The 1153433-nt window shown below is 41.1% G+C and overlaps 21 protein-coding genes, 1 long non-coding RNA gene and 2 other non-coding genes across 56 annotated transcripts; 9 read left to right on the forward strand and 15 right to left on the reverse strand.

Moving 5' to 3' along the window:
* Positions 1-1223: 1223 nt before the first annotated feature.
* SUPV3L1 (Suv3 like RNA helicase) lies at positions 1224-18069 on the reverse strand. Of its 2 annotated transcripts, XM_056495397.1 has the most exons (15): positions 17774-18069; positions 13778-13855; positions 13418-13525; positions 11579-11693; positions 10849-11017; positions 9336-9447; positions 8977-9054; positions 7882-7973; positions 7322-7502; positions 6811-6904; positions 5936-6155; positions 5467-5547; positions 3828-4004; positions 2144-2292; positions 1224-1776 (listed from the first exon to the last, which is right to left on the reverse strand). In XM_056495397.1, the coding sequence occupies exons 1-15, from the start codon at positions 18027-18029 to the stop codon at positions 1281-1283; spliced, it is 2406 nt and encodes an 801-aa protein (XP_056351372.1). In that variant the 5' UTR covers positions 18030-18069; the 3' UTR covers positions 1224-1280. The 2 variants fall into 2 exon arrangements, with proteins under 2 accessions (XP_056351372.1, XP_056351373.1); XM_056495398.1 differs by lacking the exons at positions 13778-13855; positions 17774-18069 and having other exon boundaries at positions 13467-13488.
* A 1502-nt stretch (positions 18070-19571) lies between these two features.
* Positions 19572-30338, reverse strand: VPS26A (VPS26 retromer complex component A). Its single transcript, XM_056495399.1, has 9 exons — positions 30223-30338; positions 27076-27225; positions 25395-25467; positions 23168-23324; positions 22537-22701; positions 22033-22139; positions 21470-21538; positions 20780-20922; positions 19572-19889 (listed from the first exon to the last, which is right to left on the reverse strand). Exons 1-9 carry the CDS (start codon positions 30223-30225, stop codon positions 19776-19778), a joined length of 981 nt encoding a protein of 326 aa, XP_056351374.1. The 5' UTR covers positions 30226-30338; the 3' UTR covers positions 19572-19775.
* Positions 30339-30714: 376 nt separating this feature from the next.
* SRGN (serglycin) lies at positions 30715-33191 on the reverse strand. The gene is made up of 3 exons (XM_056495400.1): positions 33035-33191; positions 31171-31318; positions 30715-31035 (listed from the first exon to the last, which is right to left on the reverse strand). The coding sequence occupies exons 1-3, from the start codon at positions 33123-33125 to the stop codon at positions 30822-30824; spliced, it is 453 nt and encodes a 150-aa protein (XP_056351375.1). The 5' UTR covers positions 33126-33191; the 3' UTR covers positions 30715-30821.
* A 9736-nt stretch (positions 33192-42927) lies between these two features.
* KIFBP (kinesin family binding protein) lies at positions 42928-54493 on the reverse strand. Of its 2 annotated transcripts, none has more exons than XM_056495402.1 (7): positions 54107-54493; positions 51427-51525; positions 48322-48401; positions 48026-48209; positions 46903-46987; positions 45008-45120; positions 42928-44341 (listed from the first exon to the last, which is right to left on the reverse strand). In XM_056495402.1, exons 1-7 carry the CDS (start codon positions 54446-54448, stop codon positions 43463-43465), a joined length of 1782 nt encoding a protein of 593 aa, XP_056351377.1. In that variant the 5' UTR covers positions 54449-54493; the 3' UTR covers positions 42928-43462. The 2 variants fall into 2 exon arrangements, with proteins under 2 accessions (XP_056351377.1, XP_056351380.1); XM_056495405.1 differs by having other exon boundaries at positions 45008-45117; positions 54107-54487.
* A 377-nt stretch (positions 54494-54870) lies between these two features.
* LOC130255080 (nucleolar RNA helicase 2-like) lies at positions 54871-65256 on the reverse strand. The gene is made up of 15 exons (XM_056495401.1): positions 64874-65256; positions 64395-64667; positions 63780-63855; positions 62657-62835; positions 61769-61886; positions 60956-61141; positions 60189-60334; positions 59794-59943; positions 58798-58959; positions 58115-58234; positions 57580-57653; positions 56676-56835; positions 56012-56146; positions 55609-55653; positions 54871-55120 (listed from the first exon to the last, which is right to left on the reverse strand). Exons 1-15 carry the CDS (start codon positions 65240-65242, stop codon positions 54950-54952), a joined length of 2364 nt encoding a protein of 787 aa, XP_056351376.1. The 5' UTR covers positions 65243-65256; the 3' UTR covers positions 54871-54949.
* A 1392-nt stretch (positions 65257-66648) lies between these two features.
* Positions 66649-78228, reverse strand: LOC130254747 (nucleolar RNA helicase 2-like). The gene is made up of 15 exons (XM_056494670.1): positions 77998-78228; positions 77266-77535; positions 76512-76587; positions 75630-75808; positions 74206-74323; positions 73329-73514; positions 72658-72803; positions 71134-71283; positions 70475-70636; positions 69662-69781; positions 68837-68910; positions 68482-68641; positions 68054-68188; positions 67706-67750; positions 66649-67223 (listed from the first exon to the last, which is right to left on the reverse strand). Exons 1-15 carry the CDS (start codon positions 78118-78120, stop codon positions 67017-67019), a joined length of 2151 nt encoding a protein of 716 aa, XP_056350645.1. The 5' UTR covers positions 78121-78228; the 3' UTR covers positions 66649-67016.
* An 838-nt stretch (positions 78229-79066) lies between these two features.
* On the reverse strand, positions 79067-84282 carry STOX1 (storkhead box 1). The gene is made up of 3 exons (XM_056494374.1): positions 84134-84282; positions 80438-82700; positions 79067-79416 (listed from the first exon to the last, which is right to left on the reverse strand). Exons 1-3 carry the CDS (start codon positions 84264-84266, stop codon positions 79377-79379), a joined length of 2436 nt encoding a protein of 811 aa, XP_056350349.1. The 5' UTR covers positions 84267-84282; the 3' UTR covers positions 79067-79376.
* Positions 84283-103363: 19081 nt separating this feature from the next.
* CCAR1 (cell division cycle and apoptosis regulator 1) lies at positions 103364-128282 on the reverse strand. 9 transcript variants are annotated; one of them, XM_056494381.1, is made up of 26 exons: positions 128205-128270; positions 127271-127389; positions 121467-121639; positions 120894-120938; positions 120197-120223; positions 119038-119231; positions 118401-118515; positions 118132-118321; positions 116888-117020; positions 116426-116587; positions 115773-115998; positions 114769-114882; positions 113789-113955; positions 112850-113060; positions 111960-112043; positions 111097-111282; positions 109659-109850; positions 109100-109333; positions 108644-108755; positions 108343-108384; positions 106880-106962; positions 106308-106454; positions 105801-105921; positions 105148-105333; positions 104688-104893; positions 103364-104095 (listed from the first exon to the last, which is right to left on the reverse strand). In XM_056494381.1, exons 1-26 carry the CDS (start codon positions 128258-128260, stop codon positions 104036-104038), a joined length of 3585 nt encoding a protein of 1194 aa, XP_056350356.1. In that variant the 5' UTR covers positions 128261-128270; the 3' UTR covers positions 103364-104035. The 9 variants fall into 9 exon arrangements, with proteins under 9 accessions (XP_056350356.1, XP_056350354.1, XP_056350351.1 ...); XM_056494379.1 differs by having other exon boundaries at positions 120197-120229; XM_056494376.1 differs by having other exon boundaries at positions 121389-121639.
* LOC130255245 (small nucleolar RNA SNORD98) lies at positions 114107-114170 on the reverse strand. Its single transcript, XR_008840884.1, has one exon. It is a non-coding gene; the product is annotated as a small nucleolar RNA SNORD98 (small nucleolar RNA).
* Positions 128283-137931: 9649 nt separating the features above from the next.
* On the reverse strand, positions 137932-202536 carry TET1 (tet methylcytosine dioxygenase 1). 3 transcript variants are annotated; one of them, XM_056494857.1, is made up of 12 exons: positions 202270-202536; positions 191835-193874; positions 185860-185910; positions 169972-172483; positions 169086-169176; positions 168379-168472; positions 156561-156769; positions 155559-155709; positions 153653-153742; positions 153093-153230; positions 145528-145867; positions 137932-143910 (listed from the first exon to the last, which is right to left on the reverse strand). In XM_056494857.1, exons 2-12 carry the CDS (start codon positions 193749-193751, stop codon positions 142769-142771), a joined length of 6735 nt encoding a protein of 2244 aa, XP_056350832.1. In that variant the 5' UTR covers positions 193752-193874; positions 202270-202536; the 3' UTR covers positions 137932-142768. The 3 variants fall into 3 exon arrangements, with proteins under 3 accessions (XP_056350832.1, XP_056350834.1, XP_056350833.1); XM_056494859.1 differs by lacking the exons at positions 191835-193874; positions 202270-202536 and adding an exon at positions 186007-186140; XM_056494858.1 differs by lacking the exons at positions 185860-185910; positions 202270-202536 and having other exon boundaries at positions 191835-193949.
* A 7450-nt stretch (positions 202537-209986) lies between these two features.
* Positions 209987-226268, forward strand: SLC25A16 (solute carrier family 25 member 16). The gene is made up of 9 exons (XM_056494982.1): positions 209987-210191; positions 210978-211070; positions 213090-213223; positions 214867-214930; positions 220780-220901; positions 221384-221450; positions 222168-222330; positions 223187-223255; positions 224735-226268. The coding sequence occupies exons 1-9, from the start codon at positions 210098-210100 to the stop codon at positions 224889-224891; spliced, it is 963 nt and encodes a 320-aa protein (XP_056350957.1). The 5' UTR covers positions 209987-210097; the 3' UTR covers positions 224892-226268.
* A 1318-nt stretch (positions 226269-227586) lies between these two features.
* DNA2 (DNA replication helicase/nuclease 2) lies at positions 227587-246457 on the forward strand. Its single transcript, XM_056494781.1, has 21 exons — positions 227587-227721; positions 228467-228637; positions 228970-229153; positions 230088-230233; positions 231714-231839; positions 232657-232876; positions 233972-234089; positions 234426-234591; positions 235542-235736; positions 235922-236152; positions 236694-236810; positions 236914-237023; positions 238065-238174; positions 239020-239244; positions 240320-240513; positions 240618-240707; positions 240800-240992; positions 243530-243619; positions 244220-244402; positions 244522-244668; positions 245256-246457. Exons 1-21 carry the CDS (start codon positions 227711-227713, stop codon positions 245310-245312), a joined length of 3084 nt encoding a protein of 1027 aa, XP_056350756.1. The 5' UTR covers positions 227587-227710; the 3' UTR covers positions 245313-246457.
* A 1513-nt stretch (positions 246458-247970) lies between these two features.
* On the forward strand, positions 247971-270532 carry RUFY2 (RUN and FYVE domain containing 2). 6 transcript variants are annotated; one of them, XM_056495470.1, is made up of 19 exons: positions 248025-248076; positions 248414-248545; positions 250264-250437; positions 250888-251005; positions 252151-252252; positions 253292-253415; positions 254937-254998; positions 255326-255391; positions 256889-256958; positions 258162-258263; positions 259400-259516; positions 259975-260142; positions 261304-261401; positions 265173-265292; positions 267056-267185; positions 267736-267830; positions 268340-268388; positions 269289-269366; positions 270210-270532. In XM_056495470.1, exons 3-19 carry the CDS (start codon positions 250308-250310, stop codon positions 270351-270353), a joined length of 1773 nt encoding a protein of 590 aa, XP_056351445.1. In that variant the 5' UTR covers positions 248025-248076; positions 248414-248545; positions 250264-250307; the 3' UTR covers positions 270354-270532. The 6 variants fall into 6 exon arrangements, with proteins under 6 accessions (XP_056351443.1, XP_056351444.1, XP_056351447.1 ...); XM_056495468.1 differs by lacking the exon at positions 248414-248545 and having other exon boundaries at positions 247971-248076; XM_056495469.1 differs by lacking the exon at positions 248414-248545 and having other exon boundaries at positions 247971-248076; positions 256892-256958.
* Positions 270533-273553: 3021 nt separating this feature from the next.
* Positions 273554-279669, reverse strand: HNRNPH3 (heterogeneous nuclear ribonucleoprotein H3). 7 transcript variants are annotated; one of them, XM_056495474.1, is made up of 10 exons: positions 279372-279669; positions 278261-278397; positions 277590-277728; positions 276856-277043; positions 276365-276451; positions 275922-276037; positions 274608-274743; positions 274320-274400; positions 274149-274235; positions 273554-273857 (listed from the first exon to the last, which is right to left on the reverse strand). In XM_056495474.1, exons 2-10 carry the CDS (start codon positions 278376-278378, stop codon positions 273781-273783), a joined length of 1029 nt encoding a protein of 342 aa, XP_056351449.1. In that variant the 5' UTR covers positions 278379-278397; positions 279372-279669; the 3' UTR covers positions 273554-273780. The 7 variants fall into 7 exon arrangements, with proteins under 7 accessions (XP_056351449.1, XP_056351452.1, XP_056351450.1 ...); XM_056495477.1 differs by having other exon boundaries at positions 279472-279658; XM_056495475.1 differs by having other exon boundaries at positions 279390-279610.
* Positions 279670-280086: 417 nt separating this feature from the next.
* Positions 280087-292239, forward strand: PBLD (phenazine biosynthesis like protein domain containing). Its single transcript, XM_056495482.1, has 9 exons — positions 280087-280368; positions 282324-282423; positions 283608-283706; positions 284220-284329; positions 284475-284504; positions 285015-285103; positions 286198-286370; positions 286911-286973; positions 291645-292239. The coding sequence occupies exons 1-9, from the start codon at positions 280285-280287 to the stop codon at positions 291755-291757; spliced, it is 861 nt and encodes a 286-aa protein (XP_056351457.1). The 5' UTR covers positions 280087-280284; the 3' UTR covers positions 291758-292239.
* A 14520-nt stretch (positions 292240-306759) lies between these two features.
* Positions 306760-309220, forward strand: ATOH7 (atonal bHLH transcription factor 7). Its single transcript, XM_056494964.1, has one exon. The coding sequence runs from the start codon at positions 307962-307964 to the stop codon at positions 308415-308417; it is 456 nt and encodes a 151-aa protein (XP_056350939.1). The 5' UTR covers positions 306760-307961; the 3' UTR covers positions 308418-309220.
* An 8848-nt stretch (positions 309221-318068) lies between these two features.
* MYPN (myopalladin) lies at positions 318069-381959 on the reverse strand. Of its 3 annotated transcripts, none has more exons than XM_056495296.1 (20): positions 379647-381959; positions 356694-357629; positions 350170-350345; positions 348635-348686; positions 346454-346601; positions 344838-344909; positions 344490-344631; positions 343893-343916; positions 341785-341901; positions 341035-341401; positions 338454-339029; positions 336119-336266; positions 326557-326778; positions 326181-326330; positions 325267-325346; positions 324631-324757; positions 322918-323125; positions 322232-322397; positions 320414-320547; positions 318069-318487 (listed from the first exon to the last, which is right to left on the reverse strand). In XM_056495296.1, exons 2-20 carry the CDS (start codon positions 357626-357628, stop codon positions 318318-318320), a joined length of 4014 nt encoding a protein of 1337 aa, XP_056351271.1. In that variant the 5' UTR covers position 357629; positions 379647-381959; the 3' UTR covers positions 318069-318317. The 3 variants fall into 3 exon arrangements, with proteins under 3 accessions (XP_056351271.1, XP_056351269.1, XP_056351272.1); XM_056495294.1 differs by lacking the exon at positions 379647-381959 and adding an exon at positions 365504-365849; XM_056495297.1 differs by lacking the exon at positions 379647-381959 and adding an exon at positions 365504-365836 and having other exon boundaries at positions 341035-341398.
* Positions 327480-350266, forward strand: LOC130255040 (uncharacterized). Of its 2 annotated transcripts, none has more exons than XR_008840849.1 (3): positions 327480-327568; positions 347291-347452; positions 350181-350266. It is a non-coding gene; the product is annotated as an uncharacterized LOC130255040 (long non-coding RNA). The 2 variants fall into 2 exon arrangements; XR_008840850.1 differs by having other exon boundaries at positions 347297-347452.
* Positions 381960-383643: 1684 nt separating the features above from the next.
* HERC4 (HECT and RLD domain containing E3 ubiquitin protein ligase 4) lies at positions 383644-412045 on the forward strand. 4 transcript variants are annotated; one of them, XM_056494707.1, is made up of 26 exons: positions 383644-383776; positions 384542-384639; positions 385862-386151; positions 388786-388945; positions 390007-390083; positions 392114-392335; positions 393868-393959; positions 395132-395262; positions 395749-395909; positions 396233-396309; positions 398310-398434; positions 398943-399002; positions 399439-399550; positions 399873-400062; positions 401056-401228; positions 402148-402264; positions 403300-403323; positions 403846-403944; positions 405101-405268; positions 405371-405514; positions 406379-406545; positions 407280-407346; positions 407534-407616; positions 409967-410150; positions 410641-410743; positions 411580-412045. In XM_056494707.1, the coding sequence occupies exons 3-26, from the start codon at positions 385926-385928 to the stop codon at positions 411786-411788; spliced, it is 3171 nt and encodes a 1056-aa protein (XP_056350682.1). In that variant the 5' UTR covers positions 383644-383776; positions 384542-384639; positions 385862-385925; the 3' UTR covers positions 411789-412045. The 4 variants fall into 4 exon arrangements, with proteins under 4 accessions (XP_056350682.1, XP_056350683.1, XP_056350685.1 ...); XM_056494708.1 differs by having other exon boundaries at positions 383648-383776; positions 384542-384689; XM_056494710.1 differs by lacking the exon at positions 403300-403323 and having other exon boundaries at positions 383648-383776; positions 384542-384689.
* Positions 412046-418620: 6575 nt separating this feature from the next.
* On the reverse strand, positions 418621-434109 carry SIRT1 (sirtuin 1). The gene is made up of 9 exons (XM_056494516.1): positions 433660-434109; positions 431232-431348; positions 430129-430370; positions 428741-428893; positions 427544-427691; positions 425091-425170; positions 422648-422834; positions 421382-421939; positions 418621-420601 (listed from the first exon to the last, which is right to left on the reverse strand). Exons 1-9 carry the CDS (start codon positions 434096-434098, stop codon positions 420309-420311), a joined length of 2217 nt encoding a protein of 738 aa, XP_056350491.1. The 5' UTR covers positions 434099-434109; the 3' UTR covers positions 418621-420308.
* A 250-nt stretch (positions 434110-434359) lies between these two features.
* On the forward strand, positions 434360-447912 carry DNAJC12 (DnaJ heat shock protein family (Hsp40) member C12). Its single transcript, XM_056494519.1, has 7 exons — positions 434360-434886; positions 437894-438001; positions 440822-440900; positions 442532-442671; positions 443762-443963; positions 445634-445768; positions 447259-447912. The coding sequence occupies exons 1-6, from the start codon at positions 434854-434856 to the stop codon at positions 445726-445728; spliced, it is 657 nt and encodes a 218-aa protein (XP_056350494.1). The 5' UTR covers positions 434360-434853; the 3' UTR covers positions 445729-445768; positions 447259-447912.
* A 2423-nt stretch (positions 447913-450335) lies between these two features.
* On the reverse strand, positions 450336-450417 carry TRNAS-UGA (transfer RNA serine (anticodon UGA)). Its single transcript has one exon. It is a non-coding gene; the product is annotated as a tRNA-Ser (tRNA).
* Positions 450418-457166: 6749 nt separating this feature from the next.
* CTNNA3 (catenin alpha 3) lies at positions 457167-839289 on the forward strand. 3 transcript variants are annotated; one of them, XM_056494515.1, is made up of 18 exons: positions 457167-457343; positions 464643-464749; positions 469760-469952; positions 476716-476882; positions 486339-486458; positions 528550-528813; positions 532709-532912; positions 678702-678782; positions 683784-683936; positions 706128-706220; positions 724055-724211; positions 746084-746284; positions 763295-763446; positions 785320-785412; positions 792604-792785; positions 817497-817602; positions 823207-823341; positions 833762-839289. In XM_056494515.1, the coding sequence occupies exons 2-18, from the start codon at positions 464648-464650 to the stop codon at positions 834047-834049; spliced, it is 2691 nt and encodes an 896-aa protein (XP_056350490.1). In that variant the 5' UTR covers positions 457167-457343; positions 464643-464647; the 3' UTR covers positions 834050-839289. The 3 variants fall into 3 exon arrangements, with proteins under 3 accessions (XP_056350490.1, XP_056350487.1, XP_056350488.1); XM_056494512.1 differs by lacking the exon at positions 457167-457343 and adding an exon at positions 461171-461255; XM_056494513.1 differs by lacking the exon at positions 457167-457343 and adding an exon at positions 461436-461559.
* LRRTM3 (leucine rich repeat transmembrane neuronal 3) lies at positions 555930-631224 on the reverse strand. Of its 2 annotated transcripts, XM_056494518.1 has the most exons (3): positions 630307-631224; positions 628435-629966; positions 555930-557731 (listed from the first exon to the last, which is right to left on the reverse strand). In XM_056494518.1, the coding sequence occupies exons 1-3, from the start codon at positions 630308-630310 to the stop codon at positions 557537-557539; spliced, it is 1731 nt and encodes a 576-aa protein (XP_056350493.1). In that variant the 5' UTR covers positions 630311-631224; the 3' UTR covers positions 555930-557536. The 2 variants fall into 2 exon arrangements, with proteins under 2 accessions (XP_056350493.1, XP_056350492.1); XM_056494517.1 differs by lacking the exon at positions 630307-631224 and having other exon boundaries at positions 556227-557731; positions 628435-630015.
* Positions 839290-1153433: the final 314144 nt, after the last annotated feature.

A 1153433-nucleotide genomic window follows, 5' to 3' on the forward strand; every position in this document is an offset into this window, starting at 1 on the left:
GTGATAGCAGCAAATGTGACACGTTTGTAAGGGTTAATACAAGCTTGCACTCTGCAAGGGGTGCTGCTGTTCAGCGGGACTCTGGGAAAGCAAAGCTGAACTACTCATCTGCAAAGCAGAAAATCCACAACACTCACATGGCCATTGCCACACACAGAGCTGCTTGGTTTTTCTTGGGGGAGGAAAAAGAGATGTGGCTTCTCAGGGGAAGGACCTAAAACTTTCTCTTCCCACCAGTACTGTACTGAAACCAGCAGGAGATCATGTGGATTAGAAACATTCACGCACTGCTTGCTTTTTAGTAAACAATGAGGGAAGACTACATGAACTACACTGAAAACAGCTGCAAAAACATTTTTCAAACTGCTGCAGGTTTCTTTCTGAACAGCAGCACAAAGGATTGATACCAAGAGAAAAGGATTCAGAACAAGCTTCCAGCCTGCAGAGAAACACAGATCAGAAAGCCAGGTATTTGATAGTGAAACTCAACCTGGATTTTAGAGGTTTGCCTGTTAACATTAACACAAGCAGGACCTGTGCACTTGTACACAGCCAGTGTAGCATCATTCTCCTCAGGCAGCCCAGCAACATGTAAGGTGCTGAAACCCATTTCTGTAAATACACAGCAGTTTCAGCATCTGATTCTTTCCACTCTCCAGTATCCATACTGGGAGCTCAAAACTGCTAACCTAAAAACCAAATCACACAGCATCATAATCACCCTTCAGATTAGAGAACTGAAATTCACTCCGAAATTCTTGTGGCCAGAATTCCATCACTCCTGACATATTACCACAAATGCTTTTCATCTCCTTCCACATTTTCACAGGACACAATGATTAGAGGCACATGATTCCTATCACTATTCTAAGCCAATTTTGTTCCAGGCTGTTCATTACTTGTTTGTGATCTGTTAAACTCTGCTCTTTGAGAAGGGGTGGAATGAGTAGCTAATTCATTACTAGTGAAATATCTGACATTTATTGATGATGAGAGGATATCTTGCAAGAAGACACCAAGTTCAAATTTTCACAGAGCAGCAGATCATACACTTAATGCTGAACACCATGATTGAAAGAGTGCACAGCTGAGTGGCAAAAACAAAAACTTATGGCCTCTGAGCTTTTAGGAGTTCATTTCTCTGAGTGCTTCACATTACTGGTCATAGGAGAAGGAAAAACATCAAGGAGCAGCAGCAGTGTAAACATGACATGTCAAAGAGGTTATTAAAATAGTATTTTATTTTATGAATAAAAACTAAACAGAATTAGGACATGGTTCTATTTTCTCTTTTTCCTTGTTTCCTTTGAAGTATGCTGATCATCTCTTTTTGAACCAAAGCCATATCTACCATTCCTGTGCTGATCCTGCCACTCACTCTCCAGCTGCCTCAGCATTTCCTGTGTCAGAAGTCCCTCCTGCAGCAATCTGTTGGCAAGAGATCCACGTCCATAGCTTTTCACATCCTCCTGCCTGCTGCCAAGCCGAGAGGGTCTCGAGTTCTTGGCTCTTCTCAGTCCTGCAGCCTCCACTGCAATGGACAGGGCCTCTGTGGAGGCTGCACCGTGACGGTCTGAAACTGCCCTGGCATCCTTCTGAGTCCTTGAGAGAGGAAAGTCTTCTGAGATAGCCTCAGCTGTGCCAGGAGCAGCTGCAGACTGGGATGCTCGGATCAGCTTGGTGATGTTGCAGACACCAATCTGGATAATGTCATCCAGTTTTTTCTGAATGTCCCTTACAAGGACAGCGTCAGGGAACATATCCACAAAGCGGTAACTGAAGGGAGGCAAAAGAACACACAATCAAACCTTCTCACTGGGACAAAGATGGGATATACACTAAGTAGAAAGAAGATTTATCACATGCTGCATGGGAAGGTCACCGTATTTTAATTTGTATTTCAGCTGCTCCAGTCCAGGATCACCTTGTTTCTACCTTTCTCTTTCTGTCAGTCACAAACTGCTCCCTGCAGAACTCAATGCCTCAAGATTGCATTGTCAAGATCCTCTACAAGGCCAAAGGAGCCCATCCTGCACCATGTACATATGGGCTCAAAAACACTGCATTTCTAGGACTGTAAGTCATAAATAATTGGGGAAAAAAAATTAAACAACCCACCACTTTTCAAGCACAAAGACAATACCTTAACCACAGATAGAGGTCAAAAACATCGTGCACAGCTTCAAGGTGCACAAGTTCCTTGATGTTTTTTGGAGCAGCTAAGGGCCACTTGGTGTGCCGGCAGAGCCAGTCGAAGGTCAGCGGCTCATTTCTACTGAACTGCCGTGCAAACTGAAAAACAAGCAGATTCAGTCAAGTCCTGTTAGTCAGGAAACAAGAAATCCCCAAAGAGTTAACTTCCCCCGAGTCTGTATACATAGAATACTCCATAAAATACCTGCTTTGTTTTACACAACCCAAATGCCACACATTCTTTTACTTAATTACTCAACACAGGAGTCACCTCTCCTTTCCAGGGCCTCATTAATACAATTTGTCCATGGGCCATGCACAGAGTTCAGCAACAAAAGCACAGAGCTATCCAGAAAAGCTTAACACTGAAGGCATTTGATTTCATCTAGCAAAGCAGATGGACTTTGTGTCTTTTTAAATCCTCCTTCTCCTATGTGGCTAATTATCTTGTTTCAGGGTTGCCAGGGTTCAGAATATTAAAAAACCTGGTTTAGGAAACACACTACCCACAAACCAAACAGATTAACCTGCACTAGAAATCTGCTCTTCTGAAACTCAGATATCTCAGCTCTTCAACTAACAGAAAAACAAGTCAAATAAGATTTAAATGTAAAATTTTCAAGAATGCTGATGACTTGGAATAACTGTTTCCTATCTGGCTGATACTGAAGTGGGTTTTCTTGGCCAAGGAATAGGGCTTAAATTCACACAAGCATTCACAACAGCTTACCTCCCTCTAACACCACATTATGGCCCTCTGCACCTTCACTACTTGGAATCCAAAAGCTCAGCATTTTCCTAACAAGGCACTTTTTTCCAGTCTTTAATCAATCACTCATTTTTTAAGGATTATTACCCAGTTTTGAGAAGCAGAGTTCTAATATTTCTGACATGAGGGCACCACATCAGTTTCATTTTTATATTAATTCATTTTAAAAGTTTAATGCAGTCTTTAAAAAGGTAACAATGGCAATACTGTCTAACAAAGTAACAGTCCCAAGTGACATTATTATTAAATCTGAAAAATCAGCTGACTATAAATTCCTCAAAATAATCACTCTGAGGGCACAGCAAAAAACAATTCATCCAGGCCTGAAAAGTAAAGTGACATAATTCTGAGAGCAACTTCCAGCTCTGTGTTTTCTGAGGTTTAAATTCTATGTAACTGTATTACAGCATCAGCAATCACCCTTAATCCCACATTCTCTCCTTTTGTTGACAAGCTAACAGCTCAAAGAAGAAGTAACTTGGTTTTTAATGACTGCTTTTAGGAACACTAGTGCAAAGCTTTAGGGAACACAAATCTCATCTCTCCCAGTTCAGAGCTGGCATACAAGGACAAGCAGTAGGATCTTCAGAGGCAAACAGCAGAAGCTGCCCAAACTTCAACCTACATCATGATGATCAGTTTTCAGAAGTTAAAACCTCTGGTCCATAAAAATAGTGGACAATTCAACACATATCCAGCTATTTTATGTATATTTTATGTATATGCAAGCACTTCAAGAAAAATCTCAAATTATCTGATAGCAAAGCCCACAACAAATACAGCAGCTAGACACAGTCCCAGTGCACCAAAACCTTCTTGGTCCAATATAAACACCACATTTTTTGAGGGGAAAAAAATAGCTGACCTTCAACAAAGTGGTACACACAAAAGGCTCTTTTCTGTTCAAGGGTGCAGTGCAGAAGACGTATCGTGATCGCAGATTTAGCGGAATGTGCTGAATCATATCTGCCAGAAATTTAAAGTCATCAATATTGCAGACAAAGTACATCCCATCGACTTGTGAGAGGCTCACAAAAATATCCTGTGAAAATAAAACCAAATGTCAGAATGTTATTGCAGGAGAGGGTTGTTAAGCTTTGCCTTACCAAACAAAAAAATTATTTAGCCTTTGAAAGACTACTTCTACTGAAAGAACAATTGAAAACCATCAAATCTGACCACAGTAATAAAAAAGCAGGCAGGGGAGTCCCTCCTACTCTCTCAGCAGAATTTGCATTAAATTCTCCCACACAGGATTAGAGGAGAAGACATAACACACAACACTTTATTTAAATGCTTTCAGTCAGTCTCCTAATTAACAAAGTTCTGGAAGGGTACATTTTAGGTACAAAGAACAGCATCACAGGAACCTGTTACCACTGTGTTTAGAAATTTCTCCAAGTTCATCACTTAGCATGACCCAAAAAGCTAACTTTACAGCATGCAATTCAATAATTGGGGTATTTTTAGTTCAATGTCAGGATCAGATCTATTTTAGGAAGAAGGAAGTATTCCAATAGAGGAGTTCAAAGTAAACATGGAGAAATGGAAAATGCACCCTGCAGGGGGTATTTTATGGGCCTCCAAAATTATTTCTCTAACATAAATCTTTTAAAGATTTTTTTAAAAAACATCTTTAAAGAAATGCTGAGCTTTTTAATTAAATATGTGACTGAATATTTAAGAGACAAAACCAACACAAGGTTTTTATCTTAATACTACTGTGCTAGCCCAAAAATTGCTAATTTAAAAATTTTAAAGATGTGTTGTTACCCTACCAGACTAAGTCTTCCAGGAGGTCTCCAGGTATAATCTTTTATTTCAAGGTTAGAAATAACACATTTTGCTACATAACAGCAGATCAGCAGGAACAATAATGCACATTTAAAACCATGAAAGCTGCCAAGGATTTCTCAGTTTACTAAAAGCTGTGATAACATTTTTTCAATACAGTATTGGAATCTTAATTTGTACTTTATAATGTTTAGGTACATCCAAGAACTAGTACCTAAGGAGGAGATTGAATTGATTCCACAAAATCAGTTTTCTAAAAGCTACAAACACACTGTTTCACCACAAAATTCACAGAAACAGGGAAAAAAAAATCAGGTAGCTTTCAGATATGTGGAAATCTGACATGACCAACTTCCCAGGAATTTTCAAATAATTTATTTCAATTTAGATCTCTAATATCTTCAGCCTCAGACTGAAATGTCTACATTTAAATTTCAAAAAGCTGGAATGAAAAAGCTGCTGCACAGTTTTAAACACTGTGTAAAAATGACTGACATGTTTCAACCGCTTTCAAGTTTATTGTAGCACAGAAAAGTTAAACATCCTAAACCTCTCTGCAGTCACTTGTGTGGCAGAGAGAAGAATCCAAGTGATTAAAAAACACACACAGGCTGTCTTGTCAGGTCTCCCAAAGGCAGGTTTGCACAAAGCAGTGACTATTAGTGGTACTAAATTTTGAAAGCAGAAGGTAATATTTTGATCATTCTTACGATTAAGTTGGATAGAGTGGCATCAGGAAGATGATAAGCAAACATTTCTATCTGCTCAGGAGTAGGGTGTAGGCCAGCTGCCTAAATGGAAAATAAAGAAAAAACCTTCCATTAATTCTCAGCATTGCTTCAAAGTTAATGCACCAGAAACAACATATTAAAAGACAAAATGTAAGAAACCAAAGCACCCTGCAGACTCCAGTTTGTTTAGCATACTTAGCTAAATCAACTTAAGTTAAAAAAGAACTTAAAGAACTTTTAATTCTTAAAAGTGCAAATTCAATATAAAAGCAACACTGCAAGTCTCCAAATGGATAAAATATAAAATATATTCAAAGCCACTCTGGCAAAACACAACCCATTTTCATTACTAAATTGCAACCAGACAGAAGGAAAATATAATTTGGGCTCAGAACATCATAAGCCAGCCCCAGAGCACAGCTGTACAAAGTGGCACTGAGGCTCTCACCTTGACAGGGGGCACAGCATCACTGAGAATCCCCCTCAGCTGCACCAGGTCTTCGCGGTGCATGGTTGTGACCTCGCCCTGTTTGAAGGAGGAGCCGAAGCGCCCGGCCCTGCCCGCGATCTGCAGGGCCTGCGAGGTGGTGATGGAGTCTATCTCCTTCTCTCCCTTCTCATTCACAGTTGGCTTTACTATGGAGTTAAAAATTATCCTTCTTATACACCTGGAATTTTCAAACAAAAACTAATTATTGTTTGCAGATTACTTCCAATATGAAGAATTAAAGCTTTTGCTTTTTTATAAGCTTTTTCTCCTCTATAAATTAGGGTATCACAGGTAGAGCTTATGAACACAGCATATTCTAAAAGGCAGGAGAAGGCTACTGGCTAGCTGAAGGAGAATGATCATCCCTGCACACATTAATCATGTCCTAATCACCTCCCAATCCATCCAGCACCACCTGCCTCAGCAGTTTGCAGCAATGTGAGTGTATATCATTCACCAATTAAATACATCTGAAACTGGGCTGAACTTGCTCTGCATTTCACAAATGCAAGAGAGTGGTAACTCTGACCATTTGACTCCAGTTGATCCAGCACATTTGACTCCAGTTGATCCAGTGGGCTCTGTCATCTACAGCCAACTATCACCTTAATTAGGCCAAGGGAGCAATTTAGTTCTTAAAAGCAATTTTAAAATTAGTTCTGCCTAGCCAAATTGATCACTACTTCAAAATTGAAAGGTATATACTGCGTTGTCTAGACACAGCAGGTACTTAGATGAGTTAATCAGACTAGGGAGATAAAAAGTAATGAAATTAATGTAGCAGTCACACCCAAAGGAAAATAAAAGTAGCATAACCTGCTGCAAGTACTTACAAATTGAGTCCCATTCCAATTGCATCTGTAGCAACTAAAATTTTGCACGGATCATCAGGATCATTGAATTTCTTTGCCTGCTCAAGCTTTGTTCCTAAAACAGAATGACAGAACACTTCACATAGCAAACTTCATACAAAATAAAGACAACCCATCACTAAGTCAAACATCATTATAACAGGCTAAGAAAAAAAAGAAATAAATTGGTATTTGGCCACAGATGGGGGGAGGGGGCAGGAGGGATTTAAATCATTCCCAGAGCTGTGGATAGACCTCATTTAATTATATCTATCTGAAGATCCAAATTAAGTACATAATAAAGGTCTAATCCCAAGATTAAAACACCAGTCAATGAAAGCTGATTACTTTCTCTAGCTATATAGGGTAGCAAATCTAGGAAACGTGCAGTGCTTTATTTTAAAATCAAGCAAGCAGTACAAGGGGGTTTTCTCCTAAGAAGAGCAGCAAGAAACAGAACTCCCCCTTAACAATAAAAGCACAAGTGCTTTACCTGGAGGCAGACTGCCATATATGACAGCACATTCTAATCCTCTGGCTTCAATCTGCCGGCTCACAGAGTAAATGTCATTCTTACTGAAACAGACAATGCAGTCCCCAGGCCGGAGGTTATCCAAGGACTCCAAGGCATAATCCAGCACAGTCAGAGGAGTCAGTCTCTCGTAGTTTCGGACCTAGAATTGAAGGTGTCAAAGATGGTGTCTTTTTAAACTCAAATTCCATTGTATTGAGACATCCTGTAAAGTCAGCAAACTTGAGAGCACCGTGCCCTCCTGGAAGATCGGAACTATAAAAAATGTCCATACACAGCTGTAGCAGCTGCAGCATCCCCTGAAGGCACTCATCAAACCAGTATCTTCTTTCAGAAAAACAGTACCACTATTTAAAAAGAGAAAGGACTTTGCAACATCTTTGCTTTACAGAAACTGAGACACATTTTAACAAGGCTTCCTGCAGAGAAGTGATACCCCCAGAAAGGACCCTACATTTTTCATCCTGTTTTACAGCAAAGAGAACCTGATATTCTGTTCACAGCTTCTCAGAATTACTTACTTCAACTTCCTCCCCTGTAGTGTACATGAGCTCTGTCACCAAGTCAATAGCAGCAGGTTCTCCACAAACGTGGATTTCTTCGGCACAGAGGCCTGAAGAAGGTCCAGTGAAACAAAAAGCAAAATGTTACTTGTTTAGATACAACAGTAACTTTAGCTGGCTCTTAAGGTATCAAAAAAACTGTCTTTTGGTTGCTAAACACAATCCTTCAACAACCCAAACCTCCACCTAAAGCCTCTCTCACAAGACACTATTTCCCTAGAGCTGCTCTTGGATCTCTTACCAACAGGTGATATTGACAATTCATTGGTGCAATAATCAGAGCAGCCAAAATGAGATAGCCTCAGCCACTGAACAAATGGAGGAAAGCTTTGAGTATGTTTTATTTACCACTCATGTTTTACTAACTCCCAAACCCCAGCAGGACTGAGTTTTGTTTTCTGCATAAATTCACCTCCAATTCAGTCAGAACAGAACAGGGAAAAACAGGAAGTAAAGAAGTGTGACAAATCTGCTGAACTTAGAATCAAAAGCAACAAAAGGAAGGGTCAAGAGGGAATCAGATTCCAAATTTCTGTTCCAAATATGAGGGAAAATTTTTCAAAAATTCCTCTAGAAAAAAATCTAGAACTATCAAAACCAGCATTCTTCTAAGAACATAACAGATTGATGCAGCTCTGTAAATGAGCCATTTGAAATTAACACTATAAAATATTTAAAGTTACCATGATTTGGCAGAATCTACTGAAAACTGGTGTTGTTTTAATTGAATGGAAAAGCATACTTCTTGGAAATAGTCAATGTAAAAGAACAGCAAAATGGAGTAAAGACTCCCTATTGGCCAAGAAAAGAAAAATAAGAGGCATCTGAACAAAATTTTAAAAACCCATTTGTTAAGTAAAACACAGGCAGCTTCCTGTCATGCAGACAAATCCTCTGAGGCACAGTATCTCTTTTAACTACCTGTGAGAAGACATGAGGAAGAAATACTTCTATTTTGCATCACATATTATAACCACTAATGACTATACTGACTGCTAAGCTTGAATTTCATGTGCCATTAAGCTAATTCATTGCCAACACAAACAAGCTTACCTAGAAGGGCTCTTGTCCAAGCCCAGCCTCTGGCAGGATCTCTGATCATCTGAATTTCATCTATCACAGCAACTTCATCTTAAAACAAAAGAAAAATATGATTCACCAAGGAAGAGCATCTAGAACAGCAGTACAAGACACAAAGGAACTGAAGGAACTTTTAGGTTTCCTAAAAAAGGTTGCTCAAACAAAGCTAATCCTCTATCACCAAAAAGCTACTCTGAGATGATCCAAGTTCCTTGAACTGCTCAATCATAATTCAAATAAGAGTGAAAAAGAAGAGCTCAGCTACTTTTGAGTCCAAGCAATAACACACACAAGGGTACACAGACAGGACAGAAACAAGTATGTGTACTTACAAGGTGTATTAGTGCTGCACATTTCAATGGTACAAGCAACATGAGGGGCCTGTCTGGCATCTTCATTGGCAAACACACGCTCTTCTCCTGTCACCAGGTCACATGGCACGTTCTGAAGGCATGCAGAAATCTCAGGTTAAGTTTCTTCTACATTAAAGAATCAATCCCCCTTTCCAAAGAGGACAAAAGCAGTTTCTTACACTAGTTTCTAGGACAGTGTAATATAAGCTATCCAGGAAATAACTACTCAGCCTTGAGAGACTTGTGCCTTGTATTTAAGTCCTATCAGAGTGGAGGTTTAATGAAGGTGGGGGGGGGGGCTATCTGTAACTAGATGCCTTCCCCTACTCCTGCAGAGCATTTCAGAGCTGTCACATCTGCTACAAAAGAACTGTTAGAAGAGTACAAGGGACTCACAGAGCAAGGCCCAGCAGTGAAGGAGCCTTGTAAGCTCCAGCCTGCCCCATCTCCTCTGGCAATTGCCCTGCTGCCTTGTACTCACACAGCAAGAGCTCATGAGGATTAGCTGTGAGACAGCTGAGGCCTCCACCCTGCCAGCCCTACACTCCTTGCTGCTGATGGCTGCTCCATCCATACCTACAGCCACCTGCAGAGCCCTGCTGGAAGCCTGGTAACACCCCAAGGGCCTAAACATGACCCAGGAGCCAGCAACTGGAAAGTTCTGACACACACACTAGACACATAGAAGTTCCACTTTTCTCCAGCAAGGAGCATCACTGCATGGTACCCAGTCACTCTGTGACTACACATGGTACATTACAGCAATCTCCTAGGACAAGCCAATCTTTCTGATGTGTTGCTCAGACAGACTGGTAATAAGACTTACAAATTCTACATTAAAAAAAGAGAAATCACATCACTACTTTACACACACACTGTGCTAACATGTGGTATGTGATTGTAGTGCTCCAGAACTGGTCTGGTTTTCTGCAGCTGGAAGCTCACTGGGGAGGAGCCTCCAAAAATATGCCAGAAGCAATATAAAACACTAATGAGAATTTACTCTAGGGACCTGATATACAACTGCTCTTCAATTCAACACATCTGCATCTGCAGAATTTTTCAAGGATAGTGAAGTGAAATACATTTATACATCGAAGCAGAAGGTTGAGGAGATTAAGCAAGGATAGTTTTTTGTGTAGAAATAATAAAGGACATGGACAAAAGAAGGCATGGTGCCCATGCTGAAAAACCTAATAGTAGAACCAGGCTCATCCAGGGAGCAACAAATTTCAGAAGACAAGAGGCAGATTACAGGGATGACTGCATTGCATGTGCTCTGGGGACAGTACTGTTCCACTTGAGGAAATGATGTTCCATTCTGCTCCTAAAGCAGAAATGCACAACTGATTTCACATGAGCTGACACCACTGCAAAGCAAAGGCACCTCCTCAAGCACAGGGCTACAGAGACCACTACAGGACTTTACAGACATGCATTCATGAGACTGTTCAGGTACTAAGGATGTTGGTAAGTAATAAGACATACTGACAGCATCATTACTCTTTTGGAAGATCTCATGAGCCAGAAGTTTTAGTGGACCACAGTATATTCCAGATTTGGCTGACAAAAATCTCTGGATAGCATGGTAAGTTTTTCCACTGTTTGTAGGACCAGCATGGAATATTATCTTTCTCTGAATAGCCCTGGCATCTGGATACCTAAAGCAAAGACAAAAAAAAAAGCAGATCTGTTGAACATTTATCTGGATACTGATTCAGGAGAAACTGCAGATTAGCTTAAGCATTTATTTATTAATAATTTTAATGAGTGCTGAAAGCAGAAACATCAAGTTCTTAAGAGACAGTATAAAGAAGTTACTGTATCTTCCACATAGATCTTCTAAGTCATAAAATGCTTTCAAAGATTCAGAGTGAAATTCACACATTGCATACAAAATAATTCTCATTTTTCCCACAATTCTCTCTCCTTGATCTTATCAATATTTTAATGTTCTGATGTGCTACCTCCCAAATATATTGTTAGAAAACATCCTCCTGAAAAAGCCCCACCAACTCAGTGACTTTCACAGCTGATATAATTTTATTTTCTTATTAATTCAATGTGATGTATGTTGTAAAAAACACAAGAGTTCCTGACACAAATCATTGTAAAAACAGAGAAAAGAACTGAAAATGTAGCATAATTACATGGAAATGCACAGATTATGAAATTCTCTGACACTAAGGAAGGAAAGCATGCAGGCACTTCAGCACACTGACCAGTTGGGTGGCAGCCTCAGGTCGCTGATCTTGCGCAGATCATCCATGCAGTCCAGCATTGGAAAGATCTGCTTTGCATGCCTCAGGAAAAATGGAAATAGATCATCCACGTGGCCTAGAAGAACAAAACCTTTTCAGAAAGTCTGTGTGCTTGTCTGAGTGTCTACCATCAGAATAAACTTTGAAAAAAAAATTTCTACTACTTCCACCCCGCGCTTAAGTAATCCTTTCAACTTCTGGCTCTCTGCAAAGTTCAATAATTATCTCAGTGGCAAAAAGGGAAACTAACACAAGTACATGACTCATTTAGCAATGGAATACAAACACAATAATATGAAAAAATGCATCTCATTTCAATATATTCACTCTGCTCAGCCTACAGAACCTCTAAGTAAAAATGAGAAACTGTGAAAAAGCCGGAAGAGAAATAGCTTCTCTGTCTTAAGATTTTAGCCCATTTTTCCTAAATTCGTGAGAAGAGAAGAGAAGAGAAGAGAAGAGAAGAGAAGAGAAGAGAAGAGAAGAGAAGAGAAGAGAAGAGAAGAGAAGAGAAGAGAAGAGAAGAGAAGAGAAGAGAAGAGAAGAGAAGAGAAGAGAAGAGAAGAGAAGAGAAGAGAAGAGAAGAGAAGAGAAGAGAAGAGAAGAGAAGAGAAGAGAAGAGAAGAGAAGAGAAGAGAAGAGAAGAGAAGAGGAGCTTTTAAAATGCTTTTATGAATAAAGACAGAAAAACAGATCTGCAGCTTCTCTAAGCTAACGAGACTTAGGATGCTGGTTCCAAATTTTAAGTTTCCAATCCCTAGGAGAGAAAATAAAAATACTAAAATCAACTAAGATGAGAAATCCAGGTTCACTCTTCTGAATGTTTGCAAAGTAGACACGTGGGCCTTAAAGGTCCCATTTCAGGTCACTCTCCTCCTGTCCAGCTCTCACAGAATTTCAAAGAACAATCTTGATATAAAAAACTGTTATTATCAAACATACACACACAAAAAGAAAAAGCAGTGTTTTGGGGTATGTTGGAGTGTTTTTGTTTTGTTGGGGGGGGGGATGTTCTATTTTGGGGAAGGTTAAATTAAGAATTATTATTCAACGTATAAAAATTATTGTGGAATTTTTTTAAAAGCTGTAATAAATTTAATTATCATCTTTGGACAAGGAAAACTCAAAAAGTTTCAATATTTCTGTATATAAGTTATAAGGCATAATGCTCATATATAGGCAAATAAGGAGTGGAAATGAGAAAATCCTGTGGAACATTCTATGCACAAGAAATACAATGAGACAATCTCCTAAGATGGCCAACATTTAAAATTGACACGTTTACATTTTAAGACAAAAATCCCATCGTTAAAACACACACTGTGCAGCTTGAACCCTGGAGAAAGCTGATTCTGCTGCTCCCAGCTGGCATCACCTCTCAGTTAAGTGCTGTTAATCACAACACAGGATGCACTAAGCAGGCAAACACCTCTGTGAGTGCCACAGGCAATCAGAGCACTGTCACAAAGCTGCCCCTAAAGCCACCAGCTGGGAGAAAGCTCTCCAAGTGCCCCCTAGTGACTGCTGGATCTTAAAGAGAGGAATAAACAGCCAGCAGTGTTTTCATTTCAGCCCTCAACAGATGCTGTACAACAGGCTGCTTCTCTTGCTAACACCACCACATCTTTCATTTCCACTTCAGGAGATTTAAGAAGTGAACATTCCCTTCGATGGGCACAAATGTCTCTGATAAGGACACAGAGATTTTTAATCCCTCTGTTCACATGTACATAGGTAAGTATACAGGGCAAAAACAAGTAAAAATGTACATTTTACTTTACAAGCACTCCAGATACTTGCCTGCACCACAGCATATATCATTGAGAATAATATGCAAATCAGCACTCACAGAACTGGACTCCATGATATACTTCCTAAAGCTTATAAATGCTTGGTGAAAGAGGCGAGCTGCAATAAACAAAAAAAGGAACAAAATGAATGTGGTCAGGATCAGAAAAGTCTATTTGTAAATACCCAATAAAACAATGAAGCAATTAATTAAAAACTTATACCTTAATATAAGCTATTAAAAGTAAATATAAATGTTATTTGAACTGATGTAAAGAAGCAGTGTTGTGATAAAAAGATCACATCTAACACCATATTTGAATTAAAAGAGATTTCATATTAAAATATTATAAACTTAAAACATCTTCTTACCATCTAGTCCATTTTCTGCTCCTAGTCTTTGAATTTCTTTTCTTTTGTAGAACTTGTTTAAATTTTTTAGGACTTCACCTGTAAGAAAATAATAACTTTTTTCCAGCTTTCTCAAAATTAAATCACATTCTCCTGGCCCAAAGATCCTGGAAAGGATGAAAAGAACTTGACAGGAAACCATAAAGATGGGAACATGCAAGTAACAAGTCATGGAAAAAATTAATGTTTTGGGGTGGGTTTTTGTTTGCTTTTTATCAGCACCTATCAGAAGGTTTTAATATGAAAAGCAAATCTGCTTGAGCTACTTGGTGACAGCTTTTAATCAACATCCCGAGGCATGTTCTTCCCTCCACCCTGCTTCAGAAAGACAGTCTTCAGAAAGGTCAGGTAAACCAGACACAGTATTCTTTCTTTTCTCAGGTTAAAGAAAAGGAAGAAAAAACAGAGTTTATTCATGTGTATCACAAATTACTCAGCTTTCTTTGAATAAACTCTCTTATAAACTTATTAAGAAACTCTTTCCCTCCCCTAAAAGGCAAGTTCAGTGTTGCAACAAAATTGTATTTACTCAAGTAAACACTGATTTTAGTTCATTAAATGTTAGTTAAATGGCAGTGCAAAAAGATGTGTCCCCTTTCCATCTACAGCAGATCAGAAATTCAGAAAAAATTTAGCAAATTTCATGAACACCTATTCATGAGCTTACACTATTAAAACTCAAGTCTGTGAGTTTTACAGCATTATAAAATGCTAGGAGTGATAAATGCAGCACACCAGTGACACAACACTGTCAAGTCCTGCTCTCTGCAGCTCACTGACACTGACACAACACGGAAAGCCTCCCATGAGATAAACCTTAAATTCCTGGAAGACTGCCTCTCTAAAAAGCTGTAACAGCAACAGTCCACAATATAAATCACCAGCTGATAAGAATATGGCAAATCTAAATGCACATCCCATACCCTGTGCACAGCTACAAGAGTCTCTTCATGGATTAACTCATGTTCTGGAATGCCCCCAAAGGCAAGAAGCAAGGGCACTGGCAGGATTACATTTCCTAGGAAGGCATCCACACTCACTTTAAGGGCTCCAAAATCAAAGACACACTGGAAAACTGTACAGTATAAGCAAGCACAGGGCTGAATGCTCTCCAGAGAGTCCCTAGGAAGCTCCAGCAATTAACACATCAGCCACACAGCTAAATTCACAGCCCATTGACCTTACTGCAAGATTAAAAGGTCAATGCCAAAACTGTTTCTATCCAAGGCAACATGACACTGGGACCACGCTGCCCTGCCACAAGCAAGGTCACAATCCTTTCTAAGCACAAATACTTGTCCTCACAATAAGGCAAATCTAAACAAAACAAAGCTGGCATGGCAGCCCACAAGGATAAGGGAGCTTATTTTAGAATTCCTCCCCAACTATTGGACTCCCATTGCCCAGCCCAAGCAACCTTGATCTAAACCCCCTGTTCAGGTATTTTTTATTCCTGCCACATGAATTGCTGCCAATACCTGGTCCTTCCTGACTTGCATTTCCCACAAGTAAAGCACAGCCCCATGGTCTGACAATTGAAGCCACAGAGCTGACATTCTGTGAGTTGATACAGAAGATACACACCCCAAAATTGAAAGCATTCATCAGCAATCACAGGTGTACACTTCCTATCAAGTCATGGAAAACAGAAACAGTGAATTAATTTCAGGTCTGTTACGAAGTTTTTACAAAACTGGCTTTACAGAAGTAAGCTTCTAAAAAGACCTTTATTCTTCCTAGCAGTGTTTGATTAGTGTGAAAACTATAATCACTCTCACTTGAGAAAGGAACCAGGTAACAAGATGATTCACACTGGAATTACACTCACTAAAAATTTTTCTTCCCCAGCTGTAACCAGAAAGCTCATAAATACACATCTTTCTTTATTGAATCTACTTTAGTACTTGGCAGCAGAATCTGACAAACTTTCACTTTTTTTACTTAAAATATAAAAAAAATAGATGTATAATACTATGTGTGGTCAGAATCTAAAGAGGGAAGCACAGAAAGACTATTTCGTTTTTAAAAAATCGCTACAGGTTAATGAATGTCTTGTCCAGTCTTCTCTAACATCACTGGGTTTCAAAACACCAATACTTTTAAAATACACTGTTGTTTTTTCAAAATACTCTTGCCACAAACAGAGCACTAGAGGCCAACAAGCCAGATGAGCACCACACAGATCTCCTGGCTGCTATTCTTTGCCAGTCTCACATGGAAGAACATCAGGCTGCCTGAAGTAGTTAATTTTTACCTGTGTGGCACACATAATTTTAGCCAATCTGTTCTCTCTCAACAACTTAGCAAACACCAAACAGTATCTATACTTATCTTCCCAGAGCATTTTAGTTGTAGTTTTCAAGATATCCAGCATAACTGCTCCTCTAATAAATGAGACAAAAGATAATGTTCAAGTAAGAAACCATCATCCATCTTTATTGGCATCTATGGAATGCATTATTCACAGAACACAGATTTTTGCACTACAGCTGTTCAGGATTCTTCAATCTGACTAGGTTTTTTTTAGCTTTCAGATATTCTTTTCTCCACAGTTCTGAACAATTAAAATCATTTGCCTATGCTCCTATACTCTGAAGTTAAGATAAATAATATGTCATCAGAACACTTAACTAGGAGGAGATATGAAAAATATTTCCCTCTGCACCCTTAATGCTTTTGGCTTGACAAACATCAAAAGAATTGAGAACTTATCTCTTATTTACCAAATCTTTAAAGATCATGGAGTTGTAAGATGACAGAACTGCCTGGGTTGGAAGGGACCTTAAAGACCATGTCACTCCAGTCCCCTGCCACGGGCAGGGACACCTTCCACTACCTCAGGCTGCTCCAAACCCCATCCAGCCTGGCCCTGGACACTTCCAGGGATGGGGCAGCCACAGCTTCTCTGGGCAACCCCTGCCATTGCCTCACCAACCTCACAGGAAGGACTTTTTCCTAATACCCAATCTAAACAACCCCCTGTCCATTTGTCTTATCACTTCACCCACTTGGGTTCTAGGCACTTTTACACACAGACAATCTCTTCGATCTGTAACAGCAACATTTGAGGAAATTATGCCTTTTAATTTCAGATACGTTCTGGAATGCACGAGATTGCAGTTTGGCTGCGGGACCCGCCTCAAGCCGAGCACCTTTACCCTGACCGCGCCAAAACAGAGAATAAAGGAGGAAGCACAGGGCACGCCTACCGGCCCTAGTCAATCACACAATATTCTGAGCTGGAAGGCACCCACACGGATCATACCCTGCACAGCCCAGCCCCACGAATCCCACCACATGCAGGTGCCATCTCACCCTACAACTTTTATTCCACTTCACCTTCGGGGGCACAATTAGCTACACTGGTCAGACACCCTGCAGGAAGGGTCTTTGTGACCCCAGGAAAAAGCCAGAGAGCAGCAGGGGCCAATTCCCTCAGCCCTCAGGAAGGTCACAGAACACGGCATCAATTAAGCTGGAAAAGTCCTCCACGATCATCGAGTCCAGCCTCTGACCGAACACCACCCTGTGCACAGAGCAGAGCACTGAGTCCCACATGCCGTCAATCGAGACGGTGACTCCACCACCCCGCTGGGCAGCCCTTTCCAATGTTTAACCATTTCTGCTGTGAAGAAATGCCTCCCAATGCCCAAGCTAAACCTCCCCGGGCACAGCTTGAGGCCGCTTCCTCTCATCCCGACCCCCATGCGGCTGCAGCCTCCTGTCAGGGAGCTGGAGAGAACGAGGTGTTCCTTGAGGCCCTAGCCGAGCCCCATCAGCTTCCCCAGCCGCTCCCCATCCGATTTTCGCTCCAGCTCTGCAGTCCTGCTCTGGATTAACTCGAGCTCCTCAACGTCCTTCCCGAACCGAGCGGACACAGCGCTCGAGGCGCGGCCTCACGGTCGGTGCCCGAGGATCGCCCGCCCCACGTCCCCTCACGGTCCCGCCCGCACTCACTCTTGTCGAGGGGCCGTGTGAGCTCGGCGCCCACATCTTCTTCGGCCGCGCCGCCCAGGCCGGGCTTCAGCGGCACGGGCACGAAGAGCGAGGTGTCGGGGGCGCGAGAGGAGGCGCCGCCGTCCCCGGACGATGCGGAGGAGGAGGCGGCGGGGCGGACGCGGCGGGGAGCGGCGGCAGCGGCGCCGCCATGGCGGAGCGCGAGCCCCGCGCGCGCCGGGAGCCGCCGCAGCAGCGGCCACGCGCAGCGACTCATCCGCGGACAAGGGCGGCGGCGCCCGGCCTAACGCGTCATCACCCCGCGCCCGCCCCGCCCCTCCGCGCGTGCGCGGCGCCGTCCCCCGCCCCGCCCCTACCCGAGCCCTCAGGGAGCGCAGCGCCCCTCACACACAGACAAGGCCGGTTTAGTGAGAATACAGCTTGTTTAATAATTCAAATAGCAGCTTAGGATGTTTTCCCCCCGCTCGTTATACATGTTTGCACAATCTGAGGCTGGTTAAGTACAATCAAGTTTTTGAAAATCATTGTTCCCAGGTTTACGACATGCAAGTGACCATGAAAATATTTGGCTTTTTTTTTTTTTTTTTTTTCAAACTTTATTCTTTTAAGTTTCTGAACAGGCACTTACATGAGGGAGTTGGATTTGCTCTCAGCCGAAGATATCCGCCTTAGGAGTATCCTAGCATAAAGTACACAGAGTCTTTGCTTTATCAAAGTGCCGCAGTAATAAAACAGTTCTTACAGAAATGTAATTCGATTATTTACTTACTCATAAAGTAAGGTTACCAATGACACTTGCACCTGAGTTGAGAGGCCTTGGTTGGAAGGCCAGGTGAACTCCAAGTGCAAGCTGCCCTCCTCACAGCAGGCTGCCATTTGTGCCTGACAACAGGCCCCACACTCTGTGGTGAACAGATGAACACTAACTCCTCTAAGCTACTTCTTCAAACACTAAATGCCTACGAGATGATGAGAAAGACAAACAATCTGCTGTGCCAGACAAGCTCCTGAGTTTTAAGGCTTGCCTGGCCTCAAATACCTTGGCAGAAGACCACAAAAAGCTTGTTTGCCCTCTGACAGGCCCCAAAGGATATCCTTTGAGGACATTTTGCTTCACCCATCAGGACAGTTACAGAGACTGACTGTGAAGACAGTGGAATCATGAAGCCAGGAGGAAACACAGTTTCACATATTTGCAAAATAACCAATGTTACCAGCGTTTATAACTATGTTCAAACACTTTACCCACTCACCCCCTGAAGGTGAACACATGACACCCCTACAGTCGCTAATTATTGGGCAAGGAGCCCCTAAAAGTTAGGTGCAGCTCATGTGAAAGGCTTAGAGAAGTTTGACAGAGAACTGAGGGAGAGAGGGTAAAGATGCTTCCCAATATTCTTAGTAACTTGTTACAAAGCCTCTTAGAACCGCTGGTGAGGTGTCTGAAGGCTCCAGTAATAGTGCATGTACGTGCAGCTCCAGTTAAACCCTGTCTAATGTAGTCATTAGGAGATTTTAGGACAAATGCACCATAAACCTTGATTTTTAGTGTGATTTAGTCTTAATGCAATTTCAAAACAAAACAAAGCAAATAAGCAACATTGGAAAGAAACATGCAATGAACAACATGAGAGACGCAAAATGCTTTAGTCTACACTGTAGAGGTGAGCAGCAAAAAATCAAATACACCAGCCTACCATGCATGGAGATAACTAGATTTAAGCTTTTGCATACCCAAGTGCATATAACATTATCAAATAAAAGTAAATGTGCAGTATAAAATAGTAGCTTAAGAAAGTTCCAGTGTTTGAGAAAGCACTTTATTTTAAATGTATATACATACTTGAATGTTTAACTGAAGAACGCTTTAGTAGTATGGTAAACGCAGCACTGCAAGATGAAGGAAGACAGTTGTAATGGGAATTCTGGCCTTCTTTCCCCACAGGCTGCTTGCCATCTTTAACCTGCTGAAGCACTGCAAAGTTTTTCACCTTAGACCAGTTCACATTTCGGGTTGCTCAGCAGATGCTTGTGACTCTGGAGATTCAAATCGCTGGTGGAAGTTTGTCCGTTGTTTCCTCAGCTTCTCAGGAGCTTTTCTCCATAAAATTATTTCCTGTTTGAGGAAGAAAACACTCTTGAAACCAACAGTCACCATCAAGGCAACAGCATCAAGTATCTTAAGTTCCTGATAAACTAACACTTTCAGGAAAATAAAGATAATCAAACACAAGAGCCAACAAAAAAAAAAAAAAAAAAAAAAAAAAAAACAAAAACGTATCCACACTACTTATCAGTGCAGTTCATATAAAAGTAACAGAAAGACACCACCATTGAGTTTACATATTTAGATACTGCTTGAATACTTGAAATCTTGAGCAGTCATCCCTTCCTTAACTATCCAATCCTCAATTTTAATAGCATTAAAGAGTTCAAGAAATTTTTCTTTCTCCTTTTCTCAAAATCCAAAGCCTACCATAGCCACTGTATGGTCCAGCTATCTCTTGTTTTCCATGTTTAATTATACTGTGTCTACTTTGTAGCAGAAGGATTCTGATCTAATCCACACAGCTTCTTCCAGTGACCCTTTTGGCTACACATTTCCTCAGCATCACTTCACCTTCTCTCACATTTTCAGTCAAACACCTTAGTCCTTATTAAGACTGTGAAGTTTTGAACCCAGGCTAATGAAGGCAGAGATTTCTCTGCAGGAGCTCAAGGAAGCAAATGCACCAGAAGCTCATTTTACCCACCCAGTGTTTTGGCTGGGTACTCCCAAAGCAAGTTCTATGGCACTATGCACCCTGTCCTGGCTGGAATAGCACCCAGCATCCCCCTTGGCTCCTTTTCTGCAAGGTAACATCATTTACAGAGCTGTCAACACACTTGCCAGCAGAAATGCTTGCACCACACATGAAGCACAGGTGGCTTCTCAGCTGCTGAAGGTTCAAAGCAGCATGTAAAACAGCCCAGAGAATTCTGCAACAGGACTGCTAGAGATCATACCTGCTGTTTGAAGTATCGTCTGTCTTCTTCATCCACAAGCACCAGATTTAAGAAGTACCTCACTGAAAATTTTTTGTTCACATCCCTCATTGTTGGAGTTGGGTCGTAGCCTGCTAAGAACAGTCTTATAGGAATTGATTCACCTGCAAAAAACAGAAAGCTTGAATTAGTTCCTCACTACTGAAATAATTAATACAGTTTCAGAAGACATGCAAAATAAAAGCAGTTTCCCAAGAACTGTCTGTGCCTGTTCCTTGCTTTAAAAAAAAAAAAAAAAAAAAAAATGTGCACAAGACAAAAAAAACCCACCAAAAGAAACAGAAATAGAACACTGAGAACAGAAGTATGAAATGTGAGAACCCTTTCTCAGTGCAAGCATGGGAGCCAGGAAAGCCAGAAGGATCAGTATTTTGAGCTCTCTAGAGCTGGTCTGCACCATGGAGTCAGGTTTGATGAAAGAATCAGTCATAGAATTTCCAATGGTAAGTAAGGGTAAAAGTTACTAGGATCCCAAGGAAATGCCCTAAGTCCATTAAAATATCTTCTCCAAATAGAAAATGCATCAGCAAACTAAGGAAAAGTGTGGTTTCTCCAGTTAAAAAATTTGTAAGTCCTCTCTTCTGCCCCAGATCTTTTAAATGGGATTTTAACACTAAATGCTCACCCATTAAAACAATCACAGTTAGTTACCTTTAACTGGTGCACCATCCATTATTTCATACTTTGCAATGGTTTCAGTCTCTGTTGTGGTACTGGGTCCTGGGGAAACAAGTTTTCACTGTGAGAATGTTTCTGCTTCAAAGCCACTTGATATTTCTGTCATATCAATTTTTTAGGATGACAGAAAATTACATTTCTAGAACATGACTGGTTCATGCTAATGTTTACCAAACCCCCTCAATCAGTTAATCCCTGTAAAGGCAAAGGGGTCTTCAGGATGCATTTTACACCTCTTCCCTTGTTCATTATCTATTAAGGCTGATTAGGCTACTGTGTATTTATGCCCAAGTTCCATTTACAACAGTTCACATTTGTGAAGAGTCACAACCCCAGAACAACTAAACAGACTGACAGTGTTGACTACAAAGTATTATTGCCAAAGCACAAAATGCAAAAAACAAAGACTGGCAGTCAAACACCAGTGAGAAAGAAGCTGGTGGAGCACTGGTTTAGCCAGAGCTGCAATTACTGACTTCACCCTCCAGGTCTGCACAACACAAGTTGCCATTTCATTTGGACTTTGTTCCTCTTACCAATTCCAGTAATTTCCTTTTTGATCAGCTGCAACTCCATGTGCTGAATTTTTATTCTCACTAAGAGGAAATATATTTTTCCAACAATCACATCCTTTAAGTGATACCTTTAAAAGAACAAAATGATGGGTTTTGTTAGAGAATAAACACAAGTTTTATACCTTTTTGAAGGTAGTTATCTGCCTGGAAACTACCTGGAGCTTGCTTACTGAACTAAGCACTTCAGCCAGACCAGAGCAACTACAACATCCCCGTCATTCCATCAGTACCAGTAAAGAAAGTGCTATTAGTCATACTTAAAAGAGGCAAATGCAAAAATTAAGTCTTAAATATTTGCTAGAAACCTTCCTGTTAATTCTGAAGACAGAACAGCCAACTATATCTCAAAAAGGCCTTTGCGTAATTAGTACTTTACATTTTAAGTCTCCAGAAGGTGAAGTTGTTCACCATATATTGTTTTTATGCCAAGTTATTTACCTGAATGCATTTTGCTCTGACACTTACTTTGACTTATTGTATTCAAACTCTATATGGAGACAGTCTTCAATGCCTACTTCCATCTTGATGGAGTTGTTCACATCTGGGTATGTAGCAAGCTGGTGAACAATCAGATCATATTCCTTCACCAAGTCTGACAGCCGTCTCACGATTGTCACTTTTAGAAAATACCTAAGAACAAAGCCACTAAATTAGCCAGAATTATTCAGCTTTACTAAGCATGAGCCCTTGTGTTCTGAAGTACAAATATTCTTGGAAAGACCAGTGTACAATCTCATAAGACTAAGTACCAAAGAGTAAGACACCAAAAGACAAGACAAAACACTCACATGTGGGAGTGTTTTCTTTAGTTGTGGGTATGTTTGGTTTTTTTAAAAGGAGAGAAATGGGCTGTCTTCACTACATTGAACTGAAGGAATTTTATTTATACAAACAGCAGTGAGAAATTCCAAATTAAGTAGAAAAGACCATATTGTGTTACAGTCTCCCCAACTCCAAGCAAGGCACAGCAGCTACTGGCTTTCACACGTTCTATGCAATAACTAAAAGGAGGAAGAGGGGGCAGCATAATTGCTAAATTATTAATTCTCTGCAGGGGAGGAGAGGAGAAAAAAAAAAAGGTTTAACAGTTACAAACCTCAGTCTGACGTTGGCACCAATATAGGATTCATATGGCTTTTCAACCTGCATGAATTCAAAGTCATAGTTTCTGCTTTGGGTCAGCTCTCCAGGTAAGGCCAGTTCTTTCACTAAGTTTACAAATTCATGGGTATTGCTTTTGTCATTGAAGAGTTCTAAGGTTAGAAAGTTAAAGGAAAATATGTTTCAGTGTTTATTTTTAGCAAACAAAATTGTCTCTAATTTGGCAGGAGCAGGTGGGAGAGTATAAAAAAAGCAATTAACTTAAAATGCACATATTTGACCAAATGTTTTATTCAGGTTTTTGAATTACCTTTAGTTCTAGCAACCTACAGTTAGCATCCCTAAAGAACTAACTGGAATGAAGAGAACACATTGAGAGCTCCACTAGCATGGCATTGTTTTTTAATGACAGTTTAGCTAGCTTTAATAAGTACTTCTTGCTTTGCATGCTCTGTAATTAGCATTGCCTGGTTTTGGCTTCCAGCATTTATTGCTGTAGGGACAGAACATAAGCAATGTCAGGACTGCCTCATTTAGGACAGGCCAGTGATCCTAATCTGGTCTGCAGATTAACAACATCCAGCAAATAATTTATTATTACTACTAGTCTACAGTGAAATGGCTTATTATGACCCCTGGTCTAAGTCAGTCATTTGGAAACAAAGGCAGTTTCACAGCCACAGCATCTCCTGACCCCAGAACAGTGTCATTTATTCATTCCTGGATCTGTGTCATGCAATTCTCACCACAAATTACCCTAAAAATCAAAACCCAAACACTTCAGTATCTAAAAATAAGCTTCTCTACCATTCAAAACTGAACATCAGCATTTGTAGTTAGTGTTACACAGCCTGAAGTTTTTCAGAAAAGAATAAATGAACGTGAAAGACGAACTCCAAGATTTATCACTGTCAATATGGTAGAAACTGACACTAATTACTAACTCCTGTTTTCTAACAGAACCACAAATTATCTAAAAATGTGCTTAGTTTGCTAGGACAAGCATTTATCTAATACATAGTTTATCTAATGCTGCATATCAAATACTTTTAGTGCCAGTCAGTCAGAAAAGCTGAAGAGTTGGTTTAAAATACATCTTTCATATAGAGTTAGTCTGCAACTCCATATTAGTTTATGCAGAGAGATCACACTACTGCAATGGTTTCTGCATTTCTATAGTAAAACTTGGAAGGATGCAAGAAAACATAGACAAGTATACAAAAAGCAGTAGTTTAAACCACTTCTGCATAATTCTGTGGACTTCTGAATGTAGCATAACAGAAAATCCCAGAAATGCATAAATTTCAATAAACAGTACATCAAATTAAATTCATCTAGAGAATAAAATGTATAAGCCAAGAGTAGATGAAAAACAATTTGTACAGCTATAGAAGAGACTAAATAAAACTGATGTACCTGAACTCTTTTTTTCCTCTGTCTATATGCCTCACCCCCATCACAGTGCTGCTTTATTCTCAAAGTTTAATTTTACAGCCTTACTGAGCAAAACTTCAAAGCATAAACCAGCAAGTGCCTATCTCAGTCACATCTGCTACACCACACTTCAGACACAGACTACTGACTGATGAGAAATAGGGAATTTGTGAAATTCCATTTAAAGTCAGTTGTAGGAGGCTGAAACTTGAGTAATTACTTCCAAGGGGGACAATAATGCAAGGAGCTCTCTGAGAGGGAAGGAATTTTACCATCAGCCTAAGGGTGCAGAGAGATTACCTGGACTGCTAAGAAGCTAGATATAATAAAGATTCCTCATAGTTCTAAGAAGGCTTTGGTAGTTATAAGAAATTTACATTTCTAATAGGTCTCATAAAACCAATTGCCATAGAATTTTTAAAAGTGTTTTGCTAAAGACTGCCTCTTAATTTCTTTTCCATGCCTCTTCTCTTTCAGAGAAGATAGCAAGTTTAGTTTTCCTAAATCTCTAGTGGTTATTAATGGAACTTTTAGCTTGTCTGAGACAGACTGAATACTCACCAACCTCATTCTCCCTCACATGTACATATCTTTCTCCCAATGACTTTCTGAGTAGCACCAATTAATAAATCACATGCTTTAAAATATGGAAAACACAACTTTCCTCTGGCCCTTATCATCCACTGAGCAGAACAGGTTGCATTGTTTAATGTGAACTGCTCATAATCACAAGTGCCAAGTTCCATAAATCACAAGCACCTAAAAGCCCCTTTATAGTTTAAACTCACCAATTTGTCCTACAAATTCAATTCTAATTCCTTGGTGCTCTAGTCTCTTCCCATGTTTAAGGGAGACGTTCACCTACCAAGGTAAAAAAAAAAACAAACAAGAAACAAACCAAACACAAGTTAAATTTTTTTCCATCGTTTTCACTCTAACATGATCTCAGTAAAAAGGAAAACATATTTGTACATGCCTATGAAAAGCAAAATCTCTTCTTGACAGCCTTACCTGAGCTTGAAGGCAGCCAAATCAAACAGCTCATCATGACATTAAGCATTTCCAAGGCACCACAAAAACATTCAAGAAAAATCTAATCACCCACGAGACTGAATTTTACAACTAAAATTGCAACTTTCAAGTCCCAAAATTAAGTACCCAAGCCAGAGCTCAAGCAGAGCCAGTTGTGATGCTTCAAAGCATCTTCAGACAGTCACATCTGGAAGTTCAAAATGAATTGCCATGAGACTGATTCCTTTCAAGCCAAGTCAATGAAGAATAACAGATAAGGAAACCTACTATGAAGAGTTTCATTTGTGACTCTGATTCTCAAAAACAGACAAGAAAGGATTCCACAAGGTTACTTGGTATAGAAACATGTAAATATTAAGCATATAGAATGTTTTCTTATAAGGCAGTGATGACCAGAGAAATTCCTGTTCTTCAAAGTCCAGCACACTGTCAATTATCTGAGTAGGAAGCAAACCACTGGAACAATCTATCTTTGTGGTGAAAAAAAGGATGGGATAGAGGGAAGCTGTCCAAAAAATTTCTGGTCTCCCAGACCCCCTCATGCCACTGTACTTGTGATAGCCAAAACTCACCATGCACCTCTCAGGTGTCACAGATACAAGCCAGCCAGAGATCATAAGCTTCTCCCTCAGCTTCCTGGGTTTAAGCCTTATCCTTGCCCTTCACACCCCTGGAAGGATCTTTCTAGAGAAGCAGGATCTTTGTAAGGAAAGGCATAGCCAGAGCAGGAAGATGCCCAGTGATATAGGGCAGTCAAGATCAAAGCAGGCATTCAGAAGTCAAATCTCAGAAACCAACACCACCCAACTCAAGTCTTTTGAAGGAAAAGTGAATCATAACAGAAATACTCAGAGTGAGAAGGGCTTCAGTAAAACAGAGTTCCTAGGTGCAATAGTGAATGTAGAGAAATCCCTCTGGCAATCTCAACTTCATTGTCTTTTTTCCCAGTAAGAAAAACTCTTGTTGACTCAGCAGTCAGCTGCACTTCATATGTTGCTCTTCCCTCTGTTGCAATCCAGAAACCACTTCAGGGCATGGAACACAAAGCTTATCTTCAGGGTATGCAAATTTTTGACTGGCCAGCCAAAAATTACTGTTACCTGTATTGGACTGTGGATTTTGGAATTCAAAGGGAAGGGGAAGGAATCAGTTCTCTCATCAGAATCAATGGTGGGATTGCACATCATTGCACAAAAAGCTCATTCATAAATATGAGATGACCAGAAATAAATAAACAGTTACTATTCAAAAATGTTGAGTTCTATCAGCTGCCTGAATGACTGTGGATAAAAAAATTATCCATAGCAAACCAGTTTCCTCTTTGAATAACACAAGCTGAAAATCAGTTCTTACATCAGTTTTCCATTTACCTTCAATATGCAACTGCATACCAGAATCAGAACAGTAATTAATAGTCACTTTTAAATAAAAATTTACCTTTCCTGAAACAGATTCTCCATCGTAGAAGAGAAAATGTTTTTCTACTTTACCATCTTCTGTTTTGATTTCTGCTGGTTTTCGTGTTTCAGCATCATTAAGTACAACATCAATCTCACAAACAGGAACGAAAAGGTTTCCTAGAAAACTCTGGAATAACAAGAATTGGATAAATTACTACACAGTGGACACTCCAGTTTAAATGGTGGTGTTTACTTGCAGCTGTACACTAAACACTGGGGAAAAAGCATTTGTGCTTCCACGAAGATACAAAGCCATTATGTATCAGAGACCCAAGAAACAGTGATGACAAAGGACAGCTGCTCATCTAGCAAATGACTGAAATCAGGTCAGTAACAAGCAGTAACAGCTCTTACCAAATATCATGTTTGTAAAAAGCACACAGCACAATTATCATTACTACTAATTAAAAAAAAACAAACCTAAACACTAGAGAAAAGTAGAATGGAAAGAAACAATAACGGGGATATGATGCAAAGCCCAAAGCATCCCTCTGGCTGGGGAAGGGGAATAGGGAATTTATTTGCTGCCTACACACCACAGCTGTCTCAGCAGACAGCACCAGCAGCTTTGAGAGGCTGCAGCTCTTCACACAGCCCACCTCAGCTGCACAAGGCTGCCACCAAAGTGGGTGTCACAAGTTTACCTGTAACCTTCAGGCACAGTGTTTGTCCTCACCTCTCCTCAGCATTCCCTACTCTCGAACTTTTGACCGGCACTAAACACAAGAACCTGAGAGATCATCCTTTGATCTCACACAAACACTTCTTGCAAGAAGCTGCAAAACATCTTAGTGGCTCCATGGGAAACTCAACAAGATTAGTACAAAAGCCAACATTTTCCTCCAAAGGTTTAGGCACTAATCTGCTTTGATGTACACTTCACTAATTCAGCGTGATTTTTGTGGTTTTTTGAGAAATTAAACCATGTTCTCCATGAGAAGATCTGCTTCAAGCAGATGAATTTCATACACATGAAACAGTCTGTCCTGGTTTTGGCTGGAGTTAACTTCTTCTAGACGTAAGTTCTTCTACACTTAATTTCTTCTCAGTAGCTGATACAGCGCTGTTTTTTGGATTCAGTCTGAGAATAACACTGATAACACACTGATGTTTTAGTTGTTGCTAAGTTGGGTTCATTCTAAGTCAAGGACCTTTTTTTGTGCCTTGTGCTGTGCCAGTAAGGAGGCACACCAAAGAGCTGGGAGGGAGCATGGCCAGGACAGGTGACCCAAAAGGATATTCCACACCTTAGAATGTCCTGCCCAGTGTATAAACTGGGGGAGTTAACCAGAAGGGGCTGACATCAGTCAGCAGCTCGTGAGCAACTATATTGTGCATCCCTTATTTAAGTTTCTTGCTTATTATTATTGCTATTATTATTTACCATTACACTTTGATTCAATTACTTAACTTATCTCAACCTGCAAGTTTTACTTTTGCTTCTCCTCCCCATCCCACCAGGGTGGGGAGATAAGCAATCAACCATGGGATTAAACAACATAATCATTGCCACTTCACCAATTTTACATTAAAAAAAAAAAAAAAAAAAAAAGAGTAAGAACTCTTTCCAAGACATTCTGGGGTCCTGGAGTTTGAAATGCAGCATAAAAAACAAAGATCCCAGGGGAATATTTGGTCTGAATGCTACTGCTTAGCAGTAATAACACAAAGAAAGGGCACAGAGCAAGCTGGAGCTATAGAACAGTGATTCACACAAGAATAAACTGACTTTGTGTGTGTTCAGCAACTGGCCCCACTATAATCCACAAAGATATATATGAGTCTAACTGAAACTGTGTTTTATCAACCAACATTCTGAGGGGAAAGCAGCAGCACATGACCAACAAGGCCATCAGATAGAAATGTCTTCCAAGTCTCTGCCAAGCAGAGAGTCCATTTGTATGGACTGCTGAAAAAATATTTTTGCACATTAGAAGCATTACTGATTCTTGGCTTCTGGGAAAGGGCAAGAGAAAAAGATTAAAGTTTCAACAAAAATTCCAAAATTGTAGACTATTTTAAACACAAGATACTTTTGAACATGGCCACATTTTTTTCCTTGAAACTGTACTTGTTTTCCAGATTATTCTTATACTCCCCTCTAACTAAACAAGGAAACACATTACCTTTAAGCAAACTATACAGGCTGCTCTCACAGTACCTCCTGAATTACAAGCTGACTGTTTAAATGTACCAAACATTGGTAAAACACATCACTCCTCAGGAGACTGCATGTAAATATTTCAACTGCACTCCTTCCAGATCAGCTGTGATCTCCAGAGAGAACAAGAACACATGAAATAAAGAAGCCAACAGCTGGCATCTCCTCCAGCTGCTATCGAAGACATTGCTGTGGGGAAACTATGCAAAACAAGAAGTATTTTAGATAGCTATCACAGGGCTTATTATGTTACAGTTTAAGAGAATGCAGACAGAGAACTGGGGTTTCCAGAACCTGGCCAAATGCCAGGCTGCACTCCTGGTTTTGTGCAAAAGACAGACGCTGGAGATTCTTCTATATCAGGCCCAAAATCAAGCTGCGATCAGCCCTGAAGTGCGATAGAAGGGAATGCAGAATGTACAGACAGTACAGAAACCCCAGCTTCACACGGAGCCCTCAGCAACTCCTGCACAAGCAACAGAGTTAGGGAACCCGAACACCCCAGAAGCACGAAGCCATCGATCCAGAATGACTCTTTTGTTTTTTAACCTCCTCGTCAGAGCACAGCGAGCACTTGGCCCAGGCTGCCCGGGCACAAGCAGCTGCCGTTTCCTGGAGGGATCGCAGCCCTCACGGCACCGCCGCAAAAGCAGCGCTAACCCCGGGTCCGGCCGTGCGGGGCACACGGAACCCGAGCTCCACCACCAAACCCCGCCCTGCCGAGGTCATGCGGGCACTTGTAATCCGCAAATAAAATTAATAACCCCCTCAATCCTTGCGTTTGGAAGGAAGGAGGGGGAGAGGAGGCACCGCCCTGCCCAGGCCGCCGCCGCCGCCTCAGGCGATGGCGGATCGGCGCTGCCCTCCCCCCCGCCCCGCACTCGCCATGGTACGCGCCCCTCCGCGCCCGCTGCACGGCCCTCACGGCCGCCACCACCGCGGCCCCCCCCGCCCCGCACTCACCATGGTACGCGCCCCCTCCGCGGCCCGACACCGGCCCCGCGCGCACCAGCACCAGCCGCCCCCGGCCGCGCGCCCCTGGTCATGTGACCTTACGGGGCCCCAGGCCACGCCCACCCCGAGCCGAGACCACACCCCGGCTCACGTGACCGCCCCCTCCTTGCCCGCCGCGGGAGGGCGCCGCCTGGCGGCCGGGAGGCGGCAGCGCTGTGGGGTCCCCTCAGGAAATGAGCGCGGTAATAAACCGGGGCTTTTGGCAGGATTTCGGCTCTTTTTCGGTGTACGCGATTGGCTGAGTGCTGGAAAAGTGCAGGCTGCTCCCAGCGAGCAATTTATTGGAATTTATCCCCTCAGAGCACCATGACTTTACCACAGAACTGCCTGCGCACCCATCACTGTCGTTCCCCCCATTGGGACGGCTGCTGCACGCACCCACATAAAGAGGCAGTTCAGACCGAACAACAACGCTTTTAGTAAGTGAAAACAGCAAAGATCTTAAGGCAAAGTTTTTATTGATGCTGGTTTAGAACCACTTCATGGCTGTCGGGTCAGGCTCTGGGGAAGAGGCGAGGGAGCGGCACATGAGGACGGCGTCTCCAGCCCTAGAGGAGCAGATCCTCCTCCGACAGCTTTTCCTTCAGCTCGGAGCCTCGCAGGCTCTCCAGGAAGACAGGCAGCTTCACCTCGGAGAAGCTGTCATTGTCACCAAGCCCCGACCCAGAGGCTGGCTCTGCTCCCACCACGGTGTTGGACCCAGAGCCGGAATCCTCATCCGAGAGAGGGAATATGTCGCCCAGCTCCTGGTACCTCTTCATCCTGAAATGCAGAGCGGCAATTTTCTCTCTTAGACCAACACAACAAAGCCTCACGTTTTACCGTGGGCGAGCCACGCAGTGACAGGACAGGAATAATACGTTTTGGGGTGCTAGCATTAGTGACAAATGAACTTACAAGGACAGGTCTGCCATGGGAGGAAGAATCCTGTTGGCCCCGCCTGTGGGCATGTAAAACCAGGGCCCCTTCTCCTCGATGCAGTTCGCGGACCAGGCGTCGGGCCGGCACCTCACCCTCTTGTACCTCGCCCTCTGCATGGGAGCACCTGATGGAACCAGCCACACATTGCCCATGAGGACCAGGACATTGTCCACCAGGTCCTGTGAACCTCATGAGCACCTAATAAGGCTTAAAGGAGCTGATCGAAGTGATTCGTGTGGCCCTGATTGCTCAACCTCCGGAAAAGCAGAGTTACCCTGAAGACTTTTTTTTAAAATGGCTGCTGACATCCTAAGTGATGGTAATCAGAGACATCAGGCACGTCTCGCACACAGCAGCAGGAAGTCCATGAAAAATCCCAGGGAATCCCCTCACACACAGCACCAGGAAGTCCATGGAAAACCACTGCAGTCACAGCAAGGCTCATCCCCAGCTCACAGTATGGCACTTTGAAGGTGGAGGTATGTGAAAATAATGTGAAAACCTCTGGGGGTGAAGCACCCAGCAGACACCTGGTTTCTGTGCTGTTCTTCCTTTGTTGGCTTCAGCTCTGCCCCTTCAAGTTCAATGGTCTGGGTGTTGGTGGGGAGGTGAGAAACTCAAGGTGTGCCACAGGAGCACGTTTGGGGTTTATCTAGGCTCTGAGAGCACTTGCCAGAGGACAGGACAGTTCAGGTGTCTCCTAGACACAGCAAGATTTTGTAGACCCAGGTTTTCTAATGCTCCCTAGGTGCCTGATTGGGGCTGTCACTGACAATGTGGGTCTTCAAAAAATACCAAAACGACAAAATAAGGATCAGAGCAGTGACATTTCATCCTTCCTCTTTGTCTCGTGTAATTAATTTGTTCAGAAACCTCCTGGTGCATTCTCAACCTGTTGGCATTTTATCTATTTTTTTCCCTCACTTTCTTGGGAATATCTTTCTGTAATTACACTTCTCTATTGCCCTATATATTTCCATAATGTACTGGATGACTTTCAGCTACCTCCTACACTCTTCTGTAAAAGAGAAAAGATCTCACGGGTGTAATTTCCTGCTGCTTCTACAGTATATTCCTTTTTCATACTTATTTTCTTCTCCTTGCCTACTATTAAGAAGGCTTTTAATAATAACAGTGGCAACAAAATAAACAGCTGCAGCTGAAAATTTTGCAAATACGTAACATAGAACGAGCAGGCCATCATCCCTCAAAGATCAGCCTCAGGGTGGTAATGCATAATGAGAGCCTATCACTATCACAGCATTGGTTTGTGGACAAATTACACTCTGCAGGCTCAAAGAGCAGTTTTTCTCTCACAAGAAACAAATCCACAGGGCACGGCATCATGAATCAATATTTCCCTTTTGTCATTTTAGCGGCGTATGGTGCAATATTTTACAGAATAAACCGTTTCGTTTCTTCATACTCACAACTAGTTTCCTTTCCTGCTCCCCCCAGAAAGCAGCCCATAGGTGTTATGACATGGGAACTGTTACATACAATGCCTGTAACCCCATAACTGAGTAACAGCAGTAACCAGACCACTATGAAAGGGACATTTAGAAAAATACAAATTGAGATATGAAGACTGAAAACATACATAGACACAACAACATATTTTGTGAAGTCTTTTCTCAAAAATTTAAATGTTCCAACTACAGAAAGCACATTTTCTTGCCATTCCCTCTCCAGAAAAGGAAACATTAGCAAAACAGACTTTCTGAGAAGATCTCAGTACCCCTAAAAGAAGGCCAGTTTGTAAAATTCGGAGGCTGCTTACTTTGCCTCCACTGTCTAGCCCAGAAAGAGGATTACTGAGAGAACAACTGCCCTGTTTTACCTTGTGCTGTGTATCCCACAAAGAGGATTAAACAAATAGCCAGGAAAATCCTCCCGTTGCATCTGATAAGGAGCTGCATGTTGGCTGGCATCCCTCTGCTCGCAGCCACCCTTCAGCACAGCTTCACTCCTCAGAAATAAGACGGGGCGAGGAGATCGACTTTTAGAAAAAGTTTCCAAAACCTCAAAGCCAGCCCATAACCTGCGTCATCACTTCCTGATTGACGGGAGTGAGACATGAACAGAAAAGCCCAGCACTGTGGCCTTCCTGCCTTCATCAATCCAAATTAAAAGTTCCTCTGCCTTTATCTCCTGTTTTGCCCGAGGAGGAAAGCAAACCCAGGACCCAGCAGCTGGACTGAAGGTGGTGCTGCAGGCAGCTTGTGGTCAAGGCATGCATCCCACCCAGCCTCTGCCCGATGCTGAGAGGCCTCCAGGGTGAAAAAGCAGTGCTTAATGTTCCCTGATTTTCAGTCAACTGCAATTTTTGCACTGGCACTGGTGCTGCTTTTCCCTGCCTCAAGCCCACACCAGCCCACCAGATGGGTTAGAAGCCAACTACTCACAGTTACTATGTTTCACCAACTGGGGAATCATCTTTTTCCACAGAAGTAAATTATCTCTGGAATCTCATGCCAGGCTTGGGTGGTTTTTTGTTGCTGTGTTTTGTTTTGGTTTTTTTCTTCTTCTGAAAGCAGAATCATAGAAATTCACAGTAGAAATGAAAAAAAAAAAAAATGTATTAAATTAGGTAATATATTCTGGTAGAAACATATCAACTCCTTTCTGGAAGGGCAGAGTCAATTTGCTTGGCCAGATCATCATTGTGTGGTGCAAATGCCCCAGGGAATGTGGCAAAGGGTTTGGATCACATGTGGGTCCACAAGGCACACATCTGAAAAGCCATGAAAGCTCTTATATAGACAGATAAATAGAAGCTGCCTTTCAGCTGGCTCATACCTTTGGCTGTGATTAAACCAGGGTGAGATCACTTAAGAAGAAATTACAAACAAAGAGGTTATCAAAGCAGTGGAGGAGGTTTTTCTCAGTTGTATGGAGTGCTGCTGGATTAACTGGGGCACTGACATGTGCAGCACCTTGGTCTGGTCCTGGGGCTGATAGAGTGCAAGTTGTCTGTGGTAAATCTATTTTTATGTGGTGGAAAGTCCACAGAGGCCCCCAGTGAGGATCTGGGCTGAGAGGTGACTTTCCCCAGGGCATGGTGTTTCACCAAAACCCCACGAAGCAGCAGAAGAGACTCCAGCAGCTCCCTCCCCTCTCCAGGCTGGGATTTACCACTGAGGGATCAAGTTGCCGTTCAGCTTTGTGAGCCTCTGCACACGGGTTTTTTTTCTCTGTCAGGGGAAAAATAGGAGACTCAAACCAAGCAGGTGTGAAGTGGTTACTCTTACCACCCTCGTTTCCACTTTGTATTTTTAGCACCAACTCTTTTTTCTTTTCTTTTGTTTGAAGCAGTGCTCAGCATCAATAGGAAGCTGTGCAAACATGTGAGGGAGATGATCAGCTTCCACTTGCTGAAGGCTGTGGAAACCTGCAATAGCACCTCTCACTTTCCACTGATCACAGGTACACACTGACCCTTTCCACACCCCTCCACTGTGCATAAACAACCCCCGTGGTAGAAAGCAAAACTCCACTGGCTATTTCTGCCCTTCCCACCAGCCCAGGGCATTTTCCACCATGGCACTGGAAATGGGATGCAGGCAGAGCAATGCCCACCAGGTCATGGGAACTGGGGATTCTGCAGGAACCAGGGGAGCTGCAAATTCCCTATATCTGGCAGAGGATCTAACAGAGCTGAGTTATCTGTCTTGTACCATCAGCTGATGAGAGAACTTGTAGCACTGGCAGTTTTGCCACAAAGTTTTGTTTTTTTTTTTCTGTGCAGTACACCCCAGGAAATGAGATTTCTTTACAATTGGTAGCTGTGAGAAGTCCAAAGCAAATGTTTCACCCCTATCTTACATACATCTGTGTAACAGGGCCCTGAAGTCTGCAGGGAGGGTCAGCCTGCACCCATCTCCTGCCCTGCTGCATTCTGCCAGTGCCCACACCCCACTGTGCTTGGCAAGTAAAGACTTTCCCACCTTCCTACAAATACGGAAGTGATTGGAGACCTGGATCTGAAAGAGTCTGGGATGTGCAGGTGTTAAAAGCAAAGCATGCCCTTTGTGGAGTTTCATGGGATGCCCAAGGAACACTGTCTGAAGATCACTCAAGACATACAGTGAAAATAATCAGCTCTGATTTTAAAAAATCTCACCTTGGGCTAGTGGCCACAAACTGCTGAAAGTTACAAACTTTCTGTTTTTTAAACAGAGAACAGCACATGAGCTAAACTGTAAACTGTATTGGAACACTCACCTTGAAACGTGCCATGGCATGACTATCAGAGTTTAGGAGAACCAGGATTTTAAGTTAAATATTTTAAATCTGCAAAGTAGAGCACTGTCACCATACCAAGGTCAGCTACCTCAAATTTGCCTTCCATAAACTGTGAGGAAAATTCACAGGATAATGTTCTTCCTGCATAGATCCTGTGTATGTAAACTGAAAGATTAAATATTCCAACAGAACAAGCCTACAAAAAAAGGCAAATAAATGAGGAGCAGCTAGTTGAGAGCTCAGTTTGCTCCTGGAGCCTTGCTTGCAACTCCTGCACTGAAGTGCTGCCATTATTTTTAAATCAGATGCAAAGCAGATTTCTTAACCTGCAAAACTCTTGCTTTGCATTTTTTAAAAGCATTAATCTGGGGAGTGGGGAGCAGGTGGAGGGAGAAGGCTGCCTGGACACTGTGCACCCAGACCCCTGGCATCCAGAACTTTCCATTACGTGCCTGAAAAATCTGGGAGTAGTCTTTAGCTACAATAAACACTTCAAAATCTAAAGTGTTGTATCCCCCAGCTGGCCTCAGGAGTAATCACTAATTTAGTGATATCACTAAATGTGGACCACACTGCAGGAGTGCCTGACATGAGGACATGCACCCTGAGGAGGGCAGAATATAGGGCTAAAAAAAAACCCAGCAGAAACCCAGAGGGGCATCACAGGGGTGTTTCAGCCAGTTCTTTGGACATCAACCCTTCTCTGCTCCAGCCCAGGTAAATGCTGATGGAGCAGATTGGTCCAGAGGAGTGGTCTGGCACAGCAGTGTCAGGCCACTCCCTCTGCTGCTTTTCCTCAGCAGGCAGCACAGGTTTACTTTGCAGCCTGTATTCCTGACAGGCAGCCAGATGGACAGAGGGACTCCCAGGGGTGCAGGGGCACCCAAAGTCTTGGTGCCTATCAGTGAGGCTCACAGGCAAGGCACTATCTGTCCAGGCAGGGTCCTGATAAAGTAGTTTCCCATTGACAACTGCTCAGCAATCAGATAAACCCTAACTGCTGTGGGGTTGCTCTGCTCTCAGGGGCAGGTTTTCCCCTGCCTTTGCTGATAGGAGCTCAGCCCTGGCTTCCATGGGAATCCAAGCTGACCCTTGCAGCTCTCAGATACTCATCTCCATGGAGCAGCAAAGCCAGCAGCCAGCTGGAGGGATCCTGAAGCACTGGGCTCTGCCTGTGGTGCTCAGCTCTTTATTTGCTCTGTTGAGTAAGTAAAGTACATATTTTGTACAGGTCACTGCTCTGGGGAGCAGCTGGTACAGAAAAGGCTACATCTGGTACAAGGAGAGCTGGAAACGAGAGTGAAGAGAGAATGATGGCAACAGAAAAAAAAATAGGGGACAGACAGAGCTCAGAGGAGAATGTCTGAATGGCAGCTGGGTTCAACACAAGGAGCACTTGTTTTGCCCATCTTGCCTTTTGGGAAGGCAGAACAGTTTTCTTCCCTGACACTGCTGAAGTGGGATGAGATTCATGAGACCTGGACATCCAGTGAGCTCTGAGCACATTGGTCCATCTCAAGGAGTACCCATGAGCTGCCCTGTTAAATGCCCAGAATCACCTTTGGTGCCCTTCAGAATTGAGCTCCCCTCCAGGCAGGCAGTCCAGCTAAATTTAAGCATGCCTTTTGCCACCAGCTCATGTTCAGCCAACCAACGTGTGGGGACTGAAAGCAAAAATCTCTCCTGCTTCAAAATAGCAAAGAGCTGGCAACCCAGAGAGAAAGGTTTGGGTCCAGCTGGGGGGATTTCTAAATCCAGCCCTGAGTAAAAATTAATTCTTAACCCTGGTCACATCTGAGCTCAGCACCTGACCCGCGTTCACCCCTGCACCCAGAGCATCACGGCCCAGGCAGCACAAGGGATGCCTTGGCCTCTTGTGCCACGACCTCCCTCCTCTGAGGGCAGTATCAGGGCCTGCTCCATGCAGATAAGATTTGGATCTTGTAAGGAAGCACCCACTTTTATCACAGAAATCAGGCACTCACTGCCATCTAGATCTCACAGAACAGCCCCTCCTTTCTTCCCATGGTGAAAGTCAGTAAGTGCAGGGGGAGATGTTTGCTGATGGGGAAAGGTCGTTGGCAGCTTCCTGTCTGTCAGCAGCTATGCCTGATCTTGACACAGCTGTGGCTCCAGCAATCTCCCCTCTCTCCCAGAAACCTTAACCAAGCAACAGGCCTGTCCTTCAGGTGGAGAAAGCAGCTTTCCTTGCTGCTGGGAGTGCTGATGCTTTCTGCTTCCACCTGCCAAAGCACAGTGCAGCAGGAGGTTTTGGCTGGCAATTTCAGGACTAGGCTTTAAAAGCAACAGCTTGTTAAGACATGACACAGCAGCCAGTCTCTGGTTACTGATTAGGGAGGCAATTTCAGCAGCTGACTGTCCTTTTAAAACTCCATCCAGAGCAGCACCTCTGCAGTGCAAGCAGGACCTGCACAGTGGAGCAAGGGGTCATGCAGGATTTGTTGGGGAAATGCCCCTAAACCCAGAAGGAATCAACAGGGGAGAGAAGGGGGTGAGACAAAGATGTTTTCAAAGCAGAGCCTGGTGCCCTGTTCATCCACTGCTCCTCGGGGAATGTGTTTTCACTGTGAGCCAGTTGGTATTGCTGCATATATTACTGGTTCAAGCTCAGCTACCCAGGAGTTAGATACAGCTTATTTCATTCACATGGTTCCTCCAGCACAGGACAACCTCACATGAGTGAGCTACTCAGCAGCTTTTACATGCTTTTTGTCAGCCCTGGGCTCCTGCCCATAGATCCACCCCAAGCAGCTCACCTTGCCTCTATTGCCTGCACAAGTGCAAAACTTATTTCTGTGTACAAGCACCACTGGGGACACAGACAAACTTCACCTCGTGTCTGGGGAGAAAGGACATCAATAAATTTGGAGAAATGAAGAGGAAGGGGAAGCAATGATTCTCCTGTTGAGGTCTCCCCATGAACCAGGCCTGCTTCTCCCATCCTGTGTGTAAAGTAGAGCAGAGCTGGTGTTTGGGCTCCAGTTAACCAGTCTGGGGTTGTAGTTTTGTGATCTTCCCTGAATTGCTGGGGAAAGAGGTGAATTAAAAGAGAACAGAATTTTCTTTTTTTTTTCCTATCAACCAAAGGAACTGGGCATTTCTTAGCTAGTTCTAAGCACATTTGATTTAGTAGAAGCATCCTTTTTTTTTCAGAATATGAAAGAAGAGAAAAATGAGGAAAAGCAGGAAAATCAGACTTGCCACAGGAGCCTCTCCCCAGCAGGACTGGCACTCCCCAGTTCTCCAAGCTCTTTTTGAAGACCTGCTCCATGCTGTCTGCATGGATGCTGCTGCAGCATGAAGCAACAGGCTCCAAACTCCTCAGGTTCAGAAACTCCAGTGCTGACAAAGCTGCTCTGCCCCCTTTCAAGATGAGCACATCCCTTTTGAAAAACATAACTTGCGTTAACTAAGAAAAAAAGATTTTCTGTCTTTTCTTACTTCCAGGACTCAGGGGTCAGTCAGCAGGGAAAGCTGAAGCCTGGGGCAAGACTCACCTCATCCAACATTTCCAGCAAAGGGAGCAGCAGGGAAGCCAGGACAGACTGCCCAGGGAGGTGAGTCTCAAGACCTTTGCACTTGCAATACCTTGTGCCTTTGCAGAGAGAAGCAAAATATGTCTTTCCATGAGCCTATGTAATTTGGCAGCTCAGTACCATAAGAAAACATTAAGGCAAAGCACATGGAGGCATTAAAAAGTGTCTGACACCTATTGCCAGAAGTTCCAGATGTGGGCAGGCAGGATGGACAGCAGTGTCTGATACTTACCAGGTGTCATGCACAAGCCATTGGCAAGTATTTGATTTCAAAATAACTTTTCTAGCAGGAGATTATGTTGGGGTTTTTGTCCCCTCCTTGTCTGCAGACCTCGTGCTGGCAATCAGATGCAGTATCTCAATTTCTGTCTCCTTGTCTTCACTAGAAATCACTTCTAGGGCATCACTACCTCTATTATTTAATAAATCCTGGCATTCTGGTGGGAGGAGGCTCTGGGCCCCCCTGACTGCATTCTCTCATGGGCTGCTGTGAAACTTCTCTGGTGTTAGCTGAACCCACAGGCAATCCAGAGAGTGGTTTGAGACCCTGCCTGGGAACTTCTTGCTCTTGCTTCATTCCAAGACACTTAAGTATGCAGAAAATAATTTTGTTCATTCCCTTTTTTGTTTACCCCATGCAGTTCACCCATTGATTTCAGAGTAAGTCTCTGACACAAGCACTTTGTACTCCTTTTACAGAATTCAGACTAACACCAGCTCACTCATCACATGCCTATCCCAGTCTTTCACTGATCACTCATCCATTTCCTCTTTGCTTCTGCAGAAAAGTGCATTAAAAATTCAGAGAAATCCTTGTATCCCAGTCCAATGCCAACTAGTAAATCTCTTTCACAGCAACAATGAGCATGTAAAAAAGACTTTGCTCTATTTTGTGCACACCAGATGCCAAAAATTCAAGCATTAGCTATTTAAAACATTGCTATAAACACCCAAATTATTAAAACCTTTCATGTTAAGGCACCACTTTTCCAGTCACTTCTCCCTAAACAAACAGCATCACTGACATTTTCTGTTCTGAATGGAAGCAACACATTTTCCAAAGGTGCTGTTTCATATCCCAACAGTCTGCCTGCCTCTTCAGCTGCAAAGGCACAGCCAAACAATGGTTTTGGAAAAAAAGGCAGCCAGGCAGATGGTCCTCATCAGGAAACTGCTGGTTATGCACCTACCTGTGACAAGGAAAAGTTAGAAACCACCAAACTGCAAAATGAGAAAGCACTAGGAAGCACTTTGGGCAGGGCTCATGGGAAGTACGTAAAAGCACTTTTCAAACCAAAAATTAATCATTTGTAGCAAGCTCTAAAATAGCCACAGATGTTGCAATACAAGAGGAAAGAAAGTTGACAAACGCTTCTCGCCACAACTTTACGCACTTGGCTTTATTGTAACAGTCTTTACTTCTCTAATTTCAGGACTACAGAAGGGTTTGCTGCCAGACCAGCCAGGTCCTCCTTTGCAGGACTGCATCTGGGCATCTTATAATGAAAAGTTCCACAGAAAACATCCAAGTAACACCAACTATCTCAGTCTTTTTATAGAAACACACAAGTAAAGGTCATCTTTGCCCTCTCAGTGCTGAGTGAGAGGCTAATCAGGCTCCCACAGCATTCCTGGACCTGGAAGCACAGCAGTAACACACCGAGCACGAGCACTGCACCGTTGCACTGACACATCTCCATGTGCACACAGAGAAGGAAACCATCCACACTGAGCCTGTGCTGGGGCAGAACCAGAACTCCCCACCCAGGAGCTCTCAGCAGCACAGATGAAAGAAACAGCCCCAGGAGCTTTTGCCACACCCCTTGCAACACAGGGGACCTGCTTTCCTGCTGCTAAGGGGAAGTGAGGGCTCACTTCTGCCCATGCCCCAGTGCTTCACATGTCTTAAGAGCAGCAGAATTCACAGCATCACCTCCTGCTGCTTCCTCCACTCCAGGCCCCTTGAGAAAAAAAAGCAAAAAGCCTGCTCACACACGCTTGTAGGGAGACAGTTTCTTTTTCTCACAAAGTATTGAAGCACAGCCATCCCCATCACTCCATTTCATAACACCTACTATATCTCCAGCCAGCATAAGAATTAAGTGATTCCATTAAACCAAAACTGGTTTTAACCAAACCAGACCACTTCTCATGAATGTTGCACGCTGTTTGAAGAAGTACACTGAGTTTATAGCTCTGATCTCACACTTGACAGGAATTCTGCACAAACTTAGACTTTTTGTAAATCCTGCTGCTTTATGCTGGCTAAGGAGAAAGAACTAGTGGAACAACAAAAAGGAGGTTTCAGTTGTGAGATTTTTTTTGCTGTACAGAAAGAAATAGAAATGCAGGTGAAACAGAGTTCACAGGAACCTAATCTTCAATTAATCTTTGAAATAAATGCCTGACCTCACACATACTTTACAGTTAAAACTCAACATTCCTGAAGGGAGCTTTGCTGCCTAATCCAACAAGCTCCCCACCTCCTTTTTTTTTTTAACTAAATACACAATCTTACATAAGTTCATTCTCTCAAATCATTGAACAAACAGGAATTATTCAAAGGGTTTCCTTAGGCACAGCATAGTACTTTGTGCTAAGCATCTGGCATGATGCGGTCTCCAGTAATAAAATATAATTAGCTGGCAGAAGCCTTGAACATTTAGTCTAGGAGATGAACTGGCATAATTGGTTTCTCTAACTCCATATGCATTTATATGAAGTATATTTTTAAAAAAGCTAGAAAACCAAAGTGTTCTGGGTATCTTCAGAGGAGAGAGCTCTCCAAGCCACAGTGCCAATCACAAATGATTGACTGGAAAAGCTCTCAACCTTTTTACATCAGGCTTTCTCAAGCATGGACCTACTCTACTCTGTCTGCTGAGCTCTCACTGTGGTTTCCATGGATTCAGGGCATTTTTCTGCAAACCTGATGATGGTTAAAATGATTAAAAGGGCTACATCTGATGGTTAAAAAGGATAGATCACCCGAACTTCATTCAGCTTTGCAGTTACCTGAAGGTAACTTTTCACACTTAGTTCAGACCGGTATTGGAAGGGGGGGAAAATTATGCTAGGATAACTATCCTCCAAATTACAAGAAAATAATGATGAGGCAGGCAATCCATGCTCTACAGAATTTGCTCAAAAGGCAAAAGTATAGAAGGAAAAAAACACCAAACAACTACTCCAAACACGTATTGCTGCCTTCTACTTGAATATGAAACTAAAAGCTAGTAGAAAAAATTTTAACCTTTTAGTTTGGTGAAAGTGCACACTAGCTTCAACTGAAATCAGACAAAAACAATGTGCAGTACAGCCTGCTGAGAAATGCTTTACTGAGAAACTAGGGCTGTCTTACTTTCAGGCCACAGGAAAACTTGAATCAAAGATCTGACTGCAGAGAGGAAACTCCTAGAGGCTGACTAGACAATTATTTAGTAAAACAGAACACACACAGGCACGTGCACTCACTCTCTCCCTGATGCTACAGGCATACAAGGAGCTGGTCTGGTTTTGAGTTTTGCTGCTGCTCATTTCCAGCACACGTTTGTTGGCCTATTTGCTTGTGGTTAGCAGTCTAGCTCACAGAATCCTCTGCAGAAGAGATTTTTGACACACATTTCAGAGGTACATGCTTCCCCTCACATCCTTTAAGCAAACATCATGTTTCCTCCCCCTCAGTTTCCAGAAGAATCTAGTTGTTTTGACTATTTTCCTTCAATGCCCTCTAGCATTGTGAACACCTTCCCACCCTGTCACTGCTGCAAAAAGTCACACTGTCCCTTCACTTGCCCCACGGCCATCATCTCATCATCTCATCATGTGTTTTTTACCAGACACTCTCATGGAATCACTTTCACAACTATCTATTTTGGCCAAAGTTAAAACATGTATCTTAGTAAGAGACAGGAAACAGAATTCCAAGGACTCTGAAGAAACATTTAGCCAAGCTAATCCATTTATTGAGCCTCTATCAACTAGGTTTTGGTTAACAAGTGAAAAGAACAACAAGCAACATACAAAATAAATAGTGAAAACAAATTCCCTTCACATTGATAAAGTTTTCTGGGGACAAACATTAGAAGAGATAAAATGCATTCTAGTTGGAAGAACGTGCCTCAGGTTTATTAGAAAAAATTTCTCAGAGAAGAAGATTCTCTTAAACTATTTTCATACAGCACGACACTGAAAAACTGAATCATACACCAAAGAAAAAGCTGTGAGGGTGAAAAGGTTTGTATTTACATATAGGACACACAGTACAAAGCATTAGCTGGACTTCTACTTTACATTTAGAGTTTATACCATTAGTGTGGGTGAGCTACAGACCAGGAGAGCTCTCAGTTTTTCACAAGGTTACACTAGTGCAGGCTCTAGGTGGATGTCCCTGCAGACACCTTACTTCTATCAATCAGTACAGAATTTGTGCCACAGCACTGTTCTAATAGTGCCTTCTGAAGTATTTACACAAGTGAGGACAGCTTTGCTCTTAGCCTCTCCATGCTTGCTGGAAGAAGATTCACCATTTCCTTACTGAGTTCTAGTTCCGTTTCAATAGCAGGGACAGCATCTGGATACTTCTCACAATAATCTACCAGAAATGTGTAATATTCCAATGATGTCTGCATATTTTCCAGTTGCTTTTTGCTATCTGAAGTAATAAGCTTACCATATAGTCGTGCAATATGAAATTTAGCCACCATTGCAGGGCGAAGAACATCTTCCTCGAGTTTTTCAGGAAACACCTTATCAGGGTTCCTCAAAGAATCCAAGAAGAGTTCATAATATTTGATTGCGAACTGAGCCAGAGAATTAATTTTTTTCACTGTGTGCGAGTCTAGCTTCTCTAACCTGTTCCCAATAGCTACCTTTAAATCCATCATCTCATAATAGGTGTCAGCCAGCTCACACTGCAGCTGCCTACGGATCAGCAGGTAGTACTGGGGGTTCAGGTCTGTATAGATGGGCTCCAGCATGTCTATCCTACGCTTGTGCATTTTGCAGCGCCTCTCATAGTCTTCTTCAAAGAAAGCAAGCACCTTAAACAAAGCACTGTGATCCTGAACAATTTCAATATGGTCAGTAACATAACCATCAACCTGAAAGAACTCTTTTGCTTCCTGGACATAGTTCTGACCAACCAGGAAGATTTCTCTGGCTTCTTGAAAATCTAAAGGATATACACTGCTCACTTTCTCCTCCATGGCTAAGACAGAGTCACATATATCACTTGTCCCAAAAAGGACAGCTTTTTTCCTGCCCTTCTCTTTTTCATCCTCTTCTTTTTTTCTTTGGGCTTTAAGTTCCAATTGCCTGTCTGGATCCAGCTCTCCTATGTTATCCTGAAATGCGAAAGCATGCTAATTAAAAACAAATCTGGCTTATAAAGAGAGACTTCATTTGAAGTATAAACTAGTGAGGAACAAGACAAAAGAGAAATCATATACAAGGCCTTATATTGACAAAAGAATCAAGGTGGTTCAGTCTCCCTACCCTGTGTGACAAAATAGCCCAAGCAATAAATGTTAAGCCCAAAGGCTCTGCTTCACAAAGCATTTCAGCAAATGCTGGTTTAAACATCGGAAGAAATACTTAAATGAATTAAGTGAACTGAATCAAATCTGAATTAATCAAATGCTTGAATGAATGAGAACATCAGCACAGAAAACTGTTGCATATTAAGACAATGTTCTTACTAGCAGTTAAATAAGAAGGAATCTGTCAAATCAAGCTGCAAGAAAATGCAACAGAGAGGAGGAAAATTTGTGCTGTAAAAGTAATGCACTGATCACTCTACAGAGTTGATCCTCTATCTGTACTTATTCTTAAGTGCTGCATTTAAGTCAAAGCATTCCATGAAACACTTGCTACACTGCAAGCACTTGTTTTGTTCAGTGGGCAATTTCTAATTCCTTGTTACCAACTGCAAATTGATTGCTCTTGCAATCACCAAAGCAGACTTAGTTTGGTGTTAGACAATGACAGGCACAAAACAGATTTTCTCTTACCTCAAGCAATTTTCGAGCACTTTGCAGAAGATTCAGGCAATACTTAATCCAACACCTTGCAATTTCAGCTTTCCTCTCTGGAAGGTCCTGTTGGTCTGGCTCTGTTTCATCTGCTGAATGGACATAAACACATGAAAACTAAGAGAAGTCCAGCATTCCAGCAAGACCCTCAAATGTTAAATGCAAAGAATATCCTTGTATTTAATTTTCCTCATGGCTAGACAGAAACATGTTCTCCATGTTAGTTTATGCAATAGTTCTGTAAACTGTCATTTCTGGTAGAAACTTGTATAGATTAACATGCATTTGCCATGAATGAATTCTGAAAATAAATAGATCATAATGAATCTTTACAAAAACCTTTTATCTTCAAGGTCTTTTACTGGAAAAGTTTTCCAGGTCTCTTTGCAGTAAGAGAAAGAAATCAGGATACTTCATTTTCTGAGATTGAGCTGTCTGCCCAGGAATTGTTTCTGAGGATGATATAGGCATGTGTATTGCAATGGGCCCCAGACTTGCTACCAATAAAGAGAACAAAATTGGGGAAATTGGTACAAAGTACAAGCTACCTGGTACAAACATAAAATTTATTAGCTCCACAACTTCTGTATTTTTCTCCCCAAAGTCTCCCTACCAATCACAAATAGCAGCATTGCTGATGTCTCAGGATGACATTTTCATAAACCAAACAGATTTCAATGAAAACTCATTTCCCAGTCTCTATGCACAAGGCAGTGAGTTAGCTGAGCAATGAGAGAACATTCCTACAGGACAGCAGCACTTCTGTTCACCAAATAAAAAGCCAACTTCAGACTCAGACCCACTGCACTCATTATCTTTCATTACAGCAAATCACTTTCTTATCAAGGAATTAAGAATTGTTGCTAATCTAAAAAAAGACACATTTATTAATTATGTCTGTGTTAAGTTTATATTCCAATTGACATGATTAAATGAATGTGCTTGAGAATGGTCAATGCTGCCTGTGTACTGTTTTTTCTGTAAGTTAGAACCTTCTGCAAGTCCACAGCCCAGCTCTCTGCACATGAAAATGCAGGGAAGGGAGGAGATAAGCAATTATTCACCAAAACAAACAGGATTATGACTACTCCTATGTGAAAAAAGTTAACTTAGTTGACTCATACTTGCTCCCTCTCCACAAATTAAAGTTCTACCAACTGTAAGCTTCCACTTGCCCAGGACAGACATAAAAGTTTGTGCTGTAGATAAGCAAAGACTAAGCCTAAAACAGAGCACTGACACTATCATGGAACCAACCACAGGTCCTTAAAATTAGGGTCAGCTCTCTAAAAGTTCCTTCTATTGGTATTCACACTGGACTGCCAAGCTGTTCCTTTGCATCAATGCCCAAACAACAAGGAGGGCAGCTAGAACTCCAAAAACAGCCACTGATGAGGCTGCAGCATCCAGCAACAAAAGACAATACAAGTACCTTCTGGATTTGGGGTTTTAAAAGCTGCAGTTTTGCTCCCTCTTTTAAAGCTATTCCCAGGAAGCATCTGGTTTGGCTCACTGAATGGCTCTGATCACTAAGGCAAACTGCATTTTAGCACATATACAAAACCAAAAAGATGAAAAGAGACATTGCCACTGTTGAAGTGGATATTGTGTTAAATTTCACTTTTATTCTGGTATGCTTTTTCAAACACCAGAAACAAGCACTTGACTTTTTCTCACACAGTCTACATGTAGCCAATCTTGAGCTGTAGCAGCAGTTGCTTTTCAGAAACAAATTTCAAATTTATTGAAAAATATTTGAGAAAATTAACGCTGGTTTAAGTTTTGTACATGTTGTTAAACTTCAGTTTTAAACATTAACACATAATGCTGCTTCATTCACAATCATTTAATTCAAAACTTTTTTATAAACTTACCATCTTCAGCAGATGGCACCTGCCCAGCTTGGCTAAAGATGACACTGGCTGCTGCTAAACAGTGTCGAGCCTCCATAAAGCACTCCTGAGAGAAACAGAAACAGAGCAGCACTTAGCACTGGTGTGAGCACTAGTGTCACTTGGCCAAAGCCCTCACCTCAGAGAGTGAGCACACATGGCCACAAGGGGAATGACAGAACTGACAGGCTCTGGAAGACAGCACCATTTTTCCACACTATTACTGAATACAATATTTTCTAACTGTTTTTTCTGTACAGCCACAACACCAAGCCTTGCCTTTAATACTGGCTGTGCACACTTTATGTTCTGACTGTTCTGCTGCCCTGAGGTGAAGGAAGTGATGCCTCATGGCACACACTATCATGGAGTGTTGGTGGGAACCAGCCAAACAAGTCAACACCCTGAGTCAGTGCAGTGTTAAATAATTAGTGCTATCAATGCATCAAAAAGATATGGAAATTAGGAGTTACTATTGAAATTAGCATTAACTGGCTTAGGTAGGGCAGCAATCTTTTTAATCATCAGAAAAGAGCATCTAAATAGCCTGGAATGTAGAAATTCCTAAATAAAGCTGAAGCACTTCCTGACAGTAGATTGTTTAGAGTCAGCACATGGCAAACAGCTACCAACTCACATATTCACTTTAATGTTCACATAGGTTCAAACAACTCTTGAGCACATACTAAGGTACAAAGGATAATTATCTATAGTAAACAATAAGCCATACCTTGGCCCTTAGATGCTTTTTGTTTTCAAACTTTAGTGTAAGAGAGCAATATAAAAAAGAGTTTTAAATTCAATTATTATAACCCCAAAGTTTACTTAGGGACACAACATCACATCATTGCAATATTTCATTAACCATAGAGCTTTTCTCATGTTTACACCTCTGCTTATCTTCCCCACTACCATCACCACACCACAGGAAAGCCACCATGTCCTCTTCAGAAAGAAACCTGACAGATGCTTCATGTCAGAAGACAACTTGTGGTTTTACAGGTGCACATTTTCAATTCATCCTGGAGCCTTGTCTCAAAGAGCTGGTTTAGTTGGCAGCTACATTAATGGCACTAATACAGCAGGAAAGCAGTGGGAATGTTACCTTGGAGAGATAGTACTGTGACAGAGTGGCAGCATTGCGTGCCCACTCCACTGGGTAGTAGCCACAGTACTCCAGCTGGCGTTTCAGAGTGGTATGGCAATACTGAGCAGCCTTCTCAATCATGTCCAGGTGCTGGTACACTTGTGCCAGGTAATACAGAGTATGTGTGTAGGCTTTTTCAAACCTAGAAAAAAGCCAACAGACTCTTTAGATTTCTCATTTTTTTCCTCCCTAAACACACCCTCATAGTTTTTTCAAAAAGTAATAATAATGTAAGTATGCTGCTTAAAACCCACCGTTTGGATCTTTCTTGGTCTGTGAGTTTTTCTTCCTCTGCCATGAAATGTTCACTGGGATCCAGGGGAGGATTTCCATCCTGCAAGGGTACATGACACATTCAGCAAACTACATTTCTTACTCTGTGGCACAGTGCTCCCTCTCCTGGCTGCACATCATTTCCCATTTGCCCATCCCAAATTCAACGAGGCTTCGTGTAAACCACTTCTCTGCAGCAATTCCACAACACTCAGGAGGTTCAGAGGATGAAAGTCACAAATCCACATGGAATGACAAGGTTCACAGCTTGCAGGAGATTTCTGCTTATGTACTTTAAAGCAATGCAAGCTGCCTGCACCAGAGATACTCAGCCTGGATTCTACAGGACTCTACTGGGCACCTTTATTTCGTACAATAACACACTGGGTTTTGAGGCATCATTTTAATACCAAGCACACCTTCAAGTGTGAAATATTTGTTTGGCCAGCTGCACTGATCAGCAGCAAGAAAACATCCTGCAAGAAGTACTGTAGAGAACATGAAGTGCAGAGTGCTCAGCAGAGCTGCTGTGAAGGGACTCCCAGTATCCATGAGCTGGCAAGATCATTTACTGAGACAGACAAATCAGACAGCACACAATGTCTTTGGAGGATGAAGCTGCTAAACCTTCCTATCAGGCATAACCTACATGCAAGTTATTAAATGTGGTAGCTCCCATCACTAGAAGCACTTTTTGGTTCTTTAAACCACAAGTTCTGTCAGAATCCTTACAGGGACAGCTGTACAGCTTTTGGCATTGCTGTATCCAAATCTGCCTTAAGACAACTGTCAATAATGTTACCAGACAGTTCACAGGGAACCCCAACAGATTAACATTGCTTATGGCACAGCTTTATTATCCCATTTCATTTTGCAATTGTGAGTAACTTCAGGTGCCACTTCTAAAACACTTCAAATGAAACCACTTTTCAAAGAGAGCTTTTCTCCTATTACACAGTGCATCCTGGAGGGTATGCAGTTTGTCTAGCCCCTTCCTAACTCCACTTCTTTCTTAGCCCAAAAGAAAGTAAAGCAACAAATAAAAATCAGTTTCAATAAATATAATAATACAGACTTAGGCAGGAACAGGAACAAGGACAGAGAATACACTCACTTTACAGGGAAGAACACATACTATGTTTGTACTGCTTCTCATTAAAAATCCCTAAATGGACTTATTTACTTGCTTTTAATAGAAGTGTTTTACTCATCTTAAAAAAATTAACAAATGCACCTGAAACACATAATGACAAATAAACTAAAGCATGTTTAAGCTAAGAGAGGCATGTAGATTTTTGTATATGATCTTTTAATCTGTAGGTTTTTGTTTACACCTCATCAGTTTTTAAGAGGTGAATTTATAACTCTTCCTCTTGTTTTCTTTAGATACAAACGTTCCAACAAGATTTGGAGTATATTCTGGCAAGACTAGAGCTACTCCTGCAAAGAAAAGAACTGAAATGACACAGTAAGCAAAACTCTTGCCTCCCTCCTGTATCTATTGATCTATCTCTGGTATCAAACCTTATGCCTTTGCTTATCCTCAAAAAGAGCTGTTCAACTCTCCTTTCTAAGTGGATTTCATTAGCCCAAGCTCCTTGCCTTGGTTTTGCTTTAGGGGGAAAACCACCCTAACCAACTTGTAAGTTAATTAGACCCAGTCAGTAAACAACTAAATCCACCAGCACAGGAAAACGTCTCCATCACTAGCAGTTTATCAAAAACTCCCTGACAGGAAGGCTTCCTGACAGCCTAAAAAGGAGGAATGTTAAGAAAATTATATTCATATATTTATAATTTGTGAAAGACAAAAGTTGACATCATTGTATAAATCTGTAGTTTCTTCTAAAAGAAAGACTTAAAGCATAGTTATGTTTGACTACATAATGCCTTGAACTGTAAGTGGCAAATAATGTTGGGGGGAAAAGTGTGGCAAGCAATCATCACATACATATAACCCTAGTCAGGCAGCAAAGCCCCAGAAGAAATATTCAGTAACCACTACTAACAAAAATTTAAAGTTTCAGAAAAGTCTGCAGGGCAAATGTGAAGTACCTGGCAGCACTTTAATCCACTATACCATAGCACCACTTTAATTTCATCATCACTGGAGCAAGTGCCAGAAGCTTTTGGAAGTCATGTGAGCTGGGGCTGGGTAGAAATATCAAAGTTGATATTTATCAGGAATTAAGTAGAGAGATGCAGTATCTCTGGTTAGCTGAGCTGATCCAGAGGCCAGGAAATAAGGTGACCAGCTTTTCAGCACAAGTGGGTTTTCTTCTAGATCCATCACCTCTCCTATCACTGCAGGCCAGCATGGCTGCCAAGGTGGAAAAAGGGCAGTAACCAACCAATAAAGACTTGCCCATTATAAAAATCTCCACAAGTATGTACTCTAAATCAATTTCATGGCAAAACCTGAACTGAACCTGTAATTTCATGAAATTAAAATCTGTCCAACCTATTCAGCTGTCCTAAGACACAGCTACTGCTTCTTCAAGGCCACAAATGTTTTTAACTAACTGTCCCTGAGGCAAGTCAGTGTAGGAACAGCTTTGCAAAGAGCTTAAAAATAGCACAAGGGAGTCTTTGTAGGATACACAGCAGAATCCACAGCTCAAAAGGTTGTTTAATATGCATGAGAGGGTTAGCTGTCTGTGAGACTGTCCTCTTGGATATGGAACTAAACTACTTGCCCCTGCAAAACACTGCATAGTCAGAGCAAAGCATGTAAATATGAGTTTTGTTTCCTTTTCCCACTGAAAGCAATGGATATTTTTATTGCATTTCCAAGATAAGATTTAATAACAGTCCTCATTAAAGCCCAAATTCTACCAGGCATCAACTTTGGATTATTAAAGGGCTTTCAAAAGGGAGCAAAATTATTTTCTGTTTTGAAATCAACAAGTAATGCTCTAATTTGCCTTGCCCTATCCTGCAGTACAACTCATATCACTTGCCAAAAGTGCCACAGCAGCCAGTATAAAGCACAGGAACTCAAAAGTCCATTGCATGTTTATTTCAAAGATTACTTAACTTGCAAAGTGGCAAGTAATGTAAGACCTGCCATGATATTAACACAGTACCTCTTTCATGTATTGATTATACAAGGCTTCTGCAGATTCCAAGTAAGTTTGTGCAGTTTCAATTCTATCCCTTTGAGACCACAGGATCCCCAGGTTGTTCTAAAGGTAAAAGAAAAAAAATAAAAAAGAAAAAAAATAGTCACATTCCATTTACATCACATATTTTTTTTCCAAACAACTGATCAGTCTTCATTCTTACATATGTGTGTGTTCTAATACAATGGATTTCAAAAGGCAGAAATCATCCCCACACATTTCACTGTGAGTTGCTCAAAAGGGAGGGGGGTTTTCACACAGCAAATTTCACATAAAAAATGCACCTCACAGTCCTCCTCTGTTTACTCTGCTAGATAAGGACTAGTGTGTTCAAATAATCAGCTTTTCCCACAGAGTATGTTCTGCATCCAATTCATACAGCTTTTACATCACCTACAAATATCATAAAGAGAGACAAGAAATCAGAAATTTGTTAACATGACTCCATAGAGAAAAATCAACAGGAAAAAAATAGGCTAGGAATGAATGCTTGTATATTTTTGACAATGCAAAGAGATGAAAAGCATCTCTGAGATCCAAAAGTTATAGACTACTGCCTTCAAATTTAAGTTAAATCAATGTACATATCAACTTACTGCATCTGTGAACCCAACTTTGACAAAAAGTGCCTCTAATTTTATTAGTAAGATGAAGGTGTTAATAAAAATCTGTCTGATGTGCTAATTTAAATCCTAAGCAGTGTTATTACAAAACTCAAGAGGGCTAAAAAACCCTCCCAAAACCTTCAAAATAATTAGAATGTATAGCTTCATGTCAGCCCTGTATCTCTTTCAACTCTATTCTACTATTTTTACAAGAAAGCACATCACATGTTGTTTATGAACTGAAACACTTTGCCGAAGGCCAGGCACTGGAACTGACCAGATTCCATTAGACAGAAACTGGGGAGCACACTCTTATGCAAAAAGCTCAGAAATCAGAAGTGAGGCTAAAGAAAGAGGCCCAGCAGGAAAAAGGAGTGCTTCTTCCTACAAAATAGCAGTCAGTGCCATGGCAACACACCCCAGACATCCCAGAAGGTGGAAAAGTACTGCCACTGATGACAGTCATTGCTTTTAAATCAGAAATGGTTTAAATTAAGGACTCAAGCTTCACACCTTAGGACAGTGCCAGGTAACAGCAGACCCTTCAATGTTGGACCACAGCACCTCACATGCATTACAAACTTCATCCTGCTGCTTCCTGAAGGCCCCAAAACAGTGAAGTTCACACAGACTTTGGGCTAATGGACAGAAGAGCTGCTTTCCAGCACATCAATTCAGAATCTCTGAGCCACACCAGGAACATGTGGGAAGATGTTATCTTATTTCAGCTGGAGCAATCTCCTCACCTTACAAAGGGTAACAGAGTTGTAGCAGTGTATCCAAACCCTCACGCTGAAGGACAAGGAGCAGATGTAACCTCACTGTTCCAGACAACTCCACTAATTCAACTTGCACCTTTCCACGTCAGCCCATGATTCCCTGACAGTTTGATGAGGAAGTGAATGGAGTCTTCTCTAATTAGGGCAACCATTTTTGACAGAGATATCTAAATAACTGCTCTATTTAATGTAATGTCTAGAGTCAGATACCTAACTATACACCAGCTACCATGACAGAGTGATCAAAGCCCTTCTGTGAATCTGCACGTAGCAAGAACTAATCTTGGTAACAGTATTCCCTTCTTCAGAATAAAGGGAAAATATCATTACTTCAAGCACCAACAAAATTGTATTTACCTATCTGGGACAAAATGCAATACCTTAAAATATAACAGGCAATGCTAAAAAACTAACAATTTATCATTTCAGGATAATGCATCAATAAAAACATCTCCCAACGTCACTTTGACAACCAATGAGCTAGGGGATCACAAATAAATTCTGGACATAGTGAGATCTTTTTCTAATTTATTCTTGCACAGCTCTTACAAGTTTTGTCTCAGTCTGTCCAGAAGAGTGATGCCTGGAAAGACTGAGCTGGAACAGAGCAAAAGGGATAAAATAGGTATTTATTGAAAGGATACACTCTGGGCAGTGCAAGAGCCTGGCCAAGGCTACATCCGAATCAAATCCAAGCTGGATCCCAGTCACGAATTTTTACACTGTTATAACTTTTGGTTCATCTACATAGTGGGGACAATTATCCAACCACAGCCCCAGGCTGTGAAGACTCAGCCCCCTTTCCCTCGCTGTTGTTTCTGCTTTTGGGTACAGGTTGTCCTTGATCCTCTAGCTAGAAAGGAATTGTTTTGTCTAACTACCGTGTGAAGAGACCTTACTAACACTTAATATGTGAAGTTTCAGAGTTGTACACTAAGCAGTAGAGATTTTGAAAAATATAAAAACTAAAACCCAAGGCACCTAAAAAACCAAGAGTACGTTGTTCTGTCAACACCCAGCTTCAACGAGAACACCCAGAGACATCAGCAGGAGGCTCAAAACAGAAGAGTCCCCTCCAACAGCCACCAGCTGTGAGTGATTCCCCCGGGAGGAACCGAAGGCCAGGGCTGCTGTGTTCGTTACGGTTAAACGAGCAGCACCGTCAGGCCTGGGGAGCGCCCCTCGCAGAGACCGCCCGGCACAGCCCGCACACCAAGGCCCCGCTCCGCCCCACGGGCACCCCTGCGGCTCCCAGCCCACCTGCGCCTGGATGTAGAGGGACACGCAGTCCGGGGAAAGGCGGTGCGGCTCCAGCAGCTGCGTGCAGCGCTGCAGGTGCTCCTCGCCGGCCGACAGCTCCTCGGTGTCCGTGTGGTTGACGCCCAGCTCGTACTCCAGCACGGCCCGCCGCACGGCCAGCACTGCCTCGCCGCCCTCCTCGGCGGCGCTCAGCAGCTGCTTCACCTCCTGCAGCAGCGCCCGGGCGCTGTACTTGGAGCGGTACGGCTCCGTCTCGGGGTCCTTGAGGGACTCCACGGCCGAGAGGGTGCGGGCGGCTCGGAACTTTTCGCACACCGCGGGCCACCCTCCGCCCGCCGCCATCTTCCCGCGCGCCCGGCCCGCCCCGCGCCGCCTGACGAGAGCGCGCCCGGCCCCGCCCACAGCCCCGGCCCCGCCCACAGCCCCGCCCCTCAGGCGGCGCCGTGAGGGGGCCGGAGGAGCGCCCCAAAGGACACCGCCGCACAACTGCGCTCAGGGGCTTGACGTCCAGTTTTACCCAAAAACATTTATTCTACAACCCGATTTTTAACGCTGCTGGAGAGGCGAGGCGTGTCGCTGTCCCTGTCTGGATGAATTTTGTTCGCTCGCAGTGCTGAGTTTCCAGGCTCACAGATGCCTTTAGGGCAGCAGCTACTTAGCTGGGCAGAAAAAAACATCTCCCAAAACACCCAGTCATTTCAGCAAACATGATTTTTCCCCATCCTCAAAGACAGGCTGCTTTATCAAGGAATAAAGACAAAGAGGAGTGTCTAACAGGCTTTTACTGTCTTATAAAATTCAGCTCAGTCCCATAATCTGGAGTGAGGTTAACCAAGTGTTCTGTTAAAGTCCCCGATTTCCATTCTTGAACCAGCTGTTTCTCTTGAAGTCTCCTTGCCTGCTTTTTCCGAACTTGGAGAAGCCTCGTCCTGCCATCTCCTGGGGAAATTCCTCCAGCTCGGGCAGCTCACTGGCCACCGACAGCTGCCAGCGCCTCGTGTCCGTCCACTGCTCCTGAAACAAAACCCATGGAACCAGACTTCACGTGAGGGATAATCACCATCACACAAAGGCACCTGTAGCATCACAAGCAACACTGAACGCAAAGGTGTTCCCAGACAAACCCCACCCCTGCCAAAACAGGCCATTAGATCCCCCTTGGGAGACACTCGCAGTCCTGTGGCAAAGGATGAACAAGCACAAGGCACAAGAGGGAACGAAGTCGACAGAAAATTGGTGAACTCTCAAATACACTGGAGAGGTCAAAAACCATAGAATTTTGTTTAATGAAATCTGATAATATCGTGGGAATGGAAATGAGAAGAGGCATGGCAGGGTATTTTCTAACGACTATGCTGTGTCATTTCTAATCACTCTGCTGCCTAGGCCAAAATTCTTACTAAACCACAAACCTCCCAACCCACCCCATATCCAATCTTTAAGTCAGTTGCCAATTTTCAAATCATCAGGTTTTAAAGCCAGCTCTGGCTACACAAACATACCTGTATATTACTCAGCTCATCAATAGGGATATCAAAGCACACGCCCTAACAAAACAAAAAACAAACAAAAATGCACAGATTTACAAGGAAAGAATAAATAACAAATATTTATTATTACCAATAACCAATCCCACTACATATATATTTCTGATGCTTTCTCTGCAGTATCATTTAGGAGTAATATCTCTAATAAGTCTTTTAAAGCACTCAACTAATATCAATGCCTTCCATTTTTACCAATAGCATAAACAGCCTATTCATGATAGGTTGCCATTTCCTCAGAAATGAGACTGAGTAGGGATAATTACTTCAGACCTCCAGCCTCAATCCCTGCACAAACTGGCTACATGTGAACACACACAAAGCCCCAAATCCCTTCACTCCCAAGGCTGGGCCATCTTACCATCTTCCCCTTGAGGAAACGCATTCCAGACACTTTGTTATCGATTTCCTCCCCAAGCTGCTCCTTCAGCCCCCGCCAGGCATAGCCCATGGTGCGCATCTCTATTGAACACTTCAACACCATGGTCACAAAGCCCTGCAGGAAACAGAGGAAAATGTTTAACAAGGCTAAACTTGGTCAAACCTACTGCTAGAAAACATTTTAAAAAAAAAACAAATTGATACAAGAACCACAGTTCAATCACATGGTTATGTCCAAAATTTTTTCTTCAGTCAAGATCTCTTTGAGATCAGGCAATCACATGCTATACATGCAATATGACAAATGTAGAAGATTCCTGGTAGGGGGGAACTACAATAGCACAAACCAATCTATCTGCTTGTAAAATGTCATTAGTTAAACTCTCTTAGAGACATCAAAGTCTGGTGTCACTTCAGTCTCTGGAGAAATTCTTTCAATTTTCATCACAAGAAAATTTCCTGATTTCAAATTTCTGCTGGGAAGAGTCAATTTCAGCTAAGGAACAAGCAACACAGCAGGAGCCTGGGAGTAAAAGCTATTCAGAAACCCAGCTGAAAAAACCTGGGAAGGAGATGCCACACAGGGCCTGGACACAAGCAATTCCTGCATCCATCCTGGCTACCAGGGGTACATCATTACTTACAGATGTTGAGTTGAGCAGGGAGCGCTGCTGGATGTGAGCTGCCCCAGAAATGTGTGCCAGGGCTGCAGCCAGGGCAGCCACTGCCCCCTTCTCATCTATCAGCTCCTCAGCTAATTTCCTGAAGTAGTCTACTGCAGAAGGAGGAACGGCCTCCAGCAACCTACACAGTTACAGGATGGGTTTAAAGAGATAAGAAAAGGCCATTGTGAAGTGCAGCCATGTTTAAGACATTGGTTATTTCTGAAAAAGGCAGGGGGGAAAAACTATAGGAAACTAAGAACAAGCTATTTCTGTAATGCTATTTCTGGTACAACAGCTCCCCCATCATTTTTCAGTGCACAGTGAACCCAACACCATGCCCATCATCTGCTTTACATTGGTCAAATCCTTGCCAATTATAATAATCTGCTTCAAGGCAATTTCCACCACAGGGGCAGCAAATGTAAACAGAGCTGCATGGAATAAAAGCCCACAGCCCTCAGAAATAACACAAAGAAACACAAGCCAGGGCTAAAACACCCTCACTGCTGCAGAGCAACTCCTCATCATACCAAGTATTACTTTTTGCACACTGCTTCCAACCACGTCATCTGAGCAGACAAAATCAGTTTCCCCTCATGACAGTAATTCCCTCTTTTGTCACTTATTTCTGATTTTATAAACAAAGGTTAATTTTTTGCAAAAACTTAGAGAACATTCTGTTCCAGGAAATGGTCTGTGTTCAGCACACAGAGATTTAATGATACCATCTTACATTGTCTATACACAAAGCAGCTGACTTCTACAACACAGGCAAAGCCATGCTCACATACAGGCCTGATCCCTTAAAACTCTGCATTAAGCTCTAAGCAACTAGAGCAACAACATCTCTAAACCTTTCTAAAGAACAGGCAAATAAACTTACTTTTTGGCATCACTACTTGAAGCTTTAATTACATCTGTAGCAGAGGGAACGCCTACACGCTTAAAGGTAATACCCTGAAATCAAGAAAACAAATTAAAAGTATTTTCAGCAGTCTACAATTCAATCTTGTCTAAATCACATTACTGAGATCTCTACTTACTGTTTGCGAGATCAACATACTCTTTACTAACTCATTTCCAAAGCTAAAATAAAGCTTTTAAGTTCCCAGCTTTGTTAATCTGGAGCTACTTTACTCCAATGTACATGCAGACTGTGATGCAAGGCATGGTCTGCCTGGTGCATTCCTGTCCCAGCCTGCCTGCTGACATCCACAGAGAAAACTCAGGCCATGCAAGAACAGGCTGATCCAGAAGCATTTACAAACACCAAATATCAGCACTTCAGGCCTGCTAGCCTATGGGACTGAACAGTCCCCTCCTGGACTCAGCAAGCCATGACTACAAAGTCTAAGAGTGGCAGGGTCCTCTCAGGAGCTGATTCATTTCCTGAAGCAGAGGTCTGAGGTACAACTCACCGCTTTGTGCTCGACTTGTTTCAGAAGATCTTCTTCTCTTCTCTGAAACAAACAGATGCAGATGCCGGTGCGGCCAGCTCGACCCGTGCGCCCCGAACGATGGATGTAGGAGTCAACATCCTTCACAAATTCACATCAACACGAGAAAACCTTGTTATTTAAACTGCTGACATTTCACACTCAACACAAATTCAAATTCAGAAGCCTAAGGAGTGACACATTATGTGTTTATACCCAAACTTATACCTACACATAAACTACTCGAGTTTGCATGTGCTCCCCACCCAACTGCTCACCCAACCCACTGCTCAGCTTTAACCAACACTGCTGACAGACATTTTAATTCTTTTAAATAAAAATCTCCTCTGGAGTTTTGAAATATTAAAAAGGCAGCAGAAATATTTTAGAATGCTTATGAAACTCAGCAACATTCAGAAAGAATTCAGAGAAATTCCACAATGTTAAAACCTATCTTAAGAGTTTCCAGAGTAAACAAAACCCAAGAATTCAATCAAAGCTCAAACTGTAAAACTGTAACTATGAAATTTTAGGCCTGGCATTTACAAAAAATTCACTTAATTTGTGAACATGAACAGAACATACTTCTGACAAAACAGAGAAATTACCCACCATTCTGGCTCAAAGGAAAAAAAAAAGTTCATTAGTTTTCTCTAATTACTTACTTTTGGTGGTGAGCACTGTATAACAAGGTCAACCTCAGGAATATCCAAGCCACGGGCAGCTACATTTGTTGCAATCAGTACTTCAAAAACACCATTTCTGAAGCCTTTTAATGTAATTTCTCTCTGTTTCTGTGGAATGTCACCATGCAAGGACTGGGCATCCTGTCAGTGCAAAAAGCCATCAACATGACATTTAATGGGAGTCTAGGCTGCAGCATCTAAAGATTAATTGCAAACCCCCAAACACTGTGCAGAGCAACAGAAAATAATTACATAGCTTATAACAAAGGAATATAAAGCATTCTACTTTGTTTGATCCTCCTCTGGGATTTGTTGTGAAAAGAGCATGGCCAAGAGGCAGAAATTATTGCTGCAAGTTTTTAATGTGGATGGTATGTGAGATTTCTCTAATATTAGGCAAACCATGTATTCCCACCACTGCTAGCTCTCCATAAATCAGCATTTAGTATCAAACAGGACTTTCTCTGAAAAACATGCAGCATTTTTCCTCAGATTCAGAAAAAGGCCAGTAATTCCAGCAAGCACAGAAGACCTGCTCAATAGATCACCTGCATTCCAAACAAACTCTTGGGAAACCTCCCAAGGGCAGCAAGACATTTCTTTCTACCATATTAGTTGGATTTTCCTCAATGACTGTCCAAAACCAAAATGCCATTAAGAGATGGGAATCCAAAAATCACACTAATACAAGATGGGATGTGTCCACTACACTAGCCTCTGTTTCTTACAATTATTATCTCCTGGTTATTCAGCATAGGCTGTGTATTTCCTGCTGATCCAAGTCTTCAACTATTTTAAAGCCATGGGAAAAAATTCAAAATGTCTGTCAAGAGGATATTTTACCTTCAAAGTTCAATTTTTAATAACAGTTTTCACAAGTCTTAAAATCACTCCACACAGTTGCAACCTCCTATTTATTTCAGGGCATTCAACCCCTGGCTGTCCCAACCACTGCTCTGTGCTCAGCCTCAGTACCTGTTTGAGTGAAGCATTCATAGCCAACTCATTTGCTTCCCTTTTGGTCTCACAAAACACAATGGTCCGCCCACGGCTGCCACTGTAGACCTGAATGATGTCCCCAAGAACTCCTGCCCTCTGAGATGAGCGACACTGGATGGCCAAGTGCTGTTTGGGAGAGAAAAAAGAAACCCATGTTAAAGCCAAGCTATGCATAGGATAGACAAAATAAACAAAAAAAGCAGTTTAATTTTTTTTTTTTAAGCTTGCAAATGACAGCTCCCCACATGCAAAATCTGTGTGTCAGCTTGAAAAGTCATTCCATACACCCATTTATAAAGTCAATGCATAACCCATTTTATCAAGGCCACTTGCTCTCAGGACCTGCACTGCTCTGCAGCAGAATAACTCACTTCCACAGTTGTGGCTGTCCTTTGAGTCTTCTTTCCAATCAGGTCAATCTGTTCATACTCATCTCTCATGTATTTTTTTGCCACATCATAAACCCATCGTGGACAAGTTGCAGAAAATAGCAGTGTCTGCGGGTTGTTCTCGGAGCCTGGAAGGAAAGGCCATCAACTTCAGACATCTCAACAGACCATGGCACTTGAGAACTGATAAAAAGCAAGAGCTGCTCTCACACTGACAGCTTTCTATGAGCATTAAGTCTGTACAAGATGTGAGGAAACACTGCCAGCAATCAGCTTTTTATGGCTTTCAAAGCCATAGTGATAAGTCTTGCTCTTATTTCCAGTAATTCAAGCCTTTTCAAAAATTCTGGCATTAGTGAAATGTGGCAAGAAGTTTCACACATTAAAATAACCTTGTTCTGCACCATACCTGGTACCTGACAGCTTTGCTAAACACACACTACATCAGAAAAGAGCAAACACTCCCTAGTTGTCAGCTTTATGTGGTGACAAGTGTACAGACCATAACCCTAACTCTCTGCTCAAGTCACCTCTCTCAGGATAAGGAACTCTAGGTCTTAGGGAGTTGGGTTTGCTGCTTTTTTCCCTTCAGCCTTCTGTCACCTTTCTTTGAACCTTTTCCAATTCTACCTTGCCCTTTTCTAGCATCACACAAAGAATTTAAGTTAGAGGTGCATCAGAAGTTCTTAAAGTAGCATAACTGCATTCTCTGCATTGTCCCCTATTCCTCTACTGATGTCTGAGTTCACCTTTCTTGTAGGAGGATCCCAAGATTTCTTCCACTTGCTCAGCAAAGCCCATGTCTAACATATGATCCACTTCATCCAACACAACATGCTTCACGTTGGAAAGTTCCAGCTTGCTGTTCTGAATGTGGTCTTTGATCCGGCCAGGGGTTCCCACCAGAATATCGATGCCACTTTTAAGGAGATCAACTGGAAGACAGAAAAACAAGGACAGTGTCAGACTGCTAAGAGACAGCATGATAAAAAGTTAGCATGAAACAGCAACACTTTTCATTTTAGAAGCAAAAAACTAAGGTCCCTTTAACCTCAGAATAAAGCACAACACCCAAAGGTAACAGACACAGAAGCTAATTGCAGTCCTGGCTGCTCTGTCAGGAGTACCAGCCAAACCTCACTTAAGTTACAGGGAAATACATCAATTTCCAAGCAACAATCAGCTGACATTAGAAAGCTTCAGAGCTTTACTACATGGAAACACTTCAGTTTTCCAACTAAACTTTGCCACAGCTATCTCTGGAAACACACAGACACATACACAGATCTCCCCTTTCTGTCACCTAGTCCTGGTCTATGTCCACACAAAAACACAATAAAGAAGAAATTAACACGTCACAGAACTACAACCATTCTTTTCCATAAAGATTTACTGGAACTAAAATAATTCAACCCAGGCTGTGTGCTTCCTTTGAAAACCATGCTGTCTGAGTTCCTGACTGAACTCAAAGCCTGAGGGGGCAAAAACCCCATTTTTATTTATGGAGTGCATTTGGAGAAAGTCAGCTCCAATCCATCAGTAATTCCTTAGCAGTTACTTACGCTGCTCTTTATATGAAGCTCCTCCATAAAAACAAGCAATTGACAGTTTCTTTGTAAAATTCTTGAAGTCTTTGGCTACCTGAATGGCCAATTCCCTGGTTGGAACAAGAACCAGCACCTGAAGGGAGAGAAAAACAGACAAAAATGCAGCTGTGCTTGGGAGAACGTGTAGGAGAGAAGAGCTTACTTCATGTCAAAGAGCTTGCACTCCCATCTTTACTGTACACTTGTTGCAGAGGTGCCCACAGCTTCCCACCATCCCAGCAATACTAACATTCCCTGCCTCCTGGAGCCAGCAGGAACCTCAGAGCCAGCAAGAGGCAACAAAGGAAAATGCTACAAGATAACCCAGACTAGAACAACAGTAATTTTCTTTCTTATGTTAAAGCCAGATAAAAGACACTTCAGCAACATTATCCCAGGGCAAGGAAGGTGCAGCTCAGCATTAAAGGGTAGGAAGCAGTCACTAAATCTGTAGTAAGATTTTAAAAGATACACAGCGTGATGCACTCCAGCCACACATCCTTCCTTTTCTCCACCAACCTGCCTTCCTCCAGAATCTACCCTTCCCCCAATATTTTATTAAGGAATGAACCAATCAAACAAAGAGCTGAATTCATCTCTTAAAATCTTTCATATAGTAAGATTTTAAAATTTACATTGCCTTCACAGTTAATAAAACAAAAGGATAAAGCAGGCAACAAATCTGCAGACTCTATGTAGCTCTGCAGTCTAATGATAAACATCCTGATCTAAGCAGTATTCAGCATTACAAAAACCTGTAAAGGACAGAAGTCCCCAACAAAAAAACCCCAAAGCAACAGTAAAATCACTCTCAAAACCTGCCATGCTTTAAGGTTTTGGAGTAAACTCTTAAGTGTAAGTTACTTTTGGTGCACGGCCTCTTCTCCCATCCTGTGAGACACTCTGAAGTTTTTCAATCAGTGGAAGAGCAAAGGAAAGTGTTTTCCCAGTTCCTGTTCGAGCTTGAGCAATTACATCTTTGCCATCATATATGGGCTGGAAAGTCCTCACTTGCACAGGGAACAAGTATTTTACACCTCGAGCTGTAAGATAATTGAAAGAGGTTTCACTTAAAGGTGAACTAACAATTAGAAGCCCTCATCTATAAATATGCAGGGCACACCACCTCAAATCCTGTACACAACAGAAATTGCAACTTAGAAGAAAACCATGTATCTTTGTGGTTTATTCCTACCCATAGGGTGAGTGCTGAGTATCCACCATGAAATACAGTCTTCTTTGTGATATACAGTTTAAGACAACTGGAGAGGAAGGAAAAAATGTGGTTTTTCTGATACAGCTCAAGATTTTGTGGTAGCTGGGTTTTGAAAGCAAGAAGGTGATGGAGTTTGTTTCAAAACATTCTAAAACTTCAAAGAGATTTTGTACAGTGGAAGTGAAACAAGCAACTCATCCAAAAGTAACTTCAGAGCAAGGAAAACACAAAGCAACAAGGAGAAATTTTTCTGACAAACAAGAATTGCAAATCTACCCAACACAGGGGACAAGTACCCTACAGCAATTATTTCCTCAACAAAACAAATCACAAAGAGATATGAAAATGCCCCAGACTATGAGAATAACCCCAGACAATCTGTTCACTCAAGACAAACAGTCTTCATATACAAAACTCCATTAGGCTTGTCTAAGAAGCAATATTGTAGACAGCAGACACAGAACAGAAGATATACAAAAGTAAGGAATGATATATAAAGAATGATGCTGAGAAATGTATCTCTAGAATGTGTATCTAGGAATAATCACTCCATGAAGAACAATCTCATTTCAAGTAATCTGAAACTGAACAAACCAGAAAATTTTTTTCTACTAACAACAGCAGATTCTCTGAATTTAGAGTGACTGGTCATGTCCTTCCTACCATACACATTTAACACAATTTAGTACTATTTACCCTTGGCTTATGCAGGTAACAGAGCCCAAATCTGACCAAACATTTACAGAAACGTCTTTTACCACATGAACTAACCTGTGAGAAGTTTGATAGTGTTTTCTGAGAGAGGAAAATTAGAGAAGGCGCCTTCTTTTGCTTCTTCTGTTAGCTCCTAATAGGATTAAAAAAAAAAAAAAAAAAAAAAGACTAAGTAGTCCTCCAAGATAAGCATAGAACACACCGTACACAGTCACACAATAAAAGCTGTGCATTTGCTTTACAGCCACAATTTAACCAGACACTTCCTTCCTGTTCAATCAAAAAGAAAACCCTCTTGATGTAGGCACTACATGCTTGGCAAGTCAGGAAATGGAAACTATGTGACACGAAGAGCAACACACGTGAAAACTGCTCTCCTAACCAGCCACCTTCCCTGCAGGACACGCTGCACCAAGAGCTTGGAATTTACCGGGAGGGGGAAAGCACGTGGAGAGCAGTTCCCACGTGTCGATGCCGGGCGGGATCAGAGACATTCCCGACACCCGGGACCACGCGATCCAAGGCAGACAGCGGCAAAACGCGCCTAGGACAGATGCCTCATGCTCCCACAGTCTCGCAGCTCAAGTCTCCACGCCCCACACAGCACACTAAACCCAATAATTACTAGCAGAACGTTAATTAACCACGACTTTGCTGGCAGAGCATCCCCACCTCGGCGTCACTGTCCTGCTCTTCGCTCTGGGCAGCCGGGACTGTCACGCTGCCGCTCGCAGCGGAGGATGATTTCACCGCGTGTTGGGACGCCTCGCTCTCTCCCGCCAAACCATTGCTCTTCTCCTTGGCTTTCTTCGTCTTCTTGGGCACGGGGGGCTCCAAGTCGCCATCCTCCAGCCCGTCCTCCTCGGGCTGCGTCTGCTCGGCCTCGGCCTTACCGCGCCGCTTCGCCTTCACCTGCCGCTTCACCTTCTTCTCCGGCGTCTCCTCCTGCAGCGGGAAAGCCGCGGTCACATATGGGGAAAGCCGCGGCCACACCGGGAGGGGAAAGCCGCGGGCACAACAGGGAGGGGAAAGCCGCGGCCACACCGGGAGGGAAAACCGCGGGCACACGGAGGAACGCGTCGCTCCCCAGGCTGAAGCCCCCCAAGCCTGTACAAAATGGCCGCACCCGCGGCCGCACGTGGCGCTCCCACCTTGACCTTCCTGCGGCGGCCGCGGCGCAGCGACTCGGCGGCGGCGGGCGCCTGGGGCTCGGCGGGGCTGTGCTCGGGCTCGGCGGCGGGCATGGCTGCCGGCTGCTCCCCGTGCAGGTGCTCGGCTACCGCGCTGCTGCCAGTGCCGGGGCCGGTCTCGGCGCGGCGGCCCCAGGATGCGCGCCACGCCCCGGCGCGCAGGAAGTGAGGCGGGCGGGCCGGCCCGCGGGGCAGCGCCGCCGCCAGCAGCAGCGGGCCCGCCCCGGCTCCGTACAGCCCGCACAGCCGCCGCCCGCCGCTGCTCGCCGGCACCGCCGCCCGAGCCGCGGGGAGCCCGAGCCGCGCCGCCCGACCCCACACGGCCCCCATGCGGCCGCCGAGTCGCCGCGCCGCCCCTTCCGCCGCGCCGCCCGCGGCCCCTTCCGCCGGCCCCGACACCATCAGCCGCTCTCTGCCGCAAAACCGGGCTCGCTCCCGATTTACCCAAATGGGAGTATTGGCCTACTACCGATACTCAATTGTGACGGACAAAAGACTCTCTAATAATTTAAAGTTAGAAAGTGTGTGTTTATTCAGCGCTGGGCAGCAGCGTGAGGTAATCCTCTAATACCACCGCAAAATCACAGGTGATCACAGAGTCTGTTTATTGACAAAGGAGTCAAACAAATTCATATTCATAGTAACAGCCCCTCCCATCCCCCGCTTCCTATGGTAATTAGCTTGAATAGCTGTTAAGCATTGATTGACTTCTTAAATTAAGTCTGGGGTCGTTCTCATGGGGAGGGGTCTAAGAGGAGGAAGTAAGGCAAGTCTTCCTCACCGTAAACTCTTGACCTTTTCTATCACTGACAATACAAATCATTTCTGGGGATAGTAAATTTTTCAGAGAATGGGTTTCAGGTTGCATTGTCTATGTTCCTTTGGGTCTGCTCACTAGTTTTGTCTTTTCCCATTGTAAGCAAAGCTGAGCAAACATAAAATGACAGACGATCAACTATTTAAGTTTCAGATAACTACTCCCTTCTAACTTCTAACTTGTAATTATTTTCAGCAAGGTAACTAAAATCCTAATTTTCTAAGATTAGTCGGGCTTCTGGCTCCATGCACGGAAATTCAGGGCTAGGAATTTCCCTAGACTAGGAATTTTCAGGGCTAGGAACGTGCCCAGCACAGCCCCTCTATCAGGATTTTCCATGCAAGTTAAGTAATCCCAGCTAACTTCTCCACGTGCTCAGGAGAAGGGTGTTGACCCCCAAGGTAAGCATCTTTCTTAGTTGTAATACTAAAACATCATTCACCCATAGGATACATGGACCTTGAGTATTTTGCCAACCCATTAGTGTACACAGACATACATCAACATACTGATTTACTTCATCCTTAAAGCTTGTCAGCTCCAGGATGTCCTTGAGTAAGGGCTGCTGCTATCCATTGCACTGACCAGGCTTGAAAATACACCAAGATCTTACACTGAAGAGCATCCTCAAGGATAATCAAGGGGTTATGAGTCCTCACAGTTCTCCCTCCTCGGGGGGCTCCCCCTCTTGCTTTGGAAGCTGCCTTTCCTACCCCCATTTTATAAGGAGTCACAATTTGGGACAGAAACTAAAAACTAGTAAGATTTAGGGAAAGAAGAGCTTCATTACAAATCCACAAAATAAAAACAAATCAGATTTATTTTTCTTTCAAGAGCTCCTGCTGCCACACTCCCCAATCAGGCACCTTCCCACATCTCCACCTGCAAAATACTGCTTCAAATACATGACAACAAAATATGAAGTTGTAAAATAATATTTAATTTTATCAGAAAATGTACAGGTTTGAGCAGCAATTCAGATCTATGTATTATACAGTGAACCAGGCTACAGTTTTGAACGCAACAGACATATTATGGGAAGATTCAAAGAGCAATATGAGAAACAAAAGAAACAATTCTTTTTTTCTTGCAGATTTTTGGGGTTTTTTTTTTCTTTGCACTCTTTTAAAATGAACAGAACCTTGTTTATGAGCAAAGTAGTACTGACAAAAAAAAGTATCTTAATGAAGTATTTTCCCCAATGGTACAAACACACAGAAACAGCCTAGTGTAATGTAATATAAAATACTTCAGTCCCGTTTTTTTCTCACTTCTGGATTGCTGAAGTTAATGTTCAAATGCTCTGCTGAAACTTCGCTTCTGGCCTCTGCTCCTGAATCTGTTTCTCCCAGAGCCACCACGCCGACCGTTCCTGGAGCTGGAGAAGCTCCGCCCATTCCCTCCACCACTCCCTCCTCCTCGGACGGATTCCACCAGCTCTGGCAATTCAGTTGCCACACACAAACGCCAATGCTTTGAATCCTCCCACCTTGCCTATCGGAATAAGTCAGACACAGCAAGTTAAATCCCAGCAATACAAACACAGTGTATGCAATAATTATTACATTTGCTCAACTGAGAAGGTAAAAATATGGGATTCAAGCTTCTAAATGAAGGGATCAATAATTTTGGTGTGGTAATGCTAATGACCACCAGCAAAAATCTGAATTCCCTTTACTGGGAAGAGAATTCTGGGTGAAAATATGAGGTGGGGAATGGAGAAAAGGGGAATAAAGCTTGCTGCCTACAAAGATGAATCCAGCACCACTTTTCTCAGCGCAAAAGTTTCAGGTTACAGACTTTTGGTCACAGTGGAATGCCTTAGAAAAGAAACACTGTGAGCTTGTTCTGTTGTTCAGTTCCTTCCAAGCCATCCCTTTTGCCACTAGGAAAGGCAAGATAAAGGTTTTGAGTCTAACCCTTTCCAGCCTGCTTCATCTTCAGCCTGCTGTACCCAGAATTTGCAATGAACGTACCTCTATTTCTTTTTGGTCTGCCACAGGAACATCAAAGCACACACCCTAAAAAAAAAGGAGTAATTTTAATGCACACAAAGTAAGCATTTTAAATGACTGCAACTAAAAACAACAGAGGCAACAAATGTCCATCTGAGAGGCAGGCACTATCAGAACTGACTGTCCTAAGAAATGCTTTTCTGCTTTGTCATTAAGGCAGAGTTAACATGCCTCATACCTCCTGTTCTGCTATCCCCATAGCCATGCATTATCCTACCTCCTGAGCATGCCAGCAGAGCCCTAAGCACTAAAAAAAGACTGAGGCCCATCATCAACAGTGCCTGGAACAGAGAAAAACCAAAACCTTACCATTTTACCCTTGAGGAAGCACATTCTGTTCACCTTCCGTTCAATATCATCACCCAGCTCTTCTCGCAGTCTTCGCACGGCATGGCTCATGCTGCTTATTTCTTCAGAGCAGTGAAGTATCATTGTAACAAATCCCTAAAATAAACGGGGCAGTTCCACTCAGGCAGAGGAACATCAGCACATACATCAGACAGGAGAAACCTGCCAATTTACAGCTATTAATTAAATCTTCAAGTGGGTATTGTTACATCAAGTATCTTTACAGCTACTATTTTGTTGCTTTTAACAAAATCAGTAGTTCCTAGTAGCTTAAGTATAGGTCTCAAACAAAATGGTCAGGAGACAAGTGATTCTCTATTGAGACAACACAGAGGTGTGTTGTCTCCTTCCAGTTTCAAGGCAAGCATTAAGCCATGCCCCTCCCTTACCGCATCAGAGTTCAGCAGTGAGCGCTGTTCAATGGAAGTAGCACCCGAAATATGGGCCAAAGCTGCAGCCAGAGCATTAACTGGTCCCTTCTCTTTTATCAGCAACTGAGCAGATTCTCTGAAATACTCAATAGCAGTCTGAGGAACAGAATCCAGGCACCTAAATAGTTAAAGCAAAAAAAAATTAACAATTTATACACCAGTAAGCTCTGGAATAGAAAAAAAAACTCCAGGAGTCCAAGATTTCAACAGTACTCAGAAAGTTCAAAGAGGCAATAAAGAATAATTCAAACAGCCCTTCTGATCTGGGAAGGCATCAAGGAAGATGCAACAGGCCTTGAGTTCCCAAACACACCTCATGGCATCTTTGCTGGAAGCCTTTATTATGTCTGCTGCAGTAGGAACACCAACACGCTTGAATGTAATGCCCTGAAATTCAAAAGGCAAAAGACAAATAAAAATTGCAGACCATAGATAATTCAGTTCTAGAGAAGTAGTACTGAACTCCAACACAACAAGCATTTAAGTCTGTAATTTTTCTTCTTATTTTCACCTTTTAATTTCCAATTTTTTCCTAGTGAAAATTGTAAAGTTAAGCTTATAAGAAAATGAGTAACACTTAGAAGGCTTTTATGTATCAGATCAGTTTAAATGATTCAGTGACCTTAGACTGGAAACAGAAAACATTTTAGTATATTTCTGGGGAAAACAGTCCTACAAATTCTAAATTACTACTTTTAGTCTGATAGATTTGGATTTAAGTAGAAATTACAGAGCTTTAGTCTACATGTAACACTGCTTTCTGTGCCAGGAATAAACCATCTCATCACAACCATATACTTAATTGTCGAGGAAACTACCATATGGAACACTGCACAAAGTGCAAAAATGCAAGTAACAGCTCTCAGGAAAGCTGCACATGTGCACATCACTGATCAGATGACAGCCAGGGTGAACATTACACTGAAATACTGAGAGTTTTTTCTCATTTCCACAAGGACAACCTCACTGGCATTTGCCGGAAAAGTGTGGGCATTAGAATGTGCAGTGCTCTCCCTGCTCCACAGTAACTGACACTGCACCCACCTTCCTCACAGTACCCAAACCTCCTCAAGGTGCTTTATAAACTGCATTCTGTAATTGAACAGAGTCTTGCAATGAGAAGAAAACTGTACTTTACCGCTTTTTGTTCCACGTGTCTTAACTGATACTCCTCCTTCCGCTGATAGAAACAGATACAGATCCCAGTACGCCCAGCTCGACCTGTGCGCCCAGAACGGTGGATATAGGACTCCACATCCTTCAGAAACAGAGTTTAAAAGCCTCATGAGTTACCTAGCTCACTGGAATTTCATCAATTCCTTGCATCCACAGAACTTGCAGAAACCATTACAGTTAAACCTGAACAATGCACAGTAACTGCATCATAGTATTGAATTAGAAAACATTGTTTCACTAACACCGACCAAATATGCTCTTCCATAACCATCTAAAAATCATGGCTTGAAAACCAGAGCCACAGCCATGAACCAACTTTTCTCTATGCATCACCTCACATTTGGACCTCTACAGTAATCTCATTTCCCCTCCTGAACATCCACTGGAGCGTGGTTACAGCAGAATTAACAGCACATTCACTTTGTTTCTTTTAAACCCAATTAATTTCAGCCATAACCAATGCTCAAAGGGCTGTGGTCCATACCTCACATTCACCCTATTCAAGAGAATCATTCTTCCCTCTGCTCCCAGCCTTGCAAACACCATACTCAGCTTCCAGGAGAAGCCTCATAAGAAGACTTTTGCTATTGAGGAAATAATCCTTAAACACACTAGGGATTGACACAGTCCCAAAAAATCCTCTAAGAAACTACTTCTACATATCTGGACCTATGCTGATGAACTCTGTGTGGTCAATACCATCAGCTGACAGCATACACTACTTGAAAGCAAGACTACAGATTATTACAAGACATCCAACATAAAAGTCTCCTACCTTTGGTGGTGAGCTTTGTACAACCAGGTCAACTTCTGGGATATCTAAACCACGAGCAGCTACGTTGGTTGCAACCAGAACTTTAAATGTACCATTTCTAAAACCCTTCAGTGTGATCTCTCTTTGCTTCTGAGGAATGTCACCATGCAATGACTGGCAATCCTGGAAAACAGTATTATTTTAGAACCATATCAAAATCCAAGACAGTGCTTCATTTTATGGTCAGTTTTGGGTACAACATTTTGGTATTTGATTTGCACTGTGTGGCAAGATACAGAAGAACTGAATTACCAAAGTTTATATTTTAGCTGTCTTATAATATGTACTCAGTAATTCTATATTCATTTATCTCAGAATTCAATTAACAATGGCAGGAAAACAGAATTGCAATGTGTGTATCAGCTCTACCTCTAATTACTGTGACACATTGAAAACTCTGCCCTAATTTGCCATCCACACCATCTACGCATTTATGCTTGGCTGCTGAAAAACTGTAATCTGTAATTTTTGTTTTATGTCCACAAGAAAGAGTAACATCCTATCTGACCACACACAAAAGACTGCCCTATGCACTTTGAAACTCTCTCTTTAAAACTTACTTAACATAGGGTTGATACATCTCTGACAGGTTTTGTTACTTAATACACATGATAAAATACCTGTTTCATTGAAGCATTCAGAGCCAGCTCATTTGCCTCCTTTTTGGTCTCACAGAAGACAATGGTCCTCCCGTGGCTGCCACTGTAGACCTGAATGACATCTCCAATAACTGCAGCTCTCTGAGACCAGTGACACTCTATTGCCAAATGCTATGGAAAAATATTCCAGTGATTAGCTTATATCAAGTTAAGAGTCTTTTAAAATACATTTGGAACTGTTAAATACAGAAATACTGAAGAGTTATGCAGTTGTTCTCTGCTGGGAAATTGTTTTAACTCACGATCCTGGAACGTACAAAATCCATAAGGCTCTTATGCCCACCATAATTGTTCTAATGTTCAGAAAAATAATTACAGTAAGAGAAAACCAAGCCTCTAGCATGTATGCCTTATATTCCTTGCTATGGTTATTACCACACAGAAAACAAATACTACAGGAAGTTTGAAAAAAAACCTATCTCGTATACAGAATACCAGAAGTCTACTGCAATGTCCATGGAGCAGCAGGCTGATGTTAATGCATTTTGCTTACAACCTGGATAAATTCAGGTACTGATTTTCCCTGAAAATCCATAAAACTGACAAGTGCCAGTTGTTTTACAAGTGTCTTGGCTTGCAAAACAGGTAACCAAAAGTATGTATTCTATAACCATCTGTTGAAACCAGATGGGGCATTGATCTTTATCTCCAGAGGGAGAAATCTTCTGTTAATGGGGCATCTGCTAAAACCAGGTGGGGCAGTGTTCTTTATCTTTTCCACAACCCATCCTTCCTCCAGGGAGGTATCTTCTGTTTATGGCCCATTGAGTCCCACTGCAGGACTGATAAAATTACATCATCCCATTGGGAGATGCTCCAGCCAGGGGAGGAGCCAAGTATTACCTACATAGATAAAATCTGAGATTTGGAACATCAGAGCAGCCTTTTTCTACTGGATTCCAGAGGAAAACCAAACCTTTCCACATCATCACTGGACCTTTGGAGGAAAACTGCACCCTTCTAAAGGACCACTGCCTCAACAGAACCACATCTGCCACTGCAGGAGGATGCAGCCACCATTTAATGGGACTGCTGCCAACACCTTTATTCTGACTCTGTCAGTGTTTTGAGTTTGGGGTTTTTTTTTATTATTATTGTACTTTTTTTATTTTATTTTTTCCTGCTAAAAAGGTAAAAAAAACCCTGTTATTCCTATTCCCACAACTCTGCCTGAGAGCTCCTTAGTTTCAAAATTACAGTGATTTGGAGGGAGAAGGTTTACATGGTCCATTTCGAGAGAGGCTTCTGCCTTTCTTAAGAAACACCTGTCTTTCAAACCAAGACAACAAGAAAATCCTCTCTCTACCTGTGATGTGAGAAGACAGATCCTAAACCCAAAACCAGCTTGAATAGCTGTAATGTGCCTTATGTTTAGAAAAAAATTCTCAAAGCAATTCCAACATCACTGTGATAATGCATCTTAGGAAGAGATGACCTCTTATAGCATAAAAGAAAAGGGAAAATGTTTCACATGAGACTACTCACTTCCACTGTTGTAGCAGCCTTCTGAGTTCTTTTTCCAATCAGGTCAATCTGTTCATATCTAGACTTCATGTATTTCTTAGCCACATCATACACCCAGTGTGGGCAAGTTGCAGAAAACAGCAGTGTCTGGGGATTGTCTTCAGAATCTTAAAAAAAAAAACAAAACAGAAAACAGAATGCTTCACAGACAATGCTTCACAAACTTCATACATTTCACCTAACAGATGTACACAAGTTGATTATTCAAGTGATTAAAAATGAGGTTAAATATCAGTACTTAACATAAAGAAGCCAATCGAGCTTTTTTAATTTATGCATTACCAACACCTGGAGTAAAAAATATTCTAGAAAGTCTAAATAATTTCAAGATTATGAAGAAATTGCTATAGCCAAAAAATCCAGTCTGTTTTCAAGCAGTGAAAAAGGAAAAAAAGCTAACTCCTTTTAATTTGAAGAAATCCAAGCACAGTTTAAAGACAGGTACCAAAGACAGTTACAATACAGACCCCTAGATACTGAACTTCAAGCTTTGCAAAGGTTCTGTGAATGATTCCCACATATTCAGAATATATAATATTCAGTCATTTCCAAAGTCACCTTACACCTAAATTTTAATAGCAAACTAAATTATTACTAAGATTTCCTACTATTTTTTTCAATATTGAGATTACCCTTCTTGTATGCAACTCGTAAAATGTCTTCCACTTGCTCAGCAAATCCCATGTCCAGCATCTGGTCAACTTCATCAAGCACCACGTGTTTCACCTTGGTGAGATCCAGCTTGCCATTCTGCAGGTGGTCTTTGATTCGACCAGGTGTGCCAACCAAAATGTCAATGCCACTTCTCATGAGATCAACTGGTAAACAGGAAAGAGTCAGCAGTGAAGAAAAAAAAAAAAAAAAAAAACCCAAAAAAAGCTTACCTCCCTCCCCTCTCCCTGTGATTTAAAGCAGCAAAGATAAGCTTTTTAATACTCTTTAGAAATAGTCAGTTCTTCCCAAACTATCTACTTTAAGTGGAAACTTAAAAAAAAATATTTATTTAACTATCCAAATTTCTGAAATCAACCCCTTCTTGAGGTTCTGCAGTGGAAAAAAAAATCATGCCTAATGTCTCAAGATGTATCCCAATAAAAGTTCATTCTCATTCCTTGTTTACAACCACCAACTAAGTAAATTATGCTGTCACAATTTCTTCTTCACTTTACAAGTCCTCTATATATCCCTTATCCCATGAAAAAATACATACCTAGTCACAGCTGTTAAACTAATAGTTTTAAAGAAAATGGGTTTTCAAGAACCTAAAGCCAGATACTGTGTGCATACTCTGTTTCACTTTAAGGTACATGAGTAGATAAGTAACACCCAAGAATATAACTGAGAGCCACAGCTGATTATCTCCAAAAGAAGATACACCTTGAACTGCTAGTTTTCCCATGAATAGTCTCCAGCTCTTGAACTTTAAGTGTGTGTTTGGAAAGACCAACTGCAGTTCTTAAATATGGCAGTCAATCAATATTTCAATTATGAGTCCTAAGAGTCACTTACTTTGTCCATTATAGGGAGTTCCTCCATAGAAACAACCTACAGTCAGCTTCCTTGTGATGTCCTTGAAGTCTTTGGCAACCTGATTTGCCAGCTCTCTTGTTGGACAAAGCACTAGAACCTGCACAGAAAAAAAGACAAAACAGATGTTTCCTCAGCATAGCTTCTGCCAAGAAACCACTAGACCTCTGATAATTAATTTAGATCTGACCCTTTGTAAAATTAAATAATAAAAAAAAATGTTTTAACTAATTATGTAAGCAAAGGCTGGAGAAACACACTGCTCATCATTAATTTTCTTCAACATATACTCATTTAGGACAGGCTAACTTCTTTTTAAACAGGCTAGGAGAGATTTAAATCTTATTTAACTCCTGAACAGATCAGCTGGAAGTCTTCTTCTACATGTGCATATGCTGTCTGAACACAAGACCAAAGGATGTGGGTAACAAAAGTTGGTTTTTTTTTTGCACCTGCTCAGTACTGTGAGAAGGTGTAAGAAAGAGCTATCAGCTGTCTCTTGGCTTCCTGTTGGCTCAAGGAAACATGTTTAGCCTGCAGAGCTGCTGTGCTAATCCATATCCCTGCAGAGGCAACCAAGGAACCATCCTCTCCTCCAATATGCAGCCCTTCTTGCAGGCTGGTTAATTAATTGGAATCCTGGAATCCTTTATAAGGTTATGGCTCCTTTGAAGAAAGCTCTTCTCCAAATAATTGTGCCAAATCTAGAGACAGCATTCCCAGTCAGCCAAGCAGTGTGATGGGCAGATGCATACAAAACTGCTAGTACTAGCTTTGGAAGGCACTTCAGGTAATCTGTGAGTGGGCTGACAAGATAAAACAGACTGACAAAAATTATTAATGAGGACACACTCAGCTTTGGCTTATCTAAGTTTTTCTGGAGGCATAAGAATTCAGCAAAAAATCACACGTAGAGAATGAACACACTTTAGCAGAATGAACAAAGCTTGGATTTGGATTCTCTGGAGCAGAAGCTTCAGCATTTGGTGGTGTTCCTAATGAAAACTAAATCTATTTTTAGAACCTCCCACTGTTTACGTGTTTTAGAAAGAAACACGTTTGAGTAGACAGCTTCTGTCAAGCTGTCAAGTTATAATTAGCAACTAAACTGTTTGCAATTTAGGAGAAAAAAGAAGCATCCAGTAGCCAGCAGTCCTGACCTGGTAACCTGACTGAGACAAATTAAATAGGAACACGTTGACCACCTGTAGTTTTGGTCTCCCTGTGGCAGAAAAAGGAACTTCACAGGATGCAGGCAAAGCCCAGTGAACACAGCTCTCAAATCACCTTTAATGTGGGCTGGCTTATCCCTGCACAGACCTGAAGAGCTTCTCCAGCAGCTGAAAAACCTGAACCACTCAGATGTAAGACAAAAGAAAATCACCATTCTAGCCAGGCAGAGTTACCTTTGGTGGACGGCCTCTCCTTCTTTCCTGTGAATCTCCCTGAAGCTTTTCAATTAAGGGAATAGCAAAAGAGAATGTTTTCCCTGTTCCAGTTCGTGCTTGAGCAATGACATCTTTGCCAGAGTACACTGGGTTGAAGGTCTTCACTTGCACAGGGAACAGGTACGTCACTCCTCGAGCTGTGACAATGTCAAGACATTACCTTAATATGGTCATTTTACAAGTGTTCTTTCACAGCTCTTCAGTGGAAATTATTACAAGGAGAACTCCCATTAACTCTAAAGGAAGTCAGGACTGTATCATCCCCTTCACTGATTTATTTGATCAGATGAGTGATTTGCAAAGAGTGCCCTGGGACTGTCCATTTTATTCTCCCACTTCACATCACCAGACCCAGCGCTAGGACAGAGGAACTTTTTAGACTTTATGAAAGACTTTCAGTATTGTGCCTTTATTTATGCATTACTCCTCAGCTATCTGTGAAAATCTCTTCCTTTCAAATAATACATATCTCAAAACCCCTTCTGTTCTTTTTTAATTCTTACTAATTCATGTACAAAGAAACATCAAAGATACTAAATATAATTGGTTTTCCTTTATTCCCACCAAAATAACCTTTAACTGAAAATTTCTCACACATCATTCTTTTTTCCCTTGTCATTTAGAATTTTACTGCAAAGGCTGAACTGGACAACACTGCAAACAGCAAAGTTTGTGTTCAAAGGTTTATTTAGAGCAGGCAGTCAGTGTCTTCTGCACAGCATCCATGTTTGTATGGGCACAAGCAGAGCACATCTCAAAGTTACTGATCCAGGGTGTTGAGCATCAAAACACGACAGAGATCACTGACATTCAATGGTCACACCCTGCCAAGAAACTTACCTTGAAGAAGCTGGACAGTTTCTTTGGAAATAGAAAAATTGGAGAAAGCACCCTCTTTCTGTTCTCCAGTCAACTCCTGTTAGGTAAAAAATAATTCAGGTTAAGATTCCACGTGGATATCACATGACTGTCGGTAAATTCAAGGTAATTCAAGTAAATTCAGCATAGGCACTGGTGTCATACTCTTCAGTAACAGTGTCACAGCTGCACCTAAACAGCCTCCTTTGTTTTACCATCATATTTCAAATTTGAACAAAGTTAGCAAAAGTCATCTGTAAGTTAAGGCTGTTTCATATCTAACAGCACAGTAAATGCAAAACCCTCAAACCAAAGCTGAAAACTCTTAGTTAGAATCATAGAATATTATTATTATTTGGAAGGGACTTAGAAGGATCAACAAGTCCAACTCCTGGCTCTGTACAGGACAACCCCAAAAATCACCAACACCTCATGATGCTGAATCATATTAAAGCTCCATCTCAGTGCAACTTGTCTGTCCAGCAACAGCCACCACAACACCAGAGTGCTGAACTGAGGAAGCTGTGGAGCACTGATCCAGCACTCCAGGACTTTCACAATTCAAAATTCTTGCAAATTTTTGGCAGACTGAACAATTCAAGACCTTTAAGTCTCGGAAATTTACAGCACTTTCGACTGATTAGGAAAGGGAATGCAACCCTTTCTAAACGTGGCCGTGTTAGAATGCAGGAATGAAGAACACATCACCGTAACTAAAAGCACTCATTAGCTTTACCTGATCCTGCTCGCTCTCACTCTCGCTCTCACTTGACGTTTCACTAGAACTACTGTGTCGGCTTCTGCGGGAGGAGGATTTGCTGCTAAAGGACAATCTCGACTTCTCCAGGCTTTCCTCTTTCGTGTGACCGTTCTGTTTACTGACACTCTTTGATTTCTTGGATTTCGGGGCATAACGCTCCTCATCCGATTCCTCGCTTTCATCTGTCTGAGTCTTGCCCCTCTGAAACTTGTCCCGGCGTTTAGATTTCTTCTCCTTTTTCTCCTTCTGGCAAGGCACAGAGCAAATGAAAATACACGCTCGTGGATCCAAGCGACACGGAACAGAGAAGAGGGCGCAGAACAGTTAAAGCTTGAGGTGCACGTTCTAGTTACTGACGGGGGCGGTGGCTGACACAAGGCAACAGATCCCTGCCGGCCGCCGCCGCTCAGGAGACACGTTACCGAGCACGAGACAGCCGGGCCTTCCTTTCCGGGGCTCTCCCCCGCTCCGGGCGCCGGGCGCAGCGCGTCCCGGGCGGCTGCGGCAGGCCCGGCCCGACACGCGGCGCGGCCCGCGGCCCGGCCCGCCCGCGCACGTGGCCGCCAGGCCCGGGGCCGCCCCGCGGCCTCGCCGCGCTCACCTCGCCCGGCCCGCGCCACCGGCGCTGCGGGTGGCCGCGATCCCAGGCCGGACTCGCCGCCAGCGTGCGGCCGCGGCCAGGCCGCACCCGGAGCCCTTCCCCGGTACCTTGTGCCGCCGGCGGCCGCTCTCCGGGACCGCCTCGGTGTCCATCGAGCAGTCGGAGCCCGACTCGGCCCCGCTGCTGCTGCTGCTGCTGCTTCTGCTGCTGCACCGGGTGGCCTCGGGCATCTCCGCTCGCCGCCGCCGCTCCGCCACGCCGCGCTCCGCACCAGCCGCGCGCCCGCCGCGCGTCACGCTCCGAGCGGCCGAGGCGCCCGGCGGCCAATGGACGGAGGATGCGGCAGCGCGGGGCGGGGCCGCGCCGGCCAACAGCCAATCGCCTGCGGTCGCAGCCATGGGACTACAACTCCCGGCGTGCCCCGGGGCACAGCGTGAGGACTGCAAGTTCCGGCGTGCCCCGCGCGCTGTGAGGGGGGCGGCCGCCATGATGGGTCCGCCATGAGGGCCCGGCCTGCGCTGCGCCTTCCCGCGACCAAATCTCCAGATTACAGACTTTACCCTCCGTAACTACCGCAGAGAAGTGTAAATGATGAAAAGTCTAAAGTAGGAAAGGACAGTGTGACCAAATGACTAAGATATAAAAACCACAATCCTGAGGTGATACGCAGCATGAGCCCAGCACAATCTGCTTATAGCTACAGGGATAAATCAAGAGGAAGAAGTCAAAATCAGCCTTAGGAAGTAAAATCCGTGAAGTAATCCTGACAGCTGCCAGGATGTTGATTCCTTATGGAATGGGAAAGTCAGGATCAGCAGGATCAGAGCAGGGCCTCTCCCACAGCATTGTCACTGGCCTTAGCTCTTGTCTTCTGCCACCAGCACATTTCCATTTTCAGAGACTAAACCCTGCTTGGCAGATAGAAACACACCAAGTAGACTGAGGATAGCTCAGAGTGCTGCAGGACACTGTCAGAGAGCCTTGGGATTGAAGGAACTTTTGTAGCATCCAGGTGCGTGTCTAGTTCATTTGCTTTGTTTTCTGGCAGGGAAGGTGAAGCACGTGCTGATTTCTGTGGCACAAGTAGGAAACACTTTCCAGAGTTAGACTGTACAACAGCCCTGTCCAACTGCAGTTCCTGCTAGAGCAACACAAACCCTTTCCAGAGGCCATTTGTAAAGAATGCCAGTTGTCACTTTTATTTTCACAAGAACACACAAAAAATAATTAAAGATGACAGCAAACAAAATGCACGTGACCTCTCCAAACACTAGTGTCAAAAGTTTTAACTAACAGCTTTGATTTAGAGGCTGCCTCACTGATTTGATCAGCTGCATTTACAGTATGGTTACCTTGTTACAAGGGGAAGGTCTACCAATCTCATTAAAAAATAATCAAATAATCATGACCAGAGCTAGATGAAGTAGGGGATTTTGTTGAAATTGTCCTTTGACTTATCCTCCTTTTTGCACTGTTATTTATACTTTTAGAATTTGGTGGGAAGCTTCATCTTCTTTTCAGTCCACCTAAAATAATATAATTATTATTAGAAGTCAGACTTCACATTCCAAAAATGAACTGAGCAGGCTTAGCTTTTAGTGCCACAGGTAGCATCAGTACAAACAGTCAAAATGACCCTCTGAAATACATTTTGCTAAAGATTTCAGGTCTTTATGTCTAAGTAATACACAGGAAATGTGCTTGGAGGAGTTCACAGCCAAGGGCTGCTTAAGGGAAAGGTTAACAATCAGCAGGATTCCCTTAGAAACTGCAGTTTGTAGTTTGTTCCTTCATATGATGGCTTCTCAAGGTGACAGTACAAACCTAAGGAGGACTCCAATAATTTAATTACAGTCAAATACCACTCATTTAAGATATTCAGAATATGAATTGCTGTAAAAAAATGGATGTGATTTTTTAAGTTTAGGTTTTAGAGGTCTCCATATGCAACTGTGTAAAATATTGTTTCATACCAGTTTATTTTTCATGAAGGGAAATGCAAAATGCACACTGTGAAAGCTCAGGTGATGTACACATTCTGTCTGTTGTGGGCAAGTCAAATGGTATTTTCTGCTTTCAATTTCTACTATTTATGTACATCTGATTCTATCTCTATCTCTATTCACGTACAACTGGAGCATCTATGGCAATATCTAATGTCACATGAGGAGATCTGTGTGAGCTGAACCTGCCTGCTGACAGGAGCTTATCAAACACCATGTTTGATGAACTCAGTGTTAAATGCCATGTTTCTTAACATTTCTGTCCTTGGTCATCTCTGCCTGCAGGGCATGAAAATAGCTCATGCTGTTTTCCTGCCTGGTGAAAACAATTCAAAATACAAACAGCAGCAATTCAGGGAGAATGTTCACTTAAAAAGTCTTAGCAGAACTATACAGTCTGAGTATTTCTGGATCATAACACTGAAGTTTAAAAAAAATAATTTTGTTGTTGGGGAGAGGATTTGTGATTAACTGCAACATTCTGCCTAAATCTGATGGTCAATTTTGAAGGTAAAGCATCTACCTTAGTGTCACATTTTCTTACCTTGGAGAGTCAATTCCACTGTCTCCTGTAATGCTGTGGTTTTCTGTCCCTTCTGAGTGTTTCTGTTCTGGGATCACAGCATAGGTATTCTTTAAAAGCCACTCTTTTTTCCCTGGAGGGTCTCTCACTTCTGTGACCCGTGAGCCCAGAGCACAGCGTGCTGTTCCTTCGCCCGCCTCACGGGCAGAGCTCTGCAGAGCGCCTGCATCAGCGTCAGCCTCGGCAGCACGGCAGGAATCTGCCACAGCTGAGCCCTTCCCACTTCCAGTGAGGCCGCTTTCTCCATCCTCCCTGTGATCTTTCAGAAGAGCCTGGCTGCACAACCAGCTTTCTTCTGTGCAGCCTGGGTTTGGATGCTCCTTTGAGCCATCAAGGTTGGCACTTCCCTTGTATCTGTGCTCTCCAGAGTCATGTTTATTTACAGTTTTATCAGGGCAGGTACTGACTTCACAGGCTTTTATGGACACAGCTGTGCTCCAGTCTGGTGTGTCTGAAAAGGCACAGACAGGGGACAGCTGTTCAGAATTCTCATCCAGATGTGACAAGTTACAGGTGTCACCATCATGTCGCCCTTGGTACAGAAGATGGAAGTTATCAGTAAACCCTTCACTTCCCAGCTCCATTGATCCAGGATGGCTGGCACAGGCATAGTTAAATATAAGTTCACTCTTTTTATCTGTCTTTGGTCTGTATTTCACACCATTTTTTGGAGCCAGATTAACACTGGCTGTGAAATTTGAAAGATGAACATTTTGAAATTCACTGGCTGTTTGATCTAACAGCTCACATACAGTGTCACTTTTGCATCTGCAGTGCTCATCTTTCAGGCAGAATGGAAATTTCACATCATCTTTGCACATACCTTTATCTTCAATGTAGGAGCAAGGGAACTTCTTTTTTACTGTTCTTTTGTAGACATTTTCTTCAGAAATATTACTGTCCAGGAAGTATTTACTTCTGTTATCTATTTGCAGATCACTGTCTTGTGGATAACTACCATTTTCACTCAAACTGCCTTTCTTTAATTGAAGGCCAGACCTATTAGGGTGGAGTAGGTTTTGCTTAGCTTTGTCAGCCTCACTTTCTGCACCCAGCCTTTCAGTTTCACAGCCAAAGAGCTCTGAGGAGACCAAGGACCGTGGCCTTTGGAAAGCCCTTCCTGGCTTTGGAGCTGGGCACTTGAGCTGCCTGTTAACCAGCCCTTGGTGCCCTCTTGCATGAAAGCTGCGAGGTCTCCATGGCAGACCCTGGAAAGGATTCTTAATCTGCTTCTTATAGATCCCATGGGATTCCACCGCTGCATCAGGTGCCTCTTGGTTTTTCATGGGCAGTGAAAAGTTCTCTTCAGGTTTTACACTTGTTAGCTTCTGTATGTGAGATTTCCTGCTGCTCCTGCTCATCTGTTCTTTCTTTGATTTGGTTTTCCTGGTGTGTTTTGCTGTTTTACCTGGTGCCTTTTCAAAACAATCCTTTGAAAGATGGTTTTGCCTGACTGTTGGCACTTTGGCTGAGGTACCATTACTGATGTGTTTTTTCTGCTTGCTGGTACATTTTTTCTGTTCCTCAAGCTTCTGCATTAATATTGTGTGTTTAATCAGATTATCAACTGTAAGAGTGGGGTTAATACGCTTGATGATTTCATGTTCAATATCACGTGGAATATTGTCTAAGTCATCTTCATCCCTGACTGGCCACTCCTGGGGAGGAAACTGGGCTGAAAAAGTGGAGTACTCCTTCTTGTGGTTTTCTTTTTTAGAACCACTTCTCCAGAAAAGGCCAAGGCCAAACATTTTGCTTTTCAGTTTTTCTTTCACAGATGTCAGGGATTTGATGGTGTCCCAGGAATGGTTCTCAGCAGATGTGGAGATGCCTTGAGTTCGAATTGAAGGCTTCAATTCACTGCAGCCTCTCTTCCCCCCTCCATTAGATTCATGCCTCATTACCTGCCCATATCTTTGTTCACAGAGCATATTTTGCTCTGTTTTGAAACAATGGCAGGATCTGTAACAGGATACTGTAGGAATGTTTTCTTTCACTAGGTCTGCACAAGGCTTAATGTTTACCAGGTAAGTGATGGAAGGTGATGAACAGCAACAACTGTCCTCCAACAGGATCCTTCTTCTGTCTTCTATGGCAGCATTTGTGATAAAGTATGTGTTGGGAGTCACAATGAAATATCCTTCTCCTGTATGATAGATTTTTCTTTCCTTAATTAGAGTGCCAAGGATATTATATAATATGCTGTGGGAGGGCACTGCAATGCCTACAACAAAGAGACAGATACTTCAAATCAGAAATAAGTTTTCAAATAAAATGGGTGCTAGCCAAGAGATCTCTTTCATACAACAGCCCTGAAATCAACTGAAAATGAAATACACAGAACATTTAGGTAAAGACCAGCTGTGCCTCTGGTTTTCAGTGTGAGGGAGCAAAGATGTTGCCTTTGTGTCTGTCAGGATATGACATTCATGATACTTTCTGCCAGAAAGTATTTCATTCAAAGCATTTCCCTCCCGGCATGTTATTTAATCTTTGAAGTTTCTGGTGCAGTTTGATCAGATGTCTATTTATTACCTCACTGAGACTGGTCTCAGCCACTGTTTTCCAGGTGTCACAGCTTACCTCCTGCCCACAAAATTAAAAACTTCCAGCAAGGTGGAAGCACAGCAAGAAATAGCTTCAAGACCCTACAAGCTTTGAGAATGTTTCTTCTGGCTGACCTACAAATTCTACCTTGTGGCTATCTCAGTGCCCTTATTGACTGCAACATGTTCCTGGCATGGTTCTGTGCCATTTTGTGGGGTTGCATTAATTTTATCCCCACTGTTAAAATGCCTACCAGATCAGCCTATAACATTCACAGAGCTGTAGGGTGAAGAGGACTCCAGAGCAGCAGCTCAGTATCAAAAAAAGCAGCCTCCTGAGAGGGGTAGAATGAGTCTCTACAAAGTCTCAAACACAATAGCACTTTGATACAGCAGATCTAAGGGAAATACAGAAAACATTTAAGGGAAGTGGGCTGCCACCTCATCAGAATCACAGAATATTCTGAGTTGGAAGGGACCACAAGGATGATCAAGTCCAACTCTGAAGTGAATGGCCCATATGGGAATCAAACACACAACCTTGACATTATTTGCACCATGCTCCAACCATTTGGGCTGGAAGTGAAGAACTGAAGATCACTTAATGTAAGTAATTTGCTTTCAGGAAGGCAAGGGCTAGAATATGACCAACAAACCTGGATTTGAGGCTGGTTATATTTTTGCATAGCAAACACCAGATGTAGACTCCTACCCAGTCCCTTTTCAGTCAAAGTCAGCTGTGTTCCCGTCTCTTAGAGGAGGGCTTAGAGTCTGAACTATTTTATGCTGTTCCATATCTAGCAGCTAAATACCCCTTCTGTGCTTTCCCATCCTCTAGAAGGGCACACTCTCATTATGTTCCTACAGTCAATTCCCTCTTATTCTCAAAGATTTATTGAAATCTGTGGAGAGGCTTGCATTTAAGTCAATGTAGTGACACAGATTGATGAGAAGCATGCACATTCACATGTTCTACCAGTTGTCTGTTAACTTGTACTCCTTCACCTTTCCCAGCTTTGCTTGTAAACATTCCCTGAACCTTGTCCAGTATCAGAAGCTCAAACCTGATGCCACAGCCACTTTTTAAAGGAGGGACAAACCAACAAGTTACCTGGATAGTTTTTCACTAACTGCTCCTTTAAAGTTTGCTGAGTGACCATCACATGATCTGCATTCATGTCTGATATGGTCTGGCATATTCCTTCTGCCAAAGGAACAGAGCACAACTGCGAGAGAGGATTCATGAGAGCAGGGGTCACATCACCTAAAAGAAAAGAAAATTATTTGCATGGAATAGTGTTTCATTTTTTCTACTAGCTGTGAAAGATTTCCACCAAAAATTTCCCTTATCCTCAGCTAATTTTCTTTGCCAAATTACTCAGCAAGTATTTCTGAGAGGAGGGAAGTGGTGCTAGAGCCTTTGTAATAAAGGAAACAGAAGGTGCCTTAAGCACATAAGTTTGTTTGGTATAAAATTCCAGCCAAAGCCATCCTTTAGATCAATAAACAGGGAGCTGAGAGATAGAATTATTTCTGATGACTGCTGATGTTTTTAGAAGACTGCTTACATGTTAAACCATGCAGAACCTGTACTTCTCCAAGTAGCTAATGGGAAAAAGGTCAACATCCAACGATCTAAGTCTTCAGCAAGTCAGAACACAAGGGAAAAAATACAAGTAATAGGTTTTGTCCCTTGTCTAGCACCTAAAAGTGAATAGAAATGGCAAAATGCCACTTTTAGACTCTGTTCTAGAACAAGATTATAAAGGATACTGGGTAGAGAGCAAAAACTCTTATTACAACTGCATGCATTTTTTTAGGCTACCTCACTATCTGTCCTGGTAAGAGACAAAAATATTCTTATTCTGCATGACAAAAGCAGAAGTTTGGAGAGGCCAAGAGTGAGGTCCCATCTTCCCCAATAACTCTGCAACCCCAGCCCAGAGGACTGAAAAGGGTCTTAGTCCTTCACCTCAACTCCCCCATCCATAAAGCACAGATAAACTCTGACCTCTCCCCTTCCCAAGGTGGCAGAGGCAGTAAGGACAAGCCCAGCAAGTACTTCTGATACTGTACCTGTGAATGATGTACCTGACTTAAATTTTCTCCCTGACATTGTTGATGACAAGGCACGAAGCAGGAACTCACCTGAGGTCTGTGGACACAATGAGTTGTCTCACACACGTTCTCAGACAAAACAAAAACAAACAAAAAACCCTTTTCTCTTGTTTTTTAGTTCAAGGAATGGTCTGTTCCCATGACCAGGTGATGCTGTGTGCTCCCCTGTTCTGTGCTGCACAGAGAGCCCCTGGCTGTGCCCAGCTGCCAGGGCAGGCAGAAGGCAGCAGAGACTCCTGGTTCCTCCACAAGGCATAACCCAGTGTTAAACACTAACAGGAATTTTCAGTAAAAAGGGACGTTTTAGATTAAGCTACGTTCACCTTTAACTAAACCACAGTTGTCTATTGGATGGCACTGTAACCCAATATTTATCCTCTAGGCAGAGAGCTACAACACAAACACTTCTCTGAGTAAATGTAATACACAACATGGCTTTGAAGAGCTTGAGTTGCTCTTGACCTTTGTTTTACAACTGCTGCTATATTCAACTAAAAGAACTCTGAAAAGAAAACCCTGGCATACAGTTTCCTCAGTGGTGTTGCTAGGAAACTCCTTGCAGGTGCAGAAACCATTGGAAGCTTTCTTTTTCTGTGGGAAAGGCCATCAGCATTCAGTAATGACTCTTGTGAATAGTTTGCTGTCTGAAATCTCTGCTGTGGGCACACCCACAGCTGATTTCACCATTTGCTCCTGCAGAACATCAGGCTGCTAAGGAGTAAAATATCAAGTGTAATTAAAATTTGTTCATTATCTTTATAGTTATTATCCTGCTGTTGTCTGTATCTGTTCTGCAGCATCAAATCCAGTGTCACCAGGGAAGGCTGTTTCTGAATAATATTTAAAGCATTAAGCAAAAGCTAGTTTGATACTGAAGGAATTTTTAAAAATCTAAAATCATGTTTGAACACAAATCTACAATGTTACAGAATCAATAGTGCACACATGCTAACAACATAAAAATTAAATATCATTCTCTCCTGACTTTGAAATAAAATCTGAAATTATGAAAGCAAGATTTAGATCATTGGCAACATTGATAAGCAATGTGGGTAAAGGCCCAGGCAGCACTCAGTGTGTTTATCAAGTTCTTAGTAAACTTTGTAGACTTACTTTGCATAGCTAAATAGCTGTTGTTGCACTTCAGATAGTCTCCCAAGTTTGTTGGAAATACTTAAAAGCTGCATCCCCTGCACGTGGGGAAGACTTAGCAGTTTGTGCAAGCTGTGCCTCATTGGCCTGATGCAAAATCATCACACCACCATGCTCATTAAAGCTCCTTAGTATCTGTCCTCTTACAGCTCAAAAAACACCTGCAGGATGCCCTGCCACTTCCCTACTGGACATAAACCTGATGATAATCACCTTCCTGCTGCCTTCATAGTCCTAGGAGGGCCTTGCTTACACCTTTGTGCACCTGCCAGCAGTCAAGGAGCTCAGCTTCCCCCTTGCTGGTTTAAATAGAGCCTCCTTCCCTTCCACACTCTGCAGGTTTTGCAGAACCACATCAGCTAAAGCCAATCTGGGCAGCTGGCCAGGGCTCAGGCATTCTCACCCTTCAGTTTGCTTTACAGATCTGCTGGAACTCTGCTCGTTACCTGGACACCTAAAACCCAAGAATATCCTTTTTGGAGCACTTATTGATGGCAGTGTGGGAAGTCATCTGTAATATGAGCATTGGGTAACAAAACTCAGTGCACAGAAAAGCCTCTGGGTATTCTTGACTAGCACAAAGTGATTTTTGTTCCATCTCTGTAATGTGAGTATTATAATTTTTCACTGAGTTGTTCAACAGTTGCAGATTTTCTGCATCTTCAGGCTCTTCAGAAAAATTACATACAAGACAAGTTTATCTGGGTGAAACCCAGGCTAATTCTGGGGAAGTGAACAGAGAAGCATTTATTACAACACTCCATTTACTTCTTAAAAGTTTAGGTAAACTGTTTACAGAACAATAAAGGGCTAGGAGTAAATCCATTCCAGGAAAAAATGGATTTTTTTTTTCTGTTGGGCAGAGAAGACACAGTATGTGGAAATAGAAGACTGATGTTTCTGGTTTGTAGTTGGGAGAATCTATCATGGAGGGGATTATACAAAAGATGCCACAGATCCTGTGCCTCTCTGCACAAGAGCTTTGGCTTGTTTGATGTAATTCACTTTTTGTAGAATTGTACCAGGAAGATCATAAGCAAGAGCAGTACTGCTACCAAGTGCAAGGCTTTTCTATAGACTAGAGGGCATCATGACCACATTTTATAGCAAAAATCACATTTATAAATGCCAATAAGAACATACTAGAAAGTTTGGAACACTAGCAAAACCCTTTTTTAACATTAATGATTTTACTATATATGTTCTCATTAAAGAATTAAAATTCTATGTAAATTATAAAGGCAGTTAAGATGAACATTTTCTATTTTAAGTATATAACAGAAAAATTCTATTTTGGCACAAGTACTCTGTATTGGGGCTGTACTAGGTCCTGTTTTCAGAAACATCCTTTTACTGAAACAAAGAGTAAATAGTTCAATTAAATGAAACTGTCAAATTTTATAATGTGCCTAATCTATTACTGAAACAAGCCAAAGCTCTCAGGAACAGCAAACAATATCTGTTGTTTGATTATTTTGTACAGCTCTCAGAGAAACAACTAAGTGTCAGTTTAAGGTCACCAACACTTCTTCAGCTGGCATCAAAGAAGCTACAAACACATGAAAATGTCAGGTTTGTGTAACTACTGATTCCTGCCAGGACAGACATTCCCAAATCAGGACATTTAGGGAAAGAGTGCCCTCCATTTGGTTGGTCACAAGTTCTGGTTTTTACAGTCCTCAACTTTCTATGATTATCTAAGCTTCACCAAGTTCTTAATAAATTTTTATTCCTTAAAATTTTCAAAGGACAATGCCATGCAATTTGATAAGTAAACAAAACCAACAGAAAATCAACCACTTTTTTCTGCCTTCCCAACAGCACATAAAAGCCTATTCCCAAATGCAAGTGTTATGAACTTTTGGAAATACAACATCTAAGAGGTTCCTACCTAAGAGCCATCATGAAATCCTTACTCTAATCTTAGTGCTAATGGCAGCCCACTGCCATAATTTCTTTCACCAGCAATTAAAAACCCCACTGGCAGATATGGTGAAAACAAAGCAAGATTCAGGAAGAATAGGAAAAGCTCTCTCCCAGACTCTGCCCAAGTCCCTGGATAGGAACAAGGAACAAGTCACACAGCAGACACCAACACATTCAGTGTGGCACAGTTTTCCTTAAACTGAGCACAGTGGGTAAGGTTTTGCCTTTGAAATGTGTATCTCTGACCTTCAAAGAGTTGAACCCCTTCAGCTCTTAGCAAGGCCACTGACCTATCCACTTGGATGCTCCAAGAGCATCTCAGGAGCAGGTTTCAAGCTCCAGAGGTACTGCTTGAACGTGTTGGCAAGAACACAGCTCCAAATGCACTGTTCAAGAGAACACAGCCCAAGTGTCCAGGGATCTTCATTCCACATACAGCTGGCACAGCAGCCAACAAGATAAACTGCATAAGTACAGCCACCTTTGGGGCATTTGCTGCAGAACTGGCAGAAAAATTCAACTATGAGCACTGCAGATAATTATTTCTCATATAGTGTGACATACTGATGGCTTTTAAGTCAATTCAAGTATGCATTGAACATACAGATCACAGCTAATAGCAAGGAAGGTCTTCTTTAACCATTTCAGCATTTAGTGTCAGGCTTAGTGGTAAAAGACAGATTAATTCAAAATATTCATTGCAAGGAGATAAAAAATAAAATTCAACAGGCCCAAGCAAGTTGCAAAACAACCACTATGGAGCCAAACAACTGAACAGGGATAAACGAGCCACTGGCAATGTCTCTGACTCCTTTAACTGTCCGGAGGTGCTGCCATCCACTGCTACAGGAATTTGAGACAAGCACAGCTTTTCCACTTGGAAAAAGTCATCCAAAAAATCCCCTTCACAACCTTGGCATTTCCCCACTAAAACTGCTCTGCCTTTTCCTTACTTCCAGCTGTGCCCTCTCTTCTGCAATAAATCTCAGAAATTCAAATAGCTCTTTAATGTCCAAACCTTTGTTCTAAGCAGCAAGCTGTAAATGGGGGTTGGCTAGGTACTTACCTGTAGAGTGAAAAACTGACTAAAAAAGCAGTGGGATGGAGCAGTGCATTCCTGTGCCTGCACAGCTAAAGGTCAGCTCCAACTGCTGCAGAATTCCTGCTGCCTCTTTTGCCATTTTTAGGACAAATCCCATTGCAGAGAGGTTTTCCATTCAGCCTAGAACAAAACTTTAATGTATAGGGGCAGCTTCACAGCTGCCTGGGATGTTGATGGATGTGCACCGCCACTTTTCTCCTTCCACTCTCCCTAAATGGATATCCAACTTTAAGGATGTCCCCATTGCTAGAAAATAACTTTCTGCACCCTTTCATTAGGCTGGGATTTATAGTCCACAGGGAAAAGCAAAACAAAACAAACCAGTTTAGAAATGAAAAGCAGCATCTTTACCACCACAAGAGGTCTCAGAGGAGTTGTTTGGACACTGCACATTAAATTGCACTAATCTGAACTCGAGGACTTTAGTCTGCAGTTCCCAAACCTGTCTCCATGGCTTTAGTGCTATAAAACACCCTTCCCATATTTCAGTTCATCCAAATTTCAGCCAAAAGGATGTCACAGAAGATCAACAGTGCAACCAAGCAATGCCACTGTGTTGCAGAAGACTCAGTAAATGTTTTTTCAAAAGCCAGTTTAGCAGAACCTTTATGGTGAAGATACTGGGTTGTTGAATCCCAGAGATCAAGGTGAAGCCTCCAAAGGAAATTACAGAGAGTGCATGTGTCTGTGGGATGTTGAAAATGTAGAACAATTTCAGGGGGAAAACTAAATTAACATGGTTTATGAAGCACCTAAGAAATGGGGCAAATTCAGCAGAGGGACACAAGTGGGCAGTTCTGAAACACCTGCCCTGGGAGGCACAGCCAAGGGAATGGCTCTTATAGAACCTGGAGAAGAAATAGCTTTGGAGGGACCTGGAGCAGCCTCCTGAGAAGATGGAGCCAGGCTCTGCACAGCAGAGTGTTGTGGGACAATGAAACACAACAGACACCCACTGCAACAGCAGAGGCTCAGATGTGCTCTACAGAAAACCTTTGCACCTCTAAGGACAGCACAGCTGTGGAGCAGCGTGCCCAGAGAGCTTGTGCAGTTCCCAGTAAAACCCAGAGCAAGCTGGTGTGACCCCAGAGCTGATCCTGCTTGGAGCAGGAGGTAGGATTGGAATGAAAAAGTGCAGCAGGCATCTGGTTCAGCTGGAGCTGTACCTGTACCTCCCACAGCCAGCCTCACCCCCTTGCTGGCTGAATCCCAATGCAAGGGCACCTCTGACCTCCACCAGCTGTGAAGTTTGCTGGGGTAACACCAAGTTAAAGAAACAAGGTTGCACTTTCCTCACACTGATAATGAGGCCGTGCCAAACAACATCTGTGTGAGAGAACTCTTGGTTTTCTCTTCAATTCTCAAATAAATAGCTCCTGTATTCCTTACTGAACTCCAGAAATACAGGGCTGGTGCTCTCCAGAGCAATGGAGTGGATGTGTGCTAAAGCAGGGTGGCAGTACAGAAAAAGCTAAAAGTAGCCTGGAAATGAAGTCTCTGATTCTATCAAAGACCACAGCAGAAGCACTACAAATTAATGCAATTTATTTCACTAACTTCATGATATTAACACAAACTGATGTCTTTTCTGACTGAGACAGAAAAAATCAGGCCTGTTCAAATGACCCTCATTCTAAAAGAGCATTCAGGCCATTAAAATTTGTCTTTCATGATTCAAGGTGCAAGAATTCAGAAGACTGAGGATGTAGCACAGCTCAGACTTTTTTTTTAATTTTTTCTTGCCCAAAAGACAGAAGCAATAACTTTTGCTGCTGAAAGCCTTTATCACTGAGATATACACAATACATACCAAATTCTTTTCAACTAATCTGCTTAGAGATTATTTTAAAAAAATCAGAGTAAATTAAGTTGAATGGAGCTTGTTATAAAAAAAAAAATATACATTTCTGTTCATTGGTACTTGCTAAACAGTATGATTAGAAACCACTGCTCGGGTAGTATGAAAAAAAACTACATGCACAATTGCTTTTACAGATTACACCTTTAAAGTAATTCAATCTGAGCAGATCTGGTAAATGCATCAGGATTCTGAAGAACATCACAGGCCCTTATGCCTTGCTGCTGGGAGTTCAATCAGTAATTTTAGTATAGCATTTAGGGTTAGTGCAATACATATTTTACTGAGAAAGGGCTTTTATAACACAGGATTAACACCTCAGTAAGGATTTTATATGAAAATGCATTAAATGTGCAGGGGTATTATGTGAAGCCAGTGGTCAGGGCTAAATGCCAGCTAAAAGTAGGTAATAAACATTATGAAATAATATAAGTTTTACAGAATCATTGCACAGATAGAATTAGATCAGAAGCAAATAATAGCAAGGTAGATGAAAAGCTCCTTCAAAGAGCACAAATGTTTTCTTCCCTTTTTCCTCCTTAAAATATATCAGCAGAGTCAGCACTGGAACAACTATGATAACAGTTAAAACTCAATTACAACAGAATATACAAGTTAGTAAGTTCTGAATCAAGTACCTTACTGAAAATAACTTTAAAAGTATTGTTTGACAATAAAACAGTTAGAAATTCAAACTGTTCTTTATGTTTGGCAGCTTATCCACAGCAGTGCAAAATAAAGCACCATTTTAGGTCATCCACACTTTTCAGGCCTCCTAAAAATAAAAAGACACAGAACCCTAAATAATCCCAACCAGTTCAATGCAAAGCATGACCACATGCTGTGACTTACATTTCACAGAAGCCAGCACCATTGAACTACAAAATTATTCTCCTTTGACTTGCAAACCTACATCCCTGTTTGTGAGGCAAGATGAAAGACACTGGAAGAAAGGGACTCCAAAAGAAAGGAGTCCCATGAGGCACATCCCCAGCCTCTTGCTGAGCTGCCATCCTCATTAAGGTTGTGTGTTCCTGTGTGTAACCGCAAACAATATCCACTCCAGAGTCACGACATTTTGTAGGCCAAAAGAAATCAGCTGCTCACAAGGCCATAGTTTCAACTGTGCCTTCAATAATCATGCAGCAGAACTGTGCTGATACTGTCATTGCTGTAACCAAATACAAATTACTCAAATGAAAACAAACCTGTCCTAAAAGCTTGCCAGGTAGCTTGGGGAAAGAAATTCGTCTCATTTTAAGCAATGCTGAGAATTGCTGATAAGCAGGAACTGCTCCAATACCCAGCTGTACCAGTGCCACAGTGGCATTTCAAACCTGTTCCCAAAAGCTGGTACCAACATGCAGAGAAGCTGAGCATGAGCACCTCCACAGCCAGGCAGCCAGTGCTGAGCTCACTGAATAACTTACACCTGGGAGTCATCACCAGGGAAATAATACAGCTCCGCCAGCTCTTTAAAAGTTATTCCAGCCCACAAGTACAATAAAAGTTTTGCTCCTTTCTCCTTAAGCTGTTGCTGAACATTTTCAGGAAATTCAATTCCATCCCTCTCCTGTCACAGGGATTCTGTTTTAGTATCAAAGCAATTTCAGGGACTATCTGCCCATTTTTTAGCTGTTTCTCTTCTCCTTCTGTTCTGTGGGAGAGTCGCACAAGGAAAAGTGAGGAGCTAGACCTATCAGATTACTTTACAAATGCACAAACAAGAGCACAAAACAATTCCTTGTCTGATCGCATTGCAGTTCATTCAATCCCTCCAGCAAAAACGTATAAAACTTGACACTTCACAGAAAAGTGTACTGTCCTTTCAATGTCACTCTTCAATAGGATATTTCCTAAGAGATATAAATTTCCAGCCTGCAGCATAGCCCTCATTGGAAAAGGTGAGCAGCACATTACCTGTCCACAGAAAAGTCACAGCCTGCATGCTCATCCCAGCTTCAGCCTAACTGGAAAGGACATTGCTTTCTTAGCTTTCCTTGTATAATTTGTAACTCTGCGACAAAGATAATGAACCGACAGCAAATTCAGCCTCTACAGGCTAAGCAAAAGTGTTTCATTTTGATATTTTCTCTTTTACTCTATAGGAATCACAAAGAAGGGCACAGGGAAAGTGCTGCTGTCATGAGAGAAAGCAGCCTGGGGACGACAGAAACGAGCTGGTGATGACCAAGGACAACAAGCAAGCAGCTACTGAGATGCATTCTTCTGGACTGTCACTCTCTCCAAAGGCTCAGGAGGTCAGTGCGCTCAAATCGAGTATGTGCAGTTGTATCTAATCTCAGCTGAGAGTCCCCATCTCCTCTCCCAGCAGCAGCCCCGCACGCATCCCCCCGGGCAGTACAGGAAAGGTGGGAGGGAGCAGTTTGCCCCTCGTTTGGTGAACAATTGACTGAACAGCTCAGATAAGCATGGGAGATGGTTCACAGAGAAATGTCGGCATTTCCACAGAGTTTGCTTAGTTATCAGATCAAAAGTTTTGAAAATTTTTAAAATTCACCCTCTGAGGGAAATGTTAATTGCCGTGATTTTCCCCTTTTCTTCCCCTCCATCTCCCAAGCAGAATATAAAAGCTCCTACCCAGTCCTGTGTGTACCATGCACCCCATGAGATCCCCATCTGAAGGGACCAGAGAGACATTTTGGATTTTATCTGGGGAGAAACACAGCAGGGCGGTTTGTGTTAGTTAAAAGATTCTGGGACTGGATTTTCCCTTTATTTGACTAAATTTCTGGTGACCAGTATCAGTCAAGATGTAGCCTGTCTGTAAAGTCAGGATGTCCAGCAACCCAGTGTGTTTCTCTAGAACAAACCTCATTTGAACCCCTTGGATAAAGAACAACAACCTGTGGGACCTCAGTGTCTTCTGTTGCTAAACAACAGCCAGGAAGGCTCCTTGAGATGAGCAGTGAGGAGGAGTTCTGAGTGCCGAGGGCTTTAAATCCAGCATGCAACAGGGTCTGGATAATTCTTCACTGAAACGTGATTTCAGCAAAATCAACACTGCAGTGCCGAATGTCCCTTGCTTCTCATCTATTGCCCAGCAAACATAGATGTGGATTTAAAAGGAAAAACCTCAAAAGCATTGGCTCATTATTCCCATGAGTCTGAAAACTAATTTCCAACTTTTCATGTACCACAACCAAGGATAAAGGCTAAGTGATTCCCATCTCTGACACCTGGTACACCCAGGTGTTCGTGAAATTTCACCAAATGCTGCTGAAATTTGCAGATACTGCTATTACTACATGTTCAGGAAATGTTTCCTAAGAACCACATTGCTTGGTTCCCAACATCCCAGCCTTTAGTCAGGAAACATGAAAAACCCAAGTAGCTTGAATTTCTTGTTATTACAGTTACATGAGAACAGATAGATTAAAAATGCAGTCAAATCTCTCTATGTAAAATACAGACAGCAAATCTGATAGCAAGAGCTTATTTTTTAAATATTGTCATTTCTTAAAAAAACACCTCAAAACCCAAGAAAACGTTGCCCTTTGCATTTTAGTTTTGTACTTGCTACTTGCTTTTCTAAAGCTAAATATATATAAAAAATAGGAGAAAAGTAATCTAGAGCAGAAAGTTACCATTATGATGACTTTTAGAAGAGAAGGCATAGAAGATATACTTTAAAATCAGAAGAATACCTAAATAAAGACACTCAAATTTTTTTCAGTTAAACTTCCAGAAATTTAAGTAAAATACTGAAAATGTCACCTCAATATTAATTGTCTGAAAAAGTGAAATTCACAAAGACAAGTGAGAGAATTCAAAATTGTAAGAAATTCTTTTGGTTGTTACTTCAGCAAGAAGCAGGACAATAGAGGAAAAAATATAATTAATTTACCAAAGTAACTTACATTTGTATTCAACTAGCCATCCTAGGCATCAGAAAAGAGCTGACTGGGAAGCAAGGAGGTAAAAAACAATGGAGTCAAATTCTCTAAATCATCCCCAGGAGACCAGCAGTTACACTGAATTTTTCATTAGTGATCTAAAACTTAACTATAGTAAGACATAACCATTCCTAACATACCTATAGCTGTTACTGCTTTTTAGGTAGAGACTAATAAACCACTCATGTTCCTTATAACCCCTCTCCTGAAGTGAGTTAAGAGGTCAGTGGGTTAATTTGTGATTAGGGAAGATGAACTCCAGCTGAAGTTACCAGATGTTACCAGCTCTGCAAAGTTATCAAGAGCACCCAAGAAATGACTGAAGAAGAGAGATGTCTTCTAGTCAGAAAATGGGGTTGAAACAGGGAGTGGCTATTCTGTACAAATTATTGAGAAAAAAAGAATTAAGTGATTTAAGTTAAGAAATAATAAAGAGGTTGAGCTGGCCAAGGATAACACAGGCTAGACATCAGATATTGTCCTGACAAATGTTTTGTAACATATAATTGAGAATTCCTCAGGTCTTCCAAAATCTGGCAATTTCTTCTGCTTCGAGAAAAAGTGCAGTTTTAAATTCTTTCTTGAAGAGTTGCTAAAAGCTTCAACAAAAAGCTTTTATGATCTAATTATATCCAGGCCTGCTTGAAATGAGGTAAAATGCACTTCTAGATATAATTGAATTAAGACATATGCATGAATATGAATTAAGAATATGAGTAAGGATACCATTCATCCCTAGACAGAGAGGATTGCAGAGCTACAGCCAGGGAAAAGTAAAAACAACATCTCAATTTGACAGCTATGAAAATCCCTACTAACCTTTGGAAACCCAACTGAAAAAGATTTGTTTGCACCTCATCAAGTACCTAGCAGTTACTAGGAGCTGAATGTCTCCACTGCAGCATCTTCTGGCCTTTGTTAGCAGCATTCCTGGTTGGATTGTTAATGCCTCCTGCCCTTCAGTCTTGGGAAAGTTAAAGCACAGAGCGCTTCACATCAAAACGTTAAAGCTGATATCTGAGCTGCCACAAAGCAAGGACTGCACTGCTCAGGTATCGCTTACCTGCATTGGGCTCGATAATTGGAACTTGGTACTCCTATAGTACCTTCCACAGAGAGCAATCCTCATTAACCCTGCCCAAACCACACAGAAAATTTCAAGAACTGCAGAGGTTCTGTGGTATTGTCTCCCTTTGCTAAAGGTCAGACAAAAGCAGCCTTGGACGAACCGACACAAGCCCCACAAGAGACTCCAGGATTAATGACCCCTGCATGCCTAAGTCTGCTCCCCCTGCAGCAACTGCAAACAGCAAAGGGATTTCCTGATCAAAACCAATGCCCCGAGTGAAAGCTGAGGAGTTGGAGGGCAGCAGTCAGTACCCGGAGCAGAAATTTAATCCGACCCACAATTGTGATGCTGGTGGGTGTATTCTGCAATCACATTTCAGGGAACTTTTCGTGGCAAACTTGCATTAAGAGCACTCGATAATCCCCAGCTGTACTTTCTGTGTAGACCAAGCCCTTATTGCAGCCTGGTCTCCTTAGATTGCAGAGGTTACTAGAACAGTCTATTGCAAATGTACTAATTGCAGGTAGCAAATGAAAATCATGGATAAGTATTCACCAGTGTGATGTAGTTAGAATAATTAGATATTGAGGGTAGCAACTTGAATGTATCTGAGCCTGATTCCTTCTTAGATATTTCATCATGATATTTAGACATGATATATTTAGATATTTCATGTCTACTTTTATAAATTTTTTGAAAAGGTTTAAAAGATCACTTTGTAGGGTTTTTTTTGTTGTTGTTTTTTTGTTGTTGTTTTTGTTGTTTTTTGTCCCCCCACCCCGTTGTGTGTGTGAACATTTCAGAGAATCTAAGACTAAAAGCAGCTGCTGACTTCAGACGATCACATGGGCATTGGGTACACAGTGCCTGCCCTGTCACCCCACCCACAGTGCCTGAGCCCTCCACCTTTACCTTCTCCAGCAGCAGCAGCACGTTCTGCAGCTCTTTCTCAGAGGAGTCTTTGTGCTGACTCAATCCATAGCATCCAGCCCCAGCGCTTTTTCCAGTGCATGATGCTTGGCTTAAAACGTCCACGAAGAAGGAAACTAATTCACTCTTCCCCTAGTTATGAATGCACCTTCCAGTTCATTTCACTCCCAGGCTCCAGACACATTATATCCAGCCAATTCTTCCAGGAAACATTACTTGCAACAAAACACCGGAACCAACCGGCACACCTGCTTCCTACCACATTTTTCCTAAACACCGAGAGCCCAGTCTACCTTGCAGAGGACTCACCAGGTCACCAGTCACTCGGCTGCAAACCAGGATATCAGCAAACCTGACTTGCCCCAGTGTCCGACTGATGGGGAAGCTGTGCCTTTGGAGAAAGCTGTGCTGGTGATGCTCGGCTTGCTCGCCACTTTTCTGCCAGCCTGGCTACAGAATTTTTGCCTGCCAGGATGGCCAATCTCAAAATGCCAGAGGCAGGAGTTAACCTGCCCTGAGAGAGTGGTTTGGTACTTCAGCTGAAGAGGCCCTGACAGCAGCTCAGGCTACTCTGCTTGACTCAGCCGGCAGCTCCACAAAACACAGGATGTCACCATCGGGATCGCACACGCAGGCAGCAACGCAGATAGGAAACAGCCAAGATGGAAGCAAATCAATTCAGTGACACCGGAGGGCTCCAGCACCGGCTCTGTGCCTCTGCCACTCTGGCCGAGCCTTGCCCCAGCTCTCCGCCCCTGTCCCTGCTGCTCGTAGCTCCAGGGCGGGGCACTCTCCCTCCCGAAAATCCCACTCCGGGTTTGAGGAACCTGCCTCTGTTTTGCACTAAGATTTCACTGGGACAAAAGACTCCCTCCCCCTTCTCCCCCAGGATCAGGCTCTTGCCCTGTCTCAGGTTACACTTCCACGAAGGGAGGGCTGGCAGAGCAAAGGAGGCACCAGCACAGGCCCCGCTCCAGCCCTGCCCTGCACGCTGCTCACAGTCACTTGCACAGGTTGTTCTTATTCTGCAGAGCTCTGCATCCTCTCATCCACCCTGCAAAACCCTGGACAGACAAGGTAAGGCCATAGCTTGCTTTAGAACCTGGTGCTCACAGAAGGATCTGGTGTCTAATTCAGTGCACTATTTAGGGAATTCTTGTAGGTTCTTAAATTCCATGCTGCATTAGAATAATTTTTTCAACTGTCTTCATTGAAAATAAGACCTAAAGTGGATTAACCTTCCTTTTCTTTAAAGGGTGAAGTAGATCACATTAATTCACTGCTCAGAACATCATCTGCACAGCCACCTCTTATGAATCCTCCACATACTGAGCCACTGTTACCCAAAAGTCACACTATAGAAATTCTGATTTTGTCCATGGACCACCAATATTGTATACCATGATCCTCACAAGTCCCCTTTTGTACTCTCTATAACTACATACCCAAATCACAAGACTGGAAATGCTGACTTCACATTCCTTACAAGTATATTACTGGATCCCATGGATGGTCTGAGAATTATAGATGTGCTGCCATCCTTACATGTCCCAGTACTAACAGTCACTTATTTCTCCTCTCCTTGTTATAATGAAAATATCACACCCACCCCCCAAGAAAAAAAAAGTAGTTCTTAGCTTGATTTCAGGAAGAACACTAAGACAGAAAAATCAAATTCAATATTGGTAAGCAGCTAATCTGTATTTTCATCTCTTCAGTCAAATTATAGTATGGCTTTCTTGTATCAGAGGGGTTACTTGACAAAGGCAACATTATTTAGGAATACCTGAAGTTACTTTTGGAAACCCTTCCCCAAGATTTTACAACTCGTACCATGAATGTTCTAATAGTTACATTTAATGTTGTGTATTTAATGAAGTATGTAACTCACCTGAATAGTGCTTTGATAAAACTAGACATGAGGGGACTGAAAAGCTGAAAAAAGCTAGAAGTTTTTTATGGGAGATGCAGAACACCTCTTGTGAAACAGACAGGAATCTTTCCAGCTGCTTAAGAGAACTTCCAGAATTCTATTGTTTCTTACTGAGTGTGCGAGCTGCAAGTGTAACAGTGCATCTTCCCAGCGTGTACCTGATACTTAGAGGGAAAACTGCCTGCTCTCCTTTAACTTGTCCTCTGCACACATGCAGTGGACTGTTTTACAGCAAAGCAAGGTTGGTCTGTGAGACAAGTGTGGTTTTGAGACCAGCATTGCAAGGTACTTCTGCCTCCAGCTGCTCATTTCTACAAAACATGTGGTAGCAATTTCTGCTTCTTTAGATGCTGATCTGCTGTCTACAGTCCAGCCCTGCTAAAAATGGGCCAAAAATAAAGGCTGCAATCCTCAGCTGTCTCTGCCCCTTGCATGATAAAACAGGAATGTAACTGGATGATATTGTGTCAGGAAAATCAAAAAGATTTAAGCAATACAGGGAGAAACTCCTGACTAACACTCAAATCCTGCATACCATGAAAAAAGTTGCAATGAAGTAATAAAGCAAATTAGTACTTGAAGAATATCTGCTGAAAAGCAGAGTGGGGAGATTGCAGACTGGGATTCCTTGTGGTTTTTCCTCCTCACCACTCTTCCCCTCTACCCAGCTGTTTGTAGTAAAATGTGAATAGCAACTCAGTAAACAGCATCTTTCACTTGTGTCCCTCAGTAGGCTGAGGGAAAAGTAACCTGGGAATCAATTTCCTATCAGAACACCTGGCATTGGGAATCTGTCACCTTGGCTGGAATCCAGCTCAGGAAATTTCTACAGACAAATATCCAACTGCAGCATGCAACAAACAGATCTACTCAGCAGCATTATTCTGCTGTCCTTTAAGAGAAGAATAGAGAGAGCTGAACAAATATTTGACTATATATAACTTGCAACATTATTAAATCACACCTGCAAAGGTACTGGTTCTTACACCTGCTGTGGGGCACCTGATCCAAATCCTCAAACCAGTCAGAATTCACTTGTTAGAGACAATTTAAAACCAGGATAAGAAAGTAGGATACAAGAAATCAAAAGCAGTATCACATTTTCAAGACCAGTTCAGGTATTAGATACCTAGAAATTCAAAAGCAACATTCCAAAACACAATTACACTGCTACCAAACACACAACGTCTGCTGAGATTTGGTGTGTTCCAAAGCTCTAGTTTACACTCTGGATTGTGACACTGTGGATTATATGGAATAAAGAAGGGAAATTGGTTTCACTTGAAAGCAATGCATTTTGTTATTCAAGCTTTTTACTATAACAACTTTTGTGCAATACATCAATGAAACCCAATATGCAGAAACATAAAAGCTTGTTGGGAAACCATTGGCAGTTTCAATAGCTGGCTAAAAGGATCCATTATTTATGGCAGCTTTATTGTCCATGGCAATATGCAAGTCCCAGAATTTCTGCTTGACCCACTTCTGCTTTCTGGAAGATATCAGTGTATCCAGAAGTGTAATGACTATGCTACCTACATATTTTGCAATCTATTGCTGGCTGTAAGACTCAGTCACTCAAAATGAATGATTTTATCTTTTATATTTTAAAATAGAAACTGCACTGAACAAATGTATTCAAGGTAAGAACCTGACCTGGGTACACAAACAGTACAGAAAAGCAAGAGAAAAAACACATTTTATGCACATTCCTGACAAAATTATCAGTGAAAGTTAACTGTTACATAAGTGCAAACATATTCACACAGCACATTACTCAGCAGAAAGATGGACTGGAAGCCATTCCTCTCTCTCAAATCAGTTAAACATTGAAAAAGAAGTTATGTTAAAGGACTAGGCTTTATAATGCTAGATACTGACAGAACTCAACTGTAAAAGCTGGATCTGTGGAAACCCCCAGACACCAGAGAGAGAATTCCAACTTCTCCATTGTACACTCAGAGCATTCCAGACTGAGGCAGAGGACATGGGACAAACCAAAAACTGGGAAGTGACTCTGCAGTCCAGGAGTCCTTCTGCAGAAGAGCCTGGGCATCAAGCACTGGGTAACTCAAAAAAACCCTGGGTGTCTTCATGGTGGCACAAGATGCAGCAGTGCTGGCAGCAGCCCCATTTCCTGCATGCAATCCTCAGCATTACAGAGAGCTGGCAAAACCTCACCAGTGCCAGTTTCTACATAGCAATGAAAATACACTCCTGTGTCTTTCCACTGCCCTAGCAAAAGCAAAGGGGCCTCAGGAGAGCCTGTGCTACTCTAGATCAGTGTGCATGCACATAGCACTTGGATCTTTCTTCCCAGCCTCATTCATAGACATCCACAGGGCTGAATATAATTTTGTAAGGGTTAAACTCATTAACTTGCCCTCATTAGACAAAATAGCAAAGAGGAGGGACATAAATCTGTGAACAGAGATCAGATTCCATTTATGTCACTGCTGTAGCAGGGCCTTCTCTACAGAACAAAGCAGTTCAAGATTTACTACTTTCTGCAGAGCATCTGAGATGATTTAAGAAGTCCAAATTAGTGGGATGCCAAGGCTCACTTTCAGCAGCCTTTTGCCAGGAACTGGGACATAACAAACAACTCAGAAGTGCAAAGACCATAAGGTGGGAAATGCAGACATAATACAGAAACTTTGTTCATAAATCAAAACAGATAAAAGATTGCTTCTCCTAACCTCCATTACTGATACTCTATTCAAATTTCCTTAGAATTAGTTACATTTCTGGGAATAATACTAAGAAGCTTTAGCTGATAGACAGCATCAGTGTGGGTCATATACAGAACCTTGTGCTGTTTGGCCCAGCAAGTCACTCAGTCTGTAAGAGGTGCCTGTTCTTCCTCAGATTATTTGTGCTGCAGGAGACTGGTCAAGCTCTGTGAAGGTTGTAAAACTTCTCCTTGTTTTTTTTTTCCTTTATTCTTTATCCATTTAATTTCCTTTCCAACATAAATGCAGACTGTACATAGCATCTGAAACACTATTATATCAAATCAATATAGAGAGAGGTTACAGTCATTCTAACAAATATTTTTTTCTTAAATATTGTAAAAATCTGTATCACCTAGCAATTGTCTCACAGGGCCCCTCACTAAAGAACAAGATGAGGAGGCCTGCTTGTTTTAAGAACTGCTTTCAGCTCAGCAGTTTAAGGTAAAAATACCCAAGCAAAATATTTCAGACGTTTCAGTGTGCCTAAAATGTCATTATCTTAAGTTCTAGACTTGTTTTCTTGTATGTTCACACATACTGCTGAAATTCAGGAACAAAGTATTTCAGATGCAATTCTTTCAAGTCCATTTACATAAATGGTGCTCAACGTCGAAAATTAAACATGCTGTCAACAATCTGTACAAAGGTAAAGGTGAAAAATATAATTTGATTACAAAAGAATTTAACACCATCTGTACACCACAGATAATGCTTTTCATAAGATAAATTTATCACCATCCTCATTCAATCATTCTGAGATGTTATCTCCCAATTTCTAAAACTTGGATTTTCTGTATACTTATATACAGTTAGTGTTTTTATAGTATTTCCTACTTGACTGTGAACAGTTCAGGTATTATACAATGACTCAAATGAGATTAATGAGGGGGAAGCTTATGCATGTTACTTTAATGAAAGATATTTCACTTGTCTAGCTCCAAAAGAGCCAAGGAAGGTAAGTGATAAAAGCACCAGCTTAGACTCTTTTGAACATAAATTCAGGCATTTTAATGTGTATCTCATTAAAGCTACATGAGTTTCCATGTAGGTTATTCATACATTTTATGGCACTTGGACTTTCCTAACAGGTATTTAGTTACCTAGGACATCTAGGCTAAGAAAGAAAACAACTGCTTAAAATTAACCATTTCTGTAAGAAAACACTTCTGTCCCAACTTGTAAACCCCTTAATCTTCCTGGAAGTTGCACCAAAATACAACTGTTGATATTTCACATTCTTTGAGTAAGTTGCCTTTGACAAGAAAGTCACATTAACCCATAAGTTTTGATCTCTAGTGATTTGTGAACACAAAGAAAGGCCATCTTACCCATTCTCAACAAACCAAGTTGTGTCCTGCTCCTTTGTAATTACAATATGCAGTATACATACTTGTGGATCCATTTTTTTGTTGGACCGAAGCCTTAGCAGTAATTACACACTTTGCACACTGGCAGCTTTTTCTCTATGTAAGGCATTATTATTCTGACATCTACTCCCCTGCCATGCAACCATACATATTGATATACTGCATTTGTTATTAAAAAGGAGTATATGTATTAATCAAAGATAAGAACAATTTAATGAACACAAATGACACACATTTAAAACAGGCCCATGTATTTTCATATAAATCTCACAACCCTACCAGTTTTTTGGTAGGTTTCTATTGCTTTCTTAACTCATCCAAACTACTGTATATTACAAGGCTTTAATACAAGCAGCTTTGGGGAAGAAAGTTATATTTGAAAGGGAAAAAAAGTTGTGACAAGTGAAAACAAAACAAAAAAAAAAATCCAAGAAGCTTTTTTTTAAAAAAAACTTTACTTGTAAAATTAAGCAGCATGCTATTTTGTGATTTATATTTGAATTTAAAAAGACTAATTAGACCAAAATAAAGACAAAAACCTAAAAATGGCAAGTCTATAAATAATGAAAATTTTGATTTCACTAGACTTCAATGAAAAACATTTGGTAATTAAATACTTGCTACTGTTCATTACGTTGATGAACTTTATTAGGGTTAAAACTATAACAAAGTTCATCCTAAAACTTTTCGCAATGCAAAATTATTTTCACTCAAGGAGTGTCTCAAATTGAATGCTAAGAATTACAAGCAATCTTCTGGAGCACTCACATTCATAAAACTTTATACATCTTTTGGAACTAAGATATTTATACTACTAAAATCAAACATGCATCACTTCCCATACATTCTGGTATCATGATTTATATTACATTATGTAACACCATTCTTCTAAACAGCAGCAGTTTATCATACGTTTGCTCCATTTTCTTTGGATTTCTGGTCTTTATCCTCATTCTTCACGATGTCCTTTAAAAGAAAAAAGGGAGGATGAGAGGAATTGTAGCAGCTGTAGTTCTCATGTAAACTTTAAAGCAGCATGAGCCACAGATACTGTTTGTATCTCTAAAATACTATCTGAACTGGTATCCTACTCAGTAGTTATAACCAATTCCAGTATCTTCCTGAAAAAATGAGGGGTAGAAATGCTCTGGAGCTTATGTGTTTTGCTGAAAACTCCTTTTACTGAGATATCCTCACATACTGAAATAGTTGAACTCTGTTTTGAAGAAGTTCTCTTGACCAGTCAAACAGAGTAGTAGATTTGGACTGCTGGGGATGGACAGGAAAACATTCCGATAGTTTGAGATCTACATTAGTATTTATACTTTTTTAAAGACATTCAAGTCAGGAACATATGTTGCAGGCTAAGAAAAAACCACACTTTATTTGCTACCTTTAAATAATCAATCCAACATTAAGCATCTTCTCTATATATGTTCAGACACTGCTGCCCTGAATTAATTTCTAAATTGTTTTTATATTGCACTGTTTGTTCCGATAATTAGTCTACAGATGTTTGCCTACAATAATAAAAAAAAAGGAATTAAACAATTCTAACCTGTTTGAGAACACTCTGTATTTCATCCATAACAGTAGCTAAATTTTTGATTGTCTTATTCAGCTGACCCTCAAATTGCAACTTTTTATCATCTGAAGTCTTCAAATTTTCTTGCAGTTGGCCAAGGTCCTTTTTTACTTCTTTTAGCTCCGCAGTTAGACTTTTGTTAGAATTCTCCAGTTGTAGTATAGTTTTTTCATCCTCATCTTAGGAAGGGAAGGAATGAAAACATCAAGTCACTTCTGATGCCAATATTCTATTTGTGTGCAACATAATAATACTAATTTTTAAACAACATTAAAAACTGCATTGAGTTACCATTTGATAATATTTAATTCTCACTGCATTTAAAGTCTTGAATAAAATTTAGGTCACAAATATTACCCAAATTGATTTATCTACTTAAAAAGTCTCAGTGTCTTGCACCCCTGTAAGCACTGCCTTCAAAGTAACAGCCCACCTGTTTTTTCTTCTAGTAGCTGCAGTTTTTGCTCTATCTCTGCCCGCACCCTCTCGCTCTTCTCCAGCTTCTGCAGAAGGCTGCCCACATCCACCATGGCCCCGTTGTACACGATGAGCCCCACGTTCTCCTCCACAGCCCTGGACTCCTGCTTCACAGCGGGTGATGGCAGCAGCAGCCGGTTTCCTGCATGGGAGGCAGCACCAGGAAAAAACACAGGGTCATTCTCCAGTGACCAGCCTCAGAGAACAAACACACATTCAGCTTTGCTGGTCCACCCCTCACACTTCCCTCCTTCCCCCTGCCAAAAAGCAGCATTCTCTTTCAAGACATCATTCTATGCCTCTTTCCAGTCTTCAAAACTCAGGCTCTATTCAACAGCTGAGCCTCCTAACCTCAAAACTAGTGAGAAATTATGTTCATCAATATTGAACATTAACCTCTGTCCTCCTTCCTGTTCCAGATATCAAGATTTATTCTAGAATTGCAATATGTTGGAAGCACAAAAAACCCTGTTACTTTGGAACTGCTAAAGATTTACTCTTACAAACTAGCTCAATTAATTTCTACAAAAAATCAAGTACTTCAGAACTCTCATTATCACACAGAAATAACTCTGGAAGTTTGTGGCAAAAAAAGGAAAAAATTACCACCTAACATATCTTCCTGTAGCTCTTCAGACTCTTCTTGGTTTTCTTCATCTTTAGAAGTATCTGTTAGTCTTCTGTAAAAGCAAGATTCTCGAAGCACTACTTTATTAAGCAGCTTCTTGACCTACAACACATGGGAAGAAATAATGGTTAAGACATCCTGTTACCTAAACAAGAATGGTTTAGCTTGGCAAATTTAAAAGAAATTGCATAGCTTTTTGAACTTTAACATATTGGGTCTTAAAATGCAAACAAACCAGGAAAAAAATAAATACAATTTAGAGATAAAAGCTACATATACAGTATGGGCATATTATAAGCTGCCAACTTCACCTTTTCACTCCAAGACAATTCACAAAAGATTAAACTCTTATTTCATTGTAAACATGAAGTGGCTGCATAAAAATAAGAGATCAGGTATGTAAGCAAAGCCTTTAGAAGCTAAATTACATGTCTCCCACTTCAAACATTCCTGTAATGTTTTGGAAGTTTTTTGGTAGTATACAAAACCTGAGCACGTGACAGGTGTAGTCCAAGAGTATATAGGATCTCCTCCATGTCCTTCTCCAGAAGGTATCCACAATGACTTTGATCAAAATAAACAAAAGCCATCAGGAGATCCCTGTTAACAGTCACCATCTGGGTCTTGTCTTTCTCCTACAGAAAATTGATTATGGGATCATTAGGGAGTTAAAATATAATTCAGAAAAGACACCAACTTCTCTCACTTAACGAAAGTTTTTTCTCTGTTCATTTTATTGTAACTTTCAGTCAAGCAATTAATATTACTATCATCTACCAACTTTTATCACATTATTTAATACTATAGACCATAATGGATAGTAATAGCTGGTAGACACGACTTCTTTTGTTCATGCTAGTATGTAAAAAATGGTCACAGAATTAGCCTGTGACCAGAATTAACCAATTATAAAATAGGAAACATCCCTTCTGTCCTCAATCATTTACTTAACAGCTGTTTTTTCAAAGGCAAAAACAGGTCTTAATATAAAAATACAGCTAAGCTGTATTAGGACACCTCTAACAAGGTCTATGCAGTTGTTAAGAAAGGTGTTAATTACTTTATCTTTAGACGCTCTCTCTTTACAATGCTTATTTCCCTCTCTTCTGTCCTCTCGCTTGTTCATTTCCTCTTCATCCCGGTCTGCAAAACAGAAAGAAAATTCAACATACCCACAGCAAATGATTATATAACTATTACCAGAACACATGTGGCCACTAGAAAAGTCCACACAAACTCCCAAACATCTGCAATATACTTCCCTGAAAAATAATAAAAAATGCATTGAAGTAAGCCCTGTTAAATTCTGATTTTTTTTCTAGTCTTATTTTAATATAAGCCATTTACAATTTTTTCCTGTATTTGTTTCACACACAGGACAGAAGAACTGAAACAAATGCTAACTAGGCCAAAATGAGTTTTGCAACATCTCCACCTATTTAAGTGGTGTGCAGGAAATTACCACAATTCTCCCTAATGAGGCTTGGCAGCATCTGCACTCAGCTATGGTTATTCCTACTCAAATTCAGTATTATTTACTCTCAAATATTTCATATAATAATACCCATATAAACTATGTCATTAAAACCATGTGTTTATACTCATATGTTGAGTGAGAGATTAAGCTTCTGTTGCCTGCTTCCTATGACTTAGATTCTTCAAGAAGTTACAGATCACATCACTTCTCAGATGTGAATTACAAATGGCAGGGTTTTTGTCTAAAGGTAGGCAGTACAGTAAAACTAGACTGAAAGAGAGAAAGGGATGAGCAAACTGCTGGGATGGATTCTGGCATGCAGCTCTGTACCTTATGTGAAAGTCTTGGGTCAGAGAATCATGTGCCAAGTTCAGCTTTAAGCTCACCTTTCTTGTGAGGAAAACTTTGGAAAAAACTATGTATTACAACACTTGGCTAATTTTACCAACTCTTTTCTGAGAACCAACTGCTTTCCCCTGCACCTCCATGGGTTGTTGGGTTTTTTAGCAACTCTTGACTGGGAATGGCACAAGGACAGATTATGGGAAGCAGCAGCTCTTGTACAGAACAGACAAGCCCAGGCCACCATTACAGACAAATTATAAGCAAATGGGAGTTGTTCTGCAAACCACAGATTAACATCAGCTTTGTAAGGCTGGTGCAGTACTCTGCCAAAAATACAATGGAAAATGCTGGGACTGCAGTATCCACACAGTCCAAACCCACATCTCTAGCAAAACCTCTCCACAGAAAGGCAACTACCCCAAAGCACAAACCAAAGAGCACTCAGGATGCTTCACACTTTTCTGAATCTCTGAGCAGGGAGAAGCTGCTGCCATTGCCTGCAAAGTCCTCCAGACCCTTTCCCTATTTCTTCAGGCTAGCACAACTCCACCCAAACAAAAACCAACTTCTTGTAACGTGGGCTAAAGAGCACCCACACTACATTCTGTCCTAGCTAAAACCAGGATGACCTTCCAGAACTGAGGAGTAGGAAGTCAGGCACGTAAAAGTGGCTTGGTTTTTCAGAGGTGCTGAATACTCACATCTCCTACTGACTTCAATGGGAGTTGCGAGTGGTCTGCATTCTGAAAAAAATAAAACCACTTCTATATGCATGCCTTACTTAGAGCACCACAGCTAGTTTTTATTTACTGTGTTCACACATGCCTAGCATAAAGGTACTTACATTTTACGTAGACCTGGTCAGAATTGCTAAAATAAAATTAGTTTAATAATGCGATTTTAAATTGTCTAGTTTCAGGGCATTCTCCAGCTTGAAAGAACATAATTAGTGATGATAAAAAAAAAATTGTGAAAGGCCACAAAATTAATTGTTCAAGATACCTTCATCTTCATCTTCAGCATCTTCTGCCTCCATTGGATCATATTCTTCTTGATTATTGTCCTCTTCTGTTTCTTCTTCATCTTTAGCATCATCTTTCTTTTTATCTTCCTTCTGTAACAAAAGATCCTAGATATTTATCTAGCCAGACTCAAAACCCAGCCAAGTAAAAACTTTACTCCCAGTCAGTCAAAATTTGCATGCATTTATGGTTAGTCACCTAAGAACCCAGATACAAATCTCTGATACAGCTGAATGTTAAAACACTCCCAAATATACCTGTAAAATTTTTAAATTACTGAACATAATTGAAGCATATTTAAATAGATCAAAAAAGTCAAATCAATCAACTGACATTACAAGAGCTGAATTTTTGAAAGAATTAATGTAAAATTGAAAGAGAAACACTTCAGTATTGATCCAGACAGGCTAGAACTGCATATGAGATAACTGCACACCTTCTTTTCATCTCTCTCTTCTTTTTTATCTTTATCGTCTCCAGATTTTCTTCTCTTAGGTTTTGGATCATCTGTTTCATCATCTTTCTCTTCTTTTTTTTCTTTTCTCTCATCTTTTTTGCTTTTTTTGTCCTTTTTGTCCTCTCTCTCTGGGAGAGAAATCAGTGCTTTGTAAATTCTGACACCAAAATCTCTCTGAAGCATTTCATTGAAGAGTTCTGCAAACAATGATACCTGCACATAAAGAAGAAAGAAAAGAGAAGTGACAAGAAGTTCTAAAGCATGTATTAAAAATGTATATAATTATGAGGTGCCATCTTAACAACTTTCATCATATCAGAATTTTCTGGTGTGTCAGATTTCTTACCATCTGATTTGAATATGGAATCCTTCAACACCTTTACAAATCCCATTCCATATCTGAAACACATATCTGTGTTTTCCTCTGGATACCATTACTATTGTACCACATACCAAAGACTTGGCAAATTACAAACTTTTCACACGAAAATGAGAAAGAAACAAGGAGAGCTAACTGTAAGTAGCACTGCTGGGTTACCTCAAAGGAATGCTCTTTATTATCTTCCAATCTGTAGTCCAACAGCACGCTCAGGGACATGATGCTGCAGTCAAACTTGCCGCTCTTGGCTGCCCAGTTGGGGTGCACGATGATGGCCGGCTCATCCGGCAGGATGTAGCGGCGCTCCCGCCGCTGACGCTCCAGCTCCTCCTGCCGCTTCCTTTCCTCTTCCTGAACGGGGACAAAAAGCCAACATGGACCACATTCCAGGTTTCAGCTTCTACTTTAGTTTTTAGGACTCGCTGCTCCGAGGAAAGCAAAGCCTAAGCTGCTGAAAGCAGCACACAGCTGTACAGAACATTGAGCTGTTTACTCCTTACAGAGGGAGAGAAAGCCTCATCTCTTCAAAGATACCCAACACAGCTTCAACAATTCAACCATTAACTCTTGATTATGGGAACTAAAATCTCTCTAGATATACCCGATGCAAATGAAACAAAGTGTTACAAAAGGTAAAAATGCCACCATCTTATTGATTGCCAAGAGACAAATATTGAAGTCTCCTGACTACAAAAAAAGTCACGGCAGAGCTTGTGCTTTATAAAAAGCCAGCACAATCTCAGCTCCCCTCCAGTTCTAAAGAAAGCTGTGGCAAGAAACCCAAGCTAGTTGAACACCATCCAAGCTGTGGCAGAAGGCAGCAGCAGCAGACAGAATTTGCAAGCACGTGGCCTGTCCTCCTGCAACAGGGTTTACAGACATACATAAAAATATAAAACTTCCAATCACCCCATACAGGTTAGAGGTAACACACAAATAGACAGGTTTAAAAGCAACTAAAGCACAAGCCATTCTCCAGACATTTCTGCCCCTTTTCTGTGGCTGAGCTTTGGCATTACTGCACAGATTTTGTTTATCTTCATGAAAAAGCAAACCACACTAAGCACTGTAACTATAAACTGCAAAACTGAAGAACTCCAATACACAGCAAGTATCCAAAAGCAAAAACTAAAACTTCGTAATATGGGAAAACAAACGCAAGCAAACCATCTGCCACATGAAGAGGCTGGACTGTGAGACACAGAGGCCAACAGAACTAAGTAACTGCTTTTCATGTAGGTTTAAGGAGGTAAGGTCTTGTTAGGTGTGTTCACTCATCTTGAGCATGGTTTTTCCCAGGAGGCTTGGATTTATTCTTCCTTATGTTTAAGATCAAACATTAATTTAGGCACCCTTAGTGCAGTTGCACATTTGAGCTGATTTGTCTGATATAAAGTAATTCAAACTGGCCAAGATTTCTCCCCAGTTCAGCAGCTCAAGGTACAGCAAGAGTTCCCAGTGCAGTTACCTGAGAACAACAAAATCCCAGCACAAGTAGGCACATGCCTCTACTTTTTATGCTTACACATATTTATACAAATGTTTCATATATTCAATGTATCATTAGGACTTAAACCAAGCATGTCCAAATCCTAACCTCTTTATCATCTTCAGATTTCCTATCCTCCTCCTCTTCCTCTTCTTTCTCAGACTTCTCTAGCTCCTTTTGCTCTTCTTTTTGTTCCTCTACTTTCAGCTGCTTTGTCAGTCGAGCTATCAGCTGAGATTTCAGTCCCTTAGAGCTAAGGGTTCGACTTTCTAATTCTTTGCGAAGGTCATTTACCTGGTAAATAAAAGCTTTGTGAGTGGTATCAAGCAGTGACATCACAAAACATTTGATTAGTAAAGAAATTGAGGTAAAAATCAGCAGCACTGAAAAGCCAACAGTTTGTTTTTTTTTTTAATATGTGCTGAAAAACACTAATAGCTACTGATACAAAAAAACATATTACATTTAAAGTAATGTTTTCTACAAAAAACTTCTTTCTGAGGAACTTTTCACAGAGGCAAGGAAAGGATTAGTAATAGTTTATTATTATAGTAATAGTTTATTATTACTATTGCTTTTGAAGAAGCTTTTTATTATATCTCCTGATATAGTTCAAAAAAGGCAGTAATTGCACAAAAATGTATCACTTCAGTATTTTAGACCCCACATTTATCCATGTAAATGGCAATCTGACCGATTACAGCAAAATACAGCAGAACAGTTTTCCAGTTAGTGTATCATACATGATATCCTTTAATTGTATAAAGTTCAGAATAGATTCAATTAGCTGTATTCTCTTACTACAACCAGAAGTCATCCCTGCACACTGTGATACCACTTCTAGTAACATAAATTCAGCAAAACACTACTGAAGCTTTTTGGCTCACTTAAGGGAACATACAGCTGCATTTTAGGTCATGTCTTAAAAGTGAAAAGTACACTGGAATCAAATTTTAAGAAGTGTTTGTTACCTTCATTGTTTTTGGATCCAGTTTAGACCAGTGTGTAGGCGTAGAGATCTCTTTAGCTTCCCCATCATCCTTTTCCTCTTCATCCTGACAAACAAAATTTAGAAATTATCATTCAGAAAGCTTGAAAGCATTTCAGTTATTTTTAAAATTCTGTTGCTGATCTGTGCAAGGTCACAACTGTTTCAGATAGTCTTCTCCTAAAGTTATTATTTAGACAAGTTCACACACACATTCTACCACTTTATAAATGATCACAGTGCCACTCAGCCAATACAAGCCAGATCTGTGGAACACAAAAGGGTGATAAGCAACACCACAAAGGATATTGGGGTTACACAGACACTGCTGGTCTCCAGTAACCACACAGTGGGTTATCTTCCCCCACATTTTAAATCCCCCAAATTACTCTTTGTTCAGTCAGACCTTCCCTTATTCCAAGATGTTGATCAGCCACGTGGCCTGAAATTCAGATGTTTCAGACTAGTGTTTGTTCAATTTCAAATATCACAATTAGAACTGGCCACAAGAGAGAATTTAGAAATTTCAGAAAATGGCAAAATGTTTGAAGACAGCTATTCATAAACTGAATCTCACTCAACAACTGGTCCCAGATTCCAGCAACTACGTCTACGATAAAAAATTTTCTGCGCATCATAAGCACAATTTAATTCCATTTGTGATATCAGCATACACACTTTAAGTTAGTGAACTAGCTGAAATAAAAACCAAAAGCAACATTCACTACACTGCTGAAAGCTGGTTTACCAGTCATTGTTACCAGTTATGTTCCTCCTGTGTATGTATGTTGTGTAGTATGTGGTGTGCATTTTGTGCCTGTGTTCCTGTGCCTGTGAGAAGCAGAAATAGAAAAAGGGATTAGCGTTCAGTGCCTGTTCTCCATCAGCCTCCTTGCGTTCACCCTGAAGCTTCTCGACCAGCTGCTGCTTGTATCCTCGGGAGAGGGTTTCCCACTCTGAGCGGGTGGGAAGGCAATGCCAAACATCCGGGAAAAATAAAACCACTGTCTCCACATGAGCTGGAACTGTACGCCCCTTGTGGGTCTCCTCAGGGCGATGGTAGCGAATCTCTGCAAAACGGTACCTGTTGCAAGGGAAGAAGCATGTTGGAAAAAAAATTCTACAATACATTTTAAAGAGCCTAGATCACTTGTAGCACATCAAGTAAAGAAATTTTGCTGCAAGACCTTGAGGTTTGTCTAAAGAAAAAAATTATGGAAGCCATATTTTCTCTTTTGGCATGCTTGTAAAAAAGTATCGCAACTGAAAAGGAGGAAAACCAACAAAATGCTTTTCATACAACTTGTTGTTTAGCCCACGTAGCTTTTATGTGCAAATAGAAGTTGCTGAAGAACTTCAAATTTAGAGTACAATAGGCTTTCCTGGTATTAGTATAACTAAAGTGAGTGTTAACACATCAAGAGAAAATATGGCTGTATAACAAACGGCTATTTATTTATAACAAAAGAACAATGAAATGAAGTTCTCTTGACGATCCTCTCCAGCTATGCACAAAATGAAAAATATTTTCAACACACATTCATTAAAAAAATTACAGTATAACATGTCAAAATAAACCCAGAACTTTTAATTAGTTCTTAATGGAGTATTCAGCACAGTTGGCACCAATCAAGCTTATTACCAAGCAGAACATCCTTTGAGTAGTTTACCTGAACTACCAAGAGTACTTGACAATGAAAAAAGGGGTTTCCAGCTTTTTTTTTCTTTTTTTTTTTTCTTTTTTTAAGTCCTGGTAACAGACAATAAGTATTTATTTCTACAGTGTAGTTGGCTCTGCAGTGCAGTACTTACCATTGCGTGCACACACTTAAGTCAATCCCTGTAAGAGCCTTGCAACAACGAATTGCCGTCTTTATCAGCACCGAGGGGTCCTTTTCTGGATCAGGTCCATCCAGTGATGGGGACCAGTGTCCTCCAATAGCCATAGCTTCATCTTTGCCTTTCATACCCACTAAAAACTAGACAAAAAGAGGCTTCTGAATGTTCCCCTGCTAAGCGTAAAAAGTAATTTTCCCAAAGTGCAAAGAATATTTCATAGCACACACACTGAAATCCGTGAGTAAACCGTCAAATTATTTTGAAATCTGAAAATGAAAATCAGTCAAGAAAGAGTTCAGTTGTTTTTTTCCACAGATTATTTCAGCAATGGAATAGGTTTAAAACATCATCACTCATTCTTGCTTTCAAGATTTTCCATCAAGTTTGTTTATTGGCATAGGCTTGTTCCTTTGCAATTAAAAGCTTTCTAACCCAAAAGACAGAATGTAAATGGTGCCTCAACTCTGATACACATTTATAGCTGCACCTGCTTAAAAGTGATGAAGAAAAGCTACAGAAGGTGAGACCACAAGAGCATCATACCTATAAATTAAAGTATTCCCGTGTGCCACAAGTTAGAATTAACTGGAAAAAATGTCTGTTGTCCTGAAACACCACAGCACTTACAGCTTGTTCAGTTTAATGGTTAAGTTTCACTTAAAAAACCAGCTGTTAAACTGTTGCTTCATGTGTATTCTCTTCACATCTGAGCACTTACAAAACGAAGTGCTTGTAAAAAGCAGCTAACAAAGTTAATTGTTTAAGTTGAACAAAACAGCAAATGTGAAGCTCCTATAAAGTGGAAGAAGAATTGACATATAAACTAGGTGTCTTCAGAGGAAAAATTAAGTCATCATTCAGCTGTCTACAAGCTCCTCTCTTACTATCAGAAATGGTAAAGCTCTATAACCAACCTTTATTGCCAAAAGTGTCTGGCATTGAAGCATATTTACCTTTACAAGTCTAGCAGGATGTTGAAATCCATCACGAAGTTCCTGGGGATCCTCAGCCAGAGCACATGACTTGTGGTAGAGATCTTCCATGCTAGGACTGGCCATCAACATCACCTGTGGTGCAAGTCAGAGCAATCTGGTGAAGGTCTCACTATGACTGATCAACAATGACCACAACTTGCAAATACACACACCAACACTTTACAAGGTGGCTCTCTACCCTCAACAGGAGTATGATAAAACAGGATGCTCCTTCTCAGCCATTGACTGTGTTTTGAACTTCAACCTTCTAAAAGGCAGCTCTTGCTCTGCACAAACAGACTGAAAAACCAGGATGTCTGATACTTGAGGAAAGGCTTTACAGTTCTTGTACACAGAAGTCAAATAAGTTAAGTCCATCTTTATCTGAATGTCAAAATATGCTGCATCAAGTGCTATAATCGTGTATAAAAGACCCTTTTATCAAAACATTTTCTTAAAACCTGTTCTATTTGAAGTCTGTCATTAAAATAGGTCTGAGATTATTAGGGCAATCTGTGTTAGTAGTATTGCATGTTAAAGATAGGTCTCAATCTACCTCAAATGAAACAATAAATATTAATAAGGAAAAAGGAAAGAAAATACCACTAAATAGAATAACACAAACTGCACAAAAACTATCCTTGAAGGAATAAAAAGGACTCCATTAACTACTCAAAATGAATTGCCTAAGAAATCATTCAGAGACCTTGCAGGAGCTGGCTCTTCCCTATAATCACATCACTGCAACTGGGTGCAGAGAATGGAAGACCCCTCTGCTAACAGCTCTAGTAACAGAAAAACAAACTGAATTTCAGTCATGATTCTTTAACCTCTACATACTAACTTTTTACTGAAAAGTTTAAAATGCTGTATTTTGCTCAAATGGCTGCAGAATATTTTCAGTTCACTTACACTCACTTTTGCACTCTCTTGATAAAAAAAATTTCTAATGAATAGTGGTATCAGTGGAAAAGCACACAAACCTTAGCACTGTAGAGATGATCAGCATCAGGTGGATCAAGGACAGCAGCGTTCTTATCTATAGGATCTACTTCTCTATGCATTACATAGAAATTACAGTAGTTTCCCAGCTGAAATGGTCTAGACATAGGAAAAGCATCCACCCATGTAAACTGAGCATCAAAGAAATCGCTCGGGATATACAAGTTCTGGTAACGCCTCCTCAGCTCCATCATATCACAGCTACGGCTGAAAGACACAGCATTAATTGAAAGATACAGCAATAAAGAACTATTAATGAAGTACATAATTAGAGGTATATTAATTGGCAATACAACCATTGTGTATTTGATGTTGTATATATAAAATCTCAAGATAGCTACATTTGAATGTCATGGATGAGGTTTAAAAACAAGTAACTATTAAAGACTCTTCCAACTCAGGTTTCTGCATGTTAGGGAATATTCATTAAACAACACTATAAAGCTATTTTCTAATAGCATTCTAAAGCAACACAGAACCTCCAGTAAGTTTATCACAGAAGGTTCTTAGCCATTACATATTTGAGTCTTGTTTAAAGTCAGGATGACACAAGCGCGTGGGCTGGCAGGGCTGACGGTAAGCTGTGCCCATGTGAGGTGAATGCAGGTGAACATGTGGCGCTGTGAACACGTACCAGTCCAGTGAGAACTTGGAGAACTGGACGGTGTAGCGAGGCACCACACGGCGGGGTCTGCGCGGGGACCTCTCCCTCTCCCGCCTGGGCGAGCGCTCGCGGGAGCGCTTCCTCTGCGGGGACCTTTCCCGGGACCTCCGTCGCTCTCGCTCTCTTTCACGACTTCAAGAACACAGAGAAAACACAAATCGTTATGCAGGCTGCTAACACAAAATGATTTCTAGCACAACAGAAGCCAGACCTGTCAGAGACAACTCAAAAAAGGGAAGAAGCTTCAGCACGGCTCTTGACAAGAGAAACTGATTACACAACTCCTTACTTTCAGGTGGATAAGAACCCTTCCCTAATTCCTAAGGGTAACACCACTTGTGAATCTTGCTGACTCACTCTGGAGCGAGCAGCTCAGCTCTGGGTGAGGACAGGCCTCTATGGAATGCTTGGATCACAGTCTGGTCTCCGTACCTCCTATCATCTTTTCGGTTTGGCATAGGGTCTCCGCCTCGGTCATTCCTCCCAGAAAATCTGGATGGTGGGTCTAGTCTTCGAGCTGGCTGTGGCTGTGAAACCAGACGGACCGGGGGCTGCAACAAACCACCTGAAACAAAATGTACAGCATCAATAGAGAATAAGGGCAACTGTCTACACTTGGCATCCACTGCTGCTTACAGCTCTTTCACCTGTGTACATTCTCCAACCTAACTCTACAGTCAAATTTATCCACCCACCCAAAAAAACTCAAGAGACCTAAACTTTTCTCCACTGAGGCAAACTGACACTCTGATTAAGTGATATTGATTTAAAAGCATCTTCTTGAGATGGAAGCTAATATAACCTAAGCACAGAGAAGCCATCTTAATAAACAGCTAAGCCTTTTTGAAAACTTAATTGTAAGACAAATATTCTAGCTACTCATCGAGCTGAAGGAAAACTGAAATCCTCATTTTAAGGCTATTCATACAAAAAAATGATTGTCATCCTGAAAAATTATTCCTAATTCAATGTATTATACTGCTACATCAATCCCTCAGAACATACTTTCTTTGTCTCGAGACATTTAATCAACTGTATTTAAGTGGAGCAAGTGTTACTAAACACCAATGCACAACAAGGACTAATTAGATTGTAGTAAGCATTATGCAAAACAATTCTGCTTCAGTTCTTCCACACTTGTTTTTACTGTGGTAAGACCAGTCCTAATATTATTGCTTCTATCACTGATTCCTCAGCCACTCAAAGTTGAAAGAGACTTCACGACCTTTGTTTTAGATTTGCCATGTTTGGCAGTGTTTCTTCTCTCAGATGCCAACCTGGCTAATTGAAATTAATAAACAAAGAAACAACAGCTTTAACAATACACCTGCAAAACTTGGTTTTGTGGAACACTGCAGAAGATGCTGAAGAACTGCACTGCTATTAATACTTTCAACTCCCCAACTTGTCAGTGGAAGAACAAAAACCACATTGAATTTGCTTTCTGATTATAAAATCTTAACATGAAGAGGAGCCCACAGAGATTTCACTAACCAGGTGATTTCTGAGCTACTGCAGGCAATATACCTTGAACAAAGCTGCAGGAAGATATATTCAATCTGAGTCCCCTCTATATTTTTTCAGCTATTACTTCAGCCTTTTGACTAACAAGAAAACAACCACCACCCAGTAAGCATCAGAGCGACCCCCCAAAAAGGCGTGCACCGAAGGAGCACCTTTCTGCTGTGGCTGCTGCAGCAGTGGCTGAGGCTGTGTCTGGAGCAGAGGTGTGATGGAAGCTGCTGAGATCTGTGCCTGCAGCAGGGACTGTGGCTGTGGCTGTGCCTGGACCCCGAAGGTCTGCTGGGCGATGGGCTGCAGGACGGCCGGCGGTGTCTTCAGCAGTGGCTGCGCCTGGCTCTGGTTCTGACAGCAAACACAGCGAGTCAGGAGCGAGCTCCAGCCACAGAAGCCACTGCCAGGGACACTGGGCAGCCCCACCTACCTGGTTTGGCAGCGTCTGGATCCTTTGGGCGTTCCATTTGAATGGCATGTTCGGGTTGTAAGTAGCTTCTACCAAAACTCTGTCACCCACCTGAGGTGTCTTTCCTTTAACAGCACTGAAAACGTTACAGAAATATATGTGAGAGTCTTTTTTAGCTAGGTTTTTTGAATGTTACATGTAAAGATTGGAGAAAGCAGGAAAGTTCATTAAACAAAGCTTACAGGAAGAGCATCTACCCCCAAATTCAGCATTAGTACTACTTGCTTCAGTTCAAGGTATGCACAGGAACTTAGCAATTCCCTGTCTTTGGCCCTAAGGCAAAAGTTCCTCAAACAACACCAAGTTAAGACATGCAGACAGCAGGTTTTATGCTTTTAGTCATTTACGAATTCTGCACTTCCTATTATAAGGAACTAATAATCTCTGTGTTTCCCAACTTTGGGCTTTGTATTTAAAAAAAAAATAATCAAGAATTCACATGGAGTACCTCAGAGTTAGCATCTATTAACCCTTCTGACTTTCACTGTTGAATGAAAACAACACACTACTGCAGGCCCTATCAGCAAAGTCACAGAATTAGCGTGCAATCCTCTAAACCACAGAGTACATCTGCAGGCTGTGAGTGTTCCCAGCTTACCTAAGCTGAAAAAAGACATCTTCATCCACAAAGCCAAAGGTATCATGTAGCTTAGTCACCACGCCAGTGAAGACTCGCTGCTTCTGGGGCTGGGTTTGCTGCTGGCTGGAGCGGGGCGCCGGGTAGGAGACGGTGATCTGCGCTGCCGGCTGCGGCGTGGACAGGCTCAGGCTGGTGGGGAGCGCCACGGCGGGCTGCAAGCGAACCAAAGGCAACTCTCAGCCCTGCAAGCAGCTGCCAGGCTGCCAGGGAACAGCTCCTTGAGCCATGGAGACAGCACTTTAAAAAGGCTATAGCACCTAGAATAGACATTTTCAGATGGTGGAAGTTTTTTGTGTTTTTCGTCGGCTCGTTGGGTTTTTTGAAGATGACATGTTTCTTACTTTGAATGAAGACTGGCTTTGTTTAGCCTTCTTTTTATAAGAGTCAGCTTCCCCCAAAAATGCACCTTATCCAGAAAAAAAAAGCATAAAGACTGTATTATTGTCTACAGTGGGCCTGAAGTGGAGATAAATTCCCAACTGTGCTAGGAATAAACACTCAACAGGTCATTCTGCATTTATATGCCACCTGTAGGGCTAGAAGTCAGTAAAGGTTGAGGCCAACACAAACCCTTCCCTAGCTCAACAGTTCACGTACTTGCCTTCTTACAGAAGAACACAGTAAGATAATGAAACAAAGTCAAACATTTTTACCTTTGTAAAGCCTGTTTAAAAGTTCAAGTGAAAATGGAAGTAGAGCAATTTGCAGTGTGCTAATGGCTGCACGTTTTAAACCTGTCAAGCTCAGCAAGATTCCTTTTAAACCTCTTTAGAGACATGCTGTTAATATAGGAAGTTAAATTCCTTCACAAAGAAGAGAAAGATTTTCCCCATTTCTTATTTACTGCAAAACAACTGGATACTTGAAGTTCAAACAAAAAAAAATTAAAATATAATCAACACACATGTTCCCTTGAAGATTAAGGAAAAGTGGCTGCCATTAATTTCTGAAAACAAGGCTATGCATATTTTAACATCTGGATAAAACAAACCTGTAGCAATAAAATGTCCATTCATATTAGTTCATTTTACAGATAAAAATACCAAGATGTCACAAATTTGCACTCTTGCATAATCTGTGTTTGGGGATGAAGACCAAACAATAAAACCAAACTAACCTGAGTTAAAAGGGTCTGCTGAGGTTGCTGCAACTTAAAATAAATAAAGTTATAAATTAATTTTATATGCTTAAGGAAATTGTACAATTCTACCTCTTCCTTACAAGTAAGAGTTTTTGATTAATCTGAATCAGTTAATAGTCTTTCAGGGCTTGGTCATTTCAGCAGTTTGCACATCCTGTGCTTGTGGGGTTAATTTTAAGACTGCATAACCCAGGTTTATTCAAAAAGGAGAAATGTTACTTTTGAACTGAAAGTTAATAGCAATACCAAAAAAATTTTGGCAGCTGAAACATCTTAGGCATGTAATTCCCTTGTACTGTTCTTCTTTTTTAAAATCCTGTTAAGTTTGAAGATCATCATAAAAATCCAAAAGGGAAAGTTTTACCAAAAGGGAAAGTGTCTTTCCAGCAGTTAAAATACACGGCCCTGTTTGGAACAAAGTTCAGCAGAGAATCACTGACACATGGAATAGTATTCTTAAATGTATTCTTAAAATTTGTTTTTGCATGAAGGTAGGCAGGTTTCCATTCTGCCTATGTCTTTATGAACTTCAAGCTCTCTTTTGCTACCCAAAGTATTACTTAAGCTTCTTCAACAACTTCCCATATGAGGGTGATTTTGGACACAGATCCGACAAGACACACAGTCGACATTTTTTTTAAGTTGTGATGTACACAGTAAGAATCAGACAAACCTGTTGCTGTACACTATAGAGAGTCTGCTGAGGTTGTGAATATTGCTGAAACAGATAAAAGCAAAATATCATAAACAGGAGAATTATTATGGCAATAATACCAAATATAAGTTAACTGCTTAGCAAGTTCTAGATAAAAACAATTAACATTTAACATTCTTAATTTAAAAAATAACTAATAATATCAACATACATTATTTTCGTAACAAATATTCTGAGCCTTTAGAGTGGGCCCTGATGTTCTCTTTCTAGCTAAGGTCAGCAATTTTTGTTAAGCCTGACACTTAGACAGTATTTAGGGCACATTATGAAATCATGCAAAATACCTTAAAGGATATATATAGTGATGGGAGATACTCGAGATCCCCAGATTAGATGCAGCAAAACTCCTTCTCCCCAAAGCCAAAATCCCCACCACCTTAGCAGACCAACTCCACTAGAGCTAGCTATAACCCCACCCCCCACCATAAGACAGGTTGACACTGCAATGTTCACCATTTTCCATTCTCCTTTCCTCCTGGGTCCTTTAGCTCTAGGCAGTTGGGGCAGCGCCGGCCGCGGGGTGTGCTTTACCTGCTGCAGGGCCGCGGCGGCGGCTGCCGCCTGCTGCTGGAGCGCGGCGCTCTGCGTCAGCTGGTAGTTGGTGGGGGTCTGGCTGGTCAGCCCCGCCGCCGCCAGCGCCGTCTGCTGCGTGTAGATGGTGGGGGAGGCTCCCAGCAGCGAGGGCTGCTGCACGCCCAGGGCAGCTGCAGAGGGAACACGGCCGGTCAGCCCCGCGGCCTGGCGCGGCTCGCGCAGGGCGCACCCTGCTCTACACCCAGCCAGGCTCCAAAATCCACATCCCACTGCCTTCTCTTCTCCACTCATCCACCAACAGTAATCCACAGCAGAGGAACACAGATCCTTATGCTTCCTTTTCCTGCACCCACCCCCCCCATGTGCTTTCTCAAAGGTACTCCAGGTACTGGATGAGCCAAATGAAGGTTGCTGCTCTGCCCTGTAAATTAATACACTGCATTCTATCTGAGGGCAAGAGAAAGCTTACTCTCAGCAGAAACAGATCAGCCAGCCATCTTCAGGACTGAGCAACACTCAAGATTAACACTGTTCTCTCTCCCAAACCCATCAAAGACACAATGGAATGAGGAACAGATTTACAGTATTCCTGCAGAGTTTATGCTCCACACTATTCTCACTGATGCAAAATGAGGGTTTCATTCCTGATCTAGGCATGCAGTAAAACACTGCTTGTAGCTGGTGATTGTTACCATAATGCTGTACCCCACTCAACAGGTCCTGAATAATGTCATCTTTCCTAGCACACTGCCCTTTGCAGCAGAGCAGAGTCTCTGCTGATGGCACTGATCATCTTACAATTTTGGAATGAAACAGTAAAGAAATAGGTAAACAGCATTGAAAATAATTGCTATCACTATGATCTGTATCAAATATTATCACATAAGCATTCCAGGAAGTAATAGTATTTTAAAAGTGAAATCAAGCATTCAATTAACTTTTCCCCCCTGGAAAATTCCAAAATTTGCATTTCTTTAGAAGCCAGTAAACAAAATTTGAGGCTTCTCTCATGACAGACCCTCCATTGTCTTGATCCTCTTGTCTCCTGCTTGATCACCAGCTTCAATTTGAATGTGCAGTTTGGACCATCCAGAAGGACACCCTCAACTGGATCCTCACCTGTGTCTCACATAACACGCCTTAAACAGACCTTCAAACATAATTCAAAAGCTCTGCTGCTGCATCCTGGGACAACTTTCACTTTTCTTGGCAGCAATACTTGGCTGGCTCAGTCAAGGCAAATAACCAATGCATTCATCTTTCTCCTCTTACTTCCACATGCCAAGCAGAAATTCCCATTAGTGCAGAAATTCACTCCACACTGCTACCTTTGAACATGTCTGACTATGCCAGCTATTCTCATTCAGTCCGAAGTTCTATCCTAATATTGTTCCAACACAGGGGGATGAAGTTGGGAAGCATTACCAAAAGCAAATTTCACAAGTTTTCTCCTACTTTTTGTATCAATGGTACTCACAAGAATGCTTACTCCCACACCAGATCTTGGGATTATTCAGCTCTTCAGTTTCACTATGGCAATTTCCATTTCAGCATAACCCAGAACTATCTCAAGTAATTCCCAGCCCATCCTAAGAGCCTTATCTAATTTGGTTAACTAATGAAAAACAAGAATTTTTTTTTTTTGCCACTTCTACTGTCACTTTTTGAGTATTTAATATTAACTGGGTATCTATCATCTACAGCACTGCAGACCAACTTACTAAGAAAGGGAAAAGACAAAAAGACAGCCAAGATCCTCTCAAAGGATAACACCTGTAGTAACAAGTTTTTCAAAGCTGTATCTTGTTCCTACTGATTTGCCCCGAAGTATTTCCAGGACTTTCATCTACCTTTCATCTGTGTACTCATCTTGGTCAAACAGGCTTCAATTAATTAGGCAACTGAGTTTGCATTACTAGTTAAAAAGGAAAAAAAAGAGAACAAAAAGGAAAAATCACACAGAAAAACAAGAGACAGAGAATGAATCAGACTGAGTCTGGAACTGACATCTGACTGCCATATTATTATTATTGGCAACAAGCATCTGCAGTGGCAAACAATAGCTTCTTAGGCTTTGTAATGATCTCAGTAAGTACAGTGATGGAGATGCCTTCCTTCAAATGCAGTGCAAACAACTCCCACTGGCACCAAACACTGCGTGGCACTGCCAGCTGAAAGGACCCAGACAGACACTGGGCTCCTAGGCTGCAGCTCTGGGTTAGGTAATAAACATTTCTGTTTCAACAAACACAAAGACAGTATTTAGCAGTCCCTCTTCCTACTCCTAAACCCTAAAGATCTCTAAAAGTTAGGGAAAATCTTCAAAATGCATATGTCTCCTTGGTAAGTGCATAGGTTTATTAGAATTACAGTAAAGGAGTGCCCTGTGCAGGACAGGGACACTTCTCACAGTTGTCAGAAATTGTGAGATTAGATCCTTGGGCTGCCAAGTTCCTTTAAGCTTCACACACTTGCAACACAAACACCACACAACTTACTCTAAAAATACTCCTTTGAACAGGCACACACTGGAGACCAGGCTCAGCATATTTGTCATGGGACATCTGTTTACAGCAAGCCAGCAAACCCTGCACCAGCTACTATTCCTCAGTGCCTTGAGATTCCCCACATGCTCACCCTGCTCCTGCACATTGCTTTAGTCACCTCACAGGGGCCACCAGCAATAACAAGACACTGAGCTCCAGGCACTTCAGCTCCCATCAGCTGCACTGTTCTTCACTCCAATGCAATTAAGTCTTGATACAGCACAGACAACACCACCAATAAGGCAGAACACAGCAGAGCCAGCACCACAGTTCAATAAAACCAGGCTTTTCATCAAAACCCTGAACACAGCACAGGGCAAGCACTGTGACAAACCAAAGAGGTGCCAAAAATGAAGAGCTAGAGAGGAGGAGGGAATTCTCCTTCGCAGGCGTTTCAGCAGTTTGCACATCATTATGCAAGTTTTAAGTGATTTTCTGTAGTAGGCATGATTTAATTTATGCTTTAACAATGCTTAACCAGCACGGCGGGGGCTTTTTGCTGGTTTTAGTCTTGTGATGCATGGGATGAGGAGCAGACAAAAATTCACTGTTACGTAGGAGTTTCTCTTCACACACTTCTCTTCGATCTTTGCTGGCCTCTCTTCTAACACCACAGGCACACAGAGTAATCAGTAAGTCCTCCCAAAGGGATCACAAAACCCTCCATCACACAGCATGTCAGTCTACAGCTAGTGTGTCACACCTTAATAACTAAGAGCTTTAACTCAATTTAGTTACTTCTTCAGCAGGGATGGCCAAGACAGCGTCCACATCAGAAATACACAAAAAATCCCCAAACCAAAACAAGGAAAAACACAAAATCCCAAGCCTGATATTCCCTTTTTTGCAATTATCAAATTGGGTTTCTATCACCATCACTCACTGCTTCTGACAGCTTGAAAAAAACTATATATCACGTTGTTTGTGTTACAAAAATCAAGACTTCTTTCCCTCATACCCAAGCACTTCAAATCTTTGGAGAAGGAACCTGACACTTGGATAAAAACAGCTGTCATGCATAAATATATGTAACAGCTTTGGCCAACCCTTGAAAGTATTTCTTTAAAATGAATTTACAAGCACTGAGATTCACAAGGGCAAGCCAATATGCACTATTTCTTGGGTGCCACACAGGTGAGGAAAACAGCATCTCTGGAAGCTCACAACTTCACATTGAAAGGGGCAAGTTCAACCAGAAACACTGTTCTTCAGCTCCCAGCAGTGCCAGAGCACACTGCTTACCTTCCAAAAGGAGCTTCCTGTACTCTGGATTACAAATCAAAAAAAGCCAATTAAAAAAGCAGAGGAACAAGTATGTATTAAAACAGCAGCTGAGCAGAAGAATCCCAAGGACTGGATTCAACAGAGCACACAGGGAAGAAAGAGGATGCAGACATGGTGAACTGTGTATTGCAGCAGGAATAGGAAAGGACACCAGGAACACAAAGGAATGTGGAGCTAGGACAGGAAGAAAGCAAAAGTGCAACCAAATGTTACATCTTTAATGGCTCTCATATGTGAATCAGGTGCTGCTGGGTCAGACAAACAGATATAAATCCCTGCAGATTATTATATCCCTCAGTCCTCACTGAGCGGCAACTGATGTTGACCATCCTATCCCAGTTACATTTACACTTCATTTCATCACAGGAGGCTCAGAAGCAGGCTGGCCCAGGCAGGGTCACCAGCATAAGAAAATGGGTAAGAACTGATGTATGCTGCATCCACTCCTCCTGGTCCTACTTCAGACAGCCCTACGATGACTGCCAGCTCCTCCCCTTGGCAGGTTCAGTGCAGCTCTCCCTCTGAAACAGGACATGGAGCTGGTCCTCCACCTTCCACCACTATTTCTGATGCATTAGCTGTCACATCAGCCAACTCATCAAGAGCAGCCCAGCCCAGGTGCTCCCATTCTTTGACTGCTCAAACATGTCCCTAACTCTGACATGAGAAACAAAAGCAAAGTTTGTCTTTCCCACATTCCCAACCCTTTCCAGCTGTTAGGGATTTTCTTACAGAAGGAGATAGTGTCATTTGGATAAGGAAAGTGTGAGCTATTCAGAGAAACAGTGAAAAACTGTCTGTGGGCAGCTGCTTAGGAACAGCAACAGTTTAGGTAGGGAATGGAGCAGAATGGGCACAGAGGAAAAGGAAAAGGCACCCTGGGACAAAGTGCTGAGAAGCACATGGTGGGTGGTCACTTCCTGAGGATAAACAGTGTGATTGGATCAGTGCCCATGGGAAAAACTGGAGAGAGAGGATTCACTTTGGGAAAGAAAACTGAGTCAGGAGGGGGGAAAGATTCCCACCTCAGACATGCACTTCCAAAGAATGTCACTAATTCCCAACCTTTGCTAGGCTACCAGAAGCATTTAACTTAATTTCAAATCAGAGCAACTGCAGAAACCACAAATTCTGAACCCTCCACATGCCAAAGCTTTGCTGAAGTCTATTCACACTGCACAGTGTAACTACAACATTTAGTTAACAAATCATCTCTACTCAAGAAATGCAAAAGGCACTCCAGAACTGGAAATGGAAGCACCAAAATTTATCATGCATCAAGCTTCATATTCTTGCTTCAACCCTTTTGTACTGTAAATCAAGATGAAAATGGAGCCAGCTAGGTTTTTATACAGTGGCTTGCAATTAGTAACACCTCTTAGCTAAATCAAAGGAAACTCTCTACCATTATTAGGGCAATACCTCTGATTATAGGCACCTTTAAATTATAATTTAGCATTAAAAAATATACACTCCTCTTCTCACCCAAGTAACATATTACAGAGGATTTCCCACTATGTGGATTATGTCTAATCTATTAAAAAAGAAATTAATAAAATAATTTGTAAACATTGATTCAGGCTGCCCAGAGCACTTAAAAAAATCTGTAATGTCTTACTAGAGCTGATATTATTTAATCTAGAACCATGTAATTTAATAAGAGGTAATTTGATTTATGCATCTTTGGATGTGAATAACTTGATACGTTGTTTATTGACTGAAACAATCAATACAAACTCACCTTGGATTTTACTCATACCCCTTAAGAAAACCAAATAACAAACAAAACCATCAGACAGTGTTAGGCAAGGACTTTTAAAGTCTCTGTTGTGGGAAAAAACTCCCGATTTAAACCACTTAAACAGACTTTAGGTAAGCTAGTTAACATCGTGCCACTCTGAAGTGCATAGCCAAGTATGGAATCTCCAAATCTACCACATGTCAGGGTTCAAACATCGAGTGTAAACTGACCTGGCTGAGACACCGCAGTGGCTGTAAACTGAGTAGCCCAAGGGGGATTTTTCTGTCCTCCAAACTGAGCCATGGTAGAAGGTAGAATCTGCTGGATTTCTATCTTCTGTAACTGCAATCTTTGAAAGAAATACCGTCAGGCTATTTTAATTCTACCCCAAAAAAAAAAAAAAAAAAAAAGAAAAGAAAAAGAAAAAAGAAAATAAAAAGAAGAACCCAACCAACCAAAAAAGAAAAAAAAACCAACAAAACCTCAAAACAACAAAAAGAAAAAAACAGAGTAATGAAATATTAGTTTTACAACCCTAAAGCCAGGTGGGCAACATGAGTCGCGCATGGGAAACACAGAAAGTTGTAAGGCAAGTTATTTTATTTCCCTAAGGCACAATCTCCATCTCCCACTTCTCAACAATGGGACTCAAAGCGCAGAAACGCACTCCCATTTGCAGCTCTATGAAGGGAAAGGTGGCTGCGGAGCGGAGAATTGCTATTTACTGTTGGTTTGCCGTGGCTGTACCGCGGGGCAGCGCTGGCGGCAGGACGGCGCTGCCGGACCCCGGCCGCTCCCGGCTGCGCGCACAAGGGCACGGCAGCCGCGGGACCCGGCAACACGCGGCCGCGGCCGGGCCTCCCTGCGGCCTCGCTGCGGCCCGGGGCCCGTGCGAGCTCCTTTTCCGCGGGCAACCTCCGCTCCCGCCGGGCCCCGCAAAGCGCCGCACGGAGAAAGGCAAAGCGAGGCGGCGGCGGCGTCGGGCCGGGCAGGCGGGAAGCGGGGCCTTCCCGCCCCTTCCCTCCTCCTCCTCCTCCTTCCTCCTCGGTCTGCTCCTCCCGCTGTCCCCGGTCCGCAGCGCGCGCCCCCGGTGCGGCCCGGCCCCGCTCGGGGCAGCCGCCGGAGCCCGCGCGCCCCCGGCCCCTCGCGCCGCGCCCGCCGTACCTGCGCGGGACCGCGCCGCCGCCATCGCCGCCCGCCCCGGCCGCCGCACCGCGCATGCGCCGATGCTCCGCCTACGTCACGGCTGCGACCGCGCGAGGCGGCGCGCGCCCGGCCCTGCCGCGTGCGGGGCCCGCGCGGCTCGGGGGAGGGGCCGCGCCGCCATCTTGGGCGAGGCGCGCGCGGGCGGGGCCGCGGCGCCGCCATCTTGCGGCGGGACCGCCCTGAGGGAGCCGCGGGACTGGGGAGAGCCGCTCTCTCCGTGTGTCCCCTCCGTGTGTCCCCTCCCCTCCCGGGAGCGGCTCGTCGGGGCTCAGCAACCCCCGCGCCGCCTCACGCTGCCGTGTCGCTGTAGGACCGGCAGCCCTCAGCCCACACCACAAACTGCTCTGGTTCTGTGAGGGGAAAGAGGTCACCTGAGGTGAAGGCCGAGCAGACGCACCACAGACGCGTTAAAGCTCTAAAGATGCTTTGAAACAGAAATTGCAGCCAGGATTAGTGCAATGAGTAGCTCAGGACTTCTGGGCGAGAGAAATAATTTCTTTTTTAATCTGAGTTGGAAAGGACTTAAAAGGATCGTCGAGTCCAGCTCTCTAAGTGAGTGGCCAATTCGTGCAGGCATTGATCGAACCCATGACCTTGGCGTTGTTACAAAAAGCTTTCCATCTCACAAAGAGTTTTTTACACGCGTTTGTTTTGAAGTGAAATAGACACATGAATTCCTGCCTACATTTGAGAGTAAGCTAAATGAAAAGATAACTTTGAAGTGTTACATTGTCATTAAAAACAGAAGTTGGTGATGGAGTAAAATCCTGAGAAGCAGCGACATCAAACTCCCTGGCAGTGAGGTGGGTTGTGTTGTAGGTGTCTAGATAAAGCATCATTTATCTGGCAGATAAATTTCTGCCAGAATTTAATAGTTAATAATGCTTGCTGTTTATATTTCAGATTAAACGAGGGTTTAGATGTTTCACACTCAGAAGCATACTTCTTACTTTCTAATTCTACACATTTTAGACCTTGTCTCTTCGTGGCATAACTCCATCCAGCCCAGTCAGTTGACTAAAGCAGAATCTGTGCCCTTTAACTTGGAGGTAAGATTAAATGTTAAAAATGTTGCAGACTTTCTCTCACGTTTCTATGTGAAAAGGACAATGACAAAATTGTATTAAAGTAGAAAGTAATTGCCAGTGAATATCGGAGTATTGTGAAGTAGCTCTATTCTGCACTCTTCTGGCCCAGGGGCTTTTTATCAGACAAAAGAAAAGCCTCAGAGGCTCACAGGAACCACAATCCCCATGTCCTGTACCTCAAGTAGAACACTTTGTGTACCTTCTCCTTCCCACATACACACTGCTACCATTACCCTGCAGATTTTGCCACTTTTAGTGCACTTAAAAAAACAAAAAAAACCAAAACCAAAACAAAAACAAGCAAACAAACAAACAAACCATTAGAAGGCAAAACCCATAAAGCAACTGTTGCTTCCAGCTTTCTGGGTGGCTACAGGAGTTAAGAATCTGCTGGTTATATTGTGGGGAGAAATGGTAATTTTTAGAGTTTATAATCAAAGAACAGCAGCAACAGAACTACTGTGTTATTTTTTTGCACCAGGTAGAATGAAACTAGTTTCAGGTATCTTAGATGTCTGCTATGAAAGAAAAACGTAGAAAGAGATGGGAATATAGAAAAATATGGAAGAAAAGGCTTATTTATGGTTGGAAAAAAACCCCAAACATCCCAAACATTTAATTGTATTTATATTATGCATTTTGGGGGCAGAACTGGAAGAGAAATTATCTTCTAATGAACATGATTTTGATTTTCTGTACCATTGATAAGAAACAAAAATCAGTGTTTCACATCTAACACGAAGCTTCTGGACAAAAAGTGAATAAAAATGCTGTATCTGTCCAGCTAAATGCCAGTTACAGGGAGATGGTTTTTTCACTCAATTTTAATGATGAAAATCCATTGTATTATTTTTTTTTCCATATTCTTGTTGGAAATACATTTCCATGCATCCTGTTCAATTTCTGAATTAATTAGCAGATCTAAACCTGTCACTTTTGGAACCTGCTTTTTGTAGCTCTTGATGGGGTTGTTTATTTATTCTCTTCAAAAGGCCAGAAGAGATCATTCTGAGAGAATCAAACACATTTTTATCTTTCTGGATATCAAGGAATGGTAGCAGCAGTCCAGTTAATGGCTTTTTTGATGCTTAAATTGTAATAAAGTGCAGCCTGTAAGCATCTAAGCAAATTACCATGGATTTTTTTGGTGCACAAAGATTTCTCTTTTTGACTAGCCATATGTACTTCACACTTTGCCAAGTCAGTATTGAAATTTAATAATAAATATAATGAACTGAACTTTATTACATACTGCTCTACAAAGTACTTGAAAAAAGTGTTTCTGAACTGGCCAGACTCCTCAAGTATACAGGAATGACATCATAGAATTAAACCAACCTACTCAGCTTTAGCTAACTGCAAGTAACATTTGTTTGGTTTTGTTTGTTTGTTTTAAGGAGTCCCAGTGTAAGGACAGGGTAAGAAAAGCTTTTGTAATCTGCTATATTACAATAAAATTAAATGCATTGAAAACAGACTTCTGACAAAGTTTTGAATGAGTAAAAATGTTGTAGCATAAATAAAGTAATTCTTAATTATTTTGTAGGTAATAGATACCAGAAGCACAGGGAAAAATTTTCATTTTGAGAAAAGGGAGAAATTTTTGTCAGTTAGAGCAACTTAGGAAGTCACCATCACTGGAAATTCTCCAGACACAGCTGGGCAGGGTGCTAGAAAATCTCACCTAGGCTTTCTTTTCCACAAATGGTGGGACCAGGTGATTATTTGAGGTCCCCTCCAAACTGGGGTGCTCTGTGATCATCACATTAAAAAAAGAGATGTAATTCATGTCTCTGGTATCTGTCAGACTTGCTGGTAAGCACTCCACACACAACACTCTTGGGGTTTCTTTGTTTTTTTAAATTTTTGTAAGTACTTATCCTAGGCAGAGCTGTGGCCTAAGGAGTATTGTTCTGCAGTGACACACCTGAACCATTACAGCCTCTTGCCCTCCTAGAACAAGATAAATCAACAAATCCCACCCTTAAAATCTGTAGGAGCCATAATCCAGGTGAGTCCTCACAAGGCTTCCTGCTGTTGTGGAAATGAGTTGGGGTCTAGCACTGGCTTAGTGCTCCATCTCCCTGAAGGGAAGGGAGTCATCCTCAAGCAAAAACAGAGTCTGTGTGTAAAAGAAAGTAGTCACAAGAAACTGAACTGCTGACTTTTTACATCACAGGAAACAAAGGTTTTGCTGTTCTGAGCTGAAGCAAAGGCTGTCATTCCTCTAGGAGCAATTCAGGATCCTTTAGGATCAAACAGCCTGGAAGGATTACCCAGTTATGTTACAAATGGAGATGTACACATGGTACAGCAGCATTGTAAGTAACTTTTGGCCTGGTGTAAAAAGACACAGACATTTTCAAGAATTCAAGCACTAAGGATTTTGTGTTGGTGGTATATGTCACAAAAGAGTATCCAGAAGTAAACAGACATGGAATTGGAGGCCCATCTTGGGAATTGTGTTCCAGCCAATGGTCACTGAAATAGCCAGGTTAACTTTCCACATTTTAAATACTTTTTCAGTTTTTCCAAGATTTAAAGCACAGATGGGGATTGCTGGTATTTCACTTTAGACTATCTAGGCCACGTCCTGAACCACAACACTAACTGAAGCATTACCTTGCTTGTGTTTAATAACATTTGAGTATGTTGCTTGTTCTGATACACAGAGTGCACAGTATTTTGATGAATGACCTTTTGAATGTAAACTAATACTGTGTTAAATATTAACTATCAACAGCAGTAACCAACATTAGCATCGTTGTACAGCAAATCCTGGCATTCTGTGATATGTATCAATGTAGGAGTACTACAGAAAACTTTTAACTGTAGCACCAGCAAAAAAGCTTATCTTGCAGCTTAATTCATTGTTAACCAACACCACTGTAGTGGGCTATGAAAAAGGCACTAAAGCCATCTCCAGGTGGTAAATTCATTTTTGGCAAGAGGGCTGCCAGGGCAGGTAAACCTGGTTTGGTTTTGTTCCTGTGAGGTGGAGGTGAAGCTAAGTTTTAATGCCTGTGTAACATACTCCATAATCTGTGAAGAAATGCAGCTCTGACTGGGATCCTGCTGCCCAGTGGGACTGCCAGGGGAGGCAAGGGGCAGCTGCTGGCAGTCCCTGAAAAGGACCTGGGAAAGGTTTCTCATTGCCAGCTCTTCCTCAGGAATGATGTTCTTGGGTCTGGTGCAGGCTTTGAAGTGCCTTCCAAAATCCATGTGCATTCTTAAGGCACCTGTGCTGGGGTTCCTGATCCAATATTGAACCCTGCAATGTCCAGCAGGACTCTGCTGAACAAAGACTCAGCAGTGAGTTCAGAGAGGGCCTGGGGCAGCTGGGGAGATGTTGCTGTTAAACCCCAGCAGTGATTATCCTCTCAAAAAGCAGCTTACACAGGAGGCTCAAGGCCTCCTTGTTGCATGATCACGTCCATCCCCCAGGAATTAGATGGACCATATCACACATACAGTTTCTTCCCAGAGCATTAGTGAAGCCAGAGGAGACCAGCATTTCTCTGCTCTCTAGAGATTGCAGTTACCTGGAACACTATTTTTACTTATGATTTTGCTGCTGCACGTAGTGGAGGAAAAGCAGCAAGTATGAGCAGAGTTGTGTTCCTCCTTCAGATCTAAACAACAGAAAAGATTCTGTCTACTATTGTTGTGCACTACAACAATAAAGGTCAGCAAAGCAGGCTGGTGCTGAGATCTGTTTAGAGAAAAAACCCCAACCATATCCTCTGATTTGCAGGGAATAAAACCTGAAATAGTGACTGGTAATTAAATACCACAGTAAATGACTCCCATAAGCTCGCTCTGCCACACAGGTAGCACAGAGAGACAGATGTGTTCACACACTGTTTCTGGCTGCTTCTCTTGACATGGGCACAGGTCAGTCCAGCCTGAAGCAGAGGCAGACTGAGAACAGGGACTAGATTTAGCCTGTCCTTTTCCAGTGAAGAAACCTGCTGACTTTTTGGGTGAGGCCCCTGTAGGTTCTATTGATAATTAAGAAATACACTTTTACACATAACAGTGATTATTAGTGCTAAGAGCAGGAAAGAAAAATTAGACGACTAAGTGCAAAATAGAAGTATAAAATTTATTTAAAACCACCCACAAAGTTCTGTGTAATCAGGAATGATACAATTTGTAATAGTCTTTTTAAAAACTCATGACAAGATTTAAAATATATTTTCAATTACAGTATTCATTTAGCCTTATTCAGTTAGGACAATAAAAAAAAAGAAAGTTTACGTTCTAAACAGATGAGACACACAAGAAAAATAGAACAGAACAGACAATTTCCACAACAACAATTTTTACATGTATGCTTCAATACTAGTATCAACATTTCAATGCATCTTGCTACATAAACATGAAATCATGTACAACAACTGCTTGCACCAAAAAACATAGCTTAATTAGATCTTTCAAGTAACATGCAGTCACAACTCACAAGTCTTCAAGTACTGCTGGTAAGGGTTCCCTTGTCTGCAAAGAATATTTTAAGGTTCAGTTTCTCAGCTAGCATAACTGCCCAGCTCCACCAGCCTCAGGGAGCTATGCTCAGTTATACCAGGAAAGAATCAGGCCCCAAATGTTTTTCTGAGAAAAGAAGTAATTTTCACACTTTCTCCTGTAAATACTGTGACATAATGAAGTGCTTTTTCTTTCTGATTTTTTTTCTCCCTGTAAATCATCTTTTGCTTAAAAATGTTAGTTTTATGTTCCAGATTTCAATACAGTACATTGGTAACTGGGAATAAAACCTCAAATTTGAAGTTGCAAAATAAATATATAATGCATCCCAAGGAAAGAAAGAAAGAAAGAAAGAAAGAAAGAAAGAAAGATTGAAAATAAGAAAGAGAGAGGAGAAAAAACCCATGCCTTTTTTTTTTTTTTTTTGCTTTGGCATATTGTTAATCTTTTATCTTCCCAAAGCAGGAAGGAATTCATTAGCCATAGCATTTCAGTACAGCATATCCTTACATATTTATGTTCTTTCTTAATGACAGCAAATTCTGATCAGTACTTGTGACCTGGAGTGATATTGTCACATTATGAAGAGCTGTCTCTCCCAAACTGAACAAATAATCATAGAATAATTCACTGGTAAAGACTTAAATGTATCAATGTTTGCATTGGTTAGAACTGGCTTTCTTTTAGCAGTACTGGGATACCCCATTTGTTCTTCTTGACTACAATTATTTTTTCATTTAGAGGACAAGAGCTTCATGAAGTTCAGGTGCTGCCTTTTGAGTTGCATGGATTAGGCATTCACAGAGCTGGTATAAAATCTGTTCTCATTAGGCTCTGCAGTATCACTGTAGTGTGAAAATTTAAGAAGGGAAGTGCATTTCCTTTTCCTGAAGCTTTTTTTGAAGGAGACATTTGCACTGCATAACAGCAATGTACGGGGCTGTTGTTCACATGAAACTTCCATGGGCAGCAAGGTGAGCTCTGCAGGACTCAGGCATGCAGAGCAGTGCCAGGGTTTTCCCTGGCAAGTAGCACCACAGTCAGGGAAGGCAGAAGGTGTTGGCTTTAACTTTGTGTCCCCAGACTCACCAGACTGTGACAACAGCACACAACACTGCACACTCTGCTGGGTGTGAATCAGGACAGAAGGGAGTTCAGTAGATTGTCACAACCCCAGTTTATATCATCAAGTAAAAGGGATCCAAGTTATGATAAAGGGTAGCAAGTATTTTAAGGAAAACTACCATAAAAATAGCATTTTTGATAATTTGGTGAGATTTTTGGGCAGGCAATTACCCAGAGGTATAAATCTTTTACCACATTGTCTTTGTAGACAGGGCTGGGCAAAGGACAGACAATAGAAGCAAATATTTAAAACCTGATAAAATCCAAGCAGGTTTCTTTCCAACCTCTATTTCTAAATGAAGAACAATCTGGATGTTACTGGCCAGTATGTGCACAGTAAGGATACCATGGAACTGATTTGAGATGATTGTACAAATCAGTAATTTGCTAAGTGTTTTTATTTATACTACTGACCTTTTACACTCTGATCAGTGTGATGGGATACTCCAAAGGATGGAAGCTCAAGTGATATCCATTGGAGGTGCCTTTACCCTTCCAAACCAATGCAAAGGACAGTAGTATAAATGAGAATCAGGGCCTCCATTCTTACTTTAAGACAACTCCAAACCCTAGACCCTTTTCCCATTAAAATATAATAAAAATACAGATATACATGTAAAATATTGATCAGGTCACAAAACTTTCCACGACAGCATAAAAACGTTCTGTGGCAACAACTGCACTACTGAACATCAAAACTAGAGTTCCCTTGCTCCACTGCAACAGCACTTCTTTGGAACACAGCTCACCTACTGGAACTGGTAACTCTGTAGTTTCAGTGCCAAAGCTGTCCTTCCTACATATAGTTTTGAGGTGTGCACCTGGGCTCTGTGACTTTGTGAGCAATGTCTGTAAGGTGTGCCAAGTGTTGAGAAAAGCACCGTTATCAGTCACACCAAAGCAAGTCACCATCACCTTATTTAGCACCCCAGCCTTGCATTCACTGCAAGTGTGCTGTTGGAAGATTCTGGCATTTGAGTAGAACTGTGTGTGGAAAAATACCAATATAATGGCCCAGCAGAAGAAGAAATGAAAATACACTGTCTGGAAAAATTAAGGATACAGCATCAAGAAGCACCTTGTATCTTTTAAAACTGAAGCTCAGCAGTACATGGTTAAACACCATGAGCAATTGTTGGGATGGTGAACTAGGGAACTGTACTGGAAAAAGAATCCTCAAGTCTTTATTCTCAGAAAGACAAAGAAACAGCGATGCTGACACCTCAATACCCTTTAATAAAAGGCAGTAACCACCTTAATTATTTTCTTCTCAAGCTCCTTCAATTCCATTTTTTGCCACAGATGAAGAACATATTTTTCCCAAGCAGTCTTGTTTTAGTTCAGGCATTTAATAATACTTATATAATACTTGAATATCTCACAAAGACTGGTCCAAGATTAAAAGATGTAAAGAAACACTCCTGCTCTTGCAATCATGCAGGGGCTGCAGCAGCTGTCTAATGTCAGGAATTGAATAGAGCTGTTAAATGTGACTCAAAAGACAAGAGGACACAGATGTTACCAACGTGAAAAAATCTTGTACTCGGAGAAGGAGAGACTTTTCCTTCTCAGGGGTGATGGTTTTCTAGTCTTGCAAAGTCCCTTTTGTCTGGCTACTTGCAGATACAAGAACAGATTGTAACAACTACATAAAAAAACCTGAAAATTAATTGGAAACCTGATTATTTGATTAAAAAAGCAAGAAAACGGTGATTGTGACAGATTATGAATTGTACCTTTCTATTAGACTTAAAAAAAAAATCACCTGTAATATTCTAGGCTCTGTATGAGAAAATGTGAAGTAAAAGCCCTAGAAGAACACAAGATCAAGGAATCAGACTGGTTTGGGCTGGAAGGGACCTTAAAGCTCAGCTCTCCAACCCTCTCTCCCCCTTCCACTACACCAGGTTACTTCAAGCCCCGTCCAGCCTGGCCTGGGACACTTCCAGGGATGGGGCACATCCACAAGCTCTCTGGGCAGCCTTCTGCAGGTGACTGAAAGAAATGTATTTTAGGGGGAGAACAGCTTCATGTGACATTCCTGAGATGAAGATGGCTGATTGCCATGCAGAGCAGGACAGCGTGCAGGGGGACTCACGGGCAGGCTGGCAGCCATGCTGCTAATGCCGAGTGCTGAAGCACATCTGCAAAGGGAAAAACTTCTGGAGTAGTTAGAAGCACTGAATGCATCCAGCAGCAGGTGACAAAGTGAGCCAGCACTAACTGATGATCCAGAAGGAGCATGGAGTGAAAAAGCTGGCTGGAGTATCCAGTGTCACTGGATCATCACCAGCCATATTAAGTGTTTTTCAGGGAGACAGCACAGCATCACGTAGGAGTAAGTCTTCATAATTTAGTCAAGTATGTGACAGTATTAAAAAGTTTTGCCTATTCTGTTCTAAAAGAACCCAGAAAGTTTTGACAGGGAAGTAATAAACACAGATTATATTCAACCACTCCTTAGAGGAAGTGATCTGTATGTATCCTGCTGCCTGAGCAGGTTCTACTATTGGAAATCCTTGGTATTTCAGGAAACCTGGAATGTAAAACTCATTGTAATTATAATTTTAGCAACGTCCTAAAGCACCATGTAGACAACTTGTGAAGACTGACTAAACATCAGGTAATCCCCAAAGAGACTGAAACCACTTCCTGAACTGTTGAGAGTAAGTAGCCACATCCTCTAGACTTCTGACACCAGTCACTCTGTTTTAGATTCAAGGAGAATGTCTGTCACAAACTAAATAAAATAAGCTACTGCATTTAAAGTCAGATGGACAAAAGAAGTGTTCATATAAAGAAGTACCATGCCAACTACATGTACACAGAAGGTTGACTCAAAAACCAACTGTACATTCACAACTTTGCCTGTGATGTACTTGTGCTGTGCAGAGAATCATTAAGGTTGGAAAGGACCTCAAAGACCATAAACTCCAACCAGCATCCTATGAGCTTTCTACATTCTCCATCTCGATGGTGGCCAAGGGCAGCAGGCTGGCAATGACAGCAGTGCTTGCCACCTTGTTTGTCTACATGTATCAAGAGCAGGGGCCACCTCTCCCTCCTTTGGTGTTTTTGTAAACCAGTGTATGCAGGTAGAGACCAAAAGAGAGATTTCTGCCTGGGGAGGAGCTGTGGAAAGAGGTGAATTTGTACAAATATCCACAATGAAATATCTCACTGGTTGGAACAGTGCTGTGACACAGACACTGCAGAGCAGTACCCTGGTGTCACAATAATCAGTGGAAAGATATTCCCTCCACACTTCCTCCTGCAAGTTAGAGCAAGACCTGATAAAGCAGGAATTCCCAAATGTGACTGGACTGTTTCTCATCTGTAATTGCTATTGAAAAGCAGATAATTACAGGTCACAGCTTGGCAGACAGCTTTCACACAAGAAAATAAATCACAATTTTATGGTGTAAAGATACAAAGATCCCAATCTGAATTTCAGTGACCACAATAAGCCTGAAAGAGTTTGTCCCACACTGCCTGAGTGTAACTGGTGTTAACATACACAAAGCATGAAGTGGCCATGCAATTGAGTTTTTCATATATCTGAGAGCACAGCTATTTCCTTCTGACAGCCTAGAAATGACAGGATTTCTATGGAAAAGAAACAACCACATATATCAATGGATTACAAAGCTGATGACTGCTTGATAAATGGAGTCAATTTCTACATTAGAGAAGTTGCACGGGAAGTGAAAGAACAAGATTGACCTCTGAGTTGGCACAGATATTGGTCAACTGTTGTCCACATCCATCCAAATAAATATGGAAATTGCAAGAAAACTTGATGAATGAGCATTTTGGAGTCAGCAAGGCTGCAGCAGTGTGAACAGGACCCAAATTTAATCAACCATATTTAGTTAATACTGCAATGAAATTAAAAAGGACTTTAAAAACCCCATACAGTTGTATGCTAGAAAGAATGTTAAGTACTAGACAAGTTGTCATTTACCCATGCTTAACATAGAATTTTGCTCAAGATACTACAGTTATTTCCTGTTCTACATCTAAAGGAGCACTGTCATAGGTAACACAAGGACCTGCACCAGCAGTTAAGATTCTTAGAAAGTCCTTAAAAAAATCTGAATACAACTGTTACAGGTTGGAAGCTGCAAGTATTTGTAAGTACTTACAAAGTTTCTTGGATCTTGTGACTTAAGTATTTACAGAAATATTTCTTTCCATTTCCTGCAGTACACTAGCATGTGAAGAATCAGTAAATTCACTGTCTAACTGATCACAACTGCAGTGACTCCCACAGGGAGTCAAACAGAACTGGTCCTGCCGCAAGCCCTGCTCCTCCCCTCCACAGCAGAGGTGGATTCGTGGTACTGGACCCAGTGAACAATGGGATGAGACATTTCTTCTGGGAAGTCAGAGGTGTCCTGTGTTGGATCATGACAGCTTTTCCTGGCATGCTGTAAAAACTGCTCCAAAGGCAAGCACACCTCACTGCCAGCCCACACCTGAGTCCATGTGCTGGTTTTTCACCCAGAACACTGTGCCAGCTGATGGAAAAACCAAATAAAACATGCAGGTCTGACCTAGCCAGCTACTTTTATTTTTGATCCAGCTCCTGACCTGCCTATCCAAGAAGGACTTGGGTTAAAACCTAAGAGCAAATTACAAGTGGTTGTGTGGACTGCAAAGGAAAGAACAGACCCACAAAGCTGAAGATCCTAAGAGATAAACACTGTTATAAAATGAGAACCTTACTGAAAACAATGCAATTTGTGTACAAGACTGATAAATATCCCGAAGTGTTACAAGAAATAGCAGAGAGTTGTAAAACCAGTAAATAGATGCATTTTCTATACTGCAGTACAGCAATAGAAAGGATCAGCCTCTCAAATCACAACCCACTACATGTCCAGCAGGAAGTGGAAGTGGCCAACCTGCCTGGTAGGGACGTGTTGAAAAAGCAGTTTAGGTGAAAGACAGCCAAGGAAAGAGCACCGTGGGTGATATGTTATTGTATAGATGATGTATTTCTCTCATGTGAGTAATATTAATGAAGTAGTAACTGTGAGTTTAGCACCTATCAGTTAATAGTATTAATTATATTAAGATAAACATTTCTTCATTAGAATTGCCATTTCAAAAAAAGGTAGACCTGGGCTACCCAGTTGAAGGGATCCTTTTAGATCCACCTTTCAGTGCCTCACTTCTTAGAGGGAAGCTGCTGGTTTTTCAATGGAACATTTTAATCTGAAGTTTCCAGTAAGTTAAATTTCTAGGAGAAGATTCAAGTAAAAATAATCCACTTTAATGGTATGAACAATTTAAAAGGTAAAGAGATGGCTCTGTAGGTTACCAATTTTGTGTAGAAAATTTATCACGAGAGTGCTGAACTACAGCATCACAGAAACTGAAGCTGTCAGGGCTATCAGCGAAACAAATAAATGAATCTCTGCATGGTGAGACAAATACATGACTGGAACAGCTATGGAATGTACAGCACTACTGACTGTATGGACAGCTGCAATTCCTACTACTAATCTTCGGCTCACCAAAAATATACAAGTTTTAACATGGAAATCTAAGGCACACAAAATACCATAATGATTTGATGTATACTGTATATTACATAGTCAATAAGCATAAAACTGCTGGTACAAAACAATGGCATCATATTGGTTCTGTTTTATCGTTATTTACAATCCCTTCATATCCTCTATTTGAACTAATATTAAGCTTTGAATTAAAATTTGCAGCATACCCGGTTTTTACAGGTTTTACTTAAAATAAGTAAGATAGAAAGAACTGGTTCAATTCCTCCATCCTCTGCCATGAATAGCTTTGTTGATTTGAGCAGGAATGTGCAGAGCTGAAGCCAGGATCATTAGATAGTGATTGCTACCTCAGAGCTGGCTCCTGCAAACACTGCACATGGCTACAGGAGAACAGTCCCACGGACCTACAGCCGCACCCAAGGATTTGTAGCACCAAGGTCCTGACTGGCACTAACGCCACTGATGTACTTTTCGTACCGAAACTGGAATAAAAGGAAAAAGCACCTTTCCTTTTTTCTCAAGGAAAAAGCACCTTGTCTTGAAATAAAGCAGATCCAGAGAGTTCATATTCCTCTATACAGCACCACTAGAGGATAATATTATCAAGTATTTAATGAGCACGTTTTCACACTGCACAAGTGACTTGACTGCAGCTCCAGGGTCCCCAGGCAGGGGACAGGAGGAGGGGACAGCTCTGTGTGTGGGCCTGATCCTGCAGCACTGGGACCAGCCAGCCCTGGCGCCAGCACTGCTCCTGCTCCAGCTGCGCTCATGGAAGAAGGTGCAGGAGAGGTCAGTCCTTAGCTAACGCTGACATTTGGTCATTGGTTTAAATAAATAAGTTTAAACCAGAAATACATAGGAGAGGAGAATCAGAAAGAAGAGTGGGATGCTACAGTATTTAAAAGCAATGGAGTGTCTGTTTTTCCTCTGGTTTAGCAAATACTTGTTTTGTGATGTCACTTTCTCAAGAGAAATGAATTTCAAGGAAGGATACAACCCTTTCCATGGGAAATGTATAAATTGCTTCAAAATTTTACAAAGCATTTTTGTAAAAAAACTGAACTCAAAGTTGGTGAATATTACAGATAGGATATTCTTAACAAAAACTTTGCTGATAACATTAGAAATTTGATATTTTTCCAACACTTCCTTTGTATTTTTTCCCAAATTATATTTTTTTATCAGAATAGAATAAGGCAACTCTAGGGGGTATTTTTTATCCCAAAACAATCCCACCCCTGAGGCATTAGGAACATTTGGTTGCCCTGTTAACGTAGAATGCTGCAAACAAATGAGACTGATGCACTTATTGCTCAAAGAAACCATAACAAATGCTGCCTTTAAAAAAACCAGATAATTTTCATAACTCCCAATAGCAACACACCTATTGACCAGACATCTCCTCTTTCATGTTTGTACACTCTCCTGAAAAAGAATAAAAAGGTTCTATAATTCATAACTGTTTGTTTAAATGCAACATAAAATCTTCAATGAAAAGGGCAAGTTAAAAACAACCACACAGGCTGTCAGCATACATCCTGCAGCTGTAACACCATGGAACTCTGCACAGCAAGAACAAATCATTTCTTCTGTAGAGTATGCACAAATCTTAGACAATATGATCCTTATACTATACTATTTCAAGTTAATTTTAAAAATAGAAAGTGCTTTTAAAATATATATTTACAGCTTAGAAACAACTTCCAGCCATCATTGCCAATAACTTCATTCTACTGACGAATCTAAAGAACAAAATTAATTGGTTGTCTAAAAGATTTGTCTGTAATTTCGACTATATAGCAATGGCTGGAAGTTGTTAAAGCAATGGCACCATGAAGTAATAATTCAGCTTATTTATTTTTAACTGTTTGATGTGGTTAAGCACCAAGAGCTGTGTAGAGCTGTAACTGTATAACTTGATTTAACACCATAAAATGTGAACCTGTTAAAATACCTATAAATGATTTTTGTAGTAAACAGACGATTTAAAGCACCAAAATATAAATTCCTAAAGGTAATAAACTGAATGATTCAATCAAGGTTAATAACCTAAACAACATATTTTTTCAGAATGTATTAAAACTATACAACTTTTTTTTTTTTTTGCTTAAAATGTGCTTGAGCACCACCAAATGTTAAAGTCACAGTTTAAGAAGAAATCCCCCCCCCTTTTTTTGTTTTTACCTCAGCCTTAAAATGGTTGAGATGAGCAAATAGTAAACGACACGAGACTTGTTCTTTAACAGCACCTTAGAGAAACACCAGTGACTGCACCAGGAGGGCACAGACACCTCGCCTACGCCCAATGGTTGTAGGGCCCCGCCACTCGTGTCAGGGCGTACGAAGACACTGTGATCACGTTATCCTTGGTCACTGTTAACGCTCTGCGCGATGGAATTTGGTTGAACTCGTTGTCTTCATAAAAAATATCTCTGTTTTCACTTGGCTGCTTTGCTTTCCTGTTGCTCGAGTTCACTTCAGGATTCTCTGTTCCTAATCGTTCCGCTTCTTTTTCTTTTTCTCTCGCCCTCTCGGCCATCTTGGCTTCCCACATGGCTAAACCATGTTTTGGCTCATTTAAATTTTTGTGCTGGTAAAAAACTAAAGAAATTCTTGTGGGATGATTGCGGTTGGGTTTTTTGATTGGTGTGGTAGCGTGGAGTTCACGCCTTGCACATTCGATTAAGATAGAACCATGAGAAGGTGCCACAGCAACCCCACCGATGTCATCATCCAAAAAATTGTGCTCGCTGTCTGACCACAATTCCTCAGCCTTTTCTTCAGAATCAGCCGCCTGTCCCAGTGCACTGCTTTGCTTTTCCTCAGCACAGTCAGAGTCACAGACCTGTCCTCGCTGGGAGCTGCCCTTTTCCACCGGGCACCCACGGGAAGAGTCGCCTTCGGTTCCGACGGCATCCTTTGCCGAGGAGCTCGGCGGTACCGATGGGTCACAAGGGCTGATCATCTCCGAGGAAGGAGAGCTGTCCAGCTGAAGCTGACAATTCTGCTTGTCTGGCTGCTGTTCAAGTTTAGTGGGCAGGGGCTCTCTCTGGGCTGGGGGGCCTGCAGCAGTGACCTCAGGAAGAATTGGTGGCACGCCATTCACCTTCTCGTTCAGCAGAATTCCAGTATAATCTTTGACTGACACATCAAAGCTCTTGCAATTAACATAAGGTGTCACGTGAGGTTGCTTGGTACTGCACTCGAAATACCCGTAGGGAACTGAAAAATCTTGTTGAATATTAGTCACTGCAGTTAGGCCAGACTTATGTGCGAGAGATGGATAAGGATGTAAACTATCCACCTTAAAGGGGGAGGAAGCCGTGTACTGTTTTAGTAAAGAGCAATTTTTAGTAGTGTTTGAAGTATGTTTCATGGCATAGACGTGGTTGGAAGTCTCCATTTTTACTCCAGGTTTTAAAGCATCTGGTTTGTTCCCTAGAAGAAACGCACACCAATGTGTAAGTACTGATCAATCAATAAAATAACTCTCCTCTATTTTCATACTTGCTTTCTAACATGAAAAATGAACACTGACTACAGACTTTTCAAAATTATTATTTTTAGCTTTCTAAGAATATCTTTAGGAATGTACATGTGCATATATAGCTATACATATCTATCTATATATACAGACACACATAAAGAACAATGTTGCTCAATTAATGCCTTAACCTTTTCCAGTCAGGCTGCAGGTATATAAAATGTATGGGTATTTCACAGAGGGATGAAGAAAATTAACAGATAAAATGAAATAACCACTGAATTCCAATTCACACAGCTCAGTCCTACAGAAATGCTTCCCAGCAGCTGACTGCTGGCTTTCAGTTTTTACATAACTGATGAAATTCAGTCTGAAATTCAGCCTGTGAATCAGCCAAAATCCTAACCTGCCTAACCCCATATTATGATCAAAGGAGAAATGTTTATGAATCTTGTCCATCACAGCAAAACCAGTTACTGAATTACAATGATTCATGCATTCCAATACTGACTCAGAAATTGCCTTTTAGGAAAAAAAGTATCTGGCAGCATGCTCCAGGTAAATCCATCCTTAAAAAACGGATTTTGAGTCATGTGATTTGTCTGTCTTGTACCTTTCCCTGTAATTGCCTCATTATTTCACATCTGCAGACATCCTTGTTCAGTTTCTGTCAGTTCCTCAGCCATGGCTGCCTGCTGCTGGGCTGGACTGGGGAGCAGGCTCCTCACATGACTGATCCTCACCACGGGTACGTTCAGCCCAGACTCCATGCCAGTAATGGGAAAGAATTCCACTGACTGATGGGCTTTGCAGCCTGCTCTGCAATGGCTTTACACGTGTTCTGCTGGCAGACTGGCACCCCACAGAGGGCTCTTGCTTACTCTCATAGAAGACTGTCAGTGTTTCTTCTTTACTCCATAAACACACAGAATGGTTAATTGTTTTACACAGTGCAGAAGCATTATTCTTTCTTCTACTCGGTCTCCTACTAATTTATAAATTAGTGATGAATTAAAAACATTCCTCCAATAAGAATGCAAGAAAGTCAAGTGAGATAATGACAGGTACAACAGCTGGTATGCAAAGACCTAAAGCTATACAGGGACATGAGGAGGCCACATCAACTCTTTAAAAACCTGTTCTATGAAATAGAACACAAAGTGTTTAATGACTTTAACAGCCCCCATGCCAGAGCAAGTAGCCACAGAAAGTAGGGAACAAAGTTCTTGTACATTAAAGGGACAGAAATTCAAGTTCCTTATTTAAGTAAATGTTTCAACAACGTTCTTTGGATGGTCAAACTGCCATTACTTACTAGAATAATGGAACTTGGAAATACTTCATAGGTGTTCACAGACCACCAACAAACTATTTTTGGGTGATCACCTGGGTTTTTTTCTGCCCCATAAGACAACACTGGTTTATTCATTATCCAACAGTGACTTGTTCATTAACCCCTAAAATGCAAAATATACAAGTGGTTTATTTTAAAGGAGCTTTTCTCTCCCATGAGATGTGTAAGAGAACACACCATCAGAACAGTCTGGCAGAATTTCCTAAGCATCACTCACCTAAACAACGCAAAGTGTTGCCAAGATTTTCTGGGGCTTCAGTTTTCAGTTTTACTGGTGTTGAATATTTTTTATCTATTAATGACTGCTTTTCACTCGGGGTCCTCCTTGTGTCTGGTTTCTTTTTCTTGGTAGCTCTGAGAGGCTCGGCCAACATTCGCACTTCTCTGGGGAACGCTGTGAGCACCTGTATGGCTCCGGCTTTTATCTTGGCTTCCAGGCCCTCTTCAGTGCCAAACTCATCTGTCTGTGAGATTTTGTAAAGAGGCAGCACATGGAGCTGTTCATCACTTGGAATCACCCCCACTCTCCGGTTGTCTTCCTTCGTTAAGGTACAGACCTGGCAGGAGCAAAACCAGTTACATAAAGGCTGGGCAGCCATCCTAGGCTTCACTGCTTACCCCTGCTCCGTGGCCTCAATGCTATGGGCCTTTCAAATGCAAACAGAGAACTGTTTCATCTATGATGACATAAAAGCTATCAGTACTTTAAGATCAAAGCACGTGTCTTGGATGGGAAAGTGAAATTTTGTCTCAGCTCACGGTATTCACAAATATATGCCAACCTCTGTAAAGTCTTAAGCATTCAGATTATTTTTTTAATACATAAATAAATCTTTGATGTTGAGGTTCATTTCTCAGGATTACAAAATATGAAAAATTATTTTTGCATTAAACGAGAAGCATCTATGATCTGGAATTTATTCTAGGATTTGGAACTGGTTTTGGTTTTGGCTGGTAAATGGGTAAAAACCCAAACCAGCACAAACAGTCACTCATACTGTGTTTATGTTTTGTAAATCTCAGCTCTAACTCCCTCCCTCTCTCAACCCTTTCTTAAATGAACACCTTGCTGTAATTAACTCCCAGCATGCAGGAAATGCTCTCTCAGGCCACTGCCCTACTTTTTGTTATTGTGTGTTGTGAGATCCTGGAGCCCAGAGGAGAGTGCTGGTTATACCCAGTGCGATGAGAGCACATCAGAAATGTGAGTAAATACTCCAACCTATTGCAATCCTTTTCTTATTGTCATTATAATGCTGAACACTTGCAGCACTCCTTGAGTTCCAGCTGTTACGGACACTAATCCTTCCCCTTGAAAGCAGTGCTGACACTGCTTTCACTGCAGTCCCTGGTTCATTCCCAAGGGACATTCCCAAGTGCCTGACCACTGGTACAAACCTTCACCTTTCTGCAGCTTAGTCACTTCCATTCCCAAGGGACTGCTACATGGCTACAATGCCATCCATCAATCTCATGGCTTAGGGAAGCTGCTGTTTCGCTACACACATGAAGGAACAGGAGCACCATCCAAGGAGGAGATGATACTCCCTAAATGGAAGTGTATCATTCCATCATTTTGTAGGCTGAATCTGATGCCTATCATAAACAGACAATCCAGTTTCCCAGAATCTTGTCACCATGCTTAACATTCCAGGGGAGAAGAATGTTATTATTTAGGGGATTAAAAAAAAACCCAAACATTTTCAATTTTATAGCACAGCTTTTGCATAAAGGCATCACACAATTATTTCTAGAAAAATAAAATTACAGAACCACAAGCTAAAAAATCCTGAACCAAAACTGTGGTGGCTTGAGCTTGATCAATAGCTCTATGCAAAGCTTGGCAGTTGCAGAGCAGCAAAAGGAGGAAATCTGAGGGGCAGAGACAAGGCAGAGCTTTTCAGGAGGCATTGGAAGGGATGGAGAGGGGGCTCTAGGGCAGTTAGCAGCTGCTTTGTAGCGCTCACTGAGGTGCCAGCTCCAGGTACTCACCTCCTCCGGGCAGCTTCTGCACTAGGAGGCAGATTTAGAAAAAACAACAATTTGTTCTGTGAGCAGCATTGGCACCTTGCTTCCTGTGCTTCTCCATCCCGGGCTCCCACACAGCCAGCCCAGCCCAGCCCAGCCCAGCAGGGATCCCTGCTCCCACCCCTGCTGGGCACCAGCAGCCCTGGGGCCAGCTCCCCTCAGCCAACGGGGACATTTCACAACTCACAACAAGAGGTTAAACAATCTCCACAGACAATTCAGTCTCTGCCAAGTTTGGTGACACCTGGTTGAAACCGGCCAGCAGATGCCAAATTATTGGGCAAGGGCAAGAGAGCATGATTATATATGAGTGATGTTCTCATAAAGCCCAGTGCACTCTCCCCTTCTAAGTTCTAAACAAAAGCAGGAATAAAGCCAGCATGGAGGGGCCTGGCTCCCACTTGTATTCATCACAAACTGGGCTCTGGTCTTTTAGAATACCATGTCCAGCCTGTGTCTGGCTCATGCACGAGTCTGAAAGAAGGCCTGAAGATTCAACCCACAATATTTATTATTTTGAAAATTGAGACCCTCATCCCATTTACAATTATAAACTTCTATGCAAAAGCCAACACCCTCTGGAACAAGAAAGATGAATGGTTTTGAGGAACTAAACAAGTTGAGGGCTGTAGTATATTGACAGAACTATGGTGAAAGTACTGCTAACTCCAGCACACCCTGTATATTAAATACTGGGTTCAAATCCATATTAGGAAATTAATATATATCCAAAATCACATCCCTAGTAAAGCTACAGCCTGAATACCACAACACCAATTTTAATACATGTATACTTTCATGGTCAGTGCCCCCTTAATATATTTTAACATAAAAGCAATGGCAAACAGATCATTGAAAATAATGATATGGGAAAACCAGCCATACATTAAGGCTGTACAGATACACAAAAAAAACTTACAGCTAAAGGTGGCAATTCCCCAAATGAGAAATATCTGCTTAAAAATTATTCCAATATTCAAACCTGTGCAAAATATTCCATTAGGAACTTAAAAGCAATTGCAGAGAAGTGAAAAGCATTATTTTCCATTGGTACTGACACTGCTGCAAACTGACCAAAATTTAATACAAACATGAGAAAACCATCAAGTCTGTTAAAGGCCATTTACAGAATGAAGCCGCATATCCTGCTACTCTGCTTTTTCCAGAACAGGCAGCTAAATCATCCAGGATGCTCAAAGGCCAAAGAAATGTTGGCCAAATGGTTTGTTTAGGTTTCCAATGTGCTTGGTGATCAAACCCATTGCCCATTCTGGGTTAAGTGATGTCATGGTAAAAGTGGCATGTTTATGAAACTTGATTATTATTCCCTTCTTTTAAATTTAAAATGCACCAGGAACTCAATGGAACTCCCTCCAGACATGCACCGGTAGCCACATAACTTCCACTGTGTTATTCTGGGTCTCTTTGATCTGCCTGTGTCCTCTCGAACCTCACATGGAGAAATGACGGCGCCTTTTCCACTGTGCTGGAATAACAAATGTTTTACATTCAAGTTTCAGCAGAGCACTCAAACAGCCTTTCCAAACCTGAGATGGAATGAGGTTTCCTACACAGCCCTCCTGTGCAGCTGGAGACTGTGGGTGCCCTCAGGTGCTGCTGCAGCCGTGCCCACCACTACACATGAAACATCTCTGCTTTTTCCTTTGCAGCCAAGACAAACCACGGCACTCTGCTGGCCTGATCTACCCTGAACAAGTGTGTGTAGGTCAAAGCCAGAGAAGGGAACCCCAAATACATTTTCCTTTTGCCCACTTCATGCCCCAGGCTATGCCATCAGACAGGTGACACAGGTATGGCACAGGAACTGCTCTCTGGGAGCTCACAGGTTAGCAGAGTGAACCTCATGTGTTACACAATATAAAACCTTCTTTTACAGGCCCAGGGGTTCACCTTTCCTCCTGTCTGCTATAATTGAAGCACTTGGTACTGCTGCAGCTCCCAGGGCGAGCAGAACCAGGCACAGACATCTGTCAGTCACTGCAAAGGGCAGGAGCCAATGGTGTGATGGGCTGTGCCTGCAGAAATACTGAAGGGATGGCAAAAGCAGAGGGTTTGGGGATTTTATCTGAATGAGGAAGAGTTTGCTGATGGACTGGTGATTGTCACTGCTTAGTTCTACTGCCTGTAAAAAATCACATATTTTAGCTGCCCTCAAAGCACAGATTTATCTTTCTCCCCTTATTCCCAGGGCCTGCTGCAGACTGTGTGGCACCAGGGATTATACACAACTGCACCTGGTCTCTCTTCCTTCCTCAGCCCCAGCAACAAGGGCCCTGTGCTCCCCTGGATGAGCAACACCCACATACAAGCTGCAGAACCAGCGACACTTTTTGTCCCAGCCACTTTTAAACCCCAAAAAGAATAGTGCCAGTGCCTTCAATGGATTCCCACAGGTATGAAGGACATGATCCTTCACAGCTAATCCAATAAAAAAACAGAAGTACTTACATTTCACAGACTCCATCAATAACTATAAAGCTTTTATCTGTGTTGCTCATTTAGCTTCATATCCATAAGGAACATGCACCCTAACACTGCAGCTGTAACGTACATCAGTGGCCCTTAGGAGAATATTAAGAGATGACAAAAGAGTCTAAGTGAAAATGAATGGTATATTTATTGCCTTAAAGGTTCTTTAAAAACTCAATTTGTAGGCAGAAATTATTTTTGCTTCTTTCAGACAAACACGTTAGTTTACATTTCTGTAGAATTGTCATTCCACTACAGAGCAAGCAGGAAGTGTTTGTTTTAGCTTTCTATCAGAAGCAGTGTATATTCAGAGTTTGACTCTGCTACCCAGGACAATGCTCAGCAACTCAGATCTCCAGTGATGATTACCATGCAATGGTAATCTCCAGTTTGTGTAAGCTAAGATGTACTGCTCTCTCTTGTATATCCAGAGGGCATTTCCAAGACACTCCCACTGCTAACACAACTTTACAGGATGATTTATTTTCAGAGTCAAATAGTGCATCTGATCAAACACACATACTGAGAAAAATGCAAGAATGTTTTAAAATAGATTCTTCTAAGTGTAAAGTAACTTATTCCTTATTATAAACGTCATTTAAGTCCTTTGCTGAACTTATATCTGTGCCTGGTTTAAATAATTTGAATAGACTCTGGTTTTCCTTTACTTTGGGTAAAGGAAATTCTGCCTTATGCAGAATTCCTGTCATGCTTGCAGTAAAAGTGATTTACCACTGATAAAGGGAAAAAACTAAAACATGTCACACTAACACGGCCAGCAGCATTTGCAATTATCAGTTTACAAGGTACTTGAACCTTTCTAGAAGAATTTTAGATTCTGTAAATGATTTTGTGTTCATGTGAGGAGAAAGGGAAGAAATCTTAACAACACTAAACAAGGGCCAAAATGACAAGTAAACCGTGTACAGAAAATTTAAAATGTAAGGCGTGACAAGCAGTTAAAAAAACAAGTGAAAAGCAGTAAAGTCATGGATGCTGGAGGGTTTTAGTGCAAATTGTTCTCATTCTGTTCATTACCACATTATGAGAAAGCAATCTCTGTGAGAGCTGTCACTTCAGAATTGTACTTGCACTCAGTCCATTTCACAGACAAAATACATCAACAGTTATGTAAATATCTCTATCATTACAACCAATGATTTATAATAAATCATCATGCATTTTAGCTAAGTAGGCAGCCACACTGCACCTTCTGGAATTAGACAGGAATGCAGGAGGTGCTGGCATCACATGTACTAATTTCTTTTTGTGCCTTTACCACTAGATTTCCTATGGTATTACCAGACTTGGTTATAAGCCAAAATTAACAATCCTAATTTTGATTGTCATGAAAATCTGGACTGAAGCAATTGCAGCATGTCCTATCACCCTGTTTGCAGAAACCAACATTTTTTGCTTTAGGCTTCCAATTCATGTGGCTGTAACTGTGCACAGAGACCACAAGGTAACTCCCAACTCCACCTTCAAAATGTCCCAATTCAAGTAGATAAACTCGAGTGTTGATACTTACAGCTGTTCTCTATTTACAAACAGCCCCTTGCTGCTTACTGTATAGTAAAATAAAGAGAAATGCTATCTAAATAAAGGGAACACAGGGATACAGTATTTATTTGTAAGTGAGCTACCCATGAAAACCAGATTGTAAGGCAGAGTTTTCAGCAGTTATAATCATTTGGTCATGTTCTGCAAAACTGACAAAATTTGGCACAACTTGGAAGAAAGTGAAAGTGGATGAGTTCAGGAGGATACAATGACCTTCCACGAGTTGTCATGTTCTATGCCTCTGAGACTTGGAGCAAACACACCACATAGAATCCATAAAGCATCAACACCAGCAAGGATAATGTGAAACTGAAAGGACATCAGGTGATGACAGATAAATGCAGTTGCAGACCTATTCCCCAATATCTTTCTCAAAAAAGGTTTAATCATCCCTCCAGGTGCTTCTGGCCATAACTTATGACTTTTTTGGGATCCAGTATGGCAAAATGAGTTGCAGACTCAGCTGCCATTTCATCTTTAATTCAAGAGGTAATGGAGCACTTCAACTATTCTTTGCAGAACATCTAAACTAAATTTCATCAAAAAGCATATAGTGCAGTTTGTCTGACAAGGAGGTCTCATTTCCAAATTTAGAATCTTTAAGGGCACCAAATTCCTAGGCTTCAGGAGCAATTTTGTGATGAATACCTCCAACACTAAGTAAAAATAATAGTCTATTGAGGACTGGCATTCCTGGTGGATTCCCAGGGCTGCTTCCATATTTTAAAGGAACAGAGATCTGCTCACCTTACAAGCACAAAATTAACATTAAACAACTGTACAGTTATTTCACTGCTGTCACATACACTCAATGTTAACTATAGGTGTAAATGAAACACTTTATTGAATCACAGCAATGCAATAATTCAATTTTCATTTCCAAAAAAACATTCTAGAGATTTTAGATTTTTTCCTGATATACATACTTTGATAGAAAAGTTACTCCTGTTCCCTGCACTGCTGTACAAGAAGTCACCCTTGCTACTCAGAGCACTGTGATGCTCCAACTGCTCAAAGACCACTGCCAGTTTTATCTTTTCTGCTTTGAGCTTGTCTTTCTTCAACACTGTGGTCTTAATTTCTAGAATATCACTTAATTGAGTAATTCCCAACCAATTTTCTCACTGGCAATCCATCAAGGTATTTCATAGAGCAGCCACACCAATCTGTGTGTTCTCCTTTCATAGAGATTTGAAGAGTGCAACAGTCACCTGTTCCACCATGATCCATACTATCTACTTCCTGACCTGTAACTACACTAGCACCAAGCCTGGTAAGTGCCCAGTGCAAGGAAGAGTGAATCTGATGAGCCTGGGGGAGCTAAGTTAGTAATGAATTAGTTTGCTTTAGCTCTTCCTCTACAGAGGTCTGTACAGCTCCTTGGTTAGACAATTATTCACCTTTAACATCAGCCCTCTCCCAGAAATAAGTTATCAGGCCTCTGCAAAGGACCAGGTGTCTTTACAGATTGGAGGCATTTTGTAGGAAGGCTCACTCCCATCCCCATTTTGATCTGTTTCCCAGTAATACCAACTCATGTTCTCTGCAGACATAACAAACATATGCAAATAACACGGGCAATGATAAATGGCAACATGCAGTTAATTTTAAAACAACTTTGAAACTTGATGCAAACGAACCCCTTTGGAGTTCGCAGCAATCCCAGCAACGGGCACAAGTGAGGAGGGGCTGTGTACCTACCACAGTGCTGCCATTGTGCATGTTGTGTGTGTCCTTGTGGGCGTGGGCACAGAAATCGATGCATGCCGTGACACCAGAGAAGGGCCGCCCGTCCTTGGAGCCCAGCCGGCAGTCGGGGCCCATGTGCTCGTTCTCCACCTGCAAGGAAAGCAAACTCCAGCCACGTGCCACTGAAAGCCTGGGTCTGCAACCCCAGGAGCCACCAGCAGCTTTGTGATAGACCAAGGCAGCCAGGCAGACTCAGTGATCTGTGTTCTCCTATGAAACGTGTAACATTTCAGGCTGCATGCCAACGAGATAATCAGGTCAGCCACAATCACAATGTCTTGGATAGTAAAACCATTTCATTTACAGTATTATCTCTAAACATTTTTCACACATAAAAACATGGTGCTACTTAGGCATCAGTTCAAGTAAAGAGATGCAGTGTATGGAAACCTGCCAAATGCACTGGGATTCTCTGCCCTGAGAGGGCTGCAGCCCCACCCAGGAACACGCTCTGGGGCTGCTTTTTGGATTGAAACTGCAGCACTGCTCAGAGCTGGATGTTACACACCCACCTGGTTCTGGAAAGCTTCTGGAGCAAGCTTCTTATAAACCGGAGCCACATCAGTAGCTAACGTCTGCAAATTGTTTTCAAGAAGTTCCTCCTGCAGGAAGAGGCAACATTAGGTGCTGCAGCTTGCTTTCGAAGAATCTCAGGCACTTGAGAGATAGCCAGGAGATCAGCTTCTACCTCATGTTTTATTAAACTGACTTCTGTTCTGCTGCCCTTTGTCCCCAACCATAAATGTCTGCTGTTGAACAGGAATCAGCCAAGTAACAACAGAGGATACCTGCTAGGTATTCCAGGTCAAAGGAACTCATCACACAGGAACTCATTTCTGCATCACTTTCCATACACAGTCAAGGAGTGAGGTATGTTGCACACAAAACCACAGAAGTAACATCCAGAGGAGAAAAATCATGCCCCAAGCTGTGTGGGGATGGAAGTCCAAGTCTCCTGTTAGTGTTTTGCTTATGGGGCCGTAGCCTATGCTGAGACACCACGTGAAACCCCAACAGCATTTAACTTCAGCTCTTAGGTCTTCTCCCAGGTACTTTCCTCATATTGTAGCAGAATTTCTAACAGGAACATTTGTTAACTATTTTGTTCTTTGGAGGGGCAAAAATCAGGACTTTGTGGGAGTAACTACTAGATTCAGAAATAATATTTCCTTCCTTAGGCTAAGCCACATAAACACAGAATTAGCTAGGTGGGCTTCTATTGTAGTGTCATACTTAAGCTCTTATTTGTAGAAACAATTCCTAAATTCTTATCCTAAGTTTTTGCTTTTCCAGGAAAACCAACTGGGAAAGGCAGTGACAGACTCCCTAATTTTTTTTCCTCCAAGGACCAGGCTTTGAGAGACAACAGCAGCTTCAGTTTCTCACAGTGTATACTGGCAAAAAATAACACTTTGCTTCATTTTGTTATAAAAAAACACACACTGTAAACACCAACATACATAAAGACCAGGAGACTTCACTTTTTTCAGTGGGATTTACATTACAAGACCATATTGTATTTTTAAGCCGTTCCTAACTCAGTTTTATCAGCTGTAAATGGCTACCACCAGGTTTTCTGAACCACACTGAAGGTAATGTATCCTTTGTTACCCACCCTACCAGGAGGATATCTGTCCTAGGAACCATTCTTTCCTCAGTGTATTACACTGCATCAGAAACATACAGAGAAAATGCATGCACAGAATGCTCCATGCACAGCACCTAAACACACCGGGAGTGACAAAGGACAGAGAAGGAATGGGATCCCTAAAATGAAAGAAGCCAAATAAATACAGTAAGTTTATATAATAAACTCCTTTTTTTTTTAAAGGTTTGTTACTTCACATAATCCATCAATGTTTTCTGTGCTGTCTCCCCTTTATGACATCACTAACACCCATAAGCAGCAGTTATGGTATCATTTCACTGCATTGTATTTAATGTATTCATTCCTTCAAAACTATTTCAAAAACACACTGTCCACACAAAAAACCCAGTTTATTCTTAGTGACAGAGGAGAGCCCAGGCTGCCAGCTGGTCCTACAGCAGTGGGGAAGCAGTGCAGCCCCAAGGTACAACATTTTCTGTGCCAAGGCAAAAGGCCTGAAACCCTGGGCTACAGGCTTGGCCCTTTACTTACAAAGAATTAGACTTTCAGAGAGGCTTATACGGTGAGCTAAACACGCATGCAGAAAAGCATCAAGAATAATTTTATGGTGTATAAACATATATAAACATTATTCCACTGAATGAAATCTCAGTGTCATTTATTCTAAATACTACAGTTACAAAAACTTTGTTGGGTGTGAGTCAGTGGTAAGTTATGCACACATGTGGGAGAGAGAAGGGGTGGAGAACATCTAGATCTAAAAATCATCAGAAAAGGCATTTTGAGAAAAAAAGATAAGTAAATCTTACTTGTTTAGGGTCATCAGTGAGAAGCCTAAATTTCCTGGGGTTTTTGCTCCTGGCAAACTTACAGCCATTGAAATACATACTCCATGAACAGCCAAATGAGAAGGATGCTCCACAAGTTTCTGGGTCAAGTCCTTGACATGCACATGTACGACTACAAAAGGAAATAAAGACACATCAGGTCAGCTGGCAACACAGCTCTTGGGTCTGGAGTTTTTTTAGGTCAGTGCTATTTTGCTATTTCTTTTATAATACAGAGCATAACAAAGGTATTTGTGAAATTCATGGCTTGAGCAGGTATTTTCTATTATGAAAATACTCATGTATAGAGGGCTGACTTTTCTCCACGAAGATAGTCTCAACTTCCCCAACACCCAGTTCTGGGACAGAAATATAAACACTCAGGTACAGTTGTATAAATACTCCATGCATTCCTTCTGACTTCTGCAGTTGGATAACATCTTCAACCAAGAAAACAGCCCTGCTACTTAAGGTTACCCCAAATCCAACAGTTCTTGTGTTACGTGCAGCAAAACCATTAACTCCAAATTGATTTGACTTTCTGAGTTGACCCTTTAAGAAGACAAGCATGGGATTTAGGTCTCTCAGAGTCTGTTACAGGCAGCATTGCAGTTGCAACATATTCTCTAATCAATTTAACTAAATTCCTCAGAGGCACAGAGAGGAAGATCCTAGCTCTGAGTGTTCAACCTCAGGTCTACTTTCCAAAGTCACAAGTGCCCTTCTTGGCAGCTCTGCCAGCACTGCTGTGTGCCCAGGGCACGCTGGTGGTGTTTGGGCAGTGTGCACAGAGCCAGCAGCAGCTCAGCACCCCTTGCCTCAGGCAGGCACGCCTGACTAGGCAAGGCCAGGCAGGAGGTGTGGCACTGAAGTGCCAGGCGGTGGTTAACTCCAGAGCCACCACCCCTTGCCTTGGGCAGGCATACCCGACTAGGCAAGGCCAGGCAGGAGGTGTGGCACTGAAGTGCACTAGACAGGACTCACTCTTCGTTGAGGGCGCAGCGCCGGCCCGTGGGACAGCCGTACTTGCGCAGGCTCTGGGTCAGCTCCTTGTACAGCGTGTCGGCCAGCAGCAGCGGGATCCCCTCCCAGGCCAGGATCAGGATCACGATCACGGCTGTCTGGCAGTGGTGCCCCGCGCGCTGCCGCACCAAGCACAGCAGCTTCTCCTCGTCGCTGCTTCTTCGGATCACCTGCAAGAACCATCGGGTCAGTCTGCTAAGCACAGGCACCATCTGATGAGCTGCTCTCCTCCGGAACAAGGAGGGCCTGCAAAGGCAAGAAATGCTGCCCAGAGTGTCCAATGTAAGCAGGACTCGGTGTCATTGAAAGCAGGGTCAGCACACACAATTATCTCTGGTGTCAAACATGATTTTGTGTTGTTTTTTTCCAGCAGTAGAAATAGCAGTACATTTTACAGGAGGAGTAATGTTTTAGGTTGTCCTAGGTTACAATGTAAAGATGTGCCCAAAAATATGTATTCTATCACCATCTGCTGAAACCAAGTGGGGCAGTGATTCTTATCTTTTCCAGACCCATCCTTTCTCCAGGAAAATATCTCCTGTTAATGGCCATTGAGTCCCACTGTATGACTAATAAAATTACATCATCCCATTGGGAGATGTTCCAGCCAGGGGGAGGAGCCAAGCCTTTCCTACCTAGATAGAAACTGATATTTGGAACACCAAAGCAGCCTTTACCCACTGGTTTCCAGAGGGCAAGAACTACCAGTCCTTTCTGCAGGATCACTACTTCAACAAGAATATTTCATCTGGACTGCTACCACCACCCTGACTAGCAGGGTGTCAGGTTGTATTCTGACTCTGTCAGTGGCTTTCTTTTCTACTATTGCATGTATTTTATTTTTTTTCTTTTTCCTATTAAATTGTATTTTTGACTTGGAGTCTCTCACTGATTTTGTTTTCAAACCAGTACATAGGTGTTGTACACAAACAATAAAGAAGATGCATTACAAGAAAAATAAGCTCTAGAAGGACAACAGATCCCCTGAGAACCTAACATTACCTTGAAAATACGACAGAAAACATACTGTGAAACACTCCAAAAGGCAGGTATGTGAAAACACACCCAAAGCACACACAGGCCATGTGCTAGGGCAGCTACCAGCACTACAGATTAGTATCTAAGATGGTTCCTATCTTGCAAAGAAAAATTAGAAGAAAAGGATGAAACAGACTGTGCCCTTAGTGAGGGAAGGAATGGGATTTTTCAGAACACATCCCTAGAGTACCTATATTAAAGTTCTTAAAGCGCTGTAACTTTTACTAACCTGTATGATACAGAGAGCAACCTTATTCCTCACACACAGACTAACCAGTATGGAACAGTACAGTACACCACTAAAAAATGGGAGAAAATTATAGTCCTACTGCTGCATATTTAGGTTTTTGCCACAACCTGAAACAGAGTTGCATTTAAGACCACAAAAAATGCATTAAAGCTAGGTAATACTAGAACATAGTCTTTGAAACAGGTTTATTTATTCATCCAATGTGTTTTAGCCAGCACAGTCTGCACAAAGCCTCCAGCAAAGGTATAAACTTTGCAGTGTGAAGCTTCAAACACCACAGGCCTGGCCCTCTCTGAGGCAGCAGAGGCTCCATCCTCCTCAGCCCTGGCATACACAGAATAGGGACCCATGTGGCTCTTGCTGTGTGTGGCAACAGTTCACTTGCTTTTTTAGTATCTCCAAATATCTGAGCTTTCAGGCTGATTCCCTACTGGACTGATGTCAAATTTGCTTTGCTGCCAGATGTGCAGCTGTCATTCATATGTGACCCCCTAGCCTGATCACCTCTGAATATCTAAGTCATTTGGACTCATTAAATCAGGGACCAGAGCGCACTTGCAATTCATCTGCAAATGAAAAGGTCTGCAACAGATGAACAGTTGGAGAGAGAGCATCTGTGCAGGCTGAGCAGGAAGAAGCTTAAAGTTTATTTGTGTCAGGAGATAAAGTACAGCCTTTCTAAAGTTAATCATATACTCTTACAATCAGCTTTAAGCTTAATAAGAATACAAGTAAATGCCTCTGACAGACCATTCCTAAAAGGAATCTTGGTTGTGACTCCCCAACAGCTCAGTATGTTTTATAAAGAGAAAAAAATAATCCAACTCATTTACATTTAGGTGAAGTTTACAGAAATCTGTTATGGCTAGTAGACAACACAGGTTACTCATGTCAATGTGAGTTTTACATTCTAGAGGTAGCACAGTTTCTTCAAGCCAGAACAACTTAACTTTGTTACTCAGAGTGAAATGATACTTTTAATTTTTCTAATTTTTAAAAAATTTATCTCTAGGTTGTAACTTCAATAGCACAGTCTGGTACTGTACAACATCAGGTTGCCCTTTTGAAGTTCTCTTATAGCTCTAAACTAGAAACAGAGCCCAAGAAAAATGACAAGTGAACACAAAGAAAATTTATAGTTTCCTTTAAACCAAGACCACACTTTCCTGGAGTTCAATGCAGCTGGAATTTGCTTCATTATGTATATAGCAGAGAATCCAATACTCTTATTGGAGCCCAAAACATTTTAGAGTCCATGATGTTGCGCAGGGATTTATGAGTTGTGTGAATTTCATTTCTGTGGGTCAGGTTACACCATGTGCTCACCCAACTCCCCAGCCAGAGCGCTCCCATCCTCTGTTCCAGAGATCAGGCACTTCTCCCACCTGTCAGAGGCTCAGAAGAGCCCACTCTGCAGAGAGCAGACCCACTCCAGGGACAGAGCAGCCAGAGCTGGAGCTGCTTTCCCGTAGGAACTGAGGATTCCCTTCAGGCACTACCCCATTCCCACAGAATTAATAAACTCTGAGAATCTCTCTTGTGTAACAACAATAAACCCACAGAAATACCACACTCAATGTACAGAAAAGCAGTTTTGAGCAGGTCAACCAAATTCTGGAGTGCTTCCTCAGACTGGGAACAATGCAGAAATCAGCTGGCAAAACCTTGTGTCCAAAGATTTTTGGTATTACTCATGATTTCTGTGATGCAGTTAACAACAGCGATAAAGTAAACAATTTAAGACTTCAGTTTGTTTAATTTTGGTCCCTAATGCATTTAAAAGGCATGAGAAAGTAATCATTTGTTAAGTGGGAGGAACTTTAAAGCTAGGTTTTTAGAATGGGAAAATAAAAATCTCCTGCAATTGCTTTTCCACACAAGTTAACCATGACTGACTGACTCACACTGAAAAAATAGCATAATCAACAAAACAGACTTGTAACAAGTTTGTGAAGCATTATGTAACATTTAAATGCAACAAGCAATTAGCACCAGCCTCAAGTTGCCCCAAGGAAGGTTTAGATTGGATTCAGGAACAATTTCTTCACAGAATGGACTGTCAAGCCTTGGCACAGGCTGCCCAGGGCAGAGGGGGAGTCCCCAGCCCAGAGGAGTTGAAAAGACATACAGATGTGGTGTTTAGGGATATGGTTTAGCAGTGGACTTGGCAGTGCTGGGTTAATGATGGCACTCAATGATCCTGGAGGGCTTTTCCAGCCTAAATTCTGTGATGCCATGGTCAGCTTGGAAGTATGCAGGGCCAGATCACCCCTGAGCTCATTTTAGCAAGCACTTGATGTCATCAGTGCCAAGTATCCATCAAGACTCCCACATTAACAATGAATGATCTGTTTCAGCTGCAACACAGAACTTCAGCAAAGAACAAAACCTAACAAACTTCTCCACAAAGCTCAGCTGATACCCACTGGTCCTGCTCTGCACTCATGAAGTGACAGCTGCCCACTGCCTCACCTATGCAAACAGGTGGGGACAAAAGGAAACACTGACATGGGACACAGCCCCTTCCACAGAGCTTCCCTGGAGCACTCACATACTGCACACAGTACCATTAGTATCATCCTTGTAGCTTGCTAATTTGGGCAGGATGCTCAGTATTTTGACCATTTTTAACCCCAGTTTTCTCCAACCCTGTGGTACTGTAGTTGTGCACTACCACATTCTGCATTCCTACAGCTCTCCAGGTGTCCTTGTTGATGTGTACATCCAAAGAAAGGCAGCAATTCCAGTAATTCATTTTATCAGCTAGCCCAGACAGTCTCAAAGAGCAGAACCTGAGAATATGAGCAATTCTTCAAGGTGAGCCACAGCCAACTCTGACACAAACACCATCAACAGCTCTTATGACAACACACCACAGCTACACCTGCTTCTACAGCCACAAAGGTCTAGGCTTACCCAATTTTCTTACCAGAAAGCATGAGCCAGAAACGACATCATGTTTATGGAAGAGATGCCTTATGAAGCAGAGTTTGCTCCAGCAAATTCTCTTGTTTATAAGAGAAGTTAAGATTTTTCACACCTTTGCATGAAAGGATAGTGAAGAGACAGAAAGGCATTTTAAAAATTGAAGAGTCCAAGAACAATGTCAGAGCAGCACCGTCCTGTCCAGCCTTATCCTGACCCTGAGCATGACCAAGAGCAGCTGCCTATGGAGGAGCAGCAAAAAAGGCACTGGGATGTGCAGATGGCTCTCAGGGAAGCCAGGCACCTTCTAGTCACCCACCAGCAGCTGAAGGGATGTGCTCTCTCCCAGCTTTTCAAGGATTTGCCTTTTCTGCATTTCTCCACTCACTTTTAAATCTGTGCAGCAATCTACCACCCACTACATGACCAAGAAAGTTTAATTACAGATTAAATGAAAGAAAAAGCCACTGCCTTTCCTTCCTGCAGAGCTCACTCCCTGCCAGTGCCCTCCAGCTTCGATCCAGGATGAGACTGGGTAAGGCACTGCTGTTCAGCTCTCCATGCCCCTGCAGATTTGAGAGAGCCCTGCTTTCTCCTCCCCTTTCCTCCCTGCCAGGCTGGCCTGTCTGCACCTGCCTTTGCCAGTTCTGCTGTGCTTTCTGGAGATGGGGGACCAGACCTGGCCAGCCCAAGGGGCAGCACACTCTCACAGAGGCAGAACTGTGCTCCATGATTTCTTTGTTACACCCAGTAACTCTCACCAGTTGCTTTTGCTGTTTCCATCACAGCTGAACAAGCTGGTGTCTGACCCTTATCTTGAGCACAAACAGCTCAGTGTCCATCACTGTGTATAAGAAACCACAATTCTACTTTTTGTGGGACCTTATCAAGTAAAATTTAGCTATTATTTTAATGGCCATTTGTTCAGACTGCAAGTCTTTCCTCCTCTTCATGATGCCTGTCCCTCCTCTTCATTATCCTAAACCACTTGTTATCATCACCACTTTGGCTTCTGTCTCCCACTTTTTTTCCAAACAATTTCTCAATGGTTTGCAATGAACAGTATCAGTAAACTTACACTATCAATAAAATCTGCTTCAGCTGTCCAAATGCTTGAGTTCTACTTCCTTGGCAGGAGCTCTTGAACAAGGAATAAGTACACTGTGAATAAAAATGTCCCAAGACATAAGCCAGCCTATCTAAATTAGCACGTACACGACTTATGAAAGTAGCTAAGAGTCAGCCTGCAGAAGCTCAATGTACCAGATGCTGAATTACCACATGGATGAGAAATTACTTTCCAATTACCATCACCAGAAGAGCTGTGTTAACTTTAACATGATAGAAACCAGACACTGCTAGCAAAGAACACAAAATTTTAACTGCGTTAAATACACTCCTGTAAATTACTGGATAAACCTCCCCCTAAACAACAAAACCAGCAGAAAGGTCCTTTTTAGGTTTTTTCACCTCTATGTGGCTCCACTGCAGTATTCCCTCCAGCCCATTCTGAATTTCTCCAGTAAAATAAACTATGTCTCCTTTGCAGGGTACCAGTAATTGATTTGAAAGTGAGAACATACTTAACTGTTCCCTGTAATTTCCTGAAATAGGAAACTCATTTACAACACTGTGGCTCCAACTTTTCTATCTGCAGATTTTGCCTCTGTACAGAGTCTGTGTATGGAGATTCATCAACACAGAACAAGACTCTGCTAAGTTACAATTCCTGAATAATCCACCAGTGCAAAGTGCTGTCCAAACCTGCTGCTGTGACAGACAGAAGGACAAATGGACCAGCTTGTCACAGAAGTGAGTCAGCCCTCCTTTTTCCTAATTGCCCCTTACACACACTAAATCACATTAAAACTCTTTTCTTACTGGAAAATCTTACATCCTTTTATTCTCAGCATGTCTAAGAGATATTAAAATGGAAATAAGTTCCACTTTGCTGAATTCTCTTCTTGGTGCTAGCAGACTACATCAAAGGAGTTAGCTCTGAACAGCTGCTGTCACTCCAATCCTGTCAAGTTCCTTAGCCATTTCTGCAGGAGTATCACTGATGTGCACTATCTGCAGTTATCTGCAAACACTGCTGCAGTTGCTCCTGGCACCAGTGCTGCAGTGGTTACAGATGAGCAGATGGCAGCACACACAGGCTAAGGGATTCTTCTGCAATCACGCCACCACCACTGTAGACATGAGGACAAGATCAGCTCCATGTGCCCTTCCCCTATTCACTCCCTCAAGCTTCCCCTTCTGCCAGACTGCAGCCATGGAAAGCTGCACTTGGTTTGGGAGGGATGCTTGTTCAGAGGTCACAGTGCTTTAAATAAAGTAGTGATAATACCAAAATTCTTGCTTGTTAATAACACTTAACCTTGTTTAACTTAACACAGCTTTTCTCCTTCATTTTTACTTTATTATTTTTACTAGAAAAACAGCTTTACTTTGGATGATGTTACAAACATTTCTGTCCTCAATAAACTCCTATAATTCTGTATTTAGCCAACAGTGATAACAGTGCCTGTACAGCTACACATACTATCATGATGTGGTACAACACTATGGCAAGAAAGTGATGGTCTAACAAAACTCTATGGAACAAAGTGAACAAAACCCTCTCTATCTGCTAAAAATAATTTCCTTGAAGACTTCTATGGAGAACATCAGTTAAAGACAGTTCAATAAATGAAACAAAAGCACAAAGTACAGTAGGCTGCTTAAAACAAAATGGAACTGCACATCCTACTTACATATGTGTCTAGGAGACAGTAAGCTCAGAAGAATTTACTTTAAAGTCTTTTTTCAAAGCTATTTTAAAAATTCCCCACTCATGTTCCAAATTACATGACAGCTTCACCATCCCATTTTCCTTTAATGGATTACACATCTCTTCTAATACTAACAGTAACTGAGAGAAAGAGAGCCAATGCAGGAGTAACTTCTCCATTTTCTCACTTTCTCAATTCCCACTTTCAATGACTTTCTCAACTCAAACCAAACTAGCAGATTGAAAAAAAAAAAAATCTCTGCATCTATAGAAAGTTTATTGTTATTAAGGCTCACTCAGCACTTTACAAATTGTAGTTTCTGGCATTTAGTTACAAATTCCTACCGGTTCAATGATCTAGAAAATCTTGATTATAACAGTGAGCTAGGCATTGCTCTAAAAACATTATTTTTAGTGGATAATATCAAGTTTGTGTTTGTACAGGACTGTAATGACTGTTTATTCCACCCCTATTTTTTTATTATTAATACAGCCTATTAATAAACAGCCAACATAAAGAAAACAAAGATCTGTCAAGCTATAAAGAAAAAGAAGGCAAACAGTACACAAGTAAAAGAGTCTAAGAAACAATTTCCAAAAGGCATAAAAGCACCACAAAACCGTATTTTCAAAGAAATTAGGGCTACCACCAGGATAACAGAATCTAAAAGGACAACAGATCATCCAACTGTTAATAAAATCTCAAAAACCAAAATCAACCAAACAAACAAAAAAAAAAAAAAAAAAAAAAAAAAAAATTCAAAGAAGATAAGACTGAGATGTTCATAAACAAGAAGTCTGGAAAGATTCCCATGTCAGAAAAGCTTCATAAGGGACACTGAAGAATTTTTTTTTCTCAAGTTAAAGCCCTGACAGAAGTGGTTAGAGGACAATTATAAAAAAGCCAACAAAACAAACAAACACACACAAAACCAAACCCCTGCTCCCTGCCCCAAAAAAGCAGGACTTTGCCAAGTTCAGATGATACCACAAAAGAAACTGAAAGATGAAACAACTGCAGTATTAAATGTGATGTGCATTGTCTTGATTTTTAATATATTATTACCAGAGGGCCTGAAGATTCCCAAGAGGAGCCAGCTCTGCAAAAAGCCCCTGGAAGAAATCAGCTGATGCCAAGGGCTCAGCCTGGTGTCTGTGTGGGCAAGGCAGGGATCACCCAGGAAAGCTGATGCACAGGGAGAGCTCAAACTTCTCAAACCATGGTTCAGTGTTTCTGTGGGTCTGGTTTTAGATAGAGATGGACTCTGAGTTGGGCATTACCATGCAGGAATGAGAATCTGGCATGATGATTGAAAGCACTATGCAAAAGCCAAGTCACTGCTCTGCAACAGTGAAAAAGTAAGACCAACTGCAAGGAACAACTGCAAGGGAATGGAGCACAGGGCTGCAATCATTACTGCCAGCATTCCAACTTCCAGCATAAGGGAACAGGAAGGAAAGAGAGAAGATGACATTTATGAAAGGCAACTGAACACAAAAACACTGCCTCCAGCCCAGGGAAGCACAAAGCTGTGAATTACTGCAAACCAAGTGAGTCTTCTGGGAGGCAACTGCCCTGCTCTTCCACCTTTGTGCTATTGATCAGCCCCAGAGACACAACATTGGCAAAAAGAACCGTGGCTTGACCTGGAGGTTTTGTCATTTCTTCTATCTTTTTCTTTTCCCCCCCAGATCTGGAGCCTTAAAAATTGCATTGCAACTCCATATGAAGGAAAAGACAGCAATGATACCTTAGGTGATCCAAGTCAACATGCCCTAAGCCAGGAGAAGGAACCCACAGGAAATGCATTTAATCCAAAACCAGCAAGACCCAAATGTCAGCCCTCTCTGAGGTCAGCACTGATGTGCCTTTGGCTTCAGTGCTGCAGGATTATGCCTACAGTGAGCTACTCATGAGCCACTCACAAATTCATCAGCCCTTTCACACAAATTGAGGTAATTGTAATTTAGCACCACCCAGAGCAGGAGAAAACCAAACCACAAAACATCTGTTAGCAGCTAAAGCTCTGATCAAACAGTGGGATCAGTGAGTCCCATCACCACTGGCTGGTTCTAGGGATGCACAGTAACATGAAACCCTTCATTACACTAACAGATTCCTGAGAATGACAGGCCAGGCATTTCATACTTCAAAGCTTTCTTTTCTTTAGCATACTACAAAACAGTATGGTGACTTGGACAAAGCAAAAGAAATCCAAACAGAAAAGAAGGAAGAGTACATTTATCCCAGCAAGTGTCCCAGAATGGTAAGTTATTTTCTGACAGCACACCTGTCACCTACACAGATATCAACACATTGGGCATCTGTGGCAAAACTCTTTTAATTGTGTTTTGACAAATGAATGAGACAACACAATTTGACGGGGAGAAGAAAATACCCCAGAGATCAAGCAATGTTGTTGCTGCCTCATGCAGTGAAAACAATCACAAGCTCACCTCCCCAGTTCATGTGGGTGTCAGCCTAATACCTACACATAGAACAAGTACAAGGTTTCCAACCCTGGGCAGTATTTACTGAAAATGTTTAACTAATAGCTGCATTCTTGTTCATATCCAGAAGGGCAAAGTATCACCCTAAAATATAACACATTAAAAAAATTAAAAAGAGATGCTTATTATTAAAAGAGTGACAAAGAAGTAATTCTGTAAGTTTATGGCAAGCCGAAATCTAAGAAAGGAGTCTGTCCCAGATGATGTTTAACACACCATGTGTATCTTGGGAGTAACTTAAGAGAAAATAACTTAGGAGACAATCAGTATTATGGAATGCAGTAACTAAAAGAAAAAAGCGTGAACACAGGTATTTCAGAAAGCCTCCTTTAATTTATAAAGTTTCTAATAAATCAAAAAGAGAAAATAACCTAGTGGAAATATGGAAAATTAATTGGGAAAAAACAGCTCAGTGTGATCAACGGAGAAGTTCCATTCTTCTACCCTGTTTGCCTCAGCAGAGCTCCATCCCTGTGCTGTCAGCAGTGAGTCCCTGGGGAGCCCTAAGGGGAAGAGCTGTCCATCTGCAAAGCAGAAATGAGTCTGGTCCAAAGGACACTGGAAATGAGTGAAAGTCCCTGTGCAGCTCCAGAGCTCGGCTGAAAGTATCAAAGACACAGCAAACCTTTTCCAGATGCTTTCAAACTAATCTCATCATCCAGTTTCTTTGCTTATAGCCAAAACCCAAATATGCCCCATAAAAGGATTCAAAGTAGCACTGCCCATGAAAAATTAATGCAACACATTAAGAACATCAACCCAAAGCATGATCTTACACAGGATGGAACAGTTCTACAGGAGATGTCAGGGATTCCCTTCCCTCTCTTGCACTGAACAGTCACACAGCAACAGCAGACTTGGATTCTTCCTCTTTAGGTATGAACTCACACAAAGACACTGCTCCCTAGAACTTCAGTTAAATGAACGTTAAAGCTGTGTCTCACAAACATTTTACATACAGAAAGGTGAAAATCTAACTGGAGAGCAGGTCCCCATACTTAGCCCAGCCCTCTCCATGGGCATCCCACTGCACACTCCTGTGGGACACCTTCAGCCACACCAGACCATAAGTCCTGCCATTTCTGCCTTACACAAACACAGCATGCTGATCCTGGCAACAGAAAAATCAAGCTTAACAGTTAGTTTTAAATGCCTTCTTCTCTTTAGCTGCTTGCAACTGTTTCTTTGTAAATGGTAAAATTTTTAGTTCCTGTCCTCTGTTAAAACTCTGTTTTACTTAGGTGAAACACTGAGCAAAATTCCATTTCCATTCTTTTTGGGTCAGTTATTTATGAAATTAGTTTTAAATTATTTTTTCTTGGACACTGGATTTGTTATTAAATATTATCTGAAGCACAAGCACATATGTGATTCCCTTCTGAAAAACAGTTTATGTATTGAATATAAAAACCACATTTTGACTGTTCCAAGCACAAGCAGTAAATGTTTAACATGCAAATTCACTCACATACAATATGCAGTAATCTTATTTTTGGCAGGTAGTTACAAACATTACCCTACCAACTGTACAGTTACCTTCACAGTTTTTTCAATCAAGTCTGAAATTCCTAAATACAGCAATACATTTTTTTCTTTTAACAACTAAGTTCTTTTATTATTTTCCAAAACTCAGTTTACAAGATTTCCAGTCTACTTTTTACCTCCCTCAGTGGTTTCAGCAAAGATTAAGGACAATCAATTCTTTCCAAGCTCTCTCCTGGAGCTTGTGTCTGTTACCTCATTTCCTGGCTCCTATGAAGCGAGACAAGATTTTGGTGAAAAGTATCATCATAACATTTACATTTTCAAATACTGACTTCAGTTCCTCAAAAATAGTAATGAACTCCTTGGCATATGAGACCAAAATTCCTCCATAACTCTCTTTTCTTCAAGTGGTCATGCAATTGAGAAGGGTTTTTAAAATGTTCCTGGATAGTTTTCCAACTCCCCTAAGCAACCATCTCTTCTTTTCTCTCTTTCACAATTCCCAATGACATGTTTCACAGAACACTCCAAACTTTCAGACACTGTCAAGGTATTTCTACCCTCGTTCATCTCTGCTAGCTCAGTTAAGCCCCTCCCTTTCACACTCATTCAAACCACACCTTAAATTTAAACAAAAAAGGTAACAAAATTGTTTTCCTCAGCTTCATCATTCAGGCAGACTTTCCAATCAATTAAAATCAGATCTTCATTAAAGATCAGATAATATTTGAAGTCAAGGACTGCACATCATTTGAAGCCACACAAAACAAATTTATTGATTTAATATAAAAACTTACCCACTTGGCAATTGGACACCCCTGAGAGCTTTTTCCTTCCTTTCCTGTATAAACCACTACCTCTATTCTTACAGCACTTCCTTTTGCTCCATACCTGCATTAAAAAAATTCATGAGTAAAACAAATTACTATAGACCATTTTGAAAGAAGAAACATTTTCAATAAAAAAAGAATTTATTTATACTGAGCACAGAAGAAAAATAAACCAAAAAAATCCCATTTAATTTAAAATCCTATTTGCAAGAGTGGTTTTTGACATCTCTCTTCTGATAAACTGTCACTAACAAAATGTTATCTGGGTAAGGAAATGTTATCTGCATATAAATCCTAGTGCAATCAGTCACTAACATCACCTTTTTCTTTCCAGTTTGCCACAGCTTCTCCACAGGTAGGACATGAAAAAAACCTGATTCTGCCAGCTGCTGATCTCTGTCATTCCTATTGACTTCAAGGGCACCTCAGAACACACTGCACTTCAACTCCAGCCTGAGGTTGTAAGGGCTCAGAAAAGACAAACGAGTCTGGACCTGAAGTGCTCATGATGTTCACCTCATGCTTATTTGCACAGGAAAACACTTTACAAATGAGTACTGACAAAAGTTCAGCAAAACAAAGCTAAACACAGCACTCCATCTCTCAGAGCTCTACTACTTCCCTGTTTAGACAGTCAAAAATACAATGAGCATTAAAAGCTGGATTTTCCTCACCTGTTCTCCATAATTTCTCTCACAGCAGCAACACTTGGTCCTGTCCCGAGATGTGTGTAATAGGGGCCTTCATCTTTTTCTATGATTTGCTCTGTAAGCAAAGAAGTAAAGAAAACTATGTTGGCACATCCAAAATTTATATACCCCATCAAAAGTGAACTTGGAAACAGTTTACAGAAATGCCTTCCAAATTAAATTAGAACAAAGTTTGACCCTGAAATATCATAACTATAATAAAGAATATGACAGGTTTTTTTCTTCAGAGACTTTGAAATTATTTCATGCTTATTTCCTCCAATGATTCTGCTAGCATTTTTTTACTGTTATAAAGTAAGACCTTAATTATAGCGATATTTTGCATTTTTTTAAACTTTTATTAGAGGAGTTGGCATGTATGGACTAAGTAAAACTCCCAATATCCTTGTTGGTAGGAACATTATTAATTCATTTTAGACAAAAGGGAATCGAGGGCAATAAAATAAATTCACTGATAGTTAATTTCTGTTCTACAGAACAGAAAACATAATGCAGGCCTCTTAACAAGCACTCTGTTGGCTCAGAACATGAAAGCCAAGGTGAAACCATCTGCCTGCAGATGATTTGTTGAGAGGCTCTGACCTCCCTTTCCTCCAGGTTTGAACTAAAGAAGGATTTAATCCTGCCAGCTGTGGTATAAAAAAATTCTCAATTCTGCTGTGCTCTGCAGGCCCAAAGAACACCAAGCAAAAGTTATACAAAGAGGGGAAAGAATTTCCTCCTGTCTTCTAATGGTGAAACACTGATTCTTGTGCAATAGCTATCACATAACACTTCCTCCCTTTAAAGGAAGCAACATGAACACACCTCCATTTGAAATGTACAGGCAAAAGTTAGCAAAAGCACTTACCAACACAGTCACAAGTTGGCAATTCAGATTGTCCTTTTTTGGTAGGTGTGTCTATTAAATTTTTTGTAGGGGTATCAAGAAACTTCATAGGTGATTCAAGGAAACTGCTGAGCGTGTTTTTTGCTGGGGAACACCCTGAGTCGCCTGTGCTCTGGGCGTGGTCAGTACCCAAACTGGTTGATGTCAGACCGGTCACCTCACCCACACACTCCAGATTCCTGAGAGCTCCAGCAGAACCTGGCACCTGGGCCCCAGCACAGGGACCAGGCAGCACCTGGGACTTTAGATCTACCTGTTGTTTGGCCTGCTGCACACAGGCTTTGTTTTCACTACACGTTTCATTAGCTCTCAGGTTAGACTGCTGAACAGCTGGTGCCAAAGGATGTGCCTGACTGACATTTGCTGTTTGCTGTACCTGAGAATTACATTTTTCTGTAAACATCTGTAGGTTTTCAGTTGGTCTTTTCAACAAGGATGCTGTTTTCAGCTGTGAACCAGCCAGAGGGTTAGGGGAGGACAGGTTGCTGTGCTGGCTACGTGCAATAATTTCATTTTTCAGTGGATCAGTGCCTAGTGGGTCACTGGAGCCTGCAGTTTTCATTTGCTCATTCACCACTTCACAGCCAAACAACCTGTCTTTTTTTTTCTCCTGCGGTGCCTCAGGTAAACACCTGTGGAATTTTATCTGTGCTTGTGGGAGAAATAATCTAGTTTTTTCTTGTGATGCTAAAGTATTTTGATTGAGCGCTCTCTGTACTTTGGCTCTTGGAGATTTCTTTTCAGAGGGAGCTGCCCTGGAGTCCTGTGGCATGGTTTGACCAAGCTTGTGCAGTTTTGATGATATCCAAATGTCCTGCAATTCACTATGCTGGTATGACAACAGCTCTAGCTGGTTTTGATTATTTTGTTGATAGCGTGCTTCTTGAGGCTTCTTTTTGTGTTTTGGTTTCCATGGCACACCATTTCCTTTCTTACTTGTTGCCTGCTTTTGCTTTAACAGTAAGGAATTATAATTATGCCTAAATAACACAGATTCTTTTTTATGCAACACATCTTGGTTATATTTTGGCGGCCTCTCGTGTGATATTAGATTAAGGAGTGATGCATTTATCTCATTTTTGTGCTCTGCATTTGTCTGGTTTGATTCAATCAGTGCTGCTAGTTGAGTTAGCTGTGCAGCTACATCCTCTTCATCCTGGCTGTGAATTCCTCCTTCTTTAATCAAAGCATTACCTTCCAATTTCAAATCATTACATGTTGGCTTTTGCTCTAACTGGCCAGGAGCTTCCAAGTTGTTCCTTATTTGCTGGACATCACATGAAGCACTGCAATACCCTGTGAGGGTGGCTGGCTCATGAGCACAACTTTTGTTGGGATCACATCCTGAACACAATGCTGCATTTGATGTTAAGTCAGATAAAGTTTTGGTATCTCTTGAGGAGAACTGTAATTTCTGCATCTCCCCAGCTGGATTGGCAGGTTTATCACACAATTCAGACACTGAACTTTGGCCATTGTATAACACTGCCTTATTAGGGAGCTGCTTCTGGGAGGGAGCGCAGTGAGCCAAGAGCTGTTGCTCATTCTGTAAGTAAGTGTCTTTGATTTCTTGTAATGCAGAGGATGTAAAGGAGGATGAGACATCCCTTTTAAAACCATGGAGCGAGTTGGAAGTTGATTCTCCTGTACATTCAGTACTTTCAGTTTTAGCTGGTGAAGTTGTTTCTAAAGGAGCTTCAGACAACTGTGTCAAAGCTTCAATAGCTACAACCTGCTCCAGAGTTAAATTTCTGGTTTTAATCAGGGACAAGAAAGTGGGCTGGAGTGCAGAATTCTCAGGCTGTGTCTCCACATGTGGTACTCTAAAGCCATCCTTCCCTGCCTGCAGCTCCTCCTCAGGCAGCAGAGGACAACACAAGCTTTCTTGCACATCCAAGCTGGAACCTGTCTGCAAAACTGACTTATCAGAATGCTCGGAGATGCTGCAGGTACAGTTTTCCTCTTTCATTAAAACATTCCCTTGGTTTTCTGGGTGAACACAGCCAGTGCCACTCGTCTGAGTGCTTATGTTATTCAGATTGATACCCTTTGGCCATTGCACGTGGGAGTTGCTTTCATCTGCAGATACATCTTCCAGTGAAGGAACTGCTTCTGGGGGTGAATAATGCAGGGTTGTGATGCCATTTTTGATGGCGTGCACCAAGGATTTTTTTGGCTCAGTGAGGTGACTGGGAGAGGCTGCTCTCTCACTGTGCTCAGCGTGTTTCAAGTGTCCGGTGCCCGTCACAGCTCCGTGGATGTCGCCGTTGACGTGGACACCGAAGGATGGCTTCTCGTTGTGTGCCCACTTCTCTGCTTCTAAGCCAGTCATTCTCTCCTTCTCCTTACACTGCACATTTTCAATGGGTACTGCTTGGTTTGTCTTCACCCTGTATTTTTCACCATGACCACATATACTGCATTCCATGAGTTCTGGTCTGCAGCCATTTACTGCTTTGTTTTCTAAATTTGCCTATAAAACAATAATAAAAAACCCTTGTTGTAACAGCTGTTCAAAGCACATTAAAAATAAGAAGCTTCATATTTACAGCAATTAATCCTTATTTTGAAAGATAAAGGAATATCCTAATTAGGCACTGACATTGGAAAATAAGCAAAACAGGAAGTTATAAAATAATCTGAAGGCTAAAGACCCTATCCATATTTATAGCTATTTTTCCTCATTGTTGAGGGACAGAGGAAGAAATTGGGTAAATGTGGTGGTGGGAGACTAATGAAATGAATAGTCAGATAAAGGATGTTAACATTTATAATTAGATGTAAGGATTCAATTTTGAATTAATTTGCATAAGCAGACATAAAAAAGGTAAAAAACTTATGTTAAAAGCAAGACTAAAATCCAAATGATTGCATCACAAAGTTCAGCAGTAATTTGGCATAATTACAGTCATTTGGCTAGACTAATAAACTGGCTTAACCAATACACCACTTGGTTGGACACTCTAGCTAATCCTGAAAACCAGCCATTCTTGCTTCAAGTCCTTCAACAATTACAAACCCTAAGCAGAAATTAAGAGAAAGCCAATTTGCATCAGGCCACTTGGAAGTTACTCTTTAAACAGTTGTTTAGCTTCTGTATTTAGATGGAAATTTCCATGTTTCTCAACAGTCTCTCATGTAAACTACTCAAAACTGTATTTTAGTAAATGTATTCTAGCTACATGTTAGTGTTTTGTTAAATACGTTCTTCATCTTCACTGATATTATACAGTTCATATGGTTGAAGGAATGTCAAAATCTAGACAGAGTCAATATATAGGGAAGAATATATATGGGCATTAAGATAGTATTATGGATATGAAATAAGGAGTTATGCAAAGCAAAAATAAAATTAAGGCAGAAACTTAAGCAGAAGCTGTAATTAAGGCAGGAATCAAAATTTTCTTATGCTATTCAAATTTGATTTATATTAAATTTCCTTCTAAAAATAATTTCAAATCACAGTACATAGTGCTGTTCCTTTATCTGATTGCAACATTTAAGAGTTCCCCAATCCCCTGTAACCTTAAGCTGTACTTAAAAGAAAACCAGGACTGCTTTTCCAATCAGGTATCAGCACCACAAGGGACTAATTAACCCTATGTAGGCCCAGTACCTCACAGCAGTGCCCAGAAAATCCCACCCAGTATGAACCATTCAGTTAACTCAGAGATGGTTCTGTGCTCATAGCAACAAAGGGCACGGACTTCTGACAAAACTCAGGAAAATAAATGCAAAATAGATTAATGATTAATTATAACCAGTGAGATGAAATTGCCACAAACCCCCAGGGAAAACAAGGCAGCTCCATCTGGAGCTCAGCAGTCACCTTGCCACTCATAAAACACAAACCCAGCAATCCATTGCATGTCCTAGATGTTCTGAGAGGCACCATAACTTCTCACAGAAATGTAATATAGAAACGTGTCCAGCACCTGTGCAGCTAAGTCAAGCCTCCAGATATTATACACAAACAGATTCCTTATTTAATGTATTTTCACTACACAGATCCTGACTAATGGTCAGTGAGCTGGAGCTCCTCTGGATCCTGATGATTTTCAGGAAATGATTCCCAGACCCAGGGGGTCACTGAGAACTTTCTAAAGGATCCACGAAATCTGAGAAGGCTCCACAATTCTATTGCTAGCAGAGGTAAATGCACAAGTGCATCACACAGGTATCTGTAACTGTACCAGAAAATATTTTAAGAGTCCACCACAAAGAGTAAAATCCCACAAGTCTGTACATGCACAAAAGCTGAATTTCAATTACTGTAACTTCAGAAAGAAGTAGAATTGTTGTTCTTTCTTAGGCAAAAAGTACATCTAATATATCTACCAATTCGAAAGATTCCTGACCATGAAAAACTTTCATTAAAAATTACTGAATCAGACAATTAGGAGGCTGAGGACATACCATCAAATAGATGAAAACTAATTCCTCATCAATTGCACATTTTCAACACAACAGCACATTATGTATTCCATTCATCATTACAGGGATTGTTCACTACATTAAGAAAACTATTAACTTAAGTCTGGTAATTTGGGAGCAGTTAGAGGCATAGGGAAGGAAGAGGCTTCACCCACAATTAGCAGAGCTAAGATCAGACACAGAATTCACAGACAGCACTCAGTACAAAAGTGTCATCACAGTCCTCCCAACCAGACCGATCCTCAATAAAATACTTTATCTGATCAAAAAGAACTGCTACGGTCAAAAACACTCACGATATTCCCTAATCTGCTGGTACTGCTGGCACAGGTACAGTGCCATGTCCCTACAGAACTCCAGCGACCCCAGCAGCAAAGGTGGAATTGCTTTTAAAAAATTCCTCATAATTCATATTTTCCACTAACATTACTAGAAGCTGCCCACATGCAACGAGGAAGAAAAAACCCCAGATGAATCATATCACTGGCATGAGTTAGTTCATAATTCTATTTTTCCACATGAAGAAAAAATACTGTCATAAAATCAGATGTTATTGTTTTAATCAAACTCTGCTTTTCGAGCACTGTGTTGCTTTATCTCCTGTTACTGAACCGCAGTGCATTCTAACAGATACCTTTTCTTTTCCCTCACAAACAGAAAAGGCCACTGCATAGTCTGTTAGCATGTGAAGTTAATATTTCCCACCACAAAGAGAAATGCAGACACACTACCAGGCACAGAGCTCATTTGATTCTTCCCTTCAATCTAGGAACAATCTATCTCCAAGTCCTGAATCTGTATGTAAAAAACCCAGAGCAAACTACAGACAAGGATATCACAACCCCAAGCAATACTGTTAGCATCTACAGGAGTTAAGCACTTAAGTCTGATCTGATGAGTACCCAAGGCTTTTACACAAATGCAATGAAAAGCTGAAGAATAAAGGAGATCAATACCAGTCATTTCCTCTCTCTCTCATTAAGGAGAGCTCTACTCTGCCAGGAGACACGAGCCACTAACAAATCATGCTCAAGCTTAGGCTCTGCAGCAGTTTGTGCTATTAGGACAGGAACCACAGAGCCTGCTGTGGCCATTGCTGTGTTACTTAAACTTCAACCAAATACTATCTCATATATATACACACAAGAATTCATTCAGTGAGCTAATGCTTCCAGCACACACAAACAGCCAGTTACAGGAAATCATTTGACATTCTGAAGAGTCAGGCTTACTATTAACTTCTCCTTTAATACATAAGGTAATGCAGAATTCACCAACTCCCAATCAAAATGTAATGCTTAAGCTACCCCAAAGATATTTCCACATCCACATGAGCAGCGAGCAGACCAGCGATTTGTGTGTCTCATTTCAAACCTCTACAGGTAGTAACAATACACACTGTACTTAAGGACACCACCAGGATCAATTACTCTCATAAACAAGAAATAACAGATGTTGCCCTGTCCAACTACTGATAAAATGGCTCTACAAGCAAGTCTTGATGAGTAACAACTAATGCCAAATTCCCTAACCAGTCCTCCCTGTTAGATTCTACTCGTGTCCCACACAAATACGGTGCCCGACAAATCAAACAATAACCCCCTGCTTGTGCCAAAACTGGCATGACCCGAAACACTGCTCTTCCAGGGTCACAACATTCCTCAGCACTAAAGGATGAGTGGGTGAGAAGCACCTGCAAGCTGCAGTGCCATGAGTAAACCTGGATCCTGCTGCAGAGTTTGCAGCCACACAGCCAGCCCCACATGTCCCTCCAAGCTGGGATAGATCCTTAGAGATCCAAAGCCATGATATAAGTGTTGTTTCAGAAAAAATCTTTGGGAAAGACCCCAAATGTTCTTCATCTAACATTCAAACAAAGTGTTTGGTTCATGGTATGATTGTCAGGTATCACTGCCTCACCAAGAGACAAAAAAGCACCAACCAGCTGACCAGCAGCAATTTACGCTTCTGCCATTTATTCTTGCTCTCTGCTCCCCAGGACATGCAGAAATCCAGCAGAATCGAGGCCCTGCACTGGACAGGACCAACATAGAGGGGTAAGGAGGTAAGACATGGATAGGATGGGCATCAGGGAGACAGAGCACAGGGGTGGACAAACAGCTGCTTATGGTGAGTGCTATGTAAGAAACCATGCACTGGTTAGAACAGACACATAAAAGGTGGGATGCTGTGGAAGCTATAGGTCACCTCCTGAACATAGCTAAGTTTTCTTCTTGGATTTTTTTTTTCACTAAAGGCAGATACAGTAATACAACTAAGAATAAACCTCTATTTCAGACCACATGACATGTCTGACTACTGCAATAATGCACACATGCTAAAGGCTGCTGCCCAAGGCAGCAGCCTGAGCAGGGTGTCCAAGCAGGCTCCCAAAAGAGAGAACAGCAGCAGGGGCCAGGCTGCAAGCTGGGGCATATTCCCCATCAATCTCACCACAGGCATAAAGCAGGTACCAGCACAGTGCATAACTTTGGACATGGAGTTTCTCAGGATACCACACTCCTACACTGGCTGAGCTGAGGCACACGTTCTATAGGTCTTAATGCACAGAAACAGACTGGGGACCTCTGTCAATATAACACAGCCTGAATGTACAAGGTGCTTTGCGCAGCACTCACAGATGGCACCAAGGGACAGGACAGGACTTGGCAAAATTACGTTGACAAGTTTTACCACAGAAACTGATCCATACAGAAACACAAGAGGTACAAGACGTTTTGCAAATCTGGAAGAAGGAACCTGACCTGAGGCACAACATGCAGGCTTTCCTGGAGGTAACCTCCTCACTTCCAACCTCCCTTGGTATTAAATCACCCAGTCACCAACTTGAGCATCACAGCAGGTAGCATTTCACACTGAATCTTACTGCAGCTGAAAAGTCTGCTCTACCTCCTGGTTGCCTTTTTTTTCCATATTTGTAGCCACAACAGCAAAGAACATTCTCCAAGTTCCAGCTTAGCTCTCACTTTCCTCTCCATTTAATCTGCATTTATATCCTCTTTGCCTTGTTCTTGAAACATTAGCCAACCTTCCCAGCAGAGAAGCTCTTTATCATCTCTTTCCAGGAAGAAATAGTGCATTATGGCCTCAAAGTCTTTACACCTTTGTTCTTTTCCTTTTCTCTCCTACACCACTACCAGAGCAGAGCACTCCTACCCACCTTGTGCAACACCTTCAGTGAGACAGCTTATAAACCACAAAGGATACACTTACTAACAAAACTAAAAATTCAGACTGCAAAGGTCTCAAATGATGGCTCTCAAAGAAATGTATTTACTGGATTTCTACTTGTAAATAGGCTCTCAGCCGCAAACTCAAATTATTGTTTCCATCAACTCCTATCTCTATCTTGTAAAAGATACAAACAGCAGCAAGAAAAAACAGAGGGTAAAGGACACCTCATTCTCCTATATCCAAGAAGTGGATTTGTTAAGAAAGAATAAACCCCAAACATTACAGTACTTTTTCTGCCACAGAAGCAAATACAACAAACATCTTGCCTGGTCATTTTTGTTTTCCTCCGGTTTTGTGTTTAGTTTGGTTTTTACTGATCTTTTGAATTACTCAATCATTTGCCTTCAACATTGAAACCAAGCACTCAAACAGATCCTGGCAGCTCCGGAAAACATAGCACTCAATTAAGCCAGAAAAGAAAAATGATACAATCAGCAGCAATATGTATCCCCTAAGAACTTTCCCCTGATGTGCTTTAGCTCAAAAGCAGAGATGAAAGAAATTCAGTCTCTGAATTCCCCCACCCTAGCAAACGTCTCTTGTGGTCTGCTCGTTTATGAAACCTTCAGCACGGGGTTAAGGAAGTGCTGCCTGACCCTTCCCTGCAAATGCAGAATCATCACAGTGCTCATAACAGGGGCTTCAGGGAGCAAATCACAGCCTTGTGCAACCTTCCTAGCAACAACCTGAAAGAGCAGTAAATTAATGCTTATAAAAATAGCAAATAATTCAAAGAGAAGACACGATGCTTTGCAAATTAAGCTGGCAAGCCAGCCACTTCATTACAGCTAAAGAGAGGTTCTGTATTTAGCAAGAGGCATGGGACTGCATTTCCAAAAGGCAGGTTCCTACCTTGGAAAGCAGTGCCTTCCAGGAGGACATTAACATGGTCAATTATCAACTGCACAGTAACTATAGAAACTCCTGGTACAACTTTATGGCTGAAAGGGTGAGTTAGATTCCTGGGTGCATAAATAACAATGTCATTAGGAAAAGACTGGTTACTTTCAATCCTGCACTTGGCACTTTTGCACCTGCTAGCAGAATAAAGCATCCTGTTCTGGCATCCCCAATTCAAGCCAGACATTGATATGCTGGAGAGGGCTCCGAGGACCACAAGAATGACAAAGGATTGAAACATCTTGAAGTGAAAGCCTCAAGTTCACTCTCTACTCACTCTCTCCAATTTACCAAAGAGAAACAAAATTGAAAAGCCACAAACTCCTGCTCAGTCTATGTGGAAAAGAATGCTGATAACAGAGGGCTCCTTGTTCTAGTAGACAAAAGTATAATAAGACTCAATGACTTTAAGTTAAGGCTGGAGAAGTCTGGCCTTGAGCTATGGTGCACATTTTTGCAATGAGACAGAGAGAACAAAGAATTTTTTAAAGCATCTTGTTAGGTGTTTGGATGCACTTTTTATCCACAGGAATGTTCAAATTCAAGTTCTTTCAGCTATTAAAAAAAAAAAAAATACGTTTAGGCCAAATAAAAGGATACAGTCTTACAGCCTCCCAGCACAAGACTAAGCATTCATAATGATCTTTCCTGTGTTTACCACATGTGAATTATCTGAGACAAGCTAATTTCTCTTCAGGTTCAATGCAGTGAAGATCCAAACTGCTAGGCTAACAACATAACTTTCCATAGTTCCTGTAATCTAACCAGGAAGATACTCAGCTCCTTCATGTAGAACCATGGTTCCATGCCCTACCACCTGTTGTATAATCAATTATATTACTCACAAAATTTACTACATGTTGGTAGCAGCTCTCAGACCTGGACTGCTAAGAACACACACAACACCATTCCAGCCTGGTTTTAAAGCTGATGAGAGGCTACAAGACAAAAGAAAGTAACTAATACTCTTTAGAAAGCTTAGTGATGGGTATTTCAGAGGAGCTCCTAATTCAGGCTAAAACAGAAAAAAAAAAGTCATGCTGATCTCTTAAGGCACCAGGCTACAAGGCAGCACTATTCAGGATTTTACATCTGTGTTTTGCTTACTCTCATGAGGAAAAAAAGCCTTAAAAATTGCAAATTATGTTTCCTTTTCTGTCTGAGAGCTTGCATACCTATGGTGTAAGGAAAGCTGAAGGCAGAATTTGCACAGTAACTCCCACTTGCTCTCTACAGGAGCAGCAGCTCTCATTCCCATCCTGGAATAACAGCAATGCTGTTATGGAGCAGCACTGCAACAGTGGTGTTTGTACTGCACAATTCACACAGTGATCAGCTGTCACAAAAATGAATGCTTTGAATTTATATACATAGAACAGTTTTTCCTCTTAGTCACAAATCCAGTAAACCCCTTATTTTAGAGAAATTAAATGTAGAGCCCCATTTTACTACAGGGCACTGATTAAACTAAAATGCAATACAGAGAGCACCAACAAAACACTGAGAAAGTAATTCAGTCAAGACACAAACCACTCAATTGTAAGTCAGTTTCAAAAAAATCCTAATATTCTAAAAGGCTTAGTATTAAAGCTGTCAGGACAACAAGGACAGCCTTGTTGTATATAGACTATATACTAATTTTACATAAATAGAAGGAAAGGGATTATAGTTAGTTGCTTATATGTAAGTAGTTTTCCTTTTTCTTTACATTGTTTAAGTTTCATGCAGACAACATTTAAAAAGAAAGCATGAATTCTTCTTACCTCTCCAATGAAATCCTGTAATTAGGAATTTATTTTAGTACTAATCAGATCTCTTGATCTCTACAAAAGCAAAGCTCCTACTAATGTCAATGGGAAAGTTTGCTGTCAGTCTAGGCTAAATTAACTTTCCCATAATCACTAACAGTAAACAAAAAAATCTTTTATACAAAGATGACAGATATATATACATGGCAGAAAAAAAAAGAATCACAACTGTGAAAAATCTGCTGCCACTCAGGTAAGTTTTGGGCTTCCCAATGGTCTTCTCCCACATTAATTGCTAAAAAGCCAATAAACTTGCTTAGCAATATGGTATTAGATCCTAAATGGGTAGCACCCATTTCCAGAGCATTTTTTATACATTACTGTTAATAAATGTAGCAGCACAGTGAGAGCAGATTACTGGAGTTGTCAGAGCCATCCCAGTTATTTCAATTCCTGCATTACATACAGCAAGTGCAAGTATTAAATAAAGTAGTGAATGCAAACAAGATGAACAAAGCAACATACCTGCAAGAGAAACTGTGTTTATTTTGTAATACCTCATTATGGACATCTAAACAACATATCAATCAATATACCTACACAACTGACCATCTGCACATGTACATTTTCCTCCCTTTCCACAAGTTATGCTGCTTTTAATGGTTATTTTATGACATTTTTGATCAAAACCACGTTTTCTAGCTTTTTCAAAGTTCCACTTTTAAATACAATAAAGTGGAAGGGCTATATCATGAGAGCCAAGATCTACAAACAAACAGTGATTCAAAACATGCAAATCCCTTCAAAATCACTGTGATCATGAGGTGCAGCCTGGCCTTACTCAACACTTCCTAGCCTCCATGGGCCTCTGCCCCCACCAATCCCTGAGAAACCCTCACAACTGCTCTGCTACAGCAACAAAGGAGTTAAAATAGAAAACCCTGTTCCTCCCTGTCTCCTCTCCAGGATAGTGTGCCTCTCTTCCCTCAACATTCTGGGGAGTTGTGGGGTAAAGAGCAGCATAGAAGAAGGGAGCCCTAAGAGGAACAGAGGGGAAGGGCAGCACAGCATCTCTGCACACCCCATGCCATGAAAGTCCACAAAGGACTGGCTTCAACTCCACCAGAAACTGGAAAAATTAAGGATTAGAAAGTAACTAGAGCAAGATTAATAATTTACAGATCACTTACAAAGGCTTTCTTTGTTAGAGCTCTATTCAAAAACATCTACATGAGCAGTTCTGGCAGAACTGTACAAACAACATGCAAGTGCTTCACATGTTCATGACTACATTCATGTGGAAGTGCTAGGAAAGCTGCATGGGCAAATGCCCTGTGCTAAATCACAACCATAATCATTCCTGCTCACATCAACCAAAAGCAAAAAATTTAAAGATTTAATCCCATTTAGACAGACGCACATTCAGCTTGAAAAAGGTGAAAATGAGAACATTTCTTTCAAAAAATGTTGAAAAAAAATTCAGGTAACAGCTAAGTTAATTATCTTACTTTTAAAAATACAAGTTAACTGGTTTGTGTAGGATATTGATATCAAAAGTAAGGTCTATCTATCAAAAAATGGAACAAAAAGACAGGGAGCAAAAAACAGGCAGAAACTGTCAACCAGTAACTCAAAGCAATTTGAATTGGTATTTACTGAAGGAATATGCTCCAAGGTGATGATACCTATTTAAAAAAAAAAACACAATATGGTAAGTCCTTTCTGGACAACATCCTTTCCAACTTGTACTGTATTATTCTTCCCTCTTTCCCTGTAAAATTCCACAGCAGTGCAATTTTATCCATTGACCTGCTCATGTATCAGTTTAAGGGGAAAAAAAAGTAATAAAACTTAATTTCATCCAGCTAAATATTTTGGCAGATATTCTGCACTAAAAATATACACCATAACTTAGAATAAATGTTCCAAATCAGTTCAATCCTTGCTCACTCTAAGCACTATCATGAACTTTAGCACTTGCTTCCCTAAATCTTGTTAACACATGTATGACCTTGATCAAAAAAATGTATTTTTAGTTTCTCTGAGCTGCAAAACTAAAACTGCATCATAAAAAGGGCAACAGCAGGTCTGCCAAGCCAGATTTATATTTTAAAGTTGTTTTTTTTTTTTTTTTTACAAGACTGCTTTGTATACATGGAGAAGAAACACTAAGAGGGTGCTCAATCAGCTATTTGCAGCCTTGATGGAAATGAAACTCTCATGTTCCTAATGTGATGTTTATAAACAACCCCAAAGTCCCAGATACTGAGTCATCTCAGGCTCTTGGCTTGCCTTCAGCTGAGGGGATTTTACAGAGTGTGAGCAGGCACCGTCACCGTTGCAGTGTTTATGCAGAAACACACAAACACAACAGAGAACACAGGCTGTGCAGGCAGCCACAAAACTCACCCAGCACTGCATATGTCATCCTGGATTCCTACCACAGCCCCTTCCCTATTTTTCCCCTTCCTTTTTTATTTCTTCCTTTTGTTTTGGGTTTCTTTGATCTCCATTAGGGTAACAAACACTCACAGCCATTCAAAAGGCAGCCCTGGCTCCCCAGACTGCAGGGACTGTGCTTCACCAGCTGGATCCTGATCTGTGGGGAGGGCTCCTGCTAAGGGTAGATGGCCCTGACAACACCATTCTTCTAAGCTCTGTGGTAATGAACTTGGAAGTGACTCCAAGCGCTTCCCGTCCTTAGGAAGAGGTGCACTGCACTGCCCAAGCTGAGCCAGAACACCAGTAAGTGGCTAAAAAGGATGATGTTAAATGAAGCAGGGTGTATAAAGTGACTTTTGAAATGCAGGCAAATTAATTTTTAAGTATGAATCCCTTCTATATAGATTTTCCATTACCAGGAATAAAATCAAAGCAGTGTCTGCTTAACTGGGAAAAGAACACAATATAAACCCTAAGGAAAACGAAGTATATTCCTTCCCTTGTACCCATTACTGTGAGCTTACAAAGACTCTTTCTTTAATGAGCACTTGCTTGCTAGAAGTAATGAATTTTTCAGATGTTCTTTCAAAATAAACATGGAGAACCTAATACAGTATTTATGGCACAGATGAATTTCCTAAATGAGTTGCCCAATAACCAGAAAGGAGCATTAAGACATGAGCATACAAAAAGTACAGTATAATAGTGTGTATCATTTTTAGTCTTTTTTATATCTGTCCAAGCCATTTGCAACTGGAAAGAACTGCTTATTTTCCCCTGTGAATGGCTTGGTCCTCAGCAGTACAGTTAGAAGACAAGTCCTCTAAGTAAATAAATGTGCATCTATCAGAACTTAGGAGAGTTAGGAAAAAATCCAAAACTACAGGTATTATTGGAAGAAAGTACCACAAATCCTCCTTTAGGAAACTTAAGAATACTGCTTGAAGAAAATACAAAGAAAAAAGGACATAACCTGTTGAAATTTTGAAAATGTCACTGGTCAGATGCCCTCAGCCACTATGAATCATAAAATCAAATACTGATACTAATTAGACAGATAAGGCAACACCACTTTACACAGCTGTCCCACCAACAGCAGAAACCAGGTTAGAGTCATACAATGATGACACATTTCCAAAAAACGCCCTAGTAAAGAAGTCTGCAAATTATGCAGCTTTTTTAAACTTTAGTGCAGCTGACAGAGCTGCAGTGTAACTTATGATGCCCAGCCTGCTTCTACCATCCAAAACCAAAGGCCAACCCCAACCAGCATTCCATGAGATGCCCACAGAAGTACTGCACCTTCTCTGGTGGATGCAATTGGACAAACTCACTTCAGCACCACAAAACAACTAAAAATACTAGAAAACACAAGTAACAGTGCCTAAAACCAAAGAGGAAATACACAGAAGCAGTTCAGCAAAGGAAAAGTCAATCTAGAGATCAACCCAGGTCTAGTGATTGACATGGATACACACACACAGAGAACCAGACAAGCCTTTCCATTCAAGAGCCAAGGGTGGAAAAAAACTCTTCAGAAGGCTTTTTGGAAAGGTGAGGAATGACAGACTCATATTACATAGCAACCTGCTGGACCATCGAATCACAAACAGTGGCAAAATCAACACGAGAGGATAATCTCAAGACCAGCCACGAGCCACGACTGCAGACAGACACCCAGCACAAGGTAAGTCTGTGACCAAAAAACCACATTTTCCACACTTTGCCTCAGACCAATTAAACATTATAAACTGACTTCTTCACAAACACTCCTTATTTTGCATGCTACTGTCAACAGCACAAAAGACAGAATGAGCAAATACTTCTACTTCAAATTTTAGTTACAACCATGTAGTATACTACAAAAAGCAGCAGTATTAATATGGGTAATTACAATCATACCCAGAACAACAAAAATACAAGTATTTTAATGGCTTATTTTAATGCAAACAAAGCACGCAGGTAGATGCTTTGCACAACTACTCAACATTAAAAGACAGACACCCGAGGTTATTTGCTCCTTATTTAATCTTAACTTTGGTTTGCCTTACCAAAGTTTCTGTAATGTGTAACAGTGACAACAACTGTTAAGAAATTAGGATATTTTCAAATAAAATGACCCTACAGACCACTCAGCATTTATCAAATCCAGTATGTCCAACAACTTCTGCAATTTTAGTGAAACAATACTAAATTATCTTATTACATTTAGTTGGTATAAGAGAACAGCTCAGCAAAGTAAGTTGAACAACATACTTTTTGTTTGCATTTCACTAGCTTCATCTTACCCATACCATGCATCTACTTGCCCCATCCATTTCTCAACATGTTAGTTTGCAACAACAGAATTAATGACTTATTTCTATTCACAACATTCTAAAGATTAACCGAGAGAAGCAATATCAATATACTACTTGTTACTTAAAAAAACAAAACAAAAACCCCAAAACATTAGCCATGAGTGTAGCAAGTCTGAATTTGGGTACAAAAACTAAGACATTTGGATTTGAACGACCAATCTTTTGTTACCATGAAAGATAGCCATCTTAAAAGTGTGGGAGGAACATGTTACCCCTGAAACTGAAGGTTGTTGTAAAGTTTACAGGATTCTCAGTTTCAGCTGAGGTATTCTAAAGGTTAAAGAAAGAGAGGAAATCAAAACTTCAGTACAGTAAGTATAAAAATTTGGTTAACTTGGCTCGCAGTTTAACATTGGCTTCTCACATGAAATTTTAGATGCTATAGGTTTTAACCTGTATGCTAAAAACATTGAACTGTTACCTTTGGAAGTACAAAACTAGGAACAGAAGAAATTAAAGGGGACGTTCAGTGCAAGGGAAAGCAAACTTTTGGTCTGCAGACTTGTGCAAGGAGGTTCAAATATGTCTACAACATGCTGGAGAGAAAAAGGAAAGAAAATACATGTTCTGTGCTTTTAAAATTAGCTAATCTGCTTAATAGCTGGAAAGCGCCGCTACCCAGCGTTTAACCCTTTGCCTTCCTGGGCTGTATGACAAGAAAATGCTGCTCAAAATGGGAGGGGATAAATATCAAAGCAATCATCGGTTACCTTTAAAACTCTTTGCTTCCTCCTCTGAGGCCTTTTGTTTTCTGTTAGAACCTAAAAAAACATCAAATCGCAGAATATAAGTTGTGGTCACAAAGGCAGGCAGACCCCTCCGATTTTTATTATGGAACAGCGGTATTTCTGCAGTACCCCGAGTGCTTTACACGCGGCCCCCGCGCGGGCCGGCGGCGGCTCCCGGCGGCCCGTCCGCCGCCCCCGCGGCGCCCCTCACATCGCGGGCGCCCCGCGTTCCCCCTCACGGCGGCGGCGCCCCTGCCCCGCCATCTTTGCTTCCTGCCGCAGCGGCGGCCGCGCGGGCGCGCGCCGCGTGCGGCCCCGCGGGAGCGCGCAGCGCAGCGCCGCGCCCCGCAGCGCCCCCCCGCGGCCGCCCGCCCGAACAAAGGCGCTGCTCCCGCGCGGCCGCCCGCAGGAGGCGGCACGGACCCGCCGCGGCCCGGCGCTGCGGGACACCCGCCCCGGGCAGCGGCGCCGGGAGCGCCGGGCTCGGCTCCGGCCGCGATGGGAGCGGGGTCAGGCGAGGACACGGCCCCGCGCACTCGCACGCGTGCGCACAGCGCCGTGCACCGGGCGGCACGGCCCCGACCCGCTCTCCCCGTGAGCGGCGCCGGGAATGCACGGCCGGCCGCGCCGGGGCTCCGCAGCCGGATCGCCCTGGAAAGGGTGGAAACTCCCGCAGCCACAGGGCCTGCCTGCCTTCACCTGCTCTCCCAAAACGAGAGAAAGAGACGCTGCAGCAGCCCCCTCCAAAATCCCAGCCTGGGGCCAGCAGCCCAGCGGCCACCGGACCCAAGAGCCAGCGGCCTCTGCCGAAGATACTCCTCTGTCTTCATCGATTCCTACAGCTCCCAGCAGAACAAATCCACTGCCAGCGGGCTGCCATGGGAATGGCCACCGTATGAACATCAAGTGCAGTTGTTTTCCCACAACTCCACCTGCCCAAAGCGTCCATCCGGATGGGAGGAGGACGGAGGGGCCGCGGCTCTAGCAGGTGTCCCAGCGAGCCCCCCTGGATCACACAGACATTGGCTAACCGGGGACAACAAACAAACTGCAGCGTCTCTAGCGCTGCGGCCACCGGAGCATCACCGAAACAAACCTAAACCAGAACGCTGGCCGCGGATTTATGCACTAAAGATGAAAACCCGTAAGATAAGAACAGCTTTTCATCAGCTACAAACTGCAATCTGTTTTCTTATCTAGCGCTACACTGTAATGTCATTACTGTCCACTTGTTGGTGCAAATCAGTGAAATAGCAGAGATGCTCAGACGTGGACACAACAACTCATCCCCCAGTGTGGCAATTAAATCAGAGAGAACCGTTCCCCATTTTTTGTTGTCCGATGCTACCTTTATCTAAGCTCTTCATTTGTTGCACCAGAATGATGTATTAAATAGGATTTTAGCATAAGGTAAGATTAAAATACTGATTTATATTTTCCCCCCAAATACTCCAAGTCTGCAAGGGTCTTTTTGTACATTAAAATCTGAGAGTGGAAATCACATACACTTAGTGATCCGATTCTTCTTCGTAGTTTTGGCTATTTAGGATGCTTTACAATACAGGGGGGAAAAAAAGGAATAGTATTTTGTTTGGCTGGTGCACTGGACAGTAGTTTCAGGTTTCCCTGTAACCTCATGTTAGGGGGTCTTCAGACACAAGGGAAGAAAGAAACCTCCTCAATTTCCTCATAAAATGTTTAAAAACCAACACAGAAAATAAGGAGCAGTGAAGAGGCAACTTGTTAAATACAGCCTCTGAAAATAACTGCAGCACAAACTAATCAGTCTCACTGTAATTTAGGCTGCATTATAGTCCACACCCAGGAACACAGAAAAATGGCCAAGTACTGTGAGTTGTAATTTACACTCCCACAGAGTAAGAGTGTCTGTGTAAAAGAAGAGTGAAATGCACAGCTCCAACTCCCTGCCCTGCATCCATGGGGTAGGGAAGGCTGTATGCAGCTTTGCTCATCACACACATTACCAAACTCCTCTAGCTGTGTGATATCCCCTTACAAAACTCTCAAGTATCATAATCAGGAGTGTTTTTATGTGCACTCATTCCAAAATTCAACTGGCTGAAATATTTCTGGAGTCTATTGTAAAATAAATACCACAAAGTCTAAATTTCTTGATTATAGCTGGGCTTGGCTGGAAAACAAGAATTCCTTTTTTTTTTTTTTTTTTTTTAAGATTTCAACACTTGGTTTTGTTCCAAAGCAGAGAAAAACTCCCAAAAATTCAAGAGGAGACAGATGGGATGTGAGAGACCAAAGTTCAAGCCCCTGGTCTGCATCAGGCAAAAAGCCCTTACCACCAACATGTTCTAATAATTCTTGTCCCCTTTTTAAGTTTTAAACAGAAATTTCATTTCTCAAGCCTTGAGAAACTTCCCCCAAAAACAGTTGCAATAAGACAGATAGTAGCTGTGAAAGGTTCCTGTTCATTCAGCATTTTCCATTCAAGGAATGCCTTACTGGAAAGCTCCCAACCAACTTGAATTGCAGCATCCTTTTTTAATATGTCTGGGTTTTTCAGCAGTGTGTTAAAAACCCACAGACAAGCAGGCCCTTATTGTTATTTAATATTTCATGTTACTCAGATTACAGCTATTAAATAAGATGTCTCGAGACACCTTTGTCAACCCAAGTGAATTAACACTTAGTGACCTCATTTTTTTGGTCAGTTTGTTGACTACAAGTCTTTAAAGACAAGACAAAAATGTGGCAGCCTCATAATCCTGGGTGGGTAAGCTTCTCAAACCCTTCACTGTGAAATATTCCTGCATTATTCATTCTGAGAGGGACAGCAACCCAAGATAAAGCCTTTTTCCTCTTCTTTATTTACTGGGCTGCTCCTTCAAAAAATTCAATAAGCAAAAAAAATTTTCCCTTATATATTTCAGGATTCTTCTTAACCAGCTCCAAACCAAACAGGCACAGTGTGAATTCCTCACGAAGAGGGGCATTATATGCAAAGATGTTGCTACACAGAGGGGCTGGGAACTAGAGCCCACAATGCCTTATGCAGACTTTCATGATGTCACATCCCTGCAAAAGCCATTACATTCAGGAAGGTACAATATCACTGAAGGTTTATATGGCTGTTATTTTTAAATGGTATTTTTCAAGTCCAACGTAGTTTTCAAATCTTTATCTGGATTATGTGTGAATTAGTGGAAATAACAGTAACCTAACTAATGCCACCTCCAAACATGCAACTGATATTCTCCAAGGGCTGAGAGCTTGTGCACACGTGGGCATGGGTGCTGGAATATGCACTTCAGTTAACATTCATGGCTCCCACCAGCCAAGCCTTACTCACCTTAACTGTAAATCCACAGAAGTTCTTAAAGAAAACCACCACTTTTTCTTTCATAAGCAGCAGGTATGGAGTGCCAGCCCCCACAGTGCCTATACAGCCATTTAATGCACACAGCTCTCACTGACTTCACTGGGACTTCTGCATTTTTTACTTAGAATGGGGAGAGATAATCCCTTTAAGGCAAAACACCAACACTTAAACTGTGTTCCTGCTCTATCCCCCTACACCCTTCCTCCCAGTGAATCACCTCCAAAAAATGGTTGCATTCCACCAACATGAGAGAAAGAAACATGACTCTTCTGAACAAGGAACTGAAGCCAACCTCATTTTTTAAAATTATTTATGTTCACTTTCCATACCATGGACAGAGACCTACAGTTTTGGGTTTTCCTCAGCTGCTTCCTATTTGAAACACATTACTGTCACAGAACTCCCAGTACTACCAGTGTGGGAAAACAATGGAATTCCCTGCAATCTTATCTAAAGGACAGCTGCTAAACTCAGTGATAGCATTCTCCAACCCCTTCCCCTGTATCTTAATACCTTGAAAGAGCTGATGTAACATTCTAGAAATACTTTCTCATTTCCTCAGAGCACAGTTTCTGAAGACTGAAAATGAAGCAAGGCCCCTTTCTAGGAACATCTGAAAAGGCACCAGGTTTCATTCAAATGCAATTTTATAAGAAAATACCTGACATGTTCTTAAATGTCAGGAATATTTCATTTCCTCCATGCAGCATCTCTGAAATTTCATACAAGATTTAACAAGAAATGAAGGAGGCCTCTGGTGTAGCTCTGAATGCATCATACAGAATATGACCAGTCTAACTAAATAAAAGCACACCATAATAAAAGCTGCCAAAGAAAAGCATAAAAACAAGGAATCTCATAAAGAAAGTAAAAGGAGTGCCCAGAGAGGACAAAGGTGAAGGGGCAAAGCTAATCTGCAAGGAGAAGGTCAGGCTGAGCAACAAGTAAAGAACTATGTTTAGCCTGGAAAACAAAGGCTGACAGAAAAGCTGGAGTGCTTCCTTTCACTGACCCAGCCAAAACCCTTTTTAAAACATGGTTTTTAGATCACTTCCTACCTCAACACTCCATGAATCCTCTCCCATGAACTTTTCTTCAATCCCACTGACTAAATATGCAAAAGTACAATGTCTTTTGCTGTAAAAAGTCAGGATAAGTCCCCATATCACCTTTATTGCTTTAATATCTATCTTAAGTCACATTACAGCTGTCCCTCTCCTCATTTATTTTTTAAGAGCATTAAGGAGCAGTTGGGACAGAAAGAGGTTTTTGAATGAATTCTGAGCCAAACTGTTTAAGCCTACTTCCCTAAACATCACACCTTAAAATATACTTCCCCCACAAAGGCAAATATATCATATCCCCTCACTGCTACAGAACTCTTCTTCCTGCTTGCCTACCTTAAAAACAGAACAGACTTTTCTGCCAACCCTGGTAAGCACAGAGCAGGGAGAACAGGAGCTCTCCTGAGATCTCAGCAGCTGTCAGGAATTTCTGTCTGCTGTAAGAACATGATTTCAATGCAATTACTCTTGAGAAAGGTTTTGCAGGTGCATTCTCCCCAGTGTGAACTGCTCCACTCAGAGTACACACTGGTGCAGAGATTTGAACCTCAGTTTCCCACATCCCAAGGCAAATGTCCTGGTGATTTAACTACCAAGACAGCCTCTCCCCCTCTGTGGTTCAGGTACTATTGGATCATATGAAGAGAACAACATTCCCAGCAGAACCTGGCAGAGTCCTGCAGCTCAGAGGTCAGGGAACTCAGTTGGGATGTGGGAAGTCTATGTTCAGCTCCCTACTTACCTGATTTAAAGCCTGATCTTGAAACTGAAATCCCTCAGAAGGTCAGTGCTGTTATCACATGGGCATACAGACTGTCTTTTCCCCTCCTCTTTGTTCCAAAAGTTATGACCTGGGTTATAAAAGGCTGATGGGTCAGAAAAATAAGTAAGAAACAGAGACAAAGAAAATGTGTATGGGGAATGTGGTGAAAGACAAAGGGAGAGAGGAAAGAGAAGAGAAAAGAGAGAAGCAGAAGAATAGACAATTAGAAAGGCAGACAGATGCGAAAGGGGAAAATGCAGCTACAACTTGGTCCTGAAGTTTATAAGCTGATTTCTACCAAATCTGTCATCACAAGCAAACTACTTGAACTGAACCAAAGAGCAGACAACCTGCCTTCCTTTGCTTTTAGCCTTCAGAATTTTAAAATACCAACACTCTCCTAGCAATTCAGAGTCTCCTAAGACTAACCTCATTATCCCTCCTCCCCACATTTTGTGCTTAAATCTTACTCATTTCTTCATGCACTCCAATTAATGCATTGTTTTGGCCAACACACCAGTATCTGGGACAGAGAGTTAAAGCCATATTTACCTATGATTTTACAGATTTACACCACAAAAACAAGACTAACTCCAGCTCACTCTAACCCACACTTCTGCAGATGACAAGAGGAAGTTACTGTACAACCTGTTAGCACCAACAGTAACCCTGAACTCTCTCAAGCTGTAACGTGGCCAGCATTTCCCTTTGCAGAATTTTACGATGCACCTCAAGCCTCAAAAGAGTGACTTAATTTGCAACTTCTTGGTCTTACCTCAAAGGGTAGCTTGATTGGTGGTGGTGGCTTTTTCAGTTCTTCACATTTTCTCTTTTTACATATCCGGTGACTGGTTTTGCGCTTCCTGCAACAGCTGCATTCCTCACAATTTGTTTTCCGCAGACAGGGCTCACAGACTCCACAACGCCTTCGTTTCTTTTTCTCCAGCATAGGCAGCAGAGATGAATATGGAACAGGGTAATCACCAGCTGGATGTTTAAGAGAGGACGGCCCCGAGGCCTGAACTGCTTCAGTGCTGTTGCTCACGCTGTCCTGAACCAAATTCAAGCTTACTCCGACACTTCCCAGCTGTGATGAATAATCATTATGCTGCAGTCTTGAGTCAGCTGGCAAATCTGCATTTATGGCTTTTGCTGAGGCAAGAGCAGAGATTCCCATGCTTGAAGGCAACTCTGAAACAAAACCTGCAGAGAATTGTCCAGAGCTTTCAGCAGAGATTTTATCAACTGTGCTTTTTTCTAAATCTGAAGATAAAGTGGGGATATATCCTGAATTAAAAATTAATGTCTCTGCATTGATACATTTAACAAGCTGTTCAATGTCCTCTACTTCAATATTGTTTAAAGAGGTATTGGAGATTGGTTCACATACTGTAAATATGTTTTTTGTGTCAAATTCTGAATTCTCTTTTGCAAAGCTCAAATCTGAATTTGAATCAAGTTCTCTGTGAATGGGTACAAAATCCATAACCAGTTTCATGGGGTATTCTGCAAGTGAGCTTGCACCTTCAAAATGTAAAAGCAAATTTGATTCAGAGGCAGCTACAGAACTGGAATTTGAACCAATGTCTTTATTCTCAGATTCCAAACCCCAGCCTGCCTTCAAGCAGGAATCTGCAAATGACCTTGCATCTTCTAATAAATGTTCTTGTGAGTTAAACTCAGAGGTAACTAGAGATGCAGAATCCAAGTTTTGCTGTTCCCTAGGTAGCACCATGTCCAACCCTGCTCCAATGTGGAATTTAGCAAGTGTGACCGACTCTATCAGAACTGCTGAGCTGAGGCCTGAGGTATCAACAGAGCTGGAGTCAGGTTCTGTACTGTTAGGCAGCACATTGAAGGGGGTCTCTGCATGCACTTTCGAGTTTGATTCAGAGGCAATTACAGGGTCAGAAGGAAAAGACGGAAGCACCAGCGCAGCACCTTCAACAAATGCTCCAGCCAAACTACCCGTACCAAGATCACTGGGTATCTGCTCACAGGGCAGGTCTTCACGCTTAGATTTCACCTCTGAAGCTTCTGTACCATCATCAGTTCCCTGATTGTTTGGAATGGAGCCATCTGTTCCAGGTATTTCTACCTCATCCTGACTGGCACATGGGATAAGAGGCTCTTCATCTGCACTACACAGACAGCCTTGTACAGGCAGAGCTGCTAACTCCCTTTGAGCTAAATCTTGTTTCAAAGCTATTTCATCATTTTTATCTTCTACTCCTGCCAGGGCTTCTTGTTCATGTACTTCCTTTGTTTCTAGCGTTTTTTGTGCTGCAGCTTTCTTGGGTTTTGCAATTATTGGAGTTTGGGACAATCTTTGGGAGAAGGATCGGTTACGGAGAGACATTGTAAAGCCATTGATGCTGAAAGAATCCTGGTTGTGAAAGAGGATATTGTCAGCTTTCTCCAAACTCACCCAGGATGCTCCAGACAAGGTTCTGGTTACACTGCTCCTGAGAAGTCTACCTGAAGAGCTCATGATTGCTTTCTTTTCTGGCTGTTTCTTCTTAACATCTTTTTCTTGCACTAGCTTTTTACCTTTTCCAGAACTAACAGCTTTTGTGGAAGTCTTTGTGGGTTTCTTTCTCACTTGGCTAGATTTCTTTTTGCTCTGGTTAGTTTTCCTTTTGCCTAACTCTTCTTTTTTGGCTGATCTGGAAGGCCTTGCATGGTGAGCCATGTCTGCGGAGCAGGAGGAATGTTAAGAAGAGAGATGAAAAAAAATCATGAGCTCTTGAGAGACCTCTTCAGTAGAAAACTGCATACTCCCATTGCTGCTTTCTGTGCTCATACAATGTCAACTCTGAAATAGAAAGATATAAAACAGCATTAATATGTTTCTAATTAATAAAAGGTGCACATATATTCAGCTGACCATTTTTAATATTTAAAAACACAGAGGTAGAATCAGAAATAGCAGTACTTGGTGTTATGTTCAGCTAGCACAAAAGCTTTGAAAATATTAGTATATAACGACATAAAAAGCTTGCCTAAAGGCCTGTAACACAAACAAAGAAGCAAACTGAACTCAAATGACTAGGCAACATCACGTTTATTATTTTGTCAGTACTAAAGAGTTGGAGTTTGCTCAATATTATTAACAGGTCATCAACCAATAAACCCCCCTTGAGTAAGCAGAAGTTCGTATTTCTCAGTGTAAAGACATTTGGGAACAAAAGAACAAAGCTGAGTTTATTTTTTGTACATACTCAATATATCATCACCAGGGCATCTGTCATTCTTTCACCATCCACTGGTAGTCCACCATGGTACAATTCCAGATAAAATGGGAGCAGTAACTAGCTCCCCAAAGAGCTCAGTCTGTGGCATGACAGGGGAACTGGTCCAGAGAAGAACTGCTCTTTTCCAGTGTTATCTTCCAGAATACCTTCACAGCACACTGTACTACATTCCAACCCTTGATTCCACACTGCCTGCCTATATCAGATGTTTTATGCCAGGCAGATGTCTCTGCTTCATCACTACAACTTAATAAATTTACCATCAAAAAAAACCTACATGTGTCCCAAGCTTTTGTCCCCAGACACAACTGCAATGCACAGATCCACCAACTCCCCAAACACAACTGAATCAATAAGATACACAAATTTCTCATGCTGCAAACCAATTTCCCTCAAGGTGGGTTGGGTTTTTTTAAAGTAAGAACATAGTGCTTTTTGAGTACCTGTAGAAGGCTTTCAAAGCTTTCTTTAGCTGTTTGAATAGATCACATGGGTAGACAAGGGCAGCCTTAAAATGGGAACAGAGACAGAGGCTCTGTAGTCTCCAGCAGGAAGGTATCTTCCCTCCACCATCACTCCTTTGAATTCCTTAAGCCACTGGAGGTGACTTGAATTCAAATCACCCCCAGGCCTTCTGCACTTCTCATTGATGGGAAGAGGCCAAGAAAAGGAAGTATGGGAATGATGTCTAAAATCCTTACCTCAAATGGAAGCAAAAGAAAGGGAATCTTGGCTTCTAAAGGAAATAGAAAAGAGTGCTACAGGTTCCTGACATCACTACTCCCTCCTATGACCTCAATCCCTACCCTGAAGCCAACAGGGTGATCTCACTGAGGCTGCACTTCCCCACAGCCTGGTCTGAGTTCTGCAGAGGTGGTGAGAGTTTTGCTAATGCAGCCCAAACAGCAGTGCCCCAAGAGAAGCTCACATGGCCTCTGTGTGGGGCCACCAGCTTGCTGCTCCCCAAAGCAGCAGGCTGGCAGCCAGCCTGTTTTGTCACAGCTCTGGGCAGGCTGCCCAGGGGCCACAGCACCCACCAAGGCTAATAGTAGCTCCCCAAACTCTTTTGGAGTAGCTTATTTAAAGGTTTTTGAAGCCTGGCTCTTATTTATTCAGCTGTAGCAAGCCAACTGATCCTCTGTACTATAACATACAAACCATCTTATCTAAACATGATGTGATTATCTTGTATCACATCTCCACACTGCATATCAGATGAACATGATTACTGAGACAGCAGGTTTTTTCACACACACAAAAACCATTTAGAACCAGCAGTGCTGCACAAGACAAGGCTAAACACACTTCTCAGGTGAGCTCAGAAAACAGTGCCCACCAAACACACAATAAACAAGCTGAATAAATAGCATCCCTCCTCCACAGCAACACATCCAACCTGGAGAGGCAATGTAACCACCTGCAGTTGTTTATAGTCGTGGGTGAAGCTTCAAAGGCCACAGAAGAGACCTGAACAGCTCCCACAGAAGCTCTCTATAAAAGTTGAGTCAGACAGTGAAGTAATAAAACAAATACAACACTGAAAAGAAGGTAATCTGAGTACTCTCCTCCCCCTACCCTTCTCTGGAGGCACATGGGGGAAGGGGGACATGGCCATTAGGAGTCACTCCATGAATCAAAGAGGGCATCACATCAGCAGCTCCATGAAATAGTTGTTGGCAGCCTGCAAAAAGCCCCCCCATTTTCTTGGGGCTGTGACAGAGACTGGGATCCTTATTCCAAGGGACGGCCTGGAGGGCTGCAAAACCAGCTGGAAGCAAGCAGCAGGCACATCTGCAGGAAAAGAAATGCAAGCTACTTTCAGAGCCTAGAGCCAGGAGAGCACGGAAGAAAGAAGCCAGCAACAAAGGCCAGGCAACATGGCAATTTGTGAATCAGGAGGGGGACTGAATTTATCAGCTCTAAAACAGAAACAGAATGACCAGAGAATACCGGAGGTCTGGAGTGGAAACAGTGACTGGATTTTTGAGAATACTGAACGTGAATGATGCTTTGTTCATATTGTTTGCCTACACAAATAGTTATAACTGTTACTGTGGAAGTTCAGGAAGCACAACCACCAAAATTATCAGAAGCTTAATTTATAACCATTTGTTAACTTTTGAAATCATTACTACAATTACATGATAATATGTCTTTACTTGCATTTGGACAGCGATAGACACAGGGATGGCTTCAAGGTGAAGGAGGGCAAGTTCATAACAAATACTAGGAAGGAATTATTCCTTGTGAGGGTGGGCAGGCCCTGGCACAAGCTGCCCAGAGAAGCTGTGGCTGCCCCTGGATCCCCAGAAGTGTCCAAGGCCAGACTGGATGGGACTTAGAGCAACCTGGTTTAGTGGAAAGCATCCCTGCAGGGGGTTGGAATGAGTTGATCTTTAAGGTCCCTTCCCACTCAAACCATCCTGCATTCTGTGATTGCACGATTTGAAAATTGCAAAATAATTGCTTCAGGACTGAAGAGGCAAGATCATCCTGGGCTTCTTTGGTTGGTTTTGCTCTTTTTTAAAAAAATCTTTTAATACAGAAAAACACACCTATCTGGCAAGAATGTAGAAAGCTATCAATGCCAAAGCATTCTCTTCAGGGCCAAAATTAGAGAGGCTATGACCAGAGTGGTTCAAGACTTCCCTTTTTCTTGCTACAAAAAGGATGCTGATATTCATAAGAAACTGCCTGTCTTTAAATGCTGCATTATAAAAGATGGCAAAGGTTTTGTCTGATTCAGAGATGACAATACAGGATGGTCATGAGAACTGAACCACTTTTGCCCATTATGTTTCAATTTAGTCACTGGAGTGACTTTAGGTTTTTCAGAAGAGATCTGAATAGACCTCCAAAAGAAATTTTTTTGGAGGTAGGGGGTTAATGCTCCACTTTAGTTATATTTCTATGGGACTTTGAGTACCTGACATGCAAGGTGATCTTACTCTCTTGGACCAAAGGATTGTCAGCAAGAGATCTCTGCTTCCTTAAAAAAACCCTAGTCTTGAACACTAGTCTGCCAAAACTACCTCACAACTGCTAACTAAAAACAGTTTGACATTTTAAATAACCTGTCCTTTAAGTTACATTGCTATTTCTTTCTTTCTTCTTGCACAGTTAGGACCAGAATATTAGGTAGCTGCAAGGTTGGTATTCAAGTTTTGTTTCCTGTAATACTAGGAAATATTTTACCTTCCCTTTTCCATTTAAAGCACTGGCAAGGACTGTTGATATCTGCAGCAGTTACAAATCATCTCATGCCCCTACTTAAGGACAACAAATGGCTTTATCACATTGGTGATACAAGCAATTAACTGTATTTCCAAAACATCTATGTGGACTCAAGAGGATTATAGAACAAACCTCATGGGGCAACACAATAGCTTGTCACTTTTCTACCATCCTGGAGAGAAACAATCTTCCTTCAATGCTTTCCTCTGCAAGCCAAACCAGGTGAGACCTGCCATGCCTGCCCTTGCAGGGGAGCACAGGCGTCCCTAGGATGGAAAAGGTGACAATAGGTGACAGGAGGTTTTGCAGGGAACTGCCCTAGATAATATCAGTGCATCCTGAAGCTGTCTGTCACTTCACCCAACTTATCTCTCCTAATTCATGTGCAAAGCTGAAAGCTGATTTTAAGGCTGGTTGCTTAAGTTTTGCTCATTCATGGTAATAAATCTGGAACAATTCCACTGACTGCTATAATCCTCAACAAATACTGCTAAAAAGCTAAATCTTTTAGTCCTGTCTTGGTCAATATTCCAAACAATTATAATGAGAATTCTATCTACAAAGTAATTAAGAAATTTAACCCCATGCTGTCAGAATGCCTCCAGAAAAAAAAACAAAACCCAACCCCACCCCAGCCAAACAAAAAACCCCAAACAAACCCACCCACTATGTTTCACTTTACACAAATGGATAAAAAAACATTAAAGCCAATTTTCATTCTAGAGACAGTGTCAATCAAGATCCTCTTACATAACTTGATTCTTCTTGGAAGATGGCAGGGGGAAAACAAAGATATTAGAAGATGTATCATCATAAAAAGGTGGCAGTTTTTTTATGGTGTTGTGAAACATGGCAAGTGACCCCTGAACAAACAGAGCAGTATAGAGGAAAAAAATGACACAGCTTCACTAGTCACCTGGTTTCACTAGTCAGATGTACTTAAATACATTTTTTTTCAGTATGTAGGTATTCTTTTAAAAGTCCCTTGAGATTTGCCCTTGAGAGAAACAGATCTAGAAGCTTTCATAAAAGCCACTCAATAACATGAATGTCCCAAGCAATAAGAGCCACAATGTGAGTAAACTGTCACACAAGCTCAGATGCAAAATTTAGAATTGAAAAACACCTCATCTTGTGGCAACAAATGCTCTCGAGGAAGATGCAAGTGACACCAACGAAGACATGTTAAAAAAATCTGACCCTCAGGTGCAAAACGTGTCATATAATCTGCATCTTCTTCCCAGCTGCACCAAAGCCAACCTGCTTCCCAATTTGGCCTAGCTCCCTGCATTTACTCATTGCTCAGTAGAACACTTTGTATATGAAAAGAAGGGAAATGGGTTAGGAAGGGAGAATCAGCTTTAATTTTCCTTTTCCCCCTTCTTTAATCCTTGAATACGCATTTGGCTTTGGGTAAGAAATAGAAACGGAACGTCTCCTTTGCCATCTCAGTACCACGAGTTATTCCATATACAGAGGCCTCCCCACTTCATTTCCCTCCATAGAGGTTGTCTGCTTTATGTTACAGGACCATGCCACTCATAAGCAACTGGAGAGATTTCATCCACATAGAATAAACTTGGGCTTAAGGCAACACTTTCCATTAGTGTACAAACATGGGACAGGCACAGGATGTCAAGTCAGTTTCTCACAAAGGCACATAAAGCACAATCCTTTGCTCACTCAGCAGCAACACAGGATGATGCTGACCAGACCAAGCACCAAGGCCTTGATCCTAAATTTTTGTCCTTGCTTGCCCTGGAAGGCCACCCCTGCGTTTGGAGGATAAGGCTGGGCTGTCACCCCGCTGTGTGAGGAGCTGGAGGCTGCTGTGAAATAGGCACACTCCATGAATTCACCAGGATGTGTCCATGGTTAGCATTTTGCAGTGTCATGACTTCATGCACCTTGGAGCCTACACAGTGAGTCACACTGATAAAAAGATACCACAAAAAAAACCTCCTCCCAGTTTAGAGAAAGCTCTATTAGAATGATTAGGGGAAAAAAACAAAAAAAACCCTCAGAACCATGGCAAGGAACCACACATGCCCAAACCACAAATCAGATTAAGCCTCAGACAAACAACTCGAACCAAAAATCCATTGTGAAGACTCACACCACATGTGCAAGTATCCTCCCTTCAGCCAGGCAGGAGCACAGCTTACTTTAACCTATGTGCAGTGCTGCCAAGCACTGACCTTCACAGGAGGAATGCTAAAAAAGTAAAAATATACCAAGTAATTTCTAAAGGCTCATCAAAGAAAAACCCCATTCACCAGAACACTCCAGATACATTTGAAGACAAAAAAAAGCAAGCAAACCAAACAGAACACCCCAGCTCATCATATGCCTCTCTAATTCTGCATTTATGCTGTTTAAAGCACTGCATTTCTTTTTGATAATATGACTCTGTTCTTCAGGAGGTTTGCCTTTTCTTAAAAACAAGGACAAAAAGCCCACAAAAAACCCTCACCACCATTAACTGAATCACCTTATCTCAAACTCAGCTAAAAGAAGGGGGAGGTGGAGAGAAGAACCTTCAGGCAAAGATTAAGCCTGGAAAATTTCAGCCTGAAAGGTGTTTTGAAATTTTAAGTATCTGAAAACAGAAAGCAGGATGGAAGTGCTTAGGCCAGCTTCAACAACCACGGGTATCATGCCAGTCATAATAAAACACGATTAGTGAAGATTTTTAATTATTACACAGTGAAGAATCAGATCTTACAGAAACTATGAATATCAAAGTTCCTTGGTACATGTCACCTTGAGTTCTTCCCCAGTGACCTGCTTTGCACAACCCAGTCTGCCCTTGTGTCCTCCAAGCACAACAAATTCCTCTTATCTTGAGGGACTGACCCTCATCCCATGAACAACCACCACTACCCCTTGTGCTGGCAAAGCAACTACCTCAGAAAAGCATAAACCAGCTTTCTCCTCCTTTACAGTTAGGGTCGACCAGACTACCTGCCCAGACCAAGACTAAATGCTAAATTTTCCCAATTCAATGTTTTCCTAATTCATGGTGACTGACATAATGAAAACAGGGTAATTACACCACAGAACAGCTTTCTGCCTTTCCACAAGAGCACCTCAAAAATTGCTGAGAACAGCTGGGGAGAATTATAATTATTTGGAACATTATTTGGAACATTAACATTATTATTATTATTATTATTATTATTATTATTATTATTATTATTATTACTATTACTATTATTATTATTTTCTCTGGTGTTTCCATTGCCTTGAAAAATTAAACACTTCTTCCTTAGAAATCCACACAGTCACGTTTAAATACCTAATGCTGCGATCTTTGCCCATTTTGCCATTATTACACTACAATTTCTAGAGTAAGAGCTCTTTAGCCAGAAGCACGCTAGTGCAGCCACCCTGGCCAGCTTGTTTACAGCAGTCGGCTCCCACCGCCTCACTCCACTGACATTGGTGCGCTCACGCCCTGCTCCACAAGCCCCTCTCCTCCTTAAAGGAGTAGCAATCTCACCACGCTGGGCAGCTGCTACGTAGGCCGAGACACAAGTGATGCGGACGACGTCGCTCTTTAAATATCTTTGGGGTGCAGCAGGATAGGCTGGCTGAGTGCAGGACAGGCTGGGCACACAATTGGCGCGTCTCCTTTGACTACTGCCCAGTCCCTCCGCAAAGCCAGCCCATTGCCCTGCTCGCTCCTCGGGCGCCTGCAGCCATCCATACCTTTGTAAGGTTAGCTACTCCTGCCTCCCAGCAGGCCGCCTCGTCCTTTCTCCTTATCCATTCGGCGAACCACATCCTTCTCCCCTGCTTCTTTCACGAGCACGGCAGGGAGCGCCAAGCTTCCAGCTGCCATAATACCTGTTCTCGCCCAGCTCCAAGAGCAGCTGGACAAGCACTCAGGAGCGCCCCGGAGGCTACAGCCCTGCAGGGCTCTGGTTCCTTCAGGGCAGGCAGGCGGACCCCAAGAGAGACAGGGGCAGGCAGGGCCCTCCTGGGGTGAGGCAGCGGCTCCTCGTGGCCCTCCCCCCCAACCCCGGGAGCCCTCCCCGGGGCTGTAGACAATGGGGCCGACCTCAGCGGCAGCGCTGGGGACTCCCAGCGCCCATCCGGACGCGTTCGGCTTCACCCGGGGCCAAGGCGGGGAGCCACCCGCGGAGATGCTGCCCCAGCCGCGCACACCAGCGGCACCTCCACAGGGTGATGCTGTACAGCCCTCGCTCGCCGGTTTCAAGGGGCGGCGGGAGTGGGCTGCGGGGTTTTTCCGGCTGGCCGGGGGCCCCTACGGCCGGCCAGGGTCCCTTTTAATTGTTCCCTGTCCTCCACGCAGGCTGCAGGCAGCTTCTCCTGACTGGCGGGTTTTTCCAGGCAGGCTCTGGCTGCTGCAGCTCAAACACACTCCAGCACAGCCAGGGAGACCGGACTTCTTCGCTTTTTCGGCCAACAAACTCCGTTTTGCATTTGAATAACCCCCAGCCTGCCTTCCTCCCCGCCTCGGAACGGCCCGAGCCGCGGGGCTCCGAGCCTGGCCGCGGCGGTGCCTCTGACTCCCCCGCCCCACTCTACCGGAGCTCAACTTTGCAACTAGCCGAGGGGACAAGCGAGAGGGGAAGGAGTGGAAAAACAGAAGCATTAAAAAAAAAGAACAGAAAAAAGGAGGGGTTCCGAGAGCAGAGGTCCCCGCCGTTCCCCCCTCCGCCCGCGGCAGCCGCGGGACCCGTCCCGCACACGTACCAGGGCAGCGGCGCGGCTAGCCCGCAGCTCTCAGGAAGGGGCGATGCTGGCATGGCTCGGAGCGGGGCTCGGTGCGGGTCACGGCCCGGGCTCCCGCGGGCGGGCGGCCGCCATGGCGCTACGAGCCCAGGCGCGGAGAGCAGCCCCGGGCCGCGAAACGTGCTCGATGCTCCGGCGGCGTCGCCCCTGGCCGGACCCTCCGGGAGGGAGCGGGGAGGGGGCGGCTCGGCGGGGCGCTCGCCGCACCGAGCCCTCCCGGCAGGCGGCAAAACGCGCCCTGGATCCCCGCGGCCGGAGCGGGATTCGCCGCCCCCCGCACCCCACCGCCGCCCCCTCGCTCCGGGGTGACCCGGCACGGCCCCGGGGACAGGGACACTGCCGGCGGTGTCCCCACGGCTGCCCACGAGAGCCGCCGCCGGCGTGCCAGGCTGCTAACGCCGGGGGTTATTTAACAACAACAACAAAATTAAATTACGGTAATATGAGAAAAGGCAAATTAATCCCGTTACTTGCGGAGGCTGTGGTTTGACGCCGCATACCCCTCGGTCAGCCACGGTGGTGGCACTCTGTAAAATCATCCCTTTTCAGCTTGGAAGAGGGAAAGCCTGGTCAGCTGTGACAGGCGAGGTCTCTCCGGGGGACAAACTCCCTTCCCCTTACAGGTGCCGTCAGGGAAGAGCCTCGAACACCAGCGTCCAGCAGGGCCCGGCCATCCCACGCGTGGAGCAAACACTCCCGAGAGCATGGGGAAGATGCTGGCTGAGAAGGAAGATCTGCTGAGCTGCCCTCTCTCTCCCATAATGAGACTTACTCTTTCCCCATCCCCCACCTCATTCATTAAGAGCCACAGATGATATTGGCTGCTCCTTCCCAGAGGGGAACGGGTGAGTAAAATGTTATGATAAGAGGAAGAGTCTGTCCACCGGCTTCTTCCACCCCTCATTATCACCACAGCCTTTTGTTAAAAGCAGGTCACCAAATCTAACATCTCTTCAGACTGAAAAACAGATGTTGGAAATGGGATCTGTGAAACAATATACCCGAGCAGTACTTTTTTAGAAAGGCTTCATTATTATTAGGTCTGTAGCTGTTGCAATATAAAGCACTTCAAGTGTGAACCAGCCTAGTCACATGTGAGCCTGCAGAGAGGCTTTTCTGCTGCACACAAGTGAGCAGTGCTGTCCACATCCATCCATTCCTAGGGGAGCTTTAAATGCCAACGTTTTGCTGGTTTAACTGACATGTGATAAAGGAGAAGCAGTGGCACAGATCTGCACAACTCCTTGTTGCTGCTGCTCTTCAGTGATAGTGGGTGTGGGTAGGCAGCCCTTCACCAATTTCACCTCCATCCTCTTCCCACCTGTCCTACATACCCTTACAGTGAAAGAGGAATTCAGTCTGGGACTCTTAGCCAAGCTCACAGACACTGCAGTTGAAACAAGGTGGAACCTACACCACAAACACCTGAATTTTGAACAGTCCCTCTCAGTGGCAGGGAATTTTAGCAATGCACATGTTCTCTTTGCTGGGTGCAACCAGTCCATCTCCTTCTCAGGGCTGGATATCAAGACTTACATCATTCCAAAGTAATTGTCCTGCTAAAATATAAGGTAGCACAAGCTATTTTTGTAAGATAAAATACCAGGTGATTTGATAGGTCAAAGAACTATTACTCTCAAACTGCTGCACACAGCAGAAGTTGAAGGAACTGGAATTTGATAAAACCCCACATAATCAGAATATGCTTCTTGGGGAGATGGCAATAAGTTAGAAGTTGTGGGCTTGAATAAAATGCAAAGCAATAAATTAGTAACTTGGGGGAAAGCAACAAACAATGAGGACTGAAGTTTATCTAGAATAAGCAGGTTAATAGGAGCACCCAAGCATCAACATGCACAATCACAGCTCCGTTAAAAACATGCTAAAGGCTAGGAAACAAACAAGAGCTAACAATTGTTCATTTTCACACCTACAGACTTGTGTGCTCATGGTCTGAGGTCTTCCATCCTGGGAAGCAAATAGCACCAGATCACAATCTTTTCTGGCAACAGTAGGATACTGAGCCTCCCAAGAAAAACTGACTATAAATGTTTGAAAAAAGATCCCACAGTAGTGACTGCTGGTGCAATAAAATGGTGGATGAAATCCTTTCACTAAAATGCAAAGTGAGGCACATGGAGTGAAACATGGAAATCACAGCCTCTAACTTCACTCCTACCATTCAAAACAGGGATCCTGGTACTGTGACAAGTGCTGCAGTGAAGCTGTTCTGTGTACTTGAGTGGAGTGTCAATCATTACAAAAGAAGGGGAGAAGTGAACAGGAAACACCCCTACACCATCATTATTTAGCCCAGATCTCTTGTTCACTTTGATCTCAAATATAAAGTGCAGTTCTGGTTTGCTTAAAAGATGTAAAGGGAAACTTAAAAGACATGTAAGAACATAACAAGTGTACCTAAAAGCACATAGAGCAGCTAAATGTACCAGTATTTCCACCCTAGAAAGGCATCATTCTGGATGAACTCCCAACCAATACACTAAAAAACAAAACAGCTTGAAGAGTAATATCAGAGAGAGATACTCATTCACTCAGTGTGTGCTTAGAGAAACAATGACCTTTTCTCTAAAGTAAAGGCTATCAAAGCAACATACTAAACATGTAATCAGAACATACAGAGCAACTTCATACAATGTGTTTTCAAACCACAGAACTCATTACTACAGCACGGCTGAAGAGGCAAAAAACTTCAGTGAAGTTTGTTTGGTTTTTCCTTAAAGCAAAAACAATGGAAGAAAGTTTAACCAAAACCACACAACACAGAAGTACTATTTTAACTATACATTACTTAAAGTTGAAAGAGTGCACAGAGTGCCCTGTATGCTACCCAAACCTCCTTCCCTATCTATATACTACAGGCTATTATTTTTTGGGTAAGATTTCAAGCTGGTGGACCTTGGTCTGACACAGTACTCCTATATCCCTATGCTATTCTCTAGAATAAAATGCAAGTTAAAACCCACCTACAGAATGAATAAAACTGAACAACATTGTACAAAGCAATGAAGTGCACAAACCTGTAAGTAGCTCTACATTGCAGGCAGCCCTGGCAAAAATGGAGTCTGTGGTAAACATGAGGGAGCTGTGAGGAGGCAGCTGCTCCCTGAGAGACAGGGAGCCCCACACAACAGCCAGCAGGACAAGGACCTCACCAGCCAGAGCCCAGCCCCACTGTACACACATAGGGTAAACAGAGCAGGCTCAGGAGCACCATCTGCATTCAGGCACAAGGCCAGGTAATAAAACAGCTTCCAGAAGATGAGGTAGGTCTGAAGTTCGACTAGGAACTCAATCTGCAGGATGTAAGCAGGTCTGGAGACCCACAGAGTAAGGAAAAATACACACAGCTCAAGTGAATGCTAAGCAGAGTCCTAAAAAGGACTAAAAAGGACCAAGCCCAAACTAAGGCTGTAAATAAACAAGGCCAATTTCTTAGCCAGGGTTGAGCTTAAACAGAGCTCCCGGGGCCATGGCAAAAGATGTGGGTGGAGACTCCAGATGCAATTGGTCAGGTTATAAGATCTATTAAGTGTCCTCGGGGCCTTGACCCTAGAAACAGAACTATTCAGGTATGCTGTCCCTAAATTAGTCCTGCAGAGTCATCTGGATCACACTTCTGCAACAGGCATGGACAGCATCAGTCCAAACTAAGAAAGGTTAGATTGATGCTGAACTTTAGCCCTTCACAATCCAAAAGCTCTGAGAATTACACTGCAAAGACCACTAAGCTGCTTTTTAAGGGATAGATTTGATCTAACCAGGCCTATCTTAGCTAGCCCCGCTTCCCTTTTAGTGGAAAGATGACACTGAAATATTAGGGCTCTTTACTTGTGTGATTACAGAACATGGATTACAGCTTTCACTTTCTATCAAAGCCTGCCTCACATTTACTAGCTCAGATTCCAGCACGGCAAAGTGACCAGCCTGCTCACAGCCCAGATGTGACCTAGGGACCTGTGTGCCACACTGGTGTGTGGAGCTGTGCCTGTGAATCCAGCTGAACACAGACCAAACACTGTTAATGCCTTTGGATTTGTAATACTGATGATCAGATAAAGCACCCACAGCATTGTTAGTTGGCACTATCTGAAAGAGTAAAGTCTTGAACAACACGACTTTAATGCAGAAACTCTTGAATTCTAATTGTGGTTTTGACAATCACTTCCTCATGTAGTCTTTCTTGGCCTGGTTCTGTAGATAGTATCTACCTGCCTGATTGGCACTGAGAACAGGTTAACATTTGTAGGCATGCTGAACACAGTTACTTTAAGCGTAAACACCATTTTATGTGAAATAAGGCCAGAAGGGACTATGATTTCATCTTCTGATACCCATTATACAGGCCCACTGCATTTATTCTAAATATTTCCTGACAGAGGTTCCTGACCTGCAGTGGACAGCAGTTTGCTACCAGTTTCTATTTTCATTGGAAATCTTGGCCCTTACTTCACTGCATGATTGTAATAAAAAGCATGACAGCAGAATGATTGTATAGTACCTTGCTGGTAAACACAACATCTGGTGAGACATGGTTAATTGAGCATGTACAGACCCAAGAGTTTTGGATGCTTCAAGTCTACTGCACTCTTGCACTAAGCCATGTGATACAAGGGTCACATAGGGCACCTGAAAGAAAGGAAGGGACCTGCTTAGCCAGGGAATTTTGGCACCCACTGTATTTGCAGACTCAGTAACTGATCAGTCAGACAGATCTGTTCATTAAAGACCTCACTGACAGGGTCTGTCAGGGTCCTGAGAGTGTCACCAAGGCTTAATGGCCCTGACCAGCCTCACCTGAGGCCTCCATCCACACACCTGATCTGTGAGCCCAGGAACTTCATTTAAGCTCAGGCCTAGCCAGGTAATTGCTTCCTGTGTAAGCCTTGGTGTAGGTGTGTTTGATTTGGGTTTTGGTTTCTAGATAACCTTCAGGCTTGTCTCTAGCTTTGTTTTGGGTCTTCTCTTCTGTTCCTTTTTTGCCTCTCTGGATGCACCCTGGAGCTGCTTTGTGCCTTCCCTGTGACTGAGGCTGGAGCCTGTTCCCAGCAGCCAGCTCTGCCCGTGCTGCTGCAGGACTGTGCCCTGTAGGAGAAGGTACTTCCTGTGCTGTGGTTGTATTTGGTTCGTTGCTCACCTCACCTCAGGGAGAAGGTGCTTGCTGACAGGGGTAAAGAGAGCTCAAGACAGCAAACTGCCAAGGAACTGAGGCTTGCTACAGTAGTTGTAATCTGCAAGCTGTGATTTTTGTGGTAGAAGAAGAATGAGTCTCATGTGGGGCAAGTTATGTACTTCCGATGTCTGTAGATAAGGTTTGGGGCAAGTGAATAGGCAACTAGATTGATATTACATCAGATCACTAACTAGTAAGACCAGAAGCAAGTCTAAAGAGTTAGAAAGCTTACAGCCCAGAGGCATGACACCTGATGGTAATTTGTACAGCTGTCCCAAAATAGGGCTTGGTGTATACCAGCATTTTAAGAATACTGAAAAGAATCTTTTTAGCAACCACTGCTTTGAGGAGAGTTTACCTAACAAGAGCCTTAACTGTCTATTTTAATTGATATATATTTAAAACATGTCTAGAAAACCAAGCATTTTTAACCTGAAAAAATTCAGGAGCAAATTGTAATTGATAAAACTACCTTCTTGCTTAATTTTTTTCTTCAAATTTGTAGCTCTGTTCCTCAGTATTATAAGTTTAATGTCCTCCCCGCTGATTATTGGTTTACTGGGGGAGGGTGCTATAGTATCATACATGAGTGTAATCTGAATTACATTAAAATTGCTCATGACTTTTAAGTATGGGTCGTAAAAGAGACGTCATCAGAGAAATTCTGCAAAAGGTGTAAACATTTCAAGGTAAAAAGATGAAGTGACAACTGGAGAATGTTAAGATTTAACGGTGCAAATGAACTACTACAGGGGCTAATGAAGAAAACAGACTTTGAGAGCACTTTATGCCACTAGGTATTTTTAAAAACCCAATAAAGCTGGACACATAAAGCTCATTGCTGAATTCCTTTGTGTGTTAGTTTATCTATACAAGATGTTCTGTTTAGTTTTGCTATGCAAGTTTTTTGCTTCCCTAAACTGTACACACACATGGGGCACCCTTCTCTAAGTTATGAGGGTGGACAAAGTATCTTCTTGAAATACCCTGCCCTTAGCTAAGAGCAATAACAGCCCCTCTATGTGATTATTGATTTTTCTAGTCTGTAGTGAAACTCTAGAAACTTGATGACTTTCAGCTGTTAGAGCAGTTGCAAAGCTTTTCTGTGTGAAATCAGTAAATTACGTTCCTACAGCTGGAGCTGCTAACACAGTATGGTTGCTGTGGTGGGAGGAGGCTTTTCCTGAGCAGAAACAGAAAAGAAATTGGGTGGAGAAAATGGCATCAACAGTGACTTAAAAACCTGCTTCAATACCTCACAAAATAGTTGCCTTTCCATTAGGGACTTAGAGTGACTTCAACAAAAAAATATGAATTTTGCAGGTATATTACAAAAGGTAAAAAGCCTTGAAGGTTTTCTGCTATATTTTTTGTAGAGGAAATCTATTTTTTAGTTATTAGAGAGAATGAGTATTGTAACAGCTGTTTATCAAATATGTGATGGAATGATCAAATAGAGTAAAATGAAGATTTCTTGATTCTGACACATGCTTAATTTTAAGTAATATAATCTATTAAAGGGAAAATTGAGCAGTTTATCTTAAAGGCATTTTGACACAAGCAGGAAGCAAAAATATTCTGGCTTTTTTTTTTGGCAAGTGATTCCTTTTACTTGTGCAAGAAATGAGATTTGTTTGACTGGTTTCTTTGTGTTAGAAGACTAACTTTAAAAAGTCATATTGGTATGTGGAATACTTGAAACCCAGGCTGAGATATACGGGGCAAAAAGTATATAAGGAATAGGTGAGTGCAGAAAAATCATAAAAAAGCTGACAGCATGAGCTTTCTCACCAGCTATGACCAGGCATCAGGTGTGTGCTCTCTTTGTTCCATGCACCAGCTTTTAGAGGGTGCACTTGTAGTTTTTTTCTTCAAGAGCTGAAGACAAGAGGTCAGATGTCTCCTGGAAAGTCTTATACACCATATTCAACAGAGACATTGCAGAAAATCTAAAAATGTCAAAAATGTTGACAGCTGCAGAATGATACTGTTTGACCTTTCCGATTCTAAAACCGCTGATATTTCTCTTTTTTTCCAGTGTTTCCCCCTCTGATGCATTATGAAACTTGCATATAAGTAATCGTACTAAATATTTTTTTCTGGGTATGAAACCGTAACTGTAGATAAAAGAAATATGGCTGTTCTAGCACGAAGTAGCTATTTAAACGGCTAAAAAGGAATAGGTGTATTTTACAGTACAGTCTAATTAGGGCTGTTTAGGTTTTGGTTGGGCGCGCCCATAGCTCTGAACACACGGTTTGTCGGCGAGGTGCGCGGATGACTGTTTTTAAGGAGCAGCAATCGCTCCCGGGGGCACTAACAGAGGTTCCACGCCGTAGGGTGCCCCGCAGCACTCAGCGGGTGCGAAGCAGACCCCGCAGCAGCTCTGGCGGAATCGGCCCTGCCTTTCCAGCGGAGGGGCGGCCCGGGCCGGGCAGTGACGCGATCCGCAGGCGCCGCAGCGTGCCCGGCCGCGGCTCGGCGGGGCCGCCCCCAGCTCCGCCCCTGCGGCGCGGCGGGGGCACCGCGCTGCCCCGAGCGCTGCCCGGAGCGCCGCCGCTCGCCGCCTGAGGGAGCCGGCCCTGCCCTGCCTGCCCCATGGCTTCCCCGGCGGCGGCGGGGCCCGGCGCCGCGCTGCCCCCGGCCGCGGCGCGCCGAGACTTCTACTGGCTGCGCTCCTTCATCGCCGGAGGTGGGTGCCCCGGGCGGGCGGACTTCGGTGGCACTGTCCCCGGTGAAACTGCCGCCGCTCTCGTCACCTGGGCAAGCAGGGAGCTCGTTTTTCATTTTTTCCCCTAATGGGCTAACGCGGGTGGCGCGGTGCACGCCTGTGACTGGCACGTGTGTCAGAACCAGCGAAGAGCCCCAGTCAGCCGCCAATTGATTGTTCCCAGAGCCCTAACCCTCTGTTATCTGAGGCTGCTATTGAGAAGATGAAGGTGGTGTGAAGGGGCGAGACACAACGCCGCATTAGTAACCTCTTAGAAGAAAAGCCTATTTGTTTTTCCTGTAAGGTGTCTCAGCTCTCTGATCTGCTGGGGGTAGGAGAAGGTTATGTTTGTTTAAAGTTCGTACATCATGCCGCACTCGCTGTTGGATCTCGCTCTCTGAAATGGCACAGGGTACACGGCAGGCGCCTAGCCCACCTCCTTGGGAAGATCAGCAAGGGCTGCTTCCCACAAAAGGAAAGGAGGAAACAGGATAGAAAACTCTTGAGTAACTTCAGGGAAGTTCCTTCTGCAATGACCTTAGCAGCTGAGATAGATAGCGGCCTGGGTTTTTGTAAACAGGAAAAGTAGCTTAAAATATTTCGTGAAGGGTTCAAGGGCTTTGTAACATCTAATAGAAACTGTTTACTTGTCATTGGGGCTTTTTCCAGCTCCTGATTGAGTTAACGACATTAGAATAATCCCTTATTTAACTGCTAACCTAAAGAGCTTTTTTCATCCTGTCACTTTTCTGTTTCTCTCTTGGAAAGGTGTTGCAGGATGTTGTGCCAAAACAACTACTGCACCACTGGATCGAGTAAAGATTTTGCTGCAAGCTCATAACCACCATTACAAACATCTAGGTAAGATGGCTGCAACGTGTCTAAGTTTTGGTTTTAAATGCAGTATGTTTGTGGTTTGGGTATATTAATTTGCTCAGTGATGAGGCTGATAAAAAAAGGGCTTATCAGAAAGGCTGTATCTGTCTGGTCAGGCTGTGTGCCATGTCTTGTTACTGTCTGAGAAGAAAAACAAGGCCCTGTGTAAGTTGTGGTGTCAGTCAATGTGTTAGAGATTGAGATGTCAGAATAATCCTCAATAAGGCATATAAGAGCTAGGCTTGATCTTCTTACAGTAGCCAGCAGGAGATGGGTAATCATAACTTCAAAGCTTGGATCATTTCAGTGAGAACTGAACTGTCAGTTCCCAGGGGCCGTGGCGATCCCTGCTTTTCAGAGACATGGCTGGAGAGAGCAGAGGCTTTTGCCTGGTGTGAGGTGCAGGTGGTCTGTATTTGGTCTGTGTTGCATCATGGTGAGAGCCAACTCGCGTGCCCAGAGCTGTTCTCTGAAGGCTCTAACAGTGCCCTCTTGTGCAGAGTTCTTGAGCCATTTATGTCAGATGGTACTGAAACATAACTTTTGCTCCAAAATGTTGCAATTGTCAGGGGGAAAAAAAAAGAGCTGGCTAATTTTGCACGTAACTAAACTTGCTATTAACTTAGACACTAAAGATAATATTTTATAAAAGTTAGAAAAGTAAATCATCACTAAATCGTAAAATTCGGTAGATACATATGTTCACCGTGGCAAAAAGGGAAATACAAGCAATATGTTTTAGTAACACAGACACAAATATACACTCAAGTCTAGGAATTGAAGGGTAAAATAATTGGTTTGATGAGATTTTAAATCTTCATTTTCAATTTGCTTTGTACTGTCCCATAACTGGCAAGTAAAATCTTATGTTCTTCCCTATTTTAGGAGTCAGATATGATGCTGATTATTTGAACTGTGTCTGACTTGAATATGTATCTGTGTCACATGTAGGCAAAAAAGGAGAATTATGTGGCTAAGGTACCTGGGAGTGCAGAGACACCATGAGTCAGTTTATCCAAGTCCTCACCATGTGTTTTTACCCTTGCATTGTGGAGCTTGTGCCATGTTGATCTTGGGTGTGTTCTAAGAAATAGAAATAATAACAACTCATCATTACAGGGTAGAGTGAAATTCTAATCTTGGCCTAAGTAAGTTCAGAGGCATATAATAAGCATGATATCTTAAAAGTAAATTTACTACTAAATATGTAATCATATATTAATATACAATGATATAGTGACAAGGTGCACTAATCTGTTCATATTCTTAGAATCCCAGAAGCTAATAGGTGCTTGTTTTGTTTAAACTTCAAATGAAAGTTTGTCAGCCACCTTTTTCTTCCTACCTGAAAGCAAGATGTCTTTTTCATTTTCTGCTTTTATGTAGTAGTTGCATATGAATTAAAACTGACTATCACGGTTAATTCTTTTATAGAATCAAGTTAAAAAGTGAAATTTATAGCAACTGTGTGTAGCTAATGTTTATAGTAAAGCTGTAGGTTTTGCCCAAACTTTGTGTGATCTTGCATTATTCCTCACCAGTTAAAAGCAAGTAGGATTGCTTCTTGTTGCAGCAGCTCTGAGATAGCGTGAGAGGTTTAAGTTGTGAGTAATGAGAGTCTTCAACATGTTTACCTGATTTCCTCAGTGATGGCATTTAATCTGTAATTTAGCATGAAGCAATACCAGATTGTTCTGGCATGGTTTTAGATTTTCAAGTTTATTTACTTATTTAGAACGGACTGCATTGTAAGTTAGCCAGTTTTCTCGCTTGTTTTGCTGGCTGCTGTGGGTGGAGTCTGGGAGATGAGAAAACTGATAAAACCTAACCTTAAGGCTCTCCCCTTCTGGCAGTGTTTGGGCAGTGAAAGTGGATTTGCCACAGTTACATGAGCAACGTGATGCAGCCTTAGCTTTATACGCTCACTTTCTTTAGAGTAGCATTTCCTTGATTTTGTTTTTTCCTTCCCCACTGCGTTAACTGCTGTTTTTTGTGTTGCTGCAGGAGTATTTTCTACGTTGTGTGCTGTCCCCAAAAAGGAAGGTTACCTTGGGCTGTATAAAGGAAATGGGGCCATGATGATTAGAATCTTTCCATATGGAGCTATTCAGTTTATGGCATTTGACCAATATAAAAAGGTAGCTGAATTTGTTTTGTTTTTTTTTTTTTTTTCCCTATATGCAATGAATACAGTTGAGTGAAACTAACACTGAAGCTTCTATGTCTTATTAGCTGCACATTTCTAAGGTTGCTTAATTTTATCAGAATTTACTCATTAAAAATACCAGGATGACAGGGAAGCTTTTGCAATTTTCCTTAAGAAAAAAGAAATTCACAGTGACTTCTAAATGTTTGTATTGTTGAGAATAATACCCTTTCTTTTAAGAAAACAAAATGTAGCTTAAAGTCTACTGTTATTTGTTTTGCTATGAGGTAGCCCTGTGTGAATAATGGAGGAAAAAATGTAGAACGAAACAACTTTATTGTATTTATGTTGGGATTCTTAGTACTTCATGGCTAAATTACTTAAACTTGACAGTCTGTTTGGATATCACAGTTATATTTGACCTGACAAATTATTATGTCAGGCTGTAGATAAAAATGACCTTCAAGATAAAAATGCTCATTTCAGGGTTCTGCAAGATTTGTGGATTCTTTTCTGTTTTTCTGCATTTACCCTTTCATAATAAATCTTTGCAATATCTCATGGAGGTCAGTTGTTAGCATGAATGTGTTTTTAAACATCGCTGTTTGTGGTAAAAAGTACCATTTTGCTATTAGAGAGGAGAAATCTCATGTTTGAAAGGACAGATTTAGTACCCAGCCAAGTAAATGGTACAGTATTTACTGAGGAGAATGAGATTGAGATTCCCTTCCCTAAGAGTCAATTTCAGAAGACTGATACAAAGAAGTTACTGTAATGGTTTTTGTACGTTCATTTTTTTTTGTGCTGTAATCACAAAACGCTATTGATCTCTGCATGTTTTATGTTGTATGGAACAAAAGACTGCATGCCATGCTATATAATTGAAGTTATTTATGAATCTGCAATTTCAAGAACCCAGTTAGCATCATAGCACTTGCTTTTACCTATGAATTGATCAGAAATCTTCACAATATTTTGCATGAAAATATGAAAGGAAAAAAAAAACCTCTTAAAGGAGGAAGATACAAAATGATCTTTATAGCAGAAAGTGAAAGTCTCAGTTGTTTGATAAAAACCTGGAAACTAATTTCTAACTTCCTTCCAGGCCATAATTAACTTAGCAAGTTCTTGCTCTGAAATGTTGTCCTTTTTCTCTTCCTTTTTATTTCTCTTTTTTTCTTCTTTTTTTCTTTTTTTTTCTTTTAATCCAGTTAAAAACTTTATGGGAGTGTTTCACATGATGTGCATGTAAGAAAAATTGACTCTTCTTACTTTTCAACTTAACTTTGTTCAGTGTTTTTTGCTCTCTACATACTCAGTTTGCCTTGTTTAACACACATTAATGATAACTAAATAAACAATCTAGTTTCTGAAGTGAACAGTACAAATACTTCCAACTCATTGTTTTGCTTTGTTAGTAAAAATTTAGTACTTCCATGCTTTTAATAAGAAATCGGAAACAGCAGCAGTGTTAAAAAATTCTAACAGTAATTAAAAGTTCTGGATTGAATTTGTAGCATTGTGAATTTCTTGGAAACTGCTGCAGAGTTTGCACTAATGTGCTAATAAACTTTCTGCTGTGTTACCCTGTCGTTTCTGATACCTGACTACTGTAAATGTTCCATATTTATGTAGGTAATAAAGAAACAGCTTGGGATTTCCGGGCATGTGCATCGATTAATGGCTGGATCCATGGCAGGTATAGTTTTGAACTTGGATTTCAGACATTTGTTTTGCTGAGAAGTTAATATTCATTCAGAGGGTGATTTGATGTGGTGTTGGGTCAAACTCCTGCAAATTTGTATTAAGCAAATATACTAGTAAATGGTTAATTTAATGTGGTTGCCTAATTGAAATCTGTTTGTCTAAGAGTATTCTTTAAAAAATATTTGTGCCAGCAGTGAATTCTGTGCTATGTTGTGAAGCACAGTATTTTTTATACTCTTTTGTTATGGCATTTAAAAACTGTAAAATCCAGTGTATCAATATGAAGTATGAAGCTGCAGGTTCTGATAGAATTAGCTCATCAGCCCCTCTGCCACTGCTGCTAGGTTGAATATAAGGCCACAGAAAACAACTTCTTACATGAGTTGTTTCTTTGGATTTGCCAGAAAGGTCTGTACTCTTCCACATCCAGTGCAGGATTGTCATGATGCTCTTTAGATTATATGTGAATGTTAAAGTCTTTCATTTATTGGTTAGTGCAATAGCAGCAGAAAAACCCAGTCAACTCCCAATGTATCATGTGATTATATATTTTTTTCATCTTACTAGTCATTGGGTCAAAAGTAGCTAAGAAAAAAACAGGGGAAGGTAAGTAATAGTGGACTGAGTTTTAATTGAAGTGATTCTTCATGTGCTTTTAGTTTGTAAAACAGTCTAGTGACAGTCCTTAAATAGTTTTGGATATTCATATTTAGCTTCTAATGGGAAAAAAATACTGGGATTTTTTAATACTACCTTCAATTAAACTAGAAAGATCTCATTAAAATATCCTGGCTTTGTTTGGTGTCAGAGGAAGAAGAGAATGAAATTAAACAATGAGAAGAGTCCTAAAAGTTAACAAAACCTGTTTGCTAAGATATGTTCCAGATCTTGGCTGGTTTTCTATCTGAAAAGTCAAAAAAACCCCAGATCTATAGATTTTTATTTTCCTTCCTTTTTTTCTTTTCCCCTGGCTTTAACTATTCTAAGGAACATTTTGTAGTTCACTTTCCCCCCAAAAGATTATTATTATTTTTAGCTTTTCCAGGAGCTTTGTCAGAGCCTGGGAACCTGACTTGGGAGGTGCTGTGAAAACACTGAATAATCAGCTTAACCAGTCAGTGTTGGATGGGGTGGAATTCTTCCTGTAAATAAATAGCATCTGGCATTGTTGTAAGCACCTTACTGGTTAAATCTGGTTTGTGTGGTTAGAATAGCAGAAATAAATTAATATACAGAGCTATCTGGCAGCTGCCATCTGCTTTGTGGGGTGTGTTTAAGTACAATATACTCAATAGTTTCATTTTTAGAGCCCCAAAAGTGAGGAACTGAGCTTGACTTGGGGGTGAAATGAACCCAATCAAGTATATATATATATGTAGTGTGACATGGCTCACTAGTTGTTTACTAGGTGGCATTACCTGCTTCTTGGGATATTCTTTAGATAATAGAGGCAGAGGGTTTAGCTTAAGTATATCAAGGAGATACAGGGGAGGAAGGAGGCACTAAAAAGAGCACAGAGTTTGAAATCTGGCACAGAAGTTTTCTAGGTTTGCAAACAAAAAAGAAAAGACTTGAAAGCAATTGGTAATATTTCTTGCTTTCCTTCCTATGCTGGCTCCAGTAAAGGGTATTTTTCTGTTTCTTCCGCATCTCACTAAAGGAGATGATGTGCTGCACAAACCCCAGTGTTGGTGCAGAGGGGTCTTCACAGTTTCATGGGATGCAGTACTAACAAGTTGAGAATAGGTACTAATAGATAACCTGTGTTTCTTAGAACTTTTTGCCCCTCTACACCATCTAGCCAGGCAGCTGTCTGCTTTCACTTCTCTGTACCCACTGTACTTACATCTTGTTTATGTCAGTGTTTCCAATGTGACTAGTGATCAGCAGACCTGAATCAGCTTCTAAGTGGTGGGAAACATGTAAGTGATAAACAGGACCAAAAGCATATCCACAGGGGAAAACAAGGCAGTGAGAATGGAGGTAGTGGAGGGAGAGAAAAGAAAAGCCTATTGTAATGCATATATTTAAGGAGACCAAGTTAAAGTTACTGTGGAAACTCTAACTCTGAATTTCCTGAGTCTTGTGTGATTCAAATTTCAGCTGTAACACTTCATTAACAGATAAGCAGTGTATAGCTTCTTCTAAGGAAAGACAGAACTGGGCAGAAGAAAAATCATAGAGGTTGGTGGGGTTTAGGAAAGAAAATTATCAAATAACAAAAATGAACAAGCAACATTAAATAAAACAGTGCACGATGATTTTACAAATTAATTTTTTCCAAGTTTTCTAATAGAAAAATCCAAATTAAACCACAGAAATGTCTATTTCCTCACTTGATTAACTTCAAAATAAAAAAGCCAAAAAAGACTAGATGTTATCTAGGATAAACTCAAGTCCCATTAAACCAATACAGGAAGTATGTTTCTGTTTTTAGCTTTTTACTTCTACTAAAAGTGATTGAAAACAGTACTGACCTAGTACTATCTAGAAGGATATTGGCTGTCTCAATTTTAAATAGTATGTAATTAACAGTTATCTACTTCAGTCAGCGTATTAAAAAAATCTGGTCTAGTTCTTTGGATGCACTGTGGAGGGGAACAGAATTACATACTGGATATAAAGAAATATCAGGACTGATATATTAGGCATTCTTTAATCTGTATGATAAATATTTTTTTGTCATCAGCAATTTCTCTGTAGGTAGTTTCTGAAGGTTTGCTTTGTTCAGAAGAAGCTGCTTTGGTAAATGAATCTTTTTGTTAGCTAAGGAGCAGATCTTCTGCGGTTCAAGGCTGTCTCTTGTGCTTATCACTTTTTCAGCTTTTTTCCTTGGAATCTCCTGGCATGCTTAATTTGATCTCTGGAGCTACTGATAAAGTACAAAGAACATGATACAGAGATCATAAAAACTGACATACCAACTGTGTTTGCAATGTAAATGTGTGTCACTTATATTTTTATCTTGTTCCAGATATTTTTTTTATTTTGTTTTTTTTTTTTTTATTTATTTCCAAAGAAACAAAATTGCTAAGAACAAAGGGATAGTAGGGAAATTGGGAGACAGATGAATCCCTGTAGAGCTAATCTCATTGTTAACTCCCAAAGCCTGGGAAGCAAATAAAGGACAGTCTAATGTGCTACACTGTCACTACTTTAGTCTGTGTAACCCAGTGTCTTGTCCCCAAGAGTGGTCAGAAGGTGCTTGAGGACAATATGGGAAGTGAAGAATGGTCTTTCCCTGGCTTCAGTACCAGCATTGGCAGTGAAAAAGTTTGGTGGTTTTGAGGAAGTGGCTCTTTGAAGGGAGCTACATGCCCCTATTATGATTGTTTCAGGTCAGACAGTGGGAATTGCTGTATCTCTGAACTGTTGATACACTTTTGAATCTGTCCGGTTTAACCTACCCCAGGAGAGATTTTTGGCTTAGCTATCATTAATGGGGATAGATTTTGCTTTTTGAAGCCTAGGACTGAGCCTTAAGATGCTGTGGTCTGACTTCTTATAACATAGTATGTTATGAGTATGTATGAATATAGTATGAAGTGAGATGAGTAATTTTGTGGACTTCACCACAATGACTGTGTCTCACAGCTGGCTGCCATTCCTCTTGGAAAGGATAGTGTCTTTCCTGAGCCCTAAAAGAAATCTTGATCCCTTGTGTGTACATTTTCCTTATATGAACAGTAAAGCAGTAACATGCTTCTCCTAGTTGCTACATGACAGCATATATTGTGGCTGATGTCCCAAATCCCCTTTTTACTTCTTTCATTTTTCTTTCAGAAATTCATGGCTAGAGGATTTTAAGAAAAAAACCCAAGTTTCTATTTAAATCCTTGCTAAATGCAGTTTCTTTCCATTTTATCTGGTTTTTTTTTTTTTTTTTTTTTAAATTTTGCTATTTTCAGACTGTGTTCACTAAATAGTGCATTCACCAAGCTGTTGGTTGGTCTGTTGCTAGCCTTTGTTCAGAGGAAGTTCCTGGACAGATATCAGTGCATGATTGGAAAGAGAAGAGGGGGTAAAGTCTGTTTCCTGAAGTGGAATGACTTTATTGTGCACTCTTAAGCTCTCTGAAAGTGCTTCCTGCCCCCTTGATTTTTATTTTTTAAGTGCTTGAATTAATCTATTTTATGATATTTCTGGACATCTCAGGCAATCTACTAGGAAAAGGCTCTAGACTGAGGGATTGCATTTCATGTAAGTCAGTGGAAACAATCTTGAAGTTGCTTTAGTGTTTTGCAACTTCCAACTTTTGAATTCTGTGGGTGAGACAACTTCAGAAATAAACTGCAGATGTCTGTTTTTTGTTCAGAGGACATGTCCAAAATCTCTGAAAGAGGTGTTTTTGTCTTCTAAAATGAATTACTGGTGAGATAATCCAGAATCCCACAACCTTGGCTCTCAATTGTCAGTTGACCAGTGTCAGATTTTTGGATAGCTCACTTGGTGGGTTTTTTTTTCCCTCACCATCTAATCCTGATACTTTTCAGATCATTCAACTTATCAGAGCAGTGGTGTTTTTTTGTCTTTTTTTTTTTTTTTAAACTCCAGGCGTAAAAGTTATGAAGAGCTTGTTTGCAGGAGTTGTGTTGTGTTTGGATTTTGTTGTTGGTTTGTATTTGCTTTCTTCTTCCCTCTGTTATGGATTTCTCTTGGCCTTGAAGAAAGGAAGGGAGATAATGCAGCTACAAAAAAACATGTCATTAAGAAACTATTAAAACTTAAGAGGAAGTGACAATTTCCTGCCAGCATAAAAAGTGTGCTTATCTTCTACAGGACCAGTTTTTAAGTTACATTTAGCTAACTCAGAGCAGTTGCTAGAAAACAGTGTTAATTACAAAGGTTTTTACTTTCATTTTGCTTTTCTCCAGATTTACTTTGAGTTTTGTTTTTTTTATTGTTGTTGTTTTGTTTTTTTGGTGACTGTGGTATACCATCAGAAAATTGACCTCTGTTGTTAGTCAACAGTTTTAACTATTCCCTCCAAAGAATTTGTCAACCATTGAGTGTTTTACCTCAATACCTGGTAGTTGGAAAAAATTTTGTACTCAGCAACTATTAGAATTGTTCTTTTTTGTACTGGAGTGGTTTCCCAAATTGCAAGTTGGTTAGCATTTAAGCTGTTTTGAAGCAGCTCCTAACTGGATGAGTTCCAAGTTTTATTTTTTTTTGCTTTTATTTTACATCTTAAGTCCAGAACGCTTTTCTGCTCAGTTTTAAAATAGAAGTGTTGATGTAACATGAACTATTAAAATTCAGTAATGCAACACAGTTAGGTACTTGTCATGAGTATGAGCCTGGCTCTATCTTAGATGTAATTATATATTTAGTGTGTCATTAGAATATGTTTAGTGTTTGCAGATACAGTAGATAGATGCATCTCTACCCAGTAATCACACCAAATTCTGGCAGAACCTTTTTGGAATAAAACATGTACACTTGGTGGTTTGAGGTTTTTTTTCAGTATGGTAGGATTAGGTTTCATGGTTGCAATCCAGTAAAGCTGATGTACTTGACTAGCCTGATTCTTAGGAGCTATGAATTTCAGTAAGATTGCTCAGGTGAATATAGTCAGGTCTATAAATCTTGGAAAATCTTGGCCTAGGTGTGCTGCTTCAGTGAACACCAAGTACGAACATAAATCCTTTGTGTGTTGCTGGAGTTAGTGTTCCTGTTTACTGGTTGTAAGTGACTTTAAGTGTTTCTTTAACAAAATAGTTTGTATATGCTGTTGTATTCACTGCCAGAAAAGGAAATTTTACTTTTCAAAATAATCCTAGAATCAGATAAGGTGTAGGTGAGTTTTGTTTGCTTGTTTTGTTTTTGTTTTTAATAAAGGTATTACAGCAGTGATTTGTACTTACCCTCTTGATATGGTTAGAGTTCGCCTGGCGTTCCAAGTAAAAGGGGAACACAAGTACATGGGAATTATCCATGCATTCAAGATGATTTACACAAAGGTATTTTTTCTTTTAATCTTCAGTTCTGTCAAAGCAAAGTATGCTCTTTAAAATAATGTTGCACTGCATTGAACATAATGGCTTGGTGCAAAATAACGCTTCATTGCGTGCACTTTGAATTTTTTAATGTACAAAGTTATTTGGATGCTGCTTTTGACTTAGGCTGGTGAGCTGTAAATGGGAGGTCAGAAACAGCAGAGAAGCTGCTTTTCATGAAAAGTAGTAGCATTACCAAACAGATTTGGGGAGGAGGGCTATGTATAATGCATAGATGTTCCCAGTTATGATGTTGGGTGTAGATTTTCCCTTCATTTTCACTTATTTATCTCCTATGAGCCAGGCAGTTGTCCCTCCAATTCTTCAGGCACGGGAAGCAGAACATGACATGAGCTCCTTGGTGGTAGATGGTGCTAGTCAGATTGCTGTCGTGGGAGTCTGTATGTATTTCTTACCACAAATGCTGCTGTGTTTTTCTTTCAAAGGAAGGTGGTTTTAGTGGATTCTACAGAGGGCTGATGCCAACTGTGGTGGGAATGGCACCATATGCAGGTAAGTTAAAGCCAGAACGTGGCAGTCCTTCAGCAGTTCTGTGCACTACTAAATTTGTTTAAATGTATTTGCACAGCTAGTTAATTAGCTTCTGTCCAAATCATCTTCAGTGATGCTCCTTAAAAAGTGTCTTCAATAGTCAAAGCCTAGCTTTTGTGCAATTTGGAGCTGGGAGTGAGAAAAGTAAACTAGTGGTTGTGTTGTGCTTCCCAGTTTTCCCCCAAGGAAACATGGAGGCTGTTTCTCTCCAACAGGCAGATCCTTGGGAGGGGTGCTGGGTAAATGGGGCCTCAGAGGCTCCGTGTTGGCTCCATCTCCTGGTGGCTTTTCTGTGAGTACTCCTGCATGTAAAGCAGTGGTGATGTGGCACGGAGGAGCAGAACAGCCTGGCTGAATTACTCTTTTTTAAAAGCTGAGAGATGTCCCTCAGTTAGAAATATCTTAAGAGCAAGGAAGGATTCTTGACAGCAACCCATTAACTTAAAACTCACAGCCTAGCTTACTGCATGTATTCTTGTAGCATTATATATAAACACAAATTCATTTGGACAGAAGTTACTGTAGTTCAAAATACTGTTTATCTTTCTGCTTAAGAAGAAACTTCCAAAAGAACTGGAAAATAGTTTCATTTTGTAAATGCAGCTTTCTGTTTATGATGAAACATCAACAAATAGTTTGCTTTTTTATGAAAGTACATAAAATTAAATTTCCTTTTAGGTTTTTCATTTTTTACCTTTGGTACCTTAAAGAGCATTGGACTTGCTCAAGCTCCTAACTTGCTTGGACGGCCTTCATTAGATAACCCCGAAGTGTTAGTTTTGAAAACACATGTAAATCTGCTGTGTGGTGGCATAGCTGGAGCAATAGCTCAGACGATATCGTAAGTTTGGGCATGGGGCTGGTTTCATCTCTGCAGCTGTTTATGCTAAAGAAACTTTTATGTGACACCATTTTATCGAAGTCGAATTATTAGTAAGGTTTTGAAATTAAACAAATACTGAAATTCAGGTATTTTCTGTTGTTTCACTTATTAAATATCTATTTAATCTTTAGGGTCTTTTAAGAATTATCCAGCGAGACAATTAAACAAATTCAGGCAAATCTCCTAATATCCATTGGAATCTCTTTTAGTGACAATCTTGTTTCTTAGCTTGCTAGGAAAGCTAAAAAATTTTGACCCTGAAGGTAATTTTCATAATTTTATCATTCCAATTTACTTTCAAATCTATGTAACCTGTGAAGCCATAGGATTAAAAAAAAAAAAAAAATAAAATCTTAGATATTGTATTTGGCATTTTTATTACTTTGCTTGCCTTTTCCTTTCTCACCCTGTCCTTGTTCTATTTTATTTTGTCCATAAGTTAATTTAATGGACTTAGATGGCATGGATTTTTCACTAAATCACTGCCTATTAATCCTTTCACTGTTAATTTTATTTTCAATGCAGGTGTCTTCCCCCTACAGTATTTTACATACTGTTTTATACTCTCATCTGATCTCCATGTGTCTTCCTTACTAGTGCCAAATGGAATATATTAGAAGCTCTGCTTTGCTGGTTTTGGTTGTGTAAAGGGAGTCTCCCTTTTTGGAGAGCTTCCAGCTGTGTTGAGAATCTCAGCTAAATTCCTGACTCACTGAAAAGGGAGCTTGGAGGTTGCACGTGGACTTCTTTGTTTGTTCAAACAATATTCAAACACACATCTGCTTGAGCTGCTGTTTCAATATCTGCTCTGCAGGTATCCCCTGGATGTAACTCGTAGACGAATGCAGTTAGGAGCAGTTCTCCCAGACTCTGAAAAGTGCCTGTAAGTATTTCCTATGCATCTCTATTGAGTTCTTGGGTGTCTGAGTTCAGTTCTTAATTTTCAACTTTAAAAATAAGAAAACTGCCTCCACCTCCTGAACTAATACACTGTTGATTTCTTCATCCTTTTAATAAAGAAGTTTCCTCACAGACACAAGCTGTCATTATCAATCTGGGATTGAAAAGATACCTGAAATAACAATGGCATTCTTGTTGGCAATCCTGTATTTGTATTAGTAAAATGGGTTTTTTGTATTTTAATGCAACTTGTATTACCTTTAATATCAGCAAGATCTCTATAGAGAGAGGGAATGCTTCTGCTGAAGTGAAATGGTTTCAGAGTACTTTAATGGTGCAGAATCTGTTCCATAGGATGATTTTGCATAATGTACTTTTACATGAGCTTTTTGCACTTACAGTAATCTACAGCCCACACATTGTTGAAGTTCCTTCAGTGGAAGTGGAAGCACCATAATAACTTAAAAAACATAATAGTATTAAATCAGCTCTCATCTTTGAGAAACTTTTTGTATATCAAATTCAATTCTGGGACAGTTTTCTCTTGATTAGTTTCAATCTTGTGGAATTGTGTATGTCTGTATCCAGTGCAATTCACTGTGAAAGTCGGATCCTACCAAGAGCAGCCTGAGTGACCTTTCACAAACAACCTGAATGTTGCTTAACTGTGGAGGTTCTGTTCTGTTTTCTTTACCAGTCTTTTTTTTTTTTTTTTTTTTCCTGCTTGTCTATATTCCACTCCTAATAATTTTAAAATAAAACTGTGTTTGTTGTTCTCAGGGTTTTACTTTTTGCATTTGTGAGGACTACTTTTACAATCCAAATTTAACAATTTTATTGTGGCTATAGAGAGCTGTGCCTTGAAGGACAGACACAGGTATATCTCTAGAGGATGAGAGGATAAAACAAGCAGGGAGTCTCAGAGCTTTGGAACATATGGAAGATGCTCTCCAAGAGCACTGTCTTCAATAGCCTGGAAATACCAACCATTTCATATTTGTTTGCTTAGTTTCAATACAAGCATGAGAGGAAAGTTCTCTTTGCATATACAGTGCAATTTCTGCTTTTAATAAGGTCAAGTATTACATACTCAGGTGATTATTTGTAAAAGGCATTGATGCTTCTCAGCTCCTTCCTGCCAGTTAGGCAGGAGAATGTGTGGAGCCATTCTGGTGTAACATACCAGTCTAACATGTTTTGTAGGGCAGGTGTTTTCAGACTGGCACTTGTTTAGCTGGGACTGCACTGTCCTCTTTCCAATTCCCAGCCCTTGAGCCCACATTATTTGTGGAAGTTCAGCTTGTCTTTTTAGTCCATGTCAGTGGCTTTGCTGTGTGAAATGCCATGGATTTTTCTCCATGGGTCTCTTAAAACCCAAGTAAAAAGTGTCTTGTGTTTAAAGAAAATTATTTTGATAGTGAATATGTGTATCTGCTACTGATTTGAGTTTTTATTTTTCCAGTACAATGGTGCAGACACTGAAATACGTGTATCAACAACATGGAGTACGGAGAGGACTGTACCGTGGCTTATCCTTGAATTACATTCGTTGTATCCCTTCCCAGGCTGTGGCTTTTACCACATATGAACTTATGAAACAATTCCTGCACCTCAACTGATTGTTTCTTTTAAAAGACTTTTCTGTAAAGCTACACTATCAATGCTCAAATGATATTGATGAATAAATTACTTGAAGTTTTTTTAAAAAAGGCTTTCTGTTACTGTGGACCTGCTGTTGGCTAACATCTTTATTTGCCAAAATGTGGTCACTTTCCTGGAGTCAAAACCGGGTGACACATCAAAATAAACATTAGCTAGCTCTAAACACTTTTTTTGCACTTGATCTTCTAGACTTCATTAGATGAATTTTAAGAATGACACAGTTTTGGAGATGACACCCATGTTTTATACGGGTTCCAAGCTGTCAGTTATTTAGCTTTATCACCATTCCAGGAATTACCTGCTGCTGCTTTTTAAGCTAGTAATTAGGCATCTGTTATTATTTAAAAATTAAATGGAATGAACTGATTTGAACATAATGCAATGATTCTGGCATTCAGATCCTTGCCAGGTCTGCAGAAGCTGAGCTTGGCAGACCACACTTTTAAGCAGCCTTTCATTCTTGTTCTGTACAAGTTCTCTGTATGCAAGAACAATGCATCTGTCTTCAGACTGCTACACAGGAACGTCTCTTCAGCCATTACAGAACCAGCAAGATGTATTTAACAGTATTAGAAATCTGGCAATTTGGAAACAGGTTTTCTATTCTAAGCAATGCTGTACTACACAGGTAAAAGCAGGGGGGAATTTTACAGGGATGAGTGCTAGAAAAGATGTCCTTATGGCAGGTAGTAGGAGCCTAGTGTTAGAAAGCTTTTCTGTGGAGCTGAATGTTCTTGATTTGGTTTATTCAAGGCTGAGTATGTCATGTACTTCCCAGTACTAGCTGGTGTAAAGAGGATTTTTCCCTACCTTAAACCATGGTGACAAAGAAGGATGCATGCTGCTGCATTTACTTGTTTTTGGACCACATCCAACCTAATGCAGAAAAGAAAATTAAGATTGTATTGGCCTCTGTAGGTGTGTGTATGTACTGTTCCTGAAGTTATGGGATGCAATAGACTATTGCATGTTTGCCTCCTCCTGTAATTCCTTTGCTGGAAGGAATTATTTTATACATGATTTGCATTGGTACTCTTGGTTTTACTCATTTGATTCAGGAAACTGTAAAGCATTTACTTCATGTAAGTTATTTATTTATTGTAAATATTTTAGTGTCTTCTAAGAATTGGCAGTGGTTATGTTAAGTGGTGGATGGTAAGACTGATTTGACAAATTTAACAGACTGGATTTTCAGTTATATGTTCAATACCAACATCAGTGGCTCAATTCTTCTCCCCAGTTTCTTAAAAATACCTATTTCTTTGAAATCTACAGTGTAGCTATGGACAGAATGAAATGTATCTGGGTATATTTTATTAACATTTTTGAACTAATGCCTGTATGATTTATGTGTTGCAGTCAGTAGGAATACATGTTTCTGGAATGATCTGAAATATTTGAGGAGCATCATGACAAGTTAAAGAGTTGTTACACAGAATAAAGTTGAACCTGGCATGTTCATGCCCAAGAGGAAGAGAACATAAAAAGTGTTTGCTAAATACTTGAGTCTGGTTATTGCATGTGAAAAACATACCTACTTGATGGAACTCTTCTGTATTTTCACAATTAGTTTTTCATAATAAAATTTTAACAGTGTATGAAAGTGTTTTAGTATTAACTCCTGAATTGACACAGTTATACTTGGAGAATGCTGATATATCTTAAAGTTGCAAACATTTTTCACAGCCTCTGATGTCAGAACACTTGTATCCAGCTCTCTCCCTAGAGATTCCCCACACTGGTTGCATTTTAGGTAACTTCAAAAAGACATTTAAACTGTATTTTATACTTCACAAACATATTCTGTCGAGCTATTTCTTTTTTTGGCGTATGGGAGATGTATAGGCAACGTGAAGGAGACTACAGCATACAGTAGTGTGTTTATGTAACCTCTCAATATTGCACCACATTATGACTGCATTGAATAATATCAACAAGCAACTATTAAATAATAATAAGCTTATCTTAGAGAATAATGTTGCTATGGGAAGCAACATTAATGTAGTTTAATGCATATATTCCAGGACTATGCCAAATAAAACTGAAAGGGCTAACTTAAGAATGTTCTCACCTTTTAAAATTCTTATCAGCTTGACCTTGATCCTTCTGTTGGGATGTCTAGCCGTGGGCCAAAACTGTCCTGTTTGCAGCAGAGTGAAACTTGTGCATCTGAAACTTCAGTATCGCGTCAGAAAGCCAGCGACCACACATCTTTATGAGGGGAAAGGTTGGACTCTCGGGCTCAGATTGGCCTATAAGCGAATTGGGAGCAGAAGGCACGTCTGATATTAACCTGTACCAAAGCACCGGTAGCAGAGCTAGCGCTGGACGAAGTGGAAATTCGGAGCGGGCACGGTGGCTGCGCCTCACGGCCCCCTCACGTCCCCTCATAGCCCCCTTACGGCCCCTCAGGGCCTCATGACATCCCCTCACGTCTCCTATCGTCCCCTCACATCCCCTCACGGCGCAGGCCCCGCCCCTCCCCGAGCCGGCGGCGCGAGGAGCCGCGAGCCCCTTCGCGCCTTCAGCTCGCGAGCGCGGGAGCCGCCCCCCCCCGCCGCTCCCATTGGCCGCGCTGGGCGCACTGGGCGGGGCTGGCGGAGCGCGAGCGTGAGCCATCGCCTCCCATTGGCCGCGCTGGGCGCACCGGGCGGGGCTGGCGGAGCGCGCGCTGGGGCGCGAGGCGCGGGGCTCTGTGAGGCGCTGAGGGGTTCGGGCCCAGCCTAGCTGAGCCCAGCATAGCCCGGCCGAACTCAGCCCCGCACGGGATCTGCTCATGGCCGAGAGGTAACGGCGCCTAGCGCGGGGAACCATAGCTCCCTTGCGGAGACAGCCGGGAGCGCAGGGCGGGAGGTTTGAATTTCTAAACCGCTCCCGGCACCAGGAGCTGGAAGGCGCGATGGGGTTCTGAGGGCTGACCCGGCGGCACCGGCCTGCCTTGGGCATGGGCTTGGGGCTGCCGAGAATCACCGGTGAGGGGAACCCGCCGCTGCCGAGGGACACCCCACAGACACCCTGAGGGGGCCGGTGTGGGCTCTGCCCCCCCGCCCTGCTGCTCCCCCGGGCATCGCTCCGTGACAGGAGAGCAAGCAGCTTTGGCCGCTCTAATCTCATGTTTTGGCTATTGGGAACTGGACCTTGAGTGTCAGTTTTCTAATCAACTTCAGGCAGTGGGTAAAAACTCCCTGCTCCGTGTTGGAGGGGTTTGTGTGGCTGTGGGAGTTCGTGCGTGCCGGGAGATTCGAGCTTTCTCACAAGCACAGTTGTAATTGTAATGGTTTACAAGTGCTTATGGATATGTGGACGCAAAAATGAAGCTCCAACTGTCATAAATAGCAAATTCTTTAGTATTTATAGAGATTTCCTACACTCTACCTGCGCAGAACTAAAAAAAAACCCGAAACAAAATATTTATAAAAATTAAAGGGGAGTGAAATTTGGTTTACGTTTGAAGCTTTCCCTCTTTTTGTATGTAGGTTGGCTGTTTTCAAATCGTGCAGTGTGCTGTCTTTGTAATTAGCTGTGACTTCAGTTTTCAGAAGCAAGTGGCTGATACGATCCTCAGGAATGGCCTGAACAACAGATACCGTGTGCTGGAAGTCAGTGTAATACAGAGAAATGGAAGCGACCCTGAGAAACACTTGACAATTACAGCGTCTCCCTCACTGGAGGATACAGAGCTGTGCATTCTCAGGAATGGCTGGTAATCCATACAGACTCACAGATGTTTGAAAAGAGAGTGAAATGCTGGATTATTAACTCAGTTTTCTCTTTGAGTTGAGTTTTATGGCCTTAAAAGTGATACTGGATCCTGAAACAATCTTTGCTTAATATTATCAATATGCTAGTATAATGGATATCATCTTAGGAGACCTGATGTCAGGTAACATGTGTTGAGTGGGTATTGCTACCTTGCAGTTTTAATTTGTCTTTAGGTCAGCTTCTTAAAAAATCCCACCCATCCCGTTAATGTGTTATTTCTTATACATTGTGTCTGTCGTTTGCAAATGCTTGTGTGGGTGTATTCCCTCGCAGGGAGTCTGTCCCGGTTGTTCCAGGGGACATTGTTCACTTGGAAGGGGAGTGCAGCTCTGGCACCTGGGTCATCAATGCCCAGTGTGGATTCCTGGTGCTGTACCCAGACCTGCTGCTCTCGGGCACGACGATCTCAAACAGCATTCGCTGTATGAGGAGGGCAGTGCTGAGTGAACGCTTCAGGGTAAGTGTGAAATCCAGGCTGTTCCTGCTACTGTAACAGAGTTACTGCTCCACTGAGACTGGGGGCTTAGCTCAGTGTTAAATCTGAGGCTGTATAGCAAAATGTTACTATTAGCAATTCACGATGTTTACAACACAGAATAATTTGGGGTGGAAACTGTCTCTGATTAAGCTTCGCTTGGTTGTTTGTTTTTTTTTTGAGAATTGCACCTGAAATAATGCAGTACTCTTAATATTACTACTGGGCTAAATAGCTGGTCTTTTTACTTATAATTCTGATAATTTTTTGGATAATCTCTTGCCACATTTTGCATGCATATGAGTCCTTTGTGAGGGATGTGGCTCTTGCCATCCATATGAAAACATAACCACACTTGGCCAAGTTAAGAGCTTCTGAAAAATTTAGTGAGTTCAGTTAGTAATTGGTGTGGGCTAACTCTGGAATCTGAATCCAGCTGCTAGATCTTGGAAAGAGGAGAAATTTCTTGTGGTAGTAGCCTTGCTGATGTTTGAGAAATATGCTGACAAATAGAGAAAAAACAGCTGCCTGTTTCAGCTGATGAAAACTTCCAGACATGACAGAAATATAAGTCCAAATGAACAAGAAAATTTCAGTAAACATTGATTGTAAAGGTATGTATTTGCATTAGGAAATGCCCACAGGCAAAACTTTTTCAAAATCCATTTTAATCTGTGCCTTTTTTTCTCACCTGTCAATCACAATAGGTCGTTGTGTATCCTGACATTGTCAGGGCTGGGATAAATGTGAGAGACAAAGCAATAGAAGAGATAATCATTAGTGAGGTGAAAGCTGTCATGATCTTGCAGTTCAATAAGTGTGGGCCATGATGTGCAGTAAATAAAATTTGGAAATTTCACAGAAAAGTTGGCATGAAACAGGCATAAATCTTCAGGTGTGATTCCATCTGTTGCAGGGCTCTGACTTGGGTTCGTGCCAAATGCTCGTCGGTACAATTCTTCATGACATTTTCCAACAATCTGTGACCAATAACTTGACTCAAGAAAAGGTACAAGAGCTAGCAAATAAAATTGTGTACGGACAAAAGTATCTCAAAGAAATGTAAGTAGCATTACAGCTGCCTTTTATGTTTGGAAGACAGGGCAGGAACACTTGGAACTAACAGATGAAGTTATACTTTAAAAAATGTAGCACCTGTAGATTATCATTCTGCCAAAAGACTTGGCTTAATGAAAATTGGTGATCTTTCTGTAAGATACTTCCCCATTTGGTAACTTTATTTTATGTGCCTTGCCTGCTGGGCTACTTCTATAGATCTGAACTAGCCTTTTGGAGTAACTGTATGTGTCAGGGGTTTTTTTACTTTCAGGCCAAGCAGGTTGTTGTTTGTGTCTGTAACATTGGATTTCCAGGCATCTCCCAAAAGCTGATTTGAATGGGACAAACGGTTAATTATGATCCTCAGCAATGAACCTAGAGCCTTGTGACTGACCAAGAACTGGATGTCTGATAATTTCATATCTTCATCAGGTTACTTAAAGGCTCAGTTGTTAGAAGACCAACTTATTTTCTCAACAAAGTTGATAGAAATGCTAGCCAAACAAATAATCTTAATATTTCCATTGGAAAATGGAAGGATGAATGGCTGTCAGTTTTAACATTTTACTGCAGGCTTGATTACAACACAAGTCTACTCATGTAAATTAAAAATCATTATATCCAGACTGTTTTAAATAGTATGTTGGGCAATATCAGTATCTGTTAGCCCCAGATGAGTCAGGACTTAAAGTTGTAGTGGCAAGATTATTATTCTTAGTTCTGTTATGAAGATAATATTTTGAATTGTGTCTGTTAAGATTACTTGGAGGCCTTTATGTTCCTCTGGGCTTCCAGGAAACTGTTAATTTGCAATTCCTTTTTTGCATATGTAGGCTACTGTTTGTTGGGATTGAAAAATAAGTTGCATAAGTCTGCTGCCTGTTGTCATTTGCACTCCTATGAATCTTTGTATGCAAAATCCACTTGTATTTCTCTGTTGCTGTAGAATAATGACATTATTTCTGTGATTGCCAGCGCTGAATTATCTAATGCCACACGATTAGATTGTGTGTCGTGTTCTGTCAAAATGCATGTAAAGAGCAGATGAGGATATCCAGAATAAAAGCAAATGGTCTTTTAATTTTTTTTCCCCAATATTGCCTGAATTGTATGAATAGCCATTTTTAAATGTATGAATCTAGTACTCCTTTCCTGCAGTCAAACTGTTGTTTCATCACATCTGCCATACTGATGCTCTCACTGTGCTGTACCTGTTGTTTGAAAGGTTGTTTCAAAATATCCATTCAGAAACGGCTATTTTGCTACAGTGTATCTCTTGTAATAGGTGTTCAGTTAATAGTTTAATGAATTGAGTTGAACCTCTATGAACCTCTATTATCTACAATTTTTAGATATTTATAAAACCTTGACAGTTACTTCCAATGATCTTGTTGCTACTCGAGGCAAATCTCTTTAGTACCAGCAGCAGACTTAATACTTTGTTTCCTTCATGTACCTGTCTTTTTTTTTTTTTTCTTTTTAGGTACCACTTAAATCTGAAACAAGCACAGATAATGCAAGAAGTAGAAGAATATCTGCCATCATTTTTTAAATGGGCAGAAGACTTCATGCACAATCCAGCAAACCAAAACAAAATGCAACTAAAACTGTAAGAAGCCAGAATGAAAAGTTTCAACCATTCTATGTTGTATAGCTTGTTTAGTTCACTTGAAATTTTTAGAACTTCAGATGCACATCTGTCAGGTGATTTGGAGCTAATTCATGTCCTCACTGACCACAGGGCTGAGCTTGTGCTGCATGTTTAGCTGCTGCTGGGAGTTCTGGGCAAGACATGAAACCAGAGGGTGAACTGACTCACAAATCTTAAAATCCTAGTGAGCAGCATGGTACAAACCAGAGCTTTTATTGAGTAGAAGAGCTGCTGACTAAACTAGGAGTTACTGTAGTTATGAACAAGACTGCAAATCAGAATGTGAAGCTATTAATCAAATGGAATTCTTGACTAATAAAAATTTTTTTCAGTAAAATGGTGATTTTACTCAACTGCTGCTGAGCTCTTTTTTTCTGTGACTTCTTGCTGTTAATTGTAATAACCATAACTTTAACCATGTTAAAGTTTCAGTGAAATGGCAGGTCTGAGCAAAATCTTATTCTACTGTCAAGTGTATTATAGAGTGTGGTTATTGAGGGAAGACCAACAACTATTAAAAACAATTTAAAGTCTCATCTTAACCTTGAAATTTAGGTGAATAGTAAAACTCAATGAAGTTAGTTTCTGATACGTTGCTTCCTCTGGTAATGGGAGGATTAGTTTGAGTGAGACTTGATGCATTTTATTTCTAAAGGTAGTGCCTAAAGGGCACTTATAATGCAGAAATATTATATACTTAGTTGCAACACATTTTAATGTTTAAATATTAATAATTAAGGGAAATTGTTAACTTCTGGCTTAATTTTCTTCCTAGGTCAAATGGTGGAAAAACAGAAGATGTATCTTCCAAGGTAGAGGTTGTAGACATCTTGGACATTGAAGAGAATATCTGGTCTCCCAGGTTTGGGTTGAAGGGAAAGATTGATGTCACAGCCAGGGTGAAAATCCATTGCCAGTCTGGAGTACAGTCTCGGATAATGCCTTTAGAGCTCAAGTCTGGCAAGGAGTCAAACTCCATAGAGCACAGAAGTCAGGTACAAACACCAAATGTCTAATTTCACTGTCAGTGGCTGTGTATACTTTTCTGTTAGGTGACCTATTTTGTCTTATGAATAAGAAACACTTTGAATGTGGTATAATCTAAATTCATGGATGGCTCATTCTGACGTGCCCAAAGCTGCTGGTATAAAATGAAAGTGAACTGAGTAGTAAGAAGTATATATACATTTACCACTTACAAACATACTTCTGGGTTTTATCCTGAAATATCTGTTCTTTAGTTTCTTCTTACTATATTCAAATATTGGGTTGAAGCAAGCTGTTTCAGGAACTAGTGTTATACATATTTCCATATAGCTGACCTGATTTAGAGAGGTAGTAGCCTTATTCTAAGGTTTGAAAAATGCCTTTTAATTTAAATCTTTGGTCAAGTTCTTGCTACATACAGCTCCTAGAAGACTTGTGACAATAATGGCTGTTGAGCCATATAAATTGTAGAAGAACTAAATACAGTATATAATGTATTTTGGTTTTACTACTTTGCTGGTTTTAACTGGGGCTAGCAATAGTTTTCTTCACAGCAGATAAATGTGGGCTATGTTTTGGATTTGTGCAGAACAGAGGTTGATAGCACAGGCATGTTGCTGTTAGTGCCGAGCAGGGCTCACAGAGCCAAGGCCTTTCCTGCTCCCTGCAGGGAAAGAGACTGGGGGTGATGGGAAGTGAGGGGACACAGCCAGGACAAGGGACCACAGGGATCAAAGGGGTTTTCCAGACCATGCAGCTGATCATCATACTCAGTATCTAAGGTGGGGGAAAGAAGGAGGAAGGATGGAGGCACTCCACGGCTTGGAGTGATGGAGTTTTGCCTTCCCAAGGCACCTTTCAATGTGATGGGACTCTGCTTTCCTGGGGGTGGTCGAACACCTGCCCAACCATGGGGAGCCATGAATTAATTCCTTGTTTTGCTTTGCTTGCACGTGTGGTTTTTCTTTTCCCTCTTAAATTATTTTTATCTCAACTCTCAGCAAGGGTGGGGAAGTGAGTGAGCAGCAGTGTGGTGCTTGGTTGCTGCTTGGGGTTAAACCATGACAACTATATTGGGATAACTTTCTGTATAATGTTTGCAGGTTATTCTGTACACACTGTTGAATTTAGAGCGGAGAGCAGATCCTGAAGCTGGATTTCTTCTTTATCTAAAAACTGGTACAATGTATCCTGTGTCTGGAGCTCGCATGGACCGCAGAGGTAAAGCTGTTCCCCTTCTCTGGAAACCAGGATTCTCTTCAATATTACTAAAATCTCTCCTTTTAACTGCAAACTTTACTCTTGTGAAAATAGCTCTACTTGGGATGCTTCACTTGTTATAATGTTACTAAGCTTATGTTAAAAGTTCAGTTGTTTTAGTAATACTGCACAAGGACTTTGCTATTTGTTCTGATTATTTGTATCTGATTATTATGATTGCTATTATTATTTGAGAATAATCAGTTCTTAGCTGACTAAAAAGTTGATAGCTAATTACTTTTGAGGTAGAAATTGTTACAAGCAAAACATCAGCTTAGTTTATTCTTTTCTTGACAGAATTAATGAAGTTAAGAAATCACTTGGCCTTCTACTTAACACACAGTACCTATAAATCTGATGTGGGAAGGCAGAATTCACAGCTTGCTGCTTTGCCTCCTGTGATTGATGACAGCCAAGCATGTAAATATTGCTCCCAAATGCACAACTGCTTTCTATACAGCAGGTAAAAAAAAAAAAGTCCGACTAATGTTTTTAAATGAGATTGAATAATTGTATCTTTTGAGATAAGAAGTTCATTTTCGTGGTTTTGTTCGTATATATATATATGTGTGAGTGTGTATATATATATGTGTGTGTGTGTGTGTGTGTGTGTGTGTGTATTTAAACAAGTTTTGTATATATTGAGGACTTTTCCACCCCAAAAGAATCTTCCACAGATTTCTCTGCAACTTTGATATATCAGCACCTGACTCACAGAGACTTAATATGTTTGCTCAGTTACACTTTCTGCAAGGCAAAATCTGAGATAAGTCTCAACAAAATACTTGATGACAATAACAGATGTGTTTAAAAAGCTGTATTCTTGTAGCTCTCTGAAAGAGGCAATCTTTGGGCCTGAGTTCTGACTGGAGAACTGCTTTTTTGAGTTCACCCTGTAGAAGATTGTTTCTGTGTAGGGTATGACACAAATACATTGATACTCAGTTGTTGCAGCAGCAGGACTATAGTTGGGTAGCTGTTTGCTTCTGAATAAGCTTTTGTCTGCTTGTGTTTTGTATACATGATTTGGTATAATGTCTATTGATATTTAGTTTTGAAGTTTGCTTGTGTATTAACTATTCCCATTGCTTAGCTAAATATCAAAATAAAATTTGTATGTTACAATAAAAGGACTAAAAAGTCATCTCTGTAAATGTATACATAAATTTGAAATGCCTTTATTTGGTCTGTGATTAACTTATTCAAAATTATTCAAAATCATGGAGATGATGTTAAGTTACTCATGTAAGATTGTGCATCTGAACAAAGGATACAGATTCGACTTTATTCAAGTAATGATAAATTAACCTCTCTGGTATGATACAGTAGATGTTTGGATTTTTATGTACATATGGATTTGCAGATGCAAAAGTGTCCATGGTGAGCCTTTCCTGTGGTTGGTTCTATTCCCAGAGCTGTGGAGCAGAAGATGGCCAGTGTGGCCTTTCCTCCTGCTATGGTGCCTGTCATTGATAGAGAGACCCAGCACCTGAAACCCTCCCACTTAGAGTATTTCAACCTCTGGTATCTGATGTTAACCTTGGAGCTGCAAAGTGGAGAGCATAAAAAGGGATATAAAAATATATGGACTATACCTTCTTTGGAAAGGTAAGGTATCATTTCTAAACTCATGCCAATGATGCTTCCTTCCTTGCTTCCTTCCTTTTGTTGGTTTTGTATTTTGGTTTTGATGGTTGGTTGTGGGTGGTATGATTTAACTCGTGGGAGTTTTTTCTTAATAGTTCTCTCACAGAGAGAATCTTAATAATATTTCTTTTTTTTAATATCTTCAGAGAGAAGGCTGGAGATTGTGTTGGAAACATGATCAGAGTTGATGAAGTCCATGAAATTTCTGAAGGACAGTATCTACATTTTTTCCAGCGTAGGAATGGTGCCATACCTGGAACAAATCTGTTGGTTGGTGATCGAGTGGTTGTGAGTGGAGAGGAAAAGGGTTTACTTGGTTTGGCTACTGGCTATGTTAGAGAAGTCAGTGCAACAAAGGTCTCCTGTTTGTTGGGCAGGTAATAGGAAGAAAAGAGAAGTATTTGTTTGCAGACACTCTGGACTGGCTTGAGGGAGGGTGTTGCTAGGTGTCCAAAAGCTGTGACATGTCCTGACTCTTCCTACTGGCTTTGGAGCATCCAAATTCAGAATATTCAGAATTTCAGAAATTCTCTTGTCTTGATTGAGACTGTCAGTACTTGGTCAGTAAATATGCCTGTCTATTTAACCAGTTGTTTGAATAAAAGCACATTTAAACTCTGTTTACTTACATCTTTAGCATGAATCTATATGAATATATATGGATATATATATGGATACAGTGATTACTGTGTTAATAGTAACTTTCATTGTTCAGTCTATATTGTTCTTAAATTGGGCTTATGTTTTATTATCCCTCATTGGGATCATGCTTTCTTTAGATCAGTTAATACTCTATTTCAATTAGCTATTTCTTCACTTTGGGATCTCTGGAAGACACCATTTAACATGTAGTAATAAGTCTTTAATCAACATATAGCTGGTAAACAAAATTATTTTATTCATGTTGTCATCCTTCAGGGATTTGTCAAACCTCCCCAAGAACACCATATTTAGGTTGGATCATGATGAAGGAGATGTTGGCACAGGAGTCCCTTTTGAAAATCTTTCTAAACTGATGAGAGATTCCCCAGTCAGGTATGAAAAATCAAATTCATTTCACGCTTTCAATATTTTCAGGCAAACTTTCTCAACTGGGAACTCTTACTGTAACTAATTTTTTTCTTATTTTTATCCACAGTGAAAGGCTCCGCAACTTGATCATTGACTTCCAGAAACCACATTTTATTCAGCACTTGAGCTCTGTCCTTCCTCCTGAAGCAAAGGAAACTGTTGCAAATATTTTAAAGGGTACGGAATGACTTTCCCCAAATACTCTGCTTAGTAGTATCTCTGTAGCCAGAGTATTTATCATGCTAAATATAAGGAGTTTTTCCTACTCTGGGGTCCAGTGATAGTTTTCAGCTTAAAAATTAAAACCAAGTTCTTGCCTTGCATGTCTTCCAGCTAGCTGAAGAATAGTTCAATCACAGGAAGACCTGATCAGATACTTGTTCACAACTTTATTTTACTTTTGCTAGCAGCTGCAGCATGCAGTTGCAGGCAGAATGGTATGTTATTACCTCTGTAACCTCTACAGAAGGAATGAACAGAGACAGCTCTTGGGCTGGAGGAAGCTGACCTTGAGGGACAGGAAGAAGATGGGCTTTGGTGGAAACATTCACTTGTACAATCACTCTTGCTGACTTTTTGGCAGCTCTGTGATGTCGTTCTTTGTGGCACTTATTTAAAAACAAAATTTGTTTAGGTATGAAGCAGTATCTTGTGTTTGGTGGAAATATTTCCTTGTTCTCTGACAGAGCTGCCTGTGAAAACATAAATTTAACTGAGTTGTCATAGAGAAAATTGAATTTTATATAAAAACTTACCTTGAAGTCTTACTTTGCTTGAGCTTTGCTTAGTCCAGATAGCTGAAACGTGTTTGCATCAGACTGGGGCAAGCCAACTCTGCTGTAATGTGTGTTCTAAACAAAATGCTGTAGGTGCAGCTCATCACCCCTTGCTGTGAGCTGTGTTGTAGTCAAAACACAAATGCTCAGACACAATATATGGAGGTGGTCAATTAAGATAATAGAAAAAAAAGTCACAAAAGGTCTAAAAATAAAAATGTCTTCAGTGACTTATTTCCAGGGCTGTAGTGCAGACCCTTTACTACTTATCTTGTGTATTATGTTCAATGTCATATCTTCATTAGAACCTACAGACTTTGCTCAGTTCTTGTCTCTATTAAGGGCTTTAGCAAAGGAGGAAATTATAATTTTGCTTTAACTTTAGTCATTATTACAATTATGATGAAGTGTAGTAATTTAATTTTATTTTTTCTTCTGAAAGGTCTAAATAAGCCTCAGAAACAGGCAATGAAACAAGTGCTACTTTCCAAAGACTACACACTTATTGTGGGTATGCCTGGAACAGGAAAAACGACTACAATATGTGCTCTAGTAAGATCATGTACCTTGTTGTTTAATTTTTGGGTGATATTTAGAGGATAGAATTAAACCAGCTGTGTAGTGTCTTGACTTAATCTAACAGTATCTGTATAATGTCAGGGAAAAAAAGCACACTTCTTCTTGTTTAACCTATATTTGATAGACCTCAAATTGGATTTTGTGGAGTAGGATTGTCTACTGCTTGTGTAGGATTATATGTGGGAGGGAGGAGATTGAAGTGTGATATTTAATCATTTCTGTGATGCTTTAGTGCTAGAATTCTCTGGCTCCAAATATCAGCAAGTCTTCAAATCCTGAGTTATAGCTCAAAAGAGGGACTCCTTGAGAAGCCAATAACTTGTCCACTGTAAATTGTATGAACCTGTGAGGCTGAATCCATGTGCACCATCTCCTCTAGTTGCTGGTTCTCTTTTCCCCAGGAAAGGACTGGAGGAGCATGCTGGATTCAGGTTGTGGGCTGAGTGAGTTTTTCATGGAAGAGCAGTATTACCCTGCTTCCAGTTCTCATCAGCTCGTGGGGAAAGAGGAGGCAGGAGAGCAGACAGCTGCTGCTATTTTCAGATCAGCTCATTCTCCTGGATGTGTAGTGGCTAAATTGCCATGGAGAGCAGTGCTGTGGGAGTGGGCTGCATGGCTTGTTCTTACAGTGGGGACCTTAGGAGTGCAGTTCCTTGTGGAGGCACATCCAGGTTCTTGGCTCTCACTGTTTGCAGCAGCCTCATGAGCCTGCTGGCCCCTTGCCCACATTGTCAGTGGCCAACATCTGGCCAGGGAGCCTGATACAGATGAACTTGCAGATGAACTAACTCCTTTTCTTTCCCTTTGCCACTCACTAGGTGAGAATTCTTTCTGCTTGTGGCTTCAGTGTCCTCCTGACCAGTTTTACACACACGGCTGTAGACAATGTCCTGCTGAAGTTGGCCAAATTCAAAGTTGGTTTCTTGCGCTTGGGCCGAGCTCAGAAGGTTCATCCAGATATTCAGAAATATACAGAAGAAGAAATCTGCAGGTCCAGATCAATTAAGTCTGTGGCAGATTTGGAAGAGATCTATAATAGTCAGGTGAGAAAAAATTTTTTTGCTAGCTCTACAAATTATTAAAGGTAATTACATTAGTATTTTGTGTGAATGGTGCAGAGATGGAACCCATCCCAAGGGTGTGTAGTGCTGTAAGAAATCCGAGCTGAAAGAGATACTCAACCTCTGCATAGTTTCAATTTCTTTATAGCCAGTAATGACCTACGTTAAGTCTGCAGGCTGAGCAGCTTTGTTTATGTCCACACAAAGTAACTCATCATTGTAAGGAATAAGCCCCAAAGACTCCAGTGCTTTTTTCTGATATCTCGTGGATGGGCTGCTGCAGCCTCCTTTAGCATTATTTACATGCTGTGCAATTTGTCCCTCTCTGTCCCACTTGTGCTCCTTGTGCCATTAGTACAATCAGCAGAGGGGAAGAGGAAGTGGAATGCTGTGGAGCTGACCTGGCCAAACCCTTATTTTTGATAGAAATATTAGTGCTGTCTGTGTGAATGTTAATGCAAACCATAATGTGACCTGGATCATATGAGTCAGTGGCAGCTTTAAATTAAATTTGCTGAAAGAATAAAGATTGACGGTGGTTGGAGTAAATGCCAACTTCACAAAAGCTGCCATTTACTTTTTATTGATAAGTATTGCAGAGGAATGACTGAAGTCATAAGGGGAATGACTTAGCATTTCTAATTTTAGTCATTTTGGGTTGCAGTGGAAGCACAGCGGTGGGAAGAACTGTGCTGCTGTTGTTTTATCTTCTCTTCAGTATTGAAAAAAAAAACCCAAACCACCTGATTTTTCACAGTTGTCATTTCAGCACACTCCGTGAATTGTCCATGAATAGAACCTGGTATCACTCTGAACACATGACAGGAACAAGCTGTTTGCTACAGTCTGCTCTAAAGCTGGTTTTGTTTGTCACATGCAAGAATATGTCAGGCCAACCTAAGTTATGCTGATCTGATTTTGAGGATTAATAATCTGATTTCTGTGATTCTACAGTTTAGTTCAGTTTAATGGGAAATATTTTTTCTTTTAGTGTGGAGAGCATAGTGTTAAAAGATGTAAAATGTACCTTATCCTTGAAGTGTGTCTCAATTTTCAGCCAGTGGTAGCAACGTCTTGCATGGGAGTAAATCACCCCATCTTTGTTCGGAAGCAATTTGACTTCTGCATTGTTGATGAAGCTTCCCAAATAAGCCAGCTCATCTGCCTGGGCCCACTGTTCTGCTCCAAAAGGTTTGTGCTGGTGGGGGATCACCAGCAGCTGCCTCCACTTGTGCTGAATGCAGAAGCAAGGTAAGATAAAATGCTGCTGGGCAATTACTAGTCACAAATTCTGGGAAGGCTCTTGCCATGCTCTGATTGACACGTTTTGATTTTTATTTTTTGTGTTGTAACAGAGATCTTGGCATGAGTGAAAGCTTATTTAAAAGGCTGGAACAAAACCAAAATGCTGTTGTCCAATTAACTGTGCAATACAGAATGAATAGGTACTTTCAACATTTATTTATTAAGTTGTGTTCTTAATGTGGGGCTGAAATGGCGAGATTTTTATGTCTTTTCTTGTTTTTTAAACCTTTAGTAAGATTATGTCATTGAGTAACATGCTGGTGTATGAAGGCAAACTGGAATGTGGCTCAGAGAAGGTGTCAAATGCCACTGTTAACTTGCCCAACCTAAAGAAATTGAAACTGGACCTTGGGGATGCCTCAAAGACATGGCTGAAAGAAGTCCTTGATCCTGACACACCTGTGTGTTTTCTGAACACAGAAAAGGTAAAGTTCATTATGCTCTTTCAAACGTATTTTGAGGCAAGTTCTCAATACAGCCAACATGTAAAACTTGATTCAGCTTAGGGAGGTTAAAACAGGGAGCTTCAGAGAGTGTTTTTTAGGGTCATGTGAGGTGTGCAGCACACAAAAACATTGTTGGGGTGGAACAACTGCTGCTGGAAACATTGCATCTGAGAACAGCTGAAAGCTTGAATTTAAAGACTATTTCAGAAATAAATTTTGTGTTTGTGTGTGGATGTATTGGGTGTCCTTACAACCAGGGAGTGAATGGCCTTATTTCCATTGGCTGAGGGTCACTGGTGTCAAAGCTGTGTACCAGTGCAGCAATAACTGCAGTTCTCTACGGAATTCTGCAGACATTCTAAACCTTGAAGTATAAGGGATGGATACATTTATTCAGATGTGTCATTTCATGGAGACTCAAAATTTTGCTGGGGAAGTAAAATTCTAGTGTGAATAAAAAATCTGCAAAGAAACTTTTCTGCAGGAAAATGAGGAAGAGTTTAAATGCATGAGAAAAAAAAGTTAATGAATTAGTAACTGTTTGTGGTCTCTAGTACTTGTCACTGTAATTGGTGATTAGATTAGGATTTGAATCTTTCTTCCTCCTTAACAGGTTTTGTGTTGATTCCAATTAATACTGTGTTTTGTCAATAATTATATCAACTGATGATCTTTTATCCTGACCCTGGTTAGAAGTCACCAGTGTTTCTATGCTCTCTATGACCTTGTACAGGATTCATATTTTTTTTAAAACAGTTCTGATAGAATCTCTTCAATGACCTAAAAAGAAGCAGTGTTTACTTTGATGACTTACAGAAATTTCTACAAATGTCTAAACTAAACAGAGACATTTTCCAGGAATGCCTCGACAGCTGCAGTCCCTTTCCCAGGAAAGCAGACAGTTGGTCCCAGGCAAGAGGCCTGTTAATAGGAATCTGGCTGAAACACTGTTTATCTAGAAATCATAGCAAAATTGCTAATGACAGAAGTAGAGTTTCTGTTCCATTTTATTTTTTTTCCCCAGAAAGCCCATCTCAAGTGTAAGACAGCTGCCCTCTTGATAGAGCCAGGAGGAAAGTTTTTATTTCCAAAATATTCTAGATTTGTTGAGACATGAGGCTGTAATGTAATTTCTCCTTTTGGACTTCCTGTCATAACTCCATGTGTTGTGTAGCCATGGAGGGGAAATGGAAAAACCTCACTCAACAAGACAACAAACAAAACCATTTATTTCCTTAAACTTCATAGTAGGTTTTTTTCCCCCCCTGTATTGTTTATAGTCTAAACAAGAAATTATTATGAAGAAGTAGACTTGGGAGGGAGAGATACAACCAGAGAGAAGGAAGAGGAAAAACCACCATGACACTATTAGGAAGCTTACATTTATTATGCTGGCTTTTTTAAAAAAAGAAGAAAAAGCTTCTATTGTTTCCTGCTTAACAATGCAACATGTTTGTGACAGCAATTGGAAATCTATTTGTTTCTTTTCTGTCAACCCCTGTGTCAGTCTGTACTTCTCTGACAGCTTGGGGCTGGCTGTTTGCAAAATGACATCCTTGATTTAGGGCAAATCTCCTGAGAACTTCTAGGCCCAAGTTGTTTTTGTTGGTGGTTCTGCTGGTGTCCCATGGGAACAGGAGAAATATAAATGTGTGTGTTACCCTAAGCATGACACAGCTTTTAGAACTTCTGTCCTAAAATGATTTTTGTGTAGTTTTTAGCTGCACTAATGCCAGTGGGGTCAGAAATTAACTGTGCAGTAAAACAATGCTCTTCTGCTTGAAGAGAACTTGACACATGGAGGTTGGAGGTTCCAAACACACATTCATTACTATTGGTGCTGCTTCAACTTTAGAGAAGGCAAGAGTCAAGCAAAGAGAAAAATAGTACAAAACTTTCAGTTTACACCCTGAGCTTGTTAGCCTCATTCATACATGATATAAAAAATGGGAGGTAATAGTTAAGAAATGGTAAATTCAGTGAATACTTTATTTAAAGGTTGGGAGTTCAATTTAATGCTACCATTTTGGATAGTTCTTGCTTTAGCTTGAAATATAGGCTTTCAGACATTTAAAAAACTATCCTTTATGCCATGGAATGAAGAAAATTCACTGTAAATAATGTTGTATGGAAAGTGCTAAAGCAAAAGTAAAATTACATTTTATGTAAAATATAATTTGCTCTCATACCTTATCAGCAGAAAAATGTCCATTTTGAAGTTGTTTGATTTATGATGTATAATGCTGAACTGTTAAGTCAGAGGATTAAGCTTTGACAGTTTCTTAAGGTGACAAGCTAGTGCTAGAAACTCATTTTGGGAATTGTTCTAATTTGTTTTGCAAATGCAGTATTCTGAAGTCACAGTAGAGGCTCTTCTGTTTAATAAGATTTAGCATTTATTTAACTTTATTTCTTTAATTAATACCATCAGTATAAATCCACATATGATTCAGTTAGTTAGGGACAGAATATTACAGACAGCAAAAGGAAATTATTTTCTGTTTGTATTTTTAAAGGTCCCAGCACCAGAACATGCAGAAAAAGGTGGCATAAGCAATGTGACAGAAGCTAAAATAGTGCTTTTCCTCACATCCTTATTTATTAAGGTATCTTTTACTTTACTTCATGGTTTGGAGGGAGAGCTTTATAACTAATAATTTTACATTGCTTTGGTAGCAGTGGCTGCATGTGTTGGGGATAATCTTAAGGCTAAATTGGTGTTTGGCTTCATGTCAGTGTAGTGGGGAACCTGAGGTCTGCATTCCCTTCCCTGTCCCTTGCCTGCTTGGATCTGAGGTGCAAAAACAAAAAGCTGGATGCCAAATGCTTTTAAGAGATGAGGGGTTTCTTGGGAGGGAGGGGAGAGGATTTGCCTTTGTTCCTTATTTCATCCAGTCATCTTCAGGAGTGGTACAGACCAGGAGCTCTGAGTGTTCACCTTGCAGTTTAGAGAAGAAAGAAAAATGAGGATTTCAAGGATGTGTCTTTATGCTGAGTTAAGACAAAGCTCAAGAGCTTGCAGTAACTCATGTTTCTTTCTACTTCAGTTAATACTAGTTACCCCTGGAGTTCCATTAGTGTAGATACAATATCTTGCAGCATTATTTTTTTAAAAAAAATTAATTAGAAGCATCTTTTCTGATTGTACTGAGTTTCCCAAGCCAACTGCAGTGACAATTTTTTTCTCCTGTTTCTTCTTCATTCAGGCTGGCTGTAAGCCCTCAGACATTGGCATTATATCACCCTACAGACATCAGTTAAAAACAATCACTGATTTGATGGCAAAGTGGAAGGAGAACAGAGTGGAAGTCAACACAGTTGACAAATACCAAGGAAGAGACAAAAGTATCATAATTGTGTCTTTTGTTAGGAACAGCATGGATGAAAATGTAAGTTGGTCATGTTGACTTTGTTCCTGTCAATTTTAGCAGTTTAGATGCACTTTGAAAAGGAGTGGTTTGTGTCCATGAAGTAGGAAAAATAAAAGCAAGTGGCATTTATTTCCCAGCTTGGCACCCTGCTGAAGGACTGGCGCCGCCTGAATGTTGCTATCACCAGAGCCAAGCACAAGCTGGTCATGGTGGGCTGTGTTCCATCCCTGAGCTGCTATCCTCCCTTGGAGAAGCTCCTCTGCCATTTGCAGGCCCAGGCAATGATATCCTTTTTCTGCACTCTGGTTTGGGAAAGGGGAAAGGTAAGATTGACTTGCTGAGATTTGAGGTAAGAATGGGAAGATCTTGGATGATTTAGGTTGTACTTTTAGCAGTGATTGGCAACACAGCACAAAATGTGCTGATGAAGTTTGCCAGAAGTGTACTTGAGATCAAGCTAGTGGATGGGTTTAGAACCTTCTCTGTCTCCAAAAGCAGAAAAAATGAATCCTGACTTGCAAGTCAACTTTGACATAATTTTTTTATTTCAAGGCCTGAATTTTTAATTTTTAATGCTTTTGCATTTCCTCCTGTGATCATTTCTAGTTTCTTGGCATCTTAACATCAATGTGATTGCTTTCTTCCACTTAACACATCTGCTTCATGAATAATCTTGGTGGAAGGGAAAATAGTGTGACTTGCAGATGACTTGGTAATTTTTTCTTTCCCTCTGGCATTGAATAAGCTTTAGCTATTGCTGTTTCCATCTCCTATTTAATCAGGAAAGCTGCTTTCTTTGCAAACACCAATGCATATTCAAACAGGTTTTGTGAAAGGAAAATGTGGTCAAAATGCTTCCTTAACTTGCTACATCTTGAATCTTCCAGTTGGGGCTCACGAAAGTATCCACAAGTGTAGCATCTTGTGAGTGTGAAGATGGAAAGTTTTACAGCCTTTTGTGTCTTTTCTTCTGCTGTTGTTTACAACTTAATAACTTATAATTGGGGTGTCAGTGCTGATGTGCACTGTTTGGTCTGCAGGCAGCCAAAACAGGAAGCATTCAATTATTTGTAAGTTTCCTTTCAGTAGAATGACAGACATTTCTTGAAAAAGCTGATGGTTACAGTACTAAAGCAGCCAGCTTACTTGTGACAAACCAGAAATATGAAGCATTCTGCTCCTTGCACTACTGGATATTGTTATATTCTCTTTCACTTAAATGAACCTGCAGAAGTGAGTGGGGAAACACTTGAAGAGGAAGGGAGTGTAAACCAATGTTGTATTGAGTCACAGTTTTCTGGGCTCAGTTTGGTTTTAAAAACTTGAAAAAGTAGTTTACATACAATAATTCCATTTGTTAGAATTCCTAATTAAGGTGCTGTGTTGTGCTGCTTGGAAAAAAAAAATAGGAAAAACTTCTTCTTCAAAGCCTCACATTGTCCTTTGAAGTCTACTCCTGCTTTTAAAAATGCTGAATTCTTTTATGTTTATATCCATAATGTAATTAATCTCTCATGTGAAGATCCCTTGATGACATTTCTAATCTCTAGATTTTGCATACATCAGGGAGAAATGTGAAGCTACTTCACTTAATTCCTTGTTATTAACTAATGTGTTCAGCAGATCAATCTGAAGTGAAATGCTTCATAGTAGAACTCTTGTTTTTTCAGTTTATCTGATCTGTAGTCTTCAAAACAAAAATTTCCAGGATACAAAGCCAGACATGCAGCTTGCTGACTAAGAAGTCTACATGCTCAGGTTCTTTTTTTTAAAAGATGATGGCATATAAACAATAGAAAACACCTTTTACTTGAGAGATCTGTGTTACTTTCTTTATGCTACCTCATATTCTAGACTGAAGAGACTGAGAAGTTTCTTTCCAAGGTTGCTGGTGGAAACATCAATTTTTTTGATTCTTCAGAATCATTTGTTTTCTCTCAGATCAATCTCAAGTAGCTGTGTGCATACAGTTGCAGGCAAACTTGTTAAACGTGGGTATTTTCACTCTTTTTAACTGCTCCCTAATTTTTGTAATGTTTGAAATAATAAAAGTTTGCTGTTGGTTTCGTTAAAGTTGTTTATACTTTGTTAGTACTTTGCTTTATACAAGGCAAATATTTAGAACAGTACAATAATAATTTGAAAAGTTGACAGGATATCCTCATTTTTCAGGTGAAAATACATGATTCATCAACTGTGCCTGTGCTCTGAGTCTTTCAAAAGATGAAAAAAATAGGGTAAAATATGTTCTTTATTATAGTAGTGACATCAGAAAACTTTTTTAGAAGATATTTTCTTTCTGTGTTTAGAATCTATGTGTAAAAAGGTCCTAAGATATCACTAATCTGTTTTCTTATACCAAGTAATGCTTATGCAGGAAATGATTTGCATGCTATTAAAATCTTAATCAGTAAATTAAGAGTTTTGCCATCCCATCATGAAATTGCATGAGAAACAAACACAAGAACATTTCCTTTTCCACTTACAAATGCATCCTTCCTTCTTGTCAGGTGGTAAAAATTTGACTGAGCAGCAGTCTAGAGAGGAAACCATGTTTTGCTCTGGTAGTCTCAAACAAAACTGGCGTGCAATTCTCTAAACCATTGTGTGTTTCAATGAGTACACATGGCAAGTGAGTATCTTGTAGCAGTAAAGGATCACTTTAAAACAGGTTCCTCATGCAGAGGCAGCTGTTGATGCTGCTGGAAAACAGGCACGTGCATGCCTACTGTGTTTTGTATTGCTGGATTCCCAGCAATGGAAAAAAAAAAAAAAAAAAAAGGAAGTTGTTTTATGCCAGATTAGCAGGATCAGAGTGTGACTATTTTAGAATTGTTTAATGTTTATATGTATAGGTTCCTTTCTCCTTGTAAGAGGGGAGAATGGTGGATGTAAGAAGTGTCTCTGTCACCATGGGCTGTGTCCTGTCCATCCCTGTGTTCTCCTTGTCCTTTGGTCCTTCCTTGCAGGCCCAGGCAGTGACACCCTTTGTACTATTTTGTGCAGTCTCTTGAAGCTGGGCAAGGTAAAGAAAACCTTTTTATTTTACAGGTTGCTGGTTAACCTTGCCCAAAAAGGTGAGAGGGAAGAATAATTATTAAGCAAAACATATTGTAGTAATTAGGGTGCAGTGAGCATCAACTGAGATCCCATCTGGACGTGACAGAAATGCTTGATGCTAAACAGCTCAGTGTGTTTTGATTCTTTTTGAGCCGGATTCATATTCTAGGGCTTTTAAAAATTAAATCTCCACAAAAAATCAGTTGTTTGTTTGTTTTTTTTTTTTGAATACAGGTTTGGATTCCCAGCATATTACCTTGGAAAGTACTAAACTCACAGATTTTTCTAGGATAATATTAATTAATCTGATACACGTTGTGCAATGCTACAGAATCATTATTCGGAATAAACGCTAGGGATTGAAGCTTTATGTCACGAGAGAAGGGTGGACAAATCTCAACTTTGTGCTGCCTGATTGCGCCTAGCTCCTGTCCGAAGCTTCCCGTGCTGGGGGCTGTCGCGATAGGGGCGGGGGCGCTATCGCGACAGGGCGGCAGGGCCGGGGGCGGGTCCTCCCGCCGGCGGGGGCGCCGCTCGGAGCGGGGCAGGAGGAGCCTGGGCCCGCAGGGAGCGGCTGCGGCTGCGGCGGCCGCTCCGCTCCGCTCGGTTCTGCTGCTCCTCTCCAGCCATGGGTGAGCGGGGCCGCCTGGGCGGGGGCCGGGGAGCGCGGGGGACGCGGGGCCGGGGCTCGGGCCGGGGAGGGAGCGGCACCAGCGGGGCTCGGCGGCTCCTCCAGCCCGGCAGCGATGTCGCCTCCCGGGCCGAGCCTCGGCGCTCGGAGCCGGTGATGCTGGAGAGCCGCAAACAGCGCTTTACGGAGGGCTGCTGATGCGGGGAGGAGAGCCCTGCAGAGCCTGTACAGCAGCAGCTCGGATTCAGGATTTCACACACCATCTTAGATTCTAAATTCTAAAAAAATCACTTATCCTTTTTTTTAATTAATTAATTTATTTTTTTTTAAACACACAGGGTAGACCATACTTTAAAGCAGACCTAAAATGCATTTCGCCCCAGAAGGAACAGACAAGAGGGCTGATGATTAAAAGGACAGCAGACATAGAAGTCTGTCTGAGGAGGATCAGCTCCAGGAGTCAAAATGAGGTCACCTGACAAAGGAATTTTCATGATGCCTTTGGGGGAATAGACAGGATATGTAGCAAGGGAGAGCTACCCACCTGAAGGCTGCATTGAGCAAGGCGTTTCCTCCAGTGACACTTGTATTTAATCCTGTCAGCAGCAATAATAAAATAAAATCAGCAGGATATCTGCTTTGCCAGCAAAGGCTGCTGTTTTTGCAAGCCCCACCTGTCCCAGGCAGGGATGCTGTGCTCCTGGTGGGGCTGCTCAATTCCCAGAGCAGGGAGGAAAGAAGAGACAAAGCAGTGAGCTGTGGCTGCTAACTGGGTACAGTTTGGCCAGAGCTCTGTCTCTCATTATCTGATTGTTTTCTAACATCTTCTGGGGTTTTCTGTTGGAGTTCTGGGTATAAAAGCAGTTTTTAAGGCAGTTGCAGGTGCATAATCTCAGTCATTGTTTTCCCTAGAAAGCAGAGGTAGGTTATGTTTCGTGGCACTAGGCTAGCTGGGTATTTGGCAGGCAACTAGGGAAACAGAATATTAGAGAGTAGTTTTCAGGGTTTCTAGTATCCAATCCCTAAAGTCTGCAGGAAATTAGATAAGTCATTTCATTTCTGTTGAGGAACTGAGAAAATACCCATCTGTTATGATGATTTGGGCTCTTTGTGCTTTCTGATGTGCAAACAGATAGTCTTATACCAATACTCAGATCTGAAAAGGAGCAGGCTCACAACTTTTTTTTATTCAGATGCAAATCTCTCTGGATATTTTGACATCTGTGTCTCAATGCCTTTTAAAAAAAAAAAAAAAAAGTTTTTTTTTTTACTTCACTTACTGGATTTAATTAAACAGTAAATCATCAACTCTTTTGTTTCTTTCCAGGTTACTTTGATGATAGTGAGTAAATAGAGGCTTGTTTTGTCTCTGAGAAAATAGAGTCTGGCCTGAATGTTTGAATTGCTTCATTATAAATGAAAATAAGCTTAAGAATTTCCTGAGCACTCTGTTCTCAGTAGCAGGATTTCTGAAAAGAGGAAACTTGTCCATTCTGTCAGACTAAGATGATTGTAAAAAAACTATGGATTTTTTACTGACTAGGTTTAATCTTCAAATGTATTTTTGCAGGGTACACTTCATAATGTTTACCAAAAACTTCAAGTTAAAGCAAAACCTTTAATTTTTAAGATTTTCTCTGTAGAAAATACTTGGTGGCTAGATGAGAAACTGAATTTTCAATATGTGGTATTTTCCAGAAAATGCTCATGGTTTAGTGGCAGAGACTCTAGAGCCTGTGTGTGTGTCACTGTGCAATAGTGGAAAGTGTTTGTATATAAAAGGTGTGATGTCTGCTTCTGTAGGTATACTGCAATACACCAAATAAACCCACCAATTAATAGGAAGGCTGCTTTGATGCCATGGGAGGGGCACTGGCAGCCATGCAGCAGTTTGGAGTGCAGCAGAGGTGCTGTGTTCAATTGCAGTGACCTGGCTGCTTCTGAGGCAGTGTGGTCTGTAAGAACTGACATTTCCCAGCCTCAGGTTTCCATTCACCTGTTAGAGCACTATGAATGTGTATTGGATGTTTTTCTATGGCATGGTGGTTTCCAGCACCTAAGGGATTTGTTCTGTTGAGTTTTTTAGGGTAAGTTTTTCTTTGAACAAAGTGGACATGAAGCACTTTATTTCCTTGTGTCACTCCTAAAACTTGAATGAACCATAACATTTTTTTCTCTGTTGCCTTAGCTGTAAAGGATCCTACTGCTGTAGAAAGAGCAAATTTACTGAACATGGCTAAACTGAGCATCAAAGGACTCATTGAATCAGCCTTGAGCTTTGGGCGCACTCTGGATTCTGACTACCCACCTTTGCAGCAGTTCTTTGTTGTCATGGAGCACTGCCTGAAGCATGGCCTGAAAGGTCTGGAAATCTGTGCATATTTCTCATCCCAAACATGCCATTTTTCTTCCTTTCTTTCATAATGTTGCATAAGGAATTGAAAAAAAGTATGTAAATGGTCACCTTTTATAATGAATAATGTAATTATTAATTCTTCACCATATATATTTCCACATTTACCAATCTGTCCTTTTGTTCAGCATTTGTTGTAAGTGGTCCAGGGTTTACCAACTGCATGTGGGTATGTGATGCATATTTTTAGCTAGACATCCTTTTTATATTAGTATTTTCTAGCATATCAATTTTATATTCACAGCAAAGTAATTTGGAAGTTGGCTTTGGATACTGGTGAGCTGACCAGTGTCTCAGTGAAGAGTTATCTGAAACTCTGGGCTCAGCAGTCCAGATATTATGAAGGAAGCTACTGCAGTAATTTAAATTAATTCAGTTACTTGGTGTTTCTTTTCATAGTAAGAAAATCCTTTCTAAGTTACAACAAAACCATCTGGGGTCCTCTGGAACTTGTGGAGAAATTATATCCAGAAGCTGAGGAAATAGCAGCAAGTGTCAGAGATTTGCCTGGCCTTAAGTAAGTAGTATTGGTAAAATGCAGCAGGAAAATAAAGGACCTGACTGAGAATCTGCAGGTGTCTCATGATTTCATTTGGCATTAATCAAGCCTTTGAAGAGCTAGCACATGGTGTTGAGGGAGAGCAGAGGTGAATGGGAGGTGGAAAACAACAATGCAGAAAGCTGGTTGTGTATCAGCCACTCTGCAGTCTGGAACTGCAGCAAGCACTAATGAGTGTGGTCACCAAAGGTTGTATCAAACCAAAAGGTGACACACCAAAGAGAAAAGAATTAGGCAGCTTTTGAGAGTCTTGCCTGCACAGTCCTACTCAAATGTGAATTTATTCTCTTCCCATTCCACTGCACTCTGCTTTTGTATTTAGCTTTATAGTTGTCTGTACATGAAATTCCAAAAGGGCTTGGTTACACTGATAGATGTATGGCAGCATAAGGGTTCTCATTTATAACTTTAGATCTTATCTAAAGCATACAGGCATGTAAATTATTATTTACCCTTGTGGCGGGCCAGAGGAAGTAATGACCCTTGCCAAGTGTGATACTCCCTTCGTATCCTGACACAACTTGTGAGGGGTTTTTCTTTTTCCTTTATGTGCTTACCACTTGTAAATATGCAAGCACTAGAAGAGGAAGTTCTAAAAGTCCAGGTGTAATTTGCTGGATAATAGTATTTGCCAGTTACATATGCCTTCATCTTTTTTTTTTTTTTTTGCATTGGCTTCCTAAGATAGCACTGAATTTGTGCACAGTTAAAGGTAGGATTGAGTGTTGGGTAGAGCCAGAGGATTGGGAAGGGAAGCTGCCGTGGTGGCTTGTGATGGGCATTTGGCTTATTTTCTTGCAATTCCCCTCAACTCTTAATAAAAAGGAATCTCAACTGTTTGCAAGCATTTTACTTCAGCAGAAAACAGGACTCCTGTTTTTCCAGGGTCTATTCCCCAGCTCAGCTGAATAGTTGAAAATCTTTCTGTTATCCCAAAACCTGCAGTCAAACCCTAAACATTCTGGCTTTCCAGATGGCAATGCTCAACTAATAATTAAAACCACCCCTTCAGAACCAGCAGTTGCTCCACCAGTGGGCTGATAAGGTGTTAAAGACCATGATTTAATTGAGGTGGGACTGTTGTCTCTGTGCCCTTTGTGCAGGACCCCTCTGGGCCGTGCCCGTGCCTGGTTGCGGTTGGCGCTGATGCAGAAGAAAATGGCCGATTACCTTCGCTGCTTAATTATTCAGAGGGACCTCCTCAGGTAAAATGTTCATTGCATTTTGTTTGCAGGTTGTTTCTAGAGGTTTAGTCTCCTAAAAAAACAATCCTGCCTTTCCCCACTGTGCAGAATAAGCCCCTCATCCCTACCCGTGTGTGGGGTTTGCACTGAGCTGCCATTGAAAGGGGGGCTCTTGCTTGGACTTCGTTTTTTTTTGGCATTGCTCTCTTCTAGTATAACTTCTCCTGCCTGATGGAGTAGTTAAAGCACAAGTGGAGAAAGATACTTCTTATTTCAGTTTTATAAGCTATACATGTTTTTAAGACTGACTTTATGCCTTGATAACACTGGTATATCAGGATGTTGTTGGTGTTCAGTAGCTATGAACTGTCTTTTTCCACTGAAAAGACAGTTTTTTACATAGAATCAAAAATTTTGTTTTAAAAGTGCAAGGAGAAGAAATTACAATCTCTGACAATCTCTGACAATCTCTAGTGAAGTAATTATATTTTAAAAACCTTTTTAGCATTTCAGCCCTTTATGTTTCTGTTCTATCCGTTTAATCTCTTCCTTGGGTCCTTGAATTTCAAGCATGTATTCACTACATTCCAGGCATTTTTTCACAAAAGGTAATTCTTTTGCCATTCTGCTTTTGCACTGCTTGCAGTACTTCTTAACAACTTAATAGTTTCTGACTCAATGTGGCCAAACATCCATTTGTTGCAGTATCCTCTTCAAAACTGGCTAATAGCAGGTGTAGGGAAGAGCCTTCTCTGTTTTTTGTTTTTGTTTTGTTTTCTTTTAAAGTCAAAGTAAATCTTGTCACCCTCCCCACAGTGTCCCAGCCATCTGGAACCTAAGGCAGTATTCTTGTTTTTAATAGCCTCTGAGATAAACCATGCACTTTGAATTTTTAAATATTTAAGAGCTGAAAGCATGGGCAGGCCCAGTTCATCTTTAAGGATGCTCTAGTAAGGATACAATGAGAGAAAATTAAGATGTGTGTGCCACTTATGATTAATTTATTGGATGTATGTGTAATGAATATATCAGTAAGATGCAATTTTCTCCTTGAACACAGTGAGTTTTATGAGTATCATGCACTGATGATGGAGGAAGAAGGAGCAGTTATTGTTGGGCTGTTAGTTGGGCTAAATGTGATTGATGCCAACCTGTGTGTGAAGGGAGAAGACCTGGATTCACAAGTAAGTCCATCCAGGTAAAGGAATGTACATGCAATCCCTGAGAGGTTTCTGTACTTTTGTTTGTGAATTTTGTTCCTTTGGAGTGGTGACTTGTTAGAAATCCTACTAGGGACTGTTCAGGGTGTGATGATCCAGCTCCTGGATCTGTTGCCTTAACCTTAATTATCAGCAGGGTCATACCTTGAAATGGAGATAATGGTCAGAGTTCAAGGGTGAAGTTTTGTGCTTTGTCCTCAGCTGGGAGCAGCTGCAGCAAGGCAGAGTTCTTTCCATCTGACTTGTGTGACCCATGCTTTTCCTCTGTGGGACAAGATCAGTTTATTTATTGTTGTTCTGGAACATCACAGGAATGATGCAGGGACCTGAAACAAACACTTTCTCATAGGAGGGTGACTGCTTTCATTCTGCAAAGCAAGACTTGGAATTCTTCCTGCTTTGAATGGGCTTTGACTTTTAACCCTGATATTTTCCAGGAAAATATTAACAGATTCTGTTCAAAGGCAGATGCACAGGTATTTGTAAATAAATGAAGACTGTGTTCAGCCCTGATTGTTTTTATTCAGCTTCTTTATGGAAAAAAATTGTAGTAGCTTTAGTGGTTATTACTCTATTCATATATTTGATGAAAAAACAGTTCCTCTGGAAAAGAGAAGTTACAGCTAACTGGGTGTGTGGGCTTTTGAATCATGTGGTTAAATTAACTTGTCCTCAGTTATTTGTGCTACTTTCTGTTAGTGTTAGTTTCAGGCACTGATTTTGTGTAGAAGAAGATATCCTATTGACAGGCCTGTGATCCCAGAAAACTTACCAACTTGCTCTTAGTGTTGAGAATTAAGTATGTGTATTACAGACCACAAAATCTGGCTACACCTCTGTTCTCACTGGGTGGCCTTGCTGCATGAGAGAGAAAACTCAATTTGGGAAGGAACTGGTGGCTGTGCAGACCAGCTTCTGATTGCAGTGTGTCCAAATTTGTTTGTGAAATGTCCAGAATAATTCTGTTTGTGAAAAGTAGTATAAAGAAGGCATCTTCTCAGAGAAGCCAGAAGCAGCAGGTTTTATTGAGCAGAAAGGCAAACTTCTGAACCTTGATGGAAGTCACAGCCAGGGGCATACTTTTGGTATGTTAAAAAAATGCTGCTCAGTGTTTATGAAATGTGTTTATGTAGCCATTGTGAATTGAAGTCAAGTAACTTTCATAGATAGAACATTTTACCTTATTTATTAGAGATGGTGTTTTGCTTGAATAGGAAAAACATGTTTTTAAAAAGTTGTTGGAGAAGAAAAGACATGGACAAAACAAACAGGATCCTGACAGGAGAGTATTGCATAAACCAAGTAAATATTAAACTGAGTAAAACCTTGTTTAAAGTGTTGTAGTTCAGGTTTTTCAGCTTCTGGTTGAAAATGGATGAATTTTAAAAATGCTGTAACTGAGGTTTTATCAATTTAAATACAAGGCTTTAAATATCAACAGCACTTATTTGTATGATATGAAACTGTACCTTTGCTTTCCCCTAGGTGGGGGTGATCGATTTCTCTGTGTATTTGAAGAGTGATGATGACATTGGGGGTAAAGAAAGGTATGTCCTCACAAAATACCTCCTATTTTGCATGTTAACAAACAATTTCTTGGCTGGGGCCTGTTCTTTTAGAAAAAACTCAGGTTTCCTAAAGATGAAATTTTCTGTTCCTGAGAAAAATGCCCCAGTTATTCTGTTTTATTTGTTAGCTGGAAAAATACTGGATAGAACAACACATGTTTGTTACCTTCACGAGTGTGAGATGAAATTGTTTCCTTTCTTTTAAAAAACACAATTAAGAGGGACATTTGCATATGGTAAATATGTATACTTTCAGTCCCTGGTTTAGTACATACTTTTGTTAATTTTATTTTGTGCTTGCTTTAGAGATGTACAGATTGCTGCAATATTGGACCAAAAGAATTATGTTGAGGAGCTAAACAGGCAACTGAAGTAAGTATTACTTTGAAGTGTGGGTGTCAGGCCAGGCTTACAGGTAAATGCCTTTTGTACTACAGCTTTGTGAGAAAACTCCAGAGAAAGAGCTGCAAATTCTCCATGTTTAGGCTGAAGATTTAGTGAAGTAGGAAGAGACATTCTCCTGGAGAGCTCAGTGTCACTTTTCATGCTTTTGGACAGTCAAAATCTTTATTCTTCAAAGAAACACAAAACCAACAGGCCAGATGTGTGAAGGTCCTTATGGTTCATAACTTCACAGGAATGAAAAGCTTGGTCTGGATTCTGTGTTCTATTTAACAGTTCGTCAAAAGTGGTTTTGAGTGTTCTGGTGAATCCATATGTTTTTATTTCTTTGCCTTTCAGAATATTTTAGTTTGTAGCTTTAATGCCTAGGACTGAAACTGAATAAACTCACTGCTTGCTAGATTGAGGTTCCTGTAGAAGCAATTCTCAGGAAAGCAGCATTTTCCCCTTAATTTGCTGGATGGAACAAACCTAGTCTACCACTGTGTTTGTTACTGTGAAAATAGAAGAACAGTGATTTAAATTCTCTGAGGAGTATTTTACAAAATTAAACAGTCTGAGGAACTGAAATGGTAAAAAAACCACAACAAACTAAAAACAAACAACAAAAAGAGGAGAAAGGAGCTATCACAACTGAGAGCAGTGGTGTTTGTGCAATGTCATTATCCAGGTGAGCCTCTGTGTGTTCTTGTACACTGGTTTATGCATAGAATTTCCTGCCAGATCAGGGATTCAGCGACTCTTCTATTTCAGTTCAGCTGTTTGTGTTTAGACATCCTAAATTGCATTAATCTCTCTGCCCTGCTGTTCCTAATGAACTGGCAACTTCCTAGGACACCACAGAGAAATATGTGAAAAAGTAGATGGTGTTACAGAATAGGTTTTGTGCTTCCCTGTGTGTGAAGTGCAGCCTGGAAAAAAGGTTCTTCCTGCAGAAATAGGCAATCAGGTTATGGAAAAGGCCTGGATGTAGTTTGATACTATAAAAAGCAACAGAGTAATAAAAGGCAGTAAAACTATGTTGAGACTCCTAAATGAAGTCAAGAAGCATTGAGAAAGAGAGGACCTAAGGACAAATCTCAAAAAAATGCAGAGAAGCAAATGATTTTACAAAAGAAATGTGTTTTGGAGGAAGAGAATCTGGAGAATGGTTTTGTTCTGTAGGGGGACCTCATTTACCTTTTGGATGCAAATATAGTTGTGAGGATAAAGGAAAGGGAGAGTGCATAAGAAGTTATAGCTAACCAAGGAGTTTAAGTGACAGAGGTGACATTGGGGACTGGAAAGAAGTATATAAACATCCAACAAAGGAGAGTAATTTTCTTATATTTAGGAAAACCTCCAATAATGGGAACAGGCCTCACAGCTCTTAACCATTAATCACTGCACCTTGCATTAAAGCTTTTGAGCTTCGTTGAATGAGTTTTGATGTAATCTTGAATATCATTGTTTCTTTTTCCCTTTCAGTAGCACAGTTAGCAGTCTACATGCAAGAGTTGACTCACTGGAGAAATCAAACACTAAACTGATTGAGGAGGTACGTTTTAGTTTTAGTAATGTGTAGCATATTATTTTCCCTGAAGGACTGTTTTTCTGAATATGCTTACATTATTTTAAGCTATGGAAGTTCTGTGTAATATATTCAGATACCTTAATTTTGGCCTGAAGAATAGGGGCAGCAGCTGCAGGGATTTGAAGTCAGCTTGCCAGGTAGCCTCTAGCATCAGTGCATTAATTCCCTAGAACACTGCAATTTCCAACTTTGGACAAAATGAGAAGAGAATCGTTTCTTAGTGCCAGCTGTCAGTCTGATTTGTGCAGATGACTGGTCTAGAATGGATGGCACCAGTTGCTACAAAGAGACAGAAAGTAGTTCACCAAACTGTTTCTGTTCCATTTCTCAGCTTTAGCCAAAGGATTGTTTTTGCTTGTTTCCTGGATGCCTGTATACAGCTTTTAGGCTTGTCTGGTTCTGGGTTTGTGTTCAGAGTCTATATTTCTGGTTATCTTTGGTGCTTGACTAGTTTCCAATATTTTTAGCTTTATGAGAGAGAGCACCTTTTTTAGTTAATGAAGTGAAAAATTGAAAACTCTAAATTCAGCTGCTGAAGGGACAGCTAGCTCACTCTGGGAATAATGTATCCAGACAGAGTGAAAACATCTTTTCTGAGTGTTAATTCTGGGTATTCTGGTTCCTTTATAAACCTTCAGCCCAGCTGTCCACCTGGATTGATCCTTTGGCTTATAATTCTGACATTAAGCTATATACTGTAGGCCCCAATTATAAAGTGTCATCTTTTGTAAATATTTTTGTTTTCCATATGGGGGAGGCTTTCTTATGTAAGCTGCTCCATATGATATATTGAAATGCCAAAAAAGAAAATGAAATCTGGATGAACTTGAAGCCAAGTAGAAAGAAAAGGTTGAGGATGAGGAAAGAGAATTGAGGGTCTTTAAGTCATAATGTATGTTTAATTCATAATGGAGCAATGAAAAGAAAGCACCTTCTTAACCAGACCTGAAACAGTGAAGTGTCCTGAGCATGCTGCTGCTGTGTAATGAAAGTGACTCATTATTAAAACCAGGAGCTTCATGCTTTCTTTAAAAACAACTAATCCTGTGTTTGGCAGACAGGGAGAACAAAGCAGAGAATGTCTTGGTCTTGCATTAATCAGAACGTTTTTTCCTTCATTTCTACTCACAAAAATGGTCACAGTGCTTTTCTTCTGTTGTTTTTCAGTTAGCAATAGCAAAAAACAATATAATTAAACTTCAGGAAGAAAACCATCAATTGAGGAGTGAAAATACTCTGATTTTAATGAAAACACAACATCATCTAGAGGTATGTTAGTTTTCTCACTTGTAATATTGTAAAATAATGGTTCAAAAGTTTGTAAGTAAGCTTAGCTAGTCCAAATGTGAAAATAAATTTTATAAGGGACTTATTAAAGGGTTTATTAGATCTGTGGAGCTTTCTAATGGCATAAGTAAATTAAAATTCTGGGGCACTGGATTGTTTTACAGCCATGTGCATGTGCAGTGTATTGAAGCCTGTCCTGGTTTGAAGGACAGGTGTCTGCCAGTAAAGGCAGAAGCTTCTCTTTGAAATGGAGAATGTAAATCCCCTCCCTCCAAATTATTATAAATTTGAAATTAAGGGGCTCTCAGGCAAAGATATGGGAATTAGGAATAATAGGTCTTTACTAGGAAAGTTAAAATAGAAATACAGTATTACAAAGAACAATCCCAAAACCCTGCCAGAGTCAGAATCCAACCTGACACCCATCAGTCACTCAGGGTGTTGGCAGCAGTCCCATTCAATGGTGGCTGCATCCTCCTGCAGGGGCAGATGTGGTTCAGCTGGAGCAGTGCTCCTGGAGAAGGTGCAGTTTTCCTCTGAAGGTCCAGGGATGATGTGGAAAGGTCTGGTTTTCCTCTGGAATCCAGTGGAAAGGGAATCCAGTGGAAAGATGGATAACTTGCTGTCCAAAATCTCAGTTTTTATCTGGGTAGGAAAGGCTTGGCTCCTCCCCTGGCTGGAGCATCTCCAGTGGGATGATGGAATTTTATCAGTCATGCAGTGGGACTGAATGGGCCAGCAGCAGATGATATCTTCCTGGAGGGAGGATGGGCTGTGGGAAAGATAAAGATGATTGCCCCAGCTGGTTTAAAGATGGCCCATGAGCAGATAATATGTGCCAGGAGATAAGGGTCACTGCCCCACCTGGCTTCAGCAGATGGTGATAGAATACACATTTCTGGCCACATCAACCCAACACAAAATTACACCAAAGGAGGACAGCACTGCAGTACAGATGTTCCTTTTGCTGGTTTTACTCAGTTCTCATTATCTAATGAGCAGAGTCAGCTCTTCCCGTGTTTATCCTGTGCTTGGAGGACGTTTTTGTAGGTTTTTCTCCATATTCCCTGAGTGTTAAATTCCTGCCATTAAACTGCAGAAGCTCTGTGTGTTTGCAGGCAACTAAGGTGGATGTGGAGGCAGAGCTGCAGACATACAAGCACTCGAGGCAGGGCTTGGACGAGATGTACAACGAGGCTCGCAGGCAGCTCCGGGAGGAGGCACAGCTGCGCCAGGTGAGCTCCCTGCCATGCTCAACACTCACTGTAGGATTCTTTGTTTTACACAGCATCAATGTTTCTATAGTAATATTGCTGGATAACCCTAAGAAAACAATCAGTTTATTCTTTGATAAATTTTCAGGTAAGGTTTTAGCAATACTCTCGATTCTAAATCTTTCCTGTGAAAATACAAATATTTCCGTTCTATTTTTGTAATTAATACTTTGGCAACTCTGTACAACATTGGCAGGATAGTGTCTTATAATGTGAGTTGTCTTCTCCCAAAGTTAAAATTCCCCATTGGTCAGTTAGTATATGAGTGCAACATTTATGGATAATTTGCAAAGGTGAAGAGAGGCAGAATTTCTTAAGTGGTAAAACAGGTAGTGCTGCAGCTCTATTAGAGTTTCAAACCAGGAAAAAAAAATCCAGAACTATTTAAATTTGTGTTGCATTGTGCTTGTGCTTTATAGGATATGGAGAATGAGCTGGTGGTTCAAGTCAGCATGAAACATGAGATAGAGCTTGCCATGAAGCTGCTGGAGAAGGATATCCATGAGAAGCAGGACACCCTCATCGGCCTGCGGCAGCAGCTTGATGAAGTAAAAGCAATTAACGTGGAAATGTACCAAAAGCTACAGGTAAAGGGACAATTAAACTCCTGAAAGGATCACAGAGACACAAATGCATTCTTACCATTCTGGTCAGCTGAATGCTGCTGTTCCCTAGAGTTTTGGTTTCTTTGTATTCTTAGGTCAGCTTGACATTTTGGAACATTACCTATGTAAACATGCTTTCTTACAAAGAAGTTCTTAAGGCAGTCACTTACTGGGTTTAGAGAAGAAAAGAGCATGAGGATAAGATCATGGTCTAATAATATCCCATGTGAAATAGAGAGAGTAATAATGTACTGTAACAAGGACATTTTTTTGGCCTGCATTGTATAAAAAAACCAGAAGATTGTAGGCACATTGTGAGGAGTTGAAGAGAAGCCCTGACTTTCCTAAGTAGGGAAAGTAAGACAAGAATATGTTAAATGGAAAAAGCTTATTACAGTTTTGGGTTTAATTTTAAATCTGGTAACAAATTAGGAAAATTTCTTAACTATGAAATGCCTTTTTTTGGAAAATATGGATCTCAGGGACCCCAAATGCAATCAACAGATGACCAAATACCAGCAAATTATTTATGCAAAACACGAATTTGATTTAGGGAATAAATTGTGAAAACCAGCACAACAAACCAGTCAAATCTATAGCAGAATGAGAAGGAAAAAAATCAGGATGCTGCAGAGAGATAACTGAAGTGATGGACAAAGGATTCTACTTTCCCATCTGCAAATGTGAGGAAACTGGACCAGAGGATGAGAAATACAAGTAGAGCTGGAGGGGAAAATAAGAGAATGTTCTCCAGTGTTAGGATATGGGGGGGTTGATTTATAGGAGAACCTTGGTGATTTTCTGGACTGAGCTCTTTGCTCTTCACTGGTAGGGTTCTAATGGGCTGCTTGGTCAGTGAATTTGACTTCTAAAAGTGATTAACTAAGGAAGGAAACCAAAGGGGAATATTTATACTTACTAAATATTAAACAGCATCTATACTTGCAGTGTATGAAACTGCAAATTTTCTAGGCATGAGATTTTTAGATACTGTCCTTAAGGGTTTTTAGAAGGCAATCCTTTAAGAGAATCAAAACTTGAAGCCATTTTTACAATTTGCCCTTTCAGCTACTGAAGAAAAAAGCCCTACCAGGTAATGGTGCCATGATACCAATTTCAGTTTGAACCTCTTTTGTAACACAGGTTTCTGAAGATGCTATGAAAGAAAAGAATGAAATAATTAGTCGATTAGAGGATAAGACCAATCAAATTAATGCAACTATGAAACAACTAGAACAAAGGTACAGCCCCATCTTTGTTTCTCTTCATTCACAACTCCACCCCCTTACATCTTACTGCATTCCTACAGTTGCCATTGAAATGTAATTTTCAACTAGAACATTTAAACCAAACCTTCCTGAAGCTTCTAATTAGTGCTTTGCTGTTGGACTGTTGTTTTCTGTTTGACAAACACACTCAATTTAAATACAAACTTAACCTTTCCGTTTTCTTCCTCTGCCCTCTTTCTTCTGGTCCTAGGTTTTTATGCTGATATCAAAAGTTGCTCTTTCAGTTGTTTCAAAGCTCTGATTCCTTATTGCCTACTTTTTTTTTCCCTACCTGAATGAAATGCAATAGAAACTGAAGCATTAATCTTGCTTATACTTAAGCATATGCTTAATATAAACATTAATGCCTTCAAGGATCACTGGTTGTTTGCTGGAGCTGTTACAATTGTTGTCCATTGTTTTGGAAGTGCCATTATTTTCAATGACTTAAATGATTTTTCACACTGAAAGGTTGAAAAGTGAAAGACTAAAATTCCAGAATATAAATTTACATGATGGTTAGACTGCATGTACTGCATAATATTAAGATGTGATTCACATGTTTTAATCTAGTGGCCTGATATTGACCTTTCTAATTGTAAAATATAACATATCCATAAGCCCTGTCATGTTGGTGTTTGACATGTCTTTTTTTTCATTTAAATCTGATTATGAAAAACATGCTTATGTATTAAAAAAATTAGTGACATGAATATTCTTTTATTGACATCCTTTTTTCCTCTTTTTTCTTTTTCTTTTTATCCTTTTATCCCAATTTTTGTTTTTTACCATTTTGCTGCCTTCATCTGTCTTTGATTTTTGTCCACTGCATTCATGAAGTGATAAAGATCTGTTAACTCAAACTAGGACTATTGCAATGTCATTCGTCAAATGTGCCAGCAATGAGGCTCAGCACCAGTATAAACTTGTCAAGGACATATCATTCTGAAAGCTCCTCCAGATCTCTTGTGTTGAAATCATTGCTGATAAAACAGGACCTCAGAGTTGTCCAGTTAAAATTTGAAAGTGGTATTAGAAATCCTGCACTGTACCTGATCGTAGCTGGGTTCTGGTTTTGTTTTCTGAAAGAACGTCATCTCCGATCTCACTTTACCGCTCCTAAAAAAAAAAAAAAAAAAAAGGAAAAAAAGTAAATTACTGCACTATTATTAAGCAGATGTAAGCTAGTTTTCTAATGCTATTGAATCACTTTATTTTAAGAGGTTAGGTGTCTTTACTTTGACTGTACAATTTTATGACACTTGTTTCTAATTAGCAATTTTTCCAGCTCTTTGGTACTAAGAGATTTAAAAAGGAGCCCCACTGGCTAATACTTCCTTCTCCCCTGCTTACTCCTTTCACTTTTAGGCTGTATTTGTCCCAAAAGCACACTCTCTCTGTTGGGCTCTGTGGTTGTAACTAGCACTGTTTCCTTGAGCACCGTGGCAGGATTGGAGGGAGGGGGCTGAGCTCTCTCAGCAGGATGGATGCAGGAAAAGAGGGTGGTGCCAACATCCCTGCTCTGAGTAAAGGAGTGCAGCAAAGGAGTGGCAGCCTTTGGACAGCTAAAGCACAGCTCCACCTCCCTGATGGAGGAGGACACTCTTGTGGAACAGAGATGTGTTTGGAGCCTGGTTGGTGAGGGATTCCAGAGCCAGAGTGCTGCAGCAAATTCTGTAGCTGTGCCTCCTGCCTTGCACAGCTCCCCTGGGAAGGAGAGCAGTGAGCAGGATTTACAACTGGGGCCCAGATCCTGGACCTGCCTAACCTGTTTGTCAACTGAGGATCTTGCCTGGCTGTGTCTGCACTGAGATCAACACCTGTGGTTGTGCCCAAACCCTTTTCCCTCTCTCCACCCATCATTAGGCAGCCTTTACAGCTCCTATTTCTGCTGTGAGCAGCTGCTTGCCTGCACTGCAGAAAGAAAAGTTTAGGCTGCTGACTGCCCTTAATCAACTCCCTGATGTTTGCTCTGAATTTGTAGTGGAAGTTGTCTGGGAAAATGGTCTTGGAGTTTTGCAGCAGAAGGGGATGTGTTTGGAAAAGTGGGGACAGGATGCAGTAATACAGAAAGGGTTTCTAGTGCATGGTTATGTATTGGCTTATTCCTTGGTTTGAAGGCAGAAAGAGCCTTTAACACGAGCTGGCCACTGAGAAATAACTTGTCTTCCATCTTCAAAGAAAACCCAAACCAGGAATACTGAATAGAACAGCAGGGTGACCATGGCAGAAATGGGAGCCTTATCCACCTCACTGTCATCTATGCAAACAAGTATCTGCCCCAGCATCACCTGAATGCCAGATCCAGCTGCAATTTGCAGCCAGCCCAGCCTCTGCCTGGGTTTCAGCAGTGCAGCCAGCCCTGCTGCTGGGCTGGGATGATGCTGCAGCCTCTGGGGAGCAAGCTCCCTTTCTGCCTTGCTCATGGAAACAGTTCTGCAGTTGATTTTGTGGTTTAGGGAAGGGTTTAATGTGCTTTTGGTGTTGATGTCATGTGTAGCTTCAGTCAGCTTCTGCATGGGGAGGGACCTACTTTTTCCCAATATTCTCCCTCCCATGGCTTGGCCCTGTGTGCATCTAGCATTGCAAATGTGGCTGGGAGCATTCTTCAGGCCTTGGGGTAGCTGAGTGAGATAGTGCACCTAGTTTAATTCCAGCCTTGCTCACTTGTTTGCTGGCAGCTTTTGGGAAGTCCCTCTGGTGCAACTCCATCAGCAGAAGCACAAATGCAGTCATACTGCTGACACATCTTCTTTTTAGCTGACACTGGGGGCTGGGAGCAGCTCTGTGCTCAGTGAGCTGCTGGGAAGTGACAAATTCACCATCTCACTGATGTCTCCTACCACTGAGAGGCCCTTGAGACAGTTTTGCAGAACACAGTGCACCAGGTGGGGACATTGACTGGGGTTTTACAGGCTCTTGTATTCCCCATGACATAGCACAAGTGCCCTTCTAGCACGTTTACTTTTGTTACAAAGCATCCACCAGAGAGGAACCACAGTGAGCTAATTCACTCCAAGGGGAGAGTCAACTGAACAAACCTGGAACTCAGAAAGAAAAGTATATCAAATAACAATCCCTCATTTCTTGATTAATCATTTTGATTTGTCTATAGTATGGAGCTATTTTAACCAGTGTAAGAATGCATTATTTTTAATACAGACTATTTAAATTAATTATGATGTAGTTGAGGTAGTTCTGTAAATGTAGTGGGACCTGTCAGGGTGTATTTGTTGTATTAGGCTAGTCAAGTTTTTTGCTGTCTGATTGCAGTGCTCTGTATGCAACCTTATGCCTCAGTTGTTTTGAGCTGCTTTTGCACAACACATGCTCTGCCCTGTCTTGATGGGTGATTAGTGCAAGCCAAGTACTTTTACAGAAATTACTTGGGGCAAGAAGAAGCTTCAGAAATAGCACATGAGCATTTGCTAAAGGAACAAGAAAAGCATCAAGTTAAATGCTTTGATTCTAAAATATGTATCATACTTTGGCACCTGTTATTCATGAACATAAAATAAAACAATTATTACTTACAGTGATTATTCTCTTACTGTATGCAAAACCCAGGAGCTAAGTTCTCTAGGCATTGTATGGATTTCTCGTTTGAGTTTGTGAGTTTCCCCCAAACTTTGTTTTTATTTAGAAATGTTTCTATTTCCCCATTTTTCTTTTATTTGTCTTCTTCACCCTCTACACCCTAGTTCTAGCTTCAGTTTTACCCAAAGTTGATTTGAATTACACCAGATTGCAGCAAGCAGAGAAGGCTCAAATGGAGGCTGAGGCTGAGGATGAGAAACTTAAACAGGAATATGTGAATAAATCTGAAAGCCTGCAGAATGAATTCTCCCAGAAGGAGAAACAGCTGTGAGTATTTCTTTCCTGTTTGGAAAAATGCATGGCAGTAAACATTCTACATTGCAACATGTCCTCTGTCCCAATACAGGCTGCTTGTTGTTGAATGGTTTTGAACAGAATGTAAATACTGAAGATATTTGTGTCAGGTACTGGCAAGGCAGAAGAAAATATGTCATTCCAAGGAAGCCAAGCTGCCTTTGGGTGCCTCTGAAATGACAAACAGCTTGAAAGGAAGGGGAAGAACAGCATTATTTCTTGGCTGAAAGTGCCAACTTAATTCAGGAAGAAATTATCCTGAGTGGGGTAAAATATGTAGTGGAGCAGTGGTAAAACACACTTTTAACAAAGCCCACAAGTATGGAATAGTGTAGACTTAACCAGAAGTGGCACAACAGTAGTTTGATCAATCCAGCTTAAGGATGAGGTAGAAGTGGTTCAACTGCACAGGAAATAAAAAGTCAAAATCCAGTGGAGTCATCAAAATTAAAAGCTAATGTACAAGCCAACCTTCTAGTCTTTCTCCTGTTACATCCTTCAGTGCTAATTTAAATCACTGTGTAATGTTAGAAGCTCCCTGTAAGAACAGGTGTTTTCCGTCTTTGGGAAGATAAAACATCAGCTATTTAAGTGAATATTTGGCACAAAGACTGGGGCTTAAAAATCAGTGATTTCAAATCCAGTTATGAGCCCTCCCCTGCCTCTCTCAAAACTCTGAATGTCAATCCACTTGTTCAACTGTCATGACAAATGTTCACTTTGCTACCACAGTCACCTCTGCAGATTTGGGCAAAAGAACAGTTCAGACCCCAGCCTTAGAATTCTGCAATACTGAAACCTCCAGGTCATGTTCACTTCTTTTCCAGCCAGATGCTGAGGTAGTGTCCCAAAATGTAAGTCTTTCCTTTAAAAGTGGGTTTGGTTTTAAAACAGGAAAATTCATGTGGATGTAGGTTTCCCGTCAAAAGACCTTGCATGAATACTCTCAGATTTTTTTTCTCTTCTCCTGTGTTGGCACAGTTTAGATTTAGGAAGTTGAACAGTGTGCTTCCACCCTTTGGTTTTTCCATAACATCCTAAACACCAACTCTTCCTTGAAACCAGTTGTAAAATTCCAGCTAGAATGGGACTTCTATTAGAGTAGCCCTAATTCCTTTAACTGAATTCAGTTAAGCCAATGGAATCTACATCCCTCTTTATCCTGAACCTCAGCTGTGGAGAGAACTCAATAAAAATAGTAATTTAAATTCCTTCCTCCTTTATTTTCAGTTCTGTTCAAAATGCCATAAACCTTAGTCTAAAATAGAAGAGTCACATCTAAGGGTGTAAAATTAAATAACTTTTATGGTGTCAGAGACACCTGCAATGACTGTCTGCATCACCTATGACACTGTGGCTGGTTGGTTTGGTTTATTTTAGAAACAAGCTGGATAAAGTTAAGGGGCTTTGCCTTGTGCATGTTTTAAAAATATTTTAGAGTTTTGTGGTTAGTCTCTTACTCATTTGTTTCAAAGGTCAGCTCTTCAAAATTATGCCATAGTCCTGGTCCTTTAAATAAACTTTCTTTGAATAGCATTTTCTAAGTGACAGTGCTTTGTTTATGACACTGATACCTAAGATATCATCATATTGACACATTATTTTCTGGTTTAGAAAACGTGTAAATTAATAGTTTATTATGGTAATAATCTGTTTCACCCAGAAACAAACTCAGTTTTGTTTTTAAAAATGAGACACTGTGCACAGTGATTTTTGTTGTGTTTTCCCTGTTCCAGGCTTCAGCTGGAAACAGATCTGAAGATAGAAAAAGAGTGGCGGCAAACCCTAGAGGATGATCTTCAAAAGGAAAAGGAAACTGTGTCTCATCTGAGAACAGAGACCCAGGAAATAGTTAACCTTAAGAAAGTAAATTCTGCAGCAAATTTTGACTAGTAATTTTGAAATTGATTGCAAAGTTAGTTATGGGTTTAGACTTTAGGTATTTTAAAGAATTTCTGCAAATAGATAAGAAAGATGAAACAGAATTGAAGGGAAAAATGGGCTTTTTAGCCCCCATTTAGTCCTCAGATCAGAACTCTGTCCTGTGGATAAGGAAAAATGAAATCCTTGTTTTCCCTTCTCAGCTGTGTTGAAGGCTCTGTCTTCTCACTTTGCCCATGGCTCTCTGGTGCTCTCGGGCTCTCCAGTCAATCAGAATTTCTTTTCTCCCTGGAGTGGGCTACAGAAGCAGAAATGTTCCTTTCTTTGTCTCTTGGGGTCCAGGAGAATTTAATCCTGAGCAGTTACTGTTCAGGTTGGATTTGGAGGGAGTGTGAGGGGTCACTCATGCACTTGGTTTTCTCAGCAAGATCAGCTTCAGTAGGAGCAGCTTTCTAGGCAGTAGGGAAGCACAGTTTGAGAATAATCTGGTTTCTTATTGTTTTGTTTGTTTTGTTTTGTTTTGTTTTGTTTTAAGGAGTTCCTTAAAGTTCAGGAGAAGAACAAGCAACTGAAAAGCATTTGTGAGGACCAAGAAGCTGCTCTCCAAGAACTGGCATCCAAGCTGAGCGAGTAATTTCATTATTCACTATGATCTGTACATATTATTTCTGTCATATACACTTGAATTAAGAAAAATAGTGGGACGATGGTAATGCATATTAGACAGTATATGACAATATTATTATTATTTTGGTAACTAACCAGTTACCAGAAGTCAGTGTGTCTTAGGTCAAGCCTAAGTCTGCCCAGTCTGCAGAGGTTGGAAGGGGTCACCTGGCCAGCAGCACCCTCTTTATTGTGCTGAAGCTTCATTTAGTGATCTGTCTTCTCACAGTAGTTTTGCTGTGATTTATGTGGCCTTTGATGCCCTGTAGAATATCTTTGTGTGTGTCTCCTGTGACTCAGTTCTCAGTGGGTTGGCACTGGAGGCTGCTTCCTCTAAAATGACATAATGTAGTCTTGTACTCTTGCTCACAGGACTTGGCTTAAAAATTTTTAAGTACCTAAGCCAGCTTTTTGAGTTGTTAGAGCATAACTGACCATGCAGAAGTTTGAAGTAGCATTATCTTATTCTTTAGATCAAAGCTGAAAATAGAAGATATAAAGGAAGCAAACAAGGCGCTGCAGGTCAGTAGCATTTTCAGAAATTTATTTTAAACTGTTCTTTTTGAAATCTTTCATAAACATGAGAAGACTTCTCTCCAACAGCAGCTACTCCAGAGAGACTCACTGTATGATTTCCTCCAGTGGGAGAGAGCCACAGACTCCCTGTAACCCCCTGGAAAAAATCAATTTGCTTTTGGTTTTCCTTGTTTGATGCACAGCTGTGCATTTTGGCCCTTTTCTTGCAAGGTACACACCCTTCTATAATTTACAGAGGGTACCTGGGACAGGATGTGAAGCCAGCTGAGCTTCAACTGCATAGTACTTCTCAGTGATCAATGAATACTTGATCATCCTAGGAAATAAGTAAACTTGTAGCACAAAAACTGATAAAATAAGATGTGTAATGTCAGCAGGTTTGGGACTTTCTTAAGGACAGCAGGGAGCACTTGAGAGCAGAGATTTTGTCTGCACATGTCTGATCATACTGGCACAGTAGTGCAGTCCAGGTGAAAGTGTCTCAAATGGCTGAGCAGACTTCTGGGTTTATTAAGTGGTTTGAACAGAAGGAAATGGGCAGTTCCTGACACTGTCCTGGTTTTTTAGGCTTCCCTGCATCTTGAGGACTGTGATGAGCAGGGACATCAGCTTCACTGTGAGGCTCAGATCCTTTCTGCTCTTACAGCTGAGCCACTGCCCAGCTTTACCCCCTGGAGCATGTTCTCTCTGCACCTATGCTCTGTGTTGTCCCCTGAGGTTTTGCAGTGTTTTGGAGCAGTCCTGTGCTGCTTTGGAGTCTTTGTGACATTACACTGGTCCCAGGACATTCAGGCAGTGAATGTTCTGCTCTTGATTTGGCTTGTCCCTGGAGCCCAAAGTTTAACTTCATCACATACATATAATTATGATAATTTTTTTCTTCAGGGCCAGGTTTGGTTGAAGGACAAAGAGGCCACTCATTGCAAGCTCTGTGAAAAGGAATTTTCACTTTCCAAAAGGAAGGTAAAACGTTAACAAGATTTCTCTCAACTTGTTTACAAGTGTTATGTAATTATTATTATAAGTGTGATGTAATTATCAATTATCTTTAAGGTGTGGCATGAGATGTCAATGATCAGGTGAAGGCAGAGTTATTTTTGAAATATTTTTCCAGTTCTATGATACATACAATGCAGCTGGGCCCTAATTTCAAAAGAAACAGTGCTGTGGTGAAGTTTCACAAAGCAACCTAGTTAAAAATTATCTAACTTCTTTGTGGAATTGTTATCTCAAACTCTTATCAGCTCTGGCTAGAATTTGACATGTGTAGAAGTCTTTTTATGGCATTTCTTATATACTAGAGTAAGAAAATACGAGTTTATTGTCATTTTAAAACAACATGTGACATTAATTTCTGTGCTTTATTAATGTGTGCAGGAAGTTTTCTTTACCTTTTTATGTTAATCTCAGTTAGCTACCTGGCAGAAGCACCCGCTGTTTCAGCTATCATTGCTCATGCTGCATTTTTCTATAGCAGAATGCATTTTTAATCCAGGGTTCGAATGAAATCTTCAAAGACTATATATATATATATATATACACATATATACACACACACATAAATGTCTGGAGAGATCATGTATCTGCCTGTGGTGCAATCCTAGACAAACATCATTTGTGTAGGGTTGCATCATGGTTTGGGGTGTAGATAAATTATCTTTTGCAAACTGACTCCATGCTCAGAACCAAGAAGTGAAAGGAATTCTGTTTTGGATTGCTCTGTGTGTATTGTTTGCAATTGGTATGCAATTACCAGGTACATTTCCTTTGTAAATTTAATTTTTTCATCTTCTGCCCATGGTTTAGCATCACTGTAGGAACTGTGGGGAGATCTTCTGCAATGCCTGTTCTGACAATGAGCTGCCCCTGCCCTCTTCACCAAAGCCTGTCCGGGTCTGTGACTCCTGCCATGCAATACTTATACAGAGGTGCTCTTCCAATGTGCCATAAGATATTCATTAATTCTGGTGTTTAGCTCATCCTGTACAAACCACAAGACCAACTACAGAATGTACAGCAGTTAATTCCAGGTAAGCAGTGTAGAGTTGCAGTTTCAAGGTTCTGTGGACAAGTTACTTCTCTGCTTCCTCTTGAAACAAGAGAAGACGATGGGACCCAAATCGAAAAAGCCCAAGGCAGCAGGGCAGTTTATACAGGAGACTCAGTGTTAATGTATTGGATGACTATGTTAGTTGTTAAGATGATCTGGAGAAAGACCTTAAATACTCTTACAGGCTGATGTGCCACAAGTCCTACCTAACTCTGCCAGAGTGTGTATGGGATAAGCTGTTGTGGAATAAAACCATGCAGTAGCTGGTTTTAAATGGTTCTGGAAAGAACTATGGCAATTAATGCAGTGGTGTGAGATGTTATTGCCAAATACCGAGTATTCCTTTACTCCCTCTTCAGGGGCAGGGTTTGATACATCCCAGAATATTGCACTGGCAGCTGTTCTGTGCAGTGCCAGGTGTAAGGAGAGCTTTGGTCAGCCAGGGAACAAACAGTGCCTCGGGGCACTTGCTGAAGGAAGGTGTGTTTTGCTGAATGATTTTTTCACATGAACTATTAGTTTGATAAATCCATGTTTCCATTGGAAGAGCTGTTCACCGCAGACCTCTTGTCTGACATTGTCTGTAACCTTGAACAAGTCTCTGCATCATTTTCATGCAAGTCATGCTCTCAAGCTTGTACGTGCAGTCACTGCATAGCTCTAGAAAGGCTGGGATTGGATACTGGGGATCACATCCTTTCTGTGTTAACAGGGAGGCTTTTCCCTATTTTGTCACCATCTTGCTCCAACTTCTAGAGTCGGTTCCAAAACTTCATTTTTTTACAGAGCACTTTTGATTCCTTCTCAGTCTAACCACTCTTGTCACTGATGGTAACTTTTGCTGGAAGGTAAAATCCTTTTTCTTTTCATAGGCAAATAGAAATAATATCCTTTGGTAAATTGCCCTCACCTCCAGCTCACTGCACTGCTTGCACCTTGTTTAGCTTGGCTTTGTCTCTGAGGATAAAGATTTTGTCAATATCCTAAAAACTAACATAGGTCTTCTTTTTAACACCTCAACGTAGTTGCTTATGTAGCTTTTGTAAAGGAAAATGTTCTAAAAATGACCTGATGCACCTTTTTGTAAAATACCACACAAATACTTGTAAATCTGTAAATAACTTTTGGAAAAAAAATAAATTTAAGTTATCTGAGAGTAACGTCACTTAATTTAAATTTGTAACTCGGAGTTTTTTATTTTATTATGACTTGAGTTGCTTAGAAAGCCTTTGCCTGTGCTGGGGAGTGGGGGTACCCTGTACAGACACAATCAGGTGCTGCTCATGTGCTTCCTGAGTGTTTCCAGGTGGGCTTTCTGTGGGGCAGGCATGGAGGCAGCAGGGTTTGATGCAGGATGGAGATGGTAGGATAAAACTAACCTGCACTGCTTTAATAATTTGTCAAAAAGGATGCAAGTAAATAGAAATAATTTAAATCAAGAATATAGTGCATTTCCATAATGTGCAATAAATTTACTTAACTGCCATATTTTCCTCCCCTCTGTGCTGTCCTATTTGCATAGGAAAAGTGTGTAACTACTGACTGCAGGTAAGACTTCTGCCTTGAACAAAATGAATGCTGGGAGTTCCACGTGGTTGCATTTCCCTTGGCATCAAACTCCATCCCTGGCCTGCTTTTAAGGTTTGTGGACACCGCTGTGGCTGCTGCTATCTTTGTCTGTAAACCCCTGCTCTCAGAGCACAGCAAGAGCTGGGGGGTACCCAGGAGCAGCGTTCAGAGCAGCATTTTGTCCCTCTCGGCAGCTGAAGCGGTTTCTGCCTTGCTGCTGGTAGTGCCGGCAGGGCTCGGGGCTGAGCCCCGCCCAGCAGGGCCGCACCAGCTCCGCCCGCCCGGGAGCGCGGCCAGGGCAGCGCTCAGCGGCAGCAGCCGGGGCTGCAGAGCTACAGTGACACTATTCTCCTAGTTCTGCACTGCAACAGTGGGCCAGGTGGGTAACAACTCCTTTTCCCTGCCCTTGCTAGCCAACGCTGCTCCAGTGCCTGGAAAGGTTCCTGTGCCAGTTACCCTCTTCAGCTCTTCCAGTCCCTTTGACACCCAAACACATCCTCTAGTGAAATAAATTCCATTCTCTCTCCCACAAGAAGACATTTATTACAGATATAACACAGTACTAGCAAAACAGGTGACAGACTTGCAATACCCAAGATCACATTTGACATTTTAAGGGAGGCATTGAGGACAAAGCAGTTAATTTGGGAGATCACACTGGCTCAGAAGAATAAATACCTTTTTCCATTACACATCAGGTATGTTAAGTGTCTTCAAACAATAAGTTTCTTACATATCTTACATGTCACAAATGCACAGAAAGTTTTATCAACGTGTTGGGGTTGTGTGTTACTGAAAAAGTATTGGGCCTATAGATATTTTAGAGATCTTGGCTTCCAGTAAGCTCCTACGTAGAATGGCTTGGCAAACTTTGAACAAATACAGACAAATCAGCTCTGTGCAGTGAAAAAAAAAAAAAAAGCTGAACCATGTTTAAATACAGTAAATTCAAGAAAGAAGTAACTAGCTTCCAAGTCTTCCACTCTTTCTAAAAGCATGTTTGTGAGAAAAATCCTAAATAAAAAGCATCAAATGAAGAGTATTTGACCTAGGCTGTGTTAGCTCGAAGCTGTGCTAGTGTTTCAGTTCAATCTGCAGGTTACACGTGTGAAATGCAGGCTCTAGAGCACTACAGCAAAGCGTGGAAATAAACGTGGCTGCTGGGTGTGGTGCTGCTCCTCTGCAGGGGTGTGCATTTGCTGGGGGTGCTGGCAGCAGCAGCAAGAAGCCAGGACAATGACTGAGCCTCCACAACTTTATGCTGTGCTGCAGTTACTACATACAACTCATCAAAAGGGTTTAGGAAAGCCATTACCAAATAAACTAACCTACTCATCTACCCATCTCCCCTTAAACAAGTGAATGTTTAAATTTTTTCACTAGACCAAGATTACATAGAACTGAATCAGTGTTCATAGGAGTTACAGTACAACCACCTTTATGGAACCATAGTACAACATTTTAAACCGACTGTAGTCTTGAATATGTAATACATCCTTAAGAATAACTAGTATAAAAAGTATCAACATCAGTGGTTTGAATATAAAAATTTATTTAAAGTCAGAGTATGCAACAAATAAAACCTACAGAAAACAGATTTTCCCATCACAATCTGTTGCTTACCAAATAATATTGTGAAAACACATTCCTTCAGTCATTATAAAGTTCTTAAAATACAAAAGAAATTAAATTTTGTAAGAAAGTCTAGTAGACCAGAGACTGTTTCTTCCAGGTGTTTTGCAGAAACAAGGCTATCCTTCAATACATCCCACGCCATCCTCCTCCACCCATACTGCCTTGCCCATAGTATCCTCCACTATTTCCACTGCCACGACCTGCAAACAATTGACACAAGGTCATGCATACATATCTTAAAAGAAGAAAAAATGGGATGGGTAATACACAACAACTGGTTGAAGATGACTTACACTAACAATAGTCCAGCACTACTGCTCTTAACCAGCGTTTGCTGCAGTAGCTCAAAGTGTAAAGCCCCCAGAGATTCTGTTCTAAAGAACCAGTGCCCCTCTCTTTCCCTTGTCCAGCCCCAGGCCCAGCACCCTTGCCCCTCTGTCAGCACAGACATTCCCACTTCCCCTGAGCGTTTAAAGGGAACCTGTACTTACTGTATCCGCCCAGGCCGTCAGGAGTTCCGTATCCGCCGCTGTAATTGCTACCCATCCCCATCCTGCCAACAGAGCCGTAACCTTGATCTGCAAAGCCACAAGAGCCACGTTACAAGCTTGCAACTCGCCAGACTTGGCAAAGCACCAGCTAAAAGTGCAACTGATGCGTACCCATTCCATCTCTGCCATAGCCTCCCATTCCAGAGCCACCTCCAGCAGTGGAATTCAGGAAGAGTTCAATATACCGATGCTCTGTAAGAAGTGAACAAAGCTCAGTTTGTACTTTGTTTCCCGGACCAGAAGCAGAGATACAAAGGAAAACCATCCACCCCCCTTACAGGTAGCAGACAGAAGGCCACAAGGAGCAGGTCTGCAATGGGGTAAATTGGGAAAACCTTAGGATGGATCTGCTGCTCTAGAGCCTGGCCAACTGGCAGTGTCAGGGAACACGACACTTACGCATGTGATTCTTATCCTTGGACATGGCAGCTACCGCATCCTCATGTGTTACAAATTCCACATCTGCCTCTCCTGTAGCTCTGCCATCTGCTCCAATATCAATGTGAACTCTTATAGGGTTCAATGGTGAGAAAAACTAGGGAAAAAGCAAAAAACAAATCACGTTAATGCAGAATTCAAGCCAGGTACTTTTTTTCCATTCCCATGGTTAGTGGTGCAGTGCTTTAATTCAATGGCATCCTACCACAGAAATTTAACTCATTTCTCAAGTAGTACCTAGTGGCTGTGGGAGCATCAGGTCAACCTACGTTTACAACCCATTGTTAGTGCACAGCTTGGAGAGCTGCAGCTATGGAGCCTGAGAAGCTTTCTCTGAAAGCAAAGATGCAAACAACTCCTGCCCACACACACTGCTTTGAGCAACACAGTCAAATGTGATGGCATCCTGGACAAGAAAATAATCGGTTTTCATTTGGCTCTGCTTCTTGAGATTTCTCAAAGCAAGGACACGTCCATGGAATTCAAGAATCACACTTGCTGTCAATCACACTTGCTCTTCCTCCCTGCTCCAGATCAAAGCCTGACTTTTGGCCCCATATATTGTTACAGAGTCTTTATGCTAAATGAAACAAACTAGCACAAAAAACTACACCTCCATTTAACTAAACCAACCCACCCACAAAAACAAACAAGCACAAGCTGAAGAATGGAACTCTGCATATGTAATACATAGGTGCAATTGGCAGGACTGCCTCTCTCCAAGATGTGCTGTTTAAACCAGGCCTCATATCCTAAGAAAGCTTCTTCCCCGACAGCAACACGGGCACTGACACAAGAATGCACTCCCAAAATCCTATGAATGCACTTCTATCTGCCACCCTGATCTCTTACGAGAGGGGAAGTCCTCTCCAAGCCACCACAGCTCTCTAGAGCCACCCTTTCCCTCCTGAAATCAATCTCAGGTCAACAAATGTGCAACTAAGCTATTTAAGTTCCAAAACTTGTCGTTTTCACGAAATCAGATAAGCTTGAACAAATCCTGGAAGCCTTAAAATGAGGATACTGATTGCAGCAACTGTTGTCTCTGCAACACAGCTCTCATGGAAAGGAAAGAGCAGAGAGTGCGAGGATTAATGATAAATATAGCTTTGCTGACTTCTCTGGTAATCCCACCTCAGACAGCAGCTTTAGAAAAGCTCGTTAACTTTGTGCAGATGTGGCAGGGAGCTGTTTGAGAAGGCTCCCCGAGTTTGGGCCGGGACAGACAGGGACATGCAGGCTGCTGGCAGAAGCCCTTTCCCCCGTGGTACTTACGTTAGCAATATCGTTTTCCGTGGCTCGGAAAGGCAGCCCTCTCATGTGAACAAAATGACCGCCACCATGGAACCCCGACCCTGCATCTCCAGCTCCATAGCCATGTCCTCCCATGCCTATTGGAAAACCCAAACCAAAAAAACCCACACACCTCTAAGATCATGAAAAGCCAAAAGTCATCACTACTCTTTTTCTGAAAGCGCTCAATTATACCACTGAATGCACGGTGTTTACATTTCCCATGTATCAACCCAAAGCTTAACCAGAAGCCCTCCTAAGCAATCTGTTTACCTTTCCTTATGATTGCCCAATCCCCTCCCCTTTTTAAACAGCCTTCTTTACCAAATAGCAGACTGAAGCTATTCTCTCTGCCCTGGAAACACTGTGTCTTGCAACTCAAGGAACAGGAAAACCTTTTTAGACAAACTATTAATTTCTTTTACCTCTCCCATCCCTCATTCTGTCGTCATAGCCGTCGTTCCCGTAGCCATAGTTATTATAGCCACCATAATCATCAAAGCCACCATATCCTGTGCAATGGAGAGAAGGAAAGGAGCAATTACATTACTGCTCAGAATTCACAGAGCAATGCACACACAACATCAATTTTGCAGTCTTTGGGCAGCCAGTGCTTTGCAAACAGCCTCTGCAGGCTGTCAAACCTGGGCTCCTGAACATGGTGCAAAAGTACATTACTTTTTATACAACACAGACTGAAACATGCAAATGGGAAGATCTGATTCTAATGAAAATAGTTCCATTATTAATGTTCATCTTAAACGCTAAGCCACATATTTTGATACATTACAAGTTCTTTTCAGATAAACACATCCAACCTAACAGGCATTACAGCTACTGCCACTTCTTATTTCTTGACAAGTATGTCAGAAACATGAGACTGCCAAGAGAACCTGTGTTCATTAGATGAACATACCACCGTCATATCCACCACCTCCTCGACGCATTCTGTCATACATACTTCCACGCCCAGCTCCATAATAACCCCCTCTTCCTCCTAATGGTCTATCATATGGTCCAGGTCGCTGCTGTCCCATCATTCTTCTTGGCATGTCAGAGAATCCTCTGATTTCGCTCTTACTACTTTTGAAGATTTCAATGTATCTGATAAAAGAGCATTTTCAAGGTACTAGTAAGAACACAGGCAGAAGCAGTCTGAATTTTACACAAGGCCATACTACATTTTCTAGAGCTAAACGTACAAGCCAATAGCAGTGACTAGAAAAACCATACAACTTAAGTTTCTCCTCAAAACTGTAAGAATCTTAAGTGTATTTAAAAAAACCCCACTTTACACTGGCAAAAATTACAATGGGAAAATTCTAGCTGTACAAATTAAGCTTAAAACATTTCTTTCCAGTATGAGAAACATACTGTTGAAAAACAGTGTCTGGCTATAGCAGCATTTATCACAAATTACCCTACACGAGCATGATTGAAACAATTTTCTGAGTTTAGCAAACTACCCAGTGCAATACTGTCTCCCCCACCCCCCAAATCTACCGTATTTCCCAAGTTAACTTAGGATCAGTTATAAAAATTCTTAAAAACAGCCAATTCCCCAATGGTCCCCAACCCCCCAAAAGCATTACTGACCCACAACCCCCAAAAAATAAAGATTTAACACCATCCCAAACTCTCCATCCCCACCTGTGCCCTATTCTTTCCTTGTGTTTCCCCAGAGCATTTTCTGCTATCTCCTTTGAAGCAAACTGCACGAAGGCCTCCCCTGTGCTTCTCCCCTGGTAGTCCAGCGTCAATGTTATCCCATTTGGCACGATTTCCAACCCTTTAACCCAAGGACAAATAACCCCGTCAAGGGGAACAGTGTTAAAGGCTGAAACATTCCCATCTGTAGCAAATACTTAAAGCATATCTAAACAACAACAACGAAAAAGAAAATCACCTTGTTTTCCCCCATCACCCAACAATACAAGCCCATGATCGTTCATTAAACATTTATGGATTTAGCTGTACTTCTTTTCCCTTTAGACTATACAAAAATGCAACCACCTAAATTACATGAAGAAAATATAGCTACCAATCAAGGAATTTAACTGATCCAAATGCTAACATTCAGGTTACCCCAATATGCACGGTATTGTTTCCCACCTCGACAAAATCAGATACATTTTGTGCTCTAATGCATCTATGGTTATCTGTGCTTCATTTAAAGGGCATAAAGCTCAAACTTAAGACAAACTAATTTACCACAATCCCTCCCCATCCACCCCATTAACAGCTATTAAACATGTACAAAACATTAAAAATACACAAAGCATCTAAAGAAACCCGCTACAATTCGACTATGCTGGAGGTACCTTGGAAGAACTGAACAATCTCTTCTTTGCTGCAACCAAATGGCAGGCCTCGGAGTCGTACCACTGTTCCGTCATTGGTTGTATCATTGGGCCCATTGTGTTTTCCAGTCCAGTCCATCTTTTATTTTATTTAAATCCTATAAAAACCCCAACAAAGCAGAAATAAAAAAACCCCTGAGTTTCCGCCCATGACAAAGTCCTTCCCTTCAAAAGAAATCTGTTAGGTTTTGTTTATTTAGATAACTTAGCGTGATGGATCGTGAGCTTTATTTCTGTTATGGATTTGGATCTGTGCATTTAAAGACATCCCTGAGGGGATCTAAACCCTCCACTAAGGGGATGCAATGTAACCCCGCCATTGGGCTGGAGCACCGCGTGGACGGCGGGCAGCACGTGGGCAGGCACGGCACATAAAGCTGGGCTTTTACCGCGAGTACATTTCACATCCGCTCCGTACAGCGTTTTGCTTTCGCCCTCGTTTCTTTCCGCGGAGCGTGACACTTGAGGAAGGGGCCGGAACCACAAGGCCTTCCTTTGTCTGCCCTCAGCCGGGGGCGGCGGGGGGTGCGCGTGTGACGGGGGCGTGTGAAGGGGGGCACGGCCACCGTCCCACAAAGGGAGCCGCCATCGCCGCCTCGTCAGGCGCGGATCCATCGCGATCCCGCCGCCCTCCCGAGACCGCGGCCCTGACCCCTCGCCCGCCCCGCTGCCCGCCGCCATTTACCGCGCCTCCCCGGGACGCCCGCCGCTCGCCTGCCCCGCTCCCGCCGCGCCCCCCGCCCGCCCCGCCGCCCACCTTAGGCTCACGGAGGTGCCGCGCCGCCCCGCCCGGCCCGTGCCTCCTCACCGCCGCAGGACCCCCCCGCCCGCCGCTCTCCTGGGGCCGCAGCCGCCGCCGCCCTCGGCTCCGCCGCTCAAAATGGCGGCCGCGATCGGGAACGAGGCTCCGCACCGCCTCCCCCCTCCCCCGCCCTCGGGCGCGCGCCGAGCCCGGCCCGGCGGCGGGCGGGCCCCGAGCCCCCGCCGGCCGCACCGCTCGGCCGCCGCGCCCCCCGGGCGGGCCCCGCCGCCGCTCGCCCGCTCGCTCGGCCCGATCGCCTTCCCCGCTCACCGCGAGCCTCTCGCGCACCCCTGGCCGTGTCCCGGCAGCCACTAGCGCCGGGCAGGACGCGTTCCCTCCCTCACAGCCGAGCCGTCCGGCGGGCCCACACCTGCACAACGCTCACGGGCAGCGGAGCGTCCGGTCCGCGCGACTATCGCGATACACGCGCCGCGCGCCGCCTCACACCCGCCTGGGCGGCTCCCGCGCACGCGCGACTCGCGGGGGGGGGCCGGTGGAGGGAGCGGCGGCGCATGCGGGGTAGCGGAGGGGGCGTTCCCGCCTTTCCTCCCCCCGCCTCCTCCGCTGAGGGGCCCCCGCGGCGCGTGCGCGCTCCTCCCTCCGTCACGCGGCTGCTGCCGCTCGTTTTGGCGCCAAGCGGGAGCGCGCGCGGGGCCCGCGGGGCGGGGGCGCCGCGCGCGCGTGCCCGGGCATCGCCTCACGCCGCCATTGCCCTCACAGCGGCGGCCCGGTCGTGCAGCGGAGCTTGTGTCCCGCTCAGCGCGTCCCTGCCCCTCGGCGCAGCTTCGGGAGGGAGTGAGGATGAGGAAGGTTGCCCGGTGTGGGCGCACGCAGTGGCTGCCCGCGTCTCTCTTCTCAGCGAAGCTGCCGAGCCGGGCAGGATCCCGCCTCCCTCAGAGCGGGGCTGTGGAGAAAGGGCCTGTGAGGCGCTCAGGGGGGAGGCTAAAATGTGTGGTTTAATTTAAAAAAAAAAAGAAAACAAAACAAAACAAAAAAAAAAAATCAGTGCGGAGCGCCAGGGCGTAGGAAGGAGCCTCTGTCCGTGTCGGCGCTAGGAAGTGACGGGATGGCTCCGCCTGCCGTCAGGAAAACATTAACTTGGAGTTGTGCTGTGGATTTGGGTGAAACAGGTTAGAGAGTGCCTTGCAGAGCACAGGCTGCCGCTGAACAGGTGCGCACGGCAATGCAGATCCCAATTTTTACGGTCGATGCATTTACAAACCGGCCATTCGCTGGAAATCCTGCGGCAGTTTGTCTGCTTGAAAATGTAAGTTAAAAAAAACCCAACAACCCAGCTGTTCTTTGAGGTACTGCGGTGACATTTGCCATTCTGTACTTGGCCTGAGCACTCTGCACTGAATCAGACTTTTTTCCAGCCTTATTTGCTGCGGCAAATACAGAGAAATTAGCACAGGGATGCTCTTTTTTTCATCAAAACGATATCATACAAGACAAGCTTTGAATTTTTTGTGGGCTATTAAAAATGTTTTATTAAGGAGTAGACTGGATTTGTTTTAAGTCGAGAGAAATGGCTTAATTTCTTCAAGAATTATTCAGAATAAAGTTTCTGAAGGATTAGGAGTGAAACCTTAAAAGTAATGCTGTAGAACAGAATCAGTACTCAGTAGAAGGATTAAACTGTGGGGTTTGGTTTTGGGTTTTGGTGTGGGTTTTCTCCCTTTTTATCTTACATTTTTCCTTTCTCTGGAAAGAAAAAGAGCAGGTACAGATCTGGATATGAATCTTTTACTATTAGTATGTTGGGTTCAGCTTTAGCCAAGTTTAAACAGCCAGTTTTTATTGCTTCAGTGTTGCATGGTAATGTTGGTGCAGTTGTCCTCTTCATCAGGGTGTTGTGAGCAGTTGGCACTAATTGGTACTGCTTTCTAATAAAAGTAATTATTAAGATGCATTAGAAATTTACAGGCCTTGTATTGTTTGTATAATAAATCCCAATGAAAATCGTAAATATGAAGATATTTACATATGAAAATATGTAGAGTAGCCAATGGCAACAGCTTGCAATGACCATATGGATCCTTTCTAGATGTTCCTAAGTCTGATTCTCATATAACTTTGCCTACTTACCAACTCAGCTAAAGGTATGACTGGGAACATCTTTCTTCAGAGTTATTTTTGGCTCCATAAAATCTAAATACTCTCCAAATTATCTCTGCTTTAAAATTATGAGGTTCTAATTGCGTTTTTAATATTAATTTTACTTTATTTTGTTAAGATATTGTGAGGCCACCTTACTTGTGTGCTGACTTTGGAATGCAGACGTTTTAAAAGTTTTTTCTATAGTTCCTGGAAGTAAAGGCTTTAGTGTGACAGCTAAAGCTGAGATCCTAATTCAGTATTTTATTCTAAGATTGAAGAAAGTGTGATGCAGCCATGCAAAACAACTGTTCTCTGCTCCCTCCAGAGACTCAGAAGATGCTTTACAGAAAAAATCAGGAGAAATGCAAGAATGGCAATACCAGTCCTTTTTGTGTTTCAGAGGGGCCACAGGATGGCAGTATTTCAATAAAGTTCCATGTTATTAAAAAAAAAAAAAAAAAAAAAAAAAAAAGTTATTTTAAATAACATTTTGTTCTGGTTTAGGACCTTTACTGTAACTAACAGAACTCTTTCTGGGAAGGAGAATGTAAAATGTTAGAATGTTGTTTAACTGTACAGAATTCAATCTGCTCTAGTGTACTAATCAGTTATTGGTTTGTGGCTCTAGAATGGGATTATTGGCTGGAAAGGATTAGTTATTAAAGGAAGTAATTCGAGTTAAAAGTGCACATTTTTATCTCTCAGAGGCTGAACCTGACCAGGTCCCTTATGTACTTTGTTTCTCTTGAGTTTTGATATTTTCAAGATCAGATTCTCAAACCTGGCCAGTCAGCATAACCAAGAGCAGTGGGACTTGGGCCAAGGAGGATGTTATACAATCCCTGGGGCTTGGGTATCCTGGGATCAGTGTCCACTGCCTTAAACCACAGCCACTCAGTGAGCTCCAGCAGTTTGCTTTATTTCTGCCCCAGTTTGTCTCTTCTCAGCTCCTATAGAGGGAGCATATAGTCCCAGTTAAAGTTTTTTTACTATCAGAGAGTATTTTGATTTAAAACTGACTCTGTTTTATTGTAGTAGAAAATAAAATGACTGTATTTGACAGAAAGTTTGATTCTGCATTTTTTGGCCTGCTCTTGATTGCATTTGTTGTTTCATCCCTAGGACTTGGATGAAGATTTGTACCAAAAAATTGCAACAGAAATGAACCTTTCAGAAACAGCTTTCATCAGAAAACTGAAACCTGGAGATGACTTTTCCAAAAGTTAGTGGTTCTGTTTACAAGAAAACATCAGACAAGTGCAGAATTTGTTCAGGCTCACTCTGTGGATTAATTTTCAGCTGAATCAGTTCACTGAATGTGCTCACTTGGCAGTTGGGAGGTGGCATGAGCCAAGGGGCTGGGACTTCACTAGTCTGGATTTAGATTCCAGGTTAAGGTGTTTATCATCTTTGTTGTTTGATGGATTGTTCAGGGAGTAGGATTTTGTACTGTCCCTGTAATTAAAAATAGTAAGGATAGTAATAACTATAATTGATTTCTCCTGTTGTTAATAAATTGGAATTTATTTTGGGGTTAGAACTAATTGCTTGGAGCAAGAAGTGATAATACTTCTCATTTTTCATGTTTGCACTTCTCCAATGTGTTTAACACACTTACTTTCAAGTCATCCATATCTGACAGCATACAAAATGCCAGCTTCTTTATCATTATCTTACTTTTGATACTAGTGGGCTGGGGCCATTAGGTTCCACCACAAGGTGTTATTTGGGTTCTTTTTGTTTTCATTAGAGGGGCCTGACTTTAATGTGCTAATTCTCCATAGTAGCAATGACAAGACTTGTTTGGATTTAAAACAAAAGTTGCTTTTCCACTTTTAGTTGTGTTTGTATGGTAATTATTCACTTGAAATGTGTGTGCAAAAGTTACAGGAAACCAAGTATCATACATGAAGGTTCCAGTTTTTTTAAAGAGCAAATAGAAGTGTGATCTCTAGTGAAATGAAGGGTCAGCAGACATTAGAGACTTCTACCAGACTGGACTAGTGGTTTAAGAAAATAATTCACAACTGAGCTAACCCCAGTACAGGTTCTGTTATACCAACAAAACCATCTGTGACCTCTAAATAGTAACCTGGCCTGCAGAGTATACAGATTACAACTATGCCTTTGCAGAATTTCATAATGCACAAGGGCATGGAGGTTTTATCTTCTAAATAAGACCTGTTTAGGACAAAGAAAAATCTGTGCAGCATTGAAAGGTGGTTGACCTGATTCAAAAGGGATAGCATTCTGGAAAAAGTGTGAAATGGGTACCTAAAAGTGTGTTTAGGACCATAACTGTTTGCAACATGCATTTTGGTTAATTGAAACATCTGTATATGTTGAGATAAAATGAAGAAATAGGCTTCTTCCACTTAGTAGCACTAAATAAACTATTTTTTCAAGGTTCCTGCTTTGGGCTGAGATGGTTCACCCCAGTCAGTGAAATTCGTCTCTGTGGTCATGCTACTCTTGCATCAGCTGCTGTGTTATTTCACATACAAAGTAGGTTTACAACCTATGTATTACTATCACTTTTTAGAACATTTACTTCTAATTAACACCTCTGTTTTTAAGACAAAGGCAGTTAAACATTCAGAACATCTATGGAACACAAGTGGAGATATCTTGGGCATTGCCTTTTTCTCCTGCTCTGTAGTTACAAGGCTGTAGTCTGATTCCAATGCCCTCCTGTTTAAGAAAAGTGCTAAATATGCAAATGTCATCTGAGAGAGGTACAGTAGGATTTGATGAATAGGAAATATTGCTCTTTCTGTTAAAATGACATTCCCATTCATATTAGGCATGTGCAGGAGTGATTCCCTGACAATTGCTGTGTTTATTAGCCTCAGCAGATTTGTTGAGTTAGTTGGGAATTTTGCCCAGAATACAGTGTTACTCTAGATATATTTGAGCTGCATAGCTAACTTTTTCTGAATATACTGAGCTACTCCCAGGGCTAGAATAATTTAGATTAAAATTCTTATGTTTGATAACGTTGCAATATTATCTCTCTAGAAAATACAAATTCAGTTCTCTCGTTTATGACACTGAGTGGGGAATTAAAGGCCAGACAAGTGAAAGATCATATTGTCCTGGACTTGCCACTTTGCCCAGCTTACCCCCAGGTTAGTCAAAATTTTATTCATGATAGGCCTTCAAGGAAAGTATGTATTTGTATGTGTATGTCAGTATATGTGTCTGTCTGTAGTTGCATAGGTACATATATATATATATTTCATTTTTTATAGTGTGTTTTTTTTTTTTTTTCAGGAACTTAAGGAAGTAGAAAAATTAATAAAGGTAAAAATAATAATCTATCAGTTGTCTTAGAAAAACATTTATAATTGCTTTGCTTATTTTTATATATTAAAATGGTGACTGCTGGATGAACTCCTGCATTTGAAAGACCAAACTTCAAAGCTCTCGTGATGAGTCAGTGGCTCAGGGAATGTAATTTTCCAAAATGCTTTATCTGAGCATGTGTCTCCCATAACCATTGAGTGAAGCATTAATATTTATTTCAATGGCATTTTCAGCCTTTTGTGTGCATTAGAGGGCAGTCTGTGTCCTTGCCCTCCTCTAGGTCCTGGATTTCTTCCCAAATTGACATATGTGGGGCTTATATGAGTAACTCACCCATATCCATTCATGCACTCAGTGCATTGCTTTTCCTACTTGAGAGTTGCATGGAAGACCTTGCATAAGCCCTCTTCTAGCAGGGAGTGTGCTCTACAGAAATGCTCAGGGAATGATATTTTATATTCAAGTGATGGCAGGTTTTTTTTCTGTCTCCTTTGCTTTTCCCACCAGGCAGCTGTTGGTGACCTGAGTGTTGAAGATGTGCGTTACTCTCCCGACATAAAGAGCCTCTTAGTCCGCCTCAGTGATACTTATGAAAGGTGTCTTACTCTCTTTTTTTTTTTCATCAAGGATGCAGAAATTGAGTTGGCCTGTTTGATCTCTGTTCCTTACATACTAGGCTCTTTTATCTAGTTTTAAATCAGGTGGAGATTAAAAAGCTCTGATTTAAATTTCTGTGTAAAATGGTTATTTTGTTGAGCTTATTGAAGCTGCAAAGCTGAATAAGATCGTTCTGAAATCTGTCTTCAAGAGGAGGAGGTGTAGGAAACAGTTTTGATGATGGTGCATTTTCCCCATCCGAGTCTAAAGATGATCCAGTAACCTGGCAGAAAGTGGGAGTTCTGCATCAGTTCAGGGCATTTGACAGAATGCCAGGGATTCTTATTTCCATTGGACTGTAATCTGCTTACACATGGTTAACAGCACCATAAGTAGCTTTAGAGAGGAAATTCCCATTCAAATTATTCAAAGCATTCATTTGTTAATCTCATCTGGATTTCGTTGTTAATTCATATGATTTAGGTATATACTGCTGAAACATAACTTCTTTAATCAGGCTATTATTACTAAATTACTGTTATTACAAACTTGGTGTTTGGCCTAACTAATGGGTAAAGTCTGGGGTAAGTGAGGAAAAAAGAAATATTCTCAGCTGAGTACTTATTATTTCAGTCTTTCAGACAGTTTTGTGGGGAGGAATCAGCCAGTTGTAGACTGCTTTAGATGCCACAAAAACCTGAATGATGTTAGTTATTTGCCTGCTCTGAAAGGAGGTGGAGCACTTGATACATTTTGTAGTGGGGCAATAATTCTTTCAACAATTAAAATGTTGAAGCAAAGTGTGATTTTCTTCTTTTTGTGGCTAATAATTCAGGATGCTCTGTTTTCAGAAATAAATAGGAAATGCGTGGCTTGAGGTTTTTTTCTGTTCATGCAGAGTCTATTAGGTTCAAGGTGATTTTCTGTCAAATACCATTGGGAAGACAATGCTAGGAATCTTGTCTCCTCTAATATTTTAGGGCTGGTTTTGAATTGTAGAGAAGATGATTCTAGAGCTTTATTTTTCTTTTCAATACTTTTTTAATGTAAAATGAACAATATGGGCTATTAAAATTTCATAATTATATTCAAGGTCTGTGCTGGAAGAATTGAAAGTGAGTGCACAACACTTTTTGTCAGCTGAAAAGACAGGAAAAGTGAAAGGAGTCATACTCACTGTTAAGGGAAATTCCAGTGGAAAAGGCCATGATTTTTACTCCAGATATTTTGCACCTTGGTATGGAGTTCTGGAAGACCCTGTATGTGGTATGTGTTTGTATGATAAGCAACTTCTAGTTGTGTTTCAGTTCAATTAAAAGATTCTTATTCAAATTTATTAATCTGTTTTTGTAATTTGGAGTCTCTTATAAATTACTGGTTTATATGGATAGCAGGAGTACTCATTAAACTGAAAACTTTTATAACTGAGGCCAGCTCATTGAGAAGAAAATCAAATCAGCTTCTTGCTGTCCTTAGGCCAGATATTTTTGTGTCTTTTTTAGATCTTTTCCCTCAAGTGTTACAATTAGAGAAAACTGAGAGACTAGTTCAGTACTGGATGAGTATTGCAGTGGAGATTGATATCCTCTTTGTTGTGTTCTTTTTTATTACTTCTTGTGGAAGTAATACTGTTGTACCATAAATTGAAACTATAAAGCCTTAAGTTCTGTCTACTGTGCAAACTCTGTTTTTTTACCCTAAATACATGTGGCACTTGATTTATGATATTTACATTTTGGCTATGCTTACTCTGTAAAGCAGTGATTGTAATTTGATTCTGTACTTCGTTTTCCATTTTCTTTTAAGGATCTGCTCATGCTGTTTTAGGCAGCTACTGGTCAGAGCAGCTGGGGAAGAAAGAAATGCTTGGTAAGATAAACTGTTTTATTGCAAAGCTGTCCATTTATGTGAATCTACTCACAGAAAAGAAAAAGGTTGTATTACTACTGCAATCCAAACTGCAATCCCTATCCATTTCCTCAAGGTGAATAGAATATTATGTAATATTTTGTATGTGAGGTAATCTTTGAGAAATTGCTTTCTTTCCTATCTACCACTATGGCACGTTGTTCCCCAGGGAGTTTGAAGTGTTGGTTTCTGGATCATAACTCTCTGCAATCAGTTTTTGATCTCTGTTTTTGGATTTTAGTTTTCATGACCTTTCATCATAACTGAGGCTTGGGGAACCTCAGGGGATGTTGTTTATGTGTTTTGATTCAACCAATGAGATATGCTTATTAGATCACGTCTTTATTATTAAGCAAGAAACTTGAGAACCTGGTGGAAAAAAACCAAGAGAAACTGTTAACATATGACAATGAGGAGGTGACTCCTTGCTTCTCCTGTTTCTATGTCTTTGCCAGAGAACAGAAGAACAGGAGAAGCAATACAAAATACCCTCATCCCCTGCCTGGTTCCCCAGGAGAGTACAGGGGCAATTCTTCTCACAAGCCTTTGGTCACATTTAGTTTGGAACAGAGGGTTGGATATTTGATCTAATAAAGTTCTTTGTCCATGAAAGTAAACACTTTTTCAAACAAACAGCTACCCTGAATATAAGCCTTCCTGTATTTGGTCAAGTGAATCTCAAAATGGATTTTCTTGAGGATGGTAAGTCTTTAAAGGATCCACTGTGAGCAGGACCTTCTCCATCATGGATTGAAGGAAAGATTTAACGTTCTGTCCCAAATATCTTGTATTTGCATTTATACCATACAATATCTGTGATAGCTTTAAAAATGTTGAGGGTATGAAAATCTAAACCTATTTTCTGAAGATGTAAAACTGTCTTTGGTAATGTGTCCTTAAATTTTCTCAGAAGATTTTGACATTTTTGATGTTAATGTGGAATTTAAACTCTCCACACCATCTATAGACATTGCTACTTTAAGTACTCAAACAGACTGGAATTCTGTCTCTATTTACAATTGACACTTTCCACCTGTTTTGCATTTTCATGTGTTTTGTATGTACTGTCCCTATTCTGCTTTTAGAGAAACTAGCTCAAGCAGCCAGGGCAACTGATACAGTAATCACCTTCTCTAATATATTTAGCATAAAAAACTCCTTTCTGTCCACAAGATAGGTTTATGTTGTTTTTGGTTTTGTTTTTTTTAAATTCCTATTCCATGCATATGTGTCCTCAAACTTCTGTAGTAGAAATCACATAAAACTTATTTTAAATAGGACAAGTTACTTTGATGTATGTTTAAGAGAAAATAACTTTTCATTATATATCTGAGAGGTATCAGGTAGTACTGAGCAAATTCTACTACTAATGAGATTATTTGGAGAAGATAGCTGGCATTCAAGGACATTCCATATCACCAAATACTAATAATTAAGAGCATCTTTGGACTTCTCAGAAACCGCTGTGGTGGCTTCTTAATATCCGATACTTTTTATTGCAAGAATAAAGGCAGAATTTCTCCATAAAGTAAAGGTTCTGTCAGTTCCCAAAGAGATTACATATAATGCAAAAATGAGGAACATTAAATCTACTGTCAGATCTCTCTGGCTATTGAGGCCTGTAGGAAGAGGTCAGCTGCAGCTCTGCTGAAGCATCAGACTTAATTTCCTGTGTTTGGGTTCTCTTCCTACTTTTTTTAGACTAAATTGTCAAACAACTACCCCACCAACTACTAAGAGAATTTTCCAGTGCTTTTATAAGGTGAAATACTTAATGATCTTTTCTTGAAGCTGGGTACATGTCCTTGAATTTAAGCTTCTGGTTCAATCTGGGTTTTATATCAGTCCTTGCCTTTCTTTCATTGGAGGAGTCTCTGCAATGTATAGAAATTATAATCTCTCAAATGTACAGACTTCCACAGTTGCTGTTGAATACAGTGTATAACAACTGTCTGTGTATCCAGCTCTTCACACTGTTCCATATTTCTAAATTTCTATTTATAAATGTGCATAAGGATTTCCATACAACCAGACAAATTTGAGAGGACTTCCCAAATTATTGTGATGAGAAAGGGCTTACCCATGATAGTTTTTATCTCAGGTTTAGAGAGGAGAATCTTTATATACCAGTTTACTTGGGACAGCTGTATTAATTTGTGGGGAAATTTGTTTCTTTTTTCTGCCTTTAACTTCTCAGATTCCTTCCAGTACAGAACAGATTTATAGCATTTAAGGATTGTTTTTTGGGTGGCAGACACAAAACAAAAATTACCACCAACATTACCAACAACAACCAAACACACAAAAAGACAGAAGTTGTTTTGTTAAGGTACAATAAATCTACTTATATTTAAGTTTTTGCTAATTGAATTCTCATGAAGTCAGGAGTTTTCATTGCCGCTTTCATCTTTTCCAAGTAACCTCAACACAAAGACTGACAACATCAGATTTATGCACAAGTGTAATATTTTTTCAAAGGAGAGGTGTTTCCCTCTATCAGTCACCAGATTTGTCCACCTTCTTTCATAGGATAAAAAAAATCTTGGAGATCTTCTCTTAGGTTAAGGAGCAAGTGTTTCTTTCAGCATTCCTCTATAGGGTTTAGAAATTCAAACAAAATACTAGTGATTTCTTAAAATATTATTGCAAGAGTGTCACTTCTTCCTGAGTTGATGTCATTCTGTTGACATTATGAAGAAAGGCTATTAGTCCTTAAATTCATTAAGCAGGGGTCATTGAGCTCCATCATGGTGAGAAGCTCTGTAATGACAGGATAATGTTCATGGAAGGCCACCAAGGTGATGTGTGAGTGCAGGGGGTGTCATGCTGTGATATCAGCACATTCAACCTCACAGGCCTTGTGGCTGCTCCTAAACCTTCCTGTGTGTCAGGTTAACCACAGAGGGGCCCAGGGCACTGGGAGTTCAGCTGTCAGGTATTTGTACACTTGTACATACTTGTTTTCATAGAAAATCTGTATAAAATCTACATGTAGTGTGAGGTGTTCCTGGTAAATACAGGGTTGGAATAGGTGTGCAACAACTTTGTGATGTCAAAGGTGAGTGCACTTCAGAGCTGCCTGGATGCCTCCCAAGGCAGTGCTGTTAAATGAAATCCTCTAGGTATTTAAATGTTCTGTCTACTCTTGGACATAGCATGAAATACCAGTGCTTTTGTGTGAGAGAAGGAACAGCTCAAGTATTATTTTCATATAATCTTGGCTAAAAGTTTCTTTTGTGGGTTATTTTTTGTTTTTCTTCTACTTTGGAAATTTCTTTAAAAGTAAAATAAAATGGACCAATATCAAAATAATCTTGGTAATCCTGATATGAAGGAGCTAGAGTTTGAACGTTTAAAGAAGAAAAAACCAAACCCAACCAACCTTTGAAGTGATGAAGTAATTAATCTATTTTATTTAAATCTGCTCTAATGTGGAAGAGCTTAGGTGTGTCTCCATACCTGGCAATAACAATTGATCAATTTTAGCTGGCCTGAAATATTCAGTTGAAGCATTACTCCATTCATAGATGATGCTTTGACAAGTTAAAAACAACCCATGGTTCTATAAATGGAAAAGAACAGAAAGTATCAATGTCTGTCTGTTTCCACTCTTTCAGAGTGTTTGCTGTGTCTGAGAATCTAATCTCCTGATCAAAGAAGAACTTTCTCAGCAGCAGTGGCTGAGAAGTAGTTTTAAAGCTTGCAGCATATATGCCATCAGAGAGCCTGTGCTCTGTTGGGATCTGAGTGCAGCCTCTACCCAATTCATAAATTGTGGTTTGATAGGGAAAACGTGCCCTTTAGCTTTGGACAGCTTCTGGGCAGCTGGAAGTTCATTGAGTAGAGACTGAGCATTATTGCCTCTTCATCCATTTAAAGCATTTCACAAAACACTGCTCAAAACTCAAACCTGTTCTGAATGCCATCAGAACCATTTGTGGTCAAGTCATGCAACTGAGACTGCTGAAACAGGTTAGAGACTCCTCATGCTAAGTGGACATCATCCCACCTGTGTATGGCTCAACAGTTCAGGCAAAAGCTTAGTTCTCTAAGCAATTACAAGCAGAAGGCTGCTTCTACTTCAGGTTTATCCAGCTGTATTAGATTATATCTTCAGGATTCTATAAATCAGTATCTGTTGCTGCCTGTGTAAGAATTTGGTGTCAGTTTGTGACTGTGTTTCTTTGTAGACTTTTCCCACTGCTTTTGTGAGCTTATTCACCCTTTAGCCAGGCACATTCTTTGATTGCAGTATGAGCTTTGGGTGTGCCAGGAAAATTGTTACTCATTCTCATTCAGATAATGCTTGGTGTTCTTCCTTCTTCCCTCCAAAAACTGTATCCTGTGAAGGGAGAATTCAAGACTTCTTAGACACACAGAAGAAACTTAATTTGCTACAACAAGGCAAACTCTTCACTGCTTGTATTAAGTAGCAGTTTTGTCAGGCTCAGTAGGCAAATCCTAATTGGAAATACACCCTCAGCTGCCCTTCATCCATAAAGGCAATTCATCCAGGGTGTCCTGGTGCTGCTTGCTTTCTGGAGCCAGGAGCCTGCTTTCCCTGAGTTTTCGTGGATTTGTAAATGGTTTGTGATGCACAGTAGTTTTTAACTCTGGGTTCTTTCTGTTCAGCTTTTCAATGTTCCCCCCGTGGAGGAGAGTTGAAGATTTCCGTGCGCAGTGACGGAAGAGTTGACATTGCGGGGCAAAGTGCTGTTGTGTTAAAAGGAAACCTGACTTTCTGAAAAGTCTGAAAGAACTGGCACTAGTATTCTTCTTGCTAATCACTAATCTTTATGTTCCTCTCCTTATACTGATTTTATCTCAGCTCTAGGCAGTGAATTACTACTGTTCTCAAAAGTCTTTGATTACTAATTGTCCATTTTTAAAAATTGCTTGTAAATACTCACTTCTGATCTTCAGGATCCTTGGTGTTCTTCACTTCTATCTTGCCACTTCTGATGTGCACTGACCTATGAAATGTTTGAGTACAGCTATCTTGTTTTTCTGCTTTTAAATTATTCTTCTCTTTATTTCCAAATTCCATAATAAAAGCCCTTACTGCATCCTGGATTAAACTGTAAGCATCTGTTTGATAATCAAGCTTTTCCTATATAGATAATTTTTCATGAAGTCTGAATTAATTTTTTAAAAAAAAGTTACTTTCTCATCTATATATTGAAATGACATGTTCATTAACTTACTTGAATTAAAATATGCAAACATATACATGGTTTAAAAATGTGTCTTGTGGTTCTCTTTTATGAACAGTATTTTTCAAAGTCGAATGGTATTGCCTTTGATTATAGCACTGCTCCTTAGTCAATACTTTTAATTAAAGGTTTAGAAGAAAGATTTAACAGATTGACTTTGTGATACACATAAAGCTGATTAAGATCTGAAAGGAAACTTCATTGTTTACAGCAATGTAAATTATTTTTCAAAACCTGAAGATTTTCTCCAAAACTGAAAGTTTCTTCTATAATCTACATGAAGTATAATGCTTCAGATTTTGTCACCATGGTGTGGTCTTTCACTGGATTTATTAGGAATATGAAACTTTCAGGTACTCTAGCTAAAACTGTTTTCCCTTTCAAGTCACCTCTGTCCTAAGCTTTGCTTTAGTTCTTTGCAATATTTCAGGGTGATGTGTTTTGAATTCAAAAGATCCAAAATTCAAAAGATTCTAATGCTATGGGAACAGTTGGATATCATCCCATTATGAATCATGAGGAGCTTAGTTGTGCTTTTTTCCCTTTTTTTAGTTGTGCTTTTTTCCCTTTTTTCCAGTACTTGTTACTTACATCTTACTTAAGTCCAAGTAGCTGGACTAGTAAGAGTATGAGAATCTTAGTTTAAATTGAAAGTTCTATCTCCTGCAGCTACAAAGAACATAGCAAAAATGTGATTTCAATGCACTACTCAGCTCAGGGGCTAGGAGGCAAGCAGAAGATGTCTGGAAATGCACATTCTTCTCCTGTATTCAGTCTTGCTGAAGTTGGTGGAGCTGCAGTATGATTTATAATCATGGATCAGGTGCAAATCACAGCTGTGGAGGCAGTTTTAGCCCTGGCCTCCTCTCCCCAGCTTGAATTGTTCCCTGTCTGGCAGGGCACTTGGACCTTCTGGGGCAGCAGTGCTGCACACTTGAGGTGCTGCATTTAATTCTTCCTGTTGGCTTAGGCAAAGACTGAATCTGGCCTCTGGTCAGAGATGCTTGTGGAAGAAACACGTTCCTTAGGAGTATAAATGAGCTAAAGAATCAGTTATTGTTCACCCATCCACATTTAACAAATAGACAGTACAATTATTTCTTTTACTCAAGAGGACTAATAATGAGCAAGGTCCATACATTTTGAAGAGACTTGTTATCTACATTTCCTGACCAAACTAATATCTTTGCTGCTTTAAGCATTTTTTTTTAATAGTTTGCTACTACTTTGTCTCTATTTTATTTCAGGATAGAAAAATCACCAGAGCTCAGGTGGGAGGCTGTGCAGTAATGTGTTTGTAATCAACATATTAGTTAATCAGCCATGATTTATTAATGATGAATTAATTATACCTGATTGTGCAGTTCTGCTGCCTAAATGGAGCTTTAAAGGAGTTATTTTATTAATCATCATTGTCTAATTGCAGACACTTAGAGAAAGATTGCTAATTAAACATGCAACCATATGCAAAACAAGTAAGGCTGCTGAGAGTGGCAAGAAAAAGAGCACCTATTTTCTGAGGAGCAACTTTATTCTCATGAAATATTGTGTAGCTGACCTGGTGATCCTGATTGTTCACTAAGACTTATTAATGTATTGCACAGTTTCAGTTAACAGTAAAGGAAATTAGTTGTAGTGACAAATTCTGCCTTCCAATACAAAAATTAAGTTGTGCACACTTAAAGTAAGATTATTTAGAATTTGTATGGCCTTGTTTCACATCTTTTTGCAAAGGATTTGTTTAGTGTTTCTGGTGCAGAGGATTTGCAGAACTGTTTTGTGCTGCTCTCTTAATTAAGTCTGGTGGCATAGAGATGTGTTGAACCAAGAGCAAATTATGTGAAGGGAAACAGAGTTCCAAAAATTCCTGTGCACTTGAGTGTTATTTATTGTGAGGGTGTCCAACACAAGCTTCAGGCCACTGTAAGGCTGGAGTAAATCCATGGCTAGATCCAGCAGCCCAGACATGAACATTCAAATGCCCATTTGCTTATTTTGCTTCTTTCTGCAGAGGCACAGCTCATGTAGGGGCCAGGAGGAAAGCACATAGCCACAAGGAAGGAGGCAAAAGAAGAAACGTTAGTGAGCAACAGAAGCCATACAAGTTTATTGCTGTGGAAATGAATATAGAGCTAAAAGGGATGTAAAGAAAATGGGAAGCCATTTTTAAATTAATTCAAAGCCATTTAACAGGTTTGCTTAAAGGAGTCATGAAAATACTTTGCATTTCTTTTTCATTATTTAGATGAGAGTAGACAGAAAATATACATTAAAAGTTGTTACTAGATTTGAAAAGTTCTGCAAGAAGAGGAAATTAAAGACTTCATGAATGTGCACACAGCAAGAGGTCATAGAAAGGAGCCATGTGTTCCATGAGGTATGGGAAGGGAAATTAGCAACAGATGAGGCAGTAATTTCTGGGAAAGGAAAGATTTCTTTGTCTCAGTATTCATCAGAGTGACAGGGAAACACGGCGGGAACAGAGGGAACCTTCCCAGAAGTAAAAAAAAACAAAAAAAACCAAACCCTAAATTAAAATAAAGGGTGATGCTTGGTCAGGTAAAAATTAAATTAGTTCAATTAAAAACTGAAAAATCTGCCAATTAAGCACATTTTATTCTCACATCTATTTTTTTCCCCCAAGGAGTAATTCTGACTTGAAATTAATTAAGAGACTTAAACAAAAACACAGAGCAAGGGATTTTTCTCAATTGCTGAGTCACTGTCCTTTTATTTCCTGAAGTTTATTGCAAACCATAAATAATAATTTCCAAAGCATAGGGAAGTGAAAGATCAAAACCTAGGATATGACCTAGGATAGTCAATAGTGTGCATGGGTTGGAAGTTGGTTTTAGACTAAGACATTTAGATTTAATGTCTAAAGCAGAGTACTAAACCATGAACATTTCTAATTATTGGTTTCTTCAGTGAGAGGTGCACTTTGACTTGGGCATTGCCTCACTGAATGGCAAAGAAGGATATTCCTTGGGTTTTGATTCTGTGATTCATACAAGCCCAAGTTTTATTGACATTGCAGTTGTTCTGTTCTTTTTTGGTGATACCCCCAAACCAGGCAACTACTTTCCTGTATGTCATTTTTGTGCTGATAAGTGTTATAGGTAGATAAAATACATTAGACAAACCCAAGGAAAATTATGCAGAACATTTGTAGAATTGTGAAGAGGCAGAGGTTTTGAGGAGCTGGAGGCTGTGAGAAGCAGGAGGTGTCTGTGTGGAGACTGTGGAATGTGAGCATTCAAACCCATGCAAAGACAGTTTGGATGATGTGGGAGGCAGCTTGGGAGATGCTAGGCCAGAGAAGAGATAATGTAGATTATAGCAGAGCTGGAGCAGTGTGTGAGGTGCAGCAAAGCCAGGAACCTGAGTTTGAACTCAAATATATTCTTTACTGACCTTTTGCTGTGGAGCCAAACCAAAGGGGACTGACCTCTGCCCATCCCACCAAGCTCAATTCAGGTGAGAAATTCCAGCTGGAATTCTTGAATTATTTTTTTTTCTGTTTTAGAAAGCTTCCTTTCTCCATAACTGTAAAAAATAAATTGTAATCTTAACAACTAGGATAATTTCAGTCACCCTTATTCGAGAAGAAATGGCTTATTCTTGAACAATATAATTCTGTTTTAAGAAAAGACTTGTGGGCTTTATTTTGTTTACACATAGCACCTTTCTGAAGATGTGTCTGGTTGACTTTCATATTTAACATCACAGCCTCTTAACTGTATTTTTAAGGATCATGGGCATTGACACTTTGAAAAACCTTTCAGCAGTTAGTTAATAGCAAAAATGAACAAAGCTCCCTGTTAATAACAAACTGCAGGCACTTTTCAATAAAGTTACAATTTCAGCAGAAAAAAAATGTAGATTAAAAGGAAACACCTGCTCCTGTAAATTACTATGCTGCAGGTACCAACCCAGGAGACTCTGCAGATGGTTCTGTATTTGCAAACCTGACCTCACCACCCCTTCATCAATCTCTCACCAATTGATTCTCTCCCGAGCAGAACACACCATATCCCAAGGTACTAGAAGACACCTTTGAATAAAATTAGTTCCAGACAGAATACCGGTTAATTGGGATTTCTGTTTCATGCTGGAACTCTTAACAAAGGATTTGATTGTCTTATCAAGCATTTGCACCAACTGAAGAATAGTACAGCCAGTTCCAGGAAGAGCTCCAAAGGGAATTTTTTTGTAATTTAGGAGGTGAAGTCTTTGCTACATTCCCAGCTGATTGGCAGTGTGGATTAAGTTGTGCTATGCCCTAGGAATTTTGAGATGGACAAAAAGAAAGTGAGATTTTGGTCCTTAGAACATTACAATATGAATTCATTGCTTCTGTTAGCCTTTCCTGCCAACCAAAGAAAAGTAAGAGATGTCATAAGTTCTGTGTGTTTCCTCTCAATTGTTTTTAGGCATCTTGTTATTTTGGTGGCACTGATTATGCCAGTCTTTTCTTAACTAGGAGAAGTTTTCTTACATGCGAGTCTTCCAAGTAAGCCTGTGCAAAGGCCTTGTGCAATGTATTGAGACCTTTTTGCTCTGGGGGAGAAAACACCCTTGCTGAAAAAACCAGAGACAAGCTCGTGTCCCCTGTCCAGTCTTACATACACGTTCCTGTTTTGTCACCCATATTCCTCAGAAATATTCCTGGTGTTTGATTTAAAAGTATCCCTGATTCTTCAAACCAATAGCACTTTTATTGGAGGCACATTTTTTCAGTGAGTCTGAATTACACAAGTATAATTATTACTGTGTTCAGGCATTTTTTTTTAAATTGTAAGGAAAGAAAAGTAATACATTATCTTTTTGCTTTTCAATTATATGTGCATAAGGCCAGCTGCAACAGAAATAGAGCTGCCTTCCTGCATTTTTTGCAGGAATTAGTCCATGGGTAGTTGCTGATATAAACCATGATGTATGCAATTAAATAAGAATGATTGTGTAATTTATTTTGTATGGAAAGAAGGAAACTTGTGTAACAGCAGTGACTGAAAATATTTCTGTAAAAATTATTAGAACTCTTAATTTGAAATTTACACTGTGATAACAATTAAGTTCCACTGAGGTAATAATTGACTTTCCCATCCTCGAGTTTGTAGAATTCAGAAGAAATGCCACTAAAATCTTAGAGAATGCTGACTTTCAAGATTCTTGAAATCCTGAAATAAGGAATTAAAAGAAACAATTAGCTTCCTGGGAGAAAACAACAAAGACTAAGCTTTTTGATATCAAATGTTCAATCCTTTTGTTGTGTATCTGGAGTGCAGTGAGATTTTTGCTCTCCCAGCCATGGCTTATCACTTTATTCTATTGTACAGGATGGGAAATTGTCCTTTGTGCATTCTGAGGCATTATCTCGTAGCAGGCACGACATTAAGTGTTTCTTTCTTCCCAACTGCCTTTGCTGGTAGCTTTTAGAATACACCTGTCACATCCAATCCGTTAGAGCTCTCAAATGTGACACTTGGGAGGGCTGGAAATCCAAAACATCAAATGGTACCATGTGCCTAACTAGAACATCTTAATCTTTTAGAATTGCCTTTCTTTTGGTGGGGAAACCTCTGTGGCGTCCTGCTGTCCATCCAGACAAAAGAGCAGATGTGGAATATGAGTGTGTGCTTGGGCACTCAGCTGTCTGGGCAGGGTGCAGGCCAAGAGAGCTGCAAGAGTTCCTCCTCAATTTGGAAAGCAGTGATTGCAACATCAGCCCTTAGTATCAACTTTTGCTTCAACTGACTGAGGATTACCTAATTTGCATAACAGTTAAATTCTAAAGTAAAAATCTAATGGAAAAGTACAGTAAAAATTAAGTGATCTCTATATAGATATATATATTGAATATTTTATATATGTGTGTATCTGTATCTATTTATATATATATCAATTTGTTTTAAGGCTTCCTTTTCCTTTTCTTTTACTCATATACTTGATCCTTGCCATTTTTGAGAAAGTTTCAGATTTCAGCAGATAAAGATAACCTTATTGTAAAGTTTTTTTTAAAAAAGCAAGTAAAACTGGGCTTATGGAAAATACTGAACACATGCCCTCCCAGATGAGGTGAATGCTCTGCTTTCATTACAAGTCACTTTCTAGTTCACAGCATTATGCACTGGGGTCCTGGACAGCCAAACCTTATGGCTATTTTTACCTTTGGATACTGGATTACTCCCATTAGCTGTAGAAGGATGACAGAAACACATGAAGTTAAGCATGAATGGGAAATTTGTATGCAGAGCATCAAATTAGAATTCTCATTTTCTTTCATAATGGATTTTTGTGAGACTTTTCATCACTTAACATTCTAAAACATTGTCATAGAGTATTTATGTGACAATTCTAACATATTTCTCAAAGAGAAGAAACTGAGTATGCAGCAGTGTATTTTAATATATAGTATTCTCTTATGGACATACAATATTTAAAATGCCATGAGAATAGATTTTTGATTTACACAACTGAATACATGAAATCTGAATTATATATATCAAAAGCATTTGATCCACTATGTAAATAATTTAACTGATTAAATATATATCATTCTGCATTTAAATAATTTAACTGATTATATACATTCTATATGTATTTTATATATATATATATATATATATATTTAAATAGAAGTGCCTGGAAGAAGGCACTTAGCTGAGAAAATTGAATTGGAAAAATTTTACTAGATCTGTTATTAACTGATAGGATTTTTCTCTCTCAGTTTTATGAAGCAATACTTGACAGCAATCCTTGAAAATGTTGCTGAAGATGCTGTCACTTCTTATTTGTATCTATTTCCTTGGTGCTTATATTTACTTTCTGTATTTCTTCAGTGCAAAAAGGAAAGTTAAGGAAGCTTCCAAATAAATATTGGGGCTGCATGTTTCTTACCCCAGAAATGCTCTGTGAAGTGCTCTGAAAGCTGATAGGCAGTACATTTATGTAACAGTTTTGCAGATATATGAAGTGAAGGATAATCGACAAAAGTCTCATTTGTGTAACAGCTCTGACCCATTAGGGGCTTTTAAATCATGCATCACTGACTTCAGGGTTGCTCTTGTCAAGCTACTTACAGATAGATCCTAGTTAAATCAGGCATTTTGTATTTTTGCCCTCATTCGCTTTTGTTTACCAGCAGGAGACAAAATATTTAATTAGTTTTGGGGCATTTATAATCTCCTCTGGGCCAGCTCCAGCCACAAAGCTGGACGCCACTCCTGAGTTAATTCCAGCCAGGCTGGCCCCTCCACTACAACATATGGGTAACCTCTGAGCCTTTAGCCAAAGTTGCAACTGAACTATTAGAGGGGTGGGACCTCCCTGCTGGGAAAATACTGCACCACAAAGCAGAAAGGGGCCAGCGTCACCAGTGGAGGTCAAGGCAGCACTCAGACCAAACAGCATCTGGCAAACTGTGCCAAGTAGAAATCAATGAGAAGCAGGGCACTGGGTAGTAATTTTATGCCTGTTTACACAAGAAAATAACTCCTTCTGAAGTGAAAAATGATTTTCTAAAAAGCTTATAGCATCCTTTGGCATCACTCTCTCTACTGTTCCTTCTTGTGGTTTTATTAGTCAATAAACTAGGGCACAATCTATACGTGATTTTGTTTTGAGCAAGCAACATTAGTTGTAGCATTCAGACTTTTGAATCTTCTTCCTAATTGGCTAGGAGCCAGCTGTGTAACTGTAATTCATTTCCAAGTGGCATTCCATTCTCTTCTCCATGTTACAACAATCAGTCAGAGGGCACCAGAAGAAATAAAACAAAGACAGTTCCTAATACTAGGGACTGTGTGTTCCTGCCACTGTAAACTGTTGCAGCTCAGTCCACTTGCAGCCTTCCCATGTTTTATTATTGTCACTTTCCATTCCTGCCTGTATCTCTATTTATATCTCATTTTGTGGCCCTTGTTTTTCCCCAGTTTCTTTTATCACTTTTCTCTTTTCCCCAAAATTCCAGATGCTGGTGTCTAATATGGAGACTGCCATTCAATTCAGTGAGATTACTTAGGGCTCAGTATTAAATATACTCAGGTTCATGGCATTAGATACTATATCTTATCCCACACAGAGCTTTTTCCTTGTGCACTTTTCTGCTTCTCAGAAAGGGAACCATTCTCTCCTGGCTTTTTTTTTTTTTTGTCTCCTTGCCAAGAAGTATTTCTGTTTTCAGCAATTTCAACACTCATTTTCATCCTTAAACTACCTTGTATTGTTCTGCACATTCATTATTTCTGTACTTGGAGTGAAGCAGGTTGCAAAGTCTTTAGCATATAGGAAGTACACAAGTCATAGTGTCCTGTGAGTGGATTGCAGCACTCATTTCCATGTCTCCTTGGGTTTTGTGCAACAGGTGCAGGGAAGATGCCAGCTTCAGTCTGAGGCCTTTACTCCTCTTGACAGAGAATAAACAATTTCACTGTATGAAAGAATTGAGAAAATCAGTGCTCTTGGTGGAAGGAATAAAAAGCTGAATGTTCAGAGGGGCTATCATTGGTCCTGTCCCATGGACAGTTGGCATGTGAGGGAAAAAAAACCTCACTAGAAGTGAGATGGACTAGCTGTTCATGTCTGGGGAGAGAAACAGTGCTTTTACTCAGTGCATTTTTTTCACAGTTACAAATTATGCAGAAAAGTTTTAATAAAATAGGATGTAATTCAGTAATTAAATGCTGCATTTTTTTCCAACTGTTGAAGTTCACCAAACTCCCTCTTTGACCAAAATCTGCATGTGCAAGCAGTTTTTTTGTTTGCTTGATTGTAAATAAGATTTTTTTCTGATGAGGTATTTGGGAAACTCACTGGGAGTACATTCTTACACTGTTCTCCTTTGGTACCATGACACACCTTTTATATCTCCCTTTCTCTGCTCCTTTGTCCCCTCAAGAGTAAACAGAAAGGTCCACTCCTGTAACAGCTCTCTCCTCCATAGGCTGTGATTAAGTCACTTTATTGCCAATACTAAAGTCTGTAGATACTGTATGAACAGGTTTAGTTCTCCTGTGTATCAGGAATACAATCCCCAGATATCAAGAGAAAAAGGTTTATCAGAAAATAAAAAGGGGTCGTGTTTTCCCACCTTGATATTTGATGATCTTCAACAGCTGGGGAGAGTCTTCTAGAGAAGTAATTTTGTTCCATGATGAATATCCATACTGTCTCTCAACATAGTTACCCATTCAGTTTCTATTTTTAGGATTTTTTGTAGGCTTTCTGCTCAATTCCAAAGGAAAAAAAATTAAAGGCTAACTTGTGAATGGTCTTGGTAATTTTTTTTTAACATAGAGCGAATGAAATTGAGGGTTTTTTTAGCAGTGATTGTAATAATATTAATGTGTTTTTTGTGCTTCTGATGTCACAGCAAATATGCAATTTAAGAGTAATATATTATAGGGGAAGAAAGGTTTTTTTTTTTCGCAAGATTGGTGTGGAGAACTGATTCAATCTGTGACTGCTGCATTGCTGCCCATGCTGGTGTTTGGGAGGAAGCAGCTCCTAGGGACAAGAAAGCCCAAACACTACCTGATCCAGCAAAAGGCTGACCTGTCAGCAGGTAAAATGCAATAACAAATCATACCCTCTGCTTGAGGCTGCCTGACCATGTCTGTTGATAGCTGATAGCTATTTCCTCTTAAAATATTTTGGTTCAATCATTCTTTGCAGCAAGCTTGGGATTTTTGGTTTTGTTTCATTTGTAGCAAAGGTGTTGCTTCTGTGTCAAGAATCTTATTAAATTTAGCTACACTTAGTTCTAAAAACAAGTGCACATATCCTAGTTCACACAGGCAGATTCTTAGTTGGGCTTTGGCTGGTGCCATTTCTTCAGAATCCACTTGGAACAAACCTCTGGTTTGAGGCTAAAAAGGACCAACCAAGTGTATTTGGAGAGCAGTGTGCACAGGGAGTAAACACAGGAATTCCCTCTCCTGTAACCTCAAAGATCCCCTTGTATTTTGCAGAGGTGACTGTCATTCACAGGTGTGAGGAATGGGCAGGGTGATAATTGCATGAGAGACACCAGAAAAGGTTAGAAAAAGAGAGAAGGACTAAGGTAAGATCCTCAGCACTAAGAGCTAAACAACGCTCTGGAGAATTGCTCTCTCCAGAATCTGGTGCTGAACAAGGAGTTCTGAGTTTATAATTCCTTCTGCTGTGAGGAAATGTGGTCAAATCAGCTGATGAAGTATGGGCTGGCCATCTACTTCAGCTTTCTAATCCTGAGGTATCTGATCTATGAAAAGTTAATAGTTTATCACTTGTGCTGTTAATTACGCTGTTTAGAGGTTTTATAGGAAGATATCTATCAGAGATCATAAAAGTAGTAATTCCTGTCTGGAATCAGGAGGATAAAGTAGATTCCTTCCCTCATCTGTCTCATGGTGCAGAGAATGCATAGTGATTTTAGTAAGTCTCAAGCTATATAGAAATGGAAGATCTCTGGAAAACTGTTGTCTCATTGAAACTGAGTATGCAGGAAAATAAAAGATGCTTAAAGAAATGGAATTACATCTTAAATAAATGGGTTCTGCTCTTGCCTTTGTCAGAATACCTGTGTAATGCTTAACAAATATGTTTAACTTTTTTAAAATTTGTATTGCCTGGTGGTACTGGAGATAGTGCTGATCAAGTTAATTCACAACTGAAAGATGAGCAGAGAGTCAATATTTCACCCAGGCTGCTTGGTTCAGCTGTGGAGCAAAGCTCTCACAGCTGTAGTAGTGCAGCAGCCAAGCTTCCCTGCCCAGTTCTGCTGGAGCACTGGACGTTGTGCCAGTGTGTGCCCTGGTGTTGTGTCTGTAGGGTCCCTTGTGGAAAGCATCAGGACAGCTTTTGCAGATTGCTGAGCACGTGCAGGTGCAGCTGACCTTGATAGATAGCTGTATTTTTAAGCATGAGATGTATATACTTGGAAAATTCACTAGCTTTGTAATACTTCAGAGCTTTTTTGCTCCTCTAGTGGTGCACTGGGTTGCAATATCATTCTAGGTGGGAACTTCTTTCATGATCTGTCGGGTACATAATGTAACTAAAATCAATGTATAGTGTAGGTGAGAAACACTTAAATGTTCAAGATATGTTCCTCTAGTAACATGGTAAAAGGACTCCTTTCTTCTTTCTGGTTTTTTAAGAGTTTGCTGACCTCCTGCAGTAAAAACATGCTTTCAAACACTGAAAGGGTGTTCTGTGCAGGTTCACTGGGGAAAGCTCTGCTTCTTGAGCCTCTCCTGAGGGAGGTGAGAAAGATAGAGAACAGAAGGGAAATGGGTGAATTGAGAAGTGCTAACTGGAGGGCAGTATGGCAGGGAGAGCCTTAAGTGTGGTTGGGACAGTTACTTGAGCTGCTGGAAAGAAGAGCTCAGCCCAGAGAGACTGAAGAGAAGAGTGAAGTGTTCTAAGCACTTTCCTGTAAAGGGTGTCCAGTTCCAGGGAAAGCCCCAGGTGAAATGACTGCAAACTCCTCCTTATTCCATTTCCAGTATTAGTTACTAAGTGTCCCTGCAGGATACAACATTCTCTAGTGAATTGTTGGGTTTGGATAATCCTATAGCTGTGACAGGGAAAACAAAATAACCAAGGCAGGAAAAGAAGTGATTCTGCACACCATGGATTTCTAGCCTGTCTTGTGAGCTGAGTCAAATGTTACAAGAAATTGGGCCCTTAAGGATGGTTGTATTTTGGTAGTTACCCACCTGCTCTTAATTAGGCAGCATACAGCATGCCTGTCTCTCTGCTTTTCTCACTGTAAGCGACAGTGGTGGGGAGTCATGAGGCTTTTAGAAAGGATCTACCTGGGAGGAAATAGTTCTGGCTAGAAGGGAGAGGTAAGATTCTTGTTTTGATGCGTTGCTTGTGTATGTTTTTATAAATAAAGGTAGAGAAATAGAGAGAAATTAGACTTTAACCAAAAATACTGCTTTCATTTTCATTTTAAATTTAGTATCTGGCCCCAGTCAATCCAAATAAAAGAAATTAGACTGTGTTTTCTATAGTAGTACAGGTGGAATACAGCCCTCTTAGTGGGTGCTGCACTAATTGCATCTGAGTTTTTCACTTGAATACCTAGCAGACAACTTTGAATAGTTTATGTACATAGTCAAAAATCCTGAAACTAGCTAATTTCTTTAATGGATATCTCCTTTGTTTTCCTAATATTGATGGTGCCTTGAAGTTGCTAAAATAATCTTCAGTTTATGACTGAAATAGCAGTCTTATCTGTCTCTTATTTTTCTCTGAGAGAAACATAATATTTTGGTTAATGATACTGTTTTAGAATTTAAATATGACTCAGGAATAATGCTGCAAGGATCAAGAATTGAAATTTGAGCAGCTGTGTAGACACAGAACTTCTTTCTTGTGATTCTGGTGCTTTTCTGGTTTGAGATTATTTTATTAGGAAAAATAAAGAGTGAAAGGGAATTTTTTGAGAAATGGTTGATGTACAAAACCCATGAAACTAATATAAATTAGGATTTAAGAAGAGATTTTAGCCACACAGCAGTTTATCACATCAGGATATAGTGATAGCTTTTAAAAAATATATAATACAAATATTGATATTAATTTAAAAATATTTCAAATAGTAATACGTTTGAGAAATTGCTAAAAGTGAAGGGAGAAGGGAATAAGTGAGACAAGCTGAAATATAGAGGAAATCAAACTGAGTGAAGGAAACCTGTGAAAATTCTAACTGATACCCTTTCTCTTATTCACTGAGCAATAAAGCAGGTTATTTTTTAGTTTGAGGTAACATCATCATGAGGATGTGCAAATGAACTAGATTGGTGTGGATAAGACCTTGATAAGTTTTGTATTTCACTTTCATAAAGCAGGAACTTTACAAAATTTTAAGTGGTGAAAAGCAGATATTTTGATCAAGCCAGCATTTTTTAGCTTTGCCTATAAAATCCTGTTTTTAGTTTGTTATTAGTCTAAATGGATCTGGGCTGTGATTTGATAGTAAATCATTTAAGCTGAAGTTAGAGTGTGTTCAGTAGGAGAGATAAATCACAGCTTCTCTCTTGAGATTACAGCAGTATGTTAGTCAAAGCATGGTAATGGTGGTGAATCAATTAGGAAGGGAAAATTAACAGCACTGCTGTGTGCTGTGTTACTGTGCAATAGTGAAGTAAAATACAAAGTTTCTGAAGCACTCTGATTTTCAATGTATTTGAAGTCTTTATTCTAATTTATACTGGCAGGACATACTAAGTCAAAAAAACTGCTGCCAAGTGAAAAATATTTGGAAGGGGAGCTTTTCATATTTATGGCATGACATTAGCAGCACTCTTAAGATGAAGAGTGATTAATTACCTGAATTGAGTAACAGCTATTTCATGGGAACACACAGTATTTATTAACTTACAGAATACCTTAATTCTCTGGTATTCTTTGACATGAGAAATCATTTGACATTCCTTGTAAGAGAAAACAAACTCATTTGGGATAGAAGGCTGCAGAAGCACTAAAATGTGCTTTAGCAATAGCATGAAGATCAGATGTGGATCTTCTTTTCTACTGCACATGCAGTACTTCCCATGGAGCATCTTCAGAAACAGAAATCTCACAAGTTCTAATTGCTGATCCTTTTGGGCAAGACATATGTTTCTGTGGGTTTTTGGGGGGAGCTGTTCTCACACAGATGATCAGAAGTAGTCTCTCAGAAAGTGGCGCTTTAGCTCTTTATGTTGGGGAGAATAGGTCAGCGCACACAGATAGCCCAGTCGAACATTTCTAATGAAACGTGATGAAGTTGCACTTCTTTAAAAATTGAAGAAGTGGCATACATTTTGATAATGGAATAATGGAGACTCCCTACCCCAACTATCATCTCTGTTCATGATCATTAGGATGCAGAATATTAAGAGCAGAGCAACTGGGCGTAACAGCCGACGTCCAACATCTGTCATGCTGGAGTCCATTAGTGTTCAATTGCATCCTATTGTTTTTGGATTATTCAACCTCATTTCATTGTCATTGCTTTTGCTAGGGATTAATCAGCTGTTTACAGCTATAGCAAGTTTTGGAGTCATAATGAAAACAATTGAGCTATAGTTCTAAATAAATATACAGTATTCAGTCTCTAATGAAAAATGTTGCTAATTTATGAATGCTGGTAACAATTTAATTAAGTTTGAAATCAATACGGATAATAAATCATTGTGCGGCAGGGGTTTTTATTTCCTTTTGTGTACCTCATAAAAAGATCATATGATATTTCCTGCTAAGTTTATGTAGTTATGTTTTTAGTAATACAAGTACAGTAAAAGAAAGATGTTTTAATTGTGGAGCATGGGTGTGTATATATTGTGGCTCCTCTGTCATTACAGTTGGTAGCAGAATTGATCCCTTGCTGCCAGGAGGCAGATTTGTCTTTAACATCCTCTTTTATTCTTGTCACTTATTTAGAGATATTACTAAGGAGACACCTTTAACTCATGTCAAATACATATATGCACTTTAATAGGGCAGTTTTCAGGTGATTTGTATACTTGCATATTTTTGTGTATAACTATCGTAATCCATCTAAATATTTTTGCAATTATTAGATAAATCTATAGCTACATTTTAACTGCTTAAATATATTTAAATTATTTTAATGACTGTGAGTTTGCTGACAAGCAAATATATAATACCCTTTTTTGTCAAGATACTACTCTGGTTGCAATGTTTTGTACTTTATACAGCATTAAAGTTGTGAATGCTGGAGGGTCTCTAATAATTTGAGTTTATTTATTTTGGTACCATATGTGCTAAACAGTGGTATTCTTGGCCATGTATCTTTTAGCTCTTTCTCTTGTTTCATTAATGCAGTTATTTCTTCCATCCTCAATACTTAGCCCGAATTTTCATGTGTTTTAATGTACAAATGCTACAATGCACAGAGATTTTTTTTTTTTTTTCCCTGAGTTGCAACAGATTATCCATTGAAAGGGTCTTTTGCTTAACTGCCCAGAGTCTTGTGGGGCCAGCCAGACACTACTCCAGATGGCAAGTTGTTAGGGCTGGACAGAATGGCTTTGGAAGACTTCTCACCAGATGAAGGCTTTAATGTTGGGATTTTACTGTTTGGCTTTTTTTCCCCCTGTAGTTCCCAGGGTGGGAAGGTGCTGGGATGGCAGCAGCGTGCCGCCCGCCCACCTGCTGCCACCTGTTCAGCTTGTGCAGTTTCTATAAAGCCTCGTCTTGTCCGCTCGACACAATCGCTGCTGGCCGGCCGCAGCCAAGGAAAAAAAGATCTCTCTTAGGAAGTGATGGCTTCAGATCCAACCCTTCACCATCACAAAATACTCTCCTGAACTGAACCACAACTTCTCTCATTTGCAGCAGCCACTTGGAGTTGTCGTGCTTTTAATCCAGTAAGATCCTTGTTGGATTAAATGGACCGTTTTCTTCAGTAACATACATTTTGAGAATGGAGATTTCATTGTTTTCTCTCTTTGAGATTAAAGAAATTACAAGAATGAAAGCATAAGAAATACAAAATGCTTCATTCTTTCCTTCAGCCATAAGAAACAATTTTCAGTCATTTCCAGAAGAATCAGAGGAACTTTTATTTTACTATTTTTATTTTTTTAGAAGCCAAGAAAAATACTCCATAATTGATATCAGGAAAGAGATTCCAGAGGTACGAAGGCTTCTCCATGAGTGCTTTCCTCACCACTTTTTAGATAGGGAATTTTTGCCGGGTGATCTTTGTGTGTGAGACAGTGAAGCTGCATCGATTATGAAGACCTGTAAACCCAGTCACCTGGATTCAGGTGTGGAGGCAGAGACACAGTGCAGAAGTGGAGCGGGCTGTGTGGTGAAGTGCAGCTCGGAGAGGATGGAGAACGCTGCCAAGAGGAGACTGGCTGCCAACGCCCGCGAGAGGAGGCGCATGCAGGGGCTGAACACGGCCTTCGACCGCCTGAGAAAGGTGGTGCCGCAGTGGGGGCAGGACAAGAAACTGTCCAAGTACGAGACCCTGCAGATGGCTCTGAGCTACATCATGGCTCTGACCAGGATCCTGGCCGAAGCTGAAAGGTACAGTAGTGAGCGAGAGTGGATTAGCCTGCACTGTGAGCACTTCCATGCCGACAGCTACCAGCACTACCCGGCGCAGAAACCCGCGGTGGACAGCGATCCTTACGCACAGAGGGTGTTCAGCTACCACCCCGAGCACTTCCAGATTGCTAACTAGAACTTGTTGCCAGCTGGGAATATGCAGCAGGCCAGATGTGTAATTTAATAGTTTGCAAGAGTTAATCTGCTTGGCTAAGGTAATATTGGCATGGTAATAGCTCGTTCTTGTTCGCGTCTTATAGGAATTTGACAAAATAAATTTGCTCTGAGAACATAAAATCAAAAGGTATTTAGGGTGATTGAATTTATTTAATGCTGGTGGAAATTATACTTTTAATTTGAAATATTTCTGTTTCCTAGTTTATCTTGTGTATATGATGCTTAAATAAGCTTTTGATGGTTTTTTTACTGTGATGAATCATGACAGTATTTCTGCAGATCATGGGACAAGTTGACCTGTGGTGTAACTGAATGGAGTAGCACCTGAAATGAACTTCATTCCATGCTTTTCTTTTTATGTCAGCTTTAAAGTTGTTCTTTGGTTTCTTTTCACATAAGTGGTTCACATGGAAAAAAAAAATTATAATGTATTGGAGTTCTAATCCTCAGAGAACTAACTTTCTTAAACTTTGTAAGTTTGACATATGGGTTTCAAAGTTGTGTAGGTTTGCTTTAATCCAATTTATGGTGTCTCTTGTATGCTCGAAAAAGAGCTGGTTTCAAGTCATGGAAGAAATATTTTATTTTCAGTGGTTGTAAAAGCACGTGTGATTATATACCATAAATGAGAATGCTTGCGTGGAAATAATCAAAGCTTCTAGATTTTTGTAGGCTTTAAATGATGGGATTTTATTTTTTAATCTTATGTTACCTGGAAACAATAACAGATTTTGTAAATCATAAATAAAGTGTTTTCTATGCTATGTCATCACCAAATATCTGGAATTCCTACCCTAGGAATTATTAGTGGATTTTCTGCTCCAAATGTTACACTACTTCTATCACAATCCTGGCAGTTTAATGTGCTGAAGAACCAACCAGCAAGTTATGTTTTCTTCCCAGCTACAACAAGGAGTGTATTTTATGTACAAATTTGGGAAAAAAATAATTTGTAAATTCATTTCAGCTCTGGTGATGTGCTGAATGGCATTTTGTTTACTTGCTACTTTCACTTGTGGGGAATAGAGGGGTCTGGGGAGAAAAGGGGTTTGGGAAAAGGAAGATGAAAAAGCTAGGAGAGGATGGCTGGGGAAGCAGCTGTGTTTGTAGCAGGGTGCAGAGGCTCAGCTGTCATTGCCTGCTGTGGTGGCAGCAGACTGTGGAGCTGCAGGGTGCTTCTGCTGGTGCTGCTGAGGGGAGAGTGCAGAGAAAAGCCCTCGGTGGTGTTAGCCCAGAGAGGGAAGGAGAAAGGGAGCTGCTGTCCCACAGCAGCTGGTGGTGGATTTCCAGCAGGGAAGGCTTGCAGGTTCCCTGCTGGCTGCTGCCATGCCTTGTGTTTTAGGATTCTTTCAAATGACAAATGAATAGCTTTGATAGGAGTTACTTTGGACAATTAAGCAGCTTTCAGAGAAGAACAAAGGCATTGATAGGAACTAAGCTGTGTTGGGGGGAGAGGGACTCCCTGTGTGTCTATCCCTGGCTGAGATTGTGTCCTTGCTCTGAGGCTCCCACATTTGCTGGCCTGGGAGCTGGATGGTGCCTGCCATGGAGGCTGGGATCCAGGCTGCCTTAAACACACTGAATATTCTGAGCAACTCTCTCCTTTAAACATTGGCATTCAGGAATGTGCTTTTAAATGTATGTTTAGCCTCTTTAAAGGTAATGAGTACCATTAATTATTGAAATGTGAGCCCCTTGCTTCGTGATCTAATGATATTAGATCTTTATCAGCAGGCAGAAAATGGATTCAACCTCAGATATGAAGTCATGTTACTCAGACAGTAGAATTAATTGTTGTCTGTCATATAGGCTATTTAATACTGTGTGAATATTACTTGCCATTAAGTGGCAAGTTTATGTTTGTAATAACATTGAATGCAATTCTTAATTAAATTATATGCTATCTTATCCTAATGTATTAGCTGTAAACTTCAAGCAGACATTCTCTCACCTGCACTGCTAACACAGCAGTGGGTTTTCCATACTGTAACAGGAATAGGATGCAAACAAATCGTGTGATTATTTGGCATGGAAGGCTTGGGTTAGTGAAAGATTGCCTAAAGCTGAGATGTGAAGGGGAATACAGTATCAAAGGATAAATGCCAAAATAGAGTGCAAGAACATGACTGATACTTCTGTGCTACTGGAACATGATTTGTTTTTGTGGAACATGACATTGCAGTAATTCAGGTGAAAATACTTAACAGCCATTTCTCTTCCAGTTTTGTTTCTTCCATGCAGCATTTTACTTTATTTTCTACTGGGTATGATGATATAGTTTAAAAAATAATGAATTCATAGGCAGGGATTGATTAAATAGTAGTAAACTATCATAAAGAGGAACAAAGCAATACAAACCATAAAATATCTGTTACCAAAAGTTATTAAGAATTGAAATTGGAACCCTGCAAAGTGCTTCAATGCAGTATGTTGGTAGTGAGCACTTATAAATCAGGTCATAGTATCAATCTCTGCTGCTGAACAATATGGTTAAGGTTATAATTTCCTGTAATCCCCATTGTCTTAGATTCTGTTATGCTAATGGGATTGAATGTTTATTGATAGCTTTATTTATAATTAGTAATATTGCTGCTGGGAAAATTGTGATTTTAACTAAAGCTGTACTGGTTTTGTTTCTTGGGAGGATGCAGTGTTGAAGCTGGGAGTTTCAGTTTACTGAGGTAGTGAAGGCAGAGTGAATTCTGTGTAGTGCACAGACATCTGTCTGTCTATTGATTATCTGTCCAAGCCTTTTAGGGAGTCAGTTGAGGTGATGGGGAAGTTTGATCATTAAAAGTTCTTGCTGAGTGCAGTTTGAAAAGCAGATAATATCCATGCTGTTGGGACTTCTCAAATGCAACAACTATTCAGTAAATCATTGATTTCTTTTCATAGCTTTCCTTTACAAATACTTCAGTGACATTTGTGAAATGTGAACTTGGCAGTTTGGCTTGGGTTTGATTATTGCTCCCAAATATTTGTTCCCCACTGGCTGTTTGATGCTGGTCAGGTAGTGGCTCTGAGCCGCCCTCTGTACTGGACTTTGCTGGTGTAGGCATTTCCTATCCCCTCCCCTTAAATCATTATAGTTTCTATTAGGCCTCCAAATAAGCAAAAGCTTAAATGCTCAGAGCTTGGTGTGCTCTTAGAGGCTGAGTTTTGTCTCCTCATAAATCCCACCAAACAGCATTGCAAACCTGAAATACTTTTATTTGTAGTATCAGTACTACATCTGATCCATCTGTCCAGTTCTCACTGTAATTCTAGAACCAGGTTATTGTGAGAGCATTGGGGATGACAAATGCTTGCTTCATTAAATAGGACTTGCATACTATACAGATATGTGTTTCTCTGTTGAAACTCTGTGTGAAATTCTAATGAGCTCTTTGTGGGGGATTGACCTCTGTTTTTCTGAAAGGACTGTCTGCAGGGTTTTCTCTTTGAAGCTACAGGTACTCTGCTTCTGTGATTCTTTTAATGGTATCACCCTGTTTTGACATGCCCAGAGTTAGTTTTGAGCTTGGAATTAGAGTGGCATTTTTAACTGCAGTGACTTTGCAGTGGCTGAAAGCAGAATTAGGGTAGCACATTCCCAAAATGTATGCTAGCAATAAAAAGTCAGTGCTTTCTTCCTCATCATCAGCATGTCTTTCAACTTCCATTCATTCCAAATTTGTTGCTTTTTGCCTTCCATCTCACCATTTCTAAGGTATTTAGTGCACAGCCCATCTTGTACTACACATACACAAAGGGCAAGTCTCAGTTCTTGCCTGGAATCCTGAAATGGTGCTACACTACCCATTCTTCAGTGTAAAAATGTGACTGACCTCAGCTCTACATTTGCATTTTACATTTGTAAAGTCAGTGACATTGCAGCTTCCTCCTGTGGGGAAGCCTGAGTATCATTAGGTATTTTAATATTTAGCTCACTCCCTCTACCTTGTTAAGTAAAATTTCCCCTATGAAATCTTTGTGGGAGTCCTGCCTGTCATGGGATTCACTAGGGACGAATTTTAAAAAAGTACTATTTCCAGGCCAAAGGAATTGATTTGCCAAAGGAAGCTTTTGCCTTAACATACTTACATATCTCTTACTCTTGGGATTCCAGCTATTTGAGCTAATCAATATAGATGCAGTTCTTTGTAGTCTAGGAGTGAAATTTATCCAGATTTTAAAAATAATTCACAGAAGAGCTGCTTTTTGCTCTAAATATGTTCAATTCTTCTATTTCTACAAGATATCCAGGGGAAAAAGCCAAGTGCACTGAGGATGAACACATATTTATTCATGGAAGAAGCAGTCCAGTGTTTCCTCTACACAGATATGTTAGAACAAATCTTGATTTCACCTGGTACTTGTGGACTTCCTGAAAAAACCTCTATATTTTAAACTTGAATTACATTTCAAGCAAACCTGGCTTCAGAACCTCTAACCAGCCCCATGTATAATATTTAAATGTCTCTTCTACTAAAGAATATATTTTTATATTGTCTACTGATTCTTTTTCTAATTTGTCATTCAGTTTTCATTTGTACAGAAATTAGCATGCAAAATACATATTACAAAATTTGCTTGAAATATCTGCATATGTAACTCCAAGGAATAAGAAGTTCACTTTTGACTGGCTTCTTGCAGCCTGGAGTGCATAGTAATATTTTTTTCCTAACATTTCAGATTGTCTTCAATGTTTTTCCATTTCTTTACAAAACTATTTCCTGTTACCAACAGTCTGTGTGATCATAAAGGATGGTCAGTCACTGGTATAAATGGAGAACTCCACTTAAATTCATACACATATGTCCCAAGATTTCTTTTGATTATGCAATAAATAGTTCCTTATAGTGGGCTTGATTTATAAAGGCATTAATTGAAGCAACCTGCTGCTTGGAGGAAATGATAAAATGTGAAGGAGCTACTTTAGCTCATGGAGCTATAAGAGCATTTCCTTTGACCTGACAGGCACAGAAGTACATGTAAATCAGGTGGGAATGGAGAAACATGGTTACAGGGGAGAGCAAGAGTGACAGGACTCATCATTTTTTTGGTCCTGTTCTCCTCTGTGCTTGAGCTATGAGATTCAGCTTCCCTCCAGTGTTTGATTTGCACCTGCAGCCTATTTAAAACCCATTCCAAAACGTACTGATGGGGCTTACACAAAGAAGATGCTCAGTTTTTCATGTTGAAGGCACGTGTAGGAAAAAGTGAACTTCAGTGTGGTTTGTGTGTTTGATTTGCCCTCATCCAGGTTTTTCTGTTCAAGTGCTGGATGCACAGGCAGGGCTTGAGAAGATCAGTGCTCTGTGCTATTCCAGGGCAGGGTGGAGGCCAGGTGACCCTTGGAACAGGCAGACACTCAGTGAATTTTTGAGACATGAAGGAGATGAGCCATGGCAGAGTGTAGGTAGGAGTCTATTTTAAAACCAATGGGAGCTGATACCAAGAACTGTTTAAAAAAGCAACAACTTTATTTCACAGCTACCTGCTAGAAGCACAGCTAGTATATAACTTGACAATATTTATGCTTTTCTTCTAAATAATGTAAAGTCTGATTTAATTAATCAGCTGTCACAACAAAGTTCTGAGAAAACTTCTGGTATTGCTCATTTTCACAATTATTTGAACATGTGAAGGACACAGTCTTGTATGCAACTCTGAAGCATTTATTTAAGTTCAGGTGAGATGAAGGGAAATACATTACTGAACAGACAGGTGATTGGTTTTTTCCTTTCATGTGCACTTAAAATATACTATAAAACTGACATGACCATTTTTCTTCCCAGTGAGAATGACTTTGGAAAAAATATAAAAGATCAACTTTAATCAAGAAGAAATATTAACTAGAATTTTAAGGCTCAAAGTGAACATTTTTGTATTCGAAATAATAAGGCAATTATCAATGAGTCACTTCTCCAGTATTAACAGTATAAATATTTCATTAGGTTTTGTAAAAATATTTTTCAGAAACCAGTGCTTTTGAACCTGGTAGCATTAAGAACAGAGTCCTTAAATGAATCTGTATTCCAGATTTATTGGTTGAAGTACCTACAATTGCTGTAAACAATTGGGACCTGCAGTTGTTTACATATTGAGATAAAAACTGCAGAGTTGTGTTTTCCTTTTTGCAGTGTGTGCTCTCCTCTGCTCATGTTAGCAGATGCAAGGCATTCAGAAGGAAGGAGCTCAGTCCACTGGTTTTAAGGCAAGAGGTCCAAGGATATCAGTGCAGACCCATATGTAAAGCTGCTGAAGGCTGGGTTTGCATCAATCTGGACCAAAAGTTTAAAGCAGAAATAATACTTTGTGAAATCTAGAATTGCAACACAGAAGACGTAATTTCTGCTCTAGTTTGCATTATACTGTGCCTCTGGTTGTATACCAAACCAGGACTAGGAGGAAATGGGAAACTAGATAAACCTACAAGATGGTGAATCAGTAAACACTTGAGAGGTTACAAACCTGAGTGTTTCTGTATCACACATACAGCATTATGCTCCACATTGTGGTGCTTTCATGGACTTTTGGAAGTTAATCACTAACAGTGACTTTTATTGAAGTCTGACATGTTTTGTTGCTGCAGTAGCCTGCCCTGAATAAGAGAATGAAAAGCTGTGTTAGTGTGAAGTGGAGCTGGTTAGCCAGTAAAGACCAGCAATGAGCAGCCAGGTTGTTCAGGGAGGAGCAGAGTGGCTCCAGCACATCCTAACACAGGACTGTCCTGCTCTCCTTCTCTTCCACAGGCCCTTTTACCTTGTCTTTTCCACCACTTAACCACACAAATGTACTTTTGGTGTCATTTTCTTGCAAGTTCTTCCTTGTGATGAGCACATCAGTAGCACTTGTTAAACAGCATTGACATCCATTCACACAAGCTGCCTTTACAGGCTCACTTCATGGGCTCAGTACAGGCAGAGGAGAAATGTCCTGTAGCAGTTATGGAACAGAATGTAACAACTACAGACCATTTGGGATCAGAGTAGGAGTTTGTTTTGATCAGAAAAGAATTGAAATTGCTGACTTCTGCATTTTGTAGGAAAATGTGAAGGGTTTTGAAGGTTTCCTAGCAATCTTTTTGCTAGGAGATACTGTTCAGGAGAGAATATTATAATTCAGCTAAAACTTTTTTGTGATCTACGTTCTGTAGCCTGACTCTCACTGAGATTTCTGGGACCCTTTGAATGACTAAGGATTAATCTTTCTTACACAGATCTTTGGGAAAAGTCTTTCACCTTCTTGTCCTCCCAGTTCCAAAGAACTGAATGTAGGTCTTAAAAAACATTGTACCACTTAATTGTCAGCATGTCAGCTCAGGTTATAATGATGTGGGTTTGGAGATCCTCTACTTATATTGCAGAGAAAAGGTTTAGAGATGTGGTTTGCATGTTTGCAGTGTGCACTTCTAATTTGCGTTGAGTTTTTGGGTGCAATGTCTGAAGTGGTAAAGTGTGAAAGCCACTACTGCTGTCAGTAAGACTGATTAGTATGATTCCAGCTCTGGTAACCAGACACTTGCCAGTTCTTCTACATGTGTGAAGAACTCTTGTAGCTGAGCTTGCCTAATAGGTTAGATTCCAGCAAAGAGGAAGACTTTCTGCTTGCTTGAATTCTTAGTTTCTACTCAGCTGACAGGTAACTTAATTCAGGTAGAATATTTAGACAGACAGTGGAAAATAAAATAATTTAGGAAGCACAGAGTGCTTTAGATCTGAAGAAAGTTCGGGGGTCATCTGGTCCAAGCCCTCACTCTCAGTCAGGCAAAGGGGCAGGCAGTCTCCTGTGCTTAGGGATAAAGCCTGATGGCCACTGTACAACCTGAAATACTTGAGATCAAAACCTGCCCTCTGGTTTGTGAAATAATGGGAAGACCAGGGCTGTAGATATGAGTTTGGTCTTTTGTGTCTTAATTTCCTACCTTTCCATTTCCCAACAGCACTGAAATAAGCAAGCAAAATCCAGTAACTTCCTGGATTTTTTCCAAGAGTAGTAACTAATATGGGAAACTTGAAATTTTGGGTATAGTTTTGGAATCCCTAAACCATCCTAAAAACCAGGTGAAGGTAACAGGAGCAGTAGATACCCTATCCTAGAAAATCAGACCCACAGTATGTCTTAAGTTGTGCACCTCATTGCTGAAGTCACTTAACTCAATGCATCACTTTTAATAGCCATGAGTTTTATTTGTTTGCCAGGGAAGAGGTACAACGTGGGCAATATCTGCTTTCCCATGGAAATACCTGCACCTTGTTTTAACCCTTAGGATAAGACTGTGTTTTAGCTTTCTGCTCTGTCCAGTCTGGGTTGAGTTGACTGAGATTTCTAACAAAAGTATGAGAGTTAGAATGATGGTTGTTTTATGATGTTCACTCAGGTGGGAAGTAAAACAACACAAGAAATTAAATTCCTCTAAATCCTGAGGGAATCAAGAGTTAGAAACAATAGAAACTGTATTTGTGGGAAGCTCAGTGAAAGGCATTCTGTTTCTCAGTCTGGCTATATCCAATATTCTTTTGCTCTTAACATAACTCTTTATTGTTTTCTTTGTATATGGATTTTTTAAAGTTAAAACTTTAAATTTGAAGAAACCCCAAACATAGTCTAAAATGAAAGAAGTGCTTGAAACCAATGTCCAGAGGAGAAGATTAATAATTTAAAGTAATAATTTAAAGATGCAGGAAAACATCTTAAACATTCACAGATCCTAACAGCTGGGGCTATTAATGTAACTGTATAGATGCCAAATATGCTTAAATCAATCATTAAGTGTTGTCATTTTACACCTTCTGTTGAGCTTCCATTAATTTGCCTTATTTATTACTACTGTTGGGGGTTTTTAGCTTTTTGTATATAATTGTTGCTTAACAGAATTTTTTGTCCTCCTGTTAGACACCACATTTGTGATCATTTCTTAAATGGTGGTGAAAGTTTGCCAGGTCACAATTCCTTTCCATTTAGCTAGAAAATGAGCTAGATAGTAGATGCACATTAAAAATCAGGGAAGAGACTGATATTTAAAAGCCATGAAGTGGAAAGTTTGGTATAATCTGTGTTAAAGTCAGAGGATCACTAACATGGTAAAGAAAAAGGTATGAAGCACATCTGGAAAATAGTTTCAGCTATGGGCTCAAGAGAACATGCTTCAGACAAGAGGAATTTCCATTTCCTATGTGCCTTATGCACATGCCCTGTACCTTATTTTATGAACCCTTACACCAAGAGTACACAGTTCATGGAGTACACACACACACAGATATAAATATTATGGGTATACAGCTGTACCTACACGAAATGCTCTATTTATCTAGTCTGGAGTTCAAAAATTCTAGAATAGGCTGGCATAATAATCATATATAAAAATGAGTTACATCTTTTCCATTCAACTTGTGCTTTGTGATTATTTGGCATGTTTTTAAGATTACATTCAAAGTCTTGCTGTTTACCCTCTTTCAGGATTGGTGTTACTGTAATGTCAGTGTTTTCACTGGCAGTATTCCAGCTAATCATCCTCAATCCTTACCATGGCAGCTACAGTGCAGTAGCTCTAATTCAAGAAGTAAAAGTGGTATTGGCTTTTAGGTGCTGAAAACTATGTTTTACTATGTAATTCTTAGCAAACTACACAGTACTGAATTTATTGCACAACACTCCATACCACAATTATCCTGCATTAAAACCATATGCAAAAGTTTTGTATGATATATTACTTGCAGTATTTGCAGCAGCAGAGCACTTCATTACAAACAAGTTGCTTGTAAACCTTGAGCATCATGAGTTGTACCTCCTCTTTTTTTTTATTATTATTATTATTTAGTTTTTCACAGTTCTAAGTATCTCCGCAGGTGCAACTGGAACGAGTGTTTGTTTTTCAAAGTTCTTCACTCTCCACCAACTTTTGGGTGGGGGATGCAAACAGCACGGGGCTGTCAGGAGCTGGAAAGGCAGGGAAGATGTCGAGTCCTTGGCTGCTGAGGTTCGTGTAGCGGCTGCCAGCGGGGCGGAGCTTGAGCGCTTGTGGAATCTGACGGTGCCACTGAGCTGCAGCGACAGAAACACAACGGGCTGTATGAACCTCCTGTTCGGGTCACAAAGAAACTCTGGGAATCAACACACACACCTGGAAAGTGTTCCCAGCATCCTTGAAGAGAGCACAGCATTGTTCTTTCTGGGCTTGGGTCTGCTATTTCAAATATTATCATTGGCATTGTTTGTATGTTCAGGGATTCTACTGAAATCTACAGATAGCATTTCAACCCTGTTCAATTCAATGGCAATGTTTGCATGGATTTCCCAAAGTCCAAAATATAATGATTGAATCTTTGGAGCCTTCTCCAAAGCCCTTGCAATCAAAACAAAAAACATGCATAGCTTGAACAGAGATGAATCAGAGCCCTGGCCATTCTGTTCTGTACTGCTTCATCCTCTGGATGGCTTTTCTTGAGGGAAGTGATTACAATTTTTATTGCCATGTAGTAGTTGTAACTACTAACACGTTTTCTAGATTTTTTTTTTTAAGTACTGAAAGAAATGCAATCCAAAGACACATATTTGGTAATTTAAAAGTAGCATTCTACATATGAACAAATACTGCTAAAATTTTGTAAAATTATTATGTTTTGTAATACCTAGTAGTTTTTAATCCCTAAAACACTTCAGACAAGGGAAAATTATATTGTCTTTGCCAGTGTTTATCCGTATGGGTCTGCACCCAAATTAGATAGACATATCTGTCAGCAGTTAAAATGAAAGGGTATGAGAATGAAAATCGAGTTCAGGCTCCAATGCTCTGAGGTAACTTAGTGTGGGAGACAGCAGTGTTAAGCATTGATAGGAAATGTCTTCCCATGCTGAATTTTGACCCTATCTGGAAATATTTTTTTCTTGCAGTGCCCAATTTGTTTCTGCTTGAACTCCTCATTATTATTTTTCTTTGCACACAGAATAGTAAATATCAGACCACCCCTCCAATCTCTCGACCCCACCTATTCAAAGTAGCACAAAGAAAAACGACTTCTGACACTCACTCTGGGGTGTGAGTTGCATATTTTAGAGAATGTGGTTGGAATTAGGAAGCATTTCTCGATTTCTGTATTTTTCCTGTTTGTGCCTTGAATCCTTCATTTGAAAATGTATGTCTCCCAACATTTAGATGGGATTTTTAAATTTTGTTCCACCTTTCCTTAATCAGCCTCCCCTAGCCCTCTCTTGAGCCTTCTGTTATTATTACCTGTATCTCACCACAAGGTGGCAGGAGGCTGACAGAAATATACTGGTGACTTACTTCTGATAGGTGGGGTTTGAAAAGCAATAGAAATACGAGTTTGAAAACGTGGGATCTTTGGTTTTTTCTTTTAAGTGTCTGGTTCTAATCCAACCAGTTTGTGGAATATAAATATATATATATATAATCTAGTTTGTGGAATATGCTTTCTGTTTTATTATGCTGCTTAAGTGATTGAGATACTCTCCTTTTTCTGTTCCATCTTGTAGAGATAACAGTTAAATGATGTGCTGTAGTTCTTGAAGTGGGCTGGAGCCTTCTGAGCCCCAGAAAAATGTATTGGAGGTAAAGCAGCCCCCATCACTTAGGCTTGGTTTGCATCCCCCATGCTCTGTGGAAGGAGGGGTCTGCTTCCCTGAGTGCAGCTTGTTGTTCTCTCAGGTCAGGCCTGTAGCACAGACACGTCAGAGGCAGTGGAGTTAAGGTTCAACTTGAAAATATATGTTATGTTTCTGGGAGGTGGGAAATGGGAGTGGAAAATATTGTGCAAAACTCCAGCTTTGGCTTTTTGTCCTTCTCCTCCTTTACACCGAGGCAGCAGAGCTGGTTTGGCCATTCAGCTGTATCATATCTCTTCTGGGGCCTTATTAAGCTGTGGCCATGCTGTGGCACTGATTTCTAGCCCATGCCAAACCCAGACTAAGAACTAGTCAGGGTTGTTTCCTCTCCCAGCCAGTGCCTACCGTATATGTCGAGTCGAGCAGTGCAGGAGACAATGCCAGCTTCGTTCTTGGCAGACAAGGTGTACCAACCAGCATCTGCTTTCTTGGCAGGCTGGATCAGCAGGCAGACATACCCTGTTGTGTCCTGATGCATGCTGCAAAACAGGGGTTTGGGAATCAGTATTTCTCAAGAGCACATCAGCTTTCAAGTTCTAAAATATGTATATTAAATATGAAACAGACGTTGTCATCTCTGTTCACAAAGTCTGTAGTCAGTAGATTTGCTTTCATATGGCCTCAAACAATGACCAGGAAATCTCAGATCTGTTTTGGCTCATCTCAGTTGTGCACAGCCACAGTGTGACAGTGAGAGCTGAATTGTTACTCTGTAAGTGTTAATATTAGCATTATTTATTGAATACTAATTAACTAAACCTGTGCAAAGCTGCTGCACAATCCTGTATTTTTCCATAGTTCAGAAGCTGGAACAAGAACATGACAAAATACCAAGAGCTCTTGTACAAAGTTGTGATATTTTTCATGACAGCAGCCAGAGCCAGTCAGAAACATTCATGGGGTACCCTTTTCCATGAGAAAATGACTAAGAGGGAAAATCAGAAAGATTTCTTTAGCCAGCACTCTGAAAGAAACCTGCTTCATTGTTCCCTACACTTCCCTTGCTCTCTAGTGATCTAAGACTTTGTGGTTGCCATTCCCAAGGAAAACTTTTCAGAAGGATATAAATGAAACTCCTCTGCTCTCTAGTCTGAGGCTTTTTATCAACCCAAGTGTTTCTCTCATTATAAAGCAAGATATGCGAGACGACCACTTGAAGTTCCAGGATGTTCTGAAATTTGAGATTTTGTTTCTGTATGAACTGGAATGAAACTACAAACTTGCAGGACAAGAGGACATTTTGTGCTTCCAACAGCTCTAAAAAAAAGGGAGCATTCACCCTTTGCTCCCTGCCCTACAGGATTTAAAAAGCACTTATCATTAATTACAGCCAGGCACATTATTTCATCAGCTTTTCTTTTGCAAAAATTAAAAACTAGTGATGCATTTGACTGCAAGAGCTGAACCTGAATATTGTTGTATTTTGTAAGCATGGATCAAACTCTTTGCCTTTGTAACCAACTTTAAGTTTCTCTATCTGACATGATAAACTCTCTATTTTCCCATGCTCTGGGCACTGAAACTTTCTGAGTTTGAATTCATACTTAGTTAGAACTAAACTTGGGGAAAATAACTTAGAGAGAATAAGGTGCTGAAATGCATTAAAATGCCATATGATACTATGTTTGATAGGAAATTCATGCATTAAAATACCATGTCAGAGTATGTTTGATAGGAAATTCATGCATTAAAATACCATGTCAGAGTATGTTTGATAAGGAGATTCATACACTAAAATACCATGTCAGAGTATGTTTGATAAGGAGATTCATGCATTAAAATACCATGTCAGAGTATGTTTGACAGGAGATTCATGCATTAAAATACCATGTCAGAGTATGTTTGATTAGGAGATTCATGCATTAAAATACCATGTCAGAGTATGTTTGATTAGGAGATTCATGCACTCTGTCAGGCCTGTGGCTCTGTCCCCACTCCCTGAGGCTGAGGAGCATTTTGCCTTTGTTCTGAACCAAGGAAACAGCCACTGTTCACCCCACAGGGAAGCAAGATTTGTACAGCTTTATGTGGGTGAAAAATTATAAAGCTTGTTGTTATAAAGAAGTTATAAAGCACAACCACCTGTAGTTATCACAGAGCTTTTCATGGAAGCAGCTGGTCCAGCCACAAAAAATTTCAGGCACAAGTGTTATGGTACAGTACCTCATCCTCTCTCTGTTTGATGGGATGGTCTCATTGTCTTTCTTCCAGTAAAATACAGGAGGTGGCATTCCCACAACTCTGCACTCTAATCTGACAGGGTAGCCTTCTGGAACACCACAGTTCTGAAGCTTCTCCAGAAACATGGGGGCTCTTTTTACTTCCTTTGCTGGAAAAAGAATTATTCAACAACAGGTATTTTTTTCTATGTTTCTCTTTGAATAGTGTGGGAGAACATGATAAAAATTGTTCTTGTGATACCAAAATAGGTTGTGAACTTTTAGTAGGATGTGGGAAGGGAAGCAAAATGCTATGACATAGCCTCTGTAAAGGAACATAAAGTAAATAATAGGCAGAACTGAAGTTCATAAAAGAATGAATGTATGTCTAATGGGTCTATACATACAGTCATTGCAGGAATTTAATGCCAGATCTATATATTTCAATATATCACATCTTTTAAAGCTTTATTAAAGAGCAGTATTAAGATTAAATTATTCTATTTAAAAACATTTTTAAACCAAAAAAATTTGGGCTGAAATGACATATCTGTATCTACAGCTGTAGATTCTCCTTTTCTCAGTGAATTAACTATTTATACTTGTCTATTGGGAAAATATGTAAAATAATTTTGAAGAAATGCATACAGATAACTTTGTCATTGAGATTAGTTTTTCAGTGCTTCTTACCTACAACAGTGAGCTCCAGACTAAATGAATTTTGTCCTGTTCTGTTGGTGGCAAGGCAGGTGTAAGTCCCAGCATCACTTTGGGAGAGAGGGTCGATGAGCAGGGAGTGCACTCCAGTCTCTCTGACCAGCATCTTGTGTCTGGCATCTGGGAGCACAGGTTTGCCATTCAGGAGCCATGTCAGGTCTGGAGTTGGTAACCCACTCACCTAAGGGACAGGGAAACAGCTTGAGACAATGTCCAGCTGGCAGAGAGGTTAGGAAATTCAGAGCTAGGCCTTTCTACAAGTGCCAGCTGAATCAGGTCAAAATCTAGACCAGAACGATTTTTTTTTTTTTTTTAATTACCTTTCTGTTTTTGTTTCTGTGCTGACTACTTCCAAAATGGAGAAAATCAGAAAGGAAATAAGCAAAAAGATTTAAAAATACCTGAAATATCTACATTTTTCTTAGTAAGGAAGAAACTTAGTTTGAAATATGAAATTAGAATGAGATTGACAAAAGACACTTAATAATCTGCTAATTTCCCTTTTTTTGTGCTGAATATAAATCAAATTCCTTAATATAAAATGCTAAGCAAAGATGAAAAAAAGTTCTATACTCATTACTTTGTTTGTAAAATTTGATGAAGAATTATATAATACTTCATAGCTGTTGAACTTGCATGCTTTAGAACACTACAAATTAAGTATTTTTTGAAAGATTAGACTGTGTTGTAGTATTAAAAACCTTTTCAATAGGGAGCAGTACTTACTCATATCTAAAATACTGGTTTCCAAACCACATTTTACAAAGCAGACAAGAGGGAAGTGGAGCTTGCCTGGGTGAGGACTGCTCTCTCCCAGGCCTGTGCAATGCCAGAAATGCTTTAAGGCTTCTCAAGCTCTGCCAGGGCAGCAGAGCTAGGAATAACCAAATTCTTTGGCATGCTCCTCGTAAACTTTCCATCATAAATTAAGTAGTAATGAGTCTTGCTCATCCTCAGGGCATTAACTTGTGCCTCAGAGCTCCTGCCCTCTTCAGGGCAGAGGTCAGTGTCAGCACTGACCAGTGTCAGCCGCCTTTGCTGCACTGCAGGGACAGAGGGGCTACCAGGATATGTTGGAGCAGATGCTTCTCCTAAAGGTGTTCAGTAACAGGATGTTCACTCTGTGTGCTCTATCCTCTGACTACTCTTCCATGCCAGGATTTCAATCAGTAAATGGGGATGTTTCTGCCTCTCTGCATGCTGGGGAAGCATAAAATGAACTGGGCTCAGTTCCCTCTTTTCAGGGAGTATTAATCTTCAGTAATTCAGTCCAATAGAATGGGAACATTTGTTTGAACACAAAGCAATGTGCTGCATCCTTTCTTTCTCTCAATTTTGTGCTATTCTGGATTATGTTCAAGAATCTGATAACAGAGCAGAATTTCTGGAGTTCATACTGGTAAAGAACACAGTGAACATATCTAATAATTTGAACAACCTTGTAAGTGAGCCTTCTGTTTCTGGGTTGTGTTTTCTGTATTCTTCATCCCACAGAAGAAGAACATTTGTTCAAAAGAAATCCCTGGAATCAGCTTAGAGACAATGGCATTAAGGAATAGTTGTAGAAATGAAGCATTAAAACTTGAATGGAAAATGTTGATGCATGCAAGGAAGAGCATGAAAACACACAGCACTACATGTACAGAGGTAGGGAAGGTGAGAGTGAGCAGAGGAAGCAGTTCATACCTTACAGTCCAACCTGCAGAGTCTCCCTTCGTGTGCCACCATGTCACCTGGAGCCTGGAGGAAGTATGGCCTGAAAAAACGTTCTTGAACTGCCTCCTTGTCTCCTTCTGGCACCCGGGGTCGTGTTCTGCAACACAAAAATCACATGTCTGTCTTTGGAAGTCAAGTTTTTTTCCCCTAATGCTTAAAAAAAAATAAGGAAGAAAATAAGGAAAATAAGGAAATAAGGAAAAGGATGGAGAGATAGCTTGAGTTACATAAGTGGACAGAAAGAAATGGACTGATTGCAATTTAATGCTTGCATATTTTGCATTTAGAAAGATTATCAAATTAACTATATCATGGAGCATCCTTAGATTCCCAAGATGGCCTTTGCTTCTTTTTCCTTTTTTGGGCTGAATTTCATTTTGTTAATCCATCCCTTGCCTTTAGCTCCACTTCAACAAGTAAATGAAGTCGTACTTCAACTTCCCTATATTTGAGGATGACCTTCAAAAACATAGAAGTGACCTGTTGGGAGGGAACTGCTGCTGTTATTTCCATTTTATGATTGAGAACTGAAGTTCAATGCAGTGGTTATTTTGGATGCCTTCAGTAAAAAGCATAAAGAAGGTCTGCAGGACTTTTTTCTTTCACCTGTGAGGCTGAGTTGTTGATATTCGTCCCCGAAAAGGGACACTCTGAACCATCAGGTGTCCTGAACAACTGATCCTCCCCTGCAATTCACAATGGAAACAGAATTAACAGTTGGTTAATGGCTTATTTCATTTTAAAGTATAAATATTGAACACTTACAGTGCATTAAGATTTATTTTTATAAAGCAGCTGAACTATAGTGAGAATACCAGTTCCCCAAAGCAAGTGCTGTTAGCCTGCAGTTGAGGCAGGGGTTTCTCAAACTCTTCCAGGCTGTGGCAATGCATCTAGCAGTGGTGCCTGTCCCTTATATTATTCATGCCACAGGTACTGTCTGCTAGTACCTTTGTGCTGGCCTGCTTTAAAATGCAGCCCTACAGAAACTGAAAAGAAAAATAATCTGTAAAAAAACCATTTCAACTGGAAATAGTTGCCTGATGAATGTACTTCTAAATAAACAGCTAAGCTAGCACATGGGGTCAGGAATGGATTAAGGGAGCAAGACTGTTTGCAGATTCACATCTTTGCATCCATGATAAAGAATATAATTGTGTTTGGTAATAGTTCCAAATTTGATTTGTTTGTTCCTGCCCTGTTCTTTCTGCCTGAAACATCATGTCTGTCTTGTCAGCACATCTCAAAAGGAACCTATCAGCAACTGAGAGTGGGATGGAGATAGGGCAGGAGTTAGGAACATGAAAAAATGGCCTTAGTGCTTTTGACTGTCTGTGTAACAGGGGAGTAGTTTCACCACTCATCTTTACGTGGTTTCCTCTCCTATGCTCTGAAGAACCTGGTTTGTGATACAATCACCACTTGATGTCAAGAGTATGTGGCCTAATTTGTGTTCCTATGAATGTATATTAGAAAAAGATGAAACAAACATTTTTGTAAAAGAAAATGAAACACCTTACTTGTGGGTTTGCAGCCATAATTGTATAGTTGCCATCATCATCATTAGTAGCAGCTTCAATATGTAAAGAACATGTTCCATCTTCTTCTCTGTTCATTTTGAAATGTGTGTTTTTCTTTGAAATCTGCTTGCCATCCTTGAACCAGTAGACCTGTAGTGATCAGACACACCCCTATGACTTAGCAGAGACTAGAAAAATAACATGAGTGATAGCCAATAAAATTTTAGAATGAAATAAACTTAGCAGATCAGTTATAAAGTGAGAGAGAATGATTCCAGGTTGAACTCAGGAAGCTGTATGTCATAGCTGGGCCTGTACAGAAACTGCTGGGGAGTTGGGTTTTGTTCCTTCACCAGTTGCAGTGAGAATGACTTACCTTGGGAACAGGTATTCCAACTATTTTGCAGGTGAATGTGATAGGGGATCCTTCCATTACCCGAAAATGCTTGAGTCTCTTATCAAAGATGGGAGCTATGTATTTGCCTGTGGGGATTTCCTCGTGTTGCACTTCATCATCTGATTCATCCACCGGGGTCCGCTCCAGGCGAAATTCGATTTCATTCATCAGCCTCTGCTCAAAGCTGGAAATCCTGTATTCCTGCAGGGTGAGAGAGGCACAGGCCTCAGCAAAACCAGTCATGTCTGGCTATTTGTAGCCATTGGCACCTCTAGACTAATGTACAAGTGAAAATAAAAAAGCCTAAGTAAACCTAGGATGTCCTGAAACTGTCTGAATTTGGTTTGCAGTGCAGTGACACTGAGTTTTTTCACAGGCAGCCAAAGAAATCAGACACATAACTCCTCTAAGTCCCTGTCAAAAATAATTATACTCTTGCACACTGTTGATCAAAAGAAATCATTAAAACATACCAAATTTTTGAGGGTTTTGCGTTCAAATATTTGTTGCCTGCTAATTATAGAAATTAATGTTGTATATTTTAGTTTGTAATTAAATAAGGAAAACTATACCAACTAAAAGAGAAAATTAGGAAGAAAGGGAATTATTTTCAGAGTAATTGACTTCAGGTTAAACTTGGACAGATTTCTAGCTGGTGTAACTGAGAATGCAAAATATGTTAAATTGAAATTCTTAGAAGATTAAATTATGCAATAAACCCAGCATATTCCTACATAAATTAACATTTCCAGATAGTTCAATGTGATTATGAACTTTCTCCTGATCCCCTGAATTCAATTAGAAACCTCTTATCACTTAGCTGTTTTGCATGAGGAAATCTCCTGTCTAGACCAGGAGGCATTTGACCAAATGTCTCTTGCTGTGACTTGTGAAGTCTCAGAGCAAGAGCCAGCTTCAGTTTGTGCCTCCAAAACAGTGTTTGTCCTGGGCATGGTGGAGCACTGCAGCCACCCCTGGATGGACTTCTCAGGTAGCACACTCTGCCCCCTGCACTCTTGCACACCTGCAAGAGCTCCTTGCTTTTGAGTCATTACAAACTGCCTTTTTTGGGGGGAAATCTTGTGTTGCCCATAGAAAAAAAATCACTTTGCTCAGACCTGGATTTGTGCAGGTTTTAAGCCCAGAGTTTGCATTCCTGCTTCTTTTGAAAACAGAATTTTAGAAGCCAACAAGTAGTAAATAAGGGTGTAATCAGTCCTTAGATATATTCAATTTGCTGAAAAAACAAGGTTCAGAAAATGCTTCTTGTCTGAAATCTTATAGTAAGTTAATTAAAGAACCAGCAGATATGCCAGAACACTGGCATATAATATGTGTGAGAATACACTTCTGTATGCAGAGTATAATCTTGGGGGTTTTTGTTTGTTTGGTAGGTTTTCTTTTAGGATTAGCAAGAACAGAAAGGAGTTGTTAATGTGGCTTTCTGAAAAACTGTTTTTAATAGAAGCCATGAACCTATTTCTGAATGTAATACATCTCTGATCATTTAGCCATTCCATCTTACTGCTGGTCATGCCCTTGACCAACAGTTTCCAGATAAAAGGGAGTAAAGATGGAGCAACAGCAAAAAATTTTAGCTGGCAAACTTTTCTGCTTTCTTCAGGAGACCAAGGAGACAGAAGTGGCCAAAAGTTTAGATTTTACAGAAGAGTTTTGAGGAGACAGGGGTTTGTAAGGCTTGGGGGAGAGAGGAGGAAAATGTGGCAGCTACAATTAGAAAAAGTTGGACATTGCTATGGTGGAATGAACACCTGGTCTCTGATTTAGGAGCTGTAGATGTTGTAAGTTTTCACCTAAAATGTCTATGTTGGGGAGGTTGTTTGAAGGTTAGCTATGGTAGGAGTAGGTAGGAAAGGAATTTGGTGAAGGAAGTTGCTGCTCCTTGCACTGGTCTCTTGTTCTGTGATGCTGCAGGGCTGTTCATTCCCCTCCAGGTCCCTTCCTTACCTTTAGCACCTTCCCCCACTCTGCCCTCTGCCACTGTCCTGGGAGCCCAGCTGTGCCAAGCAGAGCTCTGAGCTGGTGCCCTGTGCCAGGGTGAGCCGTGCCAGAGGCTGGGAGCCAGGCACAGCTGGTACAGCCCCTCCTCGGGGGGCTGGGCAGCACCAAACAGCCCGATTGAGTTTCATCTCCTCCAGCTTTGCTCTCTCAGGCAGCAGCTCTCAGCACATTGCTTTATGGATCAAATTGTTATCTCATTAAAGGCAGTGTAGAACTGGAGTTGCTCTGATTTCTCCCCTACCAAATGGATCATTTACCTGTGTAGGTGGCAAGAACTGGTTCCTGTGTTCCAAGGGAAAGTTAAGCAATCAGTGTTTTACCCTTGATACTGGGAACAGCCTGTGCCTTCTAGGAAGGCAGGATCCTGTAAGAACCAGGGAGTGGCTGCTGCAGCAGAGGGAATTAATGGGGCTGGAAAGGCACTGCCGTGACACTTTCATGGCATCACATTAATGTGAAGGTGTTGACTGCAGAACAAAATGCTGCAGAATGGGGTTAAATTTTGAAATATTACAGGCTGATGGCACAGTCCAGTATTGTTTATAGATAGCTGCGTTTAGTCAGCAGTTTTTCATGTGGATTTTTTTTCTAGAATCATTGCTGTCCAAAAGAAGTCATGGTATAAGAAATTAATAGCATAGGGTTGCTGTAGCCATGATGGCCTACAGATGAAATCAAATAATGCTGATAGAGACAATTAACATTTTTTTTTTCCTCTACCCCAAAAGTGCAGATCTGTCTTAAGTGACCAACCAACTATAAAAGTTAGAGCAATTATTTTCAAGTTGTAAATAACTCAATTAACCTTGTGTCTGCTTTAGATCCTAAAAAGTTTTCTGTGAATGCAATGTATAAATTTTTTCCTGGCTGATGTGCTGAGGATATTAACTTCTTAGAAACTATTTCATTAAGAAATATGGACACTTGTTCCTTTTCAAATGTCTGCGTGCAGAAAAAAATACAATTGAGGAAGGAATGCACTTAATGGGACCCTTTGGAGTTCATAATGGACAGGTTTTCTCCCCTGTTCTTTGCATGTGACCCTGGATGCATGTGCATACACAGAAAGAGGTACAAAAGTAGCATTTGGTGAAAACAAAAGCATTTTGCTGCACCATCAGCACCAGGTTGCCATTGCTGGCAGCTGCTTCCCTGCCCATGGAAGCCCCAAGTGTCCTTGTACAAATGCAAATCTCTGGCAGGGAAGCATGCAGGCTGACTGCAGGAGTTTGCTCTTTCAAAGGAGTTACATTCAAAAATACATTTTAAATTAGCAAACATTGAAGTCAGGGTTCCCACAGCCCCTGCTTCCTGTGTGTTGCCCTCATACTTCAGTCTTTGCTTTTCTAAACCTGTTCTGTGTGCATATATATGCTTGTGTAAATTTACAACCAAACCAACAAGACCAAGTTAACTTTGCTGTGAAAACTCCAGCATTCAGAGGCTGAAGGTGCTACACCAAACTTCTTATAAAGAGCAGAAATCTCTGAAAAAAGTGAGAATACACTTCTGTATGCAGAGTATAATCTTGGAGGTTGTTGCTTGTTTGGTAGGTTCCTTTTAGGATTAGCAAGAGCAGAAAGGAGTTGTTAATATGGCTTTCTGAAGAACTGTTTTTGTAACAGAAGCCATAATCCTATTCCTGAATGTGATTACAAAAGCAGTGTGGGGCAAAGTGTTGTTGTTGTGGTTCAGACAAGTGTTTCGTAAGTGTCACACAAAGAACAAGCCCATGTAGCCACGGGGTACAGGGTTAAAACTAGGCTGCAGTTCAGCATACTGAGGAGACTGAGGGAAAGAGTACAAGGCTTGAAACCTGGTTTGGAATCGAAAATGTAGCATTGCAGCTCCTTTTTTGGCAGCTTTCCCAGGACATGAAACTTTTACAGGCAGTAATTCACACACTTGTTCAATACTGTAGCCAGATATTTAAAATTATTGTATCTACCAGCTATGAATTCAAGCTCCTGTTCAGTGGTGTAATGCTCTGTACAAAGTATAATGTATATAATATTTCTATAATTGTATATATTTATCTGTATAGGCTGAGTTGATTGCAGCTTTGAAAACCTGACTATTTCTCCTACATCTAATGCACATTGTTTAGTGTGCAAAATGGTGCTTGTATTAATATTGTCACAGTGTAGTTTGAAGGGTAAAAGACTTAAAACTGGCCAAAGCAAAGCCAGGAAATGTGCTGAATATGTATCTGAAGTGGTTTTTGTTCTAGTGGAACTCTGTGGCAGATAGAGAAGTGAAATGCACCCTTCCTTCTGCTTGCCTTTGCTCTGCCTTGGCAATATTGTTGTAGGCTGCTGGTGGGTGGTTGTACTTTGTCCTGCCCAACAAACTAAATCTTCTCTCACTGCCAGTCTTGCCAAAGGTACAGGTTCACATCATTTTGTCTCTGTGATGGATGTTTTGCCCCATCACCATCATTTTTAACAATCTGAGAGCACAGCACCCTTCAGGGCATGGCTGTGACCTGCATTTTACCTGAAATGGAGGCCTGAAGAAGCTGAAGGTAACACAAAAAATCTGTGACAGAGCAGAGAGCTGGATCATGGTCTCCTAGATCTTGTCAAGGAATTTAACTCCTGGGCCTTTCTGCTGACTGTGAACATTTTTGGCAGAAAAGGGGAATTGCATAGAGTGTAGTAATTCCTGTTAGATTCTAAACACCTTTGTGTATGAATAGGAGTTCTAAAATCCTGCATCTGTTGTAGTTCCAATTTATCTTCAGCAGGATTCAGGTCTTAGGGAATATACATACTAACAGTTAGTAGAACCTTGTAGAATCAAAATAATCTGATGTTGGCAGAGTAACTCATGGAAATTACCACAAACAGAAAGTAGGGGAGTATCTGGAATGTTGATTCTCATATACTATATAAAAACAATTCTGTTGCCAATGCTAGACAAATTTCCCAATTTAATCCCAGTTTTGTAACTTTTACTAGATTGCCTTTTTGGCAGAATTATTCTAAATCCATATAACAGTTTATCTAAGAAAGTGGCATGTATTGCATATCAGCATCTGTTTCCAGCACTCCTTAACTTCACAGCCTAGTCTGGGCTACTCTGACTGAAATCTCCTAATTAGTTTGGGTTCTCTCTCCTTTATTGATTAGATCTAGGTCTAAGACAGCCACAAGTTCATTGCCACAATTACAAGTAGTTTATACATTTTAATATCAATTTGTCTTGGTCAGATTCTTCAATAATTTTTCATTTCTAGTACAGAGCAGACAAGCTTCTGTGGGGAGTCTTTGGTCAAATTCCCATCCTTAGTCTAAAGTTCCCTTAATTTGCTGACCTTTGAGAGATGATGTGGAGCTTGATTTGGAGCCAGATTTCTGGGGTGATTGAACGAAGTGTAATTTTTGTGCCCTGGGAACAGAGTTCTGGGCCTTTCTGGGACTGGGGGCTCACTGTGGAACTGCAAGGGGATGGTTCTGTAGGATCAGTGCTGAGCTGTTACTGGTGTCAGGGCCATATGATGAGTTGGGATCTGCACATGGCTTTGGCTTTTAGTGATCTGAAAGCTTTTGGACAAACCATGCATCTCTTCTGCTCTGAAATTTCTTATCAAGTATTCTCTAGCAAAGGTAAAGAATATTCATGTGAGGGCTGAGCATGATTTTCTAAACAGCTGGAGGTTTTGTCTTTGTACTAAAAATAAGGCTGCTGTCTGAGTCTTGCATAAGACACAACCAATCAGCATTGCCACATTATATTCTTCATAGTAAATGACAGATATGTTAGCTTGGTTTGTAGTTCTTATAACCAAAATGTATAGACCAGGCCCCAATATTTAACTCTACTTTCCTTTATTGTTGCATGGGTGATTAATTTGGTTTTATTACCATACAGGATTTTGAGTTTTAATTACCTCATTTTTGTAATTTATATTGTTTCTATAACAAAATGTTGAGGAGATAATATCATTAATTTCTAATTTTTGCCTGTAAAGTTGAATTTCCTTTGTTAACAGAGGAAATATTTATGGATTTATTTATATTGGTGAAGCCTGTGAATGTTTTCAAGTACCAAGGGAAAATAATTAGTTTCCATTATACACTTATATTTTTGCTTTTGCCAAAGTCTCCTTCTTTTCTTTTCTCCCCACACATATTTTTGTTTCTAATGCATTCTAAGTGAACATTACTGAGATATTTTACTTGTAGGGCAGATGAAAGACCCAGTGGGCTAGACTGGCAGATTTTGGGAAGTGGAGGTAACACTGGCTGTGCTCTCCTTCCAGAAAGTGGTGCAGTTACCTGACACTCACTGGGGTTATGAGACTTGGATGCTTGGTCTCACAGCACTTCAATCTCAGTCTCCAAGAGACAGCTCCAAGCTTTGTGCCAGTAAAACATTCTGGGGGGGGAGAGGAGTGGATGGGGATCTTCTTTGTCCTTCTTGTCCTCTCACTTGGCAGAAATACTGAAACATCCACTACAGCAAGGACAAGAATGCAGGTGTTCTTTGTCCTCATTTCTGGGCAGAAGAGTGATTCTCTTTTTATTTCTCTGTTCCTTCTCTCCATCACAACTGGGAAGAAAAAATTCTAACTGCTGCCCCAGAGGACCCTGATCATTGAGCTGAGGTGCTCTTTGAAATGTCCTGCTAATTGAGGGCCCTTTCTTGGTGCCTGAAAGTCTTAAGTTTTATCCTTGGAGGTGGACAAGGTGATTTTCTATCACCTAACTAACTTTTTACCTTTTCTAGCTCAGGTCACCTGTTAGAGAAGCTGTTCTGAAAGCTGGAATCTCTAGATTTTTCTCCTGCTGTTAAAGAATGCTTAATTATTTCAGAAACTTGGGACAACACCAACACAACATGTACCCACTGGCAAGGAGTGAAGTCTGTCCTTATGGGAGTTCAGAGTTATGGATTTGATTGTCTTCAAGCCAAGGAAGACACTGAGTCAAGTTTACCTGTCTTGGGGTTTGTCCTGACATCTTCCTGTGATTGCATAGAGCCCTTGATGTGCCTTTTGTTTGAAAGAACTGAGCAAATCTGACTGAAGATGTTTGGGTGTAACTGAATCATATTTTTTTTCAGCACTCCTCATTGTGAAATTTCACCTGGCACTAGAGCTTGCCACCATCTGCAGGAATGATGGGTATTATGGCTTTTTCTGGTAAAAATGACAGCTTGTTATTGCATGTACTTGATCAAAGTTGCAGTTACAGTCTTGGCAAAGTCATATTTATATTTCTGTCAGCACCTCCTGGTCATCAGAGCTGTGGAAACCCAGAGACTAATCTGTTCTGTCTCATGCAGCATCAGCAAAATTTCTAACTATGTTCTGATCCTGGGTTTCTTTATTGTTGGTGATGAATGATGTACTGGATGAAACAGAAGGAGTACATCTGGATTATCAGATATCATGCTGACAGCATAATGCTGACACTTAGGAAAATCTCCTCTTGTGAGCTAAGCATTTTTCATAAGGAAGTCAGTTTTAGATAATAAATCCAGAATGCAAATCCCTCCTGTTCATTACTGCCCTTTATGTAGTAATACAGGACAATATCAGGACTTTAAGGCACAGGCTTGTCATCTGCAGCATTTGTTCTGGATGATCCCTGCATGCTCTGCAGGTATTATAAATAGGAATGAGCTCTGATACTGAAATGTGGTGTCCCAGTACAATGCTCTAAATAAAAATATGCTAGAGGACACATTTTTATGAGAAGGAATTTTTAAAATAGCCCATAGACAATACAAAGAAACCAACAACTGAGATTCTTACTGGATGCTGTACTCCATTATGCAGTGATCTCTCACACAGAGGAGACTTGCATTTGTATTTATGAGAGAGTAAGCCCTTCCCTGCCACTACAGTAATTGATTTAATACAGATATTCTATGTGTGGAATGAAAATGTCTCTTTTTTAATTCTGTGTTAACTGTGAGAAGAAAGAACAGGACAAAACATATGGGTGTGAATCCAGCACTCCAGCATATTATTCTCATGATGTTGATTGATCTATATAATGTAAAGCAATAGGAATTTTGGAAAATACTCTTCATCCTGTCATCTGTTGAAATAATCACTGCCTTCATTGAGGAGAAGACTCAGGCTTGAATTTGCTGGAGCAGGCTTTTCTCAGATGAGAAGAGTAAAACCAGAAGGGATTAAAGTTGGGAATTGAGAGGAAAATGAGGAAACTTGTCTTGATTTAGTGCATTGCCATTGGCATTCTAACTATTGTAACAATTAGAGAAGTGCCAGCTTTGAACTTTTTCAGTGTTTGAGGAATTGGAGAATCAAATTTGGGTTTGGTCTCATGCAGAACAGCAAGTAAGTGTATAAATAACTTTTGCTGTCAGCAGATAACTTTGACACTGGTAGTGATCATTGTTTCTAAAGGGGTTATCATGCAGTTCACTCCAAAGACTGACTGGTATTTCACAGTAGCTCTCCAAATAATTTGTCTTACTAGCATAGCGAGTACAAATTGTGACACTTGTGATTCATCTGCAAAACGTTCTTCTTGCCAGTTGTTTTACTCAAAGTGCTTTGGCAGTGTGGTCTGCCAGAAGGAAAGGTCAGCAGCAAAGTTAAAAACCCCCAGGGATTACACTGCAGTTGTCCACAGAGGGGACTTTGCTCCAGAGCCTCGGTGGTGTTTTGCTTCTCTCTGCATGTTCTCTGTCAGAAGGGCTGGTGGATGTTGGGAAAACCTCTTTGGTTGACCACAGATGAGGGCAAACCTTGATTTACTGTTAAACCTGGGCTGGTGGGACAACTATGGAGGGCTCCATGGCCAAGGTGAGAGAAGAATAAACACCTGCAGGCAGAGCAGCTACCTAACAGTCCTTAGCATGTCCTGCTGTGCTTGAATCTGGTTTACAGCCATTTCAACCTCTAAATACTGTCTTATTTTTTATATCTTTAATTTCATACACAGTGCACAGATCCAGTGCATTTATCTATCCCAGTTAAGAGTGAATTGATATTTTATTCCTTGAACTTTGAAAGGGTTTTTTTTTATTTTGCTGAATTCTTATAATAAGGGTCTCCAAGAAGTCCCTGTCAATTCATATAAGTTTGGAAATTTGGAAAAATGGGTTTAATGCTAAAAAATTGAAAGCCCTTTTAGTTCAACCAGAAGAAAAACAAAAACCTTATCCTCAACTGTTTTGTTAATTTACTCTTTGTTTTAAAAGATAGAGTGTATGAATGTGTGTGTGCAATGAATTGAGCAGCTTGTAAAGCAAAAAAGTAAAAGCCAATGTCCAGAAGCTTCCATGAAAATAAAATTTCACATTTTAACCAGCCTTTGAGATGACCAGAAATGAAAAATTCTACTTAGTCACAAAGTAAATTTTCTACAGCTGCATCCTCCATGCTTTGTTTAAAGCTCCAGTTTGCTATTCCAAACCAAAAGCTCCCCCTACAAAGTAGTGTAGCAGCTCCCCCACACAAGCACCTTTTTTCCACATCATCATCAAATATGTCTTGTTCATGAGTGAAATTTATTTTACTAATACTCGATTTTCTTACCTGCTGGCCACTTGGTTGATTAGCATCCTCTCTGAAATGCAGTTTTCTTTCCAGGTCCTTTACAAGTGCAGCTTTGTTTTCCCGGATAGAATCTTCTGTTGCTAATGGTAGAGGCTTCAGGTTTTTCTTTGTTAATCCCTGGGTTGGGCTATTAAAAGAAAATTCTGATACTAACATGCAGCAACCAGTGTACATATATTGTCACCTGTATGATATGATATGTTATGGTGGAACCTATTATTGATTTACATAGAAGCCAAAGCACAATGCAGGATGTGATTTGGTTTTGGTACTATCTCAATGGGGCATCCCATTCTCATGCAGTAGAAATTAAAAACACACATCTTAAATAAATAAGGGTTGTAATGCTACAATAAGCATCTAAGTTCTGTTTATATTTATCCTGCAATAATGATGTCACAGGAAATGTTAAAGAAATTGGTGTAGGTGTTACCTTAGGTGTACAATGTGTACATTTGACTGGTAACAGGCAATCATTTAAAAGTTAATACAATTTCTCATTGATCTTTATCTCTCCTCTTAATTGATCATTTACTCTTTCCATGAACTTTACTACTTTAATTTCTCTCACCTAACATAGAGAGCTATTTTTGGTTTTATTTTATGGAAAATAGTTCAATTCTTAAATGAGACTCAGGAGACTGTGAGAGTGCATTACTGGAGTGTGCAGTATTCTGGTGATTTACTAGAGCAGATGTTGGGATCTTGATAACAGGCTCTAGGTAAAGGCATAACTGGTGATTGCTTTGCAAGGTATCACCCTTGTGTTGTTCTGCAGACACTGAGCTCTCACTCCTTTGACAGAATTACTGTCATTGATAATACCAAAAAGAACATAGGTATTTACAGATATCACAGACACTGTTCAGGCTCCTCCCTGACCTTTTGTGCCCTGCTAAGATTCTCCCATGCTGAGGTCAAGATTTGAATTTCAGCAAAAGGAGCACTAGCTGTGTGGGAGTTCAGCTCTGGGCTGGGACCCAGGAAAGCTGAAATGAAGGAAACATATTTAACTAATTGTCTGCCTGGCAGGCATATTGTGATTACTTGTGTGGCCATGCCTGTTCAGCAGTGAGAAAAGGAAAGCACGCTGTGGAAGTGAAGTGTCATTAATGCAAAGAGAACAGCCCTTGAGCACTTGTGCCCCAGCTCTGAAGGGGTGGAAGGGGACTGCTGACAGCTGCAGCTGATTTTTGCTTGCCCTTGCAGCATTGTGGAAGCAGACCAAAGGCTTGAGCTGGCTCAAGTGGAAACCTTCACTGTGACCTTACAGCTTTTATGCTGTGTGCTGATCAGGATGGGAAGACTTCCAGGCACATGCCATGGGATGATGGCAATTATGGGGCTGTGCTGGGCCACTGGGAGGGCTGTGAGGAGCAGTGCAGTACTGGTTTGAAGGCAGCATTTTTGGCACACACAGTGGTGAATGCTATAGGCACAGGGACACATCTTTCTGTTGTAATAACAGATTGGTTGGTGTAGTATCAGCAGGATAGTCAGGAGATTGTGACTTGCTGGTGGCTATCAGTACCTTGAACTGTACCATTGATAAAAGGGGGAAATATTCCTTACTATGTGTGGGATTAGGAGTTTTGTGGGGAAATAGTTGTACCAGTGTACAGGTGCTAGCCATGCTAATGCAGAGTTCACACAGCCCACAAAGGGAAATTTACTTCAACTCCACCAGTAAAGAAGAGATTCTTAAGGCCACCACCTTGCCAGGACATCATCATCCTTATTTGCTTCTACCATGGTAGCTATTTTGTCAAAGAAATCGTGCTGGCTGTTAATTAAACTATTTATATGCAAACCATTAACTCTCCTGAGATTTTCTGGGGGACTTCAAATGTAGAAAGTACTGCAACCTGAAAAATACCTTTATGTAAGGTTCACCTGGACTAAAAAAACCTTGCAGTATAATGTACCTTTAGAACTTTACTCATTGCTTACAATAGGAATGAATGTTTTTATACCTGGTGTAAGCAAAGAGTCTTGGAGTGACTTATTCTGCAAGCTCATGAAATATCTTTTCTCACCCTAGTACAGTCTTATGAATCTCTGAGCCCCCACATTCTTCTATATCTGTTTGTATGCTCACATTTCTCTATCTTGAATTCTGTCTTATTACAGAAGGAATTATCTGTTATTTTCTTTACTGGATGTAAAGGTTGCAGAATAGATGAATAACTCACTTTTCTATTTTACAAAAGACTTGCATTCCAGAGACTCCCCCCCTGAACCCCTGAACAGAAATACATCCTGGCTCCCTTGGAGTGTTTGTCCATGCTCTGTGTGTGTGGTTTCTGGTACTTACGTGGCAGGTGTGCTTCTGGGCAATCCCATGGCATTGGTGGATGGTGTGGTGGGGAGAGAAGGAAGAACAGCACTGAGGAAAGCTACTGGGTTCTGGATCCGTCCCGTTGGGGAGAGGGGAGCAGGAGTCACAGTCTGTGGCTGGAACTGTTTGACACTGCCCATGGAAAGTGTTAATGGAGGCACCACGGCTTCTTTAGGGCTCGCTAGAGACTGCTCACTTCTGCTTGTAAACCCTCCTGAGGCTCTGGACGGGGCAGCTGGAGGGTTTGCCATGAGGGTTTCCATGTTGGCTGTTCTCTGGGCTGCCTGGGGAGCGCTGCTGAGGGTGGCTGAGGAGCTGGCACAGGGGCTGCCCTGGGGGAGAGTCGCTGGTGCCAGGAACTGCTTGGGGCGCCCATAGCCAAAGGCACCGGCTGAGCTCTGCTTGTACAGGCTCGAGGTGCACTGCTGGTACAGGCAAGTGGCAGAATTCACCAAAGTGCTGTTGAATGGCAGCTCTCTGAGAGATGCCTGATGCACCTGCTGTTGTTCAAGCAAGACCTGGTTGTGGAGCTGTTTTAACTGGCTCTGATCACTGCACAGAAAGTAAAGATGAACAGAATTGGTTATGAGCCCTGAATGAGCCACTTGGCTGCATTTCTGTATGTGAATTCAGAGAGAAAAATTCTATGTCCTGTGATACAGTAAGAGACAGGAAAATGCTACATGACATATTCTCTAGCATTGTGAGAAGAGAATTACATTAGTTTGCCACTACAATTACCTTTTCCTTCGTCTCCCCTTCTTTGCCAGAGGCACCAAAGCTTTTTGTCTGCACATTATTTGACTGAAGATAATTCTTACATTTTAGCATGTGAAATATAAATACAAATCTTACTCGAAGATATTTCAGGTATAGCATGGATAAAGTTGCCTTAGTACCTCTTTGTTTGTGTAGCTACGAATGAACTTAGGTGTATCATCATTTCAATGAGTGTTTGTCAGCCAGGTTGCATTATTTACCTCCTGCTGAAGTGGGTTGTGAAACCAGCACTTTGACTGATAAAGCTTTGTAATAATCCATCATTGGAGATATTACCAACCTAGTTTAGGTGGTGTTGACATTGAGTGACAGGCAGGAGTGCATAATTGCAAGAGGACTTGCATTCCCTGCAGTTGTTATTTTTCTAGATGCTATCTGCTAGGTAGATTTTCAGAGCTTTTTTTACTTTGCAAATAAGGAAAATAATTTTGTCTTATCAAGTAGTTTATTTAGTTATTATGTATATGGAAATACAACACATGAAAGACAGGAGAGCTTTTTCCCTTCCAAAACCAGACAAGACATAGAGGATATGGAAAACTATTGTGTAATAAACTATGGAGTACTAAATAACTACTGATAAAAAGCAGAAAATTTAGATTTAGAGAACAACCACAACTGCTCCTGCCAATCAAAAGCATAGTCAACATAATTTGCTTTTAGTTAAAAGACTTACTAAACAAAAATCAAATTAAAGACCGACATTTCAAACTTTCATAAAGTAAAATGTTAGAGAATTAGTAGTTGTGTGGGCCTGATTTTGTGGTCTTCATATACACATCTGCAAAATAAAGCAGTTCTTTGTAAAACAGCTTTTTTGGGAAGCTGAGAGAAATTCTGCTTTATGCAAGTATTGGTACTTAAATACTGCTTCTGCCTCCCTCCTAAACTCCCTATAGCTCAGAAAGTATGTAGGGCTGTGAGTGTGGGCTTCACAAATTAAAAAACCCTGTGCTTCAAGTTCTTCCTCTGCTACAAGGAATGTAAGTTCTGTCTTCTCCTTGTAATGTTTATGCTATGAAATTACATCCTTGCTTAAGAGTAGCAGTGAGTTACTTTATAAAGTCCTTCCTGAACCCTTAGGTAAAACTTCTGCCTGTTTAAGAAATGAAATTTAGATGTTTGTGTGCTTTTTGTTGAACTATGTGTGGGAGGTTGAAAAAATTATGAAAATACTTATTCTTAATAAACTGCAGTGTTAATTTCATAAATTGTCCTCTAAGAAAAATGCATTACTTCTTGAGATTTCCCTTTGAGCTCCCAGTGCACCAATCATGCAGGTGCTTTTTAGTTCAAGTGGTTTCACATTATCAGGCATTTCCAAGTATTTTATCTGTTTTAGGAGAAGATGACATTTGTGGGACACACAGTCATGAGGCATGGCCTTTGGGATGACAGTTCTTGCTTGTTGCTGTACGGTGTGTAAGACTGAAAATGTCTGCTTTGGGCAATATTTCCTACCCAGAACTGAGTGAGATACATTTGAAGAACTTGCTTTTATTTTGCCTGGGTAAGATCAGTGTTCTTCACCTTTTGATTCCAGCAGAAAACATTGTGGAATTACTAACATTTCAAAGGGAACACATTTTCCTTTTTAAATTGGAGATCACTTTTCCTGAGAGGGATATACAGAAAAAATAATCTAGCACTGGAGATTTTGTTTTCTAAGATTATGGTTAGTTAGACCAAGTTTTTGCTCTAGTGCAATGGTGTCATGGTCAATAAAAACTAAATAATATCAGTGATGCCCCTGAGAATTAGACTTCTGTTTACTTACAGCTTTGGTTTAGCCAGTACTGGGGGAGGTTCCTTGGATGGTGATGTTGGCTCTGGGATTTTCATTGGCTGTCCATTTATCTTCTCTGGGAAATGGTTGGGTCTGATTTGGTTTGTGGCTCCAGATCCATCCTCTGATGATTCACTTCCCTTTTCATCTTCAGGCAGCTTGAAGTGGACACGGAGCCCTGCCTTGGAGCTGGACCTGGGTTCATTGTGGTTCACAAGAACTCCTTCCAGTTTGGGTTTGGCTGTTTGATTTGCCCCATGGCTGGAGGGAGTTTGGGGGCGAGGTTGGTGCTCGGTGGCCACGAAGTCGATGGAGCTCATTGTGTGAAGGGCAGCAGCACTGCTGCTGTCTTCAGCTGCTGAAAGAGGAATATGGGATATGTCCATGCCAGGAATCACAGTGGAATGAAATCACAAAAGTTACACCCCAAAAACTCACTCTGATCTCAGCTGTTGCACTGAGTTGTTTGGCCTTGGGAAAGGAATGTAGTAAAGGGAAAAGAGATGCTGTTCCAGTTTGGAGAATCAATCAGTGGTCTTCAGCCATGGCCCCAGTGAGTTATTCCACTAACTACATCTTTGAAATGCAATTTTTTTTTTCCCCCAGAGAATTCTCACACTTTTTAGTTATGAAGAGCATTGCCAGAACTTGAGCTGCATTGGAGTCAACAGCATGCAGCCTAAATCACAGCCTGCTCTGCTTGTCTTTACTAGGGAGCAAAGGACTCAAACTGAGTCTTACCTTTGACAGTCAGACGAGCTATGCTGGACACTGTGCCATATTTATTGCTTGCAGTACAGGTGAAACTGCCAGAGTCTTCTGAAAATACTTCAGCAATAACGAGGGTACAGATCTCCTCTGCAAAGCATCAGAGCAGGATTAGTGCTTAAAGTGAACATGCAGTGAACAAACACACAAAGCCCTGACTACCTTTGGGGAGACTTCCTTAAGGTCTTCCACCTTGCTCAGTTTGTTTCTAGTTCCATTAGTATTATCAATTTTGGCAGCCTTTGTGTGCAGCAGCTGTTATCAGCATTGTCTGCAGCAGCTGGTACCCTCTGTGCTCCAGCATGCCCAATGAAAGCAAAGAACAGGTGTCAGCAGTGTGTGGAAAACATTAGAAAATGTTTTCCTAACACATGAAGTGCAGACTTTAAAAAATTAAAATTTAATTTGGAAAAATATATAGTGTGCTCCACTCTCTCAGCTTACTAAAATAAAAGTATTTTTATCTCTGCAGATTGACAGATTAATTGTAATTGACTGGGAACAATTCAAGTGGAGTCACTCTGTAAGGGGGAGAAATACAAAACACATACATATGGACTGTTGTTTTCAAAAATACCAGTGCAGATTTGCAGATGGGGGGATTGTGTTAACTGTGCTTACAGAAAATTGTCTTTTGACTTCTTTGCAAAGATGACTAATGGGCACTAAAAATATACTAGCCAAATTGTACTAGGAAAAATTAGAAAAGTCAGTCTGGGTTTCTGCCATTCCTGTCTGACCAGTATCTGACATGTCTGGCAGTGCCAGCTAATAAATACCTATTGTGATGGGATTGGAAATCTTTTGGTTTGGCTGTGTAGCTGGGAGCAGGAGGGACAGTAACATCTAAAGTGAATTGTAATGTGGGCTGATAAAATTTCTTCACCTACTCAGTGACTATTTTTCTACAATTTTGCAATAGACTTTCCTAAAACCCTACAGGATAAATAGTCTCTGAGTACTTTTGCAGAAGGCCATAACACACTTAAACTTGATTGTTTGATGTCATCACCAAGGAAAACCTAATAGCAACAGAGAGATTGTTTGCTATCAACTATAGGAGAATAATAGTTTATTATAGCAGTATGATAACAGAACTAGTTTAGGGCATTATAGTATCTAGTTTATCCTGCTGAGGTCTGCCAACCACTGCATGCATGGAAATCCAGATTCCTTCTGAATGTGCAGCAGGTGATGAGGCTGTGACAACTGCACCCAACTGATTATCCCCTAAAAACTTCTTCACATTACTCAGCAGTGATGCCACAGGACAGTAACAGAACAGTGCTGGTGGCTTCTGCTAGAAGCTCCATTTTTTCATCCCTAAATCTCAGACAGAGGCAGTTTCTTTCAAGACTCTTTCTGGGATAAAAACATTTCAGATAGGGCAAGGAGAATACAGAGGTTTGTATTCCATAAGAATTAATTCTTTGGTAATTTTCCCTCTATAGAAGGGCAGCTTCATATTTTCATTGGCAAAAAGCATAATGAGGAGAGTGAATTTCTGGTGGAGAAATAATCAAAGTTGTGAGGCTGTTCTACCCCAACCTTGTGAAGTAGTCCACATTCTGCCCTGAGCCTTGATAGCAGCAGATCCAGCCACATTTTTAGGATTTGCTGATATCAGGGGTGGAACACCTGATGTGGTACTCTCACGTTACGCTGGTAGGGAGCTCAGGGCATGGCTGACATGGCTAAACATCTGATGCAATGTTCCCTAACTGGTAAACTGGATAAAAATAGCTCAGTCTACCTCACCTCATATACTTCAGGACCTCAGAAGTACAGGGGACCCTCATACATTAATTTTATTAATCTTTAGCTCATTTAGATCCTCATTTAGAGTTAAAAGTGGGTCAAAGCAAAATGGAAGCATTTTCTTCAAAAGCAACTGGATTAATTCTAATTACATGTTTGTGAACCAGTCTACAGTGAAATATATATCCCTAGCAGCTATAGAACATGGGGAAAAGAACAAATTATGTTAATTAAATAATGAAGTTGTGATAATTAATATTTTGTGAGGTTAAATTACCACATTTATGTAATGAAAAAATTATGAGCCTTTTGATGATCCTCACCTGGTTCAGCCATAGATCGTGGTTCTAAAGGGGAGAAGAGCAGAATTATTAGATTGAATATAGTTATTTTTGCCAACATTTATTTTTCCTTAGGCACTAAATATAAAGTTTGACCTTCTAAATGTGATGGAATACTCTTTTTGATCCAGTTTTCTGTTTAAGGGTGGTGAAGACAGCCAGGCCTTTTACTCAGTGGTGTGTCAAAGCCACTGAACAATGTGAACACTGTTGGGAACTTGGGAAGAGAAAATAAATTTTCCAAGTAATTGCTTTGGGTTAGTTTTGTTTTTTTTTTTTTCAGTATTGTCACAATTTTATTTTGTCTTGAAGCAATTTCTGAAACTCTGATCCACATGAAATCAAGATATGATGAACCATTGTCTCACTTGGGTTTAGTTTAGCATGGTATTTAAGGAATTTCTGTTGGATTTTCACAATTTTAGCATTTCAGCGACTTAAAGAAAATTGCAGCTGTTCTGACTGCATTTGAAAATTAAAATTACAGTTGTAATGAGAAATTCACAGTGTTGCTATGTTAGCAATTTTCTTGCTTGCCTGTATTTTATTAGACACAATATTTTCACACAAGAAACATACTTTTCTGTAATATCCTAAAATCTGGAGAGTCTTCTATCAGTGTTCCTTCTCTATACCATTCAACCTTTGGGGAAGGAGCTCCTTTCACCCGACATTCAAAAACAACAAGCTGCCCCTCAGAAGCTGAAATATCCTGTAACATCTAATAGAGAAAATGAATAGACAGTCAGTAAATGTCTTAATGGTCTGGAGGTAAAACTGATTTCAGTAAGATTTAATAAAGCCACTTGAATGGCTTAGGAAAAGCTTTTTTAAATTTTTTTTTTATTATTTTTGAGAGCTAATTTTGAATTATCTCTTTACAGTTATCTGGCCTCTAGTTTTCAAATATGTCACAGAAGAAATTACCTTTGTAAATACAGGAGCAGCAATTATAGGTCTTCCATCTAGTCCTTGCAAATAGTTAGTGGGGCTTTGAGCCTGTAGATTGCAAAACATCACAATATGATATTTAGGTGTACAGACATTATTTTTTCATATACAAGAGAAATGTGCTTCTGGAATAATGTAAAAGAGACTTTGGTGGATGAAGTCCAAAGCAAAACACCTAATGCAATGAACAGAAATTCTGTTGTGGACAACTGCTGGTGATCTTCCTGGATGGGATAACAGCAAAAATGCTGTTGTTATTTCATTGCCTTACTCAGTTAATCATGGCAGGAAAAGCTTTAGCACAGTGTACTGTAACGTCTTTTCTTCACACTTCAACAAGGCAATATATGTTTTCTGCTTGGTCATAGTCTTATTTTAAAAATTTTTACTTACAAGATAGTTATTAATGTTAATAAGGAAATATTAAGTCACATGTTATAATTCTTCTCCTTTGCCAAAACTAAACCTTTTACAGAGATGGGATATCAACCTGTTGATCCTACTTAGTGAAAACAGAATGGAATCGTTTTCCTCATGGAAAACTTTGTTATATAGGTTGAGGATTTAATATAGTTTTTTATTTTAGTGCAATAGGAGTTGCCCCAGAACAGCAGAATTAATGATTCAGTATCTCAGGAAATAGCCAAATTACATAGATGGTGCCTTATAAGCCAACAAAATTTTAAAGTAGTGATTTTAGAGGTAACTATTATCTTCAAGCATCTTCTCTCCAAATAGCAAAGTGTTGCAGAAGCTTAGTTCTGTTCTCATTGTAATCAGAAGTAAATGTGCATTAATTCTCCTGTTCAGTATCTGTTTATTGGCTACCCCCTGATTCTGGGCTGTAAACTTTGAAAAGGGACTGTAAAGCTGGGTGAGCTTTTCAGATTTGAGTAAGAATGGCTCCTCTTTCCTATCAGGACAGAATTCACAGCTGGGAATATGCTGTCAGTTTGCAACAAAAGAGGCTCCAAATGCATGGTAATGCTAATTCAAAACCCTTTGATGGGGAAAGTAAAATGTTATGTGCAAACTTATCTGCATAGAAAGTAAACATAGCAGTGAAAGGATTCAGCTTAAAATATGTTTCATTGAGAGGAAAAGATTTCAAGTGACAACATGGTAGGCTGGCAAGTGGATGAGCCAGTTTGGGATGAGGAGAGGCCAGCAGGGTGATCCTTGCACATCCAGGTGCTTTTCCAGCCTCAGAGCTGTGGAATGCACCTGGATCCTGTGCAGCCCCATAACTTCTGGGATGCACCTGGATCCTGTGCAGCCCCATAACTGCTGGGATGTACTTGGATCCTGGGCATTCTCTGAGCTGCTGGGATGCACCTGGATGCCAGTGCTGGCTGAACCACTTGCTCCTCCTGCAGCTGGGGAGGAAGGTGCCCTGCCCTTGGCCAAGTGCTCCAGGTTATTTTGGGGGCAGGTCTCTCCTCTATGGACTGTAAGGCTTCCAGGCTCAAAGGTGAAGTTCAACAGCAAAGCAAATGCTAGAAAATTTGGGTTTCTCAGTCACAAAGTGCAGGAGAAACACTTCATTAAGAGCTTGCTTTTAGTCCTTGGAATTCACCATGGTGTCCCCCTACCTGGTTAGCTGGTGTTGACACAGTCTGGACAGGTACAGACACAGGCTGGACCACAGCTGGTGGGACCTTGGAGGTTTCTTGATGTTTGGTTGCAGTTCTGACAGCAGGAGATGCTGCATTCACAGAGGTGTTGGCTGGCCTGGGTTTGCTGTGAAATATTAACCAAGAACAAGTTCTCTGACTCAAAGCTAGAGCTCTGTGTGTGTCCCTAAGGTACATCTGTCTCAGTTACATGCCAAGCCTCACTCCTGGGACTGAATTCCGCTTGATCTGAGCTGATCTGTACTCCAGGTAAAACTGCATTTTGTAGGTCAGCCTGCATATCTGGCCACTCTAAGATCTCATACTTGGTTCAGCCACACCAAATGCAATAAATGGCCTGGATTAACCCAGCTGTGGCTGTTACCAGCTCAGAGCAGCATGAGAAAGGAATGCTGCCTTCACAGAGGACACTGCTAGTTTCTATTTTGTGAAGAGCTGGGCCTCTAAGGTAATGAAATCCCCACAGTTTGCTTGGATACAATTCAATAATACAGATTCAATAATTAAAAGCTGAAAAATAAAAAAGAGACATGTTTTCTGACCAACATATCATCAATTTTGCTAGTGTACAGATTGACACCTCTTCATTATATATGGAAATACAATTTAATTTTATTGCTAGGTGAAATAATGCAGAGAGTGAAGAGCTGGTCTTTTTATTCAGTTTGAGGTCCCCCCAGGAAAGCTAGCCTTCAAAACAGAGGAAGCTTTACTCAGAGTGAGGGTACAACTGTTGTGATCACTGATTTCTCTTTTGAGCTTCTTTTAGCTCCTGTTCTCATTAACTCCCTTTAGTTACAGGTGTTCAGATTCATGTGATGACAGCTGGAAGCTGAGCAAAAATGAAGACACTCTTATTGTACCCAAACCTGGTCTTTCATAGTCTGACAATTTGAGGACATCCTGCTATGATGTCAGAGCAGCACTGAGAAAAAAATTACCTCACAACTTGATGAGGTAAGTGATTTAGAGATGCCATCAAGTGATCAGGATCATGGTCAACCCTGCATGGACACCTCATGAGATAAATGTGAAAAAAAAAAAAAAAAAAGGTTGTGACTTTTGTACAAGTCTGAGCTAGAATGGAAAACTTCACTTCATCCCAATTAGCAGTACATCCCAAGTTTGAGAGTTTCTTAACTTTAAGTTTTACAAAACCCCTAACATTTATCCAAGTCCATAAACCAATTGTAACTGGAGTACTTTATAACTTTGAAGTTTAAATTGCATACAACAGGATTTGCTGTCAGCCTGAGGTCTTCAGTCAAATACACTGCAAATGTCTTCTCTTTGCATTTTAAACACTGGCATTTCTAATGAGTATAATTCTCCTTAGTGGTGGAAGAGACCAGCAGGGTGCATTAGTCCATCTGATTAAGGCCTCTTTTATCAAGCACTGGTTGCTTTTGGTGTTGAATCTGTGCATACAGAGGAGTTAAAAAAAAAAGATTGATTGTTTTAGTTTTCTACCAGTCTGACTCCCTTTCTAATTAATAGAAGGACTTTGATTCTGAAAGATTTTTAACAGCATTGGATCAAAAATTCAATTTCAAAATCATCAGGGGATGGATTTCATTTAGGAAAAATAAATAAATATTTCCCAGATTTTAGATTACATCTGACATATTTTCTTTTTATAATTAAGTAGTCTTCTATACCATCATTTCTTTTCACTCTAGTGCATGTCCATTTTTTTTCTTTATCTTAAATCTAAATAATCAATCTCTACCTGTATTTTGCTAAAAACCTTGTGTATTTTCATGTGAGAAATTGTACTACATTCTTTGTCCAAGTCAGACACTTAAATCAGCATTTAAGATGGATCTAGTCAAATGGTTTTGTTTTAGTAAATTAATTTTAGAATTTCAATCTTTATGGTAACATCTTTCTTCTTATATCAATATTTAATATTAAAATTTCAATACTTAATCTAAAGTTGAGGACACAAAAACAAACAAATATTTGTTCCATACTATCTGTAAGGCAAACAAACAAGGACACAAACCAAATTCAACCCAACCAATCCAAATTAATCCTAAACAGAATGATAATGTGTTGGAAGCTGCAGACTGAAATGTCTGCACTTGTGGGTTTTTTAACTGGAAGAAAGATGGAAGATGTAATTGATTTGAAACTTACTGATCCATTTCGTCTTTGATGATTTCACCTTCAGAGTCAGAAGAAGAGATGCCTATGAAAAAAAAATTAAAAATCATTTAGCAGAACGGTTTGTGAGTTTCTCTATGAATGATACAAACCTTTATTCAGATTTCCTGTAGAGCACTCTGTGGATATGTATTATAAAGCTGTGCCCAGACAAAAGTCCCATTGCAAGGGAAGTGAACCAGTGTTCCATGCTGTGCAAGGTGCAGAATAAGAGATAATAATTGAGATAAGGCAGATTTGGGAGGAGGTATAATAATTGAAGTAAGGAGAACATCCCAGAGTGAATAAATACCTGGGTGTTCCTGGGGTTCTCTTTCAAATGCCACTATGATTTAGTCCATATTTGTTGTGAATCAGGTAAGAGCTTTCTTCTCTCAGACACCTGATACTATCAGATGAAAAGGAAAATGAGACAGACCTGGAATCACAGCTGTTATTCTCCAGCTAGTGCCTTGTACCATGGTGTGAAGATCCTAGATCTCTACTAACTGCTGTCAGTTACTGAGACATTTTACACTTCTGATTCTGCCTTCACTGTGCTTGGAATCTGCATTTTCTCTGCAGTTCCTGCCAGTGAGCATCTCCATCAGCCATGGCTCCCACCCAGCATCCTCTCAGTTGGGTGAAAGCAGACCCTGGCCCTGTCTTGAGAACTTGTAAATCCCTGCCAAGCACAGACATCTCCCAGCAATGTCAGGGGCAGTGCAGATACTAAAAAAGGATTTGTCCTTTCACTGTCAAATTAGAGATGTGGAGGAAAAATAACAGCAGAATGAAATTCACCTTTAGGGCAGTGCTTTAATTTATGAATGCTCCCACTGCTCTCAGTGGTGCTGCTCATGGTATGCTTCTCTGAGAGAAAAAGAAAAAAAATCCTATGTATTTATTTTATGTTTATAGTCCTTCTAGCACAATGATGGATTCAATCTCAAATCTTACCCAAGAAAGTGTAAAAAATAAATACAATAAAATAGACCACTGCCTACTAGGTATAGTAAAAAGCATAAGGAGAAAGAAAAAATCTGAAAATATATATTCTGTTTTATTTACAGGATCTACTGGGCAAGTAGATGGCATATTTATTTTGGTTACAAGGTCCCAAGAAAGAGTTAAGAGAAAGCTGTCCTACATTCAATTTGTAATAATGACTCTAGGGAAAAGGGATTAATAAGAATTAGACACAAAGTTTAGTTTCTTATACTTCTGTAGGGTTCCACAGACAAAAAATACAAGGTGGTTTCAGAATCTGAATATTTTTAGACTTGGATCTTGCAGTGAGATATATAAAATCTCTGGGAAGTAACACAATAAAATGTGAGGGCTGGTCCCTTGTCTGAAGAGTGTTTTACAGAAAATAATAATGATATTAGTAATGATGGAAAGTGTTGACTCATGCTATGATTTTTTTATGACAAAACTATCACAGCTGGCAAACAAGACACATAATGGTACCTTAATCCTGTGTGAGCAGTTTCAATCATCAGTTTGTGCCACACTGGTAGCATTACCTTCTATGTAGATCTCTGCAGAGGTGGAGTCAGTTCCATAGATGTTGGAAGCAAAGCACGAGTAACGCCCCGTGTCCTCCTCAAAAGCTTCCACAATAATCAGTGAGTGGCGGTCTCCTGTCTGGATAATCTGAATGTCTGGTGAGTTCTCAAGCTCCTTCCCCTCACAGTACCACCTGCAAGGCAGAAAGAAATGGTTTTTCCATGCAAACAAGTTGTTTACTAGGATGGTAATGTTTGAAGTCTTCCTGGTGGTAAAATTCTGACAGAGTACTGCAGGAAGTATTGAATTTACAGTCATGGGAATAAAGTAGTGATGATTTTCATAATATTCAGTAAAGAGTAAAAGAGCTCTGAATTTGGAACACTGTCAATCCAGCTCTGAGTTTCTCTTGAGGTACAATCAGATCTGTAAGTCTAGTGGCTTAAAATGCAGCAAAAAACACCAACCCTAAGTTAACAAATATTGCTCAAACTTGTGTTTCTCAAGTTCATGTTAATTCAGAAGGTGACTGAAATTTGTCTTTGTTTTGTCATATATGTACCACAATCTGCTTTTTATAAAAGATGGCAGGAGTGTATCACAAGGTAAGAGAGCTGATCTATTGCAGTATACAGAGGTACTTCCATGTAGAAACAGCTGCACCTGGAGTGCTTTTCTGCACAATATTGTGTTCCTCTTTAAACACTGCCACATAGCCAAGAATCTGTTGGGCCCTCTAGAGCTTTCACACTCTCATCTCAGGCATTCCTAAGTCCTTCAGTGTTCAGAGGGGTTGTTTCAGTGGAAAATGCAGGAATCCACACCAAAGGAAAAGCAGCACCTTCACAGAGAGCTCTGTACTGTCAGTAACCACCAGGTCACTCTGAGCTGCTAGGAGGGGATAGCAGGACTGATGGGTGCTGGTTACAAGGCAGAACAGAAGCACAAAAGCTGGTGGGCCTGCAGAAACAGATTCAAATTAAATTTAGGCTTTATAAAGAAGATGTAGTGCTATGTATCAAGATCCAGAGTTAAATGTTTGAGATAATACACAGAAATACCTGTAATTATAGATAACTAGCTAAATTTGAAAAGGCAAAATTAAGTGCATTCATCTTCACTGTAACTTTTCTCATAAAGATAGATAGATAGATAGATAGATAGATAGATAGATAGATAGATAGATAGATAGATATAAAATGCCCCAAAAGTATTTGCATTTTCTTACTGTGACTTTCTTAATCACGTGCAAGTAGCTAATGAATCTTCTGCATGGGAGAGTGGGGGCTGTCATACTGGCAATATTTTTTATTCATTTGACTTTTAAAAAATTAGTAATCATTTCATGCATCTTTTATGGTAACTTGGTAAAAGAACCTGTTAATATTTGTCTGGTACTACAGAAAATAAGATTGTTGTGGAAAGGATAAGGATAGATTTTTAAGTAAGAAATTGTAATAATTAGTATCCTGTCTTACACTGTAAGGTATTTCAATACATATCTCATACACATCTCGTATAGTTTAGAAAAGCATGAATAAATAAATTTGTTTGACTAATAGCTCTAAAAATGTGAAATCACTGGTCTTAAAATCATTATTTATAACCTACATCTCTCTTTAAGGATTGCATGATCATGGTACCATTACAATTATTTTCCAGTTGATTAGACTGTATGGTTCCTTGCTAACACTTATTTTGAAAATATTGATCTTTATTTATGTTATCTTTATTTTGAAGCTCACTGGTTCATGTTTCCATTCAAAATACATTTCCTTTAAAAATAATTATCTGTCTACTTTCTTCTGCTCAACTTTTAGTGGTCATATTCTCTCATAGTCCTGTCAGATCCTCTGAAACAAAACCTCTTCAAACAGAAGGAGCAGCTACATCCATTTTAAACTTTGCCCATTATGGCTTGCCCAAATCTGGAATTTTCCCCACTTAATACTTTGATACAAAGAGATTTTTTTTTAATTGGTTCCCCAGAAGTATCACATTTTCTTTTCTGTTCGGTGCTGTCCTTACACACGTGACTTTTAGTTGGCATCCAGAACCAAATCTCCAGTGCTTGGGATAGATGAACAACTCTACCAGGAGCAAGAAGAGGAAATGTTTAGCAGTTCCAAGGGAAAAGTAGGGTAATGTGCATTACAGGATCAACTGAAAATGTCCTTTGACAACTATTAGTGCCTTTTTGAGTTCCAGACTTGGGAATTATACAGGATTCCTGTGATACTGAAGGGAGAATTTTTAAAAATTCTGTCTACAATATGGTTTATTCTGCTGTTGTTCTCAAGAACAGCAGTTGGTGATCACTGCAAATGGTCACATTATCAGGAGAGAAGGTTCATGCAGTTGTGTGACTACAGGCACAAATTTGGTATATGAATGTACAAGTTGCCTTTTAGGTGTGTAATTCATGTAGGCAACTGTGTACTTTGGGACATGAGTCATGGCACTTACTCATGTCTTTTTATATACCTACCCCATGCCTCTCCCTTATATTGTAGCCTTGTTTCAGCATGCTAGCCTTAGCAGATATGAATAAGCATTAAAGAGAATTCCCATGCTCTAGAATTTGATTTCCTTTTCAGCAGCATCTTTTCAGAACATTAAAATAACTTGCATAGTACTGTAATACTATATTTTTGTGTCCACTTAGATGTGTTTCCTTACTGAAGTGGCACATGGAGCAAAACACATTACACAAAATGCTGTGATATAATTGCCATTAAGGTAGAACTCACTGTGTTACTGATCAGCTTTTCCAATTAACCCCTTGTGTTTGTGCAGGGTTAGGTCTGTATCACATGCTTTTGTGAGGCACAATCTAGTTTTCCTATAAGCAAATTTAAAAACACCATGTGAGCTAATTTTTACATTTCTTTCATTAGTATACAAGTATTATATTCCTTTAGATGACTCAAATCATGAAGCAGGATTGAGTTAATTGTTTTATTTGCAGTTATTTTTTCCTTTGGCTAGTCCCAAATTTGCAGCATCAGTGACTTAAAACTCCTGTTTCAAACCTGTGTTTAGTTCTCTATGCAGTGTGTTCTGGAGTCATTCTTTTCAGCATAACATTCAAGTATTTTGAGATTAAGTTGGGAAAAAGAGCATGCTGTGTGAATATTGTCTCTTTGTAATGCCTGTAGATCAAAACTAATGGTCTCCTGTTAAGATTCATGGAAAAGTTTGCTATGGCCACATCTACTCCTTCCTTGTTAACATTTGATTTTATACTTACCCTGGAAACCTTGTACGTGGCAGCAATGAAATGTCAGTTCCAGGGGGAGTTCTGACATTGGGATATGTGGCATGACTGAAGTAGCAAGACTGTCACTGACATTTCATTCCTGCCATGGATTGCAGTGATAGCTTCCTCATGCAAGGGAGGTTCACATTAAGCACAGGCAGTGTCATCCCCTGTGCCAAATTCAGCCTAGATCTTAATCCATTGACTTGACTGGAGTTGAATGTAAGAGAAATTTGGCTCTAGACTCTGGGCACTAAAACAGAGAAATGCTTTCATTTGGCAGCCAGGAAGAAAAATCTTAATTTATCTTTCCAGGTTTCAGAATTTCTAGAAATCTGTGATTAGTTGCAGGTCTGATCTCCTCAAACAAAGCAACATAAAATGCAACTTTTAAGCTTTCTATGCCTATGTTAAAGAATGTTTTCATGGAAACCTTATGACATGCAGCCTGTTTTTAGAACATTAAATCCTCATGACACTTCCAGGATAGCTGTGTATGCCAAACCATGCAATGTGATTCATCAGTAAAATTAACCTAGGAGTGATGTGCCAAACAGTTTGGAAAAATGTAGACACCTCTGAACTTGAGGGAAAAAGGAGTCCTCTCCTCACAGAGGGGAGTGAATGTCACACCTACCATTACTCATGGAGAAGCAGAGCTGTAGAAGGGAGCATGAGATGGAAATACACAACACATTTCTCTGAAAGGTTTGTTTCTAATCCACAGTTCAGTCAGAGTACAGCAATCAGCAGCAATTGTAGTAGTGCTCTTTAACTGAGAGCTAAGGTTTGAGCTAGCTGAGGCACACATTCTGTGCTATCAGTCCTTGTCTCTTCTGGGACACTGCATTCAGCTGCTGGCACTGAAAAATGGGTAACTTCTCTCACTAATCTCTAGACAGGCTGGCCAAACAAGCTTCCCCTCAATTGTGGGCTTGTTGCATTAAGGCTGAATTGCCTTAAAAACAATCAGGCAGGTCTTTCTGTATTCAGCCAAGAGGACTTAGCTTTCCATATACTGGTGTTTCAGTTTCAGTTCCCCATTTCATCTCTTGCTCCACCACCCAGTTTTCTTTTCCTCATTACATACCACACCTGTAATGCTTTATCATTGCCATGCTTTGGTAATTCCATAAATAATCAAAATGGTATTTTGACTCTGATCCATCACAAATGTCATTTACACCATCTTTTACATCAATTTGGTTTAGTACTCCCTTGCTTTCAGACATGGTATCTGCCCTTCATATTTTCCAGTCCTTTCTACCCCTGTGATCAGCTTCTTTCTAAATATTCTGTCTCTAATTTCTCTCTTATAATCCCCATTACATCAGTTGAACCATCAGACTGCTCCAAGTGTTGACTGATTAACTACATTACAGAGCCTGCTGAATCCTGTTGGTGTTTCACAATGCTCTGGGTTCCCACAGTGCCACTTCCACTTTGTAATTTTATCTAATACATGCACTGTAAGTCACTTGGGATTCCTTTCTGTGGTTAGAAGTCCATTTTAAGACAATGGTCATTAAGCTTTCATCAGTTGCTATCTTCCCACTCAGTCCTTTCCTGGGACTGCTGATTTTTTTTATTTCTTTTACCTATCTATTAGAATCATTCTGCCCTTGCCCAGCTCCACAGACACTAACCATAAACATTAGAAAACTCTTACCCTCCAAGCAAGAAATTTGGTCTGAGCACAGTTCTGCTCACAGTTCCACAACTGTGGCCAACTAGGAGCCCTCTTCACTCTTTTGGAACTTTGCACAGCAGATCAAAGATAAGCACTATTTTTGGGGAAAAAATGCTGCATTTTTTTGGTCCCCACGATTAGTGGTACACAAACCCCAAAGTACATTCTGTTTTCTGATTTCCTTGTGCTGTAGCAGTGACTAACAAGATCACTGGATGCATGTGAATATTTATCACTCAGTCAAGTGACGATTTTTACACCCTCTCTTAGTGTTACTTCTGCACATTGGTGGAGTTGAAGGAATCTTGGATGAACATGACAAAAGTTTTGTTAATAAATAATTGTGGTCAGGAAACTGTTCAAGGAGCTAACATTCCCAGCTTTTTCCTTAATTAATATAGCACAAACACAAGGGAGAGAGAGTTCAGAGTTCCCCCCCTTGTGACTTACCTTGTATTTTTTAGTTTAAATTGTGAACCTGAAAGCTGAGCCTGATCTTTTTCTTGAGCTTTAGCTGCTGGGGACTAACTTTCCCTAGGGGACTTTTTTCTTCCTCTCCCTAATTTCCTATGTCTGATGGGTGCTTATTCTACAGAAGTGTAGTAGCTCCTGTATTGAATGGCAATCAATTAAGTAGCTTATTTAATTAATCAAAATTAGCAAAATCAAATGTCAAAATAGAAATTTCCATTTAAAAGTTTCAGTTTTGTTTGGGGCAAAAATGGACCCAAGTTACAAAGATATCCAAAGTCATCCATTTCTGTGGAATCAGGTGGTACCTGAATTGGGTGTACAGGCATTCTGCTCATCCCTGGATATCTGTAGGATGTTCCTGGGTTCTCCAATCTGCCCTTGCAAGGCTTCTGTGACTTTACACTGTCAGCTTCTAATTCTGGTGACTGCTAAACACCTAAACTTGGATGACATGAACACCTTGTCACTTTTATGTATGTCAACAGCACAAACATGACTGCAGTACAAGAACAGTGTTGTGGCCATCTGGAGAAACACCTGCATTGAACATTGTGTGTTGGAGTACAGCCTGTGAACAAGCAATTCAGTGTTCACCTGTTCTGAACACAAGGAAAGCCAGAGTGAGTTTGTGTTCAGGTCCAGATACATAAGAGAAGATTATTTCACTTGTTGTCCTTGCATTTTGAGCTATGGATGATAAAAGGGGAAAAAATAATTTCTCACTTCCAGGGATCCTCCTGCCATTTTTATTATCCAAAGGATTTATCAAGGCAAATGCCTGGAGAAATAAGCAAGAGAAATGTTCAGAGTCTTGCTTTACAAGAGTGTTGTTGTTCAGAGTGTTGCTAATATCTAGGGGATGATATTTCGTGTTGTTTTCTGTTAAAAAAAACCCTGAATTTCTGGCACTGTTTTCTCTTTTAGTCATGCCCCTCTGTGACCTTAAGGTCTGACCACAATACAACATTTGTGATTGCATAAGCTTCACCAAGGGAATGCCTCAAAACTGTTAAGTAAAGCAGTGAGTTCAGAAGCATAGTATACCAAACAAGGTATGTCCCACCTGCACACACCTACCATTACAGAAATACAAAATGACAAGTGCAGAATGTGTTTACCTGACTTCAGGTGCTGGGATTCCTACCACAATGCAGTCCAATTGCACTTTGGATCCTTCAGGAACTTCCCTGCTCTTCAGTTTCTGAGTAAAGCGTGGTGGTTGTCCAATGGGCTCATCAGAATATACAGATGCAGATTCTGACTCTGTTTTCAGCTCTGCACTTGTTAATTGACTGACAGATTCCAGGTTTGCTGCCTGTTGATCTGTTTGTTCAAAAGTTTTCTCTGCTTTGTTTTCCAAGTCTTGAGGTGCTGGAATGGAAAGCCTTTCTCTGTTTTCTGAGGTGAGAGACAGGCTAGAGCTACCTTTTTGAGCAGACTTGTTCTTGGAATCAATTTTGCTCTTGTAGTTTTTGCATGTTCGGGGTCGTATTCTTTCAGAGTTGTGAGCTTTGAAAAGAGACGAGAGCTCCTCGATGAAATCTGCTGCCTTGTTTAGGAATTCCTTTTTGGATTCTGATTCAGAAGGGAGGTGGTGTTTCTTTAGATCTTGAGAGCTCCCTTTGGACCCCTTTGTGTTTCTGACATGTTCCTGACAAAAGTTGGAGTGCAGACCGTTGTCTGATGTTTTCAGAGCTGTAGACTGGGCCATTTGTTTGTGTTTTCCCGTGTTGTTCAGCTGATCTGGGGGGTGCTGTGAATGTGCCTGAAGCTCATCCTGTTTAGTTTCCAGTGGATTCTGATCAATAGCTTGTCTGGCCAGGTTTACGCTTTCATCAAGCTCCTCTTGGCTCAAAAAGGCAGAGAGATCTGGGAGGTCATCTTGAGCAGCTACCTCATCTGAATCACCAGAAGCATTGCCATAGTGGAAATTATGAGAAACTGGCTCTGATCTGCTTCTTTCACTCTTCCCTTGACGTTTAGTTTCTGCTAAATAACTCTCTCTCAGAAGCTGAGATATTGAAGTTGAGGTTTCTAAACTGTCGTCTTGCATGCTGCCAACAAAAAGGACAAATAGGACCATGCCTTATCAGTGGCAGTTTTTTGATTGAGCACAATGACAGGCTCTGAAAAGCAGAACACAACATTTTCAAACTGCACCTGTGTGCTGAATACTTGGAAGTCCTTGTAATACCTGAAGCATAAGGATGGCCTTGTGTTAAAGGCCTGCTTCTGCACATCCTGCCAGACACTTGCCTTTACCCAGTAAAATTCATCTTCTCCACTTGCTACTGTCAGTAGCCCCACATAAAGTAACTGCAAGTGTGGTCTTTTCTACTCCAAGGCAAAACTTCAACTACAGAGCTAATAACTGGGTTTCAATGTCAAATCTCCATCATTGCTGATGTGTGTTTCTTAGCTGAGAAACAATCTCATCAGAGAGATTAAGTGTTGGATATTTCAGGGACTGAAAATTGTTCAGAGTAACAGTACTTTAAAGTGAAGTAAATTTAGCTTGAAAAGCACTGAAGTAGTAAGTAAATGAAGCCTCAAAATCATAAGAGGGATGTGAAGAGGAAGGAGAAAGAACTAAAATATTCTATAATGACAATTTTTCATGCATTATAGGAAGCTATAATGGTGCTCAATGTTCCATAGCTTCTTAAATTCAGCATCATTTCTAATATGCTATTTAAAGTAAGTAGAGAACTATGTCATTATTAATTTAAAGTAAGTAGAGAACTGTGTCATTATTTGATGCAAACATAATTTGTACTACAGGGCTTTCAGAACCACGTTCTTAGGTCATCCTGATTCTGAAAAAATGTACCACATGAGATGAGAGCATCAGGAAGCCCCTGCTTAACCTGCATGCCTGCTAAGCAAAACTAAAGCATCCCTTTTGGTACTTAAGTAAGTAAAATTGTGTGGTGTTCTCCCTTTCATTAACACCAGAGCCATGATGCGTGCAGAGGGATTCACACACCCTGGTCTAATGAATATGAAGACAAATAGCTGCTCTTTACCTATTCAGAGAGCTGATTCCTCACAGATCCTGAAACAAGTGCATGGCTGTTTACTGGATCTGTCCCCAGACTATGCAGTGCTCATTATCCCCCTCCTACTTCATTTATGGTGTGCAAATCTTGCTGCACAAATGGTTTCAGGGTTCCTACCCCAAGCTGTCTGGTTTGTCACACTGCAGAAGGTTCTGTTCCTGTGGTGGCATCAAGAGAAGAGAACATCCATGCCCTAGCATTGGCCATCTCCATTCACAGCCTTGTGCAACAGCTAAAGTCACCAAGGAAAGAAAAGTTAAAAAGATAACTCTGCTGTGGAAGGCTTTGTGCTTTTCTAGTGGGACAATTGTCCCTGGAAAAGGGCTGGTTAAGAACAAATGAAGTGGTAATGTCTCATACTGATCCATAGAATGTGAGTGCCAGCCCTTATTCCCTATTTACAAAAAGGAAGGTTTCAATTTAAACTGTTTATATTCTTCTTCAGTGAATGAACTTACAACTATCATAATCTGATGTGAATTTTGAGACCTTAATCCCTCTGCTTGAGGTATATTTTTTATATTGAAATCCTTTTCCTTATGTAAATATTGGACATTGTAGATTTTTTGATTTTGCTTTATTTTCATAATACAAAACAAAGGAAATCACTAAGACTACAGAGGCACTCAATCAAAATATTGCTAAGTTTGTACCTGTATAAAGAATGAGAAATAAAATGCCATATAAATTATAGGCTTTTGAGCAGCCCATCCAGCCTGCAGCTGAGCCAGGGTATGTGATACTAACTGAACACTTGGCATTAAATTATCTGGCACAGTGTTGCAGTGAGGCTGTGGCACACAGAGAACATTGATTTGGGAAGCCCACACGAGATAATATTGTGAGCTGTTTCATGACTGGACAGAGTTTATAATTTAACCTCTTAAGAGTACAAAGAGGTCTCCAGGAGGCTTTAAGTTCCTGCTCAGTGGAATCTGCTTTTGCTTGTGCAGCTGTGCCACCTTGGTGAAGCTGAGCGTGTTTCAGGGCCTCTCTTAGCTTGTTTATGTGCTGATCGCAGACTATGTGCTGTAAAGGTCACAGCTAAAGCTACAGTTTCAGCTCCCAAGAGTTTAAATACATTCTAACATGGGGAGTTTCCAGCCTGGGAGACAGACCTGTCCCTTGAATGAACTCAGCCCTAGCACCTAGAACCTCTCAGGCTCTGGCTGATTTAGGACATCCAGCTCTTTGTAGCTTTACAGGACACATGTATTTTGTAGTGTATTTTTTGTATTTTACATAGCTGGAGAAGTATGTATTTTACAAGGTGGCAAAATTTAGCTGGCTGCATTTCTTGGCCACTCTTTCTGCAGCATTTCAGAATGGCACATCTTCATCTCAGTGTCTGTAAAGGTCATCAGAGCTGAAAAAAGATGATGCAGATCTTTAGAGAGCACTAGACTCTCCAAGTAGGGAAGGAATATTGTGTGATCAAAACCTGAAGTCAAATGAACTTGAAGAGCTCTTATAATGGGTTTGTCTAAAGAGCATATGAAAATTATCTGACTGAGGTAATTCCATTTTCCTCTGTTGCACAGACTAAGCACTATGTTTTAACAGAGGTTGTTAATCACAGTGTAGCTTTTCTTCAGGAAACCATAGTAAAGCAACTGTGTGTTCAGTGTGGTTGAGACCTCAGTCTGGGTGTATTTGAGACTTTGTTCTTGCATGTCTTTTGAGGAATTGAAAGCATTGGAACATGAAAGAAATAATTTCTCCTTATTTACTTAAGGAGTATTACTGCAACATAAGGAGCTACTCTCCAAGATGTGTTTAGATGTGTTTAGGCAAAATAATTTTATAATTCAAGCTTGAAAAACCTTAATGAGGAAGACACTGTTTGGTAGCAAAGGGAGAAAAACAAGCAGTTCTCCAGCAAAGGACCTGGAACAACTTCCTTCCTTCTGCCCATTGGAGCAGAAGAAGTAGAAGGGAGCAGAGTTCTCCTTCTAGAGCTGGGAAGCAAGATATTAATGAGAATGAATCTGATGCCAAATTCTTAATACTTAGAGGGCCATCACTTTTCTTTAGAGCTCACCCAGGGCCAGAATTTTATATCTAACTCTTCTCTATTTTCAGCTTGTGTAGAAGATGACTTTTTATTCTATTTTTAGTAATGAAGTAGTTGGGTTATAGTCAAATGTAGCACTTTGAGGCAGTGCTTGTCTACTGAAGTTTTAAAGTATTTTGAATTATTTGATATTTTTAATTGAATGGAAAATGTTAAGTTTCAGCAAGTGTTACTGTGAGGCTACCAGGCAATCCCATTGCAGTTACTAATTCTGCCTTGAGAGATGTCCAGTTTGTTGTGGTTTCTCTTTTCAAAGAGCTGTGCTCATTGTGTTGTAATTGCAGATGTCTCTGCTGAGCAGATAAATGCAGATAATGAGTTGAGCAGGCAGTAAGAAGGACAAATGAGTACAAACACAGTAGGCAATATTTTGTAGTGGCAATGAAAGCCAATAATTTTGCCAACTGGAGAAGTGTCATAATGCACCTGTATCAAGGGCAGGAATTGCATTGCTGGTTACAAGTAATGTCTCTAAACTGGTGTTATTTAGGGGGAAGTGGGCTGACTGGCACCAGCAGCCTGTGGTTCTCTCCTCTTGACTGGCTCATTACCTACAGCACCAAAGCACAGGGTGAGGGCAGCATCTTTGGCTTTCCTGGGACACCAGCTGCAGTGACCTTGGCCACCTGCTGTCTTGAGAGGCACCAGAAGATGCCACAAACAAAACTGACTCCATGAATTTCTTCACTCTGCTAACTCAGTTTCCATTAGGCAATTAATTGAACAAGCCTCGAGTTTCCAAGAGCTTCCTATGGTTATGTTCTCTTATTAGCCCAGAGATCTTTAGGATTAAATATTCACAAAGGTAGAATTAATTTCCTCAGTTTGTTTTGGCACTGGCTTGGCCTGAAAATCCTTACATGGAAGGGAAGAAATATTTGCCACAGGGGTCTTGCACAGTGTGACACCAAATACTTCCATTTCTTCTTGTTTGAATTTTCTTAGACTTATCCCTGAGTCACCACTGAAAGAATCTGAGCTTTTCCTACAGGAACAACACTAGTGAAATCTCAGCAAGCTTAAGGAAATCCCAGATACATCCATCTCCATTTTATTTGGTGAGAACAGCTTCTAATGCTTGATGCCCTAAAGATAATTTTTCAAAGTCTCCTTCTCTGTGTCAGAATAAACAGGTTATATGCAATCAGCAGAATTAATGCAAAAAGCATTGGGTCATCTTCTTTGGCTTTCAAAAGTTAAAAGGAGAAATTTCAGTGGGTACATGTTGTTCCTGTCTTAGCTTTTCCATCTCCCATTGCTTCTGTTGGGAGTGCTCTCTTGTGAAACCCCAGCATCAGAGCAGCAAGCAAACTGCAGAGAGGCACCTTTGTGGCCTTTACACAGCAACACCCTGCAAGCCCAGAACACCTCAGTGTGGAAACTGGAAAATTGAGCAAATATTAGAGGCTATGTCGACTTCATGATTGATTTAATGCACATAAATTGCATTTACCCATAGAGGGTTTGACATTTATGGGGGTGTTTTGACTGCAAACAGGGTAGGAGCTGACACAAGTGATGTGTCTTGCAGACACTGGATGATCACAGCCACATTCTCATGTTCTTGCAGGAGTTCTCACTTAGCAGTTGCCATTGTCACAGTTTCTGCTGCTGCCTTGTTGACAAGCTGTGGCTGTGCGAGACAGGCCTTGAGACCCCAGACACATTAAAAGTTAGGCTGGAGTAGAGTTCTGTGTGTTTGAGGGTGTGTGTACGAGATATTTTTAAAATAGTGTTTAGAAAACTGTGTACAAGAGGGTGGTTTACTTTTCTGGTTTGGACACTTTGGTGGCTTTGATTTCCATTCCCTGTAATGAGTTAGACAACTAAACTCCTAGTTCCAAGTAATGTAGTTAAATATGGAAAATGGAGAATCTCCAGGCTCAGGAGTGGAACAACTTCTCATGGAAACAAAATCCCTCAAAAATGGGATGGGATAAATCCTCTCTCCAGGCTGTTCTGCAGCAGACACTGCAAGAGCCCTGTGTGCACTTGGAGCTGTGCCCTGGCCCATGACCTCACTGTTACAGTATTAGACACCCTAAGCAGGAGGAAATACTCAACTCTGCTTCAAAGGAAAAAGCACATTAAGAGCTCTCTAACTATTCAACATTTCCTTTATACTCTCCTATAATGAAAAGACCTTTTATTTTTCACTCTGATCACAAGAAGTCTTCCTTATTTCATAATTTTGTCCCTTAGTAGTTCTCAAAATGAGAGCTGAGACACTTTATCCCATGTCTCAAGTCCTCTTTTCCTCCTCAGTGAATCTCCTTGAACTGCAAGGCAAACAATATCTTCAAGAAAAAACATCTCATTGAAACAAATACATTTTCAGCTGATTTTTAAATTAGAAGTTCAGAAGGGAAGACAGGTGATGGCTGTCTTGGAGGATGCTTCTCCTTCCTCCTCTCCCAATTACCTAGATTATCAGGACAAATTCTCATTGTACTTCAAGTGCTCACAATGTAGGACAAGTTTTTAATGGTTCGAGTAATGTTTATAGTCCTCTTTCATTCAAGCATTGCCCATATGAGAAAAAGTTCATAGGAAAGGCCAAAGCAATTGCAGCAGAGATCCACAATATGGAAGTCCTCAATGAAAATATAATTAAAATTATTTATTTCATTTATTACTAACATTTATTTATTCATTTTTCCTGGTTCAAACACAGATGCACCATTCTGCACACCTTTTTTCATGGCAAAAAAAAATCCATTTTCATGGATTATGAGCCAGATTATTTGAACTCAGTCATTCCTGCTGGCAGTATGGGTGGGCAGTGCAGAAATCCACAAATGCACATGGTTAAGGTCTACTGTAGTGTTTCAGCTTGGGACTGAAACTACAGCTTTTTGTACATTTTAGTTATCAAAAGACTTGTTTTCTACACTAGTATCTAAGACTTTTACTCTTTAAGGCACTTAAAACATATTCTTGCTTACTTACTTGCTTATATAAAACTTAAGCTTACACCTTTATTTCCTGTATGAGTGGCTTAATACACTCAATGCCTCCAAAGGTTTTAATTCAATCCCTGCATTCTGATCTCTCTCTGAAAAATTCAGAGAGGCCTTTGATTTACACAAAGTGGTAAATTAGATACAAAAGAAGTCTGGATTGCATTTTTCTCCTCAGATTTTCCAGTTGTGCCTTTCTTTTTTCATGGTCTCACTACATTTCTTTTTGTCTGCTGTTCTGTCTTTTTTATTTTTTTCAGCAGTCTTCCCTAAGAACATTGTAACATAAAAGCCTTCTTATTTAACTGTATTTTCAGACTGCAATGTTTAAATGAGATTTATATTCTACAGGAATAATTTGCCCATTCCTGTACAATATTCCTTTTTATGAAAACAAGCACTAACCCAGTTTTTTAAACATAAAAGTAAAAACTGATCTTTTTTTCTTTCCCCCCACCCCATGGTTTAAATTACAATTGAGGTTGCATTGCCCAATTACCTTTATGGTATTATGTACATTTTTAACAAATTATCTTGATGTTGTATTTATGTGCAAATATGCCTAGTCTACTAATTATTATCAGCTGTTGATAAAAAAAGATTCCTTCAGTAGCACAGCAAGACCTGCTGTAAAATCTCTAAAGAATGCACAGGAATAAAAACCAGCACAGAGCACACAGTTCCCCTTTGTGCTTGGTACTCTGCCATGTATCTAACTCCTGAATTGACTATAAGTACTTTTTGACATTTAAATATTATTCTGCTCAGCTACAGGAACTACCACACTTGCTATTGCTGTTTAATTCTATTAGCTGTTTCTGAAAGTAAAAAAAAGACAAACAAAGAAACACAGACAAGAACAAGGAAATATCCTGACCTTAGGAACCTTCAGGAAGTGTAGGAGAGGGAGAAGAGCAGAGTTGAAGTTTATGAAATTTTTCCATTAACACTTGCTGATTTTGTTTTCACTCTTAAACCCTAGAGCATCTTCACAAATATAAATCTCATGACCAAAACAAGATACTGCTGATAAAGTAATCAGTGTCTTTAGCATGATTTGTATAATGTTCTATTAACATATGCTCAGGAGCTACGCTGTTCTCTTGTCAATTGTTGATGTATTATTTGGTAAAACTTAACATGGGCTTCTGATTACTGCTTAATGTTGCAATATATTGGGCCAAACATTTGCTACTGACAGTCAAATACTTTTCTGAGAGAGAGAAAGAGAGCAAAGGAGATAGTGAGAGCTCAAGGGTGAGAGCTATGCCCTTCTAGCAGAACTGTTTCTGCAGCTGTTGTGTACATTAATCCAGAGAGCAGATCTCCCTGCACTAAATATAGCCACGGGGGTCATTTTACATGACAGAATAAATAATTAAATAAATAGAAAGCATTTAACTATGGGGGTCACATTAAATTAGGTTTGATTTTGCTTAAGAAGGAATTCCAAATTACGGCATCTCAGTTTAAGGCTGAATAGAAGAATGTGAATATTTCACTCCTCTGTTATTTCGTGAAGGGAGGATGAGCAGGAAGAGGAAAGAGTCCCAGCAAGGAACTTTTCAGGTCATTAGAATCTTGTTGACTCTTTAGAGGAGTCAGAGTGGCTCCGAGGGATTTTGAGAAGCCCACCAATGGCATCCAGGTCCTTGCTAACGCCGCAGAACGCTGTTTGTGCAATGCACATACCTCAGCATAACCTAAGGCACTTTAAAAAGTATTTGTTCCTGTATATGCCTTACCAGCTAAAATTAGCATTCAAATATCCATGCTTATCAAACCCTTCTGCTACACTCTGCAAAATCAAAACTAATCTGAAATGGAGGGATTACCTTTTGTAATTCCTGCAGATGCTGCTGCCCAAGCTGGCAGTGAGTAGCGCTGACAGTTATCCAGAAGTGCGAGGTTAAAATTAAGGAAGCGAGAAGATTCTTTGAGTCCTCAGGACCAGCAGCAGCTAGGAGTCCATGGAGTGAAGGAAGTTAACCTTGGTTATTGTGAGGATGGCTGTGAGGAGCTGGACAACCTGTCACCACCGGAGCAATAGCATTTGTCAGTTTGCAGGTCCCGAGTTATTTTGAGCAGCGTAAACCATGTGCCCGCGGAGCATTCCCGCCTCATTGGACAGGGAATGCAGCGCTCCCACTGCACCTATGGGCACCCAGAGCCTCTGCTCACACATGAACAGCCCCTATGGATGCATGTGGGGCTTTGCTGATTCATCCAGAGCCTCTGCAGTGGCGTTGTGTCGCTCTCGGCAGCTGCTTTGCACTTCAGCCTCTTCAAATTACGAGTTATCTCTCTTTGGTTAAGTCTCCATCAGAACTTGTCACAGGGAAACAAACCCCTCAGCTGGGAACAACAGAAGAGTTTTGCAGCTCCAAAGGCAAACTCAGCAAATGTGTGATTTAAATAGTAAAATATTCCTGACTTCTTTGGAGTGTTCAGTTTAATAAACACCGTGAAATAGTGCAGAAATCCTTCAGGATGACCTGTAACTACAGATGCTCACAAAGCTAGAACTTCTAAATTTGTTATTGAACTGTTGGAGGAGAAGCAATTAAAAGAGGCAATCGAAACTAAGCTGTAAATAAAACTGAGAAAAAAACACAGGTGGAATAACTTCAACACACTTGAACCAGTACACAGAGAAACCCTGTTACTATATAGAGTTTCATTGCTTAAAACCTTGACTGGCTAAACCTACTACATCACTTGGTAAACTCAGAGATGAGATTTTCATTTCTATTCTTCCTACACACCAGCAACAAAAAGTGGTCTGTAATTTTAAACAGTTCATCATTTCATTGATATTTTATTAAAAATTCTGTTCTGTTCTGATTTTAGGAGATTACTAAAGTATTATGCATTTATGATGGGGAATTGATATATAAGCCTTTTCATAGCTAATGATGTAAGAGCTGGCTTCTTGACCTTCTCCCAGCTCTCTCAAAACATGATCAAGTGAGCACCTGTGCTAGAAAAGGAGTTCATCTGTGGAATGGAGTTCTTCAGAAAGTTATTTTATGAGTCACAACAATATGAAAAGTCAGAGGGAAAAGCAGTTCTTTCATGTAAAGTTTCCTGATGCATTGCAGATACTTTTTTATTATTTCCTTCTTTTTGTAAAATGTTGTGGTTTTACCCCAGCTGGTAACAAAGCCCCACACAGCTGCTCACTCCCAACCCCTGGCAGGATGGGAGAGAGAATCAGAAGAGTGAAAGTGGGGAAACTTATAGACTCAGATAAAGCAGTTTAATAAATGAAATAGAAGTTGTGCACACAAGCAAATAGAAGCAAGGATTTCACATAGAATACAGAGTAAGCTGGGTTGGAAGGGATCCATAAAGATCATCAAGTCCAACTCTTGGTGCTGCACAGGGCTGTTCCCAAGAGTCATGTGCCTGAGAGCATTGTCCAAACTTGGGGCTCTTCCCTGGGGGTCCTGTTCCAGTGCCCAGCCACCATCTGGGTCAAGAACCTTTTTCTAAAATCCAACCTAAACCTCCCTTGGCACAGCTTCAGGCCATTTACCCAGGTTCTATCACAGGTCACCACAGAGGAAAGATGGTTGCTCTGTCCCAGGTTCAGAATCCAGCACTTTCCCCTGTTGAACTTCATGTGGTTGGTGATTTCCCAGTTCTCTGCCCAGTCCCTCTGCAAGCCTCCCTGCCTTCAGCAGAGTCAGCAGCTGCTCCCAGCTTTGTATCATCTGTAAACTTGCTCAGTATCCTTCCAGTCCTCTGTTTGAGTCATCGATGGAGATGTTGAGGATGGAGTCTGTGGAACCCCACAAGTCACCAGTCTGATGTCACCCCATTCAGTGTCACCCTTTGCACCTGACCCATGAGCTGGTTGTTCACCCATCCCATAACCTTTGTGGGATGGACATTTTGTCCAGAAGGATCCTGGGAGAGACAGTATCAACATTTCAGATTCAGATTTGCTGAAATCCAGAAAGATTCTATCATCAGGCTTCCCTTGATCACCTTGGTGGGCTGCCTTGTCACAAAAGGAACTCAGGTTTGATAAGCAGGACTCCTCTCCCATGAAGCTGTGCTGGCTGTGACCAGAGACTTCATTCTTTCAGGTGTTTTTTAGTGCCTCCCAGAATAAGCTTCTCCATCACACTGCCAGGCACTGAAGTGACACTGACAGGTTTAGTTTCCAGGGTCCTCTTTCTTGCCCTTCTTGAAAACTGGGACAACATTTGCTAGCTTGCAGTTAGCTGGGATTCCCTGCACAGCTCAAAAATCATAGAGAGGCTTTGCAATGACATCATCAGTTCTTTGTGGATTCTTGGATGAATCCCATCAGGCCCCATGGATTTGTAGGGATCCAGCTGGAGCAGCAGATCCTGCAGTCTCAGGGTCAGCTGGGAATTGATCATTTTCTCAGTCCAGCTCAAGAACCTTGGTCCATTATCCATGCTGATGACAAAGAATGCCTTCAACAGCTCTGCCTTGTCCATGTCCCTGTTTGTGAGGTGACCATCCTCATCCTGTAACAGGCTGGTGTTATTTCTACACTGCCTCTTGCCATTATTATATTTGAAAAAAATCCTTTTTATTGTCCCCTACAGTTCTGTCAGCTTCAACTCCAGTTAAGCTTTAGCCTCATGAATTTTATCCCTACAGTGACAAGCAACATATCTGTATTCTTCCTGTGTCTCCTGGCCTTGCTTCCACTGGGCATACACCTTCCTTCTGCCTCACCAGCCTGACTTCCAACATTTGGAAGCTATAAAGATATATGCCTTGCTTACTAATTCTCTGAACAGCCTGAAGTCTGCTCTCCTCATGCCTGGGGTTGAAGTTCTGCTGGCACTTTTCCTGCTGTCAACAGAGATTTTAAACTCAATCACTTCATGGTCACAGTGGCCAAGACAGCCCCAATGCCCACTTTGCTCAGGAGATCCCCTCTGTTGACAAGCAGCAGATCAATGAGGGCATCTTTCTGAGTCAGCTTCCTTAGAACCTGTTCCATAGAGTTGTCATCCTGGATTTTTAGGAATTTTCTGGCCCGGGTTGTACCAGTTAATTTCTGGCAAGTAGAAATCCCCCATAAGGACACAGGCAGTTGACTTGGGAGCATCCCTTAGCTGCTCAAAGAAAAATTTGTCAGTGTCATTGTCCTGCACAGGAGGTCAATAATAGACTCCCAGGATGACATCTGTGTTACCTGTTTGTCCCTGGCTTTTATCCAGGGGCTCTCAACTGTGCCTTGCCCTTGTGAGCTCCATGCATTCTAACCCCTCTGTGCCTTCTGCCCTGCCTCTCCCACCTGAAGAGCCTGTAGCCATCCCACAGGGAATTCCAGGCATAAGACTCATCCCATCAGGCTTCACTCATACAGTGATGTCAAACTCTGGGACTGGGCCAAAGCCTGGAGCTGCTCTCCTTTGTTCTGTGTTTTGTACTGTGTGCATTAGTGTAGAAACATTTTAGGTGCTTTGTAGCCAACACCCCATGAGGGAGACTGAGGGATCTGTAAGTGCTCCTTTCCTCAAGTTTTGGCACAACATCCCCTCCCTCAGCACTGGTGAACCTGCTTCTGTCCCCTTCCCTCTTCCAAGCTGGTTTAAATCTCTGTCAATGAGCCCACTAGCTCCTGTGCTAGAGCTCCTTTTCCACTCTGAGATTGGTGCACCCACTCAGGTGTCAGAGTAGACCAGCTGTGAGTAGATCTTCCCATGGTAAACAATCCTCACATTTTTCCACTGAGGCCAACCTGGGAGCCTGATGGATCTGCCTGTTCCTATTTCATTCCCCACTTCCCATGGTTGGGCAGGTTCATCCATCCCCAGGAGGAGAGTAGGGGCCCATCCCATGTAATGACTCTATATGTCCCTGGAATGTCCTTCTCCTCCCAGGTCTGTGCTGGGCCTGGCCCCACATGCTCTGGGACACCCCCTGGGCTCAGCTGTCCTGGCTGTGTCTCCTCTCAGCCCCTCACACCCCCTGGGCTCAGCTGTCCTGGCTGTGTCCCCTCCCAGCCCCTTGCTAGTGGGGTGGACTGAGAGACAGAAAAGCCTTGGCTCTGTGCAAGCTCTGCCCAGCCATGACCAGAACATCCCTGTGCTACCAGCACTGCTTCCAGCACAAACCCAAAGCACAGCTACTGTGGAAAAAAACCAACTCTGCCCCAGCAAAAACCAGCACAAAAACCATTGTCAGAGTACCTTATGAGCATGAGTTGTGGTGAAGATAAGGAAAGGTTGTGTAGTAAATTCAGCCCTTCTTTTGGGCACAGGTGAGGCATTTTTGTTGGGTGATGTCTGATGTAACTTTATACCTGGAATAGAGATCTTAGATATTCTTTATAGTGTGTGTAACAGTAGATGTGAGCCATACAGTGCTTGCAGGAATTGCCTGTTGATACTGTACCCTGTGCTGCTCTGGTTTGGACAGTGTCTGTAGATGTTTGGGCTACAAAGTCTGCAGCCTGAAAATGAAGTTCTGATGTGTCTGGTAATAATTGTAAACCTATGGGGAGTTCTGCTGAGATTCAATTATTACCATGGAGTCTTGCTGTTCGTGTGCTGTTTGTACTATTTGTGCATGATAAGCAAAATTATTCAAGCTGATAAAAAGATATGAAAAATTTCTACTTTAAGACAGAGTTTAAGATGCTAGAATTGCAAAATCATTGAATAATCTGAGCCACAAATAAGCTAAGAGTTATGTAGAAAGTACAGCATTGAGAAACCACAAAAAGTTAGGAGCCTTTACTGTGGCAGACAGACCAAGAGTACAAGGCCAAAAATTTCAGGAACCACAAAAGGTTGGAGCATACACAGTGAATGGGCCAGGTTTTGCAGAGCTGGCATTTTGATAGAGCAACCCCAGAGAATTTCAGGCTCACTAGTTTGTAAGTAACAGTCTAAAGCCCATAAAAATAATGTGGCTTCTCTATCTGCATTTATAGAAAAAATTGAAATCAAGCTTTTGCCTGCTGAGCACTAAGAAAAGCACTTCAAAGTATGATGACCTCCAGCTTTATGTCCTTTTGTCTTTGTTGGCTGGCAGAAGAATGAGGCGTGGTGTCCTAGAATAAATCACATGAGCACTATTTCTCTCCAGATCTTGGCTGTCGAAGCCCAAACTACCTTCACAAGCTCAAACAAGACTCACAAGGAGTGAGTTTAAAAAGCAACTTTATACATGGCTGGTTGGCTGTTACTCCTCAGTAGGATTATCTGACTGTATTTATCAACCTACAGATTGATCATAAATGGAAAATACTTGATTTTCTAGATATTAGACTGAAATTAATACCATTAAATGAGAATGAGACATGCCATTTCTTTGGAAGCTTCCTTAAGGCCCTTTGCAGTCAAGTTCCAGTGGTTTTGCAGAGACCTCTCCAGAGCCCTGTTGAGCAAATGTTTACTGCCCACTCCTGGTTTGCATCCCTCCAATCACTGATCCTGCTCTTCCCAAGGCTGATCTGATTTCTTTCTGAGGGGTAGTGTGTAATAGTGTGTTAGCCAAGTTTGTTCTGCTGGGCTGAAGGAGTACCTGCACAAGAGAGGCTCAGGCTGTGACCATTCTGCTGGGCAAGTATGAATGCTGACTCATTAAATACCCACTTTGCCTTTTGTTAGACTGGGCTGTTCCAAGGGCAGTGAATTGCTCCCTACCTGTGCAGCTTTGGGCAAGAGCACTGACGTCTTTTCTCAAAGCATCAGGGACTGTTGCTGCTTTAATAACTACAGTTAAAGGATGGCTAATTTGAACAGCAGTAGCAAGCCCTATTTGTCTTTTATAGACTTCAATAAATTATCTTAAGGCCATTATTCCTTTGGTAAGAAAAGTGTTAATGGCAAATTTCTGGATGTTCCTGGAAAAGCTATTTCAAGTGATTTACAAACCTTGTGTAAGATGAGTTGGGTATTTTCTATTCATATCACTATGCAGCACATCTCTTAGCATGAGTCTGCCAGGTATTGTGTAATCCTAATTTGGATTCTAATTTTAGAAGTGAAGACATATTAGAAGGATGATAGAAATGGTACCTCTTTGCTATAGAAAGTACAAATAATAATGCTAAAGCACTCCTTGAGTGCCTGTTTCTTTTGCACCCAGCCCAAACCAGACTTTATCATTGCACAGGGCAGCTTCAATCCTCACTGCATCTGAGGATTGCCCAAGTGTTACCAGAGAATTTTTCAATCTCAGTCTTTATTTAGATGAAAGCCTGTTTCCAGTGAAATCAGAATTTTTTCTCTCACGATCATTAATGGCAGAAGAGTCAGACTTTTCCAGGAAATTTTAACTACACTAATGAAAGCAATCACAGAGCCACAATCTCTTGTACCCCAATGTTCCATCTACATCCATTTTTTTTTCAGTGATTTAAAATATACCAGCAGTTTGCTTTGTTGCAGTAGACAAGGTACAGCTGAAAAATGTTAGAAAGATAGATAATCCCCAGAACATGAAATAATTGATGTTATGGGTGGCAATTGTAATAGCTGATTTGTAAAATCTCTTTCCTTGTAAAAAGTTTCTACTCAGTTGTAAAAGTGTCAGGTTCTTTAAGGCAGGTTCCCTGTCTTAAAAGATATGGAGAACACCATGTCCTTATTTTAAATTATGACTTTTTTCTTGTCTGTTATTAGCCATTGTACCATATTATCTTATAAATATCAGCCTTTCAAAGCTGCCTGTGATACTAAAGAGTTAGCAAAAAGTGTTCAAAGACATTTTGCGGTTCCTGCACAGTCAATATTTCATTAGCTTCTCCTACATTCTTTCTTTTCCAAGGGAATTTACTTTTTATTTTTAATGTTGGGAGATCTAACCAACATTTTACAAGCTGCTAGCATTCAGATTTTAAAGTGGATAGTTTCCCCTTCTGGTTCAAGTAAAACATTCATGGGCTCTCCCTGGAAAGGCTCCTGTGGTTGAGTAGGATCTCACCCATGTCTGGGTGCAGAGTTTGGCTCACACCAGCACCTCAGACCTCAGTTATTCATAGAGCACACAGAGACTGGCAGTGACCCAGAAAGGGTTACATCAGATTGGTTTTAAAAATAATTTAGAAATTGAGATGAAACTAATGAAGACTCCTATCTATGTGATTAATGTCTTGGAGACTATGTCTGGTAATTGACAGAAACACCAGATCAGAAAACAGTGATTAAAACTAATAACCCAGAAGCTGGGTTTGATTACTGGGTGTGTGCTCTTCCATTTATGATTTTCTTTGGGCAAGTGAAGCAGGAGGAAGCTTGACACTGATGCCAAGCAACCAGCTAGATGGAAGACTGTGAGGTTTACAGTCAGGGTTACTGCTCCCAGCATCACCAGAGACTATGGGATCTGTTTTAGCACTATAGGATTTCAGTATCCTGATTGCAAGGCATGAATAGACCAAACAGCCCATAGAAGGGATCTGATAATGCCAGTTCTAGTGTCTTCAACTAATTTGGGACACTTTGTGAGATGTGAGATTTTGCCTTCCTACTATGATCCCTCTCCTTCCCTGTCTTCTTTTACTTCATCACTATTTCTTGTCTTTCCTGTCTTTCCTTCTCTTGTTTTTGATAGGACTCTGGTGTAGCAGTCAAGGCTAATTCTGCTGTGTTGTTTCAGGTCTCCAACAGAGCCAGCCCTGGCTGGCACTGCCTCAGCCTGATGTGGTACAGGTGTGCAACATCTGGCTAGAGCTGACACACCACTGCACTTGTTTTCCTGGAATTCAGTGTAAGGGAGGGCACTAACACAGGCCCACCAATTTCAATTTGTTTTCCCCTTCTTTAGAACATACATCTCCAAAACATAGAATAAGGATATTCATGGCCATAATTAGTACCAGCTGAACATGTTGTCAGAGTGGCTGGTACAAAGTGTGGCAATATCTGCTTAACTAAATCTGAAGGAAATCTACAGTGAGAGCCATATTATATACTTCATACTTTGATTATTTAGACTTCTTCTTGTGTTACTTGTAGAAAAGTTAGATTTTTTTTCTCCTGGTATCTATCTCTGTGGTTGATATTAAGCTGATACTGAGTAGATATGACATTTACAGTGTCTGCTTTTGTTAACCTCTTACTATTGTCCAGAGGCAGGAACACAGATGCTTTTGACTTGGGGTTGAGATTAACACAACATGTTGTGAATTGTATTTTTAAAAGTTGTGAATTGTATTTTTAAAAGTGGATTAAGAGTCAGTCGAGGGATGCATATTTTGCAACCACAATCTCTATTTCTAATTACACATTTGTCAAACAGAGATTTACAGTTCACTCCTTATTCTTATCACTTAAATGGCTTCATACATGTAGAACAGAGAGCAGAATTTAACCCAGGCTCCTTGCAAAGAAATTCACAAACCCTGAAAGAACAGGGAGATTTCACTGAAAGTCTATTTGCAAGTGGTTTTAACATAAAAGAACAAAACAAAATGTGGCTATTATTTGTGGAAATCTGATTAATGTGAGTTGCATGGCAATAAGGAAAATAAGCTCAAAGAATTTTCTGTCTGAACTAAGAGCTTATGTACCCTGTATATAAAATATAGATATCTTCAGTATCTATTTTCTGCTTAGAGGTAGTATCTATTCCAGTGTTGTTTGGTCTGTGTTAGAGGCCCTGAGGCCCAGAGCAAATTAACCCCAGAAGGCTGGGCAGGTGGCAGGAGGCTGAGGCAGCTCAGATCAGGACCCTTAGGATTTTAGAGAAGCCAAGCCCAGAATGAAAGGCTGGTGTTTTGAGCATCAGAGGCTTTTGAACCTATTCTAGACAAGCAAAACTGTCCAAAATACCAGCTCAATCAGATGTTTAATAGGACAAAACATTCAATAACTCAGTTGTCAGAATTGTACTTCCCAAGATACACCCTTAACTGGAATGTCCTAAATTCTTGGTAGGTGAAAATAAGGGAAGCTCTCTCCGGACACAGGGGGGCAGCAGGAAAGCGTGGCAGCGTGTGCCAGCAAACACAGACGGGAATGGTGCTCGGGAATCGCGCTGAGTGCTCCGGGCACAGCGACTGCCGGGCTCCGGCTGCTCCGACATGGGGAAGAGCCTTGGCAGGAGTGCTGGGGCTGTGGGAATGTTCCTCCTTGGAACCTTTCGATGTGAAAACACAGCTAGGACATCATCCCCAATCACTCCCATTGGATGGCTGGAGTTGCTGTTTCCCAGCACTTTGGTGTCACCTCTCTGTGCACACTTGAGATCAGTTTACCGGCCCCTCTGTCCCTAATGCTGCCTCATCTGTCTGGAACGCCTTCCCTCAGGCCACTGAGTCACCTTCCCACTTTAAATGTTGCATTGGAACACTAAACTGACTTGCGTTATGACAGAATTTGTAAAAATGTGTGTGACGATGCACTGCGTACTGATGAAGCTTTAGAATGCATGGGGTTTTTAGGGATACAGCTCTTTAATATTATTATATATTATATATATAATTATCTATTAATATTTAGTTTAATAGATTTCATTTTAAATAAAAGGTCTTTTGTGTCAAAACACAAGCAAACTTTCAGAAGCGACAGAGATGAGGATTAAAAGAAATTGTCAGTACCAGCTTGTGAAACACCATCTATATCAGAATGATTCTATTTAGCTGAGAAACAAATGGCATTCAGGTAATGTAAGCTCACTTACATGATCATGACCCAGAAAATTCCCTCAGAGCAACAAGAGTGTGAGGTACTGGCCATTCTGACAGGCCAAGCAGGTGGTTAGCTGTGCCAAAGGTGACATTTTCACAAACATGTAAGACACAGAAAGAGTGAGGATAAGAAAAAGAAAGGAGGACATGCCTTTTCTTTTAGGACCTTAAATAAGACCTGTAATTTATTTCAAATAAATCACCTTGTAATCAGAAATATCGAAGAATTCTTTCCCAGGTCAGTGGTACTCAGTCCTCAGTCTCCAGAACCATCTAATTTCATAGCAGTCAGAACATTATTTACTCAACAGAAGGAGTCAAAAGGTCTATCACAGGATTTAAAATACATTGTGATCTGATAAGCCATGCATATTACAAGCCAAGTTTAGACCAACTGGTTCATCAGTGATATATATTAATGCCTTGTGCTATGCCACCAGTTAAAGAAAGGAATTCTCTTTCTGGCTAGGGTGCCTTTGGAAATCCTTTTTTAAATGTCTCACTTTTTTTTTTTTTTTTCCTCAAAAAAGGAAGAATATTGGAAGACTTCAAATTGTGATGCTTAGCAGGGAAATGCAGATATGGTAAGTGTTTTTCATTTAATCTGATTAGCAAATGCCTTTTAAAGCACAACAAAACCTTTCTGACATGCTTAATTGGTGACGTGGGGCTATGGAAATTCAACATTTGAATTACATTTTAGACATAGTGCTCTTAATGTAAAATCAGGACAGCATGGTAAATCAAGAAAACATCTCTTTTATGAAGAAATATTTACTGGTTTGGGAGGTCAAAGACAGGATATAAAGACCAAGACTATATTTTTACTAAATAGCTAAAAATATAAGTTTTAGATTTTATTACATTTTTGTTGAAAATCTAAGGACTTGCCTGTGTAGATCCACTTGTATATTCCCATTTACCTTCATGCTGGCCAAGAGTTTGATGTTAAAATAACTAGAGGCAGTCACCTACATCTTTACTCATTTATTGAAAATGACAGTACATATTTTGAAGACATACACTTAGTTCAGAAAGTCTCAATCACAGTGTTTATAACTGGATCTTTTGCAGAGATGTGAAGATCTCTCTGGTCAAGATCCTAAGATGCAGGATTTGAGGAGGCCAAAGGTTTACATCAGAAAAGATTTGATGAGGAATATATTACTAGTCTCTGGTTTTATTCTCTTTATGTTGATCAATATATGTCCAAAGGAATTATAGCAGAGTCAAGCATGCTATGTGAACCTTTAACTTCTGAAAAATTAATTTAAAACTCTTATAAGTTTCTGGAAATATACCTATAAGCATAAATTTATTTGGTAATCCTTGAGCTTTTGAATGTCTCTTCAAAATATGTTCACTTAAATTGCATTTTAAAAACCATTTAATTCCACATGTCAAATGGTATTTCTTGTAACTTGCTGTGGGCTTTTTAGAAAACATCAGAAATCATTATGTTTTGTTGTTACTTGGGCAAATATTAGCTGGAAAAAAACTGGTGTGGGAAGTTTCAAAAATGAAGATTTTAAAACTTGTGTTGCCATTAACTATCCTAAACTAAAACTTTGCCAAAAGATAACCATGTTCATAAGTTTGACTTGAAAATGTCCAGACACTTTAATCCCAAATACTGGATTCTTGAGGGGTCATTGCTGATACAATGCCCTGGAAATTACAACTGTTTGTAGTGGCTATAAATGGAACATTTCCAGGTTCTTGCCTATTATAATTCTGCAGGACTGTTGTAGTTATGAACAGACTATTTTAATGCTTATGGTTAATATAAACACAGAAGACAGCACAAACAGGTGATATATAATAATGGTGATGAGCTATTTAGAATCTCAAACTTGAACAAGAGGTCAGGGAAAATGATAAAGACCACATCATTTGCCTCTCAGAAAAGGGATTTTTCATCCTAATGCTGCTTGCTACAAAGCAGCCACTTGTTCATGAGACAAATAAGCATTCCTTTCCTTCATTTTATTAAAAAAAAGAAAAGAAGTTATGATCAAAGGAATTGAATTTGTGATATTGATACTGTCTGTTAAAAAGCCAGTTTGCTACAGAAGCACCTAATAGTGTTTTATTGAATTTTTTGTAACTGCAGAAGTTATATTACACTTGGGCACAATATTTTTTGACAGATCTACTGGCTAAAATGTTATGTGTAACTGTTTTCTGAGGAAATTGGTGTTCCAAGCTGCCTGTCCTGTAATCTGTCTGGTTTTGGATGTCTCCCCTGGGTCATGGGGTGAGCAGAAGCTGCTGTGTCAGTTGGACACTCTGGAAATGCTCTGTCTTTTCCTGAGACACTCAGGAACAGTCTCACTTCAATCTCCAGGGTCCCAAGCCCCAGGACTACTCTGAAATTCATGTCTCTGTATGTTTAGGAGTAATTTTGCTGCTCTAGAACTTTGACCAGGAGCTGAAAACAGCTCTGTATTATTGCTCTATAAAAGTGAATATCTATGTGTAAGGTGGGGATATGCAGTGCCCCTGAAATGATCATTTCTGACTGGGAGCAGTATTTAGTGGTGTGCTGGTGACTTGCTGACATTAATGACAAGGAGGCCTTCATCAGGCAGACATGGGTAATGAATCACTGCTACCTCCTTCCCTATCCAAGAAAAAAGCATAGCTAAATGCAATGGAGGTTTGGCACAAGTGGCTGCTCTACTGTTTCTGCTTCCAAAGGATATACAGTTGCTTTGGCTTCCCCTTTCAAGCTTGAAGTTTTAAATGGAAGCAGCTTGTTCTGTGCTGGTAGACCAAATAAACAAAGAAACATTATCCCAAAAACATGGACCCAAAGTCTTCTGCAGTGAAATAGGAGCATCCAAATCACCCACACTGAAAAAATCAAAAACAAAATTGGAACACTTTGCACCACTCTAGTGTCAGTAAACAGAAACAAAAGATTACAATTTTGTGGCAATTTTTCTTTCCTAAATAAAATAAATATTGACTTAAGAGACCTCTGGGAACATGAGGAGTCACTGGGTTTCTCTACATAGGAATTGTGTGTGGGAAGCAGCAGTGATTCCATTTTTCACACAGTTATGAGGATTTGATTGCTCAGCTCACCTTCTGTCTCCAAAGTTTTTTTAAATTATTTTTTATTGTAATGCCAAGGTTGAGACTTACATTATAGAAAATTAAGAGTTACAGTCCTTCAAGGACTCCAGGCTCTGACTGCTCACATACAATTCTGTGAAACTCCTTAACAACATCTGCAAGAGAAATTTAATTTTCCATCTGTCCAAGATTCTTTGACCACTGTGATATTTAATCCCCTTTATGATGTCCTGTACTGTAGTCATAGATTCAGTCCCACTTTGACACATTTAGTCTGTGCTTCACCAAATATCTGTTGGTTGCTGACAGCACAAAAGAGATTTTACAGATTCTTTCTGGGTTTTGGTAATACACAGGAAATCATTAATATTGTCCTAAATTTAATTACAAAAGCTACAGAGTACTGACCAATCATCTTTACTGAACAAAAATATCTGTGTTGCAAAACAGTGCCATATTTCTGAGTGATAACTAATAGCAGAAACAGCTGTATGTAGTTTGAATATACCAGTTTATGCCCCAGTGTTATTTTCTTCCCAGCTATTCTTTGCAAAGTGCCACCACAGGAATAGAGAAAACAGCATGTACTGACAATTGTTTAGGCACGTGGCACAGGCTGTCACACCCAGCTGCTGGGGGGATCCTCTGCTTCCTGGAGACTGTGCTCTGCCTCCTTCCCCCTTTCATGGCTTGATATTCTAATGTTTCCTCACAGTTTCTTTTCTGTCCTCATCTGCAAGCCTTACTCTGGTCTAGGATCTTTTCCTCCACTATTTCTGTTCCCCTACACAAACACATCCACCCTATTTTCCTGCTGCTTGGAAGTTGGATTTTTTTTTTTTTTTTGCTCTCAAATCATACTCCTAAAGCAAAGGACTTTATCATGCAGTAAATCAGGTAGAGATCAGGAGTATCAGGAAAAAATCAGTTTCGCTCAATAGAAAGAGAATTTATCATGTTGTTTTCAATTTTCATATCAGCCCATTTTTTTCTTCCATTTCCAGTTATATTCCAGTAAAAACAAACTTATTTCTGTGAATTAAATGCCAGCTCCCACCACACCCCTCAGAAAAGAGACCATGTAATTTTCAGAGTTTTCCCTTTGCTGAATCCAAATCCCCCCGAGGGAATAGGTCTCTCCTCTCCACCTCTGTTTACACGAGCACCTTTCTTTCTTCCCAATCAGGTCAGCCTGTGCTTGGGATAAGAAATTACACTAAACAGTCCAACATGGAAATGTCAGAGAAGCCAGGAGTGCTCACCATGAGGTGCTGTGGCCAGGCTGTGTGTGAGCCTCAGTCGTGGTCCTCTCCCGTGCCTCTTTGTTCTCCTCAGTGCAGGCTGCTACCTTTCTGCCTGCTCTTTACCAAATAGTAAGAAGGCTAATTTTAGGGTGCTTCATCATGCTGCCGTGCAAAGACACAGTGTCATGTCAGAATCAGCAGCATGTGGCACCACTTGCAGCTATTTTATAAGCTGAGGTTCAGCGTGTTACCAAATTGGTCTCTGCAGGGCGCAGCCCGCCCAGTTATTGATGTTGTGTTCCTGTAGGATTGCACCTTAAAAATCAAAGGTCAGTTTTGGCCTGACCAAAACCCAGTTTAATGACATGGGAACTGGTGTCTCAGCATCCAGCTCCTAACCAAAAACCAAAAAAATTATACAGGAATTTCCTGGTGCTTGGTTAGCACTTGGCCTGCTGATCTATTTATAACAGAAAAATGCATGTAATAGTGTGAAACATCAATTCAGTAGGAAGAAAATATGCCCCATGTGGGAAAGGGCTGCACTCCCAACCCTCTGTGTAGGATGCTCAAAAATGTTCAGCATCTTCAGCCCCAACCTGCAGGTGGCTCAGCTCTTGTGTGGCTTCTGCCATACTGCCAGGGCACAGGGGAGTCACTCAGAGCCAGCTGGAGTGGGCCTGGGGGCACTGGATTTCCCCAAGGGTTTGTGAATACAAGAGCTTCATCCCTAACACAAAGGGCAGCTCATTTCCTTCCTTACAGACTTCATGTCCAGAGCTCATCATCACCCTCCACTCCTTTTTCATTCCCTTTGCATTCATCGTCCTATGATGAATTGCTTCCCTTTGGCTATTTCACCTACAGTCGGTGGCCTGAGGGGATGAGGGGAGTGGGGGGTTGCAGGTTCTTGGTTTGGCTTATCTTAATTTGAAGGTGTCTCCTCAGTTTTCCCTTAACCAGCTCCCTTTATCAGATGCCTCAAGTTAACCACAGAACTTGCAGTCTTGTCAGTTCAGTATTTGTATTGTGATTTATGTTCACAAACAGGTCACAAAAACTGTTCAGGTTGTTTCAGCACATTGCCATCAGTTAATAAATACTTGGTCTTACTGGTGAGCAGATTTGCATTTGAGCTGGACAGAACTGTTTGTGAGCAGGGTGGGCAGAGAGAGAGCTACAACACACTCAGCTATAAAGTGGCAGAGCATATAAAACATACTCTGTGTATGTGTGAGTTCTCTACATGGACACTGTGAAGAATTTAAGGATGAAATGTAAAACTGAAATGGCATAAAAGGGCCTGACCATCCCTTGTTTGTAAGGCTATTTGCATTCTAAAGCTTTTTCTTTGTCTTAATCAAGAATATTCTACACAAAGGCTTCACACAAAGGTCAGTAATTTCTCACAGCAAAATGCTGACGTCTCTAATTTCATGTTATCAGCTGTTCTGGACACCCATTTCTATTTTCTGTAGTCTGTGACACATCAAAGTATAAAGCAAAGGGGTTTGAAATGTGGATTTAAAGTTTATAAAGGATGTCCTGGCTGTTGCCAGGAGAAAATGGAAGCAGAGAGCAGAATCTGTCTCTGTTACTAACTATACAGAAAGTTTTATGCCATAACACTGTAGCCTTCAAAAATATCTAGATTAACTGAAAGATGTTTTTCAGTCATTAAGCATAAATGACATATCAGTTAACCCTAGATATGATTATTTCCCCATTTTTGTATTATCTCAGTGGGGGATTAACTGGGGTACAATTGTGCTGACAGCTATCACCAGGCAGTAGGCAAGCATTGCTATTTTAATAATGGCAAGGGAACTGAAAATAGTTTCCTGCTTGTTGTGACCATCAATAAGAAGACTGTGCAATGGTAGTAGGAAACCCTCAGTGCTAAGGCACTTACAAGGAAATAAATTCCTTTCCTGAAATTAAGCAGATTTCTATTTCTTGTTTTCACTGGATTTTGCATCTGTGACACACAGCAGATATTCTCTTCTCCCCACTGCCTATGTGTTCCCAGCCCCAAGAAGGGGATGCCATAAGGTACTAAGGCATGGTGGGTAGGATATGGCTTCTCTGGAACAAAAAAGCAAATTTGCTAAGATAAATGGTAAGTGGAATAAAAGTAGACACACTTGAATTATTCCATTTACAGTGATCTGTTTTAAGGATTACAATAATTCTTTAAAATAAAATAGCAATGTCTATTACAGAAGGAGGTTGAGATTTGTGCAACACTGTACATTGTTTCATGCTTTATGTATTTTTTATTTCATGTGTTAATCCAATTATACCAAGTGACATTTCCTTGAATAAAATTGTAGTGGGTATACATGTTCTCTTCAAGTACTTGGGCATATCCCCACATGCTGGTCAGAGGACACATTGCACAATGAATGCCAATATTTAAAATCCATTTCACAGTGTAGTTACTACTCTGTGGGGCTCACAAATAAAAGGAAAAGGAAGTTTAGAAGAAAACAAATGAAATGTTTTCCTCCATTTTCTGTGTGTCACAGCTCCTGCTAACCTTCCAGTCTTAGATGCAGAAGGGCAAAAGGCAAAGCACTCACATTTCTCCTTTAAATAGTAAAACTGGGTGTTTGCTACCCTGAAAAGTGCTGCATCATTTAGCTTGTGTCAGCTGTGCAGCAATCTCATTTTCTCTAGGTATGAATTCCGTATTGCTAGTTTGGATCTTTACTGATAAATCTAGAACCACAAATCCCAAGAATTCCCTTAGAATCTTACCTATTTGAATATACAAAGGGGTGTTTAATGGCTGGACCAAGACATCCCATTTATTGTGATTTTGTTAAATGATTTCCATACAACAAAAGGGTAAAAGGACACCAAACACAGAACTTTCCTCACCCACCCTTTGCAAAATCACTTGCTATGAAGTATGCCTGGACCTGGCCTTTTTTCACTTCCTGACCTACATGAAGGTGGATCCTTCTGTAAAGAGGCTGCTAAATAAGGAAATCTCATTTGGATTACCAACCCGGTCCAATTACATGAATTGCAAAGGTTTTCCTCCCATAATATTAAGGGGAAAGAAAAAAAAACAAAACCAAACCAAACAACAAACGTTAAGAAATATGTCTGGCATGTGAACTTCCTTATCAGTGGTTCCATTAGAGATACGTGTTCAGTGAAAGAAAAAAAAAAAAAGAAAAAGAAAAAAAAAAAAAAGAATAAAAGTTTTAACATGCCCATCTTGGGTCTGGCCACTGAGAAAAGGTTGTAAGCAGTGTGGAGAATTGGGAAAAGTGCATTTCTTTGTGCGGGAGGGGCAGAGCGAAGGCTCGGAGGGAGGGCCGGTGCTGGGAGCGCTGCCTCCCGCGGCAGCAGCGCCCCCGATCCGCCGCGACGTGATCCCACAGCTGAATGACGCCTAATTGGAGTGTGAAGAACAGCTTGTTCTGCATCTCCCTGGCGGATCCAGTTCCTTCCCACTCGCTGGTCTCATTCTTTTCGTGCCCTCAGAGGCTTCTGCGGATCTCCCTAGATTCGGATAAGGAACAGCAGCACGCGCCCGAGTGTCTGAGGAACTCTGCAAGACCTCAGGGAGCTGTCTGCCCCAGAACCCACTCGAGTTTTTAATTCTCAGTTTAAAACCTGTAATGTAACACAAGGACGGCTCTGTATTTTCGCACTCACACACGTTCTCAGAGCGCGTCCAGCTCCAGCCAGCAGCGGAGGAAGAGCCGAGCTCCGCGCCCGGCCCAGCGCTTCCCCGAGCACAGCGGGAGAACGGGAGGTCACTGCTCGGGGCTCCGCTCAGCCTCATTTCTGCCGTCAGCCCTCGGCCCGCCTGCTCCCAGCGCAACGGCGGGAACCGAGCGCGCGGCGCCTCCGAGCGCAACGTCCCTGCCGGAGCCGCGCCGAGCCCCGCCGAGCCCCGGGCGGCGGCTCCGGCCGCGTCCCCGCCCCTGCCCACGCGGCCGGGCCGGCGGGGGGCGGGCGGTGCAGCGGGCGCCGCGGTCCCGCCCGCCCAGCCGGCGCCTGCGCGGCAGCGGCGGCCGGGCCCTGTCACCGCGCCCGGGGCCGCTCACGCTGCTCACGCCCCGGCCGTGGCCGGCGAGCGCCTGCGGTGGGCGGGCTGCGCAGGGCGGCGGAGCGCATCGCTGCCGCCGGTGAGTGCGGCCGGGCCTCGGCGGGGCCGGGCGGGGCGGCCGGGGGAGCGGCCGGGGCCGCGCTCGGGCCCCGCGGCGGGACGCGGGAGCGGGGCGGGTCGGGCGGCGGTGCCGCGGGGCAGGTGCGGCCCGGGGCGGTTGGGAGCAGGCCGGGCGGCGCTGCCCAGCGGCCGCGGGGCACGGAGCGCTCCGGCCGCCGCCCCTCTCCGCCGCCGGGCCGAGGGCAGCCGAGCCCCGCCGAGGGAGCGCACGGGGCCGCGGCGAGCGGCGGGGCGGGCGGGCTGCCCTCACGGGCACGGCCTGAGCGCGCGGCGGCGGCCGCAGCTGCGCCGAGCGGCCGGGGCTTCCCTGCGCCGCCTCCCGCCCCGGGCACCGGGCGAGCGCTGCTGCTGCCCCCGGGCTGGCTCCGGGTTCCTCCCGGTTGCCTCTGCTAGCTCCGGGTTCCTCCGGGCTGGCCCCGGGCCGCTTCCCACGTCACGCGCGGGAGTATCCAGCAGCTGGCGGCGCGAGTTGGCTGTCCGGAGCACGCACAGGGGTGAAAGAGTGCCGTGATTTGAGATCAAAGTACAGAACTTTGGCTACTGACTCGTCAGTGATACAAAACAAAACAACGCAACCCCGCCTTCCGTGGAAATACATATATAGTTCAATGGACAGGAGAACTTGCCTTACTTTTTTTTCCCTGCTGGAGATGGAGCTAAATCTTGACTGTAGAAATATCGCAGAACTGTAATCGTACACCTTTTCTAATTTCTTGTGTTGCAGGCTGAAGCGAGTCACTGCTCCAGATGTGTGACATGTGCTGTTGTGTCGCTTTGTCTTAGCTGGAGACGTCTTCGTTTCGATGTCCCCTTCTGAATGTGGTAGGATATAGCTAGGGAAATATTTGATCATGCCTCACCTCCTGAGATAGGTAAACAATGCAATATATTTTAAGCTGTTTGGGTGTTTTTGTTTGGTGTTGCTTTTGGGTTTTTTCATACAGTCACAATAACATTTTATTTACTGTGTTTTGACTTTTGCAGAGAGAAACAGTTTATCCTGTTTTACTGGCAAGAATATGCAAAGCTTACATGTTGAATGTTGGCTTGCTTCTTTGAACAGTTTGAGATTTAGGTAGCTCATACACATTATGACCCTGCAGAATATCTTCTAAATAACGGGCACAGATGAAAATTTATAGTAATTTCACATTAGACTACATTGACTTTTAAATAGAGGGAAACTTACTGTCATTGAAATGTGGTTTAAGTAGTAGTGAAAACATTGTCACCAGTTCTTTGTTGTATTCACTGTTGCAAGTGAAAGAGAAGGGCAGCTTTGAATCCTTTCCAAAAAAGGTACCGAGTCTGTCAGCACAAACACTGATAATTGTAATTTAGGGATTAGGGGTGTGGGCTTGCTTGGGGGAGTTGGTGTGTATGGCCTCTTGTGACTGCAGAGAAGTTGTAGCTGGTGTTGATTGTAGTGCAAGACTGGGGACTTGAGTTTCAGCTGTTTATTTTCTTTTCAGCTGTAAGTTCAGTTGGCTGCCTGGTTGTTTAGATGCAATGACTGACACAGTGTATTGTACTTTGTATTGCATAACTGGATTGATCAGAGCTGACCAATTTTTTCCAAGCTGTGAGTCAAGGGTTGTTTTTGGTGATGATCTTGAGGCCGTACGCAGTGCTGGAATCATGCAACTCCTCAAGTAAAGAAAGTAGCCTCTACTGCCTCCTTGGGAGATACTTGAAGTCATTTCCCCTGGCTGGAATCTGTTGCAACTGCAAGTTTGTATACATTTGGATTGGGGATTAAAGGAGTTTTACCAAAAATGATATTTTATTTTAAGTTTTTGAAACAAAGTTATGTGAAACCAGTGACCTGCACATTTTAAAAGTTGTGTCTGAAATGGGAAAGCATTTTACTGCAGAGTTAATGCAAACCCTGTCCAAGAAAGCAAATCACACTCTTAAAAATTGTTCAGACTTTTAATATATTGGTATAGAGAAAGTGAGCTCATGGATTACATGCTGTATAGAAAATAATGTAAATGTTTGGGACAATACTGAAAAATGTACATTTTTCCCTTTTTCTTAACAGCTACGCAGAAGGAATATTCTAGAAAAGTGAAGTTGGAAGATCTCTGATAAAAGGAAGTGTAAACATGTTGTGCTGGGGCAATGCATCTTTTGGACAGCTTGGATTGGGTGGAATTGATGAAGAGGTTGTTTTAGAACCCAGAAAAAGTGACTTTTTCCTAAATAAAAGGGTCAGAGATGTAGGATGTGGACTGAGACATACTGTTTTTGTCCTGGATGATGGGACTGTTTATACATGTGGATGCAATGATCTAGGACAACTAGGCCATGAAAAAGCCAGAAAAAGACCTGGTAAGTATGGAGGTGATGAATTGTGGAGATTGTGTGGCTTTCATTTTATTGTGCTTCATCAAAGCCAAGGTTACCAGTGTCTGTGCACCTGGCAAATTCATGCCCAGCAGTTCTTCCAAGAATGGACATGTTTTTAACTGGAAAAGTGTTGCTTTGCTGGGATGGGTTATTGTAGCATTTGGAAACAAGCAGCTATGAAACACGGCAGTCCCCCCATATTTTTGTGTGCTGTGCAGCTGGACACTGCCACTGTTTTTTATTTCAAGCCATGGGAGACTCAGTGCCTGTTTTTAATCTGAAGGGGAGCTGACCTGCTGCAATATGTGGACGAGTATTGTACTTCATGTCTGGGTTTGGCTGTTGGAGTATGGTGGAAATGAGTATTTGGCATATCACAGCAGAGAAACATGCAGTGTGTTTTTAGTTGTCTAATCCATGATGTAGAGCAGGTCTGATTAAAGCAATGTTCCCTTTTTTTCAAGAACTAAAAATAAAACTTTTGATAAAAGACTTATCAGCATATGCAGTGCTTCAGGGAGAAGATTTGGAAAAGCCTAAAGGATGCTGTGTAACCATTCTTGGAGCTTTTTTCCTTCCCACCTGTGTTCTGTGTGTGTTTCTGCTCCTTCCCAGTGCAGTTCTGGAGCAGAAGTGGGTAAACATCTTGCAGGGACTGCAGAGGAGTGTGCACATGGGCTCCCTTCAGAGCTTGCATGTGAGTCATAGCTGGTGCTGAGAGCCAGGGAACAGAGCTGCTCACTGCTTACAGTAACAAGCTGCAAGGGCTTCCTGGCACTCCATTCTAATCACTCCTAGAGCACTTCTACAACTTGCTTGGCTCAATATTTCCCACACATTTTTCAAATGGAGATGAGGTGTCACGAAGTATTTTTGTAGTTCTCCTTTACACAGTTTCAGTTTTGATGCCAGTTAAAGATTTTTTTTTTTTTTTTGAGATGTAACTTTTTTAAACTAATGTGGACTTCTGTTGGGAAACAGTATGTGGATATTAAAACAGATAAGCTTTAATCCTCTGCAAACATCTGCTTCATGAACATGAGGAGAAACTCAGTGTGTCAAACTTACTCTGCTTGTTGCCTGCTTTGAAAATTATGGTGAATTGTCCTTTAAATCTAAAGGTCACAACGAAAATATCTGACTTTTAATTTGCATGGCCTTTCATATGTAATGGACCTGCTATAATTTTGGTTTTTTAATGTGCTCAGACACATGAGGATTGTAATGTCCTCCCTAATTTTCCTTTCACCCAGAGGTTACTGATAATAGTGCTGAGTGTTGTATGAAGTCAGAGCTGGGATGACTTCAGCTGCACAGTCCAGAGAGGATTGGTATCTTTACAGATGGGTGGATGCTCTCTTTTGAATGTGTTTCTGCTAACTGGAGATAATTTTGTTGCTGACTGTGTGTCTTTGCTACCTCCTTGTCCCACTGCCTTTCCTCTTTCCTCCTCCTAGAGCTCTACTTGTCATAGGGACTGCACGACTGTTCCTTGATCCATTTTAGGCAGAGTCAGGCTGGCTGGTTCAGACCTGGGGGAGATGGCCTGAGCTAATCTGGAGAGTGCTTCCATGACCTCTCCCACTAGCAGGGCTGTGGGAGGCTCTGATGGGTGAATTGGGGTGGTAACCTCTTTAGTCAGAGCAGCTGGATGTAATAAAAAGAGCTTGTATCTGCTGCCTGTGGTAGTTTATTTTGGAAGCTGAGTGCCTGTCATGCTGCAGATAATGTGAGCTACTGGTTTGAAGTTGACTTAGGCTGTGTTCAGAGTGCCCTTAACATTGATGATACACAGGCTTTTTCAGTGCTGTGCCATTCTTAGGCTGGAATAGAATTTGTGTTTGAAAACTGGGAGTAAAATGTCCAAGCACTCCCTTATTTAAAGGAACTGTTAAAAATTCCAGCCTTAATGACAGACCCTGATGATATTTCTTCACTTATTGTTGAAATGGAAGTTTTAGACTTCTGGTCACAAATCATAAGCCCAAAACCAAGCATTTTCCAAATGCATTGGTGCAGGCTGCTGGAAAAAAAGTCACAGACAGTGTGTGCTTTTCAGAGGCATGCACTGCATGTCTAGAAAAATTGCTCTTTAGGATCTGTTTCTACAGTATTTTGCATTATAAAGAAGACATTGTGTAGCTCATTGCAAAATCAGTAGCTTTAGTCTGTAATTTGCCCTGCCTTGTTTTGCAGGCTCTCTCCTAATAGTGAATAGGTGAATTTAATTTGCTGTGGTGGAATGTTTTCCTCTTACATAATGTCTACACGTGTAGTCACTTGACAATAATCTATTTGACCTTACTGTTAATAGAGTTTCTGGACTCATTTTCAGATGGCCAGGTTAGAAGGAACCATTATGATCAGGCTGCAGGTTCTGTGCACTTCTGTGTATTGCTCCAGATTTGGTTACTTTGAGGTGTCAAATTTAACTTATTTCTCCTAGAATCACATGTTTATAATTGTAAATAAAGAGTGTTTAGCAGAACTTAGGGACTTAGTTTAGTATCACACCACTTGATGTCTTAGGACTGTGTAAACTGTTTGGAACAATCCTGGCTTGTTAATACCTGATTTTGTTTTTAGCCAACTAATTTTATTTATTTCTTTTCTTAGAACATGTTGGTGCACTGGATGCCCAAAATATTGTAGCTGTGTCATGTGGAGAAGCCCACACTCTTGCATTAAATGACAAAGGTCAGGTATATGCTTGGGGTCTGGCTACTGATGGACAGCTTGGCTTGCCAGGAACAGAGGAATGCGTCAGAGTGCCCAGGTTAAAAATAGTACATAATAAGTTGTCTTTTCTTAAATAACGTGCTTAAATCACATTGGTTGGCTATTCTGCTGTTACAGGTAAAGCTGTGTAAATACAGAAAATGTATATCAGCTGTGATACTTGACTGCTGTGTTTAGGCATTTTCCTTTCTCAAAAAGTCATCTTATGTGAGAAGTGTATTTCAGGGGTGCTTGGTTTGCTTTGTTGCTTTTTGGGGTGTTTTTGTTTGTTGGTTTTTTTAATAGTCCTCCACTAACAATGAGACTTACATTGAAAAAGGAAGATGGGTATTTTAAGAGGATGAATGCCATTTAAGAGAAGTTAAAGAGAAGTAGAGTGTTAAAGTTTCATTTTGAACAAAGGACATTTGCTGTCCAATCTTTGTACTTCAGTTTTTCCCCCCAAGGCTTTTCAGCTGTCATTGAATCATATACTTTCTAGTTAAAAAAATTCATGTTGGCCAGAGTCACAGGCTTGTTTTCAGAGTGCCATAAGCATTCCAGCTACCTGAAGTCCACACACAAAAGTAACAATTCCTTGGAACCTTAATAATTGATGAGTGTAATATTAAAAATGTTCTATCTGCATCAAATTTAAAACTCACAGGCCCTTTATAAACTTTTTTCTCATCCAGAGTTGAAAGCATTATTAGTTTTAGTGCACATGTGGGTGTATTTGCAACTTCTTTATAATATTGTGCAATATGTATTAGCTATGTAAACTGAGGTTTTGGAAACCAAAAAGTAAGAATGAGTTTGTTGTGTTCTGTATTCATTCCTCCATTCAGCTGTGTGAAATTGCCTTCCCAGCACATGTACCTCCCTAATTCTTCATTATGGACTTTTACAGACTTTATCTGTTTGAAAATAAGACAGAACCTGACCTTTAAAAGTTTAGAGAAGAAGCAGTTTTGACTTCAGAGTTTGCTAAATAGTGTCTAATTTAAGTTGCAATGTTTAATATACTTCAGTGAAAAGGATTCACATTTTGTATGTTACCCTTTATTTCATACCATGATCTGGTAGCTTAATTCTTTCTCTGTTTTCTTACCCCAATAGAAATATTAAAAGCTTGTCAGAGATCCAGATTGTTCAAGTTGCTTGTGGTTATTATCACTCGCTAGCACTCTCAAAAGGTAAGCCAAATTCTCCTGAAGTTTTGTGTAATTTCCTACCAGGGAATTCAGAAGTTTTCAACATTTATTTTATCTTTTTTTTTTTTTTTAAAGGAAGTGTGTTTATTAAACATGCTACCATTTAGCACAGATGGGATTTCAGGGGTGTATGGGCTGTGCAATTTAATGATGGAAGCTTGAATTTGAAAAACAAATGTACAAACAGATACTGAGTTTTTATTTCTTCGGGCGGGGGGGGGGGTGGGTGTATGTTATTTCTTTTAATTTTAGCATCTGACTTTGGTGTAACTCCCTGTTTATTTTGTTTCTTTTTCTTGGTCCCAAATATTTCTCATTCTTCTGGCACACTGCTCTGTCCCTGGTCTGTTTTAACCTGTAACCTCAAGTTACTGAGGCTTGCAGGAGTGACTTCCTTGTGTGCTTTATTATGGCAAAGCCTCTGCTTTTTGGTGCTTCCGTAGTTAAAATGCCATGTACATACAAGTCACCTTTTGAAAGTTTAAATACCTGTCTTCAGATTTCTGCTGGGGCTGTAAGCTCATACTTAGTTGGCCTCCTTCTACTGGTTGTTGGAGCTCTCCATAAACAAAAATGAATTTAAATTTGCTTGTTGCTTGTCTTATCATGACAGATAGGAGAATAGTGGCCAAAACTTCCACTCAGAACAAGTGGCTGCTGACAAGGGTTAATGGAGACTTACCAACTCAAACCAAAATTCCAGAAAGATTGTAGTTTGTCAGTCTTTCTTAACAATCTGTGTTTAAAATATGAAGCAAATAGCTGTGGGGAGGCAGGTGTTCATTGTATGCTGAGCTATTTTTTTTCTTTGAATACAGTATATTATACTGATTATATGTGCCTGGATTCTCTATGAGGCGCCTCATGGCCTCATGTTGAGCATTTCCTGTGCCATTATGTATTCCCAGGTGTAATTATCATTATAAACCAAAGAAGTGCCTTTGTTTTCAGGGCAGACAGGCAGAGCTTAAGATCTGCAGTAGAAAGCAGGGAGTAGCAGAGGTGTGTTGTTAAGTGTTCTGTTGGTCAAAGGTGCAGGAATGTCACAGGAATTTGTGATTTAAAATTCACTGTTTTAAATAGTTACAGGCTCCAAGTACAGCATCACTATTTTATTGCCAGTTCATAGATTTGCAGCTCTGTTTCTGTTCTTGACATGCACTGTAGGATTTTCTGGGTTTAGTTTTTAATGTAAATAAATAAAATCTGAGACTCCAGGGATTTGGTTTCATTATCATCTTGATAAAACTTACTGGAAAGTAGAGATGGGAGAGACACAGGAAGCATTTTGAAGGTAACATTGCTCTTGAAAACCTATCACGTCAGCAAAAGTAAATTATCTTGTGTTTGGGTGTTAATCTTTAGGATAGTAAATACCTTGGCAAAACATTGGTTGTTTAAGAGAATATTTTATTTTAGGCAGTCTTAACATAAAAAGGTCTTTGATTGTCATTCTGCAGATGTTTTTTCTCTTTATAAGGTGTCAAATGACATTATAAACCTTGTGCTTCATTGATCATATAATGAAGACAGTATTTAAAAATACTTTAAATACTGTTAAATTGTGTGTGAAAATTTGTGTCTTACTTTAGAAAATCTTAAATGAGGCTTTTGATTTGAAATCAGAAAATTTTCCACGTCCAGGGTGCAGCTTTAGCAGATCTCTGCATAAACATCTGTGCAGTAGAGGAACTTCCCAATGAGCAGTGTCTTGCTTTGTAATAACCAGGCTCAGTTGATCTGGCCCTGTTGGAAGAGGAATGCTAAGAGCAGTTTTGAGGGGTTTGAATGCAATTTAAATTCTTGTAGTCTGATTAAGTGCTTGAGTTGAATGCCTGCAAATTGCACAAGAATGCTTAGCTTCAGAAGTCAGTAATTTGTATGCATTTTCAAACTCAAAAATATTTGAAGAGTGACAGTCTAACTTTTAGCTTTTCTTACAGTGGATAAACTTTGTATTATTAAACCATATTGATCATTTTTCTTGGTTGTTTATTTTTTCCTTCAAACAGGAAGTGAAGTGTTTTCCTGGGGACAAAACAAATACGGCCAGCTGGGCTTAGGTTATGAGTATAAAAAACAAACCTCACCTCAAGTGATTAAATCTCTGCTGGGAATCCCTTTTGCACAGATTGCAGCAGGAGGAGCTCATAGTTTTGTACTCACTCTTTCTGGAGCCATCTTCGGATGGGGACGCAACAAATTTGGGCAACTGGGTCTAAATGATGATAATGGTGAGTAAGAATGGTGAGAAGAGGGGAGTTTCATGCTGGAAGCTTTGGGTTGGGAATCCAAAGAAGAATTGCATGAAGAAGACACAGAGGTGTTTTCCTGAGCTCATTTTAATGAGAAGGCTGACAGTGTTATGTTGGAATTCTTGCCTGCTTCACTTGTGTTCTTTCCCTGTTCTACATCTTCCTGTGGCTTAGTGGGATTGAATTAAAATACTGTGCAGTAGTTACAGTTTGAACTAAGTTTTATGTGGATGAAATTGCTTGGCAAAAGCAGTAATCTCTCAAAACTAATTGGTTGTCCATAGTAGTCACATTTAAGCCATCTTCATTTTTTACTGCCATTTACTTTTACATTCCTTTCTCAGGCCGCTTTTGATAATCATTCACAATTTTGGGCTAACCATTTCCAAAATTTCCTCTGCTAGGTGGATGACACTCAATAATTTTTAGCCAATGGTTAGATTAGACAAAAAATTGTTTCTTTGTTGGTTGTATTGTGTTACTTGCACAGTATCTGCTCACAGGGCTCCAGTATGACAGTGTTGGCTGTCAGGGTCCTGTTATACACAGTTTAGTGAGGAATAATCTATATATAGTTTAATGAGTTCAGATTTTCTTCCTGGTTCATGGTTGTCAATACCATTTAAAATAGAAAAAATGGGTTGTAAGTGAAATGCCCATCTGAATGCCTAGCAAACTGTCACATTCATGTAATAAGAAAATTACAATTATTTTTCAGAAATCATGGGAGACTTTAGTTGCTACTACATATTCTTTGGAATGTGTGTAACCTCAGGTTTTTATATAGCATCACTTCTCAATAAAATCCCTTTTAAATGTCTTTATAGGGTTTCTTGCAGACATGTTAGCATGCCTGGCAGGTTTTAAGACATTAGTACAAACATTTTAAAAAATTACTTTTGTGCAAAGTTGTCTTGTCCTGTCAATGGAGGGATGTTAAGTTTACTTTCCTGTTTGTCCAGTGCTGCATTCTGTTATGCAGTTAGTAACATTAAATATACTTTCCAAAACTGATACTGATGCCAAGATGATTCTTTGCCTTTTCTTTTGTATCCCTTTTATGTATCCTCTGGAGGTAAAAACCCCTTAACCGTGTCTGGCTCTTCATTGTTAGGACCAAGGAAAAGGCATCAGTGCCAACTCACAGGAACATTTTAAAAACATGAAACACATAAACAATCCAAGACAATGATCACTTATTTTCTTTCCTCATGGCCAGTGCCAGGTCCAATGTAATGTTTCGTATTTAGTGGTCTGTGTATTGACATATGATCTGTGCTAGTGAAATGAGAGCATGGGTTACAAACCTTTTCAGTGTAGTAGTCCCTGGTTTTTTCTGTAGTAACACTTCCATCTCCAAGATACATAAATTTAGTAAGAGTGATTGCATTATGCTAAAAAATTTTAAAGTGCTTACTTGACTAGAACCAAATTAGAATAAATGAGCAAAACTGTTTAGGTTTTGATTTTTATTGTCAAAGTAAGTGACCTTTCTTTATTGAACCTTTCAGACAGGTATGTTCCTACACTGCTGAAGTCCCTGAGAAGTCAGAAGGTTGTTCATATATGTTGTGGAGAAGATCATACTGCTGCCCTTACAAAGGTACAGAACTTTGTAACCTGTACCTCCAATTTCTTTAAAGTTTCCAGGAGAAGATGCTACCTGAACAGGAAATAATAAACTAAATTCTGAATAAAATTTCTTCTAAATTTATGGGATTAAATTAAGGAAGGATTGGAAGAATGGTTAAATATTTGAAAAGAATTTCCAAACACAAGAAATCCTGTGTTCTAAATGCATATTTTCCTTTTCCATTCATAGAAGTTAACTCCAAACTTGCTTTAAAGCCCATGGGTTGAGATTCTGAATGTTTGTAGAGATTGTCACCCATGTACATGGGTCCACTGTCCCCTGTAGAGGCAGGGGCTGATTCACTTTTTGGAGGTACTACTATGTATATATGTATGTATATATACATAATATATGCATGTATATATTCTCCAAGTCCTTTGGAATTCAGAAAAACCTGGCACTGTTTGCTATCCCAACTCAGTGACTGAGGCTGCTGGGTTTTCTCAGTGGGTGCTGCAGTTTTGATGGTGGTTTCCAGCTGAGGGCCTGGCTGATGCAGAGTAGAGTTAAAAGAAACAGATTCACAATTTCAAAGCATCAGAAAATGGCAAGTTTCAGAGTTGTTGTGAAGTAAGGTGTATAATTTCTGAAAATGTTTCTGGTTTAAACATTGAAGGTTTGGGTTAATTTCTTGATTAATCGGAAAGACTTTAAAAAGTACTTGCCTTACAACAATGTTGAAATTTCTGGTTTCTTATGCTTTCAAATAATGCTTTCAAATGTTTCAGTCAGGCTGTGTGTCATCTGCTGAGCAGGGCAGCTTCCTGTTTGCTAATCACTTCAAAATTTGTATTCAGAGTTTCAAAGCCAAAGTATACTTTTTAACAGTGGGAGTTTTTATATGGGTGAGGTTCATCAAGAAAACTGGAAAAGGGGAAAAATGAGGATTAGGATCTATAAATTACATAAGTTAATGATAGATGAGTGAATTTAACCCAAGTAAGGTAATATTTCATAGCTGTGCCATGTTTTCATAACTTCAATTAACTTGTGTGTCTCAGGAGCCTGTTGTGCCCTCTATATTTTCTGTCCTTTCCCTAGAATGCCAAGCTCAATCAGAAAAGTTATTAAATCTCTATTTCTGTGAAGCTTCATATTCTGAGATATACAGTCATCTTAATGTAAAAAATTTATTTGTTTAGGAAGGTGGGGTTTTTACATTTGGAGCTGGAGGCTATGGTCAGTTGGGTCATAACTCTACCAGCCATGAGATAAATCCAAGGAAAGTTTTTGAGCTTATGGGAAGTGTTGTCACACAGATCACCTGTGGCAGGTAAGGTCTATTCTGTGAATGTTACAAATAACTTGTTTTATGTAAAACTTTATATCTATTGAAGTGGGGATTTTCTTAGCCTTTGTGGTCAGGGGAGGTATTTGTTGCTGTCACTTCATTTCCTCTTGAAGAAGTGTGTTTGGGAAAGTACAAAATAGTTTGCCCAAATTCCCAACTGGTTCCTCACAGGCCTGTGATAGGAGAGGGGGCATCTAGAGCAGGATGGGAAGGGAAAGGAGATGCAGGCAGTCTCCAGGCATTCATTTCTAGTATGCTCTAGAGGTCACACAGGGGCTAAACACTGGCAGCTCCATTCCATAAAAAAAGAGGGTTGCCTTTGGAGTGTAAATGGAATATTGGCATTGCAGGGGAGCAGTGGAGTGAGTGTTGGGTATGACAGGACCTTTGACACACTGCTCAGCACAATTTCTGCACAAAGCATGTTCCAGTGCTTAGGTTTGTGTTACTGAATTCTCTTTGCCCTAGGCAGCACACCACTGCATTTGTCCCTTCTTCTGGAAGAATTTACTCTTTTGGGCTCGGAGGCAACGGGCAGTTAGGGACAGGGACCACCAGTAACAGGAAAAGTCCCTTCACAGTGAAAGGAAGCTGGATTCCCTATAGCCCCCAGAGCCCAATGAGCACAGGTAAGCACCAGCTGCTGGATTTGCTTCTTGGTTGCCCGTTCCTTTATAGTGAATTACTTAAAATTCTCAAGATTTTAACTAAATATGGGCTGTAATAATTTTTTCCAGACAGTTTGATTCCACTGTGCTCTGTGTTCCTGCTGTACCAATGACATGCCTGTGCTGGTGGGGTGGCACTAGACCTGGAACTTACTTCAGGGAAACATGGTCTTAACTATTGTATCAGTGAGGTTCTGCCACAAGGGAACCTTTTTGTAACCAAGTGTTAAAATAATTTTCAATTTCACATTTTCACAGTGGCCTGTTTTTTATTCCTTTTGCAGACACTGAGGAGTGCTACTGTGTAAAGAGAATTTTCTCTGGTGGGGACCAAAGTTTTGCACACTACTTTTATCCACAGGTAACAAATTGAGTGTCATTTGGTTCCAAAGCTTGTGAAAGTTGGATTTTCATTTTTTTGATGCATTTTAAAGGATTTTGATGTTGAAGGTGCATGTGACTATATTGTAAAACTTGTTGGAGCAGTGTGGAAGCAAAAAGCACTAGGTCATGGTAGCAGCTGGAGGACTTGGATCCAGGTAGTGTGTGTTAGCTGCCAGGAAGCTCTTGAGACTTTTTGGCATCAACTTTTTTCTTAATGGATGAATGCACTTCTTTTCATGTTGTAAGGGAAGAATTGATTGAATATTTGAGCTCTTTGCTCCTTGCCTCCTTATAGCTCCTGACAGCAGCAGCTTTGGTGTCTTCTGCTCTGTAGCCATTTTAAAGTGGTAAGGAAACAAATGGAGCTTTTTGCTAAAAATTGCTGGTGGTGACATAGTTTGTTATGTCACAGTTTTATCATAGTCTTAAAGCTTAAGTTTTAAAATAACAAGAATTGATGTGTTTAAATTCTAGTATGTAAAAGAGTCTAGTATGGCTTTATAGTAAAAATGGCAATGTGGAAGTGTGAAGGAAAGAAAATGCTATTGGAGGGTGAGTTGGGAGATAAAATAAAAACAAGAAGATTCATGGGTCTGCTTCCAGTACAGCTCAGCAGATGTTAGACCATGGGGATTAATGAAGCATCAAGAGTTGAGTATGTAGGGTGAAAATTAATTTGGACACAAGGGAAAATGGATTTTAGTGGGGAAGCAAGTTTATGAAGAAAAACTAAGTACAGGTTAGACTTGCAGCAGTGCTTTGTGCTCAGGGCTTGTTCTGGTTGTACAGAATCAACATTTTCTCTAGGACTGACTTGGGTTGTTTTTCTAAATTCTGACAGAGTTTTAACCATTTCTGTATTTGAGAGAAACTTGCTTATCAGGTGTAAACTGGAAAATTGCTTGTAATAGGGTCTCAAAACTTGTCTATTAAAACTTCCTTAAAAACTTTATGTGCAATTTTCATAATTACTGGGGGAGTTTCTGACGGACTAATTGAGGTGAACTGGAGACTGTATGAATGCAGTTATTGTGGCCTGTTCTGTACAAAAAGTGTTAGCAACAGATGAACTTTGATGCTGCAGAAGTATCCCTTTTAGTACTCTTGAGTTTGGTAATTTATGCTGATTCCTTCCAAAGTTCTGTGTGTGCTGTGCCCCTGGGGGCTGTGTGTCCCTGCCAGTTAAGGGGCCCCAGCCAAAATCAGTTTTCTCAAGTCAGTTTTTGGGCAGCTCAGCTCCCTGAGTTGTTTTCTTTGGCTGGCCAGAAGGGAAATGGCAAAAGTGCTCCTTGTCCTGATGCTGTAGGGTGGGATCAGAAGTGGTTGTTTTTGGCAGTCATTGTCACACTGAGTCAGCTCAGTGTTGTCAGGTGGCACCCTCAGGAGGAATGTTTTCTCTTCTTTTTGGTGCTACTTGCCATCTCTTTTGAACCAGCGCTCCTACTGAAAACAGGGATCTTGCTTCTCCTCCTCTTTATTATTTCAGCTCTTAGTGGAATTCATTTTATATGAGCAGCACTTCCCAGTGCAGCTCCTCTGATGATGCAGGGCATGTTCACAGAAGCATGATTCATTCTCAGAGGAGCCTGATGGAAGTGGGGTGGAAGAACATCTGTCTGATAATTGAATGGCTCCTTTGCTGTGTGCTCACAGCTTGGCAGGGAGCTAAGTGGCTCCTGCTGGCTGGAGAGGAGATGCTTGCTGCTCACATCTGAAGCTGGGTTAGTGTTCATCACAGAGTCCAGTGATGTTTAAGGAGCTGGCCTTTAGGCAAGGTGGGGGAATTAACACCTAATCGAGATGGTTTTAGTGTATGCCCTGCTTTCACAGGGAATGCAGAACTGTTAAACACAGCATTTTACAGCTGTGGTCTGGGTAGGCAAATTGTCAGCTCAGACAGCTCAACCAGAGGGCTGATTTTTCTGGAAATCAATTTTGTGTGCCTGATTCTTTATGCTTTCTTTAATATTTCTTTAGAACATGGTGCCACCAGATGATTTTCGGTATCCTGACCTTTTGAAGCAGATCTGGACTGTGAATGAAACGTTTATTCAGAGATTGCTGAGTTTCCCATCTGGAAGACTTCCTGTAGAGATAGCTATGTAAGTGATGTAAGGGTAAGAAGTAGCCTTTGGTGATTCTGCTTCTGAATTAAACATACATAGCAGAGCTATTTTTAATTACTGAATTTATGAGGTGCTGAGCTCTTGCTGTGCTTTCATTGTCATGCTTGTTGGGTGATTTAGGTCCTTGAGACTGTGTCATCTTTGCTTCGGTTTAGATGACTGTGCAAGATGAAATTAAGTATCTAATTGCACATTGAAAAATAGCAATACATGTAAAGGAATATGAGAACAACTCCAAGATTATTGCCTCTGTTTTAATAGAAGAGTATGCAAAGCAATTAAATTGTGAGACTGGCTGTGATTTGAGCTGTCTTTAGTGCTGAGTCTTGAATGGAGGTTTTATCTAGTATTGTTTAGTCATATTTGAGTCAGTCCCATCCTTTTCACAATGTAATTTATTAGGGATTAAATACAGGTTTTTTAATTGCTAATGCTATTTTTTAAAAGCAAAGCCAAATATAACATTTCATGTGACCAATTTCAGTGAAATTGATGGAGCATTCTCCTCAGCTGGGTGCCTGAATGGGAGCTTTTTGGCATTGAGGTAAGTTTTTAACAAGACTTCCTGTGCACAGCATTAGTGGTGGCAGCTGGGACACCTTCCAAGGTTTCCTTGTCTCACTGGTGCTCTGATAGCCTCTCTTGAAACTCCTGCTGCTTTCCTGCCCTGTGTTTATCAGCTGCCCCAGTGAGAATGGCTCCAGCCTGTCTTGGCTGCTGCCATGTCAGCCAGCAAAGCTCATCATATTTGTCAGCCACAGGCTGGTTGTAATTCAAGAGTTGTTTTACATCCTAGTCTTTTTGCATGATTTCCTTGCAGTTAAAGATTTTTTCCAGTTGTTTCGAAGGCCATATAAAAAATGAAAGTCTGATATATTTTAAATCCTTAGTCAGTAGGTCTAAAATTCAATGGGTAAAAATCTTGAGTTGCTGAGAACACAGGATTCAGTCTTTCTGATTTTTTTTTTTCCTTCCTGCAGCAATGATGATCATTACAAAACCAGCACTAGATTCTCAGGGGTTGATATGAATGCTGCTAGACTACTGTTCCACAAACTCATACAGCCTGAGCATGCTCACATATCCCAACAGGTTTGTTCTGTGTATTTTCCTTGTGTTTGGGATTATCTTTCTGGGTTACAACTCTCCAGAAATACCGTTATGTTTGGTCCAACCCTGTAAATAGATTTATTTACTCAATAATATATTGACTGCAAATGTGTGTTTTGTTGTGACAATTAGGTGACACATCAGCATATTATATTTTAGTATTTCCTGTCATTTTCTAAATGTGTAACAGTTTTCACTGAAGCTCATAATTATTATTGTTTTTAAGATTAGTTTTCATATACATGGGCCTTTGTTTAAAATCTCAATTGTATTAAAGTAAACAGAATTTTCTGATGTGCTGTAGGTGGCAGCTAGTTTGGAAAAGAACCTTATTCCCAAATTGACCAGCTCCTTACCAGATGTTGAAGCTTTGAGGCTCTATCTCACTCTGCCAGAGTGCCCACTGATGAGTGATGAGAACAATTTCACAACGTTAGCTATTCCTTTTGGAGCAGCTATTCTGAACCTAGAAAAAGCTCCTCTGAAAGTTCTTGGTAAGAAACTGAATTTTTACTGTTAAAACTAAAGATCTGCAGATGAAAATGTACAGGAATTTCATCAGTGAAGACCTGGCCTCAGCAGCACCTGCTGTGTATTTACAGTTCTGTACAATTCCCCAGTGAGAAAGTTAAGGCTTAACATTGCTTGGTGTAAGAAAACACTTATTCTGTTGCTTCAGGGTGAGTTAACAGGCCATCCCTGTGAATTCATCTGCTATTGTAGTTTTTGGACTGATGCCACTTGGGAGGAATTAAACCATGTAGCTCAGTGTAATTGATATGTGTCTTTGCTCTTTAAAGTGAAAATTATGTGGTCAGACAGCTAACAAGCTCTGAGCAATTTACAGAAGTGTTGCAGAGCAGATGTTAAATTGTCTTGGTTGTGACTACAGCACCTGTTCTGAGCTTCTGAAGCAGTTGATCTTTTCTCACTGGTGCCAAGATGTGGTCTTCAAATATGCAGCTGAGAATAACTCTGGTTTTTTAACTTCTACTTCTTTCTTCTTGTGACTCCTATCAGCTGAAATTCAGCTTAAATAATTGTTTTCAGAATATTTTGCCTTTAATTGGTTTCTTTTTGAGAGGGTACTTTCCTTTTCTTCAGTTACTCTTTGCCTTGTAATCTCTTATGTTGTTTCTGTAGTTTTTGGTGAGAGTAAAGAAAAACAAGCTGATTGTTTTTTTGAACTCTAGATGCTCTTCCATCATTTTCTATTGCTCTCACTGCTTTTTGCTTAAGATTGCAGGTTTTGAGCCATCTATTTTTATAAATGTTGCTTTGTGATGCTGTTACTTAGTCTGGATGACCAGACTTGAAGGGGCCTAGATTTGATGTGTAACAATAGAGCATTTGTTGTGTTACAACTTTTTTTCAGGGTCTGTAGTAACTGATGCTTATGCTTTCTGGCCAAACACATTTCTTGGTTAAAAGGATAACAGTGTGGCAGTGACAGGTACTAAATTTACTTGTTCACCATGTGTTGACAGAAAATTGGTGGTCTGTACTTGAACCTCCCTTGTTCCTCAAGATTGTGGAACTCTACAAGGATGTTGTAGTGCACCTTTTGAAGCTGTGCAAGATGGGCCTTCCACCTTCTGACAGAAGAATACTCACCAATTTCCTGCACACTGCCTTCAGAGTTCTGGAAATACTGCACAGAGTATGTGGTGTTTCTAAACAGTTCCTTGGCTGCTTGGCTTTGTCAGCATCTCAGTGCTGGGTGGTTGGTAGAAGCTGTGTTACTGATCAGTTTGGAAGATCAGAAATATCTACAGAAATATCTGTGGTTGTTCCATCTGCACCTGTGAATCCTTGGGATTCTGGTTTCCAGTCTGACATGATGATGATGGAATTTTGGAGAACACAGAGTCACTCAGTCATTTGCATGTGAGGGTATGGATTAGAGTGAGAGGGTGACAGCTCTGGGATACTTTGCAGATTGAGTATCTGGTGGTTTGGAGGGGCATGTAGGAGGGATTTGTAAAAAGCAGACTTAGATTATCTGGTTATAAAGGCAGGATCTTTATAAGTGTCTTGCTGCTTTGCTAGTTAGCAGTGCTTAGCAGTCCTTGGGAAAAGAAGTGTCTTAGGAAGATGTGGATGCTTCTGGATTAATACTGTTCTATGGAGACAAGCCTCTGTATACCAAGTTACTTTTCCCACATCTCTCTTTTTTTAAGCTTAATGTTTTTAAATGGAAGCTGTTCTTCTGCTGACAGGTAATAGTGTTCATACTATAACAAGACCAGAGTTATTGAATCTAGCTCTTAAACCTGTGTGAATACAGGAGCAAGTATTTATTCTATTGTGAACATGAATATGTGTATTATCACTGTTCCTGGGAGGTCATATGATGTTTCAAAGTGCACTTCATTGTATTCTCCTGCACTCTGTGATGGGATTTTGAATAGCCCATCTATCCATGTCTTTAACATTGTTTTTTGCTTTCTTGTAGGCACTGTTGTTTTTCTAGAATTTTTTTGGTAGCTGGGTATCTGTGGCTGACGTATCAAATGCTTGAAAAACATGGAAAATATCCCTTTGAAAGCTAATAAAAAAAATAAATTGCACTTCCTTAGGTGAATGAAAGAGGACAAGTGATACAGTATGACAGATTTTACATTCATGAGATACAAGATTTAATAGATATCAGAAATGACTATGCCAACTGGTTCCAGCAGCAGGTACTGGGAATGGTAAGTTCTGTTGATTTTTATTTGGGTTTTTGTGGGTGTTTTCCTCCCATGTTTTGTGTTTGTTTTATCCCTTTAAAGGAATCCATAGATTCTTTAAGTCTGGGCACTTCTTTTTCATAAAAACTTCTTCACAGATGACCAGTGTTGAACAGACTTGAGTCAGATACTGGCTGAAGAGGAATTATTAAGAGGGTGTGTTTCTTCTAGGGTGTCATTCCTTGGACTGGCACTGCTCAATATTTGAATCTGTCAGTGAAAAAGTTATGTAAAATGCTGTCCCTGGAGACTTGCCATGTCCAAAAAGTTAGGAATAATAATCCACAGCAGGAGAGCATCCAGAATAATCAGGATTGCTCTATTAGACAGGTCCAGTCCATGAGGAAGCTGCAGCTGTCTTGGGTAATGAGTCAGGAAGTGCAGCAGGGAGCTACAGGGACAGATAACTGATGGAATTTGCTACTTGGAGTTCAGCAGCTACAACTGAGATAATTAATGCTGCATCTGTAAACAGAAGAGTGCTAAGTGGGAGTAAATTAATGACTGTGCAGAGAATTAGTGAGTTGGATAGGTTTTTGCCACAGTTCCTTGACTTGAGCTTTGAAATAATATTGTAAATTATTAAATTATAATAAGTTTTCTCTAGCCAGCCATATTTTATTCTTTTGCAACAGTACCAGCAGATAATTTATAATTAACAGTCATTAATTGATGTGTGGAAATAAACTTTTTAAGTGTGTAATTTTTTGCATTCAGGCAAACATGGTACTTTAACAGCCCTGTTTTTAAAGACTGATAAACCCTGTAACAGTCCTGTTTTTAAAGACTGATAAACAGGGTGTTGGAAGACAAGCTTGTGTTTAATAAATTAATTAGAATGTTTATGGTTAATGTTTATTTCTCAGTAAACCTTCTCTTGGGGGGGAAGCAGTAAATAAATATTTTTAAAATTCTACATCAGAGATGAGTAATTAATGCAGACACTAATGCTGCTTTTTCATCTTAATTGTTGCTACCTTTGTGCAAATGCTGTCATAGGATGTCAACCATGGATTAACTGAGGTAAGATTGGTTGCAGTCTGATTTCTTTTGAAGAGTGTAAGGAAATCAGAAATGTGAATGTTAAGGATTGTCTGCTGTGTTCTGTTGGGAGTAAAGCTTCAAATTAGCCATGGCTGTAATCTGAAAGAAAATCTTTTTGGTGCAAAAATATGTAATTGTCACTATTGCAAATTGGGAAGAGCATTTGGTATAAAGGGTTACTTTTATACCCACTAGCTGCAGAAACAATTGTGAAATTCAAATGTGCTAAGTGAGAGTGTCGTTTGTGCCTGGCTTGATTTGGTTTGGCTTGATTGAGTTCTGCTGGGTTTTCTTTTTATTTGTTTTTGGCTGAAGTACTAAACTGTTAAAAATTTACTTAATGTTCCTAAGATGCTTTGGTTCTGCATTGGTGATAAGTCAAGGTTGAGTTCTCTTTCCAGTAAAATAGAGATAATAAATGAGTGCTGCTGCAAAGGCTTTTTTAAGCACAATTGTGGCTTTTGAACAAGCTGAGCTATGACATGGTTCTTTTCATTCCAGTTAACAGATATTCCTGTTATAATTTGCACATACCCATTTGTATTTGATGCCCAGGCAAAGACAACTCTCTTGCAAACAGATGCAATCATACAGATGCAGGTAGGAGACTCAGTTTTTTGTGTTACAAATTCATTATTTTTTCCCTGAGTTGAGGACCTTGGGGGTTCCTGTTACTTATTTTTTTGTTTGGCTGGTCGGTTTATTATTTATTTTGGGGTTTTGTTTTTCTTTTGATTTTTGTTTGTTTGGTTTGGGTTTTTGTTTTTGGTTAGGTTTTTTTTAAACTCTGTGTAATCTCTCCCCTAAAAAAATCAAGGCTCTAGTTTTAATCTCAGGGTATGTACATGATAGAGGGTGGTGGAATCCCGTTGAAATTGAACTGTTTTGTAGTTGCCATACATTTCCAAGGAGCTTCTTTTCTTTTCAGTTGTGAGATGGCTTTTTTGTTATCAACCCATAGTACAGGTACAAAACCCCTAAATGTGCAGCAATTAAGAAAACCCAAATAAACAAAACCCCAAGCACCACCCAGAATAAACAGCCCCACCTCCCATATGAGCAGGCTTGGAATAATACCTGGATCATTGATCTGAGTCTGAAAATAATCAGATGATGGAAGTCCTGCTCAAGTAATGGGCTTGTGTAGGAAAATACTTCCTTGCTCTTGTAATTAATAATAAATGCTATTTCATGTATTTAAAATGTATATGCACAGTCAATACCAGCATTTGATGGATTCAGGGAATTGTTCACATTAAATGGTTCCAGTAACAATATTAATTATTATTAAAACACACAAACTCTCAAGAGTTCTCTACTGTATCCAGAACATTTGCAACAGCATTTTCTTTTTCAGACAATTTTAACACAGAAATTATAATGCAAGTTAAATTGCTTTTCATGCTGTGAATTAGTTTTTAAGATATGTTTGTTTCCATGCCAAATTTATATTAAACAGCTTACTCTTCATTAGATGAAATGCAGGATCTTTTTGCTTCCTTTCGTTATCCAAGGTATTTTGATTGGAATGTCAAAACCTGGTTCTTACACTTATCTGAGCATTAGCATTGGTGGGAGCAATGGGTAAAGGAAAAATACTTCCTGAAATCAAACATTTCCTGAGATAAAAGGAATACAGAGAAATCTTGGGCACAAGAGTTATTCCCATCTGCACTTTTGCAGACAAGACTGCTGGATAACTAACACTGGGAGGAATTTTCCTACCTTCTGACACTCTCCCTTTGTTTTTCTGCAGATGGCTGTTGATCAGGCCCACAGGCAGAATTTGTCTTCTCTCTTCCTGCCAGTATTTGAATCTGTCAATCCCTGCCTGATCCTGATGGTCCGGAGGGACAACATAGTAGGGGATGCTGTGGAGGTGCTCAGGAAAACCAAGAATGTTGACTACAAGAAGCCTCTCAAGGTATTGCAGCACACACTGCTCTCAGTGATTAAAGATGTTTTTGGACAAACCTTGCTTTAAAATCTCTTTGCAGCCCAGTGCTCATTGAGTTGTGTGTTTCAGGTGATCTTTGTAGGGGAGGAAGCTGTTGATGCTGGAGGAGTTCGTAAAGAATTTTTTCTGCTCATCATGAGGGAGTTGCTAGATCCCAAGTATGGAATGTTCAGGTATTATGAGGAGTCCAGGCTCATCTGGTTCTCTGATAAGGTAGGCTCTGATCCATATTCAGTCATTTTAACTTTCACTGTTTATATTAGTATTATATGAAAGTTGTAGTTTGTGATTGTTTTATTTCAAGAGTAGGAGCTGAAGCAAATATTCTCAGAAGTTTATTTTTGTCATTTTTAGGTCAAAACTTGCCCCATTCCTTACTGCTCCCCTTGTGCTTTCCCCATTCCTTGTTTACTCTGTACTGGTTGTCCCCAAGCCAGCCAGGTTTTCTAGGAAGAAGTAGCCAGAACAAACTGATTCCAAGGGCAGGATCAGGAAATCAAGGGGGCAGAGACAAATTTTTGAAGTGGGATGTTGAATGAGTCTTCCTGTGTGCAGTTGCATTTGTGGGTGATAGGTGATCATGGAGTTTTCAGGACTTTTCAGTCCTCCTTCAGACAGCACTGGCTGGGGTGGCTGGATCCCAAAAACCTGAATATTTGTATTTCCACAGGTGTGTTTAAAGCCTTGGTAATTAATTCTGAGAGTGTCAATAGTGAGCTCTTCCTTCTTCCTCCCCCAAATATTTTTTTAAATTTTACATCATTTATCACTGAATAGTGGAATAGAAACTCACTGACAAAACCAGAATCTTAATGCAGTATGAGTCCCCTGTAACACAGAATATGTTGCAGTTCAGCCCTTTAAATTTTAGGTAGAAAGAATTCTGTTCCCTTGGATTTCAGTCTCAGCTGGTTAAACTTTATCCTGTTTTCCTTGGTACTTACAGATACATGCACATTTAAAGAAAATATGAATTAAATTCACTCAAATTTACTGTATTGTACACTTCTTCCTGGACTCTGCAAGGTTAAAGTAACTTCTTTATTTTAAACCATCTTGTCTGTTTTCTGTTCTTAGACCTTTGAAGACAGTGACTTGTTTCATTTGATTGGTGTTGTCTGTGGGCTAGCAATATATAATTTTACTATTGTAGACCTTCATTTTCCTCTGGCTTTGTACAAAAAGCTATTGAATAAGAAACCATCCCTGGATGACTTAAAAGAATTGATGCCAGATGTTGGCAGGTAAGCAAGAAAGAAAAATGGGTGTTGTTGGAAATTAGTTTTGAAATCAACAATTTTCTCTAAGAACATAACATTTCCACAGTAACTGGGTAAACAGCTCAGAGTAAATTGCAATGCTTGTGTCATTTGATACATTTGGCACTTAGTGTTGTTAAAACACTGCAAGAATTTTAAGGGGAAAAAAACCCTTGAAATTCAAACCCCTTGAGTTTTAGCCATCAATTTTATAAGCCTGAGTCTGAACATAGTTTTAGTTCTGAATTAAATCCTTCAAGAAAATGTTTTTGCTTATTTCAGGAACAAATACTTTCTAAATATTTACTAGGCTAGCAGGTAGGAGGCTCAAAAGAGCAGAAAAGGATGCTTGATTAAAAGGATGCTTAGTGTTGTGGATGCCAAAGTTTTCATTGATTCAAGGAGGAATCAAAGATGTTAATGAAAGAGCCAGTCAGTGGTTTTTAAATACCAACTGCCTCTGCTTTGTGAATCCCTTAGCTGAAATCTTAAGATAGGACTTAAGATAGTTCTTTCTTCACCCCCTGGGATATTCATAAGGAAATGATTGTTTGGAATTTCCTAGCACTACACAAGGTGCAAGTCAATAAGACAACAAATGAAATAAAAGTAGAAGGATACTTCTTAAATTTGAATTATCAAAGCATAAAGAATACTTCAGGAAAGTCAATTCATCTTTTCTTTCCCCTGGTGCAAGTATTTTGTAACTTATTTTGCAGGGGAATGCAACAGCTACTGGACTATCCAGAGGATGACATAGAAGAAGCATTTTGTCTTAATTTTACTGTAAGTTTTATGTAGTGTTTGAAGTATGTCTTGCCAAGCTCACACCATGTATTTTAATTGCCTCTGATGGAGTGTTTGAACAAAAGCATCAGCTCCTCTATCTGCCATTCATGTTGCTGTTAACTAAGTGGTGGGAGGAAGTACTTTATGCAATAAACAAGATTTATATCTTTTTTGTTTCAAATAGATCACTGTGGAAAATTTTGGTACAACAGAAATTAAGGAGCTTGTTCCTAAAGGTGCTGACATTCCTGTAGTCAAACAAAATAGGTGAGTTCTGTGGGTTACAGGGTATTTAGTGTTGCTCTCTGCCTTGGGGGTGCTGCTGGGCTGCTGTAAATACCCTTTGCTTGTGGAGGCAAAACTTGGCTCTGTTCCCAAGCTCTTCTCACACGTGTTGTTAAAAAATAGCGGTTGTCTTGTAATGACACAGACAAGCTATGGCAGTGCTCAAGACAGGTTTGGACAGGGCTTGGAGCAACCTGGTGTGGTTGAAGATGTCCCTGCCCATGGCAGGAGGTCAGACTAGATCTTGAAAGGTCCCTTCCAACCCCAGTCATAAGCATTTTATAAGATTAAAAATGTTTGTGGTTCTGCTGATGCCTTGGAGTGGCTGTCTAGGAGAGAGGCTAGACAAAGGTAAGAGAATAAAATGGGTTTTTATGAAAGATAAACCCTGGGCAGCCAAAGCCTTGCACAGGCTGCACCCAAGGTGGATGATGGTCACCAGTTTTTCAGACAGAAGTTTGGACTGATTGCATTTGAGGGATTAATCCTCCAGGGGTTAATTACAGCTTCAGGCAATGAAGTCATATTCTCCCAGTTTGCTCCCCCTCAATTCACTGTTGTTTATACTTTTGGGGGCCTGAGGCTGTAGGGTGTCCTTGGATCACATGCCCAGAGGGATTGTTTTGTCCAGAATGTGAAGAGAGTTAACTAACACTTCATATGGAATTTAGGGCTATGCACTAATGCAGTATAGGATTTAAAATATAACAGCTAAAGTCTTAAAGCATCACTGCAGGAAGCTACATATCATTGGAATTTGGTGAGTAATGATGAGAACTTTAATTTAAGGGCCAATATTAGAACTACTCACTCCTACATGATTATTATTTCAGGGAGGTCTTCCCTTTGCAGAGTAGATAACATTGCATAAGTTAGTCCAGTGTTACTGTCAGGAGAGTGTGCAACAGGAGGGCTTTTTCCTCAGTCAAGGATTTTGTAACTTATTTGTAAAAACAGCCTTTCCTCCCCTTTGTTCCCTTTCTGCTCCTGGAGGATAGGCAGAACATACCTGGTGGTGCTTTTATCCCCTTTTTGCAGAATTTTCCAGTCTGTTCTTTAATCTTTATGAATTCTCTGTGCTTGTACTTCTCCCAGGGTAAAGGGAGAGTTGAATGGAAAGAGCATACTCCATGAGAACTGAATGCACATGGAAAACACTGTAGCTATGCAGTTCTCTGTGTAGGTTTGATGTTCTGTCACTAAATGACTGTAGAATTGGGGTTGAATTATGGGAAAAGTTCCAAAGTGTCTGTGCAATGGCTTCTGCATTGTACTACATGTTGTCTTGCAGCAATGAAGATTTCCTCTTTCTCGAGCTCTAAATATTCCATGATGCTTCAATTAATTTTATAATAGAAATTAGTTTATCAGTGTGACTTTTTCCTGGAGCAGGCTTGCACTGTTAGTGTTACACAAGTTACCTGTCCCTCTGTAATTACACAGCATTGATGAGGAAGATCTCATGGAGTGCTGGAGGGGAGGAGCGCATCACCACTTGGGTCATCTCCAGCATTTTCAGTGCAACAGCTTTAGTAAACATGTCAAGTAAATGTGTTTGTGTGATTCTGTAAATGACTGGTGGCATTACTCAAGGACTGGGGGTGGTGGTGTTGAAATGCATTCTCTTTCCACAGTGAACATGTGTTGGTAGGATAGCTGTAATGTACAGCTTAGGTCACAGTGCAGAAACTAAACAGTGTTCACTGGCATTGATATCAATAAAAATATCATAAATACTGTATCACATTGAGAAATTTTAGATCTCCCTTAAGTGCTGCTGAAGATGTTTCCAGCAGGATCTGAGAACTCCTTGTACCTAAGCACAGATAACAGGCCATCTGTTCCTCTGTATGCCAGCTCCTTGGCACTGGTCTTCTTACTGTGTAGCACTCAAATGTCCTTTTGAAGTTGATTTGCATTTTTAGTTCAAATATGGTAATCTTTTTAATTAAAAAAAGTAGAACAATGAGTTTGCTTAGTGGCTTTCAGGACACTCCCTGGAATTCAGGCCTTCCAGCATGTTGCCAATGAGTCCAGTTCACTGCAATGCACACAAATAAGGGAGATGCTGAAGTGCATAACATTAAATGTTCATGCTTCTCTGTTGCAGACACTACCTTTAGGGGTGTGGTGGGGGAATACATTCATGTGCAATTTTATCTTCACTGTGGTTGTAACATAAAGCAGACAATACAATACATTAGGCTCCTTGTTGCTTCATTTTCTGTGCTCTGTTCTATACAGAAATGGCTGCTGCTTTATTGGTAGAAGGATGACATGGACTGCTTCCTCTTTATTTCCTCAGCATAATTCTTTCTTTCTCTTTGTGCAGGCAAGATTTTGTAGATGCATATGTGGATTACATCTTCAATAGATCTGTGGCTTCCTTATACAGTGCATTCCATGAAGGCTTCCACAAGGTGTGTGGAGGTAAAGTTCTTCAGCTCTTCCAGCCCAGTGAGCTGCAGGCAATGGTGATTGGGAACACAAATTATGACTGGAAAGAGCTGGAGAAGGTAAGAACCATAGTTAGCTATTGCTTTCATAAAATTCTGATTTCAGGGTGCCAAAACTAGGTGTCCTCTTGAGCTCTGTCTTAATTAATGTGATTCCTGTTATTTATTGACATCTTAAAACATCAGCGAATGAAGATCCTGAAATATTATTTACCTTTCTGCTTTAACTTTTTCCATCTAATTTCTGAAGGAAATCAGGCTTAGAAGAGAGGCAGAAAAATCCACAGAGCCCAGAGGCAGCTATACAATCTTTGATATTGGACATGAGAAAGTGAAGTGGTTGCACATAGTTATTAAAAGTAAATATTCTTGATTGCCAGAGCTCAGTGAGACTTGGTCTCTGTTGGGAAACAGCTGGAGAAAATTGAGTGAGGATAGTGGTAGCAGTAGTGTGTCACTTGCTGTACACAAACTGCATTCATTCTGCTGCAGTATCAGCTTATCCAAGGGTTCTGTTCTGTGCCATAACCCCATTTCCTGCTCATTTTAGAATACAGAGTACAAAGGAGAGTACTGGGCAGACCATCCTACAATTAAAATATTCTGGGAGGTTTTTCACGAGTTGTCTTTGGAGAAGAAAAAACAGTTTTTGTGTAAGTATTTGAAATTACTTCACAGAAGTTTCTAACTGAACAGGATCACTGGGATTTCAGGCTCTTGCTATAAGAGGGCAGATGTAAGTATTTGTAGTGATGTGATGAACTGTTTGGAAAAAAAAAAGAGTCATAGTAGAAGAAATGGATTGTGAGCTTGTCTCTGATTTTCTTGGGGGTGTCCTGAGTCATTCTGGGTGATGGGTAGTTACAGATCTCAGTAGCTCAGAGCAGCATTAAAAAAAAAAGAAAAGCCAACTCCCAAAACACCAACAACCTAATCTGCTGGTGACATTTATTTGGTAGCTAGGATATTTTGACATAGTTCACATCCTCCAGGTTTTTCACTACACAGAGATGGAAATTTGGATTTGTCACTGTTGTAAATCTATCAAGGTACTGATGTAAGTGGAAATGTACAGATAAAGTAATCCAAGCTTGCTGTGAGTGAGGATTTGCTTAGAATGGATCACAGGGTAGTTTCCAATTCAGATAAATTACTTCAATTGAACAAACTAATTCTGTATTTACAAGATTCTTGGAAATGCTCAGTAAAGATACAGCCAATAGATTTTTAAGTTCTGTTGCATGAAAAGCTTTATAATATTTTTTAAGAACTGTTTGGTTTCATATACTGAAATTAAATACTTTCCTTTATGGATCACTTGTTGTATTACAGTTACAAGACAGGATTAAGTCATTATTCCCTGTTTTCCAGACTTCTCAGAACTTCATGGGAAAAGCTGAAATGATTAAAAAGGCCAGCAATGATTAGAAATGCATATGTGACACAGACAGTCTTCAGCTAGTCACAAGCCTTTGTTTTTCCTTGGCAGTGTTTCTGACAGGCAGTGATCGGATTCCAATCCTTGGGATGAAGTGTCTGAAGTTGGTCATCCAGCCAACAGGAGGAGGAGAGGATTACCTGCCAGTAGCTCACACTTGCTTTAATCTGCTTGATCTTCCAAAATACACAGATAAAGAAACCCTGAAATCTAAGTTGATCCAAGCTATAGACCACTATGAAGGTTTCAGTTTAGTATAACTTGAGAAATGAAAGTTCTGTGTAACGTGGGATCATTAAGTTTTTGTGTCTTTCTTGTGGTGGTAAATTCAGTGGATTAAGTGATGCAGTTGATAATATAACTGATTATTTGCAAAAAATGTTCAGTGGTATGGATATTCATGGGAGCCAAAAAAAAAAAAACATTTCCAAAACTGAAGAACTGTCTTAATACAAGCCTCCTTGTACAGAGCCATGTGGATTTTGCCATCTTACAATAAAAACGAGAGTATTGTGAATGGGAGTCAAGTTTCACTAACAAGAATTAACATTTCACCTTATGCAAACAATTTGGCGTGTGAGTGCATGAGAGACCTGCTTCAGTTTTTCAAATCACTTAGGAAGAACATTTAACTCTTTCCCTGATAAATTCACTTGGTAACTTTTCATTTTGTAAATAATAAATTTTTGTGATAAAATAGTTCTGTTCCAATAGCAGTATGGTTTCTATTGCTTGTAATTGAATATGAGCTTATTTTATGGCTTTTAACAAAAAAAAAAAAGTGACTACTCTGATTTCTGAAGATATCTATTTTTCTGGTTTGTTTTAAGAACCTTAATAATGAAAGTGATTGTTTAAGAGACATTCATCTTCACCATGTACAATCCATGAAGCAGTCACTTAGAGCCGATACAAAACCGCATCCAATGGCATTTTTAATATGTGGATGGACAAGCTGACTTAAACACTGTTTTATTTTTGAGAACTGATTCTGTAATTAAGTGGACACAATTATAAGAGAGGTTAATTTATCCTCTGAAACCTCTGCAGTCATGTGTCAAGAATACAGCTTAGAAGAAAAAGATGCACCAGCCAAGTGTTGCTGTCGAGAGGTTAAACGTTTATTTTTAAATGCTGAAAGCGTAGTTTATGGTTTCTAATAGAATTTTCACTTTTTTCCAGATAAATGCATTTGAAATAACCTTTAACACCCCTCTCCCTTTTTCTTAAGATTTTATTTTTAGTATAATTGCCCTGAAACGATTGTGCTTAGCTGGACACTTTCGGATTTGACTTTTCCTTCTCTGGTTAAATGCCAGATTTTGTGGTGTTAATGCATATGTGACTTGCAGCTGTGAAACAAATATTTATTTTTTTTAGATTTTTAAATGCAGTGAAAAAATTCAAGCTATAATAAAAGACTTGAATGAAAACCTTTGTTGGTTGATGTGTGTGGACGCTTGCAGCATGCAGAGTTCTTCAAGTGGAGAGCAACTTCCAATGGATTAAATTGGAGAGTACAGCTAGGAAAAGCAGGGAAGTGCAGTCATTGTAATAAACTGTGTAACATCCAGTTTCTGTGCTGGCAGTACATATTGATATAATACAAAAGAAAGGTCAGTACAGTTAAAATCAGTCTTTTTCCTTAACACTGTTTTTGCAGCTTTCTCACACAGTGTAACCTGTTAGTGATTTCTTTGTGTGCAGCCTGTATTCCATCTTTTCCAACATTTGTTACCTGGCAAGACAAAACAAGAAACCAGCAAATGCTAAAGCAGCTTAATCTCATTGTACGTGGAAGAAGGAAAAGGAGAAAGGAAAAAGGGAAAAAAAAAAGGTGTTATGCAGTCATTTTTCCAGGTAATTCTAAACCACCATTTTTAATTATGTAGCACCAAGATTGCAAAGGTAGATATTTAAAAACTAGCAAGTGACTAATGTAAAACTAGCTTTTTTTCCTTTTGTATTATTGCGTGTCCTATGGGAGTCCTGTTTCATTTGATGCACACAGTTGGTGTTCAGTGAATGAGGGGCTTTATGTGAATTGTGCAGGTCCAAGTGTGATTTAGTGCATGTCATCCAAATCCAGTGGTACATGTCTGTCTTTCATTGCCCTGTGAGACATTCCCTGGTTTTTGCTGCATTGGATTTTTAGTCTGTGTCAGTATTAACCTGAAGGATGACTAAAGGGTCAAAGAGAATGACTTATTCTGTAGAGGAGGGCTCAGAGGCAGAATCCAGGCCATAATTCACTTGCCCATTTCTGGTGCCCAATTTAGGCTGCACTAACATCATAGATGTCCTTCATTTTGGTGTGCAGTTCTTGCTGACTAAACTGCTGTGGCAAGTGCTCCATGTTGCTGCAGCAGTGTCTCCAGCATGAGGCAGACACATTTCTTACTCTCTTGGAATATGAATGGACATGAGTAAGTGTTGGGTAGAGCATGGTGGTGCTGGAATGGTATGTTTAGCATCCCCTGAAGAGCCCACTAGCAGAGCAGGGCTAGTGCCACTTTCCTCAGGACAGCATTCACCTGGGAATTCTCACTGCAGCTCTGGCCTTGGCTTTGCTCACTTCTGCAGGAAATGGAGCTGGGTCCTACAGTGCTGATGCTCCTGATTGTCTTACAGGTGTTTGTTCATTCTGTGCAGGAGGGCAGTGCCCAGCTGTAGCAGTGGGCTGTGTAACAAGGTAAAGGACTTCTGTGTAGTACCAGAGCAATTAATAGTTGTGGCATTACTTGTGTCAAGCACTTGAAGGCTTTCTGCAGTGCTTGTGTTGCCCTCTGTCCATGTGACAGTCACATCAGCCCTGGGAAGCAGCTCTGCTGCAGTTGTGCCCAGAGGAGTGGGCAGATCTTTCTCTTGCTGGGATCAAGTATCATTTTGCACACAATATTTGATGCTGTGCAGCATGTAAGAAAGGGGGAGAAATCCATTTTATGTGTAGCTGAAATAGCCATGATGTTAGTGAAGAAAGCCTAGAGCCTTCCTTTTCCTCAAACCTTCACTTATTCAGGAAACCTTGGGTACCACTGTTTAAAAGGGTAATGAAAGCAACTGGGGAATTGTTTGGGCTTCAGTGGGAGCATTTTACAGTAATTAATTTTTTTAAAGTATTTTTTATTTGCTAATCAGATTAGCATTTGATAAAGATTCAGAATTCTCACGGAGGAGAGCAGTTGCATGTCAGACTTGTATCCACCTCCATCATGACCACTGAAGGAGACTTGCTATTGCCAGAGCAGTGCAGTCATGGGCTGGATTTATTGCACCTGTCATGTTAGTACAGGCATGAAGACTGAATTTGCATGGCAGAACTACCCAGGCTTCTTGAACTACAGGTACAGCAGATGTTTGTCCCTCATTTTCCAGGGCAAAGCTAAGAACACAGTGTAGAACTGTTAATGCAGAGAGCCCTGCTTCAGCATAATGATTTGTCTCCTTTGGCACTTTGTGGGAGTTGCTATTAATGAGGTTGTTACTGATCATAGTTAGAGCTTCAAGCCATGGTATTCCCTTTAAGAGTGTTTATAAACTACTCTGAAGAGGGTTTTAATTCATAGCACTGCTCTCTGCTGCAATAAACTTGATTTATCAGTAATAAAATGAAGCTTAATGTAATGAAATGTAAATCACTATAAAAGAGAACTTCTTAAAGGCACATAAGGTTCTGCAGTTTAGATAAATGTAGATAGTACAGTTTTTAGCACTGGTAGAGAGTGGGAAAAAAAAAAAGTGGCTGTGTTGATTTTCTGTGTGCATCCAGAACTATGTATTTGTATATACTATGAGGAATTGCCTTACTCAGTTTTTGAAGGGGAGAAAAAAGAAGAGGAAAAACAAAGTTTTTTGTTTCACCTGACAAGTGTCAGGGTCCCATTCCTTACCAAGTGGATGTTTCTGACTTGCCAGGTTGGAGTGGGATTTGAGTGCACTGATTTCAGCCTACTGTTCTGGTCCTTCAATCTGCTGTTTGTGTTTGTGTTGGTCAGGTCTGGAGCAATGGCTTCAAAACCCTTAGCTAGAGCTTGAAAGGTTTAGAGCATCTTCTGTCACCTGCCATCAGCAGATTAATACAGCAGCTGAGAGTCCCAGGAAATCCCCTTGGCTGTTTGCCTGCTCTGTGTGCACAATTCATCAATGAACTAACTCTCCCAGCCATCATTTCTGTACACTTGAGTTCTCTGTCCATGTGACTGAGTCCTCAGGTTTTTTTATTTTCTTGGGGAAGGGAGCCTGTTTGTGCCTATATATATCATTTTTCTCTGTGCTACTGCCTCTTACACTGACCCCCTTTCTGTGAGTTTGCTAAAACTTTGGAGCTGCAAACTTTGCCTGCCTATTTCTGCAGAAATAGTGAATGACAAAGATGTGTTATCTTCTAATCACAAGGCAGCTAAAGCAAACTGACAATAACAGGGCCTCTAGAACTGTGCTGAAATACCATATCTACAGCTCTGCTGGTCTAAACAGCCTGAGTGCCTGAACATAACTATTGACTTTACAAAACAACAAAATAAGGTGTGGCAGGTGCCATGAGTGTCATCAGGGCCCCCTAATGTTAGCCAGGACAGCATTCAGCATCATTGTTTTTGTCCAGCCAAAGTCACATCAGTTTCACATTAGTAAAATGAGGTTTGGGAATCTTGTTCCACATAGGAACTACCAGGTTTGTAATTCCAGTGTAGTTGCTGTGTACAGTGCTGGTGAGGATCTTTATCTCACCAATGCTCCAGACTGGTTTTACCAGCAGGTCATGAATCCTCACCTGTGCAGTGAATGTCTGCAGGTGTTCACTGCTTCCCTCCATGGTCCTGATTTTGTGAGGAAACAAAAGATTAATGTGACATGAAGACTCAATTTGAGTAGGATGCAAAAGTCAAGTTTCCTTCCCTGTTTTGAGCAAATACAGCAGTGTTGTCCAGGAGAAGGAACAGTTGGCTAACTGTAGCTAAGCACCAGCTGCCAGTGGAAATTGTATCTGCCATGTCTTTGAAGCATTTCAAAGGTAAAACCGAGGTAATATTCTGGGCAGGATTAGACCACAAAGGCTGTGTGGGTGCACCTGCTAGCAGCAGAGTTTGAGTACTCCAGGGTGCAGCACCTCCAGGAGTCTGAGGCTGTCCACTGATAAGGGATCCTAACGAAGTGCCAAGATTCCATTAGGGGTAAGCAAAGGGGGAGGGGAATTGAGATAAGGAATATCAGCAGTATCTTTAGATGGGGAAGCAGCTGGAGCAGCCCTACAGCCTGAGGTGTTAATGCAGAGGTCAGGCCCTGCAGGGATTTCTGGCAGTGCCCAGCAGGGCATGCTCAGAGTTTTAAAGTCTGGAGCCAGGAGGGTTGTGATGCTGCACAGGGTCTAAGGCCAAATCTCCATAGCATTCAGCGTTACTGTTGTGGTCTCTGTGGAGCCCAGTGTTGGGAGCTTCTGCAGGATCCAGGGCTTCCCCCGACCTGCTGGGGGAAGGAGGGTCCCCCTCAGCCCAGGCTTGTGCTTGGGAGCAGGGCTCTACCATTGGAAAGAGTGGTGAATAATAACTAGTTAAAAAAAACATGGCCGGACAACTAAATCCCACCTAAAGGTGTTTGTGTTTTGTTTCTAAGGACTTTGTGTTTCTTTGTAACTCAGCTTGTAATTTGTGCGTGGTCTCCACAGTGGTTGCTTTGTCCAGGGCTCTGTCCCAGGTGATCGTGGTGCAGGAGCCTGGGCTGTCACTCCAGGGCACATGGGAGTGGGGCTTGCAGGGAAACAGAGTTTCTCTTGCTCTGTGTGAGTAAAAATAACAGTCCCATGGTCAGAGAGTACTTGGGGTTGTGTCCCTTAAGAAAAGACCTGTGGTGGTGTAGCTGCTTCCAGCATCCCCAAGGCAGGATGGATGGAGGCTCTGGGTGTGCCTGGCTGGGGTTTCTTGGGCTGTTCTTTCCAGGGTTGCTGTGCACAGTTGGAGCTGCTGTGCTGGGTTCATCTGGGGCACAAACCCTCTCCCCCTGTAGCCCAGGTGCTTCCAGAAGGGTTTAAGGAGAGGGAAATAAACCTCCAGGAGCTGTGGTAGCCCTATCCCATGTGAATTTGCCCAGCTCCTTTCCAAGGTCCCATGGCAGAGAGCTGCACAGTCAGTGAATGGTGCTTTGCTTCAGTGCCTCTGCTTTTCTGAGCCTTGGGCCTCATGCTGGGGGAATAATCAGCAACTCTTTTCTCTCAGTGCACCATTATTAGGATTATTATTACTATTATTTTCCTACTGAGCCCTAAGTCTGTGTCTTCTTGAAACTGCCCAGCAAAGAGTAACTCAGGGTGCAACTCTGTGACTTCTTGAGGATTCACAGCTAGCTTGAACCAGTTGTTACCTAGACATGGCCAGTTGTTTTAGCCTGAAATTCAGCATTTTGCACTGGGTTTTATTCTCCAGTCACTTTGCAGATAAGTCTGTCATGTAAATAAGTGCAACTGCTCTTCAGTTTGATTCTGGTTCAGTATTTAAGCATAGATTACTGAGCTTGAGCTCAGTATAATAGGAGACCCAGACTCCCTGAGTCTTCCTGTTCTCACTGTTTTCAGTTTGATTCTGAATGCTGATTTCATTAGAATTTTATGCTTCTGTAGCCCCTCCTAACTTTATGTTGACTGTCCCTTTGTTGTCATGCATTTAGAAATACTATATACTTTCCATAATCAGATACACTAATTAAAAATGCACTGAATTCAAGCCAGATCCATAGAAAATGCATGGCCATTAAGAAGAAATTATGACAAGATGTTTAAATCTGTGCTGCTTTAAATACTTTTGCAAAGTCATCATTGTGTCTAATGTACCAGAATAGGCTGGAAAGTGGCTGGGGAATGGCAAACAAATGCTTTACTTTGCTTTCTTTTCAGTGCATCTATTCAATATAAGTACTAAGGGCTATGATGCTTTCATAGGGTGGTTATGTAAATTATCATAAAAATAAGTGATCTCCTTTTTTGAGATTGTACAAATTACAGCTGGACCTGGACATGCTCTGCCATGCTTCCAGACAAATTTCATGCATTTCATCTTTGGTAAGTTTGTAAGATATAGCTAGAAAATTAATAGAAACCAGAAATCAAATGACGATTTTAATAGACTTTAGAACAGAATGTACGAGTATAAAACACTGGTTTTGTATTTCAAAAGTTGCAGGAAGGTAGCCAGTCATTTTAAACAGTCTTCTACAAAACATATGCCAGTAGATTACATAAAAGACACTATATACAATATAAAAGAGCAGAAAACAATCCTCACTGTAAAAATAATTTAAAACAAAGTATTTCAATTTAAAATATCTCCTATAGCACAAACTAATACATTGTGACATGCAAGTGAAAACTAAACATATTGCATTCTTTAATGTAGCCAAATAAGAGCTGTATTAAATTTGGACAATGAGACAACATGCCAACATTTCCCGATGAATACAGGAGGCTGTTCTTAAATATTTATTAAGTGTTGTATTATGTTCAAAGAACAGCTACTATACATCTTCCAAAATGTAATAAATATTAAAGCAAAGTATATGAATAATCTACATCGTAGAGTTCATTTGGGCCAATGTTGAAAAAGTGGTTGATAGAAAAATGCTGTTTCACTGACTACTGCACTGTGCAATTGTACAAAATAGTTCTAAAGGCTTGGAAACAATCTGCACTTGAACATTTGCAACATCCAGGTTTAAGGCAGCCTAGCACTGGAGACGGCAGAGTGGGAGAAGCTGCTTTGCCTTTCGTATCCAAGGTGGAGCTGGCAGCTGGAGGAGGTTCCCAGCTGAGGCAGGAGCTCAGGCAGCTCCTTAGTCCGAGTGGAGCTCCCAGCACTGCAGTCAGTCTCTCCCGGCCCGGGGCAGCAACAAGACAAAGGAAGAGCTTTGCTTCTGCGCCTTCTCCCGCGGGGAGGAACGCTCTCCTGAGCTCTGTTCCACAGGGAGCCTTGGCAGTTCCTCACATGCTATTTATAAAGCCAGCTGCTCTAGATGTGCCCGCTGCATACAGTGACAGACTCTGACTGGGGGGATCCTTTTCAAATGCCGGGTTCTAATTGCTAAGGAGCTAATGGCAACAACGCTTCACATCCACAGGAAGTCATGCACTCAGCAACCTAAGCATGGTCACAGCACTTCTTGATCCATCTGAAAACCATTGGATTCCTCAAGTGCCGCTGTCTTGTTTCCATCTCGCTATCTGCTCGCAATTATGTCTCAAACATACAAAGTAACTGCTAAAGCAAAAAAATTAGCTGCCACCGTAGGTCTTAGAAAATGCCAGTGTTTAATGACAGACTAGGTGTGAATGAAAGGTTTAGCAGAAGCGTAAGATTTTAAATAAACCAAAGTGTTACAAAGCAAGAGGTGTGAAAATACCATTCTTTGGTCTAAATTAGCTGTTCCCTTTATATTAGTTTAACATTCCAATGGCTTTTTCAAAACTGCTTAAAAATAATATAAGCTGAAATTTATTAAGCAAAAATATGTATTATATACATGGATGCCTGATCAGACAGATGAACTTAAAAGTGAACATAGTGACAGTTGTTTAGATAATCCTAGTACCTTAAAAAAAAAGATGAGTTAGTGTTGAGTGCGCAGTAATAGATTTTTATTGAAAAAGGTAGAAAACTAAGCATGAAAATCTGTTTTAGTTATTTATAAACACTACATCTGTATGGTTCTGTTGCTCTAAACTCAGCCGTAAACATTCATTCTGACATGCCAAAGCTCCTAATGCTGGTGGAAGTTCCTGTGAGCAGTCAGCCATCCCTTCACAGCGCGTCGCTGGGCTGCTCCGTCCCTGCAGCTCCCTTCGGCTCAGCTGATTCCTCCTGCTCGGCTCCATCCTCCTCTTCCCTCTCGGGAGCATCCTCATCCTCTATGCCATTGTAGAACTCCTCCATCTCGCTCTCATCCTCCACATCCAAGCTCTGGCTGCGGCACGAGCCGCTCTCGCTGCTGCTGCCGCAAGAGCTGGAAGAGATGATGTCGTCCTCAGAATCCGAGTACACCTCAGCACCGTGGAAGATATAGCGGTTGGGTGGCAAAAACAGATACTGAGTACCTGCAACAAATTGGAACAGTCAGGGCCAGGCTGAAGTAATGACATAGCATGAAACTGCACTTATGTCCATGTGTGTGTATTGATTATGAAGGACAAAGAAATGCTTCACTGGAAAGCTCAGCGTTCCTTCTCCCCCTCCCTCTGGCACCAAAGAGGATTTATGCTGATTGCTCAGCAGCCTTTTTCATGGGAGCACATTCCCAGCTAGATTTCCTCTACCTGTGACAAGAGCCCTGCATGGAGTATCAGCAAAGTCTAAACCCAGCCTTTCCTCTGGAACATTGCACCTGAATTCCTGACTCCTTACATCAGTTACCCGACTGCACTCTGGAGGGCTTCCTTGGAAAGTCTAAACTTTCCTTAAAAACATGCCTCACTCCAGCTGTGAGATTTTTCTTGTCATGACTTTATCTTCCAGCTCTACTGCAATACCAGATCATGCTCTACCCTAACCAGCTTCTATTAACTTTTCTGAAAATGCGTTTAAAAATGTTACAAAGGGATTGATTTTTTGACACCTACCTTCAGCCTCCTAAACCTTGATCTTTTAGGTGAGGATGTAATCACTGATTTTAAAACCTATTATGAAATACAAAAAATGTTTCCTACTGGCTTCTCCAAAAGAAAGAAACAGTTCAATGAGAGTTATGTATACACTTGTCTGAACAAAAATAGCCACCAAAACCTACTGGCTCAAGAGTAACTTACTTATCGCTTTAAAGTCTAGCATAAACGTGTCAGCCAAAAGGATGCAAAATACCAAAAAGCATTAACACTTACCATCCAGCCTTTTGCTAATCTGTTCTTTTGCAGATCTGTTTACCCAACACTTCTTCAGTATTTCACTCTTTTCTTTATTTTCTCCATCATTAGATCCATTTTCCTTCATTGTTTCAGAGTTCATTAGCTCACTAGCAGGATTTTCAGGGTTCTCTGATGACACCTGCGTGTCCTGAAGGATCTCCTCGGAGCAGGTCCCTTTAGTTTCTGAGGCAGGCTCACAGTTTTCTACCTTACATGCAGGTGGGTGTTGTGACCCTGCTGCAGGATCAGGTGGGCTCATCCTTTCTGGTGAACTGGAGCCTTCTGAAATGTTCAGAGGGGTTGGTGGGAGCTCAGCCGAGAGCGCTTCGAGCTCCTTGTGCGGCCGCGGAGGCTTTTCTGTGATTTCCGAAAGTTTTACTGAGTTGTAGCAAAGTTTTGTGTACTCACTACCTAACCTCTGACACAATTCATTGATTATAACATCACAGTCTCCAAGGAGCTCCACATCAAAGTGTAGATGAGGCAAAGGTTCCCTATTAATTAAGATCTGAGGCACTTCATGGGGGATGGAACCTAGAGATGGAAAAGAGAATTCAGAATTCCAGCAGAGCCCTACTGAGAAAGCTCAGGCTTCTCTTCATGCCTTCACTTGCAACAACACAAAACCAGCCAGGTCAGGAAGAAGGCAAGGCAGTCCCAAATTTAGCAACAGTGATTGAGGTTGTAGCCTGGTTAGATGGGGTTTTCCCCTGCATTTTTTCCAGTTAAAAGCATTCCTCAATCACAGAAACATATGCACAGAAATACTGGCTACAGTAATATTAAAATACATTTAATACATAGTATTAAAAAGGTTAAAATTAGTACCATAATCTCTTCAAATTATGTTGACTTTGTGCATTTGTTTTATGTATTAAGTACACATGAGGAATATACTGCTTTTGAGATGCTTCCTTTCTAAAGCCTTCAAGCCTTTCTAAAGCATATCACAAGCAGAGAGAGAAATGAATCTTAGAACAAAGTCATTCAGGTTTAAGAGTAGTTTTTCAGAGGTTTTAAGTACCTTGAGATCTACCTGGAGTGTAGAAAAAGCACTCAGAATTTGTTACTTTCTCCATTTTGCATTTCAGCTTTACATAGGCAAGCAGCTTTCATCTTACAAAACGTGGTGCTCACTGAACTGAGCCAAAGGTGTTTTTTAGAGCTTGGAGTTTCTTAGCTAAGAATTCCACTTCTGATCCAATCTTTTTAAAGAAAGTATTACCAGAGACAGCCACTTACTTGGGATCAATGCTACTGGTCTTACTTTGAGCGAAGACCCAATGACAATGAGGAGATCCACTTCGTTTTTGTCGTACTTCATGGCACGGTGGAACTGCTCGGGCAGGTTCTCCCCAAAGAACACAATGTCCGGCTTCATGATAGCCAGGGGCTCCTCAGGGGGACAGCGGGGACAGCGGGGCACCACCTGCACAGACAGCCACTCTTACTGCTCTGCAGGCTGGCCTCACAGCTCTGCTTCTGCCAGAGACAGGGATGCTTCATGGCACTGCCTCGTTTCACTGCTCTGGGGTGCACAGGCAGCTGCACTGCTTACTCTGCCTGCAGCAACTGCTAGGGGAATAAAGCTACAGCAGCAACCAAGAGGGAGAAACCAGGCAGGTCTGTACCAAAGTCCAGCAGTTGTGCTCAACACCAACTGAGCACTCCTCCCATTTGACAGGAAGTTTAATCAGAGCCAAAACTTAGATTTTGCTGTCAGGTTCCCACTGAGGATCTGATACAAACCCTGTCCTAATCAAGAGACTTTTGTAGAGCTTTACCTGGAGTTTCTCCTCCTAAAGGTTACATGTGTTACACACACAAAGCTACAAGGCACTGTGGCTGGCTAAGAGCATACAGGACAAGGACAGATGCCAGAACTTGCTTGATCTCCATTTTAACTTTTCTAATTCCTCCTTAAATAGAGGAGAATCCTGCTTCACTGACAAAAGTGGACAGTAGCTGGGTTTGTGGAGAAGTAGATTCCCTTTTCTCCTGAGCCAGGGAGTTTTCTGATCTTTGGGGCCTCTTTCAAAGCTGAAGACTTTTCAAGATAGAAGAAAAGCAAGAAGGTGAGTGACAGATCTACAGAAAATACTGAACAATTTCCTTCTAACAGTTCAAGTCTTTTTGGCTGTAGTGTTAAAATATAATACTTCACAATAAATCCAAAGAGCTGCAATCACATAAAAACCAGAACAAGCTACAAATTAGAGCTATAAAGGTGTAAAGACATGTATATTACCTACTGCAATAGAAAAATACCTGAAAACTGACATTTAATTGCATAACAACTCCCTACCACACAGAGAACAGCTGCAGAAAAAAACCAATGTAGAATGTTTAAAGTTTAAATGAAAGAATTGGTTTCATGGATGCCTGCAGAAGAAAAAACTCTCCAAATTAGAAAATATCACAAGTAGAAGGTCTTCCTGTAGTCTCAAATAATCTTTCGCAAAACTTAAAGTCTTTGAACAAAGAAAAACCTTGTGGGATAAGAAGCAATTTGGCACAAGAGCTAGGAACTGATGTGGTGGAAACCTTCACCCTGCACCTGAGCAAGAGAGCATCCAATAATCCCACAGTCAAGGGAAACCAACTAAAGGATTCCCCAAAAAGGAGCAGATGGCTAGAATGAATCTTGAACTTTTTCCTCAGATCTTTATATATTAGAAAGAGAAAATCTAACTCCAGCCAGCTGGCTCTGGAGGTAAAGGAACAAAAAATATCTGTAGGATGTTCTTAAAAATAATATTCTTAATAGCAAAGTAAACCAAATTTCACATTCAGTATTTCAGGCTTCAGGCTTATGAGATTCACATTTCTTAAAGCTTTAACTCAAACATCTCTTCTGAAAGGCTTTCACTGAATTCCATTTCAAATGTAATGCCTGAAGGATTTACATCCCTTCCCTGTTTCTCATCTAAAGCTGCAACTGTGGACTCTGAGGCGTTTATCAAAAAAAAAAACCAATGAGCCTGCAGAAAGAGTTCCCTTTCACCTGCACAAACAAGATCTTTCTGATCACAGAATCATCACCTCTGTTCCTTCAAAAGAAAGGGAAGAAGGACAAAGGCAGAGAGTCTCTCCAAGTCAAGGTTCCTCTGCTGTGACAGAGCAGAACCAACTCCTGCCTTGGTCACTTGACACCCAGCCAGGGGGAGTTTGGAACATGGAATGGTTCAGGAGTCCTAAAAGCAACACCAACATCCCTTTTGAGCCTTGCTGAGAGCCTGCTCTGTGGTTAGCAATTTCTCCATATATCAGCTGCTGTTTAAACACATTTTAATACAGGTAAATGCCCAAAGAGCAGCCAATGTTATAAAGTGCTAAGAATGCTTTCTCAGTGTGACTGAATTCAGATCAGCACAAACCAGGTATATATCCAACTTTCTGCTTACCATTTAACCTCTATTTTTTATCAGAGGAGCCATTCAAAATGGACTCTTAAGGTTTTTGCCATTACCTAATTTTGCAGTACAGTATTTGAGTATACTTTTAAATACCAGAGGAAATGCTAAAATACAGAGAGGCACTTTTATGAAATACATGCAGAGATATGGAAGCTTTTAAAAGCAGATCTTGTAAGCAATCCCAGTGTGGTGGTTCAAGGTTTGGTTTGGGGTTTTTATGAGAGAATTATTGATTAGAAAGCTGCAGTGAGTTAAAGTAGATTTTTTACCTGATTGAAAATATCTCCTCGAACAACTTCACAATCAACTTTGTATTTACAGATCAGGCAGGAAGCTGTTGCAAAGGAACCTGAGGGGAAAAACCCGTATGGTAGCATCAGGATTTTCAGTCATTCAGATTTGGTCTTATGCCCAAGCTGTTTTGACAAAAAGGCTGTTATGTTGCAGTGCTACAGAAATCAGGCATTACAAAAGGTAATGTAAAATTAAGAGGAGATCCTTGTAATACTAGAAGTTGTTGTTCTTCAAGGTGTTAGTCAGCAGAAATCTTGTTTCAGGAGTAGCCATACACCACATGCATGTCAACACAAATGATTCTGTGTCCTGTCATTCCCCTGACCTGTGCAAGCACAGACAAGGAGCAGAGAACAGAAGCTGCCCTCTTCATTACACAACAGTGTGCTGCAAACAGCATCAGCAGCACAGGAACCCACAGCACCTCCACAAACTGCAGCACAGAAGAACTAAGAAAATGCATTAGTAAAGACTTTATGCTTTCAGGGTATTGTATCTGGGTAAGACAAAGAGAGTGAAAGCACAGAAAAACCTGGAGCAGATCATTTATGAGCAACTGGCAGCTGAGGTCTGCTGATCACTGCAGGCCTGCAAACTGCACAGCTGCTGAAACCTTGCTCAGCACTGCAGCTCCCCCAGTGTGAGGGATTCCAAGGACCATGGGAGCTATGACAGTTATTGGCTCATTCTAATGAGCTGATAGTAATAATTCAGAGCTTCATACAGCACAGTAGGGACATGTCTGTCAGGCTCGCAGACCCAGCTCAGAGTGATCTGCTGCCACCTCCCTGTAACTCTATAATGGGAATTATTTTTCACCATCAGAAGTCTGGTGCCCATGCATGAGCCATTCCCAGCCAGCAGGCCATGGCCTCTGCTCACACAGCTCCAGCAATGGCAAGGAACACAATCTAATTCCAGATGCACTGGCTGAATGCAAGAGCCATTTCAGATACAGCAGAATGCATCTCAGACACCACAGTTTCCATAGGAGAGCTGTACTGTAGGTCTGCAGTGACCTACAGAGATGGGTCTGAAGGTTCACATAAGAACTCCCCAAATCACTGCAAGGTTCTTTGTTAAATGCTCATTATTAACTTGTCATTGCCCCAGCCAGAGGAAAAAGTAGAATAAATACAGCAGTATGAACTCCCACAGAAGAGTTTTGGTTTCTCTTCAGCCACCACCATTAGGCAACAACCATTTGGAAAAGAGCAGCAGCTGTAGGTCAGATAAAGCTTGATGTGCTCAAAAACCACCTTTGCTGATTTCCAAAGGCCTCAAAATCTCCAAGTGCACAGCATGTTTTTAAAGAGTGTTTCATTCAGAATCCCCTTAAACCGGACAGACACTGAAGATGATCCCATTCCTGTAGTGTGCAACTGGAAAAATGGTGAGCTTGAGCACAGCAGTGATGTGCAAAAACCCAGCCACACAAAAAAAGTCTGTGATAAATGCCTCAGATGAAATGCCAACAAAAGAAAAGGTGTGACACAGGAAGCACAGATGGGAACCAGCACTGGGGCTGGGGAGCTGACAGCCAGATGCTGCTGTGTGCTGCTTGGGCCCATTCAGAGCACTGTGCTTGCTCTGCCTGGAGAATCAAAACCCACAAATCTGGCACTGAGCTAAACTTTGTAGGTATGGAAACCACGTGAGATTGGCCCCTGGCAGAGGTGCAATTAGATGGATGGGCCTTACAAACATGCCAGTGCTGCTTTTAGATGATTTATTTGTCTGAAGTTCACTAAATGATCCAAACATACAGTTTAGAAATAATTTTCTACATGCGTTTCTTGAAAGTTAATCCTTGGACTTTCAGCTTGACATATGCAAGTCCTTGGAAAAGGAAAGCATATGAAGCAATTAAAGCAATTCCACTAAATTAGGCCTCATAATTACAGAATGTGTATGACATTGAAGGGGCAACAAGATGATCTTCAGTTCAACTGAACTGGTGATTAATCCTCAGTGTCTTATACATGAGGTGGAGTCCCTGAAGTGTCAGGATATGTTAAGACTTCAGTGGAATATAACTTAAAGAGTCAGATAACACCCATTCCATTGATGGGCAGGGAGAGGGACCTATAGCAAGACTGGTTTCCATGTTATGTTCTCACACAGATCAAGAAGCACTAAAAGCATTTTAGAAATTGCAGTCTAAGCTTGTGCCAACAGGGTGTGGATCTTCACTGATACACAGACACTTCATCAAGCTCAATTCCTGAGAGGAGTTATTTCTACTTGAAACACTTCTGATTTAAATACGTAAGCCATCTAAAACAAAATTTCAGCATTTAAAAATCAGAATATTTGTTGGCAAGAGACAGGAATTCAAGGAAAGAAAGTTTAATTCCAACAGTGATTGCCTTGTCACATGCACCAGTAAATTGCCAGGGGGAAAAGAAGAGGAACTAAAGGCACTAACCATGACACTGGATTATCCTTTGGATTCCTGCCACCTGCTCCAGTGTGTCTATGTTCTGAGTATAGTTGCGAAGGAGTTTTCCTTCCTTATCCATCAAAGCGATGAACTTGTGGCAGAGAGAGGGCTGGAACTGTCCTGGGTAGATTTCCTAGGGAATTCAGAAGCACATCAGACAGTGGAAATGGATGGAGTCTTTAGCTGAGCTGGACACTGTCCCCAGAGGTCCCTCCCTGTCCCTCTGCCACTGCTCTGGCACTCAGCTTCTCTTCCCAGCACTCAGCTCAGCTCCTCAGCATGAACTCTCTGTGCAAGCTGGGATTTTCTTCTTTACACAGCATAAAAGCAACATTCAGATCTTTTTCTGGTTTTGAGAATTATGAAACAGGGAAGCTTTCTCTCCTTTGTAAGTGTCCTCAGTATTTGTTACTAGAAACATGTATTCTGATGGACAGAAAAGAAGGAGGAGTGAAGAAGTAAAAATTAAAAAGTATCAGCTAAATTGGATTTGGACTTTTCTGGTAAAACCTGTGTGTAGACAGGTTTTCAGTAAGTTGATTTTTTTTTGTTTGCTGTGGTGTTTTTTGGTTTGGGTTGGGTTTTTGTTTGTGGGGCATGGTGTTTTTTAATATTAAAACCCAAAGGAACTGAGTACACTGATGAGCATCAAAATTTATTAGTATCTGAGTAGGAGGCTTTCAGAGAAAGCCAAGCAGAAAAAGAATTAATTGGATTTTCTTTTCCACCCTTTGTAACATGACAGACCAGTAGTATGAATTGTGTGCAAAAAAGAATGAGCATAACCAGTGGTGATTGATTTTCACAAGTTCTTACTGGTCCTGTAGAAATTCTTATATATTGTGTTTGATTTTTTTTTTGGTCCCAAGGAAATTTAAGACTAAATGCAATTGGGTTTGTTTTCTTTTTGTTTCTCCATATGTCTACAGCTTCTACAATTCCTTCTTGTCTAAGAGATGTAATCACTGCTTTTGAAACTGTTTAACATTATTCAGATCTTTTCAACCATCTGATATAGTTGTGTACATCACAACCATGATATATCATGAACTTACAACAGAAACAGTAAATAAGCTTAAAAAAGAGAGAGAATGTTGCTGAACATTTCTAGTTTTTATCTGAGTTATGCATTTAAATACTGTCATCTTTCTTTATTGATCAAGAACTGTTGGAAAACCATACCTTTGCAAACTTAAAAAAGGGCCTGGGATCCTTTCTGAAGTACTCTATATCAAACATTGCTTGAGGATCTGGAAGGTCTGGGAAGTCTACAGCAAGGCGTGCATAGATGCCATCTCTGGATCTAAAGTCAGGGATTCCACAAGACACTGACACCTGAAATATATTTTTGCAATCTGAAATAAGTGCAACTACATATTGACTACAAAGTGTTGCTCTGGGAAACCACATTTCTGGATGCTCAGTGCTCAGAAACAATAAGAACAAAACCAGTCTGAGTTCTCTAATTTTTTTCTTTTTTGGTCCAATATAACAATTCCCAAATCACAATCAGGAGAAACAGCACTGAAATAAAATTTGACAAGTGGACAAAAAAACCCTTTAGTACAGTCTGCACAGGTAGTAACAGGATACCAGAACTTGCTTTTAGCACTGGAAGGTTTTTTTAAAATGAGAACAAAAGTTTAGAGCATTATTGCATTAAATGTAATTAATAATTGTTTGCTGATCTGCCAACTCATGCTTAGATATGGTGGTTGATATTTTAAATTTTCTTTTACATGCTAACACAGTAACAGAATAGTCTTGCTTTTGAAAAATATATTCTTTTGAAGAACCCCTTTTGATAAAAATTGTTTATTGACAAACATTGCTTATCAAAGCATTGTAGTCAATAAGGACTGAAATCACTGTCTCACACTACCCCAAAATAGCTTGGGAAGAGGAGGAGAAACAGGTGTACAGAAGTATGGAAAGAGCAAGACTGGGAGTGGCAGTGCTCTTCTAAAAGCTGATTTGAATTACTCATCTGCTCTGAATTGTGTCACACCATCTGTGTGTGAACAGAAGGAAGAAATGATCTGGTGCACAGGTACAGAGCTGCAAATGTACAGCACCTCAGGAATGTTCTTTAGTCAAACAGTGAGTAGCTTCATCTCCATCACAGAGCAGCACGTGCTCAAAGGAACATTCAGTCTGCTGAAATCTGAGCAAACTGTGCTGTGATCATCCTCCCCAACTCTTTTCTTTTCTTTTCAAATCCTATTCTTCTAGTCCCTCAAGCTCCATCTGGGATTTTAAGAGACTTCAAACCAAAACAGAGATCCACTGAAATTTTGTTTAAAAAAGTCATCTCCTTTGTCTGAAGACTAGGACAGAAAATGTTCTTATTCCATAACTCTTCTGCATGGAAGCAGCTGTTTACAAGTTTCTGTGTCTAAGATTACTTTGTTCTGAGAGGAGAGATGGTGTAATTTCCAAAAGCTCCAGTCCCTGCAGTGGACTGGACTCTTTTCCCCAGCACAGTGACTTGCTGCCATCCCTGCAAGCTGTGTTGAATTTTGAACCAACCTGTCTCCATATTGTCACACTGTCACTGCAGCAGTACCTACCCCAGCTCCAGTCAGGACCATGATCTTCTTGCACTCCTGCAGAAGTTTCACAGCATCATCAATGGTGTTAATATCTTTCCTCTTCTTCCTTTTTGGTGGCTCTGAAAGGATGTTTATCACTATCTGCCACAGAGTCATGTCATCCAGTTCAGGGGGGGGGATGGTTTCTGGCAGCAGGTCCTTCAGAATCGTCCGGGGGTCTGTACCTAACATGAGATGCTGCTGAACAAAAGTGTAGGGACCTAGGGAAAGTTAAAAAGACAGATATTTAACACAGAGGCAAGTACTGCAGATGATCATGGTCATTGTTCCATTTATTAATGCTTGCTAGTATGGTTTCATGAATCCAATTTAATGCTCCATTCATCAAAGCCCCTGTATTTTGGTCTAAACTCTGAAATGAGAGCTGGGCATTTTATTTATTTATCATTGTTTTATGTTAACCCATGAAGGATTTCATAGAAAGTCAGTCAAGTACAAACCCCAGTTCACAGCAAACTTAATCTCTTTTTAGACTCTAAAGAGTCTCCATCTGTATTTTCCCAGCATTTGGTATTTACAGGAATAAGCTGAAAAGACAACATACATATACTTTCCAGTGGCTTTATAAATCATCACTCTAAACAGACACATAGAGCCCAGCAATCCAAGAATTTTTGTTCTTTTATGGTCATCTAACACAAATTATTTCAGACATGATCTCCTCAAGCCATTAAATCAATTTTTCCAGAAACCCTCGAGATGAGGGCTCACTGTCCTAAAATCATACATAATTAATACTAAGTAGGCAAGCTACAGAAATATGCCATAAATTAGTTTAATTTAGTGAGTCTGTGTGTATCCTTTTTATAGGCATCATGGCAGGATTTCTATTCAAGAAAAAAAAAGAAGACATTGATAATTTTAATCAAAATACAGCAAGTTTCAAGGGGTTGATTTTTAAACTCCTTAAATACCATACAGAATTCAGCCAACACCTCTAAGCTGTTCAGAAGCACCAATTGCCAATATTTTTGCAACAGGAAAAATAATTTGAATACTGGGGAGGATTACATGACTGCTCAAAGGCAAAGAGCAACTAAGAACATGCTCCAGGCTTCTACCTATACGTGGTCTTGGGGTCCAGTCACTGGAACTTGCATGTGAGGCTCTGTCTTCTTCATCACTGTCACAGGAGTGAAAGCCATTGGCTATGATTTCATCACTGAGGAGGAAGTTATCTGCAAAACAGCACGACCAGGGGGTTACACTCCAGCCCAAGGGCACAGCATATCTTCAAACAGATCACAAAAACAAAAATCACATGCTCAATTGGCAGTTTTGTCACTTAGGCACAGAAAATGTCTATTTTCCTTCACATTTCTAGATATGCTTTCAAGCTGTCATTAGAGTTACTGCAGGGTTTGCTGCCTTAATGCTGGGCTTCAGGGGGCTGGATGCTGACCTTGGTGAAATCTCATTCTCTGAAGTGTTGGGCATTATGGATGTTTCACCTTAAGAAAAATCCAAATGTTTTAAAAGTATAATGTAAAATGTCATTCCCTTACAATTCTCACTGCATGCAGCTCATTAAAAAACTGGGTAAAATGAAAACAAGCCACCATTGCAGACAGATCTTTAACTAGGTTTTAAGAGCATTTTAACAGCATTTTGAAAGAAACCCACAAGTGCACATTTGCTACAAATTCACAGGATTTTGTAAGGGTGTAACCTTGCAGCTGAGCTGTATTGCTGACCACACACACCATTTATGATATTTCAGCTGTGACACAGAACACCCTCACTAAGTTTCTCTCGTCCCTTTGCCCCTGCAGCTGGGTTTGGCTCAGAGTGCCAGAGTCACCTTGGCTCAGCCCGTGGCCTGAAGCCAGAGTAACCCAATCTCACTTCAGCCCAGACCTCGATGAACGAGCCCAGGGCAGAACAAGGCACTTGTGTTACTGAAGGGGAAATCTGAATTCAACCTGAGCAGCTTATTAGAACTTAGACCACTCAGCCTTTTTTTACTGGCTTTATGAGAAACAGCCTCAGCACCTGTAGCTTCATTTGCTGAAAATCCAAGATACACACAAAGAACAAATTTCAAATTTGCTCTGTAGAGCAAAGAATCACTACAGTAGTTCTCAGTCTCCATCTGAAGAACTGAAGAATGCCCTGCACTACTTCAGCTGTTACTCCACTTGATTCTCAAATAAAGACCACCACAAAACACCATTTTTTATTCAGAGGTTGTGTTGTCCTTTCCTTTGTTGGCATAAATACTTTATTTTTTATTAGAACAGGAAGAGTTCAATGACAGAAATTTGTTGTTGGTTCTTGCTGTCTTGTTCTTCTGAGGCCACAGGTGCTCGTGGACACTATCTCCTATTAATCTACATATTTACAGCATTTCAGCTCTCGTTATGCATGAGGTCAGTGAACATACTGAGAATTCTGGAGAAGAAAAAAGTGCATTAGTACACATCGGTAACTGGAGGTGAAGTTTAACCTAAGCGACCTTTATGGCTTCTGTATCAAGAAAGCAAAGCTTACATTGTGAAAGGCTCCTCACACACAGGTCCCAGCGCCTGGGATTCAAGAAACAGTGACAGATACAAGCAGGATAAAGCAACAGTTTAAACTGTAACACTCCTTGGTGTTCCTCAAAGGACCAGACTGGGAAATGCTGGCCAGAACTAAGGCAGCCACAACGAAACACACCCGAGGCTCAGAGGGACCTGAGCAAAACACTTCGTCTAAGGCACTGGGAAGAGATCTTTGAGAGCTTTGCTCTGAGCTGTTCCAATGGGAGTTTTAAATACTGAGGCTGCTCCAGGGTTATCCTATACCTGTTCTTTTTGGGTTGCTTTTACAGAAATTTTCTATAGAGCTTTACTGAAAAGATAAAATATCTTTAACTGCATTCCAGGCTAAAATGTAAAGACTGTACTGCAGAATGCAGTGACTGCTACATTTTAATAAATCTTTCCAAAGCACTGCTTTAAAAAAAAAAAAAAAAAAAAAAAAAAAAAAAAAAAAAAAAAAAGCCAAAATTAACAACTCCAACAAGAAACAGCTCAAACCGGACCTGTCTGTACTGGGAGGTACTTTCGCAGTGATGCTGCCCACCAGTACAGTTCAAATATGATCTGAAAGAAACTTTTTAGAAAGATTACAGTTTAGTTGTGTGCTGCAGTCACTGAAACTTTAGCCAAGACTGTCACTTGCAGCTTTTTAAAGAACTGGTCAAGACTGCTGCCCTGAGCTTATGTACAAGTTTCTAAGCATCAGAAATAAAACAACGCGGCAGAGATTATGAAAAGGAAACCCAGCTGATGATTATCCATTTTTAATAACTTGTCGCCAGCAGCACAGCAGAACAAACGCGTTCCGGGCGGAGAGCCGGGCGCTGGCGCTGCGCAGGAGGCGCCGGCCCGGAGCGCGGGGGCGCAGCGCCGCGCTCACCGCACCGCGCCGGGCCGGGCGACACCGGGGCTGGCGTGCGCGGGAGGGAGGGAGGAGGGAGGGGACAAGGGAGGGGTCGGTCCTCACCGGGATGCGGGGCCGGCGCCGCGGCCGCCCCGTTCGAGCACTGCGCCCGCCCGCAGCCCGGGGCCGCCTCCGCCGCGTCTTCGCCGGGCGCCGCCTCCGCGCCCTCCCCCTGGTGCCGCCGCGGAGGCGGCTCCGCCCGGGGCAGGCCCCGCAGCGCGGCCCCGCTGTCCGCGCCGCTCCGCGCCGCCGCCGCCTGGCCGCCGTCCTCCCGCTCCGCCCGGCCGCCATCGGCCGCCGCCGCCGTCGCCTCCTCCCCCGGCGGCTCCGCGGGCGCGGTGGCGGCGACGGGCGCGGGCGGCCCCGCGGCGCGGTCGGAGCAGAGCGCGGGCGCGGCGCTCCCCGATCCGCGGCGGTGCCGCTTGGCCGCGGGCTCGGCGCTGTCGCTGCCGGGGCCGGCGGGGCCGCGCGGGCGGAGCGGCGCAGCGTCCCCGTCCGCCATCTTGGCGCCGCCGCAGCCGCCGCCCCCCTCGCGCCCGGCGCCCCCGCCCGCTGCGGGCAGCGCCGCCGCACGTGACCGCGGCACGTGACCGGGCAATAACAAACCGGCGCACGTGACCGGGGGCTCCGCCGGCGTCACGTGGCGCTCGTGCCGCCTCGCGCCCGCCCCCCCGCTCCCCTCAGGCGGCCCCGCAATGGCGGCGCCGAGAGCCTGAGGGAACGCTGAGGGGCGCGACCCGCCCGCCGCGCCCGTACCCTCCCGTCCCGTCCCGTCCTATCCCGGCCGTGTGCCGCTCACAGCTCGCCCGCTGCCGAGCACTGACCGTGCGCGACTCCTCTGCGCTCCCCCGGTCGGCTGCTCCCGGCAAATGGCGGCTCCGCTGTTCGCTCCTCGCCGGCCGCGTGAGGAGCCCTCAGGGCTCGCTCTCCCTCAGGGTATCACACAGTGCCCCTTCCCCGGAGCGAGCCCTTTGCTGGGCCGTGCGGCACCCGGGCACAGAGCAGTGCTGGGGGCTCAGGGGGTTCGGGGCGGGCTCAGCGCCCCGAGCTGAGGGTGAGGGTGTTCACAGGGCACGGCCGCTCTCCGCAGCTGCACCGCGGCTCTTGGCTCTGAGGGATGCTCTAAGGTGTCGCCCCTCATCCTCCGGGATAACACCGAAGCCCCGCCTGGGAGTCTGAACGCGGTGCTCGAGCTCCCGGGATGCAGGAGCTTGTTTTGGGGAGTCAGCACCGCTCTAAACCACTGCTGCTTTAGGAATGGAGCCTGCGTGGTGTGTGAGAGACCTGACGGTAAGCGGCGAGAGTTGGCATTTATTCACATAAAGGCCCCAAATTCCTTGTGTTTCTTTCCACCTGGGAGTTTGGGCTGGATAGAACCCAGCGTTTTTCCCGGGACTGCCACCAACATAGTCTAAACTTCACGGATATAAATTTAAATATCGGTTTGTTGTTACTGTTCGACATCACGAGCTATTTGTAGAATAGTAGTAGTAGATTTAATACAATGGAATTCCTAAATTTAGTAGCAAGACCCAGGTTAGACAGGTAGAATTTCCCCCTTGCAGGCCTTGATAACAAGCAGCTTTTAAAATACTTGAGGTTAAATTTTTTTATACATTTGGCTTCAAAAGGGATTACTTTATGGATAATTAACTTTATACAGGATCTCTGTAGGGGGAAGAAGTTTGGATTTTTTTTTTTCCTGGTTCTTTCAGGTATTAACAGCCCTGAAAAAGATACACATAGTGTTTTTCAGTATATACATATACATATACATATACATATACATATACATATACATATACATATACATATACACTGCTTCTCAAAACAAGCTGCAGAATAACCAGATCAGGAAGTTTTTATTATTCTGTGCAACTTTGTATACAAGCATGCTTTTTCCTCCTTGCCTGTGAAAGCTGAGGCAAGATTTGTATTTCTTAAAAAGCACATGCAAGATGTTTTTGTCAGCATATAAAGGGGAGGTGGTTTGGTGGTTATTTGTGTGAAGACAGTTCTAAGGGAGAAATAATCCCAGTGATGCAGATGAAGGATCTTAGGTTCAAATAGAGATTTCCAGATTTTACTGCTTTATTTAAAGGACTGTTTATGACTTTTACAAGTTGTTGACAAATGTCCTGTTACAGTGGAGAAGAATTCAGATTCTCTCTAAGCTCTAAACAAACAGAGTTGTCAATATGTGTTAGGACTGAGAGACACCTTTAGTTGATGGCTGGGCACAGAGAACAAATATGAGATTTCCTCACTTCCAGAACAGTTTGTACATCCTGAACAGCACTAACTATGGCATGTGTAGGCAATAGTCTGTGCCATCTCCTGCTCTTAAATTCCCTTTTAAATGAGCTTTATGTCCTGGGGCTAACCTTTGTGGGTTTTGTGTGTAACACACGTGGCTGCTCTTGCTCTCCTTTCTGATGATGCTTTGGGAGTTGCCCCTCACAAGTCAGTGGGAGCAGTAAAAGGCTGAGTTGTTCAGTGTATTTTGTGCCCTCCAGACACAAACCTGCAGCTGTGCTGTGCTGGTTTGTCACTGCAGGGTGGCCCTTGGACCGGGCAGGACTGAAATAGCCACTGACACTAGAGGGGAAAAGGGTTAAAGAGCTTCCCTTTCACCTTACGCAAATGCACAAGGAATACTTGGAAAAGAAAGGGATGGCAGGAATGCTGTTGGGAGCAGGGACAGCTGTTTGTTTTTTGTCCTCCCACAGAGTACAACCTATTTAAATATTGACATGTTCTGTTATTAAAAGACTTTCCTGTGCTTTTCTGGTTAGTAAGTTATGAATTGTGGAGATGGAGGGATTTGTAATTGCTAATTCTTCCACTTGTAGTGATGTTGAAAAAAGATTTCTGTTGTTCTACTTACTCAGAGAAATATGTTGGTAAAGTTTTCTGCCAGATTTAAATGGTTTCACCAAGGATTGTGCTTTTTATTTTAATATTATTGCCTTCAGTTGTTTTGTGTATTTTATAATCTTAGTAGGCTGTCTGAACATGCAGTAAAAGCAGAATGTTTCAGACAATGCTACCTTGAATAGAAAATGGTGGAAGATTAGTATTAAATGTCATTGCAGAACATTATTAATGCAGATATTAAAGCCCTTGTGGATGGAAAAAGTACATATTTGTTATTCATAAATATCTCTGAATGGCCACTGGGTCCTTCGTTGGTTCACACATGGCTGTTCCAGCCTTGGTCACATCCTGGGCATCTGTTCTCCTGCAAGTTCACTGCATCTAGAACTGTATAACTGCTCACAGCACCTATTTGTAAGTGTTAAGGAAACATCAGAATTGAATGACACTGAACATTTTGGGCTGCAGAGCTGTTGCAGGTGTGGGAAATGTAAAACCAGAACTCCGAAGACTCCAGGGGAAAGACTTCAGCCTGTGGTTATATTATGCTTAGGAAGTCATCTTTTGAAATCAACAGATCATGGTGACACCAAACGTGTCCAGAGTCTCTGTTGGGCTGAGGCCTTGGACATTAATCATAGTTTAAAATTAAAGTATTAAAATTAAAATTTATCTCATTGTAAAATGAGCTTCACAAGGAACGTGTTTTGCACACGGTACAGACCCTCAATCCACAGTCTGAAAGTAATTTAGCATGAGAAAGGGTATTTAATTTGATAGTAGAAGCTGAGTGTTTCATGTCCTCGGGTAGTTTTAATTTGTGGGACGTGACTGCTGTGCAGTTGCTGTTTGGTTTTGAGGAGCAGTGTCTGTGTACCCAAGGGAGCCTTCAGAGAGTGAGGGCTGCCCCCTTTTTGTTGATGACTGGCAGACCTCAGACACACTTTGGCAAGGTCGGTGCTTTGTTCTCCAAAGTTTGCACCCTGTAATTGTTATTTTGGAAGTAATCCTTACTCTTTTCTGTAATTACCCATCTAATCATCTGGTCAAAGGCGGTGGCAAAAGTTGCAAATAGAAATGGAACAGAAAATGGCTGAGGTGCCGGGCAGCCTCTCGGTATGTGCCTGGCTTGCAGGGGCTAGAGACAAATCTCTGCCACATTTCCGTGTCCAGAGCTCTGCGGTCAGGGCGGGAACCACAGTTTCACCTTGGGGTGGCTCTGGCAACTACAGATCCCAGGGAGCGCTGCCGATGGCAGCTGGGCGCGGGGCCAATGGCAGCGGGGACCTCCCAGCCCCGTGCGTTCAGCTGCCCGCGGTCAAAAGCGCCGCACGGGGCTCGCTCTGCGCTGCCCGCTGCCTGGTACCCCGGGCTGCTTCAGGCTGTGTGAGCTCCCATCTGTGTGTTCTGTATTCCGCAGCCTCCCTGCCGCCTCGGAAAAGCAGCGCCGATGGATGCGATCCTCAGCTGCAAGCCCGAGGACCTGGAGGATTACTACAACTTGCTGGGATGCGATGAGCTATCGACGGTAAGAGCCTCTCCCTCCCCGCCAGCTTCTTCACATTTGAACGTGCTCGTGTGCCTGCAGGGAATTTGTGAATATTTAAAATGCCTTGTGCACCTTCTTTCTTGCCACTTGTAGGATCTCCCTCGGAAAGCTCAATTTTCTCTCCTGTGTTTTCTCCAATGTTAGGAGCCTGGAGTAAGGCTTAGGTTGAAAATGAACAGGACTGGATTATGAAGAGAGCCAACTGCATATGCTTGACAGCATCCAAATAATAGTTTGGAATATATATTATTGGTTTTGAAAACTGAAAAGGAGCTATTTATATACAAGTAGTACAACAAAAGTTCATAGCCTTAGGGCACTGATAACACTGCTCTGTTTCTCAGAGCATAATATTTTTAAAAATGTATTCACTGGTTCAGATGAAAGCAAAACCAGAATCTCTATCTTTTACCATATTAATGTTTTTGAAGTACTATTTTTAATTAAATTCAAATACTAGTTTCACTAATTTGTTTTGATAGCAGATACATGCCTTATAATGGGATTTAGCTAAGCTATTTTTGAGTGATATGCAGCTAGAGGTGTCTGTACAACTTTTTGTTGACTAGTCTAGTGTTCTGTTGTTTGTTTGTTTGTTTTAAATTTAACTGTTCTACTAACTGGAATTGTGTTTCTGATTTGGAAAAGGAGTTTTGATTACTCTGCTGTAATGAGGGATGTATTCAATGGAGATTAAAGATGTCTTTTGCTCAGTAAATTTAGTCAGATGCTCTCACCTGTCCTAGTGATGAAGTATAAAGCTCAGGAGTAAACATCTTCGGTGTGTCCCAGAGGGAAATGTAAGGCTTTTCCTGAGGACACTCCTAGCAGTGATCCCAGCAGAGGGCAGTGCTCGAGTCTCGTTTTCTACCTCACACTAATTCCTTAAGGGCTTAGCAATTAATGAACAGTTCAAGTACATGTGATAATTATTTTTCCGATTGCTTGAAAATGAAATTAGAAAGCTGGAATAAATGCTAATGGGCCCTGGAAAACAAGCTGTCAAGTACTGTTTGTTGGGAGAAGCAGCAGATGTTGCTGCACTGTTTTTGACAAGGGAGATCCAGGCTGACTGAGCCCCAGGATCACCCCCCTCCCCTCAGGACCCTGCACTGCTCTTCTCGGGTCTCACAGGAATTTGGAGCATTGCACGGGTTTTGCAGTCTCAGTGCTTTGCTCAGGAGTCAACCATTTAGCACAGGCTGCGTTGGGCATGCACAGCACACTCCCAGCTGCAGAATATCCTGATTTTGGTTGGACCTGGTTACATTTAGGCAGAAATACTTTCAGTTTCTGCAGATTTTTTGCTGTATTCAAGTAAACACAAACTTGGCTCCTGGTGAAATTGAACTCACAGACACCTACTTCATCTTTAGATGTGACAGGAAGAGGGGAGATTTAATCTCGTCCTTCTTCAAGAACAATGCTATTCACATATAGTGGGTATTGGATATCTTTCTTGCTAAAACACCTTGCTATATATTTTATAATAATTTCAGGTATATTGTATAAACTTCCTATAAACTTTTCTTACTGCTGATTTTTTTTTCTAAACTGAAGACTTCCATGCTACTCTTCTGCTACATTTTAACGCTCTGTACACATGTTAACTTTAAAGTTGCCCTTTCAGTAACTAAGTTTTTGAGGTGGTAGCTGGCTATACAGTAACCAGTCTCACCGAGTTCTCTGTACTTTGTAAGTGTTTAAAGTGTCTTACTGACTGCAGATACACCACATTACTTCTGTCCCTCTGGAAGGAGCTGCTAGCAGAGTGAGAAGTGTAGAATTCCTAAGATACTGCTGTAGACCACATTTTTCCCCAGAATATGCCAACAAGATTTGTCCAGCTAGTTGAGCAAACTGTAATTTTATTCTAAATAAAAATGCTATGAGACTTAATTTTGAAGGAAGTAATTTAAATTGGATGTGGCTGTCATGGCTTGACAAATGAGGAATTTGAATAAACAGCCTGTGTACTATGGGAAAGAATGGTAATTATTTGATACCTTAGGGTGAATTGTGAAAGCTTAAGCTGAACTGCAATGATATAAAGAAGTTTTGTCTTCTGAATTATAAAAACCAGCAAAATACTTGGAAAAGCACTAAACATTTGAAAATTTAAGCTGATGCCCATTCCAGTGGCTTCTTGTATTTTAACTGTTAACATGTCTTAGTTTTTCCAGTGGTTGTAATGCTTCATGATACAACAAACTGTGTGGGAATTTGCAATTAACTGATAAACTAATACATGCCAAGTCGAATATTGATTATAATATCTATTCTACTCCAAGCCAACCTTTTTGCTTGGAAAATTGACTTGAAGAAAGGGTATGAACTACTGGTTATTGAGCAAGTTATCTTGGGATATCTGAGATGGAAACCTCATGGGGTGCAGGCTGAATTTCCTATGAAGAGATATGGAGGAAACCACCTAAACTCACAAATTGGTCTTCAGCAATACAGAGCCTTTGCTTCCTGCTATGAGACTCTGTTAGAGCTGGTGAAATATTTGTTGGTTGCATTTTTCCTCTGTGGTCAAATGTCTTTGCACATTTTTCTAGAGCCATGTTGGATGAGCCTCACAAAAACAAGACCAAGGATGAGTGCCTGGAAATGAGATTAAATAAGCAGTGCCACTGGCAGATGGTTGTTGTTACCTACTTTGCTTGTACTAAAGCTTGTAAAATTGAATAGGACAAAATCTTTCAGCCTTTTTTGTTGTTCCTTCCAGCCTCTTTCAAAAAGAAATTTTGCAAGTCTTTTCTGTGTTTGCTCACTTTATCTCAATATTTTGTTTAGGCTGAACAGATTCTTGCTGAATATAAGATTAAAGCCCTTGAATGTCATCCTGATAAGCATCCTGGAAACCCCAAAGCAGGTATGTATTCTTTCTGTGTAAAAACAATCTTTTTTTTTTCTTCTACTAGCATGGCCAAGATACTAAATTCAGCCTTAAAACTTTATTTCCCCTCGATATGTTTCAATCATTGTGTGCATTGAGCACGTTATACTTAAATAGCAAGCTTATGATATTCTTTCTAAGGCTTGCACACTCCTCTGTGGTAGAGCAGGAAGACACTTGTTGGATTTTTTTTTTTTTTATATTTCTAGGACCTTGAATTTTTTCTCTTTCTACAGCAGATCATCTTTTAATACAGAATTTATTTCTGGAGTGGGTCCCTTCCTAGACCTATGGAGTTGGTCAGTGGCCTTCACGTGCCACACTTGTGTCCATCAGTTAGTTTCCTGGCAGGAGCAAGCCCATGAGGAGCACATAAAATGTGCTTTATTTGCTTTTAATGTAATTTAATGATGGGGAGTGAAGAGAAGCTGGCCCCACGAGGAGCCTCTGTTTGCAGAACAGCAGTTGATGTTTGTGCTGGTGAGAGGGAGCAGCTCCTCAGAGCTGGGAGGGCTCAGCAGCACCTGAGTTATTTATTTGAGTCTTTACCCATTCATAACCACAGAGAGCCCTGGGCAGAGCTCAGCAAGGCTGAGCCACAAAAACCAGCAGCCAAGTGCCAAATAGCAGAGCAGCTTTGCTTGTCATGAAGAAATGTTATATTCTGTCTTTACCTGAACATGCCTTATTTAATTTAAATACCTTTTTACAGTACTACTGAGAGTTTACAATTTTTATTTTATTTCATCAGCTTAAAGCTTAATAAAGAGTAATTAAAATAGACTTTTTATTTGTTGACAGCTAGTAACACTAGAAAAAGGAAACCTAGTACAGTTGTTGCCTCAGCCTGTTGTCTCTTGTTTGATTTATAGTTATCAATTTTGATTAATGTTTGGGTGTAGTGTATTTCAAAAGAACTCTCTCTGATTTATAAACTGGAATAAATGAATAATAGTAATAATAATAGATGACTGTAACATAGGTGAGTCATAGATAAAGTCTAAATCTTTATAGTCCTTCCACAAATAGTAACATGCAGCTGCATCCTTAGTAACCATTCCATGAAAAATTACCCTGGAGGGAAAAGTGAGAGCTCTCACTCACACACTGGGTAACATTTTAGCATACATAGAAAACACACCTAATAACATGCACAAGTTAATTAATCTGAACTATATTTAGGTTATTCTTCTTGTTTGTCATTTCCTGCTCATCTTTTTTTCTCCCTGCTTGTGGTTCTTATGGCTCTGCTCTGCTCTGCTCCTGTGTGTTCCTTCTAAGCAGTGTTGCTCTAATTTCCCTTTTTAAGGTGGTCTGCAGGGGCTGATTTGTGCCTTTCACCCGTGTGCTCTGTAAGCTTCTCTGAACTTACATTTAGGAGCTTCTGAAGCTGGTAGACAGAGGAACATTTCAGTCCTGATTTGCAAGGTATCAGTCCACCAAAGGTGCTGTGATCCTGAAGCCAGCCACATCCCTTGGCCACTTGCTCCTTCTCCTGCCTTCTCTACTTTGCTCTGCGCCGTTGCTGGCAGGGCCCCTTTTGCACCTGAATTCATTCCTGTGCCAAACAAACGTTGTCTTTAATGTCCTTTCGGTCTGTGTGGCAGTGGAGAATTTCCAGAAGCTGCAGCAAGCCAAGGAGACCCTGACCAACGAGGAGAGCCGGGCGCGTTACGATCACTGGCGCCGGAGCAGAGTGCGCATCCCGTTCCAGCAGTGGGAGGCGCTGAGCAGCTCCGTGAGAACGGTCAGTCCGTGCTGGGACAGGAGGGGCTGCCCCGGCAAACGCTGCACTGAGGGATGTTAGGGGAATTCAGGGAAAACTGGAGGGCTTCAGAAAACCTTTCACGTAGTTTTAGAGTGAATTTATCGAGTTGCTGCTTTTATAGAAAGTTTAACTTAAGGGCTGTTTCAAATGCTTCAGCTCACTTTGCTTTTGTAAGAAACTTTTATTTCTTTTCCAAGTTAAGTTAAAGCTGGGACCTTTTTATAGTATGTTCTCCTCTTGGTATATTGCTTATCAGATGGGTTTACATGCTGTCTGATTAAATGAAGATCTCATTGAAAAAATCCAGAATGTCATTCCCTGGAACCTGGGCTTCCCACAGAGCTTTGGAGAGGCCCTGCTAGGCTGGTAGGGGGACCTGGGACAGAGCCAGGAGTTTTTTGGGTGATTTCCCTCCTGATCTTGCTATTGAAAAGATTTGGTAGTGTGTTTCTAGTAGAGCTCAATTCCAGAACATTGGATTATTTTTTTCCTGCCCTACTAGAATGAATTATAGTTACAGGGCTACATGGTCATATTTTAAGACAGGTCAGTAAAAGTCTACTATGTCAGTTCTGCCCATCTTAGGAGAGAAGTTTGAGACACTTCAACTAGAGCATTAAGCCTGAGCTTAGATGTTTGCTGGAAGTATCCAACTAAGCTTAGTTCATTTCCAAACAGATGTTATTCCACAGACTTTAACATTAAATCTTTTCAAATTGCCTTGCCTTCAAAAGGTACTTTGAAGTCAAAGACAGCTTTGAAAATTAATATTTTTGAAGTCACTCAAGCCCTCTTAAAAATGTCTGAATTCATGGCAGAAAAAATTGGACAAAAGGCCCTTAAAATTCTGACCTACTTGTACATTTCATTCTTCACCCCCACCTGACGTAAAGTGTCCTCTGCAGTGCTGTTTGTGACATGTAACCGTGCTTTTCCCTGTCCTATTGACCTGCATGCTTCTCAATGTGCTTTGTTTGACTACTTATTACAGCAATATAAGGAAGAAAAAGTAATTAAAAGCCCATTAAAGCATAGGGCTTAGCTCTTTGTTATGTTTGTATTTCTGTAGTCAATGCACTGGGCTGTCCAAAGTAAGAAGGACCAAATGCTGGAAGCTCCTGACCTTGGCAACACCAACAACATAACTACTGAGATGTGGACCCAACAGACAGAAAACAATGGAGATGGATTGTTGGAAGGGAGCAGGGATCAGGAAGATGATGCAATTCCTGATGTGAAACCACAGTCTTCAAAGAATCCAGATTCCCCAAGTAAGTGAAAACAGCAGTTTCAGAAAATTTCAGTATCCAGGGATTGGCCTGAAATGGGGGCTTTCAGCCATGAGAAAGTCTTCTCCAGAGCAGTGTGTTTGACTTGGAGCTTTTTAAATGTGGTTTGGGGTTGGGATTTTGGTTTGGGTTTTATGCTTTTGATTACTTATTTAATTTTGAAATTTTCAGATGCTGCTTCCTCCCTATCCCAAGTTTCCTTGTTTGTTGCTGGTAAAAGCAGCAACTGGAGAAGGAGAAAAAAAATGCTGTGACCAAACTGGAAAGTTTAGTTTTTCTGATATATAAAAATGCAAAGCAAAAAGAGAAGGCAGTTATTTTCATTGACTTTTAAAAAAAATGAATTTTAAAACTGTTAAGTAAAATATTTAGGCTTAGGGCTTTTTTTATCCACTTTTCAGCACTTGTTTTTTCTAAGTAGTGTATGCACCAGAATAAATGTGTGTTTCAAAAGTGTCACCTACCAGTCAGCGCTTCCTGGCTGTGGTTTAGGTCACTGTGCCTGGGCAAAGCTTCCTTAGGACCATGGTCTGATCCTTCAGGAGTTTCATAATCCCAGGCCCATAGAGCTGTTGTTAAACAAAGTCCTGTCATTTCTCCCCAGTTTGATCAAACAGGAAATTAGGGTGAACTGTGAGGGTAGCAAAACCTAATGTAATCCCAAACATTTGTGGAATGCAGAAAATAGATAAGAAAATTCTACAAAGAAGCATATGCCAGGCCTAACTGAAAACTTGACTTTGAAAAATTATGCTCTATAACTTCATACTATTTGCTTTTTTTTTTTTTTTTTTTTGGTAATTAAATAATCACTGTATCCTTTGTAGAACAATAAAATTTTGAAGGAAAGAAAACATAAACTTGTTCCTTGTAATGGTGAATTTTCTTTGCATGCAGGCATCTTCTTTCTCTCTCTCTCTTTTTTTTTTTTTTTTTTTTTTTTAATATAATTTCCAGATATTTGAATGGGGAAAACATCAAACTCATCAAGTGCCTACTTCATTTATCCAGTGGCATATATTTACATTAGTAAATGTTAATATTATAATGTATTTGACAGGGTGTGTATGCACTTCAGTGTGTATACCTGATCTTAGGATGTTGATAATGTTTTTATTTTGGTCCAGCAAAAAATATATATTGGGTTCCACTTTGAAACTGTGGCATTGTCTGTTCCTGTCTGCTGGCCTGGATGAATTCTTGACTACCACCCATATGGTTATTTCAGCTCAAACAAGAGATTGGAACATTAATTCTGCTCGTAAGATTCACTTTGCTGTAAAAGGAAGGAAGGTCACATTTTAGTATTAAAAGGCCCCAGATCAGGCACTTGCAGATTTATCACATCTCCATCTCCTTCCTTGCAATGTGTTCAGTTGTTCTTTGTGAGTCCTCTCTAGGCACTGCCAGGGTCCTTACAGTTCTCCTTTGGACCTCCCCAGCTGCTCTCTGTCCTGAAGGTTGGTGTTTGAGTTCCTGTTCCAACATGCCGAGAACTCATTGCTTGGATTTGTCACTGCTAGTCGAGAGTACTGGAAGTCACCACTTTTCTGCTTGCTTTTTTTTGGGAAGACTATCAAGTATTATTTAAGAAAATTTAATTTTATGCATGTTTGTAATAACTTAGTTGTCTTTCTCCTTTTCCCCCTCAGGATTTTCAGAGGGGAATTACTGGCACTTGCGTTTCCGCTGGTCAGGAGATGCTCCATCTGACCTTCTGAGGAAATTCAGAAACTATGAGATCTAAAATGAGAAACACACAGGAGCATGAGGTCATCTGTTCAATAGTTCAGTATTTTTTCTTTTGCCAGCAGTTATAAGTTATTTGTATTTTGTATTCTTTGATTGTAATGTGTTGTTCCAGTCAATGTCTGAATATTGATTTATCACACATGCTGTGAGTGTTACAGATGGAAGTTTTTCTGTTCAGTAAGCAAAGCCCTTTTCAGTATTAACATAGAGTGATTTTGTGAAGTTATCTAACATCTTATATATTGTTTCTTGTATTCTCAAACATTGTGTAGTGATTAATATTTCTCTCAGTAGTGTGATGTTATAAAAAACATACTCTCAGTAGAAGCCTGTGCTCCAGGATATCCTACTCAGTGAGGATCTTCCAAAAGCTTGATGACAATGACCTGTAAAGAGAGCTGTGCTTATCTCTCAACTCTGTGCTCTGCTTCACTTCTCCATTGCACTGCACTCACTGCAGTGATTTATAATGTGCTCATTACAAACTTAACTTGTAGGAGAGTTGTGATCTTATCGATGAAATAAGAGGGTTCTTGCTATCCAAGGTCTCTGTGACAGATCAAGCACTCCTAAAAATCACTTGTCTTCTACCTTAACAAGAACACCTTTTGCACCAGCTATTTGTTTTGGAAGGCAGTTCCAGAACTTTACCTCTCCAGGTAGTAATTTTCGTCTTAAGATGTATTGGTGGAAAACTGATCCCCTGTGGATGTGTTCTGTGGCTTCACAGCAATTCCCCTCCCTGCTCAGGTGTGCTAGACATAGTTTTGTCAGGGTTTTGTACAGTGGGGAATGAAAAATCAGACTGGTCAGCACTAATGTGTACAAAATCTCAAATGAAAAGTTTTTGATACTTTGGGCAACCTTTCAAATTCTGTGTTGTTGTTTATTGATTTTGTTTTCTTCTTTGCAAACTTGGCTAATATGTCAGCAGCAAATAAAACTTCATGCATACAGCAAAGGGGTTGCTTTCATCTTTTTAATTAAATCCTCCTCTCACCAGAGAGATTCCTTTGGAATTTCTTGTTATTTGTCATCTCAGTAGGTAAAAGCTTAAGAAGTCCATTTAGGAATCCTGGCAGTGCAATGGAAAGCGTAACCTGGAATGTCCAGTGTTGTCCCCACATGGACACAGTCTGATGTCTGGCTCTCCCTGGAGGCACATGTGGGTGCTGTGCTGCCTGAGTTACTGTGCCCCTCCTGGCTGGGGCCTGTTTGGAACCCAGTAATGGGTGCATCCTACTGGCCTCATGGCCATCAGTGTCCTGGAGCCAGCCTGCTCCACTGGGGCTGCTACCGCTGTTAATGCTGCTTGTGTTATTCCCAGTTTGGAAAAGCTGAGTGCTGGTGTTGTGCTGATACAGCCACACTCACCCTAGAGTGGATGGCATTGGTTCCAAGAGCCAGTTTTATTGCACATCATCTTTAATTTTACATGCTTTTCTCTTGTATATTTTGCAAGATGAGATGAGATTAATAATTTTCTGTAACATCTGTTAAATGTAACTGCTTTGTTTTTTTCTAGTGCATTTGCTGCTTTACTTGATACAAAGACATTTGCTCAAGAAAGACATTGATTTGTGTAGAGGGACTGTAAACAATGTCAGACAGTAGTAACAGAAGAAACTCTTACTGTAGGTGAAGGATACTAAGTAACAGGGAACAATTTTCCCTCTAACAAAAAGATAGGAATGCAGCCAGCTGGAGCACTTTGAATCAGATGCAGCCCAGATTCTCCTCTGCCCGTTTCACTTGGGTAAGGGTGAAAGGGAGGGGTTGGATGGGTGATTTAGCACCTAATGAGCTGGTTTCCCTTGAGAAGTGAACATACAATAGACCTTTGAACAGCAAACTAACAGTTTGTGTCATTAAAACTGATGTCATTATTAGCCAATTATTGCGTGGTTGGTTTTGGCAAAGAACCTTTGGATGTTTGTTCTGGATGAATAATTGCAGATATTTGGAAGGCTCTTAGCCCAATAAAAGCTCATGGCAAAAGTTGTGTTTGGCAACAACCTGCTCAAGATCAGTCCTGTAATTTTGCCCTCATGAGGAGATCATGTTCTAACTTGTGCTCCAGTACACCAATCCCACCAAAACAGACTTTTTTTTTTTTTTTTTTTTGTACATGTTAAACCTGCAATGGTCCATTTTTCTGGATTTCTTGAGTTGAATAAATCTATTCCTAGCAGAGCAAAATCAGAGTTTTGAAAAACAAGAAGAGCCTGTGCAGCCTGTTTTGTTTTTTATTCCCCAAAACCAGTAACAACAGTTAACTGGAATGAGTGGGCAGCCCAGTTCTCCCTTATGTTAGAAAGTAAAGAAACGAGCACCTGCCAAATTAGCCAGTGTTAGGTCATTCAGGGTCCACACTCCAAGCATACATTGCTTATTTGTTTCTTTAAATATATAGTATTTTCAGTTTTTTGCTAGTAACATGAAAAGATCCAGTGAATGTCCCACCTGACATTTCATCAGCAATTATGTGGTGCTTTGGCCCTGCACTGGTGAGCACCAAATAGAATTCACATGCTGAAAGTTTAACTGGGGCAGGGGGTGTGAGGTGGATCTCAGGCTCTGTGAAAGTGGATTGAGGCAAACAGAGTCAGGTGTTCGTGGTTCTCAGGGCCCACCCTCAGGGCCCACCGGGATTTTTAACTCTCTTTGCAAAGGGTTGTCTGTGGGGGTAGGGAACAACAGCAACAAACCCAGATACTTTATTGGATTAGGGGCTAGGAGTTTCAGGTTGGAGGAGGGCAGCTCTCTGCAAGACATGGTAAGCTCCTATTTCCTCTTTAGCTCCCTTTGTGAGTTGCTTAGGTGGGCAGAAAAGGGTCCTGAATGTTTTGGTACATGGGAGCTTTGATTTACTGTGCTGTGTTATAGCCCTGAATGATTTTTGTATGAAAATAAACAGAGATGTGAGGTGAGCCCAGTCAAAAGTGTTGATAAAACCTAGCCTTTACTGGACTTTCCTGTGAACAGGAAAACTGAGTTTTCACCTGGAAGTTAGGAGGCAGCAGATGGGGTGCAGGTGCATGTGATAATGATGATAAAATACAGAGAACAGGGCACATTATTCAGTGCTGTGTTTTAGGTCTTTGAAACTACTTCAAACAGAAATTAAGCAACTATTTAGCCAGTTATTTACAGTAAAGTTGAATAGCATCTGAGGACTCTGGAATTATATAGAATTATTATATCTTTATTTGCTGCTGTTATATTTGTGCAAGTGCAGAATATATAAGATTGTCAAGAACTGAAACAGTCTCAACCTTTTTGTTTTGCCAGTATTTGCCAAGTTGCTTTGCTAACATTTGCCAAGTGACAGTGTAAGAGTTAGTTTGGATGATGAATGCAGACAGTATATGGTTTAAAATCTCAGGCTGAGTAATGCTGAATGATAGGTAAGGTCGTTTCTTGATTGATTGTTTTCTCTTTAAATGAGATTTTTAAAAAAGGCAGTTTGTATGTTCTATAATAGAAGCAAGTATCCTGATTATTAAGAGATACTGAGTATCTTTAATTTCCTGAGCATGAACATTGCTATCTTACCTTCCCAGCAGGCTCATCTCTCATTTCAGGATATGAAAGTGTAAGCAGTGAGGCTGTTGTAAAGCTGATGAAATTACCCAGCAGCAGATAAAGCCACTCGGTGTGTTGTCGGGCTGTGTGACTGTCAGACAGACAGATGATTATCAGTTAGTTTATGCCGGGTGTTTTTATTGCAGCCCAGTGCTCACACTCCCCCTGCTGCTGGCAGAGTCTCCAGTCTGTCAGCCCTTCGCTAGTGCTGGGGAGGAGACTGCCACATCTGAGTGGGGAGAGCTCAGAGTAAGCCAATCAGAGACGATGGGGGAATGCTGCCTTGTTTTGTTTTTCCTGGTTATTAATGGCAAAATAACTTCTGAGGGTTTCCCCCCTCATCTCCATATTGTGTGTATGTGTATTATGCATGTGCTGAAGGTCATAAAAGGCAGGAAAAGAGGATTGAGGACCCCGCTCATTGAAGGTCCAGGAGGAATCAGGCAGGTTTCTTCAGGAAAGGCAAGGTTTGATGGAGCAAGTCCGTTCCTTAGAGAGAAGCCTTCTGCTGCCAAGATTTAATTCATTTTGTGTCAGCTGTAGGACATGGGGGCAGAACAACGGAGCTCTGGGTGATCAGGGCGCTGTTTGTGTGGATGAATCCCGAGCTTTGCAGCTGGACACCGCTGCTCCGTGTGCAGGGCTGGAGGGTGAGCTGGAGGGAGAGCAGCGAGCGCCAGGTGCCCTGCTCTCACCTCCCTCCAGGTGAGCACGAAACTGCCGGACACGAGCAAGGGCTGCTTCCCTGCGCAGTGACCCTGGAGCAGCCTGGCAGAGGCGCCGTGCAGCCTCCCGCGGGGCGCTGCTCAGAGCAGTAGGTACACGGTCCTGCCCTGTGCTCCGCGATCGCCCTGCACAGGCCGACCGGCCGCGGTGTCCCGTCCGAGCTACCCCGGTCTGTGCCATCCCAGACAATCGCTCCAATTGCCGCAGAGGCCTTCAGCCGAGACAGCAGACGGGAGCAGCAAAACTCCCACTCGGCAGGGAGCAAGAAAAAAAAGCCAAGCCCGTCCGGGCCGCAGCGAGCAGGGTTCGAACCTGCGCGGGGAGACCCCATTGGATTTCAAGTCCAACGCCTTAACCACTCGGCCATCGCTGCTGCTGTTGCCTGGGAGTGCCGGCTGTACCCTTATAGGGTGTTCCGCCCGCGCAGGCCCCGCCCCCAGAAAGCGCAGCCAATGAGCGCAGCCGGCCCCGGCCCCGCCCCGCAGCAATGGCGGCCGCTGCTCGGCCGGATCGGCGCCGGGGAAATAAATCCGGATTCGCACTCGAGGGATTTTCACCCTGAAACACAGGGACCGTGTGCGCTCCTGCGAGTGAAACCTGAGTCCGACAGGCAGCTAGGAATATACCACAGGAGACAGCAGCCGTTAGCTTTCCGTGGCGTTAATATTTTACAATTTCTTTCAGTTATTACAGAATCTCGAGAGGTCCCCTATCATATGACCTTTATATGTAATTTAATTCCCTATAGCTTTTTTTTTTTTTTTTTTACGCTAGCAGCAGTTAATTGTGCCAGCAGTAACACAATGGAAACGAAATTTCATTTGACTTTGTACCTGTGTTGCAATGGATAAAAACAGTAATTTTATCTGATTTTTCGTTCCACACGCAACATCCTGGAAACAGGCTCAGTGCTCCTTCTGTCTCACCATTTACAATGTCGCACTTCAGTGTTCTGAATTCAGGAGCCTTTATTTCCTAGCAGAACTAAGAACAAACGTAGTGTTATTTTTCTTTAAACAGCGGCTGCTTGGTGTTCACGTACAGGACTGGAGACCAAACGAGCAATGTCAGTAGAGCATAACAAAAGCGGAGGCGGCGGGAGCTGCTCCGGCACACAGCGAGCTGTACCTAGCCCGCTCCAGCCGCTCCGACGGGAGAATCCCGGGCTCGGGAGGAAGCTGAGCGGTGCTGCAGTGACCTCCAGTGTTCCCAGCGCAGGCTGCAGGCACAGAGCAGCTCTCAGCTCCTCGGGAACCAACCCTTGCCCAGCAGCAGGGACTAAAGGGCTTAGGGACACAGGCAGAGTGCTGCCGGAATAAATGTATTTTAAAATGAATCTACCTCCCAAAGCAATCTCACAAGTTTTGTTTCTTAGTCACTTAGAAGTAGCAGGATTTTGACATTGGAACAGGTAACATAAAGTCTGGACTGTTATATAAAATAATGTTATATAAAATAATGGTGCTTGGATAGAGTTGCCTATATTTTTTCATGCTTTTAATTTCTTCAAGAGGACAGATACTGAAAAATCTTCAATAGGACATGGACAGATTAACCAACCAGTATCAGAAATGATTTATTTAGAAATACAGGGACTGAGCCCCAAACACCTCAATCCTTCAGGTTTCTTGTCTTTGTTGACCTTAAGTGCAATGTCAGTTTTGTAGTGCTTGTTCCATGCCTTCCATCTCTATCAGCTTTACAGATTCAATAGTTTGAACATTTCCTTTTGGAAATCTATGGTGTTTCCAACAGAAAAATAGGTTAGATTCTGCCTAAGTTAACAAATATTTACAGCAGTGTTGGCAGAACAGCAACTTTGTGCTTATGTGTAACTTTGAATATTCAAGAGTAGATTTTACATCTTCCCTGAAGAATGTGAGTGAAGTAACGACTCCAACATAAACTGTGTTTTACAACAGACAATGCTTGCACCACAACACTACAGAATTTTGTGTTTTTCTCCCTGAAGAAACTAGTAACAGTAGAAAACTGATGCTGCATACTGAAGAATATATTTTCTGTATTCCTCCTGTTCTGCCTGTTAGCTTTGTGGATCATTTAACAAAACTGAAACCACACAGACAGTGAAAACAAGAATTTACTATGGAAAATTCCATATGGCTAAAATTTCACATTCTGTGAATGCCTAAGAATGGATGGGGGCAGGTTACAGGCAGAGAATCAAAAGTGGCTTCATTCCTTTAGTTAGGGCATGTTGAACTTTTCCTTGTTTGTTTGTCAACAATGACAAAATTTGTTGTGATGCAATGGCCGCTGGGCAGCTTCCCTGGAATTGTTATCCCATGGTATTTTTTATAGACATTATCTAGGCAGCAAATCTGCTCCTAAAGCTGGCAGACTGTTGAATCTGCTTTTGCCTCTAATCCTCTCATATGTTCAGTAATAGATCATTTTGGAAAAATGCTATTAATTCCACTTTTAAATTTTAATGAAATTACAGGCTCAGTGTCACAAGATTATCAGATTATAATCACTGAATGTTGTTGTAGGTGTCAATGCAGCCAAATGTTCTGTAGCATTTTTAATAAATAATCTTAGCAAATTTGGGCATCTGTGTGCTACTGGATTGGAACCTTTTTCCTTGATATATCTTTACCAGTTCTACTGAGTTTTAAACCAGAAGCATGTTCCTACATGTAATGTAATGTAATGTAGTTCCTACATTTTTATGAAAACAGAAGCTAAATGGATATGCTTTCAAATCTGACTATGCTGAATATCATAGGAAAATGCTACTCTGGGCCAAAACACCCTTATGGTAGGTGTATTAATGAGACTTGGCTTTCATAATGCATCTGCAACACCATAAAGAGTAATGTTCTTCCCACCTGTGTGAGAGTAAAATAGGCTTCTGGCTCCCAGTCTGTACTTCTTGACTTTTGTCCCCATTCTGAGCACAGATATCAGTATGGAGACCCTGATTTACTCACCTGTTGTGTGCTTCACATCTTAAAATACACTTCTTGTTTGATTTATCTTTCATTTCATCATTGTTTTCCAGTTTGTTGGAGGTTTTTCTTTTCTCCCCATAAAAACAGTATCTGCAGTCTGTTTTAAAAATAGTTGTGATTAAAACCTGTTATTTTGCTGAGTTTTACAGGTTTTTTTCACACTGTCACTCCAGAGAGGAATTATGACATTGGGTAGCATCAGCAGGTGCACCTTGTGTTAGTACCTCCAGATTAGCAGAAGCTTTAGAAATGAAATCAGATAGTGGGCACTTACGAAAAAAACCCTTAATCAGAAAATCTCCCTCTTGGTTAGTTGTTGGCTTAGTCACATTTGTGCCTGAACTTTAAATCTGTTTGTAGAGTTGGCTGGTGGCAGCTATCCTGGGTAAATAACCACTTTAATTCCTGTGATGCCTCAGAGATAGATCACAGCAATAAACCTTCCCAATCCTTCAAAATCAAATGCTTTGTACATTTTGAATTGCAAGACCTTGAATGAAGGGAAGCTAAAACTCAGTAACACATAGAATAAAACCAACTTTAATTATGCTTTAGAGCAATTTACCATGGGTCTTTCAGCTCAATGTCCCGTTTTTTCAAATCAAGCTACTACAGAGAGGTTATTTTACACTATTAAAGATGTACTAATTACACCCCTCCTGTTGGCATTGTACTTGTGCAGAAATCTGTGGCATGCAGCATTGGCACTCATGGCTGGAAGTTTTTTATAGGTCAATATTGCTGCTGGTTTCTGTCACTGATGGGCTGCATGTGAAGAAACACAGTGATCATGGGCTTTTATTGAATTGTCTGAGAACCTTGGCATCTTCATGAATAATCCTTTTTAGTCTTTGGTTATTCTCACCTGAGTAGCCTAAATTTCCTACCCAAGAAAAATATTCCTGGTGAAAATTCCAAAAGACAGTGTGAAGAAACAAAACTTGAGCAATGGAGGTCCTGAGATTTGTGTAAATCTCAAGAACTAAGTTTAGGAATTTCAGTCATTGCTGTTTCATTTCTGACACTGTGATATGATTGATTTTGCAATTTAAACTCCCAAACTACTAATTTCATACTCCATTGTTTCTCAGTAGGAGTGGGAATAAGTGACTTGTAAGCAGGCTGTTTTCAAGAGTCATCTCTTTAGATAATATTATTTATTGTTTGTATAAAATTATGTCTTAGGGATTCAATATCATTCTGACAAGGTTGAATAAATAATAATGCACAAACATGAAACATATTAACTCAATGCTTCCATTAGAAGTAAGTTAGTGCACAGGTTCCCTCAGATCCGAGCCCTCCGCCGAGTCAGATCCCCCTCGGTCCCCTCAGGCCACACACACACACACACACACACACCCACAGCCGCTCCGTTCCGCCTGCTCAGCCTCGGGTCAGGAACCCTCCCCGCAGGGCAAACCTCGTCCCCTCAGGATCGCGTCCATTTCCCCTCAGGTCAGACCCTCGTCCTCTCCGCATCGCGCCCATTTCCCCTCAGGTCAAACCCTCATCCCCTCAGGAACGCGCCCTTTTCCCCTCAGAGCAGATCCCTCCCCGTCCCCTCAGGATCGCGCCCATTTACCCTCAGAGCAGATCCCCCCCCGTCCCCTCAGGATCGCGCCCATTTCCCCTCGGGTCAGAGCTCCCTCGTCCTCTCCGCATCGCGCCCATTTCCCCTCAGGTCAAACCCTCGTCCCCTCAGGAACGCGCCCTTTTCCCCTCAGAGCAGATCCCTCCCCGTCCCCTCAGGATCGCGCCCATTTCCCCTCAGGTCAAACCCTCGTCCCCTCAGGAACGCGTCCTTTCCCCCTCGGGTCAGAGCTCCCTCGTCTCCTCAGCATCGCGCCTTGTTCACCTCAGGTCAGATCCCCCTCGTCTCCTCAGGATCGCTCCCATTTCCCCTTCAAGATCGAGCCCATTTCCCCTCAGGTCAGGTCAGTTACCAGCCCGTCCTCACCCGTTCCCTCAGGATCGCGCTCTTTTCCCCTCAGGTCAGAACCCCCTCGTCCCCTTAGGATCGCGCCCATTTACCCGAAGGTCAGAGCCACCTGTTCTCCTCAGCATCGCGCCTTGTCCCCTCAGGTCAGATCCCCGTCATCCCCTCAGGATCGCGCCCCTTTTCCCCTCGGGTCATATTTTCTTGTCCCCTCCTCTTCCCCTCAGGATCGCACTCTTTTCCCCTCAGATCAGAACCCCCTCGTCCCTCAGGTTAGCGTCCTTTTCTCTTCAGGTCAGATCCCCTCGTCCCCTCAGGATCGCACCCATTTCCCCTCAGGTCAAACCCTCGTCCCCTCAGGATCGCGCCCATTTCCCCTCAGATCAGATTTTCTCGTCCCCTCAGGATCGCGCCCATTTCCCCTCAGGTCAAACCCTCGTCAGTTCTGGCTGCTTCCTTGAAGTTACCACAGCTTCTGAAGTAATCCCTCTTAAGAAGCACAGGAATTTGAAAGAATTGCCTCTCCAGTTGGAGACGTGTCTAGCACCATTTTAGACCCTTTTGGCCTTTTAAAGCATCCCTACACACATCCCTTGCATATGTGGTTGAAGTCTGTGGAGACCTGGTGTGTCTGAGAGGCTTTTCTGATGGATACTACAGTACCTAAAATGGTTCTAGGTTCCTACCTTGAGCAGCTGAATCCCATTCCTGTTTGATAACTCAAAATGATGGGTCAAAAAACTTCAAATAAAATGAGCATTTTTCACACCTCTCATTAATGAGTCTATCAAAACAAAGAGGATTGCTGTTTACCTCTAGAGTAATTTGCTTCATAAATAAAACACTGATGCAATTACAAAGATCTAATGATTTAAAAAGTGTAATAGGGATCATTTACTTAAATCCACTTGTCTGTATTGACCTTTGCAGTGAAGTGAATTGCATTTTTGTTCTTAACTTTTAAGTAACATTCATGAAGTAAATGAGAGCTAAAAAATGCTGAGAAATAAAAACTGCAGATGATGAGATTTATACTTGCATTGCATGATATAATTTTAATACAGTACTCAGAAAATTAAATCTAACTCCAGCAGCTTTATCTGTCTGTTGTTGTTCATGTCTTCTAAATTCATGAGTTGCAGGTGAGAAAAGAATGATTTCCTTTTTTCAGGGTTTAAGCTTCAAATATGAACCTGAGAGGAATGAATTATGAATAAAATTGCAAGCTTAATATGGCAATACCAAGTGTATTTCCCTGTAATAATTTATTATACGATCTAGGAAAGTCTCCTTAGTTTATGTTAAGAAAATTTGATGCTTTTTCATCCATCATTTTGCTGCATTCCTTCTATGCATCTCTAAGTGCAGAAGACACTTTTGAAATCAGTTGGCCATTGCATGACAGGGTTTAAATAAATGTGATTGATTTTTTTTCCCCACATTCCTTGCAACTGTTTCAGTACTGTCTCTTAAGTATGTCCAAGGTGTTTTTTGTTGTTGTTGTTGTTGTTGTTTTTTTTTTTTTTTTTCCTCATCCCTTGCAGTCACAGTATGTGCTCCTGCCTTAGGTTAGGTTTTTTTTTCCCCTCTTGAGTCTCCCTAGTGCTGTTAGGTAGTGTCAGGTTACTCAACCATGAGGCCATCTGTGCCCTTTTTACCTCTAAATCAACTAAAAATAGCCAAACTGCTTTGGTTGAAATTTTCCAAAATGAAAATATGGACCTCATACGAATTTTCAGACTGAATGATTTAAGAATTTCAGTCTCCAGCAGAATAGATGGAAATATTGAGCAGCCTCTGCCTTTCAGGAGTTTTAGGAGGGTTTTCTTGTTCCATGTATATTGTAAACTGCCCTTCAGGGTATTCATATCCATTTTTTAAATGGCTGTCTTGGGGGAAAATCTTACAAATGGGGGATTATCAATCTGTTTTGGGTGTTTTGTGAAGGTGAATGAAGGAGATGTACATTGTATCTATATTTGAGTGTGGATTTACAGTAGTGGTCTTTGCCTTCCTTCTCCCCCTTTCCCTTCTCATATTCAGCCTGAACCTCATGGATTTTGGAGGGGGCTTTGCCACTGCCTTCCCTGGTGTCTGATTTAGGTTCTAAACGCCCATGTCAGACCTGGTTTGTGAGGCTAGGACTGAGCTTGGGTGTCTCTCAGTGGTGTTTTCAGTAGCTCCTCGTCGGTGAAGTCGAGCACTACCATTTTGGGAGGAGTTCCAGTGGAGTGCTGCCCTCCCGTTCTGCTCCTTACCTACTGGGGCTGACAGGCATCCATCTGCAGCCTGGCTGTGGGTGCCCGTGGAGTCCAGCTGCATCAAGTGGAGTTCTTCACACAGCTGTTTCCAGGAGCTCCTTTCCTTGCAGTCTTGATTCAAAAGGTAAGATTGAAGAAGAATGTGGGCAGTTTTCCTCTTAGTGCAAGTGCATGAAGCTACAAATGGAACCACAGCTGCCTAATAAAATAATCACTCCAAAACTTTAAAAAAGTTAAAAGGCTGGTTTTCTTAGCCATCTTTCTAAAAAATGAATTTTTAAACATGATTAAAAAAAAAAAATCTGAATATACTAAATATTTTAATCATCTTGGTCTTATCACTTCAAGCCGGTAGCTGAAGTTGTGCAGTATGCTTGTGTATTTTCCAAATATGAGAAGCTGTTTTGGAATATTGGAAAAGGAAGAATAAAGTGTTGTATGGATGCTATTATTTTAAAAAGTTTAGCTTGCCTCCTGGTACTTTCCTGGATCTTGCATCTAGTTGAAGGAAAGTTTCTGTAAATTTATATCGGTTACACCTTAGTGTGAGTAATGAGTTTCTGCACAATTTTATACCATTTAAAAAAAATTGAAATATAAAAAAGTATCTCTTATAACAGAGGGCTAAAGGGAGGCTGTTATATTCAGTGTAACATTGTGAATATTTCAATAGATACACTAATGGATACATTTTTCTGTTAGGTAAAATTGAACACTAGAGCTGTGTTCAGACCTGGTGGAGACCCAGAGATATCCAACAGCAAAAATTAGGTGTCATAACAGGCATTTAGGAAGAAACGACAATGAATTGTTAAAGAAAGCACAATGAATTGTTTTCTCCTAGTGCAAATCTGTCAAACTAGGAAATGCTGAGAAATTGGTTCACCCTGGAACCAAGTTTGGTTGTTTTTTTGCCCCCCTCTCTCTCTGTATAAAAAGTATCAGTCACCTTTGCTGCCCTTAATTTTGGGGTTGTTTTGGATATGTCTGTAAGCAGTGGGAAGAATACTACTATTCTAGAATACTAAAACACTATTTAGGTCACTAGACAAAACCTTTATATCAGTTAGAAAACAGTTACATTAAATGATACATGGCTGTGAATCATCCTGGGGTGGGGCATGGTAGGAAACAACCAAAGCTCTTGTCAGAATCAGTAGCAGCTCTACAGAGAAGAAACCCTATTTTTTACCTCTTTGCAGTTAGAGGCACATTTTTTAAGCAAAACAGCAGTGTAATGTAATAGATAACTATCTGCAAATAGCAATAAGGGGTAATAGAGAATTGTATTTACAGTGAATAAAATTTGAAAGCTTTTAGTAGCTACTCATGGAAATTCTATTGTCTATTACTTTCATGAGTTAAGCAATATCCTATTTTTAGTGGAAGGTCAACTTGAACTGTATTTGAACAGGGTCTCTGGTTCTGAGCACAGATAGGAACACTTTAAATGTGATAACAAAAGGGAGGGCTTGGAGCCAGACCTCCTTAACCTATCGTCAGGAGCTCAGATAACCATCCATGGAAGAACTGTGTGCCACTTAAATAGAGAGGAGTCCTTGTTCTGGGCTCAAACTGCACACAGTGAAAATAGCACTGAGACTCATGTGGAAGGATTTTGGGTTTTATTTAAGAATTTCAAATAGGTCCAAAAAATATTAATGATCTTTTTTTTTTTTTTTTTTTAAATGAAATGCTGCCATCTGATGTCACACCACCTTCTTTATTGTGTGTGTTTTTTTGTTTTTTTTTTTTTTTTTTTGTTTTTTCCTTTAAGGTAAATGCTTTTTCAGTTCCTTAAATATTAGAACTCTAGTTTTCAGAACAAAAACTCCAGTACCTGCAAAAATGTACGTGGAAGGAATGTTACGAACACTAGATTATTAAAGTATTTCTAGCCTAAGCTGTATTATTTTAATTCTGCTGTCACCCACAGTGGTGCATATCCAGTGGAACTCCACTGATGAGTGAAATTATTTAGTTTGCTGGTAGTGAGATACTGTCAGGTTCCCAAGTTTCCATGTTATGCATCAGTGGGGAGATTTTTCTAGCAGCAGCTGTAGGCTCAGGGCAGTAACACATTTTTTGGATAGCTGTTGTTTGAGAAACAGTGCAGAGTGGCAGTACAAAGCCAAAGGCTGTGGAGCTGCTCAGACTGCAGGGTTCACACTTCTGCTGGAACATCTCCTGGAATTTGAGTGTTTGTGTTCACCAAAGGAAGGATTCTGATAGGATGTTTCAGGGAGGTGATTTCTGACCTTCCTGGGAGTAGGCAATACCAGCACCAGAGCAACCTTAACATAGGAGTATGGAAGAGAGATTATGTTCTATAGATTTATAGTGTCTGAAAAGGTTTTACTCTCCTCAGCCTGCTTTTTGGCCTCAAGTAAAGAATGTGTAGGTAAGGTGCTTCAGTAGTGTTATAGTTTTATTCCAGTACTCTGCCACTGGCATTCTCTCTTCTTGAGCAAATAATTTTTCCTCTGTAGTTCTATTTCCTAATTTGATACTGGAACACAACCTCTGCTTGAAACAGTGCTTTGATAGAAAGTACTGTAGAAAATAAATATGGTTACTGAGCAAGGAAAAGAGAGCTTGTTCTGAGTGCTATAAACCTGGGAAAAATCTTAAATTTTTATCTCACTAGATAAAAGGAAGTTTTCATGGGACAAGTTTATTAAGCTGAAGTTGGCTTTTTTTTTTTTTTTTTTTTTTTTTTTTTTTTTTTGTTTGTTTGTTTGTTTGTTTGTTTCATAAACCTTGATTAAACCTTTTAATGCCATTAGGTCAGCCATGAACCATTGCTTGCCATGAGGATTCTCCAATATCCATAAAGAACTAGGCTTAGTCTGTTTTCCTTGGTAGATTGAGTGTAAGGTATGATGTATCACATTATTTATGCTGAGAACTATGTTGAAGAACTTGGTGGAAATCTTATGTAGTTATGAATTTTAACTGGTCTTCAGATGTGGATTGAAAAAGTGCTCTAGGGAGAAAGTAAACACAGGCAGAATCAAAAGGAAATGCAAAAGGAAGTGCTGTGGTTTTTTGGTTTTACTTTTTGGGGCCAAGATTTTTTAATCTTCCAGTTACTTCATTGCCAGCCTACACCTAAATGCAAAGCATGTTTAAATAAAGGAACTTTCAGAAAATAAATGTTGTGGATAGGTCTGAATCTTACCATCTTCCCCAGGTCTCCATTCTGATGTCTGTGCATCAATAGACATGTTTCTTGTTGCTAATGGTAAGAAATGATGAAATCTGAGATGGTTGGAGAGTAGCCTGACAGCTTTGTCTGGAAATGTAAATAATTTAGCAGGTGCTTTATGGGTTTTACCTGGTACTAAATGGGCCTGATCCTTCCCAGGTGTCAGAGATACTGCTCCATTCCAGAGCATGCTCTGGCCTGCAGAGTACAGCAGGTCTTCTCTTTGCAGTACAGCAGCATGGCCTTTTCTTTGCCTGAACTAGAAGATGTTGGCATCCTGAATATCTTATTTTGTGTGTCAGCTAGAGGATTAAAGGGAAATGCAGTAATTGTTTTTGTGGCTTCTATGAAGTCTGATTTGCACTCACTGTACTGACTGTAGCAAAAAGGATAACGAATTTTATTTCCAATTAATGAAGCTGTATAGGAAATACTGAAATTGAGAACAACTAGTAAAAAAAATCTATTCTGTATTCTCAGCAATGTTTCATATCTTGGAAATACTCAGGTGCTCTTTCCATATACATCTTGGTAAAAAATACAAATCCTGACTACTTTGTTTTAACTTTTCTTTATTTTTTAGAAGGCAATAGGCCTTTGCATTTTCTGAAATTGCTAGGATAATGCATTGTGTGTCATACAATAGAAAAAAACAACAGAGAAAACAAATTTGGTGCCAAGTTCCTGGGTGTGAGCTTTGTGAATCCCTTTGCTGTCCAGTTCAGGAGTCTGACAGTGAGTCATTGCCTCCAGACTGCAGCAGGCATACAGCCAGAATGCATGGCAAAGCAGTTGCTGTGCTGAAGATTCCAAGAACAATCACTGGAGGTACCAGTAATTTCATGCTTTGTCTCATCTAATTGCTCAAAACCATTTCAGCTCCAAACTTTTTGCCATGCTTGTGCTCTGCTGTACAGCTTTAAGGATGCCCATCCCCCTGCCACCCCTCCAGCAGCCGCTGTGTGCTGTCACTCATCCTGAAATACACTGGGGAGCTTGTCAGGCAGTGCCTTGCAGATGCCTCAGAAGCCCAATGGTGAGCCAAGGCACTTGCACTGAAGTTCCTAACACAAGGAAATTACATAGACAGTTGTTTTAGTGCTGAATATGGACCATATGTTTTCTAGGATAGGTGAGTGATGCACTGTTGGCTTTCTAACAATCTAGCAGGAAATGGATTCTAAAGTAAAGGTTTTCTAATTTATGCAGAATGTCTTTGGCTCTGCTTTCTGACACTTATTAGTTAATGTCTGTATACAGTGTACTTACAGATTCTAAAAAAAAGCTGCAGGAGCTGTGTTCATGTTGCATTGCAGAGGGACATAGACTTTGGCTGTTTTTCCAGTGTCTTTTTCTTCTGACACCAAAAGACTCAATAATTTTGACATCTGATGAAAAGACAAAATTTTCATAATCTTGACCTTGTTAGCACTTGGTAGTAGTGTGCAGGTGGTTGCTTTTCTGGCTGTTCTGGGACACAACTGTGTCTTGTAACACATGCTTAACATCCTAAGTGTTGTAAGAGCTGCTGGTGTACAGGGCTGAGATTGCCTCCTGGAAAGGTTAATCTAACTGAGTGTGAGGTTATACAGCCTTTTACCAAAATATCTCACAGTTAAGGCCCCTGCTGTAGTTAGGGGGGTGTTATATTGGAGCAGACAAATGCATTAAAAACAAAGAGAAGGAAGGTGGGATGTTGATTTTCGTTTTTTCCTGAGGCAAACATCACATTTTGTCATCTTAATGAATATGATCTGGAAGGACAGAGGTTCACTTAGTAAGGGAAAATGCCAGAGAAAATCCCAGGATGATCTTTACTGGCTGTATATTTTTGTTTCTATCACCTCTTATCATTGCCTTAATTAAAAAAAGTAATTAAAGAATCCAATTTAAATATTGATTAGCCAATATGGTATATAACAGTAAGGAGAGCCCGATAAGCTAAAAAATGTAGTCAGATTATCAAAATAAGTTAAGATCTTGTAGTTTTCACTGCATTGGCTTGCAAAATGTTTATATCTTTCTGCTTTAAGGAAGTTTCAGGAAGCATTAGAATTTTACTTAAAAATATTGCTGGAATCAGCAGGTGAGCCCTTAAGTGAGTTATTTATATCTTAGAATATAATTGAAATTTTCAGAGACAAGAGTTTTTGCAATTGACTTTCAGTTGATGTTTCATTATGGGCCTGACTCAAGACTAAAAGCTTAACTGCTTTTGAACTCAGGGCTCCAGCAAAGAATAAAAATGCTGATGTTAGACAATATGCTAAGAATAAGAAACAAACAAACAAGCAAAAAACACAGAACAACCCAGAAGAGGCAAAGTCATGACACATGGATTCACATTTTTTCTGACCTGCAAAAATGGGGTTGGATTAGTGATATTTCCCAAGTTTGTGAGTGCTCTGTGGTGGGATTCTGGAGCACAGGAATCCTCTGGTAACAGGAATTGGTTTAATTACAACTACATATTTATCTGCCAAAGTTTAGAAAAGACCAGATTATTGCAGATAACGTGTAGCAGAGGAGATTGTGCTATGAGAATGGAAAGCAAGCAGCAAAAAGGTTTAATTTCTCCATTTTGAGTAAAGAAGGTGCTGATTCTCTTCTATCAAGGAGCTGTGGGGAAGCCACTGCAAAGTTAAAGCATGAGTGTATCTGCAAAAAAAATAACCTGAGTCAGCTCTAGGTTTCTTTAGAGCCCAGTAGAAGCACCAAGTGCTGTCTCCATCTGGTGTACCTGTCCCCTTGTCACTGATGTCTCTTTGACCAGAAAAGAATTCACAGCACAGTCGACACCATCTGCTTGCAACTGTTGTGATGGGCATTTCTAGAGTTCTCATTCCATTCATATCCGTGGAAGGAAAAGTGTTTTTTCTTCTGTTCAGTCTGATCTCAGTTTTTTTTTTTTCCTTTGTCTTTTGCCTCAGAATTAAAGCTGAAAAATCAGTTCATTCCATATGCTATCACCTGGCTGGATGCAGCTGAATTTGTGGGGACTTAGATCTGCCACTAGTTTGTAATAAAAGAAAATCTTGGTGCTTGTGTAACCTTTAATAAGAATGGCAAAACCCTAAATTGCTTTATACCTTAATTCTTCAATTATTGCTCATATTGTCTTTGCTTGTAAGTGAAATGTGGGTAGGTCCTCAGATCCATTTCTACCCCAAACCTACTGTGGTGTATTAAATCAATGCTAGGTTCACTGGAAGGTGACAGTATATCTCTCCAGCCTGCACAATTGCAGTACCTTATTGCTTTATTATACAGCAGCAATGGTTGTAATAAGTCTTGCTTTAAAAGGACACGTATCCATTATTTGTGTATTTGAAGTCTTCCTTGGCTAACAAGGCTTTGCCAAGTTGTGTTTTATGGGAAGTTATGTTACTGCAAAATTTAAAATGTCTTTTATTTTGTGGCAATAATCAGTTGCAATCCAGCTAAAGCAGTTATAATTCCTTGTTGACACACACACATTTCAGGCTAATGGACTGAGCCATGGCCCAGTGAACTTGGTGAAAACTATTAATTCACATCAGTAGATTCTGTATCAAGTTCCTAATTAATGATTTATTCACTTTAAAGACCTTACTTAGCTTTACTTCCATCTTATTGATTTCAGTAATAGGCTTTCTCAACTTAATATGTCTTGACACTTTAAAAATATTTGTTATTGCAGGGTATAAAATAACAAAATGTTTCACTTTTGCCCACTGTTAATTTCCAGAAATCTTAAGGGCTGCTGTATATGCTTTTTGTTCTTAAGGTGCTTATTATAACCCCTGTAATTTGGCACATGGAGTAAGATACAGATGCTGTGCACATAGCATTAATGTTTTTGTTTTGTGATAAATTCAGTAATGGAATTTAATTTTTTTGCTTTAAAGCTCCTTTTTAGACTTGTAGAGGACTTTTGTTCAATGGTATTCTAATTCAATTATCCTTTTTGTATTTTTTTTAACATGTAGTTAATGTAGAAATCTGTGAGTGAATATAAGGAGTTATATGTACTTTAAGTCTATGATTTTACAGTTTATCTAAGTATCAGCATATTTTTTCACAATTTAGAAATGGGGAATTGGAAAAGTTAATTGTATATCTTGAAATCCTAAGCCTGATATGAAGCAAGTTCATACTCACATGGGCAGTCTCTGGGCTCTGACAGAAGTAGTCATGGTTAATTGGCTTATTGCACTTCTCTTGTTTTGTACCCAGGTGAAATGTCAACCAAGGTGCCAAACATTAAACTGAAAATTGATCCTCGGAATCTGCAGATCCAGACATTTACAGTGGAGAAATTACTGGAACCACTGATAATTCAGGTATTTGAGAGTTGCAGAAAGTAAGCTGGATAACCACCAAAGGAAGGGAATTAGAACTTGGACTAAGGACATTATCCTGAAAGCCACACCCACAGCTCTTCTGCACGTGCACTTTACTCTGGCTCAGGAGCTCTCCAGGGCTCTGCCTTCCAGATTGGGTCATTCATTTGGTCATTTCCAGCTTTGCCACCCAGTCTGTCATAGTAAATGCTGCATGTTCTAGCTGGTCTCTTGCACAGTGGTATCAGGAAGATGCTTAAGTGTGAAATACACTGCAAATGGATTTCCAGTGCATGAAATAAGTAATTATTTAAAAATAAAGGTGTATTTTCCCCATTTGAAGCTTTACCACTCCCTAACTCATCCAGTTTCTTTTCTTTTATTAATTATTCATTCTATTTGAATTTTTGTCTTTTCCTCCATTACTCATTCTTCCCTTCTGGAAGGTTCAGAAAGTAACTTTTGCTTTTCTATCATGACTTCATTTCCAGCTATTAACTGAGCTGCCTCTCTCTCCTTTTGTTTGCCTTTTTTTACTTATTTTTGCCTGGATGTGATTGATGGTATAAAAACCCTCAGTTACCAGGTCAGTGGTTTGTGGAAGTTGTCAAGGATATGTGGATGGATTATAAAATTAGTTTCAAAGTAGTAAGAATAGATGTCTTGATAGACTGAATTAAAAAACCTCTTGTAGATCAGTAGGTCAGACTGTGCTCAGGCAGTTGCTACACTGTGGGTGTGTTTAGAGGAGGTAAAGAAAAGTACATTTTGGCTTAAGTGTTGCAGGATTGAAGAATCCTGTCAAAACAAAGAAAGTGCAGTCCCAGAATAAAACAAAGAAGCCATCTAAGTTTTGGGGTTTTTTTCTTCCCAGCTCTTCTCAACCATTGAAAAGCTTGAGGCTGTTAAAATTGGAAATACGTTGGTTCTCAGAAAATTTTGACTGTCTTTTCCTTCTCTTAAGCTTAATGCTTTGCTTATTTCAGACTGTGGAAGGAAAACTTATGTTTTGAGTGGATCCTTTGAGAGAAAATGTTGAAAATATAAAAGTAGGGATTAAAGCTCATGTTCAATGAGGGATGATTGAGAGGCTGGAAAGGTAATGAATGAGAATTAATCTGTGATTAAAAAGAGAATCAATCCAGTCACAGATAAAAATTATGTTCTTGCCAGATTCTTTAGCAACAGCTGCTTGGAACACAGTTTATTTTGAGATTTCTGTTATAATTTATTTATTTAATACTCTTGTAATGCTGTGGCAGGAAGTGCTTGAGGTTCTCAGAAGTCTGTCCTAGCCTGTTATGCTGAGTATTAGGGAAGTCATTAGATTAACAGCATCAATATAGGAAAAAACTGAGGCAAAACCAGCCTGGGGTATAAGTAGGAGGTAGTTTGTAAATAGCTGCAAATCACTTGCTGAATTGCCTCTCTTCCCTGCACTGTGCAATTGGCAGTGGTGATTACTATGAAACTGAAAATAGCATAGCAACTCTTTTGTGTAAAACCCTCTGTGAGTTGGCAACTTCTCTATCCTTGGAATAAAACAATGTCCCTGAATTGCCCTGGGGGTTTCCCTCTGTCTGTGGCCTTTATTTGATTCCAGGTGTTTTGAGGATGTTAGTTTTGAAAGGAAGGCTTCTCAGTCTAGTTCTCAATCAACACATCTGACATATTAAAAAAGGTTGTTGCCAAAGTCATGCATGGCTCAGCTGACACAATGTGTAGAAAAATGCCTGCATTTTGGAGTCACTGATGAAAAACAGGCAAGTTGAAAGGCTGGTGTTCCCACCTGTCATCCACACCTCAGACTCACAGGGAAAGCACACACTGTTGGTTTTAGTTCTGCATATGGTGAGTTTACCTTCTGCTCACTGGGTGGGATTAGCCAGTGTTTGTTTGCCTGGGCAATACTTTGGGTTTGAAATGGTGGGCAGGGGTTCCAATGTGTTCATTAGTCACTGAGTTCATGTCTTTTCTTAAATGCCTAGGGATTGACATCTAGTTATGCTGAACTACATTGTTAACAAAAAAGAATTATTTGTGATTGATGCTTAAAAATACTTTTTATATTAAGATAAAGATGAAACAAATATTACAATGCTCAAGGTATGAAGACATCGCTTCCTGAACTACTGCAGAGATTGTCTCTAAGTGCTGCCTGTAACTGAAGATAGCATTGGAAGAACTGCTTCAGAGTTTCCTAGAAACTCAGTGTATGGCATGGCCCCACAAGAAACCTCACCCTTCAGCCTATAAGCAATGACAATAACAGGCAACAGCAGCACCATGCAGCTCTGTCAGTGTGGTGGCACACTGCCTAGAAAATGGCTCAGAAACCCCTTGTGCCCTTAGCACAACCGTGCTGCTCCTGCCAGAGCTAGCTGGGGAATCTGCTGTGCATGGCAGCATGAAGGTCCACAGCTGGGAAATCCAGGAGCAGGATTCATGGGGAAGTGCTTTTCTTTTCTCTTAGGATGTTCTCAGTGATTTTGTATTCTGCCACTACAGTACAAGCTCTGTTGACAGTGGCACACTGTATTAGTCTCTAGTTCAGTTCTTTCTGGGTAGGATTGTATAAAGGTTTCACATTCCTCATTGGGGTTCTGTGTTAGAGAAATTCAGAGTAGATTTTCTACTTTCCATTATCTCCATGAGCAAAGAGCTATCTAACAAATTTTGGCTGGTATTTGAAATCAGCTGCTGCCTCCAATATTTTCTGACAGTGATGCTGAAGGTGTAGGATCTTACAGTTAAGGGTTTTCACCTGCAGGAATGATTATATTTTAATACTTTTTTATTTGTTTTATTTCCTCTCCTCCTCAACATATCAATGAAAAGTATATAGAATGATATTCTACATTAAAAAAAAAGTAAATTTTTTACCACAGTAAAATCCTGTGAAGTAGAATATATTATTTTCTAGTGAAATAGTGATTAAATGCTTAAAATTTATAAAAAACCCTTTTATTTGGTAGTATTTTTTGGGCCACTTCTAATTTTGTTTGTGTTTTATGCCTTTCTTTTTGGAAGTATTAGCCTGTAATCTAACTCATTGTTGAAGATATGGTCATTGAAACTGTCTTAAAGGTTCTAAAACTGACATTGTAGAGTTTGTAAAAATAAAAGATAAAGATTTTTATTCCCAGAGCATTCTCTATCAGCTGGATGATTTATGTGCCATAAATAATTCTATTTTCTCCTTTGAGCCACAGTCAGAAAAATACCCAAGCCTTCTTCATCTTTAACAATCTGAGCCAGAGTTATTTATGTTGCTCTCTCCCTTGTGGCATGCCAAAGCAGTTGATGTCAAGTGGATGGTCCTTTCCCACTCATGTTGCACATGAATGGTGCAGGGGTCAAGGCTTTTAAGTTTCACAGATGTGTTTATAGAAATGTTACCCAGAAGATATTCCACAGCTCTGTTCAGCAGTAATGATTCATGAAAAGCACTCAAGTGCATGAGTTCATGGACAAGATCTAAAGATGAGCTGAGGCATGTGTAGCACTGTACTACTCATGTTCTGGCAGTGAGAACAGGGTAGGATGATGAAAAAGTGTCAGTGAACTTTATGAAAATAAGATGTGCTTTAAAATACCTGTATAACACTTAAGAAAAATGTTTTGGGAGTCTCTCTTTAGTGTTACAGCTCAAGCAGTGCCTTAGAGAATAGTCTTTCAGAAACATTCTGTTGGAGTGTGGAGGCTGTACTCAGATGATGAGGAATGTGGAGTGGGATGGTCTATAAAAATGAGTTCTTTATGGATGTTGAAGTGCATTGGTAAAAATACAATTCAGATTAAGCTGCAGTAAATCCAAATTCTGGGCAAACTGGTGTACAATTTTAGTGTTGAGAGCACCCTGAAGAATTTGGAAGTGCTGAGCTCTGGCCACTGGGATACCCCTTTGGTAAGAAGAGAAACCATTTTGAAAGGTGTCTGTACTCATGTTGGGTATTTGTTCTGGGACACCCTGCAAATCTTATGCTGGAAGTATGGGAAGACCCAGCACTTCTGGGGAGAAGGAACCTGTGGGTACTGGCTGACAGCAGCTGAACATGAGCCAGCTTGTGCCAGGTGGTCAAGGAGGCCAGTGGCAGCCTGGCTTGTATCAGAACTGGTGTGGCCAGCAGGACCAGAGCAGTGGTTGTGCAGTGCTGAGGCCACTCCTCAAGTCCTGTGTTCAGTTTTGGGCCCCTCTTGACAGCAGGGACATGGAGGTGCTGGAACCTGTCCAGAGAAGGGCAAAGGAGCTGGGGAAGGGGCTGGAGCAGCTGAGGGGGCTCAGCCTGGAGAAAAGGGGGCTCAGGGTTAACTTCTCACTCTATACAACTCCCTGCCATGGGGCTGTGGTGGGATGGGGTTGGTCTCTTCCCCCAAGTAACAAGTGCTAGGAGAAGAGGAAATGGCCATAAGTTGCGGCAAGGAAAGTTTAGGTTGGATATTAAGAAAAGTTCTTTCCCTGAAAGGAGTGTCAGGCATTGGAATAGGCTGCCAAGGGCCAGGGTGGAGTCACCCTCCCTGGAGGTATTCAAAAAGCACGTGGATGTGGTGTCTTCAGGGACATGGTTTAGTGGTGCACTTGGCAACGATAGCTTGAGAGCTGGGCTTGATGGTTTTGGAGGTCTTTTCCTGCCTTCATGGGTCCATGATTCCTGCCTTGCTAAGCCTCCTCAGATAGCACTGGTATGTTTTTATTGTATTATGAGCAGGTTTTAAAACAAGCAGTGACAGGAGTTGGTATCAGGGTTAATAGAACAGTGACATTTCTGTTAACTTTGCTTTATCCTACAGAAGGAAGAAAACAAAGATGACACATATTGACTGAAATTGCACCAGATTGAATTCAGTACCTTTTTGCCCATTCTTGGTGTTTATGCTGAGCTTGCCTATCTGCCTCTAAAGCAGAGGGAATCTCTTTGCTTATTCTTAATTATATTTTACCTTTCAGAACAATATGAATTAACTTGTAGAGCTTAAACCATTACTGTCTCTTGTTTCTTTTAAATGTAGGTTACAACATTAGTCAACTGTCCACAGAATCCTTCTAGTAAGAAAAAGGGCCGTTCCAAAAGAGCTCGTGTCTTGCTTGCTTCTGTGGAAGAAGCCACTTGGAATCTGTTGGACAAGGGAGAAAAAATTGCCAAGGAAGCAGTTGTGTTCACAGAGGAGCTTCAGGCAGCTCTCGCCGATGTGCGCAAGGAGAGTAAGTACCTGAGCAAGGGTTCAGGCACCACGAGGGGCTGGTGTAGCTGTGCCTGGTGTCCAGGTGATGCTGGCATACCTGTGGGAAACACATTGTGATGTGCAAATGGCTGAACTTGGAGCTGCCTAATCCTGTATTCTGGGGTACCACTTATGAGGAGGTGAGGTGGGCAAGCTCGGCCCCATTGGGAAAAATACATATATCAGTGGAACTTTAGTTGTTTGGAATGTGGTTTCTTTCTTTTCATGAGGACAGGATGCCTCTTGGTCATTTTAGTGGCTCTTAAGCACGACTGAAAGTTAATGTATATTTTAACTTCTTGACCTGTTTACCTGAATCTCAGATTAAGTCCTTTTAGTTAAAAATTTAAAACCTAAAATCTTGCCTGTTTTATGCACTAGTAAGGATTTCAATATATAATAAGGTATAATAGTCCAATGTGGAGGTATGTTTTGAGAGTAGGAGGAAGCTGGATCCTTTGACCTACCATAAGAGTCATCCCCTCTTGATAGAGCAGTGAGTTGAGTCGTGCCATATTCTGTTGTGTCATATTCATCTCTCAATTTTGAACCTGATTCCCAGGACTGGGCTGGCTTTTGTGATCTGCAGAGAATGTTGTAGCCCATGGAAAGTGGGAATATTTAGGTGAGCACAAAGGCCATGAGTCACATGACCAACATGCTAAATGTGTTCCTGCAGAAATCACAAGTTCAAGTTCATCTTTTTTTTAGTGATATCATCCTGCCCTTACTGAAGATGGAACTTAATCAAGTTTTTCTTTGAATGTGAGTTTATTTTATTTGATCATCTTGCACATGCAGCTGGGGTGGTTTCTGAGTCTCTGCTGTTGTTCAGGACAGTGATTACTTGCTTTTGGCTTCCTCTGAATCCAGAGATAGCTGTGGTTTAGAGTTTGATCAATGCATAAGGTGTCTGAGATTCCATAAGGTCCTTTGTGATTAAAAGCGTTATGACCAGCAAGTATCACTGTTATCTGTCACACTGAGCAGCTGAGGCTCTTGCAAAATCATTCATTTTGGAGTACTCTTTAAAATGTTAGCCCATCCATTACAGGCTGAGAACACAAGGTAAGAATAAAATATATAGTTTTATATTGATTTTTATACATAGAGAAATTGAAAATGTGAAATATTTTTATATTACTTATGGATTCTCAGCCAAGACCAGAGGTAACTGCAAAAATAAATAATACATAAAGTAGATTATATATACCTCATACATTCTAAAAGAAAGTTAAGCCCATGTTATTACTTATCATTATGAAATGATGAAGTGAGTGGTTGCAGCCCATCTCCCTTCACAAATTTGCCAAACTGCACAGGTTAGTTTTAAGAAATTGTTGAAATAATTGTAAAAAAGTTCTTAATTTTGCAGATATTTTTAATCTTTGAAGCTGTGTGCTATTTTTAATTTGTGGTGTGCTACATCACATGTACCTTTATTTCCTGTTATTCAGGCCATATTCTGCTGCTGTTAAATGTCTCCTGTTATTTACTTCAAGCTCTTTGAGGGGATGTGGGTCAGCAGCCATGGTTGCATGCAGTCACCTGCATACAGTATTTAATTTTCTGTGGGCATTATTTTCTGTGGTGACTGGCAGGTACTTTTAGTAATACAAGCTTAAATTAATTAGGAAGCTTTGCACATGGCTACAGCTTGTATTTCCTGGATAATGGAATTTTGAAGAAATGCTTCAGATAATTTCACTCACATCAACCAAACTTGCACACTGAGATCTGGAAAGAATAAATACTGTCTCACCTCCTCTAGTGTTTTACCTTGTGTCATGTGCTGAACTTGTTCAGTTGGGGATGCAACATGAGCATTAAAGACTTGTTCCTTCTGAATGTCAATTGCCAGTGGGAAAACGCTCCTTCGTTACTTTTGGAGCTCATTAATTTGGGGCTCCTTTTAAAGGAGTGATAGACCTTTTTCAGTCTGCTTCTGATAATCCTGTTCATAATAATGCTTTGGAGAATAAAGGGGCAAATGAATGGGATAAAAATGAAGAGTAAGGGTAATGTTGGGTGTATTTAGTTCATCTGTGAGTGATTAATGGTCTTCAGAAGTCACGACATGGATATGGCTTCACTGACTGCAGCTTGCTCTTGGCACTGTCAGTAGATGAGATTTTGGAGTCTCAAATTCAGTTGAATTCTGTGACCTCTGAAAGAAGGTGTTGCTATAATGGATGACAGACATGTTAACCTGGATAAATACAGTGTCTGCTTCTTTTGACTTCTGCAAAGTTTTACCAGACATTCATAGGCTTGGAGACAATTGTTTTAATAGAGATTCTCTGCATTTTTCTTTGTTTCCTCTCAAGAAAGTACTTTTGAAGGCCTATCCACATCTTCATACATCTTCTGGAGCTCTGCTAAATGGGTCAGCAGGAAGGTGTGTGGGTGGTGGGCTGCATGCATCATCCAGAAATCCGCTGGCCCAGTAACTGAAGAGCTGCCATGATTTCCTGTTGGTCTGATTCAGCAAACTTTGTTAGAGGCTATTTATGTTCACAGTTTTATTCTAAAATAGTGTAATAACCCCTAAAGTAATGTATTGAAAAACTCTCACTGTGAGATTTCATGTGCATGCAGCATTTCAAAAGATTGTCTCCAATTTGATGTTCTGGGAATAGCTGACCCCTATGCAAAGGGTGTAAGGAGCATTGTTCTACCCTGAATGCTTCTGCCACTAAATGTCAGCCTCGAATTCATGTCCTGGTTCTGAGATTTAATCAGTTTTAGGGCAAAACAGTGATGCTGTTCATGTGGTAAAATGTTGCTGTAGAAATCTGAATTAAAGTCTAGCGTTATCCTCAGCATGATGAGTTTTTGCATTTATGTCAAGGTGTGATGGCTTGCAGTTCTCATACAGTTGCATGAGCATAACTGAAATGTTTGGTATTTACTGCCATTGCTGACTGACTATATATAGGCAGAAACACAACAGTTGCTGTCTGCCTTGTTTCTATCTATTGCAGTGTCAGTGTTTCTTGTGTTTAGCTGTTATCACGCTCAAGTGTGTTCCCAGATAAGCTTGTCATCACACAGAGCAGTGAATTGAAAGCAAGTTTCTTGCTGGAGTTACATGTTGAGCCTTAAGTTACTCTTTAAAAGGAAATTCTAACAAATACTTAGATATTCTGAATAGCCACATTTAATGTCTTTTGCTGTCCAACAGGGGAGGTGAGAGTTTGATGGCAGGGAAAGCACTATCATTCACTGGCAAGAAATAGAGCTTACTTGAAAGGGCATTTACTAAAGGAAGGGTATAGGGATCTTTTGTATAATACTGTGTTCTTATTTGTCCCTCCCCTCATCTGAAAAGTAAACTTAACTTTCTCATCCTGCATGAAGACGTACATGTGTGTATTCTGCATTTAAGGAACTTTTGTTCTGGGGGGCAGAACTTAAATGGCTTAAAATAATCTGTACTGTATCCTCCTTTCATGAAACCAAGAACAGATCCTCTGCAGAATAGCTTTTGACATCAGCATCACTGGATCAGGTGCCCCTGAGTGGGAAAGGGAGAATGAAGAGGTGGGTGTAAGGCATGATGGGGATGCGTGGTGGCTCTGATTACACGTTAGGAAGAACTGGATGAGACGTGGAAGTGGAACTTCCTGATATGCAGTGGTGAAATAGTTGCAATGCAACAGAATCCAGTGGTATCTGAGTGGAATAAGAGACTCTGTGGCAGGACAGAAATGTCCTGTAACAGCTCCAGAAAGCTATTGTGAGAATCTGAGTTATCACAGTGTTGAATATTAGAAACATGAAGGAGGTATCGATCTGCTGAGCCCTGACACTGATAGTGTCACTTCAGCTGGCTGGCTGAAGCAGAATCCTTTTATTTGCTGAAGCAGATGGAGCTGATATTTGTAGGAACAGGTGATAGCACTGGTGACTTGTATTGTTTAATCTTGCGTTTTCAGAAAGGGTATGTTGTTCTGTGCTGTGATGTGACCTTGACTCCCAACCTTCTCTGTTACTTACTCTGCTTAATGTGTTAGTTCATGCCTGCAGAATTTGAGGCTGCACGTGCTAGTGTAAGAGCTGATAAGTGCTCTGTTATTGGTGAGACCCCACGTGGAATACTGCATTAAAACTGTATCCAGCTCTGGGGCCCTCAACATAAGGAGGACATGGACCTTGGAGCCAGTCCAGAGGAGGCTGCAAAGATCATCAGTGGGATTGAGCACCTCTCTGTTAAAGACAGGTTGAGAGAACTGGGCTTGTTCAGCCTGCAGAGAAGGCTCTGGGAAGATACCAGCAGAGCCTCTCAGAACCCAAGGGGAACCTACAAGAGATATGGAGAGGGACTTTCTACAAGTGGGAAAGGCTTCAAACTGACTGCGGGTGTTTTAGATGAGATACTGGGAAGAAATTCTTCACTATGAAAATGTTAAGGTATAGGCACAAGGTGCAGAGGAGCTGAGGCTGCCCCATCCCTGGAAATGTCCAAGGCCAGGTTGGATGGGGTTTGGAACCACCTGGGATGGTGGAGAGTGTCCCTGCCCATGGCAGGGGGATTGGAACTACATGATCTTTGAGGTGCCTTCCAACCCAAGGCATTCTAGGATTCTGTGTTATAAACCATTGTGGGTTTTTTCTTGTTTGTTTGTATTTCTGTTCTCTCAAATTTGAGACTGAAATGTTGGAAATTTCTACTTTCTACTTACTTTGGTATGTCTGTCCCCCGCTTAGTAAATGAGCTCCTACTGTCAACCGTGTTTCTCTGGAGCTGTAAGGCCATCAGCCTCTATTAGTTTAGCTCAGGAGTGGGTGACAGGACTTTCTTGGCAACAGTACCTCCTTGTGGGAGGACACAAGAATGGCATAAAATTCACTGCATTCCATGTGCATTTCACATTGCTCCAGTCGAAATTAAAAAATGACAGAAGAAAGCCTGTAAAGTTGTAAGTACAAATAGAAAAGTGTGGTGCTTGGACAGGATTTCAAAAGGAGGAAGAAAATCAAAGAAATAAAAGAAGAAAGCACAATTTTGTTATGTTCCCTAAACCAGTGCAGAGCACTTAGTTGCTGTCAGTGTAATGCTGAGCACTGTCTCTAAGGGGTGCTCACTGCCTGCACTTGGTGGTGTTGCAGCCTCTGTACAGACACAGCCTGGCACGGGCTGTCAGCTGTTTGCCAACAGGCTCACAGTTCACTTGTTTGTAAAGGAATTTCCATGTAAGGTTTTGGATATTTTTGGTGCTGGATAAAGTGTGTGAATCCTCTAACTTTTTAAAAAATTACCTGTGGCTGAAGAGTGTTTTTACATTTCCCTGAGCAGATTTTTTTAGGCACTGTAAGTAACAGTCATTTGATCAGCTGATGGCAGAGCAACATTTACTTTGGGAGTCATCTGTCTGGGTGTGTTGAACAGAGTCTTGGGAATATCTGCCTGACAGTAATTGTGTAGTTATGATAGATCCTGGCTTTGGTTCTTTGAATTGCTTTTTGTTTGATTGTCTGAAAGAACTGAAATAGTATGAATACTGCTGTCTGTCTGAATTCCTATTTGTGTCACTAAAAGGACATTTTTTGTGTTTCAGTGTTTGTGACAAAATGTAATTATGGAAGAATATCCACTTGATGGGAATTAAAATAAAAATAGATTAAATTGCATCAGACTGTCATGCTGTCTTCTGCAATTTAAGAAACTTTTAACATCATGTTTTTGTTGGAGCTGTCATTTTCTGCTGTTTGTACTTGTAGCTCCTATCTGTCTAGCCTGCATCTCATGGCTCTGTTTTAGGGATATGATTTTATGTGTTCATCTGGCCATCTCTGCTTGTGTCACATTCATTCTAAGGGCTTGGTCATATTCTGACCCTTCTGACTTGTGTTTGCTCACAGAATTGCAGAATGTTGAGGGGTGGAAGGGACCTCTGAGGGTCATCTAGGCCAATGCCCCAGGTCAGGCAGGGCCAGCAGTCTGCCCAGGACCATGTCCAGCCAGGTTTTTAACATCTCCCAGGATGGAGACTCCACAGCCTTCCTGGTTGGTCTGTGCCACTGCTGAGTCACTCTGGCAGTGAAAAAACATTTTCTGATGCTGACATGGAATATCCTGTGTATCACTTTGTGCCCATTGCTTCTCCCCCTGTTTCTGAGCACCACTGAGAACAGTCTGGCTCTATCACCTTTTCACCTCCCTTCAGGTATTTATGGTGTTTGTCACTGTTGTCCACATTGTTGAATTTCATTTACCAAACTTCACATTGGAGAGCAGTGCATTGTTGTCTACTGGCAGTCACTAGCTCTGTTGCACAGATTTCACTTTATGACAGTCAGATGTTTGAATGTATGAGGTTTTCATTCCATTAACTTATATTTGTAATGAGAAGAGCAGTATTTGATTGCCTCCTGTGACCAGGAGTTATTTAATAGCAAGGACACCAAAGTACATAGTAATATAACAAGTAGTGACTAGCAGGGTTTAACAAAGCCCCTGGCTTTGTTGTGTACAGTTAAGAGCAATAGTGTGAAGGCCAAGGGAATTATTTCAGAACTGAGTGATGCTGTGGAACAGAAAGGGGCATTGTGGAAGATGAGGAACATTAACCTGCACGATCTGTAATAACTGACCTTCATTTCAAGGCATTAGGGCAAGAGAGAGACATCAAATTTATTGGCAATACTTGTGACTTGCCAAATAACTGCCAGAACTTGAATGAGTTCCTTTGCTGTGGGTGCTGTGATGCAGCCTGAGGGAATGTGTGCTCCTTTTGCAGGTCAGGCCCTGCAGGTGTCAGCAGAGGCGTTCACCAGCGATCCCTGCTCCCTGCCCAGGAGGCAGGCTGTTGTGCCAGCCGCTCGCTCCCTGCTGGCCGCTGTCACCAGGCTCCTCATCCTGGCTGATATGGAGGATGTGGCCTTCCTGCTGCAGCACCTGACTGTGGTGAGTAACTCTGCTCCCCTCAGCTGCTCTGAGCCACAGCTGGGTCTGCTCAGGGCTCCTCCTGCACTTGAGCCTTGCAGGTCTCATGCACACAACACCTGGGCAAGTGTAGTCTGGATCACATTTGGAAATGGACCAGAAAAACTCATCTACTTGCAGCTCAGCATACTTGATCTATTTTTGGTTCCTCTTTTTGTCCACTAATACTTTCAATAATTCATAAGAGACTGATAAAAGCACATATTGTTGTTGGCTTGCTAATATTTCAGGGCAGAGGTGGATAATCAGTGCCACCTCTCATAATGCCTCATGCCACAAGAGAGCACAGTGACTTAGGGGGACCATGTTGAAGCATGTTCAATTTGGTGAGGATGGGAGAATGAAAATGTGGCTCCAAATCAGAGTAGGAAAAGTATTTCATAATAAAACAATGTTGTTTTTCAATACTGGGCTTGAAAGGTGTGCCACTGACTATGCTAGAGATGTACCACAGGCTAAATTAACACTGACCTTCAGAAGCCTCTCTGTTGTTCTGTATGTTTAAATTTGTCAGCTGTAATAGGAATGACATGTCTTTTGTACTGTTTGTGGAAAATTTTCTTAAATTATTATATTTTTCATGGTAATCTATTACATTTTTAATATTTATTTTCATAATCCTAGATGCTCTCTTCTGAGATGTATTGAGTACGTTTTACATGAGAGAACTAAGATTAGGTGGTGCTCCTTACTAGAGTTTCAGTGTTTCTAAACAGCTATCTAATTAGCTTCATGTTTTCCATCTGAAAACAAAACATAACTGAAAATGATGAAAGAATGTATAGTATCATTCAGGAAAACCTCCAGCACTGCAAAGAGTGCCATTAACTTGTCATTTCTTCCATACTTCCTCCTTAATAGGAGGGAGAACTGAACTTGTAAATGAACCCTTAGAATAAATGAGTGTGGTATAACACTCTCAGTAATGCCTGTGCAAAAAGGCTCACCCTGGTTCTTGGAGGAGAGGGTTACATTTTGCATATTTATTTAGTCTCTGCTCTGGCTGTTGAACTTGCCAACAGTGGTATTAGCTGTAATGGTGTCTTTTTATGTTGACATCTAATTAGGAAATTGACTTAATGTAATTTCAACATATGCTATTGAAATCCCTCAACTTCTAACAATTTTTGGTCACAGCTAACTGAGCCAGATTTAAATACGGTTAAAGATTTTAATGAATTGCAGCTTGGCTCTATTCTAAGTGTTTAACTGAAATCTTTATACTTTAAAACTCTCTTAGGAATTCAATTTTTCTTCAACATGGACTTGCTCCCACAAAAAGACATTGTATTCACACAAGTGTCAAGGTAGACCTTGTCTTTGCTGTATCAGCTGTAATATTTTTGGGTTTGACAAGTTCATATGCCTTGAAAATCAACTCCTTAAAGTCATTAGCTGCTTTTCTTTGAACTTGTTCTAAAACCTTAATACTTCTACCACATTATCCTCTTCTTCAGGCATGGGTGTTACAGCTGTTATAATTTAAGAGATGGGAAATGTCATTGCTCTTTATTTCCATGTCTCTGAGAGCTATCATTTTCATGTGGTAGAATGAAGACATTAGAAAGGACTAAGCCAAAATTAATTTGAAAATTAAAAAAAAAAGTAGTAGTAGGATAAAAGACATAAAAATTCTAATCAAGGATCCTTTCTTTATTTGCATGTATAAAATGAAAGAATTTGGTTCAGCATCATCAAAGAACTCTGTACAGTATTAGTGAGATCTTGCTCAATAGAGAAGTATTTAATTGGGAATTACCTATTTAAGTATCTAATATTTTTCAAACCTTTTATCAAAGAGTGCTGAAAGTTTTTGTCTTGATCACTGACTAAAATTAGTTAATTCCCACACTGACATTTAAAACCATACCTTTTTCTACTGACAGAATACACTCTGGATCATTAAACTTTAATTTCCTCAGTAACCTGGGAATAAAAATAGAAAGAAAACAAAGACAATGTGACTGGCTGTCACAGAAAGCTTCATCCACTGTCACATCTGCCTGATGATGTATATCTAGGAGAAAAAGATGAACCTCAGCTATCTCTTCCAGTTTATTTAGTCTCTAACAATATTGTTTTTTGTATATTTTGCTTAGACTTAGAAGTTTTTGAATTTAGGTTTTGAACTTAAGTTTTTGAATTCTGTGGAATAAAGTCTTCATATTAAGTACTGTGTAATGCTGAAAATACTGGATATTTTTTGTCACAAAAATACTGAAATGTGACATTTCAAAACCAGAAGTATCAGGTAAGTGAGTTTGAAAGGATTTGATAATCCTGACAGGGATTTCAAGCCAAATGTTCAAAACCCTGGCTTTGTGAACTGGATATCAGCTTTTTTTTTTAGAAGTTTTGCTAATAAAGTGGAGCAAATTTTGATTGTTTAATGAATTCTATCAGATTTTCACCGAGCAAGAGTGAATAAATGTGTATGTAAATAATGCATGCTAGATGCCAGTACAAACTCTCAGTGACTGATACATTCTGGCACAGAATACTTCTGGCCACTTGTGGAATTCACAGTCCTATTAGACTGAGAGGGTGCAGTACAAACAGGAAGATCCTTTTAGAGTTGACTGAAAAAATAAAGTACATCACACCAGAAAGAAAGGTTTTCCTTCTTTAAACAACTTTTTTTTTTTTTTTTTTTTTTTTTTAAACAGGTAAGAGTTTAAATAAATAGCTATCTGTGTCTTGAGTTTCCATGCTTAAATGAAGTCTCTAAAGAAACAACTGAGTTGTGAGAAATGTGGTCAGACAAAGGGATGTCTTGTGTATTGCACTCTCTGATTCAGAGCTGTGTTAGAGCTCATCCATTATGGTTAGTAATGCTCGATATTATTTAATTAAGTGAATTAACAGACTAATGGAATTGCTTAAATTCATTGATCAGAAGAGAACAGCAGGGAAGTAACAAGTTTGGAGAATCTCATTCAAAGAGCATTGGCAGTCTGTCTTTCTCTAATCGGTTTCAGATCATGCTGAGCCAACATGTTTTATCTGCCTTTTTCCCCTTCATGTCACGCTTGTAGATTTACTGTCTAAGTCTTATTTTTCATGAATGCCTCAGACAGCATGGTCTTTACAAAATGCCTGCTTAGAGTTATTTAAAACTCCTGCCAGGGTCAAAAAAAGAGAGAATGGCTAGAGATAAGAAACAACTTGTGAAGTTGGGTCCTGTGAGCATAGTGCTGCCTGTTCCTCCCTTTCCTGCAGAGTATTCATCAGCATTAAAAATGTTGTGAGCAGGAACTCGATAGGGATACATGGAATCAAAGAAGAAGGTCATCTTGGGCTGCCCTGTGCTTCAGGTTTAGGGGCTTGCTTCAACTCCCACAGCTGTGCTTAATTGATCCAGATCCCTGTGTGGGGCCTTCCTACCCTCCAGCAGATCACTTTGGACTTGTGTGAGTCTTAGATGGTGTAGCTGGTCACTAAACATTTCATTTTGGATTGGGGGAATGCATTCTGCTCCCCATCCCTGTGCTCAGCTTCAGGGGGTTGGGTACCTGGAAAACAACTGGTCCTGCTCCTGAAGGCTGAGACAGAGAAGTACCTCTGACTTTTCCTCTTTGTCACCGTGTTTCCCCTTGCATCCAATAAAGGATGGAGATTGTCCTTAGCCCTCCACTTGTTCCTAATGTGTTTATAAAGGCCTTGTTTTTTACAGCAGTAGCCCAGAATAAGTTCTAACTTCTTGCCACCTTCCTTTGTTGGGTGTGGGTCACTCTCATGGCAGGGGGAACTTCTTGAGCATAAGTATTATGAAGGTGACAGGAGTCTTTGAGAGAAGATGGTTCATACTCCTATTTATTTTCTCATCAAACAGAGATTCCTACTACCAATCAGAGATCTGTCTGTGGTATGTGGGATGCAGCTGTTTGGAATCAGGGCTGCAGTGTTTATCATTACAGTCTGCAAATTCTGTGGCACTCTGTGATGTCCAGTAAATAACAGAGGACAAGCAGCTTCCAAAGAATTGCTTTTAGGAGTTGGCTTTTTCAAGGTGAGCATTCTTTTGAGTGCAGCAGGAATCTGGATGTCCACTTCTGTGCTTGAGATAGGAGCCTCTGGACTGCTCCTTTGTAACTTATTTTTACAAGTAATTGTCAAGCTGTGAGATGATAAATTCCTACTGGAATGTTAAGTTGTAAACTCAAAGCCTGGGGAGATCTGTAACATAGCTATGGCTTGTAGCAGAGGTTAATACAATGCTTGAAGTCATCAGAAGTCCAGCTGAGTGTGAGAAATCCATATTGTGTCTGGTGATGAAGTTGGAAGGTGGTTATTAGATAAGCATAGGCCTGTTTGAAATAATTGTTTGGACTGTGCAGATGCCTGCCTGCTCCAGTCAGTGACCAGGGCTCCACTGCAGTTGACTCTTTGAACCTGTCAGGGAAGGAGCATTGCTAAAGGCTTCCCTTTGGAGAGTCTGGTGCTGCATTTGGCCTCTACAGCAGCACACACCACTGAAGTGTAGTGCTTAAAGGAGAATAATATGGAAGTGATGTTCTGAAATTTCCTTCTCTACAGTGCTAATATGGGAAGGCAAATTCTAGGCTGTGAAAATCATCTTGGGAAATTATCTTCCCCTGGCACATTATTTATTGGTAGTGTAGCAACAAACATGGTGTAATGTAGAATGGCTTGTCTGATCAACAGTTCAAGCATGCAGAGATCATTCTGATCTAGAGAAATTTATTCTATAACTCATTTGTGCTTTGAGAGGCAGAAATGAGGAAATACAGGCAAAACAAACAGTATCTGCTTTATTATCAAAGTGTATGTCTTCAGACCTTCTTAAAATGACAGCAAAATCATCTGTTATTTTCTGAATGGAAAAAGCTGTTGAGCTGCTCTCTATAAACCTCTCAAAAGGAGGCACATTGCCCATTCCATTACGGCGCAATGTGAGAAGAGCAGCTTTTCCCTCATAAGTATGTATGTTCAGTAACTGGAATTTAAGAGAGGTTGTGAATTTTTTTTTTCCAACCTACCTCTGGGTAATTTAAATAGTACATTTAGTATAATTTAGTCTTTTAAAGAACCAGTTCCTTATAAAAACAAGGAGGTATTTTTTTTTCAATGGACAGCTTCCTTATGTCAAAATGGAAGTAAAATTTGCTTCCTGCCCTTAATTCAACTCCTATTAATTCATATGGAAATAAAGAGAAATATTTTACCAATGGAAAAACATAGTTCAGTGCTACTGTACTGCCCTATGCAGTGGAACATGATAATATTGATACTCTGAAATACAAATACTCTTTGGCTTGTGCAGCTGTAGATGAGCAAAAAAGAGCCATTTCTCCTAATTCATGAATAACAGAGTGGCTTTTTGTAGCACTGGCCCTAAATCTGAACCAGCTATGTAGAAGAAACTATGTAAAGGAAGTGCAGCAGGCCCTTTGATTACATCACCTTCATAGAGCTGGACTGCCGGGTGAGTGCCATTAAAGGTGTGTGGCCTGGGCAGTAGCATCATGCACAAATGGGAGGAGCAGGACCTGCTGCCCCTGTTCCTGTTTGTATGGAGATTGTAAGGTGGTTACCAGGAGTGTGGCTTTGTACTCTGTGATTAATGATGTTGCTTCCCACATTTCTGAATTATAAGCAATGAAGCACTTTGCACTGCATGTTTATAATCTCATAATTTTGTGTCCTGGCCTCCTGTTTAGCTGGTAAGCCATTAATTTTCATGGCTTGTGTTGAAGATGAAAAATATTAAATTTTGGCTTCAGCAGTATCAAAATTTTAGTACGATTAGTTACTTTAATATGATTTCCTTTTGAAATGTGCAGTCACTCTGTCTCAGCCTCTTTTCTTTGATCTCATTTCCTCTTTTTGTTAGCTATGACAGCAGAGCAGAAGTTCCAAGGCTCCTGAAAGTAGGTAGAAGGATAGTGAAATAAACCCTCAAAAATGCTACGTCAGGAGCTCATAAAGACAGCAGAGGATTCTCAGCTGTTAATCTGCTTTGCTGCAGGAGGAACTTGAGTCAGAACTCACCTCTCATCTTTGACATGCAGTGTTTAAGATGTGAGACCATAGGACTTGCAGTCCTGATGTTTACAGTCATGCTAACTAATTAGATAAACCATGGTCAGTATCCAAGGGGAGGCTGTAACACTTCATACTAATTAATGACATCATACTTCTGTGTTGTAACAAGGAGGCTGTGTTGTAACACTTCTGGCCCATCCACATTTGTGATCCTCATCACTTTCAGGGTTCTGATGGCATTTGTTGCTTTGTGATACCTGAAATGGGACAGGGAGTTGCTTCACTTGGAGCATTCGCTGTGTGTTGGTTTCCAGTCACATGAGCACAGAGCCTTCATTCAGCCATGTCTTAATGGTGCCTGCTCAGGACATTGGGGCTGTTGTGTTACACACCCTACATTTTAGGGCCAGGGTGCTGGGCTCTGGTTCTGCATTTGGTGGGTTTGGGGTTTCCTACGAAAGGAATGCTGTGATATTAGTGACTAAAAAGTCATGCTCTTCTCTTTGAGGTACAAAGTTATCTATGCATTATTTGTGCTATGAAGTTATCTGTGGTCACTTGACAAACAGGAGCAGCTCTGATGAAATCACAGAGATGTGATTTTGTCACGGGGGAAAAATCCATCCAGGTAGTTACCTAGTACTGCCCCTGAGAGTAAAAGGAGTAAATGAATGCTACTTCTCAGCTTCCAGAAACTGTTCAAAGCACTTTGAAAATGTGACAGGCAGAAAGCTGCTGTGAATCTCTTATGATTATTTACATTTGGCTATTGGTAAGAGAAGAAAAAGTCAGGAATTCTGATGACAGGAGAGATGAGAGATGGTTCACACTGATAAAAGTATGATGCAGAAAGATCCAGATGTAATTTTAAGTTTAACACATGTGCTGATAACCTTTGTATGTCCAAGACACAGTTTTCTGATTTCCTGCTGATGGCAGTGGAAAGTGTATATCTATGTTTTCTTGTAATGGCTTGGTTTGTTTTTTATTTACTTTTGAGTTGAATTTTTAAAAAGTGTTTCTCTCTCACATCTAAAGACAGATGTGGATGTTCTGGCAGTTACCCATCAATTTTATTGAAGCATGTTGCCTTTATACATTTGGTTTGTATTTGCTCATGCTCTCATGCTGCTTCATGTATCTCTTTCCAGAGAGCCAAATGCATTATTGATGTTTAGGTTGCTGCAGGACATGAGGAACTGAGTGAAATGGCTAGCAGAGCTCCTGCTAATGAAGACCTGAAGCTGTGGGATTAAATACATCCTTAAAAGGATGATGATGATCCTACAACTCTATTGTAGTCTAACATGTTGATGATTATCTAAAAAAAATAAATAAAAAGCCTCAAGAAAAGACTGTACCTTATGCTTATTTAGTGAGTTCAGGAATCATTGGAGACCTTATCCCTGCATTATTCAATCCCACAACAGGGTGCAACAGCTTTGGGCTGAGTTCTGGAGAAATATATCATGGTTTGAAGCAGAAGGTTCATGATGAACTTGCCAGAGACATTATGAGTAGTTTCTTACACACTTGAAAAAAACCAAGGGCTATCAGTGCTTTTGGTCACCTTAAACTGAACTCTGGTCTTGTTTGTAAATGTTGTAATTAAGTTGCTTCCAGCTAAGGGGCTATTAGCCAGGAGTGGGAATTGATGAAAGCAAACACTGCAAATGCAAAGCTTTCAGATCAGCTTTGGAGCAGAGATAAAATCTGAAAACAACAAATCATACAAAAATTAGAAGATAATGAAGTCAAACAGAAAAGAATAGAGCATATTGCAATTTTGTCTTAGTATGTGTTTTTTGTCAGCTGTGTCAGTGCAGAATTCAGGAACATATAGTTTGGGTGAGACAGTTTTATTTTATGTTTTGTTCACAAACACTTTAAATGCAATTAGAAAGTCTCCAGTTGACCTGTAGTAGTGCTGAATGAGGTAAGAGTAAGATAAATTACAGATAGATAAAACCACTGTCTTTACTTGCCTTTTGGTTATGAAAGCAGTGAGACTGAAATAAAGGCTGCAGAGTGGCAAACAAGACATGCTAACTTGCCTGAAGGTTCCTGAAGTTGTAGTAAATTGTCAGTGGAAATCCACTGCAGTTGCTTTTTTATCCCAAGGAGATGTGCCTGGGGGCTGTTCAGTGTCAGGTGCAGCTTGGGCTTGAGCTCAGTCACATGCTCAGGAATGAGAGCATCTGGAGCCTGCCAGGTCCTGGATCAGCACTGGCTGTCAGTTATGTTCTTAAAGAGGGACACAAGATGAGTGGTTTGGCTTTGTTTGTTCTTTTTTTTTTTTTTTTTAATTCTTTTTGCCTTCTACTCCTGTGGTTCATGATTCCAATTCAGTGTAGTTTAAGCAAAGTTATAGAGGAATGTGGGCTGTAGGTACTACAGAAGTGCTTTGTTTTCCAGAAGTGACTGGAAAGCAGCCCATTGCCTCTTTCCCTGGGCATTGGTTCCACAGGTGAGCTTCACCTACAGGCCCTGGAACTGCAGTAGGCTAAATCAACATTTTGGAAGGATTTACAAGCATCTAGTTCTTCCTGATTATATCAGAGTAAATACACGTTTATAGATTTGCTTCTGATGGTAATCACAGTGATAACAAAATACGACTGAGCTACCTGCAGCTTTGCAGCAGCCACATGCTCATGAGGGGAAGAAGAGTTTTTACACCTGGGCAAACCACAAGTCAGAAAAGGCTCATGATTTCCTGAAGGTAGCAATTGGAAGCTGGACCTCCAATTCTCCTTTGACACAATTCTTAACCTTTCTGTTACAGTTCCTGCAGCTGGGCTGGTGTTGTGCATCTCTGAAAAATACCAATCTTATTTTTAATTATAGTGTATGCATGAAAGAAGTTTTAAATTGAAGAGTAAGGTCTATAATGAAGTATAATTGGAGTTGTCACAGTTTTCATGCAGAATGTGAGCAGGTTGCCCAAGGTGATTATCTGGCCTTAAATTACTCTTAAGTAAATTAATTTGATAAGAAGCACCCTGTGATTTTTAAGTTCTACCGTTACGCTTGATAGAATGAGTTCATGGCCTGTATAAAGTTGTATACACTTGTCTTAGTTGGAAAGAAAGGATTTAAATCTATGTGAAAATATTATTTCCTGGAACTTGGCATAGAAAAAGAGCTCACCTTTAGAAATTGATTTCTTGTGTTTTATCTGACCCATGAAATTAGAGGACTTCATTTAATTGAGGAGGGCATATGTACAGTGCTTTGAATTCTGTGATTGGTTTCAAAACAAAACTGTAGGAATATGTGGAAGGTTAGAGGTGACAAAGCTTAATAGTCTTAGATTTAGTAGAAAATAATAGCAATGCAGAGTGAGACACAGCAACTGTATGAATGATAATTTTTTGTTGGTTTGGTTTTATTTTTTTTTTCCCCTCACAGTTTCAAAGATCATTTGAATCTTTAAGAAATGTATCCAGCAAATCTGATCTGCAGAAAACCTACCAAAAGTTTCAAAAAGATCTGGAAAATCTTGATTACTTGGCATACAAACGTCAGCAGGTAAGACCATGGAAGCTGGTAAGAATACAGAATGCTGGGCATCACCAGGGTGGGTGGTGAAAGTGCTGTGTTGGATGGAGTTCCTGTGCTGTCAGTTGGGTTTTGTGCTCTGTGCAGTGCCAGGCAAGGCAGCAGGAGGGGGGCCAGGTCTAGTGCATGTGATGATGACTGCCTGGCTTTTGCTTTCTCAGCAGAGAGGACCATGGACAGAATAGGTAAGTGAGACTTAGCAGACATTAAAAGTTGCATTAACATGTAATTTTCTAAAAGGAAGTGTATAGAAGTACTATTTGCAATCTTTTACTTGAAAAATTAATCAAATTCACATAAGTTAATGGAATCCAATACTTCCTGTGCATGCATAGCACTAGTTTTTTCTTCTTCAGAAATGAATTTATGAGGTTAGTATGCATCAAACTTTGAAGTGCACGTGGTCTTTGGCTTGTGTTTGCAAGATCAAGGTTAAGTTGAATTGTTAACATGTGTTTAATGTTGGATATTCTGTCATTATACATAGCTTATGTGAAAATATCAGCTCTCATTATGGATACTCTCTAATTTTTCCCCTGATGATAAAATAAGACTTTACCTCTTCCAGAACATGATGGTAAAAGCTGTAACATTTCTATGTGGGGGCGTTGTGGTTTGTGTTTTCCTGAATTCCATCACTTGGTGGCAGTGTTGTCAAACAGTTCTTGGGGCAGAGCACTTGCAGCTATTTCCATCCGATAATTGATTAGATTACCTGTGTCTTAATTAATTTGCATTGTTTGTCTGAGCAGGAGTTACGTGGTTATGGTGAGGAGTTTTTACCTGTTGTTGATACAGAGGTTTTCATTTCAGTAGAACAATGGAGAAGTTGCAGTGAGGGACTAGAAACTGCATGTATGTATTTAGTGTAGAAGATGCTTCGAATTCTGTCCTACTTTAAAATGAATCTTTTTGTGAAAAGATTGCGAATTCGTTTGATTGCTGTGCAAAAATCACTGATCTGGTTTGGGACTGAAGCTCCTGTGAGTTTGGGACATGTTTGTGAAGTGTGCATGTTCAATTGATAACATTTTATATGCACTTGTGTTAGGTTAAGGGTATATTCATAATCCCTCTGGTAAAATGCTGAGTAACTGCATCTGTTTGGAGACAAATGTTTGTGGATGATCTGAGTTTGAATCCATTGGTGGTAAAGTAAGTGGTTTATATGCTGAAAGCAGTCAATGTTGGTTTTGAAAGAAATACAGTTATTGGCTTCTGCACCTTTTCTTCAGACATGAACCATGAAGTGCAATATAGCAATGTACTTCTTCAGTGGGAAAGTTTACAGGACAGATGGGAAATCAAAGCTGTGCTTTTTATAGGATCTTCAAAATGTCCCACATCGACTCTGACTGATAGATATTGACCAAACTTCCACGAGTGGTAGCAGTATACAAGTGGCAGACTCATTTGGGGTGATGATTGGGCTGCATCCACCAGAGAAATTCCTTTGGGTTGAGAATATCTGTTTATAGCCAGGCTGCCATTTTGGAATGTGCTGGGAGATACCTGTGTCTCAGAAAGGTAGATTTTCTTTCTTGTCCAGGAGATAGTCTAGCAGTTCCTTTGAATTCAAACAAGCTTTTAATTTCCTTGATACTGTCACATCTCTGAAACTTGACAAAAAACAATGGCTACATGCCACAATGAGTACTAAAACTTGTTCTCTTGCTCTATGACTTTGTGGAATGTTTTCAATGAAAGCTAAGTAAAGCTTACATTGGTTTGTATCAATCTAAATATTATCTTTGCAATATGAATGTTTTCAGGGGAAATGAGAGGACAAATGCTAAAGCATGTGGGGATAAGATGGGGCTCAGTGATAAAAGCCAGCTCTGCTCTTGGGATGCTGTAGTAGGTGCATGCTTCCTTTTCTCTTATGTGGGTCTTTGTTGCTACTGAAGGGAAATCGTCCATATATGATTCACTTGGAATGGCTCCGGTTTAAGGGTGTTTATTAGAATTATCTTACTGTAAGGTCATTTAAGGAGTGTTGGGCAATAGCTGCAATAAAAATGGACTTATAATGAAGTTCAGTGGTATTTAGCACCTGTCAAACTGAAAAATTGCCAGTGTTGCTGCTGTTCTTAGTGCTAAGAGTGCCTTTAGGATGCCTGTAGCAATGCTGGCTGCAATCCAAAGACACTCAGTTTTTGACTAGAAGCCTCCATCGATGTGGTCCTCTCATAGTTGACAGCAGGACTTTAGTATGTGCACACACACAAAAGCAGTATTCTGATTTAAGGTTTGCTTGTTTGATGTTGATTGTATGCCCTCAAGGAAATTGTGTGTTAAAGGACTGAATCTATGGGAAATAATTTTGGTTAATGCATTTAAAAAATCTTTTTAGGATTTCTTTCTGATGTTTGTTATATTTAGAAGTGTTTTAAAAAGTTGTGTTGGAAACTGAAGGAGTTAAGGGCTATATCAAAGATGTTTATGAGGCACACAGTAATATTCTTCACTCATGGGTAACAGTGCTTCCAGAATCCAATCCCTGTTTCATTCTGTTCCACACAGTCCCTCATTATCAGTACTGCAGCTGGCTTCATGATCCTATAGGTCAAACTTGCATTTTGAAAGTTCTGATTTTGAATGAAGACTAGCTTCTCTGGTCAAATGATATTTGTTTTTGTTCAAATGGATTAATTGCACTTTTATTCTTCACCTTCGATTGTTCACTTTGGCAGGAGAGATTCAGAAGAGTGAAAGTGAGAACCTGTGGGTTGATAAAGTAATTTTAACAGATAAAGCAAAAGCAGTGCACACAAGACCAGAACAAGGAATTGATTCCCCACTTCCCATGGCTGGGCAGGTTCATCTATCCCCAGGAGAGCAGGGCCCCATCATGTGTGATGGTGACTTGGGGAGACAAACTCCATCACCCTGAATGTTCTTCCTTCTCCTCCCAGGTCTGTGCTGGGCCTGGCCCCACATGCTCTGGGACACCCCCTGGGCTCAGCTGTCCTGGCTGTGTCTCCTCCCAGCCCCTCACACCCCCTGGGCTCAGCTGTCCTGGCTGTGTCCCCTCCCAGCCCCTTGCTAGTGGGGTGGACTGAGAGACAGAAAAGCCTTGGCTCTGTGCAAGCTCTGCCCAGCCATGACCAGAACATCCCTGTGCTACCAGCACTGCTTCCAGCACAAACCCAAAGCACAGCCCAGACTGGTGTGGAGAAAATTAACTATAGCCCAGCCAAAACCAGCACAGTGAGAGATTTGTTCTCTGAAGTGCTCCACCCCAGCAGCTGGAGACAAGTTTTCAAAAGAGATTATCACTTATCAACTGGCAAGTTTATTTTGTGGCAAACCCTTTATAAGTATGCTGAAAATTGAAGGGAGTTCAGGGTGAATTATTTGTTGTCAAGAAAACAAGCATGATGATAGAAAGCTGCATGACTGAGTTCCTTAAGTTACCTGGAAAAGGTTATGGCTTAGAAATGTCAGAAACAGAGGTACTTAAGTAAATCTATATTCTAGTACACAGAAATATGAGAAGAGACAATGGATGGAAGTCAGACAAGTTCAAACCAGAAAACAAATGAACATTTTTGACAATTAACTACTGAGAGGGCTTAGTTAAGAGGTACAGTACATTAATCTCTGCTTAGCCTTTCTGTCCATTATCCATGCCTTTTGAAAGTTGTGAAATAACTGAGATGCAGACTAAAGGGCAGGAATTATGGATCTTTTTATGACTTGTTCTATTGAATGAATTTGAATGAGAATTCACTTTTTATTTTTCCTTCAGACTTAAGAAAGACAGTACATTTGGTTGTTTGTTGGAAGGCATGTCTTTGAATTGCCATCCCAGATAAATGGGTGAATTTGTTCACTTCTGTATTTTCCATTCTACCACTCTAATCTTTTAGATTTTAGGGTTGGATGTGTTGAGATCTTGTTTAGGAATTTTCAAAGAAGCCTTGTACTTTACTCCAAAGTAATTTTAAGGACATAAAGGCATTTGATTCCCATTGGGGTTTTTTTTTGTTTTCTCCTTTAATGTGTAGTCACACAGTATTGATTATGAAATGAGACTATAGGTTATATTTCCAGTATTCTAGCTGCTTATCTCCCCTTGACATAGGAATAACATCTATCATGTTGTTGTGTAATTAAAGTAGTTGATTAATGCATTCATTTTTTAAAAAAGCAAACAACAGATTAGTCTCAGTGGGTAAGAGAGTGAAAAATTGGGACAATTCTGTTCTCAGCCACCTGACTTGTTTTAGTAATTCCGTGATTATAGCTCTGTCATTTGGTCCTTGCTTCTGTCTGTCCTGTATCTCTGTGGCTTTCTTAATGGCTGGAGAGGTTTTCCTTTTCTCTGCTCACCTCAAAGTGCTCATATTCCCTGTGCTTCTGATTTTATATGAGTATGTAGGGAGAGGACTTTCCCCCATCAACATTGCCCCAGACTGCACCACAGTTTTACCAACTCCCTTGTTCAGTTGGATTTGTGTCTGTCAGTTCCAGGCTTGAATGATTTCAATTTATATCTCCAATGTGCAATTTTTCTGTCTTTGCATGGATGTTAACCTCTGAGGAAAAAAGTCATGCCTCCCCTCAACTTTCCAAGGCTCAAAATGTTGCTGTTTCTATGAAACTGAATTATGAAACTGTTTTGGCTGTGCCCAAGATGTCTTCAGTTTGGATAAAAGATTGCAGTCTAGTCTTGTCTCTGATAAATGTAGCTGAAATGTCTTGGGAGTCAAGGATGGATGATGCTTCACTTTCAACCAAGACATCCCCAGGTAATTTAACAACAAACAAACAATACAAAATTGAGTGTTACAGTGGGAAAGAAATGAGATCTTCAGCTAGAAATTAAATTACAGAGACACCTAAGGAATATTAAAAGGGCATGACTTTAAAAGCTGTAGAGAATTTTCAGTGCATTCCATGGTGGGACTTGGAAACACCACAGATTTTGTACATGAACATTTGCTATGGCACCATGTACATCTCCTATATGAAATTTGATGCGTTGGGTGCTTTATCTCAGTGGTAAGTAGTGGCTAAGATTAGAGATATATTCTTTCAGTAGACTGGAAACCAATTTATTTTTTTCCTCCTAATGAAATAGAATGATACTTCAGGTGACATGTTTATGGTAAGGTGGAATAAAAGCAGAACTTAGGGATTGTGAATGGGGTCAGAGTCCAAGGAGAATGGCTCTTAATGAAGCAGTGATAACTGATTTATGACAATTGCAGTATTCTGTTAGGCAGCAGTGTCTCAAGGGAAAAAACAAAACTGCAGTTTTATACAGCAGGAGTGAGGGAAGCGTTTTCACTTACCTGTGCAATTTCCTTACCTGTTTGGTTGTTTCAAATCATACATTGTGCAGCTGGCTGTTCCTGCCTACATGGGATGACTTGTGCTCATCCTTAATGTATCCTATTTATGAATACTGCTGTGATTTCAAATCCTGCCTTAAAGTGCACTAATGGTTCCTTGTCTTCCCTCCCCCTCAGGAAATCCCTTGCTCTTCTCTTTTCTTATCCAAGTTGTGCTCCATAGTGAGGCAACCAAAACAGACCCCTGTAGAAAATGATTAAATGCATTTCTGTAGTTGCAGAGAACCATTGGTAACTGTTCTGAAGAAATCTCCCCGTTTCCAGAGAAATTTAATCAATTTTTTCCCATTTATTTGTGTAAAAGTCCTGTGAGAATCTAGTAATGAGATATTTGCTACTAATCCTACAACTACAAACCCAGACTAATTTGGCAAGATTTGATCTGGACAAACCTGTGGTGGCTATTACCCATTCTTGAATTCTTTCTAGATGAAGAAAATAGTGACTTTCATTATTTGCTGTGGTTGTTTTTCCTCAAGAATCTAAGTGTAGCTGACTGAACTAATTGCTTGGTTTCTGCCTTTGAGAAAGGACAGTCAGGTTTGCTTCCTTTCTGCCTGCTGCTGTCATGCAGATCCCCATTCTCTCACACTGGATCACTGGTAGCAAGAAGTGTTCAGTATCTTTGTCATCAGCCCCTGGGTTCTCTGTCATCACTGGATGGCTTCATCCAGCCCACTCCACATGACACACTTTGCTGTTTATTGGGCAGGTTTTTGTCATGCCTCTGCAAGACAGCCAGCACTGCAGTGGCTTTCAGAATTTCACATAGCTCCTCCTCCTTTGTTACAGTCAAATCTTACCAATATTATAAAATGTAGCACTTTCACATTTATGTTTAGACAAGGTCTAAGTGCTAACTTCCTATCTCTGGAAATAATTAAGGGACATTATTTTCAAAGACTGTGCTGTGTTCTTTGTCCTTCTCCTAGATCTACAGCTTTGTATGTTTTTATGGGTTGAAATCATCACCTAGTAAAGTGATATACTGTTCTTAGCCATAATTGAAGGAGAAAATACATTCCCTAATTTTCTGGGAAGTAATGTATCTGCATATTCTACAGAAAAAGCAAGATTTAGAGAGGATGCTTCCTTTGTTGAACACTATAAAAATGATGTATGTAATTTGATTTGACATTCTTTTCTTTCATTTTTTTAAAATTAAATGGCTTGGAGCAGTAGGGAGTGGTGACTATAAAAAAATTTCTTTACTGAATCATAAAGAACAAAAAGAGAAGTGGGAGATACATATATAAACATCTTGTAAACATTTTCAAATTTATTTTGTCCCAGCTATTTTGTGTGACCTTGAGCCAGCCTCTTAGTACCAGATCTACTGGAGGATATCACTGAATGCTTCAATCCAAGAGTTTAAGGTTTATAGGTGTATAAGGACTTGCCACTATGTTTTGTGGATATTTGAAGTTCTTTTTGTTGGGCTATGACAGATTTATGTCAGACTGGGTAAAAAGTTCAGTCTGAGGACAAGTGACATTTTTACAGGCTCAGAGGCAGTATGCAGCATATAGTCTGAGCTACTGATTTGTTGGTGGTGGGAGGTTTTTTTTGTTTGGGGATTGTGGTTTTTTGGTGCCTTTTTTTTCTTAGTATGAGAAAAACTGCTATTTAAATGCTGAAAGGATACAGGTTAGAAGTGCAACAATAGTTTGGAATGCAGAGCTCTGAATACTAAAGAGTGGCTAATGAATGATGTTATGTCCTGGTGAAAATGACAGTAATGGTAGTTTGTGAGAGTTATCTGAGGGGAATGTTATATTGTATTGATCCCAGCCTGACAGACATACACCAGCTTCTCACAGAAAAATAAATTCTCCTATAAAATGTTTCTCTGCTTTGGTGCTTGGCAAAAATCAGATAAAATGCAAAGCCTTGCAAAGTGACTGGGCTGTGAATGGAAAATGGTTTGAGAACATAATGCTTGGGAATGATGGGCAAATCCTGCAGGAGCACTGTTCCTGCTGTGTTTGCACCAGGAACTCGTAGCAGGCAGCAGCCAAAGCAGCCTCTGCCAGGAGCAATTGTGTCTTGCTGTTTTTGTCTGAAAGCTGAGCTTGTGATGCAGCTGCTGTGGCCATAGCACTTGGCCATTCTTCAGTGCTTTAGTAGGCGGAACATTAACACAGGAAATAAACACCTTGCATTTTGTGCAGGATGTAGGGGCTTTATTTCTCATGTGGTAGCAGGTTAGGAGGTAGAGGTGGGGATCTTTGTGTCTTCTGTGAAACTTAGGTTCTGTAACCAGTTAGGATTTTGAACCAGGGGAGCTTCTTAGCTTTTTCCTGGCTCACAACCCTGTTTTGAGGGAAGAACTTGTTAGCTCTGTTTATGAGGGTTCTGACCCTTGGTAATCATTCAGCCTTTGGATTCCAGCTGTTCTGGCTAAGTGGAACAATGCTACAAAGGGCTGAAAAAAAACCTAAAGAGAGAAATCACTGTTACACATAGTGACAAATTATTTATTAATCTTGTCTCGAGTCCAAGACAATATTCCTACTTTGTAGTCTGTGTGACCTTGCCAAATTGGCCACCTAGTCCCTCTTTTTGTATTGTTTCTCATATGCATATCTCTGCCCTTGTCCTGCATGTTCTGCATCAAGTTGCATTCTGTATTTTGCATTTGCATAATCCCATGTGCAGTTTCCCTCTAAAACTCACTCTAGTCATTTAGCATTTAAATTTCTTATCCAGTCACTCTGCATCACTTTTTGCTTACTTGGTCTCCTCCTTCCACCAAGCCTTTGTCATCTGTCATCCACACCTCATTTCAGTTGGTGCCTTCTAAAGGTATTGACTCATTCATTTTGCTCTCAGAAAGGTGCTTATCACTTTGGATTCAAACACACATAAGAGTCCCACCCCCACAGATGCTGTCTCCTGTTTTCCTGCCTGTCCATGCACTAACAGCACTGTGCTCTCAGGGAGGTGTTCACTAGGGTCTGAAGGATCACCAGGAAGAGTTGGAGCCAGTGCATCTGTGAGCAGACAGGTCACAGGGACATCGTGCATGCAGCAGGGAGGGCAGAGGATGGGTCATGGCAGAGAGCACTGTCCCAGCCCCAGTTTGGCCTTCCTGACCTTGACTTCCTCCTTCCCATCCCTCTAGAACTCCAGGTCATTGTCACAGCCCAGCCAAAATGCAGCTGATTGTCTGTGATACATACTGTCAGCACTGGCTCTCTTTCTCATCAGGGACTTGGGAGAGCAGTCAGACCTTGGCCTTGCTTAATGGGGTTCATCAGGCTTTAATATTTTCCTTTATCTGCTGCCTAGCTTTTTTTAGAGCATGAGTCTCTATTGTAAGTTCTTCATGGTTTGAGAGTGCTACAGCTGGTTACTTTTCAGCTATCAGTGGCTATTACTCAGCTGATCTATCTTGAAGTTTGCCTTCAGTTGATTTAGTGAAGTTGGGCCTTTAGAGGTGGTCATTATGGAACAAAGCTTACTTTGTAGGTAAGATTTTGACACTTGTAACAGTGTTTTTATAGCTCACATCAATAAATTCTGCTGGTGGTGGGACAGTGAAAGCTTTCCTATGTCCAATTTAAATTCATTCGTTTCCTTGAGTAAGAATGTTTTTTTCTGCATTAATTTAACCATGAATCTAACTTGATAAGAACAAGTGATAGTAAGTAATAAAATCTTATTGCAGTGAAGATTTATATATGAAATAACAATTATATTGATTTTAGCTGTAACTTGGTTGGTTAGTACTGGAGGAAACATGATCCTTTTTGATTTGTGGGAGAGAGAAGCACAAACTGTACCACAGGACAGGACAATTTTATGTAGTTTGTTTTAGCTAGATCACAAACCGTTGGAAAAAAAAAAAAAAGTGCATTTATCAACTTATGTTATCTGCAGTTGCAAAATTCAGCACTGGATTCACTAAGATGGAGAGGTTAAGAGACCACATAGTCCAAGAGTACAGTTGCATATCTTTTTGGGTACAGAGAACTGGAGGCTATGATGTCCTAGTGGTGATTTCCTCTTTTGTGTCTGGGAGCTGGGAAGGAGGTCCGAGCACTTCCTGCAGAAGATGTATCCAAAGTGCAGAGTCTTTTAGATTATCTTAAGAAAATATTGCAGCATTTTGCCTCTTCTGCTAAGTGAGTAGAGGTCAATAACTTATTTCAGGGTCTGAAAAGATTATGCAACTTTATGTTAAAGTTTCTTACTGATTATTAATTGCAAAAGTGTCATTTTCACTAAAAGCCAGCATTCTTAGAGAAGTTCTTTGTATGTCAAAGATCTGAACCTAAATGGAGAGCTAAATGCCCTGTAATTAAAATTTGGTTGCAGACTAAAATGTTAGAGATGCTGATGATATTTTATTGCTACATAATTAGAGAGGATAGGTACAGAAACAATATAAGGAACAATATTACTTCTCTATTTCCTGACCCCCCAATTTTACAGGTAGATTATATTTTTTAAATGCAAGTAAAATGCTAGCCAAGTGTCCTTCTCCACTTGAGGTTCTCCCTGTGAACTCAGAGGGAGTGTCTGTGGGAGGAGTGAACTGCATTTCCATGGAAGAGTGAGTGGGTGGGTGGGTGTACTCCCTGCTGTGCTGTGAAGAGAGCTGAACCTGGGTGCTCAGGGAAGGGAGTCAATGAGAGCTGTAATTGAAGGCATGCTAAAGAGCTCTTGAGCCTGGCCTTGGCCACCTTCTTGACTTAGTGAAAATGAAATGGGAAGGTTTTTATTTGCTTTGGAAAATGGTTCATTAGAATTGCAAAGAGCTAGCTGAGAAGCTGTTAAGAATCTTGAAAAGGTTAGAACAAATGAAGATGAATTTAAAGAAGTGTGTGTACCTGTGCCTGCATGCTGCATGAATCTTGCCTAATCTTTTTCCATCACTTATTGTCAGTAGTAAGGATAGTCTAGAAAGGCAATGTGCTCCCATCCTAAGTGTCTTTAATAGTTTAAGGGAGAAATGACAGATGCTCTGACACTGTTACAAAATTAAAGCAGTTACCAAGGGAGGGAGAGAAGAAAACAATTCTGAAAATAAAATATAGAGAGTGATAATGTAAAAAAGCTGTGGACAATATTGGAGTCCTCCAAAGAAGATGCAGAAGAGAAGTATTTTAAGATAATTCAAAGTTTAATTTAATAAATTCTCTCTATATCCTTCATTCACTGCCTCTAGTAGCTCAGTAGCTCTTCACTGCTTTTCTCTCATCACCTATTGCCTTATTGCAACAGGCCCTGTTAAAATGTTGGTCTTTCTTGTTGAGCCTAAAGGAAGTGTTCCATCCTTCAAGGATGTTTTACTAAATATCCATTTAGTCTGATCTATATAGGTTATTATTTTTTTTTCCTTTATGGATGTTGCACTGTGCATGTGTCCTGTAAAATTGAAGTGCTCTGCCAAGATCTTCTTGTTCCAGTCTTTTCTGATACAGATTAGACAGAGGTAGGAAATATATGTGTGAACATGACTGTGTGCTCTCAAAAAGCTGCCTTGGGGATGGAGCTGACCCATGTTCTGCACGGTCAGGTATAAAAACACCCAAGGCACATCTCACACCTTTTAATAAAACAAAAACAGAATCCAAATAAAAAATCCAAACCACAAAAATCACACACCAAAACACCCCTCCTCTGGTGGGTCTAGGTGAATTGAGGTTAGCCCTAAATTAAACAAGGTTTCAGGTCATTGCAGCACGTTTGCTGTTCTGGTGGTTCAATTAAAATGATGGACATAGGGAGCAAAATAAAAAATGCTCCTAGTCGAAGAATGTAGTTTGACTTAGAGCTTCCTTTGAGGTTGAGAATGTGAGTTCTGTAGAGGCAGTGCTAGCACTGGTGGGAATTGTTCTGTAAAATGCTCTGGCATATACAAAATTTATTTGGTTAGAAAATCAAAGTTAAAAGCTGAAGCATGTCCATCACTTCAATAATAAAATGCATAGTTGCCTCTTAGCAAGATGTACTTAATTGCAATATTTAATCCTCTTTTTTGTAAAGAAGTAATGCTAATAAAATGGAGCTAGTTAAATCTTATAAAAGTTTGAAATTAGACTTTTTACTATGCACATAAATTTTACTGTGTTTATGCATACTGTAAGAATAGTTTATGGACCTTCATATAAAGACTTTTTAGCCTTGCATAATAATTTTGCTGCAATATGATTTTATATCTCACAAAAATGTCACAATGATGTATTTATGAGTATCAGTTCCTTTGCTTTTTCATTATAATTAGAGAATTACAGAATAATTTAATTTGGAAGAGACCTCTGAGGGTCCTGGTACAACCTCCTGCTCAGCTTGGATCAGCTCAGGGGTTAGATGAGGTCACTCAGGGCTTTATCCAGGCATGCCTTGAAATTTTCTGAGGATCAGACTGTTCAGCTCCTCAGGGCAGCCTGCTTCACTGTTGGGGTATCTTCCAGGGAAAAAGATTTTGCTTTTATCTGACCTGTAGCTTTCTTTTTCATTTTATGCCTGTTGTGTCTTGTTCTGCTGCCATGCAGTGCTGTGCAGTGTCTCATTGCACATCTCTCCTGTGCAAGATGCTTTTCAATAAAGTACAGTGCATAGACTTCATAAATCTTGCTCTCTGTATGTGTTTATGGTTCAGGGCTTGTTAAAGGCAGTGTCATAAAACTGCTTTTTGTTTCTTTTTTACACCTGAGGAAACTTTCTCCTGCATGTGACTGCTTTCTTTTTGTAGCATGCACCAGTGGCAGACCAAATTGTTTTGCAATTGTCTTGGGAGATAAATTATTTTCCAGTATGTCTAATCTCTAGGTTTTTTGAGTATAGAATAAATTAGCATAGTTTGAAAGAACTGTAGAACTCATAGCTATGTAGTTGTAGATCTACTCACACTACATTAATAAATACCTTGTGGAAGTAATGGAGTTGTCATAAGACAGAATTTCTGCCACCTCTACTATTAAATCTTCCTGTAGATGGTGGGTAGAGACTTGGAGAAGTTTTTTAATTGACAGATTTTACCTGTATGCTGTAATTCATTTAGACATTGATGTGAATATCTATGTGGCACAATGGAAAAGTTATTTTTGTAATAGAGAATGTAAAATAGTATTTTCCTATCATGTCCATTCAGTGCAATTCTGTCATGACAGGAGCAGACAAATGCAGCTGCTGCACTGTAACAGAAGAATGAATGGCAGCAATCTCACTGCTACAGAGAATCATTCACTGTTCTTATTTTAGTAGAGTTTCTAAAAAAGAAATTAGAAATTTTAGATGTGGTTTATGGATAGGATTTTGGGACAGTTCTAGTAGTCATTACACCTGTTTTCTGTAAGCTTTGCACTCCTTGAACTGGGCAGTGGCTTAGTGAAATGATGTTGAGTGCATTTCTACAATTACTTCTTTTTGTGAGAGACAGATGCTGTGTGATATACACATGATGTAATTTTGAATTTAGAGACAATGCAAAGAAATGTGTACCTCTTCTGTTTTGTCTTACACTGCCTGTACATTACCTGTTGGGTTTGGTTTTGTGGGATTGAATAAATCTGATCCCATAGAAAGGTCTCTTCAAATGCAAACTATGAAAAAAAGGATGTGTAACTAGGTTAAGACTTCTAACCTGAGGATTCTAGTCTAGCACTGCTCTGCTTCTCTGAGCAGAATTCTCATACTTTGGATGAGTCAGCCTAGGGAAGCAATCCCCTATCTTTATCAGTTCTTATGGTAAAATTATCACCCCCCTTTTGCCATCATGTGAGTTAGCAAACTCCTGGCTGTTTCATTTCAGCAGCCTCAGCTGGCTGTTGTAATGCTGCTCAAGTGTAAGGGCTGGAAGTACAATAGGGAGCAGTAAACCTGGTGAAATTTCCTGCAGAGCCTGGGCTTTGAAAGCTCATTGGATACATTGGGTGTCACTGTTGAAAACCATCACACACATCCCCTTCCCAACCCTACAAAAGCATTATATTGTGTTAACTTGCTGTCAGATACTGTGCATAGTCATGATTAATGATATTGCATAAATGCTAAGCATATATGCTGTTCCTTTAATTATTCATCTGTTTACCTTGTGGCACACAATATTTTAGCTGTTTGTCTGTAGGCCTTCTTCCTTAAGATTAGGGTCTTTCTTCACTGTGAATGGCTAGAAAATAATTAATTTTCATGGCAAACCCCTAAGCCAGATGTCAGCTTTATTGAAGATAGAGTGCTGTTACTGACACATTTTTATCTGGAAGGGACTAATTTTTTGTATGGAATAATTTCAATAGGATAGACTTGGTTCAAGTGACCTTTTTATGACTTGTATTTTTTTGCAATACTGGTAAAACTCAACAGAATTTACTGTGACTATTTAGCAGGTTACAAATTCTTGTAATCATATTTTAATGGTTTATATGTTCTTGGGAATTCAATTATATGGATGGTGCTGTTGTAAGAAATTCAGAAAGGAATTAGAAGATAGTGGCAGAATCAATCTTAGATGGTAAGTGTTCTGTATTTTCAGATTATGTCCTCTCCATCTGGGAAATAAGTTGTTTCAGTGGCCCCTAATTGCATTAGACAGTATTAATAAACAAAACTCCAGTGTTCCAAGGGGATGAAGTGGAGCAGTTTTTCAGGTACTACAAAATCTGCCATTGAAAAAAAGGCAGTTTGCTGCACTTACAATTTTTCATCATTTGACTCTACAAAGATTTTATTAAGGAGTTGTAGGAGAAATCAAAATGTGAAGAAGCAGTACATTTTGAAGGTAAAATATGAGCAGATGCTCTGGGCAATAGGGGAGCTGCACAAGGCAGTCTGCAGGTGTACAGAGCAGCAGGAGGTTTACACAAGTCAACATTCATCTTCATTCTAAGAAATTCAGTGATGAAAAGTGGAAGAACTACACTGTTGTAACAGGGCAGTCATATTAGCACTGAGCTACAGGGCACTGGAGAAGGCTGGTGTAGCACTGAGTTGTGGGGCTTTTATCAGGTTGAGTATTAGTGGAGATATAAATGATTTGGACTTATTTATGGCAGATGTAAGATCACCAGCATAGAAATATGAACTGTTGGTTCCACTCCTCTCTCTGTGAGGCCTGTGGGCTGTTAATGGTTTGCTAATTAAAGCATTAGTCACACAAGCAGTCTTGCTGGGGTCCCATGTTAAGCCACCTCAGCATTGTGGAACAGCTGACCTCCACCCTGGTTACTTGAAGCAAGAGGTTCTCTTTATGTCCCTGTCCAGATTTGTTGGTTGAGTTGGAGTTGGACGGTCCTTGTGGGTCCCTTCCAGCATGGGACATTCTATGATTCTGTGATAACAAACACAAACCAAACCCATGTAAGTCCATTATATACTGATATTGTAAATGATTTAACCGTTCTAAAGAGTTTTTACTACTGGACTGAAGTCCAGTGCTTTACTTCAGGAAGACTTGTGAAAGAGCAGGCTTTGTGCATTTGAAGTTGGCTTGTGCTTTTGGGCACAAATATTTCCTTAGGGTCATATTCCATGACTATGTTAATTCACCCTTAGGAGAGTTAAAAGACAATATTCTTATGATGCTGTAACCCAAGCCAAAAGGCCATATGGCTTTGGTTCTGCAGTTTTTCAGTGGATAAATATCCCGTTGAGTCAAATGAGACTTCTGTGTACAGAGACTTAAAGCATCAGTCTTCATGGCCATAATCCAGTAAAGCTGTTTAAATGTGTAAGCAGGTTCACATGCATGCAGTGTTGCAGGAGCTCTCTAGAAGTTTGTGGCTTGTTTTTACCTCGAAAAAAATCTGGAAAATAATTTTGGTTTTAAGTGTGTTTCCACTGAAAGTAGCTTGCACAACATTATTTAAATTTTGTTAACAGTTTGCTTGTAAAAAACCTTTTAGAAAAGGGGAGCAGGGGGTGAAAAGGGAAGAGTTTTGACCAGGTAGAATTGCTGCATTTTGGTGCTTGTGTCAAGGTAATGTTAATCAACTACAGCAAGTTTGGAAGTTCTGTTCAGCACAGGTCAGTCACTCACTGAACAAGACCACAGTCAGCTGTTCAAAACAAGATTCCTTTCTAAGTCCTTCCTGATGTTCCCAGGGGTGCTGTGATCTTAAATGCTCTTGATATTTTTTTGTTTTATGCACTGGAAGCAGACATGGACTTACACAGACTTAGAGATTCTCTGGGTCACTTCATGATCTGTCTTGATACACCTGCTTTGAAACAAAGGGGAACAGATTGTGGTACTTAAATGCATGATAAATAATAAAATCACAGTAATAAAAAGCAAATGCTAACAACCATGTTGACTGATCAAAAAAAATAATTAGTCTGTAAGAGGAAAACAAGTCTGACTAACCCTTCCAATGGTATCAATTTGTGGAAGTCAGGTTCACAACACATCTTGAGATTCTAGACCTGTTTTATTAGAGCACAAGTCAAAGCATTTTGGACCTTCATTTTCAACAGTCTTTGTTTAAAGCATCCTAATTCTTTATGTAAAGGTTAACAATAAAACAGAAAAATTTCAGAGTTATTTCTAGGAGACAGGACATGAAAGAGATTTTTGAAATGCATTGTAAAATTATATTTTTTCTTCCACGATACTTCTGGCAACAAGGAATAATGACACAGACAATATTCCTGCATCTCCTGCCTTGTGTGTGGTGTGCTCAAAGCATTTTCCTCCTCTGTTAATGTCCAGCAAGTGACAAATAAACAAAACAGTCTGCCTCTTATCCCCATGTACCTGTCACTTGACAGTTGAACCCTGCTGCAAAGTCCTTCCAGTGACCCTGCCTCCAAAGACCCAAGTATTCCCATTATATAGTCCTAAAGAGCTCCTGTAAGATTAGTAAGTTTAGTAGGAAATTACTACTGTCATACACATGCATGCACAGAGTGACAACTGAGAAAATTCTTTTAAACTATCATAATCTTCCATTGTAGGAAACAGGGAAATATAGTGCACTTGTGTATTCAGACAGACAAAGCCCTGGGTTGACACTTGGTTACAGATTTACTAGACTTGCTTCTAACAAATGAAATGATGTAAGATTGCAAGTGATAGAGATGCAGTGATATTGGTAGCATTTTTTATTGTTAGAGGAAATTATTGTAGCACTACTTCAGAGTCTGTAGTGCTTGTAGGTTTTGTGCATGGTTTTTGTTTGGTGTTTTCTTTTTAAAGTTCATAAACTGTGACAAGTACCTGATGTTGTTCTTCAGTGCATTTGTGGGTTTTTATCACAGGATGCCATTTTGATCTCAGCTGTCAAAGCTACTCTGGAAAGGAGCTAAATCATACAGTGTGGTTCTCTGAAAAGTGATTTAATAACAGTGGAACAGTACAGGTATACATTTGTCTCTGGCTTCTGCATTGAATATTCTTACTCCAGAAGTAGAAAATTCACCAAAATAATCTCCTGCCTTAAAACTTACATTTGATTGGAACTTGGTCCTTTAGATGTTCACAGAGTAATAAACTGCACCACAGTGCAACAGACCAGTTTTCATCTCTAGGAATTACATGTCATTATAAGGCAAATGAATAATGAGTTCAGTAAGCAGAAAAACCAAAACCCTCCAAACTTGTATCTCAAGAATCAGATTGGTTTTGTTTTGGTAGCTGGACTTGGACCATGAATATTCTGAGGAGAACAACTCACACAGAGGTGTTGGTTCTCTTTTCCTTCCTCCTCTGCTGCAAAGGGCTCTGAAAGCCTTTGGGGACAGCCTTCATTGGGTTCAGAGGAGTTCCAGAAGGTGCAATTCTGGTGACTGGCAATGAGTCCAGCTCTGAAATGGAATGCTGACTCTAGCAGAACTCTTCTTGCAAGAAGAGTTCTCAGAGAAAGGTGATTTTTAGGAATAGGGGTGTTCCCTCCAGCCAGGGCCTGGTGGCTGCAGCAGGGGCTGCACTCAGCTGCAGTCTGGCTTGTGTCTGAAACTATTTTTGAAGATACAAGATCCAGTAAAGACCTGTGTTTGATAAAATCTATCCATTTAATTATGTGTACATTGTTATAGGGACCAAGTGGGTTAGCACTTGTCAGTGCAAACAATGAGCAAATGGTTTATTTAAAATGCACATTGAAATGAAATGTATTTCACCCTCTTGTTTGATCTTCTCTTCCTGCAGATCATTCCTGAAAGGGCCTGAGCAGAAAGAGTTTTTGCTTTTGATGTATATTTTGTGCTTGTGTTTTATTTGCCACCAGCAGTGACAATGAAAACATATAGAAGGAAAATGTACATAGGTTACTGTGTGTGCTGACTTTGTAGTTGAGAAACTACAGCTTTAATTAGTCTTGGTTGGAAGATTTTGGTTCATTTAATTACAACCTTGGAATAGGAGATAGTAATCCTGAAATGGTGTAAAAAGGGTCTAACTACATAGAGAAATAAAATTATACTGTCATTTTTTCAGTTTATTTCCTCATACAAAATGAACTTTCAGGCTATAATCTTTTGATTGGAAAGTGTGAGGGAAAGATTTCTGGGTCTTTGCTGGGGGTTGTTAAAAGAAAGTGCAAAACAGACAAGGATGTAACTCATTATAATTCTCTATGGGGAAAAAAAAGCTACCTACAGGCTGTTAATATTAGTTCTATAAATTCAGTAATAACTGTACATATTTTTTTCCTTATTGCAGGCACTTATCTATAAGAGGGGAATTAATATGTCCTTGATACAATTATTTAAACAAAAATACTGTATTTTCCAAAATGAGTGCCTTTTCAAGAGAATTTCTTTTCAGTCACTATTTTTGGCCAGGAAAGAGAAAATTGCAGTAGCAGTAGAAGATATTTCTCCTTCAAAGCTTGCTGGTTCAGAATGCCAGTCTGTGGTTTGAGTTGAAACACTATTTTTCTTTTGGCATTCTATTTTATATGCTCAGAGCTTTCAAAATATTCATCCTTAAGGCTGAAATTTTTCATGGATGACCTGTTCCAAAAGGTGAACTTATTTTTGAATATGGAAAAAACCACTATCTAGTCCCTTTATTCATAAAGTTATGGGGAAGACAGAAATTTAATCTACTCTGTGAGATTGTTAGAAGTTAGCTTTGGGTATGTCTGACTCAGTATAGAGTCTTGATATGTGCTTTGGTGCTTTTAGGATTAAAGTTTCTTTTAAAAATAGCAGACAGTACCTACCTTGCAAGCCTGTATTATTATTTCTGCTATGATTTGAACCAATCCCTGAATTCTTAAGGAACCATAACATCCACATTCAGGCATAATTTTAAGGTAACTTTTTAAAAGAATTGCCTGCTCCAGTTTTCCCTCTTGACTGATTCACGTAATGCTGGTGTTTTTCTCACAGCAGCTGCTGCAGACAGGCAGATCCAGTTTCTTTTTTAAGTAAACTTCCCCAAAGCTAAAAAAGGGCTCATTATTTATCTTTACAACCCAGAAATGTGGAGACTCTTGTTAATGTTTGTTTGTTTTTTGAAACTGCTGGAGTCCTGAATGAGCCTATCATCTGGGTACCTTTTTAACCACAAACAGACAGGTATTCCAGTTGATTCCTAAATCATTCTTTCCCAGCTTTGCTGTTGCAGACCATGTCTGTACAAAGCTAAGGAGCAGAGAGCAGAAGTGCAGAAGGAACAAAAAACTCTTTTCTTCCCCCCCACCCCTTTCCACAGAACTGAAAGGGTGATGAAGTAATGAGCAAAAAATTAATGGTAAAGGAAGAACATTTGGTGAAAACATTCTTACAGAAGTTACAGCTGTGCTGTGGAAGGTGGGACGTTTTTTTAAGTGGCTTTTAAAATGGAGTGCTGAGCAACATCTGCATGGAGATAACTGTGTTATAAGGAGCTGTCCACGGTGCTGATTGTAATGCTTTGCTGTGCCAGTTTGCAGTAAGATGAATTTTCATCCCTGGGGGCCTGTTGTGCAGCCCTTTCTCGTGCAGGGCATGACATCGACACGTCGTGCTGCTCCACCTACTTTTGATGTGCTGTCCTACTTGCAATTACTGAAAATTACAACAAGAAATCTGGATGTTCCAAATAGATGCAAATTTAAAACTGCCTGCAGGCTGTAAAATCAAAAGCTTTGATTTTACATGGTTCTTTAGTTTCTGGCTTGTTAGTGAAATCAGCAGAAACTTTATTAGCAATGTTAAAGCTGCAGCAAAATGCAGTAAGTTTTGACTGACGGTGAGACTTGTGAACTGAATTTATATTTTGGATATAAGGGGTTGTTTCCTTCTGTAGAATGAAATCCAAGCATTGTCTAACCATTTCTGGTTTAGACAAAAGAACACCATTCAAGTTTCAGCTTTAGCACCGTGTGGCACTGAGAAGATATCACTCTGTAAGTCCATTGCCATGTAGCAGTGTGGAGAAGCCATCAGTTGAGACAGAATTTTTTTCCCTTACATCCTTCTTCTTCTGTTACTTGAGTATTTCTGGACATCCAAGACTGCAGATATTGTAGCAATTCTCTTCAATACTCCATCACACACTACACTCATCACTGCTGCCTAATCCTGACCTACTAAGATATCTGTTAATGCTTCTCACACCAGAGTTGCTTTTCACTGTGATCAGGGAGATAAGACAGCACTGAGCAGTTGTGATGTTTTCCATCTACCACTCTCTCCTGGGAGTGGTGTGGAGACAAAATGAGTACTCACATACAAATCAAAGGGAATTACTGAATAATCTTCCTGCAGAAAATTATGTGGTGCCTATCTAGGGTCACTTCATGTCTGAAAATAGGTAACAGCAGACATAGGAGAACAAGACAAACTGTTGCAGATTCTACTTCATCAATCCCAATTAAGGAATAAACAGTCAGGCAAAAATAATGCAGCTCTACTCTGTCAATACCTACCTTTTCACCAACAAATCAGATAGAAAGATTCCTTCAAGTGTTGTAACCCAAAGCTTTTGGAACAGCACATGAGATGTAAGAAGTAATCCAGAGATTTTATCTCCAGGTGTGTTTGAAACATATGAATAAATATTTCCTTTACTTGTTCAGTTTTACTCAAGTAAAACTGGATGTGTTTGGTAACTTCTCTAATTACAGTAATTTATGATTCCTAGTCTAAGTGGTCATTGCCTCTTACCACACACATTAAGCTGTTCTTGTTCTCCTGGATTTTTTGATTCTTGAAGCAGTAGCCAGAAGAAAATATATATGAAATTTACTGTGATTTTGGTTGGTAGCCCTCCAGGGCCTTGATAAATCAGTACAACTGGAACAAATTTCAGAGCCACTGCTTCTGTGTGACCTTGAGATCCAGATCTTGTGCTTCCCTGTAGCAATTGAAGCTTTCTGGGTCTGTGCTTCAGGCAGAGATATTTCAGCCATCTCAGTAACTACATGAGGTTTGTCTGATCTCTCACTGTTGCAATTGGACAGGTTTTGCTGCAAGCTCGACTGTGCTTTCTGTAGGGTGAACGTGCCTCTCCTTGAAGCCTTAATTGTCTTCTTTTGTTGTGATATCCATCGAAGACATGAGGGCAGAAAGCTTAGTTTTCTCTAGATATAATAGATAGAAGAGTTTAGATAATGATACTTCCTCTCTACTTTTGTACTCAAAGTTTTATTTAGGAAAGTAGTTTAGAGTGAGAATCAGAGCAGCATTCTTTTAGTGACATTTGATGTAAGTATATTTCTAAACCTGTATCAATTCTCTTCATTGTTTTTGCAGCATTTCTCCAGGGGTAGGGCCTCAGTTAATGATCACAGAATCTTTGAATCACAGAATGGTTTGGGTTGGAAGGGATCTTTTTCATTTAAAATAGATGTGGCAGCTAGGGTCAGATTGAAATGAGATCCTAGATCTAAGAACAGATTCTGGTCAGTGCTAGCACTAATTGATTTAATGACTTGAAAGATGCACTGGCTTGTGACAACAATTTTGAAGAAGAAATTGGAAATCTTCTTGCTTATGAAAGTATTTCAGAGCTTCATAGGAGTTTACTCAGGAATTGAAGTAGAGCTTAGTACCCCTGAATAAAGCTAAACCTGTTTGGAATAGCAGTGTAGAAGAAGTGTGGAAGGGGGCAGGCATCTGTGATGAAAAAGTTATAACCATACTTAGCCTTTTAAAGAACTGATTCTAATGCTTTTGGTGCTCATGTGATGATGAAAAATGAAGGGAATGGCATATCCTGGCAAAAATTCAATAATCAGTGAAGAGAGAGCTCAGTATGATGCTGTAATTGTTTTGGTTTATGGCAAATTTTGGGAGGAAATTTTTGTAGTGTTTTTTTTTAGAAAGCAAATTCAAGGGGACCCTCCCCCAGCTAATTCAGGAGGTAATTTTTGTTTTTTAAGAAAGTGGACAAAACCTGTTCATTCAACAAGTAAAGTATTTACAGGCAGGAAAATGAATAATATTAAATAACAGAATTTTTCATTGGTTTGAAGAGATGGCAAATGTAGAGAGAGAGTTCTTTTCATGGGGTTTGGCTCATTTAGATTTTTTATCAGTCCCTCCTATGCTGGAAAATGTGGTGTCCTGAGCCCCAGTGGGCCACAGGAGTGAGCTTTTGATGCTTTTTTGGGTTTTTGGTCTAGAGCAGCCTGATCAGTTTCAAAAAGAAGAAAAGTCTTAGTTCAGGGAACTTTTCTGTTTCAATTAGTTAAAAAATTAATTAAAGGAGAGCTCTTTTTTGTTGTCTGTGCTGCAGACAACACAGGCTGTGAGAAAAAGTGAGAGCTGAAGTTCTTATTTTGATGTTTTTGAATACAGCTGCCTCAGACATTCCATCACTTTTCCTTCTTCTCCTTTTGTTCTCAGATGTAGTTCTAAAACACAGAGCTCAATATCCAGCATAAGCAGAACAGACAATCGGGGATACAAGCATCATAAAGCCACCCTAGGACAGGTGCCAAATGATGTAGTTACATGGTCATCCTCTACAAAAAGGAGACTGGGGAGATTTATAAACATTAGGACCTTTGACCTTCTCTGAAAAACCTATTTACTATTAAATGTCTGCGCATTAAATCATGTGAAAAATGCAAAAATAGGGGCAGCTATGTAACCATGGGACTCATGCAGAATTTGATGCTCTCAGAGAAGGCTCTGTCTGCTGGGGTTTTGGTTTAACACAAAGTTGCCAGCATGCCTGTTTGTACTGGCCTAAATCCTCATGGGCAGCATGTCAGAAGCTTGTGAAAAGAAGAGTTGGAACATAGCCAGCTCTTTCCAAAGCATTCTGAAAAAGTAAATGAAAGCCATTCAGTCAATACCTGATATTCAATGGGTCTAAATCTTCTAGGGCTTCAGGTAAAATACAGGTGAAAAAATCAGAGAGTTGAGCCACACAGTGTCTGGTTCTGTGTGAATAGAAGTCTGTCTGTTCCTGGGTGCCATGGGATGTGGCTGCCATCCATTTTGTTAAGGAGAAATTATTTTTGATTTTGCACTGTTTAATTTTTGAATGAATATTTTTTTTCAAAATAGAACTGTTTCAGCATTGTTGCAGTAATACAGAAGTCAGTAGATTTCTGCTCATTCTAGGGTGTCAAAGAAAATGTAAGATTTTTAACATTACCCAGCTCCCTGTTGCATGAGAGGTGTTCATTTCCCTTCTAGCACATGACCTATTTAAAACTGAGCAGTGTGATGTGCTTTACATATCCCTTCTGGTACAACCACAATTAATCTTTTTTCTTTTCCCCCAGTTTCAACATTTGCTGCAATAGTTTTCACATGGTTGATCACAGCAGCCATTAAGGAGGTAAGGTTCTAGGATCTGGGAACAAAAAGCTAGTGAGACAACATTATACCAGGCTGTTTTCAATGACAAACTGAAAATAAAAAGGACAATGAGCAGTGATGTTCTGAGTGTTAACATCTTCAACCTGCAGATTCAGGTGAAGTCTAAACACTGGGAGAATAGAGCATTCTTAAAATTTTTGTTACAAATTTATCATGTGGCTTAGTGTTTGTAGTGTTTAGGTATATTTATAGATCTTGTGTGAGGTCACATATTTTTGCAGTTTGAGAAGCATTTTCATAGAAGTATTGTCATCAATATCATAGATGATTTTATGAATCAAATGGAACATGGATTTAAGTTCTGGTGAATAACCTCTAAGGCTTTTCCTTTGCATTGTGAAATAACACAAACTCTTTTTAGTGTATTGCTATATACATTTCTATTTTTTTTTTTTTTTGTTAAATTAGTCTTGTTAGTGTATTGCTATATACATTTCTATTTCTTTTGTTAGTATGACCATAAAAGATAATACACACTGACAAATCTTTTTTTTCTTTTTCAACAATCCTTTTTGAATGCATGATTTATTCAGAAAAAGTGACACAACTGTGCCTTTCCTAAAGTTTCTTTTACATAAATGAATTTGGCATTTATTTATGTAAGTACATAAATATTTGCATCTTAAATGCCTAATTATTTTTTCCACTCAGGCAGGAGCACTGGGTGTTTCCACAGGCATCCTCCATAGTGCTCTGTTCTTTGGGGAGTGCTGTGTGCAGGGTGTGTTTCTGACACAGCACTTCAGGAGGAATCCCTTGTGCAATGATTATTGTTTGTCACTCACTGGGTTTCAGAAATACTTGCTTATCTGGATGTCCAATAAGACATATTTTAACTTAATACTTTTATAATGTTCAAAAATTGCTTAGGTTTGCAGCTTATCAAAGAATGTGTGCTTACTAAATAAGCCTTTCTGGTTACCTTACTGAACATAAATTTCTACAATATTTACCAAGTTTTCAAGGAATCTAGCATTCAGGAAACTAATTAGTAGGTATATTTCCCATTATTTACTGAAAGAGTTCCAAAACAATGTAAAAACTTCTATTTCTTTTTCTAATTCTTGATTTTAGCACTCATGATGGGATGTGGTGGTTATTCTGCTGCAGTAACATACAGATTTTAGCTTGAGGTGTATTATCCAAGTAAGGCTGTTTGAGGGATTTGAAATTATGTTGTGTCATAATTGTAGGGGTTGAACTGAAACTGTGAGTGGCTTAACTGGAATCATTATTTTCTAGAGAGTCTTTTGATTACATGATATTTGTAGGAGTAATTTTTTAAATTGAAATGCCAGCTCAATAGTGCTGCAGACATTTCTTCTTTTTGTTTAACTGGACAAGGTTCAGAAATGCTGGAATTTCTTCCTTGTGGCCAGGCAGAAGAAAGTGATCTTGGCCTTTTTCTTCTCTTCTGCAAAACGTCCTTGTGGCCGACAAGTATTTTCCATTATAAAAAACATTAGAAATCAGTTTTGTATTTAAGTCAGTGCTGAAGCTCTGATGGGGCCAGGATTCCAGCATAGTATTTCAAATGTGTTCCTTTAAAGCTACTCCCTCTCTCTGTAAGGAGGTATTAAGGAAATTAAGGAAATAATTTTTAAATAATAATAATAATAAATAATAAAAAGTAAGACTGCAAGTGACAGATTGCTGAGCAGTGACTGTTGTTTATGAAATGTGTAGAGATGTGTGAAGGCTTGTTCTTTCTCAGCTCAAAATTTGTATCAAAATTTTCACAATTACAACAATAACTCATTTGAAGCTTTAATTTTAGGATTTTCAGCTCTCAATCTTGAGGTCACTAGGCTTAGGGACTATAAAAATGGTTTTTGTATTGCAGCTAGTCTTGCCTTTTCTGAAAAGTTCTTCCCTTCTCAGAAAGTGGAAGGCAGGACTGGGAGAGTTGGGTGCTCATCAAGGTTGGATTTCATGTTTCTGACTTTTCACATTTAGCACAGGATTTACAAAATCAATCGCTATATAACCAAATAAGGAGAAAAAGAGTACAAAAACTCTTCAGCTCTTAGTGCAAAAAGTATGTCAGTATTTTTGTCACTTTAGTAATCTGCCCAGAGTTTCCAAGAAATGAAAATGGAAGGTGACTCATTCACTGTAAACATGAAATTGAAAGCAAAATATATTGAATGCTCTGAGTCTTAGCCCTCTATCCTTCCACATGTCATTTTGTAAAGGCAGTCATTTTTGTATTCTCATGCTGATTTATTCAGACACATTGGGAAGAATTGCATGTTAAGTGATTTAACTGTCCTCCCCTTTGTCTTCTTTCAAACTGCTGTGGTGATGGAAAATGGGAGACATATGGATTGATATGGCTTTATGGATGGGTGGGAAACTGAGGAGCAGGGAGATGCTTGAAAAATGTTGTATTTGAATAAGAAGGTGTCATGAATTATTGACTAGGAGTCTGCAAAAACTTGAATTTGGTGAGTTGCTCTGTAAAGCAAAGCATGATTCTCTGGTTCCCTTGTGTGCTGGGGTGTGAGTGGAAGGAGTTATCAGGGCAGTGCTTTTGTGGAGGGATGCTCTTTCTCTCCTCAGCCAGGAGCACTGACTGCTGGCTTGTCTGGGGTGTGGATGCCCTGGAAGCACAGCCCTCCTGGGATCACTCACTCTTCCCAGGCCCTGCTCATCACTGCTGCCTACCAGCAAGCCTTTGGGAGGCTCATCAGTGTCACCTGAACCCATGGTGAACGACTCTGTTTGCAGGAAACTAATTGTGAGAGCTCTCACAATCACTAAATGCAAAGCTGCCCTGGGTATGACCTGAACATGCTGTGAGAGGAGATATTTCAGGGTGATTACTGGTTTGGTGTTGGTAAAAAAGACCCAGGGTGGTTGAAACAGATAATAACAGATGTTTGTAAACATTGTGTGTTAGAGGCTTGCAGGGAGGGGGCTGTGAGACCTGCATTGCCCTTAGAACAGATTAATGCAGTGTCTGTAATTTGCCTGCTCACTCACAAGAGCAATAAAGAGAGCAAAGAAAGGGCTCTCAGATGAGGCAATTGGAGAGGAGGGATGATGGCAGATGATGATGGCAGAGGCTCAGCAGAGGTACATCATTTTAATCAGTGAGGGAGAAAAGGCACCACTTGATGGGGATGGATGCCTGTTGAATTCAATGAACCTTTCACATTTAGCAAAATCATTTCCCTGCTGATGTTTAACCAGGTCTCTGCTGCTTTTCAGTTTGTATAGCACTAATTACAGCACTCCAATGACATGTAAAGATGCTGTGGGTTAGTGGTGTGCAAAGCTGTGCCAGGATATACACCTGATTCATGGAACTGTTGGAAGCAGTGTTTTCCAAGAGATTTTTCAGTTACAAGTTTTGAGATGTGTTCAGGAATGTCTGAGAAGCTCTTAGCCTGATAGAGTGTTTGGAGCTAAGCTTGAGAATTGTAATATTACAGATTCCAGAATATAAATAATAGTTTTTGAGCAGGTTATGTGAAAGGTTGGAAGATACAGAACTAAATTATTGCTATAAATAATAAAATGAATATTGCTACGACTGATTAATTATTTTTCACAAGTTCAGTGAGAAAAATAAATATACTACTCAGCAAACACTGTTGCATATATTTTGGTAAAAATTCTGGCATATTTTAGGCAGACAAAGTGTATGGAATGGTTTTCACATGTAGGGAAGAAATCAGAGATTTAGCTATAACTAAGCAAAGGAAAGTGGTTGGCATACCCCCCAGAGAGTGATGATTCAATCTGTCATATGTGTGTACAGTTGTACAGAGATGGTCAAGAATCCCAAAGCTGTCCAGCTGCATCTGCACAAGGCTAATATGATTGGATTTCCTGTACTGCCCTACTGACCTTGGTGAGACAGCCCAGAGTGAGTCCTCTGTGTGTACAGGGGTTGTTCTGAGTGCTCTGTGTGTGCAGGGGTTATTCTGGGAGCTCTGTGTGTGCAGGGGTTATCCTGAGCCCTCTGTGTGTGCAGGGGCTGTTCTGAGTGCTCTGTATGTGCAGGGGTTATCCTGAGCCCTCTGTGTGTGCAGGGGTTGTCCTGAGCCCTCTGTGTGTGCAGGGGTTATCCTGATCCCCATGTGTGTACAGGGGTTATTCTGGATGCTCTGTGTGTGCAGGGGTTATTCTGGGAGCTCTGTGTGTGCAGGGGTTGTTCTGAGTGCTCTGTGTGTGCAGGGGTTATTCTGGATGCTCTGTTGTGCAGGGGTTATCCTGAGCCCTCTGTGTGTGCAGGGGTTATCCTGATCCCCATGTGTGTGCAGGGGTTATTCTGGATGCTCTGTGTGTGCAGGGGTTATTCTGGGAGCTCTGTGTGTGCAGGGGCTGTCCTGAGCCCTCTGTGTGTGCAGGGGTTGTCCTGAGCCCTCTGTGTGTGCAGGGGTTGTTCTTGGCCATGTTTGGCACGGCCCAGCACTGTGCTGAGTTTGCTATTGGAGCTCACTGCAGTGCTCTCTGCCTGCCTGTCTCTGTGCTGTGGAGCTGCATTTCCCTGGCTCAGTGCTGGTGCAGACATCTCTGCACTGTTGCACTGCACAGGATCAGTGCTCAGGCTTTTCAGGAACACTGTCCAGGTGCTGTCAGAATCATTTCTGGAGCTCTGTGGCATCATTTCTAATCTACATGGTAAACAGATTTGAGATGTGAACACTGCTGCAATGAGAATACCTAAAGCTTGGAACCAAAGCAGAAGCACCACAATTTGTGTTGGTTTGTAGTGCAGTTTAGGAGCTTGCTCAGACACAGTGAATGAAGAGAACATGTGTTTACTAAGTGGTTGTTTTTAATGTCTTCTTTTTAGATTATTGTACTTCAGCTGCAGCTTACTCATTAGATCAGTTATAATTGCTGTATTTTGTAGCATTTAATTTAGAGCTGTGTAAGCTGCTGCATTGAGCACAAGTCACATGCTGGGGTCTGTTTAGCCCCAAAACTCTGTGTGCCTGCACAGCAGAGCAGAAGCACAAAGCACAGACCCTGTGTGCTTCTGGCTTGTTCTGACAACGTGCCTGATATTTTTACACAAGTTTGTACAAGACAGATATTTTGGTCATGACCAAAATAACTGAGATCAGTTTACTGACCCATAATGAAAATATTTTTATGCCTTTGTAACTCTCTTCTGTTAGTCAGACACATTTCCTTCTGTCCTGGTTGTGAAATCTCTCTTAGCTTAGTCTGGCGGACACTTGTGATATTTGCTATGTTTCTAAATATGTGTTCATAGAATCAGAAAAGTAGGTGTGAAAGGAGCACAGGAGGTCTTCTGAAATCCATGGAACCCAAACCAGAACTATATATAAGAGAGTAATTCCAACTGTTGGGATTTATTCTGTAGAATGTCTGTCCCCATGTGTGCTGCAACCCCTCAGTGCAATCTGTACTGGTATTTCACTATCTTCCTTGTTAAAGTATTTCCCCCTTTATTTGTTGTGTTTTTTCTTTTCTCCTGTCCACAGAGAACAGATGATTCAATTCCTTTTTATGAACTTGAAAATGACCACAATTTTTGTAATTTTTTTCTTTGCAGCTTCAGTTTCCTCATTTCTCTAAATCCAAGTGCTCTTTTTTGGAGGACTCTTGTGCATGTCCAGTGCTCTCCTCCCCTCTTGTTCTTGTTTGTGGAGGGCAGAGAGCAGGGTTTGTAGTGCTCACAATATTCCACATCACTTCAACTGTGGATTTATCATTGTTAAAGATGATGAAAAGTAACCAGATGTTTCTACAGGCTACAATCTATTAATTCACTTCTCTTCAATATTGTTTGTTTCAGGCAGAATTGGAGATGGATTTACAACAGGGCAGCATGTTTCCATTGCATTAAGATGTGAATTCCCTGTTGGGATTCTTTTATTGTAGGACTGCAATATCGCTGGCAGATTATTCTTTCCAATTTGAGTGCAGACCTTTGTGCATGTTGAAATGTGTTTTTTTAGATTGCTTTTAGGTGTAGGTCTGCTTATGCTAGTTATTGAGACAATTTCAGTTTTCATCTTGCCCTTTGTAATCTCTGTTTTCTCTTCAGCTTACTCTCTTTTACATAACCTTGGTGGAGAATATTTAGGGTTTTTTCCAGTTGCAGAAAAAAGTTCTGACAAGCCTTAATTTAATACATATTTCCATTTGATTGTGGTCCTTCATTGTCTATTCCAGGATGTTTTCCCTGATGATCTTTTTGTCCAATTCTTACACTAATTTCATTTGGAGCATCTTCTTTGGACCTGCTTCCTGAACCTCATTTGTCAAGGGGTTAAAAGCCAAGCTGGAGAAATGAAATGGATTATTGCCATCTCCTTTTATCACACCCCTCTGGTCCTGTTAGAGGAAGAAGAAGATTGCTTGAGGCAGCCCAAATTGGTGAAACTCACTTTCAGTTTCCTTTTTCTGTAATTACAGTGGATTTTTCTTTTAAGAGCTACAGTTAGACTTCTGTTCCTTTGCTCTTCCTTGTTCTCCTCTTTTTGTTTCCAGAACTTTTCTTCTAGTGTTTGGTATCCCTGGCTAATTAATTTTTAAAAAATGTTTTCCTAGTGTTGATTTTTGTCCTTTGTGTGTTTGACTTACTTTTGTATATTTAATTCTAGTATCTGACAGGGTTTCTCTTTTGAATAGGCTACTTTCATTCTCCTGAGAAGAGAAGGAAGTTTTGGATGATTAATCCATTTGGTCTTTTCCTCTCAATTTCCCACAGTGTGACTGTGTTTGTCATAGGTCACTCTGTGTGTGCCCAAGTCATATTTCTTGAAGGACATCCTTTTTATTTTGCTGAAGAAGAAAACCAAAACTGTACCATGGCAGAGTAAAATGAGTCCAAAGGCATCTTAGTATACCCAAGTGTTGCTGTCTCCTGGATGTAGCAGCTTCATTATTTGTACTTAGCCTGACTTATAATGGCACTGCTCCTCTGTGGACTTAACCTGTTTATTCATTCATGTGTTTTTGCTTGGCACTGAAGCTGCTGCAACTAATTAAATATTTCTGCTGACTGTCTTCAGCAAATATTTTTGATAATGGAACTGTTCAGAAATTCTCTGACTTAAAGTGAAGATGAAATGAGTTACTAAATGTGTTTTTTTCAGCTTGTTACCCATTGTAGTATTTCTGAGTATAGTAAGGGTTTTTTTTTTTCCTTTAATGATTATATATTGTGAGTAATTCATTGCAACATGACTGTATAAAACTTCTTAATGAAGCAGTAGCATAGTGTAATTTAGTCAACTGTAGTTTCTCCATTTGACCTTTACTGTGATAGTAAACTGCAAATGCAAAAGTATAATATTCTTCAAAGCACACATCCATGTGATTTAGAGAACTGCAGATGGCATAAATAGAGAAGTAGTTATATATAGTTATTATTCTAACACTCTTACCCTCCTTTAACTGGATGTTTCATCAAGGAACTGCAAGCCAAGAGATTCCAGAAAGGTTTACAGAGTTGGAGTATTGAGTCCTACAGAAGTTAATCTATTGGTGTGAGTATACACAGCCATAATCCTGACAAAAAAGATATCTCTGGACATTGAGCATTCATGTGGGAAGTGGAAAACAAGGGAGTTGAATTTTAACAGTTTTGTTTTTTTTTATATACAAGACAAGCTGCTTTGATTTGTTGGCTGTGTTAACCACACCATATTGTGATAATTTGGTTCTTGGCTTTCTTATAACTGTATCATGAATTGTCTATTCATGAAAAGCTTATGCCTTTTATTCATTTCAGTTAAATGTCTGGTTTTCTTATTGACTGAACAGAAAGATTATAAACTTGTTACCTGTGATATTTCTAATGAGCTGTTTGCTTTGTGGTTTGTGCAAACTATTAATTTGAAGTCTTGCATTCCTTTAAAAAATTTAATCCTTAATCTTTTCTAAAATAGAAGAACCTGGAAAATTCTGCAAATGAATTTTTTTTTTAGGATTCATTACTGACTAGGAAGACTTGATTAGAGGTTTTGATTTTGACATATGGTATTTGATGAACTCTGCAGTCCAAGGATTTGATACCAGTGTATGGGGCCTTTGTTTGACATGCAGAGGTTCAAATCTTACTTTTTTCTGATGATTAGAGATGACACACAACAGCTGTTCTCTGTCCTACTGAGAGTCTGTCCATTTATTAGTCTACCAACTCCCACATCATAATTATTTAGAATGAAACAGCAGGTATGTCTCTAGTCCCATGGAGGCTGGTGGTGTCACTGGTGTTTTCAGACACACTTCTGTGGGCCTTTGCTGAATCAGAGCTGAGTAAGAGAATGATCTCAGTAGTGAGTAGGCACAAAGTACCTCATGAATCAAGTCCCTTTGTTATCTTACAGCAGTTATTTCTAAAAAATGCTCCTTGCAGAAAAAAAGAATGAGTTTTAATGGCTTTGGAAGAGTTTTCCCCAGTATTAATGCATAGATAGATAGTCTGTGGGAAAATTCTGTACCTTTCCCTGGAGAGGAATAAATTATTACTTAGCCTAATGGTAAAGTTTGGGTCAGTTCTTTGAAGATAAATTAATCCTCATTTGAAGGTCATGCTCTGGCTGGTATTATTTCCTGCTCAGTGATTAAAAGCTTAGTCACCCTCTTCAGTTTCTCCTGGATTGGTGCCCTGTGTGGGAACTGAGTGTGAGCTTGACAGGGACCAACAGGCCAGGGCATTGGTCTGTGTATTGATAAGGAGCTCTTGCAAAGAGCAGGAGAGCAGGCACATCCATCTGTTGCCTTTGTTCTCTTTAAGAACTGAATTACTGCATTTTTACAGCAGGTTTTGTTTTTTTTTCCCACATCAAAAGTAGCTCAAATTTATTTTACTGATTTATCCTCTGAAATTCTCATTTTCTCCTGTTTTATAACAGTGAACAGTGTTCCCCTTATCATATAATATGTGGCTAGTTTGCTGTGTAGTTTTCTTGTGCTGATTGCTTTTTCTCTGGCACATAGATCCACTTACACCACTATTCTTGTAACTTACTGAAACTGCATGTTTAGCCAGGTCAGATAAAATGTATATTTTTGTTTTGCTGTAGTTACAGTAAATGGTCATGAATGAAATGGAAGTTTCCTTGCAATGTAGCACCCATTGAATGCAACATCCAAGTGCTATATGGTGATCATTTTGTTATGTTAGAAAAAAAATTATCTTATAGAGATTGTAAATTGCTTTTTACTCGATTATCTGAGAAGACTGTAATTACCAAAATTGTTTTTCAGGGTAACTGTTATTATGTGGTTGGCTTTTTGGCAGTTTTCTATTACTGTGGTATTAACAGGCTGAATCAGCAGCAGATGTAAATACACTTAAGTGATTTTCACAAACCTGAGTTTTAAGGGCTAGCTGTTTAATATACTGCTCAATAGAATTTCAAATGTTTTGATTTTGGGGCATTTTTCTGTGCTGAAATGATTGATGAGACTAATTTTAAATCTAGAAGTTGTCATTCTGTGACTGCTTAACAAGGACAAATTATTTTTGTCTAAGTTGGAAGAAGAGTGTCTAAAAAGCAGGAAAAACAGTTAATAACAGACATGCCACAGCTGCTGTGTGGGTGTTGTAAGATGAGTAAGTATACAGAATGCAGGTGTATGCATTAGTTAAATACCTTTTTTGGGTGGCTTTTTTTTTTTCTTGTTGCTTAAAGTATATGACTACCAGTTAAACAGGAGAATGTTTTCCATGCTGTGCTTTCCTAATCAAGTATCTAGTTTGGTCATAATTCTGTAGAGACAATGTGCGATGGAGAACATTAAAATTAGGTTAAAGACTTGGGCAATTTGGAAACTAATTTCTTTGGTTTCAGAGAATGGTTCCAAAAAACCCAAGCAACTCAACCAAAATGACAGAAAAGCCTCAAGCAGAACAAAAAAACTCTCTTAAAAAACAAACCAACAAACCAAAACAGTGCAGAAAGAAGCTCCAAATGCAGGAAATACAAATAGCTTAGAATGAGACAAGTGTTTATCAAGCCTTCCAAAGATGGCTGCAGTCCCAACCATCTCCTGCTTCCTCCTGTTCTGTTCCCTTCTTGCCCTGGCTGATGGTGAGGACAAAGAGCTGAGTGTGTGGCTGAGTGCTGGTTCTATCTGCTCCCGTGCTGCTGTGCTCCTGCCTGTGTTTCCCTTGCCTGGGGAGAACATGAGCTGTGTGCCAGCCTGGTCCCTCCTGCTGGGCTCCCAGGGTGTGTGCTGTGCTCTGCTCCTGGCTGCTGCTCCCAGCCCCACAGCCATCCTTCACCTCTGCTCTTCCTCTGATTCTGCACCTTTAGCTCTGAGCGGGCCACAAACTTCACATCCACTGTGGGAGGGCATCCAGGAAACTTACTTCAAATATACAGATACACAACTCATCTCACATTCCTGCCAAGAGAAATTTATATTAGAAATGCTGGAACTTTTTCCCTGAGCAAGAGTAATGTCTTCAATATTGTGCAAAAATTGACTATTATAATGAAATACAAAAGATTTGTTCCCTTTCAGTTGGCAGTTATGCTTCTTCGTTTTGAAGATCAGGTCTCTGAAGGATTACACTTTTTAAAAATTCTGTTCACTTTTCAGAAACGATGTTCTAATAATAATCTAAAAAGTAAATTGATTAGATAGTCATTGAGTGTGATTTATCATTTTAACAGTGGGGTATTGTCTTATGAAAAAAGTTTCACTGCTGCATTAATATGTCAGAAGAACGCTCTAGAAGAAAGGAAACATTTCAAAAAGGTTATTTTCATGTTAAATAAACTTTCCAAGACAAAAGAACTCTACTGCAGTTTTTATATAAATGGAATTCACAGTCCTGAAACTATGAGATGATATGTCTCAGCAACCCGGGAAATTACAGCACTCATCCAGAATTGTAAGCCTTGTAAGCCTTGGAATTTGTGAGTGTGCTGCAAACCAAAGACTTGAAACTGTAATGAGAGGAAAGTAATTACATTTCAACTAATTGGGCAGTACTTAGCTAGTCAATGAAAGAGATGTGTAAGTCAACTCTTAAAAGAGCAGATTCAAAAATATAAAAGAAGACTGTTAATATTTTGTTGTGGTCATTTATTCATATATTTTGCAAAGGCTCATGCAGTACTTCTCACTTGGTTTGGGAAGATTTTTGATCTAATCTGCATTTAATCAAATTGTAAGTGACACTGGAAAACCAGGGGATCATTGGTAACTTGGGATTCATCTCAGAGGAGTGGCTGCTCATGAGGAGCTCACAGTAGCACAAAGTCCTGATGCTTGAGCATCCAGTCCTTGCTGGGCACTGAAGCTGAGTTTCTATATGAAATGTGAAAAAATAAGTATTGAAGTCCTACATGTGAGAAATTACTTGGTCTTGGGAAATCTGGTACTGTACAGACTGATTTTCTTAGCCTGGTGTTGTTGATGGGGCCTTTCTGGATGAAATGTAAAACACAAGCTTATTCTCTGGGAGTGGTTCCAGTGGTGGGTGTTGACCTCTCTTCCCATCTACCCAATGTTATTTCTTCTTTGACACACACAGGAGAGACAAAAAGAGTCTTAGAGATGGGACAGAGAGAGTGAGCTTTGTGTGTTCTGTGACTTGGGGATGTTGGAATGCCTTTCTCCTGCAGGTCAGGGGGAGCTGCTGTGCTCACCTGTCAAATCCCTGGGAAGATCTCAGGCTGCCCATGATGGCCACGTGTACTGCTCTGCCATACCTGCTGGTCCCTCTGCTGGGTGCCTGTAAGGAATCCCCTACTCCTTTCCTTCATTTAGCATTCCCACTCTGTAACTTCTTTCCATCTGTGTTCTCCTCCTCCTTACTCTCTTCTCTACAAGTACTTTTCCCCTCAATTTCTTGCTTCCTCTAATATGATTGGGATGTAAAGACTGTAAAGCATCAGGTGAGGGGTAAGAAATGTGCCTACTGATGGTGAATAGGCAGGCTTTTGGGATGCAGACAGAAAAAATAAAAGAGCCTGCAGACAGCAAATCATCAGGCCTTTAAAGACCTAACATGGCAATTACAGAGAATTGCTTTGATTTTGAACAATTTTGCTGTAATTCTGTGTGAAATAGCCAGGCTTTGCACTGACTGACTAATTGGAAGAACAGTATAGTGATTGCTTCAATACCATGGCTTATAATTAGTAGGGAGGAATAACTTACTCTCTTAAAGAAGAGTTTTTAAAACCAATTTAGAGAAAATTGCTTTTTCATATTGAGTTTGTGACAAAGAGTTGAAGTTAAAAATTATTCTCTGTTGGGCAAAACAAATATGGAAGAGCTGGGGATGCTGTTTCTGCTCCCTCACCTGGTGCACCCTGTGAGAGCAGTCCCCCAGGACCCTGGGTCCTGAGTTTCCTTCTCTCTGCCCATTACTCTGTAGGGTTTTGTGCTTGGTATTTATTGCTGCTGTTTCAACTTTATGTGACATTAAAGGAGGCAAATCTTTAATCAGTTTTCCAAAAAGACCTCAAATATGTATTTCCTCCAGAAAATACTGCTCAGGCTTTATTTGCATGGGGGAAATGCTTTCCTTAGCTTGAACCTGTATTTTCTCTGAACAAAATACCTCATCAAATAAGGCAAAATCAACAGGCCTCTTCAAAGATCTGATGTGAGAAGTTTTAGCCCAACCTATTAATTTGTCCAAATCAGGAACAGGTGAAAGCAGGGGTTTTGTAATGGAAAATGTTATACAAGCCAGTGCAAAGTAAACCAATTTTTTTCCCCAGACCTAATTTCTCACCTGCAATTTTTTCTTCAATAAGTTTCTCCAAACTTAACTGGAATTTGGAGTTCTGTGTGGACAGGGGATGGAGGAGAGGTCTATTAAAATAATGCCATATGAGATAATACTTACAAACAGACTTGCTGATTTGTTTTTAGTGTTTTGTGTCTGACATGAGTAAGGCTGAGTTCTGACCAGTTTGAAAGGCTTTCATTGACTGAACTTCTGACAGGCCATTCACCTTAGGAAAATGGAAATTATGTATTGAAACTTCAGACTTTCTGCAACAAAAGTTGTAGTAAAATGCCTTATTTCAGACCAGTTTGCTTCAGCTGGATTTTTTTCATGGGACTTGAACACCTTATTTCTTACCTATTTAGAGATCAAGAAAACAAGAAACCAGCTTTATTGCTACATAAAAAATGCACTTTGGGAAGACCTGGAAGTCATTGAGTCAATTAAACAGTAAAAGCTGGGTCAGTTCAACTATAAAAGTATGAAGCTGACTTATAATTTAAATTGGAGGTTTAAACCACTGTTAGCAGACAGTAGTCTCTTAAGGTAATAAATGTACCAGGCAGTGCAGTCTCATACTGATCCCAGTCCTGGAGCTGTTTGTAATGTCTTCAGTGAAACAGAATCCTTGTTGGCTCCATGGATTTTGAAATTACTTGTGTTGGTAAAGATGTGAATAGGGATTGTGGTGTGTGTGTGTGTGTTTGTTTAATAAAAACAACTGTTACAGCATCTGTTGTCTGGAAAAGGAAGTTTGGTGCTTCCTACTGTTGGTAGGGATGCAGCTTGAGAAAAATCCAACCATGTAAACCTTTTCTGCTGTGCATTTGAGTTGCATGTGCCTGCTGTAAAGTATAAATAATTTCATCAGAGTACTGCCCTTTCCTCATCTTCTCCAAGCATTTGCTGTGTAAAACACAAGATAATCTGTAGCTTGTTAAGTGTTTGTTTTATCAAACTCTTCTGGTGTTTATGCTTTTTGAATTCAGTTTAATGGTAAGAATTAAATGGTGTTCTGCATTGATGTGTCATCAGGGAAGATGAATAAAATTCTTAATCTGAATGGAATCTATGTAAGGATAATTTCTAATTTTAATAGGAATGTTAAAAGGAAGAAATCAACTTCTGTATTTGCAGCATTTCTTGACAGATACTGATGCTATAAATTATACAGTTGTTCTTCCTCTGTATGGATTTTGTAGTACTCACAGCAATTTATAGGTCTGGAGTGCAGCTGCTGGAAGTCATTTATTCTCAGTTCTGTATTAAATCTATCACATATAATGCATTAACATTCAGTTCAGAGCTCAAGGGCTTATGGCTGCTTCTTTCTCACTCTGAGTTTCTGTGTTTGCAAGGTATGCAGAAAACAAAATTAAAAAACCTAAATTGATATACAGGAAAAAAAAGGGGATTGTCCATGATAAATACTTGAACCCAGCTCATTTTGCAGTTTCAGCTGAGCAGTGGAAACAAAGCCTGCTGTTAGCATTGCTGAAATTGGTAATGCTAATAAGCTTGTTTTGATGGATTAGCACTTCAGTCCTGTTTGCCTGAGTGATGCTCTTTACACACGTCAATCAGACGTGGCTGCAAGTTAGACACACTTAATATTCCCTGCACTTTGCTTTGGGTGCATCTTAGGCTGGAGGATTCTCATTGATTTACTTGATTCACCTTGTTTTAGCTGTGGGCTTTTTAAAATTCAAAACAACAGAAGTATATTATTTTAAGTATTTTGGAAGTATTTATAATTAATATTAAAAAGAGTTAAACTGTACCTGGAACTTGACAGAAGAATAGGGGTGAAGGCCATGGAGATTTGTTTGAGTATATAATCTGTGAGGAGATAGCAGGTAGAACAGGCTGCCTTGTAGGAGTCCTGTACCTGTTTCTTATGGATGATTTCCCATCTTTCATAATAAGATAACAAATCTGGGAAAACTGAACTATGTTCTGCTTGAAATGAGGAGAAACTTGTACCTGGGGGAACTTGAGCTGATTTGTTGGAGAAGAGATCCTGAACTCTTGTGGCAGGTGCAGTATGTTCTGGCATGATCACTTAGAAGCAAATATGACCAGAGCAGGCTAAATGTGAGAGAGTTGTTTGTTGTCTGTTAAACTCCATCAGTGAAATTGCTTCTGGACCCTGGATGAAGGGATCTGCCAGCAGAAGTTATTTACTTAGGCTGCTTGTAAGTAGTAAGTAGCCTCATACCACTAAGGCAGAGAATGAAACAAGTTTTCAATCCAATAATCATCCCCAAATCTCTTCTAATTTTAACACCTCAGAAAAGAAGCAAGCAAAATAATCACATATGGCATTATGAGAGTTTAATAAAACCATGGGAAAACAGTTATGGATGAATACACATTCATCTGTTCTGCTGCCTTTTTCAGTGAGTCATCTTCCATTGAAAAAAGTCCAGGCCAGAACATTTCCTGAAAGCTTTAACAGTTCAGTTAAAGCTTCCAGATGTGATAAGACCTTTTGGAGGTTCTTACCTTCTGAGCCCTTTCCTTGATGAATGGTTCCTGCTCTAGTTCTAGCAAGCTCACTGGTGACAAATGTGGCTGTAGCTGTAATAGGTGACAACCTTTGTGAGCTAATTTATTAATTTTTATAGGGAAAAAATTGCTTTGCTACCTTTCCAAATCAGCTACTTCTTCTAGGAGACTGCAGTTAGCAGCAGGGTGTTGGAGTGCAGGGACCAGATCCTGAAACAGCAGATAGAGAATTGACAGCAAGGATTGCTCCATCACCAATAACTGGGCTAGAATTTGCCAGAGCATGGAGGAGACAGAATATTGCGCAGTAGTTGCAATCTGATGCAACCAAATAATCAAGAGAAACCTCATCCTTCCCTGTCTGAACAAAGAATTCCTGGAAAATATGAGTAAATTGCAAGAGAGGGTGTTAACCAGTGATGGCTTTGTATGAGAGAGCTTTGCTGCTCTGTGTTACCATACATCACACCTGTATGATGAATATAGATAGGTATTGATACAGAGAACAGGTTCTGCTGGGAACCTCAGTCCTGGGAATCCCTTCCCTGCTTGCTCTCAGTTGACTCCAAGATCCAGTTTTCTAAAGGCTGCTGAGAGAGACCTAGGGTATTACTGAAGGCTTAGGCTAGCATTGATATGCATTTGTACTGTAACACTTGATATTTTGTGTATTCATGCATATCATGCAAATCAACTGCCTACAGTTTTGTCCATACAGAATCTATATTTTGTGTGTGTGGTGTTTCTGTGCTCTATACATGCTGTAGTATAGTGACATCATGAGACACTAAGAACTGCTGATGATTTCTCAGGTCAGAAAAAATGGGTATAGAGCCCAGGTGAGACTTTTTTGTTAGAAAGTTATTTTGGAATTCCTCACAGTCAAGCACATGCTGTGATCATGCTAGGTAAGGATAGGCTGAGTGCTGTTTAGCTGGCTGTGAATGCATGGAAGGGAACCTTTGGTGGTCAGTGCAGCACAGCTCTATCATCTAGTGGTGTTTAATTTGTCTTAACAAAGCCTGCCAGGAGCTTTTCCCAATGTTTAGTTATGTCTCTTTTTTGTGTGGTTACAATCACTCGTGTACGTCATCGGCTCAGATGTGGTTTTAGCTGGAGCAATCCACAGCTGGGAATCTCTGATTATCCATTCATTTTCCATTCTTGTCATTGACTACCAGATAAAAGGAAGGCACAGAAGTATGTCCTGGGAGCACTGGGACAGCAGACTGGGGAAGTGTTACTATAGTGGGGCTCTTGGATTGGCAGTGGTTGGAAAAGGGATTATCTTTAATCTCGTCTGGTCTCACGTGACACAACTGATTTAATGTAGAAAAACACATGCTAGACTAAAGGAGGAATTCTAAAAAGATGTTGGAATAAGAAGAAAGTGCTAAACCCTGAAAAAAAATAGTCTGAAGAACAGTAATGTAGCTAGGTGACCTGCAGATATTTGTAGAGACTAACTTTCTCCTCCAAAGAAGTTCATTATTCTGATAATCCACATATGCAGAGCTTTAATAGGAAATTCACTCAACTTAGGGGTCTTTTTTGGTCCATTTATGTGAAAGACCAGACTAAGATTATCAGATCAGTTTCTTCCTTTTCATATCTCAAGGAATAAATCCTTCCTCAATATGGAAAGGAATAACAGCTCTTCTTTGCGGGCTCTCCAAGCTCACAGCTGAAAAACAAAGTAGTGATGAATTTCATGGGTCTGAACTTCTTTTTTTTTTTTTTTTTTTTTTTTTTTCTCCTTCATTTTAACATGTTACTGAACAAAACTGGGGCTCTTTGTAGAGGAATTTATCAATGCCATGACTCTGAATGTCTCTACAGTATTGTGTGAAACAAAAACATTAACTTACTGAACCTTTCCAGACATTGTTACTGACTGCTGCTACTGGCTTACCAGTTTTGCTTCTCTTATGAACATTTCAATCCTGGTTAGACAGTGCTGTTTTAGAGAGAAAAGGTAATTTTTAAAGGCTTTTGGGTTTGAGCATTTGCATATGAGGAGGCAAGGTAAGAAATGGTTAATAATAGAAGCCTGCCAGGCTGAAGTGTTGCATTTTCTTTCCATTGTATCTTTAGGTCTGTGACTTCCTTGTAGCACAGGAAAAAAGAGGGCAGTCTGCTGTCTTGTAATAGCTGCAGGAAAGATAGATTCACTAATTAGAATCACAGTCAGTGTTTAAATAACATTCTTTTCTGAACAACTCCAGTGCACTGGACAAATTGCAGCTGATTTACTGAGGTTGGAGATGCTGTAGTATTTGGAATTCAACACACTGGGCAATAAAATCATTCTTGCTCAGTGGTGATTCATTTATATATTTGTTTATTAAAAATTTAAAAATATGTTATGTGTTAATACACTCAAGTAAACACACTTTTTTGATTCAGATGATGAGCTGGTTAAACTATTGTCTACTCCTGCGTGACTACATCTCTTTCATTTTGTTTGCTTTTGGTTTTTTTGTTACTGTATCCCCGAGATTTTCAAGTTAGCCTGAGGAAGTAAGATGCAATCCTATGTCCAATGCATATCTTGGAGTAAATGAGATTTTAAAAATACAGGACTGGTTCATTTAATATCAAATGCTCTTCAGCCATAAACTTCAAAACTTCACACAGTGAGAAGTGGATACTGTGAAGCTTTTGTAAATAATGCATATAGAGCCTGATGCAATGCAAAGGAAAATAATTAGACTTTGGATTGCCTGTGGGCAGGCTGTGAGAAGTTTTGTATGCATTTACTTGTTCATTCTTCATTTGTGCCTCTTCTCATCATTTGAATTTGGTGCCACAGGCTCAGATGTGCTATTTTCCCTTTTTTATTTTTCTCCTGAATTTAACTGTCTCCTTCACCCAAGCCATTTCAGAAATATCTGTTAGTTTTCTTTTCAAAGGGACATGGTGCAGAAGTAGCAGGAGGAAATGTCTGTAATGAAATAGGATGAGGCAGGAGGCTCTGTACAGCCTGATGTTGTCTGTGTGGTTGTTCCAAAGTCCACAAGGTTCAGCTGTGGAGATAACAGTGCCTAGATGGATTCCTGGAACCAGTTAAATTGGACTGAGGGGTTCTGCAAGCTGGGTCCCTGCTTCTGCTGGTGGGAGGCTGTAGGGTTTAGGAGGTCTGGGTGGAGAAGGGAGGAACAAGATGGGTGTGGTAAGATCTCTGGGGGCTCTGAGTGTGTACACAGCAGGGGTGGAGGGGAAGCAGGCACTGGCACCTCAAGGTGCCTTCTCTCAATCACGTTTTTTATTTCCACACCTTCCACACTTCCTCTTTCCTGGGACTGCAGGATTGTTATCCCTGACTGCTGTTCCTTTCTGCAGTGTGCTCCAGACAGAGGCTGCTGGGGCAGGGAAACCAGCACAGGAAATTTGTTCAGATGCAACAATTCTAGAATGCCTTAACTCTGTGCGCACCTCTGTCCTTCTCTGTTGCCACTGGAGAAAGACATGGCTAGGAGGAAAGACAGCTAATTCCCAGGGCAGTTTTCTCTGAGAAAAACTGCTTAAAACCTACCAGAGCACAGACAGTTCATGGTGCTGGTTATAAGACACACTAAAAATTGTGGTTGTTTTACACATACTTTGTTCATTTCTCATGAGGTAATGATGATTCAATTGTAACTATTGTTACAGTCAATTTTCACAAACTTTGATTAATTTAACTTGATGTTTCCTTAAGCAGAGTAGAGATAGGAATGAAAAAATGTTTATATGTGTCAGTTTTGGAGTGCTTTTGGAAATAAACAGCATGTTCTTCTGCTGACAGGATTTGAAATCTAGCAATCAGCGAGATGAAATTGCTGCAGCACGTGCATCCCTGAAGGAAAATTCTGCTTTCCTACACTCAATATGCTCAGCTTGTTTGGAACATTCAGATGTTGCATCCCTTACAGCCAGCAAGGATTCAATTTGCAATGAAATACAGAATGCTCTTAATGTAATTTCTAATGCTTCCCAAGGAGTTGGAAATAAAATGGAGCAACCTGCATCTCACACAGCTACTCTTGGAAGTGCACTTGATGAGCTTGAGGTATGTAAACATGTGAGATTACAATATTTTTGGAGAAAAAGTTTTGTTTTTTTTTAAATAACTATTGGTATCATAAATGATGAGCCTAAAGGCATTACAGATTGTTGCTCTGCTTAGTCCTAGTCTAAATAGTATCATTTGAAATTATTTCATTGAAAGGGATCACTTTCTCCAGAGGAGTTTGGAATGAAGGCTCCATGTGTGTTGAGTATTTGGCTCCCTTGGAACAGAGGGCAGAGCTGGCTCCAGTTGTGTCTCTGCTGCTGGAGACAGACACTCCTGCACTGAGTGGGCAGAGCCCAGGAGCTCAGGCTCAGAAGTGATTCTCAGCTCACAGTGCCCACTGCTGCCTTGGCTGCATTTGAGCTGAGTCTTTGTCTCCAGAATGTGCCAGTGGGATCACGCTGTAATTTGTATAATTGAGCCATTCAGAAACCTCATTATATTTGCTGCTTATCATTTACTAAAATGACACAGCCAATATGCTTTCACCACCTCTGCATTTCTACTTCCTTAATTGAAGCAAATACCTGGGGGGGAGGCAGCACTTTCTCTATTCCTGACCTCATCCAGAACTTTTCTATGGAGTTTTTCTTTTTTCTCATTGCTGCTCTGGCTCTCAGCAGTGTCATTTTCCATCGTCCCGCCACCAATGGCAAAAGAACTCCTGTAAGAGACCATGATCCTCATGGGGTGTAACTGATGGAGGCCCAGATCAACAAAAGGAATGAATGTTTCTAAACACATTTGCAAATATGGGTTGTTTGTATTGTGAATTCTCGAGCTTAGCAGATCCCAGCATCCCAGTGCTAAGACTGTGATACATTTTCAGGAAAATTGATGTTAGCACTGATGGTAGTAGATTTTTATCTAAAATTTTCAATGGAAGATTAAAGAAATACATTGAAATGTGGCAGTTTATTGATGAAAACAGTGGCAGTGTATTGATCAAAACAGACCTCTCAGTCATGCTCCAAGTCAAATCAAACAGGTTTTCCCCCCAAAGGAACAGGCTACAATTGCACCTTACATGCCATCCATTCTTGCTTCTCACAACAGGTTTTAAAATCACAGTTCCTAGTCTATTTTCAATAAAGGGAAGGAAAAAGGAACAGGTAAGAGTAATACAAAACTTGTTACAGTGTAACTGTGAATGACAAATGAGATCCCTTATATGAGACCCACTATTTACCTGGAATTGCTTAAAAATTAAAAAAAAAATGTCAAAAGGGTTGCAATTTTTTATAGCAGACAAAGTCATCTTGACTCTATGTAAGCAGTACTATTTAAAAATGCAATAATATTTATTATTGTTCTAAAATTTGAAATGTGTGATAATCACAAACTGGAAAGAAATTGTATTTGGAGTTGAATTTGTTTTTACTTGGAAATGTAAGAACATAGAATTCTGATGGTTATAAAAAGCCATTGTTTATCAAGTTGTAAATATATTTTTACCTAGGTAAAACAAATGGGAATTGAAGCTGTGTGAGTTAGATAAAGCACAATTTATAGAGCATTTAACTTCTGAAATGATTTTATGAGTTAGACGGTTACACTTTTCTCCCTTTTCAGAAAGTTCTATTGGCTAAGGACCTGAAATAACCTTTGCTCTATCTTCTGGTTGCAAACACAGTGTCATGAAATAGATTGATGCAGTAAATAGTCTGGTGGGAACAAATCTCATTAAATGTTTATAGTGTGGAAATGTATCTCGGAGCTTACCCAACAATCTAGTATCTAGATGTTTTGCAATTTCATTCTTCCTTTGCCAGTGCTGGCACTGTGAAAGTTATTAAAGATTTATAGGTGAGGAAACCACCAGTAAAATTAGAGCAGCTAACTCTTAAATCAGTAGATTCTCAACAACTCCTCTTAGAGGCTCCCTATAACTACCATGTTGTTTGTAAATAAGCACAAAATTGTAACTTTAACATTTAATTGCATATTGAGATCTGTGAAAAGAGCATGTGGGTGCAGGTTATCTAATGCCTTTCCCTGGTCTTTCATCTTGTGAATGCAAAGAGATTTCTCACAGATTGCTGCAGGTCCTGCATGCCCAGTCTCTGTGGGTGTGTTCAGCAGCTCTGTGGTCCTGGAGTGACTGTGGCTATCCAGCTGGGCAGTGACATGTGAGATGGCAGAAGGCTCTAAGTCACTCCAAAACTTCACCAAATGCAGCCAAGTTCCTGCATACCCATGGGCCCTCTTTTTTCTGGATGACAGCAGTGGGGGAGAAAACAGGGGTCTAATCACTCCTCTTAAATCCTCCCTTATGCCTGAATCTTTAAGTTACCTAAGAGTAGCTGACTACTGTTTAGCCTGGTAAATCAGACCCACCAGAGACTGCTTCTTGTGTGTCTGATATCTTCTCATTGAGTCTTTCCTGTGTAGATGTACTGATTATGAATAAGTAATGAAATGATTTAAAGAATTTTATCTGTAGGGCAGAGTCTGAACTCTTATTTTCCTGGCTGGTACTGCCTAGATTTTTTTTATTCAGAGATGAACCATAGTAGCTTTTTGGCCAGTGCTATTTGTCCATCTTGGTGTAAACTTTCTCCAAACTGTCTCCCAAAGGAGGACATTTCTGTTTTGGGTCAGCTGAGATTTGAAGGCAGTCATTTTTCCAGCTAGTTGGATCTTTGGCTGTGTCTGCCAGGTGTGTTTTGCATTACAGTGGATACCTTGTGTACAGCTTGGCATTGAGGGGGCTGCTTGAGATCCAGGAGCTTGAGGGGAAGCTGCTGGTGCAGTGAAGAGTGTCCATGTGGCACAGCTTGAGCAGATGTGAGGTACCCCAGAGCACCTTGGTGTTAAGAGCTCTAATGGGGGTGAGTGAGGCAATTTCAAATCTCTAACACCAACTTGTGACTCAAGTCTCCTTGCCTCACTGTTAAAGCTTTTATCTTACAGTGTTCTAATATAACACTTTCATTTCTAGCTTAAGCTAGACAGTCCCTGAAATTGTCCTATTAAATCTAAATTTAAAAAAATAGTTCAAATCCTCCAGTCTACAATTAGTCTGGCACATGCTGGGTAAGCACAGATAAGTTCTGATTTACATAAATTCCATATCAGGGTATCTGGCATAGTTTTCTTCTTTAATATTTCTTCTGAAAGTCTGAAACCACCTATGGATGTGACGTAAGAGGTGAATGTGGAGTGTAGGTTTGGAGATCAGGATCATAATGACACGGTTTCAGGTGTCATGTTACCAGTAACTGGATTGAATTTCTTCAAATGCTGAAGCTCAGATATACTTACTTTCATGTTTCATGGAAATCTCATACTCTCCTTTTCCTTCTCTGTAGAATATTTGCTTGCCACACAAACGTAATTAATTTTATCAAGCCAAAAGGGTTGTCTGCTTTTGTTTACCCTACCTACTGAAAAGCTAAAGGACACTTATATCTCTGTCCTTTGGAAAAATAATCGTTAAACAAAAGCTGCAGTTTTTATCTTTGCCCATATTCAGCCTGTTAGAAGTGGCAGCAGTGACTTTCTGGCACAGTATGGGATTGATAAGACTAAAAATCAGCAGAATTGGACTCCTTATGTGATCTGACTTACCTTCATCAGCTGTGAGCTACCACTGCTGGCTCTGAGTTAAATCTAGAGGTTCTCCTGATCTCTGAAAGACTAAATATGCAGTGAAGCCCTCTTTCAAGACTGAATGGCAGAGAGAACCTGGGTTTGTCTGCAGATGACCTCTGTGTTCCCCACTAGGGAAAAGGGAATCTGCCATGGTTAAAAGTATTTTGGAGACTTCCAGTGGAAAGGGCTAGCAGGACATCTGGGAAGCGAAATGGAAGCTGCAGCTCCTGCAAGTGAAAAATAAAGCAGCAGCTTCATTGAACTGGCTGTTGTTACCTGTACTCCTCGTTTTTTGCAGCATTTAATAGCCCTGGATCCCCTGGCAGTGAAGGAGGAGCAGGTGCGGCCGTCGCTGGAGCAGCGGCTGGAGGCGATCATCAGCGGGGCGGCGCTGCTGGCCGACTCCTCGTGCACCCGCGACTCGCACCGCGAGCGCATCATCGCCGAGTGCAGCGCCATCCGCCAGGCGCTGCAGGAGCTGCTGGCAGAGTACCTGCGCTCCGTGAGTACCGCGACAGCGGGTAACGCGGCCGGGCTGCCGAGTAACACTGGGTAACTGAGTAATGCGACACGGGGCAACTGAGTAACACTGGGTAACCGAGTAACGTTATATGGAGATGCCGAGTAACACTAGGTAACCGAGTAACACAACACAGGGCCACTGAGTAACACTGGGCAACTGAGTAACGTGATATGGGGCGGCTGAGTAACACTGGGTAACTGAGTAACACAGGGCAACTGAGTAACACAACACAGGGCCACTGAGTAACCGAGGGTAACTGAGTAACACAGGGGAACTGAGTAACAGAACACAGGGCCACTGAGTAACACAGGGTAACTGAGTAACACAACACAGGGCCACTGAGTAACAGAGGGTAACTGAGTAACACAACACAGGGTAACTGAGTAACACAGGGCATCTGAGTAACACAACACAGGGCCACAGAGTAACACTGGGTAACTGAGTAACACAGGGTAACTGGCCACAGAGTAACAGAGGGTAACTGAGTAACACAACACAGGGCCACAGAGTAACACTGGGTAACTGAGTAACACAGGGCAACTGAGTAACGCGGCACAGGGCTGCGGAGTAACACTGGGTAACTGAGTAACACAACACCTGGCCACTGAGTAACACAGGGCCACTGAGTAACACCGGGCACCTGAGTAACATAGGGTAACTGAGTAACGCCACGTGAGGCCACTGAGTAATGCAACACAGGGCCACTGAGTAACACCAGACAACTGAGTAACGCAAGACAGGGCCACTCAGTTACACTGGTCCATGCTAGGGGCTGCCTCAGTGCCTCATGCTGGGGGAGCTTAGCATTTAACCAAGAAATGCTCTTTAAAAGGGACATTTTCCTCCAGAAATCCAAGCAAAAACTAAATACGCATCCCCAGAGTGAGTATGAATTGTATTATATTGTGTATATAAAGTCTGTGGAAAATGCCATACCACAGATAAAATGGACATGTTTAGGTTATTTTATGCTTATTGTGAACTGTCACAGGTTCAGAACTGACAATCCTTGTTGTGCCAGAAACAAGAATTTCTTCATAATGCGCTTCCTAGGCTAGAGTTTGAAAATGTAATCTCTGTTCCTGTAGAATGCAACATTTAAATAATAATTTCTTAAAAGGTAAGCAATCTGTTATTGTTGTTTTCAAGTAGGGTGTTGACACCAGAAGAGGAGAAGAGCACCAATTGACAAGTGTTAGAATGACTAAATTGCTATATTGGGAAGACAGGAGTGTTGGGTAAATCCAGAAATCTGGTTGTCTGACATGCTTGTGGCTGTGATTTAGAAAAGGAACACACTGTGCATTTTAAAAGTGATTTTTCTTTTAGATTTGAAGAATGAATTTGACACTTGTTATGTCTGGCAGGTAAATGTTGAAACAGTGGAGACTCAATACTGTTAATATGGGTACACAATGTTAATCTCATGCTTTTCATCTGTAAACATTTTCTGTAGGCATAATGTTCTTTTCTAAAGATACCTCAGGATGATTCATCAAGCAAGCACATTGAGAGAACAATTGAGTTATACAGATATTTGTTCCATTTTTGGGAAGTTGAAATTCCTTTCTGTTCTGTAAGCCACAGCAGTTAACACAGTCTAAAGCTGTTCTGATGAGACTGTTTGCTTTGTCTTATTGTTCTTAGGGTAATGGAGTGTAGAGACTAAAATAATCTATGCATATCAGATTTTTTTTCAGCTCACAGATACTGTACTTTTTGATATTTCTCTTTATTTATTGGGAGTTTACAGAATCTTTATTAAAGTCAAGCTGTACTTTCAGGCCTTATACCAGAGCAAGGTGCTGTAGAAGTTTTACTCGAAATGCTGTTGAATGCAGCCTTAATTCTTGAACCTCTCTGGAGCTGCTTTACACATGGGTTAGATAGTGAGATTTCTTCAGCCCTGGTTAGCTTGGGATGCAAATCTTTGGTATCTTGTTGTAGCAGATTTCTCTTGAATTGTCTCTTCTAGCGTGAGTCAGGGTTTGCTGTTAAGTGGATGAAAGTTTTATACAGCAAGTCATCCACCTTTAATGGTTGAACTAAATGATCTTGAAGGGCTTTCCCAACATAAATGATTCTATCATTCTGTCCAGAGCATGTGGCAGGATGCAGATGTGGTGAACAGCATCCTGTATTAGTCCAAAAGATTGCTGTGGGTTTGTCCCAAGAACACTTTCCTCTGTATCTCTGGTGTGAAACAACAAGATTTACAGTCAAATAGTCTTAAATTCTTAGACTCTTGAAATAAAACTGTGATGATCTTTGTTCTTCAGAAATAATCATGGGTTTAGGGGTACACAGTGTACAATAGGTGGAAAAGAATAAAACCTAACCCACCCCACTGACTTGAGAGTCAGAAAGCAGCTGTTGAAATATGACAGTAAGGAAAAGTGTCCTATAATTTGCTGCAGAACAGTCACTGCACAAGGCAGCAAAGACAAGGAAGCAGAAAGGAAAAAATACAAAAGAGGTTACATAAAAGGAGGAATGAAAAGTTTTTAGTTTCTTTTAGAGTTCTTATACAGTTATTACTGAATGGAAACACTAACTGAGTTAAATAAGATTTTCAATGAGAAGATTATCAGATGTCAATTACTTTATTTCACAGCTCTAACTCGCTGAAGAGATGATAGATCCAGGAAATAGTGCTGATTTATCAGTGTCTTTTTGGCTCTTCTATTAGTAGTTTCAATAAGCCAGGCCTGGAAATTGAATGAACTGTAAAGATGATGACAGCTATTTGTTACCATTGCACAATTTAATTTTCCTCTCCTTGGGAACACTGTTGTACTCCACAGGCAGGTGCTCTGTCAGTGGAATACCTCATGTTGTGTGTGTGTGTGCCCTCCTGGCCTGTTCCCTGTGCTGAGTGAGCTCCAGAGCCCCTGTGGCACAGCTTGTACGTGAGACTGGAAACTTTTCCTTGCCCACCATGCACCCAGGCCATGCTTTGCCCTGGCTTTGTGCTCCTAAGCACGACCTCCCTGCTGCCATTTCAGCCCTGTGCACTCCCTCTCACGAGCTGTGCCAGTCAGCTGCTCCACGGGCTTGTTTCTCTGCAGATGGGTCTCCTGGTTCTTGCTGGCACATTGGCTTGATCACTTGCCTTGAAGCTTCTTCCTGTGTGAGGGTTGCCAGTGGGAGCTGCCTTGCCTCAGAGACTCCTCACCCACTAAGTGCCACCTCCACAGGTCCTCCTCCAGCAGCTGCATTGCCAGGAAGCTGCCCTGGTGACACCCAGGGTCTCTCTGGCTCTGGTGCTGGAAGTGCCCTGCCTGGTAAATGCTGAGATTAAACAGGGCCATTGCCAAGGGTTTGGGTGCCTGAAGTCTGTAGGTTCTGCATGGACTGTTGTTTTGAAATGAGGCCTCAGTGCTTGAACTTGACAGGAATGAGGGACTTGTCTTTACAAACAAGCTGTGAGTCTGCTAGGAGATAAAACTGGCACTGAGAGGTAAAAGAAACAGTGGGAAAGATCTCACTGATTGATGAATGGAATGAGAGAGACTTGTCTTTACAAACAAACTGTAGGTCTGCTGATAAATGAACTTGGATACTGAGAGATGAAAGAAGCAATGGGAAGAAGCATAAATCCCATAGGAATTCCACTGATTGACACAAAGAGAAGGAGAGGAGTTATACATTAGAAGGGGGTCTCAGGTACTGGACTTTTGGGAAGTCTGTGGCTCTCAAGTACCTCAGCCAGTGGGGAAAGAGAGAGGGACATGTGGCTGGGAAATGAGGATAAAAGGAGGCTCCATCCTCCAGAAATTTAAGAGACCCCAGGGGAAATGCCTTTCCCTTTATTTGAATAAAGTAAGTGGACCCTTCTCTCTCGTTTTTGGACATAAACCTCTGGTATTTGTGGATCCATTTTCCTGAGAAACAGGAACTTAGGATTTATTAGCCCTAATATTTGAAACAGCATAAAGAGTATATCTTTTGTGGTTTCTAAATTTGTTTTTTAAAATTTTTCTCAATTATTTAAAGTGTCTAATAAGCCTCAAGGGAATCGAAGATTAGGAGCTTGTTGGTGTCAGTGATAAATTTTTAAAAATCTTCTTTCTTAAAGAGTTTTTAAAGCAATCTGGGAGAAACATTGTCTCAGAAGATACTTGCTTTTATGTGAGTGTCTGTTTTTCACAGAGGTTTATCACAGTAAATGGTATAATGGAAAGTGAAGCAAAATGCTCTCCACAAGAACCTCTATGTTTTTCTCTTCACAGAGTAATTCAGATACATAATAAAATGCAAATACATTTATAATTCTTCTGAAAAGCAGCAATTTTTCTTCTTAATGGTTTCAAAAATTCTTCAAAATTATTTGTGTATTTTTGTTATCCTTTCTGAATTTACTCATAGCCATACATTGTTAGGGGATGTATTTGCAGTTTAGGCTATCCAGTAACAGGAATTACTACTGTGGGTTTGGATACCTTATCAATGGCAGAATCATTCTATAGTGTTGATAATAATGAAATAATGTATCCACTGGAGCAGTCATGCTGTTCCAGTAATAAGCACTTGCTTTTTCCCAATGACAAACTCTTGTCTCTTCATCCTTTCAATGAGAAGTTCCTGAACTCTGTGGGTTGCAGCAATACAAACTCCAGCTTTCCTGAGCTGTGTTTTTACTCACTCACAGTAAGGACATTCCCTTCCCTTCAGAAGGGACAGTGGAGTTGTGACTGTGTGAGTGGAAGTGGCTCTTGGTGAGCAGCACTAAGTGCTGCTGTCTGCCATCATTAAACAGGGAGGTGAACAATTATTCTGCATCCTCCTCTGGCTTTCAATAAAGAAAGGTCAGATACACTGCTAACAGAAAGCTGCTTTCTTGAACTGAAACCCCCTTACTGTTTAAATGTGTTTCATGCTATTTGAGCTTCATTAGTTTTAATGAAGTTCATTATGGCTATAGGTTGGAGATACATATGTGTGTGTATATATGTATGTGGGTCAGTGTATTTTTCTGATCAGTTCTGATTTCACTTCCTTCTTGTGTATTCCAAAAATGTTTGTTTCTTAACTGGATTTTTTTTTTATGTCATGATTACCTGAATGTTTGGGTTAGACATGGGTAATTTAGTCTGGACGTATGGCTCTTGTGCTACAGGTGGTGGCAGCTGCTGTGTCCTGCTGTCCCACAGCTGTGCCATGTGTGTGACAGGGAGCAGAGCCAAACCAGCCCTTCTCACACCAGCAGTGCTTCCATTAAAAAATGGGAGGAGAATAATGACACACTTTACCTTGAGGCACATCAGGAAGTGAACTGAAGTTGCCCACCTTGCACATATTTATACTACTGCTAATCAAGCCCTGGCCATCCATGTAGCCTGGGGCCAGGCCAGCTGAGGCTGAGCAGGAATGATCAGGTGTGCCTTGTGTGATCAGGTATGCCCTGTACTGCATGTAGGGCACACCTGAACATTGCTGGGAATGCTGCTCCTGGAGCTTTATGAAACTGGAGCCCTCAAGGCTCAAGCTTTGTCCTTCACCTTCATTGTGCCCACAACTTCTGGCTCTGAGACCTGTTTGTGTCTGAGCACATCAGCTGAAGGGCTGTGAGGATGAGGAGCCAGGATCCCTGAAGACAGAGGGGGAACTGGGACAATGAGTGAGCTGGACTGGGCAAGCCCTTAAGGAAAAGGTGGCAGTGCAGAGCCTACTGTACCATGGGGAAGGTCCAGCTGTGGCAAAGGGGACACAGTGCAGAGCTGGGACTTGGGCTTTGTGTCTCCAGAACTCTGGCTGTTCACTTACTGACCCTGAGCACTGCAAATTCAAAAGCAGAAAATGAGTGGAAAACCAAGAGTTTTTGTTTATTGGTGGTGTGGGCCTTGCTTTTTGTCTCAGCTCTTAAATTTGATTGCTGTGGAGCTAATGCCTTGCTCTACCTCTCTGTGGAGTACTCTTCAGCAACAGCTCAAGGTCTGACCCACTGTGGGCATGTGGAGACTGTGACTGACAATGGGTTTTTGTGGTATTTTATTGCCATTCTCACTCTTGGAAAGTGGAGGGATGTACAGATGCCTCAAGCATACTGGTATCTCAAGCTGATATTACTTGTACTTCATGGCTTCCTGATGAAGACTTTTAACACTTCTCTGGGTTGCCAGTGACACCTGAGGAAGTAAAAATGGGACTGTTTGATTTGTCCTTTGTGGTCACTCTCAAAGTTCTGTGTAACTGCTCTCTGAAGAACTGAGCCTAAACCTGATAGACTCAACTAAGGGGGAGTTTGAAGAAATTCCTTGTTAAAATATTCAAGAACAGAATGGCTGTTGGTTAGTCATGGAAGGGGTTGAAATAAGTGATTTCTTGAAATCCTTGTTTTTAAATAATTTTTTTACTTCTGAATAAATAAAAACCACTTGTATTTGTGCCTTTTTACAAGAAGAATGGATTTGAATGCTCTAACTTTACTGTCCTCTCTATACTTAAACATTTTCAGAAAACTGGTGTTCCAGAGAAGTTTGAAATTGAGGTATGTCAAAATGTAAACTAGAAGAATTTCTATGTGTGGGTGGGAAGTGTCACTCAGTTCTTCTCTTATTCATGGCAAGGTTTTTTTTATGACATTATTGAATATTATGTTTTTCAAAAAAGGATGTATTCCACTAAAATTGGTATGCCTACATGGTATATTATGCTGGCATTTATACAAAAAAAAAATGTAGTTTTCATGATTCTGTTGCTCACATTGCCTGAGCAGTTGATTGAGTTGACTTTGAACACTCCTACAGAAGATTTTCTTCCATTTTGTATGCAGCATGCGTAATTGAAAATTATTTTTCTAAATGCTAACTTTCAGTGAACATTTTGTTTTATGGGGAAATGAGATATGAATTGTCAAGGAGGAGGATCTTAAGTGTACTTAAAAGAGAGAAGTAGTCTAGTGAATTCCCCAAATAGATTTTACAGCTGAAAAATAAGCTGCAGTTAAATGTACCTGATTGTAGATGCTCTCAGAGACTTTTCAGTAATCTGGGATCCCAGCACGTGAGCTGGAGAAGGATAATGAAGGCTTTTCTCTCCTTAAGCCCTGCTTTTCATTGAACAGTTCTGAGCTGTGTTATTTCAGGATTAATCAGATCTGAACTTGAGGCTTGCACTGGAGCAATGTAGCATGGCTCTGTGGAGCAGGATTCACTGCAAGAGTCAGTAATTTGTATTTACTGTACCTGGCAGCACTGAAAATATATTGGGTTGCTGAAGACTAATTTTTTTTCAAGAAACCTTCAGTAAAGCAGTATTTGCTCTTCCCAAGATAAAATAAATCCTTGATTATGGTAATAAACAAGGATCAAAAATAATCAAGTATTTGTTAACTCAGCATCTACCTAGCTGTTTAGTTTACAAGAATTTTCCTGTTTCTAGAGTTTATTGAAAATGGTTGTTACTACATAAAATTTTTCTCAGCCAGTTTCCTGATTTTTAGAGGATGTTAGACTGGTCATTTTCTGAAATGTCAGGGTGCTATTTCTAGGAATGCTACTGAGGTCTGCTGTTGCAGATATATTTATCTTGGTTTTTATCCTCTGGTGTAATGCAGCTGATTCTTGTTGTCCAAATACATTTCTAAATTTCATTTTGTTTCAGGTTGAAAGTTACTTTTTGTTTGTATAACAGTTGTAATTAAAAAAATCAATCATAATTGGATAGTTCAGGGCACTCTTCATAGAATGTTGGTGTTGTAGGCCCATCCAAAACCCAAACTAACCTGGCTGGAGTAGGCCCTGCTTTAAGGAGTGGCTTGGACTGGATAATGTGCAGAAATTGCTGCTGTCTTCAATCTGTGCAGTCTGATGCTAAACTTTGAATAAATTCCAGTGTTTGTGCAATGTCATGGATGACCCTGCCAGCTCCTTTTAATAGACAGTAAATCCTATTATTTACTAATGGAAGACTGAAAGATACTCAGGTAATGAAGCCAGGACAAGAAATTATATAAAGTAGTAAAAGGAAAGTTTCTTTCATTTCTGGTAATTTTCAGATGATGAAAGAAGAGTAGTTACTGTGTTAAACTCTGTTGTAATGAAGCCTTTCTATTATAAAATACCTTGTAGGAGTCATTTAGGAAGTGGTTGATTAAAAGCTCTCCCTAAGAATTTCATCACATGACTGGCTAAAACCAAATGTTTTTCCTGTAGTTATTTGGATTTAGGATCTAGTATACCAGCAACCTAGGAGATGCTGCACTTCTTCATTTGTAGTACCAGAAGTGATTTCTCTTTGATGGAATGGAGATACCTGCATAGTTGTCAGCTGACCTTTGGACTTAATTTCTTGCCTAGCTTCTCTTGATATTTTTTTATGAGGAGTGAACAATGGAATTTGATATGAAATAGCTTATGGCCACTTTTCATGAGATCAGTACTTTTATTGCAGGAAAAATTGTAATTCTTGGTCTGAATTGTTCAGCCAGATCTTAAAACAGTGACTTAAAGGAGATCGAGAAGTTGAAGATCTAAATCCCAATTCCACATTTCCATCTTCTTTCTGAAAAGAAAACCAAAATAAGGCTTTAAAAACCAAACTATATCTTTGTCTTTGGTCACAAACAGCATTTATTGGCATTTTCCTTTGAGTGGATTAATTTCCAGTTATTGTTTGCTGTTCCTGTCTGACGTGCTACTCTTCTTTCCTTAATTCAGTAAAATAAAAAGGCAGAATATAATTTTGTATAATTGCATTTCTGATCAATGTGTTTGATCAGAAGTCTGGCAAAGTAAAATATTGAACCATCCCCACATCACGTTAATAAAAAAGATGTGCTTTAGTCCTTTCAAGAGCAGCTCTTCTCAAGAAGAGCCTGTGTTGCCAGTTGGCACATTTCCTTTCCCTTTGAGTTTGCAAAGAAAATAAATGTCTTAAATCAGACAGCTGTGGTGCTTAGTAGAAACATTAAATAAATTATTCTAATTACTATATTTACTGGAAAATCCTTACTGTCTTGGGTTATTCTAATTGTCTTTAACCATTGTTTCATTATCAGGAGAAAAAACAAAGGAAATTTATAGAAAGATGGAAAGGAATGATAAATCAGCTACTTGACTTGGAGCTGTACTTAGGAATAATCTAGGATTATCTTTTCTATCAAGCAGTGATGTTTCTAATTTTTTCTAAACCCTAATATTGTACAGGAGGAATTATCAGCCTGTAAAAGAAGATAAGTGATAAAGGAATCCCTCCCTTCATTTTCTTGAATATATTTAGCTCTTTGCAGGAGAAATGAAGAATGATAATCAATTTTTATTCTATGTAAATAAGAGAAAACAAGAACTATAGTAATTACATACACCCTGGCAGCAGTTAAAGGAAAACAAAACTGGAGCCCAAGGTAAATCTCTTCTCTGGGAACTTGATTAGTGCTTTTTTTTTCTGCTTAATATTGCAAAAGATCACTGGATTATTAAAGTGCCTTTACTGACTCTGCACGTGCACACATGGACAGGGCACACAGGAGAGAGCAGATGGACATAATTTAGAACCATTTTGGTTTTGTAATGTATTTCCAGTCTACTGCTTGCAGCAATAAGGAAGTGAAATAGGGGAAAACTTTGCAAAGTTCCTGTAGAAAGTGTCAACGGTAGGGAAAGGAAACGTGGAATTCTGTGTGACAGCTTTGCTAAGGAGGTAAGGTCACAATGGCATTTGTGCTGTGTCCTCCAGCTGGCAAGGAGATGGAGCTTTTATTGCTTAGCTTCAAGTAATCAGAAAAACTTGATTCTAATTTGAACTCCAAGAAGCCTAATAATATTTTGGATTCTGTCAGCCCCCTGCTGTTCAAGCGTGCAAGTGTGCATTAAAGCAAGAGTTGGAATGAAGTGCCCTGGGATGATGTAGGTGATGCTGACAGATACTGCCAGGGCTGTTAGCAGGTCCTTACCTGTTGTCCTCTTATGAACAGTTGGGAACAGCTGAGCAGATTGTTGACATGAAGAATTACCCTGGATCCCAACGGGAGGGCAGAGTGCTGGTGCATGGGAGTGAGCATGCAAAATCAGGGTAAGGCTGCCAGGTCCTGAGGCTGTTTGGCTCCTTGTTTATTGTGGTCCTTGGAGCACCTGCCTCTTTCAGCTGTAAGAATGGAATTTCTGTAGAGCAAGACTGCTCAGGGACTGGGACCTCCACATCCTTCCCAGGAAGACTGGGAACAGCAGATCTGAAACTTTCAGAGTTTGGTCCCAAGGCTGTCTTACAGAGCTGGCAGGGCATATGTCTGTGTTTTGTCAGAAGATCTGTTGTGCTGTCTCTGTTTCCATGGAAGATTCTGCTTTTGATAAATTAGCAAAATTTAATAGAAGAAAGATTCCTCTGGAGAATCTCCAGCTGTATTCCTGATTTCTGATGTTGTTCTTCAGTTGTTGCTATGTTTTCCAGTTAGTCTGTAGCATTGTCAGCACCATTTTAAATGTCTGATAGCATTATAAGAAAATAGTGTTTCTCATTCCCTCTTTATCTCATTCCATGTCTGGATGAAATGTGATTGGCAAAGGTCAGATATTACAATTATTTGCTTGGCATTTATTCAGATGCAGATCTGGTAAAGTACTATTACAGACCTAAATAGCTATTACAACTTAAATGAAATAGGGAGGCTGGAAAAATCACCAGGAGGAATGGGTTGAGATTTTTGTTTTGACCACTAATTAATGAAGGAAGTTTTATTTTTTTTGTCCTCTAGCTATTCTTGTAGTGAAGAGTCTGTGCATATCTGTGATACAGATCTGTAGGCCAGCCTGTAAATCTGGAATCATCCATTGCTGGCAAACAGCTGGTATGCGACACTGTCCTTGTATTCCCTGTGGCTGAGGAGGTAAATGGGGTGGAGTAAAAATGAGCAGTGTCCTGGGATTGCTCTGTGACACAGATCCTGTGGGACTCCTGGGCAATGCCATGCTGGGAATGCTGTGCCTTCCCCTCAGGCCTGTGGGGCCTGGCTGCTGCAGAGACAGATTTTTTTGGGTGGTTTCTAGGCCAGAGTGGCTCTTTGTCCCTTTACCCAAATAACACATTGTGAGGCAGGAAGGATGCAGCAAGGCACAGTAGGATCAGCACCAGAGGCTTCTCTGCTCTGTTAGAACCTGCAAATTTCATAGCGAGGAAAAGGGTGGGAATCTGAGCACTGGAACCAATTTAGAAGGAAATAACAGTAGGGAAAGTGAAGATCTTAATAAATGGGGGACAGGAACTCAGAAATACTCTTTCCTACCTGCTTCAGGCTTCCTGTAAATAGCTGGGAAAAACTAATGCAGTCAATAAGGGAAAGTGAATATGTGTCAGAAAGAGTTCAGGAGTATTTAAGAAAGGAGTTTGTGAACATGGCCTTGTCTGCAAAAATCTGTGAGGAATGAGTATTTCCTGGCAACAAAAAAAGACTAATTTATCTTAACAGATAAATTCCTGTATCTGTGGAATTTATAGGTCAGTCCCTCTAACTTGGATAACCATGGAGAAGTTGCAGGAAATCTTTATATAATCATTTCCTAGAACTGCTCAGGATAAGAAAGTGGTTCTGAGCCACAAGCATCTATTTTCAAAATATGCTTTGTCAAATACATGTAGTTCTTTGACAGAATAGCTGGCTGGGGATTAAAAGGGAAGCTGTAAACTGATATCATGTTGCACACTGACAGGATGTTTTCATAAGCCAACTTGAGAAGCACTGTTATTGCATTATGAGGTTTCCCTCATACAGGTCACTGAAAGACAGTGTTCCTAGTGAATGGGTATTGAATCCATTGCAGGTCCATTTGGGATGGCTTAGTGAAGTGTGATTCTGCAAGGACTGGCCTGGGACCCACCTGTATGGTGTACTTTCATTAGTAATAAATGAAATAAAAGTAGATAAATGGCTTGGGGAATATAGGGAATGAAGAGTGGAAATAATTGAGAATTTGAATGGTGCTATCCTAGTGAAACTTCAAAGCATTATATAGGTCAATAAAAAGATTACCCCTCTTTTATCTTTTTTTCAGTTTGGAGAAATGGTCTGAGATCTGCAGATAGAAATGATAAGTGCAATCAATTACCCTTGGGAAGAAGATCACTGTGTATATAAAAAATGCAGGGTTTGTGGCTTCACAGAAGTACTGCTCTACAGCTCCCAATGCCATATGAAAATCAGAAATGAAATGAACTGTCAGTAGGGCTCAGCTCAGTAGGAAATTTTGGGCATTGCAGCTTAAGAATAACAAGGACTGATAAGAGGAACAAAATGATGCAAGGATTTTAGAATTTATAAAAAGCAGGAAGCAGCTGACTTAACTGAGTCTGGGTAACTTAGGAAGAGGTGGAGGAGAAGAGGAACATTCTGATATTTTCAGATATGGAAGAGGTTTTTATAAGGTTTGAGCTGTTAAGTTATTCTCTGTATCTGTTCTGAGAAAGGCAAATGTAATTGGCAAAATGCAGAATTGGTGCAGTGCTGGGTTACAAAGCCCAGCCCTGTAGATGAGAAGCTCTGGAACAGTTCCCTTGGGGGCCATGGGGAGTTGGTGATGTACAGGGTGAGACTGCCTGGGCTGCCCAGCATCTCCTGGGAGCTCCAGTGCCAGGGACACCTGGGCTGCTTTGGAGTGCTCAGGGTGCCCAAAGTGACCACGAGCTCCCTCTTAGCCACGCTCATCATCAGTTTACACTTTTATAAAGTAATATTCCCAGCCTTCATACTTCATTTTCTTACTGCAAATTGCTTTTTTCCATGGATTAGTGGAGGTTTCTAACAGTGAATGTTTTTTCTATGCAGTGATCAAAACTAGGGTGAAATTTGGTGAGGCTTTTAGATTTCCAGGCCATCTACAGATAATAATCTCTCCTTTCTACAATTTTGTGTTCAAGCATCTGGGGAAGGCTGGTTAATAAAAGAAGCTATTAATAGTTATAGGCATCCTAGGAGTTTATTTTCTCATGAGCTATTTGCATGAAAATTGTACATTTAACAATGATTCAGCTTATCATATCAGCAGGAGTTCTTGTATCCTGACAAATTTATAACCACATTAGAAAGATTTATCTAAATTTAATATTTCAAGATCTACCTAAGCATTTTGCATCCTATAATCTGTTCATAAACTGGAACTTAAATACAAGAAATAGAAAATAGGAGTTTTGCTCTACAAGATTAAAACTTCAGCAACCAAATTGCATTTGTGTAATGTATTATGTGAGCTGTTCTCTCATACTAACCTGTTTTCCTGAGGAGACTGGATATGCACTATATAAAAAACTCAACCAACCCTTTCCTATGATTTGGTAGTATGGCAGCAGTCCCCAGTAAATTGCTAGTGTTAAGGCAGGGGAGGAAGCTGCCTGGAGCACGTTGTGCTGGGGACACCTGGCAGGCAGGAGGCTGCCCCAGGCTGGCATGTCCACAGGGAGTGGCCCTTGCCTAAAACTTGGAGGGAGATTTTGCCAGGGTTCTAGAGGAGGCTCTGCAGGACTGATGCAAAACTGGGTGCTGCTGCAAGGTGTTGGACTGGGAGGCAAGGAAAGAGGCACCTGCTCATGTCAGCATGGAGATGAGGAGGATGCAGTCACTGCAGTCACTTGGCCATCTGAGGTTTCCTCCTCAGAAAGTTGCTGTGTTCCACAGACCTCCTGTTCTAATAATCAGGAGGCTGCAGCTTGCCCAGCTTTAGAGATGGAGGGTGCCTCTGCTCCTGACAGCCAAAAGGAAATGCTGGTCCTGTGCTTCCCCAGGAGCCTGTCACCACATCCTGAGCACAGAAGGGTCACTGGTGATGGGATTTTGTGGCACTGATTGCAGGGTCCACTCCTCAGGAGCCTCTGCCAAGCAGCAGGGAGAGTTCTTGTAGGAGAGCTGTTTGCACAAGTGTCTGCTCAAACCAGCACAGGCAAACCAGCACAGGGCACTGTGTTGAAGCTGTCTCCTGAAAGTCCTTTGGTGGTCATGTGCTGGTTTCACTGATGGAATACAAGAACAGCCTAAAAATTATCTTTGTAAACAGAAGGAACAAGACAGCTTTGCAGTTCTTCCAGAATTTTTACTGGTGCTTTACATATAAAATGATGGATTTATTCTGGAATAGATGGTAGTTTGTTTGCCTGATCTATATGAAGCAGCTTGTTTCCCTCCTTACAATTGGGTTTGGTGGTTATAAAGGAAGAATGACTTCATAATGTGTTAAACTGGCTTTTTCACAATAAACTTTAGAGTCTAAAAGCATACTATCAAATGTCACTGTTTTATGTGATGTATTTCACAGTTTAAAATACAATTTTTTCCCAGAGTTGAAATTAGAATTGTTGACATTAAGGAAATGAAAATGATTGATGGAGTGGTTTTACTTGACCAGCTGCTAATGATTTCTCACTCAATATCTCGTTAGCTTGTGCTGAAGTCATACATATGGCAACCTAGAAAATAGCCTGAAGATCCTGAGACTAGAAAGAAGAAAAATATAAGTTATTCTGGTGCTTTTGATCTATGAACTGTGATATAAAATGTGACTTTTGATGTTCTGGGATGGTGTGATCGATAGCATAATTTTGGTTATTAAATTGTTTACTGTTCACTGAATGTTCCAGTGCATTATATTTTGGCTCAGAGGCAGGGAGAAAGGTCACTTAATTTCCTTGTTGGTCGCTGCAGCCCTTGCTCAGGTGGAGCTTTTGAGAGGGAGGGAGGGAGAGAGAAATCATTTTCATTGGGAACAGCTGAAAATCTCATCTGAGAGAAACTTCTGGAGCTTTCTAAGCTGGGACTGGTCTCTCTTGGTGGAGAAAGAGGAGAATATTTCTATGGCTCCTGAGGGAGTTTTATAAAGTCATGGTATCTCAAAAGCCTGGCTGAGAATTCTTAGCCTGAGAGCAGGTTTGTAGGAAAGGAAAGGGCTGTGATGAGCAAGAGAGTGGTTGGCTGAGCAACACTTTGATTTGCAGTTTTTCCTGTCCCTCAGGACAGCTGTGTCACTCTCTCAGAACTGTGTTGCAATAAAGCACAGCTCTGATTCAGTGGCTTTTTGGTTCTCTCAAGGACAAGGTGGAGGAGGCTGTGCTCAGGAGGGGGGCAGTCTCCCCATAGCCACTTCTCAGTGACACAACATTTAAATCCCTCAATCACTACATGCACGAGTTGGTTTCTTCAGTGTGAGAAGGAAGGAGAAACCCTCTAATCAAATACTCAGTGAGTGTAGGGGATACCTGGAAAAGCTGCAGGTGAGCATTTAATGATGAGAGCAGCCTGTGTCCAGCTGTGCTGCATAAAGCTCTCATTCCTATCCCCAGCACTGACTCCTACTTATCTCCTGTGCAAAAATCCTGACACTTGAACATATCAAATCCTCTAAAGCCAATGGTGGAACTGCAGCTGGCTTTAATGGAAGCAGAGCATCACCTAGTTTAAGAAGTTAAGCTCAGCTCTCGGGGCTCTTACTACTTTTTTAAAGAATATTTTATGCTGTTCTTTTTTGCTTTTGCCTGTATTGCCTGACACTCTGCTTTATTGTAGTGTCTCACAAACTTAATTTGAAAAATGTGCTCAGTATTTTATCTCCCTGTTTCTTTTCTTTCTTTGAATTGTGCTCTGGTTTTGATGCTTCTGCTGACTTCTATGATGCAAAATGTAAGAATTTCTGCAAAGCAGTGAAATTATGGTTTGATCTAGTGTTGAAGCTGAGCAAATTAGCAAAAGAAAAATTGTTGTTAACCAGTGAGAATTCATCTTATTTTCCTCACACATTTTTTGCAAGTATTTTGTGGCAGCTGAAATTTCTGACCAGGACTAGACTCTGTCCCTTTTGGCCTCAGAGTGCATGTAATTATTCAGAGTACACCATTTCTCCTTATAGAAAGCCTTATTACCCACAGGCAGATGTGATCTATCATCTCTTCATTCAACAATTCCCCTTTTCCCACTACCCTGAAAGAAATCAGAAAAGATTTATAATATTCTGCAGCCCATAAAACCTGCTTCATTATCCTTAAATCACATACACCTGATTGCAAAGCTCTTACTTTTATAAAAACTTTGGGAGCAGAATATTCTATGGAGTTTGGTGTGCTTTTACTAGAGCCAAAAAAATGCATTTTTAAAACCTAATTTTTTGTTGCCATTTAAAAGCTCTTTTAGACAGAAGGGGAAGAATGGCTCTGCCTTGAGATGTCCAGACAGAAGGAAGTATTCAAGCTGAAGTGATGACCTCAGTTTGAATGGTGCTGTCTGTCTCTGTTGTCACTGTGCTGTCCTGATGTGACAAACCCTCATTTTAGAGCCCTGCAGGTGAGGTGGGCAGCTCCTTGGGTGCAGATGTTGTTTGTTCACTCCCCTGCCCCAGGGGATTCCATTTGTTTTCAGACCAGCCACTGGGAAGGAGCAACTGGATTTGTGCCTCCCATTTTCATTCCTTCCTCTTTCCTTCCTCACCTTAATCCATTTCCATGATGAACAGTTACAGTTTTGTCAAATCTTTCTTCACTGAATCATTGGGATCTTCCTTTTCCATCAGCATCTCAATGGTTTTCCCTCCTTTCTTTCCATTTTACACATCTATCCCTTCTCCTGTTTAGCTAGAATGAATCTGTTTTCCTTCTGGGTGTTTTTCCTTCTGAAGGTGTTTTTCAGTGAAATGCTGGTTTATTTTTGGACAGCTCTAGTGGAGATACTGGCTTTGGGTGAGAGATAACTGTGAGGTTCCCAAGGGTTCTTATGGCGTTCCCCCATTTCTCCTCATGCTTCATTGCTGACCTGTTTAACCCCTTCAGTCAGACACTGAACTTTCACTTCCACTGCTATTTCAGCTTAGTTATTGCTACTGCAATATCTAATATTTTGTGTTTATAATGCTTTCTTATTTTTAAATGGTTTTCCAAGGTTACCTTTATTAGCTGACAGTCCAGAAAACAGTGATGTTAATGGAAAAATCCACCACTGAAGCAGACCAGTGATCAGCTCTTGATGGGCAGCATTGTGTGTCTTTACCGCCCCTTCAAATTGAATTAATATTCATATGAGCAATACTTTGGTGTCTTTGCATGTACTATTATTTATTAATAATTCTGCCTTTGATTTAATTCTCCACTTCCTTTGATTTCTATGAAGTCCTCTTAGGTGAGAGGTCATTAGCAATGCTATTTTTAACATAAAAGCACTGGATTGAGGGTCTAATATAGATTTGTTAGAGTCTCATTATATTTATTTGCCTCCCTGAGCAGTTTTGCAGATCCAGGACTGTCTTTTTTCTGGGGTCAGTTACTTTTAGCTCATGCATGTAAAGCCAATTTTTTTATCCCTATTACTGACTGACATTCAGATGCTGTCCTACTGATTACTGACATGTACAGAAGATACTTGGTACTAAAGAAAATGGAAATGGTTTTCACTTTGGGAAAGGTGGATCCTATTCTTAAGTGGTTTGCCTGGGTATATCCAGTCCAGACTTAAATTTAATCCTTCTCATTATCTGTTTTATCTTGTGCCTTATTAGCCTCTACCTCCTTTAAAAAACCAGCCTTAAATAGCTTCTCTGTGAGATCCATATAAATTTTGAAAATACATTTTTTTGTTCCTGCAGCATAACTTAGTTGCATCTATGGTATTTATAGCCCCTTTCTTTACATCCTCTCTCAGGAGTAATGCTGAATTATTTCTGCATTTAAATCTTCAAGTTTTAGCTAGCACTGTGACTCTTTTTTTGGTAACTATTGTATTTCTGTGGCATTAATAATGCCCCTGCATAAACTCACCTCCTCCCTCCTTATTTTGTAAAAGAGAAACTTACAAACTCTCAAAGCAGGTCATTAATGCTTATTTCTGGGAAGCAAAAAACCCCTATTTTTTTCAAAGAATAATTTTAGTTTATAGTAAGATACTTGCATATTACAGGAAGGAATCTTAGAATGTAATTTAGCAGTATAAATGAGTGAGTATTTTAATTTCTTTGCAAAAGTAAAGATGGAGCCTCAAAATTCCTGAGGCACAATGCATGCAGGTAGGGAAGGCAGGAGTGAACCCATGCCAAGGTGTGAGTGTGGGAGAGGAGGTGGCAGATATAACATTGCAACTTTTGCACTTTTTCACCTGAGAAATCAATCAAAAGAATCCTCCTCTACTTCTTCTTTTACAGAAGCAGTGTAAAAGCTTCTGCACACACCTATAAACAGGACACAGCTACACAGCTGTTTTTGCTTTGAGATGGGGAGGGCATCATGTTCATCCATTCCAGAAACTTGGGAAGTTTCTCTTATCATCACTTGATGAAAGTGGGGCTAGGCCAGCTCATACTGACAGTTTTTAATAATTTCTCTTCATGGATCTAGCATGCAAAGAGATTATAGAAAACATATACATAAACATATACATCACTGTGTAGTGGTAGAATGAAAAAAAAAAAAAAAAGGTTAATTTTTATTAGCATATTCTAGCATTATTCCATTTCTGAATCTGTATTTACAAGAGCTAGTGATGAAGGAGTCAGACAAGCTTCAGCATGTGCTTGGTTGGCAGCAAAGCTGCTCAGCTCTGGAGTGACAATACCTGAGAGGCATTTCCCTGCAGGATCTCAGCTGGAATAGTTCTGTTCTACTGCTGGCAGTCTCAGCTGTGACAGCTGGACTTTGGAGACAGAGCTAGGCTGCAGAAGGCAAAGACAAGTTTTACCTGTCTAGGTAATGCTGGAGCAGAAAATAAAAAAATAAATCTCATCCACTAATCCTATTTGCATATTCAGATACACCACTGATAGCTCTATTTTTTCCTTCCCTGATAATGAGAATAAGGCTTTTGGGCAGTGGAGGCTGGACTAATTGTGCAAGTTTATAGATTCTTTAAAAATAAAGTTACCAACAGCAAGACATAGAAGGGAGGGGCGTCATTATTACTAGAAAAATAAATCACTTTCATTATTTCTTTTGAAAGCATAAATTACAACAAACTATTCAATATGAATTGTTCAGTTAATGGCTTTCCATGCCTCATTTATGACACACTCTTGTATAAAACTACTGAAATTATTGAAGTGCACAGTGCTGCAGGGACACATCATTTTCTTTTAATGAGTATTCTCAGCAAAAGTTGATGAAGTTTTGTTCTCTAAGAAACACAGAATTAGTGTGTAACAATGTTTAAATTATTGGGCTTTGAAATATGTTTCATTGGAGCACTCACTTCATGGTTAGATTGTAGATAGAGCTATTGCTGAAATACATCCACCTTAAAAGTCTGTTTCTTGGGGAATACAAAGTGGAAATACTCTTATTTCCACACCTCAGTGATGGTGATCCCCGTGGGCTATTGACACAGCTCAGTGATGGTGATCCCCGTGGGTTATGTACACACCTCAGTGATGGTGATCCCCCGTGGGTTATTGACACAGCTCAGTGATGGTGATCCCCGTGGGTTATGTACACACCTCAGTGATGGTGATCCCCGTGGGCTATTGACACAGCTCAGTGATGGTGATCCCCGTGGGCTATTGACACATCTCAGTGATGGTGATCCCCGTGGGCTATTGACACAGCTCAGTGATGGTGATCCCCCGTGGGCTATTGACACAGCTCAGTGATGGTGATCCCCCGTGGGTTATGTACACACCTCAGTGATGGTGATCCCCCGTGGGCTATTGACACAGCTCAGTGATGGTGATCCCCGTGGGTTATGTACACACTCAGTGATGGTGATCCCCCGTGGGCTATTGACACAGCTCAGTGATGGTGATCCCCGTGGGCTATTGACACAGCTCAGTGATGGTGATCCCCCGTGGGCTATTGACACAGCTCAGTGATGGTGATACCCCGTGGGTTATGTACACACCTCAGTGATGGTGATCCCCGTGGGCTATTGACACACCTCAGTGATGGTGATCCCCGTGGGTTATGTACACACCTCAGTGATGGTGATCCCCGTGGGCTATTGACACAGCTCAGTGATGGTGATCCCCGTGGGTTATGTACACACCTCAGTGATGGTGATCCCCGTGGGCTATTGACACACCTCAGTGATGGTGATCCCCCGTGGGTTATTGACACAGCTCAGTGATGGTGATCCCCCGTGGGCTATTGACACATCTCAGTGATGGTGGTCGAGTAGAATAGAAGCTCCGTGCCATGTGGGATTTTCACACTCGTACACACTGCATTTCAGCTGACATACAAATTCTTGGCAAAGTTCTAGTGGTAAAATGTTAATTTCTTAGGGCTCATTAGAGTAACATTAATCATGAACTCTGATTATGTTCTCCTTATTCTGAAACTTTATAACTGAAATTAATCAGGTTCTGTAATTAGGTAGAACAATAAAATGGAATCTGGCCTTGTTACTTTATAATAGAGCTATTAATTGAGTCAAATGCTAGTTTTTTTGAGGAATTGAAGGAACATCTGCTTTTAAGTATGGGTCATTATGGTCAAACTTGTATCTATTAGAACTTCATAAGTATCTTTCTGTGTTGGAAAAATGTTTGCAGTACTTCTGACTAGCAGGTTTATTGTGTGATTAGCACTGTGATGGACTTGAAAAACCTGGGGATTTCTCTTTTCTGGTTAGCTGAATCTTGATTATAACATGCACACTTGCTCAGCAAGTCCCTGACATACCAAAAGTTGGGATCTGGGGGGCTTTCCAAGGAAAGACAGCTGTGTGCTTGCCCCAGTCTTCAGGTCTTTGGGTTCCAGCTCTCAGCTGCTGTGTGAGGCTGATTAGGGAGGCTGGGAGTATCTCTGATGTGACCAAGTGAAGCCATTATTAGACTCAGCCTTTTCCTGGCTATATTTGCCTTTGAGACCAGAGCAAAACTGGAGCAGAAAGACCTTTCCCTCAAGAGAGGAGGATCAGGCTGCAAGACACGAGTTCAGCTGTACTTTTTCACCTGCTCAGCAGCCCATTCATGCTACCCCAGCTAGGAACTGAATCCAGCTGCTGGTGTGTGACTCTGTACATGATCATGTCATTAATTACATTCACCATCTTTGAGGAGCTTCATTGCTAGTGTAGCAATGTCCAGAATTTATTGCTGTTCAGTGACACTGAAATCCTGGCTAATTTCTCAGGTCATCATGTTGCCCTTGCACTTCTACTTTGCTTTTTTTAGCCTTCATGATACAGTTTTTGCACAGTTTCTGTTCTCATGTTCAGTCTGAGGACTGGAAATAATAAGAAGCAAAACATGCCTTGAGGGAGAAAGGGAGAAATGGAGTGACTCTGAGTAGAGCAAGCCTAGTACAGAGCCTCTGAGGCTGGCATTTTCCTTTTGTTGTGTGCTGCCAAAAGAAGTCTGATTTTTATGATGTATATTTGAAAACTGTGTATATTTTGAGGGTTTTTATGTTAGTGGTAGCTCTCAGATCCTTTGAGACTAGTTTGTACTGCAAATTTTCATAACTTTTTAATTGAAGCAGTCATTTGCTTTCTTGTATAGATGGCATTTGCTATTTTTAAAATTTACTGTCTTGAGACACATGCAGGAATTTGTCAAATTAGTCATTAATTTTTCTGGAGACAGGACCTGCAGTCAGATGCTTGGGCTTGCTTTGCTAATGGGTGTTTCAGCCATGTGCACTGCTGTACAAGCATGATCCACTGATGGATGATGGTAGGAATTGTTGCTTGGAGCTAGATTTATTTTTACAATTGTCTGGGGTTTTTCACTGCTAGAGGTTATATTGTCTCTCAGTCTGTATTTTGCAAGAATAATGACTTCCCCCAGCCTTTTCTTGGTGGAAGGAGCTGCCTGGTCTGGTGGTGTCACTTAGCTGAGACAGAAGTGGATGCCTTTGGCTGCTTCTGTTCCTATTGCAAAGGGAAACGATCCATGACAGTGACCCCCTCTTAATAAATCCTTGAACCACAGATTCCTTTCTTCTTGCTAACTTAGCTGGAGGACTGGGGCTGGATTAGGGATACTGTTGTGTTTTGTTTTATCCATGGAATGAAAGCATTTACTGTTCCTCTGCAGCCACAGTCAGAACACAGCTGGCAACAATCTCTTACAGGCAGGCAGGTGGACACAGCCTAATGTCAGAATTCAGGAGTGAGATTTTTCTGGGTTAGCCTAACCTGGGTTTTTTCATGATGAGGATCTTTTAGATCATCTGGCCATCTGGCCTTCCTGAAGACTTCCATCTTCTTGAGAATCACAAGTTTCAGGCTGATGTAGTCCTAAAAAAGGGTGTCCAGTGAATATTTACAGAAAGGTGTGTTTTAACAGTCTGGGATTGGGGTGAGCAGGCACCCCCTGTTGCTCTGGGCCCTGGGATGCTGGGTCCATCCTGCAGAGCACTGGAATGGCCTGCTGGGGTTGCAGAGAGCCTGGGAAGTGATTGTGAGAGCATGAGGAACCTGCCAGGGGCTAATTCTGTGACTTTGCTTCTGCTGTTTGTCCTGTGCCATGTGGGTCTGGAACTGGAGTCTTTGATTCCTGACTGAGGAGGAGAAAAGGGGAAATGTGTGTGTGTGAGTATCTCCCCACCTGTGCCTCTTCAAGCAGATACATCAAAAACCTGTTGCGTGTCTGCATAAGAAAATGCTTTCTCATGCTCCCCAGTCTGAACTCACAGTGTCCAGCACTGGGAATGCTCATGGTGTGCACTCCTCCAAAAACAGGAGCCACATGGAACCTTGGAACACCTGGGCATTTTGAGTAGCTCTGTTAGTGCCAGGGCCTTGTTCACACACCACAAATACTTGAGGGCAGTGGGTGGAAGTACAGAATAGGAAGGACAGAGTAAGAAGACTGAAACCACCTTTTGGCAGGGTGGCATTTGCTCCTTCCAGCTCAGGCCTGCTCCAACAGCCAGAATGCCAAAACATTAAAGCATTAAAGCTCAAAACCAGCTGTGGAGTGATTCAGGTAATTTCTTCCTGCAGCCTGAAAGTCACTGGGCTCCAGAGGGATTCCTGCATGTTTGTTGGCAGTGGACAATTAGCAAAATGTACTTTCAAACTATGTTTTTGAAGGAAAATTCCAGCACTGTGGCAGATGACCACAAATTCAAGAACCAGTGTAGTGAAGAAATACAGAACTGAAGTGTGCAGGTTTAAGAAGTGTCTTAAAAAGACAATTAATGTTTCAAAGAGAAAATAATTTATGCAAAATATGTTACAAAATCTAAATGCTAATAAATAAACAGTACAAAGTATTGTCTTTTAGACACTTTGTTTCCACTTAACAGGTACTGAATGCTGCCTGATTGCCAATTTTTGAAGTTAGTTTTCATTCTATTTACCTTGTTTTGTACAGTTGCCCTGTAATTTTAAAATTCAATCTTTTGCTTTGAAACTACATGAAAATATGGTGGGATAAAGATCCAGAAAAATAGATTTGTGGTTATATAATTTCTCTTTATTATAAAAAAGTTGTTTCACCATATGAAACTTGTTTTTTCCTATATTTTGGAAGGCTCGTGTTCCCATTTTGTTTTTCATAGAGTCAGCATGATATAATGTCTTCCTAATTTCTGTAATCTGTTATGATTACAGGGTAGTGGGTAGTGGTATAAAAAGTTACTCTCATACAGTATTGAGAAATCTTGAAGATTTAAAACCAAAGAATGGGATATAAGAATGCTTCATTAAATGATAGACAAATAAGCAATGTTAAGGACTTAATACTACATTATTTTCCCTTTTCTTTAAAGGTTTTGGGTTTTTTTCTTTGTTTGCTTTATAATGTTAAAGGACTGTAAACTTTTACCATTTGTTCCAAATTACTACATATTTTAGCAAGGGGATGTTTCTTTTGAGTAACATTTTACATTCTAGGAGTCTTATAAGGACTTTTTTCTGTTGCCACTTCTATCAGCAGCTGCCTGTGACAGAAGTAGGTTTTGGACCCCTTTGTCTTTAAGCAGAAATAAAAATGCCTGATTTGGCAGACTCTCACAGCAGATTTTGTAGCTGCCTGTTGAAGTCTCCTGCCCTGTATTGCCTTGCAGAACAGTGAGACTTAATAAAATATCATCAGCCTTGATTAACAGTTGCATAACCAAGCTTTGTTGTTAAAAATCAGGCTGTATTTCAAGGCAACAAGAATTAATTATTTTTTTTAAATTTTCATTTCTAGGAAAACTTGGCTGTATATTTCAATCATTTCTTAGAAGTCTGAATAGTTAAACCCTCCCTCTGGAAACAGTAGATAAAATTCTACACATTAAACACAGTAAAAATGGTGCATATTCTGCAAAGGACAGAATTTTAGATTAAAGTTGTCTGGGCACAAAAGCAGTAACAAAATGGTCCCTACAAAACAGAGTAACTTAATAACACAAGAAATAACTTTTGTTAATTTGAAGCTTTAGAAACTGAAGCTTGTAAGATGTAATTAAATTATGGTACTGTACATACCAGTCGTTCTCAGTAATTGAAACTTTACAATATGAAAAATACATTACATCTGTACAGTTTATACAGGTAGGTAGGATGAGTTTTGAAAAAGATTCACTTCAAGGCTCATACTCTGAAGTCAAAAAAATACTGCACAACCCAACTAATTACAAACTGTAGACTGGAAACGATGAATCTTTGTGATTCGCTTTAATTGGCGCAGGGATGGCAGCGTGCACAGCCCCGTGTCCCAGCGCAGCCCGGCAGTGCCCCAGGGGAGAGCCTGACAGAGCACTAGGGCAGAGCCTGGCAGAGCCCTAGGGCAGCGGCTGGCTCCGCGCTGCCGTGGTGATGGTGCTCAGCTCCAGCTCGGCCTCCAGCTGCGCCGTGCCCGCCTCCTCCTGCCCGGGCTCGTAGGGCTTGTGCGCCAGCAGCTCGTGGTGCACCCCGCAGTAGCTCAGCGCCGGCTGCTCGTAGGCCAGGAACGTGGACACGTTCATGGACAGCGGGATCTAGGGCGGGAGCAAAGGGGACAGAGCCGGTTAGCAATGGCAGAGCCACAGGGTCCTGGCTGAACTGCGTGTGAGAACCCAGACTGACTGCCCTCTGCACTCCTCTGCATCCCTCTGCACTGCTCTGCCCCTCCTCTGCCTCCCTCTGCACCTCCTCTGCACCTCTCTGCCACTCCTCTGCCCCACTCTGCCCCCCTCTGTCCCCCCTCTGCACCCCTCTGTCCCTCCTCTGCACCCCTCTGTCCCTCCTCTGCATCCCTCTGCCCCTCTGCACCCCTCTGTCCCTCTGCACCCCTCTGCCCCCCTCTGCACCCAACCCTGCTCTGCTAAAGTTCTAGCCCTGCCCTCCAACACCACGAATCTTCTGTGCGTGTGCTTGAGAAGATTGAGATGTGCTCCAAGTTAAATTATCTTTAGAGTATAATTAACCTCAGCTGTAATCACTCTGTCAGGGAATATTGCAAATGAAATGGAAATGCTTTTCTGAGTGGCTTGAATTTGTCAGTGAGTGTGATACCTCTGGCCTGCTTGGAAATCCAGGTGAGAGGATTCCTGCTGTTGAAGTGCTTGGGGAAGGAGACCTCAGCCCTCCTGGCATTGGAACTAAACTGGGAGCATCCCTACTTGTATCTCCTCCTTTGCAGCTGTCCTTCCTCTTTTCATTCCTTCTGGGATGTGTCTCAATAAAGTTTCTAGTTATGAAGAACCTCTTGTTCCTTGAAATTAATAAATAATCTAATAATACCACAGCAATTATACTGCTTAGTTCTCACCTGTGACAGCAGTTCTGGAGTAAAACCCAGTGCAGTGTTTAAGTACCAGTGATTTGTGAGCTTGATATTGTTTGGAGTTCAGGTTCAGATGAGCATCAGAACACCCCAGTTTATCTTAGATTTACAGTTCAGAAGCCTTAGAATTGCAGTTTCTATTCAAGGAAGCATCTGTTCTGCAAGCTGAATTTCACTGCATAGTATTAATTTTTTTGCAGTTAGAGGGAAGTTCCAGCAACCTTCCATCTTTTCAGTCAGGAAGTGTAAAGCTCTGGACTTACTTTACATAGACAGTGCAGCTAAAAGTTTGTACTAAAAAAGTGTGTGGTAAATCAGAATTTTTTAAAAAATAATTCTGTTCAGTCCTGAAAAGAATGTAGTTCAGTGTTTGGAATTTTTGTTTGTTTGTTTGTTTCTCTTTTGATCACTGGCAGTTGAAAAGTTATCATAGACTAAAAAGAAAGCGCCCCCTCCCCCTCCCCCCCCTTTTTTTTTCCTTTAAAAAAAAAAGAGGCAGATAATTTGGGTCTGGTGTCTCTGTAGCAATTACAGGGATCTGCAGGAAATGGGTTATTTTCTCCAGCCTGCAGAAGTGTATTTAGTTCTAAACAGATGGGAAGTGGCTGGGGAGGGGAACTCCAGATGAGTATCAGCAGTCAGCAAAGATGGGAAAGGTTCTTGCAGAGGCCTTACAGCATTTATTAAACTTCTGCTGTTGTGCCTGTGTTCTTATCTGATGGCTTGACCTTGGCAAAAAATTGCATTTTTTTTCTGAATGTATTGTATTTAGAATCAGAGGCAATATTTTCAGCCTAAGGATTTTGGTATTTTGTTAAATTTCATGGACATGGGGGTGTTCAGACCTCTTGGGGTGATTTCAAGAGTCAGCCACAGAATCCTGAGAATGAAAACTTGGAAAATAAAGGTGTCAGGGGAGAGCCACAGATCTGGTGTGGCTTGAAAATGTTATGATGGAATTTATGACAGGGCAGTGGAATATTTTCCATGCAGATGACAGAAGTACAACTGAAAAGCAGATGATTGTGAAGAGGAGGGATGTAAAATAAGTGAACCAGACTGAAACAGGAGAATAAAGGATGGAAGCAACAGAAGTGATAGAGCTGTGATGTGTTGTTCTGAAAATGTGCAGGATTACAGGGTGATGACAATGTCATACACAGACTAGGCATGGGAATGTGGTATTTCAGCATATGGTCAATATGTGAGCATTTCATCTATTTCATATACAAGTTTTGCTGTTGCCTTCATTTAAAAAAGAAGCAAGCCCTTGTAATACATACCAGGGAAATATACAGCTGCTATGGACACAAATAAAAGTGAAATGCTTTGTTTGTGATCATGGGAAGATTCTTGTTATTTCAAATGGACCTCAAAACAAACCTGACACTTCACCTTCCATCAGTTTGTGACTTTTTTTTTCCTTAAGAAGTCTTAGGACTGGGCTATAATGTTTTGTACCTGCATTTATATCTCCTGCCTCTGCACCCCTGTATTTAAGTTCTCCCTGTGATTTAGGCAGGTCTTGCATGTAACAAGACCCTTAATTTCTCTCTAGAATGCCCTAGAGCTGTCTGATAGCCAGTTATGAACAGCAAATACCTATCTGATTATCACCTTGTCCATTTTATTTCATTGTCTGCTTCTTCAAGCACTTATTTACTTAAAACTTCTGTGCTGTGAAACAAGGGAGATACTTAAACTTCTGTTAAAGAAGCAGCTAAATCATTTACAGCCGATTTGTGATGGTCATGGATTTAGAGTTCAGATCCTTCTGATTCCCTACCAAGAAGTAATTCAGCTGTGAGGGTAAAGTTACCAGAAGTTACTTTTTGTGGTAATTTGCATACACTGTGAGGAGGCTGTAAGGCACTGAGTGCCTGGGGTTGAATTTTGTCCCTTGAAAGTGCTGAAAAGAGATGGCTGCAGCAATCTCTAGTCACTCTTAAAGACCCTTGTTTTCCTCCAGACTTCTCAGTTCTTAGGTACTCTTTGGTGTTTACATATTTCAGCCTTTCCAAGTCCAGATTCTGAAGGCCTGGAAAGGGGCAGTGCATTGTTGGATCAGCTGGTAAGAGCTTTGGCACGAGACATCCCAAGGACAGCTATCAGCTCAGCCAGTTTTCCTCGGCAGTGGCACCAAGGAGTTCAATGCAAAGGGAAGGATTTTTTTCAAACTCATTTTCTATCAGCTTAGGCTGTAATTAAAAACCTACCAGAAGTGCAAGCAGCAAGAATAGCTTTCACTGAACAGCAAAATTGTTCTTCACACAAATGCTAATGCCCTCTTGGTGAGGGAGAATTGTGTTTTCTCTTCAAAGGGCACACCTGCCCAGATGTTAGAATTTTCAGTACTGAGGAACTCTTGTTTCTTTTCTGCTACACAGTTGAGGAATGTTTCATGTGTCCTGCTTGGCTCTGGCAGTTTTTCTATTCTTACATGTTCATCTGTGCTTAACTTGGGGTCTCACATTGTGAGAAACAATGCAGCTGAATCCAAACAGGTGTTTTGTGCCCAACCTTCACTGCTGTGTCAGACTAAAATGCACATTCCTGGCAGAGAAAGACCAGAGAGGAAGCAAAGGGCAGGTGAGGAGCCTGAAATCCTTTGAAGTCTTTTAAACCATCAGTTGAGTCACTCTCAAGGGGAGGACCCACTGTCTCCATGGCAGTATAAACCAAATAATCTCTCACTGAAGTTGCTGCTGTGTCTAGACTTCAGTTGTTTCAGTGGCTGAATGCCCTAGGCTTATACAGATACTAAAAATCTTTACCAAGTGCATGATTAGAATTGTAGTCCATCTGTAATAGTAATATTTCCTGGTCAGTGTTCAACATGACTTTTTAGTGGTTTATGATGCAGCACATTCCCTGGGAAAGGGAGGGTGATGTTAAAAAGTAAAAATCACCTTGACAAACAAAGACCAGAACTTCTGAAGATTTGCTTTGAATGCTGGACACTTGAGCAGTAAACTGACACTTTCTGAGGGTTGGAAGAGAGTCAGAGAGCATTCAACCACTAATAGGTTCCATGGGAAAAAACAGGCTATTTTTTTTTTTTATGTCAATGTAGATTTGATATCTTAAAGTAGAAGGAATTGAAAAAAATTTCAGCAATTTGCACACACTGATTTTTACAGTCACCTTTAGCAGGTTTTGAAACACCAGAGTGAACAGCTGCTAACAGCTGCTCAGCCCTTTCTTCTTAATTTTAAGAAGATGATAAAGAAGAGGAGAAAGCAGAAGGAAAAGGTTTTTTATTTCACTGATTCAGTTCACTGGGGTTCAGACTAAGACATAATGAGCCATGGTTTCCTAGTTGCTGGACATTTTGTCTTGCATCTTGTTAATTTTTCTAAAATTTGAACAGGGTGATATTTACTTAAGATCTTTCCTTCCTGAAAAGAATGTGACATTTGTAAGATGAGAACAACTTGTGTCTTGATTAGCTCTAATTATGTGCTTGACTCTGAAAGGAGTATGTATTACATTTTTTCAGTTAGACACTTCTGCTTGCTAATAATATTAGAAAAATGAACAAGTTATAAATACTGTTCTGCCTGACAAACTAAATATCTCCTTGCTTTTTTTTTTTTAAATTTTTTTTTTTTTTTATTTTTCTGTGTGGATTCCTTTGCATGGGTTTTATTTGTTGGTTAGTTTTTTGTTTTGTTTTGTTTCTAATTTTAACAACCTGCAGTTTTGGATTTTTGTTTCTTTTTAATAGCAATCCTTCAAGTTCCAATGTAGTAAAGTGGATTAAGGAAACAGATATTAGTGTGTGACTAAATAAAAATTAATCCATTCAGTTGCTTGAAATAAGCTTCATAATATTTAATTGAGGTGTACATTATCCTAAATCAGCTCTAAAATGTTATTATAATTAGATCTGTATCTAACTGAGCACTAACCTTTTTAGGCTTCTCATTTGTTTTTAATTTGTATGCAAAGCTTGGTGTTTATTAGATGGGTTCTGAAGGCATAATTACTGAGGTATCATTTAAAAACAACAGTGCTGAACTCTGTGGGACTAAAAGTAAATCAGCACAGATAACAGCTTTTACTTTAGATGCTGGATAAATGATGGACTCAAATCAAAGTACTGCCTGGCAAGCTTTTGTTGCATGTAGAAAAAGGGAGCTGTCTTTTGTCCTGGGTTTGTGGGAGCTTGGAGCATCATACTGTCTCTTAGTTATAATTCTCTATTTAACCATCCACAGATTATTTTAAAATATGAGGGGATTGTGTGAATGAAAGCACATTACAAAATACACCTTTGGAGGGTGAATTTGCAGAGATTTTTATGTTTAAGCCACAAGTGGAGGTAATGTGTGCATGTTGTACTGCACACCTGCAAAGCCTCGTGGGTCAGTGCACCCCCCTTCCTCCTTCTCTGAAAGTTCTAGAATGCTAAGAAGAAAACCAGTGAAATTAATTGGATTTACATGACAGATTTGTTTCATGGTTAGGGGAGGTGTGTCTCCCTTAAGTCAGAACCTCTTGTATCACAAAGCAGAACAAAATTAAATTAAATTAATTGAAGAATTAAAGTTCTTCTAAACTTGTCCAAGCCAGGCTTAGTTGAACATCAGGGTGCCTTGTTCAGTTAAAGAGCCTGGGGCCTGGTGGTGCAGCAAGGCTTCCACCAACCCAGGGGCACACTTGGTGTTCTGGAGAGCAAGGTCTGTGCATGGTAATCAGCAATAATGAGCAAAACCCACTGAAGACTGCCAGCTGCAACATCCAGTCATTTACCACACCAACAGCAGTTATCTTCACAGATTTTTATTAATTGCTCCTGCTTTGGTGGATAGTTGAACTTTTTGGGCCTTGGGTAGGCTCTAAGTAGAATTTTTGTATTCCTCGGAGGATGGGTTCACATGCCTTGGGTAAGCTTCTGTAGAGTGCAATTAATATGATCTTATTTTCTTCTCTAATTATTTTAATGTAACAGGCAATTTTCATATCCCCTAAGTACTGTAACAGGCAATCTCATTGCTTTTCATCAGGCTTGTTTACAGGGAAATAAAGCAGCAGAAGAATAAACAACACTGAATGCACCAGAAGCTGAAGTATTGCCTACTCTGAGTATTCAGAATCACAGCTCAGAATCCACAGATCATGAGTTTACCTTAAGAAAAGGAAGGTATTTTGATTGGTAAATCTTTAGCTGCTTCTTTACTTATCAGTGTGTGAACAGTTGGAAATTTTATATAGTTTGTGCATCTCATTATGAAGGCTAAGTTCTAAATTCAGTGCAAGCTGAAGTTATTAAAACCCCAGTAAGAGGGGGTTTAGGAAATTCCAAGGAACCTGATAAACTGATGATGTTGACATTTGCTTTTTAACTGTGCTTTTTAACTTTCTCTCTCTTGCCTTCCAGATCTTAACCTTTCTTACTCACTTTGTTTTGCAGTTTTCCCTCTGTTTCTGTCTTGGGAAGGAAGAATCCTTCTTTTTCCTGACCACATTAATAATTTGTGTAAGCTCTCCATCTTCCAGTTACACTGATGTTGGCTGCCATCAGTCTATTATCTCAATACCTTTGCTGTTCTTTGCAGTCCAGGCCATCTCTTTGGCTGCTTTTCACTGAGAAGCCCTAATGCTCTCTTCTCTTAAGTGCCTTATCCCCAAACAGGCTTTCAGATACAGGAGAGGAGAGTCTGGTGGTGCTGAGACAAACAGTGAAACCACACTCTGTGCTTCTGAATTTTGAGTGTTAGTTGTCAGCCCTGGATACTGAAACAGTTGTGCTGCTGCATGGACTGTGATTGTGCCTTGGGGCTGTCCCAAGGCTGGTCCTGCCAGGTGCTGCATGAGCCTCAAGGAATGAGCTGATGACACCTGCATGTGCTTGGATAAAGGGGATTTCCCTGTGGTATCATAAGCCAGGGCCACAAGATTTATAGACCTGGAGGGAAGAGAGACTTTTGTTGTGTCTGAGAGCAAGGAGGAGGCCTTCATTATTTACTCTGCTAGCTTGATTTTCCCAGAATTTAGTGTGTAGAAACTGAGTTGAAGACAAACTATCTATTTCATTTGTACTCTGCATTACTGGTATCTTGAGATTAAAATGGGGTACCAATTAAAAAACTCACAAAAACCAACCAAAAGCTGATGTTTTTGATATCTTTCTCCTGAATTTTCTGGAGGACGGATCTTGCTGTCACATCTGCAGCTGGCAGAATCCTGTCCACAGTGTTCTGGTAGCTGAAGCCACAGCACTGGCTCAGCAGAGGTGTGCTGGCAAAGCCCTTCCTGCAGATGCAGCCATGCTTCATTTTATTAGCCTGGTGTGTGCCAGGCAGGACTTTCTGCAGCTAGGGACTGCAGTCACAGTGCTCTGCTGCCATTACAGCACTCCCAGCTGGCTGCCAGGGAACTTGAGGCATTCAGTGGTCAGTGATGCAGCATCAGGGACATTCCCATGTCATCTCAAGTCCAGAGCCTTAGGAAGTGTGTAAGAAGGGTTTTAAAGCACGAATAATGCAGCTCCCTCCATCCCTGAGCTCCCCTTCTCAGTGTCCTGCTGCATTTCGTGGTGCTGTGCTGAGCAAAGCACACCTCAAGCTGTCTGGTGTGTGCAGATCATGTAAAAGCATAACATCCAAGTGCCTCTTTGGGCACAGGAAACTGCTCATGAGCAGTGAGGATGTTAATCATGGGGTTTTGATTTCTGTCCCAACGTGTTGCAATAGAAACTCCTCTTTCCATTTCAAACAATTTGTTTCTATGGAGTGGTGTCACGTTGTGCACAGTGTTCTCAAATTATTGAAAAATCCAACACTCGCAGCTTGCATCAGCTTAAAATGTGAGTAATATTATCCCAGTGACTAATCCAGACATACCTGTCCTCCACAGAGATGGAAAGCCTATGCTGAGACTGCTTTAATCCATTTGCTCATTTTTATGGTCTCAAAGTCCCTTGAAGTACCTGACTCAAATCCAGATTTGCCCCACATGCTGAGTTTTGCATGTAGATCTTTAAATTAGTTGAAGGATACAGACAGATTCCCTTGGGATTTAATAATTTGCTAAAACGAAAATGGTTTGTTTATTGCAGGAAGTGTTTTCCATTTGAAGTCTATTTGGCACTGTGTAATGCAGCTGTTCTCATTGAAAATGTAATACATGCTGCACAGAATTCCAGGTTTTCTTCTCACTTTTTTATCCTTCCTTCCTTTGTTCTGTGACGTGGGTTTGTGTTGCTCAAAGAGGAGAGGATGAGAATCTCTTCAAAGAATAATTAAAATAGGCAAAAGACCAATTTGCCATATAGCTACCATTGCACTTTGGTTGAATAACTAGCACATTGATATTTTCTAATTGTTGGAACAAGAGCATTCTCATATATCTTAAAAAACCCCTTTGAATGATGCCAAAATGCTACTGCAGTTTTGGCAGAGGCTCTCCTGGAATCGAGCCCTGGATCTTTGTTAGTGGTAGGAGAAATGATATGTTCACACAGAGGGAAGAGGCTTCCTAAGGGGTATTAGGAGAAACAACTCTAAACACAGAATTTAAACCAAAAATTTCTAACTGAAAATTAAAAAAAAATTACAGAGAAGAATATATCTAAAAGAAAAGCAAAATTTATATTTAATGTGTAAATGAAATGCTGCTTTATCAGACTTGGTTCTTGGGCTTTACCATGGAATGAGCAGTGTTTGTTTTGTTTATTTCTGCAGAATTGTATTTTTATATATTATTTATTTATTTCTGCAGAATAGTATAATTTCATAAAACTCTTCTGAGTGAAGTATTTCCGATGACATTACTGAATGGCTCTGTGTAATTATTTAAGTAAATTAAAGTAAGATTTGGTTAAAAATTGAATGATACTACAACAGAACACTAATACCAGACACAGCTTGAAAAGCAAGAGCAGGGTTTAATATAATTTATAAATTTCATGGATGGGGAGCATGGGATATATTGATCATTCAGTTGTTAGTAAAGCTTCTTAATAAGGCTACTGTATATACCTGACTGATAAAAAATTATTTTCTGATGGGACAGAAGTAATAATAGATTGTTTCTTTTCCTTAACCATTACATCCTCTACATAGTTAGATATTTATGCTAAACAAAAAAAAATATTTTAAAAACTTATCTCCTTCTTTAAGTGGCCTTTCTATTATATTTTATCACTGTGTAATTCTTGAGAGAAAAATTCCTAAGAAGTATACAGTATATGTTAGATTTTTTTTTATTTCTAAGATATATTACTATTCAAGTATTTTTCTTGTGCATATTAGTGCACTGCTGCTATGACATTTGTGTGGCACTCAGGCTGGCTGTTTGTGTATTGAATTGTCCAAAATTAAACAATTCTCCAGTTTAGGAGTACAAATGTTTCAGGGCAGGAAAGAATTACTTGGGCAATTCAATAATGAAAGAATTTCAAGAAATCCTGAGCAGTGAGGGAAAGGGACCCTGGCTGGGATATTTCCTTGGAGCCAGCCAGCTCCACACAGTCCCTTTGATCTTCACCAGAACCCATACAAATATGTTTATTTCCTCACTTCAGCTGTGCAGGGAGCAATCCACAGCCCTTGCTGCATGGCTGCTTTGGGTCAGCATGTTTCCTTCAGGTCAAAATAAAATAAAAATTGCTGTGAGATAAAAGAAGCTGCTTCGGTATCTCTGGTACTGAGAAGGTGGAGGATGGCTCCCTTCATGGAGCTGAGATGTTAAACAGAATCAAACCCCCCATGTCTAACAAAAGCCCACATCCTGATGATGGAACATGAACTTCCATTTAGATGGAAATTCAAGAGTCTGAGAGATGTTGGTGTGAATTAGAATGAAAAACCAATTAAGTACTTTCAAGATTTTTGACATATTTTAATTTTGAATTAGAATATTTTGTTCTGACTGGTTTTTGTCACACGCTGTCTTAGTAATTAAACCTTCAACAATATGTATTATCAAAATAGATTTTTGAAATGTTGATTAAATCTGTAAGATGGCAATAGTGTATTAAAATCATAACAAGAACATTGTAGTCTAATCCAAATGTTCCAGACGTTTTAGTGAGATATTGTGCATATATTTTTCTTTTCCTTTTTAAAATTAATTTTGTTAATTGCAATTTTCTGTTGAAAAAAATCCATCCATGTGTTTTTGACCAATTCTGAGTACCCTGAGAATAATTTCCAGGATTGGTTCCTTTGCTCAGGCCCAACCATGCCATTAGCAGGATGGTGGTCACAGAGTGCCATCACATCTCATCTCAGACATTAAACACAGACAGAAAAGGTAATCTAGCAGCAACAGATGGAGTTACTACCAGTGCTACTGCAGTACTTGGTGGCTGGTACTAATTAAATGACTTAATTAAGTTGTCAGGACAGAATGTGGATAATCCCTATGTCAGTTTGTTATCAGCTGGCTGCTTGGGCAGATCAGTGTCTGGTGTGTGCCATGCATCAGGATGTGGCTGGGGCCCTTGTTTTTCCTTTCAGCTTCCTGAGGCATTTCTGCAATACAGCAATCAAAAACCAGCTGCAGACTCTGACTTGTCCCACAGGCCCAGGGGCTCTGGTGGTACCTGCAGGAGTTTCTAGGCAAAAATGGTTCTGAGTGGTGTGACTGCAGTCATCAATTCCGTTTGAATGCCTGCTAGGCACACAGCACTAAAGGTCAGGATGTGTCACTGCTGAGGAGTGCTGCTCTCTGCCCAGGGCTGCTGGCAAATCAGCACTGACAGCTCACTCACACAGGCTGGACTGGCAATCCCAGCTCAGTGCCTTCTGTGGGACAGGGGAGAGCTGGGTTTCTGCAGTTCTGTCTCCATGGAGTGCTCTTGTGGGGGATACAGATCCCTTGTGAAACCTGCTCTCCAGCCAGGGGCTGCTGGCAGCATTAGTGCTGCTCCCTGGGAACGTGCTGCATGTCCCAAGGGCTACATGCCCCAAGGGCTGCATGTCCCAAGTGCTGCATGCCCCAAGTGCTGCATGTCCCAAGGGCTGCATGTCCCAAGTGCTACATGTCCCAAGGGCTGCATGTCCCAAGGGCTACATGCCCCAAGGGCTGCATGTCCCAAGTGCTGCATGCCCCAAGTGCTGCATGTCCCAAGGGCTGCATGTCCCAAGTGCTACATGTCCCAAGGGCTGCATGCCCCAAGGGCTGCATGTCCCAAGGGCTGCATGTCCCAAGTGCTACATGTCCCAAGTGCTGCATGCCCCAAGGGCTGCATGCCCCAAGGGCTGCATGTCCCAAGGGCTGCATGTCCCAAGTGCTACATGTCCCAAGTGCTGCATGCCCCCTGCATCCCTGCAGGAATGGCAGGCAGGTGTTTGCCTGCAGCACTGCTACCAAGAGAGAACAGACCTGCAGCAGGGCCAGCACAGCCTCTGGAGACACCACTTTGTGACTCACAGAGTCTAACTTCACCTCTCACTAACCTCTCTCCAAAACATTTTTGAACACAAGAATTTGTGTGAGAATAACTAAAGTAAAATTAACTTCTAATGCTGCTTGTTCAAAATCTGCTTTTGTGTGGTTTAATAAGCACAGCAGGTGGGCTGAAAAATCTGACCAAATTTCACAATCGAATGTCAAACAGAGGTCACATCTAATTCACAAACCTATTTTTTAAATATTTGGGCAGAAGTTCTTTAGGAGGATTTTAGAATAAGAGAGAGATATTCAGAGAATTTTATGTGACAGAGATGTTTTCTGCCTTTTAAAGGAATAGTTTGCTATTTATCATTTTGTTCCTTTTGGTAATGTGCTTTGCACATTAAAAATAGATGAACAGAGAACTATTCAGCTAAGCTACCCAAAGATGCAGGTGGCTGGTGCAGAAATCTGCCAGTCTCAAATTTATATAGGAAAATTCCCTATGAAAGAGTTTTTGCCCCAAAGCTGGTGAAGTCCACTGGAATGGGTCACGTTTGTTTTCTAGCAATGGATTTTACAGTTATACAGAATTCTCCAACCTCATGAACATTAGCAACATGTTTTGTAACTCCTATCTGATTTTATAAGCACAAGGGTTTATAAAAGGGAAGCCTATGAAGATCTCAGTGCTGCTGACTTCTCCCCATTATGCAGTGGGTCTGTGGCACTGCTCCTGAGTCAGGCAGCTGCCTTTGGTCCCCCAGGAGTTCCTGAGAAGACTGTGCGTCTGCAGGGGCTTTGTATCCCAGCCACACAGGCTGGGCCTCACTTGGAATTTGCCTTCCACAAAGTTTTTAATTGTATCTGCACTCTGCATCTGGCATTGATAGGAAATGGGTCTGGGGAAGGCCAAGTGCTGCCCAGAAAAGATTGCTTTTACCTGGGATTATTTGAAGACTTGGTGGAAATGTGGGGTTTGGCAGGGTGTTGGAAGAGAAGGGGGATAAAATAATTATTAGAGTATCATGATTTAGGAAAGACAGCCAAATTACTGATTGTTGAAGCACTTATTTCACTTCTATGAATTTCTGTAGTAAGTGAAGGCTGGCTTGAGAAGGAAACTGCTTTAAAGCAACTTGGCATGTAAATAGATTAATGCTGCAGTGATTGTCCCAGAAAATGCTCTTGCTTCGTGGTCAGCACAAGGCAGTCCTTTCTAGTTTTCCTGCCAGTTAAGCTGGTAACTTGCATTTCCTCTGTCACTGGTTTTACCCTTCCCTAGGGTGTGAGACAGGTCACAAACTGAAGATGGTGCTCCTGGCAGATCAGTGCCCTGCACAGGCTGGGCTCTGGATATCTGAGAACACTGTGCAAACTGCTCTGTGCAAGAAATTCACCCTGAGGACACAGTGCAGAGGTCACTGTCCTGGCCTGCAGAGCTCTGGCAGGCTCTGAGGCAGTTCTGCACTCACTCTGCTGTGGGGCTGTGCCTCACATCCCATGGTCACACAAGCTCTGTGTGCCATGTCTGCCCACAGCCGTTGCCTTTGCTCAGCCAGGGCTGGATTTACTTTCTCTGTTTCTACAGTGCAGATTGCCTTTCAAATCTCATAACAGGGATAGTTGAAGTTGGCTCATATTGAAATAATCACCCATGGTTTAAAAGAAACTACAATTATGAAGAACACTGTATTCAGAGGTAAACCTTGTCTTGATGTTACTGAGAAAAGGGATGAAAAGAATTACCTTATGAACTACTCTAGAGGTAAGGTGGTGACTTGAGAAGAGTGCAGCAAGGAAAAGAGGAATAATTAATTTTAAGCTTGGGTTGTATCTGTAAGATAAACCACTTAGCATCCTAGATAGCCAGCTTTTTCAGTACATGCCATCATTCACTTTCTGGAGTAAATGTAAAAATTGCAGTAGAGCTTTCAAAACACTCTAATAAATTCATTTTCTGAAAAGTAATTATGTGCCTTGAATAAATAACACCCTTTGTCTTACTGTTTTCCTGTTTAAAAAGAAAAGCTTTAAAGACCAAAAATGAGGAGAGTATAAAAGTTCTTTGCCAGCTTGTTCAGAGAAGCTAATGCATTTGCTTGTGCTGATGATTTGCATTGAATTGTTGCTATGTTCATTTCTTCTTCATTAACAAATTACCTTTTATTCTTTAAGAGCAAAACATATAGCCTAATGGATCTTCAGTTTCTGAGATTCTTTATTTTCTGGTTTTTATTCAGTTAGTATGTGGTGTTTTCACATACCAATCCTGAAAGCATTCTAGGCTCAATCCTTAATATACCTGTCCTTTGTGTTCCTTTCCACTGCTGGAGAGGTTTGAGCTGTTTGCTATCACCTCTTGGCTTCCCTGCAGCCATCAGTCTCCAGATCAGGATTTGTACTGCTCCCGAGCAACCAGCTTGTCACAGGTGCTGCATTTGCTGTGCCTCCTGCTGTGAGGGGCACTGCTGATGCCCACAGCCCAGGAGGAAAGCCTGTGTGAGCTCTACAGAGATCTCAGGCAAGGACAAGGCAATCTTCAGCTCCTGCAGCTTGTTTGGATAAAGTAAGGAAGGGAAGGAAATTGCAGCTCAGCCAAAAGAGGAGAAGCATGATGATACTGCTGGGACAGGACCTCCACTGAAAAGCAGCACAAGTGCATGTGCTCTAAGAAGGTTTTGGAAAGCTAAGCTTGACTGGGTGTGTGATTGAGAAAAACCAATGCAGTGAGAGCAGGAGTGTTTGAGAGCCTCAATGCTCAGTGTCAGAGTTGTGGGTGCCTCTGGCATGGTATAATTTATTGATGTATCTCTCCAGTGTTGGGCCAGGGCTCCTTTTTAACGTGCCTGTTGTGGTGGGATTGTCTCCCAGTGAGTGCAGTGCAGTGCAGTGCAGTGCAGCATCAGGGGAGCTTTTCCCTTTCCCTGTCTCCTGTGCTGGGCTGGCTCAGCCCTGCTGCTGCTGGAGCTGCTGGCTGGCTGGGCATCCCTCTGTGTGAGCATGGCTCAGCTCCTGGGAGCTCTGTTATGTGGATGGGGTAGAATGAGCATTGGCAGAGTCTTTGTCTGCTTTCATTTTATTCTCTAATCACCAATGTGCTCGCTCAGTGGATTTTCTAACATCTAAAATACATACAGCAAATGTGTTTTATACTGATTTTATGGAATCTTCTGCTTTGATGGATAGTACTGTATGTCCTTTCCAATTTTTTATTTTTCTTCAGTGTTGGAGAATTATGAATATGTCTCAGCTTCGTCTCTGAATGCTTTTCCTCAATCAGAGCCAACTCTAACTTGATGGAACAGGTGGTTGCTTAACCAGCAAATTGTTTAACATAAAGCCCTGGCCAGGACATAGCTTCTTTTAATTAAACAACTCACAGTGCCCCTGCCAGCCATCTTTTCCCTTGCTCAGCACTGCACCACCACTTTGGACAGAATGTGCAACAGTAAAATAAAGCACATCTCCAATGTTAACCCTGTTTCATCTGCACTGCCCAAACTTTTCCTGGATGTATTGTGATATTAAGGTACCATAAATCCAGATGGGACCTGCTTTTCCTGGTTTTCCTACATTTCTTTTGATGATACCGATTTCTTCTTGTTTCAAGGGGAAAACCCTCAACTCAAGCATGTTTCCACTTTTCCAGTGCAAAACACTGTTTTTGTCAGGGACTTCAAAGCCAGGGCATGAAGGATTGCTTGATTTTAGGAGATTTTTGACCCATAAGCCATTACTGAGCTTCTGGCTACTGGCTGATAGAGTCAGAATTAGTTTCCAGTGAAACAGGTGACTCCTCCATCACCTAAGCAGACAATGCTCCAGTGCCCATGTGATAGCCCTGCTAATCATGGAGATGTCATAACCCTGGGGTATTACAGGCTCTGGAAACTGTTGGTCTGTAGTTGAAGTTAAAATCTCCAGTTTGGGCTCTTCCATATTTGCAGAAGTATTTGCTACACATCTAAGGTAGATATGCCAAGAGGCACAATTGGCAGAGTGAGGTCCTAGTTTTCAGGTTTGAAAAATGTAATATAATTTCAAGTATTTATGGTGACCCACTTAGAAAAAATGCTGTGCTACTATTACCATACTGTTTATGTAGATGTGACAAATATAAAAGCAGTTTGAGACATTTATATTGTAAAATAACATCTCTGTTTTTCTGGGCAAACTATTTTTCTCATGTACCAGTTAATAGGGTATGCAAAGAGGTTTGTTAGCAGATGTCTGGAAAGGGATCCCAAAGTGCTTTGTTCACAGCAAATCTAATGTTGATTGCCACCAAAGGGGAAATTGGGTCCTCCAGTAGAGTTCAGCCTTTGTAGCCTCAACTAAGGAACTGGCAGCTTGTTGGCAGATAAATCTGGACTGAATAATAGAGATTCCATTTTATTTGCATTCTTTTCTTTTAATTTCTTTATTTTTTTTTAAAGTGAAAATCTTTTTGTAGAAAGATTTTAGCATAACAGTTTTCCTGCTACACTTTTTTTGGGTTTTTGGCTGAAGCTTAGGCAGTTGCTTGTGCTGTCTGTAGTATGCACAAGTAGACTTTGGATTGAAAAGACTCTTTAGACCAGACAACTATATACATATTTATTCCTAATGTTACTGGCTGTTTATTGCCAAATTATCTTGCTGAAAGTACAGGATGGGGATCTTTAAACTAGTCACTGTAAAACATTGCTAGTACTTGCCAGTTTCATAGATATTTCCCATTTTTGTGGCTCCTACTTAAATGTGATACATTACTTAATCTCTGTTAAAATACATGATAAGAATTGAAGGTTGATGTCTCATCTCTATTGTATCTGATCTGTTACTAGCCTTTAAAGCATTATGGATACTTTGATCAAATAATATTTTCAACTGACTCCTGAAATAACAGAGACTGACAGATATACATTCACTCTCATTGACAAAGATACTGTTAGTCCCTGGATAATCCCACAAATCCAGGCTTTGGATCTTCACTCACTTATTATAAATCAGGGTGAGAGGATTTACTAAATCAAGATTTCAGAGTATTGGAAAAGTATGTAATTTGGTGTCCTCTCAGAGATCTCCCAATTTATTGTGACATGGGGGCTCAATAGGTGACAGTGGGGCACCAAGAACAAAGCCTCAGTGTGTAATACATGGTGCTGGGCATCTGGTTATTGGCAGGGAATTTTTAAAAGCCATGGTCAGGTTGTGACATTTCCAACATCCCATGGCCCCCTGCACAGCAGCATTTGGCTCTCAGCTGCAGTTTACAGCTCTTCAGGAGCAGGGTGAGTTACTCTGACAACAGCCTGCCTGTGAAGTCATTGTTAGTGGGTGGTGATGATGGTACAAAAACATCTGTCCTGTCAGAATTGATGCCGCTCTTCATCAAGATCAGCACTTTAAGCTGAATCAGACATTCATTAATATAGGAGTTGGTCTGGTTGTGAAGAACTTTCCCTCTAAAAAATGGCAAAATGCATTTGGCCAGGATAGCAGTGCTAATGGGGATTTCAAACCTGTCTAGGTGAAAGGTCCTTATGCTGCTGCTGATTGTCAAGGAAATCCTTTGTGTTTCTGGACCTGTGTCTCAGTTCTTTTGGGGTCTGCTGTTTTTTCAGGTGGAAATCTCTTTAATCCTGCCCCTGAAGAAGTACTGTGCTGTTACACTCTTCCATGGCATTTCTCTAAGTCTCTCCATTGTGCATATGTGTATTTTAATTTTTCACTTCAATACACACATACAATATGACAGACTTCTAGTTGCTTTGGGAACTTTAATGTCCAATTTTCTTATTTACTTTTAAAATCAAAGTGTTTGGTTAATGCCTGTTTCTTCTGATGAGCTTTCAAAATAGTGTATTTCATTCTCAGCCCACAGCTAGGACTGGTTAAAGCAATTTTCACAGCAGCTATAGACAAATGCATGGTAAGTAAATTAGCTTTTGTTATAATCACAATAGCTTTTCTTTTCTATTTGATTTCTGCATGTTCTTAAGTATATTAAAATGGGAGAGAGAGGATTTGAAAGGTGGCTGCATGAACCTTTCCTGCAAGGTGCCTCTGTGCTCCTGAGCTGCACAGGAGAAGAACAGAGCACAGGGTGTGCATGGGGACATACCTGACTTGGGAACTGCCCAGGGCATGTGCCAGAACACCAGAATATCCTGGTGATTCAGGCTGCTTGTGGCACTTGTGGGACACAGGGTCAGCATCACTGTTCTCTGCCTGGGAGCCAGAGAAACTACAAACACTGGGGAAGGAATCTGAATGGCTGTTTTCTGTATTTTATACACATTTTATACATATTTAGACACATTTTATAGTGTGTTTAGAGGACAGGGATTTGATGCGTTTGTAACAATGGCTGTCTTTCTAGCCACTGTGTAGAGCTAAATTGAAAAACCAGTGATAAAATGGGTACTGAACATACCTGATCATGTGTGCAGTTTGACTGAGGGGCTGCAGGATAACCTGGCAGTGAAAGAGAGCATGGGAGGGAGTGGCAACTGGGTGATGAACTTGATATGTGCTGAAATGTGGGTGAGGACATGGGGAAGCTTTGTGACAACTGAGCTGTGTGGTTTGACTCTCAGGTCAGGCAGCAGCAAATGAAGGCTGCACAAAGCTCTCCTGGATGTGTGGGTCACAAGGCAGCACCTTAGTGGAGCTGAGGATTAAAACTGCAGCAGGAGACTGCAGGCATGGTGTAGGACAGAGCTAGGCTTTGGATGGGCAGCTGGGAGAGGTGACTTGCAAAGATGGGAAGCCTGGCTCTGCCCTGTGTGGGTCTGGGCAGCTGTGCCCCCATGGTGGGGGAAACAGCTGGGTGAGGGGCAATGCAGCACCATCAGCATGCTGGTACCAAAAAGATGTGGCACATGAGGCACTTCAGTGCCAGGGCATGTACTGGCCTTGGCTGGAGAGGAATAATGTCCACTATTGAGCTGTGTCATTAAAGCTGCACAATAATCAGAGATTTCCTGAAGGACAGCATTGGGAGAAATTGGAACTAGAAATGATGACTGAGAAGAATGATGTGGAGTCTTCAGTCAAAAGAACATGAGGTAACATGTGGTAAAGCCCTTCAGACATGCACAATTCTGCTGCAAAGAAGGGAGGGTCTGTTCTCCATCATAGTGGTGGGTAAAACAAGAAGCAGGTCTTAAATAGGATTAAATTGGATTAAAGTTCTCCTGTTAGGGATAATTAAGTATTGTAATAACTGCCAGAGGAAATAGAGAAGTGTACTTCACAGGAAGCAAGCCAGAAACAGATTAGCCAGACTTCTGTCAAGAATGCATTGTGGCCATTGCTGAAGGGGATAGAGATGGAAAAGGGGATCTCCCCAGCTATTCTCAGCCCCACTCTAAAACACCAGTTTTCAAAAACACTTTGAATTGGAACTTCTCTTATGTGTTTCTCAAGTGTGATTTGGATTAAACATTTTCTCAGTAAGCTTCTAGATAGAAGGCTTTTTATTGTTGGAATTTAGCATTGGCATTCCATGCTCTCTACTCCCTGACCCTCCAAAAAAGAAAAAAATAACTTTTTAGTCTTGAAAAGTTCCTAGCTTAGTAAGTGATATTGATTGTTCCCAGAATTAGAAGGTGTAGATCAAAGAAATACACTTTTGAGTGAGGATAGTCCTTGTAAGAGAAATAGAGCAACAAGTAGGTTAAAAGAGAATTTGGAGAGAGCTGTGTTTTGTGTGGGATCTGAGACATTCTTGCCAGTCCCATCTGTTCTGTTTTTCTTCAGCTCTGTTTTCTTCTCACCTCTGTGTTGTGCTTGCACTCCAAATTGAGACATTACTGTCTGACTGAAGTGCTGAGGTGTCGAGCTGGTTGTCTCTCAAATCAGGGATCACAAAGAGCAACTGAGTTTTCACTTTCAGAAGTGGTTTCACTGGTGGTAAAATCACCAGGAATAATCTGGTTCAGGAAAGCCCAAGAAACCATCTTCAGCAAATGGGGGGCAAGTAAAGGAAGAACTGTGCTGTTCTGGACAGAGATAATAACTCCACTCCCCAGGGGTTTTGCAGCTGTCTGTGAAACTGTGTTCAGGACTCCTGGCAAAGTCTGTCTGTTACTGTGTGTTTGAATCACACCTGTGCTGTTCCTCCTTGTGTTAAACTGTGAAAAATTAGAGTTCCACCTCAACAGAACTTAGAGGAAAAGATGAGCCTGGAAACTGAGGGCTGAACCCTCTGTTGCCATCATGTAGCTTACAGTGCATGGCACAGCTCTGTCAGAAGGAAACCCTGGGCAGCCTGGAGCCTGGGAGAGTGACTGAGTGACTGAGAGGTGGCCCTGGAGCAAGCTTGTAGCACTGGAAATTCTGCATCTGCACCTGACCCCAGCACCCTGCGCATGGCCCTGAGGAGTATTTCTGGGTGTTGGTTGCTGCTGGCTCACTGGGGCAGTGGGAGGATATTGCCTCTTGAGACAGGCACTCCTAGTGGAACAGCTTACTTCTCTTTTATCTTGAACTGGTTTAGATGAAGAATATTTTGCTCAAAAATCTGTTTTTGTGATTTCTGTGTGCTCCCTGTAGAAGTTTTAATAGAGTTTCTCTCTTCCCCTATCCTGAAGAAAGAGGATGAAAGTGGTAGCAGTAATTGGGGGAGAGTCACATAGGATGGACAGCACAGGGGCTTTCATGTTTGAATTACAGAGGATTTGGGCTAGATGGAATCTTTTCCTCCTCATCAAGCCACTTAGAATGCTATATATATCACAGTTTATTTCTGGGAGAGTGGGTTAATGGATTTAATTATTCTCTTAATTTCAGTATCATAAATCAAAACTGATCTAGCTGGGTTTATGCCAACAGCACAAGAGATGTAAAAGGAAATAAGGGGTTAATCTGTTGATATATTTCATTGGGGCTTGATAAATTCACCACAACTATCAGAATAACTTTTGGGTTATTTGCAAAACTAAATGTGTAGCTCTAGGGCACTGAGTTGTTCCTTGGAAGCTGGGCATCTCCTGGCTGGTGCATCTTTCAGAAACCTCAGTTCCTGCACTGTGTTTTCAGCCAGGCTCTGTTTTCTTCTGCATATGGCAGTGGGCTCAATGTGCTGCAGTGCTGGGGCAGAATGAGTGTGGAAGCAGTGTAGAGCTGGCACAGGCTACTTGCTTAAGGACAAATTCAGAACAGATTAAAAAGTTCTCACTGCCAGATTTATTTGTAAAGAAAATTATTCAGTTGCTGGGGGATATCTGTAATTGCATATAAAGCAGTGGGGAGTGTCTGTAATTGCTGTGTATTCTGTGTACTTTCTCCTGAGAGCTCAGGTCCCTACAACTGGGAAAATTCAGCTTGAAATTCAGGAGCTGTTAATTGGCCTCAAGATTTATCTTCATCTCTCTGTAGCAGTTTTGCCCAGGCTTTTAGAGAGCCAAGTTATTGGCAAAGACAGTGGAGTTTTATTGGGAAAGATGGATTGGTTTTTTGTAATCCAGCTAATGAAATGGAGCAGATTCACAGTTTTGGCCTCATCAGTGTGCCTGAATGGCAGAGCAGGGTGTGCAAGGGAATCTGTGTGGAGGTACAGCCCATGGGCAGCACAGGTACCTTGAGCTGCCTCTCCAAGCACAAGATGTGGGAAGTTCCATCTCTGTTTCTCTCATCAGCAACACTTAACTGGAACTGTAGGAATCTGAGGATTCCTGGGGATACCACACTGGGGGCTTCAAAGCTGCTTTGGGTTTAGGGTGAAGGGGCTTGCTTTCCTGGGCTCACACTGCTAGGGCAAGCAGCAGCAGCTTCATCTGGCTCCATACTAACAGTACCAAAGTGTTGGAGCAGTTTGTGCAGGCAGGGGAGGGTTTTCTGTCAGGGGGCACCTCCTAGATGTGCCAGAGGGGTTAGGAGCAGTCAGCTGTGTCCTGAGGCTGGGGTGATGTGGCACAGTGGTGTGTGCTGCAGTGAAAGGGGGGTTTGCCATGCTGGCCCTCACCAGGAACAAGCTGGGGGCTGTAGCAGGGTTGCAGGTGTGTCCAGAGGCAGTCCTGTAGGTATTTCAGGTGTTTTGTTGCACTGCCTGCCCCTGCAGCAGCAGCTCTGTGCTCAGCTGTCCCAAATCCACGGGCTGGGGCTGGCTCTGCCAGGGCTGTGCCCGCTCAGGGGTTCAGGTGCCACCCCTGCCCTCGGGCACAGCTGAACACTGCACTCAGCTTTTGTCTCAAGGAGTTTCCTCCCACGGATCTCTGGCATGTCATAGCTCTAACAAGGCATTTCATGTCTGACACAGGTGATCTTCCTGCAGGATCTCAGGGAGAGATAAACTGATTGTTGTACAGAACTTGGGAGGTACATTTTCAGTGTTTCATATATGACAAGAATGGAGTTCCTTTAAATGTTGAAATAATCTTTACTGGAGCAAAGACTACCCAAAGCTTTGTGAATAAATACTTTGCTAACTCCAGTCTATAACATTCCTAGGGAAGCTGATCATACTTGACAAGGGAAATAGGATTCCACAGGAGGTTATATGAAATTATGAGATCCTGCAAATGGAAATATACTTTCATAGGCAGAGGAGAGAGAACAACTTCTCTGTAATTGAGTTGCAGATAAAATTGAATTTAAAGGGTCCAGCAAGCTCGTTTGAAGTTCAAAGAAGCTGCTGCATAAATTTGGCCTGCCTGGAGTTACTGCATCTTTACACATAGAGCTTGATCAAAAGAAAAGCAGAAATGGAGTAGTTCCAGAAATCCAGATTGATTAAGTCAATCTTTCTTGCCCAGTGATAGAATTTAGAAAAATATCATTTGGTCTTCTCTAAAGTATTATCCTCCTGGATCAAAGGATTTCTCTTCCAGCCTTTCTATACTAATCACACAGTGAAAAAAATGGACTTGTACAGCAAAAAGATGATGCTCTTTATGATCTATTCAAGTTAGCAGTTCATGGAGACTGCTGTCCTGCACAGTAAGCTACAGAAATGCCAAGTCAGTAAAAATATTACTTAATATCTTACATTTACCTTTGTGACCAACTTGGGGAATGAAATAGTGAAATGTAGTGGGCTCTGTAAAAGTCTCCCTATTTCACATTAGGATTGACTATTTTTTTCTGTGAAATGGAGGGCTGTTATTTGTGGAACCTCTGGCTGATCCTGCCAGCAGGGCTCTGCAGCAGGAAGAGCTCAGGAGCAGCCCAGTGTTTGTGGGCTGAGATCTGAGCAGCCAAGAGAGCACAGACTGAATTCTTGGGGAGCTACATAGCACAGCTGGCAGGAATACATGCTTTTAATTAGCTAGTCTGAAAAATCTGGGTAGAGGCAAATGCCCTGGTACCCTTCGTAGAATATATTGTTTCTGGAAGCCTTAATTCAAGGAATCAAGGCTTGAAAGTATAATTTAGGCCCCAGAGTGGGACAGGGTTGGATGAAGATTGATGAGGACAGACACAATCTTTGGGACTCTGACCTTTAATGTTGCAAATCCTGTTCTGTGATCCTGAGATTTTCACAGTCTTTTAAAATCTAACAGAAGTCAATTTAAGGGAAATTAGTACAAATGTTCTCCATGTATGTATTTCCATCTATGCCATATATATACTGGAAGGGCAAACAAGGAAATTAGAAAATGTCCTATTTAATGCAATGTGATCTGCTAGCCACAGAGTCATTTTGGAGCTGAACTGCCTGTAAGAGGCCCCTGCAGGCCTGCTGATGGAGCAGTGGGAAGCTGATTGCAGTGTCAGATCCTGCCCTGTGCTGTGCACAGGGAGCTTTCCAGCCTGCTGCTATTCAGAGCTGCAGCCCTTTGGAAAAACCCTCAACATGGTTCAGTTAATGGAAGGAAACACATTCAGCTGAGGAATCTCTCCTTTCCCAGCAAGGCTTTGTGCAGTTCTAGAGGCCTTCCTTGGAGGAAGCTGACTTTTCTGGAACGTGGGCAGTGTCATCATTCACCTGAAGGACCTGTCTAATACCCCTAGGTGCCTTGTGCCTTCAAATGCAGCCTCTCTTGGAGGTGGCACCACTCTGTAATCCTGTTAGGCTGTTAAAAATATGTTAAAAAATGCTGCCAATCTGTTCAGTCACTGACAGCAGCTTTTTTATTGTGTGCTGGTTTGGGATTGGGAGAGTTATGGGGGAAGGTGACCTTGATGCAGCTTTAAGTGCAGCACTTCTTGACACAGTGCAGTAGAGGACAGCACCAGTGCTAACTTAATTATCTTGTTAAATGCACTAGGGCTGAATTGCTTGAAACAAATTAAACAAGTGACTTTCTTATTTCATAAACTGCATTTCATCTCATGCATGGCTGTGTTTATGATAGAGTCACAGCAATACAGTAAATTAAATGTGAATAGAAATCACAGCAATATCTTCATAAGCAGATGTTTTGTATTTCAGCTAAAGTAGAAATAAGATAAATCTAAAGTCATTCAGGACAAGAGAATTGAAGTCTCATGCATTTACTAAAAAAGGCAAATTTGTGATTTTGAATAGTTAACATTTGTTCTGTTCCTCAGTCTGAGGCACACAGAAGGCTGATCATTATGTCCTGGAGTAAAACTACACTTAGCAGAATTTGCAATGGAATTTTGCAAAGAAATAAGCAGAGGTGATGGTAGAATCAACCCCAAGGCTGCTGCTACTTATTCAGCAGGGTCTGGACATTTTTGGCCACTTGTAGGAGTACAGTTTTTCAGTGGTGGTACTTAGAACAACTGATGTATGAATATGTTGTAAATGTATTAAATTGCTACCTGCCAGTACAATTTTTTTACTGTGCCTACTGAAATCTCCTCTTAACCTTTTCTCAGCAATTCTGGCTAACTATGGGAAGAGTTGGAAAATCTAAATAAGGGAAAAAAGGCTTGAGTTATGTTAGTATTGTTGATAGCCATCCCCTCTATTTTTTAGTGTTTTGGTAAAAAAAAAAAATAAAGGTGGATTCAAATTTTATTTGTAAAATAATTTTAGGAAATTTTTGTTCCTTTTGTGGGGAAGAAACTGTTTGGAAGGAAAAATCATTTAGCACTGCTTCTTAATAATCCTGGTGCAGAAATATACTCTCATAATACTGTAAAACTTTATATACCCATTCACATATGGGTAGAATTTGTAATTCAATAGTTTATCTAATGATTGCATTCCATTTTCCAGTGACAGTTTTCATTAAGACTCCATTTATTCAGAGAAAAGCTAATCTAATAAGAGTAGCCTTGAGTTAAGGGATTTATCACTCTTTTTTAATATTTTCCATATTCTGAAATATGTATCATTTAGGCATAACAGAAAGGTTTGTGCTTCTTTAAATTGTGCCACATTTTCCCTGTTGTTTAATGTGTATTACTTGGAGAATATGCTGTAGGTATTTGAAAAATCACTTTTTTCAGATACCAAGGTTGGACTGAAATGACTGTAAAAAAGGGAGGGGGGAAGGGGAAGAAATAGTCAAAACTATAGTCATAAATTTAATTTGAAATTCATATGGACTTCCATAAGTTTACCTTCTGCATTGCATTTTTAAATTTTTTTTTTTTCAGTGTTAAAAGGAAGGTTTACATGAGGCTGGAATGGGGATTTCCAAGTTATTGGCTTAAACACCCATAGAAAATATTTGCTTTTATTTTAAAGCTAGTATTTAGCATAACTTTATTATTGTGTATCCCATCTAATACAGTAACTATTCAATAAATTTTGAGGTAAAATCTACTCAACCCACGTGAAAGAAACTGAGAAAGGAACCATCTGAGTGCAGGAGTGACAGGTGTCATTTGTGTCACACATGTTTTATAAAACTAGAGCTGCACACTCATGGCTGGGAGTTTATGTTCTGACTATGTGCACATATAAGCACAGTGGTAAGGATTTTGCATTTCTGCTTTAAAGGAGGCCAGGACCAACCCTGTAAAGTCTAACACAAAAATAAAGCAATAACCAAATCTAGAAGAAACATCCTCAAATAATTACCAAGTGATCTTTTAGGAGTGAAACACAACATGCCTTTGGGGAGAGAGGGAGTTTGAAAGGCTCCAGTTATCACACATCCCTGGAAAATACATCACACCAAAATCCTGTTTATCTAGGCTCCTGCTATTGGCAGCTCATCTCAGGCAAGGACTTGCAGCACACTGAGAAAGGTGAAATGGCAAAGCAGGAAGGGTTTTCCATACCTGCTCCCAGGTCTGTAACAGCCTCAGACAGAGATCCAGGGATTTCTCCTCTCCCACTGCCTCTCTCTATCAAATCCTGTTTGGCACTTGCAAAACATCTTGGTGGGGTAGTGTTCTTCTTAATTTCACAAATACATAAAAATTTACTTTGTATAACTATTACCAGAAGGGTTGGAAAACAGAATTTGTGCATTGTGTAAGAGCAAGGTAAATCCTGACTTGTAGGGCTTTGTATTTCTAGAAGGTAAATATGGCTACCTGATTATCTCCTCTCTTTTTCTTTGTTTCTTTCTTACTTCTCCTGCCCCCCATTAGATGTGTACCTGGATGTTGTGGTTTCAGGAAATTTGAATATTTATCTAATATTAGTAGAAATAGACTTGATTTGAAAATTTCACATCCAGCTCCTAATATCTTATTTCTCAGAGTTCTGGGAGACATAATTTGTGTTATAGTGCTTGGGATCTGCATATGAGTTTATAATTCAAATGCCACCAAAATAAACATATTTTTGAGTTGTGCCTATTTGTGATTGTGTTGAATGCAGAATCTGTTTGCTGGGGAGGTCTCTCCCAGCAGCTGTGTCCAAAGTAATTTGCTCATTACCTTTCCCTTCTTCTCACACCTCATCTTCTTTGAAAGTCACTATTTATCATTGTGTGGCACTGGTGAGTAAGAGCTGCTGAGTCAATGCTTGATTAGCTTCCAGCTGGGCCTGTGTGAGTAATTTACTGAGATGCCAAGCAATCCAATTAAATTTTCAGAGTGTTATGACCTCACTGTGACTGCAGTGTGGTGCTGCAATCACAGTGCCATCCCCAAAGACTCTGGTGGCAGTGACTGCTCTGAAGCCACCTCATCGGGCTGGCAGTGATGTCATGTGCCCAGAGCACAGAATCCCCTCTGGATTTCCACTCCCTGCTGCAGCTGCACCACCCATGCCTTCCACTGGCACCAGCCTGAAACTATTCTCACAAGAAATACTGCAGAGGAATTATTTTATCAAGAGCATATGAAAAGTTTTCTTTACTGCAGAGGCAATGTTTTACAAAGAAAGTGACCAGTGAAATAATTCTTTCTGGAAATTTCTACAGAAGTGGTAGATAGTCTGTGCATCTGCATATTGATGTATTTTTTTGTTATAAAATAAGTCTGAAATTGATGTGACATGAAAGACAAAGCATTCCTTACTCTGTCAAATGAAAGTTTTGGAAATTGCAATTAGCTGGTTCTTATGCACCTTTGTTGATGCTATGACTCAAAGCTTTTAATGTGGTTGATTCAAATGTCAGATTTTACTGGAAGATTAATGTGGCCAGGTTTTGTAGCCTTTCATACTTTGTAGTCATCACAGCTGCTGTGGAACAGGTTAAAGAATTGAAAATAGGAATGCTTATATAAGATGGCCTCTATTGCACAGGGCAGTTTGAATGTTCAGAGCCGTTTTGTGGGAACAGTGGCTCTGAGTTTCAGGATGGTGCCTCTGAGAGAAAAGGACCTCTTGCTTTGTACTCTTTAATCTTGTTCTAGGATCTCCTCTGCTTTACAGGAGCTTGTGGTATGGTACCAGATTAAATGACTATTACTTCTATCTTTCATTAGGCAGAAAGAGATATGGCTAATTATTGACTTCCCCCAGCTTCCAGATCTGCCAGATCTACTGGGTGAAGTTTGTGGCTGGTATTGGTGTTGTCAGAGGAGTTCTGGGCACACCTGGGCACACCTGGATTAGCCAGAGTAGCCACAGGATGAGTGAAGACCAGGAGCCTGCTCTGCCTGCACCAGAGCTTGTCCCTCTTGTGGAGGGAGCACTCCCAACAGCTGGAACACTCCTGGAGGACATCCTCTGATTCAGTTGGCTGCAGAAGGAATGTGGTTTGCTCTGAGACCCTGCACAAAGCCAGCCCCACAGTAAAAAGCTCCTGAAGTGCCTGGCTGAGTGCTCTGGGACATGTGTATGTTCAGGTGGGTAAGGTGGAAATTTCCATCCATTTAAAATGTAGGTTTTGTCAAATACACTGAAATCATTTTCCCTTAACCAGTCCAGTAGTCCACAGCCACAGTTAATGGGCAGTCCCTCTCAGTAGGTGTCGGGTCAGCACATATGAGGGGTGTAGGGACTGTGTTCCTGCTAATGAGCTCCATGTTTCCTGTGGCTCCTGCATTGCCATTGGTGTTTTCAAATGCAAGTGCTTTAAGTGCCTTGAGCATTTACTATGATCTGTCTGAAAGCTACAACACCTCTATAAACAAGAGAGTTTAAAAGTCAGTGAATTCAGGAAAGTCATCAGTTCCCCTGCTTTCAGGTTTTATTATAATCCTGAAGTCCTCTGGAGAAGTATTAAAGCATTACAGAGTGGGATTTTTGGCATCCACGTTGCCTCAGGAATATTTAAGGGCTAAGGCTTGTCATTGATCATCTCAAATCCCTGAGAATAAAACCAAATTTTATACTGGTATAACTTCTGGGACAACACACTCAAGAAAGCACCTGTGGCAAATTTCACCTTTAAGGGATTTTGTAAATGAATGGAGTAGTGCCATAAAAACCTATTCTGACTCTTCTCATATCTGAGGATTTGCTGCAGAACCATAGTGGTGACCTTAAGCATTCTGTGTGCAAAAGGGAATTATAACACATGTGTCAAAAGGTCCTGCCTCACTGGAGGACTGGAACAAGTTTTCTAAGCTCTGTAGTTAGCTCTGCTCCTTTTGGTAGTAATCTTCATTTGTGTTTGAAGGAGACCTCTTGTGACTAGAGAAAGGTCAGTGTAGCTACCTGTTGCTACTTGTTTGATTAAATCTTGTGATGGCCAAAGACCTCTGCTTCTGAAATCTTCGGAGAGATGCCTTAGAAATAGCACAGGAAGCATTTCTTGTGTGTATGGAAGCTCAGTTTGGCACAGCATCTGTCAGAGCTTGGAGGCTTCCCAGAGTGCAGAGCATGTAACCAGAGATGCTGTTTGGGATGAGCATGAAGTCAGGCAGGAGAACCTGGGGAAGCAGGTCAGCCTAAAATCCTGTGTCAGACATAACCCAGGGGGAAAATGCTTTATCTGAGACAAAGACTTGTGGAATGTCACTTTGCTGAATCCAGCTTGAAACTCCTGTTTCTTCCCTTCCCTGTTCTCTTGCTAATTTTGTTGTAGGACCTCATCCTCCTGCTTTAGAAATCCTTCAGTTTCTGATTGCACTGTAATAGGGTCAATATAAAGACATTGCACTGGCTTCCAGTTTAAACTGACCTGCCTTTTCTCTGGGGTTTATTTACTGCCATATACCCCATTTTCTCTTTTTTCCTTAATTTTTGTATAATAAAAATCCAAGCTGTTAATTTCCTTTCATCCATCCTAGTGATTGTCATTGTTGTTCTCTCCATCAGAGATTCATTTTGAATCCCTTTCTCAAATACAGCTGAACAGCCTGATGTATTATCCAGGAGAAATTGCTTGCACCTCTCATAATAATGTTAACACTTCTCTTTCTTTACCAAAAATTACTCAATTGATGTGTTTAGAATTAGGTTCACCTTTTTCCAAGCCATACTGGAAAACTCCTTCATATTAAGTTTAGAACTGATGAATACATTCATTTTTCCCCCCCTGCTTCTATCTCTGGTGAATAAGCTCATAGTTTACAGGGAAAAAAATTGTCTCAGAATGCATGACTGTATTATTTCCCATCAATTTGAATATTTTCCTTTCTACAGCAGTGTTCTGTGACATCACCCTGTTTCAGCATAATAGTTCTGTGCCCCTGTGCTGATGATATGTATCATGTTTGTGTATCATCAAATGTTATTAGTATAAATTTACTTGTTTTGTTACATTACTTTGCTCATTAATGATCTTACAACTTCTCAACCAGGCCTTTATTTTTTTACTCAAAGAGTGAATTTTTGCTTCTTTTTAAACTTTTTTCTTTTAAGTTTATCCACCATAGAATTCTCAGTGTTAGTTGTCATCTCTTCATCAAAACTAGCAGTTTTTTTAGTTTCTTGGTTTATCCAAGTGGTGTATCTTAGAGGGGAAGAAGTTTCAGAGCTAGAATGTAGAATTGATGAGCAGCAGTCCTTCACAGGTTGAGGGTCAGAAATAGGATGGTAATTGTGGCCCCAGACAAGGCACATGGTCAGTTTGACAGACTCAGGTAAGATTTTAGAAGAAATTAAAGATACTTATGTGAGTTTGGGGCAAAGGCTAATACAGTCCTTGAAAAGACAATCAGCTGGCACACAGGGAATGTACTTTTTATACAAAACTGATCTCCATTTCCTTTGATTCAGGAGCCAGCTTTGCATCTTTACACTAACTGCTGAAGTTTGGGGATGAATACTGCTTTGGCACTTGCACTTTGCTAAATCCTTCACTACCTATCTGATATCTGTAAGAAATCAAACTGAAAATACATTATTTGTCTAAAGTGGAAGAATTCAGGAATCAGAGCTGTTATTTCTTTTGAAGAATGCAATGAATTTGTTGCTGCTTCCTGACTTACACTGCTCTCTTCTCTTTGATGCTGTATGGTTAAACAGGTCTAAGTGCTGTAACTGTATTCAGACTCTTCTAGACTCTAAGTATTTCAGTAATTAGAAGTAGTTGGATTATAACTATTAGCAGAGCATCAAGAAGTGATGCATCTTTTTATTCCTGAGGCTGCCTCAGTCTGGAAGCTCGTGTGATCCTCAGTCAGATCACACCAAGTGGTCATGAGCTGAACCTGCTGCTTTTTGTCTTCTGCTCTTCCTGTTCTTACACAGGTGGTGAGAAACTTCCACATTGGAAGTCTGAGCATGTGCTGTATGTGCCATTCCATATAAGTGGATGAAGCTGTGAGTCTGATTACATTTACTAAATAGAGCCAGTGCAGTTTAGATGTGAACAGGATAGTAATAATCTGAAAGAAAATGACAAACGCTGTAGTTTATCCTTTTAGAAGTTCACTTTAAATGAACTTCAGTGGGAACACAGACAAGCTGTGTAACATTCTGACATATCAAACCTATCCTTCCTTTATAACTATTGAGACATTAGTGAGAAATGTGTCATAAGGCTGAGCTTTTAACACATTGTCATGTGCTAAATGAATCCTGGCTTAGCCATTCCCTTGTTCCCCTGATTTCTGTGTCCCCCACAAAAAGCATGACCTCAGCAGCTGGAGGAGAAGGCAAGAATGCATGCAGGGGATAAGTAAAGTTAATTTTCAAATACTCCTGATGAGTTTCTTGGCTGTCAGCTACTTCCATTAGGCAGAAACCTGGTGAATTCCAATTTGTGGCTCCAAAAAATGCTGAAAAGTGTCTGCTGATGCATTATTAAATCTGTAGGGCCAAATTTACTGCCAGTGTAAAAATTTCACTGATGACATTTAGAGCATCCAAAGATTTGGCCCATTATTAGAGAGTTCATTAGGATTAATTCCTTGTATTGGCACTATAATTCATTTGGGAGACTAAGACACCCAATTACAGTATTTTATTTTAAGAAAATGCTGGTAGATACCTATTCAATCACAGAATTATTTTAAATTCACTGAAAACTAGTGATTGCTGTATGAGAGAAGCATTGGGTGAGAAGACAGAGGGTGACTGGTAAAACCCAGTCAGGAAGCTGAAGTGAGTGGCACTCACCAATGCTTTCAGAGTCTTCTGATGTTCTCAGGCCATGAAGAAGACAGAGCAGTGGGAATGTAAAGTACTGATGCACTACTGCCCTAATCCAGACAGCTTCCTAAACACCTGAAATAGAGCAGTGCTAAAAATTGTGGCATTCTGGATAAAATGGATGACTTTGAAAATTATGCTAATTCTGGTCACAGTGTAGCAAGTAAAGTGTTTTCCCTGGTATTGTCTGTAGGCAGCAAAGACTTTCTGTCTTTTGAGCTTCCAGCATTTCTGCCTCACATCTTTTGTGTTCAGTGGGGTTACACTGCACTTGCTTTGCAGTGGTCAAGGAAAGAATAATTCCAAATGCAAGTAACAGTTTCCAGAAGGAAAAAAAAAAGCCATTACAGAAACTGTATTTTATTTTATCATCACTTAATCTTAGAGTTTGCTACGAGGACTAGCTTGGCTCTAGTTATAGATCATTTACTGGAGAGCTGGGTTATGGAATTATCTGGTAAAGACAGACAGCAGCACCTCTTTATCTGTCTCTTGCTGGATTCAGAAATCTAACACCTTTGAAACCTGTGGTTGTCAGCAAGGCACTGATTGCTTTAACTGCAGGCAGACTGGGCTGAGACCAGTGGATTTTTCCCTTTAGTGAGGCTCCAAGTGTAAAGGTTGCTTCAGCTGTTGAAACATCCTCAGTTTCAGGTGCACTTTGAGAGGGAGGAAAAGCAGGGTTGCCAGATGGTTAGCACTTTGTGGATTAAATGAACAGAGAGCTTTACTTGGAGTTAGTGCTCCTGACATGCACAGCCTCCTGCTGGCCCTGCTGTTTACTGCCCCTGAAAGGTGTTAGCAAAAGTCTGGCAGCTCCACTGGGGCTGGAATAGTTTCCTGTAATTATCTTCCATTTTTTACATTCCTAGGTCAGCAGCAGTCTTAAGAAACATCATGAATAGTAAGAATTTATTCATGCATGGTGAAACATTTAAGATCCAAGCACTCTTGGAAAGCACATGCCACAACATCAGAGGCTGGGACTGCTGAGCATTCCCAGAGCTTCATGGGGATGTGGGAATGAGACCTGCCTGGCCTTGTTCATTAGTATCAATGCTGGAGTTCCATAAAGAACATGCTTTATATCCACATCTGCTCTGCACCAAAGCTGTGCTTCTACTAGAGACAGGCCTCCAGTACTGAGTCTTCTAAACTCTCACTTCAAAGGTGGCACTATTGCCAATCAGCTGGTTTTGTGTTTAATCATTGATACTATGCTGTACCTACATAATCCTGACATTTAGCCATAAAATCTCAACTAACCAAAGACAGCAGCAGTACAGGTGACTGATTTTAGCTGATTATCCTGAACAGTGAACAGTTTGCTTGAACTGACACATTTCCTTTTTAACACTATTGCCTGGGTTTACAAAGGGTCAGTAAACCTGGGGATTTCTGAGTTTTATTGAGTGCACAGGGTATGAGATGCAGGAGGCCTGGCTCCTGTCACCTGCCTCTGCCAGCACCTTGGTCATCTCTGGGACTTCCCTTTCTGGAGCTCAGATTGCTCATCCCTGGATTACAGATGTTAACACTGACCTTTGGACAGCACTCTTTGATTTACTGATGAACTGGGGGCTGTTATCAGTCATTAGTTTTTCATGCTCAGCCACATCCCTATAAAACTGCTCTGCAGCTCATCCTGACAGGGGATTTTGGGCTGATGTATTCTCCTGCACTGAGACCACAAAGCTGATGTGTACAGCACGAGGGGCAGGGCCAGGAACAGAGGCACAGCAGAAGTGCAGGACATGCTGAGGTGGTTGTCCTGCTCCAGTAAAATAAAGAGCCAGCTGGAATGAGAACAGTTGGAAAAATATCTCAAGTATCTAAGATGTGATGTGCTTGGAGCCAGGCTCTCAGTGGCCAAGGTCAATGCCTGGAGTGTTGGAATTCTGATCTCCAGCATGAGCTGTGCTAGTGTCCTGTGACAAACACCAAAGTCTCTCTTCTGGCAAAACAAACTGCATGGGAAGGAATACTGGCAGTTTAAGATCCCTCCATGGTGTTTTGAGGTGAGCATAAAGGTGAATGGCTGCTTCACCATTCCTTCAGTAACATTTTGCTTTTTTTGTTTTCCTGACAGAAATAAAACTTATGCTAGTCTGTGACAGGTTGAGAATTAAGCAGTTCCTCACCTTTTTTGCAGTCTTTTTATGCTGTGTTGCTGTTGGTTTAAAATATATTTCATTTTTCTCGCCTGTGGAAACAAGCACAGCTGAGGAAAAAAGCTTGCTAGGAATAAATTGACACCTCTTTCTATGCAGTGTTAAATAAGATGAATAGAAAGGTTTTCTTAACCTTGTGCTCTCAAGAAGTGCTTTGAGCCTTTAACTTCTACTGGCATGATTCCATGTGTCTCTGCTTTCTTACATTACTTTTCTCATGTCACCCCTAAAATTGTCAAGTCAAAATCAAAGTTAAATTGAAGAATTGCATCTACTGAAGACAGAACTTCAAGTGTCTTTTGTGCACAGTGAAAATACTTGTGGAAATTGCTTTCTCTGGCCTTAAACCATTTTTCATTTTTAGAGATCATGTGAAATAATTTAATCCAAATGAGATTTTCAGCTTCAGTTTTTCCAGGCTATTCTTCCCAACATCAATCATGATGTGTAAAGCAGCCTAGCACACTTCCTAATGAGCCATGCATGACAATATTCATTTTTCTTTGCAAACAGGAAATGCAAAGTGATGTTAAGAATCAAGTTATACAATTCTTAGAAGGGATTGAGTTACTTATGATTTCCATTACTCCAGTGCTGGGAGAATACCAGCTCAGTAGACATCCTGTTATTCTAAATGCAGCAGAGAAATGAATTTTCAGGGATGCCTTTTGCTTTGATTCTTATATGAAACTGGCAATTTTTCAGAAATGGTCAAAATTCATGAGAACAACTGTCCAAAATCACAGTATAAGGCTTGGAAATGGAGATGAGGAATTTTAAAGTAATGAAATATTTAAAAGTTGGTTTTATTTTTCACCTCAATTTTGGAGTCTGCTCATTTCAGATTTTCAGTCTTTTCCTCACAGCCAAGAGAGCAAGATTTGGATCATTTTTTATGTAGTGACATATAATTCACTTTTCTCACCATTTTGTGCACACAGCAAAACCTCAGGAGACTGGAGGCTCATATCTATTTTTACAAAGGTAACAGATAGTGCTGAAAAATTTATAATACCCCTGCTTAGGGCAAGGTCAGTTTGGATATTCCTTAGTTATGGAAAGGAAATACATTGTTTTGGGTTTGGGCATCACTGTTAGGATGTAAACACACTGGAGACATAAGTGCTAGATGATAATACATATGAGGAAGGATTGAAAGAGTTGGATTTGCTAAGTCTAGAAGCAATAACATGAAAAGTGAATAGAAGAGTTTTTCAGTCCATAAAGTCCTGTTGAACTTGCTCAGAGCCTTCAGAAGGTGATGTATCCTAGCGGTTTAAATTTAACCCTTGATGTCAAAGTGCCAGAATTAAAGTCTAAAACCTAAATCTGAGACACACTGCAGCCTTATTAGGTGAGGTAAGAAAAAGCATTTTGGATTTTGTTCATTCCTTTTTAGTATTCTGCTCTTGAGATGCAGATGACCACATTTTGAGGTTGTGAATGACAAGTATTTTTAACTCAAGGTCCTTGGTCTTTGGGCAAACCCTTGGTTGTCTCATGGTGGGTTCCAGAATAATGAATGAGAGTTTGGGCACACAGGGTGTGGCTCATGGATGCTGATGTACTTCTCTAGAATTCAGTGAACCTGTTGTCACTGCTCCATAGAATGTCACTCATTATTTCACTTGCACAACACAAAACCCAAGGGGCTCCAGCATTATACTGTGGCTGGGACAGAATTAACAGAAGGAAACTGCTTCCTGCAGAGACTGACAGATACAGACCATCAAAACATGAAGCAATGAAAGACATTTCAGTGGCATTTCATCTACAGATATCTCAGGTGTTGCTTTATTTATTTCTTGGAGTTTAAATCACTGATCTTGATCCTCTGTTCAGCAGAAGAGCATCCCTAACATCAAAGAAACTGTTTGAACTCAAACTTGCTGTGAATTGTTAGAAAGACTCAGAAGGAATTCTTATTCTAAAGTTGCTTTTGATTAATGTATCTTTTATCTGGGCAGTTCCCTGCCTGATATGTTATGGTACCTTCAGTATAAGTTGTGTTTCTTAACTGGATTTTTTTTCCCCACAAGGGTGTGCAGAGGTAATGATGTCCATGGGGAAAAAAGGAATGGAGAGATGCAGCAGCACAGTGTTAGTGATGTGTATTTAGGGCTGGATGCAGCTTTGCTGGTGCTGCAGGTGGTGCAATACCTCAGCACAGCTTCTCTGTGATGTGATCTGACATGCCTGCTTTGGGATGGGCATCCTGCCACAGCCAGCAGCTCTTCCCTCGCTGGGAAGTTTGCCCCAGGTGCTTTGTGTACTGGCTGCAGGTCATCTTCAGAACCATTTCTCTCTCACAAACATCTCCAGAATCAGTTTCTGACAATGTATGCTCCAGTCAATACAGTCCCACTGAGGCAAGAGCTGTAATACTTTCAAGTGACTCATGCACAGTAATTTAGAGGGTGGCTGCCTACAATTTCCAGGTGCCATCAATCTCCTTGGTAAGATAATTTCCTGCCTTCATATATATGGAGGAGGGAAGGATACACCATGAATTTCTGATGATGGGGGTGATACTTAGCCTTTAGATAGTGTTTTTAGCCTTCAAGCAGTTTACAAGTGAGCCTTAATGTTCATCATATCCTTCAAAGTCGTGAAATGTTAATATTGTCTCTTTATAGAGGGTGAAGTTGAAGGAAAGAAGTTAGCTGACCTTCTCAGGACTTTGGGAAGAGCCATGGGACTGCATTTCAAGCCTGGGTTCAGTATCCCTGCTTTCCCTCCAAGGTTTCTGTGTTTGTGCCTGTTTCTGTAGCAGCACTGGGCAGGGTGCAGTGTCTGTCATGGGGTGCTGGCTCAGAGCAGGCAGATGGCTGCTCTGGAACATTACTGAGACATTGGTGAGCTAACAGCTTGAAACTTATGAAAAATGCTTCTAAATGATGCTTAATGTCAACAGGAGCTATTGAAATGGCTCTCTGAGACACAAAAAGTCTGCAAAAAGCTTTCAGCCACCAGCCTCCAATAAAGTGACCTTGTGGTGGAGTCCTACTTGATTCAGTGCTGTTGGTTTTTTCCATTAACTTCATGAACTTAATGAAAATCTTGGAGGTAGCACTTGTAGGTTTTTTGTTCAAAAATACATATTTATTTTATTTCCTTCTGTGTCTGCCATAGCTTCTAACCTTCTGCATGCTGAAACAAAAATACAACTGAAGGCTGCAGATGCAGGAGGCTTCTTTTGAAGCAGTGGGGAGTCTGCCAGGGAGACAGGAGTGGAAAACATTGATATTTGTTTAGAAAACCCTGGTGTCTATCAGAAATATGTTTTATTCATGGAAGACAAATCATAAAAGGTCAGAAAAATAGGAGAAAGCTTATTTACTCCCTTCAGTTAAACAGAACATTGGCACTGTGAAATAGAAGTGCCATCTAATACATTACCCTTTTTTAATGTGTTGATTTAAAATTATATTTTAGTCAGCATGTTTTCTTTACAAAAATGTTTTCATTAACATCTTTTTTCAATGCAAAAAATATTAATTATAAGAATGTTTATAAAATTGGGAAATTAAAAAAAATTAATCATATTTTAATTTTTTTTCACTTTTAGCCTACTTCCAGTCAGGGAATCTAAAAAAGAGTGAAATGATATTTGCAGCTCAATTTTTTGATCAATTTAGTTTTATTTAATTTCTAAGTGTTTTAATGGCAAGCACTGTAAAAATTCAAAGTTTTAAAGTTTCATATTCATTTGCCTATCCTGTAGAACTCATAGTTTTAATGACACAAATTATCATTTGCTATCTTTCCAAAATAAAAATCAGCTAAAAGGTAGAGGTCAAAGAACAAATCAGCTGGTTAAAAGTGACAGAAAGCAGACAAATGGACACAGAAGGATCAAAAAAAGCCTTAGCAGGTACATTTATAGAAATGTCCATACAGGTGCTCTCTCATATTTTGTTCACAGAATTCGTAAGAATTTTGTCTTTTTAAGAGTTTTGCCTTCCACTAAATGAGGCCAAAATAGTCTAGTTGGCTAAAAACCAATGAGAAAGGAGACAAATGGACAATTGCAGCAGGATTTCCAAAGGGAATTAGGCAAAAGAGATGGACTAAAAGCAGCAATAGCCTTCAGAGCCCAAACCCAGCTCTGCTCCTCAAATCCATCTCCCCTTCCCACCTCCTGTTTGGAAGCATTACAGGAGATGTGATAAGTAAATACAGGCTTAATATAGCTGTTTACCAAAGCTCTTGGGGAAAGTCTAGCAAAATATGCTTTCATAAATAAACTAGAGCTAATTAAGAACCACTTGAAAAGCTAGCACAGGGGAAGGATGGGAGAAAATTAGCATGTAACGTGTGTGGTTAGCAGAAACACAATTCCAGCTGGGATGGACAGAAACCTGACTGGGAGTTGGATTTATGCATTCTTTCTCATGTTGGGTAGTATCCTATTAAACACATCATGCCATTAAATTCCATTGAACAGAATAAGACCTTTCCTAAGTAACCTTGCAGCTAAAAATCTGATAAATGTCTGATAAAGTTAGAAAGAGGGCAAGTGTGTAATTACAAGGAAGATCAGTCTTGGTGCTCAGGGTAAGCACAGCTGTCACAAGAATGAGGTGTTTTCAATATGCTTTTAAATTGCATTTAGGAAGAAGGGAACACCTTTGGAGGCTGCAGAGAAGTTTTGTTTGGGGCTTTCAGTGTTTGAAGGTACAAGGGCATATCAGACACAGGGGAAAGGTTCTCAGGACATTGTGTCTTCTGCTGTGCTCTTTCTGCACTTTCCCTGCACATGGAACACCCTGACTGCCATTGCTTGGTTTCCTGGCTTGTAAAATCTGTGCCAGCATTCTTTGGTGTGGATCTGCTCACAGACTGGTTTAATATGGTACCTCATTGTCATACCTGTCATACCAGTCTCTCTCACCTGCTGTGACAAGACCCTGGGAACATCTGGAAACAAATGTGAAGAGCTTTGCAGATCCTTTGTCTCTTGCAGAAAACCTCTGTACCCACTGTGCTGTCTGCACACCTCATTTGTCAGTCCCTTTGGTAAGTGGCACACAGCTGCTCCATCCCCTGGCACTGACAAATCCCTCCCAAAGGAGTTGGCTTCACCTCCCATGGGGATGCATCACTCTTGCCCAGCTCTTCCCAGCAGCCTTCCCAGCAGAGGGAGATCACAAAGCCTGCAGTGTATTTCTTAGAGGACTGTCCAGCACTGAGACATTCCAAAGTTTGAGCTGCTGCTCAGGTCTAGGGTTTTGATCCAAGAGCTGCTCTGGCTGGCATTTAAGTTTGCTGCTGCTGCTTTAATCTGCAGTGTTTATTCAGGCATAGCCTGGCTGATCTATTGACTTGTGCTCTGCCCTTCTGTGGGATGTGAGCTTTCCAGTGGCAGCTTCTCCTGCAGAGGGGCAGTCTCAGCAGCAGCTGAGCTGGGGTTGGCCAGACCTACCCTTTCTCCTGGCTTAGGTACAGGACAGAGACCTGCAGGACTGATAAAGGTCAGTTCTCTACTCCAGGTTATTTCCTCTAGTACACGAAACACAGTTTGGTTGTAGCAAGACCTATGGCTATTGGTTTGTGAAGTGAGAATTTAAGTAAGGACCAAGAGGCAGAACTATTCAGTCATTGTAAGCAAGACATTTATAGCAGTTTTAATGCCTCATGGTATGGACAAGTGGAGAACTGGAGTTTTGTCTTGAAAACCCCCAAATTACTTGCCCTATTTGCCTAATTGTCCAGGCAAAGAGCAGCCATTGGGCATTGTAGGATCTACATGAAGGCACTACAGCAAAGACTGTTCTCAGAGCATTTCTTACACCTTTGGGCTGTGGAAGAGCAATGTGGAATGCTGCTGGAATGACCTAAGAACTGTCCAAGTCCCGTGGATGAGATGGGCTGTCCTGTCCATGTGCTGTGTTTAATTCAAATACAGACTGCTCACATTTCCTTCTAGCAGATGGACTGGTATAAGTCTCTGTTCTGGAAACCCATTTTCTTTCACAGTTTCAATATTTCTAATCATATTTTATATTCATGTTCTCCAACCTCTGAATTCCAAAGTGCTGTCAAGTTCCATTATTCCACCAGGACTGCCTAGGTGGCATTTCCAACCAGCTGGTGGTGGAAATAGTACATGGCAAAGGGAGGAAAACTAAACTCATATAATCTGTTGCCTTTAGACAATCTGCTTGCTGAATTAATTTGACTGGCTGGCAGCAGGTGGAAGGAAGGTGAGAACCTCAGGAAGGTTTTGTAATATGGCAGTCCCTCTATTTTTGTTGTAAGGATCAGGTTTTGGATCTGCCCAGTGTGGCTGGAGCCTGTGCTGTACACTGGGGACATGAGAGGCAAGTCTGATTCCATTTGCTTTTGGGATTTGAGGGCAGACTTGCTAAAAAGGCAAGGTTATTGTAAATTTTAGTCCCTTCATGCAAAGGTTGTTCTGTACCTCAGGACTCTCTAATGAGGTAACCAATTTTTTGGTTTGTTTTTTCCCTTTCTCTTTACCACATGAGCTGTCAAACTGGGCTCCACAGCTAAGTGCCATACACATCATTGTCCTAAATGTTATCCTTTTGTGGCCTCCAGAAGCTAAATACCTCCCAACTATATGAATTTAGACATGATTAAAGGTCACAGTCATCTCTGAGCAGTTCTGTGTGTCTAAAGCCCTTGGAAGTGTGTTCACCCACTGCTGCCCAAGTCCATGCCAAACCAGCAGCCTCCCAACTGAGCTGCCTTCAAACACCACTGCCTTTTCTGTAGACAAGGATGTGCCTTGAACAGCTGGATTTATTCCCACTTTCAGGGACATGTAAGGAATTGGGAATCTGTGTTATGCCTTCCCCATGTTTCTTTACCCTGCAGTGAGCACATAGAGTTGATTTATCCTGAAAGGTGCTTGAGCCTGGCCTGTTGTAATTAGCCTTAGGTAGGTTTTAAATGAGCTCCATGACATCATATCTGGCCACTTCTGTTTTTCCTGTGTTTCTGAGGTATCTTTATTACTCATTGTGCTGAATCTGTGATTTGTAGTTCCTATATTTAGTGGTTTAGAATCTCTCTTTACTGGAATAAGTGTTGATTTCACTGTTTGATCCAGGGCAGAGAAACTTCTAGGACATGTTGTCATTCCTTGGTGCTGGAACCTCATTGTTCAGCTCATCTGCTCATCTGTTGGCAATCCCCCACCTTCCCCTGTATGCATCATTTGTACAGCAAACCATTTGTGTCACGTGCAAATCTGTGTGGGTTTTTTTTTTTAAGCCTGGTTTTCTTCTTACACTGACAAATTTGTAATCCCCTGCATTGCTTCAGCCTAAGACCACTTGGTATTTTTGATAGCCTAATGTAGGAAGTAATAAAGTTGGATAGAAGCTGGGATAAATTGTGGTTTATTTGTGGCTTGTAAGAAGCTTATGTATTCTTTGCCAACATCTGGCAGCTTGGGAGCTTGGGTAGAAGTGAATGAAAGTGGCTCAGAGCTGCAGGCTGTGTTTGCTGCAGTGCCCAGGGGTCTCTGCAGCCCAGCCTGGGGAGGGGAGGGAGGCACTAAAGGCTGCTCTGGGAGACAAAGCTGCAGCTGGACTTTGAAGAAGCACTTTGTGCCACCCAGCCTAATCTTGATTGCAAACAACTGGATTTTTTCCCTTTTTTTTTTTTTTTTTTTCTATTTTTTTCCTTTTTTCCCTATTTGTTATTGATAATGTTGATTATCACTCCTTTTGCCAAAGATTTTTGTCAATGCAACTGATTCAACACATCATAGGTAATTTTAAACAAAAAAATTTTCTAATTTTCTTTTCTCTAGACTATTTTACCTTTTTCTTTCTTTTCTGAAAAATGCAGTATCTGCAACTGAGTGCAGTGTATCAGCTCATAACAGTTAAGTGAAATAATTCTGCTACACCTCCTGTGCTTTATATAAAATATCCTGGAGCCAATATTAATTGCATATCCAACTTGAAGGTAACTCTGGTCTCTGTTCTTTCCTCCCCCAATTCCATTTTTTATATAATCATTCCCATCAGCATTATTTTCAGGTTTTCTTGAAAATTTCTTCCTCCTAAATGTGAGTTTGCCAGGCTAATTAGAATGGTGGGGCAGAATTTTAAAGATGCTCCCACTCACCCACAGTTCTACTGAAATGTAATTAAGGAACAAAGATTACAATGTCTCATGCATAACAATTTATTGACCCACATCAATAATAGTCATGCACTGAATATTAGGTGATTTTGATATCTCTAACCTTATTCTGACCTGTTCTCTGATATTTTTTAAATTCTTCATGGTGAAAGATCAGTGGGGATGATAGAATTTCAGAGAGATTTGTTATGGGAACCAGCTTCTCAGACAGTTCTTTTTTTGGGTAATGAGAATCCCTTTCTCTCCTAATGCCTGACGGCCTCAGACAGTGAAACAAAGCTCAGGCACCACCCAGTTCCCATGGCAAAACACTGGCAAGTCTTCATTAACTTCCATGGAAGCTATTTCAGAGTGACACCAGTTTTCCCAATTAAATAGCAGGAAGACTATTTCTTTAGGCTTGCAGCTTGAACTCTCTGCTGTGTTAGATTTTATCCAGCATTCCTGCTGAAGTCAGGTGTATTTATTGTATTATGTTACAAGCATGGGGATTTTTTCTGATTGATGATTAATCAGCATATTGTCCATAAATACCTTGTAACATTAGGCTGGCTTGCACTGCTTAAACTTAGTAGTATTTTAAAATTAAGAAGTCTTAATTCTTTTTGTGCCCATATGTGCTGTGTTTGCTCAGGAGCCCCTGGCAGCAGCACAGCCCATCCCAGGCTCCCCAGGCTGTTTGGGCTGCTCACAGCTCTGGGGAGTGCAGTGTTTACCACAGCCCAGGCTTCTCATCCATCCTGCTCACATTTGTAAGAATCCCACCTAAGCTGCTTTTTGGCAGAGGGTAATGGAATTAACTGTTCTGCTTTATTTTTGTGAATGAGGCCTCTAGGCATCCTCATTTGCAAAGCTGTTTCCCTGCTTCCCTCTTCATTTCCCACTGAGGGAAACAATGGCTTTGTCCTCAGGGAGAAGGAACAAATGAATTTTTCACTCATCTAATTCCAATTGTCTCTTTCAACTCAGTGACATTTAAAAGTTCTATTTTCTATAAACATACTGCTAGGGTATTCCATGCTGCATGTTAACCTGGGTAATGAAATGTTGCAGCAAATATGTGTTAACTGTGGTTACATTACATAAAAAAACAGAAAGAAATTATCTTTTCATTTTTCATCAAGTGTAAAAGACACTCTGGGATAAATTGAGTTTCACATTGAAAAGGAAGAGAGTTCTAATTTTAATTCATAGCTAAGTAATCATGTTAAATGAAGATCAGTCAGCTCAGTGCAAGCTACTTTAAAACAGAACTTCTTTGTTGTAAATCACTTCTGTCTATACTGCCAGGCAGATATTTAAGACTTCACAAGGTGCACACACCACTAAAAAATTCTACAGTAGTGTAGAAAACTTTTCCACTTACTTCTTCCAACCATGTTTCAAGGATTCAGTGGGACCAGCCATCATTTCAGACCTATGGAGGTCAATAATTTACAGCATTAGTTTTCTTTGAGTCACTAGCTTCACCTTTATTTTAATAGGAAATGAAAAGGGGAGGGACATTTTCTGATGGTTAAGAAATATGGGAAAATACTCCTTTTTCTTCTCTTGAGAGTAATATGATTCCACTTTTCAGTAAAGCAGCTATGTTAGGGACTGTATCTTGTCAATCTCAAAAACTATTTTGTTAAATGATCTTCTGTAACTTTTTTGTCTGTTCTCTGTGAAGCCCAAGAAGCTAGTTTAGATGGGATTAAGACATGTGCTATAATTACTTCTATTATTCATCATCCTACAGCAAATTGTACTGGAATTCACAAAGTGAAGAATCATATTTCATACAAGCCTTGCCTGTAAGTGTTCTATGCCTACAGGATAAAGCACTTTCTCTTGCTTTTAATAAATTGTTAGAGTACTGAGGAGCCCAAGCTAGATTTGAGTGTACCTGAATAATGTGGTATATTGATGGCAACAATGGTCCAAGAAAATGCTGAAATATTTTCAGTTCTTTCAGTGTTCTTGGCAAATACAAGTCAAGGTGATAGGTTGTCAGAATTATGGCTCAGGAAATGACTAGATAAACTCTGCAAAATTGGCTGTAAGTTCCTAAACCTTTCTCTGCAGGGATGAGCTCTCAGTATCCAGTGGCACATCCACAGGGATACCTTCCACTGCCCCAGGCTGCCCCAAGGCCTTGGGCACTGCCAGGGATCCAGGGGCAGCCACAGCTGGCCTGCCCACCCTGCCAGGGAACAATTCCTGGCTTTTGAGCAGCTCAGCAAGGACAAGGGCCTAGAGAATTGCCAAAAGGCCATTTTTGGAACTATTTAGTGTCACTCAGAAACACCAAGGAGAAGCTTCAAAAATGGCTTGTCTGAGCAGGTGCTGATAAGAAATAAATTGCTTATTTGCAGACAAGTGAAGATAGCAATTGTGCTTATATTCTTGCTTAATTTTTTGAGTGATTACTAATTGATTTGCAGAGCTGGAGCTGCTGCCACTTGATTCCTCTTCTCATTTATCACACAGATTAATTTCTGACCATTTGTATCTGTGAAGCATGTAGTCTTCTAGCCCCAAACCACAAAGACATCCATTTTACATCTTAGAAGTATGAAGTCTGTTCTGAACATTTATATGAAACAATGAGATAAAGAAGAAATAGAAAATAGAAAAGTGGCAGATTTCTAGAACTCAGGCATCTTTTTTCAGATTGGCTATTTCTGGAATACTGATAGCTGAATGTTCTTTCCTGCCATCTTGCTAAGCTGTGCCATGTTCCTGGAAGCCTGAGATGTGTCATCACTACACATGGCTATGTTGGAATTGCTTATTTGCATCTGGGGTGCACAGGGCCTTCCTGTGGGAGAATCCTGAGCAGGATGGAAGTGCTTGGACAGCAGCAGAGGGTGGGACCTGCTAAGGACCACAGGGAGCTGCTGGAAAGGTGGAGCCTGCCCAGGGTATTTCTGGCTCTCTGGGTGGGGCTGAGCTCTCCAGATGGGTTTCATACCTTGTTTTATCCAATATTCCCTTGATGTTCCTTTGGGCTGAGCCAAAGGAAGGAGCTGATCCAGCCTAGCAGTAACTCCTTAAGGATTTTAAAAAGCAGAAAAATTACTTTTCCAGTGAACCATGGCCCTGTGTGAAACCCCAAACCCTGCTCCATGTGCTCAGTACCAGGTCTAGCAAGGGAGAGAGAGAAAATCCAGACAGCATCTTCACCAGTCTGTAATTAGGTCACTTTAAAGTAGCTGTGAAGCTGCAGCCTGGAGTGGAAACAATCAGTAAATCCTTGATAAGAGTTTCTCTCTCATTATCTACTCTGCTAATTTTCCTGAAGGCCTTGGAGACAGGACATAAAGTTTAGTTTGCCTTGTGTCAGCAGCAGGGCCAGGCTGGAGGCTCAGCCCTCGTTCCCTGGAACTTGCCCTGATGCTCTGGGGCTCCTGGCACTGCTCCTTCTCACCTTGCTCCTGCCTGGTTGGCCCTGGCAGCTGCCCTGCTGCTCTAGGATCTGTGCCTGGTCTCCCTGCTGCTGGGGTTTGCAGCCACAAGTGTTATCAGGAGTCTGAGGGAGGAGCTTTGCACTGCAGCTGCTCCTGAACCAACTGAGTTAAACAAAAAAGGAAACCAAAAGCCCAGAGAAATGTGGTTAATTTTTGTTAGAGTGAAAATGGAAAATTTCATCAGCTGGATGAAAGGAGCCAAGTTATTTGGAGAGGAGTTAAGGCACTGTGTTGGAACAGTGGTGATAAACTTTAAATCATAGATCTACCTGCTCTGAAAAGAACAGATTTAATAAAAAACACCACACCAGAGCCACCCAACAATCTGTCTCTCTCTAGCTGCCTATCTAAGGCACAGCCCAGGGCTTAAGAGCTGATTTTCTAAAAAATGTTTCTAGAACAGTGTCCCAGGCGCAGGGAAAACAGCTAAATGATCTGTCTTCATCTTTTCCTGGAACAAGAAGGACAGCAAAGCTTCAGTGGTGCTTTGTCAGACTAAGCAGAGATTCCCTCTGGAGAAGGGAATCATTAGCAGTGCTCACAAGTACATGGCAGACTCAGAGCATTCCCTGGGAGAGCCCTTTTAAAGAGCCACATCTTTGTACATCTCCTGGGGCTCGGTGCTGGCCCAGCACAGGTGCTGCTGCTTCCCTCCCTGAAATGCTCTGCCTTAGACTGTGCTCTCCAGGCAGGAGGAGACACTTGCATCTGCACCACCTTGGTTTCTCCTTAAAGGTTATTCTATATTCTATTCTATTCTATTCTATTCTATTCTATTCTATTCTATTCTATTCTATTCTATTCTATTCTATTCTATTCTATTCTATTCTATTCTATTCTATTCTATTCTATTCTATTCTATTCTATTCCATTCCATTCCATTCCATTCCATTCCATTCCATTCCATTCCATTCCATTCCATTCCATTCCATTCCATTCCCAGTTTTCTGTGTTTTCAGGCTCAGACATGGTGTCCTTTCCTCCTGTGGACACAGGTGCTCATAGGAGTTCAGGGAAACAGCACTGGTTATCATTGGCCAATCTAAGTGAGGGGATCACAGTCTGGCACTGAAGCTTTTCCTTCTTTATAACAACTTATAACTCATTTGAAGGACCCATGAGCCCTGACTTACTCTAGATGTGGGAAAACCCTCCACAACAAATAATTTGCTCTGTACTGTAATTGCTGATCTTGCACTGTTGGGAGGGTGGATTCTAATGCCAAATAAATGAAAATTTCATTTATATTATTGTTTTCAGTATTGATGATCAGTAAAATAATTGCTCTGTCTTGATGTTTAATTCCAAATTTTAAAAGAAAGGATGTTATTATATTAGTATTATCTGGGTGAGTCATATGGGAGAACTCAAGTTTCCTGACTGCTATAGAAGATAGCCAGTTTGGCTTGCATACAGATGTAAAATATTTTAAAAGAATAAGTTTGTGACTCAGGCCAGGAAGCATTGTCACTCATAAATGTATGGGAAGCTGGCAGAAGAGGGGCTGGTAATAAGGAATCAGTTTTAAGAGGCTGTTCTGGAAGACCTGCATGATTTGGGCAATGCTAATTGAGACAAGAAAATGCAGATGTGTCTGAGCAGAGCTGCTGTACAGCAGGTTTGTTCTGCTCTCTGCAAAGCAGGATGCATTTCTGTGCAGGGAACTTGTACTTTTAGCTAATCTCCATATCATGCATCCTTGAATTTACATTTGTATAATGAGGCAATATAGATCTCATAAGCATCTTTTGGAGCAAAACTCCCCCTCAGACTTTTTTTTTTAAACTTAATGGTTTTGCTTTCTCAGAGACTCTGGACATGGGGCCCTTTGTGTAGCTGACTAATAGAACTGTCATTGTTCCTTTTTGCTTTAAATGGAACACTGCATCATTTATTTTTCCATCCCAAGTAATTTTTAAAGCACAAAAATAGATGGGTTGCAGTCATCTCTGTATTTTGAAAGGCTCTTGTTTTCACATAGAAATTGCTTCATGTTCTACTCTTGCTTCTCTGAGCAGTAATGTTGGGTCACTGAATGTGTGTTTGAAAGATCATCTGCTTCTGATTGGGAACAAGTGTCATGTACTCCAGCTCTTCTGAGCTGAAATTTGGAGCTGCTTCTGTTTTATTTCCCTGTGGCTGGCTGGAGAATCCAGTCACACCAAGGGAATGTTTTCCCCATGCAGCAGCTGATACAGCAGCTGTAGCTGCACTGGAGTGGTTATGGGTTGTGCATTAATGCAGATATATTAAAACCCTTCTGAAGACGTTGGCAGAACTCTCATACTGCTAAATGAAATGCAAATGAAGGTTTAATTGCTAAATCCAGACCTCTCCTGCATTATAAAGCCTTTTCTTTGCTCTTGCTGTTGTAAGAGAAGTACTAGCATGGCATATTAAATTAATGTTTCTTCTGGAGCTCACAGTGGTCATCTGTCAGTAGAGCTGCTCAAAAACTGCCTTGTAGAAGTTAATGGAAAAATATTCCAAAGCTTTGCAGCAGGTTTAGCTATGAGCTGCCCAACATGCCTGGGCAGGGAATGGCTGCAGTGCCTACTGTGGCTTCAGTGTCCTGAGCAGCCTCACAACAGTGGAGGCACATCTGATCCCAGGGCTGTGTGCAAGGCTGAAGAGTGGGCAGCATGGACAGGAGCGTGCAGGGTCCCTGTGCTGCCTGCTGGGACAGTGACAGTCACAGCATGGACAGGAGTGTGCAGGGTCCCTGTGCTGCCTGCTGGGACAGTGACAGTCACAGCAAGGACAGGAGTGTGCAGGGTCCCTGTGCTGCCTGCTGGGACAGTCACAGCATGGACAGGAGTGTGCAGGGTCCCTGTGCTGCCTGCTGGGACAGTGACAGCCACAGCAAGGACAGGAGTGTGCAGGGTCCCTGTGCTGCCTGCTGGGGCAGGGGCAGCACCGCTGGCTGTGATGGGACACAGAGCTCAGCAGTTCATGGGCCACTTCTCCAAGGCCTGTAGGCATTGAGCGGGGAGCTTGAAAACGAGCCTAAACCACTTTGTTTCATTTCCCCTCAGGGTCTGTTTAAGGAAATAATGATAGAAGAGGAGTTGGTGGCTGTGAAGGGTTGGTTTTGGAAAGAGTGAATGTATGACTTGTTTTCTACACTCTTGGTTTTTAGCACAGATTTAAAGATCCATTTGTAATTTCTTTTTCCTTTGAAGTGTATGCAGGACACACTTTTGTTTAGATTTATAAAACTGCAGGGCTCTAAGGCTTTTGTGGCTGATCTTGCTGAACACAGTGCCTTTCCAAGGAGAAATGCTGCAAGGCAGGAGCAGCAGCAGGCACCATGCCTGTGTTTCAGTGCAGTATTTCACACTGCTGTGTTCAGCTGCACAGCTGCAGTCATCTGGCTCTTCTAACTCCCTCATGTCTCCAGAAGTGCTTGGATTCCCCTCTTCATTATCCTACTTTTCCACCTTCTCCCTGCTCTCTCCCCACATTCTTAACTTTATTCTTCCCTTCACTGGTACTTTCAGAGCTCCCAGGGCTGTGCTGTACAGACCTAGGAGGTTGCTCTGAGGTCCTGGACCTGGTGTGGGTTGATGGTGAAATGTTAAGGGGAGAGGGAAAAGAGCTGCCCTGGATGGGCACAGGCTGTGGAGGGAGAGGGGCAGTGAGAAACAGCAGCAGAGCTTCCAAGGGGCTTTTTACCACTGTGTCCCCACTCATTTCCTTCCTCCTTTGGTGAGTCCTGCTTCAGCCTTCCTTGGGGGCACAGCTCACATAGAGACTTCCCTTGGCTTGGCAAAGGGAGAGGTCACACACCTTCCCTGCCTTCCTTCATGCTGCAGACTTTGAAAGGTATTTGGATGAGGTGCCAAACACCTCTGGGGCTGGGATAAATCAGGGCTGGAGCAGGTTTGAAGGTAGGGAAACAGCATTGGCAAGAGGAAAACAAAGTGTCTGTTTTAAACTTGAATGGCAACTTGGATTTGTATAATTAAACTGTTCAAGCACTAAAGTAGCACCACTCCAGGAATCCATTTTACCTTGAAATAGCAAAGTGACATGGAGGAAGTTGTTAGTGGATGGCTGGAGCTCACTTTGTCACAGAACCACATCAGAAAATGTTCAATTCCACTATTTAAAGAATTACCCATTGGTGCCCAGTTCTGTTAAACTTTGACAATCCCAGGTGAGGCAGGTGGGATTAAGAGTCCAGAAAGACGGATTTTACTCTCAGTGTGTGCCACTTTTGATGCTACATTTTACAAGTCAGTCTCTCCATGGATATAATTTTAATAGGTTTCTAGATCTTTCAATTAAGAACTAGTTGTAAAGCTCTCCCAGCTGTTACTGGAGTTCTACATAAAGTTTCAATAGCTTTGTGAGGTATGAATTTTCTTTTATAAACTCTCCCTAACCCTTTGTCCTGTATAATTGACACATTTGGCCATTTGCCTATTTCTTTGGTCCTTTATTATTACTCCTACCTAGCAGTCTATATTAGATGGATGTTATCTGTATTGGTCCTTGTGGTCAAGGCATCTTAATAAGAAGCTGTCATTTGTGCTGCCTTTTGTTCTTTTGATGCTGGTGAGGTTTCAAAGTGTTAGAATGTGTATTATAGTGATTAGGTTATTATTTTACCAGTGAATTGCTTTTGGGTTGCTGGGTGAATTATGGCTGGTCCTAGTGAGTTCTTACAGTTTACTATTTCAATTTATTCTGCAGTAAAATGTCAGTTCATTTTTGGTCACATTTTCAGCTACATCACCCTTTCATCTATGGGAACCTCCCAGCGATTTTCTGTACTAAATGTGCAAAAAGATCCATCTGGTTTTTGTACAGTCACTGTGTTTTCTGTGGATAGTCCAGCTTGATCCCCCAGACTTTGGCAGCCATCCTGCTCCTGATGTAATGATGGAGGTGTGTTAAAGATCATTGTAAAGCTGCAGTTTTGTTCTTAAAGTGTTTTGTGGCCTGTCATAATGTGTTTTTTACAGCCAACCTGCCATGTTTCTATTCCTTTCTGTTCCATGCATATGCTGTGATGTTTTAAGATGCTAATACCCTCTCCTAGCCCCTTTGCAGCACAAGGGCTGCTCTGCTGTTAGCCTTTCAGCAGGGTGCTTTGAGCTCAGTGCTCTATGCTCACCTTCTAGTATGCTGTGCTTACACAACCTTCACATCCTTGCCAACACTAAGTGTAATAAATTTTGTTTATTTTATCAAGCTTTCACTCCTTGTTACATCACCTTTTTAAAATCAAGTGGAATTTTTTTAAACTTTTGTCTGCCTTAGAGGTACTGAATCTTACTGTACCAGGGTCTCTCTTACAGACTGCCTTTTTGGTAATGATATTACTGATGAGGACCTTGACACTGCTTGTGACTGCTGTGTCTCAAGGTAGCTTTTTTTAGTGGGTCCCCTATCTGGTCACTCACGCCCTGAAGTACAATCCACAGATCAGATTTGTCACACAGCATGTCTGAAATAACTGGACCCTACCATTACTGCTGCTCTCCTGTGCTAGCAATCATTCCAGTTTCTCTGGGCACAACAGGGTTGCTCTTCTCAAATGAGAAAGATTAGATTGTCCTTAATAATGTATTTTTCCTGTATTTGAACATGGACTTAGAGCTTCATAGAGATTCTATTTTACTTGTTGGTACATTTCACCAAGCTACGATACAATTCTAAGATATTTGTGATACGATTTCTTGACATGATTCCTGTCTGACATGAGTTATTGCATTTTCTTTTTTATCCTTTGTCTAGATACTAAAGTACCAATAAGTATCTCTTTCCTCCAAGTGTTTGATATTAATTAAAACATACTTACAGGTAGATGTTGTAGTCTACCCATCTTATTTTTAACCATCTCAGCTCTTGTATAGAAACACATACATATTGGTTATGTTTTTTTTGTCTTCTGCCTCTTTTGGAAAGCACAGCTTCACCTTTGACTTTGGCATTTTCTGCCCTTGGGCCTGTAGACAGGTGAGGAAAAGGAGACATAAAGTCTCCCCATGGGTGTGTCTCTCTCTGGGGGTTCTCAGCTTATTTTGCAAGTGTTTATGTTATGGGAGTGGGGGACTCAAATTAATGAATTTCACTGGGCAGCTTAAATCTGTTCTTGTGTCAGTATTATATATTAGTTAATATATTTTTGTGATGGATTTTGGGCTTTGCTGCAGACTTGCCCTGAAACTCGTAGAAGGCCATGGCCCTTATGGGGAATGCTGTTTGTTGACAGCATTTAATAAATTTTTTGGTACTATTTTGGTTTCATTTTAGAAATACAAGGCAAGTGATACAAGGACAAGTGGCAACAGCAGCATTTTTTGTGAGGAAAAAGAATGCTTCCCTGGCTAGTGAAGGATAAGCTTCAAACAGTCAGGGTAAAATGTTTTTCCATGCTGCTTTGCTCTGGAAGCTTGTCCAAATCACTTCCCAAAATCATGGTAACTGTTACTGTCCATTATGTATCATGGAGAGAATAATGCAGGCAAATCTTCAGACTTGCTTTAGCAGTGGATGCCTAAAGCTGTATAATAAAATGAGATTTTGAGCAACAGCAGATCTTGGACTCCTGTGTCAATCACATCCCCTCCTTTCTCTCTCCATCAGATGCTGTATGTACAAGTATGTAACATTTTATGTGCAAGAAGAGAACAGCTGATTTATTACAGAAATGAAAGAATATTAAACCTTCCACAGGGCTTTAAGGACAGCCTTAGCACAAACACACCTAATCCTGGTCTGATAATAGCAGGCAATGAACTCACAATATTCCATATTACATTAAAATTTCTCTAACCTGGTTGCAAATGGTTTTTCATTTAAATTTTGTTTGCTTAAGTTTATTACAGAAAGTAAAAATAACCCCTGCTCTGATAGCATCTGCAAGATAGATATTGCTCTATTTCTTTGTAAATAAAGGTCTGCATTTTATTACTGGGAAAATTGCTGTATTTCTGCCTTTGCACATCAGGCAATTTTCTGAAGCTTCTCTCAACAGGTATGTTATAATGGCTTTGTATGCTGGAAGGGAATGCCTTTTCTAAATCTACATCTACAGATAATGAAGTGCATTAAGAATGAACACTATGGAACTGTGAAAGGAAAACATCTATGAGCAATGCTCAAACCACAGCTGAACTTCTAAACCCCTGTCCTAGCCACCCAAAGGGAAACTGCCAATGGAAACCTGAATCTTAGAAACAACAACATCCAAATTTGACTTCAAGAACATCCATCACCTCTTTCAGCTTGGTGGAATGAAGCAGGACTGTTCCTGCACTGGGATGATACTGTGTCTCACTGGTGGGTTTGTAGGAGTGGATGACAGCAGACCCTTCATGATTTGGGGCAGAGCTTGTTACCAGGAAGGTCAGTGTGGCTGCCAGTCCCTCTCCCCCTCACCCCACATCTCTGGAATAGCAGGGAGGTGCTCAGTGAAGGATTTGGTGCCCAGCTGCTGAGCACACTGGCCTGTGCCTTTTTATGGGGAGCAGCATTCCAAAGAAGTTCTGTTTCAATTGTAGTGCCAGGGAAATATCTGGGGATGCCATTTAATGGTATTAATTATGTGGTTAATAAGCAGTGGATCCTGGGTTTACTCAGCATATGTTAATCTGTGGTGTATTTATTTGTGGATAAAGAGGCCATTTGTCTTTTTAGGGAAAAATAGCTCAGATCAGACTGTCTAGTTTTCATAAGATGGTGTTTTAGTAAGATAAACAAAAAATGTGACAGATTTAATATGTGTTTTATAACCAAATATTTTACATAATGTTGTTTTTCTTCTCTTTTTGGTATACTCTGGAGGCAGTCATGCATGGGTTGTTAGAATAACAGAAATTACTTGAAGTAACTCTGCCTTTATCTGAGTATTTGCTATGCATGTAAACTTGCATGCTGTTTATGCCTAGTATTACACACACTTCCATTTGCCAACAGCAAATAGATATTAATTTTTGCAATTTGCACACTTTTGCTTTGTACATCAATAAGACCCTAATCAAATTTCATTCTACATCCATTACTGAATGATAGTTTTTAGCATAATAAGTCTCGATTTTCATACTCATCTCACTGCTTCCTGAAGGGGAAGTGGAAGAGCTGCTGGCTGCATTCTGCTTTGTGAGAAACCCTAGGAGAGTTAATCCAGTGCTGAAGTGTGGCCCAAGAGAACAGCTGGATCTCTACACCCTGCAGCCCTGGTGCTCTGTAGTGTGTCTAGGCTAACACGTCCTGTAATAAACTAGCACTAAGCCTAGGTAAATCAGGAAACAACTAAATTGAGGATAACACCATGGGAGCTACCTAAACTCGCCAGAGAGAGAAATTCCAAACCCTGCTGAAGTCCAGATGTGTTTCCTGGGAGATAACTGAACTGCTGCACAAAGCTGCTGTTCATCAGTCTCCTAAATGTCATTTCAAGGGGCTCTGGTAAATGGGGAGTGGTAACCACTGCTGTCCCAGGTGCTTTCAAGTAGCACCAGCCCAGAAAATATTTTCTTTCTAGGGCAGCTCTAGCATAACAGCTAATCAGTGCTGGCTGCCAGGGCAAAGAAGAGCACATTGACAGGATTTATTTGGCTCAGACTAGTGTTCATCATAAGAGGCTATTTGGGAAGCTAAACATTGCTGAAGTGAAAGGGGAGCTACTCTTCTGTGGTAGGAACTGTCTGGAGACAGAAAACAGAGCAGGAATGAGGTGTCAATTTTCCTCATGGCAAAAGGTTAACAGCAGGGAGCCCTCAGGTATTCAGGTTAGATTCATGTGCTACAAGTTGAAGTCTCTGTGAAAAGGAAAATGGCAAAACGTGCAGGTAATATAAATTGTTTGGTCAGTCAAACTAGGAATGCAAGCAGGACCTTCCAGAACTCAGCAAAGCTGCCTGAATGGGCACGAGGATACCAGGCAGAACCAACTCACAAATGTGAAGTATTGCCTGCTGGCCATGGTAGGAATGATTTTAGCTATAGACATCTGCTGTTAGTATTTAACAGTGAAAAAAGAGTGTGCTGTGTCCTCTGGACACAGTTCAAAAGGACTGTTAAGAGTACATTAATAATGCCTTTGTGTAAATATTTTGCCTTTTATCCTTGAGTCTGTGGTCAGTTCTAATTACCTATTATCAAGGAAGATCAGCTGAAACAGAAATTGTTTGGAGTTTGCTGAGGAAAATGTTTATGAGCATTTTATTCAAGGGATAGGGAATTGATTTTAAAATGGCTTATTAAAATATTTTTATTCACAGTCCATAATTCATCTGTAGAACTTGCTGCCAGACCTCAATGACGGTAAGGTTTTAGTGGAAATTCTGTATAAAAAGATTTCATTTCTAAGTGTATAATGAGAGCACTTACAAGTATGTTATTTGAAGTATAATACGTGATCCACATTCCTGCTATGGGTATGTTAAGGGCTAAAACAACATTTTCTTACTATTGTAAGCTGCCTTTTTTCTTCTGGGCTTTTTTTTGTAAGTATTTGTTTCTACTTGTTATACACAGGTTGCTCCCAGTTAGAAAGCCTGCTAGGCATATCTGATATGACACTTCCTACTGTGATGGTGATATCCTTGGTTCAGGAGAAAGCACAAACAGTTCAATGGGCTGTGTAAGAATTCTTCCTTTGTGAGGTGTTGCAATTGTCTGTGCTGATGCAAATACATCCTTGCAGTCGAGGTCGGTTATTGTATCATGTATCATCATGATCTGAGCTGTTTAAACAGAGGCACAATGGAATGAAAACAATGTTCCTGTTGGCATCTGCTCTGGTTTGCCTCTGAGTTTCTCCAGGGCCACCTTTCATTAGTATTCCAACTCCTTTGTGATGCTAATGGGGTCACCAGAAACTGGATCAGAATTTCCAGCCTGTAAAACTCAGTTTATACCCCCTCCTCACATGCCACCATGGAAAAGCAGCCTTTGGCAGTTGGACCCATCTGGAGTGCAGGAGAGCTCTCCTGAGCTTCTGCTGCTGTGGAGGATGTGGGGCACAAGCTGGGGTAGCACATTTTTGGTGTAGTCCAGCCTTGGACACATCTTTCATTTCCACAAGTGTTAGTAGTGGTGGAGTGCAGTGCTGATGTGCCACTGCCAGGTGTATCACTGCTCATTTCCATTTCAGCTGGATTTCATCAGTTTGTCATAGACAGGCCTGCTCAGTGCTACTTGCTGGTGCTGACATAAACACTGGGGTAAAAGTGCGTTGTGTTTTTTTGAATGATTACCACAGCACCAATATGCTTTTGCTGTCATCTTGGGAAGGACAAGTATGGTTAAGCAATGAAACTGAATTTTGTCTGGCACTATGAATACGAAGTTATTATTTCCACTGGTATCAATTAAAAAGCTTATTAATAATAGATCGTTAAATGAGCAGAATAAAATCTGATTTTAGTCCCTATCTCAATTTTCAGAGAGTTCTCATCTGAATAGACGTTCCCAATAATAATTTCCCAACCTTGTGACTGTACATAAATCTCTGAGCAATCAGATTAGGAGCCCCTTTAGAAAAAACAGCCATAATTCACCAAGTGGAATAAGTCTTTTAAAACTCATAAAATGAAACCCTCTATTTATTATGGTGGTAATGATTGCTGATATCACCCTTGTGAGAGTTCTGGCTTGTTGATTTTGTTGGAGGTGGTACAATGCTTCTCCATGCAGCATTGCTCTGCTGTCAGACATGATGTTTCCCCAGAGTTCTGCAGGCCACCATCATCTGTTTTACATTTGACACTGGAGGAGGAGAGCCTGCCAAACCACAACAGGCTACGTGGTGATTGTGAGCACTGAGGAATTGTATTTTATGGCTGGACAGGCTAGAGGCTTCAAGCAACATTTGTGAAAGTGTGCTGGTATGGGATTAAGGTTATATTTTAGTTTAGGAAATTCTGTACCTTTCTGAATTTGGGTGGAAGTGTTTGGGGTTGCTGCCTTGCTGCTGCATAATGCTGTGCTCTCACTTCACCTGACTCACATCTCCCACCCGACTTCCACTTTCCATATGAGTAAGAGAACAATCAGTAAAATGATGGCTGTGGGAGGCTGAGCATGGAGTGCTATCATGGCCTGAAAAGGACCCCACACCTGGTGCCTGCTCTGGAGAAACGGCATTGATAATGTTTTGCAGAGTGTTTGGAGGCTCTAATGAAAGGTGCTTCAACATTTTTGATGTTAAGATACTTTAAGGAGTGACATTTATTTCTTATTAGAACAGATTAATTCTATGGTTGAAATAGTTGAGGAGAAATGTTATAATCTTTAATTTATTATTTGATAGATAACTGACTTGATGAGCTATGTATTTCCAGTTTGGAATTACTGGAAAATTAATATTTTCCCTCATATTTGATACTAAAACTTTAAATAAGGAAAATATTTTCAAAGTTGATGGCTTTGATTTCTGCATTCACCAAGCAAAGCAATGAAAGAGAAGAGATGTAGAATTCCTGCAGAGGATATAATCTGGAAGAAATCTTTATGTCCCTATGTACTGAGTTCTGAGAACATAAACAAATTGAAGGCTAGCAGAGTTCACAACAGATATTTGGCTCACTGGGGACTGATTTGACTTGGGAAAGTGAAACTAATTTGGTGGGTTTTGGCCTCCTTTGGTTTGGGAGGGGTTGGTGGGCACAGTGCAGCATGTGGGAACGTTTTGCCTGGCCTTCCCAGCTGGAGCAGGCAGCACAGGAATGTCAGAGTAGCCTTACAGGATTCATTACTGAGCCTGCAGCCTGCACAGCTCAGAAAAAGCCAACTTCTGACACTGTGTGCTGCCTCAAGGCTCTTTTCCCTGAGGAGAATCTGGCACAAGACACAAAGTGTATTATTATCTGGTTTTCACCCACAGGTCGAGATGGCCTGAACTCCCTGCCCCTGATCTGTAGGAGATGTAAAGAATCAATGGTGCCACTTCCTTCCCACTGCAGGCTGGCCTGCTGCTCTTGTGCAGTTCTGCTGTGCAATAGGAACTCATGGCTGCTATTTCATCAGTCAAGCCTTTGAAAAGCAGAATGCTGTTTCTGATGAAACCATCCTGTTCTGCAGTGCTGCCTGCCCTTGCACCTATGCAGCCTTTAAATGTTGTAACTCTTAGACTAGATGATCCTGTAAGCTGGATAAGGCACTGCAGCCCTAGCAGGAGCAGTGCTGTGTGCCAGCTCTGCTGCCAGCTCCTGCTGCTGCTCAGAGCAGGGTGGGCACTGTGGGAAGGCTCTCTCTGCTCTGTGCTGCTAGGGCAGGTCTCTGCTGGAAAGCTGATGCTGGGGGCACTGCATTTGCTGCAGTCACCACAAGTCCAGCTCTTGTAGTGAGGAAATTGTTAAATGCTAAGGACTCTTGTCAGCATGACACTGCTGTCCTACTTTCATGGCAGTGATTTACAAACTGCAGCGTATGGGAGTCTGTGGAATTCAGCTCACCTTTGGGAATGCTCTTTTCTGTGAATGATGTATGAAGGGTAAGCTTTCTGAAACACCCTCGTGGCTTCATGGCAACCATATCCCCAAAGCCCTCAGGCCATGGGTTCTCACTAAGCTTTGTCTTGGCATTTTGTGGCACACTTATGCTTTGGAAAACTCAGCTTTTGTCTGAGTTTCAGTGGAGCAGTCTGAGTTGGTAAGGGGAGCATGAAGGTGCAAGGGAGATTTCCTGCTTTTTAACAGCAATAGAGTTTTCTGCTGGATTCTGGGTGGTAAAAACAAAGATGTCAATGTGCTGTCCTAGGCATCCCTCCAGCCTTGATTCACTGACAAGAAATTCTGGGTTTGAAAGACAGTCAGGTGTTCCTACTCAGTGTGACTTCCTGGTAACTTACTGAACTGGCCACTATCAATCCAGGAAGGATTTCTTTGTTACAAAAGCAGAAAGCATCTCTGGTGCATTTGCTTCCACTCAAGAAAAAAAAAAAAAAAACAAACCTGTTCAATCCCTTGAAATAAATTTTGCATATTAGGGCTGGGAGAAATGATATGGGAACCCAGGAGAAGCTCTTTTAACTTATGCTAAACATTTGGTGCTTTGCTGTATTTTACTCCAGTCTCAGCTCTGCAGCCCTGAAGGCTGCAAGCCTGAAAACTAAACTCCTGAAATTATAAAAGCGTGAAATAAAGTGAAGGTTAATGGTCACTGGCTTCTTTCCCACAGGCTCTGCAAGCTTTGATATGTGGAACACTAACAGAAAAGGAAGGCATGAGGCAGTTATATACTGTTGTTCTTGCAGTCAGTGTTAGTACTGCCAAGCAAAACAACACTTCCCAAAAAATAACACACCTGCACTGACAGTTGTCGTGGGCAAGCTGCTCTTGGAGACCCTGGGACAAGCACTGCTTTGTCCACTGCACACTGAAACAGAATGAAACCAGAAGGGGCATGTGCTGTGATTCTGCACTGACCTGTGTTGCTTCAGGGGCTACAAAGGATGTAAAGGTGTTTGCTGAGGCTGTCAGACTGCCCTCAGCACCCTTCCAGTAGGGTTCTGCCAGTGCCCTTCTGCAAGCTGCAAGAGGAGCTCTAAGGAATTTGCCCATTGGAAAGGAAAATCCAGCTTTAGACAGCAGCTTCTTTTCAGGCATTTTGGGAGGAGACACTGGACAGGTAAATGTAAAGCAGGTGAGACCTCACAGGTACCTTTTCCAGAAGGATGCAGGAGTTACCAGCCTACTGGAGACTCCCAGTACTGCTTGGAAAAGATGCACAGGCCAATCTAGTGAAGGTATTTGACTAGAGCTCTTGAGTTAGGGGTATGAATCAGAGAACCATAGGATGGGTTGGGTTGGACAGGCCTACAGACCATCTCTTTCCATCCCCTGCCTTCCAGTGAAGCAGCCTGCTCACAGCCCTTCCAACCTGGCCTTGGAATAGAGGGTCATTTCAGAGTCCTGTCAGAAATTATCTGGGGGACGACCAGTTGCATCAAAATGGGAAGGAACTGACTCAGATACAGTCAGAGCTGAAACTGAAGTGAAGGTGATTAAATGTCAGATGTCTTTCCACCTGTTTTGCCATTATTGGCTAAGTGGGCTTGGTAATTATCACAGCGATTTTTATAAGGTATAACAGAAATAGGGAGGGGCTGTGTTTTCAAGTAATTAAGTACTTGTTTTCAAGTAATTCTGACTGGTTGACTCTGAGGCATTCCTTTCCTGCAGGCTGTTTTCCAAACAGTTTAATGCCTGTACATCCTCACGGATTTGCAAACCCCCTCTTCCTCTCACTGGCATTAGCATGCAGCACCACTGCAGTGTGTTAGCAAATGCTCCATAGCAGCTGGATTTCCACAGGATTTCAGTCCTGCTCCATCTACTGCCTGGCACAGGCTTCCATCAGCCCCTGCACTTCAGTGCTTACCCCCTCCCTTCAAAGCTGTTAATTCATTCTGGAAAGTTGGATTTACAGATTTATGCTGCAAAGAACATGTGACAGTCTCTTTGTTTTCTTTGTCTTGGGGATGCAGAGAAGTGGAAGAGGAAGCATTAAAGTGTATAAAATTGGCATTAAATTGAAAGAAGGTGTAGGTAAGGGGCACAGGCTACAGATATTCAGAAAGAATATCTAAAAAAAGAGAGTGTTTTCTTTGAAACCTTTTAAAAAGGGGAAGACTCCTTGTTCCAGGGTGCAGATTGTAAATCTTTGATTAAATCCTGAAACAGCCCTATTAAATAGACACGAAGTGTTCTGTGGTACTGAGGAAAAGGGATCATGGGTTATCCAGCTGCAGTTCTAAGAGCCTGTATAACCATGCATTTTAATGAAGCCATCAGCCCAAGGAATGCTGGCTATGCACTGCAGCATCCCTGCCTGCCTGCAAAACTGTCCCATCCAGACACAGAGCACTTCTATTTGCACAGCCCTTGTTAAGTACAATTAAAAAAATCCATTTGGGAGAGATCAATTAATAATTAAGCTAGTGTGGAATTAGTCTTAGGCAAATCTGCTTCTTTTTTGCAGTGTAAGGAAGTATCTTGTCTGTCATATCCATCTAGTGACCCAATAAAGCACTGATATCAAAAATTCAATTCTCTCTAGCTAATCACCATCCTCTTACAGCAGGGCCATCATTTGAGATTACTTTTGTTTTTTTCATGCAGAATAATTTTTGAACATTATGTTAATTTTCACTAAAAGTTGATGGGATAGGGTTCCTGCAGAGGGTACAAATATTCCAGACTGCTCTACTTTTTTTTTTTTTTTCATTTTGTTTGAGCATGAATCACTTCCCTGTACCTCATTTTGTTTACTTAATCAATGAGTCTTCTCTACTGGGGGAAGCAATTTAAAACTGTTGTGAAAATGTCTCTAACATTTTTTTGTTCCTGGAAGCTCACTTGCTGCTGGAGCTGAAGTTGTAAACAAGGCTTCACAGGGGCACAACTTGGTAGAAATTCAAGGGCATCTGGTACATTTCAATGTAGCTCTTGGATTTTCTTTTTCCTTCTGTGAAATAGCTAGTCAAGAGAGGAGAGGAGCTCAGACTGAAGGAAAGAAAAGGACTAGACTGGGAGATAGAAATCTAAGAGTGAAATCAAATAATGTATTTTTTTTCCTTTCAATGAGAACTAAGCCCGATCCAGGGGTTTTCTGCCATTGGTAATTCCCTTAATAACCCTCCCTAAGGTTAGAGGCAGAGACAAAAATTCCTGTAGCCTGTGAAGAGGATGAAAGTTCATAAATCTTGGTGATACTAAATTGAAACAAAATTTGCAAGTTTTGGATAACAGGGCTATATATTTCTTCAGCTCTCATGTCCTCTTCCATCCTGCTGTAGTTCATCCTTAGCTCTGTAAATCTCTTTCCAATGCTCTTCTGAGCTAATTCTAATAGGGGATCTATCAATATTCATTATAAAAACACATAAGCCCAAGCCTGCTGTGCAGTCAGCCATTAGTGCTTATACTATTTGATGAATGAAGGTGCCATAAAATTACACTAAAATACCATTCTGACAGTGTCCCTACTTCAGGCCTTTCCACCAGCTCTTCTGGGAGCCTCTGTGAGGAAGGGCATCCATCTCTCTTGGATCATCCATCCCTCTTGGAGATGCCTGTCAAGCCCCATTTATGTACACAAGCACATCTACAAGCAAACAAGATTATTTTGGTATCTTTCTCTGTTGACACTGGGGTGTTGACATAAATGGGGGACACTTTCAGAATATGCTCTGGGTGAAAGTCATGAGTACTTGTAATAAATTCTCACTACAGAGTCTGCAGGAGCATTTTCTTTTCATCATCTCATTAACGACTTAGAGCCATTAACAGCTTAAAGTGCTGAGTAAGGATTTACATTTAATTTAAGTCTTCTGTTCTTAGCTGACAAAATGTATTTTACACACTTGATGGATGTAATTAGTGTGATGAGGCTTTAAAAGAAATTGGCTTGGTTAAATTTAGAATTTGCCATGTCAGTTTATACATGAAGCCAAAGCATACAAATCAGTAGTTCTGTGGCTTTGGAAAAATGAATTTTATTAATATTACTGGTATATAGATGTTTTTAATTTATGATACTGATACAATCCCAATGCAAGGTGCTTTCAGATTTGACAGTGCAATCCATTATGTTATGGTTTCAGATTCTTTTATACTGCTCTTGCCCATCAGAACTCACCATTGTGTGCTATGGCTACAGACCAGCTATCCTTTGGGTGACAAGGAATTGTGCATAACTGCCTGAGTTCCTCTGCTTCACTAAACTTCCATCAAGGCAGGCCTCCATGGAAGCTGCTGGGCTTCAGCACAGGCAAACTGAGCCCAGCCTGCACTCCCAGTCCCTTTTCATGCAGTGTCACTGCTTTCTGCCCAGCCTGCACTCCCAGTCCCTTTTCAATGCAGTGTCACTGCTTTGTGCCCAGCCTGCACTCCCAGTCCCTTTCCCTGCAGTGTCACTGCTTTGTGCCCAGCCTGCACTCCCAGTCCCTTTTCAATGCAGTGTCACTGCTTTGTGCCCAGCCTGCACTCCCAGTCCCTTTCCCTGCAGTGTCACTGCTTTGTGCCCAGCCTGCACTCCCAGTCCCTTTTCAATGCAGTGTCACTGCTTTGTGCCCAGCCTGCACTCCCAGTCCCTTTCCCTGCAGTGTCACTGCTTTGTGCCCAGCCTGCACTCCCAGTCCCTTTTCAATGCAGTGTCACTGCTTTGTGCCCAGCCTGCACTCCCAGTCCCTTTTCAATGCAGTGTCACTGCTTTCTGCTCAGCCTGCACTCCCAGTCCCTTTTCAATGCAGTGTCACTGCTTTGTGCCCAGCCTGCACTCCCAGTCCCTTTCCCTGCAGTGTCACTGCTTTCTGCTCAGCCTGCACTCCCAGTCCCTTTTCAATGCAGTGTCACTGCTTTGTGCCCAGCCTGCACTCCCAGTCCCTTTCCCTGCAGTGTCACTGCTTTGTGCCCAGCCTGCACTCCCAGTCCCTTTCCCTGCAGTGTCACTGCTTTCTGCTCAGCCTCACTGCTCAGGGTTCTCATGTGAAATGTTTTCCATTATATTTTCTTATTCATCCTTGTTTGTGCTGCCAGCATCAGCAGGGGTGGGTGGAAGGTATTGGCCAGTGTTTTGTGTGTGTGAAGTAATTCTGGTCTTTGTTGAAGGACAACTTTCTGTCTGGTAGTTGGAGCTCCCTCACGTAACCATTGCTGGGTTTTGCTGCAGGCCTGCATTTTGTATCAGTAATGTAACCTGGGAACTGTTGTTGAAGATAAATTGAAGTAGGGACAAGTGAACATTTAGTCCTCAGAGCAGAGAGCCTGTCTGTGCTAGGTACAAGCAGCCTTAGGAGGAGTTCCTGGACACAGGATTCCATCCCTGTCTGGAGGGATCCTGTGTTGGGAGGAGGATAGTGAGGAGATCACACTGTGAGTCACAGCTGTGAGAGCACATGGGATGGATTCCCCAGCTGGAAATTGCTGGGATGTGCACTGTGGGTGCATGGGTAGCTCAGGGTGTTCAGGAGGAGCTGGGTGCCTCAGAGCAGGGTAGGATGAGGCTGCACTGCTCTGAGGAGATGACTCACATCACAGAGATCTGCAAGGCTAATGCTGCCATCTGAAAGTGCCACATTACAAGTGAGAGTGCACTGCTAACAAAACTCTGAGTGCTGGAATGGTTATTCCATGTTGCTCTTTTTTGGAAAGGATGTGTAAGATTACTACTATTGTTATTAGTGAGGCAGGTGGGGAATAAACTCTTCTGGCTAAAAAACCCCCCGACACGAGAATCTGTAGCTGTTTTATAAAGTGAACCATAGTTGATTATTTTCTGAGGTGAGTTCACTGTAACAGGAATTAGTGCCAGTCCTTGCAGTTCCCCAGGTAATAACCTTCTTCAACAGGCAGTCCTCCCAGTGTTACTGAGGTTACTGTGCCCTTTCCCTTGCCTGAGAATTTGCCAAAATCTCTGGGGAGGTAGTTTTTTATAGTAATTCATGGAGCTGGCCAGGGCACTTTGTAGACTCTTGTTCAAATGTCCAGCTCTGGGGAGAAGTGGAGAAGACATAATGTTTTGTAACCAAGGTTAGGTGCTTGTCTGGTGCAACAAATGGGTAAGATTTGGGTGTTTCAATTCCCATTTGCATGTTTGAAAACCTTTGCTGCAGTCTGTTTTAAAATAAACAGGATAATCTATAGGAGACTGATAAAGGAGTTACAGCACACTAATTAAGATGAAGTCTGAAGTGTTTTTCTGTTTGACTCTTGTAAACTGTGTTCCCTTTCTCTACTTTTATCACCTGCAGCTTTTGCACAACTCAGCACAGGCCAAATAGGTGCTTCTGCAATGTTAAACAATGCATTTTAACAGAGAAAAGCAAAGAGTGTGTATGCTAGAATATACATTATGAAGGCTGTATTGTTGGAACAAGGGATCCATTTATGATGGTTGTGTTTTCAGTAAGTTCTTCCTGATAACAAAGGTTACATGTAAGAACCAACAGCACAACCTTGGATTTGCTATGAAACACAAAATAAATGCCAGGAGGATGTGCTCAGCTAGAATAATGTACATGTTACCTGTTAGCAGTAGCTTACCATTTTAACAGCTGTTGGAAATATCACATAAGAAACAACAAAAGTAAGATGGAATAGGTTTAGATTTTTCCCCAACACCAGTTCATTCCCACAGCTTTGGAAAGAATGTCTTACATTATAGGAAGGTATTTTCTTCCTTTCATTAGTAAGGTATGAAAGAAAAGAGAAGGTTTTTGTTTGGTGTCTAAAGATGCCCAGAATCTGACAGTAGCAACTTTAAAAAAACCCAGCAAACTTTAAAATACTTCCAGGAGATGCAGAAATATTCATCTTACATTCCATTTTTATCTATGTATCTATCTATCTATCTATCTATCTATCTATCTATCTATCTATCTATCTATCTATCTATCTATCTATCTAATCTATCTATCTATCTATCTATCTATCTATCTATCTATCTATCTATCTATCTATCTATTTTTTGTATCTTTTAAATCCTGTTTTTTCAGTTCTGGAGAAGCTAAGTGACCCTTCCTGACTTTTTACCAGTGCACATGCAGTCCTTTCCCTGAGTTTTTTAGTTTTCCATCTCTCTGTATAATTATGGACATGAGCAGAGGTGCCCATGAAAATGCAGTGTTTTCTTACAGTCAGTACACCACACTATGGGGTAGAGTGCCAGTGTAACCCTTGGCAAGTGTAGGGAGTACTGCTGGATTTCAGGGTAGAATAACTAATAACTAATAATTTATAAATAATAAATAAGAAAGGCAGAATTCATGGTGGCAGCTCCTGCAGGCTGCTGCCACTGTCACTGCAGTTGGGTTTGCTTTTTTTGGCATGAAGGAATTAGGGTCCTGAGAGACTGACCTAGCTAGTTAGTGGGTTTGTTAGTTTAGGGAGGAAAAGGATTTGCACACAGAACTGAGCAGGGGATTTCCTCTCAGTGGTATAGTGAAGCACTAAACCTTGTAATACATTTCTGTCCTGGTTTGTGGGTAAGTAGGTGAGTAATTAAATATTTTGTTTGTCATGTGTCCTTGTGATGTATTAGTAGACTTTGGCTGTCCCAAAACACTGGGAAAATCAGCAAGGTTAAAGTGTAATTATGAAGTCATACATGGTGACAGTGCTGGTGTTAAAAAAGCAGAAATTCAGCTTCAGGCAGGAGTGTAAACTGTGACACATGGGCAATGTGCTGGCCATGAGCAAAGGAAGGGAATGGCTTTAGTGGTTAAGATGACACATGAAAGGTTTTTGGAGGATGTTTTTTTAAGATTACACCTCCAGACATTCAGTGGCTTTTTGGCAACAAAAAAAAAAAGGAGTTTGTGGGAAACAGTAACAAAGAGTAAATAAAGAATGAAATATTTTGCTTCGTTAAAGAGTTTGGTTGATTCCAGTGCTGAAGAATCTTGAAATTTTTCACATTAATATCTAACATTTCCTGTAATAACATTTGTAGATAATTTAGCTCTTTAGGAAGAAGTTAATAAATAAGAATTAACTAGCCTTTTGTCCCTTCTCAGTAAACAATGCTTATTCTTGCATTTGAATGCCAATGGTCATTATAGTACAACAGCATGAGCAAGGCAGGACTAGCAGGGAGATTTGATTTCTATGATGGATTGGCTGAATAAAAAGACACTGCCTACTTGCAAATCTTTCTTCATTCTTGCTTTTATGATGGTTGTGCTCATTCCAAATGAGATTTGCAGGTTCTCTGGTAGGTAAAACCTTGGCCATCAGCTCACAGCTAATTGTCCCAGAGGGTCTTGGTTAAAACCCTTTTTATTACCCTATCACCTCCTTGGTGATGTGTTCACAGCTGTTGAGCTCAGTCCTGTTTCACTGCTCGTGTGCCCTGCTGTCTTCTGTTGTGGTGATGCCAGGAAAGGGTTTGGCTGTAACCCTGAGACCCACAGCACAATCACATTCTGTCCCACTGGGATGATCCCACTCTCAAAAGCCTGGCTAGGAATGAGAAGCAAAGCACCAGGGCTGATAGGTGACCCCTCAAGGCACCTGAAGACATCAAAAGTTAGAACTACAACTGATTTCCTCCAGTGTGGAGTGAAATGAGTTCCTGTGCACCTCCTTAGGGGCAGTGAAACCTGAATCTTATCAACAGAGCTGTAATCCTGACTTCTCTCCTTCACTGTGGTTTAGGATCATACCAGTGACATTGGCACAGAGGTACTGAGACCTAGTGCAGTTACAGCAGAACCTTCCAGAGGCTTTGCCCAAGCACATGTGCTGCAGATTCATGGCATATTTGCCATTGGATGACTTTGCTTCTGTTTGTGAATTTGATCTTGCATCATTTGCTTGTTGCCTCTTTGGATGCTGTGTGTGTTTTTGAGAGGAAGTTCTTACTTTGAATTGTTCACAGGTGTTGAGTTGCCCTTCTTTTAATGTTTAATAATATCTTTCTCTCATTATTATAAAATTAAACTAAAAGATTAATTTTTTAGTCTTCTTCTGTTAGGAAGTTGAATGAGTTGTTTGTGGCCTGAGGTTATTTCCTAGTCTAGTGAAGTGATGTTTTATAAATAAGTTCTAAAGCAGTGGCCACAAACCTTTTAGAGCTCCTGCCCTTGCTACCTTGGACACTCCTTGCCTTTTGCTGGCAGTGGTGACTCACACACTGGTAGCCCATTTCCTGCCAGCTTTCATCTACTCTTGTTTCCTCCATGTATTCACTCCATGCAGGCTATGGCTCCTGTGCACAGATCCAGTTGAGCACTCACTGTGCTGCAAGGGTTTGCTGCTTCTCCCATGAGATGCAGAAGGATGCAAAGGGAAAAGGCAAACACATCTCTGTGTGAATTGATTTATGCAGGAGATACCTGTGATTAAGCTCCCTACCCACTGGATGTCACTATTGTTCCACAGAAATTCATCCATGGAATATTTATCTAGCGTTGAGGGCTGACAGCAAAGACCATTTGCTTGCAGCAGACTGAACATTTCTAATTGTATTTGCAGGAATATTGTACATTTATGTTCATTTTGCAATTGAATTTTATATCAAGGTTCACCATTTCATAGTAATAAGGAAAGAGAGCAGTGCCAAACCTTCAGCTGTGAGACTCTGGAAGTGCAGATAGTGAGTCATGAAAACCAGCCAGCAGAGAAGCTTGCAGTCATTATACTCAAGCCACTTGTTCTCATTATTATTCTCTTACTCTGCACTTGCTGGAGGTGATCTCAGCACAGCGAATGAACATCACCAGTCTACTCAAATTTGCTTAGTACATTAGTTATTGTATTTTCCCAAAGATGTGCATTCTGTGTGGTGTAGCTCTTGAATATTCCAAGAGCTGGGTGGCTGAGAGGCCAAGCAATCCACTGGTGAGGAGACTGGATTACACTCCCAGTACTCAGCTGCTGTGAGATCCAGCAGATTACCTCAAATTTCTCATGTCTGTTTGCCAAGGTCTCTCTGTGTCTCACAGACTGCCCTTAACATTTTTGGGGTGCTACAATAAAATGAAGCAGTCTGGTGATTCCATCTAACACTTGTCTCAACATTGTCAAAATAGATGTAGCTGTAAACCCAATGGAAATGGCAATGGGCATGGAATATCCTGCACTTTGTCTGCAGCTTGGAAAGCCCTTGTCCTCAGTGCAGCCCCAGAACACCATGCATGTCTCAGGAAAAGGAATAGTAAATGACTAAAAATCCAAAAAATGTACAGAAAAAAAAATTACAAACATCTTCAAAACCTGTTGCTGCTTTCCTAAAATTGGAATATGTAGATGGTATCAGCTCCATTAAGGAGGAGCCAGGTCATTGGAGGCACTGGGTCACATCTCCTCCCTCAACTTGGTGCCTACACTGCTTGCGTGAAGGCTCACAGGTGTGTGGGAGGCATCATAGCTGCTGTGCCTCTTACTTTGACATCCTCTGAGGATTGCTTGGCATCACCCCAGAGAGGTTTTAACAGTATTGTGAGAGACTGGCACCCAACCATCCAAAAACCAAGACAAAGTGGGATCAAGATTTTAGATACTGGAGAGAAGCAAAGGAGCAATTTGTTTGCTGGAACCTTTGGAGCTTCAGCACTTCATTTGTATTTAGGAGAGGGGCAGCCTTCCACAGGGACTGAAAGTGGCTCAGCTAACACCAAGTCATTCCCACAAGATTACTGGAAGCTGTGGCCTTGCCACCCACACCAAGTCACTTCTGGAGTGTTTCCTTTGGCAGTGGTGAGGCTTGGTTTAGCTGAGCTCATGTGGGTTCTGCCCACATGAAAACATGGAGTTCATAATGTGTTTTAAGGTGCTGTGGAGCTGGTTTCAATGTTTGCTAAGCCATGGGCACTAGAGTGGCATTTACAGCCTTGGCTCACAGGCCTTGTGCTGTGCAGGAAGGCTCAGAGAGTCTCACCAGGGTGTTTTTGGTGTAGTCACAGTGGCTCCATTATCAAGGACAATGGCAGCAATTACACATTGACCCCTGCTTGGAAATACCTGCAGCTGGAGTTTGCAGGCAGTGAATGAGTTAGTTCATCTGAGCATGAATACAGATGCTGGATTTTGACTATATTTTTGTTATCCACCCATGATTCATGGCAGGCTGGCCTTATTTTCTTTTTCATGCCTATAACTGAGTATTTTTCAAAGGGAGCTAGTGATGATTCTACAGGTATCACTTTCTGAAGGAGCCTGTGGATTGGTTCTTTCTGAGCAGTTATGTTTAGAACCAGGCATTAAGGAAACACAAAAGAAAGCATATGAAGTCCAGCTTAATTATAGACAACTCTCAGAACCACAGTCCATTAAAAAGTTGTAGAAGATGTATTGAATATTTTTGAATAACAAAAAATCTAAAGTTATAGTATGAAATTATTTTTTTATAGCAGTTAGCACTCCTAAAATGAAATACAAAAATTTAATTTTATTTTTATATGTATTTATATTTGTATACACAGGTTTTATATGTGTCTGCCTGTCTGTATGAACATACATATGTTTTGGGGCAAATCTCTTGTGTTTTGGCTGTGCCTAATGTTAGTTACCACTGCAGAGATGAGAACCTCTGAAGTACAGGGAAGGTTCTTAACATGAAGTTTATAGCAAACCCTAATGCTTCAGCACAGAGATAACCAAGATGTGCTGGTAGGAAACAGAATCCTCTAGTAGCTAAGGTAATTGACTTTTGTATTGACTTTTTAATAGCAACTTCCAAGGTACAGCTCAGGCACAGCTCTGCTGTGCTGCTGAAGTGTCTCAAGCACTTGCACTGTTAATGGTGTGGCTCCTGGTACTCAGGGAAATGGGGTCTCTCCTGCAGGGCTCAGTGCAGTCTCAAGCTTCCACCCTCAGCTATTTCCTCACTACAGTCCTTGAAAATGAGAATGGTTTCATTGCACAAAAAAAACCTCAGCCCAAACCCTTTCCAGTGTATTAGTTCTTTTAAGAGGTGTTTCTAGCTTTGTTTTAATTGTATTGAGCATGTTTCAAGGTGATTGGCTGTGATTGGGATTTTTCCAGTAAAAATTCAGAGGAGCTTCTGTAAAGGTTTTACTTTTTCTAATCTACTGCAGTGAAACTGCCTTGTAGAAATATTCCCTCCCAAGTGATTGAAGATGTGCAATTTACAAAGCCAAATCAAGTTGCAAAACAGAGATAATCAAATTACTGACTTCTATAAAGGTGCTGCTGTATTATTTCATACCCTCCCTTCCTGATAATCAAAACAGGAGGTATGATTTATTTGAAAATATGGGGGGGTATTATATTCTTCTGTAGCCAGCAAAAGACATGATTTTGGCAAAAGGCAGGGAATAGCTGGATTACAAATCTGTTTTTTGTCCAGAGCCACCGCTGTACGACTAGATATTAAAACTGAGTATCTATGAATAATGTCATTAGGGCTTTGGTAAGAGACAAAAATAATTTGTCACTGATTTATGTAAAAGGATTTTTGGGTGTACTCCTCTCACATCTGTGAGTAACCAGTTTTCTCTGAAAGCTCTTTGCAGCTGTAGTATATCTAAAATGCACAGTGTTTGGCATTTCAAGTGATGAAGCTTTATATAGTTATTAGAGGGACACTGTACAAAACATAACCCACAACCTTAGCCAGCCTAGCCCAGCAAATAAACAGAAATAGAAGAAAATGATGGATTTTAATGGTTTCCTCAGCTGCATTAATGCCTTTGACAGTCTTGAAAAGAGAATTCCTAATGAGAGCTGAAACAAATGTGTGCAGGAAGTGGTCTTGCTATTGCTGCTGCACATTTGAGTTCCTCTAATTGCATCAATAAGGAATTTCTGCTCCTCGTCTAATGAATGCCTTTTGACTGCTTTCTGAAAGGCAACTGGATGGAGGGATAAACACTGGCACCTTTTGTATGAAGTCACATAAACAGGTTTCAATTGCTAGCTATCAGCCCTAGAAACGCTGTGTTACAATGCAGTACAGCAAATCCCACTGTACCTTCTTATTTTTAATTTTTTACTAAGCCTGGGTTTCCCTCTGCTTTGCCCCTGGTGTGATACCTAAGGGTGCTTTTTAGTCTCTCTTGTGTTGGGCAGCAATCAGGCATTTTTTCAGAGCTGTTCCTGCATCATCTCTATCCTCAGACAACTCACAATTCACATACTGCTACACTACCTGGGTCTTTACTTTGTTCTGGGCTCAGAAAGGGAATTTTAGAGCAAGGACTGGGGATGGGGAGGCAGAGGGGGACACACTGAGTTAGATTTTTTTTTTCATTGTTGTAATTTTTCTCCCTAACCAGAGGCACAGTTGGTGCAGGTGCAGTGGATTACTTATGAAAGAAGTTTTCTATTTAAAAACAAGAGAGACTTTAATGAAATCAGTGGAGGGTTTGTACAATAGGTATTGTATTAAACCAGAGCTCAGGCTTCACATTGATTGCGGTATTTAAATTTCAATGAGTTGATTATGTATGAGAGTAAAATGACCAGTATTATGAATGTACAAAAAAGGGACATGGAAGAACTGTGCCAGAAAAGTGAGAAAAACGTTCCCTTTATAGTCCCTAGAGTTCAATAAAGCACCACTATTTCCCAGCTTTTAAAAGCTCTTTTATCACAATGGTTCATACCTCGCATTCCCTGGAGCCTGATTTGTTATACGTGCAGGGTCCCGTTCCATTCAGCAGCATCTCACTGGTCTCAGTGTTGGTGGGTTTGTAATCTACATAAAATTCCTGTGTGCTTGGAGTCATTTGCTTCAGCGACTGTCTTTTCTTTTTCCTGTGCCTTCGCATGAGAGAGCGCTGCTGCAGCTGCTTCATGCTGGCAGGGTAGCGCTTCCACGACACATAGATCACCAGCAGGATCACCAGCACCGACAGGAACAGAGCCACGCTGCCTGCTATGATTTTGTGGAAGGAGATGTGCTCTGTGTCGTGCTCGGGCTCGGAGCTGGGCTCCGTGCCTCCCACAGTGGGGGGCAGAGGGGGCTTGCTGTCGTGTTTGGGCCTGGTGAGTTTTGGTTTAAACGTTGGCTTTGGGAGAGCTCGTGCTAGTTCAAACCTTTCCGTGGTACTCTTGCCACAGATGCTGTAGTTTTTCACTGCATCGACAACGTTCACCCCTTGCAGCTCTTTGGGGCTGGCACAAATAATTGTATTTTCCCTCAGCCCTTTGAAACTTTTAAGCCAGTTTACCAGAGAGCAAATGTTTCTGCTGCATTCCCATATATTCCCGGCAAGGCTGATGTCATTGAGGGATATCCAAGAATCCAAAATCTCTTGACCGATAAATGTGAGCTTGTTTGAATCCAGGTTGAGGCGCTGTAAATTGGGCACACACTGAAAAACACTGGGTCCACTGAAAGCTTCTATTTCATTGCCAGATAAATCAAGTCTTTGTAATGAGCTCCAGGTCCAGGACATAGTTTGTCCTATCACACTGATTTTATTCCACTGTAAATAAAGGTTCTGAAGGCTGACTAGCCTTGGAAAAAGTGCCAGGTTGAGCTTAGAAAATTGATTGTGCTCCAGATGAAGCTCTTTCAGTCTGATCATACCTGCAAAGACATTCCTGGCTAAACTTCGGATGCGATTGTAACCCAGGTCCAACAGTTCAAGGTTCCTACAGTCTTGGAATATTCGAACAGGGATGGTTCTCAGGGAATTGGACCGCAAGTGTAAACTCAGCAGCTTCCTTAAGCCCCTGAACTGTTCAGATCCCAGAGACTGCAGCTGATTGTATGACAGATCCAAATTCCGGAGGTTTGTCACAGGTCTGAAGGTATTATTAAGAAAATAGGAGATTCTGTTGGAACTCAAGATCAACTCTTTTAGTCTGCGTATTCCACTGAAAGCATTTTCGTCAATATTGCTGATGTGGTTATGGTCTAAATAGAGCCAGGTGAGTTGATTAAGACCTTTAAATTGATTGTATTTTAGTTTTTGGAGGCTGTTATATCGAAGGGACAAACCTAAACAACCAGCAGATATACTTGAGGGAATCTCCTGCAATTTCTGAGATTCACAATATACCATTTTGCCTTCACACCTACAGCCCTTAGGGCATCCTCGTTCAGCAGAAGAAAGCATTGTCAGTAATACAGTAGGGGCTATTACCAGAGCTACAGCTGATCCGCTCAGTAGCCTAATTACATTGAAACCTGGAAATAAAAACAACTTAGAAAAGTTATCCCCCCACACATCAGTCATTTCTTTCAATCATGCTAAAATCTTGTACTTAACAATCATTTACACAGCCCTAGCTCCACTCGACTACTTTTCACGTTTTTTTTTTTTGTTTTTTGTTTTTTTAACTAATTTTTTTTGTCTTTTTTTCCTTTAAGAATACCTTGATATAAATACTGAAAAACAGTTGGGTAAAAGGTCTAATCCCTAAGTCATTTAAGTATAATAACAAATCACAAGTCTATGGAGTAATTAAAGCACAGGCTATGCAGTAACTACGAACCGTAAATTAAAAAGATAACATGAAAAACATACCCATCCTTTGTGTTGTTCAAAGGTCGTCCTTAGGTCTTTTGTTTTTTGCTTAGTATGCCACAAGCATGGCAGCCCCTGTCAGCTGCACTGTAGTGAGTCAGGGCTCGCTGACACCCAGGAAGAAAAATTGGACCCCTTGGGAGATGGACCGATTTTGGAACATTATTCTTTGCCAGCCGTGCAGAACACTCCAAGAATAAATCAATCCCAACACAGCATTCACAGCAAAATGTCAAATTCTTCCTAGGTAATGGGATCTTCATGGATATCACGCTTTTGCATCTTTCTAGTTAGGAACCTGGCTTTTAAAACGTTGCCTCGTAGCAGAGCATGTCGGTGGGTGCTGCCCGCAGCTCAGCCCCGGGAGCTGCCAGCGCCGTGCCCCACGGGCCCGCGGCTCGCTGCCGGCAGGAGCTGGGAGCCGGGCAGGTGCGGGGAGCCCGGCAGGAGCAGGTGCGGGAAGCTCTGCAGGTGCGGGGATCCGGACAGGTGCGGGGATCCGGGCAGGAGCAGGTGCGGGAATCCGGACAGGTGCGGGGATCCGGGAAGATGAGGAGAGCCCCGCAGGTGCGGGGATCCGGACGGGTGCGGAGAATCCGGCAGGAGCAGGTGCGGAGAGCCGGGCAGGAGCAGGTGCTGGGATCCGGACAGGCTCGGAGAGCCGGGCAGGAGCAGATGCTGGGATCCGGAGAGGTGCAGAGAGCCCGGCAGGAGCAGGTATGGAGAGCCCGGCCCGGGACGCGGCCCCGGCGCTGCCGCGCTCGCATGCCGAGAGCTCCGGCCGGCTGTGTCGGGCTGGCGCCGGGCGCAGCCTTATGTAAAGCTGCCCCCAGCGGCAGCAGCACCGCGGGCATGTGCAGTGCCTGCCTTCCCTCGCAAATGAGGAGCTCTGCCGGGAGAGCGGCCGCCGCTCGCCGCGCAGGGGCAGCTCCGTGCGCGCTGCTGGGGGCTGCCGGACTGCCCCGTCCCTCCCTGCGTGCTTGGAGAGCTGCCCCGCATCCATGAGCTGCTGAGACGTTCTTCTCGACGGCTGCCGTGACATTTGTAGGATACAGATAGAAATTTTTGGTCGGAAGGATTTTTTTTTTCCTTACCGCATTAGACGTGCTCTCATAACCTTTTTGCAACCACTCGCTATTTTTCAGTGAAGTATCAGCCCCCTCAGTGTGTCTCTTATCAAGTGCTTTAGTGTAGACACTATTTTTTACACCATGAAAAATGTTTTTGGAGATGACATATTGCCTTTTTGCTTTCTTCTTCTCTGTTAAAAGGCTCAGTGCCAGGAGGTTAGAAGAGAGTACGGTGCTCATTTATTTCCCAACTTGCTGTCACTTTGTTTCACAACAGCAACACTTCAACCACAGGCTCCCAGAACCTTTACAACACAGCGACTAAGCAGCTTGGCGTAGTACCTTAATGAGGTGAATGGTTTTTACATTCACTTAAGACATGGACAGGATTTTATGTGAAGGTACAAGAATGCTGAGCTTTCTCTATCTGTGATGCTCTACAGTGCTCATATATCACCAAGGGAGCCTTCTTGTCTTTCCTTAGTTTTGCCTTCTTCACTGCATGCTGTAGGGAAGAACACATCCTCTCACCTGGCAGAGCAGGGTAAGGTGGTGTTACAGCAAATCCACCCCACTGGCAGTCTTCCTTCACCGAGAAATATTTGATTTCATCACACATCACACACATGGTCACATGTGTGTGATCACACATGATGGTGGGCAAGTGGGAAATGCTGGCTCTCTGTGGTGCAGGAATGGGCAGGAGGCTGGAGAGAAGTGTACTGCTCCTTAGGGGTGTGGAGTGCAGTCCTCAAATGCAGCCAGACAGTGCTGAGAACCTCTTTGCCTTTCTGGGGGAGAATCCTTACCCTTGGAATAATGTGATCTGGCTTTCCCCTAATTATTCACTGCAATGAGAATAGAATAACTAAAAATGAGGTGAAACCTAGAATTTCCCAGGCATTACCATGCCACCTTTGTTAGTACTTAGGCTGTGGATGACCACAGCTAGAGTTCCCACACTAGCATTAATGCACCAAACCAGGGTCCCAAAATGAGGAGTGCAGTCATTCCTGTCTAACAGCTAGGGACATCTTTCATCTCAGAAGTGTATTCCTGTGTCATGGCACATTCTGTGAGAATTCTCTTCAGGACAGATTGGTGGAGAGGGAAAGGGTTAATTGCTCCATCAATCTCTGTCAGCATCACCCTCTCCCATGCTCTGCTGCAGCTCGTTTGGGGCTATGCAGTCTGGTCTGTAGGCTCGAGGAGCCAGTGACAAACAGCAGAGTGCCCTGGGCCCTGAGCTGTTCTGCTGCCAGCAGTGCCACGTGCAGCCTGTGTCCTGGTGCAGGCTTCCCATCACTGCCTTGGGGTGCCTCTGTTCTTGACAGAACAGGAAGAAGGCAGTCCAGACCTTGGGTAAGTCAATTTGTCTTTTGGAACTGCTGCTCTTCCTCTGTTGACAGTAGATGTCTGTGAGAGGTAAACTCTTTATTGAAATGACTCTTTTAGCTTCCTAAACTTAAATGGCCTGAAATTAGGCCTGACTCTTCACCTGGTTCACCTGCTGTTTACACAGCATGTAAAACTTCCAGTAACATCCAGATCCTTTCTCCTGAAGAATTGGTGCAACTTGGTGTACAGCTGGCACTCAGCCTTTTTCCCAATCTTCTACTGTTCTCTGCCTTTTCCTTTTTTTGTTTCTCTCCCTCTTCCACCTTGGCTATGGAGTTAACAAGTAACTTCTTGGCCACCATGAGTCAGCAGAGCTTCAGCAGCTTTCCTAGGGTTTTAATAATTGCCAATGTACTGGACTAATAAGAGGGAGCAGCCACTCTTTACCAAGAGTTATTTTCATTTTTCTGAAAGGGGTGAGACATCAAGACATGAACAGAGAGAGCATCAAATCTATGTTAATGGATTGCCAAATTGAATTTTCTTTACTGAGATCCTTTTTGAATTACACAAGCAGGAAAAGTGCCAGAGTCTGATACACAGGTTTTTAAAATTACATTTCTGTATCTTTATATAGCAGAATAAGTTCTTCTCCAGTTGTGGAAATAAAGGTCCCAGTATGAAACAAATCCCAGTATGAAACATTTCTTATAAAATTTCAGACCGATCTGGCCATATGAACTATGACCAATAGAGAATTAAGTTAAAGCTGTGTTTTACATGAGTAGACACCTTTGCCTTGTAGCAGCTACACCTTGTCTATCAGTGCATCCCCTTTGGGAAACCATTCAACTCATGGAACTGGGAAATGAGACCTTGAGGCCCAAGTGGTTGCTTCTCTTATGGGTAAGCTAAGGATGGTTTCCATTAGAACTAATCCCATGACGCCTGAGTGCCCAAGACCCAGGAGTTTGGGGACACCTCAGTGTGAATTTAGCTCTGTGCATTCATCCTGCAGGACAGTTGCTGCAGGCATGGGGCATTGTGAGCTCACCTCTGTATCATTCCAGGTGTCCTGTCCTGGAACAGCACTTCCCAGTCAGGAGCAGCAGCCAGAAGGTGCAGGTGACCCAAGGCTCGGTGACTTTGTGCTGACTGAACATTAATGCTCAGGAACAACGTTATTCCATCTGGCTGACAGAAAAGTATTTTAGCTAATTCTGCAAAGAAAAACTTCTTATGAAAATTTTTTAATTTATTTGTTTAGTCTTGAACAAGTCCATGTTTTGGGGTTTCAGCCGTAAACATAAACTGAGATACCACAAAACCTTAGATGCTTGTAAGTTTTGACTTTTATGACTCTATGATCACTCTAATTTTTCTCCTGGGCTTTTTCTGAGGGGAAAATGGCATAGATCAGGAAATACAGTGGTAAATGTGTTACTAGATTTGCCTTAACATCCATCCAGATGAAAGGAGATGTGTTGGGCAGAGCCTGTGGTGAACACGACAGAGAAATTCAGAGTTGTTTGGAAATTAGGCACTGTGCTAAGGTAGTGATAGTCCAGATTTTTCTCTTGGTGCTAAACTTTCAGTAGGTTTTATATCTGGATACTATTCTAGATTGATTTTACTGCTGTCTGATTTTGCACTAATTTGCTTCAATTAATTTCATGTTTCATTTGGGTTTTCTTACCTGGTTAAATTACAGTGTGCTTTCTTTTTCTATTAATTCTGGCTGAGTTCTCTGTACCTAGATGCAATTTCCCTATGGAAAGCTTAGTACGAACTGCAGCCAAAATAGTAAATGGTGAAACAAAAGGTGGGATTCACTGTGAAAGCCTGTTCCTCTACAGAGCTGCTTTGGAATTGAAACTTTTCACAGAGAAAAGGGGAATGAGCAAATTGTGCATTTGTTAGGATTATGAGAAGGCACCTCTAGCAGCCAGGTACATCTGTTTGCTAAGTACATTAGAGAAGAGGGGGTGACAGAATTATCAGGTGTCCATAGAATGGGGGTGAGGGGGCAGGGAAGGGATGTAAACTTCCCAGAGTGTAAGAAACCAGGTGCTAGTGGGGTTCTATGCAAATCAGTCACAAGCCTTCCCCTGTTCTGTCACATGGTTCACCTTAGCCTTCCTCAGGATATTCCATGCTTACTCTTTAAAGTCCATTTAATTATGATGTTAAAGAGGAAAAAAAAAGAAGAAAATTAAAATGTTTCTGTTACTCCCATGAGAAGTACATTCAGGAATGCAGTCTGAGCTTTTCTAGACACAGGGCACAAACTTTGGAATTGAGACTAGACCAACATCCAGGTTTTCCTGCTCCCAGACAGAGTTCTTGGGCCTGGAAGTGCCTTTATGTGTGAATCACACATCCTTTTGGGGACCTGTAGTTAGCAAGTGCCACGCTGTGTTCTGTTTGGGTTTATGAAGTGACACCATGTGTCATTCCCTTGACTTTATTCCCCTATAAAGAAGGCAGGAGTCAGCTGGGTTAGCAGGAGTAGCTTGCTCTAAATGGTACTGTAGTGTGCTATCTGTGTATCATTGGGAGAGATAAGTCTAATAAAATGTGCCTGCAATCTTGGAGCTGGTGATTAAATGAAGCTGCTGTTCCATGAGGATCAGATTAGAGCTGGGGGCGTGTAACTCCCAGGGTAAATATCAGAGCGTGGGACGGCACAGGGAAACTCAGGATGCAGCGTTGGCTGAAGACAGGAGGAGGAGAGGGAACTGGGAGAAAGCCAGGCCCAAGGAACATGCAGGCAAGGGAAATCGAGGCAACAGAAAATGTTCTGAAGAAACAGGAAAGAGGATTGAGACTAGAGAGGATCTTATCCCAGGAGTTGGTCTGTACTGCCCTTGGGACCTGGCTTTACAAACAAGCTGTGGGTCTGCTAGGAGATAAAACTGGCACTGAGAGGTAAAAGAAACAATGGGAAGGATCCCACTGATTGATGAATGGAATGAGAGAGACTTGTCTTTACAAACAAACTGTAGGTCTGCTGATAAATGAACTTGGGTACTGAGAGATGAAAGAAGCAATGGGAAGAAGCATAAATCCCATAGGAATTCCACTGATTGACACAAAGAGAAGAAAAGGAGAGGAGTTATACATTAGAAGGGGGTCTCAGGTACTGGACTTTTGGGAAGTCTGTGGCTCTCAGGAACCTCAGCCAGTGGGGAAAGAGAGAGGGACATGTGGCTGGGAAATGAGGATAAAAGGAGGCTCCTTCCTCCAAAAATTTGAGAGACCCCAGGGAAAGTGCCCCATGGCCTCTCCCTTTATTTGAATAAAGTAAAGGGACCCCTCTGTCTCGTTTTTGGACATAAACCTCTGGTATTTGTGGATTCGTTTTCCTGACAAGGGCAAGCAGCCTGTGCTGCAGAGACACGACATGAGATGCAAAGCTATCATTTTACTTACTCTCTGAAATTGGTATGACCACTTTTGTTTCAGTGGATTTAGTGTTGATCCATTCAGGCTTATCCTCCAGCATCTCCCTGAAAAGTTATAATATGAGTAGAAGCAGCAGAAGGTGCTGAGGATGAATGATCAGCATGAAAGTAGAAATTAATTACATCTTCCACATAGTGCTTCAACCTGCAGAGCATGAATGATCCCCAGCATAAGTGCTTGGAGATCTGTGTGGGAGATATGTTGAGATTGAGATTAGGTCAGAACAAACCCGGCCTTGTTGCAAAAGCTGCTGTCCCATGGGCCAGGATGCCATTGCTGGGAGAATGCCTCCTGTCTGAGTGTCCAGACAGCACTGCCAGGGCTTTGGGGCTGAGAAACCTGCTTGTCTGGAAGAACAATTTGTCTCGGTTGAAAAGACAAATATCTGCCAAGGAAGGTAGAAACCTTCCTGGAACAGAAAGATGTCCTCTCCCTTTGAAAATTATGGTGCTTCCAGGCAAAAGTATGCAAAAAAGGAATAACAGTTCTTTACAACAATATATACACACACACATATATGTAATGAGAAGAACAACAATAAAAGCTATAAAAAATAAAACCGAAGAACCCCAGTCACGGCCTTTATCCCGCCCGTTCAGCACCTTCCCCTTCGGCCCAGCCGGCAGGGGGCGCTGTTGGCGGCGGTGCCTCCCTCACACGGGCGGCGGTGCCTCCCTCACACGGGCGGCGGTGCCTCCCTCACGCCGGCGGCGGTGCCTCCCTCACACGGGCGGCGGTGCCTCCCTCACGCCGGCGGCGGTGCCTCCCTCACACGGGCGGCGGTGCCTCACTCACACGGGCGCCGGTGCCTCCCTCACACGGGCGGCGGTGCCTCCCTCACACGGGCGGCGGTGCCTCCCTCACGGCCCCGGGGGCAGCCAGTGCGGGCCCCGGGAAGAGACAGGACGCCTGGGGTTCGCTTTCCCCAGGCGCTTATTTGCACGGCGTGATACCCTGGCGATGGCAGCCGCCGGCGTTACAGTCTCCGGAGACAGGGAGGAGGTGCGGGCCCGTTTTCCCTGAAACACCCGCAGACAGGAGATGGTGAGTGAGGGTGTCCCGGCGCTGGCGGGGGCGAAAAGCCCAGTCAGACGGCAGCGCACACAGGGCAGCAGGGAGAGCTGCGCAGCAGCACCGAGCCCTCAGCAGGACGAGGCCAGCAGCAGACACCGCCCGAACAGCCCCACGCTGCCAGCGTGTTTCCCCTCAGCCAAACGGGTGCCCAAAGCCCCTTTTCCCATTCCTGGAAGATTTCAGTGGAATGCTAGAACCACTGGCCAGTTCTTTGGCATCGCAATTGCCGACTATTCATACCCCCCAAGCGTCAAACTTCTCTCCTCACTGGGTCTTTTTTTCAGGTGACAAATGGGAGAAGATTCACTGAAAAACCCAAAGTCACCACAGTCTCCTGAGGTGTCTACTTGTGCCTTGCTGGAAGAGTTCTGCATGTGCATCGGGGCGGATTATGAGGGATGGCAAGGGGAATGAACTCCCCGGGCAGCCGGATTTACATAGACATCGAATAGAACAGGTTTGTTCATGGACAGGTCTGCAAGGGCAGGGACAGCTGTGTAGAGGCATTGCATCACTGAATCCTAGCAGAGCTGCAGCCTGGTCCCCGGGAAAACCACTAATGCTGATGGTGTCCGGTTCTGGCCAGAGCGAAAGGAGCAAGCTCTGAGCAGGTGCTGAGAACAGGAACAGAAACGCTTGACTAAAGACATGGTGGTGGTAGTGCCAGCCATGAGACCGTTTGCACAGATTTGTTGTTCACCAAACTTTAGATCTTTTCAGTGTTGCATGTGTATATGTAGTTAAAATTTACCCTCAGGGCTGGCCTTGCCTCCTCAGCTGTTCCCTCTGCCCTCATGCCTTTTATACTCCTGCCCTTTTCATACATCTCTGAGGGATTAGTATTTGACATTTGCACAGCATGGAGCACACATAGATGATGCATGTTCACACATTTCTTAGGAGTTTCAGACCTGTGCCCTGCCATGCACTTAACTCTGTGGGGCTCCAGATGAAGCTGCCTTGATATCTCACTATGTGCTGAGGCTGTCAAATTAACTATTCTGTCAGCTCAGCCCTGAAATATCTGTTGGCTGCAGTGGCTCCTTGACTGCTGGAGGAAGGCAGCTGGCAAGAACTTTCATTATAGGAAACCCCTGACATCCACATCATACCAGAAACCACTGTAACTTGTTTTCCAAACCTGGGCTTTTATTCTAAATTTTTGGGGTCTCAGTATCTTCACTTACAAGGGAGGAATACTGGCATGTAATTATTCTCTAGGCTTATCAGTATAATAGATGATGTGCTTGACTTTTTGTCTGACACTAGTTCCATTCAAACATATAACCTTTCCATCAGTTAAGCTGTCTGTTCCTTTTTGGAATTCCAGCACAGGTTATTCTGCATCTACTGTAATTTTTTATTGCTTGTTATGTGTATAGTTTATTTTGATGCCTTTTTCCAAGCTTGAGTGGCCAAATAGTAGAATTCTGTGTGAGGACAGTGTAGTTGTCAAATATAGAGACACAGACTTCTATTTAAAATGCAGAGTTTGCTTATATCTGTGGTTAATATGTTTGCCAGTATCTGTTCACTTACAGAATCTTTCTAATGTTAGAAGAGTACCATTTTGAAATATTGAATATTTTGAATATTACCTTTATTTTTCCTGTAATATAAAAATTGCAATAGACACATTTTGAGTGTCTTGAAACAAAAGGTATATGTAGCAGTATTTCTTAGGATCAGACCTGAATTAGTAGAAGATGTTTATTGGATGCTTCCTAGGCTTACTGCTCTTAACATAAACAGGCATACAGGAGGGCAGAGTAGAATGGTTTCATTTGACATGTTGAAATGCTCTAAGATAATTTTCCAGTCTCTCCTTTACTTGCTTATGCATGAAAAGCTCTACAGAGAAAAAAACATTCCATTTTCCTCTGTTAGGACTCCTGCTTGGACTTTAGGGTAAGGCTGTGATTTCCAGCCTGAGACAGTCAGAGTGATGTGCTATTAGACAGCATTAGTAACATTTTAAAGAGAAAACTAAACATGACAGTTGAGCAGATTTGCAGCTGAAAGAGGAAAACATGAACAAAGTTAAGAAGCATATAATTGTGCTCATTCCCACCGTGACTAGCATAGCGATGATTTATTCCAAGTGGCTGCAGTTGCATGCTTAGTCACTTCCTTCTCTGGCTTCAGCCTAATGCTGTTTACTGCCATTTTCCTGCAAAAAAGAACTTAGTTCTCTTTTTCATCAAAAGTTTCAGATTTTTTAGCTTTTAGTGGTTCAGTTAAGTATTTTTCAGTGGAGCAAGCTATGGCAGCGTGTAGGTATTCCAGCTTTGGTAGCCTGGTGTTCCTGAGAAGGCTCAGAATGTTAAATTATGCTGACAGTCTTAGTTAACCAGGCTGCCATCAGCTGCAGCTGAGGCAGGGGTCACTCATCCATGCCAGTAATGGTGGACTAAAACTTTATGATATAAGAGAAAATGAAATACATGCAGATATGTTTTGGCTGTTCCATTCTGTATTTGCCATCCTTCTTTGTCTTCTCCCATTGGGATGTCTAGCAGACAGAGCTCTGAAGAAACCACGTGTGATTTAAATGACCTATTAGGTCATCTTCTCATGTCTACCCAAGATAATTGTCTTAAATTAAATGTGATTAAATAGAAATAATAACCATACGACCAAACCCCCAGCATGATTGGGTGATTTAAAAAAAGTGCAACAGACTCCTGGAAAATTAAATAATAGATAAAAAACCATCAGGGTTCCTGCATATTTCTTTTGAGTTCTGTGGCAATGTACTGTACTGTTTATTAAAACTAAGTGTCTTTCACCCAGTGGACAGGACAGCAAACAAATGACAAACCATCTCAAAGTGACTCAATACATGTGTAAAACAGTAAATATCTGCAAACTGTTAATTGCTGATGGCCACAGTGCTGAAGGGTCGGGGAGAGGAAGCTGACATGAAGAGAAGAATTGGAGTTTTCACTCTCTCTCCTGTTTCTTGCAAGAATACTAGGATAGGCATGTTGTATTTTTGTATTTTGTAAATCCTTCTGTCCAGCATTCTGTATCTCCTACGTAGATAAGAGGCTTAAAAGCACCTTTTCCTCTTGCAGCTTAGTTGCCTACAGTAGCAAGCAAGCAAGAAATGCTGCAGTTGATAACCAGTTAGAGGCTGTGGCCAGTCTGTGTGGTGGAGACAGGAGAGCTGAGCCTGAGTGAGTCAATAGCTTCATTTTGTGTCCCTGAATGGTAACAGGAACTGGGAGAAAACAGAAACACTCACAAGCATGGATTCGGTTTTAAAACCATTTTGCCTCAAGGCAGGCAGAAAGCAGGGGCACCTCCATCCACCTGCTCTTACAGGGAGCCTCTCTTGTCACAGGTACGTGACAGGAAGATCTGTGTGTGTCATAGGGACATGGAGTGGCTGCTTGCTTTGGTCTTCAGCAAATGTTTGTGTCATCATTTATTTGTGATTTAGATGGACCAGGTTGAAATCCAGAGCAAGCAATAGGCATGTGCCAATATAACTAACACAACAAAAATGCTTGCTGGGGCCATTTCTGCTGCTCTGAGTTGAGCAGTTTCCTGTGTTTCTTTGTAAGTTTGTAAACTTCTAGGAAACAAATGCACTTCATTCTATCAATGCAGGACTAAAAAGAACCCAAATCCCAAGATAACTGTGTACAAATCTAATATACAGAGCAGCTGTAAATAGAGTGGTGCTACAATGTTATTTAGTTTGAAATTCATAAGAAAAGTGGGAAAGAAGAACTTTTCAAAGCAAGCCAAAGATAGCTTTGTTTTTTTATTTGTGTCACCAGTATGTCTCATTTCAGTTTAGTTCATACTATGATAATTGAACCCCACAGTACAATTCCTGAGGGACTTCTAAGGTGATGTGCCCTGATGCTGTTGAAGTGCTTTAAGAGTTCCAAATACATGGGATATTTAGTAAAAGCTAAAAGACATGAAAGTCTCATGTTTCAATATAAAACTAACAGAAAGTAACTAACGGGTTGTAGGAAAAGCAAAAACCAAGGTACCGTATGGCCACGTTACTAAGAAAAATCTTTGCAGTTTTCTTTAAAATACCCAGGACTTGCTGCTCCGAGACAGAAAGCTGGAAGAGATCCAGTGCTCTTATCTGACACAGCAATTTCAATGTTCTTCTCAGTGTGATTTAAAGTCAAGTAGAAATACGCTGTTGGAATTGAGATATTTGTAAACGGATAAAAGTCTTGGAGTTGTATCGGGACTGCCTCAGAGCATTTCCAAAAACTGTAAATGTTCTTGAATGCATTTGCTTCTTACATAAATACCATGGTATTTGGAATTCTGTATCAGATACTTACTGATCAAAAGATTAACATTTAAAAAAAGACAGTAATTCATATGTTCATGGAAAAGACCAGGGTTTAATATTTCACCCTTTCATAAACACAGAAACAATGAGTGCCAGCGTCTGTAACAGTTGAGCTGCAGACTTCTTAATTTTCATTAAATTTGATTTTGATTGGTTTTGATTAAATTAATTTTGATTAAAAACAAAGTTTCACCCAAATCCAGCTTTATAAAAGGTTTCCAATAACTGTTACTACTAGGGTTATTCACAAAGTCCAAATCTGCCACTGCCCATTCCTAATGTGGTGGGAATTGCCTTCAAACTTGGATCTTCTGCTTGAAAAAGGCTGCATCAAGGATGCAGAGAACAAGAGCATTCCTGCTCTTTGTAGGGTTTTTTTTTTCCATCAAATGACTTAACTGCTGATAGAATGAATTATGTGAGTGTGGTTCAGTTGCAGAATTTCACAATGGGAGGGGATTCTCCCTTGGTATATTTTTCTCTCTTTTTGAATAATAAATCTCAGCTCATATAATGAACTAATACAATCTGTTACATGCAAAGATCATGGGCTGGAGAGTTGCTGATCTTAAGTATGTCAAAATTAGCCTCTTGAATGTTCAGCATCTAGTTTGATAGGTATGCCAGTGACCTTTCTTTTGTTACTGTTCTTTTTCTCAGCTACTGGAAATACTTTACAGCTATTTTTTGTTTTGTTTTGTTTTGTTTTCAAGTGCTTCTCTAGGACATTTGTATTCTTTGCTTAGGTTGCCAGTTACCTGGTATTTTTTACTTTAGGCCACTTGCAGCAGAAATGTATGAAATGCCTGACGTCCCACTGTGCCTAGAATGTATTTGAAAAAGAGTAAATGTTTTTAGTGCTTTACAAGTTTGCAGCCTTTGCCACGTTTTGCTGCTGTTTGTCTTTTGCTTTCTGCACAATTGGCTTGGCACCATGCTCTGCTGCCTTGTCAGAGGCTGGCTCCAAGTGTCGTGTGTGTCCATGCTGCCTTATTTTACTTGCCACACTTTAATGCAGAAGCAGCCAGCAGCAGCAGCAAAGCAATCTGCTCTGTTTCAGTACCCATTCTTTCCATTGTTATCGTTCAGGAAAAGCAGAAACCACATAGGAAAGCATTTATGAATTCATTAGAGAGTTTCTCATGTTCTCAAACACAAATGAATTTTAGAATTATGGAAAGCTGAGCATCATGATATGGAGTGCTGCACTATTTAAGCACTTCCCAGGAGTGCTGATGAAAAGGAATAGAAGTGGGTTGGATAGGATGTGGATGGCAGAGCAGCAGTGTCCTCCCACAACTATGGCTGTCAGAGGTCATTAGTAAGAATTTACTGATCAAGTTTAACAGTTTAACATAACAGTTACTGGGTCTATATTTTGCTGATTTTTGTTCCTTATGGAATTAATTGCTCTCTGCTTGTCTCTAATTTGTACTTTACGTGATCAGAACAGAGGTCAGAGGTAAATCTTTCATGTTGTCACGTTTGGGTAGGTTTACTCCTGGTATTCAGGGTGATTCATCTATCACATTTTATACTGATTCCATTCATGCATTTTGAATTTGAGCATAATAATTCCCTAAGAGCTTGTGAGTATGCATTAGACATGCTTGTGTGTGCTGTAGGTAGTGTCTTTAGAAGTCTGATAAAATCTGAAATGCAGATATTCTGTTTTCTTGGAGTCTAAGACTATAGGAGTTGTTGGCTTTGAAACAAAATGAATAAATGGGAGCTCACTGTAAAGTGCTGCTGCCTCTCCTGAGTTTTGCCATTACCTTTATTTAATGGAATAGGTTTTGACATCCATCAGGCAGCTGTTCTGGCTTCTCATTCTCTTTACTTCCCTGCAAAAGGGAATTATTTTATGTGATGAAAAAGCAGTATGACTCTTCTGTTAAATGCAGTCTGCCTGCTGAAGTGAGGAGCCATGAAAACAGCACACAGCTGAAATGTTCTTGGCTCTGGTACCACAAGGGGTGTATATTGTTTAGTCTAAACACACTGGCATGAAAGATGTTCTTCCCTTGTAGGTAGCTGTCCCTCATGCTGTTGAATGTCTTCCTGTAGGGTTAGGAAGACAGGCTCCAACATTGTGTCCCCATTTGCATCTCAATTAACTTGGAACTGAAGCAGGTAACTTATGTGACATTCTGAAGGGGAGCTTTTGTGTCCCATTATTTTGCATTAGTACTCTGTGGGGAAAGAGGCCGAGAGGGTAAAAGTTCTTGTTGGCAAGGTTCATTTGTGCAGTGGATGAGAATATAGGATGGCATGTTTCACCCTCTGAGCCCTCCTTGGGCCCACAGTTGCAGATCAGTGGGAGTTGTGCATATTCAGCCACCTCACACCAGAGTGTGTATAGTTCCTGTGGTACTGGTACCAGCTGTCAGGTACCAGCCCTCATGTTCCTCACAGCCTCATGTCAGTGCTGGTCTGGGACTTGAGGTGTTTTCTTTCTGCCTGCTATGACTGTCAATCAGTGTATCAATCCAAGTTGAATCACCTTCTAATGCACAAAGAAGTAATTAAACATCCACACGATCTTTAATACAGGAGTTTTACTCTAGCAGACAAGGGACGTGTTTTGATTTGTGGAAGATTGTTGCAAAATGTTATTGCTCTGGAAAAAGATTACAAGGGAAATGTAGTAATCTTTTTATCCAGGTCCTTGACATTCCCATTTAGTTCTAGCTGAAACAGTGATGGATGCTTCTGCCACAAGTCCATGGGCACAGATGGGACCCAGGCAGGGGTACTGAGGTGCTGCCCAAGCCCCTTGCCAGTGCTGGCTGACTGGGCAGCTCGCAGGCAGCTGGAGCTTGGCCAGGGGACGCCCATCTATGGATGGGCTGGAAGGGGCATCCAGGCAGCTGCAGGCCTGGCAGGTGTGAGGCCACACAGGATCGAGTGCAGGTCCTGCCCTTGTGTTACAACAGCCCCTGCTTTCACAGCTGGGATCTCCCAGAGGTTATTATTAGACAAACATGCTTGGAATGAACTACGGGAAAAAAAAGATAACAGCTTTGATTTAAGGCACTGAATGGTTAACCTTCCTTCTTTTATTTCTTCTGTGCCAGATAAAACTCCCACCACTTCAGTGTTGCCATGCAATAAATTTGTTTTGTTGGGTTTTTTCCCTCCTTTGACTTGATGATTCATTGAGATCAAACATTTGTTAAACTGCACTTTTGAAATTTCTGTTTATTATTTTTCTATGCTTGGTATTTTGAGGGCTGCTGGAAAAAACTGACTTTTACCAGGCTAATCCTCATATTTTCTACAATTAATTTTATTGAAAGAAATGCAAGTTTCAAAAATGTTGGTGTTTTTTTTTTGGTAGAAAACAGGCAAAGGAATGTATTTGCTATTGAGCTTGCATGACTACTCAGGACATTTACCATGCAGTTCTCCTCTCCTCAGGTTTGTGGTTTTTTTCTGTCTTGGGTAGAGTTTTTTTAAAGCTGTTGTTTCATTCTGCTCCTTCTCTATGCCTGCACCCAGCAACCTCACCCTAAGAGCCCTAATTACCTTAGTTGGGGTGAAGAACAGGCACAGAGTGGGGAAAGAACAGCTGGACTGAGAGGGATCAAAGGAGACTGGCATAAAGGAGTTCTGGATTGTAGGCATTGTGGAGTTAGGGTAGGAGGACATAAATCCAGATGCTACAAAGGCAAAAGCATAGGAGAAAGGAAAGAGAAAGGAGACTTCTGGATCTAGAAGAGTATTTTGGAAGAAAGCAGAAACAGGACCTCTGATAGTAAAAACAGAAATCCATTTCTTTAGCACCAAGAAGCCATGCTTGCTTTAATTGTAATCAGCTTTAATGAAAAATCCTGGTTATAAATGAGAAACTGAGGCAGTTTAGGGCAGAAGATTAGGAGGGAACTCTGTCAGACAGGGTTTGCAGCAGGAAGGGAAAATTCGTGCATGGATTAGAATTGTAATAACTCTGGAATGGACACCTCCAGGAAGGGTAAGAGCTATGGAGAAGGTTGTGGTATTGAATTGAAGCAAAGAGTTTGTACAAAACAAATGGGTTTGGGACAAGGGACAGATCTCAGAAAATATTGCCTGGTCAACTTACACCAAGACCCTGTTTTCAGGTAATGACACAAACTTTTTTCACTCTGCAGAAAGGCTCAAGGCCATTCCTTGTTCTCTTTTTATTTTACATATGTCCACAGGATCTCTGCTATTTTAATAGAAGGACTCTCCATTTGCTAGACTCCTGCCAGGATCCAGGTGGTACAAAGGTATCAGTGCCAGGTGCTGTCCTTGGGACGCAGTGACCCCATGCACCCTGACAGGCTGGGAAGCTGCCTGGTGGGAAAGGACCTGGGGTTTATCCTTTGGACCTCACCACCTCTTAGGAGTAAAGCATTTACAAGGTGATGGGGGCAAATAGTCACAGGAATGTGCTTGCCTATTTATTGTAGGTTAAAAGTGAGCTTGGGGGAAGTTGTCACTTCCCAGGGAGTTGGTGTATGGGAGTCCTTGGATGCATTTGGCTCAGGAAATGGTTCTCCCATCATTGCTACAATGAACTGGCAATGGCTGATGTTGCACTTCTGTGCAGCCCAAATCCAGCTGTGTTCTGCTGCCACACATTGAACCAAGTCTAAAAATTTGATAGTTCAATATTCTAGTCGTAATTTCCACTGAACACCACTGCTGGTATGATTGTTGTATAATGACTGAGGTGGATGTGTTTGGTATTCTCAGATACTCACTGGCTGTTGATTAGGGCTTTCATGTAACACAGACTAGAGAATAGGTTCTGGTGGCCTTTCCCTGTTGGGAGGTCATGTAATCTTTCAGTTTAATGAAACCATTTGGGTATCCTGAATAAGAGAAAATCAATTTTTGAGGTATTGATTGGAACAAAATTCAAAAGGTCAAGTATAATACTTGATCTTGGAGTCTCTGGCTTAATACTCTGTTCAGGTAGGTATTAAGTATTAGGCTTGGCTGCTCATCATGGATCAGGATTGGAAATAGAGAATGAAATGCTGTTTAAGGCAAGAGTAGCTGGCTCTCTGTATTTAGGACCACTGAATGGGGAGTGTTCAGGGATGAAATGGTTCTGGTTTTATCTATTTTCAACACTTGCAAGCATACCTTCAAATGATACCACAAGTTCTGTTTAGGTCTTTAGTGTAGAAATTGTTAGCTGGAGCAGAGTCAGTGGACAGTATGCAGAAAGGGTTAATAGCAGCCCTAGGAGTTCATGATATCACTGAAAAAAAGACATGACAGATGTTATCAAAAGATAACACACCAAGAGTGAGAGATATGGTAGTTCTTTTCAAAACTGCTCATAGACCGACCTTCTGTACAGCTTGAAGGTTTGACATCATTGATCCATATTGATTTCATTGGGGAGTTCAGAAGAGTTGCTGCCATTATGTAATTAGTACTTTGAAGCTAACAGAAAGCACATACAGCAGCCTCAGTGCTGTTAGAATTGTAATGCTTCACTTTCACAGTGTTTTATACCCTGATAAATCAGGGGAACCTGCCAGTGCTACCTGAAGGTTGGCCTTAGCACAGAGAGAAGAATATCTGACAGCAGACAGACAATTAGAGGAAGAGGAAAACCCAGCTGTACTTTGGACCTCAGTTCTTGGCATGTTTGCATCTTTGACTCAAAATATCATCCCACATTCTGTGATGATAGATTTTTGAGAGATTTCTTTGGAATCACTAAATATTTAGTAGTGTTTTATTACTGCTTCTCTTTTCAGAGCTATAACTGTTTATTGATTGAAGTGAGCATTTTCTCTGTCCATCCTCACTGTTTTACTTCATGATAGTACCTAAGGATGTGAGCCTGTTTCTTTTATTGGTACAGTGTGCTCATTTCTAGGACTGCACATCCCATAGGGTCCTACCCTCCATCACAGTGGTTTTCTTCTCCCTTAGTTGGGGTTATGGCAGTAGATAGCTTGGGAGACAGAAAGACGTGGTGAATAGGCTCCAGCAAGGGAAATCAAATTGTCTGGCTGCATGGAATGAGTTAAACTTCAGTTCTGAATCTTTAAAGCTCTGTTTATCCTGCAGCGAGAAAAGGTTCTTCTCTTTAAGGGAAGTTAAAATTGTTCAATGGGAATAAAACTTTTATGGCAGAAATTGTTCCCTGAGGAAGAATGGAATTATAAGAACACAGACTTGCCTGCCAGTCTTGTCTCTGTGGGAATGACACCTTGTATAAACAGCATTTGTTCCATTCTGAGTGTGTATTAAAGTGATATCTTTGGACACTTGTAGTGATAGAACTCTCAGACCACAGACAAATTGTTGCCTCCCACAGTGGAAGGTATTTGAATAGAAATAATTAAAAAAGTTCTGTTAAAAACATTTTAGTCACGGGGTTTTGCTATTGCAACAAAAGGCAATTCATTCCTCAGACTGTAGAAAGGTATTTACTTTAAAATCAGTTGGAAAACTGGATTTAACTAACACCTAATAAACACAAAATTAATAAAAACTAATGTATGTATAAAACAGTCTTAATCGATTACACACATTGCAGTAGCACTTTTAGATGACATTGAATTTTACAATGTATAATGTTTGAATACATACATCCCCTGAGATTGCAAGGAGCTCAGTATTATTGCAAAATAAGGTACGCTAGTAACAATAAAAGAAACCAGTGGTTTTATTGTTTTGTTTAGATTCCAAAATTCAGAGGTGAGGAACAAGATAATAGTTCCTAGATTTTATTGGTAAATTCCTCATCTGCCTTAGTGTGACTGAGTTAATAACAGATAAATGGTTTGTTGCTGAAGTGAGGGAGGATGCTTTAGAAGAGGTTCTGTACTGAGAGGTTTATTTTTCTTTCAAGGAAGATGGTATTAATATAAATCATATTAACTTATTAAACTTAACTTATTAACTTATAAAAAATACAATATTAAATGTCACCAGTGCTTTTTAAAATTTTTTTAATTAAAAAAAATAATTTAAAAAATGAAACTACATAATTTATGTTTTTTTCTGCTGTAATAGAAATGCATTTTTGTTTACTGGTTTGACAAGATAACATTGATTGAATAGCTAACCCATCTGATTTTCTCTAATAGCCAGAGAAATTAAACTTTGTATTTGTATCTGCCATGTAAGCCAAGATGCTGTGTCACAAATCTGTGTCACTTCAGAGAGCTGCATTCCTTAAATCTGCTGGGGGCCAGAGGGCATTGGCTGTGATCCTTTGGCTGGCCAGCCCAGCTCTCCAGTGCTGATTCCCCACTCAGGGCCAAAGTCAGCTTTTAGAAGAAATAGTTGCAGTCTCAGCAGTGTAGAGAGCTCAATGAGGTTTAGGATGGCAGATTTCAAGTCTCCATTCCTCAGTCACTGCCATAGATGTTATAACTGTATCCAGCTCTACCATTGTGTAGTCTGGAAACTTTCTCAAGTAGGCAGAGCTTATTTGAATGTGTGATTCTTACCCTAGGAGATGGAAGCTAAATAGGGAAAAAAACCCAATCGTTATAGAAATAAGCTTGTGATTACATTTCATAAAGTATTTTAAATATTTGAAAATATTAGTATTGGTGTTTAGCATTAACTTTGTTGGGCAAAAAAAAGCCAAAACAAAAAACTCAGAAATATTACAAGTCTTCCACATTGCCATCCCAGGGTTAAAACCTGAAATCTAAGTTGCAGGAATGTTACTAATAGTTTGATCTGAGATGTTGAGCTTCAGAAATAGGGCTGTTCTCTACTCCCTCACAGTTCCCACATCTCAGTTTGATGATAGTGCAGTATCTACAGGCCAGTATCAGCTGTATTGAGGACTTCTCTTTGTCAGGAAATACATTAAGCAGGCATAGCAAACTGCATGTGCATCTGTTCATAGGCACATCCCCTACTTGGGTCACAGAAACTTTTGGATTCACACTTAGGTGTTTCAGTTATTAGTGAAAAAAATATTGTTTTAAGGTGCTTATTTCACGCACATTTTGTAGTTGTACTTGGAGGGCCAAGGAAAATGTATTTTTTAGAGTGCCTGGCATAATGTGGTTGGTGTTGGCAGAATCTTTAGCACTGGTAGATTTTGTCTTCATTGTTGTTCAAACCAGTGAGGAATGTGTGAGAGTATTTGTTATTAAAGGAAGCCATACTGAAGTGGCATCTAGAAACATCTGCTTTCTGCTGACACTCATGAATTCACATGGCAAAGATTGAAAATAGTGGTGTGTACAGTGAATACTTCTACAGTGGCATGCATTTATGAACTGTGAAGTGAAGAGGATAACCTACTAAGATGATTTTGGAGGAAAAGATCCAGAAGAATGAAAATATCTGTATAATTTATTTTGCAATTGGCATAGCTGTTGGAAATACATTGTTTCTCTGGCTTCATTGACTATGGATTATTTTAGTTCAATATATATTTTAGTTAGTGTGCTGTGTTATTGTTTAGTTCAAACGAGGAGGAGACTTTTGTAGGAATCTTCTGTATTTCAATATGAAATTTTCAAAGCAGTGCAAAGCAGTGATTTAGAAACCTAATGTATGGACTGTGATGACAAATCTAGTAGCTAAGGCTTGTTATCATCACAGAGTTTATTTGGTTAACTGAATAGTATTGGATCAATCCCTCCCCCTCCTGTATTTTAATTATCTAACAGTGTGTGTGACACCTCCAAACAAAACCAACAGAAAGGAGATTTTAGCTTTTTTTTTGGGATGAAACACTGCCCTACCTGACCTGTTCTGTTTGGAAGTGAGACCTGGCAGCAAGAGGCACGGGCTGAGCCCATGTCAGGCTGAGTGGTGTGATATCCTGAGACAGGTGTCTGATCTCTGAGTGAGGAGTGCAATTGGATGCACTGTTACTTTCTACTAACAGCCTCTTGGTAGCTGTTCGTTTTGTGGCTCATTTTCTGAACTGCCCTCTGGGAACTGGCTGTCTTCTCCCTATTGATTGATTTTAGAATGTAGAGTGCTATCTCTAGATGGCCTCCAGTTTTGTGCATTGAAGTTATTGGAGAAATTCACATGGATGCCTGCATCCAGCCTGAAATATTCAGTACAGGAAGGGGTGCTGCATTTAAGGATTAATGCAGTTGTGCCTCCACGCAGTACAAATTCTTAGTTTAGACCCTCTAGTTGTTTTGAAATGCAGATTGAAGGGGATTAACAAGGAATTCCAGGAGACACACATGTCACTGATGTGCTTTTGCTTCTCGTGTTACGTAGCATCCTGAATTGGAGAGAAGGGAAGGAGGGAAAAGAGAAGAGTCGAAAATAGTTACAGCTCATGGAAAACAGCGGAGCTGTGGTCCTGGCTGAGTTCTGTTTGCCTTGTGCTGGGGGACGTAAAGGAGTCAGAAGAGATGCAGCTCAGGCAAAATTGCAGTCCCCAGCCCTTCATTCCTGATGAGACCTGGAGGGGTGAGGAGGAGGGTGGAATACCAAAAATTTGCATCTCTTCAAGCACGGGATTTGCCCAAACATTTTGTCACAAACAAATGATCTGGCTAAAGCAGCATTTGTTTGTGAATCGTTCATGAGCAAGCATTCCTCTTCACTTATGTATTATTAATGTTGACATAGTTTGTGAACAAATGTTAGCCCTTGGGCAGAAACTGTTTGCTTGAATTATTTGCAATTTATCGTTGATGGTGTGCAGTTGCTCACCCAGGTAACAGAGTATTGTTTCTCCTTTGAGGTTCAGTGACTGGAGAGTAATGAATTATGTGTAGGTAGCAGGGAGACACAGTTATTCACTGCAGCTGTGGATTTGTACTGGGAGGTGGATGCCAGCCCTGGCTCACCAAGGCCCAAGGTCAGCAAGTCGTGCTGCACATTGCCAATAGGAGGGAGCACATAATTTGGAAATTACCAATGTGTATTTTTTCTGTCCTACATACTTTTCCTAACATTTCTGGCTGATTGCTGTCAGAGACAGGATCCTGACCAGTGGGGATGTGTGGCCTGATTTCTTACACTTGTTCTTGTGTTTGTATGAAATCCCAGACACTTGTGTGTGTATCATTTTTGGATGTGATGAGGGGTAACATAGCACTAAATTAACAGGGACTGATCTTTAGGAGATCAGTCATCCCATCATCCCATTATACATGGGATCATTTTATGGTTTGCTTTTGTGTCAGGTGGATTGCTCTGCTGAATTATGGCAAAGATTATTTTTTGTTCACTTTGCCATCATAAAATAAGTGAATGGTTCTCTTTGGACCTCTATGGTAGCAGAGAGAAAGTCATATGAAAATTCAACGACTTGGCAGTTTGGGAAATAGGCAATGATAATAATTTGTATTTTTAGTGATTTTCAGTATCGTTTGGAATAGCTGAGTAGAAAGAAAAAAACTTAGGCACAGCAACATACTAAAAATATAGCGTTTATTCATTTGAATCTTTCATATTCATTCTTGAAGACATTCCTCCCTCTTGTTAAGGGCTTCCTCACACCAGTCTATTTCTGCAGTCCATTATTAATGCAGGATGTATGTATATATGTATAAAATGCAGTCCTGTACACAAATGGTAACTTCTCTGCATGGCAGTAGATTTTCTAATATTGTTTAAAACTGTGAGGAAAAAGAGGAAAAATACAGTAAAAATACAACATCATTTTAATGGCACATTGAATTTGTTTATCCATTCATATGTGTTATAAGTAATTGGTATTTTTTATATGCTACTATTTGCATTTTGTAGTGTGTTCTTGTAGGCAATACCATTAACACAACTCTAGCTACTATTACTGAGCAACGTAAAGCCACATTTTAGTGGTTATATCATCAATAAAAAAGCTCTTTCAAAACCAGTTTTTTCCACATCTTGAAGTTTTGTTTGAGCTTCAGATGAAAATTATATGTAGATTAGAATGAATGCTACAACAACACAATATACATTGTTTTGGTTATAAAATATCTGTAGTTAAAAACAAAACCATGAGAGAGCTTCTAAAGACAAGGAGATGAGTACAAAATGAGTGCAGGAGCTGACATGAGCTCATTAGTTCTGTCCCTCTGGTTTGCAGGGTTGGCTGCACTTGCTGCTGGGAGAAGGGGAGGCCAGTGTGGGGAATCTCTTTTTGTTGGTGTGCAAAGCTTTACTGCTCTCAAACCACCTCTGCTATGCTTCTGCTTATTTGACTGAACTTCTTCACACTTCAAATTGGAAACTTCCTTGATGTGTTTTCTTGGCTTGAGGCTTTTACAAAATAATTGCTATTTAGCTTGTGTTCCTAGGAAAATGAGGCTTAAATGATGACATTGCTGACTGTGGGCCCCGTGTGATACACATCCCCAGCAAGTCTCACTGTGGGCAAGGTGAGGGTATGGATTTGAGAGCACACTGCACCTGGTTCCCTCTCTGAATCTCTCCCTGGAGTGGGTAAGCAGCAGACACCCTCTGCCCTCACCTCAGCGACATGGCAGGACTGTTGTGAGGCCTGGCCGTGTTCCCTCCACTGCAGGGCTACAGCTTTTGCCTTCAAAGGAGGGGAAGTGGGGCAAGGCAGGGTGAATGTTGTCAAGGTGCTGTTTTTAGGTTTGTAGTGTTACCTAACTTTGGTGGCTTTCGTGGATACTGAACTAATAAAACCTGATAGCCTACCTAACTCTCACCCTTAATGGAATGCCAGAGGTCCATCTGAGATCCTTTGCAGTACACCACAATGACAGTGAGGCACCTAGAGTGGCTTTGCATGAGCAGAGTTTGTCACATACCCTGAAGAGGCATTTTGGGTGATGACAGGAAACTACTGCTGGGTTCTCCCTGAAGTCACCAGCAGCATCATGAACCCCAAATTTGTAGGGCTCATTCAGCTCCTTCACAGAGGATATGCAGGGACTACTGGAGTTGCAGACCTCCCAGAATGAGGGATGAAGGCAGGACAGTAAACTTCTGTTGTCCTTTTTCACATGCAACAATCTTAAGGCAGTGGAATGGACCCAAACGGTGTGCTTTGAGATCTTTTGCAGTTTCTGAGATGAAGGGGTGATGATTCATATTTAGAGGGAGAAAACCTTACATGAAAAGCCTCCAGGGTGGGCTCTGGCGCTTGGAAGATACAAAGTCTGTGAACAGGGGATTAGTAATCAGAGGAATTCAGGGACAAAGAAAGCTTAGGCAAGAAATGAAAAGAGAGAATTGTGATTTCATAGCAGATGTAATGAAGGTAGCAAAAGAGAGGCCGTGCTAAATGTAATCAGGCATTGATTCCCTTTGGGGAATGACAGAAGCGGCAGCACTGCCGGGGCTCTGTGCCAGCTCCATCCATTGCCAAAGTACCCATGCAGCTGCTGCTTGAAGATAGCATTTCTCTGGAATGTGCCATTTGCTTTTATTCCTGGGAGGGGGAACTGATAGCTAGTTTATTTGAAATCCATCAATGTAAAATGTATTGTAAACAAAGGCTGCACATGCTATCGTGGTACACTTTCCCCCATTTTATAGTCTCTGCATAAATATGTACACCCTCCTTCAGATTGTTCAGTGGAGGGGCTGTGCATGAGTGACTTGTGGCATACACCAGCCTCTTGCTCAGAATAATAAGCAAAATTAACTTAATTGTGTAGAAAAACATATTATTTATGCTGCTTAGAACAAACCAGCTCAGGCCTTAAGGGAAATGTCCTGTTGCATCTTGTAGGCCACAAAATGCTGTGTATGTGTTGGTGATTGCATTTCTGCCACACCCTGAGCACTGAGCTCTCTGTCTGTCTGTCTGTCTGTCTGTCTGTCTGTCTTCAGCTCTGGGGAAACACCTTTGGCTCCCCTGTATCCTCACTCCTATTGCTGGGGATGCAAGTGGAGCTTGCTCTGTGATGTGAGGAGGGTACTTGGGCAGTCAGGCCCTTCCTCTATCTCTCAGATATTGTATCTGAAACAGCTGAAGAGCCAAATCTAGGCAAGAAGTTTTAGACCAGCAGTTTGTTAAAAATCAGGATATAGAACCAGGCTGATTCTGAACAATAGGGTAAATAATTTGTCATAATATTAAGATATATTTTAATTCTGTGTTTGTAATTGTAGTGAAAATCCAAGCTCTTTACATGTTTTGTTGGGGCAAAACAAAAATTAGGAGCAGTGAAAACCAGGAGATAAAAATTTGGATGTATTTGCAGACACAGAGACTCAGTTTCTGTCATTCAGTGGATTAGTTAACGCTAATCATCTAAGCCAGCTGCTCTACATTAGCTACACTAATCAGGGTAATGTCTATTAAAAATACTGTAAGATATATTATAGAGAATTTTGCTATAACTATAAAAGAGAATGAACATTAAAGTAGGCCTTTGAATGAAGTTAAACCCAAACTTCCCCCAGTTTTTTTGCACTTAAACAGCAAAATGTTCTTAAAATGCACGCATCTAATTGATACCTGTACATAGCTAAAATTTCTAGTTTAGACTTGGTCCAGTGTATAACATGGGCTTTTCTGTGGCTAAACAAATGCTTGTGTGTCTAAACTAATGTCAGACAGTGCTGGAGATTTAAAGCTAATGCATTTATGATAGAAAAGAAAATTAAAATTAGTTTTGTGAGCAGAATTTAAGCATTAGATGAAGCACCAGCCCCTGTCCTGTTTGCCCATCTTTGGCTTTTTATCAGGTAACTGTTATTTTCTGTTTTCCCTAAGCTAGTATTTGCTTTCTGCTGTCCTGTACTTTTTTGGCTGAGGCTGCAGACTGTACCTGTGGTTGCTCTGAAAAGCACAGCACATACAGCAGTGGTGACTGCAGCAGTGCACATGTTGCCTTCTGCTGTAGCATTTCTGGCTGGGATGGAAGGACTTTCCCTTTGCAATGAAAAAAGCACATTTCAGGCTGTGAGAGCTGATGGCCGGCTTGGTTGAGGGGGCTGGTGTGGGAAGGGGGAGGAGCCTGAATGCGCTGGAAGGAGGAAATGTTGGGCTTATTGTGTGCTAACTTCACCTAGAACTCTCCAGAGCATTGGAGTACCATCAAATCTTCCTGTTTGGCTTGGACTGCTGGAAAAGAAGATATTGGTGTGACTTTTATATAGGGAAAATTCAATTGTGTTTTTGCTTTATAAATTCACTGGAGTTTTTGAAATGAAAAATATCTCAGCAAAATGGACTTGAGTGTATAACTCCACAAAATACACATTTTTTGAAAATTGATGTTTTAATTTCTAATATTTTGCCGCTTTTTTGGGGAAAAAAATCTTCAGTCCTGCTTCCATTTGGACAGGTGGTAGAGTTCCTGCTGCCTTTAGTGGATGCAGAATTCTGTATTTTCTGTCAAATTTGTGAAATATATTTTTATGTTCTGTGTGTTTTCATCCGACTCTCCCAATAGCCAAGTTCAGGAGTTTTAATTTAGTGGCTAAAGAAACTGTAAAAAATTTGCCTGACTCGGGGGACATACCTTTTATGGGCTTTTTTTTGTTCATTTGGGTTTAAAAAAAACAACAAAACAAACCCAAAACACCAAAAGAGAAAATCACCAGGTGTTTAATTTACAGTTATGCGGTAAAAAAGACTTTCTCAGTGACATCATCAAACCCTTATCAAATATAAGGGGTCTCTGCTTTTTTTGGACACTGAGAGTGGAACTCATGTCAGATGGTTTGAGGTGAGTGAGAAGAGTGATTTTGCTGCAGTCAATATATGACTTTCCTCATTGTTGTGTTGCCAAGAGTTGACAAATCAATGGACCCAGATATTAAAAACAGGGACTTGAAATTGAAAGTAGCAAACATATGATACACTAGGGCCATTCAGATATTGAATAATGGTAACTAGAATGGATCAGTACTTCCAATCTGTTAGTTTGGTACTGTTCAAGATCAGTGAGCTTCATCAAAATACAAGAGGCTGGAGCAGAATTCAGAGGATAACTAACCTTTAAGATCAGAAGCATAAATTCTTATACATTTCTCCCTCCAGCTGCCAAACATGTGATGTCAACATAATGCAGACAGGAAATTCTGAGATCTCATAAACTAGCTGGGGAGTAGGTGGGAGTTGTTTGAGACTACCCTAAACAATAGAGGTTGTTTTAGAAAGCTGAATGTGCAGTTCTGAATGTGATGCTAGATGTCCAGCCAGCATATATTCCCCTTCTGTTTTGCATTCCATCCAGCTTTTAAGCATTCAGAGGAATTGATATTTCCAAGATCTAGGACTCTATTGGTGAGCTAGGCCCATTTGGGTGTAAATCCCAAGCACTACACAAATAATTTTAAAGTAAAATGGAAAAGAAATTAAAGTTTTGTGGTGGTCAAGTGCTGAATTGGGAAAGCTTGGGGTTTTCTCCTTCATCCAAATGGAAATGAGTCTGCAGAGGAAAATGAATGCCAGGGTAGAAACAGAACAAATAAAAGAAATAAATAACCACAATGCAGCACTATAAGATTGGTGTCTTAAAGGCTGAGAAAATTAAGGGGAATTTGGCCATAATAAAGGTACTGTATCATAGTGAAGTGCAATGCAATTGTAATATTGAGTCCATTTTGTAGGAACAAAAAAAAAAAGACCCTAAAAAGGTTTTTTTTTGTTTTTTTTTTTTAAAAACAACTCTATTCCATATGATATTGCAAGTAAACTATACAAATATTTCTCATTCTTTATAATTACTTAAGCAAATCTACTTGACATGCACATGAGTAAATTTCCGCTAGCTTTATATCAGTACTGAATTGGTCCTGTCAATCTGTACAGCCTGATAGTACTTATTTTTATACTGTCATAGCTACTGCTTCTGAAATAATTGATTTTAGGTGTCTGAGGATCTTTTTTTTTTTTTCCTGTGCTGAAGCCAGTCAAAATCTTGTCCACAGATATTTCCCTTTACCTAGCAAAGAATCGTGTTCCTGTAATGGTGGCAACCAGTATTTCATGTGCATGTCTCGTGTAAAGAGTGCAGAAGGAAAATATGAATAGCACTGAGACTTTGCCTTTCCCATTACATGAGGTGCTGCACATTACAGCATCATCCTGCTGAGTTATTAACAAAGGTTTGGCTGGTCATAAACATTTCATAACTGCAAAGCACACCTTGCAAACTGGGTAATACTAAGAGCCTTTTAGTGCAGAGTATTTGTCATGGCTAAGTGCAGTTAAAGTTGGCTTATTATCTGTGACTGGAGTCCTGTGTGGCAGAGCCCCTCTGTGCAGTAGTGGAGCTGGAGAGCCACAGGTGGAATGGCATCCCTGTTGTCAGGCCTGTAAAACAGTTCTGGCTGGTCCTTCTACAGCCTTGAGGTGCCAGCAGGCTGTACAGCCCGCATTCTCAGCCCCTTCACTGCAAAATGAAGGCTTTGCAGGCTTTTGGCTCCCTGTCTGGATCCCCTGGCCCCTGTGACTGCAGACATTCCCTGAGCCACTCTACACTCAAGCTGCAAACCCCAGTTTTGGTCCCATCATAATGGATTTGCACTTTGTTTTGTGCCAGATCATCTGTAGCAGGAAAGGTATCATTGTGCTGAATATTCCACCTTATAAAATGTTTTCAGTTAAGGAAGGGATTGGCAGTACAGTTATTAGGGATTTTTTACCACTTTCTTTTAGATGTAGCTTGAATCTCAAGTTATTAGTGACCAAAAAACACCTGCTGTGTGAATGTTCAACATTGGTCCATGTGCAGCAATGATCACAGTCTGGAGTTCATAAAACATTGATTCATAATCTATCCAAATTGTGATAGGTAAAAGATGTGCACAAGTGGCTGCTGTCTCAGCCTGGGCTGGATGTTTCTGGCTCTTCCATCCTTCATCTTTGGACTTGATAGGATTTTGTACTTCATGTGTCCTGCATTAACTTCTCATCAGTCACTCTGAGGTACAAAGTGCCTCACTAATCCCTGTCAGACAGCTGTTGTATTGATGGTGTACTGTTGGGTTCTAAACCCTCTGAGAGGGGAGAGTTTTAAAGCTCCATTGTTCTCTTTTCCCCAGGAGACTACTGGGAGACCTCTGCCCCCTCCCCTCCAAGCACACATTTGTTACCTGTGACTGCTGTGAGTGTGTCCTGCTGTGTCTCCTGCCTGTTCCCTGCAGGAAGGAGGCTCCTGCTGGGGCAGCCTCTGGGGACAGACCTGTGGGGAACTGCCCATCACAGAGCTTCTCTGTGCACTGCATGTGGGGAGAGCTCACAAGGACAGAGCCAGTTTGTCCTTGGCTGTGCCCTGGGAAGCACAGGCACCTTTGTCCTTTTGGAGAGACAGACCTCAGCATACCACATGCATTTTTACCTTGGAGGTTCAGCAGTGCTCTGCAGATGCACCAGAACAACAGTACCTGAGAATGTGAGGGATGAGGAAAAGGGCTTCTGGGGTTGTGCCCTGTGTCCTTAAAAAACATGAGGCAAACTTAAACTTCAAAACATGCAGTTGTATTTGTTCTGCTGAGAATGGGTCTGTCTATCTATCAACTGCAGTCAGAAGGGCAGTGCTTACTTTTATTTACTGGTATCTTTGTTTATTACCTTAACCCCAAAAGCTAGCACTGTGTGGACATGTAAAATGAATTTCATTCTGAGAGTTATTTCCTAATGTGAAAGAAGAAGAAATAATGAATAATAGCTTGCTGTGTTCTGACCTGCCTTTGACTGTAGTTTCATAGCTAAACAAAGAACTATTCATCCAAAACACTCTCAACTGTCACTTTAGAGAGCTTAAATAAGATTCATCCATCCCTAAACTCATGGAACAAAACAATAAAAGAAAGTGCTTTCCACTGCTGCTTGTTTAATGATGACCAAGACAGAGGGATGACACTGTCTGTAGGGTTATATGACGTACACTGAAACCACTTGCAGGTGGTTTCCACTCCTTTATCTTGGAAGTGATTGATTTAAGCTTTTGCTGTAATATTTAATCTGTGTCTCTGTAATATGCATCAGTAGTCTGGCCAACTCAGGTTCTTTCTGTAGCTGCAACTCCTTAACATTTGCAGAATACATTTCTGGAATTTGTAGGGATTTATTCAGGTAAATACATTTAATTTCTATGTCCTTCTTAGGGTGATTGTTGCACAGAGTAAGATCCAGAATAAATGGATTCTAATTGTTCTAGTTTGCATGACCTGCAGATGATTTTGTTCTTCAACAAAATGTTTATTCTTCTCACAGTTACCCTGCTATTGCTTTTTTTTTTTTTTTTTTTTTTCTCTTTGAAACTTTTTATTACTGCCAGGAAATATGATAGATTTGTACTGTTTATTGTCCTAGATTGATTTTTGCTTGGAAAATCCCAGGGAAGTTTGCATTCCCATTCTTTTAACCTTGTCTTGGGCTGATGGCTAACTTTTCCATTACTCAGCAAGTCAGACTGGCAAGAGTAGAAGATGTACCCATCACTTGTTTGAAGGGGAAAAAATGTTTAGAAGATGAAAACATGACTTTGTAAACAGAAAAGCAGGGAGACTGAGAGGTGAAATGGTTCAGCTGTTGGTAAATGGAGGCTGCCATGCCTGCCTTGTCAGTGTAGGATTGTTAGCTGGATGTTTATGTGATACTGCCTTTCCTCACCACAGTGAGTTACAGTGACAACTGGTGGCAGTGGATGCTGAGTCTGTGCTGTGAAATCCTGACTTGCACTGTGAGTCTTGTCTCAGGAAAGCCAGATTATTTTCTCTAGTTTGTTGCACTGGCTGTACTCTTATTTACCCCGTGTATGTGTTCGGTTGTGTTTTCATGTATGACCCCTTTGAGTTAAATTGCTTTTGTGAGTTTGATCTTCTGTCTCTGGCTTTGCTATTGGCCTGAAGGTGGCAATGGCCACATAACATCACCATTCAGTGCCTCAGTTTCCTCATGGGGAAATCAGAGAGGAGAAGTTGCTTTCCTTGAACAACACCTTGAGAAAAGCTTAGTGGAAGAGCTGACTCTTGCTGTTGTGTTTTACAGTTACTGGGATGATAGGTGACATTAGACTGATTCTTTTGACATAACAACCAAGTGATGGGTCAGTGTGTGTCCCTCAAGTCACAGAAGAACTTTTAGCTGTAGACCTGATTCTTTTGCAGGAAGAGTAAATAAAACACTAAAGCAGTGGATGGGTGGCTGAGCTCCAAGTGTTTCTCAGGGTGTCTGCATTTTGTAAATCCTGTGCTGGGTTCACTGAGAATTCAGGGCACTGCTCATTTGGTCTGTAAAAAAGGCAAGTGCTTAAAATTGTCTCAATTCTTCATATCAGAAGATATGGTTGAAGAAAAGCTACTGTGAATCTCATGCTGCTGAACACCTATTTAGTGTCATCATGCTCCAGTTGATTATTTGCTTTGGAGAAGCAGGAGCAAGGCAGATAATAAGATTTTATTCTTCTCTGTGTTTACAGAGGTTTTAATTAGTGGATTTTAACAGCAACATTAAAATCTTATGTGTATTTCCCTGCCATATTTCTGAAGTGGTGTGCTGTACATCTGAGCTTCCCCTCTTGATTACAGACTTCATAGCTACATGGTCTGCTGTTGCATGGGACTCAGCTGCTTTAAATTGCAGTTTGCCTGGTTGGTACAGCTGGGCAGTTACATAGCAAGTGCTACCTGGATGCTTTGTTGTCTCTGAACAAATGTGTGTTGTGTGGTTTCTATTTCTCAAAGAGAGGTTTGAGTAATAACATACACTTAACATCTTTAATTTGTTTTCTCCTTGTAAAGAATGGCCTAGTCAAAATCATAAAGTTCATAAATTGTCTCTGAATCTCAAAGAACCCAAGATTTTTGCTTTTTTCCTTTTAAAATACTTTTCCTTTAAATTAGTGTTTCAAAATTGTCTATAACAAATATACTTGAAAAAGCCAATGATATCTTTAAAATACAATTAGCAGTTGCTAATTGTAACACCTTTCTATGTGTGTATTATTTATTTGTTAATTACATGTTCGATGATCAGAAATCAGCAGCAATACTCACATTAGAAAACTTCTAAATTAGACACTAATTTACAATTTCAACAAACAAGCCACATGATAAAAGGCTATGAGCAGAAGTTGAATTAGTCCTTCATGAGCAACTTCCATTGACTTCCTTTAACACAGAGTTCTTTAATGAACCGTGAACATTTGGCAGGTGATTAATGTAGAAGTGCTACAGTATGAACGAGTCCCGGGAACACTCACTTTGGAAAAAATAAAAAAGGAAAAGAAAATGGAAGAGAGCAGCCAATTTCAGCACACAGACACGTTTCCCACAATGACTGCAGAAATGAAGTGCCAAAGTGACCTGGTATGTAACATGTGAGTTTACCAGCTTTTCAGAAACAACGAAAGTAAAAACATCTGAGATGCTACTGCTTGATTTGGAACAGAGGAATTAAAAGAAACAAGAGAAAGAAACTAAAAAAGTCAGTCACAAATGAAGTCTTCAAAATGTGGAGAAGGTTTGAGGCCAAGAGCACCTTCATACACCTGTCAGAGAAGACTCTGAAATAGCCTCAGAAAGTTTAAATCACTGAACAATAGCGTGAATTTGAATACAAAATAAAAAGTTAAATCACAGTGACTTTAAACTAAGACATGCATAAGAGCTAGCAATAATTGCAGAAATGACTGAAATATATTCAAGAGTGGTCACTGAGTGCAAATTCATCTGTGTTCATTAGGAAAGCAGTTGGTAGGATTCTTGCTCCCACTTTTACAATGGACATCAGAGGTCATCCTCATGAAGCAGAGGCAAGGAAATCACGGAACTGACAGACTGAAAAGCAATAAATCTTCAAACCCCTGTAATCTTCCTTCTACTAAAGGGGATTGCCAGACTCCAGCTAAGCTGTGCCTCGGTACTAGAGCACTGCTGCTGTCAGTTCCTGCAGCTGTTAGATAAACTTCTAGTGCCAGGTGATACACAGCACCAAGGCACTAGAGATGTTTATCTGCTGACTTCTAGTGAGAGTCTTCTTCACTGGTAAACAAGGGTGTGAGGCACAGAACAGGCAAGCTCAATCCACTGCACAGTGCTTTATATGATTAGACAGTCAGACTTTCTCATGTGATGTGACTTCAAATCCTGTTTGCTCTTTTGCCCTCAGAGACTTCTGTGCTATCAATATTGTTGAGACCAAATCTATGAATGCATTTATAGTTGTATCACAACCTTAGCTGCTGTCACAGCAAGCTGCTGCTTTTGTTGTTATTATTATTATTGCTGGTATTATGATTGTCACATTTTGTTCATGTGTTCAACGATCTGGCCCACTGATTTTTGGCAGCCTGTCTGCTCATTCCAGTGTTACCCAGTCAAGTTTTCAAGGATGTAAATACAGTTTGAGTATATAAATGTTCTTTTCTACCAGTTAACATGAAGCCACTTGTAGTGTAGCCTGTGAAACCATTTCACTGTAGGGTTATGAATAAATACCTGTCTGTGATGCTGAAGTATAAATATTTCAAACTAAGCCTAGTGCTTAGGGTACAGTCTTATGTTATTACAATATATTTGGTATGTCAGTAAAGAACTGCTTTTTGAAGGTATTGCAAGTTGTAGATGTACTGTTTTCTTGTCTAGTCTTCACTGTTTTCAAGTCAGTGTTATGATTCTTATTTGACAGCAGACTAAAGATGAACATGTGAGAATCTCAGAGCATTAAGCACTGTGATAAAGGCTGATGAGAAGATCGATACCAGTCCTCCATTACTGTAATGAGTATTGTCTCCAGTGCAGTTACTTATTTCCAACAGGGACCTCATCCCAGTGCATTGTGTGTAAGGAGATGAAAAAGGTTTTCAGAGTTTATAATGCACCAGGTGAGCATTAGAGACACGATGTCATGGCATGAATCGTGTGATAGCTGATGGTCTTAGCAGAACAGTGCCAGCTCTTTGTTGCATTGACTGTGACTCTGCTTTATCATCAGGCTTGATAATGCTCTGCAGCAAAATTTGCTTGCCACGATAGCACAGGAGGTCCAGAAAGGACGTGGTTCTGCAGATGAAAACAGGCTGGTAATTGCACTTGTCTGTTCTGTGTTTACCTCTGTCAGCTCCAAATTACGTCCAGTCTTACATCTGAATGGCATTGTTTTTGTGATCCTACCTGTGGCTTGACCTAGCTCTCATTTCCTGGCAGACACATTTCCCTGGCCCTAGAAGTAATATTCCTTGATATCAACTGTTTTCTACCCAAGGTGAACTTGTAAGAGTGTCTCCATATATTGTGTTTTTCATGTGAAGATATGCCTAGTTAATACCTGCTGGTGAATAATGTCCAGGGAGGAAATTGTGCTTTAAAATTATTTCTTATTTTCCTTTGAGCGATAGAGATGAAAATATGCTTCTCTTTTCAACTGGCCAGCACACTTTGTCCAGTTTCCCCTTTCAAAAGAGAAACAGTTTTTTGATCTAATAGAAAATAATTTGCAAAAGTACTTACTTTAAAAGGGACAAATATTTAATAATTTTTTCAGTGATATGACACTAAGGTCAATGGGAGACTTTTTCTACTGGTGCTCTCAAACATCTTTCTCCTTTATTTCAGGTAAATGGAGTGGATATGTTTGATTTCTTCCTCACTCTTATCTCTTTCTGCTGTTGCAGCTTGTGTGCTTTAAATTTCCAGCCACATAAATATTCTTTATGCTAATTTTTTCTTTGCTTCTTTGTAAAAATTGTTTTCCTAGTCCAGTATCCATCTTTTGATGCATATAAAGAGTGTATTATGCATATTTGAAAGTAACTGTCGGACTTTAATAAAGAGCCCAAACAGAGGTCAGAAAGCTCCAGGTAAAAACAACCCCAAATAGTCTATGTTGCTGGTACTAAATTATCCATCAGGAGTCCCTTCTCATGGACAATATTTAGCTGGATTGACCACATGCTGTGTGTTCACTCATGGGAAACAAATCAAGAAGATTGCTGCTTGCTGTAGACATTCCTGATTTTCTGGTGAAGAGCATCCTTGCACTACAGAACAGCCATGTTAATTTTTTCCATCTCTATGGAAAGAGGACACCCAGAGGATCAGGCCCAGCCAGGATTTATGAAAGGCAGGTCCTGCTTGAACAGGCTGGACTCCTTCTGTGCCCAGGTGACTGCCCTGGAGCATGAGGGGAAGGCTCTGGGTGCTGTGTGTGTGCAGGCCAAGTGCAGGTCTGCCCTTGGGTCACAACAGCCCCTACAGCTCCAGGCTGGGCACAGGGGCTGGAAGGCAGCAGGACAGGGCTTGGGGGGCTGGTGACAGAGGCTGAACATGAGCCCAGGTGTGCCCAGCGGGGCAAAAAGGACAAGGACACCTGGGCAGTCACTGTCCCTAAGGCTCAAACCATGTGGCACTTGGGGACATGGGCTAGTGGTGAGCTTGGTAGGGCTGATTGAATGTTTGATCTTTAAGGTGTTTTCCAAGCTCAACGTTTCAGTGATTCTGTATTTGTCCTGTGCCAGGCTCTAGATCTGCCTGGTGTTATCTGGGATGCTGCCAGCCTCAGTCTGAGCACACCCTGTCCTCTCTCTTGCACTGAGGGGCTTGGAGGATCCCTGGTATTGCACAGGGACCCTGAGAAAAATCTGTTTGCAGTTCTGTGTGGCAGGAGGCAGAGCAGAGCGATTTAAATTGGGCTTTAACTCTTTAGATGGTTTATTAGTGTTTGAAGCTGCAGTTTGACTGTGGTGTAACAATGTGACACAAACCTATTCACAAAGCTCTTCCCAGTAAAATGATTTGCAATGCAAATCTACGCTTGGATACTGAGTACTGTCTTTGCTCAGTGTGTGTTCTGTGGCTGCTGACAAGCTCGTTGAGGAAGATGAGAAATGGCTGTAAACAAAGAAGGACTTTGAAGTTCATCTCCCGCCTCGCTGATCACTAGGGGTAGCTGTTCTTCGGCATTCCATTATCGGGAGCTCCCTTCATCTCTGGGAGAATGTGGCAAGGAATCATTAGCTGCCATGGCACAGACAACAGGCACCACTGTACTAGGGCCATGGCATGTGAGATATATATTAATGAGAGACTCAGTAATTGATGACAAGGTGTAGTTTTCAAAAGTGTTTCACTTATCAGGTTTTATTTAAGGTATAAATAAAAGAATCTAAACAGTCATGAGCAGAATCTGCAAATGTTTATAGATTTTGTATTGTAAACTAAAGTGGGACTTAGGTATTCTTTAGCACAGCGTTTTGTAGTCTGCAGATAACAAATGTATTTTACAAAACTCACTGATCTTGAATCAAGTTGTCTTCATTGAGCCTTAAGTGAGTGAGACTCTTGTTACCAAAATAAAGTAAGAAAGGTTTGAATTTTGTTCTGGCATGTGTCCAGAAACTGAAGAGGTTTTTAGAGTATGTTAGAAATGTGGTGAATAGTCTCAAAACTTGTGGAGGTAAATTCTTCATGAGGTCACAGATGGTGCTTAGCATCCTTTCTAGGAATCACCAGCTTTTAGAGTTTCAGTCTGAATCTTCTGTACTGGCTCCTGTCTCTTTACAGTACATGGTGCTAAGGAGGGGAGTTAAATTAGAAGCATTTTTCTTTTTAGCAACATTTCCCATTAATTCAAATACAAATTCCAATGTTTGTGCTCTAAATAGGTGCATGTTGTGCACACATAGAATTTAGGGTATTTTCTGGCTTATTAATCAGTGCAGTGAATCAGAAATTTGTCTCATTTAAGTATGGATTATAAATTGGATCAGTCTTTTCTTACACTTTACCTGTTCCAACAGTGTATGTACCATTATGCAGCAAGGAGCTCAACCCATATTTTGTGGAAGCTGTGTTGAAGTGAGTGGGAGTCACGGGACACTAATTGCTAATGAGAGAGGACTAATTATTGCTGGCTAGAGAGGATGCACACTGTGTCTGTAACAGCAGAAACATCTTCTTAACAAAGATTTTGTTTCTTGGATTTCAGTTCTTCTTCTGAAAGACTGGGGAAAAACTATTGATAAAGCCCTGCTTTGCAAGTGCACATTGCTCTCTAACAAGTCACCAAGTAAAGCCATTGACAACTCCAGATATTGCCTTCAGAGTTCCTTTCTGAGATGCCATTCTGTCACCTGGCTCATTCCTGCCCAACTCTCCCTTGTCCATGACTAAACTTACTCCCAAGGTGGAAGCTGTTCATTTCTGCCCCAGCCTCAGTTGGTCAGTACCTCCTGTCTCTTCATAGTGGGCTTGAAATGGACAAGGCACTTGCTTCTCAGTGATGATGTGGGTTTTAATTCTCATTAGTCCTTTATAAGTTCAGAAATGGCAGTGTTGTATGAAACAACCTCCAAAATGTAAAGTTAGCAAGAACTGGCAGTTCCTGTCGTTCTCTGCCCCATGCTGAATGTTCATTCATGCTGGAATTGAGTTGCTTGAGTTTTGGTTTATCACTAATTTCCATCATATATCATTTAGAGGCCCTGAGTATGCTTCTCTTTGATATTTCAATTATGTATGAAAATGAAAGCAAAGTGTTGTTTGTGCTGCTTAGAACCTTGTTCTTTTTTTTTTTTTTTGCTTTATCAGCAAAGTTCTGTACAGTGTATTGAGGTTTACTTGCTCTTTCAACTAATGCATTGAACCTTTCAGTTTCGTTATCTTGGTTTATTTAGGCTCAGGTTACAGGTAAAATTTGAGTGTATTTATCTTTCAAAATGATATTGGATGGCATTAGGTTGGATCATTTTTTAGTGGATGAAATTTGTTAAAAGCATAGCACTTACTTGTATACTGCACATTTCCCAACCTTGTGATTGCTACCAAACTACTTTGAAAACTGTTCAGAATGCCAAATTAAAAGTGCAGCATTTTCAGTAAATGCCATACTTCATATATAGTGTGATAAGTAGTTAAAGATATTTTATATAACATGGGATCTTTATCTTTCTATCGTGTGAAGACTAAGTGGATATTATAGTGTATTTCCTTCAGCCTATTTGATCTCCCCCATGCACATAATTTCTGTTGGCACTGGGGAAATGTTGGCTGCTTGCTGCAAAAACAGCCATGAAGTGAACAGAGCTAGAAGCATCATTTTTAGATCTTCTGCAGGGTATGTATGCACTCAGGTGTTCTAAACTAAACCTGCACTTTAAGTTTTTGCAGGCAGTACAGTAACTTTCTTCCCTCTCAAAATCTCTTGCAAATGGATAAGACTACCCAGAGGGTCCCAGTGCACATTGCCCATACATTGTCAGGGACTTCTCAGAGCACTGCTGTTGTGCTGCTTATGGTGGATTTAAATGACATGTTTTAAAAGTTGCTTTGTCCTGGTCCCTGGAGCCTCTGTCTACCAGGATTGCTTTAAATTTGACTAATTTCATAGGGACAATGCTTTGTTTTTTACATGTTTGCAAGTGCCATGGGATTTCCATGATGGTTTAATTAAAGCACATTCTGGACATCTGTCAGCTGTTGGGTTTGGACTTGGCCAGTGTGGGGTACACGAAGTGATCCTGTTTTACTGTGTAACTTACAACACAAAGTTCCTTTCTCCTTTTCCTCAGGCTGGTGTAAATCAGACACAGCTCCAGTGTTTCCTGATCACTCAGGGCACGAGCAGTTATGCTGAGAGATTTGATGGGATTCCCCCAAAGCCAGAGAACCTTTTAGTTGGCACCTGCTCTGCTAACACAGGCTTAATGTCTGTGTGCCTGCAGCAGCAGTTATGTGCTAGTGCCCACCTGAGGTCTCCTGAGTGTAGCAAAAACACGTGTTATTTAATTTGCTGTTGTTATGGATGAGTCTAGAAGTGTATCAGTACCCTTAAAAGAATCATGAGCTGCAGTTTGATAGTCTTAAGCAAGCAAAACTAAGCCCTGGTTCTGCAAACTCATTTCAGTTCCACACATCCTTCTCTCTCATGCCTTTTGAGTAGGAAGCAACTTTTCCATAATTCATAATTTAATTTCTTTTTTGTAATTACAGAAGAAACCTTGCCTGGAATATTTGCTTTGCCTTTTCTGCTTAGCTTTCCCATTCTCATTCTTTTATGATTTTGATTTTGCTCTTATTAACATTCTTTGCAGACACAGTGTCACATCAGCATTGTGCTTTAAGTATTATGGTTTACTATGATGCCTATTTTCTCTTAGGCTATAAGAACACTCTGATATAAAGCCTTTTCATCTACAATTGCTCTTGTGTTTTCTTGGATCCCATTAATGTGGTTTTGTTCAATGATTATTTTTACTTGTTTTTAATATATAATATTGTCATGTGATAGAAGAGGTATTTTGTCTACTTTGGAAGATGTACGCTAATTAAAAATGAACATATGGCACCCTTGAATATCCCTGAAAAACAGGTGGGAGGTTTCCAGCCTTTGTTTTCAGGCAGTGCAGGTTGTGGCACTCTGGAAGTGTGGTATCCTGAAGTCTGTTACATACAGCAAATGCATTTGAAAGTGTGTTTATTTGTGTACAAAAGATGATGCCAAATTGAAGCTGGACATTTTAATGTGTTTTATACTTTTGTAAATGATTGATATTTGAAGTGATTCCACTTCTTTATCCCTCACAAACAGACAGACAATTCTCCTTGTGGTTTTAGGTCTTACACACTGGGGTATGGAATTATCTTAAAGTCTATTAGGGATACAGAATATATAGAATATAGAAATATCTTACACACTCGGATATGGTGTTATCTTATACACTGGGGTATAGAATATCCCACTCTGTCAGAGATACAGAATATATAGAATATAGAAATATCTTACACACTGGGGTGTGGAATCACCTTATACACTGGGATGTAGAATATCCCAGTCTGTCAGAGATACAGAATATATAGAATATAGAAATATCTGACACACTGGGGTATGGAATGTGCCCACTTCTAGGGTATGCAAACAGCAGGTCTTTTACGACCTTTATTACAGGTCCACACAACCTGAATATTTCTTTAATATAAGTAGATCTTATATGCATTCATACAGAAATGCAAACTATAAATGTTTGAATTTTCATGTACATTACAACTAGGGAACCATATTTATGGAGATCCTATTTAACCTTTTGCTTTTAATCTTCTGAACATATTTTTAACATTTCTTAAATTTCACATGAAACTCAGTAGCACACATTTACAGCAAGAACAGGTTACTAATTAGATTTCAGCCAAGTATTTAATTTATTTCATTGAAAGTTGGAGGATTTAATATAAATCTTAAAGGAAAAATATCTTTGAGCTCTATAATATTTTTGCTTTATCCAACATAACTCCTAATGACTTTTCTACTAATTCTGTTCTAGTTATGTCTAGAAGTCTATGTTTCTCCTTTCATTTTTTTCTATGTTCTTCCATAGAGCTGATGACAATTATATGAAAATTTAGGTTCATTTATAGTAAATTAATTCCTTGGCTAATTGGAGATGTGAATAGTTAAAAAGAATTAACATGAAACTTCACATTTTTAAGTTAGACAAAAATTCTCTACAAAGTTTAAGGCAGAAGTCCTGCAGAAAATGAACTTCCCACATGAAGTATGATTGCTGTGTTGGCATGTCAGAAATATGGCATGCTGAGTTTGAATGTTTCCACAGGTATATTTGGGTTTTTTCTGTGTAAAAATAGAGGAAATGCCTGGAGAATTTCTGCATAGGACTGCAAGGAATATGCCCTGAATAGCAGACTCTCCTGGTCCCATGCAGGGTTCTGCAGGTCCCAGCCCTGCAGGAGACTGTAATTTTCACTTGTCTTCCCTGCATGCCATCACATACAGCCCCCCTTGTTCCATTTGCTAGTTGCTACTTTTAACAAATTGGGGCTTTTTTCTCTCTTGTAGCACAGGACCCCAGGATCTTCAAGAGTCTAATCTAAGGGCCCAAGTAATGCACTGATTCCTCACTCTCCAAATCCATCTGCTGAGTAAATGGCTTTTCAGTGTAAAAGCATCATTCAGGTGCTCTTCTACCAATCTTTTGTGTTCATTCCCCTGCAAGTGCTAACAACAGAAACTTTCTGAGCTAGAGTAGATCTTCTCTAGCTGACAATAGTGGATTTTTAAATAACAGTTGATTGAGTATTTGAAACATTTAGTCATGAGCTTCTAGTTTCATTGTGCTGCTGTTAAATAGGGGAAGGTTTTGTTCAGGAGTGACTGAATTCACCCAGTGAGGTGATGGCATCAGCTGCCCTTTGCTGTGATGATCCCCCAAACCTCCTGTGTTCTCTCTCTTACCTTATAGTCCTCCACAGACTGGGCAAGTATCCCAGGAATTCACACAGTCTGGCCTCACTGTGCACACAGGATGCTGGAGAGTGTTCAGCTGAAATGTGTCAGTTTGAGAACTTGACTTAGTCCTCTCCCTGAAAGCTGGACTTTCATTCCCTGCCCATGCTGCAGTGCTTCCCAGCCTCCTAGATTCACATACTGCACCACAGCATGGTGTTAAATTACATTAATTACTCTGGATTAGAAAGGGATTAACTAATACAATTAACACATCATTAAATGGAATTAAATTTTTGGTCTGTTTGGGGTTCAGCATTTAACTTTTATTTAGAAGTACAGTTTTGAACAGAGCCACATGCATAGCACACGTGTTATTTGGAATCACCAAGCTCTGCCTGGGTCAGAGCTGAGGTCTTGGATAAGTAGCTATTTTCCAAGGTTTCTGTCATGGGTCCACTCATAGTTATCTCTAGCTGCTTCCTTGTGGAAAACTCCACAGAAATGTTAAATTATGTGGGAGTGAAAATCAGGGAAACCAATCTTCATTACCCATCCAGTGTGATACAAAAGTGTGCTTTGGTTTTCTGTTAAAAGAAGTATCACTGCATGTCTGTTCTATGAGTGATCATGAACAGTATCACAGAGATTTTCCCAGAGTAATGAGTGTGTCAACACAGGAAACTTCTTAATTTTCCTGTTCTACCTTCCTTATCTCTCCATGGTACACTTTGGTACAGTGGCAATACAAGGAAAAAGTATGAGGGTACTAGATGGCATGGAGTGACTATGAGGACTTGGAAGATTTTTTTTAGAAATACAATTTTTAGTCACCCTATATATTTTAAAATATATAATACATATATATATATATTTATAATGGTGTTTGATTTGAGTGCTGTTACACTCCTCTGAAGTCTACAGGAATCTATTTGTGTAGCACATTGTGCATTAAAATACCAGCTCAGCAGCACAGTAAGCTTGTGTTTGATTCCTTGAAAAATGCAGGATGTGCCTTTGCTGTGCCACCTTGGAGCCTGCACTAACTCAGTCTGTCCCTAGGTATGGCAGAACGTGAGCAGCTTGGTGCTGGACATTTTTCCCTATTTATGGCTGCTGTTTAAGACCATAACTTTCAGACTGAGAGTACAACTAAGACTTTTAAGCAGTCTGGATGAGAAGGACTGTCTCAGCAACCCCGCTATATTTTATTTTGAATTTTCTTCTCCCTCTATCCCCTTCCTCTTTCTCATAGCAGCATATAATCTCCAAGCAATTTATATGATAGTTCATCATAGGAAACTCTTATGCTGCTGCAGTAGAATGAGATTTTCTCCAACTAATTTTCTATTTTCCTGCTGTAAAACTGCCAGAACACTTTGGTGAAAGGTAGATGGATATTCAATTAAAAACTTCCATACTAGAAACTTAGAAAATTGCTTCTTAGTAAAAGGCAGATTACCCTCAGTATACTTCTTGCTGTCAGTTCAATAGTATTGCTCTATTTCTACTTATGTTTGCCTTTCCTTCCTGCATCATCTCTGAATGACAGGAACATCTGATTAAAAGAAATTTAATGTTGTTTTTACTCCTGGCTGATTGCTCTTCTAGGCCTGGAGTTGAAATACAAACAAAAAAAAATACTACTGGCCTTTAAGTTTCTTTGCCAAGTTTTAAGACTGTCATATTTCAAACATGAAGTGCCTGTGGCATTTGGTTTTTGCATTAGAAGTAGTAATGATTGTTGTTAGTAAGTGATGGTTGTATTTGCTCTGCAGCACACTGGTTATTGCACATGCACTTCACAAGACACTTCTCCCCAGATGAGGACTACAAAAGTATGGGTGGTTTTTCAGGATCACCTTGGGGTCAAGCTGAACTTCTCTAATATTCCCAATATGACAAAGTAGGAGAAAAACTGGTATAAGGAGATATTTGTCTTACCTATCATAAAGAAACAATAAAAATTTAGAATTGTGTAGGTTCCTTGTCTTCTCTTATGACTGGATCCCAGTCACTTTAAAGAGAATTGATTATCCCAGGGATAAAGATCCCAGCTATGTCCTTTGAGACAGCCTGGCCACCCTGCAACCTTCAGCTGACTGACACCAGTGTTTTGGGGAGTGGATTAAAATGTGCAATATTATACATATTCCAGCAACATAATTATTTCTGAGATTTTAGGATTAATTTGGATCTGCAAGTTTCAGTGTTTAAGTGGTTTTTTCTAATAATTAACAGGTTATGCATTCTGAATTCTGGGTTTTTTAGGCTGTTTGATGTGTGCTTGTCTAGAATGAAATTTGAAATTTGTTTTGCAAACTATATGTAACTGAATGCCAGAAAAGGTTTATGCTGAGAGGCTTTAAATTCCAGGCTGTTCCTGCATATTGATTGGAATAGGGTAATTGACACAGGAAGGAGAGCCCTTAGTACTCCAGTTGTAGCAGTGGAGGTTGAGGTAATTAATTTCTTATGAGGTACTTCACATCTCACAGCATTAGATCCATAGGGAGTATTCCATAAGGGCTTGAAGAGGAGGAAAATGACAATCTCATATTGAAGCTGTTGAGGAAAAAGCCCTGTCTGTAATGAGAAACAGTTCCACATGAAAGAGTCCTTATTTGCTCGCTTGCATATTATTCTCCATACCCCTTTTCACAATATATGATTACCTGTTTGTCACAGAAATGGGTTTTCTTGAGCCAGGTGCCTTTAAAAAAATCACACTGGGGTGGGTGTGTTAGAGCAGGGAATCTCTATCACTGAGTGGAGGTAGTGCCTGAAGTGCTTGTGGGTTATTCATTTGTGTTTCCCATATTAAAAAAGAAAGGTAATAAATGTACTTCTACATTAATTTCCCTTTCCAGGCTTTTGATGTACTGTAAAATAGGCTTTGAAATGCTGTATGAAAAGGCCTGGGAGCTTTTACCTTTTCAAAGGAAAAATGTCAGAAATGTCAGGTTCTGCCTTAACTGCCTTGTCAGAGGATTCCTTGAATAACTTCTGAAATGTTCATATAAGAGATTTCTCAGGCAGTGAATGCTGTGCATGTAATTGTTCATGCATCTAAATAGTTCCATGTTTCAATGGGGTTGCTTGTGCTCAAGGAGTTATTCCTGGCCACTTCCAGGATGGGGAGCCAAGAGGCCTTTAAACCATCTTGTTTGAAAGCATGAGACATCCTTGGAAAGGACTGTAAACAGCCAGTTCATTTCTGAGTTCCAGCTCAACAAACTGGTCCTGTGTTCTGCAGCTTTGGAGAAGGTCATTGTTTTGTTCTGATGTATTTAACAGACGTGGCACCTCCAACATCAATCCTGGTTTTTACTTGGACATTGCACTTTGAGGAACAAGCTGAAAATCTGAAGGGTAAAATAATATTTAAATTAATCCTATATTTAATGGACAAATCCCAGGGCCTAGAGGTATCCAGACTGGTACAAAGGAATACAAGGGGGTTCTGCCCCACACTTGGTATTTCCCACATAGCCAGTCATCTTGGATTTTTTGTTTCTGTGTGACCTTCAAGGTGACAAATCCTTTGTCCGCTCCTAGTGAAGAATGAAGGAAGGGGTATTCATTTTATTTAGTTACTGCTGGCTGAAGCACAGTGTTAACTGTTTCTGGCAGCTGTGAACCAGCTGGGATAAATGAAGGCTGCAACAGGATTGAACTGGATCTTCCCTTTTACAGGCTTCTGGGCTTCTTTGGGCCTTTTTGAGACAGATGCTTGTACATGTCTTTACTTTGCTGGGTTCCACAACAGGATTTGAAAGATCAGGGTTTCTATAAGCTGTGTATGAAAAAAAGAATCTTGTCATTGCAGAGAAACTTGAGTTGTGGAAATGTCCCAATTAATGACAAAATGTTTTCATCATGCAAAATAAATTGTAAAATTGCTTTTTATACAATTTTCTCATAATCTTATAGTTTGGATTAGAATTCACAGCGACTTTATAAATCAAAAGAAGAACCGTTTATAAATTCCATATTAAAAAATCTTTATATGTTTCATGCTAAATTGTAACAACAGACATAAAATGCTTGGTGTCTCTATAGAGGCTGTGACTTTGCTTTAATGTCCTACCTAAGTTGTGAGAGTTTGTTTTTTGGGTTTTTGAAAATTAAGGTGCAATGTACAGGACTCTCTAATTGCTGAGCCTAGGATTATTTTCAGTCAACACAGGCTGAAACAGTCAGTCATTTAATTAGAGCTCTGACATTAATTAAGTTATTGTAGTATTGATTGGTGTTTACCTTTTAGCTTGGCTTCTTTTTTTAATATTTTCATAGAGAACTGATCTTGATAAATGTGCTAGTCTTTTTTTAACTAAAGCTGTTCTTGGATACACAGAACTCTATCAAAAGCTGTTTATCACAGAGTCATAGTGCAGCTGCTAGAGACAATTGAAAGAGGGCAGGTACAGATCAGATACAGGCAAGGAATTGTTCCCTGGGAGGGTGGACAGGGCTGGCACAGGGTGCCAAGCGCAGCTGTGGCTGCCCCTGGATCCCTGGCAGTGCCCAAGGCCAGGCCCAAGCACAGGGGGCTGGAATGAGATGGGTTTTAAAATCACTTCCAACCCAAACCATTCTGTCATATGCTAGTAGATTGGAATTTTTTTTCCTATTTATTTCTCCCAAGATTGTACAATGACTATTTGGGAACAGACACATCCCAGGAAAAAAAAACAAAACATGTGCTTAATTTCTGGCCACAGACCTTGAAATATGGGAATATTTATTAGCCTAAGTACTGGAAGAGATTAGATAATCACTCAGATAGTTCTGCCCATATCTTACTTACTGATCAGTGCAACTGCCAGGCAAACATTTATGGGCCTTCAGGAGTATCAAGAAAGTGAAACTAAAACCCTTCTCAGAGTATCTTGGGATGCAGGGGGTCTGGAGTGCCTTGGAAGGTGTCAATCCCTGCTGCTGTCAATGAGCTCCATCAAAACAATGGGGACATGGCCCTGTGCTGCAACTGAGAGTCTGCTGGACATGTGTCCTGCTCTAAATGGAAATCCAGCAGGAAAGATCTGCTGCACATGTGGTTTTTGACACATTCAACTAATGTTGTTTGCCAGGGTGTGAAATAGATGGCCTGTATTATTTGCAGTACCCAGCATTTATCTTGAGGGTATCCAGTGTTAATTAAAAATACTTCTGTTCACTCAGTGGAATATTAATAACACTGTGACTTAGTGCTTGTAAAATGTTTCAAATGTTAAAAAAGCATTGAAATAGGAACTGGATATTGCTTTTAGGATCTTCACAAGGGAGCCATATAGCTATTATTACATATATTTTACAGGAAAAAAACAGTAGGTGAGTGCAGGATAACTGAAAGGCTCAACTGCCTGATTTTTAAAATCCAGACCCAGAATAATGTGCATAATTTTCCTAACCCTTTTCCTACTTCAGTCATTCTGTATAAGAAGGAACTGTTTCAGGATAGGTTTGTTCTGAAGTACAGCAGTAGTCAGAAGGATTTAATTGCCAAGCAGATATGGAGTATTTCAACTCCAGACATGTGGGCTCCATCTCTGGGGGGTGAGACAGCAGCATTCTGCTGAGTGTGGAGGTGTTCAGGTCACCTTTGGTTTCACTGTGCCAGCATTTCCACAGACAATGGTTTTAAAACATCATGCTGATTTTTGGTTATTCAAGAGAGCAATCATGTCGTGTAGCTCTGGGCTGTTAGTGCCAGATCCGAGGTGGAGGCTGCAAGGGAATGAATTCACATTCTCAGGAGTACTGCAGATCCCACATCAGGCCACTGATGTGTGAGAGTGTGCCCACAGGACACTTGTAGGAGGTGACCCTGGCTGGAAAAGACTGCACACGGTTTAGAAGTTTGTAACCCTTTGTAAGCAGCATTTATCCAAACAGTAGTGTGGGGGTTTGATGGTGAAATTCTTTGGGAAGGAATGAGAGTCTGCAGGTATGAGCTTACCTGCAGTCTGGACTTGTCCATATTCTACAGCCTGAAACGGCCTTTACAGTGCATTTGTAGTGTATTTATTTCTTAGGAGCTGAAGAGTAACTTCTTTTATAGTTAGATTTGCTTTCTAGACATTGACTATTATGTTAAGAATTTGAAAATAAAGTATTTTTAACTTGCTCACTGTTCAATATTTTATGCCACTTGCTGCCTGAGGTTATTTCGTATTAGCTGCTTCAAAGATTTAGGTTAGTTTAGAGCCAGTTGTATCATTAGTGGCCACCTTTGAAGTTATAGATTACCAGAGAATTTGAGAAATATCCCAATATTTTACAATGATTTTGTCTTTGTAGAAAAATAGGCTTCAAATATAGAGCTCTCAAAGGATATGCCAGAGCATTCTCATAGTCTGAAAAGGCATAGGGATAAGCTGGGTTGCATTCACAGAGTTTTTCCTGGCCCTGTTTACCTGGCAGTTCAGAAGGGATCATTTTGTTGTCAAAGTTGACAAGACTTGCAAAGCATCATAGAGAGATCATTATTTACCTTGGTTCCTGTGCAAGCTTTGGTACAAGAAATGATGGCATTGCTGTGGAACAAAAGTGAGTGCCCACCTCCAGGGATTCCTTGAATGTTTTAAGGTGAAGTTCAGACCTTTCTCCAAGACCTGGTTTTGATCATTTTTTCTCTGCAGAGAATATAGGCAGCTTCAGAGATAGAAGGTCATAGGAGATTTTCTAAATCACCCTGAAAATACAAGCTCAGTTTTTAAAGCAGTTTTTCCTTTCAGTTGATATAGAATGTGCTAACAATTTCAAGGCATTGATGGCATTACACATTTAATTTTAATGTAAGAGTTCTTTTCTTGCCACCTCTAGTCTTTGTTTTAATATTAAGCATATTGTCCTGTTCACAGGTTTCTTTAGTAAGGAAATAACTAATTAAAGTGTGATACATAGACAACAAGCTTAAACTCCTGGTGCCTACCAAGAGATTACCACTTTCATATTAATTTTAATGTTATTTATAAAATGAGACAGTCATGTTCATAATAGAGACTTCCTAGTGTTTGGCAAACAAAGTCCAGATCCTGTGGTCGGTGTACACAGGTATTGCTTAGCATTTCTGAGAGTCTGGTTCTTTGTGCTGTAAATGTCATGTCTGCTGACTTTGTGTGAAGCACCACTATTTGTGATTCTTTCCTTTAGACCGGGGCAGTCCAAGGTTGTGAGCAATGATTGCTTGCTTTAGGCAAACAAAGTTCATCAGGCATTTGGATCTTCATGTATTTCTGTACTAACAGGAAAAAAGAAATACAAACCAACTAGTCAGCACAGAAGTATAATGGTAATATTGTAGGGAAACAAGGCTGAGGGTCCAGTGAGGTGTGAAGTGCACTTTTCAAATAGGCAATGGTGGTAGAAGCACTTTGCTTATAGGTGGAAATAAAAAGATAAAAATTGTTAGAGAGTAAAGCTGATTCTCTTCAGACCTCTCAAATATATCAAGAGCTCAGTCTTCTAGATGCTGAGGATAAATGTGCTGTGGAATGAAGAGATTGCCATTTCATGGACAGTGTTTGCATTGCAACATCTTGGGCATTTTGAAACTCACCATTCTGTTTTACAGAAGGAAATAATGAACACTGCAGAATACAGCATAACCAAACTCTATTGTGGGCACCTGAATTTATGCACTGTTTGTAGAGAGAGAACATTATTTTTCACAGGAATAGGGTATAAATGGATTGCCATCAATATTGTTGTTGTTGTTGTCATTACTGTTATTAATCATCATCATCACCATCGTCATCGTCACCATCACCACTACCATTATGGTTCTATTCATGTTGTTGACTACACTGAGAGTATTATAGCAATTCAGAAGTTAAGTGTTGATTTTGTTCCTGTATACTGCTTCTAAAGCATGTTTTAATTCAGCAAATGATGCTTAACATCACAAATTGGCATTCTGTGGATACTGTGGTACTGGCTCTTGAAATGTATGAAAAATTTGAAAAGTCCTTCAGCAAGTATGATTGACCAGATGTTCTGGTGCACTGGGGACACAAAGAAAGTGCTGGCTGAGGGATCCCAGACTGATTGTTCTCTGTCCCTTTGATTGCAGACTGACAAGGCAGAGAGGAGCAATGCCTTGAATGTTGCCATAGATGCTATGTGCAAGAAAACCAGAGACCTCCGCAGACAGGTGAGCACCTGGGCAAATGAAAGGTACAAAATCTTGAGGGATTCTTTTCCAATTCCCTATTTTCAGTTTATGCAATTTGAAAAGAAGATTTTTTTTTCCACAATAAAAATGTATTGATACCAATTGCACCATTCCACAGAGTATTTACATACCAGTTTTCAAAACTTTGGGAGAAAACCCTGCCAAATGATACTGGCTGAATATATATCTGTACATGGGCATGTCTAAATATGTTTGCTGTAGGTGTATATCAGTAATGTACTCTGGCCATCCAGATTTGTTTCATTTTCAGTAAGCTTGAATTATTACTGATTGTTAGAACAGTCACCTTGAAGGAATTACTGAGTCACTATGTGTGGATCTTTACAGTTGTGAGAACTCTTACCACACAGGAGGGTCCTTGGAATGCCCAGTCCACAGTCTACCCCCCATTTCACATCCCTAAAGCTAGTCCCAAAGCTAATGTGAGACATGGACCAGAACCCACAGCTTCAGTGAAGGGCACAAGGTTAGCACTAGACAGCAGCTGTGTTTACCCCCTTTCTCTGCAGTAAATATCTTTGAGAAAACTTCAGATTTTGCTGGAAGTGTATGATGTGCCCTTCCAGAAAGAAAACCCCTAGAAAGTCAGTGGTTCTTTCATCCAGGCTGCCCCAAACAAGTGCATGAAGATTTACAGCCACACAGAACATGAGCACACCTCTTTCATCCTGTCTCTAGCTCCATTGGGCTTTTCATCAACTCCCTGGTGAAGGACTATGCCTCCCAACTTTGTGTTCAGTCTTGCAAGCCAGCTTCTGCTTCAAGATGAGGAATCAATTCCTTCCTGCTCCCATAATCAGCCTAAAAAATGAGAAGAATATTATCTAGATGCAGTGTTTACAGCTAAGTAGCTGTCCAGTTTCTGCTTACCTTCTGTCCAAGATGTGTTCAGTGCAGAGACCTGCAACACCAGCTCAGTGTGTCTAGGAACCCTTCCATTCATTTCCTTCCATGAGTTAATTAAACTCCAGCTTAAAACACTTTATTGACTCTGTTACAGTGGTTAAAAGCTGTTAACTAATTCAATTTGTGTCTTTCTGTAAACCTTTGGAAAATGTTCAGCCTGAATGTAATCATGCTCAATTTATAGTCAATCTAGAACCAGTAATTTTCTCTTACCAGAACAGCTCTGTGCTTCTTGACATTTTTTTCACTGGAAAGCATTTATAAGAAATATTTCATCTATTTCTTCCAATTCTGTGTTCATATATATGAATTGCATAAGAATTGTTTTAGGAAGAGTGCTTAGTGCATGCCTAATTCCTGATCTGGGAGACATGGAATTGTGAATTTTGTGCCTGCAGACACTGCAGTGGAGTCTTATTTGCTCTCACTTACGAACATTCGTTATTCTGTCTCCCAGCAATTTTACAAGAAACATGAAAATTGCTGTTTGCTCTACTCTTACAGCTTTTATAATACTTCATTTTTTAATGAAACTGTGTACCCTTGCTGGTATTGCATCAGGTGCTCTGGTGGATTCAGGGCTGTGGTGTGCAGAGTACTCTGCTTTCAGTCATGCAAAACTGGGGTTCAAGATGAAACCTTCTAAAGTTGTGTTTTTAAAATCTCTTCAGCAGTACCCAATAAACCAAACCATCAGGGAGGTGCTGTCCCAGCCAGCAGCCTGGCTGTGGGTTATGCCATGGCCCCTTTGGAGCCCCTTTGCACACCACAGAAGGGCAGGAAGGAGGGTTGTGTCTGGCAAGGCTGAAGGCAGAAGTAGCTGTCCCCAGAGCAGGGTGTTCTGGGAGCTGTAAAAACTCTCAGGCTTTTCAAGGAAGGTTATTTGCAGTCATTTCAGGAGCTTGGCCAGTACTTCTGGGGATTTTAAACTCTCTGCTTTGCTTTGATTTTGACTTGTGCTGGAGATGTGCATGCCATTTCTGTGTGTGCAGTTTTACCTGCATCACTCCTTCCCTGCTGAGGAGGGCTGGACCAATATTTAGGAAGGAATTGCCCATTCATTCCAATTTGTAGTTATGTGAAATTTCCATGCTTAATTCTTGCCAGTGGACCATGAATGGACTGCATAGATATTTCTCCTGTGGTTGTTCTGCACTTCTGGTTGGTTGGTTGTTCTAATAAATGTTGTTCCTGGTGATATTCCTATATTTTCATGTATCTTCTTCATAATGGGTAGCTGGTTTTGGACACAAAAGAGATGGCTCCCCTTTGGGACAGGAAAGGGAGATCCCTCAGGAATAACTGCTCTGAGGTTTGTCCAGGACTTCTGCCAGGGTAGTCTGATAAGGCAAGAGGCAAGCAGAGGCAAAGGGAGTTTTCTCTGCTCATCAGTACTGATGTTGAATAGTGTTGCAAACAGCTGCTGGCATTTTTTTCTCTACCCTCCACTGTTTTAGACAACCTTATGCCCCATGTTTTATAAACAACATGCTCCTGTGCTATTTTTTAATGCATTTTGATATCAAAACAAAAATTCTCCATGCTTCTGTAGCAGTCTGCTCAAAGGGTAAGACCTTGCATCTTAAGAAAACAATTTGTCAGACATCATCCTCCCCCTGCTTTCCCTCTTCTGATGGTGTCTCTTTCACTTAAAAATATGAGAAAAAGTTTAATTATAGCACCATAACTTCCCTAGCATTGTGTGCTGGTACTGCTGGTGCTGTTCTTTGTTTATACACCTCCCTTCTGGCTACTTAGCTTTCAGCATTTTGCCCTACAGGTGGCCAGAGTCAGAAACAGACTTACTGAGTCATGGAAGAAATGCTTGTTAGGATTAACATGAAAAGAAATAGATATTGCCTCAGATATTCCTTTTTTCTTTTGTCTTTTTCTTCTTTTTCTATGTTGTATTTCTTTGTCCTTTGATGCTACACAAGCCATGCTGTGCAACTTCATGTATTCCTTTGCAGAGCTGCAACAGGAACATAATTTCAAACTTGTTTGTGTTCAGCAAAGACACAGCATTATCTTTGGGTTTTTTTTAAGAAGATGCAATTTGCTGCAGAATTGCAGGATAGAGCATTTCTTAGGATGAAATAGTAATGATAATTTCTGTGTGAAAGGTTATTTAAGCCAAGAAAACCAGAAAAGCTATAGCAAAGAATTATGCAATGAGAGAGAAAATGAGGCTGCTGGTTTGCAATTGGGTATCTCGAGCTCACCACAAACATGGCTGAGGTTATTGTAGTGACACCCAGCTAAGGTTGTGCAGGTCCTGCAGCCTGGGCTGCACAGAACTCCAGAGGATTTCTGTTGGAGATAATAAACCTCAGCCATGGATAGGATGGTTCCACAACTTTTTGTTGTGGTTTTTTGTAAAGTGAAATCTTTAATTTTTAAACTTGTTTTTAAACAAGGTCACATTCATGTACCTAATTTTAAGCTGTTTTCTTTAGTGGAGCCTTTACAACAGAGAAATCTTGGCAGGTAATTTGGCAGGACTGGAAGTTCAATGTATTTTATTTCTAGTAAAAAACTTCTGCTTTCTACTTTCCAATAGCATTTTTTAAAAAATTCCAGCCTGAATAAAGCTGAGAATGTAAGAAATCCAATTTTGTATTGGAATCCCACAGTCTCTGTCTTTGTAAATTACTTTGCAGAGCACAGAGTGTATCCAGGCAGTCTATCCTGATGTGATAGGCTACAGTAGGTTAGAAGACAAAGAAACCATTCCAGACATAAATTGCCTGTATTGTTTGGAAGGTTTGTCTGTTCCTCTGGTGGCTCAAGGAGAGCTGACTTCAGGTGCTGAGGCTGTCCAAAAGCTAGTGGTGGAATTCACATCCAGATCTTGTCTGATAAGCTCCACCATTGTTTCTGCTGTTCATGGTCACTGCTCTACTTCACAAACACAGCAGGAGCAAAGGAGTGTGCTTTTTTTCTGTTTTCCTCCTGGTAGGAGAACTACTGTACTAGCAGGAGACCCTGGTACTTCTACGGAGTTTGCACACAGATACATTGCAGCAAAATGCCAAGTGAAAACAGTGCTTTGGAACAGTGTGATGAGCTTAAAAACATTTACTGTCCTTTTCTGTTCCAATCAGTATCATCTTTATATATTGTAAAAAAACTGGATTTGGAGTAGGCAATTCAGTGCATTCAATAATTAAGTTGCATTTTGTGTATTGCTCCAGTTGGTGTGTTTGTTGTAGTGCTGCATGCTCTAAATGAACAGATGTCACTTGTAGGTAACATGCAAAATAATCTCTCAAGTCATGTCCCAGTGATTGGTTAGAAGCTTCTGTGAGGCCTAACTTAAGGCAGGTAATTTACAGCACAATATTAGACTTCTTCAATAATTTAAGTTAGAAGTTCAAGAACAATTAATTTAAGCAGAGAAAATTGAACCCCAGCCTCATTTATAGATCTTCTTGCTCTATTAATACATTACCAAGTGGCACAATCAGTAATCTCACTGACATAATTACCATGAAGGCTGCCATTCTGCAAGCCAGACTGTGTCCGTGGCTTTCCCAGGAAGAAAATACTGGGCTAATTTTGCAATTATGAAATCATGGGATGTAGCTGTTTTGTGAGTACAAACATGATTAAATTAATATTTTCTTTGTAAAATTAAATAGCCTACTCCCTTGGCATCTGAATTACAAGGGAGAATACCCAGAAGATATGAGGTCTGGGCTAACTAATTTTTCACATGTGGAATCACTTAAGTAGCCTGTTCATCAAAGAAGGGGAATATTTGCTTGGCTCCCTTGATTTCAAGAGAAGCAGTACATGTTGCAGTGTTTATCTGTACAAACACTTTCAGACAGGCATATTTACCTAGTAGCACATTGAAATTGTTCTCACAATTAAATATAATTTTCTGTGTAATACATAAATTGTAGCTGCCACAGGTTTCAGCCCTGTGGTACAAATAATGCAGGAATACAGTGTGTATGTGTTTATGTTATAAATAGGAATGGACAGCAATTACAGCAGGTTTAATGAATACTCCAATTAGCAGGTACTGATGCAGTGCTTTTTTTGCAGCTCCGGAAAGCCATTATAGATCACATCTCAGACTCCTTCTTAGACACCACTGTTCCGCTGCTGGTTCTCATTGAAGCTGCTAAAAATGGAAGAGAGAAAGAAATAAAGGAATATGCTGCTATATTTCGAGAACATACCAGCAGGCTTGTGGAGGTATGTTTGATGGAATTGCACTTTTCCTGGAATATATGGTGTGAGTGACTTGCCACTGAACACTCCTTTTGCTGGCAGGTAAAGAAATGTTTAAGGCTGGCATTTCAGGAAAGTAAGTGGCTTTGGGTGAAACTCCATTTTCCTATAATGGTATGTAGTAAGACAGAGGGCTTTGTACTTGTACAGCATTTCATTGCATAGAAATTAGATGGTGTGGAATTGTAATTTGAGAAGACAGTGTAAGCCTTTCCACCCAGGTTCAGTGGGAACTTTACTAAATGTGTGTTTTTGGGAGTGTTAGTGCTGCCCAAAGTACAGGGGCCACCTTGTCAGTGCCAGTCATTTCCAGCTTTGTCCCTGGGGAAGTCTGTGAGCAGAGCAGTGATCTGCTGAGGGACAGTGGGGCTGTGACACAGCCTGGAGCCAGGAGCCCAGTGGCAGAACCATTGAATATTCCCAGCTGGGAAGGACCCACAAGCATCAGGAGCCCAGCTCCTGCCTGTATGCTGAATGAACCCCTGCATACACTGGAGACTGGGATTCATTTCTAAAGGATGTCCTTCCTTAGTGCTTATGAATGATTCTTCTTCAGCTCTAAGAGATCTGCAAATACAACTGGGGGGAGATTTTCCTATGCTGGACAATCAGTCCTGAAAATATGCACTGACCTAAAGTCATTTGAACTGGAGCTTGAAGCACTGCTGGAATGCTAAAGTCAGAAATTCACAGCAAGATTATCTCAAGTGCCTGGAAGGAGCACATTAGTGATTTTTGTGGGGTTTTTTAGCTTTTGGTGCTTTTGTGTGCAGTAATGCAAAAATGGGGGAAAAATCAATGAATTCATTCTGCAGCTGAAAATTTGCTTAGGAGATCTATTTGGCTCAGAATTAATAATTAATCTTGAGTGATCTAGAGATAATGAAAGAAAAATAGGTAAAGAGCTAAAGTAAAAGTAGGGTATTGCATTTACATTTCTCTTCATGGTCATGGGATTAAGAATAAGTTATTCTTTGATTTACAAGAGTATCTGATTTTGACCATGCTACAAAATCAAATGACAGCTGAAACACAATCTCCAAGTTGCAAGCTTTTCTGAGTTTTAATACTGAAGCTTAACCATCCTGAAGTGACTTCATTTTTAGAAAGAACAGGTGATCCCTGAAGATCAAATAACTTGACTGAATTTCTGAGTCCAGCTGAAATACCCAAATCATGATTCATTTTAGAGGACATAAACCTAAAATCCAGGATTGGTTTCCTTTCATAGGTGTGAATTTGTGTCCCAAATGCAAGGACTAGCTGCCCATGAGTGTGGGTGTGTGACTGGAGAGACTGATGGCTGCACAGATTCACTGCCTGGAAAACCCACAGGCTGATCTTGCTGCATGTGTGAATACATATTTATATTTATATATGTGTATACATATTTATATTTGTATTTATGCTGTGACTCAATATGCTGCCTACAGTGAAGAAAACTTACTTCCAAAGAGAGACTGCACACAGTGCCACCTCCTATTGTTGAATTACTTGTTCCAAATGTCACTTTACTGGGGATTATATCATGGGTTGCTATTTAAAATTAACTTCAGTAACTTCAAACTTTTACTTCATGTTATCTTCTGGATATCTAGTAGAACTAAATATCTTATTTAAAAGTTGCTTACATTGGTTTAATGCCCTTACCAGTATCTCTAAGCAAGAGCTTGATTGATGGCTTTTTGATAAACTGTATTTATCAACTCCTAAACTCTCCAGCAAATTAATTAGGTGGTACTTGTACTGCATCCATCAACTGTGAGCCCGTCTGAGGTGAAACAGAGCAAAAATTAAAAAAAACATTAACAGCTAAGCAAGTGGCCACAAAGGGGCTTTGTGGAGATAAACAGATTTATCTCATTTTTAAGAAAAATTCAATCATTTCCAACAGCATCATGAAAGAGAGAGAAATATGGCAGCTGTTTTGGGGAATGTTTAATACCAATTAAATTTATGTAGATGTAATAGCTTTTAAATGCATTAGAGCAGTTCCAACTGAAAGCATATTTGGGTTTTAGTGGCCCAAACCATATTAAGCTGAGAATAGATGTATTTTTAAATTGATATAATGGAGCACTGCACTCTTGCTTTAATTTCTCAAGGAAAATGGTATAGACAGACTTGGATCTGACTAGTTGTGGTTTTCAGAAGCATATGTACTTCACCATACACTTACTTCAGAACTGAGACATGGCAAATAGGCTTGGGGCTGAGCATGGGGCCATGGATAATGCATGTGCTGCAGAAATCAGGTCTAGCTAAAAGTGCTACCCAAAGCAGGGAGTCTGATTCTGCCAGAAGGGCAGGACAGATAAAAGGAGATGAGTTGCCTTTGGATCCTTGCTATTTCTATTATCCCTTTATTTATTACAGAATTTATGTTTCTCAGTGAAAATCCTAATGCATCACTTGTCCCCTTTGGGACAGGTGCTCAGTCTTTAGCCAGGGAAGTGTTCCACACCATGGCTGTCTGCTCTCTGCAAGACTTGGAGTTGGATGGCAGGTTAATTCAAGATGCAATCCAGTATAAAATTCCTGTAACTTAGGAGAAAGTTGCTAAGCAGGATTGTATTTCATTAGGGGGTTGTTAAATGTGAGGTATGATCTGCACGTTTGCAGGGGAGGCCTCATGTTCTTTCTTTGTTTATCTCCTGCACTGATACAAGAGCCAGCAAAGCAATTCCCTTACAACTTAGAGGTTATGGAATACAACTCCAAAAGCCAGTCATGTGTGCTGTTGCAGAAATAATGTAAGTATTGGAATGCCACACCATGGATGCCATGTACCTGGCTGTGGAGTACTAAGAGAAAACAGGTGTAGTTCAAGTGTTTTAAAAGCTGAACAACGAAGAAAAATGTTGTAAAAAAAGGCACAGAACAGTAACTGTACCAGAGAAGGCTGTTGGGGAGGGAGGTGACACACCAGGCTTTTGAAATACAGCTATGAAAGCAATTTTTTACCTTCTAGGTGTAGCTGTCACACCCAGGGAGCTGAGTGGCTTGTGGGCACCAGATGATAGAGCAAAGGCCAGTGATGCATGCAAGACTGCCCACGTTGTTAAATACACAATACCTTGTTTAGCAGGCAAGCTTTGAGAGGTGAGAACCAGCTCAGATGCTGGCAATCCCTAGGTTTTGTCTAGGGAACAAAAGCTAAGGAAAAAACCCATTTGCATTCTCAGTGTGCTTTGTTTCTGCCTGTGGAGCAGTGCAGGTGTGGGTCTGAGCCCACTGCAAATCTTTGACATCTCAAGCATCCTGTGGTAAAGACTTTCACACCCTGACTATGTGTGTGTAGAGAAGTGTCTGTGAAACCCCCACATGATCTTTTCTTCTGCTGTCTCTGAATTCTGGTATCAGAAGAGAAAATGAACACCAGTCCCCATTTTCCTTCTCCATGACACTTATTCTTTCATTTTTTGGAATAGTTTTCAAACTATTTCTGGTCTTTTAAAATGTACCTTATTTGCAAGCCACAAAAAGATCAGCTTGCTCCCTTCCCTGTACCTTTTCCAGCACCTTGCAGCCCGTGAGGTGGGAGGGCAGAACTGTGCATGCTAATACATACAGTCAAGGTATTTCATAGAATCACAGAAACCATTGGTAATTTCCTCACAAAATGACTCACTTTTAATCTCTCTAAACTGACTTTCATCTCTGTTAACACTTAATCATCTAGTACCACGACATCCTTTTGCAAATCTTCATTAGTTATTTTACTTACTGCTCCAAATAACTTGTTAAAACATATGTAAACAAAATTTATAAAAAGCTAATGCAGACACTGTGACCACAAGAAGATTCCTGGCTCGCAGCTTTCTCCCAATTTCCTGATTTATTCCTGAGGCTGAAACAAGTAATGCTAATCTGTCTGAATCCCCAGGGAATTTACTGGTTACTCAGCCACCCTAATTCTTGGAGGAGTCTGGCATCACATGCCTGGATCTCACATACAGTACAGTCAGTAGTCCAGATCTTTCCTTCTTCCATTGCTTTCATGGGTGAAGACAGGGGTGTTCATTCCTGCTCTTCTAAAAGATATTTCTGACATAAAGAAGATTTATGACTATTTCCTTTTCATTTTATAAAGGAAGCTTGTTGTACTTGCAGATATAAACTGTGAAATCACCTGTGTAATGAATGCTGAAGTTTAATTCTCTCCAAATTAAGGAAAAAGTGTTTTTTAAAAAAATGTAGGTTTTCCTGACTCTGATCACAAGTTCAGCTTCAGTGAGTCTCCTATAAAAAGCAGTGTCTCAGCTCTATCCTGTCAGTGCTCCAGCTGAACATGTTCCACTCACTTGGCAGGCTTCAGAGCAGCTGTTGAGCTGGGCTGATGATATTAGTGTGCACCAAAGCTGAATTTGATCATAGTCATTTGAAAGTGAAGGCAGAACAACCTATCAAAAGAGATGATACTGCCTTCTCAGAATAATCAGTGAGCAGAACTTTGAATCAGCACAGTGGAATTGCCTACTCACATATATCCTTTGTTAATGTTGTTCTGTGGCTCAGTGATAAATATGCTGTTGTTGCCATATTGATTAAACCATCAGTGTTTAATTTTCCTGTCACAATATTTCACTTGATTGCAGAAATTTATGAAGTAAGTTTCTGAATCTGGACCACAAAGACCTGTGTATTTGTGTAGCCAGATCTGCAGTCACGTAAGAATGGACTTTATTATTGCAGCCAGCAAGTCCAGTGGTGATAATAATGAAATTATTTTGATGTTACAGGACTAGGCTGTAAGTCCATTTTTAAATAAAACAAGCCATTGATATTTGTGTTATTTTCAGTTGAAGCATTTTCTTATGTTCTCAGTTTAAAACCTGTACTCATAATACAGGCCTGTACTCCCCACCCACCAGTATCACTCCTCTGAGGTTTGCTTGTTTTGTCTTCTTTCAAAGTTAAATTCAAGCTGGTATTCTGAACTTCTATTGTGTTGGTCTTTTTTCAATTTAAAATCTTATCTACCCTATTGACTCTTAACCCAAGATAAAGATTTTCCAAAGATTTCTCTTGATTACATAAAGTGCCTGTTTCTTCTTTGACTAAATGATTAGTTTAGCATGGATGCCTAATTTTTAGATGAGAGAAATGAATTGATTTGTACCTTGAGAGCTGACTGCTGGTCTATTTAGAGACATGCATTATGTTGCATTTTCTTATGCTTTGTACAGCAGTTTTAATGAGGCATATCCTGTATTTGAGGGGAGTTTTTGAATCTATTTTTAAAAGATCAAGAATGCTTGAAGAGTAGATTATGAAATGTTTTGTATATAAACACAATAGACTGAGTTGGATCTTATAAAAACAGAAGTTCATCTCACAAAGGCTGATCCAACAGTTAATTTGGTATGGAAATTAGAAGTACTGCTTAAAATATCAAGAGAGCTTTCCTGCAGTTTCTGTTTTAATCTGAAAATGAAGAATTCTCTAATAGAAACAACAAGTCTTGAGAAAGAAGATACTTTTTCCCCTCTTTGGACAGGAAATGTTAATTTCCTAAGGTAAATTGCTGTGTCACTGACTCACTGCTCACACTGGAATTCAAGAAACAAACAGTATCTTCATAGGGCAGTGACCTCTGTAAATCAGCTTGAGCAATGAGATCCCTTACCAATCTCCCTTCTGAATTAGCATTTGCAAGTTATGGACCTTCCTTCAGAAATTGATTTAAGACATGACAAAGTAACACAATTCAGAAGCATGTATATAAATTCAGTGAGGCACAAAACATCAGTGAGATGCAAAGACTGAACGCCATACCAGCTCTGGGGGTAGAACATTTCCACAGGTAGTAGCAACTAAATATCCTCTTTCCTGTGTTCTTGGGTTTCCTCTCTGCTGAGTTCATTAACTACTCTGTGCTCTTAGCCTGGAGGTTCTGCCTGCTGGTAAAAGGTGACAGGCTTGGGGTGTCAGCCACACTTCCCAGGAGCATCAGAGGGACTTTGTGGCCAGCACCAGTCTGGGAAAAGCTCACACAGTGGCAAAGGATTTGACATCCCATCGTGGCACTGCCATAGCTGCACAGTAACTGCACACACCAGTGTCTCAGGTTTAAATGGGAGCTGTGTTCAGGCATGTGGAGGAAGCAGAATAGTCCTAGTTACATAGTAAAAAAGCCCCCAAACCACATTAGCTGCCCACTTTGGCTATGATATTGGACACTTCCCACATATGAAATGAACACTCAGCTGCTGAAGGATTTTGATGAGCACCAAGGGTCACATTAAACATTCTTCTGATGGAGGTTATTTTAAGCTGCAGTGCCTTATGTTCCTCATATACTGCATCAAATCCTTCTAAGTCTGAATATTGATTATATAACATTGAAAAAAACCCCTAGAATATATTGCAGGATGAAAAAAGATTTGGGTTAAGAATCTCTCTGTAGTCTAAGTCTTTCTTTGTGAGCTTTGGCTTAAAAAAACCCCTTCAAACTTTTTTTTTTTTTTTTTTTTTTGGAAAAAGCTGGTAATTAATGGGAATTCCATATTAAAATGCAGCAATCTTGAAAAAATATTTCAAAATATGAAGATTATATACTTTCAGATTTGACACATTTAGGTTTTGCTTTGAAATACCTTTTCATTTTAAATGTTTTGATTAAATTGCAAATCTAGTTAAAATATTTGATTGTATGGAAACATTTTCAAAGAGTCTTCTAGGACACTTCATAATTATCTCTGAATATGAACACTCTTTTAAATTACGAAAATGAAGGCAAAATAATAATAAAAAGCTTTAAGGGACCCAGATGTACTTTCTAGTCCCCTGTAAGACACATCTGTTTTTATTGACTGGAGTGTCCTGGCCTCTGGTTCACTTCTACCAAAGACCAAAGCAAATTCTGCCATTGAGATCACAAGTATGAAAGAATGAACAAAACACAGGTAACAAGAAACTGAAATGTCCCATCCACACGAGGAGAAAAGCAGGCCCTGTGCAAGTGGCAGTTTCTTGTTTGGGGAAGCTGACAGACTGTTCTCCTGAGCTGATCCATCACTGAGATGTAATGCTTCCTGAGAGGAGGAGTGATAGGCTGCCTGAACTGGAGATTAAAAAAGGAATTTGATGGGAGCAGGGAAGAATCCTCTGATTATCTTTTCTCATGGCACAGATGCAAATCTCCCACTGTGGTGTTTAAAGATCAGCTATACCAAGCAGAGGCAAAGATTTAATAGAGGTGGAGGTGATGATGAAGTGAACTTGTGTTCTTCATCCCTTCTCCTGGTGCATGAATACACCTTTTTCTCTGTCCTTTGATCTAATAACATTGACTTCACATCTGCTGATACATACATTTGACACTTCAGCCTGTGGCCTGATTCTTGCCAGTGTGTTTTTCAGGTTTGCCTGCATTGCAGTGTGATAGTGCTGGCTTCTGGGACTACAAACAAGGACCAGTCACAAACAGCACATCTATTAAAGTGCATCAGGGCTGTGATGTGTAGATACAGAGCAGCAGAGGCGAGCAGGACACTGAGTGTTGCTCAAAAAGCCAGTTTGCAAGTTAACACAGAGACTTCCAGTGCAGAAAATGGACATCTGTTGAAGGTGATGTGCATTTCATCATTCTCCTTAAGAGAACATCTAAAAAATATATAAGTTAAAAGCTGTAAAGGAGAAAAGCCCTTGAATTATAAAAAGGCATATTGTTTCTATTTCTATAAGGAAACTGAGGTTTTAGATATACATAGATTAAAAATGATTTTTTGTTCAATGCCATTTTGGCAAACAATATGGAAGAACTCACATATGGTAAAATGAAATGTTTTCAGCATTTGTGGTTCATTTGCAAAATGTTTGCAAAACTGAGGACAGTGGAAATAATAGTAAGTATCTGGTAACCAAAAGTAATATTGACAAGAAATTAATAAGCATGCTCAAGAAAACTCTTCCTTTCTCCCAAAAGGAAAAACACAGCCACTGGCTCTTGAACTAAAGCTGTCTGTGTCTGCCTCTTGTGGAAAACAGTTCTGCCAAAAGTCAGTTTTAACACGGAATCTGCTAAATCTGACAGGTTGCTTATTAATTTCTATACAAACAGTAAATATTTCTCTTTAAGTACCATGGGAAAACTCCCCCATTTCAGTCTGTTTTATTGGCATGCATCTAAAAGTTGACAGATCTTATTCACCACCTTGTCTGATTTTGTATGGAGTTTGCTACGTCTTTCTATGCCAAATTTTAATACAGTCACCCAGAAAATTGAGTTGAGAACAACTTTCCATAAGTCTGGAAGATGCAACAAAAACATCCTAAACAAATCATCTCACCCTTGTCCTTCCCTGAGTGTACAACAACCAACTTTGAAGCAGCCTGTGGCAGCTGTTACTTTTACCTCTGAACATCCAGTACTTAAGGACTACATTCTTTAACCTTACTCAGGTTTTATCTGGAGCTAAGGTCCCTGAAATGAAACTACTTGAACTCTGAAAACCAACAACCCCCCGATTTGATATCCTATACACACTTGCATAGCTTCCTGTCAGATTGCAGCTTCATCTAAAATGGATTTAACAATCCTTTAATTTTGCCTTATATATCAAAGTACTGCATGTACAAAGTCCTGTCAACTGGAAGACTCTGATTTCTTTCTACCACCTTCAAAGACAATTGAGAATTGAGTATTCTCAGCACTCCTCCTATTTCTATCAGTTTTAATCCCAGACTGGTAAACACAAAATAAAAATAGCGTTTTAATCCTTTATTGCCTCTTTTTTTAATATTGATTTTACTCAGCTATTGAAAAACAAAACTATTTCTGACAATGGCAAAACTTCAAAACTGCACGTGTAGAGGTCGAACTGAGAGATTACTGAAACATCTTCATTAACTTTCAAAGTATCAGAAGAGAGCAGAATCTTTTATCATTCTCCTTTGGAGTATAATCAGAAGACAAGAAGCATGAATCCTGTTATGTGGAAGTTTTTAGTTTCAGGTTGTTCAGTGCTAAGGGTTTTCATCCCCAGATGTAAGATCCAAGTCAAGGGCTTGTCATTTTTTTGCTGTTGCTTTTGCTCTTGCTGCTCTTCTTCAACCATAATATACTTGCAGTGGTGTGATCATATATGTCAAAATGGCAGTTGGAGACTGTGAGCTGTAGAATATATCCTCATATGTATTTTTGTGGTACAGTTTGTCTGTTAGTCATGTTCAGGAGCATGCACAGCATCTGCCCTGAGGATACAGGGTCCCTCTGCACATTGGGATCTGCAGGCACAGAACTCCAGTGTGGCTTTCTGCTTCAGAGAGCAGCTAGCATATGGAGATGTGGATGCAGAACAGTGGTCAGCATTTTGGGAGTAAAATGTATCTGTCAGCAGATTGGGATGTCATTTTTGTAAATAAGATAAGCTCTTCTGAGCACGATCAATATTTATGAATGAGAAGCAGATTTTCATTACATTACCATACTAATTAACCCACCTCTCTTGTCATACATTATGTTTTTCACTCTCAGTTAGTAAGCTAATGCTTTGTTTTTGAGAGGAGAACCACCTAGTTTTAGTTTGCTAATTTCTGTGCATGCTCAGTCTGTGTGATTGGGATTCCCCACTCAGGCTGCCCTCCTTGCTGTCTGACTTCCTCAGGAGAGACACTTAAACTCAAAGTCCTCCCTGAACCCATTTGAGTAACCTCACTGCTGATTTTGCTAATTTTAGCAAGCCTGTAATTAACAATACTAATCTAACTACAAAATCAAAGAAATAAAAAAAGCACAACCTCATTTAATTAGAGATACTTTTGTTTTTACGCAGCTGTTTAAAAATCAAACATTTGATATCAGTAACAGGAATGCAGTGCTGGTCAGAGAGTTGGATGTAAACCAAACTTTCCCACTTCAGTGAGTTTTCAGAGTCCTTCAGCAAACTGACCTGCTTGGCAGGAGGGTGTGAGGGCCCTGGGTCAGCTACAAACCCTCTGCTGCCAGGCATTGCTCGAGCTGGGTGGGTGATTGCAGAAAGCCTACAACAAGTAAAGGTGGTTTACCTAAAGATGGTAATGGCATTTGAGGGAGAGGCTTGTGTAGAATTACTCCTAAAATTAAAGGCATCATGGGAATGATGTAAAAATTCTTTAAATGCAAAAAAATTTCATTATGTTCTAATAGAAGCAGTCTGGCAATAGTAATTGAGAGGTGCCAGCCAGATGGAAGGAGGCCTTTAAAGACAGGTAACTTGTTTTGCAGCTGGTAGATGGATGCTTAATGGAGAGCTAAATGGTCAAAACAGTAAATTATGAAAATTAATTTAATAGAATTTGGTTAAAGTCAAGCATGTACTTCTAAGTGTATGTAAGACTTTGAACCTTGCTGTTTAGGGCCTCAGAGTTCCAGCATTTTGCAGCAAGTCCTGAATTAATAATGCAAGGATTTTTGCACCTCTGTATAATTAATCAAATAAGGTCCAACTTTCCTATTACTGATTGAACTTCAAGTGATAAATGGTGACATTTTCATTAATCCTCTTAATCACAGCCTTTATTTCATAAGTGTGAAGCAAGAGAACAAAAGATAAACAACCCAAAGATTTATCAGATTTCTGTGTCTGAGGGGTGTATTTCAGCAGCTGCAAATGCCAGGCACCTGGTGCAGTGTGCTGGACTTGGGGGAGCTCAGAGGGAAGTGTCCCCAGCAGGATGTAGGGGTGAACATCTGTGGTGGTACTGTACAGACAGCTGACACCAGTGCATTGGCACCTACTTCCTGCCTTTTGTTACTGCAGACACCAGATTTAGAAGTTCCTCAGAATATTAGAAATTGTGCTAATTGGGATTCCATTATATCCCCAGAAGTCTCATCATTTTGATACATTGATCTGTAATGAGCCAGTCAGCTGTAACAGAATAATTCCAAAGGTGCCAAAAAAGGCACTCATCATCAAAATATTAACATCATTTTACTAAAGCTTGTGCTTCTCAAATACCAAACAAGTCTCTCTGTTCATTTGTTAGGGTTTGCTGGCTCGTTTTTATTCTTTTTCCTTGGAATATGAATGCTGTGATAATTGTTAAAGGAGGAGGTTTACTCTTCACAGTTTTAAACTGAAAGAGGTAGGATTAGATTAGGTAGGAGGAAGCAATTGTTCCTGTGAGGGTGGTGAGGCAGTGGCACAGGGTGCCCAGAGGAGCTGGCCCATCCCTGGAAATGTCCAAGGCCAGGCTGGAGGGGGCTTGGAGCAGCCTGGTCTGGTGGGAGGTGTCCCTGCCCATGGCACTGGATGATCCCTTTCAACCCAAAGCACTCGAGGATTTTGACAGTATTTTTCTGACAATTGGGCAACAATTCAGCTTGCTCAATTTAACCACCTCTCTAGGAGTCTTTCTGGTTATTTTACCACTGACAAATGGCTTTTGAAGCAGTATTTTCTGCCACTGCCTGTGTGCTTTTTACAAGACTGTACTTCATAACATGAATTTCTAGATACATTGAAATAGCTGATAAACATTTTTGTTCTGAAATGCAGTTTGTACACAATACCTAGAGGAGCTGTGTCATATCTTGCATTTGAGACAAGAAAGCAAAAAAGTAGGGCAAATTCTTTTATAATACAGGCGTAACAGCATAAATAATTTTTTTTTTTAAAGAGTGGCTAGGGGCAAAAAAAGTTAGGATATTATCAGAAAACACTGTGGGAAGCCATGGACTAGAATTTCTGATTACAAGGAAAGCAAATGATCATTGTTTATTAGGGTAGTTGGATATGTTTTTGTTTATGACAGCTTGGCTGAGACAAAAGGAAAATCCTGCTTGGTATTTCACTTTGATTTTATTCATCTTCTGCAGAAGTTTCTTAAAAGAATCTGAACATCAGATTGAGCAATATGCAATAATGTCAGTGTAGTTGCTTCCAAGGAATTCACACGGCTCACACTTTAACATCACTGTAGTAAATAGCTTTTTAATAACTATTAGCCTAATATTCAAAATACCGAGTTCATAAAAAATTTCTAAAACTTTCTGAAAAATACAGACTGGTCTTGCTAGGTGCAAGGAACCTCCTTGCTAGGCTCAGCAGGACAGAAGTAAAGTGAGCAGAGTGCATTCTCCATCTGAGCTGTCCTCAGTCACACTGTCACACTCCTTTACCCAGCTGAGGCACTGAGGGGAGAGGACAGTAGCAGCCATATCCCAGAACTTTTGTGATGGGAACTTAGATCAGCAGATTCGGAGATTTAGCTGAACTAACCAGGGCTTGATTGTAGATTTAAATTCTAGACTTCCTTGCACAGAGGTTTGTTTCCTTTGAAATGTGGCTCCTGCATGTCTTTGGTTGCTGTCGGACATGTGTCTGCTGTGCATGAGGGTAATTTCTCCTCAGGGAATGGCTGTGCAGTGAGTACCAATCAATCCATTTGCCTCTTTTCAAGGCCTGTGCACTGTAAACAAGACAGAACCTGCTAGGAGTTTTTCTGTGAGCTCAGTGTGATCCCATTCCTGCTGTTCCAATTCTGTGCACTCGCTTTTGGGTGAGCCCACACTGATGCTTCAGACCGCACTGCGATCTGCAGCTTGCAGTCTGGACAACTGTCTGTGTGGGCTTTGGTTGCAAGGCTTATGGACAGCTTTAAATGTTTTCTTTGTGATCAGTTTCACATTTCCTACATCAGAGATCACACAGCAAAAATTAGTCAAGGGTTTCTTATAAAATGTTTTATGGACCTTTAAGCTCCACTAACAGAAAGAGACTTCCACTGCCACAGAAACATTTTATGTAGTACAATGTGTGTTCCATACGAACTACAGTAGCTATGAGCTTGTGTCACCACTGCTCCACTGGCAATTGGAACTGGCTGTCTGTACAGGGCTTTCATGGCACCATTTACAAAGAGGAGAAAAAAACTAATAAACCTGAAAAAATTACTGACTCATTCACAGGATAAAGGAAGGGTGAAAATGAATGAGAGGACTAATTACATCTTTACAAGGTATTTGAAATGTAGGCTATAGTGAATGCATAAGAACGCACTGTAATGCAGTAATGCAGTGCATAAGAATGTGCTGTGTGTGCCTGGGGATGGCAGGTGGTACACACACAGAGCTGTGTGCACTGAGATCCTCTGAGCAGTGGGACCCTGATACACAGAGCTGTGTGCAATGAGACCCTGACACACACAGGTGTGTGCAATGGGACCCTGATACACACAGGTGTGTACAATGGGACCCTGACACACACAGGTGTGTGCAATGAGACCCTGACTCACACGGCTGTGTGCAATGGGACCCTGACACACACGCAATGGGATCCTCAGGCACTCTGAGCAGTGGAACCCCAACACAGCTGTGTGCAATAAGGCCCCATCTGCAGCCGCTCAGCCCCGTGCCTGCCCCCGCACTTCTGAAGGCTCGGAGCGGGCGGTGCCTGCCGGTGCGGGTGGCTGTCCCGCACATCCCCGCACGGAGCTTTCAGCGGCGGTGCTGAAGGGGCAATGTCGCCGCCGCTGTTTCGGTGACCTGGCGGTGCAATGCCGCTCTCCTGCCGCTGGAATCCCGCTGCTTTATCCATGGGAGTTCCGCCTTTTTGGCCGCCGGCGCTGAGGGGAAGCGCATCTAAAAGCACCCACAGCCGTGAGTTTTCTACCGTATCGTATACTTGGAAATGGCTTTTCTCTTTTGAAACTGAGGGGCTTTGGTGGCTTTGCTGCTTTAAAGGCTAACTTTGTGCAGCATAAGTTGTAAAACAGCAGTCTGTGAGGCGCCAACAGAAAACAATGAGTTAGGAGTTGTTTTTTTCCTTGAGTTACAAGATATGTCAGTTTTTGGAGACAAGGTGGGGCCGCTGGCGTGAGGGAGGGCGGCCCAGCAAGGGTGGGGGACAGAGCCCGGTGTGCGGTGGTGCTTGGGCCGCTATTGGGGCTGAGATTTTACACCTGCTCCTTCAGTTTACAGCCGGCTGGGGATGGAGTGTCACAGTAATCCCCTGCTTAGCGCTTTTCCAAGGCCTCTTGAGTAGCAGCAGGACAGCGACAGACAAGTGTTTCCCAAAGGTTGGAGGGAGCCGCTTGGGTTGGAAGGAGATTCCAGGAGTACTGCAAGAGAGAATTGACTTCTGATAATCTTTGGAAGGGGGGTTGGTTTTCTTTCTAAAAAGCTGCTACTTTGAAAGGGTTCTTTAGGCACACATAGTGTGGATTTGTGGAAGTGGGACGGCTTGGTGGTGCTACACAGCATAAACTGCCTTAGGCTCTGACTTGCTTTCTTCAGTAAATTTCTTCTTTTGAATGGGAAGACCGACTTGTACTTGCTCTGGGAAGGCTTTCAGGGTGCTGGGTTTCAGATACAGCCACTGGCAGAATATTGAAAGCTAGATCACCTTTATTTTTATTTTTTTCCCTTTTTTTTTTTTTTTTTTTTTTTTGAATATTTGACTAATGAGCGATAAGAAAACATATAAGGGTGTATTCATGCATACATTTGGATCTTGCCTGTGCTTTATAGACGAAAAAGGCCTGAAATTTTGAGTGTTCTGTTGATAGTTTAGTTTATGTGTTGTATGTATTCTCCTCTTTATTACTGAGGTGCAGGAAATGGAGGGTTTCATGCAGTTTGGAGAACTGTTTGAGCCATCCTCATCCTTACTGAGTTGCATTGGTGATACATCTTACTCCTGGCAGACAGGGGCAGTAAATGAATCTGTTTATCAGCACTTGTGCATGCCTCATTCCTTCAGGAGCTGTGATTCCTGGCAGGGAGCAGGTTACTCCTTCTCTTGGTTGTTTTAAGGAATTGGCTAATTCTGTGTGTGTGACTGTCCTCTTGCTCCATGGGTAACTGCTGTCTTATTTGCCTTGTTTTGAGGCTGAGACAAGGAGAAGGTTATGTGATTATAGAATTGGAATAATCACTTTATCCTTTTGAGAGCCCTGCTTTCTTCTGGTTTACTGTACAGGATATTTCTGGAAAGCCCCCTGCAGCTAACACTGCAGTAAATGGTGCTGAGGGGAAGTTTCATTGAGTGGTTAGAGCTTTCACTTGCTGTTGTGTTCCCCCTGTGGAAGGAGCCTTCTGCAGGAGTCAGAGGCCACTTCACAGTTAGTGCAGTGGATTAAGTCTGGTGCTGGTACAGATGAGACTTTTTTGGAGAGACCATTAGTGAAACACAGGTCAGAACTACAGGCAGTTTCTGTTCTACTGGAGTCTTCAGCTAGCTTGCCAGAGCATGAATGTAATACAAATGCAGTATTTATTCTTGGCTGTAGCCAGAGCTTAGAGTCTAGAGAGAGAATCCTTACCTGAACTCTTCAAATGTAACTGTGGCCTAAAGCACTGAGAGAAAGCTTAATGGGGCTTCTGCATCAGGCCTGACACCTTTATTGACAAGGAAATGGTTTCTGGAATTTTACTGGGCAGAATTTTCCTTTCCATGTGTGTGTGCTGTGTGTGTATTATCTATTTTCATTTTGGTTGAGGCCCAATTCATCAAGGCAATCTCCTAGATGAACTTGTGTGAGCTAAGATTTGTCTGAGCACATAGAACTTGAAATAAACCAGTTGCAGTTATGCTGTTAGGAAAAATAACCCCTAACAAAACTCAACAATCCAGTCCATGGGTATTTTTATATGCTTTATTAATTACACAAGCAGAATATTGGGCATGCTTGGTAGGAGACAGTTGAAGTTCCACAATGCCCTGAGGAGTTTGAGCCATCTCAGCCAGGTCATTGGTAACACCTGGAGGGGCAGTGATAAGCCTCAGGTGTAGCAGGTTGAGCCAATTTTGTCAATCAGCAGTGTAGTACTGGTAATTCAGCTCTGCAGAAAAGGCAAGGAGGTGGAGATGGGCAAAATTAACAGAAGGGTGCAAGAAACCAAAAGGTGAGTGGAGAAGCTTGCAGGTGTGTAGTCCCCTACTGCAGTAAAATTAGCAGCTTCAAGAGTCTTTCTGAAAGAGTGCAAGGTGAAAAGCTAAAAGAGGCAAGGAAAGCAGCATGTTTGAGGAGAGTTTGTACCTTTTTCTCCACAAAAGTAAAAGCTAATAAGAGTGTAACTTTTCACCTGAGGTATAACTACTTGACTTGATCTGGCAAGAAGTTAAGTTTTATGGTAGAAAATGGATTGGAAGGCAAACAACTTTGTGATATTACTTTATTGCCCACTGGAGGTGAGTTTTTAGTCCACAGGAATGTGTTTTTTCACTATAACCAAATACTGTAGTCCATGTAAGTTTTATTAAGCCCATAAAAATGCACATAGTAATCATAAATGCATATAAAATGCAGCAATGACTGGAGGACATACATACATCAGTGTAGCTTTTTCCTTGAAAAAATATAGAGTCATTATTTAATGTTGACCTTTGTATTTTTTTCATGGCTCTTTTTTATGTGAACAGTCATTTTCCTCAAAAGACTTCTTAAGGCTTCATGAATAAAGCTAGTGGTAGGAACTGAGAGCACATAAAAAACGTGTAGAATATATTTCTGTATACCATAAAATTAGAAGCAGAAAATACATGAGTATGTTTTTTCATTTGTTGTTTGAAGAGAGCAGGCTAACAGTTATAATCAGTTTACACAGAGTATATAATTTTATATTGAAAGCTATATTGGCTGCTGTAATGTTGGAACTCAAGTGTTATTCCTCAGCTCAGTATTCACTTGCTGTCCTCCAAATGAAGTATTGTCTGAACTGTGATTATTCAGGATTAACCTCTGCCTCAGTGGATTGCTGGGCTGTTTTTGTGTCCATTTGTGCACTGTCTTCCTTTGGGCCTTTTTAACTCCCTGCCAGTGCCAGGGAGAATTCATGTATGTGTTGAAGTGGCACTGTATCTGGTTAGTGTTTGTGTAAGAAATACTTCTGCTTGGTTTTGTGGAAAACCAGTAAGTTTTTGTTCTGATATTTGCTATGTGTTTTAAAAAAAATAAAAAATAGATAGGATTAGGACTTTAAACTTCCTTAAAACTGTGTTTGAAATCTTGTGACACACAAGTTCATTTTTTTTTTTTTTGGTGAAATTAGCAGCATGCCAGTTTTTATTTTAGCAACATTTTCCCAGTATGGTACTAAGAATTTCTGTAGGGTTATCAGTGGGAAGGGTTGGGCTTCCAAAGGTTTCTTCATACTAGGTTAAAAAAATCTCAAGGGAGCAGACTTTGTGTGTACCCTGTACTGTAGTAAAGGTAACTTTAGGCTGGCAGAGCTTTGGAAGGAGGTATTTAATGTGAAGAAAAGGAAATCTTCATCAAGAAGAGGAAACAGAAGCTTTCATGGAGTTAATGACTCAGTTATCCTTAGTGATTTACAGTATAAGTGAGTTGGGACTTTGGGTAAAATAATGAAAAGAAACTGAGCTTCTGTTGGTGGAGCAAAAGGGATCACATCTAGAGAACATGCTGCTTCATTTTGTACAATTTATAGAGGAAGAATTTAGCTAGTTAGCAGACAATCTGTTCCTGAGCAAATACTTATTTTTGGGAGTTAATGGAGTGAATTTGACTGAAAAAAATCCTTAGGGGTACATTTAATTCTTGCTGTGCAGTGTGGACAATAGATCAGCAAAGCTGCTCTCATCTGCAAATGGAACAGGTGGTGAGGCTGCGCAGTGATTGTTTGCTCCTCTACTGCTTGAAAAATCTTACTTTTACATTTGATTTTGCGTTTTGTTTTCACCCTGGAGTTAACTTTGAAGCACTGCATTGCATCCTTAAGTCATGGCTGGAACGTCTCTTTGAAGGATTTCTCTTCCTTTCCAGCAGAATCAACATCAGACTCCTCGCAGGGAAGAGGCAGAGTCACTTAGCGTGGGATCTTCCCCTTTCCCGAGGCTCCTAAGGGATTGGGAACACATCCCTTTGTCTATAGAGAGAGTGGTGGGTTCTCTCTGCTGCTTCAGGGAGTTGGTGGGTGAGAATTACCACACCTTTCTGGAAATCCACTGGAAGTCATTCTTGGCTCTCCAAGGTGTTTTGCCTAAATGTGTTTTCTGTGTGTTAATGCCCAGTGGAAAGCATTGGGAAGTCTGAGGTTGAATGGAGCTTGAGGATGTTCCCCTCTGCTTGGGGAGAGAGAGTTAGGGGATCCAGAGTGTGAATGTACTTGTGTGAGCATAGGCAAGGGAAACAGCCTTCCACCCCAAGGAAGTTGGGACAGGAGAGCCAACTTGTTCATGTATGATGTCTCTCATGGCCTCTCAGTGCATCTTCCTTTGCCTTTCAGTTTTCTGGTGAAAAACAGACACTGAAAAAAAATCTGGACACACATTTCCAGTTGTGCTCTTTCCTAGATATACAAGTCTCATGTAATGTATAAATCAAGGAGAGGAATAGGATTTGTTGGGTTATATTTTTAACAAATCTTACTCTTTAGCAGTTTCTAGCCTGAAAAGTTATTGGATCACTGTATGCTGAAGAAAGGAACCCCTTCCCCAATACAGAAAGGTAGACCCTCACCCAGTAGTAAAAACACCAGTTAAAGTGCCTGTAAGAAGCTTGTTTAATAACTGCAGGAATGAAAGCAATGTGTGTTGACATATCTTGTGTGTACAGGGAGTGGGCATCAAAAAACGTGCTCCTCAGTGCCTTCACAGTCTGAACATCCATCAGGCTAATGAAATATTTTATCTACTGCCAGTGCTGCACTTACATGCTCAGTTCAAAGTCTGCCTTTCCCACGGCACCTTAATTAGTGTATTCATTGATGTTGCTAAACCTCATCAAGGATGGTTTGTTCTCCTTTTGCTATGTTTTCAAAGAAAAGCTGTGTAACTGCTTTCTTAGTATCTTAAAAATGTTTGGAGAAAATGATCATGATTTTTTTTCAGTAGAGTTCTGATTTCAATCAGACCAGCCTACAAGAAAGCTTTTTCTTTGTCCTGGCAAACTTTGCTCTTCAGAAGGACAATTATTTTCTGACTGAGAGGAATCTTGGGTTTTCATTTTTCAGTTTTGTTTTTGAAGTTGCAGTGTGCTTGGGTTTGAAGTCCCTCTAAGGGAAGCTAGTTTCTCCCAGAGAATACAAAAGAAATGTAATGTATTTGTGTAGTTCATACTGCTTAGGGAAGAGACTGTGGTGTAATGAAGGTTTCTCAGATTGTGTATTATACTGATGACAGTAAGGTCTTATCTGGGCTAGGGCTAGATTATTTCTTTTTTTTTAGGGACTATAGACATTTACTGTTGTTGAAACAGCTTGTCATCTTTATTGGCAACATTATAGCCTCGAAAGAGACTTCAGGTTCATACATGGTCTTCCTCTTGCCTGGAGAATTTGTACACAGGTGTTTGCCTCTTTCCATGTGGTTTACTTGAATTATTGTGTTCTGGATTTGTGTTAAGGAGCTCTTTTCAGGAGCTGGTGAGGGAAGTACCTACACTAAGTGTACTGATGGCTGAGACCATGCTAAGGACTTCCAGGGATCTGGAATAACTGTGAGCCTCATCCCCTCCTGCTGAGACTGACTGAGCCCTTTTACTGATACATAAGGTGCATGTGGGCAAGTGCTGCTTCAGTGCTGCAAGAAGAAAATTCTGCCCATTTTCTCCTGGAAACAGGAGTCTTATTAATATTGATCCAAATGGAGGGCAAAGGTCTAAATTTGCTGCTGGCACAGCATTGCAGTATGAACTCCAAGTGCACATCCAAAATATAGCATGCATTTATTCCAAAATAGCCAATACTACTTTGTTAACCTTCATTTTAAGGCACCTAATATAAATAGTACAAACCTCTGTTTGCTGTTGTGAAATGGCCTAATGTAAATTCTTAGTGCTTAATGCCCTTGGTTTGCTGCTTGTACTTTGAGGAGACTATTCTGAATTGGGTCACCACCAGGGAATGCTTAGAGCTGAAGAATCAGGAGGGGGAGCATAAGATGAGAGAGTTGTTCCTCTTTATATATAAAAAAACCCCTTATTTCTGTTGACTTCAAATAAAAAGGAGTACTTGAGGGTTGAGAGCTCCTTCCCAACCTGAACGTGCTTTGTCAGAGAAGAGCCACGCTTTTACCCTTCCAGGCTCCCTCATGGTTTGGTGACACACACAGAATTTGTCCCCATCTACTGATCTGTTACACTGAGCTGTTGGCACCAGTTGGTTTTGAGTTTATTCTCATGTTTTGAATGGGGGGTTGGAGTACATGATCTCTGGAAACCTCTTTCATCCTAATTTATTATTCTGTGACTGTGAAAGAATTTCCATGCAAGCACTGCAGTGCTGGAGCCAGTGTAACTAGGAAACAGGATAAAAAATTGCTGTAAACTGTCCATGTCTGCCTTGCTCATCAAGAGAGGGACAAAACTGCTTAGAGCAGTACCTCACTGATAAACAGGAGCTCTGTATTGCATGTGTTTGTGGTGAAATAAAAAGAAATAAAAGTCGGGTTTTTCTGGAAACTGCCAAATGAATTTGAAAAACCTGAGAAACCTTATGGTAAAGAGAAAAAGAGCTGCTGAGAGTTTTTGTCCTGGTGGAATGACTAGCACTGCCTTTTTATTTTACCTTTGAAATGTTACTGCTTTAGGCATAGAAGAGTTGTTAAAACCAATGATGTTGGGTTACACATGCACCTCAGTGACTGGGGCAAAGGAATTGAAATACTGAAGCCAATGTAAATTAATTGTTGGGACCAGAAGGGAAAAACTTCTGAACTTCAATCCAAAGAAAAACAACTGATTTTTTTTTTTTTTTTCCTAACTTTTTTTTGTTCCTTTGAGGGAGGGAATAGCATCATTTGGGTTGTATTGTGGTGATATATTGTGGGTAGCTGAAGAGTGAGGAAGGAAAGCATAGAAGCAGGCAAAATTTTTCAGATGCTGCATTAAAAAACAGCCCATGGCAGTTTACTTTAAATAAAAGAGAATATGGTGCCAGTGCATTGATGAAAGCTGGATTTCTTTAGTCTTAACCATCGTTTTTTATGTGGAAAAGATAATATATCACATGGGTGGAACCAGTGAATTGTATTGGAATACCAGGGAAGGTTGTATATAAAGTATTTTTATGAAGTCGTCTAAATCTCACCCCCTTTAGAAAGTGTTTCTTAATCTCCTCTGAATTTTCAATAGGAAAAGTAATTAATTTGTTTATGCACTAATGCTTTGTAATTACTTATTACAATTCTTGCAATTAAGTAAGAATAATAAAAGCCTTTGGTAGTAGATCAGCATTGAATTAGTGGTGGTGTCTTGAAGTATTGATAAAAGAAGATTTGCTTTTATTTCACAGCAGCTGAACTGTAGAAGTTGCTGTATGAGTTTTGGGTTACTCCAGAATAACTGTGGCTGCCTGTGTTGATGTTTGCAGCACTGCAGGGGTCTGGTTCTCAGGCAGTTTTGGTCTGCATTAACATTGGAGTGGCTGTAGGCAGTGCAGCTGCTCTGGGGAGGCTGTGATGGGTAACAAGTGTGGAGAAGTTTACAGAAGGACTTGATATTACTGCAGTAGGATGGAAAGATCTGCTGGATGCTGGTGTTCCAGCCTCTCTTGTACCTTTGTCAAGCCTGTCTCTTTCAGCCTGGTGATATTCACTTGCATTTCAACTTGAGCATTGTGGAAGAGATTCTTACTTTAAGGGAAGCTGTATCACTACAGTGTATGTTATAATAGAAGATAGATTTGTTCTTTCACAGAGTTCAAGTTTCCATATACCTTGTCACTATTGATTGCACTGTATGTGCTATATATGATATGATCATTTCAGTTGAAAACTGTACTACTGATTAAAGGAATGATCTGTGGATAGGTAGAAATTGCCTTGTGTTTAATTACAACAAATCAAGATAAATGTTATTTGAGCTTTAAGGTCTTAGAAGGAAGTTTAAAAGAACAGGGTAAAAGCTGGCTATGGTTTGAAGGCTCTGAAAAATTATGGGGCAAGGTCACAAGAAATCTGTTGAAACCTTAGGTTCTTACTTTGAAATTTCCTCCTATTTTCTAAACACCGGTCTGCAGCTGTTACCTGCTGAGTCTAAATTGGGGTGAGGTCATGAGATTTCTCATCACTGTCACCTCTTTCCACAGCTCTTTTCTCCTGCTGCAGTGTTTCCTTGCTCAAAAATATTCTTTGACAAAATATTTCTCCTCCAAAATGAAGAGTGTCTAGCAGAGGTGTTTTTTGGCAAGTTTGAACTTTGAGCAGGAATACTTGCTTACATGGCTGTTTGCTAATTGAAGTTTGTTTGTTTCTTTCATTTGAGGTTGCCAATCTTGCTTGTTCGTTGTCAACAAATGAAGATGGAACGAAGATTGTCCAAATGGCAGCTAATCACATTGAGAATTTGTGCCCACAGGTAGGCTTGTTCACTTCATTGCACTGCAGTGTGCTCACCGTGCGTGTGGGGTTGTCACACAGTGCAGATGTCCTTGTGTTCCTTTGGTCCAAGTTCTCATTCCACTTACACAGCTCAGCGCAGCAGATGGAGACCAAGTGATAAATGCAAGTGCTTGGGTCATCTGTTCATATTCTGTGGTTAACATGGGAATGGTTAACAGTCTCTATTGGTTGGGAGTTCAAAACTGCAATTGCAGAAATCTGCTGCTCTTTCTGAAATCACACCTGATTGAATAGCATTGCAATGTGAAAAATTTGGAATAATTCTCTTAAAAAGCAGCACTTATTTTGGCCTTTAACTTGGAAGACACCACTTGAATCAGTTTTTGTGTAAGTAAACAGTCAAGTATGAATTCTTCTGATTATCACCAATTTAAAAACTTGAGCTTTCCTCTTAAGGAAATGGATGGAAAAAATGCACAGCTACAGATAGACTTTTTGTAAGATATTAAGTACTAGCAATGTGTTCACTTTTGTTGTGTCCAGAGTTAGAGAGATACAAAAACTTCTGCAGTTAGATCTTTTAGAGGGAAGATTTTACTGATTCCTGTGAATCTGATCTGTGTTGCAGCCTGGAGGCTGCATAAATTCAAGATCATTAGTTCTTTGAAGAACATTGTAGTTTACACAGTGGCATAAGTATTCTTACCCTTTTGTGGTAATGTAGTTGAAATAAAAGATGATGAGCAAATATTAATATGTTGAGTAGCAAGCTTGAGAAGTCCATTTTATGCCTGTTAAATAAATGCAAGTCTTGGAGATAGAATTCTCTGTCAAGGAAGTGTGATGTTCTGAAAATGTCACAAATCAATGTTTCCTCTTGAATAATTCAGTTTCAATGTTTTTTAAAACTTGACGAGTTCTGTGTTTCACATCACACTCCTATGTGATTTAATGTGTTACTGGATTTGTAAGAAGGCTTCTTCCAGTTTTTGTTTCTCCAGGGGTCAAGTGCACTTTTAAAACGGATTATTTTGCATACAGATGCAGCTTTTTAATTGAAATTGAGCCTCCATATCCGATACCAGAAAGTCCTAAAATCTAATTTTGACTAAAATACTGATTTTTTTTCTTCACAGCCATTTAAGTTTCTAGGCTTTCAATTTCCTATAGTAAAATGAAAATTTCTTGGGTTTATTTCTTCCCTTTTGGTTTAAGGGGTGAATTAGTTGATGATTATAGATCTGACTAAAAAGAGAATGTGGAATGCCCATGACAAGATTGTTACTACTAATGGTGCGTTCATTGTGCAGGATTTGCTGCTTTCTTAGATAAAGACTGTGCCCTGTGAATGCAATTTGCATCTTACCTAAATATGAAATAGCAGATTCAGGCTCCTGCATTTTTTCAGTACATCAAATTATGCCATATCTTAAAACATTCCATAGGGAAAAGAATTACCTCTTAAGTTCCCTGTGGGTCATATCAGAGTTCAGAGTGGGGAAATTCACATGCAGAGCTCCCCAGTGCTCCTAAATCTTCAGAATGAAAAGAAAGGGATTTTATGTGCTTTGCAAAATATTTCTTGAAGGGAAGCATGGTATGGATTGAAGTCTGATATAGCAGAAATAAAATAGTGCCTCCCTACCCCAAATGCCCCAAAGATTACCAGCCAAAAAAAAACCCCTAGCACTTAGAGAAGGCACCTTGGAGTCCTGGGAGTTTTGCAGATTTGACAGCAAAACTTCCTGTGGAGCACAGAGGAAAAGGCAGCTACAGAATTGGCAAACACTGGAGGGAAAGCCTTTTGGCTTTTGTTACATTAATCATACTGTGCTGTGTGTAAAATGTAGAGGATTGATTCTGAACCCTCTTTTTTTGTTTGTTTTCCCAAGTGAAATTATCAAGTATTTTGACTGTTCAACAAATGAAATAAGCTGGGCATTTGTATTAGAGCCAATGCAAAATACATAATGATACTGGAATGTTATGAATGTTTCATGAGAAATTAATTTAGTGTTAAATCAGTAATAATAGGGAAAAAATGAAGAGCTGGTTGCATAGGATTTGATGAAGAATTATTTCTGTTTGTATAACTCACTTTTGGTTGGGAGAGCTGGGTGTTGCCAGGTAAGATCTCTGGTGTCACTTGGATTGGAAATCTATGTGACTGTCCTGGTGTGCCAGCAATATCTTGACTTCAGATGAGTGCATGGGAAAGAAAGAGAAGGGAAGGAACCAACAGAAGCAATCAAGGTGGTGTTTTTAAAAGCAAGGCTATAAATCTGTGGAGCTGTTTTGCTAATACCCATTTTGGGTTTGTTACCCTTGTGCTTCAGTTCAGTGGTGTGTTTGGGGAAGACTCTGGTTGCTCTAACAGTCCTCAGGAATACCTGGTAGATGGTAAACCTGTCAACAAAGGGAGAATTGTTGTGTGGGAAACCAGAGATTAGCAGATGAGAATCTGGTCTGTCTAAATTCTTCATAGGTTTTTACATTTTCATGGTCTAATCAGCTTTTAAATCCTGATGCTTTTGAGACAAATGACCTTGAGCCTAAAGCTGGAACAGTTGTGTCAAAGTGGACATCAGAGGTGGGTGATGAGCTAAGATGATCTTCAGTGTGCCAGAGGGCTCTGCCTAGAGCCTTTTTATTAGCATAGAGATCCCTGGAGAGAACTGTATCTGAAATAGTCAATTTTAGCCTTGCTTCCTTGGAAAGGGAGCTCTCACTAGGGCTTGCTGCTAGTTACCAAAGCAGTGCAGGGGAATTACTGGAACATCACGACAGGGAGAAAATTGCAAGAAAAACACACCAATGGTCATGGTTTAGCTTAATCTTCAGATGATGATAAAAGAATTTTTTGAAAGTAATTTGCTCCCATAGAATATTTTACTACCTATTTTAAAGCCGAGATGTAAGCACTGATATAGGCAGAACCTTAGATTTTAGTATTTTGGTGAGCTCTGTTTTTCTCTGAAGTATTGAGAGTTAGATAGAAACCATCTGGTTATAAGCTGAGGTGAGAAACAATTTTATGTAACTAATGAAAACTGTGTAACACTTGGCACAGTTAAGAAAGATTCAGCTGTAATTTTGAATGCCATCTTTTCTTGCTGCTTAGAATTTAATATGCTGCTAGTAGCTTTAATACTGCCTGGTATGTGATAAACCAGTAAATATGGAGGGTGATTTTTTTGGCTATGGTGGTTCTGTAAATAAATCACTGTGGTAGTTCAGGTAACATTGAGAGGTATTGGGGTAAGCAAGATGCTGAGCTCTTTAGCAGGAGTGTATTTATACATGTCATGTTTACAGGCCATTGAAATACTGATCTGACAGATGTCTTGAGCATTTTGTGTTTGTCTTGTCCAGCATAATTTATCTGTTTGTTCAGTGCCAACGTGACAGTCTGGACCTGAATGCTGTATTTTGGTATTATAGAGCTGTTTCTCTATTGACACGTGTGTACCTGCATGTGGTACATGTATGAGAAGGGCAAAAACCACCAAGCCTTGAAAGAAACCAGCCCCTTCAGCCTTCCTTCCTCTGAATTTTAATAATTTCAGCACTGTTGTAGTGATGCTTTCTTTCCTATCTTGCTAGCAGGCAGTATTAAGCCTGTCATGTGTCTTTTAGGATCATGTGAAATTGTCTATGTTTATCAGTAAATTCAGAAACACCACAGAACCAAGAGCTGAGGGATTGAGGGGTTTTTTGGAGAGTGTGTGTGTCTGCAGAAGGGATCCAGGCAAAGCATCTCTATTCCAGTCCAGTAGCCTCTTGCTTCTCTGCTCTTGCAGGTGCGGTGGTGATCTCCAGTTTGGTGCAGAGTATTGTGGAAGCCTTCAGCAGCCCAGCAGGGACAGCACCATGCCCCACACACAAAAATCCAACTTGAGCAGCTCTGCTTCCCTAGCAGGGCTTGTGGGCTCTCTGCTTGCTTGCTTAGGAAATGATCCTGACTTTGTGATGCTTTAAGTTTTGATCAAGCTTTCTTGTGAATGTTCTGTATTTTTTCTTAAAATTCAACATTGTACTTGTGTCTTTGTTATGAAAATGGATGGAAGAATTTAAGTCTTCCTTTGAGCTATGTGTGGATTTACACTTAAATTGTCTAGCTCTTTTTTGTTGATAGAGGCAAATGGATATTATTTCCTCCTGTGTAATTTTCTAGGAAGTAGGTAATAGCAAAGAGGAAAATTCTTGTTCACAGAAATGACTTGATAACTAATCAGTGGGCAGGATCTTTTGATGTGTTGATTTTTCAGGTATTGGAGTTAAAGTATGCATTTCATGATGCTGTGGACTTTTGAAGTTAGCAATTCACATTTTCTGTATATTTACTCTTCCATGAGAGAAAAGCAATCATCCATTTTGTTACTTGCTCTGGCATGTTAAATAGTGGGGGACACTGAAGAAGATATTTTTCTTAGCCTCATAAAGACTCTTCACCAACATCGCTTTTATAATAACCACAGTTTCATCTTCTTGCTTGAACCATCTGTGTGGCATCTCCTTTTATCTGTGTTAATACAATTTCCTTCAAACACAGGGCCGAAGTAATGGGGGAGAACATGGTAAATCAGTGAGTTCTCTACCATCTGCTTTAAAAGACAGAAAACAGATGTTAGTATCCAACAGTATTGGACTTCTTCAGTATCATCTCCAGCCTTTCAGTGAGGAGTTTAATTAAAAGTATATATTGTGCCTTAGTAATACCATCTCTGAAAGGAAAGTTGCTCTGCTGAAGTGATAGTTTTCATGTAGGTTTTCATGCTGTTAGAGTTCACACACTGCTGCTGAAGATGTGGATTGTCATAACCTCGGTATCTATGGTAGATTTCTTGAGCACTCCTGTGTTTAGCTCCTCCTTGTACATCCTGGTTCCACAGCTGTTGGTTGGCTCACAGCGTTGGTGCTGCTGGAGACTCCCCTCCCTCCCTGCTCCCAAGCCCTCATTGCTGCCCCTTCCCTCATAGTAGCAGTCACGTAGGTGCTCAGCAGTCTGGAGCAGGAGGCTGTTGTGAATCCAGCTGGGAAGCAGGAAGGCTGTTGTCCTTCAGCTCAGCTGCCCAGTGCAGCTTGCTGTGTGGATGCCTGAACAGGCTTGCTGGCTTAGGGGAAGGAGGGAGGGCAGTCTGGAGAGGAGCAGCCATTGCTTTTGGTGGCACTGCAGGCTCGTTGCCTGATGCCAGCTTGAGCTGGCAGTGGCACAGCTTTGGTGGCAGAGGGCAGTGTCCAGGGTTGGTGGAGAGCTGTTGTTCCAGGTTACCAGAAGACATGGTGTGGAGGAAGTGTTAGTGCAGTCCTCAGTTGGCACAAGGATGTGTGACCCTGTTTGGATGGATGGTGCTCTGTACCATCAGAGCAGCGTTCAGTGAAGTGAAGTTAGGGCAATCTGCACTAAAGGGGCCTGTACACAACCAGCTGCCTGCCTATGTGACAGGGATTAAAGTGGGACAAGGAAAAAATCTTTCTTATATCCTCAAGCATAATATACTAACTCTAGTATTTGCAGGCCCTCATCTGGCTCAGTTTGTGGAAATGGAGGTTTGTCATTTTCAAAGCCTCGTAGGAACTTATTGGGATATTATGAATCCAAAAGCTGTGGAACACAAAAATATGTTGGAAGGTACAGTACTTCATGCTTCTGTACAAACAGACTTAGATGTTTGCTTTGGCTTGAAGTTCTTTAATAAGCAGTTGGAAGGGGGGATCCTCCCCCCAGTGTTACTCTTAGGTACCACTGAAAGTCTCATGCTGGCTGTGATTGCTTGGCTCTTTTATGATGGTACTTGGAGAGAGAATAATTAACTACAAAATGCCTTGGGGTTTTCAGTCTTAACTTTCATCTTCCAGCATCTGTTGTGGTAGAATAGAATCCTCAACAAATTCTCACTTTGGACTGTTAAACAAAAAATACAAACCTTGAGTAGCCTCAGCTTCTAAAGCAATCCAGAAGCTGTCCTGTTTTATCCTCTTCTTGCCTCACCTGCAGTCAGTGGACATAGATGTGAGGCTGAGTTTTTTACCCTTGCTGGAGGGCATTTGCTGTAGATTCACATTGCACCAAAGTGCTATAAATGTTTTATAAACAATTTGGTTTTCCCTTTGCCTTCAGAACTTGAAAGTATTTTTCCTGGAAAGGTACTTCTTTTTTTATCTCTTCAACTTCATCGTTTTTTTTTCTGAATTTATAACTTAGTTTGAGATGCTACATTTTGTTGATGGCAATCCTACAGCAAAATGCTTGGGAAAGAAAGCAGGGCAATAAAGTATCATTATTAGACACTTGTGGTAAAATATCTGGTGAGCCTGGGGAGGGAGGGTAGAAAAGCTTAGAGTAGTACAAGAAGATAATACCTGTGTTGAGATGAGTTTTATGTGGTTTTTGGAAGAGAGGGGTGGACAGCCATAAAAAGCCAAAAATGTAACTGGCTATAGCATGCAGCAATAGAGGTGTAAATAGCTTCGGCTGACAGGGGAATTCATTGCTCTTGTTGAAGCAAGGAGCAAAACTCACTGATCCATGGATCCATCCGACGTGGCTTTGTTCTGTTGTGCATCTCTGTTACCAGCTTTACACCCAGCCTGGAGGTGTTTTCCAGCTGGAGAACTGGCAGTGTGGCTGGAATTCTTGTGGGTGCTGGGCTCCCTGCAGTCACCTGGGGATGTAGATGAGGAGCAGGTGGGAGCACTTAGGGAATGGATGAGGTACAGAGGAGTCTGGTGGAGCTGCACTGATGACAGGATGGGCTCATGGTCCATGCTCCTGTGTGTGCCTGTGTCCCATGAGCTGCAGCTGCAGAACAAGCTTTCTGGAGATTGCTGCTGCCTTCTGCAGGAGCTTAGAAAACAAAGGCACCACAGTTTGCTTTTATTCCCTGTACTGTATTCCCTTGCCCTTTGTGCAGGGTCAGACCTCAGTGATTTGGGGACCTTGTGGCGCAGCTCTGAGGGAGGAAGTTAAAGGAATGGTGTGGATGTGGTGCTGAACTGCTGGCTCTGGGTGCTCCTGCCTGGCCAGGGTTGACCTCCAGCAGTCCCTTCCAGCCCCTGCTGTTCCATCAGTCTGTGGAGTATCTGACCTGGAGAGGGCAGATCTTACAAATGTTGGTTCATTCATGTCTCTGAGCTTCCAGGGTTTTAAAGAGCTTTTAAATGGTTTTATAGCAGTAGAATCAAATTCAAGGCAATGAATGACTACCCTCCCTGTGTTCTCATGATTTCTGAATGCAAACTACAGTGCTATAATGTCATTAGATGTGGCAGAGAGGTAACATGATCTGCAAGGGGATTTTCTGTGTTCCATTTTGCATTCATATTTGCAAAAGTATCTAGCAATTTGCCTGCTTTACTAAATTCCTAATTAAAGGTAATTAAGAAATGTCACAGCAGCTTGAAAGTAAAAGTAGCAAGTACAGCAGCAGTTTGTTTCCTTCCTGTGTCTCTTAGATGATTGTGCATTATTGTTGACATGGACGCAGAGTCTTAATTTGCTGTTCTGAGTTAGAAAAGCTTTGTTTTACGTCATAAGGCTTTTGTTACTAGTGCAAACAGAGTAATTTTAGGTGTTGTTTACCAGGCTTATTTCCCCCTACTATATCTTTACACGATGAATTGATGGGAATTAAATTTCAGTTTTCAGATAAAATCATGCCATTGTGTGTATCATGGGACTGTAGTGCTTTTAAAACTATTCTTAGGATTTTGTAGGCTACATAGAGAACTTGATGTATACTTTTAGGTAATTTTGGATTTGTTAAGAGCTCTATGAAAACCTTTGGTGTTGGTTTTCATGTTTTATTTCCCACAGATGCTGATATTGGCATCCTAGCAGGAAAAGATGTGGACAGTATGTTTGGCTAGACTACTATAGCTTTACTCTGGATTTTAACTGTCCCTTGTAGTAACTTCCTCAAATATTGAACTGTTACCTCATGTAGCTCCTGATCTCCAGGAATTAACATGAGGCCTGGCTAACGGGGTGGTGGTTGTTGTCCTGCACAGAGGCATTTGCTCTGTTGGCCTCTGACAGCAGGAGGATGTACATAGTGACCACATGGCTGTAAAAACATCAGAACAAGCAGACATGACTTTGTGTGTAAAACCAGTGATGGAGCCCTGTTTTCCTGGGGTTGGCTGAATGTGTGCCTGAAGATGGGTTTTTCTAGTTTTCCTTGGCTTGCATGCATGGCTTCAAGTGTGGTGCTTAATTGCTGGCTCGGGTTAAACCGCAGGTACTGAATGTCCTTACTCAACAAGCAGGCTCTTTCCATTGCTGGTCCTGCTGTAAGCAAAGACACATCACCTGAGTGTTGTTCTGGCACTAAGCCTGCTGCAGGAAGAATCTGGTTTGGGCTCTTGGCTGATTTCTCTGCTCACAGTTGTGTTGGGCTGGGGAGGGAGGAGCAGCCCAGGAAGGTGAGGGTGTCTGTAGGAAAGCGTTAGTCAGGTCTGTGAAACCTGCAGTGGGGGCCAGGAGGAAGGAGTGAGGCCTCAGGAGGGCAGCAAAGACCTCCAGGACCAGAGAGGGCATCAGTGTGTGCTGCTGCTTAGGTCTTTGCCTGTGGCAGAAACAGGTGAAAAACTGCGGTTTGTCTGACTGTGTGAGTGACATGGAATATGCTTGAGGATGCCTGTGAGTCCCACTTTTTCACCAGACTATTTCTACCTGCTCTTTCCAGAGGCACATCGTGGATTTTTAACCTCCATGCCCCTGTAACTGTCTCTGTAACTCTTCTAAGGCTTTCTGTGCTCTGTCTATTCAGTAACTTGTTTTTGTGTCAAGTTGAAAGCTCAGTGTTGGCTTCAGCTCAGACCACACCACAGCTGATAGATGTTACAGGAAATGAAGGGCATTGGCATTTGTAATGGTGATGGTTTAGTTAGGAGTCCCAGGAGGGAATGATGAACTAATTAATGCTAATTTTGTAGTTTGTATTTTCTTGTTTTGGTAGGGATTTTGTATAATAGACTTTAAAATGTATGTGATGCAATAGTTATGTCATGCAAGTTGAGCTTTACTGATGTCCTTCCCCCCAGTTTATAAGTGTAATCCATGTGTGTTCATCTTCCCAAATATTGAAGGACTGTAACTGGAGTTACACTGCAGTTGTTCCATTTCCACTACAGTTTTATTGCATCTCTCTAAAGTTTGGTTCATGAATGAATAGTCCATAAGGACTTTTCTGTTTTATATGCATTACATTATAAATTGGACTAAAGATTTACTTAGATATAAAATTCAATAAACAGAAGGTTAATGACCTAAGCATCAATTTTATATTGTAACTTTAGTGTGCAGATAATTTGGTTGATAATTATGGGTGTTGTATTTAGACACAGGGCTTTTTATGTAGAACACCTTTTGAGATGTAGTCCTTAGACTGTGTAATCCCCTGGAGAGTTTTCTTCATGCCTGCAAGTGCTGGGAAGCTGTACCATAGCTGTGGGAGTGATGTGTGCTGGTGGCTGCATGGCTTGTCCCAGTTGGATCAGCAAAAGCAGCTCTCCCCAGTGGAATAAGCTTTATCCCAATGTAGTTGGTACTGCTGGTGTGCTGTGATAGAGCATTTACACAGCCTAACAAAGTGCAGGAAAGGTTTACTTCTCTAGAAAGCTTTGCTGCGTGGAGAGACTTGGAACACAAAGGTAAATACATTTATAGTCAACTGCAGGTAGCTGAGCTCCAGGTCTGGATGGAGCACTGCTGAAGATGTGACTTCCACTGTGTTTTGTTTTGTTACTTTATGCTCAAAACCCTTATAAGCAGAACTCAAAATTATTTTTTTTATTTCCTCTTCTATGTATCAGTAAGTGAGATTTATTTTAACTTTCCATTTTAAGAATATGCTTATCTTGAAATCAGATTTTGGTGAATGCATTGCTCAAGGCTTGATAAACTTGGGTGCAGTGTTCTGTGGTTTTCTGAGCAGAATCTAATTGTCCCCCATGTATACAAACTGGCTACAAGAAATTAATTGTTTAGTTAGGACATTCAAACTGTAGCTAAAATTATTTAAAGTAATTGCCCTGTGTTAGGGCTTGCTGGATCCCAGGTGAGATCCTGGATAATGAGTATACAGCTAATACAAAAAATACAGATGGAGGAGCAGTGAGTCAAAAAATGCACTTTCAGTTCTTGAAATAAACTAGGGAATTAGTGCAATCCACCCCCATACCCTTGAATATCCTATCCAAAATACTTACAGACACTGTATTTAAGGAGGCAGAAACAGAAATGTTTATTCTCCTTGCTTATGTTTCAGTAGTGCAAAATAAAGACAGCAAAAGTAACTGAAATTATGGTTCCATGTAAATAAGACACTTGAAATTCCAACCTGCAAAAAAAGCCCAAGGATTTTGTGTTCTTCACTTGTCAGGTGAAATGGGTCAGTTCTGGAAGGGAAGTGCTCTTGGATGCATTTAGGAATCAGTGTGTAAGTGTTCAGGAAATAGAGTGACTATCCACCCAAATGTAAATACTGAATACCTAACTGCATTGTTAGTTCTTTTGTGTTTTTGTGACACTTTAAACTAAAATAATGGGAATGTTTGTTTTGTTACAGATAACTTTGTAATGCCTTTTCTGTGGAAGGGTTCCAGATCTTTTCAGAAATGTGCGTGTGGTTCCCCTGTAAAGCCGAAATAGAGATATGTACGGGGCAGGAGGAGCTTTAGAGGACTGCTTGGTCTGTGTGGGTTTGGCTCTGGTTTGTTCCTGAGGAGTGCATCGTGCCTCTCAGCAGGGCTAGACTGTGTTGGAAGGTTTGCTTTGGAGTGAAATTACACCATTTGTTTTAATATAATACAAAAAACTTATCCTGGTGTAATAATAACACATTTCTGTGTATCACTGGCAGCCACTACCCAGACACTGGGAGACAAAGCCAAGCAGAATTTTGTCTAATTTCTGGCCTGATCAATAATATTTGTAGAATTGCTGGGTTACCCTTGCCCACAATTTTGTTTGTTCTTGAGGGATTGCTTTAGCTGTGTGCTGTTAATTTAGTCACAAGTTACTTGACCAGTAGCTTCTAATAACAATGTAAAAGTTTTATCTTTCTTTAATTGTTGGTTATTTGTAAGAAGGCTTTTGCTACATTTTTAGTTGAGATGATATAACTCTTTGTTCGCTGATGTTTTATGCAGAGCTTCAAGTTGCCTCATATTCTCAGAACAAGTAAACTCATGTACAATTTATCCAACTTATTACCAAACACAGTGAAGTATGTTCACTGTTAAACCATGTGCCTTGAGTGAGATCCCTCCTTCCTGCTTTTTAAATTGTGGGAAAGGAGAAAGAATCTTAAGTTCTCAAAATACTGATTCTGCTGAAGTAGAGATTGCAAATAGGACTTTGTAATTTTATCTTGGATCATAATTTGTCTTGTTTTCACAACTGCATTTAGCATTTTAGGGGTTGCTGAGTTCTTATTGTGTCATTGTTTCTTGTTGGATTTTTGAGTCTCTCTCTGAAGCAGTAGGTGTCTTAATCTTGAACACAGTGTGAAACTTTATGGCCATGTACCACCTGTACACTTACCTCCTCATAACTGTCAGGCCTAGATAATGCTGCAGAGGTAGCATTTTCTGGGATATTGGGAGGAGAGGAGTGGGCTGTGCATGGAAATTCTCCTGTGTTCAGAAATGGATGAATGTTTCCTGTGGAAGTGCAATCTTGCTTTGTCTGATATGTCACTTTTGATATAATGATTAAACAATCCCCCTTTACTCTCCATCTCTTTCAGCTGCTTCCAGTGGGGTTTAGAATTTACCTTTTGAATTTACAGAACAATTCAAGTCAGTTTTATAAACAAGTATAGCCAGTAATTTTTTTGCTCTTGGAATGTGCTTAGCCCTTGGATAGAATGCATCTGTATTGTCTAGAGCTGTTATCAACATGACCTCAGTTTTACTTATTTATATTTACTGAAATGCATTTTATGATTAAATATGTTGTACACAAGATATTCAGCTTTCAAAACTTTTAAATGGTTACTGGTTTTTCATAGCTGTGTTACTGCAATCGCTTTACAGGCCAGATGCCAAAGCAACAGTGTCACATATCCTTGCATCTTTTTACCAATATAGTCGGGTTTTTTTGTTACAGGTTGGTTGGTGTTTTTTTTGTTTTTTTGGTTTTTTTTGGTTTTTTTTGTTTTTTTTTTTTTTTTTTTTTTGACTAAGTAGTAAATAGCTACTCTTTTTGAAGAGCTTGAGTATATCTGTATGTTTAAGGTCCCCCACTGTGTTAAGAGAAGTACAAGGCACAGCTTGATGGAAATAAGTTCCCTGCGATTTTGTGTTAAAAGAACAAAAATAGCAGAGTGCCAGCAGGTTTCTGTGGTTTCTTTAATAGAAACATTGTGTCCTAGTAGTGACCTAGGAAATCCTGCCATGGTGTTGTTGCATTGTTTACATTTCTATTACATTTCCTGGATTAGCCTGGGAAGTGTCATTCTTGCTCCAGAAGGAGCTGATCTCAGTATTTATCATAGAATTACTGTATAATTTCTGCCTTTCAGAACAACAGTACTTCAGGTTGGAAGGGACCTTAGGATGTCTGCAGCCTTTTGCTCACAGCTGTTTGTTTCAATTTTCAGTTTCTGACTGAGCTCTGACCGTTCTCTAAACTTTGGTCAGGGCTTGAAAAGTCCAAGGGCAGACACTGCCCAAACTGTTTGGGCAACTTGTTGCACAGCTTGACTGACCTTGGTGTGAAAGTGCTGCTGTGTGCATCCGTGCTGTCTCTGATCAGCTCCTCCCTCTGGCTGCTGACAGAATACCCTTCTTACCCTTCTGCCATGCGTGGCTGTGAGGAGCCTGTCTGTGTCTTTGCCATCTCCTGCCTGTTGAAGGGCTCCTCTTGGGGCTCTCAGAAGCCCCTTTCCCCAGGCTGAAAAGCTCGGTTCTCTCTCCCTCCGTGCAGGGTAGGAGCTCCAGCCCATAACCTTCTTGCTGTCCTGCTGAACGTGCCTTGTTTATTGTTCTGCTGTATCGGGTAGCCCAAAGGGGTCACAAGGGCGCGGTTTGCTGGGTGCGGTGCAGTGCCACCTCTCCCTTGTGCCTGGCCGTGCCCCTGAGCTCGCTGTGCTGTCAGCTGGCACTGGCAGTGCTGCCAGCTCCTTTCCAGCACAGCCGGGCCTCAGCCACACTGCCCTGTGCCATGAGCAGTCTGTTACTGCACCCCAGCTGCAGGGCTGCAGCTCAGTCCTTCAGCTCATCATTTTTGAAAGAAGGAAGGAAAACCTCAGATTCTCTTCCATCACAACCACTTGGATATAAGTTTTCTTCCTTACAGTCTCAAGCAGTGCAGTTTGTTTAATGATGTAGCATGAGGTACTTATTTTACTAAACAGCTTGGGAAAAAAATGCACCTTCTGAAAGCTCAGAAACCCATTTCCTGTGTTTTGTTGTGTTATCCATGTACATAGCTCAATTAATCTTGTTCAGTATGCTTAGAAGCTGGCCACATTACATAAATTAATTTGGATCAGTGTAAGATGCAGAGAAGAGTTTCAGTTTTAAACAAAGACGTGAATTCTGATCTCTAGAAATGCCAGGCTCAAATGACACATTGATGTACTGCTCACCTGAATAGGACCATCCTGTTATCTTTCCTTTAGCAATAAAATACAGAGCTAAAAAGTTTCACCTTCCTGTAGCAAAACTCTGCTCAAGTTCTAAATGGTGTTACCCTGGGGTGAGCCCTTACAGCTTTGCTGTAGTGCCTTACAGTAGGGCAGAACTGACCCTTCTGTTCTTGGAAGTAAATTTCTCAAGCATATTTGAGAAATATTTGACTGAACTTGCCTCTGCTGTTACTCTGTCAAGTTGACGCCTTTGTCCACCTAATTTTGTTGGAAATTAATCTGCTGGATGGCCAGCTCCTGCTCATCTGAAAAGAAAGATAATCACCAAACAAAACCTGAGCTATTAAGGTATTTTCCTTGTTTTGGTTAGAGGTGCTAACAGTTTTTGGTATTCAGAATATCCTTATATTTAATTTCTAAGAAGTTTCTAGTTTTCTTCTGCTGTAGTCACTGCCATAACAGACATTTGCCATTGCTTCTTTTCTTGTTTTCTTTTAATTGAGAGACTGTAAAAGTATTCTCTTGTGATGTTAATCCAACCCTGCATATGCCCTTTTACTCTTGGGTTGTCTCCTTTTGCCTGACCTCGGGCTGGATGAGTCACCCTTCCCTAAAGGCACCATCTCACTGAGCAGGGCTTCCCTGCCTGCTGTGGCAGGGAGGGTGTCTGCTGTCCCCAAGCTGTCACTTGTGCAATGAGGGAGTAACAGTGCCACTCTTATGGTGACTGCATGAGCAGTGTCCAGGTGTGGGCTTGTGGGCCTGTTGTCTTGATGTTTGCTTTTTGTGCCCCTCACATGCCCTGTTTTAGCCACTGTGCACAGGAGTATGTCCCTGGAAGCTGCATGCTCTGTGCACACCTCACATTTCATTTGAATGTACCTGTATTTTGATGTAGCAGCCAGCTGTTCAGAAGTTAGTAGAAAGCAGGATTATTTTATTGCTGTCACCATTTTGCTGTGTCTTCAGGCTTCTCTCGACTTGTGTGATCACTGAGCAGTTAAACTTCAGAGACTGATTCTCATTTGATGGAATGTATAGTGTATGATGTATCCTGTACTTGATGAGGACATATGATATTGCTGCTGGGCAGTTAATGATAGCAGATGCTGTCCTTGCCTAGGTTCTGCTCACAAGTCCAAGGATTTATTTGACAACTGGTAATTTAGCTCTTAGTGAAATGCCCCAGCAGTGAGCTGGAGTAGTAGCAACTTTCTGGTAAGCTGAACTGTGATATTTGTGTGCAGAAATACAAATGGGGAAAAAGTAATAATGGAATTTGAACAGCCTAATAATGCTGTAATAAGATAGAATAAGGCTATCTTTAATTAGCCAGTAACAAATGTTAACCTTATTTTAGATCAGGAAGCAGTGGTAAAACAGGGACTTCTGATTTGTTTTGCTCTCATTGTTTCTTGAGGCCAATTCAGATGATAAATCTACACCATGAATGATAGTTGGAGTGAAGTAGAAAAGCTAATAAACTTCATGAAGCCTAAGGAAGTGGCATTTCCCACTTGGTCTCTTGTTGGTGAGTCTGAGTATGTCCTAGTATGAAGTTTGAGTTTATTTTCTTCTTTTTACAGGAGAAGAGGGTTTAAAGTCTCCATTTTACTTATGTGATAATGTGTGTCTTCTAGTTTGATAGGCTGGACTTGAGAGTACATGGTCTGAACCATGCATGTGGATTGTGGCTTTGAGACAGCCCCAGGTAGAGCAAAGCTCTCACCAGATCTGTGCTTAGCCAAACTTCAGCAGCCTTACTGGGCTCATAGGTCTCATACCTTGATGTGGTTCCCAGGCAGGACGAAGACATGGGGTCTGCAGTGTGCTCTGCAATTTAGATAGGACAGGATTTTGGTTCCATTGCTAGCAGTCTGAATTGTTCTGTGGTATGTTTGTCTGGGAGTTGTTTCCACACTTGAGGAAGCTTTTAGAGCAATGTGCCAGGGGAGCCATAAGGAACAGTGTCACCTTTAATGTTTAATTCAGGATTAGCTGCCTTTGTGTGGAATGGACCTGGTTTCACTTGCAGCTGTGAATTTCCTGAGAGAAGCCTTAGGTAAATGCTCTGGTTTGTGTTGCTGAGGTGGTTAGAGGGATGGTTTGCAGCCTCAGCCCATGTGCCAGTGCAGCTGTGCTGTCAGGGCAGGGTGCCCACCATCCTGGGCTGTAGTTACTGCAGGCTTTGGGACTTCATTTCCAGACACAGCTGGAGTCATCAGGATTTCTGAATGCACCCATCTGATCAAGTTGGCTACATCCTCTAACAGTTTTGGTGATCTTCCCAAGCACTTCACCTCATTATTGCATGTGGTGAGACAAAAGTTGGTTCTTTTTATCTTTGGTGAGATAAAAGATGCTGGTACTGATAGTGAAACAGCTTTTTACAGTCTCATTGTTACTTTTGGCAGAGCCAACCTGGTAAGTCTGCCAAAACAAAGAAGAAAATGCAGTAAGAAGACTTTATTGTATTCGACTAGAATAGAGTTTGACTTTCAGTTAGTATCTAATTAGGGGCTTAAATAGAAAAGTTAGAAATTACCTGTTCAGTTTTTCAGTCTTGATGGACACATTTTAAAACCTAAACTGTTAGTGTGGTAAATCAAAACAGGACCAATGTGACCTAAGAATTATTGAGGTGAAATTTTGAGCCCCTGGCTTAGAAAATTGATCCTGTGAAATTGGATCAAGCGTGATAGGAATGAAAACAGTTGAAGCCTCAACTCCTGCAAATTTCTTACTTTTAAGATTGTTGGGGAAGCTGCTGTAGAGCAAAGAAATGGGCTTTTATATATTGCATTGCATGTGAGAAGTTCTGTATCTTGTGTATTCTCTGAACAGAAACTGGAGACAGTACCTTCTCTGCAACTGTACAGGGACAAGCTCTTAAATTGAGGTTTTGGGTGTGCTGTGCACCCTAACAAAGTGTATGATTTGGGCAGAAATCCATGTGATGACTGCTTGAAACCTGCTTTCCAACATTTTCAGCTGTTTAGAGTTAGAATTGGAAGAATTATTAATTACAACATGCATCCAACTGTTATAAAAGTGGCCCCCAGTATGTAGTGGTGCCTGTTTGATGCCAGCCTTGCTGCCTTTTGCTCCTGGCAGTATCAGAGCTCCTGCTCTTTTCCTGTGCTATGACACGTGTGTTACTGAGTCAGGAGCCCAGCTGACCAAAATGGGGAGGGCAGAATTCTTGTTCTTACTGCACCAGTGTATTCTGGTCTATTGAAGTATCTTGCAAAGTCTTTTTATGACTCTTCCCAGAGCCAGTGTGCAATTTGAATGTTTCTTCCTTTTTCAGAAAGCAAAGGATAACTTGTAATATATTTCATTTGTGATGTTGTTTTTCTTCTTTTCCTGCTGCTCTTCCTGTGCTTTTTAATTCTCTCCCATACTCAGCAACAAGGGTGTGTTGTTTTTATTGTCCCCATGTTTTGCTTGATGTTTGGTTGTCTTAAAATCATTCCCCCTTTGATAAATAAGCAGTGTTCAGAAGGGAAAAAAAGGCAAGTGCAAGATTAATGTTCAGCTTCTACCCAGCATGTGATAGCTTAATTTAAAAATGTTTATGTATGTCACATCAATAAACTTCCATATTAGGAAAAAGATATTTCCAGCTAATTGGCTGAATAAGTATCTATAGAAAGAATCACTTTGGGATGCAGTGTTTGCATCTGCACTTAGTTCTTTCTGAAAGAAATGAAATCTACCCTCTTCATGTGGACATAATTCCTGATTTTAATCTGGAGTGATTTAGCACAAGCAGTCTGCTGCTTTTATCTAGGTGTAGTATGAGTTGTGCTGTGCCTCTGTGAAAGGCACACCTGTTCTGGCAAAGCCTTCCCTTTTCACATGGCAGAGGCTGATACTCTGTGGAGATACTGCATAGCAAGCTCTGGATGCTAAAGAGCTTAAACTCAGACCTGATGTTTGCTGTTCTGGTAAGTGTGTGTGATGAAAACCTCCTTGTACTTGATATCTTGCAAACTGGAAGAGTGTGATTTTTCCAACTAAACCAAAATGTTGGGATTCTGCTGTCCCCTTCCATCACCTTCTTAATTTCCAGCTGAGTTGGAAGTTGGCCCAAGGAACATCTAACTGATATTTCTGCTTGAGAACAGAACCAAAAGCTGAGCAAAGCTTTCGTTTGGAGAGCAGGAATGCGGCTTTGCTGTGTTAAGTAGAATGTAAGATTTGATTTCTGAAGAAATAATTTAGTTGATTTTGTCTGTTTTTGGTACAGGTTATTAATGCTGCTTTAGCCCTTGCTGCCAGACCAAAAAGTCAAGTTGTGAAAAGCAACATGGAGATGTATAGGAGTACGTGGGAGAATCACATCCGTGTTCTTACTGAGGCTGTGGATGACATAACAAGTATTGATGATTTCCTTGCTGTGTCAGGTATGATAATTTTCAGAATCCCACTGTTCTTTTATATGCTTTGAAATCTTTTCATCACTTTCCAGTAGGAAAGCAGTGAAAGATGAGCTTGTATAATGGTTTGTGAAGCCATTGCTGCTATTTCAAATGTCCCTACCCCATGGGTATTCCTGCTGTGCATGGTGTGGAGCTGGGCAGAAGTCCCAGGTGGGTGTCACAGGGGTACATTTATCCATCCCTACTGCTTCACTTCCCTCTGCAGTTTCAAATCCTTTCTGCAGCTGTGAGAAGTCTCCAAGAAAAGGAAGTGCATATACCTTAAACAAGAGGTTCTTGTGATACCCTGTGTTCCAGTTACTGTGGAATGCACAATAGAATTTCTGGAATTTTCAGTGTCACAGATATTTGTCACACAAAATGTATTTTTACAGATCTCTTCAGTGAAGAGGCCTGGGTAGAAAATTGTATTTACTGAAGTAGTGAGTGTCTTCAGCATTTAAAGAGACAGAAAATACTGTCTTCACTTTTTGCAGTTTAAAGATCCCAGCTCTGAAATAAGGTTCTGCCCTCACTGAGGAAAAGTGTGTAACAGGAGCATTTCAGTTGCACAGTGCCTGCTTTCTGTGTTGCTCCTGCTAAAACACACCTTGATATACCTAGTTGAGAAGTCTTTGTATTGTGAGGCACATGTAAATTTCTATAATTCTACTTTTTTGATTTATCTTAAAGTAGCTTGATATGGAAAGGAAGGAAAGGTTTGTCTCATCTGCCTTAAATGTGGTTTACTTTCTGTGTCCATATGGTCAGTGGGCCCTGTGCTTGCCCATTTCTCTTTGGGCATCTCCTTTGGGCTCAGTTCCATCAGCTTGGACTATTTGGTTTATGCAGCAGTAGGAAACATGAGTAGTTCTGCAGGGGTCAGTAGTTTCAAGCCCTGTGAGAGGCATCACAGGTGGGTTCATATTCCCAAGCTGGGCTTTGCTCATTAAACATGAGGGCAGACTTGCCAGAAAGGGGGCAGAGTGTGGGTAATCATTGCTCTACAGCTTGTCTGGGGACTGGCAGTGCTGGAGTGCAGTCCCAGCAGCTGAGTGCTGTTTGTCCCTTAGGTCAGGGTGTGGGTGTTACAGTGCAGACAGCAGACATGGCTCTGCAGGCCCCTGAGGGGCTGCTGATATTGGTACAGGCTTTTCCTCTGTGGGGCACTGCTCCTAGCTTTACAGGCTCAGCTCATGTACCTGCAAGTGACAGGGCTGAGACTGGAGGAATTCACTGCAAAGACTGTGGCTTAGTTATTCAGTTACTGTCCTGTGTGTGTGTCTCTGTATCAGTACAGAGAAGCATAACCTGAGATTCATTTTCTCCCTAAGTTAGCCTTTGATGGAAGGGAGCCTTTATGAGCCTGCCTCTTGCTTATAGTGCAAACCTTCCCTGTTTCTGAAATTTATGCAGGTATTGCTAAAGCTGTTAATAAAGAGATTAAATAAGTCAATTGCTAATGAATAAAATACATGCATCTCTATAAAACTCATGAGATTTCATAGAGGTTAAAAATCTTCTGTCAAACTCATTCAGCTGAATGATTCTTTTTAGCTATACAGCTATGTTTCATTGAAATTGAACAATTCAGGATTTTTTTTCCCAAAATTCCTTTGACTTGAAGAATAAAATTAAATATTCAATAATAATTATGTAAAAGAAAAATCTGTCATTGGGCAGCTGCTCATTTCAGAGCAGACTCCTGGCTTTTAGTATATTTCCATTCTTTGGTTGAACACAGTTGGATGATGGACAATATTTCACAGTAAGTAAAAGCAGGAACTAATTCAGGTAGCACTGTTGTTTAGGCTTACATGACATGAGGTCCCAGAAAGGTGAGCATTGTGGTATTTGCTTTCAGCTGTGTGTAGAACACCTTCTGAAAGCTTTGGTAGAACCCTTTGGCACATGTTAATTTAATTTGTTTGAACTTCAAGTGTCATGCTCATTCTTAAGTGCTCTGTTGAAGATGTTTCTCTATAGCAATGTCACCTTTTTGCTTTGGGAAGGTTTTATTTTCTAGCTCATGTACAAAGAAGTAATTACTTGGAGTAATTGTAAGGAACAGTGCAAGCCACTCTGGGTTTACTCCACAAGATATTAGCACCATTGCTATGTTCTGAGGAATTAAACATTCACATACGGCTCTGTCTAAATAGAAAGGTTAGAAGTGTAAGAGAAGATGGTATCTGCCTTTTTTTGGACATGATTCAGTAATCAGGAAAGATAATGTGCATTGAGAGTTTTGCATGGTGTTTGAAAGGAGAGGAATTCCAGAACCACTGGAATGGCCCTGTGTTTTCTACAGAAATTAGTATTGTACAACTCATGCCAGCATGGGCATTCTGGGTGAGAAATAGCTTTTAAATAAAGATTTCTTTCTGAACACTTTCTGAACAGATTCTATGCTGTGCTGGCACGTCAGCTCCATGCAGGTGGGGAGGGAGGTGATGAATCCTGGAGTGTCAGAATTGCATGCAGAGTTACAGAACACTCAGGAAATACAGTAAACACACCTTCCCTGGTGGTCCTGGTGGTTCAGAACTCTGCATCATACAAGAGAATTGCCTGCTTTGAAGTTAATTTCCCATGTCTTCTCTGACTGACTGGGAGGTCAGTTATTTCTGACAATCCTCCTGTCCCACTGGCACTCAGGAAAGGAGAATTGTGAGCCTTTGGAAGGTTGGTTGTTTTTACTTTGTTTGGTTTTTTTGTTTGTTTTGGGTTTTTTGTTTTGCTTTGTTTTTGTTTTTTTGCATTCTTACAAATGTAATCTACTAATAAACAAAATGCTGTTCTTTTTCTAAGTGTACTGGTCTTTGCTTTTCAGATAAAATTTTATTTTTTTCCTTCAGTTTTTTATTTACTAAATATATATGGTACTGTATTCAAAGGAAAACAGCATTACAGAACAAAAAAGATTAAATCAGGTCTCTGCAAGTGAAAAAGGGGTCTGATTGCAAATAGTTAAGTGGAGGTCTGTTCCTTATTAAGGAATGCAAGAGTTAATGACTTGTGTAAAAAAAAAAAAAAGTCGTTGTAATTATGAAGCATTATTAATGATGATTCTGTTGTTCATAGATTTGTTACACCTTGTAAGAACAGAGAATAAGTCTCAGCCTATTGGTTTTGGGTAGTTAATTTATGCAAGGAAGAATGTGGGTGTTAATCTTTACAACCTGCTGCCATTAACTTAAAAATTACTGTCATCCATTTATCATGATGATATGAAGTCTGCAGACTCATAAATTAAAATGTGCTGTTGCATTTGATGCATGAATTTCCAGGAGAGCAGTTTTGTTATGCTTGGAATTGCATTCATGTTGGTAAATCTGAGGTTTTCTCCTCAGCTGTCTGCTCTGGTGTAAACTGACTCTTGTGTCTTCCTCATACAGTTAGACTGAAGAGTTTGAGCTCATTTTCTAATGTTGATTCCTCTGTGTTATTTTAATAGTTTTATTCAAAATTGCCTTTGTAAACCTAGTGGGTGTAGGTGGAAAATCTGAGATGTCAGTATTTCCTTTCTTACGTGTTTTGTGCCTGATGGTGATGTGTAATTGCAGTGACAGGCTAATTGCAATTATTAAGTATTTCAATTTTATCATATGTTAGAAAACCAGTAAGAAAAGACTTGGATCTTCTAGGCACAGAACTGTCTCTACTTTTTCAAGGACTATATAGTTCAGATCTGAAGTGTTTATATATAAGAAATTCTAAGGACCTGCATTTTTTTTTTTTTCCTTTTTTGTGTTGTTGAAGAGCTTGCATGACAGACCTCTGTGCTTCTTCTGTGTCCTTCTCTTGATGTGCTTGCCCAAACTAAGATTATTTCATCAGCTGAGCCTTCTCTTCAGCTCCCCTATGCTGTCTTGAGTTTTGCTGTCATATTTATAATATCACAATGACTAAAATCTTATAATAGGAGCTCCACTTTTGCCGAAATGGAAGTGCCATGTTTTCATAAAAACATTTTCTTGTCCAGGTCTTTTCTCATTCCTCCTTATGTATGAGTAAATCTGTCTTCAAGTACAGTCCACAAATAACACAGAGCCTTTTCTGTTGTGTAAAATGAACCCTTAAACTACAGCTTGTCTAAAGTGCATTTTGTCCCTTGTAGTTGCATCAGCACTTTTAATGGAATTCTTTTTATTGAAGGCAAATGCATTCCAAATGTGGGCAATAAGTCATTAGACACTGAGGGGCTTTTGTCTGATGCCCAGTTTGTTGTTTCCCTACCAGAAGTTCTATTTGCTGCTCTTTAGCTGATGAGGTCATAGTGAGTGCAGTGACCTACATGTGTGCCTCAGGTAAGGGTTTCTGTGAGTCCCCCATGCAGTTTCCACTGCTGGAAGTGTGGGCACAGGCAAGTCAATCTGCAGGAGAGAGTGGGGAGTCTGCCCCTGTTAGTCCTGTGCACAGAGCAGTGTTTTATCAGGTGTCCACAGGTGCCTCACAAATTCAGCTCCTGATGGGAACTGCCCTGAGGGGCCTGAAATGGGCAAAGGTTTCAGAGACTGCTGAGGAAGTTCTGTGATGGGATGGAGGAACATTCAAAGTAGCTTGAGTAGGCAAAAGGGAATAACATTTTCACTGAACCAGTCAGTGACTCCTGACAAGGAGGAGCCACAGTTCACTTTGCTGTGGTACTCTTGTTCTGGGGTGGTGGGCAGACTTTCAGAGCACATCCAGGGAAACCTTGCACATTGCTCCTGCCAAATGGGGTAGAGAAGATTACACTCCAAACGTGGAGTGTGCAGGGAATTGCTGAAAAGTCTGAAATCCTGCAACTTAGATATTTGTTTCCAGTCTTGTAACCTTTCCCTTGGAGTCTAAAAATTAAGTTTTTCCAAGCTTGGTGGGAAACAGTATGATGCCACCGTGTTAGAACAAAAGCTGCCTTTTAATGCAAACCTGTGCCATCAGAAACTACTTATAATTCCAGGAAAGCAGCAGAAGATTGGATGTTACAGTAAAGCTATAGAGAAAATCCCCTTTGTGGGTGCAATCTTATGGCTGTCAAAAAAAACAAGAGCTGTAAGAGATGGTATTTTTGACTGTGTTTGATTTCAGTGAAAAGTTCTTGGTTAAACACCAGCAGAAATAATTGGGGAAAAAGAACCTACCTTCTGTGTTTTATCCACAGGCCCATTTCTAAAAACTGAATTTACTGATTGCACAGAGAGTGAATACCCTTCACTTCTTCTCCCAACATCTCCAGCTCCAGATCTGCAGCCCCAGCTGCTGCAGGTTCTGCTGTTGGGAGAGGATTTCAATAGGTGATTAGGAAAGAGTGGGTCAGGTGGGCTGTGACTGTGTGGGATAGCACAAAATGGCAGAATAGGGGAGCAGAATTAAAGAATAACAGGGATTAGAAGAGAGCTCTGGAGGTTCTCTACTAAGGCATCTTGTGCAGAGCAGGGCAAACTTCCAGCTTCCTGCAGAAACTTAATTTGAAACTTCTTCAGTTATATATGGTCTAAATCTTGGTTTTAATTTGGTCCTAGCTATTATTGAACAACAAAACTTAAGCAATAAAACTTAAGCAATGCAGCACTTAACTAGTGGTAATCTACTGCAATAAAATGTAAAAATGTCTGCTTTGCAAATCCCTTCTCCTCCTTGCATTGCTGAGAGAAGAATGAAGTACATCTGAATCACACCAGTTAGGAGTAGATTCATGTAAGAGTGTTTCCATAAGAAGTTTTGGAGGCTGGAACTGGAGGACCCAGTGCTTCATTACTTCTGTTAGTGCTAACCTAGTTGAACACTTTTAGAAAAGATCCTGTCAGAAACCTCTTGGTTTGTTGTACTAATTCTTGGCTGGATTGCACAGAAGTCAGTTTTTGTTTGCTAATGTTCCTCCTCAAGCTGTTCCAGGCTTTAAAGTTCTGTTTGGTTTTTGTTACACTCTTTGGAAGAGCTACATGAGATGGACTTTTTCGTCTCAGTTTTATTGCTTTGTATATTGTTGGTGTTCTTTGTAGGCTTTATGTTAATACCTGTTTGTGATTGATGGCATAAAACAGCTGAGTGAAGTTTGTGCAGTTCTTTGCTCAAATGCCCCTGGACTCAGGTCCCATTGATTGCACTGAGCAGTTGTCAGTCTTACCATATTTCATCCTTAAGAGACCTTAGACAGTTACGGGCTTTTTATGATTCTCTGCATTAGTATCAAACCAGTGTTTGTTATAAATCATAATTTTTAAAAGATAAGTAGTTCCTAAATAGGTGATTTTATATTTTCCCCCATCTCCAGCTGAATAGTTTTCCTAGGCTTACTCCCTTGTTTTTCTTTGGGACTCAGTGCACAGAGAGGCTCAATTTGCAAGTGTGTCACTGCTTGTTCTGGATGATGCAGTCATTCTCTCCTAAATAGAGAAAACACTTGCTGAGATAAGACTAATATAAAATATTATTAATTTTCCCTTTGATCTTCCAGTCTGATGTATTTCCTGTTGGATTTTCAAATATGTAGCAGATCTGTAGCATTATCTAATTTTGTACAATAGAGGCAGATCTTTCCTCTATTTCTTCAAAATTACTTTGCATCAGTCATTTAAAAAAACCCAAAAACTTAAGTCTGTTTAGTTCCTCTGCCTTTTCACATCCCTAAGTGCAATTACATGCAAGTACTCTTCCAGGTTTTATAATATTCTCTGAATATCACACAGCCTTGCTTATCTGTGCCCTGTGGTGGTTACTGTGCTGCTGAACTGTTCTTCATTATCCAGTGTCACGTTCTGTATAAAGGTATTCTTAAGAAATAACTTTCTCTGCTGCCTGTCCTGGTAATGGCATCATATTCATTTATCCATGATTGTGTCATATCTACCCAGTGCTAGGCTATTTTTTTCCCCAGAACCTCAGATAATCTGAAAGAATAATTTATAGTTGCTGCAGGAGGGAGGCAGGCAGGATGGAAACAGGCCAAGATATGAAGGGGGTGTTAATATCTTTTTGTTAGACCTGAAGGGAGGAGAAAGCTCTGGGGTTTTAGTATAAAACCTCCTTTTCTTGTTTGCAACAGAACCTGCAAACTTCCAGCTAAAAATAGCTGAGTTTAACTTAATTTCTACTGTTTTGAGAGAGGTGGCTAACATTTTCTCCTTTGTTCATTGTGTCTGCTAACCAGTGCTCCTGCTGCTTTTAGCATCTGTGATGGCTCCCACTGATGGTCACACATCAGTAAACTGTGTCTCAACTGCAGTGGTAGTCACTCTGGAAAAGCCTCTCCATTCCTGCTAATTCTTCTCCAGTTGTGTTGGAAGTTTTAGATGTGCTCAGAAATCTATTTAATACCAACTGTTGAAGTTCAAGTTAAAAGTTCTGAAAGGTTGTATCCAATGTTGTAGCATTTTGAAGTTTAGAAACCATTTTATAAGTGATTTCTCCTCATTCCTAAATTTGGTCAGTTCTTTAGTAGTTTGCATTTCCATTGAAAATTTCTTGTTTCCTTCCTTTCCCTCCCCAAAATCTCCTAATATTTTTTTCTTTGAAATTCATGTTCCAAAACTTCTAGTGTCCTTCCTTCCTCTTTTTCTCATTAAAACCAAATGAAAAGCCTTCTGCAAGATGCCAGGATGTGGGTAAGGCTGTAGATGTTTAATGCTTTGTCTGCTAATTTAGGGGAGCCACTTGCAAACAGTGTATGACATCTCTGCCTGTTTTTTTGGATGCACTTTGTGTTGTGGTTTTATTCAGTGATTCAGGAGTGTGTTAGTGTTCATTGTGCTGGGCAGCTACACTAAGCCTGCATTATGGAAGGTGGTAATCTGAGGTTACTGCAGTTCTGCACTGCCACAGCTTTATGTGCTTTGCTGGTCACTTGTTTTTTGTTAAAATCCACACCTCTGCTCAGGTCAGATACAAAGTGTTGGGTGTAATCTGGGCTACTCAGATTAGATACTGTAATAGTGCAGTAACTTTCATCTCTGTGGCTACTGAAATGCTCTTAGTCTGGGCTCTGGGACTCAGAGCTAAGGGCCTCCCTAGTAGGGCTTGTTTGTAGGGCCAAGATCACCCTTCTTTTAACTTGGTCACATTGCTACATCTTTTATTATGTTAAAAACCAGCACTTGGTGAGTAGCACTTCTTAGTATGGTAAGGGCAGGTGTCAGCACAGAAGTATTAACAGCATTCAGTTTTGGATTGGACCAGGCTCTGTTTCAATCACTTTGGATCACTTGCAGTCATTAAGATGGCAGTCTGGGCAGTTGAAGTCACTCAAACTGAAAAATACTCTGGAAATAATTGGGCAAGGAGTCATGGAATGACTCAGATTTCCATCTTGCTTATCTCTCTCAATATGATTTGTTTTGCATCAATGGTTTAAAGTTCTGGTTCAGTTTACTACCACTTTTCCAGCCCATGTAGCATGTTTACAGATGAAAACATCACAAAAATTGCCAATTACATATTGGCCCTTAGCATAGCTGTGGTGATGGTGGGGAAAACAGCCCAAACCAACAAGATGCTATTCAGAGACTTGAGATTCAATTCAGTGTTTTCATGCTGGCTTTCTGGCACCTGAAGTAACAAAATACCATGCCTTGCCTTTTGTAGGAGAATAAACACAAGAATCTAAGAAGAGATGTATGCACTTAATTACAGTTTCAACAGGAGAGTAAATTACACTGTGGGTTTCAATAACTTTTATACCAGGATTGTTCAGCCTGACTGTAATGTGCTTCAGGATGAATATGAATTTGCTAAACTTAAAGTGGTAAAGCTCCTTCTTCATTGTTCTCACTGACTTGTAAGAAAATAGCCTTGAATTTTTCCCTTTTTTGCTGTAACTAAGAGCTGGATCTGTGTGGCACTGAGCATGCAAAGTTGGGTTTTTTTGCTGGTGCAACTCCTAGCTGTTAATGACCCACCTGGAAATTCTGTCAAAGCCATCATACTGCTTTGCCCTCACTGGGACAACCCTCTACTTTCCCCTGCCCTTTCTTTTAGACTTTTTTCTTCCATAACATGATAGTAGTTGTCACTTCAGCAATGTAGGAATGTATCTTGTGGAGGAGTAGGAGGTTTAGTTGTGCTGCTTACTAAAATGGATATTTTTAAATGGAAGTAGGGGCACGAACTCTTTGCAGCATCTTAGATAATCTTTACTATCAGGTATTCTTTGGGAAATCACAGCATTATTTGCCTTTAATTACTGTTGAGCTAGTGTGCTTCTAGTGGTTTCTTAATTGACTTCAGAAATTTGTGCTCAACCATAGTAACCTGTTTATAGGTCAGTATTTTGTATAGGCTTAGGGTTTTTTTCACTACATATTTGAGTTCATTGACATTGAACTGGCTTGCTTAATTCACTGATCACTTGGTGCTGTGATATAGTCTTCAGTGCTTTGTTGTCAGCTTTGACTGCCTGGAATGAGAAAAGACAAGAAAATTCCCTCCTTTATGACTTCAATACTCTCCTTTTATATTGCTTTTGAAAGCACTGAATTACACTATTTCAGAGCCAATCCCTGTGGAAATGCTGGCTTACAGAGCTGGGAAGACTGTCTGCTTATTCCTGCCCCTTGTTTTGTCCTTTGTAAGAAGTACCACCAGTAAATCTGTCCTTTATCCTGTGCAGCTGGAAGGCTTTTGGAAATCTAGAGTACAGTTCCTAGCTGGAGCTATTCTTCACTGGTGCCTCCAGCTGATACATACACAGCTTTCTACTCTAAAGAGCTGCCTGGACTCTGCTTAATTACATGGTATTCCCATCTCTGTTCTCTTCTATACAGTAGTTTATACCAGTTTGCCAGCAGAAATCCTACGTACAGCTTCCTGATTGCTGATTCCTCCCAGCCACCTCCACAGTTAGCACCACTGTAATCCATTTCTCTTACTTTGTTATTAAGATAAATAGACCTTGATAGGCTGCATGTCTCAGTGGATAGTTCAAGGAGTCATTTTCAGTTTTCTTCAGAGGAATGTCTTCTTCCTGGAGATTTGTTGATGTCATGGCATCCATTTTGTTTTGATTGAAAATGTTGCATTGTCTCCTGCCTCCCTTTGGTATCTAAACCCTGTATTCTTGCCTCAGAAGTAGCTTATGGTCCTGATACACTGATTTAAATGCAAATTGCTCTTGCAGCACTCCTGGCATAGACTTCAGGGCAAACATTTTAGTAGTATTACACTTGGTAGGCAGTAGGTGTGTTCTTAGGGACTGCTTGGTTAGGTGTGCCATGTCCTAGTCACTGGGTCTGTGTGTGACAGGCTGATTTTGGGAATTCTGTCCCATGAAAAACTGCTATTTGAAATCAATATGCTCCAAATCAAGACTTTCTGCACTTGTTATGAGGTTATGGGAACATTTTAGTGGTGAACTTTTGGAGAGCTGTTGAGGGGTAAGAGTGAATGGGGTGTGTGAAGTCACTGAGCAAGTAAGCAGGACTAAGGAGCTGGGTAGTGCAGTTCAGCATGGACTTGGCATTATGGTGACTTGAGATTTCCATTCAGAAAGTGAGATTTCATACTGAATTCCTGCTCTGTTGTTACTGAATTTCTGTCAGTTGTTGCTGAGACTGTTAGCTGCAAGATTCATTTCTCATCACAAGCTTTGCAAACTACTGCATCTTCCTCAGAAGTTTTGAAGGCTGATGCATTTGGAATTCATTTTGTATGAGATTTGGCAGCCTATGAAGGATGCTCTAAAATTCATGGGTTTGATGCATATTTGGATTAATTTTTTGTGTGTTTATTTCCTGCCAGGCTGCCTGCTAATGGTTTTCCAGCTGCAGCTGTGGCAGTAGCTTTTAATGTTTTTGTGCAGCTTTGTAGGAATTGATTTGCTTGTTTTTTGTGATGAGACCTACTGGTAACATACACAAGGGTGCCCAGACCTGGTATGAAAATAAGCACAACCAAATGGTAAGGGAAAATTTTGGTCAGTGGCATTAAGAGTTTAAGTGACAGTTGCTACTGTGATGCAGAATGTGGGACTGGGTTTCAAGGATGAGATATAAAATCTTTGGGAGAGCAGATTCCAGTTGTGTTGTAGTTCTGAAACTGGAGTGTGCTTTTATTGCTGGAAGCAGCATGTCAAATCTGTCTGTTCTCTCAAAATGGAACACAAGAAAACAGACTTGCATATGTGCACCAGGTGAGCAAAAGCTGCTTGTTGAATGCCATGTGTTCCCTGAAGGTCCCCTCTTGTGAACCTGTCATCAAGCAGCAATATACCAATGAGGGTTTTTGACAATCCAAAGGCAGCCTGCCTTTGGAACCTCCACATATGTTTGTTTGCTACAAAGCTGGGAACCTGTAGCACTTGGGGGAGAAAAAAGCAAGTGTGAAATCAAAAAGTGTTAATTGAGTATGTGGGGTGCACAAAGTCTGTCTTATGGGCAACAGAAGTCAAGGCTAGTTTAGCAGATCCCACAGATTTGGTGGATGGTAGTGTAATAAAGCTTAAAACCAAACACGCCTCCCAAACTCTGAAACCCAGAGAAGTTGGGAACAAACTGGCAGCACCTGTTCTCCACCAAGAGCAAAAATGGTGCCAGCTTGGACTTCAGGGGGAGAACTGATCCAAGGGAGAAGCAGCTTTTCTCTGCCAGAGAGAGGTAACTTTTCAACAGCAAAGAACACAATTTGCAAAGGAAAATGAACAAGTTTGTCACAGCTGAAAAGTGACTGTTTTTGTAGGGAGGCTTGGGAGTTTCCTAGCCCAGTTGTCTCATCAGTGAAATGTTTCCTGTTAACACTTGCCCCTCTGTGCATTGGCTGTTGTGTAAGAGGCATTATTGGGTGTTGATCACATGCTTGCTGTAGCAGGTTCAAAGCCGTAACAAGAGAATATTATCATAAAGTCAGTGTTTTCATCTGAGTAGTTACCTAGGAGTGGCAGATGGCTGTTATCTTTTAACAATATTTTATAGACCAATGAAATTGCCACCATTTAACATAGTCTGCTTTTTTGCACACACTGTGAAACAGGTAACACAAAGCTCCCCAAATTTACACCCCTGATCTTGCAGAGGAAATAGTTGATGTATTATCATGTTTGTTAATTCTCCCTTCTCCCCACCAGAGGAAATGAAATCTTTTGAAGGTGACAAATTGTCCAAACCTTCCAGCTGATGCAAAGACAGACACTGAATATTCCCTAGTAATTGCTAATTTCTTCTTATGCTGTTTGGCCCAAACTGGGAAGATTGCTGGCTCTTCATTCTGTAGCATCTGCCCTGAAATTATGAACTAGGTTATCAGCTATGCATTGATTTGTAAGATAGGTGCTGTGAGCTATTTCCCTGTAATCTGGCTGGTTATTTCCCTGTTCCAAAGGCTTTTCATTTCCAATGAGATAAGTATCAGTGTAATTCCTGGCATAAACTAATTCCTTCCCATAATCCCTTACTCAGAGAATATTGCTTTTGCCATTTTAGACTTAAAGATATATGATTTACCAGGGCCTTTCTGGGTTTTTAAGAGAGATTTTCATGGAGTTAGGCAGTATTTTAGCTAGATTTGGATTCTGAATGCAGAATTTAGAAAGCAACAATAAATTTTCCATTTCCCAGCCATAGAAGGGCAGAAAACAAATTTATTTATGCCCTGTTTAGGGCCAACTCATATTTCACCTAGGGCAATGAAAGTACAGACTTTAGTTCTCCTCTTTTGGCAAATGATATGGAAAGTTGAATTTCAACTTTCATAGTGTTGAGAATACAACTCTTTTTTTTTTTTTTTTTTTTTTTTTTTTTTTTTTTTTTTTTTGTAGCTTCTATCTGCTTTACTTAATTGGGTGGTTAAGCAACTCTTCATTGAAACTGGGCTGGCAGGTAAGGCACAAAAGACCAAGCAAAGGCTTGTGGAGCATTTTCTATGTGTAACAGTCCTCTGCTTATATGCTGAAGGAGAATGCTCTCCTGTAGGTGAGAATTCTCCCACAGACACTTCCAGCAGGCTGCTCCAAAACTAATGGCAATGAAGAAATAAAGGAGCAAGTTGCTAGGAAAAGTTTCTCACCTTCTGTAGTTCATCTCCTGGAGGAAGAAGCCTCCCAGAATTTTTACCTGAGGTTTATAGAAGTGATAGCAAGGGAAACTGTCTCCTGTATTTTTTGAGAGGGAATGTTCTAAGGAGAATAATGAATGCTGTGGCTGTGCAGTGTGGTGGAAATGAAGGGAACAGGCTGGACTGAGTGTAAAGGAAATGGTTATCCTGGGTACTTTTTGAGCTGGCTGCCACATGCTAACAGAAAATGTGACAGGATTTTCTAAGGCAAATAATTCTCCATTATCCAGTAGCTAAAATGAGGAGTGAAAAGGAATGATTATGTCTAAGGTAAGTAGCTCAAAAGAAAAGCCTTAGTTAAGGCTGCTGGTCGGTGGCAGATATTCTGAGCAATTCTATGTCAGAGGCTGTAAAAGGCCTGGCTGATGTGGAGGAGGCCTGTTCCAGTCATTTGGGGAGCCTGGCCTGCCCATGCTCTTTGGCTGGCAGTTCTTGCTGCTCTTCCCTCTCTGTCACAGAATCCCCAAACCACTGTGGTTGGAAGGGATGCGAGTGTCCAGTCTGTCCTGCTGCTCACAGCTGTGTCCCTATTGTATTCACACTGAGAACAACCTCTGGGAGTTCTTTATTCCAGTGAATCCCTTGCAGTCATTCCCCTTCTCTCCTGCCCCAATCCTCAGCAGCTCCATTTTAACTGTTACCACTCATTTGCCAGCCTCCTACTTAAAAAGTGAAAAACCAGAGTCAATTAAGCTGTTAATGCAGAATTTAGGTTACGTGGCAATGTTTTTCTGGTATTCTATGTCCACTAACGTTTAAATACCTAAAAATCATTGTCAGAGGAGGAGGATGTGTGCTGATTACTTCATGGCTTCTTGGATCTGTCTGGAAGCACTTTAAATAAAGTATTTATACCTAATACAGTATTGGCTACTTTTTGGAGCAGTTTAGCAAAGCTGGGTGTATAAAGCAGGTTAGTTGAAGTAGGACGTGCTGTGGGAGAGGAAATGGGGACTATCAAGGAATTGTAGAGTGATTGTGGGCTGGAAGGGACCTTGAAACCCATCTAATTCCAGACCCCTGCCTTGGGCAGGGACACCATCAGCTAGACCAGGTTGCACATGTAGCATGAGAATTCTCATGTAAAGAACTGCACACTGAAGTTGAGGCAGAAAAAGGTTTCCTAGTCAAGTTTTCCTAGGAGAAGGTTTGCTGCCTCATGTTGGCCAAATGGCATTCTGGTCATTGTTATCAGGGGTTAATGTGGTCAAATGGAGGTTGGAGGGGTTTATTCCATTGTACTTCAAGAAGTTGATGAATTAAAGAAGGTAAATTACCCTCTTGGAAGAAACTTGCTGGCTTTGGTTACAGCTACTTTGGTGAAGAGAGTGCTCTTCTAGGGGAGAATTGTTATTAACATCATGAGTACTGTGTTATCAGCATTACAGTTAGCTGGTTCATAGCTGAGACATGGCCAGTCTGAGGAAAATCTGTGGTGATCATTCTGGAATTCATGAGCAGTTGTAAAGGAGCAGGAGGGCATATTGCAACACAGTTTGTGGTTACAGTGATTTGTAAGGATTAAAAAAGAATGCTCTATTTTATTTACTGTCCATTGCCTCCTCTTTCCTGTCCTGCTGCCATTTCCAATTTTTTGTTTTTCCCTTGTACAGAGTAAACAGTGTGTTACAGAGTATTAATACATAAAAAGCTCTATGTTGCCTCTGTACATTGTTGAGGGGTAGTATAACCCATGCTCTGTAAGTTTAGAACAAAAACTGAGTTAAGCCTTCTTAGATGATTGTAGCCAGAGAAGAGAAATGGGCACCTCCCATGTCTTTGCAGACCTTTACATGTGTATGTGGAGGATGAGGTGGATTGCCCTAAAATCAGGAATTTGCTCAGCTGGCACAAGAAGGATTTAAGAGGGCTGGGCCAGATGAAGGGGCTGGGGCAAAGCTCTGTGAGTACATGTCACCCCTGCATGTTCCTGGGGGGAAGTGTTGCCTTGGGCTGCAGCCCAGGGGACAGCTGAAGTCTGGAGATGGAGAAGTGACCCTGCCCTGCTGGATATGTTGGCATTTTTGCTTTTTCTGGCTTCCCTTTGTCCCTGTCCTATTGCAGTGTTCATGCTTCTGGCCTGCCTCTTTTCTGTGCTCTCTCCAGGTCCTTACCTGCTCCAGGCTGGCCTGTGTGCTTCTGCAGAGAACTTGTCTGTTGGCAGAGCTCTGAGCTTGGCTTGTGTAAGGCTTCAGGAGAGGAGAGACACTCAGGGATGCTGAGAGTCTGAGCTGGTGCTTCCTGCATTTCCCCAAGGTCCTGGAATACATCTGGATGCTGAATGGGGAAGCTGACAGTCCAGAAACCTGTCTGTAGGTGAATTTTGTGCCCACAAAATAGAGGGCATTGATTGAAGCAGTTAGCATCTCAAACCAACGTTGTAATCATGTTAGAAGGAATGAGGGAAAGAAACGAGATTCTTCAAATTCTTCTGTAAGATTCTCAGTCATGCAGGCAGAGACATTTTCTGTAATCTGAAACCTTTATCAGCTAGTTAAACTGATAATTTTGGGCTGCCAACTCTGTAATTAGTAGGTACTTATTTAAGATATATTCTTCTAGTTTTTCTGTTTTGGGGGTGATATGCCTTAGAATTTTGGGTAGGTTTGGTTTTACTGTGTGGATTAGGTTGTTTTTGTTGATGGGGTTTTTCTGAGAGTTTTTTTGTTCATGTTTTTTATTTTAGCTGTCATGAGTTTAGATACTGACATTTTAGATTCATTCATGCATATATGAATGAAACTTAAGGAGAAGCTGCCAAGGCAGTCAAAGCTTTGTTCACCCTAAGGTAAAATTTGGAAGAAATACACACTTCAGATAGTGTTTTCCTGGAACAAAACTGAAGCCAGTGTTTCAGACTACAGGTTGAAGTTTCTAAAAACATTAAGTATTGTCTCTTTTCCCTGAAAAATAATCTGTGGGGACTTGCACAGATAATGGCAGATCCTGAAGATCATTGCCTAGGGGGTACCTTTATGCTATTCCCACTTTTCTCTCCTCACAGTCATCTTCCATCCTATTTCTTCTGTTGTCTTCTAGCTCTTGGCTTGCAGCCTCCAGCTCACTGTTAGACAGATGCCATATTTCTGTCTTCTGTCCTGTGATACTGGAAACTCAGATTTTACCTTTTTCTCAAGTTAGCCTACTGTTTCCTGGACCATGGAAAATCTGTCCCACTAACATGAGGCATACATGTTAACTCAGGAGGCTTCTCATGTATGTGCTTGATCTTTCTTGGTGACACAATTCTCCTTTCAGAGGGAGGTTATAGTTTTTTGCCACAAAAGGAATAATAAATTAATTTTCTCTATCACTTAGAAACAACTGCATTTGCACCCACTTGTCTGCATCAATTAATTTCTGGTCTTCACAGGTGTCCTGGGGTGACTTTGTGTTGGAGTGTGTAAAGCAGAGGCTTCTCTGAGTCTCAGAGAGAGAACAGAATGCAGGCTTTGAATTAAAATCTTTTAAGAAAGTACATTAAGCCACACAGACATCTAGTAGAAGTGTAAGCTTTAGTTTTAAGTAAGAAAGAATATGCTTTAAGTGCCTTGAGTAAAAAGCCTAGAAAGTAGTGTAAGGAGCAAGCTTTGGTGAGAGTTCACAAACTTTGTCCTAGACAAAATGAAAACATAGTAAGATCATTGCTTACATTTTTTAGGTAGAACAAGCTAGAACCATTTGTGTAAATAGGTCTGCTCTATGTATAGATTATGTAAGGATTAACACCACTCTTGCACTATAGAACTAGAATTCTGATAGGTTTAGAAGAAATGCTTCAGGTTTGTGGTTTTAGCTCATTGGGTAATTAGTAAATAAGAATCTGTGTATTGGAGTGAGAGTTCTCTTGCGCTTTTTTCCTCCACCATCATCATGGTGACCATGGGAGCTCCTGCCTCTGCTCAGTACTCTGTACAAGACTGTAGCTCCTGCTTCCATTTGGGACTCTATGCCAGAAAGCTTTTAGCATGGACTTTAACTCCTGGGACTCTTTGTCTTTGAGACTGATGTGCCTCTGCAAATAACTTCACAGCAACCAACACTGCTCTTGCCTCTTTGAACACCTAACCCATAACAGTCCTGACATTTGTGATGCTTGTATCCCCAGTCACCTGTTCTGTTTGTGTTTGCTATTGAGTTCTAGGACTGGTTCCAGGAGTGAAGGGGAAGAGCAGAGGTGCAGAGTTTCAGGGACTGCACTTGCTCCCCTGCATCCTTCTCATGAACTGGGTTGTCTGCAGTGGAAGCAGGAGAGAGCTCTCCTTTGCTCTTAGTTAGGTTTAGGCTAGCTGAGGCAGAGAAGCTCTCTGGACTGTTTGAACCTGCTCTGGACTGAAAACCCAGAAGGGCACTGGGAGCTCACACCTGTGTCCCACCAGGCCTGGCCTGGACTGTGACATTTCCCAGGCCAGAGGGACCGAGAACAGCCTGAGTGAGCTGGGCTGTGACCCACAGAAGGGACCGAGAACAGCCTGAGTGAGCTGGGCTGTGACCCACAGAAGGGACCGAGAACAGCCTGAGTGAGCTGGGCTGTGACCCACAGAAGGGACCGAGAACAGCCTGAGTGAGCTGGGCTGTGACCCACAGAAGGGACTCTTCTGGGTCTGTCACCTTTTCAGAGTGGTGAGAGGTTTTGCTGTTTAGTATTGGTCATTTTTGTCCTGGGGAGTGTTTTACCTGTTAAATAAACAGGTTTTTTCCACTTTTCTCCAAGGGAATATTTTTCTGAACCTGCTGGGGGAGGAGGTGCCTGAATCTGTTTCCTAGAGGGACCCCATTTAGAGATGTCCTCTCAAATTTGCCCTAAACCAAGACAACAGGTGATATGTTCAAATGTTTCCTTGCCTTTTAAGCTGGACAGTAAACACTTCAGAACTTATGTCATGGCTCTGTGTGTGTGTGTGTAAAACTGGAGCATCTCAGAAGTGTGAATGCATTTGGCTAAATGCCAGATAATTGGAAACCCTGCCTGTCAGTGCCACCCTTGGTCTGAGGTAGAATGACAGTGTTGGCAGATGGATTAGCAACAAACAGTATTAGAAATTATCATTTAGTTTCTTAGGTTTGGCAGATGAAGAATGTTTAGTTAATACAATTAGAGAAGAAAGGATGTGTATTTTCCTTGTTCTAAGTAATTATTTTTCTGCACTTTCTATTAATTTAAAAATTCCTTTCTTGAAATTGCCAGGAACTTTGGACATAAAGTGATTACCAGTGATTTTAGTTCTGAGTAGTGACTAAGACACTGTCTTGCTTGTAGAATATAGATACTTTATTAAAAGATCTGCAAGTGCCAAGAAAATCTTATTTCATAAGATTGCTGATGGAGATTTAGCCTTGAGCATTGTCTGAACTTCAGTATGTAGCAGAAAGGTGGGGATTAACTTTTTTTTGAGGTTTTTTTGTGGTTTTGTTTGCTTGGTTTTTTTCCTATCTGAATACAAGAAAGGTGATACCAGGGAGTTGTATACTGGGACTTGCACTTTGCACTTGGTTGCTTTGTTCTCTTAACTTCAACACTAAAACTTGCTAAATCTAAATATGGATGTTCTTACCACTTATTTGATGTCAGATATCTTTCTGGAGTTCATCAAAGCATTGACTCTGTGGGAGCATGTCTTTTACCATACTAGATAGTGCCATTATTGGAAAACCTAGAATTCTTTCCTGATGAGCACTCTTAAGATACCATGCCCAGGGAATAGGAGTTATCTACAAGGAAGCTGACTTTTTGTACAAAGTTTTTAGGCTTCCCATTTTATCATGCCCACAGATGGGAAAAGGTAGAAATCATTTTTTGGCTAGACTGTCACTGCACACATTCCTAATTTTATGATTAAGGGCTTGTAGAAAATGTTCTATTTTCTGTCATGTCTTCAGGAGACCAAATTCAGTTTTATAATGCTTCTTCATGTACTAAATTATTTAAATTTCTAGTAATTCTTCTTTTTTTTTTTTTTTTTTGTGATGTCTCCATTTACTTGACAATTTTATATTTTTTTAGCTGAGCAGAGAAACTTTAATTAAAGTGCTTCAGCTGAGGCCTTATCAGTGCCAAGTGGAGTGGAAGGGCATCACCTGTCTTTTTCTTAGATGGCATGCAGAGGAAGAGCTATTGATTTTTGTCCCAGAGACAGTCTGAGTCATGGCTTTGTCAGACAGCTTTATTAGCCATTGGTTAGCTCAGCTGAGATATGATTTTGGCCATTTTTGACTAACACCAAAATCCCAGAGGGAAATCAGAAGGTGCAGTGCACTGCTCATGATAATTGCTGTGGCAACCATGGAAATCTGACAATTTCCTTAAACATCTATCAGTCCACTGTTACAAATAACTCTTCTGCTCGACATTGACTCATGACAAAGAGATGGTCCATCATCCTCATCTTCCTTTGGTGCTTTGGGAAGTAAGGCACTTGGCTGAAAATCAAAAGTTGACCTAATGCATTTGGTAGAGGAGGAGGAAGTATCTGTAAGAAAGATAGAGGTTAAAACAATCTCAGCTGGCCTGTGATCAGTGCTGTTTCTTTTCTGTTAGATCCTCTGAGGCAAATTGTGCCTTGGGAAAATGAAGTTTAGCAAAGTTCTATTGTTTGTGGAGTAGCTTGTCTGGGAAGAGTTCAGAGCTTTGAGGGAGGCTGCCTGTTGGCTGTGGTCATTCAGCACGTGCTGCTGGGCAGTGCCCACACTGGGGACAGGCTCACTTGAGATTTTGGGTGTGCAGATGGCACATGGTGCTGTGCTGCCAGGGGCTTGGGAGCGTGTGGTACACAGATGGATTGCATTGGGCAGGTCCCTGTGACACCTGATGTGTGCCCATGGACAGATGGAGCAAGCAGAGCTGTTACACTGCTTTTCTAGCACCAGGGGGATGGCCAATGCAAAATTAATAAAATCTGTATCCCTCTTTGTGGTGTTTGAAACACAGTATCTGAGAGTATACGTCATAGTCTAATTTATATCCAATTCTAAAATGACTTAAAAGTAGTGTTGCCAGTTCAGAAGGAGGCTGCTGATGGCAATCTCAGGCTTACAGCATACAGGTCTGGTTGCATTTCTGTTGAGCATCCCCTGTCAAGTGTGCTGTTCCATAGAAGTGTTTTTATGGCATCCCTTATAGAGGTTGGGAAACTGGCAGCTTTCCACCATGTGTTCCATTCATACAGTATGCCCATGAGACTGTGTGCAGTTTTATTTTTTTAATATCTCTGAGATTCATATCATATGAAATAAGCAGGTAACTGTTTTTCCATTATGAATATTTTGCTTGCTAGGTCCCAGAAGAGCCCTGCCTTGGTTTACACAGGATGAATCCCTTTAATAGCTGTCTTTGCTGGACAGTAAAAAGCAGAGTATTTTTCACAGCAAGGCCATTGAAGTGGTGCTTGTACTGTCCATTGTGTCATTGTCTCTACTAACACATGGACAGTGGTGGCCAGTACTGCTTCATTTTGGCTGTAGCCATGGCAGCAGCATGGGTTTTTTAGTCATTGCTCCTGCATTCTGTGCATGTCAGACCTCTCTCTGCATGGCTGTGCACGCTGACAGACTGGTTTGTTTGGAAGGCTCCCCCTGTGGGAGCACACAGGAAGAGGTGCCTGGAAAAGGAAAGGTGAGAGAGAACATGTACAGCACAGCTTAGAGCCTGGAATATCTTTGTTCACCTGCTCATTGGGCCCTTCTTTCCAACTGGGTGTGTTGTGTTTGACTCTGGAGCAGCTGAGGCAGCCGCCAGTGCTGTGAGTGCCCTGTGTGCATGGAGCTCAGTCCATGGTGCAGCTGCCAGACGTGCACACACTGAGCACACAGAGCTGATGAGTCAGCTCTGCTGAACTCTCTGCTTCTGCACACCCAGGGACAGTGACATGGGTATGACAAGGATAAGGATGTTTTATGTTTGCAGAGTCATTCTGTGATGCAGCCATTTCACAAACTGAGCCAGAATTCCTGGCTTTTTGCATAGGCAGATCCCAAGATAGTCATGCCAGACCCAGTTAGTAGTTTAGGATTGCCTAATGGTGTGTTTCATCTGTCCAAGTTACTGTGATTGTCTAATTTACTGGAAAATATAAAACATAATTTAATACTCATGTACTGAATGGCAGTCCTGTGAATGTAAGCTCTGAATTAATTCATGGCTTAGTGCAAGGGAAATTTCCCTGGTACCTTCTGAAGACAGAGCAGATCTCTTGCCTTCACAAAGTGCACTTCTAATGTTCCTATAGTACATTCTCTTGAGAGACAGAACAGATTGTAGATCTGTGTAGGAAAGGAAATGCAATACCAGCACTAATAGGGAAGTTTTTAGGAAGTATTTAAACTGTAAAGCAGTAAACGTATTACAGTTTAAGAACATATTTTATGATACTACCTTTGTACCCTAATTTTAATTTTGTATTTGCATTACTTTGATTGAAAAAAAAGAGTATGTCTTTCAATATTGGTTGTATAGGTGGAAATATTAACATATCACATAACTGTTCTCTCTGTAGTTCATGACATTACTGTCTTCTCACTTGATTTGAATCCTTCCTTGTGCTTGTTATGCTTTGGTTTAGGACCAGTATTTAGTACCACTATTTCCTCTTTTGCCTTTGTCCTTCTTGCTGATGTTATTTTTTTTCCCCATTTCCACATATTTGAGTATCAAATAATAGTTTGGTAAGCACAAACACAACTTTACTATTGCCAGTTGAAAAATTTATCTCTAGATAATTTAGAGTTTGATTTAGCATGAGCACCCTGAGGCATGTAAAGCATGTGAGCATCCTATGTAAGAAGCTGAGCAGTGCAGCCCCGTGCTGTGAGTGTGACAGCCGTGCCTTGTGTTGCAGAGAGCCACATCCTGGAGGACGTGAACCGCTGCATCGTGGCGCTGCGGGAGCAGGACGCCGAGGGGCTGGAGCGCGCTGCGGGCGCGGTGCGCGGCCGCGCCGCCCGCCTGGCGCACACGGTGGCGGGGGACATGGACAGCTACGAGCCGGGCGCCTACACCCAGCGGGTCCTGGGCCTCGTGCGGCACCTCTCCGGCGCGGGTAAGGCCAGGGCTGCTGCCCTTCGCACAGCTGAGCCCTCCGGGTCTGCCGGAGTCTTTGTATCGGGATGGACCGTCCTCCGGGACAGAACTCACCGCTCTGTACGAGCTGGTGCTACACTTGCAGTTTATTGTAAGGGCGTGGGTGTACAGAGTCTGCTAAGGGCTGCCAGCCTCAGCCCAGAGTGGGATGGAGAGAGGATGGGGGTAAAGAGAAGAGCAAGAGGGGTAAAGAGAGAGTAAGGGGGTAAGAGGGAGGTAAGAGAGGGGTGGTAGCAGTAAGTGTAAGAGAGATTTCCCGTTTACAATACAATAAATCTTCTTCTATGATGAATATTCTAATTCCCACTAACCAATGTAACACAAGATACAAATGCTATAGCATTTACATACAGCCTATAAGAATCCTTACATTACCATAGTGTGTTCTACTTTAAACTCTAAAAAAATACTCTTTGAACTCTAACAGGGTCTTCTCTGACCTTTGGACTTGCTCTCCATCAGAAGACATTGTTCTATCAAGAGGGGATTACTTTCAGCTGGCCATCCTATTGTCTTATAGTTATTCAGTAACTGAGGTTTGGTATCTCAAAGATGGCTTTCATTTCAATCTGGCTCATGGTTTCCATATTCTCAGAATCTAAGCATTCATATTTGTAAGGTCTTCCTGGTTCATCCTTTCTGACATCCGGGAGCCGCTCACAGGGCTCTCCTCTCCTTCCGGCGAGCGCTTGGATTGGCAGGAGACCAGGCAGCTCAGTAGTTTTATTTAGTTACATGAGCTCTGCAAGGTTACTTGAGTTATGGAAGAATGTTACTGTGTCCTTAATGCGTGTAACATTGATTACAGACTTGTGACTAATGAAAGAGCAGCTTCCCACTTTGTTACACTGGCCTCACCACGACTGCTCTAAGCAGGTGGAAGGCAGACTCAGAGAAGCAGCTGCATGATTTGTGTGTACTTCTACTTTAAAGACTGTGAAGCAGTAATGAGGTGTCCCAAAAAGTCTTCAGTTTTACAAAACAAATTTGAAGCTTTCTAAAATATTTAGCAGTCTCCTTTACATTTCCATAATATTAAAAAAGAGGGCATCCTATATTGGAAGATGCCTGTACAGGGGGTGTAACTGCACTGTTCTGCAAGCAGTTCCTATGTGTTCCATAACCGAATCTCTGGCTTTTCATAATGTATATGTCATTTAAAAAAATTCTGTGGAGTTCTCAATACTTCTATGCTTTAAATGGTTGCAAGTCTGATAGTTGGGGTGGTTGAGCTGCTCCCAAGAGATGTCTGGACATCCCTGCAATATATAGGATTTGGCTTCCTGAACTCACAGGTCTAATTCCTGGCTCTGTCAGTCTAAACAAATGTCTAGTACCTTACATTTAACTGACATTTGCTTTATTTTACTGCAAGACAAGACAGGAATTTTGTTTGAGCTCTTTCTTAAAAAGTTCAAATATGTCTAGGGCAGAACTGACTTCCTGTGAACAAGAATAAACTGACATTGCACTGAAGTGGCAAAAGAGAACAGTGGGAAGAGGTTAAGTAGACTTATTTGGTTTTATCTTGCTTTCTGATATTTGGGTGAGAAAATTGAAAAAAATTTCACCATTGCGCTCCTTTTTTCATGATTTCTGGAAGTACTGTGACAAATACTGAGAGGGAAGCAGCATAGAAAAGCATAGTTTTGATTTTCATATAAAAGCTGAGGCTGCTTTTCTTGAAACTGATGGTGTTTAAGGACATTAGGAGTTGACATTGATTTCTGTTCTATAGCTGTGCTTTGACAGTAATATATATGATAAATACCTAAACCTGTCTGTCTGCAGAAGACAGGCATAAAACTGGTTGTGGTTGGAATGTTTGCTTGTTTCAAGGGACATCAAGCATGGTCACACCTCACATGACTTTGCAGTACTTCAAAGAATACACTGTCTCTATGTTGGTCTGTAGGAGTGGAAAAGAGGCACATGTACTTCTCATTTTCACCTGTATTTATATGATCTGCAATGAACATATACTGAGCTGTGGGAGGGCTGCTTGGTTTTGTTTTGTTTAACTTTTTCAGCTTACAGGTGGAATGCAGGTAGGTTGCAGGCCACAGGTGTAACCTGAACCATTCTGTCCCAGCTGGGTCTTGCAGGTCCAGGGGATGGCAAGGGGACACTCCACCAGGAGAGAACACTGTATGTGTGCTGCCATAACCTCCTCAGTTAACTCTCACAGATAACCTCAGGCAATGAAGGGCATCCTTTATGTGTTACTGTTGAGAAATTACTGTAGGCAGAGTGTAGAATTAGTGAAAACAAAATTACAGACAAGGAGCATCCATATAGAAGAGAAAGAAAAACAAAAATGGAAGAGTGAATGGGAGAAGAAATAGGAGGGATGCAAATTGAAAGTAACAGAAGGGAGGAAATGTGCATAAAGAGGAGCAGATATATTTACTGTTGGTTAAAACAAAGATCAAGGTTAAATTATAGAATATATGATGAGGTAATTTATGAGAAAAGAAAGATGTTTAGTTCTCTGCATTGCATTATGTAAGGAAAGAGCAAAAGATGACTGAATCTGTCTCTTCATCTGGAAGACATTAAATATATTTAAAGTGAGCTATTCAACTGTAGTATCTTAATACTGCCACAAAATGAGTATTAAAAACTGGAGCTTAGTTTCTTAGCTCAGGTGTAGTCTGGTGCACATAGGAGCTGTTGGCAGCCAAGTGCATCTCTCCAGCCCCTTACAAGGGATTGTCTGCTTTCTCAGGGATATTTGTCCTGTTCCTCTGTTTCACCCCTTCCCTTTCCCTGAGCAAGAAGGAAAGCCCTAAGAAGACTAACAGTGAGTCTCTGTAAAAGCCCCATCTGTGGTGTGGAGTTGAGCTTCTAGGAGTTAAATAATGCCAGAGCTGACAGTATCTTTGCAGCCCTGATATCCCTTGATGTGCCCTGTGTGTGCATGGCATGCATTGGGCATGGTGGTTATGTGATCATGCCCACTGTGTTACCCATCAGCTGCTTCCTGCAGGTGTACTGTTGTATCAAAGCAGAATGAAACCTTTAGGAACTCTCTTTATAAAATCCTAAGGTATTTCTGCTGCAGAACTGGAAGAGTAATCTTCTGTACTTCTAAATACCAGTCTCCTCTGTTATTTTATTGTCTGCCACAGTCTGCAGCAGTCAAATTTAGGTCAACAATTTATATTATGGCATATATCTGTTGATAGAGAAAAAGTCTGTATTGTAAATTTGGTCTGCAGTTTTACTTTAATGCCGAAGTATAATGATATACATATATGTGTAAATGCATATATAAATTCTTTAGATACTCAGATGTCTACAGAGCTTGTAAAAAAACAAGGAGAAGGGTGGAGACAAAGATGGGAAATTTTTGAACTGCCTCAAGTCTGCAGTGGGCTAAAGACATTATGCTTTTAGACCTCTTTTGGAGTGCTTGGGTTTGGGTTCAGTGATTTTCTTCAAAATCTTTGCAGGCTTCAGTTACTTTTTTAGCAGCATATTTTAACATGATATTGTGTGCCAGTATGAATGAATTTATTCATTTACACCAATGCACTTATTTATTTATTTCCTGGTCCCAGGATTGCTGCTTTGGTCACCTTCCAGTCTCTCTCTTCATGGCCCTTTCAATGTGGGACTTGCACAGCCCTGCATTAACACTGTTCTACTACACCTGAAACAGAGCTTTCCTGTGCAGTACTTAATTAATAGATTTTTCCAGGGTGGATTAAATCTACTGCATTGCTTTCCTCTGGGAAAAGGTGATTTATCTTAGCCATAAAAAGACAGTGGTGTTTTCATGATACAAGCTCCTTTTATCTTGGGCTTTTTGTTCAGCTTTTCCATTTCTTGCAAGGCTGTGCACAGACTAATGGCTTGTATTTTCCTGGCTGCTTCACTTGCCTTTTTCAATTCCAGTTTACAGGTTTGTCACAGCAGCTTATGTGAAATGTCTGCCAGGTTTCTTTGTCTTCTGCAGGAGGGATTGTCTGTTCTGCACAAGTGTGACTCTTTCCCCCAAAAGGCACCCTCCAGAGAGGAAATGCAAGTGTACTGACACTCAGTGCTTACTTTGCCATCTTTTGGCAAAGCCATGTGAGCCAGCATGGGGAGAGAGGAGCACTTCAGGGACTTCACTGGCTTTTCCTAAGAGACATCTTCAGATAGGATCCTTACAGGGGATGAAAAGGCTGCTGAAGGTCCTTACCTCTTGTAGAACAAAAGATACCAATATGACCAACTTCATTCTGAACTATTTATTTAGGGGTGGTAAAATGAGGTGGACGAAACTTACTCGTTCTGTGGGGCACACAGGAAATCGTAAGTTTTTATTAATTTAGAAAGACAAGTTTTTAATGAAAAAATATTTTTCACCAGTTATTGATCCCTGTCAGAATGAGATCTAAAGAGAATGCTTGCTATTCATCTGTTTAGTATTCAGTGATTTTTTTTTTTTTTTTAAACCCTTGCTTATGAAACCCAAAGACTGCTGAAGAAGAGGATTGACTCTTGTCATGTCAAAATACGTTTAAAAAAAAAAAAAAGAAAATCCCCAAAACATTTGAAGGAGAGAGGCTTGAGCAGACAAGCTTATGGAATTGATCAACTTGTGAAATTGGTGTGCAACCCAGACAAGGAACAGGTTGTAAGAAACTGTTCAGCAGAATTATTGTAAGGGCTAAAAGAAAAAAAAATGGGGCAAGAAAAACACTGAGGGTATTTGCATGACTTAGTCTAAAGTATGCTTTTTTTTTATGAGTTACATGATGACTGCAAGGCTGTAACTTAAGTTCATTCATTCTTGTGGCTGTTACTCCAGTACAGTCAATAATCTCCATTTTGTGGAGTCTGCAGTGAGGTGTTTTTTTTTTTTGTTTTTTGGTTTTTTTTTATTTTTATTTTTATTTTTTTTTTGTTTTGTTTTGTTTTTGTTTTTTTGGTTTTTTTTTTTTTCTTTTGGTGAGACTCTGTTCTGATCCTTCTGTGAAATTCTGCTAAAAAGGTTGGCTTTAAAAACTGGATTTTGCTTCTGATGGTAGAAGTTTTGAAAAATAGGGGGAGATACCAAGATTTTTTGTGTTCCAGGAAATAAAAAAATGACCCTGAACATTGTAATTTCTTTTTGCCAATCTTTTCGTCCTTTCCTCTAGCTCAAAAACCTTTGCTTCACTGTTAATAAAAGTGTAATGCCCATGTTGATATAGGCACTGTGTGGGTGTTAAGGTGCCTTTAACTACACATCTGCTTCTTTAAAATGCTGTGCACTTGGGGGTCATTGAAAGCACTGAGAAGAACCTGCTCTTGAGTGCACTGCTCCCCCAGGCTGTGCTCAGGGACAGCTTCAGAGTGCCCAACACAGACACACTGCTCACGGCAGTTCTTGAGCACACTCAGTGTCTCCAGGAACTCTCCTCCTTCTCCAGAGAAATATTAGTCATTGCAGCATTTAAAATGCAGCATTGTTATAAAATAAATCTGTCTTTCTGAGGGTAATTACTTTGTTTCTGTGGTGTTCAGTTGAGTCCTGATGCCTTTCTTGTTATTAGGTAATTTTCCTGGATTAGTACTGTAAATACCTTTGTGTTACCTGCCATGGAATTGGCACAGGTGGCCTTGCTCCATGGAAGTTATATGGGGAGAGGGAGGAAGGTGGCACTGGGCTTGAGTGACATTGGGGAAGAACTGGAAAAGTGAGGATGTTGGGTGAATTCTAGATCTTGATGCCATGGTAATGAGTTTGCCAATTTGGTGAAGCCTGTTTTGCCTGCAGTCTGATTTTTGGAGAAGAGGACACTTGGAAGCCTTCCCTGAAGTCAGAGCTCCGCTGAGCACCAGTGCTGTCTTTGCTTCTGCAATTGCCACAGGCTTTACAGGGAAGGTGAGGATGGCAGTACCCTAGTGGGCAGTAGTGAGTACTTTTTTTTTTTTTTTTTTTTCCCCCCTCTCTCCAGTGTTTTGTGGCCTGAGGTGTTGGTTGGTTTGGTGGGCTTTTTCAAGTAGAATTGTGCCCTTCTGTAGTCATTGTGTGTGACATTTTGGGATAAATCTTCCCTCACTTGGAGCTACATTAAGAAGTGACTTGTGACTTTCCAGTTCTGTCTAACTTTAATATATTCTTTTTAATACATGCCTCCCTTTTAGATCTTAAGGACCACAAGGCTGGTCTGGCTCAGTAGAGTCCCTTCATTAATGCCAGCCCTTCTCTAAGCTGATAAGACCAGGGAACTGCTGTTCCTTTTACTGTGAGTTTTTAACTGAAGCAAACTCTTGAACTTGCACAAGGTTATCTCTATGCCCATATCAAAACCATTACTTTCATTTCACCTGTGACTTTCTTGCATAAGCTCTTAAGTGCCCTGACCTCTGTAATATTAAGGACATTTAATTCACTTCCAGCTCTGTAACCTTTCCAGTTATCTGGAATGTGCTTTCCAGAGCCTCTGGGATGCCCTTTTATCTCATTGCTGTTGTCATAATGCTTATCTTGCAGTCTGGCACCTACAAACCCTGATGCTGTTGTTACTTTGCATTTTTGGGGAGTTACAGCATGCTGTGTCTGCACTTGTCCATGGTTAACTTGCTATGTCTTGGGCACATTTGATTATTTATTTCCTTTGCCATTCCATTTTCAAAGAATCCTTTCATCCTGTTGTTTTTTAGAAGAGTGTAATATGTTGGAGATGGCATCTTTCTTACAGAAGCTGAAGTTTTTGTTTATTTTACAAGCTTTTTGCAGTAGGAGCATTTTAGTTCTTATAAGCAGCTCTGGCTTTATCTGATGTGTCTTGGAGCCAGTGGTCAGATTTACCTGCTGGGTTTTCCCAGTATGGACTAAAGTCCTTGGAATACTTTGGGATTTGCCACTCTTCTGACTGTTTGCTTTTACATGTCAGAGCATGATTTGCCTCCTAAGCAGGATTGTGAACTGAGGAACTTGATTTCATAAATCATCAGTGCTTAAGAGTTCATTGCCCATTTGATAGTATCTCTGAGGACTGTTTTGCTTTAAACTGTGAATATGAATCCAGTCTCAGTAAGGATTTCCTTAGACCTGAAAAATTGCAGTATCTTTTTGTTCAACTGCAGCTCTCTCAAGTTCTTCATAGAGATAATTTCCTAACTGGAATTTGCAAAAAGCGCCTTTCACAGTTTTCATTTTTGCATGTAATGCATTTTTGCGTTTTACAGTAAAAGTCATAATTTTGTGACATGCCCTATCATAATAATAAAATGATGATTGCTCTGCCCCCCTCCAATAATATTTCCAACTGCATACATCTAACTCCATGCTGTTGAAGATTCCTTTCTGGCACCATGCCCTCAGCTCTTTGTGCTTCCTTCCTTAAAAACCATGAACTGTTAGATCTGGAAGTGATGCAGTAGCTCTTGATGGGGGAGCAGATGCATAATTCAGTAGGATTTATATATACCTGTGTATGTATGTTTGGATTATAAATCTGTTAGGGTGGTAAAATTGATTCCTGCTGAAATCATAAATGGTAAGCTTGTCTTAATTTTGTTCACCTTGTCTCAGTAAGTCTGTCACCACCATTCATGGCAGTATTTGGAGAAGTGACACTGAATGCATTATATGGCAGATAAATTTCTGTAAATAGGGCTTCTCCTGGCATTCTAGGCACTGTATTCTGTTTTCTAGCAGAGTCCCTCTGCTGGGCAAGGTCTTCTCTGAAGCAGGTTTTGTTTGCTGGGGTTTTTTTTTGTGTCACAGTCGATGAGAACACCCAGCTGCCTCCTCAGTTTACCCAGTGCTGTTAGACAGCTGCAGGTGTTTGGAATAATGCAGCAGATAGCAGACAAAGTGTAAGGAGTGCATCCATCAGAATGGAAGCATTTGGCATTGAGTTCCATGCAGGAATGTACACCTGTCACTCACACTCCTTTTTAATTGTTGTCAGGCATTAAAAATTCATGGGAAGGCAGCTTCAGTGGGCAGATGGGAAGGGCCGTATCTTGGGTATTGTACAAGAAAGGTGCAGAATTCCTCACCCTTCCTAGGCACCATAAGGTAGCAGCCATGCTTTGCTCATGGAATACTGGTCCTTAGCAGCCACATTAGGCAGTGAAATGATGGTGACCCTCCTAATCAACAGGAATGTTTGGGGAAAACCCATAGATGTTTCCACAGGTTGTTTAGTTGGGGCTCTGTTTTTTTTCTTCATGGTTCAATTTTGTAATTTCTTTCCTGACCTGAAACTTCAAGTAGCATTCCTTGTACCAGAATATTAGTGTTATCCAGGAACCTTATTTTTGGTGTTTAGGGAGGCTTAAAATAATTGCTGAAAACTGATTCCTTGGTCTGAAGTCAGAAGTGTTTAGTGAGAAATTCCAGATACCATCAGCACACTGTTGATTTTGATATGCTTATTTTTTAGGAAGGGGAGGCTAGATTTCAGGAAATACCATGAAGCAGATCTCTGAGGAAGCATTCATGGTAAAATAAACAGGGTTTAATGGTAGTATTCCAAATATCCAAGTTGATATATGGATTATAACAGGAGTGCCAAAATAAGATAGGAGAGAGTATTGTGTATTAAATGGTGGTCAAGCATTGCAAATGGGTGCAGTCCATCTGTGTGGTTTAGTCTGGTCCATTTCCAAATAGGCAAAGAGGCATTTTAAACATGTAGGTGCTCTGGTTTTCAGTGTTTGTTTACTCTTCATCGTGCTCTTTTCAAAACATGGTAATTACTTTCTTTTCCTCAGAGCTAATAGTAGAATTTTCGGCAGTGCTCCAGATTTCTTTCAAATAGCAACACAGTCCTCTTGTGTTTATTTAATTTGTTCACTTGTCTTGCTTATATTTTATTCTGTGAGATAAGTAAGGCAGGTAAGAACCTGCACCTGAAAATGCCTTTGGAGTTTCTATCTTAATAGTGTTAGAAGCAATGCTAGTTGTATTCAGTGTCGTTTTACTCACTTTCTAATAATGCTTGTTTTATTCAGAGTAATTTTATTCCATTCTAACCACTGTTTATAGGCTGATAACTGACTTTGTTGAATCTTTAATAGGCTGCTGTTCTGTGTCTTGGAGGAAAATTGTCTGCATTGCAGGTTGGGAGGAAGCTTTCTTGTAGTCAGTCTTTGTAAACTCTTAAACCCCAAGTAAAGAACAAAACATCTTAGGAACCTTTTCAGCCTTTCCACAGTCTCTCCACAGAATTGGATGTAGCAGGAAGTGTAATTGGCAGTCCCTCTCTTGTGTGTCAGCAGTCCACTGCAGCTGGAGTTCTCCCTGATTGTCTGCAGAGCAGTCAGTACCTGTTACAGTGATACTCCAGCTGTTCCTTTATGGTCCTGGACAGAACTTCCCTTAGCTTTTTCCCTGCTGATGACAGTAGTGTTAGCACTAATAGCCATAAATGTTGCTAATTAATTTAAGCACTACTGATGGAGAGATTTCAGGTAAATACTGAAGAAGGTTCTTTTTCATGTTATTGGTAGGCAGTTGGGTAAGACAGGGTTTCTTTTTGGGGCAGAACATGTAATGCAGGATGCAGTTATGGTTGGCTTTCTGAGCAGCAGCTCCTTCAGGTTCTTGAACCTTAGAGAGCCACTTGAGTTTGTCACCTTGGCCACAAACAAGCTGCCCATGGGTGTTTCACCTTCTGCAGCTAGCAGGTTCATTGCTCTCAAGCAATTCTATACTACAGTTGAACATTGTCATTAAATGTACCAGCATCCCTTTATCAGTGCTGATTCTAATCCATTTCAGTGTACTGTGTTTTAATAGTGAGAGCTTGCATGGTGGGCTTCAGCAATTGGGACCTAATTCCAAATCCAGTGCAGTGATTGCCACTGACCCCTGTGGCTGTGCGGCCCTTGGGTCCTGTTCCTTGTGCCTGGTCTGTTTGTGATCCCACTGCTCTGAGGGGCTGCAGCAAGCACACACAGAGCCAGTCTGTCACAGCTTACTGCTTTCTGAATATTACATTTAGGAACAGTCTTTTCCTGGCATCTTTTCTGCAGTTGACAGCATTTATTGGTATTTCACTGTAATTAAGTATTTGAGGGTTTTTGGCTACCAAGATGTATTTTTCTTGTGCTTACTTTTTCAATGTCAGCAGTCTTCCATGAAGAATAATTCTTCTTGATTAAATTATTTCAGTTATTCCAAGTTACTGTTGTAGTAGACATAGAACTGAAATGTAGTGGCCCTTTTCCCAAATATGTTTTGTCCAAGGACATTTTGTCTTGTACATTTTTGTTGTTTGCTAACATATGTCAAAAACACGGTATCTGACTCTGCCTAAAAAGCTGTATTGATTTTCTGATGTTTCCAGTGAGATATGTAATTTTTTTTTGTCTTTGGGCCAAAAAAAGCTTGGAATCTTATGCAGTTTTATTCTTTGTGGCTAATTCAGTTACTTCCTGGTTTTCTAGGTTGGTGCTACACCCGCTGGGAACCAGATTTCTAAAAAGACAATATTTCTAGTAATCTACCAAGATAGCTGGCTGCATTTCAAAATTAAATGTTTAAATTTTCTGCTGTTAGTGTTTTGAAGACCAGCTCATTGTCAGCATAGTTACATTTGGGAAAATACAGCTCAGTTACATGTTCTGAGCTTCTGAAACTCCACTGGTGTTTCCTGAAATAAAGTCACTGTAGTGCATGAAAAGCAGCCAGTCCCAAGCACTCCCAGGTTCAGCACCACAGCTGTGCTGTTGTTTCTTCCCACCTCTCTCCCTTACAGGGTGACTGTAAGGTTTTTGTGAATTGACACCATTCTCTAGTCTGGGTGGTTTGTAGCACAGTGCTTCTACAATGCAATCAGACAAGGTCCACAGAGGGAGCTTCAGGATGGTTGTAATTTTATTTTTTATTGAACTCTCAGGGCTTTTCTTTCCCACTTCAATTACTAAAAAGCTGTTCTCTGTTCAGATAGTCTCTTATGTAGGATGAAGTCATTTTCCCCCCCACAAGGATCTTAATTTCCTTTTTATGGTATTTTCTGTGTCCTGCTCATTCCATTTGGAAAATCCCAAATTGGGAATATTTGGTCAGCAGCCTGTAGAAATTGCCTGATATGTTAATTGTCTCCTTGCTCTTGCTGGCTGAGCTTTGGCTGTGTTTGGGGTTTCATTAGGTATGGACTTTGGGTATTTACTAGTCTTGGCTTCTGTGTGTCTGTGTGCCATTCCATGCAGTGCAGATGCCTCTGAGTGGAACCCAGGGACTGCACATGAAGGAAAGGGTGTGTTCTGGGCTGTGAGCTGAATTGAGGAGCAGTGCTTGTTTCTACAGCATGGGACTGATGAGACAAGACAGGCCCACATGGCCCACACTGTCTGCTAAGGAAGGAGAAATCAGTGCTGAAATTCCTCTCATCTGTCCTAGGGGGAAATGTCATTCTCATCTAGGATCTCATGGGTCAGTCTGTCCTTGAGCATGGCAGCAAGATGTATTAGGTAGAGGGCTTCAAAAACAGGAGGATTATGTAAATTATTTAAGTTATCTTGCTGCTCTTCTGGGTGCTGTGACCTGTCTCTAATGAGCTCCTCCTAGAGGGAAACTCATCTACTCCCTCAAAAGTATGCCCACAAGGAAGCCCTTTGAAGATGTGAGGGGTCCCACTGAAGCCTTGGAGTGTGATGTTCAGTGCATAGCACTGCTTTATTTTCATTTCCAGGTGCAGTGTTCATGCATTTGCCAGGCTCTGGAGAGGCTGCCTGTGTAGGGGGGAGTCCAGGGATTCCAAAGCAATCCCCTGTGCCCCTACATGAAAGGGAACAGGGACTGGTGTGTGCATCTAAACTGTCCTGGTGCAAAGCAAAACAACTCTCTGTTCCAGGTGGGAGCTGAGTCACTGGCATGGGTGTGTTTAGGGGAGGAATAAAATAAATTAAAGCAGCAACTGTCTGGATTGTCATTCATAAACCACATACATTGCCAATAAATAGGTCTCACTGTCAGTATTTTCTCACATTCAGGACATTTAACTCCTAAAAATCTTACCCTTGTGAGCTGTGAAGATCTAGTACCATGAAACTGCTGTGGTTTATGTATAAATGTCTGTAAACACACAAATACAAAACCACTCATGATGTCCATTTGGATATAGCTAGGTCATTCTCAATATACTTACACAGATGTATATGCACTGCTCAGCTTTGCAAGCTGTAAAATGCTGCTGCACAAGTGCAGCTGGCACAGGTCTGAGTCAGAGAAGCAGGCAGTGTTTGCAGCTTGCTTTCCTCAGGAGACTTTCAGCGTGCATCAGGCCTCTGCCTGGGCTGCTTCATCTTGTATTACCTGTCATTGTGCAGGAACTTCAGCATGGAATGCTAAACTCCATTGGGATAATTTATAGATCTTTAGCTGCAAATAGGCAAGGAGGGCAGTGGGCACAGTGGGGGATGTTGAGATCGTGCCTCGTACACTGGCCTGGGCTTGAGACTGCCCGAGCAATAGCAGCTGTTTCAGCTGAATTTATGTTGAGTTCCACAAGTAGTTAATGTCTGCCTGCATAAAACCTGTAGGCTTGTTTCCAAATAAGGTAATTGAATGTGAATGCTGATATAAGGGGTACATCAAATGCACACAAAGCTCTTCTGCTTCTCTCACATTCATACACATTTATAGGTGTATATATGTAAACATATCTCTTGGAAAGCCTTTGGATACAGTGCCATAATAAAAAGTTACCAATTTAACACTGTATCACAGAAATAGAGGCTTAAGTTAAGGGTCTGTACCACAGTGAAATCAGCCTCAGAAGCAGCCGGATCTTTACATTAGGATTGCATTATGTGGATTTGTAAGGGTTGCATGTGGTTGGAGCTTCAAAACCTTTGTGTTACTCAGCTCAACCTTTTGCAGAGTGCAGGGTAATTCCACTACTATTGCAATGTATTTTGGAAGACCTCTAATGAAGCCTCTCAGTCAGTCACTGAAACAATCTGTTCCGTTCTGAATTGCATGTTGGGTGCTGGAACTCAGGCTGCTGCCAGCAGATCCCTTTTGTTTCACATGGTGTCCCTTAGCACAGTTGCCTCAGCTTAGATGTTTTGTTTTGTTTTTTTTTTTTTTTTTTTTTTTTTTTTTAATTCTTTCTATAACATTCTGGATTGAAGTGACATTAAGAATAGATGTAATATGGAAAATTGGCTTATTGGAGTAGGCAAGGTTCTTGCCACCTGAAATTCTTAGGTGTACCTTTCTAGAAGAAATTAGCAAATGCTTATTTGTTAATCACAATAAGTGCAAACTATTATTTGATCTCAAAGAGTGTAATTGAATAAAGAAGTAATGAATAAAAGCTGTGTGGCTGTTAACTAGACTTCTTACTTTCTCTAGTATTACCTTGCATTTAAGAGGTGGCTGTGTTTTTAATCTTGACAACAATAGTTTTCTTCACTTCCACTGAATTCTTGCAGCTGGAAAACTGCTGAAATCCTCTGGAAGCAGCCTGTATATACCCCTCACACTGATTTTCATGCTGGGTGGTCAGGTTGCGGGGGGAATAATAAAACACTTGAGGTACAGACCTCTTGAGTCAAGTCACTTCTGCTGCCCCACCTGTGCTGTGATGTAGGTCTGGGTTGCACACACCTCCTAACTTGCCTGCCTGCACATCTGCTTTGTTTCAGTGCTCTGCTATTGTGCTAGTTTCATATGAAACTATCCAGTAGCTCTTCTGGCCTTACTTGACTATATTTCTGTCTTCAGGTGGTTTTCTGGAGGTTTTACTCCTCTTAGAGTCCTAATTCATGACTAATAACTTACCCTGATTTTCTTATCGTCAGAAGGAAAACCATGTTTTCATTCCTTCTTGCCCACATTTATTTTTTAAAGATGTTTTTTAATGACTTTTGTTGGGGCCCAGAAGATGTCTGCAGGTGGCTGAATGCCCAGGAGAGCTGTGGCCTGTGTTGAAAGGCAGTGGAGCTGAGTGAAGGCACAGCTGTGGCAGGGCTGCAGTGTGTGTGGCTGGGCTCTGAAGCTGTGCCACAGAGAGCTGCAGTCCCTGCCTGGGCTCTCACTTCATTTCAAAGCTGCCTTTGAAGGAGCAGCTCTTCACTCTTTGTTCTGCTGGGAGCTCTGCAGCCTTTTCCCAGGCTGCTGGCACCACTCTTTGTATGTGTGCATAAAGACTGAAGGGAAACTTTGCTTATTTACCACGAATTCTTTTCCTTGAGATCAGTTGTAACTTTGCTAGTTTCTTCCCTTTTTTTTCCCTAAGTGAAAAACCATAAACATTTTGAATTAAAAAAAAGAAGTAATTGGTCAGTTCTAGGAGGTGGTGACTGCTCCTGTCTGCTCAGGTGTGTTTGTTTTGTTGAAACACTCTTTAGGTGGGTGTTGGACACGTGGACAGTGTGGCTTTGGAGACTGTTGTTTTTTCAATATCAAGCTGCTTTGATGGTGGTTGAGTGGTGTTCATCACTTAACACAGCCCTTTTGAAAGGTGGGAGCACAGTGGCTCCTGCAAAGCTGAGAATCTGCTTTCCTGATCATTTTATTGTTAGAAATAACAGGAACAGAGTAAAGGGGTTACTGAAGTTGGGTTTTCTGTATGAAGAGCTGGGCCCTGACAGCTATTAAACTGCAGACTCGGTTCATTAATTGCTTTTGATTGAAGATGACAAAATCAAGCAAAAATATTAGAGGACTAAGAAGGCATGCCTACAAGGAAATATGAATAGTATTATTTAAAAAGCAGAGCAATTAGGGAACACTTGATGAATTTTAAAACAAATTAGGTTAATTTCAAGAACGTATTTTTGATAGTGTGAAATCTTTAATTACTTTAGGGACTTTGAACATTATGCTTATGAACATATTGGTATTTTCCAAGCATTCTCCTTTCTGCACCTTCCCCCTCAGGGAAAGCAGAATTACAGATGCTCATATTGAAATTTGCTTTTAATTTTTGTTGCAGGAGAAACAAAACAGAGCCTAAAAAAAACCAAACCAGAAATAAAATGTACAAATGCCACAAACAAATCCCCATAAAATGTAGTATTTCTCAGTTGTCTAACATTTGATATTTTTAATTTTACTTGTTCAGTTTTGTTTTTGAAAGACTGAAGAAATGAATCATTTCCACTGTTTCCTGTTGCATCCACTACTCCACTATATTTAGGCTGCCTAGAAAAATAAAGTCAAGTACAGGAAAGATGCATCTTATTGGTGTAATTCAAGTCCACTTTACGTGGTATTTCAGAGGGTTGCCTGTCTCTGTGAAGTATTTTGGATATCAGTTATGAGCTCATATATGCACCAAAATGCTTTTGTTTTTTAATTTGAGTCATTGGCTGGGAACTCAAAACTGAAATGAGTGCTAGTAGTCTTGGATTTGAGGGGAAATGACCAGGAAATAAGGCTGTTTGGTAGCCCAAGTGTATTTTCACACTTCATTAGCAGACTGGTGTGTACATAATTTAGAATTACAGCATAGTTTTTGTTGTAATTATCTGTATGAAAATGCTGTTGCTGCAAAGCCCCATCTGAAATGGTGCCAGAGGAGGGCCCTGAGGTGGTGGTTCTGTACCCAAGTGCAGCCTGAGTTGTTCCACTTGGAATTATTTTGATAGTCTAGGGGCCAAAATCTTTGTTTAACTGGAGGAAAAAAAGTAGGGAAATGATGAAAAGTTCTGACTCAATGGTGTCTTGTTTTCTTTTTAACAATGCATAGCCACTTGTTCTCCTTACTTCAAAAGAAAAATGTACTTTGTCTTTTTCTGTACTTTTCTAAGTCTTTCCACTGACCTTTTTGATGGTGAGACAATTCCAGTGATAATCTGAAGAGGGTAGCACTGAGTTTAGACACCTTGTTTTTCAAATTAAGTGGTAACTACTTGTTGGCTCAAAGGCAGTGAAGTTATGGTAATTTGAGAATGAATTTAAGTGTCTCCAAGGGTTATGTGGGTCTCCTCATTAAAGCTGGGGGGAAAGCTTTATTAGAGCTCCTTTCCTACTACTTAAAGTATTAAATTGCCAGGTTTTCTAATTTGGAAATCCGGTTGTCTTCAGCTGAAGCTTTGTCTGCCTACAGATACATTAGAAATGTCAAAATTTGCCTGAAATGTTCCACATTCATTGTATTGGTATTTTTGCTTTCATGTGTTAAGTTTGTGAGTTGCACAGGGTGGAATTGTGGAGTGAAGGGTGGAACAAACAGTATTAGTATGTGAAACCAGCACATTGCCAAAGAGGGAGCTTTAGTACCACAAGGTTTGTTATTCAGGTTGAGTTTTATCCTTCTGCATTAGTTTCTTCTTTGTCGTCAGACTCCAGGTGACAGGAAATGAGTTTGTTCTGGGCTTGTTTGGGGTCCTTGTGTGTGTGGTGGATTTTCCATCTGTGTACCCTCCATATTCTATGCTAGGTTTCTTTGTTTCAGATTGGGGTGGTGGGTTGAGGGAGGTGCAGTGCTGCCAGGCTCTGTGCAGAGTAAGGCCCTGGAGCATCAGAAGGAAATGCCCAGGCTGTTCTGGGTAAAGCACAAGTGCATATCAAACTGACTCAAAATGCAGTTTGTTTATTGAATCAAACAAGATGAATTGCCCTGGTAAATTCAGGTTACAGTTGTGGGACTTCTCAGTTGAAGAATAAGCATCAATCTTCAGCCAGTTACATCTCCATTCAGACTGACAGCAGATCTGAAATAGTGGGAGTCTGTTCAGCAGTGGTTCCAGCTTATTCATCCTGATTCTTTGGGTAAAATTGCTACTGAAATCACCAACAAATTTTCACAGCTGCTTCCCCAGCTCCCCTTTTAAAACTTACTTCTTGTTTGTAGTACTGCACAACCACCCACAGCTTACATGCTCACCGTGGGCAATTTTATAACTGTGATAAAAATTACAAATGTATTCTCACTTAAAAGTAATTGCACTATTACTGTAATGCTTTTTAGAAAATAAAGTTTTTATCAATGCCAGGTGTTTTGCCAGAAAGAAAATATATTGCACGTTCTATCCTTTTAATGCTGACTGAATTTTTAATTTTATTTTTTTTTAATAGTGATTCCAGAGTTTATTAATCAAGTAAATATTGCATTGGAGAGCTTAAGCAAGAGCACAGTGCATGTGTTTGATGACAACCAGTTTGTGGACATTTCCAAGAAGGTGTATGATACCATCCACAACATCAGGTGCTCAGTCATGATGATTCGGGTGAGTTTGTCACTGTTCTTTTCATCCTTCTGTCTGACATGGGTCAGGGTGGCAGGGCATTTTCAGGAGCATTCAGAGCTCTGTGTGAGATAACTGCCCCCAAGCTCACATCCAGGCTGAACTGACCTGGGGAATTTGGGTTACAGTGAGACATGTGTGATTGCAACTCCAGAAGTCTAGAACTGCATCGAGTACCACATCACAATGTTGCAGAAAAATGTCTTTACTTCTTTAAAAATATATAGTTATGTTTGGTTGGTAACCATCTTCATTCACTTCAGTAATTACTAACTTTCAGGTACAAAACCAAATCTTCTTGTAGTTCTTCAGCTTTAACATGTGGAATGTAGGAGCTAGAGTATTTCCAGGTGATTCTCATAATCTTATATCAAGTTCTCTGAGCCTTACAGCAGAAAACTTAACTTGATTTCTTTCAGTATTACACAATTACAATCATTGTGGTCACCCTTGAGTTTTTTCCTGAAGTAGAAACCGAATCAGAGCAGCTTATTTTTAAAATTCAAACCAGAATTTTGTCAGATGCAAAATTTCCCCCAAATATCTTCATAAAAATGGTAAACAGCTGAGCTGCAATGTCTGTGTTCAGCAGTTCTGTTTTAAAAGAAGATTGAAAAATCTCTCTATATTGTTATTAATGTTTAAAGGAAGTTTGTCTTCTGCATTGACTTTCCAGATAAGAACATGGTAAGAAATAGATTCCTTTTCTTGTGAATACACACCTATTACAGCCCAGCCTGACCAGCAGGTGATGGGAGGTGAGTCTGCCCCTCTGCTGCATTTGGGTGGGACCCCACCTGCAGAGCTGCCTCCACCCCTGGGGTCCCAGCACAGGAAGGACAGGGAGCTGCTGGAGTGGCTCCAGAGGAGGCTCAGAAAGGATCAGAGGGTGGGCAGCTCTCCCATGAGGAGTGGCTGGAGAAGTCTCTGTGGAGGCCATACTGTAGCTCTCAGGTGCTTCCAAGGGGGCTCACGAGTCAGATGGGAGCAGACTTTTCACTTGGGCCTGCTGTGGTAGGACAAAGGTAATGGTTTCAGACTGGAAGAGGAGAGATTTAGCTCCATCAAAGGAAGAAATTGAGTACAGTGTGAGTGGTGAAACACTGGCACAGGTTGCCCAGGGAGATGGGAGATGCCCCCTCCCTGGAAGCATTCAGGGCTGGGCTGCAGGGAGCTCTGAGCAAACTGATGTGCTCATTGCAGGGAGCTTGGACTGGGTGGCCTTTAAAGGTCCCTTCCAGCCAAAACCATTCTAATGTGAAGAACATTAGTCTTAACATGTGTGTGAGTTAAAGTAGGAATGCAGATGTGGAGAATGATTAAAATGTCTTATCCTTATTGCAGTTGTCAGTTAGAAAACTGTTTGTATACTAGAAGAGAGACCCTGAAACAGTCAGTTCCTGTGTCAGTGAACCCAGGCTAGCAAGTTTGCATTAGGGCATCTCTTTTTTTTCTAGATGAGCTTCATTCAGTGCCTGTGCTGCTCATCTCTCCTTCCCTTAGTGTCTCAGGGGCTTTTGGGTCTTCCAAGATTACAAAGTTGTTGGTGTTTCTCAGGGAGATCTGAATCTTCTGTATGTCCAGTCTTCTTAGGCTTGAATTCCATGATCATGAGTGAGCATTTCTTCCTGGAGTTTTGCATTTTTGGGCAATTGGGAAATGTGCTGAGGAGTGTAACAAGGCTTCAGTCAGTTTGCATGAAGAGGCAGGCACAACTCTGCAAGAAACTTTTTAGAGTCCTGTGTGGTGGGTGTATGTGTGTGGACAGTCACTCAAGTTATATGAGGGGAAATCTCAGCTGTGAAGAGGCTGTGGCAGGCCCAAGGGCCAGGAAGGGCCCAGTGTGCAGCACGTGCACTGTGTACCCAATAACCATGAGACACTGCAACTCCTGAGTGGACAGTAGGAACAGAATCCCTTCTGTCAGGGCCATCTTCCAGTGCTGCTTTCCAAGTCTTGGTGAGAGCTCAGGAGATTTTAAAACAGCTGTTAGAAAGGATGTGAGCTTTCTACTTAAAAACTTTTGCTTTGTACTATTGTTCAGCCACAGCCATGGGAAAGTTTTTTCAGGTTTGGTGAAATGTTAGCTACTCCAGCAGCCCTTAGAGATGGTGATGGCCAGCCCAGAGTGCTGAGAAACCCTGGCATTCATTTTCTGAGTCAGGATGTATTTGCACTCTTAATTAGGTACATTCCAGCCAGTGCCAGTTTCCTGGAAGCTCCAGTAAATCTGATGGTTACTCAGACAAACACTGTAAGTGTAGCAGCCAAGGTGAGGAAATGAAATGCTCTGTGGCCAAAGTGCTGATAGTGCCAGAGAATGGCACCTCCTTGATTACAGGGATTGATTGCAAGGCTGAATCGGGCTAAGAACTCCCTGATCAAAAAATAATTGAGGCCACTCATTCACAGGGGGCAGTTTTTCAACGTGGCTGTAAAAGCAGAAGTTCTCCAGATCAGTTTCTCAGAAAGCATTTCAAACATGTAATTATACAGAGAGAATGTATTTAAAAATGGAGTTCTAGCTGTAAAATGCTGCCCAGTACTGTTGTTAATGCAAATTATCAGCTGTGCATTTCAATGTCCAAGCTTAAGCCAAGCTGCAGAAGGCACTCATTGCAGTCCTGAAGGTACAATGTCCCACTGGAGAGCAGCTCCACAGTGGCAGGTGTGCTGTCCTGCTGAGCTGCAGTAAAGTCCCTCTGGAGCATCAGGAGGCTGCTCCCCATAAGATGCTTTTCATTGCTCACTTGCAAGGACTGCTTAATGCAGTGGTAGCTGTCGATTTGAAATAGATAGATAGTTGATTCAGGGAGTATCCACATTTCTCCCTCATTTTTTGACTCTAGCCATCCCATTTTTACTGTGTCTTAGAGATTTTGTGGGCTTAATCTTGCACAGGAGCATTTGTACATTATCTGGGTAACACTTTAATCAGAATATTGATGTTGCAGAAATAGATTAGATTAGATTAGATTAGATAGTACAATTAATGCTAGTTCTGCTCTGTGAAATATGTAGAAAAGTCAAAGGAAACAGGTTGATGGTTTTTGAGACAATACATATTAAATGCTGCAGAATGTTAAGATTAATGGTAGAACTTTTAAAAGAAGCTTCTGTATGAAGTCTTTTTTAGTTGAAAAATATGAGACAACTGGATTGAAGTAACAGCTAGCAATATCCCATTAGAGTATAAACTTGATGGAAAGAAATTACTTCAGAAGAATAATAACTACTGGTAGCTGAAGCACTATCAGTCATCCTAACAATTATACCAAGAACAGTGGAAGCAAAGTCACCAAGTCAAAAGTTTCACAGAATACTTTATTCTTTTTGGAGGGTAAACAAGTGAGAAAGCTGTACAGGTTTTGCAGAGACAAAAAAGAGGGCAGAAGGTTCATACACTATGCAAAATGCTTTTTCTATTCTTAGAGTCATGGAAGCAGTGTTTAGGAACCCATGTTCCCTAGTTTTGTCATGGAGAATGTGTATTTAAATTGCTGTTCTTAACACAAAAGAATTCATTAAAAATCCTTTCAGCTGAATGGGTATTCTGTGCTGTTTCTCTCAGGATTCTGGCATGGAGACCATAGGTTCCCTCAAGAATTTATGGTGTTATGCTTTTTGAGTTTGTTTTGCACATTGTTCCTTGATTTCCCTGCACCATCCTCCAGCCCCTTCTGAAAACTGAAGCAAAGCATTTGTTCTTCTTTTCTGTCTTACCTAGATATTCTATTTCAATTAGATCCTCCCTGCATCTTCAATCAATTCTTCATATTCCTGTTTCTTTAGCTACCAGTCTTTTGCTGTGTGCTGTAATTTCCTTTGGAAAGTCAAACTCAGTTCAGTTACACATTCAGGAGTCTGCATAAATGCTTCTTCTTATGTTTAGGCTTTCTCAGAATACCCTTGGGATGGGTTCCCTTTTTAATTTTGTTGGTTGCAAATCTGGTGTGGTTTTTTTCTTCTGTTTTAAAGAGATGTAAGAATTCATCCTTAACAGAGTGTGTGAGTTCTTCAGTACAGTTGATTTCTCTCAGTAAGAGACATCACAACAGAATTCATTATCTTACAGGCAGCAGTGTTACAGAAATTTTTAAAACATGGAACTTCTAGGACAGGAAGAAGGTAGCAAGTGGTGCAAACCTTTCAGTTAATGAGTGTCTAGTTTAAATTCTACCATGGCTTTTACTAAGGACAGAATTATCCTGCACATGCAGGGTTTTCTGCCTGTTTTTATTCTGGTAGTTCAAGTGAGTTAGATCCTGTGCAGGCAGTAGCAGGCATGAATTGAAGCTCTGTTTAAAAGCTGAAGAAAACAAAGCAAAACAGGGAAATACATGAGAAAGCAGGTATTTACTGCAGTTTTGTTGTTTGTTTTACTAAGAGGGCCTTGAGACCTCATGGAACAGACAGATGAGGAACAATTCATACAGCCTTGCTAAACTTCATTGTTGTTGGTCTGAAATACAGGAGTGATGCTAATCCAGTACAAACTCACATTGAGAAGTTTGATAAAAATATTTTTCTTCATGTTTTTTATCCTACACCAACTGCACAAGAGGCAGAACCTCTGCAGCAGTAGGTAGCCACTGGGTCCTGCACCTCTCAGCACTTTCTGGTCGTTTCTGACCTAAGGAGGTCAGGACCTTTCCTTCCTTGCTCCTTGTCAGCTTCAGTCCTGTCACCCAAAGATTGCTACCTCTGGATGCAGTGTGACTGCAAAAAAATGTATTCATGTGATGTCTTAAAAAAGAGTGCAGAAGTAGTACTGGTGTCTGATAAGGATAGTGAGACACCTCTTCCTTTTTCAGGTTTTTATCCTGAGTCACATAAAAGGAGAGTGTTAGTTTGTGCTGTAGAACCCATATCAGAGGTGAGTTAAAAGTGTTTAGTGCCACAATCAACTTGCATACCTGCAAGTAAAAGCTTCTGACAGCTGCTCGTCCCTGCCATATTACTTGGCTTTTAGCATCTCAGGTCACCATCACCAGCCTTGAAGTGCCATTATGGGAAAACTTAAAGCACCATCCCACAGGGGTTACCTTTCATATCTTAATTCACCTGCATACATATTTTCTAAAAATGTCTGTGTTCTTCACAGTATACCTGGGAAGCCTTCTCATAATGTACAAATACTTGGTATAAATTAGATCAGTATTAGCATCATAGAGTCAGTCATTATTATTATGACTCTGCCTTGCAGATATCTTGTCAAAATGCTCTGTACTGAACAGTTTTGGGACACACTCAGCATACATTTCAATGTAACATGCTGACATTTTAAAAAATGCTAATATCCACTTAGTACCAGGGGAATTTGTCTTCCCATATAAATAAAGCAAATCCCTCTTTTCTGGCAAACAGCTATACATATCAATTTGCTTCTATTTCATATTTATGCACCATGTGCAAACTCTCAAAGGTCTCAGTTTCATTAGTTTAGGGCCTTTAGTCTCTTCAGCAGATCAGATGATTTCTGGTTCTCAGTGTGATAGTGTTGATGACTTGGTTGCTTTACAGAGCAAAAGGCTGCTCAGTAGTGTGTCTGTAAATAATACCAACTTCTTGTTTTATCCTTGACAGTTGCATCCATTTGTCTTTACACGTGGGCAGGATGCTACCCTAAGAAATGGCTTTAGTTTGGAGTTGCCTCTATTGCCATAGCAAACACCTGATCTTAAAAGCTGAGGTGTTCCCACAAGGGGCAAAAAATGTGTTAGTAGAAATACATATAGTTTATTGATTTTAAAAACAGATAGTGTATTCACATCTCAGGTAGAGGGGGGAGAGACAGAAGAGGAAAAAAGGCACATGTTTACGCTCCCCATCTGGGACACAGGAGTGGAAGCCAGAGCACAGATAAAATATTATTTCACTCAAGGATGGGTGACACCCCCTCCTCCCCCTTCTGCAGGTCCCCTTTGCTAAAACATTGAAGTAGAGTCCATCCACAGGGTAGTTGGGAAATGGTGGATTTTTTTTTTTTTTTTTAATAAAAGACCAGAAAAATTGCCTGCTTTTGTGTTCTTCTGCATTTCTGCACTTTGAGATTAACAGCTTTTAACTTTTTGGTTCTTTGTACATCATTCTGACTGCTGCCCCACTCCCAGGCTCCAGATATTTCCTCAGACTTTACAGGGGGATGGCTGATTTTAAATTATGGGTTCTTTTAACATACAAAATGACCAGTGACTAGAAGCAGTGCCCCCTTTATCCTCCTATGTACAGTTCTGAAATGGTCCTGCCGTGTCCATGTGTTCTGTTACTTCAGTGCAGAGAATCATGCAGTGCAGAGGGATGCCAGAAGCAGCTGCCCCTCCTCTGAGGAGCAGGATGTAGAGCTGCTGTGCTGTTTATGTATGTGCTGCAGGAGCAGCTCTCTGATTGCAGCTGTAATAAGCCTGTGAGAAAGCACTCAGTGTTGTCTGGCCAGTCTTGTGTACAGCTCTGATGGGGAAGATGCTTTCCTCTGCCAAGCTGCAGCTCCCATGCAGCACCCTGGTGACTCCAGAGAGCAAATGGAAGTGTGTCTTCAGAGCAGTACGAGGAGCTCACCACTGGGATGGCATAATGTTCAACCTGCAATTTCTGTATGTTAACACCTGTTTGTTTTTCCCCCATTTGCTTTGAATTCTTTTAATTCTTTTAATTGAATTCTACTTGTCTGTTTTACGTTTTTATCAAATTATTATGGCTAAAGGAGCCTTCTTTTTAAGGCAGCAATACTGCAGTATCTTCCTTTTCCCTGTCACACACTTCACTTGTCTCACCCTGTTTTCCATGAGGGTAAGGAGAAGTGTGCACAGAGGCTCTCAGAGGGAAGGGCCCTCAGGAGATCAGCTGGTCCAACCTGAAAGTGGAGTCTTATCCAGGGCCCTCCTCCAGACACCTCTGACTTCTCTGTTTGCTTTTTAATGTTATCTGCTAAAACAGTAATGGGGAATTGATGGGTCAAAGCTATAGTGTGGGTTAAACTTCTTATAAAAGGAAGCTGCTTGCTACACTGCACGCTGCTGCTAGTCTATAAAACTTCTGTTATTCTTGGCTGTGTTTATGCCTCATTGTTTACATTCAGCACAGGAATGTATGACCCCTCTTTTTCAGGTAAAAATGTAGTTTTCTTTAGCCTGCCTTAGGTTTCCAGTTTAAGTGTCAGCTAATGGAAAGGATGTTATGCTGTGTTTTGTTTAAGGAAAAAAAAAAGAAAAGGAAACGCTTCATGGGTAGATACAGACAAAAATAACAAATGATTTCAGAAATGCTGATACAGAGATGGTGGTGGTGGTGGTGTCAGCTGCATACTGCATCCATTGTAAGATCCATGTGTAATTATCCATCCTGGCAATTCTGGGTTCTCTTCTGCCCAAACTACACAGCCATGGGCATGGTGCAGGGCTGTGGAGTAAGAGCTCCTCAGCAGCAAATTGCTACATGGCTTTCCATGGAAATCTAGTGCTGGGATTACAGGTCACACACAGGAGTCAATATGCTTATGCACAGCATAAACAGTTTTGACTTACATACTACTTTAAATGTCAGTTCTTCCCAGTGTAGGGATTAAATTACATTGTAAGTGTCACACATGATTATGCTTTTAATTGTTCACAAAATTACCCTTCTCTTTCAGAAAGACAGAACCTTCCAGAATTATTTGATAGCTCTGGTTTAGTGGCTCATTGGAAACTTAAGCACATAACAGTATTTTTTCTGCAACATTAAAATCTTTGCTGAGGGTTTTTTTTTTTTCTTAGAGCAGGAAAAAGTGATGTGTATTCCTTCCTTGCCATTTGGTGCTTACTGTCTAATATAAATTATATTAGAGAAATGGAATGAATATTATGCTGTTAAAAGGGAAGGACTGAATTACTGGAACTAAAACTGGGCAGCACAGTAAAATGTAACAAATCATAGATACTCTATTAAAATATGCCTCCTGCCACATGGCTCAGTGGAGTGTGAGCAGGGCAAGCCTGGGAATGGAGACTGCAGCACTGAGGGCTCAGGCTGGAGCTGTGATGCTGCAGTCAGCCCTGTCAGTGCTGCTGCAGTTCTGCCTCAGAGATCTGTGCTCTATTTCCTCCAGCACTGATCACAGTGATCTGTAAGGTCCAGGGCTTTGGTGGAATTTCTCACTTGCCATTTTCATTGCAGAACCTTTTGTCTGCTAGGATGGATCTTTTTAGTGTGGCACAGAAAAGCAGTGAGGTGCATCACAAATGTGTTCAGAATGTCACTGGACTTCAGAAAGTAACGATAATGATAAGAGTTAGATTGTGGTCTGAGTGATCTGGTGTGAGATTGTGATCTGAGTTCTGCTGGCACAGGAGTAGGGGAGCAGTGCTGGGTCTGTGTCACTCTCTGCTTTGACTATTGTGTCACAGTGTCAGGTCTGCCCTCTTGTTGTGCATGTCCTTGCTGATAAAGTAGGGTGACAGTGGAAAGGGTTTGGGATTAATTGGTTCTTTATTGCTTCCCTGAGTTATTTTGGTTTCTGTTTTTAGAATTCCTTAGTATTCCATGGGTGCATTTGAGTTCAGGTTCTGCTTTTGATGACGGCTTCCTCCCTTTTGGTTTGGGTTTTTTTAAATTAACGTTGCTTGCCAACTTGAATCACACCAGGTTGTTTCCTTGAAAGTGTGCTCAGGGTTGGAATGCAGTTGGTGAAGGGAGGTGGACATAAGGAGACATGTTGATAACAGGGAAACTGACTCACAGAAGAAAAAACCTTGGAAAAAATTCTTTGGAGAATTGGAAAAAGAAAATACCCTCCACTGAGCCTGACAAGGAAGATGGTATTTGTGGCTTCTTTTTACCTGAAAAAATCCTGTATAGGTTGACAAAACTGATGCTATCGAATTTCCTGAGAAACCCTGGGACTTACAGTCTGCTCTTAAAATAGAGACAAAGGAGTCCCTTCTCTATATTATCAACAAAATCAGTATATACGAGTACTGAAGGGAAGTGTCTTGCAGCAGAGGAGTGCTGTGCAAGCTCTAGCACAAGGATTGGGTTGAAGTTGCTGTTTTACTGCACCATTCCTCCAGTGTAGCCTAGCAAACAGCAACAGAACCTCCAAGGTAATTGCTATACCAAGTATTTCAATTATTAGGAAATTGGAGCAATAGTATTAATTTAAAATTAGTTCCTTGCTCTGAGCGCCTTGTGATCCATGAAGTAGTCTGCATAGAATTATGGAAAATAGAAGAAAACCTGATTATTTAGCAAGTTGAACACAATTCTTTTGGAAAGTAGAAGCCTTCCTTTTTGCTGAACATGGTCCAGCGTGAAATAGCACATGAGAATGATCATATGGGCCAGTGTGATTAGCCTTTGAAATCTCCTGGAATCTGCTGCAGTGTTAAATCCACCCACAGAAGGAGTCACAATTCCATGTGAGGATAAGGCAGAGCATGTCCACGTGAGGGATAGAGAGCTGGGGAGCCTCTGGAGTGAGGCTGTGGCAGCCTGGGGATGCTCACAGGGACAGCTGTGTGTCCCTGAGAATGGCTTTGTCACCAGCCTGCCCCAGCCAGCCCCTGCAGCCAGAGCAGCAATCCCATCCCTTCTGCAGTGTGCTGGTCTTCCTCCAGCTCATGGCCAGCACACGGGGATGTCCCCATTACTGTATGGACACAGGCCCAGGGGAGTGTCCCCATTATTGTATGGACACAGGCACAGGGGAGTGTCCCCATTATTGTATGGACACAGCTCACAGGAGAGTGTCCCCATTATTGTATGGACACAGCTCACAGGAGAGTGTCCCCATTATTGTATGGACACAGGCACAGGGAAGTGTCCCCATTATTGTATGGACACAGGCACAGGGAAGTGTCCCCATTATTGTATGGACACAGGCATAGGGGGGGTGTCCCCATTGTTGCAGGGACACTGGCACACAGTGGGGTGTCCCCATTATTGCTGTCCCCATTGTTGCAGGGACACTGGCACGGGGGAGTGTCCCCATTATTGCTGTCCCCATTGTTGCAGGGACACAGCTCCCTGGCTGGCTGTTCTGCAGGGCAGGCACAGGCATGGCCACAGGAATGGTGTCAGAGCCTTCTGGGGCTGGCATCCATAGTTCTGCCCATGGATATTGCATCACTCACACTTGTGCTGCCTTTTGCCTGCCTCATGATCAGTGTGTGCTCTGTGCAGAGAGGAGATCACATCAGCTGTGTCAGCTGTGTGTTTGTTGCTGTGTTCTCAGAGTGGGGATTGGACCCTCCTGCCCTGGTGAGAAGCCAGTCTGACACCCCCCTGGGCAGGGCACACCATGGCTGGGAGCTTGGCTGGCCCCACAGGGGCCATGTCAGACACACTCTGAAATGCTTGTGGGTTTGGGAGAGCTGCATTCCAAATGCAGAAAGAAACAAGCATGGCACTGAATTAACATTCAGCTAATGAACAGACAGGAGTAATTGCTGCTGCTTTAGTGAGGGGATGCTGAGCACAGCAACCAAAGGTAAAGCCATCACAGTACCTGTTCTGTGCTTGAAGTGGTGCGAGGTCACACCGGTGCCCTGGACACGTGGGAGTGTGCAGCTCAGTCTGGCTGCTCAGAGGGCAGCCAGTAAAACATCTGCTTGTCACCTTGGGAAGCGGAGCCTGAAGCAGAACTTACCCAGATTTTAAGCACAGCAACACCAGTGGAAATTGTGAATTAATTTACCAATGCTGGGGTTTGCAGTTAATCACTTACTGCTGAAATGGAGCCGAGCCCCAAGAGAGATGAAGCCTGAAATTGTGTCTGCCTAAACTTAGGCTTTTCTTTCCACTTGGTGGTTCCATTCCATTAATGCAGCCTTAAACCTTGCACCTTCCAGTTTCCTCCATCTCAGACTGGGCTGCTTGATTTGCTCGTGCAGTTTATAGGGAATTCACAGGTCAGAAAGCAGGTGACTCATCCTGCTTGTCCTTTAACTGCAGAAAGGGAGTTATTTTTCCTGAATGAAAAGATCATCCTATCTGATAGTGTTGCTGCTGTATTGTTGGTCTTGTTCCCATGTTTGGGTTATTAAATAGCATATTAAATTGCACCATGCATTTGTAGAAGGTACTGAATTTATAACTCACAGGACTGTTTTCTTCCTCTAAAATTACCACATTTCTCACCTGGTAGAGTAAAGCTGAGATGAAATTTTAGGTTGTGTTTAGTTCATCAGTAAAAAGCTGCTTTTTCTCCTGGCATTTCTCTTCCAGAAAGCTCAGCAGCAAGTATTGCCTGCAGCCTGTCTCTTTAGAGATGGAATGGTTCAGTCCTGCTCAGCCTGTGGGGCTGCCAGATAGCTCAGGGCTTTGGCAGCTTCTCTCTGGCAGAGTTTGGGTTTAGGCTGTGATACATTTCCTCTCCTTTTTGTTTATTCTTGGGTATGTTGATGAGCTCTGAGATTTATCCACTGCCTGGGGAAGAAAAAAGGTTTATGCAGTATTAATTCCCAAAAAATACCATCCTCCAATACAAAGAGAAGGTAGGAGGATCAATTGAAATTCCTGTCAGGGACCATTCAGCAGCCCACACAAATAGCTTTCCACAAAGATGGAGCATAGTATTCTTTGAGGACTCATGGTGCTGATCACAGGCATAGCTGAGCATTGGCCTGCCTCTCACAGTGCTGTTTCTTTGTATCATCTTCATTTCTTTTCCTTCCCCTTCTGTTTTCATTTCTTTTCTATTTCCTCTCTTCTTGCCTTAGTTTGTCCTGTGTTGTTTATATGCAGATTCTTTTCTCCTGCCTCATACTGAGGTAGCGTAGGAAAACTGGTCTCCCCACAGGGTGTCAGTCTCTTTGGAAAAGGGTAACTAATACATAAATTCTGATCTGACCTGAGATAAGTGCAGCAATCAGATACGTACTCTAAAGATACTGAACTAACTCTATCAATTCTCTCTCCTGTGCAGGTCAGGATTAACTTCAAATAATTGCCAGTGTTCCTTTGTCTGACCTGTTCTTGGAAACACCCTCAGCTGGCAGCTGGAGGGTGCCTTCAAGCAGTCAGTCCCACTCCATTCCCTTTAGAAGGCTCTTCCTTAAATCCCCTCCACACACCCCTCATGGCACCTTAAAAAATTAAAAAATTTCCATCAAGGATGGGTGGTCTCCTGCTTGTTTCCTGCACACTTAAAGCTTGGCTTTATTTTGGTACTTTTCCCCACCGTGCTGATGCTTGTTGGATCTGTTCTCCAGCTGTGTCCTTCCTTTGGGAGGTGCAGTGCCCAGCACTTGATCCAGTACTTGCACTGGAGGCTCAGCTCTCAGTGGAAGGGAGGGCATATTTCATAAGGTTTGCTGTCTTTGTGCCTTCAGGTACTTGCAGCAGTCTGCTGGCCTTTGTTTGCAGGATGTGATGCTGCTGCATCCCCTTTAGCCTGTGCTCCCCTGTAATTCCTGGTGCTTTTCTAGCAAGTATTTATCATGTGTGTTTTTCTATTTCCATAAAAAAGTACCCACGTTCTGTTCTGTTGTTGTAAGAAAGACTTTTCAGAATCTATTGCCATGGGATAAAAATATTTCTATCTGTGCCAGTTACTGATTAAATTTAGGCAGCTTATGGTTAATTTGTGTTTAGATTTATTAGTTCTTGCTGTTCACTTACTGTTCACTTGCTGTTCACTTACTGTTCAAGTCAGATAATACTGGAGATGTCTGAAAGACTGATTTCAGCCTATGCAATGATACAAGATTTTACTGAGTTGTCATTATTCAGCTTTGTAGGTCCCATAGTTTAAAAAAAAGAGTAGTGGGGGTTTGTGTCCCAAAGTGAGCAGTGAGAACCTCCAAAATTCCCTAGTTGTTTAAGCAAGTGCACTCTGGTTTATTGCAGCTACAATAATCAGAGCATTAGAAATTGTGACCTATGAGAATAACACCAACTGTGTTTGTGCTAAGTAGCCCAGGGAACAGAGAGCCAAAGGGGAGAGAAGGGAAGATGGGATAGCTGTTCTCACTGATGTAAAATGTTGTTGCACAAGACTGGGGAAAATCTGTGTAACATACTCAAAATGCATACAAAGAGAATAAACTCTGAATACAAGGGGAAGAGTCAGTTTGGACATGAAGAACACCAAATTTCATACATAGGATTTTGGATAATTTTCATATATATTAGAGACTCTGGTGCTTGACTTTGTGCCAGTTTTATTTATCTCTGTCAGTCTGTTAGCAGATGACAGAGTTGTGTTGAGTCTCTCCTGTTTCACTGGGCAGAAGAGGCTGTCAAAGCTGCATACTGTGAGAAAATGTACAAGGTACTGATCTGAATAACTTTCTCATGTGATGACTTGGAGGGGAATATTCTGTACTGCCTTTCACAGAACTTGGTCATGAAACCTTCCCAGATGAAAGAATTCATTTCATGTACAAATAGGAATTTTAGCATCTACAAAATTCTAAGAAAATTGTATAATAAGTAATTTTTTTCAGAAGCTGAACTAGTGTTCTTTGAGGGGCAGTTGTGGGGGCTGTGTGTATTTAATTTCACTTTTTTTTGGAGAGCCTGTGTGGAAATGAAGGCTCTCAGCCTCCCTAAGCAGAGTGAAATTAGTGATTTGGGACATGGAGGCTGGTTTGCACAGCGATGGCCTTGATGGGTTCCTTAGTTCCACGTCAGCTGGCACTGGTGATTCACTTGAACATTATTGGTGACTGAATGGCTGAGGGTGGGTGGATGTGTGTTAAATGCAGGAATGAAAGTGATGGACACAGGATTCATGGCTAGGGTGGTTTTATTTCCATTGTCTGAGTGTCTGGGAGGAATAGCTGCTAAGACAGAAATTTGTGCTTAACAATTGTCAAGTCCTGGGTGGGAGTGTGTGGGAGGGATGACAGCAGTGGTAGCTGTACTTGAGAAGCAGGCTGTGCATTACAGTGTGCATTTTTCAGTGAGCCATGAGTTTGTGATGGACAGCCCTACTCTTTGTACCTTTTCTAAAGATCTGTTTTGCTTGCAGCTCAGATATACAGAGAGTCGGTGGAGACTGAAGAGACTTGAGCAGATGTTGAGGTTGTAATTAATAATTTCATATACTCCAGTTTGAGAAATGCACTTACCATTGGCAGCCTTTTGCTGAGGAATATATTAATCTATCCAAGTGAATTTTTTTAGTATGATCATTTGGCATAATTCATGTAACAGATTGATTTGACATGTTAGAAATCTTTGCTGAGGGGGCTACCATTGCTCAGGCTTTATTCATCTGATAAACCTACATTTCTTGTAGAATTCTGAACTGTTTCTTTTTGTCTCTTGTTTCTTGTCCTTTCTGAGCCCTGAAATGTTTTTAACACATTCAAACTGAGAAATTTTCTGCACCTTTTTTACCTTTAATATATTGATGTATTCCAAAAGCAGTTTATTTCTGCATTTCATCTACCTGGAAACAATGGTTTTGTTTTGGCATTGGGATATACTCTCCTCCACAAAAAATGGAGGCTTGTGGAGAGGAAGGGGAGATTCTGCAGGAAGGCAGACTCTGCCATGTGGTTTAAAGTATGATTTCAGCTGGGGAGCTTCTCAGGACACTCAGGCCATGGCACTGCGGGCACTGATGGGAGTGAGCAGCCTGTGCCTGCTCACACTGTTCCTCTGGCCCTTACTGAAAATGGAAACCACTGTGAATTTTCACAGAGCAAAACTTAGAGCAGCTCTCTGCTGCCTTTGGGGTTAGCCAGGCCAGCAGTAAAGATGCTTTAGTTTATCTTTAACACACACAGCTGAGAGAAGAAAACAAGGTCTAATCTCTTCTCCTTTTCACATGTTGAGGTGATGTTTGGAAATCTGTTTCAATCATGTATAAGGCCATATATAGTTTGCTTTATGAAGATTACTAGTGGAAGAACAATGGCTTAATTAGTTTTTCATGATCCATTTTTAACAACCTAACAAATATTTCCACTAGAAGTGAAATGTCTTAATTAGCTACCCACTAGATGGAGCAAATGTATGTCAACCCAGCAGAGGAAACAGGGATTATGTTTTAGATTGCTGAAGAACAAATCACTTGTATTAAAACCTACTGTTCTATTCTTGTTAATTATTAGTTTTCTGAGTTTAAAATGGAAGCTTCTAAGCCATATGGTGATTTTCCCTACTTAATAAACATAAGCAAAGCTGTGCTTTGCATGAAGCCATGTATCAGTTGTCATGGTTCTTGTGGAATCAAGGCAGGGGCTTGGGTTACAGCAGAGTTCTGTGATTGTAATACCTATGTTTGATTGTATTTTGTTCTTAGGGATTTGAAATTCTTTTTTAAAAGTTATACTCCAAAAAGTGCTTCCTTGTAATAAAATAACAAAGTAAAGCTTCCAGGCTCCTAAATGGGTACTCAGGTAACCTGGTGAAGGATTTGCACCCCTGCAATCTTAGCTGATTTCTTGTCATGCTGTTGGTTTTATAAAACTGTTGCCTTGTTTGTAAATCCTACCCTGCTCTCTTTCGACCTTTTTTGGCTGCAGTACCATTACTGGATGGGATTTTCAGGCTGCTGTCAAGTTTCCCCCAACTTTTTAAAGATGCATTCAGAACTTTTGCACATCGTAACTAGGTCAGTATTTCCAGCAGTAAATCCCTTGAGTTGCTGCAGGCATGACGTGTGAGTGGCATCCATACAAAGCACTGTTGTGAAAGGAAAGAGGGAGCAATGAAAGCAGGGCCAACATCCATGTTCCCAGCACAAAAAATGTACCTTGGGATAGAAAACAGGTGCTGAAACTCCCAGGGCCAAGTTCCAAGTAAAAGGATTTTCAGAGGGCAGCACTCAGAGTTTTCACTTGAGGCTTTTGAGTGCCACTGCTCAGCTCAGCTGTTCCCATCTCCTGGCTGGTGGCTGGCAGGCTGTTCCCTCATTGCCCAGTGAGACCTGGAAGCACAGCACTGTCACATGGAGGCAGGACATTGATCTGCCTTGCTGTCTCTAATGGTGATGTGCTTTAACTTCTCTGGTCTTCATCTGGAGCAGAGTGGTGTAAGAGGAGTTGTGAAATGAGCAGCCAAAACCGCCAAGCATCCAATAACAACAAGGCAACTTTTACCCCATGCTGTGGGTTCACAGCATTTCTTAGTTTTAAAACCTCTATTCTTTATCCTATAACATCTTTTATTATTGAAATATGTTTAATCTTTCAGTGACAAAGGCCACCACTTATAATTAAATTCTTTGTTCTTCACCAAAGTTTGTATTTTCACTGATCTTAATGGTAATTGCAACTTTAATATCTAAAGAAGTATTTTTCAGAATTTTCTCTGTTAGTAACAAGAAATCTTTAGTACCTACATTCGAAAATGAAAATGCGTATGGACTGTGGCAGGATAATGATTTTCCCATTGTTTGATGACAAATTCCTTGCCAGGGCTTGGTGACAATACTGCTATGAAAGACAGAATTCTGCTCTCTGGCTTAATTAATCATTTGTTGTTTTTCTGTTAACAATATCCCCAGTCATGTGGTATGCTAAAGATACCATTTTAAGGGAACTGCCAAGAAGAGATTTCAAGAATAGACATGTGATTGTCTTTAACAGAGGGGATGGTATTTACCATAGTATTGAGATGTCACAATATTGACAGATTAAGAACATAGTATTTTAATTTGACTTTCATGATGCGGCGTTTATTGTTCTCAACACTCAACTGCTTTTAGCAAAAACATGATAAGTACTTTAAATGACTAGATAGCAACAATTATGTGAGGCTCTTACTCAGCTAGTCAGAAAAGATAAACAATGCTTGCAGTGTCTTCTCTTTCTATTGCATCAAAACTCTTGCTCTGGCAGAATTAAGTGTGAGATAATGGTGATGTTGTGACTAATAGACAGAAATATCACTCAGTAGGTAAATATTTGCAGAGTGTGGTATTTCTGCATTTGTGACACACGTACTGTGGTTTGTTACACTGAGTGACGTGCAGCCTGACAGGATGAAATGTTCAAAATGTCCACAGTAGAATAGATAATCTCTGTAAAGCCATTGTGTGCTCACTGGGGGACATAATAGACAACTCTGATCCTCCTGGAGTGCACACAGGCATTGCTGCTGTGCTGCAGGATTTACATGGCACAAATAACTGCCTTTGCAGGAGAGAAATAGAGACATCACTCATCAGCTTAGCTCCTGTTCAGGTGTTAGTCTGCTCTGCATTTTAGTATTGATCTGTGAAAAAAGAATGACTGATGGGGCTGTGGAAACCAAGATAAAGTGTAAGAGCATATGATGGCAGTGTGAAGGTCAGCAATTAATTGGATGTTAGATAAGAGGAGATATCTTCCTTTCACACCATGATGCCTGTTTGTCCATTTACATTGTGTATCTTGAGATTTTGGACCTGGCTCTGCATTATGTTCTAGCAGCTGAGACCCTTTATTGGCAGGATTGATGGTTCCATGGGTTGTATGTGACCTTTACAAGCAAATGATAGAGATAAAGATCTTTGGATAATCACTTTGGAGTAGGGTTTGCATAAAGAACTTGGTGTTGGAGAAGATGCTGTGAAACTTAGCCAAATAAATTGTTCTACAATGCTTGGACTAAAAACCAGATAAACCAAAAAGCCCATTTGCAACCAGTTTAGAAAAACTGGCAGAGATCTAAAGAGTAAGGCCAGACCTTGGTTTTATTAATTATTCTCTTTAAAATCCTTGTAGAAAAGCAAATTAAAAGGTTTGTCATCAGCAAGTGGTTTTGGTTTCATAGATGAAAAGGTAATTTATATCCCAAATCACCTGGGTGCAATAGTAATGACTTGCTGTTGTGGCTTGCAAGTTGAGTACCAGCAAGGTGTCAAATCCATCAGCATTAGACTTTGCTGCAAATACAGCTTTGAGTCCTCAGCCTGAGTCTTCAGCAGCAAAGCCACTGAGAATGCAGATTTATTACAATCATTGGAATGTGAAAAGGAGTGCATGCTGCTTGTGTAGCTTGTCAGGCACAGTAATGGAATTACAGCCTAGAATGGATGTGGAGGAACACACCTGAATGGGTTTTTGTCAGGATCAGCAGAGGCTGTTCCCAAAGGCCAGGGATCTGCTGCAGCCCTGAGCTGGGGCTGGGCAGGTGTCCTGTGTACCCTACTGCCAGCTGCTCCATCCCCCTGTTTGGAGTGCAGGCTGCTCAGGCTTCATCTTGGAATCAGTTCTCCCCTCCTCCAGCACCTCTGCAGGACACTGTTCAAGGGTTCTGCTCCTGTGGCCGCTGGAAACTGATTTTTTTCTATTCCAATTTATTTCTAAACTCCGTTTACCACTGTGTTACACGGTTCTGTAGGTTGTTACTGACTGGAGTCTCATCCTTCATTTTACCCCTCAGCATTCTTCCTTACATTTGCTGGAAATCCCACACTTTTTGTCTCACAGTGAATTTGCCATCTATGCCTTGTATTCGTTGTGTCACTGACTGCAGTACTCAAATCTCTCCCTCTTCTGTCACTTGCAGTTGATAAGATGCCTGTTAGGAGTCTTAAACACCTCTTTCAGCTTCCCTCCATGCTTCTCACTGCAGTCCTCCTGCTGTGCAGTTCTCCCTGTGCACAGTTTCTGTTTATTGATGCTAGCACACTGGTTTGTGTTGCAGGCCCTCCTGGTCATAGCAGTTTAACCATGCAGTTGTCAAACATTTCTTTTCAGTAGCCATGTGTTGGAACATGGAATACTCACGTGAGCAGATACTGGCGTGTCTCAGGGATTTAATAAATAGTGGATAAGTTTGTTTTGTTTTTCTGAATTCTGTGGTACCAACAATTCAGAAGGTGGCAGGTCTGGGCTTTGGTTTCTGACAGCATTTAGCCCACGAGGGGCTTGGGTGAGCAGCACTTGGAGCCTGAGTCAGTGTTCTGGAGAGGGAATCCCTGTGCCAGTGCAGCTGGGAGGAGAGCTCTGCTCTGCATTGGCTCTTTGTAGAGTGCCAGATCAGATGAATACAATGGGGATTTTACCTTTGGAAAGCTTACCTGAGACTGCCATTGAGAGGTGTCTTCTCCTGCTGTCCTTTTGCTGATGTTTCCATCTTGAGGCTGGTAATACTTACATAGCCTGACTTCACAGTGAAGCAGTATCAGTGGAATTCTACAAAATTCTCTTGATGGCCCTAAAATAACCATTCTGTAAATATGTACAGTTTGTTGTGGGGTAATAATGGTATAATGCTCTTAAACACATTACCTAAAATTCACCTGTGTATAATGTGACTATCTTAAAGTTACTAACTATTCTGCCCTGTCCCAACATTCTGAATCCCTTGTTTTATAGAAGAAAGAAACCCAATATTGGAAGTGTGGGATTCTGAAGTACCTGTTCACCCAGGAAGAAATGGTGCTCTGCTGCCATGAATTCAGCTTGATCATCATTGGGGGAAAAATTTCCAAACTAATTTTATCAAAACCCAAGAATTGCAGTGTGGTTTTTAAAATTGTATTAATGACCCAAGTACAGTTTAACTTTAAAAGGAAAATTATTTATTTTTCCTGTAAATTTTATCAAGGTTCTTACCTGCCTGAGGGAGTCAGTGTAATCCTGAGGAGCTGAATTTACTCTGTTTTAATATCCTTTATGTTATTCCTCTAAAAAGTGTCCTTAAATGTTTCAGTTAGGGACTTTGTGATGGTTTTTAATGGCAGGGATATCCACCACCACCAAAATCTTTTTGCTTTCATACTGCGGCTTTTTCCAACAACTTTTGTATGGGAACAGCCTTTGGATACTGTGGAATTCTTACTAGATGTAATTCCAGTGTTAAAACTGAGTGCTAGTCTTTGTCTGAAAAGATGATGTTCCTTTCCCCCACTTGGGCAGTGGAGTGTTAGGCTTATCTTTGTCCCAAAAATTGATTGCCTGTTTTCTTGAGGAAGTTCAGGTGTATTTATCACCCCCAGTGTTCTATTTCTGCCAGCTTGTGCACCAACACTGAGTTATTTCTTGCCATGTTATCTCATGGAAATGATGATTTTCTTCAGTGAGTGAAATTGTCTGTGTGCTGCTGAAGCAGTGGAGGGCTGTTGAAGCCTTGTTTCAAGGCTGCTCTTGGTTTATGTACCACCCTCTGACCACAGAGGTTCTGTCCCAGAGGACACAAATGCATGCAGCTGGATTAATTCAGGTTATTGCAGGGCCATTACTGTGCTAAGGACCCAGAAAGAAATTACAGAGCCCTGCAGTGTCCTCTCAACAGGTTTCTTTGTGTATGCCTCAAGAGTAAAAACATGAAGGTGAGAATATACAGCAATTCTGGATTTAAAACATTATCCTTGATTGAAAATTCGGTAAAAGTAATGGCTGGGATTCTTTCTGCCTGTCTTCTACTGAGATTATGTGGTAGTCCTGGCTTGTCATGCTTCTCTCGGAATGTCAGGCTTTTGGAGGACTCAGAACATCAGCACTGCCCTCTAATTGGAACTCGAGATGTCAAGGTGGCGGTAGATCTGTTACAAGCTTTGTAGAGCTTGGTTCTGTGTATTTTTGCTTCTTAAAAATAAGAATTTACTTGATAAAGGAAAATTTCTTGAGTGCCCTACTGCATTGGTAGAACCAGTATTATTTAAGTGGTTCATAATCCCAAAAACCTTGTATGCTTCATTGTGCAGTGTTTGCTGGTAGAAGAATCTCTTTTTTAATGCTTTATTTAGTGTCCTTTGTAAAGTCATGTTCATTGTGGGTTTTTTTGCTAAATTATTTGTGATAAAATTCAGAACTGCTGCATGAAACCTTTTTTTCTTAATAATATTTTGGTAAAAGGGAAGAAGTAAATAAATCTGAAGACTGGCTGACTGGTGTTGGCCAGAGCTGGTCTTAGACCCAATGTGATGTGTCTGAATGAGCACCCAGGTTCCCCAGGGGCTCACACAGTGACCTTTTGCTCTCCACACAGGGTACCCCATTTCTCCCCACACACAGTAACCTTTGCTGCCCACACACAGTGACCCTTTTCTCCCCACCCAGTGACCCTTTTCTCCCCACACAGAGTACCCCATTTCTCCCCACACAGTGACCCTTTTCTCCCCACCCAGAATAACCCTTTTCTTCCCACCCAGTGACCTTTGCTCCCCCCAGTGACCCTGTTCTCCCCACAGTGACCCTGTTCTCCCCACAGTCACCCTATTCTCCCCACAGTGACCCTGTTCTCCCCACAGTGACCCTGTTCTCCCCACAGTCACCCTATTCTCCCCCCAGTGACCCTGTTCTCCCCCCAGTGACCCTGTTCTCCCCACAGTCACCCTGTGCTCCCCCCAGTGACCCTGTTCTCCCCACAGTGACCCTGTTCTCCCCCCAGTGACCCTGTTCTCCCCCCAGTGACCCTGTTCTCCCCACAGTCACCCTGTGCTCCCCCCAGTGACCCTGTTCTCCCCACAGTGACCCTGTTCTCCCCACAGTGACCCTATTCTCCCCACAGTGACCCTGTTCTCCCCACAGTCACCCTGTTCTCCCCCCAGTGACCCTGTTCTCCCCCCAGTGACCCTGTTCTCCCCACAGTCACCCTGTGCTCCCCCCAGTGACCCTGTTCTCCCCCCAGTGACCCTATTCTCCCCACAGTGACCCTGTTCTCCCCCCAGTGACCCTGTTCTCCCCCCAGTGACCCTGTGCTCCCCCCAGTGACCCTGTGCTCCCCCCAGTGACCCTGTGCTCCCCCCAGTGACCCTGTGCTCCCCCCAGTGACCCTGTGCTCCCCACAGTGACCCTGTTCTCCCCCCAGTGACCCTGTGCTCCCCCCAGTGACCCTGTGCTCCCCCCAGTGACCCTGTTCTCCCCCCAGTGACCCTATTCTCCCCACAGTGACCCTGTTCTCCCCACAGTGACCCTGTTCTCCCCACAGTGACCCTGTGCTCCCCACAGTGACCCTGTGCTCCCCACAGTGACCTCTCTCCCTCCGCAGACGCCCGAGGAGCTGCAGGAGCTGTCTGACCTGGAGGACGAGGCGGACGCGCGCAGCCGGGCCAGCGCGCAGAGCGAGGGCAGGACTGACCGGGTACGTGTGTCCGGGGCTGCGGGCGCTGCGGGCGGGGCGCTGCTCTGCCTCTCTGCTGCACACCCTCCTCATGCTCCAGTGCTCTGCCTGGCCAAACACAAGCAGTAGATACTTATGTCACAGTGTAATAAGAAAAGATCCACTAAAGCTTTCAAAGATCACATTTCCGTGCATGGTCTTCCACTTCTCAGCTAAAGCAGAGTACTTCTTTAAAAAGGAGTTGCTTTGAAAAGAAAACCATAAATAACGCATGCTTGGGAGACAGGGAGCACATTCTTCCTGTACAAAGCAAGAAAGGTAGATGCTGAAGTCGGTGTCAGTGATCAGAGGCACAGGTTGGTGGGTGGGGAGAGTCTCTGGGACTTGCTTCTCCTTGTGAGGTGCAAGGAGTTTTACACACAGACTGTGGTTAATGCAGCTACCCCCCAGTACTTTATAGGATAGACATTTCTATTTTTTTTCCATTTCTTCCTAAAGTAATACAGTTACTGTGAATGTTTCTTTTTGTGACACCTAGAGAGAGGTCATGGCTTAAAGCCTGAGTCTGTAGTTTAGAAACAATTTTCCTAGATTTCAGATCCTGTTATCGAGGCCATAAATGGCACATTACCCCCCAAAAGCAATAGAAAATTATAGCTTTGACTAAATTATATAGAAATGCACTTAGCCTTAAGTACCATATTGACAGACACCTGCACACATGCTTTTTTTAAAAAAATAGGTCTTAACAAATCTGTTTGCTGCAGCAGCAAACAAGAGCAGTGATTTAAAGCCTCTTTGTTTGGAGTGCTATTTGATATTGATATTTGAAGATTTATACCCAGAAGCTGTTTAGCAGTATGAGGAGTCTGTAGGGAAGATAGATGTTGAGGTTTAGGCAGTGTGTGGTTCTGTGTGGTGCAGCAGCTTTGTGTCCTGGTGGGAGGCTGTTGTGTGCCTGTCCCAGAGGTGCTTTGGCAGGATTGCAAACAGCCCTTTTTCCTCCTGGAGTTCTTTCTCTTGGGCATTTCAGCTGTGCTAATTCAGTTTTGTTTATACATACCTGGCTCCATGTTCATTCTGCATTGGAGCACTCTTGGTTCCTCTTGCTTTGTCCAGAGTGTTGTAATTTCTTCCATGTCACATCTCGCTGCTCCAGTGGGGAGCTGGTGCCTTTTTTCTTTCTGTTTTTATCACAACATATAAAACCAGATGTGATGTGTGTATGCCACTTGTAACAAAGTCTACATCTTAACTAGCAAATCCTGTTTCCCTTATGTATGAAAAAGGTCATGTATTATTAATCACACCTTCAGACTCTATCTCCATAAAGGAAGAGAGTAGAGGTTAGTGGTGAGATAGTAGGACTAAGATTTGACCTCCTATTTATCTTCCTGACTCATCTTGAATGTGTTACTGCATTGATCTTTTCCCTCAGATATTTCCTGTTTCTGAGATGAATATGATAGTGCCTGTGGCACCATCCCACACTGTGGGATTCAGGGCAGCTGAGGCAGCGTGCTGTGAGATCTCTGTTTAAACTGGATCCAAACACCCATGGTAATTTGTAGGGTGATTTTACATCCCTGAATAGGGTCCTTGGGATCAAACCCTTAGCTGTAGAAGCAGGTGCTGCTGCTGGATCCAGGAGTACAGCAGTTTTTCCCAGCTGGAGGTGAGCTCTTCTCTGGAGGTTGTGTGTGATGTGTGCAGTCAGCTCTGGAGGCTGATTAAAGCCATCCTGAGCAGAGTGACTCCACTGAGGGAGGTGGTGCCTTGTTACTGTGGCATTCTGTGTTGGAGAGAGGGGCCACTGGGATTTTGCCCAGGTCATTTACAACTTAGAAGACGCTGTTAATGATCAGGAAAAATTACTTTAAGTGTTTGATGTTACTAAATTAGTGATGAGAACAGCTTAGCTTCATTTCAGAGTTGCTGCTGCAGGTTAAGGTGATCATCCTGAGGAAGAGGCAAAATGTTTTACCTCACAAGTTAATCCACTTAGGGTGGCAAGAGCAAAACTCCTTCAGGCAGCCACACACCCACTCTTTTTTTTCCTCAGGGTTCTGCAGACAGTTTTGAAAATGCATGGACAAAAATGTCTGAGATTAGGTTAATTTTTTATGCAATTTTATTGCACCCTGTGTTTGTGCAACAATTGTGGGCTGATAAAAAGTTGATTCAGTGTGTTTTGTAAATGAGGAAATCCAGGCAAAGTTATTTCATTATTTTATTTATATTGCATTTTAAATATAGCAGTCGATTATATGGCTCTAAAATCTAGTAAAGTCTAAGAAGAGAGCCTGGTTAAAGTAGCAAAGACCAAGAAGAACTGTTGATACTTGCATAAAAAATAGTTAGAAGGAGAGTTAGGTCTGCCATCAGATTAATTAGCATTTTTTATTCAAGTAGCAAATACTGTACATTTAAGTTCTACACTAAATGAAATGCTGATGTGGGTTAATAGGAAGCATGTGCTATTTTGTTAATAAGAAAGCCAATTTTGGAAATTTTTTTAGTTTGATTTTCATCAAAGCCCTACACAAGCATGAAATACTTGTAAGGATTCAAGCATAATGAAAATAATTACTGTAATTTTGAATAGGTTCTATAAATAGTAATTCTGACATTTGATACATAGCAGAAGATTCCCTGTCAGGAGTCGTGATCTATTAAAAGCACTTGATTTTCTTGCCAATTTTTAACCCAATTTCCATGAAGCGAAGAGATTAAATTACTGAAATACTCAAGGTTGTAGCAGAATATTGTGTACTTGTACAAAGTAGACTGGGAAGGACCTCAAGAACTTGGCTAGTCCAGCCATTTGGCCCAGGGTAGAATAAATGCCCTTCTTCTGTACACACACATCCAAGGAACAATTGCATTGCTCTCTCTGCTTAGCTCATCACTGGAAGGTGATTGTCCTTGCACCTCATATGTTGCAATTAACATGTTAGTACTCATCTGCAGTGGGCACAGAGAATGTGAGGCTCCTTTCTGTATTTATTTCTCTTTTATGTACTTGTGCATCCTTTTCCCAAGGCCTGTCTCTTTTGGAGACTCCAGGTTGAATAATTTCAGTGACCTTGATTTACTCTTCAAGGTAGCATTTCCTTTTAGAGTCTCTCCTCTGGGTGCTCTGCAGCTGGCCAATGAGTTCTTGAATTTTGTGTCCAGACTATTTATATTGCAGAATGTGTGAAGCCACCTGTGATCTCAACGGCACAAGTGTGAGGTTTGCACAATTTCCTTCTGTGTGCAGAGTTCAGAAGGAGCTTTGTGTGGGGTTTGCCTTTCTGCCAAGAGCACAACCTTTTATCAGCCACAGATGTGCACCCACACTGCCCATGGCTGGGTCTGTGTCAGGTCTGTGTGTGCTGGTGGATTTTCTTAGGGGTAAAGCCTGTCCTTGTCTGAAGTGCAGCACACCCCATGATGTTTCCAAGCTCACTGTGGGATGTAAATACACTCTTATACTGTGGGTGTGCAGTGTGTACTCCTGGTTCTGTGAAACACTGACTAGTGCCAACATCAGGGCAGCTCCCTTCACAGCTCTTCCTGATGGATCCCTTGGCTTGCTGTGAGCTCTAGGTAAGTGCTCTGCCAGCAGCTTTCTAACCAGTATTGCATCCACCCCCTGGGGATTTCATCTGGACCTCATTTCTCCAGGTTATTTGTAAGGATGAAGTGAGAACCAGTGGCAAAGCTCTGGAGAAGCCCAGACTTTGGCATGGTGCTTTTTTATCTATAGGTCTATGGCCCCAGGACAAAGAGAAATTACATTTAATGTGCCATAGTTGCATCATCTAAGCCAACCTTCTTAGTGAAGGCTGATGCAAAAATTGCATTAAACACTTAGTTTACTGTCTCCCAATAGTTTTACCTCTTTACCTGGTTTATCCAACTATATTGCATCTAAAAATACAGCAGAACTGTCATGGCAGAACAAATGAGGCACTCTCTGAACTTATTTAAGGAATGCTGCACTTGAGCAGGCTTGCTGCAATTCTTGGAACAGGGAGAAGGCAGCTGATGACAGCAGGTAGGGAAGTATCAAAAGAAACACAGCTTCTTCTGCCCGTTGTCAGCATCACACACCCACAGTTCATCTCTGGGGATGTGGATTCACTCAGCTGTGAATGCTGAGTATCCAACATCACCTGTCACCTCTTCATCCAGGCTCACAAAGTCACTGCCTCAGCAGGAAGAGTAGTAGTAAAAGGTAGTGGACACCTCTTACTCATTGTAACAGGATCCCTTTTGTCTGTGTGAATTCACTGATGAACACACTGGCACTCAAGCAGGATCAGACTCAGGGAATGATTTGGCTTGGAAGGGACCTCAGAGATCATCGAGTTCCATGGCAGGGGTGCCACTCACCATTTCAGGTTGCTCAGGGCTCAGCTCACATGTGTGTTTTATGACAGTGGCCTGCAAAGTTTGTTCAATAAAACAGAGGTAAAGCTCATGATTGGAGCTGTTGTGAAAGAGCATGGTTAGAGTACAGTGCTGTACTTGGAGTGATTTGCAGGGGTCCTGCTGTTTTTCACTAAGGCTCAGCTGACTGCAGCAGGAGGGCAGGAGCAGAGCAGAGGGCTCTGGTGGAATGGAAGCCTCAGCTCTCAAGGGAAAGTAGGGACACAAATCCGTGCTTCTGGTATCTCTGCCATTATCTTATAACTGCACTGTGTGAGGAGCAGGTTATTTTGTGTTCTTGCTCTGAGAAGTTTTTCATGTGCTCATTTGGGACACTGGAATTTCTTTCCTTGTAACCTACAAAATTGCAGAAAAACAGTATTTTCCACTTTTCTTCTCTGTAGTTACCTGACATGTTGCAGCCTACAAAGCTGGAAGTGTTAAATCATTTTCAAGGGAGATTCTTTGATTTTGCTTGAATGTATTGTGCTGCTTTCTGTTGCCTTTCTTTCCTCCCTGGTCCCTGTAAGTGGTAAGAATGGTGCTGGTGTGGATCTGGCCAATCATTTGTTAGGGATCAGGACAGAAAAAATGTATGTCAGTGTGAGATTTTAAGAGCATAATCAAAGTTTATGTGAAATAAACATAATCCTTGGAGAGCAGCTAGAGACAAAGTTAGGCAAAAAGCCAGTTCTTAGGGTTGGAATGTCATTGGCCAGCAGTGTACCAGGGAGAGAAGAGTCAAAGTTTTCACCACTTAGTTACCCCCCTGTGTCCTTACATGGCATTAAAGGTTCATTTCTGTGGTGGAGAACTGACTGAAGCATGGGAAGGTGATGGAGGGAAACTCCAGTCTCACAGGTCAGTCAGGTTGTAAATGGGACAGCTCAAATAACACTGACTCCAGTTTTGGAGACTCCAGCTACCAGGGACTTCAGAAAAGTTAAGCCTTCAGAAAAGTTAAGTCAGGGACATTTAAGAAAAAAATCTATGCTTTTTTTTTTTTTTTAGTAGAAGGAAGGAAATATCACAGATGTAACTTCTTCTCTCACCTAGTAGTAACTCTTTTATCTGCTACTGCAATAATAACATTTTGTCTTAGAAGTAGTAAAAAAATCATTTTCTTCTGGTGGACTAAATAAACCTGCATTCATGTAATAGTCATTCAAGTTAGATCTTTATTTTACAATTACTGTTGTGTTGCCTATTTCAATACAAAGTTAAATCTGTGCTTAAAGGCTCTGTATAGAATTGCTTTATTTTGTTGGACATGGTTTTAAAGCAGTATGAGGAAAGGAGAGAAAAGACAAGGTCAGATTTACAATTTCCTTTGCCCTTTGTTCCAGTGGATAATGTCTCATTGCACCTGAAGCTCATTATTGTTGGCAGATAGCAGGATGCTGTATGTCACAGTTCCCTCATTAAAATGTCATCTTTCCTGTGGTTTCAAGATCCAGGCCTGTGATCAGACTCAAGCCAGTGTTGAAGCTGGGGGTTGGGAAATACCACAGCCACCCACCTGTCAGTAAACATGTATGAGATGATAGAAGTTCTCTTCCCTCTGTAACCCATTTCGGGGTTTTTCAACAACATGGGAGATGCAGCCTCACAATAGCTGTGCTTTCTAATTCTGACCATTCAGGTGGTTCCTTCCACCCTTAGCCATTCTGTGATTGTTTGATTTTGTGACTGCAATTACAGGTACATGCTGGGAAACCTGTAATTTTCAGTAATTTAATTTGTGTAAATGAGAAAGCTAACCCTGTGATAGTGATTGTAGCATAAATAAAATCTCTGAAAAGGCATGGCTTGAAAAACATGCACATTATGTATAGAGCTGATTACCCATTTTGTTAATTACAAACAATTCAACCATGGCCTTCACTTTCCATTATTGGTGGTAAGTAATGTTTTCTAAACCAGAATAAGTGACAAAACATATATTGTGTAATTACAGTGTGTTAGTAATGGGTGTGTGCAGCTGTGAGTTCTGTGGGCTGCAGGGAAGGTGTGGGGTTAGACCCAGCTCGCAGCAGAGCCATCAGGAGCAGCAGGAGCTGATGAAGGGCCAGAGCCCCATGTGGCCACGTCCTACCCTAGCCCTGGCTGCTTCCTGCCTCCCCCTGGCACAGCAGGGCTGTCTGACCCATCCTGCACAGGCTGGCCATCTTCTCATGGACAACACTGGGCAAAAACATTCCTCTCACCCTGCTACATTTTCAGGAGCTTTTGGTAATCTTACTCACATCCAGATTTCTGACATGTTCATCTGATCATATTCTGCAAAGACAAAAGATGTGTATTTGAACAATTCAGTCTTTTTCAGTTCCTAAAATTATCATACAGAACCTTCTCAGAAGAGAGAAGCAGCATTACCTGAGTGCTGCAGGACAATTAACTCTTTCCATTGATTATTTCTTACCTGAATCAATACTGCATTTTGTAACTCTAACATGTATCATACTTAAAACTACTTAGGCTCCCTTAGCCCTAAGAAATAGAAAAATCTATCAGTCATCTTTCATAAATGCTCTTTGGAAGAATTTAATCTTTCTCTCACAGTGTTAAAATTAATGGTTTCAGGAGCACCACTGTCTCCATTACACTGAGATTATTTATTTGGCCCAACCCAGTGACAACATACAGATGTTGAAATTCAGAAGTGCTCAGACTCAAAGACTTGGGTCAGGCCAAAGTATGTTTAAACTATGTGTTTATTAATGTACAGTGGTTTTGTTTAAAAAAAAGAAAATACTCTGATGTAGATATTTTACAAATCAAATTATTCTGTTTCAGGCCAAGATGACTCAACTGCCAGAAGCTGAGAAGGAAAAGATAGCTGAGCAAGTGGCTGACTTCAAAAAAGTCAAGAGTAAGCTTGATGCAGAGATTGAGATCTGGGATGATACCAGCAATGACATAATTGTTCTGGCCAAGAGGATGTGTGTGATTATGATGGAGATGACTGACTTCACAAGGTAACTACATAAAAAAGGTTCTTGGATACTTAGACATGCTGGAGGTTGTTGTCACACTGTTACAGCAGCAAAGTACAGAAGTTTTTAATGTCAGCTCACAGTGTCTGCAAAATTGAGTGGCTCAGCTAATGCAGCACATCAGGTAGGAGCACTGAAGTGCTGGGGGATTTAATATTTTGAATTATTCTTATCCCTAGCTTTTTGCCTTTGTTCTCTCTTATTAATTTGTTGGTAGGGTTTTGCACATGTCTTAGCACTCTATTTCTGTTCTCAGTGAGAGGGAAAGAGTAACAAAATAATCTCGATTTTAAGCTGTAGCTTTGTCTCATCTGTTGTTCTGTCTGCTTGTATCAGAGAGTGCTGTCAAGCATGAAACACACTGCACAGAGCCCATGTGTGACAGTGCACATTCAGACTCATGCATATTTTATATCCCATTATTGCTATTGCTTTCATCAGAACTCTTGTGCTGCTAGATGTAGTTTAAAGAATGAAGAGCACCACAGCAGATAGCTCTCAAAGCTGGTATGTCATTCTGCTGCCAGTATGTGCTCAGTGATGCTCTTACAACAGGAAACAAGTTTAAGTGCAGGAGCTTTTTCTGCCTTGCTCTGAGTTAAATGTTGTGTGAATCCATCAAATTGATTATAACAAAGGAGGATGGTGGTGGTGATGTCCTTCTCTCCCCCTGGTCTAGTTAGCAGTAAAACAGTTGCTGACAGGTGAAGCCTTACCACAGCCACTCTTCCAGGACACTTAGTGCCTCATGAAATCAGTGCTTCCATGCAAGGCACAGAGAGCAATCTCTGTGTATCATGTGGGTGTCAGTGAGCAGGGCTGCCACGAGCTGCAGCAGCTGGGACACAGCTGGGCCCTGGTGCAGGCTCCTTCTGGGGAGGGCAGCTGCTGCATTTTGTCACACTGGCACTTCCAAATCCACCTGCAGATGACAGGGGGTAAGGTCCTGCATGGGGGAGTCTGTGATCTGTTATAAAACTGGTTTTAAATATCTCCTGTAAGGAGCTGTGTTTCTTCTTTAGTGTTGAAGTGTGGTAAAAGGAAGATTTGTATCTGTCTGAGCAATAGGTGATCTCTCATGGCTCTTCTTCTTACTGTTGCTCATCAAAGGTGGCAACTGTATGTGCTGAGGAGCACAACTGGCTCTTCACTTGCTGCTCTGTGGAAATCTGGGAACAGATCATGGAACTGTTTGGGTTGGAAAAGGTCCTTAAGGTCATTGAGTCCATCCAATAACCCAGCACTGCCATGTTCATGTTAAACCATGTCCCAAAGTGCCACATCCACATCTTTTTGAGCAGTTCCAGGGATGGGGGTTCCATCACTTCCCTGGACAGCCTGTTCCAACACTGGACCACCCTTTCAGTGGAGAGATTTTCCTTAGGATGTAACACAAACCTCCCCTCGGTGCAGCTTGAAGCCATTCCCTCACCCTGTCCCTTGTTTCCTGGGAGCAGAGCCTGAACCCCCAGTCTGTCCCCTCCTGTCAGGGAGTTGTGCAGAGCCAGGAGGTCCCCTCTGAGCCTCTTTTCTCCAGGCTGAGCCCCTTTCCAGCTCCCCTGGCTGCTCCAGACCTTTCCCCAGCTCCTTTGCACTTCTCTGGATACTCAGGGCATGAATATTGCAGAAGGCACAGCAAGCACCAGCTCACCTTAGGTTCTGAGCTCTCCACTCTGGAACTCCCCAGTTTTATCTTGGAGGAGATAAAAGATCCTGACGTTTTGTATTTGCTACATCAGAAGCTACTCAGACAAATAGGAAACTTCTGTGTTGGAGTTGCTCGTTACATAAGCTGATTGCTGTTGTTCCTCATATGGTGTTACCTTGCATTCATTGTTATTTAATATCAGTGGGTGGTTTTCAAAGTTTTGGGTCTTTGCTCTGTCTTCTACAGAAGTCAATAGCAAGAAATGGCTTGACCTGCTCTAACAGTTTTAATAATATTTTAGTGGAAATTTTCCAATTTCTCTCCTGATTGGCTAAAAATGTACAAGAAAAATCCCATGGTTGCATTTGGTTTGTTCTGTTTTTCCCAAGCTTTATGTGTAAATGGAGCAGGATTTTTGTTTCTCATTGCCGAGGCAGACCTACAGTTAAAAAGATACTTGCCAATAAACATGCTGAGTCCCTTTTGCTCATATAAGGGAATCTGTATCTAATTCAAGCAGTGCTTTGGATCACAGCACTGGAACTTGTAATTCCTGTTGAGAAAGGAGCAAGGAAGGGTCGATGGTTTAAGCACAAAGGGAGCTCTGCTGGAAGTTTTTAGTCTTGCTGTTTGAGCCCTGTGCAGCAGGGAAAGTTCCTTCAAACAGAGAACTGCAGGATGTCTCTGTGCAGGAAAGGTATCACCAGGGCTCAGGTAAGACTGGGACACCAGGCAGAGCTTGCTGCTGTGTCAGAGGTGATTTTATAGATGCACCTCAGAGAGGGCAGTGCTGGTAATTGCCCTGGCTGGGCTGTTCCACAGCCTGTCCTGCCAGCATGCAGCCCTGGGGTCAGGAGTCACAGTGCCTGCTGAAGGCTCTGGGACCATCCCTCTCACTTTCTGTGGTGTCAGCAATAAATGAGAATCACTGGGATTTTACCCCTTACCCATTCTGTAGGTTGTTAGATTCCAAATGGGGCCACGTGTGAACACTTTGTTTAAACAAGAGTGCAGCTCTCAACAAACTGTTCAGAAAGTGTCTCATATTTGTTCTTGCTGCTTGACATTTGTTTCTAAAATGGCATCAGTGTTGGAGTTAATATGAGAAATATAGTGAAAATAGCAAAAAAATTACCAAGACTAGAAAAAAATCTAGCCAAGTCATCCTCCAAAAGCTGTCCACTTTATCCTTGTAGTAAGACTAAATGCAGTTCTCTAGTTCTTAAAGGATTGCAACTTGGCTGAACTTTCCTCTCTGCAGTGCTCCTGGTTACCACCAGTGCAGCTGCCTGGTGGAGCAGGGCTCCTCACCTGGTGCTAGCCACAGTCCTGAGCCTAATTCTGGGCTCCAGTCTTTGCTTGGGAAAGCAAAGTTGGGAAGGCACTTCTCAGGTACAGGACTCAAAGAGACTGAGATGACAAAGAAAGGGGACAGAAGAGGGTTCTGCTCCTGGTCAAGGCCATCCATGAGACTCATCACCAAAACTCACTCTTGGATTTACTTTTCCTGGTGCCCCTTCCCACTTCAGAGTAACCTGTGGTCCTCCTATTTCCCATCCAGCAGCCAGATGCTTTTGAAATTCTGTGGAGCTTTCTCATTGCACTCTGAAATCGGCTGCCTTCCTTGCCTTTTTCAGGCCCTTGTAGCCCTCAGATTGTGTCAGCTCCATCCAGGTCCTCTCACCCATGTGGAAATTCCATGTCCCAGCTCTCCTCAGTCTTATCCCTGTCACCAGCCTGGTTTGTCAGTGCCACAAAAGGTAGTGGTGCCTTTATTACCCAGCCCTGAGCTGAGTGTCAGTGCAGTCACGGTTCAGCTCGAGACACTTGTAGGAGTTTGCCCTTTCCCCCCTGCTGCTCATCTCAGGGCACTCAGTGCCCAGCACTGCTCCATTAAGCAGTCTGGGGTGCTTTTGAGGCCATAGCTACTCAGTGTTTGTGCCAGAAGCTGTGTCTGAGAGCAAACAACTTCCACTGGAAATTATTTCATCAAAAATCACTTTAACATTGAAGGTTGCACAAGTTTTGTCATCAGAGGTGCTTTGCAGCTGAGTTATCAGAAAGGACAGGTATTTTGGAGACAGCTTTGGGCAAAGCAGGTAAACCTGCCCTTTGGGTTCTGTGTTAGGAGCAGCTTCTTGTTACACAGAGACATTCTTTAAGGTAAATGAGTTTCCTGAGCAGGAGCATCTGAGCTGTGTGTGCATGCTTGATGTGTTTTATCATCCCTGCCTTGTGGAGCAGAGCCAGCAGGGTTTCCTTGTTCCAGCAGGGTAGGTTAAGTGGTACATTTTGCTGGTAAAACAGCAGCAGAATTGCATTGGCTGCAGTGCTGCTGGGGGGATTGCAGGGCTCCAGGGCCTCAGGCAGCTGCTGCTCCCATAAACACAGGCTCTCTGATCTGTGCTGGATCCTGAGGGGTGTCACCTTAAACCACGAGGCACAATCTGCTGCTACTGCTCCAGCTGCCTGAATGTCACTGAGCTTCTAGTATTTGCACAAATATGTCAGGATTTTGAAGGCAGAAATCCAGTATCTGTGTCCTCCTGCCCATCCCAAAAGCTTGTGTCTGAATTTCCTTTACACTACTATTGTGTCTTTAATTTGCATAGAGTGTGATATTTCATGTGATACTTTGGTGGATGCTTCTGCCACTCTTACAGTAGAAATAATTCCAGCTGTTTCTTAAATATATATATACCAGCAAGTATTTAATGTAATTTTGCAGTTGCTACTCAATATAGTTCTAATAATGAAATGCTAGCTATTCATACTTCAATAATAAAATTTCTAAAAAAAAAAAAAATTATAACTTCGAAATATATTATTATTTTATTCCAAAGGGAAAATCACCTGGTGGATTGAAGTCTTAGAACCAAAAGAGAAACATTTAAAGAAACAAAAATAATATAATAGTTTGGCTCTGTGACAGTTACCCCAAGTATTTATATATGCAATTTGCCTGCAAGCTAAGTGGATTTGTTTTCCTATAGTAGGCACAATTGGCATCAATAGTAGTATTGTTACACAAACACAGCAGATGATGAATACACAGTCAGATTTTTGTGATGGGGATTAAGAGTCAGAATTGCCTCAGTGCCTCAGGTTCTGCTGGTGGCAGAGTGCAGCTGCAGAGGGTGTGGGGATCAGAGGCACACCCCCTGCACATGGCTGCTCCTTGCAGGTTAACAAAGCACACTAAATACCTGCAAAGCAGGACAGTGAGCAGCTGACGGCCAAAATAACGAGCACAAGGTTGGGTCCTTTGCTCTGCAGCAGTCTGTGGCAAGATGCAGCTGGCTCATGGACAGCCACAGGCAGGAAACAGGTTTGGCTGTTGCTCATACCTGGAGTAGAAACTCTAAAGGGAGAAGATGAACTGGAGCTGCCTGTCAGCATCACAGTGGGAAGGGGACAGCTCCCTACACAGGCCTGTGTGCAGCAGCTTTGTTTTGCAGGCTTCTGTTCCTTGTGTCACCTGTTGTTCCTTAACCACAAGCGTTTTAGGCACTTCTGTTCTGTGCCTTGGCTGCCAAAGCCAAACCAATCTGCTCTCATCTCTGAGTGCTGACTGCAGGCAGCCCCTGACATTCACAGTGCAGCAGAGACTTCTGAGTCCTGAAATTGTTCTTGGAATGTCTGGGAACGTAAAAGCTCTTCAGCAAATGTCAGGACAGAAAGATGTTCAGTTATTATTTCTTCCTTCTCCCAGTGACATAATTACACTGTGGATATCTGTCTGTATGATAAGCAGGTGTAATTATTTCACTGTTTATCTATTGCCTCTTTCCTTGGAAGGGTGAGACATTCACAGTTTGTTCTTTCATTTAAAAACTGTTTTTAAAAAAGATACTTTACTTGTGCAACTTCCATTTCCTTGGAACAGAAATGAAAGTGAACATAATACTGTTGTTTTATTAAGCTTAACAGTTACAGTTGGACTTTTGATAGAAAGGTGACAAAAAATTATTTTAGCTTGGCATTTGACCTTTCTAGTTTAACTTTTTGTATTTTCAGTGTTTGCAAGCCATTTTTAAAAATTCTTATTTTCCTGTAAGAAAATCACATATTGATACAAGTAGGAAGGCTCAGAAATTGACCCCTTTTTTATGAATGGGGCCTTTTTCATGTGCACATGAAAGTTAATTTAAGATAATGTTTTAATTGATTTTAAACAAACAGTCATTTGCATCTAGAATGTGAAATGACTCCTAAATTTCATGTATACAGGTAGAAATCCAGGCACATTCTCACAGAGAGAATTCACCCAGTCGTCTGGTTAAAAGTCTTGTGTAAAACTTTTCAGCGTAATAATTCTGGTGTTGGTTTACTTGTGTGATGTGTTTAGTTGACTTACTGCTGGACTGTGTGAAGCCACTTCTGAATAATTTCTTGCTTGCTGTAGGATGCCTTGTAGTCATGGAAGCTGTGAAGATTAATTCCTCTGATTAAAGCAATTACATGCTCCACATCCCAAAAGAGTTTTATAAATGGAAGTCCAAGAAAATGTCTTCCATTTTAAACAGTGAGGCTCTTAATTGTGCAGTTTGTGTAGAAGTGCCTGGTTTGTGCTGATGTGTTGTCACACCTCCTGTGGGTCAGCACAGGGCAGGGCAGTGCTGACACAGCTTCCCTGGCTCCCTGTGCAAGTGGGACTGGCATTTACCTGAGGACAGGGATCCTCAGAATGATCAGAGGGAACAGCTGCTGCTTGTTCTTTACTTGTCCTGTAGTCCTGGGTAAGATTTCCATGGATTCCTTGCTCTCTTAGCAATATTACAATTAGTGTAACAGTTATTTCAGAGCATACAATCCTTAGCATAAAAGTTGAGGAAAAAAAGTGAAGAGATTGAGATGTTTTTGGTTGGGCAAAGAGGATCATGAGTACCTATTGTCCATGGCTCATACAAGGAGTCAAAAACAAATTAATAAAATGGAGACATACTCAAATACAGCAAAATCACAAATGAGGCAGACAAACAGATCTGTGTAGCCTCTGGCAGAAATCCATCCAGGAGCAGAAGCAGATCAGCTACAGATCCCAGTGTACTTCACAGCAAATGCAGCCCTATTTAAGTGACCAATCTGTATGTCTTGTGCCAGACAGAGCCACCTTCTGCCCTTATCTGTAGGGTCTGCTGCACTCAGGACAAAGGGATTCAGAGCTCTGGAGTGTCAGCCCAGGGTGCTGATTCCCTCTGGCAGTGCCAGGCAGGGCAGCAGGAGCAGCCCAGGGTGCTGATTCCCTCTGGCAGTGCCAGGCTGGGCAGAAGGAGCAGCCCAGGGTGCTGATTCCCTCTGGCAGGGCAGCAGGAGCAGCCCAGGGTGCTGATACCCTCTGGCAGTTCCAGGCAGGGCAGCAGGAGCAGCCCAGGGTGCTGATTCCCTCTGGCAGTGCCAGGCAGGGCAGCAGGAGCAGCCCAGGGTGCTGATTCCCTCTGGCAGTGCCAGGCAGGGCAGCAGGAGCAGCCCAGGGTGCTGATTCCCTCTGGCAGTGCCAGGCAGGGCAGCAGGAGCAGCCCAGGGTGCTGATTCCCTCTGGCAGTGCCAGGCAGGGCAGCAGGAGCAGCTCCATGGCTCTGAGGGGCACAGAGCCAGGCTGTGGCACTGCAATCCCTGAGCCTGGCCAGGAGAGAAGCTGCTGCCAAGGCAGGGACAGACCCAGGGCAGCTGTCCCTGTGAGCCAGGCCTGAGCAGGGCAGAGCTGGGTCTCACTCGTGCCCTGGGGCTCCTGGCAGCACCCCTGGGCTCTCTGGTGCCCTGGGGCTGTGGCACAGGCAGAACAGGCCCAGGATGGGAGCAAGATCCCATTCTGGATACTGAAGGTGATCAGGGAGGAGCTGCAGGTCTGTCCTCGTGCCAGTGTTCAGGGCAGCCCTAGCCATGGCAGTTCTGGAGCATTCTCCAAAGGCACAGAGTGCAACCTGCCTTTAGAGCTTCAGTGTCTTGATGCAAATCTTGTTTTTGTGTTTATTTTGCTCAAGCTGTTCTTGGGTGAGAGCACCCAGCAGGGTCTCCTAGGAGAACAAAGAAGCAGTCATTAAAAAGGCAAAGCACCTCTCCCAGCTTTTTACCCTTTAAAATATAGGCCTATTTTTATGGGATTTATTTGCTGTATTTTGTATATGCTATATATTTTTGGCTATAACACCATATGTTCAGGTTCCTCCTGAATTAATTAGCAGAAGTTAGAAGCTTAAACCTTTGGAAGGTTTCCAGGAAATAAGACTGGAAACTTTTTGCAGTTATCAGCCCCTTCATTGGAAGAGCTGGCACAGCAGTGAGTTAATTCCAACCAGAATTTTGACATAAAATATTAGTTACTTTTTTTTCCCTGTGAATTTAATGCTGATTCAAATGGAAGTTTTGCTTACAAAAGATCCATCATGTTAGAGTAAGATGTACACCCACTTTTCTCTTGACAATTTATTGTCTAAGGGTGGATGTGTGGCAGTTTCTGCACTGTTGACCTGGCTGGTGAAACAGAAGTCTGGAGTTGTCACTGCAGAGTTTGTGAGTTTGATGATACAGATAGCACCTAATGGGGGTACATAAAAGTGAGTAATAGTTGCAGATAGTGGAACGGAAAGGAAACAGATCAGTGGGAATTGCCTTTGAGTCTGGATAGGCTTTGCAGAGCTGGTGACAATTTGCTGATACCCTCGGGACATTGCTGCAGGCTGAGATGGATTTGGTGAAGGGGTATTGCTGTCTGACTGCCTCTTGATCTCAGCAGGGAGGCAAGTGGGCCTCCAGCGAAGGGAAGGGGCAGGGACTTCCCTGCCATCTTTCCCCTGCTTCTTTTCCCTTAGCACTGCTATCAACTTTGTGTGTCAAGGTTTCTCTATCAGAATAGAAAATGGGGAACAATGCAGGCCTTGAGTCATGTTTGCCAGAGCAAAGAGATCTTATGCCACAAACTGTTTTCTTTTACATTCACACGTACAATAGGTTCATGAGCATTGGAGAAATCCAGGTTTTGTCTCTGTGTTCTGGACGTGTCTGCTGTTGCTGTGAAGGTGAGTGAAGGCCCAGCATGCCCTGAACACCAGCGTGATGTGGTACCCAGCTGCACCCAAATCATCTCCAGGCTCCCCAGATGGTGTGTCTGGCTCTGCTTGTTTGGGCTGCCAGAAGTGCAGTCTAGGCTGGGGAGAAGAAGTGTAGTTAGAATTTCCTCTACTGAGGTATGTTATTTCAGTAATTCTTAAATGATTGTTTTATTATTGCTTTCCCCTTCTTCCTAGGCTGAGAACTGCAGCACTTTCTGTAGTCACCTTTTTTTTGTGCAGATGAAGGTATGGCTATTTCTGAGAGCTAAGGCTTTTGTTTATCCAATATCACTTCTCCTGTATTATTTCTCATCTCTCTCTTCACCCTACCAAATGTCTGACTTGCTTCTCTCTGAGTGATCAACCCACAGGAAATCATGTCCACAGGAAAGAACCTTTGGTTTCTTTATGACCAAGAGTCAGGCTAGGATGGAACTGCCATCTAATAAAATGCAGCTGTTCCCAGAAGTTGCAGAGTTGCAAGCACTCTTACTGTATTTGCTATATAATTAATTTTATTTAGTAGTGTTTTAGTTTAGTTTTCTTCCTGGAGTATGCATACTTCTGAGAAAAACTATGCACAAATGTTCACCTTGGGAGCACAGTGAACAAAAGGAACAGTGCTGAAGTGCTGTTTTCAGCTGAAATTATGGCTGGAGTCTGTTCCAACCTTTTTTAATTAAACCAGGACCTTTCTCGGTTTTTGTAGCCTGCCAATGGTTTTCACACTTCCTTCTTCCAAAACAATGTGGCATTTTTTCACACAGGTTTTCAATTCAGGACCTTTGGCAGCTGCTGTTTTGGTGCTTTTGGGAATCAGAACTTTGTCTTTCCCCATAAGGTGGCACTGGCAGGGGCACTGAGCCTCTCCCAGTACCCCTGGGCTCAGCTGGGGCACTGCTGTGTGTGCAGGTCAGCCAAGGGCTTTGCCTCCACCCTCTGCCAGCACAGAGAGGAGCCTCCAGCCCCAGGCCTGAGCTGGGAAGGAGCTGGCTGAGGGCAGAGGTGTGGAGGGATGTGCATGGCAGATTGCAGACATGAGGTGCTGTTGCAGCAGGTTTTCTCAAAGCTGTCTCAATCCTGCACTGTTAAGGTTTCTGAGAGCTGTTCTTCCTGCTAGGGGTCACATCACCCCACTGCCTGGGGGCTCTGTGGTGGCAGAGGGGAGGAGTGGCACTGTTCAGGGTGCCTGGGGTGGGTCAGAGCTAGTGGAAGGAGTTTGAGAGTTCAGTAGGGTCACTTCATCTCATGGTAAACCTATTGAAAAGCTGGTTTAGAGATCCCATATTTCTACCATAGACCACTGAGATCATACACAGGCTCCCTTAAAATAAGGAGCTGACACTGTCATTGAGGTCTTCTTAGGCTGATGGGAAGGCCACAGGTCCTCAATATACCAAGATGGAAAATAAATTAAATACAGCCAGAGCTGGAAAGGAGGAGGGGAGAGGTGAGCACACTTCTTCCTGCAGGCCTGCCCAGGAATGAGTGCTCCTGTGGAGAAAGGTGCTTCTGAGCAGGGCATTGCCAGAGAAGGAGGAAACAGAAGTGTATTGCTGCTTTCCAACATTCAGAGCAGCTGCCCACTTCCACCTGCATGGCTTGATCTCTGATTGCTGTCCTGACAGCTCTCTGTCTCTCCCTAGAGCTGAGGGCAAACTGTGAAAGCTGGGTGTAAAATTAAGACTTGGCCATTTACACTAACAGCTTTGACTTACTCTTAGCATTAAGCAGTGGTTTGTTTTCAGTTTTGTTCTTTGGTTTAAACATCCTTTTCCTGTTGGTCGAATCATTTGCAAAGCAGCATATTCAGTGGGTAATGGCTGAGAAGCCTCTGTGGTACCTACAGGCCTGTGGTAATTGCTAGACATATGGTAATGCTCTGCTCTTCAGTAACTTTTTTTGCTAAGTAGTTATAAACAGATCATGGATCCCAGTTAATTTAGTGCTTCAAGGTTTCTGTAGTGCAATATACATGATTCTGTTTCTCTCTCTGGAATGTCTTCATTATTGCTGTCTGCTCTCTGATGGTTCTGCTTTTCAAGTGGGCCAGTCAGAGGTGGCAGATGAGGATAACATGAATATTCTAAAAGTGGTTTCCTGAAAGGATTCTCAGTGCTGCACAGGAAGGCAGGAGCTGCAGACAGCAGATGCTGGACATGTGTGAGCAGGAAGTGGGAGAGCTCAGTGCTGTTACACCAAGGCTCTGGCATGGGGTGGGAAACAGGATCTGGCAGGAGGGACTGTGCCAAGGGAGTCACTGCTGCTGGAAGGGGCATGGTGAGCACCCACTCAGCATTGCCTTCCATTCTGCATTTATGCCTCAAACATGTTTGCCTTTCCAGGTGTTCAGGGACCTGCCTGGTGGGCAGGTCCTGTGCAGGTGAATCATTGCAGTTTACCTGTGTCAGGAATGTTCAGTAGAGTTACAGCTTTCCTCTGCACAAGCCATAACTTTGCTTTTGGAACCAGCAGTTCAGTCTGGATTAATAGGAGAGTCAAAGAGTTACTTGTCTTTCATTTCCCATACCTTCTTAAACTAGTTGTGGGACCTGTTTTTAGTTTTTCCTTCAAAGGGCACTTCCAGGCCTGTCCATCCTGCTCTCTGCAGGAGCAGTTGCCCTGAGCATGGCAGGCTGAAGGTGCCAGGAGGGCAGAGCTGCCCAGTGCTGTGTGCCTGTGTGCAGCAGCCCCTTGCTGGCTTTGGGAATGCACATCCCCATCCCCAAGGGAGGAGCACTCAGGTAACATCTCCCCTGGCTTCTGGCAGAGGGCAAACCAAGCACAAGGAGGCTGGAGGAGGAATGGTGATGGGGATGTTGGAGAGGGAAGTCCTCACTAAGTTACTCAGGGCCATTCTTCACATCTTTGCTGTCTCAGCAGCAGGAACTCAATATTTTGTCAGGATTTCAGTGGGCAAGCAGCTGTTGTACTGCATTCCTTGCCAAGGCAGTAACTTACTCCAGAAGTTCTCTTCCATTTTAAATCCTGTAGGCTTAAGGAAACAAGCTGCTGCTATAATTTTAGGCCTTAGAAAAAAAGTGTGGTTTAATACTGATGGAAAAATCAGATGAAGTGGTGTGTTTGTTCAGGATTACCATATTGTTTTTAGGGCATGTTTTATTCAAGTGAAATACTCCTTTCTGCTTTCCATCCTAGGAAATTTTACCTACCATGATACAAGAAAAAATGTTATTCACTGGAGACCCTGTGCCAAGCATATTTTCAAATGCTTTGTCTCAACAAGCAAAGTGACACTGATGCTGATGCCAAGTAACTTGGCTGGCTGAACTGTGTCAGTTGTGTTAACACAATCTTCTGCAGAAGCTGTGTGTCCTTTCAGGAAAGTCTCCTGCCTTCCTTGTCCTTAAGAAAACCTGAAGTACCTAATTGGTGTCATCAGGAGTGGCCTGTCTTGCAGAGGATGCACAGGCAGTTCAAAGCAGGATGATCTCTGTAAGCCCCAGGTCCTGGCTCGGTTTGCAGGCTCTCAGCAGCCCTTCAGCAGCTGGGCTCTTGCAGGGCTGGGGGAAGGAAATCCCTTCCTCAGCCCAGTGTTCTGCAGCAGGAGTGATAGATGCTCTGTAATTGGCAGTCTATAGCAAACTCCCTATTCCTGGAATGGTGGAGAGGAGAGCAAAGTGGGGTGAGCTGTGAACTGCAAGAGTCAGGACTGCCTGCTAAAAACTCTTCCAGCAAACAGCACCCATGGTAAGAATTTGTATCACGTCTTTGCTGTGGGTTTTTTGTTTTGTTTTGGTTTCTTTTGGCACCAGTGGTAGATTCTAGCCAGTGCCAATACTCTCCTGCCATATTCCCACTTATCTCTCACCAGTGTGTGGCTGCAAGAGAGCTTCCTCAGCCATTTGATGAGCAGGCAGAAATTGAGACCTTACATGTTTTAACTGCTCTTTCTTTAGACTTACCCGTCAGTGCTTCTAACTCAGAATGTTATTAAAAATCTTTGTGTGTATTATTTTGTATCTTGGAGATACATTCTTGTAGGAGAAACTCACCTACCCCCAGCATTTTTTAATTAAGTTTCATGGTTGCTGAGCAAATCCTGAAAACGGGACCCCTGAAGGCTTGGAAAAAAGAACATAAATGCAAAGAACTGCAGATGTATTATTTCAGTTCTGCTGGTGTTTATTCCAGTTCTGTGGTATTTTGGAGCCTGACTCATGTTTTTTGAGTGCTTGGGGCTGACAATACAAATTTCATTCACAGTCTCTACCTTACACTGTGTTTATGTGAGCAGAGCAGTGAGGAGAGCCCCCCATGAAAGGTGGGGGAGATTGGGAGGATGGGAACATCATAACCCTGTTCCTGTGGTACTGCAGGGCTGATGCTAACTCCAGCCAACCATTTACTGTTTTTCCCAAAGTGTGAGCAAGGCACATGTCAAATTGATGAAGTACAGAGAAAATGCATTTCAGTCTAAGGCTGTTCTTTGTCATTATGCAAAGTGGATGTTTTTTATTCAGAAAGTAGTTTCCTCTTTGCATCTTACAGGCAGGTACTTTTCCCTCTTTAGTGAACTTGCAATGAAGTAAACTTTATCTGTACCTTCATGAGGGCTTAGGAATTAGGAGAAGATTTGGTGGGGGAATATGTCCACAGTGAGGAGGAGGGCAAATGTGTAGTGAGCATCAGTAGTTATGTGCTTTTCTAATATTAGAAAAGGATATTATGATCTCTCATTTAATAAAACATCATTATTTAGACAGTTTGAGAAACCTTAAAGCAGAGATGCTCAGCTGAAGCCCAGTATTTCCATAGTTAACTGAATTATCTCTAATTGCCTGACTAAACTCTCACCACGAGCCAGTAATTCAGGTAAGAGCATGATCTGTAGTGCTGTGGCAAGAGGAGGGGAGCTCTGATCCTGAGAGTTTGAAGTTTTGTTTGATTTGCCATATTAGAGGGAGTGTCTCTCAGTCTCTTGTAAACATACTATAAACACAGTGTGCTGTAAGTATTGTACCCTGTGGTTGAAACCAAACTGCAAGTAATGGTGCTTTTCACAGGCCAAAGTAAAGCAGGATTTTTGGGAAATATTTTGATAACTGGTTCTGCATATAATCAGAAACTTGTGTGGTATTTAGAAGATTGATTACTGAGCCATTAGCAGTCTAGCAATATGATCCAATATCCATATTAATAAACATCTGTCCCTGTGGCATAGCAGATGTGCTAGGTGCATATATAACATAAAATGTACCTTTTTTATGAGTACTTTGTTCTTTTTTCACTACAAAATGCTTTAATTACATTATAGATCATGCCATTAGTTTCAGTTTGCAACACTGAAAGTGTGTTTTTAAAAAAAAAAAAAAATGGGGTGAGGACAGTTTTCTGAGAAATTCTAAAATATGGCTCTGCTAGTGGAATGAACTGATTTTGAAAGGTGAATTTAATGTCTTCCACCAGCTTCAAGCCTATCATTACAGGTTTGGGGCAGCATTTTGGTTCTGCTGGTCCTGTTTTGGTTCCTCTCTGGTTTCAGTAGCCCCTTTAATTCCAGTTGCTGCTGAGTTTATAATGAATGGTGTGCAGAGGGCTCAGCTTCATCACTCCCCTTGGGAAATGTCCCAGTCGGGTAAAAATTGCCATTTCCTGAAGATGTAACTTCAAAACTTGATAAATGCAGATACAGCAGTAGTATAAGGTACAGTAGTTTAACTACCAGAAAATTGATTCCCTAACTCCAAAAAATTTTTCCATTCCCATGTTATGCATCCTAAACTTCATCCAATTTTAAAAGCGTTTATCATAATTACAAGATCTCTTATATTTGTGGTCTTTTTCTTTGCCAAACACAAGATGGGCACTCTAAAAGATAATTTTGCCATGATGTGATATCCCTTTAGCCAAATGCATCTTTCTGAGCAAAAACATGAGTGGTTTACTGGTAGCCCAGGTGAGTTCTTTAATCAGACTTTGGTATAAACTTATATTTTTCCAGGGTTTTTCTGAGGACTGGTTTCTTTGTTGTGACTTTGTTCTGGGTAGTTAAATTATAATGATAGCACTTGTTCTTTCAAGTGGCCTTGAGAAGCTGTTAATGAGCAGCATGTGGGACCAGTGTTGGGAAATAGGGTTGTTAATAGCCTGAGTTCATCAGAAGGAGCTGGCTATGGCACCCAGAGCACGGGCTGAATGTTCTGGGGATAAAGCCTGGGGAGAGTGGCCAGAGCAAGGGCTGAGTGTTCAGGGGCTGCATCTAGGAATACAAGTCTCTTTTTCCCTGAAATGGCTGCTTCTGAAGACCTGTGGGTAGAGGAGCCTTAGACCTCTGCTTCACTGGGGAAGACACTTTTGGTTTCCAGTTCTTGCAGAGGTGTCCCCAGTGACTGCAGTCTGGCAGTTCAATAACCTTGATTGGAAGGTGAAATGGTTTGGGCTTTCATGATTGAACACCTGGAGACATGACCAGTGTGCAGTCCTGAGCCTCAAAAATACCCCTTCCCCACAGGTAATCCAAACTGCACAACTTTTTGAACAGTTTTGTGGATTTTGAGATCTGGATGAGGGTTTTTTTAATTACTGTGGTTGAAGAGATAGTTGAGGGGAATGAGGAAATTTGAGATAAGATGGGTTCAGAGTTAGAAGTGCATTGTTGAAACAGCTCTTAGCTCTGTGGTGTTAAAGCCCTCCCAGCAGCTGTGCTCACAGCCCCAGCACTGTGCCTGTGCCAGGTTTCCCAGGGTTTCCAGTGTGCTTGCTGCTCCTGAAGGATCCAGGATCTTTACTTACAGGGGGCCTCCATGTCGAGAGTTTCTCCACAAGGTTTGTTATTCTCTTGCCACAAAACTGATGTGGTGGCTAATGATGGAACTGTGGCATCTGAGAGCAAACTGAAATAATTCATCTACTTCCATTCGCAGTTTCTCCTGTCAGATGATCAGTGGGATTGTGGTCAGTTGGATTAGGAGGAAAAACAGATCAAAAGTGTAAACTGCAAGAAGACAGCTTGGTCACAGAGCACATAGAAATGCAGTTACAGCTGTGTGGGTGTGTCCAACAGCTGGCACTGTGACCTGTTACTGAGTCAGAGCTCTCCTGCTGTGCCTCTTGTTCATGGCTCTGCCTTTGTGTCTCTGAACTCCAAGCCTGGGGTTTTCAATGCTTAGTTTGGGATAATCAGTTCACTGTCTTCATTAGCTGCTGAAAAATATAAAAATCCTTTAGAAGTTCTTCAGCAGCATGGGCCACACTCCTGTAGCTCAGTTTTGTCACTTGGTTCATGAGTGTCTGTGCTCTGATGGGAAATTTCAAAGGGTAACATCTGCCATTCATGTAATTTGTTAATGGCATAATTAAATGAGTAATAAATACCCTAAAAGAATGATAATACAGCATTCATAAAGCCATAAACTCTACCTTTTGGGATTCACTGAGTTTAAGTTGCTGAACAGGCCTTGTTTTGAGCAGGGCATGCTCTGAAAGGACAAGGAAGTAGTCTGGGTGTAGATGTGGCTGGATTCTTCTAAAGAAAAGTGATTTTCAGGACAATCTATTTCCTTGTTGTTATTGGAGAATCGAAAAGATAGACTTTTTTCAAAGCAAGGAGGAAGTTCCAATTTTTGAAGATTAGAGCTCAGAGTGCAGGGAGCTGTGCACTCTCAGCCTGTGTATGCATGCAGGTTTAATGTTGCTGCTCACAGACAGAGCTCAGGAACTCCTGAAACACAGTCTGTGAGCCTCTTGCATGGCTTCCTGTGGCAGAGGTTCAAATCTCCAGATCGTTTCTGTTCATGGCAGAAGGGGAGGAGGCCAATAGCAGAGACTTTCCCTGCAGTCACTGAAACACTAACTGTGGTGTGTAACTCAGTGATTAAAATGACAGGCAGCCAAATGACAGCCCATGGCTGGTAAGGTGCCTGACCTCAGTGCCTGGGAATGGAAGTGCCCTTTGAAAGGCTGGATCTGGGAGCAGGAGATGGAGCAGCATGTGAGATAATGAGGTAAAAAGAGATGAGGCATACACAGCTGATGGCAGAACACTTGAGATGTGGTGTTCCTCTCTTTGCACTAATGGTGTTTGTGAAAGGCTGTGAGAAACAGATCACAGGGAACCTGGGGAGATGGTTCTGGTGGCACAGGAAAAAGGGCCTGGGAGATTGCAAACTGGGGAAACCAGTTTCTACAGCTGTAAATAATGTCCTCTGGAACAGAACTTGAGCTTCATGGATGCCACCTGCCTGCCAAAGGCATAATCAGATTTATCCAGGTGCCCTGTCTTGTACAAACAACTGCTTTTATTGTAGTTTAATTGTTTTTTAACAGAAGTATTTCTGTTGATAAGCACTTGCAGAGCTGGAAATCCAAGACATGCCATGCTTTGATTTGTGCACACTGATGGCACCCTTGGATGCTTGGCATTCTCTTGTAGTCTGTGATAAGGTGCATGATCAAAGTCCAGTTTAAACCCAGCTGAGAACTGCTGCAGGACAGCAGCTTCCTGTCTTTCCACTCTTTTCATCACTATGGGCTTTTGACATTATTTTATGTTTTTTTGTAGTTCAGTGTAAAATCCACTGATTAGTTTGGCAACAATGAGCTTTGTTTTTCTTCTTTAGATCACAATGAGAATTTGGTAACGTTATTTCTTTATGTATAGGTGAAAGTAATTATGATGATCTGATCATTTATTTAATCCATGTACCTCCTGCAGCTGGTCTTAACTGAGCAGAAATTACACATTTTCATTAACACATTTCATCAGGATTGTAAGAGAACTGCAAATGTCTTAGAGAAGATTTGGGATCTAGAAGTGAAGGGAAAGGTTGTCTGTGTGTGTGCACAAGTGTTAGTGTGGGAAGATGCCAAATTCTTTGATTCCCATCTCTATAAATAGTGCATAAACATCAGACACTGCTGTGTGTGGTTGCTGCACACATAAATATTCAGTGCATCAGTCAGACCTGTACAGTTGTATCCCTTTGATGCTTTGCTTCCCATGTTCTGCTGTTGCTGTGATGAGTTTTGTCAGAATTGGCATTTAACAACTTACAGTCAGAACTTGAGCTGCTTTTCTGCCTCCCAGGCTGCAGGTACAGCTTTTCTCCTGACATACCTTCCTCTGCTCCCACCTGACTGCTGCTGCGTGCTCTCTTATTTTAAGAGGCAGCTCCAAATTGTGAAGTATCCGTGATAGGTAACATTATTATCAACAACTACTCAAGTAATGAGCTACAGACTACAGACAGGGTCTGCCAGGTGCCTTGTGAAGGTACCACAGCACTCAGGTTTGCCTCAGAGACCACAGGTGATCCTGGGTTTAGTGAGATTCAGGGAATTTTGGACATGGCCATCAGAATTGAAGTTGATAGTCACTGAAGGTCTTTGAGAAATCTGCTTCTGTATTGTGCAGAGTGCTGAGAAAATTTTTGGTAGCTGTATTTTGGTCTTGGGTTGCACAATATAGCAAGTAAGAGCAACAAAAACAAATGACTGGGCCCTCGTAGGGCAAAGCCTTCTAAATAAGAGCTTGGCTTTATTTTGTAGAGCTGGTGAAAGCACTGGGGACTTGGGGAGAGAAGGATGACCCAGATAAGAAAACTGCCAATATGAGATCAACAGGAGTGTCTAGAAAGTAGAGCAGAAAAAGAAAGAATCATAGGACTGATGGAAAGTTGTATTGATCTAAAAGAATTGCTGTCAATAGCAGTAATTTTCAATTCCCATTTCACTGCCACAGAGGTGTAAAGCCTTTAACTAATGCCATGGATTTTTGCACTGGCCTTCATTTTCACGATTTCTTTAGCCAGAGTTGCATTATCATTCTGCCTTGGGAAGGGAGACTATGGAAATACAGCTCCCAGGAGCAGGGTGGCCACTTGGGCAGGACAGCTGCCTGTGGGACAGGACCTGGCATGGCAGGATGTCACTGGTGCTGGGCCTTGCTCTGTGTGAGTGCCACCACTGTGCTATTCCACTGGAATAAGCTGAAGCTTAGAAGCAAACCCAAACCTAATCCATTCTGTTGGCACTCAGTCTTCTCTTCCCTAAACGGAGCCTTTCATCTTCCTAGGAGTTCTCCTACACAGACCTTGTTACTGTAAGAGAAACCAGAAGTGTTTATTTCTCCTCTGTATTCTTTCCCATTGCCTCCTCTTCTGCAGCATGCTAGTGCTGACTCCTGATGGATTTGTGATCACTAAAACTCCCTGAGTGCTTCTCACTCTCCTGTTGTGTAGGGACTGACTCCAGGTGTATCTCTGTGTTTGATTTTCCTCCCTGAGGGCATGTATCTTTTTTTTCATTGCATCTGCTTTTTCTTCCTGTTTATCTCAGGCAATTCTTAATTCCAAATCTGGCCTCCTAGCCTAGTTCCTTCTTCTTCCACATCAGTATCAAATGTAAGTTCATTAAGCATTCTCTCTATTCAAGCCATGAGTAAAGAACTGGGCAGCTCCAGCACTGAGGCAGATCCCAGAGAAACTGGTTGTTTCTGTTGTGCCCTCCTCTGTGGCAGAGCCCTTTGATGACCAGTCCCTCTTGGAGTGTGCTCCTCGAGGTTTGGATCTCCTTAGCAATGACTTCATCTATTTTCTATGTATTGAGGCAACCAGAGAAGGTTTCAGACCCTGCCTGAGGAGACATTGTATTTACAGGTTCCCATCTTCCCAGAAGCCATAAAAGCTTGTTTTCCATCAGTTGGACAGTATTTATGCCTGAAGAATCATGTGGGCTGTTACTCATCTGTGTTACATTCTGTGTGCTCCTTGTTTGTTTGATTCCAAGTGGATAGGACTCATTTGCCCTCAGCAGACACCGTTTGGAGCTGGCAGCTGGGGCAGCTGCTGTGCTGGCCTTGCTGCCAGAGCTTTGGGAAGGCACAGGGTGTGGGGCTGGCTTCTGCACAGCCAGGAAAGTGTCAGCCCAGCACAGACTACTCTTCCTTACTGCTCTTGGAGGGAAATGCAGACCCCATGTGTTACCAGAGAAACTCTTGTATTAAACCCATTTTCACTTCCAGAATTACAGAATAGACAGACACATATATGCTGTGTTCACATTGCCTGGAACTCCACTGTCCCATTCTTGGGTAATCCAGGTATTTTTGTAAGTCTTAAATTCCTTTACTCACAAAAGGTATTTCTACCTCCAAAATTCTATTTATTACAATGAGTTTATGGTTGTTTACTTCATGCCTTTTAACGGTTTTTTCACTCTGCTCTTTTCTCATCTGGCTACACTTTCATTTACATTATTTTTGTTAAGGAATAATGTTACATTAATTTTGTTAAGGAATGGACCTGCTTCAGCCATTGCATCTGTAAATGTCAAGTGGGGGTTTGGCCTTAATTCAGTTACTTAGTTTTGCTACCATTAAGAGTTCTTCTCTTGTAATTTCCAAACTGGTACACCCAGACAGTGACAGAAAATGCATGACAGGAAAATCTTTCTTGCTCTTGTGTCTACAGCTGTAAGAAACTGGCAGAGGTCAGCTCTGGGATCCACCTGTACAATCTCTAATTACCTCTTCCCTGTGGATTTCCTGAGGAGCTCTGCTGCCTCCTGTCTGTGTAGGTGTAACTGATAGAGATGTGCAGCCAGGTGTCATAAAAAGGATTTTTGTTTGCAGCCATGATTCTAAAAAGCATAATTCTTCCTCCTTGAACACCAGGCCCTTCACAGAATTCATCTAAAACTGCTTGTTGAGGTGGGAGGGGCAGGCAAAGTGATGTGCAGGAAAATGCAATTCACTCAGTAAGTTCAGAGCCTTTGTAATGAGCGGGGTGTGAATCCTGCTCCCAGGACTGCACATAGCCACCAGGTTAATAAAACAAAAAGCAAACTTCAGATGAGAGTGTGAGCCTGGAATCCAGAATTCTACCATGCCAGTACTGAAGTGCTTTGCAGAGCAGCAGTGGGAGGCAGCAGGAAGGAGAAGCACACAGAGTGTTTGGGGAAGAGCTGCAGGAGGTACAGGTGGTGCCTTGGAATGTGGTGACACCTGAATTAACTAACCACAACAGTGTCTATAAAATTACTAATTGTAGGAGTATCTTTCTGTGGCTGTAGCTTACACATTGCAAGTAAGTACACAAGCAGTGTAAGTAATGCACTTCCTTAGGACAGACTTGTACCTGAAGTAGCACTTTGGTCACTGGATGGGAGCTGTGACCTTCCTCCCTCAGGATGTCCCAGCCCACTCCCACCTGCAGGGTGCTCAGGGGGACAGTGGGCAGCATTGCCAGACCTGGTCCTCTGCTGAGCTCAGGTTTGAGCAGCCAGAGATACAGGACTGGTTTGTAGCTGTGCCTGCTCTGCAGTGCCCCTGGCAAAGCTGCAGTCAGTGGGAGCTGGCAGGACCTGCTGGGCTCAGAGCAGCCTGAGGGCAGCATGGTCAGAGCTGGGGCTCAGGGCTGGAGAGTGGCTGTGAGCACGGGGGCTGTGGCTGGAGCTGATGGTGCAGCCCAGCTCACAGTGTGGTGCTGTGAGATGTGTCTGGGCTGGGCTGGGGGCTGGGAGCTGCTCATCCCCTGCCCACTGCTGCCGCCCCTGGCTGCTGCTGCTGCTGCCACTGCCTCTGGCTGCTGCTGCTGCTGCTGCCGCCTCTGGCTGCTGCTGCTGCTGCTGCCGCTGCCTCTGGCTGCTGCCGCCTCTGGCTGCTGCTGCTGCTGCTGCTGCCACTGCCTCTGGCTGCTGCTGCTGCTGCTGCTGCCGCTGCCTCTGGCTGCTGCTGCTGCTGCCGCTGCCGCCCCTGGCTGCTGCTGCTGCTGCCGCTGCCTCTGGCTGCTGCTGCTGCTGCTGCTGCTGCCACTGCCTCTGGCTGCTGCTGCTGCTGCTGCTGCTGCTGCTGCTGCCGCCCCTGGCTGCTGCTGCTGCTGCTGCTGCCGCCCCTGGCTGCTGCTGCTGCTGCTGCTGCCGCCCCTGGCTGCTGCTGCTGCTGCCGCCCCTGGCTGCTGCTGCTGCTGCTGCTGCCGCCTCTGGCTGCTGCTGCTGCTGCCGCCTCTGGCTGCTGCTGCTGCTGCCGCTGCCCCTGGCTGCTGCTGCTGCTGCTGCCGCTGCCTCTGGCTGCTGCTGCTGCCGCTGCCTCTGGCTGCTGCTGCTGCTGCTGCTGCTGCTGCTGCTGCTGCTGCCGCTGCCTCTGGCTGCTGCTGCTGCTGCTGCCGCTGCCTCTGGCTGCTGCTGCTGCTGCTGCCGCTGCCTCTGGCTGCTGCTGCTGCCGCTGCCTCTGGCTGCTGCTGCTGCCGCCTCTGGCTGCTGCTGCTGCTGCCGCTGCCTCTGGCTGCTGCTGCTGCTGGGCACGTGTGCAGCGTTTGCTGGGGGAGCCACCAGCTTTGCTTGCAGACAGAGGAGTTCCTCCTCCTGGAAAAGGAGCTGGCAAAGAGCTAAAGTAGAAGTTTCCATTACTGTAAGAATTAGAGTGTGACTGCTTTTCACAGTGACCTTCCAGTGTGGAGAACAGCCAGTAATGCCCCATTCTGGTGCCTGCTGATCCCTGTGGTTAGGGTCAGGCAGACAGGGATGGAGTTGCTCTCAGTTTGTCCTGGCTTGGAGCAAGAACAATGAGGGTTGAGAAGCTTCAGGCTCTCTTTCACGATTACCCCTGACCCCTGGTCACAGTCCAGCTTCTTTCCTCCTGTCACCGTACCTTTCAAGAAATACTGAGGTGAAGTTGTGGGGTTCTTCCCCTATATTTTTGTGGGAATACTCCAGACTACTTTCTTTGTACATAATCCATTTTTTTTTTCTTGTTAGACTTAGCTGGATGTCTCTCTATATATTATTTATGGCCTGTTCCCATTTTTGTTGGATAGAGCAGTTGATTTGAGCTCTAGTAACAATCCATCACTACCTTGGGGAGATATAATTGCTTGTAAATAAAGTGCTTCATGTCTTGTCTTTTTCATCACCTTGAATGTGTTATCAGCTTGTTCAACCTGTAAGGCTTTATGCTTGGAAATAGTGAGGTGTGAGAAAAATGGATGTATTAGATCTTCCATGCAATGAATCCAGAGTCTACTGTTGTAGGTTATGAACTCAGTGAAATCACTGGGGATGAACTTCAGTAAACTGAGTGTGTGAGGTGAAGATTGGCCTTAGAGACTGGAAGCAGAGAAAAAACAGTAAGATTGAAACTGACTTGAAAAAAATTTTTTTAAACTACCTCATGGTTTCCATAGGAGAAATCAGAATTTCTTCAGGGGAAGAGGTGGAAAACTCCACAAAGGGGAAATTTTGTAATGTTGTTGACTGGGATATGGTACTTGGTGGAAAGGTTTTTTATATTTGTTTCTTTAAGAGGGGTAGGTGCATGAGCTGTTGTCAGATCTGCACTATTCACCATAATTTGGAATGCCTCAGCATGTGGTGGAGGAGGATCAGGGAGCAGCTCTGTAGGAGGAAAAGGAGGCTGTTAAAGTGATACAGAGAAACACCTAAATACTTGGAAAAGTGTTCCAGAGAGTGAGATGGACACATTCAGGGAAACATTGCCTTTCAAGCAGAGTGGTTTTTCATACTTCAAACTTGCCAGAAAAAAAATGCAAGTGCATATAAAACTGGTAGGAAGCTGTGCAGTGGCTGGGGAAAACAACCTGGATGATTTAATAGATTCTATGGGTCTCTAACATCTGGATTCAGGGAGTTAATGTGAGTTAGTGGCATTCTGAATCTGCTGATTCTGTGCTAAATCAGGAGAAGTGGGAATTCACCAAGTGCACAGCTGGACTGGTTCCATTAGAAGGCATCATGCATTGAACCTGGTGGTTATTCACCCAAACCCCAGGAACTCCTTTGTTGAATTTGAGACAGTAAAATGATGGGAGTGCCTGTGAGAGTCTGTCCATTGGCAGGGCTGCTCTGCCCTGCCCTCCCTGAGCCTGCTGCCCTAGGTGAGCTCCCAGTCTCAGCCAGCACAGCCTCTCCTGCTCACCATTGCTGCTGTGCCCCCTCCAGATGTGCACACTGCTGTGGCTGTAAACCCTTCAGCCTCTCCTTGTGTTTGTGACATGGAATCATCCTTTGTGCACAGCTTCCTTCTGGAGCCCTCACAGAGCTGCAGCTGCAGCCTCACCAGAGCAGGGGGAGCTGCAGGAAGGCTTTGTGCAGGGTATTTATTGCCTGTGTGTACCTGGGTGTACTGTCTGCTGTTCCACAGCAGCTCTGCCTCAGGGACTGCTGCTGAGCCTGGCTGCTGCAACAGCCCCTCTGGCTTTGTACAGAAATGCTACAGGGACTCTGTCTTCATGTCCAGGTTCAGTGTTTGCACTTGAACTAGCATCCTGGTTTGGGTTTTTAGTTTTTCTCTCATTCTTCCATTTGGTCAGTGATTCAGCAGATCTGGTGTACCTTCCCAAGTGTTCTTTTCAGAGTACTCAGAACTTCCTAACATCATGAACTGGTACTAATGGCTCATTATGCCATACCCTAAGGCAGCTAAGCCTGTGCCTTATGTCAGAGGCTCTGGATGGTTGCAGTAACAAGCAGACAGGCCTCCATTTCTTCATGCAGAAAAAGCCAATTCTTTATTCCCATAGCTCATATTTATAGGAAGTATCAGAAGGCAGTGTGTTAGATCTAACTGGATAACAGTGCGCTGACACTTGGTTCATTGGTGAGTAAATGGCATTTTGCATATCCATCAAACCTCTCTATTTTTGGTTAGTTTGCATATTAAGACTTTTTCACATGGGAAGTTGCTGGCTGCCAGCTTAGCTAGAGTAGCAGGGCCTAAACCATGTTTTATAAGGCCTTGCTTTTGTAATAACATCATATAACCCTGGGAATAGCAAACTGCCCAAGAAATTTCTCAGAATGAGGATTTGGTGTGGGTTGCACTGTCAGTATGAAGAACCTGACATCTTTCTGTACTTCTGCATCCCATTGATGGCAAACAGTACAAATTGGTGGGACATGAGAACAGCTGGGGGGTTGAATTACTGTCACTTGTGTATGGATTAGTTCCTTTCTTGAGTGGAGTTGTTGTGCAGCTGGTTTGCAGGCTGTGACTGATGGTGAATTGTTTCTCTGCAGGGGGAGAGGCCCACTGAAGCAAACATGTGATGTCATCAATGCTGCCAAGATGATCTCGGAGTCGGGATCACGCATGGACGTGCTGGCACGGCTCATTGCTGAGCAGGTGAGCACAGAGCCCTGCCCTGCTCACCACTCACACACACACAGCCTGGCACGGCTCATTGCTGAGCAGGTGAGCACAGAGCCCTGCCCTGCTCACCACTCACACACACACAGCCTGGCACGGCTCATTGCTGAGCAGGTGAGCACAGAACCTGCCCTGCTCACCACTCACACACACACAGCCTGGCACAGCTCATTGCTGAGCAGGTGAGCACAGAACCTGCCCTGCTCACCACTCACACACACACAGCCTGGCACAGCTCATTGCTGAGCAGGTGAGCACAGAACCTGCCCTGCTCACCACTCACACACACACAGCCTGGCACGGCTCATTGCTGAGCAGGTGAGCACAGAACCTGCCCTGCTCACCACTCACACACACACAGCCTGGCACAGCTCATTGCTGAGCAGGTGAGCACAGAACCTGCCCTGCTCACCACTCACACACACACAGCCTGGCACAGCTCATTGCTGAGCAGGTGAGCACAGAGCCCTGCCCTGCTCACCACTCACACACACACAGCCTGGCACGGCTCATTGCTGAGCAGGTGAGCACAGAACCTGCCCTGCTCACCACTCACACACACAAACACAGCCTGGCACGGCTCATTGCTGAGCAGGTGAGCACAGAACCTGCCCTGCTCACCACTCACACACACACAGCCTGGCACGGCTCATTGCTGAGCAGGTGAGCACAGAGCCCTGCCCTGCTCACCACTCACACACACACAGCCTGGCACGGCTCATTGCTGAGCAGGTGAGCACAGAGCCCTGCCCTGCTCACCACTCACACACACACAGCCTGGCACAGCTCATTGCTGAGCAGGTGAGCACAGAGCCCTGCCCTGCTCACCACTCACACACACACAGCCTGGCACGGCTCATTGCTGAGCAGGTGAGCACAGAACCTGCCCTGCTCACCACTCACACACACAAACACAGCCTGGCACGGCTCATTGCTGAGCAGGTGAGCACAGAACCTGCCCTGCTCACCACTCACACACACACAGCCTGGCACGGCTCATTGCTGAGCAGGTGAGCACAGAACCTGCCCTGCTCACCACTCACACACACAAACACAGCCTGACACGGCTCATTGCTGAGCAGGTGAGCACAGAACCTGCCCTGCTCACCACTCACACACACACACACACAGCCTGGCACAGCTCATTGCTGAGCAGGTGAGCACAGAGCCCTGCCCTGCTCACCACAAACACACACAGCCTGGCACTGCCAGCTCCCTGCACCCCTGCCTGGGACACTCAGAGCACTTCTGGGGCGCTGGGCACACATATCTGTCTGAGCCTCCTGGGTACCCTTCTCTGTATCCTGGTCTGTTCGTGCACACCCTGAGAGGGATGTGTGCATCCATCACACACCTGGGTGCACACATCCATCTGCACCTGCATTTGTGTGTGTGTGAGAGTGTTTGTGAGCTTCCTTAAAGCTAGGAGTGCAACATTTTACACGTATAGTACCTATGGACATGTATAATACATAGTCATGGCTGCTCTTATATATATAATTATTGTCATTATTATCCACAACATATTAAGGTACATGCTAGTATAAATAGTTGTATAAAAAGCTGTTGTCCTGGTTTAATATGAACATGTATATATATAATTTTTACTATTATCAACCACATTAAGGTATATGTTAGTGTATAAACAGTTGTATAAAAAGCTGTTGTCCTGGTTTAACCCCAGCTGGCAACTGAGTAAAATGCAGCTGCTCAGTCACCTACTCCTGGAACAGGAAAAAAAGGAAACCCCATGGGTTATTATAAAAAGTTTAATAATTTAAAATAGAGTAGTAGCAGTAGTACTAATATTGATGCTGAAAGAGAGGGGAAGAGAGGACTGAGAGCAGAGCTAAAGAAGATGGCCAGCACAATTGCCCAGCCTGGACAATCAGCCACCTGCACACACTCCATGGCACTGGTGTGGAGGCTTTGGCCAGTCTGGGTCACCTTCCTTCACTCTTTATTTTCACACTCTGTGCTTGCTTTGCCACTGTCTAGGAAGCAGCACCAGTCTGTTGGAGGTTGTCATGTGTCTCCCTGAATTCCAGATAACAAATAATTTAATTTCTCTTTTGTGTCTATACAGTTGGGATCAGATTTATGGAAACAAATGGTAAAATGTCTGGATTTCCCAGTCCTGACCTTGGCACACATTCTTCCAGCACTGGACAACAGCTGTTCTCAAGATTTTATCTATTACAGATTAAAATTCAAAGCTGTCACTGATACATGGCAGAAAATGATGAGATAACAAAGCCAAAGATGAGTAAGGGTCATAAATTCTTGCTGGTTTTTAGACAGGTAATTCACTCTTAGTGAAATATTTCTTTTAGGAAAGATTTCAGGTGTATTACTACAGCAACTCCAGACTAGAACTATGAACAAATCAGTGTGAGGAACAAGTGTTGATGAACCAGTAATGGTGATAATTTGTGTGTCCCCTCAGAGCTGCTGGGAAATGTGCCATCGTTCAGGTTATTGTAACCCTTTTACTGAATTCACTCCAGCTCTTTGCCTTTGTCCTGGCTCAGAGCTTGCACACCCAGGAGCCACCCTGGGATTTGTTCTGTGCATCTGAAGGACACTCCTTACTTACAGGTATTGCTTGGCTATTAGATGCACTTTTTACATTACATTATATGCATTAAACCCAGAAAAACCCAAATGCAAATCAAAAGATGAACCAAGGCAGCCCTTCCAGTATTGGTGAACATGATTGCAAGTATTGCTAGGTAGGTGTCAAATTCAGTAAAAAAGAGAATCTTGCTTTATTCCTCCTGTTACAGATCATCTTGCTTGGCTAGAGATCTGTTAACTTCTGTAACCTTTTTTTTTGGCTGTGCAAAGTTATCCCTTAACTTAGAAAGGTCTTTTCTCATTGTGGTAGTTTTTTGTATCTCAAAGGCATTTTCAAATTCCTTTTCTCAGCTGTTACTTTGCCAGGTTTCCTATGCCCTGCACTCCTGGGATCCTAAAATAAAATAAACTTTACATTCCTCTGGGGGCTACCAAATAACTGGTCTCTGAATTTGGGCCAAACTGGATAAGCCCTTCAGGAATTTGGTGCCCAGAGCAGAACATGAGTGCCAGTAAGTGCCTCCCTGAGCAGCATTGACACTTCTTAGGAGTATTTCACATGTTGCCTTTTACAAACAACTAAATTTTTATGCAGAATTTCTATTAGAGGAAAAAAAAAGGATTTGAATGATTTTTATAGCTCCCTGTTGCTGTGTTTGAAGGGAAGGGATACAGTGAGGTACAATTAGCAGTATTTCAGTCCACACTCACAAGCACTTCTGGGATGGCTCAGATTAACAAGGGTGGAAATGGTCACAGTTACAGCAACCTGTGCATTATAACTGTGAATCACAAGTGCATTATAAATCCATTATTACCGCCTTGGTGCTCCCAGCCTCCAGCAGCCATGCCAGAATTTACATAGCCAAACATATTCCTGATACACCTGACATGTCACATAGTCCTTGATATTTTTCCATTCCTTTGTCCAGTAACTTCTTTTACCTATGTAAAATTTTAATGTAACCATTCTGTAACAAAGATTTCTGCAGTTGAACAAGCTGGTGTTAAAATCCATGTCCTTTGTTTTGCACTCCTGGGAGTCACTTTTTTGGGGTTTGTAACTGAGGAATACCAGGATTGACTCCAGCCTTCCTCTCTGTGTGGCCCATGGAGGGAAGGATGCACTGCAGCTCCTTGGGTAGTGAAGCTGTGCATGTGCCCCAGACTTTACCCTGCAGAAGAATTTCCTTATCCAATCCCTGCAGTGGCTTTTTTGAGTGCTTCTGGCACTCAAAGTGTTTCCAGAGAACCTCAGGGTCTTCTTCCTGAGTGCAGTTTGCTGGCCTTGGCTGTGTATCATTGCCAAAATGTAATGCTGTGTAAAGGGACACAGAGCCTGTGACTAGCCTGACACTACTCTTATATAAAACAGTATTACAGAACAATCATTCTTGTCTCTGAACTTCTGTAAGTGGTGCTGTCACTGCTTCAAGTGACACCCAGTACACCTTGAGTTTTTCTGGCTGAAAGGATAAGGCCAAGGGATAAAAAATCCAAGTGTAACTAAGGAAAGTTAAAAATGGAGAAGGAAGAATCTCATTCCAGGAATCCACACCACCTTGGTATTATGAGTTCTGATGCTCTAAGGGATTGCATTGTTTTTTACTGGAAGTATAATTTTTTTATTAAATTAAATAAACAGTTTTCCAGCTTTGTAAACACTAACATACCATTATATAAATACTGATTTGTGCAGTCCTTAAAGCAGTGCTTAATAAGAAAGCAATAGAGATTAATTTTAGGGCAGTTTTCCATGTGCTAGCATTTTGAAAACATCACACATGAAAGAGAACATGTCAAGGAAGTGTTCTGGTTGTGTTGTAAACTGTGCCCAGATACAGAAGCAATAATGGATGCAGCAGAACATGAGGTAAGCACTGATGTAAAGTCATAATAATGAATTTAAAATTGCACACTGACTTTCCTTGTTTGCTGTTCACTTTTGCTAAGTGTAAGGCATGAACTTGCCATGAAGAACAGCATTGTCACTGCAGCCCTCTGAACACACACTGTTGCTTCAGCAGAGCCAGGAGCTGAAATCTTTCTGGAGCTCAGTAGAATTGGTGCTTTTTCTGGCTCTGGTTTGGGTTTAAATGCACTGGCCAGAGTTCAGCAAAGCCACAGGTGATTATTGGCAGTGTGCAGTTGGTGGGGATTTACCTTTGCTTTTTCAGCAGGGTTTCCTGTCAAAAGGAGGGGCTGTGTTTATCAGTAAGGACCACACCCTGGCCAAAACCATAGCTGCAAACCTGCAGGGATCTTGTGCCCAACAGGGGCTCACCCTTCCCCTTACAATCCCTTTATTCTGCCACAGCAATGAAAATCAGCCTTAGGACAAATTCATACCCAGCCTTTCATGGCTGGCCTGGTACACACAGAGCAACATTGCTCCAAGTACTCCATTTTGGGGAAAATTAGGGTAGAACTATCGTATTTTTATTTCTAGAATAGAAATCTGTATTGTTAAAAATATTGAAATCAGTGAGTTTTCCACAAGACATTGTAATTGTGCTGTTCCCACTGCTAGAGAAGATCTGCAGATGGAGTTCAGTACACTCTGGATGGAACACAAAAAAACCCCACAGATCATCTTACAAGGTAGAACAGAACATACAGATGTTACCATGTCTCTGCATGTATGGATGCATTGCCCACGAGATCTGTTTGGAATGCACTCATCACTGTCAATGGAGGTATTTTCTTAGGATTTGAAGTAATTGCTCCATACACTAGGGGATGTGTTCAGAAATACTGCTAAGGCAGGCACAGCAATGTTAAATACACAGTGCACATGGGGGATTTTAGGTTTAATCTGCCCTTCCAACTGTAGCATTTAAAAGCTTCCCAAAAGGAATGAACCTTGCAGCTTGATACAACTGCAGTGAAAAGCAAGGCTGCAGCAGTGTGCAACTGGGACACTCAGTGAAGTTCTGGTGTGATTCCTGAGACATCCTTGGGAACCAGCAGTGACTGAAATGTTTTATTTCTTCTTCTTCTCAGTGCCCAGACCAGTCATGCAAACAGGATTTACTGGCTTACCTAGAACAGATCAAGCTGTACTCCCATCAGCTCAAGATCTGCAGCCAGGTGAAAGCAGAAATCCAGAATCTGGGTGGAGAGCTCATCATGTCTGCAGTAAGTAGGAAATGGCATGGAGCACTGTTAGTCAGAATGTGTGTTACATTGGAGTTGGGCTTTCTGTGCTTGCAGCCTGTCCCACTGGCACTCCAAAGCCTGTTTTGTTTTCTAACACCCCTTTAACAGTGAGAATCTACCACAGACTTCTGGCTTTAAAGGAGTAACAATTGCCTTTTCTTTGTAAATCCCACAGCACACTGTTACCTCTGTTACTGTGAGGTTTGGTTTGCCCACTTGACAGTGCTGGTTTACACATGTGGAATATGCTCATGTGTGTCTGAACACAGTAAAATGCTCCAGGGGTGGAGTTCCAGCCCAGAAAAAAGATGCTGCAGGGCATTAAAAGATGCTTACAGGTCTACAGAAATAAAAGGAAGAGCAAGGTGACTTGGTTCCTGAGTGAATTTCTTGATTTTGCTTTAAGAGTTATTAGCTCCTTTCCAGTCAAGTATCATTAGCCATGGAAAAGACATTTTGTGATTTTATGGAACTTTTATCACTTGGCCTCAGCACAGCCATCCATAAAACACCTTCACATTCCCATGTTCTGTGATGTGTTACTACGTGGAGCATGTGGGATGATGATTCTAAGGTATAAATCTGCTAAATGGCACCAAAAGCAGGTAAGACACCCTTCCCATTGAGCACATTCTACCCTTTGCACACCTGGCACTGTACTGAAGGGAGCTTCACATGCACACAGTCTGGAGTGCCCTCTTGTCTCTGTCTGTATCCATCACTGGCTGCCTGTGTTCCTCTAGCTCTGTGTCCTGCTCTGGACCTGTCTGTATCTATACCTGTCTGCATCCATCTGTACCTGTCTGTATGTATCTGTACCTGCCTCTGTCTGTACCCTCCTGTGCCAGTCTCAGGTTACCCATCTCTGTCTGTCCCTCTCTGTATCTGCCTTTACCTGCTCTGTGTGTCTAGCCCTAGCTGCAGCTCTGTGTTTATCTATACCTGCTGTACTTTGTATTTCTCTATCAAACCATACATATTTCTGCCTGTGCCTGTCCATACCTGCCAGTATTGAGCTCTGCCTCTCTTAACCTCCCTCTGTCTATGCATAGCCATGTTTGCACCTCTCTATAGACACACATCTCTACCTGTAGCTCTGTACCTATCACCAGTTATCTCCATGTGTCTCTATCCTGCACTAACTTCACCTGTCCCTATTTGTCCCTCTGTCCTTACATATGTATCTCCCTCTTGGTACCTGTCAATAGCTGACAAAATCTGGTGAAGTTCTGTCTCCATCACTGCCAATATCTCTGTCAAAACCTAGGAGAATTTGTCAGAATGTGTCAGAATCTGCCAAAATCTAACAGAATCGGCTAAAAATCTTACAGTCTCTGTCAGGTTCTGACAGAATCTGTCAAAATCTAACAATCTGTCACAATCTGTCTGTAGCTGTCTCTGTCAGTATCTATGTGTACCTGTCACTGCCTCTCCCAGTCAAAAATGTCTCTGTATCTGTCAATACCTGTCAATATCTATCTCTGTGTGTCAGTCTGTCAGCACCTCTCTCTGTCTGTCCTTATCTGTCAGTCTGTCCCTGTCTGCACCTGTGTCAACCTCTCTGTCCTGTCTCTCCACCTCTCCCTGTGCCTGTCTGGCCTGTCTCTACCCCTTGGTATCTGTACCTATCTATTTCTGCCCCTCTCAAGGCCTACCTCTCTCTATTTATCTCTCACTAAAACTATTCTATGTGGTTTGTAAATTAATCAGAAATGAAGCATTTGTTGCTGAGATGTGAAATACTTATTTCTACAAGATACTTGTGCTGGCTATTCAAATGGTAATTTAGACACCACATTTGAACCTCTGGAAGATACAGTTAATTAATTTTAGTTGAATATGTAATTTCCGAAGCCAAACTTGGGGTACGCACTAGAAAAGTTTTCTTTTCCTTACTTGTGTCTTTTCACAAGCAGTTCTGTGACCAGTGTGGGTTATAGAGAAGCCAGATCCCAGTTGGGACCAAGTTTGGTTCTTGCTATTTCTGTCTCATACTGTAGAATATTCACACTGTTTTACCTTTTTTGTTGTGTCACTCCTGTCAACAGTGCATAATCCACCTGGTGCAAAAATTTTAAGTTGTAGAAATGAAACCCCAAATGTAACTTCACTGATCATCCTGAAGGGATGACCATAGATCCTAACCCTGCATCAAGGGAGGAGGGTCAGAACTTGTCCTGTGTGCATCTGGAAACCTGAGAAAGCCAAGGCCTTGTTCAGATAAATGCTCAGTCCCTTCCAGTTCAGTAAACACAGCTAAATAGGTGCTTAGTTTGGGAGTCAGTGGAGATCAAGAGCATGCTTAGAGGCCTGAATGGCTTTGGGAGGGTTCTGTGAAATCAAGGTGAGATGCTGCAAGGTTGCTACCCTTGGGAAATATGCCAACAGTGACTTTGTGGTTTTGGTTTCTTTTTTTTTGATAATATGGGTGCTACACAGGAAAGAGCCAAACTGCCAGCCAGTGTCAAAAGAGACCTGTGCTCTCACCCTGAGCCTTTTGAAGACAGTGCAGACACAGTCTCAGTGATGAAAAATTTGTAGAAAATTGTAGAAAGTCTCCCTGGTGTCCCCTTGGGGAAAGGAGCCCATTCATGACTGACTATGCTCAACTGCTCCCCTGCAATTAAAACTGTGGTTATGTAAAACTGCAGCCCAACAAGCCAGTGATGGCCTATTGTATTAATTTCATGTTTTAATTGCTTCAGTTTTAGAAAAACAGCAGGATTTATGTTGTACAGAGAAATTGCCCAGTTGAGAGGGACAGAAAGGCACTAGTAGTATAAAATGGTTATTGAATTGCTTTTCTACAAAACTGGAGTGAGTTCCAGCTCTGAAAGTGCACATGGGGGCTTTAGCAATTGATCACATTCCTGGGTTAGCTGGCCTTGGAAAAAGTGACAAACCCAAGGTCTGTGTGAGAAAGCAGGTGGGTTCTTCTCCCCCTCCCACCTTCTGCCTCCCCCAGAAGTATTAGAACTCCATTAGAAAATACAGGAGTCAGAACTGCAGCTGGAATAGGATGGTATTTTATATTCTCCCCAGTCCTGATCTTTCTGAATGAGAATCAGAAAAGAAGACAGCAAGATGATTAAGAAAAAACACAAGAGGCCCTGCCCTTGCAGCTAGTAAAGGTTTTACCTTGCATTAAGTAAAAAACTTGTGAGTCTCCAGATACCTGAAACTGAATCCATCCTCTGGTTAGTGAAGACCTGCTACAGGAAAAGAAATGTACCAGAAGGAGCATGAGGAAGTAATCACACTGACAGGTGCCTCCTGCAGCCCTGCAGGTGTGTGCCAGGAATGACCTCCTGGTCCTTGGCCATCCCCTCCCCTCCTCGGGCTGGCACCGGCTCCTTCAGGAGCTGGGACAGGTGTCTGGCAGCAGAAGAGCTGAGGGGGAGGCTCCTCTCCTGGGAGAAATGACACATTCCCACATTGACAGGGATCAGTACCAACTTGCACAGGGACAAGCCCACTCTGAGTACCAGCTGGGTGAATGTACACACAACAGCCCTGCTTTGAGAAGCTCTTACATCCTCCCCACACCTCCCTTCTCCAACCATTACAGCTGTGCACAAGCATCTTCTATTTCCATCACCTTCAACAAAAACTCCTTCTCACAAGAGTTCATTTAAAAATAACCCAAACCAACCTCTCCAAGTGAGAGGAAGGGAGGGATGAAGAGCAGAGGCTGTAGTGTCACATATTTGCAGATCTCCAAAAGAAAGAACTGTCCTCTTGGAACACAGCAGCCACAGGCCCTGTCCTGCCAGTTGTGGATGATGCTGTGGTGGAGCAAGCAAAGGAGCCCTGAGCTGGAGCTCCAGGTTAACCCTGGATGGTGCCTGGAGCAGAGGGTGGCAGGGCCATGGCACAGGGCAGCTGTGCTGTCTCTGGCAGCAGCAGAGTGTGTTCTCACCTCCATGGGGCTCTGCCCTGGAGGAGGGGCTGCTGGCTGCCAGCACTTACTCTGTGACTCAGGAAACACTCTGAAATCCTTAACACAGCTCAGTCCTCTTCAGCTGTTCTGGATCTGTGTGCCTGTGGCCTGTCTGCCCTGCAGCAGTGCTCAGCCCCCCTGCCCTGGAAGGATTCTTGCAGTTCATACCTGTAGGCAGGTTCTTACCTGCAGCTCATACCCAGTGCAGGTTAATGAGGCCAGGTTCCCTGGGCAGCTGTGATGCACTGTGGCTTTCCCCCAGCTGGCAGCTCTTCTCACTGCTCTCCTTGTTCAGGTGGCTTTTGGGCTTGAGGCTCCACACTCTTGTAGTCTGCCTTTCTCACTGTCTATCCCCAGCCCCCCACTATGGAGGGGTCCTGTACAGAAAAAGAGGGGAAGAGATGTGGATCATCACCTTCTCATTCTCCATTCACTGCAGTTCTGTTACTTTCATTCATTAAAAATTCCTTGCTCACTGTGTAGTGTTTCCCATCCAATACTGGAGCACTGCTGCTGCATTGCCAGGTTCTAAACTGCACAAGTCCAATAGATGAGGATTCACTAAGTCTTCATTAGGAGTGACTAAATAGCAAAGGGACATTTCCTTCTATTAATTAAATTGGTGCCTCTTCAGGAACAAAATAATGGGGTAACATTTGCAGTATGCAGATTGACTGTAATGGCATTCACTTTTGCAGATAAGCTGATCCTTCACCTACAAGCACTGCACAGCCACAGGCTTGCACCTTACCTGGCCAGCTTGCTCTTTCTCCAGAAATGGCTTTAACTAGAGAGAATTGTATCACAGGGCAGAAAATGAATATACCTTCCATATATTAAAACTATGCTCCATGACTTTTGCCATGCAATTCTGTTTTGTGCTACTTATAGTCATTATCTTCTTGTGTTTCGTTTTACATTGTACTTGGCAAGAAAGACAAAGGTTTCTGGCCTTAAAAAGGAAGGGTGTGGAAGAGCAAACTCTCAAGAGTCCCAGACTTTGCTAACTGGCACAGAGGCCCCCCCAGGCTGGCCGGCCTTACCTGTGCACTGAGGGCAGTTTCACTCTGCCCTTCCTGCAGATGTCCCATTCATCTTCAGCTCTTGCCCTGCTATCTCAGGAGCCAGACTGTAACTTACACACTGGTGTCAGGCCACTTCTGTGCCAAATGGAGGTGCTTAATGTGTCTAACTTCAGTCCAAGGCTGCACTGAAATATCTGTTTCCCTTCCCAAGTTCCCAGGCCTGTTAAATCACAAGTTTCCAGCATGACACTGCAATGAATGTGTTCCACTTTGCAGGCTGAACCACAGGTGAAAACACAGAGGCAAAGCAGTGAGCCAGGAGTTAGAAAATACAAGGGAGGGTGTCTGCCCCAGGCCTTTGGCTGGCACCAGGGCACAGCTCCTGCTCCTGCTGAGCTGCTGCTTGTCCTTGGCACTTCTGAGAACTCCCAGTCCTGTCTGAGTGGCCAGGGGAGGCACCTGTAGGGCCTCACACCATGCATGCAATGACTTATTTCAGAATTTTGCTCTGAAAATACCGAGCTGCTCAATTTCTAAAAGCTGACATTAACCCCCAAGAACTGACACAAGTTTTCTTCTGCTGAAAACTGACAGAAATGTTTCACTCTGTTTTGGTTTTTTTTTTTTTATCTAGTAACACTTTACCTTTCTTGCTTTTGCCTAGTGTACACTGGCAGGTGTGTGCTTTGCTGGGAAGCCAAGCAAGGGATAGATTTTCCTTACAGAGAGCTCAGTTACTATTGCTTTCTAAACGGCACCTAGTGAGAAAAACTCATTTAAAGGAGTAGGAAGTATTTCTGGTCATGTACACCAAAGGACAGCTAACTTTTCCTAGTAATAATTACTCTGGTAATTAGCAAAATCAGGATGTATCTTATAGTTCCTAGCCTCAGTGTGTGTAAAAGATGATTGCAACAAACTGTTTGTCCTCAACAGCAAGGAAAGGATTTATATTAAGCCACTGTTCTCTTTTCCTCAGGGGCCTGTTTTTAAATAAATAGATTCCTTTTTTAAAATCCTCCCTGGAAGTGCAAGCAGCAGCACTGGGGAGGGACTGAGCTATCTGCCTGGCTAAGCATCTGCTCCATTATGGTGTTGCACAGGAGCAATTTCACAGCCCTTAATGTAAGTTGTTTATCATTGAACTTGGACACGGCCTGGGCTAATTATAGAACTCACTTTAAGTTCTTTGAATCCTGCTTAGCCTGAAGCAGACTCTGGTAATGGTTAGTTTTTAGTCCATTAGATTCAATTTCCCCACCTGAACAATGGGTAAAGCACAGACCAAAGCCCAGAGCCCCTGAGGTGCTGAATGCAGCCACTGGCTGGACACAGACAGTGACAGCCAATGGGACAGGCAGCTCCTAGGAGAACTCAGCTCCTGGGAAGCAAAGCAGCAGTGGGCTGGGCTCCTGAGGCCACAGCCACGGGATGAGATCTGTGCAGTGTCCCAGAGGGAGAGCAGGGCAGAGCTGAGGGAACACTGCTGGGCAGGATCTCACTGCACCCAGTGAAATTATCCCACTCTGAGTGGGGGAAAGGGAGGCTCAGAACACCAGGCAAGTAGGGGGTGGTAAAATCCTGCCAAGGCTCAGCAAAAACTCCAGTGCTTTCAACAGTCCAGGTTTCACTCTAAATAATTCACCTCTTTGGATTGTTCTGCTGCTGTTAATGCCAAGGGATTAAATGACTATTTTATATAGCAACCTTAGTGAAAGAACCATACAAGAATTAAAACCAGCAAATAGCCAGACCTAGTGAAAAAGCAGGATTAAAATCAAAGCACCATGTGGTAAGGACGCCTTACCTGAAATGCAGCAGTACTCAGACACTCACTGCTCTCCATGAAAATGCAGAACTTGTGTTACTTTCAGATGTAGCTGTCAAAGAAATAGAAATGCAGTCTTAGTCTCTTGGCATAGTGTACCAAAGGAAATCTGCTTCTAGGAATGTATTTAATGAACCTTGTGTTTCAATTAAAATCAATTTTTAATTCCTGACCTTGTTTCCAAAAGAATTTTAAGTTGAGACTTCAAACACTGATAAAAAACTCTGTATTTAATGTTCAGTTCTCAGCTTCCACCTGCATGGAAAACCCAAATCTGGCTGAACTGTAAATAGGGCTTGGTCTATTGTAAACAGCCAGCTAATGCAAGTGTCCTCCAAGAGCAAACCCTGCACACAGTGCAAGAGCCCTCCCAGCAGAGCAGTGCAGGGTCCCAGCTGGGGCTGCCTGTCTCACAGAACACTGGAGTGCACAGCTCCAGGCTGGTCTGGCACTGCCTGAGGGAAGGGGACAGCACCTGCACAGCCACACAGACCACAGAGCAGGAGCTGCCTCAACATTCCACAATGCAGTTTTGTTTAACCTTTCCTTCAGCTTTGTTACTCAGTGGAGAGTTTGCTCTCTTGCTCTCAGGACTGACTGCAGAGGAGGAGCAGAAGTGCTGGAGAGGATTTCAGCAAGAGTGCTGCCAGCCTGATAAGGGGTGGGGATTTTTCCTTCCAAAGTGCTGCCATCTGCTCTGTATCCTGTGCCTTTCACCCCAGTGTGAAACCACAGTGGTCAGAATAACTCTGAATTCCTTCTGCAATGGCAGCCAAATACTAATGCTCACAGGATAGGTGAGGAAAGAAATGGCAAGGGACATTTTTCATAAAGCCCTTAATGAATTACTGTCTTAACTCACACAGTCAGACCTGTAAAATCTGGAGGCTGGGGCATGGCATCTCCATGGAAAATGCTGAAAGAGCAAAAGTGAAGTTAGGCAAGAATAAAACAGCTTTTAGTGTGGGGTTGGTTGGTTGGTTTGTTTTGCTAGTGAATCTTTATGTACCACTTGCTGTGCATTGAAGAGTTTGTAGCTACATCTCTCTAAGTGAAATGAACTTAAATGCTCAATGAATATTTCATCAGTCTTTCACTTATGCCAAGTTTCATTTCTTGGGTTTTCCTGGATATGAGACCTTGAAGAGCCTGCTGAATATAGGAGATAAAAGCATCCAAGTGAAGAAAGTTCTTGAGTACATCAGTTTTATAGAACAACAGACTTCCACCAAACTGTACAGTGTTACTGGCACTGAGGTAGAGAAACAGCTGCTCTCTACAGCCAAAAAAAGGAGATTAAATGTATGGCCTGATTGTTAGCATCTGTAGTACACATCTAAGAACATCTAAAAGCTTCTCCAAAACTCAGAATGCAATTGATACCCCACCCCACATAGCCTTCCTCTTGAGGAGGCAGATGTGACACACATCAGGAAGCTGTGGGACACAGCCAGTGCTGTGGGCAGACAGCCCAGAGGGCAGCACTGACTGTGTCCCTGCCCTCAGTGCTGCCCTGACTCAGCCCAGCTCAGAGCTGTGCTGCTCTGGGTCCCTGCCTTTCACACAGAGCTGTTCTCACAGCCTGGGGCCAGCTGCCTGCACCCCCTGTGCCTATGGCAGAGCTTCAGCTCCCCTGGGTGCCAAGGGCAGGGGAGTTCTGCCACGTGGAGCTCTCTCCAGCTGGCTTTGGGTCAGGCTGTGGCTGCTCAGCGTTTCCAGCGCTGCAGTTGGAGCTCTCTCCAGCTGGCTTTGGGTCAGGCTGTGGCTGCTCAGCTGGCAGGTGTCCCCCCCCAGAGCCCGGCAGTGCGGGGCTGACACGGCTGCTTCTCGCTGACAGCCTCACCACACCCCTCAAGTTGTGCTGCTGCTTGCAGTACATACCCATGATTGTAGTTTAAAAAACATCAAATACACAGTTTTCTTCATGCCAGTGGTGGGGTGGAGGAGCCCTGGACTGCTCCACAGCCCATTTGTGGAGGAAGCTGCAGGGGGCACAAGGAGGAGGTAACTTCCATTTCCACAGGAGAGGAAAGGCCAGCCAAGTCCTAGTGCTAACCTCAACATTCCCCATGTTCCACAGTACACACAATAAAGAACAGCTGAAATTTTGTAGCATCCTGCCTGGATGCTACCAGTTTCTTCTAGAAGCCTTTTTCCTGCCAAGCAAACAGGAAATTTCCTGCCCAACCTGCCACCCCCTCTTCACATGCCTCAAATCATCCAGCAGCTTTAAAAAAGGTGGAGCAATTGCACACACTGCAGCCACTGAGAAACTTCAGGGAAAAAACTTCCTCTAAAGTCTTTCACCATCTGCCACAGAACCAAGACCATCTTTTCCTCTGTCCCAGCAGCTTCAGAGTGGTGTTACTATGCCAGTGATGGAAAAGGGACTGTTAATGTGTGTGGGGGTGTAAGGTTGTTCAGAGCTGTGAAGAAGCTGTCAGGATGATGGTGGTGTCAGCTGTTCTAGGTAACAAGAGGTAATTGAGCTGCCATGTGTGTGTGTGTAAGCAGTGCTCAGTCAGCAGGAAGGGAAGCTGTTCCCATGCAGCTGTGTCCTGCCCCAGTGAGCACCGTGGGGCAGCAGCCAGCAGTGAGCTGTGGCCAGGCTCCCTTCAGCTGCCCCAGCCAGGGCTGCAGCTCCAGGCTGTCCCTGGGAAAGGGCTGTGCTGCAGAGGTACTGGCAGTGTGGGGCAGGAACTCTGAGCACAGCCTTCCCCACAGCCTGCAGCTTTGGGCAGTGCTTTGTTTCAGACATGTTAGATGTATAAAAAGTGTTCCAGATTTGGGGGGCAGCACCTGCTTTGGGGTTCACATCAGTGTGTGACACAAGCTGTGCTGCAGGGCCAAGGCTTCTGAGGGCTGGTTCAGGTCACACATCCCAGCCCCCAGCCTCACCACCTGCCCTCTCATGGCAGCAGTGCCCTGCAGACACCACGTGGCTGCTACAGACCAGCAAGCCCTTCCTAGCAAGTTCACATGCTGCAGCAGGGAGTGAACTTCAGAGGCCAGCTGGTAGATTTTACACCTTCTCTTGGGAAATTGAGATAATTTCAGTCTGCCATCACACATATCTGTGCATTCAACCAGATACTATTTTTTCTTTTTGCATTTCCAGAGAGCAGCAGTGTGTGTTGTATTAACTGCAAGGTTTTTTGCCAGTTCAGAGGTGTTTCCAAAGAGTCTTCAGAGTATCCCAGCACTGCTCCTGAGCACCTGTGGGACAATGTGACAGGAGCAGCTGGAGGCCTTACCTAGTGCTCAAAGGAAGCAAGGGGTCACATTCTCACAGCTCTTCTTCCAGTTGGTTTCATTACCCATCAGTAGTAATTGCAATAGGACCCTGCAGACAGGCATAGTGAATTCCTGTTAAAGAAACAAAACATTAGCATAATCTCTCAAAACATTTACATACCCCACCAGCAGAATTTCTGTACATCACAGTAAATCTGAGCAGCAGACCAGGAGTACAGTGATCAAACACAAAGGGAAAATACAGAAATTATGGTTTAGTCTCGGGTAATCTTGAACTGTTGTTTATTCCTGTGCCTACTGTGATTAAAAGCACACTGACTTCTAGGCTGCTGTTTCTGTTTGCTGTTACAGCTGGACAGCGTCACTTCACTCATTCAGGCTGCCAAAAATTTAATGAATTCTGTGGTGCAGACAGTGAAGATGTCCTATATTGCATCCACAAAGATTATCAAGATTCAGAGTCCTACTGGCCCACGACATCCAGTTGTGATGTGGAGAATGAAGGCTCCAGAGAAGAAGCCCCTGGTTAAAAGAGAGAAGCCAGAAGAAATCTATGCTGCTGTCAGAAAAGGTTCTGCAAAGAAGAGAATCCATCCTGTGCAAGTCATGAGTGAATTCAGAGGCAGAGAAGTAGTCTAATATTTTGTCACTGTGTCTTCCTATCTTGAATTTCCAATGATTTTTCCTCTTTTCCCCCACTTATTTAATAATTCTATATGTTAACATTTTGCTCTAAATCTGTAAGATAACACTTGCCTAAATGACTGGAAAGTGCTGTTGGATTAGAAGCAGGCAGTTGAACAGAATGCTGCTCCTCCTGCAGTGCCAGGCTCTGGTGCCTGCACACTGGGAGGGAGCCCAGTGCCATCCTGCACTGCCCAGGCCTTGGAGCCCCTCTGCAGTGGCTCTGCTCTGTGACACAGGGTTTCACACTGCTGCTGGCCAGCTCAGCCCTCAGCAGGGCAGGGGCTGCTCAGCTGAGCCAGGCTCTGGGCCCCAAACCTGCCTCCAGACTGAGCATCCACACCTGTCCTTGGCCAAGACCATGCCTGGGAAATGAAAAGGTTTGGTGAAACACACAGTGTTGGATCAACATGGATGCAAACATGTAATAAAAAAGTGCAAGCCAGCAGGGGTGACAGCTCTTCAGAAGGAAACACCAGCAGGAATCTCTGTTCTGCTCCCTGCTCTCATCCCTAAGTCCCAATAACTCCTGCTGTTACATTAACAATAAAAACCTTTCCTAATTGCTGCACCAAAGGAGAACCTTGAAATAAATCATTATCCTGAGATCAATGTGTGAAATACATTTATCTTGACTCTTAGGAATGGGAGACTTTTCCAAAGCAGCTGAAGGGAATGAGGTTACTTCTGACATGAGTCCTAAACACAGGATTGTGCTGCTGAGTGCTGAATGGCTGCACTCCAAGTGTGCAATGAAGGCAAATCCTGCTAGGCCAGACCTCTGCAATGTACTTAAGAAAAAACAGGTTTTTTCTAAATACTTTCAAATCTGAAATCCACTCAGACTAGTTTTTTTGAAGGCTCTAACTTGCCTTTTGCCATGTCATGAGTTTTTCCCAGGCTCCATTTGTTACTCAAGATGTCTTTGCTTGGCTGCTCAGTAGCTCCTTTGGCACAGCCTTCTGCACTTGCTGGGGTGAAAGGGCTCCCTGAAAAGCAGAGACTGCCATTGTGGGATGGCTCCACACTCTGGGCCACTGCTCCAGGTCATGTATTACCATGTTGGCACAGCAGGGCTGACCTAGCCCCCAGTGGGCAGCCAGAATAACCCTGGCTGTGCCTTTCCTCTGGGGGCTGCTCTGTAAGCTCAGGATGCTGGGCCAGGACAATTTCTAGGCTGTTGGCTATGAAACCCTGTGAAACTGTAAGTGCTATGAATTAAAACTTTAATTTAACTGTGAATTAAAAATTCTACAGACCATTCTTCCACCCTCCCTAACGCTGCAATCAGTTAAATGGAACAAAAGGGGAAGTTGGAAAGAAAATCACCTATTTCCAACTCCAGCTCCCTCCAGAATGTTTGCATCAAGATGCTGCTCATGTCTGCTGCCTTTGCTGCTCCTCCTGGGACTCCAGAGGTAGCAGGGGAGCTGCACTGGGGGTGTGACTGCCCTGAAACCCTGCTGTGTCCAGGTTCACCTTGGTGTCAGTCATTGTGAGCAGTGCCTCGGTATCACACTGTCAGTAAACAGGCACACACCCCCCGACAGGCTGCCCGCAGTGCTGTGGGACTTTCCCTGTGTCTGAAGCTCCAGGAGCTGCTCCAGGGGACAGGTTTTCCTGCCCCAGTGTCACTACAGCACCCTGTGCTTCATTCCCTGCTCCTCCTGCACTGCCAGCCTTGCCCTTACCCTGGCCATGCTCAGTGCCACTTGGACCTCAACAAAGCAATTTATTACACAAAAACCACCCTCTAAATGAGCAGGGAATTTAAAACCCACTGCAGATTGCTGAGAAGAGCCAAAGGAACAATAATTAAATCTAGACTAAATTTATCTTTGGTCAAATTGAACTCCCAGTGAAAAGTTGTTTCCTGGCTAAGGTGGCAGAGATAGCAGTGCTGGAGCTGCAAAGAGCCCAGCTCATTGCCCCCAGCAGCCACTCTGGGGAGCAGGGAACCACCACTCCCTGCCCCAGGGACAATCCTGAGCAGGATGAACTGCTCAGCAAGTTTTATTCCAAGCAGCTCCTCGTTCACCCTGCAATCTCCCCAGCCCCTGCAGGGCAGCCTCTCCCCAGTTTGTGTGTGCCCCTCAGGTGCCCTCAGCTGCTCCCAGCCTGGCACAGCTGCACCTTCCTCACCTCAGCAGCTCCCAGTGCTTCACTAGCCTGCCTTGGCCTCTCCCGTGACCACATTACAGAGCAAAGTGAGATGATGTCTGAAGGAAATCTGGTATTGAAAATTGTCACTAGAGCACTGAAAAGTGAGAGTCCCATTGCTGAAGCCCATTAGTTTGAAAGGACAGTTCTGTGTCATTTCCATGAATCCCACAGCTGTTGAATTTTTATATTTTTTTTCCATAAGCAGCCTGTGTACTTTTTCTCCCAACATAGCCTGGTACCACTAGAGGAGCTCTACAGCTGCATCTCCACTAAAGAACACAACTAGGAGCCTGGCATCAAGTCTGGCATGGTGTTTCCAAAGTCCTGCAGGGCTTTTTGAAAGGCTTGTGTTCTTTATTTTCTGTGAGTCCACAACTGCAGCATTTGAGAAAAGTATGTTTATATAGCAAGTTCTTCCATGAGGCTTTAGAAGTTTACTTTTTGACAAAAAATAAAAATTAACTCCTTATGAGTAGTAGATAATAAAATTCTATGTAAAAACTGTTTTTGCTTCCAGATATTACTAATCCCTTGTGTGTTGCTCCTGGTTGAACCTGGGGGACATGCAGCATATGAGGCTCAGGGAATGAGATAAAGAAACCCATTGCCTCAGGCTGGATTGAAAGAGAACAGAACAAATGCCCAGTGCTGGAAAGGGCAGGGAGGGAAAGGGGTGAGTGTGGCCAGGGTGGCACTGCTGGAACCCCTAATGCCCCTGGGGCTGGGAACAGAGACACAACAGAACAAAGCACTCCTCTGATTCTGTCCATAGAGGCAATTTAGCATATGAGTAGAGTAATTAAATAATCGTTAAAGATCAAGCTGATGATGCTACACACTTTGTTTTCCCTGGGAGATCATTAGAACTGCCTTCACTCTCTCTCTCCCCAAGGTGATCAGTGGGCTTGGTTTTTACACAACTACTTTGTCAAGGGATGAAAATGCCCTGGCAGTGTTAATTAACAAGCCATGGATTGTGTTGTGCACTGGAAGTGGTGCTGCACTGAAAGATACCACCTTTTAAATAACAAACCACAACTCACTGGAAACTTCCTTGGCACAAAGGAAAACAAAATACATCCAAAGCAGAAATGCAAACAAGCCATGACAATACTTTAACGCCCCTGATGTCTCTCATCAACAGGAGCAATGTGCTGCTGTGGTCCAAGGAACTGCAAGCTGAGGAACTAATTTTTGGCTCCAGCCTAAAAGCAGTAATTAAGATGAAAGCTTGCACTGCAAGAGGTAGATCTAACAGTTTTATGTTTTAAGGAGCTTTTTACAGGATAGGAAATATTCACATTCTGCTTCCTGAGGGTGAAAATGACCGTGTTAAACAGGCTGGAGAGCACAGAGATGCCCTGTGCAGGACCATGTTTCCTCTCCCATCTTTGACCAGCCTGGTCACTTTAGAGCCGATTTAGAGCTGATTCCTGCTGCATTCTGTTACCTTCATAGAAGGCAGCACATGACTCGAGCAGCTGCCAACACCCCACCCCTTGCTCTTTCCAAGGAGGCAAAAAACAGCAAAAGGCTCTAAAGGCTCCATTCTGCCTTCCACTCCTCTGCAAACCTAGTCCAGTCCTCTCAGGCACCACTGAGGGCTGGGGCTTTGCAGCCTGCTGGGTGCCTGGTCCTCAGAACCTCAGGTGAAAAGAAGTAAATAAACCACCAGTGCAACTTGCTGTCAGGAAGGTTTGCATCAGTCTCTTTAAGAGAACATCTGGGTGCACATTGCAAAATTTCTGTTTAGCTCATCTGCACTTAGGAGCAGGTTGAGGGCAGGAAAGAGAGGATTAGAGCTTTGCTACTTCCTACCTTGGGTACAAATTCCAAGAGGGGAAATGCAGGTTAGATATGGGGAAGGAATCCTTTACTGTGAGGGTGGGCAGGCCCTGGCACAGGTTGCCCAGGGAGGCTGTGATACCTCTGGATCCTTGGAGGTGTCCAAGGCCAGGCTGGATGGGGCTTGGAGCAGCCTGGGATAGTGGCAAGTGTTGGACAAGATGGTCTTCAAGGTCCAGTCCAGCCCCCCACCATTCTGAGAGTCTGTATGGGTTGTACAGGTGCCACAGAAACAGCAAACACAGAGAGGCAGCCTCAGGCTCACACTGCAAACATCTGCCCTTTCAGTGCCTGGGCTTCTTGGCCCTTGGCTGACAGAAAAACAACCCTCTCTTATTTACCTGTTTATACAATTACATCATTTACCTGTAATGTATTTTAGATCTATCACAACACATATTAGTAATGACTGTTATAACACATCATAAAATATGAGTAACATAATGCAATTATTTTAATGTAATTAAATATACAGATATACTAAATGTATTTATATAATTCTGTAACATTTAGTTACCAGTAAACTAAAGTTGTTAGAATTCATAGCAAGGACACAGAAGCACATGAATGTTTTATCCTATAAAGATGCAGCATCTCATATAGTCAGCCTCAATTTTCTGCTTTTGAATTAATCTGACAAGGAAAAAATGGCTGCATCTTATGGCAAAAGTATAGCAACTGCATCTAGTCAGTCAAAAAGCAAAGTGGAACTTAAGCCCCCAGCAATTAAAAATAAGCATAGAATAATTATGTATGCAAACCTTTGAAGGGTTTGAATAGGATATTCATACTTATTACACTATAAAAAGAAAGGGAAATGAGAAAACTTTTTGGCTTAGGATGAGCTCTATTATCACTGAAATAATTTTTGTCTAGCTGCAAGCATTACACCAGCCAATATAATTTCAAGACAAGCAGTTGTTATGTTAACAAGAATGACTAAGATGCTTCACTTCCCCCAGCATCCTGTCCTTCAACTACTCTTCCCCATTTCCCCCCTGGAAGAACCTCTTGTTCTCTGGACTGAATTCAGCATATACAAATGTACTAATGTTTCAGTGACTGTATCCATCCCAGAGATTCCATCTGAAGCACTTACTGTGAATTTAGCCCATAATCTTGGCTAAAAATAAACTGAGTGTAGACAACCCTGTCAGTGGAATGAAATTCAAGTCTCAAACCTGCCAAACTATTCTGTGCTCACTCCTCTTGTCCCAGGCCTTCTCTATTCTCTTTTGCTTTTTTAGCCTGTATGCAAGACACTGCCTGCTCTGGATATTCCCAGAAAATGGCTTCAGTCTGGAAATCCAGTGACAAGCCAGACTGTGTTACAATTCCCTGGAGCTGGGTGTGTAATGGAGCAAAGCTTCAATGTGCCAGTGTCCTCCTGCCTGTTCCAACATCCAGGACTGACACATCCCCACGCCCTGGATAACAAACACCCTCAGGGGCCACCCTGCTGGAAGCAGGTGAGCTGGAACAGCACTCAGATCACTTTGCAATGCTTTTAGCGTTGCTATTATTTATACATGTCCAACATGTACTCAAGTTCCATCCTTGCCTCTGGAGTGAAAGGTTTTTCTTTGTCCTGGGAAATCAGTGTGATCCAGCCTGCTCATGCCCTCCTGCTTGTGTGACCTGAGGGACACAGAGAGATAAACTCCCCTATTTCTTTAACATCTCTCTTTTTCCTTTGTAGACAGATTTTCCCTTGTAGTTAGCTCTCCTTAAATGAATAAAAGATCCACTGACCAGCTTGAGCCTAATTGTCACCATTCCCACACCACCTCCCTGGCAGTAGGACTCCAACCTTTTCCATTCAAGTGCCAAGCTGTCTTGGCAAGCTGTGTTAATTGCCCACTGTCATGCCTAGAGATTCTGATGCCTAAAGGGAGGGTAAAACAGGGATTAGGAGCAAAACACTTGTGTGCTCTGAGAACAGATGGCAAAGCATGTGTCATAAAAGAAAACAAGATTTCACCTTTAAAACCAGGAATCATTCCCTGGACTCCTGCAATCTCTTTTACAGGGGCCTCAAGGAAACCAGCTCTCTCTTGAGAACTATCAGAAGTGTTTTAAAGTCCTCAGCCACCTCTCTGCCACTGCTTACTACTGTCCCTGAGTTTTGCAGACACAGTACTCTGCATCCAGTACTGTGATCTCTGAGCTTAGCTCTCTCCAGAAGCACAGCCACCATCAGGCTTGTACCTGCATTTTAATTCCTAACCTCGGAGGGAGCCATTTATTCCTCTCTCAGGTGGTAGGTGAGGAGGTAACAGGGACACAGCCCTGCAGGGAAGCTGCAGGAAGCAGTGCCTGCTGCTCCCCATGGCAATGGCAGCAGGGTGCAGGCAATGCCTGGGATGTGCTCTGCAGGGAAGGGGCTCAGAGAGCCCAGGCTGGTTGTGCCCAGGAGCCCACTGTGCACAGCAGCAGCAGCAGCCCGGGCTCTGCCCCAGCAGCAGCAGCAGCAGCAGCAGCCCGGGCTCTGCCCCAGCAGCAGCAGCAGCAGCCCGGGCTCTGCCCCAGCAGCAGCAGCAGCAGCAGCAGCCCGGGCTCTGCCCCAGCAGCAGCAGCAGCAGCAGCAGCCCGGGCTCTGCCCCAGCAGCAGCAGCAGCAGCAGCAGCCCGGGCTCTGCCCCAGCAGCAGCAGCAGCCCGGGCTCTGCCCCAGCAGCAGCAGCAGCCCGGGCTCTGCCCCAGCAGCAGCAGCAGCCCGGGCTCTGCCCCAGCAGCAGCAGCCCGGGCTCTGCCCCAGCAGCAGCAGCAGCAGCAGCAGCAGCCCGGGCTCTGCCCCAGCAGCAGCAGCAGCCCGGGCTCTGCCCCAGCAGCAGCAGCAGCAGCCCGGGCTCTGCCCCAGCAGCAGCAGCAGCAGCCCGGGCTCTGCCCCAGCAGCAGCAGCAGCAGCAGCAGCCCGGGCTCTGCCCCAGCAGCAGCAGCAGCAGCAGCAGCCCGGGCTCTGCCCCAGCAGCAGCAGCAGCAGCAGCAGCCCGGGCTCTGCCCCAGCAGCAGCAGCAGCCCGGGCTCTGCCCCAGCAGCAGCAGCAGCAGCAGCCCGGGCTCTGCCCCAGCAGCAGCAGCAGCAGCAGCAGCCCGGGCTCTGCCCCAGCAGCAGCAGCAGCAGCAGCAGCAGCAGCCCGGGCTCTGCCCCAGCAGCAGCAGCAGCCGCCCGGGCTCTGCCCCAGCAGCAGCAGCAGCCCGGGCTCTGCCCCAGCCCTCCCCAGCACACACACCCATTCCAGTGCAGGAGAGCAGCGCAAGTGCCCTAACAAGGACTGATATTAAATGCACTAAGCCGGTGTTCACTCCCTCAATCCCAAGTTTCCATCTCCCCTGGTGTGCTGCTGGGCCATGCCCTGCTGCCCAGGGCAGCCTGCATTACTCCAGCAGGGGAGCTGCTCAGGAACAGGCAGCCTGGCAGCACATCATCCCTACCAACTCCTGCTAACATGGAAATCCCTGTGCTGTGGGGTGATGAATTACTTCAGCATGAATTTATAACAAGTACAGACCAGAATTACTTATTTGGATAAATCTTTTGTGCATGAGACTGTATCTGGATTGATAATATGAGCTTCTGTAATTTTGTTATATCTGATTGAAAAAACCCAGAAACATTTTAAGACTTAGATAAATTAATTCTCTAATCCAGTTGAGCTTTCTTCTTCCAATTATTTCCTATATTGAGAGAGTGGATTTTTATAATAGAATTGGATGTAATGAAGTTTGTAAAATGAGAAATTGAAATGAATTAAAAACATTGATTTTCCCTCTACAGATGGATTTTCTCTTGACATCCCTTTCACTTTTTTCACTATCTCTGCAGGATCACTAAATACCACATTCAGAAGGCACCTGGCATCTCCAAAGCTAAAGAAATTGATTTTTGTGCTAACATTGCAGTACAGTAGCAAAACCACCACCTTTATTCACCCTATTGTGTTTCATACTGTTGGAGGAGGGAGATTGGACATGAATGGAGCTAGTGACTCTGTGCCCATAAGTTCTGGCCACATCCATTTATTTCCATGTTCATCACACAAAGAATACACAGAATAACCACATCTATGGTACATTTAATGGTTAAAATATGGTATGACTGTGGTTTGTAACATGCACACATTTTAACAATCTTTTGTACCAAAATTTTGCACTGGAACTTGTTTGTTGTCCAGAGTATGAGGTACAATTTAAGACTCCTCTCTCAGCTTCAATGTATGATCATGGGAAAGTCACCTGGCCTGAGACTTATTATAAAGCAACACAAGTGATGTAATTAAAAGAATGTATGTAATTCACTTCTGTAAAGCCATTCAAAGTTGATGTAAAAGCTAAGGCAAAACTGATTTTGCCACTGCAACCAGTTTTTTTTTTTTACTCCATAAGCCTTAAAAGGCAAGTTTCATTTTCCCTGCTACATGGGAAGCTGTTTTGCTCTCCATATTTCCTTGTGAGAGTTTGCATTCACTCCACCATTGCTGGGATGACTTAACAGTTCCCTACTGTAACTAAGCTCCAGGAAATCTCATCTGCACCATGCTAATTTTTCCAACTCTCCCCAGAATGAAGTTTATTCCAAACCCTGTTTCACATGCACACAACAGAAGAGAACTTATTTCAGCTGAAGAACAGCAGCATAAAACCAAACCCCTCTGATGAAATCCCTCATAAGGGAACACAAGCTTCCTGTGATGTGTCAGGGCTGCACACTGGTGATTCACTGATGGCTGGAGAAAAGGGAAGTGCTCTCACAGCTCACAGTAAGTTCTGAGCAAGACAGGAGAACAGACTGCAATAAAAACAGTAAACTGGCCTGGTTTGGAGAGGGCAAGAGACAGCAGAGGGAGATGGGAGGAGGTCAAAGTACTTGGTGTTTAGAAAGAGATTGAAATTTCTTCAGTATTTAACAAGTAAATGTCATATTTGTGCAAGATTCCATACAATCAACATTCCAGTTAGTTACTTTTATTTCCTTTAGCTAGGACACAAGGAAGGCATGGGCTGTGACACAGTGCATTGGAGTAAATGTCACAGCTAAGCTGAGTCATTCCTGGGACACTCACTGCCCCTGGCAGCCCTTATCCCAGCCCCAGGGCACTGTTCTCTGCCTCTTATCCCAACCCAAACAAAGGAGAAGCTGAGGAACATTGAGCAGGAGAAGCAGGCTCCATTCCTGGGCAGGCTCTAGCAGTTCCCCAGGAAAGCTGCTCCACCCAAAGGTCCCTGTGCCCTGGGGCAATAACAGCTCCTGATCTGCCCACAGGGATTCAGCACCTGGAGCAGCACTAACACTAGACTGAGAGGAGATGTTCAGCTGAGGATCCAGAGCAGCAGGACCCAGAAACCCCCGGGCAGGGCTCTGAGGATGGGGGGAATTGCAGTGCAGGGGGCTGGGTGTTCTGGGACACCTAGGGACAACTCTGGCACTCCCAGAGCAATTGAAAGGTATCTCAATATGAGTAAGAATCAGAACCTGCATCTGATAGAAATTCTGCTAGAAAATTGTGTTCTGCTGCCCTGGGTGCTTGGACACACTATTTTCACATTTGCTACTCTGTGTCAGGACAGTCTAGCGTGGATATGAGACACACACTGGCTTCTTCACAGTGAAGAGGAGAAAACTCAATTTTCTGCTTCAGAAACCAGAATTGCTGGTTCAGAAGGCCAGATAATACCAGTCTTCTCTATGGAGGGAAACACTGAAACACTCTTGGAAAGGAAAGCTCTCATATGTCAGCACTCCTTAACAAGCTGAATTTGGGTGCCACATACAAGAGAAGGTGGAGAAAGTACTGAAGGCAGATTTCTAACTCTACAGAAAGACTTACTTTTTTGCAGAAATATGTATGTATTCACTTATTCTGTCCTGCTTTGATACAGTACTTGCAGCTGAGAACTCTCTCAGAAGTTTAAGACTGACTACAAGAAATACTTAATAAGGCAATTTGTATGTTGAAGCTATGATTAAAAAAACAGAGACAATTGTGGTGTTTTGAATTATTATTTAAAAAATCTACTTTTTTCTGCACTGAAAGTGCAAGACAGGTAACTCCAAACTGTCTTTATAAACTCAGAACTTTGTTGGTTTACATTAGATTTCTCATTAATCTAAGCAAGTATAGGAAGCAACACTACAAATTCTGTTCATGCCAGCCTAAAAAACCAAATAAACATAGTGTTCTCTTTATCTCAGTGTGAACTAGAGAAGATGGGGATGAAGCACAGCAGGCTGATTTTACATGGTTTCCAGCTTCCAGCCAGGGCCTGCCCATGGGTGTCACTGTCATAGCAGGGCTTTCACAGCCCCCAGACCTCCCAGCCCAAATTCTGCTCCAGAGCACAGGACACAGCTCTCCTCTGACTTGCACTGACAAACACTCTGCTTTCTCAAAGCTGTCCCACAGTGAGTTCAAACAAACAAACCAAATGAACACCATGACAGGACACGACTTTTAACCTTGGTGTCTAAGGGGTGTGCTCCTGTTTACAGCCTTTTCCTCTGGAGCCTGTAAATGTACACATTTTACTGTGGGAAGTGGAGCAGCTTCCACAGATCTGCACATTAGATGGGAGGCTCAGACAGTGAAAGCACAGCTTACATGTACTATAACAGTGACTTTTACAAGGCCTGCAAATGCACTATACTTAGGAAATTTGCATAAGAAAAAATAAGTACTGCTCTAGAACTACCTAACTACAGCCAGCTGTAACCACCCTCTACTAAAACCCATGTCCCACAGCCAGTGTTTTTATGTTATTTATTGAATAAAGACTGGATAGGGAAATAGCAGCACAGGCAGAGTTTGGCAGAATCAGAGGTGATCTGCAGATTCCAGAGGGTGACTGCAGGCGGCAGAAGAGAAGATGTAACCCCCAAGTGTCCCTAACCCTAATCCAGCCTTGCATGTCCCTGTGGATCAGTGCTTGAGCTGTCTGCTGAGGTGACTCCTCACTCATCAGCATCTCTCCAGAAACACTCCAGAGAAAACAAGAATTTTTTTTTTTATATCTTCCTGATCCATTACCCTTTAAATTTAATTTAAAGAAACTCAGCAGGTCAAATAAGAAATTTCAACCTTAATCTTTTCCTGAGATCTTATTTAAGAAAGGAAATGGAATTAATTTGCTCCTGGTTACAGACTACAGCTTCTTACATATCCACTTCTTATTTCCTTCATAAAGCAAGTTTAGCAGAGGCATTTCCCCCCAGTACTCAGTGGAATACTTCAGCACTTCTGATGTTCTACCCTGACCTCATGGAATTACAAATTGGAATGGCCAGCTACACAGCTACATCAGACTGAGACAGACTGTGTTCTTTAGAAATGAAAGCAGATATTCAAGATGTTGCTGGTCTTTTACTGCAGTCTGTAGTTAAGAACAAAATTTCATAACTGTGACTGAAATTTCTTCTAAGGCAGTAAAGCAGCATGGAAATCAGAGCCCCTTACTCTATGTTCAGATCAGCTCACCTGGGAAAACCTTCTTTTAAAATGTTTAAACCTAAAGAAATCTAAAAGCCAAATTACTTTGGAAAGCTTGTAGTGCCTGTAGAACAGATTAATATATCTTAGAATGAATACATCAGCAATGAAGTCACAGAATGCTTGCATCAGGTTTTCCTGCAACATTCCATGGTATATTAAATAATTTGTAGCACAGAGCAAAGCAGAAATGTATTTGCAGAAAGCCAGAAATAATGCACATAATTACACATGCGTTTTCAGAGTTCAGTGGATTGTGGAAGCACCACCCACTAAACACAGCACCTCAAACACAGGAAATAAAAACAGAAATCAGAGCATGAGGTGAAAACCATGACTCATAGACCCCCAAGAGCAGCCTGTCCATTGAGTCCTCACAAGGGAAGCTTTAGGAAGAAAACAAACAAAAGCCCCAAACATGCCCCCTCTCCAGGAGCTGGGCTGCACATCCCAAAGGGGAGGCTCTGCAGCTGCCAGGGAAGGCAGGGGCACAAAGTCACTGCAGGGAGAAGAGTCAGAAGGAGCTGCAGGGAAAGAATCAGGCAGACAGACAGACAGACAGACAGACTGACTGACTTCTGGGCCATTGATTAGAGACCTAAATAGCAAGGTGAGTAACAGAGGATGAGCACCAGTGACACGAGCCAGGAAACGAATTCAATTCCTGCTCATTCCATTAGGGAAAGCAGCACTTCTGATTTCTGAAGACTGAGGAGGTGAACAGAAACACTGCAGTGCTGTCTGGGACAAGAAGGAACACCTGCTCAAGTGCTGACCCCCAGCAGACTGCCAGCCTCAAATGCCAGCCTGTGCTGGAGAGGGGCAGCTCAGCTGAGAGCAGATCCCAAACAGCTCTGGCAGCAAGGGATGCAGCTCTGGGGAAATGCTCACCTTTCAGCTGGCAAAAACCTCTCACCTGCAGCCACCTCCATTTAAACACTTCTGTGCTTCTGCCATTTCGTGTCCAGCCTGAGAGTTCAATGCAACTACAGAATTTCACCTGAATTTTCACACAGACATAGTGCTAGCTGCTGCTCTGGCTTCCCAACAAAGGGCCCTAATTAATCATTTTGCCAGTATGAAATGCATTGCATAATTGCTCAGAAATCAAGTTTCATTAACACTGGCATTAACTATTGAAAATAGGCAGAAACACCATTAGAAGATGAAGCATCATTTAAATTAAATGCTTCATTTGTATTTTTTCCCATCAAGATTAATGCATAGGAAATGGGCATACCAAACTTCAGAAATAAAACTTTTTTTTGGTAAGGAAGAGAGTGAAAATGAATTTTCCACTTAATAAAACTCAAATTACATTTATTTTGCTACATGTAATTTTAGAAGCATAAATAAACTTTTGACCCACTAGTTTGCAAAATTAATGTAGGCACTTCTGAAAGAAATTTCAGTTATTTTCAAGATTAAATTAGATATCTAACTTTGGATATCTTTATTTAAAAAGCTGCACTTGCATTTACTTTAGCATGATACAATATTTTAAAAATTTTTTTGCTGTAACCTTGCCAAGTGACAGGTCCAAAATAAACAAAGTGAAGGATTCTTTTTCAGCATGTAATGTTGGAGTCCACTGCCTCAAATTTTAGTGGTAACAAAAAATATAAGTAGGTTAAAAAGGAGAAATTCTACTGGAGAATGGATTCTCCAGATTAGAAGACTGGTGCCTGCAGTTTTCAATGCACGTGGAAGCAAGTAGAAACAATATCAGTAAATTCCAATTATACTGGAGGTTCTTAAAATCTTAATAAAAAATTCAGTACCCAAATCAAATAATGGCCAAATTGATACACCAATAAGTTAGCCTCAATCTTGTCTGAATTAAAAATTAAATTAATTAGATCAAAGGATTAATACCATGACTAATCAAGCTTTTAAACACAAATGGTAACAATAAGTAACTTTGTTGGCTGGTTATATATTCAGCTAAAGAATTTAATTTGTCTTGGCCATCACACAGCTTAAGTGCATCCTAAAACTGAAGGTAAAATCTAAATCACAATATCAAAAGCTGTTCCTCTAATGTAACTTATACTTTTCTCTCTGGCCCAACACTCTTTCTCGCCAGCAGAAACCAAAGGTATTAAAAGTAATCCCTAAAAAGCAAAATTGTTATAACCTCTGTGACTTGTAATGGCAGGACATGCCCAGTGGGAACTTCCATGATCCATTCCATGGGCACTTCTCCCTGCTCCCCCTCTGGAGCCAGATTTCCACTCCTGTGACTCCTGCATTCCCCCACACTCAGGTGCTGGTGCTCACACACTTGACCAGGGATTCCTGCCATAAAGCTGTAACCAAAAGAGGGCTGGACTCTCTCACTGTCAGATTGCTGTGGTTAAACAAAATATTTGTGGAAAAAAAACTATCAAAATGAAAATAACATGGAAAATACAACCAGTCAAATTATGGAAACTCAGGTGCAACCTCCAACCTTCCATGGCTCCAACTATTAGTACAGACATTCATAAAAATTATTCCTGTCACTGCCATTTTAAAGCAAAATTCCAAACCATAACTATTTTCAACAAGATTCCCAGAAGGTCTGAATAGGTATGGTACAAAATGAGCATTTATAAAATCCTCTAACCATATAGTTAGGTTATGGGAGCTATTCTGCTTTATGTGCCATCGAATAAAGAAGGAAATACCAATTAATTAAAGCAGTTTCCACTAGGGGTACGAAGTTGGCAGCTGTGTGAATAGAAAAAAAATACCACTGGTCTCCTTCCTGTAACACTAAAACATTGTTTGCAGTGTCTTGTAGGTTTAATATCAACAAAACCACTAACAATGGATTAATATTTAAATAATTACCTCCCTCCCTGCCTACCCAGAGAAAGGGGGAGCTTCAACATCAGCAACTTCCACATTAGCTTCACAGAAAGGCAGACTGATCACTGAGGCTCAGCCTCGTACTTAGAAGTAGGAAAGCATTTCCATGAAATTGATGTTTGATGATGGATGTGACCTTTCCATGAAACATGCTTCTATTTTTCATTAAATGTATTTTCACTGCAAGGACTCACTTACATATTACTTTATAAATATATATGCAGTGCCTAATTTCATGTAATGATCCTGCAGTCACTTTTAAATTGGCACTGGTCAGTATGGGATAATAAACCCAGGTTTTCAGATTCCAGACATACAGCCAGAAAGAAGCAAAGGACTTGCTGGGATAGGAAGGGTCACAGGCCAAGCCAATAATTTTTTTTGAAAACTGCAAAATAAAACAAACCAAGAAGGAATCCTCAAACACAAACAAATTTCTCATGTATGTGCCTTAGCTTCCAAAGCTGAACAGAAATGTGTCTTTCTCTAGGAGTTTCCCACTTCTTAGAAGGCACACAGCATTTCCCAGCTGGAACTCACGAATGCCACTGACTGTATGAGGCAGCAAGACTGGCTGTGTAACCACCCTAACAGGGAGTTACAGGAATTCTCATTTCATAAAGCTGCTCAGCTACACCAGGAAAAGTCTTCAGGCCCTGTAATCTCATGCATGTAAGAACTGAAGCTTGGGGAAGCAATGAGCTGACAAAAAGGCAGGACCCTGAGTCAGTAACATTCTTTTTTGGATCTAAAGAGATGAAAACCATGCAGTTGTAAACATCCTACAGGCTGTGAGAGACAAACCAATCTCCTTTTTCAAAACAAGGATTTTGGATGAAAACTGCTACCCCACACATCAGTTTTTTCACATAAAAATGTCTCCAATGTTTTCCCATTTTCTGTTCTTGCTAGAATGCAGAAAAACTCTAAAAATTCCTTTTGAGCTTTAGGAATTGAATATTTTAGTGCTGAGCCTCCTATAGGAGACTCCCACAAAAGCATTCCCTAAAACAGGAGCAGGCAAGGACTCAGAGGCAACAGAATAAAGGGCTGGGAGCAGTGCATTTTTAATAATAGCAAGGTTAGAGATTGAGGGGGCAAGTGTGCAAGATCCAGTGTGGTTTTTTAAACTGTAGGCTGCCCGATCTGATTAAAAAACCTTTGCATCCCCTTTGTGAAAAGGCTGGTGCTTGCAAAGCCCTCTGTGCCAGTGCTGGGCTGGAGGCTGCAGGGATCTGGCAAGGATGCTCCCAAAGTGTGGCACACAGACAAACAACAACTTGAAAGGCACTTTCTGAGGACAATGAGAGTGATGGTGGGATGCCTCCAGGTTTAGCCCCAGGCTGACTGGAGGCAAATGCTTCTCCCTGCAGACTGCAATGCTGCCTCAGAACTGCCATCACCAGCCCTCTACTGCTGAAATTGGATTCATCTGGACTTCAAAAACTGCTGGGAATCCTGTCCCAGTTTGGTTTCTGTTACAGAACAGAACCATGGGGTAGATAAAAAGCATCAGTTAGTGACACATAATTATTTAAACACCAGTTTTTCAACTTTCTAACTGAGTATGGATTTTTTTTTTTTTGTTGCAGACAGAGCACATTCTGATGTGCAATGAATTCTGAATAATGCACACAGCTTCCTCCTCAGCCAGAACAAGTATTTTTTGCTGAGTAATACCAGTCTTGGTCCTTAGATCCTGGTTACAATTAATTATTATACTGACATCAATGATTCAGAGAACACTTTGGTTGCTAATACTCTCTAAAATTAAAGCACACTATTAAACTAGTGGTTTAATAATAGTTTTCAGTTCTGTGGAAAGACTGCTGTGATAAAGAAAAGCATTCAAAAGCCTTTACCCAAACACTTTGCACATATAGTAAAAAGGCATAAACATTTTTGTCGTATTTGACATTTCAAGGATACTCCCAAGATTTGTAATAACAGTAAACCAGGTGGAACAAATCTCTGAAGAATATAAAGGAGAATATCCAATCTTGTCTAATTACTTTCCCAGATCTTTCTGCCTGCTCCCCATCTGCCTCCTGCAGCCAGGGAGTTGCCCCAGTGGAGGCTGAGCAGTTGCTGCACTCTGTGCCTGGTGAGCAGTGTGACATCTGGATGGCAGGAGGCAGCTGGCAGCTCCTCCCTGGGGACACAGCCCTCCTTTATCCCCTGGCCTGCTGCAGCCTGGGGTGCCAGCACAGGCAGCAGGGATCTGCTCTCCCATCTCCCATTCTGTCCTTGTGCCTGAGGAAAGCCAAATCCTGCTCTGCTCCTCACACAGGTGTGCTGCTCAGAGCACTGCACAAATTCTCATGCACAACAGTGCTCACTCAGAAATAGAAAACCCAGGAAATAAAACCAGATCTCCAGTTTCATCCCTCACATTCACATGAGAAGTAAGTATTTTTCAAGAGAAAGTAATTATACTCATTAAAGGACATTTGCTTTTAGAAAACAGGACCACCCATGACTGTAAGGCTGCAGAATGAAGCCTAGAAAAGACTGTAAAGTCAGTGTGCATATACCTATTTGTATACACATACTAATTCCAGCAAAGCTATCCATATGGCTTTAAAATATTTTTCCATCATCTCTTCTGTGTCAAGTTGCTCTCAAAATAATTTATTTTAAACTTAAATCTTTCACATACACAGCCCCAAACCAAAATATTTCTTCTCAGAATGCCTGAGATTTAATTCAGCAGGTTTAAAGAGATCTGAGACTTTTAGAATGTATTTTCCATTTTCATACACTAAGGGCATCATTTTATTGCACTGTTGCTATTAGAAAAGCTACTGCTTAAATCTTCAGTTGGTGTAACCTCCCCGTGGAGTGTTCTGGTGTTCAAATGAGAAAAGCCAGAAGATTATGAAAGTCCCACCATGCTGAACATGAGCAGAAAGTTGTGGTGAGACCATCAGCACCATCACTTATGACATCATGGACTTGCACCCTACTTCTAAAATCTGAAAAAAAACCCCAAAAAAAACCAAAAAAACAACCCAAAACCTCCATCTGTTCTAGAGAACAACCATTCTGAGTACATCCTCTTAATGGAGGAAAAATCCTGTCAACCAAACAGACCTCTGAAGAGGAAAAATAATTTCTGATTCCTGCACAGAAACAGAAGCAAGGCCTTCACCTTTTCCAATGCCAGGGCAATTCATCTCCTGTTAGGCCAGGCTGAACTACTTTACAGACTCAAGTGCAGAGATCACCAAGACTCCCCCCAATCCTCTCCTGCTCTCATCAGAGTAGGAAATCAGTAGGTTTATGATGGAAGATAAGGGTTAGACTTTGAGAAACTGTTTTTATGATGCAGCAACTTGGCCAAATTCAGATATAGTGGTTACTGAGTGCAAAAATCAACATTTAAGAAAACACATTTGTGGGTGTAATTTCTATGCATCTTGCACAGCAAGAACTGCATTACCTGTAAATGAATTACAATTAAAAGCAGCAGATGTGCTGGGAATTTTGGCCATGAGTCACATCACAATAATTTGAGCACTTTAGCAAAGAACACAGCAACCTTTTATACCACAGGAGGGAATCACAGCCTACATGGCTACTCCTGCATTAGGAAAAAATGAATGCATGAGGGAGTCAAACAGCTGCATTTTCCAAGGGAGAGGCTCTGAATATTTTGCCTAGATGAATGCCAAAATTGGGAAAGATGAAAGGAAAAAGTCAAGAATGAAAGAAAACTAAAATGAGGGTTAGTAACTAGTGGAATTCTGTACTGAATTCTGTACTGTCCAAGCCAAACACGTACACCTGACACTGCCAAACCTGGTGCAAAACTTGTGACTCATCAGCTGGACTCCAGAGTCAGAAGGTAGCAGGAAAAAAGTTTTTAATAAGCTCTGTTTAAACTTTGTGTATGGAACAGAACACAGACTGCAGATACTGAACCTTGTTTTCAAGCACTGTTAAAACTGAAAGCAAGACCCAAACAAAGTATTGGAACCAATTTTAGGAAGACATATTACTACTACATTTTCTTAAAAAATGTGTCACAGGAGCATTGCTAACAAACAGGGCTGCCTCCTAGATAAGCTACTGATTGTTATTTAGGATACCAAAACATTATTAGAGAATAATGTGCACTAATTCAGCAAAGCTTTGAAAAAAGCTGCAATGGGGAGATCAAAAGGCATTCCAATAGTGAGATGTTGATGTACCATTTGACTGGAGGTATTTTGAACAGTGTCACTGGACAGCTCCTGTCAGGGGTGCCCAGTGACAGAAGGGTGAGGAACAGATGAGTGCTATCCCCTGAGCAGTAACACAGAGCACTGCAAAGCAGCAGAGGCTGCTGTGAGAATCAAGAGTTCCCAGACAGGATGATGCACCAGTGCAGCTTCCTGAACAGCCACACAGCAAAGCTGATTTCTGTGGCCATGAAGCTGGGAGGAACTGGAGGGCAGCCAGGTTCCTGGAAAAGATCCATCTACATTCCAGGGCCTGAGAAAGAGTACTAAAAGAAACATATAACTACAAATCAATCTCATTGATACTGCATGAAAGCAAGGTCATTATTCTGAAAAGGATGCAAAGATTAAAAAACCAACTCCAAGTATCAATGTGGATTGATATGACATACACTTGGACAAGGCACAAGAACAACCCTCAAGAGCTCCATCAGTCATGTTCCAATATTCCAGTAATCATCTCTTGTTTGTTGACTCATGATTGGCTATGGCTGACAATGGAAAGGGGTTTTCTGTCACTCTTGGACAAGCTGTGGTGTAGAAGTTGTTATGCTGGAAGGAGAATAACCCGAGTGCCTCTCCAACCAGAAAGGTCCCCAGGAAGCAGGGAGCTGGTGGGGACAGCGCAGAGCAGAGCAGAGAGCAGAGGAGGCCTGTGAGCTCACACTCCCAGAGGGAGCAGCAGAGTGCCCAGCTGGGCTGGAGCCATGGAACACACACCATGGGAGGTGCCCTGCCTGAGCACATCCCCAGAGCAGCTCTGACCAGCCTGGGGCACAGCAGGACCGACCCCACGAGACCCAAGGGGTATCCCAGAGCAGCCCATATTTCCTTCATTGCTAGTGGCATTCCAAGGCTGGTTTTAATTCATTACAGCCATCTGTACCAGACTTGTATGAGGCACTTGGAACAAGCACAGTCCCAGCTGTGCTAGGGACAGAATTCCTGCTAATGTTTATGGGCACCCTTCTGTTAGAGTACTAATTTGGCTGAGTTTTAGCAATTTTTAGCATGGCTTTCCATCTACTCACACTGGACAAGTAAGTTCTAACCTCATTTCCATCAGGATCTGGCACAGCTCCAGGGAAGCCAAATTAAACACCTTGTTTTACATGCCAGTGTAACAATGGAGGCAGAAGAGGACATCACATACAGCAAGAGTCCCAAGAGAAGCTATAAAATAATTAATAACATACTGTCACAATCACAGGCCTCAAGGTGAGAAGAAAAAAACCCAGCAAATTAATTGCTTCTTAATGATCCATTAATCCAGTCCTTTATTTTGTTAGGTATGCACCCAAAAATGTATTTAAGCAATTACCTTGAGCCACATTGCTTCACAGCCCCATTAAATTCTGTGGGCCTCCTCTTTACGGCCACTGAAACCTACTGTGGATTTGGGACTGGGACAAGCAGAGCTAAGTCAGCAGAGGGAAGGTTATGAATGTGCAGCACCAGAAGAATGCTCTGATGATGTGCTGAATGTCATTCAGCATGTGAGCAGAGGGAGGCTCTGCTGGATCCCAGCTGCATTCCAGGAAGCACAGCTGCACCAAAGGCATAACACAAAGCATCCAAGACAGGGAGCACTCAGCAGAGACATCTTTGCACTACGAAATATTGTGTCATATAAACATGCATTATTCCTTTCTCCCTCAACCACAAACTGATGCAATCTGCCACCTATTGCAGATGAAAGTCTCATTCCTTAAGTATCCTGCAGCAACACTCTGAGAAGCTGATCTGATAAGAAAACAGACAATAAAAAGAGTATCTTCAACCCCTAACATTAAAATGAGCAAGTGTGTCATGGCAAGTGTGAGACAAAAGAGTAAACATTAAGAGAATGAAAGACTTTCATAAATAAAAAGCAACAAAACTGAACAAAGAGAGAAGGATGATTTAATTACATATTTAGAATGAATGAGGGGATAAATGTGTGATAGTAACCCACAGCATGAATTGTTTGTATTTTTTACCTATTCTGCTAAAAGAAATTCATCTTCCTGTCTCTCACTGGAACACTCCTACTTTGAGAATGCAGAAATTTTCCATATCATTTTGCAGGAGATGCTTTATCTGGTCGTGCAGCTCAGGGCAGCAGCCTCTGAGCCTGCTCAGCTGGGTGGCCTTTCTGCCTGGAAATGAAGAGGCTGTCCCAAAATGGCTTTGGCCTACAGAGATGGGAATGGAAAGCAACATCAAACACACTGGGATTCTCTGATTTCTTGAAACTCAAACAGCACAAGGTTCAGGGACACAGTAAACTGGAGGGCTTTTTACTTCCACTGAGTGAGAGTTCAAGAAATGGATAGGAGAAAAAGAACAGGCAAAGATGTCTACCTGCAATGTTTGGGCAGAGTAAGCACAAGGGGATGGAAAGCATTGCTGCTTTCTCCTTCACAGGATTAATTTTAAAACAGAAATAGGCACAGAACAAATTTTAGTTTGTTCTGGATATCAAGAAGCCTAGTCCCTATTGGCTTATGTGGAGTATTTAACTGGGAAATCTAATATTTTCAATCAGAACAGTTTTAGGTAAGTTACCTGCATTCTGTAACATGCACATACAAGATGCTCAGCACTGAATGTGAAGCTCGGCAGAACCCAAAGCTCCTGCCCCAGAAGTGCTGTGTGACTTTAACCTGCATGTCCTGTGGCTCAGAATGCACAGCCAGGGCTGTCACAGCTCAGCTGTGTGAGCAGGATTTCATGAACCTTGCAGGGGAGCACTCCATTACCCTGGAGACAAGCCAGGGATGTTCCTGAACAGCCCCAGTGTGAGAGCAGGACATGCTCTGCTTAGGCACAAGGCCCTGGCCCTGCTCACCCCCTAAACCAAATATGCACAGACCACCAAAGCCATCCAACTTCTAAAGCAAATTGATCATAAGACACAAATCAAACTTAGATCAGAGAATCTATGAGTGACTTGCTGGTCTCAAATTGATTATTTTACTTTCTTTAAAAAAGGGGTTGAGGGGACAGAAATAAAACAGTGAAAGCAGTGCTTAAGAAAAACTACAGATTCTGAAGCACATTCTTGTGAAGAATATTCAGGTCGTGGATGCAGTCTGACCTTTGCAGAAAAGGTTTAATATAGCCCTGCAATTCAGAGTAACTTCTTCAGTACAAAACTACAGATTTCTAATTCCCACTTAACTGTGTAAAAATACTGAGAGTTCTGCCTAGATATTCCAAGTTCCTGCAGTTCAACAGAAACTCAGTGTGTATTTTAACAGGTCAGCTGGGTGGGTAAGGCTGCAAGATGCCAACAAATCCCAGTTAGAAAATAAGTAAGATCACAACATGTCTGTTTAAAAAAAATCATTGTCGTGACTTCTCTCCTTTTTGGACTGGTATTTCAAGCCCTGGGGCCCCTGAGTGAATTGCTTTTGTAATAAATCTTACATTAGCTGGGCTACAGAAGTGGCTCAAACTCCTCTGACAGTACAAGTTGCAAAATGAGAATAGAACTTTTCCAGCAGAAAAGCAGCACTCTATCAGATGAAGGTCATCCTGCCTCCAAGAGTGGCAATAAGCACTTCTAAGGTACAACTCTTCTAACTGCCAGCTATTTTTGGCCTAGGGACATCATGACTTGGTTGGTATTACTACAAATTTACCATCCCCTCACAGCCATCTCTTCCATTGACTCATTTCTTGAATTTATCCAAACTGAAGCAGCACCACTTCTTTGATGGGGGTTCCACCACTCAGTGATGCTGCACAGGACTTGCAGAGAGGGGAGAAGGAGTCAGTGCTGGGGGGAGCTGCCTGGGAGGGAAGGAGTCAGTGATGCCTGAAAGAAGGCATGAGAAGTTCTTAATAAAAGGCTGGTGTTGGTGCCAGTTGTGTCTGTCTTGACATAGTTGCTACATTAAAATATCTGGTTTGATTACAGTAAATTCCCCAATTCTGCAGGGTACCACATCCCATAACTGAAAACAGATTAAAAAAAAAAAAATCAATTAAGATTAGCATTCTATTTTCATTTAAAATGCCCTCCTATATAATTCCCAATAAATAAATGATGAATTCAGAACAAGCTGATGCAAAAGTAAGTTTTACATGCCTGCTAGTGGCCTTGCAAATACACACGTGAGCTATTTCTTCTATTTATGTACACCATTCAAATGGTTACAAATCACTTAACTGCTTGCTCAGAAAAACCAAGCCCTGCCCACCCACAGCACTTGCAAGGCAAATACATTCTATTATAAAAAGTGTAAATGTAACTATTAGTGTTAATGGAGAGCAAGAAAGATAAATCTGGAAGTGGGCTGTGTACCCACAGAAGGAACCCACCCCCTGCAGTGACTGTCACTTAAGTTCACACCATGATTAACAGCCAGCCTTCCACTGTTCAAGGAGGGTATTCATTGTCTTCCATCTGTAATTCCACTGGTGAGCTTCTTGTTAAGCAATAAAATACCAGGATAAGATGACCACAGCAGATACAATTATTGCTATCTATAACTAAGAGAGAAGCACTGGTGACTAAAAATGAACCCTCCATGAACAATTCACTCCAACATTGCCTGCTTTTCTCAACTGTCTGCTCCACTGCAGCTACAACTCAACTCACTCATGACTTCTTGGCAGGAACCATACTGACAGGCCAGGATTTGAAAATTTCCTTGGTTTCAGGACCCACAAGGAAGTCCCAGATTCCTACAGGCCAAAAGGAGCTGAAAGAACACTGAAAGCACTTGCTCACTCAAATGATCATTTGCTTGTCTGCAGCACTGTCACTGGAAATTAAAATTGCCATGTGACTAAAGCTATGAAACAAACCAAATAGACCATGAATACTTTCAAGCTTTCAAAGTCCAGCTCCAGACTGCCAGATTTTAGGAATGCCTAAGAAAGTGGGTAAGATCAGGAAAGACTGGGAATGAAACTGAAATGACAGTGGTAGGTACAGTAAAGGTGTTTTAATACACCAGGTATTTTCTCTTAGGTGTAATCTAGAAGGCACTAATAGAAACCTTCTGATTCTGGCCTGCAATTTTGTATTAATTATGGGGGGAGAAGGATTTAATTAGTAGTTTGGTAGAAGTGTGACAGTTCACTGGCTGAATGCTTTTGCCTGCTAGGGAGAGAGCTGCTTTTGCAGTCTTTCCTGAAACACTGGCCAGGGAAGGGGAGTCAGCACTCCAGCTAAATACCTGCAGCAGTCCTGCCAGCACCAAAGAAAGAGCTGTGAAATGGCACATTGGCACAGCTGCTATCCTGCTGGTATTTAATATTTATGTGTTTGACCCTAACTGTTGGAGTAGCTGAAGGCAACTTATGCTATACTGAAGAATAAAACATATCTGAAAATCTAGCAATGATTGGTATTTTAAAATTCTTGCCTAAAACAGAACTTTTCAGCACTGTTCTAGGGAGTTGGATGGACACAATGCCTATGAAGGCACACTAATGAAACAAATGTTTCTTTAAAAAAATCATAAACCAATCATCTTTTGCTCTACAATATAAGACACCTACATGCATTATTATTAACAAGTTATACAATTATGATGTCCTGTTGTTTCTGAAATTTACACAAACCAGTAAATCCTTTAGTATATCTCTTACAGATTATGAAAAAGAGGCTGAGGGTTTATCCAAAATTAAATTACCAGCACTTTATCTGATGCAAAGAAGCCACAATTGAATCCCACAATTGCAATTGAGGCAATGAAAACACTTTGTATAAAACTTTAACTTACTGATTCTGAACTGTTAAGACTTTTAACCCATTCCCCCCTCCCCCATCTTAGTTATTCCCAGACCAAGACATTTTCTTGACTCAAATGCTTCAATTCTCAGCTGTCACCTTCAAGTTTTATTTTAATTGAGAAAAATATGAAAGCATTTCCATGCTGGCTATTTTTAAATGACTCTTCCTGAGGTAGCCTCCCTCCTCACCAACCTTACTTGGTTTCAATGCAGGAAAAGATCACCTCTCCTGATGACTTCTTTCCCATTATTAACTGTGAGCCTTGAAATTCTAGCAGTTGTCATCTGCCACAAGGCCACATAAGCTATGATAAATCTGGGTCTCCAAAAGCATTTGCTTTGCCCTACCTGACTGATGCACCTCAGTGCTGACAGTAATAAGGAGCTATTGTGGAACATGCATTTATTATTAAAGTACAAGAAGCACTTTTATTGAAGCAACGTATATGAAAAGTACTTTCTCCTGTACTCTGCCCATAATTAAGGTAATTTCAGCTAGCATTTGAGCTCTGCATCAACTGGCAGTTCTAGACACATAAAAATTTGGAACTACCTATACTTAGAACATCAAAAAGACAAAGAAAGTACTAGAAAATTCAAAGTTTGAAAATATATGGGGAGTGGGCATATAAAGACACAGAGCAGCAGCTTTTACAGCAGAAACAGCTACTTCAAAGTCAAGACATGCTTCTGATTGTAGTACTGCTCCAACACAACCCTGACTTACTGTTCCAACACAAACATTTTGTAAAGTCTAATCACCAATCCAGGAATCAGCTTTCACAGTTTTACCCACTCTTCTCTATTCAAATTTCTCATCAGTGCCACTCTTCTCCCAGAGAGTGAGCACAGGGCAGAGCTGCAGCACAGAGCTCACTGGTGCTGCTCTAACATTGGAAGCACTCAGAGAGCAAAGCCTTTCCAGAGGCAGGGAGGATGAGCAGCCCCAGCTGCAGAGGACAGAACACCACATAACCACAGCCACACGTTCTGTCCAAGCCCAGTGTCCTGAGCAGGACACCATGGGGTGTATGTGCTCAGTGCACACAAAGCAGCCATTCCCTCACCCTGGGAGCCAGCAGGCCCCTCTGTCACCCTGTGCCAGGTACCAGCAGGTTCTAAAGCTCCAAGTCCCTGCCAGCCCAGGACAAAGATCAGATGTGCAATGAGGCACAGTATGGACCTGCCACAGCAGTATCAGCAAACATCCTCACTGTGAATAGTCACAGCAAGCAAACCCTTCCTACTGCTATGGGTTCATTGCAATCCTGGATAATCCCACACCTGTAAAGACACACGACAACTTTCCAACATGTCTTCACCAAAACTCAGACAAGTGCTGTGCTACTTCATGCCCCTGTGCCCATACATTTGCATAATTTTATTTTTTGTTATCTTACCTTGTTTTCCCAAGGCTTGCAGCTGTTCTTCCAGGTCCCAGTGCAGAACACCAGTCTTTACAAGAGGGGTTGCTCCATCCTGTTCCTCACTGTGAGGGAGTGCTACAGGCAGACCAAGCAGCACTTTGAAGGAATGTTCTCACAGCTCTTCTGCCCTACAGCAGCCTTTCCAAGGTAGCACCTAAACCAAAACTGTACTCTGTCCTCATCCTTCTCTCTGTGCCCTTGTCCTTTGTTCTCAGCCCAATTCTTCTGAGACCCTGTGGCTGGATGGGCTGGGTGGGGTGTGTGTCCCACAGGTGCCTCCCGTTTGCTGCTCAGGCTGTGTGTTTCCCCCACAGGTGTATCCCATTTGCTGCTCAGGCACAGCTAGCAGCAATGCCACGGCCACACCAGCTTTGGGGAGGTGCCTGCCCCTCCTCAGGTGTTCCACATTAGCTGCTGCCCACGGGGATCTCAGGAGCTGCAGCTTTTGCAATCTGCAGGTATCAAATATCTGCCTCCAAAGTCAGTGCTGCATTTAATAATGCTGGCATTTGTTCTAACGTTCTGAAGCTTGATATGAAAGCACTGAGAAGCACTTTGTGTCTGCAGATGAAGTGGAGGAACTTCTGTGTTCTGTAAGTGGGCAAGCACCAGGTCTGGGAAGGGCAGCTTCCCTTCTCTTACACCAGGGAGAGGCACAGTCACATTCTGGGGCAAAGCAGAGCAGCTCTGGTAAAGCCAGCCCACTGCTCTAGGCAGAGGATGTGACCACTGCATCCTCTGAGGAAGCCTCTCACTCCTCAGTTTGTTTGTTCATGGCTCTTTGAGGGAGACATTTCTAGGTACGATGAGGTCTTGTGTTGTTACAGAATATTGAGAAATCCCAATCCAATAACTCCTCCTGGAAAAACAGAAAGAAAAATACATCAGCTGGGATCTAAAGAGCTCTACATGATGTGCCCTTACTCTGAGCTGTCTGGGTTTTTTTACAGGCTGCACTGTCAAATGGCACAGTCCTCACTGAGGAGAGCACTGCAAAATTCTGAGTGCAGCAGTTTGCAAAGCACCCCAACGTGGTTTAATCCAGCTAGAGCACTAAGTAATAGCCACCTCAGCCTCCCAGCCATTTCCATGATGGGTCTCAAGTAAAACAGCCTTGCTGTCCCTAGTACCTCAGTAGCATGCCACACTATCAATAAGGAGTTGTGTTGCAGTGACCAAGCCCTACAGCCCACTGCACCACACCAGCTTGCACAACACTTTATATCAGTTTATAGCCATTCTCCTTGGCTGCTGAAATGCCCCTGGAAGTCCTTTGGTGAGGAGGCAGTCTGGGGGCTGAAAGGACTGCTTGAGAAAGCTGGCTTCATCACCAAAACCTGAAGTGTCTTCCTGATGTCTGCACATGCATTCCCAACCTTTGAAATCTCACCTGCTCGTGCTGCTGGTATTTCTCTCAAACTGCTACGCTCAGCACTTTTTCTGCTAAACTTACAGAGGTCAGGCTTTCACACTACTAACAACTTTAAGTATTATCTAGGCAAAAAATGCTTATGATCTCTCTGGTTCCAGTTCCACTAGTTCTGCACACTTGTACAGAGCCTTTTACATGTGAAATATGTCTGTGATATGTCTTGATACAAGACCACCACCAATACTAGACTGAACAGGAATATTCCATCAGCTCTCTTCCATCTAATTCTAAGTCTCGTTCAAGGAAAAAAAGGAAAATCTATTTAAGGCCACCAGCTAGATGATGAAACACATCCTTCCACAGAAGTCATTAAAGTGAGATTAACATCACAAAAATGAAGAAGCTACTGTTTTATATGGCCAGAAAATAATTTTCAGTTTGTTTAGAACCAAAGACTATTAAGCTTACTGATAATATACTGCCAACAAGGAGCAAGAAACACATCCTACTTATCAAATTAATTACCAATATAGCCTTCAATATGGAGCCTTGACCGTGATATATCAAATCTTCCTAACCAAAGTGTAGCTCTGTGTTGGTCATTAACACTGGTGGTAAACTTCATTTTTGCATATGTCTTATCTATTAATTTTCTAGACACAGTTTTCTCCTGGAGTGTTTTTTGGTATCAATCTGACAAAAAAAAAAAAAAAAAAAAAAAAAAAAGCAGTGTCAGGTAGAACACTCCATTAAACAGCACATTCTAAAAGCCAAGTCACTGACTTGAAAAAACCAAAAAACCCCAGAGCCCTTTAGAACTGCAGAATCCTAGAATACCTCTATCTTTGTGTTCCATCCATTCTGTGTTCTCCCAGCCTGGAGAAGGCATATGCAGGAGCCACAGTGACATCCCAGAGCTGCTGCCTGTTTGTGCAACATGCCACACACAGTGATTCCTCACAGGACAAACAAACAGCTCCAACTGCATGCAACCAAGCTGCAAGTGCTATTTTGGGGTAGAGAAGCATGCTTAGCATATGGCTACTAAAATTTTTCTGGGACAGTCTCAATGTAAAGGATGAGAACAGTAATTATCACCAGGAAACAAGTTAAATAGCAGTAAAATGTGACAATTCTTAATAAGAAGAAGCTGAGACACTCTCAGATTTCAAAGTTTGTTGATTAGGGATATACTTTTTGTAAAAGCAGTGAATTCAAGCAAAATGCATGCTTAGCACAAGACAGCATCTGCAATCCCAAAGCCCAGCAGCTGTTGGAATATTCAGTAGCAAACTGGAAGCCTGGCAAGTCTGAGACAAACAGGAAAGCACTGGCACCTACACAGATAAGAACACAAAGCAGCACAGCAAACCAAGCTGTCCTGGCACCCAGAGTAAGCTGGAGAGGCAGCTCCCCACACACAGCATGAGGCAGCCTGACACACACAAGCAGCCCATTTATCACACTGCCTCCTGATCTGCTCACACTGAAACACCACTGCTCTCAGTCTATTTCTTTCCATTTATAGATGCTCCTGCAGCAAAGTCAGAAGGACTAGAAAGTAGCTTCTGAGAGTATATTTTTAAGTGTTTATTTATTTCCCTTTGAATTTTGATTTGAAGAGGTAAATTACAGACTTCTCTAAGTGAAAGTGAATCCAAAAAAACTCTTTATGAAACCTTATAAAGGAATCCTTAATGATTACTCTTAGCCAGCTAACTCCTACTGCTGTGCTTTTACCCAGTCAGAAAAGGAACAGAATTAGGTTTTACAGTTCTTTTTTTACACCTCCAAGGTTCTGCATATAAATAAATGTGTTTCCAGATGCTGATGTGAGGTAGGAGAGAGATTAAATTGCATAGAGTGGAACTATGGAATAAATACTTCTGCATAAAAACATGAGACATTGAGAAGGAGAGAGAAGAAAGGGGAAGAACTGTCAGGTAAATATCCTATGCAAATATCCTAGTGTTTTTATCCTAGTTTCAGCTGTGAGCCAGTGACTGACAGATGCACTGGGTCAGTCCTGATGGATTGCTGAACTTGCACCAGGTCTCTGCATTTGCTCCTCCTGAATTCCACAAGATTTCCAGCAGCTCACAGCTTGGGCTACAGTTCCTAAACTCCACCTGTGTATGAAACACCAAGAAGCAGTTCCATGAAATTTGCTCTGCACTGCCATGCATTCTAATGTTATCCCTGCTATATGTACATACAGTTGCATGCTGTCATTATTTTCTTTATCACTGCCTCTTTGCTACCATATTTCAAAAGCAAATTGTTTTCTTAACTCCAAACTATAATAAATTTTGTAATTTACTGCTACAGTGAACACGCAGGGAGCATTAATGTAATTTGGAATTCTAGAAGTGTTTTACTTCAAGTAGCAGCTTCCTGAACAAAATAAAAAAAACACTTTTGTTGAGGCTGTTTTCTTCAACAATTCACCTCGAGCCTGCTTTCTGTATTTTTACATAATTGTAGGTCATTTCCTTAAAATTATTAATCCTCTTTCATGTAATGGTGTATAAACCCCCCCTGTATTTCTCATGACACCTCATTAAATTCTCATTTCTTACTGAAATTCTGTATGTAATGTACCAAACTGTTTCCCTTTTGGACAGAAGTCAAAGAATATTTCAGTGGAGCACATCAGATGGTTACTAAGCAAAGTCCTTCCTAATGAACTTAGTGGGTCAGCTTAGCACTGCTCAAGTGCATAATGATAATAATAAAATTATTATTTCATTGAAAACCACACAACACTAAGTATATATTAAAGCACTTTTAAAATTATTTGAGAAGTTTGGTAATCTAAATTCCCATTGACTTCTTAATAGGGTTCAACATCCTGAAATGTGAAGATGTGTTGAGAAAGCACCTGCTATAAACTACACTGTTTTTACTTGCTCTGGGGAAATAGTTTATTCATACTTCAGTATGTTGTTGTTTAAAATGTGTTTTTTTTCTCTAGTGATAACAAGAATGATCTGGAAAGCAGAGCTATTGTGCTATGCACTTATTGATCACAGACTGTAACACAGCTTGCAGGGGTGAGGTCAATGCTACACAGGGGAGACTGAGGTCCAGGTTCTAGTCTGTGGCCCTAGCAGCAAATTTTGTTAACATGATTCTTACTGGAACTGTTAGAAATTGAAGGAGTAATTTCATAAACGTGGTAAAATTCACATCTGGTGAAAAACTATTGAATAGCTTTACTAATCAACAATAATTTGCCTAACACATTCAGAAATTATCTTCACAAAGAGATTCCTTACAATCACTTGTGAAATTAAATGGTTTTCTGGTCCTCACTGAATAGTTTAGATAACAAGAGCAGTGGGAATTTTGACACACATATTTTGTAGTTCACAGTCAGATCCTGCTCAGGCTACTCGTGAGAATTCACATGAGGAAATTATTCCCCAGATACACATGAACAGTAAATACTGGATTATTTCAAAGCACTCACATGAATTAAAGTCCAATGCAAATTCACAGAAATAAAGGGAGTGCTGTGCTCAGTGCTTTGTCCCAGACTCTGCACACAGGTAACTCTAACTAATGCCAGTGTTGTGGCACAGAAAGGCAGCCCCTTCCTGCACTGCACAGATGAAGAAGTCCTGTTCCACCCCATATCAGGTGTCTGCTGGCTGGCAGGACAGGACAAAGCTGGGCTGCAGGACACACCACCAGCAGCCTTGGAACTGGCTGAGATTGTTCTGACTTGCTGAGAACTGATGCAGTGACCTGGGGCACATATGGCTGGCTGTATCCTGCAGCCTGAGAGGTGAAAATTGCTGCCTTCTTCAGCAGAGTGCTGCCAGAGAGGCACCATCCCAAAGAGGAAGTTTTGTATTAAAAAATTCAAAACACTTTCTAGCCTTCATTCTTTCAATTGGGGAGAAGTTTCTGAAAAACTCATTTGCATCAAAGTGTAGAAGAGATTCATTTTATAGCATCTGGATAAAATAATGATAGGATTTCAAGATCCTGTGTTGGTTTCTTAGAAAGGGGATGAGGAAGGAGGAATAGATTGAATATTCTCAAGAATTAGAAAGTATAGCCATAGACTAGGATATTAAAAGCCTGTCTTGCAGAATTTATAGACTGCCATTTGGATTTAAATCTGTCAGTCTATCCTTGAAAAGACATTTGACTGAAATTATGGGTGGTGGATCTGTGTGTAGGATTAAAAGCCTTCAGCTCCCTGGCAGCTGTGTCTCACTGCTGAGGTGTTTGATGCTGAGGACTGATGACAGCAGACCATTATTTACTCAGTGGCAATTCCTGGAGCACATGCTAGGAGGGTGCTAGGGCAGAGAAACTGAGGAGTTTGGAAGAAAGAAAAACTGTAGGGAGGCTTCTCCCCTGGAAATCTCTTGGCATGTTGCTGATGGGCTCACCACAGGTAGAGAATGCTCGTGTCACATACAGGGGACACAGGCTGGCACTGCAGAGGTCTCTACTGCTGCCATGTTCCCTCTCAAATTCCAGATGTTACTGTCAGCTCTCTACTGACCTGAAAGCAGCTCCAGGGGCCATGGCTGAATCTACCACAGCTAACCACAACAAGATGATATGGTTGACTTCCAGGAAACACATGATGATGCAAACGAGCAGAAAACCAGGAAAAACACCCAACTAGTTTCCAAGATCCGAGCAGGTAGTTCAAATGGAAGATATTTTCAGACATAAGTGACAATCCCTCTCTCTCCTTTTCAGTGATCCCTGTCCCTGATGACTGTTTATATCCAGGCTAAGGTCATTGCAGAAGTACCTGAGAGGGAAACTGAAATGGAAACTGCTCAGCAGTGCTAATTAATGGATGACCAAAGAAATTACCTGGCCTGGAAGGCAAAAAGGGGCAGCAGCAGCAGGGGAGAGCTGGCTGCAGGCAGCAGTGCCAGAGGCAGAGGGACTCCTGCAGCACAGTCAGGTTTCCCTGGCTGCCCAGAGCAGGAAATTCTTCAGCACTGCTCTGTAGCAATCCTGGGAAGCCATCGGGGGCCAGCTTGGGGCAGCAGAGCTGGCACTGGGATTGAAGCCAGCCCATGCCAGCTCCCTGCACTGGTGCTGCTCCAAGTGTTTGTAAGGAACCAGACTGTGATGTGGCTTGGCAGACTCTGTGTACAGCACTAATGGTGGTAGGACCCTGCATTTTAAAAATATTCTTTAACACAAATACACATTTAATTTGCCTCCAGGAGTACAACAGAAGTTCTCTATCATAACACTGAAATTAGGTTCCCACTGTGAGAGATTATCTTCAGATTGCAAATCTATTTGAACTTAGTTTGTTCTAACAAGAGATCTTAAATTACAGAAAATATTTTTTGAAACTCAGATGACTGTCCCCTTCTCCACCCCACAAAGCCACTCTCACCCAAGGCTGGATTGCTGCATATACAAACTGACAGCAAACTGGGAGCCAGGTCTCTGTGGTACAAAGCATTCATCCTCCATTAAGCTCTGGAATAAATGATGATGGGCAGTGTTTAGTTATTAATATCTCCTTTTAAATGATGCTGTAATAGCATGGGCCATATTTCCTGGACGTGGAGCAAATGTTTCTGTGTGATTTGTTTACACCATGAAAGCCTGGCATCAGAAAGCTCCATTCCCCCAGGAACAGTTCAAGCTGAAACATGAGTGCTGTGTAGGGAGCACAGTAAAGTACTGCACTGGCTTTACAAACCCCCAGGAATGTGAAATTACTATAAAATAAGCACTGGTCTCTATCTGTATTATGCTCCTAAAACATCACCTTTTAATCTATGGAAAGCACTGCTGTTGGTGTCACCCCAAGGGAAGAGCCAGGAGCTGGATGAACAAGCTCCCTGCTGCAGCACAACCAGGCCTGTTCCCCAAGGACTGAGAGCTGTGGGAGCAGGCACCACCTGCCATCCTCTTCCCCAGTTTCATCTCTATTGACACTCCTTCTCCCCCACAACGTCAGATTGATTTCTGAACAATCCTTTCTTTTCCCTGAAGTTCTAGCTCTCCTATGTTTTACTGTTGTGATAGTCTCACTGGTAAAAATCTTGCCAGAAAGCTCAATGGAATTTTTCTACCTTTGTTTTATTATGACTAATAAATTATAGATTCTGATCTTGAGGAGAATAAACAAAGAGTAATTCCCTTCATTTCCTTTACCCTCACACACCACTTCTAAAGACAACCATTCCTCCTAGGATGATCATGAATTTCAGTGCTCCTCAAACACAGATTCAAACTGAAGCTGAGGGGGTTTTTAACAACTTGTTGGCAACAGCTTTATTTCAACTGAGCACAGGCCACACCCCTTGCACAACAGCTCCACAGCACAGCTGCAAGCAGCTGGATGAGGCTGGATGTGACCAGGAGGTACAGCCTGGACTCAGGCACTGCAGCTGCAGCAGGATTTGTGTCTCTCCTGGCTTTTCTGGTTTGTTCTAGCAGTGTAACTGTGTTTGGCACTGGGACACCAGAGCAGGCAGGGGCTGTGCTCAGCTGTCCATGGTCAAATGCTCCAACTTCTCCAGCTTGGGAACATCATTGATTTAATTTTATAGGCAGAAATGGTAACTCAGAGAAAAAGAGTGTGGCACTCACTGTAAGTCACCTCCAAATGGGAAATGTTTGCTAGCAGCCCTCTGTAATTCTCATTAAGAATGATAATGCAGGCAGTGAAAGAGTAAGTAAAGTGATTTTCTATAAGCCAAACCCTAATTAATCCTGCATTGTGTCTATTGATGCAGTTTTATCAATGTCACTGCTGATTTTATGTCTGCTGATGGTCATTTAGCAAACACAATGTTCTGAAGAGGTGGAAGGCCACCTGCATACAAACCACTTGAATTTAAAAATCACAGGAAAAATAAAGTTATTCCTGATAATAACTAAAATCTGGAAGTCTTATTTGATTAATAAGAAGTGGGAGAGCAGTTTCCTTCCTGGGAAGCTACTGTGTGAAATAAAAAAGAATGCACATGGAACACATATGCTGAGTTTGGGAATTCCCTGATATTTCAGCCATGGAAACACACAGTACAGAATCCATCAGTCTATAAAGGCCATGTACACCATACAGCCAGGCACTTCCACAAGTCCAGCTTTTGGGAAGTGGGGAGATACAGAAGCAAGCAGCCTCATCTGTTTCTGCCAGGTTCTGCAGTAACACCATCCTTGGGGCTGCTAGAATGGATGTGCTCTTAGCATGGAGGTTTGGCCCACTGCAGCCACAGCAAGATAAATTACTCTTCCCCAACCAAAACTGGCTTGCCCTGCAGAGATGTTATGAGCCAGAACTTGTTACCCAAGGATTCACAGTACAGAAATAATTTGGCATATTATCTATCACACAAACCTTGAGAGTGGCATACATTTTTAAAGCCTTCAGCAGGTATTTGAATAATTTACTTTAACAGTCAGATTTTCTGTTTGCTATCATCAGGCTTTGATCAGAACCAGCCACTGTAATTCTCTCACCATTCCCTAGTTTTTCCACTTTTTGCAACACCTCCCTGCACCTTCTCCTCACCTTCACAGACACAACCCCCACACAGCAGAAAGACTCTCTAAACTCTTGTAGTAAAAACAATGTTCTGGTTTTATTTATTTATAGGCACCTATTACACTTAGAACACAGGGAAGCTCTATGAGAAGCACATAAAATCATCACACCAAGCAGGTTTACTGCCACAGACTAAGTCTGAACAAGTTTAGGGAGAGAACTGTGAGGATTCAGAAATTTTTTGATTGGCTACTTATTTTTAAACAGCCATGACTAAATAGAAAACACCTTTATTTAAATTACTTTCTAAGTAATATCAATAGTATTTTCCTCCTCTGGAACTCTGTTTTCTTTGTAGAAATAAAGGATATACAAAACAAAGGCAACCCCACAATCCTTTCTTCACCTTTGAAACAAATCACTCAGGTAAGGATGAATGATATCAATCAAAATGCACTTGGAATAAATTCACTTCAGTTACACATTTGGAAGACCCTGGAAAGTCCTATTATATTGATCAAACTGTTGGAGGCAATAGCATAGAAATTCTCTTGGCACTCATGGCACTAACAAAATCTTTAGAAAATGTAGATCAGTTCCTAATAAAACTTCACAACCCAAGACAAAAAGAGTCTGAGAAAGAAAAAGAGGAGAAGGAGACTGCTTGCATTAACTGCAGGTACTTTGTCCCTGCTCCTGGAAGGTTTCCTGCTCTCATTCCTCAGCACTTTCAAAAGATCCCTCAAATCCCTGCATTGACACACATGACTTCTGAGATGTGCCTGATCAGTGCAGCATTACTCCATCATCAATATACACTTATCATGCCATTAATTCCAATAAATACCCCTCCATCACTTCTAGGGGCTTTTTTCTTTTGTTCCTTTTTCCTTGGCTCACTTTTTTTTGAAGTTGACTTTAACATGTCAACCCATACTGCTTAGCAATGCTGCTGCTTAGCAGAGGTTTATTGCTAAGTATTTTTAGCAAGTACCTATCAGTAAACAGGTGTTAAGATAGACTTGAACTTGGTGGAATTAACTGCTGGATAAATACTGAGACAACATAACTATATCCATAAGAAACTGCCCTTCAGTACCTTACATGAGCAACACCAATAAACCACAAGCACCTTCTGTTAACTCACAAGTCATATACAATCTTGAGTTATCTACATTTCATGGATTCATGGCCACAGATCACATTAAAGGCAAAAAACTTAGGAAAGCACAAAAATGCAATACAGCACGAAAAATCCAAACTCCTAAAAAGCCAGCCTGAGCAGTTATTTGATGTATAATATAAACCAACACAGAAGGCTTGAGGTGGGAAGGGAAGGTGAGGGAACATTACAGAGTTATTAACAGCTTGAGCTGTGCAACCTGGGATCCAAACCCCAGCATCTCCCTGCCTGCAAGAACCAGGAAGGTCTAGAAGACACTGCAAAAAGGATAGGAATCCATGTACCACCCTCGTTTTGCAAAATTTCACGGAGTGTTTCAAACAGTCAGCTTCCTTTAACAAAAGAATGATATCCAGGACAGCCTGAGGAAATTCATCCATCCCCTGGTTTCTAATGCCCTCTCCACAACCAATCCTTACAGCTCTGACTGTACAGATAACAAAGCACATGAGATCTTTTCTGGTTTCATCAGTACACAGGCTTAGAACACATTCTTCACCTAATAAACCAATTAAGAACAGAAACAAAATGGGATATGTATTCTAAACACTTGACTGCAACCCCGTTACAGCCTTCTCCCTGGACTCACAGCATTGCTAGTGCTGGGTCTAAGAAGTTCAAGGTTTAGAGATCCCAGGAGGTAGCTGAGATGGGCTGAGAACATTGATTTAGGCACTTCTGTTTCTGACAGGAAGCAGGCACCAAGCCATCCGGGGACCTGTAAAATTTGGAGAATTCCTAAATGTGGTGTTCGGGAGTGTCAGTGATGGGCTTAGGTACTTCGTCACCTTCACAGCACTGACCCTTCACTTATTTAAAGCTAAACTAATGACAAAATATCACATAAGTTAGCTCAGGCTTAATCTTCAGGCGTTTGCACAAGGTAATCTTTAAGGAGTGCCATCAACACTGTGAGACTTGTGTCTCATTCTGGCCCAGCATGCTTTGAAGGCAGTAACACACCCTGTGTCTTTGAAGGAGCAGGAGTTTTGCTTACTTGTGGCTGCCTGAGATTTTTACTTGGTTTTTCATCTCCTTCCTCTGCTGTGAACAGCACACAAGAAAGAAAAACATTAAACTCACCTCACAGGTTCAGTTTCTCAGACCTGTGATTTGTACAGGAGATGATGGATAGGAACCAAAAAGCAAACCCAGAATGGAGTAACCATCCAGAATACATATGCTATGGGAAGAGGGGAGCTCTTCCCTTGTTGGATGCTGCTGTACAATGTAGTTTTAAATCAACAGCCTGTTATTTAAGTAATTATGACAAATACGCTATTTGATGAACTACATGCTTATCCTTATAGTAAATTCAGGTTAATTTTACAAGAACTACTCCTGAATGAAAATAATTTCTCTCAATGCCAAGGTGCATTTCCTCCCAAGCCAGAAAAAGGGTATAACAGAAACCACAGCTGAGAGGTCTGAAGGTACTAACAAATTCCCTCATGCCAGTAAAATGACAAGAACTGACTCATCAACCATTAGCAAGCTCACACTTAAAAGAAATGAAACAGCACTGTCAGACACAAGGAGACAGCCAGAAGAAAGGGCTTCAGTGCTTCAGCCCTACTGTGCCTGTCTCGGGCAGCAACCAAGACAAGGCTCATATTTCATCTTACTCTGATGGGTTTTGAGAATTCCAGTTTCTGCCTTTTACAGACAAAGTGTGGGTTTCAGGTGGAGCCCTGATGTGGTATTTCTGATGCCTTGTGTCAGGACCCAAGGCTTGCAGTGCTGCGGCTGCTGTGACATGAGGAGCAGAAAGGCTCCAGTCACAGTCCCTGAAGCTGGACTGTGTCCCTGGGGAGGGAGGGCACAGCCTGCCTGGGGAATGGGCACGTTCAGCTGCCTTGCATGGAGGAGAGGCCTTGCCTAGGCAGCTAGGGCAGCACTTGTGTCTTCCCAGCACCACATGGCCACTCCTGGTCAGCACACACTGATAATGCCCCTCTCCCACCTGAGCCACTCTGGCAAGGGGACATCTTCAGGGTGACTGACAAAAGCCAGCCAGATCAATCCTTCTGGGAGCCACCTTCAGACACACTCTGCATATCCTAAAAACGTCAAAGCAGTGACACCTGCTTGCAAAACCAAGAGCTTTCCAGCCCAGAGCAGTCCCTGTGGCTGCTGCTCTGTGCAATCTGCAGCACAGGGAGCAGAGCAAGGAGGGGCAAAGCCAGCGGCCACACACACTCTGCTACTCTGACACTCTGCAATCCAGGATTAATTAAAAGTGTCCATGCATGTTTATTAGCTGTTCTCCATTTGTGATTGTTGACAGGCTCTCCTTCAAGAAGTAAACTGCAACTCTTAGGGCTTCTGAATTCAATTAAAAAGGAAAAAGGAAGAAGAAATATTTTCTAGAGACCTATTGGACATGCTGTGTAACCAACACTCTTTAATCATTGCCTTTGTTTAAAAACAGTGCTGTAAAATCATTATTAACACAAGTACTGGTGATCTATATTCCATTACTCCATAAAACTTGATAAACTATCAATAGATCAACTGCCATCAGCATTTCTGACTGCTTTATGATACAGATAAATTGAGTAGGCTGAGCTTTAATTCCAGTTTTATAATAATGCCCCTGGTAAACTTGATCTGGGTTTCAAATCCCTGCAGCAATGCAGCTGAAAAAAATTAAAACATATTTTACTGTGAAAGAGCATAAACAAATCATTTTCATTTCAAGCTACTAGCATGCATTTTATTTTTTTTTATGCAGGGTACTCTTTCTCCATCTTTAAATATTTCACTGATGATCTGCCTGCTAGAAAGGAGTGAGTAGAAAGTTAGGTCAGAAATCACTGTCTATGAACATTCATAACTGACAGTCTAAGGACTGCCTGCCTGCTAAGGACAAAACCATCTTTGTGTACTTTTTATGGGGGCAGCTCTAAGCATCTTTCCTTTCTCTGGTTCTGAAAATTAACACTATTAAATATTCCCCTGAGAAAGCACCATCCATTTCCCAGGGCACCAAAAAAACCAAAAAAGCACATTCTTCTTTCTTTGATTTTAAATAAGAAGCTGTGGAGAACATCTTCCTTCAAAAACACCACTCTAACTAGAAAGTGGGCAGTGACAGAAGGCTAATTTAAGTAAAAACAATAATGTGAGACAAATATGTAAATGCAATGCCCATAAAATGCCTCTTCTTTATTTTATTAATTAAGTAAGAACTGAGTCTTACTGAAAGCACCATTTTTCTCTGTGGGAAAAAAAGGTTTATTGGAAGATCAGAAGCATATGCTTTTTTCTTTTCATCACTGCTTTCCAGCACAGTATTATTAAAGATTTCATAAATTCAGATTAGAAATTGAGCAGCTCATTGAAGGTACTTAAGGTCAATTATTAATAATAACCTAAACTGCTCAAATATTACCAAAATTAAAACTTAAGAAGTAATTTCAAAGTACACCACCAAGTTGCACTGAAAGAAATCATGGTATTACAAGCTGCTTCCTTTTTTGAATTTCTGTTGTTTGGCAGGGCAGACTGGAAACACAAATCGTCATTCCAGGAAGTCTTCTATTCTAAGGATGTAAAATATTAACACCTGACTAAATGAAGACAATTTCCATCACAAAGTCTCATGAAAGTATTGGCTGGAACTCATTAGTACATAGAATACCAGTTTTCCTCAGGTTAGATCTCACACCTTGTTTATCAAAAGGAATTTTTAAAATATCTCTGACTTTTTAGAGGGAGAACCACACAGTTGGCTTCTCTAAGGAAGTAGTAAGAAAAAACCTACTAAAACCTGTTTTGTAAGACAGTAGTGTCACATCAATGCTACAAAACAACTTTCACCATGTTATTATTCCTAGGAGAAAAGGAGATTGGAACATACTGTTGGATTGTTTTTCTACTACATAATTGCAGACTGTAGCTTCCATCTCTTACTATTACAATTTTCCACATTCAACAACCTACTGTCTGGTGGTGCAAAAACTTCTAATGCCCTAAAAATCTAAGAAATAAATTTCAATAAGCTGTTATTGACATCTGGGGGAAAAGAATGATGTGTGTTTAATCCTCCTCCTCCTCTCACTCTCCTGGCAATTCTTCATTTTCAGGGTGCTAAAATGGAACACAGATTAGTTGCAAGTAATTTGTTTTCCCTTTCCTTCACAGAATTATCTAACTGCAATGGTTACTCTTAATAAGCAATTAAAACTTAAATTGCGTACTCTAAGGACACAGTCACATTAAAATGGAACAGAAAATAATGTCTGTTTGCAAATCCTTTGTTTACATTGCAGCTAATCATCCTGCAGAGCTGGGATGAGAAGGGTCTGCACGTTCTCCTGCAATGAGAGAGTAAGTCCAAGAGCAAAGGGGGCTGAGCACTCTGAGTTCTTGCTGACAGCAAGGAAGTCTCATTCCAACAGAATGTGGGTCTGAGAGCAATAAACTGCAGAACACTAGCTCAGCCTGTGCCAGCCTGGCAGCCTGCAGAGAAGCAATCCCTGTGGTGCCACACAAGAGGAGTCTGACTGGGTCTGAGCTAGCTCTAACTCTGGACAGCAGAAGGCTTAGGGCAGGTTTGCTGCTGGCTGCAAGAGACCCACTGCATTTCTGGGTGACCATGGTGTGGAGGAGATGGTGCCTTGAGGGATGTGTCAGAGATCTCTCACTGCAGCCCTGGCAGGCCAATTCCCTGAGACATTCTTTTCCTGTGCATTCCGTGGGCCTGGATGCATAAATGACTGGCAGATGCTCCATGTAAAAATTACCTCTCACGTGGGAGGAAGAATTCCACAAGAGCACGTTAAAAATATTTCGTAAGAATGTAAGAAAGTCATTGTACAAGAACAGGGGGATATTTATTCTAATTTGCTTTCTCACAGGACCAGATGATACAGGTGCAAAAATAATCTTAGTTCTGGCATTTGGCATCTCTGCAAACATAATCCATTCCCTTGTGTTTGAGCTATAATCATCTTTCATTACATAATCACAACTCTTTTCCCAAAGAACTCCAGCCTCACTTATGGCTCAAAGTGAATCCTGGTCAATTGGGCACCAATTAGCAGGTGTTATTTTGTTTAATTCTTATTGCTCCTTATAATGCACACTAACATGTCAAAGTATTTATTGCATGCTGTTCAACCCTTACTTTAAAAACAGATTAATGCTGGATAAACTCTTCCACATCTCTCATTCTGAGGCCCTGGTTATGTCAGGAAAGTGAAGTAAAAAATAACAATATATACATGTGGGAGGTTTTTTCCTGGAAATCTGGAAGATTTTCTTATATTCTTGTGGCTGGCTTTGGGCCCCTGCAATGATGCATTTGGATCTAGGGAAGGAATGTTTAAAACACAATTCCATAGGACTGTCACAGTGCTGCTTTCTCCCTGACAATCTCCATTTTCCCATCCAATTGTGCAGGCAGCTCCTGCAGCACCTCTGCACTTTATGTGAAATGTTCTATAAGCAAACACCTGGATGAATAAAAACATAAAAACCCCTATTCATTTAATTTCCACTGCCCTTATGCATTTCACAAGACTCCTCCCTGATGTGGTCTCTGTAAGCTCAAGGTAAGAAAAATCCCAATTCTTCCCGAATCTAAGAAATATTAAATTAATGAGATGTATGGTAATACCTTTTTATAAAAAATACAGACTGCATAGTATTGGCAATTACAGGAGGCTTTACCTTACAAAGTTACAGTATTTTGCTAGTCACCCATGGAATCTCAAGCACAGAAACAGCCAAAAGGCTACTTCTGTGCATTTGGCTGGGAAAGATGTTCTTCTTCAGTAAGAAATGTCTTTCATTTACTGGCATTATGTCCTATAACTCCATTTTGCTTTCCTCCTCTTTTAAAAAAGAACACATGAATTAAGAACATCTGCTGTTCACATGAAGAATGATTCCTGCCTAAATTTGGTGTATGGTTCATGACTCCAAGATAACCAAGATCTTTATTTTGCAAGTGAGATATTTGCCTTGAGATATTTTGTTCAAACTTCAAACCAGCAAGAACAGGGAACCATTTTTATAGGGGTTTTTGTAGGGCAAGTGAGACCAGTTTAGTGTTTCAGAGTACAAATCACAATCATGTTCATAGCCCAGACTAGTTGGTGAGACCTCCAGAGAGGGAGACAAGAAGGAAAATCCATCTCCAAACCCTGGTGCCTGTGACTGCCCCTTTCACACCTGGGCTAGGGTGAGTTCCCCCTCCTGGGAGCAGCTGGAGGTGCCTGGTGGGTGGCAGGGGGACATGGAATGCTGCTCCCTCTCCTGTCAGCAGCACAGAGCCCTGCAGGGAGAGCTCCAAACCTCCTGCTGCAGCTCCTGCCTGCTTCTGAGGATGTCCTCATCACCAACAGCAATGCCCACTGCCCCTGCTGACAGGAAGGCGATTCTCATCAACAGCCTCACACTTGCACTGTAACTTCCTCAGGGCTCATGTTATTATACCCCAGGTGAGCCCACAGTGAGGCCATAAAAGAAAAAGGGCTTTGAGAGTTGTTGTGCTCCCCCCAAGTGCACTAGGTCTAGGAACAGAGAAGGAACACGGCATGGAAGGAGCAAGGGGAGACAGCTGAGAAAGCAGCTTTCCAGATGGGCTGGCACCATGCTATCCTCAAGAATACCATAACACACAATTTGATTTCAAACACATTAAACCTGTGGCATAGGAGAGAATTTACTGGCAGGAGAGATAACAGGGCAATATCTGTAAATAAACAAAAATGAAGGGGGTGTTGAGGCCAGGAAATGTGTTGTGTAGATCAAGAAAAAAACCTGCCTTTAGGACAGTTTGTTTAGACTGAAAAGAATAAAAACAAACCCAGAAGAGATCAAAGGGAAGAGATTAAGTTTAGTGAGAGAAAACAAAAAGATCTAGAAGAGAAAAGGTACAGCAGAGTCAGGCAGCTATTTGGTGCCATCTTACACTTTCTGTGGATCAAAGGGTGGGCTCAGAGGAGAGAGCTTCTGAGGCAGATTGCAGAGCAGAACAGCACAAAGAGCAGAGCATGGAGAGCACAGGGACACAGGGCAGAGAGCCAACAGCACACCTCAAACTGGGCTCTGGGAAACTCACTGAACTTGCTCAGTGGTGTCCATCTTAAGAAAACATTAGACAATCATGAGCTCTGGAGGGAGATTTAATTTGCTTGTTCTCTTTAAGAAGCAAGAGATTTCCTGCACTCAGATCTCACTCTGCTTATGAAAATGCAAACTGGGGCAGCAATGTGTCAAATACAAACACAGAGGTTCTCCCCTCATGTTCCTGAGTGCCTCATTTTTCTCAGCTATATTTGTTGGTTTAATACAACTTACTATCTCCACAGTCAAATTTAAATATAACTTGCAAATTTAAAATTTCAAAATATGCAAATCCATGCTACAAAAGGCATTTTCAGCTAGAATGATCAGTCATTAAAGGGCAAGCAGATAAAGCCCTCTAAGGTCCCTTTCCACTACAAGTGTACATTTGTTGCTGAGAACTGGGCCAAGCCAGTACAACAGTAACCTGCAAAGTCATGTCCCAAGTGTAATTCCTCATTACCTCTTGACATCTTTGAATTTTCATATTATAGTTGAAATTCTGACTTGATAGTTCTAATTTGTAGCCTACATCTCACATTCTTTCTACTACCTTATGTTCAAATACAGTACTCCATATCAGCCCTCTTCAAATTTGGTCTTCTCACTTTTTTGAGTGACTAGTTTCTATGAGATTATTTATTATCATGGAGTATTCTTTAGAATCACATTACATCAACTACCACTATTATTAGCCCTTTACAGCAGTGCTTAAACAAGCAGCAATGCCTCCTTCATCAGAACTCAGTGTAATGAAGACTTCCAACTAATTGGGTTTTTTTTAAATAACATGGTATAGCAATTTATAAGATTACAGAAGAGAATTGAGTGCATTTTTTTTCTCTTCAAGACATTTGAACCTTCTGCAGTAAAATGGATTGAAGCCCAACAAACTAACAATGGAATACTTCAGACTACAAGATATACATATATTTTTGCATTATTATTGAGCAAATGATTTTTAGGTACAATCCAGTAGAAGCACACCATAGGTGCAGTTTAGGCTGGAATTAACTTACAATTGCCAGCAGTCTTCCCCTGCTGAATCATCATTAAACAAAAAGATCAAAATATCCTTGTTGTCATAAACTAGGAAACTCATCTACTAGAAATGTGATTTTTTTTTTCTTCCAAATCATATATTTCCTGATCTCTTATTATTTCTTGATGATTTAATGGAAATTTATTGTCCAGTTTAATGGAAGAAGCTGCTCTATCTATAAATGATACAGCCAAGGCCATGAGGAAGGAGTCCCTTTGTCCATCACAGTCTCTTTACAGCTAAATTTCCAGAGGGCAAATCTCACTGTATTTATTGTTCTTGTTTCACACCTCTTCTCCACTGAATTGTAAAGACCAGTGAAATAAGATCCTTACAGCTTTGTTATAGAATAAAAGAAACCCAATTGTTACCTGAGTTTCTTGTGCCCCCACTTTGGCAAACTGACTGATGTCCCTTGTCCATTTTCCTTAGCTCAGCTCGAACAAGAACTGGATGCTGCCAGCAGGAAATACACTTGCACAATTCCTGACAAGACATTTGCTCTGACAGTGCTCTGGCACAAGGGCTGCCATCTCTGTCAGCTGTTCAAGAACTATCTATTGTCTCTGAGAGACTACTTCATCCTCTTGTCTCTGATCCCAGCATTTTGAAAAATCTTTCTTAATTTCCGTGACCACAGCTGTTATCAGTAAGGGCAGTTACTTCTGATTTATCTGGCCTTTATTTCTCAGCAGTTCTATCTAATATCAGCTGTTATCCCAGAAGCTTACCATGTGTCTGATGGATTTGCAGAGAAAATACAACCCTACCTATTTTTCATTACTTCAGAACAACTAGGAACTTCCAAATTCTTTTCAAGGTAACTAAACTAATCTCACCCTACAACAGCCTAGAAAATGTTCAAGTAGAATTAAATATGGTACTGCATACAGACATAATTTTAGAAGTAATTAAAAGTGTAAGAATAGCTTTGGTTTTTTTTGAGCAGCAACATCATCAGCCTGCCATAGAACTCCTGTGGCACCTGCATTAGGAGCTGCTAATAAGAGTGTTCAGTGGAATAAGTGGTGCTCAGGACAGCACATGCCATGATCAGACAGCTTCACAGGAAGAACAGCTTCAAATTGCTTCAAACACAGCAATTGTTTATGTGGTGAAGAATTTTATGTGTCTGCTTCATAACTCTGAAGCTAAAATTGCATATGGCTTTGCATTATTAGACCAAAAGGGAATAATATGAAAGTGCAATCCAGAATATACAACAGCAGAGCAAATGTACAATGTGAAACTAACTGCCATAGCTTGCAGCGAGTTAAAACCAGAAGCATCTGTCAAAAGCCATATAAAGTAGGATTCTGATGGCAACAGAGGAAATAAATCAACAGAATGCTAAAAAGAAAATTAAGCAAAGGAGCCTCTGAAAGATCTCTGCAAGAGACCATTTACAAAGCATGAGTCAGATGAAAGTTGTTGGAAGTAGAAATAACTGTAATAAAAGCAAAAAAGCCAGCTTTTTCCTCCTTTGGATTCCAATTTATACAGCTCTTCATAACTGGCTTTATTTTAATTTAGTAGTATTGGAAAAGCTGATGATTAACCTAAGTAGAGCACAGAAACCTTTGTCTCAAAAGAAGTTCTCCTCTATTCCTTGTAGCATAATTAGCTTTCAGCTGCAAAGACTTTGCACGAAAGGTCAGCTGAACAAGGCAGAAGCACAGGAAGTACTGGAATGAGAGCTGCTGGAGGAACACTTGCTCCAGGATGCTCCTCAGCTGGAGGCTGGAAACTCGGTGGGGAGATGCAACAATAAACAGGTTACACAGAATAAAGCAGCAATCCTGATTGTTCTCTGCAGAGGAGGAGTAGTGCTCAGCAGGCAGGACAAAGACTGAAAGGCTGTAAGGGACAATTTCTCTAATGCCACGAGGAATGATCACAATTTCACCTACAAAGCCTTTGGAAAAGTCAGTTCTGAAGAGAGAAAGATTTACTGGAGTGGGTCAGTGTCAGTTTGAAGCAGTGACCCAGCAGAACACTTCCCTAACAATTCTGATGATACTGCTTCAGCCAGAGAATGTTCTTCAAGAAAACTCATTCTTCTTAGTCCAAAGAAAGAGAAGTCCCCTTTCAGTTGTATCCCCATATTTGCATTTTTGCAGCAGCACCACACTGCATGCTTATGTTCAATTTAGCCCTGCTTCTCTAATACTGCTTCTTAGTCAGCATTCCCATGTTTTATGTTTTTCATTGCTGGCTTTCACAGAATGAGAACCTCTTTGTATTCATCTTGATTACATTTTACTCTGTTAACATCTGCCTCTCTGTTAACTACTGTACTTCCTACAGCCTTTTATGTCCAACTTCACAAATGTTAGCATGCCCTCCTAGATTTGTCTTTGTCAATAAAAATGATTGCTGCAGTCTTCATCCCTTCCTCCTTTTGCTTTCTTTGCTCCAGACGATTTTCTTGTCTGAATTTTTTAATGCACACTTTGCTTCAAAACTCTGTGAATGTAACCCACTGAATTTTAATCTATTAAATGTCCTGTTTTCATTAATTTCTGTGTGAAAACATTCAGATAAGCAGGGGTGCACAAAAGCAGATCTCACTGAGTGAGCTCTATCACAATCAGAGTGTACTCCAACACTGAGGCAGGTAAATGCTACATAGCATGTCCTGAAATGTAATTTTACATCTATTTTATCAGTAATTTGAGGTCTCTTTTTTCCCCCACCTTGAAAAATGGAGAGCTTATTTACTATTATTTAGCAAGCTGTACACAGCTGTGACTGCAGAGTATCACACTGGTCTGTCAGGCCTCTTCCATTCTTCTATGCTTCCTGATGTTCTTTCTCAACATAGAAGTTGACTGCCAACAATTGTGAATTCCTTTAGCTAGTTCTTTGTGAGTTTTGCTATCTCCTACTGCTGCCTTTACACATTAAAACTACAAAAGGCAGCTAAGCACAAAGTCATAGCTGCCTAAAGCAAGTCACTGACAAGCCAGGCTCAGTCCTGCTTTCCTACACTTTGGAAAGGTTCCCTACCTAGGGGAAGTCTGAGCAAACTCTCTGCAAACATGGTCTGCATGTAAACAATTTAAAAAAATGAAACAGCAAAAGGTACTACAGAGATTGTCACATCAGTCTGTGGGCTTCTGGAGGAAAGAAAAGTTGCATCTTTGTGGAGGAAAGGGAATTATCATTTGCACTACTTCCTTACAATGAATCATACCTAGTGTTCTTCTCACAAATCAATTCTTTCAAATGTTAGGAAAACTTTAAAAGTGCAAATTTACATGTCCTACTTCCAGAAGCTTTGCTTTTCTTTTCTCAGATTCTTTTCATTTGTCTAGTAGTTACCTTTCCAAAGACATGAATCTGACTAGGATACTGAATTCTATTTTAAAAGCAATTTAAAATTTAAAAATCTCAATGCCTTTTGTATCAAACAGCTTTACACCCCCTAACAAAGGAGCTTAACATTAGACATGTGGAGCCCAAGTGTTGATGTTCACATATGGCTCAAACATACAATGCCTAACACATTTTGAAAGTTCAGTTTGGGGGAAAACTCAAGAAAACAGAGCTCATAGGAAAAAGTTGCCAAAATGGTTTTGTTCAGATTAGATTATATATGCAATGTTGGGGAATTTTACAGCATTTCCAGCATTTTAAGAATTGATAATCTTGTCATACTAACTGTTCTTCTGACATCAGTCTTCCTAAATCAGAAGGAAGCTGCCTCTTCATTTCCACTTACATAACCAAGGGAGGGTGGGGAGGCCCTGGCCCAGGGTGCCCAGAGAAGCTGTGGCATTTTCCTTTTCTTTTTTTTTCTTTTCAGACAAGAATGCAAAATGAAGAAAGATAACTAGAATCAAGGAGATAGTGGGATTATGTATTAAGGAACATGCCAGAACCATACCCTTGAAAGTACACACTTTCATGGCTGGGCTAGGCTGTTTACCAAATTGAAATGTATTTAAAGTACAATGCAATTTCAAGGCAATATCTAGAGGTATGCAGCTTTTACAGATTCTCTGACTTAACTTCTATTTAATTTGCACTGTGATTTTCCCAGGGATATATACTAACACAAAACAAGACTGATTTATATTGCTTTGACTATAGCTTTTATCCATTTACTGATAAATTGAATTTCACACAGGTTTATACAAAAGCCACAAAAGAGTATCAAGTGAAACAAGTCTTTGGATTTTCTCAAACTGTTATAACTACTTGAAGTGTAACTGCCCTACAAAGAAACATTTATCGAGCAGTTAATGGAAGACTGCAATCAATATTTAGGGTAATTTTTCCTTTATAAATCAGTGAAAGGCTGCAATTACTTCTTGCTGGCACAGGCTTTCAGAGGGAATTGGAGCAGGTCTCACCAGGGCTGACTCCAATCCTACACAGGTGTGCATGGAAGCAGCAGAAAAGAACCTCTGCTCACACACAGCAGTACCAGCAAGCAATCTGAAATAAAGCTGATACCAACAGTCTGCTTTACTAGAATTATCCTAACTCCCTGTGCAGATTTGTATCCAAATCCTTGGTTTACACTGGATTAAGCTGGATATGCCCAATCCCATGCATCCCCTTCCTAAGATGCTATGAAACCATTCTCCTCCACCCAGGAATCCTTCCTCCTTTGCTTGACATCCCTTTCCTTCTCTCTGCTCCTGTGCAGACAAAAACACACATCACAGCTATCTTGTTCCAAATGTGGAATGAAGGAATGGCTGTGTTAAATGAGAAAGTAAAGATGCAAAAGTTGTCTCAGCATTCCATTGTTTGCAGCTCCTTAAAACAGCTTTTTCAACTCTAAACACCCATAAGGAACATTTGAACATTGGTGCCATTTGGCTGAGAGCAAGCAGCTGTCATATATGTAATTTTATTTATTTATTTATATAATGCACAGCAGAAGTAAGACACCAGTGATAAACTGGCCCCTGACCAAGCAGAGCAAAATTTGGTGAGGCCATGGAGTGCCTAAATGAGCATTTATTTGCACTGTAAGCCTGCCTCAGTGGTACTGTATACCAAGGGCCATCCACTGCTGGCATGAAATGTTCTCAGACCTTGAAGCTCATTCCTCCCAAGTTCTAAGCACTGGAAACAAAACCATATAGAATATATGATTTCCTTAACTTCTCTGAGCCATGTAATGTGTACAGGTCCCACACATGTTTCAGGACAATGGGAATGACACCACAAGGCAGGTGGAGCAGGAATTTCCCAGAGCAGGCAGGACCTGGCCTGGAGCAGCTGCAAACCCCTGGAGACAGCACAGAGAGGGGACAGGAAGAGGCATCCTGTGCCTTTCAGCTCCTGCTTCTCTGGAACTCCTTCTCTTCTGCCTGTGCAAATTACACCACACAATTTGTACTACATTCTAATGTAATCCTTAAACCTGGCTCTTGAGAACAGGGGGGAATGCTAACTGATAAGAAATTACACATAAAAATCCCATGGTCAAATAATTTACTGACAGAACAGGGGTTTGAATTTGGAACTCCCACAATGTTAATAAATGCCACCACACAACCAGCCTATGAATTAATTTGAGACAGGCTTAACCCAATTTTTCCTGCTGGAGCTGTCCCACTGTGTAATTTGAATAGTAATTAGAGCAGAATCTGAACAATGGTTTGCCATTGGGGAGCTCCAAAATCACAACTCCTGAGTCCCCCTCTATCCTTACCAGCTGAGAAACATTTCATCCCCACCAGCTGTATTCACCCACAATGCCTGAAGTTTGATGAATCAGAATTCCTGATAAAGCCAGTTAAACCAAGATTCATGACCAGATCTGACACACAGCCTTTATTTCTCTAGGGACTGAAATATCCAGTACAACCTTTCTAGTGATCCCTAAAACAATTTCTAAAAGTTTGATTGAATGAGGTAGAAACTAGACACATCTTTATGATTTAAAGTTTACAGAACTATATTTCAGCAAGATCTCACACAATTCTATTTTAACAAGCTAATTAATTTCCACGAAATAAATTATTATAAAAATACCGGGTTTTGAGGAGGAACTGTAGGGGAGTTTATTTTCAATAGGCAAAATGCATAGATTACTGAGCAAAGGAAGCAACTTACTATAAGAGACATCATCAGGAACCCATCATCAGGTAAGGGGGAGCTAGAAGTGGCTTAAAACCTGTTCTCTGCTGAAAAAAGTAACCTTTAGTATAAATTGCTCTATGAAAGTAGTGAACAGACAGACTGAAAACCACTGTTGCTAGGGCCAATGCAAATGGACTTTGTTTTCCCTTCTAACACACACATTCCAACTTCCAGTTATTATTTCTCTGGATGTTTGGAGATGCTTATCAGATATGAACACTCTAATTATATGATACAATAATAATACCTTATTAATATGCAATATACTGTTGGTAATTTATATATATATTACATATAAATGTATGAAATCTAAACATCCCTGTATGTTTATAGCTGTTAATTAGAGCTAACTGAATATATTTGGCAATGCTCTTTGCTGACTCTCCTCTATCTTTTGTTTGTTTCTTTGAAGTGCTCTCTGGCATTTTTCTCTGATGGAGGAAAATAATTACCACATCTACCACAGTTTTTATGAACAATTCTGCTTATTTAATCTCAACAGAGCTGTAAAGTCTACCAGCTGTGGTCCAGTTCTTCAAAGGCAAGAAAGCCTTTAGGAATCAAAGCATCATTTGAATATATGCCCTACCTTGTAATTAAAGTTTATTTTCTGGATGTAGAAGAATAGCTGGGAGTCTGTGATCACAGCTGTGTCAGAATGCTATGCAACACTGCTGGGAGAGCTCTTGGATCTTACATCTCTGAATCCTTCTTGTCAAGCTGGATATAAAAACTCCTGAGACGAGTCCATGTGTCCATGAACACATCTAATTCCTCTTCTCAACTCCTCCATCTAGGTCAGTGCTCAGACCACTTTCTTCAGTTTGTCCAAGACAGTAAAAATGAACTCATCCCAAAACCTCTGCAAATTTGAACATTTCCTTCTGGATGGGCTGACAAAATTATCTTTCTAGTTCAGTCAAATGAAAGACACCATTGTCTGATACTGGCTGCCAGTGGAGAAGATTTTTCAGAAAAAAGACACTGCAAAAGCAATAATGAGATACTGAATTTGAAGACATTTGTTATATCAAACTATCAGTCCCATATGGACTAAGAACAAAGCTGAGCTGTAAGTATACCCTTATTTACTTTTGAGAGCACAATCTGAATATTTGGACTGGTCCTCCTAAAAATTCTACTTTTTTTCTATCCTGATGTTTGTGTGCAGAAACAATGAGGGAGAATGAATAGATTTTGGGAACCTAAATGATGCACAGTTATTTTTCATTAAATGTCTTGTTTTAGTCTTGAGTTTTCAGGAAAAAAACCTTCAGAAACTGCTCCTTGAAATGATTCTGAGATCTGAACCTGACCTGTGGCTTAACACCAGACAGACAAGAAACATACTAGTAATACCAGCAAAAGTAACATAGATACCAAGGTAAATATTTTGTCTCAGGGTGATTATACTAGAAGCATCTTCTGGTATTTCTTTTTTTGTTGTTGGCTTTTTTTTCAAAAAGTGATCTACAATGGCAATTGTAGTGACTTTCTTTTTCCATATTCCCACAGCTGTCTGTTACATCTGTCGATTTGCTTTTCTGTGTGTACATTGGGGCTTTTTCCCCTCATAGTTATCACCTAATATTTTCCTCCATATATTTTATAGAAATTCTAATTAATTGTTCTTTCTGCAGATCATTCATTAAAGTCTTTTTTTATTCTTACATAATGTCTCAGAAGATAAATATCATCATTATCTTTCATCTGAAAGTAGGCATTTTGTCATTCAGTCTCAAAGGAAGCCTGTGAGCTAAGCTGATTGCTGTGCTTCCACACTTCTGACATTGTTAGGTTGGACTGTGAAGTGTGGCTACAGAGTAATTCACAGAGATGTTCTGCTCGCATGTCCAAGCCAAAGGATGCCAGCTGAAAAGCTCCTCTGCACATGGCTTGACACATGTGTCATCTGAGCCACAACAAAGCTCCACTAAAGATAAAATCCCTTGGTCTGTGTTGTATTGCAAAGACCTTGCTTTCTGTGCTTGCTCATCTAAACTGCAGCCACAGAAATTGCCTTCTTTGGTATGGCCATCCCTCAACAGTGATGGAAGTGCAATTCTGAGGTTCTGTATTTGGGAAATGCTGCAAAGTGGGAATGCTGCAAAGTGGGTCTCACTGTACATTTCCTCCCTCCCTGTGTTCACTATCCCTCCCTTTTCATGTCATTTGGCTGCAGTGTAATTGTGTGATCCATAAAGTGAGCAAACTGCTGTTGCCATCAGTGTAAACTCACCCCTGTATTTTAGGTTCTTTTACCACCTGATCCTCTACTGCAGCTCTCTGTGGATGCTGTCATGGGTTTACCTGTCCTATCTGCTTATTTGCTTTTATTTGATGCAATTTTAAGGCTTATTATCTTAATGTCTCTTTTTTTCACAGTGGTTTTTCACATTTGGTAGCTCTTAATCTAATGTCTGAAAAATTCTGAACAAACTCTAGATAACCCTTGTTTTCAGTTTTTAGCAGCTGTAAATCTGCTGCTTTACCTCCTTGACATACTTTCCCTAAAAAAAGCCCTCACTGTAAGTGCTTACAGCCAGCACATCACCACCTGTCCAACAGCAGAGGGAAATGAATGTCTGGTGTAGTTGTACAGAGAGCACAACATTGGCTTTGCCCTTTCATCTCAGAAGGGCTATGACTGTGATTAACAGGCTAATCTTATGATTAATGTTTCACTAAACAAATAACTGCTTGGATTGTTTGGCTTATTCTCTTCAAGATCCAAACCCCCCACTGTTTTGAACAGGGCATGAATTACTGTCAGGGCAAGTTTTCAAGAAGCAATTTTGTGTTTATTGGCTCTGTTTGTCTGGGGTTTTTTAACTGTTTATCAACCCCAGCAAAGGTGCCACAGGCAATGAGGAGGATGACTGCCACTTCCTCATTGCCAAGAGATCCAGGGCTTCCAGTCAATGGCTGAATTCCTCACTAACACAAGATACTCAGTATGTGCTGTCTGAAGCACTTACAAGCTGAACAAAACTGATTTGACCCACTGCTTGAGACCTGAAGGACAATGCAATTCACTGAACTCAGCAGGCTGTTTGCAGAAAATGTGATAACAACTTCTCTTGTTAAACCCATAAAAAACTCCTGTACTTAGGCAGTGACCAAATGACAGTAGATCTGTGTCTTTTGGCACTCTGGTGCCAAAGTAACATCCCTGTAATCCTGATACCATCAATAGCATGGTTTGCAGATTGTTAAATAAATAAATAAATCGATGTGTAAGGGGAATGGAGAAGCAGTGATGGACAGCTAACCTTTGTACTTGTGAGGGCAAGCTGTACACATGGAAACTACATTCCCCCACAGGTCCCTACATCCCTGTCACATGGGGCTGTGTCTGTGTCACAGGTGTGTCCCTGGAGGGCACTGACACACACTCAGTCAGTCCCTACATCCCTGTCACATGGGGCTGTGTTTGTGTCAGGTTTATCCCTGGATGGCACTAACAAAGGATGATTTATATTCCCTTGGAAGTGAATGGTTTTTTGTGAGTGACTTCATTTGGCCAAGAACAGCTCATATGTTAGTCACAGACTGGCAGACTCATGTCCTGTTCTGCTATTTCTCTTCCTCTTTTTCCCCAATTACAAAGAAACAAACACACAGTGGGAGTTGGACCACGTATGTCCTGTTGTGCTTTGAAACCAATAAGCATTTCACTTTGAACTGCTTCACACTGCTTAGGTACATCCTCTAGGATGGCTTCATAAAGGAATTGTGAATTCCATCAGTGCAGAAATCGTAATCCTTCCAAAACCCTTAATAGTCTCAAACTCCCATTTCATTTCAATGACAGGCATAATTCTATCTTCTCCCTGCCTCCTACAAGATACTGTAGGCATAGTCAAAATCAAAACAGAAGCAAAAATCATATTAATCTGCCTACTTGAAATGCTGAATCAGTCTAACTGTCCACCCATCTCCAATTACTCTTCCAAAAACCAGGAAGTGACAGGAGATGAGATTTGCTAGTTTGTGAGGTGATTTAGCATATTTTAAAAACAGCTCAACACTGAGAGCTTGACAAAACCCCACACTTTAACCCTGACAGGCCAAGGCTTGCTCTGTGAATCCTGGAAGAAGGGTGGCAAAAAGATGAGAGGGCCTCAGGAATATAAATCAGCAGGGAAGTGGAAATGCAATGAGTATGAAATGCTGATTATGAAAAAAGGCAAGGGAAGAGAACTGAACTTGGAGGTAAAAGGGCAAAGATGATCTATGTATAATCTGAAGACTCCTAAGTCTGCTCCAAACCCTCAGTGCCAAACACAGTGCCTGGTGTGTGGCCACAGCTGGTGGCTTGCATTCCTTAAAAACAAAAGTTTTTTCTGACACAGAACAAAACCCAGTACAGATGAAAGCTGCTAACAACACTGGGTTCAGTACCAGAAGGTTATAAAGTGATGAGCAGCAACACCCATATTCTTCAAAATGTTTGACACACAGTTCTGCAGAGTCTTTAGCATGCAAGGCATCAAAGATCCCATCTGAGAGAAAGTAAAGATTTTAGTGCTTCCATATTCTTTCCCAGCACTATGCTACATATAATCATTTCCGGAAAAAACAGTCCTTAAGCATGTGATGAAAGTGATGAAATCCCTCAGCAGAAAAGCTAATCATATAAACATATGGAAAACACAATTAGTAAACAACCCACAAGATGAAGATTTTCCTCATTAAGCACTTGCAAAATAACTCAGGAGAACAAAACTGTAAAATTTGAAGTCTGTTGTAAAACAGTTTGCAAACAAAATAAAAAGATAAACCAGTGAAGCAAATGGCTTGCAAGGAACTGTGTATTTCCAGAATATTTGCAGAATCAACTTCCTGCTTTGCCCTTCTTGGAAGTTATTTCTGAATAGTATTTGGAAGCAATAGTTTGCTCTCCCTGCCTACCAGAACTTGCTTTGACCACCTTTTCTGTGCCTCTGAAGGGCACGTGCCCCTCCTCAGGGACAGAACATCTGTGCTTCTGACTTTGCAGCTCCCACAGAAGAAAGCAAACACACTTACTGAACTGCACAGAAATCAACCTAAGAACTTAAAAGGAAGCATTTGTGCAGTATTGACATAATCCTGTACATCCATCTTATCAGGAACTGCCATCTGAAATCTTCTCATTGCATAAACACTACCTACAAATGTAGGTAACTCTTGTAAGGACATTTTACAAAAGCAAGCAAATTTTTTCTACACAGGTTAACTTGGGGACAGTCTTTGTACCTTCATACATTTCATATTTGGAGGGAGAGGGCAGGAGTTAGGGTTTTTGTGTTTTGTCAAAACTTCAAACATCTTTCCGAAAAGCATTCCCTTGAGATTTGCTCAAAGCGACCCATGTGATGGGATTTCTCTCTTTTGCTGGACGTGTAATCAGCAGAAGAATTCAGCAAAGCATTTAAACACACACCTCTGTGAAAACATATGATACTGTGTGTGTATGTATGTGCCTGTACTAAGTGAAGACAGACTATAGTCAGTAATTTGGGAAAAAAGAGGAAGATCCTGAAAGAAGAGAGGGATACAGAAGGTGTGGAAGTAAATAAAAAGCTTAAGGAGCAGGGTAGCAGCTAGAGTAGCTGGCAAAGGAACTTGAGGGAGTTACAATTCAAGGAAAGAGGTGATAATGAAATAAAAATAGTGGTGCAGGGTAATGAATGAGGGAGTAGGAAGGGGCTAGTAAAGTCTGACCATCAGCAAACCCTGCAAAAATTAAATCAGGGCCACAAAAGTAATTGAAAACACCTTTGTTGTCTATGGAAGGAGTAGTGAACCTGTGCAGAGTGCCCCTCCTTGCTGTAATTTGTACACAAAACTCCAAAATGAAGACTCCAAGAGTTAAAGGCTGACACCTCTCTGGCCTCCAGCAGAGGGAAATAAAGCTGCTGTTCCCTGCCTTAAGGGAAGGCAGTTCACCACTGCTAGAGGGCTCAAGGCACAATGCATGTGTGCATCCATCCACAGCCAGCAGAGACCCTTGTACTGCCAGCAAGGGAAAATGTGGCCACCACCTTTGATTTAGATGTGCTACAGCCACTAAAGGACTTCAAAACTGGTGACAGCGAGAGCCTGGATCAAGTCATTACAAAAACAGCTTACCAAAGCATAACTCAGCACAATCCTTGCTTCTCTCCCTCCTTACTTTTCACAGATGCATGGACCATCAGAAGAGAGTAACAAAAGGCAATGACAAAATAATTGGAGGTATATTTCATAGCACAACACTTCATTATTACATGAAGCATCACCCTCCAGACAAGGACAGTTCTGAGCTCTCCAAAAGATGAAATGCTGTTTCAGGAGCAGACAGCATTGTTTTCTGTTAAAGTGATAGTTAAAACAAGGAAATTAGATTTTTACAGGACAGGTTCTTACTTCACTTGCAAGAGATTCTTTGAGATGCGTGCGCACCCAGATCAGTTCACCCACTTTCTAAACCCACAATTTCTCATACTTGACAAAACATCCAAGCTCCATATCACCCAAATCTAAGATCTGAGACTTTATCTCCAACCTCTTGGGAACACTGACCATGGCACAACAACATGTGCAAGAACAGAGGATCTATAAGAGGGAGTTCTCAGCAAGAACATCCCTAAATCAGATTTTACCCACAAGCAAGCCAGGTCAAAGAGTTTTTTAAAGTAAGTACATTTTATATCTAGTGAGCATCACAGAGGAGAAACTTGTGAATATTGCTTAAGCACACACATTATATAACAGCACACCTGATGTTTTTGTTAGTTCCTCTGCTTTCTCTCCTAACAAAAAGAAAGGGAGAGACAGTGGGGAGGGTCATTCAGTGTGACCTTCAGTACGAATCCCTAACACAGGGTTGCCAAAACTCAGATCTTTGGCTTTAGTCTAAGCATCAACAACTGCTATTCCAGCGTTACCACACCTCCAGTGTTCTCAGAACAACCTGCACAATCCCTGTACACACCCATGCTTTCAATCTCAGCTAGCAGGTATTTGTTTGAAATCTGTGAGTTCTGGTTTTTCCAACAAGGCCTTGTATCCAGCAGCATTTGTATTTCATTACAGGCTTGTGGCATTTACTAGTGATACTGTGCAAGGAGACCTCTCGTCAACAGTGACATCTCAATTAAGACATAATTACTAAGGTTAAAAAATAAGGAAATAAATGGAAAAATAATCTTGCTTATATTGCTTTTGCCACTTGACAGAAACAGAAATGGCCAAAGCAATAGAACAGCCTTATGAGCCATCTGGCTGCAAGTACTGGGCCCATGTGTTTGGGATCTGTATTACACCAGCAGGGCAATGCTGGAGCAGCAACCTGCTCATGCATGAATCACTGAACTGAACTTCTGAAACATCCTCAACTAGCAATGCCTGTCCCTTGGAGCCATTCATGGATTCAGAGAAAATGAGTTATGATTCTGAGTAGCACAGGGAAGAAAGAACACAGTAGGCTGAAACAAAGGAATGAGTCAACACTGAGGAAAAAATGATTAATATTGGAATTAACAATTTAAAGAAGAAAGAAATATTAAATGTGAAAAGCCTTGTAAGCACCTCCAGAACAGAAGAAAGTAGTGCTGGTGTCAATTAACAAAGCTGTCCCAGCAATGATTAACACTGAGTCTGTGGAAACACAGTTTCAGAATGAGGAATATCCTCAGGATACTGAACCAATCAAAGGGCAAAATCAAATGCACTGCAATAGACTCAGCCATGCTGCACTTAGATCTTTAACTCAGTGACTAATGTTAACACAGCTTTGAAATATAAAATCTGCCCTAACAAAACCTATATACTCAAGCTAATGTAGAATTGCCTCACTCCTCAAGAACTCTTTAACTACAATTACCTCTTAGTTGTTGTTCTTAAGGAGAAGCATTTTCCATTTCAGCTAAATTTCCTTACCAATCTCTTTCTAATAGCAGAAGTCACTTACAGTACAGAAAAACACTAGAGAGCTGTAGAAAGATTTCTTTGGCAAGCTCTTTTCTCTTATAAACATCCCACTATTGTCTGGTTTAATCTTTTGTTAGCATTCTTTATGTGGATTTTTTAAACATGCTGCACTTGAGTAGAGGCCTTTCCAGATGAAGCACATTTTATCAGATCAAAGGAATTCTCTCCCTCCTGCTACAAAACACACTGCTAAATTTAGATGGTGCTGCAGCAAGAATGAGGTATCTTAGATCTGAAATTCTGAACTGACTTATCACTGACACTCTGCTTTATTCACTTGTTGTGGCACACCCTTTTCTACCAAATTCAACTCAGAGAAAAATGAGAAATAGCACAAAAACTTACACCAGAAAGAAGCCCCTGACTACACTGGATCTAAATAATTTTTGTGCCTGTTAGTGCACCTAGCACAGGTTCTACTAAGTATGGATACACCACTGCCTTTAAAGTTTGTGGGTTTGGGTTGTGTCTAGACTTTAAAACAGAAAACCAAAGTTCAAAGTAAGTACTTTTATGACTTTGAAGCAAAATTTTATTGTCTAACATAATTTTTGTTCCTCTCTGTCAACATCCATTCCCTGAATATCCCTCTTCCCAGAATGTGTCCCTTCTCTGTGCTTTACAAGCCTCCCTTGCTGTGTGTAGAATTTCTGCACTGTACATTATGTGATTCTTCAAGGATCAGAGTATTTATAAGGTTTTTCATTCCCAATCCATCTTCCCACCCCTTCACTTTTCTAGGCCTCTACCTTCTATCTACTATACCTGCTCTATGATGATTAAACAGTGCAATTATAAATTAGCCTGCCTTACAAACTCAGTACTTTTAAGATTCACTTTGCTCAATATAAATGTTAATAACTTTAACACAAGTGTTACTTTTTGATAATGAGCTTTTAAGGTTTCCAAACCCACTTTCTATTCTTGTGGATTTTGCACTGCAATCATAAACTCACAAACTACCAAATATTCATTTCTTTTTCTACAGCCAGATGGAGTTGCTTCCCATGTACATATTTAATGAATTTCACTCTTAATTAGAATAGTTTGCCAGTGGTGATCGATAAACATTTTGGATATTTACAGACTAAGTATCATGAAGAACAGCCACAGAGTAAAAGGACAGCATGAGAGAAAAACCTATAAGCTTTTATTTCTTTAATACAGCTTTTAATAAAACAGCCTGTCCACAGCATGCCTCCTGTCCCTCAGCCTGTACCCTGTCTACAGCCTGTCCCTTGTCCCTCAGCCTGTCCCCTGTTCCACAGCCTGTCTCTGCTGGCACAGGTGGCACTGTCCCCTGAGCCCTGTCACAGAGCCTGAGCCACCCAAGCACACACAGTACCCATGCTGTGACAAACAAAGCTGAACTCCCCAGTGGGACAGGGACAAGTCACTGTCACTGTCTGAGGGCTTGGGTGCATTTCAAACTGCTGGGGTCAGTAAGTGGTCCAACCCGAATTCCTGCTTGATTAAGTGCACTATATAAATGATCAATCATTTAATTGCCATTTTTTATCTAATGACTGAAGCCCCTGGACTAGTGTCACGCCTCTGACTGCGACAGAAAACTGCAGGATGTGACACCACAAATGAAGGTAATACCTCCAAACATTCTGAACTGAGAATTTTCTGCACAGGCAGTGCTCAAGGCACAGGGCATATAACGAGTAGGTCTGATTTTGTCTGCAGAAAAACCCACAAAAACACTGAAATTTCAGAGGAATTGCACAATAGAAAATGTTTTTATTCTAATAAACAATAGGCTAATTCATAGAGGATAAGTTACTTTATTTCTCCAGCCACTCAGAATAGTATATGTGGGGGTTTCTTCTCTTGAACAGCTCAGGGAGACTGAGCTATCAACACGGAGACTCAATTCTCCTGAAGTTAGCACCCACCATTTAGAATCATGTCCTTGTGCTCAACTAGCAATCTGCAATTCCCAAATAAAGATAAGCAATTTAATCCTGTATGACCTTCCCAGATTTTCATATCTATTCTGACTGATACCACTTGTAAATGCTTTGTCCACAATTTCTATAGTACACCCCCTTTAACCTGGCTGTTTATGTGATGCTTCATATGAAAATCAATCAGTGTAATTATCACAATGGTATTAAAATCACAGAAGTGAAAGGGAAAAAGAAGGGAAAGCAGAAGGAAATAAAAAAACACACTTCCACACTTTCTCCCTCCTCTCAACATTAATACAAAACTGCACTTGGAAAATGAGCTGCCACTCACTGACATGAAACTTGTGAGTTCATTGAGTGTGGCATAATTGCTCATTCCATCAATGCAGTTGGTTGCCTGAAGCCTATTTCTGTGCAAAAAATGCAAGAAAAGAATGGCATTAATTCCAAGCAGAGAGTTAGACAGTTGTATTTTTGTACATGAATTTCAGAGTCATGTTCAACAGGATGAAAGGAAGAGATCTTTTAAGAAAAAAGGGATTAAAGGGGTAACTTATGCATGATCAATAATATAATTAAGTCACCATGTAAAGTACTTGGGAGAAGCTGATTCCATGGCTGAAGCTCTTCCTGCTCAGACCTTTTGTGTGGTTCTGTGTGGCTCTCAGCAGGCTGGAGTCCCACCCACAGTGTCCCAGAAGTATCCCATGAAGTGCAGAGCAGTGCTGCAGGGAGGGACCTGCAGTGCCCACAGCTGGGCCATGGCACACAGCTGGGTGGGACACCTGGGAGCTGAACCAGGGCAAAACAAAGCTGAAACCAGCTCTAGCTGGAACAGATCTGATTACCAGAGCACTGCTTCTACCAAGGGATTCCATACTTCACTGCACAGAAACCTTCAACAGAGCACTTCCCTTTTGCTTCCAGTAAACCTCAGCGTACTGGAATTGAGTCCAATTGGAGTACAATGCAAGTAGTTTTTACTCACTCTTGTAAATAACAACATTTATTTCAATACACATTTTTAATACAAATAATTCTAATCACCTGAATAATCCAATAATCAAAAACTGAAACAACTCCTTCAGCAGCTCAGTCACCCACACCCTTCTGACACAAGCCTCAGTGCCTGTGAAGCCCGAGCTGTCACAGTGACAGCTCCTGGTCTCAACACCCAAAATGTTCAGTGGCACTTGCTGTGCATTGTCCCTTTAGAGCTGCAGCCCAGGGACTCAGCCAGGGACAGTGTTCATGGCTCCAGTCCCTAACCAGACTTGTTAATTCAACAGCAGCTATTTCATCTGGCACTGCCACCACAGTCAGCTTCCACTTCACAAAAATAACTAGAGTAAGTTTTATAAATTAGAACATTAAGTGAAATAAGCACTTTTTGAAGGTGCCATGCCCCCTCAGAAATCAGGAAATGTTAACTCAGGGTGTACAAAGCAGATTTGCAGGAGACTTTTTGGAAAATGAGCAGACATGAACAGTAATTACACTGTGTTATTTGGGCCATGTTCCTACCTCTCAGCTAAATTTATACATGCAGCTATGATGAACTGAGAGTGTCACACTCATTGAAAACCAACCTAATCCTAGTGAGAATATTATGGGTAGGTAGTAACAAAGGAGGTACCTGTTCCAGTCTCAATTTGCAAGTATCATTTTGCAAACAAGTAATAATAAAAAGGCTGTCCCCTTCCTTTTTCACACATTTGAAAGCTGTAATTATTTAGCCTTTCTAACATTCCTTCTACAGTTGCTTTAATTTCTCCAACTCAGTTATCTTTAATTTCAGAAACTTGAATGTAATTTAATTATCATGAATAGTATTTTCAAATTAACATAATTCCTTTCCAATCCTAAGTGATCAGCCACAGCTATTTCCTCCTAAGTCATCCCTCTGAAGTGCTCTTCATCCCTTTCTTCCCTAGCAGCATTCAAGGGGACCTTGGCATCTCTGCTCCTCAATGCTGCAATATCTCAAAACCCTAGTTATAAGCAAAATTCTTAAAACTGCAATTTTGCCTTGCCAACCCCCCACATGAAGTCTGTGATACCAAACAAGCATTGTAAATTTTCAGGATAATACCAGACCATAAAATAGATATGATAATGTCTTTCCCACTTTCCACATTAAATTCACTTTCTCTAATCAGTCATTACCAAGTAATTAATTTTTTAATGGTCTATGACTTTTGTTTTGCCCCAATGTACCCCTAGATTCACACTTTACATGACTGTGGGTCTCCCAGGACCTTTCTTGGCAGTACCCCACCCTCAGGACAACTTCCCCTTCTTCCAGTAAATTCAGAAAACCTCATCGAAGTCTGATTAACATTCCCAAACTATTATACAGTTTGAAAACAACAAAACAAAACAAAACAAAATAAAACAAAACAAAATTTGTTTTGCTTTGCTTTCTAAACTATTTTTTTCTTTACTACCTTTTGCCCCTATGAACAAAGTAACCTCTGATTAATTTTTTTTTTCCTCAGGAAGAATGTTAGCTTCTCAACTAGTCTGTAACATGATAGTGTGTTCTTCCTGAATTTACTGCAGAAACAGAACCTGCAAGCCTTGCTGGGTGTGTTAAGGGTGTTTTCTGGACTGCACAGATCTTGAGCAGCCACAATTTGTGTGCTGCTTCCCAGAAGCTCAGTGCTAACCACACCATGCACTCCATGAGCAGGTGGGATGGCAGGAATCTGAGGCTGCCTTGGAAAAAACAAGTCCAGAGCACCTTTGATGAGGTTATGATGGCACAATCTACACAAAGGCTTCCAAATCGTTCCTGCAGAAAATCTGGCAGTGCTAATGAAACACCCTCACTGGGTTTTGTTTGGCTGCTTGCTTTTGCTGGTGTTTGTGTGGGGGTTTGTTTGTTTGTTGTGCTGGTGGGCTGGCTTTATTTTAGAGTTGTATGCCTTTTCCTGAATTATTTTAAACACACTCCAAGTGACTCACTCACAGTGTCTAAGTTTCTCAAGCAGCTCCCAGAGTCTGCCCTTTGCAGAGCTCACACATCCTCTGATCATAGCAGGTCCTCATTTCACATTTGTTCACATTTGTACCAGTTTTGCAATAAGGCACTGCCAGATAAATTAATTTCACATCATTATTTTACCTACTGCCTAGGAAGTGATGGTAATGTTTTAGAACACAATTCAAGTCTATTTTTATTCAGAGACAATGCTCTCTATTCAAAAATATAATGAAAAGAGTGCAGTTGAGATCTCCAAAGTAACAGTGAAAAAGGCAAAATAATGTATTTCTAACTCAAACATAGGAAACAGTGTAAAAAATAAATGTACTATGATCCATCAGAATTCTCTGTAGTGATTACCAGGATGTTAAACAAATACTAAGTAATAGGAGCTGGACTAGATGATCCTTGTGGGTCCCTTCCAACTCAGCATATTCTGGGATGCTGTAAACTAAAAGCTGCTGTTTTCTCCTTCACAACACACAGGATCTTACATATTAAAAAGAAATGGCAATATTGTAAATTTAGAAGTCTCATCTATTTAAACTGGCGGATAAAGACAAGAAACTAATCCTTACAGGAAGAAATTTCCTTAAAGCTCACAATCCAGAGCACAATCCAGAACTGTTTTCAGCACAGCAGCACTCTACCTACACTTTGATAATTCCTCTTCAAAGATTTTCTTTTCCAAAGCATGCCATACAAACACAGACAGCCAGCACTCATTTCTCAAGTGAGTAACTGCAAGTAAATCCCCCGGCAGAATGTCATTACAAGTTACTATGTTGTAGGTGCTTTGTTTTTTGAGAGCTGTGCTTGACTGGAACAGAGCTGAAAGCCATCACAGATCCAAACACTGCAGAGCCTGAAAGCCTCTCTGGGGCACGTGAGGACTGGAAACAACCTCTGGCTGCTCCCACCCACATCCTGATTCAAGGGCTCCAGCAGTAAGCAGAAGCAGAACATCTGGGGAGAATGCAGCATGCCCAAAGCAGTCCTTCCTTCAGCACTGCACTGCTGTGCAGGATTCACACTTTGCACACAGTTAGGACTACTGATGTATGCCATAAATAACTCCCAGCTGAAGGGTCACCTGTGCCAAGCAGTCTTGGGAGTGCAACAGTATTGCTTCCTAGAAGGATACACCCTGGAAATACTCAGTTCACTAATCACCTTTCCTTTTTTAGAAGGATTTTTCAAATTAGAGTAGAATAGCTGGTCCTTATGCTCACACATTTATTCTGGCATAATGCCCTCTTTCTTTTGTATTTTACTGAAAGTAATAAAATTATAGGAAATAAACCAAATTCTGCCAGACAGATCCAACCATGTTTTTGTCCATTTGAAATATGCATTGCTCATGGATGCAGAACCAGAGCACCAGGGTGCAAGGGAACAGACCAGTGTCTATGTGTAAGGTGCTCCACTCTTTGTCTAAGAGGTTTCTTGCACATAATGACTGGATGATTTAACATAAGGTTCCTCTGAAGTAGGACATTTCATAACCCCATTATTGCAGTTCCTATCAATATTCCTAACCCTGTCCCTGGCTGGTATCTCCCTGCTGTGCTGTTCTGAAGAGCACACTGCTTACCTGGACAGCTGATTTTTTTTTTTGTTATCCTTTGGCTATTTTGCACCTCCTGCTCCTCAGCTGTGTCACAGTTTGATTTTTCTGCCTCTGTGTTGAACCCCCCTATGAGCACAACCCTGCCTGCTCTGCAGCACCTGGGCAGGTTCCTCTCTCCACTTGCTCTCCCTGATTACCACAGTCAATTTATCAAATCATAAGCTGTTTTTTCAGGCCTAAGCAAGTGGCTAAGGTGCTGTAAAACAAACCCACTATAACCATATCTACATCTGGGTTTATACTCTTATTCTAAAATTAAGTATCTATGAGACTTGAACTGCAAAACGCAGAATATTCTCCCACACTCCAGTAATAAAATATACAGCACACCTATAAAGAGAATTCTATTAATTAATAAACATGCACTGGAATGAAAAACAAAGCTCAACTTGCATTTACCACCTTCTAACATCTGAAAATTTCAGCACAGCAAGCAAACCAAATTTCTCTCTCTTGCTGAAGATATTTGCATATACATTGTTTTCTGGAAGTCCATCTTTGTACAATTAAATCTCCAGCATTAATTGGATAAGTGGTATCATGTTCATAGAGCACAGACATACATTCTGTGTTTGCTTGATCCACTCAACCCAGTCAGAAAAGTGGCTTCAAATGCACACAGTTACATCATAACTAGATGCTGATGGATTGATGTGCATCACATATAATGCCTCCTTAATTTTAACCACCTCCATAAAATGTTCCACACTCCTGTGTTCACTTGAGGACCATTATCCAAAAGGATTAATGCCATCCTCGCCTGGAAGGTTTATTTCATTAATTCATTAACAAAGGTGGCAGTTGCATCATGTCTTCACCATTAATGAAACTTTTATTGACTTCCAGGTCAGTACCTGCACGCCAGTACTTGCTTCCAAATTCAAGTTGTCTCAAAAATTATTTTCTACTATTCTGTTGATTCCAGGAGAAGTTTAAACACTAGAAAAGGAGTGGTCACTAGTACCTAAGCAGAGTGTACATTACTTGCTTTGAAATAACTTTTGTCAGTGCTGTGTAGATCATTACACCTGCAGTCAGCAGAATGAGAAACAGAAATCCTTGAAGCTCTCCCAAAGCTCAGACATTCCACATGTAGTAGATTTTGGAAGCTAACTAGATTGTTCACATTCACACAGGCATACATTTTTCTCTGTTAGAGCTCCCTTTTTGGCACTCCTGCTGTTTGTATGAAATGGATTTTGAGCCAGCTCAACAATCTAGACCCCTTTGTTCCCAAAGGAAATGCTCCATTATCATGTCCCTGGCATAAGTTATGACAGTTAAGAAACCTGTTGAAGGGTAGCCACAACACACAGGTATTAGGAGTCAGCACAAGTGTCCAAACCAGCTGAGAAGAGCAGGCAGGCAATGGAACTGCTTATGGTGCTCAACAATCCCACATGCACAACAGCAATTTTCACCCCACCACTTATTCCCTACTTGTCTTCAGCAGAAGAAAAAACATCCTAGTCACAGGAGTCAAGCAGCAGATTGACACAGACAGGGTTTTTGCTTGCTAATAACTGCAAAATAAAGATTCTCCTTTTAATAAAGAAAAAAAACCCAAAACAAACCAAGAGCCCAACAGCAAGATAAACTCAAGACTGAACATTAGAAAAAGTCCAAAGTTTCTCTACAACCCTTTGGAACAAACCTGAAAGGCAGCAATTATTTTGGCCTACACTGAGAGGTATGTGCAGAGTTCTATTTGATTTAGTTTCTACTGTTTTCTATTTTATTCCATTTCTTTCCAGGAAACTGGTGCTTCAATAGCATGGCTCTGATCACCTGCCCTGCACCTTTGGGTCACAGCCCATCACCTGACATGGAAGGAAGGTCAGAATTCACCACTACATTAGTATTTTTTGCAGAGCACTGGAGCCAGGTCTCCTGTGGTGCTCAGGGATGTTACAAAAACGAGCACACATGTACCAAGAAAGCCATTCTTGCTTCAAGGCACTCCAGCTGCTGCAGACTTCATGCAGTGCTCCAGTTTTAATCCCTAGCAGTGACTGCAGCAAGCCAAAGCAGCAGGCCCTTGTGCCAGAGACACCACACAGGAAAGGCTGTTCTGGGGCAGCTGGCAGGGGACAGAAATCCCCAGCTGCCACACACTGGGCCACCACAGGCTCTCAGCACACAGCTGCACCTAAACACCAGTCTGCTGCCAGCATGCAGTTGGTTCCCAGCTCCTCAGGGATGTTACCATGGGAACTCTGGTAGTGGGAGCTCCTGATATCTGATGCATATTTCAGAAAGACAAAGTAGGAACAAAGCAAAGAAACTGAGGGGAACGATAGGGAGCCGTATCAGCACACTGTGTCCCATTTACTGCCCTACTGGAGAATCACAACAGAGATCAGGCACCTCCTACGGGCAGCAGCCAGGCAAGATTAGCAGCACATCACTGATTTACAGAGTGCTTCATGTTCTCAACTATTTAACTATTGAACATTTATTCCACTGAATAAAATATACTAGAGCTTTACCCAACTGCAGTGACAAAAGACAAATGTCTGCTAATCAAAACATCTGCAAATGCTTCTGAAATACAACTTAGATATATGTCTTGATACAGCTCTAAATCCCACCAAAAGAAAAATCAAGCAACAAAAATGTATATGCCCAAAAGCCCACTGTCCTACCCCAAGTGTACAAGAGCTGCTGCCTTGCTACCAGAGAGAACACAAAAAAAATAGTGGCACAGATTTGATTACCCCACAAAGAGAGCCAGGTAACTAAATGGAGAGATTTGTGTAAAGCTTAATATGTACACTGACTGCTTCTGCTTTCACTCACACCACAGAACCTGGAGGCTGTAACACAGTCTAAGTTTTCACAGAAATATTTCAGTATAATGGTATCTAGGAAAACTGACCCAGTTATGGAGTAGTCCTTGTCTGAGATGCAGCAGTGTTACTGGAATCACCATTTGTCTCAGGGAAATGAAATGGTAGGAACTGACAGAAAACACTTAGCATATGAGAAGTTGTAGTCATTATTAATTATTTTGCCACTATTAATGATGGCAAGGAACAGTGCTCAGCCTCTCTTCCCCTTCAGTGTACTTCTGTTTCAATATACATATCAATATTAATTTCCCCTGCAGAGTTACTGTCGTATCTAATGAGCAAACACATGCTATGTGACATGTCTTTTTATGCCCTTGATTTTTACATTAGCTCTAATTAATTCAGATCACTAATAATATATTTTAAGTTGTCACAATTAAAAAGATGTGCTGTGAGACCACACAAAGTTAAAATAACGCATAAACTCACATACAGGGCATATGTTCCTATTTCCTTCCACAAGGGCTTTCCAATTTTTCTTTTCCAATTTTTCCTTTTAATTTTCCTTTAAAAAACTCATCAAACACTAAACATTGAAGCTTCACAAGGTACTATTACAGTACTAGAAAGAATGCAAACACTATTTGCCCAGGTATTTCACTCTAAACACAGTATTTAATTAATGGTGATAAACTGGTTCTGCAGATGTGCATCCTAAAAATGTCATCTTCAAGACATGTGTGCTTTAGACCAGTCAAGAACATTGACAGTACCTTTGTATCAAGTCCATACAAGAAAACCCAATTTTAAACTCGAGAGATGAATCACAGTCTCAAATTAATTTCAGATATCTCCTTTCATCTCATAATTTTGATTTCATATTGGATGCTCATTTCTGTAAGCCATCCCATCAGCCCACACATTTTAAGGAAGCCATTACCATTCCAATAAGTAGAGTGCCTTTCCAAACAGACCACCCAGAGCAGCCCTGGATTCTCTGCTCGTGTGTGTGTTTGCAAACCCTGTGGCCTAGCAGCAGCAGAGTGACAAAGTGCACCAGCAGCAGCCAGAACTCCATGGCCACAGTGTCACATCCACCTGAGAGCACCTCCACTCACACAGCCCTTCTCTCCTTTCAGTGCCTGAGGGGCACTGCTGGACACATCCTCCAGCTCAGCCCAATGCAAAAGGAATTCAGTTTGTCTCTGCAAACACCTCAGGGTGGGAGCCAAGGCACAGTAAGTGTTGATGATCTCTTCAAAAGCACACTTCTGAATCAAAGGAAAGCACAAAACCAGATACAGCCACTGAAGTAAATGGGACCTCTGCCATTCCCTTCAGTGAGATAAAACTTGATCCTTCCCTCCCTTTGTGCTGTTTTATCTCTGTTCTTTCAATTTAGGTTTAGTAAGAGGTGAAGAGTAAAACAGAGTTGATAAATACAGTGGAAGAACAGTGTGTTAAATAAAGGGAAATTTTACTGGTGTGGTTTTTCAGATTGCTTTCATTTACTCTGGCTTTTCTCATTCCCACAATCATGCATGTGTAACCAAAGCAAAGGGGTAAAGCTGGTGATATTTCCATGGCTGTGCTCAGGAATTCATACTGCTGTGCCCAAGCTGATTACTCCTGCAGGCACTGGGGTTCTCCAGAGCTGCAGCTCACATTCAGCTAATGCTGGGCATTAAAGAAAATGTCTCTGATGGCAAAGGTAACATCTGTCAGCTCTTTAAGATCCTTTGGTCCCAAGCACTTTCCTCAAAAACGCTTCCCCTGACTTTTGCTGATATGGAGGGGAAATAAAAGTAAGTGCAGGTGAGGTACCACCACAGGTACTACAGGGTCCTGAATCAGTGTGAAAATCTAGTCATAGCAGAAGGGGCTGTTTAAAAACATCACACCAAGAAATGAGAACAGTTTTAATTTTGTATTATGCCTCTTCATAATCTCCTGTTGGAGAACTTCCTTTACAAATTCTGTATTATTCTTTTTCTTTAAACGTGTGATTTATCATTTACATAGAAATGATGATGAGGTATGGGAGAAAAAAGTGAAACGAGCTGGTTTTTTTTGCCCTGGTCTTTATGGAAAGTGTCTTGACCTCATGATGTCTATAGATGTTTGTTGTCAGTTTTGCTTCCAGGGATAAAGCATCTGCAGCCTTGAAAATCAGCAAGATTTTGTTCTGAAGAAGTAACAGATTTGTTTGCCAAGAAGGGGGAACTTCTGAGAGTGTAAAACCCATGTGTAACAAAGCTGGAAGTGTCAGAACTCTGTAGCAGTCACCCAGCCAAGACTGATTGCTGAGAACAGGTTACTGGTGTTTGTAAGAACATTTGAACAACTCTAATCCAGATTACACAGCAGCTCCCAGCCAGCCTGTGTCTGGGACAGCTTTTCTAGACTGGCAGCTGGGAGTTTCTACATTTTCAACAAGTGGGGAAGAGTTAGCAGCACTCCTAAGACCATCAAGGACTCTCACACCTCAAGCCACTCGTGATTTCAAGAGCCCTTTGGAAGCAGCTTTTAAGAGTCACAAGGCCTTTGGTTCCTTTGCCATTCCAGCAGTGCAGATGTAGGAATGCTGACAGGACCTGGCATGTGCAGAGCACTCTGTGCTGCCAGGACTGCCTGGGCAGCAGCTCAGGGCTCCTGCAGGAGGTGAGATGTGGGCCAGTCCACACAGTGTGGCCAACACTGCCCTTTTAATGCTCCTGCCACCATCCTGGAGCACGCAGCTGATGTAGGAGCCATCTGAGCCAGGCTGCCTCCAGTTTATCCAGCAGCCCAAAGGAGAGCTCTCCTCCTGCACATGGCAAAGCAGTCCTGAGGGCACAGCTTCTGAGGGTAAAGACCACACCAGGCACACAGATCCTGTGAAGGCTCAGCCATTCCTACTCCTTTTGTTGGAAATGGCAGTGCATGGCTGGAGTGTTACAGCTGTTCAGAGCTGCAAAGCTGCAGCATATCCTGACAAACTGACCCTCTGAAATGCAGGTAGTACAATATACAGTAAACAACAGATTTCTGTTGTGTCATTGCAGAATGAACAGCCTTCAAAATAAACAAAAATGCACTTCAGGCACGTTAAAATTTTCAGCTGAAAACATAATGCTCCTAGTATGTTTTGTATTCATTACAGAACATAGATCTTCTCTTTCAGAAAACTGAGCAAACCACAACCAACATTTTGCAGATAGCAATACATACATTCAGCAGCATCTGAGTCCAAACCATTTTAAATACTGCAACAGAGGGTGCATGGGCAGGACTGGGGCAGTCACACACAGAGCTGTGCAACACTGCAAGGAGCCAGGTCTCTCATTTCCCTGGGAGCTGCAGGCCTGGATGCCAAGGCCAGCAGAGAAACCACAGTCCCTGTGCAGGTGTTTTAACCATGAAGGGAATGGCACAGCCAGGTAAGAAGATGCTGTGTGAGGGGCAGACAGGGTTAGGTGGCTGGGTAAGGGATGGGTTTGGGTTAGCCAGTCATGCAGAAGGAAGAAGGAAACTTGCACAGAGGAGAAGAGTCAGTGCTGGGGGGAGCTGCCTGAAAGAAGATATGGAAAGCTTTTCATAAGGGACTGGTGATGATGCCAGTTGTGTCTGTCTCTACATAATTACTACAGAAGCAGTCCTGCAGGTTTCCAGGATGGGCTTTAGGAAATGCACCTCTCAGTGTCGGTGCTGATGATGTATGGGTGCCCCACACACTTGTTTCACTTTCCATGGCAGCTCAGTAGGCACTGATTGCATCACCCCTGTGCCTGAGCCCCTCTGCCAGCAGCTCATCCATCTCACTGCTGCTATGCCCAACGTGGAGCACAGCTGACTACAGCAACAACTGGAGTCATGAGGAAGAGAGGAATGCTACATGTGTACTCTTTATTACATTAGCACTTCCAATTTCCTTCCAATATTTTACAGCCATCAAGCACATAAGGAAACTAAAGGAGAATGGGCCAGATCCCCACAAGGATTTAGAAAGGATTTAAGGGTTTATCTGACCAAAAGCAGAAATGAACTGTCTCTTTCTCATTCTCTCAAAACCAGACTCAGCCTCATGCCTTCAGGATGCCTAAATTCAAATGTTGCTGCTCCCTTTAAAGGCTTTGCATGTGCATTAAAAGCTCCCTGGACAGTTCTGCTCCCACCCAAGCTCAGGAGTCTCAATACCCTGAGTGTTGAGCACTGATTTTATGGATGACTATACAGGTCTGAGAGTTTATGCATTAGCAGACCCTGTAACAAGACACTGACCAGCCATTGTTTTCTTTTTCTAACGAGCTGAGAGGAATCCTGCACTGTCCCAGGCTTTTAGCCCAGCCAAACACAACTTTAAACAAACAGATGTTTTCTTTGCAAAGCATGTAGGGACTCTTTCCTATTCCAAACCAGTTTTCCAAACCTTAATGGTTCAGGCTTCCCCTAGCAGGTACCTTGACATAATTTCCCACAGAGAAAGGAAATGCACATGTCAGTTTTCAGCCCAGCTGTGACTCACAAAGCCATATAAAAGGGAGTTCCATGCTAACTAATCCTACATCATCTGCACTGTTCTATTCTCTAAGAAGTGTGAGGAATGGAATTTTGTCATGCAGCTCCTGAACTCTTGCAGGTGTACCTGCCCAGGGAACTGAGATGTGCACTGCAGGTCCTGGGCTTTATACTCCAAGGACTAGGAGCCCCAAAGGTGGACTCCACAGTGCTCCAGACTTTTTCAGAGGCTTTCTCCTTTCATGAAAAAAATGCTCTGTACCCCACACATCATGGGATTTCCATGCTAACCACAGGACAAAACCATGGAAACAATTCCTTAAGGACAAAAGGTAAAGAAAGCACAAATGAAAGTTACTTTGGAAGACAGACTAAATGATCTTATGTATTTTCAACTCTGAACACATATTTACAGTACACTTTATGAAATATTCAACCACATAAACAGAATAATTCAATTTTATACCTATAAGAAAAATTAATCCAAAACACAAGTATGTCTTATTTAAGTTGTAATTTCTTGCTAGTTGTTTATTTTTCAGAGCCACTGTGATCTGTCTTCAAATTTTATATCACATAAATTGTTAGGTATTGTTTAAAAATTATGAAACAGGCAACTGCTGCTTATCACTTTGGAATGCTTTAGCATTTAGCTCTCTTTGTCTTGTTAGAGAAACAACCTCTGCTGTTCACAGAGTTTAGATGTTCATGTGGATTACAGAGACAAGGAAGTGGGTATCATTTCCAGGTATCCTTTACATAATGAAAAATAATTTTGTAAGACTAAGTAAACAACCAAGCCACACATTAATAATGTGCTGAAGTGCCAAAAACTGTCAGTGTGTAAACAATACAGTAGAACTGAACAATGACAGCTTTGTGAATTCCTGGGATACTTCCTAAAGGGTATGAGAATGAATATTTTAAAAGTGCTCAGTGAATCATCAGCTCTGATTACATGAGATGAATCACAAGACACATCTAAACAGATTTCATTACAATTTATAACTTATGCAGACTTTTTGTCATTTAAATTTTGAACACACTGAAAAGAAAACCTTTAAAACAAAACAGTTCTGCAAAATCCCTGAATGCAGGGAGTCTGTTTTGCTGCTGTGCCAAGTAGCTTGCTTGTCCTTCAGCACCAAAACCAGGACCAGCACAGAGACTAGAGAGAGGAAAGGCAGGATTTTTATCCAGTTCTGACTGCATGGTCATATGGTCTTCTTCTGGTTAACAGTGGAGGAGGCACAAACAGAACCTACAACAGATGGAAGCACTTGCACAAGTGTAACTTGTACAAACACAACTCAGAAACCCCTTGATATCTAGGAATTATTGCTATTGGGCATTTCTTACTCATCCTTTACTATTGCTTTATAGCTCTGAATCTCTCCTAGATGTCTAAACCAGAAATAAAGCCTTAAAATGAAACAGCCACTGAGGTCAGGAAACAGCTTCAGAGCCAGGGTCTGATCCTTAGCTGGAATGAACCAACATCTCTTTCCTTTGCCAACACTACCTCTGCATTTACAGCTGAGATGCTATTGTAGAACTCTCCCCTCATCCCTCCCTGCTGGGAAAATGCACAGTGCCTTCCTTGTGGCCAGACTGGCAAGTCACACCTCCTCCTTTGCAGCCAGAAACCAAACCCTCATTAGTGCTCTAGAAACCAATTCTCTTGGTTTGATCCAGGCTCCCAGCAGCAGAAACAGCAGCTGGAGTGAACAAGCACAGCTGGCAGCAGAGGGTGTGAGATTCAGGTCTCTGGGAAAGAGTGAGGTCAATGCAGGTGGAAATGGGATGTACCAAAGTTTTGATATTCACTCAACAGGAACCTTTAGCCCATGTTCTTTCCTCTTGTGTTCTGGACTTGGCATAAAGAAATGGAAATGTCCCCTATGACCACAAAGTAAGTGTACAAACCACCAGGCTGAAAACCCAATTCCTGTGTCTCAGTAACTGGCTGCGAGTTACTCTCCAGCCTCAGGAGTCTACTACATCTTATTTTTATTAATTTCTTCCTATTACTAGTACCAACACCTCCTCAAATCACTCCCTGTAATTTCTTCTATCAGTTTAATGATGTTTTTAATAGACATTGCATTGGTGGGCCATGTAACAGACCCCCAGAACACAGATATGTTTGCCAAGCTTCATCACTTCTGCCTACATGTTGAACTGCTGCTACTCAGACACACTTTCCTCTGTAGCCTAACAGGAGCTTTTCCCATGCAAGACATTCTTAAACAGGCCATTTGTGAATTAAAATGGCCAGTAGTAAACCTTTTAAGTTCCTACTTATTGTAATTGCTTCTTGCTACTAGCCCAGTTGAAATCAATACAATAATAACTAATTTAATTTGCATTGAAGTCGAAGCTGCCTTTCATTCACCTGTAATGAAAATATGGGGGGAGGGCAGACACAGGGGAAAGAGTTCTTTGAATAGATCCCATTTCTTTCCATGAAAATATTCCATCTCTGCTGTGACCACCAGCTCCATGATCCTGTAATGAAAGCCACTGCAGGCTCATTTGGAAGTCATCACTGCAGCCTTTGACAAAGAAAATGGTGTCCCAAAGTTAATGTGCAGTTACAGGCCAAGGCTGCCCCAGAACCACACTGAAGGAGGTGACAATCCCTCTCAAGGTCCTTCAAGGACATGCTGCAAAAGGGAGCAGGAAGAGAAAATTCCTTTCCAGGTAACAAAGGTCCCTCAAGTTCCCATGAGCACAACAGACCTGATGTGCATTTCCAAGAAATAACACCACTGTCATTAGTGTCATAAAGGCCTTTGCCAAAGTTAAGCTGTACAATCACACTATCTGCATTCAGAGAACTGGAATGCTGATGATAATCTCAGCAGAACATCAAAATAGCAACCCCTGAGCTTGCTGCAGCCAGTGCAGATGTAATTAGCAGTCTCCAAACACCATTGTCTGTACAGCAGTTTCTTTACCACTATGCTTGGTATGGAAAATGTCCCAGTTCTGAGAGGGGAAAAATTAGCACCAGATCCCTTCTAGTTGGTAGCAGCTTATTTCCAAGAAACCCATGCCAGAGCCCCCTGTATTAATTGCTTTGAGGCATGCACATCAATAACTGATATATTTCTATTTCAAATAATATGCAATAGATAATCTACTTATCTTAGGTTGGCACCAGCAGCACTTTGTCTTTCAGACTGAAATAACATTCCTAGAGTTATTTAAAGCACACACTTTGGGGACAACCACAAACAGTTGCTAGGGAAACAGCAAGGTAAGAAAATGGATTGCTATCATGAGGCTAATAAGTCACATCCACGTTTATTTCCTTTCTTTTCTACCCCCAAAGGAAAACCCTGTTCCCATGTAGAGTTATGAACATGTGCTTTTAATAAACTTAAGTGTCTCAAAACTGCTGGGAAGCATCTTTAGGTTTTAAGGCATTATGAGGTGTCAGAGAGAAGGTGGTGAGGAGAAGGTTTGACTGAGGGCAGGCTGTGAATCTGAACTGTGCTGTGACCCTGCACAGCAAGGAAAATTACAGCTCCACTTGCTCATGGCATATTTCAGCTTACACCAACTGTACAAGAATGCTATGGAACAGTGCCAGGATCTGAGATTTTCAATGGAGCAGGGCATTTGAGTGAGCAAAAAGTGCATTTGGATTTTTGAAAAGACCCACATCTAATTACCATTTTTTCCATTTATCTCTATTATTCATTATTGAGCATCCCAAATTAATTTGTAAATCTGTAGTATTACTGAGGAATGGAATCAGCCTAAAATCTTGGAACTGCACAGAAATGCCCAGTCACCTGCTGTGTTAATATTTGTCTGTATTTCTTATGTGAAACTAAAAACATTACATATTATTTATTTTACTTTTTCAGTGCCTTCATAATTTTCAGTAACAAAGAGCAGGGGTTATGTAGCCTATGACCTCACTAGCTGTCTCGATATATTTAAGTCATTCTGACACATCAGTGTCTAGGCAAGTTCTTAAATATTTCCAATACAATGGACAGCTTTTCCAGGCAACCTCTTTTCATGATTTCTGCTGCAAATAGTTAATCATAAATCCCTTTTTTTTCCCCAGTGAAATTCAAGCTTATTTCTGCATACCACTTAATCAGAGACAAAGAAAATAGACTAAATTATATGAAATTATTCCACAGGTTCCTTCCTTCTTATTTGGCACATATCTCTTTGTCATAACTTTTTGTCCTGTAATTCCAATGCTAATTTTTTTTTTTTTTTTTTTTTTTAACATTGTCAATTTTAACATGATAATGTACAGCTTCAGATTCAAAAAGTCTCCTAAACACTAAGGGAAAAAAATATCTTTTTGCTCTGTGTAAGAATAGATGTTTTAAAGTAAAAGCACATTAGACTAAAGCTGAAAGTAAGTAGTGAATAAAAGGCTGTATGTAGGAGCTGGAAATGTCTGAAGAGGCTTGTGAGGTTCTTTCAAACAGCTGTGTCTAGTGGGATGCCATCCCTGGGGCATGCAGGGGCTGTGCCCATCCTGTGCCACACACAGCACTGCCCCTCCCAGGACAGGACAGCCCATGAGTGTCCCTCACTGGGAGTGAAACCATCCCCAGGGAATGCAGCACTGGGCATGCTGCACACAGAGCTGCACAGCACCTTCAGACACACACAAACACACCCTGCACTGACACTGCTGTGTCCTTAGTGCTCCTCTCAGCAATAAAACAAATTGCATTCCATTTTGTTTTGAATCCATTTACAACTAATCAACATTTCTCAAAACTGTGAGGATTCTGCATAAAGCCCAAGTCACGAATCTGTCCCAGACTGCCTTTTTAAAAACTCAGGCAATATTACTCAGGCAACTTATAAGATAGCTGAGGAAAGTAATTGCTGCCTCCACCCATGCATCTCAAATATAAAAAAAGTTGCTGACTGCATATAAAATTATTCCTTATTCTTACCTTGTTGAAGACAGATCTGAAAGCAGTTTATCCTTTCTGTCACAGACATCTCTTTCCCCATCTTCTTCAATATGACAGAGTCAACAAATCTGTGTTAGGACAGAGAAAGAGCAAATATACAGCCTGGACAAGAACCTCAGAAAACTATTTGTAGGCTACAGTTTAAAGGGCAGGAAGAGTAGAAGTGTCATTAAAAACCCTCAGTGGGGCTGGCTTGCACAGTCCTCAGGAGGAAGGGAATAGAATGAGGAGTCTGCCAAAAAGGATTCACTGTGAGGCAGGATGGAAGGGGATGGTGCAGGAGAAAGGTAAAGCTTGAAAGATACAGGCACAGCATTTTTTATTCAGTGTACAAATTATCTTCTCAGCTTGCAATTTAAACCAGCTCCCAGTTGCAATTATCTGTGAAACCTAAGAGTCAAGTGTCCTTTGTAGTCCTGGCATTGCTGCAGGTGCAGAGTAATCCCCAACACCACCATCTCAGCATGCAGACAGCACAGGCCTGTAAGGGAGAGGCAAACTTTGCCCTTGGGCACTGCTGGAAAATTCACTGCTGCAAGGGTCTGGAAAATTCACCCCTGGTGTGGTGGTTTTTTCAGCTTTTTCTTGAAATAGTTTGAAGAAGCCCAACAAATATTTTAATAGAAGTTATTACAGCTAGAGCACTGAATGCTAGAGCAGTAGGAGCTGTTAGGACCAAGGCTGCCTGTAAAATGTGTCTCACCTATCCATGGCAGAGTGCACATTGATTGAGGGCTGGGTGCCTCACCTGTCCCAGGCTGTGTCACACAGCCCCAGCACTGATCTCCTGAGCAGTGAGCAAGGCCCCTCCTGCTGCAGAAACAACCTGCTGGGACAGGGCTGAGTGCAGGACCAGACTGCAAATGGGGAGGGGCAGAAATCGTTACCCCCATTATGGATGTTTCCAGCTTCTGACTGTTTGGAGAGACAGGAAAGGTACTTGGCAGAGACAGAAAAGGATCTGCAAGTCAGCAAAGCCCTAGGAGTTCCCAGAACCTTTTCTGTGGCTGTCAGTTCTGGTATCAGTCACAAAAGCACAGCCACAGGGGGTTGATTTGACCAATGTTTATGTCAATAGGGTGTTGTTTTTAGCTCTATTTCACACCAACATGTTTTACATTCACTTCTCTCAAGATTCCAAGAAACTGATTTAAAGGATTCTCAGTGGTGTCTTCATGCTAAGCTTTTCTCTTTTAATTCTTAGAATATTAATTAGCAGCTGCATCCACTGGTAAGAGTGAAAACAAGTTTGGAACTACTAGAGAGAAAGAGCAACTGTTGGAATCATTTGCTTGGGCTTTCCAGATCAGCTTTTATCCACTGCAAACAACTGTCCACTCAATGTGACCCATGTCCACTGTACAGCAGTATGAAGTGTTTTTATTGCAATTCACTCTATTGCTCCTGTGTTCGAATTTTATGAGAGGCTCAGCAGGAAGATTTGGAAGAGGAGTATTCTGAATCAAAACACACTGCTCTAAATACTAGTGATCCTTTAAAGCATACATGACCAATTTTGCAAATCCCTTAATCCCCTCCTCTGTACTAGGTTAGTACATGCTGCCTGACACTGTCCTGCTGTTTGCAAAAATGAGTATGGATGAATGTGAGCACTAACTCTATCCATTACCACTTCTGGCTTAGAAAGATTTATACACAAGCAACACCATGAGAAATTTTATTATTCCACAAAGTTGAAACAGAAATAAATCATAAACTTCAACAAAGGAAGCAGACATAATTCAGACCACTAGCCACGATATGGGAACAAGATCTTGGAGTAAGATTACAAACCACAAAAGGTCTGTTCTACCTGATTCACAGGAGAACTCTAGACAATGTATTTATGCTCTATTTTAAGAGATTTGGATCAAACCAGTACTTTTGGATCAAGGGCTGTTTTGGTTTTAACATCACCAAAAATAAAGGCTTTAAAGATCAGACTTTAGAGCATAGTAGGTTTTCAAAACTGAGAATTTTTTTTGGGGGGGAGGGAGGGGGATCAATAGGTGATTGGTTGGTTGTTGTTGTTTTTTTTTTAAGAAATTAAAGCCTAAATCTAAACTGTTCCAAGAAATGATTGTCCAACAGCTGCACCTATATAGGTGGCCATTAATTTCCTGATGACCATAAACTGGAGGCTACTGAGAAACTGCTACTAGGTCCTTTACAGAATACAGAAGTGCTTGAAACACAAAGAAAAGAAAGCAGAGCTAAATACAACTCTAGTCTTGAAAACCCAAGAAAAACTTTGGAGAAGTTGCCCTAAGAAAATAAAAAACTGCATCATGAAAAAAAAGCTGAAAATCAGCTCAGTGAAAAAGGAGATGAAAGGAAAGGTATTTAAAAGAGACTTAATATCAATTTTATGCTTGCTCTGCTGTCATTTTCCTAAGTTATTCGTATTTTTATACCATATGGCCTCTGTGTGTGAGCTCTGGATGTCTCTGGGCCTTGCTACATCAGGCTGCAGGGAAATTTGGTCTTTGATACACAGATTGTATCAAATCACATGCTAAGAAATATCACACAAATACTCAACATTCATTGAGTTAGTGTGTTTAAAAAAAAAAAAAATACAGAAAACCTCCACGACAAAACACAAAAAACCCTCCAAAAATCCAACCCCAAAATAACTGCAGTTAAATATAAAAAAGTGGAAAATTTAACAGGACAAAAACATTTCAAAGGAAATTAATCCACACATAGGGATTTTTGTCAGCTATTTTAAGAATTAAAAAGACACAGGCTTCTCTGCTTACAAACAGACAACATGAAATACAGTAAATTATTTATATCTCACAGAAAAGGTATATCTAATCTTATTAGCAACAGAAATATCCTTTTGGAGATCATAACTTATTTACAAGTACAGCAGAGTGGAAACAGTAAAGATGTATACATGCACAAGTATTTTCTTCCTGAACAGGGGGGGAAAAACCCACTAGAAGGCCTGTTTTGTGTTTTCTTCTTGCAGCTAGAAATGTAAGAATTTATCTGTAGTGCATATACAAGAAAAACTTAGCAGAAGAAAATCACAATACAATGATATGGATGGTAAAAAAAGAAATGCAATCTATCCATCTTTCACAAATCAAACATGGAAAATAAATTCTTTTTGAGTTGCCTCAACTTCAAGCCTTGTTAGGATTTTTGACAATGTTCTGACACTCACATTCAAGAGCTGCCAATGTCCCAGTATCCACTGCAATGGGCCTGAGGAACCAGCACAGAACAAGATTTCCATGCCATTTATGAAAGAAGACTTCATTCACCTGTGGCCATTTCACATCCTGATCCACAGCCCAGCCTTTGGTCAGCCACTGAAGGTCACTGGAAACCCCAAAGGCAGCTTTGGGGTAAATCCTGAGCAGGGAGGGCAAAATGAGCCCTTCCCACTTCCCTGCAGGGAGGTCAGCCCCACACAGCAGGGAAGGGACTGGAGACAGAGCTCTCCTCAAACTGCCACTGCCACTCACTCCTGTCACATGAAATAGCAGCAGCAGGCTCAAGCCTTAAATTATTTCACACTCAGTTCAGAGCCTGGGAATTTTGATCATGTTTTAAAGACCACCAAAGGTTCCTTGTTTCCCTCGTCAGTGCCCCAGTTCTACAGAGTGGGTTGAGAATATTTAAGCATTTAGCACTATCAGGGCTTACAAGGAAGACATACTAATTAAAATGCAGCTAACAAAGCTATCTAAGATTTGGCTTTTAAGCAAGTCCACCTCTCAGAGTGTCATAAATCTGGCCTAAAAGCATGTTGGACACACAAAGCTTTGACTGCTCAGGCTTTAATCAGAGAATGGACTTCTTATGGAGATACTGCTAAGCGCATCTGACATTTTAATTTCCAACTTTTCCTCCCTTCATTACCTTTAGACTGGGTTTGTATTTGAAAAGCTCTTGCACAGCTTTAAAGAGTAAGGACAAATGTCCTGGAAAATTTCAACTGGTCAAGGGTCCTCAAAACCTTAATGAACATTTTTTTTTCCATTTTGAAATTTTTAGTCTGTTATGGACTTGTCTATCTTCTTTATTGCAGAAAAGCTTTGATTCAGTGTTGTGCTTGAACTGGGGCAAATGGGAGGAAACTGCCACAGCAGGGAAGCACAGAGGGACCCAAACCAAGCATGTCAACACATTTGCATGACACCTTAATTTCTCCTCATTACATGCCATGAAAGGCTGCTGCATAGGAAGCAATGTGAGAAGAGATTTTTCCCTCAATGTATGTGCCCCTTTTCATGCATAGATAGATGGGCTGGGAAAACTTCTGCTGTTTGTTTGCTCTCCTTGTCCAAAACACCATGAAAATAGAAAGTTTCCCCTCTTTTTGTATGTATAATTATGGGATATCAATTTTATAGTCTGTTATCACACAAAGCTAGGAACTGCTGGAAAAAATAAAGCAGCACTACCATTCTGGACCTCTGCATGATATTCACAGAGAGGAGTCAAAATAGTGTAATTAAGAATAGAATGAAACATCCCATAAAGACATATAGTTCAATAATAATGTGCCTGGAATTTCTTCCATGGCACAGCACTTACTAAAAGCAGAAAAGAAGTGGAACCTAGAACTGGATGCATGTAGGCAGAAGAAAACTTTCCAGTGCAAGCATTTTCAGCTGGGTTTAATATCTAGACATAAGAAATAACGACATTTTTTGTGTGTTTAAATGCACCTTGCTGCTTAGTTAGTGATGGGAAACAGTACAGCACTCCTTCTGCCAGTCTGCCATAGAAACCAACGTCTCAGGTGCAAACGCTTTGCCAGAAAACCAAATTACTGCAGAATGTTGCATTTTGTAAATTATCACCTATTATCTATTTCTTTTCTTACCATTTTACATGTTACTAATTTTAAAAAGCAACTTTTGCTCCTTAGCTTATAATGATAATGTATTCTGATGCATTTTCATTTGAACAGAAAGACATGAGAACTGAGATAGAAATTGAGTTTTCCTGCTTAAAACACTGTCTAACTAGTCTTGAAAGAAAAAACTACCTGTTCTACTAGTGTCTATAAAACCATTTAAAAATATATTCTCCCCAGAAGCAGGTAGCTAACAAGTGCAAGAGAAACACATTTTGTTATAAATAATTTTATTTTAAAATGAAGATAGTCTGCTGTTTCGAGTTACAATTTTCCTCTTGTAGTTTCACCTAATCCACCTCCTCATTACTATGTCTTTCACTTGTACTACTGAAGTAGTTTCTCCTAGTAATTCCATGACTCTAATGATATTTTATCCCAAGATGATGGCTCACTGAGGATGGGGACATTGCTGTCACCAGCTCCTGGGGACAACACTGCACAGGATCATTCCCCAGTCACTCCACACCCTCAGTAGCTGCTTCTTACTCTTGCAGAAAGGGAGTAAAAAGGCAGATGTCTGAAGGACTTGGTATTTTACCTAAGGGGACAATTTTTTCAATCCCATGTCATGCATTAAAACCCAAGTACAGAGCACAGGCTTACCAAGCACTCCTACAGAAAGCACAGGTCTTCAAAAAAGTAATAGTTTCTGAACTTCCACTCGAGCAACAAGAATAAAAAGAAGCTACACCATCTGCTCCCATAACATGCTTTTTCTCTTTTAACAGAGTCAACATTAAACCTTCTTAGAGGAAATCTGTATTTAGTAGAATTGCCATCACCCCAAATATGTTCACCATGAAATGTGAGCTGTTATGATCATAAATATATCACTCCTACGACTGTAGAAGAACATTTTCACTTAAAGCAACAAAGAGCACTGGGGATCACGCTCTGAGTATTCCTGTGGTCCCTTTCATTCCTGCAGTAAGAGCAGGGTGAGAGCACACTGAAAACCTGTGTGAGTTGCAGCACAGTGATTTTCTCCACTGCAGGGCACATACCTGGAAGCATGTTAAAATGCTGAAAAATACTGATTGTTTTGGTGAACTGTCAAAATTCAAGAAAAATTCCTGTAAGATGTAGAACCTCTGTTCTTTTAATTCTTAACTGGTACAAGCATGACTCGGTTTATGGGGTTGTGGCCTGCTACCTACCCCAAAACAACAGGTCCATTAATGTATTACTGTTCATTAAAGGTACAGAAGTGTTAAATGGAAGGAAAAACACCTTTGGACCATACTAAAATGAATACAGGCAGTCATAAGTCAGGAAGAGCTGGCATCTGCCTTCTGGATGCTGTCTGATTTGGTTACTGAATAGAGAACAGGGGATGCCTTTTAGTAGCATCTCCCCTCTGAGGGTAGCACCAGCCAGTCTCTTTCTTAGGGGTCTCTAGTCATGCCTGCAGACTCTCTCCATGGTTCCTGAGGTAGTTTTTTCTCAGTCCTCTGCTGCTTCTTGTCTGGCAGCTCTCCTAAAGCTTCCTGTATTTCTCTGTGAAGAGAAACCTTCATAACTGTGTCACCTCCTGCTGCCAGTCCCTAAGGACACTTAGGTCTGGCTCCCATTTGCAGACAGCTCCTCCTGCCTGCTCTGAGAGCACAAAATATCCCACCTCTGCCTCTTCCCACCAACAGGGACTCAGCTACACAGCTTGGGATCACAGAAGGAGCCATGAGCAATCACCTGGCAAAGGGCAGCCTGGATGAGGTTATCTAGAATACACACAGCCTCGGTGCCTTCAGTCCAGCAGGGCAGGACTGGCCCTACATGGATGCATCATTCAGTGTTTAAAGTTAAACTCCACACAAGCTGTCTCTGCCCAAAACTGAGGGCTCCTGTCCCCATAATATCCCTTTATGTCCTTTAGAACTACTGGGGCTGTTCTGATCCAGTCAGCATTTTAAAAGTTTTTTAGTCAATTAACACATTCCCTGAGCATTACATTTGGCCACAAATCAAGCTCTCCTTTGCTGCCTGATGACAGCTGCTATTTCTGTCCTCTTTCCACTGAACTCCTTTGGTAGAGCACTCTGGCTTTTACTTCAGGCCCACACTCCCTGGCTCTCATCAGTGTCTGGATCAGGACACCTCCAGCTCACTGCCCCATCAGCACTGCTCCTCACTCCTTCTATTTCTCCTCTTTCCCGAGGCAGCTGCTCTTCAGCCCTCTTGTTAGCAGCAGCTTTTTGTCTTGGGGCTTTACACTCATTCACCTCTTGTTCAGATCCTCGTATAGCAGTGTGGTAAAACATCTTCTCTGTCCTTCCCAGCAGCTCACTGGATGTTTTATAAATCCTCCAGGCACCTTCCAGCTGGAGTGTGTGTGGTGAGAAGTTCTGGAATGACAGCATCCCTGGCTGTGCTTGTCCTTCCCTCACCCCTTCTCCTCTCTGCCCTCTTTGTTTCCTGTAGCATGACCTGAGTGCTCCAGTGTGTGCTGTGTTTCCTGTCCACTTCTGAGTGTTGGGTAAGATATCTACCCTCGAATGCAATGGGAACTGCTTGGGGGATGGCTGAGTGTCACAGTGAGACACACAAGGGCTGACTGGCTGCCTGCAAGTGAGGGTGAAAAGACCCTCACCAATATGAGACAGTTTATCTTTTATTGCAGAATGGCTGAAGACTTACAGTTGTGAAATCCCACTCCATTGCTGATAGGCTCCCACCTCTGCAGGCTCTTATTAAATCATAAATTAGTAATTAGGTTTCTCCAATTGCCCTTTCTGGAGCGGCAGTTTTATCAGGATGGAAACAGATCCTCCTACTTAGGGTCCCTGAGAACCCACATTCCCTACTATTGTTCTTCAACTTGGCCCTGAAATATTTAGGCAGCCTTTTTGCAGATGATTACTCCATCTTTGACACTCTTTGTTACCTACACGAATTGATATAAATGATGGCAATTCTCTCTGGATACTGAGATTTCTGAGACAATGGGTACATACTAATTCACAGACATGAACTCACTGCAAATCATACTTTTTTTTTTTTTTTTTTTTTTTTTACCAGCTGAGAAACGTACTTGCAATTTGCCCCGTTTATAAACTATGTTGTATGTATTCATACAGGTGAAATTATTTAATTATTAGGTTATCAAGCAGACTCTCATGCAGGAAAATCTTTGCCTACTCTTCAATGCTATGGAAAAGGAATGCATACTTTGTTGAATACATACAGAGTTTTGCTTTGGCTTAAATCTTGAAATGACTATGCTGTGAATGGATAATCCTTCTGTAATAGGTGAAAGCTACATGAAGCAAACTACATTAAATTACTGCAGTGCTTAAATTTGATACCTTGTCATATCATGGCTGCAATACCCATTTTAAGAAGCTACTGATTACACTCAGAAACATTACCTCCTGCACATCAGGAAACATCACTTATGTCCCACTGACATCTTCCCACACCAATCCACTAATTGCAAGAAAAACAGCAAAACTGAAGTATTTCTCCACTATCTGCAAAAATCCCCCATTGTAATCAGCACGAGAACCAGAGAGTGAAAGGCATCTGACAACCTCTAATACACCTCCCAGGCCACTGACAGGCTTTCACACTAATAACCACTTAAACACGTGGAAACTGCTTCTGAGCACTCCAGCACTTGTCATCAATCAGGTACACTAAGCAGTGATCACTGTAGCTCTACAGAGCTAATTATCTTCTATTTGCATCTAAGACCAAACTCCTAACAACACCATTTATTAGACTGATTATATGATAGCAACCTTATTAATATTGCCCAAATGAAGGTCTGTCCCCATTAATTCCACCACAGAGAACAAATAAGCAGGCAAAGCCCGAGACTCTTCCAAGCAGACAGACAGGCTCATTAGCTCTCATGTGTGACTGCAGCAGTTTCCTGCAGTGCTGAGCAGCACAACCAGCCCCAGTTTGGTGCTGGTCAGGCAGGCAGCAGATCCTGCCTTGACACTGTCAGCCAAATGCAGCAGCTACCACAAGGAATGGAAATGAGCATAAAATGCTACTAATAGCAGGAATGAGACATCACAGCTTTTCCTTCTGCATGGAAGGCAGAGTCTCCTGACTTTGTTCAAAGTGAAAAATAAAGATGCACCCCCAAAGCACAAAAGATTAATGGCACAGTTATTTATAAGGGGAAAAAAACCTATTCCCCAGAGAACAGATCCAGAGCAGCTTTATAAACACCAAGTCGAAAAACGTTTCTATGTAAGGACTAGAACTGCATTTGAATAAAATGTTCTGAGAAAATGAAGATCTGAATCAAAGAAAGCAGAGTTTCAGGTACCAGGAAAAGGAAGCACAAGACCATGCTCCCTGTGAGAGAATACTTTCAGGATTTGTAACAATCTAGTGTTATGGTTGGTTATGACAGCAATGGTTCTACACAAACGCAGAAATCCATCAGCAGTGCACAAACATACAAACTGTGACTGGCAGAACTATAATGCAGGATGAGGTCTGCAAAACATGAAGAAGAGATTTCTAACAGCAATTTTCTGGGCTTTTTTTCAACAGTTTGTACTAAGCCGTGAGTTCCAGCTTGTTTTTTATTTACTATAGTAAAAAAAGGTTTCTAAGATGTTACTGAGGTATGGGGAGGTAAGAGAAAAAGGATCCCCTGCCCATAACATGGAAAGATCTATTTCAAATGCCTGTAAAAAATTAGGTACCTTTAACCTGTAACCTGTAACCTGTAACCTGTAACCTGTAACCTGTAACGTACTTCAGTTCTCATGTCACTGACATTGACAGGATACTCCTGATGAACAACAGATCATGAAGATCACATTGATTTTTGCTAGGCATGGTTCAGCAACAACAACTGCCATGGCACCTGTGGAGCCTGGAGAAAAGAGCACAGGCTGCTTGCAAGAAAGGCTGGCTTTACAGTAGGAACACATAGTTCTCATCATTTCTCATCTACCACCTGTAGTTAAAACAGGGCTGCAGTACAAGAGAACAGTGATTCTTGGTCCATGCCATGTAATCTTGAGGTATTATATGCAGACCTCAAAGTTACAAAGTCGGCATTGATGTAATTGGTGGCTGAAGAATTGTGGATTTGCCACAGCACATACAGATAGAGAATGGTGGAGGAGAAAGCAACAGGATTTTCCAAAGATGCCTGAGTCAGTGAACATGGCTCACGGCTCAGGAATTTCCTCCAGATGCCCCCTACATTTGGGGGAGGGAGATTTCACCCAAAATGGAAACAGACCAAGCATGTGGACTTTTACTATACAACTGCAGTTTACAAAGTAGATTTACAAGTTAGATTTGAAAGTCAGGATGTCTTTACAAGACATCTAAAACCAGCTGACTGTTGCTGGAAAGCTACTCAGTAGATCAACCACATGTACTTGGGACAGTGTTATAACAATTTGTGGAAAAAATTACTGTTAAGAATCGACTGGAACAGAACAGTGACAAGTACATTACATCTCTGCTTTCACCATGCATTACAACTTGAGAGCTAAGACACTGTGCTGCTGAACAGGTGCCACTTTCACATCGCCCTTACTACAAACTAAAATTCTGTTTTAAAGAGTGGACATTTATTGTGTTTTCTTCACAGGCTACTATGAAAATCCATGAACACCATCCCTGTGCCAGAGGCACAGACCTTCCTGTGAACCCTAATTCACAGCAAGCACAGCCTTGTGAGGCAACACTGAGGAGCAGCAGAGCAGCTGCTCCAGGTGATCTAAGTGCTGTGTACTGAGATACCAACTGCATCAATTCAGCCTGGTTAAAACCACCAAATACTGAAGGATCCTCACATTAAACTTGCTTAGTCTAACTTCTGCTATCAGTTATTGCTGGTTTCCAAGGCAAGTGTGACAATACTGCTCCCTCATTTAGACCTACAGGTCCAAGGAAAAACCCTTGTGACCTTTATAATTTGGTATTAGTGCCACAGCAGTTTTATTTCCAGCAGAAATTCTAGACTGAGATTGTCCTGCTTCTTATGGTGAATCTTCTCATTTTTAAATTTTATTTGTCTTTTCTAGAGTATTTAAGGATATGCTGACAGTGCCTATACATTTCCCTAGAGGTTTGGCTTGAAACATTTTGCATTCCATCTCTATTGAAATGATTTACTGTCAAAATCAAAGCAACCACAGCCCCACTGTGGTGCTGCAGCCCAGTAATTCTTTCACACAGAAAATGTAATATCTCTTTGCCTATATCCAATGTGACACTCAAAATACTTTCAAGATGATTTATGCACATAATATACATCAATATGTGGAATGTCTCTTTAATTTCTTGTGACTTGATATTCTGTTCTAAATATTTTAATTTGGGGAACATTTTAGTTGGTTCAAGAGAAGACAAGACATGTTTTAACACTGGTCTGCATGTTTATCATGCACTGATAGATCCTGAAACTCTGCAGGCTTGTTTTAACTGGGGTGATGGCAATGCCTTTTCTGGGGTGCTTGGTATCCAGCAGTTGTTGGTGGACTACATTTGGACAGCTCTCACTGCATTTTTTTTAGGATGATTCAACTGTCAATTTTTACACTGTCACAGAGTTAAGCTTTATTGCATATTGTTAAAGAGAGTCTCTTCTAGCAGAGGGTTTGGTGGTTTTTAACCATCTTGCCATTTTGCACAGTTTTACATTTATTTCCTAGTGGAATAATAATCCATGCTATTTTTCATGTTGTTGTGATTAAAAATACTTTAAAGCAATGTTGACTTAAAGCGCTGTCAAATTACCAAGTCCATAGCCAGTCAGAATATAGATTGGTTTTTCTAATGTGCTGTAGCTGATACTCCATTACTTGATGAAATGCAAATAGAGCCAGGGAAAGAGGCAGCCAAGGCTTATTATTCCATGCTGAATTTTTTCTCAGCTCTGCAAAAATCAACAGAGATGCTGATATTGATATTGATTTCAGTGGGACCACTATTTTTCTCCTAGGAAGCGAGTGTGATGAATACGTGGGTATCTCACATTGTGATTTTTCTCACTTTGTGTCTCACACTCCATAAAACCCCATTTAGGAGCTGTCCATCCCTGCAGCAGTCAGGCACTAGGACAGGATACTGGCTGGAATGCTGGCAAGTAATACTTTCCTATTAAATATCTCCTAATACAAGGACAATCACAGCGCAAGGAAAAATAAGTGATTGCTAGAAGTCAATTCTAAGTACATCATGAAACTGTATTATTTTAAAATAAAAAATGATATTTGAGATTGGCCTCAAAGTCTGTCAGAACATGATGCTGGCCAAAACACTACAATGCAGGCCTCTAAGACAAAAATCAAGTCTGTTTTCTTTTTCTCCCATGCCATTTTTCTCTGCTCTGGTAATCTCTCTAACTGGAGCATTTGTAACTAATATATGATTCTCTAAGTCAAACATTTTCAAAATTAATGCATTACATACTTAAATCTATATTACTAAATCAAAACAAAAATGCTTTGACTTCAAAAGGAGCTGAAAATGCAAACTTGCAGTTCCATTTATTTCCAGAAATGGAACTGGTTTTGTGTCTTACCTGGGATTTAGAATCTCAGATTCAGGTACTTACAAGGCATAATTTGACACACCAGAGATTTCTGCTGTGAATGTGAAGCCTGAAGTCCCAAATAAAACTGCTGCCTCGATTCACAATAAAATAGGCTAATTTGCCAAGAGATACACTACAGCTATTCCTCTGTTCTGATAAAATCAGAAGTATGTAACTTTTAGCAAAGTTGGAAATACGCTGGCACGGAAACAGTTCTTGCTACAGGCAAAAATAATTTTACTTTTGGCAGGTTTACAGCAAAGCAAGTCAGTTACATTTTCACCTCAGGTGGTTTGTGGTATCAAAAAGGCAGTTCTTGCAGATGGAAAACTGTCATTACATGAGGACAAGCTGTTTGCTGGGGGAAATGGAAATATTTTGCTCTCTGTCAAACCTGTGAATATTGGAGAGAAAATCTGTTTTCATGTAGGAATGCTCAAACCAGAAGCTGATAGTATAATGGAGTTCTACTTGACTGACAGAGTAGCTCACCAGACTGGAGACTGGCCAGCTTGTGCTTCACTTGTTGCACCAAGTTACCCTGAAATTTCAGCAAGGAGTTGCATATACAGGTTAACACAGATTTACACACACAAAATGATTTACACACACAAAGGTTGCAAGGACCAGAGCTGTAACACTGTTATATAAATCAGACAATTTGTCATGGGAAATTGATCCAACAAGGAAATCTTGATCTTCTTAGCAGAAATTCAGACTTGAAGCTAAACAAAATGCAAGATAGGTCGCCTGGAGTATATTCAAGTAAAAGGGATATATTTACATTTGGCTGATTCAATATTTATGATGCTTTCAAAACTAGGGTGTGCCTACCCTATTACTTAATTCAATCCTATTCTTTGGTCCCAGACTCTGGTCCCTTGTGTGACACAACACACAGGGCAGTGAATTTATGCAAGGCTGGTAGGGATAAGCCTCTGTTCCTGCCATGCTGAACAGCACTATCCAAATAATTCCTACATCTCTCTATGTCCACACACATCTTCCTGCACCAGCAAGGAAAACAGTTGTCAAAGCTATCAGATCACTTGTGCTGATGCACAGCACGTGCTCATTATTGTACATGATGGGCAAGAGCACCAAAAAGCAAATTCAATTGACCTGCTTGGGAGGGAAGAGACAAGTGCAGAAAGCAAATAGTTGTTTCTGATGAGTCCTGTCCAAGAAGCACTCACCATGGGAAAGAAGACAAAATTCCAGCCTTCTGGTCAGGTTGTGGTCACCTTTGCTGCAAAAAGTGTGCATGAAAGCACAGCTGTGCAAGGGAGAGCACTGCACTGCAGAGGCAGAGGCTCCCCCACTGCTGTCAGCTCCTGCTGTGGCAGCAGCAATGCAGGCAGTCCTTCTCAAAGAACAACAGCCAGCTCAGAGCTCACAGCCACCCACTGCCCAGGAAGCTGCCTTTCCAGCATCAGAGAAATGCTCAAAGCATGAGAAAACCACAGAGATGATGAACTGGGAAGGTCTAGCCCTTATTGATAAGTACCAAGGTATTTCACAGTAAGAAATCTGATTACAGAAATTTGATTTCAGCAATTTGATAATCAAGAAGACAAGGTAATACAAATTAAAAATGAAAGGAAAGACTGAATGGACTGTGATGGTTAAGAAAGCTTAGAATTCAAAATCAAGTATCCATTGAATGAAGAATATAAACTCCACATAAACCCACAGGCCTCAATCAGAATACTTTCACTTTGTGTTTAGTTTACTCACAGGCCATGCCAGATGGGGTGGCTGATCACGACATGGGCTGGGAAGGTGACAGTTTTTTAAGGGAGCTCTGAAGAGACAGCAGCCTCAGTTTGTCTCAAGGAGCATGCAGGAGGTGAGTGAGAGTCACACAGTAAAGAGCACACACAGCTAAACTCTAAAGGCCAAGGGACCCACAGACCAGCTTGGCAGTGCAAGGCAAAGCCTGTCACCTAGAGCAAAACACTTAAGGAATTAGTGTACATCCCTCTGATTTGCTGAAGAAGGAGCAGAGCTGGCTCAAAAAAGCAAGCAGTCAATAAGCACTGCATCTGCTTCACCTCTCTTCTATGAGCCAAGGAATCTTTTGTAACTTGGAAAGGTTGGTAACACATGAATTTCCTGCCCTTATGAGACTTAAAAGCATTTTTTCATCGCAATTAAAATCCATTTGCACTATCCTTACCCCAATTATTCTTCTCTCTCCAGAAATGTCAATTCCCATCACACCTAAGTCACTGATTTCTGTCTGAAGGTTCAGACTTGTAAAGCTTCAGGGGAGTTGGACTCCAGTGGAATTTTGCTTTAGGTTCTGTCTCTCACACCTGAGTATCTAAGGAATGAAGTCCATGACCAACGTTTTATAGTTTAACAGACTCCACTGTAGTGACTGCTTTCCTCCAAATCTCAAAAGATCTTTTTACTCCTATTCTTAAACTTTTTGAACTATAAATTGTTCTTATCCTAAATTTTCTTTGATAGCTAACACTGTTGCACATTTTTAAAATCAGTTTTGCACCACAACAAATACCTATGTCTTCATAAAAGACATCTTCCTCGTCTTAAATTGCTCTACTGTGATTTTCATTCTGCTATGGCAGATTCCCAGTAGACTTTCAGAGGCATTTTGCCTGATCTGCTGGCAGTGCTCTAATGCTCTTTATCACAGAATCACTGTAGTTTTTATCATCTTTCTGGCAATTTTTGAAATTCTACAAGCCTACTGTGTGACAATTTAAAATACTGTTCTACAAGATTAGCCTACAAAAGTGTGAAAAGTACAGTATGTGCTTGGAAAAGGTCACAGAGAAGCGTTCCATAAGAAGGAATCAATACGATTACAAACAGATTCTGAAGTCATATTACCATTTTAATTGGCTGGCATAGCCTTTTCACAATTCCACCTCAGTGGTAGCATTCATTGCAAGTGTGACAGTACAAGGCTGTGCTAACACAAACAGGAAAATAATCAGTATGCTCTGACTGGCCATCTTTTGCTACTAGCCAGATGTATCCATATTACTACATTAACTATCTACCATTGTTTTTTACTCAAGAGATTAATCTCTTTCTTGGAGTAATTTTGGCTGCTCTTCAGAATATGATACTAAAAACATTAAACTCAAGCCCTTCAAGCTGTAGTTAAGAAAAATTTTTAGTATTTTTTCCAGGAAAAAGCCCAACCAAGCAGCCTCCAAAGCCAGAGTTGTCAGCAGCATTAGCAGTGGCTAAAGGCAATGAAGTGCTCTGCAAGGGAAAGAAGAGCTGCCAGGCAGCTGCCATCCTGTCCTGGTGGGCTCCAGAGGCTGCTCAGGCTGCAGGATCAGGAAGGCTGCCTGACCCCACTCTCCTTTCCTACTTCTGTACAAAACCAACCACATCCCTTCTACTCTGGCTCCTTCTCACAATTCTTGTTCTCCATGTCCTTATCAGTCTTTCTCCAGGCTCCTGTGTGCAATGATCTGGTTGCTCTCCTCTCTAGCCTTTCCACATCACTGACCAAGTGAAGATGCCTCTCACTGTGCTGCTCACCATGTGCTTCCCACTAAGCATCAGTGGCCCCCAGCTCTGTCCCCCTCCCTGGTTGCCACATCCCAAGCTCCTTGCACCCACAAAGCTGCACTGCCTTGTCTGCCACGCCTGTATCCTCAGCTCAAAGCATACATAAATGTGTACCTTGCACACTGTCCTGTCTGTATCTCAACTTGAAATAAGCTTCTGCATATTCTTGGGGAGAGGGGCTATGGGATTTGCTTCTACAAAGAAAAGGTTTAGTGATATTTAGTGATTATGTAAAATATATTTCAAGCCTATGTACAGTTCCTTAATGATAACTGACACTATGAACATAAATACAAACAGATTAAAGGTAGGATTTGGATAATGCCTTGTATCTGGAGGCTCTGTGCTGGAGACAGTCAAGTACAAAAAGGAGAAGGAACTGTGATACATTAAAACCCGTTTTAGAAATGAATTGATGATCTGTAGCTGACATTTGAGATAGCAAAGAAGCTTCATACAGGAGAAATCTTTTAAAGAATAACTCCAGCACGTGAAAGAAATGTCAGTGTGTTCTATGAATAACCAGGAATAATAAGGAGACAAAGGCCACGTTTTAATCCAGGGATGCTGAGTGCCTTTATCCCTCATGAGACCTTTGGACATGATGAACACAGCTCAGGGTTCTGCTCTAGCAAGGTACCCCTGACACATGCAAATGCAGCTCGGTCTCTTAGCAAGAGAGTGTTGCTATGTAGTGTTAACTCAATAAATATTTAGAAGAGAGGCTTACTTTTCCATGAGAAACTTGTTTTTTCTCCCCCATGAAGACATTTCAATACATGCTTTACTTCAAGGATATTAATAACCTTTCTAAGAAGAATCTGGGCCCACCCAAGGCTCCACGCCAACCTGCTGCCACCAGCTGGGATTTGTTTTGGTGTAGGCAGACAAACAAATAAAGGACTGCCTGCTGGTCCTTGGGAATTGCACTGCATTCTCCCTGTTGGCAGAGAAGGGCTGCCAAATCAGAAAACTTATCTGCTTTGCAAACAAGGCCAGGCACAGGCACAAGCTGTACAGTTTAGGAAAAAGATAATCAGGTATTTGCATAGTTAAGCTGAACAAAACGTAGACAGCTGTACCTGCTCTTCTCAAGACACTGAACTCTGTGCACCCAAGGCAGGAACCCAGGAGAACAGGAGTCAAATTAGGCCCAGTTGCACCATTTTTCATGGGTAACCTAGCTCTGATTTGGCCTGCTTCTGGGAATGCTCCCTCATTAATGTGACTGGTATTCCACTAATGGTCTGCAGTGGTGAAAGATTTTTTTTGTTAAACCATTACTCTCTTATTTAGAATAAAACCCAATCAAGCAGATACACTGACTCATGCTGTTGGCATTTTTAATGTAGACTAGGCAAAATAAATTCAACTTCACCAACACCTATTTCTATTTGAAAGGCCATTTTCCAAAAACTGGATTTTAAAGGCTAAACAAAAATCTTCTTAGTGAATTAGTCACCAGAGATGGTTACCTAGCTCAGAGCACACAGAAATATACTGACATTGGCAGAAAAGCTAACCAGCTAATTAAAATTTACAGGGTGTCCAGAAAACCTCTCAAATGCTGCATGCATTACTGAACATACCTAATACATCAAGGCATTAAAAAAAGATATTCAAAAGAAAGGCAAAGTAATAGGAACAAAAATAACGAGAATAAAATAAAACTGTATTTGCCAATCTTAAATTATGTATGCAAGCCACCCTTCCTTGATTGGTTTTGGTTGGTTAGTAGAATTTTTTAAATCTTGCAATATTCTTAAACTATGAAAGAAAATTCTGGAGTTTAAGGCTGACAGAGATAAAAATATCAGCAGCAATATTACATGGAGGAGAAAACTGCAAGGGAACATTGTGAATAAAAATATCACAACTTTTGCAGGGATGGAACTTTCATCCACTCAGCTGCATTCTTTCAGTGGTAGCCAAGCAATACAGAAGTTTTTAATTAACTATTGGCAGAGGAGAGCAGAACTGCAATCCCAGTAAATAGTAAATGAACCAAACTGAAGTGCATCCTAGTGACTATATGGGACTTACAGAAGTCTTGGCCACCAGAATTCAAAGAGCCTTATATAATATACTATAAATAAATTATCCTAGAACCATTAGCAACACTTTCTTTTACAAATGTATGGAGGTTAGTAGTCTGCCTTTACATAATGTGTGCATCATCTTCAGGGTGCCCTTACCAATTTATACATATCCTCAGAAGCCATTCAAAAGTGTCTTTTTCCCTGTACCATGTTTACACATATATTTCAGCATAAATCGGTTGTATAAGCATAGTTAAATTCAGTTTTATGTGGAAAAATTCAAGTTAATCTTAGAAGACTTCTCAGTTCCGTGGAAAAATTCAAGTTAATCTTAGAAGACTCTATCTGGTACAGGAAGCAATATTCAGGGCTGGGTTGATACTTCACCAGCATGAGTTTCCACAGTTTTACTGTGCAGATACTCTGCAAAGTTTTTTTACTGGAATTCTGTTTGTGAAGAACAGGTCATGCCCATGAACCAGAGGAAAACTCACTTAGAAACAGAAGGTGCTATTCAGATGTCTCCTATTCAGCAGGGGGGAACTGAGGCCAGAGCAGATGAAGTGAATGATCACCAGGAGGATGTGGGAAGTGAGGGCCTGTCTCATGAGACAATGTAGTGTGCAGCAGAATAATAAATCACATGAATAAGTACTGTGGGGCTTTGCCTTTTACCTGAAAGCACCATCCACTGCTTATTCCAGGGAACATTTTTTATTTCATTCCTCCATCTCATGAGTACATGAAAGGCTCAATCAATCCATCAGACCTGTGCAGAGCTCCATTACTGATTAAACCTTGCTTCTAGTATTGAACTTAGGCTGAAGAAAGCTGAGCTCTCAATGAAGTTTAGGCATAGCCTGTGAGAAAACACGCACCCTTACTGTCCATTTTGATGGTTTTAAAGCAGTGCTGAACTGCACAGGAGGAACAGACACACCTCCCTGCTGAGCTGGTCCCCAGGCTGTGCCAGTGCAGCCTCTCCTTGTGCCTGAACGCCCTGCTGATGCCCAGAGAGGGAAGGAAAGGCTGTGCAGGGCTCTCTGTGGGGCCAGAACTTCAACAAGCTGTGCACACAAGGCGCCTGGAGGCACTGGAGAACACAAACCCTCTGAAAGGGCTGGGTGCTCCCCAGTTTGCAGGAGCTCCTGACAAAGCCTGCACTGATCAGCACAGCAGAGGGACAGGAGGATGGACTGAAAGCTGCATCAGCACACAGGCACAGTGTGCCCTGAGCCAGGGGAGACACTGCAGGATGAGGGCACGGGGTCTGTACAGCTGGGGGAAGAAGGAAGGAAGGAAGGAAAGCCTCTTGCTTGGCCAGCTCCAGCAGGCTGGAGATGGAAGCACCTGCCCGGAGGGAGGCAAAAGCCACCAAATGCCAGGATGAGAAATGTGATGACTTGCTCTTTGGGAATTTTGATAACTTGCTCTTCTCCAACCACCATGCAGTCTGGAATTATGCCAACACGAGAGTAGCTCCAGTTTACATTGGGAAAAATAGAAAGAGCAGGCTGAAAACACTTTTTTTTCCCTTCTGGGGCCAGCCTTGCTCTAAACATAGAATACCAAGATGTTTCTGATAGCTGTCTATTGCCATTCACATGAAAGAAGAATGATCATCACCTTCATTATGACTTGCAAAACAGAAATGGAGTTGCATAGAGAACCTTTGAAAATACATTATAAACACAAATATTTTTTAAAATATGCATTAAAATAAAATGGTTGGAATTCTGATACATGTTCTTTTGCATAATGCTACCACCAGTACAGAAGATTCCTTTCTGCCAAGAATTAAGTAGAAAAGAAAATGAGTCTCTGCTTTCATCTATTTATACAGTTAATATACTGCTAAAGAAACCTACAGCTGAGTCTTCATTTCATCTTCTATATAAACTTCTAGATGAGTTTTCCTATTCTCCCAATAGTATTTTGAAGTTACAGAGATATTTTAAATGGTCTTCAAAGTCAATTGCATGGAAATGTTAAGCAAAGTCCTCTAAAAATGGTTATTTCTATATTCTTCAGCTGTAAATAAAAAATATTTTCTGGCTATGAAAAATCAATCTTTTCCTCAACTGAGGACAGCCGAGTGGTAATTTTAAAGTTTAGTGGGGGCTGGAAGGGAATAAGGACGATGCAAAAATGCTTTTAGTGGCTGAATACTGCATATATTCCTAGCAAAGATCAAAAATTAGAAGAAATCAATCTAGTATATATTGAATTACAAGACATAAGCATCTGCTTTTGTGTCACTTGAGACCAATAAATGATATTTTAATTCTTTAGTGATAAATGCAATTCCTATGAATACAGAACTCTGCAAAGCTAAAAATGCAATCAGATTTAATCTGGTCATTACACCAGCTCTTCAACACTTGACATAAATTTTTTTTCCTCTTCAAGAAAAGTATTACCTTAGTCTAGATCAATTACTTTTTTCTTTGAAAAGAAGAGAAATCTTAAAGAATACCTAAGCATTAAGTAATTTGACAGATGCTTAGTTATGGGCTATCAGTGTGAGAGACCATTTTCTCAGAGGCTCAATGAAGTATAGCTGTTCATGCATCCAGAAATTATCTGATACTCTATCATTAAATTCTTTTTCTCATAATGCTATGAAGTTTCTGCAAATTATTACCTTGAATGCAGTAACAGACAGGTTTTCTGAGTGACAGCAGATCTGCATAATCTGGAGACATTTACCAGGCCCTGACTCAGTAAAGCTAAGCTCCAAATGAACATTGGTTTTATTAAAGCTGCACATCTGAAGCATTTTATGAATGTTTGAAAAGAGATACATTTCTTACTTAGCTTGTGAAAGGTATCTCACTTGTCTGTCTCTCACAACAAGGAAATGGTCTTGATACTTATTCCTTTAGGTCTGATATTTCTATGAATTATGAATTTCAGCAACAGTTCCTACACAGTGACTTCCTACAATTATTTCATAAGAAACTGATACTAATCCAATTGAAGTCAAAGGAATTATTTCCACAGACTCCCATTTACATTCATCCATGCCCTAAATTCCTAATAACCAACAGAGGAGTCTTTGTATAGCACTGAAGGAATAGATTCAAATAGTAAAATAATCTGCTTTAAGTTTTTGTTATATTACCCATTTGGCTCTGGCTTTCCTCAGTAGATTAGTTTAAGCACTGAAACTCCTGGGACACTAAACTGCCTTGAAACAGGAGGGTCATGAAGGATCTAAAAGAGTTTACAGTTTAGGAGGCTTCCTTTGCTCAGACTATTTTCTTAATACTTATTCATAAATGCCAATGCCTATCAGTTATGTCTATATTGTAACCATGCAGCCTAATTTCTATAAGCAGACTGAAGTTGTATTTTGCTCAGAAGGGGATCACTACAGCAGCTGGGCTGATTTGCTGACTTTGTGCGAACCAGTGCTATGGTAGCAACAATCCAACACTTACACATGGTGTCTGAGAGGTGCACACAAAGTCAGAGATGATCACAGACAGTGTAACCCTAAAACACGTTCAGAAAGAATGAAACAATCCCCAAGATACATTGAAAGATTTGCTGAGTGAGCAAGGCAGACAATGTTTTAATAATAGCACTACTTTTTTAGGATACATGCCAATCTACTTGTGACACCTTTTTTATTAAGCTGGCTGTTTCCTTGCGGGCACTCTGGCTGGAATAAGCAACCTTTCAGATGGGAATTACACGTAAGCCAGCTAAGAGGAATGCACAGGCCACATGAAACACCAGTCCAGAAATAAATCCCTCCCTCTTCTGTGGCAGATGAACACCCTTGGCAGCTGAGGAGGGCAAAGGAGCAGGGCAGGTGCAGAGGAACTGTTTAATCTTAGGGCAGAACTGGACAGCCTGGCATGTGGAAGTGGCCCATGAAGAATGAAATGCAGAAAAAGCAGGGAAAGAGTGTGTCCTGCCCTGAGCATGGCTGGTGTAGGTGGGAGCTGTGGATGGGGAAAAGGAAGGTTATCCTGTGAGGGTAAAAAGGGAATGAAGATTATCCCCTCTCTTAGCTTTGGTTCAAAAGAGGAAGCTCTCAGTTCTTGGCTTGTCCTACCTCAGAGTGTGCTGCTTTTCCCTATAAACAAATGCACAAGTTGCTGACTGAAACACGGCCACCATCAAATACACAGAGCCCAGAGCTGCCAGGGACCTGCAGAGCTCATTCAGTTCCTCCCTGAGCGGAAAGGCAGCAACACCTGCTCCTAGAGGGCTTGTCTCATCTGTTCTTCCAGGCTTCCAGGGACCCAGCCAGCTCGGGGCACTTTACTCCAGTGCTCATTCATCCCTGCTCAGCAGCTTCATCTCACACCTAATGGGGAGTAGAACTGCTTTGTACTTCATGAAAACCAGTCCAGTTTGCACATTCTATGTTTGCATGAATTACTGGCTGCAGGGTGCTGTAGTAAAATTACAAAACCAGTGGTTGTGGATCAAGCAGACGTTCCCATACTGTTGCTGGTGGGAGAGGATAGGGTCAAAACAGGGAAATAAATGAGTGCATGAGGAATTTAGAGCAGGGCTGTGGAAACTGGGGAGAGGCCTCTCAAACAGCAGATGAGAAAGCCTGGCTTTTCACAGGCCAGGAACTGTACACAAAAATAGTACAAGGAAAAGCGGCTATCAAGTTGCATGATAGAGATGACCTAGACAAAATTCATATAATCTCTTTCCAGACTTTCAGAGCTCAGGGCTGTATCAACTTTACCAATGGAAGTTACTTAAAATGCAAACACATTCGTCCCAGCTTTTCCAGCTCAGCAGACCTGAACAGAAATTCATCCACTCCCAGAGTTAAAAAGTGAGCAAAGATTTTAATGGGCCTTTCAAATGAAACAGCTGCATATGCATCCTCATATAAAGAATCACCTTGAAGAAATGATCAAACACTTGTATCACTACAGAGTAATTCCACACAAAAGGTTTTGTTGTTTCTGATTAAAGTGTAAAGTGTTAGCAATGGAGGGTGGGAAAAATGTTCTCCTAGAAGAGAGCATCATTGTCTTGAGTTAATTACAAAAGATACAAAACAGCAGCACAGATCTCAGAAGATACCCTTCATCTGTGCACTATTTGCATGGCAGCTTCTGCTCAGGTGGAGAAAGGAGAGACAGAACACAAGAGAAAACAGCATTCTCAGAAGAACAGAGGAGACATCCCTGGCCTTCTAAAGCACTCTGCTATAACCTAGAGAGACAGTGGCACACAGAGATAATGTCATGTCCCCGGAACATTCCCAAAGCAAGGGGTCTTTTATCACCAGCCTCTGAAAAAGAAAATGTAGATAAAATAAAGCCAAAAAACCCCCTCTGCTTAGGAAAAAAATATTTAGACCATCTGGATTTTTCAAATAATCTGATTTGCAAATTTCCTAGAAAAAAAATCAAGCTGCAGCTTCAATTCCTAAATTAAATCCCACAGAACTGGTGTCTGGGATTGGGCTGTTTTTTTCTCATTTGCATTCAGTTCTCCTGCCACAATGAAGCAGAGGATATAAAACAACAAAGCCAAGAACAAAAATTGGTTTCTGAAAAAATTCTTCTGAGGATTTTCTTTTCTATTCCCTCCTGAAATAACATAATGTACGTGACATATGAAGAATTCTTGTTAGAGGCATTTTGGTCTGAATAAACTCAGCTGTTTTGAGTAGCATTAAAATCACTAAAAATAGTACTATACTAAGACAAAGCAAGAAGCTGCCACCTCCTTGGAGGAAGGCTATACTCCAAAAATACATGTTCACAGTTAGGAAGTAAAAATGTTATCAGCTATGTGTGTTTCCATGGACAGACATCCCTGGTCCCTGAGGCCTGAACCAGAATATTTAGGAGGAGGTAATGCAGAAATTAGTTACTGCAGCCTGGTGCATGGTCTAATCCAAGAGAATATTCTTTAAAGACATGCTCAGCAAGACTGACCATGTCATAAAAGAGATGGGTATGGGATCCCAGGTAATGGGATCTTTGTCACTGACTTTCAGAGAGCATTGGAATAAGCCCCAAGGTAGCAGCTATTAGAAAGGGCAGCTGCTTCAAACTTTATTGCTCTTTTACTTGAGAGGTATCAGAATAAAACATGCAGTGTATATAGACAGGCATACAGAGATGTAAAAGTGCCCATACACAAAGCATTATTTTTTCTGAGGCTCTTGTAGATGCAAACATCTACAGATTCAACAGATTGTCTGGGAAGCACTGCCAGAATTTTACATTACAACTAGTTGGTTTCAAGGACAGTGGTTTTGCTGTTAGCATTGTAAAAGGCTGGCAATTTCACAGACCTGGACTAAGCCCCTGATATTTGCTTCACTGTGCATTCATTCAGGATCCCTGGAAGCTGCCAGACTCTCCTTTTAGTTCAGCACACCTGTGGATTTGCCTCTTCTCAACAGCAAGAAACCTGAACCTAAGAGATCAGACCAAATGAGTCTCTCAGCAAAATCCAGGCCATGCATTCAGGCTGAGAGCTGGTCTCTCAAGTGTGCAATTGTACAAGGGAGCAATCCAGCACCTGGAAGTTCTGGCTCCTTCAGGAGACCTCTGCTTTCACAGCAAGGAAGAACAGATCAGCACTACAGAGGAAAGGTGAATGGATATGAGCCTACTTGCAAAAGAAGCCAGAAGTACTGTTAAGATTTACTAAAGGAAACTTTTGTTAATGGAATGTTTGGTAATAGCCAACAGATGCAGTATTTTCAGTAGAGGGGGAAATAAGTAAGGGACAAGAGACAGGTTTTTTCTCACTCACTTTCTTCAAGGCTCAGAACATGTTTAAACATCCTGTTCATTACCCAGCCCTAGCTACCTCTCAAGGATCAAACTAACAGCTTAGCTTTCTCCTCCTATCCCATCAGTCACTCCTTCCACCTGAGCTTTTTTGTTTGGCTAGGTTTTAGGCTCAGGCTTCCCAGTTCATTTCCTTTGTCCTTGAAAAAGTGAAGTAAACAAGGATGGAGATACTGTTCTCTATGGTGATTGATTAAGTATTTCCAACAGTAAGCCCCTAACTCTCATCCAGAAACTGGGGGATGAGGAAAACAGGATGATTCAAAACTTAATGGCAGACACTGGATGACTTGAACACCGTATGAAAATTAGTAACAAGGAGGAGCTCTGCAAGGGTGCTGACAGCTGCTGGAACTGCCCCACACCCAGCAAATGCACCCACCATCAGTAGCCAAGAGAAGCCAGAGACACTCTGCTGAGGATCTGCTTATGCAGGATGATGATGAACACAAACTGCCCAGAAATTCCTGCTTCACTGATGGAACCTGACCACAGAGACACCAGGCTATTTCTGAAATGTATTTTGAATGGGTTTTTTTATTTCTGAGTGAGGAGGGGGTTGTGAACAATTTATGATGTACCTTTTCCTTATGAACAGCAGGAATGTATTACCCAAAGGTTATTGCTTCAAAAATGTGAAACAGAGCTCTGCAATCATCCTCAGTCACTCTCCTTCATCCGTGGCAATTTGCATTAACTATGCATTTTTATTTTGATTTATAGATACATGGTTGTTTACCATTTGCATTACACTTTATTTCTAATATCCATTGATGGGGTCTTGATCGTAGTGTTGCATGAAATTTTGATTTACAAGCAATTTAGTATACATTTTCATGGTAGCAATTACAATATGGTTTTGAGGCTGACATGTTTTTAGTGACTACTACTGAAGAAACCTCTCCTTCAAGTATCTTCAGAGCAAATCCCAGTTCAATGTGGAACCCAAAACTAGTGGATTTCAGTACAGACTTTGAGAGATAAGCTAATGTATGTTTTATAACTGCTCTCAGTGAATTTTTCTTATGTTAACTTACCCATATACTCTTTTAAATCTATATGTAATTTTGGCATCTGCAAGTATGCAAATAGTCTCATTTGCCTTGACCTTTCAAAGATTGTATCTGTATGCATGTTTTTAGGTAACAGTTCTAAAATCTCAGTGCTCAGTACTATAAGATCCATGTTATGTGTTCTGCTTCTTGCCTCTAGGTACTGGAGACTGTCATCTGCTGAGAGAGGCAATGTGATTTCTCAGAAATTCTTGGAAAACACTGTACAAACCATACTGAAAGGCAGGCACACTGAAATGGCTCAAGACTTCAAAATCTCAATCTCCTATGTATTTTATATATCTAGTGAATAGTCACATGGAAAACTCAGCATTTCTTGCTCTTCCTGTAGTCACCTGGTTGGCCTGGCTGGATTTTATGCAAACTGTGCATTACAGGTCATCTTGCCAAAACTACCTATCAGATCCTATTAACAAATTAATATACAGCCTTGTGTTACAGAACCAGAGGAAAAGATGAACAAAGAACCCAGCATTCATCATTTTTATACTTTCATAAAATCTCAAGGGATTTAACTCCTTATTTTTATTTCTGAGGTTCATAACATCTCCAATAAATCTCTGAAGGATTTGACCTCCCATTGCACCACTGTTTTATACCAGTGTCAGATGGATAAGCAGAAGAGCTGTGGTATTGCTAAAACTTACAAAATCCAACCCCAAATCTGTGCCTGTAATAAGACAGTAAACAAAGCCCTGCAAAACAAACTCCCACAGCATGAGCAGAGCTTGCATGCAGTAAGCAGAATACTCTGCCCTGTTTCAAGAGCCATGAGCACCTCTGGTCATCCCCTTCTGGGTAAGAACTGCTGGCTCCAGAGAGGGCTCTGCACTTGTCCCTGTGCCAGAGCTGGGCATACACACTGCACACACATCCATGTGCATCTGCAAGCATCAGTAAGAGGCACATGATGCTGAACAAGAGCTCAGGATGTTTATTTGAAGAGTAGAAAACTCATCCATTTTCATTATTCTGTGAAACACAGAGAAGATAGGAAGTAGGGAGGTTGGCTCAGGTCTAAGGTACCCATCTGGTGCAGAGCAAGGCAGTGACAAAGGAGGAATGCTCATTCAGGAAGACACAGCAGAAAGATAATCTATCAGAATTGCAACAAGGAGGAAGAATGGCAGGAAACTCAGACATATCAGGAATGAGAAGCAACTAACTTGGCTACAGAGAGACTAGAGAAAGTGCAAAGTGCTCTGTGCAGCTGCTCCAGAGCCAACTAACTCCTCATGTGTTTGACCAGCACCTCTCCAGTGCTGCCCAGTGCACAACCTGCACCAGCATCCACCAACAGGAAAAACTGTGCTGGAATGCCACTGTCAGCTCTAATCTAAATTTGGTCCTAAACCTGCTGTCATTCTTTGAATAATGACATCAGTACAAAGAGTTTTTGCAGTAGGTGAACTACAATATAGATAATGAGCTCCAAGTCTAGTATGCCAACTGCCAGCTTCAATATTTTTCTCTTCTCCCTGGAATTTTGTAACTGAAAACCTATGGAAACTGAACTATGCTTTCACATTTGCTGTCAATGAAAGAACACAGAAGAGCTTCATCTTTCAGGATGTTAACTGTTTTTTAAATGAGATGTTCAGTGATAAAGTTAATGGTCATCTTTACAATTTTTTATACAATTGAGACATTAGTCATAGATGAAGATTTGCTCAGGGAGGAAAGACAGAGTATCCTTCTGTGGGTTTTATTTCTCCAGGGAGAACAGATTCTGCTTAATGAAACTATGGAAGGGTCCTGAGTAAATGCAAGGAGTAAACAAACTTTTAAAAAATTGTTTTCTGAGCAAAGTCAAAATCAATAAATTGCTTCCTCCCAGATATTTTACTTTACAAAATGTTAAAGATTATCCCAATACCCTGGTAGCTGACACTCAAAACAAAACCAAAGAATTCAGTTTCTTGGCCTCTAGAGATTTCTAACAGTTCTGCCACCCCCACACCCCTTTCCCCTGCCCTCTGCCTTTAGGGAAGAGTTTGTAAGTTATCAGCTTAACCCCTGAAAAGAGCACTCCAGGACTCTACTATAAAACTGCCCCTTTTTAGGGGTCCCTCACTATTCAGACTCCATATCTTAGTGGGGTTAACAACCTCATTTTCTGTAACAAAGCATCTTCCAGCCACAATACACCTTGCTGGGATTTGTTCTGAGTGCTCTCAGCCTCTTTAAAATCATTATGATTTTCTAAAGAGGATCTAGAAATACTGTGCCAGTTGTCACCATCCACTGCTGTGCTGAGAGGCAGAAAATCATACAGAAGCTTGTAACTGTTGAGTAACTGATATGTAACAAATCATGTTCTAGAGACTGATGTGTAACCCCACAGTTAATGGATGTATTTTCATTGATTCCAGCAAGTTGTACTTTGGGGCATTACTTAATGTAAAAGAACGCCAGCAGTAAATACTTAACAAATTAACTTGTTATTCCACTCAGACTTTTAGTAGAAAGTAAACAGATAAGTTTCAATACTTTCTGCTTTATAACTGGAAAGAGTATTCAAAGATGAGTATTTGCAGGAAGAATGCATTATCCTTTCAAGTCCTTACTCTCTTATTCCTATGCAATTCCAGCTTTCCTGGTTCCAGTCTACATGTCTCTCACATCCTATCTGAACTAAATAAGAACATGGAATGGAGCAAAACCAACTCACTGTGTGATACCTACAAAGATGATATGTGCATATTATGCTTCTTAATTTAATTACACCCTACCATTGAACTGCACTCCAGTGTCTACATGAATGTAGGTCAAGAACTTCTCTTGTGCTGTCTTTGCCCTAAAATTCACATGCTTCATGATGTCATCACAAAGAAAGGCTCATGAGCAACAGCTGAAGAAAAGAAATACATTTTGCAAAATATCTGCTAACCACAAATCAGCTGGGAGCTCCTCAGTACTGGGTAATCTGAATGATATGTACAGGAAAAACAACTCTACAGTGAGTCTGTGAAGTCATGGCTTTGGGCAGAGCTGTGAAGCAGATTTGAGGACAGTGAAAACAAATGGAACAGGTTCAAATGAAGTGGTGAACCCACCCACACTCACACACATACACCTACCAAGAGAGAGACTGGAGCAGACTGTGACAAGACCTCTGGAGAAGGGCACCATGGATGCTCAGGACAGGAACTACTTTGGAAATGACATTAGTACACTACGTGCTGACTGACTAAAACTTTAACAAATAAGCTGCTGAAATTTTTTACAGTATTTTTTCTTTACTATTCCTGTAACTTCCTATGTGAAGAAGTATTTCCAAGTGTTACAGTATCTAAAGAAAAAAAAAAATTTCAACTTGTCCAAATTTTTCTGTATAATTCTCCAGCAATGATAAAAAAGCAAATCTAAAGAGAAATTTTGATATATGATCAGCTGAAAATGCAATCACACTTTCAAATCCACTGTGGAAACTACTAGTGCAATATTCAAGACATAAAGCTCTATGACTGAAAAAAAAATAAGCAAAAACAAAATGGAAGATCCCAAAACAAACCAGCAAGGTCAGGAATCATTACTGCTACTCATTAGCTAAGCATCCTTTCCTTTAGAGGCAAGTCTTTTTAAAAAAGTGTGTACAAGCACATTGGCTGTGATGTATTAATGTAAATTTCTTTATTTTCTGAAAAAGATATGTTTCATGATCATTCTATTCAGTGTATAAATATGGCTTTATTTCATGTCTGTAAGAATATATTGTTCTTACCTTTTAATTTCCACTCTGAATTGTCTGACCAGAAGAGGGAACTGGAATAGTAACCTCTCTGCCGGCACAGTCAGTCACTGCCTCCACTGCCAATCCAGTAAAAACTCCTTGTATTAAAAACCCAATATCCCATGCATTTTAGGGTATTTTTAAAAAATATCACTTTAGGCAAACTGGTGCAAAAACTGAAGAGGGAGATACTAAATAACAACTCACCTAAAGATAAAACCCCTAATAATAGAAATCAATAAATAATTAAAATTAGTAATAGAAAGGAAAAAGATTGTGTCATATTTCCAACTGCTTTACAGTTGTTTGATATTTACTTTACCAGTTCTTGTTTCATAACGTATTGTAAGGTTTTTTATGATGAATTTTTAACCAAGAAGCCCTTTTGCTGTAATTTAGCCCACAGACATGTGAAACACCAACTTCCACTAGTACATTTGCATCAAGCCAGTTCAGCTCTAAAATGCAGCTGCTGCAATGAGTGTTTCTCACCTGAAGGCACAGGGCTCTGTATGGGATGCAGGCACCTCTGCTGCTCGGGGCCACGTCCCAGGGCTGACAGGAACATACTCCCTCTCTGTCCAAGAGATCAGCCGTGGAGTCTGCAGAGCACAGTGCAAAGAGCTGGAACAGAACAGAGTTAGCACCATCCAGTGAAAAAAACAATTGCTGTCTGAAATACAGTGCATGGATGTGTCAGGGAAAGAGAAAAATAGCTAACAAAGCACAGGAATTTTGCATACTGCATATTTAGTTACATATTAATACTGCCTTTCCCAATTCTCCCCACCACAGTGGGAGAGATCTACATACCTGAACTTCTTTTAACATAAATTTTCACCCTGTTTGTTTAATGTCTTTTACTGTAATACCATAGGACTTTCATCAACTGGAATATGTTGAGAATTTAGAAATTTAAAAATATAAATAATATTAACTTATAATGTCATCTGGCTGATGTTTTTTAAAATCCATCTTTAAAAAATAATAGTATTTTGGCCTGCAAAAGGTCAAAGACAAAATACAGGGCACTTTTCTGCAACTTCTACTGATCCTATTATTATTTACCCAATAGTTAAAAAAAGCTGTCTTTTTATACTTGCTTAATTATTTTCAGAAGTCTCTTTCAGTGTGGAGAACTGTTTTTCAGCACTTTGCCTATACTGAGGCTATTAATCATAAATCAAAACAATATTTGACACAGATGCTTGAATGGACTAGTTTATCCCTACTAATAATTCCTTGAAAAGCCTCAGTTGAGCTTCCACTCCAGCCAATGAAATAATGGGTGGAGTGGCTAGGGAAACAGACAAGATGCAGTTAATGAAATCACAAGGCTGCATTTAAATACATTTAATACTGATTAAGTGGATGTTTTAACACAACAAAAAATGAACTAGGACAATTCACTGGAGGAAAAGAGTAAGAGATTAGAAAATGAGTACATTTCAGTGACTGCACTCACACAAAGTGTGTGTGATCTCATATTTGAGGAAGCAGTTATCCACTGCTGAACACAAATGGGGATTTTCCCTTTCTCTGAGCTGTTCATTGACCTGTGAGCAGTAAGAGCAGTAAGCAGTAAGTGAGCAGTAAGACCCAGAACGGTCCTACTGGCAGGGGGAAACTCTAGAAAATGGCCAGTACACTGTGCTGCAAATGAGAGTTACCCTGTGTGAAGTGAGCTGTAGCAGCTGGCCTTGTGCCTGCTCTTAGACACAGCACTCCCAAGGCACTTAGGCTTGGCTAACTGCTCTTTCAGGAGGAAGGGCAATGAACATCACTAAAGAGGGACTAAAGGGAACAGTTAAAATTGATATTTCTTTGAACAGCCAAAATGCACAGACATAAAAACTAAATCTGCTTCTCTACACACATTAACATGATGCTCAGAGACAAGTTAAGAAGTTACTTAGGCTGCAGGACCAGCTCTGTACAATAGTGAGAACTGCATATGGAAAACTGTCCAGCTGGATCCTGAGTTAGATCTCAGACAGGTGAATGCTGCCATGGGCCAGCTCCAGGCTGTCAGAGAAGGACTGACTTCTACCCACTGTGAATACATGAACAAATCTTGCCACAAAGCCAGCCTAAACTGCACAGGTCCCACTCCTGGGTGACTGCTCAAATCTCACAGGCATTTTAGTCTGCTGTTTCAGCAAACACTTGGTATTTCACAAGCCTTGAACAGGTCCCAGAGACAGGAGGGATGTACATTCAGTCACTGGAGGCTGGGGCTAGCTGGTGTGCTCCATTTGCAAAGGTGGCAGGGGTTTTAGGGGCAGCTGCTCCCAGCAGTGCCTGGAGCAGGTGGGTATCCCAGCCCTGACCCCCATCACTCCATGTAACAGGAGCACAGCGCTTTTCCTCAGCTTTGCTGCTTTTAGAGACAAAGCTGACATGCTGTGAGAGGCAGTACTGCCACAGGGCAAATCCATTGTGAGGCACTAGGTCAACAAACTCCAGAACAGTCCTACAGACCTGAGCATGGAGGCCTCTGCCCAAGAACAACACCGTGTCAGCCCCAGGCAGCTGACACAGGAGGAAACTGGGGTATCAGTCATGAAATACATATCCTTCCCCTGGCAAACCTGGGAGGTACCTATGTCAGACAGATAGACAATCAAAATGATGCTCTTCCCACTGGATTTTTGAAATAAAGGAATGTACAGTGCCCTGCTCATCAGATGGAGCTCCACACAAAAGTTAGAAGCTGCTTCTATAAACCAAACCTGGATTTCTCTAAATGCCTCTTAGAGCTCAGCTGAGTGTCTGTGTTTGGTTTTATTTTCCTGATCTGACAGGTAAAGAAGAGCTAACATCAGGACACAGGAATCTTACTTCCACCAACCAGACTCATGCCTGATATCCAGTCCAACAGAAAGACAGACAGGTAGATGTTTGTTCCCCATGACTCCACTCACGCTAGCCAGATGAGTCTTAGCCAACTAACAGTGGCTTGAACATTCAAAGATAAAATAAAATGTAATTAAAAACAAACAAACAAAAAAGAACCTCAAACAAAAACAACCAATCCCTTCAAAATCCCACCATACCCTCCTTTTGAAAACATTGTAGTTGGGGTCTTTTTGTACACACTCTTTTTCCCACTCAGGACTGTGAATAGAAATGTTAACAGGAGCATTAAGAAGTTTCCCTTCAAGCTGTGACTGTCACAAGCAATGAGAAGTCATCTTCAGTGTACAATGATTTCTTTTAGCTTAAAGGAAACAGAATAAAGGCAAGCTCACTGGGATGCAGCACAAAACACTGATGCCTTACTAACACCTCATAAGCTCAGAAAACAAAATGGCTGCAGTAGAAAACAAAATGGCACCGGTACCACAGAGCTCAGAACAGTCACATGCACCACATTTCATCACCATATATGTCACAGAAAACCTAAGCTCTCTTGCATAATTTATAACAGAGAATATATTCTGCACCACTCTGCATTTTCCTACCCTGTAATAACCTATAAACTTTCTGGGTTTGATGCTGTCTGGCCCAGCCAGGCAATGCTGGTGCCAGCTATGATATAGACCATCAAATCAATAGCTGAGCTTTCTGATGCTCCACTACCAGTGCTGTTTACATCTTTTTCTCCTAGAAACAACCTTTTGTCAACAGCTTTATCTCTTCTCTCTCCTTCTCTCTCTAGCTGAAACTATTTGTTGTCACTGCTCTTCAACAAAGACTCCGTGTCAGGGTTAACACTGAGGCACCTGATTTTACCAGAGCTTTTCCCCAGGATCCTGTCAAAATGCTGGATCACTGGGACCCAAAATGGGAAAAAGACTATTTATTCCCCCAAAAGATACACAGCAGACAGAAAAAAGATTAAAGAAAGAAAAAAAATTACCTCAGAAATAGTAATCTTTTCCTGCCGCTGCTGGAAGTGCCTTCAGGCCAGCAGCCTACAGCCTCCCTGTCAGAAAGCCCTCAGCTACAGCCAGCGACTGCCCACACGGTTTCTTTTCGCTTTTTTGCTTTTTTTTCCTTTTTTTTGGTGGTCTTCTTTAACTCAGGCTTTTAAAGAATTACCTCTGAATGTGAGGTTTTTAGCTGAGAACACAAAGGCTGCCCTCAGAAAGGCAGTGCCCGGTGCCGCCACTGCCTGGCTCTGCTCTGCTCCCTTCCATCGGCACTAATACCAGAGATCTGTCCCAAAAACAGACCTTGACCCTCACACACCAGCCCTCAGCTCTGCTCTGCTCCCTTCCATGGGCACTAATACCAGAGATCTGTCCCAAAAACAGACCTTAACCCTCACACACCAGCCCTCAGCTCTGCTCTGCTCCCTTCCATGGGCACTAATTCCAGAGATCTGTCCCATGAACAGACCTTAACCCTCACACACCAGCCCTCAGCTCTGCTCTGCTCCCTTCCATGGGCACTAATTCCAGAGATCTGTCCCAAGAACAGACCTTAACCCTCACACACCAGCCCTCAGCTCTGCTCTGCTCCCTTCCATGGGCACTAATACCAGAGATCTGTCCCGAAAACAGACCTTAACCCTCAGCAAAGAGAGCTGCACTGTGTGCAATAACACACACCAACACTCAGCTCTGCTCCACTCACACCAATACCAGAGATCTGTCCCACAGAACAGCACCCAACACAGCTGTTTCATTTTCAGTAACACACACTTGGCTTTGATTTGCATTTGGGTTCTGCTGGAGTAAATTTTAAATTAAAAGCCCCTACCCAGTGCTACAGGGTTCTGAAATGCAGCACTGCTGTCAGAACTAGGACATACATCTCACCAGTGACATTACACAACAAAAGCATTATTTTTCTCCCTTACCCAGTCAAATAGGCTCTTTGGCTATGGACTGTCAATCTTTGAGCAAACATCTGAGTGTCTTAAGGACATCTAAAACTCTGGCAATATAAAATATGCAACATACCAAAGAAAGACTTGCTTCTTACTCATTTTAATGAAAACATTTATTCACTACATGCAGATGTTAAGGCTTTACCTCTTTACACTGATGAATATAGATCTTCCTAGTTTTGTATGTTGTAATGAAATATGTCCAGTGATCAAAATGAAACAGGCACCAATCTTAACAATTTTGCAAATAATTTTAATATTGCAGGTGTTGTGTTAATATAACTGTAATTTCTTCTAATGTTCATATCAATTTGCACTATTTTGTATAGGGATTGGAACTTGCATTTCACCTTTTGTGACAGTCATATGACCATTCAGAGCCTTTCTTGTATTTGTCATTCTTGGAATAAATGGACCTTTATGAACTTCTTATCAACAAACATAGTCCCCTTGGTTATTAAAAGGTTTCTGAGAGTTAATGTTAATGAAACAGACCAAAGGACAATACTCTCATGTTTCTGAAGTGCAGTAAGTTACCTGTAACTGTCCCTCAATATAGCATGTTTCCTTCTATTTCAAACTCTTGAAAGATAAAGCTAGAGAGCTTCTAGAGTACCATGATAAGGGGAAAATCAACAAAAAGGTCAGAATTTATACAGCAGACAGGCACTAAAGGTGAAAGTGGTAATGGCTGTCAAAACAAGGTGCATAAACTCTTTAGTGTCATATTCTCAGATACAGTATTCATTATCTGTCTTCTTCCATCTACAAAGGGAAACTGTGAACCACAACTCCTTGGCTCTGTTTTGACATTAGTAAGTATGAGGGTTGCTATTTTTGACAAAGTTGAAGGAGACCCTAAGTTAAAGTTATGCTGAACTGAAGATGGCAGGTCACTTTGCATTTTCCTGCTGTTTGTCTCCTTTCTATTTTGGGGATGTAAAACCAAGAGCAGTTTGATGGACTTCAAGAGTCAATGTGCAGTTTTGACTTTGCTATTACTAAAAAGGCAGGCAACACCTGCTTCATGTTTCCCCTGTGCAAGCTTCATGGTATCAGCACTGAAAACTGCAGAAGTTCTGTTACTAACTAGTGCATTTCATTTACCCACTGCTTTCAAACACACTGGTGAGCCCATCCCTGGTGGGCCAGAAGAGTGGACAAAGAAAAAGGAATTATTGCAAAGTATTTAAAAACAGCAAACCAGCACCATTTATAAAACATGCTCAGAACGATTTCAGCAACTGGCACACTGAGAAAATGGCAAACTTTCTCTTTTTCAGTTTTACCCATGACATAACCAAAGGATGCTGTTACCTGCTTCACAAGCAGCTAAGCAACACCTTGTCCCCTTCACTGAGTGGAACAAGGAACAGAACAATCCCATTCTTGAGGAAGGACTGGGACAGAGGTGTGTCAACCAGAACAGAACCACCTATAGGCACAACAAACATTTTCAAACAAACTACTCTGTGAGCTCTGCCCCTGAGAAGAAGGTTGAGAATTTCTGACACTACTGGAAACTCTGCTGACAGTTCTTTCTGCCTGGACTATCCACAGCACTCTGTGGCCTTTCCAGCAGAGATGAAGACCTTTGTGGCTGTTTATAAGATCAGCTCCAAACAGATAATCCAGTGTAACTCCCTGCCTTCCTTTGACCAACCTTCACTACAGTATTACTTAGTCACAATATATTCTTGCTATAAAAAAACCAAAGTGTAGCTTCTCTGTAAATGATAAGGGAAGTGGATATTCAAGCACAAATTCCCTTGAGACCCTAACACAGAAAGCCTGCCTTCCCTACTCATTGCAGCAGCTCAGCATTTCCATCCATGTGCTGCCTCTTGCTTTCTGAAACTTGGCAATGCAAATCCACAATGGAACACAACCTCTCTGTACCAATGAGCACAGAAGATCAGATAAGAATGATGGGTTGAATATCCAACTGCAGGGGCTGCTGCTAACAAAACACTAACATTTTTATCTTTGAGATGAAAGAGATTTAAGCAATTCAAGTCCCTGAATAAACACATGCAGTACCTCTGCCCAGGCACATTATACTGCCTCATGTATTTCATTAAATCTACTAAAATATTTTTCTGCAGCTTGCCTAGATGTCTTTCTGTACATTTTTTAGAGACATTTCATGGCTAAGTCTGCACATGGACTATTTGAGTGAGAGTAGTGAGAGGAACTGTACATAAAGGCTGTAAAAGCACAGCCTGGGTTGTGAGGTGTATTTTCTGCATTAAAAAAAATTGACAATTCTGCTATTAGAGGCTTTTCCTGAGCAATTTAAATTCCAAATAAATACTGACAAGCAGAAAGCTGATAAAATTGCCAGGTCATTATAAAAGCACAGCTGAAATACACTAAACATAAAAAACCATGATGAACAGAAATCTGCAATGTCCCTTATTCCCTGCCTCTTTCAACCCTCCCAAGTGTTTTTCATTTTTCCAAGATACATTATCAGATTTCAAACTGGGATAACAGTCCTCTGAAAGGGTTTCATTTGTTGAATAATAATTCTTCCAAACATATTCAGCTGAGTTCTCTCACCAGGTATCTACTAAACAAACAGGATGTTGAAAATACTCCTCTGGCAAGCGATCTCATTTTCTTTCAAGAAAGGCTCATGTCCCCTCTCAAACAATTTTTTGAAAGATAATTCTCGAGATGTGGGATTAATCATAGCCCAAAGCTTGCTCCTGCCATGTATGAACTATTTCTACCTGACTCAAAGGACACAGGCCAACACATTCCAGCCTTGATGCTCTTCCCTGTACCTAAAGCTGTGCAGGATGGAAAACCAGGAGGGACTGCATCATCCATACTTCATAAGCCAAAGGCCAAAATGCAGTATGAGGAGCAATTTCTATACAATTTGGTGATCTGTTTTGTTTAAGAACTGTCCCAGAATTAAATTTCTCTGCATTTATCATGTCCCAAGGATGCAATGATTTATGCAGTGTATCAGATGCCATTACAAGGTTTCTCACATCATAAACACAGCTTATAGTGCATCTCAAGCATGATATGCACCACTAACAATTTCACTTGATGAAAGCTATCCTCATGCCTTTTATCATTCAGGCATGTTAGTGAGCTCCCCCAAAAGATTCTTGAGGAGTCTAATAGACTAAAAACCTATTCCAACAATGCTTTTACAGTGTTTCAATGAAGCAATGTGAAATTCTGCATCTAAATGATCATTCCCTTAATAACTCAGGAATAATCACACCCTCTTGCACTCGTGCCAGGCCACTAGGGTAATATAACAAATTAATGAATTTATAATTTCATGAGAGGCTGTACCAGGAGAGAAATTATCCTTTGGAAAAAAACACATCTAACTTATATGAAAGATGTTTGCACTGAAGGGCTTAGACACTCTTCTTCCAACACAGAGGTGTAAATGAGGAGATTAACATAAAAAATCAGTGTTGTTAGCAAGAAATATCACAAACCATTGCAATCAACTTCTCTTTGATCTTAAGGTCATTTTCTAACAGAGTACCCAACATCAGTGGAAACATTCAGTTATTCAGAGGATTTCCTTCCAGTTAGTTATTTGGATATGGCTCTACATCTCTTAAGTTCCAGGGAATGAGCAGGTTTTACTCTGCCATTCATGGAAATGCTTAAAGACCCACCAGAAGTCCTCTCCTCAAGAGTCAGCTTAGAATTTCTGCCCTTCCACTAGTTCAGTGCCTTTCCTCCCTTGCCTGAATTATTATGGAAGATTTAAGTGAAGATAAAACTACCTGAAATTTGTATTCGTAAACTATTTCATTTTCTCCCTACCATGATTTCCATCAGCTTCTTATTTTAAATAACCAAATTGCTTCCCCAAGAATAAAATGTTTAGCAGTGCCCAGCAAGAGTTCTTTGCCCTTGTCCAGGCTGCCATCAGACTACTACTTTGCCTTCACACTTCCTTTATTCTATAGTAGGCCTTGCATTTCAAGTACTTCAGCTCTCTTTTTGTGTCCTGCCTTAAAGATCAAGCTACAAATTTGTTTCATCATATAAAACGAGTTCTTGCCACAAACCCAATATGATGTTTCCTTTTCCCAGCTACATTTCTAATTCTTTAGTCGTGTAATTTGCCCAAACCATTATCTTGTATTGACATAGCTGGCAAGCTGCACAATGCAAAAAACATTCTATTACTGCACAATATTCAATAAGCAAGCTTTGCTACATTGAATTTTACATAGTCTGCTTGAGCAAGGTCAAACCTGCATTTCCAGTTATTTCCTACATCAGTTGGTGTGATTAAATTGAAAATATAAATCACTGAGTTGTTCAGTCTTGAACTATAAATAAAGACACTAATAGGCCATTTTCTGTTAATTTTTCTCCAGTATAGTGGGACTACTTGCCCAGGAACAAATTTGAAAAATACTGTAAAGATTTTAGATTATGTAGAAGATTTTTCTCTGTCTCACTAATACTTTATTTCTAGATGACAACAATCTAGAAAGAGTCCATATGCACAAAGTCTTCTTGCTCAGTTCTTTGAAACCACCCTGTGAAAGAAGTCGTTGCAAGCCCCCTGCAGTCTGCCTCTTCTGCAGGTCCCTTTTAAAGATTTCAAGAGTCTTATGAGAGAGGGGAGCTACAACAGCCTCTTATCACCACCTACACTAACACACTTCTCAGGTATTTAATGTGATTATTGCCATTTGTATTGGAAATCTGAAAAGGGAAACATTCAATAACTACTGAAATGGAAAAAGAAAACAAATGAACATCATTATGCATATCCTTACCTGAACAGAGAGGAGAAAAAGCCAACAGGTATTGGATGCTAAGCTATGATCCAAAACCTGGAAATCAAAAGCAAGGACACACAGCACAGTGCAACTTTCACTCAGGGCTCAAGGAGTCACTGGTGCTGCAGTGAATTTCCCTTCCAGAAGAAATGCTAGCAGCCTGCTCACTCTGACAGTGGTTTTCAGGACTCTAGTGCTGAATTTTGTCAGCTTCCCAAGTCTTCATTTGTTTGTAAATCATTTCCTTTTGGGAAGCTTCATGAGGTTCATCACAGTGTGATTCCCCCAGTGGCAGCACAGCCCTCCCAGCCCTGAACCTTCTGCACCCTTTCCCTGGGGACATTCTGTGCCCTTTCCCTGGGGACATTCTGCACCCTTCCCATGGGGACATTCTGCACCCTTGCCATGGGACATTCTGTGCCCTTTCCCTGGGGATATTCTGCGCCCTTGCCATGGGGACATTCTGTGCCCTTCCCATGGGGACATTCTGTGCCCTTGCCATGGGGACATTCTGTACCCTTGCCATGGGACATTCTGTGCCCTTGCCATGGGACATTCTGTGCCCTTCCCATGGGACATTCTGTGCCCTCGTCCTGGCCACTAATGAAGGCACTTCATTAATGCCAGCGCTGGCCCCAGCATCTGGGGTGCACAGTCTGTCTGATCCATTCAGTGCTGCTCCCCTAAAGCCCCCCAAGTTTAAATGTCACCAGCTGAGAAGTCAGTAACATGCAGTCAAGAGAGCAGCAGCTCAGACTTTCCTGGACGTACAGGAGGGCTGTGGCACAGGCTGAGATGATGCACAGCCACACTGCATTTCCCTGGGGCAGCTTCCTGCTGCCTTCACCGTGAAACTCTGCTTTTCATCTTCCTGAAACCCTCACCCTGCAGATTCAGCTGCAGTTTAGGCAGGAGGAGTGATAACATCAGTCTTTCTTATCACATGGCATTGATTCATCCCCAGTGCTCTGCGGGACACACAAACCGAATGTAAAACACCATGAAAAAGCATGCAATTTAAAAGAATTTTATCACAATGAAAGCGTTTCAGAGGGGTATTTATATCTCATTAAACAACAAACTGCTGGGGAAGATAAGCTCCTTTCAGCTGCAGGAAGTAAGCAATTGCAAGAAATGTGGCTGCACACCTAGTGAAGGATTACTAAAACCAGCCTTCCTTCTAAACCACAGCATTGTTTCACCTGGGGCTGTTCAAACAGCCTGCAAATCAGCTGTACAAGCTTTCTCCCAGCTCCAGTGATTAGATGGATTTTCTCAGATTATCTGTTAAAATTTAAGGTAACAAATGTCCCAGAGTACTTCCCTTTCTCAAAATCACTCCTAAAGCAGATTGAAGGATGAAGATACACTTTATGGTAATTTTCAAATTCTTCCAGCCTGAGCAGAGAGAGGTTTTAAAAAGCTCTCCCTGAAATTATATGAAACCACAGATAGGAGACCTCCATTTCTCTTTTAAAAGGTATCTTCAGTGTCTTTTTCTTCATGCTGGAAGTCTTAGCTTGGCATAAAAGCACTGTTAAGAGCCCAAGTATTTGCACTAGAATATAGGAATTCTCCTTGCCTTTTCACCATCTTCCTTTTCCCCATTGTTCACAGAAAAAGAGGATAAAACCTGACCAAATCCGATGTCAGTATTGTCAAAAAGTCTATTTCTGAAATACTCTGACCTGTAATTACCCAGCAGTTTATAATTTCCTTTATTTTATTTTTGAAGTGTTTGCACTCTCACTCTCTTTGGTCATCTAGTCTATGAGCTCCAGAATTGTTTACTATGTACTTTAAAATGAAAATATGCCTAAGTTTGAGCAGAATCATTCACTTTTGAAGTACACAGCCCTACTATAAAATACCTCAAAAATACCTAAACTACCCTCAGTCAACTACAGGAGTACAGAAATTTTTCTGTTACTTTGAGACAGTTGCATGATGAGATGCAACACGAGATGCTGCCAGTCACTGAAGGGGAAAAGAGTATCTCTCACAAAAGATGAGGTCCAGACAGGATTTATTACCCAGGTGTTTGTGCAAGAAAGCTCAGCACGCTCAGTAATGAGTTCAGCAGACACTAATTTGTCTTGTGCTTGTGCTATTCCTTTCAAATGAAGCAAGGCAGGAACACCTGTCAGATTAAGGTATGAAAAGAGATACAGATATTTTTCAGCTGTCTGGAACTGGCAGATTCTCCCTTTAACTAAAGTACATACATGACCACTGCAGACACCTGGAGTCCTGCTAGGCACCAACCCCACACACACCCTGAGCTCTTCTACAACCTAAACATAAAGAACAACAAATCATTCCAGCAAATTCTTCAGGATTATGTTTGTGTGTCTCTGGAGATTACTCTGCAAAGAACAAGAGACAAATGGAGCTCCTTCAAAGCAAAGTGAGAACGTGTTTGTGTGGCTGAGTGATGTGAAGAATGATGCCCTGGAATTAAACCTGGGCTGAACTTTCCCCATCTAAATTGATTCTTGTATGATCTGACATTCCATTGCTTTTAAGGAGACAAATATAATATATTTATGAATCAGACAGATGTCTTCAACGTTATAGTGCTGTCAGCAATCCTGCCTGGTGTTTAATATTTCATAGCATAACACAGAGTATTTTCAGAGAGCCACTACATGGTGAGAAGCCTCAGGGGAGAGATCTGGGGCCACGGATGTCAATGACCACTCATGCTGTGCTCCAAAGGAACACTGCAGTGGCCACTTGGTGTAATTCTGGCTACAGAATGCCAGCTGGATTAAACACAATTTGGAACACATTGACTTTTGATGGAGCTGGATCAAATCTCATTGTAAGAGCTCTGAACATTTTCCTCTCTCCAATGGAAAAATCCTTCCCTGCTCAGACCAAAGGGAGTCTGGCACCCACTTTGAAGGGATCATGCTGTCAGCATTAATAGTGTCAGGTCAACCACATTTCTCTTTCTGCAGTATTGCTAAATGAAAGTTTGAACATCTGGGTTTCATTTCACATTCCCCACAGATCAGCTGTTAATACATCAAAAAGGATTAGGCTGTGAACCAACAGTTAGATCTCAACCACCCTAACGCTATTCCCTCAAAACAATCCCAAAATACCAAACCAAACTCTGCCAGCCAAGCACAACAGACACCAAGGGTTGTGTTTGCCTGCAGTGAGCTCCCAGGCACACTCTGCTCCCACAGCCCAGACTCCTCCACTCTCACAGCCTGTGGATTGCCACCAGCTCAGCTCTTGCTTTTCCTGCCACACTTGATCACAACATCAGGAATTAAAACTTCTTCTGCTCAGCTGATACCATCACAGTAATAAGCTACAGAAAAGGGAGAAGCCTGTGGAGCTGCAGGTTTTCCTGACAAAAGCTGGTGTTGATCCAGCTACTGAAGTCTAATGCAGATCTAGGCTAACCTACAGACATTGCAAGAAGAGAGAACTTCCTCTTGTGTAAATAAATTCTGACACATCTGTAAATCTGATACAGAGACTTGCCAAATGAGTTTTCCAATACCTTTAGAGGAATAAATTCAAAGATGCCTTAAGGGCTCATGTCAGGTCAGAAATGCTGGTGAAATGAGGGAAGGCATTGAAATGATTTTAATTCCTATTCTGTAATTTAGGAAAATTGATAAGTATCCTTTAAGCCTTCAAAGACAGTAGAAACATTATTTCATCAGTTCTGTATTGAAAATTAAGTTTCTTTTAGAAAGATTCCTTCAATTTTATGGAAACATGAAAGCTGTAATAGAGCAGTTCCTTTTGGCACACAGCACTAATTGTGCATTTATGTTGGCCAGCCATTTATTGTTTGACTTGTTCCTATGGCCACACAAACCTTCCATAACTTAATCTAAATATCTCACCTGAGACCAATTCTAATTTTGGAAACTTGTCCCCATTAATATCCATTTTCTGTTTAAAAGACAGTATTTATTAAATGTCTATGTTTATTAATGCCCTGTATTAGGTTGAACTACACTACACTGCATCTATTTTATATGTACATACACCCACACACACTATACTATGCTTTTTTTTTCCCTTTTCCCTACAAAAATATCACAGATCAGTTTATTTTCACATCTATGTTTCTTGACTATTCTGTTAAATCCTTGAAAGCTGCAGGCTTGTTAATAGGTGCTACATGGATATTCAAAGCAACTGATATCAAAGCCACCAGGTCAAATGAATGCTTACTTAAGATAGCACAGTTTGTCACCAAGATAAAATGTCTTGTTGATGTTATGCATAAAATCAATTGATTTTAATTTTCTGGCATCTGTTTCAGTTCTCCTCACTTATTAGTGACTAGCATTCATGGCTCTAGGGGGAAATTACTGAAAAAAAAGATGTGCTTCATCTCCAGCTCCAGCTAACCAGCTGGTGAAATTTTCAGAGGTGCAAGGGTTGCTACAAGATTTGAAAGTCAGACAAATTCAGGCACAGCACTGGAAACCCCTGTGCCAGGAGAAGGGCAGCATTTGCAGGGTCTGCAAAGCAGAAGTCAGAGCAAGGAGGACAATTTCAGCCAGCCACACACAGATGGAACAGCAGCTATGGTGTATCAGCAGGGCCAGTACAGCTGATAGTGAACAGATTAATAAAGGCATGGCTGAGGCACTGACTATCTAAAAAGATCCTCAGTAAGTAAGGAAGTTGATTCTAGTGATAGTATCCCAAAATATATTACAAGGATTTCAGAAATATCTTGCCTGTGCCAAAATTTTGTTTTTCTTGGAAAGATTCAGAATGTAGAACATTTCTATTCTGCTTTTTAAAGAGAGGGAGATGCTGCACTAAATCCTGTGCCTGAGGCTAGCCACAGACAAATCCAACACTGACAAAAAGGTTTTGTGATGACTCCTGCTCCTGGATTTCAGGAAACAATCAGGCTGGGATGGGCTTGGCACTGGCTGGTTCCAAGAAGTGATTGCAAAGAAGTGCAAAAATTGCAATTGCAAAAAATGAAAGTACACACCCAGAACTCTCCAGCCAGAATCTGTGTATACAAAAGCACCTGTGGTGATTCCAGTGTGTGAAGAAATGAATAGTTTTTCACTATGTGGAACTTAAAATACTCCAAGTAAGCAGTAGTTGTACTACCTATAATACTTTGTGTTTTCCTCTGGATTCTGAGCATAGGTGCTGCCATGGAAAACACCTGAAAGCAGACTCTTCTTTTTAGTAACAGCACAGAAATGTTAAGCTGAAAGAACAGACTAAGGAGGATGGCAGTGTAACAGTAAGTGCTAGGAAAAAAAAGGAGGAAGTACCAAGTGGCTAACATTATCAATAATAATTGGATTTTTCAAGAATAAATCGCTTTTGCACTGCAAGTTTAGGTTGTGATTTATTTTGGGATGTACAGAGACTATAAAAGGTGATTTACAGCACACCTATGCCCAGGATGTGGAGCAATGAGAACCTGTGGTGAGTTCTGGAGGTGTGCTTTGTAAAGCCCAGCATAAAGTCACAGCTTTCACACCAGGGGAGGGCTGCACAATCCAGCTCAAACCTTGTATTTCACACAAACTTCCAGGCACTCCTTGTTCAGAGGCCAAGCTGAGGAGGAGGGATGGTTTTGAAGGGAGCTGGCAGTGCCACAGCAGGCACAAACAGGAGGAAAAGGAAGGTCAGAAGTGCCCACCAAGGAGCAGCCTCTCTAATGGCCTTCCTGACACTGTGAGAAGGAAATCCCATTTTTATTTATACACAAGTCATCAGTTTTTCAAGTGTTGCTGCACCTACCTGTTAGATTATTTTATCTTCCAGTAAAACATTACTGTAATTGTTTACTGCTTTTCATTTTATGCAAGACATCATGATTCATTTTAGAGCCATGTAGAGAGAAAAATTTCAGTTTCATCCAGAAAAATATATATTTGATCATTATCAAGATCAGCTTGGTTTTAATTACCTTATTCAAACGAATTTATCTTTTCACACTCAATTTTAAAAATTACTACTTTTTCAAATAGTATTTCATTTTATAAAAACATGAGGCATTTTATATATGGCAGATCTTTTTACCTATGGAAGTTTATAAATATTCTTCTCAGATTTGCTGTTTACTCTGTAAGTTTTACCCCATGGAATAAGAAAGATATGAGTTAAAAATTGCCCACTGCAATCCCACTTATAAGCTTAGAAGAAAGAAACATTAAAGATTAAGTTATCTGACTTAGGGAAAGATTCCCTTTATTAGGACACTATCTGATGCATTTGTAGACAGTGCCAACTACCCTGAAATTCCATTATTTTGCATAAACTGGCATTCAGCTGGATGAAGTACCCCCAAGTCACTCATAAGATATCCAGAACTGCTCCCAAATTATTGACAGTGATGAGAGGATGGCAGAGCCCTTCACATACAAGCAGAGGATGATACCAGAGATATAATCACTGATAGTTAATTATGTCCTAGAAGGAATGTGGCTGTGAAACTGGCTTAAGAGACAACAATATGAACAGAGAGCACAAAAAACTGCATGAGGTGAGCCTGTGAACCCACAAAGAAAGAAAAATAAAGTGATCCTCAACATTCATGAATATTACAGAGTAGGAGCACTACTCTGTTCCTTCTCTTTTTGCCTCCTTGAGAAAAGGAGGAAAAAAAAGGGTGAACTATGCAAATCCATACACAACTTGAATTATTTCTTTACTGCCTCTTCCATTAAAACATCAGCTAGATTTTCTTACACCCCCTCAGATGTTTTATTTCCCAGATCAACTGAACCTGAGACACATTAAATTGAAATGTGACTTTCTTAGAATTCAGAATTAAGTGAACAAACTAACACCATTCAATAGAATTCAGCAAACCAGCTGCCTAGACAGTAATTGAAATTAAATCAATGATTTACAGTGGCTACCACTCAATACTCTTTGCTTAACAAACCTTCACAGTTTACCTGTGTAGAAAAATACATCACTGCAGCTTTTCCCTGAATAAATGACCATTTCTTCTCATAAGAATTGTCCTTACTCCAGAGCCAGAACCAATGCCATCATTTTATTGGTTATATTGCTGCTGATCCCAATCTAAGGACAGAAAGAAGAAAATCTGTCTCAATTCCTACACAATTAAGACAGATCAGGGAGAAGAAGGAAGTATAATCCCAAAAATTTCCATTCTACTCTAAATGGAGCCAAAGGCAAAGGGAAACAAAGCTTTTGGAAAGTGAGGAGTTTCAGATACTCATGAACTCTGAACTAATTTCTAAGTGCAGAAGTTAATTCATGGTGTGGGGGGAAACATCTTCTCCACATGAATGTTGCTCTCCTGTTCTCCTGGGGCTCTTGGAGGGATGAAAACAGCCATGATTCACTGTCAGCAAGCAAGAATTGCAAATATCCCCAAGTATAACCTTTGGAGTGATCAATCTCCAGCCAAAGAGAAATATCACTGTCAGCCTGCTGGGTCTGGCACCCTAAGGAAAAGCAGCTCTCATATTCACATGCCATACCTGAATAGATCCAACCTCCATTTAAGCAATCAAAGAGACATTCCCAGAATGGAACCAGCTGTGCAGACTCAGGTCATGTCTAATGGCTTTTAGAAGATTTGGCACACCTTCATCAGTTGGTTTCTCTGCAGTTCTCAGCCAAGAGTTATTAATTCCATTATCAGGAGCTGCATTCAATAATCTACCAGAAGGACAACATTTTCATTTTACAGGAACAGTGCACACATGAGCTGGGAAAATCTGAGTCACACAGGAAGCCAGGGAGGATTGCTACTAATTCTAGGACATCTCCATGCCACAGAACAACCTCAACACCCCAGTGACCTGGCTGAAGACAGTCCTCTCTAGAGCAGTAAATACTATTTCTGCAGAATCTGGACAGTTTTGCAGAGCAAGGAACAATTTTTGCACTATTTTTAGTTTATAGGCTCAGCTTATTCCCATCCTTAAAACTTGACCACGACATGTACAAGTGGGAAGTGCATTTTCAGTGCTCCCCACGTGCCCAAAGATCACAAGGGAGTGTTAAATGTGGGTGACTTTCAGAACATGCAGGCACTACTGGAACACACACACAGAGGAAGAGTTACCCTTATTAACAAGCACATGTAAAAGGATGAATTGATGACTACAAGATTAGGCATGGTGGGGGTTCTGGTGAAGTGTCTGTCAAGTTATGTCACAAACTGTAGATTGGATGGTTTCATGAACAGCTGCACAGTTGATGGTATGAGATAATGATGTAAATGGAAGAACATTAATTTAATATTGAGCTGATATAACTTGATTTCCTGATGTTCAACACAGTATTTTTAGGCTAAGAAATACCTCTTAGTTCCTGAAGCAGCAGGCTCCCAGTCTGCAGCAATGGACTCCCTTTAGCCAGGACTTATGCAGAACACATTCACATTTATTTTTTTACTCCTCCAGACTGTTATTTTTCCCCCTCTGAATTTGTCAGTGAATTGTCCACCATCCAATTAAAAACTGCAATTTGCTCCTCCTCCAAGAATTACACTCAAATCCAGGCAGTGCATTTTTCTAGGAGCTGCTCCTCTTGCAAGGGATTGCTCACATCTCAAGGTGTACCAGCTCCTGAAGTACCTTCCTGCCCTTAAAACTTTCTTCAAGGGCCTGGGAGCTGTTGAGAAGCAGCCACCTCCCCTGAACAATGCCAAACTACCCCAAATTTCTGTCCCTGATGGTGGAATCAGGCTCTGCTCCCATTACAAGTGTTAGTCTCCCTGCAAGGCAGACTGGCTGGTCCTTGTCCATTAATTACAGCTCTAACTAGTGCTTTCAGCAGCTGCTGCTGCCTCACATCCCAGGGAGCCTTTGGGAGTCAGAAACCCCCAGCTGGAGCAGGATGCTGGGGCACTCACTCCTTCCCCTCGCTCATACAGACTGCATGGAAGGAAAAATTAAAATAAATGCAGCCTGGCACTTTCTCCATTTTCCACTTTCCCATGCCATGGGATTGCTGTGCCTGTCCCAGGGGCATGTTTTAGAGAAGAACTGTGCTCCCACTCCCAGTTCCAGTGTACATTTGTACAGCAACTATTTATTTAAAATATAATAACTATGTCAGTTTTCAGGTGTACACTTGAATATTCACAGTCAACCTTAATGAATATTTCCTGCAAAAGTTCTCTGCCCCTTCACAGTGGCATATTTATCACATTTTCCCAAAGACAGAAACATTTTGCCATTAAAATCTGATTGCTTCCCTTGCAAGTTATAAAGATTTATAGCATCTCTCAGGTGATCTGAGGAGCATCACTAACACAGAGGTGTTGCTCTCAAGGAAAACTGAGAAACTTTTGGATGTTTTTTTAGATTAGAAAAACATTTTCAGGGACCAGATTTGGGTTTCTGCTCAAACCCCTGGATGTGCCATTACAATTGGTCTGCACAGGCAGTAAGAATCCTGTGTACTGAAGGAAAAATTGTTCAGCCTGGATACAGCAAAACTGCTGTGTAATAATGATCCACAATCACCTCAGGGGCATTCATACCCATTCTCCCAGAATAATTATGGCTTTCACCCAAATCTCATTTACCTCCAAAGAGACAAGAAAAAAGACAATATCTGCATATGGGGGGAAAATAGAGATCCCAAGTGCAGGGATTTAAACAAATGAAGATAAGCTGATAGTGGGATTTGCAGAGAAAATTAACCTGCCCACCACCCCAGCCTCACTGCTGCTGGCTTCAGGTAATGCCTCCTGCAGCCAGAATCTGCCAGGTGCTCTGGGTGTAGAGACATCACTGCTCTGTCCTAATCTCATGATGTGAATTTCTGACCGAGGAAAACTACTTTTCACATTTGGTCATTATTTTATTGCCAATTTTCCTAATGAGTTACAAAGACCAAGAACTATGCTGAAAGCCAATTCTCGCATAGTGAGGGTGAAGACAAAAAAGAAAAGCTCAGTAAAATCTGATTTTCCTCATCACTGGCTCTTTCATAGCCCAATAATCCATTTTTGGAACACATTCTAATCTCAGGCACAGTGTGGGCATCCCAGCAAACCAAGGAAAAATCTGTTACTGTGCATCATGCGTGATATTAGAATCTGGCCCTTCCTCTCTAGATGGAGAATTTACATAAAGTTCTTACAAGTTTTTATAATAGCCATATTTTCTAATATCTGCAACTGTGCACATTTTAGCCTGGCCTGCTGCTCATCCCACAGATGGCAATTATGAAAAGCCCTCACATATGGCAACCACAAAACCCAGTTTGTCTGAGGCTGCAAATGCACCAATTCCCTGGGGAGCTCAGCCCCTTTCCCAAAGCCCCACTCCCAGAGAGAAGCCACCCAGCAAAGGGCAGGAAGCCACTCAGAGCCAAGAGATGCCCATGGGATTTTACCCTGAGTTATTTCTCCATCTTGAGAGGGAAGGAAACCTTCTAGGTTCAGGGTTCAGGGAACCCTCCAGGCATGAATTTAACTTCACACACAGGATTAGCCCCAGGGAGATCGGTCACGTCCATCTCTACTTGATTGTCAACATTTTGTTCAGAATTTCCTTTTCTCCAGCCTGGTCTGTTCCTGAGGCCCAGTACAGGCAGTACCCAGTGGCCTTTCTGAGCATCTTCCAGCAATTCTGAGGGGCCAAGCCTTGCCAGTCCCTGGGCTGGGACAGGGGGCCCTGGCAGCAAGGGGCTGGTGAGCAAACACACACTGGCCATCCTAGCATGCTGGATGGTTTTCACTACTGGACCTCCTTAAATGCCTTTAAAACCATTTTCAGTAGCACAGGTAATTTTTCTTCAGTAAGACACAACCTGTTGTTTGCCAGTTTATTCTCTTAAAACATTCCACTGCAGTCTCAAACACCAACTAGTTTATTTTCCAAGGGCTGCTCAGCTTAACTTCTGTGTTATGTTTTATTAAAGCTAGATGGAAAGCACTCATTCTCTTACTTTTTATTTTAAACTACCTATAATTCCTTAGTCACAGCTCTCCAGTCTAACATGGACTTGTTCAATAGCTACAGAGGCTCTGGGAACATGGCATGGCCTTTCTGTCCATGCAACTCTCTTCATGATTTAATGGCCACACACTCTGGAAATGTTAAGTGCTAGATAAATCTGTATTATTATGATTTTGCCTCACTGAGATGTCCACAGTGCTTTCATTTTGATTTTTCACCTGTCATTGACTGAACTGTCACCCAATACAGGCCTCAAGATTTACACTTATGTTTGCATAATGATTTTCAGAACTTCAGATCAAGCTCCACAACATCTCTGATTTTTGGTAGGAATCTAGCTCCAGGTTTTGTGGAGCCTGCTGTTTTGTTTTTTTTTTAAATAATGCAGTAAGTAATAACTTCATTTTTGTCACTTGCTGCATTTTCCTCCCAAATCTCTCTGAGATGCAGAACACAAATCATTCTTACAAGGGTATTAATATCCTGGTGTGTTTTCCTGACTTATCCTTCCAAGTTCCTTGGAAGCAGTGACATTCTGCTGAGCTGGATCACACCCACAGCAGGTGCTGGGCTGTGCTGAAGGAATTAACCCTTGCCACACAGAAAGAGTAACAGCAGAAATCTTCTCTGGTTTATCAGTGGGTACCTGAACCCTCCAAGTAACCATCAGCAAACTGCAGCCTGGCTTTTCCCCATTCATTGAGCTCTGCTGCTCTTCCCTCCTGATAGTTCTTATCCTTGCTTTAAGAGAAGTCTTCAGATATTCAGTTCCTCTAGCTCCTCAGCACTTTTCCTCTAAAAATAAAGCTTTTGTTCATAACAATGATACTGCAAATCAGTGTTTCCCAGCACGCTTCTCAACTTCTTTCCCCTTATCTTTCCCACAATTTCCATGCTATTGAAAGCTAACAGCTTTGTTTGCCATCCTGCCTTCTTGTGCTATTATACATCAGAGCCTTCACAACAGCTGCTTTGATACACTATACATCATCACTGAGCCATTAAAGAAACAATAATTAAGAGCAGTTTGCTCATTTTCAAATAAACAAAAAATCCAGCACAAAAAATTAAACGGAGAGACTCATCTGGCTCTGCCATTCATCTCACCTGGCTTCCTTGAAACAAAATCATCCATCCACAGCAGCTGTTCCAGAATGATGGGCCTCTCCTAAGAACCAAACATCACCTGGCAATGGCTGTGCTTTGGGAACTGCAGGATTTACCAGGAGGGTGCTCAGTCAGAATGGCATTCCCTGCCTCCCAAGGCTTTCCACACATCCAGTTCCCAGCTCATGTGCACTGGGGAGAGCTTAAATCAGGAGCCAGGACAGGGGTGTGCAGGGTGGCAGCAGCATCCTGAAGCATTGCTCTGCACAGTGCTTAAATCACTGTATTTCACTTTCTCCTCAGTGTCAGGCAAGGAACAGCAGTTTTGGTTCTACCTAGACTGGGTGTGTGGTGCAAATAACATTGATGGATGTTGTTCTAATGCTCTGGTTTAAAAACCTGTCTTCACAAAGAGTAAAGACCTCCTGTCTAGACAGAAACTCTAATTTTTCTGTCTGGGCAGGAAATCAAATCATATAGCAGTGAAGATTACAAAATAGAAATGAGGGAAAAAGTAAAAAAAAAAAAAACAGAGAGGAATAGCACACTTACTAATATACTTTTTCCCAAGACTGGGGGAAGAGAAAGATCTTTCTAAACACATTTAGAGCATCAAGCACAGAAAAGTCAGACCCTGTTGTAACCACAATGCAACCTCCATGTTTGTGTTCATCACTCTCTGTGTGTGTGTGAACCAAAATCCAACTGTTCCCTGGAGTATCCACCTTTCCTCTGGTGACCCCAGAGAAGGAAACTTCCAGGACAAGATTCCACTTGCACTGTATTCCTGCAAGCTGCAAGGCCATGAGCACACTTCCCTGAACCACTTCATTCATCTCTGCAATCAGGAGTGAGCTCACATTCATATTAGAGGAATTTATTGACTGAGGAGTGCCACAAAGGGATTTCTTGCCAAGTGTGGTGTTTGTGCCTGGCACCAGGCTGAAACAAGGTCAGGGGGTCTGCTTTCTCCAGGATGCTGAAGTGAAATGGACTGTAAAAATCTCCTGCTGTGAATGAGAGCAGGAAGAGAGGATACTCTTAACAGCCATGCTCAGTACAAGGTAGAACCAGAATTTTACAGGCACGCTGATGGTTGCATTCTCTACTGGAATTCATTATAACTGCTACTTAACATGAGCAGCAAAACAATTCCTGGAGCATTTTACCTGTCCTGAAAAGAGAGAATAGGCTGCCAAAGAGTCTCCCTGCAGAAGTGAGGAAGATGAAGGTGTGCAAACAAATGCAGCATCCCCAGAGCTGTGGAGGGCTGAGCAGCTCAGAGAGTGAAGGTGGCAGCAGCTCACAGGTGGAGGTGGCAGCAGCTCACACCCCAGCATCCCCATCTCTCCATTCTGCAGGTGTGCCATGCTCCCCTAGTGCAATTTTACCCCAGAGCTGGAGAGGCTGCTAGGGCAGCCCTACACTGTACTGGCATTTGTGCATCAGCAGGGAAATTGCCTCTCCTCTCCTCTCCTCTCCTCTCCTCTCCTCTCCTCTCCTCTCCTCTCCTCTCCTCTCCTCTCCTCTCCTCTCCTCTCCTCTCCTCTCCTCTCCTCTCCTCTCCTCTCCTCTCCTCTCCTCTCCTCTCCTCTCAGCAAAGAGCAGATGCCCAGCACCATGGGCAGCTGGGGTGTGGGACACAAGGACTAAGGACATCTTTCTGACTGATTAAATGATGGATTTCAGCCTTGGCTGCTTTTTTGAGGATGCTTTCATGCCAGCTAGCTCTCTACCCTTAGGAAGCACAGGGAAAGATCATCCACATCCAACTCTGATATTGCCCTTTAATTCCATGTCAGAGGCACTGTCTCCTGCAAACTCTTGAAGAAGTTTGACCCTAAACAAAAAGTTCCAGAGGATTGGATGGTGTTTTTTGTGCTAAAAATAGATTTGGAAAAATTCCCAAACTTGGCCCCTTGCCTACCAACTAAGCTCTTATTGTATTTGAGTCAAGGTGTTTTTGTCTACAGTGTGACAGAATTCTTTACAGTCCTTCCAAGACAGATCAGTGTCCAATAGTTCTGCTCTAATAAGCAGCAACACGTGGCACACAGATTAATCTTTTGTCTTTTGGAAGTTCTGCTACAAAATTGGAATATTTGTTTCCTCTTTGGGTGGGAGGGGCAGAGAGCAGACTTCCAGACAAACAGGGAACATTTGCTCAGACCTGAGGTCTTTGTTGTCTCCTCGTTACAGGGTCTGCTCTCTGCTGGCTTTTCCAAGGCTCCTCTGGCTGGCTGTGCTGGCTGGAGCCCAGCTACAGCAGCACAGCATTGAGAGGACAGAAATGATGGCATTTACACAGGGAGGGGTGCTTCAGAAGCACTTCCATGCCCTCTCCATCTGGGCAGGACACCTGCAAGATGATTAGGATGGGCTGGACTCCAGCTGGACTCTTGGAGGCTGCTGGATGCCCAAAAGGAAGATCTGTGCAAACAGAAAACCCACTAAGCACCTCAGCAGCCACGCTGCCTGCAGCACTGGCCATGGCAAAGCATCTTTGGGAGCTGCAGCCTGAGCCCATGGACTAATGCTTGGGAATGCAGCCACAGTGACTGAAGTGCTGCAATTGGCATGAGAGGCAGCAGCCCATCCATCTGCTCACCAGCAGGACCAGGGAAACACATCCCACTGCTCCCAGGAAAGAGCAGGTCCATCCTGAGCCCAGAGCCCTGCACCTGCCCCAGTGCTGGGGCAGCAAACAGCACCAGCAGTGCACAGGTCACTGCAGCACCCCTCTCAGCTGCAGGGTGCTCTGTGCAGGAGGGCCCTGCTCTCTGTCCTCTGCAGCAGCAAGGGCTCTGCTGGGGCAGCACAGCCCTGGAGGGAGGGCAGCAGCTGCTCAGCCTCGTGTGCAGCTGCCCAGGGCAGGTCCTGCCCTGCCAGAACTCAGCACACTGCTTTAGGAGAAGAATATAAAACCACATCATCTTTCCTTTAGCAAACCCTTCAAACTACCTGAGCCAGATGTGGGATCTTCACATTTTACAGCCTCTTACAGATTCCCTTTTGTGAACCTGCCTTTATAATACTGTATTTAATCCAGCTATAGTTCTTGTATCTACAGCATTGTTTGAGCAGCAAGTCACAAAATGGGTCTGGGGAAAAAACTGTTTTCTGTTTTATAACCCAATTCCCAGTATTATGCCCACTAGGAAAAGCATTCACTAATCCTTCCCTTCTCACTGTCTATTTCCTACTTAACATTTGCTCTCTATTTCATACCACTTCAGTTTTCTCTCCTCCAAGATGAAGACTTGTCTACTTTGTCATGCCTTGCATGGAACAGCCTCAGAACTGCAGCAAGCCTTGGTGTGCTCCTCTCTGATGGGGGAGAGGTGGCAGAGGTGTGAGATGTGGGAGGTGCAGGCACACAGTGATCCCTCCACCCTTCAGTGCCCTGGGTGCTGCATGCACAGCTCAGGGCATTTCCCTTTTGGCACTGAGCTTCATCCACCACTTGATCCCTTGCTGCTTGTTCTCTCTACACCTCTTCACAGCACAAATAGTGCCATGAACCAAGCAAAGCCCTCCTCATTCCTGCTACAGCCTGAGACCCTGAGTAGGTGATGAGATCTCCCTGGGACATGTCAGTGATCTCTGTCCCCAGTGAAAATTAACTATTTAGTCCTTTTTGTTGTTTTATCAGACTTCAAGGCACGTTTTCTTTGTTTCCTTTGACTTTTTTGTTCTTATAAAAGCACTCAGCGAAGAGACCTCATTTGAACTTTGTGGAAATCCAGACACAGTTCCATACCTTAAGGCATATTCCAAAATTTTGTGCCTTTAGGCAACAAATTTTCTCTTAAATAATCACACAGTAGACTTATGTATAAGCTACAGGTTGAAAATGCTGACTGTGGACATATTTTAAGCCTAATTTTCAACAATTACAACACTGTAATATGATACATCTACAGAAGATAGACAGAAAAAGGAATCAGCTACACACCTGGTCACCTTGAGAGAAAATACAGCTATATTTATTGAAAAATAATCTGTAGTACACCTTAATAATGTCAGGGGTTGCAAGTTTGATTTTTTCCAAAGAGGAGCATGACTAGGCTTCCTTAGTCTGACATGTATTAGCTATAATGCCAACTAAGACCTGATGAGGTTCTTGAACAGAAAATAATTTACTTCCTTGAATGCTCACAGCAAGACCCTCCCTCCCTCAACTAAGATCAGTTTTCCTTCTTTTTTTTCCCCTCCCTTACAACAAATGCCCTTTAAAACCTCCCACAACAGGAAAGACAACACAGGAATTAAATGGCAGCCACAGCTTCTGGGAACTCTTCAGACAGTACCTTCTCTCACAAAAAAGGACAATTACACAGTAATACAGAAATAAGAAAAATACCCTCAAACTCTCTGGAAAAGCAAAGTATTGTCCATTTAAAAAGCAAGGGAGGTCTCCTCTTCCAGCTGGACTTCACTGTTTAAAGCTGTCTGCTGGATTTGCACTAGACACATCCTGAGACCTGAGCATTTTCTGATGGGATTTGTTCTGTGCTCAGCCTCTGACAGGAGGAATGCTGCCTGTAAGGCTGGAGCAGCAGCAACAAGAGAAAAACAAACAGGGAGAAAAAAAAAAACTGTTTTAGGTTTGGTTGAGTGCTATTCTTAGTGACTTTGTAAACATTATTTGTGTCTTCAAAATCTGCTTATTTACAATACACAACAGCATTAGCTTGCAAAAATAATACCTGCAATCTGACTCTACAAGGTTAGAAGGTCTGTGACTATCAGACAATGAAAAATCCAACCACTTAAATTATAAAGCTATTTTTACAATATTGAAAACTGCAACTATTGTTAACACTCATTTCAAACAGATCAAGTATTGCCATGTCTAATTGTGCAATAACTGCAGTTAAAACCAAAGCTAAAATCCAAGGAATACTCACAGGGCATGTTCTGGGGTCTGGGTGCCACCAGTTTGGTACACACTGTTTGATACTTCCAATTATTTCTCAGTAATTTTACAATCATAACTTAGCTTCAATTTTTTCTCCTCTGTGAGAGCAGACATTTTTCTGAAATGGCTAAAGAAAGCATAAAAAAATTGAAATTCAGAAGAACAGAAGTAGGAAATCAGGCTGATTTGTATATCCAAACACATGAAGGGAACAGAGGGATTCCTTCCTGGCACTCATCAAGCAGATATTAATTTAGAAATACATACACAGCTGTATGTGACTGTATGTGCCCTGGCCAGCTGCTTCACACTTAACAAAAAAAAGCCAACACAAAAGCCCAGTGTGCTCCAGGAGATTGGTAGGAGCAAGCAGGAGACACCTGTATAAACACAGAGGCCATGCTTGTAGGAGCTCATTAATGCCAAATTAATGCCAAATTAGACTGGGGAGCAGGAGAAGGCCTGTGCTTGCCCCAGCCAGCAGCAAGAGTGAGGCTTTACCTCCAAAGGTAAAGGTTTTGTGCAGAGTCCAGCTGCTTCCTTCCCACTCACAAGCTCCCACTGAACCAACCAGCAGGATACTGCTGCCAGGATATTTTTGGTTGACTGGGTGCCAGAAATGCTGTTTTAATGGGACAGTGAGTGATTCTGAGAGGCAGATGTTCAAGCTTGCATTGGAATATGAGTCCCTGGAGCTGCTGGCTGAGGCTCTTGTAGCACCCACAGGGCTCTCAGGTGGGCAGGAGGGCACACAGCTGGCAAACCTCACCAGTGATCCCAGCCTGAGCTGCATTTTAATGAGCTGTGCTCTGCACCATTTCATTATGTCTCATCAGGACCAAAGCTACTTCTCCTGAGAGTGGAAATTGGTGCTTTCTGTCTGGCAGTGCAGACCTGCTGCTGTTGGGGCTCTGGAATGAGCCCCTCTCCCATGGGTTACTTCCAGCAGGGTTCCCCTCAGTACAAATACAGCAAATACAAATATTGCTCAGCACACCAGCACTGTCCTGTCACATCAGGCAGCCAGAGCCAGGACAAACTGATGCAACCAGACAGATTTCACATAGAAGCTGTTTAACACAACATCCTTAAGAGAAGACAAAGAAGAACCACTTGCTGAGGTGCCCTTCTGTGTAACAGGCAAATTACCAGAGACCCTGTGAATGCCAAGAACATACCAACCACCTCAGTGTGTGTGGAGAGGTCTGCCAGAGATTCTCCAGCCCCAGTTCTGCCATAAAAATCAGTGGTGGTTTGTGGAAAGTGGATCTAGCAGCTCAGTTAGACCTGCAGCCTGCACTGGGTAATTCACCTCCCAGGAGCAGGGCCAGCTCTGTGCAGAAACAGAGAAGTGGAAGAATGCTGATGGGTGCAGAAAAACTCTCTGGGAACTCAAAAGAATTTATAAGGAAGATAGAGTGGAAGCTAGAAATAATCAAATAGGAAACAGCAAAGGAAAGCAACAGTTCTGCATGAAAGAAGCAGCTCTACAGAGATTAAAAATAACTCATAGGTGTTTTTCTGCAGCCATGGAAGCAGGAAGATGGGGAACCTGCCTGCCTGCCTTGCTGCCCTGCACACTTTGAGCTGACAGTATAAAATATGGGAATAATAAACATGCAGGATTGCCTCGTGGAAAAGAAAACAGTGAGAGCCTCTGGAACACAAAAATCAAAGAATGTATCAAAGGTGCAGTAAGCTGTACCAAGCAGTAAGTGGAATCATATGTTAAAGAGTAGTTTAATTGGCCAAGCCATCAGTTTAATGAGCTGTGATCCCATGGAACTGATATTCTGGGCAAGAAGGAGGAGAATACTATTCCTGTCACAGCTGAGCTGTTCTCATGCCCAGTGCAGAGTGGCAAACACACTGGACCTGCTCTGGAACAGGATTCCATGGGCAGCCAGGAAACTCAGAGAGCAGGCAGCAGCTGCAAGCAGTGCCTGGACCAGGTTTTCCTGGTTTTGTTTGCAAGCAGGTGCTGGAGCAGAGCTGCATTTCCACAGGGCCTGGCTCAGGTGCCCAGAGCAGCAGCTCTCTGGAGAAATGCAGAACTGGAACTTCATCACAAAGGGCAATACATTTTTCTATTATGAAAATAATAGGGGAAAAACCCCAAAACATCTGGTTTATATGGAAAAGGTTAAAAAGACTTTAAATAGTGGATATAGGATAGCAAAATTAGTTCAGTTCTCTTTCAAAAAGAATTTTGATATTGCATAAAAATTATCTAAATTCCTCTCTGGCTTTTCCTTGAAACACTCTCTATATGTGAGAACAAAATAAAAGATAATATTTTCTGATGTCCTGAGCACCAGTAGAGTGGGATCTCTCTATTTCTATTTGTAGAGGTATCCTAGGTGTCCAGATCATTTATTTTTATCGTGTTCCTTGATCCTTGAAGTGTTACTAAATTTTATAAAACCTGCTGGGAGTGAAAAGCAGATGTGTCCCAGGCAGCATTTCCCACACCTTATGGAATGTGGTGCCTGAAGCTCAGCTCACACAAGTCCATCAGTGGCTCCAACCCACACAAAGCTGCACAAACAAACCCAAGTGCTCAAAACTCCTACCAGGACATCTGCTTTCCAAAACTACTCAGGAGATACTCATGTACAATCAATAAAAGTACACCTGTAACAAGGAGATTTAATGCTCTTCTCTATCTGTATGAAATGACAACACAGAATTAAAATAAATTTAAAAAAATACTGAATTCAGGAACTTCTGTGTTGGCAGAGGAAATAGATAAGGAAGCACCTAGCCCACAAACTAAGACAACACACTGAATTTGCAGCATGCATTTTTTCCACTCCACACTTCAGGCCCTGTATCAATATTTGTTTCCCACTGTGAAACACATTCCCATTTAAAATAGCCTAAACCCATGTTTCTGGTCCTTCTTGCTATTCCTACCACTTATGTTTTTACTGATGTACAGTGAAAATCAGATAAATATTAGTTTTATTTGGTAGTGGCTGGGAAGATGCTTAGTGAACATATCAACAAAAATTTAACTAAAAACAAAAACAAAAAAAAACTTTAAAAAAATATAAGATAAGCTCTTCAGATTAATATAGAGTTCTAGCATTAGTATGGGTGTATGTTCCATTACCTTTCTTCAAGTTTGAACCATAACAGGTTAATCATGAGAAGAACTGTAATGAAGTAATTAGATTATCATGTAATTGTTTTTAGGGGAAATAAATATTTATAAAAATCCTGGAGGCTAAGGAGATGGGAGAGGAGCTGTTAGGAAGCCTTAACTATTATGTCAATTTATTTGTGTCCAGCTGAGCTCACTGAACAGTGATTGAGGAGGAAAATTGCCCAGCAGATATGTAGTGGCTGCATTTTGTTTTTCTCCCAATTCTCTTATGAGGAAGAAGTGCTTTGGAGAAAAGCATTTGAAGATCCTAACTGCTGCAGCCTCAGTAAAGTTTAATTCAATCCAATTCTGTTAGCACTATTGGCATGAACAGAGGAAAGTACACAGCTACAGCTACACAGACAGTCTGGGACTCGTGTGCTGTGAGAGAAAAGTTCCAGCCTGGCAAAATAGAAAAGGTGATCTCAGAGGCCCTAAAAGACATGAGACACTCCAGAGGGAACTATGAGTTAATGGCAGTTCTGACAGTTTTACAAGATTGCCTGAAATACCAGAATTTTTGTCTGTTGCCAGCCAAATCCTACTGGATGAATTTACTGAAGCTTAAGAATTTCTCTACAGAATTAGCTAGAAATAATGACAACTGGGATAGCACTGCAGCCTGGGCTTTTCCAAATGAAAGCACTGAATGGGAAGAAACACATTTTGCCTTGTGAGGCCATAAAAAGTAGTGGGAAACCCAAACCTAGAAGTGTTTACACACTGGTAATGGATGGTAGTGACAACACCACCTAAGCAGGAAAGAAGTCAGGGTATCAACAACAGACTAAATATTTTATATTTCAAGCCTGGTAAATTATTATTATTATTATTATTATTATTATTATTATTATTATTATTATTATTATTATTATTATTATATGACATTCAAGTTTGGACTGCCTTTTTCTGTAACTCAGCGAGGTTGCTCTCACTCACTGGCACATTCACACAGTTTAATTTTTAATGGATTTAATGGAATTGTGAATTTCTGAGATGTACAGGATGCACCAGAGCCTCTACCACACTAGAGAGACAGAGGAGGACAATGTAGAGCATGAACACATGCTCCTATTAGAAAAGCAAATACCATGTGCAGACACTAAATGAGGTTTTAAAGTGTTAGAAAAAGCAGATTTGGCAGTGCTGGTTGTGCATTACTCTGATATCACAAGTGGGGTATTTGGCAGCTGCTAAGCTTTGAGGTCATTATGGGATTTCTTGGCACAACTGGATTATTTATGTGATGAAATTTCACTGGGACAGTTTTTTCTCCAGAATTTGTCATCATGTCACTCAGGAAAAAATGCTGACATTAAGGAGTGTTTAGATAACATTCAAAAATTCATTGCTTCACTGACAAATGCATTCCTTGTAGGAACATGGAAAACAACAATATTGTCTAATCTCTGACTTTCCAATATCAGCTGTCTTCTACATAGAAGGAAGCAAAGTAGAAAAAACCCAAGCAATTAGTGGTTAAGCTCTAATTGTATAAATAAGGCTAATTATACTGAAGGGAAATCTTTTCAGTTCAGAAAATCAGATGCTAAACATTCCTCCCATTGACAGAAAAAGCCTTCACACAAGCAAACAAGTGCATGAAAACGAGTGAGTTAATCATGCTGATCCTTCTGTAAAGAGCTGCAAAGGAGGAAAAAACCCTTAATTCTGTTTCTGGGCTGGAGACACACACAGATGCTGCTACACTCTGCTTTGCAATGAAGGACAAGGCAGAAGCAGAAAAGAGGAAATTGCAAATTGTGCTGTTGCAGAGGCAGCAAACACAAGCAGATGATGCTTCAGGTCACACTGGCTCCATATAAATATAAAAATAAGATGATTCCAATAATTATGTTTGATTTCCACAAATGCTACAAAAGCCTCTTTCATGATACTTGCATTCTAAGTGGTAAGTGCAGGATACAGCCAGTATTTCTGTTCCATAAAATAAACTAGAAATGTTGATAACATCCTCATAAGAGCATTGAAAAACAAATTATATGGCTTGAATATTACATTTCTAGTATTCAAGCCTTGAAAATTGCTTTGAGAACAGACAGCTGTTCCTGGATCTTGTCTGACAATACCAACATGCAAAAAAAAAGACATAAGACTGGCTATCCAAGGGTCTGAGAGCATGAATCTGGGGAAACAGCTTTCTCAGAGTGCTGGCGAGCACAGCTGCTCCCAGTGTGTCATCCTGGCAAATTCTCCTTTGCTCCTGCACCATGAGCATCAGGAGGAATCCAGAACTGTAATCCTCCATCCTCATTCCTTCTCATTATACATTTCATATCCCCTTTTCCTCTCTGAGCAACTGCAGGGCTTGTGCTTCACTCAGGTCTTGGTAACTCACAACACAGAGAAAAGTATTGTTTGCACATTCAAACAATCTTTTTTGGTTTTTTCTCCAGACTGAGACACTCTGGTGAGCTATCCCAAGGCTGCCCTTCAGAGGCTGTCCTGGTTTAAAGCCTAGCCAGAGCTCAGCCCCACACTGACCCATTGGCCCCTCTGGGATGGGGACAGGATTTAGAGCACCATGAGAGAGCCTTTACTGCCTGGCCCAAGCTCATGAGTAGATTTCTTCCCTCTGGCTCAAGCCTGGCAGAAATCACTGCCTCAGCCTCTTGAGTAGGTTGGGACTCCCAGGGAAATCCATGCAGAGTCAGGCACTGCTCAGTGTGAGCACAGATGACCAAGCTGTTGCTGCTCCTGTACAGACTCATCCCACTGTTTGTGGAGCTGAAGAGAGTAAATAATGGCAAAGGTTTATCCAGCACACCATAGTCAAGACTAGTTTAGAAGACTTTCCACTTTTCCAAACTCCTTTACCCTGGAAACTGTAGAATGAGTTGCTGTTCTGCATTTGATGTGACAGCTCAGAACCATTGGGTGACTAATGACTTCTTGCAACCTGCTGCTGCTTCCTCAGCCTCACAATTAGCTCACCCAGCTGCTCCCAGAGGAAATGAGGGATCCTGAGTGGGCACCCCCCAGGAGCTGGCAGAATGTCTGTTCTGTTGCACACATCCTTGAGCACCTGAATTTATGGGGCTGGTTTAGCTCAGGGCCACTTAGAGACACAAACTGTCACCAGCTTTTACCTGGCACTTCAGAGGAAACTGCTTTCCCTTGGGACATTTGTTTTCTGTTGGTGACAGTGACTTCCTCAGCCAAGCCTCTCTCTGCTACTTGCTTATGATGACAAATATTCACAAACCTGGGAACATGAAGAGACTGATTTTTTATTGGATTGCAGCCTGCATACATAAACTACACCCTTATGCATCTTTTTCTCTGAGTGCACTTATTTTAACAGGTGTGTAAACTCCTTCTTGATGACCAAGTAATTTAAAGACCACATTCAATACATTATGCAAAAAGAGCCCACCAACAAAACCACCAACCAAAAAAAAACCCAGACGTTTTCAGAGCCTGTTGAAAGGAAAGATTTCTGCACATGAGTTTTACTTGAAAATTGCTAACAAGTTTCTAAGAGAAGATGTTCATGTAGCCAACATCTGGTTTCTTTAAAACAAATAAAGGAACTGTTGGCTAAAACCATCTTCCTTCCTTGGCCAGCATTTTCAGGAAGGCTGGGATTTGGGTTTTTGGGTTTGCTTGTGGGTTTTTTGGAATGGAAACAGGCAGGGCCCAGGCACTCAGGCTGCTGAGGTCCCATAAATGCTCCTTTTTTGTTATTTTTTGTGGGTCTGCTGAAGAGAGCAAGTAGCACCATTTCCCACCCCCAGAGAGAGCAAAGGGCCTGGGGTGCTGATAGCAAGGGTCAAACACTTCTGCACTCCAGGCTCCTGCAGAAGCTTTGCCAAAGCACAAGGGATGGCTCACTGGAGCCCCTGCAAGTTACAAACCCAAAGCCAAAACACAGAAATAGAGACATTGAATCTAGCATGGCACTTGGGAAGAAGGAAAATAACTCTGCTTCCCTGATCTAAAACATTTTAATCTTTCTGGGAGCCTTCCACCATCCTGTACTTCTTGTACTATGCTATAGAGCAAAGGTGGGACCAGAATAAATCCTGCTCTGGGCAGTTTATGTCCCACACAGCCAGCCAGTGGTTACTTTACAGGGGTTACTTTGCAGCAGTTTGGCTTGGGATTCCCTCAATGCACTGGACATCCTGAGCTTGGCTCTGTCCAAGCTATTTTCTGTAACTTCCAGAGAGCCTTTACAGCCTATGGAGCTGCAGTTTAATTTTTGCTCTGAAGCTGTTTGGTGTCTGCAACAGCAGCCTGAACACAAATAGGGTCAGTCTCCATTTTCTGAGAGCAAAGGTGTGAGCACTGCCTGCAAGGTGAGTTTCTGCACTGGCTCTTCATCCTCACCTGTAGCTCTGAAGGGAGGAAAGCTGGCTGGATTTTGGGCCCATTTAACACCATGATCAAAAGGAGAGAGGAGAGCTTGTTTGAGGTTCTTCTCACCCAGTGAAACTGAACAGAATGTGCTGACTTCAGAATTGCAAAAAATTAACTTCTTTCTTACACATAAGCTTAGGCAGATATAAGGTGCTAAAGGAGGACAGTGGAATAATCTCTTGAAAACTTTCACTGGAGACAATAATGAAAAGTTGCAGCAAAGATTAGCGTTTTTTTATTCCTAATGTTGTTTTAGAAAGATTTTTTTCTGTCTGGCAGATGTGCACAGCAAAATTTCTAAAAGAAGTTCCATCCTCCTGCTCTTTGAAGCAGCTTCTGATGCCACACTTGAGATGTGGATGAGGATGTAAAAAGTGCATTTGATCAGCACTGTAGCTGCTGCTGTGTGGTCAGAGTCTCCAGGGGTTGAAATATCCTACAGCCCCCACAAAGAGATTTCTGACAGACTCCATTACCATGACAAACATATCAAAACCATTTGATGGAGAAAACAGCTAATGAAAAAGAGATAAAATCCCAGTACTGCCCAATTAGTAAAGCATATTTCAAGGCAATTTACTGAAGATGGAGATGGGATATACTTTCCATGGAGTCATGGAATACACTGGAGGGGAAGGGACCCACCAAAATCCTTGAGCCCAACCCTCAGCCCTGCACCAAAATGCCACCCTGTGCCTTTCCTGACAAGCTTCCAGGATGTTCCCTTGGATCCTGGCACTTTTCAGGTGTAGTTCATGGGGAAAGAAAGGCTCCTCCACCTCTCCTTGGAGGGAACAGGTAGCCTTGGAATTTGGGTATCTTGATGACTTATTTTTCCTTGCATTGCAGAAATCTCTTTGGATGCTATCAGCACCCTATCTGGAATAGCCATCTACAGATAGGAGCTAGATCTTGAGCATGGTAACAGTATTTCCTAGCTGGTTTTGCTTAAACAAAAACCATTGCAAAAACCAAAAGCAGGCTCAGATCTAAGTTTTCTAATGGTCACCACCAAAATGAGACTTGAGTTTGCCTTGATTTTCCTAGATTTTTATTCCTCAAACTTCCCTGGCCTGTGCTTTGATAAACCTGCTCTACAAATGGAGCTAGCTGGAAACCCAGCTAAACATTGCTCCTCATCACTGTGAGTGACAAAAATCCCATTCTAAAAAGGTAGGCAGCAAAAGGAGCTTCTATCTAAAGGCATTTTAAACTGAACCAGATGCTCTGCAGTTTGTAATGCCAAATAACTTCAAGAATGTCACTTGAAAGATGTTCCTTTTTTTTTTTTCCTAACATTTTATGCTGTTCAGAAATACATATATTTGGATGAGTTATTTCAGCACACCTCTCTTCCAAACTCTGTACCAAGAATTCACACATGCTCACTGTCAAGTCCTGTGCAGTTTATCTGGAGTACTAGAGACACTCAGGTCAATCTGATAGCATTATAATTAACAGGCATCTTTTAGCCCAAAATTCAGAATACCTCTTTGCCACAGAAATCTGAGGGCTTTCATAATTTCCCTTTTTTTCCCCCTCCAAGTGCTATCCAGATTGGTCTTCATAAAACATGAATATGACTTGATAAGCTGGACAGGGCTGCAGGTTTTTCATTTGTCTGTGGAAATGTTACTTGAGCTCATGAGCACATTTCACAGCTTGTTCTTACAGCAGAAATAGACTCTTTCAAAGAAGCATTTCCCTGAAGCTTTCTATGCTATTTAATAGCATATTCATTCTTTTACAGTTCTGGGGTTTTTCTTTCTGAGCCTCTCTGACCTCAAACATCCCTCCATCAAATATGGGGGGGTTGGGCTGGGTTTTTTCCATGCTGTTGTTTTGGGTGTCTCATTAATTTGGGGTTTTTTGAGGGAGTTGTGTTTGGTTTTGGTGGGATTTTTTATTCTTTGCTATTTTTTTTTTTTTTTTGCAAAGATTTAGCATTAAACTGTAATAATGACTGACACTGACATTCTGTTCCTCTGTTTTTCACCCTACCTCCCCAGAATGCTGCAAATTCAAACATTACACCATTTTTCAGCTTCATCACTGGTTCAAGTGTTTTATACCTTTTATGATCTCTGCCTGTTGTTTTATTATCTCATCTTTTTATGCCAGAAGATTTGTTTGAGGACCAAACTTCTCTCTATCAATAGTTATTTAATGATTAGTGGTTATAGATGTATGTCTTAAACCTTTCCATTATCTCTGAAAAGAATTTACAGTACTATAAAACCTGTGGGTTTTACAAATCATGCAGATTGTATTTTGTTCTACCTCTGAATTTTAGTGTTTTTATGTGCTGGATATTTACATACAATACATCCTGCAGAAAGAGCTGTTTTTTCTAAAGGTACCTTTATACTTGCTGCAACTCTCAGCCTGTGTGCTGCTGGTTTTTAGTAACCTGCTAGCACAACAACACACAGAAAGGAAATCAGTGCCACTGATGCTGAAACTGCATTTCTGACACTGGCAAGAGATTTCAGTTTATTCTGCACATTTATCAACAGCTCACTAATTGCCATTACTTGGAAGGAACACATGGTGATGAGTGGTTATATTTTATGATTTGTAACTATGCCTTTATGTTATAAATTCTTACAATACTTAAACATGCAGTTAAATGCTGTATAAATTTGATATTGCACTTCTGTAATTAACTACATTATTGCTGTTGACCTCAGTGAGGCTCCAGGGAGGAGCATTTAGAGCACAGGTGTCACTCTGGGGTGCTTTCCCTTCAGTAAAAAGGCTGATTATACCCCCCTGGCCATGGTTAAAATTACTGTCTCTAGTGTGTATGTTTCTATGAATATGCTTTACAGTTTAAAGCTCTTTACTGCCACCTGAGTGAACATTTTCACCCCCAAAGCCTGGAAAACACTGGCTGGTTAATCATGACTGGAAATGTGCACTGCCTTTTCTGCTTGGCCCATGCCCCTCAAAAGAAATTCTCATAACCATAGAGAAAGCCTAACAGAATTCTAGAAATACAGCAAAATCTGCACTGCCTTTTCTGCTTTTCTCTAGGTATTATTACATTATTTATCCTCCCCATTGCATCATCTCTTTGGAGATGGTTGCTAACTCCTTAACTTCTGAAAGAACTGCCGTGGGGTGTAATTTCTGGCATAAACCATCTTTTCCTACCAATCAATGCCACCAAACAACCTTATGACCTTCATTCCAGGGCCATTCCTTCTGCAGCAAGATTTATCCCAGTGCCTGTAATATTTTTACCCTAGACACATCATGGAGGAAATGAGGATGAAGAAAAAGAAGAGGAAAAAAAAATCAACCCCAAAAAAAACCAAACAAAACCCAACAACCAACCCAATATGAATTACCTTAAACCATCTGGGGATGTTCTGTGACAGTATTATTTAACTTCACATCTCCCAGCATTGAAAAAATGTTTGTTATTGAGGTAGCCTTGTTCCAGCTTCATTGCTGTGTCAGCATTTAGAAAAGGAAGCATCACCTCTGCCAGGCTTTTGGGTAGTTTGCTTTCCAGCCCATTTGGCCATCAATTAAAATTGCAGTGCCAGGCTGAATTCCTCTCTGTGGTAAAAAGCCCCTTCCAAAGCTCACTCAGTGCTCCTTGTAACTCTCAAACATGTACCTAAAGAGAAAATCACTGAAGGGTTTGCAGAGTGGATCATAGCCTGAAAATCTGAAAAGCAATACATGCTGCTGTCTACAAGGGTGGAGAAACAGTAAAACTGATTCCAGAATTAATTTTAATTCCTAGAATTAAATGAGTCAAAGAGAACTCAGTTTATTTTTTGTTTATGTAAAGATAAAGCTGAACAACAAAGGAAAGATGCTAAAAGGAAATGTGAGGTGGGATAGAGAAGGGACAAGTCAAACCCAGGAGGTTTTGTATAACAGTCACAGAAAGAATTAGGAAAACAGTAGATTTGTTGAGGTTTTTTCATGTCCTTTTCTTCTTTTGAGTGGCAGATGAAGAAATCTTTTTTTGCTTGCAATTTTTGTTAATAATATATTGAACATTCTGAGAGACCAAAGAGAAGATCTGATTCTACTGAGCAAGGGAGCTCGATTTCCCAGAAAGAAGGATTAAATGGGAAGGCATAATGAGAAACAAGTGGAGGCAGAAGCTGTTTCCTCTGCCAGATCTGCATTTCTGTGGGCTCCAAGCCAAGCCAGGTGAGCACCAGGTGCCACAAGGAAGCTCCCTGAGCTCCAGCCCTGGTGCTCCAACACAGCAGTGACCAGGAAATGGGGAAGTGTGGACAGCTCTCAGCTGGAAGGCTCACAGAGGCTGCTCAGACTCTCATCCAGAGGCAAGGAAAAGCCCAAGGAAAAGCTGGGGTTCCCTGGTGCCAGCAGAGGAGGCTCCAGCAGGGAGAGGTGATGGATGAGCCAGCTGAGGGATGCTCTCAGTGCCAGCCTGACAGGAGAGCAGGCACCAGCAGACATCTCCTAGCTGCCAGTCCATCTCTCTTTGCCACTGGCAATGCACTTGAACTTACCAACATCTGCCCCAGAGCTCAAAGTGTGGGAGAAAATGGAAATGTATTAAAGGCACAAGGAAAAAACTCGGGACTGCAGCCACAGGGATGTGCTTGGAGAATCACTCTATTGACAGCACAGAGCTGCACAGTGTTTGTTCTGCTGCCCATTTCAAGAACTTTAATTCCTCTTACTGCAGGGCAGCTGTGGCACTCCCACCACCAGTAACCCACAGCTGGCTGCAGTTACAGAGGAGAGCAGATCCAACCTCCCTTTTCATCACAGAAATATCAGAACTATTGCTCCAGACATCCCAGGCACTGTGAGCAGCAGCTACAAGCAATCAGCATTCATTGTGGAGTGGTCACACAACAGCACAAGAGTTCTTTTCCTGGTCCTAGCAGGCAGAGGTGGATCTGTTATGCCAGGAGGGAGGGCAGCAGCTCCTTAGGACCAGAAAGCAGCCAGGAAACACAAACCTCTTCTATATTCAAACCCAAAACCTGCCTTCAGCTATGCTCTGCACCCCCAGGTTAAACCCACCCTGAAAGGGAAAGGGAAACCTGAAATATGGCTCCAGATTGAAAATGAATGAAGAGCTCTCAGTCTCCAAGGTTACCACTCGTGCTTCCCATGGGTGCTGCTGTTCCTTCCTTCCTTCCCTACTTGTTCCCTTGTTTAGAGCACAGGAGAACAGAGGCTCTACAGGCAGTTTCCAGCTCCAGGTGAGGACGGGCCAGGTGCCAGTGGCACACGTGCCAGGTGTGCTCCATCCCAGCACAAGCTGTGAGTGAGGAGGGCTCAGAGGAAGCTGACCTGGCTGGGGCACTGCTGTTTGTGGCTCCAGCACAGTCCTGCACCACAAACCCTGCTCACAGCAGCTTCCCACACACACCCTGGGGGAACAAGCTGCAAGGGATATCTGGGGAATGCAGGAAGGGAAAGAGAGAAAGAGAAAGAAGGGCCCTGGCTGTGGTGCCTTTGTCACTCAGCACCCAAAACATGTCTGAGAACACGTGCAGAAGACACCTTATCCATTGTCTATTTATATAAAACACATGTACAACACTATGCTAGTAAACTGATGACAATTCAGCTAATTAATTCCATTACTCACCACAGATATTTGCTACCATAATCAGTAATCAGCCTGCAGAGATACCACTAAAACACCACCTCACAATACTGGAGCTAAACCACAAACTGAAGTGGTTGCCTTTTGTTGAGCACTTCCCACTTTTATGTTATGTATTTTGTAAGGATTTTATTCACAAGGATGGCTAGGAAAGCCAAAGGGTTTTGATATTGACAGAATGGCTCCTTTACCACAGAAAGTTTACACAAAAGGACCAGCACATGCTTCACATCATCCTAGGAGGCAAAAATTACCACAAACATTTGTATAAAACACTTTCAGAGTGAAAACTGCTGCAATTACAGGACATTTGACCATCATGAACAAAAAGAATAACCTGAGTTTGGTCTGACTTGTGCCTTGGTTCAGGAAAAGGACACCCTGAGTTTTTTAGGAAACTCATCAACATGGTGCTGTCTATCTGAGCCACAAGAAATTCTCATAATTGTCTCCTCATGGATTTCTCCCCTTGCAAAGCAACCTCAACAACCCATGACTGACTCACTAAGATCTAACTCACCATCATTATTATGTTTGATGTTACCAGAGGCTGAAACAAAAAAGCTGTAATGGAATGAGACCACAGAGCAGAGCTTACATTCTGTTGGCATGCTTAGAATTTAGCAGGACATGGAGCATTTCTTCTGTTTATTCATTTATCCTGAATTCATGTGATGGTGAATGTAATCCTCACCTGCCCCCAGTGCTGCACTGTTGTGTTAAAAACTAAATATTGTTACAATGAATGAGTAAGGTGAGTTACTTTCAGTCAGTATGTGTGACTTTCTCACACACACTCTTAAAATTCCAGTTACCCAAAGCTAAGCTTTACTCACAGTACACTCTAAATACAGTGGGAGCAGATTTTTCACTCCTAGGAAAGCCAATTTCAAATGAGAATCACAGATACAGAACAAAACATGTAAATAGCCTTATTAAGATTTTAACCATCACAGAGAATGTAATTTTTCTTTTACAGCCCTTGACATAAATCTATTAAAGCTCTGAAACTACACCAAAAACATTGATGTTAATAAACTAAATAATTCAGTGTCAGGAAACAGAGTGAAATTCAAACCAAACATCAAACTAACTCTGAAAATCACATATCCATGCAAATTATATGGTTTAAGATTTTGATGAAATAAAAAAAAAAAAAAAAAGAAAAATAAAGTCAATGCTTTTGTTACCAGTTTTTCTGAGGAAAACAAAGTTATTTGATTCTTTCTAAGCCATACAAAACATCTTGAGCAACAGGAGCTTTACTAGGCACAAACTTTCCCATAGCTCAGAGGAACAAACTTGCTACAGTTCATAATTCACTAAAACAATTACAATACATTATTTTCAAATATTATACCCTTACAGCCACATTATTCTTCATGTTTGCAAAGCCCTCATGTTTTGGTCTTTGTAATGATGGCTAAAATTTTAATATGTGTAGAATAAAATAAAACTTCTTTTCCTAAGTCAGGAAAGTGTTCCAGTTACCAAATCTGGAATTCATGGAGACCAGAAGAATCACAAGTGGGGAAAGTGTTAAAAGGGCTGGATGGGGAACAGGCCAGAGAACCCCAGTGACCAGAAAATGGCACAACCCTCTTGGAATTTTGGATTTTGGGAATGCACTGGATAAGGTGACTGGGAACAGTCAGCAGGGATTTACTGAGGATAAATCAAACCAAGCAGCCTGAGGATGTTCTGTGATAAAACAGCCACACCTGTGGATGAGGGAGGAGTACAAAAAACCCTCAATTTTTTTTTTTTTTTTTTTTTTTTTTTTTGGTGCTGCAAAGAATAGACTCTTGCCTTTTCATCTGCCAAGTAAAAAGAGCTCATAACATATCCTAGTGGGAAAGGAGGCAGTAAATTGACAGTCACATCTAACAAGTGTCACTGAAAATTTAGGCATAAGGCAATAACTTTAAATAACAGAAGCACTTCAGTAATTTTCTGGTAAATGATGAAAATGTGATATAAGCTTGTAAAATATTTGTAGGAATTAAATCTGTATTCTAGCATTTAGGACTGGGGTGAAATGTTACAAAAATGAATTTAAGTATTTTCAGTAAAAATAGGCCAGCAAAGACAAAGAGTCAATGATCATTTTTTGGGGTTTTTTTAGTTGTTTTGGGGTCTTGTTCTGGAATTTAAATAATAGTTTGATTAATATCAGAAAAATGCTGAAAAGCAACTGCAGCTGTATGGGCTGTGATAGCAAAACACCCACAATAAATTAATTTATCATCTGAAACCATGTAAGTGTCATTAGACAACTTTTAAACCATCTAAAATCATGTTCCTTTACATTTGAGAAGAGAATTAAAATTAGGCAATTTTAAAATGGAGAAAATGAGGACAACATTCAAACACAATGCAAACTGCAGACAACCAAGGATTGCAGATTTCTGTCCCCCTTTTCAGAAGAAATTCAGCCAGTGCTCTGAAGGGTGAGTGGTTAGGTCCAAGCTAAGAGCACATCTAAAAGGACAGAAATTTTCTATGCCTCACATTTAATAATGCCTCAGCACTATGGTAGCAAGTCCTTAAATATGAGAAAGTTCACTTTTGAGCTTTATTGTATTTTACATTCCTTTATTTAGGCATAAATATTTGAATAAAGAAAATTAAAAGTAGGTATTTCAAAAATTTCTAGTTGTATTGTGAACACCTGGCCATAATTTATGTATGATCTGAAATTGAATGTGCTCTAAATATTATATTCTGATTTACTGTAACTTCTTGAAACCTGAGTGACAGTTTTTTATCAACTCTAAGCATCACATTTAGAAGAACAAGAAAATTATATTCCTCTTGCCCTGTAGAATTCTGATTATTTCATAGTAGAAGAAATTAATCCTTCTTCATTTTTGCCATGTAAAACCCCCATTTTGACACTGTGTTATTGAAGCAATTTCAGTAAAGAAGAGCTACATGAAGGAAAAATGAAACTTCTTCCCTTCCCTTCCCTTCCCTTCCCTTCCCTTCCCTTCCCTTCCCTTCCCTTCCCTTCCCTTCCCTTCCCTTCCCTTCCCTTCCCTTCCCTTCCCTTCCCTTCCCTTCCCTTCCCTTCCCTTCCCTTCCCTTCCCTTCCCTTCCCTTCCCTTCCCTTCCCTTCCCTTCCCTTCCCTTCCCTTCCCTTCCCTTCCCTTCCCTTCCCTTCCCTTCCCTTCCCTTCCCTGAAACTTCCCTTCCCTGAAACTTCCCTTCCCTGAAACTTCCCTTCCCTGAAACTTCCCTTCCCTTCCCTGAAACTTCCCTTCCCTTCCCTGAAACTTCCCTTCCCTTCCCTGAAACTTCCCTTCCCTGAAACTTCCCTTCCCTGAAACTTCCCTTCCCTGAAACTTCCCTTCCCTGAAACTTCCCTTCCCTGAAACTTCCCTTCCCTTCCCTGAAACTTCCCTGAAACTTCCCTGAAACTTCCCTGAAACTTCCCTGAAACTTCCCTGAAACTTCCCTTCCCTGAAACTTCCCTGAAACTTCCCTGAAACTTCCCTTCCCTGAAACTTCCCTGAAACTTCCCTGAAACTTCCCTTCCCAATGTTTGTGTTCAGATGAGAACCAAGCACTGATAAGGAATTACTCTTTCTCATGTGTATTATTTTGCATTTTATTTAGATTAATTTAATTTACATTTTATCACCCAGTCACTCAGTATCATGAGAGAGTTCATCTGATGTTCACATCCAGGTCCACTTCACTGTCTTCATAAATAAATTTATCTCACATGCAAGTTTATTCATCACACTGCTTTATCTCCTGACTCTTTAGTCCTTCAACAAATACAGTGTGGCTACATTTTTTTAAATTACTGGAAAGGCAGCTTGTCAAAAGCCTTTTTTAAAGCCTAAATTGATTTCATATCATCAAGCTTTATCTTGTCTACCTGCTGAGCTACTCCTTCAGGGAACTGCCATGGATTTGTGGGGTTTGTCTTCTGAGCTATGCTGACTTCTCCCCAAAATATCACATTCATCTGTGTGCCCATTCATTCTGTTTCTTGCAATGGATTCTATCTGTTTTCCCCACAACAGGCATATCCTCACAGACCCTGCTGACTTTCCTTGGATTTTCCTGGGGTTTCCTCTTGACTGGTGGCAGAAGAGCCCTGGCTACGTCTCCAGCACTGCTTCTCAGTTTTCTGCTGAATAAAACACTGTCTGATGAAAGGCTGCACTTCGCTGCTGCTATCCTGTACTCAAGAAAGCTGAACATAGATCAGATACTGCTTTTTGTTCACCGGATGCTTCATTATTCTGACCCCTTTTCCATTTGCATACTGGACAGAGGAATGGACAGGTATTGCCACCTATTGAAATCCAAACCACCCTGCAATCTGCTTTAACTTAAGCTCATGAGTAAGCAATTGCTTTTGGATTTATAATCAATGCTAAAGTCAATGTTACTGAAAAAGTAACCCTCCCCTTTGGAAAGATCTTTCTGCAAAAGGAGGGAATGCCATCCTCTGCTTGCCTCACAACTTGTGTTAAATGGCTTTATACACCTTCCTGCACACTGGAGCATTATCTGAGCACTTTCTCCTCATGTAAGCTCAGCACCACAAGCTTTTTCTCCCAATGGAATTAAAAGACAAACCCTTAGCAGTTCTAGAGGCAGCAGACTTTCTTTCAGAAGTGCTAAGTTGTTTTGCTCAGAGAAAAGGGAGTTAAAAACCCCAAATTATTACAGAATTTACATCAGATTAACAAGCAGGTGGGTTAGTCCAGTCTCAAAGCTGAGATTTGGCACTGGGTCAGGGCCAGGGCAGAGAGAAGTTGTTTCACCTTATTTAAAAGGTACTAACCCTTTTAAACAGTTTTGAATAGATTTTCATAAATATTCAAAATTAGCTCTCATACTGGAGTAGACTTGAAAAACTCTCCCACAAAGTGAATAGAAAAAATTTATTTTGAAGCTCCCAGTTATGCATTTAGTCTGATAATCAAACATTTTCTAAAAATCCCCTACACCTGTAATAACAGATTCCCAAACATCTTCTGGTATATATCCTACAGTTGTTAGTAGATGAACATGAAAGACACAGGGTTTATTCAGGAGTTTAAAGCTTGGTGGGAGTTGGGAATATGATTTTTTTTATTTTTTGTACAGGGTCTGATCCAGTGTTTCCAAAATGAGGAGACAAAACAGGTTCTAATTTTCAAATTATGTGTATTTCAGTGTTGTTTTATTCCTTTCCTGAGCAACATTTTCTTGAGCAACAACTTGAAGTGCTGCAATTTGACTCCTGCCAATGTCAAGAGTGACAATGGTGTTTTTCCCCCAATAGCTGCCTAAAGAAATGGAGTTACTGAAGGAATGGAATGGAATGGAATGGAATGGAATGGAATGGAATGGAATGGAATGGAATGGAATGGAATGGAATGGAATGGAAGGAGCACAGCTGAAGAGTAACACAACTCACAGTGCAAATGGAAATCCACTGATGGCTCCTTGCTCTCTAACTCCTTGCTCTATATTCAATCTTCACTCAGCTCTTGCTGAAGACAGAAAAAATTCGATGCTTTCTGTGATTTGCTTGAACAAGACCTACAATTCTGACCTTCTTTCAATACAGTAAACTTGAATATTCACTGGCTCCACAACAACTCCTCAAGTAAATCTTGAATGTCAACAGTGAGAACACAGGCTTTTCTTCCCAGAAACAGCAGTGCAGTCAGCAAAGAACAAAGGTAAAACAGAATTTTAGCATTTCTAGCAGGGGTAATACAAATTCCAGGTTCTTCTCAAACACATCAGTCACATCCAGCCACTTCCAGTTATGCTGAGAGCAGGAGCTGCTTGTCCCAGCACCTAAATGGCAACTTTTAAATAAGGCAGAACATTTAATTGTTATCCTTTAAGCACCCAAAAGGAGTTCTGGCAACTCTGTGCTGTCAACTAAAGACTGTCCTGGGGAATTGTTTCTGAACCTGAACCTCCCAGCCCTGTGGAGGGTGAGGAGATGATAAAAACACATCATAAAGCAAAGCCCTTCTCCTATTGCCTTCTGCTTGTCTTAAACAGACATCCTTTATGCACCCTGTCATTACACCCATTTTCTAAAGAGCAATTACAAAAATCCTCTTAAAGAAAATCAATTTCTTAGACTCCTGTACAGGTGGCATCTGATGGGAATTGGGTTTTCTCTTTGTCACATGGTGTCATTTCTCCCACTAAATTTTTCTGGAGATGCCTTTGAGGTATAATTCATATCTGAGTACCTTCACCATGAGGTCATCTTTCTAGAAACAGCCCAGTGGGAGGCATTATGAAATGTGTTTGCAACCATCCAGTGCCCCACACAGAAATTCAGGTGAATATATTGCCTGGGTGCCAAGCCCTGACTGATGTTTTCATTCTGTCACATCCAGCTGGCAGTCACAGGCCTGAGTATGACCTGAAGAACAACAACCCTGAAAAACCCATTGCAGAAGATGCTCAGGAGCTGGTACACAGGAGAAGGAACATTGCAGCATCTCTGGCACAGGTAGGGTCAAGTAAATGCTTGCTCCTTCCAGATGTCGTGGTTTCTGTCAGCTCCTGGTCACAAAACACTCTTTTCCCATGTAAATGACAGCATTAAGGTCCTGTGAGGGACTCTTCCAAGGCCATTTTGGCTATAAAAAAGGGTGGTCCCATAGCCCACACCTGGCTTTGGCAGGAATTTATGAACTAGCTTTAAGCACCATTGACAGCCTGATGCATGGGTCACTTGCAAATCAGTTTTTCTTGCTGAATTATTACACTATTAACTGCACAGCTTTCTCAGCTCCACAAAGTGCACTTCTGCAGTGTGTGTGAAGGATGAATAGCCTCAATAAATTCCACTACAGAAAGGAACAATGAGGAGAGCACATTGCTGACTTTAGGATAATGAAAGCAGTGCTGGGTTTCAAATTGTTTTGATGTGATTAACATTGTGTTCTCAGAGGTGAATGATTTTCAAGGCTTTCCTTTCCTAGAGGCACATCTGAGAAGTGGATTCAGGAGATGAGACAGGCTCTGATGATTATTTATCCCAGGATTACTCTTCCAGGAGCATCTCTGTGAAGCACCTGGCCAAAGGGCTGACAGTGTTTAACATCTGTGTGTGTGGAACAAGAGATGAGAGCCAGGTCAGAGCACACCCAGAGCAGGCAGGAGGAGGGCTCACACTGGGAACTGAGTCCCACAGCCATCTTTGCCAAACTTCAACCACTTCCACAAGATCATCAAGAATGCCCCTTAAGCCACATTTCTTGGCACTAGTCCACTCCAGACTGCAGGGGCCCATCTCAGACCTGGATGTCATTAATGAGAAATCACTGCAGTGGCATTCTCTAGATGCAGGTACAGCACTGCACAGCAGGTGTGGAAGTTGCCAAATCACCCAGAGCCTGGATTAGCAAATGGCTCAAAGGAGAGCCCTTCATTCCCCTGAGTACCTTCTTCAGATTGCTCCTCATGGTGTCAGTCAAGTGTTAGGTGTCAGCATTTACTGGTTAATAACAGGTGCTGGGGGGAAAAAACCCACCAGAAATTATGGTTTGATTGGGAGCCTCAGTAGAAAATCCAGAAAGAGCTGCCATCTGTAGCCAGCAGTCTGACAACCACTTTAAACTGACTGTTCAACCTCAGGCTGTTCACAAGGAGCACTGAGCAGCAGCCCCTGTTTAAAAGGCATCAGCTGCTCCTTGATCAACACAACTGAGATTCATTGTTTAACCACCTCTGTAGTTGTCTCAGACACACAAGAACTCAGCAGCACAGACAGGCACGACTCTAAAACCAAGCCAGGCTGGAATTTCAGAAACTGGGAATGCAATACCTGGAAAACCTTGGGCACTGTGCAACAGTGCTCACACTGCAAAGCACTGCAAGTGAAGAAAAATGAAGTCCCCAAGGAAAAAGACCTTGAAACACATTTTCTCAGCCAACCTCTTCTGCCAAGATGTGTGCTGTGATTAACTGGCCACAATCATCATATGGGCATCTAAGCTAAATAAGAAACTGAGGGCATAAGGGCTCATGAGAGACTTTAAGGTTTACCATGAAATAAGGCAGTCACTACCTAAGCATCTGGCAGAAAAATGAAAACCCAGGGTCTTTCCACTTCTCCTGCTACCAGCCACAGGAGCTGCACAAGCAGCAGAGCAAAGCTGAAATCAGTTTGTGCAGCTGCAGCTGTTCTGTCTCTCTGCTGCATTCTCTGCTCAGCACACACAGTGACTGCATAATAACAACTGCTAGGGAGAAACAAAAGTAATCTTAAGAGAATGGGTTGCTCTCCTCTCCAGCCTCAGAGAGTTTGCAGCATACCCCAATGACAGGCTGCTGTGGAAATCAAAGTATAGAATGGATCCACTCACATCCACATTGAAAACTACCATCCATTTCCAGCAGAAACTAGAGAACAGGACCTTGAGTTTTTAGTATTTTACCTAAAATACCATCTCTAGGAAAGCAGATGGAAATTCACTTACTTTGTTTATCAACTAAAATACCCCTTTGTTACACTGAAAGACAACTAAGGATTATTCCCAGCAGAAAAAAGCAGAGCCTCCCTTTCCTCAGTCAACTTAACTTACTAAATTGTTATATTGAGATATTGAGATGTATTGAGATACCATGAACTATCAATTACACACTACCATTAGGAATAAATCCTCCTAAAAGTTCAATTCCTAACCATTTCATTTCACATGAGAATAAATCATTTTAGTGAGTCTCCCTGTAATGGTTCACTCAGAATTAGGTGGAGAAAGTTCTCCATCCCTGTCTCCCAATCCCCTTTTCTTGTGCTGGCTCCCTGGAAAAATATCTCTGGGCAGGATTCTGGAGCTTGTTTGTTATTTTGGACAGCACTTAACACCAAAGGGATCTCAGCAGGGGTTCTAGATATTACTGAACATGGATAATGAACAATAATGGTGTTATCAAAGCAGTGAAGCTTTAAAATGAAATGCACCACATCAATGCAATCTATTACAAGAATTTAGACTTTTCTATGGGCAAACTTGCACTGAAAAAAGCTGATAATGATGCAGCTCCTGCAGATGGAGTGCACCTTGGTTCACCATGAAAGCATCCTATTATTTGAGAAAATTATCAGCCATATGATAATTAGACTCTAACAACTGTTCCTCATAATTAAGCTTCTTAGTTCATTTGGTATGTGAACAGAAAAAAAATTGCATGTGGAATATTTATGATAATCCTTAAAGTGGGCATAAATAGCAGAGAAATTATTAACTCTTAGGAACACATCAAATTATGAGAAGGCAGCAGAATGCTTGGTAAAATACACAGATACTTAAAACTGAGGCTGAGACTTGTTACAATTTCAGGAAGTTAAATAAGCATGTCCAAGAAATCTCTAATTTCAATAAGAACTCTATTAATAAACAAATTTTAAGAGGAATAAACAGTCATATAGTGTATTACAGTCTTACTTAAAATACAAGCTGAGAAAACTATGAGGAAGAAATATCAAGTTTTTTTATCAATACTATCAGGTATTACAATATGACACAAAACCTGAGAAGTGTTTTATTTTCAAAAAAGATGATATAGCTGCTCTAGAACAAATAGAAGGCATTTTAATAGCATTTAACAGACAGAAAAACTTCTCTGGTTTTGATAGGCTTTTGACAGAATTTGGTATTCAAATTCAGATACAGTCAAACAAAGTTGAAAACACTGGATTTAAGTAACAGACAATGGAATTGCAATAGAATTAAGGCCCTTAAAATACAAAGATATTTTTAAAAATCTTCTCTTTCACAGGCAGCCAGCAGTAGGGTTTAAGTTGTACATAATGTGCCCTTTTCAAAACCCACTAATCTCAGCTGAAAGGCTCCCCCTGACCAAAGAGGGCAAATCAGCCAGCAGTGATGGAACTTCAGCCAGCACCAGCAGCAAGGAGCAGAGCAGCCCAACTGAGATAAAGACACCACAACTCAAAACTCCCTTTTCAACAACATCAAACATATTGAGGCACTCAAAGAACAGATCTAGTCAAAAAGCAGTGCTGGTACTTGGAGTCTGACTCAGCACATGAAAACAGATCCCTCCCTTCAGTAAGGGAACAGAGATCCCATCAGCCACCCAGACTTTCCAAACTCAGGCTAAGGCTCCACTCGGGGCCACTGAAAATCAACCTAACTTTTCATGCTGCAAAAATAAAGTAGAAGCAGCACAAGGACAGTGAACCACTGACAGCAGAAACACAAAAACATCTGTACTGGAGACAAAATTAAGAGTCTCTTACTGTCAAAGTGCAAAAGCACAGATAAAACACCACAAGTTTAGCACTGCTGCCAGCAGTACAAGTCACATCCACACCAAGACATTCATCATCCATCCATACCTGTGCTCTGTGACTGCTATAAAAATAGAAAACAGCAAGTACTCACCTTTGCCCCATTACTGAAAAGAGAAAGATGATGGATCACAGTGGAAGCTGCTGAACCCATTACAGCAGTAAATAACTCCCCTCAAACTCTGCCTGAGTGCTGTGGGAGAAGGAGCATTGTCACCAAAGGCAGAAGAAGAGAGAGAAGCTCTCTGGAGCTCCAGCTGCCCCATGGCATCAGCTGCACTGCAAGAAGCACAAAGGAGTTTCACAGCACTGCAAGGGCAGGGTGGATGTCCTGGTGAGCAGCCAGGCAGAAGAGATCACCTCTGTGCTGGGTTTGTAACCCCACAACCAGCAAAGGGAGGCACAGAAATAAGTTTTGTTTAGTGCCATATGGGAAAGAGCAGACTTAGAGAGGAGGAACTTAAAAACTTGCTCTGAGTAGAAAAGTGGAGACAGTCTGTTTCAAACAAGAGAAATAGTGACTGTCCTGTTCGTGGCCACTGGCAGAGCAAATGGCAATGATGGACACACAAATCTGGCACCAAAGCCTTTAGTCAGCCCACACCTGCACTGAAAATCAAACTACCCCCTAGAGGAGAGGGGCTCAAACTCTGTGAAAGAGCAAAGAGCTTCGTGCAGCACAACAGAAATTATTCTGCACTTGCACCTGACCTTAGAGCGCCTCCAAAGGAGAGGAAAAGGCACAGGGGCTTCCCACAAGCATGACATACCATGGATAAAACCTATGCTAGGTGGCAATGCTGGCAATTTTCATGAGCAGTTATGCAAATGCAGCAAGGCACAAGGTTAACTAAGTATGCTATTTTTGCTTCTCTTTTCCAAAAATTTAAAAAAAAAGAAAGAAAAAAAGGGAAAAAATCCCACCACCATATACCCAGCTATAGAAATGGTACAGGGGAAAAGTTATTTACTTTTTCTAAAGGGTTTTGACCCCCACAATTTTCAGTTTATGACCTGCTGTACCTTCATGAAAGCAAAGCCATGTGACTCAGCACATTACACTCCTCCACAGCCTTCAGTTCACCTCATCCACTGGGACACAATTTGCAGTTCCCTTAGATGAAAGTGGAGCTCAGAACAAAAAGGATGGAGTTGTTAGCAAAAACTGCTAAGCTAATTTTTGCCTGCAGCAACGTTCATAAATCTGCTGCAGGCAAAGTCTTAACTCTTCCACCTGCAGAACTAAGGCAAGAAAACTTTTCCTGTTTTCCAATCCCATTCAAAACAGATGAACCATGGTCACTTTCAAGTTTCTTGGAAGTGCAGTTCATGAGAAATAAGTCTGCAACACCAAATGAAATTCAGGTCCTACATAAACACACATTTCTGTACTTTGGCCTAACATGACAAAATGAGAGGAAAGGAGCTGTTAAAATGTAAAGTAACTTGTGATCAAATTACTTGCTTCTCTACTACAGTGACCATGCTGTATTTAATAAAAGGTAAAATGCTAGGCAAAAGACAATTCTCTACAAGTCTTGGTCCTCCCTGATAGGCAGACAGCCTGTGGGTTGTGTGATCCAGTTTTTTCATCCCACATAGAACCACATCAAGGCACAGCCTTTTTCCCAAAGCTCATTCATCCCTAAAATCTGTCGCTTTGTTTCACTGTTCTTTTGGCTAAAAAGGAATTGGCAGGAACCTAAAACTCTAAAATAGACTCAGCGAGGCCTTTCAGTCCCACTCTTTGGGAAATGCTCCATTTTGGTTCTCAGCTCAAGCAATTCAGTGATTACACACCAGAACCTGCTCAGATAAGAAAATGCTGCTCTCAGACAGGACTGAGAATGTCCAGGTCTGTACAGGTTTGATGGTGTGCACATCCTGAACAAAGGATCCCAAGCCTTGACAAGCAGTTGAGATTCTGGGGATGTTCCAGTCTAAAGGTAATATTTTTATAATCCCTGTCCTCAGGAAGATGTGAAATCTTGAGAAGGCAAGCAGACTGTGTGAAGATGGTGAGGATTTTATTGGAGAGGCACTCTGGAAGGAAACCAGAGCACACCAGTTGTGTCTGTGTGACTGGGAACAGGCAGGTTCCTCCTGGAAGAGTAAAGGCCAAGTAAAGCTCTCTAGAACAACAGGAATTTCACACTTGGATATGTCTCCAGTCCCTTCATTATCTGAAGGAAAAGGAAAGAGAAACAACTTTATCAGAACAGCATCCTCACAGGTTAAAGAGCAGAGGGAACAGCCAGCCCCTTCAGGTTCTGGCAAAAACAACCCAAAGTGAAGGGACAGCAAATCTCCTTTGAAGCAAACACAGAACTGAAGAGGTTGGGGAAAGGAGAACTGGAACACTGAGACAGAAACCACAGAAGCAGCTTTGCTCCTGCTCTTTGCTCCAAATGCACAGGAGATTATTCAAGTTATGGAAAACTGAACTTTCAAGTCTTTCCCACTAACCTTTCTACCATCTGTTTCTTGATCCTTCCTGTGTTTTACAGGTCACAGGTGTATTGGTTACTGTCATCCACAGCAGTCTGAGTGCTCTGAGCTGTCTGTAAAACCACAGGGGATCCAAAACAAGACCTTCCTCAAGGTCCCCAGAGCATTTTCCTTAGTTCTCCCCTCACCAGTGTTCCTTCAGAACACACCTGCAGCACCTCAGCTGCTGACATGGGAGTATTTCAGACAAAGAGCCCTCACATTTCCTGTCATACAAATGGAGAAAGATTATCATCCTCACAACGGTATCCAGGCTGGCTGGATAGAGGGAACTGTAATTACTGAATACATAAAGATCTTTGATCCATTCTATTTCCAAGTGTATTTCCATCCTCTGACTATAAGTGAGCAGCTGTTTTGAGTCCACAGCTGGTACTGATGCCTGCAGGCTGACATACTCTAACAAGGCACTGACCTAATTCCACTAATCTCAAAGGAAAGGCACTTATCAACCTTCATGCACATGACATAACTGTACTTAGACTGATTGGACAATGTTTTCCTCTTCATTCCACTCTAAATCATGCTCTTCATAAACTTCAGATATATTTTTGTGTTCAAGGCTGAAGGACAGGGCAGTTTTACTGGAAAATCCAAACAAGATGAGATGTACCCAGGTACCCAGCAGTGAAACCACTCTGCTGTGTGACTGCAGGTCACCATTACTCACTGAAAAAACGCCATTCAACCCAATTTCTATCCAGGAACCCAGTTCAGCACTCTGCACAAATACCTTGTAGGCATTTCTCCTCTTTCACTGAAATAAATTGGCACTGACACCTAAAAAAGCCTGCATCTGCTGGGAGCAGGTGAACTCTTATTTATTACTCCTTACCTGAGGTGAGCAGGCATGTAAAGTTCATTTTTTCCTGAACATTCCTTTGGTTAGGAAGCAAAGCAAAGCCCACATCACTGAGAAGGTCAAGAGTTGTCTAGTGAATACTCTTAATATCAGCAAAATAATTGGGCCTAGAATATTACAAAAAGTCTGGCACAGGCCAAAAAAAAACCTAACAACAACAACCAAACAAAACAGGCACCCAAAAATACACAAAACAAACAAACAAAAACAAAACCAAAAACAAAACAAAACAAAACAAAACAAAACAAAACAAAACAAAACAAAAAAAAGAGAGAGAAAATTTCTCTCTAGTTTTCTTTACCATCTGTGGAACTAAGTCTAAAAGGGTTCAGAAATAACATAATTGAATATCAGAGTATTATTGTGAAGAGTTTGCAGTCATTGCTGAAAGAGGAAGTGTAGAGTGTTCTTTAAGAAATTTAGCAACATTTTGGGTTGCTGAGACCAGTTCCCTTAAAATTAGGGACCTTGACCAATCTGAAAATGCATGAAGAAGTCTTCCCATTTAGACAACCTGAATCAACCTTACTCCAGGTAAGATCTTTCCCACATTCTATTAGGGCAGGTAATATTTCCTAATTACTCTTGTTGATCTGAGTAATTAGGAGTTCATTCCTCCCATGAAAAGCTCCCTAAAACATGTGAGCAAAGTGAGTTAATGCCAAGGCTGCCCTCAAAGTGCTCTGTTATCAAAGCACATGCTCACTGCCAGATGAGAATTTGTGCCAGGTCACCATCCCACACCCATGACAATTCTGGGAGGAGATCCTGCACAAAGCCTGACCATTCATTTTCCATGAAAATGCATTTTCATTTTGTGAGAACACATGACTCTCACAGCCCACAGCTGGAGCAGCCTGTGACAGAGCTCTGCTGAAGAGAAGGGGTCACATTCCAGCAGGGAAGCCCCAGAAAGGAGAAGTACATGAGAGAAGATATCAAAGGCTGTAATGAAGCCCCTGTGGATTTCCAGAAATTTTATTTTTCTGTAGTGCTGATGATACTATGCAAGGAGTCACATTTGCTCACTGAATGCCAGCTTTACCTCTCTCAGGCTACACCAGAAATAACATAACATAACATAACATAACATAACATAACATAACATAACATAACATAACATAACATAACATAACATAACATAACATAACATAACATAACATAACATAACATAACATAACATAACATAACATAACATAACATAAATAAAATAACACCAGAAATCCTCAGGAGCACTGCACCTTGATGCCCAAAGTCCTCAAGTTCACTCCAAGACAGAAAATGCCCCATGGACATTCACCAGGCTCTGCCCTGCCCAGGAATTATCTGAGCCACAGCAGAGCCTGCTGTGTCCTTGTATCTTTTTCTCTTTTAAAAAAATTACTGCTGATGAAACTGGTGCCCTCAAAATATTTCAGAAGAGGCAAGATAAATGTTGATGCCATTCTCAATCCCCAGGGCAGGATCTGGCTGCAGACAGCACTGCCAGGTGCTGAAAGTGCCCTGCCAGTTTCTCCAGTTGTGTCCAGACCTGGATCATGTGCCATTGCTGCCTTACACTGAATCTCAGTTTTGATTTCCTGCCTGATTGCCCAATTCAGCATTCATTTGCTGGCACACTCTGCCCTTTGCCAGGCTACCATGTGTTTTCCCATCATTCTGCTTCACTGCTAGAACTGGTTGAACAAACAACAATCCATAACTCATTCACATTTCCACATTGAAAATGTCCAGTCTGGTCCAGGGAAATATGTAAAGATCCCATAATACTAATTGTTGGAACATATTTGTATTTGATTAAACACTCTTAAATATCTTCTCTTGTCCACTTCTTTCAGAAGGTGCTTAATTACTCTTCTCTAATGATCTCTGGTGTTTCTATCCAAATATCCTCCCAGTTAGGTTTCACATTATGAATAACATGTTCCACAGTTTTATTAATCATGGCAGCCTTGAACCAAGCCTCCTCAATCCCTCCTCCTTGGGATGCCTGACTTTAGAGAAACTGCTTTGAATAAAAGTGTATTTGACCATTTACTGCTGGCAATCAGGCAGAAAAGTGTGAGACAGAAAGCATGTGCAAACTGATAAATTTCAATTACCCTGAGAATAATTTCTCCCATATATTTTTGCATATATATATAAATATATATAAATGATATCTATAGTTTGCATATATTCAGCCCTCCCCTTTGAATAATGAAATGAATACAAACTTTCTCCTATATAGCTTGAAGACAGAAAGAATTCTCACCGAGCCACTTATCCAGCATCACTATGAACACATTAATGGATAAAATGCTGATTGTTGTACTAAAAGAACCAGCTGCACCAATGCAGGGGGTGAAGGCACAGCACCTGTTGGATATAGATCCCTCTCAGGGACTAGGACAAGAGGCAATCTCCATTTAAATTTCCATTTAAAACATACAAAAGATCTGTTTTATTGCAAGGGTGGTTGAACACCAGCACAGGCTGCCCAGCCATGGCTGTGGAGACCCATCCTTGGACATATTGGCATCCTAAATCACAAAAAGCAGCAACATTTTCAGTGTGCCTCAGCATCCAAAGCCTGACACCCCACATAAACTTCAGCACCACCCAGCACTGATTGTTCAATCATTCCTCAATCCTTTGCACACACATGCCCACTATATAACCAAAGTACAATAAATGACAATAAACACACAGAGCTACCAAAGCTGAGGAGACTGATCTTTTTCTCAAGCTCCCCCAAGAGCAAACTCTGCAGCTGGGGACACAGGCTCCAGGCAGCAAGATTGTAAAGCTTCTTATCAAATATTAAAACTGCCTAAAATCAAAGGCCTAATTACAGGATATAGCATCAAGCATTCAAATAACACTGCACTCTCATGCATTAGCATTAGAAAGGTTAAAAAATGTTTTGTCACCTTAGTCTGAATTTGAAGAAATTGGATTTTTTTTTCTCTTGCAGATCAGCTGAAAGCCTGCCAAGAAGGCCAGGAAAGACAAGGTAAGGAGCAAACAAACTGAAAAACACTTGAATTATGTCTGAAGACTTTTTTTTCCCCTTATTATTTCAATTAAGGTAACAATTTATTCTGTTGTTTGTTTGTTGTCTTATTTTTTTAGTTCACTGCTTTTAAGTAATAATCCATTTCTTCATGTGACACCAAAATGATGAAATCTCTAAATTTGGATCTCCACATTTTGCTCAAAAATGTATGAAGCAGTAGGTTGCTGCAATTACTGAATTTTCCAGCCCAGAACAAGGAAATTTGTGAATCTGCCTGGTGACAAGTGACAGGGTTAGAATGACACAGCACCTGTATTTCAGAAGAATTCATACAGATGTGGCATGCCAGGGTATGACTATTCTGACAGGTTTTTCTAAATTGAGATGTCATTTGGGACCATCCCTCCAGGAGATCTGTGCTCCTAAATCCTGTCAGGCAGAATTCCACACCCCACAAATGTGATTTTGGGTGGAGTGGCAATCTTTGATGGAACAGCCATCTTTCCAGCAGCCATCACAGGAGCCACTTAAATTTACAGCTGGCCCTGATTTCATCCTGGCATTGTTAGCATGTCATTAAAACAGAGAGCTGTCTCCCTCCTCACCAACAAGTGAAAGAAATGACAATTCACTCTGCAGCAGGCAGTGCCTTGGTTCATCCCAGACATCCCAGGATGTCTCTGGCCACACAGACACTGCACTGCCTGTGAGCAGAGAGCAGGACTGGCACTCAAAAGTGTAAATAGATGCATTACAGAAGCTATTTGTTAGGTAATAAATATTAGAAGTATTAAAAAAATATAAAACCCTCAAGAAAAATCTGATTTTTGACAGTTATTTAACCTACAAAAAGTGTTTTGGTAGAGAGGACTCTCACTGCCTACCCACTGAAGCATAAATTCTTCCTTTTTTGCATATCTTGACAAAAGTGGAATATGAAGATCATTATTTACATTAGGAGGCCTGATGCCTTATGCTTCACTGACTTTGAAGACTGAATTGCCCACTTGACTGATCTCTAGTAAAAAAAAAAAAAATCACTATAAAACTTTCCAGTAGATTAATAATGCTAAAGGACTCTTTAATTAATTTAATTAATTTTAATTTTAATTTTTAATTTTTAATTTAATTTTAAATTTAATTTTAAATTTAACTTTAAATTTAATTTTAAATTTAATTTTAATTTATTCAAGGAAAATACATTGGGTCCAAACCAGAACTTGTTAAAAAACACATCCTGACACAAAAAGTCACCAGCCACCCTAGCAGCCACAAGGCTCAGGGGTTTGGCAGAGTCCATCAAACACAAGGAATTCATCTCTAGAATAACAACCTTATATTATGCAAGCAAACCAAAAGATAACAAATATTTTAAATTTAAATAAATTTGAGACAGGAAATACAGGTTTAAAAAGCAGATATGAGAAGCACTGGTAATATTCTACACACATAACTTTTTATTGGAGATTCCCACTCTCAGCCATGTGTGGTCATAAACTCCCCCTCTCCAGCCCCTCTTCCTGCCCCCTGAAAGTCATATTAAAACAAAAGAAAATGTTACTGGGGTTTTTATTGTCTATGTTCCCATTGTCATCCAATTTATTAGATTTCCTACAGTCCCTTTTACTGCCACTGTGAGAAGGCAGCCCAGCTCACATAACTGGGCATTTCATAGTTCTCTGTTGGGAAAACAAGGGTTCAGACAAAACTACTGTACTGTTTATGCAGAAACTTGATCTTTTGGGTGAGGCCCTTTTATACAGGCCTTGGAAAGTTAAATTTCTATAGAAAACTATTTCATAATTTTTAAAAATCTTAGTTGATGCAGTTGTATGTCACTATTGTTCACAAGCTAATAAAAATCACTTAGTGCCCTGATTACAGGTTTCTATGAATTACCCTATTTACTGAGACCTATCTTTAAAGCCATTTCTAAGTTGCTACTATTTTTAAACATTGATCTAAAAGTTCCAATAATAAGCTGAGAGATTGGTATAAACAAGCCAGAGAAAATATACAACAGAACAAATATCAATCAGGATTCTAGAGTATTCTGAAACTTAAAATAATTGAATACACTCTGTGTCCAGAAATGGGTTTTCTTTGCTTTGATTCCTTTTAGATGCTTTTCCATAGTCTCAATTTTTTTTTCTGGTATTCTCTAAAAATGAAAGCAAGTCAAAAAAATAAGTTGTATTTAGCAGCTTCACTTTCTAGAAGAGCTACAAGTTAATGACTAGAGTTCATCACAAATTGAATGCTAAGGTGCAATTGTCACCCTTTTATTCAAATATTCCACAACATGTGAAATATTGCAATATGTGAAATATGTCAAATATTCCAATATATGATATATGTGAAATATTGCAGTATATGAAATAGTGAAATATTGCAATATGTGAAATATGTGAAATATTCCAATATGTGAAATATGTCAAATATTGCAATATGTGAAATATGTGAAATACTCCAATATGTGAAATTCTACAGCCAGCTGCAGCTGTGAGGGTGTGGCACCCCTTTCCCCTGCAGCCCAAATCCAGAGGGACATGCCCCTCCCTGGCTCAAAGGCAAGGCTGGCAGCAGGGCCAGAACTCCTGAGAGCAACACTCCAGCTGGGTTTTTATTTTACTTGGCTCTCAGTTCCCCCAGGCTGCATGATCCCCTCCCTGATAACCCACGTGGGCAATTAGAACAATCCTAATTCAATGGAGATAAAACTCTTCCTGCCCTGCCAGTCACTCAAGCACAAACATTTAATACACTCTGGATATACGGAGAGCAATTCCAGTCCAGTGCTAAAATCTCTGCAGAGAATCTGCAGCACTAAGTCCCTCAGGACTCCAAAAGGGGCTGGCTGGGCTGGCTGACCTCCAGCCACCTCAATTACCTGTGAAAGTGAGGTACATTGGAGCAGTACCCAGGGAAAACACTGCCAGAAACCTGAGCCAAGGAGCTGTTCCAGCAAATCTGAGAGAGCTGAAGAGCCCAAGTTCAGTTTACACCAGTCAAAGCCAACCCTGAGCAAACTGATGTTTCCAAACAAGTTTTACTGGATGCTGTCTGTAGCACCCATCCAAATGTTTTTATATAAAGACCAAACTAAGCAGCAGCCCACAGAAAACTCAGATTCAGTGTGGAATTAGCCAGCCTTACTGTAAATGCAAATCCTGACAGCTGCAGGGCAGCACAGCCAGGTGTGGGACAGCCCCTGCATCCCTGAGCCCCTGAGGGAACTAATGCACCTGCAAATAAATAATAAATACATTAATAGGCTGGCATGGCAGAGCCTGGAGTCCCTGTGACAATCCCAGAACATCTCTGCTCAGGAGTGGAGTGCTGTTCTGGGTTCCACACCCCAGAATGGCTCCAAGGGAGAATGGAAGCAGGGAGGACATCAGAGCTGAGGGAACAGACAGCATGAGGATGGGCAAGAGCCACAGTGAGCCACAAAATCTCTTTGCAAGGACTAAGTGCTCTGAGGTTCTCATGCCATGCCTGTGTTACACTGATTAAACCTTCTCAAAGCCCACCATGAGCAAGATTTCTAACACATAACACCTAAAGTGCCTAAGGAGGCAAGCTGGAGGACTATTAAATCACAGAATAACCTTGAGTTCTCTCCAAAGGAGCTGTGAGGAGCAGCAGATCAACTTCACAGGCAGTGAAGGCTTTGCAGAGCTGGGGCTGTGGTATCATCAATGGTCCATACCCCAGTCAGACCATGCACATGGCCATGGGGCTCACACCTGCCAGTAGCTGTTTTTTCTGGTTTTTGAGTATACTTGAAAGCAGAAATGAAGCCTTGATCCTCCTCTAAGCACAGTGCAAGCCCATGGACAGGAAGGTGACATGTGCCACTGTCAAAGACTCTCTGCCCTTCTCAAGTCCCCATGCTCTGAACCACATTTCTTTCCCCTGGCCTCAATGTAAATCAATAATACATAATAAATAATTTATTTTCGAAGTGTATTTGGGGATACAGAAATGACCCACCTGTTGATGACACAGACCCAATCCATCTCATGTAATCCATTTAGTGTGGTGAACTGGGTCTGTACCAGAATGTACCTCACATTTTGATTTGTTAACATGCAATGGTTTTCACAATTGAGATTGCTCTTAATCAACAAAGGAGCAACTCCTTGAATGATTATTCTACTAATTGCTCAGCTGCTGAATAGAAAGGGAAGTAATTACTAAAATAATTCACCCATCACCAAAGGAATGATGGACATGCAGAGGTTGGAAATACAAAATGTAATTTGCAGAACGATATGCTTAATTAAAGAATGAGCAGTTAAGATGTTTCAAATGCCATGCTATTTAGTTCCATCCAGAATGGCTGCTCTCAAAAATGCAATGTAACTCCCTCAAAAAGGAAAATCCAATATGCACAATTTAGCAGTGGGCACTGATATTTATTCCCACTGTAGGAATAAATACCAGCAACTAGAAAGCAAAATGAATTTTTAGGACGGGAATTTAGAGAGATAAAGCACACTGCTGAGGCCCTCTGCAGATCAGTCTGTAACAACCTAGAAAGATACACATGGCTAAGGAAAAGTGTATTGCCAAGGTTAAAGAGAAGCAAATAAACAAACCCTCACACAAATAAAAGAAACCCTGGGTGTGATCTGTTCAATTCCTTTGAACTGATGAATACAGAGAGCCTAAAAGAATGAAGAACAGAATTCACAGCCATGTTCCACAGGGAGCTGCTGGAACTACTGATTTGCAGGAGTTTAAGGACTGGTTTTGGAGTTTTTTTGTCAAGTTTTCTAATCAGTACTTCCCCAGTACTGAAACTACAGATTTTGGGTGAAGCAGACAAATTTCAACACATTGTACCAAGTATGAAAAGAATGTGCACTGTTACTTTATTGGTTTGTCTCTGTATTTGTTTTCTGGTTTTATACATCACATTGCCTGAAGGCAGAGTGGTGTGAAGCCTTTAGCAGCCCAGCCCACAACACATACGCACATAAATATAAATATATATATATAAATATATATATATATAAAAGTAAATATATATATATGCACACACACATATACATATATATAATATATATAATATATATTAAGTACAATATATAGAATATATATTAGATAAAATAGATATAATAGATATAATAAATATATATAATACATTATATATAAAATATATAAAATATATAAAATATATATTCTATATAAAATATATAGAATATATAGAATTGTGTCAGTATTTGTTTTCTGGTTTTATGTACCACATTGCACAAAGGCAGAGTGGTGTGAAGCCTCAGCAGCCCAACCCACAGCACATACACACACATTTATATAATATATATAATATATTGTATCTGTATTTGTTTTCTGGTTTTATACACCACATTGCATAAAGGTAGTGTGGTATGAAGCCTTAGCAGCCCAGCCCACAACACATACACACATAAATATATATAATATATATAACATACTGTCTCTGTATTTATTTTCTGGTTTTATGTACCACATTGCATAAAGGCAGTGTGGATTGAAGCCTTTAGCAGCCCAGCCCACAACACACACACACATATATTTATAATATACATAAAATATATAAAATACTGTCTCTGTGTTTATTTTCTGGTTTTATACACCACATTGCATAAAGGCAGTATAGAATGAAGCCTCAGCTCCCCAGCCCACAGCACACACACACACACACACATATATATATATATAATATATATATATAATATACTGTATCTGTATTTGTTTTCTGGTTTTATACACCTCATTGCATAGAGTGTGGAATGAAGCCTCAGCTCCCCAGCCCAGCCCTGCAGAGCTGCCAGGCTGTGTTATTCCTGGGGGGACCCCTCCACAGTGCCTGGGTGAAGTCCAGGAGTCTCTGTGGAGCTGGTGGCCTTCTGTCCATAGGCATCCCCCTGACTACCACATCCTCAGTTTCCCCTACAGTCATTTAATAGAATTAAAATGGGAAATCTTTCCATTTTGCATCTTGCTTTGTCACTTACTGCATGCCAGTTTGAGTGCAGAGACTTCTTAAAGCAATTTTTGACTCTTTGTTTTTCTAGGACTTCTACATACACATTAGTAAAAAGGAAAAGATGAGTAACTTTACCCAAAGACCCCCTCATTTAGCTCAGCACAATGTTTACATTTAAAAAATCTTCCAGGAAGGTGGAGAATGATTATTTGAAGAGCTGCTGTGGGACAATGATTTTAAAGAGTTCTCTTCCTCCCTGTGATTTCTTACTGTGTCTTGAGCAAGTCAGGTCAGAGCAGAGTCATTTTCCTGAAAAAACAGGAAATCCACCAAATCCAGCCATGAGACAATGAGATAAATCTCTGCTCACATGGGCAAATCAAGAACTTGAAATTAATTACATAAAATGAGACACTTAAGCCAGTTCTTCAGCAATGATTTTGGTGAGTTCTAACAGGACAAAGTAAATAACAGCACTTCTGTACAGCAGACAGGGCACTTGCACAACTTTTTTTTCCTCTCACTTCAGAGCAGCACATGATTCATTACTGGGCTCATCTCCATCTGTAAAATTCTAAGGCAATTAAACAGGAATTGGTGTTTCTCCAGAGAGGCTTCTCCAGCTAAAACTAAAATAGAAGTGTGACAGTGACTGGCATTATTTATATCAACAATTCTACTGCAGTGATAATACAGCAGCTTTCACATGCAAATATACATACATTTAAATGATTTAGGATGGATTAAAGCAAGGAGCTTAATAGATTTCTTTGCTTGTGCTCAATCTTTTCATTTGATTAAGAATCCTGTGAAAGCTGTCTCTCAAAGCAATTCTTCTGGGCTGTGAAATGTCATTATGCTGCTCTGAAAATATTCTTGCAGCATCTGAAAGGAGCAGCAAGTGGTTATGAAGACACATGAATAGCTTGTGAGTTTACTCAAATCAGCATTCAACAACACAATGAATCTCAAGGAATAGCAAAGATGTTTGCTTGAACATGTAAAAGACATGAAGACACTAAACTTTCAGCAGAGGATAGGATCATTTCCACAGGATCTGTCCTTTAAAGACTCACCTTGTGAATAAATAGGAATATACAGTGACAGGGTTGCTGGCACACTTGAAATAACAAAGCACAGCAAAATGGGCTGGGTCCCACTGCTGCTATCCATGTTTTTTCCAGGGTCAGAAAACAAAAATAAAGTCCTGTCTGGAAACTTCTGTTTGTGTCTTCTGTGCAGCATTCATACATGGGAGGATCACTGCAAAAAAACCTGAATTTGCACTGAATTTTCACAAGTGCATTTTCTCTGCCAACTTGAACACCCTTTAGTCAGCAACACGAGAAACAAACACTAAATCAGAGTTCAGATACCAATATTTAATTACTTGGACAATACCCTGCTACAGAAATAGCACATATTTCCATGAAGAGCCATGCACACATGAGGTTTTCCCTCTAATTTATGCTAAATTCTTTATCTCCACTTACCTCAGCATTACCAGTAACTAAACAACTGCAAACACCTCAATTTTTTCTCTTCAGGTTTCTGATCCTCTTGATCAGAATATTATATTGATCCTATGATCAAGGCTGAGCACAGACACTGAAAGGAGATTTCCATTTCAAAAGGCTAGAAGGGAAAACCATATCAGAGTGAACTCTAATATGCCTACACAGGCATGAAAAACAAGCAGATGTTAGTTTATAAAAGAGAAAACCCTCATGCTCCCAGCCAGTAATGATTTTGAACACTTCAGATGAGCAAGTGTAATCCAGTGCATGATTTTTTTTTAGTTTTATCTGTAGAGTTAACACATTATTAATTCATTTTGAGGCCAGAATTTTGCCTCTTGTTACATGGTCTCCATATATTTGGGTGGGATTAATTTCATGAAATCCAACAGGGGACAGCGTTTGTGTAATCAAAAGTAGAAATTTTTCTTTTTTCTTCATATTAAGATCTCAAATTTAATGACTTGCATTTGTAAATTTATAGAAGAAAAAATTTAGCAATCTGTTTCACTAGTGTCCAAAAATACATGCCATATTCTGTACAGCAGATACTGCAGACCTGACAGAATTTCATACATCAGTATCTAAAGCTGGGTGTACTTTAACTAATTGATTTCATTTACTTCAAGAGCACCTTGTTATGTTTGTTTTGCTTTAAGTAATAAACACAATCTCAAGTGATAAATTACAAGTGTTCCAGGGAGACCAGTGTGAGTCTTTCCCATTTTTTTTCACCTATATTTAAATTGTTAATGTTGTGTCCTTGGCCAGAAGAGGCTGTGATGCTTCCTGGAATTTTTTCCCTTGGGGAAAGAAAAGAGTAATGATGTTGGTTCAGACCTATATTTTATTTGCTTTACTCATCCACCTCTAACCAGTGTTTTAATCTTTTGCATTCTCTCCAAAGCAAGTGTGAACTTCACCCTATCACAGATACTTTTACTTACTGAACTATTTCTTGCTGTACTATTACATAATAAGAAGTTAAACTCAGCTTGGCCATAAAACCCAAAAAGCAACTTTTGTCCTGGACATGGTACACTACTGTTCCATTTGTGCCAAAAAATAGATTTTCACAAAATATACTGGGGCTTTTTTATTCCAAGTCTGTATATTTTATTTCAATATAACTTTTGTTAAAAACAAATTAAAAATAAAAACATCTCTCTAATGAAATGGATCTTTTGCTAGAAGGAGTGAAACAACACTTCAACTTCTTAATTATTTCCCATTTCATACTTGAAATAACTTAAAAATTTCACTCACACCCCCTCCCCATCTGGGTATAAATATGAATTAAGAAAGCAACAAAACAAACCCAAAAAAAGGACAGCAGAGAGCAAGCCTGGAGCCCAGGAGATGTGCTGGGAGCCAAGGAAGAGCTGGGATAGCAGCCACTGTCACCAGGAAAGGAGAGCAGCTGCTCACATCAGGGCCAGGAGGGATGGCTTGGACAGAAGAGTAAACTGACTCCAGAAATCAGCTCTACAACAGTTCACATTTCATAAATGCAGAAAATCTGAACCACACCAGATGCCATCTACAGGTGCTTCCCAAAATGTGGGTTTTTTTTTTAATTCTGCAGAAGTTTCAGAGCAGCCTACTCCCCAGACACTCTCCTCCATACCTTCTAAAATTTAGTTCATGTTTTGATCCCATAAGCTCAGATACAATCTGGTTTTAAGCACTGGTAAGAAACAAACAAAAAACACAGTCCAACAGAAATTCTTTGACTGTAGGTCAAAAATATCCATATTGATGTTTTTCTACAGTTCTCCAAACTGACAGGTGCATCATCACACAACTACTAATAAAACTGCTTTATTGATCAGATTCCTTAATTCTAAATGAGAAAAAAAATTATTCTCATTACCAAAAATAAGGTTTCTCTAAGAAAGCAAAGAGAGTCAAGGGGCAAGATATGCAACAGACTTTGATTTTTGCCTGGGTCAGTACAATAACCTTTACAAGCACCTGAAAGAAATAGTACAAAACTTGGTATAGAATACAAATTATTGTATATAAAAATACTTGCTAACAAAATTTTAAGAAGTCAGTGGAAGCCTTCATGGGAATTTTTTGCTGTTAACAGATCCTGGCAATTTGCAGGTGTATACTTCATTCATCTTCAGCATCAGAGAAGAACCTGCTGGGCTTTCTCTGATGATGGAAGTGCTCATTGCTGTCTACACCTAGTTTTAACTATCCCAGTTAACCTCTTCCCAAACTTAGACAGCTTCCAGCTGACATGGCATTATGTGAAGAGCTGAAACATCAGCTCTGGGTGACTTTGAATGATGCTGCTGCTCAGTGCCCTCAAGAAATCACATCTACCAGACTCAGATTTGCAATATGAATAGAGTCAGGTGTCAAGCTGCTCTTTTCAGTAATGAGGGATTCATTTCTCCTCAAAAGAACTGGAAAAATTGGGTAGATACAGCCCCAAATTCAGTGCCAAGATCACAGGCTCCCAGCTGTTCAGGGTTTACAGGAGGGCTGCAATCTTCAAAACCTGTATCTTGAGTTTGCCAGGGAGAGCTCATCTTTGACACAGGTGTTTTAAATGGCAATGGACTGACCTCAGCTTACTGAAATGATCCTTAAATATGACCTTACAAAGCTGCTGCAGCTAATAATTCTTACTTAATATGGATGGCACACCTGGCACAGCTCAGACAGGGCTCTACAGAAGGACAAAGTGTAAAATGAGCTGTAAATTCTGCAGTACTAGAAAGCAGAGAATTGTACATCACAAACAACAGGGTTTCTGCTCAATTTCTCCATGCACATAAGGAAAAAAGCAGCTGCCTTATAGAAATTCATGGGGGAAACAGTTATTCTTCATTACTGCTCTCCAAAGGATAAAATCCATGGTTATCTTGAACATTTGGTACAATACACCAAAGGCAAGAACTAACACAGCCCAAGCTTCCTTTTCTAAAGCTGGGAATGTGACCACAAACCAACCCCAAGTTCAGTTCTGAGCAGCTTTTTCTTTTTTTGTAAAAAGCCCTCCCAAAGCCCCTGCAAGCTCCCATCAGCAAACAAAACCCCAGGGCTGAGCTGAGCTCCAGACCACATGCAATGCCATGTCTGCATCCAGAGCTGCTCTTTCCAGCTTCCCAAAACCCACAGCCTGCAGAGCCCAGGTGAGGTGACCCCCATGGACCCCTTGCTCTTCCCAAGGGTTAAATTTTGGTCCAATTAACCTCACACAGGCTCCTTGGCTTTTTTTTTTTCAGGCATCTGCCAGCCCAAATTTCAAGTTCTTGTCAGCACTGCCCCTCTCCAGAGACACAAATGCTTCAAAGCCAGAAATAAGAGCCAAGATAAGGTGGAAAGGAGCCTTTCCTTCTGGGGCCACCCAGTGATCTCCTACTCAGAGCACACATTTTGGTCAAGCACCCAGCCCTCAGGAAACACCTATTGCTGTGTATTGCCCAGGAGCAGGAGAGGATGGGCTCCCCTCCTCTGAATGCCTAAAGATAGACAGGATGGTTTCTCACTGAAGATTTTCAGCTGAATTCCAATAGGTGAGAAAGGATAATGACCTACCTAAGGGGGAAGATGGACAGAAGCAGAGAAGCATTTCCAGCTTCCTCTTCACTAAACTGAAATAATTTTTCTCAACTATCTGCCTCTGCTTGTGTACTTGGTTTATCAACCTTTCCACTGCACAGAAAGTCAACCATCATTATTGCTGCAAGGAAGACAAATACTGCTTAGAGCTCAGTATTATTAAAAGACTTTTATGAAAGGGGCATTCTTAGGTAGGTGTTGCTGTCTATAAATACTGGGTTAATCAGATAGGGTTTTCCAACTGGAAACAAAGCAATAACCTTTCTGTTGGGCTGTTCTTTTCACACACCTGCTGGACCACTCAAGTTTATACCAAACTGCTTTTTGAAAATTAAATTTAATTCCAAAATTAAAAAAAAAAAAAAAAAAACAAAACCCAGAAAGGAAGATGCAGCAGAAACTTCAGCAAAGTAAAACAAAAATTACTTTGAAACAGGAATTATTTTTTAAAATGCAGTGGATTAAACTGCATGTGGTTTCCACTGCAAATGCCAAACTCTCATTTTTGGGATCCTTTGACTGGGAGGAATGGCAGCAGGCCAAAATTGTCACAGAAAGCCTGAAGGACCCCAAGCTAAGGTGTTCCAGCAATGCAAGGAGTGAGGACTGCCCAGGCTAGTGACCTTTTCACTGCTCACAGCCAGCAGCTGTGAAAAAAACCAAAACCTGACCTGCAGTGCTCTCCAGCATTTTCACAGCTTTGCCTCAAATCTCCTGATTCACTCATGATCAGGAATCCTAGCAGCTTCCACACAAAAACATTCTCCAGAGGATACCATTTTAAACACTCTTGGACACACAGAAAGGTAGTGTTTAATTAATGCTCGACAGATGCTGAAAACTTCCTTTGCACAAGAGCCAGAAAAATCAATCATATATAGCAACAAATCATCTTTGCACGTGAAAATTGCACAGAATTCAGGTGGGAGAGAAAAATGGGTTATTCCACCAGCTGAATAATAATGAACTGTTCTCTCTTGGACAAACTGCAAGCACTGAGCAGCCCCCTGATTTCTCAACCTGCCCAGCAGCAGTTTGCAGCAGCTCTCTGAGGGCACCAAACTGGAATAGCCAGTGAGGCATCCATGTCCCCTTGGCTTTTATGAATGGAAGTGTTGGAAGGGATGAAGCTACACAAGAATTCTGTGTCCTACAGAAAGATGGATGAGTGGATGGAGCATCCATTCCATAACTGTGCACAGCAAAAATTTCCAAACTCAATAGACTGCTACTAAAAAAAAAGAGCTTAAAGTGCTGAAAATTAAGACAAATTAAAAGTAAAAGGTGGCAAAAAAGAAATTACTTTCCCTATTTTATGTTTATTATAAGTTATTAAATCTTCATAAAGGCTGTCCCATTCCCAGAGCTTTTTTCTCTCACTGTCACTCAGATTACAGAAAAATCTCAATTAAGACAGAATTTAAAATTCAGAATTCCTATTAGTTCTCTGTACTCCAAAGACAATCAATGAATTTCAAATCCCTCTGATCAAAGAACCAGAAATTTACTTCCAGCATTGTGAGAATATAGATGGACTTCCTATCAGCACTAAGATGTGAAGAACAGATGCAATGTACTGAGGAGGTCTCACTGCAGTAATCAACAACAAAATCGAAAATTATGTTCACATCAACAATAAATGAACTTGAAATTCCAGCCAACCACAGGGCTTAACAGAATTGCAAGCAAGCAGTTGTCAGCCACCACCAAGTCTGAGTTTAGGAAGTTTGGGAATGCCAAAAATTATGCAGTTTTGACAACCATGAACTTGAGTATGGGTCTTTATTTCACAATTTTTCACAAGAGCTGAGAAGCAGCACCAAACTGGTGCCTGTAGAGCTCCTGAGCTGATCTGCTCGTGCCAAAGGAGCACTGACAGCCTGGGGAGGGGGAGCAGATCACAAAGTGTCCTGGTTAAGGACAGGTGTGTGCCAATAAAGGCAGGAGCTTCTCTTTGAAATGCAGAATGTAAACCCCATTCCTCCAAGTTATTATTGTAATTTTGAAATTAAGGGGCTCTCAGGCAAAGATATGGGAATTAGGAATAACAGTTCTTCACTAGAAAATTAAAATAGAAATGCAGTATTACAAAGAACAATCCCAACCCTGCCAGAGTCAGAATCCAAGCTGACACCCGTCAGTCAGTCAGGGTGTTGGCACAGTCCCATTAAATGGTGGCTGCATCCTCCTGCAGTGGCAGATGTGGTTCAGCTGGAGCAGTGCTCCTGGAGAAGGTGCAGTTTCCTCTGAAGGTGCAGGGATGATGTGGAAAGGTCTGGCTTTCCTCTGGAATCCAGTGGAAAGATGGATAACTTGCTGTCCAAAATCTCAGTTTTTATCTGGGTAGGAAAGGCTTGGCTGCTCCCCTGGCTGGAGCATCTCCCAGTGGGATGATGGAATTTTATCAGTCATGCCCTGGGACTCACTGGCCATTAACAGGAGATATCTCCTGGAGGGAGGATGGGCTGTGGGAAAGATAAAGATGATTGCCCAGCTGGTTTAAAGATGGCCCATGAGCAGATAATGTGTGCCAGGAGATCAGGGGCACTGCCCCACCCAGCTGGGGACAGAATTCACATTTCTGGCAACATCAACCCAGCACACAGTGCCAGGAAAACCCAACACCTCCGAGGGAGCAAAAACCAGCAAAAACACACTCCCAGAGAAAATCCTGACCACGGTCCTCTGCTGGGTCATGTGTGCAGCACACTCAGATCAAAACCTAAATTTACCCCCACAGAAAATCCATCAGCATGTTCAGCCTCGTGTCCTCACTGGGAAGGCTCCTGACTACCCTGGCAGGAAGGATCAGACCTGCAGCTCTCCAGAGCTGGAGCCTGGTTTCACACAAGAGAGGCTGAAGGGAAGAGCACTCAATAAATCTCTCCAAATCCTCCAAAATTCAACAGCCTTTCATAGTGACATCATTTCTTTTTTCTTGGTAAGGATTTACACAAATAGGTTTTAGTCTGAAAGCTGATTGACACTTGTGTTTCCAATCAGCCCACTCAAGCTGAATACCTGAGTACATTGGGATCCTCATGCACAGTCTTATTCTTAAGAGATTATTCAAACATCCTTTCAGGCTGTACACCCACAACAGTACTGTTTACTGACTCTATGCTGAAGCATGAAAAATTTTGAAATAAAGAACTTATTAGAAACCTCCAGTGCAGACAAGTTGCTCTGTGTATTTTTGTAGTGATGGATCATTTTTCATATACTGATTTTTCGAACATTTTCCATAAAACCTCCTGCCACATTCACAAAATTCAATGTTCAGACTTGAGAAACTACAGGGGAAAGAGAAACTGTGTATATATATATATATATATATATATATATATATAAAAGTATGTGTATATACATATATGCATATCCTAGTAACTCAGAGGAATCCTTTAACATCAAGCATTCCTTGCAGGCTCTGTCAGAGAAACATTCCCAGAAGGAAAAAAAAAAAAACAAAAAAACAAAAAACAACTAATCCAGGTTGTTTCATTTAATTTCTTTGGAAACACACACTTATTCATTACATAATCAATGTATTGAGTACTTAGGGAGGTGCAAGATTCATAAACAAGCAGCTCCACTGTATGTTTGCTATTTGTCCTTTGTCTCTTCAGTATGACTTAGTGATAAATTAAAAAAAAAAAAAAATCATCCAAAGAAAAACATAGTCTTTTTTTTCATTCAGCTTTCAGCTTTCCTGCTGAAATTGATGACACTTGGGGAAATTGCTTCTCTTATGTGGATTTTTATCTGCTGTATGCTGCACAGCTAAGAAATAAATCTGCACTGGCCCCTCTGCTCTGCCCAGCTCAGCCTGAGCTGCTGAGGAAGTTCTCAGACAACCTGAATCAAGACACCTTAATTAACTGTCTCAGTCCTCCTAGAGTGCACAGCTGCTAAAATTCTTGTTATTTGACTCTAGAACTACTTGGGAACTGGAGATACCAGGATTTCATACACATGAAAGGTGATGTCTGATAAGGAAATCAGCTTTGCTGTTAAAAGATGCAAATGAAAAGTCAGTGACAGCTGCTTCAGTTGATACCCCATGTGAATGATTTCTTTGTTTTAACTTGTGGAAGTCATCTGAGAGCCCTGAGTGGAATCTTTTTATGGCAGAAGATTAATACTGAAACATTTAACCATTAAATCATATCATTAGGGGAAATAATTAGCACTTCATTAGACACGACAAGCTGCATATCAAAAGGCAGTTTATGAACTATTTTACAGCATTTTGTTTGAACCAAGGATGTACCAGAATAAAGACAGTAATCCCATTTTTATTTCCATGCTTGGGAAAAGCTGAAAAGGACCATGAAATACTGAGAGTCTAACACTGGAGGATTTACCTCTTCTGGATAGAGCAGTCTGTTAAATGTCACTGATAAATGGTCTTCTGGAATGGTCTGAGGGTTCAAGTGGACAAAATATTAAAAAAAATTAACAGAGGCTTGCAATTTTCAAACTTTTTTCTCAGTATTTGTAAACAGTTCAAAAGACATTTAACACAACCTCCTCAGACTTACATCCCTTTGCCTTAGTTGCAATACCTTTCATTTATATTTTTGTTACCCTATCTTTACTGTATTTTGCTACTGTGAGGGGTTTTTTTACTATATTTTTATGCACTGCAAAATCTTATCCCTTGGCCTCTTGCAATGTCTTTGACAAAATTCTGTGTTGCCACTCACCCAACATCATTATACCTACCTAAGCTGTAATGAAAAATCAGTCCTGCTTGTAGGAACTCATTCATCTTTATCCCTAAAATTATATTTGGCTGTCATCTCCAAAAATTTCTGTGCAGCACTAAAAATAATGCAGTAGCACAGTAACAGGGAAATTGCTTTTTTTTTTTTTTTTTTTTTTTCCTAAATGCCTCATTACTGATATTGCTGGTATTGTATATCTGCATCTGATACAAAAGGTACCTCAAGGGTAGTTTTAGGAACACAGGTGATAAACAATTTTGTCCTCATTTATCTAACAAGAAGCTCATACAGATTTCCATATTCATAAACCATTAGAAGTGTTACCAAATGCCATTTTCTTTGATTGCCTCTTGGTAGAGAGTCATAGAAGATAGAAAATAGAAGAGAGAAGATAGAAAATAGAAGATAGAAGATAGATAGAAGATAGAAGATAGAAGATAGAAGATAGAAGGTAGAAGATAGAAGATAGATAGAAGATAGAAGATAGAAGATAGAAGATAGAAGATAGATAGAAGATAGAAGATAGAAGATAGAAGATAGAAGATAGAAGATAGAAAATAGAAGATAGAAGATAGATAGAAGATAGAAGATAGAAGATAAGATAGAAGATAGAAGATAGAAGATAGATAGAAGATAGAAGATAGAAGATAGAAGATAGAAGATAGAAAATAGAAGATAGAAGATAGATAGAAGATAGAAGATAGAAGATAGAAGATAGAAGGTAGAAGATAGAAGATAGATAGAAGATAGAAGATAGAAGATAGAAGATAGATAGAAGATAGAAGATAGAAGATAGAAGATAGAAGATAGAAAATAGAAGATAGAAGATAGAAAATAGAAAATAGAAGATAGAAGATAGAAGATAGAAGATAGAAGATAGAAGATAGATAGAAGATAGAAGATAGAAGATAAGATAGAAGATAGAAGATAGAAGGTAGAAGATAGAAGATAGAAATCATCACTGGGGGTGTCCAGAAACTCCCATTATCAAAGGCAGTAAGAATGTTTCCCACTCTGGGAAATCTGGGCAGATCTGAAGGTTCTTCCAAGGGAGGCAGTCCTTTTTAACACATCACAGCCTTTTGCTTATATCAGATGTCCAGGAGCATTGTTCCTTTCTTAAAACACACCAAAACAGAATAAAATAACTGCTTAAGATACTTCAAAATTATCTATCCTGCTCATGTACTCTGTTGCAGATATACAACCTATGCTTTTTAGTTATTCTACAGTATAGTAAAATTGTGACAAACACAAAAGGTGCACAGGTGCATAAACATAAATAAGTCTTCAGTAGTATATAACCATCATTTAAGCACCACAGAGCAATCCTTTTCCTTTTAATAAAAATGTCATTTTATTTCACCAAAACTACTTACAGAGAATTTAGATTGCTCCAAGTTAATGTACCCTAGCACTATATTTCTTTCAGAATTTCTATTGCACACTTAATAAACAACACATAAAAATCATCTGTATACAGCAAACAATATATTTCCATTACAAAAAAGAAGGAACAGGGAAGGGAAAGACTGAATGTGTGTGCTAAAGTGTGTGACAACTGATTTAAAAACCATCTGGATAATTTAACTACTTATTTCTCAAACTGAAAAAAGAGGCATGTGTTCTCTTATGGGGAATGGACTTTTAAACATATCATATTAGGAAAAATGCTTACTTTGTAGTATTAGCTAAACCTGGTGTGTATTCAGACAATGGATTCATTGCTGTTCAGAGAAATCACCTCAACAGCTACACAAAGTTAAAAAGCCTGACAAAAACCAGAAACCAGACTGGGCAGCAGGTCTGTGCCTGAGACTCAGGAGAGGGAGAACCTGCCCAAGAGTGAAAACTGCTGGAATCCCACAGAGAGACCTGCTGGGTCAGTGGGCCAGGGGTCTCTCTGGAGAGTTCAGACAGAAATCAGAGTGCAGGGGTTGAATTAAAGCCTTTGGATGGGTTGGAGCATGTTCAGCTTCTCACACATAAAGTAGAAATTTAAGTAGAAGTAAGCCAGTAATTTTAGGGTGAGCTCTAATGTCTTTAGATAGAACAAGATAGATTGTAATGTTCTGTACATAACCTGGTGTGCTGAGAAACTGGAATTTTCTAATAGGTTAAGGAGTGGTGGTCTGAGCTTGCATCATAGCTTGTTGGAAAAATCCTATATAAGAGTTTGTATTGGGAGAGTTGTTGCTTTTAGTATTCAGCTTTTAGCCATTGTGGCTTTTAGCCATTTGCTCTTTGCCAGGTTTTTGCTTTGCTACTCCCCACTGCATTTGCCATTGCTTTTTGCTATTGCCTGTTGAGACTGATGTGCTTTGTAACAAATAACCTTTTTAACTATCAGCTGCTTTGCCTATTTAAAATAACCTGACAAAGTAGGAGCCAAGAGCTCAGAGCTGGTGCTAAGAGCACAGGAGGGCAGAGATCCTCACAGGGAGCAATTTTTGGGAGTCCTCATGTGAGGCAGGCTGAGACAGCAATCAGCAAAGCCTTGAGCTGCCAGCAAGGCAGGGCTGAGGGAGGAGAGAGCAGAGCCTTGTCTCAGTATCTCAGGTTGTGGCTCTGTCTGCCCACATCACTGCTATCCCTCTGTCATGGGCCACAGAAACACAGAAATAAACCTTTACATTGCCCATTCATTTCTGTTGGCAGTCCTTAAAATCCTAAATTCAGGCAGTAAAACTCTTAGTTTAACACAGACTGTTAAAAAATAAGTTAAGGCTGGGAAATCTGCATACAGCTTACAGCTCTCAGAGCATGACATTGCCCAATTTACTAATTTGGAATGAGGCCATGGGGTTCTGCCAGTGGCAATTGCCAGGTGCTCATTATTTCCCAAAATACCTGTCTGAGGTATCTCCAGAGGCTCTTTGGGATGGGCCTTTCAGGAGCATGTCAAATTCTGGGCCTTTTCTCACTTCCACTTTATAACCACAGTATAACCACAGGACAGGCTCTGTAAGCACTTTCTTTACTCCCTCCTTTGGTTAATTATGAAGTTGACCCTGTAAAACTTAATTTCTTCCCTCCCAAATCCTAATGCACTAGTATGAACTGATGAAATTTGTGATTAGAATTCAAGCTCTGGAAATGGCTTAAATTTCCAAGTTCAAGTGACAATGCCTTGGATTCTGCTCCTTTATTCCATCAGGTAACATATCAGAAGTCATTTAATATGGTCACAAGAAGATCCCTAAATATTTTTCCATGCCAGGTTCCAAGTACAAAAAGACCCCCAGACAATATAAGATCAGATTCCAAACATCTATGATGAGAAGGCTTTAACAAGTCAGGGTGGTTTATTATTTATTTTAGAACTATTATTCTGCCCTTATTGATAAGAAATGGCACAGCATATTTGAAACTCCCTAAAAATAAAATACTTCTAAAGAAGTATTTTATCATTATTGGTTGCCCAGCTCTCAGGAGCACTTTATCACTGAAGCATTTTCAGAGATTCACTCAGCACAGAGAAGCAGAGGAGATGCAAGCACTGGATATTCCAGAGGCTGAGCTCACACACAGCAGGAACAGGGAAGAACAAATGTGAGCCAAGCTGTTAAGCTTTGGATTTGCTCCCCCTAAGGCAGAACTACTATAATATAATCAATTACAAAACTATATTATAACCAATTACATAAAAAGTATAAATATTTATCCTCAACTACTCTATTTAATAGCTCAACCATCTATTTTTAAATTTTTCTGGTTTAATTTAGCAAAGATTAGATGGTGCAGCCAGCACTGTCACAGGCACACAAATCCAGAGGGCAAGATCTAAGGGTGCTACCCCAAAGATTACTCATACCTAATGTGAGTTTTAGAGATCTCACACCACTTGAGCAGATATTCTGGCAGTCTCCTTACCATCCACACTGCTGCAGCAGCACAGTCCAGGCTGTGAATTGCTTTTTTTGCAGCTACTGCACTTGTCTTGCTTTTCCAGCTGGAGCTCTCTGTGCTGGAATTTGGAATAAAAAATAATTAATAAATAAAAAATCATTTTATATAAAGGAAATGGATGAACTTGTCGATGCTGATGAAACAGTAATCTTCACACACACACCAAAAAAAAAAAAAAAAAAAAAAAAAAAGAAAAGAAAAAAACAACCAAAAAACAACCAACTAAAAATGAAAAATAAAACCACAAACCCACCAGGCTCTCAGTTGTCCTTCAGCCCCTTGTGTGAGAATACAGCATCATGGATGAGAAGCAGGGAAAAACAGCATGAACAGCTCTGTTTCCAGATGATATTCATATCCTTTCTGAGCGAGAGTCACTCATTTACTGCATGGAATGCTTACATTTTAAAAATATTAGCAAACAAACAGAGTGAGATCTCTTGAATTTGTTTCTCAGCCTCCTGCTGTTGACTTTATTTTCTGGTGATCTGTAACCCCATGCTGACTAAAATACTGGCTGTTAATGTAGTTTTGGGTTTTGGTCACCTGAAATATGACCAAAAACCCAAGAAACCAAACAAAGCTGGTTCTCAGGGTCATGCATGAGGAAGGGGAAGACCAAATCTTGCCCAGCACACATGAAATCTGATTCCTGAATGCACCAATAAATCAAATTATGCACACATATAAATTATAAAGATTTTTGCTCTGCCCCAATGATAGCTCTCACCTGTAAGAAACCAAGGAGCAGCCTGAGAGAAAAACACAAACAGGGGCTGAGAGGGGAGATTAATGGTTTCATCTAAAAGAAAATTTTGGTAGAGCTGGATGCTACCAAGAAATCCTAAGACCATTAAGAAAATGGTTCTTTCCACTGAGATGTTGTGACCTTACAGCTAATGTTATGCAAATAAAGTGTCACTAACAGCACAAAGCTCTGGGTGAATCAATTATTAAAACTAATGACAGCACTGTCACTCAAATAAATCACAGCCTGAAGGACAACAGGACTGACTGTCCCAGGTGAGACAGAATCACCCACCAAATGTCAAACACATCTAGATTTCAGGAAAGTGGAGATCTGTATCCAAGTTTTCTGAGGGAAATTTAACAAAAATTTGTATTTATTTCCAAGATGCAGTTCCAGGCTGTTTTCTTTGAGGTGAGGGACTGACTGCTGATGCTTTATTTCCTCAGGATATTACAGGCATGTCAGAAAATTCCTGCTGCAACTAGGAGAAACCCTCCAAAAAACCCTCCATTTGGGTTTGCTGTGTATCTTTGGGCACTTTTTTGTATTGGCTTTATCTGTTCCAGATTCTCAAGTAGTTACAAGACAGCAGCTTACACTAAATGTTATTTCCTCCCTCCTCACTTTGTACCTAACTGCCAGCTAGCAACACCAGCCCAGGAGGTGAACAGTGCAAGAATTGATTGAATTATAGAATATATTATATATATTGGATATATTGAATGATAGAATAGTTCCCAGTACTGGTATTTTGAGGTTTTCTCTTGTACTCGAGCCATCAGACTCCACATGACAAATACACCCAGAGGCCTCTGATACCCCAGACAATAATCAATTTTTTTAATATGCAGTACAGCAAGGATTACAATCATCTGTACTAGTGCTCAAAGTTAATTCTTTGTGCAAACTGGAGTCTGAGGGGAAAGGAGCAGCTAATTAATATAAATTACAGCAGCAAGTGACAAGACTGTTGAGTTCTTTCCCCTGCAAGGGGACAGACACCCTGAACCAAAGAAAGTCAATTAAACACAAAGACAATCTGAATTAATGGCTCCTAGCCCTGATGCAGATGCTTACTGAGTCAAAAAAAAGGACAACAGTAATTCTGCACTATTTTCTAGGTATTTGCAACACATGCCACTATAGAGAACAAGTGTTCTCTTTCTCATTGCTTAAATCAGAAAGTAAAAAGATGTTCTCAAAAGAGGAGGAAAAATTATATAAAATCATCATCAGAGTAGTAAAGCTGGGGTTTTGTTAAAAAAATTATTCTTCCTTTTCTGGTTTTGAACATTTTAGATAATAAAATGAAGAAGTAGCACTGATTTTTTTTTTCATGCTTACTGAATATTCTTTAAACAGTGACACTTGAATTTCCATTAGCATTCAAATTATTCCTGTTAAATACTTAAGCCATACATTGACATTATTATTATCCCCAAAGTCATTTTTCCACATTCACCAGAGTTCTACTTGCTAAGACACTGATGGCATGGTCCATACATGAGGACACACCCAAATTTTACCAACTTCCCTTCAGCTCAGTGGCTGTCAGGCAAATTATTTTAAAGACAGCACAGGTGAGCTTGAAAGAGGCAAAGCTGCTGCAGGAACCTACAGACTGCAAGAAGAAAATCAATAACTCTCAAAAAAAGCCCTCCAAAAACAAACCAAAAAAATCCAAAACACCAAAACCCAGAAAAACAAAACAAAGCATCTCACACACAGCCAAAGGAAGAACCCCAGAGTGAGTCAGGTGAGAGCACAGATGAACTATTCAGTGGTTCAGGGTCAGTCACACCTGCCCAGGTGTGGGAAATCCCAAGGTGCCATTTCTGACTCTGTTAGAGTGGTGCACATGAAGTGTATTAATCCAAAACTCCAACAGCATCACTGTCAAAACTCTCTATATTTCCAGCTGATGGTGGTCAGTATCTTTCCAGTTCACAATGCCTCACTTTAATTAAATTATCTTACAGTAAATACACTAAAACCTCCATTGCTTGACTGCATCTCAATTCCAGGTTTCAAATTCTCAGACTTGCTTGTGAAAGGTAAGCTTGGAAAACAGTGCCATCTAATGCTAAGGAACATAAAAATAAAATGAGCATTCACAATACACTGAATCCATTTATTAATGCTGCCATGTATTCATTCAAATTACATGAACAGAGCATCTGCATGGATTTTCAGCCACTGGACTTTTAACTCATCCCACTACAGATTGGGAGGAAAATCCAATTTTCACTTAAACATACAAGCAGTTTTCAAAATCACCTTCAAGTAAAGCACATGTAGTAGATGGCTGTCCTGCCAAGTCATTAAAAAATTTCATGTTCTCTCCAAAGATGCCAGAGATTTTGATTTTAACCCTTCAATTCCTCATTGTGTACAGCAATACTCTTCTGCAAACTGAGCTGCTGAGAGGCTGCACCTGGGATTTTTCCCAGCCATCCTTCATAATTTCTGGGTTTTTTCAGTACTTATTACAGGCCTAACCAAACATTAAAAAAACCATATCCCAGCCCTGTTATGTTCAGTGCTTTTACACCAATGGCTCCACACAACATTAATTTCATCTCAGCAGAGAATTAGTGCTGTAATCTTCAGCAGGGAGATCAGCAATGGATGTGGATCAAGAAGTTCCATTCTTCATTTCTTTTAACTACAATGGAGTGCTGTGCTGCATTAATTGTGTGGGACTTGAATGATGTAGATTGTCTTTACTGAGGCAAATACCAGTCTGGATTTAGTCCTCTTTGTTTTTCTTCTCTGTTCTGTTAGCACACTGTAAATATCATGCTGCACTGGACTTATCAAAGCATCAAAGCTTTTTGCTTTGGTTCTAACACACTTTCATTAAAAAAAACAAAACCAGAAAGTTCTTTTCAGTGAGAGAGGAGCAAGGGACATTTCCCAAAGGCTGGTGGTGACAGGGATTAAACTGAATCAGGCACAAATAGTGGCAGAGTAGATGTCAGAACTTGGTCAAAAATAAACACAGAGGGTTTTAAGTTCAGCTTGTAAGACTCAACATTTCACAGCAGCTACAAGAAATTAAATTGGCACAACTGGAAGGAAGAAGAGAAGGAAGCATTTACATGACTAAATGACTAGTTTTCATTTATGAGTAGCTGTAAGTAAAAAACCCAGAGTAAATAAGTAAAAAGGACCTTCAGCTTCCTTTTATTTTTTTTTCTTAGGCAGCTCAGCAATTTACAAGTGATTCTACACAAAATTCTTGTCTTTCCAATTCCATTGTTGTAGCTCTGTGGATTTTCTTTGCTAAAACCTCAAATTCCTTCAGAGTAAACTTCCTTTACCTTCTCTCAGCCATGCCATTCCTTTCTGATATCCCAAGATTTAATCCTCAAGCCTACATTATTACTGCTCAGATAGGTTTCCAAGTGACTGCACCAAAGTTGGTGTTTGCAAAAGAGTTTTTGTTGTCTGTGGGGAAAGATCTACCTTTGCATTCCAGTGTGCTCACCTCTGGTACAACATGTACTTAACATGTCAAGAGGTTTTGCAACATAAAAATATTCATTATCACTGTGAACTTTGGTGCAAGTTCTGTGTACTAGAGGATGTATGCAGGTTTGCTCTTCTTTCTACAGAAAAAATGCACTATGAATTATTCTGGGGTCCATGAACATTTTAAATGTGTTACCTCTAATTCACCACGTGCCATTATGAATCATCACAGGAAGGATGTTTTGATGATGTATGTCACAATTTACAGGCTCTCCTGATGAGGCAGATAAAACCCTAATGTAATGCATTCCAGGGATTTAGCAGGGAAAAAAAAACACTTTTATTCTCTTTAGATGATTATACAAGGACATATGCTATGCTCAATTCACTCTGAAGAGACCAAATTAATGTCAGGTTCAAGCTAGGGGGGGCAGCAAAAGATGGAATTTTAGACTTTGCTCTGTTGCCTTCCCAGCTACAAGGAAAAGAGAGTCTTGGATTTCACTGCATTTCAATTTCCTGCTGCAAATCTCTCACAAGCTGGTAAATATCACAATAAATATTGCTCCAGATAAGTGTAATTCTCATTACTCTGCAGTCAAAAGTGAGGCTGTAGCTCCTTCAGAACCCAAAAGTTCTCTGTAAAGGATCTGAACATTCCAATTCCAGCATGGTGTGACACACTCACAGGATATTCAGGATGCCCACACATCTGCATTCCACTCTTTGCAGTATTATTCCTATGAGGTATTAAAAACAGATTCTTCTTTTTGACCATTAAATTTAATATTTCACATTTGCATTATTAAGCAACAATAATATTGTTGTAGTACATTGTCCTCACTATATAATGCAGTTATTACAAGTATAAACTATAAATGGTCATTATAAATTCGTCATGGAGCAATTCACATGCTGCATGGATTTCCTACCCAGAGAGCATGGCTTTTGGAGAAGATGGCTCTAATTTAAGTCTTGACAAGGCTGCAATGTCTTTGAGAACTGTAAGGAAAAGCAGCTCCTGTGCTGTTCTTCCCTCTGCACAAAACTAAAGGGAGGATGGCCCAGCTGCTGTTGGAGAATTTGGACTCCAAAGTCAAAGTGGAAAGTTTATGACTGTGCTGGGTTCCAGACTCCTACAAAGGAAAAACAAAATGAAAGCAAAGTGCAAGGAGGAGATGATCCCATAGCGTTCAGCTAAAGCAATGCTGGGATTATGCATTTGCTTTCATTCCAATAAAACTCCTTCCATAGCATTCCTCCCCTTCCCTTTCAGCTGCACAGAGCTGCAGAAACACTCACAGGCCCCTGAATGAGCCCAGGGCACACTCCCCTGCCCTGAACCAGACACTGGCCTTCCTCAGACCCAGTGCTCCCAGTGACCCAGAGCCCTGTCCAGGCTGAGCTGTGGCTGTGCTCACACTCCCCTGTCCTAACCCTGCCAGTTCCTCAGGGCATCTGCCACTGCTGGGGGAAGAAACCCCTGGTTTTTGTAATGAGCTGCATGTCCAGCCATGGCAATGACTGCTTTGTGCACACTTCCACAGCAAATTATTCCCAGGATCAACATGTCATCCTAGATCTACCTAGCAGAGAGAGAAACATACTCCTGCTCATTTTACACACTGATTAGATTGTATGGCAGATAAAGGTATCACTGACAATTCACTTCTAGTCAAAGGCAGGAATTTCTACAGGAGTTCAGCCCAGTGTTAACAGAAGGAACCTGCTTTGAAGTTTTTCATGCTTTAAACCTCATTCATATGAGCCCATTGATTTAAACCTCAATGGGCCTCACAGGAATGCTGAGAAGGGACAGACAGAAACAACTAACTCAGCCTCACAGAGCTACCTCCAGCTTCCCTGCTCTTCTTTCTCATCAGAATCCACAAATGGAAGTTCATCTGGGACTTACATCTGCACCATGGTTACAGGTACCCACCAACAAAACTGAGTTTTGTGTTACTATTGTCTCTGCCACAGCCTCAGAAGATAAACTGCTCAGTGCACTCATGAAAGCTCCACTGGAGTCAGCTCCCCTTTCAAGGGATTTATGCATTTCTGCCTAAGCCCCTGTCAGTCAGCACTGGCCAGCTGCTGCTCTGAGCTGCTCTCTGCACTCAGCACAGTTCCATCTTGCACATTACACTCCCCTAAAGGCTGCTTCTTTCTGGAGCCTCTGCACATCACTCTGCAGTCAGAGCTCCTCCCAACCCTATACTGCTAGCAAAACCAGTTTAGAGGAGTTCTTTCCCCCCTGCATCCTCATGTTAGCCACAGAGCAAAATGACCAAGAGTGAAACATTCCCCTGTCTCCAAACTGGGACAGTTCACTGACATGATTTCTAAGACACACTCAAAAATTGATGTGAACTTCCCAGAAGCAAAGCAAAAACAACCAACAGGTTTAAGAGGGAGGTAATTTATTATATCACACAGTGCTCTGGAGATGGAGAAGAGAAATTAAGACTTCCCACACACCCAGCCAGGTTCTGCAACCCAGAGAGGGGCTGTGCCCTCCATACCATTTTCAGCAGGAGGCTGGACTAGAAATCCTGCCCAAAATGACTTATCCTATGACCTTATGATGCAACAGAACAATTCCCTTCTTTTTTACTTTGTGAAAAGTTTGCCCTCCATTCTTTACATGTGCAACAAAACTTTAACCAGCAATAGCCATGAGGCTTTGATTCATTCACAGAAAAAAACAAATGAAACCAGAGAAGGCTGGAACACAGCTTATAGGGACAAATATGTCACCTACAATAGGCAGGAAAAACCAAGAAACAGTCTGCACTAGCAATGCATTCAGAGAAATCTCTCTGCAATATAAATATCCATGCCCAGCAGTCACACAGCATTTACAGACTGGCAGAAAGGAGCAGCAGACTTGATTTTCCACCAAATATTTTCTACATTGCCAGTTGAGGGAGGAGAGGGAGAATCTCAAATAAATCTCATGGAAATATTTGTGTAGGCTTCATACTGAACTGAGTCATCTTTTTTTTTTTTTTTCTTTTTTTTTTCCCTACAAACAACAGTAAAAGTGAAAAACAGAGCAAGATAAGAGTTGCTTTTTCATTATTTGGACAGAAGCAGTTAAGAGGGGGAAGAAAGGAAGACAGGTCTTTACTCAGTGTTTCCTCCCTCCCAATTGCAAGTAGAATTAATGAAGGACAATCCTCCCAGACTTCTCTTTTCCCTCCTCAGTACTCTAACCTTCCTCCAGACTGCTGTGCTGCTCTTGCCATTTTTAGGGCACAATGAGCAAGAAATTATTGCTTACTCAGAGTAAAAGGCCTCCACATTCCTGGAAGGACATGGACAAAGCTCAGGCTGCAGAAGCACCCTGAGCACATTTTCTGCAAAGCCAGGAGTGGGGCTGTGACAAGGAATAAACAACATTAAGCCTCCTTCAGCTGTCAAGAAGAAAATGAGAAAGTAGTCAGGTTGGAGGTATCCCTCTGCTACTGCAAAAAAATCTGGTTCTACTGCCTCCAGAGGGAAGGGGCAGGAAAGAATCTGCATTTCCAAAGCCCTAAATCAGTTCCCCCTCTTGCTCCTGGCAGGCAAGGACATGCAGGATTCACCTGCAGTGGTTAGCCCAGAGTTAAACCCAGAGCAGAACCTTGCCTTGATCCCTGACACTTCTCCTTCAGCTCTATTAGGGTGAGGTGTTCCACCCAGCCAGATCTCTGGATGGGAAGAAAAAAGAAAAAAAACCTGCTCCCATCCCAGAACTGGATTAGCCCAGCAGAGTTTTGTGGCTAACTCACAGACTCTGGACAAGAACTGTCTGAGGCTGTGACAGGTCAAAGGAACATCCTCTGCACAGCACTCAGTGGAGATCCTCTGAGCTCTGTTTTCACTGATATCACCAGTGCAGATCCTCTGAGCTCTGTTGTCACTGATGTCACCACCTGAAGTGACCCAGACCCTCTGGAAAAAGACTGCTTGCCTCAGGCAAAATCCCTTTTGCTGCTTCTGCTGCTTTTGCTGCATTCAACCCTACACAGCTGTGCTGGCACCAAGATCTGCAAGGCCAAGGAAAAAAAAACAACACCCAACTCTGCTGTTATTCTGGAAACACACATTTCTAAAGCTGTTTCCTATGTCTCTTTTTTAAAAGAGTCTACTTTACTCCAGGTCTGTAAGCAGCCACAGTGGAGGCAAATACCTACAAGGACGGGCAGAGCTAAAGGAGATATCAGGAACCTGATCAAACCAAAAGGATGCTCAGTGCAATGAAAACACCTCTCAGGTGACTCAGTAATTTTTTTCTGAAGCTCTGAAACTGATGCAGATTCATTATTTAGAATCTTAGTACAGGATTCAGGTTTATGGTTTGTCAGATCATTTTTGGATGAGATCTGAATTGAAAAAAAAATGGCAAATTATGTGGCTGGTTTTATAAACTAATTCTAGTAGCAACAGCACCAAAATATTTTGCTGCAGTGTATTTTATAACAGCTACAATAGAGTAAACACAGGGAAAGTGCCTTCTCTAAAAGCAACAGCTCTCACTAGCCCAACCAGCATTCCTGGAAAATGTTTCCAAGGTACAACATAAGCAGCACTGATCAAAGTTCAATTATCAATTGAGCAAACCAGCTCTTTAAATAAAGGAGAATTTAAAACAAACAGACAACAAATCCTGGCACAAATATAACTTAAGACCACTAAGAACTTAAATACAAACCTCCTGGAGGAGTATTTCTTGAAGAGAAAAATAATGCAGAAAGGAAAGAAGTTCAGATTCAGGAAAGCACATCAGATTTTCCAAACCCTTCCCAAATTCTGCATAAACAGTTCACCCTTGTACAACCTTTGCAGCCATGGGTAAACAGAAAACTCATCCTAATTTGGGGAAAAACATAATTTACATTTTTGTCTACTCCAAAGGGGTCAATACACCCATTTTTAAGTTTGTCATTAAAACATTACAGGTTTTCCAGCTCTGCTCCAGAGCCTATGCTTTTCTCCTGATCTACATAAACTGCATTTAACATCTCTTTGCAAATGAGTGAGTTTGATACCAACAGAAACCCACTGCTGCAGGGTGAAATGGTCTCTGATTTATTTAAGAAAATACATTTACAAAACAGAAAGTAAGGTACATGAGGATTTTTAGCTCCATTATATAAGAATTAGTACAATTCTTGTTTACAAACTCTTGGCTGCATTAGGAAAATATCAATACCTTTCTATCATTTTAATGATGTCACAGGGTCAGCTGAAGCTAATGGAGCTGCACAGGGAATTAATTCAGACCAATTAGGATGGTAAATTAATTGAAGGTTTGTCACACCACCACCACCACAGTAAAACCTCTGTGGAAGTTTCAGCTGCTGCTGAATTGTAAAAAATTAATTTTGAAGAGGTGTCCTTCATAATGATTCCTTTTAATTGAACAATTTCAAGTGAATTTTCACCCAATTCTAATTTCCATTACCAAATTTATTTTATATACAGGATATTCTATGATTGGGTAGGAATTTTCTTGTTTTTTTTTCTTTTCCTCCTGGTGGGCACTGCCATGAGGACTACAACGAAACATGTTCATCCCACTCTGGTAATAAGACACACATTCCATTTTAAATTATAGAAGACAAACATTTTTTTGGTGTTGTTACTTTCAGTAACACAAATCAGGCCTGGAGATGTTATTTCTACCCTGGAGAGTCTTGTGCAATGTTTTAAATTGTAAAGGGAAATAAGTGATTCCAGCTTTTATGACAACACAATTCTCAGTGACTTCTCCTGGTATTATTTTTCTGGGAATTGCTGCTCACTGCAGACTAACATAAACTTCTATGAGCACCTTGAGAGAAATATGCATTTAAAAGTTTATTTAGGCAGGGTAAAAGATTACACTGAGAAAACTGCATTAGCACATACAAAACAGAATACTCTGCCTACACTCTCCTCATACATAAGTGGACAATTTAGCTTAAAATTTCTACTTCCACTTGGATGCAAAGTCCTAATTGTCATATTCCAGTTGAGCCAAATACAGATTCTTTTGCACTCCAAGGCAGCAGAAAGTTTTGGAAGGAAAATCACCAAGTTCCCTTTCCACTAATAAACCCTAAACACAGATCTGTGGATAGTAGACAGGGACAAGAGGAATAATAGTAACAGGTGACTGAACACAGAAATTTATTCCATTTTAGATTTTTAACAGGTTCTAGTTCCTTCCTCACACAATACATCAGTCTTTTTAAGTACTGAGATTAATTCAAATAAACACACTTAAACAAATGAAATTTGAAGTCAGTAGCATCTTATTAGGACATAAAGTGCTCTTTTTCTACCTGTTTATTTCTCTGGCTGTATTTTCCAAACACTGGAAATAACATTAACTGTATGGACAGACAGCTAGGATAAAGTTATCTTCTGGCACAGCTGCCAAGAAGCAATGCACAAGAAGAATGTACTAAGACTTCATTCTGCAATACAAATTGGTATTTTGGTATTAAGTGTGAATGAAAAAAATTACACCCATATATTTTCTTCACTCAGGAGAAATATCAGCACAATAGTTCTACAGAAATGGCAGGAAAGTGTTGCAGGAGAAACTAGGGGAACATGGAAAGAATTGGACTAGTGCACTGTAGGCACTCTGAATTTATCCCTGTATCTGACTTGGATGTTATATATTCAAAGATAAGATTTGCAGACAGAAGCAGCCAGCCCTCTCCCCAGCATGTCCCCATCTCCACAGGAACGGGCACAGCTGCTCCATTAAGAGCTGAGCTATCTGCTCTGAATGAAAATTAGGAATTTTGGCCTTCTCACAAAGTTACAGGGATTCCTCAGGAAAACATACAAACCTGATTTCTAGTCTGGTGGTTTTTTGTTACCCAGTCCAGTTTTTGGGAAGTGTGTTTTCATGCACAGTGCAACCTGCATAAGATTTTTAGTTGTTTTTCTGAATGAAACTCTAGATTTGTGAATAGGAAACAGTTTATTCTCAACATGTGTCACATTTTCACTCACCCCTGGCTGAACTTTCTTCTGGGCTGCTTCTCCTCAGCTCTGAATAATTCATTCTCCAGCTCTCAGGTCAAGGTTTCTGTTCACACCTGATGGTGTTAACCAAGCAAGAAGCCTCATGCTGCCACATTAAAAGCACTGGCAAGATCAAACCATTTTAGCCATGAATTTTCATTTGGATTAGCTGCAGCATTTCCTCTGCCCCACAGGTATTTTGATTTTGTAGAGTTTACTGGAGATGTGGCAACAAAACTTAGTAGTGCAAAGGCAACCTGTGAGTTCTGCTACTAATAAAAATTCAGGACTCCTACATGCAAGAGTGGATCACCCCTCCAAATTACTTGGAGCCAGAAAGAAATTCTAACTAGTAATCTGGAATTCTAGTTAAAAAAAAAAAAAAAAAAAAAAAAAAAAGGAGACCAGGATATTGGGAGATTTTTAACAGGAAGTATTGTTGGAACAGAGGACAGCATGAGTAAAAATCATCTAGAGCTATTCTTTAACACTTACATAAATGACACCAGCTAACTTCAGATCCTGAAATGCACCACCTCAGGTATTTAGCAGCACACTTTATATAATAAAAATTCAATGGAGCATAAGGTGGTTGCTATAGCAACTGGATGAAATAGCTCCAAGTGAGCTGGATGAGAGTGAGAAAAGTGTGTGCTGGTAAGAAATGTGGATTTCAGACTCTCTGGGTGATGACAGAGGAGGAGAACCCCAAACAAGGCACAGCCCAGCTCTCACAGGCTGTGCTTGATAAAGCTGGGTGATAAATCCTCTGGTTCCCAAAACCAGGCAGGTTTCCCTGACTAAAGCATAATTCCTGCCCCCTAACAATTTTATTTACAATAAATCCCACATCAAAAGGTGAAACAATGAAGCCACAAACCCAAAGAAATATCAGTCTCCAAGCTGAGCAGTGGCTTCACTGGGCAGTGCTGTAAACTGGCTGGCATGTGAGTGCAGAACTAGACACAGATTTTGGGGATGCTCCAGGGTCTGCACACCCTTCTGTGGTCCTGTCCCAGCTGCATCTTTGGCCTCTCATTTCACAGCTTGTCCTGCCTTAATTCAAGCCCACATATTGTTTCTCCTCTTGAACAGAAAAGGGTTTTGAAGGCAGAAAACTCACTGCTTACTCGTGCTTAAAATAAGTGAATTTCCAAATGGGATGCAGAAATAGAATAGAATCGATGCTTTAGAACATTTCTAAAAAAACTCCTGTCTTTTTTTTTTTAAAAAGAACTTCAGAAGTAGTAGTGGCTGCTTCATTCCAATCAAATAAATGCCTGAGACTCAGGATTAGAAGCACTGGAGAGAGGGTGTTCCTGTGAGGGGAGAGGACATGTGGTTAACTTATTCACTGTACACACATAGAGGAATAAATAAAAAAAATCCATGCAGCCTTAATTATGTATCCTTAATCTAAAAGCCTCACATTTTCATTTAATTCAAAGCATAAATGCTTTATTTTAGCAGTAGTTTTCCCTGCTGTGGTGCCTTTTGAAATCCAATAGCAGTGTGAGTATGTAGTAAATTAGTCTGCAGTCACTCAAAAGACAGGCTGAGAGATGGACTAGGAGCAAAATAAAAACACACAATCATATTCCTGTGGTAAGTATTTGAGCTAATACCATAAACCATTGCACTGCTAGTGCCAGCTTCAGCTTACAGAACCTCAGGTGCCCACATTAATATTGTAAGAGAAGAAATCTCAGGTATTAGATAGTAAAGAAGTGGTGCCAAATGCAAAATAACCAAAAAAAAAAAAAAAAAAAAAAAAAAAAAGAAACAAACAAAATGCCCATACCCCCAATCTCAATCAATTTGAAAAAGGAATTATTTCCAGAAATCTTAACTTTATTACTTTTCCATTCTATGGAATAGTTCACACTAATAAACTGCAAGCCAGCTACATCTTCATAAACAAAGAATTAAAGTGTGGTAACATAATTAATGCCAGCCAGGATGTATTTATGGGAAAAGCATCCCACTCAACCTGATGAGATTAGAAGTTCATATTAAGAAGAAAATTGCTTGATGTAGTTAGAATTTTATGTGGATAAATTAGACCTGGTACCTCCTGAAATGTTGACTGAGAACTTGAAATGAAAGAACACATACCACATGCTAATCGAATTAAAAACTGATTAAGTGACAAATCTCAGCTGAAAGTTGCAGCAGAAACTCCTCATCAGGGGAGCAAGGCTTTTAATGGGTTCCTGCAGGCTCTTCAGGCTTTTAATAATTTCCTTTTTACAATTAGCTGCCCAATGGGAAAAAAAACAACAGTAAAATCTGGAGATGAGGCAGAGGAAAAAGCAAGAAATGGGGTGTGAATGCACAAGGGCAAACACCAGTCTGCCCCATCTCAAAGCACATGCAGGACCTGCTGCTCACAGGGGGATTCAGTGGTTGCCTTGGAGACAGGATGCGTTTCTGATGGATATGAGCTCCTCCCTGAAGGGAGGGATGAAATTAAACACCCCTGTGCATTGCACTCCACACAGTGTGCCAGTGACAACCAGCAATGACTCCTCTCCCAATGCCCCTGAGGATTTGTAAATAAATTTACAAAAAGATACAAAAAAAAAAAAAAAAAAAAAAAAAAAAAAAAAAAAAAAAAAAATCATCTGAAGATAACTAAAACCTCCCATAAGTCAAAGTTCTGCAATTTCTCAAGCTATTACTGCAACCCCAATATTACTTTTCTGTTTTACTATCAAACTTTTCTTTAAGACCTCCAGTTTGGAGGCAGCTGTGGTCAGCATTTTAAACACTCCAAAACAACCATTTGCAAAAACCCAGCCTGTGTGCAATCCTGGGACCAAGGGCAGTGGAGGAGAAGCCACTTGCACTGATTGCCCTCATCAGGTTCAGAAATAAGGCTGGAAAATTGTTCTTCACTTACTTTTTTTTTTTTTTTTTCAAGCACCCTAGCCACATAAATTCCCATCATACCATGGCAGATGCAACAGAAACACTTGGTAGGGAAGAAAATAATAAATTTGTAGAACTAAAAATTAATTTTTCTTACTAATATCAAAAGTCTGGGATAAAAATTGATCTGAAAGGTAATGACTGTGCTTCATTCAAACAGGACAGTTTCATAAATAATGAATAATTAATATAATTATATAAATTATACAATGAAATTATAATTATATAATGAAAAATAATGGGTCATACCATGTTCACTGGCACAGGTCACCCAGTGGGTGAGGCTGGAGCAGCCTGGGGAGCAGGAGGGCTTGGAACATTCTGATCTCACAGAATTTTGGGCTCTTCCAGCCCAAACCACTCTAGATCCTGTTCTTTCCAGTATTTGCTCCACTGGCACAGTTTCAAGGAATCTGTTCAGCTACACAAATTAAATAAATGGAAGTGAAGGGTGCATCTCCAAAGTTAGCTACAGCTGTAAGTCACTTTTCAGGACTGGAATGCAGTGCAGCTTCATGCTGGCTTTAATCCTGTGCCCCTGCTAATTGCTCTCAGAAAATCCAGTCCTCTGCCCTCAAGCATTTATTCACAATCCCCCCCTGCCCTAGTGCACACGCTGATCTGACAGAAAAAGCAAACTCAAAAATCAGAGCAACCCCCAGTATCTGGCTATTCAAGGACACAATAAATTAGTATTTCTCAAGTTATTAAGGGGCCCAAAGACCCCATATATGCATAACCAAAGACAGGCCTTGCTTGTCAAAAACCTCAAATGAATGGGATTCAAACTGTTAAAGGGCTCAGATGTGGCTGCAGCTCTGAGTGCTCATGTCTAGCATTTCAGCCTCTCCTATGGTAAATTATCTCCTGGAACTGAGAACTAATTAGCACAAAGTTATTGGGTTACCAGGCTTCTAATGGTGCTGCAATTGCTCTCATTACACAACTGATCTGTTACAAGTGTTCACAGCACAAATATTACTGACTCCCACTGCATCATATTTCTCTCCATGTACAGAACTTATTTTCTGTTCTGCACTTTCCCTTTGGACACTCACTACATTTACACCAAAACCAAATTAATTTCTGCTTCCCTCTGCCTGATAAAGTAATAGCCCAATTACTTCACTTTTTTCTTTTTTTAAAATTTTTTTTCAGAATATTCAACTTCCACCTCTTTGCACAATTATTTTCCTCATTAATTTCTTTTTTTTTTTTTCAGAATATTCAACTTCCACCCCTTTGCACAATTATTTCCCTCATTCATTTCCTTCTGGAGATTTTGGTGAACCTGAGAGTCAAGCACAGACTGAAGGAAGTGCAAATACACCAGTTTCATGTTGGTTTTAGCAGCCCCTTCAATCCATGCCTGTTTAGACAGATTTGCTGTGGAATTCTTACCTTCCACAAGCTGTTGTTCTGAAATACATCAGAACTCTGTGAATAATTTTTGAAAATGAGAGCCCTGAAATTTAATTTATTCAGGGTTTCCACCTTCACCCATGATCTCCCTGTTTCTCTTGCACACAGCACTATCAAAAACAGATGTCTGCAACAGTAGAAATTCTGCAGTGTGAGAGTTGAAGTATATCCTGTAGGTAGTGAAAAGGGAAGCTAATACCAAGAATAAATAATACTGAAAAAAATCAAAAACATATGAACCACTAAAAACTCTGCAGAAAAATCTTTGTCAAAAAAAGTAAAAAGTAATATATATTTTAGGTGTTTTGGCATTGCTGGCATTTAAATTACTGCCTTACTAAATAGAAGGAAGGAAAAAAAACCCAAATTACATAGCACATGTATGAATCACCATTGTCTGCAGTGAGAAACAAATATGTCTATATTTAGACAGAATTCTTGCCTGTGCAGGAATCTGAAATGCCATGTCAGAAGTAGGCTGGATGTGACTCCAGGAGCAGAATAACCCCCTGATCTGCACTGAGGATACACCTGTGGAGACCAGGAACAGCTGCCACTGAAGGCAGGGAATTGAGAGCAGATCTGGCCCTTCATTCAGCAGCCACACACCCATTCTCTGGCAGGCAGGAACAGCATCCAGCAGTAAACATGCAGATGAGTTTTAAAGGGTTAATTTCAGAATCCACACTGTGGCTCTCTAATGCCCTTTCCATTATGTCCCCACTTAACTGACTGTGAGGATCCCCACAAATTCTGAATATTAGAATTAGAAATATTATAGAAATAATATTACACAAATAAAATTATATAAATAATATTTTAGAAATAATATTATTTCTAAAATATTTTAGAAATAATATTATAGAAATAATATAATGCAAATAGTATTTTAGAAATAATATTTTAGAAATAATATTATAGAAATTATATTATATAAATAATATTATAGAAATAATATTATACAAACAGCATTTTAGAAATAATATTATAGAAATTATGTTATAGAAATTATATTTTAGAAATTATATTATAGAAATAATATTTTAAAAATAATAATTTAGAATTAATATTTTAGAAATAATATTATAGAAATAATATTTTAGAAATAATATTTTAGAAATTATATTTTAGAAATAATATTATAGAAATAGTATTTTAGAAATTATATTATAGAGATAATATTATAGAAATAATATTATAGAACTATTAGAACTGCAAGAACCCATGGCCAGCCCTGTGATTGTATCAGGAGATGAGATCTCCACAGGTGGGAATCAGCTGTCTCATTTAGCCATGTATCACTCATTCAGATCACAAAAATGATAGAAACAATACAGGAAACACCCTTCTGAAGGGTTACAATCTCTACCTTACACCTGGCTTTGTTAGTATGGACATTTGCACCTCCAAAACAGCACTAATGAGTTTATGAGTCCCCCCAGTGCCAGAATAGATGGACTTGGAGAGAAGAGGAAATGTCTGACACCGCACAAGGCTTTGGCAGAAAACCTTCCAAACAGTCAGCTGTGGAATTCAGAACAAACAACACAGATTCTGGATAGGAGAGGCTGGCTAAAACACACCAAACTCTCACACAGAAAGTAAAGCTAAAGTCACACAAATATTTCACAGTGCTGCTGTTGCTTAGCAATGCGCTGTCCCCTAACAGAAGCTGTCCAGCAGAGACAGCAATGCTGCTAGCCAGGCTTCAGAGACACTTGTGAGGATGGCAAAGCTGATGCTGAGGAGCCTCTCCTGCCCTGCCCACCCTCCCCAGCCTGCTCAGAGCCCGCCCAGCAGCACTGCCCCTGTCCTGCCCCCTGCCACTGCTGCATGGACCACTCCTGCTGGGTCAGTGAGTCAGGGGTCTCTCTGAATTCTTCAGACAGAAATCAGAGTGCAGGGGTTGAATTAAAGCCTTTGGATGGGTTGAAGTATATTCAGCCTCTCACACATAAAGTAGAAATTTAAGTTAGCAAGTTTTAAGGTGATTTCTAATGCTTTTAGTAAATGAAAGGTTTCAAATGCCAGAGTAGCAGAGCGAGTTCTAGAGAAGGTTGAAACACACTGATATCTTCAGTAGAAAATCCAAGCCCACAGTTGTAGACAGGACTTAGTCATAATAGAGCTATACTAAGAATATTGCTGACATTTCTTAAATAGAACAAGAAGATTGTATGTGTAGTGTTATACATAACCTGGTGTGCTAAGAAACTGGAATTCTAACAGGTTAAGGAGTGGTGGTCTGAGTTTGTGTCTCAGCTTGTTGGAAAAATCCTATATAAGAGTTTGTACTGGGGAAAGCTGTTGCTTTTAGCCATTGTGGCTTTTAGCCATCTGCTCTTTGCCAGGCTTTTGCTTTTGCTTTGCTACTGCTTTGCCATTGCTTGTTTGCTTGCCTGTTGAGACTGATGTGCTTTGTAACAAATAACCTTTTTAACTATTAGTTGTTTTTGCTTATTTAAGATAACTCAATGAAGTAGGAGCCCTAGAGCCCAGAGTTGGTGCCTAGAGCACAGGAGGGCAGAGATCCTCACACATTCTGACCAGAGACACAGAACAAACTGCTCACACCTTGCACTGTGTCACCTCCCTGCAGCAGCTCCCCCAGGGGCACAGGGACAAGTGGGGAAGGACTGAGGTGCCATCTCTGACTTGGCACAAGCTGTTCCACCACCTGAGAGCATTCCTGCATCTCCCACTGTGTCCTGGTTTGAGGGACAGGTGTCTGCCAATAAAGGCAGGAGCTTCTCTTTCAAATGGAGAATGTAAACCTCTCCCTTCAAATTATTATTGTAATTTTGAAATTAAGGGGCTCTCAGGCAAAGAGATGGGAATTAGGAATAACAGTTCTTCACTAGGAAAATTAAAATAGAAATGCAGTATTACACAGAACAATCTCAACCCTGCCAGAGTCAGAATCCAAGCTGACACCCGTCAGTCAGTCAGGGTGTTGGCACAGTCCCATTCAATGGTGGCTGCATCCTCCTGCAGGGGCAGATGTGGTTCAGCTGGAGCAGTGCTCCTGGAGAAGGTGCAGTTTCCTCTGAAGCTCCAGGGATGATGTGGAAAGGTCTGGCTTTCCTCTGGAATCCAGTGGAAAGATGGATAACTTGCTGTCCAAAATCTCAGTTTTTATCTGGGTAGGAAAGGCTTGGCTGCTCCCCTGGCTGGAGCATCTCCCAGTGGGATGATGGAATTTTATCAGTCATGCCCTGGGACTCACTGGCCATTAACAGGAGATATCTCCTGGAGGGAGGATGGGCTGTGGGAAGATAAAGATGATTGCCCAGCTGGTTTAAAGATGGCCCATGAGCAGATAATGTGTGCCAGGAGATCAGGGTCATTGCCCCAGCCAGCTGGGGACAGAATTCACATTTCTGGTCACATCCTGTACTGCAGCCCAAGACACACCGTAGGGAAGTGTGGCTGCAGACTTGATTCAGTTTCTATTTAAAGCCAACAATGTTTTCTCGTTGCAGTGGTGGAGGAGAAAGACAATGCTGCCAGTCTACCAACACCTAAGAGCTCTTCAGAGGAATTTCACTCTTCTCAGAACAATCCCTCCTTTCAGAACTAATCTCTAGCATGCTGATGATGCTCCAGGCAGAGAGGGGGAAGAGAGCAGACAGAGCCAAAGAAATCAATCAGGACTCTTTCTGCCAGTCTGGAGACAGACTTTAAAAAAAGGAACTTACTTTTCATACTGTGTTCTGGCCATGAGTGCACAAATAAATCAGAGCCCTGTGCCTGAGACATTGCACCTCTCCTGCATGCTCCATTTGGACTTCAGGGAATACAGGGCTAAAATAAGATGCCCAAAGTCACAGCAGCAGGATCAAAATTAGAGACCTAGCTAAAAAATACGCAGAGAACATTTCTTTCATTCATCATTCACATAGCAAGGCATGACCTGATGGTGCAAATATCCATTTGTGGTTTCTGAGATTCCAATGCAGAGCACAATACTTAAAATTATTAATTTACTTATTTTTCTAGAATCCTGAAATACGAAAACATTTGCCCCCCAGAATCCCACCAAAATAACAGAAACAAGTGCATTTGATGTAATTGTGAATTATAGATGTCAAGGTTTGAAACTAGTTATCATTACATATAACTTCCTCTGTTTTAATCAGTTATCTGTCAGTTAAAGAATTTGATTATATCTTTAATTAATCACTCTACTTTAAAAAAAAAAAAAGTAAAACCACAGATGATTGCTGAAGTTATTTTCTAGATATTCTGAGCTTAAACTTAAAGGATGTCTTTAGGGAACACCGTTTATTTTGTGGCAAATGATGCAATTAACATTCACTAGCATGATTAAATGTTTGTTAATTACACAATCAATTACTTCAGGACGTTTTTCACACAACATTCACATACATGCACTCCCTTCCATTTCTACACATCACCTAATAGCCCCTGAAAAATACTGTGGATGCTGTGGATCCATCATTTCAAAGAGGACATGTAGAGAAACTGGCAATGCATTATTGAATGTTATCAGATGTAATTAATCACTCTGCCAGGTACAATTCCTTCTTCCTGTGCTAAATCCAGGCTCACTTGGCAATACCATTCATGACCAGACTCCCATCAAACTCCTTATGTGTCACTGAGCCATCCATCAATATTTCCAATATATGAAGTAAAGATGTACAGGAAAGCTGCTCCATACAAAGCAATCCTCTAAAACATCTGAAGAACAATGCAGCAAACCACAGTGATGGTTTTGGAAATCCAGAGTTTTTGTGTTCTTTCCCATGGCATGCTCTAACTTCTGCTCCAGCAGTTGGACTGGGGGATCACTGCAGGGCTAACTGTGAAAATCAGTTTAAAAAAAATCAGAAAATCAGAAAATCTTTGGCAGTCTGGTACTACAAAATGAAGAGGCAAATTGGGAAGTTTCCTGACACAGGACACAGTCAGGCCTGTGCAGTGAAAAGGTAAAATAGGAAAGAAGGGAATCATTTAAACAACTTTCTACACCTCAAAACCAGTTAAAAATAACTGGAGCACTGGTAAGCAACAGCAGTGTTGGATTTCAAATGCTAAGTTCCAACTGGACTGGAAATTATTTGGGAAAAAATCGTTATTAAAAAATAATAAATAAATTTCAAAAAGCTGAAATGCTTGGCTAAAGGCTTCTGTCAAATAGCTGCTTCCTGCTCCATCCCTACCAATGGGCTTGTCTTTGTGCAATAGATTTTTAGATAGATTTTTTAGTAGATTTCCCCCAGTCCCCACATGAAACATTATCTCTAGCACATCACCAGTACCAAGTAAGAAACCCCCACTCATGCAGCAAAAGGACAGAAGGAAATGAAAATTATTTTTACTGAAGTCATGCACTGAGCTGATTCTCATAATGAAATATTTTGACTTTATTTCAAATATGGGGATTAAAAAAAAATAATTTTTTTGCAGGCAGGTTTGCTTCATAAGAAAAAGATCTTTTAGTGGAAGAAATTTTCCTTTGAAAAGATGTTTAAAAGTAATCTTCTCTCCCAGACTGTAATTTACAAACTATTAGTTTTGTTCCTGACAGACAAGAACATTTGTGGTGGTGAATTCTATCAAAGGCAAGTTGGCCAAACAATGTTTTCCAGCTGATTTCAGAGGTGAAGGCACAAGGAAAGTTATCATCACCCTGCAGAAGGACTGAATTTTACTCTGCTTTCAAAGCAACTAACTCTTGATGATTTTTTACTTTGTCTTTAAACTCCCAAAAGCACAAACAGGAATTACTCCAGCTCTAACTGCTCTTCAGAATACTTTTTTATCAATTTCACACCATCCTGCATTTTAAAGCTTTAAGAGCTTTACCCAGCTGTGCCATCTTACATGAAAGGGCATGAGTGACTCTCACTCAACATCACCTGCATCTGTGAAAGTCCCTCTGTTGGTCTCTTTAATTTAATAATTTAATTTAATAACCATTTTTCTTCCTTCATGCTTTGAAAAGAAATCCTGCATGTTTTAAGACCTTATAAGTATGAGCAATTAAATGAAAGATACAAATCTTCCACCACTGAAAAAATTAGTAATGCATCTTCTAACTAGTAGATTGGGAATGCTATAAAAACCTCAGGCTTAGAGAAGTGCTCTTCTTCCCAGCCCCTAGTGCTTTCCAGACAAATATCTAATTATTTTTATTTATTATTTCAATACACTAATAATCTCAGCAGAATACTGGAAGCAGTTATTGATGCATTCCTACAAAGATGTCTTCACTGGCTGGAGAGCCCATTTAGATTTGTTATGCTTTTTGTGTATTTTAAAATTATTTTTTTAAAATCTGCTATCAAAGACTACAAATATTTCTAATATACAATTTTAAAATCAATTAGGAATCAGTCTGGAATTGACACAAGGTCAGTAGAAGCTATGGGCATCTGGCTTAAATACAACAAACCCATCATAAATCTCACCTGAAAGTGAAGAAAATACTTTCAGATTGAGCAGCACTTTAACTATTCTATTAAAGAAGCAATTTTCTCATGAAAACAATTCATAATTAGTAATATAATTTTAAAATTCTCCTAGCAATTGAAGAGATAAAAGCATTAAAAAATCCTAAAAAGAAGGAAAAGTTAGGAATTTCTGTTATCTCTATCACCCAAGCATCTGCTTCTTGACCTGCACATGAAAGGTTCTTCACTTTTCATTTAAAAAAATTAAATTAAATTTAAATTTTAATTTTAATTAAAAAAAAAAAATTTAAAAAAATGTAAGCCTGAGAGCAGTCTGTTGACATACTGACCCACTGCTCAGAAAGGCTGCAGTCACCTTTCTGGCTGAAATGAAGAATCAGTTCTCTCTGTTCTGAGTGATCTCTCCAAGGCAGCCCACTCAGATTGTGTTCATCTCAACAGTGAGCTGAGCAGCAGGAGGCTGCCAGAACCTGCTCAGGCAAATGTCCAGCAGCAGAAGCTTTCCAAGCAAAAGGGGAGTTCTACATGAAAATAAAATATCTGTACATTTAGTCCCTTCTCCCCAGGGACTGTGCCAGGCTCCTGTTACACCCAGGAGGTGCAGCCACATTTCTGCTGAAATCAACCTGTGCTTGCCTCTAACATGGAAAACATGGAATAAGGAAACTCTGCAAAAGGCAAAGAAAACTGGGCAGTCTAGTCTTAGCCTAGTCTGATCCATTTTACATACAGTACACTGCACACCTCAAAAATCAAATTTGCTTGGCTATGCCCTTTGGTGCTGGAATTGTGCCCCATCTCTCCAGGCTGATCATTAAGACCTTCCACAGGAACCAACAGGAAGCACCTCTGAAATAATTTGATTAATTAAGACCCTGCTGATCTGAATATGATGAAGAAGGAAAAATTAAATTCCACAGAAAGAGGTTCTAAAAGGAGGGCTCAACAATTTTAGAAATCACACCAACATCAGAGTTAAATTCATGAAGTTTAATTGCTGGGCACAATCAGAATTTAGTGCTGGTCAGTACATAATCAAACACAATGCAGTGTGATAAGGACAGATTTTGCAATAAATTTGCTGTTTCTTGTGAGAGAGTGGCCAGCCATGCAGGAACTGCTCCAGAGAACCATCCTTTCGTGGAGCTGACATTACACTGACCCACTTTCAAAAACAATTACAACAGTTTGCCATCTCAGGAAACTTAAACATGTCTGTAGGTGTTTTGCTTGCACAGTGCAGTGAGCTTAAATCTGGCTTATTTTGCTTTTGCAAGGAAACATGACCAGCATCAGAAGAAAACCAGAATATTTTACCAGTTATCACTTCTATGAAGTCTGACTGCTTGACTTGGCATTGCAGCTCCTAGAATCTTTCCAAACTAATTAGAGAGTAACTAGTTATGACACTCACAAGAAATGTGCTTTGTGGGTATACAAGTTTAAATAAATTAACCATGTCATTTTTTTGCAGTGCCTTCTTTCTCTATTGCCTGTGACACACATCACATCAATTACTGGGTTTTCCACTGCATCTGCCACAGGTCAAAATAAAGAAAAAAAAAAATAAAAATACTTACTCTATTTCTCATCATAAGACGCCTTATTTTGTAATAAAAATATTCCTACTGCATACCAAGCTGCAAGGCCAAGAACTACTTTCTGAAACTCATTGAAGTGTAGTTATGTTAATGAACATCCAGATTTGACTTCCACACAGCCAAACCTCCTAAGGGGCCCACAAAATTAGACAAGATGGAATGCCTGCTTTTCTAAACCAACACTAGAAATGTGGCTGGTTACAACCCAAAGCTGACTAAGTAAATGGGGAACTTTCTGATTTCTTTATTCTCATCCAAGCTAATCATATCACCTGTGTTGTAGAGCATAGATAGCTCAGTTTAATAAAAGGAGGAAACCAAAACAAGTGATTCAGAAGGCAACAGAAATGGGATTAACTGAACAGCACAAGGAAAAGCTTCTTCCAGAAAAAAAAATTTAATTTACATCTGTAGAGCAGTAGAGTATCTGGGCAATAAATCCTGCAAGAGGGGGGCAATTCCACTTCACCCCCAGGGCAAAAGGAGGAGCTAGTGCACGCATACAAAAACCCTCTGCCCTACTTTACAGGATTCTTCCCATGGAACCTCCAAATCTCAGTGAGACAGCATGAGGAAATTGATTTATTTACCACCCTAAGTTGAATTTTGTGTCAATAAAGGCAGAGTACTCATGTTATATAGAATCATGTTAAATTCTTGAAATTAAATTGAATTTAGTTCAATTTAGGTTATTGAGTGTTCAGGTGGGCAGGCTGTTCATTTAGCTGGTGTTTTGATTGGCTGGCTGTTTTTTGAGGGGGTGAGGGGATGTGGGGAAAATTGCCTTATAGCTCATGTTTCAGATCCAACAGAGTGAGAGAACAAGGCTGGAGTTCCTCCAAAAGGGTGCAGAACACACAGAAGATGATTCTGGAGACTTGAAACTGGTGAGAACGTACCCGACATGATATTCTATCATTGGCTTACCAGTCTTGCAAAAGCAAAAATTGACTTTGTGCTGGCAGGGAAGAGAGCAGAGCTCTCCATTTGAGACAGGCAGGACAAAGGCACTGAAATCCCACCACCCACATCTTCCCTGTACAGAAGAGAGAAGGAACAAAGACAGCAGGAAAAGCTTTCCAGCCTGAGGCAGTTTGGCAGATATGGATATCAGGATGAACACAGGGCACCGAGGGAAGTTGTGCTGCTCAGAGCAGCGTGCAGGCACCAGGAAATGGGCTCAGAAACACTGCTGCAGCCTGGCCACCAGCCAGACCCTGCTGGGACACCTCATCCAGCCCTCTCTGTGAGCAGGGCTGCAGCCAGTCAGTCAGTTAGTTAGTTAGTTAGTTAGGTGGTTAATTGGGTAGTGCCATGGTGGAATTGCATACAACTGTTCTGTGCAAAATCCCCAGCTACCTGAATCAAAAAGTTTGAGGAAGACAAAGGAAAAACTCCAATAATTGCTCCAAAGTAAGTTGACAAGATGTTTTTGCTCCCACTCCACTGAGCAGATTTCTGCCTCTCTTGTCTGCTATAAACCTATGCCACCAGCATGTCAGCTCTGACAAGAGACAGCCTTGGCAATGCAAGGAGACAGCATTAGATCCTAATTGCTGATGCTCCAAACCACCTTTGTTGAGACTTAGTCACTGTCTCCCATACCTATTTTAATAACCCTTAACTGCCTGCCTGGTTCCAAATGTTGAACTTTTAAATTAGTCTGGTAGCTGCTACACGGCTCTGAGGGATCCAGTGCACCCACACCTGACAACAAAGACATTCAGCATGCAGATGCACTCAGTGTATTAATAAAATTAACTGCTGGAGTAGAGCTAAAGCCACAGCAAAGTGTATGTGCAGAGAACAAGGGTCAGAATTACTCAGCAGGGGACCAGCCACCTTGCATGCACCTATTTCCAACCAGGTTTCAGAAAGCCAAGTGCACAGAAATCTGTGGAAATCACCAAAAATCAGAACAGCTCCTCACCACCTGTGGCTCCAATCCCCCCAGTGCCATAAGGCACCCTCAGTGCACCTCAGTCTGCTCAGTGCCTCTTGCTATTAACTATTAACTATTAACTATTAACTATTAACTATTAACTATTAACTATTAACTATTAACTATGAAATAACTAATAACTAATAACTAATAACTAATAATAAACTATTAACTATTAACTATTAACACCCCAACAGCCACACTCTGCCCAAGTGAACCACTGCAGATGTCATGCTCCATGCATCAGTTCTGGGATTTTTACACTACAAAGATCACCAAATCAACCTTTGAGGGTGCTGAGGGAACTGTTTGATAGGTACAAATACAATTACTCTAAACAAAAGTGCTGTTTCTCTGGTGATAAAGCCACTCTCCTGGGCCTGGCCAGCTGAGAGACAATTACAGTCTCAGACTCTTCCTACAGCTTTAAACCTCTCTGGCACCCTGCTGCACCTCTAATAAGTGGTGCAATCACTTTATTCCAATAAGGCAATGGTTTACAACACCCAGCCATCCTTTCTAACACTAATAAATGAAGTTCTGCACAGACACAGGACATACAAAACACTGAGCACCTCTAAAGGCAGACACAGGCTTGTGCACTGGCAAAAGAATACATAACAAGAACCAAATAAAAGCAAATTAACTGTATGGATTATCAGGTCATTTCAACAATGAGTGACCTCAGAACCTCTAAAATCTGGGCTGTTTTGGCCTCTTTTGTTGGGAATTTCCATTCCTGTTGGAATGAGCCTGAATTGACACTCAGTGACCTTTGCCAGTGCAACTGATATTCCTGCATCACTAAAAAGCAGTATAGCACATGCAGCTCCCCATCTGTATTACAGCCATCATTGCTGGCTTACATCTGCTGGAATTTAAGCACAAACACAGACCTGATGATTTCTGGCACAGCAATTCCTGCCCCCCTCAGTTATTGCTGCACCATCTGATTTTAAAGAGCAAGAGTTGGCAGCTCCTTCTTCAGTTAAATCAGAGCTGAAAGCATGAATGCTGCTGCACTTAATTAGATATTCTGGATGCAGTTTTTCTTCATCAACTAATTTATACACAGATTAGGGCTGGTTTGTCATGCTATTACATATTTTAGATATGTAAAAATATATTAAATCTGAAAGAAGACAACTTGCAGTTAAAAAATTAATCTGATTAACTTCAAGCTACTTAAGTAAATAGAAATTCAGCTAAAAAAATACCTCATGCCAGGGTTGTTAGCCAGCAGTGATCCTGCTACAGCAATGGTGGTAAAATGTTTCAGCAGTGTACTATACAGACAGATTTTAGATCTTGCTTATCCCTGTTCATCTGCTTTTTTTTTTTTTTTTTTTTTTTTGCTAATTTTTGTAATGCAACTCGATGCTTTACATTGCTGGATTCAGAGGCAGTTTCCACCACATGGTAATGTGTATTCTTGTGGAAAATTTGAATATTATACAGACATTGGGAGCAGCTAAACTGTGCTTAACTTGAGAAGAAATCCCTTTAGGAGTGTGGCCACTCCTAAACCACCCATCCCACATCTCCCATGGGACATCCATCTTGCTTGGATGGGGAAAAGAAAAAAAAAGTGATTTACCAAAATAAGAGTATTGGTCTAATTCTGATACTCCACTGTGACAGACAAAAGACTCTCTAACAAAAGTTAGAAATTGTGTGTTTATTCAGCACTGGGCAGCACTGCAGAATCACAGGTGATCACAGAGTCTGTTTATTGACAAAGGATTCAAACAAATACATATTCACAATAACAGCCCCTCTCGATGGCAATACAAATGATTTCGGAGACAACAAAGCAAAAAAAGAAGAAAAAGAAAAAGCAAAACCATCAACCTAATATCCTCCAGGGCAAAGGGGTGCATCATCCCTACCCTCAAATACTCTTTATTTTAGTATTCAGAGGAGTGAGGGAAGGTGAGAATGACAGCAGGAAAAGGGATTGGAGCTAGTTAGTGCTGTGTGTTTATAACAGTTTTACTTCTGTTATTCATTACTGGGATATGGTTCTGGATGCAGTATTGATTGCCTCTGTTTCTCCTGCAGCAATGGATGGGGACTAATAATGATCCTTTGATTAGGCTGCAGAGGCTTCTGTTACACTGGCAATAAATTATTTTATGTGTAAGGTGTGTTTTCTTTTTGCCATCAAGGCTAGGGGCACAGCAATGCAATCTGGGCACTCAACACTGAGCCAAACATTCCCCTTGAGATTTTACCTCATTCCTTGCCCACAGCAGGGCCAGGCAGCAGCATGCAGGAACTAAACCTTTCCCACTTGTCTAAATTACCTTCCCAAAACAGCAGTAAGGACTGCTGGACTGAGTCAAAACACAGATTTTACTCCATTCTTGATACCTGGGCTCTGACCAGCATGGAGAAGCTGGTTGGAACAAACTTGGTGCATTTCAGAATTAGATTATCTCTGTCCCTGCAAGTGGGTTTGAGGGTGTTTGTCTGTCAGGTTTTTCCATTTGGTTTGTTTCTAAGTGCTTTATCTCTTAAGAAATTTTAATTGTGTAACAAAATTGCAGCATCTTTGAAAATAGATTTCTCACCCAGAAGATTTTTCCCTCTAAGGCATATATTACCAGTAATAACAGCCTAAAATATACAAGGAAGTTTTTGAGTGAACTTCCTTGCCCTAATTATTTAAAATGGTTAAATCCCATGCCAGCAACCTCAACACATATTTGGCAGTATGCCTGTGCTTTATTACTGGTAATTATAAATATCACTGTGAACAGAACTTCTCCCAGAGTTTCTGACATATAGAACTGAATAGGAAATGTTTCAGAAGCCAAGCAAAAATATTTGTTTGGTCTATGAAAATGGAGGGGAGTAAATCAAAAAGCAGCAACTCACCCCAGTCTGGCAAATGCTGAGACTTAGGGTTAAATATCACTTTGTTATCTTCCATCTTTAGAAGCACATGAAAGCTGGATGTTAATAAAAAGGTGTGTAACAAACTCAGTATATAACATAAGGCATGGCTTATCACATTTATACCACTATTACAAAGGGATTTTAAGCATGTTCTGCCTTAAATTCCCCTGCTAACAGAGAACCCCACTGTACCTCTTCCCCTGCTGATCACACTTAATGGAACAGTGTGAAAATCAGGAAGATCACAAGACAAATCCAAGTGCTTGCCTTGTAATTACATCTCCTGGGACTCCTTTATGTTTTACCTGAGGAAACTACAGGTCAACACCTTCCCTTTTATTTGCCTTTTACTTGTTTGAGCAAACATTTCTGCCTGCCAATTTGCAAGCACAGTGATTCCCATAGTTACAGTTTACTGTAAATGTAATGGCTAAAAATCAATAGTTACTATAATTCTTTTGAAGTTCATTTTAAATTTCAATGCAACCAGAACTAGTTAAGATCCCCTGGCTGCCATGACTCAAGCACATGAATAAATCTACACAAATGAATAACTATTTTGGGGTCAGTGCAATTTCTCACCAGTGTGAACAAGGTTTCAAAGACCTTTTTATAAGCCAAAGATTAGGAATGAGGCAAAAACCCTCCTGGGAGAATTAACACTTGTGTATATTCACTGCTGTAGCTTTGCTCTGACCCATTTTCTGGGAACATTTGTTTAGCCTTCCATAAATTTCTACACTGACTGCATGCTCAAGAATGCTTCCCATCCAGCACTCTTTATTCAAAACTCTGACACTCTTAAATTAAATCTGAGATTCAAGTGCCTGAAGGAGACTCAGTTATCCCATCACACCACAGAAACAGCCTGCACCTGTGTTGTAAACTGGATGAAGCTGTTTTCCTGATCTCTAAATCTTTGTTTTCAAGCAGGGGCCATGGGGAATCCACTGCCCTGCTCCCTGCAGAGGGGAGGGTGATAAACCAAAGGTGCTCTGAGCTGAGGCTGCTCTCAGATCCTGGGCAGAGCAGGATCTCCCAGGGCAGCAAGCATCCAGCAGAACTGAGGAATTGTGCCAGGAGTCTCCAGAAACCACCAGGCACTTGTGTCAGTGGCTCTGGGGCACACCATGGTTTTCCTCCTGGCTGGAGCCTGCCAGTTAAATAAAGGTTTTGTGGAAAAGCTGCCACAGCAAGAAATGCCAAAAAGGCATTTCTTTGGGATGCTAAAAGCTGCTGAAAGCAGTGGATGCCCCACATGAAGGCTGCTGTGTCCCAAAGCTTTGCACAGCCCATGTCTAGCTGCAAACTCAGTAATGCAATTACTTTACTGGCAGATGGACACTTGAACACTTTCTGTGCTCTGTAATTTTAATTTAAATGCCTTCTCAAATTCAGAGTTTAGCACTACTATTTTTTTACCTCAAACATTTTACTACATATCCTTTTTATTTTATAGTTCACTAGGACAAATTGGGAAACACCAGGCATCACTTTCACCACAAATGACATTTCACCATCCTTGGTTCCCCTTTTTATCTTTTCATTTTAGACACAGCACATCATCCCAAAGTGCTCATAAGTCCAGCCCAAGATCCAGCTGGGCTACTCAAACTATCACACTTTAAGGTTCCACAAAACACATCTTTCACAGGGAAAGGGGAAACATCCAAGCTACAACAGGAGATTGCATTCAATCTTTTTCCACTGCTGGAGAATTTCAATTTCTAACATTCTGGGTTGCAAGGCAGCATCAATTTAACAGGAGTCAGGATGAAAGTTCTCCTTTATCCAAGGTTTTCCACAATTCTCCATCTCATGCTGGAAACCAGCTGCCCACAGCCCTTGAGTCCTTTTTCATCTACAAAAAATTTTACAATTAGAAACATCAAGTAGTACGTTTCTGAAATAACAATAAAAGGCTTTTAAGGCTGAGAGAAGGAAAAAAAATTACAGGAAGCAATTCCAGGGTCAAGGTTTCTGTTTCAAAAAAGCAACAAGTATTTACAATGCACGCCCCTATTGTCTTCAGCCACACTGAAACTCCAAAGTGCTCACCAGCTTTCAGATGGAAACTGGATTATAACTTTCAAAACTTCTGAGAACCCACTGACCATTACTTTTTACCACAGAAGCAATTTCATGCTGTCCCACTACACAGATCCTGAGTTTTACCCCAAGGCTGGTGGATCCCATCTCAGAGATCAGGACAATGTGTCCCCCTCCCTCTCTATTTTATGACATTTGCTGCAGAGGTCCTGCTGCTATAGATACTTGGCTAATATTGCTCCAGAAATTGCCAATAAACCCATAAACTTCGCTTAAAGCTCAGTTTTACAGTCTCCTGCTCTGGTTTGCTGTGTATTTATAGCTCAGACTATGGCATCAATGCAATGAGGATCACTCCTACTGTCATGACAATGAAAAAAAAACATTACTGCACATGATTGAAGGAAAAATGGGACAGAAAGAACTTCAGAAAAAGCTGATGACAACCTTATAGCATGATATACACACTGTCACTGACTGTGTTCTTCTGTGGCATTTTACCTGACATCCACTTGAAAGTCCTCAAAGTCAGCCTTTGATGTGTTTTCTTTGTAAACTATTTTTTATAATAAACTAGTTGGTTCTCACTCACCTGCATGCAACCCAAAATGATTGAGAAATTTAATAACAGAAGCTATAATTTGTGGCACAGTTATTTCCTTACAATTAACTTTGCTGTGCATTGTGACAGGCAGTCTTTAAGAGTGAAACTCTGACATTTATTAATACAATTTTAAATTAAGCTTACTCTTGCTGATGAAAAATGGCTCCCTGTTGCATAGCCTTCAGTTCTCACTGTCAAAATAATGTAAAACCTGCATGTTCTTCTGTCAGGAATTCATCCTGCAGATTTCTTCAGTGTTTCTCCTGGTAAAAGAACTTTTGGTTTTACACCCAATTCTGAAATGCTTGACATACACTGAAGACTTTTCATACTGAAATACAGGGAAGTCTTTTTCTGCCACAGATCTTTAACTCTTTCCAGTGCTGTGTAATTTCTACAAACTTGGGGTTAGTGGCAGCAAAGGGCCAGCAGTAGTTTCAGATATCCTAAATTCTATCTGATATTTTTCAGTTTTCACCTCCACATCAAGGCTACCAAGTCAGAACTGCCAGACACAGGGCTGTGAAAAACCAATAGATTTGTTTAGGGATATTGTAATCCAGCCTTACAAATGCACTGACATGACATTTGGCTTTCAGGAAAGAAGTTTTAAAACATTTTAAAACATTCCAAACATCCTTCTCGTGCTGTGCAAGGAGCAGGATCCCCATGGCAGGCACAGAGAATGCTGCTCAGCAATAAGAATTTAGCACTCAAAAAGTCAAAAAGGGGTCTCAACAGCAATAATTAATTTTAAAAGCAATCCTACTTTGAAATCTCTTGGCTACATTAACAAGTATGTGAAAAGGCTACAGTGTGAAGGTTTAGATTCCACTCCAAACTAAGCACTTTAACAAACCTTTGTTAAATCATTTTGCTGTTGTGCTGTTCCCACCCAGATCAAACCTGGCTGAGCTGCTTTTAAAGGTAATTATAACTAGCCAGGAGCTCACAGGTATTGTCATAAAGGTATTTTATCTGAATCTCAAGAGATGCTACAACAACAATGAAATAAAAAAATAAAATAAAAAAAAAAAACACAAAAAAAAAAAAAAAAAAGAAAAAAAAAAAGTAAGATTCAATTTTCTTGTTTACATCTGCAAACTAGACTAGATGGAATATGAAACAGTCCTCAATGCAAACACCTATTTCATACATTTTAATAAAGAAATGAAACTGTCCAAGGAACTGCCCTTAGATAGCAAGGGAGAACTGGAAAGTAAAATGCATGACATTTCAAGCAAGTGAAAATGCACTGACATTTTATTCAAAGCTCTATCAAAATAAATAAGAGAAACCCTCTCAATCTGCCAATTATTTTGGGTATTAAAGGGGGGTGGGGGGAAAGGCCAGTCTTTGGTTTGCCCCTCGTCTGTTCTATACACAGAAAGCTCCATGTGGGAGGTTTGATGCTGAGTCCAGCTTAAAATCCATTTTAAAAATATAATGAGGGAGCCATGACACAAAATATTATCCCAAGGTCCTGGCCTGTTTGCTTCTCTCTTTTCTTGCCCAGCTTCTCTGAGCACATAATAATTCTCTCAAACTGCCCCACCAGCTTTGCTGTGCACAACCTGCTTCATAAAAATTCTATTTCTTCATGTCACACAATTGTTCTTCTGGCACAACTTATTTTCTTCTGAGAATGTGCATTTTTATTAACCCTGACTATGTGGAAGTGTCTCTTATTAATATTACAATTACTAGTAGAAAGAGACAGTATTGCTGTGTTGTTTAATATATTCTCTTACATAAAATATTCAAGACTTATCAGGTGCCTGTGCAAATTCATGCATCTGCTACAAAATATTCACACATTCAGACACTCTACTGCAATACAAGAGAACATCCCAGGTAATCTACAGCAGGATCCCCAGGTATGGCATCAAAACAGGAGCCAATTGACATGTTCAGCTCTGGAATTTTATTAGGTTTGGTGACAGGCACACAGAGGCTGGGAGACTGCTCTGGCTGTTGTAAAATGCTTACATTTCCTTTTTCTTGTGCTGTTCAAACAAAAGTGAACATCCTGTGACCCTTGAAGGGGGGAAGAGCTAAGGGGTAAGAGAGATAAGAGAAGTAAGAGAGCAATTTTTTGTTCACAATACAATAAGTATTTTTTTACAATGAATATTTTAATTTTTTAATAACTAATTTGATGCAACAGACTAATTTCCTAATATTTGCATGCAACCTATAAGAGCTACTAAATTACTATGTTTTATGGCTTTTTTATTTGTAACTTTTATTTTTAAACTTTTTTTTGCTAAGCTAAGAACAAGATGTTTGTTAGTTTTTTAGTATTTGTGGCATTTAGCATTATTTAAACAAACAAAAAAAAGGCCTTAAACTTTAACATAACTGTTTTTAGCATTTATATTAAAATACGCTAACATTTCTATTTTATTTATTGTTTTAAAACTAGTTGCTAAGCACTTATAAAATTTCTTTATTCCCTCCCCAACATGAGCACAGCACCAGCCCAGCCCAGCAGCTTCCAGATCCCAATTTCCAGTGGGGCACAGACAGGAGGAGGCAGAAGCTCCTTATGGAAAACCACCCACACCTGAGAACACAAGGACAGAACAAGCCACAAAGGTTATTCTAACAATTATTGCACCACTTTAAAATAACTGAACAGAATAGCCCAGTACTAAAATCTGACTGCACAAATACAGAATCTCTAACTATCCTTTTCATTTAATGCATTGAAAATGCCCAATTTCATTGCAACTTTTTTTTGCTAAAACAGTAAGACATAAACTCTCCAAATGAAAACAGATTCAAAATTTAAATGAGAACTAAGTCAACAATTTGGTGATACAATCATGTATTTCCAATTAGGTATTCAGAGTCTGCAAGTGAATTTATTTAGGCCAATGTATCAGCATCATCCACAGAAAAATTCATCATAATTACCACTTTCATCTGGCAGAAATTAGTAGCAGATGTTAGGGAACTTTTCCACGTTTATATTCATAGATGCTTGACACTCCTCCATTGAGTTCAAAATGTGAGAGCACAGTGAATAACAGCCCTAGGTTTTGAATCATAATCTGCACTTGCTTTCATGTCCCATCCTGGACACAAACACACACACACCACTACAAAAAAAAAACAAAAAAACAAAAACTACAATGACTCTTTGGCTGTCCAAGCAAAATTAGCCAGATTATTCCCTCTCTTCCTGCTGGTTAGGAATCCCACAGCTCACAAAGTTTGGGAAGGGCAGAAAGGAAACTTCTCTCAGGTACCTGCATTGCAAAAAGGGAAATTCCTAAAAGGCACCTCAGGGCCACAGAGACACAACCCAGAGAAGGTGGCAGGAAGGACAAGAGGAACTGCAGGACCAAAAAAAAGTAAAAAGAAAGCCTTAGATAAAATACTAACAACTCCAGCCTGCAGCTAGCAAGGTACAGAAAAAGTCCTGATGTGCCCTTAATTCCTGTTTTACAGTGCACAACACAAGCAAAGAAGCAAAAGACTGCATTGTGGAAAAAAATATACAGGCCACAAAAACTGGCAGTAAAGCTGAAATATTCATGCAGTGTCACTCTGTCAAGGCATGTTTAGTCTGCCAGCCAAGGCTCCAGCACCCACTGCACTGCAGCATCCCATTTGTGACTGGGAAGAGCAGAAATACAGCTCCTGTCCCTCTCAAACCCTGTGTTTCCTCAAAACTTCCTTCAATTAAAATGTAGTGAGGGAAGAATTTTAATTTTTCCGGTTACAATTACAGCTGTAAGTTAAATATTGGAGTTAAATATTCCTGCAAGCAGGTGTACCATGTCACATTTACTGAACTAGATAAAGGGTGTGTTATTTGATGTTAAAGTAACTGGATATTGAGATAGGAAATGAAAAAAATTGCTGTACATGTACCTTTAAGTATGTTTGATTAGCTAAAATGCAGCTACATTTATAATTTTGAGTTAATGGTGAATAGCAATGCTTTTAATGCAACATGAATTGTTACTGACAACTGGGAATACATGGAGCTTTGTTTTGTTGGTTTATTTGAGGGTCTTTGTTTCTTCTGGCTTTAATACACTAAAAAATAAACATTAGCCCTCCTTGCAAGGCTCAGTAAGCAGAGAGACTCTGCTCCCATCCACAACAACTCCTGCTATTTTCAAGATACAAATGCAAGAGAGCCCTTCCAAAGTGCACAGCACAGCCATAAGGCTTTTATCACAATTCTTGTAGGTCTGCTGTTTAATGAAACACCAATAAAAGTGGAAGGTAATTATAAACAGCAACCTGGAGGGCACCAGAGCAGGAACCAGTGGTGCTGTTCCCAAAGCTGGCTCAGACATCCAAGAGAAAGATAAATCTGGCAGGGTGAGCCCTGTAATATTAACAATTCATGTATTTTAATCAATGTTCTCTAGATTGTTGTGGGAAATGTGATGTAGCAGGGGAAGAAATCAAGCACTCCCATACCCACTGAGCTCAACTTTCCTTTTCATACCATTTGTCTACCAACAGCAGTTTTTACAAGCACAAAAGTAAAAGCATCCCATGTCTAGCAGCTGCAGTATCCATGGGATACCTCTGCTCCTCCAGAGCTCATTCCTGATTCACAAGGCAAGAGTCTCCTCCTTCCTCAGCCATGTGCCATTCATTTTCACTTTAGTCTTTTGGTATTTTCAAAGCCTTAAAAAACATACCCAGCAGAATGCAGGAAGATCCACAACTTTTCCAATAATTGATCTCTCCTTTCCCCATCAGTTTTCTTCTACAAGCAGAGAGTTTCTTTTTCTACCAAGTGAAATTTTGGATAAGCAAATGTAAAACAGGAGGTAATTTATGTCCCTGGCTCCTGGCACAGTCACTGCTCCTGAGTTCACACCCCTGGGCCATGGTTCCCTGCTCTGAGCTCCCTGTAGTCCCCCAGTTATCCCCTGGCTCCCAGCATTCCAGAATTAGCCTTGCCATATCTGAGCTTTCTCTCCACTGCTTGCAAACTGACATTGTTTGAAGTCAGCCAAGCAGAGGATGCAGAAGACTGAGGTAAATATAGCTGGAGCTAGACTGCATGATTTGGCTGCTGAAAGGGGGTGGAGACACAAAGAGCTGGGAAAATTACACACATTACAATGCTAATTCAGCCTTGTCTCTTCCATTTCACCAGAATATTTCAAATTTTCTACAAACTGCAGCTCAATACCGACTTCAGAGCAATCTGTCACTTCCAAGCATCTCAAATACCCAAGTTTAGACTTCTAAGCCTAAATTTAGCCACCTGATTTGAAAATCTTGATCCTGAAAGGGATTCTGGAGGAAGATTGTAAATTAGGGTCTGGGTGCATGTTGAGACTGAGGCAGAGGACATCATTCAGGAGCAGAGCTTGATTAATTTAAAATGTCTCTGTGTCACTCCCGTGCTTCAAATCACACACATTTTAAAAGGGATGTAAGATTGGGACTGGTGGGGTAGGAAATGCAGACCACTGCATTTTGGAGAACTTCTCCCACACAGGAACAAAAACCTTGCACTGTTTGGTTTAGAAATGCTAGCAGGAAGGCACATGGAACCCCATGGAGAGAAGTTGTCTGTAATTAAGCAGTCCAGAGCTGTGTGTGACAGCCTGGCTGATAAATCCCAGCAGAGTGACTGACTAGAGCCCCAGCAGCAGAGCAGAAAAAGGCTCAAGGAGCAGGATGTGATCAGCATGCAGAGAGGAGCATCCTGCGCATGGAAATATTGCCTTGGGTTTGCTGCTCTTCAGGGCCAGAGGTGGGCAGGAAAAACAACTGGGCTCTCAGGAAACATTGGGAACAGCCCATCAACCTGTGAGCTGCATGTTAAATAATACTGAAAGCTCACATTGGAGCTGCAACTGTTTGGAGAAAATCATGGAAAGCGTGCATGGACAGCAGCCAGAAAGGATTGGATGGCAAAAGAAATTATCTGAATCAATGAAACTGCAAATGGAGCATACCAAAAGGAGCCCCCAGCTGGCAAATCTATTTCCACTGGGAAAACAAACCCCTACTTTTAAAGTTATTTTCTATTTTTTCATGAGTTTTGTAAGATCCTTCATTTTTTGGCAGGGTACCTTCTGCTGATTCAGCATTGCTAGTGTCACTGCTGGATTTGTGAGAAGTTCTGAACAGGAGCAAAGACAAGATGCAAGCCCCAGGAAGAGCCAAGGGCTGGTGCTAAGCCAGTCCTGCAGCTGGACACCTGAATTAATTAAATTTATAAAATTAAAGTAATTAAAGCTCTCATGCCACTACCTGCCCTTGCCACTGAACACAAGCAGTGCTGAATGCCAGCACAGCAGATGAGCCCTAAAACTCAGGTTGTTCTGTCATAAAAAACACTTTAACAAACTTCATTAGACTGAGGATGACTCACTTTGTATGATTTTAGTAAACAACTTTACACTTTTAACTGTTTTATTATTTTAAAATAACAGAGGTTTAGGACATTTTAAAATGTAAAATACATAAAAGTTTCAAACTGAACATCAGGCATTTGAAATCTTTTTTCTCATTTTCCAAGGCAAACAACTGGGCACCTACAGAAGAGTTTTAAGATGTTTTTGAAATTATATTTCAACCAGTGTGTGAGGCTGTCAATTCCTGACCTCACAGATCAGACAGCCAGACAACTAACTAAGGATTTTGCCTATAATGAATTGCAAAAGATGGATTTTAAACCAAAATTGCTTAGGCCTAGCTTTAAAATGAACTGAACTATGGTTTAACTTGCATTATAAAATGTGAAATATTCATTTGTAGGTCTCTCAGCTTGTTTCAATCCTCTTTCATCACAGTGTGTTCAGACTGTTCTAACACCACCATGAAAAGACAATGTTCCTTCCCCTCCACATCCTGCTCATGACTGCAGAGGGGAACACTCCAGGAGGAGGATTTAGGGGCACTGTGGTGGAGAATAACCAAACCTGGCTGCCAGTTTCCTAGTCACATAGACCATGAAGCACTGGCAGACACAAAAACCCAAAACAAACCAGCTTTTAGGGGCTGGACCCTCAGTCTCATCCAGAGTCTCATGTGCATGAGGGACACTGTTAACTCCAGGTCAGCCCTGTTGTACAGGGATTTGTACTGACCAGGACGAGCCTTTGGTCCTCCAAGTTCCCATTTTACTCACACAAAAATCACAGAGGAAGTTTTAAAAGTCTGAGGAAAATGCAAGGGGTTGCTGCAGCTGAAAGGTCACCCACCTGAGAAAGAAAAATCTCTAGAAGCAAAGAGGAGAGTTGGTTTTGTTTGTAGTGGAGTTAAGGCCAGTTCCTAACAGGCCAATAACACCCATGAGAATATCCCAAAAAAACACACCCATGTGAATATCCCAAAAAATCACATCCATGTGAATATACCAATCACATCCACGTGAACATCCCAGTCACATCCATATGAACATCCCAGTCACACCCGTATGAACATCCCAGTCACACCCATGGGAACATCCCAGTCACATCCATATGAACATCCCAGTCACACCCATATGAACATCCCAGTCACATCCATGGGAACATCCCAGTCACACCCACGGGAACATCCCAGTCACACCCAGGGAACATCCCAGTCACACACATGGGAACATCCCAGTCACATCCACATGAACATCCCAGTCACACCCATATGAACATCCCAGTCACATCCATATGAACATCCCAGTCACACCCATATGAACATCCCAGTCACACCCACGGGAACATCCCAGTCACACCCATATGAACATCCCAGTCACACCCACGGGAACAACCCACGGGAACATCCCAGTCACACCCATATGAACATCCCAGTCACATCCATATGAACATCCCAGTCACACCCATGGGAACATCCCAGTCACACCCATGGGAACATCCCAGTCACACCCATGGGAACATCCCAGTCACACCATGGGAACATCCCAGTCACACCCACGGGAACATCCCAGTCATACCCATATGAACATCCCAGTCACACCCATGGGAACATCCCAGTCACACCCATGGGAACATCCCAGTCACACCACATGGGAACATCCCAGTCACACCACATGGGAACATCCCAGTCACACCCACGGGAACATCCCAGTCACACCCACGGGAACATCCCAGTCATACCCATATGAACATCCCAGTCACACACATGGGAACATCCCAGTCACACCCACGGGAACATCCCAGTCACATCCATATGAACATCCCAGTCACACCCACGGGAACATCCCAGTCACACCCACGGGAACATCCCAGTCACACACATGGAAACATCCCAGTCACACCCACGGGAACATCCCAGTCACACCCACGGGAACATCCCAGTCACATCCACATGAACATCCCAGTCACACCCACGGGAACATCCCAGTCACATCCACATGAACATCCCAGTCACATCCACATGAACATCCCAGTCACACCCACGGGAACATCCCAGTCACATCCACATGAACATCCCAGTCACACCCATATGAACATCCCAGTCACACCCACGGGAACATCCCAGTCACACCCATGGGAACATCCCAGTCACATCCACATGAACATCCCAGTCACACCCGTATGAACATCCCAGTCACATCCATGGGAACATCCCAGTCACATCCACATGAACATCCCAGTCACACCCGTATGAACATCCCAGTCACACCCGTATGAACATCCCAGTCACACCCATGGGAACATCCCAGTCACACCCATGGGAACATCCCAGTCACACCCATATGAACATCCCAGTCACATCCATATGAACATCCCAGTCACACCCATATGAACATCCCAGTCACATCCATATGAACATCCCAGTCACACCCATATGAACATCCCAGTCACATCCATATGAACATCCCAGTCACATCCATATGAACATCCCAGTCACACCCACGGGAACATCCCAGTCACATCCACATGAACATCCCAGTCACACCCACGGGAACATCCCAGTCACACCCACGGGAACATCCCAGTCACATCCACATGAACATCCCAGTCACATCCATATGAACATCCCAGTCACACCCATGGGAACATCCCAGTCACATCCATATGAACATCCCAGTCACATCCATATGAACATCCCAGTCACACCCGTATGAACATCCCAGTCACACCCATATGAACATCCCAGTCACATCCATATGAACATCCCAGTGACACCCATATGAACATCCCAGTCACACCCACGGGAACATCCCAGTCACACCCATGGGAACATCCCAGTCACACCCACATGAACATCCCAGTCACACCCATGGGAACATCCCAGTCACATCCATATGAACATCCCAGTCACACCCACGGGAACATCCCAGTCACACCCATGAACATCCCAGTCACATCCACATGAACATCCCAGTCACATCCACATGAACATCCCAGTCACACCCATATGAACATCCCAGTCACATCCATATGAACATCCCAGTCACACCCATGGGAACATCCCAGTCACATCCATATGAACATCCCAGTCACACCCATATGAACATCCCAGTCACACCCACGGGAACATCCCAGTCACACCCACGGGAACATCCCAGTCACATCCATATGAACATCCCAGTCACATCCATGGGAACATCCCAGTCACACCCATGGGAACACCCCAACCACATCCATATGAACATCCCAGTCACACCACGTGGAGAATTCCCATGAGAGGTCTGGAATTGCTCACAGAACAGCCTGGGCTCCCCAGCCAGCCTGAGAACAGGAACAATTCCCAGCTGGAGCCTTTCCCTGGCAGTGGAATACATCTTGGTGATTGCAGACACACCAGCTTACTCCTCCCCTGGCCTGATAAATTGCATGGTGCTTTTCCAAATCCACTGGGACACGTCAGGTGACAAATGATTTCCATTAGCTTCAGCAGGATGGAAACAAAACAGATCAATACAGATGATTTGCAGCAAGTTCACATCATAAATTTCCTTTTGCCCAGTTTTATTGTTTTAGCATAGAAGCATTCTCCCCACACAATATGAGAAAAGGCAGCAGTGATCCAGAGATTTGATCATTCCAGTCATAACAAACTGCTCATGATTTCAGCTTTCTAATCAAGTGTTAATTTTACTCAGTGATACACAATGGTATTATTTTAAAGGATGTCAAACAATAAAAATTGTAAGGGCCATATTAATTTTGGAAACTAAATTGGATCCTACTGTTATGTAAAGCCATAACAGCCCTAAATTCTACTTAAACTTTGCTAAAATTACCTGATAATTTTACTTTTCACCTTCTTTTGTCTATAACCATTTCTAAATGGTTTGGGAGTCACCAGTCCTTGTACCTTTGATATCAAACAACAGATCATGAGCCTGCACTGCAAAGAAGAGCTTGCACATAACTCCTTGCTCCTCATAGCTGGCTGTAGTAACTATTTAACAAACTAGAATCCCAAAATAAACTGCAGAGGACATGCACTGATTTCTGTGCAGTTATCAATACCAGTGATGTTCCCTTAAGTAGCTCTGACCCTGGGCTCATTTCAATGCCATGGCTGGTCACACAGGTGAAGCCTTAGCCACAAAAGGAAAAAAAAAGCTTCCCACTGAATTAAGTCTCCCTTTCAGATTGAGTGTGCTGCCTTCAGCTCTTTTATCACAATAAGTAGATAGACCCTTCCTTTTCATTTATGTACCTGACATAAACCAAGGAATTGCTATAAATCACTGGTGGATCCTATCTAGAAACAAAACCCAGGAAATCTGACCTGAATCACAGCAGTGTCATGGGTTAGAAGATACATGTCAAGTACTGTCATCTATTGGGACATACCAAATATTTATCTGGAAAAAAAAAGCTCACCAAAATGTGATTTTAGGATTTATTTAAATAAACTAGAGTGCTCTTAGCTGAAAGCTGACTAATTATCTGGAAGCTAATTAGCATCAAATAGCCTCCACTTCACAAGGTAAAATGGAAAAGTTTAGAAAATGTATCCTTGAGACAGAATTTCACCAGCATTGCACAATGCTCTGGGCTGTAAATTACTCCAGATACAAAGCACCATTAATCCATGGGCACCAAGAAACCCAAATTCACAGATACAGCACCTGATGAGCATCCACCAGCTGCTCACCAGGACATGAGAGGCTTTGGCATGATTTTATTTAATGTGGGGGAAGCAGAAGGGGTTTGAACACAAATTTCTCGTGTCACGATGAGATTTACTGCAGGACTTGGATTTTACCTGCCTCTCTTTCCCTGGATATTAAACTATTGCTTGTGTTTGCAGCTCCAGCTGGAGACTGTATATAAACAAAGCTACTGCTCTGTCTCTTTGCAGTACAGTAGAATGTTTATTCTGACTTTTGAATAAATCCCTTGAACAACAGTAGATATGGATAAACACAAAATATATCACATTTCAGCACTAACTTACCACTTCACTGCAGTTATTAAAAAAATAAAATAAAGCAAGGAAAGCTTTTCTCAGTCCAACCTACCAAAAAGAAAAAATCAGGGGTTCTGACTAGGTCCTAACTACCCTCCAGGCTTTAGAAGACTTCCCCAAATCCCAATCCATGAATGAAAGCAAAAACAAAGATCCAGTGAACCCAGCAAACTTCTCATTTTGAAACAATTTGATTAATAACTTCACTAAATACACCACAAAGCATACAGCCTTTGGTACTCTAATTGGTTGCATAATCTGTAATTAAACAGTTGCACCTGAAATAAGTGGTGTGGGAAAGCCCCACTCTGCAAGGAGAATTCCCTGGGTACAACACATGTTTGGAATTGTTGGGCTGCTAATTAAGTTTCCATTAATGTGCACAGGGGGGACAAAAGTGATGTCAGAAGAGAACACTGAGAGCACAGACTGGATCTGGAGACAGCCACCTGTTTTTAAAGGAATTAGAGGACAGGAGAGTGCTGAAAGTGTCCTTGGGGCAGCAAAAGCCAGCAGTGAGCTCTCCCATCAGAGCCCAGTGACACAGGCAGCTGCTCAACAAATCAGCACAACAGATCACTGCAGGTATGGGGAATAGATAACAGAGCTTTAAAAAATACAGGGATTGATTATTCTACACATGTTCTGCTTAGAGCAGTGAATCCAATGAAGGTTTCCATCAACAGAGAAACCTCAGCACCATGAACAGCCTTTAGCAGAGCAGAGAGCATCCATCCACTTCCTTTCCCTTTTTTGGAGAAGAGTGACTTTTAATTCACATGTGCAACAAGCATTAGCACACAGGCACAGCCCTTGCTTCCATTTGTCTAAATCCAGTTCCACCATGTATTTACTGCTGCTGGATCCCAGTACCACTCCAGGCAACTGGTTCTTCCCATTTTCCTTCCACCTGTGGTACGAAATTCTTGTGCTGTGCTGCTGAGATGATTGGGATCAAACACTCTAAAATCTAGGATTGATTTTGCCAGGCCAATTTTGATGTCACCCCTGGTGACAGACAGACCCCCCTGGTGACAGAAAGGACACCCCTGGTGACAGACAGACCCCACTGGTGACAGACAGGACCCCCTCTCATTCCCCTCTCACTGGCACCATGAATGAGGAATAAACTGCCATATGCCAGAGGACTGGTATTTCAAAAACCAAAAATCTCTCCCTTCCCTGTCCCTGACAAGGCACAAGACACAAACTATGCCTCAGTCACAAGTGAGGCAGTACAAACACTCACATGACAGCAGGCAATGGAAATACAGAACCACAGACACTCGTTTGATGTCAAAGTAAAATCTGTCATTTCTGGTCACTCCAGGAGTCTCCATCTTGCCACAAATAAATATTAATGCTTGTGGAAGGTTCCCAAAATTCATCCCACATTAATGTGCCTTTTGTTTGATGTTTGCCCTGTTGGGAGACTAAATTCTCTAGAAGAACTGTGATGTTATTTTTTATAATTCCTACAGAGGGTAAAGCAGCTAATACATGTAAACAGAACTAAATATACACTCATTCCTATCATAATGGGTTTGGAGCTTGAGTGCAAAGGAAAACAAACTACATCCCCTCAACAAATAGAGATTTGGCTAATTCCCAGAACTGCCTAATCTCCACCCCAGCTCCCAGAGCTCTGTGAGGAAACTGTGTAACCCCAAGCAATGCAGAGTCAGTGGATTCCCTGCATTTCCCCCCATAAAAAGGGAGAATGAGATACCTGCTCATCATATTATCCCATCCTGGAAGACAAAAACTCACAAATCTGCACCCTGGAGGAGTGGAGGGAATCATATTGGAACAGTGGATTATTTTATCAGGTAAGAATTTTTTTTTTCCCTGCTGATTCTTGAGCAGCAGGACTGGAGTTCAGCCCTTGGTTCAGCACACAGAGACTTCTGGCACAGAAAAGAACCCCTCAACCTGCCCACACTGCAGCTTGCTTTTCTACACTAAAACAGAACCAAGTGCTCTGAGAAAATAAAAAAAAAAAAAAAATCTTCATCTTTCAACAGGATCTACAGATGAGAAATCAGTTTTTTAAGATACAGGTTCTTAGATAGCATCTTCATGTAAATTCCTAAAGTAGAAGCCAACTTCTTATTTTATTAGCAGAAGAAAAGCCAAAAGCAGAGTATGATCTACTGAAATTCTCATTTTAGGTTCATATGAACCAACCAAGGCACAACCCCACTGGATCCCATTGTTTCTTCCTAAACCACAGAAGTATAATAAAATATTGGATTGAGAGCAAAATCCTGGATTCTGTTGTGGAAGAGCTCTAGTTACTTCATCAATGCACAAGCCAAGCTGGACTACAGTCCAGTTTAAGACTGCACACAAAAACAACATTTTTGTGAACTGTAATTTCTGTGTAAAAGTGAGTTTGTGATACAACAAAATTTAAAGAAATATTTAGTGGCAGTGAGATGAGATTGTCCTTTGCCAGTTACATTCCTGACAGTGCCCCATACATTATTTACAAAGACCCCAAAACCAAACAAAAAACAGAGGGGACAAAAAAAACAAAAAAATTAAAATAAGTTCCTGTGATTCCCCCTCCCAGAACACAAATGTTTTTTAGAAACCTGACTTATTCCTGTCTTCCCTGTGAATATCTGGTCTCCTTCAAGGTAACAATTACTAACATTTTGAGAAATAAATGTTCTACCACCACACACAGGGTCATAATTAAAATGGAAAATTCGTCATTCTGGTCTATTAATATTCACAGGAGCAGAATCCAGTTCTCACCATGCCCTAAGCCTCAGCCTGCAGAATGCTGAACCTAATTTGTTAGAGGTGCAGCAGTTGAGTTCTTGCAGAATTGCTACAGATGCTGAAAGGTTGAACCAACAGAATTATAATTTATGGGATTTAGCACATAACCACTAACTGATTGCTGCAGAATTTGATAAGGCTCTTATCTTTCAAGGGAACCTTGCTATGGGATGTGCAGATCACAAGCTGCTGCCCTTTCAGTTCCCCTTTTCCAGGAGGAAGGCCCATGTGCAATATGGATGAGGGCTCATGGTGTCATCCCCATTCCAAACTCCGGCTGCAGCAGGTTCAGCTCTCAGTGTGCTAAAGCTGAAGGTGTGGAGGATTTTTGTTTGTTTGTTTTTCCCCTAACAGGGTCCTACTGTGGACAAACTGCCCACAGCACACAGAGGTGCAATCCTGGCATGCTCACTGCACTCTTTTCTGACAGCCCATCTTCAGAAAACAGAACTGTGTTAAAGGAGGGATTTTATCAGCCACCAGGACAAAATACTGAACAGAAATGTAAAGATGCTCAAGTTGACATTAATCAATCTGATATTCTAAACTCTCTAGAGTGACTTAAGAACAGAAAACTATTTCCTTTAAGCTGTCTATGGGAATTTAAATTACCTCAGCAGCCAGCTGCACCCAAATTGTCAATACTCTCCAATACACAAGCCCTTCTTTTCCTTCTCCACCTGTTTGCACAGGCTCCCCCACACCTGGGAGATCATTAATCAAGGCTACATTCCAGTAAGGATGCACCCTGGCCTTCCCAATCACAGCATCCCAACCACAGTGCAGGCAGCACAAGCACAAATATTGACTTGATCCAAAAGCCTTGCTGTGTATCTCTCTATAAAATACACACACTGCTCCTAGACAGGTTTTCAGGGCTGTCCTCAAGTGTTCCTTTTCCTTGTGCTCCCCAAGAGCAGCAGTTTTTCACAGTTAATACAAACCCCAGGAGTGTTGTTACATTCCATCTGTGCTCCAGCACAGAGCTGCTGCAGCTCTGGGCCCCTCCATGCACTGAGAGCCCTGCCCCACAGAACACCCATCCCTGTGCTCTTGCTCTGCATTTCACCTTTCCAGCCTTTTCCAGTTCAGGGCCTCCTTTGCTCCACCTGTATTTTGAGAAGATGAATCTGCCACTCTGTCTTGAGCTGCAGTACAGGATGTGGCCAGAAATGTGAATTCTGTCCCCAGCTGGGTGGGGCAGTGACCCTGATCTCCTGGCACACATTATCTGCTCATGGGCCATCTTTAAACCAGCTGGGCAATCATCTTTATCTTCCCACAGCCCATCCTCCCTCCAGGAGATATCTCCAGTTAATGGCCAGTGAGTCCCAGGGCATGACTGATAAAATTCCATCATCCCACTGGGAGATGCTCCAGCCAGGGGAGCAGCCAAGCCTTTCCTACCCAGATAAAAACTGAGATTTTGGACACCAAGGCACCTTCTTTCCACTGGATTCCAGAGGAAAGCCAGACCTTTGCACATCATCCCTGGAGCTTCAGAGGAAACTGCACCTTCTCCAGGAGCACTGCTCCAGCTGAACCACATCTGCCCCTGCAGGAGGATGCAGCCACCATTGAATGGGACTGTGCCAACACCCTGACTGACTGACGGGTGTCAGCTTGGATTCTGACTCTGGTAGGTTTTGGGGATTGTTCTTTGTAATACTGCATTTCTATTTTAATTTTCCTAGTAAAGAGCTGTTATTCCTAATTCCCATCTCTTTGCTTGAGAGCCCCTTAATTTTAGAATTAGAATAATAATTTGGAGTACGGGTTTTCATTCTCCATTTGAAAGAGAAGCTCCTGCCTTTATTGGCAGACACCTGTCCCTCAAACCAGGACACACCCCAAGGCCAAGAGCAGGACAGGAGCCCCAGAGCAGCCAGGAAACCACCCCAGCCCCTGCCAAAGCTGCTGAGCTCTCTCCTGCCAGGAGCAGCCCAGAGCAGGGGCAGGTTCACACAGCTCTGCACTCTCAGCCAGCCCAGCTTGGACATCTCTGTCCAGCACTCCAGGGCACAGGGAAAATACACACAGCTATTTGCTTCAGTTCCACAGCTCATGCTAAACTTTGGCTTGTCAAAGCACCTGGAAGACAAGTAGTAATGTGGCTGACACACGGGCAGGGAAAGAATTATTCTGTCCTCTTCCTAATACAGATCTACCACTAATGCTGCAGAGTATTTCCTCTGAAACTCAGCTCCATCCCTCTTCTCACCACCCTGTCACTGCCCCTACATCTGCTCTTATAGAAGTGCTTTATCACAGCTTGCCTTGGAGTTTTTTTCCCCATGAAAAATCTCAGTGTGATGGAGCATTCCATCACGGGGCCCAGGGCACACAGCCAGGACTCCAAAGGGGGTTTGGTGATAGATAAAGGTAATTACAGTGCAACATTTGCCACACCACAATTTAAGGCTACCTCAGCACTTTCCCCCCTTTAAGAGGTTTATAAGTCTGAAAGGCTCTGGCCTGAAACTTGATAAATACACCCAGTGAAAAATAATCTGAATTGTGGAGTCAATAGGATGCCTTGAATTGAAAAGCAGCCACGCCAAAAGTAGTCTTGAGCTACTATTGGGAGATTAGATGTGAGTGCAAAGAGACCTAAAAATAAATCACTTCATGCATATTTTGGAGAACTGCCACTAGAGAAATTTTTTTAGAATGTATACCTTAAGTTTCTTGGTGGAATTATAACTAAGAGTGAAAAGTATGCCTGAACACCTCACTAGTGAACACCTCAGGGAGAAGGGAAAAATAAAAAGAGGAAAAAAAAGGGAAAAGGAAAAATGGAGGGGGAAAAAAAAAGGGGAGGGGGGAATGGGGAGGGGTGAACTCCTAATCCCCTCACAGTAAAAAAAAGCCACAGCCTTCTGCATTGCCACAGACTGAGGAAAGTTCAGCTTGTGCCAATAGAGTTCAATAGAGTTTAATTGCAAACTCAGAAACCCTGGAGTGGACTATCTGTGATTTGGCTGCCACGAACAGCCCCAAGCAGCTGAATTCAAACTGAATTGAAGCTGAATTCAAACATCCTGAATTCAGAGCTGTGCCCAGGCTCCAGCTCATCTGGCACCTTTATAAATTCTACAGCATCTTCTGGAGCAGGACAGGAAACAGGAGCCATACAGACCCCCCTCCCCTCCAGGGCTGCAATTCCTGCTTTGTGCTTTCACAATAACAGCAAAAAATGTCACCACTTGTGCATTCAATGCAAATAAGAAAGAAATTTCATGTAGTCATAAAACGTTGCCTGTAGCTGCAATCTGTCCCCATCAGATATGGAACAGAATCTCTCCTTTCCACAGGAATCTCTCATACATTGGGAAAAATCCCACAAGTCAGTAAAGTCACACTTTTTTGGGTCTTTAAAACCTAAAGAAGAAAACTAGTACTCAGAATTTTTCCTGAAAAATCACCCCAAACAGCAGGAACAGCTCCACCTCACAACCAACCCCACAAAACACAAACCAAAAAAAACCAACAAACCCATTCTAATAATCCATCACCCCTTCAGAACCAGGAAGGCTGGAAACAAGGACAATGTACAAAAATAAAGTAACAGTTAAAAAATGGACTATACTAACCAAGCTTACACATCAAACAAAAAATGACAGAAAGTTTAAGTGAAATTCCAAGAATCAAGCTACCCTTCAATTCCTTTCTTTCCACTTTCTGTTTGAGATAGCCCACAAAGAGACAAAAATTGTACTCCTACAGAGTTAAAGAAGAGAGCACCCAGTAGTCAAAGAGGGTGCAATTAAAATTCACAGAGCTATTGATCTTAGCCCTGCTCCAGTGAACCCTCTTCCTGCTTCCAGCTCACAAACAAGATGACACAGGACAGAAATATCCATTTTCATATGATGGCTTTTGGAGACATTTTCTTAGAATCTTAAAATTGCATCAAGTGTTTGTAAAACAAACAGGTTTAGCCTGGTCCCACCTGGCAGACAGCACAACCCATTTACCAGTCATTTTACATGGGGGAGATAAAGCAGAGAGAGGGGTTCTACTGGCCATGCCCAGGCACAAGAGTCACTCTATATCCAAGCAGGTCTAAACTAGGATATTGGATAAACTCATTGGATAAGCTTTCATTGGATTAAATTTTGAATATGAGACAACATGCTGGTAATATTAAGCCTAAGAGAGCAACAAAGACCATTAGTATATAACTAATGTTCTACTTGCAGGAATAAAAAGTAGAATAATAGTTCAAGGAGTCCTGATATCTGTTGATAGTTTTGTTCTTGTAAAACAGGGGGAAAAGCCACACAAGCAAGGGCAGATTACTTTGACAAAATTATTTTGTGATCTGTTTTTAAGCAGAGACCACCTCAAAACATTAATTTGCTTCAGGGATTTGTTCAAGGCTGAGCAGATTCCTACACAGTTTCTGTTCAGGGCAGAGACTAAGTTATGGATTGTTTAGATTCCCCTTTCCTCATCATCTTGCTCCTCATAGTATAAAGTAATTACAGAACTTGCCTACAAACAAGTCAAAAATACTCTTTAGCTTTGCTTTCTGCTGTCCTAGAAGGCAGCATATAGCCTGATTCCTAGCCCCAAAATTCAGCTGGAGGGATGTCCTTACTGACAGGTTTTTATCTCCCCTTGGGGCTCCCAGCCCCTACCTTGCACCTTGCCAAAAAAGGACTTTTTACCTTTTTTTTTTTTTGAGCCAGAACAGACAGAGGGAAGAGCAGCTGAGGCTGTTGAGGTGTCAGAACCCATTCTGGGCATTCTCTCCCCATCCCAACACCCTGCCAGCTCCAGTCTGGACAAAACTGTCCTTCCTGGACACTTTTCCTCAGCTCACCTGTCCTGCTGCCCTCCTGACCTGCCACTCACTGCTCTGCAGGTAAAACTGCACCTGGCTGTAGTTATTCCACTGCTGCCTCTGGGGAACCTTCCATGGCAGGCCAAAAGCTTTTCTAAAGTTACTGCCACTCTCCCTCCTGTAACAAAGCCCTCTTTTTCTCCTTAGAGGGAAGTCAAGTGTGTTTACCAAGGACAAACTCTCAGTGTGGGCTACTAATTCCTTGTCTTATCAAGAAGATTAATTCTTAAGTCCTTTGCTTTCATTTATACACGTGGTTAGATTTGATATAATAGACTTGTACTTGATCCCTGCATTTTCCACTCACCCCCAGAGCACAGGAGCAGCTTAGGGTGGCTGCATTTCCTGCAAGGAAACCCCCACAAACCCACAAACAATTAAATCTTCAGGCCAATTCAGCATTAACCCCATTTACACTGCTGTGCTTTCCTTTGCTGCTCACAGCTGAGGGCACACTAAGGGACAAAAGGAGGGCAAGCTGGGAGAATGTGGGACGAGTGAAAAAATATTTTTATTTGTTTTTATTAGTTTGATAAAGGCCTGACTCTACAGAGAGCCAGGTGCAGCTAAGAGAGCAGGAAAGGTGTAAGAGGCACTATTAAATCCTGTCAGCTTACACAGACACCCTCCAACCTCACATTGCAGCTTTTTGATTCATGGACTCATACTTTCTGCAGACTGAAGCTTTGAAACATATTTAAGTGTAAAAAAAAAATGCACTCAACAGCAAACTCTCAAATCAATGGTCACTTCCTCCATGAGGTTTGTGCTGGTTTCTCTTACCAGTGTAGAAGTAAAAACTGTGTTTAATGAAACAAATGGAAGATTTCTCGATTTTTTCAGACTAGGGAGAAGTAGCTTAACACAAATAAAAAAGGCAATAATCTCAATAACAAATCCCTGAGATTTCCATTCTCACTGTGCCAGAGAAGATTTGGACTAAACCCTGCATGGGTAGGAATCCTAAATTGCAGAAAAGGTGTGAAGAAAACACCACATGCTGCTTGAAGTCAAGCTTTCCAACTTGTCTTTTTCTCTCAGTGCCTGAGGGATGTGTCACAGCCCAGAGACTCTGGAGCACTGACCATTGCTTTATTCAAGCCCTACCAGAGGCACAAACCCCCAGGAAACAGGACACTGTTAATAAACCAAAGTGAAGGTTGAGGAATATAGAGAGAGCAGAGCCAGGACCTGCTGCACTCAGAAATAAATGTGTTAAAAAGCACACATGCAGGAAGGCTCAGCAGAGACAGGTGATGCAAGGGGCAAGTCTGATCTGAAGAACAGAACAGCAGTGTCACCCAGCAGGGGCTGGCACAGCTGAGCTGGCACCCAGAGCAATTTCAGCTGAAATGCAGCAAATGATGCCAGCAATGCTCAGGCACAGCCAAGCTTGTCCTTCCTGCTCCCTCAGATACACATCTCACCTTCTGGGGCCATTCTCCCAAGATAATATATGAAAATATATCACCTTCCTCTTTCCAACTATGCAGCTTGAAAGGGAAAAAAGCACAGAGTGAAGTGTGCATGAGCTGCTCACCCTTCCCTGCACAACCCAGACCTGGCAGATGTGAAAGAGCACTGCCACCACCTGGTGCCTTCCCAGCCTGGAATCTCCCTTTCCAACCTAAAAGGAATCCAGCCCTTATCAAACTCAATACAGGAAGAAGGGAAGTGGAAGAGAAGCAGCTCTGAACAGTAGATTGGGAGGCTCAAAAAGCCCTTTGCAAAAGGAGAGCAGTATTTTGGTGGAGCAAAGCACAAATACTGGAGGTGGAGACGGATTAAAATGATAAAACAAACAAGCAAGGCCTTGCCAATGAAAAAGGGCTAAGATTTAGAAAAAACTAAGACCATGATTCAAATTATATTCTTAAACACCTCAGGAGCCATGAACTTTAAAAACTATTTTTCCAAGCATTGCTGAGAAGAAGGTTGGGAATCATCCAAACAAAGCATTAGCTGTTCTTGAGCTTCACACAAGGAAAAAAAAAAAAAAAAAATCACAGTTCAAAAGTTTTTATTTTCCTTCAGTTACTCTCAGAAAAAAAAAAATATAGCTGAGAAACAATGAATCTATCTATATTCACATCAGGACAGTTGGATCCATCTCTGCCCAGCAGCATCATTTAATTGCTTTCCACTGCTCACTTCTCATTGGGCCAGCTTCATTAAGAGTGCTTTATGTAAGCAGCTTTTTTAAAACATTAACTTCTAAAAGGCCTAAAGTTGGATGGATGATAAATGGAGATTCACACATATCATACATGCTGTAATTGCTTTGCCAGAATAACAAAGTGGTGTTTATCAATCTGCAGGTCTGAAAGGCAGAAATAAGCAGTGTTTATTTACATCACCTGTGTATTGGTATTGTCAAAAACACCTAGTGAAAATCTAAACCACTGCTCAGGTAAATGGAAACACTCTGGGTCCAAAGGAAGATGTGAAGCCCAAAGCAGTAACCTGTGGATACTTTCCCTCCCAATGCCATCTAAAGCTTTTGTTATATATTAGCTCCTAGGAAGTTTGGGCAAAAGGCAAATAATTCCAAAACCTACACAAGATGTATCTTATAAAAATCTGATTTTCTTTTCCCCAAAACTAGAAAACACTGTCTTTTATCAATGACATTCAGGTTTTTGCTGTTTCAGAGGCAGGGTTAGGCAAGCCCTGGGTCTGTAACACTCAGGACCTACCTCATGGTTTTGATGATGATAGAAGAAACAAGCTTTTTGCAGCCTGAAAAATCATTCACATGAGCAACTCCCCAAGGAGGTGGCAGAGACAGCAGCACTGGCAGCTTTTAGGACAGAACAAAGGGCTGGAGTCTAACCCAGCTTCCCTTTCCCACAAAAGCTGGGGCAGAGGATCTCCAATGTTCCTTCAGACTTTTCTGTGGTGATGCTGTGACTTCTCCCCAGTGTCCATAGCACAACCCAAAACCCATTCTTTGTTACACAAAGGGTTTATCACTGGCACACTGTCCCTGCTGTCTGGTTCAGCCCTGCACAGGGAGCTCTGGCACATTTTTCCCTGTCCCTGGACACGAGGAGGGGAGCAGATCATCACTCAGAGCTCCACAGATCTCTCCTGCCTTGGATGTCTTCTCCAAACCTTCCTGGTTTGTTTTACATTTGCAAACCCATGCATGCACAGTTCTTCCAAGATCATATTTCATGCATCTCTCAGCACTTCTCTCTTTTCTCCAGGCTACTTTTGCCTGGTTTTTCAGCTCTGCTAGACCAGAGGCTGAGCTGGCTGCAATGCTCCAGGCTGCCAGGGTGGGCAGATAGAGGAAGAAACAGGAATGTCCCTGTACATCTCAGCAATGCCAGTGCTTTCCACAGAGCTGGATTGGGATTCAGGTGAGCAGGGCACAGGGACTGCCAGCATTCCCTCCTGCTGGGCTGCTCTGTGTCCTGTGCCTGTGTGGATGCTGCTCTTACACTTCTGGAAGTGCAGAACCTGCTGTGCCTGTCAGTGGGGGCTCTGGCAGGGGGATGCTCACTGGGAGCTCTGTCCCTCCCAGGTTTTGTGGTGCAAAGGGAAGGGGTGCACAGCCTGAGGGCACAGGCTCCTCCAGCTGCAGTCACTGACTGCCTGCACAACAGCCACACTCTGCCAGCTTCATTTTTCAGGGAAAAAAGCATCAGCTTGGAGCAGATGGGGGAAGATCAAAACAGATTGCACAGAGCAGCCACAGCCTAATGGGGAACTGGGAACACTGAGCAGAGAGAAGGAGCCCCTGTGCTTTGTGTCTGAATTGGAAACTGAGCTCTGTCACTGCAGCTTTCAAGTGCTGCTGTAAATGCTCCTCTCTCTGTTCTCACAGCTAATGGCAAACTGTCCCATTTGCAAAAGCCTTACAGTTGTGACCAGGAGCACAGATTTGCACAAGGATGGGCACAGACATCTCCTGCTGCCAGGGAGCAGGGAGCAGCAGGCACAGAGGTGTGCTCCAGCTGTGAGCTCCCCTCCCACCTGCACCCACAGCTGTGCCCAGCTGTGCCATCCCAGCCACAGCCACCTCTGGATGGACACAGAATCACCCTGCCACTTGGCAGATGGTGACACAGAAAGCAGTCCTGCTAAAGAAAAGAAACTGTTTTAATGAGGCTTTTCACATCAATGAAATATTTGCTGGTAGAGTGAGGCAAACCAGGAATCCAGATAAAAACTGTCCATTCAGTCAGTTCATTTCTATTCTTTCCTCCACATGATTGCTAGATTCTGGCTCTACCCCCTTTGCCTTGTATTGCTAAGGTGTGATGAAAATTTCCATCCTAAACCTTCATTCTTGGTTTAATTACATTGGTGGAGTGTGGCAGTGAAATGAGTGACCATCAAATTGTCACTCTGAGTGATCCTACTCCCAGCACTGACTTTTTATTTAGTGATTAAATCTGATCAATCAGTCCTTTCTTTACATGGCAGGCTAAACATAGTGTTTTCACCCAGTTCTACACAGTTAAAAAAAACATTAATGGCTCTTTGCCAAAAAATTGTATTAGCTGCAGCATTTGGACCCACATTTTTTAAAAAGGAATATACCATGGAGCTGGAATTTCATCACCAGATACACCAAAAGAGATTAAAAACTTCCAGGAATCCATGTAGGGGAAAAAAAAATAAATTACAACAGCAGGCTATCACTGAATGCACCAAGCAGAAATAATTAACATTTGTTTCTCTTTGTGAATAATGCATAGCTGTAATGAGAGCTTTGCTTCCAAGCAAAGCCATGCAGCCAGGAGATACACCACAGCAAAAAAAAAAAAAAAAAAAAAAAATACAGCAACACCTCCACAACCAAACATTTTAATCCAAACATCTTCAAAGAGCAAGGCCAACAGCACTTCTTTCATTCTTTTTCATTTAAATTGGACAAAATGGTTTGCTGCATACATGCTGCTCACTTCAAAAGACAATTCTTAATCCACTGAATAAATAGCAGCCTAGAAGGAATCACACAAAAATAAATTTTTAATGCATTAGCCAAAACAGCAGCCAGCAGAGGGGCAGGACTGGATTAACTGTGTGCATCCTTCCCACAGGAATCTCTGCAAAGTGGAAATTAACAGCAGGAAACTCCTATTGGAAGGCAGAAAGTTTTTTTAGGGTTTTTTGCTTCCAATTAATGAAATAGGGTTTGTTGCACTCCAGGTTTAAAAGATAAATCTGTTTTTAAAAGCACAACACAACAATATGAATCAAACTGTATTTGGGCCTATCAATTATATCAATTAAATTACTCAAGAGAGTAATGATGACATGAAAATGGTAATGGAAGGAAAGCAAAAAACCCCAATCTTGGCACATAATTGCTCCCTGGTTTCAGTGACTATTTCTGGCAGATCTAAACCAGACTATTCTGGGTATCATACCTTACAATAACCTGAAGAAAACTATCTGTATGAAGACTGGCTGAGCAGGTTCATAAACTGATAATTCAATAGAAAAACACTTTTTACTTTTGGTAAAACTCTTCCTGACTCATCCTTGGATCTGAGAGCTTTTTTCCTTTTCTTGTCTCCAACCACCCCTGTGACAGACAGCTGAAATCTGAATTTAAAGGATGAAAATGTCCTTACCTGCAGGAAAACTTTACCCTTAGCATGTTTATACACAAACAAACAAACAAACAACACAAAAAAAAAAAAAAAAGAAAAAAGAAAAAAAAAAGAAAAAAAGAGTTTGTGAGTTCAAAGAGAGAAAACCACACATGAGCAGGTCAGCACTCAGCTCAGCCTCCTCCTGCACAGATCCAGCCTGCCTTAAAAATAATCACACTGTGGATTTAGGGGAGCAGAAAGGATGAGCAGTTATCTGACAGAGAGCCAAAGCAAGGAAACACCAAAACTTCACAGAGTGGCTGGACTGGGGAACTCACTGCCAACATTTCAGAGGGTCAGGAAGCACCAGGCACATTAATAGATGTTTTAAAACCCCTTCTGGCCTGAGTGCAAAGGTGCCATCACCTCTCCCTGAAGCTGTGCTTCACTTCAGGGGACAGAGTTTTCTCAAACATCATTCCTGCTCGTTTTCTCTGCCTCCCTAGGCACCTGCCCCTGCCAGACAGAGCCACCCTCACACCTTGGGACAGCTGCTGAGACAGCCCAGACCTCAAAAAGGGTTTAACCAAGCCTGGAGTGATGCAGTGGGAGCCTTGTGACCCACACCCAGACAGATTCCTGTTCCCTTGCCATGGAAAATCAGGGATAGCTTTTTTCCTTCCCATAGTAGCAAGACCTCCTTTGCCCTTAAAGCCTTGGGATACAGAAGTGATTTTTATTTAAATGCTCATCTAGCCAAAATCTCACAGCACATACAAAATCTGTCTGACTGGCACTTCTTGTTCTATTCTCCTCCAACCAATAAACAAAGAACTTGTCCTCTTTTTTGTATCCATTCAACATAGCCTGAGTATCATTTAAATTTTTGCTAAGCTGATTTTTATTCTATTATCTCTTGTTCTCTGGGCAAGAATGTATTTGATCTTGAGAGTAAAATTGTTATAATTAAATCTGTGTTATACAAATTATATTTACCTTTTTAGTTCTTTTCCATATTCTTGACAAGCCAGTGAGAGTGAGGCAAGTGCATGGGAGGCCTGGACTATTACATCAGGCAATTTAAATTCTGAAATGCATAAATCTGGTACTTGCACATGTTCTTCCATGTGACTGGTGTATTTCACAAGTTAAATTATGCCCTAATTGGTACTTCATAATAAAATGCCTGAAGGAGACCAGGCTGCTCTGATATGGGAGCAATTGTAGATTTAAATTATGTTAGGGATTGATTTCCATTTCAAAAGGGTTTTTCACATGTAACAAGTGAAATACAGATACTGCTCTCCAAAAGGGACACAAAGGATGAGAATGCAAACTGTGTGGTCAGGCAGTTGATGTGTCACACAAGTCAAAGTGTTTTTTATTGTGTTAATATGTTAATGTGATTTAGGAGAGCAGTAGGGTGGTCATTTTAACAACTCTCCTGATACTGATGGGAGGGGTTCAATCTTCTGATATTTATTTTATAACCTAGAACTGCATTCTTTCTAAAAATACAAGAAGAAGCTCTAAGTTGTGAGATGAAGATCATCAGGTGGTTTTCAGCTGCTTAGCAGGACATCCTGTAATGACCAGGAAAATCTGTTAATGTGAAACTGGGAGGAAGATGATTGTTGGCTTTGAAAGCCACCACAAAAGGCAGTTTGAACACTTCATCCTTGTGTAAATTCTGTTTGCACTCCCATGAACTCCACAGCACAGCTGCTCTCCTCCCAAACTCAGCACCAGCACCAAGCTGGGTTTCTTTCATTTTCAGGCTCAACTAGTGCCAAAAAAAAACACTCAAGGAATTTTAATCCAATGCTGCTGAGAATGAAAAAAAAATGGAAAAGTGAAGGAAGATTTGGCCTATTTTGTTCTGTTGGGATAATAAGAAAAAAAAGCAAGGTTATATTTTTGAAGAAAACGTTTTATTGGTAAATGGCTTCTTATTCTGCCTGCCAAGGAATGACAATTGCTGATATCCATTCTGCTCGGGAAAATCTCATTTTCTCTCACCAACACTGCTCTACTCCCTGCCTGCAACCTCAGCCCAAGGATTTTCCCCTCTGCTGGGATGATTTTCTGGGGACACACCACACAAAGCCATGGATGCCTGGCACAAGGCAAAGCCCCTCAGCAGAGCCACATCTGGACTGAAAAACAGGAGAACAGGGGAGGGAAGGAGGGACAAGATTTACAGAGCCCAGAGGTGCAACACAAAGCAAATTCCATTTAATAAAACATCCTGCATCCAAGGCATCACCTAGCAGTCTGCAGGGAGGTGAGAGAGCAAGATAATGCTTTGGAAAACTGGATGCTGTGGCTCATAAAAGGACAACAGGAAAGCACACAAATAAATCCATTCAGATAAAGGGAAACTGCTGAATTTAAAAGCACCTAGAATATAAGCAGATGTTGTTACAGAAGAGGCACAGCTGAAGAAAAATGGACCTCAAACGATTAAAGGCTCCTTTAAGCATCTAAAGCCCCAATTTTTGTCAAAGCATCTCTGTGCAAGAAGCATTAGGCTGATGTAAAACAATTTTAACCTGGTGGAACTGGAACCACACAGAAACTCAACTTCCCAAGGTTTCCAACACCTCTCTCTGCCTCAGGCAAAACTTAAAATACAGCTTTAAAAAATAAAAGTGGGCAAGGTTTTCTGAAACATAAAAACCTTTGACTTGGAATCAGATCAATTTGGACTAAATCTCTTTTATTTAGACACAATGTCATAAATTCTATGTTGAAGTAAGGGAGAGGGGAATAAAAAAAGCATGATAAAAGCATTAATCAATAAAGAGCAACAAATATAATGAGAGAGCTGAAAGCACAACAGATTCACAATTCCTGATGCACAGAAGTAATTAAAAAACCTCCATTTTTGTGCAAAATTTAGGCTGAAAATTGTGAGCACACCACATTTTTATAAATAACTTGAGAAAAAGGAGGAGGCAGGTCCCAGGTTGAGCACCAGGGGCAGAGAGGATTCCACACAGAATGTCTGGGCAGCCCCAAAGAAGGATGAACAATTTCTCAGTTTTGCAAGCACGGTGGTCTCATGACACTACAGATACTTTGCATCAGCTCAAGCTGTTGTCTACACCAAAATGATCAGTGTTGAAAGCTTCTGAATTTATTCCACAGCCAGATATTGCTTTTTCAAGGCTTGAAACAATTTCCTTTTACATTTTTATAGATTGGGAATCAGCCATTAAAAGGAATATGTTCAACATACTAAGTGCTTTTCTGGCTTTTTCAGTTTCAGAGTGTACACAAATATTCTGAACGTGCCAAAAGCCACACTTGCAAATAAATTCAAGCACCTAATTAGCTCCAAACAAACAGCAAATTTCCTATGATGCAGCCCAATAATCATCTAAAATATTTGAGAGGTTAGATCATAGGTGGAATTAATTCAGTATTTTATGAAAAAAACACAAGCTGACTGTATTTATTGAGCAACAGCACCAGATTCAAAAATTAACTTTGAAAGCAGAGGTGAGTCCAGTTGAGACCAAAATTGGACACAGCTGACCACAAATGATGAGAGCAGGTAACTGCATCTGATCCCTTTTTGCTTTTACAGCCTTTTCCTGCTCCAGACACAGATAATTCCCAGGATAATTATTAATTGTGACAGACATGCCTGGGAAGGGAGAGAACTGCCACTGCTTTCTATCTCAAATATTTTCAAATCTCAGCTGTAAAGGTGACAAACCAGCTGAAATCTCACATTTCCTCAAAAGCTTTGTGTTTGTGCAGAGCTGGCTGCTCCCATGTAAAAATGCACAAAAATTGAGAAGTTATGGGTCAAACTGGGACTCAAACACCTTCCTGACATGCTCAGAGTTCACACGAGACTCTTGGTTTTAGTGCAGGGTTTAACTGCATTTCTATTAACCATTGGAGTTTAATTCCATTAATTTACAGTAAATGCTGTTGGCTTGGTCACTGATTGAAAGCATTTCTGAAAAGCAGAAGTTGCTCTACTGTACTCACTTTTCCAGCAATAAAATAAATAGTCATTCCAATTCTGCACGTGGGGCAAAAGATAACCAGCCAATATTCAAGAATGGACTGCTTAAGTGCCTTGAAAATTAAATTACACTGCAGCTCAATGCAATTTAAAATGCCAGACAAGTCAGGGGCTCTCACAGATTTTAATTAAAGCAATCTCTATATTCAGACCTTGCCTTTTCCCCACCCTGCTGCTATTATTCCCTTAATATTTATTCACTGCACTGCATAAAACCATAAAAAAGTTTATTTCATCTTATTTACAGTAGAATGGATTTTAAATAAGAAAGGACAGCGTTTCCCATCTTGAATAAAGAGCTGGTTTGGACAAGGACCTTTCAGAAACCCAAGCTGCCATAGAATATCCAGCTGAAATGCAATTAAATCCCAGCACCTCAGAATTCCCAAACCAGCTTCGGGGGGCAGGAGGGAGAAGGACAAAGCAGCAGGGTAAGGTCACAAAAACAGAATTTGCAGGGAGACAGCAGCTGTGGGATCACAGGGCACCCCAAACCCTCCCAACCCCAGGCCCAGGGGCTGCTGCTCAGGGTAATTAACTAACTCAATCAGTGTCATTAACTCAATCAGGGTCATTAACTCAATCAGGGTCATTAATCAGGGTAATTAACTCATTCAGGGGTAATTAACTCAATCAGGGTAACTAACTCAACCAGGGTAACTAACTCAACCAGGGTAACTAACTCAACCAGGGTCATTAATCAGGGTATTTAACTCAATCAGGGTATTTAACTCAATCAGGGTAACTAACTCAATCAGGGTAATTAACCCATTCAGGGGTCATTAACCCAACCAGGGTCATTAATCAGGGTATTTAACTCAATCAGGGTATTTAACTCAATCAGGGTAACTAACTCAATAAGGGTAATTAACCCATTCAAGGTAATTAACCCAACCAGGGTAATTAACCCAACCAGGATAATTAACCCATTTGGGACCCCTGCAGCTCCTCCCAGGGCTGTGGTGCCACAGGTGGCTCCCAAGGGCTGGTGGCACTTCATTCCCTCTGACAAATCCCACAGCTTGCTCTATTTTTTAATACATTTCCAATTAATTAGCTGTTCAGAACCCTTCTCCTGGCCCATTCTGCTTTTCCAGCTGGTTTCAGTTCCCCAGGTGAGACAGTCCTGGTTGCAAACTTTGTGTCTGCAAATATATTGAAATGCCCATTTCAGGTCAAGACACACAGGACAGCATGGGAGTGTGTTGTGGAGATCAAATGTAGCTCACAGTCAACAAAATTATAATAAATTGAGTTAGGAGTTCAATATTTTTCATAGTGTGCAGCCTACTTTACAGCACATATAGCCAGCACCATTAACATTTATTTGCAGAAAATGCCCAATTGCTGCTTCCTTAGGAAGTAACTGGATTTCTGCTACAGTATATTTATCTTTTTCTACCTTGCTTGACACATTTTGTATCCTTTAAAGTGAGGAGTAATCTGTTTTCCTTCCTCAGTCAGGTTTTGCTGGTTACAGCTGGCTGAATGATAATAATAATTTTTTGCTGAGTAAAAAGTTCTTAGGATTTCAGTTTGACTTTGGCAACACATGCAGTTAGGAACTATCACACACCACAGCTTAATCAGCCTCTCATTAATATTCTTATCATCATAATTTTACAAAAGAAAAAAAAAAAAAAGAATTTTTTTTAATGTGGAATAATCCAAAGGGGGAAAAAATGAGCCTTTACTTAAGCAGTGGATAAGCCAGACACTGAATTCCAGAACATCATATGCCAGTGTTGATTTTCTTACTGGTAATAATTTAATAATTCACTACCAGCAGCAGCAATGGCAGTGCTGTGAGAGCTGCTCTCATAATGGTAATTCAACATCTGGGGACATTTTGCAATTAAAAATACAGAATCTACAGCCAGACATTCACCTGCTTAAGGAGAAGGCAAGTTGGAATAAATTAGACTAATTAGACTAAATTTCTCTAATATAGCTTTAATTCTAAGAATACTATACTGGCACTTTGACTGTGACCACTGGGCTGGGAGCTGAGTGACCACTGTGTCACCAAGGCAGAGTGACCACTGTGCCACTGGGCTGGAGCTGGCAGGGGAACCTCCCTGGCCTGGGACAGGGACCCTCACCTCTCCTTTCTGCACAAAGCTGGGCTCAGAACTCAGCCTAGTCAAAAGCACTTGAGAAAAGTCCATTTTGTGGCAAATAAGGTTTAGTGCCTAACTTTACTGGTTTCAGCCTATTGGTTCATACTTCAGCCCTAGAAAAAGTTAAATTTCGGTATTTACCTCAAATTACCATTTCTATTTTCTTTAGTAGGTTTCCCCAGCAGTTTCAGGGGATGCTGTTTCATGGAAGGATCATTTTCAAGGATGCACTGACAATCAGTACACTACCCTCCTGTCAGAGCTGTGTGTAGCAATCTCTGCTGACCCCTGCAAACAGCCTGCACTGCAATCCCACAATGAAAGATAAAAATCATACACCTGGGTCCAAAACATGTCATTTCAGCAGTTGTGTGCTCCTTTATGACTCAGTAGTGAACATGGGCTATAAAAGAAGGGCTGGGCAAATGGGACTGGCAGTGAAATGAGCAGAGCTGGGGATGAAAGGAGTGAGCTGTGGGGAAGACAAGCAGAACATCAGTGGTATTAGTGTGAGGCATGAAATGATGAAAGGGTGAAAGAACAGGGGAACATGAGGAGATGGAAAAAAGACAATTGCCTTTGATACAGAACATAGTCAGAATACACTGATGAATCTGACCAAAAAACTCAAAAGAAAAAAACTCAACCATTATTTAATAATATTATGGCTTAATCCCTGCCTAGTTTTCATTGAAATTTCCTTATCTGGCCCTAACAAAGCCAGATCCTGGAGTTTCCTGGAGAAGCTGGCTGATGACAGGGCTCTGGCTTGGGATTGTGCTGCAGTGTGCCATAAAGTGCTCACCTAACCTGACAATCATACCCAACCAAATGGCAGACAGTGGATTTGAGCTTGCACTGAAAGGAAATCCACAGATAAAAGTGGAAATGCATAATTAGGGTGTGTATATATCCTTAATTACAGCATAGAGTGGCACAGTGGAGAGAAGGATTAAATTATCATCCAAGACAGACCTGTAACTTTTTCTCCAGTGTGCAAACACCAACACTGAGATGCCTTAATTACAGCCATATGGCCAGAGCATGGAGTCACTGCAGGGCACTGTAGATGCAGCTGGAGTGCCCAAACCATGCTCATTCACACATTGCCCAATTATAGTTACAAATAACAGCAATCCGCTTTGGAAATACAAAATACAAATACAAAGATGGTTTTCCAGTAATGGCAACACTCCTGTGCTGTGTCTAACCATCAGACTCTAATCACACCAACCCCACATCACATAAACACACATCCAGAGTGGCTCTGCTCTGGTTACCTCCACAGGAACAAAAAGCCCAGAAAAACCCCCAGGTACAAGTTAAATGACTGATCCAGGCATTGCCATTTGGAGAGAGTGCACATCTCACAAAATTAATCCCTCACATATTTGACAAGGGTCACAGGTCAACCAACAATGAGGCTGGCAGCACAACATATCCCAAAACAAATCAGGAAGCTGGTGGAGGGGCTCAGTAGAGAGCCAGTGCATGAAAACATGGATTTCAGCTGCCAAGACAGATGAAAGTAGCTTAGAGGTAGCAGAACTTCATTTCTAGATGATATTCTAGTAGACATCTTAAAATATAAAATAGTTCAATAGCACTGAATGCTTGATTATGAATTACCTCATCACTTGGTGCTCCAGAAGACAGAAGTTTCTTTAAGTGGCCAGAAAGGAGGAATAAAGGCAAAGTTAACAAGATCCTTAATTGAAGGCAGGAAAAAGTCCTGTGTTGTAAGGCAACATTTAATAATGGATGGTGGAAAAAGGAAAAAAAAATAAGGAGGAACACTTACCACAGGGAAAAAAAAAAAAAACAGAGAAGAGTTTCTTCACCAAATGAAAAGATATGGAAAGATTTATAAAGGCCAAGTGGTAGCACAAGTGAAGAATGATGTAAAGAGGTTCCTAATTCCATCACCTAGGATGTTAAAACATGGGGATAACATTGCAGATAGCAGAATGTTTTGTTTTCCTTTAGCTGCCATTAATATTTTAAATTAAGAAAGATTAAAAACCCTTCAAGAGCAGTATTTCCTTTCCATGTTGGCTACAAGACACCACAGTAAATCAAACACAAGCTGCACCTTCAGAGCCCTGTTATCATCAAGAATTGTCTGTTATTTCCATCATTGCCCTTCTTTTTATTTCCCCTGTGTGCTTCAGATCTATCTCCCATTAACTAGAGGGAGGAAGAAGCTGAGAAGGGAGACAGCAGAAATAATGAAAAGGATTTTTCTGCTCTGTGGCTGCCTACAGATTGAGGACTGGCACTGCTCACATGCCTGCTGTTCCTGGAGCTCCAAGCTCACTGGGCAGGATATTAAGTAACTCCTTCTTTTGGCTTAAAAATATATATATACATAAAAGAAAAAAAAAATCAGAGAAGCTAAAATCTCAGCAAAGCATCCTGCTCAGCAAATTATTCTAGTTTGCACAATTTTCTTGTCCTTTTGGATAAATGTATTAAGCCAGACAATCTTGTTAGCACACTTTGGTGTGCTCTGGAACTGTGCATGTTGGGTCATTGTGACACTGATAAAGTGAACAGTGCATGAGGAAACACAGTCTTTCTGAAACCTGCTCCAAAACACACATGTAACAGCAATTCCTGATTTAATACTCCACTAATTCTAGATCCATCAAGCAAGCAATGTTTCTCCCCCACAGAATTTCTCCCTACATTTCCTATTTCTCCCAGCTGAATAAATCTGGTGACATTTAAGTCACCCAAAGCCCTGCTGGATGCTCAAACAAAACATCCTGTTTGTTTTCTACCAAAGATGCTCCGCTAAGTTATAAGTCATTTTCAAAGGATGTTTTCTTCTAAACACCATTTTCAAGAGTCACTTGCAATTTAAACAACATAATAAACTATAAAAGTAGCATTTCAGTCCAGGAAATTGCAATTCAGTGTGCAGGAAAAGGGCTTTACTGGGAGTGCACTGAGCTATAATCTCCATCAGAAGACCAAGTATCCCATAATAAACATCACCAAGACCCAACTCACAGGCAGAGAGAGACTGAGCCCTGGACAGCTTGGATTGGTGTGTTATTTATTTAATTATCTCTCTCAATTGTCACTGCACAGTAAATGCTGCTGAAGAAAATCATGGCAATGTGCACTCAATAGAATCTTGCAACACCTACAAAAGAAATTTATATCAAAACTGCCTCCCAATGGGTCTTTAAATCAATTTAGAAATTAGCAGTGTCTTTTTTTCCTGCTGGACTCAGAAAGAACGTGCCACCTTCCCTTGAGAATGTCTCTTTGACAGTCTAGCAACAAGTTAAACAGGGAAAAAACCCCATGAGAACAAAACCATATTAATAAAACCCTCCTAGAACTGGGTTAGCACACGAGAAAAACGAAGTCAGCTGTGATTGTCACCACCCACAGAGTCACAGGGGGACAGGCAGGGCTGGGCTGGGCACAGTCATGGCAGGGAAATGGGAAACTGCATGATTAATCTGGCAGAAAACAAAACACCATGCAGTATGCTGGATGGATTTTAGAAAACAAAGCTGCTGTCACACCAGATCCTGGCTCTAGTGCCTCTCCTGAGAATGTGCCCTCTTATTCTGCATTATATATGAAAAAAAACTTCTAATTTGGCAAGGTGACACCTAAAAACCACCTAAATTACATATTAAAAATGTACAAACCCAGTGTCACAGCTCAAAGTGTGGTGTTACTGTTCCAGTGGAAGTTCCAGATGTCCCTCCTCACCATTAGGATGGTCTGCAGGACAGAAATCTGCTCTTGGTCACATCACCATTTTGCTACTAAAGGATCTTTATCAGTAGCACTGGTGTTGAGAACTGCCAAAGTGGGGACAGGCCCTGCTATTTTAAATCCCTTTTTAATGGAACATTTCTCTTTGGCCACATCTGATGTGTTCCCCCACCAGCACAGGGCTCACCAAGCCATCCCAGCCCACAGTAAATCATTATCTCAATCAACCCAATAAAGCCTGCAAAAAACTGCAAAAAAAAAAGTGCCCAAAACTGAGAATATCAGCCAGAAAGTGGCTGTCCCAATGACTCTGTTTTCTGGCAGCTGGGAATTTTCAGGTGGCTCCATTCAGGGACACTGGTTGTGTTAATTTAACCTCTGCCCTTGTTAATTTATTCTCCCTTCCTCTTTGCTCTCTTAATTGCAGATCTGAAAACAAAAAGGAAAGCAATAGCAAGAAACAAAAGGAGGCATTGGCAATGCTTCTGTGTACTTACCCCTAATCCTGCTTCTCTGGAGGGATAAAACATCCTGTTCTGTAGCTGGCTCCACGTTCATTGCACTCTTTAAAACCTAATTTCAGGATACACTGACATCAGCTCTTCCCTCTCTGCATCACAGAGACAAAGGATCCAAGACTTGGGCCATTGCAGGGACTAAATATGATCTACCACATCCTGCCTCCCATTTATTGATCTACCACAGCCTGCCTGCCATTTATTGATCTATCAGACTGTGCCATTTATTGATCTACCACACTGTGCTGCCATTTATTGATCTACCACACTGTGCCATTTATTGATCTACCACATCCTGCCTCCCATTTATTGATCTATCAGACTGTGCCATTTATTGATCTATCACACTGTGCTGCCATTTATTGATCTACCACACTTTGCTGCCATTTATTGATCTACCACACTGTGCCATTTATTGATCTACCACACTGTGCTGCCATTTATTGATCTACCACACCCTGCCATTATGACACAAATATTTCAGTTTAAGGTTGCTTAATATCATCAGGAATTTTTACTTCAATTAGTTTCTCTTAGTAACCTCTAAGTTCCAATTTCTTGATAATTTATATTAATGAAGAAAGCCATATTGTTAGAACAATAAATATATAAAAACAAAAAGAATACAATTTAAGCATACAAAAAAAACAGTGTCAGTATACCAATTTTATATAATTTAGGTACTTCAGATTATTTTTCAGTTCCTCTCTATGATTGTTATGTTCACTCCTGCTCTAAAAACAAACCTTGGAGCTATTTCAGAGTTTGAACAGCACCAGTTTCAAACAGCAAGCACAAACAGTTGTTTGGCTGATTCTTGGAGGGGCTGTGGGGAATTTTAATTTCCTCTCTTAATAAACAAACCTGAGTGAAAAAAAAACTTCCTGAGTGACACCTTCAGCCCTGAGAGCAGCACAGAACCAAGACTAGCTCAGACACCTCACAAAACTCTCAAGCCTTGGCTTTTCTCCTTCTCTTGCAGTAAGACCAGAGCACACCTTTGCACATGTATCTTCATGCATATAATTGTGAGAGAAATAAAATACAAAAAGCACTGCAAATCTTGATTTTCCTGCTTCTTAAAAATACCAAATTGCAAATACTCTTACTGTACCTTAGAACTGGTCAATTTACTTAGTATTTATTAATAAAAAACACGAACAAAGACAGGCATGGGTTTGAATCCACATTTGAGAAGGAAACAGGCCAAGAGCTTCTCAAATGATGAGAAACTACTGAACCAGTTCAAACAAAACCAGCACATCCTTGAGGCAGTCCAGCCAAAAGTTCCTTTGAAAGCTCTGGAGTGCTCAGTACCTGGCAATTTCCAGCTAATTTGCCAGAAGGAATCAGCATCCCAAATGCATAAAATCCATCCATAAATGGCCATTAAGACAAGTAAAAACATTAAGATTTGCAGGAGGCCAAAAATCCCTTCAGAGGAAAGAAGTTCTACTGCTTTGAGTGGTATTGACAAAATCATAGGTTTCAACAAAGTAAATATGATGTGCTGGGAGGAATAATCAAGCAAAGCAGTACACAGAAATGTTTAGTGTAGTTATCCTTCACTTTCTGCCTTCCTGTTGCTTCACAGGGCCTCACTGACACCTCACAGAGCCAGCTGCAATTTAAAATGCATGAGGATGTCATTACTCATCAGAAACCTGGTTAGCCTTTACATTAAAGAAGAGGCTGAGCAAACTACAAATCTGTTTTCCATCCTGTCCTCTGGGACAATTCCAGCTCACTGCTTTCACCTGTCTGAATTGCCTAGCGTGTTCTCAAATGCATTTTATGGCAAAAAGACAATTTCACAGACACTAGTACACTTAAATATTTATCCAGGTCACACATCATTCATTGAACAGCAAGCAGCAATGAGAAGCACTGTTTCCATTATTCACCAGGTGCCAGGAGGGGCTCAGGAACATCCCCTGTGCTGATCCCTGCTTCAGGGGGTGATCCAGCTCCTCGGATTTTCTGCTCACAGATGGTTGGACATCACACCCCAGGTACCAAATGTCAGTCCTGAGTGCACACCACACTCTGAAACAGGGCCCTAGTTTCCACAAGCAGCATTTCAAGCTTCCTCAGATTCATAACTCAACTGGTTTATGCTCCTTGGAAACTTGGGAGGGTGAATACAGCTCACAACTGTGCAGCTGCTCCCCAAGAGCATCACTTCCATCCTGAGCACTCTGTACAGATCTTACCCTTCACCTCCAGGAATGGAAGTTTGGGGGGAGGCACCTCTCTCAGAACTGCCAGAAATAATGTGTGGGTAAAAGAAAGCCCTGGGGAACACAACCAAGCTGCAGTTTGGTGAAGAGGATCCCCAGTTCAGAGCCCTGATCAGGTTTTCTGCTGCAGCAGGGAGATGAAACCTTCCCTGTGGCCACCTCTAGCACTGTGGCAGTGCTCACACAGCTGAGGGACAGCAGGAGGGGTGAGGACACAGGTGTGAGGCCAGTGCTACAGCACCCACCCCCAGACAAGTCTGGCTCCTGCCACAAATTTCACACACAAACCCGAGATTATAAAAACTCACCTATTTCCTGGTCAGCTACAAAAGACACAGCTAGTAGCTCTGAAAGATATTTGATTAATAGAACATTCCCCAGCATTTCAGAGGTTAAAATAACAAATTGAAGAGGCACAAGGTAACAGCTCTGGTGGAACAAGGGCTTGGGGGTTTTTTTTTTAATCTTTAAAGAGAGAAAATTTCAAAGCTCTCTCGTGTTTTTCTGCATTAGCCTCCGGTTTCTCCCTTGCAATGCTGATAGATAATAAATTACAGTACTAAATGCTTCCAGAAGGATGAGAGGGAAAGGAAATTGTAATGGGTCCATCAGCTATTTTCAAAGTTTTGGGCAGAGCTTTTGTAGATTTTTTTTTTGTTTGCTTTTCTTAGCTTGGTCAAAGAAGTGACAAATTAATTATTTGCATAACTGTTCCCATAGAGCAGGCACGGTATTTTAGTTAACCTGACAAAAGGCACCATCTGGCCCAGAGGAACAATTTGTTTCATCACAAGCATTATGAGAACAGTTGAGAGAAAATCCTAATTAATACACAAGGCAAGTCCAATTTTCAAATCACTTTTCTAGAAATTTATCAGATAGGAATTTAAAGTAAGGATGGCACACTTGGTGCAGTCTCTTGAATACCAATAACCTGCAATGTTTTCCCAGTCCAGAAGTACGACACAGCAGCTGAAATTAAGGAACAAGTATTACTAAAAATTCCAGATATGTTTATTTCCTGTGGGATTTTAATGCCATGTAATGGGAGATGCTACAAAAGGAAATTTACCTTCATGCATTAGCTGCTGTTAACCCTGTTTCAAATGAGTGCATTTTCTGGGTCTCACAACAACAAAATAAACTGAGCCCTGCACTGCTCCTGCCCTGTCCCAAACCCCGGCCAGCAGAGCTGCTGCTCCCCCTCATTGCTGCCCTCAATCACTTTCAAACACAACACAGAGACTTCATAAAAATGGACATCCAGCACTTTCCCCTCCACAGCTTTTATTAAGTTAGCCATAGATCTTATATCTGGATTTTCCCCTAATTTTATCTCCCATTCCTTTCAGGATTCTTTTTAATTATTTTCAAGTTGGCATTAATACTCCTTCCTGCTGTAATAACAGTTCTGCTACTTCAAGTGAGATTTTAGTTTTACTCCTGGGATCAGTCTTCAGAAGACAACACTTCACAGGAGGTGCAGCATATACAAATTAAAATAGATGCAGAGCTTAATCTGAAATTTCAAGTGAGAATCCTGCAAAAACCAAAACCAAAACCAAACAAAAATCTTACATTGTGAAACAGATTCCCAGATTTAAAAAAAAAAATAAAAGTTGACAAATAAAACTATTTTAGTTTAAAGGTAACTTGTTAAGGTGAAGAATCTGCTTGTGGGCTTTTGTGTCCACCTTCCTGCAAAACAAAGATTTAAAAGCCCTTCCTTTTTACCTAGCTTTGATTCACTTTTAGACAAACTGGTTTTGCTGATGGCATGGGGCAGGACAGTGATTTTGTCACACACAGATTCTACCTCCTATATCAGACAAAATTCATGACAGATGATATTTTCTGCTTTACCTACAGGAAAGATGAAGTGAAAATTATTTTCCCCCCAACTTCTCCTCCAGGGAGCAGGTGGCTGCCTTGGACCTGGCAGCTGATGCTATTAGCCTTTATAAAGTAACACTGATTTTTCTGTGATCTAAAGGATGGCTGCACTTCTCTGAAACTTTCCCCCAGCATTCCTCTGTGATATTCCACCTCTGCTGGGTTTGCCAGCAGTGCAGGGTTGAGATTTCCTCCCTGGAAAGAAATGCAGGTTATTAGAAGGGTGTAAGTGAGGCAAATTAATGAAATCAAGAGGCTGAGTCACTGAGAGGAGATGTGTGCTACCAGTCCCCAGGGTCTGGGGCCACAGCTGCCACAGGCAAAGGGGAGCACTGGGGTGAAAGAATGACAGAAATGGCAGAAAACAGACAGAACTTGCAGCTTCAGTTTGTGCTTTGAAACTGGAAACCAGAGAAATGCAGGTGCTGAGGAATTCCATGCTTCAAAAGGATGCAATGGGCAATAGTGATTGAGAATCATACAACAATTAGTGATTAAGGAAAACACTTGCTCTTGAGAGTGTTCAGTGAACAGTGAGAGAAAGATTAGAGCAAAAATCAGGAATATGATACTTTGGAACAGAAATGGGATCTGATTTTACCTATGGAAAGTCAGACATGTCCTAGGTTCTAACTGCAATTCCAGTATTGGAAAAGACAAGAGCAAAAGATAGAGAGCACAACTCAAGAATATTCCCAAGAAATAAATAAGCAGGTATTGACTGAATAGAAAATATCTGTATAGCCTTTAGAAAGATAATATAATATAATATAATATAATATAATATAATATAATATAATATAATATAATATAATATAATATAATATAACATAACATAACATAACATAACATAACATAACATAACATAACATAACATAACATAACATAACATAACATAGAAATAATATAATGAACTGTTAATTCTTTGCCACTGCAAGATTACCCCAGAGAGACCACATCACATTCCTGGGATGCAGTCTCAGCTTCCTCCTCTGAATCCTCACACCCCCAGCCTCACTCCCTGACTTGGCCCTTGTGCTAGCAGGCACTGCTACAGCCCTGGCTCACCAAACACTCACCAATATCAGTGTCAAACACAATCTCCATCTCCTTTGTTCATAAATCTAATCCCTCTCCTCTGGTCCTTACACTGACTTTGGTAGTTTTTCACTGACTTCTATCTGCAATTTGTCTGTGTCTCTGCTCTGCCCATTTATTGTGGTGGCTCCCAAGCCTTTCTGAAACTCCTCTTTTACTGGTTTATACCATATTGCTGCTTGGGAGACAGAAGAGCTTCTGGACAGCTAATAAAGGCACCAGGCTGCTCATCTTCACTCTCTCAAGATCCCCTTTTGTATAAAAGTGTAAGGCAAGCACCAGGAAGGGAATCCATCACCAGGGTGTGAACCCAGCCTATTTCACCTGACAAGCCATGGAGAAAACACAAGACTATCAAGAGCACAGGGTTTCTGTGCTTTTCTCACAGGTTTTTTGCTAGTCCTGTCCCCAGTTAATGCACCTGACAGACCCAGTATTGCCTGGCACATTCAGAATTCAGAGACTTCATGTCTGAAGTGGCTTCTGGAGTGAGTGTTTCACACTGAAACACACTGAAACTTTTTAATAAAACAGCCAGAGCATTCACATAATTAAAGCTAATGTCACTTCCAGGAGGTTTCCAAGTCAGAGAGATTGGTTTTATAGCAGGCACTCACAGGGTTCCAACCCCATTCTCCCTTCTCAGGATGTATGCTCATACCTGTCCAGAAACTCATGGCTTGCTTTTAACCTAAATGCATTTTTCCTCTTCACCATTTCCCAAGCCTGTAAATCATTACCTGACACAATTTATTGCCTTGCATTGTTCAGCATTTCTGGGTTCAGACCTCTTTTAACACTTCACCTTCTCAGACTCACTGCAGCCAAAACACAGAAACTCTCTCTTCATCCATGGTGCACTGTCCACACTTGAGCCACTGTCACTGTTCCAGAGATGGCACTCCCTCCACTCCCATGGCTGAAAACAGGGATTCACCCTTTTTCTTTTAATTCTGCTTCCAAAAGAAGAGAAGGCAAGCCCTCCACCTTTGCAGGGTTAGGGCTCATCCAGAGGATGAACTGTCCTTGGCACACAGGCTGCCACCCGTGACTGTCCCCTCTGTGACAGCACAGCCTGTTCCACACATCCCACTGCTCACCAGGAATCACTCTCCTTGCACGGAGTTTTGCCCTGATTCAACAGCATCAGACACTTTGGCAAGGTCTGGGCATGCATGCCTGGAGAGAACATGCACAGCAAATTTTCTGTTCAGTTTGGTGCTTATATAATACTACTGGGTGGTATTGTATAAGCATTATATAGTATTATATAGTATTATATAGTATTATATAGTATTGTATTATATTATATAGTATTATATAGCATTATATAGTATCATATTATATCATACTATATTATATTATATGACATTACATTATATTATATTACACACATTACATTACATTATATTACACTATATTACATTACATCATATTACATTACATTACATTACATTACACTATATTACATTATATGACATTACATTATAATATATTATACTATATTACATTACATCACATTACATTATATTATATGACATTACATTATATCATATTATATTATATTATATTATATTATATTATATTATATTATATTATATTATATTATATTATATTATATTATATTATATTATATTATATTATATTATATTATATTATATTATTAATACAATACTTATATAAATACTGGAGATGTAGGAACAAGGAACAAGGACAGAAAATAAAAGGCAGAAGAACCTCCTGGTCAGGTTTATCACTTCCTGTGCATAATGCAACAAACAAAAGTTATGTGGGACACCAAGGGACAAAATGTGGGACCTGCAGGACATAAATGTGATCCTGCCCTGATTTCCACCATGAGGTGGGACACACACAGAGCAGGCTCAGCACAGCAGGGCTGCTCCTTTCAATCAGCTCAGTATTTGTGGGCTGGCTGGAAAAGAATCTCATCCATTATTTATAAACATTGATTCTAAGCAAGTCATTCAATTCATAACCGTGAATTACCTAAGAAAATAGAGTGCTGATCTAATTTTTTTTCTCTCAAGAAAATGAGTTGTTTAATTATTGATGGGATTTTACAGTCAAATTCAGCAAACAGGCCCTTAAATTAAGAAAGGGGGACAGAGATAATTACCCATTGTACAGTTAAACAGTGTCAATAATGATTCCAGTGTTTACTGCATTTCTTAAAGTAAGGAAGTAAGAAATAAAGGCACTTTTCATACAAGCCAAATAGTCCTTCATTCCAGTCTTTTCTGTATTTCCATCTGAAAAAGGCCATTCTCTCTCACCATTCTCACTTTGTTTTCTGCAGTGCAGGGCACTCCTGCAGATCAGTCACTCCGAGGCATTCTCAGCATTGATCAGCCATGCACTGTCTGACAGCCCCTGGTCCTCCTGGCCCCAGCAGAGGTTAAACCCCCCAAAGGGCAGAGGGAAATGGCATTCCCCAAAATGAAATCACTCTGAGCTTTGTAACAGCCCCATCTAACCTGGATGGAAAAGGGCCAGTGAAATACTTACAGAGCAGAACAATAAAACAGCCCAGGCCCAGATCTCTGCCCTGGCCATGCAACCTGTGCTGAGATGATTTTGCACAGTATCTACAATATAAACTAATGAGCAGATCAAGAGTATCCAGGGATGCAACTCTGCCAAAGCACTGCCTCTCAAGCACTCTTTTAGATAATACTTTTTTTTTCCTTAAATCCTGGTCACTTACAAATTCACACAGCCCCACTTTGAATTTCTTGGATTTTTGGCTGCCCCCAATTTCTGGTTATCCTTAACCTGTAAACATTGTCATCTTTTTTTCTCATATATAGCCAAGAGTGCACACAGCTGTTCTGCTAACACATTCCTCTGATGAATCTGTTGCCTTTGCAGTCCTTAAAATGTCAGCTTTTTCATTACTGCAATATTTTTTACTCCATTAAAAAAACTTACAGCTAACTATTAATTTTTTATGGGTTATCAGTTACAATCCATTTACACCCAGGCAAAGTGCAACAGTTTATAAAATTGTGTGTTGTGTGGTAGGTGACTGATGGGATGCTGCAACCTATTAAGCAAAAAACATTTCCCTTAGTCTGCTCTTCTGAAATTATTCTTGCAGCTGAGGAAGTGAATGGCCAGGGCAGAGCCTGACTGCCTACAGCTGCATTCCTGCCTGTGTTTATTGCTCTGGCTCAGGAAGGCAGCAGCAGGAGAGGCAGCCTGCCAGAGACAGGACAGACAGTGGCACAGCTGAGAACCTCTGGCTAGAAATTAATAATGTGGATTTCATTGTGGGAGTGTGCCACAGAGCTCCTAGCCTGGATGATGATGATGATGATGATGATGAATAATTCTTTGAGGAACTAATGGATACTTCCAAGTGAACTGCCCTTTTCCTTATCAGGGATTTCAATAAAATGGGAGTATCACACAGCTGGTAAAACCCAGGACATAAGATTTCTAAAAAAACTGGATGCCAACTTCATGGTTACCACTGCTAAGCCAAGCACAGAGAGCAGAGGCTCCTGGGCAGTGCCTCACCCTGTGCATCACAGCACTGCTCATCACTTGCTCCCTAACTGCCTGGAAACCTGCTCCTCAAGGGCCAGATTCTGCAGCCCAGCTGCTCTGGTTTGAAGGACAGGTGTCTGCCAATAAAGGCAGGAGCTTCTCTTTGAAATGCAGAATGTAAACCCCTTCCCTACAAATTATTATCATTTTGAAATTAAGGGGCTCTCAGGCAAAGATATGGGAATTAGGAATAACAGTTCTTTACTAGGAAAATTAAAATAGAAATGCAGTATTACAAAGAACAATCCCAAAACCCTGCCAGAGTCAGAATCCAAGCTGACACCCGTCAGTCAGTCAGGGTGTTGGCACAGTCCCATTCAATGGTGGCTGCATCCTCCTGCAGGGGCAGATGTGGTTCAGCTGCAGCAGTGCTCCTGGAGAAGGTGCAGTTTTCCTCTGAAGGTGCAGGGATGATGTGGAAAGGTCTGGTTTTCCTCTGGAATCCAGTGGAAAGAAGGTGCCTTGGTGTCCAAAATCTCAGTTTTTATCTGGGTAGGAAAGGCTTGGCTGCTCCCCTGGCTGGAGCATCTCCCAGTGGGATGATGGAATTTTATCAGTCATGCCCTGGGACTCACTGGCCATTAACAGGAGATATCTCCTGGAGGGAGGATGGGCTGTGGGAAAGATAAAGATGATTGCCCAGCTGGTTTAAAGATGGCCCATGAGCAGATAATGTGTGCCAGGAGATCAGGGTCACTGCCCCAGCTGGGTTAACAGATGGGGACAGAATCCACATTTCTGGCCACACCAACCCAGCACACCAACTCACACACCCAGTGTGGCCAGCACCAGACACAGCTCACTCTCAGGTCTGCTGCATTTGCCAGCACTGCTTTTTTCCAAGCCATGCTTGCCACGAAGCCCCAAGGCTCCTGAGCACACGGGAGCTCTCACAAACATCCCTGATACCTGCCTGCAGGATCATTTCTGCACAGGTGATTGCTCTGGAAGGAAGGGTTGTGTGCTGGGTTTGGAATGGCAGGCGTGCAAGGGGGAAGTGACAGCTAAATCCCAAAGGCAGGCTGCAATGCAGAAAAGAACCTGGGCATTACTTTGAAGTCTCTAATCCAGAGCACTGGAGCTTTAATCTGAGTGAAGGGTGCTTTTAGAAGGACAGAGTGTGGGTCTGATTCCTTAGCTCAGGGGACAGTGAGAACACAAGATGTTCACATTTCTTAGGGACTCAGGGCTGCTCCAGGATTTAATCCCAAAACAGAAATATCAAGAAATTTACCAAACTATTCAAGGTGGTCAAAACCCTCTTCCTGTTGGCTGGAGCCTTCTCTGACTACTTCCCTGCTCCCTTTCACATTTTTGGCTCATCTGTGTCTTCACAGTTGTGTAATTTGAAAAGCAAGGCTGATTTTCAATTGGCAAAAGAATCACACAGAAATCTTTCTTCTTGCTTCAAACCTCTTCTGAATCCATCCCAAGACAATCCTGGGCCATTGGATAAAGAAGCCTGTCCTTGCTGTCTCTGTCAATGAAATAAAAAATCCAAAGAACAGGTGCCTCCATACATTTGCATCAATAATGTTTGAAATTATTTCTCTTTCTATTAATATCTTGTTAACTGCAACACTTTGACATTGCTTCTGAAAGCTGCTGCATTGCAAATAACCCAATGCATTCTTAACTAAATGAGAACAAAGACAGTAAAGTCATTTTGTTTGCTTTGTTTCCCACCCTGTTTCATCAATCATTACTACATATTACCTGTAAATCTGTTACTTTCATAAAAGCCTTTTATTCAGGACTTTGGGGATATATTTTGAGAAGTTACTAAATTTAGAAACTTACTGTCTGCCCATGTAATTTTTTAATTTACCAAAAAATTCTCTTTTGTTCACACAGAGGGGGGAAAAAAGTAGAAAAAACCCAGTAGGTAACTGATTAACACAGCCCCTGGGGAAGGATGTTGGTTTAAAAAGCACAGGGTAAGCCCATCCCTGCTCTCCTCTGCATTTAGGCACAACCACCTTGACTAGAGGTGTGAAATGCATTTCAATGGAAGTATTTTTTATAGGAAGTATTTTTAATAGGAAGTATTTTCCCCTAGTTTTAGGTTTTGTATCATTTTAGGTGTTCTTTCCCAGCTAAACAAAAAGGTTCATATAATGCATGGGCAGATTTACTTAATGTTACTGTAGATATGGGTTCTAACATACCTTAAATATCACTAAAAATAGAACAGAAAAGTAGAGAAGTTGTTCTCCTTAAGTGTTGTAACATCTCATGGGAATGCTTGAGAGGAGGAAGAAGTACAAAATTCACACTTGGTATTCACAGCCTGTTCATTACACATTTCTAGAAATGTGCCCCCCCCAGTCCTTAATTAAAAAGAAAGCTGAAAGAGTAGGAGGAACAAAAATGTTCTCAACTTCAATGACACCATTGGAAAATAATTATTTCCAAACTGCTTATCTGTTAAAAAAAGCTGGCGAGCCACCAGGATCTTGATTGCTGTAAGCAATTTTATAACTGCTCTATACAGATAAATTTAACAAAGAAATTAATTTCAGCCTCATAATAAGTCTCATCTCATTACCAAAATGCCTGCACTGCAATGGAGCCTTGTGCAAAAAGCTGCTGGAGTCATGGACAGCCTGGCTTTGCTCTCTTACTGCTGCTCCTGCTAGGGCACATCACCCAGGCTGTCTGTCCTGGTTTAAGGACAGGTGTCTGCCAAAAAATGCAGGAGCTTCTCTTTGAAATGGAGAGTGTAAACCCCCTTCCTCCAAATAATTATTTTTTAAAATTCTATTAATAAATTATTATTATTATTATTATTATTATTATTATTATTATTATTATTATTATTATTATTATTATTATTATTAATTTATTAATTTTTAAATGAAGGGCCTCTCAGGCAGAGATATGCGAATTAGGAATAACAGTTCTTTACTAGGAAAATTAAAATAGAAATACAGTATTACAAAGAACAATCCCAAAGCACTGACAGAGTCAGAATACAACCTGACATTCTTTTTTCTCAATAACAGAATTAATCTGTTCATCAATTTTGCTTCCTTGGCATAATCTCATCTACAGTTTTGCAGATATTTAATGCAGAAAACAAGCTTTTATTGTTCCCCTCCCCTAAGATTTTTTTGGCTATAACTACATGTGTCTGATTTTTAACCTAACCTTCCTGACCTATCTCACCAAAGATGGTTTTTTTTCATTGTTCCTTTCCCTGTTTCCACAGCAACCTTTCCACAACTCTCATTAAGCTTTTCCCCCGTTTCCTTCTAATTCTATAAGGAAATTTATTTTGTTCTTTGTGTTGTGACAACTGAAGAGAGATTTTTTTTTTGTTTTATTTGTGTCTTAAACCAAACCAAGGATTCCACTACAGTGGTCACCTCCATCTCTTTTGCAGCAATTAGATGGTTTAGTGAAATTCCATTCAAATGAGCAGCAGCATCATCAGCCTGTCATTTCACCAGGTTCCACAACCATCACAAGGATTTTACAGATTTTACAGATTTTACAGCTTTCCTTGCTCTCCTCCACCAAAAGCAAATGCAACATTCAATGTCACTTTGGAATTTATTGGAAAACATATGCCTGGGCCCCCTCAAAGCATTTTCTTTATGTCCTGCTTGTCTCTGAGCAGGTTGTTAATGGGATCTGGTTGGGGTTTTCCTACCCCAGAGCCAAGCAGTTTCTCAGTTTCCAGCCCTCCTCATGTTTTATGCCACTTGCATCAAGGGGTAGATTTGCTGTAGCAGCTGTTCCTTCAATATTCAGCAGATTTCAAGCTTTTGAAATGGTTACCTGGAAAACCAGAACAAACCTTCAGGACTGGTAATTTCCCCAGTTTGGAATGTACAGACAGCTACTTTAAAAGAAAATATTCCAATGCTGTGTGGAAAGCAAAAGCACAGCTAAGTGAGAAGTTCTCTTGAAAGATTTTTCTATTTAGGAAAGTTACCAATTTGAATTAAAAAAATAAAAAAAAAAAAGCTTCAGTGACCAGGACATCAGGAATTGCCCACAATCATACCTTTCCTTTTTTTTTTTTTTTTTTTTTGGTTTTTGTTTTTGTTTTCTTCAAAGTCAGGGACAGTTGTGCAGTTGGGATTTTTGTTCAGCAAGTCCAAATACTTGTGCAGCTTTTCAAAACCCATATAAAAACTATGGACAGTAGAAAACTTTCTCCTGTCAGTTACTGTAGATATTTTCTTTATCTTCATAACAGTAATACCTGTTTAAACACCTTTCCTTCTAACTTCAAAGCTTATCTGCTCTTGAAAATTGAATTACAATACCTCAACTGAATAATTCTCATGGAAGTTAACACCTGTCCATCAAAAATAAAGGTACATTTACACATTTTAGGTTGAATTTCTTGGTAACCTTTTTTTCCATATAAGCTAATTTTAAAGAATTTTCCTGGTTTAATTGTATTGCTGCTTTCTTCAGCTCCTGGATTATATAGAGGTAAGTAAAGCCATTTCTTTCAACAATAACATCAGATCTAGAAATAAGCTTAAGGTTAAATAAATTAGTCTTAAAACCACTGGTCCTTCACTGGTGCCAGATCAGGTCAGTTTAATTTGCTTTGGCTTTCAGTTTTAAATCAATCAATCATTCCAAAAGTTCATAGACATTATTCTTGTAACTTTTTTTTAGTTAATAATGAAAGACACAATGACAATTAGATGTATAATAAAAAAGCTTAAACATCCTAAAGCCTTCTCATCTCATTATGCAAATTAGACAACATGTTAATAACAACACATCCCATTTCAGTAATATGACTTGACTTTGTACTTAAGTCATTTCAACTCCATTAATTATGTAGAAGGTGGAAAAGTCAATTTAGGCCATAGTCAGGTAGCACACACATATGGAAATACACCATAAGGAATACCTGTGATAACAAGGTAAATAAAAAAAAATTCCAATTTATAAAAAATGTATTTTGATTTAAGGAAAGGGGTTTTCTGTTAGCTTGTGTTTATACAAACCCAAAAATAGATCAAAGTAGCATTTGAACTTTCACTTAAATAAGCTGCAAAAGCTTTTCATAAACAAGGGCTTAAACTGAAAAGTGTCAATCAGTTCTGCAGCAATATGATAATTTTTTAGGTTGAAATGCAATAAAAAATCTCTTACACTACCAAAAAAAATATTTTCAATATAGATATGAGGATAAAGTGCTAAAATATGGGGCTAAAATTGATTTACAATGCCTTCCTGAAGGCCTCACAGATGTAAATCAGCTCAATTTTAGTCCTGTTTTCATTTTTCAACTAATATCTCTGTGAGATTTTGAATTTATACAGACAATGATGGAATGCATGTGACCCACAGGCAGCTAGAAGTGAGGAACAAAACCAATGCTCCCAGTGACCAAAGACTGTGCACACCTGTAAATCTTGGGTCAGCACAATGACAACCATCAGTCCTGCCTTCCAAAATAGGGAATACAGAGGAAAATGGGTGAGATGAGCTGAAGCTGAGCTCCTGCAGAAGATTCTACTTCCCCTAAAATAGGGAATTTTATCCCTTAAAACACAGAAATTCCTGAAGACAGGGGCCCCTTTCCCTTCTCAAAATTCCTGTCATCTCATAAGATTTCTATTGGTTCTTAAAGTGTTGCAATAATTGGTCCTTTTCTTACTTAGAATTTTAAGATAAAAGCTCCCAGCTGGGCACAGACTGCCAGGGGCTCTAAGAGCCAAAACCAGTCCTGCCAGCACCACCCTAAATCCCACACACTGCTCACAGCCCAGAGCAGCTTCTGGGACCCCAAAAACCCCTTTGCTGTGTTGAGCTACAATGAAAAATTCCAGTGTCTGATTTTTCTGCCAGCTTTATTTATCTCCTCTTACTGCAACAGTTTTGATGCTACCTCAGGAGGTTTTCAATTTGCTTCTCATCTTATTTAGCATCTGCACTTTGGTGGTCAGGGTTGGGCCCCATTCCATGGAGCACCACATTGCTAATCCCTTTTTTAAAGCCAGTTATTGCTCAGTCTCTGTGGGAGGCAGCCCTGGGCAGGATCTTCAAGGACAAAATATTCCAACACGGAATTTATAACTGTGTTTGTTTCCTGCATTGCAAGAACTACATGTCAGAGTCCTCACATGGCATTTCCAAGCACATCCTGTTTGCCAAGCAACATCTGGATTTGGCTTTTCCTGAATTATCTCACTGCTAGTCAACTCAGAGGAAAATATCAAAATGTCACACCCAGCCATGGAAAGCTAACTGGAATTTTTAGTGTCAGGACAAACAGCACCATCCACTAGGGAGAAAGCTGAGCAAAGAAACATCCCATTTGCCAAAGCTGACAGTGGAGGCAAAGGAATGAACACAGCTTTGTTCCACAGAGCAAATATTGATCCAAAATACCAAAATACCTGCACAAAGATGTTGACATGATTGAACTATAACTGAGGCACCATTATGAAAATCTCTCTCCAATGTTACTTTTGTTCCACAGTCAGAATTCCTGCCTGATGCCAGCACCTTACTCACCCTGCTAAGAGCCTAGAGTGAACCCAGGTTTTTAGTACCACAAATGCTTTTACAAATAAGAACACCTTTAATATTGCCATTAAAATCTACTCACAATAACTCTGAGGTTTCCCAGAGAGGATGGTGTCTTTACCATTAATTGTCAAAGAAAAAGAAATAAGGACACATTCTCAATAAGTTCCTCTATAGGTTTATATAATTTCTTAGTGGGAAAGATTTGAAAATAAAAAAAATATTATGAGAGTAAGTGTCCATAAACTTTATTTTACCAAGTTACTGTGTTATCACAGGGTTTGGTCCCACCACTGAAATTCCACCTGAAATTCTTCATTTTCCCTCCCTCTTACTCTACATCTGAGTCTGAACTCTCCACAAGGCCAAAGAATCTGGGAATACATATTCAGCAAAGGACCCAAAGACAACATCCTTAAAAGCTTTGGAATTTTAGGAGGCTGAGAAAACTGGTTTAGGCCAGTCATTGAGTTGTTCCAAATTTCTATGCAAGTCACTGGTTTTACTTTTGTTATTTGTGTAAATCACATACACACATCCTGTTCCATGTGAACTCCAAGAGACCCTTATTTCAACAACTCCCTGGCTGAGCCAGAGGAAAGAATACCCAAAGGGACAAAAGAAAACCATTTCACATCAATTGTTAACAACAGGAGAGTAATAGTTAAGCAGTTGTACCAATTGTTAGTAAATGTTACATGGCTGGAAAATTCCACAGGATTTACAGCTCTTCCTTTATAGAAGGGGCATCATTCCTCTCCCATTCCCAAATTCATGACCCTAATAATGCTTTAATGGCTACTCTGCCATGTGTGCAATAATGCCACCTGTGCCCCAATATTTCTAGAGCACACACACCAGTTACATCTGCTTTTACACCCTGAGCTCAAGGCCCCAGATTTCCTGGCTGTGAACTGCAATCAAACTGGCAATTGTGTGTTTGCTCATGTCCTTGACAGAGGCTCATTCAACATTAGGCTGGTTGGTTGGTTTTTTTTCTTTTTTTTTCAACATTATTTTTATTTTTTTTCCAACATTAGGCTGGTTGGTTTTTTTATTTTTTTTTTTTTCCTGCCACCTTCTTACATATAATTCCAAGTTGCACATTAAGTCTTTTCCTTCGTCCCCAACAAAATCTGTGCAACAAGCAGGTTTCAGAGCACTGGGCAAGGTTTGTAAAAGTAACAGCTGGCAGAGATCTGCTTGTTATCAGCTACACCCAGTGAAGGCTGCAAGGCCCAGACAGCTTTGGTAGTATTATATGCAGCAATTATTATAATTAATCATTAGGATTATTATATTTTTTACTTTGTTGCAATGACTAAACTGGTCTTTTCTGAACTTTTTTTTTTTCCTGCTCTTTTTTTTCCTCCATCCCCGGCTCTCCTCCCAGTCCCAGCAGCAGGGATGGGGGTGAGCAGCTGCCCAGGTAAATCACACCAGCCCTTTTTGGCAGCCAGGGCAGGGCTTGGAGGTTTGCTGTGGTAACAGATGTGAGCAGAGTTAAAGGATCTCTGCCCTCCTGCCATCCCTCATTTCACTGTCATTTAAAACTTCAACAGAGGAAGCACTCCCATGACTCTGGCAGTGCCAGAATTTATCCAGTGCAGGCACAAAAGGTGCACAAAGTACATGGTAAATACCATTCCCAGAATGCTGAACCATCATTCAAGCAAAGCATCTCCCTCACCATTGGCATCTTACAGTGACAGCAAGAGTTTCCAAAAAAGAGCATTGTAAAACCTTCTTTGGCTGTGTTTGGTGTTGGAAAGAAATGAAGATAAGAATGTATGTTAAAAGAAACCTCAGGACCCAGAGCCCACGTGCAAACATCACTCAGCACTGGGGGCTGCATTGCTCAATTCTCTGAGTTCACTTTTCTTTCTGCCTCTCTTGCCATACTAGCAAAGCCTCAGCCATCATGTGTAAATTAGGGAATCTTATGGCTGCAGAAAAAAAGCTGGGAATACAAACTGCTGATGTTTTCCAACTGAATCCTGTATTTTTGCACCTCTCTTTGAACATGGCCCAGCACTCAGGGCACACAGGCAGTGCCACTTCAGGGAACCTGTGCCAAACACCAAGGAAAAGCCCTGAACTCCTGCTGCTCACAATGAATGAAGCTGCTCAGAATGAAGCTGAGCCAAAACACTTCCTCCAAGACTTAGCAAAGCTCACGTGCCATGAAGGGACACAGTGTCAGGACAGGGTGTCATCTCCAAGTGACACCCAGCCACATTCCAGCCCATCCCCAGCATCCCCAGCCAGCCCCGTGCCCCATCCCTGCTCTCAGAGCCACGGTACAGAACATTTCCACTCCTCTGCCCCCACAGAAACCCTCCCAGCTCTTGTTTATGGGCTGCTGCTAAACAATACAGGAGCTTTATTGTCACAAATGAGTTTTACTGTGGTGTTCACTCGGTTCAAGTCAGGCAATCCACAGGCTGGTTTATAATTATGTACAAGTGGGGGGTTAAAAACTACAGTTCAGGGTAGAGACACTGCAGGTGTGCAGTTTAATGAGTTCTTAATTGAGTAGTGGGAGAGCATAAAAAGGAAGTGCAGAGGGTGATTACAGGGCTCTTTCTGCAAAGGGAGCAGTGCAAGCACTGAACTCTATAATCAAGAATAAAGAAAAACGAGTTCACCTCTAATTTTCTCTGTGCTACAGCCTTTGTTGTTCATGCTCAGAATGCAAGACTAAAACTTGTACCATCAAGTTAACAGACAAAATTAATCTTTTTTGGTTTTGGTGTAACTTCATGCTGAAAAAAACAATTCTACAAACACATCAGGTTTTAAATAGCATTTTCTCATTTTTGCCCTAAGACATTATCACTGCCTGTTTCATTACATCAACCAGTGGAGGCTCTACATGGCAATGCCTGATGTGGGACACCATTTATAAGGCAAAATTACAAAAATTAAAAAAAAAAAAAATTACAAAAATTATAAAATTTAAAAAAATTATATCATCAACCAGTGCCAATTTTTCCATATTAACTCTAGTTTCCAAAAAGGTTTTACATATAGTTTTGTGCAGTTACAAAACAGTTTTTCTGTTTCAACCAGGCACATTAATTAATTTCAGGCTTAGACAGTGATGTCACTTAAAATTTTGTATCACTGAGGTATGTAGCAATTTTTTCAGCATCCCACTTACATGAGAAAAATTGAAAAAAAACCACAAAAATGTTGGCATGATAAAGGTTGTCAGGGTAACAAATTATGCGCATAGGCAAAAGGGTAAAATATAATTATGCAGATGGCAAAATAAAAGAAGGTAATTTACAGCTGATGCAGAAAATTACAGGCATAATAAGCATATCCCATAAATCAGATAGTTAAACACCTAATTTATAACTTTCTGAAAAAGTGCAAAGACAAAGTAGGGACTGGAAAGGAGTTTGAGTGCCTCTTTCCTCTCAGCAATGCACCTACTAAGGACAACATTAATAGAGCAACAGCTCATTAAGTAACTTGATGCCACATGATTACCTCACTCCCCTCTGCCCTAACGAGCAATTAGTACTTCTGATGATTGATTCTTTTCAACAGGGAAAACAGGAAAACATTTTGCCACAGGAAAAAGGCAGAAGTCCATAGGTGTGAGATTATTATCAGAAAACATTTTCTTTTTCTCAAAGACCAGCAAACACTGCTCAGGCCAGAACAACTGAATCCTCACAAGTCCACTGGAAAGCACCATAGGAGCTGAGACCTGCACACCAACAGGCACACCTGACTGAGTGGGCTTCTCTGAAAAGCTACACAAAATTAATTATTTTAATAATAAGATACTTAGAGGGATATTAAAAAAAAAAATCAAAAAAAAATGGTAACTCAGAAAGAGTGAGTAAGGTCATGGTAATTCCTTAGCCCCTAACTTTTCAAATTAATCCAGCATAACATAGAAGTTAAACTTGTCTCCAAGTCCTGCAGACTTAATGAAAATTCAGTCAAAGGTCTGAAGGGGAAAGGGAAAAGACAAAGATGATTTTGGTGCACCAGGATGTTTGAGGAGGAGTACAGGTGCTAAATTCAACCAAATGCAAGAGCACACAGCACACACCTAGATAGCAAGGGGCTCAGGACAGGTTTTAAATTCCCAAGGAAAGAGTGGGTGGATAATGCAGCAGCAGGAGCAGGTGGGGATCCAACATGCAGCCCTGCCTCTGGGGTTAGAGCTGCAGCATTTGGGATGGAAGGAGGGATGGAAGCATTTGGGATGGAAGCATTTGGGATAGATGGAGGGATGGAAGCATTTGGGATGGAAGCATTTGGGATGGAAGCATTTGGGATGGAAGCATTTGGGATAGATGGAGGGATGGAAGCATTTGGGATAGATGGAGGGATGGAAGCATTTGGGATGGAAGCATTTGGGATGGAAGCATTTGGGATGGAAGCATTTGGGATAGATGGAGGGATGGAAGCATTTGGGATAGATGGAGGGATGGAAGCATTTGGGATGGAAGCATTTGGGATGGAAGCATTTGGGATGGATGGAGGGATGGAAGCATTTGGGATGGAAGCATTTGGGATGGAAGCATTTGGGATGGATGGAGGGATGGAAGCATTTGGGATGGAAGCATTTGGGATGGATGGAAGGATGGAAGCATTTGGGATGGAAGCATTTGGGATGGAAGCATTTGGGATGGATGGAGGGATGGAAGCATTTGGGATGGATGGAGGGATGCAGCAGCCCTTACAGGTTAAGGTTTCAGAAACAGCCTTGGCAGAAATGAGTAACAGGTAACTGCAAGGGCATTTCATTTGTGACATTAAGTCATTAGGCTGATTATGTGTCCATCTGCTCTGCTTTGCAAACTGGCCTGTGTGCATTAGCAATCACAAACCCAGATATACTGTGACACAGGCTGGGAAATACATGTACACACAGACATGAGCAGGGCCCTGAGAGCATCACAGCCACTCGGTGCTGTAAGCACTAATGACTGAAGCATGCAATTACTGACTGCAAGTAAGCACCTTCAGAGCAGAGCACAAGACCCACATCAAGGAAACAAAGGGATTTCAGTGTAAACACACACAGAGGACTTCAGCCTAGCAAAGAGAGAGCTGCCAGGGAAGAGAGGGCTCAGCACTGTAACTGCTCAGCACCACTTCTCACTGGCACAGGGGATTCCATCACACACAAAGGCACCAGACATTTGGCTCTGCCTCTCCTGCCTCAGCTGTGCTGGCTCCCTGCAGTACAATGCAGCAATACCAGTGCATGGCACAGCTGCTCTTGATTCACCAAAATGAGAGCATTGGTCTGATACCGGTACTCAACTGTGGCAGACAAAAGGCCCTCTAACAATTTAAAGTTAGAAAGTGAATGTTTATTGTGAGCTAACCCCCTAATACACACTGCAAAATCACAGGTGATCACAGAGTCTATTTACTGACAAAGGATTCAAACAAATAAATATTTACAATAACAGCCCCTCCATCCCCCGCTTCCTATGGTAATTAGCTTGAGTAGCTATTAAGCATTGATTGACTTCTTAAATTAAGTCTGGGGTCGTTCTCGTGGGGAGGGGTCTAAAAGGAGGAAGTAAGGTGAGTCTTCCTCACCCTGAACTCTTGACCCTTTCTACCAATGACAATACAAATGATTTCTGGGGATAGTAAATTTTCCAAAGAATGTGTTTCTGGTTGCATTGTCTATGTTCCTTTGGATCTGCTCACTAGTTTTGTCTTTTCCCATTGTAAGCACAGCTGAGCAAACATAAAATGATAGACAATAAATGATTTAAGTTTCAGATAACTACTCCCTTTAACTTCTAACTTTTAATTATTTTCTGCAAGGTAACTAAAATCCTGATTTTCTAAGATTAGTGTTTCACTCTGACCCTGCCCTGGAACACAACCACACTCCCCTCTCCCTTTGTTTATGCACGTGCAGCAGGGCTGTGCTGTGCTGGCATCAGGCCGGGGAGCCAAATCCAGTGCTACCACCACAGGGATGAGCCTGGTGCAGGTGCTTCAGATTCCAGTGAAAACCATTCCAAGGAGCCACAACTCCTCTGGAAGTGGAGGAAGGAGAGTCCCTCCAAGAGCCATTCAATGGCTTGTGCATTATGACAGCCAACAGTTGATTTACAGAGCAAGCAGTTGTCCTCTAAGTGTTTTTGTTAGCTGTGTAGTCATGCCAAGGGAAGCAAAAACAGTGCAGTTCCAATGGACACATTTCCATTCCTACATTCTGTGTTTTTCTCATTCTACCCTAAGGCTATCATCATCTATGGTAACGAAGAAATTAAAGTTATTCCTGTTCCTAAAATTATGCCTCTCTTTATTAATCTTTAATGATTTTTAATTTGAAAGTTTTAATCCATCCTTTCATAAAAAGGATAAAGAAGTAATTCTTAAAAGCCTTTTGCCAATTTCTTTCAGTCATCCCTTTATGCAACAAATTTCCAAAAACCTCACAGGAATTTTGTTTCTGGTGCACAACTTGCTTGTTTTATCAGTATTCAGAGAACTAACTAGGGGCATGAACCTGCACCCATCACCAGCACAAGGAGTGATTCAATACAGCAGTATGCATGTTTCTGTATAAGCAAATAATTATGTTGTTTCTTGTTCAACAAAGCATTAAAGCAAAAGCTGTTTTCTATAAGCTGTGCTCACTGCCAGGAATAATCTTTTTGTTATTTAAATGAGACTAATAAAGGTAGGAAACATGCTGCCTAGGAGTGGTTTATGAGGAGAACCCAAGCTTGAGGAGCTTTTCTGTGCATCCAGCCAAGAGAAAAGGAGAGGCAAACATGGATTTTGGAAGCCCAAATTCGGCAGCTGGCTCAGGAGCTAAGGCCAGGCTGAATTAACCCCTCAAGCCAGAAATCACTGCCTGCTGAGGGAGGTCACTGCTGGGTGCCAGAAACAAAGCTCTGCACAGTCTCCCCAGAGATCTGCTGTCACAGTTCTGACCCGACCCACTCCCCATCCTGACCCAGCTCTGTCCACACTGCTCCTGGGGCTCAGCACAAGCCTTGCTCACCCCTGAGCCACGTGGAAGCACGTGAGGAACTGGAGGAATAAACCACTCCCCACCACCCCAGCACAGGAGCCGAGGCAGTTCTGAACATTTCACCAATCTTCATTGAATACCCAGCCCTGGAACCTTCCTAGCACTGCCCAGAACAGAAGTTAGAGTGGCACACATAGCCCAAACTACTCTGCTCCTGGCAAGTGGTGTTTGAGTAACACCCACAGAACATTACAGAGAACCATCAGCTGTACCTGGTCCTGCATGTATACTGCATTTCCTCAGGACACTTACCACAACACAGTCAGTCAATCTTTTGGAATTATTTTTTTAACATATTAAAAATTTTGCATCACAACAAAAGTTTGGAACAATTCTCCTCTGGCTACAGATGAGCAAACTGCCCTTTCCCTGGATCCAGGAGCCATGGAGAGTAGAAGCCAGGTCTTTCTGAGCCCTGATCAGAGGGGCCAGGGGGAGGACACACCACCTTCCAACCTCAGAGGAGAAGGGATGTGTAGCAGAGGCTGGTTTTAACAGGCAGGGTAACTGTCTCCAACAAATTTATGTCAGGACATTCATTTGCAAAATTCAGATGGTTCTGGTTCATCCACCTTTCCCAGTGGACCTGTTCCACTATGTATAAACACCCACATATTTGTTTATACCCATCTCTTCTGCAGACCCAGAGAGGAGGAGCCTGAAGGCTGGCTCTGTTTTTGAAGCAGAGGAAAGCTGAGTCAAGTCTGCACTCTAAGAACAGCAGGATTCTGACCCACACTGGTGCCTTACCTCCCCACAGGTCACCCTGCACACTCAGCTGCTGGGCTACACCAACACTGGCTGCAGTTACTTCTTGGAACAGAACAGCTAAGAAAAGCTTCAAGTTCAATTAACCTGCTTCCATTTCATTTATCTATCTTGAACGAAAAAAAAAAAAAATTAAGAACCGTGACCCAATTATTTCATACATAAAAGGAGCCTTTGTAGCAGGTGTAATATTCCTAAGAGGTGGTTAATGAGAAATATACATCAGAGCTTAACTGGGATGAGGCTTTGATGTTGGCTGGATTACCTGTTGTGGCACTGAAGAGAAAGATCTCAAAAGAGAGAGGGAGCAGGCATTGCATCCCTGCTGGGGGATGCTGCAGTGGGATGGGACACAGAGCCAGGTTCGCCCAGCTCTGCTCATAAACCCCAACCCACCTGCAGCTAGCCATGGGGAGCTTTGGCCCCAGGGGGTTTGTTTCAGCACCAAACCCTGTCAGGTTACACAGTCCTTAAGGTAAAATAAACAACATTCACAGCTGAGGTGGAAATAAAATACGTGATAAAAAAACAAGTCTCTGAAAAATATAATATACGTTTTTAGTTCCTCCAGCACAATGAACTTACCTGAACCAAGAGGATGTAAACAGATTTCTCAGAAATGTAACATTCAGAAGAGTTGCTTTGATCAGCCAGTCTTTAAAAATGCACAGTGACAGGGGATATGTGTGTGAAGGCCATTTGATCAGGATAAGCACAGCACTACTGCACAAAATCATCATGGTTAACCAAGGCACCAACAAAATCTCCTTCTCCTTTCCAAAAGCAGAGCGAACTTCTGCCTTGGGCTCTCCAACTTGTTTAAACTTAACTTTGCCATTTTTCTTTCTACTGCTTGACTGGCACAGTGAGAGTTCTCTCACTTTGATTTGTTGTAGCCACAGGAATGGGAGCAACTGGAAATTCATGTCTTTGTGCATATAGCAGTAACCACAGCAGGAAACTCATCTTTACAATAAAACCTTTCCAAATGCAAAATACAAAATGGCCACATGCTTCACATGCAGCATCCTGGTAAAGAGGTAAATGACTGAAAACTGTAACAGACAAGAAACTGTGCATATTTTTTTTTTTTTAATACTATTTGAAGAGCCTACAAAACCCCCTCCAAAACACAGCTTCCTATTGCTGCTTCAGAATTAATATTTTTCAACTGCAACAGCATCTGAAAGACTAAAAGTGTTTTCTTGTCTCAGGCTCAAAAGATTTTCATACTTGAGTACATTACCACTGTTTAACAAGGAAACAAAAGCATTTTCTGAGTGAACATCTAATTCCCTGTGTGACAGCAAGTAAAAACGAACCAAGCCACCAGCCCCCAGGAGAGCTGGTAGGGCTGCCATGCTCCAAGACAGCTCTTGAGCACTTCCCATAAATTACCAGCATTGTGCCATGTCTTTATGAACCTACTGCAAAATGACTCAAATCTGTGCATTATCCCTGCTTGTACTTGAGCCTGGTTTAAGTTCAGCTGAGTTTGGGAGGGTTGTACTTGCTAAACACATGAACAGAATATTAACATCCACAGGGCAGCTGAGATTTAAATCTTAAAATAAACAATAATTGATGGCATAGGGGCAAGGTGCGGGAAGGGAAAAAAAAAAGAAGAGGACAAGGAAAAGAAATGAGCTTTGTGCAGCAGAACATGATGAAAAACTTGCCACTGAAGCATCAGCTTGAAACACACACCTGCCCTGTCAAGCCCTGCTTAGGAACTGCACACAGAAGTGTCTGATATTGTACTCATCGTGGACAGGGCTGTCCAACAAAAACCTGAAATGTGTGTGTTGATTTTTCATTGCTCCCATCTGTTTCTCACTGTATTTGAATGATTCTTGCATAGATGTCTCTTTCCTGTGGTGCAGTGCAAGAAAAAGCAGTTTGAAACAGAGAATACCAGAATTAAAATCTGCCTTTATGTTCATGGTTTCCAGCAGTATTGCAGATTTCCTGCACAGTTCAAACCCAGTCTAGACACCAGTGCTCTGCAGAAGCAGATAATAAATAAAAATAAATAATTTTGCAAAAAGTACTCTTTGATGCAATAGCTCTTCACCAGCTTCAGCACAAAGTCATATGCATGAATTTGTGGCTATTTAACATAAGGGCTGATTAATTTGACTTGGCTGACTTTGCAATGAAGCATAAAAAAACACTGCATGATCCATTCCCCAAGAAGGAGATGGCACAGCTTTCAACATATGGAAAATAAGAAGCTGATAAGAAAATGAGGGAAAGGCAGCATTATTCTAAGTACTGCAGCTGTTCTTAGACTGGACAAATATATTCCATGCCAACTGCACTTGAGCTCTCTTTTCCAAACGTTCCTCAAACTTCCTGCACCTCCACAGCAGCAGCCTCAAGAATGGCCATAATCTGAGGCCCCTACAATCATTGCCCCATCTCTTCCCAGAGTATCTGTCACTAGAAACTCAGCATTTATACATATATACATGTATAAATATATATAAATACATACACATATATACATGCACCTTCCCACTCAGTTCTCACCTTCCACATTCTGCAAGAAGCAAGGCAAACACCCAGTTTCCAAATTAAATGATCTGACACATATTCTTCTTTCCTCCACCAACAGGTCAGTGCTCTATACACCAAATAAACCATTTGGCAGCTGTAAAACCACAAAAACCTCAAGCACTGGCATATTTTCCTCCTATTTACCTTTCTATTTTCCTTTCTATCTGCCTTAAAAAAGGGAAAATGTAGTTTACAGAAATGGTTTAGCTGTACTATTTTCCAGATTTTTAGGTGCTTGACTTCATAACATTAAAGGTGATTCTGATTCCTTTCATGCCCATGTTCTTTGTGTCCACTTACAATTATATATTTGAAGCATTCATGGTTAGGATGTTGCTATTAATACATTATCTAGCTCCAAACATCTACAAATTACAACTCATATTTTCAGCCCATCTCTTTTAACAAACCAAAACACTATTTTAAGAGGCACAATTAAAAGCCATCACATCTGACAAATGTGATAAATCTATAATCACAATCTTGATATAATTAAAACAGAAAAATTGACATGAAAAACTGATAACCAACATTCTTGATAATCTCTAATTATGCAGCAGCTTTTAATTGTTGTTTAGTAAAGCTTGCACTTCTGTTTAAAAATGAATTAATTTTGCAATGCAATAAATTTGAAATTAGACACCACACACCAGGCAGGAGCAAAAGGTGATTCAGTGAGCACAAAGCCCCAGGCTTCTTCCAGGCCACTTTTCCTGAGGTGCTTTTGAAATGAGGGTCCTGCAGCTGCTGGAATACCAGAGCTGGTGCAGGAGGTGACCATGAACATGGGTGAGCATGAACAGCACAGATCAACTTAAAATGCATGTGGGATTCCTTCTGGGAAGAAATGGAGTAGTAATTGAATTTTTCTCTGCACACAGAGCCTTTATACAGCCCCCCTTTTTTCCCCCTCTAATAAGAAAAATCTAATTTAAGACAATTTGAGTGTTCCCTACTTACAAGGAAACATACTTGACGTGAGTTTCTTGCAGCTTTCAATAAGGAAAGAACAACACGTGGTCTTCAGCAGCAGGAGGAAAGAGATTCCAAGAGTTTAAGGGAATAGCAATGTTTTAGGAAGGGAGAACTCCACTGTACACCTAGGACAGCACCATCCATTCAGACTTACCTGTTCAACAGAGTTACTGAGCAGTCTAGACATTTGTCTGAGGCAGTAATTTGCCTCCCTACTCCAGGACACCTGCAGGAGCTCCTGAGGATGTTTATGGACACCTTGGTGCCTGTAACCCCTAGAAAATATATTTATTGCTTTTCCTGTGCTGCTCTTGAGCTGCAGCCTCAGATTTGCACAGAGACAAAGGAGTGTGTGAGTAAGAGCTCTGAAGGCCAGCCTGAACAGTGCATTTCACACTCACAGGAGCAGGGCATCCAAAGGGCCATGGCAATCCAAAGGAGAGGAATGCAGCCCCTCTTCTCTGCCAGGGTCACACAGCAGCACTCAGCAGTGCCCTGGGTCACTGTGCTGTTAAACCATCAAGCCCAAAGCACAGAACAGTGTTACTGTACAGAAACACACAGAAAATATAATACATAATACATGTGTGTGTGTATGGATATAGGGTAAAACTGGAGGGCACAAATCCTGGAGCAAGCAAGGAAACAATTTCTCAGGAGGAGAGACAAAAAGTTGGATGAAATGAGTGTTAGGATGAGGAGGAGCTGGTGTCCATGTGGAAAAGAGAGCATGAAACAGAGTTTGCAAACAGAGACATATTTATGATGTGCAGCTCCTCCTGCAGCAAACCCATCTCAGGGGTGAGGGGACAGAAAAGCCCAGACTGAGCCTGCAGGCAGCACTCAGAGTGCTACAGCTCCCAGCAGAGTGGCTCCTGGCAAAGCAATTTGCAGAGCAGACAGCTCTCAGGACACCAAATTCCTGCTGAAGGGGCTGGAGACACACCCAGAGCACCCCAATTTCAGCATCCACCTGCCAGAAAAGCTGTGCCAGTGAGCAGCAGCAGCACACAGGGATTTGTGACAGCAGGGCACAAACAGCCTGGCACACACTGCAAGGCTCCTCATTAGAACTCCTCTCTCTGGATTTAGGGAAGGGTTCCCATCTGCTTCTGCACTACAAATCCTCATCAACTCTTGCTGAGCCAGGACAGAGCAGATTTACCTCACAGTGTCTGGAGTATGAAGGGGCAGAATTTATTCCAGGCACCCATGGGCCAGGAGGACCAGAAAAACCAGAGGAGAGATCCTGCATGCTCCAGAAAAAGCCTTTTCCAAGGTGCCAGGGGCACAGGGGGTTTCCCTCTGTGTCCCTGCATGGGACAGAAGTGCCAAGCACAGCCTATGTCCAGGCTGGGTTTGATTCCCTCAAGTGTCCCAGCAGCCCTGGTGGTCACAGGGCTTTGGCACCTGCTCCTGGCTGGATCCTGGAGCCTCCTCAGGGGCTTTGGGGAGTGCAAACCCTGCCTGAGGGTTCCCCAGCCTGAGGGAAGGAGCAGAGGTAACATCCTGCTCCACCTCTTCTGCCTCTGAACAGCCAAGGAGAAAGAGACATTAGTGCAGAGTTAGTGGGGGAAAGTCTTAATCCAGAACAAAGGTATCTCAAGGATAAGTGTGGGAGATTTGGGAACAGGGGAGTCATTTGTTCTTCACAGACAATTATTGGCTATGAATCATTTACAGGGAGGATAATGAGACACTGGAGAGTGTGATACTGAATTAAAAATTATAGTCTTGATCTTTATCCTTTTCCATTTTCCACCTTAATAAAATTGCATGGGATTTTCCTAGATAGGAGAAGCCCTTGCGGCTAATTAAATTATCTTTAAACATTTGCAGGTAAGACTAAAACATTTGGAGACCCAAAACAGAAGGAGAAGGCACCAGAGTAGCAAGACACTGTTATTTCATGGTTTTGCAACTACCAAATGGTAGTTTGGATTTTAGCTTGTAGATTTTTCATGTAATCCTGTAATTCTTTCGTGTATAACTCTAAACTCCATTTATATAGTGTTAGCTACTGTCTTCACATTTCAGTCGGACTCAACAATTCCTCTCTGGGCTGGGAATCAAGGACACAGCAAGTTCAGGGCAGCACACTTGGGGTAAATTACTTCATTACCTGAAGCTGTAATTGGAAGATTAACCCCCAATATGCAAATGGACCAAATTTATAAAAGTGTGAAAACCTGTGACACATCTATTTTTGAGTGTAGCCACTGGGGGGCTTCACCTGCTCTCAATAAATAAAACCACTTTTTATTCTCTTCATTTTGTCTGGCCTCTGTTTTTAGATAGTCCCAAAATCCATCAAAATCCATTTCTACATGAAAAATACAGGTTTAGGAAAACATTGGTTTTAATAATGTGTAGATTATAGGAAACCAAGACCAAACTATCTTGTTTCAATTTCTTTGGATCAAATCAAATTGCATTTGCTGGGTGGGATGCCAGGAAGAAATTCTCCTTTAAATTCTGTGAACTGCTGCTTCCTACAAGCTGCAGAAGGGAACTGCCACGTCCTCCTATCACACACACAGGATCAACACACAACCCATAAAACCTTCATTCTCCTCTAACAACTTCAGGGAAGATGAATGGATTTTTTTTTTTTTTTTTCAGTTTTAATAGGAATACAAGTACACCATGGTTTAGAACATGTGCAGTAAGTCCCACCTCAGTGTGGGGCTGCTTCCTTTCCCTCCCCAGACTCACCAAACTCCCACCCCACCCAGATGAGCTGACTGGTCACTAACAGTGCCCAAAATACTCTGCAGTTTAAGCAGGCTGGGGCTGGGGGCTTATTTCAGATCAGGAAGAAAAATGAGACAGATAACCAGCAGAGCCAAAAAGGCAGGCCAGGTTTCTCAAATGTATTTTCTGTTGGGATGCACTGTCTGCAAGTGAATGATTAACAGTCTCACAATGCCAATTTTTTAAGCCAGTGATGCCTTTTGTGTCTCTTCACCATGAGGGCTGTTATCAGGTAAACTACATTTGTGAGAACTGCTCCAGTCATTATTGCATTCGACTTTATGGCAAGCTAGCACATTTCTGATAAAGACAAAATATCATGTTCTTTGGAAGGGAGCAGTTAAAGAAAAATCCAGTTTTCAGTTTACCCAGCTGCTGTTATAAACCAGTTCTGTCAGAGACACTTCACCACAGCTCTGCCCACTGTTTTCTACAATATACTGCAACATAAAATGTCCATTAGTGTCATTCTGAGAGAGTTAACCAGGTTCATTACCACTCAGCCATGCAGAATTCCATATAAATTACCTGCAATGACCTCTCCATGAAGAAATCCAGCCAGTGGCCAGTGAAACCAAGTCTCAGCAGAGAGGTGAAGGTTTGAAGAGGAAGCAGCACAGCACCCTTTGCTCTCCCAGGGAACTTGGAGCAAGATGCCCAAAGCCAAGTGAGTCTGAAATGCTGCATTCCCTAGGCTGAAGGACCTCTTTTGAAACTTTCTGAACTCCACAAACTTGTGCTCCTAAACACAGCACCAAGGAGGAGCAGGTTCTGGGGAATATTTCACTTGGAAAGACTGAGTTTCATTTCTAAAATGCTTTTTCCTTCCTCTGCCCCAAAGGAGTTAAGAAACTTTCTGGCAGTGGTCCGGCCACAAAGCACCAAACCACAGCTCTGTGCACATGCACTCATGTACTCATCCCAGCTAAATTCTCCAGGTTTCTCTGGTTTATGTATGGCTGCTTCAAAAGCAGTGATTTCCTCTGCCCTCACCTGCTTTCACTGCCCAGTAGGAGGAAATCAGGCACACTGATTTTTGGAGGAGCTGCCTGTGCAGCTGAAGGCATTCCCTGCCTCTCCCAGGCTAGGGACAGGCTGGAATCCCAGCAGTCACACCTGAGTCAGTCCCCACACCACCAACACCAGCAGAGGGTGAGGGTGATGACAGGAGGGAGTCAAGACCAGCCTAAGTTTTTCCTTTCACTTCAGCTTTAAAAAGAACACATCACCTCTGAGACCCCTCTAGCATTTCATGAGCTTCTCTCCCCTTTCTCTGCTTCACTTAGAATTCACATTTGGCCTTTGCTGTATTAACACCACACTTTGATGCAAATCTAATCAGCTTATCTACTGTGCAGATGAATACATGCCCTCCAAACAGAAGTCTTTTGAACTGGTTATTGAGGGAATTTTTTGAGATCTTTCTTCATCTTCCTGCCCTTGACTCAGTCTTGAGGTGGCATTTAGAAGCACTGATTGTGACTTATAAGTACTGAGTGGTATTTAGCTTGCAATTACACTCAAGACCTGATTTATGTATTTATTTATTTTTAACCTTGGAAACGTTTTCCCTCTGATTGCTGCCTGCAGCTGAGTGTCTGCCTGGCCTGTTAACTCTGCTCCTATGGCTAAACTGGTTCAGTTCCTATCCAGACAATTTGACTGCACTTTTTCCTACTGCAAATATCAGCTTCCAGGGGCCAGATCAGTCCAGGTAAAGTCACTGAAGACTAGGCTTAAATCCTTCCCTCCATGACTTTTACTTCAGGTTTTACATCTATGAAGAGAAAACTGATGATGCCAACATCCCCAGGCCTAAGGTTTCCACAAATGGTCAAGTTATGCTGCTAGAACAATTCCCTATTCTTATATTTCCTGGGTTTTTTTGGTATCTGTGGGGTAAACGAGCAGAATCATTAATTTTAATTTCTTCATTTTGGTGTAAACTCTGAAAATTTCTTTTTTCTGTTGCCTACCTTTCTTTCTGCCTCCTTTGAGCCTTCCTAAGTGATAAAAATTTGCAGTCTTGTTTCTCCTCACACCAGCTTTACTCTATTTTTTTTCCATCCAGGTGACATCATTGCAGGCTGTGCAGAGCACAAATAACAGATTTAATTGAGAGCAGCACCACTATCCCACTGAAGTCCATGAGTGAGTATAAAATCTATTTCTGAGCTGAGAATTAACTGAGGACCTAAGGAAACCCACTCCCCAGTCAGAAGACAAAGGGGCTCAGGTAGATTTTCAGAGGGGCAGGGGATGGGGATGCTGTTCTCTGGTGACACTCACCCAGCCCAACAAAACCAACTCCCTGGGGCTGCCCTCTTTGCTGCTTGACTGTTCCAATTGAATGTTCCAAATGAGCAAGAAGAGAGTGAGAAAACCCTCCAAGGTCCTGTCTGTGGGCAGCAGAGACTTCTCAGGCAGCTGCAAGCCCAGCTGAGATTTCCATGTGCTCCCTTATCACAGCCATGCAGACAGCTTGCCAGGGGCTGCTTTAGTTTCATGTACAGAACCATACACTTCTGACATGCTGAGGAGAAATATTCCTCTCATAATGCATCTCTACATTTATATTTAGCAGGCCAAACTGTAGAAAATAATTGTTTAAAAAATATATGCCTGCATTTCTTGCTTGAAATTTAATTTCTGCAATGGAGACAGTTCCTCAACAAGGCAAAGGGAAGGTGGGTGATTTTGATACTCTCTCCCTCCTATTTTTAGCTCTTTAAGATGGATTTTTGTGGGGTTATGGTCTGGGAGATGTGCATACAACTCAGACAGCAGATACTCTGTAGTTGAAAAATGAGTATGAAATAAAATCAGAAAATTGATGTAACAAATAGAACTTGTATTCTAATAAATATCTATTCCTGTTGGGAAGCCTAAAGATCCCAATCCATGTCATGGTAACTAGGACTTACTTCTGAGACTTTTTTCCAACTTGCTTTATTTATATCTACATTAACTGAATAGCAGTACATCAGGATAAATCTCAGGCTCTCTGCCATGAGTGGATTAACCTTCCCAATTACTGATCAATTTTTCTTTCAGCTCATTTCTCATTCTAATACCCAGTGATCTCACAGATTCAGACAATGTGGCCTTTAAATGTCAAATCACAGGTACATGGGGAAAAAAAGGGCATCTGATAGATGTGAAATCTGTAAAATCACTGGGCAGAAAGTGGCTGACCCACCAAATGCCCTCCTCCCCTCAGCTGCAGGTGTAGATAGAATCACCCCTGTCCCAGACACAGTTCTACAGATAAAAATCTGTATCTGCCAGGACAGATAAATCAAAACCATCACAGCCACCAAAGGGACAAGCTGGAGTCAGCTCTAGCCAGAAATGACTGAGAAGAGAAATCCTTTCCTTGTCATTCAGCCCAGTGATCAGATTTCAGAGCAGGAATAATCTAGTGCCCTGAAAACACAAGGCATTTATTCTTCAGGTTTTATTTTGTGTGGACAGCCAAGAGAGGCATCTTCTCCAGCAGCTTACTCTTCTGAACTGATTTATATAAACTGCTATGAAAGCAAGAAGGGAAAAAAAAAAAACCCCTCCCACAAAACCTCCATCAACTCACAAAAAGAAATCCTCCAAACCAACAAAGTCTCTCAGCATAAAGAATGCAGACAGCTTGACAACTTTATCACTGTTAAATTCAACATACAATACAGGCTTTCCTTAATACCTAAAAATAAATAAATAGGCAAAGCAGCAGCACAAAGCATATCTCTTCAACTCAACAAATAAAGCACATTTTGTCCCCTGTGAAAGGCTGCACTAAACATCCACTGCCATTACCAAAAAATCATTGTCCCAGAACACTAAATTTTCAGTAGAAAAAACCATCTGTGTCAGAAATGTTTTAAACTTGCATTAGAGGAAAAGGAGCTACTGCATGTTGTTGGCTATTTCTCAGACATTTCCCAAGGTTTTAGTCTGTATCCATTATATATCAGTTTACTCAAACTTGATTGCAACATTTTTCCTTTCTCAGTATGAGTGCTCTTTTCATATTTGAGCATATTAAGGGTCTCTGGGTGGCATTTATTTTGGAACTCTGATTTCCTCTGTTGTTTCTATGAGAAGAATTTCATCAGCATTTTCTGAGATCTGTAAGGTTATTTTGACAGTTTGCATTTTCCTTAAAATTTGTAAGGAGAGACGAGATGTGAAAGACCCCTATCCATCTGGCTAAGCTCAATCACACAGCAGTGTAGGAAAAAGATCACCAGTGGGGAAAATGAAATTGCCACATAGGAACTTCCACTTGGTTAATGCAGAGCATGGGGAAAGGTGCAGAGCTTCCTCTAGGGAATGCAGGATCCCATGGCTGGAAGGGCTGGGTGCCCTAAACACATCACTGCTAAAAATCAATACCTGGAGAGGTTCAGAGAAAGGAGAGAAAAGCACTGCTTGGAGCCAGGAAGACATTAAGCCCAAACTCAATTTATTTTTGCAATTAGATTTCCCAAATGCAGCAGGTTGCATTTCAGGCAGCTCTTGTACCCTGCACCTGCAGACCCTGCTCAGAGGCACTGGCTCCCAATAACTCATTTATTGATCACAGGAGTGGTGAATGCCTGTCTATCCTTGAGAGAAGACAACAACAACAGCACAGAACTCCTTACAAAATGATTAATGAGGTAATGCAGTCCACCTAGCAAAGCTCCCAACACAGAATATTTACAATATTTACAAGATGGATGGACCCTTCTTGGTGAGGCTCTCTCAGCTTGGCTCTAACACTGGGAGCTGTGAATCCCAGCTTTGATGAATTAACCCTCAGATCACAATCCACTCAAAAAGGGTTTGGAGCAGCAGCAGGGGGCCAGGTGCTGAACACAAACCAGCCCAGCCCCTTGGGCACCAGGAGCCAGAGGGTGCTGGGCAGAAATCCTGCATTGGAAATTACCCTTGGGTTAAATGTAGTGTAGGACACTGCCTGGCACCCAGGGAGCTGCTCACAGCTCTGGGCAAAGCATGCACAAACTGGGAGTCTCAGGGCAGACAAAGGAGGGAGCAGCAGTTTACAAAGTGGGGATTTACCCTCCAGGATGGGGATTTACCCTCCAGGATGGACAAAGCACCCCAGGGAATATTTTCCTCTCTGCTGAGGAGTGGGGTAATTTCACAGGCAGACAAAACAGAGGAGATAAAAGCCTTTGAAGACAGAAGGGCTGAGAGCTGTCCTCTCTCCAAAAGCAGCAGTGAAACCTGCTGGAACTCCTGAAGGAGCTCCCAGCTCCCACTCAAATGTTGGTGAAGTATAAAACAAAACAAGGGACTTAAAGGAATGTGACATTACCACTAAACAACACTTTGCCCTTCACAAATGAAACATTTGCAACACAGTTGAGCACTGTACCACGTGGACCTTTCTTTGTTTTTGTCTCTTTTACCTATTTCTAATTACAGCAGAATTACCTCCCAGGATCTGACATCTGACAAAGGGATGACAGGGTTTTACTCATACTACTTTAAAGTAATCATCCTTTTTTCCATTCCCTGCTTCTGAGATGCAAAATTGCCTCCAGCATACCCAGTGTCACATTGCTATTGGTAATTGTACATTTTGCTACCTTAGCACCTCCAGTAAAAACACCTTCCCTAAATGAGTTACAGTGCAAGGAAGGAGCAAAGTGTCTGTGCTTTAAAAATTATCTTTAGAACTTTGCTGGAAAGAATACCCAGACTGTAACACTCCTCCATACCTCCATGAATCCATAATGCAGCTGGCTCATAAATTAATTCCTAATGGTATTTTGCTAAATTGGAAAAATGACAGTTCCATTACTACAGACAATAACCTAAATCCACTGATACAAAATGACTTCCCATTCAGTTGTAAAGAGCTGAAAGACAACAGGTAAGCTTTAAAATGGGAATATGTTTGGGAGATATCCATTAAAACAGTAGCATTGATGGAAAAGCGAGCAGATAAAATATATTAAAGTGTGTGGGAAATTACCACTACTATTAATCTATATATTTTGCACCTTTTGATGTTGGATATAAACATATTTCTTGAGGGATAGACTCAGGAGAGAGCAGCTGTACCCCTGTTTGTGTAGCCTTTCCTGCCAGAAGCACAGCACCAGCTGCTGGAAGCTACTCACTAGTGGAAACTGCCAATAGTTTTGACATCTCTATGGATTTTAGAGCCCCTGACCTTGGGTCTGGTCAAAGGTTTTAAATTTCCATAGATCAATTAAAATCAAATGCAGTGTTCAGAAAATTTAGAGAAGTCAAAAAAAAAAACCCTCTGCCCACTTTTGAGAGCCTGAGTGCAAAGTCAGAGGATAAAAAACAAGCCCAAGTATCAAATTAAAAGAGCAATAACTATGAAGTGCTGTGGAGTTACAGAGGACACAGACTCAGCTTTTGGCTCCATGCAGAAGCAGCAAAAAAATTTTTTTTTTTCAATGCACAATGAAAACAATTCATAACAAAATGAACTTAATTTGATCTGCTTAACAAAATGTCCAATTTAATAAGGATTCTCATATCTTAAGCATGCAAGAGAGGAACTGCAATGCCTAGTGCTAAGTGGAGGCACTGACAAGGAAAGTGCATGAGGAATTTGGGGAAGGAAAGACAGTAAGCAAGGCATTTTATTATCAGTAATAAAAAATAAATTATATTAAAAAAAAAAATAGAAACAGAGAAGACAGGAAAATGAACAACCTGTACTGCAATGTTGTATGCCCAGGAGATGTAAGGGTGGAAACTCCTCAGTGTGGGGTTTTCAGAAGCAAGATGGCATTCTTAAAAATCTGAAATTGCACTGAAATGAGGAACACATTAAATGGTGCATCAAGTGCAAATCAAATGGCAGCCACATACTTTAATCACTCTGGCATGTGCCAGAGGTGGGAGCTGTTTATATTGAGTATAAAAACAGGAGCTGGGTTAGAATCAAGGGTACTGTGATCTCAGTATCTGTCAAAGAATTAGTGAAACAGGCAGTGGCACAGGTTAGAACCAAGGAGGTCCTGGCTGGGCACAGCATGATAAAAATGTGTTGGGTGCTGAGGAAATAGCTGGTGGATGCCAGAAGCTCACAAAGGCTCACATTTATAGAAAATGCTCCTTTTTGAGTCAGCAGGGAGGTCAAAATCCAGCCAAAATCAGGAGAGCCACAGAGATGACTGGAGCTGGAGGGGAAACAGGTCCTGCTTGATGTGCTCTCACCCACTTTGTGTTTGTTTCTTGCTCCTCTCCTGCTGAAAGAACACCTGCTGAAATGTGCTGGAGTCCACCAGAGAGCAGAGCCCAGAGCCTCAGGGTACTGATCCAAGTCTTGCAGGGGGAAAAACACACTGGAATTAAATTTTTAAAATAAACTTTTAAAAATGCTGAGCGTGAAAACCTTGCTACTTGTTAGAATGCAATTTCTATGCAAACAAGAAAAAGGGATATAACATCCCTAGACTAGGATTCACAATTAAAGCTAGTAATTCCAATTAGAATACAAAGATCAGAAGCACAAGTAAAGCAATTCTCTTTATTACTAGTCTTCTCTTGCTATTTAGAAGTCTTCATTAATAGAAATTAAAACAAATAATAGAACATAGAGTTGCCCATAAAGCATAGAGAGAAATTTAGAGTAGAAGGACTCAGCTCCCTGCTGCTGTGGCATTAATGACAAAAAAACCTTCTCTCTTCCAGCAGACCTGGGCTCACACTGCCTGCCCAGCTGGGAGAAGGTGTGACTGTTAGTTTTGTTGGGTTTGTGGGGGCACAGGAGGGGAAGGGTTGTGATCAAACTCTTCTGCTTTCCTACATCAGCTCTAGGCAATCAGCACATTTCAGAGGTAAAAGCTGATATTGAAAACACCAGTTATGCCCCAAACCTTAAACCAGACCAGCCATTTGTAGAACTGAGTCACAGCTAAACCAGGGCCCATTTTACAGAAGGTTTTTGCCTTTTCCAGGAAGACATTGCTGTAGTTGCATGATCCCCACCATCTAACTTTTTCCATCTTTACACAACATTTCTGCCAGTTCAGGATCAGGAAAGAGGAAAGAACAGGCTGCTGCCTTGCCTTGAGTTCTTTGCTATTTGCAGGAAGACAGGCTTTTTCTGTTTCAAAGAAACTGAAATAATTGAACATTGCACAACGATTTAATTCATGAATTGCACATAATTCTATTTCAATTTCTCAGTGAGGTGCAGAGTCAAGCTCGAGGCTGAAAAATAAGAAGAAAACAAAACCCAGAAAGCTCAAATTAGAAACCATTCCCTCCTTCAGAGTGCCATGTCCCACTTGTGCCCTGATGGCTTCCTGCAGGGACACAGCACCAGGACACCATCCCAGCAGAGGAATAATCACTCCTGGAGGTTTGGTGGAAAGGAGTCATCTAAAGCTTTTAATTTGCAGTGTTTTCCACCAGCAAAGAGCTTGGAGTTACCTCTATGTGTGTGCTCACCTTGCATTTCAAGTAAGGCAGGAGCAGAAACAACAGGTGCAGGTTCACTGGGAAGTGCCAAAGAGCAGAGACTAAAAAAACTCCAAAGGAAGAAGTTGTTATACAGAATTGAGATTGATTCTGAAAGAAGAGAGGAAAAAAAAAAAAAGCAAAGGAAAGAAGAATGCATTGCTGCTATAGAACAGTGACATGGATTGTTTTTAAAGCAGCAACAAGTAAAAAGCCCAGTAACAAAGCAAACCCTTAGAAATCACCTGTTCCAGAGTTAGCACAGTTGGTGCTATAAACCACAAAATAAACATATATGTTTATATACACAGATATAAAGACAAACATATATACAAAGAAATCTTCTCAAAATTCATCTTGATCAAAATAAAACGCATTATCTCCTGCAAGAAGGCAGGAGATACAACAACACACTTTTGTGTCAGAAAACAGACACAAATATTTACTTTAAAAAACCCTTGTTATAATTAATTTTTTAATCAATTTACTTTATTTTCTAGAAATATAAACAGCTGGTTTTTAATATTGTCCTACATTAAAAAAAAAAAATGAAATCTAAATTAACATTAATGGCTTTTTAAAGTAAAGAAACCATACTGGTAAACTTCTTTGCAGCTGCTAGAGGTGGTGTCAAAAATTAAAATGTTACTTTTTTTATTTTTTTCTGTAGCTGGAACACTTGTTCCAGAAACATAATTTTGAAGACACTTGTACTCTGTGTGACCTTGTCTTTGAGGCTTTACTGGCAGATTATTTTATGCCACCTAGCTAACTCTTATATCATAATTATGCTGTCACACAGGATCTCAGATGAAATTAATGAAATACTATCAACCTGAGACAAGAGCTGTGAGAATCAGCAGAACTTTCCCTGAGATCATTTGCTTTCACTGTTATTTGGTTCCATCACTGAAACTCCTACATCAGGTATCTAATGAAATAAATAAAATCAGGGGAATTAAGTTGAATGTATGAATGTTTTGATTAAATGCTGTCTTTGGTTTCAGATTTTTCACTGCAAGTTCATCACAGTCTTCTGCAGCCAAGAAAGAAATAAATTTAAACTGGTGAAGATAAAAAATAGAGAAGATAAATTAGGCTGGGAATTAACAAAAGCAGAGTTCTCTCTGCCTGATTGGTCTCAGACAAACAGGAGAAAGAAATAACTCAAATGTAATGAAGTTCTTCCTCAAGACTTGCATAAATAAAATCTGTTAAATGTAAATAACTGTAGCAACGTGAGCACACCAAATCCTGATGGTTTGATTTGATTGCTAACCAGAGGAAGAGTGTTTTCAGGACCTTGTCCCCATGAGTCAGACGTGTTGTTAAGTGATTATCTTGTCTCCTTTTCCCACTGCTCTGCACTCTGACCCCACATCTCAGAAGTGCTAACACCCCACCAGCTCTGCCTCTCTGAGAAGCAACTACTGAAAAAAAAAAATGCAAATAATCTGAGCAGCAAGAGCTTTGAAAACCTATGAAATAACCCCTCAGCACCTCAGGATCCTTGGGTGATAAAGCAAATTATTCCTTTCAAGTGCACACCCTGAAAATGACTTGAAGAATAGCCTGAAAACATTTCCTGAAGGAAGTGTTTGCAAAGTGCAGCCTGTGCAAACACTGGTAGATGTATTAGTAAATGGCTGTTCCAGCAAATGCAATTGTTCTCTAAGGAGTTTGAGATTAAATGAGAGCCACTGGAGTGTACAATGCAGGAATTGTACATTCAGCTCCACAGCATCTTCCCATGGGAGAGGAGCACAGACAGCCACAGTGTCCCAGCCTTCCCTGGGAAAAGGAATTGCTTATTAAAGGGAGGAAACCAGGGCCACACTGAGCATCCCTGCAGGGCACCATCCCTCTCTGCTGCAGAGCAAGAGCCCACCTCCCCAGCTGTGCCAGATGTGAGGCACTGCTGGATCTCTGCCTTGAGGAAATCTGGTTTTCAGCCCAGACTTTGCAAACACGAGCTGTGTCTATCCAGGATATAAGTGCCAAGTGAAACAAATTCACTTCAGCCAGTTAAATTCACCCAGTTTAACAGCATGGAAAAGTGCCATGGACCATCTCTGATGGTGCTGGCTTGCAAAACCTGCTGGGTTTGGACCTCACCTCTCTCCTTGCCAGGCAGCATCGCTGTTCCTGAGTCAGTTTTATAAACCTCAAACAGGAGTGCACTGCATTTTGTTCTTCCAAATGCTCCCAACACTTTCAGAGCAGAGCACCAACCATTTCTATGTAACTTTTTGATACTTTCTGAACATTTACTGCATTCTGTTTCTGTGTGAAACAGGAATTTCCAGACCATCCTGACATTTGTTCTGTAAGTTCAGGGAAAAAAAAGGGTTGCAATTCAAGCTTCACTGTGTAAATCTCAGTTTTTAAAATGTTGTTTTCACCACCTGGAGCAATCTCTCCAGCTTTAAGTGCACTCCAAGGGGCTGGGAGGGGACACAGCCAGGAACAGGGGATGTCCCAGAACACTACATTTCCCTACTGCAAGGTTTTCTCCTGTGTTTTGAAGATAAAGTTAATTTTATTTGTTGAATCTAATGAGATCTGGAAAATGTAGTGAGAAGTGAAAGTTTACTTGTGTAGTTGCTGGGCAACAAGCTCATACATGAGCTGACTGATCATTCCATGCAGGATTTTCCTATCAGCAAATTACCTAGCTGGTTTCCTCTTCCACTTGTGCAGCTGAAATTATTTAACAATATTTAAAATACACGAGGCATTGCAGAGATTTTATTTTATTATTATTATTATTATTTCTGCTCTAGCTGTTTAAAACAATCTGGCAGCTTTCCCAAGTAGCAGCATCCATTTCAGACACATTCCCAGGCATCATGTAATAACAGAGCTCCTCTGATCTAGTTTAAATAGACACTCCCAGGTAACTCCTGAGGAAATAATATAACCAATATTGCCTGCCAAAGCAGTGATTTACCCTTAGGGCACAACTGTCTCCACAGTATCTAAAGCAAAGGTTTTTATTTTTTTTTTCAAACCTGAGACCTTTCACACCCCTAGGACTGTCAGCAGTGTTCAGGGCACCTCTGGCAGGATAAAGCTCCTCCAGCTCCTGACATACTCAAGAGGGAGAGTTGAAATGCTGTGCTGGATCAGGGATAAACACACAGTCATGAGTCAGGGTCTGATTTGTTTGCTTTACTCACCTGCACAAAAATTATTAATTGAAGAGTATGTGGCTAAGTCATTTTTTGCCCAAGTAACCTTCTCTAAGCCACTGTACACCACATAAAATGCTGAATGAAACTTTATCAGAATCTCTAATGCCCTAACTTCACCACCCCAAAATAAATAAAATAAGTAAACTCAACTTCCTGGAACATTTTGGAGTTGCAGCCATTTGCACAATGCATTAAGGCAACTACAAATAAGCAGCCATAACATGAAATCAGTCTTACTTTTTTTTGTGGAAGGAATTCTCAGTTTTGTGGCACCCTCCCTGCCCCTCAGTGCTACCCCAATATTATGTTCTCACCAATTACCATGTCACCATAAGAATGCAGCAGCCCTAACTTATATTTACAGTGGTGATTTGGTGGAAGACATCACATAGAGTGGAGCTGCAGGTGTCTGGAATAAAGGGGGAGAAAACTTTTAAGAACAATAAAATGTGAAAACAGAAAAGAACTAAACAAAAGGACTGGCATTGATTGATTCAATAATATTTTTTCCCCACTCGGTCTGTATTTTAACACAGAAAGGGAGCCTCATTTCATTTCTGGATCTCTGCAAGACAGGAGTTCAAAGTCTGTATCTAAATTCTGCAGCTAGTATCAACTGTTTTGGGAAGTTGGGAAAAGGATAACTAACATGAGACTGGAATCAACATTCTGTAGCCCTCTTCTGGTTGAAATCACTCCATGGCTTAAAAAACCCAATAGTCTAATCTTGCAAGGAAAATTGCATTTTTTGTTGATGTTAATTATCCATTTCTGATTCCCAAGGTAATTTTCTTTTCTTCATGAACTGCAATAGAAGACACTACATAAGAGCAATAGAATGTGCACAGTTTGCCCATAAATAGAAAAGCCATAAATATCATACTACCCATTGCAATATAACTGTTGTGCTGCTGTGATTGGAGAGTGTAAGAGAGCTTTCTTTGTTATTTTAAAGAGAAATTAAATAAATCCACACCAAACTATCTTTGTCCATTTCTCCCAGTCTAAGGACAACTGGGTATTTTTTTTCAGCTTGCTTCAACTTTTTTCTTCTCCTACAGACCATTGTGTCTCATCACCTTGTGCTGGATTTCTGCACTCCTAATTTCTTTGAGGAAAGTCAACAGTGTGACACAAGACTCACCTTTTCTCTCATTACAAGATGAGAAGACATTATGAGTCCTTTCTCTTTTAGCTCTAAGTAGCTGCAGGTAATAGGAGAGTCATCAATGCAATACCATTATGTCAAACAAACTGCAGCTGGCCACACTGCACTGTAATTGTTGACATTTTTCTGCAATATTAAATCTATTCACTCACTTGAACCAGATGAAGATATTGCACAGTGTAATGCTAAACCATTCCAAAAAAAGTTTACCCACTAATGCTCACTGCTGCAAACATTCCTCCTAGGATGCTCAGGTGATAACAAGAACTGGCAGAACAACACACCAGCTATTACAATTAAAAAAACCACTTGGTAAGGCAACATTTGAATACTTAGGCACAGCATGGAGTGGAAAGATCATCATACAGGTTTTCAAGGGCATTTTTTGGAAGTGCTACACTGGAAAAGGAAACCTAATTTCTTAGGAAATATGGGTGTCATGGCTCACTTGTCAGCATGCAAGGTGGACTGGAAGAACTACAGGAGTATAAGAAGTCACTTTTCTTGCTATAAATTAGAGTTAAAAGTTTAGGACAAAACCTTAGCTTGAGTACAGCAACAGCAGGAAAAATAAATCACATCTAAGCAGAAACTTTGCACTTTCCCATTCAGGTCAAATCACTTCTAGAGAACCCACTTTCCTTTCACCCATGGAAAGGAACACACAGAGGGCAGCACACACAGGGAGATGTGAGTGGCACAGGGGCTGGCAGGGCTGCAGGGGTGGGTGGTGCAGGCATCCCTCCAACCTGCAGCCCCAGGAGACCCCAGGGACCTGACAGGGGAGCACAGGCTTGCTCCAGATTCAGTTTGCCCATTTTTCACAGCAAAGATAAGAGGTTAATCACACAGCTGTATTTATTCCAGAATCTTTATGTGTCATTTGTTTGCTGCCTGCATTGTTTGTACTGAGCACCTTCCACTGCCTGAGAGGCACAAAGAGCAGAACAACCATGATTGTTAATTCTGTCCCAAGCACCACTCAGCCCATGCCTTGTGTCCCTGTGTGAAGCATACAAATGAGGCTGGAGACTGGAAAAGGAAAATACAGAATTCTGACAGGGAGCCAAAATCATCCCCTGCAACCCAAATTCTTATGTGCTTAATTTACTCTTGTGACTAAACCAGGTGCAATCCAGGGTCCACTTTGAAGAGAGGAGGGGAGGGGGAAAACCCCAAGAATTTTGGGCTCATGTGTATAAAATAACTGGAGATTTTTTTCATGCACTTACCTCTATATTTTCCTCTAACTTCCAAGGACTGGTAGTTACTTAAATGTAGGTGGTTTTACTTCAAAACTCTTTTCACAAAAAAGATTATATACTGCTACTTTACTGTATTTAAATCCCTGTGAATTGAGTTAGGAACATCTCCATAAAATTACAGCATTAAATTTTTATACTTCACATCTTAAGAAAATAAAGACAGCAGGTCCTAAGATCACTTGACTGTGACAAATTGTCTCTTCCTGCTCACTTGAAATTGGACTGTGAGACTTATCAAATCCCCAGCTTTGTTACTGCTAGGAGAATTTATTTTAAAGTGCACACTGTCATTATATACTTACAGAGAGGTGTATTTTAGGATTATGCAAGTGCTTGATAGATAATTGGTTCTGTCTTTTCTCACCATCTAAAGTTTCCTGAGAAAACAGGAAGATTAAAATTGCACAAAAAATCTGAGTAATCTTTATACAACAGCAGTAGAAGGAGTGAATACAATTTCTAATTAAATCAATGTGACCTTCTTAAAACTGCCAATCAAAATTAATTTTTCTGGAATGTTTCTCCTATCTGGTGGGTTTTTCTGAGTGTGCTGTGATGTGCAGCTGCCTACAGAGATGGGGAAAAACCTCATTTCAGCCACTGAGTCCATCTCCATAATGCTCTGATCTCCTGCTCAAACTTCCCCCAAATACAGGAATTTATAGCTTTGTTTGCTCTTAAATGTATTGCAAATTGGCATGTTGACACTGTGTTAAAAAGGAGGAAGTTTAAAATCTTGGGAAATAAGGTAAGATTTGAAGGAGCTGTGAAACCTGTGTGCCTGAAAATTATTTTTGTCCAGAAAAAAAATTCATCAAAAAAACTCTGTATCAAAAATTATACTGACTGGATGATCAAGTAAGAACACTTCTGTCAAAGTACATTGATCTTTTTTTTTTTTTTTTTTTTTTTTTAAGGAGAACAAATTACTTATAAAAGATAGTTTTGAACAGAGATCTTGAAAATTTTTTCATTTAAAGAAATGCTACCAGGGTTAAGCTCAAGTTTCCAAGAGCCAATTTTACTGCACAGAAAGAACAACCTGATTGGAAGCAAACAAACACTTTCAAACACCTCACAGGAAGCAGAAAATGCTCACAACCCACAAATAACTTACTACTACAATTAAACATCTATTAAGTGTTTGGTTCATGACTTTGGCCATTAGGTTCATGACTTTGGCCATTATCAACAAACAGTAAAATGACATCCCTAACCAGCCCTGCAGAGGAGCAATGACCCTCAGAGGAACATGTACCTTTTTATATAAACATGTATCTTTTTATATGAACATGTACCTTTTTATATGAACATGTACCTTTTTATATGAACATGTACCTTTTTATATGAACATGTAGTTTCTTTTCCCTGTATTTGACATTCAGCAGAGTGAGGAGTCATTTTCCATGGCAAACTTCATGAAGTTTTACTGCTCTCCATCACCACCACCTCTGCTGCATCCTCTGGAGGTACCAAGATGAGTTCTGATATCACTTTGAGGGGTCTAACAGCACCTGTGAGTGTTGGATGGTTGGTACCCCCAGCTGGCAGTGCCTCAAATCATTCCACAAGTGCAGAACCACCAGGGACAGTCAGGACCTCTTCTCTCAGGCTGCATACACACCTTTTCCCAATGGGAGCAGCTGGAATCTCTCCAGCTGCCAAGGAATGTTGCTCAGCTCCCAAAACTGCATTTACAGGTGTTTGTTAACCTTTTAAAAACTCCTCCCTGTAACACAGCTGGGCTAGTCAGCTGTGGTAACTTCTGCTTTGCTGTTGTTCCTGTTTGAGATTTGGAGCACATGTTCTGCATGTCACAGATCAAGTACAGTTCAACAAGTGTGACTTACCCATTTAACACTCTCAGTGCAAAAGTCCATTTACAAAGCCTTTTTTTGAAGGAAGTCCATCACCTTCAACATGGTAATGTTTTCAACAATCCCCTCAGCCATGAGATGTTTTCCATGGTCAGTACATTTCCTAGCAAGTGAGTAATGAGTCATAATTTATTGACCTTCATTATCATAGTAACACTGAAAATGTCATTACATCTGATAAAAATGTCCTACATTTCTGATCCATATAAAAAAAGTGATTGTAGTTTCTAATGCTGCTGAATTTTCATGGTTAACTATTTATGTCAGACCATTCTCTTCTCTTCTCTTCTCTTCTCTTCTCTTCTCTTCTCTTCTCTTCTCTTCTCTTCTCTTCTCTTCTCTTCTCTTCTCTTCTCTTCTCTTCTCTTCTCTTCTCTTCTCTTCTCTTCTCTTCTCTTCTCTTCTCTTCTCTTCTCTTCTCTTCTCTTCTCTCCTCTCCTCTCCTCTCCTCTCCTCTCCTCTTTCTCTTCAAGCCTTTTCATTCCTTTCTCTTTTCTGCCACCTCCCCAGCTCACAGGAAAAGCGGACCCAAAGCTAGACACTGACCATGATTCTCAAGTTATAGTGAATATTTTCAAAATCATGATAATAAAAGCTGGCTGAGGAAGCAGTGTCTCTTCCTTTCATGATTTAGTACCATGAAAGAAATTTAAATACATTAAAAATACGTTTGTGAGAGAGATAATGAGCTGGTCAACAGCATGAAAATAAGATATTGCAGCAGAAATGTTCTCTATGCTGGAAGAAAAAAAAGGAGGGGAAAACCCTCAACATAGTATAAAGAATGTATCAATCAGCACAATAAGAGATTAAGAGTGGAAGGAAGAAAAAAAAGGAAACCTGGGACTCCAGCAGAAATAAAAATGTCCATAATGATAAATACTTTGGATAATTACTGTTCCTAATATTCCCACATTTATGTGCTTTAGCAGAATGCAATACAAGGAAAGCATAATTCAGCACCAAGATCTACACATAAGGAGGAGATTAAAAAGAATAGACACAGTCAGGAAGCAAGGAAACAAAAGCACTTCTGGTGTAAAGAAATGTTTCTGAGAAAAGCAAAAATAACCCCTCCCCTGAAACCCAAATCATGCTGTTTCTGTTGACACTGCAGCAGCAACATTTCAATTATTCACAGGGGGAACCAGACTACCAGGGCATGGCTGAGCTGCAGCCAGCATCAGAAATTCAGTCTCATCCCACGAGGACACATCAAAGTGATGTTATTACACATTATATATTATATGTACCCTCATGCCTCATTAAAAAAAAAAAAAAAAAAAAAAATTAGGGATGCAACTAGAATCAAGCACTGATCATTGAGCCAATCTATTTGGCACTTCCAAAATCCCCAGTGCACCAGCTGGCACCTTCTGCAGCTTTGGATCCCTGCAGGGTGCTGTCTCCAGTTGCTGTGATGGGCAATTTGTGGCACTCAGTTTTCTGAGGGTCTCCACAGCAGGAACAGATCACAGTCCTTCTGAAGATCTGCTCAGCTGACCTTGCACTTGTGTTTTGTCCATCAAAAAGCAGCAAACCCAACCACTCAGAGTGCCAAAGAAACAGCTGCAGAATTAAAATTCTGCAAATTAAATTTCAGAGTTCATGCAAAATAAAGCTCTTCTCCAAACTGGACTGCAACTTTAAAAAGACATAAATTGTTATGTTTTTTTTTTTTTTTAAAGGAATAGCAAGAGCAGATTAAATATTTTTTCAATATTTTATGAGTACCCTTAGGCATAATTTACTCAGCTATTGTTTAACAACATGAAAGGACTCTTGGGAATTCCTTAGACTAGACACAGGCTCAGCACTGGTCAGGCAAATTTCAGATGTTTATTTAAATCCTACTGGATCTCATGGGGAAAATCAGTAATTTTTAAGGGTCACTGTGTGATTAAATTAGATTTGACAAATTCTTCTCTCACATTCCTATTTCCTACAATTAATGACAATTCTGATAAAAAGTGTTGTAGCTTTATTGGAAAAAATAATTTCAATTCCAGTTGAAGCAAGGTGCATTACCAGCCTAGCAAAACTAATTAATTTTGCTGGAAGCATTCTTTACAGAGATGCCTGTTTTGAGCAATTTTCAGTTTAATGAACCAGCTTCAAGCTGGGGAAATGCAGCATTAATGAAAGGAAAACTACCTGCTTTTTGGTTTGTTTTGACAAGTTTCTGTTTTGGCCTTAAGATGGGTTATTTAAAGTTAATCCAGTTCTGGTTGTTGTGTGACTCTTGAGCAGCTGGGAGTGCCTACCTGGTTTCTCTCCTTCTCCCTGGAGGAAAGAGAAACCAACAGTTCCATTACCTCACAGCCCATAAGACCATCTAATAAATAACCATTTATCAGCCCTGCAGACTGACAGAGGCAAGAATATAAGTAGAGCATGTGGAAAAAGGTGCAGAAAGAAAGGGTAGCCACCATTCCTCTTCAGTTATCCCTCTGTCAGCTGAACAGCCCCTTCTCTCTCAAAGAAGGAAACTACAGAAATTCTGCTCGAGATGCTACCAAGATCTACCTTTACACTGGAAATCTCCCAGCCACTTTCACCCTTGTCCTCTTCAGAGCAGAAATCCAGAGGTTTCTGTCCAGAAATGCAAGGGACATAACTTTTACTACTGATATTTCAGATATAGGACCAAAGCTTTAACATCAAACTCTGTGCTCAAGAGAAATCTTCATTTCAAAGAGAAATCCTCAGTTCATTCAAGTTGCAGTAGCTGTAAAAGGAAACAGAGGTCTATAACATACTAAAGTTATTGACAGAAGGCTTCCACAAGCGCTTTCTAACAGACATTATTGCTGGTGCTCAAGGAGAGAACCTGCAATCTGATGGAAATGAAAGCACACAAACCCTTCACACCTTTCAGGATTTGCTCCATCATTCCAGCTGGAGCAGTAGGGTGACCCATCTCAGAGTCAAACCCAGCAACTATTAATTACTAACCTTAACCAGCAATTTCAAGCTGTTCCCTTAAGGAAATAAAGAAATGCAGTCACTCCATGGCATTGCTGCCTCCTCCCCACTGCATGTTCAGTGGATTTCACCCCACTTGAGACACAGATGGAAGTTTGCAGGGATTAACCCCCAGCACCACCTGTGCAGCAGCATTGGGTTGTTTGGGCTTTTCATTTTTGGCTTTTAATCTTCCCTGCACCTCACCCAGGCTCTGCAGGGTGGTGTCTCTCAGGGGACAGCAGAAGAACCTGGAATTCCCTAGGAATACACACAGCACTCTAGTTTTATAAAATCCTTCTCTACTTAAAAGTGTTTGCTCAGGGAAGTTCAGGATGTCCCTTTGAAATACAACAAATACCTGTTTCTGCAGAAATAAATTACTGTCTCATGATTTCATCATCCAAAATGCCACACCTAAATGAGAGGTTATATGTATCCTGAATTCTATTTATGGAGCATTTATTTATGCCTGAGATGCATTTAAATATAAATTGCAGTTCCTAATGCCAAGTTTTATAACATGTCATTCACAATCCATTAAATATTTTATTACATATATTGTAGAAGAAAGAAATTTATAGTCCCCATTTACAGTATTAATAAGGAATGATGAAACCACACTAAAAGTGTCTTGCTTTTTTGGGTTATGTGGAGGTTTACTGCTAAAGCACAGTTGCCAGTCATGTTTTTATGCTTTACTATAATAAAAGACATTATCTGAGTGCTGTAATATATGTAAACTTAAAAGAAGCCTGACTAAAATGACAGAGGCTTTCCTATCCACACAAACAATTGCAGATTTAGCATATTCTCAGCTATTTTCTAAGCTCAGCATGTGGAAATAAATTTTGCTTTGTTCATTTTAAAGCATTTGCCAGGTGCTTCTTCACAGAAGATTTCCAAAACATGCTTCACTTTGTTGAAAATGTGGGAAAAACACACACACACACAAACTTTATTCCTTGCACCCGTTTTCCAAGGTCACCCCTGACCAACTCTTTCTTTTCCTTTGCTTTCTGACTGTCAAAGCCAGGAATCAGCAAGGAAAGAAAAACCTTCCTTTCCATGGGTTGGTTTTTTTTTTCACTTGCCTCTCAAAATTTTCATTTCCTATTACTGGCTACAAAAGGACCATATTTCTGGGACAAATCTCTTGTGCTATGCTGTCCTCAGGAGATGCTGCCCTCCCAGCTCCTCAGTGTCTTGCCAAATAAGCAAAGATTGCTCATATATGGGGAGAAATCTCATTGTTTTAAAAGGGAAAAAAAAAAAATTTGAGAAGCACCAAAGCAAATAAAACCACTATCTCTGTGATGAAGCACCAAGATAATGCTGATCTCTGGAGCAGTATTTTTTAACCAATGCACAGGATTCCAAAACTGGAGAGCTAAGAGGAATGGAGGAGATCCTGAAAGATCAAGAGGCACAAATCCTTGGATTTCTAATGTTATGGTTTTAAGAATCTTTAAAGGTATTAAAGCAGAAGTGAAAACACACCCCCCCTGAATTTATCTTTTTTATTGGTTGGTTTTGTTTTCTTTTTTAAAACACAAACCTTCCTTTAGTTAAGTAAAGGTGGGTAAACAAAGGCACAGAGAAACTAAACAAATCTACCAATCTTAGAGTGAAGAAGATAAAAGCAGAGAAACACCAAAGTCTCATTTCTCAGCCATGCACACTAACCAAGAATCCAACTGCTAGCACTGCTCCAATTTACCTGCCAGATTTATTTTTACTGGGGTGTGCCAGTAATGCTATTGCCTTCTCAATTTTGCAGATAGATTGACAAGCTGGAGAAACTCATCAGGATCATTTTTCTTTTCCAGTTTGTCAGGCACCTCCTATATTTGTGTAGCAACAGATAATATTTATTTTAAGCACAGAGAAAAATTACAGCTTACAAAGAGATTGCTAGTTGGAAATGCATCAGTGCCCTGATAGTGAAATCACTATGATAGTTATTTCAGCTTGGCCCATTAATCCTGTTTTCTTTACCAACTCCTTAAATTCCATTTGCTATCATGTTTCTTTAATATTTGCAGCTGAAATTTCTTTGTCCAACCTCTTTCCCCTCTGTTACAAGATGCCCTTGATCTTCCAGCTTACTTCCTCTCTTCCTGAGCTGAAATCCATTAACCACAGGCTATCCAACCCCATGCTCACACTGATCACTCTCTAAAGAGAGGGCTTAATCACAATTTAATGCTTTTCTGGGGTGCACCTAACAAGTAGGTGCTGCTTCCTAAACAACTTAGCATACAACATGAGAAAGCAATTACCAAAGAAGGAAAAAAACCAACAACCAAAAGAGCAGAAAAAGCCAATAGCTTGGTTCAGTGGCTCCATCTCCCCTTCCTGTGTGCATAAAGCAAAAGTGGATGTCACAGAGCACTGCAGTGAAAGCTGTGCTCACTAAGTGCTGTCCTCTCACAGATCCATGCAAGGTGCACTGTTCCCTGGCAGTGATTTATCTCCTCCCCTCCATTCTCCTCTGGCAGCAGAGATCACACAGCCCACATCATCCCAAACAGCTGCAGCTTTGTTTGTGCTTGGGGCCAGAGCCTGTGATCACAAAGACTTAATTAAACATCACCCCTGTGCACCTCAGGAAATCACAAAATACAGTGTACTACCTTCATGCCCCTGGTTAGCTGCAGCTGGGAAAGGTACTGACAAAAATCCCACTTTAACCTCTTTGCCCTGGCTGGTTGAACAGCACTGCATTTACATTTAGCCAAACCAACCCTCTTCCCCAAGAAAAGCCTGTCTTCTACCAGAAGGCAGCCACAGCAGTCAGTGGAAGACTTCTTGAGGCAATTTTTTTATCATCCCTCTGCAGCCAGACAGTGCCAGGAGATTTGAAATTCACAGTGCAGCTCCTACTTGGTGGAGCCAGTTTCTTTCTCAGCCTGAGCAAATCATGTCAGGCACAGGAAAGCAAGAGCATCCAAAGGACCAAGCCCTCCAGGGGCAATCCTACAAAGCTCAGGGAAGGGCCAAGCAGGAATGATTTCTCACAGGGGGCATTGAACCTGCCCAGCAACAGCAGCACTGAGATCATTCAAGTCTCAGGGTACAAGGGGTGCATGAAGGATCTTCCTCCCACAGCTATTGCTCAATGCTTTCTCTGGTTTAAAGGAGACAAACAAGCAGGGTTGTCAGGAATCACATTAGTATTTTTATTTTTTTCTGGGGGGTGGAACCTGATTCAGGGAAAAGACAGAAAAACTCAGCACAGGGAAATGACAGACCACCTCTCTTGCCACACTCATACAGAATCTTCATTCCAGTAGAACTTTTATCAGGGTACAAAATATAAAAAAAAAAGAGTTAGTCAAAAAGTTGGGGTTTTTTTGGTTTTTTTTTCACCACTGGTGTTTGGACAAGAGGCAAGTCTTGTACAAATACACAGGAGTTTTTGTATTTTCCATCTGTAAAAGGAAAATTGCCTTGGTAATGCTTGTAAAAGGATTTATTGCTTTGGGTCTATTAGGACATAGAAGAAACTGCTCATTCTTGTCAAGCAACTCAAAACCTTCTTTTCTTCTTACAAAGAATTCTGCTTCCAAGTGTTACTGCTCTGGATTCTCTAAGAGCCCAAACTGTGATGGGGAACACAGAACACCCACATCCTATACAAACAACAGGCTCTTAACCAACCCCACTGATCTGGAGATGCAACAAGGGACATCAGGAAGAAAGGGAAAAGCTGAAGCAATAGCTGCCATATAGCCATTTTCTGCCTGGGTGAACCAGGGAAAACCAAGAACAAATCACTGCACAAGGCATCTCACATTTCAGATGCAACATATTCAGGGTTTTGCATGTGACCATCTCATTACTGTGGTTAGAAAGGCACCAGTCCTATTCCACAGGATGGAAATCTGCAGGATTGGTGTTAGGAGGGCTGGACCCACAAGGCAACACCTGTTTTACCAACATCAATGCCACATGCATTATTTACACTGCCCAAAAATCCACCACAAGAAGCAGGAATAACATTCCTCAGCATTCCTGGGCCTTCTGTAAACTCTTCAATTTATACACTTTAAATACATAAGCACTTAAATCCCTGATAGATGGCAAACTGGCTGGCCAGAAGCCTGGGTCCCAGAGAAAACCACAGTAATAAATACTAAAAGTTGAAGGAGGAAAAAAAAAAAAAAAAAAAAAAAGAACAGAACATTGACTTTTCTTTTGCTGGAATGGTGAAAGTGTTGGCCTCTAAGCAAGGCTACTGAGGAGCCACTAAAGGTCTCTCCACCACCTCTCTCCAAAGGAGATTTCAGCTTCGCCTTTGCAGCAAGTATTTTTCATTCTGGTCATTCTGCCTTTATTGATGAAAAAAAAAAAGTACAGTCTAGTACCAAGAAATGACCAGTGGAGGTGTATTACTTGTATTACTTGTATTTCTTGTATTACCTGTGTCACCAGAGACAGGCCAAGCTCTCTCTTATCTCCTGGTTTCACTGTTTTTTGGATGAGCATTCAGATCTCTGCCCCAGTCCCTGACCTGGTGTTATCTGTCCTTCCTGAAGAGCTGCTGTGCTGTCTGTCCAGACTGCACTGATTAAGGGATGTCTGGACCTGGACATGATTTCATTAGGGCAGATAATGGTCTTAACAAGGAGCAGATTTTATTTTATTTTTTTTTCTTTCCCTTCCCTATCTCCTCACTTACAAGGCAGGATGTGCATTCCATTTGTTTACTGAAAAATAACAGCTTGATTTTGTGACTGGAATGTGGTTTAAAGCCACAGAAAAGAGTTACATGGTTTAAAAAAGACATTTGCTAAAAACTAGATTATTGAGTCTACATTTGAAGCAACACATAATTAGTACAGATATAGGTGACAGATTCGTTTTCTGCCTCTTCAAAAGCAAACAAAGTGACAGAAAGTACATAAAGAAATTAAGTAAACATGAGCACTATCAAAATACAGATCTCTTAGCTGAAAGTTTAGGAGCTTATGGCACTCATATGTTAGGAGGACAGAAAATCACTCTTTTTAGAACATTATCTGAAAAATTACCACTCAGCAACCTCAACACAAGATGGGAAAAACTGCATCTTCAATTTCAAAATGCAGGAACTTGTTCCCAGGCCATGCAGAGAAAGGAAAGGGAAGAATCATGTAATTGCTTCTCAAGTTGCACCTTCTAAATAATAAAGAGGAAATCCAAAAAAAAAAAAAAAAAAAAAAGCATCAAACATGTAAGCCCAGGGCTTTTAAGCTCCCACTTTTTCTATATTTAGGAACAGCTGTGCATACAAAGTAAGTATCCCAAAAATATATCAAGTTCCTAAAGGATATTAACAAATACTCTTGTAAAACTCTGCATAAAGTAGAAAACACTATTTCAACTATGTGGCCCATAAACAAACAAAAAAAAAAAAAAAAAAACCAAAAAAAAAAAAAAAAACCAAAAAAAAAAAAAAAAAAAAACCAAAACATACTTTTTCTTTCAGGCCAAGAGAACTTCTGTTTTGAACTGCAAAGGCATTGTACAGTCTTTATCACAGCCAAATTTTCCAAGGAAGTAGTTCTAACAAAGAAAATAGTTTTTAAAGTTGCCTAAGGAACTATCCAGGCTGTCAGCTGCTGGTCACATGCAGCTATTTTCATAAAACTTGGAGTTCCACAGGGTGGCTACTGCTGTTGGAGAAAAAAAAGAAACACTCTAAAATCACCTGAAAGGCATTTTAGTTTGAAATTATTCTTTAAAGGATTCTTCAGAGCTTTTCTGCTCCCTGTCTGCAGACCAAGATGACAAATGATGCAGAAATTCCCCAGCTCCAGCTGCAGACATCCTCCCCAGATTCTGCTGAATACAATCACTGCACATTTTGAAAAGGTGGCTTTGGGGTTAGATGGGGTTCATCTCGTGTATTACCTGCCAAGCCACTGCACAGATATCCTGACTTGCAAGCAGAGAGCCAGTGCTGATACTTGGAGCTATTATATTAATTGTTATATTACATATTATATATTATATATTATATATTATATATTATATATTATATATTATATATTATATATTATATATTATATATTATATATTATATATTATATGTTATATATAATATATGATATATGATATATATCATATATTATATATTAATAATATATAATATATAATTATATAAATATTACTATATATTATTGTATATAAATATATAAAATATATTAATATATTATATATTATATTAATACTTCTCTATTAAAAATTATCAAAAGCAATTTTTTTTGATAGTCAAATGTTTTCTTGAAACGTACTGAAGTCAATAAATGTGCCAACTTTTTGGCATTTAGGGCAGGCATGAGTTTCTCCTGTCACCACACTGGGATGCCAAGGGTTTTGCCAGCAGAGGATCCACTGATTTGTGCAGGTTCTGGGAAAGAATAAGGGAGACCAGGGAGAACAAACAAAAAGGAAACTGCAAACCCACAACTAACCTTCCTGATTAAACACTGAAAATTGTTCCAGAAAGAAGTTGTATTATAAATAGTCACACGATTATTTTTTTAATCAATTTTCATACCCTTGTTTAATTAAACTTATTTTCTTGTGCATTTCTAGATAATTGCAAAGATGTAAGCTCACACTGCACATGTGAATTTTTAGTAAATAACAAATATATATCATTTATGGCTCTGCAGTTTGCACTGACCAGCATTTCATGGGGTGCACTTTATTCTCTGTCAGCCCTCAGCCAGGTTCCCTAGTAAATCTAAGGATTCAGTAATATAAAGGAAGTGAATTCATACAGGAGGTTTCTGGACCACAACACAACATGCCAAAGCCTGGATGACTGGGACTGAGGCACTCACTGACCTGAACAATCCTGGCTGCACTTCCACCCACACCTACAGATTCCTGACATCTCATCCAGGAGGGAGACAGATCCCTAGCTATGTGTACATTTAGGACAATGCATTTTTAAAATGAATAAGACATTCCTTTACAGAGAAAAAAAAAAATTGAAAAAGACAACTATTTTATCCCTTAAAATGCATAAAAATAACATCTTCTCTTCCTCCAACCCAAATTCAAGATGCGACAAATGAAAAATGCACACTGCCTTTATTTTTAATAAAAAAGGAAAAAAGTCTTCAATCACTGAAATACAGAATGGCTGGCAAAAGACCATGAGTCAGCCTGATGTCAAACTTCAGAAAACCTTTGTTTCACATTTTAGCAGGAGCAATTCAAACTGTGCAAGTAACTGGACAGTCAACAGCAAACCAGGCAAAACCAGCAAAACCTCCTGGTGCATAACTACAGAAAAACACAGGCTGGCTGTGCCTGTGGAGGAGAGAGAATTACCAGGCAGGTGCTGGAGAAGCCCCTGGCTTTCTGAGGGATGCTGTGTGCTAGTGAGAAGCAGGCAGTGCATGAGTGGGACTGCTCATGCCTGAGCTGCTGCAAGGACACAGAGACTCATCCTAGCACAAAATCCTGATAAACTTGGGGAATGGAAAAGAGCACAGCCCTCCAGCAGGGAACTAACAACACACTCTGAGCTTTGAGAACTCCAAAGAATTGCTGGTTTCAGGATTCTTGTGTTTTAAACAAGTAGGGTGGGGATGCAAGTATGCCAGTGAGCCCTACAAGAACTCCAGATCCTGGCTGAAGTCTGGCTTTCAGAGCATAGTTATAGCAACCAAACACCCTGGGCAGTTTGTTTTGCAGCATTAGAAACTCCTCCAAACAAACACTGAAAACAGAGTCCGATTAAGACAGAATTTTAAGGTCCTGGTGGCATTTGTCTTTTTAAGTTGGTTCGCATTAAATGTAATCTCCATAATTTCTCTGATACCTATTTTTGAAGCAAAAAAAACCCCCCAGAAAACAGCCATGCACAAAGAACCAGAGACAAAACCCCACAAAAAAATCAATCAATCAACCAATCAACCAACAAAACCCCAGCACCAAATTTTTCTTTGTGGCAAATAGTACAGTAGAGAGAGTCCCAGTGTTCTCATGGGTGGAGCCTGGTTCTGGAATCAGGGTGATCACCACCAGAGGAGCCCTGTTTCTAACTTTAAGGATGGTCTAACAGGGACCAGCACCACCTGCATGGGCAGTCCAGAGGGACCCAAGTTTGCTGTTCATCAGAATTCCTGAGAAGCAATGCATTAGCCTTCCTCACTCTGGCTCACCCTCAGCCCAGCCAGCCCCAGCAGAACCAAAAGACAGAGCAGGTAATAAATATTTGATGTTCTCCTGTCCAACAGAGAGGGTTGTTGATGGCAGACAAGATGAGGCTTCCTCTCCAGTGCTCATGTCACTAAAACCCCCAAAAAAACCCTGGCAGCAGCATCACCCAGCAGCAAAGAGCACGTGGAGCTGAACTGGGGCTCAGAGGGTGGCTGTGCAATTCTGCCACCTGGCCCTGTATTTCTCCTCCTGGAGAGCATTATAACAAAGGAATTCAGAGAGAGCCTTCTAAAAGAGGCTCTGAAAAGCATCCAAAATCTTAGGCAATGCTTCCACTAACCCTTGATTTATATGATTTAATTCCTTTCAGCAAGAGGAATAAATTGCAGCGAAGCCACGCTTCAGTTATTCTCAGGGCTGGTTGTTGAAGATTATTAGAACAGTGAGGTTATAAATATACACCCTGTGAAGGTAAGCATCAGAAAGAAAGATGAGCAAGTGTTTTTCTCTTAAGGCTTACCAGTTGTTCAAATGCAAAAATCAGTATTTTTTTTCCAAATTCCAAGGTAAGTGCATCTCTGGGCACAGCATTTTATTGACAGAGAAAGCTTTGACAATGACTGCCCACTGAAGAGTACATAATTTTTCTAACACTGCTGTGCTAATCTCCATCAACTTAATGCTTCAGTATTCAAATTTTCACTTAAAGTGGCAAATTTCAAGTCCTTTTGGTTGAAGGGAAGAAGAGAAAGATGCACTCTTTGTGTGATGCTTTTGCAAAACTCCTTTCACAGAACATTCAGATCTTTTCCATGCTTTAAAAAATAGAAATAATTAACCCACCACGTGGCAGTCAGATAAATTGATCAGCTTTTATCTCCTGCATCTCCAAAGATATTTGTGACAGCACAACATAAAAATCACACACCTGTGGAGCAAAACCACAACAGCAGAACCACAGCTTCAGACTCTGCAGCCATTCAATTTTACAACAAGCTGTAATAGAGTGGGACATTTTCTCCAGTAGCTATGGACAAATTTAGACATCTATTGCTGGGATAATTACAAGAAACATCTAAAAATTAAATATGACTGTAGCCATCAGCATATTTATGCCAACATTATAATCATGTGTATCTAAGCATCTCACAGAATTTATGACCAGAAGAGAGCATTGGTATCATCTTGTCAGGCTTGCTGAATAATGCAGGCCATAAAAACATACAGCAATTCCCACATTAAGCTTGATGCAGCTGGATTCTTGTCTTCCTATTACAAACTAAGAGTTTAATACTGAGTTAAGAACTGCTAAAAACATCCTTAAAAACAGCTTTTTGCCTTAACTAGGGAAGGGCTTACCCTACTACATGCAAATTTCAGCAGTTTCAGCACCCAGCTGACAGATTATCATGAAGGCATGATAAAAGTATCTATAAAAAAAAAGTATTTAAAAAAAAAAGTTCAGAAAGTATCCATATACACACTTAAAGACTAAGGTTGATGAGTGAAGTGAGCATAATAACTGCATAATGAACAGCTTGGGAAGTTCAACATGCATTTCTTTGGGAGAAACAAGGGCCCTTCCCAAGTTTTAGCACCAAAGTAAAAATTTGTCTTCTCTGTGGCAGCTGAGGAGCATTAAAAAAAAAAAGACAAAGCATAAAAAAAAAAAAAAAGAAAAGCACTGGAGGGCAGAGTGCCCCAGTGAGAATGGGAGATGAGATTAGAGTAAGGACCTGTCAGCTGTCACAGCTTTCAGTGCTGTGCTAAAATGTCTCTAGAACCTGCCTGGCACACAGCACACCTGGAATCCCTTGGGAAAATGCATCCCAAAATGTTGGAGAGAGCAGAACTTACTACTGCTTGTGGCTGGGAATCCAAAATGAGACCTGGGGTTTGTGTTTGTCTCTGGGAAGTGATGCCAAGGTGCAGCAGAACTGAAGCTGCTGTGTGTCCAGACAGATTGTTACACAAGTCACTGCACCAAGACCATCAATTTCAGCTTATCTGCTGGTTTTAATTTTGCCCTTTGAAGATACCCATGCTTGTCTGCACCTGACAGTAATTTATGCTGCATATTTTACAGTATGCTCTTGAGGATGATTTCATTCTCCTTGCTGATTAATATTATAATTAATTATTTGATCCCATTGAGAATATTCTCAATGTGGGGTACTAAAGAATAGTGTCTAAATAAACAATGTTTTCCAAGAACAGTTAGTTTTGTCATCAGATAATGGCAATGCACTAAAAAGTAATGACATTTAAAATGAGCTGTTGATCTCCTTCAGGATTTCCTGGAAATGACCTTGCAAGCCAGAATACTTTTTGTGGGGAAATTTGAATGGTGCAAGATGGCAGCTTGCATTTACCAGTCTGTCCTCTGGCAGCTTGTAGAGATATTTAAAGTATTATATGGTAGAGCAGGACTAACTGAGATAGGAGAGAATTCAACTCAATGAAATAATCTTAGCCAACAAAAAAAAATTAATATAGGTACTGTAAATGGCATAACAATGCCCATACTCACATCAGTGATATATATATATATTGTAGTATCCTTGGGTATCAGGTAACACAGGGCTCTGGCTTACCATATAAAACAGTTCTGTTATCCAGGGAGTTCTCAGCGTCTGCAGCTACAAACAGAGCTGCTCACCAGCACCTACATTTCCTGAATAAATATTTGTGTTCAGGTTTCCTTCCGTGCTCAGAAAGGTCCTAAGCCCACAGCCATAAAAAACAGAATATCTGCCTTTCCCTTTGGCTGGTCACAGCTGCAAGTGTCTGACTCAGGGAAGAAATTTTACTTTCATCCTTCAAAAACAGGGGCAGGTTCACCTAAGAGGGGCTGGATTCAGGTGAAACAAGGAAGTCTCTGTTGGATAACAGAACATGGAACTCACCTCAGCAATGCATTTTGCTTCCATGACACAAATTCTTTGAGAAAAGGAGCTCAGTGTTGAAATCAGGCTCTTGGCAGCAATATTGACAGTGGTGCCTGCACAAACTGGGAACATCTCTTGGTGACCTGGCCAGAGCTGTGGCCTCTGGCATGGAACCCTCCAGGCACAGAGAGCAGAAACAACATTTATCCAGGGGATAGTTTCCATACAGGTCAGCCACAAACTGGAGCAAAAACCAACCCTGCCCTTTTCAAAAAGGCTGAAAATTCATTTACCCAAAAGGACAGAAAACATGAACTAATAAAATCCAAAACCTGACAAGACAGGAATCAGCTCCAATGCAGGTGAAACAACTTGGGCATAACATCTGTCACACAGCCCTCCTGTCTCAGATCCCTCTCTTTGCACTGCAGCTCTCAGGCTCATGTTGGAAGCACCAAGTTTAAGATATTGTAAGGAGAAGGCAAGGTCATGAACAGAGAGGCAAACTTGCATTATGTTCTTCAAATGGTACATTTCGTGAAGAACTTGAAATCTACCACAAATTTTTACCACTTATTACCATTCATCAACATAAGTACAAAATTTTACAAGTTCAACCCTACATAGAGAAAGAACTACTATGAATTCACCTAAAAATCCATTAGATTGCTTTATTTTCCCTTATAAATGCTGAATTAATTTAGATTATATTTTAAAAGGTTTTTTTGTGTCAAATATTTTAGTATCACCTTTTACTGGCTGCTCCTGGCATTGACCAGCAATTGAGTTCTTCAGAACTTCTGTTTGCCTGTAGATACCCAGATTCTCTTCCCTGGTTATTACTGGCTCCAGACTTACTTGTGCTGACAATTTGCCATTAATTGTGTACTGTGAGCACCTTCTGAGCTCAACTGTCTCACAGAGATCAAGTTAGGGAGAAAATAATAATATGAACTGAGAAGGACAGCACAACAAAAGAGTCTTTATTGTCATTTTCTCTAAAAGGTGAAGGAATTAGCAAGATAATGGGCATGAAGCACACGTGGTGAGGATAGGAAGAGAAAAAGTTCTAAAACTGATTCTCTTCTCAGTGTGATAATTACAATTCATTTTTATCGCTTATATTTTCTTGTTATAATACTGCAACCTTCTCAGGAAGCATCTCCATAAACCCATGGCTGTGTAAGGCAGAACTTTCAGAAAGCACAGGATCTCAAAAACACATACTTGTGTATCCTCAAGTCTTGCTGGGCAGATTCAGCCAGTTCCATGAGCTCAACACTAATGTGTTAATTAACACAACCCTCATTTTCACTGGCTAATGAGTTCTGCCCTTGGCAGAGAAGACACACACACTCCTGTTTGTTGGCTGAAGTGCTTAAATCCCACTAGAAGGGAACCTTCTGACTGCACATGCAATTCACTTTTCTGAGCAATAGATTTTATCCTGTCATTGCAGTCCTATCCACCTTCACAATTTACTTTACACCCTCTGCAACTTTTCCCTCCCAGTAATTCTACAGTCTGCAGGCAAGACAGCAAAGCTGTTCTTTAATCCACAGCAGTTGATTACAAACATCAAAATAAAAGCAACACCCATTAAGAGATTTTGTTCTGCACAAACCTTTCACAGTGTCAGTGCAGCCCAAGTTCCACTGATGCTGATTTGCAATAAAGTCTCTTTTACTTATTCTCCTTGCAACTTTTTAGTTAAGTGCTGTGAAGTGCCTGTTGTGGTTCCTGAAATAAATTAGGTGTTTCCTATCCATGGACACACTGTGCTCCAGCACTGGAAACCTCTTTGAGCATCTGTCCCTCAGGACCTACTCTTCTTTTATTTCTAGAATGGCATTGCCCAGCACATGACAAAATAACCTTCCTTCTGAACACTGTCTCCCACAAACCTGCTCTTTTGCTGCAGGATTTTCTGCTTTTGGCAGCATTTATCTGGTGCATGCAGCTCCACACTCCACGAGGGAACACAACTGCTCATGTCTCCAGAGAGATTACAGGCAGGAAAAACACAACAGAAAATGAAGGAGGAGGGGGGAGATTTTGGAGAAAGAAGAGGTAGAGAGAGCTGAGTTTGTACCACAAAGGAAGACTAAAGATAGAATAATTCCCTTTTTTTGTACAGCATCATTCTCCTAGCTCTGATTTTTGCTGGTGCTGTAATAAGGGAGATGAATTCCACCCTGAGATTCCCGACAGCACACTAACAGAGAAAGATCCAGGGCATGCTGGATTCAGATTTAGACACCAGAACCATAATCAAAAGACTGCTCTTGCTTCAGGCTCTGAATTAATTCCCCTCTTCTGTCACTTAAATTACTGTTGTTTTTCTCAAACTGTGCATACACAGGGCTATTAGCTGAAACTAAACAAATAAGGACTGGCTCCCAAGGCCATTCCTGCAAGATGCCTGTCAATTTAATACAGAGTCATTCTGGTTCCATGACTCAAACAAAAAATACATACACAAAGGACATGAAAAAAGAATAAATTACCTTTGACTAGGAAAATGAAGCAGCTGATTCCTCTTCAGACACTGTGACCTCAGTGGAAGTCTGGCAAGACTGAGCAGTGGTTTTAAGGTCTGGAAACCAGAATAGTCAGTGACTTTTCTTATTGGGAAGCAATAAGTCCATTCCTGCAATTACATTCCAAACTATATAGCTGTATACACACACACACTGCATTTTACTTGGGTAGCCTTTCAAATGTTGCTACTCCTTTAGTGTCAAATTTTATCAAATGACCAAAGTCTTGAGAATCTTAGTACCAAACTTCTCTGAAGTTGGAAAATGCTGTCATGAGGTAAAGCACATCACATCAAAATCCTACACAGAGCTAAATTAACATAATGTGATAAGATACAATGTGACATAACATCTTCATAAACTTAAACATGTCAGACAATAGAAGATCTTCCTATCAGGTTATTGCAAATCTAATCCATATTTAGTCAGTCCCATCACCAGCCAGCAACTCTGAAAGTTTATTTAATACCACCATCACCAACTGTTTACAGTGTCCCAATTGAACTTCAGAAACAAGGTTAACAAGACACCAAGACAGAGAATGTACAGGTCTGCAGAAGATATCCATGAGTGAATTAAAATCCTGTTTTCAGGAACAGAATTAACAGAATTAATGTTTTGGTGATTATTGCATGCATGCAAAGTTAGGCATATTTCTTTTTTAAAAAAGACAGCTTTCCTCTGTGTAGAGCACAATGCAATACATAGAATCAGTTCAATAACAGAATTACCAAAATCAGAAATACAGTAGGTCATGGTTCCAGGGAACAAATAAAATCACCTGAACTCCCTGAACAACCACAGCAAGGCCAGGATCTCAAAGATGACTTGAATACACTTTTTGGCCAGTTGAAAACATTTTGGCTAAAATAACACTGTTCATGGCATCTTAGCAATTTTAATCTAAACAAATGCTGGATAGCAGAAAATCATGAGAATAACCCCAGCAAAAACAGTTGAAAAACCCCAAGAAATATTCTGCTACTTGTCACCATCAATGCCTTTCAACAGATCTTCACTGCAGAGCACCTTTCTGGATTTTGGGTCTGTCAGACCTCCACCCCATCTGCCCCACCCACATTTATTTAAAGCATTTATTATATAGATATTATTATATCCATTTGCAAGCCATGGGAAGCAAGGCACTTCACCTCAAACCAGACATGTGCACATTTAAACACAGCCATGCAGCTTGTGCTTCAAGTGAATGTTCTTCCAGGCAGAACCCCCAAATTATTCCCTCCCATTGTCTGTCCCTTTTCTGACAGCCCAAGTCCTCAGCTCCAGTGAAAGTGCTGCCATTGCCTGCACAGACAGAGGTACAGCAGCAACCAGCTCAGATCCTGCCAGAACTGACAGATTGTGCCAATTCCAGTCTCAGTGCACCCACTGTAAACCAGCAACAGCCCACAAGGGTGCTGCTTATTATTTGAGACAAACAAACAGGATTAAAGGACCTTCAAATACAGTAAATTTTACTAAATTAAACTGAGTGGCAGAGGTATTTTCTTGTACCTTCATGGCTGTGCTCATCTGCAGTGTTAGTAATAGTTTTTGCTGAAATAGTGCATTTTAAAGGGCAGAGTTCAAAGAACAGCAATCCCAGTAAAACAATGAGTTCTCCATTTCAGGAGCAGTCTTTTCCATGGTTCTTAACCAGTATGTGGTCACTGCTCCAATCTCTCTCCAATTTACAGAGTAAATCAAATTAAAGAGAACACGCTGGTCCCAGCTCCATGGGGTTTAATTGATACAGAACCTTGTTTAAAACCTGCTTACAAATTAAGTATTGTTATTTGGAGGCAGAAGCTCTGTTTGGAACAAAGCAGTTAACAGATCCTGCATTGTCATGTTCTCTTTTTTCACTAAGATGAGCAGAGCTTGCAGAAAAACAAATCTTGTTTAATTTCAGAAATTAAATTCCTTTACCTTTAGCAGATACATGCAGAGAAATTGCAGGGAGGTGAGGAGGGCAAGACAACTTGAGATTTTAAGTGAAACAACCTATTCTTTAAAAATTCAGAATTAAATACTGTATCAACTCTTCCCAGAGAATAAAAATAATATAAAAAAGGACAGTTAGATTTCATCATATTGTTTTAAATGACTTCACAGTGAAAAAGTGAGAAGTGCAGAAAAATCCTGTTTCTTCTTGGCATTGTGGGACTGACAGGTTAGAGACTGTTAAGTGACTTTTGTGGGTTAATTTCACAAATACTTTGGCCAAAGGCACACTGTGATCAAGTTGGTAAATCTGCACCATTTTATGTTTGCTTTATTCAAAATCATGCATCTTTAATTTGTTAGGAATTTTGGCTCTTGTCTTCATGCTCCTGGATCAGTTGAAAAAGAGGTAATAGAACCAGAGCATCACCTTTCAGAAACTTAAGGCAGGTTTAAACCAGGATGGTCTGCAAGCAAAGGTTCTCAAAAGTGCTTTGCATTATGAGCTCCCCACACCTCTAAAGAAACTGATTTTCAGGATTTGCATCCAGCTGCATGTTTCCCCTGAGTTTATTCTACCCAGACTGTTCTATTTTGTACCACAGCTGGGCCAGGATTGCCGAGTGAAAGCTCTGGCCCTCAAAACCTTCAAAACATAACTGACAAAAATTGTTTCAAAAAACTCTACAGGATTACATTTGCAATTGCAGTCCAGAAAAACTGAAAGAAAAAAAATAAAACCACCAAAAATGATTCTCTCATGCATTTCTCTTAGTTCCATGATCTCAAAGCCTTTAAGTCACAAAAGCAAAGGAACCCTTTGTCCATAAAATCATCATCTCAGCCTACTTCACTCTGTCCAATAATTCCCAGCCTCAAATATCCAACTATGTATTCTCTTCAGATGGTTTGCTTTTAATTTTAAAAGCTTTCAAGTAGAGAGAAATAAAAATAATACCTGTTTCTATCTATTTCCCTTCTGCCTCCCAAGTAACATCACTGGTTTTTCCCAAATACAGTTTTTTCAGACAAACCCATAAGAGAAAGTTTCCATGCCAGTAAAAAGGACAGTTTACCTAAAAACATGGAAGAACCAAGGGTGAAATAAACTCAGAAAATTCAAAACAATTATTTCAAAAGTTCTTTATTTCCTACAGTAGAAGTTATGCTTGACAGTTGTTTTCTTTCATACTGAATTGAATTATCTGCAGTTAATGGTTTCTCAGATGGAGATTATGATAGCAAATGGTCTTTTTTGCATCACAAAGCCTCACTCTTAAACTGTGAAGTGCACAAGAGATTGCTTTCTAAAACAATATTTGATCCTATGGTAATTTTTCCACTAAGATCATCTAGGCAAGCAGTTGTTCTACAAGCATAAATATTTGGAAGGTCAAGGCCCAAAGTGAAAAAAACAAATTTATATACAAAGCATCCTTTAGAAAAGTCACTGCAAATGTAAGAAAAATAAAATCACTTCATTTGTTGTTTACCTCCACTGGGATTCCACACAGAATAAATGTTTTTTAAAAACAACAACAAAAAAATTCACTTATCTTGGGTGTGAAAACTCATACAAAGATTGTATTTGAAAAATGGAAAACATTATTCTTCACAGAGGAGATAAATGGTTCCTGACCACTGCAGAAAGGTTGTATGGGCTCTGTACAGGAATTACCTTTCCCATAGAGATTTCTCTCACTTTTTTTCTTTTTTTTTAAAGTAAAAGTGTCCTAATTCCTTGCTATTTTTCCTCAAGCTCTGATAAGCCTGTATCAATCCAGACATAGTTTTGAATCATTCCAAATAGCATCAATTTAACCAAGCACCAAAGCAATTTCATGAATTGGGTCTAAAAATTCTCTAATTGTGCCTTACAGGGTGCCTAGAACAGTAGATTTAGTTGCCAGATCTCCAGAACGACCCTGAACTTGATTTTATATCCCAGGATTTCAGTGGAAGAACCCAGAGCAGGAGAGCTAACACTATGTATATTAATATAGATATATATATATATAAAACACAATATAACTCAAATCTCAGCACCTTACCTGACTGCTGCAAAGCACTCACTGATCCCTGCCCATAATCAAGAAGAAATTCTAGCATTTCATCATCATTCTGCAAAACTATAAAAGGTTAATGGTCAGACCAGGCAGGGAACAATTACAGCACTCTAAGAGATATTTTTATTAGAGGTGGTATGAGAGGCAGTTTTTCATAAAACGTGCAAAACACGACTCAAAACCCTGAACACTAACTTAATTTAAAAGTGTCTAGATGAAAAATCCAAGTGACAAGTGCCATCCATCCCAACCAGATATCTTCCACACTGTTAAACAAAGGACAGGACAGTAAAGAAAAATTGAGTTTTGAGGGTTGTTCCTTCCCTTTCCAGTGAAGCACAACATCTGAGTCCCACTTCTGCTCTCTCAATGACTTCTGCTAATATCCCATTGATCAAGCACTACAAGTAAGTTTAATTAGTGGAAAGCAATACATTAATTTACATTTTTTTTCCTCTTGGTTGCTGTTCATTTGGTTTTCAGTGTTCTGTGCAATGTGAAACTGCCAAGATATTAAAGGTATTATTTAACATCAATGCCACAGAGAGAGGCACATTTGGAAAAGAGAGGTTTTTGGGAGTGACTTCTTTTCATGGACAAAAAAAAGTGGTTGCAAGAAAATTGAATGGGGAAAATATTTCAGGAGGATTTCAGATTAAACATTAAACATCAGGCCAAGTCCTCAGTGGATACAAATCACTGGTGCTCCATTTCAGTCAACAAAGATCAGAAATTGGCCTTTCCCTCTCTCCAAATTCCCCCTACAGCCTGCAACCATATGTTGCACTTTTCCAGATCCCCTTCTTCAAATTCTGCCTGAAAATTCAGGGAGTCCATTTCAGTATAGCTCAAACTCAGCATGTTATAGTGGATTTGCAACTGAGTGGATTTATGATTATAGAGACAAAATAATAAAAATACATAAAAGCAAAGAAAAATCAACAATTTATAACAAAGTGATTTAAACAAATATAATGAAATTAGATTTTGTTTTGTCTTATGTTTATACTTTACTTTGGATTCAGTATTCTTGTTAATATTGATTATAATGACATGAGTCACTGTGTAACATCTCACATAGGGTTGCAAACACAGCACACTATTCTAAATACATTTATCACATCTATTTTGCTAATACACACTTAATCCTTGAGCCAAGCAGCTGAGCAAGATGTAAAAGAGTGGGTTATGCATGAAGGGGTAAGATTTAAAAATATGAGAAGCCTCATTTGAAAATGAGATGCAGGAGCATCCCATCTCTTTGAATGTACCCTACTCAGAAAGAGAAGGGTTGGAGCTGCTGTCTTCTCCTGTCCTGTCAATCTCACTGCTGTGTATGCCCAAGGTATGACTGATACATCCTGACACAACAAATCAAAATGCCAAAAAAAAATTTGAAAAGAATAAATGGAAAATTAGTATTATTTTTTCTCGCCGAAGATGTGACAAGATCACCTTATTTTTAAGTGATCTTTGGGATGGGGGGGTGTGGAAGGAATCCTAACATTCAGAAGAACTTGTTAACTTATGAGCAGATAATAACATTTTTTCATCTGATTACTCCACACCTCTAACACAGACCATGGACAAGGAAATAAATGACATCATTCATAACCTCATCTATATTTTGGAAAACAAAGCAGGAAACCTGCCAGGGAGCTGGGTACAAAGACAGTGGGATTGTTAGGGGAGATGAAGGTCTCATGTAGCCAGAAAAAAACCATGCAAACACCTAGGTTATCATTCAAAGCATGATAGTATTTGGAGTTTCCTGGAGGTTAATTTACCAGCACACCACCTGAGACTCTTGATTTGAACAAGCTAAACACATTAATGTGTTCAGTCTGCAGAGCACTGACAGTGAAACAGTTTATCAAACGTGCAAACATTTGAATTACTTCCAGAATTAATCCTCTGCCAGTAGCTTTTTTCCTCTAGCAGCTCAGCCTCTGACATTTGTAATAGCAATTTTAATGATTCTTATTTGAAAACTAGACAGACAAGCATCTGGGATCAATATCAACATCATTGACATGAGAAAACACCACTAAAAACACCCACAAAACGATGATGGAGGCACATTCTCCAAGGTCCTGGTCCTCAGGTGCCTTTTCTCCTAGAATAACATCTTTAGCTCAAGATGAGACCCATTTTTTGTTCTTTAGTAATGGGATGCCAACTGCTCCAACTGCAGGCAGCATGCAGGAGGGAGGGCAGTGAACCATCCATCCTTTTCTGCCTTAAACACCAACAAATATCACCTGTATTTATGAGGAATAAAACCTGAGGAAGTGGCAAGTTTCCAGCCAGGAACTTCTAAGGTGTCCCAGGTGAGTAGATCTCCATCTCCCACTAAGTTTTAGTCAGATTTAGACACTTAGCTCCCTTAGGTCTGTTTGAAAGTCCCAGCCAAAACTGACACAATGAATGGCAGCTTAGACTGTACAAGTAAGCTGAAATCAGTTCAGCCTTAACTATCCTATATCTAAAGTTTGCTGTAATAAAAATGTAGCTTAATCAAAGTGAGAGCATGTTTCTATCATGGGGATAATTCCCAGTTTCCAAAGTAAAGCACCATCACTGTGGCTTAAAGCAAGTGTGTAGAGATAACAAATTACATTCTCAATTTCTCCAGTCACTTGGAATGCCAGACATAACTAAGTGAAAAAATACACTTCAGCTGTTTTTTATGTGAAATGCTCTGCTTTGTCATTGGTCTTCTTTTATAGGCATTGTTCTAAAGCACAGAGCCAGGACACTGTGATGTTCTGAGGATCTGCTGCAGAGCACAGTGATTGCATCTACCTCCTTCTGCTGCAATAGTTAGAAAATAAATAAAGTTTACAGTCTCTGCCCTGTATCACCCTCTTCAGTATCAACTCACTTGCATCATGCACAGGGTCAGAATTTAAGATTGCTGAGGGAGAAATGTGAACAGAGTTCTACAATTATCTAAATCAATTTTTTCTTTTTACATTGTGGATTCCTTGACAAAATACCTCAGCAGATTTGATTCAATTATTTTCCTAATGGAGATATCAATAACACTCAGCAAAACAGTCAAAACATAATTTTTTTAATCTTTAGGCTTGCACTCACTGCATAATGGCTAAATCTCTCTCTGAACCCCTTTTCTTGTTCTTTAAGTTAGCACCCACAGTGTGCAGTCTTGTAGAAGAGACAAAAAGGCTGTTTTGTTAATGATGCAAGAAGCAAAATAAAATATATTGTAATATTCTGCAATGCATTTATTTTGGAATGCTGGCTACTGTGAAAAAAATTGGTTTTACAATTTTCTGCTTAGACAAACTTTCTACACAAAATCCCACATAACATGAAATAAAATATTTCTGGTTTTCCATATTAAATAGCTGTGAGACATACTGTAAATTCCACAGCAGTCAGGCTTTCCATTACATGGTCAAATCTCAGTAAGAACATATTTTTCACACAATGTATTCCATAAAGTTCTTGTGGGCATACACAGTGCTTATAAACACTTTGTCAAATGTTTCAAACAGCCTATGAGGTAGAAAATAGAGGGCTGCTGGATAATGTTTACTCCTTATATTGATCTAACAAGGTGAAAGGTTTTATTGGTGCAAGTACTGGTCTAAAAATTCTAAAAATCTGAAGATGAGATGCTTGAGAAGAAAATGATAATGCCTTTTGAATTCCACATAAGACGAGGCTGCTGTAACAAAATAAATAGTTTGCACAGCCACAAGAGAGAGGAAGAGGGAATTTTGTGGACCAGATTTTCATTTTGGCTGAATATACCCAATTCCAGTGAGGTCAATGTGGCTGTGCCAGTATAAAGCTGAGGAACCCTATAAGAAAAATATGTAAGAAATTGTATTTAGTCTGGTCTGGATGCTTTCTCTCTTTGCCTACTTTCAATGTCAAATGTAAGATAAGGTATACATGATTATATGAGCCTTGGCATTAAAATAAATATGACAATCAAAATTATGTTAAATGGAAAAAAATATTTATAGAAAATAGTGGGAGGTGATGTTCACCAATCATTTCTGTAAGGCTCAGACTGTACGCCTTGGATGTTGGAAATGATTTCAAGTTACTTGTCTAGGGAAGGAACATGCTATTTTCACAAAGCAATTCAACCAGACAATGGGGGCTACATTCACAAAATGTCCTGGGTGTTAAAAATGGAAGGTTTCAAAACTGCACATCAGGTTTCCTGTGGAAACTGCAACTGTGATTTGAAAAATCCCTTGATGTAAGGTGAGTAAGCCAGTAAAACTCCAGTCTCCAACAAAATTTCACTTTTTCCATGCACAGATCCCAAACCCTCAGAAGTACACATCTATTTTTTGGTGCAGGCTACTTAGAGAATTTTTTTTTTTTGTTCTTTCTTTCTTTCTTTCTTTCTTTCTTTCTTTCTTTCTTTCTTTCTTTCTTTCCTTTTCCCCTTAAATCTACCTTTCTATATTCCACAGAATCATAGAATGGTTTGGTTTGAAAAGGACCTTAAAGATCATCTTACAGTCTATCTCATTCTCCAGCCAATTTTTGTCTAAAATAAACCACTCATGGCAACCCAAAACTTTCAGAACTCACAAAACCTTGTTCTCTGCTTACCTGGATTTCACAAATTTTAGGCTGATGTGTAAACCCTTCCTGAAGCTTTTCTAAGGTTCAGGTGCTCAGCTCCTTTCTTTGCAGTGTAACATAGAATGTGTTTGTGCTACATCCTCCTTCCATTCCCAAAAAGAAAGATTTTGCTCTCCTGCAGTGTCCTTCACATTGATGAAACCCACAGGGATTGCATCTGTACACTGCTCCAGGGATTCAACAGCTCTTACAGGGAGAGGGGATGTGTGCACCAGTGTGCAAACCACCACTTCCCTGTGGGAAAACCAGACCAA

This window comes from Oenanthe melanoleuca, chromosome 6, assembly GCF_029582105.1.
Source record: "Oenanthe melanoleuca isolate GR-GAL-2019-014 chromosome 6, OMel1.0, whole genome shotgun sequence".
Taxonomy (NCBI): Eukaryota; Metazoa; Chordata; class Aves; order Passeriformes; family Muscicapidae; genus Oenanthe; species Oenanthe melanoleuca.

Bases quoted from the DNA above. Each gene is read 5' to 3' on its own strand.
- LOC130255080 (XM_056495401.1), bottom strand. From the start codon at position 65,242: ATGGGGGCCGTGTGGGGTCGGGCGGCGCGGCTCGGGCTCCCCGCGGCT. The intron at 55,654-56,011 runs GTAAGATGGCCC...TTGTTTTGTTAG, and splicing joins GTTTCCTCAAGGGGAAGATG to GGCGTGTGCTTTGATATCCC. The intron at 55,121-55,608 runs GTATGTTTGTGT...GTTTTGTTTCAG, and splicing joins ATGAGCTGAGTAATATACAG to GAGCAGTGGACGGACACGAG.
- CCAR1 (XM_056494375.1), bottom strand. From the start codon at position 128,260: ATGCGCGGTGCGGCGGCCGGGGCGGGCGGCGATGGCGGCGGCGCGGTC. The intron at 109,851-111,096 runs GTTAGGATTTGG...GTCCCCGTTCAG, and splicing joins AATCTGAAGATGATAAAGAG to GAAGAGGAAAGGAAGCGGCA. The intron at 105,922-106,307 runs GTTTTGTATACT...CATGTGTTGTAG, and splicing joins TACACCTGTCACGTGCTCAG to GTCAAGAAGCTGCTTAATAA.
- PBLD (XM_056495482.1), top strand. From the start codon at position 280,285: ATGCAGATCCCAATTTTTACGGTCGATGCATTTACAAACCGGCCATTC. The intron at 284,330-284,474 runs GTTAGTCAAAAT...TTTTTTTTTCAG, and splicing joins TTTGCCCAGCTTACCCCCAG to GAACTTAAGGAAGTAGAAAA. The intron at 284,505-285,014 runs GTAAAAATAATA...TTTTCCCACCAG, and splicing joins AAGTAGAAAAATTAATAAAG to GCAGCTGTTGGTGACCTGAG.
- SUPV3L1 (XM_056495397.1), bottom strand. From the start codon at position 18,029: ATGAGTCGCTGCGCGTGGCCGCTGCTGCGGCGGCTCCCGGCGCGCGCG. The intron at 5,548-5,935 runs GTGAGAGCCTCA...TTTTCCATTTAG, and splicing joins ATGCTGTGCCCCCTGTCAAG to GCAGCTGGCCTACACCCTAC. The intron at 2,293-3,827 runs GTCAGCTATTTT...CTTGTTTTTCAG, and splicing joins TGTGTACCACTTTGTTGAAG to TTTGCACGGCAGTTCAGTAG.
- HERC4 (XM_056494707.1), top strand. From the start codon at position 385,926: ATGTTGTGCTGGGGCAATGCATCTTTTGGACAGCTTGGATTGGGTGGA. The intron at 392,336-393,867 runs GTGAGTAAGAAT...TGAACCTTTCAG, and splicing joins GGGTCTAAATGATGATAATG to ACAGGTATGTTCCTACACTG. The intron at 395,910-396,232 runs GTAAGCACCAGC...TTCCTTTTGCAG, and splicing joins CCAGAGCCCAATGAGCACAG to ACACTGAGGAGTGCTACTGT.
- LOC130254747 (XM_056494670.1), bottom strand. From the start codon at position 78,120: ATGCCCGAGGCCACCCGGTGCAGCAGCAGAAGCAGCAGCAGCAGCAGC. The intron at 76,588-77,265 runs GTAAAGCTAATG...TTTACCTAACAG, and splicing joins GTGAGAGCGAGCAGGATCAG to GAGTTGACTGGAGAACAGAA. The intron at 72,804-73,328 runs GTAATCTCAATA...TTTTTTTTTAAG, and splicing joins ACGAGTTGCATACAAGAAGG to ATTCTGAAGACAATCCCCAG.
- SLC25A16 (XM_056494982.1), top strand. From the start codon at position 210,098: ATGGCTTCCCCGGCGGCGGCGGGGCCCGGCGCCGCGCTGCCCCCGGCC. The intron at 211,071-213,089 runs GTAAGATGGCTG...GTGTTGCTGCAG, and splicing joins CCACCATTACAAACATCTAG to GAGTATTTTCTACGTTGTGT. The intron at 223,256-224,734 runs GTAAGTATTTCC...TTATTTTTCCAG, and splicing joins CCAGACTCTGAAAAGTGCCT to TACAATGGTGCAGACACTGA.
- MYPN (XM_056495296.1), bottom strand. From the start codon at position 357,628: ATGCAAGACGACAGTTTAGAAACCTCAACTTCAATATCTCAGCTTCTG. The intron at 344,910-346,453 runs GTAGGGGGACAC...TGCAATCTACAG, and splicing joins TGTCAACACCAGCTAACCAG to GCTCAAAGCCCCACTAACTA. The intron at 336,267-338,453 runs GTAAGTACCAGA...TTCTTTTAATAG, and splicing joins CCCAGAAGCACACCTGCCAC to CCCAACCCAGGGATTAACAA.
- DNA2 (XM_056494781.1), top strand. The intron at 238,175-239,019 runs GTAAGATCATGT...GCCACTCACTAG, and splicing joins CGACTACAATATGTGCTCTA to GTGAGAATTCTTTCTGCTTG. The intron at 239,245-240,319 runs GTGAGAAAAAAT...CTCAATTTTCAG, and splicing joins AAGAGATCTATAATAGTCAG to CCAGTGGTAGCAACGTCTTG.
- SRGN (XM_056495400.1), bottom strand. From the start codon at position 33,125: ATGCCAGCCAACATGCAGCTCCTTATCAGATGCAACGGGAGGATTTTC. The intron at 31,319-33,034 runs GTAAAACAGGGC...TGGTTCCATCAG, and splicing joins TGTGGGATACACAGCACAAG to GTGCTCCCATGCAGAGGGCG. The intron at 31,036-31,170 runs GTAAGTTCATTT...TCTGCATTTCAG, and splicing joins CCCATGGCAGACCTGTCCTT to GATGAAGAGGTACCAGGAGC.
- HNRNPH3 (XM_056495474.1), bottom strand. From the start codon at position 278,378: ATGGACTGGACTGGAAAACACAATGGGCCCAATGATACAACCAATGAC. The intron at 277,729-278,260 runs GTACCTCCAGCA...CTTGGGTTAAAG, and splicing joins GATTGTTCAGTTCTTCCAAG to GGTTGGAAATCGTGCCAAAT. The intron at 274,401-274,607 runs GTAAGTGTCGTG...CACTTCTTACAG, and splicing joins CAAGGATAAGAATCACATGC to AGCATCGGTATATTGAACTC.
- VPS26A (XM_056495399.1), bottom strand. The intron at 23,325-25,394 runs GTGAGTTTAAAC...TTCTAACCTTAG, and splicing joins TGAATTTGTAGGACAAATTG to AACTCTTCAATGACAAAAGC. The intron at 22,140-22,536 runs GTAAGTGTCAGA...GTTCTTTTAAAG, and splicing joins TTTGAATACAATAAGTCAAA to GTATCACTTAAAGGATGTGA.
- SIRT1 (XM_056494516.1), bottom strand. From the start codon at position 434,098: ATGGCGGACGGGGACGCTGCGCCGCTCCGCCCGCGCGGCCCCGCCGGC. The intron at 425,171-427,543 runs GTTAGTGCCTTT...TTTTCCCCTCAG, and splicing joins AAGGATAATCCAGTGTCATG to GTTCCTTTGCAACAGCTTCC. The intron at 420,602-421,381 runs GTAAGTGTTAAT...AATTTGTTGCAG, and splicing joins GATTAGCAAAAGGCTGGATG to GTACTCAGTATCTGTTTTTG.
- KIFBP (XM_056495402.1), bottom strand. From the start codon at position 54,448: ATGGCGGCGGGCGGAGGGTGGCCCGCGGTGTGCGAAAAGTTCCGAGCC. The intron at 51,526-54,106 runs GTGGGCTGGGAG...TTTTACCTTTAG, and splicing joins CCCTCTACATCCAGGCGCAG to AACAACCTGGGGATCCTGTG. The intron at 45,121-46,902 runs GTAAGTTTATAA...ATGTCCATTCAG, and splicing joins GGTGCCATCTGCTGAAGATG to CAGATGAAACAGAGCCAGAC.
- CTNNA3 (XM_056494512.1), top strand. From the start codon at position 461,204: ATGCATGGCAAAGCAGTTGCTGTGCTGAAGATTCCAAGAACAATCACT. The intron at 461,256-464,642 runs GTACCAGTAATT...TTTTGTACCCAG, and splicing joins TCCAAGAACAATCACTGGAG to GTGAAATGTCAACCAAGGTG. The intron at 817,603-823,206 runs GTGAGCACAGAG...TCTTCTTCTCAG, and splicing joins CACGGCTCATTGCTGAGCAG to TGCCCAGACCAGTCATGCAA.
- DNAJC12 (XM_056494519.1), top strand. From the start codon at position 434,854: ATGGAGCCTGCGTGGTGTGTGAGAGACCTGACG. The intron at 440,901-442,531 runs GTATGTATTCTT...TCTGTGTGGCAG, and splicing joins TCCTGGAAACCCCAAAGCAG to TGGAGAATTTCCAGAAGCTG. The intron at 442,672-443,761 runs GTCAGTCCGTGC...GTATTTCTGTAG, and splicing joins TGAGCAGCTCCGTGAGAACG to TCAATGCACTGGGCTGTCCA.
- ATOH7 (XM_056494964.1), top strand. From the start codon at position 307,962: ATGAAGACCTGTAAACCCAGTCACCTGGATTCAGGTGTGGAGGCAGAG.
- TET1 (XM_056494857.1), bottom strand. From the start codon at position 193,751: ATGGCTCACCATGCAAGGCCTTCCAGATCAGCCAAAAAAGAAGAGTTA. The intron at 172,484-185,859 runs GTAACCGATGAT...ATTGTTTTATAG, and splicing joins GGAAGCAAAGAGTTTTAAAG to GCAAATTTAGAAAACAAAGC. The intron at 156,770-168,378 runs GTAAGTTTTTAT...TGGTTCTTGCAG, and splicing joins GGTGTCCAATTGCCAAGTGG to GTGATCCGAAGAAGCAGCGA.
- LRRTM3 (XM_056494517.1), bottom strand. From the start codon at position 630,015: ATGACTGATGTGTGGGGGGATAACTTTTCTAAGTTGTTTTTATTTCCA. The intron at 557,732-628,434 runs GTATGAACCATT...CTCCCGCCCTAG, and splicing joins CAGGCTCCAGGGAATGCGAG to ATCCCGCTGTCCATGAACGT.
- RUFY2 (XM_056495468.1), top strand. The intron at 260,143-261,303 runs GTAAAGGGACAA...TTTGTAACACAG, and splicing joins AAATGTACCAAAAGCTACAG to GTTTCTGAAGATGCTATGAA. The intron at 269,367-270,209 runs GTAAAACGTTAA...CCCATGGTTTAG, and splicing joins TTTCACTTTCCAAAAGGAAG to CATCACTGTAGGAACTGTGG.
- STOX1 (XM_056494374.1), bottom strand. From the start codon at position 84,266: ATGAATCCTCTCTCGCAGTTGTGCTCTGTTCCTTTGGCAGAAGGAATA. The intron at 82,701-84,133 runs GTAACTTGTTGG...TCTTTGTTGTAG, and splicing joins GTTAGTGAAAAACTATCCAG to GCATTGCAGTGCCCTCCCAC. The intron at 79,417-80,437 runs GTAAGAAAATGT...ATATTATTTTAG, and splicing joins AGTGGAATTGACTCTCCAAG to GTGGACTGAAAAGAAGATGA.